Source organism: Rhinolophus sinicus, chromosome 4 (assembly GCF_057876585.1).
Source record: "Rhinolophus sinicus isolate RSI-liver-muscle chromosome 4, RSI-T2T, whole genome shotgun sequence".
Taxonomy (NCBI): Eukaryota; Metazoa; Chordata; class Mammalia; order Chiroptera; family Rhinolophidae; genus Rhinolophus; species Rhinolophus sinicus.
In genome coordinates, this window is record NC_142504.1 from 10411069 (window position 1) to 11321079 (window position 910011).

The following is a 910011-nucleotide window of genomic DNA, read 5'->3' on the forward strand; positions in this document are numbered from 1 at the left end:
AGAGATTTAATTGTTCCTTTCAATTTTCAATGTTTTCCAATATTTATTCAATGGCCATGTTTTACCTTTGTACTTGGAATAAAAGTTTTTAAAATAGAATAAAATACTGTATGAAAATAAGTGAAAGTTATCTCAATTTACTCATTTATTTTTCAACATTCTAAGAAATGTAAACGCTCAATTTTTTTTAAATCCTATGATAAGAGAAGCTTCTGAAAGCTTGCAATAGCCAACCTATTTCATTCACAGTGTGAGATAATATGAAGACTATTATTTGCTGGAAATGCTATTTATCATTTATAGCATGAAAAGTTTATTTTCAACAGCGGTGCCACAATTCCTCTTAATGAGTGTGGTAGTTTACAAAAATGGCTGTAGTTTTTTCCAATTTTTGTTTGCACATTTCTTTGCAATGTGACTTTGCAGCTGCACCTCTAGACCTTAATTTGTCTTTATGACGTGCTTTGGCCAGTGAGATATAAACATGATGCAAGCAAAACCTTGAAAAGTTCTTATGCACTCTGGCTTCCCTTCTCGTGCTTCTCTTGGAAATATTGCAGCCACTTCCATGTAAATCACCTGTTGAAGACTCCTGGATGATGAGATACATTGTCAGGTCATCCTCATTGCCAGGACACATGAGTGAAGCCATCCTAAACCAACCAACCCCAAAGAGCCACCAGCTGACTGCAGATTCATGAACCCCCCCCCCCCCAAAGCAGAACTCACACAACCCATGTTATTTTTTTTTAAATCATACGTTAGATACAAATAAGAATCATATATCAGATGGTTTCAAAACACAACCTATAAGTGTCACGTCCAGCACAACACGGGCAGTGAGAGAATGAGAAGGGGCGGCGAAGGGTTAAGAAAGAAACAGAAATCAAGAAAGTTTTGAAACAGGGGCCAAGGGTCTCACAGCCTCAAAAGCCACCTTGTGGCTTTTATTGATGCACATACAAGGAAGTAGCATTGTTTTTTCTAGGGTCTGAGTCTCATACACCATACCAGAAAACTGGTTCAAACCAATCACCCTTGCCTGTTGAGAGTCCCATGATGTATAAATAATTATTGTTTGTACCTCCCCAGGGGACAACACACCTTTATGTTGAAAACTTACTGAGATGGAGAACTGATGTTATCACATCTAGAATCACCTCCCAAGCAGGTTGTGAGAAGGAATACAGCCAGAGGCAGAAGCTCTCCTTAGACGGGGGAATGTGGGGGGTCCATGCCCACCTCTATCAACCCGTGAATTCTCCTGGTGGTTCCCACACGACTGTACTTGTCTTAGGTCGTTCCTTTCTTGAGGAATCTTACCCGTCATTGGCTAGCCAGCCATCCTTTGGGGCCAAACAAGGAGATGGCATAAAGGTGAAGCAATGTCCCTGAAAGGAATAGTCTCACAGACTCTTGTTTTTAGGAGTAGGCACGAGGAGACAGACGGCATGCTGCTGTGTGACAACAGGTAAGCACCTAACACTTTTGCATCCTGGCTCCAAGACTTACTAGTTCTGCATCCTTCCACATGTCACTTCTCTCTCTGGGCCTCCTTCTCCTTATCTATTAATATAAAACTAGAATAATACATAAAGTTATTAACAGTACTTATTAAGTTTGTAAAGATTAAATCAACTCTTATAAGGACTTAACACAATGACCAACACATAAAAAGCGATCAGTGTATGTTAGCTTTTCATTTCCAGCACATATACTTTTCTAAATACAATACACACTGTTTTAACCAGGGATCGGATGCTCTAGAAAACTGGAGAATTCCTATGGAGAGCCTTCCTTTCTCCAAAACTGCATGAATCCTGTTAACAAGTAAGGAGCAGCTCCTGTCTGTCCAGCCACTGGAGGGATACAAAGATGACCTGCCCAGGTTCCTTGGCCTCCAGGGCTGGAGACCGCGAGGGTAGGCGCCGGGTCCGGAGAGGTCCCTGGCGACGGGAAGGGCTCCCAGGTTCCCACTGCCGGCATCCTCAGCGCTCGGCCGCCGCCAGGGGGCGCGCTCCGACCTACGGCACTGGCCGGCCAAGCGACAGGGCCCCGCGCTTCGACCGAGGCCTTAAGGCCGCGCGCCGGGAGGCGGGGACAGGCGGCCTCGGCGGGGACACCAGGCTCTGCCGGCAATCCGCGGGGCGACGGCGGGAGGGGGCACTGCGGGCCGGGCAGGCGCTGCGGGGCCGGGCGGGCGCTGCGCGGAGGAAGTACCGTCTTGGCTGCCGCCTGAGCCGCGCCGGCCGCGATGTCGTCCCGGCGGGGGCGCGACGACGAGGGGGCCGGGGCCGCGAGGCGGGGGCGCGACGACGAGGGGGCCGGGGCCGCGAGGCGGGCGCGGGAACCGGCGGAGCAGGAGCTGCAGCGGCGCCGGGAGCAGAAGCGGCGGCGGCATGACGCGCAGCAGCTGCAGCAGCTCAAGCACCTGGAGTCCTTGTGAGTCCCCGCCCCCCGTCTCCTGCGAGGAACGGGCGCCGTGTGGGCGCATTAAGTGGGGTCCTCGGAGACCCACGAGTGGGCTGGTGGGCCCGCCTGCCGGTTACCGATCCCGAGCGGCGCGCGCACTCGCAGTGCAGCTGTCACCCCTGCGGGAGGGAAGGTCGGCGTCCCGGGCGCCCGGGAGCCGCCTAGGCCGGGAGGGAGCGCAGGCTCCGCCCCCGAGGCTCCCCGGGGCGCACGCGGGGTGGGGGGCGCTTCCCGAGGTGGGAAGCCAGGGCTTGCAGTCCTCGTGCGGCGGGGTCGGAGTTTGGCGCGGGCTCTGTGAGGCGCTAAGGCACTTAGTAGGCGTTCAGTCGGGATTTGGGGACTGAATACACGAGAGGTGCAGCTGAGTGCTTTGGTCCCTGGCCTCGCACGGTTTTCAGGTCACAGGGCCCACTGTGAAGTCGGTGCGATCTTTCCATCTTCTGTTGGTAAGGCGAGAGAAAACCCAGCCCTGTAACGTTAGCGTGGTAAATGAGAGAAGAAGAAACAGTGGGGTGAGGGGCTGATCCCCACCTACCGGAAAGGTGGCTGTCAGGTGAAGAGTGTGGACACGCTCTCCCCAGTCCTGACATGAGGCTGGAAGCTACTAAGAGGCCGATTCCACGTCAACATAAGGAAAAATTAGGACCCGAGACGTACTCTTGCTGGTGAGCATGGCCGGACTTCGGGGGCACTGTGCTTGCTCCCCAGCTCCAGAGGGTCCAAGGGGAGTCCAGATAGCCACTGGGGGGAGAAAGGTAGGTTTAAAGGAGATTTGTAAACATCAGGTGGGAGGTTGGATTAATGACCTTCCACTTCTTTTCCAAGATTGTGTGATTCTGTCTTAAGTAGCTATAGAAGTCAGTTTTTCTGTGTAATTTGTTTCAGGCACCTTTCATTACGTATGTTAAGAGGATCGTATAAGGGGAGGTCCTCAAAGGGTTAAAATGCTTCATTATTAACTTTCTGGGAGTTGTGACACAAAGTGCATTGCTTTGCCTGCTCTTTTTGTTGTGGCCCTTGAGCTGAATGTCACCTCGGGGCAGTGACTGCAGCATACACGTCCCACTTTGCCGGCATCTCCACCCTGGCCTCTCCATCTGCTCTGTAAGGCAGATACGCAAAACTGTTTCCCAGCATACGCTCAGCCCAGCCCTCTGTATGTGTTTTAAGTGTAGGATGCCAGACAGTGGTTAATACATTTATTTTGTAACTCCCAGACATCAGAGACATCATAACCTCCTTTTGCAAATGAGGAAATGCAGACCCAGCAGTTGAGTAACCTAATCAAGGAAACACTGACCTGTAAACTAGCAAAACTAAAGAGGAACACAGATGTCTGATTCCCAGACCAGTGGGGTTTTTCAGTTTCAGAAATTTAAAACTTCCCGGCTGTTGACATATTTGGTTTGGCTACTGCAGAAGCTTATGTACTTTCAAATAAAAATGTTTCCAGAGTCACGAAGTTTAAACATCAAATACTAGTGAAAGACTTACAAAAACCAGCGGTTTGCATCCCTCTTCAGCCACCCCCACACTCCCTGGAGGCCTCCCTCTAACCAAGGCTTCAATAAGGAAACGTCATTTTTTTCCTATTGGGATTTAAACACTTATTTCTAAATTATATGCTTATCCTTCTTTTGACTGAATAGACATTACCTATTAACCTCATATCACAGAAAATGGAGCTTTAGTTCTCTTTCCCTACCTTTCTTGATTTACCTTCCAATCCTTCCCCCATTGCACTTGTTTCAGTTATCATATTTTTAATTTTCAAGAGTTTTTCCTTGTTCTGAGAACAATTTTTTTCATAGAACCTATTATTTCATCAGTCATATATCTTCTCTCATCTTTGAGGAGACTCGTTAGTTTTTTGTTTTCTCCTTCCATTGCCTGTTTCTTCTTTGCCTTTCCTTTTGATCTCTTTCACTTAGAGGATTGTTTCCTAACGTGCAGGGATCCTTGAGTCTCCTCCCATTAACAGTGTGGCATTATAAAGCTGTTCTGCAGGGGACTGTTGACAGACGAGAGTGCAAAGGTGCTGGTCTGTTGACTGTTTCACTGTAGGAATAAGAGGCTGTGATCTGCCCTTTTCATGGAGACTCCCAAATATCAGTAGGTAAGAGTTTTTTCCTGGGGCCTGTTCAGCTTGTCCAAAGAACCTTCCATTCTCAGGCCTCGGTGCCAGTGTTCTGGATTGGGATGGAAAGGGAGGGCGCTTTGGTGCCACAGTTCTCACAGCTGTTTTCAGCCAGCGCTCACCTTCATCACCATCCTGAAATGTACCAATATTCCCAGGCATCTGGGGGTGGGAGGGTCTCTCCAGTTAAGTTTCACTGGGCACTACACCTGCAGAAGGTGAGGGCAGACAGTCTGCTGCTGTGGGGAAGAATACGGGTGTTCTGGTGGTTTCATCCATTCAGTATTCATACTCCCAACCCATCTTCCAAAGGTTGTAATTCCTCAACCTAAAGATGTCAGTTCCTTTCTTCCACTTTCCGTTGTCTTCCCAGCATTGTCTTGAAACTGTTCTCTGCTAGTATCTCCTCCTAGGTTTTCGTTGTGGCTTCTTACCTTTTTCATTCCTTTACTGTCATTTTAAGAGTCTGGGAAAGGAATGCAGATAAGTCAGTTGGTCAGCCAGCCATGTTAAATGGGAAGCCCCATAGTGGATTTGTACAAATGAAATTCAAATCCTTGTCCCCTTGGTATGCCCTCTTTATGTCCCCTCACACTCTTCTGGTCACTTTCTTACACTTGAGCATAACTTTTCATACCCTTAGACAATACCTGCCGGGCCCCAGAGGCATCTGAGTCTCCCACTCTGTGCTCCATCCCATGCTCCAGTTCTGTCACTCAAGTGTTCCTGGGCTGCCAGGCATAACAGGAGGGAGAGTCTGTGGATATGACAGCGTATATCTGCCTTCCAGCCACACAGGAGCCAGCTGCAGGAACAACTGAAATGGCGTATGCTTCCAGGAAGGACTCTTCCAAAAAAAATCCTACCCCAACACTCAAAACTCCAGAGTATTTTTAAGTACTTGGCAAAATTTCTTCCCCCATAGCCACTTGGGAAGATAATTTTTTCCTCTCTTACCTATATTTAGTCTTCAGACTGCTCAGAGCAATCTGAATGATATAATCGCAAAATTTCACAGATGGTACAAAATAATGGGACTCCACCAACGTTTTCTAAAATTTTCTAAGGATTAACTACAAAGATAATGCGGACTTATCAGCTGTCACAGCACAAAAGCCAACTACACAGTAAACATGCTCCCATTCCCAAATCTGTTATTTTTAAGTTAAATATTACCTTAATCTTTGAAAAATGTCTTCTTTAACGTGTTATATAAACTAATGAATTGTATAGCCCTGGGGAAAAAAATGAATTTCTGGAAAGAGTTGAAAAATGGACCTTTTAGGGAAGGCCACTGCTAATAATAACAGATTTCACAATACACAGTTCCATCACACTCCTTTTCCATCTAGGCAAAAACATTTACTTACTTTTTCAGGAATCTGGACCTTAACTTGTCCGGCCATGTTATTTGTACAACTCCCATGGGAAAAAGAAAGTATTGTTGCATTACTGGTTATTTACATCAACTTGACTACCTCCCTTCACGCGAGGGCATCCGCTGCTGCATAAAGCACGGCAGTAATGATGCTGATGAATGGCTGCTGCTGAACGGTAGCACCTTCCCAGTGTATGTATGCAAGTTACTATTTTCCTTGCTAAGAAAAGCCTGGGCCTAAAATACGCCACAGCTTTCCACTAGAAAGTCTTGTAAGTATTTGCCTTGGAAATAGCGTACCTAAAAAGCTAATTCTGTGTATACCCACTTGTTTACTATGGAATCTTTAGGGAATAAGTCCTCCTCTGTCCCTTCAGAAGAGCTCTGGATTCGTGGTGGCGAGGATGTACCCGGAGAAGCCTCCATCACAATCCTTACTTGAAAGGGTCCAGAGAGGAAGGCAAAGAGAAGTTATTCTTGCTGTAGCTACTCATGGCATTTCTCACCCATCATCTGTTATAAAAGAAAAAACATTCTTGTTTTCTTTCTCTATGTTCAAACTATACTCACAGCACTACACTTGCTCCAGCCGGCAGGGGAGGTTTCCAGCACCACCAGGCAATTCTCCTGTTCTCAGGACACCAAGTAGATGTCTACAAATTTAACTTAATGCTGACACTGTCTACCTGGAGATAGTGTCAGATCCCAGAAGTTAAGGGCTCGGTCCCACAAGACCAACCCGCCCACACACACTTGGTGCCAACTGCCAAACCCAGGCTGATAGGTTATTAATCAGAGGTTCCCACAATCCCCTCATCCAGTTTGATTAATATCCTAGAATGGCTCACAGAACTCAGGAAAACATTTTACTCACTAGATTACTGGTTTTTGATGAAACGATACAACTCAGGAACAGCTAAATGGAAGAGATACATAGGGTAAGGTCTTTGAAAGGGGCATAGAACTTCCTTCCATGCCCTCTCCAGGGGTGCCACGTCTCCACGTGCTCACCAACCCGATAAAGCCCTCCTCCAAATGCCATCCTTTGAGTTTTGTAGAGGCTTCATGATTAATCTTAACTCAACCTTCCTGGAGATGGGACTGGAAGTTCTAACCCAGGGGAATCACTAAGGGATTTTCCAAAAGTCTCTCATTACCAGTTTCTTTGAAAATAAATAACAAAACTCACTTATGAATAATGAAACTCTTTTCACCTTTATAGCTCTGGAGCTATTTCAGGAACTGGGAACAAAACTAAATATTATAGCAAAAGATGCCTCTATGGCTCTCACATAGGAAAGCAAAAGGGTTTGAGGAGCTATGTGCCAGGAACATTACATGAAGACCAATTATGTATTTCTTATTATAAATCACAGTATCACATGGCCAAACTTGCTTTCTTTCACATCTTAGAGGACTGGAGAAGCATTTCACTTTTCCCTTAGTCAATTCTCCCTAACCCCTGCACCCACAATATTTACTCTGTTCTCAATGGTCTTTAAAGTTGGTGCATAAAAAAAGGTTCAGGATGAAGAAAACATTACATCATTAAGTTACAAGGGTTTTAGGAGCTACCCTCTTCGATGTTAAGTAGAAGTTATGCTTCGTTAACCTGACAACTGTGACCACTCTTTGGACCATACTTAACTCCTGGGTCTTCTTACTTCACATTTTCGCTGCAATCTCTTGCTTTCCTTTCTTCCAAAAATTAAATCATTGTGCTAAGACACCAAGTTAGTTATTAATTCAGTGAACTTAGGTTCTAGATCTCAGCAGGATGTGGAATAGCAGCCGCTTATTTATATGTCACCTCTTGAGTGAGGGACCTATTTTATTCACTGTTTTAGGTACAATATAGTTTTAAGTTTTTACTAAATATACCCTTTTTATTTTAGCCTGCAGTTGCTTTTTGCTCATTAAAATGTGTTATGTTCCTATTAACGTGGTTGATGATTTTTTTTCTTTCTTTCTAGTTATGAAAAACCTCCTCCTGGGCTTATCAAGGTCAGTGTGAAGTTTGTCCTTTTGGGTATTCTCTTAGATGTATGCGACTCAGTGTTCAGACTCGGTAACTTGGTATGAAACAGTTCCATAAGGTTTTGAGCCTCCTGTTATGATAACCTTGTTTCTTCCTCAGATGCCATTCATACACTTCGGGCTTTGTCACAAGCCTGTGCCTTTGTAGAAACTTAATCAGCTGTGACTGTTCCCTAAGAAACCATGGCAGGCCCACCGGTACTCCTCCTCGGCCATCACCCCCCTTCTCTCTCACTTGTGACAGCATCTTCTCAAAGCTCTGCCGCCCAGGGCTGACTGACTCCCCTGGCCCGTTCCTTGAATGTCATCAGCTCAGAGAGGAGCAGACTTGGGGGACCTGCAGCTCATCCAGCCCCGCCTCCCCTGTGCAGAGCCCCTCCCTCCGCACCCCGGCCATGTCAGTGTCCCCCTGCAGGAGTGAGACATACAGGGGCAGTTCACGGCCAAAGCTTCCTTTTCTGTTTGGTACTTTTCAATTTAAAACAAAGATTTGAAACACATTTTTTTCATTATAAATTTAATATTCATGGAAATTTGAAAACAAATCAAAAGGTGAAAAACCCAGCATTTCATAAATGCAGCGGGTGTGAGATTATAAAACATGACAGTGGCCTTCAAGGTATAATCATCCGTTTGAATTTAACATGCTATTGTTGTTATTCCAGGAAACCTTACTTGTTTAATTTTATACTTTGCCTCATTCCACAAAGCTTTTAAATTAGCAGAACACTTTTTGTGTCTTAGAATTTGGAGCTCACAAATCATTTCTGTGTGACCAACACTCGTAACTTTAAGAACAGCTAGTTCGTGTTGGTGGTGCAGTTCTCCTGGCACATTGATTTCCGTTTTTTCTGTCAGGTCTCATTTGTCTTTCTAGTTCTTGAGAGGGTAACTACTGATGACCTTGGGATCTCCAGCGCACGAGAAAGCAGGCGAAGCTGTGTTCTGAAGCAGGTGGGAGAGGATTTCAGTGCCGTGGCCACATTGTTGACACGCTGTTTCCTTTTGCAGGAAGATGAAACGAAGCCAGAAGACTGTATACCGGATGTACCAGGCAATGAGCATGCCAGGGAATTTCTGGCTCACGCGCCAACCAGAGGACTTTGGATGCCTCTGGGGAAGGAAGTCAAAGTGATGCAGTGTGAGTGTGGAAGGGCGTCAAGTAACACGCCCGAGTACACGCAGGTCACATACCACAATTTACAAAGCACGTTGATCTTTGAGTTAAGTCGTTCTCACCACAGCACTGTGCAAGGCGTGGTGTGATCTGTTCTATCGACACGGAAGCCGACGTGCACGTGTCAGTACGTGGTCTGAGGTAAGAGGCAGGGCAAAGCTTTGGCTGCGGGGCTTCTGACACGAGTGCAGTGGTCTTTCCACAGGACCGTAGCTGTCTCTGGAGTGAGTACATACTCTTTAGTGACATTCCCGTACTCTTTAGTGACATTCTCGTAAGGAAAAGGATCTTCCATGGCAGAAATGCCCGGGAGATAAGGGGTGCCTTGGAGGGCAGGTCCCTTTGGGTCTTGCCTCAGTCACCCTGCATCAGTACTGGAGTTTGATCCAGGTAAACTGAGAGGAGCTACGGGCCACAGAGGTGAGTCTGGAGCAGGCAGAGCCGCGCACATAGCCCACACCCCCCAGCGCAGCAACACATCCCTCAGCGTAAGATGCCATCTGAAGAAAGGGTCCTGCTGCCTTTTAAAGACATTTGTTTGTAGAGATTCATCGTGCACATAATTAAAATAGCAGTTCCCAGTCTCTTTCTCCATTCCCATTGAAGCTCTTTTAGTTGGTTATTTTGATCTTTATCTTCTTAGGTCTAAAGATCAAGCTTGTATTATATTGATTTTCCAGGTTTAGGCTTTATCTTGTTCTAAACAGTAATCTCTGAGATTATCGCCAATCCTTTTTCATTAGGCGTGGTTAGGTTTTCACAGAAAAGTTGTTTCCTGTCAAAGGTGAAGGCCATATTGCTTGTGTCCTGGGACCTGATTTGAGGAACGAGGCTGTGAAGTCTCAGCCTCCAGGATTCAATCATTCACATAATCTTCCTGTGGTCAGTGTGGCACCTTGCCCTCTGGTGCCAGAGCCCTCCTTCCACCTTCCCCGGATAATGAACCTCCTTTCTGGAGGTTCAGGGAGCGATGCAGATGGTCTTTTGACCAATCCTCCTTTTTAAGCTACCCCTTCAACTCCATTTCCAGAAACGTACTGCCAATTCCTGAGCTTTTGGGGGTTCTACAAATCAAAATTGAGATGGTTCTCAGTACTCCCTCCTGCTGGCTTAGAATTCAGTTTTCTGGGGTCTGCTATATTCATTTTGCACAGTTATCTGCATTATAATTTCCAATATTTTTTTACTGTTGTTTCCTATTTTCCCTGTCCTTGTGGTTTATGCCTTTTAAAAGTATTCTCTTTGTTGTCATTTTATGGAATGTCAGGAAGGGGATGAAAGTAAATAATTGTTTTTTAGTCTGCCATCTTTACCCAGAAGTCTGCTGTGCCTTTTTTTTTTTTTTTTTTTTAAGTTTAAAAACCACTGTTCTATTTAATGGGGTTAGTTGTGTTTCACTTACCATTTTATAGCTCCTTTCATTGACTTGCAGTTGAAGAGTGTTTGGTTACTAGTACCAGAACCAGTTTTACCATGAAGTTAATGAAGCTTAAGCTTAGGGCCCCTCTTTGCAACTTCCTGTGGAGTCCCAACAATGTGTTCACATGGTTGTCTTGCGAAGGCAAGATTTTTTCCCTCTAAAGACCTCTTCTTCCCCTGTAAGTTATCTAAGCTTCAGGCTCCACAAAACCTGGGTCCATCCCAGATGAGAAAACATGCACGTAAGCCCTATTCACTCTTCCATTGATTTCAGTGATCCGAATGTTATTTACCACAGCGCTCCTCAAACTTAGAGCCTGAACTGTTTCTCACAAGTTCCCAGGTGACGCCAGTCTTGCTGGTCCATTAACTACACTTTGAGTAACAAGGTTCACCTTTCCTGTAACAGAGTTTTCTTCTCAGATGGTCTGAATCCTTCTTGATACCCACACATTTAACATCCCTCCATTTTTTATCATAAAGGCAGACATCTGTTTAAGGGGTCTTCATTTGCATTAAGAGTGCATTCCTTCTTCCCCAGGTGGAAGTAAATCAAAATAGTGGGGAGATGAGCACAAGAGGCATATCAGTGGTGATCACGAATTCCCCAAACTTCATTTTTTCCATTAGTTTCCTATTACCAACTCTCAAAAAGGGAAAAACATTATTTCCTGTCACTACATATTTTCAGTAGTTGCCAGCATGGAGTAAAGTTGGCTGATCTTAGCTATAATCGCTCCTCCTCGCTTGAGCCCTTATAATCTGCTAGGGCTGCCAGAACCAAGTACCACAAACTGGGTCACTCAAACAAGAGAAATTATAGTCTCACAGTTCTGGAGGCTAAGTCTGAAATCTAGGTGTCAACAGGGTTGGTTCCTCCTGAGGGAAGGATCTATTCCAGGCGTCTCTTAAGACCCTACCTCCCAATAAGGTCACATTCTGAGTATTAGGAGTTAGGATATTCAACATAAATGGGTGGAGAGGGAAGGGGTGGGGGGAGAGAGATGACAAGTCAACCCATAACACCCAGTTTAAAAAAAAATTACACTTTCTTTTTGCATGGGATTGCTTAGTAGGAAGCAGTTTCCCTCTGTTTTCTGGGATCCTACACGGTTCCTCCCTGATTGCATTTGCTTTTAAAATTGGAATCTAATGAAGAGTATCTTTAATATGACCTACTGATACTTTATCTTGATTAAGTAAAAATTCGTTATCTTACAGAAATATATCCCCTTTTTTTTGTTTTTAGGTTGGCGTTGTAAACGGTATGGTCACCGAACGGGCGACAAAGAATGCCCTTTCTTTATCAAAGGCAACCAAAAGTTAGAACAGTTCAGAGTAGTAAGTAAAACCCCAGAGTGTCCATTTACATTTCCCAAAGACGGTGAATGTCCGTGAATCAGGCAGTCACCAGTAAACTGGAAGGTCACGTAGAATATATTCCTAGCAACTTTTTTGGCAAACCTATCTGGTGTTAACTACATCTTTGTTGAATTTGTGTGACAGATTAATTCATTAACAAAAAACTAACTTTTTATTAAAGTGTTTTTTGCTTATGCCTTGGGAACACTGGTTCTTTCTCTGAAGCAATTATCCACTTTTTAATTATTATCTCAAAAAATGTTTCATAACTAAAATCTGGGTTCTTAGTTTCCCAGTCTTTACCTGCAGATTAGATGTCTTTCTATTATAAACTAGAAGTGTGTATAAATGATATATCCTCTTGAGATGACAGTAAAATAGATCTATCATTTCCTCACTTTATTTTAACAGTCACCTCCCAAGGGTGTTAATTCACCATTCAGTAACTGTCAGACAATTTAACTGTGCTGTTATCAGGTGTATTGGGATTATCAACATTTAGCAAACCTGGGGTCCACAAACATTCTCCGGGGATTTTAAGACACTGAAAATATTCCACTTTCATTTTAATAATTTGAAGAAAATATTCTGGATAAATCATTGCTAGCTGGAATATCAATTTTTATAGCTCCTATAACATAATTTGGTGATACATCTCAAAACATAAAACATACTCATATTTCTTAAATTCAGAAAACTAAATTCTAAGAATTGATTCAAAGTATAACAGAACATCAGTATACACAAATTTTTATGAATGTATAAGGATAATTTTCAGAATTATTTATATGGTAAAAAATAGAAACTAAAGAAAAAAAGCAAACAACTTCAATGGCCAACCTACCAACTTAAATTACTATAACATAGAAATACATAGCTTTTAAGAATTATGTGCTACAAGAATGTGTAATGTGATGGAAAGATGTTCATGAAAACATAAATGAAAAAGAGAATAGAGTGTTATATATATAATGGGGTTATAATTCTTTGTAAATTATGAATAATGATTAGAAGAACCACACTAAAATGTTAGCAGTGGATATCCCTATGTGGTAACATAAATAGATATTTTTAACTTTTTTTCTTTTTTAATATGTAAAATTTTTACAAAAAATATCTTAAAAATAATTCACATACCATAAAATGCACTCTATACGTATTCGTATTTTTAAGTAATTTAAGTGATTTTAAATTATACAGGCATTACAAGAACACATTTGCCTTATTGTAAGAAAATGAAAACATTATAGTAAGGTTTTTCACAACTGATTTTTCAAGTCCAATCTTGCCACTCTCCCTAAGGGAATTTACAGTAAGTACCTTGATGAGTATACTTCCAGACTTCCTCTGGGACATATGCACGTTTTTGTGCACCAATAAATGAACCATTCTTACATATCTTTATTTTTTTTAAAGATTTTATTGGGGAAGGGGACTTCAGATGAGCTTTTTTTATTTTCATTTTTAAAGACATCAATTTCCACCTCACTTGTTTTGCTTAATAGTCTCTCGATCATCTGTCCACATAGACAAAAGAATTACCTCAATATTTCTAACCTTGAATAGTATTTAATAATGATTCTGCCAGGGTTTATTTCCATATAAAGGATATTCATAATGCTGTATTTGTATAATTGGAAAATCTTTTTTATAACCTCCATGAGTTTAAAGTAATTGTGACCTTCAGGAAGGATTAGAATATGTTGAATATACAATTATATCAAACAAGGGGAAAAAACTTGTTTAAGTGAAATAGGGATTTAATTTTAATTCAACAACCTATGAACTCTAACCCAACTTTAACCTTCTCTAACCCTCAAGGCACATGAAGATCCCATGTATGACATCATACGAGAGAATAAGAGACATGAAAAGGATATAAGGTGAGGTTGTCCTGATGATAACAGACCCTCTTAAAGTTTTAAATTATGTTCAGTTGGAAACAACCATTCCAGTGTTAGAGGACCCGTTTAATAAACGTGGTCCTTTAATTGTGACACATTTGGAGGGCAGGAGTAATCACGGAGAAGGTTAGTGCGTAGGAATGCGCAGATCAGCCGGTCCTACTTGGGTAAATTTCACGCAGGGGGCTTGGCCCAGCCCACTCACCCCACTGATGGTTGATGCTGACAACTCACATTGTGGTGTCTGATTCTACTATGGTTAAGTCTCTTTCATATGATTTAGTTTATCGTCTCCAGTGTCTTTAGGGATCTGAACTATTATTAAAAATTATTCTTAGACATGAATAAAGATAATGAGCAAAAAAAAAAAGGGTTTTGTTTTTTTCCCCCAAATTGGTGGTACTGAGTTACAATTGTTGAGGAGATAGTTTACCTAATGTGAACCTGAGCAGTGGGAGAATGACTTAGGAAAGTATGTATCTATTGGAAGTTACAATCGTAAGGACTATAGAAACATGCAGAAATATTTAGGACAATGAAAAAATGCAAAATGGCTTATTCACTGGTTACAGTCCTGCAAAACAGATACACATATGGACAGGAATGGGGAAACGTGCAAAAATAAAGATAAGTTCCATGTGTAATGAGGTGATTATTTCTGACTTTTTACCTTTACTATGAATCTTACATTTGTATATAAAGAAGGTTATTTGAAGTTGTTGTGGTTTATGTTCTTTGACCAATCTTTAATGTTTAGGATACAACAGTTAAAACAACTACTGGAGGATTCCACCTCAGATGACGATGGGAGCAGCTCCAGTTCCTCAGAATGTAAGGAGAAACACAAGAAAAGGAAGAAGAAAGAAAAGCATAAGAAAAGGAAGAAAGAAAAGAAAAAGAAGAAGAAACGAAAGCATAAGTCTTCCAAGTCAAATGCGAGTTCAGACTCGGACTGACAGGACGTTGACCATGCAGCATTCTCGTCTCTGAGATCAAACACTGGCCAACGCACAGAGGGACGTGGGATCAGGGAGGACGAGGAGGGAGCCACACCAAGACGGAGGCCATCTGGTGTCACACGTGTGACTCACCCACCTTCCAGTGCAGACGTGACCACAGTAGCGGGAGCTGTATCGTCCCAGGTGCTAACTCGAGAGTGGCTGATTTCAGGCCGGAAGCCCTTGCAGATCCTCCTCCCTGCTGAGCACTGTGCTTTCTGATTCCTCAGCAGAGTCAGGGTGGCCGGACTAAGGGAGTCTCCGAGGACGCTCCTCCAGGTGCTGTCACCCTCCAGAGCGAGGCTACTTAATCCCCAGACTTCAGCCTTGACTTTTCTCTGCTGTTGAGGATAATAAAAAGTCATTATTTTTTAAATGTATTTATTGTTTTATTTCTGAGTAATACTTGCCATGTGTTCCAAACTTAAAAGGTACATGGTTTAATTGTGAAAACTTCCTTCTTCTCTCTCCCAGCTTCTCAGTTCTCATCCTCAATGGCTACCAATTTTACCAGTTTCTTGTGAAGTCTCCTAGACATATTTTCTATATCACAAGCAAATATAGGGCTTTTTTTTACACAAATGCTACACACATCTGCACATTGTTTTTTTTAACTGTAAAATGAATTATTTTAGTGTCAAGTACATGGGCACCAAAAGGTATGTGTTTATAATCACCTGAGATGATTTGTTGATTGGGGAGGGGTTCTGGTAATAACAATGAAAAACTCTGTGGCTACATTATATTTAACTTGACTGGATTTTACTGCCCAAATCCCAGGATTTCCCCAGAATAATTGACTCCGAACATTTTTAGGTATAGAGGGGTTACTACAGTGAGACAGCCACCCACATCCCAGAGTACCCCCCTCACTGCCTTTGTCTTCCTGTTGGTTACACACAGCCCACCTTTGCACTTCTAGGTCTGCTGTGCCAGCAGCAGCTCAGCCTGGCAGGGCAGGGCAGACGCTACGGGGGAGAGTCTTGTTCTTTGCTGAGCCACAAGCTAGACCTTGCTCACAGTAAGTGTCCCTCCCTATCCAGCAGGGTCTGTTGCTGTTATCAGGGTCCGAGGAACTCTCTACTCCCATGTCTGGCCTCTTTCCATAGGAGTTGGATTCCTGCCTCTTTAAAGAGCAGCCAGTCCAGACTCACCTCCAATGTTCATCAATAAATGCTCCTGGTCTTTGCCTTGGAATAGTACCATTTCCCAAAAAATAAGACCTAGCCAGACCACCAGCTCTAATGTGTCTTTTGGAGCAAAAATTAATATAAGACCCGGTCTTACATAAGACCGAATATTATATTATATTGTATTACATTATACCCGGTCTTATTTTACTATAAGACCGAGTATAATGTAATATAGTACATATAGTACTTATAGTAAAATAAGACCGGGTCTTATATTAATTTTTGCTCCAAAAGACGCATGAGAGCTGTATGGTCCGGCTAGGTCTTGTTTTCAGGGAAACACGGTACCTCAGTAACAACTGGTCCAGACTGCAATCTCCAGGGCTTATTATTTCTGAAAACACTAAGGCCAGTTAATCCAGGCATGCTGTACACTTCTCCTTGGCATCCTAGCCCATGCAGCACATGGGCCATTTGTCCTCGCATGTGTCTGTGTTTCCTACCCAGACCCAGCCTCTTCTCTTATTGTCCTTCTGGAATCCCATTCATGATAAAAGTATTCTTAAACAATATAAAAGACTCTGCATCAGTGATTCTCAAACCTTTGGGGAATCAAAACCTACTCGAGTTCTTATTAAACAGACTCCTGTGCTCCCGGACTTCCCATTTCCAACCAGTAGGTCTGGGGTACATCTGGCAATTCTTTCTAGTAAGTCCCCAAATGATGCTAATGCTATTGGTCTGGGGACCATACTGGGAGAACCACTGCTCTATCTTTAACCTCTTACTGGAGTATTCCCCCACTTCTTGCTTTCCCTGGAATCCGGGCAGCCCTTGCAAGGTACCATCCCATCTCCCTCACTCTGCATTTCTGTCTTCTGTTTCTGGCCTAGATTCCAGAGTCCATCGCTTAAGCCTGTCATCACCCTTGACCTGAGGTCCTTTTGCCCAGCTTTCTCAGAAGAACCTCAGATATCCTCTGTACCCACACTGCTAGAGAATAATCAGTCAGGTAGATTGGTGCCCCCACAAATTCATCTCCGTATCAAATGAGTCCATAGAGCTAACAAACCAAACATTTGCTACTCACCTATTCAAACCTTCATCCTCAAACATCTCCCTTCAAGCTGAGCATTCTCCACTCCTACGCAGGAAGTCATTACAAGCCCTCAGACCTCCCTTCACGAAGACATCCTACCAATCCCTCCTCATATAGTAGGCAGAATTCTAAAATGGCCCCAAGATTTCTCCCCCTAATATCCAGGACAGTTAATACGATGAATTCCATTGTGATAATTATACAAGCACAAGGAGAGGGGAATTAGCCAAGTCATAAGAGCCCTTTAAAATTCCAGACTTTCCTCTGGCTGGTAGCAATACAGGAACTCAGAAACAAGCCTGTGAAAGACTCCACATGCCATCACTGACTTTAAAGGTGAAGCAAAAGGGGCTACAGGGCAAGGAGTGCGGCAGACAGGAAGTACCAATGGCAGCAAACTCCAATTAGAGGCCCCAGACTGACAGCGAGGAAATGGAGAACTTAGTCCTACAGCTGAAGGGAACTCAATTTTGCCATTGTCAATGACCTTGAATGCATGATCTGCATCAGAGCCTCCAGGTATGAGCCCAACCCTGCAGACCTCTTGATTTTGGTCACTGAGATGCTAAGCAGAAGCCCGTTGAGCCTGGCCTGACTTAGGACCTACAGAACTGAGATAATAAATGGTTGTTTTAAACCATTGTGTAGCAATTTGTTATGCAGCAATAGAAAACTAATAGTGGGTTCAGTCAGGTTTCTTTGTTCCTTTAAGACCAGCCTCCACCTGTGCTCTGGACCGAGGAGCAGCCAGCAGTAGAGGGCAGTGCTAAGAGCACTGGCTCCGGATCCAGACCTCGTGGTTTGGAATCCCAGCCACCCAATTCATGCACCATCAGATTGGGCAAGTTGCTTGACCTGTGTCTCCATTTCCTTGAATGGTAATTTTCTGCGACTGCATGAGGTAAATATGAAGTGACTTCAACTGCTGTGTTGCAAACACTTAAAAATTGTTTTAAAATTATAAAATATGTGCTCATAAAAGTTTCCAGTTCAGAAACACACAGTAAAAAGTGATCACGTACTTATTTATAATGGGTTGATATAGCCTCCCAAATATTTAAAATGCATTTCCAGTTACACGTTTACTTTTACATAACAGTAACTTTGAATATTGTTCTGACTTCATTTCACTTACTATACCTTGGCAATCTTACTGCTTACTAGCTTTAAATGGCCACCAAATTCCTTAGTTTGAATGATTCATTTTGCTATGACTCATTTAACCATTCTTCCATCACAATTCAGTTGTTTCCGTTTGTCCTGTGATACTGTGACTAAGAAATATATATTTGGTCCTTTAATTGACCAAATACGTATTTCTCATATTTGGAATTCCAGTTCCTGGGTCAGTTTCCAAAACTTAGAATTTCATGAGCAATAAGAGCATCTTTTATTGTATTTGATCTCTCATCCTTAGTACCTGAAATCACTTCAGAGCCATAAGGTGAAATGGGTATCTTGTTATTTATTTTTTTTAATCTTGTTATTTATAACACGCCCCTTTCCACAGCTGGGTTTAATGAAGGTGACTTTGGAAAGCATCCAAGGATGGGGACTGGTTGCCAGAAGAACTGAATAGAAAGTTGGAACTTTTCAGTCCCAACCCGATTTGGGGAGAGGTGAGAAGGGCTGGAGGCTGAATTTAATCGATTGTCTATGTAATGAAACATCCATAAAAATCCAAAAGGAGCTTTCCGGTTGGTGCTGAAGAGGTGCCCGGAGAGGGCATGGAAGCTCTGCACCCTGTCCCCATGCCTTGCCCCATGCAGCTCTTCCATCTGGCTGTTCCTGAGTTATATCCTTTTATAATAAACCAGTGATCTAGTAAGTAAAATGTTCTTGTTCCATGAGCTGCTTTAGCAAATTGAACCCATGGCACATTGGAAGCTCCAATTTATAACCAGTCTGTCAGCACAGGTGATAACCTGGGTTGGAGTGGCACGTGAAGGGTGGTGGCAGTCTTGTAGGACTGAGCCCTTAACCTGTGGACTCTTAGCTTAGAGGCAACATTAGGTGATCACATCCACATACCCCCACTGCACAGACATTACTCATGGCCCTCCCACAACACCCACATCTGCAGTGATGCATGCTAGCCACCATGTCCTGTTCTTTCAAATAACCACAAAGAAAGCTCTGACACCTAGTCAGTCTTAACCTGTACCACTTGGTTGCACAAATTGGCCATCTATGCCCTAGGTTCTTAGTAAGTATAAACTGTTTCCCTAAAGCTTCCTTTCTAGCAGTATACACTCCTATGGAAGTACATGGTACTAGAACCCATCCTTGGACAGTGTAACTATTAGGGACCTGCTATGTGCCTGGTCTCTACAAAAATGAGCAAGGCACAGTCCATCCCGAGGAAGACCCTATGGAGAAACCTTCATTCTGTCCTCAATTCCACTATCCTTTTCACTCCAGCTCTGCATCCTGCCACCAGCTCTTATCACACCTTATTTATTTCACCAAATAAAATGCTTAAGAATCACACACATGCAATTTGTTTACTTTGACAAGTTATAACTCCAAAGGCTTGTTGGTTGGCATAATAGCTTTATTAGTTCATCACACATGATCTAGCTAATCATGACGAACACAGCTCTTCTTTATAGCTGGAACTCAGGAATTCATTTCCTACGAACAATGGTATAATGAGTTTCCTTAAATCACTGCATAACAAGATATCTTATACAGAGAATCATTACCCATCTTTCGTTTCCACCTTTCGGATAGAGCTAAATGTCTTGAGATTTTCCCTGTGCGCTTAGTTATCAGTCTTTCCTCTAAGACCACTGCAGGGCAGGAATAACTAAGGGGTTATCAAGCCACTGCACCCTGATACCTGAGGACTCTGTGATGGAGGTATGGCAGGGATACTCAATGCCAAGGCTCAGTGTGAAGGAGAGCCTATAATTAAGATACTAAGCTTCAGTACCCAGTTCTACACTGGGAAGTGAAGCCACCGTTAATACTCATAAAACCCCATATAAACCACAATTTACTATCATTAGCAGCATCAGGAATTAAATGAAAACCAGCATAAAAATAACATTCCATAGAACTGAAATGCTTTGGCTCCAATCTACTTGTAACCTAGGGTCTATAGATATGCCTACTACCCAGTTAGAATGTTGCCGATTTTCACTGCCCACAAGCCGTTAGATCTATGATAGATCTAACAATCCATGTTAGATCCTCTCCCCTTTTTGACTATCTCAGCCCAACTCTATCATCTATTAAGGCTTTGTCTCAACTAACTTGGGATGCTCTTTGCAAATCCTACAAATTGGGCACCTACAACTTAAATGAGAAAACACGTTCAAAATGAGTATTGATCACTGGTTGCATTTGCATCCAGGACCCAAAATAAAACCACTAGACAGACAGGATGAGCCATTAGTCACTTACATTCCAATGATTCCCGAGACTCTCCTTCCTGCGTGGCACTGTGTTCCGTTCGCAGCTTGCTATACAAGACTTCACGTCCTTCGCTTCTCTGTGCCATGCAAAGCAAAGGGATATTCTCATATTCAGCATACTTGCTACTGTCATTCTTATTTATTCTGGACCAGACAAGTTCAGGATAGCAAGGGCCATGTGACAACCGAGTTGCCCTGCATGCCTCACGATAAACCTTTTCTTTAGAACTCACACTACTATCGTCTTCAAAGAGCCATTCCACCTCATACTCTTCTTCCAAATTACAGTCATCTGAATTGTCGGGAGGCGCAATGTGCAAGAGGGCATTTTTCTTCAAATACACTGTCTTTCGATTCAAGAATAAGCTCTGGACCTGGTCACCTGTCTTTAATTTCCTATTCCTCAATTTTTCCCTTGATTCCTGTGTTGTGCACTCTGGCGACAGCTCTTCGCTCAGCAAGGGCACTTGCTCAAGGAACCTCTCCAGCTCTGCATCCTGCCACCAGCTCCTATCACACTGGATGGCTTCATCAACTTTCTCAAACTGGGCCAACCAGGCAGCTGAGGGAACGGCCCCCTGGGGGTAGCTGTTCTGCTCTCCCACTTCCTCTTCATCTACTTTCTCAGGGAAGCAATGGCTCCCCCTACTGTTGTCTGGCTTTCTTTCCCCAACAACAAGGGTCTTCTGGGATCTAGATTGTAGGTTCAGGTCCTTGACTGCTTCCATGCACAGTGGACTTCGTGAAGTGTGGTGACATCTCCAGAAGATGGGTACAAGTCTGAGTTCAGAGTATTACGGATCTCAACTCCATCTTTGACTTCATCTGGAGGTGGCAGGATTTGGGGAACAGCTATATGTCCCTTCTTTTCTTTATCCATCTCCATGGTTAACCCTGACTTTAACATCTCATCATGTCTTACATCCTGACTCTGCTCTGACCCGACAGTGATTTGTTCACCTTTATACGTAATGAGGTCTTCACCCTCCTGAGGGTTATTGGGCACACCCAGACTTTCACATGAATTCTGTGAAATCCCATTGTGCTGTTCCTGCTGAAGTTCAGTTTGAGTCTCTTGTGTTTTCATTTTTCTTGCATAGCCACTGTAGTGCCAGAACTGTGCTGGATGATAACACATAGGGAATCCCGGTCTGCGGTTAAGTGCAGTGGGCAACGGGGATTGAGGTACGAGGAAGCCAGGATACTCATTGGGCACCAGTGAACATGGGAAATACAGGCTTCCATTTCTGGACCCTAGGAAGAAAATATGGTGGTCATTTTGTCTCCTGCAACCAGTCACAACATTCAGCCAGCACACACCTGTACGGCACACCATGGAGTTGGTAACTAACGGCGCCCAGCTGCTCCCTGGATATCCCGGGATTCCACAAATCAAGGGGCAATGACTGAAACTGTGGGGCCCCCAGAACCTTCGGCACTAGAGTAGGCATCTGTTCTGACTGGTCCGTTCCCAGGCCACAGTTAGCCAGCACATTATGAGTGTCACTCTTAATGACTTTGAAAGAGACCCAAGCAAAAAAAAAAAAAAAATAGACCGAGCATACACTAGCCATAACTCCAGGTTTTCACAGCTTCAGAAAGAATAATTCACATCATGCCTTACAAAGTGAAGGGGAACAAAAGTTCTTTGGGTTTCAAAGTCTTTCAAAAACTACTTATTCATCACTAGTCACACACACACACACAAACATTTCTCCCCATTTCCACTCGTCAGGGGTAATCACTGAAATGGTGTAACGACAGACATTTTTGTAATACAAATACATCCTGGGAAAGGCATTTAATTTTGCAAGACAGATTTATACAACTGACAAATGAAGTTTAAATTATAAACGAAGCAACAGTAATGTTCAAATCAGTGTTCTTGAGGCAATTTACTCAATATTCAATTCCAATTTCACTATTGAGGAATGTACCCAAGTGCCTCTCATACCTGGCATTGTATTATTTATACAAGCATTTGGGTTTTCCCTTATTGAAAGAAATGAGCAGTCTCAGCTGAGTTCAATATTGTCTTTAAGAGGTTAAAAGCCAACAGAATGAAGTTAATGTAACTACAGAGATAGGTAACTTCAAAAGTCTGACCACGGGGGTGGCTCAGCTGGTTAGAGCGTGAGCTCTGGGCAACAGGGTTGCCTGCCGGTGCAATTCCCACAAGTGCCAGCGAGCTGCGCCCTCCACAACTAGAATGAAGACAACAGAGCTGCCACTGAGCTCCCGGGTGCCCGGATGGCTCAGATGGTTGGAGCAGGTGCTCTCAACCACAAGGTTGCCTCCCACAAGGGATGAGACCTGACTCCCACAAGGGATGAGATTGAACAACGGAAACTGGACTTGGAGCTGAGCTGCGCCCTCCCACAACTAAGATTGAAAGGACAACTTGACTTGGAGCTGATGGGTCCTGGGAAAAACACTATTCCCCAATAAAGTCTTGGAAATACAAAAAAAAAAAGTCTGACCATACACATCATACTGTGTTAAGTACAACAAAATACCACAATAGCAGGTCCCTGCCACTAGAAACCACCAGAGAACCACTATCCAATCACCCATAGCAGAAACAGGCGTAATTAAGACTTGTTTCCTCTCACTAATCACTCAAAGCTATCAAATGAAGTTTAAATTATAAACGAAGCAACTACTCCTTTTAATGCCTTCCCTCTTCTGTAACCAGTAAAAAGTCCTGGATCTTATACAAAGGAGGAAACTGAGGCAAAGAGAATTTAATATTTAAAACCCACCCATTTACAGGAATATAAATTCAGCCCTAATTTCAAGTGTACAGCACTGCATATTGTGGTAGACTTCCCAATTCTGGATACGTAAGAAGCTTCAAAGCCTAGCAAAGTAAAAAGCTGATGCGAAAAATGAATTTTTCTTAGTTCCATCAGAGTAGTGAGGTTACAGGGCAAACTGTGACCCCCAGTACAACTATCACAACTTACAGGGGCACAAACCCAAGACATAAAAACTCCCTGGGATTGGGGGGCGGGGGGAGAAGGTGGGAGAAAGTGGTGGGGGAGAACTCCCTGGGAAACAGTAATGAGGCAGGAAAACCTGAACAGTTGACAACTTCAGATTCAGCGGGACAAGTCTGAATTTAGAACTTTGAGGAAGGGTGGAGGAAGCATGTGTTAAGTTTTACCTGAAGTAGCTCAGTTTCTCAAAGTACATCTAGGACAAAAAAACCTTGTACTTCCCAAAGGGAGAGGGCAAAAAGGAACCACTGTGACATAACAGCATTCAAGATGGGCCCTCAGGAGAAGCGATCCAAACTGACCTGTGAGAAGGGAAATACCTATCTCCAAACCACACCTCTCCCATCTCAACAGGAAGGTAAAGCATATGTATAGTTCAGTCCAAAGGCACAATCTGACTAAAAGACACACCTAATGATAGTCCTTTCACAACCATAAAACTATGATCCCTTCCCCACCCCCAATAACTTACCACATTACTAAAGGCCTATTTAGAGCAGTCCCTTTTATCCAGCACATAACGCCTAGCAATCAAGAAAGCATTACAAGATCTACTAAGACAAAAATCACACTGTCTACAAAAAACTCACTTTAACGACAGCTAATAAAAGTGAATGGAAAAAGATATACCATGCTGACAGTAATCAAGTGGGAGGTGTATAAGTGATGGGGATAAAGAACAGCCTTATCTACAGGGTCATTCTTCACTGAGTCATAAACCCTAATGCGTATGCCCTTAACAGAGGGTCAAACTACGTGCAGCAAAAAGTGACAGAACTGCAGGGATAAATAGATTAACTCACTATTATAGTTGGAGACTTTAGCATCCTTGTTACAATTGGACAGAGGCAGGAGGTAAAAAAAAATTTATACGAAGACAGGTGAATTCAACAGCACCATCAACCTATTAAATATAACTGAGATCTACAGACTTCGATGGAAAAATACACCTTGTCACACTCACAGGAACATTTACCCAGACAGACCACATTGTGGGCCATAAAATATACTTTTACAAACTGAAAAATACTTTATATAAGGTTTGCTCTTAGACCACAGCCAAATTAATGCAAAAAACAGTAAGAGCTGGAAAATTCCGAAAAACTTTCAGATTAAAATACACTAAACACATGCGTAAATGAAGACATCTCTAAGAGAAATGTAAATTAAATCCAAAGTAAAAAGAAAATAAAAATTGGAGCAGAATCATTGAAGTTGAAAACAGGAATAGAGAAACCAATACCAAAAGCTGGTTCATTGAAAAGAGCAAGCTGATAAGCCTCTAGCCAGGCTAAGTGAAAAAGAAAAGCCAAACTACTAATATCAGAAATGAACTTGAGAATATAACTGCCAATCCCGTGAGCATTAAAAATACTAAACTCTATTCACACAATTTTAATTACGCAGACAGAAGGGACTAATTCCTTGACAGACAACATTTACCAAAGTTCACACAACTAGAATTTGACTATCTCAGAAGGTCTATATCTACCAAAGAACTTGAATCAATAACCTTCCAAAACAGAATGCACTGGGTCCAGCAGGCTCACAGCTGAATGCTAACATTTAAGGACAAAAGTACAAATAGATCACTGGAACAAAAGAGAGAACCTACAAATAGGCAACTGGTATTGCCTTTGACAAAATAACAAAGGCAATACAAAGTTTTCCTCACACAATTTGTTCCTCTGCACCATTTCAAAATAGCCTTTCAACATTTGTATTAGTGGGCTTCACAGAATTGATCCAACAGAACCTTTACATACAGAAAAAAATTTAAGGAATTGGCTCATGGGTAGGTGCAAAATCTGCCAGGTAGGCAGTCACACCGGAGACAGTTCAAGTCCATAGGCCATATACCGGCAGAATTCCTTCTTGCTCGGACTGCAACTTTGACATGGCTTCAACCAATAGCTCCACTGACATAATGTGAACATGACACACTGCCCCTCTAGGGAGATTTCAACTACCTAGGCTGGGACCAGTGACTAATGAACTCAAAAGCACTCCTTTATCACACCTAGCTTTCTACTTGGTAAAAAGTGATGTACACACATGATTTCTCTCCAGTAGGGGACACAAGAGTAAGTTTATCATTCTTTGCTACTGGAGATAAGAGAATCACCCCTTCAGGCCTCTGGCCTTGCCTCCAGCCCCTTCCCATTTTACCACTGTGCTGAAAGAAATCCTAGGTATCTACCTTCCAAACATTCAGTTCCGACGTGTCAATGTGAGGGTCCATAGTGATGGGAGGGGGTCCATAGTGCCTACAGAAAAAGCTCTTAAACAGCATTAACTGCCTCAAGCCATGTGTCCATTTTTACAGCATGACAGGCGGTCTGGAGCAAGATAAGGATCTGAGTCAGTAGACCTCCACCCAGCTTAGGGGGTCCCGCCCTCCTGTGGAAGATCACCTTTCCTGACAAATCAGCATGTAACTCCCTCACTCCACCCAGCAAACTATAAGTCCTTGGGACAGGGCCCTCTTGCCAGCCTCCGCTAGGCCTGTTCTCACTAATACTGGGAGCCTATGCCTCTCTCCCATTCTCTTCCCTGAGGACACATCACTAATAAGCCCTGCTTACATACTTATCAACTTGCTGACCTTTGATTGTTCATGGTGTGGGCAACAACCAATACTCCTGTAACATTTGGACTAGGAGCTCTGAGGTCCCTCTTCCAACCAGACTGGTCTCAGAACATAAGGAGGTTCTGGTTTGACTACTGTGACCCAGAACAAGTCACTGACTCTCCGAGCCTCAGTTCCCTTATTTGTGAAACAAGGGCAGCTCGCGGGGTTGAGAGGTGGAACGAGAGACTCATTGCTAGTATTCAGCAGAGTACCCGGCATAGAGCTAGATCCCCATTTTTCCTAGTGATGTGAACTTGACACACTGCCCCTGAGCGGCCACAATCCCCTTTGTGTCAGGAGGGTGAGAAAAGGGAGGTCGTGGAGAAGCATCAGAAAACCTTCAGGCACTGGTTTTAGGGAGGGTCCAGAATCCCACTGAACCTCTTTGCAGAGTCCTTACCTGCTCCGGGAACGCAGAATGGATTATAGGCAGGATTCTGGTACCAGAAGCTTGGGTGAGGCTGCTGCTGGGCCACGGTGTGCACGACAAAGGGTCGGCCGTTACTGCTGTCAAAATTGTTTTCTGAGGAGTTCACTGTCTAGGCTGAAAAACAGACGTTGACATTCAGGAAAGGCCCGTCACACTCAGCCTAGTGAAAGGTGAGGGTGGAGAAGTCATCTCAGTCCCCTCGCAACTCCAGGCCTGGGTGTCAGGTTCCTTACCTTGTCTTCCTGCTCACCTGGCGTCAGGGACTCACCTGGCATTAGTGACACAAAGGGCTGCACCGCATTCAGGACCCGGGGAGTGGTGCCCAAAGGCCGCGTCACCTTGTGACACGCAAGTCTAGGCTTCCCGCGCAGCAGCCCCCGGGCAAGAGCGAGGCTTTGGAGGCGCAGGCGCAATTCAGTGCCAGGCCTCAAACACCAGGCGCTGCACCCGAGGGCGGTGGCTTAGGCCGGGCCTACACTGTCCTTGTCCTCTGCCCCTCCAGCGTGTCGGGCCAGCACCTTCCCCAGGCCGAGGCTCTGGTCAGTCCAGGAGGCCCCCGGGCTCAGGGTCACCTCACCCAAGCCTCACCTGCCTCACCTGCCTCCCACCCCTGCAAATACCCTCAAGCCAGTGAGTTCAGCCCACCCGCCAATCCGCACCACCCCGGCTTCAAATTTGTCACACCGACCTGCTGTAGTTTGAAGTCTGCGACTGGGACCCTCTGAGGTGGCACACCGGCCGGCTGCCAGGCTGACCTCTGCAACCCAGAGCGTCTATGGCGGCTGTGGCGCCGCGCCCGCCTTTATACGCGCCACAGGGCGGGCACGTGCTGCGCGTTGAGCAGGCACCGCCCCGCACGCTCCGCCCGCGCATGCGCCCTGTGTGCGGCCCTGGCCCGCTGCCCCGCCGGGAAGCCCCGGAACAAGCCCACGTGGGCTTCCACCCAGAGGCGTGGAGCGGTGCTCTGCGTCCGGTCAGGGGTTGCAGCCTTAACCCTCCCTTCTGGAACTCCTTCGTGCGCGTGGGCGCCCTGGTGTTGGCTCTTCCAGAGGACCGGACAGTCCCCTGTTCCCCTCGCTCTGCCGACTGTCCCCTCCGCTTAACCTGAGTTAGGGCAGCTTCTCGCTGCTTCGCTGAGCTCCTGGTCTCCTCCCGTCCTTGGGCCTAAAGCCACTGACCCTTAAGCAAGAGGAGCTGAGCGAGGCGAAGAGACGGAGGAGGAGGCCCACTTGGGCAGAGTACAGGCCTGAAAGGAGAAAGTCACACAGGAGGTGCTCAAGCGGGCTTCGTGCTGCTCGGGTAAAATCGGGGAAGAGGAGGCTTTGGCGATTAGGACGCCCCTGGTTGGGGAAAGTGGTGGGACAGAAGCCACAGTAAGTCGTCCGTGGGGTGATAGATGGACAGTGTGAAAGTGAAGCTGGCAAATACAGACTGCTCTTTATTTGCACATGAGAGAAAGGAAAGGAAAAGGTAGGTCAAGACAAAGACGTTGGCTTGTAGTTACCAGGAGTCCAGGTTGTACGGAAGATTGTGGATGTGGGTGGGAGGTTGTTTGTTTGTTTTGGTTTGTTTTCTTAGGTATCTTTATCTCCTGAGTGGGGAGACCGAGAGATGGTACAGACAGTGGAGAGAGAAGGGTGTTACCAGGATGTTCTAAGGAGGCAGAAGAGAGTAGCCAAGACTGGTTACCATGCTTTCTTTGTCTTGGACAGAAGCAAGTCTGAGATGGGAGGGAAGTGAAGTCTGGAAGGCAGGAATTTAGGTGCATTAGCATCTGATGCCCTGTTTTTTTGTTTTTTGTTTTTCAGTCAGGAATAGTACTTGCAGGTAACATTGAAAGTTTGGAATGATTGACTACCATTACTGGGTAGAAATTGCGTTAGGCCAGAAATTGCAGTGGATGAAGCAGAATAAAGGTTTTCTTTCACATAAAGAACTCTGGAAGTAGACTTCCTGGGGGCTTGTCTGTGGCTTCTTGGTATCACAAAGGACCCAACCTCTTTCTTTCTACTCCAATATCCTTAACACTGGCTCCATCTTCAACTTGCCTCATGATCCAAGATGCCAGTTACAAGCATAAAATAGGGAGAAGAGAAGGGAAAGGGTTAAAAAAAAAAAAAAGCACAAAGGGCACACAGCAGCTTTTGTCTGTAGTCAGTTGTGTTCTTAAGGAGTTACACTAGAAAACTCATGCTACTTCAGAGTATATCTCATTGGTTACCCACTGCTGAAAGGACTGTAAGATTGAAAAATAAGATCTAGCCAGATAATCAGCTCTAATGTGTCTTTTGGAGCAAAAATTAATATAAGACCCAGTCTTATTTTGTGATAATATAAGACCGGGTCTTATAGAAAACCTTATATAAGACCGGGTCTTATATTAATTTTTGCTGCAAAAGACGCATTAGAGCTGATTGTCCGGCCAGGTCTTATTTTCGGGGAAACATGGGACGTGTGAGAGCTCTTGTCTTTTAGCTCGGCATGTTACCACTCTGAATAAACTGGGACTCTATGAGTAAGAAAGAGGGGAGAACAGATATTAATTGGGCAGGTAATGAACAGTGTCTGCTACACTCCTTCAAGTAATGAAAGAAGCAGTATTTTCCCACTTCATTTTCTCTATCTTGTTCCCAGTCATCATCTTCCCTTCCCTTCACAGCTAAGTTTCTTTATAAAGGCCCATATACACTTAGTCTTCTCTACTTCCTACTCCTTCACACAGTGCAAATCTAGATTTTGTTACCATTGTGTCCACGAAAGACACTAATGAACCAGTTGATGCTAAATGGCATGGAAACATTTTAGTTTTATCATTAAAAGTCACCTCCCAGGTACCAGCCCAAATGGTTCTCCTGCCTCTCTGCTTGCCCTTCTTAAAGTCTTTTACTGGCTTCTCTTCCCAAATTTCTTTTTTTAATGTTCATATTCTCCAGGTTGTGGTGCTAAGGTTTCTGCCCTCTCATTGCACCTTTTCTCTACATTTTCACCCATTCTCAGGGCTTCAAATACAACCAGCATCCTGCTCACTCCTAAATTTCCATCTCCATTCTATTTACTTGATATTTATATCTCAACAAGATTTCTGTCGTTAGGACATGCACAAATGATGAGATTTGTACACATCCTTGTAGGGGAAGCAACATTCTAGCATGCTCTTCACCTCCATAGGTGGCATACCAGTTAGGAAGCCCTATTAGACAGGCCATGTATGGACAATACATTATGTAGACAAGAACCATAGTTTCCAACACGTGGAGTTGTCGTAGGCTTAAAATTGTTCTCTGGGTATTTTTAAGGTATAACTATGTTGCCCAACAGTGGGGGAACCATAGTATTTAACAATCATTAGGTCTGGGAGGAGGTTGCACAATCCTTGAGAAACTGAAGTATGCCCTCTGAAGGAAGGCCTTTCAGTCTCCTCTTGGTGTGGGAGGCCAGGGCCCAGACTTTCCTTAGAAATAATGTATTGGGTGTTAGGTATACTTAATATCGCCTACTCTTCTCCTTTCTGTATGTAATTTTCTTCTTTCACTTTTCCCTCTAGAGTCTAATGTTTTCATTATAGGCAACATGAATGGATGATTAAAAATGCACTGTTTGTATATACACTGAGCAACAGAGTTGTTATAATGTTTGCTTTTTTAGAGGCCAAAGAGCTATCTGGATTTAATCTAACTACTATGAACATTTTGAAAAAAAAAGAAAAGAAAAAAAATTATGCTACCCCAGCCAAATCTAGGTTTTCAACAAATGAAGGTATACCTCATAATATTTTTCTATGAATTCCAGCAAATTATTATGTCAGAAGCAACATAAACCTATATATCTCTAGCAGAGTAAGAACTATATTAGTCAGTTTTCTAAATATTTTATGGTAAGCAAAAGTACCTTAAAAGTTAGGGCATAATTATGACAATTCATTATAGTACACATTATTTTTAAATGAGAAGTCATTTTTCACACTGGAAAGCTTTCTTCCAAGATGCATGGTCATAGCTTGCTTACTTGGTTCATTTCCACTATCACTGACCTCAGCCAAACAGCCTTCATTTTCTTTTTCTCATAGAACAGTAGACCACCACTGACAGGCCTTAAATAAATATATTTTATTTTATTTTAAAAGGAAGCATTTATTTATAATAAAAAGTCATACCATGAATTATCTCTGAAGACACCTTTGAGAAGAAGCATTCTGTATTAACTTTGTGGTTTATGATCATATGTGACACTATAAATACAAATGGTTAGAAACATGATATCTTTTAATGACTAAGTAAGATGGGCTGAGAAATTCTACATTTTCGGTTGGGCAAATTTTCTCTTCTGGGACATTTGAGTGACACCTATACAAGTAATAAAAAAACCCGTAATCTCGGGGCCGGCCCGGTGGCTCAGGCGGTTAGAGCTCCATGCTCCTAACTCCGAAGGCTGCTGGTTGGATTCCCACATGGGCCAGTGGGCTCTCAACCACAAGGTTGCCGGTTCAACTCCTCCAGTCCCGCAAGGGATGGTGGGCTCCGCCCCCTGCAATTAAGATTGAACACGGCACCTTGAGCTGAGCTGCCTCCCAGATGGCTCAGTTGGTTGGAGCGCCTCCTCTCAACCACAGGTTTCGACACCCGCAAGAGATGGTGGGCTGCTCCCCCTGCAACTAGAAACAGCAACTGGACCTGGAACTGAGCTGCACCCTCCACAACTAAGATTGAAAGGACAGCAACTTGACTTGGAAAAAAGTCCTGGAAGTACACACTGTTCCCCAACAAAGTACTGTTCCCCTTCCCCAATAAAATCTTAAAAAAAAAAAAAAAAATTTGTGGGTGGCCGGTTAGCTCAGTTGGTTAGAGTGTGGTGCTAATAGTACCAAGGTTGCCGGTTTGATCCCCGCATGGGTCACTGTGAGCTGTGCCCTCCTTAAAAAAAAAAAAAAAAAAAAAAGTTTTGCCAGAACTGAAGAAAAAATACATAGCATAAATATGTGGAAGGGTTTCTGAAAAATATTTGCATCACTCATTATTGCTAATTGCATTATATAACCATACAAATCAGCAGATGATTAAGTTCAAATCTGGCAGCAAACCTTAAACAAATGCAATAAACCCTTTTATTACACTTTTTGTTGATTTTTTAATTTGAAAGGGATGTAACAGTATTTAATAAATGTCATATTTTCATTTATGTACTCCACATGCATAGAAATATTGTAATACGCCATACTATTGGACCACCAAAGATACAAAATTCTCTTGCAGCCTAGATCTAAATGTTTCCCTACTTTCCAGCCTAAAATACTAACTAAGTCATTCTGAATACTCTGACGACCTAGAATCAACGCAGATATTCTCATGTTTTCCCTGGAGCTACTTCAAATCACCTGGGCTCTTTTAGCTTCAAACTGAAACAGATTTACCAAATCCATTCCAATCAAGGTTCAAGGATATTGCAACAAATAAGCTCCTGGTTCAAATGTAGTCCATGACATTAAGAAGGGTTGATACAAATAAATCATAAATAATGAAGCCATTTAAAAAAGTAAATAAAACAAGACAAAAATGAGCTGAAGTTAAAAAGAAAAAATTAAACAAGGGAAATGAAAAACTTAAGTCAACCCACCTATAGATCCTACTTATTTGGTGTACTGTTAAGTTACTTTTGGTTTCATTCAGATACAAGAAATTCATTCTGTAACCCAATAAAAGACAACAATGGTAATCTGTATTCAAAAGCAAGATGAGTGAGAGTGTTATCCCTACCTTTCCCCCATCCATACAGACCCAATCTGTGGCATTATTGCAAAGTGTACCACTGTACCTCTTCATTATTTAATGAATATTTATTGAACACTTACTATATGCCAGGCATAATTCTTTGTGTGTGTGTATATGGCAACTTTTAAAATTCAGGGTCTTGGTCATGAGGGCTTAAGATACAAAGCAATTGATACATAACTATTTGTAAATTGAATACTATAACTACACACACTCTACCACTTTGTTGTAAGGACATTTAACTTGAAATCTACTCTCCTAAACAAAATTTTAAGTATACAATGCAGTATTGTTGATTATAGTCACAATGCTGTAGAGCAGATCTCTAGAACTTCATCATCTTGCCTAACTGAAAATGTATAACCATTGCACAGCAACTACCCATTTCTCCCTCCCCAGCTCCTGGGAGCCACCATGCTACTTACTCTCTGTTTCTGTGAGTTTGACTATTTTAGATTCCTCATATAAGTGAAATCATGCAGTATTTGCCCTTCTGTGACTGGCTTATTTCATATAACAAAACATCCTTCAGGTTTATCCACATTGTTACATTGGACAGATGCCTTCTTTTTTCTAGGCACAGTACTAAAAGCTGAAAATACATCACAAAACAAAACTCCCTATCATTAAAGAGGTTATTCCAGCAAGGAGAGAGACAAAATAACATAATGAATAAATTATATATTCTGTTAGTGGCAATAAATGCTATGGTAAGAGTGAAGGGGATCAGAATTGCCAGAGCTGGAAGGATTGAAATTATATATAGGTGGTCAGGGTAGGGCCCCCTGAGAAGGCAACTTTTGAGTAAATATTTGAAGAAGATAAAGGAGAATATAGGAATACCCGGGGAAAGTACTTTCTGAGCAAAGGAAACAGCAGTGAAAAAACTCTGATAGGACCATGCCTGCCATGTTCAAAACACAGCAGCATGGAGCCCATGGTGACTGCAACAAAGAGAATAAAGGGGAAGGTATTAGAAGGTGATGTCAGCAAGATTAACCCGGGATAGACTGAGAAGTCAGACAGCCCATGTGAGGGCTTCAGCTTTTACAATGAGTGTACTGGGGAGCCATTGGAGGGTTTTGAGCAAAGGAGTGACATCATCCGATTTACTGTCCAAAGAATCGCTATGGCTGCCGTGTGTGGGGAACAGGCTATAAAGAAAGGTACATGGATAGATTAGGGGGAGACAATTCAGAAGGCTGCTGCAATCATCCAGGCAAGAGACAATGGTGAGATAGACCAAATGATAGCAGTGGAGGTGAGAAGTGGTCAGATTCTGGATATATTTTGGATCCAGGTGCTGTGTGAGAGAGAGAGGTCAAGGATGGGTCCAAAGTGATTGACAGGAGTAACTGCCCAGAAGAAATTAATGAGATGGAGAAGACAGTGAGCGGCAGAAGTTTGGAAGGAAGGTATACCGAGGAGTTCAGCTTTGCATACATGAAGTCTGAAATGTCTATTACGTATCTCAGTGGAAGTGCCAAATGAAAAGTTGGCACCTTTCTATGGTGCAGGGTACAGCTCTGGGAGAGAGTCATCAGCATATACATGGTACTTCGAGTCACAACCCAGGAGATCTCTTAGGAAGTGAGGTACAGAGAAATGAAGAGGCGGAAGGACTGGGCTCTAGGGTGCTGCAGACGTCAAAGAGAAGAGAAGGAATCTGCCATAAAACTGGACAGGGGCATCCAATGAGATCAAAGGAAAACCCGGATTGGAATCTGGAAGGAAATGAAAAAAAGTGTCTCTAGAAAAAGAGAGCAACCAGCACTATTAAATGCTGCTGATGCATCATAAAGAATGAAGGCTTGGGGCACAAGCTCCTTTTGGAGACATAGCTAAGCACAGAAATCAATAGCTAACCAAAGAGTAGGTGACCCTTTGCATACATTCTGCGTCAGCCAGGTCAAAAGGAGTCTCGAGGAGTGAAAATAGGAAGGGAAAATCTACTTAACATCCAAATGAGTCTTACTTTTGTTTTATGCAGGTAGAGAGAAAACTTCATGGGGTCTGCCTAAACAACATACTAAATACCCAAATAACGGGTGAAAGAGAAGAGTTTACTGTTTTTGTTTTTGTTTTTTCATCAGCGCTATTGAATGATATATAAAAAATCAAAATGCTTAGGGAAGAGACTACTTAAGTTTGAATTTAAACAAAAGTAATTGTATCAGGTAAAAATAACTGTAATGTGACAATGGCCTTGAACACAGTGGTGAAAACCAATTCAGTCAAGTTGCAGAATGAAGAGAAAAATGTCTCTAATAAGCAAAACTAACTTTCTAACACTGTCTTTAAATGTCCTATATCAAACACTAATTTCTCAGACTTCAAATATAAAATTGAGGATCTACTTCTATTGACAAAATAAAATTGGCAAACTTTAGTTCCTTCTTGTTTCTCCTGTTCTATCAGTTCTCTTCAGTCACCTCTTCCCCTCTAACTTCTCAAAGTCCCGTAAAGCCTCCAGCTACAATTTAGCTCCTTGCCAAAGTGTAGTGCAAGGTCCAGTAACACCACCCTAGAGCTTGTTGGAAATTCCAAATCTTGGCCACACCCCAAACAACATCCCCAGGTGGTTCGTTCATAGGTACCTTAAAGTTTGAGAAGCACTGGTGGAATTGACATGTGATTGCCTAAATGGATGTTTTCTTATAGCAGGACTTCCTTCTTCTTTTTTTCCTAGGACCTCTGCCAAGTTACCTTTCAGGACAAGAAAAAGACCATTACTTTTTTCATCAAAGAGATTTAACAGCTGAAAAGGTTTCCAAAACCATTTGGTCCTCTCCTATTGCAGGATACGAAAGCAAAGTCCAGAGATGTTACATGACTCCTCTGTGTCACACAGCGAATGGCAGAACCCTGCTTCTGCATACCCTCTTCCTGGTCTCTAGATTCTTTTAGGCTGCCACTGTCCCACAAGTTAACATCCTAAAGAACGAGAGAGCAGGTGTTAGTAGTGTGTTTTCAGTTTTGCTTTGTGTTGTTTTGATTTTTAACAGGAGTATTAGGGGGAGGAGATTTTAAATCTAGGTCCAACAAATGGCTCTTCCTGACAAAATCATTACTTAACCACTGCAAACCAACGCTATGCCAATTATCATTCCAGAGCATAGTGTAAGGTCATGCACTGCAAAAGTCTATAAATCTCATTAAGTCGAATATCTATATATTGCTTCCCATGGTTCCTGCTATTCCAAGTGGCATCATGTATTATCATGGATAATAATTTACTGAAAAACAAAGATTTATATACTTAAAGAGTTAAAAACAATAGAAAAACCAACCACATGGGTTGACGGTTCGTAGCCACCATGCATTTCCCAGTTCTGCCAAAGGCTTCAAAGGCAGAAACCACAAAATCTCACTTTTGGAAAGATTGCATACCATTTATTTCCTTTTCTAAAACATTGCTAGATTTTCAAATGACAACTTAGATTTCCCTTTCAGTTTTCTGATGGAGCTGATAGTATATCTGAACGACCTCTCTTAAGGTTTCTGAATATCTTTGTCTTTGTCTTCAACAGGATTAAAAAAGATCATTCAGTTAAAACAAAGCAAACATACTTACAAAACATTTCTCTTTGTACACAGCAAGTGTGTTAATAATACGCATCTATATATAATTCATTTTTTCTTAATCGTGGTCTTAAAATCAGCTATATTAATCTAAATTGCTGTGGTCTGCAAAGTAAAGAGGGAAGTGGAAGCAATAATCCTATTGCAAGAAGGAATTAGGAGGTATTAATACATGCATCTTACTTCAACCATAGGCTGAAATTTGCTTTACCATCTGTTGAAGTATAAGTCACAAGGGGAGGACGTTCAAGCACCATGTGACATTCTTCAATGGAATCCTTTAAAATTCTTGTCACCTTTTTCTCAGATATGTTCACAGGATCTCACAAATACTGTGCTTTCAATAAAACGACAAGACAAAACAAACTAACATCCTTCCTAAGAAACCTATCACTCTATATCCCCCAAATCATTACATGGCATCAGAGGATCAATCTTGCCCACAAAACAGAAAAAAGGGCATTCATGCACCCGACGGTTAATCCCAGACTTGTTTCCTTACAACGCAGATGCCTGGTAGGTGGGCCTGCCCCACCTTTCTAAGAACCCCCTTTGACAAATTTCCCTCTCATTCTCCTGCTCCAACTTATTCCACATCCTGGACAAAGAGAGAGCCTCACCAGGTAGCACCGCCAGCTCCACAGAGTTGGAGTGAGTCCCACAAAGAACTTCCCACATCCCTTCTCTGTCACCCCCGAAGAGAATAAGGAGACACTGCATCAATCCCTTGGAAGAGGCCAGGCGGCTGAGAATGAGTCCTGCTGCTCACAAAGAGGAAATGATGCAGGAGCTGGTCTTTGGGAGGTAGCAGAAGGACAGCCGTGGTGGAAGGGACGCATCCTCGCTCCAGCCTAACTTCAAGGCATCTTTGCACTGTTGTCATAGTACTTTTTTAAAAAATTGTGGTACAAAACATATAACATAAATTGACCAACGTAACCATTTTTAAATGTACCGTACAGTAGTGTTAACTACGCGCACATGGGCGTGCAACGGATCACGAGAACTTTGTCATCGTGCAAAACTGAAAATTAACACTCTGTGAACAACTCTCCCTTTTCCTCTTCTCCCAGCCCCTCAACCACCATTCCACCTTCTGTTTCTAATAGTTTACTACCTCATATAAGCGGAATAATGCAGAACATACTTGCCTTTTTGTGACTGGTTTATTTCACTTAGTACATGTTAGGTCTCTGAATGTCAGAGACCTTGACTTCATGTTAGGCCTCTGAATGTTAGGTCTCAGAGACCTTGACTTACAGACAGGGCCACGTCTGCAAGAAAACAACAAAATGTCTGTTGGCCTGCACCTGCAGACAGAGCCAAAATGGCGATAACAGAAAATGCCACAAAACAGCTTCTGGCTTACAGGCACTCAGCATTTTCTGTTCAAGCAATGCTACCCAGTTAGCACAGCCCCTGTAAAACCCTCCTCACCCCTCCCTTGGGGCTGCAAGTCTCCTTTAGATGCAGCCCGGGCTGTAGCCATCTCTGCTCAGCCCAATAAACTTTTGTCTCTTACAATGAAAACTTTCTTATGACCATAGCGTTCCATTACCAGCCAACCTATCAGTATAATGGCCTCAAGGTTCATCCTTATTGTTAAATACTGAGGAATTCCTGTCTTTTAAAAGGCTGAACAGTAGTGTATTGTATGTATAGACCACATTTTTTTCACCCATTCGTCTGTTGATGGACATTTAGGTTGTTTCCACATCTTTTCTGCTGGAACAGTGCTACAGTGAACACAGGAATGCTGATATTCCTTTGAGTACCTGCTTTCAATTATTTTGGATGGATACCTAGAGATGGGATTGCTGGATTATATGATAATTCTATTTTTAATTTATTAAGGAACCTTCAGTTTTCCAAACCGGCTGCACCAATTTACATTTCTACCAATGGTGCACAAGATTCCCGTTTCTCCACACTTGTAATTCTCTGGATTTTTTGATAACAGTCATCCTAACATAGGTGAAGTGATATCTCATTGTGGTTTTGATTTGCAGTTTCCTGATGATTAGTGATGTTGAGCATCTTTTCATAAGCTTATTGGCTATTTTTCTACTTAATCTATTCCCTATTTTTAAATTGCTATTTGTTTTTTGTTGTTGAGTTATTAACGTTCTTTACATAGTCTTGATATTAACATTTATCAGATCTATAGCTTAAAAATATTTTCTCACATACGGGCTGGTCGTCTTGTCACTCTGTTGACTGCTTCCTTTGCGGCGCGGCAGTTTGTCAGCACATTACAGCCAATGCTACTGCGCAAGTTGGAAGGCTGCACCCCAATGTCTTCTGGGGCTTGTAGTCTAGAGAACTGGCTGAGGACGATGGAAGTTGGAGGGTTGTTTCTGAATGCCATGATTGGAATCAGGTTTCCATTGGAGGGGGCTAGAACTACTCACTGCCTGTTCCTCATTAGCAGAGAGAGAATTAATACAATGCCCTTTTCGGTCCTTGACAGCTCCCGGATTTAGGCTCTGGCCTAGGCCCGCCTTCCGCCTCGGCCTCCGACGCAGGCCACGCCCCCCACTTTGCCCCTGTCCCCGCCTTCCTGCGCTCGTGGGGGGGGGGGCGGCTCTCCGCGGGGGCGGGGCTCGCGCAGAGCGGGAAAGGTGGGGGGCGCGGCGGGGCGTCCTGGCTGCTTCCCAGGCTCGCGCTTGTCAGGATCCCAGCGGCCCAGCGACCAGCTCTTTTCTGCAGGGGAGTCGCGCGCGATTCCGTCCATGGATCGGGCGGCCATGGCGCGGGTGGGCGCCGTAGCGAGCGCCAGCTTGTGCGCCCTGGTGGCGGGGGTGGTGCTGGCCCAGTACATATTCACCTTGAAGAGGAAGACGGGGCGGAAGACCAAGATCATCGAGATGGTGAGTGCGGGGACTCCGCGCGCCGGAGCGAGAGGGGCCCGCGGGCGGTCCCGCCAGCCTCGCCCTCCCTCCCGCGCCGCCGCTGCTGGGCGCCCAGGGAACCCGGTCACCCGCGTGCGGCCACCCCGTGGGCCCGGGAACTGATCTGGACCCTCGACCGCGGCACTCGGCCTTTGTTTTGTCTCCATTTGAAACAGAAAGGCAATAAATAGGTGATAAGGAAACAAGCTACCTCCTGCTGCAAAACCCGTTTCTCAAGAGAGAGACTGAACGCCTGGACAGGTTTCTGTCTCCTTCCCGCAACCCGCGCAAACCGTGGCAACTAAACCAATTCTAACAGAGGCGTTGTTTTTGCACGGTGGCTAGAATGAGTTAGATTATGAAAAGGTGTAACTTCTCAGTGGTTAAAAGAATGCCATAATCCGGTTGGAGTTCAGAATAGTTTATTTTCTATTTGAATGTTGCATCTTCTTGTCTCAAACTGCCAGAGGAAGTATCTTTCTATTTGTTTTTTCCCAAACCTTTTGCATAACATTTAGAAACTTATTTCCAATTTTATTGTAATAGAGTGTTTCAGGAATTCTATTTGAGGTACATCCTAAGCAGTATATGCTCCAAAGTTGGGGATTTCTTTTTTTAATTAGTCCATTCATCAAGAGAAGTTACTGAGTTGCGTTCTGATTGTACTTATTGGAGTGCATGATCTGGAATATACGCATGTGAACATCTGGAGCCCAATATTTATGACAAAACAGTTCACAATCTACCATTCTACTAAATAATAATCATTTTTAGGTTCGTATACTACTTAGAATATTTCAGCCTTGGTCATATGTTCTGATCCACCAAAGAAACTGTCTTGTTGGTTGCTACTGGCCCCAGGTTGAATACAGAAATATTTTACATAACTGAAAAAAAAAATGTTAACTTCCCTGTGTCATACGCCAATAATATTCCTATGTTTTGTTTATTGCTAGAATTAAATTATTCTTGGGTTATTACTTCTTTTCTCCACTTGTATACCTACAGCAGCAAATGTCTTTATCGCAGAAATTTCAGTTTATGTTGCTGTCCTGCTTAGAGATCTTTAGTTGTTTCCTTTTGCCCAAAACCAAAACTGTACAATACACATGTGAAAAGAAAACTTATTGCCTGTGCGTACTCACACTGTGGTTGGTCTGCTTTATCACTTCTCTACACTACATAGAGCTAAAAATGAATGCTTTCAAAAGACCCCACAATGATAGCATCATAAACAACAGTTTGCCATCTTTGAAAAATAATGAGGGCCCGTCAGGCTGACCAACTTTATTTGTAGTATAGAAATCTACAAATGTAGTGTATACATAATGTTATATTAATTCAGATTGTAATAGATGCAAGGTGCTAGTAGCTGTTATTAAGAGGGAAAAGTCAAAAGAGCTTGATGTTTTTAACTTGTAATTTTAATGGGTTACTTCTTCAAATGGGATAAACATTTGACTGGAAATCTGAAAACCTTGATTCAAATCCTGGTTTTATTTCTTGGTAATAGCTTTGTTTTAGGGAGCATGCTCTGCTCACCCCTAACTAACCCCCTCCCGAAACCTCCACCTTAGAAAATCTGTACAAACCCATGGATGTCCAGCAGTAACTACCTAACCAAAATGGGCCTTTTCGTAGCTGACTAGGTAAAGAAATGACTTCTGGCACTGGGTTTAAGATAATGCACTGCTTCAGGAGTTTTTAAGTAAGAAACACGGTGGAGTTGCTAGTGGGTTATGCAGGCTACAGCTGAAGGACAGTAGGACAGTAAGATACATAGGCAGAGGGAGTCAGTCAGAAGACAGGAGCTCAGAGATTAGGGGAATCCTTCCTGAAGTTGATGTTTCTTTCGTTTCGTGTGTTCCCTGAGACCGGTAACAGCCCGCCCTACCTATTAATGGAGATGCTTTGGGTAGATGTCTCTTTGCACCCAAATCTCTTTAAGATTACTTATTATCATAATTAATACACTTTATTTTTAAATAAATTTTTATTTTGGAACACTTTTAAATTTATGGAAAAATTGAGTTGGTAACTAGAGTCCTCTTATGCTGTACAACCAGTTTCCCAGTTACATATTAGTATGGAACATTTGATAAAATCAACACATATTTATACATGTAAAATATCCATACTTTGTTCAGAATTTCTTTGTTTTTACCTAATGTCCTTCTCTGCCCTCAGGATTCCACCCAGAATGCATTACATTTAGTAGTCATGTGTCCATATTTCACCTTAGCTGTGACAGTTTCTCAGATTTTCCTTGTTTTCTGTATCTGTGATGCAATAAGAAGTATGTATCTAATCTCCTCTGGCCAATGAGTTAATCAATCTTCCTTATATAACAGTGTCCATAAAAAACCCTAAAGGAGAGCTTCTGGGTTGGTAAATACCTCGAGATACTAGAAGGGTGGCATGCATGGAGAGGGCATGGCAGTTCTACACCCTTTTCCCGTACCTTACCCTGTGCTTCTCTTCCATTTGGCTATTCTGAGTTGTAGCCTTAATAATAAACAGGTAGCACTCACTTGAATACGGTGAACCTGAGGAGGGGGTTGTTGGAACGCTCAAATGTACACCCAGTCAATCAGAAGTATGGGCGGCAACCTGGCACTTGTGAATGGCATCCGAAGTGTGGACAGACCTGTGGGACTGAGCCGTTATCTCATGGGATCAGACTCTATTGATAATATCAGAACTCAATTAAATTGTCTGGAGAATTGGTTGGCGTGAGGAAAAAAACCACACGTATTTGGTGCCAGAAATGTTGTGTATAAACTATCCCCTTGCAGTTGGGCAAGCTTCTGCTACTCTGACCAACAGTTCAGCGTAAAGCATAGTAACTAATAAATAGTAGCTATAATTATTATACCAATGGGGACTATCAGCCCCTCTAACATCTTATCGTCATTTCTCCTGATGGATACTAGTGGTGCATAATTTTTAGCCAGTGGTCTGATTTTCTTTCATCTTCCTTGCTCTCTTGTAAGCCTTTATTGTAAAAACTACTCTTTCTAATTATTGTAGTTTTTGTAAACTGGAGTAAAAAGGTTAAGGTTGCCAAACAAGTATATACACATTTATACACATATTGTTGAAATTCGCAGAAATGAAACTGGTATTGGGGCATGAATTTGCAACTGTAAACCTGGATTCCTTCCTTCCCCCAGCCTCGCTTGGATTCTTGCAGCATCAAGCCCTTCCTTATATCTGTTGACTGTCACTTTCCAGTTTCATTATAACTCATTCTAATCAAGCATGCCTACTCAGATATGACCAGTTCTCTCTAGGGTATTTCCACTCAGATAAGACCATTTCAGCCATGAATGGCTACTCTCTCCATAAAAACAAAGATTCTGGAACAAAGCTTGAGCACTGCCTGGAAGTTTACTGCCAGGCAGAGAAACCTACTCCATCACAGGTTAGGCTTGGCAGGAAAGGCTCAAGCTGGGGAAATGTAATCATACGTATCGTATAACTTTCACATTGAATGATACATGACAACTTGAGTGTTTTTTACTTGGTTGATTTCTATTTGTGGACATTGCTTCCATATTTTGTATTCTACACATAGCATTTATCTACTTTCAAATTAATTTAACCTAAATATGAAAGCTTTATCAATGGTAAACTCTTTGGGAAATAGTTCCCATTAAAGAACAGCCCAGTACTTGAAACCAAATAAAATTAAGTGTCAGTGATTAAAAAGACAGCAGTGTACAAATTTAAGTACCAAGTGTGACTTCTAAAGAAGACAGTTAATGGGAGAATTTTCACACCATTTAAAAATGTGTTTGGTATCCAGCTGAAAAATGATAACTTTTTACCAAATGTATTTCACTGACTCTAAGATGTTATCAACTGTAAGATATATCATTATTTTGTGTATCACCAAGAAAGGAGAAAATGCTGCCAATCAAAATTGTAGGATGCATCCTGATTTCAGAAATGTTAAAATATAAAAACAATGTATATTATCTTAAAAACAAATGTGTTTGGTTAGTGATCAGGGAGTTGGGACAGCACTGAAGAAACAATTCTCTGCGTAAGATGCAATTACTTTCAAGAGGAAATCATTTTAAAGTAAATACATTTATTTCAAATGTGTGTGCACATATGTTTGTGCACACATGCTATTTGTAAGAACTCATTCTTTCTGGATTATGGTGGTAAAATCTTGCAAGGGTTTTTACCAGTTATTTCCGATGAACCATGGCTTTCAAGCCCTATAGATTATCCTCCACAGAGCTCAACTTTTCTACAGCTCCAAGAATCTCAGTTTTCCCCACTCTCCTTAGTCATTATTCTTGTTAGATAGTTTACACAAGTGTGGATTTTACTTATTTTTATTAAATTTGGCTACCCAAGTCTACTTTGATCTCTGAGCAAAATTACTTAGAGTGTTCCCTTGTTTATTTCAGAGACTAATCCAGAAAATTTAGTGTCATGTAGGACAGAAAATGCAAGGCCCTTCATTTATCGATAGCAAATTTGACAACTTTTCCAGTTATGTAAAATCCCATATGCTTAATTTGTGCTTTTGAAGTTGTTTTAGAAAGCTGAGAATTTAAAAAAAAAAATTTTTTTTTTAAATCCAAAGTGTTAAAAGAAAGCTCTAAAACTGACTTTTAAATTTAAGGCCCATCTGTATGTCATTCTTCTGTTTGCTGTTAAAGTAAGTTGGATACAGACCTTCCCCTGCAGGAGTTTAAAAGATAAAATAAATGAAGAAATCTCTAACTAAATTATGTACATGGAAAAGAATGATTTCTTTCGATAGGCTATTCTGTAAACAGAAGGAGCCAGCTGATGAGAACAAACATTTCCAACCTCACATATTTACTGAGGGAAATGGAATTGTAGTCTTTAAACTAGAGCGATTAAAGGTTTTATTACTTTTTTTTAAAATGGAGTTAAATTAGATTATCTCTAAGATGTCTCTTCTAAAGTTGTGATTCGTGTGTTGAATAGACGTGATGCAAGGGACATAAATAAAACGCAGGTTTATTTTTCTCTCTAGTGACCCCTTGAAAATTTATTCTGTGGTGGTAATCTTCCTCGCCCCTGGTGAAAATGTTTTACTCACTCTTAGGTAAAAGACAGTATTTTAAAATCACAAGAAGTCAGTCTCATTTCTTTAAATAGATGTATCCAGTCTTATTATTCACGATTTCAATGTTAATTCTGAGGTGAGACTTTAGGTGAGCATCACCAGTGCTCACCAATATTTTTAGTTCTTCTCCCCTTCTTGCGGTTGGGCAAGTTTTTGCTACTGTGGCCAGTAAGCTGTCCAGAGCTGACATGGTCACTTCTGGGCCAGTGAGGTTACCAACCAACAGGTGCACCGCTGGCCATATGCTTTCCTCCTCTGGGTTAACCCTGAAGCATCATGTTGAGATGGAGGTGACACAGTATCAAGGCAGCCTGGGACATGTTGGTACATGGAGGATAGCTGCCCTGGACTGTCACCTGGACCCAGGTTGGATGTGGTGTGAGTGAAAAAGTCAACTTTGTGTGTTAAGGCACTGAGATTTTTGTGATGTTCCTGTGCCATAACCTATCCTGACTAATGCAGATAAATGAAGGGCCTTGCATTTTCTGTCCTACATGACACTAAATTTTCTGGATTAGTCTCTGAAATTGTAAGGTATTTTAAATGTACACTGTAATGATTTGATATATCTATACGTTGTGAAAGGACTTCTCCTATCTAGTTAATTAACACATCCATCACCTCACATATTTTTTTTAAGTTTTTCCCCCCCTTCTTCCGCCCGTCCCTCCCTCTCCCCCTCCCAATTAAGTGTCAGAGCTAACTTAACAGCCAGCATCCTAACAGTCCTTTTAGAATGAATGAATGTAAATGTAAGAAATCACTAAAAGACTCCGTGGATTTCAAAGGAATAGATGACATTGGGTCATGTTTGATGGATGTGGTGGTATTTGAAAGTCAATCATGATTGGTTCAGTTTGAATAAAATATCTGTAAAGTAAGGGAAATGCATTCAATTCTTCACATTGGCAAAGAATATATCCACGATCATCTTGAATCCCCAAATTTGCAAGTATGAACATGTTTGCACCAGGCATATGACTTTGTCCTTTCCAGTCACAATTGTCACGTTTCCTGTGTGTTATCCTCACACAACAAGTTAACCACATTGTCAACTTCAATGAAAAGTTCGATTTCTTATCTAGTGAGCCAATTTTAGGTTAGCTAGAATACTTCCTGAGACAGTTTTAGATATGTTAACCTAAAAATAAAAGGCCAAAGTGAGAGGCAACAAGCATTTATTTGAAAGAATTGTCAGCCAATCTTTCGGGAAAGCACTGATGCAGGCAAAAGCCAAAATAGTGTTCCAATTAGGAGACAAAGTCGAGGTATTTATGAGAAATGGAAGGGGAACAATTACATCAGTAGAAGAAAAGCATTTCTGTTTGTGTAGATAAGCTAACATAACGACACTAATTCTAAATAGTTTTTTTTCAGTCTGGTCATATCTGCTTTGTGATATTTGCAAACAGTTTTGGGGGCATAATGTTGCTTAAGGCCCAGTCACATGCCAAATTTTGAGGAGTAAGATAGGCCAGTTCCTCTGGGATGGCAGCTCCAGTTCCATTTTAAAGTGGCTCTGGCCTGGAGATCGTGGTCTCACGTACCCGAAGAATGAGAACGCGGACTCGGAAGGAGAGACAGAGGAGCAAAGATTTTTATTAAAGCGAAAGTACAACTCTCTTATGAGAGGGGGTACCCGAAACTGGAATGCCCACTGGCTAAGACAAAAGGCTCTTATTTTTATATCATGTTTCCCCGAGAATAAGACCTAGTAGGACAATCAGCTCTAATGCATCTTTTGGAGCAAAAATTAATATAAGACCCGGTATTGTTATATTATATTGTATTATATTACATTACATTATATTAGACCCGGTCTTATATTGTAGTAAAATAAGACTGGGTCTTATATTAATTTTGCTCCAAAAGACGCATTAGAGCTGATTGCCCAGCTAGGTCTTATTTTCAGGGAAACCATACTTTCTCTTGCATGCTTGGGGAAGGGAGTTGGCGCCTTCTCATGGATTTTATCTATCAGATTCACTCTGTTTGTCCAGCCTAAAGGGAGTTAGGAAATAACCCATTTCTGTCTATCCGATTTGTTCTGTTTGTCCAGCCTGAAGGGATTTACAAAATAATCCATTTATCCCCAGAGTGGAATTACATTGTTGCCCTGGAGCGAATGAGTCATTTCAGCACCTGGAGTTCCAAGGTATGGCTGCCTTTGTTTATGCTACCAGGGACTTCCCTGTCTATCTAATAATACTGCCAGCTATCCTGTCCCACTAGTATTTTTAATTCATCCCAAAATTCTTTTTCCTAGCTAAAAGCCTGATCGTATGCTTAGATCCTTTCCCTTTCTTCATTTGCATTACCAACAGTAGCCATTGAGTCAAGGGGATGACCGGTATTTCTCCCCCACAATAGGGCGAGTTTTTTACAACCTCATAAGAGCTGGCTTTAAAAACCATGACAAATAAATACGGGCAAGCCTTACCTTTTGACCTGTGAGATCCCATGTGCTAGGGTTGAAGTATATCAGTGGTTCTCAAACAGTGGTCCTAGACCAGCAGGATCTTGTGGGAATTTGTAAGATATGCAAATTTGTTAGCTCCACTCCAGATTTGCTGCATCAGAAGCCCTCAGGGCAGGGCCCAGCGATCTGCTTTAACTAGCCCTCCAGGATTCTGATACAAGCCAAAGGATGAGAACCACTGAAGTAAAGATTCAAACCCTTGCCCCCAGCAAAATTAAAATTTTACAGGTCACAAAACTAGGTTAATTGCTCACAAATAGTCACAATTGGGTCTACCAATTACTGTGTAAAGAGAGAAAGCAGAGGAAGACACTGCAAACTGAGCAGTTTCATTTACTCTGTTGGAGGCAGTATACGTTGGCTACATAAATTACGGTGCATGGTGAGATTATGGTGCGTTTGTATAATAAAATAGTGTTCGGCTGTTAAAAACAAAAAAGTAAGTGTATATGAGTTAACATTTTAAAAAGCTCAAAGATAGTAACTAGGGGAAAAAACGAAGTTGCAGAACAGTTGTGGTCCCAAAAGATATACACTTGTATATGCTTGTATGTCATGGGAAATTCTTGAAAAAGTACACTAGAAGTTGTTAGTTGTACTGGTGATGGTGGAGCTTGGGAGGATGAGACTGAGGAGGGAGACTTCAGCTTTTAATGTTTCATACAGTTTGAAGTGTGAGCCTGTATTCTGTATATTTTATAAAATTGGTTAATTAACATTTTAAAAAATGTGTTGGGATCACATTGTAAAAACATCTTTATTGTCAGTATACAGTATTTGTAGTTAATTTGCTAAAGATACTATGTATTTTAAATAAGTGATGACGATCCGGAATGCATTTTAGTATGATTAATCTGGTAGCTGAAGGACACTTAAATAGCATTGCCTAGAATCAGATGGTGAGGCGTGTAGGCGAGGGAAACACAATTTTTCCTCTAGCCTTTTAAATTCTCCCCTGGGAACCCTGTAAGAAAACACAGACTAACGAGGAAAAGCTTAAAAAACGAAATTCAACCCAGTAAGTTTGAAGATCTACTGGGATTTATTAAATGACTCAGGAATGAGGCAGCCTCCCGTCTAGCAAACGGAAGGAGGGTGGGGCAAGGGCAAGAGAAAGAAAAGGATTATTTTGGGGTGCGGACATCTTTTTTGGGGGGAAGAGGAGGGAGAGGGTTTTATGTAGACTGCTTCTTCTTTCCATGGTGGATGGAGAGGGCCTATGTGACCCATTCCCTTGGCCAGAAAAGGCCATGTTAGATGATCAAGGCTATGGTTCTGAGAGAGGTTCAGTCTGCGGTTAGATCAGGTATTAAATCTGGGTTTGGAATCATGGGCCTGTGGGTTTTTCTTTCACACACCAAAAGTTTATTAACGTGTATGTCAATGTGAGAAAGGTCCAAACCTGTAAAGACTTTTTCTAAGTTTATTTGAGCCAAGACAGATGACAACTGCTGGGAAGCAAGATCTCAGATGCTCCAGAGAATGAGTTTCTTGTACACATTTGAAATTAAGGCGCGAACTAAGGAAGATTATATGAAGGTGGGAGAAAGAAGAGGGATTGGATTACATGAAAATAAGTAACAAGATTATGTGCTCTCTTGAGGGTGGTTAAGGTTTATTTCAAAGGTGTGTTAACCTGGATGAACAGAAACAATGGGCAGAGCTGGCTTAAGGCAAAGGTATCCTTTCACTTCAAAAAGTTACAGGGCCTGGGGCGTGTCACTACCACCATGACTTGCCCAGGTCGGAATTTATGATCAGGTTACCCTGTGAGCTTACTTTCCATAGAACCGTTTTTGTCCACATATACATGGAAGATACCCATGGAAAAATGAGTAACTCTCTTAGGTGGCTTAGAATTATACCCTTTACAGTTAAGACAAGAGAGAAAGGTATGGGGGAGGCCTGTTAGGTGGGTGGTGAGTCCACCCACCTAATGAGTACTGAGTACTGAGTCCATATGGAGATTTAAGTCAGTACTTCTGCACTGATAAGACGTTCTGGTGATTTAATCATCCTTGCCTTCCTGTACAGAGTAGAAAACACACTCACAAACAGATTTCCTTTATAAAGGTAAAATCCCTTTACAAAAGGGTAACTGGTATGTTTTCAGAGCCTCTCCTGTGTCTGCTGTTTCTCTGAATAACCAACTGAAAAGAATCCTTATGCTAAAGAGGTACATGCTGGGGTGGCATATTCTGCCACCGTCAAGCAGAGCAGAAATTAAAATAAGCCTGGATTAAAGGCAATGAAATCCTAGACTGCTGAGGGAGCAGTAGAAAGAGAACAGAAAAGAGATGGATTGCCAAGGTGAAATCTATAGGACTTTATAAGTTTGGCAAACTATTTTAGATTGTCCTGAGTTTCTCACAGCAGTTTGGATGTTCCCCCTAGTTTATGATGAATCATTTCCATATATCCCTCTTTTGTTTGCTTTTACAGTAATTCAAACATTACAGTATGTAGAGTTATTGAATTAAGAAGCATATAAATAATCTTAAGTATTATTTTAACCCTTATTTTTTTTTAAAATTAGAGGTTATTGTTTATATTTTTGGTATCATAATTTATTTGAAATCTAATGTCATGAACCTTACCGTGGTCGGTTCCCCCCCCCCCACCCTTGACACTAGCTGTCGGAAATCTATACAGTTCTGTTTTTCTGTCAGCAGGTGGCAGACTTCTCTCTTTGCTATTGTTACTGATCCCTTTTTTTTTTTTTTTTTGGAGTCCGCCTGCCTGCTCTTACTAGCCCAACACATGCATGAGCAGGAGTTTGTAGGACAGAAAGAAAAAACTAGTTTACTGTTGAATTGGCCAATATGGAGATGAGGAGCTAATGCTCAAAGCCTGGCGATGGCCTGTAGGTCACAACACTCTGGATTAGGGGGTGGCAGTCATGCTGGGAGCTGACTGGTGGTCAGCCGTGAGGTAAGGGTAATACATCATCTCTTCCGGCCTTGAGGACGGTTCTGAGGTCTTGTTTTAGGGTCTCTGTTCAGTCTCATGGGAAAGTAGCCAGAGGGTCCTTCCCCCTTAGGGCTCAGGAGCTGAAACATGTCAGAGGTCAAGGTGTTACTTTGAGCCTGCCAGAGGTGTGAGCAGTCCGGGCTGCTGTGTTTTGCTGCCTTGGGGGCTGCTGATTATCCAGGGAAAGTCTAGGTCTCTGAGGGGGAGAGAGAGACAGAGGGAGACAGAGGGAGGGAGGGAGGTGATTTGTAGAGCTGGGATTGAAAACAATTTAAGCAAAGGCATAGGGACCCTCATTTTTACTGTGGCACAGTGGTACATTTCTAAATTACCTTTCTTGTTTATGCTGTTTTGTTTACTCGCTTGCTGTTGCTTAAACCCATCTATACAATTTAAACCAAGTGACAAGGAGAAAATTCTGAGATGTCCTAAATTAAATTACAGCAGGACAGAGGATAGAAGGAAGAGACACAAATGGGGTTATTCAGTTAACAACTGCAGGGCAAAACCAACAGAAGACTGCTCACACTCCTGAATGTAAACTGGAATTTTGGATTAATTTTCAGGTGGCTATTTCCATGATTAACTAAAGACAGAATAGCCAGGCGCCATCAAACCCCAGGAGCCCCAATTCCTGAATTTTCCAATCCCATGTCCACAGCTAATCTAAAGGAGCAAACACTTCTTCCTGAGGAATGAATGCGCCTATCCCAGAACTAGCCCTGATTCACTTTCTCCCACCCTCTTTTGTCTATAGCGAATATAGATTTTTTCAGAGCTATAAGAGCTCTTGCCAACTACAGGATGGGGGATATGCTTGTCTTTCCCACCTAGCCGTGCTGCTGCTGACTTAGACTCCATGTCCCAGGACCAGTCTTCTTTTTCTTGCTAGCAATGAACACTTTCTTTTAAAAAAAAACTTTCAGCTATGGAAGTTAAAATTTGTAAAACAAGTATGACAGTTTCCTGCCACTATACATGTAAGTGCTGTGTATCTATTTTCTTCCATGTGTGTTGTCTTCATTTTCGAGGTGCTAAGCGATTACAGAATTGTTTAGTAATTGACTGGAAGATTGCTCAAAGTGTTTGGCAAGTTCCTGCTTATAAGTAGGTGGAAGTAGGTACGTAGTCATAGGTTGTGGGTTCCAGCAAGATCCTTCCTGCCCCCATTTTATCTCCTCCATAGACTTATCGTGGCACAGGCCTCTCATTTACCTCCCCTCAAATGTCCCCCTCAGCGTCTGAGTTCAGAATATTGTCATCCAAAAAAATATCATATTCTTATATAGTTTTCCCCATGAACAGTTTGGCAGTTTATCTAGATTTCTCTGTTAAACCATTAGGGTTCTCAGGGATTGACACCCTGGATTGATTCTGATGGAGGAAGAGAGGAAAAATTTGAGAATCTAAGCATTATGGAATAGCGAAATGTTATAAAATAAAAACCCACTAAAGTTATCTTAGGAAAAAAGGGAGCCTGGCTACACTGGCACTAGAACAAGAAAACAATAAGGAATGGATTCCCATTTGGGTTACTTTGGCTTTTCCTACTGTGTTTCCCCGAAAATAAGACCTAGCCGACCATCAGCTCTAGTACATCTTTGGAGCAAAATTTAACATAAGACCCGGTCTTTATAATATAATATAATATAACATAATATAATATAATATAGGACCAGGTATTTTTTGCTCCAATAGACGCATTAGAGCTGATTGTCCATCTAGGTCTTATTTTCGGGAAAACAGGGTAGTTAGAAAATAGGGCCGAATCCCCACATGCCTGCTGTTACCACTGTCGGTGGTTAAACTGACCCGGGGAGCACACTTGGACTCTTGGCATATATAATTACATTGTTTTTAGTTACTGAAATTTCACGTCACTAAAATTGTATGAGAATGGGATATTGGAAAGGACAAAGCTCCTATACGACTTTGACTCATTTTTGAATCCCGTCTAGTACACTTACAACAAGAACAGTTCGTGTTCTTCACTGTAAATTTCAAAAAAAATTAACTCATAGGGTCCACACACCTGGATTTCCAATCATGTAAGCTTTAATAATTAAGGGCTCGTGAGTTACCTGAATTAAGATGCAGCTTTTTGTAAGACATTTGTCCATTTTTAATTATTCATGTATTTTAAGTTCCATTTCCCCTTTGATTCTCTTTTTTATTTCTGATATAGAAATAAATGTAGGTAAGCAAAAGGAGGTAAGCTGCAGTTTTCACCCCGTAAAAAGAACCGTATTTTCATAAGTGTACTCCTTCTTTCCCTATGCATACGAATATTAAGTATCAGTTTTCCCAAAGTGAGATAATCCTGGAACATTGTTTTTAACAAGTTTATTTCGCTTATTAATTTATTCCTTAATAATAAATTTGTACTTATTTTAACAACTATTATATTACTTAATGTTATTAGACCATCTATAGATTCTTGTTTAGCAAGTTTTCGTTGTTGAACATTTAGATTGCTTCCTGTTTTTCATTATGATAAATAATGGATGAGCAGCTGTGAATGCCCATGATTGTTTGTTGAACGTAATTGCTGGGTTAAGAGGCTGTGTAAATTGAAGGCTTTTGAATGTGCTGCCAGGTTACCCTCTGGAAAGGCTGTACCAATTTCCGCTTCCACCAGCAGTACAGATTGAAGCACCAAGCTCCTTGTGTTCTTGGGAGTGGGTGTCATTTTTTCCCCCCCTCATCTTTCCAAATGATAGTTTTTTGTAAAAGTATTTCTATTACTTTTGAAGTTAAACTTTTAAAAATAATTGGCCATTTGTTTTCTTCTTTTCTGAATCATCTGAGTTCTTTTTCTTGATTTGCAAGGGCTCTTTGTAAAATGACGTGAACCATGAGAGTACGTTAGAAACACATTTTCCCAAGTGTTTTCTCAAGTTTCACTTCCATTGTTGAGTAATCTCAATGTGACCCTCCTTTTCAAACCTTTAAATGGCTTCGTTAAACCAATGTACTAATCCTTTAGATTGTTTTACAGAGCTTAATTTGGACAACTCCCCAGTTACACATTATGAGTTCATTCTATAGGCAGAATGGGAGGAGAATGTGGCATATTGTTTGACTCATTGGTGTATCTTACTCATCAGTTTACCTTCCCAGCCATAGAATGAGGAAGGCCACTGCAGAAAACATAGTAAGGTGTGATCTTGCCCCCATATTTTTCATTTTGCCTTCATAAACATGACGTAATATATGCCGTGTTCATTCCTTCCAGGCATGGAGAAGCATTATATACACCTTCACTTTCTTACATTTTGGAACATGTAACTTTAAAACGTTTTTTTTTTTTTTTCTTCTGGGTGTCTGATATATTCACTACAGAAACATTTAGAAAATAGCAGAGTATGAAGAAAATGCATTCACCTGTGATGCTGTCATTCCTCTGTGATGACCTGTTCATTGACGCTTGGAATATGTTCCATTGAGTCATGTTAGATGATTATTGTACTATTGAATTTTATTACTGGTTGGTTATTTAAGACTCTTGTATCTGTATTCATAAGTGAAGTTAGGTGTGTTTCCTCTTTTTGTGCTATTTTTGACAGGCTTGTGTCAGGGTTTTATACTATTTAGTTTCATAAACAAAATTGGATAGCTTAACTTCTTTTTATGTATTTTTAAATAGTTTACCTAGCATAGGAGACATCTGTTATTTAAGAGTTTGAAAGAGCTTACCAGTATAAAACCTGACCATAAAGCTTTTTGAAGGCTGTAAGTTCTATTCTGATGGCATGTATTATATTATTGAATATAATGTATGTTATCAAAAGTTTTCTAAGGTTAAATTGAGTACTTTGGTTTACTTCCAATAGTCAAGGAAGTTTTGAAAGGGCTATATTTTGTTGTTTCTTCTACTTATATACTTTTTTGTTAATATTAAATAATGATTATTTTGTTGAAATACTTGAATGAACTAACTGAAAAAAGTAAAATACAAGTAAATTAATCTACCTTCCAACATTTTATTATGAAAAATTTCAAACACACGCAGAAGTTGAGAGAAATCTATTTTAATCCCTAAAAATGTAAAAAAGTATATTCTTTAGGTTCTTTTCAAAACTATGAGCATTTTAAAAACCTTATATACTTTAAAAACTCAAATTGTCACCCATTTCTCTTCCATATAAGTTTTAATCTTCGCTATAAGTTATTCATTTATGAACTTGAATCTCTTTCAAAATAATTTCCTTCATTTTCTTACTTTGTTATTCTTTAAGTGAGTTTATCTGGCACAGCAAACGGGGACAATAAGTTAGTTTTTGTACTCTCCAAATACATGTATTAGGTATAATACACCAATAATAAAATAAAAGCTTAACTAGCATAACCTTTTTGCCATTTTTAATATAACCTATACCAAAATAGCAATCCTAAACAATACTGTTTCTTTTCAACAGCTTGAATACCAATTGTGTGATGTGGAAGGGGTCCAAAGTTAAAACAAAGTTTTTCATCTTGTTCCATTTCAGGCACAGAGATCCAGATATGAAATGGAAACAGTTTCAGTACTAAGCATCTTGAAATATTAGAACACAGTGCATTTGAATGGAGAGCTAAGAAAGACTCCCTTCATTTATGATACTGTCTTACATCCAGTTTTCTTGAACTTGACCTGTCTATTGCAACATAAAAGTCATTTCTTCTAAAGGAGTTTAAACTACAGCATTTATTACTTTTCAAGTTAAGAAATAAAAATGATGGAGACTATGTTCAAGAACTTCACTTGAGTTTCTGAAAACTAAACTACTCGATCCTAGATTTTCGCGTAGAATCTTTCAGAAATACACTGAGATTAGAGCCATAGGTTTTCCTCAGTTTGCATATATGTGTGTAAATTCACAAATGTAGCCTTCAACTTCACTAACAATCACCTAACAGCAGAAGTTCTTGGAAGGATTTTAAATGAGAAAATCTTTACCTGCTGTTCATTTTCCCAAAATGTAGTAACTTATTATTTTACCTTTGTTTTTGCTCTTGAAACATTTAAAAACCATATTCATATAAACATTTATAGCACCATGTTTCAATTCTATTTTGAGCAGTCAGTGTTGAAGTTAGATGAATGTTGTTCTTGTCAGAGAAATTTTAAGAGAAGTGAAATGCTTAGACTGATGTTCTGCATGTTTAAAAAAAATCATCTATTTACATCATGCAGCAATTAGGAACAAGTTTTGCAAGAGTCCATATATGAAATACTGCATCTCATCTCTTACTGAACTGCCTTCCATGTTTTGTTTGCGAATAACTTCCTAGGGTGTCAGTCAAGTTGACGCTGATGTTTTAACCTACATTCCGAGGCCACATAAGTGATTGGATTATGGTCAAGTGAATTAGTTGCATCTTAGCTTGGATTACTGAGAAATAATACAGGTTTTACGTGGGATTATGAAGTGATTTCGTTCACAAAGAACTATTAATTAATGTAATACCATTACTTCCCTACCCTAAGATTAAAGGCAAAGATGAATCAATTAATAAGCTATTAAGATTTAAATGGCTAGATTTGATTTTCTATGGGCTTTTTTGTTGTTGTTTTTTTCATTATTTAAAAATTTTGAGTAACTTTTTTTTTTTTTTTTAAGGGGAACAGGACTTTATTGGGGAACAGTGTGTGCTTCCAGGACTTTTTTCCAAGTCAAGTTGTTGTCCTTTCGATCTTAGTTGTGGAGGGTTCTGTTCAGCTTCAAGTTGTTGTCCTTCCAGTCTTAGTTGTGGAGGGCGCAGCTCAGCTCCAGGTCCAGTTGCCATTGTTAGTTGTAGGGGGCACAGCCCACCATCCCTTGCGGGAGTCGAACCGGCAACGTTATGGTTGAGAGGACACACTCCAACCAACTGAGCCATCTGGGAGCTCAGCGGCAGCTCAGTTGAAGGTGCCGTGTTCAATCTTAGTTGCAGGGGGCAGAGCCCACCATCCCTTGTGGGACTCGAGGAATTGAACTGGCAACCTTGTGGTTGAGAGCCCACTGGCCCATGTGGGAATCGAACCGGCAGCCTTCGGAGTTAGGGGCACGCATCTCTAACTGCCTGAGCCACCAGGCCGGCCCATTGAGTAACTTTTTGATGTTAAAATATGAAGTGATTATTTATAGGTTTTTAGGTCAATTGAATCATTTTACACAGTATCTAAAATGTAACTAGTTACTCAAAGGTACAAATGGATATCCCTTTCTCTGTTGATAAAGACAGCCACTTTCAGTGTTATAATGGGAGAAAAATCTTCCACAGATTTGAGTCCTGTATGAGAAGTTCTCTGCTCTTTGGCATTACCGATTTCCGGTCTAGAATTTGCATTAGGAGCGATATATGAATGGCTTCTTTCTGTTTTTGTGACAATGAGTAAAGAAACTCCAAGGCAACGGAGCCCAGTCATTGTTCTCAGAGATGAAAGTCCACTGTGCCGCTGAAGAGACTGCCTGGAATGACTTCTCATTTCTAGAGCCTTTACTCTTCTCAAAAAAAGAAAAAAAGAGTATCCTAGAGCTATTTGAGACAAAACGCGTTTTCTTTCCTTCAGTGCCCTGCTTATATCCTGTTCCTTTTCTATGGCACAGTTTCAAAACATTATTCTCATTTGTAGGCATCTCTAGCCCTCTCATGTGCTATGTATATATTGTCTAGAAACAGCATGATATAGTGAGAAAAAAGTATTCCAGCTTTTGTACCTAAGTCACATAAGTAATAAGTGACTTAACTTCTCCAAATCTTAGATTCCTTGTCTATAAAAAAGGGGGAATTATGATGTTTCTCTTAAGAGTATACTGATTAAATGAGTATGTATATGAGAGGCCATTCCATGCTTCTGAGACCAACACACAGGGTAAGAAAGTGCTAAAAATACGTTAAACCCCCCTGGAGGGGCACCCCTTGAGACACACCATCCCACCCTCACTTCATTTACACACTTTCTGGGTGGAATTAAAAGGCAGAAGTCCCCTGTAGGCACGAAGCAATCGTCTTATTTCCTCTCTTCCCTACACTCCTTTGATAGGACAAAACACCAGCAGCGCCAAAGCGTCTTCGACCCTTAGAGAGCAAAACACCCCTCCTGATAGGCTATTCGCCACCTTTCTTTTCATGCTGTAAAGTTGTTTTGTTTTACAGTAAACTGACTGAATCCCTTACTTCTGTCTCTGCTTTAGAAAGATTGTTTCAAAGTATCCCTACATATGATGTAGACTGTTTCTGAATTTTAAATAAAACTTTTTCTTCTTATGGACATGATTGGAGCCACTACTGTAACGTTTTTAATAAGCCATTTTTTATTTCCCAAGGAACTCATTTATTTTATAAAGTTCAGAAAATAAAAATGGCCCCTTTATTCCATCATTGATACTGCCTTATGTATTCTATTTTAGACTTCATAAGCTTATATAAAGATTTTCCCTCCAAAGTAGAATCTTGCTGTAAATACTCTCTAGCTTTTTTCACTCAGTAATAAATCATGTGCACCTCAGTATATCTGTAAATACTGACCTTACAGCAGTACTGGCCAGTGTTTACAGGCATAGATTCTGAAGTCACAGAGTCCTGAGTTTGAATCCATTTCTGCCACTTGCCAGCTATAAGCCTGAACTGATTCGCCTGTAAAATGAGGATAATAATAGCACATGCCTTCTAGGTTACAAGTATTATGTGCGATGAGGAATGTCAAGTCGTTAGAAGTCCCCGGCACATAGTAAATATACAATAAATTTCAGCTATTTATAATAATTATTTTTGAGAACTGTATAATTTTATATCATGTGTCTACCACAGTTTATCTACCTCTCCTGTATTACTGAACATTAAATATTGGGCACTTGTTTTGTTTACAGTTTTCCAGTTTATAATACAACTCTGCAATATATACATCTTTGCAAATAAATGTGTGCTGCTTTATATCCTTAGCATAAATTTCTGAGGACACAAAAACTGGTGTGTTTCTAAAGCTTTTAATAGTATTTCTAAATAGTCCTCCAAATAGGTTGTGGAACTCAATTCCAGCATTCTTTGTTGTTGTTGAAGATGATTTCTCTTGAGCCGTTCATCTTTCAAAGTGATATCCTTAAAATCCTTATCATTGCCAACTATACTAATATGTGACAGGACAGTTAAGTCATATTCATACATAACACAGAAGTGTTTTCAAAATAGATCAACTTGTTACCCTTGCATCTCATTACTAGAGTATAAAAGATGTTCCTCTTAGAGGAATGTTCTGCTGTGAATCTTTTCATCTTATTAAAATAACATAGCAGTGCTAAATTTTTAACAGTTGGTAGATACCAAGTTTGGATAATTTGTTAGTGGCCTTTTTTTGAAAGCAATTTTTAAATTTCTTGGGTTGTTTTTTAACAGGGAATGCTACTTCACTAAGTTTGATTGCTGAAATGTGTGGATTTGATTTCTCTTGAGCACACATGAGAGAAGGCAGATATAAAAATGTATTTACGCAAGGGTAGCTTAGCCCTGTTCCGAATGATAAAGCTGCCGGGAACCGCAGTAGAATTTATCAGGCCTTGACACGTAGTACTAACGTGCTGCAGTGCAACTACTCAGGTTAAAAGCAAGACGTGCTCTTTAAAAGTTAAAAATGTTTTTCTTCACAACAATTTGACTGCTTTTATTTCCCGCAGGAATGGAACTTTTTTCAATATTTTAACCATAAAAATTAGTTTTCACTGTTTGTGTTCACTTTTTTTTTAAGCAAATCCATGCATGGTCTTGTTAAAATTTACAAACAATGTAGGAAATTGTGAAGAAAAACATAAAAATCACGTTAAATCTCACTGAGCTAATTTTTTTAAAATTGTGGTAAAATATACATAACAAAATTTTACCATTTTAAGTAGTTTTAAGTGTACAGTTTGGCCTTAAATACATACACGCACATTGTTGTGCAGCCATCACCACCATCCATCTGCAGAATTCCTTTCATCTTCCCAATGGAAACTACCCAGCCCCCCTTCCCCTGCCCCTGGCAACACGACCTTATCTTTACTTTGTATTGAAATATAATATTCGTACAGAAAAATGCACATACCACAAGTACAGTGACAACCAAAAAAAAAAATTAAAAACCACCAGGAGGAAGGAAGTATTTGTGTTAATACTGAAGTGCCTTTTTTCTCTGTGGAGCAAGTTGCCAGTACTTTCTAATAGCATGAAGTTGCCTTCTCTTCACTGTCGCATTATTTCAGTTGATCATTTCTGTAGACTGGTGACTAGCTCAGAGCTTACAAGCCTGTGGCCCAGAGCAGAAAAAAAGTGCTGTGTAGTAACGCGGCACAAGACTGGCTTTGCATAGAGCTTAGCCGAGGCTTTTGGAACCGCCCTCAGTTGCACCTTGTGCTATATTAGTACTTCTCAGACAGGAAGAATTTTCTTTCGCTGGTGTAGCTCGTCCGGTTACCTTCAGGGTAAGTGTGTACAGTTCGTGTAAAGAAATGAGTTTCTCTTGTTTAACTTTATCTGATTCTCATTTGGTTCAGCATCTGATTGAAATTTTAGGCATTGAAAAAATACAAATTAAGGAAGTAAAAATAGAATGATCTAGTATAATGCAAAACTTCTTTATAGTTTACAAATATCTGAATATATAGAACTTTGCAGTGTCTTAGGGCTCAGAAATTAGAACTTTTTAGGTTCTAATTTTAAGAGCTTCTGGTTTGACATGTAGATGTTAAGAAACAACAAAGTACTCTCAGAATTCTCTTTTCAAGGGGAAAAAAAACCTGTAAGATCCATATTTGTTGTCCATTCAAGTTGCTGTAACTCAGTTTTGCTAATAGCCACATGCTTTGTGTCTCTAGCATCAGGAACTATTTACCATGGCTAGTAATAAATATAATTAATCTTTATTTTGTGCCCCTGAGCTTTGTTCAGAATATCTTGGAATGGCACTATACGGGTATGTTTTATGAATTGATAAAAACTGAAGTACTATCTCTAAGGCTTATAACAAACTGTATACTGAAAATTAAGATCCAAACGTATATTAGCAAAAAGCCTAGGATGCTGTGACTAAGTTAGATTTACATAATTGAATGTGCTTTACTTTTTAATAGTCTTTTTTTAAAATCAGGAAAATCAGATAAGGCAGCAGACCATTTTTAAAGCAGTTTACTTGGTTTTCACTGGCAATCTGTATGTAAGCCCTGCATCTGGATAGTACCCTGTTTCCCTGAAAATAAGACCTAGCCAGACCATGAGCTCTAATGCGTCTTTTGGAACAAAAATTAATATAAGACCTGCTCTTATTTTACTATAATATAAGACCCGGTCTTATATAATATATTAATTTTTGCTCCAAAAGACGCATTAGAGCTGATGGTCCGGCTAGGTCTTATTTTCAGGGAAACACGGTACTTACCACCCACGTTGTTGTCCTAGGACAAATTCAAGGACAGAAGAATTCAGAGTGCGTGGAGAGTAATCAGTGTAAATTAACTTAATTTCCATGTGCCTCGGTTTAACTCATCTTGAAAAATGCTGTTAAATATTAGGGTAGTGTATGTGGGGAGGATAGATGAATAAATTCTAAGCTCTGAGACTGTATATTTTCATAAGTATCCACAAAATTCTGACCAAGAAGTCAAGTTTTATTTAAGAAAGTTGGTATAAATGGCCAATTTTAAATAACTAGCCTTTGCAATCTATTTTTCCCCTCTGCTTCTCCCTCCTCTCCTCCCCTCCTACCTTTTGCTCTTCAGTTTCATTTTTGTTTATGCCTGTATCGCTAAAGTTTCACTTTCCAGTTTATGAATTTTTTTCACTGCTGCCTTGAAAATTTAATTAGGGAGAATCATTTAAATGCCCCCAAGAAACTGATTTACAATGCTATGGAAATAATGCACTTATAGTTTGATGTGCTAATTACCCTAAGAAAGTGTTGTTATAAAAAACCCAAGCTTATGACAAGTAACAGGTTGCTGGCAAAGTGCACTAAGGTGAATTCATCGTGGATGTTTAGTACTGTTTGCAGGTACCCTGTCCATATTACAGTAACACATGCCTTTTCGTGTGTAAGTAATACACAGTTTGCCATTCAAAATTTCATTACCTTATTGGTGTGTAGTTTAAATGATTCTACAAGAATCAGAATTAAAGTGAGAATCATAACTTTTTAAGCTAATTATATTAATCAATTTAATCTTTTTCACTTTCCCATAAGAGAAAATCAAGTGGATCCTTAAAAACATTCAATTTGCATTCCGATACTTTAAAACTCCTGTAAAGGCAAGTAAATATTTTTCATGCAGACCCAGAACTTTTCAGTCATTGATTTGTAAATATACTTTCAAGGTAAAGTTAATCATCTCAGAATGAACTACCACGATAGCTAAAATTTTCAGTTACCAAGTTTGGGCTATTCCGGTGAAGTTCTTACCTCTTGCTTCATCAGTCTTTAGCCTTGTCCTACCTACGCCTTGTAATGAACTCTTACGGGAGTGACCTGAATCTCGTGCAGAAAGCACACTGTTGTTTTCCACCTTCCACATTATCCAGTCTGCATTTAAAGATTCCAAAGACTTAACTTCAAAACTTCCTTTGAAGAGAGTTCATAGTTCAGGAGTGGTATTTTCTATTTTTGAACATGTCTTCTGCACTTGATGTGTTTTTTCCAACAACCCTTCTCCTGAAGCGTCTGTAACAGGTGACTGCTGGCAGAGTAAGCCAGAACTTTATATACCAAGTATAGGTTTACAAGCCTATTGGTTTAAAAATACCCTGCCCTAATTTTCTGTCTTCTTTAGAATAGTGCCAGAATGCTGACATTTATGCCTTAGTCTTTACACTGTTATAGTGGTAGAGACCGCAGCTTGATTTGTGTATTAGGACTGCAGTGTCACTTTAAGTGAGATTATGTTTGAACAAGGATAAATTCTGGTCAGATTGCCAGTGAAGACTGGGAAGAATGAAGGCTCTGCAGTTGAAATTGGCACAGTATCCACGAACTGTGAGGTTTATGTACAAAAAACGATGTCCTAAAGTCACAAGGTTAGCAGCTGCAAATTTTTTCCATTAGCACATTTCTGATTACTCTGTTTTCATTTGTGTTTTGTTTAAATAAAATTTGATGAGACCATGAGAAAGATGATTACTCTTTCATCTACTAACAGTTTGTTTCCTTTTTTAACCAAGCCTGAATGCTCCAGAAAGAGCCATACTTGGGGGTTGGGAGTGGAGACAATTGGGCTGCTTGACCATGTTTAACAAAAAGACCTTAGATTCCCAGATATTAAAATGTATTCTTCACTGCTTGAATTCTGTTTTTGTTGGGCTTTTCCAATGTTTCACAGAGTACATGGTATTTTTATAAACTCTGTTGTATTTTTCCACATTCTCTTTCCTCTTTATCAAGCTAATAAAATGGTTTTATTTAAATAGTGCCTTCTGAGAAATCTAGATTCCTTTTCAGATATTAAACATCAAAGAAATACCATAAGCATTTAATATTACATGCTTTGGTTTCTATAAATGAGGAAACAGACTTGGTAGGCAGGTTCTGTGGCATCTTTGTTTAAGCCAGAAGGAAATCAGACCAAGGAAAGGTTCCTTAAATTTGACTGTGTGTTTGACTATATACTATATAATCCTCTAAAGACTCCTAACCCCAAACTACCATTATAGTTACATTTTGGGGTTGGTGATCAAATGTTTTATGAGTTATATATAGTGTATATATAGAGAGATAATAGATACTAGATTTTTTTTTCAGATGTGAAAAATTGGAGGTATCTTTTTACTCAGGTCTAAGATGCCATAAATTGTAAGACTATCAACTTACTAACAGCCTTTCTGAGAAAGGAGGGAAAATACTTTTTTATAAGACATTTCCCAATTTTATGCGCTTAAAATGAAAGATGGAGGGATGGATTTTAGAATTTGAGGAAACTTTATATTAATCTGCTATAACACATTTTAATTATAAAGAACACAGATCTAATGTCCAACTTCTGCTACTAGAGTTTAAGGAAACGTCAGATTTTTTTCTCTTTCAGCTAATGCCTTTTCATAATAGGGCTTTTATTATAAAAATTTTACTTATCTAGAATAAAGTCAAGTCATTGAGGACCAAAAAGTAAAGGAATTTTCCCTAAGATTTATACTGCAAATATGAAAAAAAAAATTATGATAATAAGAGATATTTTAAAAACTGCTTCATTTGGTTTAAAATATAGACATGTATAAATTTCACCCAAACCCCTAAAATGATCGTTTAGTTAAAAAACACTATCACATACCTATTTCATGCTAGATTAAAACACAATTCAGATCTTAGTCACATCATTTCATAAAATTAAAGATATTAATATGAGAATAATAAAGAATAAATTTGACTTTTGTGTATCATGTTTCTCTTTACATTCTTTTTATATATTCCTTCATGCATAATTTTCCCGGAAACTTCATCCTTACATGCAGAGAAAATGTTCTTGCAATAAAGCATTTTCTTGCAAATATTAATATATATACTTTATTCAAATCGTAAAACATCATATTAGTTCTTATAAGAGAGCTGCTACTTCTCCACATAAAATTTTTAACCGAAAACTTTGTGAGATAGAGTTAAAATCTTTACTGAGCTGCTTGTAAAGAAAAAAAGATGCCTTCAATAATTTGGTGTTTAAATCAATACAAAAGTACCACCTTCGTATGTCATTAACATACAGGATGAGCCTGAAATGTATGTGCGTCACGTGTACCTTTTTTCTCTCTCTTTTACTGTGACATCACCTGGGGAAATCCAGAAGATTGGATAACCAAGAAATGGCTAATCAAGATTCTGCTGTACATGTGAAAATGGTGGGTATATAAAGATTTCCAGTTCCATTTACTAATGGTGAATCCTCACCACTTTTACCTCTGTCTCTAACCAGATCATTAATTATGGGACTGTAACTTTATGCAGATCTGCACAATGTTTGACATACAATAGAACCTCAGATATTTGTTGAATTGAATTTCAACTTATCTTTGAATTTCTTTTGCTTGAAATATGTGCATTATACTGTTTCTGAACATATAAGATGGTTACCCCATTCCTTTTTGTGCTAAATTTTCCTTGCTCAACAACACACTTAAATCATACAACATGAGGTGTTTTATCTTAGGTCTCTGAATTAAAAATGACAAGCATTTAAATTTAAAAAAAAAGAAAACTTATTGAAAACAGAGTTCATTACATTGTAGAAATTAGGATGAGGCAGGAAAAATACAGGCTTTCGAGTCAGAACTGGCTCCACATCTTCATTCAGTCCTTAAATATTGTAGCTGTGATAACCTTGAATGAGGGCAACAATCTCACTTTTAAGAAATAGGTGTGAAACCACAAACCTCATGTTGCTCTTATTCATCTTGTTCCCCATCTTTACTGAGATATAATTGACAAATGAAATTGTAAGATGTTTGATGTGTACAATGTATAATTTGATATACGTGTATACATTGTGGAAGGATTTCCCCTCTCTAGTTAACGTATCCATCACTTTTCACATATTTACCTTTTGTTTTTTGTTTGTTTGTTTTTTTGGGGTTTTTTTGTTTTTTTTTTTGTGAGAACATTGAAGTTCTACTGTCTCAGCAAAAAAATTATACAAAAATACAAATTTCAACTATATAGTTTATGCTTATATAGTCACCATTGTTATACATTAGATCCTCAGACCTTACTCATAACTAAAATGTTCTTATTCGTACTTAATGAAAAAGCATGTAAAGTGCCTAATAGCACTTAACTTTAAATGTTAATTTCCTGTATTATGTTAGTGAGTGTTTTAACTATGTAACTAGCATATTTATTTGTGGGTGTGGAAAAACATATCCATTCTCCATATTCACAATGATAGAATCCTAAAAATCATAATTTCTCTCTTTTAAAGAGGACAACTACTCCATGATCTCTTTCTTATTTTCTCTTTCTGTTTTGTTGATTTTATTCTTCCTCTTCTCTGTTTTTTATCCTTTCTTTGTCTGGTTTGAGTCCATAAACCACAACATGACTTAGCATGCAGCTTTGTGTCACAATGAACATAAATCTCTTGTTCAGGTTGACTTTCCTCCTCCAGTATATTATGGGAGGGGAAAGCTGATGTAAAGTACTGGTTAAGCTGTTATCAGCGTAGGTTTTGCTGGTAGGATGAAGCATATGAAATTGCTATTTTTATATGTCAAATACAGTCCAATATTGGCAGTTTCATAGGGTTCAACCTAGGAAATGGATGTGAACTTTGCACCCGTTACATGATGAGTATTTGATTCATTGGTATTGAGCATGTAGCTCTGATATGTAGAATTAAATCAGTCTAAACTTATTTTCTTGGTTGAGTAGATTTATTTATTTATTTTTAACCAAAATGAATACGAGTGAGGTAGGAATGTCCTACCATGTAATTTGTTGTTCCCTGGGTCCCAGAACTCTCTAACATGTGTCTCTTTCAGAAGCAAGTAGCCAGTGTAGTCAACCCCCAAAAAGACTATTGAAGAAAAAGAAGCCAAAAGATGATATACGAGTATACTTATGTATTTTTTTTAGTGTCAATGATACGTGTACAGTTTTTAAAAATGAATAAACACATCTTTCCTTTCTAAAGATGTTGCTACATCTTTCCTTTCTAAAAATGTTTGCTTTTCTAAAAATGTTGATATATCTTTTAGGTTGAAAGCTCCTTGGGATTTTATCCTTATTTTTTTTTCTTTTCAAGAATTTTTATAAGAGTATATTTGAGCCCAAACCGACAATATATGCTGGGGAATCAAAATCTCAAATGCTCCTTATTCTTAAGTTTTAATGATCTGACTCCAAATCTCCCCTTCTAGGCTTTACTTCCTCTCTCTCTCTCTCTCTCTCTCTCTCTCTCTCTCTCTCTCCCCCCCCCTCCACCCCTTCCCACCCTCTCTCTCCTTTCCATGTACACTTATGTTCCAGACAAACGGAGCTATCTGTCTTTTTCCCACATTAGACCCTGTGCTTTGATTCTTCCCCAGTCTCTGCATATGCATGTCCTGCTTCTCCTTGAAAGCCTAGCTCACTGGCGTCTTCCTCAGGCCCCAACAGAAATAATCTCAGTTTCTTCTGCTTCCTTTGTAGTTTTTCTGGTCATCTTGGCAAGGTAATAATTATTTAGGTTCCTGTACTGTAATCCATGTTACAGAATATGTGTCCTGAGAATATGTTCTTACGAAGTACATCTTACTGAAACTTTTATATCGCTTACGGAGCTGGGTAACATAGTACCTTGCACTTAATGATCGTATTGTGAATCCATGAAAGAATGTGGCCTACGCTACCTTAATGTAGAGACAGACCAAGCAGGCAGGCAGGGGGAAACGGGTATCCCACAAAATTTAGCAACAAAATTTAGCATAATTTTCCAACAAAACCATAGAATCATCTGTGTATGTGAGTAAATGTACCAGTCTGAAAAGATGTCTTTAAGTGTATACTATTTATGTAGTTACATAAAAATTGTAGTGCCCACTCCTTTGTAATGATGTCTTTTGCTTGTACCAAATACTAACATTGGAAAACAAAGAAAATATATATCCCCTGAGAGCTTTGGACAGAGATTCTTAAGTCATTTAAACTAATTTTTATGTAGGCCATTTTCAGAAAAATACAAGTAAACATCACTAGGGCAATTTGGTGACTATAGCATGCAGCTACTCATTTAGATCTTGTCTCAATAAATGTATCTGTAAGACAATACCAAATACTCTAACACTGCTATACAGAGTTTTGCATAAACCTATATAGCTTTGAAATCAACTTCTTTAGAAATCACTGCTTTTTGAGTATCATAGTAGACTAATAGCAGTTTGTTTCATCTGTACAAATATAACATATTAAAGACCAGCCAGAATAAATGTATGTTGGGTTTTTCTTAGGCATCTTTAGTGTTGATTCAGGTTAAGCTCCAGTCAACCAGCCTACCCTGTTTCTTTGGGGGAAAGCTTTGCCCCTTCCCCAACATTGCCCCCCCTTTTCCAACATTGTACATTATGGCTTTATAAAAGGAACTTGTTTTCTTTTGTTCATAAATGATGAAAATTTTTTGCCCCTATTTATTTTCCATAAAATTGAACAGTCTTTAGACAATTCAAACTAAGTTGCCCTTCAAATTTGAAGTATCCTGACTTTATGTGCTACCAAAAAGGTGTATTTTTGTCCAAGAAGAATATGTACGGATTTGAGGATGTGACAAAAAGTGTGGTGACGTGCTGCGGTGTGTCTTAGTGTTCTGATATTCTGATCATCTTTGGCACTTCCATGTGTAGTTTTAAATTATATTTCTTAGGCCACATTCTAAAATTTTGAGTAAAATGCCCAATAGCTGAGAAGTATTTAGTGATGTTGTATGTGTACTGGGAGGAGTGGGGGAGGGGCGGGAGCGGGTACTGTACTGTATATCCCAAGGCAGATGCAATTATCATTTTTATAATCCTTATACCTGTGTCCCCCACCCTGTTGTGCTCTTTGGAGAAAGTAGCTGTTTTCATCACCATTATTTCATTCTAGTGGTTTCTGGGTATTCACTATTTATATATCTGTATTTGTGGCAGTGAATAGTTATATGCTGTACAAAAGCCTGGCATGGACACCAGTGCCCGTAGCCACTGCTCTTTCAGATACCAGTTATTTAAAATAAGCCCATCTAAAAAAAAAAGAAAGAAAGAAAGGAAAATAAAACCCATCTAGAAGTTGTTGTCCTAGCAGAAACCAGCCTACTTTGAATAGTCTTGGTGCTCTTCTATCCATTATCTGAAACTCGAGGATGTGATTTGCCTGAGGTAGGACGTTTTCCTCACTATGGGCACACTGAAGTAAAATGCCTAGTATTCTTGGTGAAAATATAGTCGGTGTCATGTATCCTCTGCTGCTTTCAGGAATGAGTTAGCTATGGAATCAAGTATACACTGATTCCTATGCATCTGCCAGTTAAGGCAGACTGCCTGACATACAGTAGGCACTTGGTAAGTATGTGTCACACAAAGGAATGGGTTAGTGAATGAGAAAAGGGAATCTAGGAACAAGTGCCTATTGGTTTGTCTCATCTATTGACCAATCACTATAAACATTTGGATTACCTTCTTTAATTGGTTGAAACCCTTTAAAGTTAAAATTGAAATTAAAAGGATCACTGAATGGAGGTTAGCTGCACTGCAGGTTATTCTATGCTACTTAACACGTTGCATACGGCGGGGTTTAAATCCCTCATTCCCCTCTGTTCCGGCAGGTTTTTAAAAGAAACTACTTTAAAATGCACTCTTCTCTTTAAAGCGTAAATGCTTCTATGTCATTTATTATTTTTCTATAAATAATAGATTCTACACATAAATTATTCTATAAATAATTATTCTACAAATAATTCAATAAAGTATGCAAAGGAAAAAGAGTCAACAATAAAAACGAGAATTCTCGTTATCGGTCCTTAACGCATGGCTCAGAAAAAAAAACGAAGATTCTTGTGATCTGTACGCAACGTGTTAAATACGGATTTTTAAAAGTAAGTGTAATATAGATCCAGCTCTTTCATTCATGGAGAAAAATTTAATGTTAGCATTTCATTTCTCTTTCTCATACACTTCTGTATTCATCGTCTGGTCTTTGGAAAACAGCTAAGCATTTTTCCAATTTTTCTAATTTTGTCCATTATCTAGAAACAACATGAGCCCTGACAGACTTACCTGGTCAGATTCTTTTATAGCAAAGATATAAGGTCTAGGGAATTTTTCATAACCGTGTCCATAATACACGTGAAATATGTAAATACTGGTAATAACATACCCAGAATAACAGCATGTAAAATAAAGATTATCGGATACAAACCCTATCCTGAGATTCTCTTACTGCCTGTTTATACTGTGGAGCTGACTATGAAATGATCCGAAATCCCCTCCGTCTTATACCTGTGCTGAAAGAGACTGCACTTGTACTCAGTTTACTCTGATTACTTTCATTCTGTCTGTAGTTTTGTAGGAAAAATAAACAATTCAACATTAAATTGTTGAGAAACACTACAGTCTGCATGAACCAGCCTAATAGCAGCCTAAGCCTAGGTGGTTTAATACCTTTTATAGTTGTCTTAACTTGAAATAAATCAATGAATTTATGCCAAGAACAATGTTCTTTAGGATATAGTACAATAGGGAGCAAAGATCTTGAAGCAAGCAACTTTTCAAATTAAATATATCGAATATATATATATATATATTTTTTTTTTTTTTCTTTTCTCCCGCCCCACCACTCCCTTGAATATATTTTAATGATCTGTACAAAGGTAAACTTGTGGGGAATAATCATGCAGTATTTCCTCTCTGCTAAGAAATGTTTTAAAATGTAAATATGAATACAAGCTAAATCTTAAGCAGAAAAGTTCTTATAAGAAAATTCTTTATCACAAAGTTCAAATATTCTCCATTCAGTTCTTGGATTCTATTTTGATAAATGAATTTTGTTAAAGACATTTTCTTATAACTACATATGTAATAATATTAATTTCAGAAAGCCAGATGCAAAAGCATGAGAATAAGATAAACAATGTACATATGCACATGTCTGTAATCAGGAAAATGAAAATAATGGGAAATAAAACGGTTACCTATTTTTCTTTGGGTAATAGAATTCCAGGCAATGTCTTTTTTTTCCCCCATAATTTTTGAGGTAAGCATACATGGCTTTTATAATTAGAAATATTACACTTTCTGATAATGCATTAATTACAAATGTAGTTTTGTCTTAATCTTCTAGGTGGAAACTACTGATGTGCCTTTAAAATTTTTGTGCGTTTAAGTGGTAATTTGATACAGTGGTTTTGCTTGTTTTTAAGTAATGCCTCAACATTTAAAAATCTTTAAATAATATAAGCTTCTGCTTGGTATAAGGGAACCTGGGAAAACAGGAATTAAAAATAGTCAGTTATTTTCCTTTTATTTGTAGATGCCAGAATTCCAGAAAAGCTCAGTTCGCATCAAGAACCCTACAAGAGTAGAAGAAATTATCTGTGGTCTTATCAAAGGAGGAGCTCTCAAACTTCAGGTGAATAATTATCAAGAAGCCTTTATTACTAAGCCTCTATTTTTTTTTTTTTTTAAGATTTTATTGGGGAAGGGGAATAGGACTTTATTGGGGAACAGTGTGTACTTCCAGGACTTTTATCCCAGTCAAGTTGTTGTCCTTTCAGTCTTAGTTGTGGAGGGCGCAGCTCAGCTCCAGGTCCCGTTGCTAGTTGTAGGGGGCGCAGCCCACCATCCCTTGCAGGACTCAAGGAATTGAACCAGCAACCTTGTGGTTGAGAGCCCACTGGCCCATGTGGGAATCGAACCGGCAGCCTCCGGAGTTAAGAGCACGGAGCTCTAACCGCCTGAGCCACCGGGCCGGCCCCTGAGCCTCTATTTTTAATGTTCAAGTAGACACATTCATGTCATGGTTTACTAAAATGTGAGCAAAGAAAGTTTGGATAGACAGGTTTTGCCTATCCTTTAGGAATGGAAAATCTAAAAGATATATCTAGAGTTGGTCAAAAATACATAGAATAGCCTATTAGAAACAAACCAAAATTAATGGCCTTGAAATAAATTCAGCTTTTCTTTAATATTAAGTACTAAGTTAACTAATACTGTGCATAAATATTAAACCATTTTAAGAATAATGTTAAAATATGTACAGTTTCAAGTTGCTTTTCCATCTTTTAATTTAAAAAAATCACAGTAGTTCAAGTTAAGATGTAACTATTAGGGATAACTAATTTTTAAGAAAAATTTTTTAAAGGAATGTTTTAAATGTAAATTAAATCAACAATCTAGAAATTCAATAAAAACAAAACATTTCTTTCTTAAAACATTTTTGAAAAGAAATTTAGCCCAATCTCCTAAATTTCAAGAGCTGGCAAACTATTACTATGTATCATTCATTGATTGGTATAGTTTATTTACCTAAATAGACAAGTTACATCTAGAATGTAACAGTGTCAATAACTAAAGCACTTCATATAGTTTAACTGCTTTCATTGCATTTTTGTACATTGACTAAGTGGGTTGAAATTGTGCAATATTTTATCTCTATAGATAACTAACCATGTAACCTGCAATTGCAAATTCCAATACTGATTAATCAGATTTTATGTGGTGATAATGCTAGGGCACGTAAGGTATTATCTTGTATTTAAGGTAATTCTCAGGTATGTGAACTGCATTAGAAAACCCAACAGAGAGAGAATAGCTCACAGTGGGGGCCAGGAACCCCACACAGTCCCAGGTCTCTGAGAAGCTTGCAGCACAGTGTCTGCCCTTGTAGCTGTGTTCTCCTAATGCTTTTCCCCCTTGTCTTACAGATAATAACAGACTTTGATATGACACTGAGTAGATTTTCCCACGAAGGGAAACGATGCCCAACATGTCACAGTAAGTGTGGCACTTGTAACAAAGTCATGAAAGTAATCATTATTTTAAGATCCTTTTCTACCTATTATATTGTCTGTGGGATTGGGATTTTTTCTTCTTTTTGGATATTGAAAGTGAGGGAACCTGCTTTTTTCTTACTGTATTTTGAGGATTTGTCTTTTCCCATGTTATATAAATGGCTATTTTCATATATGGTTTTTGTTGCAAAAGGAATAAAGACTTCTACAATGCTTTTCTCCAAATGTAGTCTGTTCATTAGTCAAGAAAATTTTAAATGCATTTTAAATTTTGGATTAACCTAAAGAAATAGTATTTATCACATACTCTGTGTTTTCTAGGAATGTCACTAAATTTTTTAGTGTAAATTAAGTTAAAGAATAAGCTATTAAAATGTGTTTCTAGGATAATATACCTTTTTTGTTTTCCAAAGTTGTCAGTGAATTTTTTAAATAACACTCTTCAGCCTGACACAGAAGCAGTGATATAAGCCTTCTCATTTACTGTTGATGCTTGTGCGAGAAATCATTTTGATAAGTTTCACAAAAACCTCTAAAAGTCATACCCTTTGGTCCAGTAATTCCTCTTTGGAAAATTTCTAATTAGGTCATCCTAAAAGTAGGGGGGAAAACTGTGTTCACAGAAATAATGGTAACTAAGTTCAACATAAATTTATTTATAATAGCAAAAGCTTGGAAACAATCTAAAAATTTTAACACTGTAGAAAATGGTATAAATAATGCCATAACCGCATAACGGAGAATATATAACCATCATGAATGATATGCACGAGGAGATTTTAATTACCTGGAAAAATACAGACTACGATGTGAAGTGCAAAAGAAAGCAGAGTTCAGAAGTATAGATCTGGGTTCGTCTCTTATCTAATTGATAATGTATAAAACTTTAAGACTAAATTTTTAGTAATTCATTGTTAAATGGTAAAATTGTAATTTTTGTTTTCTTTACAATAATCTATATTTTCCAGATTGTCACATTGTTTATTAACGTTTTATTAAGAAAAAAGTATATTTCAAAGATGTATTCCTTTCTTCTATTTAATTAAAAAGGAAGGTGTTAAAGGGACCAGTCAGTATACAATTCACAGTGTTTGAAGACTGAATTATCTAGCTCACTGGTGTAAATAAGGAATCACTAAAACGTGGATTTTAAAACCATTAGATTCTCTATCAATGCCATGTGAATTATGGCACTAAGACCAACAGTTGTAATGACCATGCTGGTTGACTTGGCATTTAAACTTAAAAGAAAGTAATAAGTTATTCATAGTCGTGGCAGCATCAGTCAGACAGAATATTTCTTTTCATGCCTAGTTTGCCTTTTCTCTGTAGATGTCATTGACAACTGTAAGCTGGTTTCAGATGAGTGTCGACGAAAGGTAAGTACTAACAGTAATCCAAGTTCTACTGAAAGACTTCATTGCTCTTTTTGCCTGAGAATTTCTTCAGATTCATTCACACAAATAAGAATGGATTTAAAGTGCTTAGAGCCATACATGGCACGTAATAAACTGTCGGGAAATGTTAGGTTATGGATTATAGCTCTCACCATATCTTAAAGAAAAAATTAACAGTAACTTATTAACAACAAAACTTGCATTAAAAACCTTTAAGCGCTTATCAAAATATTCTGGTTTCCATACATTAACTGGAGAATTAAAATAAAAGCACTTTGGTTTTATGTAGGTTTTGCTCTCTTAACATGACCAGGAAATTGCCTTAGTTCTCTGCTTTTCTTGAGGTATCTGTGTCTCTTAACAAAGACTCCAAATGCGAATCAGATTTAATACTTCCATATGAGAATGAAAGATTTTTGTAGTGATAATTTGATTATAGTCAGTTTCACTGAGTTACTGACCTGAAAATACTGAAAAGAAGAAAGAAAGAAAGAAAGAAAGAAAGAAAGAAAGAAAGAAAGAAAGAAAGAAAGAAAGAAAGAAAGAAAGATGATGAACACACAATGGGATTTATAGATGATGTAATACAGAATTGTACACCTGAAATCTATGTAATTTTACTAACAATTGTCACCCCAATAAATTTAATTTAAAAAAAAAAAAAAAAAAAAAAGAAAGAAAGAAAGAAAGAAAGAAAGAAAGAAAGGTAGCTTTTAGTGGGGATAGTTAGTTATATGTGAACTAAGATCAACAAAGATCTTTTCAGTTGAGAGATGTTTTAGGCACTCATGATCTAATCTTTCCCATTTAAAACAGTTTATGGAAAACACCTGTTTGCATTGTTTTGCTTTCTATAAAACTAAGCAGCTTAATGACAAGTCTGCAATCTTCTTCATGACTAAAGTATTTGTTTACTTCTAGTTACTGCAACTAAAGGAAAAATATTATGCTATTGAAGTCGATCCCACTCTTACCATAGAAGAGAAGAACCCTTATATGGTAGAATGGTATGTATTGGGCAATAGGAGGGTTAAAAATATAATAAAACAATATTGTAGCTACAACTAATGGTTTATTTCCCCGCGGTACTGTATGTAATTTTATAAATTATCCAGTGAGTTATAAACTCTTAACTCTCTAATCACTCTAACAGTCTAGCACTTGGTTTGTTCTGTTTTATTAAGATGAAGATCAATGTTACCCGAACCCCCATGTTTTTTAACTTGACTCTTCCTGCCTGCGTGCACTGACCCAAAGAAATGCACGAGCAGGAGTTTGCACTATTGAAAGAAAAAATAGTTTAATATTGAATTGGCCAATACGGAGATGGGGAGTTTATGCTCTAAAAAAAAAAAAACCCGGCTCTCTGATGGCATGTAGGTTAGAGATTATATAGGGCAAAGTCAGAAAAACACCGTGGGTTAGGGGGTTCAGGGTTATGCTGGGAGCTGATTGGTCAGAGGTGAGGTAAGGGTAATAAATCATTTCTTCAGGTCTTGCGGACAGTTCTGAGGTCTGGTTTTAGGGTCTCTCTGCCTGGTCTTATGGGAAAGTAGCTAGAGGGTCCTTCCACTTTAGGATTTAGGAGCTGAAACATATCTTATGTCAAGATGTTATCTGCAGCCTGCCAGAGGTCTGGACCTTGTGACCATTGGTCAGGTCTGGGCTACTGTCATCTGCTGCCTTGGGGGTTGCTGATTATCCGGGGGAAGGTTAGGTCTCTGAGGGGAGAGAGGGAGGTGATTTCTAGAGCTGGGATTTAAAATTAAATTTAATCAAAGGCATAGGGACCCTTGGTCTCATCAGTAGGAATAAATATTAAGTCCACACTTAAGCCTTCAACTCAAAACAAGAATTTTTTGCTTTAAAGTATATGGACAAAATGTGGCTGGATGTGTAAAGAAAAACAGTTAGGATTTAAATGGACTCTGAACTCAGTTGGAACCATCAGGTGACGGTTACTGAGAAATGGACCTCAGGTGTTGGTTGCATTAATTGAAATGCAGCATTCTAAGCAGACCACACTGCAGGCATTGTGTCGAATCCTGGGAGAATGCTGTTAAGAGACATGCTGACCAACTTAGACTGTGTCAGAGGAGTCCACTACGATAATCACAGGAATTGGAGTCGTTCCATTTGAGGAACATCTCAAGGAGTAGAGAATTTTGATTGAGAAGCAACATCTTGTAGTTTTAGAATCTTAAGCGACCAGGAAAAGTGTTTATATTTCATGATCCCATCACCCAGCTGAATACCTTGCACATTCAGTCAATGTTTATGGCATAAAATGTTGAAGAGGTTAGACTCACTCTACATGCCTGTAGAAGCTGAACTGGAACGAGACTCAGAAGGAAGACTGAGTTCAGCTCAATGAAAGGACTGGGTGGCAATCAAAACTTTCTAGCAATGGTATAAGCTTCCCTGGAGAGAATGAGCTCACTGACAGGATGGGAGCCAACCCAGAGAGGGGGTTTCACTGAGGAATATTACAGGGGGATTTTTAGGTGTCGGGTGGAGAGGGTCTAAAGGCCTGCCATACTGAGATGCTGTGATTATAGATGCTTTTATGTAATTATGAAGCACATATATTTAAAACTTTCCATAGCAAGGATTTTTCCTCTTGCTCACTAGGCAGCATCTTCAGTACTTAGGCATTTTGTGAAAATTCAGACTACAAGCAGATGAGAAAATGGCTTCGCTCTAATTCCTATTGCAATCAGCGAAATGATTGTGCATCTCTAGGTTGGATTCAGTTCTTATCTGTAGACTGAGGGAGGTATCCTTTCATTATCTTATTAACACATTTAAAGTAAGCCATAGTTTGAGGAGAACTGGGAAATGCAGTAAGAACATGCGTTTCACATTTTGAGACGTGTGGGGTATACATTCATTAGTGATGAATTTAAATCCAAAATACGATGGAATGAAATACTTCATTTTCTTGTACTGAAGAATGCTTTGTAATACAGATAACAGTTTTAATTTGCTTTAATGGATATTCTCTTTTCCTTTGGTCATAAACTCCAGGTACACTAAATCACATGGCTTGCTTGTTGAACAGGCTTTACAGAAAGCTAAACTTAGAGAAATTGTGGCAGAATCTGACGTTATGCTCAAGTAAGTTTCTTGGGTGTTTTTGTTGTTAAATGTCTACAGACTTGAACTGTTGTTACATACACATTCAGGTGTGCATTTTTATTAAAATAATCTCTACCAATATCCCATATAAAAACATCCAGAATATGCCACCTAAAAAGAATTTAGAATGACATGTTAGATTTTGGTATAGGGAATAAAAGACTCGTGAGCTTGAAGCACTAATTGGCATTTTCTTTCTCCAAATGAAAATTTTCAACACTAACTTACAAATTTATGAAGCCAAGACCATTTTGAAATGGTTTAGCAAAATATTTTTCAAAGACGTGAAATGTGAAAAGAATGTTTATAAATCAAATTGAAAAGTATTTAGCTAAATAAATACCATTTCTAAATTGACATGAATCTACTTTCTGAATTCTCAAAGTCCCTTGAAAACTATCTCTAGGAAAGGTGAATATGTTTTAACAAATACTAAAAGTAATTTCTAATACATGAATTATAAGATAAACACTTTAAAGCTTATTTGCAATTCTGTTTACCACCTCTTAAAATTTTCAACTCACTGGGCCAATATGCTATTGCTTTTTTCGTGTTTTCTTTCTTTTTCTGATGATGCTACATTTTAAGGTGATCTACTTCTAAGGAGGAAAGCATTAAATTATCAGAAAGAGGTGAAGACAGCTAGTATTTCATTCTTTTGTTAGGCAGCTTATCCTATAGCCCAGGAAGAGTAACAAGGGAAGAAAAGGTTTTACGGTCGACACATTACCTACAGCTGCCAGATCTCAGGGGAGAGACGCCAGATGTGAAGAGACTGACTACAGCTCGGTCCTTGCCGCTCTGCTTTCTAACAATAGGGAGTAGATGAGCAGGATGCCGAGCAGGTCTCCCTGCTCACCCTAAGTGTGTTTCTCAAGGTATGCTTTCATGAAGTGAGCCATAGTCAATGTGACTCTAAAAATCACCTCATTTTTACTGTTAGAATTGATTAAAAGGAGGGTAAAAAGTGAATTATTATTTGAAAAACTTGTCTTAGTAGAGTCCTACATCAATAACATCCACCTTGGGCAGTATTTTGAAATGAGAACGTAAGTGAGCTATAGGATTAGGTGGAAATATTTAGCTTTTTTAACATCTAGGTGACAAAGAGACACGTCCTGCAAGCTTAACAATCATATCGTACCCCCATCTTGCAGGGAAGGATATGAGAACTTCTTTGATAAGCTCCAGCAACACAGTATCCCTGTGTTCATCTTTTCGGCGGGTATCGGTGATGTACTAGAGGAGATTATCCGTCAAGCTGGTGTTTATTATCCCAACGTCAAAGTCGTGTCCAACTTCATGGATTTTGATGACAATGTAAGAATATCACGTCATTCTTTATAATTACTTTTAAAATCTGAAAATGTTTTAATCATGTAGATGCATTTGTTGTGTATTGTTTCATGAAGACTCATTAAGATTAGGCCAAGTTGATAGGCCTCCTGGGTGACTCATCCTCTCTCCCAGAGTTATACCCATAACCGTATTTTAAAAATTATAACCCTTAAACTTTTGTTCCCCAAGCTACAGACTAATGTTAAAATTAGTTACACTTGTTTTAATGTAATTTAATGCAACAACTGTGAAGAGTTAACCTCTATAGGTAGAAAAAAACAAGTGAATCAGAACTGATGTAATGTGACCGAGTTCCTCTAATCGATGCAGTATATTATGATATACATAGAATGGGACCTTTTTGTTAGGAAGCAAATGAAAAGTGAAAATTGGACTTTCAACTCATATTTAGTATTTCAAATAGTCTCTAGGAAGTCATTTACTTCTCAGAGCCCTTCTTACCTGTCATGAATGTGAAAATGCAACAAGTAGAATTTGCAAAACCTGTTCTTTCAAAGGATTTGTATTTTTAACAGGGGGTGCTCAAAGGATTTAAAGGAGAACTAATTCATGTATTTAACAAACATAATGGTGCCTTGAAGAACACAGAATATTTCGATCAACTAAAAGACAACAGCAACATAATTCTACTGGGAGACTCCCAAGGAGACTTAAGAATGGCAGATGGAGTAGCCAATGTGGAACACATTCTGAAAATTGGGTATCTAAATGATAGAGTAAGTATAGAAATCTGTCATCTCATTCTCTTTTATGAAAGAAGTAGGGTGAAACTGGACAGGTTAGCAAAGGTGCCTGAGAAAGTAGTTATTTTAGTGACATTTGGATTGCGCTTTACCCCTTCACTTTGGTGATGAGTAAAGGAGCTGGTATGCACAGGTGCGCGCTATAGGTGTTGGCAAAGGAGGGTGTGCAATCTAAAAGGTCTCTCTGGCCCCTCCCCAATAGATGCCAATAGCACTCTCCAGTCACAGCAGTCAAAACTCCAGACTTTGCCAAATGTTCCTTGGTCACAACCTCCCCAGTTGAGAACCACTGGACTGGAGAGAAATCATTTTGAGAGAAAAGCCATCATGTGGGAAAATTTCTGTCAGTGAGTCTTAAAATTTTGAATAGTTAAAAATATTAATTCATTTCAAATGTCTTTTTTTTTATTATTATTATATTTATTGGGGTGACAATTGTTAGTAAAATTACATATGAAAGTGAATTTAGGGGCCAGCCTGGTGGCTGAGGCGGTTGGAGTGCCATGCTCCTAACGCCCAGGTTGCCGGTTCGATTCCCACATGGCCCAGTGAGCTGCGCCCTCTACAGCTAAGATTGTGAACAACAGCTCTCCCTGGAGCTGGGCTGCCGTGAGCTGTCATGGGCTGCTGTGTGCTGCCATGAGCAGCCAGTGGCCAGTGTGAGTGGCCGGCAGCCATCGTGCCTGAAGTCTAGCCAAGAGCCGCTGTAAGTGGTCGACCAACGACTGGCGACTGACTGCCTCAGCCGGGGAGGAGCGCAAGGCTCATAATACCCGCCTGGGCCAGGGAGCTGTGGCTACACAACTAGACTGAGAAAAACGGCTTGAACCGGAATGCAGGGGGGAGGTGGAAGAGGGGAAAAAAAAGTGAATTTAATTTACACCATTTTGCCCAATGGCTCTAACATAGCATTGAGGTACATACTGAAATCCTTTGCTTCTCTTTCCTGTATATTAATCTTTGTTGTTGTTGTTGTTTTTGTTCATTAGGTGGATGAGCTTTTAGAAAAGTACATGGACTGTTATGATATTGTTCTAGTAAAAGATGAATCACTGGATGTGGCCAACTCCATCTTACAGAAGATTCTGTAAACATGCATTCTTCCAGAAGATGCCTGTCCTGTGGATGCATTTGAAACAAGAACTGCTTGTGTGTTCATCTTGCTGAAAGACTTTTATTTATAATAATATATTCTTGCTCTTGAAGTTTTTTCCTCTACATTACTGAAGTATTTTCAGATATGTTGAATCTACCAACTGGAAACTCCTTTTTCTCCACCTCTTTCAGTACACTCCCCACCATACTTTTTAACATTAAAAAAAAAAAAAAAAATCTTAAAAGTCAAAATTTGAAAAATAACTCCCTATATTTCCAGAGTGAATTTTGTAGTGTAATGTTATCATGAAGTTTTGTTTACACTGGGGAAGTTTGATGTACGTGATTTTTAAGTTATTGCCATTTATGTAATTTGGGTGAATTATGCAGATGGTATCACCATCTCCTGAAATTGTGTTATGTAGGTTATTTTGTTTTGGGAACACTGATATTTACCAGAAAATACTGGTGATTGTTTGAAAAAACTTGGTATCCACTTGTGACTAATCATTATAAAATGTTCTGTATTGATGCACTGATAATAAACATGACATGAAGAGCTTTTTTCATTCTACTGGCAAGACTATTATTCATTCATTCAACAAATATTTATTAAACACCTGCCATGTTTTTCTAGTGTGTATATGATATACTATGTCAGTCACCGTCAGGAAACAAAGTATAGCTGGGTCTCATGGAGACTAAAACTGAATATTACAAAGTCAGGAACCGACATTACTCTCTGTAGTCTGACTTCCCATTCCAAATTTTTGCTGCCCCATAAATGGTTTACACAAGGCTTAGACTTGCCATTGTGATAAATTTGACCCTGACACTAACTCTGGAATTCCAGTCTATGAGCAACTCATTGGATTTCTTTGAAGCATCTGAACTGTGACACGCACAAAGCACAAAATTCTGGACATCCATTGTGGTCAGAAATCTCTAGCCCAATCAGATGTGGCAGGGAGGCAGAGTCACACAATGAAAACCTTGCTCTTGGGGCAGCCCATCCTTACCTTCCATCACTACTCCTTTTCCTAATAAACAAAAGTTATATGCTGGCAAAAAGTAGGCTATATTCTCTGCTTCGATATTTCCAAAATCAAACCCCAAACCAAGCTTCTTGATTAAAGCAGACAGCATGGCGTGGGAGTCTCAGAATTAGCTGGAGGTCTTTTTCATAGATAATTGGTGGGACCTCTGACCTAATGATAGCTTTTTACCCCTGTATTGCTATTGGAGCTCACCCTACTGGCTATTTTCCGAAGGAAGTTAGAGTATGCTTCCACAAACAAGCACACTGCACAGTGTACATGTAAAGAATACTGAAGTTATGACCTGCACTGCAGTCGTATCTCAGCCCTTTATTAATAATACTACAGAAAACTTCTTAGCAAGATGGCGGAGGAGATAAACACTGCCTGCATCCTTCCATGAGCACATTAAAATTACAGCTAAATTATAGAACAGTCAACCTGGAGAACCATCTGAACTCTAGCCAAACAGAACTAAAAATATAAAGCCACGACGAGACTGGTAGCGGTGAAGACGCAGAACCCACCCCAAACCTCCGTGTGGCAGTGGAGAATCAGGAGCGGTATCTCAACAGTGGAGGTTACCCCCGAGGAGTGAGGGCCCCAGGCCCACCACCCCCACCCCCCGCCACACACACACACACACACACACACACACACACACACACACACACACACGGCTCCCCAGCCTGGTGCCGAGAAGAGGAGCCCCCACAACACCTGGCTGTGAAAAATGGGATTTCAACAATCCAAGTGGGACAAGAGGCTGCAGGAAACCCAGGCATCCTCTTAAAACGGCCGACGCACAGACTCACTCGCTCGCAGGCACTCACCTTGGGCTCCATCAGAGGGATGGTGCCGGGGGCTTCAGAGGCGTACGGGTTGGGGGGCAGACTGAGGTGTGTGGCTTCAGGTGGGGGGGACTAGAAGACAGCATTTCCCTGGTGAGGTATCCTTCCGTGAAGCCAGTAGGTGGACGCCATCTTGTCTCTGTTGAGCCCGGGCCCCACAGGTCAAATCTGAATCTGATTGGCCCGGTGAGCTCCACTCCTCTGCCAGAGACTCCGCCCCACCCACTCTTATACGGCTGGAGGCACTTTCTTAGCAGCAGCCAGACCTGCCCACATTGCACTTTCTTGGAAAACTTTGAGTCTAGCAGGCCCCAGATGAGCAACAACTAGCCTTGGTGTGCTCTGAGACTTCTGCTGAGTCGCTCCAGGCTCAGTACTGGCAACAAACCAGAATTTACATTTACCTGATGACCACAATTCCTCCCACTCTAGGGACTCCCTGAGACCCTGCCTCACCCAACTTGCATACCGCACAAGGCACATTATCTGCGGCTGAACCGTTCAGGAGCCGGCAGGTGGCAGCGAGCCTTTGGATGACCTGGCTTTTTGCAGAGGTACCCTAGGTCCAGTACTAGTGGCAGCCATCCTCCGTTCATAGTGAGGCCTCTCCCACATGTCTCCAGGTTTAGCACAGGCAACAAGCAAATAACCGTAGATCGCTTTATAACTCCTACCAGGTAGTCGCTGGCTGGTCCCTGGCAGTGGGTGACCTGGGCTTGCGTCAGAGTTCCTCCCAAGAGGCCCCAGAACCAGCATACTTGGAGGCTGGCTTCAGACCACAGCAGTGCACTGCCCAACTAGCCCCACAAGCAGCACACACAAAGGATGGTCTCAACAGGCACCAGAGCCTGCTGGGGTGAGTCCCACTCCATGTTGTAAGCCCCCCTGCACAGCAGCCCATAAACTGTAGACGTGGCCAAACTCCACCGCCAATCAGCCTGAGGGTCAATCCTACCTATTGACATGCCAATAGCAATCAAGGCTCAACTTGATTATAACAGGATGGCACACACAACCCACACAAGGGACACTCCTGGAGCACCCCAACCAGAGAGACTGCCACTGGGCCCCACAGGACACCTACTACATAAGGCTGCCTGGCCAAGACTGGGAGACATAGCAGATATTCCTAATACATAGACACACAGAGGCAGCCAACATGAGGAAACAAAGAAATGCATCCCAAATGAAAGAACAGGAGAAAAATCCAGAAAAAGAACTAAATGAAATGGAGCCTACCAGAGACAGAGTTCAAAATAATGGTTATAAGGATGCTCAAGGAACTTAGTGAGAACTTCAACAGAGAATGGCAAGCATAAAAAAGGACATAGAAACCATAAAAAAGAACCAGTCAGAAGTGAAGAATACAATAACTGAAATGAAGAGTGCACTAGAAGGAATCACTAGCAGACTAGATGAAGAAAAGGATTGAATCAGCGATTTGGAAGACACAGTAGTATAAAACACCCAATAAGGGGCCGGTCCAGTGGCTCAGGCAGTTGGAGCTTAGCAGTGTGTCACCAAGACAAGTCATTTAACCTGTGCTCCAGTTTCTCATCTATAAAGTGAGGTGATATATCCTCTAGATTTGTGAAGAGATGTGCTCACCTGCATCTATGTATTAAAATTTATATTCGCATTTATAATAGCTTAGCACAAGTATTGAATACTGTTAGCCATTATCCATGCACAAAAATTATATCCCTGAGCAATCTGGGTGAACTGATGAAACGGAAAGATCTTTTGCAGCCCTAGTACCTCGGTAGTATGTGGTAACCACCACATTTCTAAAGAGTCTAGCATTAGCTGGTAGTTTTTTTCCATTTACAATTTTACATTATGAGGTAAAGCAGTTTTGAGAGCTAAGCTGGAAAAAAAACTGTCAGAGTGATTTCACAAGATATCTCCATTCCATGGTTTAACAGACACCAAAGTTGTTTAGGTAGATTAGATTATTGACGGTTCTTTTCACCAGAGTCAAGGTCAGGGTTTTCTCTTCGGTATCCCCTCTGGAGAATCAGGAAGGAAAAGATGCATGTGATCTTGAATGACTAACTCTGAAATTCACCCAAAATTCATCAATCATGCTGCATTTTGTACTTAGTCTTGTGTTTCAATTACAAGTTTAACAGATAAGACAAAAAAGTACATGAGGTATAAGGGGCACAGGCTTTGACATCAGTCAATCCTGGACCTGAGGCTTTGATTCTATGACGTGGAGTAAGGCTCTGACTTTTCTAAGCCTTGGTTTCCTCATCTGTAAAGTGGGGTATTAACTCTAGAGGTGAAGATTAAATAAAAGTTCAACAAATATTTAAGGCCTTAGTGTGTGCTAGGTTCCAGAGAAACAATAGTTAACAAATCAGACATGCTTCCTGCCTTCACGTAGCTTCCATCCTAATGGAGAAAACAAGTAAGCCATTATCAATAAGACACATGTTCTGAAGAAGACAACACAAATAACAGGGACATATTTTAGACAAGGTGGTCAGAGGTGCTCTCAGGAGATAACAGTTAAGCCAAAGCCTAGGATAAGAAAAGGCCAGCCATGTGACAAACTGAGGGAGAAGCATTCCAAGGAAAGGAGACACCACATGCAAAGGTCCCAAGTAAGAAAATTTAGGGTGTTCAAAGAACTGAGAAGTGGTTTAACAGTATTTTGAGCAAAGGAAAGAATGGGCTCAGGTGAACGGGAAGCACGTGGGTGCCAGATCACACGGGGCTTCGTAAATCATTAGTCTGGTTTTACCCTCTGCCAAGGAGTGCTGTGATCACACTTGCTGACATGGGGATGATGGGCTCGTAGGGGCAGATACACCCAAGCAAACCTGTTGGGGGGCCACTGTAGCAGTCCACACTAGAAATTATGGTAGGTTGGTGGAACTGAAGCAGTGTTGCTGGAGAGGTGGATTGTTTTCAGTAGGCTAGATTTAGAAATGCCAACACTTGCTGTTGGATTGAATGTGTGGGGTGAGAGAACAGGACGGGGCGCACAGATGTCTGCTTTGAGCAAATGGGTGCAAGGGTAGGATGAGAAATAGGCGTGGCTGTAGGGTGCTAGGGAGAGGGGGCTACACATTCTGTTTTGGACATACAAGGATTGAGGTTTCCTGTAAGATCGACCAGAGAAGGCACCAAACAGGCAGACTAGAGCACAAAGCAGAAATTTTGGCAGGAACTATAAATTTGGACATTATTTGTATTTAAATGAGATTTACATATGGCCAGTATAAGCTGGAAAAAAATCTCCTAACCTGAAATTCCAACATTAAGAATGAAGACTGTACAGAATCAAACACTATTTTAATAGTCTTCGAAGTTTGACACCCGAAACTAGCAATAAATAACTGGGAGGCGTAGTCTTGTTTTATAAAAAGACCCCAGATCCCACCAGAGAGCCAAAAAGGACTTAGAGGAAGTAAGTTTGTCTCTAGTGACCTAAGATATTAGTATGCTTACGTACAACCTTGCAGTCAGGCCAACTTCCCTACCGAAATGAAATCTTTTTCCTGTCCTTTAAGTAATAGTTTTGAAAAGCATTATAAATTCCTAAGTAATGGGAGACCAAAACTCCCTGGGTTTTAACAAAACAGTGCAGAGTGCTTCTGCTTGCAAAGTCACCTAGGGCTGGCGTTTCAAGCACACTGGTCACATGCATGCTCAGATACCATGTTCTCTAAAATACTCTAATCCCCCACTAGGCATCAATAGCCTCATTCATCTTTAGGGCCCAAAGTTCAAAATCTGTATGTCATAAATTAGGTGTTCTTAATCTAGAGCTTATAGATAAAATCTGTATGTCATAAATTAGGTGTTCTATCAGGAGCTCCAAGGTGACTCCAATGGCAGACACTGAGTATAAAATGTGCTTAAGAAAAATGCTGTGTGGCCTCTCCAGCCTATATTTGGTCCCTAATTAGTACTCACAGCCTTGCCAGCAGAGGTATAACCCATAACCATAATGCAAATATAAGCAAGTGTTGCAGTAACATCATAAAGTGAGGGCAGCTAAGCAGATTCCAGAGAGATTTAAGCCTTTGATATATCAATATCATGCTATCCTTAGTGACAGCACTCACCAATAAGCCAAAGGTTCATAAAGATAAACACTGCATGGTATCACTTATGTGTGAAATTTTTTTTAAAAACAGAACTTGAAGTCATAAAAACAATAAAAAAAATGGTTGCCAGGGGTTGGCGGGTCAGGAAAATAGAGAGAGGTTAGTAAATGGGTAAGCTAGATAAGGTCTGAGGATCTAATGTATAACTTGGTGACTAAGTCCATAAGACTGCATTGTTAGGTGTTATCTTAACAATGCATTGTTAATAGTTGAAATCTGCTAAGAGAGAAATGTCCTCAGCAAAAAAAAAAAAAAAGGATAAATATGTGAGGTGATGGATGTGTTAAAAAACTAGATAGGGAGAATCCTTTCACAATGTATATATCAAATAATCATGTATACTTTAAATATCTTACCATTTTATTTGTTAATTGTACCTCAGTAAAGCTGGAGGAAAAAAACAACAACACAAAAGCCAGAGGGCTGGAAACCCAAGGAGATCCAATATTTCAGTCTGATTCTGAAGACCAGAAAAGACCAATGTTCCAGCTCATCAGTCAGGCAGGCAGAATTTAAAAACAAAAACAAGCTAAAGGTTTCCCTCTATTCTAGAAGCTGTAAGACCCATGGTCCTTAGTTTCCCAGAGAAAGTTATTTTTTATTCAGCCAACCTTTCTCCACCACTGTAGAAAACAGCCAGTGAAGACATTCAAGCAGGAACAGCTAAAAATCTGGGGCAGAGAGTAAGTTCAAAGCTTTTATCTCCAGGTAGGATAATGAAGTGTTACAGGTCCAGTGCACTGCTAAGGGCAGTTCACTTTAGCTAGATTATTAACCTATCTAGTGCACGTAAGGAATTCTGTTAAATGAAAACTGAGTGTGTGCTAGCTAGAAGCAGCTTATGGGACTTTAGTGACCATGGTGGCAGGCCCTGGGCAGGAAGGCCATGGGCATCTCCTTTGCCTCCCCAAAGCACACGGAGTCTCTGAAGTTGCTTCTGCAAACAGTAAATAATAAAGTTCGCTTTTTAAAAAAAAGACACAGGGTTGGACCGGTTAGCTCAGTTGGTTAGAGCATGGTGCTAATAACACCAAGGTTGCTGGTTCGATCCCCACACGGCCCATGTGAGTTGTGTCCTCCTTAAAAAAAAAAAGTAAATAAATAAAAACACACATATATATTTACATATTTATCCCCCTATACAGGTCCCAGTTATTCTCCATTTGCTCCCACCTTGACCCGTACCTGACTCATTTTCCACCGTTCTCTGCACCCACCCCAACAGGCTGCCCTCTAAGAACACAGGCCCTGAGCTCCTTTCCCACTGGTTCGAATTGGGTTCAGCTAACGGGAGCCAGTGTCAGGACAGAGAGAATGGGGTGTTGCTTCCCTCACTCCTTGTCTGCTGCAGTGCCAGCCAGTTCCAGAAGTGTCTCCGGCCTTCCATGACGCCCACCAGGTAGTTCCACCTGGGCGCCCCTTGACCCTTCAGGCCCAGAGGTGGAACGGCCCCCCGCTGTTGCTGGCCACCAGCGGCCGTGGGTACCTCAACATACTTCCAGGGTCCCTGAGTCCTGCCCACACCTGTGCACACAATCTCTTCATTCGCTTCTCTTCAGAAGTCCTGAGGAGGGTGTGTTTCCGCCAGGGCCTAACCAATACACCCCTACACTATACAGAGCTGCTACCATCCAGTTCAACGCAGCAGTCCCACCGAGGTCTTATCAAGGAGATTCTAATTGCATGGTACATTCTCATGGGATCTTCTCAGCCTTCAAATAACACACCACAAAATCTGACGAGAGAATTCAATATTTTATATACGAAAAGATAGTTTTCCAACATTTATTCCACTGAGTTAGTGCATGCCATTTTCATGGACTATCTCAGAGCTACATCTGTACAAAATCATTTAAATTAGTAAAATAAAACAGTTTCAGAAGGAAAATCATCAATTACTTCAGAGTGAGTGCCACCACCAGTTGGGAACAGAGGACATAAGGCAGCAAGGTGGTTAACTGCATCACATGGGGACAGGCCGGCAGGTACAGTGTCCTTGCTTTCCTGGGTAGAGGCCCCAGGCTCCAGGGCATCTCCCTCTGCGGGACACAGATGAGCAGCAGACATACGCCACCTTGTTTATGCTCATCTGTTGGGATGACACTTCCACCTCAGCCATAGGGAGAGACTCAGGAGCTCAGCTTAGATACCAGCCCTGTGCGTATCTATCTGACCGAAGGGTTCAGAGAGGGAAGCGAGCGTGCTACGGGACAGAGTGACGGGAATAAGAAGGAGTAAAGCAGATAATCTTCCATGACAAACACAGAATCACATTCTCTATCTGCGGTCCTAGATGCCTTTTGTTTGGTCCAATGATTTCCTTTTAAACCTCCAAGTTACTCAGCCAATCAGAGGACACAATGGTATGGGGCGTGATTAACTAGAAAAGCGCACGTGTGTGTGTCTGTTTTTGTGTGTGTATGTGCACAAAGGGAAAGTGGAGGCTGGGCATCACCACAGCCTCTACAGGCCACTGAGAAGTTTTCTGGGGCTTTCCAGGACGTCTGCTGGGGCCCTTTGCCTTTTCTGCCCATCTGGAGAACACTTGTTAAAAAAAAACTCCAGCAAGTTAAAAGAATTTTTTTCTTAATCCTCTTTACATCGATATCCTAGACACTTTTTCTTCTGTTCCCTCCAAAGATGGTTATAACTTCTACATGAAACTATTTTCCTTTATTAACAAAACTACCCAGAAGGCCCACAAAACAACGGTTGGCAGTGCAGCCTTTTCAGTCTCCTGCATCGCCCACGCTAAGGCGCCTCACACCGATTGTTTAATACCATTGGCATTCGGCCTAAAATTCCCACCATATGTATTCCCCACCCTTGATGTACGCCCCAGGTACTATGTGACCCACTACCACCTGCTGACGATTCACCTTCCGAGAGACCCTCGCGCCCTCACGACACGCACTGCCACGACAGGGGCTTGGTGTCACACAGTGGCTCGTGTCAGGTTTAGAGTTCGTCGTGTTTGGCCTCCTGGTCTTTGAGTTTAAATTCCTCCGCGGTGACCTTGCCGTCTCCATTCCGGTCCTGGTTGGTGAACATATTCTTCACGATCATCTCAGCATCAAAGCCAGGAGCGAGTTTCCCCTTGCCAGATGCCACCTGGGCATGAATGTACTCTGAGAACTAGAGAGAAAGGGGACAGGGCAGATCCTGACATACAGCGGCCAAGAACATCAAGCCTGGGCCCGAACACAGTGGAACTTGAATCTGAACTGGCAAAACAAACAAAATCCTATGAGCGATGCGACCTGTTTCTTTTTCTCCAGTGCAGGTTAAAAACACCTGACTGAATGACTCCTGGAACCCCTGGGTTCTAGGCAGATGTTCTTTCTCCCCAAATCAACCGTTAGTTCTCCCCCAAAGGCTGACCCTTAACCCCGAGTCTCTGAGACCACAGCTGCCTGCATTCGTTCATTCACACAATAAAAACGTATCAACTACTGTTTTCCTGAGCACCAGCCTAGACCCTAGAGATACATCAATAAACCAAACATCCTGCCCTTGTCATTCTAGCATATTCTAGTAGGAAAGACACACAATTAAAAATGCACACACAAAAAAAGGTAAATTCCATATTCAGTGAGAAGGTGAAACGTTCTAAGTAAACAAAAAAGTATAGTCAAGTAAGAAAGATCCAGAGTCCAGGGGCGCCAGTGGGTCGAAGTATCCCAGTGGGTGGTCAGGGTGAGAACCCAATGAGAAAGGGGGACTAGCAACGCCTTGAAGGAAGTGAGGGAACGGGCCCAACAGTGACCTAGGGGAAGAGTCTTGTGAGCAGAGGGGAGAGCATAGGCCTGGGATGGGTGCATGCCTGGTGTGTTCAGAGACAAGAGGAGAGTAGTTGGAGAGGAGGGTACAGCGAGCAGAATGTGACAGGCCTTGGCAGGAACTTTACAGGCCCTGTAATGACTTCGGACATAGGGGGGCTTCTGCAGGGTTCTGAGTCGAAGCGGGCCATGATCCGACTTACGTTGTAGAAGGATCCCGCAGGCTGCTGTGGGGAGCAAGGTGAAAGCAGGAAAACCTTCACAGAGGTCCACGCGGAGGATTGCAGGCAGGGGACGAAGACGCTAGGGTGGAGGGGGTGAGACGTGGGCAGGTTCTGGATGCATTTTCAAGACAGAGCTAGAATGACTTCCTGATGGATTTATTACGGCCTATGTGATCAAGACTGGAATCAAAGATTCCTGACTGCTCTCACCTGAGCAACAGGAAGGACAAGCTGCCATCAAGTGGGATGGGGAAGGCTTTGGGGGAAGTGAGTTCGGGGGTGGGGGGTGGGTATCAGGGGTTCGATAAAGGAAAATATCAAGTAGGCAGTTGGATAAATGAGTGTGACATGGAGAGAGAAGATGGGACCAGAGCTACAAATATGGAAGCCATCAGGATATGAATGGTAAAGCCACGAACGCGGGGACTTGATGAGACCAGCAAGGGAGTGACGGAAGGTGGAAAAAAGGTGAGCACTTAGCATGGGGCACTCCACCATGAAGAGATCAGAGGGGAGACTCCTGAGAAGGAGCTGTCGGTGAGGTAGAAGGAACACCGAGAAAGTGTGGTGTTCCATTAGCTGGGGAAAGGAGGCGTCCTGCAATGGAGTCCGCTGTGTTGAAGAGAGTGAGAACTGACCACTGGATTCAGCAACATGGAAGGCACTGGTCACCTTGGCAAGACCAGGTTCAGTGCTATTGTGAACAGTCCAGTGGCGGGGGAAATGATGATGACGGGAGAGAAAAAGGAGAAGGCTGGAGCGACCTCCTTGAATATGCAGATGGGGGGTGGGGGGTGCTGGACTTCACCAGGGTGGTGACTGGGCAAAGAACTCTACTGCCCAGCTCCAAGAGGGGGTGTCTGGTACAGGAGAAACAACACCGGATCTAGATGACTGAACAGGGGGGTGGATCTTGGCTCAAACCACTAGGTAGCTGTGTGACCGTGGGCGAGTCATTGTCTTCTTTGTGCACAGCTGCTAATTCTGAAAACCAGGGATGATTACATGGCTGTCGTGAGGGCCGAGCGGATAACATACGTGAAACACACTACCGTGCAGGCATCCAGTGAGGAAACGAGAACTGAATCCAGATCTGTAAGCCCTGGAATCAAGCCCTGTACCTCTCAGGGCCTCACTTTCTTCAAATTATGAGCTTCAACTTAGAGAGTGTGTGTAAAAGTGCTAGGTACGTGAGAGTGTAGGTTATCATTACCACAAGAAATAAGCACAGGTGTCCGCCTCCCTCTGAGGCTTCACATTCAGAATGGTTCCCAGGCCCAGTGAGGCACCCTCGGCTCCTCTGGTCCCCCTTTCCTGCAAAGGCCAGTTACCTCTTCCAGGAGGACTTCTCCATCGCCGTTCTTGTCGATTTCTTCAAAGAGGTTGGGTGACACCTCGCCGTTCCATATGAACATGTACCCCTCGGGCAGGCCGGCCACAAGCTCCAGAAGCTCGATGTCAAACACCAACACGGCACTGCCGGGTACCTCTCCATCTGTCTCACCGACAGGGGAAGCGGCAGTTAGTGCCGCAGGGCAGCAGACTCAACCCCTCCGCCCCCACGTCCACCGTGGGTTCTAGCTGCCTCACGGAGGAGGGCAGGCACTTCTTGTGAAAGCAAGGAAGTTCAGCATCAGTACATGATTTTCCCAAACTGGAGGTAGTGACCGCTAGTGAGTCATGAAATGTTTAGAGGGATGGTGACTGGCAATTGATTTTTTAAAGTAAAGAACAGAATAAACCAGATGGGGTGAAAGGCACATAGAAGGGATATGTATCGTTTTATGAAACTCGAGTTTCAATTTTATATATAAAACTAAATGTATATAAATATATGATATTGTATGTTTATATGTAATACAGATTAGAAGCTAAAATGTATCTCTTACTGTGTCTTGGTGAAAAAAGTTTGAAAGCCACTAGTAGAGACTACAATGGTAGAATTTTTGAATAAATCTAACATCAGAACTGTAAGAATAATAAAGTATGCCTTAAAATCATGACCCAAGATATGACTGTAAACACATACTCAAGAACAGTATATATATTATGAGCCCCAAAGAAGTTATATAAGTATGTATGTACATATGTATCCATACACACACATATATATATGTGTATATATATATATATATATAAATGTAATGTGATTATTTAAAATTATTATAGATTATATTATAATTATTTACAATATATAATCATAGGATCACGGTCTTATAGGATACCCAACATATTTTTTGAAAGTGTTGCTTTTCAGATTGGCGGGGAGTAGCAGAGAGTAGTTTTACAATTATTTAAAAATTATGAAAAAGTGAAAATCAATTCAAAGTCACTATCACTTTTATAAGTTAGCACTTCCACTCTCCTCCACACCTCCAGATAAGAGCAGCATTAAAACACTGGAAAAGAAGAGGTTCCCAAATCACCCATGGGGGCTCATTCTGGCTGAAATCAAGTACATAAACCATAACAGCTGTGAGGGAGAGATAAAGCCAGAACTTCCAGAACTTGAAACTAATCTCTTCCAAAAGGAAATTTCCTTGGATAGTTTTCAGGTTCAGGAGACGTGAAAAGCCAAGGCCTGGAGCATTCCATTCTCCTAGGAAACAGCTCCAAAAGGAAGCACTTGGCCTCGCCTAAGAGAAATTGCCTGGAAAGTTAAAGGTCCAAGGTTTATTTCATGGAAACCCCTGCTTTCTCAAGAGGGCATGAGGCATCAGCACGGCATCGACGCTGAATTCTCAGGGGTCTTTAAACAAAAATGCTAAATACTTAAAAAAAAAAAAAAGATTCTTTGGGTTTAAAATGGAAGAAGCATACTGTTGTTCTAAATATGACATTCCAAAAAGCACAAAATTTGGATGGTAAGCATGTCCCGAACACCCCTTAATACTGTCACTACTCACCCACGCCAGCCTCCCCGTAGCCCAGGTGGGGGGGGATGATCACTGTCCGTTTCTCTCCAACGCACATCTCTCTGAGACCCATATCCATTCCCAGCACAACTTGTCCAGATCCCAAAACAATATTATACGTTTTGCCTAAATTCCACCTGAAAACGAAACAGAAGAGCTCCTGGTTAGGTCACCAACCCATTACTTCACCACCACCTCACATCACTGCCAGTTACCGAACCCTCATCGGGTCCTGAGGAAACATCAGACAAACCCACATTAAGAGACATTTTACAGAAAAACATGGGTAATCTTAAAAAATGTCATGGTGAAAAATCAAGGGAAACGGAGGAACTGCTCCATGTTGGAACATACTGGAATGGGGTCCTTTTGATATTAAAGACCTTATGGGAACATTTAGCAAAACTTAAGTGGGATCTGAAAATTGAAACGTAGTACTGTGTCAATGCTAACTTCCTGATTTTAATGTATGTATTGAGTTATGTAGGAAAAGCTCTGTGTTTGTAGGAAACGCACAGGGGTGATGGGACATCGTGTTGGCAACCTACTTGCCAATGGTTCAGGGGGAAGAAAGTTCTTTGTACTGTTCTTACAATTTTTCTCTCTAAGTTTCAGTCAGTGTTCAAGTCAGAAATTTTCATAAGAATTTTAAAAATACATAATGTAGTTAGAACCCTAGGTTTTAGATTCAGCAAGACCTGAGTTTGAATCCTAGTTCGGCCACTTAATTTGATCCTGGCAAATGTAATCTCAGCTTTCTCATCTACAAGATGGAGATAACATTTGCCTTCGCACAGGAATGTTCTAAATAGTAAATAATATATTATGCTTGAAAGCGGAAAAGTATGGAGGGCTCAATGAATGGACGGCCTTGAGGGTGTACAGTGCTTGTGTCTGTAACAGTCTTTGACTCCAGAAAAACAACTGAGAGTTTAATTTGGGTCATGGCTTTAATCATCTTTAACGTCCATGCTCCCTGGGTAATCCAGGTAAATGAAAGTTGGCTCTATCACCTTAATCACTTCTGAAAATAAATCTATTTCCAATCCTATATTATTCCTTTCACTTCCTAAAGACAAACAGTGGGAATGCTCTTCTCTGCCAAGGAAGAAAAGCCTGTCCAATATCACGGGGGCCCCTCGATGCCCATCACCAGGTGGTGACAACATGGAAGGGACAGCCCTTCGGGTCACATCCCCTTCTCAGTCTTCCCAGCCTGCCCTGGGCATAGGGCTGCCAGTTCTTTCCCTCTTCAAACTGGTTCCCAGGGCCAGGCTGGTTCCCTGGGGCCAGCAAAACAAAACAGGGTTTGCATTTATCCTACCTGGGATGAAACTGAAACAAAGCCAACTCTGGCACAGGACGCCTTGGCCCAAGGCCGGCGGGAGGGAGCGTCCTCTGTCCAGCCCCACACACAGGCCCTCCTTTGTCAGCAGCACAGAGGTGCCTTCACACTGCGTTTCTCCAGGCACCATCGGGGACCTCCCATGGGACTACTCAGTTTCAAAGTCTTACAGAATATTCAAGCACTCATTTAGTTATCAAATAACAAATCTTCATTCTTCCTCTCTGAGGCCAGCTTAAACACACATGAAGAAAATCCTCCAAGCAAACAATTTGTTTTCCTGTGTCATGTCTGAAGACCCCACTAATTACTTTTCCTCAGGTCATCCTTTGGGCTTCTCCCCACCCCACCAGTTTTCCTCTCAGACATTCTCCTCATTCCTTCTGTACATTCCCCGCTTTCCGTCCTTCGCAAGCTTCCTGCCTGCGGCTGCCCTCTCTGGCTCTCCACCCACAGGCCCCTCTATCCTCATAAGAGCCAGCAGCACCTGCCTCCTTTACTGATAGAGTCCACACAGGGCTTGGGGTGGGCACAGGCCCACCTTCCAGAAGGGGCTCCTCTCCCACACACAGCGAGGCAGGCGCCTACCACACTTCCCATCATCCCATTAATCTGAAGCTTACACCCACAAGACTCCAGCGGAGACGCTGTCTTTTACATGCAACACGAATGACTCTTTCAAGGTACAGGAGAGAGTCTCTAATAAGAGGAAGGAGCACCACGTGGCTCCCGGATGCTGTGGAAGAAGACAGTGAACCCACCAACTGCACATCAGAAGGCTGGAAGGCTGATGCTCCCCAGCCCACACGAGAAGCATATCCTGAACCCACCAGGAAGGAATTCCTGTGTTCGTTTCCCACCCCTACTTCCCCTTTCCACGGCCATAGGAACACCAGACAAAAATACGAACATCAGCAAGAGCAATGATGGCAAGCTGTGGGCCTTGATGGACTGTTCTAAACTTGTGGACCATTTTCACATGCATAAGCTCACGCAATCCCCAAAACAACTACAAGCCATGCTTCCTCCCCGCTTGCCACCCTCCACAGGTTTCCCATATGGTGCAAGGACGTTTGTTTTAAGTCAGGTCCCTGTAAATCTTCGCCCCAGAAGCAAGTATATATTTCATTGATGCTATAATGCATATTACTTCATACTTTAATATCTGTAATTGAAATACATTTTACAATTGACAGCATGTCATTATTTTTGGCAGTGTTTTTACTTTCTGAGAGATTCATAAAATGATTCTTCTAATAATCAGTACATTTTGGACTTGATGAAATATGCTAAACGCATTAGTACACAGGGTCTCATGGCAACAGAGAGAAGGCTCTGAAGAGTATGTCCCCAGGGCTCACCCTCCACGTGTGGTTCTCCCCTGCCACACTCTGTCACCTGAAGCCAGAGGGCAGAGGAGCTTGTAGAAGGGAGAGAAGGCCCCTCACCCCCCCACCCCCCCAAGAATAAATAAAGCAGCACACAGTCATATGAAGCCCTTCTTTCTCCCCAAGACCAAACTTAGGAACTTAAGTCAGCCTCAGTACAAAAATGGATGTGCTTGTACAGAGATACAAAGAAAGGCTAAAAATGTTTCTTTCCCAAAGAAGACAAGATTGTATTAACTTACAGATACATCCGAAGATTCATACATAAGAAGCAAAGCTCCTTTAGCCTCCGATATTAGTTTATACTGTCGATTGCTATTAATGTGTTTTCAGATTCATCTCAATCAATTAACATTTACAAAATGCTCCCTTTGCGCTATGTTCTGGGCTTGGTGTAAGGAATAAAAACATGAACAAACACGTTGGGTGTCACTAAGGTATTCAGACCAGCAAAAGCGATAGAAGCAAACACGAAAGGCAGGTAACACACAAAATACTATGAGCCTACAGAGATGGGAGCAGTTGGTTCTTCGTAAGAATTAAGGAAAGATTTTGAGAAAAGGGAAGACATTTAGACCAGGACAGAAGTTGGCCGAAGGAAAGGTGGAAGCAGTGTAGTCTGCACCACTGCACACGGCAGCCATGGGCGGTGGAGGGTGGGTCCCAGCAGAGGACGAGGCTGGTGGGGCAGAACGGAGTGGACAATGTGCCAAGCTCTGCAGTTGGCATTTTATCTGTGGGTCAATTTTTAAAGACAGCGGTTATAAGATGAGATTGTTTTCCAGAAAGACAATTTCATAAGAGCAGGGGGAGACTGTTCACAGGGAACTCACAGAATAATGCACCTGAGCTGTGAAGTAGGCTTGAGCTACGCAGGGCTGAGGCGTGGAGATAAAAGCTCTCAGGGACACATGGCGGCGCCCCTCCGGGCTCAGGCCCCCCGCCCCCAGCTGCGCTTACGTGGAATCCAGCAGGGTGCCATCCAGAAGCGAAGCGTTGTAGTGATACTTGAGGTAGTCCCCCTTCTTACTGAGCACCGAGCAGTCGGGGGGCTTGTAGTGGGAGGTGATGCTGATGGAGTCCGCAGGGTTGTGGAAGTCGATCACGTGGATGTCAAACACCAGCACGGCCGAGCCTGGGATATTCCCTAAAGGACAGACACAGGCAATGAAGCAGGAACCCCTTCAAGCATCACCACGTGTGTCCTCACAGGCATCCAGTGAGGAACACGGGGACCCAGGTATGAAATCCTAGGGAACACAGGGAGAACGAAGCTGGAAGGGCCGTTAGAAGTAACCTAACTCTCACTTTTATAGATAGGGAAACGGAGGCACAGATTTGTCCAGGGTCACACAGCCAGTTAGGAGCATGGTTTGGACTACAAGTCAAGATGATGAGCTACTGCCCCATGGAATTGTTGAGCCAGAAAGATTTATGGCTAAATTCCTCACAGACCAGGAAACTATAAGCTAGGCCAAATTAAGTCTCACCCTGCTCCTACCAGAGTTAAGAGGTGAGATGAGAAAATCAGCTGTAGAGTAAAAATCACTCCAGGGCCCTCTCACTGTACAAGAGAAACAAAACTAACAGAAAGTTCATAGTGGAAAAACACCGAGCCCAAACCGGCCCATAAACACCCCTTAGGATATACACAGTATGCCCAGCATTCACAAAGTGCCTTTACAACGCATCTTATTTGTTCTTTCTACACAAAATTACTAATATATTTTTCTCTCCCATTATCTCTTTTGAAAACACTACCTCACATCTCAATAAAAATGGCTGCAACGAAATGAAATGCGCAGAACGCTCGGAGTCTGTGAACTCCATGGAGAACACAGCCTTTCATTCCTTTCACAAATATTTCATGAACGTTTCCTACATGCCTGGCCCTGTGGTATGTGGTGAGGAAACCACAAACTTCTGTGTCCTGATACTCTTCTCGGGTCAGTCCCTCGGGGATTAGTATGAGGTCCTATCACACCCCACCAAGACAGCAGGGGTGCTAATCAAAAGAGGACAGAGGTGGACCCGGCACAAAAGCACCTGGGTGTTACACGTCAGGGTGCCCCTCCCCCCATGGCAACATATGATTCAGGATGAGTCTCATGCACAGAAAATTTATGAGTCTTCGGATGCTTTCCAGAGCCTTATATAATCCTCTGCAGAGCTCTGTCTCATACTTGATAGAAAGCCAAAAGAAGAAAAATAATTTAAGCAAATGTTTCCCATCAATATACTCTTTTTAAAGAAAGGAAGGATTAGTCTCGAGGGCAAAACACAACATGAATACTCAGAAAGTCGTCTTCTATTTCTGTATGTAATTGGCTAGAAGTTTACATGATACAAAACAATGAAGCATCAAGACACGAGACAAACAGGACACGAAGCAAGGCATAGTGAATAAATATGTCTTAAGCTGTGATGCGTTGTGGCTTCATAAATCAGAAATTTGAGTCAAGGAAGAAACACTGTTGCTTTACGGCATACCCTGGTTTCCAACCAACCTGATGTTTCTCACATCTTCTGCACAAAGCCTAGTGGGAAAATTCCAAAGATCCACATGACATATCAGCAGTAATCAGAAGAAGGTTAACACAATGAATGTGTACAGCCAGTCAGGTCACTCAGAATACCATCAGCAAAAAGAAAACAAAAACAAAAGAAATACTGCATCAACTATTCCTAAGCAAGCTAGCAAAAAGTGGTATATGAGAAAAAAATAATTAAGAAAGATAATCTGGTTGGGAATACTATGCAACCATTAAAACTGCGTGTTGGCATAGAAAGTTGTTCACAACAAATTAGGTGAAGAGAGAAATTACAGAGTAATATGTATAGAAGATCCCATTTTTGTCAGTATTTATTAGTGTAGGTGGATGTGGATGTGGATTTCATTTTACCTATATAGATTTACATATACTCAAATATGCAAGTTTTTACTTCATGGTTGTATTAGTTTCCTATTGCTGCTGTAACAAATTACTACAAACTTGGTGGCCTAAAATAACGCAAATTTATTGTCCTACCTCTGGAGATCGGAGTCTAAATTCAAGGTGTTGGCAGGGATGTGTTCCTTCTGGAGGCTTCAGGGGACAGTCTGTTCCCTCGCCTTTTCCAGCTTCTCAAGCCTTCCCTCATTCCTTGACTTGTGGCCCTTTGTTCCATCTTTTAAGTTAGCAGCTTAGTATTTTCTCCTCTCTCTGACCTACTCCCTCTTACAAAGACTCTTGTAAGTACATTAAGGCTACCTGGATTCTCCAGAAGGATAATCTCCCCGTCTCAAGATCTTTACCTGAGTCATATCTGCAAAATCCCTTTTCCATGCAAAGTAACATATTCACAGGTTTGGGGGCATGGATATCTTCTGGGGCCGGTCTTCTACCTACCACATTACAATGTTGTGGGGACAGAGTCCCAGAGAGCAGTTTCCAGGCTCTTGGCCTCACGTGGAAAGGTGGTGGCTCGGGCAGTAGATGGCCATCAGCTATTACTGGTTAGCCATTAGCCACTAATATAACCGCCATGATTACACTAGGGGGTTGGTGAGTTGGTTGGCAGAGAAGCGGACGGTGGATTGCAGATCAAGTGGATCCTGCTTCCTGTGTCTTGCCCAGCCACCCCAAGACTGGGGTGCAGGGAGACCCTTGTTGGGGTACTGGCGGATGTTTGCTCCCTGTGTCTCCACCACAGCCGCCAGCAAGAATGTAGTGGTATGACTCCCCTATCTACGGCTCCGTGGGTGTTCCTTTTTGGCCTCACCATGTCCTGTGTTCTTATGTGGGGAGCGGGACCAGAGACCCTGCATGACAATGTTTATTCCTCGGTGATGAGATTATGGGAGATTTTTGTTTACTTTGTTTATCTGTATTTTCTTTTAATAAAGCAAACATGTATTTATTTGTGTAATTTTTAAAGGGGACTTTACTATGAAGGTGACAAAAATGTTCTAAAACTGGGTTAGGGTGATGATGGCTCCACTCACTACATTTACTAAAAATCATTGACTTGGATACTGAAAATGGGTGAATTTTATGGTACATACATGACACCTCGGCCCAGTTGTTAAAAAACAAAAACCAAAGAGGTTTTTTTGTAATTTCCTTTCAAATGGCTCAACAACAACAAAATGCAATCGATAGACAGAGAGACAGAGAAAATACAGCAAGATGTTAACAACTGGTCCAAGTAAGAGGAGTTCACTGTACAGTTCTTTCAGCGTTGGTGCAGGTTTTCAATTTTTCAAAATCAAAAGGAAAGTGGGCAGGGAGGACAAGGGGAAACAAGAGAGCATCTCTGGAAACTAAAGCTACTCGGGCATTCCCGCCTCCAGCCGGACTTCAGTTTCGCCATTTGGGTTCTCCAGAAGCCCTGGTTGCTGGGAAGCAGCCTGGGAGCCGGCAGTTAGTGCAGCTTGGTTTCACCTGAAGCAGGAGCCAGCACTCACCTCTCCCTTCCTCTCCATAGCCCAGGTGAGGCGGGACCACGATCCTCCGCTTCTCTCCCACGCAAACGCCAAGCAAACCTTCATCTATCCCCGCAATCACGTAGCCCTGCCCGATGTACGTGTCAAAGGTGCGGTTCCGCGAGTAACTGGAAGGGAAGAAAAGAACGAGGTTCTTCACAGGGCAACACACTGGCCTCCAGACCCCGGAACGGGGGGAACCGTAGGATCCGGGGACACAGGCGGGAGACGTGCTCCTCTGAAACTGCGAACAGGAATCCACACACGGCGTGGGAGTGGCGTCAGCAGAAGCCCTCCCAGAAACAAGCCCTCCCACCCTCGGTGTGGCAGGTTATGAATGGGACGCGGCGACCGGAGCACGCATGGAAATGTAGCTCATGTAAATTGGACTGGACGCTTTGCCCACGTCAAGTTAATGAAAAAATGCATCAAGAGGCTCTCATCAGAAATGAAGACAATGTCTCCAGCACCTAAAGAAGAGAATAGCTGTATAGGTGGGACATGAATATTCGGATTGCCATTAAAGTAGCACAGACACTGAGCCATTTGGTGCAGTCCTCACCAAAGCCTGGCTGCATGCTCCCTGCTGTCACCCCTGCTCACCGCTACCTTCTGGTGAGGACTTGGGTTTCCCAAGTGCCAATGGCAGGAGGCCCAAGCATTCCGCTCAGCGGAGCTCCAGCCTCTGTGTAAACTGCCAACTGAGTCTGAGTGCTGTGAGTTTGGTGAGAACAAGAATCAATTCCCCAAAGCCTGATGATTCCCGAGTACAATAATAAAACTGCCACGTCTGCTACCCAACTCTGTACCCATTACCCACCCCCACCTGGTGCAATTGTGGCAAAAAGCATGTCCTAAAAGTGCCAGTCAGTTCTGCCGTTACCCCATCAAACACAGCCAAACGATGCCTGCCTCGGAGAAGGCGGCCAGCCCAGTGGGGCCAGGGAAATGAAGCAGCGCTGGGAGGGGCTATTCCTTCTGGACACCCCTCAGAGACCACAAAGCCAAGGGGTGTGGAGAAATGATAACAGGTGAACGTCCTCACCCAGAAAGCGGATTATCTGCAGGACCTCCTGGGGAAGGCTCTGGGGAAGTAGCACTGAGGAGCTTCCTACCTCATCCCCTCACAGGGGCCAGGAAGCCCAGGATGGGAACACACAGCAAAGGAAGGACAGGCTCGGCTCTCACCTCGCTCCTTCCCCAGGTTTCCTACCTCTCCAGCAGGTGCCTGACGATCATCAGCAAAGAGCAGCTCACTGCTAGCCATTCAGGCAAGAGGATACCTGTGAGACGGACCCCTTAAAGGGGGACAGCAGGAGGTGCGAGAGACGGCAGGTGCCTTAGAGGAGGGAAGAGCCGCCCGCCCGTTGGAATAGCCAGCAAAGATTCCACAGGTTTGGGAGACAGGGCACGCTGAGGGATGATATGGGGGGATCACCAAGGGAAGAGTACGGGGGTACCAGCGGGGCCGAGGCCTCGAGGCAGGAAACAGCTTCCGAAGAGACGGGAGGAGCAGGGCGGGCTTCAAGGGTAGAGAATGTTAAAGAACTTTAACAGGAGACTTAGATAAATGGAAAACCATCATGTTTCCTCACGGGAAAGCTGAGAATTGTAAAGTTATCAATGCTCCCCCAAACTAACTTGTGAATTTCTAAACAATTCCAATCAATATCTGAGTGGTGTGTATGGGAGAGGAGGGGACTGTAAAATTCATTTGGAAAAATAATGAAGAATACTGTTTTGAAGGCACAGGATGCAGTAAACTCTCATTCCTGTAAAACATTAAAATGGGAAATATGTATTTCACTGTATATGTATGGAAGACCTATGAAATTCGTAACACTGGTTCCCTGTGAAGAGTGGCACTAGGTGATTGAGGGAAATTCGTCATTGTATATCCTTTTATACTTTCAGGATTTTTCAACCATGTCAATGTATCACTTAGTAGAAAATAATAATGTTTAAAAACAATACTCTCTACCATGTAAATTTTAAAACTTCAACAGTTAAAGATGTTGTGATACTGGCTCAGGAACAGCTAGACCAATGGAAAAGGATAAAAATTTTAGACAGACAAAGGAACCAAAAGTATACTTAAGAATTTGGTACATAATAAAAGTCAGATTTTAGATGAGTAAGGAAAAAAACAGTTATTCAATGAAGGGTGTTGGAAAACACTAGCTAACCATCTGGAAAAAAATAGATCCTACTGTCACACGGAATACCACAACAAATTCCAGATGGATTGAAGTTTTAAACATGAAAGCATTTATAAGCATGGAGACAGGCTGTGAAAGATTATTAATATTTAGTCCAGGTGGCAAGAATGGAAGGGGATGATGGGAAATTATTACATTATATATATATTTGCACTGTTTCACTTATACAATAAGAACAATTCTTTGTAAAATAAAAATTCTAATAAAGACTTGTTTACAGAATAAAAAAACAAAACTATTAAAAAGGCATGAGGAAAATACAGGCCAATGTTTGTATACTTTAAGGAAGGGGACAGACTTTTTGGCAAGTCATCAAAGACAGAATATATAAGAATTTAGATTAGAATAAAGGAAGCCATAAAGGAGAAGTGGAATGTATTTAACAACATAAAACGTTTATATTTAAATAGGTCAAAAATCACAATGACAAAAAATTAAAATGCTAATAAACAGGGAATATGCTCTCAACAACATACAACCCCAAAAGGGTTAATATCTTTAACATATAGGGTCTTCAAATCAATAAGATAAGGACAAATATCAGTACCCTCAATATAAAAACAGGCAAAAGACATAAACGGTAAATCACAAAAGAAGATACCCAAACAGTCAATAAACATTTGAAAGAATTTCAACCTCAATAGCAATCAAAGAAATTCAGATTAAAGCGATTAAGTTCCATTTTTCTTCTAAAAATCGGCAAAGATTATTTTAAAATGATACTCAACGTTATCAAGTTTGTAAGGAAAGGGGCACTATTAGACAGTAATGGAAAGCCTTGCTTGAGGACAACTTTGTAGTGTATAGCAAAAGCTGTAAAAATACACAAAACCTAAACCTGAGACCCAGAGATTCTTCTAAAAATTTATCCCAAGGAAACAATCACATACATTAAGATTCAGCTACAAAAATAATTATTGCAGCCCTCCCTAGAATGTCAAAAGATAGGGATTGATTACCTAAATTAAGGCAAATCTATACAACGGAATATTATTTATCTGTTAGGACAGGCTAGATCCCAACATACAAAAATGAAAACCTGTTTGAAACCTACGAAAACTGTGGTTGCATTAAAACAGAAAGAAATCTGATATCCACTAGAAAAACAGTCTTTCAATTCGAAATAAAATTCCAGGGAATAAAGGACAGAACCAAGCTCCTATGTGATAAGTAATAACACACACACGAAGTTTTTTGTAATAGACAAGGAGTAAAAACAACCCAGAGGTTCATCAATAGGGAAATGGTTAAATAAATATGGTATGTTCACCCAATGAAACACTCGGCAGACATAAAAATTAAATGATTTCTCTCTATGCAGTAATATGGAAAAATTCCAAGGTGAAACAAAACAAGGAGCAGAATATACAGGATACATACGATATACCATACTCTACATGCTATGTACTATAAAGAGGAGAAAATAAGACAACATTTGTATTTGCTTATAGCTGTATTAGAAAAAATACACACACGAGAAGAATAAAAAAGAAACATTAATAAAAGTAGCTAACTCTTAAGTGGCTCTGGGAGAGGGCTCATGAATAGGCAGGGACAGCTGGTGCAACGTATCTTAATGCATATTTTGCTTTACTTTTGAACCACATGACTATCACTTTTTTCCAACAAAATCAAATGAAAAATTTTAATGAAGAGATCCTAGGAGTAGAAAGAATGAATTATTCAAATAAAATAATACCATATAAAAATTGTTCTGTAATGTGTCCGGATGACTAAATAACCTCGAAGGCTATTACCTCAGAGAGACAGGTAGATTACTGTCCCAACTTGTTTGCTCTACAGGAGTGGTTTCCCAAACAACACATGCCATTTGAAGGAGGGAGACATGCCACTTGAAGGAGGGAGACACACTAGGCATGCCCCAGCCATCTGCACAATTGCAGGCTAAGCTTTATAAAGAAAACACAACTTTGAATAACAACAGCGGCTGGATAATTAGCCTCTGCCAGGCAGGAAGGAAGCTGAACACATCCAACCAGTCCCCTGCAGTAGATAAGCCTGAGAAGTTTGCAAAGTGCTTCCACCTACCTTATCTCTTTAACCATTTCTTTGAGAAAGGTGTTAATAACAGCTAAAAAACTGAAGCTCAGGACGGTTAAATGCTGTCCAAAGTCACACAGTTGGTGCACTGCGCACAGGGAATGGAACCTGGGCTGTTCTCTTCCCTTCCTACAGCCTGGACCTCCTCCCCATCTGGCCACTTCCCATCGTGGACGCCATAGTTGGGTTTATACTTGGACAGCAGAGCGCAGTATAGGGGCATGGTAGGCATCTAGGGTGACCTGTCCTGGCTTCCTGCAGATTCATCTCCCACAGGCCCCAAGGAGAGCGTTCTAACTCCCGCTGGAGGAATTCGGTATCAGAGTAGAAACCTGTACTGGAGATGAACACACTAACTCCAAGCCAGCACTGGCAGAGCACTCGGATCAGGGTGCAGCGGGACTTTATACGTAATATGACGTTGTGAAGCGCGAAGGCTCCCGTCGTTTCCTCACCTGGAATCAAAGAAGGTGCCGTCCAGAAGCGTGCCATTGTAGTGATACCTGAGAAAGTCCCCGCTTTGACTTTGCCGCTCACAGTTTTCAGGTACGACCTTATTCTCAATGGAAATGCCATCCTTGGGGTTATGAAGGTCCAACAACACAACATCAAACACCAGAGATGCCTGTCCAGGAATGTCTTTCCCTAGCGTGGAATGGAGGAAGGTGCTGAAATCAGGCCACGAGATTTAGGAAGTACTTAACACCCACTGTGCTAGTGTTAACTCATTCCTTTAAGTTTTCAAGCCAAGGAAACAAATGCACCTCCACGTCTTGGGTGGTTCCCCCCGGTGTCCAACCATGGGCTGGTGGGTATATTTGAAGCCTGACTTCCTTGGAAAAGGGGGCAAAGGGATATTAATGATGTGAGAGACGACTCTGACTATACTTCCTATGCATGTGCTGGCAAGTCAAGGCTCTATGTGGAGGTCATACAAACCCAAATACATACCTCTGTTTCTGTTTGTACCTCTGTACAAACGCAAATCTCAGACATTTAAAGGCACAAATTCCAAAGCTCGGATCTGGTTCTGGAGAACATTCCGTAGACTTGTTCTTTGGAACCCATAGTCAATTTTTTAAAGAGACTTATGCAAAATTCAATCCTTTAAGTGCATCCAAAACAAGATATAAATAAAACTAAAGTTAGCTGATGTACGAGAAATAAAAAAAATGGCACCCACAGTCTAAAGAAATAAGTCTTCAAATCATTTCTATCTCACTTCCGGATGGTACTGCCTCTCTTGATCTTCCTTCCTAACAGTGACTATTTATTCAATGCCTGCAACTAATGCCATATGAAGAGACTATTGGGCATTAGGTCTTCCTTGAAGACCAATATTAACCAACAAATAACTCTAAATCCAGAACTTTGGAATAAAAGGAAGTTAACTGATGAACCATCTATCTCAACCCTCTTACTTGCTGTTTGTTATCCATGCAAAGGAGTAGGCCTGGTGACCCACGGGGCCTGCCAAGTCTGTGCTCCTTCAACTGTCTCTTTGGCAGAGCCCACCCCTCCGTTTCTGTCCCCTCAGGGGGATGATGAAGTCTGTTGAAACCAGGCTGCTGAGTCAGGCTCTGGAATGCAAGGTGTCCAATCCCTGAAATGTGGGTGTGGGTTTGTGGGGGGCAAGGAGGGAGCAGTAGACTATTCTTCGGCTGTACTTTCCTGTATCTTTTAATTTAAGAGAAAAAAAGAAAGCCTTAAAAGTCACCCCAGGATTTAAACTTTCCTAGCATTACATGTACTCATTGACTGTTTGCTTGCTTGTTTGTTTAAAGTGGTGAAAGAGCAGTTTATTAGAAGAAAAAGTACACTTCAAAGAGGTAGAAGCAGGCCCGAGCAGAAGGCCGTGGTTCCAGGGCCGTTATTACACTCCAAAGGGTTACGAGCAGGCCGGGGCTCAGAGGCTCAAACGGCCTGTTTGTTTCTTTACAACAACTTTATTGAGTTACACTTCCAATACCATACAATTCACCTGTTCAAAGTTATACCCGGAGAGCTGAGCACAGTATTAAAGTATAAAATATTGTTAAAAATAAGTGTGCTAAATGAACTATATATTTTAAATATTTAAACTATTAATTCTTTAAAATAAGTAAGTAGTATTCCTCTCTTAGGCGAGGCATCTAGTTTTTATTATGTCTGTCAGGTACATATGATGATGTCCAAAGGGTCTGGGAGCCAAGGTGAATGAAATCCCACTGGCCAACGATCAGACAACTGGAGCATTAATAAGAATAACAGCGTCTCTAAGGGAAGAGAGAACTAAGACATATTTACAGCAATTGTCCTCAAACGTTCCTTTTAGCAGGGAACTCCCTCAACCCCCCACCCCGCTTTTTAAAGAACTGTCTGCAGATCTCCAGCATGTAAAATATATAAAAATGGAGGTGGGCAGGAGAGAAGGCTGAGCCCCATCCACTCAGGTTCCCTCTCCTCCAGCCTGTCGCTTGGAAAACATCATATTAGGGCATTATTACAAGTCAGGTACCATTGTCAGTGAACTTCTTAGCATCATGTTTTCATTTCTATTCTTAACTATGTGTATATCTGCTTGTCCATTGCCTGGCGGTCTCTTTGTTGTGTCAGCCTCTCAGGATTAAAGGTGCCTGAAGTTCAAATATGAGTAACGGAGAAATTCTATTTATGCCGATATTCTGTTTTCTCTCATAGTAAAACGACAGAAAAATTCAATTAATTAAAATTAATGTGTATTTTCTAACATTATGCTTCGCATTTGTCCACACGGAGCTAATGTCATGGGTGAAACCCATCATGGAGGTACAAATCTGGGGGAAAAAGGGAATTCTGGCATCAAATGCTAAGTTTCTACCTTAATGTCTACAATCTTCCGACTGTCTAGTCCAAATCTCATTTCCCAGATGGGAAATACATAGGCTGGAGAGGTTGGTGCCCAAGGTTGCAGCTTCTGAAGCAGTGAACGTCTTACTTATAACATCAATGACCATGAAGAAGTAGAAGATTCTGCGTGCAGCTCAGTCACCACAGCAGACGACCTAGACTAGCGCTGTCCGCACAGCTTTCTGCAGGGATGGAAATACTCGTCTGCACTGTCCAGTACACAGCGCTCGGCAACATGTGGCTCTTAAGTCCATGACACGTGGCTATGCGACCAATGTATACAATTTCAATTAAAATTTAATTTTAGTTTAAATATAAGCAGCCATAGGCACCGAACGGCTATCATATTGGGCAGGGCAAGTCTAGACCAAAAGGTTTGGGGGTTTCACGTGGTAAGTTGAGTTAATCACAGCAATAAAAATAAGGACAGATGAGAGTGGTTCCCAGAGTGAGAAGGACTTACCGTCTCCATCTTCTCCGTAGGCCAGAAAGGGAGGGATGGTGATGATGCGCTTTTCCCCCACACACATCCCCAGTAGCCCTTTATCCATTCCAGGAATCAGCCAGCCGATCCCCACATATGTGTCATATGTTTTCATGCGATTGTGACTGAAAACCAATGAGGAAGGGAAAAAGTTCCATATTATGAGGACGGTTCTAACTCATCCCTCACTAGGGTTTTTGTTACCCAAATCTCAGCTGAATAATGAACCGTACCCATCCCTAGAGACAAGCACGTATGGACCTCTGATCCCAATCACAGAGCAGACGCCCTCAAATTTATAAAAAAGCATGTAACTAGGTCACAGCGATTCACAAAAAATACGCCTGTTACTCTCTTACCAAATTTTGACACTATAATGAGAAGAAAGGGTTCACTGTCCCCCAGCTTAGCACCTTACACCCACACTTCTCCATAGCTGCATACACATTTAGCCTTCCCCTCCTCCTTCCATGGGAAAAGTATAAAAAGGAGCCAAAAAATGCATGAACCTACTTGCTAACAGGGCCCTTCACTTAATGTGATCTCAAAATACTGTTAATTTAGATAAACATTGCTCTTAGGTTTTTCTACTAGATTAAAACTTTGACTCTTGCATTCTGGGGCATAAAACATTAACCAAAAGCCTAAAGTGAAGGAGTTGATGCCGGTGAAAGCTGGGAAGAATCCCTTTTCTGATTTCTCCATGGGCATAAAAAGCTGGTGAGACAGAAGGAACTAAGGGGGATTTCACTGATACTAGCATGAGCAGTGAGACTTACCTCGAATCAAACAGCGTCCCGTCCAAGAACGTTCCGTTGTAGTGGTACCTTACAAAATCAGACACCTGGATGGTCCGAGCGCAACTGGGAGGCTTGAAGTAAGTGTGAATCTGAACCTCATCTTCAGCATTCCAAATATCCATCAGAAGTACATCAAAATGAAGCAGTGAATTTGGGGGGATCACACCAGCTAGAAATTAAAGAGAGTTCACACTGAGAAGCTGCTGCCTTCCAGGCCAGACAAGCACCTAGGAGGCTGCCAAGGGCTCAAGGCGACACTGGTAGCCAATTCCAAAATGAGCCATGCTCCCACCCTCTTTCCTCCAAATGAAACTGAGGGAAAAGAGAATATACAAAATTTTCCTCTCAACAAGGGTAACATTCAATACACCTGTGTTAATAACACCTTCTTTCATATGTAGAAGAAATAAACCTAAGATGGAAAATTTAGGGGTGTGTGTGTGTGTGTGTGTGTGTTCACTGCTTCTTATTTTCCCCAACTTAAAGCTTCCAAAGATTCTCCAGTATGCCTAACAGCCTGTAAATGTTCTGGTTGTTTCTGCAGATGTGTTTACACACAAGGAACGAAAACTTACAAACGCCTTCACTTCCGTAAGCAAGCTTTGGAGGGATCTTCACAAAGCGCCTCTCATTAACACACATCCCGACCAGAGCTTGGTCCATCCCTGCAATCAGCTGTCCTTTCCCCACAAACACATTGAAAGTGGAGTCTCTGTCATAGCTGAAGAGAGACAGAAAGACAAGTATAAATAATCTTTCCTTCAGTGAAACCAACCTGTGAAAACGTACCCATGCACAGAGTGAGTCACTGCAAAACCACAAGCCTGCAAAGGAGTTACTGACACAGGAACAGTACCTGTAGGGCTACAATTTTTAAATTACCTTGAATATTGCCAGCAAATCTAGTTAGATAAGCATCAATATAACTCTCCCCAAAAAATATATATAAAGTTTCTTTTGCAAAATAGCTACCAATTACTCTACTAAAAATACGGTTTACTCCGTTTCTGTGTGACTGGTACCTAAAAGCAACATCATAGATACTACTGCCCAAGTTAATATATATATTTTTTTTTCTTTTTTTAAGTCAGTAAGTAAAACAAAGAGGAAGCATGGTGTAGCATAAAGGGTACCTAAACTCTCTTAACCTCACTCAGTCTTCTCCGCTGCAAAACAAGAGTAGTAATAACAGCCGTCCCAAGATCTGTGTGATACAACGTGGAAAGTACTCTGAAAACCTAAGGGTTATTCCAATATTACTATAATTATTACAGGTTAATAGAAAGTTCCGATACAGTCTTGAGATCACTAATATATGTGTTTTAAAGGTGATGGCCTTAGGTTGGAAGATAAATAATGGAATCATGGCTATGACCCATGCTCTCATCCTCTTCAATATCAAATTCAGCAACCAACAAGGGTCTGCCTCTTAAGAGACTGTGCTACCCTGTTTCCCTGAAAATAAGACCTAGATGGACAATTAGCTCTAATACGCCTTTTGGAGCAAAAATTAATGTAAGACCCGGTATATATATTGTATTTATTATATTATACCCGGTCTTATTTTACTATAAGATCCGGTCTTATATAATAAGACAGGTATTTATATTATATTATATTATATTATATTATATTATATTATATTATATTATATTATATTATATTATACCTGGTCTTATTTTACTATAAGACCCGGTCTTATATAATAAGACCGGGTCTTATACTATTTTTTGCTCCAAAAGACACATTAGAGCTGATTGTCCAGCTAGGTCTCATTTCTGGGGAAACAACGGTAGGTGTTTTGAGGGCTATAAAAGAAGTACAAGGCATGAACTTAGGCTATTAAAAAAAACACTGGCAGAGACACCCACAGGGTTTCAGACACTGTGTTTAAGAAAATGACTACAGGGCTTGGTTTATAATAAAACACTGGAAATAAGAAGTTCAAGGGTATGACACTGACTGCATTTAAGGCAAGGACATACAATAACATGCTCTATGGCCATTTAAAAACAACAGATTTCTGTTACAGGGATGTAATGTACAGCGTGATGACTATAGTTAATAATTTGCATATTATATTGTATATTTGTAAGTTGGTAAGAGAGTCGATCTTAAAAATTCTCATCACAAGAAAATTTTTGTAACTATGTATAGTGATCAATGTTAACTGCATTTATTGTGGTGATCATTTAAACATACATACAAATACCAAGTCATTATGTTGTACATCTGAAACTAATATGTCAATTATACCTCAATTAAAATTTGGGGGAAAAAACAGATTTCTATTCACTGGCTCAGAAGGATGGATACATACATTCAGAGGAAAGTGCAGGTTACAGAGCCACACCATAAAATAATCCCATTTTGAATTTACATATATAGATGCACATGAAAACAATCCCCAAGGCGATACATGAAAATATTATCAATGGTAATCTATGGGTAAGAGATTTTAGGCAATTTAATTTGTTTTCTCTTTATCTCTTAATTTTTAAAATAATCATGTAATCTTTGTGTAATGAAATGTTAAGAGCTGTTGGAATTTACCTCATTAAGATGCACCGCCCTTCATTTGGTAAATCACTTCCAGCTTCTCATTTTCCCTAACAAACAGCTTGGGAAAGCAGCAGAGTCCACCTCACCACCAGCCAGGGCGGCTTCCTCAGACCCACCTCCCCCCCCTTTCTCTTCCTACTTTTACAGCCCATTTTAATAGCCTTCCTTTCTCCAAGGTCAGTGGACAAAAAGCAAGATTCCAAGTTCAGGCCAACGAGCCAGAGGACAAAAGCACATGGTCAGCTTTGTGCCCTAGATGGCTTTACACCTCCACCCTCCATCTCTGGAGGATCAACGCCCGCCCGCTGGAATGCCAGCTCTTGAATTTCACTTGGCCGGGTCGCCATGCCCTGAACCACTCTCACACTGGTGGGTTTATGTTAATAATTGACCAGCACTTAAGGTTTCAGAGACTCCCCAGGCACAGAACATGTGCAAACAGCAACAGTGCACAGGCTAGAAACTATTTTATATCTTTCATCCACAGAACCTGAATATAGTTCCCAAATTTAATGAGGATTTTTCATAATAACTGGCATTTACAGAGTGTTTTTTATATCAGGCACAGTGCCGAACCAAGCTTTTCCACATATGATCTCATTTGATTCTCATACAACACTTTAAGGTGGGTACTGATATTCAGGCGCCTTGGAGGTGAAAAAAATTTGCCAAGTTCCCAAGGTTAGCCAAGCTAGAATCCAAGACTGCCTAATTCTTTACCTTCAAGGCACAGGGCCTTCCCAGATGATGTATAAAAACGGTTATTGCCACGCAATATTAATTTCTTCATTTGATGACTCCCTAAGCAAAGTGCTAAAAAACAAACAAAAGGAAAACAAAACCCTTCTGAAAGAAAATGTGTAACTTACATACACAAGAAACTAACAATGCAAGACTAGTCTTATCTACTGCTGAAAACTCTGACCATCTGGAACTCTGCATCTGATAGATTGCTTATCTCCATTTCGCTTAGTTCTTTTTCTGGAGCTTTGTTTTGTTCTTTCATTTGGGACATGTTTCTTTGTCTCCCCATTTTGGCTGCCTCCCTGTGTCTGTTTCTATGTATTAGGTAAGGCTGCTGTGTCTTCTGGTCTTAGTAGAGTGGCCTTATGTAGTTGGTGTGCTGTGGGGTTCAGTGGCTCAGTCTTTCTGGTCACCTGAGCCACACACTCCAGGTGCATCCCTTGTGTGGGTTGTGTGTGCCCTCCTCTCGTAGTTGAGCCTTGGTTGATAATTCCACATCAATGGGAGGGACTGACCCTTGGGCTAACTGGTGGTTAGGACTGGCCTTGACTGCAGTGGAAGAGTTCTTGTGCAGGGGCTGATCCTACAGAGCAGGATCTGCCTCAGCAGGACTCTGGTGCCTGCCCAATCCACACTTTGGGTGTGTTGTACTTGGAGGCAGCTGAGTTATAAGAATGCTCAATGACCTCATAAAAATGGAGATGGAAACCATAAAAAAAACCAGTCAGAAATAAAGAATAATGGAAACGAAGAATATATTACAGGGAATCAACAGTAGATTCGATGAAGCAGAGGATCCAACCAACGATGTAGAAGATAAGGTAGCAGAAAACACCCAACCAGAACAGCAAAAAGAAAAAAGAATCCAAAAAATTGAGGAGAGTTTAAGGGGCCTCTGAGATAATATCAAGCGTAACATTCGCATTATAGGGGTACCAGAAGGCGAAGAGAGAGCAAGGAATTGAAAACCTATTTAAAGAAATAATGACAGAAAACTTCCCTAACCTGGTGAAGGAAATGGACATACAAGCCCAGGAAGCACAGAGAGTCCCAAACAAGATAAACCGAAAGAGGCCAACACCAAGACACATCATAATTAAAATGTCAAAGATTAAATACAAAGAGAGAATCTTAAAAGCAGCAAGAGAAAAGCATTTAGTTACCTATAAGGGAGCTCCCATAAGACTGTCAGCTTATTTCTCAACAGAAACTTTGCAGGCAAGAAGGGAATGGCAGGAAATATTCCAAGTGATGAAAAGCAAGGACATACAATCAAGATTCCTCCACTCAGCCAGGCTGTCATTTAGAATTGAAGGACAGATAGGAGCTTCCCAGACAAGAGAAAGCTGAAGGAGTTCATCACAACCAAACCAGTGTTACAAGGACTCTTAGAGGGCCTTCTTTAAGATGGGAGGGGGGTTAACGACAGGTGAAAGGGGAAGAGATTAAGAACAAATTGTGTGTTATATAGTAGTAATGGGGACGTAGGTTATAGCATAAGGAATACAGTCAACAATATTGCAATAAAAACAGGTATGGTGCCAGATAGGTACTAGATCTGTCAGGGTGACAGATGGGAATGGGGCTGGCGTCAGGGTGAAAAAGGTGAAGGCATTAAGAAATATAAATTGATAGTTAAGACAGAATGGGAAATATAATCAACAATGTGGTAAAGACCATGTAAGGTGCCAGATGGGCACTGGATTTATCAGAGGGATCACGTCATAGACTGTGTAGATGCCTGACCAATGAATGCGCTATACACCTGAAGAGCTGAAGTAGAGTAACATTGAATGTCAACTATAACTAAATATATAGGTATATACAGTCATGGGATGTGGAGCACAACATAGGGAAGATAGTCAATGGTACTGTAACAGCTGTATAAGATGTCAGAGGGATAGTAGCTTGGGGAGTGGGTTATTACTGTAGGAAGGGTTTAAATGCTATTACGTTGCTTTGTACACCTGAAACTAATAAAATAAAAAATAAAATAAAATAAAATAAAATAAAATGAAAAAAAAGAAAACTCTGACCATCTGGAAAAATACAGTTGTGCTGAGCAAATTTGTGCTGATCAGTATAACTGGCATAAACTCATATGCAGCATCAAGCCCAGAACTGGTCGTGAAAATGAAGCTCTGGAATGAGCACTTATACAACCTGTCCCAGTATCTGGCTGATTTACACCTTTTGCAGGAGTCCCAGTCCAGGTCCTGCAGGAAACAGATGATACGCCCAGAGGAGGCAGTTCCAGGAAAGTTTAATAAAAGGGGCTGTGTGCAAAAGTGTATGAACAGTACAGAGAAACACAGGGACATGCAGTACCTCTGGGGACAGTAGGGGGTGCTGTCGTCACACCTGGGCCTGAAGGATCCACCGGAAGAGAGGGTGGTTCAGGGCACCTGACAGAAGCTAAGCTAGGACCTTTCGTCTAGGGACACAGCCCATGGTGATCTACAGACAGGGAGCAAGGGGAATAAATATCTCCACCCCCCTCACCTCCCTCCCGCGGGCCTCCTGCTGATGCCCCATTGGCTGAACCCACCCAGAAGTCAGATGACTAGGCAGTCGCTGATGTAACCCATACAATACACATGCAGTCCATACAGGACAGCCTCTGAGATCAAAAAGCAAGTGGAACAGGAGGACAGTGGACCTAGAAAGGCAAGTAGAAGTCATCCAGCACATGCAACACTCCCCTTTCCTCTCTACCAGCTGATTTTTGTCCCCCACTCATTGTCTGCTGTTTTTGATCACTGCCCGTGACACTTCTACCCCACAGGTGGGATAGGAGGTGGCTGTGGTACCCTCAAATGATGCTCTTCAAGATTATCAGCCCCAAACCACTAAGAATGCAGCCATGATGTAAAACCATTACATTCAACTCACTAAACTGCCTACACACAAGCACACATCACGTTGCAGCATACTCCTCACGATAAACGACTATCCCTGTGGCTGTTTTCTTAAGGCACATGTACTGTGGCTCTATTTCTAAATGTAAGCTTCAATCTGCAATGAGGATGAACTTTTACAAGAATATATGGCAAACTGAACACATTCCCTCTCTTGAGCCCCCAAAGGCCCATTCCTTCCTAAGCTCCTCTTTTTTAAAAAAGGACTTAGGAAACCGGGAAGGAGATCATTGCAGTCAAGAGACAGCAACAACATTTTGGAAGACGGAAAGAAAATGGAAAGAGCAGGAACTGACCTAGAAGGGAAGAAACAGAATCTAGGTGTACGCAAAAGGGAATCCAGCCCAGGGTGGGTGCGTGGGCCTCTGAGCCTGCAGGGACTGCAGAGTGGAAGGCGGCAGGGCAGAAGGAAGCCTGGAGCTTGAAAGTCTGCATAGAACAGCTATACCCCACCCCGAAGCCCCTTCCCCACTCCCAGCAACTTGGCAACTATCATTTTAAAGTTTATGGAATTATTTAACTGTCTTTTAAAAACCTTGTGTATATGTATTACTTTTAAAAATTAAATTAATTTCAAAACTTTTTGCAAAGGTTGACATACACAAATACTACACTACTTGTTGCTGAGATTATTCTGATCTAGGATCCCAAACAAAGGAAAAATGGCCATTACATAGGGGAGAGAAAACTGCCCTGTGGTTAGAACCAAAGCCCTGATCGATTCTGAAAGGAAAAGTCAGCTCGCTCTAAATGCGTTTTAGATCCAGTTTAGACAAATACATACTGAAATTACTCCCCCCCCATCTTTATTGAGGTATAACTGCTAAATAAAAATTATATACATAGGTAAGGTATATGATTTGATGTTTTATGTATACACTGTGAAATAACTGCCACAATCAAGCCAATTAGCAGGTCCATCACACCACATAGTTACCATTTTCCTTCTTCTTTGTGGTGAGAACACTTATATTTACACGGCCACCATTAACCCCTCCAGCCCACCCCAACACCATCCAGGGTGCTGCCCAGCCCAGTGGCTCTTCTGTGAGATCCAGTCCAGCAGAAGGGGTGAACCTTAGCACCCCTTCACCCAACACCCACCAAAGTTGGCACCTGTCCTTTGCAAAAGGGACCAATCAGATTCTCTCGTGGGAATACAGAATTGAAACAGATTCCAGTTAGTCAGCATTGCTGGACCCAAGAGGCCATGTATGTGACGTGGAAGTCCGGTGGAGAATTCCCTTGGGGGGTGGGGACCAGAGTCCTTCTGCAAACCCTTTGGGAAATGCAGAAAATCACCTCAGTTCATGACTCTGGACCCCCAGGAGGAATCGGAGATCCTTCTAGTAAATTCCCTCCCTTTCTGCTGAAGCCAGCTGGAATGGGTTTCTGTGTCCTCCCCCTGCTCTAACTCGAGGGCAGGCATTTTGTTTTTTCAGGTAGACGTTATTTTTTAGAGCAGTGTTAGCTTCACAGCAAAATTGAGCACAAGGAACAGAAGGCCGTATACCCCCTACCCCCACACATGCACAACCTCCCCCATTATCAACACCCCCCACCAGAGGGGTCCATCTGTCACAATCAATGACCTCCACTGACATGTCATCATCACCCGAAGTCCACAGTTTACATTACGGTTTACTCTCCGTGTTGTACATTCTACAGGTTTGGACAAATGTATGACACGTGTCCACCACGGGGGTGTCACACAGAATAATTTCACTGGAGGGCAGGGATTTTTGTCTATTTTATTCTCTGCTACATCCCAGCACCTAGAACAGTAGATATTCAATAAATATTGTTGAATGAATGAATGAATGAATACATATATAAAATGAAGTTGACCTCTGTTAGTGAGTCTATGATTCTTTTAGAGCAGGGGTGTCCAAACTGCGGCCCGGGGCCAACTGAGGTCCGCAATCCATTGTTAATTGGCCCGCAGCAAATTCCAAAAATATATTTAGTTTACTTAAATAAACGAGGTGAGGCAATCCGTACTTCACCTCCAGTGAGTGGCCCGCTGTTTGTGTATTTTACCGCATATGGCCCTTGGTAAAAAACGTTGATAAAAATTTGGACACCCGTTTTGGAGCAATGGTTCTCAAAGTGCGTCCTCAGACCAGCAGCAGCAGCAGCTGGGAACCTGTTAGGAATGTAAATACTCAGGCCTTCCCCGCCCCCTCCCCTGCCCGCCCCACTGAATCAGGAACAGAACAGAACCAGCTCTCCCAGCGATGCTGGTGTGTGTACAGTTTGACCACTGCTGTGTTAGAGCATCCCACCCAACAGGGCATGTGGTAGGCACACAATAATATTTACTGACTGTCTGGACTTAAAGGGCCTGCAGACAGGCCTGGAGGCTGTGAATGAACAGACCAGATGCTTGTCTTGCCGGCTAAAGATAACAGGATCAAGTTAAACTTCAGTTCCCAGAAGGAAATCAGAGTAAACAAAGAGATCACCCCCTCTGGGGGTGGGGGGTGCTAAGAATGGTAGGGAACTCCTGAAAAGCTGAATCAGGAGTGGCTGACAAGATGCTCCCAAGACCTGGAGAGTGAGTACAGGGGCCCCACGGAAACCTACAGGCGGGGAGCTGGTGTCCCCGGTCTGGACCTGCAGCCACAGCCACACATAACAAGCCCACGGAGGCTCCAAATAAAATGAAAGCATGTTCCGGTGAGTGGCCAAGGGCTGAAGCGCTGGACCTCCTGGTAACGGCAAATGCCCATAAACTGCAGACACCAATTGCCCTCAAGTGTCAGGCAGAGATGCAGGAAGAAAGCTCTGTGGAAAGAAACGCCCCTCATGGTTTAGGACACTGGTCAGGGTGACAGCCATCATTTTCTTCTGGGCAAAACCCTCCACATCAGCAGCCAAAGCCCAAAACACCTTCAATTTCTCCCCCAAGATCTTGGGGCAGGCGTAGCAGCCATGCCCCAATACTTCATAAATTCCCGAAGGAATGGAGGCTCTTGAGGAAAACTCACATTAATGAAGCACCTACTGTGTGCCCTGCCCCTTCTAGTCCATGATCCACACTGCAGCCACAGGGACCTTTGTAAAATGCAGGTCTGATCCCTCACTCCCCTGACTAAAACTCCTCAATGGCGTTCCATTGTCCTTACACAAAGTCCAAACTCCACGGCCAAGCAGACAAGCTCTCAAAAGCAGGCCCAGGCTCCTCTCTCCTCTCCTCTTTGCCGCTGTCACTCCCCCACTCCCACTCCAAGCTCAGGCCACACTGAGCAGCTGGAATGTCCCCCAACACATGGTCCCACCTCCAGGCCTCTGCATATGCTCTTCCCTCTACCCGCCATGCCCTTTCTTCTCCCGAGAGCCCTCACCCCTCAGCAGCTCCCTGTAAATTTGAATCCTCCTCAGGTCTTCTCCCCGCCACCCCAGGACTCCATCCTGACCCCACCACACACACACACCCACACAATATACAGCTAAGCTTCCTGTGTGCTTCCACAGCTCCTTGCCTTTCTTCCATCATCTATAGGGCAGACTGTAGACTGGCACTAAGCTGCCGAGGTTCAAAGCTCCACACCACCACTTAGTAGCTAGCTGGCTACTGGGCAAATTACTTTGAGCAGTTTCTTCATTTGTAATGTGTTACCTCCCTCACTGTCTTGTGAGGTAAAATGAATACATTGGAGATGAAATGAATTAATATATGTAAAGGCATGTGGTAAAAACTATATATGAACTCTACGTGGGAGAAGTGTGCGGTTACTCTTGCTGTACTTATCACGCTATGTAATTGCCTGATCTGTAAGTGGTAGGGGCGGGGGGGGGGGGACACCATCTCCAGGGGCACACACTGCACACAAGTTTGCTGAGTGGAGGGTAATTCCTCTGTACTCTTTCCACTGCCCCTCATTGTCTCAAAGTGGCTGTCATGCCTAGACAACTTGTTCTAGTGGGAATTATTCATTGCCATCAGCACAAGCAAGAAATCCTTCCCTATTTCCTAGGTAAAGCAGCAAATGAAAGAAGACATACCAATGGTCAAGAAACAGATGAAAAGAAGATCAGTATCATTAGACATGAGGGAATTGCGAATCAAACCCACAGTGAGACAGCACTTCACACCCTCTAGGACGGCTATAATAAAGAAGACAATAAGGAGTGTTGGGGAGAACGCGGAGAAATTGGATGGATGAACCCTCATGCCTTGCTGGTGGGCATGTAAAATGGTGCAGCCATGTTGGAAAACAGTTTGGCAGCTCCTCTAAGAGTTAAATACAGTTACCATAGGACCCAGCAATTCCACTCCTAGGTATACAATCCAAAAGACCTGAAAACATACATCCACACAAAACCCTGTAAATGAATGTTCACACCTCATTATTCATAATAGCCAAAAAGTATACAATGCCCCTCAACTGATAAACAGATAATCAAAATTTGGTATAGCCATACAATGAAATATTATACAGCCACAAAAAAGAATGAAGTAGGGGGGGCTGGTTAGCTCAGTTGGTTAGAGCGTGGAGCTGATAACACCAAGGTTGCCGGTTGGATCCCCGTATGGACCACTGTGACTTGTGCTCTCCTTAAAACAAAAAAGAATGAAGTACTGATAAATGCTACAACATGGATAAACCTTGAAAACAGTATGCTAAATGAAAGAAGCCAGACACAAAGCACCACCAATTGTATGATTTCATAGAGAGTAGATTAATGGTTACCTGGGGCTGGAGGGGAGGGGAGTGACTGCTAATGGTTTCAGCATCTCTTTTTGGGAATAATGAAAATGTTCCAGAATTAAATAGTTGTGATGGTTGCACAACTCTGTGAATATACTAAAAAGCATTACATTGTTCACTTTAAATGGGTGAATTGTATGGTATGTCAATTATATCTCAGTAGTTTAAAAAAGAAGCAACTGAAATAGTAGGAATGACCATTTCTAAGCACCTGCTCTGTGCCACGCGATATGCTAAACAGCTTTGCAGATTTACTCATTGTAATTTCAAAAAAGACAAGAGAGGCCAAGAGTATTATTTTAAAAGGTAACTTCAGGAATGAGCCTCGCCAAGCCTAGGTCAAAAGCAGATGCTCATCAAAGAGTTCTCTTTGCCTAGTCTGCTGAATCACTGAAGGAAGTGCCCCCACAGACCTGGGTTGGTAACAAACCCTTGCGGGGGAGAGTGGCCTGGAGCTGGAGCCAAACAGCCCTGTCCACCCTAAAGCTAAACCCGAGAGAAGTGGGGGAGAGGGGTCTGTGGTCTTGGGGCAGAGCTGAGGGAAGTAACTGTGGGCAAAGCTGAACTTGCTCTGGACATCCTGCCCAAGGGAGGTTTCTGTAAGGCCAGAAAGGGAGGGCAGTGGCAGTTACACGCACAGACTCTGGACTTGGATGGTCCGGGTTTCAATCTGACCCCACTAACCTCAATGGCTTCAAGTTACTTCACTGGCAAAATGAGGCTAATAACAGTACCAACCTCAGAGAATTAAATGAGTTCATTATATGGAAAGCGCTTAGAACTACCCTGGCACGTTGTAATAGCTCCGTAAACCTTTGTAGTTCCTTAAACATTCGAGGCTGCTATCATCAGCTTCAGCATCGTCTGACTAAATAAGGCGCCTGCCACAAGGAACAATAAGGCGAGGTGGCAGGAGGACATCATTTACTCCCGGTGGGCTGTCCACCCGGCGAGTGGCCATCTTACGCAGATTTCGCGTTTGTAAATGCGCCGAGCGGAGGAGGAGGGCGTGACTTGTCCCAACTCCGCTGCGCAAGGTCTTCTCCAAAATTCCAGCCCTGGGTCGGACGACCAGGGGAGCATGGGGGCCCGGAGGCTCGCCCCAGGGGCTGAGGGACTTAGGGTCCGAGAGCTTTGGGGTAGGAGGGGGGAGAGGGAGGAGCGCAGGGTTCGCGGGGCGGAGCTGGGGGAGGTCCGTCGGGAGGGAAAGGCCTGTCCGGAGAGAGGGAAGCGGGAAAGCCGGCCGGGCGCTCAGGGCGCGGTACCTGGAGTCGAACTTCTGGCCGTCGGGGAATGTCCCCACGTAGTGGTAGCGCACGAAGTCGCCGCTGCTCACGGTGCGCGGGCACTCATCCGGCACGAAGCGCCGCTCGATCTGCAGCTCCGTTTCGGAACCCAGGCCCAGGCCCGCCACAGGCGCCGCCTGCCCGGTCACCCAGAGCAACAGCAGAAGCAGCGGCGGCGGCGGGGGCCGCCAGCCCCGGGCCCTGAACACCATCGGGGGCGACGAGGAGAGGAGCGGGGGCAGGGCGCGGAGCGGGCGAGGGCGCGCGGAGCTCGGGCGACGCGGGTCGGACCTGGGCGCAGCAGCGTTTGCAAACGTGGAAGAGATTCCCGGCCCTCCCCGGGATACAGCAACCACCCTCTACCCCCGCCCCCCGGCCACATCCGAGCGAGGGGAGGAGCCGCGGCCGCGTGGTGGGGGGGGCGGGCTTGCTGCGCCCTGCACCACTCCCGCCTCGCCCGTCCCTCCGATCCCGCTGGTTGGCCCTGCGAAGAGGGCTAGTAGCCGCTGCAGGGACCCGTCCCCCAGGGAGAAATCCTGAACTCCTCCGGACTGGGCTTTGAGCCAAAGTTGGGAGACTCCAAAAAGCGTTTACTGCCTACGTAGACCCGCTGGTTTCTGCCTGTCCCAGGAGACTCCGGATTTAGGACCTAGAGGCTGCTACGTGGCCGCAGATCCAATTACCCGTTGTTGCTTTGGGGAGGGAGGGAAAGTTAGAGTTTTATTATTTTTTTTAAAACTTAGTTACAAGGATGGATTCTACATTGAACAAGACTGAAACCATTCTTCAGGAATTTTTTTCCCCAGGAATTTCTTTTAATACTTAGGAGAAAGGAGGAGGCATGTGTTGCAAGACTCCCTGGACAGTTGTACAGACCAAAGTTTTAAGTAGCTAACTGTGAGTGTTTCCCAAGCCGTCAAGATGTGCTGTGAGCTGACTTAATAGCAAACAACCCACAGGGTCTCACACACGTGACTCGTTATCATGTTTCATCTTCATCTTACAGAGGATACTGAGACTGTTCAGAGGATACGGAGACTCAGGCAGGTAGGACTTCACAACAGAGACCCAGATGATGATAGAAATTCATGGGAGTAGTTAAATGCACTTAGCTTAGAATCTGTTCTTATTTATTAAAAACCACTAATGAAAGGAAATCACCAGGGTTTCTAAATTCATTTTGGAAATGTCAACCAATGGTCGTTGGCGCCAATTGAATGCCAACAGGAAAGTCCAATGGGGGTATGGTGAAGCAGGAAACTTTATTCACTGCAAACAGCCCGACTGTGATAGAGCAGAGCTGTGACAACAGCACAACTGTGGAACAGCTCAGTAGATTTACAGCTCAATTACGAAGCTGCGCAGCTGTGAGGTGGCCCCCGGGGCCCAGTGACCCTTGGTGAGGCCCCTCTCTGGCTAGACACTCTGCCCCAGACCTGGCTCAGATGGCAGGAACACAGTGCAGGCAGGCAGTTCAGTGCGGGTTTCTCCCTGAAGTGCACTTTGCTTGAGAGGCCCCTGTGTAGAAACTCCTGCTAGGCCGTTTTTTTAAATTTGAGCCCAGTTAGCCACCAGGAGGCTTTCTTAGTAGGTATCTTCTTTCTCAGGGTCCACAGAAGCAAAACAATCCTGATACCAACATGTGGCAAAGATAGCAAGAGAGAGAGGAAGTGGGCCAATCTAATTTATAAATATAAATGCAAAAATACTAAATAAAACATGAACAAAGTGAATTCAATGTATTAAGGAATAATACATCTAACATTATGTGGACTACCTAAGTGACCTTTGGCAAGTTAATTAACAGTCTCAGTATCCTCTCTAAGATGAAGATGAAACATGATAATTATAAGATTATTATAGATCTTATTAGATCCCAGGATCTAATGAGAAACTTCATGGGCACTAAATAAATGTTCATTGTTCCTATTAGAGCCTATTCTATTGAAATAGAAAACCCATTCATAATATTCATCCTATTAACACTGTTAGTCTACACAGCTTGGGTAAAGCTGACTCCACCCCTGGGAATTAGGGTGGGCACATAACATAGGCTTGGCCAGTCAGAGCATTGCCTCTCCCTGACCACAGGGATTGTTTCCATGACAGCTACATGACCCCTTGCTAAGCCAATGAGTACAATCCATGGAAGCATAACGTACTGAGAAAGAAGGTTTTTTTTCGGCTGGAACTGCTAAGTTGTTGGCCATCTTTGCCCCCACAATGGGAGAACCTACATGAGAATGAAGCAATACAAAGGAAAGTGAAGCTGAGAGAAAAAGAAATTATTAACTATATTTCAGCACCTAGATCCAACCATTCCTGAAGTTCTACCCCATGACATTTCACATATGTGAGACAAATTCCTTTATTAGGATTATTATTTTTCTTAAAACTGCTTGATTTCGATTTCGGTCTGTTGTTTTCAAGAGTCTTGACTAATACTTGCTAAAATGGAATTGTCAATCCCTGGGTCTTCTTGCTGAGAGATCAAATCACTGTGTTAAGCAAATATTTGAATCACTCAAGACTCTTTCAACTGCAAGTATCAGAAACCCAACTCAAATGGTTTCTGCATAGAAGTATATCCTAAGGTTTTCAGATTATTTGCTTGCTTGCTATAAAGTCACTGGTTGTGGTTGAAGAATGTTTGGTATCTTTTCTTTTTATCTTTTCCTTCTTTTCTTTTACTTCAGGGGCATATTTTGGCCAGAAACAAAGCCTCACTCTGGTCCAGCTTGATGGATGTGAGCCACTTAGATTTATCTAGGGCAAGCACTAAGGAGTCCTCTGAGCAGGGTGTGGGGTGTTTAGGCAGTGGGGTCTGGCCTGACATCCCTCTCTTCATTGAGTCTCAGGGCCTCTTCATGTGATCTCTCTTCTTTAGTTAGTTTGGGCCTCCTCACACCATAATGGCCTGAATAGCTTACCTCCCTGAAGGCTTCTTCAGGAAGGAATATTTCAAAAGAACCAAGTGGAAGCTACATGACTTTTTCTGACCTAATCTCAAAAATGATGACGCATCCCTTCCACTACTTTCTACTGGTTCCAAGCAAATCACTAAGCTTGATCTAAATTCAAGGGAAGTGGCATAGACCCCACCCACCCCTCCATAGGAGGAGTGTCAAGGTCATTTGTAGAAAACAAGTGAGATGGGAAACATTTTTGCAGCCAACTTGCATAATACAATTTGCCACAACTAAAGTCATAAGATACCAAATTTTAAATCACAATGTCGAGTTGTGGATTTACTGTAGGAGACACAACTTTCCACTGACGCTAATACTCAGCTCGGATCAAAACAAAACACCCTTTTTCTTGTATTAGGACCTGACATGGTACACTATCAGGTTGCCTGGGCTGGAGACCTGGGCGCCAAGTTGGAGGGCGACAGGAAGAGCTCGCAGGTTCCTCAGCCGGAATCCTCAGCCCTCCGCCGCCGCCAGGGGGCGTGCTCCGACCTCCGGCACCCGCCGGCCGGGCGACGGGGAGGCGGGGACAGGCAGTCCGCGGGGCAACGGCGGGAGGGGGCGCTGCGGGGCCGGGCGGGCGCTGCGCGGAGGAAGTACCATCTTGGTCGCCGCCTGAGCCGCGCCGCCGGGCCGCCAGAGCCGCGCCGGCCGCGATGTCGTCCCGGCGGGGGCGCGACGACGAGGGGGCCGGGGCCGCGAGGCGGGCGCGGGAACCGGCGGAGCAGGAGCTGCAGCGGCGCCGGGAGCAGAAGCGGCGGCGGCATGACGCGCAGCAGCTGCAGCAGCTCAAGCACCTGGAGTCCTTGTGAGTCCCCGCCCCCCGTCTCCTGCGAGGAACGGGCGCCGTGTGGGCGCATTAAGTGGGGTCCTCGGAGACCCACGAGTGGGCTGGTGGGCCCGGCTGCCGGTTACCGATCCCGAGCGGCGCGCGCACTCGCAGTGCAGCTGTCACCCCTGCGGGAGGGAAGGTCGGCGTCCCGGGCGCCCGGGAGCCGCCTAGGCCGGGAGGGAGCGCAGGCTCCGCCCCCGAGGCTCCCCGGGGCGCACGCGGGGTGGGGGGTGCTTCCCGAGGTGGGAAGCCAGGGTTTGCAGTCCTCGTGCGGAGGGGTCGGAGTTTGGCGCGGGCTCTGTGAGGCGCTAAGGCACTTAGTAGGCGTTCAGTCGGGATTTGGGGGCTGAATACACGAGAGGTGCAGCTGAGTGCTTTGGTCCCTGGCCTCGCACGGTTTTCAGGTCACAGGGCCCACTGTGAAGTCGGTGCGATCTTTCCATCTTCTGTTGGTAAGGCGAGAGAAAGCCCAGCCCTGTAACGTTAGCGTGGTAAATGAGAGAAGAAGCAACAGTGGGGTGAGGGGCTGATCCCCACCTACCGGAAAGGTGGCTGTCAGGTGAAGAGTGTGGACGCGCTCTCCCCAGTCCTGACGTGAGGCTGGAAGCTACTAAGAGGCCGATTCCACGTCAACATAAAAATTAGGACCCGAGACGTACTCTTGCTGGTGAGCATGGCCGGACTTCGGGGGCACTGTGCTTGCTCCCCAGCTCCAGAGGGTCCAAGGGGAGTCCAGATAGCCACTGGGGGGAGAACGGTAGGTTTAAAGGAGATTTGTAAACATCAGGTGGGAGGTTGGATTAATGACCTTCCACTGTTCAGTCATTCTGTAATTAGCTTTAGAAGGCAAACTTTTTAAACTTTGATGTTCACTTATTTAACAAATCGTTTCTGTTTCAAGTGCTAAGACAATCACGTAAGGAAATTTCTTCACAGGGTTAAAATGCTTCATTATTAACCTTCTGGGAGTTGTGACACAAAGTGCATTGCTTTGGAACCGGCCTGCTGTTTTCGTTGTGGCCCTTGAGCTGAATGTAACCTCAGGGCAGTGGCTGCAGGATACAGGCCCTGCTTTGCTGGCATCTGCAGCCCTGGCCTCTCCATCCGCTCTGTCAGGCAGAGCATGGAACCAGTTTCCTGGGTATCCTTCCAGAGATCGTCTGTGTACTCTATGTATGCGGTGTGTGTGCATATGGCCACATATGAATAGTCTTCTTTCCCCATCACACAAATAGAAGCATATCAAGTACACTGTTTTGTTTTGCTCCATTTCTCCTTTTTCAAAAACTCTCATGGAGATTGCCTCGTATTAGTGTCTAATTCACTTGTATTCATTAATGTTTTTCTGGTGATAAAGGTAACATTTCATTTTTTAAAACTTGGAAAATTAGTCGGCCCTGTTCTCACCATCTGGGTGCAGCAATGGTGAAGCTCCCACATTTCCATGTTTCTGGAGCCAAGACACAACTGTAAACAACTGCAGTGCCCAGATGTCCTCAGTAAAAAGTTCCCTGTGGAGGCACTGAATAGACCTGGGATGAATAGACCTTGTCCTGTGTCTTTTTATCATTCTTACATATGTACTTTTTGGTCCCTTGGCCATTCACAATTAAAGCCAAACACCCATGCTGTGTGTTTATTAGCCAATAGTGTGTAAATACTTAAAAACGAATGTGAGTCTTTGGTGCTGATTTTCCGGCTGTGGAATGCAGAAGAAGCCTTTTCCGGCAGTGCTGGCAGTGATGAGACGTGCGAATGAATTGGGAGCATAGGCATGATTTATATCCTCAGGGCGCTGGGGGTCTGAGAGCTTGGTGGGTCAAGGGGAAGTACATTCCTACAGTCATTCATAGACTGAACCTGTCGTCCAGGCATTGTACTGTGCAGGGGTCCTGCTCCCGGAGTCCAGCAAAGCCAGTACCAGCATGGGGGGTGGTCAGAGAGCAGAGGAGCAGAAGGCAGCTCGCAGCTGGACAGCTCACTCTGTGGGCAGTGGGGCGGGAGGATCTTGAATTGGGACAGAGAAATGGGAGGTGGAGCCTAGGGGCAGATCACCTTCACTCTCCCCTACCACAGGCTCTTCCCCCTACCCTGCCCCCAGCCCTGTTAGAGCTGATCTCCCAGTCCTCCCGCACTCCCCACCCATGAGCCTCTTCAGTGTTAAGTGGAAGTTGTGCTGCATAAACAACCTGAAAACTGTAACAGTTTGGAACCATAATTAACTCTTGGGTCTTCTTACTTCACATTTTCACTGCAATCTCTTGCTTTCCTTTCTTCCAAAAATTAAATCATTGTGCTAAGACACCAAGTTAGTTATTAATTCAGTGAACTTAGGTTCTAGATCTCAGCAGGATGTGGAACAGCAGCCGCTTATCTATATGTGACCTCTTGAGTGCTGGACCTGTTTTATTCACTGTTTTAGATATAATATAGTTTTAAGTTTTTACTAAATATATCCTTTTTATTTTAGCCTGCAGTTGCTTTTTGCTCATTAAAATGTGTTATGTTCCTATTAACGTGGTTGATGATTTTTTTCTTTCTTTCTAGTTATGAAAAACCTCCTCCTGGGCTTATCAAGGTCAGTGTGAAGTTTGTCCTTTTGGGTATTCCCTTAGATGTATGCGACTCAGTGTTCAGACTCGGTAACCTGGTATGAAACAGTTCCGTAAGGTTTTGAGCCTCCTGTTATGATAACCTTGTTTCTTCCTCAGATGCCATTCATACACTTTGGGCTTTGTCACAAGCCTGTGCCTTTGTAGAAACTTAATCAGCTGTGACTGTTCCCTAAGAAACCGTGGCAGGCCCACCGGTGCTCCTCCTCGGCCATCACCCCCCTTCTCTCTCACTTGTGACAGCATCTTCTCAAAGCTCTGCCGCCCAGGGCTGACTGACTCCCCTGGCCCGTTCCTTCAATGTCATCAGCTCAGAGAGGAGCAGACTTGGGGGACCTGCAGCTCATCCAGCCCTGCCTCCCCTGTGCAGAGCCCCTCCCTCCGCACCCCGGCCATGTCAGTGTCCCCTGCAGGAGTGAGACGTAGAGGGGCAGTTCACGGCCAAAGCTTCCTTTTCTGTTTGGTACTTTTCAATTTAAAACCAAGATTTGAAACACATTTTTTTCATTATAAATTTAATATTCATGGAAATTTGAAAACAAATCAAAAGGTGAAAAACCCAGCATTTCATAAATGCAGCGGGTGTGAGATTATAAAACATGACAGTGGCCTTCAAGGTATAATCATCCGTTTGAATTTAACATGCTATTGTTATTATTCCAGGAAACCTTACTTGTTTAATATTATACTTTGCCTCATTCCACAAAACTTTTAAATTAGCAGAACACTTTTTGTGTCTTAGAATTTGGGGCTCACAAATCATTTCTGTGTGACCAACATTCATAACTTTAAGAACAGCTAGTTCGTGTTGGTGGTACAGTTCTCCTGGCACATTGATTTCCGTTTTTTCTGTCAGGTCTCATTTGTCTTTCTAGTTCTTGAGAGGGTAACTACTGATGACCTTGGGTACTCCAGCGCACAAGAAAGCAGGCGAAGCTGTGTTCTGAAGCAGGTGGGAGAGGATTTCAGTGCCGTGGCCACATTGTTGACACGCTGTTTCCTTTTGCAGGAAGATGAGACGAAGCCAGAAGACTGTATACCGGATGTACCAGGCAATGAGCATGCCAGGGAATTTCTGGCTCACGCACCAACCAGAGGACTTTGGATGCCTCTGGGGAAGGAAGTCAAAGTGATGCAGTGTGAGTGTGGAAGGGCGTCAAGTAACACGCCCGAGTACACGCAGGTCACATACCACAATTTACAAAGCGCGTTGATCTTTGAGTTAAGTCATTCTCACCACAGCGCTGTGCAAGGCGTGGTGTGATCTGTTCTATCGACACGGAAGCCGACGTGCACGTGTCAGTACGTGGTTTGAGGTAAGAGGCAGAGCACAGCTTTGGCTGCGGGGCTTCTGACGTGAGTGCAGTGGTCTTTCCACAGGTCCGTAGCTGTCTCTGGAGTGAGTACATACTCTTTAGTGACATTCCCGTAAGGAAAAGGATCTTCCATGGCAGAAATGCCCAGGAGATAAGGGGTGCCTTGGAGGGCAGGTCCCTTTGGGTCTTGCCTCAGTCACCCTGCATCAGTACTGGAGTTTGATCCAGGTAAACTGAGAGGAGCTACGGGCCACAGAGGTGAGTCTGGAGCAGGCAGAGCCGCGCACACAGCCCCCACCCCCCAGCGCAGCAACGCGTCCCTCAGCGTAAGATGCCATCTGAAGAAAAGGTCCTGCTGCCTTTTAAAGACATTTGTTTGTAGAGATTCATCGTACACATAATTAAAATAGCAGTTCCCAGTCTCTTTCTCCATTCCCATTGAAGCTCTTTTAGTTGGTTATTTTGATCTTTATCTTCTTAGGTCTAAAGATCAAGCTTGTATTGTATTGATTTTCCAGATTTAGGTTTTATCTGTTGATATTCCTTGTTCAATGGAAGATGAAAATTTAGCTCTCTTCTTCTCTGACCACACACGGACCCTTACTATATCTTATCTTCCCAAGAATAGTTTTATCATAATTTTCTTTTGATAATTTTGGTGTTTCTTATGATTATATTCAGAGCTGAATCATAATCAGTACACTGATTACTTTTACTTTCATGTATCCTGAATATTGGTCTCACTCCCCCCAGAATTAACAGTTGTCTTGTTTTTGTTTCTCTGTGTGCATGTGTGTTTTGCTCTGTTATTATTATTACTTTTGATTTCCATGTACTGACTTCTAATTCAACCCCAAATTTTTCCCAGGCTTGAATCTTGACCTTCAAGTGCTTAAGGTATTCTACCAATTTCATCTTTCTGGAGATGGTTGCTCCCATGCTTATCATCCAGGGGTTGCCCTTCACTACGTTATGAAATCCTTCGCTATGTTATGAATTGACTGAATGTTTATGGTCTTGCGTCCCTCCCTCCCTCCTGCAATTCATATACTGAAGCCCCAACCCCCAATGGGATGGTATTTGGAGATTTGGAGATGAGGTCTTTGGGAAGTAATTAGGATTACATGAAGTAATGAGGGTGGCTCTTATGTGACTAGTTTCTTTTAAAAGAAGAGAAACCAGAGAGCTTGTTCTCTCTCCACTATGTGAGGACACAGCTGTCTGCAAGCCAGGAAGCGAGCACTCATCAGAAACTGACTATGCTGGCACCCAGACCTCGAACTTCCCATATCCAGCACTGTGAGAAAATACACTTCTGTTATTTAAGCCACCCAGTGTACATTTTGTTATGGCAGCCTGAGCTGACGTAAGACACCATCATTCTGCAGCTTCTTAGTCTCTTCCTGTCTCGGATCTCCTCTTTCCTATATGTTGAACCATCGTCTTTATGGTTATAGTCTCTCGTTACGGTGGAGTGCAGTCTCCCACAGCTTCCTTTAAAGTGGGTTTATAGTAGATAAAATATTTAAGACCTTAATTTACTGGAAGTATCTTTATTTTACAGATTTATTAATGTGCCAGGGTTTAGAATGCTAGGTTAAAAATCAGTTTCCTTGATATGATCTAATATGTAGAGAACCCTAAAGATGCTACAAAAAAATCTGTTGGAGCTAATAAATGAATTTGGCCAAGTAGTAGGATACAGAAGTCAACACACAAAAGTCAGTTGCATTTCTATACACTGACAATGAACAATCTGAAAAAGGAACTTAGAAAAATTATTCCATTTACAATAGCATCAAAAAGAATAAAATACTTAGGAATTAACAAAGGAAATGAAAGACTTATACAATGAAAACTACAAAACGTTGTTAAAACTAATTAAAGATGACATCAATAACTGGCAACACATCCCATACTCACAGATTAGAAGACTTAGTGTTGTTAAGATGTCAGTGCTACCCAAAGGGATCTCCAGATCCAATACCATTACTATAAAAACCCCAATAGCATTTTTTTTGCAGAAATAGAAAAACCCATCCTAAAATTCATATGGAATCTCAAGGGACCCCAAATAGCCACAAGGATCTTGGAAAAAGAGAACAAAGCTGGAGGACTTACACTTCCTGATTTCAAAACTTACTACAAAGCTACAGCAATGAAAACAGTGTGGTACCAGCATAAAGACAGACATATAGACTAATGGAACAGAATAGAGAGCACAGATACAGATCCTTACTTATGTGGTCTAATGATTTTTGACAAGAGTGCCATGACCATTAAACAGGGAAAGGACACTCTCTTCAACAAATGGTGCTGGGAAAACTGGATATCCACAAGCAAAAGAATGAAGTTGGACCTATATCTGAAACCATATACAAAAATTAAGTCTAAATGGATCACAGACTTAACTGTAAGACCTAGAACTATAAAACTCTTAGAAGAAAACATAGGGCAAAGCTGCACAAAATTGGATTTGGCAGTGATTTCTTGGATAAAAAAAGCAAAGGCACAGGAAACAAAAGAATAAATAGACCAATTTGACTTCATGAAAAATTAAAAATTCTGTGAATAAAAGAAGTTAATCGATAGAGTAAAAAGGCAACCAACAGAATGGGAGAAAATATTTGCAAGTCATGTATCTGATAAAGGACTGTACCCAGAATGTATATAGAGAACTCTTAACAATAATGAAACAACCCGAATAAAATTTGGCAAAGGACTTGAGTAGACATTTCTCCTAAGACAATATAGATACAAATGACTAATGAGCCCATGAAAAGATGCTCAACATCCCTAATCATGAGGGAAATGCAAATTAAAAGCACAACGAGATACCACCTCACACCGATTAGAATGGCGACTCAAAAAAAATACGTGTTGGCAAGGATGTGGAGAAATTGGAACCTTTGTGTAGTGTCGATGGGAATGTAAAATGTAGGGTTTCCAGGCGGAATTCCCACCCATTCTCAGGAATTTTTTTTGCTTTCCCATTCCCAAATCCCGAAATATAAACTGTTTTCTGTTCTCCACAATGAATTGTTTTCACAAAGTGACAGCTGATACTACCAACCAACCACCTGGGTTCAAGGAGCCGATTTTCCCGATTTCCCAACCAACTTTTCTGGGATTCGGGAACAGGAAAGCGAAAAAGATTCATGAGAACTGGCAGGAATTCCTGCCTGGAAACCCTAGTAAAATGGTACAGCTGCTATGGAGTAAAGTATTGCGGTTCCTCAAAAACTTAGAAATTGAATTACCATGTGATCCAGCATGTCATTTCTGGGTATATATCCAAAAGAATTGAAAGTAGGGTCTTGAAGAGATCTTTGTACACTGTTAGCAGCAGTATTCACTAGCCAAAAGGTAGAAGCAACAAAAGCGTCCATCAACAAGTGAGTGGATAAACAAAATGTGGTGTATACATATAATGGAATAGTCAGCCTTAAAAAGGAAATTCTTACATATGCTACAACATGGACGAACCTTGCTTGAGGGCAGTATGCTAAGTGAAATTAGCCAGTCACAAAAAGACAAATACTGTACGTTTTCTATTGTATGAAGTATTTATGGTCATCAGCATCACAGAGACAGAAAGTAGAACTGATTGCTGCTTATTCATTGGGATGGGGTGGGAAATGGGGAATTATTTAATGGGAATAGTTTCAGCTTCACAAAATGAAAAGAGTTATGGAGATGGATGGTGGTGATGGTAAATTTTATGTTATACGTACAGACAGACCTCATTTTAATGCACTTCACAGATGTTGCATTTTTTATAAATTGAAGGCAAGACCCTCCACCAGCAAAAAGATTACAATTTGCTTTATTGCGACACTTGCTTTATTATGGTGGTCTGGAACTGAACCCACAATATCTCTGAGGTGTACCTGTATTTTACCACAATTTTTAAAAAATTAGAACTGTTCATAGTAGTAAATAGAACCCCAACACAGGTTTGAACTGTGCAGGTCCACTTACACACGATTTTTTTTTAATACTGTAAATATATTTTATGATTTTCTTAATATAATTTTTATTTTCTTTATTCTAAGAATACAGTATGTAATACATATAACATACAAAATATGTGTTAATCAACTGTTTGTGTTATCGGTAAAGCTTCCAGTTGACAGTAGGCTATTACTAGTTAAGTTTTTGGGGATTCAAAAGATGTATGTCAATTTTCAGCTGGGGTTAGAGCTTTTTGAGAAGCTCAAAAACCCAGTCTTCCCCCTTCGGTGGGTGTGAGACTGCTGCTTTTCACAGCTGTCATAGCTGCAAGGCTGCTGCTTTTCAACACTCGTGGAAGTGCCGAGAGAGGGTTGCGAGTAGGTAGTTAAAAATCCAGAAATCCCAATGTTGGTAACCAAAGTTCACTAGTTTTTCTTGAATTAGTGCTCCTCAGATTGTACAAGCCTTTGGTTAATTTCCAGGGTTTTAAATGAATTGATTTCGGCAAATTTGCAACTACTTTCAATGCTTTTATGGAGGAACAGATTTATGGAGGTTGTCACTTGTCCATTCTTGAGGTACTTCCAGGCTTATTCCTTTTGAAAATAATTCTCTTCATTGTCATTTTTATGGCCTCTCAGTAAGGGGATGAAAGCAGACAAATGTGTTTAGTCTGCCATCTTTACCCAGATGTCTACAGCTTTTATTTTTTAAGTTTAAAAACCACTACTCTCTGGTGAGGTGGTTAGTTGCATTTCACTTACCGTTTTGTAGGTATTTGCATTAACTTGGAAAATACAAGGGTTTGTGTTGGGACCAGACCCAGTTTTATTACGAAGTAAATGAAATTTAAGCATCAGGGCCCCTCGATTGTACTTTTCAAAGTTCTGCAGGGACTGCAGCAATGTGTTGATATGGTCATATGATTTTGTAAAATTTGCCAAGGGAAGATATTTTTTTTCCCCTAAAATGTCTCCTACCCACCAAATAATTTAAGCTGAAGCCCCACAACACTTGGATTTATCCCAGATATGATCAAAGATACACTTACGAGTACGTATACTGCACATACTTTCATTCATTTTATTGCTTGTGGTGTTATCTATAACAGTGGTTCTCAAACTTTAATATGTCTACAGATGACCAATAAATCCTTTGAAATTCAAATACGTATCAGTATTTCTGAGGTGGGCCTAATACTCTGCATTTCTAACCATCTCTCATGTGTTGCCTGCCGATTTTCTAGGATCTTACATAAATCATTCACTGATTGCATTTGCTTTTAGAATTGGAGTTTAATGAAGAGAAACTTTAATATGACCTACTGATTCTTTATCTTCATTAAATGAAACTGTGTTATCTTACAGAAACATTTCCTTTTTTCTTTGTTTTTAGGTTGGCGATGTAAACGATATGGTCACCGAACAGGCGACAAAGAATGTCCTTTTTTTATCAAAGGCAACCAAAAGTTAGAACAGTTCAGAGTAGTAAGTAGAACCCCACCATGTCAATTTACATTTATCAGAGATAGTGAATATCAATGAATCAGGCAGTAATTGGTGAACTGCAAGTTCACATAAAATGCATTTCCAGAAGTGTTTTGGCCAAAGTGTCGGATATTAACTACATCTCTGTTAAATTACATTATGTGATAGATTAGTTCATTAACAAAAACTAACATTATTAAAGTGTTATTTGGTTATGCCATGGGAATAATGCTTCTTTTTCTGAAGCAGACATTGTTATTTATTCAGTTACTTTTTAAAACTTATCTTAGAAATCATGTTTCATAACTAAAATCAGGGTTTTAGTTTTTCTAGTCTTTATTTAATAATAGATGTCTTTAAATTATAAGCTAGAAGTGTGTATATACATTATATATGCTCTTTAGATGACAGTAAAATATAGCTATCCTTTACTCACTTTATTTTACCAGAGTCAGCTCCCAGAGGTGGTAATTTACCATTCAGTTAACTGCTTCTGCCAAGTGAAATATGCTGCTGTCTGGATGTACTAAGTTTATCAGCATATATCAGACCGGGGTCAAAAGACAAGCTCCAAAGTTTTTTAGATATTTAAAATACTGTGTTTTAATTTTTTAATAATCTGAAATAATTTTTTGGATCAATCATTCCACTTCTAGGTGGAATGTCAATTTTTATAGATACTATAGAACGTAGTTTGGTGATAAATCTCAAAAACCTTAAACACATTCTTTTTTTTTTTGACTCAGAAATCCCACTTCTAAGAACTTACCTTAAGGATATAAGAGAACATCAATATATACACAACTGTTTATGTATGTACAAGGATAACTTTCATAACTGTATGATTGAAAAAATGGAAACTAAAGAAAAATAGGAAACAGTCGTCCAACATAGCCACATAAATTACTGTAACAAATTATTTAGCCATTAGGAATTATATTTTAGAAGAATGTGTAATGTTATAGAAAAAATGTTTCTGACAACATAAGTGAAAAGCAATAGAGTTGTATGTATAACATGATAATAATTTTTCATAAATTATGAATAATGATTGAAGGAAAGAGACCAAATGTTAATAGTAATTATCCCTGGGTAGTGAGGTAATACATTTTTTAAGTTGAATTTTTGGTAACACCTAAATTTCTACAATAAATATTTTTTTAATTGAAATAATTCATGTATCATAACATTTCCCATAAATGTATTTTTATTTTTAAGTAATTCAAGTTATTTTAAATTATCTGTACTTCCCATATACTTCCAGACTTTGTTTGGGGTACTTAACATATATTTTCTGGTACCTATAAATGTTTCACTCTTAAATATCATCTTACACTTCACTTTTTTTAATACTACTTCTTAGTTATCTATCCACGTAGGACCAAGAGAATTACGTCACTATTTCTACCTTGAATAGTATTTCATTATTCTACCATGGTGTATTTCCTTATAAAGGATATTTAAAGTATATCCTTTATTTTTCTAATTGGAAAATCCTTTTTACAGCCTCAGTGAGTTTGCAGTGATTGTGACTCTTGGGAACAATTAGAACATGTTGAACAAAAAACTATACCAAACAAAAAAAATGACTAGTTTTAGTAACATAGGGATTTAATTTTTACTTAACTAATGGTCCATGAAGTCTAACCTAACTTTAACCTTCTCTAACCCTCAAGGCACATGAAGATCCCATGTATGACATCATACGAGAGAATAAGAGACATGAAAAGGATATAAGGTGAGGTTGTCCTGATGATAACAGACCCTCTTAAAGTTTTAAATTATGTTCAGTTGGAAACAACCATTCCAGTGTTAGAGGACCCGTTTAATAAACGTGGTCCTTTAATTGTGACACATTTGGAGGGCAGGAGTAATCACGGAGAAGGTTAGTGCGTAGGAATGCGCAGATCAGCCGGTCCTACTTGGGTAAATTTCACGCAGGGGGCTTGGCCCGGCCCACTCACCCCCCTGATGGTTGATGCTGACAACTCACATTGTGGTGTCTGATTCTACTATGGTTAAGTCTCTTTCATATGATTTAGTTTATCGTCTCCAGTGTCTTTAGGGATCTGAGCTATTAAAAATTATTCTTAGACATGAATAAAGACAGTGAACGAAAAAAAAAAAGGTTTTGTTTTTTTCCCCCCAAACTGGTGGTACTGAGTTACAATTGTTGAGGAGATAGGTTACCTAATGTGAACCTGAGCAGTGGGAGAATGACTTAGGAAAGTATGTATCTATTAGAAGTTATAATAGTAAGGACTATAGAAACATGCAGAAATATTTAGGACAATGAAAAAATGCAAAATGGCTTATTCAGTGGTTACAGTCCTGCAAAACAGATACACATATGGACAGGAATGGGGAAACGTGCAAAAATAAAGATAAGTTCCGTGTGTAATGAGGTGATTATTTCTGACTTTTTACCCTTACTGTGAATCTTACATTTGTATATAAAGAAGGTTATTTGAAGTTGTTGTGGTTTATGTTCTTTGACCAATCTTTAATGTTTAGGATACAACAGTTAAAACAACTACTGGAGGATTCCACCTCAGATGACGATGGGAGCAGCTCCAGTTCCTCAGAATGTAAGGAGAAACACAAGAAAAGGAAGAAGAAAGAAAAGCATAAGAAAAGGAAGAAAGAAAAGAAAAAGAAGAAGAAACGAAAGCATAAGTCTTCCAAGTCAAATGCGAGTTCAGACTCGGACTGACAGGACGTTGACCATGCAGCATTCTCGTCTCTGAGATCAAACACTGGCCAACGCACAGAGGGACGTGGGATCAGGGAGGACGAGGAGGGAGCCACACCAAGACGGAGGCCATCTGGTGTCACACGTGTGACTCACCCGCCTTCCAGTGCAGACGTGACCACAGGAGCGGGAGCTGTATCGTCCCAGGTGCTAACTCGAGAGTGGCTGATTTCAGGCCGGAAGCTCTTGCAGATCCTCCTCCCTGCTGAGCACTGTGCTTTCTGATTCCTCAGCAGAGTCAGGGCGGCCGGACTAAGGGAGTCTCCGAGGACGCTCCTCCAGGTGCTGTCACCCTCCAGAGCGAGGCTACTTAATCCCCAGACTTCAGCCTTGACGTTTCTCTGCTGTTGAGGAAAATAAAGTCATTATTTATTTTTTAAATGTATTTGTTTTATTTCTGAGTAATACATGCATGTGTTCCAAACTTAAAAGGTACATGAGGTTTAATTGTGAAAACTACCAGTTCCCTTCCCCAATGGCTACCAATTTTACCAGTTTCTTGTGAATTCTTCCAAATATATTTTATATATTGCAAACATGTTTTTTTTAACATAAATGCTAGCATACTACAGAGGGTGCCCCAAAAATGTATACACATTTTAAGAAAGGAAAAAACTATTTTAAAATTGTAATACTCAGGGCGGCTGGATGGCTCAGCTGGTTAGAGCGCGAGCTCTCAACAACCAGGTTGCCGGTTCAATTCCTGCACAGGATGGTGGGCTGCACCCCCTGCAACTAAGATTGAAAACAGCAACTGGACTTGGAGCTGAGCTGCACCCTCCACAACTAGATTGAAGGACAACGACTTGGAGCCGATGGGCCCTGGAGAAACACAGTGCTCCCCTGCCCAAAAAAAAAAAAAAAAAAAAAGGTTGGGTTCCTTCCCAATGGGGATGGAGACAGCTGAGGACCTTTAAAAAAAAAAATTGCAATACTCAATACCAAAGATGCCAAAAAATGTATACATATGATTTGTATTCATCTTTTGTTATCAGTATATATTATTACAATTGTAATTATTACAATTGTAATGTTTTTTCTTTCTTAAAATGTGTATACGTTTTTTTGGCACCCTCAGTATACACATTTGTCGGGACAGTTTATTTTTCATTTAACTCAACAGTGTAAAAGCATGTTGGGCCTTGCTGCACACAAAAGGCCTGTGTTCAATAACCCCTGGCCTGATTATTTTTTGGGGGGAGGGAAGAGTTGGATATCCTATAATAACAATAAAAAATCATGTATTTTACTTGTTTAGATCTTATTGCCATTGCTGCATGATTATTATTCCCAGAATGATTCAGAAAAATTAGGATACAGGTAATGTACTGTACCGTTCAGCTACCCACATTCCAGAATACCCCTCATCCTGTTGCCTAAGCACAGATGCCTGAGAACTTCCAGCTTTGATTGCACTGCAGCCAAGGCAGCTCAGCAGGCTGGGATGGGCCTGCAGCTAGGGGAGGTTGTCTGCTTCGATGAACCAGAGTGGGGCCAAATCTTACTCATGGTCAAGGGTCCCTCCGTCACGAGGGTCTCTTGCTGCTTTCATTACTCAGGATCCCAGGAACCATCTTGCCTCCCCTGGGGTTTGGATCTCCCCCCACCCCCTTTAGAGTAACCCAGGCAGGCTAGGCTGGCTTATTCCCCAGCTCTCTTCAGTAACGGCTCCTAGACTTGGCCTTAGAAAGTTTCTCTCGGTAACACAATTAGCCCAAACTGTAATCTCCAGGATTTGTTATTCCTGAAAACCCTACAGCCAGTTAATTCAGCCATGCCTACATTTACCCTTAGCATCTTAGCTCGGCATGCAGCAGAAAATCCTCCCTCTGGGAATTTACCCTGCTGGAATCCCATTTATGTTAAACATATTCTAGTACAATATGGAAGAATAATATCAATGATTCTCAAATTTATGGGGCATCAATATCACCCAGAGAGCTTGTTAAAAGATTCCTATGCCCTATTCCTGGAGTTTCAGGATTTCTGATTTACTGGGTCTGGGATGAACTGGGGAGATTTGCATTTCTACCCAGTTCCCAAAGGATGCTGTTGGTTTGGGGACCTGCCATAGAGATCCATTGCTTTAAACCAGGGGTGTCCAAACTTTTCATCGTTTTTCTCCAAGGGCCATAATGCGGTAAAATACACAAACAGTCGGGCCACTCACTCAAAGTGAAGTATGTATTGCCTCACCTGTTTTAAGTAAACTAAGTATATTTTTGGAATTTGCTGCGGGCTAATTAACAATGGATCACGGGCTGCAGTTGGCCCATGGCCGTAGCTTGGACACCGCTGCTTTAAATGCTTAACCTTCTACTGAAGTCTTCCTCCACCTCCTGCTTTAAGTGGAATCTCACCATCCACTGCAGCCCTTTCCAAGTTAAGTCCTGTACCTTATTCACTCCAGGTTTCTGGTCTAGATTCCGTGGTCCACCACTTCAGCCTGTCATCTCCCTGACCTGCTATCTCCTCTGTCTAGTTTTCCCAGAACCTTAAACCAAACTCTTCCTCCTCTGCCCCAGTTCCCCAAATGCTGATCAATCAAATCTCTCTGTCCCCAAATCTCTCCCCTCAGTCTTAGTACTCTCCACTCCTATTCAGGAAGGCAAACAAATCCACCAGACTTCCTTTTACCAAGGTATCCTACAGCCTGTCCTCACGGTTGGCATAGGCAGAACTGTAAAACTGTCCCAAGGTTTCTTGCCTAAATCCACAGGACTGTTACGATAATGGATTTTACTCCCACGATTAGACTGTTACAAGACACAGTTGACCTTTTCACAAAGTGATTATTTGGGTGGTCAGAACCATATCACATGAGCATTTTTAAACCACAGGTTTTTCTGGCGGGTAGCAAAGAGGAAGTTAGATTCTGGGCTTGAGAAAGACTTGATGTGCTGTTGGTGGTTTCATTTGAAAATGAAGGGGCCACATGGCAAAGAACGTGGTAACTTCTAAAAGCTGAAATCAATCTATGCGAGGAAATGCCAGCAAGGAAATTCCAGCTGCCAGCAAGGAAAAGGACACCTCAGTCCTATACTCACAAGGAACTCAATTCTGCTAGCTTTGCAATGGCCCGGGAAATGGATTCTTCTCCAGAGCCCTCAAGTCACAGTGTAGGCCTGCCCGCACCTTATCTGGCATGTGATGAGGTCCTAAGCAGAGAACCCAGTCCTGTCTACTGAGATTTCTGACCTACACACCTGTGAGATAATAAATGGGTGTTTTTCACTTTTTAAAAAAAATTCATAAATTTATTTTACAGCAGTTTTAGGTTTACAACAGAACTGAGCAGAAAGTACAGGGATTTCCTTTATATCCTCTCGCCCAACCTGTGTCACCACCACCGTAGTATACCTGTTACTGTCCTACCCTGAAACTGGTTCCCAGAGTTTTCTGCTCCAGTAAGCTGTGATTCTCTGTCTGCCGGCCTCTCCAATTTTGGGGTCAGTGGTTTGCTTGTGACCTCAGTTCTCTGAAGGATTTAAGATTTGATTTTTGTTTGTTTGCTCAGCTTTTTACTCGTTAGCATAGCGTGAAGACTTCTAACGTTCTTACCTGCCACACTAGAAGCCGGAAGTCAATGGGTATTATTTTAAGCCATTACATCTGTGTTAATTAGTGACTGCCTGCACATCTGGGAACTGCTGGAGGGCAGAGACCATCTTGTTTTATGTTGTTTTGTCACCTAACACAACGGTGTCACACGTGGCGTTCAGTGCGAATTTACGAAAAGTATGGTTACATTCTGCAACTGGAACGTGACTTGGAAGTTGTAGGGGATGCTGTGTGGTACCACATGTATCCGCCCCGTAACCCCCACCCCTGGCTTCAGGACGAAAGCATTTCCTCTCCCAGCTGCTGGGACCACAGGCAGCTGACACACTGCACCTGACTTACCCTTCCCAGTGATTGTTCTTGAAGAGAGCCACCCTACCCAAGGCCACGCCTCCTTTATAGGCGTATTCTGCGTCACAGTGACTGGTCAAGGCCAGGGGATATAAGGTGTGGCGCCTTGCCCCAACTGGGACAACTGCAGGGTCATGCAGCTCAGTTCTCACCAGACTGGCTAAGGCCTCTGCAACTGCGTTAAATCCACTTCTCCCTCTGCTTAATCTTGCTTTCTTTGCCCCTCAGAGATGTTATTCCCCAAAGCCCTCCCCATTAAATGTCCTGCATACAAATCTCCATCTCAGAGACTGGTCCCAGAGTACTCAACCTGCCACTGGGTGCAATAGCCACTTGGGAAAATTAAAGGGTAGGTGTTGTCAGGAGTCACCTTTCATTGTGGACTCCATTTTCCAAACATACGCTTGGCTTTTCATGTAGCCTCCAGGATAAAGGGAATACTCTGGGAAGGGTTACAAGTCAGGCAAGTGTTTATTGGTACTACCCTCCTTTTTGTGCTTCCTCTTCCATATATTGGCATTAGCATCTTCCCCACCTTCTAGGGTCCCACATTTCCCTACTACGAGGGAGCCCTAGTTATGATCCTTTAAGTGCCTTGAGTTAGTTCACCCACAACACTTCCAACTCTTCTTTCACAAGTATCAAAAAGGCAATCAGATTCAACTCATTCATATTAACACACCAACACGAAAAGCCACTCCCTTTCATTTTTCTCATGGGAATGTATAGGTGAATGAATCAGACAGTTGGAATTTCTGGTGGGGAGTCGAGTTAGAGCAGTGGAATGCCTTCCTGGTTCGCATGAAAGCAAGGAAGCTGGGTCACCGGGACTCAAGTCTTCCCTATTCTTCAGTTACTCCAGCCAGTGCATTTCTTGCTCAGCCTTTCCACCTCAGTTGTGTTCTGTTGGGCTTGGGATGGTGGGGAGAGTGACCACAGGGCAAAATCTGTTCATCTAAACTGACACTAAGCCATTCATTCACAAACGCTTGAGTGCCTATGTGTGAGGCTCTACACTAACCACCCCATGGGATATGCAGTGGATACTGCTCTGAGGATATACGGCCTCCTTGAGGAGGGAGAGAATGTCACAGGTCTCGTGTTATGTCCTGAAATGGGCTTTGAAAGTGAAAACGCAGGTGATACTGGAACACAAAGGAGAGTCACATAATCCACCCTTGGGTGGGAATAGGGGTGAGAGGTGTTTTCCTGGAGTATCGAAACCAAATCTTGAAGTAGGGGTTAGGAAAAAAGTCGTAGACACTCATTCAGACCAACCTTGGAAACAGGGTCTTGCTGCCTTTTTGAATCGTATCTGAAAGAATGCATTGCCATCACTTTGTTAAGCTATTTCCACCATTTTGAGAGGCACTTGGTTACTACAGGAGTTAACAACATGACATTTCCGTCACAGGGTGAGAGGCAGCAATGGAGGACCATCCATGTGTGCCACACTGTCCACACTGCCACCCAGAGCTTCCTGGAAGGCAGCCTCAAGCTCTCCCGCATCTTCCCTGTTCTTTCAAATAACCCTGGGAGAGCCTTCAACCGCATATAAACATTTTTGGCACTTAGTCAGCCTTAACCTGTATATTTATTGGGAGAAGACTGGTTCCACAAACTGACCATGTAGGTCCAAGTTTCTGAGAATGAAGTACTTTTGTTTGCCTAAAGCTTCCTTTGTTTCTACAAGTGTACACTGGTTGGAAGTAAAGGACATGTGGTACTAGAACCTACCCTTGGACACATCAGTTTTATTATCAGGGACCTATGATGTGCCTGGTCTTTCTATAGGAATGAGCAAGGCACAGTGTTATCCCGAAGGAAGGTCCTGTTTATGGAGAATTCTACATCTATTTATTCTGTCCTCAACTCCACATCCGTTTCACTTTATCTAAAGGTCCCTGAGATTATAAAACAGGATACATGACAGAAGCATACTCAAATGACCCAACTCTATTGGTGTTATCAGTGGTGTGGCCATTTTGGGAAGGGAAGAAAAAGCATAAGAATCGCATCATGTGCAATTCAACTTATTTACTGTTTTACAGCTTCCAAAGGCTTTACAATGTCACATTTTCTTAACTTGGTTGTTGTATAATAGCTATATTAGCTCAAATCAAGAGAAAAATCAACGTTCTAAACCAAACATGACATTGTAATATTTAGCTATTCTTTGTAACTAGAACTCAGAAAATAGTTTCCTATGAAATAGTGATGGAATAATACATCTCCTTCAATTGGTTGTATAAGAGACTCAAGATACCTTATACACAGAATCATTACCAATATCTTTAAGTTTTCATCTTCAGGATAAAGCTCAAGGTCTTGAATCTCCCCCTGTTCCCTTTCCACTCCCTTCTGTTGACTCAGGGCACCTCTCCAGCTCTGCATCCTGCCACCAGCTCCTATCACACTGGATGGCTTCATCAACTCTGTCAACCTGGGCCAACCAGGCAGCTGAGGGAACGGCCCCCTGTGGGTAGCTGTTCTGCTCTCCCACTTCCTCTTCATCTACTTTCTCAGGGAAGCAATGGCTCCCCCTACTGTTGTCTGGCTTTCTTTCCCCAACAACAAGGGTCTTCTGGGATCTAGATTGTAGGCTCAGGTCCTTGACTGCTTCCATGCTGATGCACAGTGGCCTTTCTTGAAGTGTGGTGACATCTCCAGAAGATGGGTACAAGTCTGAGTTCAGAGTATTACGGATCTCAACTCCATCTTTGACTTCATCTGGAGGTGGCAGGATTTGGGGAACAGCTACATGTCCCTTCTTTTCTTTATCCATCTCCATGGTTAACCCTGACTTTAACATCTCATCATGTCTTACATCCTGACTCTGCTCTGACCCGACAGTGATTTGTTCACCTTTATACAAAACGGGGTCTTCACCCTCCTGAGGGTTATTGGGCACACCCAGACTTTCACATGAACTCCGTGAAATCCCATTGTGCTGCACATTGTCTGGCATGGATCTACCATAAGCCAGGTCATACAAATGCACGGTTTCTTGGAAAGTCTTCCAGAACTGTATTACAAGGGATCCTTTGCCCTCTTCCATCATTTTCCTGTTCTCAGATGCATAGCTTCCTTGAGGTGTGTCACCACACAGAGTGTCATTAGGAGAGCTCTTACCATGTAGCTCCCTCTTCTGGGCAACCGAAGACCAAGCCCCATCTGTTTCTTCAGGAATGTTGTCAGTTTCTATGTCACTGTTAGTAGAGAAACTGATCACCCTGCCTATGTCATGGCTGTTGCCTTTAGAGTGTAAATCTTGTTTTTTGGTCATATTCTCCTGCTGAAGTTCAGTTTGAGTCTCTTGTGTTTTCATTTTTCTTGCATAGCCACTGTAGTGCCAGAACTGTGCTGGATGATAACACATAGGGAATCCCGGTCTGCGGTTAAGTGTAGTGGGCAACGGGGATTGAGGTACGAGGAAGCCAGGATACTCATTGGGCACCACTGAACATGGGAAATACAGGCTTCCATTTCTGGACCCTACGAAGAAAATATGGTGGTCATTTTGTCTCCTGCAACCAGTCACAACATTCAGCCAGCACACACCTGTACGTCACACCATGGAGTTGGTAACTAACGGTGCCCAGCTGCTCCCTGGATATCCCGGGATTCCACAAATCAAAGGGCAATGACTGAAACTGTGGGGCCCCCAGAATCTTGGCACTAGAATAGGCATCTGTTCTGACTGGTCAGTTCCCAAGCCACAGTTAGCCAGCACATTATGAGTGTCATTCTTAATGACTTTAAAAGAGACCAAGCAAAAAAAACAGAGAGAGAGACCAAGCACACACTAAGCATAACTCAGGGTTTTCATCGCTTCAGAAAAAATAATTCACATCAGGCCTTTACAAAGTGAAGGGGAACAAAAGTTCTTCAGATTTCAAAGCCTTTGTAAAACTACTTATCCAGCACCCTTCATTCACACACACACACACACACACATTCCCCCCCCGCCCCCCCATTTCCACTCTTCAGGTTAATCACTGCAATGGTGTAACACCAGACATTTCCCTCATATAAATATGAGGTATGATCACAAAATATAGTGAATGTTTAAATTTAAAAAAACTTATCACAGTAAAGGACACATTGCTATTAACCCCTCTCCAAATACTCCCCCTTGCTTCGAACATACTTATCCTATCATTCTTGCCACTTTCTGAAGCAGTTCTGGAAGTTCTCTTTCATGAGGGTTTTTACTTCATCATGACAATGCTCCATGTCACACATCTCTTCTGGTACATGGCAACTTCTCTCAAATAAAAACATTATGGTGTGTCCTCATCCACCTTACTCACCGGACCCAGCACCGTGTGACTTCTGGCTCTTCCCCAAAGTCAAAATGACCATGAAACGAAAATGTTTTGAATCATATCAGGACATTGAGGCAGCCATGACAGTGCAACTAAAGACACTCACAAAAGAGGACTTCCAGAACTGCTTCAGAAAGTGGCAAGAATGATGGGATAAATGGGGGAGTATTTTGACAGGGATTAATGGCAATGTGTTTTTTACAGCAATAAATTTTTTTTTTAAATTAAACATTCACAGTATTTTTTTAATCACACCTCATACATCCTTGGGAAAGGCATCTGATTTTGCAAGACAATTGACAAATAAAGTTAAGATAAACCTGGAAAGGAAGTAATAGTTCAAATCAGTGTTCCTGAGGAATTTACTCAGTATGATGAGGCTGACCTTACGAACTCAATTTCACTGTTGAGAAATATACCAAAGTGCCTCTCGTACCTGGCATAATATAGTTATACAAGCATGTGGGGTTTTTTTCCCCCTTATTGAAAGAAAGGAGTAAAATCTCAGCTTGGAGTTTCAATTGTCTTTAAGTACAACAAAATAGCGTAATAGCAGGTCCCTGTCACTAGAAACCACCATGGGACCACTATCCAGTCACCCATAGCAGAAACATAGGTGTAATTAAAGTTATTTTTTTTCTCCCTCACTAACTACCCAAAGCTATCAGTCTATTCTTTTTAATGCCTTCCCTCTTCTGTTACCAGTACAAAGTCCTCTCCAAGTTTTTACCTGATTACTATTAACGTGCTTGACCCATCTCCCCAACATATCACAGGTCTGTAATCCATACTATTCCAGAATAATCTTTCTGACCCACTTTGATTCACTCACTCCAGTTACAGTATGTGAATGGCTTATCACAGCCTGTCAGGAAATGGGGAACAATGACCACATTCCTTAAGATGGCATAAAGGCCCTCATTATCTGGTTTCTCACTGTATCGTCTCATTCTCTCCCACTAACACCACAGGCTCTAGCCGTATGTCAGTTCCTCCACTACAGCAACTCTTCTTCCCTTTTCTGGGACATCCTCCTTCCCCACCCCCTTCCAACTGCTACCAAAACCTAATTCATTTTTTTATAAAAGGAAATCCTGCCGTTTCTGACAACAGATGGACCTTAAGGGCATTTTGCTAAGAGAAATCAGATGGACAGAGAAAAAAATTGTTGCATGATCTCATTTATAAGTAAAATCTAGAAAAGATGCACTCATAGTAAAAGAACAGAAGGTTGGTTGCCAGGGTCTGAGTGGTGGAGGCAATGGGGAGCTGTTAGCCAGTGGGAAAAAGCCTAACTGATCTTATACAAAGGACGAAACTGAGGCAGAGAATTTAATATTTAAAACCCGCCCATTTGTAGGAATATAAATTCAGCCCTAATTTCAAGTGTACAGCACTGCATATTGTGGTAGACTTCCCGATTCTGGATACGTAAGAAGCTTCAAAGCCATTCAGTCCTAACAAAGTAAAAAGCTGATGTGAAAAATAAACTTTTCTTAGATCCATCATAGTAGTGAAGTTACAGGGCAAACTGCGACGCCCAGTACAACTATCACAACTTACAGGGGCACAAGCCCAAGACATAACAACTCCCTGGGAACAAGTGGAGTAGGAAAACCTGAACTGTTACTGACAAACTGTAGACTCAGGGTCGACAAGTCCGAGAGTTAAAAACTTCGGGGGCAGTGGCACTCTTTTTTAAGTTTTACCTGCAATAGCTCAGTTTCTCAAGGTACATCTACGAGACAAGTCCCTTGTGGCTCCAACAGGGAGAAGGGGAAAAGGAACCTCTATGACAAACACCAGACGCATTCTATTCTTAACAAGATGGGACTGCAGGTGAAGCTACTAGTTCACCAGGGCCAAACTGACCTGTGGGAAGGGAAATACCTATCTACAAGGTCATTCTTCACTGAGTCATAAACCCTAACGCATATGCCCTTAACAGAGGGTCAAACTACGTGCGGCAAAAAGTGACAGAACTGCAAAGAGAAATAGATTAACTCACTATTATAGTTGGAGACTTTAGCATCCTTGTTACAAATGGACAGATGCAGGAGGTGAAAAAAAATTATATGAAGACAGGTGAATTCAACAGCACCATCAATCTATTAAATATAACTGACATCTACAGACTTCGACGGAAAAATACACCTTTTCACACTCACAGGAACATTCACCCAGACAGACCACGTTGTGGGCCATAAGACACACTTTTACAAATTAAAAAATATATTCATTATATAATGTCTGCTCTTAGACTACAACTGAACTAATGTAGAAAACAAGATAGCTGGAAAGTTCCAAAATACTTTGAAAAACTAGCAAAGGTAACACAATGGAGCAAAGACAATCTTTTGAACAAATGGTCCTGCAAAAACTTGATATCCACATGTAAAAAAGTGGATCTAGACACAGACTTTATACCCTTCACAAAAATTAACTCAAATAAATCATAGACCTAAGTGTGAAATGCAAAACTATTAAGATGCCTAGAAGATGACACAGGAGAAAAATTAGATGATGCTGGGTATGGTGGTGACTTTTTCGATGCAACATCTTTGGCACATCCACTTAAAACTGATAAGCTGGACCCCATTAAAATTAAAAACCTGCAAAAGACAGTGTCAAGAGAATGAAAAGACAAGCCATAATGGGAGAAAATATTTGCAAAAGACGTATCTGATAAGGGACTATTATCCAAAATATACAAAGAACTCCTAAAATATTAAGAGAACAGCCCAATTTTAAAAAAAGGCCAGACCTTAACACACCTCATCAAAGAGGATATATGGATGGCAAATACACATGTGAAAAGATGCTCCACATCATATATCATCAGGGAAATGCAAATTAAAGCAATGAGCTACTACTACACATGTATTAGAACACTTAAAATCCTGAACTCTGACAACACCAAATGCTGGTACGGATATGGACCAATAAGAACACTTAGCCATTGCTGGTGGGAAGGCAAAATGATACAGCTGCTCTGGACAGCAGTTTGGCAGTTACTTACAAAACTAAAGATATTCCACAGAACTAGAATAAATAATCCTAAATTTATATGGAACCAGGGAGTGGCCGGTTAAGCTCAGTTGGTTAGAGCGTGAAGCTAATAACACCAAGGTTGCCAGTTCGATCCCTGCATGGGCCACTGTGAGCTGTGCACTCCTTAAAAAAAAAAAAAAAAAAAAAATCTTAAAAAATTTAAACCAAAAAAGACCCCAAAATAGGCACAGCAATCTTGAGAAAGAACAGAGTTGGAGGTATCATTCTACCTGATATCAAACTATAAGGCTATAGTTTATCAAAACAGCATGGTACTGGCATAAAAACAGACACATAGATCTATGAAACAGAATAGAGAACCCAGAAATAAACCCACACCTAACTTGTCATTTAATCTACGACAAAGGAGGCAAGAATATACAATGGGGGTAAAGACAGTCTGTTCAATAAATGGTGTTGGGAAAACTGGGCAGATATACGAAAAAAAAATGAAACTGGACCACATTCTTACACCATATACAAGAACAAAATGGATTAAAGACTTTAGGTAGAGATCACTGAATATGCATAGAATGTATCTGGAAAAATACCCAAATTAACTGACAATAGTTTTTGCCTCAGGGGAATGGACTGGGAGACCAGGAAAAGGGAGTGTGAGGGAAAGACTTCATTCCACGTTGGTACACTATTTTAATTTTCAGCCTCATGAATTTGGTCACTTTAAATAAAAAATAATTTAAGCAAGTTTCAACTGCAAAAATGTTGTTATTCAGAAGATAGTTATACCTCTTATTCTGAATAATTCCTAGTCAAAATGACCAGACACAAAGTAAGCCATGAGAATCTGCCCTGGAGGTTAATACAACCAGGATGCTTTGAGTCCACTTGCTCAAGTGCACTCAGGTTGTATTCACCCAAGGAACCTCTCTACACCTTGGCCACGACACTGTCATGTTTAATACACAATTTCATTAAGCTATTTAACAACTTATATATGCCTCTTACTTCCTAGTTAACTCTATATCCAAAAATGATATAAATGGTCTTCAGTGAACCTATACTCAACATCTTTTCTGTACCCAGCATCCATTCTACCTTGTTTTGGTAACAGGCCCTCAAGCTTCTTTGAAAAAGGAACTTTTTCTTTGAAAAAGGAGAGACTTATATGATAGGTTCACACCACCTTCAACATGGGGCACACAATCTAGACCAAGGAGACTAGGGCACCTTCCTGGCTTGGTAATTAGAACAGGGAGAGCATGTGACAAAGACAGACATGGAAAATCAGCTTTGAACTCTAGATGAAACTATGGAAGAGAGAGCTCTTCTCTGGGATCACTAACTATAAAATCATTACAGGCCTGGAAACGCCTGTAATGCATTTTTGTCAGTTTGAAATGATGGCTCAGATGAGGCCAACAGAAAAAGTCAAAACCTAGACATAGAGAGAGACAGAAACTCAAAAATGGTTTGTGTCCTTTGAGTCCATCTCTATTTAGCCAACCTGAAGTGGCTTCACTCTTGGGATTCCAGGTTACACAAGACAATAAACCCTATCTCCTTTTTTCACTAAAAAAAAAAAAAAAAAGTTGCAATAAAAAATATAAACCTTATTCCTACTTCTAGTACTCACCATTTTTAATTCTCTTAAACCACAACTCTAAAGGACAAGTATTTTAATCCTTAAGGGAAATGGCGTGGAAAAAAACGCAGAGGTATAAAACCTCAGCCTTTTAATTCGAAGAATGTTTAAGATACAATACATATTTCTCTGAGGAATTTCCCACCCTGTCTCCTCGAGCTTTCCTCACAATTCTTTCCTCTACATCATTTCAACATCTGTATCAGCTAGGGGTCTCCAGAGAAAGAGCCAAGGGAATATGTATATATAGAGACAATTTGCTTTAAGGAATTGGCTCATGGGTAGGTGCTAGTCCAAAATCTGCCAGAGGCAGTCACACGGGAGACAGTTCAAGTCCATAGGCCATATACCGGCAGAATTCCTTCTTGCTCGGACTGCAACTTTGACATGGCTTCAACCAACAGTTCCTTTCAAGACTTAGATTTCAGTTACCTAGCTGGGACCAGTGACTAATGAACTCAAAAGCACTCCTTCTAACACCGAGTTCATTACGTGGAAAACAGGTGCATAATATACACAACATGCTTTATCCACAGAAGGGGACACAAAAGAGTAAGTTTAATGTTATCTTTACTATGGGAGGTATGAGAAGAGAGAATCACCCCTTGAAGCCTAACATCCTGCCTAACCCCCCTTCCCATAAATCCACTGCACTGAATGAAATCCTAGACAGCTACCTTCCAGAAATTTTCAAGTCTTGTCTGTCATTTTTCCCCCAAAGTACTTTTTTGACTTCAGCTTAATAGTTTTCTAACCTGTAGGCTTTGATGACACAATAATGGGGACTAGCAGCTCTGAGGTCCCTCTTCCAACCACACTGGTCTCAGAACATAAGGAGGTTCTGGTTTGACTACTGTGACTCTGAACAAGTCACTGACTCTCCGAGCCTCAGTTCCCTTATTTGTGAAACAAGGGCAGCTCGCGGGGTTGAGAGGTGGAACGACAGACTCATTGCTAGTATTCAGCAGAGTACCCGGCATAGAGCTAGATCCCAATTTTTCCTAGTGATGTGAACTTGACACACTGCCCCTGAGCGCCCACAATCCCCTTTGTGTCAGGACAGGGTGAGGAAAGGGAGGTCGTGGAGAAGCATCAGAAAACCTTCAGGCACTGGTTTTAGGGAGGGTCCAGAATCCCACTGAACCGCTTTGCAGAGTCCTTACCTGCTCCGGGGACGCAGAATGGATTATAGGCAGGATTCTGGTACCAGAAGCTTGGGTAAGGCTGCTGCTGGGCCACGGTGTGCACGACAAAGGGTCGGCCGTTACTGCTGTCAAAATTGTTTTCTGAGGAGTTCATTGTCTAGGCTGAAAAACAGACGTTGACATTCAGGAAAGGCCCGTCACACTCAGCCTAGTAAAATGTGAGGGTGGAGAAGTCATCTCAGTCCCCTCGCAACTCCAGGCCTGGGTGTCAGGTTCCTTACCTTGTCTTCCTGCTCACCTGGCACCAGGGACTCACCTGGCATTAGTGACACAAAGGGCTGCACCGCATTCAGGACCCGGGGAGTGGTGCCCAAAGGCCGCGTCACCTTGTGACACGCAAGTCTAGGCTTCCTGCGCAGCAGCCCCCGGGCAAGAGCGAGGCTTTGGAGGCGCAGGCGCAATTCAGTGCCAGGCCTCAAACACCAGGCGCTGCACCCGAGGGCGGTGGCTTAGGCCGGGCCTACACTGTCCTTGTCCTCTGCCCCTCCAGCGTGTCGGGCCAGCACCTTCCCCAGGCCGAGGCTCTGGTCAGTCCAGGAGGCCCCCGGGCTCAGGGTCACCTCACCCAAGCCTCACCTGCCTCACCTGCCTCCCACCCCTGCAAATACCCTCAAGCCAGTGAGTTCAGCCCACCCGCCAATCCGCACCACCCCGGCTTCAAATTTGTCACACCGACCTGCTGTAGTTTGAAGTCCGCGACTGGGACCCTCTGCGGTGGCACACCGGCCGGCTGCCAGGCTGACCCCTGCAACCCAGAGCGTCTATGGCGGCTGTGGCGCTGCGCCCGCCTTTATACGCGCCACAGGGCGGGCACGTGCTGCGCGTTGAGCAGGCACCGCCCCGCACGCTCCGCCCGCGCATGCGCCCTGTGTGCGGCCCTGGCCCGCTGCCCCGCCGGGAAGCCCCCGAACAAGCCCACGTGGGCTTCCACCGGAGGCGTGGAGCGGTGCTCTGCGTCCGGTCAGGGGTTGCAGCCTTAACCCTCCCTTCTGGAACTGCTTCGTGCGCGTGGGCGCCCTGGTGTTGGCTCTTCCAGAGGACTGGACAGTCCCCTGTTCCCCTCGCTCTGCCGACTGTCCCCTCCACTTAACCTGAGTTAGGGCAGCTTCTCGCTGCTTCTCTGAGCTCCTGGTCTCCTCCCGTCCTTGGGCCTAAAGCCACTGACCCTTAAGCAAGAGGAGCTGAGCGAGGAGAAGAGACGGAGGAGGAGGCCCACTTGGGCCGAGTACAGGCCTGAGAGGAGAAAGTCACACAGGAGGTGCTCAAGCGGGCTTCGTGCTGCTCGGGTAAAATCGGGGAAGAAGAGGCGTTGGCGATTAGGACGCCCCTGGTTGGGGAAAGTGGTGGGACAGAAGCCACAGTAAGTCGTCCGTGGGGTGATAGATGGACAGTGTAGGTGAAGCTGGCAAATACAGACTGCTCTTTATTTGCACTTTTTTTTACTACAGATTTTGGTATTTTAATCTCCTAAATGGAGATACAGGGAGATGTTGCAAAAAGTGGAGAGAAGGGATGTTAGGATGTTGTGAGGAGGCAGAGGGAGAGTAGCTACACCTGGTTGCAATGTTTTGCACAGAAGAAAGTCTTTGAGATTGGAGGGAAATGAAGGCTTAAAGGCAGGAATTGAAGCGCATTAGCATCTAATGAGTGATTTTCCCCCCAATGAATAAAGGCAGGAATAACACTTGTAGGGAGCACTGAGAATTTGGGATGACCAACAGCATTACTGGGTAGAATCTGTGTTTGACCAGCAATAGCAGTGGCTGAAACTTGATCAAAGTTTTTCTTTGACGTAAAGAAGTCTGGAAGTGAGCCACCCAGGGCTGGGCTGGTAGCTCTTGCTGTCATGAAGAATCCAATCTCCTCTCTTTCCACTCTACCATCCTTAGCCCTGGCCTTTATCTTCAAATTGCCTCATGTTTCAAGATGCCTTTTCCAAGTAGAAACCAAGAGGATGAGAAGGGAAAGAGGTTAAAAAAAAAAAAAAAGAGCACAAAGGCCACACGACAGCTTCTTCTATCATCAGTTTTGCTCTTCAGGAATTTCTAAAAGACCCACGAAACTTCAGGTTTCAGCACATTGGCTTCTCATGGCTGAAAAGTTGTTTGTTAGCTGGGCATATTGCCACTTGGAATAAACTGGGATGCTGTGACTAAGGAAGAGAATGGGTATTAATTGAGCAGACAACTAACAATGTCTGCCATACTGCTGCTGGGAATGGAAGAAGCAGTAACCAACAGACATGCAAAAGGGTTGCTGGTAGATTTGAGGGCTGAATTGGGTTGGGGATCAGTAATTTGTATTGGCCCGCATCTGCATTGGTGTGTTACTTGCCCAGCCATGTTCAGTCACTTGGGAGATACACTGAATGGTTGGATGGATCAAGGACTGTGGTTTTGCAGGGCTTATGGAAAGAAAAGTCAAGGGTTCAAGAAAGTTCAGTGTGATGGTGAGAAAATAAAGTAATACATCATGGCACATAGTGCATCTCCTGCACTTGTTATGACCCTGTGCACAAGTGCCTCCTTAAATTTTGCCCCCCAGATGCCTTGCCTTACCCTTCCTAGTGGCCTAGAAGAGTCAGAAAGAGAAAGTAAATAATGTCAGAGAGCAGTTGATCAAATGGAGAAAGATTAATGGAGGGCTTCCACATGAGAGTTAAAGAGCTAGAGGGGGAGGGTTGTGGTCAGAGACTGGACATCTGAAGTTTAGGTTTTCATAGTCGGAGCAGTTACAAGTTATAACAAGGTCCACCAGGTGGCCAAGCTAGTGGTTTGCTGAAGTGCTATGGAGGTGAAGGTCATTGGCACTGAGGAAGGAAAAGATCGGGGAAGCTGGGGTTTGGGATGAATCACCCCCTCCTTCATATTGTAGTCATTACAGGTTCCCATGTCCTCAATGAATGTGGCAGAGTGACCAGGAAGGTGAGAGAGAAACATCCCAAGATGTTTGTATTCATAATTTTATGCTGCTTTTCTTCAAGAGAGTCCCCCGAATTTTATATTAGTCCCCATAAAACTTGGATCTGCCACAAGCTGGGGGCCATGTCTCAGCTTTGCAGTGCATGGAGAGTGGGAGATTGAAGAACCTCCCTATGAGGGCAGCTCAGGACTGGAGAGTCCTTGGAAGGGAACACAGGGCAGGGACGATTCAGTAAAGAGGCTGAGGGATATGGTGGCTCGTTTGTAGCCAAACAGGGCTTCCAGGTGGCATAATTATTGAGAGGGCTGGTAGCTAGATCACCGGGAGCGGGACTGGACTAAGAAAGTCCCAGAAATGCCTGCTAACTGGGTTTTGGGTTTGAGGCAGTGTTGGAAGATGTCAAGGATGAAACATACAGTGGTCCTTCCTGGTCCGTGGATTCCAACTAGACCTCTTCTGTAAGGTTTTTGTGTTGAGGCATTTTGTGTGAGGTGGGTTGTCAGAGGCTAGATGGTAGTCGCTATTGTGCTGTTAAGTCCAGTTCGTGAACTGTGTGTTCTCTGCTCAGGATTCCAAACGGGTATTATCATCATCTCTATTTTACGATGGGGACACCTGAGATTCAGGGAGGTTGATTAATCTGCTCATAAATGTGACGTTGCAATCCTACTGGACGGAAGGGGCGTGGGCTGAGGTCTTTGGACTCTCAGGCCCAGTGCCTTTTCTAGTGCTTGGGTGGTCAGTGTCACCCTCATTTTGACAATGTGACAGTCTGTCTCTCATTAAAGCAGAATGATTTCTGCTTTCCTCTCCGTTGACACACTAATTTCAGATTGAAATTTTAAACACAAGTGTAGTGATGGTCTACGTTTCCACACCCTGAGCTTCATCTTTAGCACATTGGTCCGTAATTCCTGCACCAAGGACGCTGAGGCTCACTAGTGACCCTTCATTTACTTATTCCCTCCACAAATATTGGAGTCCCTGCAATGCGACCAGCACAATTCTAGCCCTAAGGAAACAGCAGGGAAGAAAACAAAATTATAATTCCTAGGGAGCCTCCATTTTGTGGAATTTGCAATGAGACACCATTTACAACTATCAGATGGGGGGGGCGGGGAAGCTAAAAACTCTGACAACACTACGGGTTTAGGAGGAAGTGGTGTGACAAGAACATGTATACCCAGCTGGTTGAGAGTGTAAATTGGTAAAATCACTTTGGAGGGCAAGTTGAGAGTATCTTAAAAAGTTGAAGAAACAAAAAAAAAAAGTGAAAAATGAGCCATACTCTATGAACCAGCAATTCTACTTCCAGAAAAATCCTAGAAGTAAATCTTGCATATACACACAAGGAGACATTTATTTAAAATGTTTGTTGCAATAGCATTCCTTGTAATATTAAAAAATTGAAGACTACCTAAGTGTTTGTGAAATAAAAGAATGGATAAATAAATTATAGATAGATTATGGGATATTACACAGGAGTCAAATGAAGGAATTAGAATCACTTCTGTCCCCATGGATAAATCTGAATTAAATACAAGGTTCTAATTTATAATTTCCTTTATAAATGTCTTTTAGAGTTACAGTTTTTCTTCCTATTGAAAATGGTTTATTTAAATTACATATTCTGTGTTGGGGGTGAGTATATTGACATTTATATATTGATTTTATATTCCAGCAACCTTGCTGAACTCTCATTAGTTTCAGGTTTTGGTAGATTTGACTAGATTTTCTACGTGGACACTCAAGTTATCTACAAATAATGACAGTTTTATTTCTTCTTTTTCAATGACTGTCTTCTCATGTCTCTTATTTATTTTAATCTTCTAAGACCTTCAGGACAATATTCAACTAAAAAAATTGATAGCAGATACCAGTGCCTTGTATTTAATTCCTAATGATTTGTTATAATTGTTGTAGGTTATTTTCTAGATATCCTTTATCAACTTAGTAGGATCTTTTTTATTCCAAATTGACAGAAAAGTTTTAAAATTTTTAATGACTGTTGAGTTTTAGTAAATGGTTTTCCTGCAGCTATTAAAAGAATTACATTTTTTCCCCCATCTTCACCTGACTAGTAAGGCAGATTTTTCTCCCATTAAACAATGCTTGCATCCTTTTGATACACCCAATGTGGTTTTGATATATTTTAATACACATTGCAGGATTCCATTTGCTGGTACTTTATTTAGAATTTTGGAATCTAAGAATTTTCAATTCTCACATTGTCTTTTCTTGGTTTCAAGACATTCTAGCCTCATATAATCAGATAACGTGCCGTCTTTTCCTGTTCTCTAGAGCAGTTTGCATAAGAGAAGGATTATCTAAAATTAGTTAAGAGGACTGACACTACCCGACTTCAAGATTTACTATAAAGAAAGCTACAGTAATCAGGGCAATGTGGTATTGGCAGAAGAATGGACAAAAAGATCAATGGAACAGAATAAAGAGCTCACAAATAGACCCACATAAATATAGTCTTTGACAAAGGAACAAAGGCAATACAATGAAGCAAAGATAGTCTTTTCAACAAATGGTCCTGGAACAACTGGACATCCACATGCAAAGAAAATGAATCTAGACACAGACCCTACACCCTTCACAAAATTTAACTGAAAATGGATCATAGACCTATGTGTAAAACGTAAAACTATAAAAAGCCTAGACAATAACACAAGAGAAAACCTAGACCATCTTGGGTATGGTGATGACTTTGTAGATAGAACACCAATGGCACAATTCATGTAAAAAAGAACTGATAAGCTGGACTTCATTGAAATTAAAAACTCTGTGAAAGACACTATCAAATGAATGAAAAAAGCATCCACAGACTGGGAGAAAATATTTGCAACAGACATATCTGGAAAAAACCTGTCATCCAAAATATACAAAGAACTCTTAAAACTCAACACTAAGAAAACACATACCCCAATTAAGGGGGCCCCAAACCTTAGCAGAGACATCACCAAAGAAGACACACAGGTGGCAAACACATGAAAAGATGCTCCACATCTTATGTCATCAGGGAAATGCAAATTAAAATGAGATACCTCTATACATCTATTGGAATGGCCCAAATTCTGACCCCTGACACCACTAATGGCTAGGGAAGATGGGGAACAACAGCAACTCTCATTCACTGCGGGTGGTAATGCAAAATGGTGCAGCTGCTTTGGATTTCTTTCAAAACTGTGTGGTGATTTCTTACAAAACTAAACATAACCTGCCTTATGATCCAGCCAACTATTAAAAACGCACATTTTCTCTCTGCCACTGTAAGTACTAAGTTACACTTTCATGATTTTTAGAATTAGATTATTTGCCTTCCAAGCTAGGAAGAATGAAGCTTAAGACAACGTAATGCTTTGCCAAGTTATCTCATTTTAACCTCACAATAGACCTAGGAAGTAGGTATTATGTTATTATTTTTCCAATTCTACAGATGAGGAAACTGAGACCTGGGTAGATCAGGGAATTTGCCTCAGATTATAGATTTAGTTAAGTGACAAAGTCAGGCCTCTTTCCAATGTTTTCCTTTAAACTTTTTTTTTTTTTTGGTAAAATACACAAAACATAAAAATTTCATTTAGAGCACACAATTCAGATAGCACATTCACAATGTGGTGCTATCATTACCACTATCCACAGCCAGAACTTTTTCATCATCCCAAATAGAAACCCCGTATCCATTGCCCAAGCACTTCCCATTCTCCCCTCCTACCAGCCCCTGACTACCACCAGTTCTACTTCTTTGTCTCTATAAATTTGACTAGTCTATGTAACTCATATAAGTGGAATCATATAATGTCTGTTTTTTTGTGTCCAGCTTCTTTCACTCAGCATTAATGATTCATCCATATTGTAACATGTTTCTTCTATTTTAAGGCTGAAAAATATTCTATTCCATTGCAATAATATTCCAGTTTATTACTGTGTGATCTAGAGTGAGTTACTTAACCTCTCTGTGCTTCAGATACTTCATCTGTGGAGACAAGAACAGCAAAGTCATACAGTTGTAAAACTTAAATGAGTTAATATATATAGTGTCTGGCACATCATAAGTACTCATCAAGTGTTAATTATTATTTTGTTGGTGGTATTATTATTATAAAACAAAGTCCTAGGACACTCAGAGACTGTTAGACATATAACCCCTAGAGTGGGACCTGCAATTACTAACAATCTAGTTTGCTTTCCTCTGCTAAGGGACAAACTACTGAAGGTTGCATTTTGACCTTTAGGGACATCGCTACATTTTGCTTTCTCTATGCTGCTCTTCATATTATATTTCTAAAACACAAAACCCATCACCTTCCACTGATAGTTCCCCACTACCTTTAGGATCGAGTTCAAACTTAACATGGAAGCCCCTTCATGATCTGTATCCATCTCTGGCCTTCCTCTCCAGATAATCCTGTCATTCCCCTCATGTACTCCATGCTCCGGTCACAGTCAGTGACCTCGTTCACAAGTATTTATGGTGCCTACATAGGAGCTGTGTAAGGCACTGGAGAGCCAACAAGATATAAAAGTGGTTTTTGCCTTTATGGAGCTTACCTTATAACAACATTTAATTATAATAATCATAAGGGCTATGAGATAAAAAGTACTATGTGGAAGGAAAACATATACTAGTGAAACTTACCAGAGTTCATTTAAACCACTGTCTTGGGCCAGCCGGGTGGCTCAGGCGGTTGGAGCTCCGTGCTCCTAACTCCCTTCGATTCCCACATGGGCCAGTGGGCTCTCACCCACAAGGTTGCCAGTTCGATTCCTTGACTCCCGTAAGGGATGGTGGGCAGCGCCCCCTGCAACTAAGATTGAACATGGCATCTTGAGCTGAGCTGCCTCTGAGCTCCCGGTTGGCTCAGTTGGTTGGAGAGCATGCTCTCAACCACGAGGTTGCCAGTTTGATTCCTTGAGTCCCGCAAGGGATGGTGGGCTGTGCCCCCTGCAACTAGCAACGGCAACTGGACCTGGAGCTGAGCAGTGCCCTCCACAACTAAGACTGAAAGGACAACAACTTGACTTGGAAAAAAGTCCTGGAAGTACACACTGTTCCCCAATAAAGTCCTGTTCCCCTTCCCCAATAAAATCTTTAAAAAATAAATAAATAAATAAACCACTGTCTTGACCCCTGCTATATTCCTCAACTGGTTCCCTCCTTTTTCTATCCAACCTGCTCCACTTCTTTGGAGAAGCCTTTCTTGGTATGCTTGTTCTTCTCACATACCCTCATAATACCCTGTGCATACTGCTTTCACAGAATTTATCTCACTTGTTGGTTTGCCCGGATATTTCCCTCCAATACTCCCATTCTTCCACGAGTCTTTTATCTCTGTATTCCAGGGTATTAAAATAAATCTTTGTTGAATAAATGATGTACAGTTTTTAAAATGTTTTTATCTTTAAATATTTATAGACTCAGGAGAAGTTGTAGAAACAGTACAGAGGGTTCCTTGGGTACCCAGCTTCCCCCAATGGTAGTATCTTATAAAACTATAAAACATTGTTAAAACTAGGGAATTGACACTGGCACCATGCAATTAACTAGACTACAGACCTTACTCAGATTTCATCACCTTTGAATGCACTTATATTTTTGGTAGGTGTTATACACAGTTCTCTCAAATTTTATCTTTTGCAATTATACCACAATCAAGATACAGAACTGCTCTGTTACCACAAAGAACGCCCTCGTACCATCCCGTAATAATGATGTCCATTTTAACTAGATTTTCTCTGTATTATTACAGGGAAGCAAGATGGTGAGGACATACTGCACATTAGCTCTGGAATGCACTGTCCCCTCAGAGATGGCCCTGGCAACTCCTCCCCCAAATCCAAGATCTGCAAATCGGTTAAAATGTTAAAATTAACATTAAGAACATTTTAGATTATCTTAACATCCTAAATGATTGTGATTTATATCATTCAGAAATGGCTAAGCAAAGACTCAACTTTAGAAATTTTGTAGTCGCATCTTTCTTTTTCCAGGAGTCATTTCAGTTTTCTGTCTTTTCTAGAATCATGACAAAGTTTCAAATGCTGTCTTAGGAGGATACTGTTTCACGGCCATTGGCACTTAATTAAAAGAAAATGCCTTATTAAATAAAAAGGAATGCTTGAAGCAATGTCATGTGCCTAGTTTTGGATATAGATCACATGGGAGCTGCTGTCCATTCCAAAACGGTTAGTGTAATTGCTGATTTATGATGTCCCTCAACTGGATATTGTAACAAGCTGTGATTGTTCACCTTCCAAACTGAGACAAGACATGTAAGGAAATCAAGGTGTTGAGACTAACGATGCCACGTACCCCACAGTCAGTTGTTCTACCTCAGCGGGTCCAAGGACTCAGCCTCCTCTGATCACAGCAGCACCCTTCTTCCTGACTGTTCTAACGCTCTCTGAGACTTTTTAAGGGGATGGCCACCTTGAGGGAAGGAACAGCAAACAAGTACAACTATTTGAGGATAACTGTTCAGTCTGTTCTTTTCCCAATGAAGAGAAAACACAAAAAGATTGGCTTCTTTGAAACTCTAAATACAGCAATCCAGCCTGCCAGCCCTCAGTGATTTAAAAGTTAAAAAGTGACGCTTTAAGTATTAACGAACTAGACTGTCACTTGTCTGACCCAACCTCCATCCTCAATGCTTTGCTCCCTTATAGCCTTGTTAGAGCTTGGAAAAATTAAGTTTTTGCAGCCATAGTTGGCCAAACTGCAGTGCTAGAAAATAAGATGTATGTGAAAGTCTGCAGATTTGGGGGGATGAAGCATTGTCCTGAGAAAGCTTTTACTTTCCTGGAAAAAAAACAAACAAAAAAAGCATAGATGGCTGAAGCCACTCCTTTCTCCCTCTTCCTGTCTCGAACAAGGGTGTAACCATCTGCAACCATGAGGGAAATGTCCAGAGAATTACAGAAATTGTGGCTTTGCTGTTCTTACGCAGTTGAATGAATAATGGGAACTGCCTACCTGCGGACTGGTTATGTGAGCAAATACACCAGTATTGGTTTAAGTCATTGAAATGGAATCTTTGTCACTTGCAGCCAAACACATTCCTAACTGTATAGCTATTAAAATGATACCTTTCTAGTCCTCTTTCATCCTCACAACTAGGTTCTCTTTATACAGTTACTGATATTACTATCTCATTACTCTAACTAGAAAACTCAGTCATCTTTTACCTTATTTTCCCTCATCCTCTTAGGAACCAAGTCTTGTTTATTATATCCAGCTAGTTTCTTTCAAATCCATTCTTCACAGTCTTCACTACCACTCAATGAGTTTGGACTCTCTCCATCTCCTATCTGGATTATTTTAAGTCTTTTAACCTGTATCCCCCGTTGCAGTTTGAAATCCACCATGTTTCAGAATTAGTGTTCTAAGGAGCACCTGAGATCTTGCTCCCCTGCATATGTTGTTTGGCTCAAATAAACACTTAGAATTAAAAAAAAAAAATCATGTTTCCAAAATCTCATGAAGATATTCTTCTCTTTAAAAATCTGAAATGGCTGTCTACAGGATGAAACGCAAACTCTTACCATAGGTATTGTTAGCAGTTTCTGCCTTCTTGTTTAGGCTGTATCTCCAGGATCCAGTTTGGCACAGAGCAGGTGCTCAAGCATTTGTTCAATGACTGAATATTTTGTATGGCTTTTGTTGTTGTTAAGTCAAAACACATTTAATCAAACTAAGCAGAGTGACAGCACACTGGGCACTCAATACAGATTTGTTGAACGAATCTATTTTCTCAATTCTACTGAAAAATCCTTTATCGAAAGCAGAGCTGGATACACACATCTTGATGTGCACTGTTGACCTCACTTTTCCCACAGGAAGAGGCTCGTCACTAACGTATATATGCTTTGAGTTGATAATTAGTTGTGTACATGCTCCACATAGGGCTTATGCTAAAAGTGAAGTTAGGAAGGTAGGTGACGGCTGTGTGGGCATTTCTGACAATCTTGGGTCCATAAATAACTTCTATCAAATGAGAGAGCAAATATACAACGTTCTGCTTGCCAGCAAGCTGTACCGACTTAACCCAACCCGTGTGGGCCACAGCCACCAGCTGCCACAAAGGCCTGGCTTTGTGAAGCAGTAGGCGCTCCTGTGGAACTTGCTAGGCGGGGGAGAGGGTAGCTGCCCGCATTGCGGCACAGAACTGTCTGCAGGCTTCGCAGCAGAGGCTCCCCCTCCGCACCCCGACGGTCGTCTCCCCAGAACTGCGGGCCATTTCACGTGCTGCTTTGAGTTGCTGCTTGGCCTTGCCAGACCAGAACATGAAGGCTTTCTGGATGACACGGGAAAACCGAACACGCTCTGGAAAGCGGAGGGCGTGTTTTGGAGAGAAGGGGTTGAGGAAACAAAGCCCACTCCGCCAGCCGCCCAACGTCTGCCCTCACGGGCCAGGTCTGCTGTTGTCCAGTCTCCTCACTCCCACTCCCCCACCTCCCCTGCAAAGTTCTGGATTTCAGGGGGGGAGGTAACAGCCTACAGCACAATATTTGGTACTCGGCTGCCTGGATTTCCTAGCACTAAAATCTCCGAGCCTCACCTTCCGCCAGGCTAAGCCTTAAGCCCCTACGGCGTGAACCCGCTGGCGCCTCAGGCCTGCGCGTCTGGGGGCGGGGGCCGGGGTGGGGGGGGCGGTGAACCCTCCGCCGCGCACGCGCCCTCGGCTGACCTTCCCCGGGAAACCCCTTCAATAGCGCTTCCCTGTCACCTCGCGCTGCCCCCGCCCTTCCTGCTCTTTCCGCTTCCTTTTTCGCGCCTGCGCGGACCCAATTGTTTTGGCTTTCCGGTGGGATCCAGCAAAGGAAAAGGGCGGGGGAAACTAGGGTAAGGGGGGTGGGGGGGTCTCGAGAACCCGGGAAACTGCAAAATTGCCGCTTGTGGCGCTAGGCGCGCGCGAGCGGTAAGAAGGAAACCCTGGGAAGGGCTGGCCCCCGGCCCACGAGCCGCACGTTCCCGGGCTGCGACGGGGGCCCGCCGAGGGGGCGAGAGCGCGCCGCAGGGGCGGGGCGGGAGCGGCGAGCCGGGCGTCTCGCGGCCCCGGGGGAGGAGTCTGGCGGTGGTCTGGCCCGGAGGAGCGTGCGGCGGCGCCCGCAGAGGACGCTGATTTTCGCGCAGGACAGAGCTGCCGAGGGAGGGCGCGAGGGGAAACCGGAAGGAAGAGGAGGCGGCGGCGCCAGCCTTCCTCGGCGGGAGGCGAAGGCGAGACCCTGGCCTTGGCCACGGCGGGAGGGCCACGCCCCCGCCGCCGCGCCCAAGGGCCCAGAGTCTTCGGGGCCACGGGCCGCACCGGATCCCAACCCTCGGGAGCGAGGGACGCGGGTGAGCAGGCGTCGCCGGCGCGGGGAGAGAGGGGTGGGCAGGGGGAGCCCGCGACGATCTGGAGGAATTGGGATGGGAGGTTAAAAGGGCTGCGGCGGGAGCGGGCTCGGCCCTTTGTAGCTTGGCGGGTGGGGGGCGGCGGCGGCATCTTTCAAACCGGAGACGTTTCCGCCGCAGGCGGGGGAGGGGCGAGGGGGCCAGCGCAGCCCTGCGCACCCCGCGGCGGCCCCCCTCTGCTGCCGGGCGCCCGGCTGGTGCGCGGGACAGGGGCGGCGGGCGCGCCGCTTGCGGGGGCGTTTCCGGCCCCGGTCCCCGGGCGCCTCCTCGCCGCGGGTCTCCCGGGCGGCGCCCTGGCCCGGGCTGGCGCCCGCCCTTGCCAAAATAAAGCCGTTTCCCTTAGCGACTCGCGACGTGTTCACGAGATGGGGGCCGAAGGAGGGCTAGCCCTTCCTTGCATTTTTTTTTCTTTCCCGGTACATCTGAAGTAACCAGGAGATGTCCGGATTAACAGAGGTCCCATTGTGATCTACTGATGATTTTAAAAAGAAAGCAGAAGCTGCCCTTTGAAACGGAAAATTGTGTACGTGTTTACTTTAGACTGTGAAATCGTTAACTTATTTGAACTCGACCACCTCCCTCTTCTCTCTCCGTATGAATTGAGAAACCGTGGAGTAGAAAACTATCCCTTAGTTTGATGTGGAGCAGTTACTTTGAGTTCATGCCTTTTTTTTTTTTTCTGGTTTAGCAATCTTAAGGTAACTTTTGATAGCTCGTTCAAGGGGAGAAGAACATACACTCCACGGGCTATAAAGCTCTAGAATTGTCCGCTACCGCGATGGCCCCTTCAAGGGAAAATAGAAAAAGAACCCAAAATGTGAAACTAACTTTAAAAGGGTATGTTTGTGTGAAATATCTTCTGTAACAGTTATCCTTGTGAAATGAAAACGTAGGGCACAGGGCTGGTCACGTGTTGTTTATGTATGAATCTGTATGTCTGGCTCACTGAGCATTCAGGCACTCAGAAACAAAACCCTGTGAGCAGTGTGGTCTGACCAAAACGGTATTTTCCTTTGAGGGAACTAATGAACAGGGTGGGTTTTTTTTTTTTTTTTTTTCCTTCTTCTGAGTTGGGAATTTTTGCCTGAATTTGAGTAGTGTGGACTTCAAATCGCATGCAATTTTGAGTGACTTATTTGAGTTAGTCTTTGGTAAGGACTTTTTCCCTGACGTTTTCTCAAGACTTTTCTCCGACCTAAAGTAAATCGGAAGGTAAAACCAGTCCGTTGTTTCCCAGTCTTGATGATGTGGAAGTTTGCTGTTCTTTCCATCTGCCCGCTGCTGTTAAGCTTACGTCTTCACTTTGATCTTTTGTTAGTCTAGTGTTTATTGAAGGCCTTTTAGACTAGGCTCTGAAATCCTTAAGAGGGTGACTGTCTCTAAACTACAGGACTATGGCAGTTCTATTGCGCATGCTTTATAGTCCCACATAGTGCTATTTTCTCTACTCACAGGCTGTAGGAAGAGTTTTAAGAGCTATAACTCTTCCGTTTTTTGCTCTCATAAGAAGCATTACCATAAAATGTTAACTTTATTCACAGAGCCTGTAAGGAGATGGGTGGGAATAGAAGTATCATAGTATTTGAGTCTTCACCCCATAGATGTTCTTTATCCTGGTTAATGGAAACAATGAGATATTTCATAAGATCCAAACACTGAATGTGTTTAAGGTGGATGGTAAATTCGTGGAAACTTGAATGCAACTTACAAGCCAAAAGATACCTTGGTTTTCCCAGAGATTTCACACATTGGTAAAAGCGTAGTTTTTCTTGCCCATATTCCTAAGACCAGGAAAAAGGATTGATTCTGTTGTCATAAAGTATATGAATGAGAATATCGGAGTCCTTTGGTATATCTCAATCTTACATTTTCAGTTTTGTGGAGTTTGAATAGAGCAACTAATACTTAAGTAACTCAGAGTAGTAGAAATGACAGGTTGATTTCAAGTAACTTTTTAAGTATATGAAGGTCACTCCTGGTTCCCTTGCCAGGAATTTGCAGTACTTAGATTCCTCCGTGGGGGGACTTTTGTATGAGATTTGGAGAAAATAACAATCATTTAATGAGAGATGCTGATGCTTTTAAAAATTTTTCCCTTTCTCTGCTCCACTCCCATACCTCTGACAAGTGGTGTCATGTAGTAGCTTCCACAGTAGGCAGAGGATTCTAAGTATTACTGTTTACCTTTTATTTTTTTTAAGAAGCTGATTAACATCAGTAGTCATAATTGTTGTTAATTGCCTATGCCCTTAATGACCTCATGAGTATGTTTGAATATCTGGGAAATATTTTCATCCGCTGTTGTGATTGGAAAAATGATTGACTTGGTGGGAAATGAAGTCTCAGTGAAAAAGTTAGGGTCAATTTCACTTTAGCCTATATTTCTTCAGCTTTCATTCATTAATCACTGCAGAGCCAAAAAGGAAAAAAATGATATCCAAAATAAAAGGACATACTACACTCATAATTGTTCTGTCACAGATGGCATCTCCTTTAAGTTCTTATTTAATTTTTAAAAAGTGAGATGACTTATTAATCATAACATAGTACAGAAGCTTATACTTGTGACCTGAATTTACTTACGGTACTGAGCATAATCAACTCGATGGAGCCATGTAGTCTAGTCACTGTGGTTGGAAAGGGGGGACACAGGAATAGACCTAAGCTCTGAATTTGATGAGTAGGGGACACTGTACTCAAATTGATCAAACTGGATCAATTTTTCAAAAGGCAAAGTATTTGTTTTTTAATTGATGTTTGTCACAGTCCCAGAAAATTCTGTTTTGTGTAGTGGTTGACGATCTAAAAGACCAAGTCTCCCTGAATGTGCTCGACTGTCAGGGTTGTTTTAATAACTTGAAAGCAACCTATTTCTGGTACCAGTATTTTGTTCTCCTTGAGGAGAAACCTATCTTCTCATTGAAATGAATGAAGAAAGGCTTGTTTTATGACTCGTGCCTTCCTGGCTTCAGTTAGTTTTTCTGCACTAGCATCACCCTTCTCAAGATTAGTCTTTGTTGAACTAATTTCGTGATTTGTACCATCAAAATACTCCCTAAAATCTTGGAATGAATTTCTGTTCATCTGAAATACCGTTCACCCAGGGAGAAAAGAGACATGTGTTCAAGTGGTGAGACCTTGTGATTGGGACCCCCAGACCTGGTAGAGGTGTGGAGATTCAGGAGTTGAGAAAGTGCTACGAAAAGCTTGACCGATGAGTGCATTAATAAAAACAATCGCAAATATTTATGTAGTAGAACTGTGTGTTAGGCACTGTTCCAAGCTCTTCATAAAACTAGTTTAATCGTAATCCATTGAGAAGAGTTCTACTTTTTATCTCCCGTTTTACAGCTGAACATAATACAGAACAAAATATGTAACTCATAAAAGGTCACAAAACTAGTAAGTTGCAGAATTGGGCTTTCAAGCCAAGTAATTTGGCTCCACAGTTCATGGTCTTAATTTTTTGGCAATACTGGACATTCAGAAAGCCTTGGATCCTTTCCAGGAAAAGTTTTCAGTCTTCTGTATTGACATGCATAGCGTTGGAAGACGCAGCAAGGCCTCCTCGGTTAAGTAACATACAACTTGGAAGCGCTTCATACAGACGATGATCCACACGGCCCTTCCTCTATCAGTGTCTTATCCCTGCGGTGTCATGTCTGCAGTTATCCTTCCTTCATTTCACAGACACAGCTCAGTTAATTGCTGATCAGTCTCATTTTCACATTGAGTAGTTATTTAATCCTTTATTCCTTGATCTTCTGTCTTAGTTAACATTAGAAAAATTGCTTTGCTTCTAGTTGTGTTTCTGTTGCTGTCAGTGGAAGGGAACTGCAAATGACACAGCTGTGGAAATGAAAACTAGGTTTCGAAGTGAAAGTAGAACCTTCTTTCCCCCTAATAAAAACCACTGCCATCAACCTGTGAAACCTTTCAAAGTATTTGGGATTTTTTTTTTTTTTTATTTCGCCATTTCATTTAATTAATTTTGGTTCCTATTCCCTTAATACCAATATATAGAAGCTACAAAATGAATATAAAGTTTATCACTACTGTTCCCTTTTTTATTATGAATGTTACAGTAATAATTTACTTTGTAAATTTTCTTTGCATATACACTTTTGAGTGTATTTTGGCTTTTGTAGCTGAGGACTTAAATGCCTTTTTAATGCTGTTCCTTTATAGGAAAGTGAAGTATTTCAGGCAATCAACTCACATGTCTGACGTGCAAGTAATTTGAAAGTTGGGTTTTTTCCATTTCTGATTTTAAGGTGAAAATGAAAAATGAGGTTAGCTCTATGAAGATTTACTTTATAGACATATGGATTATTTAAGGGAGGAAAACCTGTTGGAATAATTTTCTTTTTTTTTTTTTTTTTTTTTTTTTAATTAAATTTATTGGGGTGACAATTGTTAGTAAAATTACATAGATTTCAGGTGTACAATTCTGTATTACATCATCTATAAATCCCATTGTGTGTTCATCACCCAGAGTCAGTTCTTCCATCACCATATATTCGATCCCCCTTACCCTCACCTCCCCCCCCCACCCCCGGAATAATTTTCCATAAGAAGTCTTTCAGATTTTTAAGTAGAGTTGTATATATTACAACGGATTGCTGACTAATTGAATCCTAATGATCATTTAATAACAGAATGTTTGTTTTGAAACTTGTATGTGGTGGAATTCACTCAGTAGAACCTTAGAGGTGTGGGTATTCTGGACAGTGTATTAGAACCTAAATTTTTGTGTTTTCTTTTTTCTCTCAATCTCAATTTATAAATTTCCTGTATTTATACGAAGCCCTTAGATTTAGATAAGTTGGTCTTTGTCTCCTAATTATTTGCATAAAGTCAGTGGGTAGAGAGTAGGAAGGATCTTATCCTGTGTATAGCGTTCTAACCTTATTCATTGCTATTTTTCTGTGCCATTAAAGCAAATCAATCAAAAACATTGAATTGAGTCCAGAACTTAGAAAAAGGAACGAGAATACCCATAGTTTTTATGTCACAGTACACTCATATTAGATTCTGAATTTCATAACATTGTGTTTATGTGGCTCCCATTTAATTCTTATTCTTGTTGGCATTTTTCACTCTGGAATATGTTCTTGTGACCTGCTTTACAATATAGGATTTTCCTGTTACTCTTTCCTGTTAATCTTGCCTGGTGTCAGGAATTGTGGCATGTCACATTGATTTCCCATCTCTGTCCTTTGGTTCATCTAATGAATCCATGTATCCACTAAATTTCTTTATACAAGCATTGTCTTGTGTACATCTTGTTTATCAAATGTGTGTAGATGTTGCAGTTGATAAAATAAAAAGTAAGTTATTGACTATAATAGTTTTTTTTTATTGTGGTATTTTCCCAACAGATTATCTTGGAGAGGAATGTCCCTTTTTTCCTTAACCTTTCGTAAAGGGTACTCACACTAGGTAAAAGAAAAAATATTTCACAAGTCCATTGAACCTACAGTAGGTGGGAAAAGCAGTTGTTAGGAGATGTTAAAATATTTCAGTTGAAAAGAAAAGGGGAATATAAACAGGTTAGATTAAGAATTATGTTCAATTCAACTTTCAAGCATTTCAAGATTTCTACTTTTTCCTTGTTTTTGTGATCTGAAGGGAGAAACATTCTTCCAAGAAAAACAACTTGAGTTATGCATATTAGTCACTGACTCTTAATATTTGATCAAGAAACAGTCTGAAGCAGAGATTTGTATATGTGGCCTGCAGCCTGTTACTGTAAATAAAGTTCTATTGAAACAATCGGGTCCATTCATTTACATACTGTCTTGCTGCTTGCAGCCTACCACAGTGTTAAGAATTTGGGACAGGGACCTTATGGCTTACAAAGTCTAAAATACTTTATGATGAAAAACAGTAGTACACCTTTTGAAAGTTTGTGGTTTTCTAAATTAATCAGTGTATATGTTAATAAAGTCAGGAGGTTTAAATAGGTCTTCACTAAATTTTTCCTTCCTCTGCAGTGCAAAACACTGTTAGCAGTGGGAGTAAGTGCCAACTACCTCCTTTGATCATTTTCCTTATACTATAGTTTTTTTTGTATTTTTTTTTTATGGTAAAGTAAAATTTCTTGTAGCTATCAAAAGTTTGGAAATGAAAGATCAAGACAACTAGATTTCAAGAAAAATGTTTCTTATACCTAAGTTCCCTCATTTGCCTGCCTCTTTTGGCTATTGAGTTGATCTTATTTGGGTTTAAAACACACTGTTTTTTTAAATGATAGTCATGGTATTGGCTGTAGTGTATACTGAGAGTAAATGCACCTGGTGTTTTAGAGCTCTAGTGGTTGGCAACTCGCACGCTGAGTACTTAGAACAATGACCAACACTTAGTAAATACTCAGTAAACATTTGTTGAGTTCGATTTAAGTAGCCATTAATTTAGAATAAAAAATTAAGTAAACAATTGCCTTGATACCTAGAATTACTGTCCGAGGATGCTAACTTTTACAGATAATAGGATGTATCACTTATTTTGAAGTGAATTTTAGATATAATACAGAATGATATATATGACAATATATTCAAAGGACAGTTATAAAATGTGTCACATCATCGGTAATTAATATAGTACAAACGGAAATGTTTCAGAGTATTTAGGATATTGATTTCAAGTTTTGTTTTTAGGAGAGAAGTAATCTTGTTATAAAACTGTTTATGTTACATGCATTTTAAGGTTATTGGTTGATCATCTTAAACTTAGCAACTTTTCACATTTTTAATTAATGCATTTTGAAGTCCATGTTCCCAGAGAAGTGATACTTTATTTTGAATTGTACTAGATGCAGATCTGTTTAAGTTATTAAGTTTATTTACTTAGTATGATATCTGTATGGCTTACTTTTTCTGCCTATTTTAATATTAAGATATGCTAAATAAAAATTACCTTATCAGGTAGAAAATGTACCCTTAATTACAGAGGAAGAGGGTGGGAAATAGGGTGTATAAATCAGTGATAATGAGCATTACATCAGGTTGGCCCACTGTACTTTTAAAAGATGTCTTCAGTTGTTTTAATACAGTTTCATGCATATGATTTAAAAAATCAAACCAAGTATAGCCCAGACATAACAAACTACATGGGTCTCAAAAAAGTCACTGCCAAATATCAGGTCATAATATGAGGTTAAAGAAATTACCAGAGTGAGCCCGTACAGCTAGCCTGCAAGGAATTCTGGGATCTAGGAGTGTGATCCAAATCTATCCTGGCCCTGGCTGCCAGTTCCTGTCACATGGTTTAAATATGGATGGGGATGATTTTGGTCCTTGCAGCTGGGTTTAGGCTTTTCAGTTTATTAATACATGCATTTCTGTAGATAAATTTCTCAGAGGAAGAATTGATAGACCGAGTTGTTAAGTACTTACAATGCCACATATTCTACCTTCTCTAGACAATACTTCACTTGCAGTTCTGAAATTCAAAAGCTCTTAAAATCGAATTTTTAATAAAACTTTGCTTGCAAAGCCTGACCTCAAGTAACATGAGGCTCTATATAATATGATTTTTCACACTGTTCATATTGTCTACAGTAAAGATAGTAATATGTTCGGTTATGGCGTGCTGCCCCAGACTCTTTGAGAGAGTCTTGTAATACATGATTTATGCACCACGCTATCTCTATACAATCTGAAAAATTCGAAATTCCAGAACATATCTCGCTCCAAGAGTTTTGAATAAGGCCTTGTAGTAATGTGTCACCTTACACTCCTGTATGAGAATGCTCATATTCCCACACCCTCACTAACACCAGACCTTGCTGCATTATTAATATGTGAAAATAGCTAGTGATTTTAGGCAGTATTAGCCTTAGGGGCAGTAGAACTTAGATTTATAGTGTAACTTGCAGATCTGGAAGAACAAAGTCATTACCTTAAATGACCCAAGGTCTCACTCTGCCTTTGCACCTGTTTTAGTTCCATAGTTACTTGGCTGGAAATTGACAATTTATATCAAGTTAGCAGTTCCTGCAATAGTATAATTAGGCAGGAAGTGCAATGTGATCTCTGACATATAGGTGGTATTTTGTGAGAAAAAGTATTAGTGGTTCCAGTGATACTCATAGATTTCATGGCAATAGCACTTGACTTTCTGATTATGGGAACTAAGAGATACCTAATTAGAAAAGAGGCGGTGGTTTTGAACTCTTACTGTGTTTCCCTGAAAATAAGACCTAGCCAGACAATCAGCTCTAATGCATCTTTTGGAGCAAAAATTAATATATGACCCCAGTCTTATTTTACTATAAGACTGGGTATACTATAATTAATATGATATAATACCACATCTTACATTAATTTTTGCTCCAAAAGATGCACTATTGCTGATTGTCTGGCTAGGTCTTATTTTCGGGGAAACACGGTAATAGCATTCTGTTGTGGGTTGTCCTTCTGTTTTTCCTGGTTTGTAATTTTGCCATATCTTGTAAGTACTGATTTTTAAAGTTAAACTTTAATTCAGCTGGAGTTTTTTTTTGATGAATGGTATGCAGTGTGACTAAACCTTGGTTTTAGTTTCGTCAAATGGTTAGCCAGTTGTTCCAACATTAGTTGTTGAAATAAGTCAGTCTTCCTAATTTGAAATGCCATGTTTATCTTTATCATATCTAATTTCTTATGTTTACTTTAGTTTATTGTAGATTTGTAATACATTTTAATATTCGACGTCATGAGAAAAAACTTGCCTTCCCTCCCCAAATATCTCGGCAACTTTTGTGTATTCTTCCAGATGAATCCTCTGCTCATAGGGTTTAGATTGGATTTGTATTAAATTTACATACTAATTTGGAGAACTTTTATATTTGTATAATATAATATGGAGTCCTCTGTATAGGAACATGTGTCTATTTTACCACGTTTTGTAGTGTTTTTTTCCAGTAAAATTGTTTGCTCTTACAAAGATTTCTAGGAAGGTAACACTGTATGAAGATATATATTACATATACTTCCCTTATAGAATTGAACTGCAGATTTAAAAATATATACCATGTTTTCCTGAAAATAAGACCTAGTGGGACCATCAGCTCTAATGCGTCTTTTGGAGCAAAAATTTATATATTATATTATATTATTATTATATTATATACCTGGTCTTATATTATAGTAGAATAAGACCGGGTCTTATATTAATTTTTGCTCCAAAAGACGTATTAGATGATGGTCGGGCTAGTTCTTATTTTCGGGGAAACATGGTAGTTTATACTTTGGAAATAAATTGAGTCTATTTATCATATAGTTTAATAATTAAATTATATATAAAGCTTTTGTGAATGCATTTAAAATATATCCCCAAAATGAGAATCTCTGCAAGAAAAAAGGTTGTTTCCTCTTAAATTATGGTCATGTATTGCCACTAAACAAATAAATAGATCTGGCTTTGTGGTAATTTAAATTCTTTGTTTTTAAAGAACTTTAAAAATGTATGCCTGTTATGTGCTCCTTATTTTCTAGAATGTTTATATTTTGTATAAAAGGCAAAAAGTTAAAACTACAAATGTTAATTTCCTTCAGTCTTTCTTTTCATTTTAAATGTAATAAACTTTAAAAAAATGTCCTTTTTCTCATGTTTCATTTTTATGGTAATAATAGCTAAAGTTGAACTTCAAAATAAATATAATTTATATTTAAGTCTGCCATTTTAAAAATTGTACTCTGAATTATACTGGCCTACATACTCTAACTGAACTTTTTTTCTTTTTAGTTACCCAGAAGATCCACGGGACATAGGATGTTGCCACGAAATCTACCTCGCGTGTTATTCTTTTTTACTCGTGAGCTGCACAACAACTGCAGATTGGAGCAAGATGTCTGCAGACTGTGTTGAGAAACTCTGAAGAACCTAATTAACACACGATGACCTAGGAGTGATTTTAAGTCTATAACAAGATACTACAATCCATTAGTGAATGTGTCAGTCTTGGTTCTGAATGCTGCAGGTAACAGCAAGCAGAGTTTCTCCTTTCTTTATTTCTGAAGCATTCACTTGACCTTCCATCAGTAAGACTGACTTTTCTAACCTGCTCCGGGAGATATTAATGGAATACAGTCATGTCCACTCAAGACGAGAGGCAGATCAATACTGAATATGCTGTGTCCTTGTTGGAGCAGTTAAAACTGTTTTATGAACAGCAGTTGTTTACTGACATAGTGTTAATTGTTGAGGGCACTGAATTCCCTTGTCATAAGATGGTTCTTGCAACATGTAGCTCTTATTTTAGGTAAGTACTTTAATCTTGATTAGTTTGTATTTCAAATGCAGAATATTAGTTTATTTTAATGTTTTAATAGGAATTCTTTTTTCAGTTTTTTTAATTAAATTTATTGGGTGACTTTGGTCAATGCATTATATAAATTTCAAATGTAGGATTCTGTAATACATCACCTGTGTAATGCACTGTGTGCTCACCAGCCAAAGTCTAGTCTCTTTCCATCACTATATATTTGGCCCCCGTTAGGAATTCTTTTAAGCATTATTTAAATTAAAAAAAGAGATGTCTTAATGTTTTGCTAATTTTCTATTCAGAGGATGTAGTGCTTTCCAAAACAGTTCATAAGTAAGGGACAGGTGAAAGCAGTTGTTACAAAGGTTTAAATACAAAAAATTGGTTGAAATTGACTAAGGAAAGATTTTAATGATGGGGAGGTGAGAAGATTCAGATGTTATTTTTCCATTAAAAGAAAGAAAAATGAATGGGGTAATTTTCACTTATTCTTGAGATGTCAAAATAATTGAATTTTAAAAACTGGTCATTGTTAATATATTAAAAAGTACAGTAGGCTCTAATAATTTCTAGAGGATAATTAGTGCTATTCACATATGTTAAGGACTTTTATTTCCTTTGTAAAAGTATATTTTTCTCATTCTTGGTTACTGTTGTCATTTGTGATATCCTTTAGCCTTACCAGACTCTTTGCTAGATTAAAATATTTAGTGATTAATAACATCGTTGGTGTTCTGTATGACTTAGAATTTTAGAAGTTAATTTAGTTATTGTTTGCTAATTACAAATAAGTAAAGCTTAACTTTCCACTTTTACGATCCTTTTCAATTTTTTAATCTTTTTTTAAGTGGATTTCTCTTTATTATGTGTTTCATGAGAAGAATAGAAGTTAAGGCATAGAAATTCCTTTGTGTTCTGCCCGTATGTTGAATTTTTACTTAATATTTGAAAGGGACAGGGTGAATACAGGTGAATTAAATGTGGACCACTATATTCCTACTACAAATATTAACAGTCACGTAGAGATCAGCAGTGAATGTTAATTTCTGCTGCTCTTTAGTGGCAGCTGTAGACAGGACAGGTTAAAGTTGACTTTCATGTACACTGAAGATGTAGAAACTTCACCTTCCTCAGTGTAACCCTTCTCATGATTACAGAAGCTAAGGCCCAAATGCCAATTGCTTGCTATGTCTGCAATTGCTTCAGGTTAAGTTGTGGATTTTTTCATGTAATTTCAGACACTGATTTTCTTATCTTAGCTTAGTGTATTTGCAAATAGTGGTTCCAAAACCTGCTTGATTGTCAGAATACTATTGGGTGATTTTACAAATAGATATTCTTAGATTTCAAACCTAGAAATTTGAGTCAATGGGTCTGGGTTACAGTTTCAGAATTTGTGTATTTAAAAGCTTCCTAAATGATTGTGATGGTTATTTTTTCCAGATCTGTTGGTTTAGTAGATGATGTTAGAAATTCAAGGTTGTAGAATATTAGAACAGCTGGGCCCATTAGCTTTCCCTTTCTGATGGCCATAGATTATAAGTTGATTACACATTATTAGAAAGAGCTTTATGCCTTAGTTGTGGATTTTCAGATGGCATTTGTAATCAGAGTAGAACCTTTGTGGTAGTAACCTTAGCAGTCATCTAGTCTAACTTTTAAACTTATGCAGAAATTCTAATATTTTCTGTATTGTCATCATCTCTGTCATGAAGTAACACATGGGGTTATTTAGATGTCTTCCCTTTTTTTCTTTCTCATTTATTTGTGATTATATAGATAACACTATTCTTTAAATTCTCTAGTCATGAGGTTATTATTTATTTATTTACTCCCCCGCCCCCCAAACTCTGGTTCAAGCCGTTGTTTCTCAGTCTAGTTGTGTAGGACACAGCTCCCTGGCCCATGCTGGTGTTATGAGTCTTTCATGCCCCCCAGCTGCCGGTCACTCATGCTGGCTGCTGGCCACTCACGCTGGCCCCCGGCTGCTCATAGCAGCACACGGCAGCACATGGCCACTCACGCTGGCCCCCAGCTGCTCATAGCAGCACATGGCCACTCACGCCGGCCACCGGCTGCTCCTGGCAGCCCGCGGCAGCTCATGCCGACCTCCGGCTGCTCACGGCAGCCCAGCTCCAGGGAGAGCTGTTGTTCACAATCTTGGCTGTAGAGGGTTCAGCTCACTGGCCCACAGGGGAATCGAACCAGCGACCTCGGTTCGATTAGGAGCACAGCGCTCCAACCACCTGAGCCACCTGGCCGGCCCTTTATTATTTACCTTTAACTGATTGGATTGGAATTGGTTTTCCTTTAGACCAAGAAACTTAAATCTTTCATTAATGTTACAATCTTAAAGACAACACAATCCTTCTAAAGCTACTGTTATTTCCTTATCGCCAGCTAGTTCCCTTCTTTAGCATCCTTGGTCTTCTGAGAGAATATATTCTCCTTAAAGCCAATCAGATAATAATGAGTAGAAATAATAAGTAGAAAGGATAGTCCAGTACATGTTTAGGATTAAAGCCAGTCATCTTGAAAATCCTGTGTCTGGGCCAGTTTCATAATCCACAGTATAAACATGATTGTTTTCTCCCACATACATCTTTGCTCTGCTCTGGGTAGATAGATTGTCATATACTTCCACAATTTGATCTTTTCCCAAGTATTCTTCAATTGGATTTTGCTTTCAGGTTTGTAGATTTCATTACCTTCACACGTAAGTAATATTTCTATCAGTCTTTATCATCAGAAATTTACTATTAGAAATTTTGCCTTTGGAACTAGATACATTCTTCCCTGTGCAGTTTGAGTTACCGGTTCATCCCACCAAGAATCAATACAACGTCTGAAATCAAAAGAGCCTCTGAAGTAGTAGTTTCTATTTGGTAACATTTACAGTTCTTTTTAGACCCCCAATGAGAGAATTACTCAGCATCTCTTCCACAGTGGTACTTCAGCCGGTTAAAATATTATGTAATTCAGTATTTGCTCGCTCTTTAAAATGTGTTTAAAATGTTCATGATCAGCTTGGCTGGGCTTCTGTCTTTGGTCTTCCGGAAGCACAGGTCCTTCACAGAAGTCCATCATCCCGGTGCAATAAGCCATAGTCGAGAATGACCAGTCTCGGTGTAATCTGTATAATCAGCTGTTCCCTTGCCCTACTTCCTCTTCCAAAGTTACGACCTTCTACTGGAAGAGATGTAAAAACCTCTTGTGACCCCTAAATCTTCTATTTTTGTCTCAGAGCTCTTACAGTTCTTGTTCAGGCTTCTTTTGGCCAGCTCCCATTTTCCCATGTCAAACAGGTGGAGCCAGTAGCAATAGGTGTCTTTAGAGAGTTTCTTGTCCTGTCTAGGATGTTTTCCAGGAACAGTTCCTGCTCGCCATTACTCTAGGGTTTATTTATGCCCATCCTGTATTCTTCCGGAGGAAGTCACCACCCACCCTGATGGATGTGGTTTTGTCAGTCCTCTACTCCCTAATTGCCTGCAGTCTTAGCTGCTGTCCGTACTGCTCATTTCTCTGGTGAATATCTCAACCTTCTGTCATCCTATTTTCTCCTAATTGAGTTCTACCTCAGGTTGGTCCTTGGGATACTAGGTGGGCTTTTCTTTTTGTTTTTTAGTTTCCCTCATATAAATTAATTGTCTTTAACACATGTCACTTTATAGGTAATTCATAGTTAACTGCATTAATGCCTGTCCTCCAAAGTTCCAGTAATGTTAAATACTTAACTGATTATTGTATTTTTTCCATTTGACTCAATTGCCCTTACCTCAAATTAAGTATATCCAAAAATTTAACTCTTCTTTCTCCCAGAATTAACTTCCTTGGCCCTAACAATTTTTCTCTCAATGGTTGACAGTATTTTTTCAGGCGCTTACTTGAAAATAAACAGGTAGCTTTGATTCTTTCCCTGTTTACTTCCTATTGTACCCCATTCCCTATTTTGAGAAAATCACCAGCTCTTATTGGTTCTTTGTCAAAGCTTTTGTATCCATTTCTGCCGCCGTAGGACAGGTTCTTCTTATTTTTCATCTAGATTATTGCAGTAGTAGCCTCAGAACCAGTTTTCCTGTTTCTAGTCTTTGGCCCTTGAGGTTTGGTAGTACAGAGTATTCATCCTAGAGTACCTTTTATTACCTCATGACCCCATGCTCAGAACCCTTGTGTGCACCAGTATCTATAAGAAAAAGCTTAGACTCCTGTGTCTCATTTGGAGAATCCTTGCTCTGTGATCTAACTGCCACTCATCTTCCCAGTTCACTGCCTACTCTCTTGCATGAGCCCTGTGTTCAGCCATGCCCCTGGAACAAACGGTTCTTACGTTCTGCCCTCAGTCACGCTGTTATCCAAGTTGAATGCCTTCGTCATCTTGTCCCTGAGGGCCCACGCTAGTGACTGCGGTGATGCCCACTTTCGATCACTACAGGCTTTTGTCTCCTGTGCGACAGTAATGTTCTGGGCATTGTTTGTTCACCTCTCACCTACATATGGCCATTCTACTTTGTATTCCTGCAATGCTAATTCCTTTCCAGCATAGTTTTCCTGTATACACTAGATTCTTAGGAAACAGTTCTGCATGTTTTTAGGAAATCATTGAGTAAATGAAATTTTTAACAGCTTCGTTGAGATACAATTTACATACCATAAAATCCACCCATCTTAAGTGTATAACTGATTGAATTTTAGTATATTTACAGAGATAAACAACCATCTCAACAATCTAACTTGAAACATTTCTATCATCTTGTGCCCACTTATAGTCACTCACCATTTTTACTACAGTCCAACTACTAATTTCCCTTTTGTCCCTCTATATATTTGCTTTTTTGGGACATTTCATACATTTAAATAGAATCATACAATGTATGGCTTTTGTGTATCTGGCTTCTTTCACTGAGCATGTTTTTGAGATTTATCTGTGTGGTAATACGTATTAATACTTAGTTCCTTTTTATTGCTGAATAGTATTCCATTTTATGAATATAAGGAATATGGGCATACCTAGGAGATACTGCGAGTTCCATTCCACACTACTGCAGTAAAGTGGATACTGTAATAAAGCAAGGCACACAGATTTTTTGGCTTCCCAGTGCGTATAAAAGTTTCGTTTACACTATACTGTAGTCTATTAAGTGCAGTGGCATTAGGTCTATAAATAGTCTACATACCTTCATTTAAAAATACTTCATTGCAAAAAAGTGCTAACCATCTGAGCCTTTAGTGAGTTGTCATCTTTTTGCTGGTGGAGAGTCTTCAATTTGTGGGAGAAAACAAAACAAAACAAAAACACAGTGTCTGCAAAGTGCAATAAGGTGAAACTCAAGAAAACCAGGTATGCCTGTAAGGGAATTTTGATATTGTCACTCAGAATGGCGCAGTGGAATAATTTGGTCTGTCTTTGGCACTAGATTATACTTTTCTGTTGTCTCTCAAATGTTTTCCCCATAAGTTAGTTGTCCCTCAGCAAATATCCAAAATAAACATCCCATGTTTTTCTTTCGAGCTCTACATTTGTTTTATACTAAACCTGTAAGCTTTGCTTTTTCCTTCTCTGCTTTAGGGCCATGTTCATGAGTGGACTCAGTGAAAGCAAACAGACACACGTGCATCTGAGGAATGTGGATGCAGCCACCTTACAGATAATAATAACGTATGCGTACACGGGTAACCTGGCAATAAATGACAGCACTGTAGAGCAGCTCTATGAAACAGCGTGTTTCCTGCAGGTGAGCAGTTTTTCCTCCCAGTTACGTGTGTCAGTTGTGAGTTATTTTTTTTCAAGAAACATTATTTCATCAGTGATGCACATATGTAATTTTCTTGTTGCAGATTTTAGAAGGTAAAAGTTTTCTTTTTAAAATGGGTAAGGGAAAGAGAATAGGATTTGATCAGCCAGTCGTCTGATTTAGTTTTAGATGGGAACTTAATTAAAAAGAGAAGTAAACATTTCATACTGGTTTCATATTCTGTGTCAGGTACCTGAGAATGTAGATTTCAAGTAAAAGCAATGTTTAACAGTGTTCATTAAATTGTAAGTGCTTCAGGGTTTTTTGCTAAATGTTTCGATGTACTAATTTTTGATGGTATTACTTTTCACAGAAAATTTCAGTATCGTTATGGAAATGATCAAACTTATGTGGAACAGCCATGTGACCACATTGAGCTCTTAAGGGGAAGAATTTAAACTAAACTAAAATACTGTGCCTATAGTAGGTACCTACTATACCTATAAACTCTGGGAAAACTAAGCCCATAGTAGGTAGCTTCCAGATGCTTTAGAATTAGAGTCAGTCACATCCTAAATCCAAGCTTGAAACAGGGAAATGCCAACTGTAAGTGCTGTCTTTCCATAGCATGTAAGTTCATTAACTGTTTTAAAGCCAGGAACTAAAAGCAGGTGTTTTATAGAACTGCTAAAAAAAAAAAAAAAATTTTTAAGAAATTTGGATTCCAAAGCACTTTGTTACTGTAAGTAGTGACAACTGTTCGTACAGTTTTTTTCCAACCATATTACAGCAACCCTTATGCATATGGTTGGCCAAATGCAAAGTAGGACTGCTTGCTGGACTAAGTGGCCCTGGCAAGCCTGGGATATGGGGCATTTAATGATTTGCACTATTAACCACGTCAAATAATAATGGTTTTATATGCCAGCGACCATACTGCGCTTTATTTGGGTTCTCGTATAATCCTTACAATAATTATTTGTAAGGTTTCCCCCATTTTATACAAGAGAAAACTGAGGCTTAGAGAAGTAGAGCTACTTTTCTAATATTGTACGAGTACTGACTGGCCAGTCCAAGCTTTGAACCCAAGCAACCCAACCTCTCACTGTAAATTGCTTTTAGTTAAGTGCTATGATGTTGAATAAGCATAGTAGGTAGCACTTGTTCAACGGAGGTCTACTTTTCCTTCTTAAAACAAATGTAGAAAACGTAGGGTGGCTAAGGGGGGTCATCTAGATGCAGGTGATTTATAACTACACAGAAATACATTTGTTGTGCCTTTGGTTATCTTAGCTCTCAAAATAAGAAAGGCAAATAATAACTATTCTTAGTCATTGTGCACGATTTTCTGATTTTATTTGTCTATGGTGTCCATTTTGAGAAAACCAGATTCCAGCTACCAGCAATTATCATTTCCTGTGCTATGATTTATTTCCGTTGTTTTCATTTGGTTCTCAGTTATATATTTTTTAAAGCCTAGAAAAGTGTATAACTTATACGTGAATTTCCTTCCCTTTGTCTTAAGACTGTTTAGTTTCTTAAGAGCCTGTTTAATGTTATAGTGCTGACTCCTAAATAGGGCAGTTAAGTAGGCCACTGGACAGGAAGAAGAAATGCAAAGCTATGCGTAGTCTTCTAATTTTATTATAACGAAAGATGTGATCTCTTAGCCCAAATATCCGTATCTAAAAATAAAAACTATAGTATAGGGATCTGATTAACATATCTGTGTCTTAACACAAAAATAAAATTTGTCCTACCTTGATCATCTTTGTTTTTTTTTTGTTTTTTTCATTTTTAGGTAGAAGATGTGTTACAACATTGTCGAGAATATTTAATTAAAAAAATAAATGCAGAGAATTGTGTGCGATTGTTGAGTTTTGCTGATCTGTTCAGTTGTGAGGAATTAAAACAAAGTGCTAAAAGAATGGTGGAGCACAAGTTCACTGCTGTGTATCACCAGGAAGCTTTCATGCAGCTGTCACATGACCTACTGATAGACATTCTCAGTAGTGACAATTTAAATGTAGAAAAGGAGGAGACGGTTCGTGAAGCTGCTATGCTGTGGCTAGAGTACAACACAGAATCACGATCCCAGTATTTGTCTTCAGTTCTTAGCCAAATCAGAATTGATGCACTTTCAGAAGTAACACAGAGAGCTTGGTTTCAAGGTCTGCCACCCAATGATAAGTCTGTAGTGGTTCAAGGTCTGTATAAGTCCATGCCCAAGTTTTTCAAACCAAGACTTGGAATGACTAAAGAGGAGATGATGATTTTCATTGAAGCATCTTCAGAAAATCCTTGTAGTCTTTACTCTTCTGTCTGTTACAGTCCCCAAGCCGAAAAAGTTTACAAGCTATGCAGCCCACCAGCTGATTTGCATAAAGTTGGGACCGTTGTAACTCCTGATAATGACATTTATATAGCAGGTGGTCAAATTCCTTTGAAAAACACAAAAACAAACCACAGTAAAACAAGCAAACTTCAGACTGCCTTCAGAACTGTGAATTGCTTTTATTGGTTTGATGCACAGCAAAATACCTGGTTTGCAAAGACCCCGATGCTTTTTGTGCGCATAAAGCCATCTCTGGTGTGCTGTGAAGGCTATATCTATGCAATCGGAGGAGACAGTGTGGGTGGAGAACTTAACCGCAGGACCGTGGAAAGGTATGACACGGAGAAGGACGAGTGGACCATGGTGAGCCCTCTGCCGTGCGCCTGGCAGTGGAGCGCAGCGGTCGTGGTTCACGACTGCATTTATGTGATGACACTGAACCTCATGTACTGTTACTTCCCAAGGTCTGATTCCTGGGTAGAAATGGCTATGAGGCAGACTAGCAGGTCCTTCGCTTCAGCTGCAGCTTTTGGTGATAAAATTTTCTATATCGGAGGGTTGCACATTGCTACCAATTCTGGCATAAGACTCCCCTCCGGCACTGTGGATGGGTCTTCAGTAACTGTGGAAATTTATGATGTGAATAAAAATGAGTGGAAAATGGCAGCCAACATCCCTGCCAAGAGGTACTCTGACCCCTGTGTTAGAGCTGTTGTGATCTCAAATTCTCTGTGTGTGTTTATGCGAGAAACCCACTTAAATGAGAGAGCTAAATATGTCACCTACCAATACGACCTGGAACTTGACCGGTGGTCTCTGCGGCAGCATATATCTGAACGTGTGCTGTGGGACTTAGGGAGAGATTTTCGATGCACTGTGGGGAAACTTTATCCGTCCTGCCTTGAAGAATCTCCATGGAAACCGCCAGCTTATCTCTTCTCACCGGATGGAACAGAGGAGTTTGAACTGGATGGAGAAATGGTCGCGCTGCCACCTGTATAGCTGGGAGGGAATCCAGGGAGTGCACGCCTGGCTTATGTGCTTTGTCATTTTCTTTGCTAAACAAGAGAGGCTATGAAAGGACTAAATATGAGTACATAAAAATCTATCTTTGATAAATTTTATTTTTATGCCCTAGTTAATATTTGCATCAGTATAATATATATCAGTGAGTCTTACAGAAAGATATGCTTCCATAATATGAAATAGATTATCCAATAATTGAGAAACTTTTATGTGTATCATGAGAGCATAGAATCTGGATTACCTAACATTGTTAGCCCTGTGTATGTACAGTTCCAAAAGTTCACTTATTAAAGTAGTTTCCTGTTCCTAGTGTGGTATATCGCAAATCGTGCTGAGGTTATTTTAGTCTATGTATTTCATTCCCGTGCTTCTGTTCTGAAGTCCTGGAATACAGTTTTTCAGTGTAATTAATTCAGCTGCATTTAACACTAACGTCCGTGTTGGTACAGAAATGTTGTCTAAATCCTGTACTTCAGTTGAGGAAGATCTTCCATCTTACAGTATTGCACAGGGAAAGCTATGACTGCAGGACCGGTCTAACTATACTGTTAGGTGCATGTATTCTTTTCACTAACTTATACTCGAGCATACAGGTCTTCCAATCAGCTGGTCACTTCCCAGGCGTGGACTGAAGTTGCTGGGCTTGCAATGAGAGTTGCTAGTCCCTCACTGTGCGGGTCTGTGTGGAGCTTTAATCAGTAAATGCCTCCACTTCCTGTATTACATTAACATGGGCTCATGCATATAATTACCTGCTGCTGTTGTATTCCTCCACCTTAAAGATTTAGAGTGGGTTAACCAGGTCATTACATCTTAATTTAATAACAAGCATTACTGTAGAGTGATTGTGTGTAGATACCGTTAGCTGTCAGGGTGTGTTTTTTTTAAGCTGTTGTGTGTGGGGGTAGGATTAGGAAGGTGAACTGTTCAGGAATTCCTGCACCCGCCGTGCAGGAGAGCAGACAACTGCGCTGCTCTGGCATTAATCCCAGGAACCACTAGCAGGAGCGGGCGCCGCCAACCTAACACGGGCACAGGTGCTTCGTGACAAGCGTTACTAGCATGTTCAACTGCATAATGTTCTGGCACTGTATTTTGAATGACATTAATTTATTAAATAAATAAATTGTATATATTCAATATTTGTTTTTCTTTTGTGATGGAACGGTGTAATGGTGCGCTTTTAGTTTTAAGTTTACTGGGTCAGTTTAGCTTGTTACACATGGTATTAGAATTCTGTTTGAGAGATATATACACATCTTGTGTGTGTGTGGGCGGGGGCTTTCCTTTTTTGTGATGTGAGCCTTACTGTAGCAACATAAACTGTAGATCAGAAACAATGCCTTTCAACCCTAGTCGCATATTAGAATCACCTGGGCTACTTTCAAAAGCTCAGGATGATGCGTGAGCCGCGTCCCACACATGATGCCCCCCCAGTCTGGTGGGTCCGGCCACGGTATCTCAGCACTGCAGGCAATCCGCTTGTGCAGCCCACTGAGAACCGTTGCTTAGGCCTTCTGTCCAGGCAGACCTCGGAGACACTGCAGGTCTGGTCCCAGACACCGCAATAAAGCGGAGCTGTGGCTGGTGGAGCGTCTCACCTTCAGTGTGTGAGAAAGGCACCACCTGTGAAGGCAGCAAAGGGAAGCACAATAACGAGGTGTGCCTGTGTCATCAGCCTTCATTCTGGGTCACCATTCCTCCTAGAACATCCTGTTCTTCGTGTGTACAGACTGCAGCTGCCTCCCGCTGCCTATGGAATGAAGTCCAGATTCTTGAGCACATTTAAGGCTCCTAATTTGGCTTTAGAACCTTTACAGCCTTAACATCGTGTTCCCACAAAACGTTAATCAGGCTTTTGCTATACTTTCCTGCCTTTGCTTATGCTGTTCGCTCTACCCAGAATGGTCTTTTCATCCCCACGCTGCCTGTGGCTGTGTCTTGTGTTACCCAAGAGCTGTGTAAGGTGGTTTTTAAATGAATGCTTCCCTGATAACCACCTCTTATCCTGTGCTGAAAAGGCCCTTCTCCCCTTGTCACATCCTTCATCCTTTCATCGGTAATTGGACCAGTTCATTCTGTTGAGTATCTTTATGGGTCTTAATGTTTTTCTACAAAGTGATTGATGGTTTTGAGAGTCGGGACTTTGTTCTATAGGGTTACATCTCCCTACAGTGTAGCACAGTTGGTTACAAATGTTGAAGGAAAGCGGGTATATATGAATACAAGGGGCCTTGGGGAGTTTGAAATACTCAAACCCAATATACCAGATTCTTCACTCTCGTTGGAAGTTTCATTAGTCCCCTTTTTTCTTCACTTACCTCTCCATCCATCTTAGATCTGTTACCTTAATACTTCCGTCATCCTTGGCAATATCCTTTGCCTTATGGTTTTATAACTGGCAAAACCTAAATCTTAGATGAGTATGAATGGTCTTGACGTGTTTGTGATAAGTCAGCTTCAGTTTCATTTCAAATGAGTTCCTTCACGTGTGATGCTCCTCACGTGACTATGTGAAAGTAATTTCTATTGGAGGGGTTTGATAATAGAACCTTGTGTGAGGCCTGGTTTGCTGGGTGAGCACGGGGAAAACATGGAGGTTGGTTAGGAGCACGGGGAAGGCGTGGGAGCCCCGTGTCTGCTCCGTAACAGAGTCCTCTGAGGCCTGAGAACTGCTTTTCTCACCTTTGCTTCTCCCCTGCACCCCAGGGCTGTGACACTTCTTGCCTCCTTCTTAAAGGCTTACATAATTATGCAGATAGCTTTGTGGGCCTTCTTTTCACCCTTGGACAGTACTTTCTGAAACTGCTAGATTTCCAGATGAGAATTGTTTATTCTGGATCAGACTTAATTTGGTCAGCTGAATTCTCTGGGGTATGGCGAGTTTTTCTTACCCTTGGCCTACTTTTTGTGGTACTAAATATCCTTTTACAGTTTCACCCTGTACTTTGTAAAACAAACACTTGAAAGCACTGCTTTCTTTGACTCTTTTTCAGGACGTCAGTTCCATCGGGCTTCTTGGAAAGCCAGAGGCACAGAGCCTCGCTTTGGAAAGGAAGGTTTTCATGTCACAATGTTCGTCAAGTGCCTACTGTGACGAAGCTCCCTGCCCTCAGTTCATTACAACACCAGTTCCGCCCAGAACAGTAAGGACGGTGATGGAGAGTCAGGGCCTATGGGGAGAAAAGCACTGGCCTAGCTGAAAGCCAAGAGGCTCACTCACCAGCTCTCCTTGTGCTTTGATTCTGTCCCCTCCCCAATGCAGCAACAGAAGCAGAAGAAAATCGCCAGTGTCATTGACCTGAAGTCAGCTCATTGCCCCATGTTCTCAGCAACGTGGGAGAAACTGAGGAAAGACAGGAAGCAGGAAGAAAGGCACAGGGACTCCTACCCTCCTGGGACCACCTCCCTTTGTTTCGTCCTGTAGTCTGTGTTTTCCTCTTCTCCACATTACCCCCGTTTTCAGTGCTTGTTTCAATAGCTGTCTAACATGACAAGGAGCCTGACGCTCAGTATTACACTTGCGTATCATAACTCAGTTCTCTCTTGGCTGTTGCCAGCTTTTCATCACTCATAATGAAAAATGCCATGACAAAGAACTACACACATAGCTTTCTTCCTTTTGGATTGTTTCCTTGCTATTAGCTCTTAGCAGTGGAATGCTGGCCAGGCCCAGGGTGGGATTAAGTGCAGTTAGAAGGAGTGAGTTGCTCTCCTGATGAAGGTAAGAGCCATAAAAATGTTCCCTCCTGCTTTATTGACTGTGTGGGTTTAAAGCTCATCGCTTTCAAAGCAATGAAACTAGTGTTAGCTTAACATTCAAACACAAAATACAACTCGTGCAGTGTGGGACTTGATACAGTCCAAGAAACATGGAGTCAGGGAGACCTAAGCAAGGAAGGAACCAGAGGTCAAGCAGCCCTGGGGAACACTTTCAGGAAGAGGCTGGCGCTGGGTCTTTGGTGTGTGTTGTGGATTCTCTCCCCCATCTGGAGGGTGGAAAGGCCACAGTCACAGCACAGGTTTCAGTTGGCCAGGGCCCCAGTGAAACTAATGGGTTACGGGTTCCAGTGCAGTGAACTCCGAGTGCCTGATGTAGGAATCCGGATTTAATGCTGAGGAACTGGAGACGCTGAGGTTACTGTGCAGGGACGTCAGAATTACAAACACTCTCATGTTGTAGGGAGACGGATCTGGGTGTATTGGGTTGGGTGGACTGGAAACAGGGAAACCAGTAAAGGGTCAGGCATGAGACACGGAATGAGGCAAGTGAAGCTAGAAAGGGATGGAACTGAGACATGTTACTGAGAACAGTGGGAACTTCGTGACTGGATGACCGGTAACAGGTCCTCAGAAAAGGGGAGATGACCAGCATTGGGCTCTACTGTCCCCCCCCACCCACAGTCACCTGTTCAGCTCCCGGGCACTAACACTGCAGGCCAGGGAACACCGGGGCCTTCAACTTAACCTGTGCTCAAGAAAGCACACCTTCCCAAGGACGAGGAAATCTGTCCGCTTCTTCCGTGAAGCACATCACAGAGCTCTGCTTTGAGGGTCAGCTGTAAGAAAACCACAGCACACGGAAAGAGAGGAAAATGTACTAGGGCCAAGGAAATGTCAGGGGCTGTTTTGAAGCTTACCTGTCCAGGTGGGAAAAGGGGCTGCTCGTGACAAGAAACCCCTATTCCCCTGGGGGTTTCTGTCAGTGAGCACATGGTGACGTATTATTGGTTGTACTCGGCAGTCGCATGCACTTAGCATTTCACAGAAACTAAGGGGCCCTTCCTGTGAGGGTCACCACCTTAAAAACTGAGGTGCCACCATCAGCAATGTCAAAATGAAAGATTACATCAGCGCTGAGTCTTCTAGTTCATTCTGCGTGCTGCTTTCCTATGAGGCTGGCTCCGCTGCCGACCGTGACGCAGGCCACAGACCATACCGGCAACATGGGGGCACCTCCAGAAAGACAGGTCGAGTACAGCTGTATGCAGGACCAACCGGATAATTTTATTCTCATTTTTCTTCAAAATAAAGATACAGTAGCAGTTTTACAATTCAGTATGATCAGACGTGATTTATAATTTTAACATTCTTTTGAAACAAATGACAACAGAAACAAAGAACTAGTACAAATTATAAAACTACCAGAGCAAAGAGAAACTACCTTTCTGATTAAAACATGTGCCACAGCTAAATGTCCTTAGAAAACGTTCTAAGATTTCTAAGCTAAACTTCCTTAGAAAGGGTCTGTAAAAAAAACCCTGAATCTCAAATATTTGAACTATTTTTGTAACCACTAAATGCCTTTACCTACTTGTTAATCAAATGCTTCCTAAGTTTAGGAACCAATGACCAAGTGCCCTGAAACAGATAAGTCGTGATCCTATTTTTCCAGCTATAAATTATTAATATTTGAAGAAAACAAAGTATTTTCTAAGCACAGAAGCTTTCTAAAAACTCCAATTACCTTTTCTGGCTCAGTACTTGACTGAAATGTTCAAAAGTTTATATTGCACACAAATTTGAGCAGCATACTATGTGCGTGTGAGAAGCTGATGAAAAACAAGGCTGAAAAAACCCCTAAATTATGTCCCATTTACATGATTTAAATATATAGCCTCTATATCTTTAATTAATATAAGTAAAAAGGGTAAACTTTAGAACATCACAGAAATACAAATGCATTAGAGTTTTACAAAATATATTCAACCCCTTATACGTGCACAATCTTATAATGTTGGAGTTACCATACAAGGGAGCGAGTTTCTTCTCCTTCATATGAAAGCAGAAAGTCATGTGTACAAAGTTATTTATACGAAAAGAATAAAGATCCACATTCCCTTTCTTTGTCCTTGACAAATATTCATGGAATGTTGGAGATTATGGAAAAACAATTCCAATGTTATGAAGTCCGAAGACGTGGAATGAAAACACTGCAAGTCGCACAGCGCTCTGCCTGCAAAGCCAGTCACCTTCTGGAAGCGAGGGCTGCATTCTCTGTCATGTTGAAAGGTGACCACAGCGCTGGGTGGAAAGGCCGTGCACGCCGTGCCACCTCTGCTCAGAGAGAGCGGGCAAAGGCTGGTGCCACCTCAAGAGTCCCAACCAAGTTCCCGACAGAATAACAGGCAATGTTTAGCAGCTACCATCCTAACAGGCTACTTTCCCAAATTGTTGAAGCAGATAAAGTTCTTGTGGTTTGGGATCAGCCCAAAACCCCTTAGTGAGCTGAGCGCTCCCAAACCCATCACCAGGCCGGGAGGGAAAAGGAACATCTGTCTGTAACTTCCACAAAACACAAGATAAAAACAAAACCTGCCTGCCAGAGACACAATGTTACAGCATCATTTTAAACCTATAACTTCTTTGTAAAAAAGTTCTTACAACCTTCAGCATATGAAATACTGCTCTCAAAATACTTTCATTCTGATTTTTAAGTACCTTGCTCCTCAGCCTTGCAATAGCGTCTCACTCCTCTCCTTTCCTAATGTGCTTTCTTTCTCCTTGCCTTTCCAAACTAAATGATTCTAAAGAAAAATGCAATGTTTAGTATAGGACTGGGAAAGCAAGATAAGGTTGAACAAATCATGTCACATGCTCAGGTTTGTTGCCCAAGGATATTGCCGCTATGTGTCTTAAAGCAAAAGTAGATGGGAATTGTTTTAAGGCTCGGGGGCTAAGCAATCACTAATGGAGTTGGGGGTACACTATTCATACCGGTTCCATGAAACAAATGCATGTGCAAAATAACCCTAAGCCTTACTCTGACACACAACTTCTTCTAGTCCCCTAGTCCAGGACACAATAGCTTCAACTCTCTTTTCCTTACCTGTGTCACTGTCATTACAGTGCCTAGTGGGAATTAAAGTATGCCAGGGACTTTTCCCAAACAACCTTACTTTTAAATCACCTAGACAGACAGTGAGGCGCACAGCAAGCTACAGATGCAGCCTGTGTGCCTAGCACACCTCGCTCTCTCAGGCCTGACAACTACTCAGTTGTTAGACACAAAGCACTGGAACAACCGTGGCCAACCAAAACCCACCTTTACCAGTGACAGGTCCGAAGACGGCCCAGTGTTGGCTCCTATGGCCCTCAGAGCCAGTGACCAGAAGTGAGCCTCCTGGGCTGGCTTCTCATCTGGAGCCCGGAGCCCACACCCGATGCACACAGGCTCCCAGGATGAGGGACAGGTCTCCTGCCTTCAGCTGTGCTGGCTGTCCCGTGGCCCTGCCAACAACATAATGGCCTCTGTTCCCTGCAAACTCCCACACCTCCCAGAACCTGAAGGAAATAGAGTGAGTCTTTTAGCCATTTCTATGACAAAAGTTCCAGCTTCTGAAATACTCATTTTATGTTGAAAGCCAGTTAAATGACCACTTTACGAGTTGAACTCTTAACTGGAAACATTAATAGGAAGTTCAATTAAGGTGTATATTAAAATGGGGAACAAGTGAGACTAAAGCAAAGTTAGACTTCATATAACTAAACTATATTTTAGTGGCATTCGGAAGTGTGGATGGATTGGGTTGCTACTGAATAGTGAGAGGTGGGAGTTTAGCCCTCTCGTACAGACGGAAGAACGAGCCATCAGTGAGCTGGCCGACCTCTCGCAGTGCGCTTAGCACTGTGAGTTTCTGGCAGTTGAGGGGTAACAATTGCAACTAATACACTATCACTCCAGCTAATGGTGTGGCCTGATGAAACAAGATGTTAGAATGAATTCTTTATAGTCTCAGTGCAACACTGATTAAAGTACCTTTTAAGGGTTTGTTTGGTATTACTTCTCTTCAAGTAATATTTCCTGAGAAGGTTAACTTTCCTAGCAGAGGTGAGTGAATGGAGTTCTTACAATAAGCCCTTTAATTTATCATCACTGAATTCTTGAGTTATTATGCTCAAACGGAAGTATGCTTTTAGATTTGCTGGACTTGTGTTAAAACACAAATTGGAAGATTTAGGGATATTTAGATTATGTCCCCATGACCATTTTACATGCCCTAGAAGGATTTACTTTACATAAACATTTCTTAAGCAATAAATCAAATATAATCAAGTGTCATCCTTAATTAGACCCCTTATTTTCCCAACACTCTTTATGTCATGTGTAGGTTACACTCACTATGTATTCTCCACGTATCCTTTGTTACTGAAAAAGCAGTCTGTCCCCTATGAATCCTCCCTGAGAACTCCCATCCAGTGTCCCCATGAAAAGCAAATGACAGCTGAGCATGACAGATACATGAGGTCCAGTTGTGTAAAAGTCTTCAGTAGACAGCATGCGTGTGCACACGCACGCACACACACACACGTGCACACACACACACACAATTTAAAATGAATCCAGATGTCCTTTATGAAACACGACTGATGTCACGGCTGTACTTTTCTTCTCCTGTTTCTTGCTTTTCTAAATGGGACCTACGATGAGATTTCTATTTAATATTTACAGGTCATCTTGCTTTTCTTTTAAAAATACTCTTAGAAGGGATTGATTACAGGAAGATTTTCCATCAGGGAAGTAGGAAAGCCAAGTGCCTTGGAAAGTTTTATGAAGACTAAGACTAAGAAAAAAACCTGTAGGTCTGTAAATACCCAATGGAAAACTGTTCAAAAGAAGACATAGAAGGCACAAACTCTGAGTTAGAAAACGCTTGTAGAAGATTGCAACATGACTAGAGTTGACAGAACTAACATGGAGGTCTTTTAAAGTCTTGCCCTAAGTACGCCTTCATGTTAAACTGCTCCAACGTGGCTGTACCCATCATTATGCTATTTCTCTGCAAACCTACGTGAACAATTAGGAAGAGGAAGAAAAAGTACAATGACACCCCCTGATGTCTCAAAGCAAGTATTTAGGATTGGGAAAGAATAAGTTAAACACGAAACAAAACACTCTATCCTCAGAACTACTACCCACAACTTTCCTGTTTCTGGGAAGAAGTGAATCGATAGTTTTGTACGTAGAAAACCAATAAACAAAGAATGGTCATATACGTCAGCAAAATAATAACAAAGCTGGATTGTATGGCCCCTTAACTTTATAAGCACATTTTAGGGCCAACTTTAGAGAAATTAAAATAGCAATATAACTTAATTTCAGCAAAAATAAATTGCAGTGACCATCTAGCTATTCAAACAGCAAAACAGAACAAAATTTACATAAGTAAAAACTTTTCTAAAGTAAACAAAGGTATACTATCAGAATTCAAAAATGATTAGATGGTACACTGTGTTTTTTAATCAGGCTCAGACTGAAATAAAAGTAGTCAATTTAAACCCCAACCTGGAAAGCCATCCCTGCTATGGTTGTGATTTCATTTTTTCAGCATCCTGTGACATTCGTCCAGACAGAGGGCAACCATCCATGTAAACATTCGACGACCTGTGGCCGATGAAGTGGAGAGTCCGGGAGCAGCAGACAGACAGGGAACACTTAAACCTAAGAAAGCAGCAGCAGCATCTGGAACCCCACGCTCAGGGCTTCCCGTCGGGCGGCTCAGTGAGGCTCTGAGGGGTGGAGTTGGTGAAAGTAGAAAGCCATGAAGACATAGCCGTCTTGGCGCTGGAAAGAGCCCCTCCAACCGACTGGCCTAGATGGAAAGGAGGAGAAAACAAAGGGAAACACGCATTCACTTTTGTTAAGAGACACCGAAAGACCAATGCTAATTGATAAATGTTAATTTACTGTAACGCATCAATATATTAATAGTTACTAAACTACCATTTAAATTTCTGGTTTCGAAACAATCCCTTTCCACAGGAATGTCTAATAAGAAATTGGACAATGTCTGGGTGTAAGAGCCTACTACCTTGCAAGCATTCTGGAGGTACTCAGCAACCTCTTTCCTCAATACCCACCGTGCTAGGCCAGTGGTTCTCAGTACTGGCTGTGCATCAGAATTACATGGAGACGGAAAAAAGTCCCGTGTGCTCTCTGTACTCTAAATCCAAACTGATAACTGATGACCACCCACACAGGGAAGAGTGGTTAGGCTGCGTTAGGGACATTTGATTTTGTCATCTAAAACGACACTGCATTAAATGAAGACATACAGAGCTCTACCTGCCTCAGGTCTGTTTTGATTTTAAAAACCTTATTGCAAAAGTTGCGCTAAAGTGAAATTACTGAAGGTGAATCACATACTCCCATTATTTTTGGAGAGGGCAGGGTGGAAGAGGAGAACTGACCACAGACTGTAGACATAGGCAGCAGCACCACTAAAAATTAAGTAACAATTGACATGAGATACCTATGACAAACAGAATTTCTCTATTAAAAGATAAAAGTGAAATGCATCGTACTGTACGGAAGCAAGTGCTTGCAGTCAAATTCCACTCGTTGTGATAAAACAAACCTGATGACGGGGCTATGTGCTCTGGGTTCGTCTTCTAAGACGAGTCCGTGCAGTGTTTCTCTCACCCTGTCTATCTGTCTCTAAGTGCACAGGTGTTACACCTCCCAGGACCCCTGCACAGAGAGCACGCAGTTCTGGGGCTTCTGAACTGTGTTCAATAGCATTAGTTAACCTTTCTCAGGAGCTACGTAAGGAGATGGGTGCTATTTTTACATGCTGACATGGCAAAGCAAATGTGGCAAATGTAAGTAACTGGTGAATCTGACATAATGAAGAATTCCTTGTATACTGTCACGCCGTTTCTCTTAATTTGAAATTATATAAAAATAAGAAGTTAAAAATATAGAAAAGAAGAAACAAGAAATATCTTTAGAATGGATATGAAACAATTTTCAAAAATTTTAAGTGAAAAAAGCTAGGTGCAGAGAGTGTACACAATACACCATTTGTCTGGCTTTGGTTTCAGGGTAACACTGGCCTCCCTGAAAGAGTCGGGAAGCATTACCTAATCTACCACTTTTTGAAAGTTTGTATAAAATTCATAAAATTCCTTAAATGTTTGGTAAAATCTGTAAGTAAAGCCATCTGGGCCTGGATTACATTAAAAACCTTATGAAAAGGTTTTTAATTCAGTTTATTTAATAGATATAGGGCTATTCAAAATTTTCTGTTTCTTACTGAGTCAGTTTTGGCAGTTTGAGTCTTTCAAACAATTTGTATATTTCATCCAGGTTGTCAAAAAATTGGCATAAAGTTATTCACAATACTCCCTTATCCTTTTAATTTCAGTAAGATCCATAGTGATGTCCCCTCTCATTCCTAATACTGGTAATTTATATCTTCTCTCTTTTTCTCTTCATTAGCCTATAAAGGTTTTATTAATACTGTTGATCTTTTCAAAAACCAACTACTGATTTCCCTGATTTTCCTTATTGTGTGATATACAGTCTTACAAGACAGCAGTTCCTAATGTCTCCTTTATTTTTGCTCTCTACTATTTATAAAGAACTGTGGGAGGCTACGGGAGGGGAAAACTCCAGGGAAGCATGAATCCTGGAACAGAACAGTGAACTCATCAGAAAATGCTGTCACTTCTCCATCAGATATGGCAAAATTTGCTGAACTTTGATATTATCTGGTGTCACAGCAATTTTTTTAACGAATAAGACAAAAATTTTAAAAAAAGAAAAAAAGAACCCTCTGTATTCGACCACGGAAATTATGTTGTATTATTATGTGCTACACAGAGCTCTACAACTTTATCAGTGACATACTGATAAAGTTGACACAGAGAGATGCGTTATGATTCCTATCTAGTTTTGGCTAAATAAAGGCATGCCTTACCAACAGCTTTTCCTGTTTGTACAACATTCCGGCTGGTTGTAACCATGACGTTTCCAATTTTTTTGCCACGTTCACTGTTTTGAACAGAACTGAGTAAAGGAAAGAAGTATAATTTAAAACCAAAAAAATCACACACACACACACACACACACACACACACACACACACACACACAATTCTATAACCATCCCCCAAATTAGAATTATTGAGAAAAGAAGCTAGATCATTCATTACTTGTTATGCATCTATTAATTTGCTAATGTTTTAAGCATTGACTTTTCAGAAAATACTAGAAGAACATACAGATGAACCAGAAAGTGGTAAGGATATAAGGATGCACATATATCGTTAATTCTCCCTATAGTCATGATTTGCTAAAGTTACTTCACCAGAATAAAAATGGCAAATCCTGTTATTAATTCACACCATTCTTTATGAAACAGCAGTGTTTTCTCTTGGAAACACACACTGCTGAGCTAGAGACTGTCATGCACATATTTAGTTACTATTTGAAGCACAAGTCTATCAAGTGGAGAAAAACAATTCCCAATTAGCAATGAAACGCATGGCATAAAGTCAGACGTAAGAATGTTTCTAGTATTTTCTCGAAATACTCACTGTGAGAATCTTAACCTCATGTCTGACACTGAGTACTGGCCTTGAAAAGGATGGCTGTAAAACAAAGTTTGAGTTCAGACTGTGAGTATCTCACCAATGAAGCTGCAGAACAGTTATCACGGGATGGGGTGGGGGGTCGACTCAGCTGTGCTGTGGGGCTCTGAAGGTGTCAGCAGCCGCCCTGTGATCACAGCCCCCTGCTTCCAGTTCTGGGAGCCTCTCTGAGCTTATTTCCTCACTTGTGCAATAGGTGGGTTTTTTTCTTGGGTGGGGTGGTTTGTGATGCTCTGATTTATTTGGTCAAAGGTGGGGCCCAAGTATCAACATTTTTAAAAAAGCTCTCAGGACAGTCAGGTTAGAGTCACTGACTTAGGCCATGGCCATGGATGGTACCTTGATCCTGGTCATCTTATAAATGTGTGCCATCGGCCATACGACGATTTGTAGACAGATCAGTAAAATCTGTACTTTCTATTAGAGAAGCAACTCAAAATACAGGTCTTAAAAATACACAAAAGGGTATAAATATACAAAAAGATATATATAAAATCAGGCAACTTAACTAAAGTTACACTATAAAAGAAGGAGTCAATAAATACCCAAATTCTTATCTCACTCTCAGGGGTCTCTCAGCCAACATCTAACAAAGAAAGCGACCCTAGTGAAATCAATAGCAACTTATAAAAACATCAAAATACTATTTATGGCTTTTCAAACAACAAATTTCCTAATTGGCCATATTGGCCATATTAACTTCTCTCTTTTTCTGGATTTCTTAATCACAGGTTGAAAGAATTGAGAGATTACTTAATCATTCTTGCTTATTAAGGAAAGTTAGAGGACTGCCTTCTCTGATCTTTAGGAGTTAAAGAAAGGGATTCATAGATCTCAAATCTTACAGTCAGTTTGGAATATTTCTCAATGATTCCCCCTGCTAACAATTGAAGATGATCATTTCTTGTTTTGAATTTGGTGAAAACATTGAAAATCTGTTGACTATCCTATCTATATCATTTCCCTGTCTATATGTTTCAGGTCCTTCTTTCGCTTTCTCTTCAATCGAAGCAACCTCGATTTATTTCACATTTTAAAAAGTACTGTTTTACAGTCCTTTAAACCCCCTCCAGCTAAGCCTCATGTGGGCCTGCGTTAAAATCCGTAGGGCTGGTTCAAGTTAAAGGCAGAAGAGCAGATGCAGAGACTGGATGAAGGTCTGACGAGGGGGAGCAGACCGATGGCCCCACATGCTGCACTGTGGATGGCCATGGCAGACCCCGTCCCCACCCAGCCCGGCCACAGTAAGTGCCACTAGGCAAACAAACTCACATCTGTTTCTCTTTATCACTCTTTAGAATACAGAGCTTGTGGTTAGTGACGGAGAATACTTTGAACTCTTAGCCCTTTCATTAAATACTATTAAAATGTTTTTGCCTTTTCATTCTCTATGTCCTTGCCACATTCAAATGGCAATATAGGTTTCTGCTATAGCCCAGTAGGATGATTAAATTCACCAAAATCGATACTGAACCTAGTCATTGTTCTTGATAAATGATACAAAGTGTCACAGACACGCTCTCCAAAGCCCTGCCACACCACCTCATCCTTGCAGATGCCCCACCCCCCTCACCCCAAGTTACGACGACACAAATATCTGGATTTTTTTTTTAGTGGGGGGAGTATCCTTTCTAGCATTACTGAAATCACACCCCCCAGTCTAGCTAAGTTAACCCTAGCTTCCAATCAGTACAAAGTTGAGTTTTGCCCAATTCTCACTAAGAAGTAAAAGTTTAAAATACAAATGAAAACATTCAGTGTGTGCTTATCACTAAAAATACCATTATTTTAATATTTTATATTAGGAAAAATAAGTTCCTAGGATGCACACATTGCATCACTTCATCTCCTTAGACTCTACTCTGTTTCCATTCCCACAAAGATGGTATTATGTCATGAGATTCCCACTCCATAGCATGTTTAAATGTCTTTTATGTCTATGTGGGAATCAAGTCTTTGTCCAGTCAACATTCAATATTGTGACAGGCATTGAATTTTGTTGACTTTTAGAATCTGATGTGGAAGCTAGGTTTGAACACAGGTCTGGGAGTTCAAATATCAACTTTCGTTTTTTTTTTTTATTCTTCATGTTTTAAAATAACTTCTCAGTATTAACCAGTAGAATTTCCTTCAAGGCTTCCATTTCGTTTGACCATCCTGCTAAGGCACAGATCTCGGGAAAGGGGGAGAGCTGTCACGTGCTGAGCATTACCACCGGCCAGCACTTCCTCCCGAATTACACGGACAGCTGGGAGAAATGCGCTTCCCAAAATGCTTTGTGCTTTTCGTGTAAGAAGGTGAACAGGTGAGCATTTTTCTGCTACTTCTCCATATTTGGGAGCCTTTTTTAATCTACTTAAGGAGATTCTTGAAGATATCCACAGGGTCACCAAAGCTCAGATATGATTTATGGGGCACATTAGGAAATCCACCATTATGTTCAATCAGTCTTCGGGGATGTGCTTACTTCGGATTTATTTCTGCCAATGCCGGATGCTTGTTGCTATTCCAGACTCTGTAGTTGTGAGTATTCTTCCATGCGGCAACGAAGGCTGTCCCGTAGTCCGACAATATCTTTTCATTATCTGTCAAGTAAATATTTAAAAGTTGAGCTGGATGGTAGCCAGTAGGGACGTGAAGATTAACAATCAAAAAGGGTAAAGCAACAGTGTCACCCTCTCCGCCCCTGCTTTTTGGGGGAGATAGTCAACCAGATGTCAGGAAACTTGGGTCTAGTTCCAGACATCCTGTTAAGAAGCTACGTGGCCTGTGACGAGTCACTTAATCACCCAGAACTTCATTTTCCCAACCAGAAAAGAAGAGGGTTAAGCCAGATAATGTCTCGGGTTCCTTATACTCCAAAATATGTCTACGTTCTCCTTAGCAAGGTTAGGAGGCACGGTATTGTTTATTAAACAAACACAACAGGCTGGACAGTGAGTAAATGTGATGTTCACATATAGAGAAGGCAATGGGGTAGCTATCTTTTCACAAATGTCATTTTTTTCCCACTGAAAAAAATTAGAAAGAATACAGGAATTGGTTCTTTTAGCCACTATTTTCTCTTCTTTCGATTCTGTCTCATTATCTGGTGACACTCAGTTTCCATGCATTTCACTGTCAACATACTTAAAATAACAAGGGAATTTTCATCATTAATGTTTAAAACTGTTCGGCTTTATCAATACCATGGGGGGAACCTCAAAGCAGGGCGTTTCTACTTGGAGGAACAGAAAAGGTTTGGAGAAATGATTCCAAAGGATATTGTTTCGTATTTTAATTGCAAGTTGCTTGCTTTGCAGGTGAACCATGTGACTTCTGTTGCTGGGAAAGGAAGAGAAGGATGTACATGGTTCCGTCAGCAGGATAAGGAAGTTCTTTGAGGTCATATTCCTCAAATGGTTCCTTGGGCTGAATTTCCTTTACTGCATGGACCTGAGCCAGGCTACTTGGGTTTACATAGCAGCGCAGCCTCTCACCAGATGGATGAGCAAGCTCTTTATCCTTTCTGACTCATCTTCTCTCTGTACAATGAGGATAGCAAGGTCTCTACCTCCAGGATTGCTGAAGGTGACAGGGCTAGAAGATGGAAGGGGCTCCAAACAGGGCCTTGCACATATTGAAACACACACGAGGCAGTTGGCGACTGTTAATCTATGCTTACAGCTGCCCGGGCAAACACTTCTTAAAAAGTAAATGAACTAATTACTCACGAAGCTACATGACAGGGCAGACTGGGCTTTTCTTACTAGATTACGGTGTGATTCTGGGTTAGAGGATTGAATTTTGGTGTCTCAGCTGCTCCATTTGTAGAAGAGGCAGACATTTAAAAATATCCCCTTAACAAAGAAGAACTTGTTCCATAGCTTCCCTTTACAAAGGAAGAACACACCTGAAGCCTGGGTTTAAACTCCAGACATACTAGGTGAAGAACTACCTTGGGAGATGGCAGTGGTGGGGATGATTTAAAGAACCTACTGACAAGGTGAATATACTCAATGCCACTGTGGAACTAGACACTTATAAGTGGGTAAGATCGTATTTTCCGGTTATGTGTATTGCAGCAAATCAACAATAAAAAACAGTGGTAGAGATAATTCAAAAAAAGGAAAAACAAAAGCTCAACACTCTTTTAACAACTCTACTGCACATCTGCTAAATGTCGAGGGTGGTAGGTGTCCGTGGTGCAAAAGCTCATTGCAGAGCTTGCTTTTCTGTTTTTACGTATTTTCTTCTATGGAGAATGCGATGGTTTTAATACAGGACTGAAGTCTATGGTGACCCGCTCCCTTTTAACTATTTAATACGAATAACATTTCTTAGAATGAGGAATAAATTTGAAGGTTCAATCACTCAGAATGTGATTTCCAATGATTTCTAGTTTTCATATTTCTCTTTTCTCCCTTTATATGTCTTAAAAACATGTAAGCAGTGTTTATAAATAGTCCCTGATACTGAGATACCCTTCCACATGGTAGCATACTAAGCACCCACATAAAAGTGACAAAGATCTGCATTTCTTGTCTTCATAGATGTTTATGTTTCTATTATAAAAAAGATCTAGGTTTCGTGAACATGTCCAACGGGAGCCATTTTTGTAAAAGGGCAACCACAAATACCACAAAACTAAAGTCCAAAAATATGCATAGAAAACGGTGTGGCAGGATATGAAGTACTCAAAATGCTAAGAGTAAGTTACCTCTGCATGAGGGAGTAACAGATAATTTTCCTGTGATGAAAATGTATTTCTTATGTAATTCAAAACCTCGTCGTTGTTACCAAAGGAAAAAGCGCGGTGTGCTCCTTACCTAAGTGCCGTGTGGCCGCCAGCAGCGCGTGGATGTAGACTGCAAACTGGGCTCGGATCCATTCGTCACCTCCCTCCCAGCCCGTGCCATCCAGGAAGACATCGTCCCGGTTCTCCGTCACGTGCCTCACCAGGTAATCTGCGAACCTGAGGTCTGCAGTGGTAGGGTGCAGCACCTTCCTGAGTTCTGGGTCATGGATCTGGATCAGAGCTTCTTCTACCTAGAGGGCACCCAGGTACAAGTCAGAGGCTGGGCATTCATGCGGGTATCCATGCCACACTTTAAAGAGCAACTACTGGGAAGTTGCAGCTGGAAATAAAAAAATATGAATAACAGTATTCTCAAATGGTGAGTCTAAGAAAGAGAGAGGTTCTTACACTGAAGTTGTTATCTGTCTATAGTTTTAAAAACTGTTCATTTTCTAGTTTTAGAAACGATGTTAAATATTTAGTTTTGAATTATAAAAGTAATTCATGTTGATTGTAAATATACAGATGTATAGTATCATTTTCATCACACAACCGGAAATGACTACAATTAATAAGTACCATTCCTAAAAATGTTTCCTTTGAGTGCACAGATACTTTGCAATATTTTTATTATGTAACATTTGGTATACAAAGAAACATATGTAACTTTCAGATTAGTTTTGAATCATAACAATAAAACAAATGCCCATGAACCCGCCTACTAGAGAACTAGAGTATAACCAACAATGTTGAAACAACTCTGTGGTCTTCCCATCTGTATCCTTCCCCCTTGGACGGTATGTATCTATTTTCTTTCCTCAAAATTGGGATCGTAATACATACAGCTTTGAACCTCAGATTTTTCATTTATATGTTATAAACATTTCCCAGGAAGTATGTTTTGGTGCTGTATGTTAGAAAGTACAAAAAACCTTCGGGTTGATTTGATTTAACTGTGAAGTTGAACAAACGATTTAAAATTCTTATATATAGATGGTAAGATGTCATATGTTATCTCTGCTTCTTTCCCCTTGATATCATAAGCTTATTAAGTAGGCTAGAAGTATTTAAATCATTTAAACAATAAACACATTTGAATTGTAAGATTGTGGTAGGACCAGACTCTCCAGATGGGAATCCTGGCTCACCCACTATACTAGCTCTTTGATCTCTCAGTTCCTTAGGCAACAAGGCTCTAAAAGAGGGGCAGTAACACCACCTATTGCACAGGGTATGAGACCTAGATCACTTCGTATACATACCTAAGGCGCTTAGAACGCCTGGCACAGGAAGCAATTATTATCACTATTCGTGTAATTAGTATGCCCTCGTAATTCCATTTAAGAAAGGAAAACAGGGACCAGCAGTGTCGAGGACACACACTCACATATAAACCTACTTCCACAATGGCATCACTGAGGTGTTTCTGTTGTCGAAAAAGGATGTTAGTAGCTCCAGCAACAAATCCCCGAACGGTGACGTCAGAGAGAAGATGATGCTGCTGCAAGGCCATATAAGGCAAACACAGATATCCCTACGTGTCACAAGAATAATAGAGAAGAGAATGTTAGAAAAGTAAGGGAACAGAGAGCTAACAGCAGAAAAGAAACCCCCCGATTTTCTCCCACCTCCCTGCCACCCCTCATGCAGCTGATCTGTCCAAGGTTTGACTCACTACAATAATACTCCTGGGGAACCTCAGGTCTTGACTGTAGCAAGTCAGTCAATAGCTAACCTTTTCCGCGCCTGGGCAGCTTGGCAAGGTCTGCTACGAAGATTGTCTTATTGCAGCACTTTGTTCTTGGTTCTACCTGACAGCCTCCAGGGTGACTAACGAACTGGAGTTTTTCATTTAGGAAGTGAAGTACTAAGCCCATTAAGTAGTATGTTGTTTAGCAGAAAGCTATTCTTCCAGAAAATTTTGAAACACACACACACAGGCACACACCACCAATGTACTATTATGAGAAACACAAAGGAAGGCACAGCATTTGCTTTTATTGTCCTCTTGTTAAAAATCATGCAAAAAAAATACTTCAAGATATCTGTTCCTAAGTGTTAAAGTAAAAATGACACCAGCAGTAGCCTATTTAATTAATTTCCGTTAGAAATGTATTTGAAAACACCATTAGAGTTGAATTGCCAAACCACAGCAGGCAGTTACATGTACAAAAGGCAGTGTTTCTGAATAAAGGTGTTAATGCTGGAACGATGCACCGAAGGAGGAAATGGAATTGCTGCTGAAAGCTTCCGAATGAAGATAGGTTTTTCACAAGGGGCACAACCTGTCTATGAAGCCAGGAGGGTGCTGAACCCCTGCACTTGTTTTCAATCTCCAGGTCTATGACATTTCATCACTTTGTACAAAGCACTGAACTCCTGTCATCTGGGTGTCTTGTTTACACCATGAGGTGAGTCTCTGAGGGCAGGATCTCTCCCTTTTGTTACTTCATCTTCTTCATTGCATCTAGGACGTACCCTGTACCGTGTTTCCCGAAAATAAGACCAGTCTTATATTAAGTTTTGCTCCAAAAGACATATTAGGGCTTACATTCAGGGGATGTCGCCCTGAAAAATCATGCTAGGGCTTATTTTCCAGTTAGGTCTTAGTTTCGGGGAAACATGGTACCTTGTACCTAACAGGTGGTTGTTTAAACATTTAACATGGGAGAGACTTCCAAAAGTTGGAATATAGGCCTAGCAACTTGGTTTTATTCTTATGCTTGACAATGTCTTCCTCTGCTCAATAAAATGCTAACAGAAGCAGCAAAAAGAAATCCATGTCTGTCTGTGCATTAGAGCTTCTCAGTGTAGTGCGTCTCAATCATGCCCTCTTGTGACTAAAGGCTGGAAGGACGCCACTCATTCAGCATCACGCAGTCAAAACAGCTGGTTAAGGCTCCCAGTTAACGCTTTATTTTGTCCCCAAGTACCTGTTTCTAAACCTAAGTATTACAATATTGAATGCACTTTCAAACTTGACGTAGACCCAAGAATAACCACTCCCCCAACTAGAATTGAGAATCCCTGACAAAGGCATTCTCAGAACCGCCAATTATTACAAAAGATTTCATTACAAAATTAGCAATAAGATAATTTAATTGCTCAGAGTATTACATTCCTCACTGATGCTATTAGTCTATTGTCAAGAATGGAATGTCTATGTCTACAAAATCATGAACACTCAGAAGTGTTTTTAAAAATCAATAGTTCAAAGCTTTTTAACAGTATGAAAAACTGCTTTCCTTAAAAAAGTTATACATAGACATACTCTGCTTTCCTTAAAAAAGTTATACATAGACATACTCTTTGACCCAGCATTCCACTTCTTGTAATTTATCCTACAGATACAGCTGCTCATGTGTGAGGTTTGTAAAAAGGTATTTATTACATCATTGTTTATTATAGCAAAAGCCTGGAATCCTAACTATTCATGAGCAGGGAACCACATACACGTTCATCTATATAATTCATCTATACAAACCCTCCAGCGATAAACAGTGAAGCTCATCTCCAAGGAATACATTGTAAAAAAGAGTAAGGGGAATAAAAACAGGTTTAACTTGCTACCATTTGTGTAAAAAGCAAGGGGAAAAAATATCTAAGCATTTATTTATGCATAAAATACTCCCAGATGGAAACAAAAGACATTGATCATGTTGGCTGCCACTGGAGATGATGACAAATGAGTCCCAGGGGAATGAATGAAGGAGACTTTTTATTACAGATGCTTTGGAACCATTTGACTACACCAAACCATGTGAAAGTATTATATATTCATAAAATTATTTAAACCAGCAGTTCAAAATAGCTTTAAAATTTTGTCATCATTACTTTTAATGATCAATTTAGCCTAAATCTCTTAAAAGGCCTTAACGTACAGTGGCAGCAAGAGCAAGGGTCCTTTCATACCTTTTATACCCCTCACTTTCCATTTTTCTAGGGTACGTTAACTTCCATATTTGGAGCTGCAATATCTAATGGTAAAAAGGAATTTGAGGAGCTATCTGTACACCCATGTTCACAGCAGCATTATTCACAACAGCCAAACCGTGGGAGCAACCCAAAGGACCACTGAAGGATGAAGGGGTAACGGAAGTGTGGCAAATACACACAAGGAAGGAAACCCTGTCATACGCTACGACAAGGATAAACCTTGAGGACATTAAGTTAAGCGAAATAGGCCAGTCACAAAAAGATCAATTCCGTATGATTCCACTTCTATAAGGCATTTGAAGTAGTCAAACTCATAGAAACATAAAGAATAGTGGTTGCCAGGGGCTGGGGTGAGGAGAGAATGGGGAGTTGTCGTTTAATGGTTATAGAGTTTCAGTTTTGCAAGATGAAAACATTCTGGAGATCTGTAGCATAACGATATACATATAACTTAAAACTACCAAACTATACAGTAAAAAAGTTATATGTCTTTTTCTACCACAATTAATAAACAAATTTAAAAAAACCCACACCTCAGCTTGGTAAATCTGGCAGAACTACTGTGAGCTGGTCTGCGAAAGCATAGTATGCCTTCTGTGTTGCGAGTTGGAAAGAAAGGGCCACAATATGATCAGGACCAAATGTCACTGTCTCATCTCACCTCTGTTCAGGGATGATAAGCATGTTCATTAATTGAAAGCCTCCATCTTATATGGATGTCAGTTCTCTCCAAAATTAATCTAGAATTTAAAGGTATTCCCTATCAAAATCACTACCTGTGTGAGTGAGAACATAAGTTGATCCTGAAATTCATGTGGAAATGCAAAGGGCTAAGAAACTCCTGACGAATAGTAACAAGAGGGGAAGGCTTTTCTCTGCCTGACATGAGGCGCACGGTAATTAACACAGTGTGGGACTGCCCAGGGGATAGACAAACACACCAATGGAACAACAACAAAGACTCCAAAAACCAACTCCTTTCCTCAGTCATACACAAAAATTAATTCCAGGTATTTAAAAAACAAAATGTGAAAGTCAAAACCATAAAGTTTTAAAAGATAATTTAGAGGATTATTTTTCTGGCCTTAAGGTAGGGGAGGATTTCTTAAATAAGACCCCCAAAGCAGTAACCATAAAATAAGAAATTCATAAGTAGAAAGGTACCTAGAACATATAACGTCTCACAAGTCAGTGACAACAAGGGAGGCGCTCTAGAAGCTTTGAACTAACTCTACACAAAGGGAAATCCAAATGGTTACCAAGAACTGGAAGAGGTGTTTAACCTTAACAGTGGTTACCGAAAAATATGCAAACTTAGAGCTACAAGATACCATCAGATTGGCTAAATATGAGTCTGACAATATCAAGTGTTGATGAGAATATGGAGCAATGGGAATTCCTATGGGCTGCTGTGGGAATCAAAGTTGTCAGAACTGCTTTAGAAACCCTGAAAGTTGCCTCCAGTACCACCTCCTCCCTCAGTACCCCAGTTTCTTCCTTACACTTCCTAAATCAGCTGTCAGGGAAGGTTTAGGCATATTTTAAAATCTGCTATCTGCAGCATTTACATAGTAAGCCTAATACCTAAAATGGATGTGAAAGGTATCATTCTTAGGCAATTTCAAATACCAGAGAGACCAGAAAGCTGAGGATTCTCTTCCAGACATAATTGTTTTATTATGTAGAAATTTGTTTCCATTTATTCACATGCTGAGTCAGGAGACTGGTCAGCTTATTATTATATTCTCTTCAAAGCTCGATATCCTACTTCAGCAATATTCTCCAGGCATCCATGCTTCTCGCTGGTTACTTTTGAAATTACTTTTCGAGATGTTTGCTAACCTGATTACCTCTGTACAAGCGTTTTAAGGTCTTCAAGAGAAAAAGAGCCCGAAGATCATTCACTTTTAGGAACAGTTCATATTCCAAAGTTACTGACGTGAAAGAAATCAGAATTTGTATTTAAAAATGTGATTAAACAACAAATTTGATTTTAATCAGTATGTAACAAAACATAAAACCAAAAAGAAAAATGTTTCCTTTATCATAATGATGGTGGTTAACGCATCATATATTCAGTATTTGTATAATGCACATATATAGACTATGCAGTCAAACATGGTTAACTGACAGCACATACAATGTATGTTTACAATGCTTCGTTTAATTCAGCAACCTCACAGACAAATCCCTCCCCAGTTAATCTCCCTCTCGATAGCTCCACAATGACAGAAATGAGAGATGGGTGGGTGAAGCTGCAAGGTAAGGGTTTCGAAAAGCACAGGCAGTCATGACACCCACATGTGAGTTCAGAACACCCACAGTTCGTGGCTATTAACTATACCCAATCGTTTGACAGCTGAGATTTATTTCACATTCCTAAACCCCAGTTTAAACCCCAGCATTAGTTCAATCATGAAACCAATTAAGATAATTTGCAGAGATATAGCTGTCTTTCATTGTAAGATCATGATGCAAGAATTTAGAGCCTAATACAGTGCCACTGGCACAAAGGAAGGCAATAAATACTGTTGACTAAGGAATTAAATGGAATTTCTTTTTTTCTGCTCCATTTTTGAAACATAATTCAAGAATAGAAAAAAAAAAGTAGCTTTTCCTGAATAGGATGAAAACAACAAAAATTCCAAATAACACAGCTTCCCTAATTTTAATGTGTTACTGACATTAAGAAATGAAATCCTGGGACATAAGATCCAGAACCAAAGATTCAATTTGATTTCCTAAGTTATGTTTAAGTTATTTTAAAAATTACAAATACATTTCCAATGGTTTTTCATAAAAAGATGTAAAAATTTTTTAGGGCAAGTTAACCAAAGCACTATATTATATGTACGAGATGTACTAATATTTTAGTTAGCCATCTAAGCATTTTTTCCTCATAAAGTCACAGCTTCGGAATTGGAGTATTTTAATATATATTCATTAAGTGTAATCAAGACTGTCTGGACTTTCTCAATTCATCTTTTTTTTCAAATGTAAACCTGAATGATTAAAAACAGACCCAATTCAGTGATGGCTAACCTCTTATCTACTAAGCTTTCAAACTTTTCCCAATCAAACACCTCTGAATTAATTCCATATAGCTTTACATTATGGTCACAAATGCCACAGCACTATCTATTTGGTATGTATTTTAGTTTTCAAGGAAACTCTTCAGGCCTGAAAATGTGTTCAGCACTCAAAGCTAAATTCTGAAAGGATTCTGTCAGATTCTTTAAGGGCTTCAAAAAGGACATGAGGTTTACCTTTGTGAAGATGGCCAGGGGCATGCCATACTGGTCCTCTTCCAAACCGGAAATCAGCCCTGGTATCAGGACCGCCTGGCCCACGTGAGCTTGAGGTTGTACAGTAATCGGAGCACTCTCTGAGGGCATCGACTCCTTTGGAAATGAGTTTGTCTGTTCTGGCCCCCCCTGCTCCCTTTCTTTCAAGGTGAGGTCCTCTAAAATACTAGGATCCAAGGTCTCCCAGTCACTTTCTGAAGACTCTGGAGATGGACGAGAAGGAGGTTTCAAATATTGATTGGCATCACCAAGTTCCTGTCCTTTGTTGCTGTCATCTTGTACTTGGAACAAAGGTCCTTCAGTCTTGATGGCAGTGTCTCCGTCATGGTTTCCTGTCATAATTTTCTTGACAGTTTCCGAGTTGGTGTTTGGAATGTTGGGGGTAGACACAGAAGCAAAATCAAGTGCAGGGGGATTACTTTCTTGAAGCCCAGCATCGTCAGACATACTCTTTCGGGGTCTGTACTGAGAACAGTCACTGAGACCATGCTCAATCATGCCTAAAACATAAAACATTGGAGAACAGCTTGGCTTATAATAAGGTGAAAGAAAATAAGTTGTATATTCTGTTATAAATAGAACTCTCCTTAAAAATTTGAATAAACTATGCTTGTACACATTCTAATAATAATTTTTAAAAAAACACAAGAAAAATCTCAGATAAAAGAAACCTATTGCCAAAATGAAAATGTCATATTAAAATAGAAATGTTAACCCTAATGAGTTTATCCTTGAAAACTTTTTATCATTGTAAGTTCCGGTACAAAAGCTAAACAAAAGAAAGAGTAGATACTACTACCTTCTTACCTGGAAAAAGGGATAACACGGTCATCAGGGCACCCACCAATTTATTCACTGGAGAAATATAAAAGAGAACCTGAAATGGATTCAATCAAAATCAAATTAGAAAACCTGAGTCCACAATGATACTTAAAAAAAAAAAAAGCAGGCGGAAAGAAAGGGGTATCTCTTTTTTACAGAAGAATAAGAGCTAATAAGTATAGAATTAATAGCAGAATTAGAAAACCACCAAGCATTCACTGTGATTCAGGTAAAAATTACCAATGGATGCTAAAACTATTATGAAAGGTTGTTAGGCAACACTATATTCATATACATTCAAATTTATCACCCCACAGATTACCTATTAATTGCAAAGGGAAAAAACAAGTACCTTAATATGAAGAAATCTGGCAACCACCACATTAATCAAATGATCAAACTTCACATCACCAATAACAGTACAAACAGTTTTGGGCCTCCTGATGTGATGCCCTGATGACGTACCACCACCTCAATAGTATTCTTGCCAAAAAAGTTAAATCTGAAACTAGCCACAAGGAAACAGTCAGACAAATCTAACTTTATAATGCAACTAGTTCGTACTCTTTAAAAAAAGAAAAAAAATGTCAATGTCATGAAAAACAAAAATAAACAAAAAAAGGGTGAAGTGGTAGACTAGTTTCAGAGTAAAAGAAAGCTCACAATGCAATACATGATCCTTGGTTCCCAGATTGAAAAAAAACAGTTTATAGAACATCATTATGACATCTGGGGAAATTTTTAAATGGACTGTATGCTAGCAATCATTTATTGTATCATGTTAAATTTCTTAAATGTAAAAATGGTATTTTGGCTATACAGGAATATATCCTTATTCTTAAGAAATACATGCTAAAGTATTTAGGGATGAAGTACCATGATGTCTATCTACAAATTGCTTTACAGTTATGATTCAGGGGGAAAAACGTGAACCTATATAGTATAAAGCAATACAATGCAAAAGTGGCAAAAGTTTTCTATGTTTGACATTTCTCATAATAAAAATTGAGACAAAAATCAGAATTCAGTTAGATACTGCACTAAAACTACCATGGGTGATAATTATATTAGTTGAAAAAACAAGCAAGCTTAGGTGAGTTTTTTCCCCCCTTTTAAACAATTGACTCATTTAGTGACACTAAACTGGTAACAGCATGGCACCCACTGTTGTCTGTCTCCTCCTTGTACATTAGTCTTATTTAAGGAGTAGCCTGCAAGTACAGAGAACCCAAGTGTTGCATAAAAGGATGGCCTTATTTTATCAAATCAATATAAAAAGAAACTGTGATTTGCCACATTAGATAAAGTTTACTTGATCATAAATGCCACTGCATGTACCTAGATTAAAGTATTATTTGGAAACCTTTTGTTTCAGACATGAATATCCATGTGTGTTCTAGGTTGCACTGTAAAACATTTTTTTATTGTGGGTTGCAATAAAACAATTTGAAATGTACACTCGACAACAAAAAAACACAAACAGCTTGATTAAAAAATAGGCAAAAGACCTAAACAGAAATTTCTCCAAGAAAAATATATAAATAGCCAACAAGCACATGAAAAGGTGCTCAATATTACCAATCATTAGGAAAATGCAAACCAAAACCAGGAGATACTGCCGCATTTATTAGGATGGCTACTATCAAGATCCAGAAAATAATAAGTGTTGAAGAAGATGTGGAGAAATCGGAACCCTTGTGCACTGTTGGTGGGATGGCAAAGTGGTGCAGCCACCACGGAAAACAGTATGGTGGTTCTTTAAAATTTTTTAAATGGGATTACCATATGACCCAGCAATACCACTTCTGGGTATATATGCAAAAGAACTGAAAGCAGGGTCTTGAAGAGATATATATACACCCATGTTCATAGCAGCATTATTCATGAGTAGAAAGGTAGGAGCAACCCAACTGTCCATCGACAAATGCACTGGTATGCAAAATATGGTATGTACAAACAATGGAATATAATTCAGGCTTGAAAAGGAAGTAAATTCTGACATATGCCACAACATGGATGAACCAAGTGAAATAAGCCAGTCACAAAAAGACAAATACAGTATGATTCCACTTATATGAGGAACCTAGAGTTGCCAAAGTCATAAAGACAGAAAGTAAAAGGGTGGTTGCCAGGAGCTGGGGAGAGGGAGAATGGGGAGTTATTGTTCAACAGGTATAGTTTCAGCTTTGCGCAGTGGAGACAGTTTTGTGGATGGATGGTGATGGCAGCACAATGTGAATGTACTTGACTCCACTAAACTGTACACTTAAAAATGATGAAGATGGTAAATTATGTTATGTGTATTTTACATCAAAAACTTTTTTTTAAAAGGTTGACCAGTGCACTAGTATATGTTAGATTCATTCTTTTTTGTTTTTAATTATTTTCTTGTTAGAAGAAGGAATACATATTCATTATGGAAAACTAGAATACAGAAAAGTATTTCCTTCTTAAAACTATAATCTATGTTCTCACCAAACTATTAATGTCTTTCCCTTCCAGTCTCTTTTCGATAAATATATATTTATTTATAAAGTTGGGATCATGGGCTTGATATGTAGTTGGACAAACTTTTTCACTTAACATGTCATGACACATCTTTACAACAACTAAACACCTCAAAATCTTCTTTGTTGTTTGGAATTATATACAATATACAAGATAAATCATTACTTATTCACTGATAATTCATTATTAAAAATGATTCTGTGATAGAATCTCTTAGATAGAACTTTGTGTCCAACTCAGATTAATTCTGGAAAATGAATCTCAAAGGGGAGAATTTCTGGGCCAAAGGAATAAATATTTTTTATTTTTATTTTTATTGGGGAAGGAGTACAGGATTTTATTGGGGAACAGTGTGTACTCCAGGACTTTTTTCCAAGTCAAATTGTCCTTTCAATCTTAGTTGTGGAGGGTGCCGTTCAGCTTCAAGTTGTTGTCCTTTCCATCTTAGTTGTGGAGGGCGCAGCTCAGCTCCAGGTCCAGTTGCCGTTGCTAGTTGCAGGGGGCGCTGCCCACCATCCCTTGCGTGACTCGAGGAATTGAACTGGCAACCTTGTGGTTGAGAGCCCACGGGCCATGTGGGAATTGAACCGGCAGCCTTCGGAGTTAGGAGCATGGAGCTTTAACCGCCTGAGCCACAGGGCTGGCCCCCAATAAATATTTTTAAGGTAATCAGTCATACTGGATATTGTGAATGGTTGACTCTCCAATATCCATTCCAACCATATTCCACTGAGCACAGTAATATGGTACATGAAACTGGGCCCAGATACAAGGATGCCACTTGATTAGTCTAAACCAGAGGTCAGCAAACTTTTTCTAAAAAGGATCAGATAGTTAAGTATTTTTCCTTTGCTGGCCTGTGGTTTCTGTTACACTACTCAACTCTGCCACTGTAGTGCAAAAGTAGTCATAAATAATAAGTGGATGAATGGGTGTAACCATGTTCCAATAAAACTTTATTTATAAAAATAGCTCGGTGGGCCAAATTTGGTCCAGGGGCCCAGTTAGTAGACCCTTGGTCTAAAATCCCCGATACAAATCTTTGGTCTAAAATCATGGCAGTCCCATCCCTATGTACTAGGAGAGTGGTCTAGAACCCAAGTATAAACCAATCAGTACAGACATTTCTTTGGCAACAATTACTGGTTCCAGGGAGGCATATGGCCTCAGAGGCCCCAAACAAATTGAAGAGAAAAATTCTTATTAAATGGTTTGGGAAGAGGTACTGTCTCTGCCACCAGTTATAATTGAGGACAGACAGCTACTGTTGACAGCTATCCTACACTATGAGGGAAACCAGGCTTAGGACAAAGCCAGGCTTAGGACAAAGCCAGGCTATGGACAGTAGAGCAAAAAAAAAAATCTAGGCTCTTAATTATACTGTTGAACCATTCAGTCAACCAATCCTGAAGTCTGAAGTGAGCCAATACATTTCCTTATTATTTAAATCAGTTTAAATTGCATTTTCTGTTACCTATATCAAAAACATTCTGATAATTGAAGGCTGTCAAACTACCCCCAGAAAGATTGCATGAATTTTTACTTCTATGACAGTGAACAAGAATTTGTGCTTCAGCTCACAATTTGATAGGCCAAAAAGTTAATTTATACTGTATCATTAGGTTTAATTTTATATAGTATTTAAGAAATGTCAATGTTAAATATTGCATCATTTCAAATCTCACCTTTTTTTCAAGAAGAATTAGTTTAAACAGAATTAAGACCTGAAGAAAAATAAAGGAAATATTATATTAAAGCAAGAAACACAAGCCTATTTATTTGCCTTTCCCCCTCTTCAAACATAACCGTATATCATTTAATCAATAATATTAAATAACTGCTTTAAAAATACACTGAAAATTATGAACATGTACTGAGAAATTACTTATTATCTGTGCCCTCTAAAAAATGTGAGAACCATTTAACTATCCAACAAAATGTGCTTTTTGGAAGGCGTTGTGCCATTTTTGTTTGAAATATCGCCAAGCTCCTTAGGGGCAGGAACTATTCCTTTATTTCTGAATATGTCCAGAGCATGCGCATAGCAGATACTCAGTCTACTGCTTATTAAATGAATGATGAATGCATGTATGCCCTAGTCAACATATGCTTTAGTAATAAAGATGAGAAGGCATAAGTATAGATATTTTACTGGAAAATGTTCCACTCACAGAGCAGCACATAAAATATTCTGCAAGATCACAACATGTTTCTTTCCACTCTTAATTTCAGGATACCTGAAATTACAAAGTCAACAGAAAAAAAGTATGCTATCCTGCACAAAAATACACAAGTGGTATTTGTAAACTTTTAGAAATTTCTACCGCACAAGCACTACCAACACTTTTGACTCCGGATCTTCATTCTGAGAGCTCTTAGAAGAACTAAAACATGGTTACACCACAATCTGCATTTGACCACGCTGCACACGGAATGTGCCCAGTTAAAGGAGCACAACTTTAGTACATTATAAATTAAATAAGGTTTCATACCTTGTGTTGAAAATGAAGCACAAGATCTCGAGGAGACAGACCTACAATGGTAACGAAAAAGCTAATCTGTAACTACAACCTACTATTTTTGTCCAAGAAAGTTATTTTCCCCCTCAAAGGAAAGGCAGGTAAAAACAGCAGGAATATGCAAATATTAAAATATTTATGTAGTATTTTTTTTTTAATTTATTGGGGTGACAATTGTTAGTAAAACTACACAGATTTCAGGTGTACAATTCTGTATTACATCATCTATAAATCCCATTGTGTGTTCACCACCCAGAGTCAGTTCTCCTTCCATCACCATATATTTGATTTATGTAGTATTTGATTATGTACACAAGTACTCAGAATTTATCGAATTACAATTAATAGTCAAAGACAGCATTGTCCAGTAGAACTTTGTGACGGAAACGTCCTAAATCTGTGCTGTCCAATACAGTAGCCACGTGACCACTGAACACTCGAAATGTGGCAAGTGTGACTGACAAACTGACTTTTAAATTTTGTTTAATTTTTATTAATTCAAATCTAAATGTAAGTGATCACATGTGACTAGTGGCTACTGCTTTGGACAATGAAGCTCTGATACCTTCTCCCTAATTCTACAAACATCTTACAAATTATAAACTTAGAAATTACGAAGCTTATACTGGAGTGGCAGTCAATCATTTAAACGTGGTTTTTGGTGACTGCACTCCATAGGCTATTATTTCTGAATCACAGTCTTCTCTGATCATTAGCCACAGAACAAGAGAAAATAATTTAGAGAAACATATGTTCTCAGTGTAGGAGGCCGTAACCAGTTTAGGTCGCACACAGGATTGCAAAAGCGGGCTACCAGCTTGCCAAATTCATGCTAAAATCGGAACTGAGTGAGCATAAACCACCATGGGATTAAAACTTTTTTTTAATCATGAAAAGGATATTTATTGTGTACCTGGACACCAATGAGTATTCTGGGTTGTCAAAATAATATAAATTCAACAGAACCCTAAACTTGAAAAATCTTAGACTAAAAGAGCTAAGCAGATCTCTCTTGCTCTCCCTCTCTGTTAGGAGGGAACTGACCTGGTCAGCATTAGCGTAAGGAAAAGAAAAAACTTCCGTTACCACTCTGAAAAGCAGAATTGCCTTATACCGTAATAACTGTGAGTACTACTGGCACAAGTATGTCATAACCTTTGTCAACATAAATACTGGCTAATAGGATATTTAAGGAAGCAGCAGCATCAAATGATGAAACATTTGATCCCATGTAGAAATGTAATTCTGCTCATGAAGTGTTCCATGCAATTCTGTGTGCCAAACAAAAAGAAACGAGGGCATTTCTTTGGAGTTGTGAAAAAGCTACTTACCAAGGTATACTTGGGATCCTTCTAATGAAGTTCCTCCCAGGGAACTATTCATATGTTCATAAAGCTCCTATAAAATATAGATTCAGTTTAGATATTTTACTATCATTGTAGACACTGAATATGATGATCAGGAAACAAATGGTTCTTTAATTGAGGCAGTTTGTCTTGCCAGGCCCTAAATTTAGAAACAATCCAGATCTCTCTGAAACCTTGACAGTTGTCAGCACTCCATCCGTCTCTTCTACATTTTGGTCCTCGATGCACTCACATGGTGGTGGTATGGATTCCTGGGATAAATTCCCTCTACTTCTTGCTAAATATCTAACTGTCCTACTCTCACTAGAGTCCAGGAGATTCCTGTTTTATACATTCATGGCAGCCTTGAGAAAAACATGTTACCGATCTGCAATAAAACAGCCATGCAGTTTTTCTGTTCTTTTTTTTTTTTTACTATGAGTGTTAGGAACCAGAAGCCTGATACATCAACATACTGTGCAGTGTATTAAGAAGATAAGCAAATTTAGACAAGCCGTGCCATAGCAAAAAGGCTCTCATCTATTATTAGAAACGTTTATGTTAGTTATAGTCATTTGCAGTCATTATTTCCTAATAAAAGACAGTTTGGTTAAATGTAATAAAGTACAAACTGTACATTTTGGGCAGATCCCTGGCCCTTTGATGTTATTTTCAAAGAATGTCTTTCTTAAGCTCATAAATGACTATCTTTCACTGCATTACTGATGAGATTTACTTGTTTCATGAATCTGTCTTCAGCCAAACACATCTATAGAGGGGTATAAAATTACCTTTAGAATGGAAATTTGGGAAAAATCCTTCTCTTCAAAATAAGCATGTGTAATGAGTTGAAGTTTTGCTTGAAGTAAGCCATAGAGAGGCTTAAAGAAAAAAGAGAAATTACCATTAGTTTGATAATAGTAACAAATACCTCACAACCTCTTTTAAATGGAAGAGAACAGGAAGAAAAAAGTAACTCAACTTTAGTATCTTATTATTCACGGCTGAAAGCCATTAAGTCACTTGTTCTAGCTCTCTGGCTGCAGCTGAAAAGTGCCTGGCACACACAGAGTAAGTGGCTGAGAGGCGGGCACAGACCTGGGTCTGTTCCACCACTCAGCTGCATGACTCTGGGCACTTTACCTCTCCTTTCATACACACCTACTTGCTGATGTGAGCACGGGTGTATGAAAAGAAAGGACGTCTTGCAGAGTTGTTTTCAGAATGAAATGGCACAGAGAAAAGCACTGGGAGTATCCCGCACACAGAAAACACCTAAACATTAGCTGTGATTATCACAATTGAAAACCCATTCTAATTCTGCACATTGTCCCACTGGCTTGTGGAGCCATTTAATCCTTATAGCAGCTGGTTCTTAGATCTAGTTCAACATTCATAATCAAACTTAAGTTCATTTCCCTTTTTTGTCCTCCATGGAGGCTTTGAACCACCATTCTGTGCCCTCTATCATAATATTCTTTTGTATACTTGAACAAAGTTATTGCTTAGTTCTTATTTTTCCTTTTTAAGACCCTCTTCTACCATTTCCATCCTTTTATTCTTAGTCTTCTTTTCTAGATGTTTTCTGATATCTATGTTCTTTTTAATATGCAGAGACCAACGCCGTATATACAGAGGGTGCCACATTTGAAGAGGGTATACACATTTTAAGAAAGGAACAAAACTATTAAAATTGTAATACTCAATATATACCGATAACAAAAGATGAATACAAGTGACGTGTGACTTCTGCAATTACAAGAGGTGCTCAAAGTGGTTACCATCAGTGTCCAGATACTTCTGATTATGGCAAACTATTGCTTAAGCATAGATAACATCTCTTAAAATGTATATACATTTTCTTGGCACCCCCAGTATATTCTAATGAGTTAAAGCAAGCAATACTGGGATTATTTTTCCCCCAATATTCCTGTTCATATATCATTATTACCATCTATGTACAAAATCAGTATATTTCAATAGAGTACAATGCACTATGAACCACCAAACCTTTTTGTGTGAGCTAGCTTTCCCCATTCCCTATGATAAACCCAGGTAAAACTGGATGTTCACCCTAATTTTATCACTTAGTAGTTACAAGTCTATGAAAGTTCAGACAGTTTTTCTCTGAAATGTGTTTGTCAAATGAGAACAGTAAATACTTCTATCTCACTGCTGTTATGAGGATTACAATGACAATTATATCTAAAAAGTGTCTGGTACAGAATTCATACCTGACATACAGGCACTCGATATACAGCATTTATTATTGTTTTAACGGTTCTTTCAAGAATGCTTCCAGAATCAGTAAACCTTCCAACATGTTGTATTGGCTTTAATATCTAGGACTCCTATGCTTTCTTTTCTTTGGTCATCTGGCCCAGTATAAAAAAAGTAATTCACTGATGTATATTTTTCAGGTTACCCTTCTAGAAACCGAACAGGGATCAGATTAGCAATCTACTAATTTTCTAATAGTGGGGTCCTTTATAACCCTGCCTTTTCTAAAAGATTATTCTTGCCCTATGTTTAAAATTACTATCTTGGAAGAAATATCCTGATCCTCAAAATCTTATTATTAAGGCCTGCAGTATTAAATTATTATTATTTAGGATTTTGTATTTAAGCTTTGTAATAAAAGCCAGATATATCCTATTTTGCAAAACTCTATTTATGTTAAGCAAACTATGTTTAAATTGTCTCTGGCTATAAGAAATTTGACACTTGCAAAAGAAATCATTAAAACCTACATATATTTGGTGACTAGGCTAATGAAATAGTCCGAATTTTGGTTTAGGTTAACTGCAAAAACATTTGTATTCACTAATCATATAGATCTATGGTACTTAATATGCTAGAGATCTGGATTTTTGCCCACAAAGGGATTTAGGGTACTATACACCACATGTAGAATTAGGCATTTGGTATTACTGGTAAAGGTGTCATTATCTTATTAGAAATAAAAATGGAATGTCACAAATGATTTAATGAAGAGAACTATGAAAAATAAGAAACGTTATATATTTCTTTTTTTAAATAAAGTTAAAATGACTATATGCTTGCATCTGATCTACTTATGTGTAGAAAAAACAACTTTAAAGTATTATGATAGTTAACACTTGATTATGTCACTTCCTTCCTTAGGACATTTTAAGTTTCTAAAGATCAAGTTAAGGCTTTTATAATTTTTTCAATGTAAAAGAGTCAAGTCATGCACTTCTTCTATTATCATCAATAAAATGTGAACATAATCACAATATTTTGAATTTCAGTAAAATATTATTTATTCGAAGTCTTGAAAACAAACCCAAAAATGGGTAAATGAAATATATGAACTACCTCATTTTGGTTAAGTGTCAACCTCCTTCCTCAAAACCTATTACATGTCCTTCCTCTTACCTAGTTTTGGGTAGAGGAGCAAATGAGAGTAAAACTGCTGGAAGGCAAAGAGAAAAAGGAGCTGCGAAAGCATAAATAATGAGCCATCAGTGAATTTTAATACATTGTTTTCATAAATCTCTCCTTATTCTGATAATGCCTTACCCTCAAATAATTCTGCCATGAATGTTTAACAAATGCACGAATGTGTTATGTGGTCTCTTACCAGCTTGCTTAGAACACAGACACTTTTCTGAACGGTCTCTCTGGTGACGTCTGCTTGCCGTACTTTCAATGCCTATTACAAATAGCCAGTATTGAAATATTTGCAAATCATTCTTTTTCAACATAAAAATAGCACTTAGAAAATATTTCTTGTGTTTAGTTAATTAAATTCAAAAAGTATTTATTGACAAGCTCAGAAAATATTTATTGAATGAATAAGTGTCAGTCGGCCAAGGGCACTGTGTGCTGGGATCTGGGAGGCAGTGGAAATAGAACAGCCAGAGACAATCTCTACTATGGAGGAATTGACAGTCTGATGGAGAATAGTTTATGTGTAAGTTGTCACACTCATAACATAAAGCAAACACCCTTGGCTCTGCTTTCAGAGACCATTGCTTGTGGTGAGGAGATAGTGTAAGTAAGAGATGACAAAAACGGCTTGTTTCTCCAGAGATGAAGAACTGTCAGCAATTGTTAAATTAAGGTGGTTGTTCTATGCTACCTGGAGTCTATCCTGGCAGATCTGTATTGTAGCCCAACCCTGAGCCGTAACTCATGCCTCCGTGATTCTGTAGATGACCAGGTGAGATTTCTACAGCTCTCTTTTAATAGAAACAAGTCTTGATTTGACCAGCTTCAGTTAAGGAAGTATGACTGCTCCCCTTCCAGTGTACTACCTGAAATCTCCTTCGATCTGTCTTTAGGACCAAGGGGCCTCAGTGTCTTCAACTGACTGATGACTGATGACTACCAGTCATTAAATTAAGTCAAGAGCAGAGCCTTTCCTCCATCTGTTTTCTACCTCTTTGCCTTCACTGGATTCATTCATCAGATCTCACCTTGTTCAAAAGGAATTAAAGTCTTTCTCCTACCGTGTTTCCCCGGTAAATAAGCCCCAGCACGATTTTTCAGGATGACATAAGGCCTAATGCGTCTTTTGGAGCAAACCTTAATATAAGACCCGGACTTATTTTTGAAGAAACATGGTAGGCTCTAGGTCCCTCTGATATCTGGCTTGTCTGTCTGGTTATCAGAGGAGGCTAGAAAAACTTGGGAGAAATGGGCAATCCCAATATACTCAGGTGTGGGTCAGACCCGGCGGTGAGGGAGATAGGCAGTACGAAATGCCATTTAAAGCCTATGCTGGGCATGAGAACCGCTGTTAACAACAGCTTTCGAGGACTCATTTTATCAGTGCTCACATAACCTGTAGGGAATAAGAGGTAGTAAAAGGAATGGATTTCCAAGAAGGGCAGCAGCTCAATTAATCTCATATAAAACCATGTAAGGGTAACAGTGGATGAAGAAAACAAATGCAGAAAGCAACCACACAGAGTATCTCCACCACAAACAAACTAAAACAAAACAGTGCTGCTCAGAACCAAATCATGAAAGGGGAGCTACTCATTTTATTTATTTGAATTTATTAATTAGAGCTATTATATTACAGGTGTTAAGCTGGCAGGTAGTTCAAGAATGGTCAAAATCTTAGTTATAATTAAGATAACTTGTGAGTAGTTTGAAGCTACTGCAAGTACCATATTCCCCCGAAAATACGACCTAGACGGACCATCAGCTCTAATGCGTCTTTTGGAGCAAAAATTAATATAACACCCAGTCTTATTTTACTATAATATAAGACCCAGTCTTTTATAATATGATATAATATCGGGTCTTTTCAGGGGTACTATGCACTACTTCTAAAATGCTGCTTAAAAAAAATACCAAAAAACAAAAAGCACCTGTTACCACTCTATTTTTCTAAGTTATATACCAAACACTAGAAATAGAAAATTCAAGGACACCATAAAATTTAAATACAGTATTTTGAAGACAAATGGATAATCTAGGTACCACTATTTAAAAACAATGTACAAAATATTACGATACAGATATAATTATAATCACCAATATCAACTTACAAAAATTCATTTGAATAAATTGGTTCTATTGGGCAAACAGCTTAACTGTTTATAAAAATTTAAAATAATATCACAGGTACCACATACACACAAAAGACTATGTATTTCCTCATATTTTACATTTTAACTGGTCAACACATCAGAAAGAATTTTTGAGTGTTTTTTGTTGTTCATTGTAACTATCGTACCTTAGCTTCAATTTGTCGATAGCAAGAGATACCATATACTGTGGCTCCATTTCCATTTCTGGGTGGCAAGTGAAAAAACACAGTATCTAAGAGATACACAGAAAAATGTAAATACCAGAATGAGTTACTCTTATTAATAAATGACATTTGAAGTTATTATAATGCAGTCATTAAAACAAAAACGATAATGTAACAGGGAACACATCACCAACACTGGTTTGTTACAATGCCTCTCACGGACTAACAGTGTACACTGAACACAAAAGGCTGAATTATAACAAGTCAAATTCAGACTATGATCACTTATCTCAGAAAATACTTCGTCTATATAGGATTATACCAAATTAAACGAAAGTAGAGAATCATAAAAACCAAAGGCAATAAATACATGAATCTTGAATAGATCCCAGAAATTCCTGGGAACATGGGGAAATGTGAACACAGACTGGATATTAGACGGTATTAGGGAATTACTGATCAATCCCTTAGCTGTGATAATGATATTGTAAATGACCCCGAGAATAACCTTCTTAGGGGACTTATGCTGAAGTAATAAGAAGTAAAGTGTCATGATGTTTACAACTGACTTTCAAATAGTCCAGGCAAAACTACACATACACAAATATAAAGAACATTTGTAGAATATTCACAACCCCATTCTTTCAACTTTTTTGTATGTTTAAAAGCTTTCATAATAAATAAGTTAGGATAAAAACATTTGCTGGGTTAAAACAGTGTATTTAAATACTGTTAGCCTGCATAGTAATGTTTGCTTCATGTCATCAAAAATTAGTAAATATTAGTAACACAAGTGATCAAACCAAGTTCAACCTGGTGTTTTGGTAGAGCTCTACCACATGATAGAATGAAATCCTGCATCAAGCCAGTCCAAGCCCTTGTACAATCGGCAGGAGATTCTATAGTGACTCCACAGCGTGCGCTCACATGCTCTACAGGCGACAAGCAGGCCCCTAGAGCGCTGTGATGACAATGGCTCCAGGGGAGGGGAAGCAACACCAGCAGCTTCCAGGTGGGCACTGGAGTTTACAGGTAGAGCCTCAATCAATCTGTGGCTGGTGCAGGTAAGCCCTTTACGTAGTTTGCCTGACAGGAGTCTGAAGTATTACAGAAATGCAGGAGGTGCTACCAGAAGCAAACATCCTAATCTCTGCCTAATAATCACTTACTTTGGTCGGCGTCCTGGCAAGACTGGCGAAGGTTCACCAACCATTACCAAGATAAGCCTGGCACGCTGCTGGAGATCCTCTAACGCATGAATGGTCATCTCCAAACAAGCACTTAGATATTTCACAAATAGTCACAATAGGCCAGAGGCTTTTCATTGATCAAAGTACTTAGAATTGGAGATGTCTGGGAAAATTAAAAAAAAATGACACTAATTGCTCCACTGTCTGTTGACATACCTTCCTGGTAGTTGTGTGCTCCATCTGGTAAGGCAAGGAAGGGCAAATACTTCCATTCTTCAGGTAAAGTGTGACTGTCGTGTCCATCGCCTGGAATCAGGGGCGGGTAAGAGAATTCAACCTAAAATGGTAAGGAATGTTAGCCAAACGGTTGTTGATCAAAGGGAGCATTTATTTTGTCATGAAAGGCAAAAATGCTTTGAAACGCTGAAGGACAGAAGGATAAACCACACTTAATGCCATTTGACTCATCAGCAAATCTATACTATATAAGGGGGAAAAGAGAAAAGGAAAAAAAGGAATAAAAGGAAGAAAGATTTGTAAATCTTTGCCCCTTTCTGATATAAAGGTTGTTACATTTTAATGTGCATAAGAGGGTGGGGGGTAGTGGCAGAGGTGACTGGATTGGAAATTTACATTTGGTTGTTGTCACCAAATAGTACCTGAAGCCATGGATTCCTGAGGAAAACCAACATCCCACTGAACTGAGTAGAAGAGATCCCACAAAGGAGGCTGAGAAGTTGAGCCAAGATCTACGTTTGCTTCTTATGTTTGGCTCCTTTGCTCCCAATACTTGTAGCTTTTAGTTTATGGTTTTGATGGGAGGTTGGTAGAGGGGTGAGGGGGCATTAACCAACATTTCGGGTTATCTTTTTTTTAAGATTGAGAATTGATAAATGGACGTCCAATGAAGTCTCTCTAACACTGTATCTTGTAGAAAGAACAAAGTTCTTAGTATGTGCCCCCAGTTTCTGGCATTCCCCAGGTTTATAGTATGTTCTCTGTGCTTCTAACATTCTTTGTTATTCCAATAAGACTTGGTGAAGAAGGCACAATTAAATACATGGGACTTGGATTATCACATGACTTCGAAGTTCTAGGTGACCTATGTTTAATTTCCTTTCAAAATATATATATATATTTCTAAATTTATTTTTTAAATTTATTGGGGTGACAATTGTTAGTAAAATTAAATAGATTTCAGATGTACAATTCTGTATTACATCATCTGTAAATCCCATTGTGTGTTCACCACCTAGAGTCAGTTCTCCTTCCATCACCATATATTTGATCTCAAAATATATTTAAGCAGGATTTTGTACTGCATTAGCAATATACTGGTGGTGCCAAAAAAATGTATACAAGTGGACACTTTGGTCAACGTTGCTCAAGCAGTAGTTTGCCGTAATTAGAAGTGTCTGGAGATGGTAGCCACTTTGAGAACCTCTTGTAATTGCAGAATTCAAATGTGACTTGTATTCATCTTTTGTTACCGGTATATATTGAGCATTACAATTTTAATACAGTTTTCCTTTCTTAAAATGCGTACACCTTTTTTTGGCATCCTCTGTGAATGGTATATTTGAGCTTTGTCCCTGGTCCAGTTCCTAAAACTCTTGGAATTTCCCAGAAATGGGAGCACTTTTATTATTCATAACAAAATCCTTTTAGTCCTATCTGGGTTTATGTTAATGAGGTGATTCTTGGTGGTGGGGGGTGCTAAATAGCTTCAGGATGGGGCCTGGTCACCAGGAAGGCCAAGCTTTGACCTCCCCGGAAGTCCACTGAGTTCAATCACTAGTGGCTAATGATTTAATCAATTGTGCCCATGTAATGAAACCTCCATAAAAACCCCTAAGCGATGGGGTTCAGGGAGCTTCGAGTTTGGCAAAGCACTGAGGTGCTGGGAGGGCATGGAAGCTCCATGCCCCTTCCCCCAATACCTTGTCCTATGCGTTTCTCCCATTTGGCTGTTGCAGAGTTGAATCCTTTATAATTAACTAGTAAATGTAAGCAGCATTTTCCTACATTTCAAGGCCTTAGGACTAAGTCATTTTATTTCATACACTGCTCTAATACATTTAGTAGATGTGGTCTCCCAGTGCAGAGAAAAAACAGCAACAAATGAGAAAGCAGAGAGGGGAAGCTAAAAGCTACAATGCTATGCTTTGGGTCAACACTAAGAAATAACTGCTAACTTGCTTTGTCATCATCCTCTGACTATCAAAAGCCCAGCTGAATCAGAGGCGTATGTGAAACACTCTATGTTAAAACAAATGGAGAAGGCTACAGTATGAGTGACATCTGTTCTGAAGCCAGACTCATCCAGACTAACCTAAATTGTGTTCAGTATATTCTTTTTCAAAATCATTTCAACAAGCTCTCCATGAAGAAAAAGATGGCTCAAACTGAAGTCTCCACACTTAAGAAAAATGGTGTAAAAATTTAGCCTCAAAGTTACTCATTGCATTACTCAAAATAGCAAAAATTGGAAAGCTGACTAAGTGTCTGAAAAGGAGACCAGTCAAATAAATATTTCTACAAAATACTATTTAGCTACTTTAAACATTATAATTCAACCTTTATTGATATGGAAAGATATTAATGGTATATTGTTACATAAAAAGGCAAGTCATAAAACTTGATTACAGTATATACATTTTTGGAAAAAGTTATGTATATTCATAAAAAAATAACTAGAAAACTGGAAGGATATTCATCAAGGTGTTAAGAATAGATTTCTCTGGGATAACAAGGTTTTAAGTGCTAGTTTTCTTCTTTTTTTCTCACTTTTCTACTACAGTGAGTACATACTACATCTGATCATAAGAAATGTTATTTTTTAAAACAGCTGGAACATGACTAAAAATGATCAAAAACATCAATTTAAATGATATTCTCTAAAAACCTCCTAGGGAGAAAGTGAGTTTGTAATTTGATGTCATCTTAACCAAGGAGTATAACAGGACCAATCTGTCTCAAAGTTATTAAGTAGGTGATGACTCCTCTCCTTCTATGTCTTCATCTTCCTCTTGTAGTGAGTGCTCTTCCCTAGTAGACCAGGGTCCTTCCGCAGCCTTCCCTCTTCTAGCAAAATCTGTGCTCAACAAAGGATCTGAACCACATTGATAACATGGAAAGGGTTCCTTACCCATGATGCATAAGCACTTTATTAGGGATGAAGACTTAAGCCAGAGAAAGAAATTTAGGCACTCTAGCTTCCTGGAGGGAATTATAAGAGGACAAAGGAACCTTCCTGATACTTATAAATTTCCGTTTTACAAGTTGACACGCCCCCTGCTTAGACGGGATGCCAAGGCCTAAATGAAAACTATTCTGTTGCTCTAAGCCCTTCAAAGTCAGAGATTTTTTTATCATTTCAGCATTTGAAAAGCATGGCTAATACCAGGAAAAAAACCCCACCAAAATATTAAAATTCAAGATAAAAGTGCTGAGGAAGGCCAGAAAAATGCAATCTTGTTTCAGGAGTTTCTTTGAGTAGCTAAAAAGAATCTCTAGGTATCATTCTTCCCTAAGCTCTAACTCTCCAAAGTTTGTTCTTTCTGTTCCAAGAATCACAAACGGTACCTCCTCAATGTTTTATCATTGTCACCACAGGATTCCATCAATAGCAGGTGCCAAAACTACATGCTTGTCACCAGCCATCTGTCACCAAAACCTGAATGGCTCAGGGCTTGACACTATCATCCAAAATAAACCAATCCTCCCACCACCAATCTCCTCAACCCATCCCTGAATCTGCAAAGCAACATCCTGCTACTCGTGGAGATGTTCCCGTGATTGGCCCACGCAGACCAACAGGAAAATATACTGTTCTCTTCACTGCTTCTAGTGGCTTTATTTACTGTTGGAACTAGTGTAAACCTGAGTTCTAGTTCTTTTATAATTCTAGTTTTCTAAGAAGTTCAGTCTGGTAAAATCAGTTTATTCAAGAATTAATAAAATTGCTAGCTATGTATATAAAACCATGAACAGAAAAAAATCAGAACAGTGGTCAAAATCAAGTAATAATTCCAACTTTTTATGACATCACTTTGGAAAATAACTAATCCCTATTAATTGGAGTGTTAAAAAAATTTCCAGGGTCGGCTTGGTGGCTCAGGCAGTTGGAGCTCCGTGCTCCTAACTCCGAAGGCTGCCAGTTCCATTCCCACATGGGCCAGTGGGCTCTCAACCACAAGGTTGCCGGTTCAATTCCTCGAGTCCTGCAAGGGATGGTGGGCAGCGCCCCCTGCAACTAACATTGAACACGGCACCTTGAGCTGAGCTGTCGCTGAGCTCCCGGAAGGCTCAGTTGGTTGGAGCGTGTCCTCTCAACCTCTCAACCACAAGGTTGCTGGTTCGACTCCCGCAAGGGACGGTGGGCTATGCCCCCCCCCACAACTAGAAAACGGCAACTGGACCTGGAGCTGAGCTGCGCCCTCCACAACTAAGACTGAAAGGACAACAACTTGACTTGGAAAAAAGGCCTGGAAGTACACACTGTTCCCCAATAAAATCCTGTTTTCCTTCCCCAATAAAATCTTAAAAAAAAAAAAAAAAAATTTCCATCTACAAAAGAACCAAAGTGTAATTTATATGCTTTTGATTATATTATGTTCCCAAAAGTTACACTAATCTGACAAATATAGTTTATATATTTACTGCCACAAAGCAAATAAAGGACAAACAAAACTCCTGAACACAATCTATAACAAACAAACTAGTCGAGAGAAGATGCCCATAAATTATCTCATGTCAAAGAGTCTAATTGCAGGTGAGTTTTTAAAGAAGAAAGGTCCTTTGCCAAATACTAACTTAAAAACAAAATTTTAGGAAAAGAGTTGGAATATCTCAAAACCATTTTAAATGTCAAGGGAGCACTTTAATTCACTTAACATGTTCTAAGTGTTAAGTACATCAGTCAACTAGAAGAATCACCACTAAAAACTAACATGTTATATACAGAAGAATTCATTCCCACAGATTACCCCAAATAAAAGAGAAAAAATGAGCAAGTGATAAAGCTATTAGATGTTCACTTAAATTTAAATGAAGAAATGTTTCATTAAAATACATGACGTGAAGGCTTCAAAGGTGGAAAAAAAACGTAAGAAACAAAATGAACGAACTTGCATCGTTTGGGATCTTGCACACAGCCACATTAGAAGCTGCCTTTAACCTGGTGGTCCACGGGAATCAACCCGGCTCCTTTATCACAGCACTAGACAGCAGCTTTATAACCCGAGTCTACAAAGACTGAGTCCATTCCCTTACGCAAACTTAGCATGTTTAACTCAGCAGATGGCTGAAAGGCATTATTTTCAAACAAAGGTTTCACTTCAGTCCCTCGAATCTAAAAATTACAAATCACAACCAAGTATGGGAATTTTCGCTATGAATAATCTCAGTGCATGGAAAGAAGAAGTGATGAACATGACCCGCAGCATTTGGAATACTTGGAAGAACCAGTCTCACAAAGCACCCTCACACAGTCCAAACCAATCTGAAGGCAGTCACAATTCAATGAGCCATGCATTTTAGTCTTTTACACCTGGAAGGAAGATCTTAAAATGGAGACTAAGGCGGCTGATTAACACATCCTGTGGAAAATCTTTAATAATTAGAGCCTCTGAAATACCTGATAGACTAATTTTGTCTCTGTATTATCTAATTTTAGCAAGAATCCTGTTAGGTTTAGCCAGAAACCCCTTTTTTCCCCCATGCAGCAATTTTCCATTCACTGACCCCCCACTCTGCAACTTGGCTATAAATTCTCTCTTTTCCTTACTGTATTCATGATTGAGCTCAGTTCTACACTGAGGTCTCTTCTCTCCTATCGCAATAGCTTTCCTGAATGAAACCAGTTTTTACCGCTTTAACTATTGTCCAGCTCTGGTTTTTCAGACAGGGCCAAATTAGCTGTGTAAGTATGCTTAAGTCACTTAATCTTTCTGGGTTTCAGTTTACTCACCTGCAAATTCCTGCCAGGTCTAAAATTCTCAAGAAGAATTCTGGTAGAGGAAAATGAGGTACAGAAAAATTAAGCAATTTGGACTCGCTGGTTGCTATCCAGGTCTGACTCTCAGCATGGTGTTCACTTTACAAAACCTGTCATCACCTTTACCTCAGTGCTGAAACCCAAAACCAGACAAATCCGGAGAAATGCCAGGGTGGTTGGTGCTACAGCCCAAAATGCCTCTTTCATCTTACAATCTGTTGTTCAGTTTTCTTTAAATGTCTAAGCAGCATTACATTTTCCTTTCTGGAAATATAAATTATATTACTTGTGCTAATAAAACAGGCATAAAACAGATTAATCTTGACTTTATATGACAGCAAAATTTAAAAGATTTTATTCTATCGCCTACTGATATTTCCTTCGTTTTGGTCTTTAAAGTTCCATTCAGTTTGGTTGGGAAGAGGCCCCCACTTTTTAATTTACCCCACAAGACTCCTAAACGCTCAGCTTGAATGCACACATATGGTGCCAGAGCAATTCTGTCTGAGTCCAGGGCTGTTTTGCAGTGCGACCTCAGCAAGAACTTTTTACTTCCTCCAAGCTTCAATCACTTCACCCACATCCAAAGTTAGTTATAAAGCAACAATTAAGATCAAAGAAGTGAAGTTTTAAAGTATTAAAAATCTAATGATGACAAACATTGCATGCCACGATACAAACTCAAGTATCTATTCTCTTACCTCTAAATACAGGGCCACATTTAAAAACATATTCTATGGCTGCTTGGAATTTTTAATGCCATACTGAACAATGCCACTTCCTCCTCGATATCTTTCTATGTCATTTTTACCTGAACGACAAGGATTTTGATATGACATTTTAAAGTTAAGCAGTCTTTAAAAACACACACCAACCCGTCCTTCATCACTTTTCTGTTATCCTCTAAAGAACTTAAATTTTGCCAATTAAAGTCTCCCAAAATGTTACATTTCCTGTGAAATGCAAGAAGCGAAATGCTACATTACTTAGTGGTAGCAAGGGGTGTTTTTAATATTTTAAGCATTTCAATTTCCTCTTCACTAGCACATTATGACATCATTGCCTTCCAGTATTTAAGTAATCCTGTTCCTATTTTGTTCCCCTGCCTTCAATACATAGACTGCAAATGTGCCATTCTTCCCTTTACCATTTCAGTGAAAAAGCTTAAAAATGACGTTGTATTTGCACATTTCTTTGCTCCGTAAATACACTTGCTCTTACTGTAATAGAGCTGGAGATAAATGTCTCACCAAAAAACACGATCTGGACGAGATCAAATAGCCAAACCAAGGCCCAATGGGCAGGGGGGGCGGAGTCAGCACACCAGCCTAACGCGACCGATTCTAGGGCTTCCAAAGATAAACAAAGGAAGTTGATTTTCCCACCGCACCGCAAGTGCTTCAACCAACCCGAGGCGTTGGTGTGGAAGCCCACCGAGCTCATTACCTTGAAAACGCAGTGCAAGTGCTGAATTTTTCTAAAGGCTCGGGTTCTATAGGTGAACACCCAGAAAGTCAATAGAGACAGCAATGGACCGGGAAGAGAGTGGGGCCGACCTTCGATTCCTTCCTCCCACTCCGCCAAATAACCTAAATCCCTACCAACCCTAACACACCCACACAGCTCCTCCGCTGCTCGAAAGACAATTTGCAGGGGCGGGAGAAGGACGCGAGTGTGGGGATGGGCTGCAGGTGGGGAGAGTGTGAGCAGCTGGACAGAGCAGGCGAGTTCAGACGCGAAGGGCCCAGAGCGCTGCAGGGGGGACCGCGCCGAGAAGAGCGGAGCGGCGGGGACGCAGCCGAAAGGCGGGGAGCAGGATCTGGCCCCTTCCTCACCTGGCAGCCCTTCTTGTGATGAAAGCCGACCACGACGATGTGCAGTACCGGCCCCCGGGGGGCGCCGTCGCCGCCCCGCCCGGCCTTCTCCATGGGCAGCCGCCGTGGGTCCGCACCACGACGACTTCAACCGCCGAGGGCGGCGGGCCGGGCGACCCCACGGTCCCCAGGAGGACGGCGATCGGCGGATTTCAGGTGTCAACCAGGGCGCCGCATGAGGGCCGCGCAGAGGACCTGGTAAAGGCCGAGGCTCCTGCGGCTCCGCCCCGCCCCGCCCCCCGGGGCCGCCGTCGCGCTTCCCTCATCCGCTTCGGCTGCTTCCGGGCTGTCACCTGATGCGGCGGTAGCCGCCGGCGAAGCCCGGCGGTGTAAGACCTGGAGGGAACCGATGGGACGGGCCTGAGTGTCCGGGGCGGGGCTAAGGAGTGGGGCGGGGCCTGAGGGGAGGGGCGCTAAAACCCGGACAGGGCCTGACGGGGACCTCGGCACACCTGTTTCCTGCTCCCTCGTGGCCTCAACCTTTTTCCACTTCCTTTCCTCCGCTCCTTCCTCCTCTTCTTTTTTTTAACGTGTTTTCTGTTCATTCTTTTAGTATCCAATTCCTTCACTTCCTTTCCTTGAACTTTCTGGCCTAGGGTCTCTCTGCCCTTTACTCTTCAATTTGATTTTGATAATAGGAAACATATCGATGCGGCTCTGTAGCTGTGAATTCAGCTTTAAATAACTTGCTTACCCAGGGTTTCTCTTTTGCTTCGTTCTACGTTTTTACTTTTCTTCCTAGTTAAATATTATCTATAGGAGTTTGGAGGCAACTTAAGGCCTGAAACACTATATCCTTGACAAAAAAGGAAGTTTACAGGGAGACCTGTAAAATGATTATTCTAGTCTTGCTATTTAAAAAACAACATCTTTTTCATTCTATGTTTTTTTCTGGGTTTAGTACTGTGGTCAGCACAAAATATATGGGATCTATTGTCACCAGAGTATCCTAAGTGTAATAAAACAAAATCACTAAGGAAAACATTTAGGAAGGGAAGGGTTTTATGCCAAACTTGGAGGAAGTTTGTAAGATTTAAATTAAAGCAGCAAGAGATGTTTGGAGATGAACACATGCCAATTGCACACAGTAGTCTACTTGGATTGCTGCTCCTGTCCCTTTTCTAAGCTTATCTAATTCTTATTCATCTTCCAAGACTAGACTCCTGTCAATTTCTTTGTGAAGCTTCCCAAGCTATCTATGTGCCAGTGGACAAATTATTTAACCTCTCAAAGGCTAGTTGTAAAGAATAGGAGTAAGTGTATTTGTAAATTTCCTGGCACATAATAGGGGCTTAATATTTAAAAAATGCAAAACAGCCAGTCTTGGGTTGGGATTTAGGAGGCTGAATCCTAGAGCTTTGAACTCAAGGGACCAACTGTAAGGGCTTCTGAACCTCCTCACTAATGTTTGCGGTAAATCATACCTACTTCTCTAGGATTCCTGAAGCTAAGAGATCTTTTTGTTTTATATATTAAATTTCACATGCCTTGTACATGTTTGTTATTTGTCTTTCTCCCCCATTCATCCTTAAGCTCCTACAAGGGCAGAAGACCTTCTGTACAGTTCTGTACAGTTCTGTTCTGTACAGTTTTATACCCAGCAAAATGCCAGACAAATAGTGTGCAACTAAGACATGTTTATTTAATGAATGAATGATGTTCTTTTTGGGTTCTCCTGTTTACTCTTTAGCTTTAAGTTCCTAGGATACAAATATAAAGTAGATTAAAGCAGAGAATTTTTTTGCTTTGTATTCATAACAGAATCGCAAAAGCATTAAGGTTTCTCAAGTGTAATGATATTAACATAGAGTGACATCTGGTGGTTGCCCATTAGACAATGTTAATAGTGAATACAAAAAGTCTAAAAATTAGACTCGTAGATATAACAAGATTAAGAAAGATGAATTAAATATCGTAGAAAATAAGTAGAAATAAAAATTAAAAACATATTTAAATCCACATCCTAGAAAAGTTTACAAAAAATTCTGTTTGTAGGTTTCCACTCCACTGGACTTTTAAAAGAAGCGGTAGATTCCTTAAGGCAGTAAATAGTTTTTACGAAAATTGCAACACAATGAATTGGTGGTGGGAAAAACAGATTGATTTATACTCGTTTGAAGAAAGATCCTGGCTTGAAATGAGACGCAACTTTATATGGGAAAAAAAAATAAGACCACTCAAAGTTTCCCCTATTTTGCAAACTCTTCCAGGTTACAGGAGGAATTTATTCACAAGGCTGGATATCTTTAACGTCTTTCGGAAACTTCGAGGGGAGCGTGGGTACCTGTCGAGACCACAGAATGTTCAGTGGACAGAAATATTTCTGCCCTGGAATTAAGGCGCTCCGCACGATCCTAGAGGACTGGCTCGTTCGCTTGCTCGGCCTCCGATTGGTCGAGCCTGCCCAGGCTGAGGGGAGAAAGCGGAACCGCGCTCTTTCAAATTCGCCGTCTCAACGTCGATGGACGCAGGCCACTTCCGGTGTAGCTATGGCGGCTAACGCTACCACTAACCCGTCGCAGCTGCTGCCTCTAGGTAATTGTCCAGTGGGGAGCGGGGGCGGGGAGCTGAAGCGTAGTGTTGGGGGCCGAGGGTCTGCGGCCGACGGTTAGGAAAACGTATCGGACTAGCTGCTCTCCTCTCCGCGACTTGCCTCTAGGCTCCAAGTCTGCGGTCCTAGGCCGCCCCTGTCTCCAGCGTGGTAGGGGTCCTTTAGGCAGGGACTTGTGACCCCAAACCAGACCGTCAGCGGAAAAGGTCCCCACTTGGTGACTGCGTCGCCAGCCTTTGCTGTGAGCGCGCCTCTGCAGTCGTGGGAAGCAGCCCCACTCACCTGGCGTTGAAGCTTCCCAGGTTAGACTCACATTTCTGGCGGGTCATTAAGAGAAGCACCGCGGTCTGGAATGAGCCTTAAAAGAGGAATCTGGAAACTAGCCCTATTTATCATTCATTCATCCAACAAACTGAGCAGCGGTACTATTCAACAAATTTAAATCACGGCCATTGCCTTCAAATAGCACACAAACCAGTGCAGCATGTAGGGTACTGGATAAATCAGCATCATACCAAATAATAAGTCGGCTACAGAGATGTTCAGGCCGTTATCAGAGTACAGAGCAGAGACTTCTTTGGGTAAGGGAGGTAGTGACAAGAACGACTCTCTGGTAAAGACACTTATGCCTTTCTCTTCCTAATATGTTGTCACTGAAGAGGGATTGAGTTAGTGGATGTGGCTGTGATTGAACATTTTTCCTTCATTTGACAAAGTCTTTTTGAATGCTCAGCATATGACAGGCACTGTCTATTGGGATACAGTGATAAGGGAAAAACCACCACAGTTCCTGCATTCATGGAGCTTAGAGTCTCCAGGGGAAGTATGTAATCTGATAATCTAAAATAATATAAAACCACAGCCATGATACATTGCTACAAAGGAACAATAAGTGGAGAACAGGGACAATTTTTCTTTTAATGTAATGATGGAACAGAGATACGTCGTATAAGATCTGAAGTTTTTGAATGAATACTTTTTTTAATTTATCTGTCACCATATGCAAGTAATTAAGTGCCAATAGGCACACAACTATTTGTTGAAGAAATGAATGGGTAAAATAATCTTTTCCCTCTCCCCCTTTTTTTTCTTTAAAAAAATATATATCCATAGAGCTTGTGGACAAATGTATAGGATCAAGAATTCACATTGTGATGAAGAGTGATAAAGAAATTGTTGGCACGCTTCTAGGATTTGATGACTTTGTCAGTATCCTTTTGAAAGATGGTGGTGGGTGGTATGGGTTTTTCTTCAGTAGTTAAGAACAGAAGTAAGAACTACAGACAATCAGCACTTACTGATCATTATAATAAAACAATGTGTTTTCAGGGAAGCTGAGAACTTTATTATTCTCAGCTTATTATTTCAGTGGTATGTGTACTGAAAGAAGATGAAGTTCCTGCCAGTCACAGACATTTTGAATTTGAGCCATTGTGTTAAACATTACAATTAAAACTGAAAAAAAGCAGAAGCCACAATAAATGTAACCTGATGTATTTATTTCTTAACACCAAATTTCAGATATGGTACTGGAAGATGTCACTGAATTGTGAGTACTGTTAAAAATTGAAGAATTTTTTTTTGTGGGGGAGTCTCCCCTTTTTTAATTTAAGGCAATTTTAGTACTATTGAGTCAGTAAAATGATGCATGAGAAAACATTTCCTGTTGGAATTACCTTAAAGATAGAAATTTTATTTACTGATGCTAAACTACTAAAACTGGGTTGAAAGGTTATTATCTTAATGTAATTGTTACTATGTTGCTAGGCAATTAGTAGAGACAAAGCTTGGAGGTAAAAGACATTAGGAATCTTGGGGCTCAGGTCAAATTAAGGAACTGATAGTAAAAGCATTTAGTGCTCTTAATTAAATTAATTGCTCTGCAAAATATGTATAAGATAAAATGTAAATGATGGCTCATTTATATTATAAAAATCGCAATCAGTATCTCTGCTTTCAGAATTGAATTGATTACAGATTAGTTTAATGGATAGGAATCAGTGGTAAGTAATAGTAAAAAGAGTGAGGAGAGTAAACGTTTTATTTCGTATTTGATCTCCTTGGCAAGTTTCAGTTTCTTTTATGAAAGTCAGCTCTAGTGGATGTGGAGCTTAGACCAACCAGTCCGCTCTGTCACCTTGAGGAAGAATGTATATCACCAGTGGATAAACTTTGTCTCTGAAAGCTGTTGATATAATTGCGTGACCTCATGTTTATTTATATACAATAATAACCTATTTAGGGATCAGAATGTTGGCTTTGATTATCTCTGTTTATCCTGACTCATTTTATCTATTCATTTAGTGAAATCACACCAGAAGGAAGAAGGATTACTAAATTAGACCAGATTTTGCTAAATGGAAATAATATAACAATGGTAAGACACAGTAAAGCTGTTTTATTTTGATGTTAGACCATTTTTGTGGGGCAGGGATTACAGAACTAACTTGCTTGACTATATAAATAAATATTCACAGCCCAATGGTGCTTAAGATGGGAAAGGGATGCTCCAGTGTCAAGGCTGTAAAGCTGAGCTGTTGAAGATGACATTAGGCCTAAAGATACGAGGTGTGATCACACAATACAGTGAATGTTTAAATAAAAATAAATTTATAACAGTAAAAGATACAGTGCCATTGATCCCCCTCAAAATACTCCCCTTCGCTTTGAACACATCCCATTGTTCTTGCCACTTTCTGAAGCAGTTCTGGAAGTCCTCTTTCATGAGTGTCTTTAGTTGCGCTGTCGTGGCTGCCTCGATGTCCTGAATCGATTTCCTTTCATGGTCCTTTTGACTTTGGGGAAGAGCCAAAAGTCTCATGGTGCCAGATCCGGTGAATAAGGGCACAATGTAATGTTTTCACTTGACAGAAATTGCTGTACCAGAAGTGATGTGTGACATGGAGCGTTTTCATGATGGAGGATGATTCATGGCACACTTTAAAACACACCTTCTCTCAACCGTAGCTCACACCTCACTACGCCGAACAAGTTGAAACTTGTCATACACTGTTACTGAGGTTCAACATGCCACTTCCCGTATTGAAGATCCCTGCCTTTCCATTGGATGGCACTCGGCAGCAGCATTTACCGTGTTTTGTGATCACAGCAGAAAGGCTCTGTGTCACACATCACTTCTGGTATGGCATTTTCTGTCAAATAAAAACATTACGGTGTGTTCTCTTCGATCTTATTCACCGGATTTGGCACCTGTGACTTCTGGCTCTTCCCCCAAAGTCAATGACCATGACAGGTAAACATTTTGAATTGATTCAAAACACTAAGGCAGCCACGACAGCACAACTAAAGACAGTCATGAAAGAGGATTTCCAGAACTGATTCAGAAAATAGCAAGAATGGTGGGATAAGTGGGTTTGAAGCAAGGGGGAGTATTTTGAAGGGGGATTAATGGCAATGTTGTCTTCTGTAATGAATTCTTTTATTTAAACATTCACTATATTTTTTGATCACACCTTATAAGTTTGCCTGTGCTTTTTAAATCTTTTACTAAGAATTATTGTTGAGTCACTAAGTATTAAATAATGATGTTGGAATTGTAAACAAAGGTGCTGTGGAGAAAATGGGAATGTGAGGGAGGGACAGAGAGCAAAAGTGTCAACCAGGCACACTCGGTAGGCCTTTTTAGATAATGTAGTGGTGGTGTTATTAAACGTTTTCCTCCTTTGCAGCTGGTTCCTGGAGGAGAAGGACCTGAAGTATGAACGGATTCCCTTGACTTATGCTAGATTCTGTTTTGTCTTATAATGACAACAAAATATCAAATTTTTTTTAAACCTTTCAATGTTTGGATTCTGTGAAGCTAAGTTTCCCGTTAAAGGGGATGCTTTGAAGAGGCATTGTAAATGCCTCTTTTGTAAGTTAATCATGATTATCTTGGAAAAAAGAACAATTTGTTCTTTGAAGACTAAAATAAAGGTGTTTTTGGTTAATTGTCATTTTATTTATTATATTGCAATAGCCAGTGGAACAAAGCTTGCATTTGTTTTGTCAATTGCTTTCTTGTCATTTTATGCCTGTTTGCTTCCTCATTTGCATGACCATTTGATTCTCAAACAAAAATTGTTCCAAACAAAATGACAGACTTTGAATTTGGACAGGTACATTTAAAAAACCTGAAATGATTACTTACACAGTTCAATTCAAACTGTGATGCTTTGAAATGAGGATTTTTCTCCTGAACTCAAGCTGTTAACTCCTATTAAAAACAAACAAGCAAAATACATGGGTAGTAAGTATATACACATTGTGGAAGTGTAGATTAGTAAAAAGAAAAATGTACGTTGCTATATATCCTCCTATACGTTCTCTGTACTCTCTTAGTACATGTTGTTACAAAAATTTGGTCACCCTGAATATACTGTTTTGTAGCCTCCATTTATGACTTTTTTTGAATTGAAATGCCAAACATGTCAGCTATTTCAGCAATTAATGTGTGCACAGTATTTCATTAAATGGATTTAGCATAACTTACTAGGTTGGTGCAAAAATAATTGTGGTTTTTGCAATTGTTAACCTTTTAAACCGTAATTACTTTTGCACCAACCTAATATTTAGCCTATTCTTATTATTGGCCATAGTAGTCTAAATCTTTATACATTTTTATTTTTCTTAGAATAAATTCAGAAATGTGTAAGATCAAAGGGTATATATTGTCATGTTGCCAACAAAAAGTTTGTACCAACCTACAGTTTTGCCAGCAGTTACCATCATTACATACTTAACCACCCTTTACATAGTACCCTTTTCATACTTACCACCGTTGGCTATATTCTATCTTCTCTCTGTGCCATTGTGATAGGCAAAACATGGTATGTTTAACATTTTCTGTATTGTGAACTCATTTTGTATTTTGTGAATTACTTATATGATGCTTTTACCATTGAGATGCTGGTCTTGTTTTTTACTAATTTGTAAGAATTCTTAATTGGTTATTCTTGGTGATGTATTTTGCAGGTAAATCCCCCATTTTGTAGTTTGACTGTTAGTGGTACATTTTTTTTAGATAAATGACGTATTTTTATGTAGTCATGTTTGTCTTGTCGTTTATGGTTTTTGTCTATGGTACACATGGATTAGAAAGACCTTTGCTCTGATTATACATTTTTTGGTTACTTTATATTTCCTATGTTTTATTTAAATCTTGAATCCAGCTTCAATTTTAGTGTTTTCACATGACAAAAGGGCCCAACTTTATTTTCTAAAAACAAAGCACTAATTTGTGGTATTTTTTTATTTTTGTGGTGTAACTACTCCTACCTTGGCTGACTTCAAGCTGCCGAGGGTTTAACAGCTGGCTTGCAAACTTCCCAAAGGTTTAACAGCTGGTTCTCAGGAGCTAGTAGCCTGTTGCCCCACCCAACTGCTTCTGACCCTTATTGGGGGGAATGTTTTCCCCGCTATTGTGTCTTTCCTTTTGGGGGGAAGTTAAATGATGTAATGCCATCCCCTCTCCTCCACCTTTTCACTAGCTACCCTATGTGAGTGGGGTTCAGCTCGTACTTTTTTCCTCTTAGGAGCTCCTAGCCTGCCAGGAGCACATGGTCTGAGCTCTAACATGCTGTGAGTGGTAGAGGGGCCGACCTCACTCAGGGAGGCTTGCCTGTGGTGGTCTCGTCCATGGCTGGGTGGCTGAGTTGACTTCTGGGGTTCAGGAATCGGAAGTTCACTTGAGTACAGATAAACTGTCTCTTAATCTCGTCTTTGGCAGTAATGAAAAGGAGGGTATGATTATCTCATCTGCTTATACTTTGGTCATATCGCCATTCATTTAGAGTAGGTACTATTCTGAAAGGGGTTGTTTCTTAACCTCGGCCCTATTGACACTTTTGTCTGGATAATTCTTAGTCGTATGGGTTGTCCTGTGCATTGTAGGGTGTTTGGCAGCAGCCCTGGCCTCTACCCACTAGATGCCAGTAGCGTCCTTCCTCTTCTTTCCTGCTCCCCCTCGTAATGGTTGGTATCTGAGACTTCACGATAGACTGTGCTCTGGTTCTTCAGGGCTTTGATGGGTAAGCCCAGGGGGTGAAAATAACAGAAAGAATGGGACTGTAAGGGAGGAACGATTATTTTCCACTTCTGGTGTTTTTTTCTACATGGAGGAGGAATAATGAGTCTAATAATGCACCTGGCCTCTCTTTGTTCCCTTTCCCTCTGCCCGGGAGACATGGAGTGACTTATCTGATTAAATACGGGAAGAGGGCAATCGGCATGTTTGTCTCAACTCCTTTTTCCTCTTGGGGTTGAGTTGCCTTCTGGGAGCATGTGTTATGCTCTGCTTTTTGCTGTAACTTTCATAGGGGTCTGCATGAAGGCCTGGAGTAGTCTGGGTGGTCCAGCAATACTTGTAGTTTTGTGGGTACATCTGAATAATTTGGGGTTCCCTACTAAGAAGTTAACTGCAGTCCACAGATACAAGCAGCAGCCTCCACCTGGTGTCTGTCAGTCATGAAAGTGTTAACCGTTTTGCCTTTTTTCTCAATTGGTTTAGAACTCAATCATGGAAGAGGGGTGCTAATTTTTGGCCCCCTCAAAGACTCCAACAGCGCTCCAGTCTCTGAAATACAACAACCTCCTTTACCTTCTTGACTCTTCCTGTCTCACCCTGCACATCTGTCCTGCACAGCCAGTAGAGAATTTGAATATTCAGCTAAATGCAGAATATGGTCATGTGACACTTTGGCTTTCAGACCTTTCAGTAACTTACCCTCCTACAACAATGGCCCAAGTTCCTTAGCAGAATACCGTGAGGGATACCCGTTGACCTTGTCTTGCCTGAGTAAAACAGAATGTGTGAGGCTGACTCTTCCCTCTCTTTGGATTTTTGGCTTCACTCCTGTCAGGCCCCTGTGGGAATACCCTTGTCTTTAAACTTTGCTTCATGTGGTTTACTTCTACTCAAACTTTAAGAGTAGGCTCAAGTGTCACCTTCTCCAGGAAGTCCTACAAGACTCCCCGCCCTTCTACCACTTCTCAGTGTTTATGCTGACAAGTCATGGAAACATCAAAGTGCTTTCTCATTACACTGTCTTGAGCAGCTGCTCCCTTAAAAAAAAAATTCCTCAAGCAGTTCATGACATGCAAAGTTCTGGTTTCAAGGGAAACAAATCCTGTCACACAATTGGAGCAGAAACTGGAGTCTGGGTCACCACTGACACCACCAGCATCACCGTCTGAAGATCTTTAAAATTTTTTTTTATTCTATAAAGTGATATTAGGGATACTCAAGGATCTAGTTGAGTTTTGTGAACCACTTTATCAATGAATTAATGTAATCAATACAAATGGAGAAATGAACAAAGAAAAAGAGACCCACCACATACGGACCAGTGGTGAAGACTGGTGGGAATGAGTCCTGGATGCTGAGAATACAGGTCTGACACGCAGGTGTGATGTGGAACACAATTAGGCTATTTTGTCTATTGAAACTTTCTACAGAGAGATGTTAGCGATACAGAGATACTCTCGTATTGCATTTACAGTCAAGTTTATTATTAATGGAATAATGACAAACTTGTTAAATATAAATAAATGTATAAAGAACAGTGAAGCACTGTTCAACTATGAGCACGTGGTGAGGCAAAATATATTATTGATAAACATTACAAAACTGATGCCCATTAAGATGTAAATGGATAAAGGTCTCACCTCTTTGACTAAGGTCCTAAAGATTCTACTAAGGAATTTTATTGTTCTGGGTTTGTCTCAAGATTGAGTTTTTTCTTTTGTTATACATAGTAGGTAAAAATTATACATACTAAGAAAACAACCCTAAATACTGAATCAATGAAATGTAGAAAGCAAGGGTTAGTGGTGTTAGGTAATTATCTGAGTATCTTCAGGGTTTGGCTGGCATGGTTGATTGACTCGGAGCCGTGATGAAACCGGGCTCTGGCTGCTAGCAGGGACACTCAGAGGCAGAAACTCAGGGAGCTCCCGCAGGGCCCAGTGCTGAGTCCCACTCACTGACATCTGGAAGTGGTGTGGCTGGCACTTGGTCTCTGGTCAGCCTGATGCCAAAAACCGTGCTTTGTCTACTCCAGTCGTGGGGAGTGTGGCGTCGTGAGGCTGGAAAACAGACTTAATCTACTTTCTGCAAGGTTGACCCGGCTGAATCTTTGGTTATTAGACATTTTATTCTTGAATTTAATAAGAATAAGTCATGTATGACATCATCTGGTCGCCAGAGGGCACTGTGGAACGGGCAGCTAGCTGCCAAAAGCCAAGGCTTTTAGTTTGCTTCAGAACTTTGGAAGAATTCAAGAGGACGAGACCACTCTACCAGAAAGCTGGACCCGAGCAATCCGAAACTCCTCAGCCCCTCCTGTTCTTGAAATGCATATTCTGCCCACAGTAGGAACCATTTCAAGGATGCAGCCTTGAAAGTGAGGTGGTGTTGAGATCACCTGGATGGGAAGACGTGACTGAACCCAGGTAAGGCTTCTATATAAGCATTTAAGGTTCAGGCAGGTGGATACAGATTTACTCGTTTTGTGGTTGCCCAAGACAAACCTCGTAAGTTCTCTTGCTTATTAAACCTGCTGCTAATCTATAGAGTAGTAGATCTGCCTCTTTCTTTGGTCTCTCCTTGCCCTCCATACATGGGGGCCAGTTTCAGATTCACTTGACAGGATCCAGAGGTTTCGTTTTGAACCAGCAAACCTGTATTTGAACTCAGGTTTCTGGTCTTCCACTCTGCTGTACTTGTTGGATCATAGCACAAGGGCAGGTAAAAGGTTGAATCTATACTATTTTATACTTCTTTTTCAAAAAGGAATCTTTTTCATATTTTCTGTGTGAGGTGCCTTTTTCGTACAAAAGCTGTCTAAGTATGTGAATGAAAACATGGGCTCTAGAATCAGACTTAAAGTGGACTCTAATCCCAGTCAATCATTTATTAATTGTGTAAGTGTAGGAGGTTACTTACTGTCTCAGGCCCTAATTCTTTCATTTGTAAATTGGGAAAAATAATCACCTTTCCGGGTTGTAAAAATTAACAAAGATAATATATATAAAGCATTCAGTGTAGTTTCAATTATAGTAAGTGCTCAAATAAATGGTGGTAGTTATTACTACTATTTAAAGAGCTGCCAGATCAACTGAATGGTTTTTCCATCACAGCAATTTCATTTCAACAATTCAAGCTACCTTTTACTTAATCCATACTGTTTCCCTGAGAATGGAGCCCCTCGTCATCTTTGAATCTTCTGTCACAGAGCACATGCTTGGGCACAGGGGCTCAAATGATATTCATTGAATTAAGTGGTGACAGTAGAGTAGGAAGCTGTCCTTTGTCTCATAATTGCCGCCCTTGGGCATGAGCCCCTCATAGCGACCTTGTTATTTGTCATTGGTTTTCTGTTGAGGGTAGTAAGAAATAGGAAGGACCTTATTTTCCGCTCTACTGAATTGCCTGGAGAGCATCTCTTGATTGCAGCTGGAAGTGTGACATTTAATTAGTGGAGACAACTGAGTCCGGCAAGAGGCAGCCTGCCAGCAAGAGGGTGAGAAAAGCCTGGGGAAGACGTGCTGCGCTCCGTCCCGGCAATTGGTCCCAGGTTTTTCCTAGATCCAGACCAAGGATTCACGTCACCACAGGTGGAGATTGCCAAAGCTTAAGGGATTTTCCATAGTGATGGGAACCACAAATGAGCCCCGCTGACACCTACTTTTCTTCTACCTGACATTTACTTAGGAAAAGAAATGATGAGCCTGGCCTCCTGCTGGCCTAGTGACTGAGGCTTGTGCTGAGATCTGTGCCTCTCAGATCACAGGAGCCGGGGTGTGATGAGCTGGAAAGGGCTTACAGCACCTCTAGGCCCAGCCCTGCTCCTTAGAGGTGAGGATACCTAGGTCCAGGGAGGGGCCTTGACTTCTGAGGGACTCGGGCTGAGCTGGAACCAGTGCTTAGCTCATTAGAACCTGGTTCAGAACTCTGGGCTATGCCACGTGGCATTCATGACAGGGTGGTGATGGTTGGCTTACCCTGAATGAAATCCCCCTCTGCCGCAGAAGCTGGTTGAAATCACTTGTGTCGGAGCCCCTGCACTTCCCCATAGGTGTCCTAGAGATATGCTTTCCCAATTTATTTCCAAAGAGCCATCTTTTCTGTACTAGGAGTGATGCCTCATCTGCCTCTGGGCCCCTGGTGCCCTGAAAAAGGCTTTCAGCAGCAGAAGCCAAAGGGAGACCGGGAGGAGAGGCTTAGTTGGCACTGGAGCTGGAAAGGAAGAGGGCCCAGGAAGGCATTGAAACAAAGCATGGCGGTGGGGTGGACCTGGCTTCTGCTACCTGCTCTGTCATTTCTCATTGGTGTGACCTTGGAGACGGTACTTAACAACGCTAAGCCTTAGTGCCCTTCTCTAAGTGGGAATGATGATGTGTACTTTGGGGATATACGTGTAGGAAGTAAATGAGATAATGTATGTGATAAATGTACATTATAGTACATAATACGTAAGATATATATATGAAATGGATGAGATCTGAAGGCACCCCACTGTGCCTGCCGTGCAGTAGGCGCCCTACAGGTCAGTTCCTCACTCCCTCCTGGAAACCACTGCGGTGCCCAGAGCGCCTCAGGTCTTCTTCACGGAGCTCCCTCCCCTCAGGTCTCCTCCATATGTGCAGGTTGCATGTTACAATGCCAAAGGTCAAAGCAGTTAGTGTTTTGTTTTTAAGAACAAAAGGGGATATTTATTGTTTCACATAATTTAACATTCCAGTTACCGGCAGGGCTAGATCCAAGCGTTCTAACCATGTCAGCAAGTACAGTCTGTCTGTGTCTCAGCTCTGCCCTCTACAGAATGCGCCTTCCTGTTTTAAAAGGAGATGAAATATGTTTTAGAACAAATTTTGGCAATGTTCTTTTAAAGAATCTACTGGATTGTACACCATTCATCCCTGCTCCGCCTGCTATCTCTTCCCAGGTCAAACGGTATTCGTTTCTGGCAAATTCCAAAATTCCATTTCTTAGGCCCCCTTTATCATTTCCCAATCTCTTTGCTTAGGCTGACCATGATAAAACCAAAATATAATGCTAAAAATATTCCCATTCTTAAAAAAACTCCAAACCCTTAATAAATTGCTTTGTAACTTTATGATTTTGAATATTCGTCTGGGCTAATGGCACCCGCTAGCAAAGGGAACTCCTCACGTGGTGGCTTCACAGCCAAACCCAGGTTGCAGCTTTGAGGGGATTCTGAGGGGACCTCCTTAATAGCCCCGATGCCCTCAGGAGTGAGATGGTCAGATTTGGGTCAGGCTCTCCATCACCCGAGCAGTTGGACCCAGCCATTTGTGAGTCAGCTGATAAAGAGGGTGGCACGGAATGTGGGAAATGCGTCCTCATGTTCTCACTGGAGCTCTGAAGGGCAGGACAGATTGGCACGACTCTGCAGTGGGCAGAGGGAATATGGGGTGTTGTGTAAAAGTCCTGCGCTTGGGGACTTAGACTAGCTCTTAGCCACCAGCTGAGTGGCCTTGAGTAGGTGACATTTAGTGTGCTCGTTCCCTCGTGGCAGGCGCTGTTGTAAGCATGCTACTTCTCAACAACTGAGTGAGGGGGGATGTATTATTGTCCCTGTGTCAAGATTCTCCAGAGAAACTGAACCAATAGGAGATATCTATAGATCTATCTATCTATCAATCAATCATCATCTGTCTGCTGCAAGGAATTGATTTACACAGCTACAGGGGGTTGGCGAGTCCCAAGTCCGTAGGGCAAGCCTGCAGGTTTGGCAAGAGCTGATGTTGCTGGTGGTGGAATTTCTTGTTTCTCTGTGAAATCTTCCTCTGTGAACGTTTTGGTTCTTAAGGACTTTCGACTGATTGGATGAAACCCATCGACATTACTGAGGGTAATCTCCCTTGTTTAAAGTCAACTGATTGTAGCTATTAACCACAACTTCAAAGCGTCTTCACAGCAACACCTATATGAGTGTTTCATTAAAGAACTGCGTACTGGAGCCTAGCCAAGTGGACACACAAAACTAACTATCACACCCCCTTATAAAGCGGAGGAAACAGACAGAGTAAAGAACGCCCAAGGTCTGGGCGGCGATGTCACAGTCAGAATTCCAACGCCGGCTCCACAGCCGTGCCCTTGCCCACCGTGCTGCTCCACGGCCTAACTGGTTGCAATCTCCAGATGTACAGATGAAGCTGATAATGCCTGCTGCTTTCTACTCAAGGATTCCTGTACTTATTTCTGTGCTTTTATTCTGTCTCATTTCAAATCGGATTCGAGGAGGCTCTGAGAAATCAACCAGACAAAAGTGTTTTGAAGAATATTCAGGGAAAGAAAAGGAAACCACATGACTGTACACCTGTACACAAAGCCAGACACAATGCCAGCATCTGCACATTTGTTGTCTAATTTAATACAAGAAAATGCAAATCCTTCATCGCCTGAACTTCCTTGCTCATGTTCGTACCCTTGATGCTTTTCACGGGGCCAGGAGTAGACACCCATTAAATGCCTGTGAATCAATGGAATCATTGCCCCGTGGTGAAACTTGAAGACGAGGCGATCGTTGGTGAGAGCTTCTGCGGCAGGGCAAAGGATTTTATGTGGGATCCAATATCTTCCAGGGGATGAAAGGTTAATCCCAGGTCATGTTGCCCTGGAGAGGGAAGGAGGCGTCTTCTGCAGACTCATTGGGGAAATCATCTGCAGGTGAACCTGCTAAAATTATCCACTTCCTTTGTGCAACACACTCCCCAGGCTGGAAAACACTGCCACATACGTCACCTGGACTCTTTAAAACTTGCTCCTCATGTAGGCCAAGTCTCCACTGAAACGGCACTGAGTTCCTGTAATCCCAGCCCTGGAGAGTGTTCCCCTGGAGGGAGGCACATGCATGTTTCTGCCCCGTGGCTGGCGCCACATCCACATCCATCCCTCCTTATATAAACGCAAAGCAGCAAAACTAGTCACCTGGCATGCAAGGGGTTTCGTGTTAAGTGGACGTGTATGAGGAGTGGTTTCCATGGAGTCAGGGTTCAGGTTCTACTTCAGAATTAGTGAGACATTCCGGCTGACAACCAGATTTATTTCACCCCAGCTCTGGGGGGGAAATGTTCTTCCTGAGGGGAGGAGGCACTGGCCTCTCTACGTGTCAGGAGGAGAAGGCGTGAGAGTCTGAGCTGACCTTACGTGGTTTGAGTCTTGACTGTCACTTCCTAGCTATTAGAGACGGAGGACTTGACCTCCCTCTCTCCAGGTCTCAGTTTCCATATGTATACATGTAGGTAGATGTACATGTATATAGAACTGGGACCACATTATGTACATCATAGGGCTGCTTTGAATGTTGCCATGAGATCATATTTGTACAGAACCTGGCCTGTGGGAGGGACCTGGTACACATTGGGTCATCCTTTCCTGAACCACTGCTGGGGCTTGGCCCAGTGCTCTGTGGGAAGCTGCTACTCCTCTGATGCTGATTGAACCCAGATGAAATCTAGTTAAAAACTAGAAACATCTGAGGGGAGATTGTGGTTGAAGGGGTGGGTTTGGGACTATAATAGCAGATGCTGTCAGTGCCTCTTGCATATCCCCTTGGCCCATCTGGAGGTCACTTGTAAGTCGAGCGGACAGTTTCCATGTCACAGCAATGACCTCCTGCTTCAAGCACATGGTTCTCTGGCCTGGTGAGTATGCGATACTTGGAAATGCTAGGGGAATATGACCCCAGAAGTGACTCACAACTAATGGAGATGGGAGCGGAAGGATAAAAATCCCAGCTCTCTAGCTCCCTGGTGGGGGCTGTTTTGAGGTGTGTTCTACACAGTCTCTTGGAGGGGCCCCAGTTGTTCATAGCAGCAATGCAACTACTAATGCGTCCCATCACACCCTCAAACACACTTCTCTGCTCCCTCACTTGCTTCCTGGGATGACCTCAAAAGGACTTGTCCCCAAATCATTTTCAGGATCTGCTTTTGTGGGAACGCCCAACCAAGAGAGAAACCATTGCCCTATTGCCTTCTGAGACGTAGGCCCTGCTCCTCCACCCTGGCCCAGCTTCTAGATATTCTCTTGCTCCTTTCTCATGAGCTTCTGCTCCATTTCACGACTCCTTTATGGTTTTGCTTTTTTTTTTTTGGTAGGAGGGAAAGGCTTCAATCCCCATGATTGTGGAAAATGACAGTCTCTCTAATTCTCTGCTTTCCTGAGCCTGAACCGAGCCAAGGGTGTCTCTCACCCAGAGACAAAGAAGGCCCTTTCTTTGGCCTTGCTAACCTTGATTGCAGTTGTCAGAGTCCGCTTATTATCTATAATAATAGCTTGTGGGATTCTTTATAAGAAACAGTTTTGCAAATGAAGGAGTCCTTTCCTTGGAATGAGAACTCTGTACAGTTTATTATACAAGTGAGCGTAACTACTGTAGTGGACACTTAGGATTGTTTTCCAGGACCTCCTTTTTAGGCACTGCCTTTTTCCGTCCATGCAGTTAGAACAGAAGTTGCTATGTTAGTGCAGGGTGACTCCTAACCCCTGGCTTCAGCTGATTTGTCCACAGATTGGCATCTAACTCAAGCTCCACCCATGAGGCCCATTCTAAAGATTTTTGACTTGGGACCAAAGAGACCTTGAATTCGGTCTCTCTCCAGGAGCTGAAGCTGCGAGATGTAAATGTTTGTTGCTGTCAGCAGCCAAGTTTCTTGCTACGTGGAAAAAGCCAGTCTGAGTTGGAAAGAGTGACATCAGTATGCGAAGAGGAGCAGAGGTGAGTGATGGAGGGAGAGCCCGGGCCGCATTCATGCTCCTGTCCCCTCACAGCCCAGCTGCATCCCTGGATATTCCCTCCCGTTAGAAGTTTAACCTTTTCTTGGTTGCTGAGAACCAACTAGTCCCACCAGCTAATTGAATGGTGTTTCTGTTACTTGCAACCCAAAAGTCCTAACACAAAGATAACCTTTAAATGCTTAAAACTATCTGTGGGGTCCCAGCATCGTCACCAGTACCTCCTAACTGAGGAATTGTTGGGAAACTATGGTGGGTACCTCTTCAGTATCCATACCGCCCCGCCACTGGGGAGCAGTCATGCTGTGGGGGGATCGTCTATAGCTCCAGGCAGCGGTGTGACTTGTTTAAGGCAGTAGTGGCAATCGCAACCCTTTTGCAGTGACCGAGTCAGAAGCGAGCATGCGACTCAATTTTGGGATGTTGGCTGGGGATTCTGGGAAGTTTATTCACTCCTGAGAGAGCTGCAGAAAGAACAGACATGCTGTTCTTTCTCAGAGCTTTGTTACGTATGTGTGCTGTGAGGCTGGCACCTGCTGTAGCTGTATCCTTGCCAGTCTGAGGAGGAGGTCAAAGAAATGAAGATGGGGGCCGGCCCGGTGGCTCCGGCAGCTAGAGGTCCATGCTCCTAACTCCAAAGGCTGCCGGTTCGATTCCCACATGGGCCAGTGGGCTCTGAGCCACAAGGTTGCCGGTTCGATTCCTTGAGTCCCACAAGTGATGGTGGGCAGCACCCCCTGCAACTAAAGATTGAACATGGCACCTTGAGCTGAGCTGCCTCCCAGATGGCTCGGTTGGTTGGAGCGTGTCCTCTCAACTACAAGGTTGCCGGTTCGACTCCCGCAAGTGATGGTGGGCTGCAGCACCTCCTGCAACTAGAAACAGCAACTGGACCTGGAGTTGAGCTGCGCCCTCCACAACTAAGATGGAAAGGAGAACAACTTGAAGCTGAACGGCACCCTCCACAACTAAGATTGAAAGGACAACAACTTGACTTGGAAAAAAGTCGTGGAAGTACACACTGTTCCCCAGTAAAGTCCTGTTCCCCTTCCCCAATAAAATCTTTAAAAAAAAAAAAGAAAGAAAGAAAAGAAAAATGAAATGAAATGGAGATCAAACCGTGCTACGTTAGGTCTTCCAGTTTAGTGGACCAATGCATTTCCTTATCGTAACTTAAGCTAATTTGGTTTGGATTTTTCTGTTGCATGGCTGTTGTTTTGCTGCTGAAAACATGCTATCCACTACAGAACTCTCAGTTGGTGAACCACAGGAATAATCTTGCTCAGATCAAGCCTTCTGTATCAGATTCTGTCACGCCTCTACCATTTGTCCCATGTTTCATTCTACTGAGATTAATCTCAATAGCTGTTAAAGGGCTCGGACTCTGCTTTTGCATTTGTTTGCAATAAGCTCTTGTTTTTACTATGAGTTTTATCAATTGATTTCTATGGAGGCTTATTTCCTCCAATATGCGTTGCAGAATGCTGAGGTTGTTTTGTTTTTGTGTCTCTGGGAGTGGCTTTTATCTTTTGTTTGGCTAAGAAGTGCTCTCTCCATCTGACGCTTTGTTTGGTGCCTATTCATCACAATAAACTGTCTGTGCTTTGTTGCTGTGTCTCTGTGGCAAGGAGAGATGCTTTCTGAGGGGGGGTCTTGGCACCCCTACTCCATTGCTTCACACTGTGACACTTTGTGTAACCGGTCTACATCCACTCTGGCAGGAGTAGCCCAGCACTCTTAGTGCACGGGCCATACAAGCCTTTTTTGTTTTAAAGGTTTTTCCTCCAAATGATAGGAAAGGAGCCCAGAGTAACAGGGATGGGGAAATTACAATTGCTCAAGAAATCTCAAAAAGTTCTAATAGTAATAATTTTATAGTCTACACTCAAGTATTATCGGTGGTTTATTTTCCTTTTATGTTCTTTCTTTGGTTCATATGGCAAGAGAATGATAGAGAGAGAGGTGAGGCAACATGTGGCAGAAATAAAAATCTCTCTTTCAGAGCTGGGCTTCGTGCCCAGGCCAGCACGAGACCTGCCTGCCCAGCTCCTCCTCCACTTCCATCATCAGGGACAGCTCTTTCCTGCTCCTGCCGTCGCCGCCTTGAGCATCCCCTGACTCCCCCAATGTGGTGCTGTTCTGTGGCAGCTCATGGCAGGACCTGTCCCCAGAAAGTGGTGGACAGACTGGGGCTGTAGCTGGGCAGGCTGCTCACCAAGAAGTTCAGCAACCAGGAGAGCGAGTAGAGGTCAGTGAGCGTGTGAGAGGCCAAGCTTCTATACCACACAGAGTGTAGGACACCCTGATGGAGCTTGTTGGTGTGATCAGTGGTGCAAAGGCGCACGGTCCTCCAGAGTGAGGGCGGGACTCCCGTTTCCCATGCGCCTGATGAGATCAAAAGGACAAGAGTCGTGCTGCAGTTTCTGGAAAACTTATGGCCAGTCTGCTTATAGCAGCCGGGGCACATCACATCATCACTATGGGTCCGCACGCTGCTCAGACGCAGGCCTTCCGTATTCCGTGGGTGACTTCCATGCAGAAAGCTGCCATCCTCCAGTGGGTCCGAGAGAATATTCCAGCCCGAGGAACTGTCATGGACAGACAGACCAAACATGGAGTTTGCCTTGCTTCCCCGAGAGAGAAGGAGAACCATGGGGTGGGTAGGATGATTCTGGTTGATGATGTTGAACATCCGGTGGCCGTCCTCATGGATGACATGAGTGACGCTGTGGCAGAAAATGCTGTGCTGCACACAGCTGTGCTGTGCCAGAGCCATTAAAGTTTATGCCATTTTTACTCATGGAATCTTCTCTGGGGCAGCTATTTCCAGATTTAGGAATTCTGCCTCTGAGGCTCTCAGTGTCACAAACACCGCTCCTGAGAAGGACAAGATGCAACACTGGTCTAAGATTCAAGTTGTTGCCATCTCCGTGATTTTGTTGAGGCGGTCCAAAGAGCGCACAACAGCAAACCTGTCTCTTACTTGTTCAGCCACAACCCTCTGTAGTGCCAGGATGCTATGATTTCAGACATTATACTCCAAATTAAAAAAAAACACACCACAAAAACTCAAAGGATAGAATGATGAATATTAAAGCGTCAGATCTCTGTTTTAACCTTGGAACGTATCTTTATGGTATTAGGAGACAATGCATAGGGTTACGGGACTGTTTGTTTTGTTTGTAATTGAACTTGTCTTGAATGAGAAATGCCTTGTAGTAACAGATCACTTTTATCTTTGTTCTTCTGGTACTTTGAGGCCATAATCATATAATTTGCTTATGTAATTTCCTTTGTGGAAATTCATAGTTTACGTATTTCTGAGGTTGTCAAAGATAACTTCCTATTAAAGTGCTTTGGGAACCACTTTACATGTGATAATATGATGGACATTTGGGTAAAGCCCTATATGGAATTAGCCCTTTCCTTTTGAGTCAACATTAGAAAATTATGAAATGCCTTGAATGTTGACTTTCGGGGTTCAAATAAACTAGCTATTTTGCTTAATTGGAACTAAGCTCTACTTAGCTAAACATGGCCAGTGACCCATTTATTTTCTGATGTAACTTAGACAAATCAGGTACAATGTAATTATACATAAATGCAGTTTTATGAATTGCCTCTCTCCATCTGGGTATCACCATGACTTTTAAACTACCACTTCTGAAAACATGGTAACTACCCATGCTTGCTTGAACTTCTAAGTCTTAAACATCAAGTTATGTCCAGTAATAGATCTACCTTCTTTAAAGTTACCATGAAATTGATGAGCAAATTGTGACTGCCTTGGTGAGTTGCAAATTGAAGTTGGAAGATGTACAGTGCTTCCTACTTTTTTGAGATACATTCTAATATATCCTTTCATTTTGTTCTTTTATATTTTATTTTTAGCTTCTACCTTTCATTTTTTTTCCTCCACAATTTTATGTTTTGGATTTCCCTCGAAATAAAGACTATATTAGATCCATTAGAACTTAGCCAGTTTGATTCTTTAATTTGCTTCTTGATAATAGGAAATAGATGAGCTTGTTATGAGTGCCTCCAAATGCGTATTTAAACCTTTTCTTGGTTTCTTTCTGTATTTGTTTATTTCATTCATATTAAATATACTTTTGCCTTTTGTATTCTAAAGTAGCAAGTCTCTCAGGCGAATGATTGTTTTAACTACAGATTTTATCTGAAAAATATAGATAGAAGAATGTTAAGAAAAAAGTACCAATAACTAAATCTTAATTATTTCATTAGGATAATGTTCAAAGATTTTCAAAAGTGATGGTGGGGAAAAACTCACTCAGGATTATGTCACCCACGAGCTGACAGTTTGCGACAGTCAGAAGTGAGAGGCCGTGCTGCCTCGACGGCTGAAGAGAAGGGTTGAACTTTATACCAGGGCTGCCAAAATAATGTATACACATGACTTGTATTCATCTTTTGTTATCAATATATATGGAGCATTACAATTTTAATACAGTTTTTTCCTCTCTTAAAATGTATATACATTTTTTTGGTACCCTCTGTATATGTATTGGCTGGACAACCAACCTGAATAATTCACATCAAAAAGAGAGGTGGGGAATGGATAAACAAATTATGGTACATCCGTACATTGGAATATTATGCAGCCATAAAAGGACTGAAGTACTGATACACTCTACCACTTGAACGAACCTTGAAAACATTATAAGTAAAAGAAACCAGACACAAAAGAGTCACATATACAATTATATGAGTCCTGTTATATGATGTACCCAGAATACACTAATCTATAGAGACAGAAAGCGGACTAGCGGTTACCAGGGACTGTGGGTAGGCGAGAATGAAGAGTGACTACCTAATGGGTACCGGGTGCTCTTATAGGGTGATGGAAAAGTTTTGAACCTAGAGAGCGCATAGTTGTACAGCATTGTGAATACACTAAATACCACTGAATTATACACTTTAAAATGGTTAATTGCTTGTTATATGAATTTCACTTCAATAAAAAAAAAAAAAACAACAGCTGGAAGGTTTTCTAAAAAACCTGAGCCCCTACCTTTCCCAGCCCCACATTCTGCTTTGCCTCTTAAGAAAGCACATTCACGTGTTATAAGGGATGTGAGGTGACTACCTGGCTTAGGATGACTCATCGTCATTTATTAAGCAACCTGGAGGCTTGAGAGCAGTGCATTTTGGGCAATTTGCTGATTCCTTTAGGCAATCTTAATGCTGAGCCCCGTGGGTAGCAAGAAATAGCATATGATTAGAACAGGAGCAATTACTCTTAGAAAAGCATCATTAATTTCAAAAGCTCTTGTCCTGAGCTATGTGGCTAAGTGGAGACAAATTAGGATGCTGTCTAGAGGAGAAGTTCTTTTTCCCTCTTCAGGACAGAAAGGAAACCTCACCTCATTTGTGCCAAGTAGTTAATTCTTCCTCTGGGGGTGGGAGTGGAGGGTTTGGGAGACGGTGCTTGGGGTAGGTTAGTCATCGGAGGACTAGGATTTGCATTAATTCTACTGAAAGCTGTTTCAGTTCTTTGTTGCTTTGTCTCCTGGGCGATAAAAAGGAGCTGTTCACACTTCCCATTTGTCTCCATCATAGGTTCTTTCTGGGGTATAATTAGTAAGGAGTAAAGGGCAGTGGACCATTCTCAGGAGACCTGGTTTCTAGGATCCCTTTTTTGGGTCTTGCTCTTCAGTAAATCAGTGCAAAGCAAAGAAAAGCAAAGTGGGGTCACCTCCCAGGTCCTTATTTAGAAACAGACACTGAAATACAAATTCTTACTAAGAAGGCAAACAAAGCATTTGGACAGTGGGAACTTTTACTCTTCACTTCTGAAAGGATGTGAAAACGAAACAAAGAAAACCCTCAATGAATGCCATTTCAGCCAGCATCTTCCACTCCATGCCTCCTACCTTAAGCTCTCATTCAAGTCCTGGCTACAGCATTTACTTAAGGGCAAGTCATGCAACCCTTCTGTGTTGCGCTTTCCACCTTGCTGGATAACTATACCTATATTTAACTGTTATTGTGGGAACCAGAGGACTTGGAAATGCCCTGGTCTCAGCTGGGCATCGCTGCTTCTCCTGGTTAGGTTGTCACTGGGACCCCCCCTGATTGCAGGGACCCATTCCCATCCTCATACACCAGAAGTGGTGACTTGTCCTGTGGTTTTTCAGGCCATGGCTTGATAATCTGTTGTGACCCTACTTCCATTCTGAATAAATGGCTTTTTAGACAAACTGGCAAAAAAAGTTCTTCAAAAGTTAAAAAATAGAAGAACAAATGCACACAGATCCAAAACAATTCTGTCATTTTCAAAATGCTGCAGATTTGATAAATGGTGGGAGTTTGGCATAACACGGTGGTTAAGAACACGCGTGGGTGTGAGTCAGAAAGACCTAGATTTGCATTTGTATAAACTTGGACAGGTAACTGAACCTTCCTGAACCTGTTTCCTTGTCTGTAAAAGGGGATTAGTAATAATGCAATACTGACCTCACAGTTGCAGTGATGACACGAGACGAGGTCTGCCAATGTGGTAATATTTACTGTGGGTCAGCACTTCATGTAGAGTTCATGGCAAACTTTATTATCTTCCCCCACTGCACAGATGGAGGACCTAATGGATAGAAAGGAGAGACAATGCTTCAGATCACACAGCCAGTAAATTGTGGAGCTGGCCTTTGAGTCTAGGATAGCTGTCACCAGAAGCCCTGCTCTGAATAGTGAAGTGCTGCATTTACTATCCCCCAGCACAGAGGACGTGCTTAAGTGAGAAGGGCCAACTCTGACTGTTATTGTTTATCGGTGCACATTTCCTGTGAAGTATCATGAGATGACTTATTTAAAGTTCCTTAAAATGCTCCAAAGATGACACAGTAAGAATAAAGTGAGCCACCAGACGCAAAGACACGGAAAAGTGTTAAAAATTCGTTTTTGTTTATAACATAACTTGTAATCATTTATAAATGATTTTAGACACACTGAGAAGAGCCCCAACTTCCTGTGGTCAGCTGTGGCCTGCCCGCTTGTACTTGTGGGTGTCCCCTTCTCAAACCCTTCCGGTCACCATTTTTGCCTTCCTGCTGAGCCCCACTCAGGCCTTTGATGGAGTCTGTTAATTAAGCCATGGGGAATAGGCCCCTCTGCCTGGCTGCTGGCTCTCCCAGGGCTGGTCAGTGGGTTGGTCAGTGGGAGGTACCGGCAGGAGAGGGGGCCAGGAAGAGGACGGAGGAGGTCGCGTGTTCTCCTGTGGTTCACTGCAGGTGGGCTGTGTCCTCCAGGCCCCCTTGCTAACTTGGGCATCCTCCCCCATCCCTGTTTGCTTTCCCTAAACTCCGCCCACTTTATTATACTCTTGTCAAATTTTCCAGTTTGAGGGTGCCATCTCCTTCCAGCTGTGCCCTAACCATAAAGACAGATACTGTTTTACATCTAAAGAAGATGCTGTTATTTCTCTATTTTGCAGGTGAAAACAATGAGGGTCAGAGAAAGGTTAAGTCACTTGCCCAAGGTTTCAATGGTGTAAATGGTGAAAACTAGGTAACAAACCTAAATCTGTCTATTCCAAACCTCAGTTCACTACACTACGCTATGCTTTATGAACGGTCCTGAGGACAGTCGAGGCTGGAGCTACAGGCCAGGTTACCTGAGCTTTGTTGTTTATGCTTTTACCACCATCCTGCACAGGCAGAGGCAGATGCTGTGAGGTAGAGGATGTCATTGGCCCCGATTCTTCACCCTGTGCGCGGTCTACTCTCCTTTCCTGATTCGGGTTTAACCATGTGACTTGCTTTGGCCAATAGAATGAGTCCGAAGTGATGGATGCCACTGATAAACCTCAGTGAGCCCAGCAGCTCTTGTAAGGTCCAAGGACAGATAAGTGAAGCAATCTGAGGTATGGTGGGGAGTGAGAACCAGGGCCAAGTGGAAAATTTGGGGTTCTGGCTAATTGGATTGGGACAGAGGGGTTCCCATTGCCTGGGGTATAACAATTGCTGATTGGCTGGTGCCGTTCCATATTCAGGACTATGCTTCAAAAAAAATCAACATCTGGTTGTGGGAAGCTGTTGCACTTTGGTCTAATTTTTGTAGTTTTCACTCTTCTGGTTTCTAAGATTGGAAACAACAGTGAATGAAAGAAAGTGCTATTGTCAGGCCTTAAATTAAGCAAACTGTTAGGTAAAGACATTTGATGGATTTATCATTTTGCTGGGTAGGCTTTTGAGAACATTGTCTTAAATGTCAGCAAGACAGATGTAATAACCATTTCCTAGAACTAAGGGCTTTGCATCCCCTTGGAAGGCAGTGATGTAGTGACATCTCTTTTGGAGGTTGTATCCACAGCGCTTTCTAGAGAAGCTTTCATTCCTCTCTGCAAGAGATAAGAGAAAGACCGCCTCCTGGTGGGCTTTTTATGTGCCTGCCTTGCCCCAATATGGGGTGGTGGCCATGTCAGATCCATCTCTTTATTCCTAGTAGCTGATGCAGTTCCTGGCATGTAGCTAATTGTTGTACAAATGTTTGTGGAATTGAAGTGAATCTTAGTCTTTTGCATTTGAGAGACTAATCTACAACCAGGCAATGGTGAGACCATCTATAAAAATACGACTTGGACTGACCATCTGCAGCAAATAGTTCCGGAAGCCGAACAAATCCTACAGCAATTGGCCCCAAATGATCAAGACTTGATTAATAACTGACAGCTTCCCTAATTTTTGCCCAACTTCCCATGTGGGACCTACTGGAGGAAGCCAAATATATTTCCCTAATCAATTCTAGTGAGCTAGACTACAGCTTTCTCAGGCCAACAGCCTCCAATCCGAGCATGCCCTCAAACTTCCCCTTTTTCCACTACAAAGCTTTCCCACACCTCTGCCTGCCTTTGAGTCTCTCCAAACCTGAATGATGGTGGCTGACCCCCTTGCTGTAGCAAGCCCTGAATAAATGGCCTTTGCTTGTTCTCATTTGGGTAGCTCTTCATTTATTTCCACACTTTTGGAGTAACTGCTTTGTTTAATGAATTGAAATAGGAAGATTTAAACTATTTTAATTTAATGCAACAAACATTTATTGCATGCCCAGTATATGCCAGGTGCTAGGCTATTTGCTGTTTCCTATTTTAAAAGGAAATGGTTATTGTAGTACTTTTTATTTAATAATTTCTAAAATTTGAAATTAAAAAAAATTATTAAAAATTTTAATTTTCAATAATGTTGATTACAATAATAATTTTATATTTTGTGACTATGAAAAATTCAGAGCTATAATTTATTAAATTATTTTATATTAATATTTATTTTAATAAAAGTATATGGGTAAGAACAAATCCCAAGTCGCTTAAAATCTTACTTGCTTTTGGCTCCAAAATACAGGTTGCATTGCTGAAACTATATCCCGGAAATGATCATGATCAGTATCCCTTAGAATTTTTTTCTGTAAACTTTTCTTATAAATGGGCAGATAGTGAATATATTTGGCTTTGTCAAAATGACACAACTCCACCATGGCCATCCAAAAGCAACTATAGATGATGTGTAATGAGTGAGTAGTGTTTTGTTCTAGTGAAACTGTATTTATGGACTCCAAAATTTGAATTTCATATACTTTCACGTGCCAAGACATATTCTTCTTTTATTACCCCCCCCGCCCTCCCCCAACCATTTAAGCAACATAAAAACATAAATATTCTTAGCTCACAAGCCATATAAAAACATGCAACAGGCAGATTTGGCTCAGGCCATTGTTTGCCTTATAACATAAAAATACACTGAATTTCTTTTAATTTAACAGCTGGGAATACAGCTGTTATCTCAAGCCTTTTAAAATTTTAAAATGTGAAGAATCAACATATGCTTCATTTGTATTTTAAAAGCAAGGGGAAAATAAAGGATATGTCAATGTGGTGGGTTTATGAGTGATTTAAATTTTATTCTTTATGCTTTTATGTAGTTTCCAAATTTTACCCTAAATGCGTATCAGATTAATCATTGCTTTTCCTATGTATTTCTGCTATGATAGTATATGTCTTTATCTATGGCATATGGTATAAAGTATATGTCTTTCTAAGTGGAAATTGATTAATAGATATACACATTTCATATAAAATTAAAAGGATATTTTCACATACATATGCTTCATATAATATTATGTATAATTAAAAATAACATTATAATGTTTTCTCTATCTTTTGGTTTCCTTTAGAATTATCTTTCCTGTTTCTGGTCTAGACTCTGGCTCAGACCTGAGTGGGTGGGGATGAAACCGAATCATCAGCCCAGCACATGCAGATGTCCTTTAAAGTCTGAGGGAATTACAGACATTAGGTTTCCTTTCCTGGCTTTATTTCCTGCTACAGGGTAATGACAAGAACAGTTAAAACACTCCTACTAATAGCCTTTAGATTTCAATCACAGGACCTGTGGCAGAAATTCAACTCCAGTAAAACCCAAGGTCCTTGCTGGCACTTGGGTGGCATGCTTACCGCTCTCTCCTCACCTGTGCCTTTGACAGACACCTTTAATCGATCACTGCACTCTTTCCTGCTCTACCTGGGTGTGGCTCCAGATTCCTGCTAAGCCCCGTACTGCTGGCAGCCACTACCAATCAAATGCAGGCACACTACATGAAACTGATTTGCCTCGTGTGCTGTATTTTTCTCAATCTTGATCTAACAAAAGCTTGGATGTTAAAGTTTATCATGTGAAGAATAGTGGAAGAAGCTGGGAAGGGAGACTCATGTGCCTTTGAGATTTGGTCTTTTTTATTTAGACCATAAAAAAATCTAGTGTTTTTTTTCCCCCTCCTTATTTGATTCTTGGAAGTGATTTAATTTAACACAGCTGAGGCAAAATATGAAATTAAATAGAATAGGAATATTAAAAATTCTGCTTTTAGGTTCAAAGGCCCATGTCCCAAATGTGGGAAGCAGCTTCCACAAACGGACCTGGGGTTTTAGTTGATGACTTTGTCCGAACACATTGCTAGAAGTCCAGGGTCTGCTAGATATTAGGAGGAACAGTTCTAAAGTATTCTATCTCTCTTAGACCACATTTGGTCTTCAGACTGGGAATTCAGTTTTAAGAAAAACATGAAATGACAACAACTAGAGAGTATTCAAAGGAGCACACTGGAGGAGAACAAAGGGTCTGAACAGCCTGTCTTATCGGGAAAAGCTGATGAACCTAACAGTTGGCTTGAAAAAAAGAAAGGCCAATTGGAGCACAATGACTATCTCCATATATTTACAATTTTATCACCTAGAAGAAGGCACAGTTTGATTTGGTGTTGCTCTGGTGAGTCTTTTTTTGTTTGTTTCTTTTCAATAATTGGATTATAAATTTAGTGTAAATTTAGTATATAAACTTTTTGAGGAACTTTATACTAAGTTTATATACTAAACTTATAGTATAAGTTTAGTATATAAACTTAGTCTAAAATGTACCATCTTAATCACTTATAAGTGTACAACTCAGTGGTAGCAAATATATTCACATTGTTGTACAACCAATCTCCAGAACTTTTCATCCTGCAAAACTGAGACTCTACCCATGGATCGGTTTTCCATGTCTCCTTTCCCACCGGTCCCTGGCAACCACCCTTCTACTTTCTGTTTCTCTGAGTTTGACTATTCTAGGTATCTCATGTAAGTGAAATTATATAGTATTTGTCCTTTTGTGACTGACTTGTTTCACTTAGCATAATGTCCTCATGGTTCAGCCATACTGTAGTATGTGTCAATTTTATTTCCTTTTCAAGGCTGAATAGTATTCCATTATATGTAGATAGTATGTTTTCCTTATTCATCTTTGATAGACATTTGGGTTGCTTCTACCATTTGGCTATTGTGAATAATGCTGCTATGAACATGGGTGTACACATATCTCTTTGAGACTCTGCTTTCAATTCTTTTGGGTATATATCTGGAAGAGGTATTGCTGAATAAATGGTAATTCTATGTTTAATTTTTTGAGGAACTGCCATACTGTTTTCCATAGCAGTTGCACCAATTTACATTCCTACCAAGAGTGCACAATGGTTCCAGTTTCTCCATGTCCTCACTAATACTTGTTATTTTCTGGGTTTTTTTTTGTGTTGTTGTTTTTTGTTTTGATAGCACCATCCTAATGGTATGAGGTGCTATCTCATTGTGGTGGGCAGTGTATCTTAACCTATGGGAACCCATGCTTCTTTTGAAAGAAAATAAAAATCTCAAGCCTTTTAAAATGTTAAGAATCAACTTATGCTTCATTTGTATTTTAAAAGCATGGGGAAAATAAAGGATATGTCATTGTGGTGGGTTTATGAGTGATTTAAATTTTATTCTTTATGCTTTTATGTAGTTTCCAAATTTTACCCTAAATGTGCATCATTTTAATCATCAGAAAAGGAAAATATTATAAAAAGTAATGAACTCTCCATTACTAAGAGATTAATTAAAGGCTGTAAGTTTTACTTTTACTTTTTTTTTTTTTTGGTCAGAACCCTATAGAAGGAAGTCCTTCACTGGATGGTAAATTGGAATAGATGGCCCAGAGATCCAACTTAAATTTTCTCTTTGATTTTTACAGTAGACAGAACATTGGTTGGAGTCAGAAGACCAGAGAGCTCGAACTAGGTTGGTATCCATCCTTAGCCACCTCTTACTTGGACAATTCATTTTAAGCCTTTGTTTTGTTTGGATAGAATGAGGGTGAATAATACCTTTAACCTTTGTAATTTACCAGCATACTGCAAAGACAAATGAAATGATGGAACATCTAGCAGGGAAACATCTTGTGTCATTGTTTTTAAGAACAATACTTGAGATGTTTGTCCCGGTACTGTACCCAGAGGCTTAGCAATGACGTCATCATGCCAGGATGCTGCATCTCAACCCTTCTCTGGCTCTCAGATTTCCCTGGAGCAGGTCATCCTCTGACCTTTCAAGGCTGAGTTACATGCATTTTCCCTTTTATTTGCCAATGCCTGGGGTACAGCTCAGGAGCCCAGAATTATATTATGCTTCCATAGTCCCCACTGGGCAGGCACCATGTCTAATTCTGTGTTTGGTTGACTATAAAAGGCTGTTGATACCCAATTGATATTAAAGGAGCTCAGCTGAGTTGCTTCTCTGCTCCTGTGTGTTGTGACTTGACCTAAGTCATTCGATTACACGAGTTGGGAACCTTCCCTGGAGCCCTCTGAATTTTCTTGGGAATTGTTAAGACCTCTTCAGCAGAGAGCAGTTAGAATAAGTTTGACAAGACAGGACTGTGAAGCCGGTGAAAATTGTGACTGTGCTGGAATGTGATGGAGACGGGGGTTGAAAAATTTGGACCCTACTCTGCTCTGCTGCCACCAACATGCTGGTTTATTCTAGTTTCCCCAACCTGACCAAGGAGGAGGCTGGACTCTGGGATCTTCAAGGCTCCTTTGGGGGTGATTATCTATGTCAAGCCTATGATTCCGAGTTAATGAGCTAGGCTCCAATCTGGCCTCTGGGAGGTCTTGAGGAAATCATTTCACATCTCTGAGATTCAATGTTCTCATCTGTAGAAATGAGGATAATATTTATATTATAATGTTGTTGTATTACATGAGATAAAGTATATATACTATCCAGGGTTGTGTCTAGTGCCCAGTAAGTTCTTTAAGTATTCTTGCCTGCTCTCCTTTCCTTAAATAGGGGTAAATTAATCTTCATAAAAATATTAGCTAATTGACGCTTAAAGGGCCCTGTCAGGGGTACTTACATTATACAACAGAACTCTTAAAGATGGTGCCAAATAAAACAAATCTGGACTCAGTAAAGAATGATTTTATTTGAAAGGATTATTGCAAAGGATTATCGCAATTGGGAGAATTCAAGTGTTTAAGGAGAATGCAAGTGTCTAAAGAGATGAAAAGGTTTTCTTTTATAGAGAGGAGTAAACAAGGCTAGAAAGAACTGGATGTGGGGAGTGGAATAAAAGGGTAGCACTGTTGGCTGGTAGATCAGAGAATATTTTATCCTGAGGCCAGCTTGTTTTCAGGAGGGGCTGTATGCTGGCTCAGGCTGAGAGTGGGCCAAAGTTCAGAGGCCTGGAGGAAGGAGAGAAAAAAGCTTAACCAAAGTTTGGTTAACAAGCATTTGGTCCAGTTAATCAGTGGGAATGAAATAGTGCAGCCAATCATTTATGAGGCAAAGCGCGGGAACGTGGAGGGTCAGTGTCTAGCCTTGTAATCAGCAAAGGGGCATCCTTGAGTCTTATCTAAGTCCTTTGGGGAAGGGTGGGTTTTTGTTTGTTTGTTTGTTTGTTTGTAGTAAGCTGTCTTCTGGGACATGAAAGGGTGGGGAACTTTCTCCGCCTTCATCGTTTTCCAGGAGCATAGGGCACAGGGAAAATTCAACGTTGTCAAGGGTAAAACCTTTGGGATCCAAAGTCACTTGATTGGTGACATCCTCACAGGATGTTGATGGGTGACTCAGAACTTTCCAGTGGCCCTCAATGCACACCGTGCTGAGCACCCACTGGTGGAAATCTGGAGGGAGCTCTCCTGCCCCTGATAGATGAGGTCAGAGGCCAATAAGAGGGCAGGCAAGGGCCATGAGAACAAGATTGCCCACAGCTGGCATATCTCTAGGAGCTTCCTCTCACCAGGCTGTAGCTGACCATACACAGCCCCATTAAAAAAAAATCCAAGTGGAGAAGGAGGCGGAAGAATGTTTCAGTTTCCTAGGCTGTTGTCTTCCCCTGACAGAACTGGGAGAGTCTGATTATCAGCAGCCATGTCAATAACCAAACTCTTAGTTGAGCTGAGCCTCCCTCCTGGAGGAGTGTGTGTGTGTGTGTGTGTGTCCTGGGGAAAGGCCTGGGTTAGCCAGTGTGGAGGGGGGACTCTGAGGGCTTAGGGTAGCAGCCCTTCACCATCCCATTCAGAAGTATTACGTTTATGTATTTCCCAGTATGTTCAGCCAGTGGAATAGGTCACTGAGGGTAGGTCCACAACATCTTACCTCGTTCCATGTCCACCTTTATATCATTGCTAACGATGCCTAGGGCAGGTTTGCAGAGAAGTCGAGGTGCAAGGATAGGAACTGTCTGCCCAGGGAGCTCCCTTTCTAAAAGGTCCTTTGCCGAGACTGAGGATTTCTAGCAGGGCCCACTTGTCCACCAGGTAAGCAAGGCAAGAATAAAAGGTGATTAAAATTATAAAAAAATTACTGTAGCCATAGAAACACATGGCTGGGTGGACCCTGCTGCATTCCTTTCTCCTGCCATGAGAAGCTGGGTTGCATGAGGATACTCCCCATGGTCCTTGCAGGGTGTGGGGATCATGGTGTGCAGTCCCCTAAATGGTGGCGGTCCTCCGTGTAATGTTAGCTCGGGGACTAGGATTTCAGTTTCTGCCCACCACACAGGAAACGATGCCCAGGACAGGAGGCTGTGTTGGACCCACACCGTCCCATCCCAGCTAATCGCCTGACTTGTCGCTACTCTAAATACTAGTTGTCGAGGATTCTAAAACCTTTTTCCCCCCTTCTCTTCCCATCTTGGGGTTTGTTGACCTGGAAGCCACCTCCATAATACTACTTTACATACTTTTGTAGCCATTTTACAGGTAACAGTGTCCAGAGTCATATCATGCTGTCATAAAAAGGGTGCTGGGCACTGAATGAGGAGGAGGCCAGGTTGGGGCTCAGGCCAGCTGAGGAGTCCCTGATAAAGTCACTGTCCTATCCCATATTCCAACCTTAGTTGTGCTGTGTATTGCACAGTCGTCTTGCTTCCTTATCCAATGCCTGAAAACTTTTTTTTTTTTTTTAAATTAAATTTATTGGGGTGACAATTGTTAGTAAAATTACATAGATTTCAGGTGTACAATTCTGTATTACATCATCTATAAATCCCATTGTATGTTCATCACCCAGAGTCAGTTCTTCCATCACCATATATTCGATCCCCCTTACCCTCACCTCCCCCCCCACCCCCCTTACCCTCTGGCAACCACTAAACTATTGTCCGTGTCTATGAGTTTCTGTTTCTCATTTGTTTGTCTTGTTCTTTTGTTGTTTTTGGTTTATATACCACATATCAGTGAAATCACATGGTTCTCTGCTTTTTCTGTCTGACTTGTTTCGCTCAGCATTACTCTCTCAAGATCCATCCATGTTGTCACAAATGCTGAAAACTTTTGGAATGGGGAGCAGTGTGGATAGGATATTGGATCTAGAAAGAGGAGAGAGTCTCAGACACAAGACCCAGTTCCACCACTAACCGGCTGTATTAGCATGTGCAAGACCTCTCTGGGTAACAGGATGGTAACTGGGACGTAATCCCAGGCTGCTCACCCTGCTTCTGGTCCCACAGTCGGGTCACCACCTTTCCACTGCAGTCAGAGAAGGGAGACAGCCCGCAGGACACCCTTATGAATAGGGAGGGGGGCTTATGAGCAGCCAGGGGGCTGCTCTGACTTCCTGTCATGAGACCCCCTGGGACGTAATGGCACCAGCGCAGAGAACTAGCCAGGCTGGCTCTCTGTTGCACCGCCACCGCTCTCTCTGGCCTCAAGCCCCCACAGGATGGGTGGGCAGCCTTGGTTCCCACAGAGGGGAGAGCCCAGGGTGAGAGGCAAGCGGGGAGGCACTCTGGGAAGACGGATTACCAAACCTTCCTCGGGACCTGCGAACTGGATTCTCCGGGAAAGCACAGCCTGAAGTAATGATATTGGCTCTAAGAAGGGAAATTGAGAAGAAAACAAATGTAGGCTCCTCCTCCAGCTTGCGAATCCCTCCATCCTCCTGGGGGACTGAGGCGGCCCAGCTGTGTCGGGAGGAGCAGGAAGGACGTGCTCGGCTTTTGGTCCCAGGTGAATCAAGTGCAGAAAGTAGATACAAAAGTATCCCTCGCTAATGCCACGCCCCTCCCTCTCCCCACCCCCAGTGAAGTCCCGGACAACCTGTGCACACGGATCCCTCCAACCGGCCCCATCCACCCGGAACTGTCAGACAGGCGCGGACACCGCCCGGGTTATCCGTCCACCTGAGGTGGGCGCGCAGCCCTCTCTGCAGCCTCCTCCTCCGTCAAGGAGGGGCTGCAACCCGTGGGGTCAGAGGCGGAGCAGCCTCTGGGGGCGCTTTAGTGCGAGGAGGGAGTAAGCCTTTGGCAGGCAAAGGGTGTGGGTCCCACGGGGAGCCACGGCCGCTCACCTGGGCCCAGCCCGGCCCGCTGAGATGGGCTCGGTCTCCTCGGCGTTGGCGCGGTCCCGCAACACCGTAGTGCAGTTGGACTCGTCACCCCCGCAGCCCGAGGTGCCACCGGCTGCTCCTGCTGCTCGCAGAGACCGATTCGCTTTCTCCAAGATCCGCAAGCTTGGACGCGGGAGTGGAGAGACGCCCACCCCGCCCGCAGCCTGGGAGGCTCGGCCCGCAGCGGGGAGCCTGGAAGGGAGAGCGAAGTTGGCGAGTCCGGAGCTGTCCGCGGTGCTGAAGCGGGCGGGCAGCGTGTGCCAGCCCGACTTGCCCCGAAGCCGCAGCGCCATGGGTAAGTCTCCTTATCAACGCGAGGGGTCGCGGACAGCTGCTGCCTGCAGACCCATGGGGGACTTTTTACCTTCAGGGGGAGAAATGAGGGCTCTGTCTCCCAACGGGGTTTCGCTTTTCCTGTCCGCTTGCCAGTAACTTCTTTTACAAGTTGAAACTCCTTTCTGGTTCAATAGGGGGTTATTTCAGAAGGACCATATTTCACAGGGGTTTAAACAGTAGCTGGCAAAGCCCTAAGGATCCTGTCCCCATCTTTGTTCTGGCGACGGCACCACGGGGAGAAGTCTCCCTTGTTGTCTTGGAAAGAACAGGATAAAGGAGGCGCACTTTCCCGTCTCCTCCCAGGGTACTGGGAAAAGGGCAGGAGATTTCCTGCTCGTCCAACATTTAGTTCCACGTGTGAGGGAAACCAGTATTTGAACTAGTCTTTTCTGAAGGGACTTGGGGGCGTGTAGTTGGGAGAAGACATTTTTAGCATCGGTAACAAGGGAGAAATGAAAACACACACAAGATTTGGAGTCAGACGTGGGTCTGAGTCTCCATCTGCTGCTTTCGTTGTTATCTTGGGCAGGATACTGTCCTCGTGCCTCAACTGTATCATCTGTGACATAGGGATTATAATAGCATCTCACTAGACACAATGCATGTGGAAAGTACTCTGAAACTGTAAAGTGCTATGCAAATAAATATTCAATATTATGCCTGAGCCAGATCTCTGAATTTCTTCAGCTGAACTTGAAGGGAATAGTGAAACTTTTCAATATTTAGTTTGATGTATTCAAAGGCTCCATTTCATAGGGCAGGTCCTATTTTGCATACGCGGGAGGAAAAGTCCTTCGTGGGTACATGTAATTTAAAAAATCTCTCACACTAGGCTTTTGTTCTCATACATGGATTCCTACTTCACCCCAAGCAAGGTTGTAGAGCTCACTGCTATTGTCTGTTGAGTTTTCAAGAGGGTTCAGTGGATTCAGTGGGCAATGTTGGTTCCCCTGGAGAAAAAGATGGGGTTGGTGGGGAGGGGGATCGGCTTACACTTTGACTCATGAGAGGTAAGGATACATGTATCCTTATTCCCTTGAGAATTTTCTTGTAAAAAATATTGTGAGTTTACTCACGAGCTTTTATTTGTTCTTGTTTCATTCAAACAACCTTTTAAAACAAAAATGGAAAGAAGATATACACACATTGTCCTTGCAATGGGGGATTTGTCATTGTAAAATATGTTAGTTTTTTCCACTCATGGGTTGTATCTTTGTGGTATTAATGGAGAGTGAACCAGACCCGAAATCAGGATACCTGAGTTCTGCTCAGTTCTGTAATCTAGGACCGGAGATGTATATTTTCTAAGCCTGTACTATCTGCTCATTTAAAATGAGTACAAATAGAATTACACCATCTCTTATGCCATAATTTTCAAAGGAACTTATGGAGATAAAAATGGTCTGTAAACACTAAGTACTGTACAAGTGTAAGACATTATTAAAGTACTACCTGGAGGTTTAATATTTTCTAATGTGTAGGATGCAAATTAATTTTTATATAATCTTATGGTCTATCATAGTTACATTGGATAAAACATGGAATTCCTTTGTGAAACTCTTCAATATTAATGTGTTGTGTGTGTGATATCAATTGAGTTACACATATATGCATTCATGGAAGATATACCATATTTTTTTTCTCACATTTTTGATGATGTCGACAGAAAATTCAGATGTTGCAATTAATTCTCACATAATACCTGCAAATCAATTTCTAGGAATTTGCATTGAATTAATTTCTGTTCTAAATTTGATGAATATACCTTGGAAATACTATTAACTTTAACTTTTTGATTATACAAGAATTGGTACAATTTTTCTTTTTTTTTTTTTTCTTTTTTTTTTTTCATTTTCCCGTAAAGAACATCTCCAATTAAAAATGACATTCTGCATTTTTTTCACCTAGGATGCTTATGCAAAGTTATTCATTTTTAAATATTTTACTCTTTTTTTGTAAAAAGAAAAATGGTATTGAGCTTAAATAGTTGAAGTGTGGTGGGTGTAGATAGCTGGAATTGTAGATGAGGCTCAGTTTCATCATCTGTAAAAACTGAGGTGAGTTGCCCTCATCTGTGAAGCTGGGTGGCCCATTGTTGGACCAGATTGGATTTCTCCACATATCAGATAGAACAGCACAGAACTTGTGAATCCAGGAGCAAAGTAGCTATGCTGCAAACTAAAACTTGTGCTTTGCAAGCCAAGCTGAATATATACATGTGTGCTATGTGCCAGATGCTATTTCATAAGATGGTAGGATGCGTAATTTCATTGTGATTTCATTAATACTCATGAGGCTATTAAGGCACAGAGAGGTTACGTAACTAGTCACACTGCTACTAAATGACAGGCAGACTTTAGGCCCAGGTAGTCTGGCTCTGTAGGACTAGTATAGAACTAGTACAGACTATAGAGCTATAGTCTAGCTCTAGAACTATATTCGTATCCACTTCTCTGCACTACTTCAGTGTTGTGTGTTTATTTCCCATTTGTTAGGCTTTTAGTTTATTATTTGGGAAAGTCCTTTGAGAGTTTTATTTTGTCCCATCTATGATCAGGGGAACCAAGGCAAAGTGCATTGTTCCTGGGAAGGAGGGGTCAGGTTATTCAGGAAGAAACAGTCACCTTGGATATGACTGTGGTCATATTAAAGCCAGAGAACCTTAAGGAGAAAGTAAAACTCACGATGCAGTCAGGCCAGTAAGGCCAGCTGTCTCTCCTCGTCTAAATTTAAATGCTTTGAGCTGCTGAGAATTATTTTATTAAGGATGGTGATTGGTTCCCTACTCATCATATTGTTGTGAAAATTAAATGAGATACGGTGTCAAAACCTAAGTGGGGACCTGGCATATATTAAGCATGGCTGTTTTGTATGTTTGTTTCTTTTCAGAGCTTTTGGGCCCCACTCAGTGGTAGAAAGGAAGGACCAGGTTGATCCATTTTCAATAAAAGCACATCTCAGAATAAACAAAGAACCATATGAAACAAAAAAACCTTCCACAGCTTCCTGTCCATTGTGTAATAATCCGCAGTAGGTTATCTGAGGCTCCCAGCTTTTCTTAGAAATTCCTCTAGATATGGAGAGACTTTGATATTATTGATTCAAGTGATTTTTGGTTAATAATATGTGTTAAAATTATTTGGGATCTTTCAATTTTTCAGTTGTATCCCTTTCTTTCCCATCTTTTCTTGTCCTGCTGTTTTAACATTTGGAAAGGCATGTCCTGAAATAGGTAGTTTCAAATACAACCGATATTTGTTAAATAGGGGTCTTGGAACGTTGTCTTCCTCATTTCATTGTCTGCTTCTTGGTTTTCATTTAAGTCCTTTGTGGCTTCTGATAAGGTTACCATTATAGGGAGGAAAACTTTTCCTCTAACCACTTGGATTCAAGGTCAGGGGCCTGCAAGTTAACTGTCAATAGACAGTTTCACAGGAGAGAAGACTGGGTTATTTAAATGCTCACCTGAAGGCATACTTAATAACGAGTAACTTGTTGACTAACCATTAAGTTGATATACCCATTTAACAGAAAAAGAAGGGCAGTTTAGGGCTTCAGTGGGAAAGTATGGAAGGTATTTTTTGGAGGCTCTGCTTAGGTTTAGATAATGTTTCTTGCTGTTGCTGCTGATCAGATGTTTTCAGTTTAAAGTCAAGTTTATACCACTGTGGTGGGTTGTTAATCCCTCCACCACTGTTTGCCTCTAACTCAGTCTTTTCATTTGTTAGGATCAGTGGTTTTCAAATTTTGTTGTTTATCATAATTACCTAGAGAGCTAATTCCAGAAGCCCAGGCTTGTTGAGTATGGGGTCTTAGTATTTTAACCCACAATTTTCCAGGTGATTCTGTTACTACCAAAGTCACCTGGAGTCTTGCTAAAACACAGACTCCCGGGCCTCACCTTTGGAGTTTCTGATTAGTAAGTTTGGCAAGCAACCTGAGAATTTGCATTTCTAACAAGTTCTGGTCAAGGGATTACACTTTGAAAACCACTGGTCAATGCATGGAAACCTCTTAGAAGGAACCCTGTTCTTAGGTGTATTGTGTTAACCTTTATGGCATTCTTGATTTGGGATCTTGACAGATGCTGTGGAGGGGAGAGACTGGATTCAAGGGAGCTTTCATTTACCCCATCTCTCTGCTTCTTAGGACCACTCTCTAAAATGTCAGGATAATTCTGATTCTTTATCAGTGATGGTTTTACTTTGGGATTAATTGTTTTTGGAAGATTTTAGCTGAATTCAAAGGGCTGATGATTAATGTGAAAACAAAACAACACCCTCATTGTTTTAAAGATGAGAGGGTGGATGGGTGAAGTAGAGATGCCCCTAGTATCTTCATCTTCAGCCCTCACAGCATCTCCTAAGGTGTGTCTCTGTTCTGAGTTAATTTAAACCGACACAAGCAGCCTTCTAAAAGCTTAGGTTAGCACCAGGCAATACTAATGAGAACAGACATGTGACTGTCATGCGCTGGGCTCCTGTGGATTTAGCATTACCTCCAGGAACTGCCACCCCCCTTTATCTTCCCCCTGCAGAGGCCATCAGGGCCCCAGGGTCCTGTGAAGGCTGAGAAGTGTCCGAACCACTTTCCTGGGATTCTCTTTCCTGGTACTTACTAGAGTCTTGGCTGCCAAAGCCAGTCTCATCTCAGGGCAGAGTTGAGTAACCTCTCTGTCCCTGAGCCACCAGTGTTGCATTTGCCCCTGGTGGGTGGGGGACTTAGGAAGGATGCCACATTTCTGTACAGCACTTTACAGTTTAGAATGGCCCTAGAAAATCTCTTTACCATTTGATTTTTAGGACAGTTTTCTGAGGTAGACAGGACAGATGGCCTTATTGTTCCCTATAATAAAGGAAATTTAAATCAACTTTTTATTTATTATTGATGACATGCTTTATCCTAGATCACTTGCTGTTAGTTAGACTTTCAGGTGGCCCATTATTAATTCTTCCAGGAAGCATGGTGCCAGGGAAAGAAAGAAGCTCTGGAATCTTAATCCTTGGCTTTGATATGTCCTGGCTGTGAGCTTAACTTCTCTGGAGCCCATTTACTTATGTGGAAATGGAAGTGGTATTGACCTCACCTAAATGAGGTAATTTATGACACTTAGCACTTGCCTTGGGACATGATAACCACTCAGTAAATACTGGTTATCTCTACGGATAAACAAACAGATCAGAGACGCAGGTATCTTTCCTGGAGTCCCACAGCCAATGGATGGCAGAGCTAGAAGAGACATCTTCTGATTTCTAGTCAGTTCTCTTTCCATAATAACAGGATGATTCTTCAGTAGAAATAAAACAGTTAGTAAGGAAGGTAAGGACGAGAGGGGTGTAGAACCAGAGAAAGTCTAAAGGCAGAGGGGAAGCAAGCGAGAAAACCCAAAGTAGTTCATTTGGTGTTAGAGGCTTGGGGCTCTGGGTTACCCACTTCTGGGCGAGGACACAGATCCCACCCACTTATGTCATCTTTAATGTTATATTGTCTGTAATTTACTTGAACTGTTTAATCTAGACAGTGGTGTGTGTGTGTGTGTGTGTGTTAGTTTTCATCTGCCTTCAAGGTTGGGTAGTTAACACCCTCCTCAGAAATACTGAGTAAGAAGTATATTCCCATATTCTTCAACTATTCCTTTAGCTACTCCAAGAATATTCTTTAGTCTCCCAGCTGTGTTGGAAGTGTCTAGAAATGGTGCATGCCAGCCATGCCCTCCACACACTACTAGAAAGATGCAGAACTGGATTTGCATGGAGCTGCTAATGGGGAAACCCCATCCCCTGAGTCCAAATTCAGTAACAGACTCTTTCCTCCAAGCTTTACCCACTAATACCTCCTGGTTCCCAGCTTACAGATTTCAGGAGGATTTCATCATGTTGCCATTTTTTCCTGCCAGCGAGAGTGCTGGGCTCCCTTACTGATGTCAGATCTTCCTAACAGACCTCAATAAAATTTCAGACACAATGGGAAAAAGGAACCATTAGATCAGTACATACATAATCTATTTTTCATCCCTCTTGGTATCGCAGTGGGTTTTGCCTGCAGCCCAAATGCTCCAAGAGTCGAGTTGACCTCGTTTCTGTGTTGTTTTGAAGATTGCATGGCAGGGCTATTTGGAAAAAGAGTTTTCTTTATTTTTCAAACCCTGTCTGGCTGTAGTTTGGGATGCCACTGAGTTAGTCCCTGGACTTTGATATGCTAACAACTGGGCATCTTCTTCTAGACCAGGAGACAAGAAATGTTACTCATTTGAGGGGACCTTCTTCAGAAAAAAAGCCTCTGTTCTGGAAGAAAAGGTGAATCTTAGTCTTGAAATATATGTGTTGTTTTATCTTCCTATTCTGAATCTTGTTTTGTAATGATGTTTTTGGAAAGCAAACAGTATGTATATATTTTGACTGGAAAAGTGTGGATAAAAAATCAATCATTATATTGCACAGGAACAATAGCAACATTTATTGAGCACCTACTATGTGCTAAGGCACTGTTCTGAGCATCCTTACGTATCAGCATTACACTATGAAGTAAGCGCCGTAGTTATTTCCTTGTTATAGAGGGATCTTATGGGATTTGAACCCAGGTCTCAAGCACTGTGCCGAACTGCCCGAGACATCAGAAACTTAAGGATGATGAAAACATTTTGCCAACATGCTGCTGCTGTGGGAACAAAGAGTTTGTGAAGAAGACAACAATGCCGTAAAAGTTTCCGGCAGCACATTTTATAGTTATCTTTCATTATTTTAATGTTGTGGTCTAAATATAATCAGTAAATAAATCGACAGATTGACTGTCTTTGTCAATGTGTGATTTTTATTAGCAGTAGTGGGGCATTTTTAGTATAAGTTCATTAAAACTCGGGCTAACCAGTTGTCATTGCTTAAAAAAAGTTGTCACTTTTTAAAGGAAGTCAGTCAGATCTAGGATTTACTCAAGCTTTGCACCAGCTTTGCGGGGTGCCTCTGAGCTTTTCTTCCTGGTGCTGGTATGGCATCCCAGAACTGGCTATTCCAGCGGCTATTGGCTCCTGGTGAAAGCGTCCAGCCTGGCTGGAATGTAAGGCCCTGAGGTGGGGTGGGCTTTGCTCTGCGGGGCTGTGGCTCATCAGAGGCCCAGAGCTTTGGTCCTTTGGAACGTTTGGGCTGGGTCAGTGTCATGTGGGGCGGCCTGTGGGGCCTCTGGTCCCGATCCCCACATAAGAACGCAGGATATGGCTAGGTCAAAAAGGAACACCCACGGAGCCATAGATAGGGGAGTCATACCACTATATTCTCTCTGGCGGCCGGGGGAGACACACACAGTAGTACCCACACGATCCGCAATCCGCTGTCTGCTTCTCTGCCTGCCAACCTGCCAACCAACCAACCAACCAATCAACGCAGCCCTGCAGTTACATCAGTAGCCAATTGGCTAACCGGTTACAGCTTATGTCCAACCAATCACAGTTGATGGTCATTCGCTACTTGAGCCAGCACCTCGCCACGTGAGGCCGAGAGCCTGGAAACTGTTCTCTGGGACTCTGTCCCCACACTTCACCCCTCCAGGGTCTCGCCTCATAATCTACACGACAAGCATCAACATAATGAAACAAGGCCACAGAGGATGGGTGATCCCACTGTGCCAAATCCTGGGCCATGAGCCCGTGGCAGAGAGTGGGGCTCTGCAAGTATCCTTGTGGAACGACTGGAAAAGTCCACTGCTGCCCATCCCAAGTAAAAGCAAACTGCTCTTGACACTTGGGTGCAATGTCAATGGAGAAAAAAGCATTGGCCAAGTCCACTACGTAGTGATATGTTCCCAGGCGGACAGTCAGATGATCCATCAAATCATGTATTGAAGGCACTGCCACGTGCAAGGGTGGTGTCACCTTATTTAACTCCCTATAGTCCACAGTCATTCACCAGGTCCCATCTGGCTTCTTGACAGGCCATACTGGGAAGTTAAAGGGACTGTGCGTTGGCCTCACAATATGTGTCTTCTCCAATTCCAATACTGTACGACCAATCTCCTCCTGCCCTCCTGGCAGGCGGTACTGTCTCACTGTAACCACGCGCCGGGGCCGTGGCAACACTTGAGGAGGGTGATGAGCATGCCTGCGTGTCACCGATTTCACTACCCGGATCCGGAGACAGAACTCTCCTACTGACGTCTGTAAGCTGAGGCCATGTAGCACGTCCACCCCTAGAATATACTTCGGAACGGGGGAGACATAAACCTTGTAGGTACGAGGAGGGAGCCTTCCTATACCCAGTGGTAAGGAAACAGCTTTCACAGTCACGGTCTTTCCCCCGTAGCCATCAATGCAGATTGCTGGTCCGGGGAACAGTTCTGGGTTCCCATAAAGGAGACTGCAGTCTGCACCAGTGTCAACTAGGGTCAAAACCCTCTGCACATTAGAAGGGGACCAATGTATGGACAGTTCCACATGGGGCCTCCGGTCCCTGCTCATCCCCTCTGACCAGGTATCTTGGCCCCACCACTAATCAAGCTGGAAGAAGTCGGCCTCAAGAGGTTGCATGAAGTCCTGGAGGGACATGAGTCATGTTTTCCCAGACTTTTCCTTTAGGCTTCTCTGGAATTGTTGTTCCGGACGCAACTGTTTCCAAAGTTCCAACAAGAGTGCATTGGGTTGTTGGTCTATTTTCTTCCTATCAACCCCTGCTGCCACGAGATCACGCCACATCTGTGCACGTGTTACACTCTGAGGCCCGCGACCTCGCCCCTTTACCTTTGGTTTGGGCTTCCAGGTCTCAACTGCACAGAACTCCTGTCTTAACTTCCTTCGCCTCCGGCTTTCAACATCCCGTAGGGTGGCCATGGCAGTTGTAACTTCATGGGTCCGTTGCCCCACATAGGGCGTAAGAATGGCAACCAAGGATCCAAAAGCACTCGCAGGTGCAGTATCCAAAACCCGATCTCTCATGCTGGCTGTAAAAAGCTCGTCATCCGGCCCCTGCATGTTAAGGTTGAAAATAGCATGTCTCATAACCCATTTCACGGATGATTTGCGTAAGTTCCGTATATGACTGCCATTGAGTCACAGTGTCTGACAGCTCACCAGCCTGTCCCCATATGGTGCGTACCACAGCAGTGAGCCATGCCATTAGAGAGTGGTTGCCCTGGTTTTGGGCCAACCTCTGGCAGTTCTGTAACCTTTGTCGCAGGGACAGATGCACTGTCACTAAGGCTAGCTTTTCCACCTCGCCTGGGGAGCAGAGAATGTTGTCTCATCCCTCATCCCATAAACGTAGTAGCCAAGCCGAGACTGGCTCTCCAGGGCGCTGTCTGTACCGCCTCCCCAGCTCCTGCAACTCAGTGGGAGTGTAAGGGGGGTAGGTTGTGAACTCAGTCATAGCTGGGTTGCCGGCAGCAACGGGCCCAAAGGTTGCTCACGTTTTACCCTTTGCTTCAAGATTGGCGGGGCTTGGGGGTTGGGAGCTACATTGTCTCCACTCGCTTCCTCTGCCTCTGCCTCAGAGTCTCCACCTTGGGGCCCCTCTTCTAACAGGCGGACCGGAGCTTCCAGCGCCTCCAACCGGGACACCTGGGCTATTTCATTAAGCGCATTTTCCGTGTTGAGACTCAAGGCCATGAGGAACATCCAGCCCACGTGGCTGGCTGTAGCCTTCTCCTCCTCCCGCAACCGCTCAGCCAGAGCCTGCAGGGCCCTCTCCACCCTGGCTGGAGAGCCATCCATGTCTTCCCACCCTTCCTTGGGGGTCCAACTCCTGAGAACAGTGGCCACCGGGCACCACACACTGTGTGGGGGCCACCTGTCCTCCTGCCAAGAGTCAGACTCCATTCCTACCTGGCCGGAGTTTTGCTCGCCGTGCCAGGCATCCGATTGGGTGGAGGCCTCCGTGCAAGATGTCTGCAACCCTCGGAACCTAAGGCCGCAGCACATTACTAAAAGGAAGGTGATGCCTTTTATGGCCAGGAGGGAGGTGTACCATCTAGAGGCTCGAGTCTCCCAGGCAGAGCACGCCTCCCATTCCCAGCGCAACTCCTCTCAGGCCTTCTGAAACTGAACTTTTACATGCACACACTGCTCCACCAAGCTTTGGTAGGTTTTGGCCGGCACCATACCCTGCTCGCTGCGCCATTTGTCGTGCGGGGCGGCCTGCGGGGTCTCAGCTCCCGCTCTCCATATAAGAACGCAGGATAGGGCGAGGACAAAAAGGAACATCCACGAAACCACAGGTAGGGGCGTCATACCACTATATTCTTGCTGGCGGCCGGGCGAGACACACACAGTAGTAGCCACACCATCCACAGGCAGGGATTTACTTCTCTGCCTGCCAACCAACCAACCAACCAATCAACGCATCCCTGCAGTTACATCAGTAGCCAATTGGCTGACCGGTTACAGCTGATAGCCAACCAGTCACAGGTGATGGTCATTCACTACCCAAGCCAGCACCTCACCACGTGAGGCCGAGAGCCTGGGAAACTGTTCTCTGGGACTCTGTCCCCACAGTCGGTCTGCCTGGAGGGAGGCAGTGGCATTTGACAACACCGTATCCTCCTGAGCCTGGGCAAAGCGTGTCGGCTGGGAGAGCGAGGCGTGGGTGTTTAAGGCGGCTCCAGCGGTGGCTGCTCTCTGGGCCTCTGCAGACACACAGGTGAGCAGGGGCCCCTCAGTCTCTCCCTGGGTCACTCCCCACACAACTCTTTATTGTTGGCAAATCCTGCCCACACAATCCCCCACTAGACCTGTTCTGATTTAGAGAAGTGTGTTCTGAGTATAACATATTGTGACTTGATCCCAAAACACTGTGTTTGCCAAGAATGTGTGAAGCCTGAGCCTCACACCATCTCTCACCCTGCTCCTGATGTTTCCTCAGTTCCCAAATGTCCCGAGCTTCAGCCTGGCTGTTACCCCACACCCACCTTCCTTTACGCATTGGAGAGAATAGAGACTGAGTGAGGGTCAGGAACGGGCTGAGGGCAAGGGATGAGGCTAGCTGATTAAATTGTACATACTGCTTAATAACACATTTTAAAAACGTTTGCCGCATCAAACAGCCATGTCAAAATGGCCATCAACATGTCACATGGTTTCTAATGGGCTCTGTGGTTCGTTTCTCAGTAGAGAGTAACCACTTGGGCAAGTCTCTCCAACGTTGCATTTTGAGTTTCCCGGAGGAGTGAGGCAGGGGGTGTCTCCACATCTCTTTGCCTTCCAGACTACGCACCAAGGGCAGGTTTTTCCGAGAGGCCCTGCTCACCCCTACCCCTGAATAAACATCCAGGTCATTCCGGAGTGCGCTTTGAGCCTCTGCATCCTAGAGGGAGGGAGGGAGAGAGGGAGGAGGGTGCTGGGAGGGCCGTCAGATCTTAGATCAAAGACACTCAATGTGCCGGGCCAGCAAGCCCAGGCCCCGACAGACACATTCTCCCTGAGCCACTGCAGGTTGCCCAGGGCAGGCACATCAGGTCACGTTGCTTCTTCCCTAAGAACCAGCCTCTGCCCAACTCAGGGGAAAACTGTTCTTCTGCAGGGAGTTTTCACCCACCATGTGGCCCTGCCAGCGTTTGCTTTTTCCACCGTCACTTTTTCCAAGCCATACTAATTGTGGGCTCCCCCGGGAGAACGGAAGGAGGCTTGTACTCTGTGCCCTGGCCCCTCTCCAACCTCCAGCCTTTTGCTTTGTTATCGTCAGTCCTGGGAATCCTGCTCCACTTGGTAGGGAAAGGGGGAGAGGGTAACATTGCCAAGTGAGGGCCCAGACCTCTGCCTGCACCCTACCCCGCTTCTCAAGCTCTCATGTAATGAAATGACCTCAAATACAAGGCAAGTCCTCTCTTTCCCCCTTTGAGAATGTCCTCAAAACACAGTATATTTTTTTAAAATGCCGTATTCGAACATACAAACTTTGAAGAGACTAGAAAAGTCACATGTATACCTTACTATTTATTTTGTTACTTTTGTTATACCTATTTAAAAATTTCAAGTTGCAGAAAATACATTGATTTCGAATATTACTTCTCGCACTCTTACATTTCACATAAAAATTTTATTTCATCGTTTTTGCCTGCATTTTGATCACTAGTGTCATTGTCTTCACTAACGCCATTTTGGAGTCTTCTGACAGTTTCCCAGCTCACATCATTTCCACCTGTGCCTAAGTTGTTTGTATGTTATAGCCTGTTTTAAATCTGTGAATAATGCGGTCACTGGAAATTTTACAAGGCAAGTATTGATTGAGGTTTAGGTTTCAGCCATTCAGATTCATCTCTCCTGTCCTTTTTGTGAAGTCTGAGTTCTAACCCACTAGAAAGGAGAAATGGAGAACTCAACCCTCTGATTCTGACTACTTTAGGTACCACGTATAAGTAGCATCACACGGCATTTGTTTTTCTGTGACTGGCTTATTCCACTTGGCATAATATCGTCAAGGTTCATCCATGTTGTAGCATGTGTCAGATTTTTTTCTTTTAGTATTTTTAAAAAACATTTTATTATTAAAGATTTAAAACATACAGCAAAGTTGAAAGAATTTTTTAGCCAACACTGCTGTACACATCACCTAGACACTACAATTAACATTTTTCTATCCTTGCTTTATCCCATATCTATTTACCAATCCATCCCTCCATGCATCCCTTCATTTATCTTATTTTTGGTTCATTTCAAATTAAATTTTATCTGCAATTATTAGTACACTCCCTCCTAAATAAGTCTACATACATACCACTAACTGGAGTTTGATATTTGTTGATCATTTTTTGGTTGTTTGTTTTGAGGTGAAATCTATATACAACAAAATGTGAAAATCTTTATTTATTTATCCAAGTCCAGTTGTTGTCCTTTCAATCTTAGTTGTGGAGGGTGCCATTCAGTTTCAAGTTGTTATCCTTTCTGTCTTAGTTGTGGAGGGCGCAGCTCAGCTCCAGGTCCAGTTGCCGTTGCTAGTTGCAGGGGGCGCTGCCCACCATCCCTTGCGGGACTCAAGGAGTTGAACCGGCAACCTTGTGGTTGAGAGCCCACTGGCCCATGTGGGAATCGAACCGGAAGCCTTCGGAGTTAGGAGCATGGAGCTCCAACCTCCTGAGCCACCGAGCCGCCCAAAACGTGAAAATCTTAATGAAAGGGGTACATTTACTGAATTTTGAGAAATGCATACACTTGTGTAATCCAAACCCCTCTCAAGATACAGAACGTTACCATGATCCCAGAAAGTTCCCTCATGCCCCTTCTCACTGAACCTCCACGCCATTCCCACTCATCGATGCACTCTTCTGATTCACTGTTCTGATTTTTCCCCACTGTAGATTATGTTACGTCTTCTAGAATTTCCTGTAAGTGGAATAAATCCCACAGCACAAATTCTGTGTAAACCTTCTATCATTCCACAGGTTTTTGAGAGTCGCCTCTGTTGGTGCCAACACATGTGTCAACACAGGCACGCCTCATTTTATTGCGCCTTGCTTTATTGTGCCCTGCAGATTTTGTGTTTTTTACAAATTGTAAGTTTGTGGGAACGCTGGGTCGAGCAAGTCTGTTGGCAGCATTTTCCCAACAGCATTTGCTCACTGGCGTCTCTGTGCCACATTGTGGTAATGCTCACAAGATTTCGAGCTTTTTTCATTATTGTGATATTTGTTATGGTGATCTGTGATTAGTGGTTTGTTATGTTACTAAGGCAAGACCCTCCACCAGCAAAACGATTAGGACTCTGAACGCTCAGATGATGGTTAGCATTTTTGAGTAATAAAACACATTTTCATTAAAATATGTGTGTTGTTTTTTAAGACTAAAGCATGCTTAATAGACTATGCCTAACAGTATAGTATAAGCATAACTTTTATACACACTGGGAAACCAAAAAACTCGTGCGACTCGCTTTATTGCAACATTCGCTTCATCGCAGTGGTCTGGAACCGAACCTCAATACCTCCAAGGTCTGCCCATCATTCATTTCTGCATATTGCTGAGTCCTATTCCATTGTCTGACTATGCTACAGTTTACTTCTAATCTTATGGTTTTATTTTGTTTTCATTTGATCTGGAGGTATCCTGGGGTACCATCTAAGGTAAGTGTTTATATTTTTCCAGATTGGCTATCCATTTGTCTCAACAGTAGTTATTAAAATGTCCCTCTTTACTCCGTTGGTTTGAGATGCTAACTTTATTATGCACTAACTTCCTTATTCACACTGAAGTCTATTTCTGGATTGTCTGTTCCGTTTCATTAGCCTGAGTACCGGTCAAGTTCCTGGTAGGAAACAGAACTCCACTCAAATGGTTCAAATGAAGGGGCTTTAATGGAGGTGGGCTCAGGCGTCAGGGAACCTACAAGGGATGTTGAAGCCCCCAGAGACTAGCAATGGTGGGAGGCCATTGTACCCCTAGGCCTGAGGAGCAAGGAGAGGAAATAGTTATGGGGGTGCTGTGGCAGCTGGAGCTGTGCAGGAGGGAGCTGCAGAACGGACGGAGCAGAGCCGCTGCCTGAACAGTATCAAAGGAGCAGGGGAGAAACACCCTGACCTCTCTCTTATCTCACCCTCTGAGCTCCTACCAGGGCCGCCCATTGGCTGCACCCACAGGAAGCCAGAGGGCAAAGGTCAGCAGATGCCTCAGGGCAGAGCAGAGAAGGAGGGAAAATGATGAGTGGGTCATGGGAAGCAGAGGAACAGCAGCGCCAGCCGCTTGTGTGTTCCAAGCCGGCATCACGGTGTTCTGATTACTGAGGCTTTAGTAAGACTACTTCCAGCTCGTGCTTTCCCTTCCTTAGAGATTTTCTGGCTGTGCTTGCCTGTTTATTTTCCACATAAACATTAGAATCAATTTGTCTACTTAAAAGTGAAACGTAAATAAAACTCAGTTTGTTGACATGTTTGTTTGGGTTAAGATAGATTTATATATTAACTTGGGAGAAAATTGGCATCTTGATGATGTTGAATTGTCCTTTCTAGGAACATGTCTTTACATTTGTTCAAGTGTTTCTCGTGTGTGTGTGTGTGTGTGTGTGTGTGTGTGTGTGTGCTTCAATAGTGTTTAGAGTTTTCTAAATGCAGGCTCATGTATCTTTCTTTTTAAGTTTATTCTTTGGCATTTGTTATGTTTGCTGTTTTAAATGGGCTCTTTCTTTTATATCATACAACCGGTTTTAGTTAGTATAAAAGAAAGCAGTCAGTTTTTGAAAGCTACTTTGTATTAACTGAATTTTCCTATTGTTGTAGTAGTTTTTTTTGTCAATTCTCTTGGGGTTTCCATATACAACTGTATCTTAGTAATAGTTTTATGTTGCTATTTCCAGTTTTTATGCTTTCCTTTTCTCTCTCTTGTCTAGCTATATTCATAATTACATTCATATTATCTCCAGGACCAAGTTAAATTATAATAGTGAGAGTGAGTCTTCTTGTTTCTGACTTTGTTAGAATACTGTTTTTAGAATAATTGTATTATATATGAATATATATATTATATATACATACATATATTGGAAAATAATACATATTAAGGAATATAATATCATGTTGAGGATATATGTCTATGTACATATATAAATATATACATATGCATATATAGACAAACACACAGAATTATTCAAAGATTCCTATTTTATTTGGCTTTAAAAAAATCAAGAACAGGGGTTGAGGTTTGTCAAATGCCCTTTCAGCCTCTAAGGAATCAGTATGTCTTTTCTCTTTAGATCAGTAAATATGAATAATCCATAGAGTTCCTAATATTGAACCATCTCTGCTTTCCTAGAATCAGCTTTACTTGGATATGATATATTGTCTTATTGTGCTGTTATATTCTGTTAGTTAATATTTTATTTAGGATCTTTACATTAATATTAACTGAGATTTGTCTTTAGTTTTTACTGTATGTGAAATATTTATGAGGTTTTGCTATCAATGTAATACTTCTCTTTACAAAAATAACTTAGAAGTTTTTCTTTCTATACGCTAGACAAATTTAAGTGTCATTGAAAATCCTTGCTCTTTGAACGTTTGTATAATTCTGCTGGAAAACCTTGGGCCCTTTGCCTTTTGGAGGGAGAGCGGCAATTTTTTGACAACCTCCTTTCTTTCTTCTCCAGAAACTAGAAAACTTACAGCTTTTTTTTTTTTTTTTTTCCTGAGAATCCTCAGGCAAATTATATTTTCCTAGAAAATCATCTATTTCATTCAGATTTTAAAATGTATTTATTTCTGGTTAAATAGTCTTTATAGCCTCTTTGAATTTTATTTAAAATTTTAGCGGGACGGGCTTGAGCTCCCCTACCAATTAGTGGGCTTGCATGTTCCTTCCAATCCCCCCAAATTTCCAATTTCTCGGTTCTGTGGTGGCGTCCATTTCTTCCCTCCTGTTGTCACTGCAGCACTGTTGGCTACTGCTCTGATTTCATCCCTCCCCGCAGTACCACTGACCCAGGCTTGTGGCTGTAGCAGTTTACAGAAGTTTTGGGGACAGAGGGTATAGGTAACATTGAGCTCAGCCCAGCAAACGACTTACAATCGTCCATTCAACCCCTCTCTTCCTTTCTTCCCATCAGCTCTTGGCCTGCCTCTTATCACTGTGCTCTTTTCTCTTTCCTGCCTAGTGTCATCTTCCCTACTCTTCAAAATCCTTCTCACTTATTATGGAAAGTTATCCAGTTCTCTAAAGCTTATCTGTTCACATAAAACCCAGTAATAATCGTGCCCTGGGATGATGGAATTGAGACAAAACACAACTGACAAGTTTCCCCTCCCTCTGCTCAGCTGCATTTTAAATTCCAGTCACTGGTGAAGGTGGGGGAGTGTGGTGGGTGAGGAGGTGGCTCCACTGCGATTGTGTAGAATGTCCTCAGTTTCATGTAAAGGATTCCTGAGTCCCATCAGGACGCCGTCTGTCTTCCAGGGAGAGAAGCCACAGCTGGTCAGGCGCCAAGTCTGAGCCCTGTGCAATCCTGGCTTTTCTCTTCTTCTTCCCACCCAGGTTGCACCCACTCTGTGCAGGGTTTTGACTGAAGGGTATGTCTCCCTGCCTCCCTGTTTTAGCCAAGAAAAACCGAACAGCTCTAAGGAGCACCCCCACAGTCCCACATGCATGTACATTATACAGTAACTGGAAACCCTTCTGAAAAATATTGCTTTTCATTAACTTTGCAAGAATGCAACTTTAGCAGTTCATGCAATTCGATTTCCTAGATTCCATTTTTTTTTTTTTTTTGCATGATGGAGGGATTTTATTGTAAACGTCAATATGTTTTGCTGAACAAGAGGCAGTCTGCAACCAGCTTTGAATAGCATGTTTTCCTCCCTCATATACTAGAAATAGAGGCCACCAATGGCATGTGGGCACGTGTGATGTTCTCCTCTTTTTGTTCTCTCTACAGTTTGTACCTGAGTGTATTGTATTAGAAAAATATGGAATTTTACTTATTTCCACCTGCCAAGCTAGGAACCCGTCGGAAAGGCTTTCTTTTCTTTGGTTTTTTAATCCCAGTCCCTGATGCTGGGTCTGGCTCATGGTAGGAGCTCGAGAAGCGTGATGGAAGACGTCCTAGGAGAGACCGGGGGTAAGTCAGTGTATTGCTGTGCTAGGAGCCGGAGGGTGCAGGGGAGAGACGGTGGGTACCACCAGGACGCTGCTCCCGGATTTGCCTCTAATTTGTTTTGTGGCCTCTGTGAGGTAAGACACTTAGGTTCTCTGGGCATCTATTCTTTTTCGATAAAACGACGATAATGATACTGTAATGTCTACCGCTTGGGGTTGATGAGTTTCCCAAGGAAGATAATGGACGCTTGGAAAAGTAGACGGAGCTGTACAGCGTGATGACTTATTGATTGAGAGCGGGGGGATGGGAGTGCCTCTAAGGGGTGCACAGCTATTCTCACAGGCTTCTGACTTGCACCCCATCTTTACAGTGGAATAGGTATCCTGAAAAACCCTCCTTACAAATTCCTAGAAGAACTGATAAAGCACAGCAAACATGTCTTTAAATTCAGAGCTGGGATTGCAGAGACTTAAGGGAACCTCTTGCCGGCCAAGGAAGTGAGGTGGGGCTGCAGCTCTTGGGTAACCCGATGTTAAGTGCTCTGGGGGAGAGGAGACAAAGCCTCGGGCATCGGTTAACCACAGAATTGGAACTGAAACCCCTGAATCAGACTAGGACTCTTGTGAATGAATGTGCTACAAGGAGTTTTGCCTTCCAACAATAAGAAAAAAATAACAATATGTTACCTATTTTATGCTGGGTTTGGGTGGAGAAAAAAGTTTCTTTTAAGCCTTTACCTCTGCAAGTCTGCTGTTGCTTGCATTTAAGTTCCCGATTCACACTCCTGGGCTGATCTGGAATAGTATAAACTAGACTTTATAATAGAAATATGTGTAATACCCAAATATATACATTTGTGTAATATACAGCAACACACAATATAGTACACTTGGGTTGGCAGAGCCCTGGGTTCCAGGCGAAGGGAATGTAAACACTTGTTGGAAAGGTGGATATTTAACCCTGGCTCCACATGCTCCCATGGGTGGTCTTGCTGAAATAAATGTTCCACCTAAAATTATAAGCACAGACTTGCAAAGAAACAGGCCACCTTCAGCTGAAGTATTTTGAATGAGCAAAGCAAGATTCATAGAAATGTATGATCTCATGATCCCGTTTTGAAGAGAACAGACACTCGTCTCTCGCACCTGTACTCACATACACCCCTCTCTCTATAAGGTTGCATGAGATTAGATGAGCATAAACAGAGTTGTTAACATGGGTTACCTGGAGGGGGATAGGACAGAAAGAGGGGCAAGAGGACGAACAAAACTGAAAAAGAGGTCTCCCCAGTCCTGCCCCCTCCCTTTCTGCCCACCCACACCTCGCCACCCTGTGCAGGATTTTGACTGGAGAGTGTGTCCCCTGCCTCCCTGTCTCAGCCAAACAGCCCCAAGGAGCACCCCCACCCCCTTGCACATGCAGGGCGTGGCCACGAAGACTATGTAGAGTCCCAGTGCCAGGGAACAAATAAATAACAGCTATTGCAAATTAAGTTAAACACCAGTGTGGGTGCCATAATTAATAGTCCCCATTTATTTATTGCTTGCTATGTGGGAGGCACTTTGTAAATGCTTTACGTGTATGACTAACTGCTTTATTTCTCATAACAACCCTATGAGGTAGGGACCACCATCGTAATCGCCATTTTCCCTGCGAGGAAAGGGAAGCACAGAGAGTCCAGAGAACTTGGCCCAGGTCTCAGGTCCACACCCCCGACCGGGGGAGCCAGAAGTTCCATCCCCAGGGCAGGTGCTTGGTCACCAGGCTGGCATGTGTGCCTGCGCTTGGAGGATTTGGGGCAGTAGGGATGACCTTTGTGTAGGGGGTGGTAACATGCGTAAGTTCGGAAATATTATTATTGAAATTTTAACCTTAGGCTTACTACCCTTAATATTAAAATAACAGAAGAAGTGGACAAAAGGGCACCTGTCATCTTTTGCAGCCCTCTCCCCTGCTCCCACCCCCACTACCTAACTCTGTGACCATTACTAAGTAAGAATAGTTACCAAATGCACCGTTGAATCTGTCAGCATAAAATGTGATTTAGAGAGTTCCCTGCCGAGGTGTCAGGGGCAGAAGACAGGGCTTATTGAAAGGAGTCAGGCTTCCTGCTGACTGCCAGTCGAATCCAAGGCAAACCCAACTAAAATGTCCACAAATTTAGAGAGGACACGAGTGTGGTTGGTGTAGCCTTTCTGTTTCCACACTTCAGGTCGCCGTTAACGAGTCAAGTGATGAGTGATTGTAGTGCTGGTTTACATGTATGACGTGGCTTCTCCCTCCTGAGTGTCTTCAATACAGCCTGCCGGCTCTGACTGCTGGGGAGCCAGCGTTGATGATGTCATAAGAGACAAAGGGGTGGAGCTGGGGATTTAAGTGCTGCAGGGTTAGGACTCAGAACAGGGCAAAAGGAGGTGAGACATGTTGAGAAGTGGAAGTCTGTGCTGCAGCGAGGTGGGGATAAATGGTGTCAGGAAGCCGCTGGGAGCAAGGGATCTAGGCCTTTGGGATTGTGATCTGTCTCCTACATCTTGGAGTTTAAAAAACGTCAACTTATTAATGTAGTTGTCCTGCTATAAAACATTAATGGTCAGTGAATTCTCTCCTCCATGGAGAACGGAAATGTTTTCAGAAACTTGCGTGATGACCATGAAGTCAGAGGAGAAGTGGCTGATGATGTTAAAGCTGGGAGTCAGGCAGCTTATGACCTCAGCTCGCACCTTCACTTCCGGTGGGGCTGGCTGGCAGCCCTGCCACCCCTGCCCCAAGGCCACAGAGACGGGCAGGGTACACACCTATACATTCCTGCCTTTGCAGGGCTCCCTGCAACCCCTTCTCTTGGCACCTTCTTTGTCAGACAGCGGTCAACATGATGCACTTGCTTTGTACTCTCATCCCGATGACTCACTTTTGGCACTTTTTTGGGGACTCACTTGGGGTTCAGCAATAACTGGTAGCATTTACTGAGCCCAGGTGCTATGCTCACGTTATACAAGGACTGTTTCTCTCCATTTCACAAATGAAACAACAGAGGCTTGGAGAGGGTGAGTGTGGGGCAGTAGGTGTGGTGGTCAGGAGTCAGGAGTTTGGAGTCAGACAGACGTGGGTTTGTTATAGGCGAATTACGTAGCCTTTTAGAGTCTTGGTTTCTCTGAGTTATTCACTGGGGATAGGGACATCGTCATTGCACGACAGACAGAAGAATAAATAGATAATGCATATCAGAGTGCTTAGCACACTACCTGACGCCTAGTAAATCCCTATTAAATGGGAGCTATTATTAGTACTTAAGAACACGTGCTCAAAGTCACACGCCAGCAAGTCGATAAAAGCAGAATTTGAACCCGGGCCGAAGCCCAGATTCTTCTGCATGCTGTTGAAATGCAGCAGAAACTTCTACAGAGGTACTCCCCCCTCTGAAGCGCCAAGGCCACTGGAGCCGAGCTTGTGTGTTGAGTCCCGGCTCCGATGCAGCCTGCACTTCCCCTGGTAACCCCTGCGGGCGTTGGCGCCCGGCGTTGAGTTGGAGACCCCTATCGTGCCTCTCCTTCAGCCTCCCTTCCTCAGCTCTTTGAACAGTTTCCACCATGTTGTGCTTTCCAGATGATCCCTACTGTTTGAAGAAATATTTAACCAGATATTTTATCGTTTTCCACAACCTTTGCATCGCTCGGAGACCATGCGCCTTAATTACCAACCCCAGCGCCCCCCGTGGAGGGCCAGATAACTCAGGAGCTTTATGTGCACTTACTTCTCAACAATTAAAATGTCCACAAACAGCCTGGCACAATGACAGCCCTACACGGCGTCATTTGTGAGTCATTAGTAACCTGCGTTTTTTTTCTTTTATCATTCTGAAGGAAAGCATAACAGGTATACATTTCCCGTGAATATTGAACTGCTTGTGGCATTGGGAAAATATCTCATAAAACGTGGTTAAGGGAAGATATAAGATGGGGTGGGTGGTACTGATCTCCTGGCAACAAAAAACAAACTATATGATTTGAGTGTTGGCACAAATCCAGGCAAAAACGTGACAAGAAATCCAAATTCAAGTGGCATAAGATTATGTTTTTAAATCCTATGAAAACCAGGTCTGTACTTTCTAAAAATGCTGGGCATTTCAGGCTCCTAGCTGCGGAAGCAAGCATGTTACCTGGAATTATTCAGGAAATAACTGCTGAATAGGATGGCTGATGCATCCTAGGAAAATGACAATAACTGACAATTGAAATAAAGGCCAATATTGTTCCTTTAAGTCATAACCTTGTTGGTTAACTTTTCTTCTTGCAACAACTAAAAATGCTAGGCACGAAAGTGATGGTGTGGCCAGAACTTCAAGACAGCAGTCCTGGCGTGGGGGGCAGCTCCGGGGAGCCCGCTCCGAGAGACCAGCAGTGAGGTCTGTGGATACGTCCAAGGTCTGGGCCCGGGATGAATGGGGGAGAGAAAAGGAGGAAAGTTGGGCTTCTCAGAAAGGACTTCCATTTCTTTCTATTATCTCAGATGAGATACAGCCATTCTGGGCTCATCTCAGCTTCCTTTGCTTCTGCCTGGCTTGTCTTTCTGCTTGTTCATCTCCTCATTTCCCACTGGGGGACAAAGAACGGGGAAAGAAGTAACAATTGCTGGCTACCTCCCAAATGTCAGGCGCGGTGCCAGTGTTTTTCCGAACATGATCTCGGTTAATCCTCACGAGTGCCCTGTGAGGAAGCTGTGAGTATCTCCACTTTACAGATCAGGGACCTGATGCCCTGAGCAGAGTTGACCTGTTAAAGGGACATAGGCTGGGTCAGGGAGGGCAAGTGGATGGTGGGGCTAGGACTGGAATGAAGGCTGTCTGACTCGGGGGCTCATGCCTTTCCTCTTACCCCTGGTACCTTTTTGTTCTCTTTATATCTCACATTTTGACCTTTTGATAAGACAGCTGTGTTTTTAATTTTCTGGGTTCCCAGTCTCGAACATTCCGTCCTTTGGCCGTCATAACTACCCTTATACTTGGTGCATCCATATGCCCTGATTTTAAAAAATAGAACTGCTTGGGGGTTTGCTCTTGTTATTTACCCAGAGTTATGACGGAAGGGTCATACTTTGATGTGCTACTGATAGATCTTTTCAATAGGTACCATTTGTTTTCATTTTCTGTCTTGGAAAATGTGTGCCTTTTGCACCATCGCAGGGCCAACTGAAAACTGTGATATGTTTTGTAATTGATACAGCTGATTTCCTGTTACTGTCATGTTTTCAGCTCTATCACACTTTGGATGGTTATAATTTTCTTTTCCTCTGAGGACACTGGAATCTTCCATCCTGCCATGTGTACCCGTAAGAGAGAAAATTGTTACCTTTGAGGGATATATAGTGATGTTCTCTGCCTGTTACTCTATTTCTAAGAGAAAGCATCCAGTAAGAGCCAAATGCAAGCTAAGGGCATGGGTACGAGTGCAAATGAAATTTTCAGACCTGTAAGGGACCTCAGAGCTCTTCAAATTCAAAAAAAAAATTTTTTTAAATGAGGTCCCAGCAAGAAGTTAGTTACACAAGGTCATAAAGCTAATAAATAGTGGTGCCAGAACAATGCTCCTTTCCTTTCAATGTAATACTTTATCTACCTTAACCCAGAGTGAAATGTGATGGGATGAATTGGGCCTTTCCTCTGCAGATAGGACATCTAAATTAGGAATCATCACTTTCTTAGGTACCCTTTTGTGCTTACTGGAATAATATTAGGAGCAAAAGGTCGATATTGTCCACAGAGCAAGAGAGATGAGATGGCTCTTAGAGGGTGCTTCCCTGCTTTTCTCCTGGAGGAAATCTACATGAAAGGGGGGCTGAGTATGCAAATCACCTGGTGGGCCTCTAGGGGGCTGAAATGTCTGCATTCCATGCAGTTCCATCATTTCCAACTTCCACTGTTATGAGAGAAGTCAGCTATCAGTTTAGTGGTTGCTTGACTACCGATCGCCTACCTTTTTATTCTGTTTGCTTTTTAGCGGTACTCTTTATGTTTTGCAGTGTTCATGCAATGTGTTTGGTACAATTTTCCTTTTCTTCATTCTGCTTGGAATTTACTGGTCAATCTGGGACCACTTTAAACTAAATGACTGATTTGGTTTTTTTCTGCCCCCACAGGAGGTATAGATTTCAGCTCTGAATCTGTGTGAGTAAAGCCTTGTGATTAAGAATTCTTTGGGGGAGATTCCCCTCAACCCCTGCCCTTTTTTCCCATGTTCTACCCGGAGTCAAGATTAATACACTCAAGATCACTACTGTTTACTCATGGTGTGGGGAAGGTTTTTGTTTTTTGTTTTTTGTTTTTTTAAATCTAAGTCATACTGTGTTTCCCTGAAAAATAAGACCTAACCAGAAAATAAGGCCTAGCATGATTTTTCAGGATGACATCCCCTGCAACATAAGCCCTAATGCGTCTTTTGGAGCAAAAATTAATATAAGATCCAGTCTTATTTTTGGGGAAACACGGTACCATTGAGGATGGTGCTTTTTTGGAGGTCCTAGTTTTTGGTGAGATCTCTAATTCAGCCTCCCACCTCATTTTGGTTTCAGGCTTTATTTCCGGTCCTTCCGTGCTTGTGAAGCTCATTAAAATCAGTCTCTAAGCCACCAGGGGTTGACCGATGCCTCCAGAGAGAGTGCCAGTTTCAGTACTTGCTTATCTCTCTGGATTTACGGTTTCTCGTTGTTTCTAAGCTCTGAATATTATTTTACTCTCATGTCAGCTTAGCTATGTAAGTGAAAAGAGATTGAAACATGTTTTACTACTATTTTAGGTGTCCTGTGCCAGGAGTCTTTTTCCCTGACAACCAAGTCTGTCATAGTGCTGAAGATGAAATTCTGTTCATTCAGCAGATTAGCCTGGCTACTATATTCGGGTGTTATCTCGGTATCACTCCAGGGCAACAGCCACGTGCTCTCACCGTCTATCGAAGGCGGCAGACATTAAACCATCAGACACAATAAATGGATGGACAGGATATGATGGTCATCTGTACGGGGTAAATGGGGGCGCAAAGGCAGGAGTGGAGGGTCCAGGGAAGTCTTTTGGCAAAAGCTGACTCGAGCTGGGTTTTGAAAGGAAAGGGTGGAGAGACAAAGGAAACAGCGGAGGGAACTGCATCCATGGAGGCATATCTCCAACCCCACAGCCAGAGTTACTTGGCCATCCCAGGCTGGGGGACAGGTCTCAGTCCTGGTCTTGGGGTTTCAGGCGTCTCAGGCTTGGTGAGCCAGAAAGCAGCAGACCTAGCTCTGCTGACCTTGTGCCTTCATTTCCGTAATTAGTCTGATGCACAGGCTATATTTATTTTTCATTTTTTTTAAGTAGAGATATAATTAACATATCACTGGGTGTGTTTAAGGTGTACAAGGTGTGAGTTTGATTACATAGCAACATGATTACCATTGTAGCATTAGCTGACACCTTGATCAGCCCGCATAATTAAGTCTTGTTTGTAGTGAGAACAATTAAGAGCTAGTCTCTTAGCAACTTTGAAGTTTATAGGACTGTACTGTTGTCTATAGTACTATGTCTACATGAGATTCCTTGACTTATTGACTCTTTCCTGTTTGTGCCCTTAAATACCTTCTCCCCAACTCCCCGTCCCCCAGCCCCTGGTCACCTCCATTCTACTCTGTTTTGAAGAATTCAGCTTTTTTTGATTCCATGTATAAATGATATCATTTAGTGTTTCTCTTTGTCTGACTTATCTTACTTAGAATAATGTCCTCTGTCCATGTTGTTGAAAATGGCAGGATTTCTTTCTTTCTCAAGGCTGAAGACTATTCCATTGTACATATATACACATCTCTACTCATTCATCCATTGACGGACACTTGAGTTGTTTCCATATCTTGGCTATTGTGAGTAATTGTGCAATAAACATGGGAGGGCAGATATCTTTTTGATATCCTGTTTTCATTTCCTTTGGCTATAGCCTCAAAAGTGGGATTGCTGGATCATATGGCAGTTCTATTTTTAATTTTTTGAGGAACCTCCGTACTGTTCTCCATAGTGGTTGAACCAATTTACATTCCCCTCAACAGTCCCGTAAGGGTTCCCTTTTCTCCACAGCCTCACTTGCAGTATCTCTTGTCTTCTTAGTAATAGCCAGTCTCACAGGTGTGAGGTGACATCTCATTGTGGTTTTGATTTGCATTTCTTTGATGATTAGGGATGTTGAGCATCTTTTCATGTACTTGTTGGCCATTTGGATGTCTTCTTTGGAAAAATATCTATCTAGTTCCTTTGCCCATTTTTTAATCGAACTGTAGTTTTGTGATAAATTGTATGAGTTCTTCGTATATTTGGGATAGTAACCCTTTATCTGATATATGGCGTGCAACAATTTTCTTCCATTCTGTAGGTTGCCTTTTCATTTTGTTGATTGTTTCTTTTGCTCTGCAGAGGTTTTTAGTTTGATGTAGTCCCGTTTGTTGACTTTTGGTTTTGTTGCCTTTACTTTTGGTGTCGTATTTAAAAAATCTTTGCCAAGACCATTGCCAAGGGTCTTCTTCCATATGTTTTCTTTTAGGAATTTTATGATAATCAGGTCTTATGTTTAAGTTTTTAACCCATTTCAAGTTAATGTTTTGTGAGTGGTGTAAGGTAGGGGTCCAATTTCATTTTTCTGCAGGTAGTTATCCAGTTTCCCCAACAAACATCATTTGTCGAAGAGACTATTTTTCCCCACTGTGTATTCTTGGCTCACTTGTCAAACATTAGTTGCCTACATATACGGGGGTTCTTTGTTGTTCCTATTTCCCAGGCCTGCTCCTTTCTGGCGCTTATCTGACGTTCTGGGTTTTAAGTCCTGTCAAGCTCTTGCTGGTCTGCCTGGGCACAGTACCACACGTGACTGTAACACACTCCCTCTCTCCAGTCTCATCCAGGCATGTGCATCCTTCGTAATCTTCTCTCGTTCTCTTTTCGCAAATACTCTGTAAGGAGTTTGGATTTCTGTGGGCAGACACCAAGTCCTAGGATGAGCTTCCCACCAGCCTCTGTCCCATTGGTTGCCATCATGTTTGCTCTGGGCACGTGCTACCTGCCCCCTTCCCCCTCACATTGGAAGTGCTTCAAAGACTAACAGAAGGAAGGACATTGTAGCTTTAGCCTCTTTGGTATTACAGAGAAGGAAATATAAAAATCTACCTGCTGATGGCTCTCAGATATATGTCTCCAATTTAGAACTCTCTTCCGAACTACGCATCTGTACATTCAACTGTTTACTTGGTATGTCCACTTAGAATTTTCAGAGGAAGCTGAAAAATGCAGTGTGTATACAGATGAATTCATCTTCTCTCCCAAAGCTGGCTTTTCCTTCAGGGCCCCGGTCTTGGGAACGCCACCCTGATTCTCTCAGATGCCGACTCCAGGAGCTGGGGCACCATCCCTGTCTTCTTCTCCCACAACAAATCCTGTCAGACCCCCTGTCTGCTAATCTCTTTCTGATCCAGTTGCCACTTCCTCAGCCCATTTCCTCACGATCAGTCATCCAGCTGGTGTCCCTACCTCCTTGGTCCCGCTCTCTTCCAATCCATGTCTCCAAACTAGCTCTAAAATTGATACTCAAAGTGTGGTCGATGGACCAGCCACTTGACCTCACGTGGGAGTTAATTAGAAATGCAGAATCCTAGGCTCCAGCCCAGACCTACTGAATCAGAATCTGCTTCTAACAACCCCCCAGGTAATACCTAAGTACATTAACATTTAGAAACACAGCTCTAAGATAAATATCTAATGATGTCTCTACCTTTTAGAGGCACTTGAGGTTTCCTACTGCCCTCCGGAAAATCAACACTCCTTAAATGAACCCCTGATGCCCTTTAAGATCTAGTGCCCACGTAACTATGCAGATTTGTCTCTTTTCTTGCTGCTTGTGACCTCTGAGCAATGGTCACTGAACTCTTCTTAGTTCTGTGACAGACTAAGCTGTGTCTTTTCTCCAGGATTTGCATGTGATTTTCCCTCTGCCTGGCATAGTCTTCTCAGAAGTATTTCTTCTTCAAAGAAGCACTTGTGACCTTCCACATCTGATTTTGGTTTCCCTTCTCTTTGCTCCCATGGCACTCTGGATTTCCTTATCTTACTAACTAATTCATTTTTTTTTTTTTACATTCTTAAATAATATTTGTATAACACTTGTCTGTTTTGTGGATGAAAACCATGAACCATGTTTATTTATTCACTTGTGAATTCTCAGAACCAGCGTAACACTTGGCACAAAATGGTACTTAATAAATGCTTGTTAAATGGATGGGGAGCTCCAACTATACTGCTGAGGAGTGTGGGATACAAAGGACCTAGCTGATGCATTAAGGGACTCATTTTGTTTTCTTTGAGCAGTCCTGTGTGTGTACACGCTTCTTAGATGAGTGGATGACAAATAAACTTTTACTTCCTTTGATCGGAATGTGCTCAAACAGGTCTCTTCTTAGCCTTCTGCAGACTGGGAAATGATGGCAGTGGGAATTGTTATATCAACTTAAAATGCAGAAACTGAGATTCAGGGATGTTAAACAACTTGCCAAGGATTCCGCTGACTGTGAGAGTTGGAGCCGGGACTGCAAAGCTGGGGATCGGGACGCGAGTGAAGGTCAGCTTCGCCATTCGGGTCCTGAATGGATGCGTGCATGTGGCATCGCCCAGCATTCTGACCCGTGTTTAGTGCTTCCTGCCTGTCACATCTCTAACGCAGAGCACTCCTTCCTGGTCTTTTCCGTGAACAGCAGACTCCAAGAGAGACTTTCCTTTGGCTCCTGCTCTGTGGGATCCGAAGCCTCTGCCTCTCCGTAGAACGCCAAGTCTAGAAGGGATCTCATTCTCTAACGAGGTCCAGTTGGCTCCATTCTCTCTGTTCACCAAGTCTCAGAGACACAGAGTGACTTACCCAAGGTCACACAGCAAATAAGGGGCAGGGCTCAAACCTGGACCTTTGAGTGATCAGTTCAGAGCTCTATCCACTGGACTGGGCTGCCCCATACGCAGTAGGTGTTCGAGAGGCGCTTATTGATGGGCTGGGGATAGTTGCTCAGTGCTGGGAGCGCTGCAGCATGTGTCATGACTCAGGCCTCAGTCACAAGCAAGTCCCTTGTGATTCTTAGTAAGCGGAAGAGAAGTGCACGTCGTGAGCTGTGATTATCTGTTCAAATCCCTGTAATTAGTGTCAAAGATAATAACTTGATGGTTATTATTAAATGTGTGGATAGTCCTGAGATGCCCCAGTGCTGCTGTCGGTTAGTTTTGAACAGAGACATCTGCTGGCTGAGGACTTGCCTCATGGTTCCGCGTGAGTGTGTGTGTGTGTGTGTGTATGACAGAGAGAGAGAGAGAGAGAGAGAGAGAGAGAGAGAGAGAGAGAGAGAGAGAGAGAATGTGTTTGAATGCAATACTTAGACAGCTAGGGCAATGCGTTCCGGAATTTTCTAGCCCCATCTTGGAGATGCATAAGGAGCAAACAGACATGCACACAGGCTGGGAGCTCTTCCTGGCCACAGTGAGGAGGAGGAGGAGGGGGAGAGAGCACAGACAGTGGGGTCAGATGGATGCATTCATGTTCCCACTCTGACCTTTGGCAAGTTTCTAAACATTTAAATTCGTCCAGTGGGTTGATCATGTTTGTCTCCCAGGCTTGTGTAAGGTGACGTGTGGGAATGGCTGTCCCAGCACTGGCACATTGCACGTGACCTAGGAGAGGTTTATGACTAGTCACTGGTGAGGTTACCCGGTAGGGGCTTGCACACAGCTTCTCCCCACGGGCCCGTTTTGGGGCAGTCATCGGGCTGCCAGCCCCGTTCTGAGGCCTGAGTGATTGCAGCTCGGCGTGACGCTCCTGCCGTAGGCTCTGTCCAGGTGGGCAGCAGCTGGAGGCCTCTCGGCCTGGGGCAGAGCTTGAAGCCTTCCTGCCTCTGGGGAGGGTTCTGGCAGGACCCAGTTCTGGGGACAAGGATTCTGGGCAGGAGGGCCAGACGGAGACTGAGGAATCCTTCATTAAAGAGTAAAACAGACCGAGCTACCAGAATTGGGGCCTGGGAGGGGCCCAGCTCTCAGCAGGGCAGAGCCCTGTGAGCAGAGCTCGGGCCAAGGTCAGAGCCCAGGTTCCAGTAAGTCCAGGCAGGATGGAGCCTCATAAATGCCTCCCGACCAGATGCCAAGCTCCTTCATGGAGGAGCACCACTGTGGTGCTCAGAGAGCAGGTGCTGGGGCCAGGCTGCCAGGGTTCAAATCCTGGTTCTGCCACCTACAAGCTACGTATGTGCTTTTGGGAAGATATAGCAGCTTCTGTGCTTCACCTTCTCCTGTGAAGTGGGAATGATAATCACACCACTCACCTTGGAGTCTCCTTGGAGGATTAAATGAATTCATGTATGGAAAACATTCCAATCAGTGCTTGGCGTGTGGCAGCAGTTAATAGAGATTTAGAGGGTTTTCTGTGTGCCAGGCATTGTTCCAGGCTCCAGGAATGTGGCAGGAGACCAAACAATATTCCTTCTCTCATGGAGCTGGTGTTTGGGGGTGGGGGACAGACAGGTAATAAGCAAATACACGTATAAATATATACTGCACAGGATAATATGCAAGGCAGGCTAAGCAGGACAAAGGGGGTTGACCAGGAGGAGATGTTGGATAGAGTGGTCAGGGAAAGCCTTTCTGGTTAGGAGAATTGAAAAGAGGCATGGTTAATTGAGAGAATTATGTGGCTATTGGAGGTGAGTAGGTTTCCAGGCTGAGGAGAGAGTGGCTGGGGAAGGCCCTGAGGTGGAAGCATGCTTGGACGGTCAGAGAACAGGAAGGAGACCCAGTGTGACTGGAGTGAACGGAGCCGGCAGGAAGGTGGGAGTGAGGTTGGAGCAGTGGCTGGGGCAAGTGCACATGACGCGGGTAAGCCACATGAGGCTATTGGATTTATTATAAGGGACATGGAATGCCATGGGGGGAAGTAACTAGCTGAGCAGAGTGTGCATTTCTACCCAGGGTGCACTGACAAACAGTCTCTCTGGCTGCCGAGTGGGGAAGAGACTGGCAGAGTGGAGAAGGGGGGCAACCTTCGAAGCTATTGCGGTAGCACAGACCAGAGAGCCATGGCTTGGAGTAGAGAAGACGTGGTGGGGTGATAAGGAGTAATCCTGTTCTGCACGTATTTTGAAGGTTGAGTGGATGTGGAGTAAGAAAGAAAGAGCAGGGTCAAGGGTGATGCTAACACCTCTGGTCTGAGCGACTAGAAGAATGGAGTTGCCAAATGCCACTGGACATGAAGAAAACACAGAGGAGAAGGTGTTGAGGGGGAAACAGCCTTCTGCTTTGCATGTGTTAAGCTTGAGATGCCTCTGAGGCATCTAATCAAGGTGGCCAGGAAGCTACCTGGGGTGGGGTGGGGGGAGACTGGAACGGGAGGTGTGAAACGGGCTGTTAGCATGTGTGTGGGCAAGGTCACGTGGGCAGTGAGAATAGTTAGAGAAAAGACTTCCAGGAACTTGGCCTTGAAGCACCCGAAAGTTGGAGGTTGGAAAGATGAGGACAATCCTCAACGGAGGCTGCGGAGGAACAGCCAGTGAGGTTGGAGGGAAACCAGGAGCGAGGTGTCCAGAGCCAGCGAGGGGCGCATGTTTCCAGAAGGGGGTAGTGATCCAGCGTGTCACAGTCTGCCCGTGTCACAGAGGCCCAGTGAGGATTGATTTGGGAACAGTCATTGGTGAACTTGATCAGAGCAGTGTCCGTGGAGCGGTGGGGACGAAAGCTCAGTGGGGGCAGGCTCAAGAGAGGCTGGGAGGAGAGTAGAGGCCATCATTGTAGACATGTCCTCTGAGGAGCTTCATTACGAAAGGGAGCAGAGAACTAGGAGAGAGAGAGAGAGAGAGAGAGAGAGAGAGAGAGAGAGAGAGAGAGAGAGAGAGTTTTATAATGGAAGAAATACATTTGTGTGCTGATGACAATGGTCCAGGAAAGAGGGGGACACTGATAATGCAGAAGATTGGGGACCATGGCAGGAGCCAAGTCCTTGAGTGGACAGCAGGGGATGGTCCTCTGTGCCCTGGGGAGGGGCTGGCCTTAGCAGCTCACACCCCTAACAGAGCCCTGGGCGCTGGCTGGGCATTTCCTGGGGGGAGGGGCAGCAGTGAATACTGAAAGGCACATTCCAGGAACCAACACTAAGTTATTTTTATATCTTCAGATTTCTGGTATTAGATGTACAGTGAATTAGATGAACTGATTACCAGAAAGTAGACAGGGCAGCCCTAATGGCAGCTGTAGGAATTCTTGACTTCCACATGGTGCTACGTCCATCAATAGCTCAATTAAAACTCTCAGGTAGCCCCGGTTTGTCAGCTGTGTCTGCATTAGGGAGGGTCAGAGAGAAACCCTCTGGAAAATTAATGCGATGGAAGTCCACAATTGGGATTATTTTTAGATATCCTGGGCAACTCTTGTTAAGTGTGGAATCTTGGGCTGCTTCCCTTAAGCAATGCTGGGAACTGACAATCTGAGAGGGTGAGTCTTCACTTAACAGACAACTTCCTGCAGCTTGTGGGCAGTGGTCTTGCTTTTTTACCCCAATGTACAGCTTATTTTTTTCCAGAATCTTGAGTTGTAGGAAGTCTCTGATGGCCGGCACTGGTTACGGCTTATAAGCTGGTACATTGGCTGAGATACCGGCATCGTCCTCAAACAGGGCATTTGGGGATTTTGCTGTGGACAAGAGCATCTCTTTTTCTGTTTCTGACATCATTTCTGTTTTTCCTTCCTGTTGAATGTCCAGCCTTCCCTCTTTGTCTCTCTGGTATGCAGCCCAAGTGATTGCCTTGGTTGGTGTCTCTGATTTTTGGGTCTTTGGCTCAAAAAGTCTCCACCTGTGGTGTCCTAAGCTGTGTCTTGTTGTCTAGACTTTGGCTTCTCTCTGTCCTACCTGCATGTCTTGCCCCATATGGCTGCTGAGTTTCAGGCTGCCAGTCCCATGTTCTGCTTGGCAGAGAGGTGGTGCCCAGGCCATATCTGAGCTCTGGTGAGACCCACCTGGTCGTCTGGACCCCCCTCATCCCTGTGTTGATACTTTTTGCTGGGCCAGGTCTATGCTTGGCAGTGGGGACTCAGAGATGAATGGGACATGCCCTCGAGGCGCTGACAGTACAGTGGGGGAGACCAGCCACCAGGAGGCGTCAGCTGAGGGAACTGCAAGTCCTTTTGTGGGGCAGGAGCTGAAGAGGGTGGAGCCGGAGCTGGGAGGTAGGCAGGTGGGAGCTTGCACCTGGCACTGAGGGCAATGGGGAGCCACTGACGGTTTCGGAAGGTGAGTGACATGTCAGATTGGCATTGACGATCTGCATGTAAGCACCTCCCTGGTTCTGCTGCAGCAGCCGCAAGGAGTACGGATCAGAGGGGGCAGGGAGACTGGTGAGGAGACTTGGTCCTTCACTGCATCTGCCCGAGCCAGGGAGGTGGCAGAGCGGATGTAGGAGCAGACGTTGTCAAAGACAGTAAATGCGCTCAGGTGGCAGGGCTCCCAACTCGGCTTCAGAACATAACACCACTGAAATAACTTGCACGAATCCTATTCCTTTCAGTCCTCATACAAACAAACCCCTTACTCTCCCAAACCTATGGGGTTAGCAGCCATGTGTGACTTAAAATGCTGCATCCTCCTCCCAGAAGTCTTCTCTCTTCGTAGAGACTGGGGGGGGGGGTGGGGGGTGGGGGAGGCATTGTTCTTCCTTGTGGATTGTGGTGTACTGGAAATCACAACCCCAGCCTATGGGCCATGGAGACAAAAACGGAAGAGGAAACTCACGTGCTGTTTTCAGCTTTTCTTCCTCCATTGTTGTTTGGTTTTTGCTTGGCGAGAGGCAGTAGAGTGGTGTGTTGGAGAGTGTGAATTCGGTAACTAGACTGCCTGGATTTGAATCCCAGCTCCACCATATACTAGCGACTGTGGGCAAGTTACGTAACCTGCCTGTGCCTCAATTTCCTCATTTCTAAAACGAGGATAATACTATATTAGTAAGCTACATCATAGTGTGATTGTGAAGATTAAAGGAAATAATACCTGTAAAGCACTTAGAGTAGGGCTTGTCCCTGGTAGGATCTAATATATCTTAGCTGTTACCATCAGTGACTGGAACATTTGAGGACTGGGGAGGGGGGCGCAAGGATGAAATGCTTCTCAAGGGCAAAGCAACTATGAAGAGACCCACCAGAATTGTCCTTCTCAACTGGGGTACCAAAGAGGCAGTGATGGAGCCCTTTAACTATTTTAAAATAGCTAATAGAAAGTACACATTAACTTAAGGTAAGTATCACAGGCTACGTCACAATGCACTGTGGTTATAAAGGTGGCTTGAACGAAGTGCCTTTGGTGGGAGGCGTGGGGCTGAGGGAGGCCCTTATTCAGGCTCCCAGCTCCTTTGCAGACCCCGGCCTCGCACTCTGGTGGCTAGTCGCTCCCCTCTGGGCAGCTTCCACGTGGCTCAGCTATTGAATGTCCTGGGCGTCATTGTCTAATCCTTTTCAGTTCATTCTCTCTTGATTGACTGGAGACTGGAAGGGCAGATGGGGAGATGGCTGCATCAAAGACAGTGATTCTTACCTGGGTCCATGAGGAGGCACCCACACTAGGTGAATGGTTCATAGGATCTTTGGAAAGGAAAAGTCATCAGATTTTTATGTTTATACAAAGGAAGCTCGAGGAAATACTGATTTGGTCCATTTGAATAGCTGCCATGGAGGATGCCCCATGGAAAAGAGATGGTCTCAAGGTTACAGAGAGAAAAGACAGATGATTCTGGCCTGGTGACTGTACCGAGTGTTGTCACACAGCAGCCTAGCCGACTGTCCCCTCGTGTCTTTCCTTGAGGAAAGAAGAGTCTGTGAGACTGTGCCTTTTTGGGACTTTGTTTTATCATGATGTTTACACCTCATGTCTGTCTGTCTGGTCCCCAAAAGATGGTTTGCAGCCAATGATGAGTAAGATTCCCCACGGCAAGGGGGACAACTCATGCCAGGCGGAACTGTGTGGTGACCCCCAATGAGCTGCCTTGGAAGATCTGAGAGGGGGCCTTGCCTGCCCTCCCCCCTGCCTAGGAAAAGCCACTGCTGACTCTGGCTTTCCTGTCTCACCTGATTGTGAGAGAAGTCATGTCTTTCCTTGACACGCTCTCTCCACTTAGTTCAATGGAAGTTTCAACATGGGAGACTTGTCCCCGGGGAGGTCACACCTTACCTAAGTCATCACAGGGCTTTGTGCTCTGGCTGCTAGTGGATGGGGATAATTGGCTTGATTCACTTTTGTGACCTGATGGGTGAGTCTCACAGACCGTGCAAAAAACAATGCCACTTCCTTGTATGATTATCAATAGAAGCCACCAGTTGGCCTGATTCTGCGCTCCAGTCCTTAAATGACTGTGAGACCCTTGGCCCTCTGAGATTTAACTGCATTGAGTCTCTGTTTCTTTCTTCCTTAAAACTTAACCCTTTGCCGCCCCTTCTCGCTCCTTCACTGCCCGTGTTGCGCTGGACGCGACACCAGAGCAGCGACCATCCTTGCCAGGGCTGCAGGGCTCTGTGGCTACAGGGCTCGCCGGACCCCCCAACAGCCCTAGTGGGCAGGGAAGAGCAGAAGCAGCGGCATTGCATCTTATGAAAATTTGAAAAATCATGATATAAAATATTAATAAAATCTTACTTTATGCATGCAGTTCATAAAATCCATCAGGAATCACATAATTTTAAAGTTGCCTGGCAGGTTTCCATCAGTGTTTATGCTAATACCACACAGCTCCTGGGTTCAGCTGGTAAACAGAATTACCTGCCACTATTTGTAAGGATTGGTTTTGAATTATTCAAGGTGTAAATTAAATCAAGTCTTCAAGAATGCATCCCTTAAATAGAAAGCAATGGCCGTATCTTATCAAGGTCCTAATTTGGCAGATGTAAAGGGGGCTCAGGGAAGGTGTGTCATTGGCCCAGGCCATAAAGGTGTTGACAGCAGAGCAGCAGCTGGAGGCCACGTTGCAGGACCCAATGCCAGGACTTTTCCGAGAACACCCTGTAGCAGGGAGTCTCAGCCTGGGCACGATTGATGTTTTGGGCTGGATACTTTGTTGTGGGAACTGTCCTGGGCATTGCAGGAAGTTTCACAACATTTCTGGCCTCAACCCACTAGATGCTGGTAGCACCCGCCCTCCCCTACCCCCAGTTCCTTTGAGCCCCCCTCAAAGTATCCTTTGTGTGATCTGTTTCCTGACGGGACTCAGGAGATACAGGAATCTGGGTAACCAGTTTCCTGGGAACTCGGTGGTGTTTGTCCGGTATCAGGGATGACGTGTGACCCACAGGTGACCTTGGTCCTGAGTGGACCTGGGCACCGTGGGCAGGAGGCTGGTTGACAGCTGGGGTGAAAACTGAGTTCATGGGATGTTTGGGATTCAGAACGTTTCCTATGTTGCTCAACACATGAGATCAAGTGTAGCTTTTGGGCATCTGTTCTGGTGACTATCGATGCAGAACAAAGCACTCCCAGGATTAGTAGTTTGAAACAATGACCATTTAATTATTCATTAGGTCAGGAATGGGGATTAATGCTCTTACCAAAGAGACCCCAGAGAATTTCCTTGTCCCTTCTGTCTTGTGAGGACAGCAGGACTTTGGGGCAGGTTGTGTGGTCATCCTGAACCCAGGGGGCATAAGCTCTTCCCCTGCGAGGATTTTTACAAACTCATAAGAGTCAGAAAAATTCAGAGATCTCTGGGAGTCAACTAGATAACAGCATCCCAATGGCTATCATAAGTGAGGAGTGAAAGAGGATTCTCCAAGTTCATCTTCACCGGCCAAATACTTACATTCATTAAAGCTCAAGGGGCTGGCCTGGGATCTGGTGTACTGTATTCTCCTGAAATCATTTGGTAGTTAGGTCTTTTCTAAGAGGTTAGGTGTAATACTGATTGACAGAATCATGCTCTGGAGGGACCTCAGCTGCCATGTAGGGGACAGAGGATGGGTGAATGTGGAAGGAATGAGCCGGGCACCGTCCTTGGGCTGGGGCGCCCTCAGTGGTTTCCGTGCTTTGGGATCCTGGGCGGACGTGGAAGAAGACCACATCTGTCTGACTTGTAGGGTCGCAGACGATTAGACTGACGTCATGATCATCAGCTGGACACACTGGGAGTCAGGATACGAATGTCTATCTCACCTCCAACATGGACATCTCTAAAATAAGACTGACGTGAGAAAGAGAAAAATATCTTCTGTAATATCATTTCATAGACTCCTCCAAGCTTCAGATCCCTTCATACGAGAAATGTAAGCAGGCTAAAGGCACTAAATACATGTGACAAATTAATTGCATGGAGATAAAGAATGGAGGTGATACCTCTAGACGAAGAGAGATTTAAAGACGAATTGAGTGCTATGTGCAGACCTTAGTTGGATGCTGATTCTAACAAATGAAAAAGGAACACAACAACCATTTGACTTTTAAGGGACAATTAGATATTAGGACACTGAATATTGGAGGATATTAAGGCATTGTTCCTACCTTGATTTAGGTGTGGTGGTGGTACTGCAGTTAAGAGAGACCCTTTATTGAGGTGTGTAAGATTAAATGATATGATGTGTGGAGTTTGCTTCAAAATGACACGAGAAGCGGGGAGAGGTGGATGGAGGTGTAGAAAAGACAGACTTGGCAGTGGGCTGATGGTGTTTGGGGCTGGGCAGTGGGTCCATGAGGGTTCGTTATAGTAGTTTGTTTGTTTTTTCGGCATGTTCAAAAAAGACAACACAAAGGAATGCCACGAAGCAGGCCGTGGTTAAATAGCACATGATTGTAACAGATCAGGGATATGAATACAGAGTAAAGAGTGCAGTATTGGACTAAAGGAACCTAACTTATTGCTAGCAGAATATTCTAAACAGAGCTTTTCGGGATCTACTTTAGTGAACAGAGGAGACGGCTCTAATCGACACATGCAGTACTTTGCTATGGCCAGTTTTGAAAATGCTGTGCTCTAAGTGTTTTTAGAAAACAGAACTAGAGAATGCAAAGGTTAACTCCAGCTCATGCAATTCTGCGTAAATTTAATTTTGGTTACCGTTTCTGGAACTTGCTGACCCACCCCGCCCCCATCCTTTCTTCACCCCTGCATCACTCATCTGTGTCTTTAGTAGATCAAGCACATTTGTCCTGCCCCACGGTCTGCCCAACTGGCCTGAGTTTCTTAAGAGCAGGGACATGCCTGATCCTGCTCAGCGTCCCCAGCCACAGCCCAGGGCCCGCAGCACCGCGGGGCTCAACAGAGATAGAACAGAATTGAATAACATTTGTTCTGCTCTGTGAACTTTGTGCCATATCTAGAGAAGTCCCAGGAGGCCACAGGTCACAGTGAGGGCTACCTCTGGGGAGGGACTTGGAAAGGGTCCTTGACATTTGAGTGATTTGAAGTGATCGCCTTTGAGAGGGTTAATCGATCTTTTCTTTAATAGCACGACGCCCCCTGGTGGTTCACTGTTAGAATAGCTTCTTCGTGGAGCTCGTGTTCACAGCTTTGGCTGTGTGGGAGAAGGGAATTTAGAATCCTTATGTGTCCTCAGTTTAAGCCGCAACTGGCAGCTCTTGGTCACTTACTGCTCTGTAATACAGGAGTGGCCAGTATAAATGAGCTCACCTCACAAGGCAGGGCCCACTTGATGTTGCAGGTGGGGTGGCCGTGTACAGCTCTGTAATAAGAGCTTCAGGAAGTTACCATAAGTGTCTGGTTTGGGGTCATTATGAACATTAGCTTATGAGAGGCTTCATGTGGACACATGTTTTCCTTCCTCTTGGGTGGATACCTAGGAGAATAATTGCTGGGTCATATGGTAAGTGCGTGTTTAACTTCTTACGAAACTGTCAAATTGTTTTCCAAAGTGGCTGTACCATTTTACATTCCCACTAGCTGGGTCTGAGGGTTTCTTCACATTCTCACCAACACTTATTATCTGTCTTTCAGATTATAGCCTTTCTGCTAGGGGTGTGGTGATATCTCATTATGGTTTTGATTTGCATTTTCTTTCTTTAAAAAAATTTTTTTTGGGGGAATATTGGGTAATGTGTTTTTCCAGGACCCATCAGTCGTTGTCCTTCAATCTAGCTGTGGAGGGCGCAGCTCAGCTCCAAGTCCAGTCACTGTTTCAATCTTAGTTGCAGGGAGCACGGCCCACCATCCCATGGGGGAATTGAACCGGCAACCTTGTTGTTGAGAGCTCACGCTCTAACCAACTGAGCCATCCGGCTGCCCCTCTGGGAGCTCAGTGGCAGCTCCTTGTCTTCAATCTAGTTGTGGAGGGCACAGCTCACTGGCCCATGTGGGAATCGAACCAGCAACCCTGTTGTTCAGAGCTTGTGCTCCAACCAACTGAACCTTCCGGCCACCCGATTTGCATTTTCTTAATGACCAGTAATGCTCAACATCTTTTCATGTGTTTATTGTCTATCCATATACTTTCTTTGGTGAAGTACTTATTTAAAACTTTGGCCCATTTGTTTATAAATTGGGTTGTTTGTCTTATTACTGAGTTGGAAGACTTAAAAAAATAGGGTCTGGGGGGCCAGCCCGGTGGCTCAGGTGGTTAGAGCTCCATGCTCCTAACTTCGAAGGCTGCCGGTTCGATTCCCACATGGGCCAGTGGGCTCTCAACCACAAGGTTGCCAGTTCAATCCTCGAGTCCTGCAAGGGATGGTGGGCTCCGCCCCCTGCAACGAAGATTGAACAGGGCACCTTGAGCTGAGCTGCTGCTGAGCTCCCGGATGGCTCAGTTGGTTGGAGCGCGTCCTCTCAACCACAAGGTTGCGGGTTCAACTCCTGCAAGGGATGGTGGGCTGCGCCCCCTGCAACTAGCAACGGCAACTGGACCTGGAGCTGAGCTGCGCCCTCCACAACTGAAATTGAAGGACAACGACTTGACTTGGAAGAAAGTCCTGGAAGTGCACACTGTTTCCCAATAAAGTCCTGTTCCCCTTCCCCAATAAAATCTTTTTAAAAAAAATAAGGTCTGGATACAAGTCATTTCAGTTATACGATTAGAAAATGTTTTCTCCTGAGCTATGGCTTGTCTTTTCATTTTCCTAACGGTATCTGTGGCAGAGCAAAAGTTTTTAATTGTAATGAAGTCTAATTTATCATATTTTTTTCTTTTATGGTTCCTACTTTTGGTGTCATCTGATTCTTTTTATTCTCTGGGGGCCATGTGACAATCACCACTCTTTTACTTGATTTGGGGCATTGAGAGGCAAATGTCTCTTCATTGTATCATAGAAACACAGAGAAAGGGAACGTGACTGTGAGATGAGCAGGGCCTTGCACCCTCCTCCCCATTGCTGACGTGCAGTGTGTCTGGGGAGGCTCGTGGGCCAGCCTGGGGGTGAGGAAGGGTCCACGCCTGACAGTCCCACTCTCACATGAAGAGGAAAAGCACCACATGGAAATTTTAGGCATCTGGGGATCCTCAGGCCCTGTATCAGGGATTTCCCCAGAAGATCTGACCTGATGACTATGCTAGAAGCGGAATGGTTTGAGGAGGAAGCCTCAGTTATTCTTTGTTTAAAAATCTAAGTACCATTCAAGATTAATGATTGGCATCAACCTCAATTTTAGCTAAAACTGCAAATGGGATGATAGATGCTCTACTCATAATGTAAGTGATAAAGAGATGACTCCGGAGATTTTAGTATTATTAATACCTTTCCATTAGTTTAAAAAATATTTATTAGACACCTGTGATGTGCCAGCCACTGTTCTAGGCCCCACAGATGGCTAAATAGGACAAAGTAGACAAAAATCCTTGTTCCATGTCACTTACATCCCAGGAGTGGGAGAGACGGACAATACATAAAATGTAAGGAAAATGATACAGTGTGACGGAAGTGATAAATGCTGTGGGAAAGGCAGCAGGCGCTGGGGGATCAGGGATGCTGGCTATATCATGTCATTCAGGGTGGTCCGGGAAAACTCACTGAAGGGGTAATATCTGTGGTGGGGACAGATACATGGGGAAAGAGCAGAAAAAGCAAGAGGCCCCAGCGAGTGAAGAAGCCCCAGGGCTATGTTGTGCTCAGCATGTTTAAGGGCTGGAGGTCAGGGTAGAATGAGCAAGAAGGGGTGAGCCAGGAGACAAGGCAGAGAGGACATGGGGCCAGATAAGGGAGGTCTCATAAACCATTAAGACTTGAGTTCTCACACAGAGTGAAGGAGATCACATTTTTTTTTTGTACAACTATAATGTCTAAATTTCTATTCCATTCAGGTGTATAATAGTTACGTTTGTCTCAGATGATTTCCTGAGCAATACAAGGAATTCAGTGTATCCTGGATGGATAGTTAACTTTAAAAAATGGCAAATGATACTGTACAGATAATAAAAGCGAACAAATGCATCTAAAATGTTATTACAGAGCTGCCAAAAGGATGAAAATACTGGCCTATGTACAAACAGATGAAATTTAATGCAAAATGCATCTATTTCCTTTGAGAGAAGTTTTAAATGGATTAATTAAACATAGAGATGGTGGGAGATTACAAGGGATACTTTATTACAAAATAGGCTATAAATGAGGAAGTACAATGTTACAACAGAGACATAGATTTAAAAAAGTGACTCATCAGAGTATGTAATTGTTAGATACAAGTAAGAGGCACACATGAAGGCAGTGTTACCCATAAGGAGTACCATGGACCGTAATTCAAACAGAATATCTCCTTTTGCACCGAGGGGATAGGAGGTACAGCCAAAACATACTAACTCTCCTTATGGAGTGGGCTTGGCCCACTGCTGGTGATTTGTGAACCCAGCTCACCATCTATGAGGAAGTAGAAGAGACTTTTTACACAGCTTTGTCAGAAACCCATTGCTGGCGCCCTCTGGTGGCAGATCCAAGCGGCCGACTAGCGACTGGCAGCAGCCTGGACCTAACATTTCCCAATAGCGCCTATACCAAAGCGTCTCATGTAAAACCTAGCACTCCCCTTTGCTGATGATGCATATTCCAGAGTTTAATAAAATTACTTGAATGCCAAGTTTGCCTTGAAGATAAATAAGCACAAAATAAATAAGTACAAAAACTTTGGTGGACCATTTCTGCATTATCATAGCAGCCGATACTTTTGGGGGTTCTCTATGTCCATCCCAGATCCTGGACTTCGGGCTCACACATCCACTTGCCTTTTGATATCTGCATTCAGATGTCTAATTGAGCCCTTAGCCTCACAGTTATGGATTTTTCCCCATCAAATCCAGCTCATTCCCATGTGCCCTCAGGTCCCTCTTCTCTGATCCTCAGGAAAGAATCTGTACATCCGTGAACTTTTAAAATAGCAATTCGTTTTGCATTCCACTGCTCTAGTTTGGGCTTCCTAGTTACCTGCTCTTTCTTGTAGCACGTGTTCTGACCTAGCACAGCACTCACGGTACTAGTTTATTGTCATTATTTGTTTCTAGCAATTGGCTATCTCCCCCACTAGACTGTCACTTCCAGGGTACGTGCCAGCTGTGTTCGAGGTTGAATTCCCATGGCTTGGCATTGTGGGTGACACCTAGACGGGGCTCAGTAAATAACTGTCAATGAAACTAATGAGTTATCTGGCAGCGGAGTATGGAAGGTTTAGAGGTGAGGAGACCAGCGGGGAGCCCACTTAGGAGTCTCTCATCCAGAGGTGCTAAGTAAGGGGGAAAGTAAGAGATATAGTAAGAACCACGAAATCCAAACCCATGGGATTTGCATGTTGGGGGAAGGGCAGGGAGGGCTGATAAGACTCAGGACTTGTACAGAAAGTATGCTTCAATGAGGTGGCTGCGGACGTGTCAAATCATGCTCACCTGAGTTGTTTGTCTAATATAATTTAGTGAACATTCAGCAAAGAACTGTATTAGGCAGTTCCCTGCTTTCCCAGAAAGAATTCTCCTTTCCTATAGGTGGTTCTTGAAAAAGTGTACAAATGTCAAATGTGTGACGATTGCATAAGATACTTGGGAAACTCTATCCTCTGAGAGCCAAAACCCATTTTCAGATCCCACGTTACATCTTGTCTCTTAGGCTCCCTTGGTGATGATCTGGTTTTGGAACTTAGTCCATGGTTTTCTTAGCTCTTTTTTTTTGGTTTTCCTTCACGAAGTGTAGACACATCAGCTTAAGTTCAGTGAACTCCCAGTTGTGGGAGCGTCTCTGATTCAAGCCCACATAATAATTCCCATTGTTGTGTCACTTGTAGTAAGGTGGAGACTTATGTTTCTAATCACTAGTTCCAGCCTGTCATTTTTCCATTGTCTACACAGTTTTTTGACATAATAAGGGCAAAATGCAGTAAAAGATTCAAGTAAGCGCATAAACAATCTCCTTAATGGATGCGAGTTGGGGTGCTACTAAAACTGAATGATGAACTGGCAGCTGGCATGAGAGATTGAACAGTTTCGTTATTGAATACTATAACGATCTCTCATGCCAAGGACACTTTTGTTAAGCAGTGCCCCGCTAATAAAAGGCTGTGAAGACAATGGAACGTTAGTTATATTTTGGGAAATTGGCAGGTAGTTCCATACAATGTCTTTAACTCTACTCCTTCTATCAGACCATCCTTTCCACTCACTGAGTTCATTTCTTTGATATGAACTTGTCATGTGCTGAATTGTATCACCCCTCCCAGCCCCCCAAATTCTTATGGTGAGTCCTAACCCCTAATACCTCAGAATGTGACTGTATTTGGAGATAAGGCTGTTAAAGGAGTAATTAAGGTAAAATGAGGTCATAGGCGTGGGCCCCATCCAATGTGACTTATAAGAAGAGGAGACCGAGAGGGAAGACCATGTGAAGACCCAAGGAAGAGAGGGCCATCTACAAGTCAAGGAGAGAGACCTCAGAAGAAGCCAACCTTGATGACAGCTTGATCTAGGACTTGTAGCATCCATAAATTTCAGTTGTTCAAGCTGCCCAGTTTGCGGTACTTTGTTACAGCAGCCCTAGCACATTAACGCAGAACCCTTCACCAAACACCACCAGTCTTACTGAGACCTCTTGGATACCCTGTCAGCCTCGCAGGGTCTTGCCAGCCATAGAGGGGGAGAGGCAGTCCCCTTAGGGCCCACGTGAGGAACAGAGGTTGTGAGTGGTTCGATGACAGTTGCAATTGAAGTTATTCTTTGTCAGTAATTATGTATTGTCACTGGAGGTAGTTTAGTTTCACTGAAAGAAATTTGATTAAAATATGAAATTAAATCAAGTTAAGTTGCGTTTTATGATTCTTTCTGTTTGGACCTCCTTTTCATTGAATCATTAATTGGTGGTTCATTTTATTTTTACTTTTCGTGTGTGTACCTGAAAAGGTGTCTGTCCATGGATTCAAAGTTAAGGATACAAGGCCTTTCCTCCTTATCTTTGTCTGCTTTTCTTTCTGAAAAGAAAGGATCTGGCATATGTCTAAACATCTTCTGAAAAATGTCCAGTCAGGAAGTAAGTTCAAAAGAGCTGACCTTTTGTCTTCATTAAATTATGGAGGAAATAGGTAATATTAATGTGTTTGCTTTAAAATGGCTAGAATCACAAGATAAAATGTCTTCGACATATTATTACAATTGTTTGGCATTTGTTAAGGGCTCAGTACATGCCAGGAGCTTCCTGTAAATGATTTTGTTCAATTTTCACTCCAGTCACACAATTTAGGTAGTACTTCCTCCCTTTTATATGAGCAGGAACGGAGTGAAAGAGGTTGAATCACTCGTCCAGGGCACACAGGTGGACAAGAGGCGGGCTCCAAAGCATGTGTTTTTTTCATTATGCAGCACAATTTTTTAATGATGAGGACAGCACCTCAGATAGTTTTTGGACTTCTTTAATGGGCATTCAGTGGCAAGAAACACGCACGCAGAGACCAGGTGTGATGATAACATAATCAGACTGATTAGGTGCGTGGTTATAGGAATCATTCTCTTTGTTTCATAGTCACATACTTATATTATGTACAGTACATATCCTGTGGGTAGATGGGTGTGTTCACATATACATGTAAAAAGACTACCCTGAAAGGGATACGGTAATGCCTTTGCAAACCTCCAAAACACAGGAAGGTCCGATGGCCAAAACAAAAGTTGGCAGCCAAATGCTGTAATAATATATCGAGTCAAACTTGAAAAATGCTCAAAAAAATTAATATTTGAAAATAGAATGACTTTGCTACTTATTATTAGAAATCACTCTTTTAACTTGATGCTTGGCCATGCCCTTGGTTTACCTCGACTATGATTTTTGTTATTTAGTGTAGCCATGTTGCCTCTGGCTGCCATAGGCAAGTACTCTCCCCACATGTTTTCAGAGTACATTTTTATTTATGCATCACGTAAGTATGTTTAAATGTGGACAAGTCACAAGGTACAAGTTGATGGATTTTCACGAAATGTACTCACCTGTGTAGCCAGCACCCAGATTAGCAAAAAGAACCTTACCAGCGTGGGAGAAACCTCCTCAGACCCAGGCTCGGTCACCATGCCCCCTCCCTAATGGTTTTCACTCTCCTAACTTTTATCACCCTAGGTTAGTTCTGCCTGTTTTTCAACTTCATATAAATTGAATCATAGGAAATACGGTATTTTGCGTTTGGTTTCATTTTTCAACATGATGTTTGTGAGAGTCCTGCGTGTTCTTACATGTAGCATTTGTTATTCACTTTCGTTTCTGTATGGCATTCCTTTGTGTGAGTATGTCACAATTATTTTATCCATTCTCTGTGGATGGACATTTACGTTTTCCCCAGTTTTTGAGTATTATGAATAATAATCTCTTACATATCTTCTGGCATAAATATGCACATATTTCCGTTGTATAAATGCCTAGGAGTGGGTTGCTGGGTCATACGGTATGTAGATTTCAGCTTGAGTAGATACTGTCAAACACTTTTTGTCAAAGCAGTGAGTTGTGCCAATTTAGAGACCTATAAATAATATATGAGAGATTTAGTTGCTCTGAATCTTCGTCAACGTTTGGTATTGTTAGTCGTTTTCATTTTAGCCACTTGGTGGGTGTGCAGTGGTAGCTGGTTGTGGTTTTATTTTGTGTTTCTCTAATGACGAAGGAGGTGGGACACCTTTTCGTATATGTACTGGCCATTTGGATATCTTTTGGTGTGGGTGTGTGTGTGAAACGTCCGTTCAGATCTTTGCCTATTTTCCACTGGGCTGTCCATGTTTTTCTTATTGATGGTACAGATTCTTTATATAGATATATATCCCAGATAATGTTGTGGTAAAGGCAGCATGAGAGTCCTGGGAGGCTAAAAGGGGTGTTGCAGAGGGAGAGAGAACAGAAAGGGAGGTGGGGGTACCAGAGTAAAACCTCACTTTCTTCCACTTTCAGCCCCCGACATAGGAAAGAGATTTTAGGTAAAAGTGGCCTTGGGGCTCTGGGCAGCTCTGTACTTCACCAAGGGGTAGGCTGGCCTGTGAATCTGGGTTTCAGAGCCCCACAGTCTGGGTATCTACACAGGATTATAAACTCACAATTTCAGAGGGTCTTGTCCAGTTCAAAGCCAGGACTCACTTCCCGTTTCCTCCCCTCCATGCCCTCATCTCTCCAGTGCCACCAAGTCCTGTTGATTCCATGTCCATTCGGATCACTTCACCTCACTTCTACCACCAGCACCTGACTCCAGCCTCATCATCTGTCCCCCAGGCCACCTGTCCTGTATTTGAAAGGAAAGAAACATACCTAACTTTTGCGTTCAAAGACGAGGCAAAGTGTATAAGCTGAAGGAAGCCCAGGGTCTTGGCAAGACTGAAACCAGGTCAGTGTTCCCAAGGCCCGGATGTCCTTGCTTAATTGTTTTAGTTGGAAAACTCCCCTTGCTTAGCAGATGCACTTCTTGGCTGTTTGGCTTGACTTCCCTCCCCCCCTATAGCATTTCTAGGGAACTTTGTGCACTTCTGTTTTCAGGATAAAACAAGCTTGGGGCTCCCGTTCCCATGTCCTGCCCCTGACCTCTCCCTCTGGAACTGAGGTCCACGGTGGAGCAAATCTTGGCCTGGGGTTCTGGAAACGGCCTCACTCGTCTCTCAAAGACCCAGCTCCTTCCCCAAATGTGGATTATTTAACACACACTCATCAAAGTTGGTGGCAGGGAGCTTGGCATCCAAATGCATCCTGGGAAAGAGACAGGACTGTGGTTTGGAGTTCTGGCTGTATTGAGGCCATGCCCCCAGGGTGTAGCTAGTCTATTAATTAGCAACCTAACCCTGTGATGCTCTCAATTAACTCGATGTTTTCCCCAACCCCCTTAGGTAGTCTGCGCTCAGCACTGTGGGCTCACGAGCAATTTGAAATCCCACACAGGAAATGTGCTCTTCTGTTCTCCCTTCCTTGTATGCCCACAGTTCATGGCCAAGGCAGAATCTATCACTGTAGCTGAATAAGGCCTTGGAGCCAGAGCGATCTGGGTTCCAGCTTGATCCAGCCACTCAGTGGGATCCTGGACAGTTCACGTACCTCACAGAACCTCAACGTCCTCATCTGCAAAATGGAGATAATTCTTCCCTCTAGGGCCATTGTGAAGATTAAGTAGCTTCTGGAAGGTGCCTGGTAGTGTAGCTAGAACATGGAAGGTGTTCTGCATGGGTGGGTTCTCTTTGTCCTTTCTCCTGGGAAAGATGGCCAAATGTGGTTTCTGAATCTGGTTGTCCTGGGAGAGTCTATACTCTTGCTTGCAGGGCAGTATTTGCTGAATTGCTATAGATACTGCCAGGCTCCGTGGTATCCCTCATGGGGCGAGACAAAGGCAAGGTACGGAAGGTGATTTGAGCAAGTGAGCTGGAAACGGGTCCAAAGCCTGAAGCTTTTAATAACCTATGTCCACTTCATTTCCAATCCATTCACACCAGTTATGGGCGTAGAGGGCTTCAATTCCCTCCCACCTAGCATGCAGGCCTGAATAATTAGAATCCCCCAGATGCCCTACTTTATAGTTCAAGCAAGAGCGAAGACTTGGAGGAGATCCGCCGATTTTTCCTGGGTTGTAGAAAAATGGATGGCAATTATTTTTCCCGTATCATTTTCCCACATTTTGTAAGTGATAATTAATTAGCATTATTATCAGATGCTCCCTCTCCTCCCACAGAGTTTCTGAATTAAAACACTGGGCAAATCTGTTTTCACCCTGCTGCACCTCTGAGGTAAGGATGAAGCTCTGTAAAGTGGTCAAGAGCAGGGAGCAGGAGGCCCAAGTCACCTCAGGGTCACCCCGCCTGGATTCAAATCTCGTTGGCAATTGAGAGGAAGAACTAATGTGGTTTCTATTGCAGAGAACGTGGGGCTTACCCATTTGTAGTAGGTGCTCAGTGAACAGTGGCTAAATTGATCAATTAAATGGTGCTTCTCCTCTGAACATGTCAGAATATTTTGCTTTTATCTATTTTCCTCAGTGAGAAAGAGCTGCTTAGCTTAGGTCGCCCCGGACAGACATACTATTCATTAAATAAACCAGCTGATAACATTTTACTGAGCTCCTATTATGTGCCCGGTACTGAGCAGGCTGTAGTGGCCAAGAGAGTCACGTCCTTGCCCTCATGGGTCTCCCAAGCTAGTGAAGGTAAAATGTGAGCAGGTAAGTAAAGAGATAAGATATGGGTAGATGTGTAGGCACTGCAGAGGAAATTAACTCTTCCTAGGGAGGTCAGGTAAGAGTTCTCAGCTGAGGAGGTGACTTATAAGTAGGGACCTGAAGGATTAATAGCACTGAGGCAGGCAAGAAGCTGGGTGGGGGGTGGGGAGTGAGGTTATGTTCCAGACGGAGAGAACAGCACGCGCAGAGATCCTCCAATGGGTGGGAGCTGGGCTTGTTCAAGGGAGGGAAGGGAGGCTGGTGCTCCTGGGCCCGTGACAGGCGGTGGAGTGCGGCTGGTGTGAGATGCAGTTGGGCAGGGGGCAGAAGCCAGATCCTGCAGGGACTCGGAGGCTGTGCTTACAAGCTTGGGTTCATTCTGAGAGCAGTGGGAGTCGCTGGGATGTTTGGAGAAGACAGTGGGATGCTCTGATTTGTGTTGGAAACACATTTCTCTGGTTTTAATTTGGAGAGTGGATTGGAAGGAAGCAAAAGTGGGATCGGGGAGACTAATTAAAAGGCTATTTCACTAGAACCTCAGTGAGACAGCACTATACACCACAAGAATGGCTCAAATGAAAAAAGAGTCTAATATCAAGTGTTGGCAAGGATGTGAGCAATGGGACTCTTACTATTGCAATGGGAGTGTGAAGGGATATAAGCATTTTGGAAAGCTGTCTGGCAGGATCTGCTAAAGCTGGGTGTATACATCACTTAGGGACCAGCAATTCCACTCCTGGGGATGTGTTGAACAGAAGTGCCGACATACATATACCAAGAGATGCGGAAGAAAATATTCATGGCAGACTCTCTCCATAATAGCCCCAAACCAGAAACAATCCAAATATTCGTTAACTGTAGAATGGGTAAATAATTTGTGGCATATTTATCCAAAGGAATACAATGGAGCAAAGAGGAAACATGAACTATTTCTACATGCAAACAACATGGGTGAAGCTCATAAATATAATTTTGACTGAAATAAACCAGACGCAAAAGAAGCTACACTGTATGATTCCATTTGTATACATTTAAAAATAGACAAAGCAATTAATCTATGCTGATAGAAATCCAGACTTTGGGATGGTGGTGTGACTGGGAAGGAGCATGAGAAGGGATTCTGGAAATGCCCCATTTTCTGATCTAGGTGGTGGTTGATCACCCTTGATACGGGTGTGTTCACCTTTTGGAAATTGATCAAGCTGTGTACTTTTCTCTATGCATGTTATATTTCAATGAAAGTTTTCCTTAGAAAAGCAAGAGTGAGAGACCATTGTAGTAGCCCGTAGAGAAATAAATTTGACTCGGGCCAGGACGGTAGTAGTGCAGGCAGTCAGAAATGGTCATATTTTGGCAGTGTGGCCAATGGGTTCATTGATGGATTAGGGGGGTGTGTGTGTGTGTGTGTGTGTGTGTGTGTGTGTGTGCGTGTGCACGTGTGTCTTGTGGGTGGGAGAGGTTAGGTAACTAGGAAAGGAAGAACACCTAACAGAACACTGTTAGGTGTTCTGCCCATGTTATTATATGGATTATGGTGCTACTTGTAGGGCATCTACTTTGCACTGGATTTCAGACCCCATTGCCTAGTCAGGAACATCTTCCCAGTAATTCTCCCTTTTCACTCTCTGCATCATTCATTTCCCACCTTGAGATTATATCATCCTCACCAGCATATAAACATGCTGTTATTTCTTCCACCTTAAAAAAAGGTCCTCTTGGAGTTGAACCAGCAACCTTGTGGTTGAGAGACCATTGGCCCATGTGGGAATCAAAGCGGTAGCCTTCAGAGTTAGGAGCATGGAGTTCCAACCGCCTGAGCCACCGGGCCACATGGTGGGCTCTGCCCACTGTAAGTAAGATTGAACACAGCACCTTGAGCTGAGCTGCCTCCGGGATGGCTCAGTTGGTTGGAGCGTGGGCTCTCAACCACAAGGTTGCCAGTTCGATTCCTTGAGACCCGCAAGTGATGGTGGGCTGCGCCCCCTGCAACTAGCAATGGCAACGACCTGGAGCTGAGCTGCGCCCTCCACAACTAAGACTGAAAGGACAACAACTAGAAGCTGAATGGCACCCTCCACAGCTGGGATTGAAAGGACAACAGTTTGACTTGGAAAAAAGTCCTGGAATTACACACTGTTCCCCAGTAAAGTCCTGTTCCCCTTCCCCAATAAAATCTTAAAAAAAAAAGTCCTCTTGATGCCTTTTATCCATCAGTCACCATCCCATTGCTCTGCTTTTATGTGCAGCAAACCCACCTCTAAACAGCTCTCTATATGTTGTCTCCAACTTCTCTTCCCCGTTTTCTTTTAGACCTATTCTAATAAAGGTTTTTCCTCTGTCCTCCTGGAAACTGCACTAGTTAAGGTAGCCAGTGACTCGAACACTGCTAAGTCCAACAGTCCAATTATTAGTCCTTCTCTTTACTTGACCCGTGGTAGGGATTTGGCTTGGTGGCCGACGTTTTCCTTCTTCACTTAGTTTTCAGAATAGTGCATACTTTTGATTCCTCACTGGCTGCTCTTTTACAGTTTCCTGATGTGATGTCTGGCTGGTAGCTGAAATCTGCCATGGTGGGAGTATTTACACCACAGACATTGGCACAGGAAATCTGCAAATACAAATCAGGGCTCTTTTTTGTTGTGTGGCTGTTTCTGCCCTGGAGAACTGGTTTACCAGCACAGCCCTCTTTAATAAGCTCAGGCAGAGTTATTTTTAGAGTATGACACAACACTACTCATTGATTTATAGAATAGTAGAGCTAGTAGAAATTTGGAGTTAGGTGTAGTGTCAATTTGTAACCTGTCAAAAATGCCTGGAATATCTCCTTACTCCTATACTTCTTGACAAATTCCTACTAGACTCTCTCAGCCTGTGTTGGTCATCCTTCCTTGGTGTGCTCAGTCATGTCACAATTTTGCGTGTCATCTTCTGGTCCCATGCCTGTCTTTTATTCAGTGATGAGCTCCTTGAATGTGAGCTGGGAGAGGCAGCTGTAGAGTAATGATTAATTGCCAGAGCTCTGGAGCAGGGCTGTCTGGGTCCAAACTCTGGCTCCATCACTTATGATCTAAGTCACCCTGGGCAAGTTACTATGTGACTCAATTTACTTCTTCTGTAGAACTGGGATAATAGTAGGACATTTCTTATAGAGTGCAAGAACTAAATAATTTCATATACACAAAAGCACCTAGAACAATCACCTGCCCTTAGTTAGCATTCAGCGAATTCAGCTATTATTAGTATTTGTTTTGTCTTCAATTGCCATCCTGTTGTCTGGCACATGTCATGTGGTACATATTTAATACATTTAATATGTATATGAAATTATATGAATAAAAGCACAAATGGAGGTAGAGAAGGGAGTGATCCTTGTAGGCTGGAGTAAGGGGATTTGAACAACTGATGGGTTTGCAATAAGGTTTGAAGGGTTGGTAGAGTGTGGATAGATAGCAGAGGTGAATTGTTGCTTCAGCAGCCATTTGTAGAAAGAATCCTGCCTCCACATGTCAGGCCATTGGTAAACATAGAAACTGAATGTGAAAAATAATTCACATGAAGCTGATTTCATCTCAAGTTAGTAGCAGACCTGCTGTCAAAATTCCATTTCTTTCCTCCCCAGTGTCTGCTAAGTGTTACTAAGTGTTTTACTTTAGGAATAGAATAAATTTTAATTATGGAACAAAGCACTGGAGGAGAAAGCAAGAAGGAATGTTCTGTAATTCTGGAGCAGCAATTTTATGCATTCTGGAGAAACTCACAGAATATGGCAGCATTTCCATAGCCATCCAAAAGTAATCTGACGATGATTTAGAGATTGTGACCCCTTGAGTCTTTCCCCTCCCACATCCATTGTCACTTTGCCTATTGTGAGTTCTTATTCCTTTTGGAACTCACCTGTGGCAAATCAAAGACAAGCTAATCATGCCATGCCCTGTGATTGTGCTAAAAGAAAGACTGCTTCACAAAAGAAGGGAGGGTATTAATTTGTCTTTTTTTAGGACCAGCACAGTGATTGAGGTTGACACTATTCTCTTTGAGGTTTTTATTCTTTTGTCATTGAGCAATTGTTCTTCACTTGATAGGAGTAGATCAGAGCAAGAGATGAGGCCTGATGATGTATAAGGGGGTGAGGACTGCTGTGAAATTTATCGGTAGTCCTCCCCCCACTGCAAAATTCAGAGCCTCTGGGGCAAGAGAGGTCTGAGTCTGAATCAGGACTCTGTTACTTTGTTGTGGGTGACCTAGGGCCCTGCACGCACCTTTCATTTTGAGCCTTACTTTCCTCTTCTGTAAACAGGGATTGTGACACCCACCTGGCAAGTGGTGTAGGTCTCAGTGAGATGCAGCTCTGTGGTGACATTATGTGGCAGAGCTCCAGAGGCTTACTAGGTGCTCAAAAGATAGTTGTTCCGTTGCTCTCGCTTTTCAAAGTTCCTTTCTTCCAGAAAGTGCTATATGTGCTATATGAGTGGTGGGATTTTCCTTAAATTGACATGAATATGTGAAGATTAACATCCAGGTGAAACCTGTTTTATGACTGTGTGTAGGACGATGAATGCAGGAGCGTGTGTGTGAGCTCCTGGAGGGGCATGCAGGTACAAGTGTGACAGTATTCCTAGGACAATTCCTTGCATACTACCTTCACCTTCACCTTTTTCTTCTCTTCCATCAAGAAAGCAAATCCTTTAACCAAGAGGAATAGGCAAAAGGAGCAGCCTGGTCTGAAAAGGCACTGGACAAGAAAAACCCATTCTAGTCTTACAAAATCTTTGATACTTGTGACAAACATGATACTTGAAAATCAAAATTCACAAGCAGTTCTCATTCTAAAAATATACTATACGTTGGGTGGTCTCAGTGAAACCCAGACCTTTGTGATCTTTACAAAACGTTACTACAAAGAAAGGTTTAGTGAGTCAGTAATCTTTCAATTAGTAGGTTGAAGAGTCACTGTTTGGCAAATTAGTGTTCATTGAATTGGCCTAAAATCACCTTGACTACCCCCACCCCAACTTGGTGGGTTGTGGGCAAGGAAGCTTTGCTCTGTGTCCAAGGCCATGGCATTGTGGGGGGTCTTTTATCCACCTGTTTCATTTTAGATTTTGGGATAACAAAATGTATAATTTTGTTTTATTTCTCTATGCTCAGGAGGCATAAAAGATACACAAAACTGAGAGAAAATACGTTTAGTCATCGTAAAGCAGGTGCAATTAAACACCATCTTAAGAAAAATTTCTGTAGGACTATTTTCACTTCAGAATGGACTGAACTTTTCAGCCTTCACACCTAGAGAGGGGTGGCTGTGCACTGGACCTATTGAGGACCCATGTTCAAATCCTGACTCTGCCACTCATGAGCCCCCAGGGGGGTTGGGCATATTACCTGACCTCTCTAAGTTTGTTTTCCCACTTTTAAATTGGGAGTCATTATAACTACTCACAGAATTGTGACAAATGAGATCCAATAGCAGAATGCGGCCTGCTTTTCTATTCCTCCCTCCTTTGGACCAGGAATGTTTGCCTTGTGGGAATTATTCCAGGGGTCTGGAGGAAGCGTTGTCCACTTTCCCAGCTGGTCCCTTTTGCATTGATAGTTTGGCCATTGCCCAGATGACGCAGTCCCTTCGTGTGCTGGCTGGAGAGATAGGAGTCAACAGCACCCAAGGGGACAGATGCCATCACCCGGAGAGAAAAGGGCGAACTCTTAGGAACACCAGTGTTTATGGGGCAGGGGGAGGGCAGAGGCCAGCCAGGAGCAAGCTGGGCACGGGAGTGCAGCTCGAGCCAAAGTCAAAAGTCAAGACAGAGGGACTAGTCAAGTGCATTAGACACCCGAGAGGGGTCACCGAGGACGTGCTCCTCCGGTGATTTTTCAGGTGCCTGACCCGCCATGTTTCTTTTCTTTGCCGATAGAGGCGGGAGACAGGAGCACAGAGGCTGCAGACGAGCGGCACAGCCCCGGGGAAACCGTGGAGGAACTCGAGGGCGCAGGAGAGCAAGGTAAGCCCCACGCATGCAACTGACTTGGTTCGAAATCTTCCAAACGCTCTGCTTTCCTCTGCTCTTGCAACAGCTTAGGGAAGCGCACGCAAGCACTGTCAGTTCCATTGAAGTGATGGAAAAACCATGCCTGGGAGTGCTAATGCTTTTTCAAGCCATCGTGGAGCCGGGATTTGCATCTAGCAGCCCGGAGCCCTTCGCCCTGGACCCGCCTTGTCTTTCCAGAGTTTCCTAAGCGTTTCCAGTTTCAAAGCAGCAGCGCGGTGCTTTGTGCAGGTATCTCGGCCACAGGGAATGCCTCGCTGCAAGACTTCTCGCTATCTCTTTTTGTGGGAAACAAATTCCAGGCAAATGTACTCCATCCTAACGTCCTCGTGGCTAATGATTTCATTGTTTCTCTTCCTTACTGCCCTTCACCCTGATCACTTCCGCCATGGCAGTGGGGGGCCCAAGCAGGTGCGAGGAGTCCTGCCAGCACACCAGCGCCCCCAGCGCTGCTGGCGGGAAGTGCAGCTGGGTGGACAGAGGCCTGGGGACGGGAGTGGGGGAGCAGGAGCCTGTGGGGTTCTTTTCGAAGTGAGGTTCCTGCTGCTGTGGGTTGTGGCAGTTTGCGGGGAATGTTGGACGGAGGGGCCCCGTGAGCCTTTGGAGTGTGGAGGGTTTTTTTTTAATCGCACTCAGGAGGAGCTTCTGTTTGGATTCTAAATATCCCCAGGCTGACCCTAGGTGTCTTGTGATCTGCCACAGAGTCTCCTATTGCCATTTTCCTCCTTGTTTATGTGAGAGGAGCATTGGTGTCATTAAAGCTTTAAAGGAACTTTCTTCTAAGAATTCAGGGTTTTTAAACAACTTTATAAAGTGTTGTGACGCGTTGGGAATAACACCGGCAGTCAGAAGTTCTGGTGTCAGAACCTCGCTACCTAGTTGTCGGGGCGATCTGTTCTCCTCTCTGACCCCGTCCTTTTACCTATGGCTTCTGACCCTTCACAGGTCACTATGTCAAAAGTCACTGAAACGCATCAGGTGGGAAAACAATAACAATGACCATAATACAGCAGCTGCTATCTATTGAGTGGTTACTACATGCCAGACGCTGCTCTAAGCACTGGTCATGTATTAAGTCATTTAGTCCTCAGTTTCCATATGAGGAAACTGAGGCAGAGCCCAAGGTCATACAACCAATAAGAGCAGGGCCAGGATTTGACCCTGGCAGCAATGAACATGATGAAAATGATGTGAGTGTGGTTAGAGTGAAAATGACACTAATAATGTAAAAAAGAAAAACAAAATGCTGTCACTTTTGCTCATGTCTTTTAATCACTGTTATCTCAAAAAAGGGACTAGTGTTAATGTTATCTCCTCCAGGAAATTGTGGGCCAGACTCATGCCCCCCCCCCCCTCTTGAACATCCCCTTGCTTTTAGCATCATGTTAGATAATCATCTATTCCCTTGTGGGTTGACCCATCTAGACTGTGAGCTGCCTGAAGGCAGGGACAATGACCCAGAGCCGGGCCCTAGCAGAGGCTGTGGAGCTTGGATGCAGGGCCTCTGGCTTCTCTTGGCATTTTCTCCTCCTCCTCTCTCCCCTCCTACTCCTTCGAGGCACCTGGATCTCTCCCGGTCTTCCCAGGAGAGTCCCTGTTGAGAAGATTTGACGGTCCATCTGAGTGTCAGGGAAGCAGGTCTGTAGTCCTCTAAGGGGCTGCTGATTTTGGGGTGAGTCATCGTCACGATGCTTGGGGTTTCCTTGTTTCCCTTGGTGTAACAGGAAGCTGAAGGTGGTCAGTGCTGGGGGCCTGTGCCAGCGCTATGGATGGGAACCAAGCTCACCTGAGATCCTTGGGAGGATAGGGGTGGAGGAGAGGTTTGGGACTCCCTCCGCCAGGCACGGAAACCTCAAGGGCAGCTCAAGGGCAGTGAACCGCAGGGGCACCGTGTTTGTATTCCAGGTGTGGGGATGGGAAAGGAATGCGGCTTACCCTGTGGGCTCTAATGAGCACCTGTCTCCCCACTGCTTACTTATGTCTTTGAACTTGATTTAAATACGAAGAGGTAAAAACAGAAAGTGGGTAGAAGGGCCATCAGATGCGAGTGTCTGGAACTTGACACCCTTTCAGAAGAGAGGCAGCCTAGCATGGTGGATGGAGGCCCAGAGAGGAGTCAGGTGGTCCCCTGTTAGATCTCACCGTCACCTTGCTGGCTATAGCTGGCCTCAGTTTCTTCATGTGTGAATGGGCATTGCTGTGAAGGCTAAAGGCAATTCTGTAGGTGAAAGGGTCTGCACCTTGACAAACATGAATTGAAAATTAAGAAAACTACCAGGAGGACCCACTGATTTTCTCTTAGTACTTTCAATTTAGTTGGTGAATTAACACCTCATTTTAACCCTTTTCCACTTCTTATTATTTCTGATGTGTGGTCTTGCATTTCTTGCATACTGCAACAGTTCAGTTTTCCTTGCGATTTGCTTCAGTTGTCACACATTTTGAGTCGATCCCGTAAGTGTTTGCTGAGTGCAGGTTACATGTCAAAAAAGATGATGCTTTGTGGTTTGAAGGATAATATCCACAGCAGAAAGAGAATTAATTAACCTAAGAGGCACCTCATGTGAAAAGAGGAAACCAAATCACCTCCATGCTCCCAAATGGCCTTTTAAAAAACTCAGTTGCCAAATGTATGTGCAAAAATTATCACAATGAAAAAACTACCTTTTGGTAACTTAAATACCTGACAAAAGCATCTCAGCATTAAATCATTAATACTCCCACCTGCTGCCAACTATAACTGCTTCCCTTTGTCATGATAATACAGACTGTCTGATTCTCTGGTAGAGTTTTTGGGCAGCAGCGTAATCAACATCTGGAAAAATTTGCTTGTGATTCTGAGATTTCAGTCATCTTGTCATTGTAGAGACTCCCTGCTTTCCCCACCCATGGAGATTTTTGTAACTCATGACTGTAATTTAGAATTCCAACCACACACGTCTGTCATCTATTCCTTTTGGCATCAGCTTGCCTTGTATGGTGAACACGGCTAATGTTTTATCAAGTACCAAGAGATAAGATATCACATTACTGGTGATATGGTAGTAGGACTTTTCTATTAGATCCTGGTTTGATGGAGGGATGAAACCCTTTTTGAAAGGAGGGCTAGGAGTTTTTAGGTGATGGATACGAGTTCTTCTTTCCTTGGTCAGTGGTAAAGATGGACTGTGTTACCCTGACTCCTGGAGGATGCTTAGAGCACATTCCTGACTTAGAAGGCTGACATATTAGTTTCCGTATTTCTTTTTAAAGCTCCTGTCAGCAGCAGAATATTCATGTATTCATTCAACAACCACCTGCTTAGTGCCAGGCATTGTTCTAGGCATTTGGGATCCATGAGTGAACAGATGAGACGTAGCCTTCATGAAGCTTACAGTCTAGGGATGGGTCCTTGATCTGGCTCAGGATAATTTAGTTTAATATCTATTTAAAATTATAAAATGTTTTAAACATGAAAAAGTACAGGAAGTCATTCAGATACCCATGTCTGTATTGACAACTGACTTTCAAAATATTTATCTTCATTTTTTAAAAACCATGGGCATGGTAGAAAATTTGAAGAACGCCTAACAGAAGAAATGAAATCCCACCTATGTTCTTGGGTGGGGGGGCCACTGGGGTGCAGCCAGTTTTTGTCTACAGGAACTAGGATAAGCCTGAACTCGCTGGCCCCAGGAAACCAAGTTATTCTAATCCCAGCACCGCCATGCAATCACTATTATCATGTTGTGTTTCCTTCCTGTCTTTCTGAAGTGCATTTTTTACATAATCACGACCGTATTGTATCCCACTTTGTAGTTTTTCTGAAATATAGTTGATCTTCACTCTCACTGTGTTGTTCTGTGACATTTTCTCCAACACACCCATGTCCTTATCATGAGTATCACCAGCAGAGGCCACACCCAGGACAGAAAAGTGGTGTGTGTGGCGTGTGTGTAGCCAGCTGTGTGTATCTGTGTGGGTGACTGTTTGCTGGTGATAGGACCATGTCTGCCCTCTTTGAGGTGAGTTGCTACGCTGGAAGGGGGTCCTGGAGGAATTTAACTTCCTGTGAACAGCAGGTGGAGGCCACAAATCATTTTGCCGAGTAGTTGGATCCACTCTGGTGTCAAAAATTCCCTTTGGGGCTGCCTGTCTGTTCTCGTTGTTTCCAGCGTTCTTGGTGCCCTTGGTAATTCTGTTGCCAAGGTTGCCACTGAGAGGAGTTACTTTCTCCAGGGGTTTCAGATCCACAGTAAGAAAATCTAACTCCATAATTCTATTCTTTGTCATTGGAGGGCTTGAAGTGAGATGCATGTGTAAAATACTTAGCACAGAGCCTGGCACATGGTGGCTCGACCCATATTAGACCCCTAAGACACCATGCTCCCTTCCCCACATCCAAGTGCAGGTGTGGGCTGATTCTACCTGTAGTGAATTACCCATCTGGGACCCATTGCTGTGCATGTTGTTACCTTGGATGCTCCATATTTATTCGAATCCCCTGTTCCCCAGGTCCCAGTCAAGCCTCTTTGATGTGGCAAATTTGGTGGCCTTCTGACGATTATTCATTGATTTTCTCTCTGCTATTCTTCTTGCCTCTTCACATACTGGCATTTTTGTATTTCTATATATTTATGTTTTATAGTGGCAGAAAGAAAAAAAAAATCACATGTCACAAGATGATGCAATTTTCAATGACTAAGTGAGTTATACTTTCGGCTTGCTTCCTAAAGCCAGAGCTATAACGTACTATTAAAATTGGTTCTACCCTTAACCTTCTGTCTGTGATAATGCCAACAACAGACCATATGAAAAAGAGGTGTTCTTTCTGGGGCAAAGCTTTAGTTTATATCACGGTGGTGGGCCTGGAGTTAAGATGGAAAAGCTCTAACTCTGATTGGAGCAGATTGTTTCCTCAGCCCTCACACAAGTGTAAACTGCGTCTGCATCCAGTGAACTGGAGGTCAAATTTGGTCAAAACAGTGGAGAGGATAGGGTTTCAAAGGATCCATGTTTACCAAACTCTCTTTTTCTTTCCTAATTTCATTTCTGAGACCCCTTTTTCAGTTGGGTGGGGGCCATCTGACTAATTTCTCGCTAATGTAACGTGGGGAGGAAGGCTATGTGTTTCTTCCAGACCTGGTCCCTAAAATCCTTCTTCATGCTCCGCCATTTTTTTTTCCGTCTTTCTTTATGTACCAGCTAGATGCACATAGCCTCCAGTGGAAGACACTGGGACCTAAGAGTGGGTGGAGCCACTAGTTGGAAAGAGCCTGGGTCCCTGAATAACTCTACAGAACAAAACCCAAAGCCCAATTTATATTGGGCTTTGTAATGAGCAAGAGGACCTGGGACACCAGTGGAGACTGGAAGGATGATGGAGAGGTTGTTAGGCAAAACAGACGGGCTGCAGGGAAGAAGATTCCAGGGTTTGATATTCTGGATTATGAAAAGGAAATTCAAGATAGTCGTTTTGCTCCCCCACACCCCTCCTCACTGCAGTGTCACTAATTCTCAAAAGCTCATAACTGCAAAGGCTATTGGAAAATTCTCCCCAAATTCTTAGTGTAAAAAAGAAAGTTAGCTTATTCTAATTTGCCCCCTGATATTATGGGGAAGGCCTTGATCTGGGACTACCTCCGCTAATGTGTTTTGAGACACTGGAGGCAGGTACTGAAAAATAATTACGTTCACAGACACACTAATAACGTGTAAACTTAGAAAAAAGTTCAAGAATAGGTAGGAGGCCATCCCTATCACAAAGAAAAGTTGCCTCCATGTGCAAGTGGGATTCTGTAACCTCCGTCGGGGCCTCCAAGCACCTTTCTCAGACCCTCAAGTATGTAGACACTTTGCTTTTCATTCTCCTTGTTTATTTAGATGGTCTCTGCCATCCCTGGGCCTAATTATACGAGAAACAAAGGATGGGGTCTAAGGAAGCAATAAGGTAGAAGCAAAATGAAATGGAGAAGGGCGTTAGTGACAGCTGAAGAGGAATTGCATCCATAGACAGACTTCCTGAGGCGGCTCTCTCATTCGGACCCCTGGTTCCACAGATTGGTCTGGAACCTACTCTTATAAAATCCCCTAAGGCAGGGACTGTTCCTTGGTTACCATACTGCCCAACACACAGTTGGCACTCAGTAATGTCAGTTTAATTTCTCCTTTCTTGGTTCATTTCTTCCTCTTCTATGTCCCTCCTGGAAGGGATTGTGTTTGATGGATGAGTTAAGACTTTGGCTGCAAGCCACAGAAACTCCCTTGTCAGATCACTTACAAGAAGGGAATATAGTATATGGTACTAGGGCATCTCACGGAATTTGGGAGGAGCTGATTTTCAGATCCTGGCTAGAACTGGGCCTGGAATGTACTGGAACTTTCTCTTCACCTCTCACAGTTCCTGTTCCCAGCAAAGATACTCATCAGTTCTATTTGATCCTATTAATTGCAGCCAGGGGAGCAGAGCTGCAGTTGAGACACTTCACTGCCTGCAGCCATTTCTCTGCTCCTGTGAACACGAGGGGGCCCTTCCCAGAATTTGAAGTGGTTGTCAGATAGCCCAGTGGGTGTCCATGAGGGGTACAAATAATGCTCTTATTGGGGCAACTTGGGTTTCTTATTCTTGGACCACTGGCTGTTGGGAGAATATAAAATGGTAGTCGGTTTCCTACCTGAGAATGGTTGACATGCGTTAATAAAATGCTGAGGAACTGTCTGTCTTCTCTTTGGTATGACAAGTACAAGTTATTTTCCTAGAAAACTGCCTTTCAATAACATGCTACATATAGTGTCTCATCTTTTCCTAGAGGTTTGAAAACCAATGAGCAACATGTTCTTACTCCTGACACCGTTCCCCTTCTGGAGAAACAGGTAGCAGCGTCTGATAGCGGGGGTACCAAAGATGATATCAACCCCTGAGTCAGAGGAGGCTCCTGCCAGATGTTGATTTTTTTGTTTTATTTTGAAGGACGTTTTTTGGTCCATGAGCTATAAACTAATTTAGCAACTGAGTTCAATTCCTATTCTGCTTTCTTGGGATGAAGCCAGGGTCATGCATTACATCTTGGGAGAAATTAATCTCCATCTAATTAATCTTGGCTAATGACTGGATCAAACTATTAATATGTATATTGTTTCCTTCCTTCCTTCCTTCCTTCCTTCCTTCCTTCCTTCCTTCTTTCCTTCCTTCCTTCCTTCCTTCCTTCCTTCCTTCCTTCCTTCCTTCCTTCCTCAAACATTTGTTGCTGGGCCTTCCTTGTTAGAATTCTTCCAGTAGTTCAAAAAAAGATCAATTCCTTTCCAAACTTATTTTAAAGTAAATATAATAAAACTAGAAATTTACTATAACCTAGAAGTCAATAAACATTTTCTGTAAAGGGTCAGAGAGTAAATATTTTTGGTTTTGCAGGCCACACAGACTCAACTCCGCTCTTTGGTTTAGAAGCAGCCACAGACAATATGTAAATAAATGAGCATGTTCCCATAAAATGTTTTCTGTGGACACTGAAATTTGAATTTCATATAGTTTGAATGTGTCACCAGACATGTTGTTTTGAATTTTTTTTCAATCACTTAAAAATGTAAAAACCATTTTTAGCTCAAGGACTCTACAGAAACAGGTGATAGGCTGGATTTGACCTGCAGGCATTTTCGTGCTGACCCCTGCTCTAACGACGAGAACATAGCATCCACACATCTGCTTGCCTGTCTTGGTTTAGTTTTCTTACTTCAGAGGCGTTCTTGGAGGAGCATTTCTGAGAGAGCAAGCAAAAGCAATGCTTCTTTTGATCTTGGTCTTGAACTTGTTCTTTCTTGGCTTATGTAATGTTAGCATTCAACTTCACTTGGTTTGGTGTAAGACTTTGCACTTGAAGCAGTACATTTAGTGGTTCTGTAGGTGTGCAGTCTCTCAAACCAGGGAGGGAGATAATGATTCTGGGGAGAAACAGTTTAAAAACAGTTCTAATTGTTCAGGCAAGTTATTTTTACCAGTCTTTAGGGGACCGATAAATGATCACATTGTTATTATTTTTACAGATTATATTTCAAAAAGCTTTTCTGCTAAGAGCGATTCAATTCCAAGTTTTAATTTCACTCACTCAAGAAAAAATTTCCATTGCATGAGGATTTTTTTTTTCTTGATAATTTACTATCATAGACTGAAACTGAGGGTTTTTAGGCTTCTCATTCCAGGGCTTACAGTGACACAAAAGAACTCAGGAGCTTCTGCTAAAGATTTGGGAAAGTGGGAGCAACACAAGGAAATGGGATCTATAAGAAACTTTTGGTGGTTACTGTATTAAAATATACAATATGATATTTAATATATTACGATATATGTAAAATTTTACATGTACTATATTCTTATAACATTAATGGTGAGAACAATAACTAAAATATACTATAGTCACGGAGCAGAATTTTCCACCCTGTCTACATGATGAAATTGGGAGTCGCCTGGTGATGATGATAACTGAAAGCTCTCTACATGCTTAGGTTTCACTCATTGCCTCTCATTTCATCCTCACTGTAAAATGAGGAAAGCAAGACTCAGGGACATCTAGCATCTTGCTCAAGGTCATATAGCTGGTAAGTGGTGGGGCAGATTTCAGACCCAGGTCTGTCTGTCTGTAGAGTCCTTTTCATGCTTTCAGTTTGTAACCAGTTCCAGTCTCAAGGATCACCTCAGGGTCTGAGCAACCCCTGGCTCCCAAGCTGAGATGAGCCATGAGGTCTGTGACACCCACAGACTTCTGGATCAATTGATCTTGCCATTGACCTAAGCAAACCATCCATTTGAGTGTGGTTGTGGGTCTTCCCTGAGAGAATTTATAACTGAAGTTCCAACTATAGCTGACATGAAAAATACCCTTTTCGCTAAAAATATATGGTCAATAGAAGAAGATTCAATTCCTGAGACATTCATTAACCTGGGTGCCAGTGAGCTTGAGGGTTTTATGGGTCCCCTGGAATTGTATGTAGAATACTGCACATGTGCCTTTTTTTTTTGGAGAGGACTTCTAATTTTAGTCAGATTCTGAAGATGTGTGGACCCATCACTCAGTGTTTGCTCATTGTGTCAAATTCCATCACAACAAATGAGGTTAAATTCATTGTACTCCCCCAGTAGGCTGAGCATAGATAGCATGTCATTCCACATGTGACACTGGGCAGACCCCACCAAGGGTCTCACTTCTGGTTTCTTCAGGTGAGCTCCCAAGCCCCTGACACAGAACAGGCCAACTGTAAATCCTTACTAATTGTTTGCTGGTCCACGGGAATGATTTTCCCTGTATAAAGCTTGCCTGACTCAGTCATTTCAGCTACTGGCAGGACCAGTGGTTAAATTGGTGTCATTAAATGAAACTCCCACGTGCAAACACTGCCACTTTCAAGCCGTAGGACCTTAGTCAAGCCTCTCTGGGCCTTAGTTTCCTCTTCTGTAGCAACAGAGTTAGCTGTGGGTAAATCTTGCCCACTTCCACAAATTCCTGGAGTCTCATATTTGGCAAAACCAAATTGGAAAGAGCTAGGACAAGCCATTTGGAATGGGCTAGTACTTGTAAATTGTAAATTGCACAGTTCAGAGTCTTTGTGTGAAAGCGCTTGGCCACAAATATGGGTTACTTTGGTAATTATCTTCTGCCCAGGGATTGTTGAGAAGTAATCTTATTGGGGCTCCAGACTAGTTAAGGGGACAGCTGCTGGGAGGAAGTGGGCGTGGCAATTTTCCCCGACTTCCTTGTTTGGAGTAAACTTTGGCAGCGTCTGCCCGGCTCAGATGTTTGCTTTTCCATCTGTTGATGTGCTTATTGGGAGCTCTCCTGCATGCCAGAGAAAACATCTAGAAGTACGACGCCAATTCTTAGCCATTCCCTTGGGTCCCCAAACCCCACCAGCCTCTAGAGAGGGGAAAGCGAAGCTGAGATAGAAAACAGACGTGCCTGTAGCTCGCTGGCTTCAGCGGTTCCCAGAGACTAGGGTGGAAAAGACTAGGGGATTTCGGCTCGCACTCACCAGCCCCCATACACACGCACCGTGCGCGGTGCCACCCTTGCTTAGCACCCCTCTCGTCTTACCTGGAAGTTGGCATTGGAGATGGGGCAGTCGCGATGCTGGCTGACTCCTCCGTGTGCCTAGTGCTTAGTTGACTTAGCGGTCCCCGTGCCTGCAGCTGGCGCGCTCCACTCGCAGCAAGGGCGGACCTGCGGGGACAGCGCGTGGCGCGGCCAGGGGAGGGGACCGAGCTGGGCTGCGCGCTCTGCCGCGGAGGACCAGGGACGCCGGCGGCAGAGCCATGACGGAAGCCAGCAACAGGAAAGAGGGCTTCAAAAAATGCCGGAGTGCCACGTTCAGCATCGATGGCTACAGCTTCACCATCGGTGAGAACTTTCCACCCCCTGTCTACCCTCTGCGTGGCTTCTGGTTTGGGCAAACACCCTTTCCGGAGGCAGGGAAGGTCCTTTCCAAGCGAGGGAGGGGGGCGGTCGGGGGCGGGCTGAGCCACGGGGCGCTCCGGGGGCCACGGCAGAGCCAGGCGTCGCGTGTGTGGCCGGTCGCCGCGCCGAGGGCTGTACCCACGGTGCCCCTCCCGCTGCTCTAACCTGGCATCCCGCTGGAGCTATTTCAGAATCACACCTCTCGTAACGGCTCGATTTCCTTGCTGGGGTTTTAGTAACTTAAGTCAGAAGAGGAGGGATAGAGTCAGGGATGGAGGAGAGAAACACCGAGAGAGGGAAGTCAGCGACAGAAAGCCGTGGGTATAATAGACTCGAAGACAGAGACACACAGACGGACACACAGAAAGACAGAGTGACAGACGTCCAGACACAGAGATATCAATGGAAACACCGAGACACCAGGTCAGAAATCCAGAGACAGAGACGCAAGAAAGAGACCAACAGAAATACGGTATGACAGAGACCTGTCAACAGTGACAGAAACGAGAGCGAAGCAGAGTGTCAACGCTGTCTGCTGTCCTCTGACTCCCAGTGTCTCCTTGTTTTCTTTCCTTCCCAAACCCTTTACCAAGAAGGGAACCAGAGAGGGCTGGAGGGATCCACTGCTCTTGGAGGGAGCAGGACCCCAGGACTGACCTTTTAGAGGCGGAATTTAAAGCGATCAGCGCTTGATGCTTTTGTTATTGGTCCCACGCTGCGCACTGTTTTAAAACAACTGGTCCAGAGCTTGCTTTCTCACCTTCCCAGGAGGCGGGCAAAGCTAGGGAGACTTCCTCTGTGGAATGTCAGAGTTTGGAGAACAGTAGGGGAGAGCTAGGGGCCAACGAGCTGTTCTGGTGTTTCTACTTCTGAGTGTGCTCAGGTCACCACACTGTGCCTTTAAATCTGAACTTAACCCCAAAGCCCTTGAAAATGAGGGGTATGTTACTTTGCCTTTTGGTGGTACCTCCTTGGAGGTATAGCAGGAAATTGCTAGGGGTAAGAAGAGACCATGGGAGACAAGCTCATTTCTGGACTTTTTGCTCCTTCTAACGAAGTGACCCAAGATTTCTGGGGCCTGGGCTAAACACCTAACTTCCAGAATTAAGTCTAAACACCCCAGCCTGCCTCCCAAGGCACTGCATTTTGGTTTGGCTTCCCTTTCCTGCCTCAACTGTCACTTCAAGCCTGGTTCTTCCACCCACTCATTATTGCTTGCCCTTGTCCAAACACACACCCTATCTCACCCCTCAGAGCCTTTGCTGGGCTGTTCTCACAGCCGGGAATGCCGTCCCCCCAATTGTGCACTGAGAAATCTTGACTGTCTGGGCCCTCACTTGCCACCTCCTCTGCCCTCCTTCCCCATCAGAAAGAACTTCTTCCCTTGCACTCCCCTTAGCCTCACAGTCCTCTGTAAGAGCTCACCCCTGCCTTGAATTATTTATTTTGGCACCTATCTCTTGCCTTCCTTGCACTACAAATTCCTGCGGATGAGACTGTCCAATTCATCTTCCACTCTCTAACGGGGATGGTGGGCGCTGGAGAGTGTTTGTAGAAACGAATTAAAAGTTGCCAAGGTCAAAAGTGATTAATTAAAAGTCCATTGTCATGTTAGTATTAGTTTTGTTGAATCTGGTAAGAAAAATTCCAGAAGTCATTTTTAAGTTTTACCTAGTTATTCTCTGTGAGATTTTATCTTCCAAAAAGCGTGGCTTCTAAACCCCAGGTTTATAGTGTGGGCCTCCCCCTCCCAACCCCTTCTCTCCTCCTGTTTCCATCCCCATGAGAAGAAAAGGTCTGGCAGATAAAGTCTCCTGGTCAGAAGCATCCTCCAAAGTGAGCTGGTCACCTCCAGGTGAGAGAGCTGCCCCCTTATTTCAGCTCTGGGCATTTATTCATTCACTTGTTTCCATCTGCCCTCCTTCTTCCCACCCTCCTTCAACAAATGTTTATTTTGTTGACAATTGAATTATACTGTGTGAAAATGAAAAGATAGAATTAAAAGATATAATTTAGCACAATGCCTGCCACATGGCAAACATTCACTAAATGGTAATTGGTGTAATTATTCAAGGCACCAAGCTAATATCATGGGGAGTTTATGAAGATAAATCAGACTCAGACCTTGTATTGAAAGAATTTGTACTTTTCGGGTGATGTGACATATTCATACATAACATTTTACCAAGTAGAAACTAGTAAGTGCCATATGAGACATTTTAGAAATTTTAGGCCAATACAGATATTTTAGAAAACAGATAATCAAAAAGAAAGAAAATCACTTGTAATTTTATTACCCAATGCTACTTTAATATCAATAACATTTCTTGCATATACTTTCAGTACTTTTTTGTTTATACACAATTTTTTTTAAACAAAATGCAATCACAATGTTTGGTAATCTGTTATTTATTATCTAACTAGCTTTGTTTCTGCTACATGTGGAGTATTTAATCAGTTTCCTAGTGTTGGCTATTTAAGTTGCTCTTATTTTTTGCCATAATAAACAATGAAAAAAGAGTACATCTTTGACTATATCCATGAATACTTTTTAAGGATAAATTTCTAGAAATACAATTGCTTCATCCACAAGTAGGTATATTTTTAGGGATTTTAAAATCATATTGCTTAACTACCCTCTGGAAATACCAATTTACACTCCCACCAGCAATCTGTCAGGTACTCACCACATTGTCATGAGTACTGGACGCTATAATTTTTTTAAAAGTTGCTGGTTTGAGAGGTGGAAGATAATAGCTCAATGCCACATTTCTTTCACTGCTTTTGTAAAAGTCCCTTGCTTGTATGTTTTTCCTTTGCAGCACTTTATCATTTATTAATTTGCAAGTACTCTTAATGTATATATACATTACTTATACACGTAACCAATCTATTAATTATATATAATACATAATTATAATTACTATACATTAACCACTATAGTTATATAGTTACTATATAGTAATCACATAATTATATGATTACTATCAATAGTATATATTATATACACACATGTACACATATCTGTGTATGTGATGTATATTTTGTCTTCTGACAAACATTTCTTCCCAGCACCAGGACTCATCCTTCCTGCGACACTGGTTTATGGCAATGGCAGTCAGGATTTCAGAGCATCCAGATATCTTGTAGCCGACACCTGTGGTGGCCAGCTTGTCACACAGTTTCAGCAGGGAGAGTAATGGACAGTGAGAAGAATCCTGATGAGATCCTGGTGGTTCCCAGATTTGTCCTTTTCTCAGGTGTCTGACCTTCTGTCATTAGGAATCACTTCCTCTTCTAGTCTGTTAATTATGCAAACTCTCCGGGTCAAAGGACTTCACTAAAGGAATTCATGTTATGAAACTGCCAGCTCAAGAGATTCTTGCCAGGGGAGACCTATGAGGACAGTGGGGGTTTTGGGGGCACTGCAGGAGGGGAGGCATGACCCACCCTGTGGCAAGGTCAAGAACAAACTTTCCTGACACAACTCTCCGAGAGTGGACATTTCTGGGCTGAGGGCAGGCATCCACTTCCGGTTCAGACTGGGCAGGGAGAAGGCTTCAGTCTTCACCGGGGGTGATACTCCCTGGGGCTGTATTATTTGGGGCACTTTTGGTAGTGGCCATGCTGGGAGGCTGGGGACAGTCTCTACGGCCAGTCAGTGGGCAGATGCCAGAGGCATTAAAGGTTTTGCAGTGTACTGGATGGGCCTGCACAATGAGGAATCACCCTAAACCCAACAACACCCCCATGGAGAAACACTGTGGGGTTCCCTCTGACAGGGAAGTCTGGGGCTCCTGAATGGGCCTATGACCAGACTGCAGGGACACTGACGGTTAAGGCTGCGTGAGTCGAGGCAGCTGTGGGGTGTGGGCCAGGCACTGGACTATGTGCTTTACTCAGCTCCTTCGATCGCCTTTCACGATGACTCTGAAAGGCAGCTGTTTTGACCCCATTATAGGAGAGAAACTCCTAAGACCCCAAGATGAATAATTTTCTGGAGTCACCAGCTAGTTAGTGGCAGAATTGGGTTCAAACCACACCGGACCTGATTGGTGAGCCCAGGGTTTGTCCCATGCCATGCCGCCTTCCACAGTGGACTTTATTTCTGTCTGAGCCTTGGGACCAGTCCCTTGTCTCGAGGAAGAGAGACCTGGGAAACCAGGTCAGCTGAGCCAGTGCAGATTGGGGCAAAACCAGAAAGAGCCGGCCATTGCCAGGGCGGCGTGGGGCTGCTTCTCGGAGGAAGGTGAGGCTGAAGAAACAAGGCTGTTGATCTGCCGCCACTGGAGGCCGCCTGTTCAGTCCTGGGCTCACCTGTGGCCCAGGACTATTGGTCTTGTGCCCTCTTTCTAGAATTTTCTCAGGTCATGGATCAGGTATGTGGTCAGAAGGTCTTGGAAACACAGCTAGGAGGTCGCACAAGTGCCACATCCAGAAAATGCCTGCCATTGAGCCTTTGTGATTTGACAGCCCTCTCCCCAGGAAACCATTGAACTTATGATTATGACAAGTGGTAATAATGATTATCACAGTGAATGCTTATGCGACTGGGGCTGGGAGGGAAGAGGTGTATTGTCATTGTTTTCCAGAAGAACGTTCCTTGTCTTCTGGGTTTTGGCTATCTTTTTGGATTTGTATTAAGTTGACTCATAGATTCTTACTTTCTCCATGAAGCTGCCTGAAATACAAACACACACCTCTCCCCATCCCCACCGCCCTCCTTCCAAACTGAAGTATGTCTGCAAAACACAAAAGCACTTTTTTTAAACCACTTGAGTGGGCCGCAGTCAATCTCCTTTGATGCTCATTTTATAGATGAGAATGGGGCTCAGGGAGGGCCCCATTTTCTTTCTCTTCTCGGTGATGACCTCTAGGGTGTCAGAAGGATGTGGGTGAAGCCACGGGCTGGGAGAACATGAAGTTGGTGGGGCATATGGCAAAGAAGCGGCTTCCTTCAATAATGAAGCTGGTTGTGTTGTGGAAAATTCTAGGCCTGTGCTGAAGAAGTGTTGCTAACAGAGAGATGTGTTTCCTATAGCAACTGCCACCGGCTCCCTTGCCCTTCTGTTTCTCTCTGTGGGGTTGTCCCAGTGGAGGAAGACAAGGGGCCCCCAGATAGCAATCAGGTGCCCAAGGGGCTAGAGTGAGGGTTCCCTGTCCCATCCTTGCAGTGCTGGGAGCTGGAAACCCATGGTAAGTGGAGGCGGTCTGCTGTCAGGTGTTCTCTTAGAGGGGTTCTGGGGCAGGCAGAGCTCCGTGGGTCAAGGCCAGGGTGACTTGGCTGCATGCAACAGAGGTGTGGCCCACGCTCTAGCCCAGCACAGAGGCACCTGGCCCCCCTTGGTGCATATCGCTGAGGACTTTCTCAGCCCAGACTGGTCTTAGTGCTCTTTTGGGCAAGTGTCTTGTCTGTCTGGGTGGGGGCAAGACCTATGGGCATTGTACACTGGTTGGGGGTGATGGGGAGAAACAGAGAATTGAATAAGAATCCAAAGTAAAATATTCTACAGCCACCTCTTAGTGCCAGTTGACCTAATTCCTTCTTCCTCCTCATGTCTCTGAGGAGACCAGATGGAAGTGAGGTGGAGTATGTGGAATGAGGGGTCGTGCAAATTGGGACTCACAGTGCCTGCTCTGGCACTCCCTCTATTCCCCTTTCTGCATCTTGGGCAAATCACTTCACCTCTCTGAGCCTCAGCTTCCTCATATGTAAAACGGGGAGTGTGATCCTTAGTTACAGAGCTGTGGTGAGGGTTAAGGAATGTGGTGGTGCAGGAAAAAATTGCTTTGTTCATTCTAAAATGCCTTTAAAACGCTTTTTGTTATTAGAGAAAACTTAGCACTGGTTAAAACGCCCTTTCACGGCATTTTCACTTCAAAGGGAAGCTGTATCTTCATCTTGAGGAATGAGGCTGTCACAGTGGGGTTGGGAGTGCACACGTGTGGGGTGCCTGTCATAGTGGGGAACCCTGGGCTTTGCAGTCACACAAAGACTTATTGTGCTGGCCAGGTGAGTCATCTAGCTTCTCTGAGCCTCAGTTTCCTTCTCAGAATCAGTGGGGCTACTGAGACCTTCCTCGTGGGTGAACCATGGCCAGGGGAGTGCAGTGCCATGGGCAGTGCCTGGCTGTCACATTGTACATGTTCGCTTGATGTCCTTTCCCTTCACCTGAAATCATACTGTGATAGAGCTGGCTCTAGTGGGAGGGGGTGAGGGTCCGAGGGCGTGACCTGAGGATTTGTGGGTCCACTGTGGGGCAGGCTCACAGGTGGGTCAGTGTTGGCCAGAACTGCCCTGTACAACTGTGCTGGGCTCTGACACCAGATGGGAATGCGAGCAAAATGTGCCCTGGGCACCCCACTGCTCTGCCATGGGCGGATGTGCCTCCCAGAGCCACACAGGGTGCCAGGCATGTCTACTCAGCTCCCACAGACCTGAGCAGAGTAAAGGGCAGAATCCAACCGGGGGCCATGGAGAAGCTGGGGGTGGGAGGAGAACAGTGTTGTAGGAATGACCGTCTGACCCTGGCTGGGTGATCTGCGCTGGGACACAGCAGGAACAGGGGACCAGGATGGTTACACTAGACTTCATAGTGTCCAGACTATAACAAGCTCTGGAGGTAGACACCTGGGGTTCACATCCTGAACCCCATCTTTTATTGTGATCTTGATCAGGTGGCATCACATGGCTGAAGGTCAGTGTCCTATGTTGTGAAATGGACATAATACATAGTATCTCCCTTGCTGGGTTGGGAAATTAAATGAGGTGATGCAAGTAGAGCTCTGAGCAAGGCTGACATTTGCTAGGCACAGGAGGCACCATGCCCAGGGCCCACAGTGTTTTTAGGAGCCTGTGAAAATATTTTAATTTCTTGTAAGATCAGAATTAAAAAATAGACTTTTAGATTGAATAAAATGTCTTCATTTATAATATTAATATTCTTCATACCAATGCAGTCCTGGAAAATATTTAAAAAGCTTTAAGAAATTATTTTATGGAGGTAAGGGCTGCAAAGCAGAAGCCTCTACGTAGGGCCCACGGACAGCATTATGCAGCTCAAGCTTCTGGTGCACGTCCTGGCACATATTAGGCATTCAGGATTGTTAGCTATTTGTCTCAGACTGTTACGGCTGCGATAACAAAAATACCGTGGACAGGATGGCTTACATGTATAAAGAGCAGAGATTTATTTCTCCCAGTTCTGGAGGCTGGAAGTCCAAGATTAAGGCACCAGCAAATTCGGTGTCTGGTGAAGGCTAGCTCCCTGGTTCATAGATGGACATCTTCTCTCTGTATCCTCACATGGTGGAAGGATGGAGGGATCCGTCTGGAGCAAACTCTCTTATAAGGGCACTAATCCCATCCATGAGGGCTCCACCCTCATGACCTAATTACCTCCCCAAAGACCCACTTCCAGATTGAATCACATTGGGGATTAGGTTTCAACCTGTGAATTTTGGGGGGACACAGACATTTGTCTGTTGCACTGTACTTATTGGAAGTTCAGGAACATTTGGTGAATAGGCACTGTGGAAAGGCAGGGGGAGCAATGGGTGGAAATGCAGTGGAGTGGAAAACATATATTGGAGTCAGAATCAGGAGATGGGGTTAATTCCTTACTAAGTTGCTCTTTAATTCTGGGCAAGTCACTTGACATGGGCCTCAGTTTCTCCATCTGTAAGTGAACTGATTGGGGAAGGAGAGCTCTGTGGTTCCTGCCACTCCCAGAAGGAGGTGAGCTCTTAGTCCTGAAGGCCACGGTCGCTTTCTCAGAGTGGGAAGGTACTGAGGAATGAATGGCTGAGTGCGGTGCCCTGGGAGTTTTTGGTGAAAGATGCTTTGCAGAGCTCAGAGCATAGTGGAGGCAAATCGGATATAGGACTAGATAAGAGCTCAGAGTTGAAATTATTCTTGAAGCCGATTTGATTTTGTGTATACAACTTTGTGTGGTGATTCTCACTCACAGGGGAATTTGATAAAGTAAGATAATAGAAAAAATGTGTGTTGGTCTCTGCCCCGGGTTCCTGGCACAGGGCTCCCGAAACCCTTGCAATTCCCAAGAGATCAGAGCACGAGGGGCATCTGTTGTTCTAATATTTGGCCTTTGACTCATCACTGACACAGGGCTCCTAAAAGCCTTGTAAATGCCTAAGTGGTAAGGGCACTAGGTGCATTTTTTGTCCTAACGACGGACGGCGGGTGGCTCCTGGATGGGTGCTGGTCACTGGAGAGACCAAGCCATGATTAGAAGCTTGGCATTTTTGGCACCCCTACATTCCTGCCCTCTCCAGAGAGGACTGGAAATGAAGGCTCCATAAAAATCCTAACAGTAGGGAGTGTGGGGAGCTCCCAGTTTGGCAAATACATCCATGTAGCAGGAGTGTGAAGCATGCCAACTCCACGGAGCCAGAAGCTCCTGCACTTGGAACCCTCCCAGATCTCGCCTTATGTTCAACTGTATCCTTTATCGTATCCGTTAATAAACTGATACGAGTAAGGAAGTGTTTCCCTGAGTTCTGTGAGCTGTTCTAGGAAATGATCAGATCCAAAGGGGAGGAGGTCGTGGGAACCTCCGAGTTGTAGCCAAGTTGGACAGAAATTGTGGGAACCTGGGGACCTACTACTTGTGATTGCCATCTGAAGTGGGGGACAGTCTCTCATATCACTGAACCTTTAACCTGTGGGCTGTGATGCTCTCTCCAGGTACATAGCATCAGAATTGCGTTAAATTGTAGGGCACTCAGCCGGTGTCACAGAATGGCTTGGAGGTGGTGGTGGTGGGGAAACCCCACACAGTTGATGACCAGAAGTGTCCGAAGTGAAGTGTTCTGGATGAGGAATAAAGGCGGCAAGACTTTATTCTGGAGTTTTTTTCTAATATAGATAATCATTGTGCTAGACTCAAGGAAGGACCCAAAATGTCAACGTGTAGCTGCCTGGGCTTTCTGGCCATTTCGCTTTATGATATCAAATTCCAGTGGGAAATGGTGGGATGGTGGAGATTTCTGAGTGCTTCTGCTTGCCTTTGGGTGAGCTCCATTCTGACGTGATGTGAAACTTCAATTCATGTTAGTAGATTTGTTTGTTAGGAACAATAAATGTGATTATAGATAGTAGCTATGGAAGCACCTAACATGGCTTCTGCTTGATAAATGCTTGCTGGATTTGACAGGCAGTCGCGATTCAGAGCATGAATTCTGGAGCTTGGTTACCTTGGTTTGAATTTTGGCTTCACATTTTATTAGCTGTGTGGTTGGACAAGTTACTGAACTTCTCTATATTTCAATGTGTTCATTTGTTAAATGAAGATAATTATATTACCTGTCTCCTAGGGTTTTGGAGGATTAAATAAGTGAATGTATGTCAAACACTTGGGATAGCACCTGGTACATAGTTAAGTTCTATATAAATATTTATTATATTATTTTCATAATATTATTACAAATTTATAATATACACCCATAACATATTCCCACAATAATGTTATTATTAACATGAAAATAGTAATAACCAACTCTGAGTCTGGCTTGATCAAACACCCATACGTACCGTCCTTGAAAAGCCATAAGGATGACCTTGGCCCTCTGCTTTCTGTTGTTCAAACTGGCCCTTCTGCCAAAAGGCAATCATTCTTGAGTCGTTGGGCATGGGTGTCCGATGCTGTACAATTGTTCTTGTTAATCCACGTGGGGCCTCCGAATGTTCCCGTGCCCTCAGTCAGCTAATCACTTCTCAGGACTCAGTGAGTCACTGTGGTGGCTTTGCTCCGCGAGCCTCTACCTGCCAGGCCCGTTGTGGATGCTTAGCTCTCCTACGCCAGGATGCAGGGTGGAGAGGAAACGGATGCAGAAGACCTGGGCTCTAGACCCGTTTCTGGCAGTTCCTGTGCCTGTGATTGCGGAAAGATCGTTCATTAACCGCCTTGAGCCTCAGGTCCCTCATTTGTCAATGCGGATAACACGACATTGGGAGAGTTCTGTAGGATGAGGAGCATAGCAACCCAGCTCACTCTAGGTGCCAGCAGTTGGTAGCTGTTGATGGTGATGATGGAGAGGCTCTGAAGCCAGGGAACGGGCAGGTCTCCCAGACCCACAGCTGCTTCCCTGGATGGTGCTCACCAGCTTGCCCCCTGGCTGCCTCCACAGCCCGTCCAACCACTTAGGTCAAGTGCTGGCACAGCTGCAAGGCTGTCTTTGTTTTAGTGTAGGATTTCCAACCAGGCCGTGGCTTTGGAGCACCGAGGGCTTCCAGCTGGGTCTAGTAATTGGTGCCAGCTGCTCTGGGGAGAGCCGGTTGGCACTTCTGTGCTGTTTGGCAGGCAGGCCCTGGAGTGTGGCAGGAGTTTGGCCTGAGAACCAGGTCTTGGCCTTCCCCAAGGGGCCCTGGGAGTACTTGGAAGCAGAGTTACTGGAAGTTGGTTTTTACTTGTCTGAGGGCAGCTTCTGCTGGACAGAGGGCCAAACCAGACAAGACGGCATCCATAATTATTCGTCCACATGTGCTGCTGCCAAGATTTGTTTCTCCGAGAGGAAATCACATGAATTGATTTGCTGACTCCTGCCTTTTCTTGCTTCTTCTGTACATAGCTGGTCCAGCTCTCTTCTTGATAACAGAATAGAGTAGCTCAGGTATGATTCCACGGGCTGGGAGAAGACCCTAAGGGAAGGATCAGCTATCCTGGACTTGTGTCACTAACAACTACCACCACTTGTTTAGCCTTAAAGAAAGAGCTTTTTATTAATGGTCTAATCCAGCTTTTACAAGAGGTTACAGTGGAGCAGTGACGAGTGAGGGTTTCAAAGGTCTTCAGAGTTCAGGTCCAGGGCTCTTTCCTTTTTCACTTTGTATTATTTTTTTATTGCGGGGGGGGAGCGGTTTGGAATGCTATGTTGGACCTGCTGAATGACATATTTTATGCATCAGACATCTTGACTATTGGGGAGCGCCTCAAAGTATTGTGGTGCACATGGTGGAAAGACTATTCCTTCTTTACTATTGGACAAACCAGAGGTTGAATTGCTGAGCTCTGATGTTTACCATTTATGAGATAGATACCTGACTATCCTCTTTACCTTTCTGAAGCTTACAAAGTTGGAATAATAATATCTGTATATGATATGGCGTATATAAAGTGCTGGTTCAGTACCGAGACCATCTCAGGTGCACATAAATCTTAGTTCATTTCCCTACCGTTTTCTCCTTCCTTACTTCCGGCCAAAGCTGAAGGTACTTCGGCTGGCTTAGATGTTCACCCTGGAATCACAAAGTAGGGCAACCCTCCAGCCCTTAGGAAGCCTCGTGTCTCTGAGCGGCCCCAGGAGAAAGCTGGCATTGTTTTATCTGACTCTTGGGCACAGGGATCCCAAATTAACACAATAAGATGTAGGCAGCAAGTGAGAAAGTGGATGGATTTCTATTTTAAAGTCACTAGTTTACAATTTCCAAGAAAGGCTCATTGTGTCTAATGACTCATCTTTCTTTAACAGTTAGAAGTTACTTTAGATTTTCAAATTTTGTCAAGTCAGTGAGAACTGAAGGGGAGTCCAGCATCTCCTAACGAGGGCCAGCAGGACCACCTGCTGGGCCCCAGGGAAACCCATCTCTAACAAGACGCGTTGTCTTCCTTTGTCGTCTGGGTCATTCACGAGACAGTGAAAAAGTTTAAAAGAGGCAGCATTTAGGCCAGTTGTGTAAGACTGTAAAGTTTGGTCTTAGTGACTATTCGAGGAGACTGTTTTTAGGGGTGATTATGCAGGCGGTTCCCCCATGCTGATGATGACGATGATAAGGTTTTACCGTTTGTGAAGCACTTTCCCAAAACATCGTCTCATTTGATTCTACCAAGAACCGTGCAGGAGAACCCTGAGCAGCTCCGTTTTACAGGCGGGGAAACCGGGGCACGGCGAAGTCCAAGTGACAGGTTTCAGAACCATGACTCAAATCCAGTTTCTCCATTTTGGAAAGCTCAGGCCTCTGAACCGGAAATCTGGGAACCATCTCAGTCACTTCCTGTGTCCCCACCCCCACCTCTAATTACTCATCCAGTCCTGTAGATTTTCTTCTCGAAACTCTTTCCTGTTCATATGTTCCCCTCCATCTCATTTGCCTTAGTTCAGGCCCTCCTCTTCTCTGACCGAGCGATTTCAAATAGTTCCAAGTGGTCTCGCTCCCTGTCAACTTGCCTGCCCTCCAAACTCCTCCCAACACGGCAGCTAGAGTGTTCTTTTGGAACACACAGCTGCCCCTGCTGCCCTCCAGTTTAAAGCCACCGAGGAGCGCTGCATTGCTGGCAGGGTCAAGCCTACCTTGCCAGGTAGGGCTCACAAGCCTTCCATGCTCTCGTCTTTGCTTTTGTCGAGGCCCATACTTTGTAGAGTCCCTGCCTGCCCGGGCACTGTAGTCAGTCACTTAGCCGTTCAGCTCTTGTTTTAGGCACTAGGAATACAAGGTGAGTAAAACTGAGGAGCCTGGCAGAGTCCGTACATGAGTGGCATCACTGTGCCCCATCCTCTGATGGAACGGCCGGGGTGCTGCTGTGTGAGTGCCGGTAGTGGGACGGAACCTGGTCTGGAGGACTGGGATTCCCCGATGAAGGGGGTGAGGGAGCATCCAGGTGGATCCTGTGCAGAGGTCCTCTGGCTGGAGGCTAGGTAGAGGAGGAATACGCATTCAGAAGAGGCTGCAGAGGTGGCCAGAAGTTCTTATCGGCCAGTGGAAAGGTTTGGTCTTTTTCTCAAGAGCAGTGGAAGGCAACGGATGGTTTGAAGCAGAAGTGACATGACCAGATTTGTGTTCACAAAAGCACACCCTGGCTGTACTGTGGCAAAGCATTCTGGGAGTGTTTATTGACTGGTCCTGCTGTCGTGGAGTGACTAGGTACCACCGTGTGTGAGGCATTTCTCCTCCATATCTGGGCCTCTCTGTGTCCTTCTGAGTATCCATTCTCTCTTTGGAGCAAACCAGACAAACTCTCAGGCTGCCTGTGGGGGCTGGAGGCTCTCTTGATTTTCCTAATTGCTTTCTTCATGTTTTAAGAAAACGAAGATAAGATTATTAATTTTATTTGCCTGGAAAAATCATTCATATTCATTTTAGGAACTCAGGAAAGGAAACCTCATTTTTCAGAGATGACCTGTGTTAGTATTTGGGTAAGTCTGTTTCCATCTTTTTGTTTATCCTAGGTTCACGTAATAGTCTACTGCAGTTTTATGTTTAAGTGGGACCCATGCATGCTATTCTATTACCTGCTGTTTAAAACTTAATTGTAAGTATGGGCATTTCACATGACTCAGCTCGCTCTCACTCCCACTTAGTGCCTAAGCCCTCTTTTGTGCTCATTTCAGCTTCTCTATTCCTGATACCCCACAAACCATGTGAAATTTATCTGAGCATTTCACAGCGTGGTCTGTTTGGGCAGTGCTGTCTCACCAATTACACACATACACACTTTATATACAAACGTACCTCCCCCAAGCCCCCACATATACTTTCTCTCTCTCTCTCTCTTCCCAGGGAAGTGAAGAAAGCAGGGCTTGAACTCAGGGCATGTAAAGCTCACATGGTTGCGTGTGAGCCTGACTATGCTTGGAGATATCAGGGAAGGGCTCTTCTTACACGTAGGAGACATGCTTTTGGTAAAAGGTCCAAGCACTATTGGAATATCTCACACCTCCTCTTACAGCATCCCAACGAGGCAGATCACAGCCTTGTATGAGGGAGGCAAACAGGGTATTCATCTCTTAGGACCAGAATGTTTCTGGTTTCTTTCAACCGAAAGTTCCATTGGTCACTCATTCCTTCATTCATTCTTTTACAAACATTTGCAAACATATATATATATATTTGTTTATTCGCCAATCGATGGACATGGATTGTTTCCATTTTTTGGCTAATATGAATAACGCTGCTATAAATATTCACGTACCAGTTTTTGTGTGGACGTATGTTTTTGTTCTCCTGGGTAGATTCCTAGGAGTGGAATTGCCGAGTTATATGGTGAATTAGTGTTTAACTTTTAGTGACCTGCGCAGCTGTTTTCCAAAGTGGCCGTGCCATTTTACAATCCCACCAGCAACGGATGAGGGTCCTGGAACCAAGTTTTAAAGAAGTAGGAATTAACTAGATCAGTGGTTTTCAAATATTGCCAGGACTGGCTGTGTAAGAACCAAACAGGGAGCTTCCTAACGATTTCTGGGCCCTGTGCCTTGGGGATTCTGATTCTGTAGTTATGGAATGGAGTCCAGGCATGCGCATTTTTAGAAAGCTCTCTACGGAAGTCTGATGTGCAGCTTTGTTTGGGAATCACGGAACTGCATGAGGCTGAGGATGGGATGGGCAGGGGTGAGATTTGGGGGACATTCTAGGCAAAGAAAACAGCACGTGTAAGAACATCACAGCATGTTCTTGTTAAGGTTGGCAGTAGGAGTGGCCAGAGAGAGAGGCCAGGGACGAGACCTTGGTCCTGTTAAGACCTAAGGAGGGACCAATTAGTTCATTGACCTATCCTTCTAGTTGTCTGTGATTTTTTTTTTTTTAAAAGGGAAAGTAAGTTTTTTGAGTGCCAGGAGCTAGGCTCAGAGCTTTATGTTTAATTTTCAAGAACCCTTTTTTACTCATTCTTCTCCTCAGTTTCTAGGCGAGGAAATGGAAGCTCTGGAGATGAAGTAATAGGGTTGGGACTTGAAACCAGGTCTGTCTGGCTCTGCGTTCAGCAGCTTGTGCCCCTCTGTGCTGAGTACTGTGTGAACAGTGGCTCAGGATTGCATACCCATTGTTGGAGAATTCATTACGCATTCAAAGATTGCAATTGATTCTCTGGCTTGCTGTGAAGTCATGGCTCTGTGCTCTTCTTTTCCGTGGGTTAGAGGTGTAGTAGGTTTTATCTAATGGACATGGCAATATTTAAACATTCTACCAGTAGGGAGCTGCGATACCAGGTCCCTCAGTTAAACGCCTTGAGGCTTGAGTTCACATCTGCTTCCGTGAGAGTCTTCTGGCTGCTTCTTTCTTCCTGGCCCCTGTTGATCAAAGATGCGTTTACAGGCTGCTGACACTTGACCCCAGGTCTCTGGGGGCTGTCAGTCTGAGCTTGGATGAAGTGGGGGATGGAGGCTGTTTTCAGAGTTGGATGCACGATGAGAGGAAAACTTATAGTAATTACCGAGCAGATGCCTTAATGAAGTCTCCGCTGGATTTCCAGCTGGCAGTGTGAGCTCTGCGCTGGGATGGGAATATCACAGTCACTGGATCAGTGTGTGACATCACATCCTCCCCTTGTTGTCATAGCAGCTGTAATCATCCCACTGGAAGTGTCCCTCAGGGTGATGGCAAGCCACATCTTTTTCCATTAATGGGAATCCATGGTACCGTCTTTCATGCTAAGGAGGGAAAGAACTAGCACATTAACGCTTTTGAAAGGACAAAAAGCTTCACAATTTTCAGCATGACATCACCGCTATCCTTGTTATTTGAACAACTATTATGTAAGTTGTACATGTTGATTGTGGAAAAACTTATAAAATAAAGATTGGCAAGGAGAACACAAAATCCTACTTGTAATATCAACGTGTCCAGAGACTCACTACTAACATTTTGATAAAGCTATGTTATTTTCTGCTTGAGTTGTAACACATATGTACATTCATTATTTTTTGCATGTGGGACCATTACTGGTTTGTTGTTTACTTTCCCTCTATGTAACAATGTATAATTAATATCATTTCATAGCAATAGTCTTTTTTCAATGGAGTTTTTAAGGTACCATGGTTTATTTAGCTGGTCTCTTTTGTCAGATGTTTAAATTCTTCTTTCTTGCTGTCCCAAATACCACTTAATAACTATTGTTGCTTTTATATCTTTATAAATCCTTTTTGCTTTAGGATAACTTCTTAGAAGTAAAGTTATTGAGTAGGAAGAGTTGAATATTTTTGAAGCATTTGAAGTATATGTTTTAACCCCCCCGCCCCCATGTTGAACCAGTTTACAATTCCACACATAGAATATGTGTTTGCCTGTTGACCCTCAGCTTATATTGGATCTCAATCTTTAAAAAAGTTGTAATTTGACAGGTCAAAAAATGGCACATAGCTCTTCTGTTAATTTATTTGATTATTTTTGAGTTTGAGCCTTTTTTCTCATGTATTGTTTCTTTTATAAATAACATTATATTTCTTTATAAATAGCATATTCTCTTTTCTATTGAAGTGTTCTCTAATTTATATAAACTTTATATATTAAGCCTATTAACCTTTGGTGATATTTGCTGCAAATAATTTTCACCATTTGTAAATATGCCTTTTAAATTAAACTTGTTTGATGTTCAGATATTACATTTTAAAATAAACCAATCTTTTTTTCATTTATTGTTTGTATTTAGAAAAATCCACATTGAAGAGATTATGAAAATATACATCACTGTGTTCTTCTAGTACTTTATAGTTTTATTTTTACAAAATCTTTAACTGAAGTCTTTGAATTCATCTAAAAGTTATTTTGTGATGAGGAGATTTAATTTTGTTTCCCTTCTAAATTTATCTATTTTTTCCTGCACTGATTGAAAACATTAATTTCATGAAGCAATTGTGTTACACAACTGTACATATACACATCTGAGTCTCCTTTTGGAATTTCTGTTTCATTCTTCTATCAGTCAGTCTTTTCCTATGCTAGTGTGATGTTACATAGTTATTTGTGATACATTTTAATATCCAGTGTGGCAAGGCTACACTCATTCATCGTTTTCAAAATGTTCTTGATTATTCTTGCTCGTTTTACTTCTTGATGGACTTTAAGTTTGTTAGCTTGCACTCAAAAGTTGGTAGGATTTTTTGGTAGAGTTGTAGTTAAGAGCATGAGATAGCAACTTCCTATATGGTTAAATTCTAAATAATCTCTAAAAAATATTCCACGGGCACTGAAAAACAAGGCATATTTTCTGTTTTCATGTATAGCATTCGATATATTTATTACATTAATTTAGTTAAAATCATATACTCCAAACTAATTATCCATATTAGTAATTATATTAATACCATTATTCAGATCCTTTATTGTTTTGGCTGATTCACCTGATGAAGACTACTTGTTTGTTAAAGCTTTCTCATTATTATGTTTTGTTCTTGTAAGTTTGTCTTCCTATTTCAGTATTAGCTTTATCTATATTTTGCTACACTGTAACTTGTTTTATAGCGTTTATGAGAATTATATATTCCCTATCAGTCTTATTATTTTTCAATATAAATGATTCCCTGGATACATACTACTAAGTGGTACTTACCGTTTTCTTTCTTCAAATTTACAATATCCTTTCTGTTTGTGTGTGTGAGTATATTATATTCTCATGGTTAAAAACTCAAGGTAACCAGGCCTCCCCACACCTTCCCAAAGCTTTAAAGGCTCCCTAAACCCATTTCTGCCATCCTGGTGAACACCCTTCATTTTCTCTCTCAGGTGTGTGCAGACATGAACACATGTATTCATCTTTCTGTTGCAATAAACATAAAATTTTTTTTTTTTTTTAAGTGAAGTTCTTCTTGGTTGGAAATATTTGTATTTTTCATCAGATCATGAAATTAAGCTTGTCATTTTTTGCCCTTATTCTGTTTGTTTACTGCTTTGTTTGTGCTTTAGGTACAGTATTTTGTTTTTTGCTCCAATTTGATCGTTTTGATTTATGTAATTGGGGAGATTAGTATAATTATTATAATAATTGTTATATTTGCTCTTCTCCCTGACATATTAACAGTGTTCTCTACTGAAAAAAAATGCCACATTTCTCTTTCCACTTTTGGTTTTTGGTATATGGACTCTGTTTTCTTTACCTTTGCACTTTCCCAGTGTTTGGTAGGCATATGTTAGATACCTTTTATTTTTCAAGGGCTTCTTTAAGCAGCTTTTTCAGATTGTCAGAGTCAGTGTGAAATAATGGTACCTTTGGTGATAAAGTATTTAGCCACTTTCACTTGTCTTACCCACTAATTAGGCTATGTTGACACAATCCTAGGTTTAAAAATCCAGATTTTAAAAATATTAGTATTTTTAGCATTATCAAATTTTCTCTTTGGATAAGTTTTTATATTTTATTTTGGATTTTGAAACAATGTGATGGTTAATTTTATTTGTCAACTTGATTAGGTTAAGGGATGCCCAGAGAGCTGGTAAACATTATTTCTGGGTGTTTCTGTGAAGACGTTTACGGAAGCGATTAGCATTTGAATTGGTAGACTGAGTAAAGATCATCCTCACCAAAGCCACCAGTGGGCATCATCCAATTTATTGAAAGATCATGAGGTACGAATTGGCAGTTACAAAATAGTCATGGGTGTGTAAGGACAGCATAGGAAATAGAATCAGTAATATTGTAATAGCTATGCATGGTACCAGGTGGGTGCTAGACTTATCGGGGGGATCACTTTGTAAGTTATAGAAATGTCTAACTACTATGCTATACACCTGAAAGCAATGTAATACTGAATGTTAACTGTAATTGAAAAAAAAAATTAAAAAAAGGGAAGATCATGAGACCTCTCGCCTCCATAACTGTGTGAGCCAATTCCTATAATAAATGTCCTCTTACAAATATCTCTATATATCCTGTTGGTTCTGTTTTTCTAGAGAACTCTGACTAATACAAACAGCTTTATTGAGGTATAATTTACCATAAAATTAACCTACTTTACATATACAATGAAATGATTTTTAGTAAATCTACATAATTGTGCCATCACCACCTTCTAATTTTAAACATTTTCGTCACCCTTAAAGAACCCTTATGTCCACTCAGAGTCCTTGAATACAGTTTCATAGCCAATTGTTTATCTCTTTTAACTGCGTAGTTTAATTTTTCACTGCCAGTCACTTTTGTGCCTTCCTGGAACTTTTAATCATTAGATTGTTGGGTTACAAATGCAAGAAACATTCTTGAAGCTCCTGTGTATTTTAAGAGCTCATGCATCTAAAAATCCTTTTCTAACATGACAGATAAATTGATGGCATAAAATAACTGATGGTAACATTTTTCTTTTACAAAATTCTGAAGCTATTGATTCAGTATCAACTTGGATTTAGCTTAGCTTTGGAGAAATCGGAAGGCTGACTGATGTTTCATACTTTTCAGACAGCCTGGTTTATCTGCCAGGATGTATACACACACGCACACACACACACACACACACACACACACACACACACACACTTTTTTTGTTTTGTTTTAATTAAGTAAAATTTATTGCTATACTTAAATAGTTTTGTAAGCATGTGGGTAGATTTGGGTCTCTTTTAATTTACATTTAAAGAAAGCCAAAGGCCCATTTGCTCTGCTTATACAGTGTTTCTTTAGGTTAGGAATGATTTCTTCTATTATATCTGATTTTCGCTTCTTTTCCATTTATTCTGAATTCTCCTTCATGAACCCATTATGCCTATATCGACTCTCCATTCTCTGTTTTCCACAACTAGAATCACTTTAATTTTCATATTCTTTCTCTCTGATTGTCCTTTGATTTGAGCACTAGCTGGCTGTCCTACAGCATCCACCTGGGTCTTGTCTCCAAGGTGGACATGACTTCTGCTATTGCATTTTTATTTTCTTGGAATCCTTCTTTCTCCCCTGCATTTGTTTTCTTAACAATGTTAACTGCCTTTTAATTTCCACCTGCTCATGTCTCTACTTTGTTTTGTTTTTTGCCATAAGTCCAATTCCCTTGTCATGCTTGGGGCACGTTGGTGTGCATTACTCCTAATCCAATGTCCTATTTCCATTAGGCCATTACCTGATGAGTCCAGCTCTACGAAAGTGGCATCTTCTGTCTCCTCCCATTGCCTGATTCTCTGGCATGCTGAACGTGAACAAGTCACAGTTCCCAGCATGCATTGTTATCAGGGTTCAACCTGATGGTTTATTACTTTTATCTAAGAAGAATGTACTGTGCTACCATCAAGTCTCCTCTCACCCACATTAATCTTGTATTTTCTAGAATTTGTGGTTTCTGCTTAGATTTGGAAGAGGGAGGGGGTGGAGGTGGGCATGAGGGTAAGGGAATAGAACCTGAGGCTGAGAGATGGAAGGGGAAGTTTGAAACATCTTTCTTTCTTGCTTTCTCGTAATCTCTCTTTCTCTTTGGTCTCTCACAGTCTCTGTTTCATTCATCAAAGCCAGGGTGTGTCGAGAGCTGGAATCTCAGCAGCTGTTGCTTTAATACACGACCATCCAGTCTTTAATCCTCATCAGTTGCTCCCAGGTTCTGGTGTGGGGGGTGGTCAGTTTTAGTGTTGTTATGACTTTTTACCTTTTTCTATGTCTTTGTTATTAATGAGAACTCAGCAGCAGTGTCTGCATTGGGGACTTGTAGCTATATACCATTTTGGGCCAGAAGCATCATATTTAATTTTCTAAGACTTGTGTAAAAAATGTTTAAAATGCCTATTGGCAATTTGTGAAGAGTTTATAAAAGTGAGGTTTATAGAGAATTAAAAAATAACCATTCATATGTGAGTAATGTCATATGTTGCTTATCGTGGGAAAACTTGGCATATATGCAGTTTTTAAGTGATGTGAGGTATAGGGATATATATATATATATATATATATATATATATATATATTTTTTTTTTTTTTTTTTTTTTTTTTTTTTTTAAGAATGAGTCCAGGAGAGAAGCGAAGAACTGTTCTGTAAAAGCCAGGATTTTCTTCTTTCTATGCTAACCAAAGCCTTATTTCGCAGCTTTCTCCAGTGGTAGTAGTCGTGGTTATAATAATAGTATCTGATGTTTGTTGAGTGGTCCTGGAGAACCAGGTATTATGTTAAGTCTTCACATATAGTAGCTCATTAATTCTCACAACAACCCTGTGAAATACTTATTGTTATTTATATTACTGGTTCCCAGAAAGGTTAACCGATTTTCTTAAGGTCTCACAGCTTACAAGTGGCAGAGCCAGGGCTGGAATCCAGGCCATCTGGCCCTGGAGGCCCAGCTCCAAACCATCACACAGCATGTCTCTCAGAATAGCTGCCTTTCATGTAGTTCTCCTCCTAGATCCTTAGGTTCCATTTAACCCCTAACTCTAGGATTTCATGTCGGTTTGCTCTTGTATTGAAATGCCTCTCATTTGTGTTAACAATGAGCTAAAGGTGATGTTTGGGATGTTTAAACGTTTTCTCTTTCTTGTTTTTTGAGTCATGGTTAGATACCAGTTAATATCTAGATAGGAAAAGACACAGGCTCATTTAAGTCCTGTTTACACTCGTTTTTGTCAGTTCTAATACTTTATTTCTTGTGTTTGCCTCAGTTTGCTGTACTGTAAAATGGGTCTGATGATATACCTATTTCTTAGGGTTACAGTGAAAATTAAAGAGCTAATAAACAGAATACATACACGACAGTGCTTGGCACATGGTACGTGGTTAATAAATCTAGCTATTGTTGATATTATTAGTAGTATTATTGTAATACAATTTTCTACTTTCATTATAGCCATTTATACCCCAAGTAAGTGAAAATATGTTTGCATTTTCACACACTGGATGTCTGGGAGTTCATAGTTAAGATTTGCCAAAGGATGAGCTGCCTCCTACAATTACAAGGTCTTACTAAGTGAGTGTGGTCACGCATCGTGTCATCATGTCAATGAATTTGCTGGATGTTTTTACCCATTGCAAACGATACCTTGTCTTAGACATCCAGTTCAACTCGGGAGCTTTAATGTATCAGCTCTCTGTGGTCCTGCGGTTTGAGAGTGCATGTATAAGTGAATGACAAGGGGAACTCTACACTTCATTTCACTGCCTTCCCGCCACCTCAACCCATTTCCAGGAGCTGTTTGCAAGGACAATCCAGGAAGACTTTTTTATTTTGTTTTCTCCAGTGTTCCTGCCAACTTGCAGGTATAGAAGTCTTAGGCTAGAGACTAGGATACAGAAAGGGGGTTAGGAGACTTCATATGAGAGAGAGCTGTAGTCAGATTGAGCTGTTTTCCTGCTGTTAGCATTTCTTTGTTTGATGTTTAAACTCTTACTCTGAAACATGTTTTCAGGTTCGCCGGCTTTCTCAGTTTTTGTTCAGCAAGATTCACTGAGGAAGTACAAAGTATGGGCCATGGAGAAAGAAGCTACTAGCATGCCCGGCTGTGCAGAGGAGGTGCCTGTGGGAGCTCGGGAGTCTGCCTGTCTCTCCTGGCCCACTGATGTCAGTGGGGGCTGGGCGAGGGCATCCTGCCGAGAAGTTTTTAGGAGAAGTGCTTTTTTTTTTCTTTCCTCATTTTAAACTCTGAAATGCATGTCAAAGTGTTCAAGGTCTCATCTGATGAACTACATATGCTTGCTTTCTTTGCTTAGAGTAGAAAGTGTGCCCAAGATGGGAAGGGAACAACTTTCCTTAGAGCTGTAGCATCCTTAGTGGAACATCTTGGAACTTGGGGTATAAAGTTCTGGGTTTTAATCCTTTGTATGCACCTCTAACTGTTTGACTTTGAGCAATGATTGTTCCAACCTGGGCTTAAATTATCGTAAATTCAGGGAATTTAATTTGATCAGTGGTTTTTAAATAGTTCTGTAGAATCCTAGGGGCCCAGAAGGCGCTTTAGGAATTGGGCAAATGTTTGATTCAAAGATCAGTTGTAAAATATATTTTTAACTTTTAAAAAACCATTATATGTATTCGCTTGTTTGATCAAACACAACAATTTCTTGAACACACCAGCAATTGTAAACATGTTAATTTATGTTGCAAGATTAACTATTTTTTCTAGTGGAACTCGAGATAAAGCCTCTTCTATTGTTTCCATTTATTTGAAAAGTATCCTGAGACTGCAGGGTGAGTTCGTCCCTACTTATAAGTACAATCAGAATTGTTTTCATCCCGTGTAACCAATACAGAGAAATACATTGATCCAATGCACAGCAATCACCCTTAACCCCCAATCTGAAATGTTCATGTCCAACAAAATAGTATCTATTTAATCTCATTGACCCACTTTGTAATAAATACAAAAGTTTTCACTTTTAAATATAATTATGATAATTATATCCAGGTTGGGGTTCTGTGCAAAATTCCATTTGAGTAAAAGGTTTACTGCTAAGAATGTTTGAGACGTTGCTCTAGATGTGTCTAAGTGTCCTTCTATTCTAAAACCCTCTTCAGATTTAACTTGAAGCCTTCCTGTTGTCCTTGGTGTATGTTCGTTACTACGCAACCCTCCACTCCCCTCTTCTGTAATGAGAACAGTGCTCACGGCATGTTTTGAGATCTCTAGAAAAGCGGCAGAAGCAGCGTGAGCTGATATTCTAACTCGTTCTTCTCCTCGGGGACCCACACACGCTCGTGGTACTAGGAATTCGTGTTTTTAGATTTGGGACACTTTCACATTTGGTTTCTGTGAACTAGGCTGCCACCACAGTTATTTTTGTTAACGAATCAGTCGGCTTCATGCTAACTATAGACACAACTGTAGCGCCCCTCCAATTAGTTGTGCTAGTCTTTGAAGGCAAAATTCACACTTCACCCTCTGGTTCGCGGGGACGTCATTTGTCCTGCCAACTGAGCCCTGGAGTGAATGCCATCTTAGTAACAGACAAATAAATGCAAGGACCCACCAAGGAAACCCAGTGGGTTCTGCAACCCAGTTCCAGCTCTCACTGTGATTGCTCTGTGTCCACTGTGGCTAAGGAAATACTTGTGGGGTGACCTGTGTCCTTTGGTGTATCCCCAGCATACTTTCATAAGTGCTGTAATTACAGGAAGCTCTGGGTTTATATTTATACATTAGCGCAAAGCACAGGACCAAGACTTTATCAGTTAATTTTTATGGATGGCTTTGCTTTCCTCTAATATGTTTTGCAAAATGCTGGCTGCCTACTTCCCTGGTGCATGGGACTCACTGTGACAGGCTGTACGCTGCCAGCCTCTGACTGGGCACCCTCTGCCTTACGTCCATTATTGCTGCTATTGCAACTACCGTTCCGTTTTGCAACTAATATTATTTGAGTGCTGTGCTGGAAGAGTCACTTCCTGGGTGTGCTCCACGCAGGAGCACACTTCCTGGGTGTGCTTCACGCTCAAGTCGATTTCTCCATTGCCAGGTATTAGGGCATTTCCTGTTTAATAACCTGAAATGTCCCTACCCTCATCTCTGTCTTGAAACAGATGCCACAGAGGTTACTGATTAATTATTCCATACCTAATATCATAGGGTCATCATACAGTCGATGCTTAATAAATATTTGTTAAGATTAGAGCATTGGCCTGTCTCCTTTTGCCCAATGTATTCTTTAAATCTCATTGGCTAGAACTGGGTCACATGCACATTCTTAGACCAATCACTGGCTTAGTAGAAGGGGCTTGTCATTATTGACTTAGACCAATCATAAGTCATTCCATGGACTGGCTCTGGTATGGCCCTGCCACACCTCCTTTGGACTGTATGGTGGTCTAGGCCACTTACATCCGGGCTTCTCCTTGTCCCTCCTCCACTCATCATGGTCTGAATGCCCTTCCAGCCTCTCTAGATCCCTCCCCACTTTTACTCACAGGCATCACACTTCCTTCCCCATTCAGTCTTGTCGGGGCACCCAGGGGTCCAGGCTCACCATTCTTCAAGTTCATTCGTACCTCAGGGCCTTTGCACTTGTAGTTCACTCTGCCTTGGATGTTTATCCTCATAGCAGCCCCATCTCATCACTCAGGCCTCTGCTCAGCTGCTGTATCTCAGAGAAGCCTGCCCTGATGGTTCTATTGAAACAGGACCCCCCACCAGCCCTGTACCTTTTCTCTCACATCACAGATTTTATTTCTTCATAACTCTCTGACTTGTATTTTTGTCAAACTTGTATTTTTGTTGCTTACTCCTCTCCCTCACCCATCAATTAGACTGTAATCTCTAAAAAGACAGGGATTTTTGCCTATTTTGTTTTCAACTGGGTTCCAGTGCCTGGCGGTATATGGCCGGCTCTTGAAAACAATTTCTAGAATTGATTAATTTGTTCTTTTCCAAGTCTCTCTTCTGCTTCTGCTAATGGTGCCACTTGCTCACCCTACCTTTCACCTTAATCAGAAAATTGGTATTCATCCTGATTCCTCTCCTGGAGGTTTTATCTCTTACATATTTTCAAGTCCATCCCTCTCTCCATCTCTACAGCCTTTTTCTCTGTTTGGGCTTCTTACCAAGATCATAGCTGTACCCTCTTAACTTGTCTCCCTTTGGCAGATTTCTCTCTAGTGAAATTTTGAGAGTGATCTTTTAACAATGTAAATCTGACCGTTCAAACTGTCTGATGCCTGGCTTGGATCCTGACTGGAACAAAATAAATGTAAAAAGATACTTTGGATACAACTGGAAAATTGAGCACAGACTCGGTATTGATATTATTAAAGAATTGTTATTTTTGTTGGCTGTAATAATGGACTTGTGGTTATGTTAAAGTTTTTATCTGTTAGAGATAAATACTGAAGATTTTATTGGTGAAGTGATTATCTGGAATTTGCTTTAAAATACTGCATGCCTTTATTTCTCTTGCACTTTTGGTTTGGTACTGTCCCCCATCTCCCTTGCCACCTGCTTCCCCTGAATAGGAGGTCCCCCAGATGTTCTTACATATCCATTAGGAACTTGTTCGAGTGCCACCTCTTTCATGCAGCCTTCCCTGATTACTCCATTGGAATTGATATCTTCTTCTTGTGAACGCGCACATAATACCATGTGTTCTTCACTCCTGATGGTAACATTCTGACCCAGTTATATATATATTTGGATATATATCTGTCTCTGTTAGTCAGGATTCCTCTGGTTGCAAATGACAAAGACTCAACTGACTTCAGGGAAAAATCTTACATATTGACTCACAAAACAGAAAAAAATACCAAAGAGTAACCAGCATTAGGCATACCTGGATTTAGTGGCTCAAATTATGTCCTCAGGTTAATTCTCTGTCCTTTCTCTTTCCATCTCTTGGCTCTACTTCCCAGTGTGTTGCCTTCATTTTCATGCAAACTCTGTCTGGGTGGTGGTGGTTTCCAGTAACATTATCCTTGAAAGAGGAAGCCCTTCTTCTCTTTCCCCATTATTCTATCATAAAGTCCTATGACAGAGTCTTGTTGGCCTAGATTGGACCATGTGCTCATCCCTGAACTTACCACTATGTCTGGGGGATAGTTGGATGCCCTGATTGGCTGCACTGATCGGTCAGGTGACTAACCCCAGAGCTTGAGGGTGGGGCCAACCTCACTCAAACCGCATCGTGTTAGCTGAGAGGGGGTGAGTGTGCCCTGCCTAGCGTTGCTCATTAACTGAGTGGCCGTGATGTTGTCTGGGCTAAAGCGTAGAGAGAGCGCGAGGTGGTGGTGAAATGAATTCTCTTCTCTCTTCTTCCTTGCTAGTCTTGCCCTCTCTGGGGTGGTGTACCATTTCTGTTAACTGCTTCAACCATTACTAGTCAATGAAAATTAAAAAAAATAAATTGGCATAACATATCGTTTCAGATGTACAGCATCCGTTGCTATTATATATCTGAATGAGTCTCATCACGGACTGGACTACTGCCCTTGCGTCTTGGCAAAACCATCCCGGATTCCAAAGGGAAATGTAATTTGGATTCAAGAACAATAGGGGACATTGTATTGTGAAACTGGAGGAACAAAAAAGCATCTGTTTGGGCATTTTGGAAAAGCCTGCTTGAAAAGGAAGAGAGAAGTGCAAAAGGCTTCTGGGTAGAACTTTGATTAGTGCTATGTGGTTGGTTAGTTTCCAGCTCCATGATCGGCCCAGAGAATGTGGGGCATGGAACACTCTGGTTCATCAACTTTAGGACAGATTAGAAAAAAGGTAGGACCAATGTGGGCACTGAATCAGTGGATCCATTTAAATAATACCTGGGGACTTTTGTCAACCATTCCTTAAGCATTGTACTGCAGCCAAGGGCAGTCCTAGATGGCACCCATGTTCCTGCATGAGGGCCCCCACCCCACTGGACACAGTTGATGAGAGACCTAACAACTTAGATCCATTCTGGAGGTAAATCAAACACTCCATGAAAGTAGCAGAGTGTAAAAGGCATGGCTTTTGAGTCAGATGGACCTATGTTCAAATCTCAGTGCAGTCGCTTGGTAGCTGTCTGACTCCAGGCATCTTGTATTCATAATGCTTCGAGCCTCAGTGAGTTAATCTGTGAAAGGATAAAAATACCAACCTCCTAGAGTGGTCATGGGGGTCACTGAGATAATGTCTACAAAGGGCTTGACTCTAGTAGGTGCTGGTAAATGTTGGTTTCCGTTCCATACAGCATTATCTTGCATGACCCCTGTAGTTTGCACATTCAGTCTTCAACTCCTGTCAGTGTTTTAGGGATTCTCTATCTAGTGGTTCTCAACTGTTTGGAATGTAGGGGTACCCTCGTAACCTGGGGAGCATTTACAATCATCATTTTGCAAATCATAGTAAAGATTGGATTAGGCAAGAATCATCAGTAGATACAAAATCTAGGGGGTGGGTGGGATTTTTTTCTTTGAATTTTTATGTGTTCATTTGAGTCAAAACTTGAGCAAGATCTCACATGCTCCCCTGGGTGGGATTTTGATGAAGAGCAGGATATTTGCATGGTCCTAAAGTATCTTGAAAGGGAGGAAATGAAACAGTAGGGATACTGATGAAAAATCTGACATCACCTTTGAGCAATCAAAATTAAAATGGTTTATGAAGCCGATGGATATTGGGTGCCTCCAAACGTGAGAGAGGCCCTGAGAAGGAAACCACATCATCCATGCAACATCTGGCTGAGGACACAAAACCTCAGCCTAATCACAAGGAGACATCAGACACACACAGTGAGGGACATGCTCTTATATATAAAAAGAAAATATGGGGGAGGCAGGGCTGCAGTCTTTAAAAACGTCAATGCTATGAAAGATAAAGAAAGTCTATTGGAAATGTTCCAGATTAAAGAAGGCTAAAGAGGCATCACATTTAATTGTGATGACCCTAGTCTAACCCTAGACTAGATCCTGTTCTGGATGGAAAAATGCCATAAAGGACACTATCATATCAGAAAACTAGAATAGGGCTGGTAGATTAGATAAAAGTACTGTCAGTGTAAATTTATACTGACAACTATATTGTGGTTATCTCTATCCTTAGCAAATGCACCCTTAAGTAATTAGTGGTCATAATACATGTAAGGGACTCCAAAATGATTTAGAAAAATTTATGCCTACACCCACAGCTATACCCACACCGTATACATAAACATGCACATGTGTGTGTGTGTGTGTGTGTGTGTGTGTGTGTGTGTGGAGAATGAATAAAGCAAATGGAGAAAATTGTTAACAGTAAGTGAATCTGGGTACAGTGTTTATGGGTGTCCTTTGTACCATTTTTGAAATTTGAAATTATTTCCAAAAAGTTAAAAATGCTACATCGTGCTCTTCCCATTTTCTTTGCCCCCGGAGACCTGGGTTACTCGGGATGTTGGGTGGTGATGAGTAGGTTGATGAACAGGTGAGCACTGAGAAGCCTTCACGGTCATGCTAATACCTTTCCAGCCACACCTGATCGAAAGGAGGGAGCTGGACTCTGGTAGGAATCAGATTTGATATCTGAATTCTTTAATTACAACTCAAAGGTGGTAAAACCCAAAAGCGTAATTTTGCAGAGTCTTGAGTAAAATGATGTTTGTGACTGAGGACTGAAAGATCCAGGAAGGAAAGGGGGAAGTGAGACTTTATGGGACCAGGAGGACCATTCGGTGCAAATTTCCGCTCACACACCTAGGTGTGCAAGACTTACGATCTTTCTAAAAATCAGATTAAACTTTATTCCAAGCTCCCATCCCAATTGGTTGATAGGAAGTTCAAAGAGTTATTACTGGGGTCCCCCCCCAGGCTCTTCCCAGGAACAAGAACATCACTGGTCCACGCTGAGGACCGTGGAGCTGCCTAGTCCAGCCTGGTTCTCTGCAGATCTGGTTGGTGGCTTTGCTAATTCTCCATAGTGTTCAGTACACAGGGACTCTTTGGCCAGTCTGGGAACCTGTGTGCTGGGGGTGCTGCCATGCTGGGCACCTCTTGTCGTCACCCTGTGCCACCACCCTGGTGTACTGCCACGTAGTAGCGTGTGGGCCTCTGCTACTTGAGGGACCGATCCCCAGTCTGGATCTCTTACCATCTAAGGGATTGCCTCCCATCCCTCCTGTCAGAACCTTTAAAGTCACCTAGCACCCTCTGTGCCATCCGCCTGGGCCGCCTGCTCACCCACCAACATAATTTTTTCAGTGACTTTAGGATTTTACAAAAGAGGGGGCCACAGATTTAGCTACCTGGTTAATAGCTTGGAACTGGGTGTGAGGTGGAGGTGGGAACCATAGAAAATACAAATTAATGTCAAAAATTACAAATGAATGTCAAAAAGTATTCTGACACATAACTTTTTATCTTCTATATATAGCTCAATTTAGAATTAAAAAAATTAAAAATTACTCCTATTAATATGGGCAAATCAGGGGAAGTTCTACCTGGTCTTTGACAGCTGTTTTCTTACCAACCACTAGATGTCACATCTGAAAAATCCTAGAGTAGCCACAGGTGTGAGCCATCTATCTGAGAGCACACAGTTTTTATAAAAATTGGGGTTTTCAGAATGGAGACTCAGGATAATTTTAATCCATTAGTGTTTTTTTCTTTTCAATTAAGGACAATGCTTTAAAACTGGTGGCATGTTAAAAGAAAAATACAAAGTGGCAATATTGAACTGATGCCCAGGGAATGAATGATTTCAAAATATGAATGACTTAGCACCCACCAAAATGTCTGTGTAGTTTTTCTGATTCCTATTGTTTAGCTGTCATATTAATAGGCCCTTATGGGCAAGTTCAGTGTAAAAATCAAAGTTGACTTAATTCCTGGCTTCTGACCCAAGAGGCCAACAGGGAACTCAGAGAGCAAAGATAGGAACTTTCTGGCTTCTCTCAGTCGCCTGGGAGTGAGGAAGACGAGATCTGTCTGTAGAGAAACCCGTGGAGGGCTGCCCTCCACAGACTGACCACTGCTCACGAAACAAAGAATTGGGGTGGATGAAATCTCAGGAAAAAGACTCATGTTTCACTGGGACCTTCTATGTGCCAGATGTTTTGCACATGCACTGTCCCATAATACTTACAGCAGCCTTGAAAAGTAGCAATAATTACACCACCCCCATTTTGCCAACAGGAAAACAGAGGCCCAGTGGGTTGCATAACTTTTCCAAGGTCATATAGCTAATGAGAATTGGAGCCAGGCTTCCTGACCTCTCCACTGCTTACTGATTTGTTCATTTACATTCATCAGACTGTGTTCAGTTACTGCTCTTCCCTTCATTGCCCCCTCCCTGACCTGGACTCTGATTTTCACAGACTTCCTGCTTTGGATCAGACATGAAGCCAAAGTCCTAAGCACTGAGGTCTCCTCTGGTGAGACGACCCTCATCAGTGAGCTTGGAAACAGGAAGATCCACGTAGCAGCTCTCCGGAGACTGGTTAGGACCAGTCCTCAGAGTCTGACGATACTTCTTTGGTTACAGCCCAATGTTTAGGTGGGACAGAGAATTTCTGGGCGCCCTTCCATGGCCGGGTGAAAGAAAGGACACACTGCAGGTTTGTGTTGTGTGTTTGGCCAGTGGCACGGATAGATGGGTGTAACGGAAGTTGTTGAGAAATGAGCATACAGAATAAATTGATTCATCTTCTGCTTGGAGGCCTGAGGAGCTTATTGGGGTGACAGGTGGCCCCTGTTGACAGTGTTCTCTTTCTCTAGATTGATTGGGTCCACTTCAGCTTCCATAGCGATCTCAAAGAGTGGAAATATGATGTTTACTCAAGGAATTTCCCTGAGGGTGGATGAACACATAAAATATTTCCTTAAGAGTAGGGATTTTTGCTTTTTTGTTTGTTTGTTTGGCTTGCTTTTAAGCATTTCAGTCCAGTGCAGTGAGAAAACCATGAAATTTGAAATCAGATCCAAGTATAAGTTCCAGGAATATCTAATTATCCATACGAGGACACATAGAGGCTTGGGAACTTGCCTGAGGTCCCCCAGCTGCTGAGAGGGGGCCCCAAATTGAACCCCGTTTTCCTGCCTCGAGGCAGTGCCCTCTCTAGAGCAGAGACTTCTTGGCATTTGTCCTGAACCTTTCGGCGCTGGCCCAGCCATGCCCACCTGTGCTAGAATCTGGGTGGAATTGAATGAGGCACTGATGGAGGGGGAGAAGGGAAGGAAGAAGGAGGCAGGAGAGGGAAAGTCCTGAGGTGGGGGTCTCGGTGCTGCCTCTGGCCAGCCTTACCCCTCTCTTCGTCTCTGTTTAGAATATGGGAAAGCAGTTTATCAAACTTTGGTGGGAGAAAAAGGCTGATCGCATTTGTGGGCTTGGGGGCTTGGGAAACACACACCATATGAAACGTTTAAAAATCAGAACTGTAAAAACATCTTTTCCATTTGATCAGCCTCTACTGACTGCATGCCTCGTGCAATGCTATCGAGGTCCAAACCATGGAGTGGGGGGAGGAACCTGCCAAGATCGCCCCCGTGCTGGGCGTACCGTGGACTTTGCCTTTTTCAGTCCTCACCGTTGCTCCAGAGATAGATCCTGTTTCCAGTTCATGGATGAGAAGACAGAGGCTTCGAGAGGATCCCTTGGCCTGGGTCTGGCAGGCCTTCTGAGAGCAAGAGCTGCCTGTGGAAAGAGCTGAGCCTTTTGAAGGATTCTTTGAAGGTATAAAGGAGGATGTTCTTTGGCTTGAGTGAATGAATCCCAGAAGGCTGTAAGCTTGTCCAAAATAACGTTTCAGGAAGTTGGCTGCCGTGCCCACTGGGTTTCCTGAAGCTTCCATGTGTGAGCCAGTCCCGAAATTGAGGCACTTTCATTCATTGGCCTCGCTATTCCCCCCACCCTTCCCCACTGGCCAGTCTTTTTTTTTTTAAACACAATTTTTCCTCAGGGACCCGAGTCGTGAATTCCCTTGGCTGGCAGAGGGTGTGCCAGGCGTGTATACAGCTTCTTAACTGAATTCACCAGGGCTGCGCCCCTGGCCTTGTCCCTCTGTACCCCAGCCCTCCCCAGGTTGTGCCATGTACAGGGGCCCAGCTCTCAGGGGTGACAGTGCACTGGTGACAGAGTCACTGTCAGGCTCTTGTGTTTTGAAGAGGCAGTTAACAGACCAGGGCCGGGATTGATACCAGATCCAACACAGGGTCCATTTTACTTCATAGCCTGGATTGCTTCCAATGTGCCAGGATGTGATTTAATTCTGAGAAGTAGGTTTTATAATTCCCATTAGATAGATGAGAACACACTGATTCTAAGAGGTTAGGGAACTGCCCAAGGACCCCCTGCTGGTGGGAGGCAGAGCCCAAATTCGAATCCAGAGGCATTTTTCCTGTACCTTCGGGGCATGTGTCCCTTCACCTACTGCCCCTGGAAACTCTGCACAGGGGCCTGGTGTCTTTGAATCTGCCCGTGTGGCTCCTCAGAGACTATCCAACTTGCCCAAACTGGTAGATGGGAAGGAAAGCATGTAATCTGCTGTACTCATCTCTTTGGCTAGAGAATAGCCCCTTTAAGAGCTGGGCTCTGTCTGTTTCTCAAGGAGACACCATCAGGATGCAATGAAGATATTTGGTTTTGCTCCCGGAGACAAAACGTGGCCTTGCAAAGCCAGAGAGGACTGCGCAGAGCATGGCTGGTGTCTGGTTGGCCAGGAGCAGCCGTCTGCTGGGCTCTAGCAGGCACCTACGCTAGGCTCAGGCAATTGAGGTGAAAGTGAACTTGAGTGCCATTGTTTGTCTCCTGCTGCCAAGAGATGGCCACCAACTATTCTGTTTCACGATTGCTGAATAAGTTATTACTAGTAGTAATAACAACGATGATAATACCGATAATAAAAACAGCATGATTACACGGGGCCACGCACCATTCTAAGCATTTTATAAATATTAACTCATTTTGATCTTCACAACACCACTTTAAAGTAGGTATAATCGTTGTGGATCTCTTTTATAGATGAGGATAGCAAGGCACAGAGAAGTCACATGATTTGCCCATGATCACTCAGGACATGAGGGAGCTGGGATTCGAATTTCGGGAGTTGGTTTCTGGCGCATCATTTAAGTGGAAGTAAATCTTCGTTGAGACCTTATGCTTTCCAGGCATGTGCACACGCCTGGAATAGAGAGGCAGCTGGTGGGAGCCGTGCCCCGCAAAACTTGCCGTTCCTCTTGCTCATTTGCTTGTTTCGTCTCTTCTTTGTCTTTCTTTAACTTCTCTAAAATCTTCTATTTACTTTTTCAGCATCTTCATTCTTTCCGCATTCCTGCACTTGCACAGGGCAGTTGGGCATCAAGCTTTGCAGGAGGGGCTTATCTGTGAGCTCCGGAGGTCAGGAACTGCGGGCCTGCTAATCCCAGCCGTTGCGCAAAGTCCGATGCATAAAACAGGCTCCGTACATACTTGTAGAATGGGGAGATGGATGGAAGGGCTTGATGGCCTGATGAATTTTAGCCCTGTTGCCCAGGGTGACCTTTCCTGGGTCAGCAAGGGGATGGGGACTGACTACAAGAAGGTAGAGACAAAGCAAGAAGCTGAAACCGGAGATTGGGTTGGGAGTAGAAAGAGGCACCGTATATTGATTTGCAGTTCATGAGCCATTTTTGTTTATATCATGTCGTAGTTAATCCTCACAACAGCACATGTCAGAGGTAGAACAGAGGCTGTTACTTCCATTTTACAGATTAGGAGACTGAGGCCAGGAGGAAAAGTGACTCGCCCAAGGTTACATTACTGTGTATCCAGTGGTTCTCCCACTTCTCCACAGGACTGGCCAGACCCGGCGCAGGGCAGGGGAATGAGGGGAGCAGCTGAGCAGCACCTGTGGCCAGGTGAGGCTGAGTGGGCAACAGGAATGCCTTGGCTAGGCTGGTAGTGATGTTGGTGGAGGGAACTGGCTGCTTGTGGCAGAAATACAGGCCCCCTGGTGAGTTGGCTGCCATTAAGACCTGGTGCTCATGCTTTGGAGGAAAGGGAGATAAGACGTGGCTGCCCAGGGCTTTGTCACCAGACAGCTGGCTCGGCAGTCTCTCTCTCTTGGGCCTTTCACTCTGGTCACCTGCTAGGCCTATAGTGGGAGTCCCTTATCTGTAACTGCAAACAGGAGATCCACAGTAAGCTTTTGGAAAACTCCATTACACAAGCTACTTGTGCCTTACATATACACACTAGCATGGAACCTTCCGGAAGGTGTCCATTTGTTCAAGTTCAGATGCTCAGGTCTCTGAGGATTAATTCCTTGTGCGAACCTTGCCTTATGTGAAATGGCAAAACACATTTGAAATTAGTTTTGGTAATTCTTATGAAATGTCTTTTCGTTTCTTTCCCTTATCTTCCTCCCTATGTAATGAGTCTGGCTCAGACGCTTACCGTCTTTTGCCTCCTGAATGGCTGCCCTACTTCTAATCTTGGCCCTCCAGTTCACCTCCACTGTGGCCACAGTATACTCTATGCAAAACACAAGTATGATTGTGTCACGTCTCTGCTTCAACAGTCAGTGTGTCCTTAGAGCCCTCGAGGGGTTTAGCCCCAGAGCCTGCCAGGCCCTTCACTGTCTGAACCAGCCTCTGTGTCTCCCGCTCACGCAGTCGCACTCTGGGTACGCGACAGTACCAGCCACGTCACCCCCGAGCCTGCCATCTATTACCTGCTCTGTACTCGCGTTTCAGCTTGGGCTGTTCTTTCCCCCCTTCCTGGGTATCCTTCCGGGCCCACTGCAAACGTACCATCCTCAGTGAAGCTTTTCAAACTCTGCTTTCTTGTAGGCAGGACACACATCCTTTCCTCTTTGGTTTCCATAGCATTTCATAATATTTTCAGTGTTAGACTCAGAACAATGCATTTTGGTCATTTGCTTGTGTCTGGCTTCCGTGATTGTCTCGGGGGCAGTAAAGGGAGCCCGTTCAGCTCAGTCCCCAGTGTCCCATGTGAACCGTGGCTCCATCTGATGAGAGTTTCAGGACTAAATGATAGTGAAGGAAAGGCCAGCGGGGGGTCCCCTGTAGCTCCACCCTTTTTCTTTCTTCTCAAGGGCAAGTAAGCCTCCAGGAACCCATAGGTCGGATAATATTTTAGTAAATGATGGTGTGTGTGTGTGTGTGTGCGCATGTGCGTGTGTGTGCACCATACTTTCTTTCTGAGATGTGGGCTTCAGGGCCCCAGGATTCTACTTCTACTACTGGATTGGGAGCTCCTGGCTCTCTTGGTGCAAAACTCTAGATTCCATTCTCAAATGCCTCTTATGTGCCAGTCACTGAAAACCAGATTCTCTCATGCACTGCCCATGGTGCCTCTAGGAGACAGGTGTGTTGTCCTCATTCAAAAGATGAGGAAACTGAGGCCTAGGGAAGTTAGGTGACTTGGCAAAGGCTACCATTTAATAAGAGGTAGCTCTGGGATGCTCAAAATGTGGTCCACAGGCTGACTGCATTGGCCTTGCGTGGAAGCTTGGGCAAAATGCGCATTTTCAGCCTCCAGCAGCCTCCGTGCGTCAGAAACTCAGGGTGAGGCCCGGGAATCTGTTCTAACGAGCTCTCCAGGTGGTTCTGATGTACACTCATGTTTAAGCATGTTGAGTGTGGTCTAAATCTCCTCTGCCTTCCCCTTGCTCACCTGCATATGTGCACACACACTCACCACACACACTCATACAAGCACGTATGTGCATATACACACACACAGACAGGCACACAACACACACTCACATTCAAGCAGGTCTGTGCATACAAAGCCCAGGCTCACTCTCCTGGCCCTTGTCTGCTCTCCCAGTAAGAAGAGGGAAGGGTGTGGGGCACGGCTCCTCTGGTGTAGAAATAAATCTGGGCAGTTTATCTTGGTGTCTTCCGTCTGAGTGGCCTGGAGTCCCATGAACTCATTAACGCTCTTTAACAGCTTTGCCAAGTGACGTCAGCAAAGGACCCTGGGTTCATGCTCTGGGCTCTCGCCAACCTCGGGGACCTCTTGTTATCTTTGTGGATGATTAGCAAAACAGAAACACGTGGGTTTCAGAGCGCTTCTGGGAATAGGTTGGCAGCGGGGGAAGGTTCAGTGCTTCAGCTGCTTTAGATGGCCGCTTTCGATAGACTCCTAGGAGGAAAGGAAAGATGATTGTTTTCCAAGATGTAAGGATGTGCCTTTGACTTTCTGGGGTGGCCATTATCTCCTGAGAGAATTTCATTGTCAGGGAACGGCTTGTTGGAAGCATAGAGTTGACTGCAGGGTCTGGGACCCCTCTCTCAGGCAGCCCTTCTTGGAAGCAGACAACTCCTGGCAGAGATCCCGTCTGCCTGCCCCTCGCTCACCTGCATATGTGTACACACACGTACACACATCCACATGTACACACACATATGTGCATACACATACACATACACACACAACACACACTCACAGTCCCCCGCTCTGCAGGACTTCCCTAAGACGGTGCTGTCTCAGATGAGCAGTAGAGAAAAAGTCAGCATCTTTCTCTTCATTCTTCTCCAAGAAAATAGGATTTATTTACTGTTTTTGGAACATGGTGATACCAGTGAAGGAAGCCACTAGGTTTCTGGTTTTAAAGTTGGGGGGAAAGGAGACCTCGCTCAGGAGCTCTGGTAGAGACACATTGGTTTTTCTACCTGGGACCCACACCCAAGTTTTGTACCTTTTCATGAATGTGCAGAGGACCCAAGTTTCCTGGACCTGTCAGTACTGTGAGGTCATGGTAGCAAGTCTGATGCCACTGGCATTTGTCCCCACCAGCATCACAGAGGACTGCCAGCCCCCTCAGCGTCTCACTGTTGTTCCTGGTGGTATCCATGAAGGGCTGTCACGTGTACACAACCATGTTTCTGTTCTCTTTCTACGACCACAGTAACAATGACCCCCTCTCAAACGCATGCACTCTTGGAGTTGAGTCCAGCGCAGATTCGCTGACATGCTCCGTGGCATCTCATTTCATTGTTTCATTGGGACACAGGACCCTTTGTGAGTCCCCGTCCCCGTCCTGCCTTACTCGCTTCGCCTGATTCCCTACATTTTCTCAGTAGTGAGCGGCCTGTGCTTTCCAAATGCATGATGTGATCCCTCTCTCTCGGATGGTGTTTTTAGGTGTCTGTTTGGGACATTTCTTTGTCTGTTTTAAGAGATCAGACACCACCCTTCCCTGATCCACTGGCCTCTGCCTTCAGAGGGGACACTCCCTCTCTCAGATGCTTGTGTGTGTGTGTGTGTGTGTGTGTGTGTGTGTGTGTGTCTGTGTGTGTGAGCACTCTTTCTGCACAGCATTCCCCTTTACTTTATACCTCATCTCCCCATGTCTGATCCCAGTGTCCAGCTTAATGCCTGGCACATTGCTTGTACTACAGAAATGTTTACATGAACGACACTGACACCGTCTTTACATTAGCCCTGCAAGTGAGCCAGAGCAGAGACTATTGGCTCCATTTGGCAGATGAGGAAACTGAGGCTTGGAGAGGCCGCGCCATAGGCAGGCCCTGGGTCTTTCAGCAGCTGCATGATGGAGGCAGGTGACAGGTGTCATCTGTCTCTCAAGGCAAAGGCCTTTGCTCTTGTCCCTGAGCTGCGCTGCTTCCTGGCCTTCCCTGGGCCCTGCCTTTACTCAGCTGCATAAACTCGTTTATCTCTTAAAAGTCTTTGGAAATTCATCACTTTAAGAGAAATGAGAAAATGGTGAAAAGAACAGCCCATTATAAGCAGATTCTCTTTCTACCTTTGGGGTTTCATTCCTTGCAAGGCATTTGCGTGAAGAATGGCAGCTGTTTCTTCTGGAAGCCTGGGTTGTGCCGATGGATCACTGGGGTTTCAGTAAAGGCCAGGTCGGCTGCGGATGGCGTGGAAAGGCTATTTACAGAGGCAGCAAGAAGGATCTTGTTATAAGGTCACCAATAATGTGGCCCTAACGACTATATTTAAATAAGGCTTTGGAGAGTCTGGATTTACTGGGTGTTTGGAAATGTGAATTCTGCTTCTGGAGATGACCTTAAATCTCACGTAATAAGGGATGTTGTGACCACTTTCATAGTTTGTTGCGAGCATTAACTATCCTTCCCTCTAAGATATATCACCTCTCGTCAAGACTCCTGCGTTAGCCCCAGTGGATCCTTCCCACCTCAAACCCATTCCCCATACAACAGCCAGAATGATCTTTAGAAAACACAGTTCTGAATTTACCTACCGATGCTTCACCTTTTGGTGGCTTCCCATCCACCATGCCGCTCCAAGTGTGGCCCGTGGACAGCTGCCAGTTTGTTATCAGTAAGCCACGAGAAAGGACACAAATTGAGAGCAGACATTTAGAAACTTGTCTGGTAACTGGCAGAATAATTTTGTCTGTTGCATCTAATAGTAAAAGAAAAAAATGGGGCCTGTCTATTGTATGTCTTTTAATTTTAATTTTTTTGGCAATCCATTTTTATTGTATTTTATAAAAATATCGGTCCCACTGGAAATTCGTAGCACTGGCCTCCAAAGCCTGAAGCTTCTGGCCCTGCCTGCCCCCTGGGTTTGTTCTTCAGTCCTCTCACACCCTCCTCTGTGCTGCAGCCATTCTGGCCCGCTCACATTCACCCTCCTCCCACGTGGAGCTCTGCAAATGCTGTTCCCTCTGCCTGGAGTGCTTCCTCCCTGCCTGACCTCACCCTGGGTTTAATTCCTGCTTCTCCTGCACGTCTCAGCTCACACTTCAGTTTCCCAAGGAAGTCTTTTTTCTTTTTCTCTCCAGACTAGTTAGTTAGGTGCTTTCTTTGCCCCAGTTCTTCTTCTTCATAGCACTTTACAAAACCATCATCAAATAATTAATTGTATAGTTTGTTGTTTAAAGCCTAGTTTCCCACAAGTCTGTATGGTCCATGCCCGAGGGCAGGGGCTGTGCCTGCTTTGTGGTTTGTGCCCTGTAATCTGGGATCTCGCACAGCACCAGGCACAGAGGCCGTGCTCAATAAACAGAATGAGAGAATGAAGAACCAAGAGAGCAGTTGCCTAAGAGTCGGCAAGTCGGAGAGGAAGGGACTTACCCAGGTGATCTGGGAAACACACAGTTGGATGATCACATCTGAGTAACTGGAAATTGCCTAAAATATTCATAATCTGTAAGTATCCTGCTTCTGCAGGGAAATACAACATGGAATCCTTCCTGAAGACGTTAGCCATCAATTGGGATGTCTTTCCAACTTGGGGCTCAGAGCTGATTCCTACAGACAATCAGATGAGATCTTAACTAAAAGAATACACTTGGGCGGAGTGCAGAGTGGGATGAGGGAAGCAGCAGATGACAGGCTCGGGAAGAGGACTATGAACAACCTTTGTAAGCAACACAAGGAGTTTGGATTTTATTTTAACAGCAAGGGGGAGCTGCAGAAGTTTAAGGGGTGTGGGGTAGAGAGTGGAGAAGGGGCAAGAGGTTATGAATATTTTAATTAGGTTTTTATTCCTCATGGGTGGATGGTGTAGGGTGTATATTACCGTCCTCTGAGCCAGGCACCTCCTCTGTGTGGGCCCTGGGGAGAGAGCAATCCACAAGACATGGAAGAATCCTGAGGCAGGAGAAGAGCTGGAGATGGCTACAGTAATCCCACAGGAAGCATGGCGGCTGGAACAGGAAACTAAGGTCATCCTGGCAGTGGTGGGCCGGAGAGAGGCAGACAGACTAGGGGTAGCATTGAGAGGAGTTGGTGATGGATTCGATGTGGAAGGTGAGGCAAAAGGAGTGAAGCTATCTGGTCTGGAAAACTGGGTAGGTGATGGCACCTTTCCCTGAGCTGCAGCTTCAGGCTGCTCACGCTGTGTTCAGATTGGGCCAGTCCAGCTTCGAGTGTGCAGGCAGAGGTGGGCTGGTAGAGGCCCTGAGGGGCTTAGTCCTGGGCTGCCTAGGTGGCCTGGACTGCAGACATGTCAGCTGTAGGTGGTGAATGCAGAAGTAGATCCAGCTGTGAGGGGCCAGGCAACAGAAATCAGCTGGCCGGTGGAAATCTGTTCTCACAGTTTAAAGAATTTAGCATTAGCCGAGTGTGTGTGTGTGTTGATAACCTGTCATTTTCTTTATCTGCATCATGCTTCACTAAAGCTTTTGACTTAATCCAGCTTGACTGGTACAAATGTCACCATCTGGCACTAGGTCATGTGCCTTTTCCATCAAAAGGAGCAGAATGATTCCATTCAGAAGTGCAAGTCCATGACGGGATGCCTTCGTGGAGTGTTGCAGCCAGACCTGAATTCGTAATCAGCCTTTCAGTTATGGTTTAAGTGAAAAGCTTATTTGGTTTAACTACGAAACAGATTTGATGCAGGAAAAGGTCTCACAGATTCAGGGGCTTTACTCTGCCCTGAATCATTAAAACAAACCCCTGACTGGGTGTGTTTATGGGGGATTTGGGGCCTGTCGTTTCAGCGATGAGTGGTAAGAGGATGTGGCTAAAACGTTACCAGTCGTCATCATCGAGCGTTTTATTAATAGCTCTCAGGGCACTGGGCAAACAGCACTGGTATGTGGTTTAGTAGAAAGTGCATTAAGCAGGGAGTGAGAGCCTGCAGCAGGGTTTCTCAAAGTGTGGTCTCTGGACCATGCACATCAGAATCGTCTGGGAAGGGAGCCAGGATTCTGAGTCATTTGGTCTGAGATGGACCTAGGAAACTCCACTTTGAACAGGCTCACTCCCCTCGTGCTTCTCACGCACACCCAATTTGAGAGTTGCTCCTAAAAGTCCGTGTTTTTGAGTAAGACAGACCCCTGGCTTCCGCTCTGCCACTTAGTGAGTCAGTGTAGCCCAGGGTTACTGTTCCCTCAGCCTCAGATGTGTCATCTATAAAATGGGGATAGTAGCAGCATCTGCCCCATAGACAGGTGGTTGAGGGGATTCAATGACGTGCTCAACACAGAGCTTGGCAGGTGGGACGTGCCCTGTACCTGGGAGCTATTGTGTCATTTTTCATCTTCTGCCTGGCCGGCTGACCTGGGGCAGCTCATGTCTTAATAAAAGTGATAGAGGTTTAACACGCGGTGCGGACGCATATGTGCACCTTACTTCTAAAAACCGAACACCCTCATTTTTCTCTTTTATATAATTTAAAATTCTCCAAATTTATATTTTGCATGTATATTCTTTATTAAACACTACCTCAGTGCATGCGTTTATCTTGCTCAGTGTTTAGTATGATTGTCTCCATAAGACCAAAGAGACTGTACTTTGCGATGGACTTAAGGGATTTTCAAAGGCGTTTGTGAGCACATGGGGTTCGTGAGCACATGTGGTTTGTGCCTTCTGAGCTAACTTTAGAACCTCACCCCCACAGAAGGCGTGCCTCCACTATACTTAAGACACGACGATTGACGTATTTTTGTGCCTTGACAATTTTTTAAAAATCTGCAAAATTGAAATAATCTCATGGGATGTTGGGGGGAATCCATGAGATAGCAGTTGTGAAATGCACTTCGTTCTTAAAAAAGAAAAAGTTTTAAATTAGTCCAAAGTAGAATCGACAACAATAGTCACCAGTGCGATGGGGTGGCCCTTTAAGATCAACTCCCAGAAATGATCTGGGCATCTTTCGTCCTCTTCCCACAGCTGTGAACGGCCTTTTAATTAGACTGGTGTATAAGGGACTATTCTCCTCTCCCCCCACATCTCATGCAGTGAGGACACTGGTGCCATTTCCCACCGTCCAAGTAAGCCTTGGACGTATTGCTTAACAGATCCCGCAGTTAAATGCCTGCTTCTGTGGGCTTGCATTTACCCACCTCCAGGAAGGGAGAACGCTACCCCCAAATTTTGTAGCTTTCAGAGCACCACCTTCAGTGCAATGAGCTAGACTCTTTCCCTAAGAACTACATAACCTTAGAATCTAGAAGGGATTTTTTTGTGCCATATTTGAATCTGCTCCCTAGCCTCCCGGATAAGAGCAATTATATTTTGCATGTATATTCTTTATTAAACACTACCTCAGTGCATGCGTTTATCTTGCTCACGGACAATTCCAGCAACAAAGGGGAATGTGTGATCTCCGGAGGCAGCCTACTCCCTTCTAGCTCTTTGACTATGGCACATCTTCTTTATAATGTTGTATAAACATTTGACTCTCAAGGGCTTCCCTCCCTTGGAACCTTGCAGCTTAGGTCCAGACCTTTTTTTGGATGACAGCCCTTCACATATTTGAGGTCTCTGGATATTTCTCTTCCTTACCTCACCATGGACAACTCAGCTGAGACTCCCACCCACCGTGTTTCATGCCTGTGTTTCACATATGCAGGAGCATTCGTGTACAATGCCCCAAACAAAAGGAAGCTTTTCACAGTCTTTTCTCGCCAAACGTTCTGTTTGCCAAGTGTTTGTGACATTTTGCCCGTCAGTGTTGTTGGAAGTTAGTTGTGGCGCCAACGTCTGTGTCAGAGTATTTGCTGCCCCTGAGGGTCCAGGCATGTCGATTTGATGAGACGTAGTAATGGTTATTTGAAGAGGTTGTATTTTTCCTTTTGTGAATCTTGCCTGTTCTTTTAGGTCTCTGTAGAGCTCACTGCCTCTGGAGGTCTTCTGTCACTCTGTCGTGTTCTCTGGCTTTGTATCTATGTAATTCATCGGAAGGCTTTCTTCCAGGTTCTGGGAAATCCCTTCTGGGGCTGAATCAAGCTGTTGTTTCAATTTTACATGCTGTTTTCATTCTCCATAGTTTTCTCTTGACTCCCCTGCTAGATTTTAAGCCCATTTAAGGCCAGGACTCTGGCTGGTACATAGAAGCATTTATAGTTCAGTGATTTTTGCATTCTTGGTGTTCAATGACAGTGATATGGATTTGGTCTTCTCTTCAATACTAAATTCTCTCCCTTGGGGACTTCACCCATTGCAGCAGTTTCTGTATGGAGTCCTGTATTGTTTATATCAAACTTCAGACCCCTATGTTCCATTGCCACCTGGATCTCTCTACGTATACACCCCACAGGGACCTCAGATGCAATGTGTATAGTATTGACTATCTCTTACACTCTCACCTGGGCCACCCAAGCCTGATCTGAATGGCGACATGTCTTACTTTAATTAACAGGCAGCCCCACATAGTATGTTCTGTAATTTATTGAGTTGAGTCCATTCAACTTTGGAAATGTCCGTGAAATGCATCCCCTCCACTCCATCTCCGCTGTCATGCCTCCCTGGAGGCCCTGATGACTGCCATAGTTCCCTGGTACTCAGGGCATCATTTATCCTTCTTCCTCCAGGTCAACTTTCACCTCATTGCCTGAGTGGACCTACTAGAGGATAGGTCCACCCATCACCTACAGAATGAAGTTAATTCATTGACTTCACAAATGGTTCTCGAGAGCTGACCATGTGTGCGTCCCTGTTCTGGGCACTGGGGACACAGCAATGCACAAGAGCAAAGCCCCTGTCCTCACAGAGCTGACATTGTGGTTGGAGAGGCAGGCAATACATCAAAAATCCTGAGCTTGGCCAATAAGGCCCGTGACTGTCCAGCCCTGCCTTTTGTCTCCTGCTCCATCGTGCACAGCATCTCGGGTCATGGTTCCCAAACGTCCCACACTCTTGGTCTTTGCACATGCCGATCCCTTTCTTCATCTGTTAACTCCTATTCTCCCTTTAGAAGTTCAAGTGTCACCTCTTCTGGGGAGCCTTCCTTGACTTTCCCAAAAGGTTGGTCACTCCTTCTGTATCTCTGCATCACTAATGCCTACTTTTCTGTGATTGTACCTGGAAGGTTATGATGATCTGTTTACATGACTTTCTCCCCCATGGAGGGCTTCTTGCAGGCAGGTGCTGTGTCTTATTTACCTCCTCAGCCTCAGTGCATAGTATTGTGCTTGGCACAGAGAAGGCACCCAACACGTTTGATAAAGTTATAGCTATCATCTAGTGACATCTTAAATGCTACCTGTGTATTGTGACAAGAAGTTATTCATATGAGTTATCTCATTGTGTTTTCATAACAGGGTTATGAGGTTGGCACTGCTATCAAACATATTTACACCTGAGGAAACTGGGCTTTGAGAAACGCCCAAGGTCACACAGCTGGTAATTAGGAGAGCGAGGGTTGAGTGCTCACCTCTTGTTCTTCACAGACATGCATCCCTGCCTCTTGCAATAGTGTTTCTTGAATATGTCAGTGAAAGGATTTCCTAGCAGTTACAGATTTCATGCTCCTACACCTCCGTGCAGGCTCACTTTTGCTAAGTGCTTCTTTTCTGTGTTCTAAGAAGATTCCAAATCCATAAACATTACATAGTCCAGCCAATGGGAAATTAGGGTTGTATTCTCTGTAGGAGCATCTAACATCTGTGTTTTCTTGGCATTATCTCGCTGGCCTTAGAAGCAGGGAGGATATACACCCCACCCCCTTGGGGCCTCCTCCAAGGGGGCAAAGCCCATCTTTTATCATGAATATAAGAGTCAATGCCTGATACACTTGGAAGAGAACACAGAGCACAAAATGTTCAATAAGTTGTCATTGGCTGGAATCAGGCCCTCTCCAGAGAGCAGAAGGCAGGATTGGAGGGGTGGGGTGGAAGGAGGAAGTGAAATGGGCTGGAATAGGGACAGAAAGTGACATTAGGCAGCAGTGCTCACAGAAATGAATTCTGCTTTCTTCATAAATGGACTTAGGCCCAGCTTTGGACAATCAAGGAGCTTCTTATATTGCATAATTATAGATGCGAGGTATTTCAGGATTGGAAGGTATCTTAGAGGTTTTGTTGTTTCAGCTAAAGATAAGCAAAGAGAGGAACTGCCTGCTTTCTTGGGCCTGACCGGATGGCAGTGCCAGGGCAGGGTTACCATGGCTCCCGCCAATTTATTTATTGATAGTGAGAAATTTAACTCCCTGGGGACTACCATACGTGTTGTGGCCAGTGCGTTTTCTCCCTGGAGAGCACACTTTGCAGAGGAGAGGGACCTTTGGGGTCCCTGAGACCTTGGTCAGATCCTGCCCTGTCACACACTGGGTGTGTAAGCTTGGCCCAGTCACACACCAGGAGGATACGGGTGCCTGCTCTGAAGGCTTTCCTGGGACTCCGTGAGCTGACATGTGCAGAGCACCAGCTGCTGCCACAGGAAGTTGTGCTCAGAGACGTTAGCACTTCAATGGGGCAGCTGGTATGAAAAGCCGCCTGACCGTCAGAAGTGTGGTTGGTGAGATTAGAGTTTGCACTGAAAAATGTCTGCTTTTGGGGCAGCTGGATGGCTCAGTTGGGTAGAGCACGAGCTCTGAACAACAGGGTGGCCGGTTCGATTCCCACATGGGCCAGTGAGCTGCGCCCTCCACAGCTAGTGAGATTGAAGACAACGAGCTGCCGCTGAGCTGCCAGAGGGGCAGCCGGATGGCTCAGTTGGTTAGAGCGCGAGCTCCCAACAACAAGGTTGCCGGTTTAATTCCCACATGGGATGGTGGGCTGTGCCCCCTGCAACTAAAGATTGGAAATGGCGACTAGACTTGGAGCTGAGCTGCGCCCTCCACAACTAGATTGAAGGACAATGACTTGGAGCTGAAGGGCCCTGGAGAAACACACTGCTCCTCAATATTCCCCAATAAAATTAAAAAAAAAAAAAAAAAGAAAAACAAAGAAAGAAAATTGTCTGCTTTTAATGGCTCCTTTTGTCGAGTTGTGACCGGCTGAGGCAGCTCACTTCCACCTGGGAGGCCCCTGTCAGTGGAACTGTGGAAGCCCTGGCTTCTGTCAGGACAGTTTCTGGAACAGGGTTAATGTTTTGGCATGTAACTTGCACACTCCTTTTCTTGGGTTTCCTTTTGTTGTTAGTCACTGTGAACTTGGTGCCATTAATTTCCGCTCTGGGTTTCTTAAAGTCACGTCTTTGCCAAAAGCCCTTTGTGAACTCTTAATAATTTTGGAAGTCCCGGGTTCCGTGGTTTTCAGACATAAGCATGAATCAGAATCATGTGGGAGAACCAGTTTAAAGTGCAGATTCCTGGGAGCCCCTCCACCTCTCCCCAAATTCTGATCCACAAGGTCTGGGTGGACCCGTAAATGTTCATTTTAGCAAGTTTCTTGGTAATTCCAATGCAGGAGGTAGGATGATGACACATTGAAGAATGTTTGCCTACTCCATTAACAACAGTTTTATCCAGAGTCTTATAGTTCTTGTGATATTTCTCAATCCATGGATTTATGGAAACAGACGTTAGTTTTGGGGAACCAGGTGTAACGTACCCATCCCTCAGTGGGCCTAACATAACCTCCAGGTGTTGGTTAATGGTCCTACACACTCATGTGACAATCAGAGAGGAACCTTACAATTGAGATGGTCTTTACGGTGTTCAGCAAAATTGCCAACCTTCTCCTCTTCTGAAGCCCTGCAGTATCTTGTCTGTACCTCTTTCGTGATGCCAACCTCTTTTAAAAATCTTTGGGTTCTCCGTGTTTATTTGTGGGATGAAAGAATGCAGTCTCCTCCCTTTGGCCGAGCCCAGGCCTTTAGCTCCGGTCTGTTTAGTGTGTGACTGGGTGATAACACCATCTGAGCCTCATCTTTGAGCATTCCCAGGAGAACACCTCTTCCAGGGGGCTGTCCTGGGTGGAAGGGAGAGTTTTCTAGTCACATCTGTTTTTAGAAACACAGTATCCATCAGGTTTATTTCCAGCAGAACATCGGGAGCTTTTCATTTGCCGGTGTGCCCTGCGTCTCTCCGAGGTGGGGACATGGTTTGGAGGGTTCTCCAGCAGTAGCTAACAAGGCCCTCTTCCCACGTACGGTGCTGGTGTTCTGCTGAGTGCTCATAGGCAAACAGCACCCAGGCTGAGGGAGCTCGTGCCTAGACACCCACAAAGGAAAAGGCACTGCCGTGGATTCCATTCTCCATGTTCAGTGTCAAGGCTCCCAGACACATGCTCTCAGAGCACTGCTTCCCTGAACGATAGGCCAGGTCCAGGCCGTCAGTTCTTGGATCCTGAGAGAGCGGGGGAGGCCAGCTCTCGTGTGTGATTCTGGCTGCAGTGCCTTGGGCTGCGCCGAAAGCTTTAAGCACCAGCCCAGGCTCTTGCCTTGTGTCTCGTTACCCGGAATCACTACCAGGCCCTCGACTGCCTGCATCCCGTGTGTCCACCCTAACATGTCCTTTTTCTTCCCCATCTCTGCATGAAGGTAAAACACAGCGTGCTTTCGTTTGTTCATTCATTCATTCCACAAATCGAGTGTGGAGGGTGCTGCCTCCATATCCTGCTTCTAGGCTTTTTCCTCCTACATTTCCATCATTTGTCAGACTGTGGAAGGAACTCACTGAGCGCAGGAGCGTGATGTGATCTTGTCTTCGTAGTGGGTGTGTATCTCATAGTAGCTTTTGTAAGATCTGTCTCCTTGGAAACCCACTGATACCTAAACCCTCATCTTGAAAGGCTTTTGTGATGTGCTTCATTCTATAGCCAGTTCAGAAACTCTTATGTCTGAGTGTCCTTCCTGATTGGGAAGACCGATACTCTTTTGTCATCTTCCCTATTGTCTGTATGTCGCAGATTTCACTGTTTCTGGGAAAGAAGGTGATAAGGAAAACTGGCACTGGTTTAGTACTAAGAGCTCAACCCCTGCCAAGTGCAGATATCAGCAACCCCCATGTTTATGTGCAGAGAACTGAGACCTGGATAAGTGACTTCTCCCAGGAAAAGAGGCAGGATTTGAACCCCGGTCTGCTGACCCTTACTGACAGCTGATCTTTGCAAGGACTCTTCCAGGCCCTACGCTGACCACCCCCCACCCCAACCACGATGTTCTTGAAGACCTGACTTTCCCTCAGCTCTGTGTGAAGGAGGGGGGCTTTGTTTTGCTATTTCTGGTGTGCAGTCTGAACCATTTTAAGTCCACCCAGAGCCAGTTCCCATGACAGGTCAAGGAAAGTGTGAATCATTGAAAACCACAGAGAATTTCCACATCCCATTTTCAACCAGTGCCGTCAGCTTCCTCCTGCTCGAAAACATCACCCCAAGCTGCTGACCTGTACGGGCTCGGAGGACTAATCTGAGTGTGCCCTTTCTCCCTGCCTGGCGAAGTGTGTGCACCAACCCGGGAGACAGGCGCTGCCTGTGTGTGGAGCCTGCTTTCACAGTGTTCATTTATAAAAGGCTCTTTGTCTCAGAGCCATTTGCCTGAAAAATGCCTGCGATCCCTGTGCAAAAGTGTAGTGCGTGTGCGATCCATGCAGACCTTCTCCCCTCCTCCTAACTGCCCCACCCCAACCTGCCTACGAGACTCTCTCTCTCTAGTTGTCCCCCAGGAGTAACTAACTGGTGTCAGGCACCCCAGGAAGCCCAGCCCCGGCTCCTGTGTCACCATCTCTTAGGCATTCCTCTCTGTATGGCTCTCGTACCCTTTCATCTGACTCAGTGTCCCTCTTCTCTCCATCCTCCTCCATTCAGGGAGCCCTACGATTCTCCTTATTGCCCTGAGGAAATAGGAGAAATCAGGAGAGCTTCCACGTGCTCCCACTGCTGTATCTTCCACCTTCCTGAGTTCCTATTCACACGCTGCCTTCATACCAACACTTCCTGTTTCTCCCCACGATTCTCTCGGGCCCAGCACATAGGCTGTGTCAAAGGTCAGCGCCTCCATTTGTGCAGTGGACCGGGTACCCTGTCACCTTCTCACGAACTTCCTTACAATGAGTTCCCCTCCGCTGCCTCACTGATTTTACTTTTTCTACTGGATTATAGCTCTAATAGCTTCTATCTTAGAGAGAGAGAGAGAGAGAGAGAGAGAGAGAGAGAGAGAGAGAGAGAGAGAGAGAGAGAGAGAGAGAGAGAGAGAAAGAAATCCTGTATGCACATAAACGTCTCCTCCAGGGATTGCCCCACTTCTTAGATCTCCTTTACAGGAAAATTTCTCAGCACAGCTTTTGTACATGTTGACGCAGTTTTCTCTCGCCAGCCCGTCCCAATCCTGCGTCCGACCACAACTCCAGTGGCAGTGCTTTTGGCGTGATCACCCGTGACTTCCCTATTGGCCAAATTCAGCAGCCATTATATTTGACCTCCAGCAGCATTTGACACAATTGCCCACTCCCTCCTTCTTAAAACCTTCCTTCACGTGGCTTTGAGACACTAGCCTCGGTTCTTCTTCGGTGGAGGGTCCTTCTAAGTTTGCTGTGCTGCCTCAGGGTGGAGTCTTTGGGTCTCTTCTCTATCTAGATTTACCTTGGAAATGCGCTAATTCAGCCTATGGCTTTAAATACCAGCTATATGCTGACCACAGTCGTCTGAAATGCTCCCCTGCATTCCAGACTCATGTATCTAATTGCCTAGTTGAGGTCATCGCTTGAGTTTTTAATCGTCATCTTAGAAAGCACGTGGCCAAACCAGCCTAGTCTACTCTCCCTCCAGTCTTTTCTGCTCAGTGAGTGTCATCTTCATTCCTGTAGTTGTTTGGACCAAATGCTTCGTAATCATCCTCGGCCTGTCTCTTTCCTTTACATTGTATTTCTAACCCACCAGCAAGTTCTGTCGTATCACCCTATCATCCTGAATTTGATCATTTCTCACCGCTCCCAGCTCTCTCCTTTGACCAACCCACCATTTTCTCTTGACAGGACCATTGCTGTAGCTTTCTAACTAATCTTCCTGCTTTCACCCAGCAACTCTTAAAGAATCTCCACACAGCAGCCAGAAAAACCTTTTAAAACATGTCAAATGAGATCCCTCCCCTGCTCACAACGAAACCCTCTGAAGGCCTTCCTCAGCCTAGAGGCCCCACGTGTCTAGTTCCCAGCGCTCTCATTCTGCTCCAGACACAAGGGCTTCCTTGCTGCTTTGTGAAGGGGTTTTGCCTCTACTCCCCACCCCCCATCTCTGGATTCTGGTCTCTGCTCAGGTACAGTATTTCCTTATCAGACACTTCCCTGATCACACTATTTAAAATAGTACTTTCGCCCTCTTTAGCCCTTTCTCCCTGCTTTATTTTTCATCATAGTAAGTAATGCCTTCTGACATATTAAATATGTCTTTGTTTGTTTTCCACTCTCTAAGTTCCATAAGAGCTGAAATTTGTCTTTTTGTTCACTGTTGAGTCCCAAGCTCCTAGGACAGTGTCCGGCACATAGGAAGCCCTCAATTAATGTTTGTAGAAGGAAGGCACGCATACCCTAAAGTTAACCTAGACAATTCATTACCATAAAGCATTCTTTAAAAAAATTAGGAATTATTTTAGGCCCACAGGTATACTGAAAAACACAGTGAACAACCACATACCCGCCACCTATTTAAAGGAATAAAATGCTTCTCTGTCGGGATGGGCTAGTTTATGCTGCTATAACAAAACAGCTCTCAAATCTAACTGGATTAGAACACATACATGAACAAACAAACAAACAATCTGACCTCTCACTCATGCTGCATGTCCATACACGGGGTGGCTGAGGACGTCCTTGTCACTGACAGACAGTGGCAAAGGAAACGAAAGATGCCAGTGGCATACAAAGGTTTCTACCTCTAAGTGACACTTCTACATACATTTGCTTGGCAGAAGCACACCTGGTAAGCTTGCCTAGCTTAAAGCGGTGGGGAAGTGCCTCCTACTGTGTATCTAGAGGAAATGAATGCAAATATGTGTGAATAGATATAGTCACTGCTAGTGACTCACAGTTACACATGTAGTTAAAACTCTCTACCTGAAGCCCGTCCTGGTCTTGTTTTTACCCTGTCTCCAGAGGACGTCACTGTACTCAATTTGGTGACATGTCATTGGGGTGTTAATTTTCATATCCCTGATTATTAATGAGGTTGAACGTCTTTTATATTTATGAACCATTTTGGTTTCCTTTTTTTGTATACTGTTGCTTTTGTATTGATTTATAGGAGTTATTTATATATTTTGAATACTACTACTTTACTGGTTATATGAGTTATAAATATTTTCTTCTGCTTGATGGCTTATATTGAGCTTTATTTGTAGAGTCTTTTGAAACAGAAGTTTGTAAAGACTTCATTGTTTACTTTTCAATTTTTTCCTTTGCGGTTTGTGCTTTTGGCATCTTGCTTAAGAAATCCTTTCCTACCCTGAGGAAATAACAGCTTCTTTTGAAAATTTTGCGTTTCATGTTTAGGCCTGTATTCTGCCTGGAATTAAAAGTTGTAAAAGGCATAAATTAGGACTTTATTTTTCTCCTGTATGGATAATGAACAGTTCTAAACATCCACGAATTTGTGATGCCTATTTCTGTTATATATCAAGTTTTCATATAGCAAAGATTTCAGGACACTTCCCCAAAGTCAAAATGACCATGAAAGGTAAATGTTTTGAATCGATTCAGGACATCAAGGCAGCCACCGCAGCTCAACTAAAGACACTAACGAAAGAGGACTTCCAGAACTGCTTCAGAAGTGGCAAGAACGATGGGATAAGTGTATTCAAAGCGAGGAGGAGTATTTTGAGGGGGATTACTGGCAATGTGTCTTTTACTGTAATATTTTTTATTTATTTAAACATTTACTATATTGTTTGATCACACCTCGTAAGCTGGGAGTGGTCATTTTCAGTGATATCTAAAATGTCATCTCGTGAATGCTGTTGAGCCAGGAGAGAACCAGCTGAGTGATTTCAGTCAGGTCACTCTCCCTCCCTGAACGTAAGTGTCGGGGGGAGTCTCTGTGGTTCAAGAGGTCTTTAAGTCTCTCATATCTTTTACCTTACTTGGGTAAGCTTGGGCTCCACTGTCTGGAAAGGAAGCTGGATGGGTCTGGGGGTGCATCTGGAAGGAGCTGTTAATGAGACAGTCCGACAGGGGCAGAGCTGAACGGCAGCCTCAGAAGGTTGGAGCCTTTTAATTGGCATCTTCCACAGAATAGCAAATTAAGTGCTTAGATTTCTTCCTCGTGTTCCTTTTCCCTTGGCTCTTGTTACTCTGGCTGGAGCCCAGGCAGAACTGAGTTGCCACTTGGGGGCTGTTGCCATGGTTTCAGGGGCTCCCAGGGAGGCCTGTGCAGAATCTGAGTCCTCCCTTCAAGGTGGATGACAACTGCCTTGAGAGCCACCAGGGAGGGCCTGGAAGCTTCCACTTAGCAGTGATTTCTCTCCCAGGACCTGACATGCCTACCGAGGGACGTACTTCTCACCTGTTCTGAAGAGGCTTCTGAGCTGTGGCCCTTTCAGCTCCCACTTCCCTCCAGTCCCCATTGTCTTTAAGCTTGGACTTCAGAAAGTTGTCCAGTGACGGATGCGTCCTCGAGACCCTTCACTCACTGCCTTCACCTACAGTTCAAAAAGCGATTCTGATGCCAAAGAAAGTTGAGACAAGTAGCCTAGATAATCTAGTTCTGATCATGTATGGTTGTGCGTAGAACGCCTTTGTGTCAGGGCCAGACCTGCCTTCCGCTGCACAGGATGCCAGCGCCAGCTGTGCCACACCCAGTGGTGTGACCGAGGGCAGCTCATTTCCCCTCTGTGGGCCTTGTATTCTTCCAATGCTGAGGGAAGGTTTTGGGGCAGATTATTGATTGCCACCATCTTTTCTAGCTCAGATGGTCTAGAGAGCTGTGACGCTACCTCTGGCGGTTGAACTGTGGGGGATTTGATATGGAAATGCTTGCAGTTACCGCAAGGAAGGTATAGAGGTCTGCTGGAAAGAGCAAGGGCTTTGGAGTCAGACAGACATAGGGTCCAATCACCACTGACCAGCAGGATGGTGGTTATCTAGTAGAACCATTGCTGACCCTTATGTGCCTTTGTACAAATTAGAAAAAGATGCCCCTTCTGAAGTCACTTTCTGCTGGAAAATTTTCAGGATACACATATAAATCTGCAGTGACGATGATGTGACTTGTGCTTCTTAGAATTGTGCAGTGTACAACCTGCCCAGCTGTACACAATAGCTGTCTGTGTCCTTGGGCAATACTCAACCTCTTGGGACCTCTGTTTACCCATCTGATAAAGATAGTGATACTTATCGCACAGCATAATGGTGAGGATAGAGATTTGTGTAAAAAGCACAGGGCTTGTGTAGAATAGTTGTTCTGGAAATGTAAATTTCACTTTTCTTTTTCCAAGAACAATCTTCCTGGGATGTGGACTTTAGGGCCCAAAGCACCTCCCCTTTCCAAAAGAGCAGCAGGTGGTGGACTAGTGTTGCCAAGGTGGGTTTGGAGCCTGGAATCACATCCTGTCAGCTGGCCTCAGCTTCCACAGTTGTCTTGCGAGTTCATTCCAAGGTGCCTTGGAATGCTGCCTCTGCTTGCTCCTCAGGAGGGAAAGGGGAACCCCTAGGGGCACAGAGTGGCGTCATTGTTGCGAGGCAGCAGGGAGGCTCAGGAGAGCCAGGGCCAGGAGGGAAGAGCTGTACGGACTGCAGGGAGCCTTGCTTGGCTGGGGGTGCCCCCGGAGAGTCCCCCACGTGGGGGGGGGGGCAGAAACACATGGGCTGTTCATGCCAGTCCTGCTCCACCCGGCAGTCAGGGCAGAAACACTCTCACCCACTGGGTCAGGGGAGCTGGGATGGAGGCCCCTGTGGCCCCTGGTTGAGGAGTGCTGGAGCTCTCCTAACACAGAGGTGATGGAAAGAACACTGGCTCTGGCGTTAATTCCTTTTACATTTGAATTTCAAGACTGCAAATTGTGCACCCGCCCCCCCCCCCCCCCATATTCCTATGTTGGAGCCCTAATGTGATGGTATTTGGAGCTGGGGCCTTTGGGAGATAGTAGGTCATGAGAGTGTAACCCCAGGACAGGATTACTGTCCTTATTAGAAGTGACAACCCTGAGAGGTAAGTGTTGTGACTTAATTGTGTACATGAGACAAGCGACTCAGAGAGGTTTGGTGACACAGCAGGGGAGCCGGGATCCCAACTCACGGCTGTCTGCCTTGAAAGCCTGCCGTCTTACCACCTGCCATGATGGAGAACGGGCGTGGAGAAGACACGTCCGTGCAGGGTCACAGAGGGACTCGCTCCCAGGGGCAGTTGCATTCGGGCCCTGATGCACCAGTGGGCATTTGTTAGTTGGAAAAAGTGGAGAAAGACATGGCAATCAAGGGAAAGCTGTGAATAAAGGCTTGGGGTCGGCAAGTGCGCAGAGTGGGCCCTGCAGGTAGAAAGCTCAGTACAGAGGGCAGGGGTGTGGAGTGAGGGCTGGGAGGAGTGAGGCCGATTACTTACGGAAGGGAAGGTGCTGAGGAGATGACAGATAATGTTACAAGATAGGACAAGATGGAGGACTGAAAATGCCAGTGCCTTCAGGGACAAGACAGTAAGACGAATTAGGGAGTTGGTCGGTTAATATTTGTTGAGGGGGCCTTACAGCCAGGCACTGTTCTGAGTTCTGAGGGTGCAGAGAATAAGACTGCTGGGAGCTGCCTTCAGGGAGGCTGTCTTTTAAAAAAAAATCTTTTATTTATTTAAGTGTGTTTTTCCAGGATCCATCAGCTCCAAGTCAAGTAGTAGTTTCAATCCAGTTGTGGAGGGCGCCGCTCACAGTGGCCCAGGTGGGGATCGAACCGGTGTCCTTGTTGTTAAGAGCATCGTGCTCTAACCAACTGAGCTACCCAGCCAGCCCCACCCACTTGTGTCTTGTGTCGGGTGTTTGCGATGGAGAAATGTGTTAATCCCAAATTGACAGGTGCCTGAGATGGGGGGGTGGTGGTAGGGGAGGCCTCTGGGGACATGCCATTTGGGTTGAGACCTGAAAGGTGAGGAGGCCGCTGTGCAAGGGATCAGATCTGTAAGAGGCTGGGTCATGGAGTGGCTACGAGTGAGGTCCTGGAACTGGGCTGCCTGCATAAGAATTCAGCTCTGCCATTGACCAGCTCTGTGACCTTGGGTGGGTCACCTAACCTCTCTGTGCGTCAGTTATGTCATCTGTAAAGTGGGGATACCCATAGCCCCACCTCTCAGGGTCATTAAGAGGATTGCATGTATTTGCATGTGTAAAGGGCTTAGACTCGCACCTGCATGTGGAAGGGCCGGTAAGGGAACCACTACTACCGAGTCCCTTTTCCCAGCAGCACAGCACTCCCAGCAGGAAAAGCAAGTGAGAAGGCGCTGACATGGGACTGCATTTGGGGGCATCAGAAGAGAGAAAGGTGGCCAGTGTAGCCAGAGCTTCGTCAGCCAGCAGATGAGAAGAGGCAGCGAGGTCAGATCAGGGAAGGACGTGGAGGCAGCGATTTGAACACAGTGAGAAGCACTGGAGGGTTTAAGTAGGGAAGTGATGCGGTTTGCTGACTGGTGACCGAGCACAGGGAGCAGGAGGCCCTGGGAGGATGCTGGGATCGTCTCAGTGAGGTACCCTGGATGCACGCCTGTGTCTCAAGTAGGCAGCAGGAAGGAAGCAGGCCTGGCGTGAGCAGCGGGGATCCGTGCAGCTGCGGCGAGGGAATTCGGATCGTTTACTTTTACACACTCTGCTTGCCAAGCTCAATACACCTGCCTCCAACATGTGACCCCTAAATGGTCCTTGAACTTCCGTCCAGGTTAGAAGATAATTTGCCAAGCTATGAGCGAGCCTTTAACTGGTGGGTTGAGAGCAGGCTGTTTGCTTCTGGACAGAGGAGAGTTGCCACTCATATGGCCTGTCTGTCCCAGGGCCTCTGTGATTCATGACCAGACCCAGCTTCCTCCACTCATTCACCAGCCCTTCACTTAGCAGCACGTGTGTGCCAGGCTCTATGCTAGGCTGGAGGGACATAGTACGAGAAGACGGGGCTCTGCTGCGACGAGCTCAGTCCAGTGGGCATCTGAGTGCCATGGCCAAGGGCACAATGTCCTGTTCCTCGTTTTATTTATTTAATGCATCTGATCTGTTCAGCCTGCAGCCGGTTGGTAATGATGCGATGATTTATGCTGTTGGACAGGCACTCCTGGGCCACATTTGGGAGGGTGTGTGTGTGTGTGTGTGTGTGTGTGTGTGTGTGTGTGTTCACACGGATGCTAGCTCTCATGAGCTCAAGGTACTGCGAGGAGCTTGGATTAAAAATAGAGCCGCTCTCGTTAGTCCTGGCTGTGAGGTTAACTTCTTACCTTGATCTGAGGGGCTCTGTTCGTTTTGGGCATGTTGGCGGCATGTCCAGGGGGGTAGTGGTCTTCTAGTTACTGCCCGTCCAGGGGGTGAGTTTCCCTCCTCCTCTCTCCTTGGACCCTCCTCCTCACATGCACACACTGTCAATATCTGTCCCTTTAGTAGGTTTCAAAGTCGTGCTGCTAACATTCTTTCTCACAAAGTTACTGAAAGAAACCAAGGGAACTGGACATGGCATTGCATAGGGTGCACGTTCAAAACCACCCAGTGGCTCTCCAGTGAGCTCTTAGAGAGTGTGCTCTTTTCAAAGCGGCCGACGTCCTTCAGCTTCTTGCTGCTCAGTGTGGCTTCTGGATGAGCACCATGGGCATCAGCCGGGAGCTTGTTTGAAATGCAGAATCCCGGGACCCACCCAGACTAACTGAAACAGAATCTGCGTTTCCACAATATCCTCAAGTGGCCTTGATGCACAGGAAAGTCTGAGGCACACGCCTGGGCCACATTTGGGAGGTGTGTGTGTGTGTGTGTGGTGTGTGTGTGTGTGTGGGGCAGCCTTGTGGAAAACGCCAGTCCTGTGGATGGCTTCTGAATATACAATGCAGAGAATGGCTCTCAGGTGCTCCATGTGTCTCCTGAGAGTCAAACAAAAAGAGAGACTGGCCTGAGAAGGCGGAGATTTGGCTTAGCCTGAAGAATTGTGGACAGGAATGTTGTGAAGCAGTTAGCGGGTTGCTGAGGCTTATTTAAAATAAAACATGTATTCTCTTCTTTTGGCAATAATTTAATGGATTTTACTTTTGTGGTTATTGTTGTCAAATGAGGAGGGAACGGGCTTGTCTGGGGAAGAGAGGGCTCAAGGGGCTGAGGGCATGGCAGTTGTCCTCAAATGTTGGAAGGGCCCTCAGGATGAAAGGGAAAGTGGAATTGGAGCAGACAACATTGTTTTTCACCTTTAACATTTTTTTTTTCAATTGCAGTTGACATACCACGTTATATTAGTTTCAGGTGTACAACATAATGCTTAGACATTTATATACCGTGTTTCCCTGAAGATAAGACCTACCCCGAAAATAAGCCCCAGTTAAGAGCTCAGCCAGATGGATGCATTGAGTACATTACAACAATGTTCCAGAAGAAGATGACATGACTGTGATTGAATAAACGTAGACTGTTGTACATGAAAAAATAAGACATCCCTTGAAAATAAGCCCTAATGGAGCAAAAATTAATATGAGACCCAGACTTATTTTTGGGAAACACTGTACCTTATGAAATGATCGCCCCAATAAGTCCACTATCCACTTGGCACCATTCATAGTTATTACAATATTATTGACTCTATTCCCTGTGCTGTACTTTACATCCCCATGACTATTTTTATAACTGGCAATTTGTGCTTCTTAATCCCTCCCCCTTTTTCACCCAGCTGCTCATCCCCCTACCATCTGGCGACCATCCGTTCGTTGGACCAGATGACTTTTAATGTGGCCTCCAGCTCTGAGAACTGTTGAGAAAAGAGAAGAGCTCGCAGAATTGGGCTTCAGTCCCAGTTTTCCCACTTACAGGCCCTGATTTGGGCAAGTTACTTAACTTTTCTAAGCCTCAGTTTCCTTGTCTTAAAATAGCAACAGTAATACTCACCTCATGGGATGGTGTGAAAATTAAATAAACATTGTGGAAAATTATATAAAAATTCCTACCAGTGCATAAGATATAAAGTAGGGTCTTAATACATTTTAGTGTCCTTCCTTCTTCCCCTGGTACTTCTTTTCTTTGCCTTGTTTGGGGTGGGCTGTAATTCGTTAACAGTTTGAACAGCCAGCTTGATATTGGATTTTAATCTCATACATTTCTGATCCTTGTTAACTGCTAGTGGTTGGTCTTTGGCTGGGTGGCTTAACTGGGGTGTTTTAATGAGGCTGGAATAGTAGGGGCGCCCTGTACAGGCACTGCTATGGTCCATCAGACAGCACCCCCGATGGGAGCTAGCAGTCCTGTAGTCTGGTGTCTGCGGTGGCTGCCAGGTGGGCAGGACAGAGCCTCACAGGCTGTCACTGTGAGGAAGACCTCTGGTCCACGTTGGGTGGCAGTGCTTTGGACGGATCGCTGACCCTGGACCAGTGTACCAGCCCCTGAATTTAGAGCATGTACACGTACCATCTGCAAATGCAACATGTTTGTTGATGGGAAGGAAAGAAGGCAGAGTTGCAGCAAGAAGCATTTTTATAATGTGTCGAGATATGAGTGCTTCCCTTGCACTGCTTTTTTTTACTACCCCCTTTCTCAATGAAAAGCTTTTCTTGCCTGAGAAAGGGAAGATTTGTGGTACAGTTGGCTCATCTCAGTCTGCTCCCAAGACCTAGAAGACACCACACCCGTTCCTGCTCCCTGGAACAGCTTCCATCGTCCTCTCCTCCTCACTGACTCTCACCTATCCTGGATGTCCTAGAAGCCTTCTGGTACCCCTCACTCCAGGCCGTCACGACCTTTCCATTCTGGGAATAAAGACCCTTCTTTTAGCATTCAGGAGAGTTTGGGCCATGCCATGGAGGAGTGTGATGTTTCCCCAGCTCAGCCGCAGGCTCCCTGAGGTCAGGGCCTGGTAGCTTCGCTAGGTGGTTTCCATGGAAACGCCAGGTACCGTGATAAATTCATATTGCAACAACTCCCGTAATCCAGGTCAGGAAGCTCAGTGCCAGGCCTGTGGGTCTCAGGTGGACTCTGGCCACCCGAGGACCAGTTCTATCCATCCTCAAATCCAGCACAGCGAAGGAGGAGGGGCCCCGGGGGCACTCAGTACATGTTGATAGATTGTGTGACCTGAGAGACAGGAAGCAGCGGAAAGTCAGTCTGAAACCCAGCAACTTGGAAAGAGTCACCAGGGTGAGGGAGCAAGGAAGTGATCGAAATAAGTATATTTCACTTTGTTCCATAAAGTATTGGTGCATAGTGCAAAGCAGAAATAAAATATAATTTGTGGAGTGAAGTAGGATATAGATAAATAAACAAACGTGTGAAATCAGGACCAGGGAAGAAAGAAATTCATTACATGAGCCTTTCCCTATGACCTTTACTCCTCTAAATTGGAAATAAATAAATAAATAAATAAATAAATAAATAAATAAATAAATAAAGGGAAATATGTTTCCTAAAACTGTCTTCTCTGGTTGGTAAGGCTTATTTGATTTTTGCTCTGCGTATATTTCTTGGCACCCTGGACTGAGCTGGTGAGCCATTCTGCCCTGTGGCATGCACGCCTTGCCCTCTGTAAAGATTTGCCCATTACTCGAGGAGAGAAGGGCCTGGAAGGGTTGCCATCCCTTGCCACTCAAATGATCGGCTTTGATGAGTCACCACTACAAATTGGTTTTATTTTCTTTTGTTCAAGAGCCTGATTCTGAGTCAATTTGACAGCCAAATTGGCCTAGAAGATATAATGAGGCAATGCCGGACATTTCTGGGTAAAGAAGTGGGGAAAGGAACAGGTTGAGACCTGGTGATACCTTTTATGTTGCTGGGCTCACATTCCAGAACAGAGTTCTATTCTGTTCTAAGGAGCCAGAGAGCTGAGAGCATTGCCCTTCGGGGCGTCTGGCTTGAGGCTAAGTGTAGGGGAGACCAGGGACTCTCTGGCCAGCCCTGGGGTTCGTGGCAGTAGGGCTCCTCAAATAGTGCTAACATTCGGTTGTTAGGAGTGAGATGGGTGACACAGGGGTTAAGAGTGCTGGCTCTGGAATAAGGTGGTACTGGGTTCAGTTTCCAGGTCTGCCACTCACAGTTGCTTCATCTCAGGCAATTTGCTTACAAGCTCAAAGACTCAGTTTCCACATCTGGAAAATGGGGAAGTAATAGCAATTCCCTCAGAGAGTTGCTGAGATAAAATTAGGTAATGAATGAGCATCTCTTATTTGAAGCAGCTCCAATAACGTATTTTACATTAAGTATTTAATTGACTCAGTCATCCTTGTGAATTATCCATTTTACGGCCCTATTCTTTTATGTTCCATCTAACCTGGCAGAGATTTTCCTATTTACCCATCTTACTGCCCCCTCCCCCACAGCCTCCCAGTGGCAGGCTTTGGTTTGCTTCGCAGACACGTCTTGCTAAGCTCAGAGTTGGCATCAGAAGGCTTCTGAACCTTGATTCGGCCATCGCCAGTCGGAGTTACGCATTTTTACGCTTAAAACGGATCCTGGGGTTATCACGCATCAACATTTATCAGACCCAGTGGGGGCAAAGGAAGCCAAACCCTTTGCTTTCCCCTTGCCAAGTCACTATGTGGGAGTTACAGAGAGGGACTGCACCCCCTCTCTGAGATTGCTGGATTCAGAACTGGAAGAAATGGAGGACGCCTCCCGCTGTGCTCCCTGGCCTTGGTCTGACCTTGGACAAGCCACTTCGCTTGGAATGTCAGTTTCCTCATCTGTTAAAGAGAACAGGTCTTGCCTCCTAGAGGCCATTTGTATGAGTCGTAGTGCTTTTCATGCTGAGGTGAATTTGATTCTTGTTTCTATTCCCTCATTACCATTTTCTACCTAGGGACGCTTTCGTAGGGTTAGGGAGACAGTAGTTGGGGCTGTTGTCTGAACATGGCAGTGAAGCCCGTCCCTTTGTAATTAGCTTTTCCCTTTTCTGGATCCCATTGCTGTGAGTCCTGGTCCCACATGTCCACCTCACAAAGGGACTTCTCTTTATGGACGATTTCCCGGGCTTGTGCCGGGTACGAGGTCCCAGGCAGGTGACCTCCCCGATTTTCTGCCGCTGGCCCTTACTGGGGAGAGTAGCATGGGGGACAGGGTCAGACCTCAGTGTCACTCTTCTTGGTGTAGTCTCTCTGGAGCAAGCTCCTATCCGCCTTCCCTTCTTGGAAGGCAAAGGGGCCAAGTGGAAAGGACCTGGGCTTTGGAGCCAGATACCATGGGTTTGGTTGGGAGTTCTATGCTCTTGGAAAAGTTGCCCAACCTTTCTGAGCTCCAGTGTCCCGCCTGTCTATCAAATGGGAATGCCAGTCTTACTCAGTGTGAAGGCTGGGCTATGACTGGTCGTTTGCAGCTTCATCTGGTATCTGCCCTTTAGTCAGTTTTTGATAAATATTTCTGAAGGGCTGAATGGATACTTACAACACATGTAAGGCTCAGTGTGTGTCAGGGTCCTTGCACCTCCCTCCTCCAGTTCTAGTTCTTGGCCCCCATTGCGCTCTGCATGATAGATGGGTAGAAGGTTGGTCACTGATTCGTACAATAAACATTGTGTGCCAGGCACTTAGGTGCTGGGAATATAGTCGTTTTTTCATTGGCAGAGAATCCATGCTTGTCTGGGGTCTGCGGATGGAGAAAGGAAATAAACCCAATGACTAAAGTACAGAGCATGTGAGAACGTGGTAAGTGTTGTGGGAGGAATAGAGCAGGGGAGGGGCAGAGGAAGAGGGGAGTTGGGACCTGTAACCTCAATCAGATGCTTGTGGAAGGCCTTCCTTAGAAGGTCACCACTAAGCACAGGTAGTCCATGATCTTGAACCAAGTCCCTTTCTCCTCAGCATTCTGTCTAGTTCTCCTGGCTCAGGTCTTTGCAAGTTGAAGGCAAGGTGGGGTGAGGCTGAACATCTGTGAGCAGTTCTGAGCTTTACCTTCTATTGTAACTAAGAAGATGTCTGGACTCTCATTCCAAGCCTTTCTTCTCTGAGAGTCCCTTGCGCCTGGCTTTCCAGTAACCAGGCTTCCCTCCTCACCTTGGGAGGGTCCCTGGGCCAGCCCCAGAGCTGTGGCAAAGCAGCAGGCAGCCAGTGCATTGGGCAGATTGCCTTGCAGGAAGCCAGGCTCTGCCTTGCACCAGCCTGCTCACTGTGTGTTTGCCCTGGCACCTAACATCCCAGCTGCGTTTACACTCGACAGGTGCTAGGGCTTTCAAAACAAGGGTGGCAGTGTTTTTGGTGCTAGTTTTGGTTACAAAGCAGAGTGCACCTGCAGGCACCACCACACCACCCTCCCCTGTCCTGTTCTGATGGCCTGGGTTGTTTTTTTGTTTAATTTTTTTATTGGGGAATATTGGGGAGCAGTGTGTTTCTCCAGGGCCCATCAGCTCCAAGTCGTTGTCCTTCAATCTAGTTGTGGAGGGTGCAGCTCAGCTCCAAGTCCAGTTGCCGTTTTCAATCTTTAGTTGCAGGGGGCACAGCCCACCATCCCGTGCGGGAATTGAACCGGCAATGTTGTTGTTGAGACCTCACGCTCTAACCAGCTGAGCCATCCGGCCGCCCCTGGCCTGGATTGTTTGTGGCTTAGTTGAGACATCAGACCTGCCTTCTTTGCCTGGGGTCCAGATGCCCATTGTTCTGAGTTGACTTCCTGTCTCACCTGCCTCCCTCTCACTGGTCTCCACGGCAAGTCCTTACTTCAAGATTTGTTTCTGGCCAGATTTTTTTTTTTTTTTTTTTTTTTTTGGTGGGGGTGGAGGGAAGGGGGCAAATACACAACACACATACTAGGGGAACACTATTTAGAATGCTATTTCTCAAACATGAGTGTAGTTTTTGAGGCAGTTGATTAAAAATTAGAATCCCCACTTGTAGGGATTCTGATTGAGTGAATCAGAATCATTGCTTAAACATTAAAAATTGTGAAGAGAACTCATTGCTTAAACATTAAAAATTGTGAAGCCAAATGAAACACAGCTGGGCTTTGTCCAGTCCTCTGGAAGCCAGTCTGAGGTCCCGGTCTACTGAGCCATCTTGGCAGTTGGGATGGAGTCAGTCTCCCTCATTCAGCTCTGAAAATACTGAGTGCATGCGTTGTTCTGTGTGCCAGTCACTGTTGGAAAGACTGGGAATACGGTGAGAAGTTACGACCCTTGCCTTGATGGGGTAGCTTATCGTTGAGAGCAGCTATTCTCCAAATAGGGTCCGAAGAACAGGCATCCTCAGTGGCTCACCTGGGAACTTGCTGGGAATGCAGATTTTGGGGCCTCAGCCCAGACCCACTGAATCAGAGCATTTTAACAAACCTTTCTGGTGGTGCCGATGGCTGCTGAAGTTTGAGAACTGCTGGTCTGGAGGGGGACTCAGGCAATGGGCAGGGATCTCTGGATGGAGAAGGTGTGGTGGGAACCAGGGAAGCTTTTCAGAAATGGATGGCTCCACTTGGATCCGAAAGGATGAGTATGAGTTGGCCAGGTGAAGCCGTGGGGACAGGTAACTGGGAGAGGGGGCAGCAGGAGCCATATTAAGGAGGAGGAGAGTGCGTAGGGCACGTTTGGGAACTGTCAGTTTAGAGCGTGTTGCTGGCAAAGGAGGATGCACTAGGAGATTTTGTGAGCTGAGAAGAATAAGTGGGGCCCAGTTCTCTGTACGAGGCCAAATTAGCTGGATTGTAGCTTGTAGGTGTTGGGACATCACTGGAGACGTTTTAACAGGAAGTGTGGCATTGGGTCTGCGTCTAGGAAAATAATGCTGGTAGAGGGTTCAAATTCCTTCTGAGTGGAGACAACTCTCCTGGTACTCCACTGGCCTGGACCTTGATTCCTGCCTCTCCTGGCATGCGTGGATCCGGGTCAGCAATTCCCACCCTTGGATAGGGTGGAGGGAGAGGAGGAAAGAGCCCCGGAGTGAGGAAGCAGCCACTGCTGCATGAATAATGGGTCACTGCACCTCGGGCCTCCCACAGGGAAAACGTGCCCTCTCCAAGTTGAACATTTTAGTGGTTGCTGGTGTTCTCAGCAATGGCAATAAGCTGTGTAATACGACTTGAGAAGCAGCTTATCCATTTCTGCAGCAAATCGTTTGGAAACAAATCCTTGCTCTTTTTCTGTCTTTAGAGGTCTGTGGTATCTAAAGAGGAAACAATTTGGACTTAAGGCTGGAGAAACTCATGTCTGTACTGAAACTAGCGCTCCCTCCTTCTTCCCTCCCCCAAGCCTGTCTGTCTGTCTGTCTGTCTGTCTGTCTGTCTGTCTGTCTGTCTTTTTCAATTGCTGGGGTGTGAGAGATCATGGGAACAGGATGCAGTATCACCTCCCCCTGCTGGTCATTTTCTATAAAGTTTGTCATGTACAAAGAGAGTGGGGACCGTGGGACAATGCAAATAACAGAAGTGCAGAAGTAGACTGAGATGGAATCCATTAATTTCTAAAACATTGTCCAAATGTAGTAAATTTAAAAACATTTTCGTCTGTGAGAGGGTGAAAGGAATTTTTTGACTCTTTCCATTTTTTGCAAAATGCTGTAATACACTTATGAAGCAGTTATTTCTTTTGTCCTGCTGCCGCCATTTCTCATACATTAATGATGACATGAGCAACCTCCTTTATTTTGCCTGTTTATTGAATGTTTTTTCTAAACTGAAATGAACAGGTTTTCCAACTGATTGCTTTGGGCGTTCACTCAAGGTGATCACAAATGCTATGCAGCCTGTTGACTGTATATATGAAACAGCCACGTTATTATCGTGATGGGCTTTAAAAGTGATATTTACAGTGAGTGAAATTGGTATTTCTACCTGATAATTGATGTCTGTTTAAATCACAAAGATAGTGGTCATAAATTTAGGGGCTATCGATGAGGACTCTATCGACATGGTAAAATGATGGAGGGCCTTTTCAGAGGAGGGTACACTGTTCTGAGAAGCTTTAGGGGTAAGGTTTTCTGAAAAATTTCCTGATCCCCTCATTTTGAAGCCCCCTGTTTGTTAGAGTCTAAATCTAAATATACTTATTAATAAAAGGCAACCTTTTTATCTTCTTACATCCATGCCTTGGCTTTGCCCCTGTTCATTTGGCAAGTTGGACTTACGTCAGGCGGTTGGGGTGCCTTTGCGTGTTGAGGGACAGTCTGATGAGAGGAAGCTTGAAGCAGAAGAACGGAGGTCCCCCGGCTCAGAAGCCAGGCGTGCAGGCCTCTTGCTAAGTGGATGCAAGCCAGTGAAGTCCTCCAGGAATAGTGAAGTTGATATGGCTTAGGTGCTCTCCAGTTTTATTCAGATGTTCGAATCAAATCAATCAAGGCATTTGACCTCATTTAGGCATTGAGAGCAGCATTGGAAATACCGAGAGCGAGAGAGCAAAGTTGGTTTTATTCTCTTACAAAGACTCTTAAACTAGAGCTCCTGTTAAATCATGCAGAGAGTTAGCTATAGGTTGGGCATATTCTGTGGATACACATGCCTTGTTCTTAAATGCATCTTCTTTTGTTTTTTTTCCAGTTGCAAATGAAGCTGGAGACAAGACTGCCAGACCCCTTGCCCGCTTCTCCAGTGAGTAAATCTTGTTTCACTCCTTTCTTGGGCTCCCTGCAGAGAGGACTTTTGCCTTGCTTGCATGGTTCACCCCTGTAATCCTGCCAGGTTTCAGTAAAACACTGTCAAAAAAGAGTAATATAGGAAATGTCTTCAATGGGTTAATATGCCATTTGGGCCCCATCAAAGGGGTGGGGTGTGTGTGTGATCTATTCATTACCACTTGCCTGTTCAGTTCTGAGAACTGTGGTTTATCAAACTGCTCTAGGCTTTGCTACTTGCAGTGTGGTTCCAGGAGCAGAAGAGACATCACCTGGGGGCCCCAGGCTCTCCCCAGACCTGCTGAATCAGAAGCTGCATTTTAACAAGTCCTCAGGTGATTTCTGTACACATCTGGGAGTCACTGCTCCGGGGAACCCCTCACTGTGCCCTGCGGTGGGGTGGGCTTTTTATGAAGACAGAGTAATTGAATATGTGCACTGCTTCTAGTTGTCAAGGCCCATGGGCTGTGAAAGCATCATCGCCACCCAAAGTGGACTGTGGGCTAGGTCCACGGGCTTTACCAGAGTTACGTGACATTGTGAAGCTCAGCTAGATGGAATAGTTTGCCTTTGGCACAGGGGTATTCGCTAGGGCCTTGGAGCTCCCCATGAATTTCACTTGATTCCTTTGTCCCAGGGTCTTGATCCTAATGGGAGAGCAGGAGTCAAAAGCCTTTCTACGTTTTCTGTGCTGGTGTGCTCAGCAACTTACGGAGCAGGTTAATGGAAACCGGGATCCCAATGGGGCGAGGAAATACCAGAGACTGAGCAGGGTGGGGTGGACATACTCCCCAGGCTGGCTGGGCCTCGTGTGGGGCAATGATGGAGCTGTCAATCAAAATGGAGGGATTCTCTCCCCACCCCAACCCCCCACCCCCTCAGTGCCATCACTACTCGCTGGCTTTCACGTAAAGTCACTTTATGTATCCTTTCTGGGCCTCAGCTTTCCCATCTGAAAAACAGGAACTTCATACCCATCTCTTCTCCTTTTAAAAAAGGTGCTTTCTTTTGAAGTCATGGCATGAGAAGAGCTATGCAAGTGGCCGCTCACATAGGGTCACATAGGTTGTTCACATAGGGTCAGTCACGCCTTGAGGATGGACACTGCCATAGCAAGTCTTCATACGAATTGTTTCTCTATTTATACGGTTGAACCTATTGTTTCTCCATTTATAGAGCTTCTCCTAAATTCTGCCTTCTAGTTCCTTTTTGGGAGGCTTCAACTCTTTGGGATTGATTCCTAGAAACGATTTTTATAGAACGGTAATAATATATGATAATGAAAGAGCCTTAAGTGCTCACATTTTAGAAACTGTGTTATAAAACACTCGCTTCTCAAAGGCCCCAATTTTCACTGCCCTCCTACCTGGAATCATTATTTCCAAAATAAGTACTTCATCCCACAGCTCAAGGAGGATAACAATTATGCTTTTAGTACCTTTATTTCTTCATCTCCTGAGCAGGCAGATTAATAAGCTGGAATGGCAACCCGATCACGCTCTGAGCTCTAAGCATCTCCGCGGGAATTCCTGGCCTTCCGACGCGCATCACACGATGTCGGAGGGGGATGGGGCCCTTTCACCAGAAAGCCAGAATGAAACCTCGTGTGGTCACGAGAGAAGTGACCACAGTGTGGCCACAGAGAGAAGAGGGTAACTTCTCTTGTAAATGGCTTATATAACTTCTAAATTGTGTGACTAGGTTGGGAAGATAATGTGTCACTTGAAAGCTTATCAGTAGAAGATAAGTGAAGGGTTGGGATAGCTATATAGGAGAAAAGTAATCAGTGGTAAACCAGTTAAGTTGGGCTGATTCTGAAAAAACAAACAAACAAACAACAAAAAAAAAACAAAGGAAAAAATATTTTCTGACTTTAGTACAATATTCTGGAAAGAAGTCAGATGGAACATTAGCTCCTAAATCTTTTCGTAGCAAACACTAGAGGGAAAAAATTAGGTGGCTTTTAGGAAGGAAGTAATAATTCATAATGTAGGCTCATCTGACTGAGACTCACTTCACTTGGTACGGTGTGAATAAAATGTTCAGTTTGGGAAGATTGCACGGATTTGTATGATAGACTTTTTTCCCCCCTGGAGACTGGACGATGAAGTAGAATAATATTTTCTCATTTTTGCATCAACCGGACATGTAAAGTCCTGACTGTGTGCATTGCCCAACATGGAAGTACGCCAATGGGAGTGGGAAGCAAGAGTACGGGCTGGAAAAGCTGTGAAAACTGGATCCACTGGGGGTGGGGTGGGAGGGTGGGGGGGGTGATCAGTAGAAAGGAGCTTAGGGAGGGAAGGAAGGGGCTGGCCCAGTGCCCCCCACCCAAGTAATCCCAACGTTTTCCTTCCCTTTGGGGTTCTTACATCTTGATTCCTGATGCTTCTGTAATATGCTGCTCATTTCTGTATAGATTTTGAATGTATGTATTTTTCTTGGCTTCCCCATATTGCAACAGAGATTCTGTAATAATTGTACTAGGAAACCCTAAGGGAGAACCAGAGGGAAGTAGAGTGTAGGAGTCACGAAAACATCTCGTTTTTCCAAGAACTTGTTTCTGATCCCACCACGGCCAGCTGGTTTACCCACTTTGCCAGCCTCATTCTGGTCCATTTCTGAAGAGGGGTGCTTCCACAGTGCAGCCCTGCACTTGGCTTTCTTCTCAATACCGTGTCTCTATGTGGCTGATACCACCACCCAGAACCATTGTACCTTCCTCAAAGAAATCAGTACCAAAGCCCGTAGGTCAAGCTCAGTTCCTGTCCTGTCACCTTTAGACTGGAGACACTTGATGTGCCTTCAAATGGCAGTGTTGTGGTGGTCGATGCTAAGGAGTGAGTCCTGTGAGACCCTGCATCTTATCAGGGGACCGTTCCCCACCCCTGCCCCCATCATTTCAGGCTTAGCAGTGGGTTTTGGACAGCTTGACCTTAATCAGAGCCTCTACGAAACAACCTTGGGGGCATAGAGTAGCTAAGGAGTCATTCTCCTAGGAGTGAGGGCGCAGAAGGAGAAGGCGGGAGGGAGGGGTTTGGGATTCAAAGGAAGTGGAGAATATTATCTTCCCCTCAGAAACCTATAGTAGCATGACAGTGTAGGAGACCGTGGGGTTAAGTGACCCTGACTCTAAGATGTACATTGGCTTGGGACCAACACATGGTTCGGAATGGCACCCATCATGCGGCCAGCTGTCCTGGGGCTGGAGCTCCTGAGTGCGGGGCTTCCCCGCTCGTGCAGCGGGCAGGGCGAGCCGGTACAGCACCTCATGTGGGTTCTACGTGCAAAGCTTTCTGACAGGAGTGCTCACATCAGCCTCCTGGTGTCTCCATTTTACAAATGGGAACAGATGTTGGCTTTAGCTGATATGAAGCACCAAGGTCTAGGAGGCCTGGGATAGGCCAGGCATTAAACCTTCAGTCGCTGGAAGAGGCTGGGACCCCTAAGGGGGACAGTGGTCCTCATAACCTGGGATAAATAATATAAAGTACAACGGCTGCACATCGTGAGAGCTCAGTAAGTATCGGTGGTTGTCATGTATCAGTACTCTGAGTCCTCTCTCCTTCCCACCCTCCCTCTCTCCCTCCTTCACTCCGTCCCTCCCGCCCTCCCTCCCTCCCTTCCACATATATTTTGAAGACTTCTCGGTGCCTGGCTCTGGAAACACACCGATGAGTAAGTTTGTCTTCAAAGAGCTCACAGTCCAATCAGGGAGATGGAGACGTGTGGAGGGAAATGCTGGAGATGGGCACAGGAGCTGTGTGAGCCTGGTGGCGGAGACCACATCCGGTCTGGCTGGGAGTGGGTTCAAGGAGGCCTTCTGGAAGGGACAAGCAGTAAATGAGGCTTGGGGAGTGAGTGGGAGTTAAGAAGTAGAGATGATAATGTCTAATCTTAACAAAAGCACCCAAAGCCTTCAAAGACCATCCATGTTCACGATGCTAGGTACAATGTCAGACGGAGAAAGACAAATACCATATGAGCTCACTATATGTGGAACCTAAAAGACGAAAACAAAACTTATGGATTATAAAATAAGTACAACATCATGACTAATGTTAATAATGCCGTATGATATACCTGAAAGTGGCTGAGAGAGTAGATCTTACAAGTTCTCATCACAAGAAAAAGATTTATAACTATGGTGGTGATGGATGTTGACTAGATATAGTGCGGTGTTACTGTGGATCATTTTTCAATATATACAAATATCGAATCATTATGTTGTACACCTGCAACTAATTGAATTTTATGTCAATTTTATCTCAGAAAAAAAAAAAGCAATACAATTTTTCGAGGCCGTGTGTAGTGTCCAGATATGGCCACAGGGTGGCAGGCAAAGCCCAGAATTTGGTGTGAACCTCTACTCCACGAGACAAAAGAGGCTTCAGTCAGTGCAAAGCACAGAGCTTTTATGGACAGTCCAGGGACTGGGAGAGACCTTGCGGAGGAAGGCGTTGGCCCCAAAGCTTGTGTAGTGGGCAACTGAAGTGTTGATTGCTTCCCTAACTGAGGAGAGAATAATTTCTCCCCTGCGAAGGGTAGTGGTTGAAAAGAAAATAAAGGTATTAAAAGCAGTAAGAAAATGGAGCCTAATTTGACCTCTTTTGTTTTGGGAGCTAAAAATCCAGATAGTGTGGGAAACAGTATCCTACTGAAGAACTATAATAGGAGTAATTGGGTCGATGGACGATAAAGCCAAGGGAGATCACCTAGTATTTTTGTACTGGGTGTATCATCTGGGTGAATGACCTGGACAGAGTTGGGCGGGGACAGACAGGGACGTACAGTGAGGGTGAGTGTTGGGGTTGGGGTGGAGGTGAGCCAGCACCTCGTACATGGTGATGCCCATTGTGCAACCCCAGGGCAAACTCAAAATCATGTCTGACAGAGTGCTGGAGTCCAGCCAGAGAACTACCTTAAAGGCCTGTCCCAGCTAGGAGGGTCTGTTGCAGTATTAAGAGCTTGAGTTGGGGGTGGGTGGGCTATGGAACCAGGATGATGAGAGCAAGGAGAAGATACAATGGGTGGGAGAAAGGGCTGAGAAGAGCCACGAGCAGTGGCTGTGGCTGCTGGCTGGATATTCAGTGTTCTCAGAGGCATGTACTATGGGTGCGCCAGAGTCATGTAAAGGGCCCAGGGCAGGGCAGGAACTGCGTCTGGAGATTTTCTGATTTGTCTTAAGCAACTCTAACTATTTCTAAAATGTTCAGATCCTATGTAGAGCCTTAGGTTCCACCTCAACAATACCCAAGGACTGACCATCTTCATTTCCCATGTGTTCCCGTAGAAAATTATGTTCAACAATGGCAGCTCTAGAATTTCCATGTATGAAGAGCTCAGGGGCAGCAATCTAGCTCAGTGGTCTTCAAAGTGCGGTCCCTGGGAACTTGTTAGAAATACAAGTACTTGAATCCCTTACCCCAGATCTGCCGAATCATTAATTCTTGAGGGTGGGTCCCAGCAATCTGTGTTTTAGCAAATTGTCTCGGATGCACACCAAAGTCTGAGAACCAACGAGCTAGTTGTGATGGCGGTGGTGGAAGTAGAGGCAGCAGCCATAATACAGAGCAGTACAGTGTTTTTATTTACTTATAATATATATCACACAATAATACAATGAGCAGCTTTCTGTAATCACTTATAATTGCATATGCAGAAGTCAGAGCAAACGTTAATTGTTCTTATTGAAGAATGGTATATTATTTTCATGTTATTTCTGTTGGAGGAGCTTGGGGGATGGGGCTGATGGTAATTATGGGACTCAACTCTTGTAACTGACACAGCTCTGTACCAGCTCTTGAATCTAATCCCTTGTCTTTCTGGGGTCTTCAACCTGGTCCTGGCCTCTACCCTCCCACAACAAGGTTTTCTTATAAGAGCTGGTTGGCTGGCCCACTAGCTTCTTTGCTTGCTCCAAATCACCCCTCCCCCCACCATCCTCATGTACCATCATCCTCGAAGTCTAGTTTTTCTCATGACATATTTGTGCTTCAGAATCACAATTACTCCCCAACTTCTGCTCACCCAAGATTTGTCTGCCTGACCACAAGGGGCGCTTCCGCTTGGCCTTACTTCTTTTCTCCCCTGCTTTCGTCCAGTACAATTGTTATCAGTCAAGCACATCTGCTTGGTTCAGTAAACAGAGATATTAACCCATTATCATAGATTTGAAAAATTTCAAGTTAGACTGGAATTTAAAAATGATCCAGCCCAAAGCTCACCTACCTCATGGAAACTTGAATCCTCTCTATGGCATCCCTGTCAGGGGGTCACGAGCTCTCTTCAGGAACCCCTCTTCAGGAACCCATCCATGGGGGAAAACTCACCTTGGCCTGGAAAGCATTGGTGGTCATGGTCACAGTGAAGGACTGGAGTGTGTGTGTGTGTTTGGGGACTGAGACTCGCTCTATTTTTCCCTTTTTGAGTGTGTGTGATCCAGTCTTTGAATACGTCTGCTATAGTACTTCGTCCCCAATATGTTAGCCATTGGTCCACCAGTGGACTCTCTGACGATACCGTAAGTAGCTTTTAGGAGCTTGTGGATGATATGTAACCCAGATGTCAGCTGGAGGCTCTTGGTCCATTGAGATCTAGGTAAATAGTCTCAAATCGCTATTGTGTGTCCTTTGGAAGTTCAGAACAGTCCTCACTGTTTCTGCGAATACCTGGGATGACCTAATATTCTTCTTGCTTTGCCTTCCTACCTCTGTGGATTGTTTCCCTCTATATGCTCCCAACAATCTTCATATCTCCTCTGACATAGACTCAGACATGGGACAAAGCCCCTTCTTTTTCTCTTCTTCTGGAGTAACCAAAGGCCATTGGTCAAAGCAGAACTTGATCAAAGACTAGGGATGTCCAAGAGAGATCACAACGTGCAATTGCATGCAGACCATTTTAATTCGTCGTTTTCTTCTCCACAGCCCTTTCATCCGTCCACCACCAATAAGTTTTTTAAAGACCACGTTGCCCGTGCAGCTCCTGTACTACCACCCCTTGATCTTCCTCTCTCTGCCCTCCTCCATTCTTCACCCTTTCCTTCCACTTCCCTTTAGGAATTAAAGGACACTCCTCCATTTCTCATGCAGGACAGATTGATCGTCACACTAGATGTGTTGGTGTCTGCTGACGCCTTTCCCCGCAGCATCTCACCTCTACCTTCAACTTATTTGTTCTTTCCTACATGTAGACTAATTTCTTCCTCTTTAATGGGAATTGTGGTCCAGCCCGTTGAGATAATTACAGATATGTACTCCTTGCTACATGTTATACGCGTATATTTAAAACTACGATTAAAATTTTTTTGCGTGTAATGGGACCTCAAGGAGGACATGGAAGGCAGGGGTTGGCTATTGCCTAGAAAGTCCCTCTCACGTGTACTCCTTTGAATAAGGTTAGGATGAAGTTTCTGGTACCTGCGAAAGGTGGGCTAGGATAACCTGAAAACTCTCCCATTGTTGTTTTTTTTTTTATAAGCACGTAGAAACGCTGAGTAAAATATTTTAAAAATGACTTTAAAGTGCATAGTTAAACTTGCAATAAAGAAAGGGGATTCTGCAGGTGGCAGAAATGAAGGACGGATTTAATATCAGTACAGCAAGCTGTAAACACGCCTGCTGACTCTGCAGGTATACTGTGTGGGCGAGGTGCTGCTAAGTCCATGGGATCTAGTAACATATGTCTTACCATCCACATGGGAAAAGCAGTTGAGGTCTTGGGCTGTACCAGGTGAGGAGTTGAGACTTATGCCTGAATTTGGACTCTTAAAACATATGGAAGATGGCCTTTTTCAAACATGTTTGCAACTGTATTTCCCACCCCAAGTGCTCTTATTGTAGTGTGATGTTGACAAACCTCCTACTGAGGTGTGAAACCTATGTTCTCTCCCCTTCAATCTGCATAGCTTGTCACTGTGGCAGAAACAATACTAGTTGACTTGGAAAGTTAGGTTATCAAAGATAATGCATCTTCCACCTGGGGCCTGTTGGGATGCTTGTTCTGGGAACACGGTCATCATGCAATGAGGAAATAGACACCATTTGGAGAGCCCACCACTGGGACCTTTCCAAAGTGCAGGTCTGGGAGCAAAATAAATGGTTGTTGTTTGAAGACACTAACTTGGGGTTGACTTGTTATGTAGCAATAGATGACTGGAGCAAAGGGCTACATTTTTAATGAAACAGCGATCTGCAAAACAAAACACAGTTGACCCTTGAATAACACGGGGGTTAGGGGTGCCAATTCCCATGCAGATGAAAAATTTGTGTATAACTTTGGCTCCTCCAGAATTTAACTACCCTCAGTATCTACAGGGGATTGTTCCAGGACCCCTCACAGATACCAAAATCCATGGATACTTAAATCCCTTACATAAAGTGATGTAGATATGCATACAGTTGGCCTTCTGCATTCACGGACTCACAATGAGGATTGAAAACAGTACAGGTACTTATTGAAAAAATTTCCTGTATAAGTGGACTCACATAGTTCAAACCCATGTTGTTCAAGAGTCAACTGCACGTTTGTAAGCATAGGGAGGTAACAGGGAAACTTGCTTGCCTCTTCTGGCTCTTGGAGAAAAGTATCCCCTGGGCAACTGAAACTACCTGCATGGTTTAGGAACTCTTTCAAACTAAGAAATTAATCAAAATTGGTTCTCTCATAATCAAATAGAAAAACATGGCAGACTCATATGAAAAAATCTTCTGAAATACAGCTCAAGTTATAAGGTATTCTCAGAGAGAAAACAAGACCCACTAAATATAAGCTCACAGTCAAAACTAAAAAAAAAAAAAAAAAAAATCCATAGGGGACAGCAATTCATCACAACGAGCAAGAGTCAATGAGTGCAACAAATAGAGAATTAGAACCCTAAGACCTTGAGATAATATAATGACAAGCTTTTCAGAACTCAGAACTCAGTCTATTTAAAATTGATTAAAATGTAAAAGAAATTGAAACTCTAAAAAAGAAATAAGACATTTTTAAAAGAACCTATACCTATTCAAGAAATGTAAAAGGTAGTATTAAGAAAAAAATAAAAAACCGAAACAGAAACAAAACGCAGCTTACCCAGCTGTGTTGGATAGGACTGAAAAGGGAAATAATGAACTGGAATGTAAGTCTGAGGAAATGCACTAGAATGCAGCACAGGTGGACATGAAAGAATGGTTAAGCAATATGGGAGATTCAATGCGAAGGTCCAACATACATCAAATAGGAATTGTAGAATGAAAGACCATAGAGCATATGAGAAAACTAATAACTAAAAATGTAATGGCTGAGGAGCTTCCAGAATTGATTAGTGATATGAATCATCAGATTGAAGAATCATACCTGGTTTCTAGCAGGAAAATAAAAATTAACCAATTGCTGGACACATTATAGTGAAACTGCAGAATATAGATTATCCACTGTGTCTGAAGCTGTGATTTTAGTTCTTCTATATTAAAAGAACCTCGAATTTTAGTGGGGCCCTTGTCCCCGTAACCCCAAGTAGAGTGCAGTCCCAAGGTTCTCTTGAAGCTGGGTGTGACCATGTAACTAAGTTCTGGTGAATGGAATGCAAGCAGAACTGTCAGGGGAAGGTTTCTGGAGACTTTCTTGAGGCTCTTACATACCCTTTATTCCTTGTCTCCCTTGCAGCTTGGAATACAAATGTGGTACCTAGAACTCAAGTTGCCATCTTGGACCCCAAGGATAGTGGCCACCTCTAGAGAAGGGTTGGTAGAGTGGGAATCTGAAGATTTTGTGGAACAGATCTGCTATCTTAGCCCTGAAATACCTGTCTCCAGATTTTTACGGAATTCTGTACTCAGACAAATATCATTCAAGAGTCAGGCCAAACTAAACACATTTTTCAGGCAAACACATTCTGAGAAAATTTGCCGCACATGTACACATGTCCTTGCTGAGAGAATCACTAAAGGATATATCTTAGGAAGAAGGAGTTGAACCCAGAAATAAGAATGAATACAGGAAAAAATTATGACCCATTATTTTATGTGTTTAACAATTAAAAAATAAAAAGAATATTCGAGAGATTTCTGTAGTATAGACAAGATATTTTAAAATTTATATTGAAAGCCAAAGGAATTAGAATAGCTAAAATGATTTTGAAAAAGAAGAATAAAGTATAAGGAACCAGTCTATTCAATTTCAAAACTTAATGCATAGCTACAGTAGTAAAGACTATGAGGTACTGGTGAAAATATAGATCAATGGAACAGAACAGAGAAGCCAGAAATAGACATACACAAATATGCCCAACTGATTTTTGACAAAGGTGCAAACGCGATTCAATGGAGGTAGTAGAGAGTTTTCAACATCTGGTGCTGGAGCATTTGGACATTGATAGGCAAACATATGAACCTCAACCTAAGTTTCAAACTTTATATAAAAATGGACTCAAAGTGGATTATGGACTTAAATATAAAATGTAACACTACAAAACTTTTAGAGGAAAATAAAAGGAGAAAAGCTTTGGAATATAGGGCTAGGAAAGAAAGAGTTGCCACCAAAAGCATGATCCACAAAAGGAAAAAATTGATAAATTGGACTTCACCAGTATTAAAAACCTTTGTTCTGCCAAAGATCCCATTAAGAGGTTGAAAAGATAAGGTACAGAGTGTGAAAAATATTCACATATAATGCTGCTATCTACAATAGATAAAGAATTCTCAGAACTCAAAAGTGAAAAATAAACAGTCCGTTCAGAGTATGGTCAAAAGACATGGACATACATTTTACCAAAGGAGATTAACAGATGAGAAACAAGCACTTGAGAAGATGTTCAATTTCACTAGCCATTAAAAAATGCACATTAAAATCACAATGAGATACTAAGACACACCTGTCAAAGTGGCTAAAATAAAAAAATAGTGATCACACCAAATCCTGGCAAGGATGCAGACAAACATATATTCTATAAAGTTTGGCCAAAAAAACAACAACATAAAAACCTAAACGTGCAGCTACCATATGACCCAGCAATTACACCCCTGAGCATTTCTCCCACGGAAACGAAGACTTATAGTCACAAAGAAACCTGTACCTGCGACCTCACACCTATTAAGATGGTTAGTATAAAAAGAAAAACCAAAAGATATAAAAATGTTGGCAAGGATTCGGAGAAATTGGAACCCTTGATCACTGTTGGTGGAAATATAAAATGGTGCAGCCACCATGGAAAACAGTTTGATAGTTCCTCAAGAAATTGAAAATAGAATTACCCCTTTATCCAGCAATTCCACTTCTGGGGCTATACCTCCAAAAATTGAAAGTCGGGGCTTGAACAGATATTTGTACATTCATGTTCATAGCAGCATTATTCGCAATAGCCAAAAGGTGGAAGCAACTCAAGAGTCCCTCAATGGATAAATGGGTAAATAGAACGTGGTATACACATACCATGGAATATTACTCAACATCAAAAAGGAAGGAAATTCTTACACCTGCTACAACATGGATGAACCTTGAGGACATTATGCTAAGTGGAATAAGCCAGTCTCAGAAAGACAAATATTATATGATTCTACTTTTATGAGGTACCTAGAGTAGTCAAAATTGTAGAGACAGAAAGTCTCTACGGTTGCCAGGGGCTGAGAGGAGGCAGGAATATAGTTTAATGGGTACACAGCACAGTTTTGCAAGATGGAAAGAGTTCTGGAGTTGGATGGTGGTATAACGATGTGAATGTACTTAATGCCACTGAACCAAACACTTAAAAATGGTTACGATGGTGAATTTAATGTGATGTGTATTTTACTACAATTTAAAAAACTCTGTATGTGAATATTTACAGAAGCTTTATTCCTAATTGCCCCAAATCGGAAACAACCCAGATGTATTTATCCAGTGCATGGTGAAACAAACTGTGTCACATTCATGCCATGGGATACACTACTTGACAATACAAAGAACAACCTATTGATACAGGCAGCAACCCCAATGTATCTCCAGAGAATTATGGTGAGTGAAAAAGCCAATCTCGAAAGGTTCTCTACTGTATGATTCCATGTATATGGTATTCTTGAAATGACAAAATTATAGAAATGGAGAACAGATTAGTGGTTGTCAGGAATTAAGGAGGGAGTGGGGTGGGAGGGAAGGGGGTGTGGCTCTAAAAGACCACGTGCAGGATCTTGTGAGGGCGATGCTTGGCATCAATATCCTGGTTGGAATATTGTATTACAGTGTTCCCAAATTGTTACCATTGCGGGCAACTAGGTAAAGGATATGTGGGATCTTTGTGTTATTTCTTACAAGTGCACGTGAGTTTATAATTTTCTCAAAATGAAAAGTTGAATGAAACACACAAACCTTCAGTGACTTCTGATGGCCCCCAGAATAAAGCCAAAGTCCTTTGCACACAAAACCCTTCAAAATCTGGTCCCAGCTGACCTCTTCTGTTGTTCTAAGTCATCATTTAGGTCCCAGAAGAACAAAACTAGTTCCCTCTGCTTGAAATGTTCTCTCCTTCTGCTGATCACCAAGCAAACCCATTCGTCTTTGAAAACTCTGGTCAGAGGCCACCTTTTCTATAAAGCCTGACCTGACCCCCAGGACAAACTTATCACTCCCTCCTTTGTTTCTCATCTATATATTTCTATACGCTTATATTACTTCCTTCACACTGTATTATAAATATCTCTTTAATGAGTGTCTCCCTCCTAGATTTTGAGTTCCTTACAAGCAGAAACTGTGTGTAAGTGTTCAATAAATGTTTGATCAATTGGGCTGAAAACAGAGTGAATAGACCTGTTCCAGAACAACTCCAAACAAAGAGAGAAAACCAACTCATCCCCTGGACAGTTCTTAGAGATTCATACTCATTTATTTTAGAATAGAAGAAGTCAGATGCATTTTAACTTGTGGGACTCCCATGTTTTACCAGTCACAACTTCCCATGATACCTTCCTTTCAACAAATATTTATTGAGCACCTACTGTGTGCTAAGCACTATGCCTAACCCCCCTCCCTGGATAGGCAGGTGGATGAAGGTGTTGCGGTGGTTCCTGCCATGGTGTGCTTTAGGCCTTGGCCAAGCCTTAGGTTGAAGCGCAGGGTGGACACATACAATCTTGTAGGCTGTGAAATGTGCAACTGTCGGGGGCATCACCCTGCAGGCTGAGCTATGTCGTGCAGTCCTGGAGACTCTGCTGAAATCTCACGTTTGAAGCTGCAACCCTTTGAACCTCTGAAAGAATTGCCAAACTAGTTTCCAGGTCAGTAAATTGTATGAAGCGAGGTTCCCTAATCAAGATAGAAAGGGAGGTCAACATGTGAAGCCAATTGGGTGAGAAGCTGAAGAAAACCCATGCAAAATACAACTGAAGCACATGGTAGGAAGAAAAGACTGATAAGATATTCATCTAAGTGTTTAATGTGGTTTCTACAGCCTCAGAAGTAGGTGTCTTAGAAGCATATAAAAGAGGTAACCTTGAAAGGACATTTTGGGTGCAGGAGTGTAAAAATGAATAAGTCACAGTTCTTTCCCTAAAGGAGTTTACCATTAATAAATAATCTATTATCTTTATTTTATTACCAGCAATGTTAGTTTGGGCCAAAATTAGAAAGAGCTCTTATCCGTGACTAATATATTACCCAGAAGCCACTGTTTTTCTGGAACTCTTGATCAAAACTCCAAATCTCCAAGCAATTGCTTTCAAATACTTTTATTTTTGATCACAGTACACATACCATTCAGACATGTCTCGGATGAATGTGGCACGTTCTTCCAAATGCTCAGAGCACTTTCATACATACTATATTACTGAATTCACTCCCACCAAGTTTTTATAATGAGGTTGAAAATCAGTCCTGGAACTTCCCAAAGGAATGCTATGAATCATCCAGCAGATGGTAAGACTTGGATTTTGCATGCTTTGCAGACATTAGCATAGGTAGTTGTGCGGTGAAAAATTTTCACTTAGTGATGGGGGAGGTGGTGTGTGAATTAGTGAAAGTCTAAATGATGAAAAACTTAAAAAACAATTCTGCTCACTCTTCAGTATGTAACTTACACTCACCGTTAGAGTGTCTGTCAAGTAGATTTCACTCTTAATAGATGGGCCGCTCTTTTAATTAGCATACTAAATGAAAGCTGTCACAGTTCTTCAAAACAGCCTGCCTTTAGTCTTGTCTATATATCATTACTCTGCTGAACAGACTCATTCTTTTGATGTATGTCGAAGGGTAATTGAGACCCTTCCTGTTGGAATTGATGGTCTCACTACATGGTGATCCATTGATGAATTTGTAAATAGACTTTGAAAACTATGTAGGGGCTCTGCCCGCCAATTGCGTATGACAGAGACAAGACATTGCTCTGCAGCAGGTCAGGCACCCTTGCTCCTGCTTACTCTTTAGGCTTGGGTTATGTGTATCTTAATGTGCTAACCAGCTGTTTGGATAGGAATGTCTGTCTTACTCTTGGTTCTTTCTGCTGAATTTACTCGGCAGCCCAGGTAGCCAGTGAGTGAAACCTCGGGAGACCTACGTGCCTTGCCTTTTGGAAAACAAGCTTTGTATGAATCTTTTTGCATCCCAGAGTCATTAAACTAGAGTTAAATCCAAAATAAAACCCAGAAAAACAAAACAAAACAAAATCGGAAACAACCTCTAACATATTTGAGAATTTAGAATATGTTATCACAAATCAAGTTGTATTCTTACATTACCATAGGGAACCTACCATCCTCCCCAACTGCTTGGTGTGTGTGATATCTTAAATAGAGTTAAAATTTTAAAACTTTTTGAAATTGCAGGAGACAGAATTTCTGAAAAGTTTCTAAAACTAAGAATTACTAAATCAAAAAGAACAGGACAGGGCCTATGGGAGTGATTTAAATATATTCAAAACATTATTGATCTTTAATTTTTTTCTATCATTATTGTTTTATTTTAGTGAGAATAAAACTCTCCATCTGGCTTTTATTTAGGTTCGTTCCTGACCTTTATACCACAGCCCAATTTTCCTACCTACTGGGAATTTTAGGAGTCTTATCCTCCCAGAAGGAGAGGATATCTACAAACCCATGTCACAGATGTTTTGAGAACCATTGATGGTTTCCAAGAATTAAAAAAACACACAAAACAAACAAAACAAAACAAAACAAAAAAACACCACAAAACTTTTCTGGAGAATTAATTCTCTTCTTTCCTCTGTGCTTTGCAGGATTCTACCTTGTCAGCCTTGAGCCAGCATCGTCTTTGTGTATTTTTTTTTCTTTAAATCAGGAGCCAGGTTGATAAATCACTTGTCAGATTTAAATGGGATTACCTCAACACCTTGGGCGCCTCCTGCCAGCAGTCTATCAGACTGCCGCCATCAGACACATTTCAAAATGATTCTGTAGTTATTTCGGATTCAGATTTTTCTCATCTCATTTTCTTGCTTTCTTGTCTTTTCTCAACCCATTAAACTCGCCTTGCATTATTCATCTCCCCCTGCAGCCTGAACTTCCTTCTTTAAAGGAAGCTGCAAACTGCTTTCATGCAAGAGGACTAAGCAATGTCAAGGCTCCCCCTAGTAGCAGATAGGGTGTATTTTATTTCGTATGTAAAAAGATGCGTGTTTCGTAGTGGAAAATGTGGAATTCTTCTTGAGCTACACTATGTGTATGTTTGTCATCTAGAAAGTACAAATGGCGTGACGTATCACCCTGAGCCCTGGATCAGGAGAATGAGAATTTGGAGTCAGAGCAATATGTTTTTTTCTAACTCTATGATCCCGTGCTATCTGATCTCTTGGAGGCTTAATGTCCTAGTGTTCAATAATGTTTCCATAATACTGACTTCAAAGGGTTGATTTGATGATTAAATAAGGTAACACAGGCGAAGAAGGCATCATGACAATGCCTAACACATAACAAGTACTGAACAAATGTTTGTTCCATCCAAATCCGAGCGCTTATTCTCTTAATAAGCTCAGTGGTATGGATGCCGCTACGGGAGTTTATGACCCTGGAAGATTTAGAATCAATCTGGAGGGCTCATAGAGTCCACGAGAAGTTGTCTTTGTCAAGAGAAGGGAGAGGATTTATGGCAGGGACAGAGATAACAGGAAAGGACAATGTATTAGGCATTGAATGAGAGTCAGGAACAAGTCAAAGGAGAGAGGACGGCTGGGGTGGGGAAGGGAGGGGCGTGGGCAGAGCAGAGGAGGTAGAGCAGGCTGAATGGAGTTGCTCATTTCCTGCACCTGAGTCACATTATTTTTGGTGCCCTGAAGGCTTAGCTTATCTGTGATTTCCCTCATGGGGTTTTAGATTTTATTGAGAGAGACCTGTGTGACTCTATCTGTTTACATATTTTTGCTTCTATTTAGTCAGAAGCATTTCATGCTTTCAAAATCACCTTAAAATAAATCAGAGCAGGGGAATTTTTACTTTTCATTTTGTTAGAACTCACCATTTCAGTGTCCCTGGAGAGTGCTCTGCCCACGTTTGTGGAGCATCAGAGGAAGGTTTCCTTCCCCCTCCCTCAGAGTTCAAAGCGGAGAGTACCCCCAAAGGCTTACATCAAATTGAGTTGGGATGAGCCACACGGGGCTGTTGTGATCCTCCTAAGGCAGGAATGAATAGCAGATGGGATTCTGGTTGTATTTTCTAGGGCACAAAAACTGTGTGGAAACTATATGTCGCATACACCTTGACCCCAGCTTCACATCCTCTTGGCTCACTTTTTAAGCTCTAGCTGTCCTGCTTTCTCTTGATTTTTGTCCTAGGGATTCTCTGATGATGTGGGAACTGCCCCACAGTCATTTGTAGTAGACCCAGAAGGGTTAGGGAATTAATATCCTCCCTCGAGGTATCAGAGCCTACAGGTAAATGCTCCCTCTTCCATTCCTCAAGGGGATACTTCTGAGCACCACCCACAGCTCCTTTGAAGATCTCTGACAGCAATGATACGAGCAATGGGAGGGAGGAATTAGGATTGTTTTGTTATTATCCGGTAGTCACACTGCCTGTGAAGTGGTATAGTGTTATTTGAAAGTGGCCTTGGATTAGCTGTCAATGTGTATTGTGAACTCTAGGGTAAGCACTAAAAAAAAAGTAAAAATAATAAAAGAGCTATAACCAATATGCTAACAGAGACAATTGAATCGTATCACGTGCTGGATTAAAACCACAACAGGCAGAAAAACAATAGAAACAAGACAAAAATAGAAACAAAAAACAAGAGCAACAAATAGAAAACAGTAATGAATATGGTAGATATTAATCCAATTATATCAAGAATTATTTGGATGTTAATGGATTAAGTACACCAATTAAAAGACAGATTGTGAGAGTGAATCAGAAAACAAGACCCAACTATAGTTGCCTACAAGAAACCCACTTTAAAGAAGACTCATAGATTAAAAGTGAATTAATGGAGAAAAATATACCAGGCTGAAACTAATTTAAAAGAAAGCAAGAGTAGCTAGCTATATTAATTTCAAACAGAGCAGACTTCAAATCAAGGAGAGATATCAGGGATAAAGAAGGTCATTACTTTGCGCCACTAGATATGGCTACGCTAATAATAGGAGAAAAGGGGAAATAGCAGATGTTGATTGTGAACAGCATGAGAAGTTTGATATTTCTAAAGGATAATTTTAAAAAATTCATACAAATACACAGTGAATATGTGTCAAACAACTTATTTAACTCATTAATTAATTGATGAAGAAACCAGTAAGATGTTACAGCTGGGTTGAAGGAGAATCCAGTGAGCAGACAAATATACAAGTCCATCAGGAAGACTGAAGTGAATTTGCTAAACAGATGTAAAACTGGCAACGTTCATCAGTATCTACAAGGTGATATCTAATTGTATTCCATTGAATACAATTTACGTTTCTATAAACAAGGATCATTTGCATTACTCTCAGTTTTCTCCAATTTACAGACCTGTAACATAACTCCAAGATAATGAATAATGAGGTAACCAAGATGGGTGACTAGATAGGATACCCTCCAAACTTTGCCCATTTCCAAGTCTTTAACCATTTTTCTTGACGATCTTTATGGAGAGGATGGGAATGAGGGGTAGGGAAAAAGTGACTAATTTTTCCAAAAACTGGCCCTAGTTTGAACCAGTCAGTAGCTTCCTTGTGTTTTTTTTCTACCTCTCCAAAGCTTCTTTAAGGCAGGGATGGCGTAGTAATAAAGGTTTCTGTATGTCTTGAAGCATCCAGCACAGAGCTCTGAAGTGCTCAGCATTGTATTAGAGTATTGGGGACACAAACATAAGTCCACTTCTGTTGATGATTGGAATGTTTCAGTGAATTCATCCTCCAGGCATATCCAGTATTCTTAAGACTTTGCATTTTGTGTTGTGTTGTTCACCTAAAGCAGACGTTGTCAATAATTTACCTTCTGAAAGAGATGGAAACAGAAATAAGCAAAAATCTCTTCACAATGCCCCACGTTATACCAGCTTTCTGGATCTCTCTGGGGTTTGTGCCTTAGGGCCAGGTCATAGGTGAGACCTCACTAATGAGCTGTTATAATTAAATTCTCCCGGATGGAGCCCAAGTTTTACTTAATTATGGCTTTTATCAAATCAGATAACTGGCTGGAACATTCCAGAACAGACCTGGAGCTTTGATAGATTTTCTTTAAAACATTTATTATTATTTTAGTTTTCCTATTATTTGGGTTCGGTGAGAAGGATAATTTTTTTCACTTTATCATGCTGTGAAATTTTTTTTATCTTAGTCATGATAAAAATGTTTATTGAAATGCAGTGTTCTCATTTGAATCATGTATTTCTCATCTGCATGCTTCCTCTTCATGAATATGGAGAGGATCTTTGTCTATATTTTCTATCTTGAAATGTAGCTTTTCAGAACACGGTTCAACTATGGGCCCATAAGCTGCCCTGTCCCCAGGATTTTCTAACGGCATCACAGTCTACCTGGCTGCCTCATAGCAACCTTAATCCATCTTGACACTTCTCCTTTCTCTATCTTCAGTTATCAAATCTGATGAACTCGCTTATCTCCTAAAACTGCCCTTTCATTATCACTGGCCGTTCCCAGACCCGTTATTTTCTCATGGCTGATATGCCTTCTAGCTGGTCACCTCAGTTCTAGGCTCATGTACACCTTCCAGCTGCAGGATGGATAACTGTATTGCTGGTTCTCAACATTTTCTTGAGCAAAGACTGCCCCCCTTTAAAGTTAAAAAATAACAAATCTCCAACGATCTCATGAGAGTAATTGTTCTCTGGGCTCTCAAAGGTTAAGAGAAACGTGGCCATTTCCATTTTTTGACTTTCCCAGAATATTAAAAAAAGTGAAGAGATGCCAAAATCGCTTATAAAAATTGCGGTGTGTTTTAACTGTTCACAGTTAACAAGTTTATAATTTTAACATGAGAGAAGTATGCAATGTAATTATGTCTTTCATGAGAAGACTGAAGGATTTATTGAAATATCAATTCCTAGAGCTTACAGATGGTACCATTTGGATATGGGGAACACGTTTATATTATGTGATGAGCATACGTGTAGCATTTAGGAATGCATTTGGCTACAAACAACCAAAGACCTAAGAATGTAATAAGTAGGTATTTGTATGTCTCACATCAAGAAATATGGAGATGGGGGAGACCAAGGATGCTATTCAACTGTGCTGTCAGGGACCCAGGTTCTTTCTTCCTCTCCACTTTTCCATATGCAAGATGTAGGCTTTTGTTATAATGCTTGCCACCCCGTGGTTACAAGACGGCTGCTATAGCTCTTACACTATGCCCTACTTCCAGCAGGAAGAAGACAGAAAGGCAAGGGGTAACAAAGGGAAAGGCCACACTTAAAAGCAAAAATGGTTTTCTCCTGTCAAAACTTTACTTTCTTATTCAAAAAGAGATACTAGCCCCAGGAATTTCCACCTCCTTTTCATCGGCCAAGATTATAACATTGTTAGCCACAGCAGTAAGGGAGGCTGGAAAATTGAGTATATTGTTTTCTAGCCTTTTTGGAAGTAGAAGGCAAATGAAAAGAGAGTTGGGAATGAATGTTGAGTGAATCCTATTTGTAGCTTTTACCAGTCTTCTTTGAAACTTGCCAGTGTATCTTTGTAGCTGTTGGTACCACTTCTGGAGCTGTTATCATCTGTCCACTTGGGACCCCAACAGAGAGATAGCTTAGGTCACGTGACCCTTCTGATTTGCTGACTGAGAAAGTACTGAAAAAGCTGTTATGTGCATGAATTTGTAGTTTATTAATCACACCTCTATAGACTTAAAACATAGTCATATATATGTAAGACTTTGTTATTCTGTCTACAGATAAAATGGATCATGGACCCCTTCATATCACCCCACTGTCCCTCACAGGTTCACTACTCTACAGCATGCCGGTTTCCTTTCTGAAACACAGATATGGTCATGTCACCACAACCTTGCTTAAAAACCTTTAGTTCTTTTTTGCCTACAGAAGAAATTCTAAAATGATTAGCATTGGATTTAAGGCCCTTTACAACTGGCCCAACCAACCCTTGGCCTTATCTCTGCCCCCTCTCACTTTGCTCCAGCCTTAACAAGCTGCTTTGTTATGCCTCTGGGCCTTTGCACGTGCTGTTTGCACTGGACGTTCTTCTCTCTCTTCCCCATCTGCTGAAGACCTGCTTTAGGCCCATATTAGATGTCACGCTGTCTGTGTAGCTTTCCCCAGGGCCCTGAGGTGGAGTGGGTGAGCCCTGCTGTGCCTCCTAAAGTACTTTATTTGTTCCTTTTATGGCACATTGCCTATTTATTGTGATTGCTTATGAGTTGACTAGTTCCCAAGGGAAACATTCTCATCCATCTTTCTATTTCTAGAGTCCAGAATAGAACCTGGAATATTGAGGGAATTACTATGTGTCTGCTGAATGAATAAATGAAAGAATAAAGGAAAATGGGCAGGGAGTTTATTGTAAGGCCTTCACTTAGATCAAATTAAAAAAAACAGACTGCTGCTTGTTCTTCCTTCTAGAACAGACCTTAACTAACATAGAACAGACCTTCGTTAACATAAAACCAGACCTCTGCTAATAGGATCAGACCTTATTAAGATATATGTTTAATACTTAAAAAAACAACAACACAAAAGCTGCCTTGCATTTCAGGAGTTGGAGGGGTCTGTTTCCTGCCACTAAGGTGCTTTAATTTTCTCTTGATTGCCAGAAAAGCACTTTGGATGTGGGCCACCCCCATGGGGTCAGTCATGACCATGGTGTTTAAAAGAGTTGTTTGCTAACCCTTGGGTGTCCTCGTGAGGTTCCCCCCTTTGTGTGTGAAGTTCTTTTGATCTTAACACCAAAGCTGTCCTTCAGGCACAGCAAACCAGGGTGTTTCTTCTGTTGTGGGTTGCAGGCGGCTCATCAGGGTCTTGGGGAGGCATCTGCATGTGCATGCAAATCTATTTTCTACCCACCTACCACATGCATGTGTGTCAGCCGACACTACTCCTTACCCTCCAGGCAGACCTCCTCATGCCCCATAAAGAGTTTTTGTGTGAATTAGGAAAAGGTACTCCCCTGCATGGCTTGGCGACCTGTCCCTATTTTGTGCAAAGAGAAAGGCTTTCTTTCCTCTGGGAGGACGTAACCGGCACAAGCCAATGTTAATTGGGTATTGGTAATGGCCTTGCTCAAAGAAGGCTCATAGACTTCTTTTATAATAACTATTTACTTCTTTATTTTTATTATTTTATTTACTATTTATCGATTTGTATTTTTATAATAGTTTTTAATTTTAGAACAGTTTTAGATTTACAGAAAATTGGCAAAAATAATACAGAGTTCCCATGTACCCCCTACCCAGTTTCTCCCCTCATTGACAAATATATGGTATATTTGTCACAATCTGTGAACCAATGTTGAGACATTGTTATTAACTAAAGTACAGTTATTCAAATTTCCTTAGTTGTTCTTTTTCTTCTTTTTTTTGTTTGTTTCTTTTTGTTTTTTACCTAACGTTCTTTCTAAGTTTCAAGACCCCATCAGGATTCCACATTACATTTAGTCATCATGCCTTCTTAGGCTCCCCTAGCCTGTGACAGTGTTTTAGACTTTCTTTCTTTCTTTTCTTTTCTTTTTTTTTTTTTTGATAACCTTGGCCGTTTTGAGGAGTACTGGTTGGGTGTTTTGCAGAATGTCCCTCAGTTGGGATTGGATTTGTCTGATGTTTTCCCCGTGACTGGATTGGTTGTATTAATAGGTTTTATTATTATTTAGGTATGGTAAGGCCACCAGATGAGGGGATGACTGCCAGTGAAAAGATTGTTAATATTCATGGATCCCAAAAGAGGGGGTACACATCACACCAAGGAAGCAATTCTGAGAAACACGAGTCAGTTAGATGGTGGGGGTGAGGACCGTGAACAAGAGTCTGTATTGTGGTTTCTGCAGGAAGGAACGGGCAAGGCAGGCTGAGCCCGCTTAGGATTGGCGAGTTGGAATAATTTCAGTGGCTCTGGGGCAAAGGGGGCTGTCCCTAGTTGTCTAGTACCTACCCTGGTGTGCTGGGAGCAGGTAGATAGTGGTCTGGCATGTGAAAGCTAGGTAAGGGAGTGTAAGCTAGGTTGGGAGTGTGGGCTCTGTAGTTTGTATTTGAAAAGCATGCCCCTGGGAGGAAGACTCTTCCTGAAGAGTTGAGTGAAGGGAGGAGGCAGGAGATGAAGGAGGCAGGAGGACAAGGCCAGGTGACTCAGGTTATTATTGGATTGTCCAGAACAAGGCCTGTCTGGGATACACATGTAGGGCAGATGTTAAAGCATCACGTTTCCAGAAGTTAGAAACATGTTTAATACACTGGGGTTATATGTTTTGGGGGGGAAGACCACAGAGGTAAAGTGCCGTTTTCATCATATCAAAGGTACATAATATCAATGTAACTTATCACTGTTGATATCGACCTTGGTTACCTGGCTGATCAGGCACTATTTTGTGGCATCATATTTATTTTGTGTCTGCCTTTGACGTTCATCTTGTATGTTTGAAGTGTTTGTAGGGCAGGATATCCATAAACACGCAGTGTAATTTTCCTTGCGTTTTGATTTTCCAGGAGAATGAACCTGTCTATTGTGAGTTCTCCTTAGAGTTGGGCCCTCTTTGAGGTGGGTGACTCCACAGAATGGAGTCTTGAAACCCTGGGCCTTAGGCGAGCTGAGTGCATAGGGCAGACTTGTGTCTGAACATCCTTATGATTCTCTAAAATGGTAGTCCTTTGTATTGAATTTGTGTTGTTCTCTAAAAGGTAGTCCTTCCAGCTGCTGAATAAATATGTAAGTAATACCTACAGCCCTATCAGAAGTTGATCGCCACTGAACGAGACAGGATATATAGTAATCCATAATACTTAACTGTAAGTCAAAATATTTAGAGTGTTAGCCTGTTGCTACATGTAAATTGAAAAATCTCCGGCTACTCCGTAAATTGCCTGACCAATATCCTTTGGGGGTCCTCTGCTTTTGGTGGAGATCATGGGCGTGTAGAAATTTCTGTTAATGCTTTGGAAAATGCTGAGTCGGGCAAGGCAGGCCATGGAGTTGGTTGGTAACTCACCCGCATATCTTTTGTTCCCTTATGTCTCAGGGTCTATGTCGCAGAACTGTCTGTGGAACTCTCTCATCGACGGGCTCACAGAGAATGTCAAGGAGAAACCACGGCCAATGATTGTCCATGACCCCCGACCACCGGAAGAAATCCTCGCCGATGAATTGCCTCCGCTTGACAGCCCCGAAGCCTTGGTGAAGACATCCTTCAGGTTTGGTGGATTGCAACTCAGTTTGTCTTTTCTTATTTGCCTGTGGAGTGATTTCAATCCAGTTGGATGAATCATCGGCGTGGCCAGCACATTACCTCATTTCTTTGCACTGAGCAAATTAGAATTGATGAAGGAGTGTTGGAATTAATGCTGGCTGGACTTCTGGCTGGATTTCCTGAATATAGGGAAGATCGTATCAGTAGTTAAGTTGCTGTTGGTGCCTAATTGGTATTGGCATTTAAATGCTGAGGCAAAGGATTTACTGATGTTGGCAGTTTGAATTGGATTAATGAGTCTTTTGCTTCAAAGGAGGATGACGCATGGAGATAAGTACACAGAGAAAAAGCACATGGTGGGAATTAATTCCGCTCTGTGCCTTTAGAGTCTCTTTCTGGGGAAGGTTTCTAGTTGTAAGAGATGTGAGAGCTGCTGCCTCCTGAAAGGAAGCAAGAATCTTCTTGTGTGATGTCCCAGGTGGTGTTTACTCCGTTCTCGTTTACTGTTTAGTTGCGCACCTTCCTGCAAAGGCCTCTTTCTTTGTCTTTCTGTACTGTACTCCTCTTTCATCCGGACTCTGTCTCTTACCTTCTTACCTGTATTAAATAAAAATCAATCTGGGTATGGATGAGGTGTATAAAAGTGATTCTTTTTTTTTTTTTTTTTAATGGCTTTTTCAAACTCACTTTTGAAATACATGATAGTACTGGTATCAGAAGTTAAGATTTAATGATTTTGCTAGCCTGCCTTTCTCTCCTTTCTCCCTGTTACCCTAATTTGACTTCTTTTGCCTTTCTTTTCATTGTATAATGCTTTCATACTCTCCACAGGGCTAGTAGAACATACAAACCTTGTTTTTCTTTCCCTATAAACAATTCCGACAACTCGTGGAGTCCATGAAATATATTTGAAAAATGTGCTCTCTTTTGCATCCAGTTGGTGTGTGTAACCACTCAGTAAAAAGCCCTTTCACTGTGTGAAGGTTCTTTGTGTAGACGGAATTATACATGAGTTCTGAAGAGCAGTGATGAATAGGAGCTTGGGTTTCTTTATGTAATGTGACTGATGCCTAGGGGAACAAGAATTGCAAGGCAAATGCCTTTGTTACTCCTGGTATGGGTTTGGTTACTATACTGTGAGATTAAAAAAAAACAACAACAACAGTCCAATAGAGAGAAGTACAGTCTGTGAAGCTGCGATTCTCAGAAGAGGGATATTCTAAGTTACCCAGGTAGGAAAATTGGACTTTGGCAAGTGGGTGTACTGGAATTTAGTTTCAATTCTGTCACTACTGATAGATTGCTTCATCGCTTTGAACCTTCATTTTCTTAACTGTCACATGTGAGGGTTGGAGTAGAACAGTGGTTCTCACAGTGAAGCGTGTGTCACAGACACCGGGTGGTCTGTGAGGACAGACTGTTGGGCTCACGTCCATGTCAGGGTGGGGTCCGAGGATGTGCCTCTTGAACAAGCTTCAGTAGCTTATGCTGCTGGTCCAGCGACCATACTTGGAGGACCACTGGGCTAGATATTTAATATCCCGTTGAACTCTAAAATAGTTTGCTGTGTTAATTTGAGCAGGTCACTTATCTAATTTGGCCTAAGTTTTTCCTTCTTTGCTATAGAGATAAAGATACTCACTTTCCAGGGTTGTTGGGGGAGATTTAAAGGAGGTAATACATGTGAAAGAGACAAGTCAGTGTCTGGCAGCCAGGATATGCTCAGTAAGTACTAATTTCCTGTTTCTGCCCAACACTCACTGGAAACCCTGTCTGCCTTTGAATGTATATGCACACAGAGGAAATAGGATCAGACTTGGGCTTTGTGGCTCCCTCCAGGTGCAGACACTGGGCTCTGAAAGCTCACTAAGCCTCTGGCATGAAAAGTCTGCTTTCAAAACCTGAGACTTTTGCAAAGAAGAAAGTGGGAACTATAAGTAGATAAAGAGGCTTCTGTGTCTGGAAAGTAGACACTCCTGGGAAATGCCCTCAGGTGCCTGTTTTCCTCATCCCTCATGACATGTCCCTTTGAACCTGCTGTTCCGCTCAGGTCTTCCTTTCTTTTCTTTTCTTTTCTTTCTTTCTTTCTTTCTTTCTTTCTTTCTTTCTTTCTTTCTTTCTTTCTTTCTTTCTTTCTTTCTTTCTTTCTTTCTTTCTTTCTTTCTTTCTTTCTTTTTAAAGATTTTATTGGGGAAGGGGAACAGGACTTTATTGGGGAACAATGGTCAAATTGTTGTCCTTTCGATCTTAGTTGTGGAGGGTTCTGTTCAGCTTCAAGTTGTTGTTCTTTCAGTCTTAGTTGTGGAGGGCGCAGCTCAGCTCCAGGTCCAGTTGCCGTTGCTAGTTGCAGGGGGCACAGCGCACCATCCCTTGCGGAAGTCGAACCGGCAACCTTGTGGTTGAGAGGACGCGCTCCAACCAACTGAGCCTTCTGGGAGCTCAGCGGCAGCTCAGCTCAAGGTGCCGTGTTCAATTTTAGTTGCAGGGGGCGCTGCCCACCATCCCTTGCGGGACTCGAGGAATTGAACTGGCAACCTTGTGGTTGAGAGCCCACTGGCCCATGTGGGAATCGAACCGGCAGCCTTCGGAGTTAGGAGCACGGAGCTCTAACCGCCTGAGCCACCGGGCCGGCCCCTTCCTTTCTTTCTTTGATTAAAGTTGTCTATTGGGGTGACACTGGTTAGTAAAGTTATATAGGTTCCAAGTGTCCAATTCTATAATAAATCATCTATATATCACATTGTGTGCTTACTACCCAGAGTCAGTTCTCCTTCCACAGTTTTTCTTAAAAGAGATGACAGTAAACTGACGCTGGAACTTAAGGAAGCGAGAGTAAGTCCCGTCAGTCAGATCAGTGACAGGAATCTCAGGACCAGACTCTAGAGGACCCAAGAGAACAGGAAAGAGCCGGCTGCTGAGAGCCTTTTCTCTCCTCAGCCTCCATTGTGCACCATTTGCAAAGGTGAGACCCAGCCCAGATTGCATTGGATGTCGGGGAAACCAGTGTTTATCGAGCATCTGTTGTGTCCAGGAACTGTCCATTCAATTGCTCCTTTACTCTCCCCAAACCCTGGCAAGGTGAGTAATGTTATACCACTGGTACAGGTGGCAGAGTTGGAAATTTCAACCCAGTCCCCCTGGGTCCAAAGCTGTGGTCTCTCCACCATGTTCTACTACCATCACATCACCGTGGCTTTCATGCTTCTGGCTTTGCTGTTGGTGAAATAAAATTGCGTGATTGGTTCTAATATTTTGCCTGTGCAATTCGGATGTATGTACATAATTTGATGCTTCTCCTATGAGACTGACCCTGTTTTGTTACACTAAATCCTTTTTCTAGGCTAAACTTGCATTTTTAGTACACCCACCCTTTTGGGATAGGAACCCCGTAAGGCAGTGCTTCTTAAGCTTTACGTCCAATGAGTTCCTTGGGGGATCCTATTTAACACAGACCTAGATTCAGTGGGTCTGGATTGCAGCCTGTGAATCTGCATTTCTACAAGCTCCCACGTGATCTGATGGTCTGGGGAATCACCCTGCGTATTGAGCCATGGGCTGTGGAATACCACAGGTATGAGTTTGCAAACACTTCTCCAAACTACCGTGTTTCCCCAAAAATAAGACCTAGCCAGACCATTAGCTCTAATGTGTCTTTTGGAGCAAAAATTAATATAAGACCTGGTCTTATTTTAATATAATATAAGACCCAGTCTTATGTAATATAATAAGACTGGGTCTTACATAATATAAGACCGGGTATACTATACTATACTATACTATACTATACTATACTATACTATACTATACTATACTATACTATAATGTAATACTGGGTCTTATATTAATTTTGCTCCAAAAGACACATGAGAGTTGATGGTCCGGCTAGGTCTTATTTTGGGGGAAACACGGTATGTGATTTGAGTCATGGTTTTGAGTCTCAGTTTCCTCATTTTACAAATGGAGACAGTGAAATAGCAACACAAGCGTTGGGGACTGTTGCTAGGATTAAGAGGGCAAATGGATGTGACAGCCCTTCATTCCTTCTCTCTGTTTTCAAAATCCTGTGGAGGAGTGGACTGCTCCTCCATGCCTGGCCCCCTTCTTCTGTGTCTGAGTTGTGTCATGAGCCCCAGGCTGCAAATATTAGCCTTGTGGGTGCCTTGTGAGCAAGGCTGGCCACGGGCCTGGCCTCCTTGGACAGCAGTGGGAATTCTGAAGCCATCCAGTGCATTGGCCATCTCAGTTACTTCCCTGGATTTATACGATTCAGCCTAGGTTGAGTTGCCAGGTCTGATAATTTTGCATTTGGAAGAAGAGCACACTCACGCCCTAGAGAATCACTGTGGGACTTGATGAGCTCTCTTCCCGCGTAGAATGGACTTATTTGGGCTTTGGCAAAAGCGTTCCTGATTCTATACATAGCTCACTAAGAATATGTTGCAGAGAGCAGAACTGCACTGAGCCAACATCCTTGGCTATGGATGAGATTAAGGCCTTGTCAGATCCCATTTAATGGATTGTGTTTTCCATGAAGAATTAAATCGTTGAACTCAGCCTCATTTTGGCTTTTGGCAGTCATTTTTCCACCGGGGGCTGCAGCCAAGAAGCCAGTTTCTGACTTGATTATTTTCAGGAAATATGCAATCTGGCTGAGGATATGGCATGGCATGGTGTGGGGTGGTATCCCCTGCAGCTCTGGACCCCACCCCAGCATGAGTCATAGGTTAAAATTCCCAGTTGGTTCATGGGAAGTCTGATCACACATCTTTCTGTATCACCGTATGTTGCGCACCCACTAGGAACTCTGGGGACACCTACTTCCCTGACTTTGTGCTGCCTCCCTGAAGGTGATGTTTTCCCCCTCTAATCTTTATTTGTCCACACCACTAGAGTCTTCCTCAAATGAGAGCATGAATTATGAGGGTTTTTTTAACTCAGAGGAATTTCTGTTGCGATGTTGGCTTTCCCAGAAGGGAAATATTTAGGCTTCTCTTTGTAAGTTTCATGAACACGTTTTCCAGTGCTGGAAATTGACAAAACATACATGATATGGGTACCATTCCTCATGCATTCCTGGGCCTTTCACAGTGTTTCGGGAAACACTGTCTCCGTCGTGGTCATGTCGAGGCAGCTCTCACGTCTTCGACCACAGAGAGTGTACTTGACCCGTGACCCCAACCCCTTGCGAGGAAATTTGTCTGCGTGATGGCTGAGGCTGTGTTTCCCAAGGATATTCTGAGCCAATGACTGAGAGTGTCAGGGAAGCTAAGGCTAGCTATTCTGGGAGACATGGGACTCCTCTGATGGTGACATTGGCTCAAGGACTCCCTGAAGGCCTTGCTGAACTTTTGTTAGAACTCCGCTGTGGTCTAAGATACTTATACCCAACCTTCCTTCCTTCTCTCCTTTATTGGGAGTCAGATTTACATCCTGGCTCTCCCAGCCTTCCTGGCTTCTTTCCCATTTTCTCTTACTGATGTTCCCCTTGATAAATTTCTTGCGTGTTTAATCCTGTCTTGCCATCTGCTTCTCAAAGGACCCAGGCTAACACAGTTCCCTGCCATGCTGTGACCATTTGCTGGCCCACCATGGCCAGTTCTGTGCTGTGAGCACAGCTTGAAGGCCACTGGCCTAGATCTCCTGGGCCAGTCTCTCTCTTTGAGTTTATATTTTGTATTTAATGTGTCTTCCCTGTGGGCTCTACTGATGGGGTAAACATGGAGCAGGCCACAGTTTGCTTTAGTATCTTGTACTTTTATTGCTGAAGCATTGGGATTTACTAAAGAAAGTACAACATAAGAGAGGATAATTTTAGGTCATACCCAAAATACGACTGTTTCTATGTCCAAAGGAAATGCTCAGAAATACTGAGCACTGTACAGATGGTTTGCTTATGGACACCTTCCTGGGTTCCCAGCCAGGAGAGCTGTCTCCAGGACGAACTTCCCCAGCAGAGCACATCCTTCTTCAAACCAAACACATCCTCGCTGGGCTGTTGGGGAATCCAGGTTTCCACCCACAGGAGTGGAGCTCGTCTGAGGCGTCCTGCACCCCTCACTGTACATCCCTCAGAATAACTCCCAGCAGCATATTTTACAAAGTGTAAGTGATTCATCCTGGAATAATCCCACAGGGAGGAATGGGGAGCGTCAGTACTGTCAAGCGGGGGACAAGGGCCTAGGAGCCGGCACTGGCCTCTCCCTGCCAGTGTGAAGTGTGGCTCAGCTTCCCCACGCTTCCGGATTAGGCCCAGGAAATTCTGTCCTAGGCCACGCAGACACCTGCAGTGTGTCGGGAATCTGTAAAGGAAGGCAGTCCTCGCCACCCCCAAGCCCCTCCCGCAGTACGTTGGATCCCACTGAGGTCTGGTTGTGTTTCTCATATGGTTCTAGCTCAGGTGGTCCAGCCTTTAGCCCTTGGCTACTTTGTCCCCTTGTCAACCTCACTGGCCAACTCCTCAGTCACAATCCCAGGTGATTTCTGAGGTTTGGCCTCGGGAGCTTGTGGGAACATTCTAGGCCTCTCCAAATCACACAGAGCCCAAGAGACAATTGGGAAAGCTAAAGCCTATCCTCCGTCTCCCTGACTCTACTGGCCACTGAGGTTACTTGGATGTAGACCCTCCAGTTTATGGGCAGCTGTTCCTGCAGAGAGAGAAGAGGACACGTAGGCTTCACCCCCTCCCCCCTTCTGCCCCAGTGTCCCTCCTCCCTATAATCTCCTAGTCAGAAAAGCTGGCCCTCTGGCTTTCTACTTCTCTTGCATATTCTGTCCTCCTTCTGCCCAGTACCAGGCCTGGGGCTAAGCCATAATGGTGGATGTGGAGTAAAGGGACAGATTGGCCTACACTGGGAAATAGCTCAAAAGCACCATATGTTATCCCCTAGAAACTTTTGGTGATGAATGACTTTACCGTATTTTTTTTTTTTGCAGCAAAATGAAGGTACCCTAAATAAAAATAAAGCAAAATCCTCTACAACTGTGCCTTTCAATAATGCAAATCTAGGTTTATCTACATTGGTGATTGGTCGCTCTCCTTTTCAGTGGGGGCCCCAGTTACATTTTTAACCTCATGATAATGTGACCTTATGTTTGACTCTGTGGGAATTTTGCTAACGTACTGTAGGTGTGCAAGATGTTATCAGTGGGGGAAGCTGGGTATGTGGGAATTCTCTGTACTATTTTTGCAGCTTATTGTCTGTCTATAATCATTTCAAGAAAGGTTTCAAAGCATTTAGCATAGTCCTTAATATATATTAATTGTAGTTTTTGAAATTAATAGCTATCACCAGGAATTCTGTTATTCTGCTCAAGTCCAACTCTTTGAGGTGTGTGTGTATGTGTGTGTGTGTGTGTGTGTGTGTGTGTGTGTGTGAGAGAGAGAGAGAGAGAGAGAGAGAGAGAGAGAGAGAGAGAGAGAGAGAGAGACCTCCATCTAAGAGAAAGGAGACCAAACAAATTCTAAACTTATTTCCCTTTTCTAATACCCTGAACGTCAGTGGTATCCCCAGCAACTAGAAGTGATTTCCCTCCGTGCTGTAATTTCTTCTTCTCCTGGTTGAAAAACCTTGCTGTTGACAATACTTAGTGGTCTCTGTTCTCTTCAGATTTATTATCTACTTTCTATTTCAGTGGTTCTTAGTCCAGGCTGCACCGTATACTCACAGTGATTAAACCAGCATCCCTGGGGCACGGCCTGGCAGCGGTATTTTTTAAAGGCTTCTTTGGATACGCTGAGTCCAGCAGGCACCGCAGGCTGCCCTCTGGCCTCCTGTTCCCTCCCTTCTTTTCTCTCGCACGTCCACATTCCCTTCCAGTGTGTGGCTGCCTCAGGGCAGCATTTTTCTAATGACCATTAAGGCCTTTCCTGACCATAGTTACACATACAGACTTCTCTCCCCTCTTAGAGGATTTATCTGGAGCTGGTGTCTAGAGTTTCGCAATGATCACAGACTGAGCTCTCCCACCCTGCAAGATGCCATATGTCCACACCATTTAAGATAACTGAAGTATCACCAAATGTCCCTTATGTTGTCTTTCTCCAAAAGCCAATTCAACAGAATGTCGGCAAATTGCATGTTTTCTTTTGGGAACGTGATATGAGGAAGTTTTCAAAAGCCTGTTAGGCACTGACTATTTTTACTTACTATTTCAATGGCTGACATGTTTTCACCACCTTCTGGATCAACTGACTTGGGGACAGTGCCTGAGTTTCTTAGTCACCAGTCATCCTTTCTTCACCTTCTTCAAATTGGAGTTTTGTTATAAAGCGAATATACTTACCTTGTAGAACATTTGAAAAATGGTAAAATTAAAAAAAAAATCCTAACTATAATCCCTACAATCATTTTGGCATCTTTTCTGAAACCTTTATATCTATACCTTACTTTTATACTTGTATCCTAATCTTTTTCCTGAACATTTTATCTTAAGCATATTTGCATGTTGCCTCATTGTGTGTGTGTGTGTGTGTGTGTGTGTGTGTGTGTGTGTGTGTTGGACATTTAGGTTGTTTCTAGTCTTTCACTCTTTAAAAGAATGCTGATAAAAATCTCCAGGCATCTAGATATTGCTGTATTTTACGCTGCGTCCTTAGGGTAGATTAATAGAAGTGGAAACACTGGCTCAAAGAGCACCTTGACTCTTAACAAACGACATTGCAGGAAGGGTCCTGAGTTACCCATTTCAGTGGGGCTTCTCCCGGCATTTCCAGTCAGCACTGAACCCCTTAGATTGAAGGTGATGGTGCTCATTTCTGACAGCTTTGAATGGACTCTTCTTCTTTTTTTCAAAGTAGCCTGTCCCTTCATTAAAGTCACATAGTGCCTATGCTGGTGGTTTCTGTGTTTTTTTGCTGACATACTACTCACGGGAGTGGTTTAGTCACTTTTTGTTCTGCTCCTGGCAGGCATCAATATCATCCCTCTTTTGTATATTAGCAAAGCAAGGTTCAGAAAAATTGAGTGACTTGCCCACGGGCACACACCTGAGAAGCAGCGGAGCCAAGAGTCAACTTGAATCCGTTTGGCCCCCAGAGCTTTGTACTTTCCACGCTCTGCTCGTCTGCCTATCTGGACCCTGGAGCACAGAGAATGGGTCATAAATTGTTCCTGGGGAGAGGAGTTGGGGGTAAAGAGAGTTGAAAACATGTGCCCAGGAAAGACTTCATGAGGTTCTTGCCCTCAAGGAACTTAGAGTTCAGTGGAAGAAATATAAAACTGAATCAATAATGACTATGGTACAGTAGTATTTGTTTTCCTTCTTAAAATATTACTTAGTGTATATAATATTAGACTATAACTAAAATAAATGCTATCACAGCAATAAACAGAGAAGAACATATTTACAAACAGCTTTAAGATATCACTGATATAGGAAAAAACTGCACATGTTCAAATATTCAAATGGATGAGTTTTGACACTTTATCACCTATGAAACCATTACTGTAATAAAGACAGTGAACATACCCGTCACTCTCAAAGAATCCTTGTGCCCTTTTGTCATTCTTCTTTCTAGCCCTTTCCATAGTATCCCCAATCCATTCACTGGCGACCACTGATTTGCTTTCTGTCACTATAGATTGTATAGATTAGTTTGCATTTTCTAGACTTTTATATAAATGGAATCCTATAGTATGTATCCTTTTAAAAAAAATCCTGGCACTTTCTCTTAATGTAACTATTTTAAGAGTCATCCATGTTGTTGCATGTGCCATTAGATTATTCTTTTTAATTGCTGAGTAGTATTCTATCACGTGGCTCTACCATGGTTTGCTTATCCATTCAGCTGTTGATGGACGTTGGCATTTGCCAATTTCTATAGTGTAAATATTCCCACCAGGGCCAATTTTATGTTACCAACAAGAAATCACAGAATGCAAGAGATTGGGTAGAGATGCAAGAGACAATCTGCTCCATATATATGCTAAGAAATTAGTCCTGGATAATAAATAAATATCTATGGAGTGGAAGGTATTGGAGCATCTCACGAGAACAGTTGGTAAGTGTTTTTTCGAGTTCTCTATTCTGTAGTTAAGGTGGGGCTGGTTCCCACTTACAAATAGCTGGTTTTGGGACTTTGCTTGTGTGATAATTAATAAACACTATTGTGTTTATAGAGACTATTTGGTTTGAAGGAAGAGTTATTGCTTATAAAATAACTATTGATTATGGGTGGGAGTGAGAACTATTTTTAGGATGTTATACATTTGTGAATATTTTAAACAATGAAAATAAACACATGAATCTTTTTTGGGGGGAGGGTTTCTTTAAAAGTCTTTATATTCCCTACTTAGACATATTGTTAAATTAACCTCATTTTAGATATCATGTGGAATGCACAAGTGCTAATTTTCAAAGTTCCTAGAAAAAAATGTAGAAGCGAAACTGAGCTGCTTTACCTTGTACTTCACTATTTTACACATCTTCCTCTCCATGCATAATAAATCATGTTCATAGGGCAACAATTTCCGTTTATAGTAGTGCTTTTTATTTCACACGGTCCCAAAATACTCCCCTCTGACCCTTCATTCATCACTGAATAGCAGCGGCCACCTGGCAGAAACACCTCCAAACCACGTCCACGTCACAAAGGAAGTCTAATCAGGGAATGTGGTCAGATATGCCGCGAGGGAGGAGATGGTTTAGAAAAGAGCAATTCTTTTAAAGTAGGGAAATTGGGTCAGGCATGGACTTGGGGATTCCTGAGGGTTCACTCATTTACAGCAATCATTTGTTGAGCTGCTGTTATGTGCCAGGCATTGTACTGGGTACCAGGTATATAGCGGAAATGAAACAGGCATGGTTTCTGTCCCTGTAGAATTTATAGCTCCAGTACCTGGCAGGGAGCTAAGGACTTTCTCAAGCCTAGACTCAAAGGGGACTTCCAAAGTGACCATATTTATCCCAATCAAACATCAAAGAAATCATGGGATCAAATATTAGCTCTTCTGCTCTGGTCAATTTAAACCCTGTGCTCACTGGGTGTTTGCTCCATTAAGGCATTTCTGAAACTTACAGTGACCAAGCATTCTTTGCAGGTGAAGGCGAATCCCTCACTTCCTTGTTCCACACTGACTAAAGCACAGTAATGTTGAGGGTGTTTTTCTTGAGGATTCTGTCTTAACCAAGGCCTCTGCATCTCTCTGTGTCTCCAGACCTGCACTGTTTCTTCCTTGGGTGAATATGGACAGGCAATGAGGGTAGGGCAGGCATTGAACCTGGGGCCAGGTGCTCATGAATGACTTTGGGGGATCTGAGAATGTCTGAAACGAGGGCCTAGGGTTACATGTGTCTGTTGCAGGGAATATGAAACTTTCAGCAGATTCCCATGAGGATTTGTGATTTGAAAAAGGCTTCAGAACCTTCAGTGCTTTGGAGGAAGCAGTGAATAGATGGCAAGTGACCTGACCCGCTCTGTAGCCATATGTCAGGCAAGTTGTGAACCTCTTGGCACCTCAGTTTTATCATGGGAACAAGAGAGAAGTATGTTCCCTTTCCACCCATCGGGACTATTGTGAGGTCAAAAGAGATAATTGTGCATGAAAATGCTTAGGAAATGGCCCAAGACCATGCAAAATGAAATGTGATATTCCTAATGTTGTCATGCAGATCCTGGTGGTGGTGGTGGTAGGTGACGGGAGGGAGAGGGACAGGAAGAGGAGTCCAAGGCTGGACGAGGCATCTTTCCCACTCGTCAGATAGAGGATTAGCTAATCTTTCCTATCGCCTCTGTGTCATTACTTCAGCCAAGCCTTAGGTCTGTTGCTCTTGAACCCCATCTCATCCCTGGGTGAGAATAAGTCAGGAGAAAGAGGAGGAAACCTCACGTGAATGACCTACACAAAGAACAGAACCCCACAGCAAAGGGAAAGCACACTTACTAACAGAGTAAGTAAACCTTCTAAGCAAGTGGGAGTGACAGAGAAACACACTTATTTCTCCTAAATATGTTTCACCTAAATCTGGACCTCCTCTGGGAAGACAATTTGGTTTTGGACCCCGAGTGACCTGGGTTTGAAGGGGGACTCTGACATATGTGACCCAGGCAAGATGCTTAACCTCTCCCAGTATTGGTTTCCTCATATATAGAACAGAAATACTCATAGTTGCACTTCATGGCTGTTGTGAGGATTTAAAATAGCGCAGTATGTAAAGCTCGGCACAGCGCTTGGCCCATGCTGGTGGACCCGAAATGTTTGTCCCCTGCCGCTAGGAGGCGGTCAACCAGTATTTGTTAATGAATCAGGCCCTCACCCTTTCGTGGCTCTTACTAAGGGCCTGGCCCCATGCTAAATGCTTTACATACAGCCACTCATTTAATGTTTACAATAGTCTTTTGGGATATATGCTACTATTTTGCTCATGGGACTACTGAAATATAGTTAAATACCTTGTCTAAGATCACTTAGCTCTCCAGTGAGGGAGTTGGGTTTTGAACCCCTGCAGTCTATCTCCAGAATCCAAGAGATTAATCGCTGAACTGTGCTTAACCCCTTAGGTGAGTTTGAATGGTTCCACCTGTCCCACTGGATGCCCTTCAGCAAGGTGTCATATTTTGTCATCTTGGCAGGGTTCCTTGTGCATTTAAGCCTCAGAGTATTCTTGGGAAATCCTACTGAAAAAGATGCTCTATTTCTTAGAAAAGGCCAGAGGGGAGCCTGGGAGGGTTTGGGAGCTGTCTTCGCCAGCCTCTGGCTTGCTGCAAGGACGTTTCTTATTTTGGGATCTTAATGTGGGTGACTCTTAGAATGGTGTGAATAGCATCTCCCACAGTGGGGTGGTGATCATCCAAGTGTGTAAAGCAACCCGTGCTGATGGTCCCGTGTGAAGTGGGTCTGCTGGAAGCCAGCCAGAGCACTTGGGGGATAAGAGCAGCTCGGGGGTGACAGTCATGCTGTGTTTTTTGCCTGGATTCAGTTCTGCAGAGCTGTGTGACCTTGGGCAACCAGTCACACTGTCGCTAAGCAGTCGCCACGTCCTTCCCAAGGGCGGTGATGATGGTTCTTGTCCCACTTAGTAGTTGAGATCGACAACTCAGAGAAAAAGGTTATCTCCTTGATTGCAAGTAGAAGCTCATTTTCTAGACAGGAAATAAGAGAAGCTTTTCCCTTTCTTGGGCTTCATTGCCCAAGGACATGAGCTGTGTCTGTTTGTTTGTTTAAAGGAAGTTTTTAAACAATAGGTTTCTATTATAAAAGTGATACATACTCATAGAAAAGGGAAAAGGGGACAATATCACCCACTGTTCTTTCTTTTCATATTGTTAAAATTTGATTGATTTCCCTATGAATATATTCAACTTCTCTTTAGTCACATAGTAATGTGTTCTAAAATTTAACCTTATAACTGAACATTATAACATGTCCCTATGCTTAAGCTTTTGTGAGCATCGAAACATTTTAAGTGTCACTTCGTGATGTGCCATAATTTAGTCAAACATTTGTTGATATTTGGAAGCTGAAGTGTTTCCAGTGTTTGTGCAAATGTAACATAAGCAACGCTGTGATGGACATCTTTGTGTAAGTAGATTTTTGCAGCTATAGGATAATTAACTTGGGATAGATTCTCATATCCCAGGAAGAATTCGTAAAACTCCCCGGAAGAGCGATTCATGAGCGATTCATTCATTCATTTATTCAACAAACATTTATTGAGTAATACTATGTGTGAGGCAGTGACCTGGGTGCTGGGCATATAGGGATGGGTAAGCCCGTGAAGGAGTTTATAATCTAAAAGTATAGACAACTGTGCCAGTATGGTAGCCATTTGCTATATGTGGTTAATGCCACCGAAGAACTGAATTTTTAACTGTATTTAATTTTAACAAATTCAAATATAAACTTTCAAACTGAGATCAATTCAGTTATTGGAACACTAATGTTTTACATTAAGAATTACATCTGGAACAACTTGAGCATGAACCTACATTTTCAATTGTACATTTTATGAAATCTAAATGCAATGAAATATTTCCATTGAAAATTTAGCTTCTAAAGTGAGATGTGCTATACAAGCAAATTACACACTGCTGTCTAAGACTTAATATATACAAAAAAATAAGCTATCTCATTAATAATTTTAATACTGATTACATGTTAAAACATTATTTTGGATTTATTAGGTTGGATAAAATGTATTATTAATTCACCTATTTCTTTTTACTTTCTTAAATGTGGCTGTGAAAAATCAGATATGTAGCTTACATTGTGTTTCTGTTGGCAGTACTGATATGACTAAAGAGATGTGTGATTCATAGCATGAGATCTAGGGCAGACGGCACTGAGGGGCAAAATGCTCTAGAAATTTGGGGGTTGGGGAGAAGAGACTCATTTTGCCAGCAGCTGGGTTCAGCAAGGCTTCTTGGAACAGTGTCATTTGATGGAGGCTTGAAGTCAAGATAAATAGTTATTTTTATGGTTAGGCTGAAACTCCTCTCGCAAGTTCCAGCGAGAGGAAGTAGTGGTCAGAGAGTTTGGGACCTGTTACTAAGAAATATAATGGCTTAACTTTTTTTGATGCCATCAGCTTTAGCTTTGCCTTCTCTGAAGTCTCAGGGGCTCAAAACCCTGTCATGCCCAGACTCTGCCTGAAATATACCCCCAGTCCCACAGAGGGCGATAGAGAATGTGTGTAGGAATTTTGGTTGTTACGGTGCCTGGAGGTGGGGGCCCGGGGAAGATTTTAACATCCTGAAATACAAAAGGGGTCCAACACAAGGAGAAATTGTTTTGCCACCAAATGCCAATAGCAACCCCATGGAGAACGTCCTGATTTAACCCACCGAGTTGCTTCGGGAGTGTTTTCTGCTTCCCCCAAACTTCCTACACCTTCTCATTCCTCCCTATTTAAATTTGTGTCCTTGGGAAAATGTGAGTAGTTGAAAATCTGAAAGCTGGCTGAGGATGCAGTCCTCACACTGGGAACACAGTATGTGTTATTTTTCACTGCAAACAATGAGTGCCGAAATGCAGTGCAAACCTCACGGGCTTAGGGGTCAGAAATCTGGAGCTTCGGCCCTGCCTATGGATCTGTTGTTCTGCTTTTGGGCAAGTCACTCAGTGTGATCAAGTTTGTGAAATGCGATCAATACTACCTATTTCAGAAGTATTGTGAAAATAAAATAAATGGAACTAAATGAAAGCATAAAGGGGTAGGGTGCTCTAAAACCTAAGGCACTATTTTGAACAAGTTATTAGTAATAATAATTTTACAGTAATTAACAGTTACAATTGTAGGTATTATTACCAATGCCCCCATCATCATTAATAATCACATGAAAACCACCAACAATGATTATTATGCATTATTTTATTATATTTTAAAGCACAATGAATAAGCAGTTATGAAGAAACACTCCTTTGAACCTGAGAGTAAGATCGTTGCTTGGGCTGGAATCCCGGCATCCGTCTCCTAGCCTTTACTTTTCTTCAGTGTGTATTGTTGTAGCTGGTTGGCAAGTGCAAGAGTTAATGGGAAGAGGAGGTGAGAATGCATGATTCAGAAGTTGTCAGCTAAAGCTGCAGCATGGCTGTTGTTCTTCATTCAGTGAGTAGTTCTATCCTGTGCAGTAGCTCTGTAATTCGTTTCTCCTTTTCCCTTCTCTCCAGCTATTAGTTTGGCTCAAGCCCTTGGCACCTCTCACCTTTCGACCATAACACCCTCCCAACTGGCCTCTCTGCCTTTAGAATCTCCTCACCCAGACCAGTCTGCATTTAAAAACCTTCAGTGGTTCCCCATTGCCTATAATCTGTGCTCAACTGAGGCAATGGGACGCATTGTTGAATCAAAGTAATTTATTACTACTGGTAATTAGAGAGCAGGAGTCTGAATAATTTATTCTCTCTTTGGTTTACTCTTTAAAAACCAATTAGAGCAAGGTTCACTGTATCATTGCTGTCTAGTGTGGGAGAATAAGGGTGGAATTAGAGCTAATGCTTGGAAAATTCGTGAATAACTCCCGGATATGCCTGCAGGCGGTGTCATTCATCATTTATGTTGTGGGAGAAAATAGTTGAGAACCAGTAGTCTGAAAAAGAAAATCCACATTCCTTTGCATATCATAGAAGGAGCCCATGATATATGGTCCTTGTTTTGTCCGGATCCTTCCCTCCCACCACCTCTCCACTCCTGCCATCCCCACTAGTTGTAGTGACAATTGTTTCCTACCCAGCATGTGTTCTTTTTCCTTGTGGGTATAGCAGCCTTGTCCCCTTTGCTACAAACTCTGTTCCTCTGCTTTCAGCCTGTGTGGCTTGGGTGCTGACCCCATCCCCAACCTCTCAGACTGGGCTCTGTACCCATGCCCGGCCGGCAGAAGTAGAGGGTTCCTTGCACCACTGCGATTGGTTGGAGATGGGTAGGTGCCTCTAGATGGGCCAATCAGAACCAACCTGTGGTTTTGCAGGAATTAATGGGAAAGTGGTGCTAAGTTGGTAGGATGTGTGTCTGGGCCTCCCAGGGGTCATGTCACCACCACGGGGAAAAGCCCAGGTGAGTCTGAAGCTGACACAGAAGAGAGGAGTGCTGAGAGAGAGGGTGGCACAAAGTCCTGGTGGCATCATTGGTGTCCCTGGGTCCACTTGAAACTAGATAAAGCTTGGTTTTATGAGCTGACATATTGTCTGTCTGTCTGTCTCTCTTGTTTAAGTCAGTGTGAGTTCAGTTTCTGTCACCTCAAACTAAGTGACCTGACCAATATACTGGAGTCCCTACCACTCCAAGCGCTTTGCCATGGTGGGTTTGGCTCATGGCTTGGAATGCCTCTCACCATCTCTCAACCCAGCAGCAGTCTGTGTATCTGTCCAGGCCCCGGTTAGATACCCCCACTGCCTGTCCTTCCGACCTGGGCAGAGTGAGTCTCCTCTCCCTGTTCCTGTTGTTCAGGGTCACACACATCATTGCGCCGTGTCTTACAGTTAGCTGCATGTCGTCAGAATTTCTGTTCCCTCACCTACGAGATCCTTAATTGTAGACACTTTCTTATTTAAACTTATATCCTTGACTGTTTGCACAGCTGCTGTGAATAGACAATAAATCTTTATTGACCTGAATTTAGTCGTAAAAGAGAAATAATAAAAGGAAGAAATAAAGAAAAGAGAAGTACATTTTGTCCCTTAGAATGTGAGCCTTGGTCTTGGGCTGTGGGTAAAGGAAGACGGGGACAGCTTACCAGGTTAAACCTGTTTAATCTCTTTTTCGGGGAACTGTTTGTATCTGACAGCTGCACACACATTGTAGCCCCCTAGACGGGAGGAATTTAGCATAGCACGTGACAGGCAAGGAGAGAGGCTGAAGCCATGATTGTAAGTTACATGAAGTCACGGTCAGTGACACTGTCCTGCTGAGGAACTCCTCTATCGGCTGATGGCATGTCACCTCCTGGAATGTCTCTCGAGACCCTTCCTTTCTCAGCATCCGCTGGTTCAGACCACCCCCACTGGACTCCTGGAGTCGTCTTCTCACAGGGCCGCCTGCCGGCCTTCTCTCTCACAGTTCTCACACACAGTTCGTCCTGTGGGCATCTCGGGGAGTACATGCCATCCACCTGGTATCGCTCATTGTAATAAACCTGATCACTTGTTTCAGGTGGTGTTTGCCAGATTTCTCCACTGTACTATTTTCTCCTTTCCAGACTCTTAGCCACTGGATACCAGTCGCTAAGTCCAGCCAGCCCCCACTCAAGGGGGATGGGAATTAAGTCCACTTCCTGCAAGGGAGAGTATGTACCAATATTATTTAAAGCATCCTATTCTTTATGTTTCCCCACTTAAATGCTTTCAAAGTCTCTAAATATATTTGAACCTCAATGACAGATATAAATCATGGCCTCAAAAGCTATCTCCCTGACAACTAAATGAAGAGCTTTGAAAATTTTTATTCCACTGGTACGAGAGAGCGTCCATCCTGAGGAATCAAAACACAGCAAGCAAATGAACCTATTAGCATATAATCATCCTATGAAATCGCACACCGTGGAGCTGGCTAATAACCACAAAGCACTGCTTGATGCACTCACTAACTCCATTATTCATGAACGCACAGCCTCATTCTTGGGTGAAGCAGAGATGTGCCTCGGCTTTTTACAGTTACCCCCAGTGTTTGTGGCGGCCAAGGTGCAGAGGTGCTGGGTTGGTTGGTGAGGAGGGCAGAACGGTGCATTCGGCCACTGCAACAGCCACAATCACTCCCTACCTAGCCAGCTACCGAGAGCATCAGGCATGCCAGGAGGAACCTGCAGAATGTCTGATGGGAGGCGGAGTTTCTGCCTTCAAAGCCTACTTTCTCAGCTGTCAGGAAAAGTGTGAAGGGAATACTTTTGAAATAAAAATTGAAATGAATCACAGCTCTAATCGTTTTCCATTTATAATCTCGTTGGGTGAGATCATCTAGGAGGATCACTTTACTCTACATGTGAGGCTACAGATGATGTAAAAAGTAATGCAGCTGAGTGCAAGAAGCAGGCCACCTTAAAACTTATCTGCTAATTCACATGTTTATTGGGACGCACAGTTCGGAGAGGCAGGAGCTGGAAGACAGTGTGTGGGTTTGGTATCAGGCGCACCTGGGTTTCAATCTTGACACTTCCAGGTATTATTAGTCAAGTGACTTTTGCAACTCAATCGCTTTTAAGTCTCAGATTTCTCATCTGAAAACTGGAGTTAATGAAACTTTCATTGGATGGTTGTTGCAAGAATGTAAAAAAGATACTGCCTGTTAAGTACCTACCTGGTACATAAGAGGTGACAGTTACATCAGAATGCTTTTGGTGCAAGTAACAGAAAATCCAACCCAAAGTGGCAAAAAAATAAAATAAATAAATAAATAAAAAATCAGCAGGATATTTATGTTATTCCACATAAATAGAAGAGTACTAGTAGGATGACTCTGGATTGGTTGGTTCAGAGGCTCAACATTGCCATTAAAGTCTCTCTCCATCTTTCTGCGCTGTATCCTCAGCAGGATGGGCTGGCCCTCAGAGTAGCTCTCCTCACGGTCATAATATGGCTGTTGAAGTTCCAGGCATCAAGTTTATAGATGACAAGCTCCAGAGGAAGATGATATCTTTCTTAAGAGTAAGGAAACCATTTTCAAAAGCAACCCCACCTCACCCTTCTTTTCCCAGTTGACCACTCTTGATGTCTCATTGACAAGACTATGTCACAGATTTGTGTCTAAATCGTAGGTTGCCATCATTGGTTTAGGCCAATCAGGATCGACTCCTGAGGCAAAGGCTGGTCCAGTCTCCCTCATGCCATGGCCACACTTTTACTATCATTGCAGAAAGTTTCACTGGACACCGCTCCTCTCAATTAACCCCTGGACCTTTCCAGTTTTAAAATTCTGAAGAAATAAGAGACTCAGGATTACTAATTTCTATGTATAGATTTAATAATTGGATTGGTTGAAATAAATAAATGACAAATAAAAAGTGATTTATGGGTCAACATTTAGACAGTCTTACCATAAGTTGTTTGTCAGTTGATCTATATAAATTGAAATGAATGATTCTAAATATGTCTACGTTTGCAACATGAGTCTTGTTAATTCGTATTTCATTTATTTTGTTCCTACTCATTTGTGCCCACAAACCTCAACTCTTGGGTCTTCCAGGAGTGATAATCTCTGACATTATTTTTTTGTGTTGCCTTGGTCTGTCCAGTCTCTGCATTTCCCAGTTGTTAACACCTTCTCCAACCAGAAGATGGGGAAAGGAGAACTTATTAGATTCAAACAGTGAAAGATTGTCAGTGTCTTGGGTGACGGTTTTATGAGAGAACATTGGTTGAAATAAGGAGTGTGGTTGATTTAATTATCTCCTGGTATTAATAATAATAATACTTTAAATTAGAATATCCCTTTCACATTTGTTATTCTATTTAATCTTCACAGCAAACCTGTAAGTTATCACATTATTTTCATTTTCAGACAAGAAAGGAAACTAGATTACTACTACATAATATGGCACATTAGTTGGAGTTATACTTTTTAATAAATTAGAAATTTGGTTCAATAAAACTCTCACTGAACATACACAATATGCAATTCAAAAGATTATAAAACTAGAAAATGAACCCAGTACTCCTGATTCAAAATTCAATGCTATTTCTGTCATTCCTGGCCACTTTTCTTTGTTCTCTACTATATCTTTGTATCTTTTCCCTTTGCCAGAGATGCTTAACAAATGGCCACACTAAACTCTCATAGGAAGTTGTGAAACACAAAACAAATGGACTCAATTCGTAAGTAATCATGGAAGAGCTTGGGAACTTGACATAAAAGTTGTGCTAAATTATAATTATAGAAGATATAGAAATTGTAATGGAATTTCCTTCTTCAGAGATGTAAACACTTACGGATTGATGCAAGCCTCTTATTCACTATAAGTACCCGTCTCCACGTATGCACTGGAATGACGTCCAAGAAAGTGGAGGGTAGGAGTAGGAGGCGGTGATTTGCATGGACAGACACATCTCTTTTCCCTAATGTATTCTCTGTCACTACTGTGTCCGGAGAGGAAACACTCTTTCAACTGATGTAGACAAAACTTGGGTGATGGGCCAAGTGCATCAGATAACAAATACGGAAGTGGAAAATGATTTTTGACTCTTTTCATTACTCTAATGATGAACAGCCTTGGTCACCTCCCCTTCTGCTGCTTCTCCAAGGGACGGAGGACTCCATCCTCTGGGAATGGGTCCATTCCTCACTTGGTTGATTAGTCAATTTTAGGGTCTTTATTTAACTGTGGTTACTCATCAGCTCTCTTCCAGGCAGTCTCCACATTGCTTTTCAATAATGGTGACAATCAAGCAAAGCATATGACAGGGATTAAGTTGATTGTGTTGTCCAGAAAATGGAGCATGGACTCCAAGGGCACTGCAGTTGCACAGCTCCTGAACAGCCAGGTGATGCTGACTTTTTTCCTAATGGAGAGTGAAGATGGAAAGTGCTGGGGCTGGAGGTGGGTCTCGGTCTATTTTTAGATCACTGTGGTTGCTTGCTGTGCAGCTTTGCTTGCAACATGAAATCTGGTTTCTGGAAGCAGACTCCCCTTCGCAATATATATTGTGTTTAGGATTTTATAGAGTCTTTACTGAATCAGACTACTGCTTTATTAAAACACTGTGATATCCTTATGCCCCATCTTGGATTACTATATATGGGAGTAAAATGAATGAATGAATGAATGAATGAATGAACAAATGACTACATGACTCTGTGAGTAAGGATGAACTCATGAAGAAAATACAATGCTTTCTAAATGCTGGGTTTAAAAAGAGTCTCCTGGGTGTAATTGCTTCCTTCTTTTCCAAGGACTGCTAAATAAACAACACTGAACTACTTCCAATGAAATAAGTGAACTTGGCATGTCTTTTCATGTGAAGACAACTTTTTGGAAAAGGACGCAGACATTTTAGATTCTGTTAGTCTCAGACACTCCCTCTGTTTACGATGCAGTAGAGATGTATCCTGGGAGCAAAGAACTAAGCTAAACCTGCCTCAACGTGGATCAACGTTTCAGCAAACTTTGGCATTGCTGTTACTGCCATATACTTGTTTTGACCCCTCTCTCTCTCTGTAAATAAATATGAATTTTTATCAGAAAGAGTCTGAGCCATTTTGAATGAATTCATTCTTTCAACAAGCATTTATTGGGCATTTACTACACTTCTAGGCATAGAAAAAGCAAAAATGCATGCATGAATTAGGGTAGTTAGCAGGGTTGACCATAGAGGGCTATCTGTGCTTCCTTCAAAATATCCCTTCACAGGTCATACTTCTCACCATCACTACCCCAAGAGCTTTTTCAAAGTATTCTTTCCAAAACAGCTAACAGGACTTGCTATGAGAGGAATTCTGGTAATGCAGACTTCTCCATTGGACTGCATTTCCCTTGATGATCTCGTGTTTGTTCTAGATTGGCATGGCGGGAAGCAACCGTCAAGACTCTTAGGCGGTTGTGAACTCTTTTCTGAAGACTTTATGTCTCTGCATTGGTGTCACTGAGAAGCAAGGTTTTACTTAGAAGCAAGGCATAATGAGTTTTGCAATTTTAGAAGTTCTACCATCAGAGTGAAGAACGGAAGTCCTTGTATCTCTTCTTAGTGTTCCTTTCTTTCCTCATCCTCTTCCTGTTGCACTTTTTTCTCTGCTGCTTTACTGGGACTGCTCTTGTCTAGGTTTCTGCTGATTCCCATGCTGCCAAATCTGATGGCAACTTTTCCCCTTCATCTCACTTGGGCTGCTACATGCCACATAGTTAACCATTTCCTTCTTCTCCAAGTACCTTTTCTCTTGCTAATATGATCACTACATTCTCCTGTGTTTTTTTTTTTAACCTCATTGACTATTTTATTCTCAGTCCCCTTTACTCTTCATCCTCGACTAGAGCTCTCCATTGTAGAGGGTCTTAGGGCATAGTTTTCAGCTTCTTCTCTCTCCTTACCTTTGATGATTTTACCTGTTCCATATATTTCTCTTTTGTGTCAACACTTTGACAATTATGTGTGTAGGTATGGTTTTCTTAAATGTACTTTCCCTAAGTCTGTACATTTTAGTCTTTACTAAATTTGGGAAATTTTGACCATTTTTTCTGGCCTAATTTCTTTGTCTTCTCCTTCTTGGACTCCAACTACCTTTATAGTAGACCTTTTGAAATCTCCCACAAGTCTCTGAGGCTTTTTAGTTTTTGTTTTTTTTCAATATTTTTTCCTCTATTCTTCAAATTAGATGGTTTCTATGAAATCTATCTTCACATTCCCCGAATCTTCTTTGTCTGTCTTCCACTATTATAAATTCCATGAATTTAGCATCCATGTCTGTCATGTTCACTGCTGTGTCTCTATTGCCTGGAACAATGCTTGGCAGTGCTAAAGAGCTGTTGAATAAATGAAGGAAAGACAATGAAACCATTTTTAAGATAATGTCTGTGGTTTAGAGTGAGGCAAAACGAAGCTGAGCTAGGACAGTGGCAATGTGGAGGAAGAAAAGATGGACTCAGTAAAATATCTTATCATGATTCGTATTTTCAGATGAGGTTGAAGTTCAATTCAAGTAAATTATCCCAAGGCAGAGAGTGAATGAATTAGGTCTAATAGGCCACAATTACTAATGAAATGGCTTTGTTAGGGCTCTTAAGGGTCACTAATTCATTAATGGGAGACTGAGGCTCAGCTCTAAGTACAAGTGACCAAGCATTTACCTCCTGCTCAGCATTTAAGAATTTAAAAATTTCAATTCATCTATCCAGTGACCCGATCAACCAACCAACCAACAAATTATTATCCTTACAGAGAACATACCATAAACTGAGTCCTGGGCCATACCCTGGACATACAGAGGTGATTAGATACATACCTTATGATGTGAGACTAGTAGAGTCAGACATTCAAAACCATCAGTGCCGTCCAGCATGATAAAATGCTCTATTCGTGTTATGTGCCAGCGGCTCTCACTCTTGAAAATGAGTGTAAAAGGTCCAGGGAGCATTTTGAAAGGAGGTGCTTGAGTTGTGACGTTTGAAGGATGAGTGAAAGCTCCTCAGACACCAAGGGAAAGGCTTGTGTGCCGATCCACGTAGACCTAAGAGGTCCATAACCTGTGGGATAATTGCAGCGCCCTATGGTAGAATGTGGCAGTCTTGATTCACAGAGATTTACTCTGATCTCGTCAATTTGAAGAGGCTAAGAAAGTGCAATAGGGCTGAGAACACAAAATGCCCAAAAAGGTTTACAATAACAATGGCCGTTATTACCATTATTCGTATAATGGGGACTGGACAAAGCGTGAGCTCAGGAGATTGTCCTGTACTTCCTGTCATCACTTGCCCAGTTGGGAGGAAATAAAGGGGATAGAGGCTGAGAGGCCATCATTTTTCAGGGTTTTTGCTTCTCTCCTCGTCTTCAGTATAATAAACACAGTGATGCTATGTAAGTACTTCATTGTCTCCTGTACCAGACGTGGTTGTGGAAAAGAAAGGTACAAAGGAGCCTGATTTCCTGCTGGTTAGATTGTTGGTGAAAGCTGCAAGGGCAGGAGGAGTTTGGCTATAAGTATTTAGGGAACTAAGGGACTGTGGAGATCGTTTTGTAGCTGAGGAACAAGGGGCCTAGTGAGAGAAATTCAATATGCTGAAGGTTCACGTACGAATAATGACCACAGTAGGACAGTAGTACCTAAATATCCTAAATTCTAGTCAGGTACGTTTTCCCTGAATACCATGGGAAAGGGAGGGAGAGAGAAACGAGGGAATAGGGGTGGGGGTTGGAGGAGGGGGTTGCGGAGATGGGAGGGAGGGAAAACAAGGCAGGAGAGGAGGAAATCCTTAATTAATAATATTCGTATCTTCAACAAGGGTGTCATGTATTTTCCTTACCTTAGTTACGTACGTTTTATATTTTGTAATGGAGAAATGTTAGTTTCTGTTTCTTTCAGGAAAAAAAACCTGTATGGTATTTGTTCCCTCAGAAGGTCGATAGGTAACTTCTGCAGCGAGAGAGAGAATGATAGTAGTTGTTCTGATAGTGAGAGACACTTTTCCTGTTGGCCTGATTTTTGTATTTGCACATCTTGGCACTATTTTCTGAAAATAAAAACAAACAGCAACCAGAAAGAGAAATCTATATTATCAAAAAAATTAATCTAAGTGAGCTTGGTTGTTGAGCTTGTGCATTGGGAATATGCTTCCATTATTATTGTGTGAGGTGTGCTGTTTCCAGGTAACGGTGAAGAAAAAGCTTGGAAGCTTAGAGTTACGATTTTATGATCCTATAACTTTGTACAGTATCATATAAAAGAATTTTAGGCCTAATTATATTGGAACAATGTGTGCTCTATTTTAATCCTGAACGGAGATAACAGAGTCATTGGGAAGATTATTTCTGTCTTAACTCAGGAGAAGAAAAAAGTACGTAAGCCCAGTAAAATAATTTAGGGTCTTTGAATGAAAATAATAAAGAAGTTGTACTACTACAAGACTATTTTTGTGTAATTTCAAGTTAATATGGAGTTACTTAAAGAGTAACAAAAAGTTTTGGATCTGAGGAAAACTAGTTAACTGCAAGGCAATTGAAAAAGCAAGAGTGAGTGTACTAGCATTGTTTATAAATCACTACCGATACAACAGCTTGGTAAAGAGAAACTTGGGAGCTATTATCCATTATATTTTAACAAATTTAAAAGGATATTTTACCTATTGCAAAAGTACTATGTTACATGTTGATTAATATCCTAAATTTGGTAAGCAAGTAAGTATATGTTAATATATTAGTGGAATTAGTATAAAAATAGGCAAAAGAAGAAAAATTTAAAAATGTAGTTTCCATACCCAGATATAACCATTGTAATATCTTTTATATCTTTTTAATACTTGTGTATGTTTCTCAAAAACAAACTGTTATAATATTAAGTTATTAATTATAATTTTAAATTTATAATTTAATATTAAATTATAATTATAAAGCAAATTATAATTTGTTCTTTGCATGCACATTATATCAGGAACATCTGTCTGTGTCAGTAAGTGTGCACCGGTAAGTGTATATCTTCAGTGCAGTAGTCTCGACCATTTTTTCACTCCTGCACAATTGAGGGATTAAACAGTCTTGGTAGTGGTATTCCATGTCATTTTTTTTAAAAAATATTTTTTTATTGGGGAATATTGGGGAACAGTGTGTTTCTCCAGGGCCCATCAGCTCCAAGTCGTTGTCCTTCAATCTAGCTGTGGAGGGCGCGCTCACTGGCCCATGTGGGAATCGAACTGGCAACCCTGTTGTTCAGAGCTCACGCTCTAACCAACTGAGCCATCCCGCTACCCCTCAATTTGTTTTTTTTTTAAAGGGACAAAGAGATGGAGTGGAGAGGAAGGAGGAAGGATGGTCAGTTTATGTCACAAAAAAAAGCCATGTGACTAATACTAATCCACAACATCATTTTTAATGATTGTATAACTTACGGTGTTCTAATTTCTAATATTTGGCCATTTAGGTTGTTTCTCATTTTTAATTGTAAAGTGTCATATTGTGATAATCATATTTTAATAACAGGTTCCCCCCCATCTAATTATTTTCTTACAATAAATTTCTAGACATAGGATTACTCTATCAAAGAGTTTTTCCTGCGTTAGCAGTATATTGATTTTTGGCCATTGCCAAATTGTTCCCAGAAGTGTCATACCAGTTGATACTATCACAAGTAGTTTATGAGCTTGTCCATGTTCCACTATTTAGGCCAAGATCATTAAAAAACATTTTTGGTAGAGAAACATTATCATTGTTTCATTTATGTTTTACAACTGAATAAAAGAAGTTGAACATTTTTATAATCTTATACACTATTTGAATTTCCTTTTTTATGAGTCTCTTGATAAGAATACATATTTATCTTATTGAATTGTACGAAATATGACATTACTTCATTTGTATGTCATTACATTTGTAATTTCTTTCTCATATGTTGTTTACTTTTAATTTTATTTTGTGTGTTGACATATGGGAATTTTCACAAAGTCACATTTCTCAATCCCTTTATTTTTTATGCTTAGAAAAAAAATCTTCTAAATAAAATTTCTAAATAAATTTTCCACTTTCATATCATATAAATAGTTCCTTGAGCTATAATTTAGCATTCATGTGTCTCCATCTTTTTTCACTTATATCTTTAAGATGTTTATTTTGGTGTTTTGCATAAGATAGGCCCTAAATTAGTATTTTACCGAATAGCTACATAGTTAATGCAATATCAACTCTTAAAATTCTATCTCCATTAATGTTACATGCCACATTTTCATAGGCTAACTTTTGAAGTTTACTTCAGTTCTTTCTTGACTTCCAATTCTAATCCATTAATCTGCCTTCTTTTCTGAATTCGCATCACATCGTTCTACTTACTGTAGCTTTATAAAATATCTATTAGTATCTGGTTGGGTAACTTTCCTTTCATTACTTTTTTTTTCTTTTTCCCAGAAACACCTTTTTTTTAATTAAAGTTTATTGGGGTGACAATTGTTAATAAAGTTACATAGATTTCACGTGTACAATTCTGTATTACATCATCTATAAATCCCATTGTGTGTTCACCACCCAGAGCCAGTTCTCCTTCCATCACCATATATTTGATCCCCTTTACCCTCATCTACCACCCCCCTCCCCCCTTACCCTCTGGTAACCACTAAACTATTGTCTGTGTCTATGAGTTTTTGTTTCTCATTTGTTTGTCTTGTTCTTTTGTTGTTTTTGGTTTATATACCACATATCAGTGAAATCATATGGTTCTCTGCTTTTTCTGTCTGACTTATTTCGCTCAGCATTACACTCTCAAGATCCATCCATGTTGTCACAAATGGTCCTATTTCATCTTTTCTTACTGTCGAATAGTATTCCATTGTGTATATATACCACAACTTCTTTATCCATTCATCTATTGAAGGACATTTTGGTTGTTTCCGTGTCTTGGCCAATGTAACTAAAGCTGCAATGAACATTGGAGCACACGTGTCTTTATGGATAAATGTTTTCAGATTTTTTGGGTAGATACCCAGTAGAGGGATTGCTGGGTCATATGGTAATTCTATTCGTAATTTTTTGAGGAACCTCCACACTGCCTTCCATAATGGCTGCACCAGTCTGCATTCCCACCAACAGTGTATGAGGGTTCCTTTTTCTCCACAGCCTCTCCAACACTTGTTACTATTTGTCTTGTTGATGATAGCCATTCTAACTGGGGTGAGGTGATATCTCATTGTGGTTTTTATTTGCATTTCTCTGATGATTAGTGGTGTTGAGCATTTTTTCATATGTCTCTTTGCCATTTGTATGTCCTCTTTGGCGAAATGTCTCTTCAGGTCCTCTGCCCATTTTTCAATTGGGTTGTTTGTTTTTTTGTTGTTGAGTTTCATGAGTTCCTTGTATATTTTGGATATTAGCCCCTTATCGGAGGCACTGTTTGCAAAAATCTTCTCTCATTTAGTTAGTTGCCCCTTTATTTTGTCAATGGTTTCTTTTGCTGTGCAGAAACTTTTAAGTTTGATATAGTCCCATTCATTTATTTTAGCTTTTACTTCCCTTGCCTTTGGAGTCAAATTCATAAAATGCTCTTTGAACCCAAGGTCCATAAGTTTAGTACCTATGTTTTCTTCTATGTAGTTTATTGTGTCAGGTCTTATGCTTAAGTCTTTGATCCATTTTGAATTAATTTTGGTACATGGGGACAGATGGAAGTCCAGTTTCATTCTTTTGCACGTGGCTTTCCAATTCTCCCAGCACCATTTATTTGAAGAGGCTGTCTTTTCTCCATTGTATGTTTTTTGCTTCTTTGTCAAAAATTATCTGTCCATATTTATGTGGTTTTATTTCTGAGTTCTCAGTTCTATTCCATTGGTCTGTGTGTCTGTTTTTCTGCCAATACCATGCTGTTTTGATAATTGTTTCCCTGTAGTACAAGCTAAAGTCAGGGAGTGTGATACCTCCAGCATTGTTCTTTTTTCTTAAGATTGCTTTGGCTATTCGGGGTCTTTCATGGTTCCAAACAAATCTGATGAGATTTTGTTCTATTTCTTTAAAAAATGCCATTGGGATTTTGATGGGGATTGCATTAAATCTGTATATTGCTTTGGGTAATATGGCCATTTTAATTATGTTGATTCTTCCAATCCATGAGCACGGAATGTCTTTCCATTTCTTTGTGTCTTCTTCAATTTCTTTCAAAAATGTCTTGTAGTTTTCAGCATATAGGTCTTTCACATCTTTGGTTAAATTTATTCCTAGGTATTGTATTCTTTTTGCTGCAATTGCAAAAGGAATTGTTCTTTTTATTTCTTTTTCTGAGATTTCATTGTTAGTATATAGGAAGACAATGGACTTTTCTACTTTGATTTTGTAGCCAGCAACTTTACTGTATTCGTTGACCCAGAAACATCTTAATCAATGTATACATACCCCAAATCCCATGGAAATGTCATTAAATGTATAGGTTATTTTGAAGATAATTTACATCTTTACAATGTTGAATCTTTCAGTTCAGGAATTGGTGTGCTCGCTGCTTATTCTAGTCCCCTTTTATGTTCTTCAAGAAGGTTTTATCAATTTTTTGATATGGTTCTTTTAAATCACATACCTAGGTGTTTTATATTTATTGTCGCTATTAGAAGACCCCCATCTGCCACATTATATTGTCTTGATTTTTGTTGGTATATAGGAAACGTATTCTTTTTAATAATATGTTTTGTTACTTTTCTTTCTGAGTTCTTATTGGTTCTTTTTGAGTTTTCCTGGGAGACAAGCAGATCAACCCAGAAAAGTTTTCTTCTATTATGTCTTTGATTATTACTCTTATTTCATTGGTTTTGCTCTTTCATTAAGAGCTCCTATTAGGTTAAAGTACTCTCTCAGTGTTTTTCTTTGCATTCTAAGGAGCTCATAAGTTGGTCTTCCACATTAATCCCTGTATCATTAGAGTTCCCCAGAGATACAAAACCAATAGGATGTATGTAGAGATAGAAAGAGATTTATTATAAAGAATTGATTTATGTGATTATAGAGGATGACAAGTCCCAAGATCTGCAAGTGGTGAGCCAGTGACCCCTGAGAGTCCATGGTATACTTTCAGTTGAAATGCCAATAGGGTTGAGACCCAGAAAGAGCAGTTCAAGTCTGGAGGCACAAAAGAACCAATGTTCCAGCTCAAGGCAGTCAGACAGGAGGAGTTCCCTCTTACTAGAAGGTGGGTCTGTTTAAGATCGGTTCGTTATGGAAACTTGAGCATTTCCCATTAAGCTCTTGTTTCTCTGGGACCCCTCTGGCAGTTCCCGTAGGCGCCTTAAATGAGGCAGCCTTGGAGTTGTATCTAAGACTTTATCTTGACCTGGGACTTTTCAATGTCATTCTGTATGTTTTTAGCTGGCAGTTTTGGCTTAGTAGCTTGAGTGTTTGCAGTCTTTCTTTATTTCTTCTAGTTTCCTGAGAATCCACTTGAGCTTTTTGTAGACTTGGAATTTTAGCATAAACAGAGGATATCCAAGTATATCTATGATCAATGTGAAAGGCAGGGATTCAGCGGGGGAGGGAGAGAGGAGAAAATGAAAACTCACTTTCAGCTTGTGTTGAAGCTGGTACCTTTCAGCTCTCTAGTCCCCATGCCTGGAATACCCTCTCATTACTCGGCTTGGCATTTGGTACTACTCCCCACCCTGGAGGAACTTCTAGAAGGAGTTCTGGATCGGATCCAGAACTCAGCCACATCACCTCTATGCTATCAAATAGCATAGAGCAATTGTAAAATGCTTTGATCTAGAGATACAAGTAATGTCATTTTTTATTTTTATTTTTTTAAATGAAATCAAATCTGGCTTTATGCTCTACTAGTTATGGTTGGGGAATAATTCTGATCATTTTTATTGGGGCTCTCTTCCTTCTCTATGAAGTCATGCAACGATCTCAGCAGTTACTTGTGTAACGGAAGAAGGACCTGACCTTAATAAGTCCACTTTAATGGTGGTCACCATTGTTGGTATCCTCCCATCTGTTCCTAGATGCTCCAGTCGAGACTGGTTCTGCATGTCTGTCAGGCTTTGCTTGTATACTTGTCTGTGATGATGGCCATGGGTCCCTTCTCTATGATTTCAGCCTTGACCATGGTGATGCTCTGCAACTTTCCACTTCCTCTTCCCTACCCCTTACTTCCCAAAACACACTCGCATGACTTCCCAGGCTCTGGGAATCCAGTCCTTAAGGAAAAGACAAGTCTCTCTTTCTCTTGTGGCACCAGTGTCCATCCTGTCCTCCCCTTAGATAATTTCTCCTAAAATATTGTCCTGTTAACTCTTCCCTGAGGGTAACAGAAAGCAGCTCTCAAGGACACAGAGCCCAGCTCCCTCTTGAGAGGGAAAAATGGAAGTAGCTTTAATTCTTTTGACTAATGAGTTCAAAACAACATCCCACCCCCTCAATTAAAAGCATAGTACCAATTTAATTTCTCAAGAACTCACTCTATTCCAGAATTTCTTTAGTCCTTTAGGGGGAAAAGGTGGGCAGTGGATTTTGAATACTCTTGACCACAAACTACCATAAGAAATCTACCTCTAGTCAGACTGATCAAGGAACTAAGAGAGAAGACACATGACCAATATTAGGCATGGAGGAGGGGACATTACTATAGAGTCTGGTACACAAACGTGTATATCTGCCCATATGTGTGCCTACATGTCTGGTAAACTGACCAATTGTTATAGGCAATAAGTTTGAAAGACTTTAAGACACAAAGAGGTGAAAGACTGCTTTACTGGAGTTAGAAGGCTCTCAATCCAGTTATAACTCTGATAATAATTTTGAGCAAGTTGTTCAAAATTATTGGCCTCAGTTTTATTATTTATAGAAGAATATATTAAACCTATACCCATAGGCCCTGAGGCCCAAAAGGAATCATGTACATGAAATCACCATATGAACTATATAAATTTCTATTTACATATGAGACAGTTTTCTGATAGTTCTTATTAGCAGAGTTTGGTCAAATAGTTTGGGAAGCCTAATCAAACTGCTTGATATCAATATTTTTCTCTTGAGCTTTAAAACAAAATCTTTCAGGGGTTGGACAGAAAGAAAAGTTGGTCAGGTCAAGGGAGGTAGACATTTCAAGGATTGTTTCCCTCCGATAGGCTTTCAGAGACACACCAAGGTTTTGATTTCTATATTTTGCATCTGCATACTCTGAGGAGCAGAGAAACAGAGATTTTCACTTGCATAGTTGAGTAATAACCTGCAAATAATAATGCTTTTCTCATATGGTCCAGGAAGTCAGTGAGATGAGGCATGTGAACACTCCATTTTCATGTTTAGTTTATTGCCGTGAAAGGGTCTGTAAGGTGCTGTCGATGACCTTGTCCAGAGATGTGAATAAAGCTCCTAGAAGAAATAAATACGTGGTTCTAAAGGGCATGCATTTTATAATTCTATAGTTTCGTAGTCCAAAGCAATAGCAAAAGAGGACACAAATCACCTAATAGGGCATGTGGACTGAAGAGGCTTTCAGACCGACCTCTCACGCTCTAGCTCACTGCTCCCTCAGCTCCCAGCTTTCCAAGGTTACTGCACCTTCTGTGTTTCCAACAGCTCATCAGCCCTCTCACCCCAGGTGGTGGGATCGGGAGAGGAAAGTACAGGTGGCAGAAAAATTCTGGCACCTTCTCTTTTCCTGTTTTACATACGTATGTGCCTATTATGAGCATCCCCCTGCCATTTGGGGAGGTCATTAAGGTGTTTCCTTGGAATAAATCTGACAAACCCCTGCCTGCTTCTTGCTTATTATGATGCATCAGTTTTAATCAGAAGCAGCAAGGACACCCTCCTCTCATCCCCTGAGAAGAACAGGTGTATTATCTTAGGTACGCTGAGCTCATTAGCAGCGTCCTTTGGCAATAAGGTAGGTACAGGTCTGTGCTGGGAGGAAGAGAGGTATGTCAAGTCTTCCATAAACTGAGTAGCATGTGAACGCCCCATAACAGACTGAGGTGCAGAAATAAAAGGGGGAATGGTTTGGCTAAGGTGGTGCTGCCAAAACATCGCCTGAAGTTTCAAAGCACCCTGTAGCTTTATCCCAGGGAAATGTCACATTTAGGGACAAAGCTTTCTTGTCTCACACTTCTCTCATGTTTTGGGGATTTTAAGGGCTCGGTCTAAGGAAACTTTTAAAAATCCACCATTTGCTCTCTTTTTAGTACTCCAGCCTCCTGGGATTTTCTCACACTTTTATTTGACCTCTCTCATCCATGCCATTTTGTCCCTGCCATCTTGTTCCCTTAGTCATGTGTGCCACTTGGCTGGCTTCGGACAAATCACATCTTTCCTCTGTGCAAAGCCTTCTGGGAAGTATAGTTCTTCCTTCTGATGGCTGTTTTCAGAATCTGCCCATACAGCTTTCATCCTTTCTGTCCTCAGAGAGCTGGGGACAAAAAAGCCATCCTTGCCTGTCACCTCACTCTACCTCTACTCCCTGAACCATTTTCCACGGTGGGGAGGGGGTTCCAGCAAGTTTAATATAACCAACACCCCACATTCACACATGACTCCAAAATGCTATGGATTTGGTGATAATCTTTAGAAGATTTCAGGATCTATAACAAACCTACTATCATTGGTGTCTCAGAAACATCCTTACTGTCACGTCACACCAGCTTCTCTGCTCCGAGACTAAAAATCTAGGAACTTTGAACTAGTGATTTGTAATTTTTGTACTTTCTGATTTCATTTTTTTTTTTCCCTTCAGATTTTTAAGGAGAGTTCATCCTTTTGAGCCTAATTCAAATCCTTGTTTTGCCATCTGGTCACAGCCCTTTTTCCTGCTGTGTTGTGTGTGAAAGGAGTCACTTTGAGTTTAATTTGCATTAAGCCCAGGGCCTCCCCTCACCTCTCCCAACAGCAGCCCTCCTGGCTTTGTTGCTTACTTAGTGAGAGCACATTTGAGGTGATATGTTTTATTTGTAGCAAATATGTAGTTGTGTCTGGAGCTGCTGTGGAGTTTCTGAAATTTCTGTGGAGAGTTTAAGGAGATTTTTTTTTAGTTTCTTCTCAGGCAGTTAAGGTTGTCTCCTAATAAGCTCAGTCGTTACTTTCTTCACCTGTTTCTTAAATCTTAAATGCAATTGTTTGGAGAACACCACCCATCTACGGAGTTTAATCAGATGGCAATCTCTGAAAGGCTGCTACCGTGTTTCCCCCAAAATAAGACCGGGTCTTGTATTAACTCTTGCTCCAAAAGACACATTAGGGCTTATGTTCAGGGAACGTTATCCTGAAAAATCATGCTAGGGCTTATTTTCCGGTTAGGTCTTATTTTCAGGAAACACGGTAGGTTGGTGGTAACGGCACCATCTTGAAGGACCATAACTCATCAGTGTCATCGTTACTAAACTGAGGTTAGTCTTCTTTAAATTAGGCAGAGAGTGAGGGGAAAGGTGGGGAGGGAAAGAGATGATGAGAGAAAGGGCCAGGGGAGTGGCACGAGGTGGGACACATGTGGAGCTGCTGTCTTCTTTTGGTCAATGATGGGAGAGACCTGTTCTTCCTTGGTTGTCATGTGAAGCCGCAGGACTCGGTAATGAAAATAATGCTGACAGATGTATGCTATCATGTGCGAGGCCCGGGCCTGTGCTTTTGGTAAAAGATGTCATTTAGTGGACAGTTCATGGGCTTTGAAGACAGACACAGCTGGTCTTTCCCTTTGGTGTTAGAATCCTGGGCGAGTGCATTTCCTTAAACCTCAGGTTCTTCATCTATAACCTCACTCTGAAAGGTAGAAAAGAACCTGCCAGAACACCGGCCCATGACATGCCCTCTATGGCAGTTTTATTTCATGATCCTTCATTGATCCCTCTTGACCTGAGTTTGGAACACCTCATCTCAGACCCAAACATGTCCTCATCTTGTCCCTCTGAGATACATTTGCGCTTACTTTCTGTGTAATCTAAACCTTGCCTCCCCTTTCACGTGATGGGTTAGTGATTCTCTTTGGCTGCCCCTCTGTCCTGTGCATAGTCACGTGTGTGTCTTGAAACGCAAGCCCTTCTGTGGGCAGTAGTCAGCCCTCAGCCACCTCCTCCGTCAGTCCCAGACTGTGGCCAGGAAGAGTTTAGTAGGTAATGAATGTGCTTTGATGACTCTCTCTGTGCTTTATGGAGATGGTGGGTGAGAACACACGCACACTGCCCCAGCCGACATTGGCTCTCTGGTGGTTGCCTCTGGAAAGCTAATTCATGCACATATCTGAGTATATTGGGAGGAACATGTGTACTCATGGGGGTGAATTTGCATGCTTAATATTCAGGTATTTATTTAGAATGTGGGCCTGTGTTGGCACAGTTCTATGCACTGGGCATAGCAGTGAACAAAAGAGACCAAAGTCCCTGCTCATATTTAGCTTCCATTCTCTAGTTAGTAGCAAATAAGTAAAACATAGAGTATGTCACATGAGACAGGGCTAGGGGAGAAAAGTCAGACAGGAAAAGGAGTGAGAGAGGAGTGCTTGGGTGGGGAGAGGGGTGACATTTCACTTGAGGCCTCTCTGAAATAGTGAATTTGAGCAGAGGTGAGGGATGGTCACGCAGACCTGTGGGAGAGAATGTCAGGTCAAGGGCAGGCCAAGTGCAAAGGTCCGGGGTGGGAGGTGATTGGGGAACATCAAAGGAGGACAGTGGGCTGGAGGTGGGGAGGGTGAGAATGGCAGGTGGGGGGCGGAGGGGTAGGTCTCCATGAGGCCAGAGATCATGCAGGGCCTTGTAGGCGGGAGATGAGGTCACTGGATGATATTGAGCAAATTTAATTTATATTTTAAGAGGATCACTTTGACAGCTGTCCTCAGGAAAGACTGAGGAGGGCTGAAGGCAGAAGCAGGGAGTCTAGTTAGGCGCTCTCACTAGAGTCAAGGTGACAGGAGGTGTGCTAGAGGCAGTGGAGGAGTGAGATGTGGTCAGATATTCAAGGTGGAGCTAACAAGACTACGGATGTGCAATGAAAGAACGGGGGCGGGGCAAGGGAAGTCGAAATAGCTTGTTCCTCTAGAAGGCAGACCTGGGACAAAGAATATTACAGAGGAGCCAACTTTGGCTTAGGAACAAAAGAAACAACAGCCTCAAACTAACACTCACAGCTGTCTAGTGAAGAAACGGGTGGCCCCTGTGTCGCTGAAGACCCTGTGCCTGGGAGAGTCCCAGCTGAGCCCTGTAGTCCTAGCGGACATGCCCAAGTAGGGGAGGAGGGGTCAGCGCATCCATCTGGAAAGGGTCAGATGGTACAAACTTTATGCTTTGTGGGCCATACAGTCTGTGTGGCAACTACTTCATTCTGCTGATGTAGCGGGAAAGTTGCCATGGACAATACCGATGGCTCGATTCCAAAAAAAATGTATTTACCAAAACAGGTTCAAGCCGGATTTGGCCCCCACCTGTAGTTTGCTGTCTCTGGGCTGGAGGGCCAGGAGTGGTCCCGTCACCTCAAACATTCTTTTATTCCTTGAATTAAAAAAATCATCTCTACTTCAGGCATGTCTCAGAATGGGCGCTCAAGGTGGGAATGCAGAAATAGTACATTTCATTTTGAGTTTATTGACGAAGTCCATGGACCAAGGCGAGTTCTTTGTTTCAACTTGACTAGGCAATATTCAAAAAATATTAATAACTCCTCAAGAAACACATGTTTCATGCTATAAAAATCTGAAGACATCTCAGAGGACATCTTCCCTCCGAAGAGAAGAAAAGAAAAATCACCTGTTATTTCAGCAAGCAGAGACAGATTTGCTGAATAGAAAATGCCAAAATCTATTCTGTGTGTCCTTCTGGATTTCTTCATTTAGGCCAATGGTTCTCAACTGGGGACAATTTTAGCCCTCAGGTACATTTGGCAATGTCTGGAGCTATTTTGAATTGTCACAATGGGAGGTAGCTATTGTCACTTTAAAAGAAACAAAAATGGAATCAAAGGTAGCTACTATTTTGGAACCTTTTCCTCCACTTAGGTATAAACATCTTATCCATGCATATAAACCCATCTTTTTGTTATTATTGAAGCCTTTGTGTGAACCCTTCCTTCATATGGATGTACTATGACTTAACCTTATTTTTGGATATTTTAGTTATTTCCAGGATTTTTTTTTTTGCCATCATAAACAACGCTATGTGAATTCTTGTACATAAATATTGATGCATTTGTTAAATTTGTACCCCAATGACTCACACTGTGCCCAGAGTAGGGTGGGTGTTTGATAAATGTACCCCAAGGCTGAGCTGCCATTTCTGTCCCATTCCTCTGCTCCTACAGTATTTATGGCCAATTCCCTGTCTGTTACTTTGGCCAAGGGGCCTTATTTTACCTCAAGTCCTGGAGTGAGGACCAGATGAATCAGAATGTACGTGTGCCAGGAGTAAGGCTGAACTGAAGAGAAGGCACGAATACTGGCACAGAAGCTCACGTTAGCCGGCATATTGCACTGAGTGACTCAGATTCCGTTTCAAATCTCCATGCTGTGGCACAACTCAAAGGTCTGGTTCTGTCGGCATGGACCAGCACAGAGAGACCTGGGTTGATCTCTGACAATGTGCGGGATGCAGGAAGAAATCACGGCCAGATTTTCTAAATCATGAACATTTATGCTGTGCATCCTATATGCTTATTAGAACAAGCAGGGAGAAATATGATACAGGATTTGAGCCAAGTGTTGATTTTTGTCATGGTACTGGGGACATAATAAGCGCATAATAAATGCTTAGGGAAAGATTGAGGTTGTGTATCTTGCATGTCTGTAATTTCCTTCTGGAACTGTGGCCTGGCAAACTCTTTGAGCCTTCACTGTCTCCTGGGTTGATCCTCTAATTAAAAAAAAAAAAAAATTCTATTTATGTTTCTGTGTTTTGTTTCTTTATTTTGTTTCCTTTACTTTGTGAAAGAGTTCTTAAGCCTGTATTAGGATGCTTTGATTGAAATTGTAATTGTTTTGATCATATCTTTAATTTCCAAGGGGTATTTCTTATCCCTTTATTTCACTGAAGTTACATATGGTAGTTTTTGTTGTGTCGTGTTTTAAAATCCGCTCTGACAGTCTCTGTCTTTTAGTTGGTATATTTAGAACATATTTAGAACATTCACATTTAAAGTAATTATTGGTATAGTTTGATTAATATCTGTTTTCTATTCATTGCCCTTTTTTTTTTGGTCTTCTACTCTTTTGACCTTCTCCAATTTTAATTGAGCACTTTATATACATTCCATTTTCTCTCCGTCTTAGTATATCAATATTTCAAAAAATTTCTTAGTGATGGTTCTAGAGTTTACAATATACAGAGGGTGCCAAAAAATGTATACGCATTTTAAGAAAAGAAAAAAACTATTAAAATTGTAATAATATATACCAATAACAAAAGATGAATACAAGTCACGTTTGACTTCTGTAATTACAAGAGGTGCTCAAAGTGGTTACCATCAGTGTCCAGACATTTCTGATTACAGCGAACTGCTGCTTGAGCAACATTGACCAAAGTGTCTACTTGTATACATTTTTTGGCACCCCCAGTATATTTACAATTAATCCAAGCCCACTTTCAAATAATAATATACTGCTTCACAGGTAGGGCAGGTAATTTATAACAAAGAATTCCCAATTCCTCCCCCCTATCCTTTATAGTATTGCTGTTATTCATTTTCACTTACCAGAAGCTATAATTATTGAATATATAATTACTATTATTATTTTGTATAAGCTATTATCTGTTAGATCAATTGAGAATAAGAAAAAATGTTTCATTTTATCTTCATTTACTCCTTCTACAATGTTTCTTCCTTTATGAGTTTTTGACCTATGTCATTTTCCTTATCTCTAAAGACCTTCTTTTAACATTTTTTGCAAAGCATATCTACTGATGACAAATTCCCTCAATTATTGTTTGTCTCAGAAAGTCTAAGTCTCATTCAGTATTGAAGGATAATTTTGCTAGATACAGAATTCTAAGTTGATGCGTTTTTTTCATTCAGTGCTTTAAATATTTCACTTCACTCTTTCTGCTTACATGATTTCTGAAGAGAAGTCCAATGTAATTCCTATCATTGTTTCTCTGAAGGTAAGGTGGGATTTTCCCCACCTTTGGTTTCTTTCAAGATTTTCTCTTTGTCTTTGATTTTCTGCAGTTTGAATATGATATGCCTAGGTGTGGGTTTTGGTATTTAATACTACTTGGTGTTCTCTGAGCTTCCTTGACCCGTGTTTTAGTGTCTCATTAATTTTGGAAAATCCTCAGCATTATTACTTCAAATATTTTTTTGTTGCTTTCTCTCTCTTTTTTCCTTCTGATAGTCCCATCATGTATATGTTACACGTTTTGTAACTGTCTTGCAGTTCTTGGATATTCTGTCCTGTTCCATTCTTTTTTTCTCTTTGCATTTCAGTTTTGGAAGTTCTATTGACAGACCTATATTTAAGCTCATTGGTTCTCTCCTTAGCCAATCTACTGATAAGCCCGTTTTTTATTTCTGTTCTGGTGTTTTTAATATCTAGCATTTCCTTTTGATTCTTTCATAGAGTTTCCGTCTCTCTGCTTACATTATCCATCTGTTCTTTTATGTTGTCCACTTTTTTCCATTAGAGCTCTTGGTATATTAATGATAGCTATTTAAAATTTCCTGTCTAATCACTCCTAAAATCTCTGCCATATTTGAGTCCAGTTCTGATGCTTACTTTGTCTCTTTCAGACAGTGGTATTGTTTTTGTTTTTGCCTTTTAGCATAACTTGTCATGTTTGGTTGAAAGCCACATATTAGAAGAAAGGAACTGAGATAGATACGCCTGATTCTTTAGGAGTTAGGTTGTATTTACTGTAGCTGTGGTGTCAGAAGTTAATTTTTTCCCTAGTGTCATTGCTTTAGTCTCTCCTGTTGTCTTCGGGTTTTCCTAGAGACTCCTTTAATTCTTTTTAGCTATAATCATCTTTTATTATGTAGGTGCCCTATTGATGTGGTGGTAAGGTGTGGGAGCTGATAGTTTCTTTTTTAAATGTAAGTTTTCATCTCCTTGAAAAATTTCCCTTGCCTCTCAGTTTCTCTCTCCCTCTCCCTCCCTATCTTTTGTGTCACAGAACCTCTTCAGATGTCTGGTATTCCTTGACTAACTGTTCATATTTAAGAGAAGGGCACTAAAACACCAGTTGTAAGCTCTATATATGGATGGGGAGGGAGATGTGGAATGGTTCCTGTAGATTGTGGAATTTACCATGATCTGCTTGGGGGAAGAATTTCTGATATCAATATATATTTTTTTCTTGGGCTGGTTCAGATTGCTCAGAGAAGAATCTTCCAGTGTCTTAGCTGAGACCTAAATGCTTATTTGCCAACATGGTTGGTGTTAAAGTGGAGTAGGGCAGAGTATCCCCTCTCCCTCCAGAGATGTTCTGCTTTATTGTCCCCAAAGAGCAAACCTTCAGACTTGTTGGAATAAATGAATTTTCTCTATATATGGAGAATTGCAGGGATCTTGACATCAGATTCTTAATCAGATCTTCAACCAAACCTCCAATTTCCAGCCTTTCCTTTTCTGCTGCCAATTACTAAGACTTTAAGTGTACTCTTTCTTGGGTCTCCTGAGTCAGTTACCACTCATCTCTATGCTCTTCAGGATCCAAAATATTGTTGCTATTCTATCTTCTCTCATTTTTTTTTATCTTTGTATACTATGCCTTAAAAAAAACTCTTCTGTTGGAAAAGAGAAGGGGGTTCCAAGATGGCAGAGTAGATAAACACTGTGCTTGCCTCCTCCCATGACCACATTAAAATTACAACTAAATTACAGAACAATCAACCTGGAGAACCATCTGAAGTCTAGTTGAACAGAAGTCCTATAACTAAGGATATAAAGAAGAAGCCATGTCAAGACTGGTAGGAGGGGCAGAGACGTGGAACAGGCCAGGCCCACACTGTGTTTGTTGGATAAGAATTGGGAGGAATATCTCAGCTGCAGAGGTTCCCCTCACCCTGCCAGAGGAATAAGAGACCTTAACCCCACATCAGGCTCCCCAGCCTGGAGTACCGGTGCCAGGAAGAGGAGCCCCCACAACATCGGTTGTGAGAAAGAGTGGGAATTTGGACAATCCCAGTGAGATGGAAGGCTGCAGGAAACCTGGACGTCCTTTTAAAGAGCCCACACAAAGACTCACTTGCTTGCAGGTACTCATCCTGGGCTCCAGCAGAGGGACAGTGATTTGGGAGGTGTCTGAGACATACAGACACAGATGGAGTTGTGTGGCTTCAGGTCAAGGACTGGAGGGACAGTTGCCATTTTTTCTGTGTAGAATCTTCCTACCTTGCAACTGGCAGGCAGGCACCATCTTTCCTCTTGAGTCCTCCCCCATGCCCATGGCAAAATATGAATCTGATTGGCCTGGTGAGCTCTGCTCATGTCACCCTGCTGACTCCCTTGGACTCCACCCCATCAAACTCATGCAATGCTGGAGCACTCTTTTGACCAGCAGCCAGCCTCAGCCATGTTGCACTCTTTTTTGGACAACTCTTGGTGGTCTATGTGCCCCAGGTAGGAGGCAGCTGTCCTCAGTGTGCTCTGAGACTTTTGCTGAGTAGCTCCAGGCTCAGCACTGACACCAAACCAGAATCTATATTAACCTGGTGAACAGAACTCATTCCACCCTAGTGACTCCCTGAGAACTTCCCCCACCCAATTCATGTACCACACAAGACTCTATCAGTGCTTGGGCCTGACAGGAGCTGCCAAGCCTCAGGGTGCCCTGAGCTTTTCGTGGAGCTACCCCAGGCCTGGTACTCGTGGCAGCCATCTTCGGTTTGCAGAGTGGCTTTCCCACATACCTCTAGGTCCAGCACAGGGAGCAACCAACTGCAGATCACTTTGTAGCTCCTACCGCACAGTCCCTGGCTGGTCATCAGCACTGACTGACCTGGGATAGCACTGGAGCCCCATCCAAGAGGCCAAAAACTAACATACTGGGAGGATGGCTGGAGACCACTACCCAATTAGCCCCACAAGTGGCACACCCAAAGGGCAGTCTCAGCAGGCACCAGAGCCCACTGGGGCAAATCCCACTCAGTGGGGTAAGCCCCTGACATAGCAGTTTGTAAGCTGTGGACGTGGCCAGACCCCACAGTCTGTTAGCCTGAGGGTCAATCCCACCCACTGACATGCCAACACCAATCAAGTTTCAAATATAACTGGAGGGTCCACACAACCCACCCAAGGGACACTCCTGGAGCACTTGGCACAGGTGACCAAGGAGACAGTGCCACTGGACATGGCATAAAAACAGACACAGAGATCAATGGAACAGAATAGAGAGCCCAGAAATAAACTCATGCCTATATGGTTATTTAATCTATGATACAGGAGGCAAGAATATACAGTGGGATAAAGACAGTCTACTCAATTAATAGTGTTGGGAAAACTGGACAGATACATGCAAAAAAATGAAACTAGACCACCTTCTTATACCACATACAAGAATGAACTTGAAGAGGATTAAAGACCTAAATGTAAGAACCACAATCATAAAACTCCTAGAAGAAACATAGGCAATAAAATCTCTGACATTGCTCTTAGTAATAGTTTTTCTGATATGTCACCTCAGGCAAGAAAAAATAAACAAATGGACTAATCAAACAAAGTTTTTGTATAGTGAAGGAAACCACCAAAAAATGAAAACTTAGCCTACTGAATGGAAGAAGATATTTGCCAATGATATATCTGAGATGGGGTTAATATCCAAAATTTATAAAGAACTCATACAACTCAACACCAGGACAAACAAACAAACAAACACACACACAATCCAATTAAAAAATGAGCAGAGGACCTGAACAGACATTTCTCCAAAGAGGAGCTACACATGGCCAGTAATCATGTGAAAAGATGCTCAACATCGCTAATCATCATAGAAATGCAAATGAAAACCACAATGAGATATTACCTCACACCTGTCAGAATGGCTATCATGAGTAAATGAAAAAACAAGCATTGGTGAGGATGCAAAGACAAGGGAACCCTTGCACTGTTGCACTGTTGGTGGGATTGAAAATTGGTGCAGCCACTATGTAAAACAGTATGGAGGTTCCTCAAAAAATTAAAAATAGAACTACCTTATGATTCAGCAATTCCACTTCTGGGTATTTATCTGAAGAGATCCAAAGCACTAATTTGAAAAGATATATGCACCCCTATGTTCACTGCAGCACTATTTACAATAGCCAAGATACGGAAGCAACCCAACTGCCCATCAATAGACGACTGGATAAAGAAGATGTGGTACATGTATACAATGGAATATTACTCGACCATAAAAAAGAATGACTACTTACCATTTGTGACAACCTTTCCAGCACTATGGTCTTATGTTTAGCTAGGAGGCCCAGTGTGAGAAGTGACATCAAGTGTGACAGAAACATTCAGCTGATCCTATCTATTGTGCCATGTGGAACCTCCATTAGTTAGAACAAGGGGATGGTGAATCCGATCACTCAGTCCTTAAGGGCATGTCTGTGCAATTCTTTCTTTTTCTCCAGCACATTTGTCAAGTACTGGGGAGAACATAGAAATACCAAGTCAGGCCCTGGGTGGGGATGGACATTGGGACTAAGTTGTTTAGCAAACAGAAAATCAGGAGCAGGAAAACAAGTGTGTGTGTGTGTGTGTGTGTGTGTGTGTGTGTGTGTTATGTATGCATGTGTAGTCATCTCAGCCATTGCTTCAGAAACTGTTTGGTGTTTTGTGTTCATCTTTCTTACTCTGGCAAGTAGGTGGGTCATGGAGGGGTCAATCTAGATTAAAGGGGAAGGTCAGTGTCTGATTCTATAGAGTACTGCCTTAGCCAAGACTGTATTTACATGATTTTCTGAAAAATTCAAGTAAAGCATCATCTACATTTTTTTCTTAATTTAGTACAAATTGGCAGCTCAAAGCATATGGCATGAGTGTGTGATTTAAGGGAAAGTAGATTAATACGCCACAAGCAGGTATTTAATTTATGGCATTGGATGACTAGTGGAAGCAACTAGAACTGTGGATTTATTTTATGATCAAACATAGCAGAGTTTATACCACTTATTTCCTTAAATAAGAAGTTCTTTCTTAGGAATGTCACAGTAAAATAGCCTGCAGTTTGATGGGATATACAGAAATGTTTCCCTTTTTCCTTCCCTCCCTCCCTCTCTCCCTTCCTTTCAGTCTGTCCACAAAAGCTGAGGGGTGGCCATGTGCCACCTGTTCTGCTAGGCATCTGGGAGTGGAATGGAGCCTACGAGCATAAATAAAATGTTGGGAGAGAAGTGTTCTGAAAAATTGCTACAGCAACAATAATTGCTCTTAACAATACCCAGAAAGGATAGAAGAAAAAGATTTACAAATATTTTAGATAATCATGAAAATTAAGTAAAATATATTAAATAAGCACAAAAATAGCTTGAAGTCTTTTAAAAAGAAAGTTACAGATAGGTTCTTTGGTGTCAATAGAAGAACGTACCTGAAGTGAGGAAATTTCGTCTTGGACCTTGTAAAAGAACCCTGAACTGAACCAGGAAACCTGATTTTGCTTCTAAACATTTCCACTAAATAGCTGTTTGCTGTCTGCAAAGCATTGTGTTCATGTGTTTTACCTCCATTGTGTTAATGCTGGTCTCTGGAGAAAAAATGTTCAATCAAGTGAGATTTCAGGTCCTTTCCAAGACCACCATTTTGCACACTGTGGAGTCTTTTGCATACTTTGTGTAAGTCTTTGTACATTATATGATTAAATAAATTTTACATTAATTGACTAAAAAACAAAAAGCTAAAAACGTCTGCTGGATACCCTCTTGTTTGCAAAATCCAGTCTGAGCTCCAGAGCATAACAAATTAGGCCCTGCAAAAGCCTGCCGCTCCAGCCTCCTCGTAGCCCATGACTCTGACCTTTCACTATACGCTACGGCTTTTTCTCAAGTGCACCATCAGCTGTGCCTTTCTGCTGACCAGAGATCCCTGCTCTGCCTCCGCTCATGTCCACCCTCAACCTGGGTCACTTTCTCGGGTTCACTCTGACTCTTTCTTTAACCCAACTCAACTATCACCTCTTCAGTGAGGTCTTCTCAGACCTTCCCCTCCCCATGCCCACACCCTTTACCACCACCCACATAGAAGCAGTTGCTCTGTCTGCTGCATCCCCATGTTCTTGGTTGGTTGTTTGGGGATTGCTTTGTTGTTGCTGTTGTTTGTTTTGCTTTTTAATTGAAATATAATTGACATTGATTTAATTTGTTGATTGATAAGATATCCATAAGGTAAAACTCCCCATTTTAACTCTTTTAGAGTATAGTTCAGTGGCATTAAGTACACTCACATTGTTGTGTAAATGTCGGTACCATCCATCTCCACATAGATTTTCAGCTGGATCTGATTTTTCATCATCTTAAACTTGAAACTCTCCATTCCCCCCAGCACCTGGCAGCTGCTATTATGTTTTCTGTCTCTATGAATCCCCAATATTTGTAATGAAAAATTTCAAATATATAGTGGAGGTGATAGTAGAACATCACATATCTGCCACCTCGACTATACAATTAATAATTGCTGTATTTGCTTTTCCACGAATTTGTCAATCCATTCATCTCTTTATCATTCATCAACCCATGTTATTTCCTCCCCATGTTATTTTTGGATGCATTTCAAAGTAAGTTGCAGACATCAATCTCCTTTCCCCTAACACTGCGGCATGCATATCTTCCCGAAAGTTCAATATTTGTTTGTGGCAGTAAGTAGATGTTTTTAATTTCAACAATAGTGGACTGATTTCTTCAGATAGTTTAGTGCTTTAGAAAAAGAACTCTGGGCCCACTCAATAGGAGAGATAAGACTGGGATGATTTTAGAGGAAATTATTCAAAGGTCTCTATTGCAAGCCTAAGATACACAGATCTAGTGTCGCCCCAGAAGGTTCTGAAAGATGCATAAACAGAACAAGACAACAAAACAAAAAACTAGTTCAATTAAATCCCTACAACGGAATGAAGCACAATGAGTGAAATCTTTGGAATCAGATAAATCTGGATCGTAGTCCCAGATGTCCTATGTGTCCATCTTTGTACACATCTTTCTTCTGCTTTCATTCATAAAGGATTTGATTTGGCTTATAAAAACACAAGAAAAACGTAGAAATGAAGTAAACTCCATGAGCAGGGATTATTATGGTTATTTGAATTTGAGTTTCATGGCATCTTTAACAAAAGGACAGATACAATCATTTCTATAATTCTCGTCGTCCATAAGGAGAAAGGCTCTCCAAGGTCGCATAACGCTGGGCAAGTCACTTAACTTCTGTGAAGCCCAGTTCTCTCAGCTATAAAATGGGGAAAATCAATGCTTACCTGCCTCTGCATTGTGGTGGAAATTATGTGGGTCAGTGTCTTTAAAGGGCTTGGCACAGGGCCTGGCACACCAGTGCTCAGCAATTGTTAGCTCCTCTGTCCTTTCATGTCATGCTACCTCGTCACTCTGCTCCTTCTAAAAGTGGGCTGTGAAGCGTCCAACAGAATGAACGTTTAAGAATTGTTGCTTTGGAGCTATTTGAACATTGTCTGCTTCACAAACTATTGTATGAGCACATCCTGTATTCCCCTCTGATGAGGGCTTTAAAAAACATCTTCCCAAACGATTAGTGCTTTTCCCCCTGCCTTTGGTTGAAATGTCTTGCCTGCTCAGTGAGTGAATGAGTTTATGAGGCTGGATTCCCAAAGTTATGCTGGGAGAACATCAATGCCTAAAGATGATCCATCAAAAAGAGGGTGAGTGGGGTTTCCATGGTCTGTTAAGTCTGGGGAACACTGCACACTGTACTCCATTTTGGAGGTTCGTAATACACCTTTAAACTCTCAAATGCCCTCCAGTAAAGGAGCCCTCTTCATATTTTGTAACCCAGCATTTTTATAACTTGTTTGACCAAAGTCCATTTTTATGATGCCAATTTATAATTCTGTATAACATAATATTATGGGAAATATTGTCCTAAGCATGGGATAGGTGTTTGGTTTTGGTACCTGTTGAGGCTAGAGAGGGGCCAGGTGTCAGGGACAGTGTATTGAGCTATTCTGTGGGCGCTTTACTTGCAGCCTAGTTTGTTTAGGTGTCATTGGAGGTGAAAGACTGGAGGGTATATCCACATTCGCGGAAGGATAGTCAACGTCTGATGCACCCTGTTTCTAAAGTTTAAGAAACGGAAAGAGCAGCTTCCCCAGAAGCAGCGATCTGAGTCTGCAAACTGAGTTAATAAAGAACATATGGGTTATTTAGGATGAAGCCACGCCACCCGTTATTTGACGCCCAAAGTGGGCTGTAGGACTATGATAATGAACATGTGTGTCTCCCTTGGTATTCCCTGACCCAGGTCAAGGCTGTGTGATTCTGGCCAAGCCACATAAGCGCTGCAGCTGCTCACTGTGACACAGCAGCAAAAGGCAGACCAATCCTAGTGGAGGAAGGCTGCCGGGAGTGATACATCTCAGGCGCCATTGTCCGGACGGAAGAAAACCTGAAGGTGAATAATGTGGGACTGGATGTACATGTGCGCCCACAGCGGGGTGCCAGATCGGCCCGTCCGGGGAGCACAGGCTTTGACTGCTGTCTGACTTTAGCCTCATCAGAAATGCCACCACTGTCTGGTGTCTTTCCCAAGGAGATTTTCAGTCTTCAGGCAATCTGAGCACGCAAGTCTTTTTGAGCAGCGGGACTATTTTTCTTCATGAAATACCAAGATGATTTCAGCAAGCATTTATTAAACATTTCCTGTATGTTCTGGAAGAGAAATTAGCCCAGACCTTGCCTTCAACGAGTTTATTTAATATAGAGGAGCAGATTGTCTTTTAAAGAAATAAGGACAATAAATTAGTAGAAAGAGATGCAGATCTTAGCTGGGGTGGGAGTAGGCAGAAAGGAGTGTTCCAGATAGTGGAGGGGGCAGGTGCTGGGGCCAGAGCTGGGACAAAGCCAGTCATTTTATGGAAGCTCCAAGCAGTGTGGCTGGAGTTGAGAAAGGTTGCAGGGCTGGTGAGGATAGGTGAAAAACAAGAGATAAAGCTGGAGAGGAGGTAGGATTCAGGCAAAGATAGCTTCCCTGCCATAGTACATGTCTGGGACTTTATCCTATGTGTAATAGGAAGCCACCGAAAGACTTAAATCTGGGGAGTCCCATCATCACAGCTGCACTGTGGACAGTTCCCTTGGACTCCTCTATGGGGAGACGTGAACCAGTGAATAAATTATAAATAGGGCTTGGGACTCAGAGGTAGTTGTGTGGTTGGCGGTCTTAGCCACTCGGAGGCAGTCTCCTTATCCATTTAATAATCACTGCTTCCCTTCCCCAGAAGTTTTTAAAGTTGCATTGAAGTAATACATGCAAACTTATTTTGCACTAGAGAAAGAAATCACCTGACTTGAAGTAGTAAAAATCCACACACCCTCCTCTGCGAGCAAAATGTCATGTGCTTCCCCGTCTGCTTTTGTTGTTGGTGATTCTTCCAACGCAGTCCTCCTCCCTCATCCGAGAAAGGGAAGAGGGTGAGACTAAGGAAGGATAAAGTTGAGCTGTTGGTGTGGGGATTTGAGTGACGGTGGGCAGGAGGTGGCTTGTGAGGGCTACAGGCAGCATCTCTTCCCAACCCCGTGTTCAGTGACATTCTGTTGGTAGCTTGACATTCACTATGGTGGGAATATCACCATCACAGAAATCAGCAAATGCCACAAGTGAGCCCCTCCCCGCCCCACCTGCAGAGAGCCAGGTGTTTAAACATTTACCAGCATGCATTGCAATGGGGGACACTTGCATGAACAAGAGAGAGATAGGCACGGGGCCCACACACTCCTGCTGCAGAGGGAGGCGTCCCTTTCCAACTGTTTTTGGGTCACAGTGATCCACTCACCTTCTTTTCCAGGTGGGCATTGTTCTGGCGATTTAGAGTGAGCCAGAAGATTGTGCCTTGCTGTGCTCCCAGCCTGGGGAGAGCAGTGTATTGAAGGACTCATCAGTCCCTTGGGTTTATCCTGCAAGGGTGTCTAAAGCATACAAGCATGTGTCAAGGGCCTCTCTCTCGCCCCAGGCTCCCACTGAGCTGGCTGCTCAAAGCCCACAGGGCACAGGGCGACACTTCAATTGTTTTGGCTTGTTTTCTGCCCTTTGGTGTCTCTCATCAAGTCACTGGATGATAAAGAAGGAGGTTCATTTCTTTTGCGTCATCTGTCACAGTTTAGATCCCATGATACCATACCAATGAGACTCCTTAAAGAAAGAGTTCTTTGCCAATTGACAAGCCACGGGAAGACAACAGCCCTAGGCCTGGCGCAAAGTTGGCATACATGTTTGTGGAATGAATGAGGAAGCAGTACTAGCAAATGGCGTGATCCAGGCTCTGGAGAAGTAACATCATCTTTCTGAGCAGCTGGTTCTTATCCCAAGCAGCTGAATTCATTGGTGTCCCCTCAGCAAGATATTGGGCCAGATTTCTTGGGTAAATTCGTCAGGGGTATAAATTATAATGAGCAGAACAAGAGGTACAATTGACTCTCTGCAGAAAACAGATGTAAAAGGTAACTGGATTTGGGAACGCTCCCAACTGGAAGTTTGCTTTGGGAGTCAGCTGGAGAAATTGATACTGGTGTGGGTTGCATGTGTAGGAAACTGGGGATTTTTGTTCTTCAGCAAATTCTCACCAAGGACTCATTCTTGTGATTGCAGAAGACCATCTATTAACTGGCTGGGAAAGAAGCCTGCTCTTCTTCAAGGTAAACCCCTGAAGAGTCAGTATTTACCTTAATGAAGGGTGTGCACTTTTAATTTTCTCAATGATCTTTTTAAAGACTTCAGTTATTAAAGACCTCAGTTACTCTGCTGCATTTTCTAGGTAGTCTTGAAATGATTGCATTTTCTACGTGTATATTTTCATTTCAAGAGGCAGCGAGGGTGACTGTCTCATTCTGGTTTGCCCAAGACCTTCCTGCATTTAAACCGGAACGTCCTGCCTCCCAGAAACCCTCTCAGCCCCAGGCACATGGGGTTGGCGGGTCATCTTAGAGGCAGCTGGAGTGAGGCTGTCATTGGAAGTCAGATTCTCTGTGCTGACTCGCTGGGTCACTTTGAGCAAGTTGCTTCCCCTCTCCCCACTTTCCTGCTCATAACAATGGAGAAAACAGTGCTGACTTATAAGCATGTTTGGCCGATTCAGTAAGACAATAGCGCTGTGCACATAGTAGGTGTGCAGTCAGTTTTTCCTTACAAAAGTCTAGTTTTTCTGTCACCTTGGCTTTTCTCTTTTAGCATTTTGAAAAAAGCCAACCCTCAAAGGAAATAATAAGTGGGGGACTTACCTTCCTGTAGACTGTCTCCTTGGCTGAGCAGTGTGACCCGGAAGTGAGCTCCCGACTCACTCCTGATCTTGTCCAGAGCTGATGGCTTGACATTGGGCTGGCAGCCCAGGCTCACCAGGAATGCTTGTGTGTTTCATGGGGGAGAGGAGACAGCCCTGGTTTCTCAGTCTTGGTGTCAGACTCGGGTCATCTGGAAGTCAGTGTCTGCCTCGAGCTTCCAGTTTTAGAAGGCTGAAAGCACCGGTGTTTAGCGGCCTGCAGGGGTGTGTCCAGGTACTGACCTGATGTCCAGCAGAGCAGGAGAGAAGAGTCTGAAGCCTCAGACATGAGAGGAGGTCATGCGGCCTTAGATAGGAAGGTAGGGAGTAAGACAAAGAAAGTATTTTCCTAAGCTTGCTTTCCAAAACTCCAATCAAGTGAAAAACATGCATTTTTTGCGGAACGCCTTCCTTTTCCTTTTCTCACAAGGCTACACGGAGTAACACCTGTCTCATGAAATAAAAAACAGGAAACATCCTTGGAAACCGTAAACATCGTATCACTTCTCTCAGGTTGGTTTGGAGGCCTTGAGAATGAGACAGCGGGCTTTCAAGGCTTGCCTTCTTAGAATGTAAGGAGAAGCTTGAACAGATGTCAGTTTTCTTCCTTGGGCCCAAAGCCTTGGAGTCTTCCTTGACTCCTCTCTTCTCTCACATATCCAGAATATTCTTTTTTCCACCCCACCCCTCAACCCCTGCTACCACCCTTACCAAGCCACCAGCATCTTTTACCCGAGTAACTGGATGTAGCCTCCCACCCCTCCCCTAGCCCTGGCCGTGCTCTGTCCCCATGCCAGCAGCCAAAGTGGTCTTTGGAAGATGGGGGTCAGATCAGGCCGCTGCCCTGTTCCGAATCTTGCGATAAGTTCCCATGTCACTCTGAGGAAAGGCCAAAGTTCTTGTAATGACTGACAACATGGTCTTTCCACAGCCGCCCTTTACCTTTCCAACCTCACCACGTGTGACTCTCCCCCTGGCTCTCCGGACTCCATCCAGGTTAGCTCCTTCTTCCTTCTGCATGAAGGCCTGGCTCTGGTGGGTCCCCTCCCTGGCACACCCCTTTGCATAGCTCACCCTCTCCTCTCCCTGAAGGTTTTGCTCCAGTCTCCCCTTCTGGAGAGGCCCACCCTGACGACCCTGGTCAATGCTGCAACTCACTCTCCCTCTCCACATACCCCAACCCTCTTCCTTGACTTTGCCTGTTTCCCACAGCTCTTGCCATGAACATAGCATACAATTTATTTACGATGTGTTTATTTATTTTTTTATTTGGTCTTTGCTTTAGTGTCGGAGAAGATCATATCAAATGTTCATCAAGGCATAGGGAAAAGGGTGGGAAGATTTGGGTTCAAATCCCACCTCGACCATTTATTCCCTGATTTGCAGAAGTTATTTAACCTCCCAGAGGTCCGTTTCCTCATCTATAAAACAGTAATAATGAATTCATTCGGCAAGGGTTCAGTAAGCGTCAGCACTGTGAAAGGCACTGGGATAGAGAGGTGGATGTGAAAGACACAGTCCTTGTTGTTATGTGATTGTAACGAGGATTAAATTCATGAACGCGTATCTTTTGTTTTTTATTGGACAATTGCAGGTTCTCTCCTAATAAGATACAGCCCGTTGCTTTAGTCAGCTATTTGCACATTCCAGCCAGGTAGATAGAAGGGGAGGAATGTACAATGAAAGACACAGCTATATCGGGGGAAATGCACGATAAACCGTTTTTTGTTTTTGTTTTTGGTTAAAGAAAAAAAGTTTCATAATCAATATCCCATTCGTAAGTAAAAGCGGAGTAAGGAATTTGACGGTTGTTAATCTGGCATTTATGTATATTTTCTCATTTCATATGCACAGTTTATGTGGGATCTGCTACCATCCACTAGCAGCCCTAATAGTAAACCCAAGTCTCAGGAAGGAAAAGCATTAAAAGAAAGCTCAAAAGAGACGGTTCCTGGGGGGCGCGGGCGGGTCCCAGTCAGTAGAGGCAGATGGTGTGCGGGGAGGTCCTGCCACCCTTCTCCTCGAGCTCCAGCAGCAGCTTATCAGTCTAGTTCTCCATGTCCTCTGTGTGCTGAAGTCACCGGCAGAGCTCAGGGGGACTTGCGGTTGTCCTGGACGTCCACGTTGATCACGTGCACCGGCTGGCGGGTTTCCTGCTCTCTGGAATTCAGGTCTTTCGTCACCGGCTTGTACACTGTCTCCTCACAGGTGAGGATCAGGTCGAACAGGTCCTTGCAGCTCTGGAACTTTTCTGGCCCATGCTTGATTCGCTTATTTCTGTCCAACATAAGGCAAAATGCGGTGGTGGGAGACCCACCCACGATATCTGCTCCCACGTGCTCGGCCAAGTCCTGCGCTTGACATAGAGGCTTACCCACACATATCTTATACCTGGTAGAGAACTTGTTATATATTTGGTGCTCAGCAAATAGTTTCCTTTTGAAGAACTTAAATATGCCTCTTACTAGTTACCTTCTCCTTTTAGTTCATGCCATTTTCTTTTTGTGCCAAGAAGAGCAAACTAGATGAAAACAAATAGATGCACACAGACGTCCTTGAGCCACAGCAGGATTTTTGGGAAAAGGGGGCTGGATGCATTCCAGAAGAGTTAGTTTCAGAGCCTCCTAAAATACACATGCAAACTATAGCATACACATTATATTTAAACAGGTACAGAGAGAGTCTGTGTCTTTATCAGATTCTCCAAAAGTGCCCTCGATCCATACAAGTTTAAAACCTCTTCCAGGATCCCATGGTTGGTCTACTATTCCAGGTTCCTCTACATAAAGATTTGTAATGGACACTGAAATGGTGATTAATTCCCGGGTGGAAGATGGCTTTTGTCTGGTATTGGTGTTGAGCTTCCTGGGTGGTGAGAGGAAAGCCTGTGTAAGAGCCAGGGTCTTTGCCTTTTGAATCCCCGGCACCGCTGGAATTTAGAGGTTTGCTCCCACGCAGATGAAACCACCCATGAGATGGCTGGGATGACAGCCATTCGAGAAGTGTAAGCACAGATGTTATAAATGCTTCATTAATGTAGGCTGAGTACAGATCACAGAAGGCAGAGCCCCTCAGGCCCTCTGCCTCATTCTGTGTTCTGATGTGGGAAATCTGAGAAAAGGACTATCCCAAAGGGTGATAAATGCAGAAGTTTTGTATGTATGTATGTATGTATGTATGTATGTATGTATGTATGTATTTATTTATTTATTTAACAATAGGCTACTGGCTCACTTAGCTCCATGCATTATTTTCAGCTCTGTAGCATTTAATCCCAGCTTCCATCCTTCTGTCTTCATTTCCATGTATCATTCCAGGAAAATGTTTTCTTTTCATTTCTTCTTGCAAGAGAAAAATTAGATGAAAAGAATGAGAGGAGTTTAAAAAGCAAGAACACGGTACCAAGGAACTGCTTTGTCTGGTCTTCATGGTGCAAAGCAAGTGAAAATTTTCCTGTGATCGCTTCTCCTCCTGGAGAGAAAGAAAAATGCTGCTGGGGCAGAAGGAAGGAAATGGAGCGGGTGACAGAGGAGTTTCTTGGGTCCGTGATGAGCAGGGTGTCTTATCTGGAGTCCCTTACTTGGCTTCCATGCCACCCATTACTCAGTGTGCTTGCATATTCTCCTTTTGTCATTCGAAACGCTGGGGAAGAGAGCACCCACTGGGGTCTTGGGCACTAGTGTGGCGGTGCTTGTGGCTTTCCAGAGGCTGAAGGTCTATTTGTAGACCCTCGAATGAATGATCGAAGCAGTGCCTGTCATGAGAATCTCAGGCTCCTTTTTCCCCTCAGCCTTGATGAGGTATAATTGACAAATAAAAGCTGTATATATTCAAAGTGTACAATGTGATGTTTTGACATATGTATGCATTGTGAAATGATTACTACAATTAAGCTAATTAACGTATCCATCACCTCACATAGTTACCTTTCTTGTGTGTGCTGAGAACACTTAAGATTTACTCTCCTAAAAGCAGACAGTTGATTAGTGGTTGCCAGGGGTGGGGAGCGGGGAAAAGCAGGAAACGGGGAGATGTTGGTCAAAGGGTACAGTTTCATTTATACAGGGTGAATACGTTCTGGAGATCTAATGTACAGCATGGTGACTATAGTTAATAACACTGTATTGTACATTTGACGTGTGCTAAGAGAGTAGCTTTTAAATGCTGTCACTGCAGGCTCCTTTTTATCTTTAGCATTGTCACTGTCTGCAAGTGTGGCCTTTGGCTAGTGGTCTCTTCTCTACTTTCTCTCCTTGTTCCTATTTGTAAAGCTGCTTAAAGATGGCGTGAGGGGGTCTGTAATTGCAACGTCATAGTAGCCTCATCCGGGGGCCATTTGTTTATCAGACACTTAGTAAGCCTCTCAAATACCTATTTCTGAGAGACACCGTAGTGGGTCAAGGGCGGGTTTCAAATCCAGCTGTGCCACTTGCTGTGTGACGGTGGGTGAGTTAAGTTTCAGTGTGAGGGTTTCATGGGCTATCATGCTTGCAGAGGGTAGTACATAGAACACACAATAAATCGTAGCTCTTATTATTATCACTATGCCACTGCTATTACTATTACTACTCATGTTGGTAGCAATATTTACGTTGGGGTAAGGAGAGACATCAGTTATTGTCCTTTGGAGGAGACCCAGGGTTAAGCCTGCCCTTTCAGTAACAGTCAGGGCTCTGTCCACACGTGGCCTTCTGGAGCTACATTTCGACAACTGTTCAAGTACCCAGATAGCTGAAAAAAATGTCAGCTATGGGTCCCGGTGCATTATTGCTGTTGGCCCTTTTCTTCCCTGCGTCGCACAGTTCCTGTCCTCCAAGAACAGGAAGGGTATTCTCTCGCTCGTGTTCCTTGGAGGCAGGCCAGAGTGGAATCCTGCTTCAAAATGTTACTTCCCTTGAAAGGTGGAAAGCATGAGTCACATCTGGTAGTCCCTGTGGGTTATTTCCAAGCAGCGAGCCTCCGCACCGCTTCGCCCCTGCACCATTTCACGGGTGATTAAAGGCTGCCAAGCGCGTGCTCTGCTGGAGTGAGGTCAGAGCCGCCCAGGCGGTGCGAAGAGGGATTTTCCTCTGGCGACGTCACGGAGCCTCGGGGGACGCTATCAATTGCGGCTGTGAAAGCACCTTCTGACGGGATATTGATTTGGCGCACGGTTAGCAGCAGCTGGGACAAATGAGGCCTCCCCGCTGCTGCGGGGGCTCCAGCCGCCTGGGCGACACGCTGACGCTGACGAGAAACGTGTGGCTCGAATGTTTGCAAAAGCCAGGAGAGATGTACTCAGCCAGCCTCACAAAAGGACGCTGGGCTGGGCTGCCGCCAAGATGGCCAGAGTAAGGCATTCGCCTGGACTTAAGAAGAACAAACTCTGATAAGCTCAAATTTGAGCTCCTGCTTCATTGGTTTAAAAGGAAGAACGAAAAGTCCAGTGACTACATTTTTAGAAGTCTTTTGGCCTTGAAATATGCTGCAGCCTTTTTAGGAGTAGTCCCCTCCCCCCACCCCAGCCCCTTGGTTTTATGTTTTAAGAGGTTTATGATGAGGCATTTACTGGTTGTGGTTTCCAGAGCTCGATAGTAACCAAGTGTGTGGGGAGGGGAGGGGGGCATAGGCTATTGCTGAAATTCTAATCGTATTTATAATCAAATTAAATGATGTAAGTCACCTTGCCAATATTCTGACATAAACACATCTTTCTTTGATGAGAATATTGTTTCTAAAACCCGCAGTTATCAAATAAAGCTCCGGGGTCACAAATAGTAAATGACAAATAAATCCCTGACCGTGTTTGACTTAGAAAAGTTCATGCATTGAAATTTCCTCTCTGAGTGGCTGGTTCCAGCATATAGTGAGAGACAGATAAATCCTGCAATAAATGAGTAGGAAAAGTGGTCAGACGTCCCAGGTCACAGTTGCATCTTTAGGAATTACTTGGAATTGGCAATTCCTGGCAGAAGTGGTTGGTTTCTCATAGACCGAATCATATATAGAATAGGAGTATATGACAAATTGTTACTCTGATCATTAAAATGCGAATTTCCAGGCAAATGAGATCTGCTTCTGTACAGGGCGCAGAGGATGTTTTTACTGTGTCATATAGTGAGGTGGGGACCAATGTTCAGAAATGTTCTTTGAACCTGGGTGGGGGAGGGGAAGTGTTAAATGAAATCTTTCTTATGTAGAGACTAATTGTGAATTCTTATGTAGAGACTAATTCTGCCCATAGTGAAAGCAGAATAGCTTCTCATAGGATCTTAACTGACTTGATTGGCACGCTACTTTTTCAAGGACTCAGCACTCTTTCCTTTCAATGCTTTGGTTAAAATTCTCCAGTGCTTCCTAAACTCCATTGAGGAAAATAATTTTCATTTCTTCATTTGCATTTAGCCCAGGCACTGGGGACGCCACATAACTACTGTATGTGTGTGACAGTCCACCTGGTTCCATGGTGGTTCTGGCAGCACATAAGCACTTTCAGAGTCTCTTGCTAAGATTTGCTTTGCATGCTAATTACTTTTAAATTGTGTCCCTAAGTTTCCATTCCTCTCCATAAATCAGGTCCCACTCTCGGCTTATAGGAGTCTGTTTATATCTCAGGAGTAGAAATATAAGCATATGTCAACTTCTGATGGGTCTGTCAGTCTGTACGAGTGAAGGATTATGGGCCAAATCAAGGTGCCTTCAGGGTCTTTTTTATTAGCATTGATTTGTCAAATGCATGTGGGTGGAAAGCATTCATGGAGACATTATTCTTTTATTCTTCTGGATCTTAAAAATCCTTTCGCTTCTGAGAATCACGGGGACTAGAATGGACCATTTAGATGTCCCCAAGGACAATTTTGAAAATACTGTCAGAAGTAATTAATATCCCTCATTCTCCTTGTGTGCTGAATCACTCAAAAAGTAACATTTCACATATCTGGAGGGTACAGGGACCCCCCCCCCCCCAGAGGTGCAGCTGCCACATAATGGAAAGTTAACCCTTTATGCACCAAAAGGTAACCTAGGCAGTGCCTCATTGTCTTTCCCTAAATGACCCACATGTTTTGTCCAGTTGAAGATTCATTTGTTTCCATGTCTCAGATTTACTCTTTGAATATAGTTTGCGTGGCAGAAATCACCTTGGGCTATAAAGGAAATAAATTGCACAGTGCTTCTCAGAGAAGGTCAGCTGGTCATTGGCTCATTGGTCTGTTATGCACTGGGAGGGCAGTGATGGACAAGACATTTGTGATCTCTGCCCTCTAGGGCACTAGTCTTGTGGATCCTATAGTACTGTGTTTCCCCGAAAATAAGACCTAGCTGGACCACCAGCTCTAATGCATCTTTTGGAGCAAAAATTAATATAAGACCTGGTATTATATTATATTACATTGTATTGTATTGTATATATTATATATTATATTATATCTGGTCTTATATTATATTGTATAAGACCCGGTCTTATTTTAATGTAAGACCGGGTCTTATATTAATTTTTGCTCCAAAAGACGCATTCGAGCTGATGGTCCAGCTATCTCATTTCCAGGGAAACACGGTAACACTATCAATGGGAAATGAGTTCATCATCACTGATGAATCAGTTCAGTGTTGTCACTCTGGATTTTGAATGTTGGAGCTCTTGGATCTAGAGTCTCTCCTCAGTTCAGGTGACTTTTTGAGATCATTCAGCATCTCTGATTAAGCCAGGGGATATTTTTGCTCCTTTCCAACAATTCTTTACATGGCAACCAAAGTAATCTTTATGAACATACATCTACGCCTGAAATCCCTTGATGATGTCCCATTGCACTTCAAACGAAAGCCAGACCTTCACTGTACTCAAGGCTCCACTATGGCCCTTGCCCGCCTGCCTCCTGCACCTCATCCCAGGGTGCCCTTCCCTTTCGCCACCTCATCGCAGCCACAATTTATCTCCTTCCAGTTCTTTCACCACATCAAGCTCCTTGCTGCCTCAGAATCTCTGTACATGCTGTTCCTTCTTGTCAGAAATATTTACTTGTTACCTGGAGGACTTCTTTTCCTCCTTCAGATCTTGGCTCAGATGTCACCTGTTCACAGAAGCTTTTCTTGACTACTTGGTGGGTTAAAGATGGCCATCTTTATAAAATCTGTGTCACTTCCTCCTGCCCCAACCCTCCCCTTGGGAGGTGGAGTTTATTTCTCCTCACCTTGAATGAGGGCTAGCCCTGTGATGGCTGTAACCAACCAAATGCTGTGGAAGTGATGCTGTGCCCATTCTGGGCCCTGCCTGGGAGAGGACTGGTAGCGTCTACCACACTTGTTCTTGCAATCTAGTTGCCATCTAAAGAAGTCTAAGCTAGCCACATGGAGAGACCATGTGGAGAGAGGGAAGGAGAGGTCCCAGCCTTCCAGCTGTCCCTGCAAGGGCCCCAGACATGTGAGTGAAACCGTATTGGATATTCTAGCTCTAATTGTCATCTAGCAGCATGAGAGACCCCAAATAAGACCAGAAGAACTGCCTGGTCAACCCACAGAATCATGAGACATAAGAAATGATTGCTGCTGTTCCAAGCCACTACATATGGGGGGATGGTTTATTCCAGAGCAATAGTTGGCTGACATGCCTGCCTTTTTATGAGTCTCACTCCCATTGTTCTTTGTACTGAACTCTTTCTTCTCTTTTCAGCACTTTTCACTTTTGCAGTGATGTTTTGGTGTTTATAATCTGTTTAGGATTGTGTCCCCAGTTAGACTGGTGCAGTCGCTGGATTTTTTATTGATCACTGCATCCCTGCTATGTATCACATACGAATACCTGACACATAGGAAGTACCCAGCAAATGTCTGTTGAATGAATGAGTGAGTTACAAAGGTTCCAGTATTCACTTGTTTGGGAGATTTCCTCCCCCTGGGTAACAGAGACAAGAATCTGCAAATCTTCTTTCCTGGTGGCAGTTCAAAAACCATTTTTGAAAATAAAAATTTTATCCTGGTTATAAATCATGCTTGTTAAACCACAATTCCACTTTGCCTCTCCTACACACCACTAAACAGATTTTCATGATTCCTTGTTGGCAAGAGCATGAAAAGACTAACCTTTCCTGTGGCAGTTCAGGCCCACCTCAGTCTGCACATCCAACCTTTGCCATTGTCTCTTTCTTGACCCCCACACCCCCATCACACCAGGTCCCTTGTCATTACCTGGGGCACCAGGCATATTTCCACTTTCCTGGAGTCTCCCTTCTCTAATCCTATGAAGGTTGGACAGTTAAGTTCGTGAACTCAACCTAGAAAAAGTACGACACACCTCATTGCTAAATATCACTTGTTCACCTTTGAAGTACTCCCCTTGGGAAGCTGTGCACCGAAGCCAGCACCTAGTCCACCCTGCAAAGCAATTTTGGAACTCTTTTTCTGGAATGGCCATCAGAGCTGTCATCGTATTACCCTTGATGTCCTGAATGTCATCAACATGTCTTCCTTTCAATATTTCCTTTATCTTCGGGTAAAGAAAGAAGTCATTGGGAGCCAGATCAGGTGACTAGGGAAGGTATGCCAATAGTCATTTGTTTACTGGCTAAAAACTCCCTCACATACAGTGCCGTGTGAGCTGATGCATTGTCATGATGCAAGAGCCATGAATTGTTGGCGGGAAAAGTTCAGGTCATCTAACTTTCACGCAGCCTTTTCAGCACTTCCAAATAGTAAACTTGGTTAACTGTTTGTCCAGTTGGTACAAATTCATAATGAATAATCCCTCTGATATCAGAGGGAACAAGTTCTCAAACTTAATTGTCAGACCATGTATTCATTTCCCAGGAGACGCTTTTCCTTCAGGAAGCCTTTGCCAATGGTCTATGGTTTTAGTGGGCATTCCTTCTTCTTATCTGTGAAGAACCCATTGAACCACCTGCTCAGTTGGAAGCCAGAGTTCTTCTTGAGACCCGGGAAGGCAGTTCTGAGATAATGGAGCGCTGTGCTGGGAATCCGGGGACGTGGCTTCCGGTCCCATCTCTGCCAGCGTCCAGTGTGGGGCCTTGTGCGCAGTTACTTCCCTTGCTGGTGCTCTTCCTTCCTAGTCGTATAACGAGGAGCTTGGGCAAGGGGACTGCTAACGTCCCTTTCAACACTCAGGTTTTCCGCACTCAGATTCGCTTTACAGCGATAGTAAGAACAACCTGCTGATATAGTGCGTTTGGGTCCAATCTGGCTGGCTCTAGCATCAGCAGTTTTCCATGAACACAAATTTCAATTTCATTAGTACAGCCAAGGTAATTCTGCTGGGTTGGCAGTGTGCTCGGAGAGTTGGAGTGACCACCACAGTGGCCAGGAGGCAGGCAGCCTTGCGCTGTCGTGCTGCCCGGCCACTAGCTGGAGGGTGGACCAAGGAGGGAAGCCGAGGGACCACTTCGACTTGTCCACTTCATTTCTAAACTGGGGATAATAATAATATGTGTTGCACTCCCTTCAGGGTTATTTGGAGGGGCTCATGTGTGTCATATGGCATGTGTTGATAGGTCATTGTCAAATAGCTATGGAAACAAAATTATTAATGTATCTATTTATCAAAATAATAAAGCCTCTTTTATTAACCTTGGGTGCTCTGCCCACTCCAAGGTTCCTGTGCTTTTCCCCCATTTTCTTCCCTTCATTTCCTGTTGGATGGATGAGATGGGGGAGGAACTGCTATTATATGAGAACCTCCAATATTTAGGGCACTGGCCATACATTGTATTTTTTTTTAACTCATTACAACAATCCTCTAAGAGAGGAATTTTATTAGTCAGGATTTTTTTAGTTGTCAATGATGGAAATCTGATTCAGGCTAATTTAAGGGAGGAAAAAAAGGGAGGATGGAACATTTATTTGAGCCATATAACTTAACAGTCCATGGGTATCTGGCTTCAGGCATGGCAGGATCAAGGGGCTCAAAACAGCCTTTCACATTTTTTCTTTGTCTCTCTAGTTCTTCTCTCTGCTTTTCTCTGTGTTGGTGTCATTTTTTCTGGTACATAATAAAAAGATAACCCTAGGGCCAAGGTAATCTCAAGCCTTATAGCTTGTTCTCAAATGAAAGAGAAACAGACCTTCTCTTTCTTGCCCAGTGGTCACATCAAATCTTTTATAAGGAAGCAGGATTGGATCTGCTTTAGTCCCAAGCCACCCTCAGACCAGTCCCTTTGTTCAGAGATACAGGGTGGATGGCTCTGATTGACCAACCTAGGTTATGTCCGTTATCGTCAATCTATACTCAGGTCTTCCTATAGCTTTTTTGGGCCCATGAAAAGCTTGATTAGCCCTGGCCAGGCCACAGGTTTCAACTCAGGGAATGTGAAATGTGCAAAGGGATCCAGAGGTCACTGCGTCTAACCCAGCCATGGCTGGAGAAGAAAAGTGTCTTGTTTTAGGTCACATGTGATTCAGTGCCACTCCAAGTCCTTTTCTTTGCCTGTGCCATCTCCGTTGGAAGGATTAAATGAACTTTTCCTGTCAGAGCAACTGAAGGATCCTGTCAGAGAGAGGGGCAAAAACTATGGGTCACATTCAGGTTACGTCAGACCACTCGTGACCTGCGACTTCATCCTGTCTTTTCTCCCATCTCCTCTCCCTGCCTGTCTGGGCCACTCTGGGGACAGTTGAGGTGTTGGCTTCTCAGAGCCCCACTTCAGATGGGGCTGAGAATGGGGCCTCCAGGGTTTAGCTGGTCCACTGCCGCTTCCTGTACCTCTTTTTCTTTTTGTAGTGGAAGTGGTTCCTGAGACAGAGTTTGCCCCGCATCAGAAAACCAAACAGAGATGATGTCAAAAGGAAAAGAAGTGTGACTGTCACCAAAGAGACCCCTTGCTGGAAGCTGGTAGAGAGAAAAGCATGTGGGCAATGTGTTATAGGGCCAGCTCACATCTGGTGTGGGCAGCAAGGAGGGACTGCTGTGCCCAGTGGTGTGACTTTCAATGTCCCAAATGCTTCTCCAGAATTGTCCCCTTAATAGATTCCTTGACGGTGCTAGTGCTAATGTGTGAAGATGTATCAAGGGCACCGGCTGGCTTCCTGGAGGTCAAAACAAATAGTCATAATCTCATAGCTGGAAGATGGGTGCTCATGGGAAACAATGCTTTGGTCTCTTTTCTTTGTCTGATTCTTCCCTCTTTGTAACCCGAGGAGCTCGTTTGCTGGATTCCTTTTACGGAGCCCTGGTTATCATTTGTCCCATGTTTGTTGCACACTCCTGTGGCAGGTTCCTAGAGAACTGACCTCAGTGTATGATACGTACTCAGGGCAGCAAGTAACCGCCACAGGTGACCATGCCTCCCTCTGCTTAGAACCTTCCATGGCTCCCTGTCATCTACAGGAGAGAGCCCTAGTTTCTTCTATGACCACAAGCATCTGGCTGACCCTTCCAGCATTTTCTCTGTCTCCCTAGTCAGACACTTCTATTTATGGATCACTGCACGCCTTCTCATGCATCGGCGTTACTTTTCATGTGGTTGTCTCTTTCTGGAATCCCCTGCTTCCATTCACCTGCCTCCACTCACCTTCATGTGAGTAACGTCTATTGATCCACCTTCAAGATTCAATTCAGGTGTCACCTCCACTCTATAGCCTTCCTAATTGCCCCTCAGTACTAGGAACCCTTCATTTGTGCTCCTGCAATCTCACCCTCTCTGTCATATACCTTTTTACTTGTTGTTTTATATGTCTGCAGGGAGATGGTATAACAAAGGGACAAGACAGGAGATTTACACGCTGGTCTGGGTTTAAAACCTGGCTCTGCCACTTATTAGCTAGATGTCTTTGCAAAAGTGATCTGACCTTTGGGAGCCTCTTCCGTCTTTACTTGTAAATGGGCACAATGAACTATTCTGGAGTGTTTTGTAGAGGATGCAGTGAACCGACCTGTGATATGCTTAGTACGTGCTTGGCACATGGTCGTTCTCAGTGACGGGGAAGGGTAGTGGTTGTGGTTATTGTGATTATTCCTGAATCATGAAATCTTAGAGGTGAAAGGGATTGGAGAGGTCATTTTCACGTCTACAAAGCCTAATGTCTGTTCCCTTATCAAATAGTCATCCTACTTCGCCTTGAACTCTGCCAGGGACGGGGAGTTCACTTCCTTTCTGATCTTCATGCTGACGCTGGCTAGTACTTAGGCTAAGTTACTTTAGGTCTACTCGGGGGACTATTCTAAATTGGCAGTCATGTGTACATGTATGTATGTATGTTTGTATGTCTACATATATTTAGTAATGTTTGACCACCTATGACTTCCTAAAAAAAAATCTAACTCAAAAAGTTGGGTTAGGAAATCACAATGGAAATTAACCTTCAAAGCAAAGTTGTGAGTGGCTTTGCATTTTGTTAGACCTTTTGTTTCTCCGTGGGTTTGCATCTGTTTTTTGCTTGCCTCTGAGAGGAGCTCCAGTAGAAATCGTAGCTTGTCATGTTGCTGCAACTATGCAGCATATCCTGTCTGTCACAGATAAAGAGAGAACACAACCTGAGTGATATAATAACATGGTATATCTACAAGTAGTAATACTTGGTTGGTAGCGAGAAGATAAACTTTTCTGAATGTGGTTTATAGAACCCTGGATTAGGAGCAAGGAATCCTAAGATACTTTGTAGGACTTTGGCCTCAGTTCTCATCTGTGAAGTGGGAGCATTGGTCACTCAGAGATGGGATAAGAAGGCAGAGGTGGCCTGTGTCCCTGAGAACTAACTACTTCCCTTCTACTCACTCCCCTTCCCCATTCAACCAGAGCAGCTCTGTCTTTACTTTTGAAATCTGAGGTATGTATTTGAGTTCCTTATAAGTGTTATTTAAAATAAAATATTCTGTTGCTTAAAAAATTCGAAAACTTCTGCACTAGATTATCTTGAAGGTCCGTCTAGCTCCCAAAACTATTATGGCTCTAAAATAAAGCAAAGTTATAGCTTTATCAGCTTTCTAATACATGTTTAGTTTGTAAACATTTTCTAAAATGAAACAAAATCATGTTTCAGAAACTTTTTAAAGAATATTTTTTTGTCCTCTCTTTCTGATGAATTTAATTGCAGTGAAAGGCTATTCCTTTCTCTTTCTTCCTAAATTTGCTTTTCTCTGAATTAATGAAAATCCCACTAACACTAGGAAAAAAAGTCATAGGAATAGTGTGGGGCAGGAAGGTGAATGTCATCCTTTGTCATTCCCTTCTCTCCTTTCATCCCTTGGAGATGAAAGTCCTTGGAGAAAGCATAATGTAGTTGAAATATGTATTCAGCAACAAGCATCTCTCATTTTCAGTAATTCCTTTCCCCAAGTCTCTCCAGGTGACCTCACAGAATCATAAAGGTGGAGCAGACATTAAAAATCTTTTTGCCTAAGTTCTTCGCTTTTAAAGATGTAGGAAATGGGGCCCCATGAGGGAGACAATTTGTATTGCATCAGGTAATGAGCTGTACTCAAACTCTGGTCTTTTCCTGTTTAGTTCTCTTTCTAGTGGGTGTAAATAACCTCCTTCTACTTCAGTGTTCTTATTGTAAATTGGGATGATAACAGTAATATTTGCCTCAGAGTCGTTGCTAGTATTATGTGAGTGGAGAGCCCTTAGAATACTGCTTGAACCATAGAAAATTTCTGACACGTTTGCTGTTATCGTCATGACTATACTTCCATATTCTGACAGCAGGCTGTGCAGGGTGCACAATCTGATGGAAACGCCATTGGGTTCTGTTGTGCATCCCTGAAACAAACTGTTAAAATAACCTCTTCTTTTAACATCCCATCCCCCCAGGTGACTGTTCCTTGCTGGGTGAAATTGGGTGGCAGTTGGTTTCATTCAGATAAATGAATTTCATGTTAATATGTTGGCTGTTTAATGCTATGTTTGCCGGGTAGTAATAATACCTTAACTCATTGAAAATGTATGTGCTTCCAGAAAACCTTGAAAGACTGACTTTAATGCTTGTGTGGCAGGTGAGTGTGCAAGTCCTTTTCAATCAAACAGATCTGCCATCTCACCGTCAGGCAGGTACCTGCTCCACGGGAATATACAGGGCTAGCCATGCCATCCTCACTGCGCTCAGCTCTCATTTCTGGAAAGTAAATGGCAATACCAATGGGTGAGCATTTAGGATTTAGATACTATTACTTTATTCCTTTATCAAGGTCACATGGGTGGAACTTGAGCAATGAGGAAAAACTAGTTCTCGCTTTTAGGTTTATTTTACTTTTGATAAGTAGGGCACTATCTGATAGAAAAAGAAAGCTGGGAGTGTGGCTGAAAGACTCCTGCCAGTGAGGAAAAATGCGGTTCTAGGGCAGGCTGCACTATGAATCTCAGGAGCTGGGAGTCCCAGCTTTCAAATGGCTCCTGGGAGTGATGATGGGAGCTTCGCTTAGAAAGGGGTTTGACCACCAGTTCTGTGATGTCAGGGCTGCCATCAGCTTGAACACTTATCTTTTCCTTTTCTGTCATTGGTCCCTCTGTTACTGCCCCCCTCCCAACTCCATACCTGGTCCCACGCTGCCTGAGCATTCTACGTTATTGACGTTGTGAATGACCCCGGGGGACACTGACAGTGAGCCGCAGCTTTGTGGAGCTGAAAATTCCTAGTGTCAGCAGCCGCCCACCCATCATCTCCCGGCAGGGACCCCCTGAGGAGTGTGTAGCATTAACCAGCAGACACTCCTCCATCCTCATTGTTTGTTTGTTTGTTTATGTATTTATTGAGAGAGAGGGAGAGAGAGACCGAGACCCATTAGCAAGAACATACCAGGACTTCGTAAGTGTGATGTGAACTTATCAATTGCTTTCATATTTCAAAATGGAAGCGCCTCTCCGGCGGCGGCGTGTTAAGTGAGCGCTGCAAATGAAAGCTCCAGGCACAAGCTCCGCGGAACCTCAGCCGCTGCTGTTGGCCCCACTAGCCCCCAGGGAGGACACGGACGCCACCCCTCTTTCTCTCCGATTTCCACGCGTGGTGCCGTGTTACTCATTTTCAGCGAGTTTCAGGAGCCGTCGACACACCCGGGTGGGGGGTCTCGGCGCGTGGGTCTCGGGGTGGGAGGCTGGAGCCCGAGTGCGCGCCCTGCAGACGGCGGTGCCCGGCGCGCCCCTCCCTGCGCGCTCGCGCTGTGCCAGACCAGACGCCAGCCCCGGCGCGCTGACAGACGACTTTTCTCAGTTGTCAGTTTTCTCGCTTGTCAGCAGAGCTGCTGCTGGTAAGTGAAAGAAAACAGAGAGGGGGCTCGCAGGCAGCCAGACAGGAGAGCGAGAGCTGGGGAGGGGGAGCCGGGGCGCCCCGGTGCGGGGGCCGTGGGGCGGAGCCCGGGTGCGTGGCCTCCTGCTCAGACCCCTGCATCATACGCGCTTACCCCGGCTCATCCCCCTCTCCGCTCTCCTCTTCTCACTTTGTCCCTTCTCACTTCCTCTCCTTCTCACCCGGCCCTTTCTTTCTTCCCCAAATCCTTCAGCTGCCACACGGGTCACTTCTGTGGCTTTTCTTTTTTTTTTCTTTTTAATTATATGTATATTCGAATAGATCCCAGGTGATTTCTTCTTGAGCAGGAACACAATCCCTACCCCTGGACATTAGCCGGGACCATGGCTGGTTACCATAGCTGCCTCCCAGGGGCACCTGGGTCCCGGGCCGCCCGCAATCCGAGCCCACTTTAAGTCCGGATTTGGGGGGGCGCACAGAGAAAGTGACCGGCAAACGCACGCTGAGATCGGCTGGGGCTCGGGCTGGATCCAAGGAGGCGGGAGGGGACAGCCCAAACTCTCTCAGCCTCACTCACGGTGATAACCTGCAGCTATGGAGTCGCCCACCAAGGAGATTGAAGAATTTGAGAGCAACTCTCTGAAATACCTGCAGCCCGAACAGATCGAGAAAATCTGGCTTCGGCTCCGAGGGCTGTAAGTACATGTATTTACTTCTTTTGCCCCATTTCCCTCCTGCATCAATATTTTACTACACAGCCATCCTCATGAAGGCTCTCCCGGTTCTACATGGCTCTTTAAATACAGTTCAGAAGTTCCACAGCTGCTTTTCTGTTCATTACAGCCACTGCTACCTTCCTTTCAACAGAGAGACTTGTCTTTGTGACTTAGAATGCCTTGCTGTTTCCAAGTCACGCTTTCCTTGGGGGACGGGGTCATGTCTTTAGATTTCAGTTGTAATAGCTCAATACCCACAGAGATGTTTCTGGTCCTTTTTGCCCAGGGAGAAAAGTTTGGGGACTCAGGTCACAGACTTGTAATCAAAGGAAGAATTTTCTCTGTGAAGTGCTTGCAAACAGCTTGGCAGGTGGTCCAAGAATTTACCAATAATTCAAATTCAACATGCATTCTGGCTGTTAAATTCTCTTCTCCCTCTTCCTAGCCTAGTTCAATTCCTGATATTTTCTTAGGATTCTTTCTAGCAAGGGAAATGGTTAGTAGATGGGAAGGCTGTTTTGGAGAAAGTGGGGGTCAGAGCAATGTTGGATTTCCTAGCAATCTTTGAACAATGTAATAGGGTGTTTACTTTCAAAACAGTGGCCTGAATTCTAGTTGGACTGATGGACAGAGTTCTCTAATTCATTCACTTCGTTGGGTTCTGTCTGGTTTTAGGTACTGAGGAGAGGTGACCTGAAAATATGGGGTGTTTTCTGTGAATCAATTTCATAAACAATCAACTTCTGGGCACCCAATCCGGAAGCTGTAGTGATGGCTATACGTCTCCAGTTTGCTTCTCAGTTGACCAGGCAAGTCCCAAAGACACCTTCCATAATGACCAGAAACTTATTTCATCAGAAATTTGGCATCAAATATCTAGTGCTGTTTAAAAGAAAAAGTTTTCCCCAAGTATAGTCTCTAGACATTCTGTTCCTAGCAAGGCAGCGATGGGAAAATCAGCTTCCTGTTTTGCTGCAGTTAACTGTCTTTGGAAGCACATGAGCATGAACAAAACCCAAACTAAAACAAATAAAAAAGGCACTGATCTAAGTCAACTCCATGTTAGGGGAGGCCACATCCCCACCAGGATATTGAGGGTTGTAAAGGAAAGCAAAGGTAGTATGTGTTTCTTTAAGGGGTCCCTATGTAAAGTGCAATGTATAAAAGCTCTCCTGTCACTTAACCTAAATGCTCTTCACTGCCATGAATCTAAATGGGAAACCATGCCAAATAATAGGACGTTTGAATTGTCTGGCTGCTGCAAGCAGAGGCAGTCACTTATTTGGAAATCTCGTCTTTCTGGTTGGCAGGCTGTCCTGACAGTGGAGGCGCATGCAACACACTGCCTCTTTCAGAGTGGTGTTTACAGTAAGCTCCTGTCATACGTAATAAACATGGCATCTGATCATATTTTGGTGCACACAGAAAGTTTGTTGCATCCATAGAGCCTGGGTCCAAGGTATACAATATCAAAGTGTTGTCAAGCTGGTCTCCTTGCCATCCAGGCTAGAGGGACTCATGTGCACACACTCAGGAACTGCTTCTCTCGGGCTGCTTTGCAGTTCACACCTACTCCACACTCCACAGAGCCGCTCAGACTGGGAAGGAGTGTTTGGGCGAATCAGCAAGGCTGAGCTGGGATCTTGTACAGTAAAGCATTTAGGGAAGTCTTGTAGCTTCCTTTGTTTTGTGTCTGTTAGGCTTCTCTGCCCAAGGTGTTGGGGTGTGATGTATCCACATTTTCGTTTTTGTTTTTTAGCCTCTCATATCTATACAGCACCCAGTGTCTTTGGAAGGCAGCTCTGCTCACCACTATACCACCAACGCAACATAAAAGGTGTGGGTTGATTCTTCTCCAGATGTGTGGCTTTGAATCCCTCTTTTTACCCTTCCTGCTGAAATCCCTGCCCAACAGCAATCGTAGGAGATCTGCAGCTTCACTTTCTAATTTGAAAACGACATGTTACTATTGTTATTAAGACACTTTTTTTTTTTTTTACTACTACTGTTATGGCTCTCACTACCACTTTTTTTTTTTTTTTTAAACGTAACAGTAGTGCTATAATAAGTTGCTAAAGACTCCGGAAACCAAAGCACATGCTTGTTTATGCGACTTGGAATAACACTTTTGCAGTTGACAAAATATAGAAACCCTTAGGAGATGGAAAGGTGTGTGTCTATTTGTCCACACAACAGACTGTCAGGAAGAGAAAGGAAACTGCTCTTGCAACCTTTTGTCTTGCTCACTGCTGCACCGCCAGTGCTTAGAACGGGGCTCGGTACATAGTAGGGACTCGAATAGCAGGTGATGAAGGGAGCATAAAGCCCCAAGTGTCAACTTCTTAATATTCACAGTGAAGATAAATATACATTTGGGTCAGCTGATGGGCCACCTGACCTAGCAACACAATATTCTATGAACTAGAGGGGAGGCAGGTTTCACTGACATCAGTACCCAGGCCGAGCACGGAAATCTAAACTGAAGTGGGACTGGGCAAGATGTGGCAAAGCCACGACCCAGGCCGAACCTCACTCTCGTGTTTGCCCAGGCTCTCTCTTTCCCTCCCCTGACCTCTCCCCTTCTCTGCACTGGCCAGGAGTGGTCTTCACCAGCGGCAAGAGGATTGCTGAGGTTGTCATCTGTGAAGAATGTACAGTGTAGGAGAGTACAGGGGATGAGCCCCCCTGTACTTACATCTCTGCCTCTCCCCCTCCCAGTCCCTCTTTTTTACTTCTCGCCATCTGAATGCTACAGTGTTGCCACGAAAATAAGACCTCGCCGGACCATCAGCTCTAATGCGTCTTTTGGAGCAAAAATTAATATAAGACCCGGTCTTATATTATATAATATTATATAAGACCCGACCTTATATTAAAATAAGACTGGGTCTTATATTATATTAAAATAAGACCGGATTTTATATTAATTCTTGCTTCAAAAGACGCATTAAAGCTGATGGTTTAGCTAGGTCTTATTTTGGGGAAACATGGTACATATTTATTATGTTTAATGTCATTCTCCTCCAACTAGAATGTAAGCTCCTTGAAGACAGGCTTTTATTTTTTGGTCTGTTTTGGTCATTGGTGTAACCCCAGTGTCTACAAGACTACCTGTATGCAGTAAATCATCAGTAGGGATTTGAAACCTAGGGCTGTTTCACATGTTTCTCTAGGAAAGAATCAAGGAAAACTCTTAACCTCATCTTGTAGCATCATTGGCATATTAATTGTGCATCGAACGTTGCAAATGTGCATTTTAAACACTGTTTACGTTAGCTGAGACTACCTGCAAGCTTAGGTGTTGACCATACTGACGTCTCCCATTTCCCTTAAGCGGGGGTGGGGGTCGGGTGAGGGGGGCTGCACACCAGCACACAGAGAGGCTGCTGCGACCAGGGCTGTGGTGTCTTCCGCCCCCTCTGCAGCCCTGCCAGCCTCTCCTACACACGCTCACATGACTCTGACGGGAAGGGAACAAACACTGCACACCTGAGCTTTCTGGGTGACACCTGTCAGGGATGCTGTCCTCTTATATTTCTGGGTGGAGCCTCATTTTTGTTTTTCCATCAACCTCAGTTGTCCCCCACATACTGTTGCCGTACCCCCTTCCTGTGAAGGTGTGGGTGGATTTGTGAAGCGCTTCTCCCCATGGCTGTTTTGTTAGGGAATCTTCCAATCAAGGAAAAAGATGACCGTGGCTGTACTTTGTTCCTCTGATGATGTGGGGAGCCTCATGGCTGCCTGGGTTTGAATCATGACTTGTACCTTGGGTCCTGACCAAGAGTTTTTCTCTTGCCAACCTGCTCTGTGATGACAAAGAGGTATTTCTATGCTTTAAAAAAATTGAAACGAGAGAACAGGTTTCACTTATTCTTTGGCATTTATCATCCCAATTGTAGTTAACCGATCATGTATTCATTTGCCCAGTGAGGAGGTAGGCAGGGTAACACGTTTTATGCTTATGTGGCACTCTCTATGAAGATGATGATGCTTTTTCCCTATTATCTAAGGTAATATTATAAATATAAAGGGAGGTAAAATGGTTATTAGGGTAACAGATAGAGACTATTGTTTTTGTCTATCCAGCAAGCTTCCTCCCACCCTTATTATGGTAACAGATGCTGCCCCCCCACCCCACCCCCTGCTCACTACCAGACTGGCCAATCGTAGTTTCACCTTCCTGGTAACAGTGGTTCATCTCAAGAAGCCACACAGGCACAGAATCCTTCATGGAGATTGTTCCATCGGCTGAGGGAGACGCCTTCTTTCCCTTCCTTTGGGCTTTCCTGGTGGCTGCCACTGGCTGCATTTCCCACTTCATGGAGAAGACCTTTCTATGATGGGACACAGTGAGGCCAACATCCCAAGAGAACCAGAGGGGAGAAGATGGAAACCGCAGGGTCTGTTCCCAGAGGCCGCAGTTGCTGCCATGGCTTCTGATTCTGTCTGTTGGTTCAGCTCCACGAGCCAGTCAGGCTCTGTATCTGCTTGGGCTGCTTTGAGTTTGGTTTCTCTGCAAGAGTCTTCACTAAAGACCCTGCTGAAGTACAGAGAACTTAAGTGACTCTTCCAAACTACACAGCAGAGATGGAGGTGGGGAGAGCCACAGGCAAAGAAGCCCAGATCTTCCGTTTCATGTTTCTTAATTAATGAAGCCCTGTATTTTCTTCTACTCATGTGAAATTTTTAACAGTGTCATCAATATTCAGGGAATGTGACTTTACTCAGTTCACATCTATGGAGTATCTTTGACATGCTAGGCACTTTGGTGAGCTCTGGGTATGCAAAGGCAGGTAAATACTTACCTGCCCTGGAGCAGTTCCTAGGCTAGCAGGAGGGGCTGATGCGAGTAGCTGGAAGTGACCACTGTAGTTACAGAGGGATGCACGACAGTTACCTCTGCCTGGGAGGACCCAGAAGTGTTGCAGATGAGCAGTGAGCTGTGGGTCTGTAGAGTCCGTAGAGTCCCAAGGAAGAAACTTGCACAGATGTTTCATTCATGTCAGCCTCTGGCAAAGATGCGAAGAAGCCTTTTGCAAAAATGCGAGGAAAACAAGGAGTTATCCATTCAGCCCAGAATAAATCAGCCAGCATTCTGAGCTGTTGTTATGGACGACTGGAAAGCTGCTTCAGCTTAGTAGGATTGAGCCTGAGTCCCAGTGCCTTTCTCATTGATAATTCCCAAAGGAGACGGTATGGTAGGGTCTATTTGCTGTCATTCAGCTGTCTCGGTAACAGGGTTACTTCCACTACCATTCAATCCCCAAGAGCCTTAGTTACTTTCCCTAAAAGGTAGCTGTGTGGTATCCTCTTGCACCTCATGCAGTGCAATATTGAGGGATAGCTAGAAGTTCATGTGCAAAGGTGTGGAAGCATGGGAGACCTTGGCCTGTCAAGGAGGAGTGAGAGAGGATGTTGGGAAGGAAGGCATGGGCCTGGTGGTGATACGTGGAATTTCACAAAATTTGCTTTTTGGTTTTCTCAAAAGTATACATTCTTATAGTTTAAGAAGGCAGGTATTTGAACACATTTTACTACATTACACACAAAAAATGTTATGTTCGAGGCACTCCCCATTCACATCTTTCAAATATATATATCTCTCTATATATATCTATATCTATATCTATATATATAGATATATGTATATATTTGATACATGTAATTTTAAGGAGTTTGTATTGTATTCCATAAGTTATAAGGAATTGTTGAAAGACTTGAAGCTGGAGAATAACAAAATGAAATTTGAATTTTAGGATGGCTATTCTGGAAGAAGTGTGGAGGACAGAGATTGGAGATGGTACTTGAGACCTGGAGACCAGGAGAAATTGCCTGAATTGGGGTAGCTCCAATGACAATGAACGAACACGGGGCACAGGAGAATTGACAGAACAGAGTAGAGAGAGAGGAGAAGTTGTCTTCCAAGTTTGTTTTGGCTTGGAAGTCTTACTGTGTTTGGTGCCTTTTGCTTTGTCAGGGACCATGGAGAGAAGAGCAGATTTGGAAAAACGCAGATTGATTAACTTGGCTTTAGACATGTTGAACTGGAGTGGCCTCTGGAATGTCCAAGCAGCTTGTGGTGACAACATTCTAGAACTACAGAGACCTTTGGCCTGGAGTCGTGGGTCATGGTTCTGAGTTAAACCCTTGTGAACAAATGACCTAGGGAAGAGGGGCTGGACCTGAATCTCACTAATAAAGTAATTCCAAAAAAGAATTTGAACACTTATTGTTTGTTTTCCTCAGCTTACATATTTTAATGTATTAATTGGTCCTTCTACCCTCTCATTTAATTGGAAGTGTCAGACGGTTCAGCATATTTTTATTGGGCTGCTATTGTGTACCAGATACTAGGAGTTTCCAAAGAGGTATAAAATATCAGAAGAAAAGCTCTGCTCTCAGGAAACTTAGTGTCTAGTTAGGGAGAAAAGGTAATTGTATTTACATGTGAAAAATTGGAAAAGCTCTAATAAAAGTCTGGGCAATAATTCATTGCTGAGTAAGTGATATTGACACTATCTCCTACGGCTCAGAGAAGGCAGATATTTATATCTGAGACATTTTTTTTTGAGTCTGTCTTTTCTAAGTAAAGATCAATTAAGTAAGTCTCCCCAAATATGTTCTTGTGTATATTAAAGCAGACAAAGGGATAACTATCATAAAAGATAAGTAGAATGGAATTTTCTTTACTTGCACGCAGTGTATTAATACATAATTACTTGCTGATCATAATTTGGGTGTGCTAACTTACTAGCTAATTACAACTCAGTATTTGGGAGCTAAGTGTTTGTTATTTTGACCAAGCTTTACAGCCTCTGTCAGTTTGGAAGAAGCAGCCCTAAGCAGAGAGATTTCTGCATTTCTAGCTCTGTTTTCTGTCTTTAATTTTCTTTGGCTCATAGAAAACTACTTTCTTTGGTTTCAGTTTCCCCTTATGGAGGGAAAGTGCTTAGATGACCTACTTCATGGCTTTTTGAGAAACGACTAAGAAAAATGTTAAATATGAGGCACATAAAATAGTCTGTAACAGCTTTGAGAAGGACCATCACAATTTCCCGTTAGTAATAAAAAATGAATTCTACAACAAAGGAGACACGATTTCTGGAGAAAGGATACTGAATCCACGTAAAGCGTTGGTATTCTTCAGGTGTATTGGAGCGTACTCTTTATTTAAAGACCTTTTGACAGCTCTTACTAAATAAGAGAAACGAGTCTTCAGGAGTGTAAGAAAACCCAAGATGTCCCTAAGGTATGAAATCATGAAAAACTTTAAAAGAATAACTGACTCAAGAAGACAATTTATGATTATAGGTAGTGAGTTTTATGGACATATTTGAGTGCATAGACACACATCTAACCTGCAGGAGACTCGTCTATCACTCATTCACTCAGGAAACATTTCTCTAGCACTTACCATGTGCTAGGCTTCAGGGATACAGTGGGAAACAAGACAGAGGCTCCCTCCCTCAGAGAGTGTTCGGTCTACAGGTAGTGGCAAATATTAAACATACAATTCCACAAATAATCGTCCACTGTGTTGAATGCTGCAGAGAAGTACAGGGTACTGTGAAAACACATAAGAAGGGGCCCAAACCTGGTCCATGAATCAGAGAAGGCTTCACTGAAGCAGTTAGAGTTAAGCTGAGAGAGGAAGAATAAGCAGGTCTTAGGTAAGCCAAGAGTTCATTCTAAGGTATTCATGGCTTGGAAAAATACCACGTGCAAAGAGCCAAAGAAACATGGTACCTTCGAGAAGACCAAAGAAGGCTGCACCTTAGATAATATGGAGACAGGAGGCTTAAGACACAGTGGGAGAAGGGCAGGTCTTGCCTCATTTTTTAGATTAGGGGTCTTGGCAATGGGAAGGTAGGTCTGTAGGGATGGATTTGAGAGCTTTTCAGGAGGTAGACTCAACAAGACTTGGACATGGGGGATGAGGAAGAAAGTGGAATCTAGGATAACTCCCAGGTTTTGAGCTTGGCTCCCCAGCTGCCATTTACTTAGGTTACAATCACTGAGGGGGCAGCAGGTTTGCAGGTTTGGTTGTGGGCAGGAGCAGAATGAATGGAGAGTAGAAATCATGAGTTCAGTTTTGGACGCATCGAATATGAGGGGTCTATGAGATGTCCCTGGTGAAGGCATGAGCAGTTGAAGCCTGGAGATTAAAGGAAAGGTCTGGATTAGAGAAGTAATATATAGCCTAATAAAGAAGAAAAATTTATATACACATATACAAAATGTATACACATATATGTATGTGAGTGTGTACTTGTGTGAATGTGTTTGAATGATGCAAAATTAATATTCCTATAATTTTTACAAGTGGAGAAAAAAATAGCTTAGTTTGACCCTCTAAATAGTCTGAGAGAAGGTGCCAGGAGACTGTAAGTTCATGTATATTTCTCTCTCTCTCTTTTTTTAATGAGGGCGCAGCTCACAGTGGCCCATGCGGGGATCGAACCAGCAGCCATGGTGTTATCAGCACCACACTCTAGCCAACTGAGGTAACTGGCCACCATGTATATTTCTCACTGGCATTTACTTGTTCAATATATGGGAAAGGCCCGCTGGCAATCAATGTATATAGCTTTGCTCAGAACCCTTCTTATATTGACGACTTGGCTTTTCCCACCAAACATAGATTCGAAGCAGAAACAGCAACCCGGGGGATAGGCAGGGTCATTTCTATTATTCCAAGGGCAGAAAGAAACTATGACCCAAGAAGCCAAATGGGATGAGGCTCTCCTCACGGACCTTCTGGGGACCAGGCACGAGCCGGGCAGTAGGCCCGAAGCCTGGGGCCTCGCCCACAGCACAGGGGCCTGGTGAAGCTTGGCTGGGTGGAGGCTCCCTAGAGCCTTCAGGAGGCTCGTCCAGGGCACATAGCCTCCAGCTGCTGCTCCAGAGGTGCCCTCCAGGGGACACACCGGGCCTCTGTTTCTTAGGGCAGTGCTCAGTCCTGCCGTGGCGCTGGCCCTCCACACCTCCTCTGCCTCGTTCGTGGCCCGTTTCCTGCTCTTTAAGGCCTTCCCCAAATGGTCCTACCTTCCTGCATTTCCACCCTCTTCTAAGGGCCTATTGCTGTGACCCAGTATTTACTATTCTGCTGAAAACACAGCTCTTCTTTTAGACACTCACCATGAGAGTGCATCGAGTATGTTGGCTGACAGTCACCATTGGGCATCCAAAGAACATTGCATTCTGTTGATTCAGAGTCCAAACAACTGAAATGCCTAAATAACCAAGACTTTTTGTACGCTCTAGAGATGTGCTGAATAAATCTGGCCGTGAAAGATTAATCCTTGAAAGCCACTTCCAGGTGTGTTTTAGGAATAGTTCAAATTCAGACTGACTTCTCTTCCTTTGTTTCTCTTCCTCTCTGACTCTTGTCTCAGGATGACTCTGAGAGGTCTTACACTACCTGTCAATGACCCCCTCCCCCAAAGTATATTACATGTAGTATCTTGTCCCAGGGGCTTGGTACTTGGAAACCCTGTCTGCTAACTGTGAGCGACCATAAACACTTCCGTGAATAGGACCCCGTGTAGCTCATGGGTGAAATATATGGATTAATGATGATAAATCAAGCTTCATAAATGTTGTTTAGAACTGCCATTCTGTCTATAAAACCCCTGTCTGAAATTGGTCATTGTTAAAAAACAAACAAACAAACAAAAAACTGAAAGAATTATTCCAAGCACCCTTTCTGGGCGTCTTGGCATAGTTTCGGTGAACCTAATTGTAGTGAGGGAGATTTTTGGTTCAAAGCTTCAATTGAATTTAGTTGACAGTGGTGCTCAAAATGGTCCCAAGGAATGCATCTGCTAGTTGGTTTTTTTGATGTTGTTGTTCTGTATTTTGGATATTGGTTTCATTTTTGCCACATTTAAATTGTTGGAATTTACAGAGTCTGTTGTGTTCAGAGAAGAGCCTTATACAGATGACGCTACTGGGAGAGAAGCTTCAGAGGAAATAGGAAGGACTTCTGCTCCCAAGGAGCTGTTGTCTTGACTTCAGTTCACCTGGCACTGTAAATGGCCAATAGCTGCTTTCTGCCAGGAGTGGGGTTTTGTTTTAATGAAATATATTGGGGTGACATGGGTTAACAATGTCATATAAGTTTCAGGCATACAATTCTATATTACAACACCTGTTCCATGTGTGTTCACCACCCCAAGTCTAGTCTCCCTCTGTCACCATATATTTGACCCCCTTCACCCTCTTCATCCTCCCCCTACTCCCTTCCCCTCTGGGAACCACCATTCTATTGTCTGTGTCTATGAGTTTGTTTGTTTATTCTTTTGTTGCTTTTTGGTTTATATACAGCTTTGGGTGAAATCATATGGTCCTTGATAAGGGTTGGGAGGAAGGGAGTCAAAGAGGAGAGAGGGTACTTCTACAGCAGATAGAAAAGGCTTAGAAAAATCAGACTGGTTGCTGAAGTTAAACTTGGCAGGGGATAGTTTTTGTTCTGGCTAAATATACATGGGGAAAAACAAAATAGAAAATTCACTGAAGCAACTCTCTGGATAATTCCCTTTAAAACACCTACCCACCCCCGAATTCCAAGGATAAATCTATGAAGAGTGAGATTTTTGTCTTTATCTTTTGCATTTTTTTCCACTTTGGCAATGTTGTCACAGATATGAAGAAATATTGTTGTTTTCAGCCTTTCTCATTGATGTTTATCTAACTAGGAGCCAGGCTCCCAGGAAGGTCACAAAAACCTCTTCCCTTCCCACCCACACATTTTTGCTGTACTTATAACACAGCAAGTGGTTGTAAATATGGGACTAGAGGGATAAATCATTTATGCAAAAAAAGTACTACTTGGATTTCTACAAGCATGACATTTACTTTCTATTTTCTTTCTCTTAAAACCTTTCCACATTTTCTCACTGCTGCCACTGTGTAGCTCACGGCCCAGCTTTAAAGCAATAGATTTTGTAGCTAGAGGGGAATATGGTGCTTGGTCTGCTCATAAAAACCTCTTTCCAGAGGAGCATTTCGGCTTTCTTTGGGGAGGGGTCCCATTCTGGGGCCTGTTAGACAGTAATCCCAGTGCTGGAAGTTTTAACCCAGGACCAGGAGAGAAGCAGGTAGGCACAGGAGATTTGGATTTCTGTGTCTGGCCAGCTTTCCTCAGACAGATGAGGGGGGTGAGGGGAGCTGAAGAGACAGGCCTGAGGGAATGGTGTGGATTGGCTGTGTGAGTTGATGCCTTTCCAGGTGGGGCTTCTTGTGGGGTCGTTTACTTTGGATTAAACCTTCTCCTCAAAGGTTCCCCCTCTCTCCACTGCCCAGACAGCACTAGAAAGAAACCCATTTGTTTCCAGGAGTGAATTAAAAATTGATGGTCGTTTTTTACAGCTCTGTTTCAGATTAGCATTCTGTCATCTTCAGCGTCGCCATCCTCACCCCCAAACCATACTGTCAAAGGCTTCTTGCGTTTGAATTTGATCTCATCACTTTTGGTTAAAGCATGCTGGCGTTTTGGACTTTGGGAATTGCTGTCGCTGAGTATGATCTTTCTTTTCTAAGTGGCTAAATGAAAGGGTGTGAGTCTGTAGGACAGTTTTCCCCAGTAGAAAACCTCGCAGAAAAACTCTTTAGACAATTTAAACAAAAATAACTCTTTCCTAACTATTGGGTTATTCCTGGTGAAAGTGAGTTTATGTCATTTCATTGTTTTTTTGTTTTTTTATCTTTTGTCATGCCTTGGATCTTTGGCCAAGCAGGAAAATATAATCGTTGCCCACGTGGATTTTTATTCTGTAGCTCATCCGTTAAGAAATACTTGAGCTAGTAAGAGAAGAGAGGCTCTCACTTTGTCTAATATCTTCTTTTTTCTCCCCTAAACAGCCTGCAGGAAGGTGCCAGGAGACGGCAATTTATATGTATTTTTCTCATTGGCATTTGCTTGTTCGAAATACGGGAAAGGCCATCAAGCAATCAATATACATAGCTTTGCAAATCTAGGTTTTAACGTTTGTGTCACGGAAATGAAATCACTGGAGGGAATGAAAGAAATGTACAAGGACTTTTCCTTCTCAGTGACATGAAGAATAGTTCAAAGATAGATTCAGTAGAAGTTTCTAGAGATATCCAGTTCTGTTCAGTCTGTAACCCGTATGCCAATGAAAAACAACACCAAAGGATCTGACGATGGTTTAGATCCTCTCGCATTTCATGGGTATTTGTGGCATTTTATCTCAGTCCACTTTCCCATGAGTGAGTCACATGTGATCTGAACTTCTCTGAACATGTAGTTAAGTCCATGAGTCTTGCTGTGCCCTTTGTTTCCCTGAGTCTGTCCTCTAGTCTCCTCTCCCTTGAGGGAACTGAGGGCTCGGAACCCACATTTTCAAAGCTGTCTGTGCGTCTGTAGCAGTAGTGGCTCTGTTAGGCAGGATGGAGATGGGATCTGCTGGGATCTGGAGCGGCCATCATCGTGCCGAAACCCGGAGAACACTAAGGCAGGATGGGAATTCTCCCTGTGGCTGCGTGTGTAGTTGGTACACAGTCAGCTTCCCGTACCAGAAAACCTTCTCGGGCCCAACTGGGACGTATCTTGCTGTCAACTTAGAAACTGAACACAAGTTTTGGTTTTTCGAAGCCAGCTTGTTTGAATATTAAGCCTATTTATAAACCTCATTATTGCAGCACCCATATGGCTCTTAGTCAAAGATACTCACTTAAAAAAAGTGAAAGACTGCCAGGCGCTTCGTAATTTAACATCCATGCGTAATTGACTCTCACTTACCCAGGCTATCAGGACTGATGCCTGAGTCATCCGTGTGACTTTGGAGTATGTGAAATTTACATGGAATGGTGGGTGTGCCCAGCACCGTGAGAACTCCCAGTCGTCATAAAGCTAATAAAGCCCCTCAAAAACACCCTTGCTCCTGCCTCATTGCTGTCTGTTCTCTGCCCCCAGGCAGGTCCAGGTTTACTGTGGCTAGGACAACCCCCTGTGTTTGCTTAGATGCATCCTCTCTCTCCGTGACGGGGGCCAGGAGAAGTAAAATGGAATTCGGGGTCTTGAAGACTCTGCTGAGTGACACAGTCATGGAGACCTTCGGGGAACCTTTTTAAATATTGTGGCGGTCCACGCTCTTTGCTCTTTGATGAGGCTCCGATCTCAGTATCCACTTAGAAGGTGATCCGCTGGATGGACCGAAGGCTTTGAGGGCTGATTTTCTTTCCTTTTTTAAATTAAAGTTTATTGGGGTGACATTGGCTAGTAAAGTTACATAGGTTTCAAGTGTACAGTTCTGTAACACATCATCTATATATCACATTGTGTGTTCATCACCCAGAGTCAGTTCTTCTTCCATCACCCTATATTTGATCCCATTTACCCTCATCTACCACCCCCATCCCTCCTTACCCTCTGGTAACCCCTAAACTATTGTCTGTGTCTATGAGTTTTTGCTTCTTTATTTGTTTGTCTTGGGTGGATCTTGAGATTATTACGAGGGCTGATTTTCTAGCTCATCACTTCCCTTGTCTTGTACGTGTGTGTGCACACAGGCACACACACACACCATTTGATACTTCTTGGGGGAACCCACAGTTCCCTAGAAACATTCCAGACTTAAACAGACATCGATTTTCAATGAAGACCAGGAGTCTTTTAATTTGCTTACAAGGTAAGTGGATATGGGTCAGTCAATAATTCTTGTTATACGCGTAGCACACGATATCTCTGCATGGAGTTACAGCTTTTGGGGGGGATTCCTAGGGATTCTGTGTGAGCAACTCAGGGGCTTCAGTATTTAGGGAATTATTGATGAGAAGGATCGTTGTTGAAAGACAATTTTAAATATTTGTAGTGATTATGACTGTGTCCACTTTATAAATACCCAGTTTTACTTTATTTTTTCCTGCCTTTGGTGCTGGTCCAGCTTGTCAATTCAGTTAGAGGGAAAATACCAAGTTAGAAAATGTCAAATCAGAGGGAAGTGTGTGGTTCTGCTAAGCTAACTGGGACCACTGGCAGTGAGTGTCTGAGTGTGCAACCTGCAAGGTCCCTTGGGCATTGGTGCTGGGGGAGGCTGGGCAGGGTCTCCACTCCTCTCAGCAGCACTGAAATTAGCACCTGCTTTCCTTGTGGGTCAAGTGTTCTAAGATAAGGAGAATTGGGAGTATTCAATTTTCCACTTTAGAAAGCAATCTTCAACCTTAATTTCTTTACTTTTTTAAAATCAATGAAAGACTTTTTTTTTTTCCAAAACAAAATTTGGAGGCCTATTGAATTACAGTACCATTATTATTTATTCAGTACTATTGTTATTAATGTAGTAGCTGACTTTCTTGAATGTTTACTGGAAACCCAGCCCTGTGCTAAATGTGAAAAAAAACACCAACAACAAAACAGATTCATTTTTTACATTCAGCTCTCATATCACCTTGCAAAGCGGGCATTATTGTTAACCAAATTTTACAGATGAGGAGACTGGTAGTTGGGAAAGTGATGAAAGCTGCTAACGTTCGCCCAGCTTATTGGACATAATAAGTTGGGGAAGGCATTTGAGCTCAGGAATTATGTTGTAATACTTCTCCTAAAAAACAAATAAACAAACAAACAATGCTGTGTGTGTGTGTGCGCGCGCGTGTGCGTGTGTGTGTGCGCTCCTGTGTGTGAAGGGCAAAGACCATTCTGGGGAACAGTTCGGAAAGCACTGCCCTAGGCCTGCATGGATGCGGTTTTCTTAGCCTGGCCTCGTGAGGACAGCCTGGCTTTTGCCTGAGCGTGACGCCGTGCTCTCTCCACCTCCCACACCTCTGGCTTTGCCCAAGTTCAGAACACAGCAGCTCCTGGTCGTTCTCTGCTTCTGACGCCAGCTCTGACTAGCTACACGCATCTTGAGATTTGTGATGTATTGTTCCACGTTTCGAAAAATTATAAATTTAAAGTTTGAAAAACACCAAAACAAAACATTTAAAAGCATCCCCTTCTTCTTTCAGGTTGTGAATCAGGGATAAATTCGGTTGACATTTTTAAAAACAAAAGGCCAAAAATAAAGTGGGTTCTTTTCCAGCTCATTTGCTGTGTTTGGATCGAAAGAACCCAGTATGTTCTATTGTTGTTAGTTTTGTTTGTGTTTGTCTAAGTTTCCTTCTGGCATCCTTTGACTTCTTTGCCTAATTTCATCCATTTTCTTTGAAGGCTTCAGAGTTGACTTTTGGTCTCAATCACCTTAAGGTTCTGTATCCTTAGGCAAGTTACTCAACCTCTCTGAGCCTCACTTCTGTCAAGTTTAATAGGGAGGTGAACCTCCCAGCGTCTGTGGGAGGTCAAAGTGAGTAAGTTATGTAACGAGCACCGAACAGGGGAGGTTGTGAGACCCCCAGGCCCCATGTAGAAAACCACGGCTGTGGTAGATGTCCTCACTGCTTGTAGTAAATCATCACCAAACAGAAGGGACATGAGTTGAAAAAAAGCGTTGTTTTTTTTTTTGATCAGTTTCTTGATCAATTCATTCATTCCACAACAAGATAATGAACGGCTGTTACTTGCCAAGCCTTGTGTTAAGCAAGGGAGAAACACTAGTGAGCAGTGGGCAAGCCATCACGCTTTCCATCAGTGTAACACATCATAACCTTCTGGGGTGACAAATGCAGTGCTGTGGGTGAGCTCTGGCCACCACGGGACACACAAAAGGGGCGTTATCCAGTTTGAGGGGCCCTAGACGGTTTTCAGGAGGAGGTGATGTCTCAACTGAGAGCTAAAGGACAGAGTAGGGCTCAGGCAGGCCTCACCCGTCTGGCCCCGTCAAGAAGATCTGTGGGTAGGGTCTCGGGTAGGGAAATTCCAACAGAACAAAAAGCATTTCCTCTTGTGCTTTAAGTGCCGACCATCCAACTCCAGTGTAAGATGACACTATTTGGATTGGGTCTAGCTTGATTTGGGGACTCTCTGTGTCTCAATGGGACAAGAGGAGAAGGGAGAGCTTTAGAACTAGTGAGGCCAAGAATGCGTCTATGAAGGTGGGAAGTGAGTGTCAGGAAGGTGAGCTGGACTGAAAATCAGATTTTTGGTTTCTCTTTCTTTGGGACCACCAAATGCGCAACCCATGTTTTGATTGTTGTGAGTGGCGGGTGCAAATAATTCATTTCTTTTTCCGACAGACATTTGTTGTGTGCAAGTCCCTGGGACAGATACAGAGATCCACACGATAGGACCCCTGACCTCAAGAAGCTCCAAACAAGTGGCAAAAGGGCCTAAAATTCTTAGAATGCCCCTTACATGGCATACACGGTACCTGGCAAATTCAGTGCATTATGTCCTCTGAGGTCATTCCTTCCGTTTGATAGATGTGGAAAATGAGGCTTGATTTAACGTAGAGCTTGCCTGAAGTCTCACAGCTGGAGGGGAGGGGAAGTTGGGTTTTGAGCCAGGTCTGTCATATTCCAGAGCCCTGTTGTCTTTCCATAGAATCAGAGATGAGACAAGGCAATGCCAGAGGTGCCCTTTCCCCAAGTGTCATCTTAAAAAAAAGAAAAGTATAAATGTTATTACTTTTTAAAAACTGTCCTCAGTACTTTTCAGCTGTATTGCCTTCTGTCTGCCTCCATATATGGCTGGGTCGGGTTGGGCTGGGCTGGTTTGAGGCCGCTAGGTTTGCCTTCCTTATCTGCTTGCTTCATACTGACATATTTCTCCTTGGTGAAATCCCACCCATCAATCCAGACTACCTCTTTCACAAAGCTTCCGGAGCCACCCCTTGTATTGGTTATTATAATAAAGTAACACTTTAGTCACGTGTCTTAGCTTCCTTTTTCAGAATTCAAATTCTTTCAGAGAGTGGATCTTAAAGTTATTATAAGGAGTAGCGAGGCATGTTAATGCTCGTTACTAGCAGATGCTGACAATGGAAACTGTTCTTGTTTTTGTTCATCTTTGATTTTTTGGGTGCTCCTAGCAGTGCCTTGGCAAATGCTGGGAGAAGTCTGTGGAAGCCAAGAGCAAAAGTCGGCTTCTTTTGGCCTCTGCAGACACCCTCTGCTGATAGAACTAGTTGGGCATCCACCTGGCCCTCCTGCCCTTGCCTGTGGTCCTTGCCCACTCTCAATGGTTGATTTTTCTGGTCCTGCAAGAGACTCCATAGGCCAGTTTATTAGACAGCAATCCAAATGGCCACAGGCATGGGTACACCCACAGCTCACTATGCTCCGTGCCTGTAGGTGAAACCTCTGCCCTTGACTTCTACCTGGAAAGTGTGAATTGTCATTGTGACAGGGTCCAGGCGTGAAAGAGTAGGTAGTCAGTGCACATTCATCACAGCTTTTGGAGGGAGTGCAAGGCACTGTTTTCGGCCCTGGGATACAGTGGGGAGGCATACGAAGAACCCGCCTTTGGGGAGCTGACATTCAGGTGGGTTATCTCATTTATTTCTCACCACAAGCTCTTGAGAGAGGTGCTCTGACTATTCCCACTCTACAGCTAACACACTCGTGTAGCTGACCTTCCTCTCTATTTATATAATTCACACATGTACGTATCTATATAGATTCATATAGTCCTATATATATGTCCATATAGTCCTATATATATCCATATAGTCCTATATATAGCCATATAGTACGTATCCATATATATTCACATGTCTACATGTGTAACTATGCATATATACGTGCACGGATATTTTATGTTTTTTTCTTATTATATTCATAATGCTCATTTTGAAAAGAAAATTTGGAAAATTCATACAAGTGAAAATAAAAGAAATGATCCATGAACCCATTACCCTGGGATGGTGGCTATCATTCTGGTGTGTTACTTTTAGGCTCAGTAGATACCAGTGGGTATCTAGTCAAGACCACTCTGGAGGCTCTGTGTTGCGTGCTGCTTTCTTCACTTAACACCTAACACTGCCATGCTTGTTTTCATTTGAACAGAGATGTAACAGGTCATAGGGATTCTGTATTTGAAACCACTGTGCCTTTTGTAAAGCATGTGACAGACAGCTCTATTAACAAATCAGTGGCTTGGTTTCCTAGGAGCAGTGGCTGTAATGGGAATGCAGGTGTGGAACTCAGGACAAGTGGGAAGCATCGCACTTCCTAGAGATGCTCCCAGGAGATGCATTTCCTCTCCCAGCACTTCCTTTCTTCTCATCTCCTGTAGTGAAGAGCCAATTAAAACTCTTTTGAGGGTCTTCAGTGTCTGCAAACACTGACACGAACTTGAAAAACAGTGGGATACCCGGAAAATAACCTTTTATGGCCATTTTCCCCTTGAATGCCACTGTGACCTAAGTGAGCTAGCCAGGGCAGATGGTACCTCCATTTGGAAGGTGAAGAAGTCCTCAACCCAGGAGATGTGCCCGAGGCTCACTGAGGACTGCACACAGGAGAGGTGGGCGGAACTCCATCACGTCTGCTTCCTGGGGAGTGTCCTTCTCCTTCCAGGAGGCTGAGCCCACAGCTGAGCCGTCAGCTTCTTCCTAACGCTGCTCTCACCACCTTTGCTTCTAGACTTTCTCATTGTCCACTTCCTCACTGTCATGTGGGGAGTCATGCGGGAGACCCTGCTCGCTGCACCATTTGTCATGTGTGGCGGCCTGCGGGGTCTCAGCTCCCACTCCCCACATAAAAACGCAGGATATGGTGAGGCCAAAAAGGAACACCCCCGGAGCTATGGATGGGGGAGTCATACTACTATATTCTCGCTGGCGGCATCTGCCTCTTGCAATCTGCGCTTGCTAGCTCAGCCACCATCTTCTTGCTAGACCCCCATTTTCTGCTAGTGTAGCCACGGCAGTTATATTAGTGGCCAATGGCTCACTGGTTACAGCTGACTGTCAATTAGCCACAGCTGATGGCCATCCAATCACAGTTGATGGCCATTTACTACCGGAGCCAGTACCTTTCCACGTGAGGCCGAGAGCCTGGAAACTGCACTCCTGGCTCTGTCCCCACACTCACTTCTTCCTTTTCTGAAGACCTTATGTCTGGTCTTATGGGTTAGCTGTGTGATTACACATTTACATTTTTAAAAAACACATCTTTAAAGGGACTTCAGTGCTAGATGAAAGAGCTAATAGTTATTGACCATGTAATGTGGACCACACAGAAGAAATGCTTTATAAGCCTCTGCCCACTTACTCCTCTGTGAATCTAATAAATGAAAGGGCTGAGATTTGAACTGGATCTTGCTGTCTTTAAGGCCTGACCTCAACCGAGATGCTACAGTGCCCTCAAAGAAAAGGAAGAACGTAGGGGGCAGAACCATTGAGCGCTTGAGTTGTTATTTGTAACCGTTGACATTATGGTTATATGCAAATGACCACAATGTGACACAATAACCAAAGCTTTTAACTGGGCTTCGAAGCCCACAAGCCTTCCTGAGAGAACCTTCTACGAAGTGTTCCCCGCCCTGTGCAACCCGCTGACGCTATCTTTTTCTAACCCACTGCCTGCAGCAAACCCTTTCCTGATATGTGTTTATGCTTCTTTTCCTACAGGAGGAAATATAAGAAAACGTCCCAGAGGTAAGAGTGTCTTCCTGAGAAAGGGGGACTGGTTGGTCGAGTCACTTGTGGCAGAACTCTTCACAAATCTGGCTCATGGTGGACTTTCATTTGTAATAAACAGTCTCTTGGTTCCTTCTCAGTGAGTCACCTGCTTTATCTTGGGATGGCTACTGCTGTTGTAATTATAAATTGATGGCAGGCGTTTAGCGTGGTACAGTAAGTGTCTGCCTTCACATGAGACTGAATCCAGTGGATTAAAAAGCTTGTTACTGCTGAACTGTCTAGTGATTTTACTAAAACCTTGGCCCAAGAGCGGCTGGGCTGGGGGGTGGGGGTGGTGCCGAAGGTTTATGGATGGAAGCACAAAAAGGTCTTTACACTTTATAATGTTCGAATTTTCCTTTGCCTGGTTCACTGACAAGTGCCCTTGATAGCATAGGTACAAAATGCTTGAAGGGCAGGGATGATCTTTTTAATTTAACTGTGGGAAGAGTAATTTAAAGAAGAATATAATTTGTCATCATCCGCCAGTAGTCCATTTTATTGAGAAGAGTTTGGAAACCATATTCTAAAGAAACAGAGGTGCTTAGACCTTTTGTTCTCCAAGCATTCAAAACCTGCAGTCTAGCCCAAAAGGCTCGTGTCTGCTTTTCTGCATTGATTGTGTTTGACTTTGGGATTATAGCTTTGCACAGATTACATTCAGATCAAAAATCACCAATGCAATTAAAATCTGCCTTTAGGTGTCAACAGTGGTACTTTCAGATCGACCACCTTAAGGTTACCTTTTGCAGTGAACATCATGTCACAGCAGATGGAACATGGGAACTATGTTCCATGGTTTCCAACTAGAGCCAGTGATCCAAAGTTGTGGTGTGATAATTTGATATGCAACGGAGAAGTGCAAGAATCATCGAGAGGAAACGAACTAAAATCTTCACGCTTTGGAGAGGTTGCTGTCCTTTTTGAAGTATAGTGAGCTTATGCAGATGGCTGACTAGTTCCGTCTTGTTCGGGTTCATCAGGCTCAAGGTAGTAATCGGATGTGAAGCACTGAGCGATGTAAGCTAATCACTCAAGGTAGAAGGCATAATAGCCTTCAGTAGTAAAAGGTAATTTATAATTTTCACATGTAGTTAACCTGGGGTCTGAGATGTTTCAGAGTTGCCCCAATTTTATTTTAAGGAGTGATAAACAGACAGGTAAGAGGGAGTTTTATAAGAGAGCTGCTCAAACTTGTCAAGTTTCAAATTACTATGTCAATTATTTTTGAAAGCATATTTTTGCATATCTGACGTGAATGCTGTTGCATTATGTTGATGTAATGAAAAAAAAATCCAGACTGTCTCGTACCAGCTTCATTGAAGTCTTGCAAAGTGCAAATTAATAAAGGATTGGTTTAAGCTCTTCTATTTTTAATCACATCCATATTTTCATATGAAATAGATCCATGTCTACTAGTCTATCTTGAGGAACAAACTATCCTAAACTTATGGATTAAAACCACCATTTTTATGTGCTCACGATTTAATGTGTCAGGAATTCAGGAAGGACTTACTTTGTTGAGCTGTTTGAGTCGGACCCACCTGGTGTTAGCTGGGGCTGCTGGAGATGGAGGGTCCACTTTTAAAATCGCTTCTTCACTCACATGTGGGGAGTCCTGGTGCTCCTTGGAGCTCCTTTCTCTCCACATGGCGTTCATCCCAGGGTCTCCATGGAGCTTGGGCTTCGTACTGCTTGGTAGTCTCAGGGTAGCTGCACTCTTAGCTGACTTCCTAGCCCACGTGTTCCAAGAGACCAGGAGTGGAAGCTCCTAGTTTCTTAATTACGACTGGGTCCAGAAACTGGCGCAGTGTCGTTTCTGCTGTACCTTCTTGGTCAAGGTATCACAGAACCACTCAGATTCAAGACAAGCAGGCATTGATTGCATCTCTTGATGGTATTAAAGAATTCAAGGCCTTCGTGTACCAAACCTTCAACCTTCTCCAGAATGATCTTATTTGAGACCTTTCCAGGGATCTGTAAATTTGAAGTATGTGGATACCTCATGTGGTGAATGATAGATACTTTTAAATACCTCTGTCAGATGCTCATCTGTCTGAATGTATGTTTGTCAATTTAATGATTCATTTGGATTGGGAGTAACTGATGTTTTTTCATGTTAGGGACAAGCATACTAGTGTGGATTCAACTGGTTAGTTAAATTCTAAATATAGTTATATGGCTTTGGTTAATAATTAGTCAAATAAAGCCGGTAACTGCATGTAGAAAAACTAAATGACATAAATGTTATATTAAAAAGCTGTAGATCTCATAGGTTTGCTTTGGACATGAAAGACAGCCCAGGATACAAAAATAATCTACCTTTGTTCAAACATTTTTTGCTGAATTTCGTTTCATTTTCACTTACATATTTACTCACCTTTCAAAGCCATCTTGAAGAAAAAACATCTACTTGCTTTCAAAGTCACGATCATCATCCTGCTATAATTCAACCGAGTTAGATTTCTTTATTTAAACATTTCATGAAATACTAGGTGGATCTTAGTAGCCCAAGAGAATGTTTTCATGACAGGGAGCCCACGGAGTCTCACTTTTAGCATTAAGGAAAATGTACTCATCTCTTCCAAGACCAGAATTTCAACTGAAAGAGTGATGTAAGTGCTCTTTACTGGGTTAGCTACTGGACACCAGTAGCTTTACCCTGCACAGAAAACCTTATTGGATTGGGTTTTAAATCAACACAATTAAGAGGAGCCATCCTTTTGCCTTTTGAATGAGTCTTGTCCATGTGGGTCAATCATTCCAAGAGATTTGCTGAAGTGGAGAAATGGTAATTTGACAGCTAAGAGAGGATTACACAGGAAACCTGCTTGTCAATAACATTCTCGTCAGGTTGTTTTTAATACAGCTGCAGCTTCAAGTTGTCAGGTTTGGCTGTGAGAAGTTTATATCTTTGAGAAAGCATGTTAGACTATGTACAAAATAATCACAAATACCTAGAAATAATCTAATACTTCTGGGATGCCCCTGAAGAAAGGAATTCTATCACAGATGATATAAGCTGAATCTATGTTAGAAGTGCTTCTCTCTCTCTCCCCCACCCCTTTCTCTCTCTCTCTCTCTCTCTCTCTCTCTCTCTCTCTCTCTCTCTCTCTCACACACACACACACACACACACAAACACATACACACACACGCACACACACACACTCAAACCCCTATTTCAGTATGCTAGGGAATGCTATGATTGCTGAGCACAATCAGAGGCAGAGGTAAAAATAAAAACATGTTTATAAACCTGAGGAGTTGGAATTTTAAGCCATACCAGGAATCAAAACCCCCATTAGCATGAAGGTTTCTGTTGATTTGTTTCTTATTAATGCTAGTCTATTTAGATAGTTTAAGTAGAAGTTCTGGTTCTGAGTTTATCTGATTTAATCATTTATGAATCTAGAACTATGTCTGCGAGCAACTAAATTTAGCCACAGACATCTCTCATCTTTTTGATAATCATATAATATCAATAGTCACGTGCTTAGTACTTTAGAAAAATCTTTCAATTCAACAAGTTTACTTAGTACCCATTATTCCGATACACTTAAGTAAATATTGGAAGTAAGAACATCTGTAAGAAATAGCCTCTGTGAAGAGGTACACAGACTTGTAGGTGAGACGCATGTGAATAAAATAATTCTAATAGATACGGTAAGTGCTGCAATAGAAGGTCATCGGGGACGATGAGATCTATTGGGAGGAACTCACAGCTTATACAGTCTCCTCTCACTAAATCACAAAGATAGCCTACAGAACTGCTTACTCTTCATGGTGTTTGAAAGTATGGGCTTATGAAAGTCTAGTAGGATAGTCCAGAATCGTCTCTTTGTGTCTTCATGTTTTTAATTATTTTTAAAATGTGTGTTTTGTTGATTCTGTAGGTTTTTTTCTCAAAGGGCAAATGGCTTAAAAATATTTTGGCCATTAGGAGGAAGACAGCCCAGGACAGAAACATATGTGGAGATAACCAATAAAGTAGACATCGCACGTGCAGTAGTGGAGTGGCCTCTCTGTTACAAGGCACACAAGGAGTTATGTTTTCCCCCCAAGTGTCTAATGTCTTCTTTCACTTGGATTTTTATATGGCTTAGTAATCACATTTGATCAGCCCAGTAATTGATTAAATCCAGCAAATGCTTCTCTTCGTCCAGATTGCCCACATTCGGCCTTCATGAATCACCATGTTTATGAGTCATCAGCAGAACTGCCACCTTTGCTGTTAATAATAGATTGTCATGCGTGGGGGGTGGGCAGGTGAGTGGAGCTCACTGTTTGGGGAGGTGGCCTTCTGAGCAGTCGTATCGTTGTGTTAGCTGGTGCAGCTTCTGCTGAAGTGTGCCCCGGCTTCATTCCTGGGACACATTAAGACTGGTGAACGCTGAAGCTCTTTCAGCATCATCGATGTAGAAAGGGTGGACTGTTGTCCTCTACCGTTGCAATGAAAACTGACAGCTAAGTAACTTATTGGGAAAGTTAAAGGGTGACAGGGTAAATGAAGGCACATATTTTTCCAAATATGTGGCTAACCAATCCTACTTACTACTTACTCAGTAGCACTGACAGTTAGAGCCTAAGGATCAGTGATGACATCAGGGCTAAGAGGATCTTCTAAACGGTAAAATCCTTTAAAATGTGTTTTCCTGTACTTGTGACGATGAATAAATTCTCCAAGTGGTAAGAACATGGGTACCAGCTATGAGACTATGTCCCGTTTACATTCCAAGGTTGCCAGCTGAATCAGGGCAACTTTCCAGTAATGGTAGGATGTCAGGGCTGACCAAAAAGAGCAGTGAAGTGACCTGGTTAGAGCACAGATGGCAGATGGACACATTATCCCACAAAGGATAATGCCCAAGATGGTTAACATGGGAAAGGGCCTACAAATACTGTAATTTCAGGTGAAACATAGCCCGGGGAGAAAGGAGGGTGATAGAGGGTCTGCGTAGATAGTTTGGTGAGAGTTCAGAGTTTCAGGCAACTCACTGTTACTCCCTCACCCCTTTCTCACTCAGTCGCCCTCCTACTATTGCCGGCAGGCGTCTGGGGACCAGGTGCACGGATATAGACCCAGGAAGACTGTAGCAGGAGTTAGGAAGTAGGTTTGGTGAGAGAGGGTGCTGAGATGTAGTCAGAAGCTCAAGAACTGAGTCTGGGTCGTATGTGTAGATATTAGTAACAAGAGGACCTTGGCATCGAGCTGTCATTTTCTGAGTCAAGAGGGTTTTCTGGGTACCAGTCAATCTTATTTTCTCTCCCGTTTTCATGTCTGATAATTACTATCACGCTCCCACTCACCCAGGATCCAAACTTTTGAGTCACTTTATGTGTTCCTCTGTTGTGTGTGTTTCTTTCACTTTAAGGTTTGGTCTCCCCCTCTACCCATGATAAGTGGGTCTCTTACAGGTTGTGGGCTTTTCCTTCTCACTGTTTTTATTCCCATGATCTTAGCCCAGTCTCAATGCTCATTTTTTTCCAGTACTGAGTAGCCTCCTAACCACTCTTTTTACTCTGGTTTCTTCATCTTTTCCATTCTGCTCAGCTATGTTTGGCTATGTGTGTTTAAAAAATAACAACAACAACAACAACAACAACAAATCGCCATTGGTTTCCTTTTGGCTAATAAAGGCCTATTTTCTCTCTAGGATTTTACGTTTCTACATCTGTCTCCAACTCAGCGTTCCTGCTCTGTCTCCATTACTGCCTTCCATTCACCAGTCAAGTTGAATGCCTCACTGATTGGCATATCATATTTGCCTTGTGTTTTTTTTTAATCACCCCTTATTCATTAATAAGCCTTCTAGTATTTTGTATGATCTCATTTTCACCTGCTGAAATTCCATCTTTTCTTCAAGATCCAATTCAAATGCCATTTTTCTCCCCATGGAGCCTTTTCAGATCTTTCTACCTAAGAGAAATCTTGCTCTTTTAGTTCCTACTGGTCTAATTCACGTACAGGAGTTAGTTGGGTGCATGTCATTCTTCTTGACATCATTATGATTTTATTGAATAGAGAATATACTCCCCCAAAGCTTGGTGGCCTGGACATAATTATTAAATGTGGATTGAACTGTGGATTGAATTTATGAGTGAATCAGATTGAGATGCTCCGTATATTTCTACCGTGGCTCAGAACTAAAGTCAGAATTACCAGGGGGAAATGTGGGTAAATAAACTTAGATTGATAAATGACTCTTGCTTATACATGTCTTTGCAAATCACCACATACGCCCACATTCAGGGTCCATTTGGCCGTCACACTGGCCAGGGTTGAGTCCTATGAGGTCAGTAAGCCAGATGGCATGCATGGGAAAGAACCAGAAAGTACGTAATTGCCTGGATCATTAACTCTGCTTTTCTTTTCTACTTAAGTTATTCCAACATGGAACACTAGCTTTGGGTGGGAACTCAGAGAATTTTTGCTAGCTATCAATGCTTTCATTTCTGTTTTTCCTCCATTCAAGTCCTGGAGATGTTCGGTGCAATGTGAAATGTACGCATATTTGTTTGAGGTGGATGGTGAATATATATTTTTTGTGGGTCACGTAATTTTTTTAAAAAATTTATTGGGGTAACAATTGTTAGTAAAATTACGTAGATTTCAGGTGTACATTTCTGTATTACATCGTCTATAAATCCCATGAACGGTGAATATTTGATAACTGCATGGTGAGCATTGCTTGGCTGTTCTGTGGAGTTTTGCCAAAACAGTTTTGAGAATCATTTTCTTAGATTGCCTAATAAGACCTAAGTGCCTCATGAAGACTTTAGTAGCACTTATGCTGCACATATCACTGTGCTTCAGAAGTTAAGCCCCGACTTGAAGTTGCCTGAGCCGGCAAGTCTCCAAATCCCTCCTGTTCCCAGTGGCCCTCAATACTGGAGGCAGAATTGACTCGATTGATTCAGTCACTGGTGAGAGCTCACACTGGGGCCAAGTCCAACTCCCACAGTAGCAGTTTAAGAGGCAGCGTTTGGAGTCCTTGGAGACACTGGGTCCAACAGTGTAGCCCAGAGTTTCTTAACCTTGGCACTAGTGGTGTTTTCATTGTGGGGGCTGCCCTGCGCGTTGTAGGATGTTTAGTAATATCCTTGGCTTCTTCTCCCTGGATCCCAGTAACAACCCCCCTCCCCCTCATTGTGATGACCAAAAATGTGCGACGGAGGGTAAAATCACCTCTATTTGCGAACCAGTGGTATAGGTGAAAGACTAAGAACCAGATTAGAATTCAGTCACTGATTTAGCTGTGCTGAATTTCTCCTCTGTGGTCTCAGTGTCCTCTGTAAAGAGATGAGGTTGAACACAAGGATTTCTCTGGTTTCTTTTGGCTCAAAAATGATATTCTCTGATTCTAATTACTGAGGTCCTCCCACAAGAAAGCCAAGACCACTAAACAACGTTGGTGGTGCTGGCAAGCACTCTGCCCTCTAACTGAATTATCTGCAAGGAGCTACATTGCCAATTAGCACAAGGCCCCTGGGTGGGTGACATAGTCTGGCCCCAGAGGAATGGTCCTTTGGCCATCAGCTAGATCTCTCTTGGTTTAGATACTTCTAATTTCACCTAAGAAATGTGAACTAATCATGAGAGGGACATTCTACACTTGATCTTAGCCAAAAGGCCGAGAAGCGATGAGAGAGGGACATTCTAAGGACAATTGGCAAAACACAAACTTTGGCAAAAACATAGCTATGTCTGAAGGGCACCCTGCTGGTTAAATTTATTGTGTGTCTACTGTGTGGTAGATGCTTCACATGCTTTATCTTGTTATCTTCACGGTGATTTGTTTTACAGATGAGGGACTCAGGGAAAATAAGTAACTTGACTGAGGTCACCCAGCAGAGAAGTAGTTGGGCTAGCATTTAAAGGCAGGTCTTTGATTATGCCAAAAGCTCTTTGAGTTCCTTCCATCCCTGTGGTTTCATAATTTTTTACAGCTGTGGGACCTCCCAGCCCCATGAAGCCACTCAAAGCTGAATAAAATCAAAGGATCAGAAAGATCGGCCTTTTGGAGTTCATTTCCCCACTCTGTCAATTGTTCTCATCAGGACATTTTTATATTTGAAATTTTTCATATTTGGCTTCAACCCAAAAGTTGAAGCTCTCAGGAAAGTTTCATGAAGACTTCAAAAAAACAAAAAACAAAACAAAACTCTAAACAAGCTATATTTAAATAATGTGACTGAAGGGAGTAAAAGTCCCTCCCCTCCACCACCAGGTTCCGTTTTTTCAACACGAACACAGCGGTGAGATGCTGATATGCCAAAGTTATGAAACCTTACCAAACTGTTTGTATAGAGCTGCTAATGTAAGCGCACGGTGGCAAGTTTGCGAACTTAATTGTCAGACCTTGTATAAATGCTAACCACTATGCTGTACATCTGAAACTAATATAAAATAATATTGAATGTCAACTGTATTTGAAATTTAAAAAAAAGAGGGGAAAAGGTGAAGGGGAATAAGAGGTCCAAATTTCTAGGTATAAAACAAGTAAGTCATGGGGATGTAATATACAGCACGGGGAATATAGTCAATAATATTGTGATAGCGTGGTGCAGTGTCAGATGGTTGCTGGGCTTATCATGGTGATCACGTCTTTAAGTCTATAAATGTTGAGTAACTATGGTATACAACTGAAACTAATATAATATTATATGCTAGCTGTATTTTAATAAAAATATTGAAAAACAATAGAACTTGAAACCATCCCTAAAAGAAAACCATCAAGAAATTTGACAAACGCCTTTGTCACGTTGCTTAATATTGTTGAAAAAGCCCAGTATGTAAGATGTTCTCCTTGGAAATTAGTAAGTTCCACTTGGGTGTCACACCTACAATTAAATTAGTCTTTAAGTCTGGAAATAAAGACCAAACTGACAGACTAGAAAAAAAAATAGTACTTACCACACATCGTTGATTGAAGGGTTAAATGAGATAAAGATTGAAAGTATTAAGTATGCTTCCTGACTTTTAGTAAGTGTAAAGAGTATTTTAGCTCTTATTATTAGCATTATTGTTTTGACCTATGATTCATTGTTTATGTAGCAGATTTATGAATTCTGTTTTGTAGTTTATGTAACTGACATAGAAGATTTTACAGGTGTATTAGATGCCTTTACATTTTATAAGAAAAAATTTAAAAGCATTTTTAATCATGCATTGAAAGAGATTTTGAAGTTGTCTCGAAGGGATAGTATTGTTTTATGTAAATACAGTATACTCAGTACTGAATCAAATCTGAAATCATAAATTCTCCATGCTGTTATACTTTATTATCCCTGAAAAAGCATAAAAACCAACAGATCTTAAACAACTTGAAATTATTGCATATTGTTACGTAGGAGGCAATAAAACAAAACAAATTTACTGGTACATGAAGTCCTATCCCTTACGTGGGGGTGCAGAAAGTAAATGATCACAGTCATTGCAGTAAAAACTAGTAGCTACAAAGTGAGCCCCAATATAAATTGGAATAGATTCCTACTTAGTACCCCAGACACAAAACTGTCCCTTGAAAGCGAAACAAGTCCAGGAGCCAGTGCAGGACCTCTGAAAGCGTGGCTCTGCCTGGAGTCCAACGGCAAGCTCCTCCTGCTGTGAGTTTGTGAACTGCTAGACCTCTGCCTCTAGGGGATAGGATTGTCCGGATCGTCTTGTCCGCTGGCATAAATACAAATGGAGGACGTGTGGGTTGACTTTTCTATAATCAGTTCCTGAAGCTTTAAGATGTTTTAATCATGTAGATCATAATCGAGAGTTTCTTAGCATTAGCACAGCAATTAAATAGCTTAAGAATCTGATGTGTGCAGTCTGGACTGTGAGGTGTGTATCATCCTTTGCCGATATGCCCAATCCACGATTCCAAAACATTTGCCAATTATTTGGGTTAATTTTACTACTTCTAGCATACTATGTTGTTAGTAATAATCATATACTATTTACTGAGAGCCACGGCTTGCTCATAACCCATTATCAAGAGAGAAAGATAGAAAATGAACGCTTTTGGTAATGCAAACCAGGCCTGTTTGATGGGTAAGCAGTAGCCTCACTTCTCAAGAGGACTTAATGATGAGGCTAGTTAATAACAATACGGATGATGGTGACGATGGTGGCGGTGATGGTGTTGCTGATGGTGAGAACGGCAGTGAGAGGGTTGGAGGTGGCCCGTGAGTATACAGCTATTCGTAAGGACTGTGGTTTATGCTCATTAGATCATACTAGCTCCATACTTTCACTTCTTTGCTTTCTCTCTGCATTTTTCCCCCCTGCTGATTTCTCTGTATTGAGAAATGTGTTCCCAGAGCACGATCCGGGGATTTGACAGATGAGGCTCTGATGAAGCCATTGTAAAGCTAAAATCGCTTCCCATTTACCGTCATTATTTTGCATAGAAAGAAATTTTCCTTAAATTAGTCTCTTGTGTGGAAAATGAATCATGTTTAAAGGTTACTTTTGATCTTTAGATTGATGGGGTGGATGGTTCCCTCTCCTTGATATCAGAGACCTACTACTGCCATCGGTTTGTGTGGGATGTTGTAGGGACACAATTATGCCAGAAGTCTGTAAACAGCGCAGTGACGGCATTGGCACCCAGAGTGTGGATTCTGGGATCTGACAGGCGCAACTTTACATCTCACTTCCACTCCTTAACTTTGTGATTTTTCAGCCAGTTAAGCATACATACTCTTAGCGTGTGGGCTACAAATAGTGCCTAACTCATAAATTGTTGATATGGATTAAATGAGACAATGTATGTGTGATATATGATCTGGTCTTGGTATCTAGTAAGTGCTTAAAAATATTAGCAGTTAATATATAATGCCCTTCCTCCCAATAAAAATTAATGGCCACAGAATGCCATTCTTCACCACAACTAAGAGTGAGAGTTTGCAAACTCCTCTGCAAAACTGGGTCTCTCTCAAGGGCTCATTCTGCTTGCACAGGAGATTGATTTTTTAGGATCTCATGTCAGGGGAGTAGTTGGATTGGTGCCAGCAGATTATGGGCAGAGGCAGGAGAAGGCAGCAGGCCTTGTGTTGCAGGCTATTCCGCCAATCGGTGAAGACTAAGTCCAGGTCTGCAGAAAGAGTCTAAAACAAGGAATCCAGCTGTGTTAGCCAGAGATTCTAGGCGTCATCAGCTCACTGCTCCTCTCTTGGTCCCTGTATCCATTGTCTAAGAGGTCCTGCAATGCACAGGTCAGTGGGCAGGGACCCACATACCCACCAGAGATTTAAAGGGGACGTCAACTTTGCAAAATGAAAGCCAGCCCACGTGGTTTGCATTAATGATACCACTGAGAGGTTGAACAAAGAGCAAAATAAAAGGACACAGTTTTAAAATGAGTTCTACCAAAAGGATTGAGTAAAATAAAGCGAAACATATTTTATTTATGGATATGGGCTTTGGCTTGTCTGACTCCACTTCCAGACTCTCCATTTCACTACATGTTTACTGAGTATCAACTCTGTGATGGTCAAGCACTGTGAGACATTAAACAGAGAGAGAGAGAGAGAGAGAGAGAGAGAGAGAGAGAGAGAGAGAGAGAGAGAGAGAGAGAGAGAGAGAGAGATACGGTTTTTACCTGCAAGGAGCTAGTGACATGATGGGAGAGAGATAGGGATCCAGGCAGGAAATTTCAATGTAACCTTTTTGATGGAGGTGCACAGGCATAGAGAAGGGTACAATGCTTAGTTTGGGGTTCAGAAAAGGCTTGCTAGTGATGCCACCTGAGCTGAGACTTAGGGATGAATAAGGAAACATAGCCAGATGTGGAAAGGTGCTATGGGTATTTATTTAGAGGAAATAACATGAGCAGAAATTGATTTTTATCACCACTTTTGTTATCTGAGGCCCGGCCCCTGCTCTGGCTTGAGTGAGGTTGGTATGGCAGGGTCGCTGTGCTGTGGGTTCCCTTGCGGGAACCTTATCTAGGTTAACCTTATCTAGATAAGGCTCTGAGCTGTGAGCCTTATCTAGCTGCTGCACAGGGAGGTAGAGAAAGACTCTAAGGGCTGCAAGCAAAGGAAAGAGGAAATTAATAAAGACATTTCCCTACTTGAGGGAAGGCAGTGTGGCCACCCGAACACGATGGACCACTTGTATGTCAGAACAGCTCCTCCCAAAGAAACCAGGAATCATTTTAAAATGAGAATCAGAGGGCAGATGGAAAGGATCTCCTACATCTTCCATACGAGAGTAGAGATTAAAAGCAGTTGTGATAAATGTCCCTTCCATCTCTGTTTTCTTAAAGAGTTTTTTAAGGCTGGTATTATTTCTTTCTTACATGTTTGATAGAATTCATCAGTGATCCCATCTGGGTCTGGGTCTCTTGTGGGAAGATGTTATTCAAAGAGTTCTTAAATGATACCAGAATCACTAGGCAGCTCCGTTAAATTGCAGGTAACCCCTGAACCATGCAGGTGTTGGGGCACCAACCTCCACACAGTTGAAAATCCATGTATAACTTTGACTCCCCCAAAACTTAACTACTAACAGCCTACTGTTGACTGGAAGCCTTACCAATAACATAAACAGTTGATTAACACACATTTTATATGTTACACATTAGAAATGCAGAGTCCCAGGCCCTCTTTGTCCTAATTTCTCAGACAGAGGAGCACCACTTATAGGAATAAAAGTCATTTCTGAAGCAAATCGTGTGTAGTGCAGAAGCCCTTGTTCGGAAAAAAACTATTACAATATGTGGCAGTGAGGATAGCCTGGCACCCAGAGAACTTTGTTCCACTGCCTTGAATTTTCTCTGAGCTGCCCCCTCCCTGGCGCTTCCTTTGGAGGCCAGCCTGCCCTTCGTGCTCATTGCCAAATGGGGTCAAGATGAAATTTCTCTCCCTTAAAGTCAGATTTCACAACTCACCAGGTGCGTTATAGCTGAAGCATGGGGTTGCTTTTCCCATTTCCTCAGCAGCAGCTGGTATCTGTTGCTGTCAGAGACAAGAATTGCCCTCTGTGAATGTACTCCACACACTAGGACAGATATGGGTTCATCCTGTTGGAATTTGGAGCTCCTGGATCTTTAGAGATGAAAACTCTTAAATGTATGGATTTTTTTGGCCTTTGATAGCTCATTTACAGTGAGAAGAATGATGTTTGTCCCCCAGGGAAGTGGGAACGTCCCTGCGGTGTTAGTTTGGGGGCACATCATTGTACAAATCATTTACAATAAATATTTATAACAAAACATCATTTCTTTATTCTTGTAACTTTAAATCTATACCAGTGGTATAGATCTCAAAAAAACCCCAAACAAACAAATACACAAACAAACAAACAAACTAGGCTGAGAAGAAATTAAACTTTGTTTTGACTGATGATAAAAATAATGCGTGAAAATTCATGATAGTCTTTATGTTCCTGGCACTGGGCTAAGTGTCTTCCATATTTATCTCATTTAATTTTTACTACACCTGCTGAAGTAGGTGCTATTATTGTCCTTATTTTATAGGTGAGAAGTCGTAGGGCTTGGTTTCAATTGAGGTCGGTTTGGTGCTCGATCCCAAGCTTTAACTCCTATGTAATCCTGCCTCTCTATTTGACTTTGGAATAGTGGGATCTGTTGATAAAAGTGGGGTTATGACTTGATGTTTGCATTAAATTCATCATCAGTGCTGACTATATACATTCTGATGTGGGTGGTTTGGATATCTGCTTAATTCCTCTGTTTAATTTTCCTGTGCATTTGAAGCCGAGCATGGCTGGGGGCTACCATGAACATACATGAGGGAAAAAGGGAAAATAATATTTGTAGAGAACAAGGACTTTAGTGAAAGCCATGCCAAGGCAAAGGATCAAATTGCTCAACCTCCTCTTGCCCTGCTATGGGGAGTCCACATGCCAGACTGGCATCTCTGTGCAGGGCACAAATCTATGCTGGCACAAGTCAGCTTTCCTTCCTTTTTGTGAGATTTATGATGTGACGTGGTTTCTGATTGATCCATAATTTGGGAGGGGGTCACCGGGAAGGGGATATCTAAGCTCCAGTCCCATCTGTCCGGCCACAAGAAGACTTGATTCCTTGCTCTTTTTTGCTTTTAGGAGCTCATGGCGGAAACCATTTTTCCTAGTTCTCTTCCCGTGATTCCCCCTCCTTCTCTTTCCAGCAAGAGGCTGATTTCTAGGTTGCTATAAAGCAGTAAGTGGCTTTCCTGCTTACTGTGACCCACACAGTCAGGAACACATTTTACACTGTGACTCAGTGTGTGTTCACACTCACACACACACACATGCTCACAACTGACATTAAAGTTTTATCTTGCCACCAGTGCTTAAATCTGATATTTCAAGTTCTATCTTATTAACATAAAAAATGTTGGTTGTGACCCAGCAAACTAATTTTACGATCCACCGATGGATAACAAACTGTACTTTGAAAGTGACTGATGGCGATTGGTGGGCGCTCAGTAGACGAGCATATAAAGTGCATCCTTCTGTGATGAGTTTCAATGTCTGGGCATAGCTCAGATGCATGAATAAATCCAGGTGCCGTATTTCTTTTTCTAACTCCATGCCCTTCCAGGCGTTGTTGGGTTTTCCTGTCACCTAATTAGAAGCAAGTCACTGAACAGCCCTCTCAGGTCTGTAAGTCAAGCCCAAAGAAATAGCCCACAGAAAAGGAAACCAAGTTCTCTTCACCAAGTTTCATGGCGAAGGCCCAGGGCCCTTGACCTTGACCTGCCTCCGTGGTGCAAGGTGAAAACACAAAGTAATGAGAGCTGACTGTCTTGGGGATCACTTCTTGCTCTACTAAGCCCTCGAGAATTTGCATTCTTGGTAATTTCATAGTCGATAACAACAATAATGGAAAAGAGATTTTGTTTTCTTCCTTTGCCAAAGCAGTGAGTGGAGGAAGGCCATTTATCCCTTTAATAACAAAGGGAATTGGGCTTCTCGGAGGCACAGGGCGGCATGAAATGCTCCCTGCTCACGTATTCCATATGGGTTCTTCACCCTGCCTTCCAAACTGTAAGTTCATTAAAAGTACTGAATGAATTCCAGGGTGAGGAAGATTAAGCTGTAATTTACTCTATTTCATGGCTGGCTTCTCCCTTTCTTTAAGCCCATTCGTCTGTGGGCGAGTCACGGAGATAGCAGTCACCACAGAGCATCACGCATCCTGGGACAGCTCTGGGAACCGACATTTGCTTTTCCTGGGATGCAACCAAGAGCGTCTGGCCCTCCCCTCTTGCCTCTCCCTACCTGTGGATTCAGTCCTCAGTTCACCATGGGAAGGCTTAGCATTGTCAGCTGATCTCAGGTGAAGATGTGTTTTGAGAACTCACCTTCTGAGTTAACTATATTGAGAACAAAGCTCCTGTTTTCTGACCCAAGGACTGGACGGCGCCATCTCCATTTGTCTGCTCACTTGCTAGTCCCTCTTTGTGTTGCCATGTTTCGCCGCTGCCACACTATTCCTGGGAACTCGACAAACAGCACTGTTTCTAACTTGGATGTGATCACCAGGGGATGTGGTTACAGTGCAAATTCTGAGCCAGTAGGTTAGGGCCAGGGCCTGGGACTCTGCATTTCCAATGGGTGTCGCTGATGCCCCGGGTCTGTGACCCTTCTTTGAATAGTGAGGCTCCATGGGTTTCTGTGTCGCTGGCTCAGAAGGCGCTGTCTGTGTGTATGCTTACTGTTTTCATAATAACCAGTATGTGCCTATGGGACGGTGGATCGTAACCTATAATAGGAGAATGAAGCAGCATCATTCCATCTGCATAGAGTTATTCTGTACCCTCCAGTCTGATCACTCACTTTCCTTTAGGTGTTCATCTTGTGTTTTACATGACCTTGAAGGTCCTGTTTTTCATCAGCAGCTGTCCCCACACACCCTCCGTGGTGAAGAGGCGCTGTGAACTTGATTCTTGCCTTGGAGTTGTGAGGAGCAGGGTATGCCCAGGTGGCAGAGAGATGGGGAAACTCGCAGGGTGTGAGAAGTTCTTGATAGTGACACTTCTAACCAGAGAAAAGCAGCCTGGGCTTGTGAAATCCCTGCTGAACTGAGATACAGTCAAGTGACAGCAAGTAGTTTTCTTTTAGGTCATGGGGTCTCCACTCAACAAACAAACAACCCCCCCCAAACAAAAATAAAAACAAAAACAAAACCCTAATGCAGCCTCTTCTCTGCAGGACAGCACGGGGCTTGTCTAACTAGTTGCGGCATCCTGGATTTGTGTAACACATGTCATTTTAACTCCAAACACCTCCAGGATCACTTTAAGAGGAAGTGTATCTGCTCTTTTGACGGTGGAATCTTAGGCGCCATCTCACTCAGCCTCGGGTGAAGCAGTAAGCTCATATGCGGAAGGGCTTTGCCCAAGGTCAGAAAGCCTCGCATCTACTTACTTGTGTCCACCAAGCCGTGCTGCTCCTGGAATACAACGCTACGCCTTCCACTCTCCGCTGCCCTCTGACAGTGTCTGGATACAGAGTCTTTGCCCAAGGCCCCTCCTGTGTACATGCCCTTGGACCCTGTGCCTTGCGGGTCTCCTAGTCTTCACACCACCTCTCCACACCTTGGCCTTGCCTCTGCTTCCTGCAGCTTGCCAACTCTATTGAGTCTACCTGTCCATCAAAGCCCTGGTCAGATTTAACTTCTTCCTGAACCCAAGATCAGTAGGCTGGATGTCAGGAGCCCTGAGTTCTAGTCCTTACCCCAAATTAGCTACACAACATGGGCAAGATCTTTATACCTTTGTGCCTCGGTTCCCCCATATGACAAAGGAACTTGCTTTTGATATTTATATCACTTCATGATATTCTAATTCCACACGAATCTCTGCTTTCCCAGAGTGGTTGCCTTTGAGATATTGTGGAGAAGGCGTCAGTTAGACCTGAGTTTAGATTTCCAGCTCTGCTATTAGTTTGTAGTGTTAAACAAGTTATTTAAGCTCTCTGGGTCTCCATTTTCTCATTAGTGAAAGGTAAGGTAGTTAGAAAGATTAAATGTGTAGTAAAACTATCTCACACACATTAAGCACTATGGGTTATACTATGTATCATGACTCATGTTCCGTTGGGCGAAACAAATCTCTCGGCCAAGTTCAACATCACTGGGATGGAGGAATGTAGTCCTCCCTTGAGGGGCAGGCGGGGAGGGAGGATCCATATTAACAAATGTTAATAGCAGCTACTACAGTTTGCATGTGTTTTAAAAATTCTTAACCAGATTTATTATAAGTTCTTAGGTTTATTATAAAGTCGATCGAAGGACATGCTGTGAATCACACTTCCAGTCTTGCACCAATTTCATCATCAGTTTATTTCTTCATTTTATTTTTATTTCACAGTATTTCCAAAACACCGATTAACACACAGATAGGTAGAAGCATACTGATGTGTTCAGTGTTCCATAGAAGACTTGCAGAGATCTGATTTAAAAAAAAAAAAAAAAAGGCAATTCAAACAAACTCCTTCTCTGTGTTCAAGGACTCACCCACATGTTCAAATATAGACAGAGGTATGGTGGGAGAAGCTTTATTCTTAGTTGAGCACAAATAAGGGTGTGGTGGGTTCCAATATATTAAATTTTGATTTGGGATAAACACATTTGAGAGTGTATGTTGTTTTAAAATTCTTTTTTTTCTATGCAAGTAAAATATGAATATATGCTCTTGATTAAAAATTAAAATGTTACTGAGAAGACCAAAGTGTCCAGTTCCCCTTTCACTTCTGTCTGTCCCCTCAACCATCCTTATTCCAGATTCCTCCTGAGATATCAGAACTGTTCACAGTGTGGAGTGTGTGCATTTTTATAATATGTATTTTTCTGCAACTTATTTTTTCACTCAGTCATATCTTGGAGATTTTTCTGTGTCAGCTCATAAAAATTTACATCTTTAAAAAATTCATAGTGGTGATTAAATCCTAGATGATTGGGCTATTTTCATGCTAGGCGTTTAGGTCGTTTCCAGTTTTTTGCTGTGATAAGTTACTCTGCCGTGACAATAAGGAGACCCATTATTGTGCTTATTAAGGATAGTTTTTAAAATGCGCAAAGCAATGGCTGTACTCTGCACATCCTCGCTCTTTCAGATGTATTGGTACCTGTAATCAATGTTCATTGCTTTGAAAATCCCTGCTATGACACTTACACAATTTTTTGAACCTAGGTCACATTACCTGTTTGGGTGAAAGTCATCAAATGTGAAAATTCTGCTCTTGAAGTCTGGATTCCTTGAGTTTATTTCTATGATATGCTGTGATACCTAACCCCCTCCTTCGCCCCTTTCTCTTCGCCACTTCCTCTTTCCTCTTCTTTCACCTCTCACTACCCTTAGCTCTACATTTTTGTAGGTACCAGGTAGCGTTGTACACATTATCTCTTGGTTTATTCTGCTTCTTTCAAATCCGTAGATTATTGTTAAACCAGAACTATGTACGATATCACTTGAAGTCACAAACCTGAGAAGAGAGATTCTTTGTGTTTCCAGACAGCATAGGAAGGATAGAAACTGGAAATAAAATAATAATTAATAAGCTGAAGTTGAGTGGGATTTCACATTAGCGTTGACCTTAACCTTTATTTATGGTTTGAATACACTGAAGTAGTGACCCAAGTACTATGACTCCTTACTCTGGTGAACTTCTAGTATTAATAGTAAGCATAATGAAATGTCTGAAGAATTTAATAAGTGTGTTTGAATGAAGAACTACATATGTGAGAGGGGAAAGCTTGGAACCTTTTGTGAGAGGGAAAAGCTTGGAACCAATGTACCCAAATGGTAAACATTTGGGTACATTGAGTTAAATAAAAACATACCATTGCTATTAATTTCACCTGTTTATTTTTTTAAATGTAGCTTCTTGAAAATTTAAAGTGCCCTATGTGACTCGTGGTCCCTTTCTATCAGACAGCCCTGCTCTGGCTGTTGCCGGCAAGAAGGCTGGTCCTGAGCTGGTGAACCCCACCCCCCATAAGGACTTGCTTAAATTCTGATCCCACCTTAGTGCCTAAAGGTGATTCAGTCCGAATGCCAAGAAGACTTGCCTATGCTTTTTTTCTGATTGGTTTTGAAGATTTAATATGGTTTCAGTGTAAGACTTATTAGATTAGATTTTTGCTGCTCTGAAAACAAAGTAAAGAATTTGAGGAAATGGTAATCACTACATTAGACTCATAGATAAAAAAACACATCTTTCACTTATTTATTTATTTTTTCAGTTTTTCTGGAGTAGTTTGTAAGGCAGCCCCTGGCCCATCCTGGTAGAGGATCTGAGTTGTGATTTTTGTTTGCTAAAAATTCCTGCCTTTAGCTGATTGACTGATTCATTGATTGATGGATGGATTGATGGATGGGTTTCTTTGCCTTTGCAAAGAAAATCCAAGCAGCTGCATTCATCTGTGGCATTCTTGGAGTCTCCTATTTTCCCGTATTGGTAAAGACAGCATTCCTTTAGAATGCTATAGCTTGCTATCTATTTAAACACACACACAAACACACAGTACACCACTAATTTCCCATGTCAGTATTTTTGGTTTGGCTTTTGTCAGCCTCTGAGGATTTCTTTTTTTAAATCAATAAGCTGTATTTTTTAGAACAGTTTTAAGTTCATAGCAAAATTGAGTGGAAAGTACAGGTATCCTGAAACCAAAGTACAGGTACCCCCCCCCCCCCACACACACATACAGCTTCCCCCACTATCAACATCTTGAACCAGAGGGTACATTTGTTACATCGATGAACCTACACTGACACATCATTATCATCCAAAGTCCATAGTTTACATTAAGTTTCACTCCTAGTGCTGTATTTCCTATAGGTCTGGACAAATGCATAATGACATGTATTCATTATTACGGTATCATGTAGAGTAAATTCACCGTCCTAAAAATCCTGTGTACTCCTTTCATTTATTCATCCCTCCCTCCCCAGACTCTGGCAGCCACTGATCTTATTACTGTCTCCACAGTGTTATCTGTTCTAGAATGGACTATGGTTGGAAACATTCAGTATGTAGTCTTTTCAAATAGGCTTCTTTCACCTAGTAATATGCATTTAAGTTTCCTCCGAGTTTTGTAAAGGCTTGATAGCTCATTTCTTTTTAGTGCTGAATAATATTCCATCATCTAGCTGTACCACGGTTTGCTTATCCATTCACCCACTGCAAGACATGTTGGTGATTCCAAGTTTGGTATTTATGAATAAAGTTGCGCGGACGTACGTTTTCACACCATTTGGGTAAATACCAAGGATTGTGATTGCTGGGTCATGGTAAGATTATGTTTAGTTTTGTAAGAAGCCTCCAAACTGTCTTCCGAGGCAGCTGTACCATTTTGCCTTCCCACAGCAAAGGATGAGAGTTCCTGTTGCTCTGTGTCCTCACCAGCATTCGGTGTCATCAGTGTTCTGGATTTTGGCTGTTCTAACAAGTGTGATAGCTTTAATGTGACGAGATCAGCACGTGGTTCAGTTGGAATTCTCTTGTAGCAGCAGAACACTGTTCTTAGAGGACTTCTGAATGTTCTGAGATGGACAGCAAGTCCCTTCCGTGGCAGCTGTCAAGGGCTAAGGGAAGATGGCAGACCAGAAGATGGGGCACTAACATTTCGTCTAAAACTGCAAGCTATGGCCAGCTGTGCTCTGTGGGTGACCGTAAGTATAGGCTGTGGACTTGGCAAAGGAAAAAGTGAGAAATGCTGAGTCTAAGTTGGAGGCAGCCTTTGTTCCACTTGGTGCTGGATTCAAACTACGGTTTCTGAATTGTATTGGGGGAGTGTGTGCGTGCGTGTGTGTTGGTGTGTAAAATATTGGTTCCCTCAACATGCAGCTTTTGTTTTCTGAGAGCAGCTTGTGTAACCAGCTGTCAGATGGAGGGACCTCATTAGCCGAGCAAATTCCAGGGAAGGTTTTACAAGGAAACAGAAGCTGCCAGGACTCGGTTGGCCTGAAACGACACAGCTAGGTAGGTGTTCTGATGCTGCTTGTGATAAAAAAGAGAACGTGCTCCCTTGTGAATAGAGCAGTGCAGCGGGGGCCTGTATCCTGACTGTGTGACCTTTGGCTGCGAGTACAGATTGGGAATTGCATCCATACCTGGGTGCTGAATGAGTAATTATGGGCAAGCTAATCTGAGTCAGCTAGTAACTGACCTTAACCATCCTCCTTCTGCTGTAGTGAAATCCACCCCTCTCCCCCATGGCAAACCTATTCATGGCTCTGCCTTATTTCTAATGCTGTTAGAACGGGCTCACCCAGAGCCGGAGCTGGTGTTCCCACTCTCCCTGGCACTGCCCACTTCTGCCAGGCTCCTCTGGTTGTCGGTCCTATGTTGGAAACCTCAGCCAGCCTTGCTGGGATTAGCACTCGTGTTCTGAGTGGTACAGGTGGCTGTTTCAGTGATATCTTCAAGCCGTGAATGCAGACAGTCTCCTAATTACTGTCTTCATGCCCCATTGCCCATTGGTTTCTGCTGACTCTCCCCACTTCCCCGTGGTCTCCCACCTCTACCTCCTCTCCATCCTCACCTAGACCCTGACCTTGGGTTTCAAGCCGTCCTTGTGCCTGACCTCTCTCTTATACCGTCTTTTTGGTGTCTGGCATACAAATTCGTGTAAATAAATAGGCCCATTTAGAGGCGGGCAACTGTTTTCTGAAAAGATGGTAACTCTATAGGAAGATGACTCTTAGCATGCTCCCTATTTTCTGCCCTGTCTGGTTTGATCCTTGAGGTCAGTGAGGACCCATTGCATTCTGGGATATTTGCTTCTCTGTCAGCTGATTCTGGGACCATTTCCCGCTGTGCTGGTCCTTGGCCAGCTTGACTGTTCCATTTCAAACCTGCTGGATGGATTCCCTCATTGGGCTGGTCTTAAAGACATCACTTTGTTAGTGTTTCTGTTTGCCATCTGTCCAGGTCATTACAATTGAGGAAAAAGAGTGATTATAGTCACTGAGATAAGTAGAATTGCAGTTACTTTGGGAAGGAGACAGAGGTAGAGAGCTTGGTGTTAAATGTTCAAAGCATGGCTCTTATTAACTTGCTACAGCATTTCACCCCCATGGCTGAACTGTGTGTGGGACCTTGTGCTTCTGAGAGTTTACAGAACTGTGACTCAGTGGTTTAGGGATTCAATTTAGGCCACTTACAACAGATGTGCCCAGATGAAATGAGCTCTGATTTTATGTTTCATCTTTCCTGTCTCTGATGGTTGTGAAGGAGGAGGAAATAATTTTTATCAAGATGTAAGGTCGTATAATAAGGGAGTAAGGAAAGAAGAATAAAACGATAATTTTCTGTTTCTTTTTTTTTTTCTTGCTTATTGGAAGAAATTAATACTTCTTGAGTACCAGACTCTTACTAAGTGCCCCATATTTCTCTAATTTGCTCAACTACTTTATAAAGTTGGTGTTACTGTCCCCATTGTATAAAGGTATATTGAAAACTTAAGACAACTTTATACCTTGTTCCCCAAATCAGAATTTTCATCAATGTTAGATCTACCAGGGGTGATTGTACATCATCCTTCCTTTTACCTCCTTCCCTTCTTTTCTTCAAAAAAGTGTTTATTTTGTACCTTATTCTCAGTACTATATACTGTTTTGACTTAGAGATAAACCTCAGGATGTATCCTGATATGAATTGATCATATATTTGAAAACCTTTTTATTTTTAAATAATGGTGGATTTATAAGTGGTTACCGAGAAATGTATAGGGAAGTCCTGTGCTTCTATCCCCATGTTACATGACTAGAGTACGATATCAAAACCAAGAAATTAGCATTGGTACTATCCATAGAGCTTTTTCGGATTTCATCAGTTATGCACACACTCATTCGCATGTGTGTGTAGCTCTGTGTAATTTTGTCTTGTAAGTAGCCTTGTGTAATCACTTCCACAATCAAAAGACTCTACTGTACCATGACTTTGGGCCTCCTTCATGTTATTCCTTTATGGCCATACCTGTCCCCACTCCTCCATCCCTAATCCCGTGCAACTACTAATTTGTTCTTCATCTCTATCATTTTGTTATTTCATACATGTTACATAAATGGAATCATAGAGCATGTGTCCTTTTAAGACTGACGTTTTCTTCACTCAGCACAATTTGTTGTGCATATCTATATCTATATCGATCTACCTATGTATCTATATCTGTATCTGTGTCTATATTATATATCTCTATCTCTGTCTCTATCTCTATCTCTATATCTATCTGTATCTATATTTTAACTTCTGAGTACCAACCATTTATTCACTGAAGGATGTTTCCATTTTGGGGCTATTACAAATGAAGCTGTTATGAATATTTGTGATTAAGTTTTTGCATGAGAAAGACATTAAGTCTTTCTGAAGTATGTTTGAAATTATTCGAACTTAAGTATGAGAAAAACCATCACATTGTATAAGAAGTTTGATAGCTACAGAGTGAAAACTCAATTAGAACTTGATGGTGGTTGAGGTTGTTTTTCAGCAAATATAATCTTTAATAAACGCATGGGTCAGAAGAGATTTCAAGCATTGCAAGCTGTATGTTAAAGCATTCAGTAATCCCACTGGCTTTTGTACTGAGTTTGTTTTATCTATCTTATTCTAGAGTTAACATTTCTGCCAAAACCAGTTGTGTGGCCATATACCCTCTTTCTTAGTTCTTTAATAGAAATAATTCAGCCATAAAAGCCAGTAGGAGAGCGCTTCGTTGACAAATTGGTTTGCCAGTCTTTAGTGTGTATGTGTGTTAAATGGTGGGAAGCAAATACACTTTTAAATGTTAAAAATATCAGAAATTCCATCACTGACTCTGGGTGATGAACACACAATGGGATTTATAGATGATGTAATACAGAATTGTACACCTGAAATCTATGTAATTTTACTAACAATTGTCACCCCAATAAATTTAATAAAAAAAAAATATCAGAAATTTTGAAAAGACAGGAAAAGCAAACTCATACTGGATTGTTTTGTTGGTAATAGGAAAATAATTTATTTCATATTGATATCCTATATCCATGGGATTAAAATAAAATGATAATGTAAACACTGTGAAATAATTAAAATTCTGCCATTTTTTTAATTCAAATTGATCTAATTTGAGGAAAGAAGGTTATCTTATAAGATCCTTTACAGAGAGATAGATGTGTAATTTGCCATTGACATTAGCGAATAGATTGTAGAAACCATAGTCATTTTTGTCTTTAAAGTGCCAGGCCTAAGCTAGTTTATTTGTTTATTCATTTGTTCATTCTTTTACTCACTTATCCATTCAAATGATCTCCTAAATCATTAGTAATACTTCTGTATCATTATAAAGTTGGATACTTAAGAGGTTCCCATCCTATAGTCTATGCTCCCCTTAAACCACTTTATTTCCCATCACCCCATGATTTTTCACATGTATGACTTCTTGGAATTACATTTGCTCCTTATGATCAGTTGTCTGAATTCTACCTGTTCTTCAGAGCCGACCTCAAATATCTCCTCTGTTGACTTGCTCCTAATATCTCCTGGCTAGAAATTACATAGCTTTCTTCTCAATTTCCTTAATATTTTATCTGTGGTCCTTTAGTATTTTTTTTTACTTTGTATTATAGCTATTTATGTACATTTCACATCTTTGCTACTCTATTGTGAATTTCTCGAGTTCTAAATTGATGTTTGATCTTTCTTAGTATTTATTTGTTCTCTCCTTCTCTCCCTGTTTCCTTTCTCCCGTCTCCCTCTCACTCTTTTTATTTTTCCCCATGTTCTTCTTCTTTCTCTCCCTACATTCATTTCTCTCTCTCGTATGTATTCATTAAATGTTTGCTGATCATCTACTATGTACCAGACATTGTAATAGGGGTTTTGAGTATAGAGCATTAAAACACATATTAGGTTCTTGGAATAACTTGATTATTTATTTAAGTTAAACATTAGGAATTAAAAAAATAAAACCTCTTTGATTTTTAGATTGAGAGACTAGGTACATCCTAGGTGAAAGAGAGTATTAAATATTCCTCTTCAGAATTTTTAAAGGAAGGTAAACTACTTTTTTCCTAAGAGAGGGGTGTGTAAATGTCATCTTCCTTAACACCAGTAGGCTGAATAAGATCTATTTCATTCCCAGATCCAGGATTCTGTGAATTTAAGAAAAATTATTGTGTCCCTAAGGTTTGTTGACAGAGATCAACTGAATGTCAGCTGATAATATAAACTTCAAATGTCAAATAAGACATGACTGGAATACAAATTGTATGTCAAAATAACTTTTATTGGTACACAAAATGCTTTAGCCAAGAATTTTTGAAGCTCTGAAAATATAAAAAAGATACATAGAAGTAGAGAATAAGTATTTGGTTTGCTCATCACTTACCTGTGCAGTGTCTAATTTTATATCTTGTACCACGACTGAAGTGCTTGATAAAATGGTAAATAGGAATTGTGTCTATGAAAGGCAGGGTGTATTTTCCTTATGCCAACCTATAGCTCTTCTCTGCCTTTCTCCCTTCTCAAAAAATAGTATTGGACACAACATACTCAACGCTGGGAACTTCCACTGAGCATAATTTGTTTAAAGAGAAGTCAGCGAAGTAGTGATTTATAGGGAAAAGTCCACAAAGCTGTCAGAAGTTTAGTGCCCTGGATTTTAAGAAAAACAAATGTAAAGCGACCGAAGAAGTCCATTTCCAAAGAACAAAATGTCTGGGAGATATTCCTTTCAATGAAACGTGAGGAAGACTCATGGCACTATGAATGTGGGAATATCAAGGAATTGGCTGAAAAAGCAGTCAGGGCAGCCATTTGTGACTGGCTTCCATAAAATCAACAGTGATGACACCAGTAGTGCTGGATCACCGCGCAGTTAGGAACGGATGTTGAGGGATGAATTGAGGAGCGCTTCCAAAATTCGCTTATTCAGAGGGTGCCAAAAAAATGTATACACACTTTAAGAAAGGAAAACACTGTATTAAAATTGTAATTCTCAATACCGGTAACAAAAGGTGAATACAAGTTACGTTTGACGTGTGCAGTTACGAGAGGTGCTCAGCATGGTTACCATCAGCGCCCTGACACATCTGATGATGGTGAACATTGTTTGGTAGACTCCTGTGGCGAGCGTGTAAACTGTTCCAACACCACAGCAGAAGCAGCAGGGCTTGTTGCTGTGCGAGGCCTCCCGGGTCTTCCCTTGTGCACGTCACACAGCACCATGCGTCTCAAACTTATCATGAGTGCATGCAATTTAGGCGTGTTGGAGGTTCTGTTGCGTACTTATGCCTGCATTGTCGTTGAATGACAACTGTGCTTCTGCCATTTTCCTTTACTGTCCTGCCTGTTGTCTGGTGACACTAGCATTGATTTGATTAACGCCATCTTTTGAGTGAATGTCATACTACACAGTGCTACTGTAATTCAATTCAACTTCGAAAAGTAATACATAGATAACATCTCTTAAAACGTGTATACTTTTTTTGGCACCCCTGGTATATTCTCCTCAGATGTCAGTTTTATGGAGTGTCTCTCCTGCGTATAGTTCGTTTCTGTCTGGAGCAAAGAAAGCATTTGGCAACAGAGAAATATGGCTGCCTTCCTGTGCCATGGGTCAGAAGAGTTTTACCAGACTGAGGGTATAGCGATTTCTGCAATGCAAACATGGTTTCGAATTTTATGTTCCTGGCAATCGTGATGAAAACAAACATATGATCTGCATTTTGTCAGGAAGATTTTGATTTCCTCCCCAGAGTAAAATTTTAGATTTGTGAAAATTGTCTGACACAGACTGAACTCTTTTGGGCCTTGTTTGAATATACTTTATCTTTGTACAAATTGCCAGGATTGGAGGCTCTAGTGTGCTTTTCAGAAAATGTAACTGCAATTTTGCACTAAATGACTTTACTCTGTAAAACCAAGATTCTGTCCATTTTTTCTGTCTTGATTTTAAAGTATCTCCAAATTTCCGTGCTTCAGATCTATGGAATTTGGCTTCCTATTAACATTTTGGTAGTTTGGAAGTCCTCGTATTATTTTGCGTTCTTACTATTTCAGAAAAACAAATTAAAGTAAATAAATAAATAAAAGGAGGAAAAAAATACAGCGAATTTCTGTATGTGCGTTTTGGTTATTTTTCAGGTATAATAAAGATGAGATTCAGAAATTGTAAGTACATCAGTGGAACAAGTACCTGGGAGCTATTGGTCCCCTGTTGGCCAGCACAACTGTTCTCCAGTTATTAGTACTTGCTGCGAATATGCCAGCATATAACAAAATGATTATAAATCAATATTTGTATTGCATTTTTGTAAAGCACCCTGGTAAGTGGGACCTGGGATCCACCTCATGGATTAGAAATTTATTTTTACTGCTTACTGTTTAAAAACAAAGACCTCTTCAAATCACTCTGCAGCTCAAACTCCTTCACCCTTTCTCGAGATAAAAGGATTCCTTATTTGCATTTTGAGTTGTAGCCATTCTGAAATACTTGCACCCCGTAATGTTCCTGGGCAAGGTTCACGTCCGTCTGTGTGTTTGATTTCTCCTCTTCCTTTAAAACTCACACCCTGGAAGCACTCTCTGTTGGGGGCTGCACAGACTTCTTGAGAAGAATGTACTCTTCCTGTGGGTGTGGCCCTCACTAGATCCACGTACTACATGGTCCTGATGTCACCTGCATTCTTTTGGTCCCTCTGCCCATCTAGGCGTTTTTAGGGCAGAGATTTTGTTGGCTTCTTTATCTCCCAGGACTCACGTTAGCTCTTGGCACATAGCGTTCCCTTAATATTTTTGGGATAAATACTGATTGAAGGTGCACAAAGGGGTAATGAAGGCAGTTCTTCAGTGCTCAGGCCCTGCGTGACCCAGGCTGACCAAGCTGATCACTGAGGGCAGAAAGGAAGACCCTTGGGAGGCTGAGGGAGCCAGGATTGGGGCTCCCACGGCCCTGCACTTCAGTGTTCCCTGGGGTCTGTCCTTCCCCTTCCCTTTCCTGACAACTCAGCTGCCCCCAAGCTTCATCTAGTCTCTTCAGACTCATGTTTCCCAAATCTGTATCCCTCAGCCAGCTCTCTTTCCTGATCTTCAGACCTATCTATCCCACCCGACATCTTCACTTAGAAGTCTCATAGACACCTTCATTTAGTAAGTCTGGTTGGAATATGTTTAACCTCTTGCATTCCAAATTTGCTGCTCTTGCGTGTTCCCTATTTCAGCAAATGGCACCATCATCCATCCAGCTGCCAAAGCCACAGATCTGGGGGTTGTTCTTCCTTCCTCTTGTTTCTCTGTACCATACAGAGTCAATCACAAAGTGGTGTCCCATCTATTTGTGACATACTTGAATCCAGCTGCCTTTCTCCATCTATACCATCAATAGCACAGTTCGTGTTATTATTTCTTACCTGGTGGCCTCCAAATTCAGATATTTGCTTCTTGTCATATTCCCTTCAGGTCATGTGTAGCTATACTGAAGCCAGAATAATCTTTCTAAATCACCAGCCACCAGTGTTACCATGTCAGCTTTCTGTTTACTGGTTCTGCATTGTTTTCACATTAACATCTGAACCCCGGCACAGGATCTTCCTGGCTTCTTATGAGGAACCCCACTTGCCTTCCTCACCGCAGTGCACAGTCTACTCCAACCATATCATATGGATTTTAATTTCTCAAACAGTCCGTGTGGCTCCAGTCTCTCCACTGTTCCTTCTGCTCTAACACACTGATTCCTTTTTTTACTCCAGCACGTTGCCTTGGGACCTCTAATTCATCCTTCAGTTCTCATCTTAGACATCCCTGCTTCCTCTTGCCAGCCTGCCACGTGCTGCCAAGTACCTTATACTTTGTCCGTCTTGGCATTGGTATGACTTGTGGTGCCCCTCCACTCAGTTGTAAACTTGATGAGGATTTGATTACTTTTGTGTCCCTTAACCTAACCCTGCCTGGCGCATCACAGGTGCTCAGTAAAGAATCCATGAGTCTCGGAGGTGGAAGTGAATCATGGGTAAATATGAAAATGAAGTTTCTGAAGCCTCAACTGTATAGTAGGAGATCTTTTCAAACTATGCTATTTTGCTTCCCCTATAAACTGCTGGCTCTGCCAAGGATATTCTTAGGAAGTGAAGCTCAGAGTTGTCAGGGAGTTAGAAAACAAATTTTTTTTGAGAGATAATTCAATACTAAAAAATTTACCCATTTTAAGTATGTAGTTCAATGGTTTCATATATTCAGTATTCTGTGACCATTACCAAAATTTAAGTTTAGAACATTTCTGTCACTGAAAAGAGAAACCCCATACTCACTGGTATGCATTTCCCACTCTTGCTTCCCATTCGCCCTCAGCTCTAGGCAACCACTAATCTACTTTCTGTCTCTATGTATTTGCCTATTCTGGGCATTACATATAAATGGAATCATATAATATGCAGTCTTGTGTGTTTAGTTTCTGTTACTTAGCATAATATTTTCAAGAGTCATCCATATTTTACAGTGTATCAGTATTTTACTTCTTTTTATTGCAAAAAAAAGTGTTTCATTGTATGATGAACATTTAGGTTGTTTTCATATTTTGGCTGTTATGAGTAGTGCTGCTGTGAGCATTCCTATGTAAGCATTTGTGTGGCATACCTTTAGTATTTTCATTTCTATTGAGTGTAGTTTTTTTGACCCATGGTTGGGAATCCATGTATATGGAGGGCCAACTTATGTTATACACGGGTTTTTGACTGTTTGGTGAGTTGGCGCGTCTAACCTCTGTGTTGTTCAAGGGTCAGCTGTATGCCTAGGTGTGGAATTTCTCGGGACATGTTTGGCATTTTGAGGAATTGCCAAATAGTTTTCAGAAGCAGCTGTACCATATTACATTCCCACCAGCAATGAATGAGGGTTTCAATTTCTTCACATTATCAATAACACTTGTTAATGTCTGTCTTTTGGATTATTGCCATTCTAGTGGATGTGAAGTGGTATCTCGTTGTGGTTTTGATTTATATTTCCTTAATGGATAATGATATTGAGCATCTTTTCGTGTGCTTATTGGCCATTTGTATATTTTCCTTGGAGATATGTCTATGCATATCTTTTGCCCAATTTTAATTAGGTTGTCTTTTTAATTATTACGTTGTAAGAGTTCTGCATATACTCTAGATGCTAGTTCCTTACCAAATATATGATTTGGAAATATTTTCTCCCATTCTGTATGTTATCTTTTTACTTTCTTGGTGGTACTCTCTGAAACACAAAGGCTTTTAGTTTTGATGTCGTCTTATTTATCAAGTTTTTCTTTTGTCACTTATGTTTCTGGTGCCATAGTTAAGAAAATATTGTCTAATCCAACTTTACAAGATTTATTTTTTCTAAGACTTTTATAGTTTTAACTCTTACATTTAGCTCTATCATCCATTTTGTGTTAATTTTTAGGTATGATGTAAGATAGAAGCCCAACTTCATTCTTTTGTGTGCAGATATCCCAATTATCCCAAAAGTTGTCCCAGAACCATTTGTTGAAAAGACTATTGTTTTCTCACTCAGTTCTCTTGGAACTCTTCTCAGTGTCAAATTGTATTTTTGTCTTAATTGTTGTTGCTCTTCCTCTTATTATTTATTACATAAGTAATAGATGGTAGACAATAATAATGATATTAATAATTGGGTCTTTACTCAGCGTCAGACACTGTTCTAGGAGGTTTACCATTTAGTGCTCATAATAACTCTGTGAGATAAGCACTGTTATTATCCCCATTTTACAGATTAGAAAACAGATGCACGGAAAGGTTAAAGAACATGAGACAGGACGCACAGTTGGTAAGTATTGGAGCCAGGATTTGAACCCAGGCAGGCTGACTTTACAGCCCATGTTCTTAACCATTATGCTGTGACTGACTGTGTCTTGTTCGCAGGACAAATAAACATTTAAAAAACCAGCCCAAATTCTACTCTCTAGAGACCTGTCAACATTCTCATATCCATCTTTCCAAACTTTGTTCAATGTATTATACAAAGTATTATAACAATGAATTAGACTATGTATGCATTCATGAAATGATTTTATTCACTTTGCTGATATTAACGACTTTTCTTGTCCTTAAATCTGCATCTAAAGCATCATTGTTAACGGCTGCGTAATATTCTACCACATGGCTGCACCATCCTTGATTTAACCAGTCTACTATTGTTGGGCATGTAGGTTCCTTTCAGTTTTTCATGTTATAAACAATTTTCTGATACATGTATTCTTTTAGGTATTTTCCCACTATCCCCTTTAGGAAAAGGAAAAAAAAATTATTTAGTGGGAATTTAAGGAATATGGAAAAATCTGTAAAGCTTTTAATATACATTGACAAATTATTCTCCAGGAAGTTTCCATATGCTTACCATTGATATTGTGTATTTTACATCTGATACGTGACTCTGATCCTACATTGCTTTCATGTGCACCTTTTTGATTATCAGTGAGATTGCACATGTGTGAACAATGATCATAATTTTTATTTTGTGAATTATCAATTCGTATTTTACCCATATTTCCATCTAAGAGCTCTTTACATACTAAAATTTTTTTTAACCCCATGTCTTTTATTGCATTGCCTTCTAGTTTATAATTGTTTTAAAATTTTTTCTCATGAATATTTTTTATATACAGATAATTAAATTTCTAAGTAACAAAATACATTAGCAAAAAAATACAGTAATCTTTTCCTTTATGGTGTCTTTGTATTTAAAAATAAAAGGTTAAAATATTATTTCTATTGCCAGGCTTCCGGTGTCTGAGGGAGGGTTTGAGAAATCATAGTAATTTTCCTTTATATTTCCCTGGCTTGTTTTATCTCATGCATTGGGTATCTGTATTTCTTAAGCTTACAGAGATGTAAAGCATCAATTTAACCATTTGGCATTAAAAATGTTAGTGGTGGGGTAAGCTAGGACAGAGGACTGGGGTCTCCTGTAAATTGCCTGGTTTTCAGCAGTATTTTCCTCCCCATGGTTTGTACTCATTTAAGTTTGCTCCTTGGAGCCCAAAGGACTTAATTTGTATGCGCTGGTATGGACTTTTATAGCAACATTGGTTAGAAAAAAAACCCACACAGTATCCAATCATGAACTTCACTCAAGCGCTTGATCTCAGTTAGCATAACATGGAGATTTGGGATTTTCTGCCTGAGTAAACTGGGTATTTGTCAAGCAGAGGAACACTTTTCTGACCTCCTAATTTGATTTGTGGTTAATGTGATGGTGGCAGCCAGACTGATTTCACACAATTGATTTAGCAAATAGATTTCTCTAAAATTTTTAATCTGGTTTTCCCATATGTATGAAATACATTTCTAATTTTGGCTCCAGCTCCATTTCAAATTTATTCTCTTTCAAAGGGTTTAGATGGAGGTCTAGAAATGTGCCTGCCATAATTAGAAGTTAATACTAAGTACTTTTTTTTTTTTCAAAACACTATGCTGACCACTTTATAAGCTCGCTTTCATTTAATGCTCACAATAAAATATACTATTTTTATGCCTGTTTTGCATAGTATGAAACTGAAACGGAGTGAATTAAGCAAGTTGCCCAAGATCAAAGAGCTAAGAAATAGTTCTGCAGATTTAAACCCAGGTTTCAGACTGTGAGGAGAAAGGAGTTAAGTTTCCTTTTGTATAATTGAAACCTTACACATAATGATAAACCTTAGTGCCTGTATATATTAGAAACCATGATTATTTTAAGTGCTATTACATTTGTAAAGACCAAAAAACTAGAGGGTCACCATTTGTATTGTCAGCTGAGCATTTGATTTCTCATTTTTAGTCATTTGTTCAATAATGTCTGTTTTGCCTCTGAAAGTTTTAAATATTCATACCTAGAAAAGTAGGGTGTCAGCAACATATGTGTAATCAACATTTCCACAGAGAACTGCAGACCCTGTCTTCTTCTATGAACTTGGAAAATATGTGCTAGGAATAAATGAGTACTTTTTAATCTCAGACTTAAAAGAAGACTTTCATGTATTTCTTAAAGATGCAGTAAATAAAAATTATTGAAGGTGTTTGCTCCTATAAACAAACCAGATCTGTAGACATTAGAATGATGTCCCTTTTTCCCTGAACCATTGTTGTGAAGGTGTGATTTCTTGAGTCAGATTATACCAGAAGTTTTTTGTTTTGTTGACCATCTAGGTTTTAAATATTTTCCAACTATCTTATTACTGAATTGATACTTCTTGCCTTTTGCGAGTGAATTTTCCTGATTTCATTTTCTGAAGTGTCAGCAAAGTACTTGTGTGTCTCGCCAGTTTACTAATTATTGCGGTTCTTAAGGACATCTTTCCACGCCTTGTTTTTCACTCTCATATTATGAGGGTGCTACCTGGACCTGTCTCTTCTCTTTGCACAACCCCACAGGCTCATGCACATGCCCTATGGGACAGGATTACATATTCTGAGCCAATTTATATTGAATTGGCTAATTACATATATATACCGGGGGTGCCAAAAAGATGTATACAAGTGGATACTTTGGTCAACATTGCTCAAGCAGTAGTTCACTGTAATCAGAAATGTCTAGACACTGATGGTAACCTCTTTGAGCACCTCTTGTAATCGCAGAAGTCAAACGTGACTTGTATTCATCTTTTGTTATTGGTATATATTGAGTATTACAATTTTAATAGTTTTTTCTTTTCTTAAAATGTGTATACATTTTTTTTTGCACTGTGTGTGTGTGTGTGTGTGTGTGTGTGTGTGTAAATGTGTTCTTTTGCTGAGACTATATAACCATGTAAACCCATTGTGTTTATAGCAGGGTAGGTCACAATTCACATTTGAAAATGATTTTCAAAGATCAAAAGGACATACTTTTGACTTCCTGCCGATGCACTTTTTGATTTTAGCAGAACTCATTTACATTAGCACTATCTGAAATACTGAAGAAGAAAGTGGAAAAGACTCGGTTTTCTAGGTTCTACAGATCTGGGTGGTATGCCTTGTCTTTCAAGTTAGCTTTCATAGGAAGTTAAAAAGTAAGAATGAGTAACTTGACTTTTTTTTAATTAATAACAGCTACAATTTATTGGATGTCTTTTATGTTTTGGACATTGATTTAGTTATCAGTTGATATCCACAGTTACCCTGGGAACTAAGTGTTATGAATTACCATTTTGCAATTGGAGGATGTGAGGGTTAGGGATAACTTGCCTAAGGTCACAAAAGCTCAAAAGAGATAGAGCCAGTACTTGAAACAGGAGGTCTCCTGAATGTGAAATGCGTGTTTTAAGACCAGCTTTATTGAGCATGACTCACATACAATAAATTGTATGTAGAGTGTGCAATGTAAGTTTTGACATACGTATACACCCATGAAAACATTACTACGTTCAAGATAAAGAACATGTCCATCACCTCCAAAACTTTGCTCATGACCCCTTTTAATGTGTCCCTCCAATGCCCTTCTACTCCCCTCCCCAACACCCATCCCCAGGCAACCAATTATCTGCTTTGTAGCACTACAGATTATTTTGCATTTTGGAGAATTTGGGATATATGGATTCATACAGGGTGTACTATGTTTTAACCAGCTTAGTATAACTGTTTTGAGAGTCATCTGTATTACTGCACCAGTGGTTCACTCCTTATGTTGTGGAATATTATTCCACTATGTGGATTATGTGCCACAGTATTTTTTTACTCATTGTTGATGTGCATTTGAATTGTTTTCAGTTTGGGGCGATTACAAATAAATTGGCTAAGAATATTCCTAGGCAAGTTTATGTATGGACATAGACTTCTACTTCTCCAGAGGAAATACCACCAGTTAAATGGCTAGATCATAGAGTAGCTATGTGTTGGAAATTTTAAGAAACTGCTGAACTGTTTTCAATCTTGGGCCATTTTATATTCCCACGGGCAGAGTTGAGAGTTCCAGTTATTCCACATCCTTGAAGCACTTGCTATGGCCAGTCCTTTTAATTATAACCCTTCTGTTGATGAGCAGTGGTATCTCATAGTTTTAATTTGTATTTCTGTAACATCTAATGATGGTGATGATTTTTATGTGCTGAAAATCAGGTTGCATTAGTCTTTCATCTTTGGTCTTTTTCGAAGCTGCTTTGGCTAGTTTCGGGCCTTTACATTTCCATATGAATTTTAGAATCAGTTTTTCAATTTCTACAAAAAACAATCTCTTCGTGATTTTGATTTTGTTGAATCTATAGATGAATTTGGGGAGACTTGACATCCTAACAATAGCGAGTCTTCTGACTCATAAACAGTGTTTTAAGTCTTCTTTAATTTCTCTCAGCAACATTTTATATTTTCAGTATTCAGGTCTTGACAAACTCATGTCAGACTTATTACTATTACATATTTTTAATATTATTATAATAGTATTATTTTACAATTTCATCTTCTGATTGTTCATTTGTAGTGTATAGAAGCAATGCTGATTTTTGTATAGTGATTTTGTGTCCTGCATACTTACTAAGCTGACTGATTAGTTCTAGTAGCTTTTGGTGGATTCCATCAGGTTTTGTACATAAAAGATCATCTTGTCAGTAGATAAAGACAGTTATGCTCCTTCCGTTCCAATTTGTACGCTTTCTGTTTCTTTCTCTTGCCTTAATGCACTGGATCCAACCTCCAGAATAATGTTGAATAGAAGCAGTGACAGGGGACGTTCTTGTCTTGTGCCTTGTGTTCGGAAGAAAGAATTTAGTCTTTAGTGTTAAGTGTGATGCTGGTCATGAGTTGGCAATTGTTTTCCGTGCAGTTCTGACTTTGAGGGCTATGTGGTCTCTGTTGTAACTACTTGACTCTGTGGTGTGGGGCGGAAGCAGCCATACTTTCCTCACACGTATGCCCTGACATTACTTAGCCGTATACTCAGGTGGGATTATCTGCAGATCTCTGGTGTTTTCTCTTTGTGCATTCTTCTTCCTCAGGTAGACTGTCCTGCAAATTCTAGCTGCCTTGGTCTCTCTGGAATATCAACTCCATCTCCTAATTCAGGCAGTCCACTGGCTGCACCTGGATCACCCCTCCGTGCACTGAGCCCTAGGACGTTTCTCAAGGCTGTAAGTTATGGCCGTCATATGCTCCCCTCATTTGTGTCCCGTGTCTCAGGTTCCACTCTTCATTGCCTGCTTTGTTGCCTTGATGTCCAGTGTCTTGAAAACCGTCATTTTATATATTTTGCCTAAAACCTTTTTAGGTTGTTTCTTGTGAGAGGTAAATCTGTTTACTGATATTCCAGCTTGGAAGTCTAATTCCCCATATTTATTCTTATAATCTTACATTGTCTTGAATCTTTGTGAAGAATCTATTCATCATTATCCAACTGGGAAGAATCTATAGCCATGAAATAATAATAGCAACTGGTTGGCAGTTAAGTGAATGGAGTTGGGCCATTAATCCAAATAGCACTAGAATATCCATAGCTGCTGTTTTCTATGTCTGACAGGTTGTACATGGCTGGGTTGGGCCTGAATAGCCCTAGAGTTGTAGTGGACGTTTGGAAAGGATTTTTCCCCCCAACTAAGTATTTATTGAAAGAATGTTGAGAAATAAGACTAAACACCAGATCTGAACTGCTATCAGAAGAATTTGTTTGTAAAGAACATGTTTCTATCATTTGTCTTGGAAGTTTCTCTGAAACCTATTATTTAGTATTTTTATATTATCTTAGCTTTTAGTTTTCATGACATTCTTTTTAGAGAGAAGGTCTCAAAGAAATATTAGATCTGATCATTCATTCAACAGATATTTTGGAGCACCTCCTCTGTGCTGGGTCCTGTTTGAGGTATTGAAGGTATAGAACTACTGTGATTCCCCGAAAATAAGACCTAGCCAGACCATCAGCTCTAATGCGTCTTTTGGAGCAAAAATTAATATAAGACCTGGTATTATACTAATATTATATTATATTATATTATATTATATTATATTACCCGGTCTTATATTATATAAGACCGGTATTACAGTAGTACCTTGGTTTTTGAACGTCTCCATTGACGAACATTTTGGTTTACGAACACCGTAAATTTTATGGATCTATGGTATCATTAGATAGTAAAATTCACACTAAATTTGCAGTTTTAGGGGTTGATTTTAAAGGTCTGGAACAGATTAGTCCATTTTGCATTACTTTCTGTGGGGAAACCGTGCCTTGGTTTTCGAACGTTTCAGAACTTGAACGGTCTTCCGGAACGGATTACGTTAGAAAACCGAGGTACCACTGTATATTATATTATATTATATTATATTATATTATATTATATTATATTATATTATATTATATTATATTATATTATATTATTATATTATATTATATTATATTATATTATATTATTATGTTATGTTATATTAATTATATTATAAAGACCCGGTCTTATATTAAAATAAGACCAGGCCTCATATTAATTTTTGCTCCAAAAGACGCATTAGAGCTGATGGTCCAGCTAGGTCTTATTTTCGGGGAAACACAGTAAAAACAAACAAATGGATGATTTCTTCAAGCCTCCATTCTAGTAGAGTAAGATATAAAATAAAGTAAATAAGTAAAACATATGGAACCACCCATTGTACGGATAAAAATAAAGCTGGTGGGGACTGGTTATGATGGTGTGAGTGTGGTTAGTGGTGTTGGTGTACAGATAAAACTAGGGAGTACAGGAAAGGCAAAGGCCTGAAGCAGGTGGTCATTATTTATATAGTTAGGTATTTTGATGATCTTGCAGTAGATCTCTATGATATTTTAAAAATAACAATTAAAGTCATGTTCCAAGCTCAGTTCTGTTCAGTGACCTTTACTTGTGTTCCTGAGTTCAGCTATGAACAGTAGTAATACAACTGATTGGATTTACAATATTCTAAAAACCAGTGGGCTGAGGCTTTGCTAGGAACAAAGTAGAATTAGGAGGCCAGTGATAGGTGTATTGAGGTGGATTTTGGGGGAAAAGACTGAAGGGGCATTAGTGAGGGGAAAGCTTGTTTCTCAGGGACACAAGGCCTGTAGACAGACCGACGTGTTGAACAGGCAACAGCACACGGGTAACATTGACACAGTTAGGTACGTTCTCTTTTTAAGACCTCTCTGGGTCTTAATATTTTTCATGAGGCTAATTTAATGAAAAATAAGTTGCTTATGGATTCCAAATTCTGTATTCACTATTTTAATCATGGTACATGCACTTGAATATCCCCCAAAATAAGGTAAACCTTGGAAGACATGGGGCTTTGATTACACAAAGGTCCATCATAGAAAGTGAGTGGGGACGGAAGAAACGGAGACCATTAGCACTGAAGAGTTGATGTGCCAAGCACAGGACTCTGTATTTTTGTCTTGCTATATGGCAGTGAACCTGGAGAGTGGCAGAGCTGGGATTTAGATCTGCCCCGACTGACTCCATAGATGGAGTACTTTGTATCATGGCAGCCATTTTTTCTGACAGTGGTGGCTCTAAGGGCCATAACGTCTTCCTCTTTCTCATGTCTGTTGGCCGTAAACGTGGCTTATTGCCAGTGTCACTCACATTTCCCTCCCATACCCAGTTTACCCATTTATGGAGTTTCATCATGGTTTTGTTTTCTGCTGTACCTACGTGTAGAAGGAAAACATTCTGACGTTGAGCTCTCATCATCCTATGGAAAATGGCACCAATCTGTCTTGTGCTGCCAGCACCAGCTGTGGGTGATGGACCTGGTAGTGGGGCCCTCCTTGAATACAGGGCTTCTGATCCAGGACACCCATCTACTGGTTGTCTGAAGGATCTGGGACCTGGGCCATGGTAAATTTCCCCTGGAAGCATCCACTACTGTAGAAGTATTTCTTTTCTTTTACTCTTATATCCTCCACCCCCTTGAATTGTTTAGTGTGGGAGAAAATTTTGTATTTTAAAGTGAATAAGACAATTCTTTTCTTAGTTGATCAGCCAATGCAGAAAATGTTAATTCTTCTGAGAGCATTGTTCCAGTAAAGTGAAACTGCTTCACCCATTTAACGTGCCAGGAGAATAAGAGGAGAGTCATTTCAGGCAAAGAAGTAGAAATCAATTACCTGTAAAAATTTTAAAATTCTTTTTTTAAGTGATTTTGTTTCTAGGCTAAATAAATGAAACTCCTGTGCCTCTTCTTACCTGATTTGCTTCAGTCAGAACCAATGGAACCAAGAAAGGGACAGCAGACTTATTAATGACTTGCAAAAAAGTAAAATGTCACTAAAGGAAGGCAGTAATGACATTTTAAAGAAGTTACTTAAAATTTGTTTTTTCCATGGATATGTTAAGCTATATCCTTCTGTTGCACTGGAAAATCCTGATTTAAACCTGGCTTGAATGTGTGTCTGCAAGTTCCAATTGAATTTGTACAAAATCTCTTTGGCCATATTCAAAGATGCCCAGTCAGCAGTTGACTAGAAGCAATGCCCTAACCTCTGGCTGTGTGCCTAGTGGCGAAATGTCTGTTCTGAACTACACTTTGGAGTACACCACCCAGTTCAGTGTGATTTCTCGCTGGTGTGGCTGGAGGAACTGCTTCTTTTATCCCTTTATGAGCAAACCAATGAGGGGGTGTGGGGCCAGCACAATTAAAATTCTGGATCTGGGGCTCACTAATTGCAAGGCTTGGGTAATTTATCAGAATCTCAATTTCCTTGTTTGGTTATGACGATGCAATGAGATGACGTGAGTAAGTGGTTGATGGGCACTAGATAAAAAGAGGGCCACATATGGGGCAATGGTGAGTGTTCATAAACCAAGGATTATGATTAATCTATGCACCTGAAGTTCAATGTTTTAAAAGTGCTTTGTACCCTAGAAAGCTCTATGGATTAGTAAAGCATTGTAATAGGGATAGATTGTAGAATATGCACATTGAGGCCAGGGAAGCAATATTTTTCATCATACATTTCCATCAACTGTAGGAGTTGGCCCCAATATGAACACATAATATGTGCCAAAGAAAGAATTATTGATGAATGGAAATCAGAAGAGACCTCATTTTTCTCTTATAACAATCCAGCATTCTCTAGAGATGGCTCTTTGGGTATACCAAGAGGTACGTTATGTTCTCAATAATTTGGTATTTAGAAGAATTTACCTACGGTATGTTTTTGGACCTTTTCTGCGGCACGTGATAGAAAACTGGTATAAGGGCGGAAAGGTAATTTAATAAGCATTTGAGAGTCTACTGGATTTAAGTATGACTTCATCCAGATGCTCAGATGAAGCCTCTAGGCCCAGTGAATGTCTCACTCCAGCTTCCCACATTCCTGCTCCCTCTAGGCTCTGTTCTCTGCCGGAATTACCCATTGCAGTTAGGCCTCACATACCTCCAGCGTCAGTCCAATGGATAAAAAGTGTCTTCAGTGACTCTCGCACAAATCCCGGGAATCACTAGGACTGGAGGAGCTTGGACCACATGACCACCTCTACCAGTTCCTTTGGAGATAGAGGAGATCATTGTGCCCACTGGCCAGGTCTGGGTCAGGCATTCCCTCTTGGAGCTGGGAGTGGGTCCTCTCAAAGCAGTCCCCTGAGAATGGGGGATGAAATGAGTGTGTTACTGACAGAAGAAAAGGGAGTGGGCACCAGCTGACCAAGGTACAGGAAGTGTCTGCTCCATCCTGGACTCCGTGGCTGTCTTCTCCAGGCCTTTGTAATTCATTCCTCCTCAGGGAAAGTTTAGAGAACGGATAATATCCTTAATGAAGCAATGAGAATTCTAAATAGTTTATTTTGTTATGTAATTCCTATCTGTTTTCAGGTTATGTGGGGACCAATTTGTGTTCACAGGCAGTAAAAGAAGTAAGGCTTTCCCCAAATGTCTAAACTACACTCAAAGGGTCTGACCGAATCTCTTTAGGGATCTAGAAATCTTGAGATTTTGGTGCATGGAGGTAAGTTCAAGTTCTCATGGTTCATCTTAGCTGTGGCTTTCTGCAAAAATGAGCAATATGGTTCTTCCACAAAGCTCCACACAAGTATGAATAGAGCAGCCATGTTAAGTTCTGTGCAAAGGACAAATTTTTCATGGATGTCCCTTTCTCATCATCCATATTTCACCTCATTAGAAGGTCCTCCTGATTCTTTTTAACAATACATCCTATCTGAAATTAGCTTTTGTTTACTTGTTTGGTCTGTGTTCTCTCATTAGCACTAAACTCCAGAGGAGCAATTTTTATCCCCCCTATCTGTTTTGCTTCAGTAGCCACAGCAGCTAGAACAGTGTGTGGCACACAGTAGGCACTCGGCAGTTACTAGGGCATGAGTCATTGACTCCTAGAACCATTCTTCTACTGCCTCTCCAGGCACAAACTGTCCTTTGTAAACGAGGTTGGCATCCGTAAGTACAGCAGCTGAATCCAGCCATAGCTATGTTGTTTTAATGGATGGGCCATGTAGTGTAGTGAAGTTATTAACTCCCGAAGTTTGTACTTTATTTGAAAGATATATTACTGGCTCTAGGCAAGGAATGACTGATGGGGCTTACACTGAAAGACAATAAGCATTGTACTATAGTGTTTCACCTTGAACCACACAATTGCATCTGAGGACAAACGTACGCTCCATAGAAATGGAGTAAGGTTTGTTATTGATGCATTCTTGGGGCACACAATCTCACCATCTACTTGGCAGAGATATCGACATAGTTACTCCATTCACAGAATCTTACCATAGTGCCAGGAAGTGAGATAAGAGTTGCCATTGTCAGTTTCTCTACACACGGCCCCCACCCTGGCCACTGAGCTGGGAGAAAGGGAACTGAATCCAGGGACTGTGCTTGTTATAGGGGGTCTGCTTTTCCCATTCCAGAGAGAACCTGTGGATTGGATGAATCTCTGTAGGTCTGTGGCAGGCTGAGCTCCTTGACAAATTGGATTCATTTGGGCAAATGTGTTGGCTTAAGCTTTGCAGAAATGAAGTTGAATGAACATCAAGAGAAGCTTCAGGGCTGATGGTTTACCACATTAGTGGACCTCAGAGTACAAGTTAGCTTTATTTATAGATATTGCTTTTGTGGTGAACTATCTAAAAAGACATCAACAAAATGAAAAGAAACTGAATTTCAATTTTCAGAATATTACTCGCAGTTATCATTCCATGAGTCTAAATGATTCAAAAATTTTCATTTCATTTTGACATTTTTAACAAAAATGTATGAGCACTTTCCAAGTACTAAGCATTGAGGATGTAAAATTGAGTAAGATAAAACCTGTTTGGGTTTCAGGAAACATCCAGTCTAGAAGGGAGAGACAGATATGTACCCAAATAATTTTAGTATCTATAAATAGCACATAGAAATCTATGCAAAATACCGTAGGAGGTGGCAAGCAGTTCTTCTTGGGGTGGTGTGTGTGTGTGTGTGTGTGTGTGTGTGTGTGTGTGTGTGTGGTTACTCTGGCTATGGCTTTTTTATCTCTAATAGTCATGGAAACAGTCAGCATACAATGCTTTTTATGTCAGGCACTGTTCTAGTTACTTTCTACCCATTACTTCATTTGATCCCTGTAGCAGACCCTACAGGGCAGGTACCTGGATCATTCTCATTTTATAGATGAGGAAACTGAGGCTCACAGAGGATCAGTAATTTGCCCAGGGGCACGTGGTGGAGCCTGTGGTCAACTAGGCGACTCTTCTCAGTGGTGGTTGTCCAGCACCCCCGGGCTTGCTGCTGCCCGGTCGGTGGGCAGGACTCTTGTAGAAGGGCACCCTGTAGAACCGAAGGGGTTGTTTTCCATGGGTTACTCTCTTCCTGTTTGAATCTATGCACATGTATGTGTTTGGAAGGTGGCTTCACTAGTGTGGCGGTTAATTTTAGGTGTCAACTGGACTGGTCTGGAGTGCCCAGATTAAACACGTGTCTGGTGCATCTGTGAAGGTGTTTCCGCAGGAGACAAGCACTTGAATAGGTGGACTCAGTCGACTGCCCTCCCCAGTGTGGGTGGGCACCATCCATTCCTTTGGGGGCCTGACTAGGACAAAGGGTGGGGGAAGGAGGACTTCACCCCCTTTTCCCTGCCTCACTGCTTGAGCTGGGGCTTCTCATCTCCTCTTCTCCTGTCCTTGGACTTGGATTTACACCATTGGCTTCCCTGCTTCTCAGGTCTTTGGACTTGGACTGAGCTACACCACAGGCTTTCTGGGGTCTCCGACTTATAGACACGGGTCCTAGGACTTCTCAGCCTCCATAACTGAGCCAATTACTTACAATAAAGTGTGTGTGTGTGTGTGTGTGTGTGTGTGTGTGTGTGTGCCCACATAGATATGTCTGTATCCTGCTGGTTCTGTTTCTCTGGAGCACCCTGACTAATATAACTTGTATCCAGGGGGAAAACTTACTATGCATGTGTACAATAAAATGACGTTTGTTATTCTGTTTTGGAAAGCTCACCTCTTAGAAATTCCAGCTGTGGTTCTCACTGGGTTCTCAGTATTAGTCTCCAACTGAGTCTTATCTATTGTGTTTCAGGGTGTCCGCTGCTGCTGATGGAAAGTTCTGATGGGGAGCCTTGGGGACTCAGATTTTGTTTGAGTTCCTCCCCTAACTTTCTGACTTTTAATGGCTCACATGACCCTACTGGAGCTCAGTTTCCACATCTGCAAAATGGAGATAACAATGCGTTTGTTCCCTCAGCCATGGGGTCATTGGGCAGGGCACTTATCCTTGTGTGTGGTGGTTCAGTCAGTCAGTCTGCAACAATGCTAACCATCTGCTCTGTGGAAGGTGCTATGAATGCTGGGGAAGCAAAGGCTCATCTAGACAGGAGCTGTCCTGGTGGGGCTCACAGCCTCACTGGGGAGATCTGATGGACATAAACAAGCCTGAACACAGTTCTTACTCTATACGTGGTTATTATTATGCAAATAATTATACAACTATTAATTCTTAATTATATTACATAATAGTTATTATACAACTAGTAATAGTAGTGGCAATAGGAAGCTGTCATTTACCAACAAGTTACTATCTACTGGAAAACGTACCTTTATTTAGGCATTAGCATCAACTTTTGAAATGGGATATTTTTGTTTACTTTTTAAACTCACTTAAAAAAATTTTTTTTAAGTAGTACCTATACATGGTATAAAATGAAGACATACAAAATTACATTAAATGTAAAGTTAGTTTCCTTTTCATTGTGGATTTCTCAGTCGTCCTCTCCAAAGAAAACACTGACAACACTTTTGTATACTTCAAGAATTCTTATTCACATGCTAGCAATATACTCATATCCATTCTTTTACACAGATGTGGTCATATTGTGTACAATTCTACACCTTTTTTTCACTGAGTGCACTTTCTCTGTCTCTGTCTCTCTGTCTCTCTCTACATACACACACACAGAGAAAGACGAATGTATGTCATTATTTTTGATAGCAATTAGTACTCTTTTTCAGAGAATCAATAGGTTAAAAAAAATCACATCATGTGAAAGTGTACTGTAAAAGTAAAAATATAAAAAAATACACAAAACCCATAAGCTGAGCAGGATATTGGAGCTTGAGTTAAGTGGCTTCAGGAAAGGACTCTGGTTCTTGAGCAGCTTGACCATTTAATGGAGGCTGGAACGTGGCTTTGTGGGCAAGCAGGTGGGTGTGGAGAGTCTCATTAGGCACGTGTGTGCCCCAGGCGCATCCTAGCCACATGCTATGTGATTAAATCAGTGATTCCTCTGGCTGGTCTCTGAGGCTGGTCACAGAATTGGCTCAGGAACTGAGTGGGACAGAAGCAGCTGATGGCAGGGAATGGAGAGGGCATGGGCTGCCATCTTGGGCTCCAGGCCTCCCGACCACTTTCCTGGTCCGTATCTTTTTCCCCTTCCTGCATTTCCATCCTTTCCAGCCCACCCATGCTCCCACCAACCTTTCCTGGTGAAATCCTACTCTTCCTTCAAAACCTTTCCCAACACGCTCACAGCTTCTTATAGTGTCGTCAATATATCAGTGATGAGAGCTAACTTGTTTTGGCTCCTCACTACATTCCACAGTCTCTAAGTTCTTTACATGAGTTTACTCATTGAAATCTCACCACCACCCTATTAGAGACTGTTTTCATCCCTATTTTATAGATGGGGAAGCCTGGGACACACAAAGGCCACACGGTTGGTGACCAGAGAAGCCCAGTTTCAAATTGTGGCCGTCTGATTGAACGGACATAATAACCATAATTGCCCTCGTTTAGCCTTCACAATGACCATGGGTAGATATGGTTGTCTCCCTCGTTACAGGGGAGGAAATGGGAGCTCACAGGGGCTAAGCAACTTACTGAAGTCATGCAGTTGTGAGAGACAGAACTGGGTTTCTCTTCTATTCTCATGTTCTTTCCCATCTAACTCACTGCCTCTGCGTATACACGTTTGTGCCTGATCTGCCCACCACTACTGGGATCTCCTTTTCTGCCCCAGCGACAGCCAGGAGCTCAGTAATAATGGCCGCATGATCACTCTGTCTCTTAGCTGCTCTGTGTGTAAGGGTTCCGTACTTTACCTAAACATAAAGGTACGTCTGGTTGTAATCATTCTGTAGTCATATATGGAAACGTATAAAAACCTGGGATGGCTTAATGTTGACATTGTGCTCTGACCCAAGGGTGTTTCCTATCCATACAGGAGTATATTCCCTCCATGCTCCTGACCTGCTCTGCAATGAACAAATTTAGTAATTTATCAATGTCAAGGGGCCATTTCCTGAGCTGAGTGTGAAATGGCTGCAGGGCCTAAGTACTGGAGAATCGCAGGGATTCCTGGTGCTTCTTCCAGGTTCTGCTGTGCTCTGTCCAGTGTGCTTTGCACAGCTTCCCTCTCCAAACTGCGCTGGTTGTGTGGACCCTGAGATCAGCGTTTGGATGGGGTTATAATAGAGTGTATCCGTTACGCTGGATCATTTTCCCAGTGCAATTTGAGCATGCTGACCGGATGAGAAGGTTGTGGTTAGGTTGTAGAATGTCTGTAAGTTCTAGTATGGCCATGCCTGTGTCTGATGTCATTCTGTCACCCCACCCTGCTGCAGTACCTAGCACAGTGCTGGCACACAGTGAGTGAGCCATAGACATTGAAAGAAAAAATGGTTGTATCTTCAGGGATGTGAGAAAGGTTCTGTGTAGGAAAGAGCTTGCTTCTGAAAATGCTCCAAGTATATTGGTTCCTCTGTTACTGAAACCTGGTAGTTCCTTCATGTTTTAGTACATACAAACGATTTGTTGTGTTTCTGACAGCACAGCCTTTAGGAGCTGGCACATGGCTGTGACCTTCTTGGTTGCAGTGGCTTTTGCACAGACTGGCTTTGGCTTAGTGCTGTTGACCTGCTTTCATCATTTGAGAAAATGTGCAGATATTAGAAAATTTGCCAGGGGCTGTAATTTGGCTGTGGAAATGAATTTTGGTTAGTCCCGCCTTTAGCTAAAGAATTTCTAGTACTAGAGTTTGCGTGTGTTAACCAAATTGTTAATTATTCCCAAAGCAATGTACATGGTGACTAACTTACCATAGTCTTGCTGCTAATGGTCATTTTCTGCTTCAGTCCCTTTAATTGTATTCTGGACCATAACATGTGATCACGTACATAACATTCTTTAGTTTAACAGTTATTTTAGGGGTCACTAAACTTATGGTTGTACCTAGATGTACACAAGCATAATTGATGATGATAATCCAATGTATTACCTTTGTTTCCTGTTGCTGGAATTAATTGAAATAATATACATGCAAAGACCTAGCATAGAGTCAGACATATGGGAAAGAATTGCTAAATATTTAGTCATCCCTCCAATATGCGTGCATCCATTTTTTTCCCTCTAGTGATAATGCTATTAAAAATAAGATAGTTTTTTAGTAGCCATCTAGAGGCATTTTATTTTTTGGTGGTTTTTAAGTAGGTGGCATTAAATATTCCAAGTTCAAGTGATTGCTCCAGAGCCCTATGACACAGAGTTCTGGAGTCCCAATTCATTCTTGTCTAAGTATTTGAGAGATTCGTGATGTATGTTTTCTTAGAGACAAAGAATTGGTTTTATAGTGATGCCCACAGCCAGCCCTCTGTGTGGAGGTGGGATAGCCCACTATCTGGGTGAGACAGTCAAAAAAGGTGTTAATCCCACCCCTTGGCAATGAGTGTTTCAAACATGAAGCTCTCTGGTCAGTAACAGAGAGTATCTGCATTTTAGGGACTTACCTGACAGGTGAGTCTTGATGCTCCTGCAGCAACACCGTGACTGTGGTTAAGGCCATTGTCAATCTCAGGGACAGACCAGCCACCATTCCTTCAGGTTCTCCAAGCTCTGTTGTTGCATCTGGCTCTTCATTTATTTGGACCGTTGTAGTATCTACACACTTTCAAGGGTGTTAGGTCTCTGGCTTTTGTTCCATCTATCTGAAGACCTGAGTCCAAGCATTGTCAGTGGGGGTGAGGGTGGGAGATGGAACCAGCATTTCTTGTGTACTTACTACTTAGGCACTGTATGAGATCCTTTACCTGTGTCAAAACATTTAATCCTCATGATAGCCTTAAGAGGTAGGTGACATTGCGTTCATTTTAGAGAGGAGGAATCAGAAGCTTCGAGTGCTTAAGTAGCTTGTCCAATGCCTGAGTTATTAATGTGAACCCAGGTCTGTGTACTGCAGAACCCATACTCTAAACTTCTATGCTGACTTGCTTCCTGCAGCACTGTTGGTTGTTATTTAATGTTTTGTTAATATTTGTGGCTCTGTCGATCCATCCCTGTACATTTTCATGCAATAAATTCCTCCTAAATTCAGTGCCAGAAAGGCCTATCTTTCTGTAAGCTGATAATGCTCCCTTTTATTACATCATGAGGGTTATTTCACTTCTCATGATTTTCTTTTTGCTTGTCTAGAGAGCCAGATTGAGTGCTCAATTACAATGATTCTCATCTCTGATTTCTATTACTGTTGTCTCCCCCTTTCTATCTAGAATTTCCGACCACTTTCTTTTCTCTTATTTTAACTGCCCATTAGGCTTTCAAATTATTTCTTAAAGTAAGGCATAAATTATAAAATCATAACGTTTTCCTAGCAGTTAAACAGCTTTACTCATCTTGGGCGTCAGCTTAACAATGTACAGCAGTCGGGAGACGTTGGATCTATATAAGCAATGGTTTCATGTCTTGTCTTCCACACACACACACACACACACACACACACACACACACACACGTATACAAGCATATGCATGTACATACATACAACATAGTAGTGGGACATGCCCTTTGAGTCTCCTGCCCATGATCTGCATTTGTCTGTTTTGTGTGACATTAGTCTGATCTGACCAACCACACAGGATACTTAAAGGTCATCCATCCAAAGTACACTTTCTCTCTCGTTCCTCTAACTCCCCCATTTGAAAGCTGTTTTAAAAGAAGGTATTTTATGAGTGTTTGAAGACTTCACAGTAGATCTGTGACCTTGAAATTCAGTTTGGGGCATCATCTTGGATGATCTTTATTAAGTCTCTCAGGCTCTAAGTTACTCATCTAGCATGAAGGCTGGGACTGAAGAATGGGACGGGTGGGTGGGAATGAGTTCTCTACAGGGACCAGTCCATGGAGTAATCGCGATGGTTCTTCACCGTGTGCTTCTTCAGCCTCTGCTGTAAGGTAGACATTTTATCTCGTTAGCTTCTCTCTCCTCCTTGGGTTTCACAGCCAGTCAGTGCATGGAGGTGCATGCATCTGTGTGTGTGTGCATGTGCGCGTGCGCACATGTGTGCATGCATGTGTGCACATGTGTGTATGCATGTGTGTGTGCGTGTGCATGTGTGTGCATGTGCATGCATGTGCGTGCGTGTGTGTGTGCGTGTACTGAAGCATAAAGAGGCAGATGGTTCGGAAGGCTGGCATAGAGTGGGAGCTGTCTGCTGAACAGATGTCCCTCTCAGGGTAATGCCTGCTGCCCGATAAAAACCTGTTTTCTGGCACCTACACCCATTGCCAAGGGTGCTTTCACCCTCTGAATGGGCAACCTGAACTTCAAGTAGACAGAGGAACATGGGTCACCTAGAAACCACGAACAAATGCAAAGGCATTTGTTTGGCCTGGATGCTCATGACAGACAGTTCAGAACAGATGCTTTTTGTTTGCTTGTTTTGGTCCTAAGATTTGACGCCTTTTGCTAAGTTGGCCCATTAGCTACAAGCAGCTCTAACTTTGCATCGATGTAAAACTGTATGAGGTTCTTTGGTGAATGTCAAAGTTGGGGACAAAATCTATTCTGGTTCACAAGAAACTGATGCTCCAAACAGTTTTTCCAATGCTCAAATCTACAGGGAATGAGAATTTTTAAAAAAATTAGGAATATAATATGATAATTATGTTATAATTTTAAACATTAAAAAAATGTTTACTATTAAATGGATTTAGATGCAGAGTTGGAAAAATGAAAAAAATGTTGGAGAAATATACTCTACTATAGGGCTTCTGGGTATTGGAGGTGTAGTGTCGTTGCAAATGGGTATGTAAGTTGGTATTTCAGGTCCTCAAAAATTGCATAATGGACTTTCATGACCATTAAGTATTTTATAAAATAGACTGCTAACCCAGAGAGGCCTCACTGGCTCTTCCTTCTCCTTACCTTTCCACTACAATTTTAGGAGGCCCTTGGGCAGTAGCTATTCTTATAATTAAAAGCAATGCAGGGGGTCCTCAGGGGAAAGAAAAAAAAGAACTGCATTTCTGAATAAGAAAAAATATACAGAATAGAATCTAGAAACAAGCATGTCCATGAAACGAGCAACGATCATCTGGGATGATGGGGGCTTCTATTCAGGATGGTCCTGTTTGGCAGACAGGATGGAAAACATTTCGGGAGAGCATTATGGGGGCCCAGTCCGTTCGGACAACGTGGAGTTTTGTATCATGGGTGATGACCCAAATCATTGCAGACTGGCTCTCACTACATTTTGAGTAGGACCAAGGATTTTGCTCAACCTGGGCTCACTGGTGAAGAAGCATTTGCTAACACCTGCTGCGATTGTTTTGCAAACCAGTGAAGAATGATGACTAAACAGGTTCTAATAATTATTATTCTCCCCAGATTGGCATCAAGCTATGAACCTTAGGTTGAATTCATGTCTTTTGCAGCTGTTCTCACACCTTCCAGGGATTCCTATGGTCTTTGATTCACAATTGCTGGACCTTTGAAATGAAATGGCTGAGGCAGAGTGGGAAAATGGCCCCAGGGACTTCTGATTGTGATGAGGTGATAAAGCACTCACTTTTGATAGCCTGCTATATATAGTTTGAGGAACGCCATGCATTTGATCATCTCATTTGAATAATCAAAAATTTTCATTTTTTTATGATAAGGATAGTTTAGATAACAATAATTACACAGCTAGATGACAAAACTAAGGCAGAAGGAAATTTGGGGGCTTACTCAAGGCCATCAAATAAAATTAGAGGTGTGGCCCTTTCCACACCACACATTGTGATTGTTGTTTGCTTTTGTCTCTGGCTTCCTCCGGCGTAGAGCACTTGCTCGTGCTTGTGATACTGAAGAAATACAGGAAATGGGACTTGGCTATCAGATACCAACAGTGACTCAGCAACACGGAATTTCCACTGGCCAGTTTCTCTTCCTTGGGGATTAGTGATTTATTCTGTTTTCTACATGGAGCCATTGAGAAGACGTACTGATAAGTGGTTGTATGCTTTTTAGCATCAATACTGTCCAAAAAAGAGAAAACTCAGAACTATTGCATTTGGCCAATTGTATGTAAACATTTGTTGTTGTTATTGTCTTAGGAGATCACTTTGGTCCATCATTTTCTTTTACTTATGGACAAAGGGACTGAGGGAGATGAAAAGACATGTCAAGGTCACAAAGCAAGTGTAAGCTTTAGGAACAGATCTCAAGCCTTCTCATTTTTTGTTCCATTCACTTTTTACTGGGTCCCATCTTTTGCATAGGTTGGGATTCAAACTATCTGTTATTTAATAATGTTTCCTGTTCTTTTGTAAGATTTTATGAGACTCCCCACTCCAAAATTTTTCCCTTTGATTTCCCATATCCAAAGTTTTTGTCTGTAACATCTTATGTTGTACAATGGGAAGGAAAATTAACTTACAGACAATATCCACCCATCCTCCTGATTTGCAGTTGATCATTTAGGAGATTTGAACATATATATCCTGGGTCCCTATGTCTTCCTTTGTTGTTTCTTCTAAGTTACAGTTCCAAATACCTGCCAACCAGGCCTCTGGTACTTTGTGCTTGACCTCTCCCCCCCCAGTCTAGCTCAGATTTTGTCCTTTGCATACCCCAGAATATCCTTAAATCAACCAACTCAAATGTTGGCCTGGAAAACAGCAATGATCTCTTGGGTTAAACATTCAATTTGAATGATCAAGACTGATCATGTTATCCCTCAGAGAGTGAGGTCTAGCTCTTCTCCATCTCAGACAGGGCTGAGACAGCTTTACAACATTGTTTTATATTATGTCAGTGTGAAACCACTGAAATATTAACCACTGCCTATTGGCACGTATTGGAAGATACCCAAAGCATAATTATTAGATAAGAAAAGCCCCTATAAGAAACGTTACCAGTGCAACTGGCATAAACTAATCAGAGTTTAACTATTACAGGCAGTGCACTAAATAGGTGCTGATTTTATAGTATGAGGATTAGAGATCAAAACTTCATTGTATTACATATAAAACGGCACTGTAGATTGGAAAGCAATAAAACTTCAACTGATTATAATTGATATTCGTACAGTGTCTTTCTCCCAAGATCCTGACAAATGCTAGCATTTGTCATTTCTGCGTGGTAATGAACAATAGGGTTCAGTGTATGTTTGCTTAAAAAATTCACGCTTATTAATATTGATATACCCTAATATTTAGAAACTATATGATTTACACAGCTATAATATCACCATTTATTCTGTTCTGCTGAACTTACTCCCCCCAGTGACTGTTAGCATTTCTGCAGACACACCTGACTTAAGGGGGCTGGGCTTGCTCCTTGCATCCTTCTCTCTGCACCCCTCCTCATACCTTCCCAGTCCGTGGATGCGAAATGAATACATCAAAGGAATTAAAATTTTCCTGGCTTGCATGGCCACTGAAGTCTCAGCACCACCTCCTTGCCCCCCAACAAAATCTTCTCCCAGTTGTTTGGGAGCTCTAGAGGTGTCTCATATGTGATCATGATTTCTCTCTCTGAACCCGTCCTTCCCTGATGTCCAACTTGCTTGGAGAAATAGGTGCTAGTATCACATTTATCCTTGCTCCTGTGGCTGGTATTTTCTTCAGGAAAATGGCTCCCTTGGACTGGTGTAGATTCCTGGCTTTCCTAAAAGTGCAAATTCTGTAATAGTCCCAATGGTTTTGTGGCTCTTTGGTATCACTGAGCTGAAGCCAGGTGTGTGCTATACATACACCAGAAGGGTTTCTCTTTTCCATGTGGTTACACCCTGGATAGTCTTGTAAAAATACTCCTTCAGCCTCTGACCACCGCCCTCCTCTCCATTGGAAAACGGCGTGGTGTGCGGGACCCCCCTGGAGGACAGATACTCTTCCCAGGTCCTTCTTTTTATACTCACCCTTGACACCAGTGCCTTTTCCAGGCCATGCAGATCAATTCATAGAAATGGATGTCCCCAGGCTGCCTCCATACCCATTTTCTGGATGAATGCAGAGGTCTGGGACCAACTAGAAACCCTATGACATATTACCAGCCGTAAAGACGATGGATTTGTGACTGTTAGAAACACTGTGATTCACACTGCGGTGGCCCAGGGACAGAATGGTGAGCAAGAATGTACAGGCTGTGTCAGTGGAGAAGGAAGCGGGATGTTTGGTATATTGCTTGGAGCTGGTGGAAAAATAAACCAATATTTGTGGAGCTTGTATTATTTACTGGACCATGTATTTAGTATTTACTGATTTTTATACACACATACATGCATGTACACATAATACATGCACATACGTATATATGTACACACACACACACACAAACGCATTTCATTTAATTCTTTTTTTCAGCCTTACAGGGGAGGCCATTTTCTCTAGAGGTTAGGACAGGTAACAGGTTCAGAAAAGAAAGGCAGGACTGGAGACGAACCAGTATTTACTGAGTGCCTGCTCTGTGCCAGGCATCATGGCTGTGTGTTTAGTGTGTTGCCTTGCTTAGTCCTCATAGCTCTTCCACTTTGCAGAAAGGACATGAAGACACAGGAAATGTAATTTGTCAATGGCCGCAAAGTTAGTCACTGATGAATCTGAGATTCTGACCCTGGTCTGTTTGCGATCAAAGCCTGAGCTCCGTCCTTTGTACTGCAAAGCGCCCCAGAGACCCCACTTAGCTCTGTACCTATCACCCTATTTCCAGTCTTTGCCTCAGCAGCCCTACCTCATTTGCTTTATCAGAATCAGGACTCGAGGCCTCTGAATTGACCCATTGCCCACATTTTCTCCACGGAGATGTTTGATATGGTGACCACATGCTATAGTGTAATAGCGTTTTAAGGGTTCACCTGGGAAGCTAAGCCCTATTAAATGTCGCTTCTATAGGAAAATGCATTTCATATTCCTATTCAATGACTTACACACAAATTTTGAATATGTAGTACATATTCACATACATATATATGTATATATATATGTAATAAATAAACTTTGAAACTTTGTAAGTTGGATATTCATAGCATTAATAAATTTTTTAAAAAATGAAAGTGTTTCATCAGTATCTATAACTATCACTCGTTCTCTGGAGGCAGCTCAGAGTTGCTGGTAAAAACCGTGTAAGAGGCTCCTTGATATGAGGAGAAAACTGTTGTGGCTTAAACATGAAACACATCTCATAGTAACAGCACAATAATGTATTGAATTTTTAAGTATAATTTTAATTTAAATTAATGTTTTCCTACATCTTGCTGCTCTAAGTGAATCTCTAGCAGAGGAATAATTTCATTTTGAAGCTGAGTTAAGTTCAGTAGTCAGACTCACCAAAGCAGATAATTCTTCTTTACACACAAAATTTGAGTAAATTTGTATTCATTTCAGTTGTGAAAAGCACCTTTTCGCTGTTGCAACTGTGACTGATACCATTTCCATAATTCTCAAAATTAACCACCTATCAAGGGTGTTTCAGTATCTAACTGCAACTTAGAAGTGGGTGGGGACTTGGTTTGGTGTTCCCTTCTTCTGGGGAGTCTTCCCTCTTCCCTTTCCACCGACCAATAGGAATAGACACCCGCTGTGTTGCCACAGGCCCTGCGCCAACACCCATCACCTTCCCATCCCACACGCAGTGCAGCTGCCTTTCTGTTCCTCTGCACCCCCCACCAGACTGCAAGCTTCTTGTGGGAGGGGCTGCTTCAGAGTCACCCCCTCCCCGGCGCCCAGCACCTTGTGCCTCATCGGAGTGTAGGTCTGACAGGATAGATAATTTTCATGATTATATATATTATAAGTGGTGCGGCAGGCAGGACAAAGTACCTGCCCGGAAGGAAACAGTTGACAAAGACACAGCTGGTCTCTGGAACTGTCACTGCTGGGGGAGCAAAGGACAGTTCACCCATCAGGGGCCAACTGCAGCTGTCATGAGTGATATCACGGGGTCTCATTAGAGGGAAGAGGGAACAAGGGAGAAAGTAAATTTTCTCTGGGTTAGCAGAGACACTGAAGGATAAGAAGGTAGGGAGTGTTTGGAAAACTACTTGACCAAAGGTGAAAACTCATTTTATATCTGCATCTCTATCAATACCTCTATCTATTATTGCCTATGGATGTCAAAAAAGAAGAGGAAAAGTTGCTTATGGAAATGTTCTTTTATGGTGCGGAAATGATTGAAAATACCTACCTGGCTGCAGCTTACAGCAGCAGCACACATTTATTGAGTTGTGTGTACTGGCGTAGAACTAGTTACTGATGTGGGGAGAGATATGAAAATTAGTGCCATTCTGTCCTTGATCTTAAGGAATTATTAGCCAGAGAGGGACGATATGACCTGAACACAAATGAAAATAAAACAGAGTGAAAAAAATACCATGAGTAAAGTCCAACATAATAGATTTTTGAAAAAATATAGAGTCCCAAATGTGGAAGAAACTGTATGCGCTTAGAAAATTATGTTTAAGATGATTCTTAAAGGATGGGCAGAATTTCGACAGGTAAAGGTGAAATGGAGAGACGATAGATAAGGTGACGTCATCTTAGGAGTTGTGATTATTTATTTGAATTACGTGAACAGATTTAAAATTGACTTACGGATGTTGACATTATTACTTATTAGTCATGATTCTGGCTAGAAACCCATGACAGACGCAAGGGTTTAACTCGGGACATTTAATGAATGTGTTCTTTGCAGGCATTCGGGCAGAGTTGTTGATAGAACCAAAAGAAATGGTGAGGCACCCAGGGATGACAATAGCAGGAAACTGTCACTGCCTGGGCCTGATGGGGTGCGGGAGGGGTAGAATAATTAAGGGCTGGAGACAGCTCAGCGCCATATGAAAGGACTGCCTCACCCGTCACTGTCAGAATCATGGTGATCTTGGGATGGGTCATGTCATAAGTACCCCATCTACCCCAACTTCCTGCTCTTTCCACGCTCTGATCTGCTGTGCCTCCAACAGAAACTGAACAGGGGGCTGAGGGCCACAGTGAAGCACAGTCTGTGTGTCAGGTGTCACCACTGGCACAGAGAAGGGTGGAAAATGGATCTGAGTTGGCAGAAGATAACCAACACAGACACATAGCCTTTTTCTCCTGATTCCAGCTGTACACTGGAAGTTCACATCAGGGAAGACTTCAGCAAAAGACAGCTCCAATGTGGAAATCATTCAAAGGGGTTTTATTACTGCAGGTATCAGACATACCCACTTTTAAGTCTACTTGGTATGCTACTGAGTCTGTAACGTGGTTCTCTAAGGAGCAAATTGTAATGATGCTTCCATAAGTTAGTTTCACTAGGGAAGGGGATATTTTATTATCTAGGACTCTGCCCTTTCATGTCACCCAGGTACTTGGCAGACATGGGACCCTGTGAGGAGATTGTAGCTGGAGACATTTTCTTACTTTCAAAGCTCATTCCTTTCCCTGTAGGCTTGGGTGTGGTTTTCTCTTTAGGCAATTTTAGAAGTTCCAGATCTCTGTACTAGCGTTTTGCACTGCTCTGGAGAAGGGAAAAGAGTGAGGAAGGACTTAACTTAGAGACATTCTGGAAGAGTGAGGTAGAGGCAAGAGGCGCTCAGCCGGATGGGCCCCCCTGACCCTCCTCCCCCATCCTGGTTGCCCATATCCCATCTGCATTGTCTCTGTTTACTTTTCTCAGTCCCCTCAAGACTCCTTGGCTCCTCAAGAGTTGGTTGTTTCTTTAGCAGGGATTTCCTGATAAACAATTTCATCGTCCCTCTTCTTAAAAAGCTCCATTAAGTAAATAAATATATGAATATATGAGGAAATGAATGCATGAATCAATAAAGGAACTATCTAGTAGCTTAATCCCCAGTGTATCCAAGAATGTTTTCTTCCACACAGCTGTTGAAGGTTGCAATACACATTAAATAGTTCTGACTCTTATATTCCTTGGATTGAATTAGTGTGGACATTAAATAGCATAGATTTGGAGTCTGTCTTGAAACAGATGCATTTCTTCCTATCTCGTTTTTTTCTTTTCCTTTTGGAATAGTAGGGGTTCAGATAGAGGAGAGGTCGGGCTTGGCTGGGCTTACGCCCTGTTTATGCCAATTTTGGGGATTAGTTCAGGTGCCCTAGTTATACAGCTGCCCTGTTGGTGAAGACGGAGATCCTGGGCAGCGTCTGCAGCTGGGCAGGGCAGGGGAGGGCAGGGACTGACAGGCTTAGTCTGAGGAAGGAAAAGGGAGCTGTCACACAGGGTGTCATGCAGGAGACCCTGCTCACTGCGCCATGTGTCACTCGGGGCAGCCTGTGGGGTGTCAGCTCCCGCTCCCCACATGAGAACGCAGGATGTGGCTAGGCCAAAAAGGAACACCCACGGAGCCATAGGTAGGGGAGTCATACCACTATATTCTCGCTGGCGGCTGGGTTGGAGACACATGACGTGCGACCTGCTGTCTGCTTTTCTGCCGACCGACCGACGACTCTCCTCGACTCCCCAACATAGCCGCGGCAGTTATATTAGTGGCCAATGGCTCACTGGTTACAGCTGACGGCCAACTAGCCACAGCTGATGGCCATCTAATCACAGTTGATGGCCATTTATTACCCGAGTGAGCACCTTTCCACGTGAGGCCGAGAGCCTGGAAACTGCACTCCTGGCTCTGTCCCCACAGGAGCCTTAGGTCATCTTGAGTTAAGGGGAAGAAAAGGAGCTGTCCCGTGTCACAATGACGGCACTGCCTTAGTGATTCATTCACCCAGCTTAAAAAGCACTTTTCTATAAATGAACTGCTTTTTGGGCCCTTAAGACAAGCTCACTGTGAGCAGACTTGGCCAGTGTTGTTCTACGCGTTACACAAATGAGGAGCAGGTACTAAGGGAAGGCGCAGAGCGGGATGTGAGTTTATTATTTTATTTAATTTAATTTAACTTTATAAGTTGAAGTTCAAAACTCTTTTTTCTTGGCGATAAGCACTCTTAAAGGTTTCTGAGAAATCATTTCTTTGGGAGTCAATCATAAATTTCATTTCTCCTGTTATATAAACAGTCCCGCTATTTTAAAAATGTGACGTAAGATCATTTTGCACGTTAGTGGAGCAAAGGAGAACCATGGGAAAGCCCATCTCTTCCCTGTGAGGTTGTGATATCACTTCATGACCGTTCTAGTACCGCCTGACTAATCTGCTCTCAGCCCTTGTCCCTGGACTAATAAATGTCTCCTCAGGAGAGAAATTATGTACTCATGGACTGACGGTGTCTCAGCAGCAGGGTTTTTTTTCTTTACATATTGATTTTTGATGATCATTTCCCTACATTTCTCCTGTGCTATTTTGAAGGAAGAGTCATCTTTTTTTCAGAGGAGCTGAGGAATGGATCTGGGGTAGGAAGTTGAATGAACGCCTGCTCTTAATGATGATGTCTTATTAACTTCCTGCATTTCCTGTCTGAGGCTCCCATACTGCAATTTGTTGATTTACTGGAATTTCTCAGAGAGAAAAAAGAGTTTGTATTCCCCCATGACAAGACCCGTTTATGTCAACAATTAATTTCGCAGTCCATGTTTTTATAAACCGAGGTCATAAAAACAATCTGCAAACTGAATCAATTTTAAAAAGATCATTGCACCCTAGGTGATCTTCCTTGGGAATTGTTTTCCAGAACTCTCCATCTGGACTGGTGCATCCCCTAAATCTTCTAGGCAGGACCAGCTATGTATAATTCACAGGACCCAGTGCAAAATGAAAATGCAGGGCCCCTTGATTAAAAAATTATTAAGAATTTCGGGACGGCGCCATCAGAGCATGAAATCAATGGAAGGAGTCCTGAGCACAGGCCGATGCGTCTGACCCAGAATCAGGGCAATGTATTGACCCAGGGTGAAATGGTCGAGCAGAAGGTGCAGGTTGGCGAGGGTAGTTCAAAGATACTGAAGGCCGCCTAGAAGGAACAAACAAAGAATAAGGCACAACCAAACCAAAATCAAAACCAAACCAAAACAAAACAAAAACAAGACAACCCCCCCAAAACCAAAACCAAAACAGGAGAATTAGCGGAAAGACAGTTAAAGAAAGGAGAAGGGGGAGAAACTGAAGAGTGCGGTGGGAGAGGAGAAGGAAAGGACCAGATTGTCTGGATGCACTTTGCCCCTCGGTTGCCCTTGTTTTCTCTTTCCCTGGGATCCGCTTACAATTTCTCAACTTGAGAATCACTTTCTCTTCCTTGCAGTCAGTGCAGAGTTCCTCTCCTCGGGGCCACCTTTGCTGAATTCCCAGGCTGAGTGTGAGAGAGCAAGATGCTGTTGGTCATTGCAGATGATTCAGCCTCAGCGCTTTGACTTCCCTGGATGCCCCTCCTTAGCTAGACCTCTCCTCTTCTGCACCTTGTCACCCTCAGACTGTGTCACATCCTGAGTGCTTGTCTGCTGGAAGGCTTCATGCTTCTCCAGCCTGGAAGGATGATTTTGGAAAACACACCCTGGAGGGAGCTCAGTCCTTTTCTTCCACAGCCACCAGGACTTTCCTGGGTGCTAGTTCTTCTCCATTGATTGGAAACGCCATCAGGTCAGGCCCTGTGACCTTGGTTTCCATGGCCGTCTCTCCAGTGCTTAGCATTGCGCTGGGTATGTCTTAGGCATTCAATTAAATACCCATTTAATGCACGATTGAGCATTCCAGAATATATTGTAGGCTTACTCATATATGTACACTCTAGACTTTGCATTTTGTCCTGTAGCAGTGACTATATCTTATTTCTCTCCAAATTCCCAGGGAATGAATGAATGGGTGATTGATTAATTCATTGATAAGGGCCACCGGATGTGACAGGGAAATAGCCCCACTGTGTGGAAGAAATGTGTCATGAGTGAAAGCATTGCCTACGAGATGCTGCCAGGCGGAAGGTGTGGAGGAGAAAGGTGCTTCTAGAACAGTGATTCTCACGGGGATCACCTAGAGCGCTTTTGAGAATCCCAGGGCCCAGCTGCATCCCAGAATTCTTACATAGGAATGTCAGGCATCAAGACTCCCCAAGTGATTCAAACACGAAGGGAAATTGGGAACCACTGGTATTGACAATGACTTAAGTCTGTCCAGGGAGGGAGAAGCTGAGACTTTGTTCTAAAGTTTGTATGAGATAACATTTGCAAAACTCTTTTTACAATGCCTGGCATTCAATCACTCACCTGCATATTATTATTATTTTTTTACTGAATGTATGCTGCAGACCCTTGTATGTGTACTCTCACATATCCTCTTGCCCTGTTAGATAGGTATTACCTTCTTGCTACAGAAAAAAACAGCAAAGCTCAGAAAGATTTAATAACTTGCCCAGGGTTTTCCAGCTAGGTGGTAGCCCAGATTTGTCTATTTCAAAGTCACTGGTCTTTCTATGACAGATACTGCCTCTCAAAAATTGGTAATCCTCAATTAATGTTTTTACAGAGGGTTTCAGGTAACTTAGTTTTTAAAAAGCCTTGTATATGCACTGAATAGCCCCTTACTGAAGAGGCATGTGCTTGTTGAGGTTTCTTTACAAAGGATAAGCAGGCCTCTTCTTATTCTTTCTTTATGACTTTCTGCATAGTTTGGTTGCTAGTTTCTAAAACAACCTTTTATATGGTTCAGTTACAAATTCCCGCCAGTGTGATTTTTTTTTACAACTGACTACAGCCAGCTGTGCTGGAGGCTGAAGGTTGCCTAAAAGAAGCAGGCAAAATAAAAAGGCGAAAATGGAAAAGAAATGTTGGAATAGGAGGCTGTTGAAGCAGCCAGAAGAGAGGAGGGCTATCTGAGAGGTGGGATGGGAGAGAAGGGAGAGGGAGAGGGCATGAGCTGTGTGGAGAGTGATGTTTGCCACCCACATAACTCAGAGAAGTTCTTTGCACCTTTGCCACAAGTTGCTTTTTTTTTCTTAGTTGGTTATACAACAAAATAAGTAAGGTGTTGGAATTATAAATCAGAGGGCTTTCTAATATTTGAGTTAACTCTCATGTTTAGTGAAAGGAAGAAAGAGGCATTTGCACAAAGCTTTGGGGTGTGAAAGTTCTGGGCAGCAGATTTGTGTTCTTCCCTGTAAAGGACGGCACTTTGATTCTCATTTCATGTCTTTAGGAGTACTGGTTTCACTTTCTAATAACAACAAAATGTTTTGGGTTACAGCTGTGATAGGAAATGGAATTCATGTTTCAGTGCATTTGCTTTTGTACCAGGTTTTCTGTGGTATTAAGGAGTCATCCATAAATTGGTCTTCAGCAAAGGCTCTTTTTGTTATATCTCCCTCCCTCCTCCTGGACACCCCCCCCCCCCCCAAATCTCATTTTCTTTCTCTTGTCTAGATGCTTCCAGAAGACTTTTTGATCATTCATCATCTGGGGGAAATTTAAATTTGAGTTCACTAAGTAACGTGTAGGCCTTAGAAGATTCACTGTACCCATCTTTTAGTGTGTACCCATCTTTGAGGAGCAGTTGGGAGATGTTTCTGTCATTGCTTAGCCCCAGGGCAATTTGTACTCTGACTTAAGGACAGTGTGACAAGAACAGTTACACAGAGAAGGGGATAGATTTAGAATATTTTAATTGCTAGTACATGTCAGTATGACATGACCTGTAAAAGAAATTTCCCTAACGAATTTAAATCTAGCCCAGTCACTTTTGTTCATTCAGAGGAGGTATGAAACAATATCGATTTCCACTTTCTCAGGTGGTAGATTTTATATAAAATTGCTTTTGGGTGGGGCTGTATATGGAGAGATGAACTAACTGGTTTGTCTGAATATGCCCCAAATTTATGCAAATTTCTTAAAGTCCAAATGTTTTAAAAGTATCTAATGAATTGTTTTTTTCTATTTTATGTTTTTATTTCCAACTTTTGATTTTGAATTTTTTCACACATAAAGTTAAAAGATAAGTATAATGAACACCCTACACCCACCACATAGATTCAAAAATTATTATAGTGAATTGGTTCTTGACTCTAACTAGGCATTTTTTTTGGTGTATTATTCACATGTCCCTTTCAAAATCTGTTGGTTTTTGGCTTGTCACTCAGAATTTTCCAAACTAGGAGGGACCCATTGACTTTTGCTTATATGCAAGAAAAAAAAAAAAATGAAGTGTAGACTTTTTCATAAACGCACCTATAATGTTATGAAGTTGTTACACCTATCGGTTCCAATGAAGTATTTCTGTTTTCTGTGAATTTAATTTATCTCGATCCCTTTTTTGTTTTTTATAGGCTACTGAGAGTTGACTATTACACTTCGCCGAACACAGGGTTTTGACATTAAATTCTGGGTTTGTCACTTACCATAGCAGCTCCTAGGACAAAACAATCAGATGAATATCACATGGAACTGTTTTTCATTCTTTTGAATTTATACGGATGTGCTCCTTGAGACAAAGAAATGTCTGAAAAGCAGGAAACTCAGTGTGACCTCTGCTGGAAATACCACTGTTTGGGGCACCATGGCTGAGTGGCTGCCACATTTGCTGGGTTGCCTCGGTACCTTGGAGGAAGCACTTGGCCTCCATATAAGTCTGTTTGGATATTTGTAAATGGAAAGAATAACGCTCTGCTCTGTTCCTCATGTGGAACATCAGGCAAGACAGTGGCTGAACTGTGTTGTGTATCTTAGAAGGGGGTTACCTAAAGGAACAGGCCAGGCTATTTTTAAGACATTGGCACAAATATATGTTTGAGAAGGGTTGTTTCAGCAGAGCACTTTGAACGAAGGCTCACATGTGCCCAGAAAATGTTTTATTCTCTTCCCACTTCCAAGGCATTAGTTCATCTATAGGGTATGAAACTTTTTTTTTCTATCTCATATTTAATTTTCAGATATAAATTTGCTAAATTACCTTGGTATCATAAAAAGATATAATATATGCAGTTAACACTTTCCCTGTTATTGTCTGTTATCTTTCATGTGCATTAACACATACAGCTATATATAGTGGTATGTGTCATCTAGTTACACTAAGAAAGGAATGGCTGTCTGGAAAAAGGGCTTGTAGGCAGACATGCTTTTAAAACTGAAGCAGTGATAGAATTTGTCATTTGAGGTTGTGGGGTAAACTGTAGATCATAGTTTGTCAAGTTTGAGTAAAAAATATAACTGATCAAAATCCAGAGAAGACTTGCTTTATACTGATTGATCTATTGAGACATTTGAGTTGGAAGCAAATTAATTTGATTTGAATTATTTTAGCAAAGATTTTTGTAATTCACGTATATTAAATGGACTGGTTAAAGACAAGTAATATGTTATATTGTTCAAATGTACTTGTAACCTATTTCTCAAATTTCAATTACCTATAAATCCATAGCTATATAAATGCACAAAAGCAGAACTTAAGATTTTAAAATATTTTAGTGTACTTTCTGTCCCGGATATATACAATGTCAATATTCTTGGCTGTAGTTTGACATAACTTATTATTATAAAGTTGAATTACTAGGTACGCATAAGGCGGTGTACAGTTGCAAAAATTACTTAAAATTCAGTATTTTATGACATTTAATGGTTTTATAGAGTAGGAGAAAAGATATTACGAATTAAAATCTTAAGGGTCAATGTAATAGGTAGAATAATGCTCCTGCCCGAAACTCGTTCACGTCGTAATCCTGGAAATCCCTGAATGTGTTACCTGATGTGGCAAAAGGGACCTTATAGGTGCGATCAAGTTAAGGATGTCGCGATAGGAAGATTATTTTGAATTATGCAGGTGGGTCAAATGTGACCACAAGGCCACTCAAAAGCGAGAGAGAGAGGCCGAGTGTCAGAGAGCAAGAGAGATGGGAAAATCTGGCTGTTTTGAAGGTGGAGAAAGGGGCCACGAGCCACAGAATACAGTCTCTAGAAGATGGAAAAGGCGAGGAAATGGACTCTCCCCTAGAGCCGTCACAAGGAGCGCAACTCTCCCTGCTGATGTCTTTTTCTAGTCCCGTGAAACCCATTTTAGATTTCTGACTTCCAGACTGTCAGGTTAGACATGTGTGTTGTTTTAAGCCACTAAATTTGTGGTAATTTGTTACAGGAGCAATAAGAAACTAATATAGTCCGGAAGCGTATTGGTCGTAGATATAACTATTAATATATTTTTTATCAGGAAGGTCTAAACCTGCTTGTGGCTCATTTCCAAAGGGCTTATGAAATATGGGGAAAAAGTGGTAATCATACTACCCAGGATTATTGAAACCCTTACAATTCATTATCTAGGAGGAGTTAGGTAAATTCAAAGTACATTCATCAAGATTAGGCATTATAATTATACCGGGGATGTCAAAAATATGTATACATGTTTTAAGAATGGAAAAAAAACTGTATTAAAATTGTAATACTCAACATATACTGATAGTAAAGATGAATACAAGTCATATTTAGAAATTTTTTGGCATGCCCGGTGTTACTAGGGGGAAATTAAGCCAGAATTTAAGTCATTGTGCACAAGAAAAAGCTCTGATTTCCCTATTTCTTAAAACTAAATACTACTTCTAAAAAATAATTACTTCTTGAAATCTTGTCCCTGATACTTAAGAACTCATTTATGTGTGACTCAGCTGAAACCTTGTGACAAGGGGGATGTACCCACCTTTCTGCCAGCAGAATGCTAGGTTGAGTAGCTAGAAGAAGCCAGCGTCTGGCTGCCTGGGAAGCTCATCGTCTGCAGAGCAGTGAGCTGACAGCCACGGGGCACCTCCTTCCCAAAGTCCAAGCTCGTGTGAAGAAGCTACTTTTTGCTAACGGAGCTTTTTCCTGGAACTTTTACTTCTGCCTCCATCTCCCCATGGTGATTTGTACGTTATTTCTCTCCTACCGTCAGGATAAGAGGAGTATTCTGAGGTCGTATGATTTGAAGAGTGTTGGTGCCCCCTGTCACCTGTCAGAAAGATGGAGCCAGCATCAGCTTTCGATGCTGACCTGTAGCAAAATACCCACACAGCACCTGGTACCTTCAGTCCTGCTCCTTCTAGTTCTCTTTGGCTACTGCTTGGAGTATTAAAGTCATTCTTTGTATTTTTCTAGCAGTTTTCACGTGGAATTCTCAAAGCAAAGCCTGCAAATATTTTTCACTCACTTTCATGAAGCCCTCGCAAGAAGCTAATAAGCATGGGAATTGTCTTCTTACTAGTTCAGTGTCTACACATGTGGGTTCTGGAGCCAGAATGCCTAAGTTTGAATCCTGGCCCTGCCACTTACTGGCTGTGTGACCTTGAGCAAATTATGTTACCTCTCTGTGTGCCTGTTTTCTTACTAGGGGATAGTGATACTTTCTATCTTATAAGATTGTTTGAGGATTAGATGTCTTAATATGTGAGTGACACCCAGCATAGTGTCTAACACTTTTTAAATAAAGTAGTGACTATATATTTGTTTGAATGGTTTAATCTTGATAACCTCCATATGGTGAGTTAGGGATTATTTTTATTCCATTTTAGAGATAGGAACTATGGCACACAGTTGGTAAGTGAAAAAGCCAAGATGTGAACCTCTGCCTGTCTAACTCCAGAGTGGAGTTTTTAACCGCCGGTGTCCACTGCCTCACCTACTTCTTTTGTTCCATTCAGTTACTCATGACGGGGAGGCATGTTGTGTTTGACTGTCAATTCTGATTGGTGGGTTAAGGAAGATTCTAAGGTGGAGATTTATTAATGATGTGTGCCATGCGTCTTGGAGTTGGGAAGGCAAATGCTCAGCGTAGTCTGCAACACGAGATAAAGTGTCTTTACCTGAGGGTTTATTATTCTCACCTTTCTTTCTGATAAGCAGGTGTGATTGGGCGTGTAGCATCATTTAGAGACGGATGCATTCCAAAGGAATTTTGAGAATGAGATTTCATAATGGGGAAATAGACCCAATTTTTCTGACTATCATGAAACCACTGAATGAACATAAAGGCACAGTTTGGTTCAGAAAAACCTCACAGACCGTTGCTTCTGGAAACCCATAGATGGATGCTGTGAGCAAGGATCTCACTCGTTTTTGAGGAGCAGGATCTCACTCATTTTTTCCAGAGATTTTTTGTTAAAAAGTGGAGTTCCATTGAGTCTCAGCATCCCCAGCCTCAAATTCATGGTTAAGAAAACATTCCACATTTTCTTCTTTTTTAAGGTGGGATAACGTTCCATTGTGTGTATACACCCTTGTCTTTACCTATCCATCCATGGTTGGATGTTTAGTTTGCTTCCACATCTTGGGTATTGTGAATAATGCTGTAATGAATGTGGGAGTGCTTGTATCTCTTCAAGACCCCGACTTCAATTATTTTGGATAAATACCCAGAACTGGGATTGTTGCATCACGTGGTACTTGTAAATTTAAAAACATTTTAATTTTTTGAGGCACGTCCACACTGTTTCCGTATCGGCTGCCCCATTCTACATTCCCTCCAACAGTGTGCAGGGTTTCCACTTTCAGTCGTGCGAGATGAAAAAGCTCTAGAGATTTGCCCTGCAAATTGTTAACTCAGCACTAATATTGTACTGCACACATGGGAATTTGTTAAGAGGGTAAAGCTCCTGTTGTCTGTGTGTGTGTGCACGTGTGTGTGTGTTTAAAAAAGAAAAGCAAACACTCAGTGATCCTGCATTTCAGTGCTGAATCTCCAAGCTGCTGAAAAGTCTTGGCAGGAGATTTCACCCTCCTCCCACCACCCCACCTGAAAGCCGTTGGCTCATTCCTTCTGTCCAGGGGTTCAGGCTTCTTACTCTGTCTGGTCCAATGGCAAAGCTGGGCTGCCCCCACTGCTTTCAGAGTTCGAGGCCCACCCCTGAGTAACCTGGCCTACTTAGCCAATACTCATTCCTCCCTTCTTGACCCAGTTTCCCAAAAGGACCACTTTGCTCTGCCTTAATGTCTGCTTAATGCTTCCTAATTTGACACTAATCTTCATAACATCTGTACTCAATTTGAGTCTTCTGCAATGTACATTCTCTAAGTACCCATCAGTTAACATTATTACGTCCCGAGGCTTGGATGACAGGATTGGCTCCCTCTCTGATCAGGTTCCAACTGTAGCAGATCTGACTTGGGAAGACTGCTTCCTCACTGGACTTCCCTGCAGGAGACTCCTGACACCCATGTTGAAACTAATATAAAAAAAAAAATGTAAAAAGTTAAGGTGTGACATAAGCAGGAGCCTTAGCATCAAGAATCTTACAGGGGGCGGCCGGTTAGCTCAATTGATTAGAGCTTGGTGCTGATAACACCAAGGTTGCTGGTTCGATCCCCGCACGGGCCACTGGGAGCTGCGCCTTCCTTAAAAAAAAAAAAAAAAAAAAAGAATCTTACATGCTTTCATGAACTTGGGCTTTATTCTGAAGGCAATGGGGGAGACTTTTAAAAAATAGCTTTATTTAGGTAAAATTTCCATATCATTCATGTGCGATTCAGTAATTTTTAGTAAATTTACAGAGTTGTGCAATCATCTCCCCAACAGTTTTAGAAAATTTCCATCACCCCAAAAAGATCTGTCATGCTCGTTTGTAGTCAGTTTTTTAAGGCCTTAGTTTTGCATTTCATTTCATTTAAGAACTCTAGGAGTGAGGCAGAGGTTTGAGGGAGATAAGGGCAGAGTCTGGATCTTTCCTCCCTCCCTCCCTCCCTCCCTCCCTCCCTCCCTCCCTCCCTCCCTCCCTCCCATTCTTCCTCCCTTTTATCCATCAAGCTTATATTTATTGAACCCTTAGTATGTCTCAGTATGTCCCAAGTGTCCTCTTCCAGTCCCAGAGTAAATGTCATTCATAAACAGTGCTGTCATCTATAGTTAGCATTAGTGTGGTTTAGTGTGACAAAACCCTTCAGTTTTCTTTTAGTCTACAGGAAACCACATTTCTGGAAATGGTTACATATTGGAACAAAAAGATAATATTGGCTTGGCAATCCTAAAAAGGACAATTTAATCTTTAGACTGGTGCCATTCTCAAATGTGACAAAAGATTTTCATTGTTCGCGTGCCTGTATTGTTTAGCTGTCAAATTTTCAACTTTATTTCTTTTTGTATTCTCCTTTTAATTAATAGGATAGTGAAGAGACTGGCTTTTCATATTTGAGAGGACATCTGTCTTAATAAAAACCATTTAGGATGTTGGTACGTGGGAAAAGACATATTAGCACTGATGTGTAATGAAAGCATTAAGCCAAGAAGACTAGTGCTTAATTGCAATTAAAAAAGAAATCACACATGTTTTTACCACATGATTCTGGCAGAAAAAATATTCTCACCAAGTACAGCTTCAGTTTAGACTCCGTTGTGAACAATGAAAATAATTAATATTCAGACCTAATGTATTTTAAAGAAAATCTTCAAACAAACACCTGGAACCAAGTTCTGCACTGTTACGCTGTCTCATTCTTTAGTGTGTAAAGACCTCGTCCTTTTGGGCTATTGATTACAATACTACTTCCATGCATAGTGGTTGAGAGTATAAACTCTAGAGCCAGATTGCCTGAGTTTGAATCCTGGGCTCTGCCACTCACTAGCTCTGTGACCCTGGGCAAGTTAATGACGAATTACACTTACCTAATGGGATTGTTTTGAGAGTTGAATGAGTTAATATTTGTCAAAGTGCCCATAAATACCTGACATATTGTAAATGGTATATTGTATTATATTTATGTTTCTATCTTTATTTATATATCTACTTGACAGAAATCTATTTGCAAAAGCTTTCCAGTGTGTCAAACTTTGACTTTTCTTATATTAATCTTTTACTTTTTTGTTTTTAGTTTTCAGAAGTTTAATTATGATGTGTCTTAGTGCTTCTGGAATATGTAGGTTTTGTCTTTCACCAAATTTGGAAATTGTTTAGTAATTATTTCTTTGAATATATTTTCAGCCCCTGTTTCTTTTCTCCCTTTGGAACTCCAATGATATGACTTCTAGATCTCTTGTTGTTGTCTCACAGGTGTCTCTATTGTTCTATCTTCAAGATCACTTATTTTTTCCTCTGTATCTTATTAATTCTGCTGTTGAGCCCTTCCAGTGGAGTTTTTAATTGCAGTTATTGCATTTTTATGTTCTATAATTTCCATTTGGTTCTTTTTATATCTTTTATTTTTTTGTGAGAGGCATTTATAATTCCTTTGTTAAATGAAAAATGAAGCCGTTCTATGATGACAATTTTAAAATCCTTGTCAGGTAATTCTAACACCAATTCATCTCAGTGTTGGTCTCTGTGGATTGTTCTTTCTCATTCAAGTTGTGATTTTCTTGATCCTTGGTATGATCTGTGATGTTAAAATTTGTATCCTGGACATCTGGACATTGTGTTGGGAGACTCTGGATCCTGTTTTGTCTTTATTTTAGCAGGCAGTTGTCCTGTTCAGATTTAGTACACAGGTCCTGCCCTACTTTTGTGGGCTGTAGTCTCCATAATGTAGTTCTCAGCACCTTGGTAGTGCTGTTCTGGTCAGGTTTGTTAGCATGATGCTGGGGTGCTTCTACCCAATCCCCAATGGTGTCACCTGTGTAGGCGGAGGGCCCTGCCTGGGGTCCATCTTGGTGGGGGGGTGGGGGATGCCAGGCCCGCAGGAGCGGAAACCTCTCTCTCGAGCTCACATTGCCTGGTGCTGGCAGAACTCTCACTCAGTACCTGCTACCACAAGGGCAGAAGGTACTTCCCTGGGTCTTCTCAGCACTGCCAGATTGGGAAGTGGGAGATGCTAGACTTGTGGGGTCAGAGTGCTTCCTCTGGCTTCCCAGGGCTGGCTGGGCTCCCACTCAGTCTCTGCTTGTGCTGCTTGCAGGGGAGGTTAGCACCCTCCCGGGCTGTGTTCTGCCTCTGGGCCAGGGTTCTGGAGATAATGGGCCGTGGTGCTGTTCCTTCAGCCTGGAGGGCCCTAGTCAGCTGCCTTCCTCTCTTCACCATTTGGAGTCCTTTCATGATTGTCTGTTGTGTTATTTATAAGGTTTTCAATTGTGCTTAGTGGGGAGGAGTGGAAACTGGAGTCTATGCCATCTTGTCTGAAACTAGGCAGTCTCATTACTTTCCCCCCAAATATCCTGGAACTGAGACTTTGAGATTACGGTTGGACTTCTCCTGCACATGACAATAACAATAAGAATTACTCGAATACCTTACCTGTTTGTAGCATTTTCTTGACATTAGCATTTCGTTTGGTCCTTAAAACAGGGCTGTGACGTAGTAAAGGCTAGCACTGTCTCGAGCATCCCCTCATGTCACAGTAGATGACACCTAGACCCAGGGAAGGGAAGGGACTTTTGTGGTCGCACCGCCTGCGGGAGGGGACAGCAGGGCTGAAGCTGGAGCTAGGGTTTTGGTTGTTACCTGATCCTGGCCCAGTGGCTTCACTTGGAGTGTCCCCTTCATCCCTGCAGTTCTCTAGCATTGGAGCCTTTGGAAGTGGAGGACTTGAGGGAAGATTAGTCAGCTCACGTTGGCTTAACAAAATACCACACACTGGGTGACTGGTGGCTCACACAACACAAAGTCATTTTCGCACAGTTCTGGGGGCCGGAAGTCCAAGATCAAGGAGCCAGCAGGTTGGTGTCCTCAGAGGCCTCTCCCTGGCTTGTAGATGGGGACCCTCTCGCTGTCTGTTCTCATTGTCCTCCCTCTGTGCATGGCAGCCCTGGTGTCTCTCTGTGTCCCCATCTCTTCTTATAAGGACACCAGTCAGATTGCATCAGGGCCCACCTTAACTGCTTCATTTTAATTTAATTGCCTCTTTAAAAACCTGATCTCCAAATGCAGTCACGTTATGAGATACTGCAGGTGGGGACTTTAACATATGAATTTTGAGGGGACACAGTTCAGCCCATGACGCAGGGGTATTGTGCAGACTTTGACAACCTCTGCACTAGTGGCCACTGCGTCGTCTCCAGTGAAGGGCTCTTCTACAGTGAGAAGTCATAGGAGGGGAATAGCAGTTTGAAAGTTTTGTGACTTTCTCTTTTCCCCCTTTTGCTGTGATGTGATTTAACCTACCTTCACTTCGGTCTTGCTCATCATCTGGTCTTCCTGTGCCCTCTTTTCCAGCCTAAGGAGCTAAAATGTATGGCCTGGGCTCTGCTGTGGCTTAGCTCTGACTTTTACTTCGAAATGTCACCGCTGTGGCACTGAGTAGTTTCAGAAAGGAAGGGGGTGGAATGAACTCCATGCCCTCTGCTTTTCTTCCAAATTGAAACAAGTCCATGATTTTATTGACATTTCCATGCCAAATTTGCAGTTTCTCTCCTTGTGTTTTGGCTTGGTACCATTGCTTAAATTTATGTTACTCTTTCCAAAAGGTAATTGACTTCTGTGAAAACGATATGGGTAAAACTCCCTAATACAGCACTCAGTGTTAAGTCACTAATATGGCACTCAGGGAAGGGTACTGTATTTGTTAAATTGTCCATACTGAAAATAGTGAACATTTATTGAGCAATTACTATATGGCAGGTATAATTCCCCCTGTACGGCTGATTACAATGGGTCTGGCATGGGTAGTGCAAAAGTAAACAGCAAGGGGAGCTCTGTGAGGACAGGGCGGGCCTTTTTGAATGAATCAATAGGAAACTGATGTAGCAGCTGGGGTAGGGATAAGACATGGGCCAAGCTCATTGCTCTGGTTGAGGCAGCAGGGGTGCCATGTAGAACCACAGGAAGCATTCTCTGAGAGGGTGCAAACCAGGTAGGGTCTGATGGGTATGACATTTGGGTGGAACAATGAAGGAGAGCTATTAATTAGATGGCAAAATAGGCTATGTTTTGGGATATCCGGGTGGATTCATTCATTCATTCACTCATTCATTTATTCACTGACCCATGTATCAAGTACTTATTTTTGTCTACTACGTGCCAGGCAATAACCTGAGAGCTAAATAGCGGTTGACAACTGGAAAGATAAATGGCAATCCAGAGATAGTCTGACAAAAAGGTTGAGTCGGTCTGGATAAATGGAGTGTGCTTGTGAGACGGCAAGGAAGTGTGACTGAGGCTGCCCTTTCCTTAATGGACCCATCTGACTCCAAAATATTCTTACGGCACTTTTCTCCAATAGGAAGCACTTTTAGAAGCTATTGCTTCATCCATGGTGGGATGCCCTAGCACCTGGGGCAGAACCCAGCAGCTGTGTGGCTGTGTGGTGCGGTGTACAGGGCGGGACATGGGCAAAAGTTCTGTATCCAGCTGACATTGCAGCTGGGATTAAGATTGGCGGAATATAATTACTGCAAGTGGCAAGCCGCCAGGTTCTCAGAGCTCATGCTCTGTGCCTGCCTTGCCAGCTTGAAGCTTGTTGATGACTAGCCTTTGTCAGGACCCCTGTTTTATTGCTCCATGGCAAAACAGGAAATTTGCAATGATTCACTAATAATGTGGGGTCATGTATAAAATTGCTCCAAATCATCAAAACTGATTATAGTCATGCGAAACACTGTAGTGCATTACTTAGAACGTTTCATCTAATGGGCCTGAACTTCACACAGCAAAACTGTGCACCAAAACAAAAGCTATAAAAAGATCAGCAGAAACTGCAAAAAGGAAACACTGAAGCAAACACAAATTTGAGTCTTTGAAAACATACAGTACGCCTCTTTTGGACATTGCATTCAATATCCCTTGAGCTTGGAGGGTATGAATAAATGCCCATATAATTACTCCTTAACTGAGTAATTACATGCTTATTCGTGCCCCATGGATTGGTTGGCAATTACACTTGGAATTGCTAGGGGGAAAAATGAGACCTGCTAATGTGGCTTCTGTCAAGTCCTAACTGTACATGGTTGAAAATGATGGTTTGCAAAATGGTTCTCGTGGTATTTTGATAACAGTAGTTTCCAGCGTTTGAGTTTGTGATAAACAGTTTTCAGAAGGACTGAGAAAAACTTTGCTAGCTAGATTTTGGGAGTTTTTGCCAAGATTTTATGAAGAGGCTTGGTCTTCCTTTTGCTCTGAATAAAGTCAGATCGACATTTCTCAGAAAGCAAGTTGGGTCGTAGGTGATGCTCTGTGCAAGATTGGGATTGGACCGACCTACATCTTAGGAGTGGGGCTTCTGGGATGAGGTAGAGAGCATTTTCAGTATCGTAAAAATAAATCACAAAATGCATTTTTCCGTAACTACCAGCCATGTTTTAATAATGCTCTTCTCCCTTCTAAGAATGGTTATTTAATAATATTTGTTAACTTCTGCTCTAGTTTAAATTAACATTGAAAAATGAGTGCTTTGTCCAGCATGGCACTTGTCATAGGGGCTGGATCTCTCACTTACCAACACACGATTTTTGACTTTGGGTATCAGTTAGGATTTGTCAAGGAATGGGCTCCCACTCAGATGGTTCAAGAGATTTTAATGAAGGGAATAGTTACAAACATGGGTTCAGGGTAAGGGAATCCCCTGGGGTGTGGGTGTCCCCAGACACTAGTGACAATGGGAAGTCATTACCACTCTTAGTTCTGAAGGCACGAGGGGAGGAATTAGCATTACAGGAAGCCAGAGAGCAGGAGCTGTGGAAGATGGATGTCCTGACGGGAGCTAGAGTCACGGAGGGACAGGGTCATTGTCAGAAAACAGAACTCAGAGAAAGAAGAGCGTGGAAAGAAATGCCTCTGTGTCTCTCCTTCTGACCTTTGGCCTCTTGCTAGGGGCTCCTATTGGTTTTGTCCCACCAGAAGCCCGCCAGTGTGGGAGCTCCAGTCATGCATCTTTAGGAGGAGGTCTCAGGTCCTCGAGCAGGGCAGAGGAGGCAGGAAGATAAGCCAGAGGGCAGGCGGAGGCAAACAGAAGAATCAGTGCAGATCATAATAACAATTGCTATCACCTATTGGATTCTTGCTGGATGCCAACCCCTGTGCTAAGTGCACTAGATACATAGTTCTCAATGGCGCTAAGACCCTCACGGTACTCTACGTAATTGTCCTCATGGTGAGTCTGATGCTTGCGGTAGTTACAACATGACTGAGGCGTATAAGTACAGGCTTGGGACCATAAAGCTGGGTTCAAATACCAACTCTGCTGTTTACTAGCGAAAAAGAGTTTTCTCCCTATTTTATTGATGAGGGAAGTCAACCTCGGCATGATTAAATAACTCATTCAAGATCACACAGCTAGTAAGCAGGGCTGGTATTTGAGCCCTAGCCTTATGTTCCCAAGCCTGTGTGTATACAACTCAGTTATGCAACAACTACTCCAAGCCTCAGTTTTCAAGTTGTAAAATACGGGCAAATACCTACCTCGGAAGGTCATTGCGAGGGAGACCCTGTAAAGTGTTGAGCACAGTGCCAGGCACACAATGATTCCTTCCCTTCTATCCCCTCTTCAGTCATCATCTTTCCAGATCAAAAGGGGGGGGGATGTGGTCTGCAGCCCCACATGGCTACGTTGCTTTCCTCCCCGGTGGACGTGGTGGAGTCCTTTAAAACTCTTTCCTCTGTGTTCCTTCTCGGATGCTAATCAAGACACCTTTTAGACCTAGTGACGTGTTGAAGGAAGTGACTAGATAGAAATTCAATGCAGGGAGAAAAGGTCAGTGAAAACAGATAGTTTTACAAGTTGTTTACTCAACATTGCAATTTTCCTTTCTTAGGCAAGGTAAACCTGCAATAAATTCTTAAGCAAAGAAAGGAGATTTGTGTCCAAAATAACTGAATGAATTAAGACTCAAGGACAAAGGCAGCCCGATGCTTTTTTACTTTCCCACACCCTAGCAACACCTTTCAACTCTGAGAAGCACGTTCATAGATGTGCTGTCCCCTTCCTCCTTCCCCCCAAGATTTTTCAGTAAGAGTGTTGTTGTCTTCATTGTTCCAGGGGCTACACTGTTAGAATTTAGTGGGTAACTGGAGCTCACCATAAAGATGTTGTTCTGCTTGTATGTGAAAGAAATCTCTGTGTTTACATCGGTTTCTTATCCGCCAACTGTCCACTGACTCCGTGATAATATAAGATTGTTTATTTTGGTGACATCTTTTTCCACTGTCTCCGTTCTCCAGACACTGCCTTTCTTAGCACCTAGCACGGAGGAAGTCATGTGACACAATTTAGTATTTACTGTCTTTATAGGTGCTAACAGATTTTCATACATGAGCTTCCACCCTCCCAAGCATTTTGTAAACTTCCCTGTCAAGGTCAGTGTTTATAGAATTCTTTCATAACCCTCTGGTACCTAATTCAGTGCCAGTCTGAGTCAATAAGTAGGCGCTGATTGATGTACTTATTTCTGTCTCTTGCAAGGCAACCAATTCACATTAACTTCTAGCTACCCTTCCCTTCATCTGCCTCCTGCTTTTAATCCTTATTAGGAAATCTCTTCCGGTCATCTCCTCAAACGTAACAGATTGCTCTCAAAATCACAGGGAATCCAGAATAAGTATACAAGCAATAATAATATAATTGGGAGAAAAGGATCCTAGTCATAACTGCGTCAAAACTAAAGAATAAACTCACAAGGCATGGACAGAACTTACATGAAGAACACGGTAGTTCTTTACTGAGAGAAACTCTGAGTAAATTGGGAAATATTCCATGTTTCTCTGTGGGAAAACTTCAGGTGCTAAGATGGAGATTATTTCATCACTCAATAAATACATAAGTACATAACAAATAAACAAACAAGCTATATATACTGAGCAATATTACCTAGTGACTCAGCATGACATTTGGTCTTAAGTATCTGTAAAATGGGTTTCACACCTTTTTTTCTGACCTTTTCTTTTTTTAAAACAAGCTTTATGGTGAGATTAAATAGGATAATACTGTAAAATGTTTAGTAAGGTGTCTGGCATGTAATATTAAATCAGTCAATATAGGTAGTTATTCTTATTTTGTTTTCATTATTAGCCTTGTTATATACCTAGAAGTCTGCAGAACGTGTATCTCTATCAGGAGCATCTGACTTGTTTTTTTCTTATTTGTATTTTCTAATTTTTCGAAGGTACTGATTTTGTAGTAAGAAGTTAACAAAAGTTGCTTTTAATCAGAAGAAAAAGGGAGAACCCAAAGACATGGTAAGCAAGATATTCCTTAAAGGGGCCAAACTTAATGAGGGAGTTAACCTGGTGATGGGCCCTGAGTGGACCTGTCTTTTCAGAATGATAGGTCGGCCGGTAAAGGAGCACGCAAGGCCAGGCAAGTTAACAGTTTATTGTGTGAGAGAGAAAGTCTATTGGGCTGAGCAGAGATGGCTACAGCCCGGGCTGCATGTCTAAAGGAGACTTGCAGCCCCAAGGGAGGGGTGAGGAGGGTTTTACAGGGGCTGTGCTGACTGGGTAGCGTTGTTTGAACAGAAAATGCTGAGTGCCTGCAAGCCAGGAGCTGCTTTGTGGCGTTTTCTGTTATCACCATTTTGGTTCTGTCTGCAGGTGCAGGCCAACAGACATTTTGTTGTTTTCTTGAAAACATGGCCCTGTCTGTAAGTCAAGGTCTCTGAGACCTAACACACAGAACACCCTTGATGTGTTCATGTTCACCTTGTGGCCTGTCTTGGTTCTCAAATTACTTTTGCTGACCCCTTCTCTAACCAGCTCCTGTCCTGTGTGTGGGTCTTGACTGGAGTAAAGTTGGGGGAACTTAGACGTCAAACTCAGATTTGGGGGAGCTGAATTGTTTGGCTAAGGCCAATTCTAGGGAGACACACTGGGCATCTGGAACCCTCATGTTGGTTTGCTGACTATCCATGCCCACTTCTGTCAGCCGTTTCCCCCTTTGGGCCCATCAAAAATAACCAGGTCACCTCTTCTTTTTTCTGTCTTCTACTGCAGCCTTCTCTAGAGTCTCTGACCAGAGAATTCTAAGGTTGCATTGTTTTAGTTCTAATTCTGTGCCTCCTCCATCTTTCTCTGATCATCCCCAGCCCAGCCCCCCCCCACCCCCCTGCCCTTTAGGAAGAGCAGGTGAAGCAGAAGTAAGTCACTTTGAGTGGAAAGTGGGGGCCCGTTAAGCCTATCCATCGCAATATTTATTTTCTGTCTTGACACAACTGTCTTGAACTAGAAATCTTTGGTTTTCAACTGTTGCAAATAGCATCAGAGGACTCACTTTTCTGTGCAGACTCTTGGGGCCCATTGACATTTGCCAGCCGAGGTGAACTTGCTTTGAAAGATGTTTACACTTAGGTGCTTTCAAGGTAGAGATTTTAGGAGTAACAACACTTTTGAAATATTATCTGGTCTCCTTTAGTTTGAATTGGTTTGCTTTCAGTAAAAGACCTGAGAGGTCAGTGGGAACAAAGTGCCTCTTTATTTTGTGCTATTTTGATGAAAAAGTACTGGAAGGGTTTTGAACATTTAGAAGCCAGAGTTGGATTTCTAATTGTGAAACTCTGGGTATTACAGACAGATAGACAATGTATCAGGAATTTTCTCTTGACATTTACTCTATATTTTACAGAGATTGCTGGCTATGTTTTGTCTCTTAGACTTGAAATTTAAACTGTCTGTGGCTTATAGATCATTCCAGCAATCTGAAGCAGGGTTTGCTTTTGTACCCACTTTCTTCTTTTCACATATTCATTAACTCCTTTTATTGATAAGGATGCAAAGAGACAAAATAGTTTCTCGAGATAATTTTATTGGTGTTGGTTTTTGCTTGAGTTCGGTTGAACTGATATCCATGTTTAATATATTATGTATGTATGTTCATGTGTATATTATGCAACATATATGTTCATGTAGACATATAAATATATGGGGGAAATTCCCGCAGATCCCAGTAAGATCCACTGTGGAACTATAGATGGGCAACTGGGAGGGTAATTTCTCGGTTTAATTGACCAGTCTCTCTCTACTGATAATTTTATACACTACAAGTCCCTTGTCCAATTTTGCCCCAGTGTTCTTATCTGTCAAATGGGATTATTTGCTATTTTCCTTAGAAGAATAGGGTGGGACAAATGATAGTGTGTATCCCATGTACTCTGAGATTACACATTAAACAAATGTGAAGTATGCATTTCGGGCTACTTCATTTATTTTAAAGAGAAATTTTAATATTATACCTTACGTATTTTACCAAATATATATAGAATATCTTCATATAATCTAAACTTAATTACATAGGTATGTGTGTATATACGGTATACAATATATAATACATATGAGATATCATATATGTAGGCTGTAGGTAAATGTGATTTAATGGTTGTGAAGAGTTTTGGATACATTTGTTTTCTACTGGAAGGCTTTGCTTTTTTATCCATATGCTGACAGTATAAACTCAGCTAGATTAGTAGATCATTCATCTTTAAAGTTAATTAATTCATTGCTTCTCCAGGCAAAGCAGTTCATGCTTATCGAATAGAAAGTGACACTTTCTTTACTATTTCTTAAGAGGGTGGCAGACGGAAACTGTCAAATTGTTAGACAAAAGTGAGAAAGGAGATGATAAAATTGAACGTGCAGATCTTATTGCTGGGAAATGCATGAACAGGAGGAGTTCAGGAAAACAGAAATTGTGTGACTGACTAGGATCCTGGAGACGAAAAGAAAGAAGCAATCTAGAATTTGCAGCATTTTCCAGCATTTTGACTGATACACCTGATAAAATTGTGGAAAATTATGTAGTCACTCCCATATTTTATTTTGACATGTATTTTATTTTATTTACTTTTTATTTTGAAATAATTGTAAACTCATGATGAATTGTAAGAATACTACAAAGAACTCCCATATACCCTTTATCCAGAGTCATTAATTGTTAAAATTATTAATAGTCTACCAGTTTTGCGTCATCATTCATTATAAATTATCTATCTGTCTATCTGTCTATCTGTCTATCTGTCTATCTGTCTATCTGTCTATCTGTCTATCTATCTATCTATCTATCTATCTATCTATCTATCTATCTATCTATCTATCTATCTATCGCCTATCTAGTTTTTCCCCTGAATCATTTGAGCGTTAGATAGTCTCTTCCTACTTCAATGTACATTTCCAAAAAACAATGACATTTTCTAACATAACCACAGTCCAATCCTTAAAATTCAGAAGTTTAACCGGTGAAATACTGTTATTTTACTTACGGTTTTGTATTCACATTTTATCCCCTTGCTTTACGCTTGGAATTTTTCCTCCAGTCCAGGGCCACCTATTCATTGAATCCAAAGCAGTTCCTCCATCTTTCTTTGCTTTCATGACCTTGACATTTTGAAGAGTCAAGACAAGTTATTTTGTAGAATATCCCTCAATTCGAGTTTGTCAGAAATTTCCTCATGATTAGATTCAGGTTGTGCATCCTTGGTGGGAATATCCCGGAGGTAATGTTGTGTCCTTCTCACGATGCCTCATCAGGAGGCATGGAAGCCAACGGTCCTATCATCGGTCTGCTCAATTTGGTCACTTGGTTAACGTAGTGTCGTCCAGATTTCTACACTGTAACGTTACTATTTTAATTTTATCAGGTTGAAAATTATGATGTTATTGCTGGTATATTGCAATATTGATCAGTTAAAATAAAACTCTTACATCACTTCTTAAAGTGCATGCAACAGAATATCTGCTTTGTGACCTAATATCATCTTTAAAAAAAATGACAAGAACAAGTTCTTCTTTAGCAGTTGGAAACTCAGTTCTCCTTCCACTTCTCCTGGAGAACATTATCCTATGTTTGAACATCTCTTCTTGGTCGCTGTATCATGGCGCCCTGAAAAAAAAAACACCACGGATATTTATCCAACTGTATTTATTTTCAGTTTCCTGTGACCATAAGTCTTTTAAGTGTTAAGTTTTTGTCCCCCGTCTGGAATGGGTTATCTCTACAATTATTGTTAGTATAAAATTGATCAAAATTATTTGAATGAATTATAATTTTTAAACAAGTAACTGTTACATATAAATAGTAAAGCTAGCAATAGATCTCTTAATAAAATAGGTGGAGGTGATTTTGGTGCCTTGATTAAACTGCGTGTTGGTTGAGGACTTCTATTTTGTCTTGTCTTTTCATTTGTCACTGCTAAAGATTTTACATGGGGAAAGGAGATTGGGAAGGAGAACTGGTAGGAAGCCTTGGTTGCAGGAAGATTAGTTCTGGAGAAAACTACACATAGAAGTCAAGGATCTGGAAATTGATTTCCCAGGTGAATACCTCTCTGCTAGTTAACCCAACCCAAAGATTTTTCTAGAATTCAAAAATTCCAGAGTCATCTAATATCTGAGAGAGAATGAATATGCCCAAATCATACCAAGGTCAGAAACTTGTACATAGTTTTATAAAATGTGTCTGGGTGCACTGGGATATACAGTAATTTATTTTGTGGATTTGCCGAAACCACAGCAAAATCATTAAACCAGAACTTACTGAACGACTGACTAGTATTTGCCAGGTGCTGTGATATGCACTTTTTAGATGTGCTTGATTTATGAAGACTGGGAGTTATAAGATGGATAAATCAGGGCTAGATGTTCAGATTGTAAAAGGGAACTTTGCAAAAGAATTAGTCATAAGGTTTCTGTAAATAATCAGTAGTCTCTATTGCATGTTTAAATTGCTCAATTTGCAAAAAAAAAAAAAAAAATCAGTTTACAGACGGTTCCTTAGGAATATTTTGACCACATACATCAGATGTACCTCTATGATTGAAGCACGTGTTTACAAAAGCTAAAACGTGTTTAAATGTGATTATAATTTTTAAAGGAAGCAATTACAGATGTTGGAGGGAGGCTTCTTTGGGTGCGTTGATGAGACCTGGAAAAATGCATGAGCCTGAACGGGAAAACCGAGGTCAAGCCTTTCTTGTCTGTGAAAGCCAGGTGATTTTCCCTGCAGATGTTTAAATAAGACAATGTTGTTTGTACGACGTTAGCTTTAAAACAATTTGTGAATCAGAAAACGCATTTAATCTAATCCCTAAAGTGTGTTCAAGATTTAGAACTGCTCGGCGAATGGAAAGCCGACACCTCACTGGCATATCCAGCATTCCAGGGGGGCCAAACTGGAGATCCGTGACTGGAAACAGTGCTTTTAACAAAACCCAGTTGATTTTCAGAGGCATTAAGCAATTGGATGGCAACTTGTTAAAAAACATAAAGCACGTCCGGTCCCCGTTGCTGCTCAGTGTTTTTGACAAGGATGTTGTTTTCCCGCTGCCCTGCCCTCAACTCCCACGGTCACCAGCGGTAACCAGAATGCTCCTGGGAAGTGGACTGCTGGGAAAATGCATTTTTACTGAGCTACTAGGGAAGAGAACACCTGAGTGTATGTCATGCTGCATGAAAACTGCTCACGGGGCCAGTGTTCCCCATTTTTGAAAAATGACGGCACTAATAGGAAAAGGAAGAATTTTCTAGTTATAGCGTACAGAGAACCAATTTAGATTTGCCAGGAATGGGACGGTTCCCCAATGCTGGATCACTTCCTACGTACCTCTTCCCGTGTGTCTAGACTGTGAGAACACTGCTGAGGCCACCTCCAATGCCAGGTCCCCACCACAGCCCTCGTGGTGGGTGCTGATATTAATGCCGTTTTACTGGTGAAGAAACTGAACCTCAAAGAGGCTAAGTGACTGGGTTGAGGCCATTCAATTCAAGGCAGGTGTGTGTGTCCCTAAGGCTCTTAGCACAGGCTGTATTGCCTCCAAAAGAAGACAGTGTAGGCGGAAGAGGAGCTGCTGTGAACTTCTGACACCGGAGTGACGTGGAGCCAGGCAGAGGGGACTCTCTTGGCTGTTGCATGTCACATTAATATGTTCCTTCAGTGGCCACAGCAAAGTCACTTAATCTCCTGAGGCCTTAGTTTCCTTACTTTCAAAATGAGACAAAAACTCATAGACTCAGACAATAGTTTAGTGGTTACCAAAGGGTAAGTGGGGAGGGGGTGGTAGATGAGGGTAAAAGGGCTCAAATATATGGTGATGGAAGGAGAACTGAGTCTGTGTGGTGAACACACAGTGTGATTTATAGATGATGCATTACAGAATTGTACACCTGGAGCCTATGTAACTTTACTAACAACTGTTACCCCAATAAACTTTAATTAAAACAAAAAATAAAATGAGACAGTTGGATAGGACCTGGTAATATTCTTTAAGTACCCAAATATATACTTCCATAACTTAAGTGTGCAGTCCGGAGTACTGCAGGTACTTATTGGAAATAGGGGATTTTTGAATTTTCAGACAAATAGTGACTTCAGACTGACCCACTCCATTTGGGGCACTCTGATATTTGTGTATTTGACTGTACTCTCTGGCAATTGCTTACTGAAGACCAAACTTTTTGATTCCATTGTTAAACTAGCTCATATTTAACTGATGGTTTCAGCATTTTGGTTTGATTTAAGGGTGAATAGGTTTACCAGTGAGGGTAAAACTTTATACCATTTCCTTAACTGCCAGAATAAGGAGGAGAAAAACCCTGACACTGGGGATCCATGGGCTCTGTTTCAGTGGGAAGGATTTCACGAAATGGGCATAGTAGATAGCAGTTTGCTGTCATAAGTGACAAATGAGCAGCCACATCAAATTGTACATAACATAACCCACATTGGGGGTGGGGAGGATTGTCAAGAGAAACTGTCCTGCGTCAGATTACACTGTGGCTGCTTCCAGATGTGCTTCTTATCTGTTACGTAAGAAAAGATTCCTTAGTATTAGAACTGTTGCCAGGTCTTTTGGGACAGTGACGCAGAGTGTGCAGAAAGAGATGTGTGAAACTGTTTGGGATTGAGTGAAAAGTTATCTCTTCCTGTTTGAGATGAGGGAATGCAATTGTCAAAGCAGAGGTAAAATGTGTTAGTGTCATTTTACAAAGGAGGAAGAGGAGGCTTGGTGAAAGTATTAGATTGCCTAGGGTTAACCAGAATCAGCATTCTAATTTACATTATACACTACACCACAATTCTATTCTAATCACTTCCGTCAGATAGTAGTTTGGTAAGATAAGCCAAGCTGCTATAGATGAATGGAGAAGAGAGTAGCTAGATAGCTATTTCAGTAAGCCAGAGGGACAGATTCTTGGCAATCTTCACAGTTCAAAAAGCCAGGAATAGATCAGAGAATCAAATTGTTAGTTATAGAGTTGTAGAACCATTAAAAGACACATCAAAATGAAAAGCTGTGTAATAAAAAGAAAACTAAAATACGGTAGTAAATTGGATGCGTTAGGTTACGCTAGCTGCTGTAGGAAACACCAGACTCTCAGTGACTTAGCAATTGACTTCTTGCTCTCATGTTCCTGGGCAAGTGGGTGACTAGCCTTCCAGCTGGGGGTTTGGGTACCCAGGCTCTTTCTGTTTTGTGGCACAGCCTGGGAAATCTCTGCAGCCTCTGAAACCTTTGCATTCATCCATAGAATGGTCAAAAAGAGTAAAGACGGGACAATTGTCCCTTAAGGTTCTTGGTCCTGAAGTGACGTGCATCACTACACTCAAGAATCAGTGCTGTGACCTCATCTAGGTGCGAGGGGGTTGGGTAATGTAGCCCCTGGCTGTGTACCCAATTCTCAGCAACAGCGCTACAGTATAGAAGAGGGAGCATGAGGCTTGGGGTGATCACTAGCCACTTAGCTGCACAAATACGGCCTTCGTTAGCCATCTAGGCCTTACATTAAAAATTTTTGCTCCCTTGGAAGTAGTTCTGGAAGTCTTCTTTCATGAGTGCCTTTACTTCTTCCTCCATCATGACAACGCTCCATGTCACCCACAGCTTCTAGGATGGAAATTTCTAGTAAATAAAACCATTAGTGTGTCCTCATCTACCTTATTCACCAGATCTGGCACCCTGCAACTTCTGGCTCTTCCCCAAAGTCAAAATGACCATGAAAGGTAAACATTTTGTATCGGTTCAGGACATCCAAGGCAGCTATGACAGCACATCTAAAGACATTCATGAAAGAGGACTTCCAGAACTGCTTCAGAAAATGGCAAAAACGATGGGATAAGTGTGTTCGAAGCAAGGGGAATAATGGCAATGTGTCTTTTACTGTATTTAAGCATTCACTGTATTTTGTAGTCACACCTCATAACTATTCATAAATTGCAAGAGTCAATATTGCTAAGATATTACTTCTCCTCAAATCAATTTATAGATTCAGTGCACTCTAAAAATCCCAGCAGGCTTCTCTCATTCACCACATCCAATTGGTCAGCAAAGTCTTGTTGGCACCACCTTTAAAATGTATCCTGAACCTGTCTATAGTAAACTGAATAATGTCTCTTCAATGATAAAAAAAAAAAAAAAAAAGTTTTGCCCACTTATCACAGCAGAAGATTGAAGTGGAGGAGGTATTTGGAGCTAAGTGAATGTAAGGGAATGAATCATTTCTGAATGATCTTAATAAAACAAAATTCAACTGTCCCTTTAAATAATTAACTGTTTTTAAACTTCAGATGCTATTTTCTTCAGCCAAGATCTAAACGGTTGATTAAAGGGAACCTGAATTATACCTATGCAGAGTTTAGCATTTACAGCTCTTTTTCCTGGTTGCCAATGAGCTGAGATATCTACATGTACCAAATAAGAGTCCCTATTAGTCAGCTCCAAGGTCCACCTAACTGTATCGATAAGGGAGGAACTCTCAGATGAGTCACTGAAACTGACAGCTCTAGAGAAATTAGAATGTATTTTTATCTCGGTGTTTGAAAAGATGTCAAGTTGTTGCTTGGTGAGCTGGGTTGTTAAAAAGTTCCAGAGAGAAGTTTGGTTGAGTACACGCAATGCTTCAGGTGCTGTCCAAGGGGACAGGCTCTCATGGCTGACTTGGTTAGTACTGGGTTTAGTCTCTCAATCTTTGATGGGATCCTGATCACAGAGGCAAGTCTCTCAACCTTGTCCATCACATTTTACTGCCATCACCTGTACATCTTACTTCATTTTCTTTAGACTACCAATAGAGCTAGAGTGGACCTTTCATATATATATCTATATATCTCTCTATATGTGTCTATGTCTCTCTATGTCTCTATCTATCTATATATCTCGATCTCTATACCTATCTGTATCTGTATCTGTATCTGTATCTCTATATATCTAGTATCTAGGCTTGACCTAGTATCTAGCTGTGATTTCTCCTTAAGAATGTATCTTGTATCTAGTTCTCTGTATCTTGTCTCTGCAATTACATTTTAAGCTCCTTGAGGTATTTATTACTGTGTGTCTCCTACAATGACTTGATTGCAGAAGATGTCCAATCGATATTTTGAGAGAATGCTGAATTAATTTTCTAAAAGCTATTTAAGGACAGGGACTATGAGAATATTTATCATTGGTGACCCTCCATACTGGAAGAGCACCGGCACAGCTCAGTAAAATGGTATTTAGCGTTCTTTGCTTAGCAGTGGTGAATGACTGTGGGCTTCCCCTGTGGTGAATGGAGTACTGTCAAGGCCTGGCTCACTTTGGAGAGGTGCAGTGATGCCTCTGGAAGTGAAAAAGACCCAGCCCAACTTGGCTTCAAAGTCTGCCAGTTGGTAAAGGTTAAATGTTGTTGTTGTTTTTTTTTTTTTTTTTTTTTTTAATTAGAAGTGTATCAACTTGGCTGGGCCATGGGACCCAGATATTTGGTCAAACATTATTCCAGATGTTTCTGTGAGAGTATTTATTTCGATGAGATTAACATTTAAATCAGACTTTGAGTAAAGCAGATTATCCTTCATACTGTGGGTGGGCCTCATTCAATTAGTTGATCTAATCAGTTGAAGGCCTAGAAAAAATACTGACTTCTTTGGAGGATGAGGGGATTCTGCCAGCAGACTGCCTTTGGCCTTGAGCTACAACATGAACTCTTCCCTGGTGTCCAGCCTGCTGGCCTCCCCTGCAGGATTTGGACTTGTCAGGGTCTACAGTTTCATGAGCCAATTCCTTAAAATTAATCTCTCTCTCTCTCTCTCTCTCTCTCTCTCTCTCTCTCTCTCTCTCTATATATATATATATATATATATATATATATATATACACATATATATATATATATACATATACACATATATACATAGAGATACAGATACAGATACAGATATGTATATATACAGTGGTACCTCGGTTATACAGTGGTACCTCGGTTTTCGAACGTCTGTGTATTTCGGTTCGTCTCTGTATACATATATGTTTCGAACGTCTCTGTATATATATATGTATATATATGCATATCTATATATAGATATACTATATCTAGACATATATAATATCTATATATAGATATACTCTCTCCATTTGTATATTATAGACACACACACATTTTCTATATATCTCATGCACAGTGTAAATATACAGAATCAACAATCAATACAGCTTTTTGTTGAACAAGACTTCCCTTGGAACCAATTCCCTGAAGTGGCTCCTACAGGCTTCTGACCCCCAGATGAGCAGTGACTGCAGGGCAGAGGTCAACTCTCATGTGTTTTGAGCCTCACTGACAGACTCCATATCTCCTTTTGGTGTTGGGGGATAGGTCATAGACATATGGCCTCTTAATTGTTACCTTATATGGAACTAATCTGGCAGCAGTTTTTTCTTCATTTATAGCTTTCCTATGTGCTCTGTACCTCAAAGGTTTCCAAACTGCTGAAGGACAAGTTCTTTTTCAGGGGTGGCCTAACCAGGGTGCACACCTAGCAAAGGGAATTTGCATGCTTTCAGGTATCGGGAATTTCCTTTATACTTGGGGCCTGGTCTTGTCCTGTCTCAGCAGCTACAGCTATTCATTCTCCATTTGTAGTTTTAAACATTTGTAGTTTTAAACATAATTGACACTTGCTCCTGTAATAGCCCATGTGCCTTTTTGTAGATGTGCCTTTATTTTATTTTTTATAACAGCTTTATTGAGATCTGGTTTCATGGGTTTATGCATGTGTCCAAACTCACCAAATTTTACACATGAAACCACCACCACCACCACCACCACAACAACAAAAGCCAGTAGTATTTTTAAGCAACATTTTTGTGACAGGAACAAGATTGTTAGACTTATCAGCAGAAAAAAAATTCCCTCAATGAATGAAGAACTCTTTTGTTATCACACGCAAGGACCAGCTCTGCTGCATGAAATTTAAATGAAGACAATACACATTGTGCTGCTCCTCACATTTGAACATGTCCTGAGGGTAGCAATCCACCATCATGATGGATTTAATCCAGGCAGGACCCCACTTTCTTATTACTGCCGCTAGACAGTAACTATCACTCACCTCTCCAAATGAGTGGCTTCCGAAAAGAATGTTCTGGAGTTACTGTCTCTGATCCGTCTAATATTTTGCATTTCCGCTTACTAGTGCAGCATCATTTATTACCTGTGAGACAAAGGCGGCGCACATTCATTTTAATAACCCTTGGATCAATTTCAATTCATGCCACTTCTAGGGTGTATTTCTTCTGGGAATTCAAATGGCTTTGACATCATTCTGCCAGTTCATAAATTATTAAGAGTCAAAACTTTGAAAACAAACAAACCAGAAACCATTGTTTTCTGGGAGCAACTATGGGCAGCATGAGGGAACTGGGTTGTGAGAAAAGGCTGGTTTAAGGATATAAGTTGGGAGCCAGCAACCTTGAAACTGCTACTGTCCTGGAGAAGTTTGGAGGGGTTATGACTCAGATTGACACAAAACACAATGCTTGATGTGATTTCCCTCCTAGGCTTTGAACCGAGGTATCCACAGACTTTCCCTTGGGGTCTGTGTCACGTGTAGTGTGGTGTCTTTGGGCTGCAGTTGTAGGGGAAAATGGACTGTTCTTTTCTCCATTCAGAGGTTTCGCTGTTTTTAGAGGTGAGTGTAAAAAGAAAGCCCAGAAAGGTTGTCTTCCCCCCCTGTATATACACATGAATAGATGTCTGTTGCACAGATATCTGATTCTCCGTGCTGCTGCAAGTACGATTCCTTGTTTTGTACATCGTGGCTTTATACATTTTAAGTATCAACAGTATTTATTGCAAGATTTTATCAAAATAGCATGAAATTGTGATAAACAGTCTTCAAAGCACGTTCATACATCATCTTATTTGAGCTGCATGGGAACCCTGAGAAGCTCCCAGCATCATCATAAGATTACAAATGACAGCTCCTTGTCCTAAGAAGGTAAGGGAGGTATGTGCCCAGATCACAAGGTTAAAGAGCTGCAGTGATAAAATTAGAAGCCAGATTTTTTCCCTGACAACTTCAGCCCAATGCTGTTTTCCCACAATGTCTGAAAGGCTTCAATTAGAAATGACTAATGGGAGAGGTTATTGGGGGTTGGGCAACACAATCTTTGACATTTATGTAGTAATTTAGAGTACAGACATTATTCTGTACCTCCTCCCTGGACCTGTCAAAGATCTTAGGAGCAGATAGACTCTTTCATTCAATTCTGGGAGCAAGGAGTATAGTTGGGTGATAATGGCCACTGCAGAAGACGGTTCCAAGGAAAAGATAGGCTCCCTTTCTGTCCAAAGAAGTTTCGTCTATGGCGTCAGCTAAAATATCTTCTTTGTTGTCTTCTAGTAAAACTTCTGTGAGTTTGGTACCACTGGAATTTGTACTGATATATTTTGCAGGAAGAAGAGCTGGTTCTAGAGATAATGGACTTGACTCTAATGTGGAGATTGCTGGTGAGCAGGTCTTCTCCGTGGCTCAGCTTCTCAAAATCAGTGGGTTTTCCATCCCCCCTACAGAAGGCACCTCCCAGCTGCCATCTTTGCTTGCCCACCATCATTGCCTTTTAGTGTTATACTCAATGCATTTAGAGTACCATTTTGGACCTAATTTCCAAAGATTCAGGATAGCCAGAGTTCAGATCACCTTTGCTCCACTGTGGAATATTCTGGTAATCTTGGGCCTTGGGAGGCTGCTCTGTGCTTGGGTGGACAGCTTAGGTAGGTGGCTGCTTAGTGTCTTGAAATATTTGTTTTCCAACTAGAAGATTGACACTTTGCTTATTATCTGTCATATGCAGAAATGAGGCTTTAGCTGGAGTTAATTTCCTATTTGAGATCAACCCTGAATTTGTGTGTGGATGTGTGAGGTGGTATTCATGGTATGTGAGGAGTGAGATAACCATGGCAAAGGGACCTGGAGAGAGGGGGAGTGTGGAAGTGAGTTGGTGGGTCTTTGTGGCTGTAGGAAGAAGACCCAGTTAGGGTGTTCATGGTGGAACTGTGGACTCACCTGCCCACAAGGTGTGACTGGGTTTCATTCACCTTGTCATCCCCACTCCTTACCAGCGTTAGTGCTCAATGTATGAGGACCAGCGAGGGAGTAAATGTGCACACACAGCGGGTTCCTGCTGAGGTTGCTAGGCACAGGTCTTGTTGCCCTTCAGCAACCTGTGAGTCACGACCCCTCTTCTGAGGGTCTCAGGGCACCCATCTCCAGGGGTTCTGTGGGGTGCCCACCCTCCTTTGTCCCTGCTGTTTCTCTCGCCCCAGCCATCCCCCGCCCTCTCCTCAGGCTCTCTAGGTTGGCAACACGGGACTGTTGGCATGTCTTCTAGGGCGCCATCCTTTGTCTGGACTTCAAGCTTTTGCACATATTTTCTCCTCGTCCTGAAGAGGATGAATCCACAAATCTCCTGTGCACAGAAGAACTGGGAGATCAGTCAGGGGAAAACCGGATGCAGGTCTTTCCCATCTGCTCTCCAATTACTGCTTCTGTTTTCATCTCAGGCTACAAGTCTGCATTCACCTGAGAGAATGTCAGGGGAGAAAATACAGCACAGGCCACTCCACCTCTCCTGGGCAGTGTGGATGGATGGTCAGGGCTAGAAGGAGGCAGCTTGGCGCAGTGGAAAGGTCATGGGGTTTGAAGGAAGATAGATGTGAGACCAAATCCTGTCTCTGCTACTCACTAGCAGGATCTCTGGGGAAAGAACCCCACCCCTCCGACCCCCATTTTGTTCCCTGTGAAGTGGGTGTAATAATATTCCCCTCAGAAGGTGGTTATGACCGAGAAAATGTAGATGTAAAATCCCTGACACAGAGGACTTGATAAGCAAATGACACCTATGATGATCATGATTAATAGTAACTGCTCGACTCCCTATAAGCCTAATTTCTTTCAGGGCTCTTGGAGCTATTTGGTCCTATTCATGGTTTGAAATGGAGACGCAGAACCACATCTCAGCTCTCAGGTCAGATATAAAAGGGTCCTGGAGACCTCAGGCCAAGCCGCCCAGAATGCTCATGGATCCACCATGGAGCATGGTTCTGTGGGACTTAACACAAACAATGCGGAACTCAAATACTTGCTTTTGGGGGCGTAGGAATGCAGATTCGGACTGGACCAAGGAGATATCCCAGAGATTATTGGACATGAGGCTGAAAATCTGCACTGAAATCGGAAGAACCCCAGTTCTTGGGGCTAGCCCCCTTCCAAGGAGCCCCTCATGGGCTGGGATCTCATTTCAGTCCTCTGTGCTTCTCTAGGGCCAAGCAGAGCGAGGTGAGCTGAGCCTGAACTCCATGAATGTTTGTTGGCCCTGGAACTGCCAGTGAGCAGCCCTGAGAGGACACCTAATTGCCATCCTTAACAGTCCTTTCATTAGAGTGTTGGTTCACAAAGCACACGTTGGAAGAGGGTACAGATCAGTTCTTGGAGCAAAGGGAGGCATACTTTTCACTACTTGACAAATGAGGAGCTCAAGGACCAGAGAAGACAGATGCAGACCTGGAAGAGGGACAGTGGTTTGCTGACTCTTATTTCTAAGTTCTCCTCTAGCGCCCAGTATCCAGTGTCCCAGACAAACGTACTCCTGGGAGCCCCTCTATCCTGCCCAGGCACAGTGGGTCTGCCTGGTGCATTCTGGAATAAGCATTTCCTCAGAGCAAAGACAGTGCTTTAAAGAGCTGGGCCTCCCACCCACAGGGCCACAGCCACACTTGAGGCGTGCACCCTTCATCCCTACCGGGGGGAACTGGTGCCCTTCTCCAGAGGTTTTCCTTTCTCTGCTCTGCTGTTTGTGTTCCATACCTTTTCTCCCCCTCTTTCTACTTGAATTCTAGTCTGATAGGGTATCAATTCAAAATAATGTTCTGTCTGTACTCACGGGAATAGTCCTTTTTCTCCTTGAACCAGTGTTGCCAATGAGAAATTTGATGTCAGTCTGTACCTTTGTAGGAAATCGGTTGCTTCTCTTTTGAAGCTTGTGTTATTTTATTCCTCGCTAATTTTGATATGCTGAAATTTCACCACAACATACAAAATATGATTCTTTAATTCATCCTGCTTGACTCTTGGTGGGCCTTTGCAATATGAGACTTGTATCTTTAGCTCTGGGATGTTTCTCCCTAAAATTCCTTCATGTACTTCCTCCTCTCTGGTTTTTTTTTTTTTTCCCCTTTCCTTCTGGAACACCTATTAAACATACATTGAAATATCTTGGTTTATCCTCCTTGTCTCTTAACTCTATATATTTTTGTTCCGTATTCTGAGAGTTCCTTGACTTGTTCTTTCAGTTTCCTAAATTCCTATTCAATTGGATACAGTAGACTTTTTAGTTCCCCATTCAGTTTTTCATCCAATGATCAAAATTTTAACTTAAAAATATCTCTAGTTGAGCTATTTATGGGTATAATATTAAATCCAATATCTCAAAAATTGTAAATATGGTCATTCTAAGTTTATCCTCTCTTTGATTTATTTCCTCAGGTGTTAGTTCTATTGAGTTTGGTGTTGGGTTTTCTATAATATTTGGTGATTCTTGTTTATGTCTTCATGTCTGTATTTGGAAATCCCTGCTTCCCTCTCCACTTTGCCTACCACACGGCAGCTTCGCTTAACGTGGACAGGATTGTTCTCAGAGACGTTTGCTGGTAACTTCTCTTCTGGGTATCAGGACATGGCTGTCCTCTTTCGTGTTTGGTAGCCCCTCTGCCTCTGCCCCCGCCCCACACTCACGGCTGTAGCCAGTGGGCAATGTCCCTGCTTCTGTAGCTTAGCACATGAAAGACACGGGTGAAGAGTCAAGTGGCAAGAACTCCAAATCTAGCTGCCTCGTGAATCACCCTGATGGATAATACTCCCGGGCTTCTCCTGTATCCTGCCTCAGTTGACTTTGAGTTTGACTTTCCTCAAATATTTCTACTTTATAAGCAGTTTTGGCCTCTACATGTTTTGGAATATGGTTTCTTTCTGGTTTTACTTCTGAATCTAGTTGATCTTGTCTGTTTATGATCTTTCCACAGACTTTGTTTCACCATGGAACGTTTTCTTGTTCTGCCAGGATGTTTTACGTATTTAGAAATACATATTTAGTTATTTCATGGGATTTTAGGTGGAAAGTAGGAAATATTTGTGTGCCCAGTCAGTTATCATCCACCCCCACCACATTTTTTCTGTTTCTTAAAGGCTAACGCATAGAAGGAACAGACTTTGAAATATTTCTTTTTGACTGGTTATATCACATGTTACAACCCCAGTGAGAAATCTTATTAGAGCCAGAGGCTTACCAGAGGGTCGAGAGCAAACTGTTTTGTGTGGGATGGAGGTAGAGGGACTGCTGACGTGGCAGGGTCCCCGATGGCAACATTCCCCAGCCTCATCTCCAGTGCAGGGGTCAGCAAAGATTTCCTATAAAGGGCCAGATAGCACATATTTTAGGCTTTATGAGCCATATAGTTTCTGTTACAGTAACTCATCGCTGCTCTTGTAATGTGAAAGCAGCCATAAACAGTATACAAATGAGTCAGTGTGGCTGTTAAGCTAAAACTTAATTTTCAAAAACAGTCTAGTGGGCTAGATTTGACTTGAGCCATAGTTTGCTGACTCATGCTCTCGGGTAACCTTGCTGATGCAATTTGGGATCTAGAGATTATTTAGAATGTAAGATATTTCTACAGATCAGAATTTTATGAGAAAGCTGGTCCATCAGGGTAGATCCCAGGGGTAGAATTTCAATATCAACATAATATTAAAAACGTCATTTATATTTTTGTTCATGCCATGACTTATTTTCAAAGTCAAACATTATTGGAGAGCTCAGAGAGGATGGTAGCCTGGGTCATACCTGAGAATATGAGGAGGAATTGATAGATGTTAGAGGAAGACCTGTCACGAATAGTCGGTTGTTTCTGAAATAAAGAAGGAAGAGCCTCCCTTATTTCCCATGAATAAACTTGGTGCAGAGGAAAGAGTGGCTGTCGGCTGATGGTTTGGCAGTAGTGACAGTGATGGGAACCTGCTGATACATGAAAAGACTTTGATAACAACAGTGAAGAAGATGAGAAGGACTTTGAAAGGAGCTACCTTAGCAAGACAATGACCTCTCTACTCCACGGAGGGGTTGACGTGACTGCCTGGCTCTTCACTTTACCTTTAGAGAATGGAGGCATTGTCTGAGGGACTCTAGACGGATCAGGACTCGAAATAAGGCCTCTCTGGCTTCCCATTGTGTTGCCTCTTCCATGACATAGAATATCAGTAGGCGCCAAAAGATATCCTAAAAGACAAAAGTCAGAAAATTGTTGGAGAAGATGAATGCCAACCCCGCTTTGGCTGTGGTTTCTTCACTATCCAACAGTTGGAATGAAAATCGTGGTTCTGAGCCCTAAGTATTCAAATCAACAGGACAACTTTAAAATAATTTCTACACACAGAGCCAACCTGAATCAAATAAATCAGTCTCTTCAGGTGGGACTTGAGTATTGGTGTTGTTTAGTGTTGCCCAGGTAATTCTAATGAGCAGCCTGAGCTGGACACCACTGGTCTGACGTTTCTTCCGTTTATAACCCCCAGTTTGGGGAAAAGCTCCTGTGTTCACAGTTTCTACATGGCACATCTGTTTGTGATGATGGGTGACTCATCCTTTCACCAGGCTGTGGACAATCCAACATGGTTCCTGTCTTGACTGGTCCTGTGTGGACTGTTCTTTGGGAGTTGCCAATACTTTTTATTTTTCTAGATGACTTGTTTTCATTCTGCATTTACCTATGTCATGTAACTCCCTTGTGTTTCACCTCTTCCTTCCTTTCTATTATTTTGATCAGTGTCTGTCACATTTCATTAGTCCTGTTAGTAAAGGAGAGCTAATGACCATTTTCTGGCCTGAAGAGTCAAGCAGAGTGAGAACGGTTCTTACACGTCCCGAAGCTGCTCTTTGGAATTTTTATTTATACCCTTCATCCCCACCCACCGATTCTTTCCCCTTAAAAAGCTTTTGTTTTTCTCAGCTCTCAGATTTACCTCTCATATGTCTCATATAAGATTCCTGTCAATGTTTCTTCTGTTTTTTTTTTTTTTTTTTTTTTTCTGGCATTATGGCAATATAGGGACTGTATTATTGAATATTAAAGAAGATTATATCACTAGCTGTTAAGAACAAAGCAAGGCTTGACATTTAACACGTGTTTTCCTTTTAACTCTTGTCAAACTGTCAACTTTACGGATAGCAATCTTGACAACTCAGTGAAGTTGTTTAGTCATTGCCCACCCAAGTCACCTACGCGTAACTTAACCATACAGCCACGTGCTGCCTAATGACGTTTTTGGCAATGATGAACCCCATATATGACGATGGGTACACCATACAGCCTAGGTGTGTCGTAGGCTGTACCATCTAGGTCTGTGTAAATATATTCCATGATGTTCGCACGACGACAGAATCACCTAACGGACACGTTTCTCAGAATGCATCCCCATCATTAAGCGGCTGTTTAATATATAAATGATTTAGCTGCTTTTCTCTGTGTGTGTCTGTGTGTCTGTGTGAGTTGAGAAAATAAAAAGTTGTCAAGCCATGTAAATAGCTTCGCTCCCATACTGCTAGAGTAATAATTTTAAATTACAAGTTTTCCCGGTACCTGGGTTTGTTTATTTTGGACTCTCCTAAAGGACTTAGATTACGCCTCCCAATTGCTCCATACAATACTTGGAATATGCCGCTTGGAACTAAAACTGCGTTGGTGCCGCTGGTGGTGGTGGTGCTGTTGCTGAGGCCTAGAGGCTGCTGCACCCACAAGGCACTGCAACCATAATTAAGGTTGAAATGGCCCATTTGCCATTGTGTCTCTGAGACCTGTGAAGTATGCCACTCATTCCATTATTCATTCAACAAAAAATGTAAGTGATTGAACACTTTTATGTGCTAGGAGCTAATTATGATGTATGAGGAGGACCCAAAGTAGATTTTTCGAAAGCCTCCCAGTAAACTTTTGTCAATGTTTTGGCATTAGCGAGGTGGAGACAGATAATTATAGCACTGAACACATGATTGAAAAGAAAGTATTCCAAGAGTAAATATTATGTTAGGTATAAAAGGCTTTCGACCAGTAAAATTGATCCCAGCTTTAAGCTTTTTGGCTTGTTGACCCTCACTTTTTTATCCAGATAGTCTGGTCTTTTTAAAGACATTTTGAAAAACAAAAGCCACAAGGAAACGATGTGGGATTACCAAAATTTGTGAGCAGTTTTGGAAACTGCACATTCTAGACCTCTACACATCAATTTTAAATGTGTTAGGTGCCTACTGATTTTGTTCCAGGATACTAGATTAATAACCATTTTGTTGAATCAAAAATGGATCCATCTTCCAAAACACAAATTTCACCATCTTAACCATTATTAAGTGTATCGTTCAGTAATGTTTACATTGTTGTGCAACAAATCTCTAAACTTTTTAACCTTGCACAACTGAAACTATATCCCCATTAAACAGTAACTCTTCATTTCCTCCTTTCCTGAGCCCCTGGCAACCACCATTCTACTTTCTGTCTCTTTGAATTTGACTACTTTCTGTCCTTTGTGACTGATTTATTTCACTTAGTATGTTGTTCTCAATGTTCATCCATGTTGTAACATGTGCCAGGATTTCCCTCTTCTTCCCCTCTAGTTTTATGAAAAATAATTGACATATATCATTGTATAAAATTAAGGCATGCAGCATGATGGTTTTTCTTTCTTTCTATCAGCTATCAAAAGCAAGAGCCAGATGATAATGAACTTATGCCCTGAAATCAGTAAGAGGAAAGTTCTCTAACAGAGTGACATACCAACCTGGGTCAAAGGGCAAAGCTGAGATAACTTACTTGATTTGTTAAGGAAATGGAGAGTGCCCAGGGCCTAGGGTTGACACCCAACCATGTTTTTAAAGTATTGATTTCCTTTAAACAAAGGAGTTTCGTGTTAATACGCGTACCTTTTTATTCCTTTCCATCTTCGCAGGTTGCCTTCTCTTCACTATTTCAATGGCTTGACATTTTAGAATTTATAGACCCACGTATAGATGATAGCTTTATCCACTGGCTCTTATTAAAGAAGGCATTTGAGCTTTTGTTACTTTTGTCACAAAGGCAGGTTATTTGATAAGACAAATCTATGAATTTGACATTTGTATCCTTATATGTATATTCCAGAAATGAAATTTTTGGTTTTAAAAATGCTGTATTATCATTACATTTTAAAAATGAAATGGGACGTAATCGCTCACTTTTTTCCATTTTGCCCACAAATCAAGTGTTTGTTTTATTGGACAGGGAATCCAGTATTTGAGGGCTTTGTTTCCTGTAGAACTAGATCTTCCTGGTTTTCTGGCCCCCGTTGATCCTACAGAGAATGAAAGGCAAACCTGGCCATCTGTCACCCCGAGAACAACAAGTGCTACAAGTGACTTTTAGCAAAAGTTCTGGTCCCCAACGGACTCTTAAGGGAATGGTGGCATAAGGAAAAATTACTTGTCTTCATCTGTACTACAAATTAGATAACTTTTGAGTATTTTTGCTGTTAACTTTTAGATTACGAGGCAACGGTCAGTTTCACCATATAAACCTGACTGGCGTCAACTCACGTAAGCTAGCGTGATTTTTCAGCAGTTGTGCTACTGCTATTTCCTGGAGATTTTTACGTCACAAATTATTTACTTCAAAGAGATTGTGCTGTGAACATAAAATAGTGTCAAAGCAAACCATTTTATACAGAGAAAGGTGCAACTGGAATAAATGACAGGGATTGCATTAATTATTATGTTATTTTTGGAATTATACTTATCAATAAAAATATTGCTAAGGAACCAAGGCTAACACTCCTGGAGATTTATGCCACAAATATTTGATTCTAGTAGGTGCATTTTTAAAAAAATTGAATCATTCTTGAAATCGGTGTAATTTTCACAGCAGGGATGTGCGTCAAATACAGCATCGTTTTTCATGCTCTGAAAAGCTATCCTTAAATCAGAGGAGTCCTACATTTGATCGCGTCTTAGCGTTGTGGCAACTGGAAGGTATAAGTAAGGACAGAGGGTCTCCTGGTAGAGACCTGGGAGGGAGCACTTACCCTTCTTGAGACAACTGTTTCTTTTCACACTGTGGAAAAGCATAAAATGGAACAGGGCATATTCAAGTGCCTTGAAAAAGTAAAATTCATTCTTTGGGTGTTAGTCGTGTAAGTGTCATCCTAAAACTATTATATACTATTTTTTTTAAAAAAACATAATGGACTCTATCGGCTGTGCTTGGCATAAAAACCTATTATTTAAATAGAAAGTTTTTTTTTAATATGATAATTGGTGTTGAAAAGCAAAAGGCCTCTCCATTCTGGAAAATTAATTAAGAAACTGCTTCAATGTCAGCATTTACTGTAGCGTTCCTTCCAAACATAAATATGTGGGTGTGTACCCCATCCATGTTTTAATGTATTGAAAATTATGCATTGACATATTGATGTGCTTACTGTCTAATCTGATGAAAAGGCAAAACATCTAGTAAACTATTCAAATTTTTAGTGTTCTAGCATGACTCTACTTTTTGGAGGTTATTTTCTAAAACGTTTATAGGTTTGCATTCACATTCGACATACGTAGTCAATACAGTTGTGTTCCACAAACGAGTGACTGCTTTGTGCTGGGATTGGAGGTAGGGGCTCTCACATGCTTCAGTTTCTCTAATTCTCAAGACAATACCATGTGTAGCCTTGGACATTAGCACTGTCAGTCTCCTAGTAGCAAAACAGTTTATATCATAGGCTAGTGAATGACTCACTGAAAAAGAAAAATTATTTGAGGACACACAATTGAAAAATGCATGTCAGGCTGTATATGTGTGTGTAATTCTGTGCGTGTGTGTGCTTGTGTACATACATGTACAGGCATGTATGAAGGGTAAATATGTATTCTATTCATCCACTGTGAATATAAAATATAAACTTGTGTTTGCAAATTGCCATGTGTAATAAATGACAGGTATACTAGTGTCTTACAGTGTGGCCAGTTGGAGAGGAATGGCCACCTTGTACGGGGTGAGGCCGGGTGGGCAGGTGGAGAGAGATTTAAGACAGAAGGCACGGAGTGTGCACAAATGCACACATGGAAATCACGGCTTGGGGTGCTGTCAGATATGATTTGCATGCTTGCCAAACCTCTGGTCATGTTATGAATACTAATTTTACTTGAAAATGTATAGTCCTAAGGTTTAAAATATTTGAACACCAGGTAAAATTGTGAAAGTTGGTGGTTCTTTGAAATCACTTTTTTTCATTTTCAGTGAAAACGGCCTTTCTACTCTAGAAAATGGTGCTTGTGACTTACACATTTTCTTTGTAGTTATGAAATATGAAGTACAGATGTACACAGTAAAACAAATTGCAAACACTGTGATGGACATTGAGTTTCCCTTCCACGCAAAAGGCACCCCTCTCCCCAGAGATATGTCAGAGGTTCTTTGTACCAGAAGTTGTCCATGTAATTGTGTGCACACACAAATATAAATGGAAATAATTTTTAATAACGCACATGAAAGATACTATACACATGACTATCTTTTCTTCTTTTTCTCTCTTTTTCAAGAGTTTTCCCGAAGCCTACTGTATAGATTTTTCTCATTTTCAGCTTGCATAGAGTTTTATTGTATGAATGAGCCAGTGTCTTAAGTAGGAACTCACACATAATAGACACTTAATAAATATTTGTTGACTTAATAAATTAAATAATTTATTTAACCATTCCTCCCACTGATGGAAAGGGCCATCTGACTGTAAGACATATTCAAGGGGAAATTAAAAAAACAAACACAAAAAACGAATAATGAGGCTCAAGTCTGCACTATAAACCTTTGTACCTTGCAGTCCACTCAGTGGTGGGGCTTTGTTTAAAGACATCCTTCAGTTCTGATCTCGGTAGTAATGAAACACACACACACACACACACACACACACACACACACACACACACACAGAAATGTCTGTTGTTAGAGAGCTGCTTAAAGCATATGGAATACATTTTCTACCAAGTAATTTCTGCAAATATGGCTGACTGAGCCATACATTGGGGAATTTTGCATTGATGTCTGAATTAGTGCCGCTTTTTTTCTGCTCTGCTGTGAGAGCTCTTTGATTCGTAGTTTGGCTGGGGTTGATTAAACACTGAGGTTTCATCTTTTTTTTTGCATTTCACCAAGGTATGGTTTTTTTACTTAGATCCAAGATATATCACCTATTCACTCATTCGTTTGCTTCCTCTGTTTGATATATTCCGGCATTAGGTGGAGTGTATATCAGCTGACTGGGAAAATGTAATCTGAATACATTTTACTTTAAAAAGTATTCCGTTGGGATAGGAAGTAGTTATAGGACTCTAAGACTCTTCTCACTCTTCGCTGATGGTCCTGTGTTTGAACCTCATTCTTTTGGATTCTACAATTATTTTAATAACAGGGGCATGTTGTCTCCAGAGGTGCCAACGTTTCTCTCCTGGGAAAGTGCACTGCTGTGGACTTTCTAGTGGGTTCCAACAGGAGAACAGAGTGTGGGCCACTGCCCATTTCCTGAATGGGAGAGGCATCAGAGTAAACACTGCTGCTATGTCCTCCTTCTGACCCCCGCCTGGACACAAACGTGGGGTCCCCAAAGGAAGGAGCAGGTGCTGGGTCAGTGGAGGGAACAAACAGACTCCTGACACAGGTCAGGTGTTTGTGCTCTCGCTGATCTGTTGATCAAAGCTTCCGAAATGTGAGGCAAGGATTTATCAGTGCCACTCACATGCCTGCAGGTGACAGGAGAGTCCCTTCTGTTCCTTAGGTTGGAATCCAAAGTTGATCGCATGGGAAGAGAGGGAAATGCTTGTCAGCTCAGAGGAATCTCCTACTCAGCTTTGCTGCAAATTAAGATGGGTCCCTTTACTGGTTTGGGGGAGACCCTACATTATCCACCTCTGCTGAAAGTACCCAGAACAAACAGTGCTGGCCACGATGAGAGGAATTCTCACACTTGGGTTTTAAACTCAGGTTTCTAGTGGCTTAAAAGCAGAGCTAGGTGGTAATGGGATCCTGTGTAATAGAAAAAAGGTCACCTTAGGAAGTCAGGACTCTCTTGCTACTAGAGATACCCCTAGTGTAAACACTGGACTTGGGTGGACCTCACCTTTGCCAAATCCCACTTCTGATCTGCAGGTTTCTAACTTTTCAGTGTCTAAGCTTCCTGCAAGTATACTATGGGACAGAGACACATATAGTTGATGTAAAATATTTTCAATTATTTATAGACAAAGTGTCATTTTAATTTTATATAGCACTAGCTGACCTCTTCCATATTACTCAGGAGAGATTCAGTAACCATCATGAAATAAATTCTGGCTGCTTCTCCTCCTGAACCAGTGGCTCTCAATTCTGGCTCCCCCTAGACTCGCCTGGGGAGCTTTAAACATGCTGGTGCCTTGGGACCACTTGTCTACTTCCCTCACCACCCCCATATATTCCAATATAATGTGTCTGGCTGGGATCTGGGCACCCACCCATAGTCTTTTAAAGTCCTCCAAATGATGCTGATGGGCAGCTACTGTGCCTGAGTCATGCTGTGTGGCTCAGGTGAGAAGCAGCTCAGTCCAAAATCAGAAGGGCTGTTCAGAGCATCTGCCACTGGAATTATTGATTTGGGGTTCGCATTGAAAAATCTATAGGCTTTCTCTGTTTAGAGACTCCTAATGCATGTCGCAGGGCGCTCCCTGTTGTGTTTTGGTGTCAGCTGTTCTGCGTACCTCAGTCCAAGTGAATTCAGCGTAAGTCATTGGTCTATGTTTAGTCACGGCTTCCCAAATGTGCACTCCAAATGTGATGAAAATGCACCCAAGCTGCTAGAAATATCTTTATAGGGAGAGACACAGAAAGGAAGAAGGACTGAAGCTTCCAAATCAGGAACTGAGGACCCCTTTTCCCAACAGTCATTATAAAATGTATTGTCTTTTACATTCTTTCAACGACTTTTCTAATTAAAATTTTCAAAAATACAACTCATTCTTGACTCCTCATTTTTATCTTGAAGATTAACATCCTCCCCCCCTTTTGCTTATAAACCACTAAGTGGATGGTTTTATTTGCTTCTTCAACTATTTTTCTAAGCATAGCTGTCAGCCTGTACGATTGTGAAAATGTCCCATAAACAGGATGCATGCAGTTCATACATTTCCTCCACCCAAACCACGTTGTTAAATCCTCATTTGCTTCAAATACCCAAATGTAATTTGGTGAACTGTAAGAGAAAGCTATGCCAGGCGAGTTTTATGACAGCCGATGCTTAGATGAAAGCCGCCAGAATCCATTTTACCTCTAAAATATGCTGCTTAAAGAAAATAAACATTTATATGTATTCAGAAAAATAGGCATACAGAAAAGTTAGTAGAATTACAACCTCCAGATTGACATTTCTAGAATATAAACTCAGAATTAAAGCTGTATAAAAGCTGTATCGCTATGCAAATGATGGGGGGGGGGGAAGGCTATTACGTTATAAGCAAAATCTGGCTCTAATTTCAGAGATAATTCTCACTCCGGGCAATGAGATTTCATATTTTAAAAGCTCAATTCCAATGGTGTTTCCAGAGCATTTCCCTAAGATTGTTAAATAGAGTTTACCCAAATAATCTGAATTATTTGTAAGAGGAGCCAAAGAAGGTATTTAAAGAAGGTTAAATATTATCAATACAGACTTCTTTTTCATTATTCATGCCATGGAATTTCATAGGTACATTAGGATCTTATGATAAAGAGGTTAACAGGTGAACTTTGGAGGCTGACAGGATTCAGACTCTGGCTCTACCACTTACGGTGTAACTTGGGCCCATTCCTTCTTAATTTCTCTCAATTCCAATTTTCTCTTCTGTACAATGGCTGTTAGTATTAATAATATGTATCCCATATGACTGTGAGGATTGAATGAGTAAATATTAATATATACCAAACATTTGGCATAGCGCCTGATACAAAATAACTTTTCAACAAATATTTAAATAGTTAAATATTATAATTATTAACAACAGAAACAGTATTAATTTTGTTGATTCCATTGAGGAATGAAGAATAACTTTTCACCAAGAAAAAACAAACAAACTCAGACTCCAGACCAAGATGGCGACATAGGAGTCTTTTTAAGTTCCCTCTTTCCAAGATGCACCGAATACACAGCTACACACGCAGCAGTTTCCCCTAAGAGAAACCGAGAGACTAGCTGAGTCACGCCTCCAGGTCAGATGACTGAGAAAATACCCACACTGAATCGAGTAGTAAAGGCTGCGACACACTCTCACCACAAACCCCACCACCAGCACTGTGCCATATAATCAAGAGGGAACCCCCTACTGCCAGCTTCTCCCTGAAGAAAAAAGGGTTCGGACCACACACCTGGCACCTCCACTTTCAAGGCTACTACAGGAGGCATGGGCCCCCAAATCACACAGCTCTGAATGACAAGGGGCTGGCACTCATGAGTCCCACAAGACTATAGCAAACGAAGAAGCAGTTGGTCACTGGATGGACTCAGGCAGAGGGAGCACACAAAAATGCCCATCTCCCAGTCTTTCTCTGGAAGGGGTTCAACTGCATACTTTGCAAGCTGTTGCCTTAGGGTCCAGCTTCTGATCAGCCTCCATCTAGGTGCTGACTGTCACCCTCCCCTTTGGGATACTGGTGTGTCTTGGCACACCCTCAACTACCAGGAGCCACCAAGAACGAAGAGGATGGCTTGAACAATCACAACAATTTGAGAGGCACCTAGGCGCTCAAGCCGGGCTGATGGGTAAAGGTCATCTCCTACACGTTACTGGTCTGCCAAGCCTGGGAGAGGGGGCTGTTGGATTTAATACACAGAAACCAGCACAGGGTCAAGGAAAATGAAGAAACAAGGGAATGTGTCCCGAACAAAAGAACAAGACAAATCTCCAGAAACCTAGCACAATGAAACGGAGATAAAAGATTTACAGAATAGAGTTGAAAATCACAGCAAGGAAGGGGCTTACTGAGGTCAGGAAAGCAATTCACAAACCAGGTGAGAAATGCAACACAGAAATAGAAAATATAAAAAAGTACTAAGCAGAAATCAAAGAGATGAAGAATACAATAAGTAAACTGAACAATGGAACAGAGGGTTCAGCCACAGACGAGGTCAAATGGAAGAAAAGAAGTGGTATTCTTTTACCACGTAATCTTGACTCCACCAGTTTCACTCCTTTTATCCACAAACAGCCATGCTGTCTATTCAGGGTTCTATGGGTTATGCCCTGACACCATGACTCAACTATTTCTGTCATCCTGAGTGTTATTCCCTATTTGTCATATCTTACTAAGGTAACAAATAATTGGCCAGATGTTCGAATTTGAACTTTGGGATTTCTCTGTAGCCCCACCCTAATATGATTTATTCATAGGAATGCTGCTGCTGCTGATTATTTGCATATAGCCTGATCCCTGGAAACAGACGAGCAGGAAAGAAGAAAGAGAATGCCATTCACTTTATTTTATGTTTGTCTGTTCCACCTTAGACATTAGCCATCTTGGGTCAAATAGATTTAGATTGGAGTGGTATACTATAGTACAGTGGGGACGTCCAGGTAAATATGGTAGATTGAACACATGGGTTTCCCTCTGCTGCTTCTTAAAACTTTTCCATATGAGTATGATAGTAGAGCATGAAGAAGGCATACATGTACAAGAACCAAAGGGGAGAGGCAGTGACAGATGACAAGAGATGTCAACAAAAATTTGAAAGCTGGAAATTGCATGAAGTAGTGCTGTCTTAAACTGGAGATAGCAAAAAAGCTTTCAGGGAGGAAAGGTGACAGGAGACAAGCTCACTTGTGCTGCAAAACAAAAGAAAGACTCAGGGAGTGGGGGGCATGACAAAGCTCTGAATGAACGGTTCACAATCTTCATAGGAACAGTTACACCCCAAGGTCCCCTCTACAGTGTGCACAGCTAAGCGTCTCTCTCTCTCTCTGTGTCTCTCTCTCTCTTTCTTTCCTCTCTCTCCTCTCTCTGTCTCTCTCTCTCTGTCTCTCTCTCTCTCTCTCTGTCTCTCTCTCTCTCTCTGTCTCTCTCTCTCTCTCTCTCTTTCCCACCCCGGTCTCTTTTCTTCCTCCTCTGGGATAAAGGAGAAATCACTTGGCTTTTCATGGCTCTACAGAGCTGGCCTGGACATACATGCATGATATATACTTATACACAAATAAGCAGTATTTTGCCTCAGAGTTGGCAGTTTGGTGCAAATTTTGTTTCTTTAGTGTGGGGTATTCTATTTCCAAACTCTGAATCCAGAGTGAGATAAAATTGTGCCACAAAATGTCCTTGTCTTGATGAACTTGAGTGCAGGACATTCTGATTAATATTTAATTGAAATCAGTCATTGAAATAGAAAATGAACACGTTAAAAAAATCAGTAGCTACTCTTGGATTTGTTTGATACGATAAATCAATATATGAATTTATAGTCTAATTAAGGAGGTAAAATCACCTTGACCTTTTGTAAATCTCCTGGGGCTTAGTATTGGAAAGGCTGTCAATATTAAATATCTGTCGTGGTCTTTGATGTACAGATGAGGCTGTGGATAGCACTCGATATTATTTACTATAATATTATTTCCACAAGGTTTAAATAAGGGCAGTGATTTGAATCTAAACTAGTCAATCTATCATTTCTAGACGCTTTCCCAGAGTGGAGGTATAGATATTTTTAACAGGTCATTTGGCAAGGCAAGTTGATTATCAAACATCATGATTGAAGAATAGATCTTACCGAAGAGTATTGTTAGAAAAGAAACACGGTGAATTATGAAGAGTGAATCAATAGCTTGTCAGGTCCTTAATGCAGATTTAATATAGTTACTTTGGGGAAAGAACATTATTGATTGATGTCTATGGTTTTTTTATGTGCGTCTTGTTAGGTTTGTTTGTTTTTTTCATTCAGTTGCTATATGAAAAAGCAACTTATCCAAATTCAATATCAAGACAATTAATGTCATTCAGTAAAATATTTCTTCAGCAGACTTATTCACAGAGCCAGAGAATTAAAACTACTCCACACAGGCTTTTGCGGGTAATGAGTCTTAATGCTCGGAGACTCATAGGTCTGACTCACTTATACTTAGGTTGACATGAATTTGCTTTAAAGAGCAACACCCATCTGTGATTGTTACATTGATAAAAGGGCATAAAACCTTGAAGGTGTCTCCAAAACCTTAAAATGGAATTGATGACTATACAAAAAAATCTCCTTTATTTTAAAATAATCCCTGGGCTCTTTGAGTACCTCATGTAACACACCATATCTTCTATTTGTAAAAAGAGAACTATCCCTACAAAAACAAACTCTCTGTTTATTTTGTGGTTGTATCTGAGATGGACCCCGGGTCAGGATTGGGGCTGTTGACGTCTCTGTCTGTGGCTGCATGGAAGTGATGCCTTTCCCACGCAGGAGAGCGCCCTGACCTTGAGCTTGAGCCTTCCTAGGGCCACTTCACTTTCTGTCCATACCCTAAGTAGGCTGTGAAGTATTATATTTTTCATGGGGACTGGCAGCCAAACAACAATGTCACACTCCGCTCAGCATCAAATCAATACATTTCCCTTCACTGACCAAGTTTTGGAGAAAACTGGTCCAGTGGCTTCTAGAAAGGGATATGAATAAATGGAGCAGGAGTTGATATTGTCATTCTATGTGACAGGATGGAGCAGCCTGTCCATATTGTGCTTCACACTAATCACGATTTAACAATGTTTATTGTCTAGAACGCCCCCCCCCTCGTCCCCCAAAATGTAAGCTCCATGAGGCAATGCTTTGCATCTGTTTGGTTTACTGTAGTCTCCTCTTAACATCTAAAACAGAGTCTGGCACAGCACTGCTCAATAAATACATGAATGAATAAACAATGTCTGAGCTACCCTATGCCCTGCCCTTGTCCAGGGAGAAGTACATTTACATGAAACATAAGGTCGGAGTAACTGCATTGGTTCTCGTAGCAGGAAACCAGTGTGGTATGAGATGGTGGTGGGAAGCAGCAGTTGGGCTTATGACTGCCATGTCGTCCTGGTTCTTTTAGTGACTTGATGTCCTTAAGTAGCCAATTTCATTCTTATGGTCTCACTTTCTACAGTTATGTAACAGACATATTTTCAGGTATCTCTGTAAAGTACTCAGCAATTTAATTTTGGCAGCTACTTATTGCCTGAGATAGGCAAATTCCCCTTTAGGTCCGAGGGATTTTAAGAAGGAAAGAGACATTGTTTTCCTTTTCAGCGATCCTGCAGCTTCCTGGAGGAAGTCAAAGTAACTGTCGTCAGTTTCTAAGTTTTATATACTTACAAAACATGTATATATCTGTTTTATATAGATATAGATATAGATATAATTTATTCTTCATTGCATCCTCTGTGGTGGATACTAACATTATTCCCCTTTTGCAGATGAGGAAACCAAGACAGAGAAGTCAATATAGACACTAAGGCCAAGCAAGCCCAGAGAAAAATTCTTTGGATTCAGTGAAATGTGAAGGACATGTGGGTGTGATTAATCCTGAAAAGGTGTAAATGGCATCAGTCTAGGCCAGTGTTGTCAATATCAGAACTGGAGGTTGGAAGGGTTTTCATGGGGAGATAACTTAGCAGCAGGTAGCAGACCTAGCCACAGGCAGGGAGTTTTAGGAAACTGTAGCAACATCCAGCCAAGGTGGAAGGGCTACAACTCAGCCCCTGAGCCTTGAATATGGGAACCCTGGAGAGCAAGGTCAAACCTGGGTCTGGGCTGCTGGGGAGCATGTAGGCTGGGCTATTATGACAGAGGTTGGGACATGAAAGCACAACTCTTATTGGTAAGGCAGGAGCTTATCAAAGGGCACTGGCGCAGGGCCCACTCATCAGAGTCTGCACAGCATAAAGGCTGAGTTGTGATTAGATTCTTGGGGGACCTTAAATCCTACCCTGGGTAGCAAATGGATTGGTTCTAGAGAGATAATGGAATGAGTGAATATTTGAATGAATGAATGAATGAATGAATGAATGAACACCATCTTAGTGAGGCTAAGTAAGGACGGCTAAGTGAATTGGAGATATGTAGGGGCAGACACCCACATCATTGTCACATAAGTAGTTTTTCTCTCATAATGGATTTATTCTTGAGTCAACCCTCTCACAGCTTCAGAGGAATGGTGACTGTCTTTCATACTTAAACTGGAGTCTTGTCTTTCAAACTCTTTTCAATTTGTCAGCAATTTTTTTTTTTTTTTGCTGTTATTGATGCTAAAAGGCAGAATTTCAAATAGATGAAAAACACTTGAGATAACCACACATTATATTTGCTGAGCCCCTAGATGCTCACAGGTGGCATGAGCATCTTTGACCCAAGTTGTTGAGGCAGTGTCTTTTGATGTATTTGGTGGCTTAGTATTCAACCTTTGTGACAATTGAGGAAGACAGCTGATAATGGAGGGAAAGAGAATCAGTTTGCTTAATCCGCACGTCCTTGCCTTGAAAACATGTATTTAGAGTGAGCTGACTACAGTGAGAGATGTTATGCGAGGTCTGCTATTTGCTTTTACTAGAGTCCTCTCGTTTTCATAGCCAGTGTAAGCATCACTATTTTATACACAAATAGGAGAAAGCAAGATGTGTGTTGACATTCGGATGTAGATGGATCAAGCTGGATATAGAAGTGCTCAATTCTTCCCTGAACTCTTTGTTATAAAGCTTTCCTTTCCAGCCTGTGCTCATTTTCACACGTCTAATCCAAACGATTACATTTGTCTTGATGTGATAGGGTTTCCCAATGATAATCTCTACATTCTCTAGAGTAAACTGTATTGTAATGAAGATCTTGGCCTTCAGCTTCTTTTCTCGTTGTTTTGGAAATGTTTGTGTAATTGATTCCCACTGGGTGTAGAACCCACTTTGAATCTGACCTGTACATCAGATTAGAGCTGCTTGAAAATCATCGGAGTGAATTTGAGCCAATCTGAGTTATGTTTATGTGAATTTATTTTAGCTTGTATATGTTTTCCTTTCTTTCTTTCTTTTTTTTTTTTTTTATTTACCTTGGACCTAAACCAAACTAACTGTAAGGCGTGTCAGTGAGAAGGAATGAGGATAATTGCTGGTTTAAAAATATAACTGCTGTGGATTTAACTGGCATACAACCCTGAGATGTAGGCGGAAGGTAGCAAGCTGAAGGGAGATTGAGGAAATGGACTGTGCAGGTTCTTTTTAAAAAAACTGTGCCCTTCGTGCTCCTGAACAGAGGTGGCAAATCATTGCACAGATTGACTGACAGCCACAGCTGAACCAGCTTTGTGTGGCTACGACTGGAGAACCCTTCTAAGGATGAATACCAGTTTGCTCTGGGTCCTTCAACACAGTGTCAGGGCCATTTCTTGAAAGTACTCTAGAGTATTCTTTTCTTGGTCCCAAACCTCAAATCCCAACTTGATTCTATCACCTGGGCTGCCTTTAAACCCCAAATCACCCCCATTGCTTGCCCTATTCAAATTCTGGTGTCTTTTGTCTGCTATCCCCGTGTTTATCCATAGTCACGTCTCTAATTTGACACTTGCTGCATTATTCCTGCCCTTCTGCCTCCAGGGTTCAGCTTTGTATTTTTGGCCCAGTATTGATTAGCTTCCCTCCTCCTAGATGACACAAATTGGCCTCAACTTACTATTTGTGGTATCCCACCCCGGAGTCCACTCCCTTTTCCTTTAAGTAGTATCAAAGTTTCATTGACAAATTTTCATTGAAAATTCCTGTGATTAGCTGTGTCCCACATAGAGAACTGAAGTGCAAGTTGAAAATAGGGCTTATGAAAGGTAAATAGTGTGGGACAAAGTGTAGCCCCAAACGTATGCATCTTGTGATGGTGATAACGAACCCTTACCACCATACCTTTTTAGGGGAGAAACCTGAAGTCTGGGACGTTTGTGTCCTCGGATTGATGTGGTAAATCAGCAGAGCTGGGAAGATATCTCAGTTCCTGAACCCTAGGGTCTTTTGATCACTAAAACTACAGGTTGAAATATAAAACACTTGGTCTAGCCAACCACTTGGGGTCCAGATAGCAAAAATCGAGTACAACTACCCGGGAAAACATGTACATGCTAATATGTGAAACAGTCTTCCTTAGTGATTACTTATTAAGCGTATTTCTCTGTGCAAAAAATAAAACCTATTTTCCATATGATTTCTAGCCAGTGAACTCCAGGGTCTTTCTTAAAAACAGCCCTACTGGCTGCACCCTGCTGTTTTACAGGGCGCTGACTCCAAAACAATTTTTTTTATTACCTATGTTTTAATGCACCATGATATGAACACAGTACTTCCTTTCCCAAAGTAAATTTCATGTTGGAAATACATATTTGCCTAAATGGAAAGACATCGGTATGTGAAGTCAAGATATTCTGAATATTTATGGTAATGACTGGGTAGCTCTAAGACCATAAGATGAACTAGATTTGAGATATAGTTCTTTTGCCTCATTTGTTGTTTCAGAATTAATGGGTTTTATTGATTTTTTAATCCTTCTTATTATGGTGACTTGCATATATAGCTTTTGGTCTGTTAACATGACTTCTACCTTTGTAGAGTAACCCTTTGCTCCCTGGAAACCAATGGATTTAACTATTGATTAAAAGAAAAATAATACATTGAATTCAGCACCACCTGCATAAAACAACAGAAAAGATAAACAGCCCCTGTGACACTTTGGATAGAAGGACATGTCAGAGATTTTAATTTATTTTACTTAATTATTATTTTTTACAATGTAATTATTTCATTTTGTGCTTTTAAAATTCACTTTGGACTTCGCACGTCCTGGAGTTTTATGTACTGACCAAACTGTTGTGCTCCAGATAGTCAAGGGCAGTAGCAGCTTCCATTCACATTTATCCATTTTGTTTAAGAAACACAAGGAGCCTGTTTCATTTTCTACAACACAATTACTTTTTATTATACATTTATTTCAATCACTTTGGACCCAGCATGTCCTTAGGTTTCATCTGCTCATCAAATTCCTCTGCTGTGACAAAGCCAAGTTCAATAGCAGTTGCCTTTAAAGTTGATCCATTTTTGTGTGCTGCCTTAGCAAGCTTTGCTGCCTACATTAGAATTAAGAGTTGTCAGCAACATTAGAGACTTGGTCATTAGCTTGTTGATGTTTTCTGTGTTTGCCTGGTGGAAATAAATGTGTTTTAGAATTGATAATATATGCGTTGACCTGTTTAATAGGGTTTTGGAAAGATTAAATGGATATGCGTTTTTAGACAGTTCTTGGCACGTCCATGGTATTATATGAGCTTTAGGGGTAACGGGAAACGAAGAAGGGAGGTTTCCTTTTCCTTCTTCCTCGTCAATTCCCTCTTTGCTGTTAATGTACTATAAACATTGCGGTGAAGAATCTGAGAAATAAAGTACATGAGAACCACCAGCCAAATCAACTCATTCATCGGTTCTATCCATCATTTATTCACTTATAAGACATATGTTGAGGCCTTACTATGCGATAGTCACTAGAGTTATAGAGATGAAGAAGAGTTCATCGTTAAAAATTCACGTATCTATGTCTTGTGCTTTTTTATAATTAATTTTTCATTAACGGTGACAGGAACTTGTAGCTGTTGCTTAGTTTTATGTTGCTTCCACACCTGGTGTGTTTCTTGATTAGAAGCTGATAAACCAACTTGAATCACTATACCTGTTTGCCATGGAAGGGTGTAAGAATAATTGTATCAGTCGGGGTTCAACCAGAAAAGTGGAGCCAGTAGGAGATATGTATGAAGAGAGTGATTGTAAGGAACAGGCTTACTCAATTCAAGTGCAAAATCTGCCGGGAAGCCATCAGAGGGGGAAGCCTGGAACTCTCAGGCAAGACTGAAGCTACTGTCCATTGGCAGAATTTATTCTTCTTCTGGGAAGCCTCAGTTCTGCCCTTAAGGCTTTTCCACTGGTTCATTCAAATTGTCTAACATGATCTCCTTTATTTAAAGTCAACTGTGTATAGACTTTAATCACATCTACCAAATACCTTCCCACTAGCATCTAGGTTCGTGTTTGAATAACTGGGGACCAGCCCAGCCAAGCTGACACATTAAAAAGACTGTCACAGTAATGTTTAGAAACATTGTTTTAAACTGTACATTTTAATGGATAAGTAATGGCCAGAGTATCTCAGCCCACTATTAATTTTCTAATAGTGCTTCAGTGTTACATTATTTGGGCTCTGTTTATAAAACATTATAATGTTAGTTGATAGAATTAATGAAATGAAAAAAAAATCGATGCATTTTTGCATCCATTTGGTTAATTTATAAACTAAAATTTAAAATGTGTGTAACTGGTTGTATCAGCATTTTGAGGGCAGTCGCTGGCCATTCACACTTCTCTCCATCACTTCAGTTCATTCATTGGATGGTAGTCTCCAGAATCCTGGACATGGTCTTTGGGATCTAATTTTAACTTGGGAGATTTACAAACTGAAATTTGTGAATATTCAATCTCAAAGAAACTTGAGAGGCTGAATGGGGATATGATTATGGTGTTTAATTCATTGTAGTATGTTTTATTCATTTGTCCTGTCATTTGTTAAGTCACCCAATCTATATGACTTGTTGAATAGCATCATGGTTAGAAACACAGGCTCTGGAGTCAAAGGCCATCACTTTCCAGGTGTGCGACACTGGAAAAGTTACAGGAATACAATTCTTGTTGTACCATAGGAATAACAATATTAACTACTTCATAGATTTGTTTTGAGGACTGAATGAGGTTATCCCGTGAAGTCACAGTATTTGCTTCTTACAGTCACGGACCTGACTTTCGGTCTTTGTACGTCTTGGCATGGCCCAGGGGCTGAGGAAGGCAGGCAACCTGATCACACCAGCACTCTGTGATGTGCCCACTCGTGGTGGGTGGCCGGAACACTGCAACGACAACATCTGCACACTCTTACCGTGGGGGGCGTTCGGGCCCTTCCCTCTCTGCCCACACGGGTGTGAGCCTTCGCACCGCTGTCAAAACTTGGCATTGAGATTAATGACACAGTAAAGGAGGAATTGTTCCATCAAGAAGCAACAACAAGAGAAAATTATACTGAATCTTTTCATGAAAAGTCAAGTCCATGACCTCAAGAAGTAAATTTAAATATCCTAAAGAAATTTCTAGGTTATAGGGCAATATTACTAAATGACTGAATATCACTTTCTCAGAGATTTACCGACTGAGAGTTGTCAAATGAAATCAAGATTATGGGTTTACTGTGATTGAATCATTGTGTCGTTACTGGGTCTCTTTTTAACTTTGGCTTTAAACTAGTGTTTTACATTTTTCTCTCTTCCCTGTCTCCTTTATTTTCAGCGCAATCATCTATTTCTCCTGTGAGGTTTTATTTTGCTCTGGTTATTTGGCTGCATATAAATACTTCTTGACTTGTAGGAGTAATTTTCACCTGTTCCCAGGTGATTTCTGACATTGAAAGTAAATGAATGTCAAGTATATTCCCGAAGAACTTGTGCACAGAGAACGTAACTCACTTTATGAATGCCTCCATATAAGAGACGTATTTTCCAGCTATGTGTAATAAATCTGCTTCTATCTTTGGGTCATTTTTTTCACATTCACAGATTTTTTTGTTTTTTATTAGATTACTTTTCACCCTAAAATAAATTGCCTGTCAGTGAGTTGCAATACATTAACTTTCAATGAAGAATAAAATGAAAGGGAGGAATATAAAATTATAAATAGCTATATAAATGGCATTATCCTAATAACAGGAGATCTATCATAGTCTGGTTTGTGGGGCACGTGATTACATTGCCATCATTGTTCACAGGCAGACAACCTCCCACCAGTTCATATAACCCTTCTTGTTAGGCTTACGTCCCATAAAATGGGACTCACACACCTGCTCCCATAAAGTTTTACAGGGTCTAATTGATTAAGTACCTTTTATGCTTGCTTTATTTTTCTCAGTGATAGACTCTGTATAGAGTGAGTTATGAGTCACAGTTGACCCTATCTACGGAGGTCTGTGTATTTTGGGAAGGAAGGAATCGTGCCCAGGAATGCAAATAATGCCGCTTCCTTGCTCTTTGTTTCTTTGGACAAGGATATTTATCTTGCTTCTACCTGTAGGCTCAGAACTTCCCGCCTTCTGAGATTAGTTCTGACTACACACACACACACACACACACACACACACACACACACACACACTGTGTGTATGCACCACATATCAGGAGGTAATTGGCGCATTCCCAAAGTCTATTCTTGCTCTTCAGTTGAACACTTTTTTTTAATGCCTTGTATTATAGTTATTTATACACCTAGGAGAGTACCTGGAACACACATACACACACACTTATGCACACATAGCAACTACTAGGGTTTAAAAGCACTGTGCCAACCTCTCTACATGCATTATTTTACATAATCACCACCAAACCTGTGAAGTAGATACTCTTATCACCCCTTTTTTTGCCAAATAAGAAATGGATATATTGGGAGTTTGAAAAACTTGTTTAAAGTTATGCAGCTAGTAAGTGAAGAAACCCGGCTTTGCGACAGAACTTCACACTCCGAAGGCCATGTGCCAGCTTGCTGGGCTTTCCATTCTCTTATTCACTCATTGTATCATGAATGAATGTCTCCCACACTCACCTGGAAGCTTCTTGAATCTTTTCTCTTTATGGCCCATGCAGCATGGAGTTGGCAGCAACAAATGCTGTTGATTCAACAGTGCATTTGGGCAGCAGCATGGACATTTCTGATCTACACATCTTCCTATATCAAGACCACCCCAGGGCAGTGGACAGAGTATTTCACTATCCAGCTAACTTATTTAAAGCAGAGGCAAAGATGGGATTCACAGATTGTCCGTCCTCTGAGTATAAGCTTCTACTGGAATACGAAAAGTTAACATGCTCTTGGGAATTATTAAGAACAGTTGACATTTGAAAGATAAGAACTAATTAGAATCTCATGATACTAACACTTTAAAAAGAGCCTGGAGATATTTGAAAAGTTGTGTAAGAATGAGAGCTGATTCGAGGTGTTAAATGTGGGTGTTTGTGAGGAAATGACTTGGGAATATTTCACATAAAGAGGAGAAGGTTGTAGTTGATAATAACTTCAAACATATGACGATTTGGGGAGAAACTGATTGTGACCCATTTTGCATTCAATTTATGTACAAAAGAAAATGTACTTAAAGCAAAAAGTTTGGTTTGGCATTTACTGTTCATCCAACAGATTTACTTAACGTCCACTAGGATCATAGCACTGTAAAGGAAATTTCAACCACAAAGATTTTAAAAGAAGACAAACCTTTGTTATATTAAGTTATATAGTTCTCACTGTCCAATTGAAGTGGCAAATTGTGTTCTGCTTTAAAGTGTATCAGGAATTTATTACAGATTCTTGCATAGTATAATTTTGCAAGAAAAGGCATAAGTTTTTCAAATAGACATTTTCATCTCTAACAATTTTCTAAAGGTAATGGCATAACATCTTAATTCAGTTTTTTTTTTTCAGGAAGTCAAGATAGATATCAAAGTCCAGATCTATTGACTGCTGATGATATAATAGAGTGACAATACTCAGCTAATCTAAGAATAGAGATGTTCTCTCTTATTTGTATGTCTGAAACCGAATAGAATATTGTCAATTTGTGACCTCTTTGCTTTTGTTTCCTTGGGTCTAGAATAATGTGTAGCAGGTTGGCAGCCTTTAAATGTTTATTAAATTAAATGGAAGGAATCATTTGGCATCTGTAGTGAGCTGGTTCTATTAGGTTGTGAGCAATATGAGACCAAGGTCCATGTCAGATTCCTCTGTTGTTCTAACATAGTATCTCGCCTACAGTAAGTATGTTCACCCAGTATATAAAAAAGAATGAAATAAAAAAGTCTCAGCACAGTTTTTTGTTTTTTGTTTTACCAAATTTTCAATTGAATAGCAATTAGGTAATACATTCAACTACTGTTTAAGATGCTCCTACTTTATGATGATAAAATCATCTCATCAATAAATGTGGGGAGTTGACAGAGCATCCAAATCATTTCCATAAGTCATTTAAAGTTAATTAGTTACAGGTATGAACCATAAAAGATGGGATGCATAATTTACTGTTAAAATATTAATTTTGCTCAGTTGGGAGTTTTAATGAGGTCTTTATTAAGTTGGTTCTTTTTCAGAGGAATGATGGAAAGTCAGTGAATGTTGGAAAAAATTCTTATTCTTAACCATTTCTATAGTTTGTTGAAGCAGTATTTAGCAGTGACCAGTAGGAGAATAATTATACATAGAGCCTGCCTGCTTCACATTTTTATATTTATATGTCTGGACACAAATTGAGATTTTTTTAAACAGTGAGTAGAGATGTGACATCTCCATTCAGGAGAACCTGAAGAATCTGCAAAATTAATAATTGTCATAGGATCCTAAATTTAAGAGCGATTTATTTAATCATACATAGATTTTTTTTCACTGTCAGTGATTTTGCTTGCAGATCTCATGCTGTAAGAGTAATATCTTCAAATCCAGATTCATTGTTACCCATAATGTGAAGTGTTAAAGTCTCCCACTGAGATCTATTTTAATCCATTTTCACTTCAAACATTGTCTTTGAAACAATTTGAACTAAAAGCAATCTATGCATGATTTCATCAGGGTTTCCTTAGAATTATAGTTCATAAAGTTTAAACTTGTTTCTCTTTGCTTTTTCCAATTATTCTGTGCTTCTCTTTGGTGCTTATCAAACCAAGAGATGAAATGGTTTATTTCCTATTGCCTCATCGTGGGTCAATCCAGGCTGAATTCAGCTTCGGTCCTGGGTGGGTGTGGAGTAGGAAGGACAAGTATTTCCCAAAAGAATCCACGCGGCCCTCAGTTGTTCTTGTATACTCTGAAGTTTGCTCATAAAACTGAGAAAATTCTGTCTGAATTTTCTTATGAGCTTAAGTTCATATGTGTGTGCAAGTATAACTTGGAAAACCAAGGTTGGTTTTAGGAGCCGAATAAGTTTAAGAGGGAAATGACTACTTCCCACGTTTTCTCAATCTTATTTATCTCAATGATAGAGATAACCAAAGAATGGATTATTAAATAAACATTAATGTCCACCCTTGGATTAAAATTGTAAATGTAATTTTCTAGATGTCCCATGGGCAGCTGTAAAACGTGATTAGATTGTCATAATGCATGAGTTTGACCAATTGTTTTCCTGTTTGACTCAGGCTGCTATCTAGGGAGAAACTGCCCTATGGCAACAGTCTTCTCATTCCATACTCTCATTTTGAAGCTTTGACAAAAGAATGGATCATCCTGACATTTAAATTCTTAACAATTATTACGTTATCTACAAGCTGACTAGAGTATCTAGTGCTCAAAGAATGACAAGTTTTACAATGAATATTAATGTAGCACTTGATCTAAGAATCTGACCTGGTAGTATCTGAGTGCCATTTACAATTCACTGGGGTACTGAAGGATGAAATCTTTGATCGTTAGAATTCCTTAATTTATTTTATCTGCAGCATCTGTCAGATGTTTTCCTTTGTATTTTATGGCACATTTGTAAAAATAGGGTATCTCTTAACTCTGCCTAGAAGGAAATAAAATATAATTTATTAAAAGTTTTAATCATTGCGTCTATCTATCTATCTTCAGATATTTTTCTATGTTTTATGGAAGATTTATGTTAGTATTTTCAAACAATTTCTTTGTAGCATCCCATGACCCCAGTATTTGCAAAAGCTTTCAAAAAGTTCTTTCAAAAGGTTCTTTTTTCTTGCAAAATTTTTAACTATTTTCATTAGCAATGGAATGGTTTCATAAAAATCATTATTCATGATTAGTGCCGTAAATGCTTATTAATGATTATTTCCTTCTAGTATAGCTTTGGCCTTATTACATGTTAGTTCATGAAGTTTATTTGTTCAAATAAAATATGAAGTTATAAAATATTCCAATATGTGATAGAAAACAAAACATACCACTCTGATTTCAAAATCAACATAGTTGTTTGGTATTTTCAGCATTTGGTTTGGGAAGGCTAAGAAAAATCTGATTATCTGGACTCTAAAGTAACTAATAAGTATACATATATACAGTGATGAAATATATTTATCATATATGCTGTCACTACATGACTTAGTATTTTTTATTGGAAAAATCTATTTTACTCTCTCAAACTGTTTGTGCTATATTGACAGTGCCATGTTATTTTGATTTTCAAACGTTACGTTTTAATGTCTGGTAGGACAAAAAGTAAAATTACTTTTCTTTTGAATTTCTTTTTATTTGAAGATTTGCTATTTAAAAAAAAATTAACCTTCTAGATAATTTTAGAATAAACTCTCAATTGTAAAGCAAACCAATAGTTTATAATATAATTTGAGAAGAAACTTATATCTTTAAAATAGTAAGCTTTCCCACCCAGAAATATGATATAGATTTTAATTTACACACTATTCATTTTACAAATATATCCCTTGGTAGAATCTTTGTAGTTTTCTTCACATAGAACCCGGGTATTTCTTTTTGTATTTATTCCTAGATAGTATATATTTTTAGGTGCTATATTAAATGGATTATTTTTCTTTATATTTTCTAATATGTTATTCAATTTTAATGAGAAGTTATTCTTTTTGTATATTTGTTTTGTAGCCAGTTGCCATATCAAATCTATTTCTAGGTTCTAATGGTTTTAAATGAATTTTATTGGGTTTCCCATAATCTAAAAATAATAAAATTTTTGCATGATATTCTATTCCTTATAATTCTGGTTTTTCTTCTCTTATTTAATTGACTACAATTTCTAACCATTTTTAACAATAATAGCATTACTAGATGGCACCCTTGTCTTATTCCAGTTTTTAATGGGATCCTTTTAGTGTTTATTCACTAAATACAATCCTGATTATTGTTTTCAAATATATATTCTTTATCAATTTAAAAATGTCATTATATTCCTGGTTTACTATGACATTTTTTTAAATGAGGAGAAACATTGAACTCTAGCAAGTTTCTTTTTAGCATTTATCAAAAAGATCATATAGATTTTCTCTTCCAACTTATTAATGTGGTACATTACATTGATAGGTTTGAAAATATTGAACTTTCCTTGGTAATTTGAATATTAAGAACTTGTTAAACAATGGAGCCACTGAAAAATTTACGTTTTAGATTTTTTAAAGCTGAAAATCAGATTCTGAAACAGCAAATTCTAAGGTACTCGATGTCAATAAAGCTCCATAGACAATATTTATATTTTGTTGTGATGTATCTGCAATACATGAATATATATGATACACATAAGTATGATATAATTGATGTATATTGGGGTGGCCGGTTAGCTCAGTTGGTTAGAGAGCGGTGCTCTTAACAACAAGGTTGCTGGTTCGATCCCCACATGGGTCACTGTGAGCTGCACCCTCCACAACTAGATTGAAACAACTACTTGACTTGTAACTGATGGGTCTTGGAAAAACACACTTACATAATTAAAAGTAAAAAAAATAATTGATATATATTGATGCATATATATTATGGTGTTTTTATCTCTTTCACATAAATATTACAATATTGTTGGACACAGTACATTCTTGACAGATGTTTTATTTACACATTTATTAATTGATAGATGTCATGTTTGTATAGTAAATTTTAGCTTCCCATGAATATAAATAATGAACTATCTATAAATTAATCTTTTGGTAGTACTTTCACAACTTCCGGTAAAAGATTGTATATTAAAATAAGGAAATAATCAGAAAGAGAAAGCTAATGAATGTTACCTAATCCTTTTTCTTGTTTTCCAGAAGATATAATGTTAAGAATAGCATATTGTAGATAAGAAAGAATAAGCATTTGATAAGAGAATTTGCTAGATATGTATGATTAATAAAACAGATGTTTAATATAAATGGGTTGATAAATAGTGTGATGAGAAAATGAAATCAAATTTGAAATACAGAGTGCCTATAATTAATATAGTATTATACACTTGTAAATCTGTTAAAAGGGTAGATCTTATAGTCTTACCAGAAAACAACAAAGCAAAGCAAAAACAAAAACAAAGGGACACCAGAAAACTCTGGGAGATTTGGGATATATGTATTACCTTGGTTGTGATGATGATATCACAGGTGTTTGCATATGTCCAAACTCATTAAATTACACACATTAAATATGTGCAGTTTTCTGTATATCAATTATACATCAACAAAGCTGTTAAAAATAAAATCAACAAAAATCCCTATTAATTATGTAAGTAAAGAGTATCTGTGATCTGCTAGAGATTTTTCTTTTTCTTCTTTTTTAACTTATTTCTTATTGTGGGTTGTTTTTTTTTTTTAAATTGAGGTGATAGCCAATGACATTGCTTTTCTCCAATAAAAATAGATAACTTTTGTTTTCCTTGGAACAAGGCTTTTTGACATGATCGCATTATTGACATTTTAAGCCAGATAATCCTTTATGATGAGGGGCTGCCCTGTGCATCACTGGGTGTTTAGCAGCATCCCTGGCCCCATGTACTAGATTCCAGTAACACCCTCCTATTACAACTCGAATGTCTTCAGACATTGCTGAATTTTCCATAGGAAACAAAATCGCTCCCTCTTGTCAACCACTGTATGAGGATGAGACAGCAATGCTGAGATCATTCAAGAGCCATCTGAGTCTCGTAGAAGCCTTTGGGCAAAATGAAATAGGTAATAGATACTTCCTTTCACTCAGTGAGGGAAACACAGACATGCTCATTCTAAAGGTTTACCTATTTTTTCCATCACTCCCTTCTTCCCTGCCTCCGTCTTTCCCGCACTCCCTTCTTTCCTTACTTCCGTCTTTTATCCTGTTGCTTTATCTCCTCTTGGTCCCAACACCTTTCTCTACACGATGTAAAATCTTTGATGCTTTTTTAACACCTCTGTTAATAAGTGGACATTACAGGATCTTCTGGGGTTTACAGTATCAGCTGCTACGTCTTGATCTATGGTTAAGGCTGACTGGTTTAAATGGGACGTCTGGGCTCTTGGTTAGGACTAGAACAAGAAGCCATGCTAAGCCGGGCACTCTGCCAGTAGACTGCACTGAATGAATGATAGAAAGCTTTAGAGTTGCCAGGCAGAGAAGCAGGAATTCTAGAAGATGACTTTTTTGTACTGTTTTATATTAGAAACATAAATAACTTCCTTCGGTTAAAATGTAGTTGAGATGGAGGTAGCCATTCCAGTTAAAAGTAATTATCTTATCTCAAGCCATTTACTTCCCTCCTTTCTAAAATTTTCATTGGAAATCTGAGGAATAAAAAAATAAGACAAAATATATATCCATGCAACTATGTTTCCATTGCCTTTCAAATAGTCTTAACAGGTTTTTGTGCAAATCTGGAGAAGTGGGCATGTTCAGGTTCTCCTGGTGAAAAAACAGAAATTGCTATAAATTTTTTAGTGGGGAATTGAGCAATAAGTGTCAAAAAGTTTAGAAATATTTTTTCCTTTAATCCTGATATTGGACTTCTAAACTTTGGCCCAGTAAAAACCATGCCCAAAAATACAGTTAAAAATTTTCATTTAAATGCAGGTCCTAATATCAAAATTTAGAAACAACCTAAATGTCCTACATTAATGGGCTGATTGTATAAATTATAACAAACTATGTTGTTATTAAAATTATGTTGGAGAAAAACACTTAATGACATTGGAAGATATTTGTAATGGTGTATTAAGTATGAAAGCATTCTACTAAATAATTCCTGTAGGGAAGGGTAAAATAATCATTTAAACAAATCTATCCATGGATATATGGGAAATGTTAATAATTGTTATCTCTAGGTGGTATAACTTGATGTAATTTTTATATTCTTTTATTTTCTAGTAGGTATTTTATAAATTTTCTACAATGACCATGTATTCTTTCGGGAATACAGATAAAACAAAGGGTTTAGAAATTTAAGAAACTCAAGTGGGAGACTAAAAAGGGAAATGCCAATGACAAGTGTGTTTATCATTTGTGAAATACTTATTTCATTTGGAACCTTCACTGATTTTTAAAAGAACACAAACTAAAGAAAACTTAATTTTCATCTCACGTTTTTACATGTATTACAGTAAAAAAGAAATCCTCTGTTAGTTTGAAGAAGGTTAGGAAAGGTGTTAAATAAAACCAGAGAAAAATGACACACCAGCATTGCAGTTGAGAGTGTTCTATGTTGGGTAACAACTTATTATTGGTTTTCTGACTACTGGAAAAGAAAGAAGTAAAAAATTAACACCTGTCAGGTTAGTTGTAGTTTTGCCCAGAAATAACCAAAAGCATGTGAGTATGGAAGAATAAATAGGTTGTAATGGTCCTTTGCTTCATTTAGGGACAATATTCCATAAACATGCATTGAAAATGAGCAATCCTAACGATATGCCCATTTATCCTTGTAAAGTATGTTACCTGGTCATCAGAGAGTGTCCAGAGAGAGACAGAAAAAATATTAGAGAAAAGTTGTATTCAGAGACCAAGGGAAACAATTTTTTAAAATATTCTTTCATCATTGCAGAGGTAAAAATGAAGCACCTCAATGTATCTGAGACAACCTCTCATTTGACTTACGAGATCATTGGTTCACCATGAAATAATGCCACACGATTGGAAAAGAAAGAAAACCAAAGAGTGGATGAAATGTTGATAAACTAGAAAACTGGTTTCAGGGATAGTTGCATGGTGGTTTACTGTTTTGTTTCCACGTGTGTATAGTTTTGAATGATTTCTCCTCCTTACCTTTTTATCTCAATATGGAATGGAACACTTCCAGTGCATAAAACTGTCATGTCTCAAATTTATGTTCATCATTACATCTCAAGTTTTCCGGATCCCTTGACTTTAATGAACCGCACATCTAGGGTTGTAGGGCTCAGTGGCAACGTTCCAGAGCAGCGCTCCCCAAACCCCATGTAGAATATTCGAGTTCTGGGGGATTTACAAAGAAAAACACCAGTCTCTTTTGTCAACTCAGGCAGGAAATTCTGTAAATAACAGCCTTATCTCAGAGGCTCTGAATGAGCAGTTAGCATCAATGGAAAAAGCTCTGAGAAACAAAGACCAAAGTTTGCTTAACTTTGTGTAATCTGGATTTCCACAACATTCCCACCCAGAAAACATTTCGTTAGCAATGCCTTTTAACACCCCATGGACCAAATGTTCTATGGAAGACAGTTTAGAAAACACTGGTCCAGGTTAGTCAAACCATAACAAGGCAATTTAATTATTCTTGTTGCTTGTCTGGAAGTGTCACCCTCACCCTCCAAGGTCAGGATCATTCAGCATGATTGTGTCACTTCACACTCTGATCTGAAGTCTGGCCTGGTTTCTGTATTGTTAGAAAGCTTCCAGGAAGTTGGAATGCATTGTTGGCTTGGGGAATCATTGCACTAGAGTCAATTTAGAATAATGCCAATACTATTACAAATATTATTATTACTATTACTATTACTATACTAGTACTGTTACGTCTTCAAAACCCTTTTTCCCCTTCTTATCTCATTATTAATGCTGGTGACTAGCTGCCATGGAGGCAAATATACCACAAACATGTGAAGGAAAGCATTCTGGAGAGTATATGCCACAAGGTCCAGTTAGTGGCTCCCATTCTTAAATGACAGTGGTGGCATGTGACCGTCACCAAGTGATCAAAAGGGCTTAGTAAAATTGTAACAGCTATATAGGCTGTCAGAGAGGTAGTAGATTGGGGGGCGGGGGGTTATCACTTTGTCAGGGGTATAAATGTCTAACTAGTACATTGTTTTGTACACCTGAAACTCATTTAAAAAAAGTACATTAATATAAACATAATAGATGATCAATTACAAAAAATGCGATAGTAAGAGCATCCAGAAATGGAGAGAAGCCCCTAAGAATAAGGACACTTTATTTCTGGTAATAAAACCAAGTAGTTTGGTGATCTAGCAGCCCCTGCCTTCCCCGCATGTGTCCATTCTCTGTGCAGGACCCACTTCCCCCCACCGTCCCCTCCCCACTGGGGCCCAGGAGCAGACATCCTCCGCCAACCTGCAGAGGCCTCAGTAAAACAGCGCTGCCCAGACCTCCCGCTCTTCTAGCATCTGGACATTTCGGCTGGTCGTGGGCATCCAAACTGTTAGAAATGACAAATAGAGAGAGTCATTCTCTGAAGCTGGGAGGGTGTTTCTGTCTCACATTTGCTCTCTACGCTTGAGTTTCAGGTAGGATAGAAAACCAAAAATCACTACAAGGGCTGCCATGTTTACTTACATTTCTGTCCTTTTGGAATTCCTCTCCTTTCTCACAGACCACATTTCGGAGTAGAGGAAACTTAATTTTTTTTTAAATCCTAACTTTTCCTTTCCTCTCCTTTTGGTCTTCCCTAAGGCAGTGACTCCTGCTGCCCACAGGAAGCCATCTTAAGTGGGTGATTCCTCCTTCCTGCTTATGTTTATTGTTCTCTCAGCCTCTCTGGAAGGTGAGCAGGGCTGTTGGCTGACACAGGCACTGGTTATGCCCTGGGGAGACACAGGCAGTGGACTGGACTCATTTACCTTCCTGTTCAGTGGGATCAAGGGTATTATATTCCCGAATCTGAAGGGAAGAAGTTCAGGAAATCACTTGGAAATAATATCATATCTCCCCCTGACATGCACTTCTTCTCAAAATATCTCTTTTAAAGGACTCTTCACTCCTTAAGCAGGAAGTAGAGTCCAATGAACTTTGGCACAGATTGCTTTCAACATTGGGTTTCTTTCGACTTTGTGTTCCTTAGAAATTGAAGTCAACAAGTTCACTTTGTGAATTCTTTGATAAATTCCATAATGTTCAATGCACAGTCTATTTTAAGACTTAATATATTATATGGAATTTATCTGTTTGTGTCTGCGTCCCTTACCAGAATGTACCCTCAAGATGCGTGGAGGGGTGGCCGCATGGCTCAGTTGGTTAGAGCGTAAGCTCTGAACAACAGGGTTGCTGGTTCGATCACCGTATGTGCCAGCATGAGCTGCACCCTCCACAACTAGATTGAAGGACAACAACTTGGAGCTGATGGGTCCTGGAGAAACACACTGTTCCCCAATATTCCCCAATAAAATATATATATATATATATATATATATATATATATATATATATATATATATATATATATATATATAAAAATAAAAGCTGCATGGACCCAGCACAGTGAGTACTCATGAAATATATGTTAAACTGTTGAATCCCACTAGCATGGCACAGTCTTGTCCTACCATGACCAGGAGTAATTTCTGTCTTCTCTGTGCTTGAATAATATTTGGTTATAGCTCTGTCACTGGGTATACCATAGAAGTTTATAGTTTTTGCATTTGTCACCCACACCAGTTGTGAGTGCCTTGGGAGCAGACATGACATCGTATCCATCTCTGTGTCTTGTGCGCCTTGCCTCCCACTGAGGTGTTTCTTGATCCTGTGAATGTAGCAGGGCCATTTGTTTACTCACAGCACACTCAAATGAGCAAAGAAAAGGTGGCTTCTGTATGTCCTGTGTATGATCTGATCTTCTTTCTGAGTCCCACCCTGCTGATTCTGGGTCTGCAAGGGGCATTGTGTGCAGGTGTGTGTGTGTGTGTGTGTGTGTGTGAGAGAGAGAGAGAGAGAGAGAGAGAGAGAGAGAGAGAGAGAGAGAGAGAGAGAGAGAGGAAGGTAGAAAGAAAAGAAGTATAATCCAATTCATAAAACTCCATCTAATTTGATAATTGAAACAGTCTTTTTAGGTAACTCACTTTTTGAAAAATCTAAATACTTAGACTTTCAGATTTCCTTATTCCTCTTTCAGTTGCTCTCCAAGACAGCACAGGTCCATGTGTTCTTGTATTGTCCTCTGGCGTCTCTTGTCTCCATGGTGATGTCTCGTGTTCACTTGTCATTGCAAGTCTTAGTGACATCTCTAGCCAAGTTCTGTGACTGTGTGCCTCCCTACCAACTTGGCCCTGCTCAGTTCCTGTGGTTCTGTGACCCTGCTGAGGTCTGGCTGGAACACTCACTTGGTCCCGGGCTTGGGAGGACATCCCTGTGGCCCACAGCCATGGTGGCACCCTTGGTAATCCCACCAGTCAGCACTATCAGCTGCTTCCCACGTCTTTCTGCAGGACACAGGGGACCTCTGACACTTCCATGCTCCCTGCCCAGGAGCCAAGTGAGACTTGAGGGATCTACACTGTAGCCTCCCTCCTCTGTCTGACTATCATATAGTAGCTACTTGCATTCTGAGGTCACCATGCTGACTTAGTGTGAGGATGTCCCAGGGGTCACCTCGGAGGTCATCTCTTTGCTGAGTACAGAAAAGGAAGTGGGGGCCAAATGCCTCAGCTGTTAGCTTTCCGCTTTCCCCTGACCTATCCAACAACCTCCCACCTCAGGGCTTTGGACACTAACCACTTCACAGACTTCTCTTTACCAAGACTCTTCTTTCCACCACTTCCCAGAAACTCGTCATGGTGGAAATGGCTATTGGCAGCTGGCAGATGGGGTGGTGGTGATGGTGGTGGTGGTGATGGTGGTGGCGGCGGTGGCGGTGGTGGAATGCAAACACAAAATACTCTTTTCTGTTACATGTCAATGAACTCAGGTGGTGGAAATGTCTGCACTAGGGGGAACTGGGGCTTTAGGTGAAGGAAGACTAATGCAGTAGGTTCTTTAAGCCACAGGTTTTAGCTTTTCACTTCAGATTCCAATGGCAGGCATCTTTGTCCAGGGAAATGTGAGAGTACAGGGGCTGAGAGAAAAAGAGGAAAGGAATCCACACCTAGTCCACAGCAAGCAATAGTAAACAGCCCAATCCAAAAGCACACATGAAAGTGGCTTGGGCTATTTGTGGAGCCACATGTCTGTAAATTTTACAGACCAGTCCCAGCCCTAATAAAGATGCTTATGTTCTTATTTCACACCAGTGCTGGACCAAGCCCAGCCATTCTCGCCTGCAGGGAGACCCATCATCAGGTGTCACACCTGCTCTGGCTGGCCTTTGGCTCTGCCAGGTTGTGGACAGAGCAGGTCCCCCCTCTGTGGCCATGCCAGACGAGGGACATCACCGAGCCCCATTTGTTTGTGTTTGTAGCCTGGGAGGGAGAAAGGAAAACTCCCTCTCTAGAAACACTCACTAGCGTAAGTGTGAAAGCACCACCCCTTCCTCGGGATTTTACAAATCTCATATACACTTCCAGAGTCAATATCAAGTGCTGAACATTTTGTGATTCCCTCGGTGTCTCTTTTTCCTTTAATAGAGAATCATTGAATGCAATTGTTTTTTCCTTCTTTCCAGTCCCTGAGCTAGAAACTAAAGCTCAACAAAGCTCTTCAGAAAAAAATTCTTCTTTTTACATTCAATAATAGAACATATTAAGACCCCACATCGGTTCAAATGTCATTAAAAAACCTGAGAGAGGATGTGCAGAGATTTAGGAGGTTTTAAAAATGCTAAATGAGCAAGTCCTAGTACAGCAGAGACTCACGCTGCTCCTGAGGGGAGAACTCCAAAACACTAGGCAATAATTTTAAACCGCAAAAATTACCATCGTGAACAATGAGGAATAATTGACTCGGGACAAGTGAGCACTTTCTCCGTATTGATCCATCAGTATTTGGTATGATTACTGCTAATCCCTTTGTAAACCAGCTCTCCTTGTAAATTCTGACAGAAAATGGCTAAACAAAAATGAGCTTTGTTCCTAAATAGCTATGGGAATTGGGTCCTGTGTTAGCATTTACCTTGTTTAGCTACCTAAGCTGTATGAAGCTTGTGTTTCTAACCACAGAGAGAGAGCAGGCACTATTTTAATAGAAGGTAAATAAGTCCCAGCCCTCGCCTACAAAGAGAGGGAGGCAATGCTGCTGAGTGAGATGCTAACACTTGAATGAATAAAACATCTTTCAACTCGTCTCTTTTTATTAATATATATCAACAAAATGGAAAAGCTTTTGGCTTTTGACATATTCAGTTATTAGAATGTGCTAGAGCAGACAAAAATGAATGATAATGCACTACAGGGCCAGATCCTTACCCACTCCCCCACCCCAAATGTATTACAAAATGATTGGTGGTGGGAAGGAAATTAAATGGTAATTATGTTGAAAACAAACTTCAAATGTTAATAATATGCAAATTGTTTTCCTATTTGATTGGAAACAACTATACAGTACAACACAATCACCATGATAGGTTCTTTCACACCCCTACTTACTTACCGCACTCCATCAGTTTCATACCTAGCTCTGAATTTCCTTCTTTACAAATCCTCCAGGGCCAGCCTGCCATAGTGAAATTACCCTCAGAATGAAACAAGCTTCTGAGGATGAACTGAAAAGGGAGAGTGAAAATGAAAGGAGGGGAAAGTGCCTCACCTTAGAGGCCACAAGGGGTCATGGCCAGTAGAGGTGGACTTGGGGACCCTTTACCAAAGTCACTGGGTTCTTCTTACCTCATCTTCTTAGTGTGATGACCACTCGCTAGCATCTCAGTTTCTTCAGTTGATCCTGAAAACCTCCAGCATGAAATAACCTTGGGTCTTTCTCAGGTTCTCACCAAACTCCCAACATCACTGGTTGTAAACCCTCGTTCGATCCTCTCCAGACATGGTGAACAGCGTACCTGGGAACATTTCTCCCTTCCTCTCTACTGCCAAGCAGAAGGCCCTGGGAGATAGCTCCTAAAGAGGCCACATGAAAAAAGAGGCCCTTATAAGACCAGCCGGGGTAAGGACAACTTAAGGTCAGCCTATTATCATCAGTAGTCCATTGAACTGGAGGGTGTGTCCATTTTTTAAAAAATTAAACTTTTTATTTTGAGATAATTGTAGATTCACATTATTATAGGAAATAATACAGAGATTGCCATGTAACCCTTTATCCAGTTTTCTCCAACGCAAACATTTTGCGAAACTACAGTACAAGTAGGAAATTGACATCAGCACAATTCACTGATCTTTTTCAGAGTCTCCCATTTTTATTTTACGTGTGTACATGTGTGCATGCATGTATGTTTACTTCTGTGTGATTTTATTATGTGTGTGGGTTTGTGCATTTATTACCACAGTCAAGGTCCAGACTAATGCCATCATCACAGGCTCGCATTTTGACATGTATCCTCGCCCCATTCCCCTCTCCCTCTAACCCCTGGCAAGCAAACCTGTCCTTCGTTTCATAATTCTGTCCTTTCAAAAATGGTTTATAAATGGAATCATAGACATGTAACCTTTGCGGATTGGCTTTTTTTCAGTCAAGGTAATTCCCTTGAGAACTCTCTCATTTTCATCAAATGTCTGGGAGGTTATCGCATAATCAGGATGATTATGTCTCTTGGTTTAACAGGATTATAAAGCTAACAAGCCACTTTAATGTAGCACATTCCATCCGATGCTCTCAACAGGGTAGGAACAAAAGACTTAAAAGAAAAAACAGGAATAGATGACAGGATTCCATTTTTAAGCTGTGGCAGAGATTGGCTGGCTCTTCACCAAACCCTCTGCCGACTTTGTCCCCCAAGGCGTACAACTGGACTACATCTTTCTACTTCTCTCTTGGAAAGGTAGTGATGTGACTGCATTCTGGACAATGGGACGTGACTGGAGGTGAAGTGCTCCTGTTCCAACGTGGTTCATACAGACCTCCCACACTGTTCTTCCACATTCTTTTTCCTTCTGTGGCCATCTTGGAAACCTATGTCAAACTTAGTGGAGCTACAAGGTGGGACAAACAACCCTGATTTAACTCTCCAGGATCTTTTGACCTTTAGAGTTCTGAGTCACCAGAGGAGTGGGGGCCACTGGGAGGTGGCCGAGGGGAGGGAAACAATAGCAGACTGTAACACTTCCTTTCCTATCGTTTCCTCCTGGGGTCTGTGCTAGACCAAGGACACACACAGCACTGTCCTCAACACATTCAAAGCAGTGCCCTCAAGTCACCTTGGGAGTTTCTCACTTTTCTTTGAGTTTTGTTGTTTTATTCTATAATTCTTCTGGAATTAATCTTAAGGGTGGATGCTGTGTTAATTCAGCACCTTGTTAGCTATTCTTTGCAGGTTCTTATCCATGAATTTTATTTATTTACGGTATAAAATAAAATAAAAGTGGGGGGGAGGTAATCTTGGGTTTATCTTGCTAAAACATACTATGTTTCTAGTGTGGTAGAATTCCTGGGATTTTGCTTTGTGAGTGAGCTGTAACTTCTCTGGATAATTCTAGCAACACAATGCAATTCTGACTGAATAAGAAACTGAATTCAGAGAAAGAAATCGAGGGACCCATGGGGTTGGATCAATTCGTAAAATGTAGAGAAACATGTCTGTGCGTGGTTTCAACCTTTCTAAATCTCCCTGCAAGGTTTCTTCTTACTTCTGCTCATCTTCCTTTTCTCATTACCGCCATTCAAAGATGTTTTTAGTTCTCATTTCTTGGGTCTATTGAGACAGATGTTTTTGAAGTGACATGTTTATCAGCATAGAAAAGTGATGGCGATTCTTTCCACATGAATAGCTGCAAATGAAAAGTGGCTTCTGGAATTTACCTTTTGGCAGCCTGGCAGGATTTCATCTCCTTCCCCTGCCACAGTCCCCAGCATGGCCTGTGGTAGATTCTGAATGATGCTCTGGGTTTTCTTTTTCATTCTTTTTACTGAAGAACGATGACCAATAAAGTGGATTCTTTTATTAGCATCCTTTCCCTATAATCTCTGCCTACCCAGAGTCATACTGTCGAGAGACAGTCTTTTCCTTCAGGAATAAAGACTTTCCAGCATAATTGTGAATCTTGCACTTTTTCTTGAGAAAATGTGTGAGCTGAATGACAGTAAAAACAAGGGGTGGAATGGTTTTTCAAAAACATATTTTTTGTATAAGACTAAGCATGATTGGGGGTGGGGGTGGGGGTAAACCCTTTCTAAATCACTGCATGATATTACTACAAGAACTCCAAAGGAACAGAATCAATATTGTAAGTTCAAAATGAGTTGAAACTTTAACGCTGAGTCATAATATCTTCTAGAACACTATAAAAATATAGGGCTTCTTTTGGACCAACCAGTGCTTCCTGCCTAGTGTTCACAGTCAGTGAGCTTGCATGCATGCACACTCTCAGCTCTCACACCCACAAATATGCAGCCTGAAAGGACATTTGTTATGCAGAACAGAAACTAGGAGGAAATTGAATATGCAGGGGGCTGTTCTATGGCATAGCTTCATGAAACCAAAAAGAAACCAAAATTCATCAGAAAACCTACAGCAACCAAGAGAGTATGTAATGATACCCTCGAGTAGACATGCAAGGAATGGGTCCATGCTAATGGAATGGAACAATCCCATGTAGAACAGGATAATTCAAAAACAGCTTGTATTTGGCTGTTTTATTTTTTCTTGTAGCAGATTTTTTTTTTTTTTTTGGCCTACTTATATTGTGCTTATATTAATATGAAAGTATATGTCACATCCTTATACATACCGGCTGGATATTGAGAGGAGAGGGCAGGAATAGCCAGATGGTAAAGAGCTGCAGGCTCAGAATCAAATGCTTTATCCATCTTGATATTTGGGAGTGTAAGTACTTCAACTTTGTTCTTTTTAATCAAAACCATATTAGGCATATTTGGTTGTTTGCATTTCCAAATAAATTTTAGAATCAGCCTCTCAATTTCCACCAAATGACCTGTGGAGAATTTGTTTGTGATTACATTGAATCTGTAGCTAAATTTAGTTACAATTCATATTTCTAACATACCGTTTTTAAATTTATGAACATGGGTTATCCTTCCATTTATTTAGGTCATTTAGACTTCTCTCAATAATATCTTACAGTTTTTCTATATAGAGCACTTTTTTGTCTTTTGTAAGATTTATTCCTAGATGCTTTTTATTTTGATGCTTTTGTAAATAGTACCATTTTCTAATTGTTTATTATTGCTTATCCAGTGACTTTGCTAAATTCACCTTTTAATTATAATAATTTATTTGCAAATTCTTTAGATATCCTGTCTGTTTATTATTTCATCTGTATTGACAGGTTTATATTTTTACTTTCCAGTCCTTATATCTTTTATTTCTTCTTCTTTTCTTATTAAAGTGGTCAAAACTTTTCATACAACCTTGAAAGTAGTAATGGAGTATGCCTTCTCCCGTTATTAGCTAGTTCAACAGAAAAGCTTGCCATATTTCAGTGTTATGTATGATGTTTGCTGTAGCATTTTTGTTTTAAAAACCCAGTATCAAATTTAGGAAATACACTTTTACTCCTTTTTTGCTAAGATATTTATCATGAATAGATGTTTTGTCAAATGCTTTTTAAAAGTCTGTTATGATGGTCATATGATTTTTTTCTTTTTTTCCTGTTAAAATAGTGAATAACATTTATTCCTTGATTTAAAATGTTAAACCAACCTTGCATTCTTGCAAGTTGGCTTGGCGCTTGGTTTCCTTTTTCTTTATTGCTGGATTTAATTTGCTAAATATTTGCTTAGGATTTTTTTTGCATCTATATTCACGAGAGAGATTCCCTTATAATTCTTTTCTTATAATGCCCTTGTTTGGTTTAGGAATCAAGAGTATGCTGGCCTCATACTATGAGTGGGAAGGCGTTTCCTCTTTTGCTTTTCTCTGGATGACTGTGTTATTTCCTCTTTGAATGTTTAGATGAATCCATTGATAATATGATTTAGCATTGTAATTTTCTTTGTGGGAAAATATTAAATTATGGATTCATTTTTTTTCAATAGGTATAGAAGTGCTCATATTTTATCATTTTCCTTATGTCAGTTTTGATAAATTAATTTCTCATGGAATTTTCTATTTCATCTAAATTTTTAAACGTATCTGCAGAAAAATATTTATGATATTCTTCTATGACTTTTTTGGGTGTCTGTAGGAACTGTAGTAATTTTCTCTTTTATATTCTTGATGTGTGTTATTTGCGTCTTCTCTGTTTTCTTGAAGACTAGTGCTTGACTTATCAATTGTATTAAGCTTTTTGAAGACCCGGCTTTTGATTATTTTTGATTATTTGTTGATTATTTCTATTAGAAGTTTGTTTTCTACTTAAGTTTTATTTTTGTGTTTAGTTTTTGCTATCTTTTACTTTCTTTGGATTAACTTGTTCTTTTTCTAATTTCTTGAGATAGTTAATAAAATCACTTATTTTCAGATTTTATCCTTTTTTAACATAGTCATTTAAGGTTATACATTTGTCTCTAAGCACTGCTTTACCTGCATGCCACAAGTTTTTATGTATCACATTTTCATTAACATTTAAAATTATTTTCTGATTTAATTTTCAACCCATGGTTATTTAGAAGTATATGCCTAAATTTTCAAACTTATGGAGTATTTCTAATCATTTTTTGTTGTTAATTTCAACTGAGTTTTATTGTTGTTGGAGAACATTATCTGTGTGATTTCAGTTATTTGAAATTTGTTTGGACTTTCACTATGACCCAGCATATGGCCAATTTTATAACTGCTACACGTGCACTTAAAGAGAATATTGTATATTGCAACTGGGTGTAGTGTTTAGTACATGTTCAATTAGGTCCGTTTTGTTAATGATATTGTTTAAAATCTTCAATAACCTTAATAATTTTTAACTGCTTAATAGCTCATGTGGGAGGTATATAAAAATATAGATATGGACCTAGGCACCAAATATATTTTTCTTAAGTGAAAAATTAATTGCAACCCAATAATTCATTTAAATCTATTTGTACATCTGCCTTAAGCATGTGTCCTTGGGAATCATAGAAGCACATTTCTCTTTTATTTACAGCATTAATAGTAAGTACAAGTCACATAACGAGGCCCTTGCCAATCATTATTTTAGTTGGTGTTTTGCTTCTGTTGTACAGGCCACTAAATCAGGAAACCACATGCCCAAAACAAGTCTTTTCCCAAAACGTATTAAAAGCAATGATCCATACATACTGCCACCCTATCAAAGTGCTGTCGCCTGAGAAAGACTATTCATACTTCACTGCTCAGGGGACCAGAAAAACCTAATTACAACACAAACGTATAGAAATTTTTTACTCATTAAGTGCCTGCACTCCTCTACTCTGCTGCTAGCTTGATCTTTCTAAAATGCAAATCTTATCATGCCACCCCCTCACTCCATTTAAAAAATTTCCAGGCACACCAGCTTGGTACTCGAAGCCCACCATGGTCTGGCTTCTACCTTCTGAAGTTTTATCTCTTCACATCTCCCTGAGTTCCAGCCACCCATGAAATTCCCAAGATGGGGTGTTCCCTTGGTCCAGAGTCCAACATTTCTCTATCCCGTCTTACTTGCTTGGCTGATGCCTCTTTGGCCTCAAGACAGCTCTGTTGTCACCTTCTCTAGAGAAGGCCTGGTTATTTGGAGATTCTTTTCCTCTGTGCTTTCTTAACACCCCTGTTACACCTCTGCCATCACACTTGCTTTACTGTGTGATAGGTACGATTAGCTGTCCGTCTTTCCTAACTGAGAGAAGGTGCTGTGTTTCCCCTCTTTGTATTCTTAGAGCCTATGATGGTGCCTGTACATAGAAAGCACCCAGTAAATGTTGCGGGAGTGTTTCAAGTGCAGCCATCTTAATTAATTATAGAAACAAACAAATCACCACAAAAATACTTAGATGGTGTCATTGGATGACATTAAAGCATAAGGCTGAAAGTCACTTTGGGCATTTCATTTGGGAGATTTGTTTTAATTTACTTGCTATGGCATTTAGGCAAGTGACAGGGGATGGGAGTGACATACAGGAAACAGGTGTATGAAAAGTAAACAGAGACGCCTTTGGCTTACAAATCCACGGATGTGATGAACTGAAACAGTGATTTTTTTAAATTCAAATGAGTTTTTAGGACTCATGATTCATTGGGACATGTAAGGGAAGTGCTGTAAAGGATCCAGTTCCCTTTCACATTCTCTCAAACTAAACAAAGCCTGTCAGAGACAATAGCCATCCTTGGCCACACTGCCATTTTAAGAGCTGCTCATCCATTGTCAGAGGGAATAACCTTGGGCAGAATGGACAGATATAAAAACGTGTGTTTCATGGCTTTTTATTCCGGTTTATTTTTGCTTGTGCTTTTTCTGATGATTTCATTCTAGTAATGTCTAAAGCAAATATATATGCTCCAAAAGCATAGTACTGTAGGGCTTTCAGGACCTCATTTGGGTAGGAATAGTGCCTAGTCCATTGTAGGGAAGTTTTCTAAGTTATGAAGTTGAATCCAAAATTTGCTTCCTAATGAAGTCAACCCCACTGGGCCTAGAATTCATCTTTGTGTGGGGAAAAGAGAAGGCTTTCTTCTACTCCAACAGACTTTTACATTTCAGATTACACTGTTCAGGCCTTTCCTTACTTAGTTCTCTTACGACACTTGTATGCATCCCAAACAATAGCATGGTCTCAAGGGAACTCAGCATCCAGGACTTGTTCTGGACTTAAGGGCACAGGGAACTGAAGTGATGCAACATTCCATTGCATGCCTTGTAGCAAAGAAACATATAGAAAGCAAAGAGGTGATGTGGAAAAATGAAGGACTCATATAAAGATGCAATGGCTCATCCACAAAGAAATCATGCACTAGCTTAACAGAAAGGCATCTTGCCAAAGTTTGAAAGCATAAGCTCTTCCTAAAATGGTGTTGCACTTCTATACTGGAGCTAATATTTGGCAGTCACAGTGACAGAAATGGATGGAGTGCTGGAAACTGTGAACATTCACTCAGAAGAGAAACTTGTTAGGGTTGTATATTTCCCCTTTTCCTCCCTCCCTTTCTCCTCTCCTCCTTTCAATTAGGTGCCCAGACCAAAAATCCTTTCAAGTAGTATTAAAAAAACTAGACATACAGACTCCAGCTTACCATGAGATTTGTCCTTGGGGACATTGCCCTGTTAGGTAAAATGAATTCATGTGAAAAAACATGCAGACAAACTTTACTAGGAAAACAAAGGTAGACGCCTGAGGCTTCTACCTTAGCTAGGCTTCTCCAAGTTTAATAAAAATACTTTATAATATGGGCAGGGAAGGTCTTGGCTGTGTTTAGACAACTCTTTCTAAGATGGATTCACATCTAGGGAAACCTTATTCCTAGAAACTGCAGGACATTTCTCATTGTTTGAGACTAATTGTTGACCAGTGGTGGAAGAGCTAATTTGAAAGTGTTCTGCCCACAAAGCAGTAATTTCACCATGAGGTAGGCGGTAGGTAGGGCAGGGCAGGATAGGTGTTCCAAGGAGGATAAAGGACTGGAGGAGAGTGTGGACTGGGCCAATGGAAAGCATGAACCTGTTGCTATCCTCAAGTTCAACAGTATTTGAAAATTGGGACATCTGGAATTTCGTAGGGTTTGTGTGGCAGCTACCTACAGCAGCAATTTGGCAGCTGGGTGACCAGGGACAGCTATCGCTTGTATCTGACAGGTGCTAGTTCACATAGGGGCTGGGTATAGAGGAAGTTGGTCACCATTTAATTCTTTTTTTAAAATGTCCTTATAGTCATTCTATTGTCATATTTTCTTCTCTTTAATTTCTTCTTCTATCTTAGTACATTCACTTTTGATTACGTTAGGATTTCAGCTGTCACCTTTGTTTCACAGAGCTGTTTTTTTGAATTTTGTTGAATACAAAGCTGGAATATGCTCCCAAAAATTTATTTCTGTTTCAGTTAGTGAATTTTCTTTTCAAAAGTGAATCTTTTCTCTGTATTTTGAGTGCTGTATTCTCTGCTTTATTTATTGCTGAATCTTTTTAGCTCTTTCTCCTTCCTTCCTTCCTTCCTTCCTTCCTTCCTTCCTTCCTTCCTTCCTTCCTTCCTCCCTCCCTCCCTCCCTCCCTCCCTCCCTCCCTCCCTCCCTCCCTCCCTCCCTCCCTTCCTTCCTTCCTTCCTTCCTTCCTTCCTTTCCTGTTTAGTTTTCCTTGAGTAAAGAGAGGTGACTGTTGGTTGGGTGTTTTTCATAAACACAGTGGGAGTGTTGTCCGAGGTTCCCTTCTCTGTCTGCCGGGGTGTTGGCAGAATCTTCTACTCATCTCCTAAGCTAGAAAGATGGGAGTAGGTTTGAATTTCTGGTACCACTTCTTCATCCTAAAGGTACGTTATTCTGTGTCATTTCTTCTCGGGGTTGGTTGAAGCCTCTGGGTGAGGGGTTTGCTTGGGTTTCCAGCTTCCTGTCGGGTCAGACCTTCACACTCGATATGTAAATGTGGCTGTGTCTGGTGTCTGTCCGGCACTACCGGTGACTACTTCAGGGGAAGCCCCACTTTCTGGTAATTGTGGCCCAAAGCCTGGGAGCCTCCAACACTGATGATTTTCAGTTGTTGATCTGAGCTGCTTAGTGGGATTCAAAGTGACACTTTCCCTGGGAGCTCCACTCCCATTCTGGCCTGGGGTCCTGGCCGCCAGGTCGCAGGGCTCTCGAGGACTTGATTCGGCCAGTAGTGTACTTTCCCAGGAGTGAGAATTGTTAACAATAACGGAGATTATATGACAGTCCGTATAATGTTCTTAGCAATTTCAGTTGTGTTTGACTGATTATAATTAGTTTCTGGTTCAAAAAAATGACGCAGGAAGCATTTATACTGGGAATAGGAGCTTGTCTTAGAAAAAGTGTCAGTCATTTCCATGTTTGCTTGTCCTTGTACAATTAATATTATATTTCATCTGCCACTTCTTTTTAATCTTTTCAAAGCTACTTGTCTACTTTGTAAAGTTTGGCTTAATTAAATCTATGCCATAAATCCACAGTCCATTTAGTTGGAGACCCATGAATTTACCCCCTTTGAAAGAGCACTGTTGTAGAGTTTGCCTTGAAGTGTTTGGTTTTTATTTTCTGAAAAGCATATTAATGATGAATTTTGAATTTGTTCCCACCTGAGAATATATTTGTTGGCTTTTTATATACGTGGCAATTCTACTTAAGGTAGATATAGATATAGATATGGGTATGGATATCTTGAAAGAGACCATATTATTTTGAAAAACTGGTGTTTGTTGTTAATTTGTTTTCTGATATTTAGCATGGTGGAAATCTATGGCTAGCTTGAATTTTTTTACTTTGTAAGTAATATATTTTATTTTCTCAAAGATTTTCAAGTTCTTATTCTTTGAAATGAAAAATTACAACAGCATACATTGGATGTTTTCATTTATTTTTTTCTGGTTTTATCTGATCCCTCCCTTTTCATCTGCTTAAAGCGGTTTTTCCTCAGTTTAGGATAACTTACTTGATTAAAGCTGCTTCTGTTTATTTCTTATGGAAACCCTATTACAAGCAGATAGGACCATCTGGTTCTTACCTTCTATTAGTCTTCTATTTTCCCTCGTCATTTTTTTTATGTTTTGTCCTTTCCTTTTAGGTTTTGAGAATTGAGATGAGTCCTATTAGAGATTCATATCAATTCCTGGTAGGAACTTTAAGCCTCAAATGAAGGGAGAAATGTTTAAAAAGTTTAAATTGACCCTCATTTTACTTTGCCAGTTGAGAGTACGTCCAGTCTAGGGGATAGTTGGGTCCCTGGAGGTGATAGTGAAGAGTAGAGGCAGACTTAGCCAGGAATGTGTTTTGCTAAGGAGCTTCCTTCCATTCCTTTTTCGGAACAGCTCTCAGGGCACGTTGCTACAGTTTCCCCTTTCTTTGGCAGGCTGGCTGTCTACTGTGTGTGACTGGTAAGCCCGTCCATGCCAGCTCCGTGTCCTGCACGGCCTCTGAAACCCAGAACACTTCCTAATGCTGCTCCTGGGAGCCATGGGGCTGACCCTCACCTCCAAGCCTTGCAGAGGCCTCTGCTGCCGTCCTTTGTATGTTTCCCTTTGCATGCTGGAGATTTACAAGTGACGCAGTCTCATTTCCTCTGAATTTTACATCATTGAAATTCCTGGGAATTTCTTTTGTTGACCCTCTTGCTTACTTTTTACGGTTGATCCAGACTTTTTCCTTCTTCTTTATTGCTGATCATTTTCATGTAGTTCTGGAGGGGAGTAGTTTCCAACTTGCCAAGACATTGACCTGTTCTCAGTTATGAATGCAAATCTGAGGGTATTTTGAAGTCAGGAAGGTGAGATCAGCTTTGGGAAATGGAGACTTGATAATAATCTTAAGTATCCTGCTAGTGTGTTTCTTATCTTACCTATGATGGTGAAGGTCACTGAATAACAATGATAACAATTGCCTTTATAAAAAACAACTGGGAAATGAGGAGATGTTGGTCCAAGAGTACAAAGCTCCAGTTGTAAAAAGAGTAAGTTCTGGGGATTTAATTAATGTACAGCATAGTGACTAGAGTTAACTGGCATTAGTTTTGATTATTGTACACATGAAAGTTGTTAAGAGAGTAAATCTTAGATGTTCTCACCACACACACAAAAGTAACTATGGGAGGTGATGGATGTGGTAACTAACCTTATTGCGGCATTCATTTGCAATATATACGTGTATCAAATCATCACATTGTACACCTTAAACTTGTATAGTGTGATATGTCAATTATATCTCAATAAAGCTGGGAAAAAAGACAACTGTAGGTCACACGGTTGATGGGACTATACCAATATCAATTCGATTTAATCTTTATAGCAACCTAGGAAATTTGGTGGTTGGATCTCCATTTTATACCTGACACTCGGAGAAGTTAAAAAACTTGCCTGTTATTCATAGGCAATATGTTATCCTCAAAGGGTTTTTTTTTTTTTTTTTAATACTTTATTGGGGAATATTGGGGAACAATATGTTTCTCCAGGGCCCATCAGCTCCAAGTTGTTGTCCTTCAATCTAGTTGTGGAGGGTGCAGCTCAGCTCCAAGTCCAGTTTCCGTTTTCAATCCTTAGTTGCAGGGGCACAGCCCACCATCCTATGGAAGGAATTGAACCGGCAACCTTGTTGTTGAGAGCTCGCGCTCTAACCAACTGAGCCATCCGGCCGCCCCATGTTTTGTGTTTTTCAAGCTTGGGTATTTATCTGTTCCTAGAGGAATTCTTCCTGACCAGTGAAATAGTCTGCCTTCATGTATTCCTTATGTAGCCCTCTAAGATTCTTTCGGTGATTGAGAGCTGTTCACCTGTCCTGGGACACCTGTGGGCCAGCAGGAGGTTGCTCTTCTCCATGGTCACTGGGAGCAAAGTACCATCAAAAGAGCAGAATCTAACCTGGTACCTGATGATATCATTGCTGATCATGGTTTACTACATCTAATTAGAACAAAAAAGTTAAAATCAGAGACGTAGCAAATCGTTGATCATTTAGGGCACTCTTAGAAGGATCAAAGGTAGCTAGAAAGTGTTGGGGGTGGTCAGCGCCTGGTGGATGAGATCATTTTGTTCTTGCTTCACAGTGGCAGAAATGTGTACGTTTATTTTATAATTTGCTCCTTGAGAAATACCAGTCAGTTCCATCATTAGATTTGTATTTTCCTTTCAGATATATTGGGATAAATAAAAACAGTCAATGGCTGTAAAAATGTGTCACTATAATTGTGGGATTATTCTTTGTTTCCTCTGTCTGTTCTAATTGAATTATGTCTCTTTTTCCTTCCTAGGTTACGGTCTTTGGTCAAACAATTGGAGAGAGGGGAGGCTTCGGTGGTTGATCTTAAGAAGAATTTGGAATATGCGGCCACAGTGCTTGAATCTGTATACATTGATGAAACCAGGTAAGCTAAAAATGACAGGAAGTTAGGGCAGTGATGGTGCATTTCCTGTTATATGGCTTTTCTGAAATGTATCCCATGGCATGTATGAGGTAGCATTCGAATGATGGGTCTTGGAACTTTAGTTTCCACAAATAAATGGGGTAGATTTGGATTTCACGTAGCCTGTGTACCACCTCATGTAACAGAAGCCAATAGAACTTCTCTCACATGGCCATTATGACAATGGAGTGAGATCAGGTAAGAGGGGAAAGGGTAAGTCTGGTAAGATTTCTTATCAAATGTAGGGTTCCACTGTAATTATTGCATGTTGTTGGTCTCAGTCTAAAGATTATACTCATGTTGGAAGTCACAGAATCTGTAAGTGAAGGCTCCGGACGTGATGGAGAAACATTTGTTCTCTTAAAGTACTCAGTGCTCCTCCTTCATTCTTAAGTACTCGTTGATTTTCTTAGGAGACTCTTTCCACTTGAATCGTCCAAAAGTATTAAAGGACTTCCGGTTCCTAAGTGCATTTGAAAGTAAGAACATTTCTTTTGAAAAATGTGGAGATGGTGAATATGAAAAAGATGGTTTTTCTTCTTTTTTTAAATGTAGGCAGTGTCCTCTGTCGGCATTTATGATGTCTTACATTTCGATGCCAAATTCCAGTCTGAAAGGATTTCCCAGTAATGTAAGAATTGTGTGGCTTCGTTTTTGGTGACACACTTAGTTCCAATTGAAGGAAATTTGATATCGTAGAAGGAAATTTGATATCATAGTTTTCTTTTTTTCACTTGTAACATTTTCTCCCCTTCTCCCCAATTGATGTGTCTAAAGGAAAAAATCTATTTTCATTGGCACCTGTTTTTACTACCTGTTTTTAGTAGGACTTAATATAAATATAAAATATAATTTTAAGTTTTATTGTAGCTTATTACTGTTTATGTTCCGTTCTAATGGTCTGACCTAGGAACAAGTGTGAAAACTCAGCTAAGCAAACCTGACAGATGACTTAAATCTCTGTGTTCAAATAAAGAAACTGTTATTTTGGAAATTTCGCTTGAATTTAGGCATTTAAGTTTCTGTAATGTCCTCTCAAACTGAAATGAGTATCAGTTGACATCATTTGGGTTGACGTAACTTGGGTAATACTTTAAAAAGTCTATTTTTCTTTTTTAAAAATTTTATTTTTATTGTGATATAATCGACATATAACGTTGTAAGTTTAAGGTGTATAACATGTTGATTTGATACATTTACATATTGCAATATGATCACTCCATAGCATTAGCTAATACCTCCATCACATCTCATAATTGTCATGATTTTTTTGTAGTGAGAACAATTAAGATCTTGTCTCTTAGCAACTTTGAAGTTTATAATGCAGTACTGTTGCCCATAGTGAAAGCCTTTTAAATGCCCATTTTTTAAAGACAAAAATAATGCCACAATGGTTCGTCTAAGAAATAAACTTCCCTCTGAATGCATTTTTAAGTGGAAGGTTTAGATTCCATTCAAATACCACAAAGCTTTTAGGAATAAAGATATTGGGTGCTCCTGAGTGCAATGGATCTGCGACCCACAGAGCCTGAGATGGATGTATTTGGCTTTCTCTGACTCCTTTTGTCCAGTCTGGCAGAGAGAGCCATGCTAAAACCTAAGTTGTAGGAGAGACATTCCTGAAAGCCAGATGGTGAGCTTTCACAAGCCTTACCCAAAAGGCGCTGTATTTTTTGTGGCCATTTGAATTTGGTGTCTTTGCACCTGTGTACACAGGTGGGGTGGAGAAAAGGAGCATCTGTTTTGAACTTTAGGTCTCCTCTCAGTGTCCTGGTTATGTTTCTTGTGTTCAGGCGACTTCTGGATACGGAGGATGAGCTCAGTGACATTCAGTCAGATGCGGTGCCTTCCGAGGTCCGAGACTGGCTGGCCTCCACCTTCACGCGGCAGATGGGAATGATGCTGAGAAGGAGTGAGGAGAAGCCGCGGTTCAAGAGCATCGTGCATGCAGTGCAGGCTGGGATATTTGTGGAGAGGTAACGGCAGTTGTCATTCAATGAGCAAAGCAGCAAAAGGAACCAATGACTGGAAGATCTGCTTTGATGTAGTTTTGGCATCTTTATAAATACTGAAAATTTTGGGGGGAAGAAGATAGTCTTGAATGAGAGATGGCTGAAGCATGTCTATTTGAATCTCTGTAGGATTGTTAGGACAAAATTTTGCCTTTGTTCAGAATTCTTTTTGTTAACTAGAGAAGATTTAGTTTGAGGTCAGTCTCCCACTTTTAAAGGAGGACATCACTAATCCATCATCCTGTGACATACGCGGATGATGTCTGTGTTTGGGACAGATCAGGGACAACTTGTCGACCCCAGAAGGGTAGTTCATTTAAGGGATTTGAGTTCTCCTTGAAACTTTCCAATTTTGTTAGCCATTGTGTTCTTTGAAATTGAATTGCCCCCCTTCCCTGGAAATAGATTCCAGAAATCAATTTATTCTTCCTATAAGCCTTATTATACAAATGGATTTATTCTTCCTATAATCCTCATTGTACAATTACCGATTTTAGAAATGCCACAGTTCACCTGGGATGTTTTTCTTCTTGTTTTTGACAGTTTTAAAGAACAATGTCCTCTAAATGGATAGCCCATAGGAGTTCTTTATCCAGGTTAAAATACTGCATTGCAAACTGTCTATATTGTACTATAATTCACTTGTGGCAAAAGAGGTGACCCATTTTAATAACTTAATTTCCAATTTGGACCACATAGATTAATTTTTGTTTCCATTATTTCATGTATTTGAGATTGCTTTGACTTCTTTTGAATTTAACACTTAGGCCACTTGAATGCTATGAAAAATGTTATAAAAGAAATTTTAGGTTTTTCGGGTCCCCAGTTGGCATGACTTCTCATTATTTGTCAATACTTGTTACACGTCTGTGGCCTGCTGTCTTTGTAAGATAAGCTTGTGCATGTTCTCCCTCTCTGACTTTGCCAGAATGTACCGACGGACATCAAACATGGTTGGACTGAGCTACCCACCAGCTGTTATTGAAGCATTAAAGGTAATACCAAAGAAAAAAACCTTACAACGTACATGGTACCCTGTAAAAAGTACAGTTAAATTTGTCGTTAGGAAAATACGAGGCTTTAATTTGCAGATTTCCCAATCATTCCTGACTTTTTACTTTTATTATCTTTCACTTATGTGTTCTGACAGTGTCAGTATTGTTTTAGCCTTCCTCTTGCTAAGTTTTTATTAAATCAAATGGTGTGGGTTTCCTTTCTTTCTACGTCCCTGGAGTCACTTAGTGGTCTGCGCAGTGCTCTGTCAGTATGGGACTCAGTGTGACTTTGGCCAGAGGAGATCAAATTTGTTGTGGTTATAACGGAGAGTCTTTGGTGATCACTGGTGTACTGTTATCTTATTACCTACTCTAAGTCCATTTCATAGATGAAGAAACTGAGACTCCGTGAGAGTTTTAAAAAGACACAGTTAATCAGAGACAGAACTAAGGCTGATGCCAGAGTTTCAGGCACATAATAAGCTCTCAATAACGTTTTACGGCATGAATGGATGCTCCCAGAGCCCTAGTCCTGTCCGCATAGCCTACTGTTGTCTCAAGGCTCTCACTGCACCAAAAGTTCCATTTGAAGTCATGCAGATGTTTGAGTGTAAATGGGCTTAATCCTGCAGAATTACTTCCAATCAGGCAAGCTCTTGGAATTGTATAGAATATTTCTAAGAGTCCCAAGGTGGATATATTCCTCGAGGCGAGTGTTGATTCAGACCCACTGGTCTGAGGATAGCCCCGCTGTGTTGAAGCTGATTCGGCATCTGGATTTGAGGGTGGGGCTGTGTGTCGGCTCAGGATCACTGGGCTGGTTGAAATCGCGTAATGCCTACACGGGGAAGGATCACAGGGCTGGTTGAAATCGCGTAATGCCTACACGGGGAATCCTGTCCACTTGCTCAGGGGCTGTGGGGAAGTTCAGAGTAGGGAAGCACCATAGGTGGTCCAGTGAATTAAACATTTGAAATTCAGCAGCGGGAGTGGAAGGGCTTAATGGAAAGAGCTGAGCTTAGACTTCAGGGGAACATGTGTTGGTGTTCTTGTGCCTATTGTTGTCTTTCTCTGAAACCTGAAAAAAGTATTACCCAATGGCATTTCCATAAAATGACCTAAATTACCTATTCATGGAATTAGGGGTGAGACTGCTTCTTGATCAATTTAATGTCAAGAAAGAGTCCTTTAGGGACACGTTGATCATATGTTTCATAGTCCCTTTCTCTTGTCTCAAAGACATTCACTAGCTGAATTTGTGAGACTGTAAATATTCAGATTCTTAGTTTTCTGTCTCTTCTTAACTCATCTTAAGAGCAGGAAGGATTCTCAAGAAGGATGCAGCAAGAAGACACGTTTTCTCTCACTCCTCTTCACCCCCACTCCAATGCCCAATACATCTGTATGATTTACAGCGACATTTTCCATTTAATCAGTAAAATCACTTCACACTAGGTTTGATGGTTCCAACACCACTGTAAAGTTGCATTGATTTTCATAATTGAACCTGAAACATTCAATGCAAGTCTTAGGAACATTAAAAGCATCTTTTATCTTGAATTTCTTCCTTTATTGTGACCATGAATGCAGGTGGCTATGCCGGTACTAAGAAATTTATGAAAATATTTCTTCCAAATTCGTACATATTTTCTCTTTAGAAAAACTGAAGAAAATGTGAAACAACCTGTGATGTTCATGCATTATTATGTTATGCTCATAGAAAAGTAATTCTCAAATGTCTTTCTGAGGGGAAAGTTACCTAGATAATGCAGACAAAGGAAAAGCACTAACTCCCTGAATTGCTTTCCTTCTCGACAAGGATTGCTGATATGTACACAAGGCTAAGGCTGCTGTTTCTGTTGGTCCTGACCTCTGTTCCCTAGGGAAATCCAAGACCTTTTTCAATGTAGTATTTTCCCACCTCCCTAGACTCTGGTTTTATTTGCCATGGATTCGGAGGTGAGTTGGAGAGATCACAAAGATACTTTTTTTTTCTTTTTTAATGTAGTGCCTGTTAGAAAAAGTTTATTCCCATTCCACTGCCAGCAGTTCATACGGAATCACTACTGTTGTCTTCTGTTACAGAAAATTTCCCCAAAGATTGAGAGAATACAATTCAGTAAAATAACCATCATGCTACTGTCATCACCTTTGTGATGAATGTAAGAACATAACATACAATAACATTGAAGTAAGAGAATAATTAACTGCCGCCAATCTCTAAATTTGAAATATGGTGCATTTTTCCATTCAATATACACTAGCTTCTAACTTGAGATGTTTTTTTTCTCTAGTCTTCTGAGGTGGGGTTATTGGAAATGTAGGTGTGCTGTTCCTTAGAAAGGCATCTGTTGCGTGACTTACAAAGAGACGCCCTGGATAGACTCCAGGTTTATAGTGGGAGGAAATGAGGACATGCGGGCTGCCTTACATTAGGCTAATAGGAAGTTCATGCAGTTTCTCCACGGGAGTCGTCCTTGGGCCAAGTTTGGTAAGAGAGGAAGAATGGTTTAAGAAAGTTAAAGTAGGTGCTTGTTAAAAGGCAGAGTCTAGGCCCCACACCAGGATTCTGCAGAGGCCGCTCCCTGAAAATCAGCATTTTTTCTGAGCACGCCCCGTGGTTTTGAAGAACAGTAAAATTCGACAATCACCGCTAAGGCCTTCTGAAAGTGAGGGGCCAGAGAGGACATCCATCTCGCGCTCTGTTTGCTCACCCTCTCATTTCTCTAAATCCTAACATTCGGAATAAATATTGACTTCTTACTACGGTAATCACTTTATTTCCAGTGATAGCATTTCTCTTTTTTATTCATTCTGTCCGACATGACACAGTGTTTTCACATCTACTTAGTTGTCCATGGACTTGACTTTAGGGGTAATGGTCAGACAATGGATGTCATGACAATGTCAATTACAGTAATCACAGTGAAAGTTTAGGACTCGGGTTAATCTTAAGTGGCCCCACTGTCTATGGCCTGGGCCCTGTTGAGGTATTTAGGGCATGTGGCCTGGGTCACAGCATATATTCACTGAGTTTACAATGTCATCTGTTGGCGATGATATCACTAGGGGGTGTCAGAGAGTTTATTGACTGGTTCTGCTGCTGAATGGCATTAGACATTTCACGTCATCTCTCTGAGGTTGCTGTCTGTAAAACTGGTGAGAGAAACACCTATTTCTAGAGTTGTGAGGGTTTGCAAATGAATATATACACTTCATTCTGTGCCTGGCACAGAAAACGTGCTCGATACTTGTAGCTATTTTTTTCCAGTTATTATAGTGGAGACTGAGGTGAGGTCAGCACTAAGGGTGAACTGAAACAATCCAGTTTGAACCCCTTTTGGAAAAGCTTGGTTTTCCCTACATACACTTCAGATTTTCTGTGCCCTGGCATCCATGAAAGAGACCCTTGATGGCCTTGGGATGACCTTGACAGTTGGGACGTTTGGAGAAGGACACAATTGGGATGGATGGATGATGTTTGATGCAGTGAGGGCTGAAGTGAGAGCACTCAGGCCAGCATCTTGACAGGAAGGTCCCTCTCAGGACATCATCTGACAGCTTGCCTGGACTCGGTGTGGTCTCACATGGGTCCTTATTGCTGTGCTCATGACAGTACGCTTTCTTTACTAAAAGTGAGACTGTCGTCACAGTGCGAAACCTAATGACTGTTGCTTTAACTCCTGGTTAAACATGCTTTTGTTTACCACATGCATAGATAGCTGGTTATAAGTCAAAAGCACATCAGACAATGGTTACATATATTTTGGAGTAGCTATTTATAGACAAATAAGGCTTTGAACTTGAAAAGATATATAAGGAGTGTGTTCAGCTTAGCTCTTTGTTTTATTTTTTTCAGTAAAGTGACTTACAGATTTGAGAAGTAGATCCCCAGACCAGTAACTCCAGAAGTGGGAACATTTTTTCTGACCCATGAAATGAAGGCTTTCTCTGGGGGTTCAGCTCCACTGTTTGGATTGAAGTGACACGTTATTTTGTTTTCTATGTCTTGCATGTTTCTGAACGCTTTTAAAAGTGGGTTAACATTCTCATTAGAGTAGGGATTCACTGTAGGTTGTCAAGTGAATTAAAAATTTGAAATCCAGCAGGGGGAGTGGAAGGGCTTAATGGAAAGAGCTGAGCTTAGGCATTGGGGGAACATGCGTTTGTGTACAGACCCCACTTGTAACCCTGGCACTTACTCATGATGGGTCTTAGGGAAATTAGGAAACTAACTCCTCAGTTTATTCATCTCTAAAATGTGACTAATAATACCTACCTCTTAGGCTTATTTTCAGGTTAAATCACGTACTTGTCACTGATCACCAAGCCTCCCTAGTATGATAGGCGCTTGGTAAGTTATAGCTGTTGTTATTCGCCATAGGACTGTTTAATATTTTCAGTAAATGCTATGTAGGTCTGCCAGGGTGGAAAAAGTCTGAGAGTGGAAAGGGCTGTGAAATCTCGGGTGAGGGCTGCAGGCCGACTCCCCAGCGGGGAGATCTGTGTAAGCAGCTGTGGACTAATGCATTCTTCTTCCCTGCCTGGTCCTGCAGGATGTGGACAAGTGGTCCTTTGATGTCTTTTCCCTCAATGAAGCCAGCGGGGATCATGCGCTGAAATTCATTTTCTATGAATTACTCACACGTTATGACCTGATCAGCCGTTTCAAGGTCAGTGCCTAATTTTAGAAAATGCACATATTTGTCCATCCTTGCATAACTTTGGGGCTGAGACCAAGAGAATCCATGTACTATAGACCAAAATCTGCACTGAGTGACTTGGATCGCGTCGTCCAGGCAGTCATTACCATGAACTCCTCTGTGAGAGGAGCTTCTCGTTCCAGTCCCCTGCCTGGTGGGGGTCCTTGGCCAGGGAGAGGATGGAGACACACATTTTGATCCCAGTCTTTCTAGAAGTACCACTGGAAGCCCAGACTAGCAGAGCTCCCTGCTGCTCTGCCGGCAGATCTCATTTCAGCCTGATATCGTGTACGATCTCCCACTACCAGCAAGGAGACAGTAATGGAGACAAAGTGTGCGTCTGCCGTCTCTGCAAACTTTTTTCCCCACCACTTGGCTCAAATGCAGACAAATAGTCTCACTTATCATCTGTGACAGATCATTGGTATTGCCCAGCCATTCGTACTTCAAATTAATTCTTCAACTTTAAGTAAAGAGCATGAATTGTTTCCAGTGTTCAATCCCCTCAGCTTGTAATTCTGCAGACTCTGGAGGTCAGGCTGGGTTCTCCAGAGAACCTGGGGATTCATCTGCTGACATCTGTCATATTAGGGTCCTCAGGCTTCTCTCATCGTATGGATGAGCCTCTGAAAAATGCAGGCCTTTTTTTCTACAACACGTTGACTTCTCTGGCTAGCACATTTCCTAATCGCTTCTGTAGGACTGCATGTTTGGGGGTGCATTTCTTACACAGCCAGAAGTATTTTACGGCAGTGATCTTTAATTTCTTTTGCATCAGAAACCTGCTTGGAAATCTGGTGGATACCCGAGACCCTTTCCACAGAACAAAGCTCCGTTCTGTATGTGTGTATGTCATACATACACACAACTTTACCTAGCGGTTCATAGATCTCTCCTGAACAATGCAAAGAAGCAAGGTTTCTTGAATCTTCATTTTTAAAAATGATAATTAAATATCTAAAAGGCAATATTTACATCTTTAAAAGTCGACAAATGGTAGCTATGGAAGAATGTGACAAAGGAAGAACGTGTAAGGGACTCTCACACAGCATTGCAGTAATGTTTTCCTCGTTTTTCTTACTAACATGATTGTTAGTCTCCTAGAAAACACACTCTTTCCTTTTCCCCTGTCTTGTGTTTGATAATTTACCCTAAACCAAGGAATTGACCCAGAAAACTAAAACAATGACTATTTTAATGTTCCCTTATTTTGCACATTTTGCAATTGTTCTTTCTGCCACATGAAAAAGAAGATATATATGTGTGTGTGTGTGTGTGTGTGTGTGTGTGTGTGTGTGTGTGTGTGTGTGTATATATATATATATTTGAGATAGAAAAACGGACTAATTGGAAGTATTATTCTAAATTGCTTGGTACATATAATAAATTGTCAAGTAATAGACATAAACATATAGCCTGTTTCTATCCCATGATAACCAACTATCACATGTTTGTTTTTTTCATGTGTCCAATGCATGCAATCACTTTTTCTAAAGGGCACAGTTTTCAGGATGTGACAGCTTGTATTTATTTTGTAATTATTTAATGACTTAAGGTCTTGGTGTACTTTATGTTTTATCATACATACAGGAAATATGCTGCACAGTGTGTGTTCATTTATTTCTCGAGACATAAAAGACTCGAACCTTTACTTGAGAAAAAAAAATGAGCACATACCCTTCTGCCCTAAATGTCTTTGAGATGATCTTGTACTATAACTTTTCCTTTCACTTGAAGCAACTAAATCACTAGCTAATGAACCGTACTAATCTTTTTCAGATCCCCATTTCTGCACTTGTCTCATTCGTGGAGGCCCTGGAAGTAGGATACAGCAAGCATAAAAATCCTTACCACAATCTAATGCACGCCGCCGATGTTACACAGACCGTGCATTACCTTCTCTATAAGACGGGAGTCGCGGTAAGTACCGCTAGGAACTCCAGGCGTACACAAACAAACAGTTAGGTCTCTATGACTTTTTACTTTGAAATTGTCTTCAGAATTGGCACCAAGGTAGACATTCTTTGGGTATCCTCTAGTTCCTAAACCCAGTACCCATTTGATATCTTTTCGGTGAGGGCACGTTAAAAGATTTGGTCTAATATCTCACTGTATTAAAAATGGAATACAGGGGGAGGAGCATGGGCTTTGGGGCTACTTATAGTTGGATATAAATCCTTGTTTAATTACTTATTAGATTTTGTGACCCATGATAAATTGTTTGACTCTCTGAGTCAGGATTTCCTCATTTCTAAAATGGTGAAAAATATTCTATCTTGGAGAAGCTCTGTGACAGTTAGGCATAACGTATCAAAAATATGAAGTGCTCTATGTGCCTCAGAAAGGCAACTCAGTAGTTAGGAATTGTTGTTATTAAAACTTTTCAGGATTTCCCCCACATCTCTCATCAGTTTTCAGTTCTTTCTTATTGTAAAGCTGATTTTTTAAAAAAATATTGTTTAAAAAGCTATTTTTTTTAAAAAATTATAGAAACACCACAAAGGGAACCTGTTTAATGTGATAAAGGGTTTCTGCCAGAAACTTAGAGCAAATGTCACCGTTAATGATGGTTCCAGGAAAACATGAAGCAAAGCAGAGAGGTCCACATGGATATTGCTCTTGAGGATTTTTCTGGAGGTCTCAGCCAATGCAGTATGGTAGCTGAAAAAGTTGAAGAAGCCTCCTGTGAAAATAATTTGATTGTCTTCTTTAAAATATCAAGAAAACCATCTATAAGTTATTAGATCAAATAAAAGACCTAGATACGACTTGGATAAGAAAGCTGTCTCATACACTCAAAATTAGTAAGGGGAATAGAAAAACACATATTCTAATTGTTTTTAAAAAGATCTATAAATTACCTAGGAAGAACTTCAAAACTGATGAAAAGGAAACTGTAAAACTAAATTAAAGGGCACAAAAATAGTGTTTAAATAAGTGAAGAAATACACCACGTTTTTTAATGCAAACACTCAATATTATATAGACATCAGTTTTCCTCAAACTAATCTGTAAATTCAAAGCAATACCAATAAAACTTCCAATAGGATTTAACATGGAACTGATTCTGAAATTTATGATAAGCTGAATCTGTATGTAAAATATCTATTTTACAGCCTTAAAAAACAGTTTTGAAAAACAATGTGTGTGGTGGGGTAGTTCTTACTCTACTAGATATGAAAATATCTACTAAAGCTATAGTAATAAAAAAACAGTGTGGTATTTGTGCCAAAATAGACAGATATATCAATGAATTGGTTAGAGTTTCAAAAACTAAACCCAAATATTTATTGAGAACTTATTATGTGCTAGTTACTTTCTTACAGAACTTGCATCCTAGCGAGAGGTTACAGATAAAAGACGAATGAAAAAATCGACCAGAAACTATCACTCGTGTTGTGCAGAGAATTAAAATAGGGCACCCACATAGGGAAAACTGGGAGTTCTGTTGGGTAGTCAGGAAAGGCCTCTTTCCAGAAGCAATAGTTAATCTGAGATGGTTATGATTTTAGGCTTGAGCCATGCTAAGAACTGAAGAAGAGTATGACAGCAGCATTAGTGAAGGAGGAGCACAAAGTCCCTTGTGAGAGAACAGCTTTGTTGCATTCAAGGAACAGAAATAAGACAAGTGAGATGGGATCAGACACAGAGGTGCAAGATAAGGTCAAAGAAGAAGGCAGGAAGCAGGCCAAATCTGGCTTTGCAGGTCTGGGTTTTATTCTAAGTGCAGTATGAGTCTGCTAAAGGGTTTCAGCGAGGGGAGTGATGTGACCTGATAAAGATTCGAAAAATACTCTGGTAGAGAATGGATTTTGAGGCAGACTTCATAGAAGAAGACTGTGGAAGTCCATTGGGGAGATGATAGTGGTTTGGACTAGGGAGGACAATGTTGGGATATAAGGAAAACAATTCTGTTATGGAGGTAGAGTTAGAAGAACTGGGTGGTGAGTAGGATTTGGAACCTTGAAGAGAGAAATCAAGAGTATATCTTAGACGTTTGATTTGATAAACAGAGTTGATGAGAGAGCCAGGTGGCAAAGCAGGCTTTAGGGGAAGGGGAATCAAGAGGATTTTTCTTTTTTTAAAATGATTTACTTTTTTCAATTACAGTTGACATTCAATATTATTTTATATGAGTTTCAGGTGTACAGCATAGTTAGACATTTATATAATTTGTGCAGTGACCCCCTGATTAGTCTAATACTCACCTGTTTTTGCAGCATTATGGACTATAGTCTGTATGCATCCCGTGACTATTTTGTAACTACCAATTTGATTTAGACATGTTGAGTTTCAGATCCCTATTAGACATCAATGTGGAGATATCAAGCAGGAAGAAAACCAAAGGAGTCTAGAGTTCTGGAAAGAGGCAGGGATAGGCATGTAGATGACGTAGCGGGCACACCAATATTACATGAAGACATGGAAGCAGATGAGAGTATCGAAAGAGAGCGTGTGAATGGAGAAGGAGAAAGGGCTCTGAAGTGAGTCCTGGAGCAGTCCAAAGTTTAAAATGAACATAAAGAATTAGAGCCAACAGTAGTAAGTAAAAAGGAGTGTCCAGGGATGTTGGGAGAAAAACCAAGAGAGTGTGGGTCATGGGAGCCGAGGAAAGAAAGGGCCCCCAAACAGAATGGTAAATTGTGTGGGACATGACGGAAGGTCAGTAGGATGAGGATAGGGAAGTAACGATTGCCTTCGTGACATGGGAGTTGTTGGTACCCTTGCCAAGCGTCTCAGTGGTTTGGTCAGGGTAGAACACTGACTAGACTACAACAAAGAAAGCACTGGAGGTGAGAAGGTGAGCCCGTGTCTACAGACAGCAACACAATAGGGAAAATTACTCAGTTCAGAAATGTTTGGGGGTAGTTGTTCATTTGGAAAAGACAGAATGTTTTTGTCCTATTTGAATCATTCGTCAAGTATTAGACAAAATGATTAAGATGTGAGCCCAAAAATAAAAATTTGATCATATAAAAAATATGAGAATATGTTCATAACCTTGAAAAAGGAAATTCTTAAGTAAGCCTCAAAACACAAAAGTTATATAACAAAATATTGATGGATTTGAATATGTTGAAGTTAAAACCTTCTGTGGGATAAAACACATCATCAAAATGAAGGAAGTACTTGAGGAAAGTCTATCTATCTATCTATCTATCTATCTATCTATCTATCTATCTATCATCTGTCTGTCTGTCTGTCTGTCTGTCTGTCTGTCTGTCGATCTATCTGTCGATCTGTCTGTCGATCTATCTATCTGTCTGTCTGTCTGTCTGTCTGTCTGTCTATCTGTCTATCTATCTGTCGATCTGTCTGTCGATCTATCTATCTATCTATCTATCTATCTATCTATCTATCTATCTATCTATCTATCTATCATCTATCTATCTAGATTATATAAACAAATCAACCAATGAGAAAGTGACACAAATTCAGTAGAAAAATAGGAGGAAACTCCTTCACAGAATTAAGATTGCCTTGTCATAAAGTCTGTCATGGGCAGAATTTTGTACCCTCCCAAATTCGTATGTTGGTTCTCATCCCCAGTGCCTCAGAATGTGACCGTATTTGGAGACAGGGACTTTAAAGAGGTGATAGGGTAAAATGAGGTCATACAGGTGGGCCTTCATCCAATCTGAATGGTGTCCTTATAAGAGGAGATTAGGACACAGACATGCACATGCACAGAGGAAGACCATGTGAGGACACAGTGAGAAGGTGGCCGTCTGCAAGCTGGGAAGAGAGCTCTCACTACAGACCAACCCTGCCAATACCATGATCTTGTACTTCTACAGAACTGTGCGAAAAGAAATTTCTGTTGTTTAAGCTGCCTGGTCTGCGGCATGTTGTTATCACAGCCCTAGGAAACAAATGTAGTAGCAGAGCCAGAATTTGATTCCAGGTCTGACTTCTGAGGCCATGCATTTAAGTATTTAGCTATGCTTCTGCAATGCCTATGGCAAAAAAAAAAAAAAAAAAAAAAAAAAAAAAAAATATATATATATATATATATATATATATATATATATATATATATAGAGAGAGAGAGAGAGAGAGAGAGAGAGAGAGAGAAAGAGAGAGAGAGAGAGAGCCCCTGATATTCTTACACCTCAGTATCCTCATGTGATACTTCAGAGTATTGTGGTGAGGATCAAACTAGATGTGAAAATGTATTTTGGACTCATCGATTCAACAAATATTTAGTTAGTGCCTACTGTGTATAGTGGAGATATAAAGGTGAATCATGCACAGATTTTTCTGGCCCTCAAGGAAAACTTCCTAGCATTTGTGCTAATGCACATCCTCGTTAACATAAATGTCATGTCAGAGGAGCCAGGCATCGCGTACGGCACACTATTCTTAAGTGAGCTCACTTACCGTTGGATTTTCACGATCAATGCAGACCACATTCAGAATAATTCTTAGATATAGAAACAGCTTCCTGCCCACTCTTCCTTAGAAATGTGGCTGAAAACAAACTTCTTTCATGGCAAGCTTACAAAACCACTGGGGAGCATTCTGATGAATGGAGAACATATTGTGACTCTAACCTTTCAACACAAACCAAGAAAGGGAAGATGCTTGAAATCATTTCAGTTTTACAAACAGTGAGACACACAGGGAATCAAAACATCCCATTGATAAAGTGATGTCTGGGCCTCAAAATCATTGTAATCTGTTTATATTACTCATTGTTGCTTAACTGGGATGGCAGACAATGTCTGAACGCTTTCAGATTTATTTTGCTCACTTCTAAGAGACAACCTTTGAACAGAATTAGATTGAAGAATTGTTGATTGGCTAGATAGGAATCAGACTCCGAGCTCCAGTCTGCGTCTCATTTAGGTCAAAAGATTCCAAACTCCAAAGCTATCCCTTGGCCCCTCTCATTGCTTTTATTGGGCAAGGTGCCATTAATTTTCCTTTTGCTTATTTATTTATTTATTTATTTATTTATTTATTTATTTATTTATTTATTTTAGAAGAGAGAAGCTGTGTGATCCTAGATGATACCATCATATTTGTAAAGGAAGCACTAAGGATATCTAAGTGGCATCTGCTTAAAGAGCACTAAGTAATTTTATTAGGGTTTGTAGTCAGCAGAGTTTTGGCCCCCATGTCCTTTGCCTTCTGGTGTCACACTTGTGAATGTGTTACATTCGATGGCAAAAGGGACTTGGCAGATACAGTAGAGGCTGCTAATCAGAGAACCTTAAAATAGGGAGATTATCCTGGATTCTCCACAGTGGCTTGATATAATCATAGGAGCCCTTAAAAGACAAGAGATGTGACAGGAGTGTGAGAAGGACGCAACCAGCCATTTCTAGCTTGAAGATGGAGGGAGCCAAGTGGAAAACATGTGAAGGCAATGATTTCTGCGAATGCCTTGAAAGCGCCTGGAAACACATTTTTCCACAGAGCTTCCAGAAAGGAGGGCAGCCCTGCCAACGCCTTGATTTCAGCTTTGTGAGGTCCTGAGCAGAACATCCAGCCATACTGTGATGACTTCTGACCTCCAGAACTGTGTGCCAATAAATGGGAGGGCTTCTTTAAGCCTACGTTTGTGGTAATTTGCTAAGGCAGCAATAGGAAACCAGTACCAGGGTGGAAACATATTACTAAAGAAACTGTCATTCACATATCATTCCTTCTTTTCTTCTTTCCTTCCTTCCTTCCTTCCCCTCATTCCCTTCCCCTTCCCATCCACCCTCCCTTTCTTCTTCTGCCAGATACCATCTCTCCTTTCTCTTATTCCAAATAGCAAAACTGATTCTAAGCACCCGCAGGGGCTGTTGAAAAGCCAGGGTGTTACAATGAGTTTTAAAGACAATGGTTTTATTGTTGTTGTTGTTGTTGCACGCTTGTTTATATCTATTTGTTGTTTTTGGTGTGTATTAGAAGTAGGTTACACCCAAGGTAGGATCTTGTTAGTATATTTGGGTAAGGGGGGAAATTACACTGATACCTGTCATGTGAGAGCTGTAATTATGTAGATATTGAGACACTTCTGTTGGAGGGGCTGATGCTCTGTGACTCAGATTTGTTTAGGTGGTACACTGTCTCCCATTCATAATCTTATTATAAAATGTTAAATGAACTTTGCATGAGTTTGAAGAAAGCTATATGGGGGAGTGGGTAGTGGGAGCAGGGCAGATGGGTGGGGATAGGGTGTTGGGGAAGAAAAGAAAGACATTGCTAAAATGAAAAAAATATATATATATGTATATACAGAAAATATCAAGAAAAATGTGTAATATTATATTCTACCTATATCATTTTATGTAAAATTGAGTAAACACATGAACAATGATCCAAAAGAGATAAGACTTAGAGATTATGAGTAGGAACTATGGAGTGGTATTGTGTGGCTTGTCCAATAACTACTCGTGTAACCTTGGGTAAGTCACTAAACCTCTTCAGCCTCAGTTTTCTCATCTATAAAATGGGGATGACAACAGATAACCTACCTGTATGGAGCTGTGTGTATTGCATGAGTTTTTATATGTACACAGGCCTGACACAAAGTGAGGTCCCTAAGTTAACCGTGGAGAAGAGGCCCTTTGGTGCTTTCAGGGTATGATTTGCGCTGCTTCAGTTTTCTTGTAATTTTTACTTATTTTACCCATCTCTTTTTCATTTAATTTTGTTTCTTTGTCATCTTAGTCTGTTTTCCCTTTATGTCTTTCTGTCTCTCGTACATCAGTTTCTATTTTTGAGGCATAGTATCTAGGATGCCAAAAAGTTTCTTGACATTTCATGCTGGATTCTGCTAAAAATCACTTTCAAAAGTATAGTTTTTTTTCCAACTTATTACTATGCTCAGTCTTTCCCTAACTATGAAATTTTTTTTCATAGGTTGCATGTAGTTTGTTCATTTATTTTTTTCCCTTATCTTCAAAGATGGTATTAATTCTCAGTAAGTTTCTTAGATGAAGACCAAAATTAGTAGTTAATTGGAAAAAAACAGTTAAAGTGAGAATTATTAAAAAATGATCTGTTCATTTTTTACTCATTTATTGTTAACCGAACTCAAATAAATATATTTTGTTTGCTGATCTTTAGTTCAGACCCCAGGCTGTTTCCTGAATTCTGCCGATTTGGGAACTCACATTTGTCTTGCATGGACCCTGCCCCATCTAAGATTTCCAGTTTCATTTCTTCAGAGTAAAATGAGAACTTAAAGACACTTATGAAGCAAACTAAGTGCAGAGCCTTTCTAAATTTTTATAATTGTTTTCTACTCTTTCACAGTTTTCACACCTATTTTTGACAGCAGTTCTTTTAGTAATAGTCTAAAGCATTGAACTTAGGTTCTATGGACATAACTCCATTTTTGTGTTCAGATTTTATTGGTTTATGTCATATTTAATTACATAATTCTGATAAATGCAATTTGTCAAAACAGGGTTTAATTTGGAATAAACCACACTAACACTTGTAAGCATCAATTCAACTAGCAAACAAAGTGAGTAGAGGGTACCAAAGGGCGGGCTACTACATAGTCATGAATGTTCTATCATGGGGACCTTGAGCAGAATGGTTTACAGAAGGGAGGGGAAGCAGCAATGAATGCAGAAAGTCTCTGAAATGGAATTCAGTTAAGAGAGCTTCAAACACAGCTGTGGTTCTCACACACTCTCCTGCGCAGCAGAATTATGTGGATGGCTTGCTAAAACACAGATTGGGGGCCACAACCAGGAGTTTCAGATTCAGTGGGGATGGGGCAGGATTTGTATTTCTAACAAGCTTCCAGGTGATGCTAACTCTACTGATCCAGGGAACACACTTTGAGGACCATTGAATTACAGTCAATTTTGGTGGTGTGGATGGTGACAAGTCTCTTCAAACTTTAGCATCCATCAGGCAGCAGGCCAGGTGGTATTTCTCCATCTGTCCTACCTGCCAACCTTCTTTCTAGTAGATAGACATTGGGTTTTCTGTTCCTCTTAGTTCTTGGTATTGTATTGAAATTTTAATATATTTTTTCTGTGCCTACCTAGGAACTTTACTTGGAATTTGAGAGAAGATGCAATGAGGGCTTTTAATATCTGCATGTTCATTGTTTTTTGCTTCCCTGAAAAAAATAAAACTTACTATTTAGCTTTTTCAACCCAGCTGGGCATGCTGTTTTCAAATCATATATCCCCAAGGCTCCTTACAGAAGGAAAAAAACAACAACAACAAAAAACATTTCTGTCTGTCAGAAAACATGTTTTTGGCAACAGCTCGCCAGCTGTGGAGTGGAAATGCAGAAATGTGTGTGTGTTGTCAGCAAGCTGAAGACTGAGAAAGAGACCGATGACCTGATGACTCTCTGACCTCCCTTCCAGAACTGGCTCACGGAGCTGGAGATCTTCGCCATAATCTTCTCAGCTGCCATCCATGACTACGAGCACACCGGGACCACCAACAATTTCCACATTCAGACCCGGTGAGGACGTGAAATGTTTGGAGAAGAGGCAAGAGGGGGCCAGGGATAAAGTTCTATAAGCCAGAAAGGTGTCGTCACCTTTCTTGTGCATGGTGGCTCTAGTTTAAGTTTCTGGAAAAGTCAGCTTTTAAACAACAGATCAGCCTGGTCAGCTTCGATGAAGAAGCCATCTGCTCCTCGTCCTCATATTTTATTCACTTCTAATGTGGGTCTCCTTTCCCTCTCTATGCTAATGCTAGCTATTGGTCATTTATGTATGTACTATGCATACTCTGCCTGTTTCTAATAGGAGGAGGGACAGTTTACATCAAGGCACAGATGTCGTGTAGACTAATCAGTGAGGACAGGCAAGGATTGGAGTGTTTTTGTTGACATGAAGAATAACCGAGCTTTCTTACCCTCTGATCTCTGGGATTCTGGTGATGCTCTCCTCATTCTCCCTGGTTTCAACTCTGCTCTGTTCAGTGCTTGCATCCCTGCCTGGCACCGGGCTTGGGGAGCTAGGCTGTCTCACGTGGGCCCCCTTCACTATGGGTACCCTGTGCACCCTCCCTCGTGAACTGCATAGGTAAACACAGACCTCTGAGTGGGATATTAAATACGCGTCCACGAGCTCCACTCTGAACCTCTTGACTGTTAACAGACATCACCAATCGGTTTTGGTATTTTTCATTACTAGCTGCAGATATATCCTTAGCATTCCTCTCAGCACAGAATTCCAGGCAAGCAATACCAGTCAATTGTCATTTTCATTTAAGATGAAAGCTTATCCACCCTCTTCTGGAATGAGGACTTACCTCCTCTGAAGGCAATGATGTGGAACTGGAGAGAATCTGCCATAGGATTAACTGGGCCTTGACATAGGAGTGAAAAGAAGCTAGAATTTAGGGAGAGTTGACACAGAGAAAGAATATAACGGGAAAGGGCGAGAGTTGAATACCAAAGAAATACTTGCTGATTTCACTTGAAAAAGCAGGTGCACACTCCAGATAGGTTTGTGTTCATAAATCAATCTTCTTGTATTGAATGAACCCAACACTTAATTATGGGGTACACAAAAGAAGACAGTATCGTCTGATCTGTGTTCACAAGGGCAACTTCAGTAGAACGGACGCAGACAAAAGGACTTAAGCCGTTCGCTTCATTTCCTACCCCCTTTCTTCTCACACAGAGTCACCTCAGCTGCTGCAGAACAGCCATTTGTAGTTCTGTTGTGAGGTCTTTAACACAGGGAATTCCACAGAGCAGCTCTGTTTCACGGACGTCTGCGAGTGGAGCCTTAACTCTGTGGATAGAGGTGGTGCTGAATTGCACCTGCTGAGGGAAGAGAGGTGGGTGGAACATGGTACACGGATCCTGGCTGGAGACCAACATCAAAACCCATCACAGCACAGAACAAATGGGCTTAATTATAGGAGATGGAAAATAGCTTAATGTCACGAAATACACATTGGTTGGTGCCTTCCTTACTTAACAGATATGAGATCAGATCTTTCACCTCCAGATTTGCGTGTTTTGTGCTATCCCCATGGGAGTGGGAAAAGTTTGGTTTGGAATGAAATTTAAACATTGGCTTTCTTTAATGGAACTTTATCTGAAGCAGCTCAGCGTGTCGTGTGCTCCCTGTTCAGAAAACTAAGTCTGTGACCAGTTTCTTTGTCCTTTGATGGTATGTTAAGTTTAGCACGTTAAAGGCATGCTAGGTATAGTTCAAAGCTTGGCCAATGAGGCAGAAGTTATCTTGGGGAACAATGGCCCAACTGTCAGAAGATCTCGCCTTCATTTCAATCCTGACATTTAGCCACCGTGGGGCTCTGTGAAGTCACTTTACATCTCTGGGACTTGTCTTCCTTGATGAGAAACAAGCTGTAATAATCTGAGATGTCACTAAATTAAGGATTTTGAAATAGTATACAGCCCTGTGTTTGGTGTCATTCAGCTGTGGAACGGTCTTTGCAAAAGTGACTCACAATTGTCATTAATTCTTATATTCTTTACTCTCAATCTTCCATGTATTGCTTCTGCATGGCAAAAACTTTAAGATCAAGCTACTACCAGAGGAATTTGCAAACTGTCCCTGCCTGGTGGTATGTGTTCAGAGAATTATAACTAAAATTCTTATAAAAGAATAACTGAAACAAATTATTTTCTTGAATAAAAAAATTCAAGTTGTTTGAGAAAATATAAGGAAGCTTGACTTGACCCACATTAAAAAAAATACCTTTGCTACTAGTACAGATAATTGAAATGTAGTTATAGAACAGTTTTCAGAGAGTTCTCAGGTTGGAGATCACATGTTTTCCATCTATATATTGACATTAACATACCCACATATATTGATAGGTAATTTGTAGTATTAGTTTTAGCTTTTTGGTTGACATAAAGGGCATAGGGGCAAAGATAATTGCTAAACACAGGAAAAAAAAGATGGTAATTCTACCTTGAGAGAGTTACCAGAGAAATCTCAATTGTTTAACATCCTAAATTATTGTGCTTGGCTTTCTGTGCAGGTCTGACCCCGCTATTCTGTACAACGATAGGTCTGTGTTGGAAAATCACCATTTAAGTGCAGCTTATCGCCTTCTCCAAGAGGATGAGGAAATGAATATTTTGATCAACCTCTCAAAGGACGACTGGAGGTAAGGATGAGACAAGAGAGAGAGTTGGAGACCAGGAAAGAAACTGAGGAGAGATGAACTAAGCTGCTTTGAAGAAATCCATTAACTGAAAGATAACGTATATTTAGTACCCTATATCTTTGTAGAAAAGCAATTTTAATATCTGATAGATTCTATTGGGATATGTAAATGCATTAGACTTTTTACGACTTTTTAAAATTAATGTATTACGAGATATTTAGTGCATTTCAAAGTGGAATAACATGGAATTCCACTTTCAGCCAGCCAGATTAACTGTTAATAAAGTAATCCTCCTGCAAATAACAACTATAAACTATGGACAAAATACAAACAAACAAACAGATGCATTCCCCAGTGGTTTGAGGCCTCTAGAGAGTGAAAAAAAAATCAGGCACATTTTGAAGGGGTGTCTGTATTTGGAGACTATGACAGAATGAGGTGTGACATTTTTGTGACTTTATGCTGAAGGCAGTCTCAGTCAAGGCAGCAACACTAAATGGCTGAAACTATATTTATACAAACACCTCCACTATTTTTAAGGCTAGATAAACCATGGTAGGAACAACCAGAGCTGCTAGCAGGTAAGTTATAACCTCAGAAAAGAGAGAATGAAATAGGGAGAAACTCAAGTTCTGTGACAATCTAAAGAACTTCTTTGAAATAAGAGCAGGAATATGTGACTTATTTGTAAGGGAAAAGACAATCAATAGATGCAATCTCCAAGATGAACTACTGTTGGAATTATCAGTGAAGGACTTTTAAAGCCATTATTTATGCTCAGGGAGATAAAGGAAAATATGCTTGTAATAAAATACAGTAAAACTTAACCAGTGAAATTAAAGAAGCACAAACAGAAATTTTAGAACTGAAAAACATTTAAATTGAAAATTCACTACATTGGCTAAGTAGCAAGTTGGAGAAGACAGAAGAAAGAATCAGTGAACTTGAAAATACCAATCAATATTATGCAATTTGAAGAAGTGGGAAATAAAAGACTTTTTGAAAATGAGCAACTTAGGGACCTGTGAGACAATTTCAGGTGGGCAAATATAAGGAGAGTTGAAGTTTCAGAATGAGAGAATGTGACAGAAGAAATATTTGAAGAAACAATGGCTAGAAACTCCCCAAATGTGGCGAAAGATATGTATTTATAGATTAAAGAAGCTCAGCAAACCTAAAGCAGGATAAATTCAAAGAAAAACACACTTACACACATATTATAGTCAAACTACCAAGCATCAAAGATAAAATTAGAGGAAAAAGACACATTATATTCAAGGAAATCACTTGGATTACTGTGGACTTTTTGTCAGAAATCATGGAGGCCAAAAGACAGTGGAATAACGCCTTTAAAGTGCTAAAGGAAAAATAAAAATGTTGACACAGAATGCTTTATCCTGTGAAAATATCCTTTAGAAATGAAGATGGCATAACATTATTTTGAGATAATGGAAAAACACAGAAATTTATGACCAACAGACCTTCATTATAGAAATACTAAAGAAAGTTCCTTAGGTAGAAGGAAAATTATACTAGAGGGAAATCAGATTTTTCGGAAAGAATAAAACTGTAAAAATCTGGGTACATATAAAAGGCTATTTTTCTTAATTTCTTTAAATTAAGTGCATATGACCAATACCAATAAAAAATATAATATCATCTCCTGGGTTTATAATGTAGGGAGGTGTAACACATGCAAAAACCATAACATAAAGACAACTATAACAAAAAGACTGGTAATTAGTAAATGGACCTATACTGCTACAAGATTTTTACGTTTTACATGTAATAGCCTGCAGATCTTCAGATTGGACCTACACCATCAGTTCTCGTTTTCAGGCTTTTGGACTTGGACTGGAACTACACCATTTGCTTTCTTGGGTCTCCAGCTTGCCAACTCACCTTGGGACTTGTCAGCCTCCATAATTACATAAGCCAATTCCGTATAATAAATCTCTTTCTATATATGTGTACATCCTCTTGGTTCTGTTTCTCTGGAGAAACCTGACTAATATGTAGGGTTTATCCCAGGCATGCAAGGTTAGTTCAGCATTTAAAATATCAGTTAAAATAATTCACCATATTAAAAAAACCCAGAAAAGCATATGGTCATTTCAATAGATGCATAAAAAGCATCTGACAAAATTCAACACTCATTCTTCATAAAAATTCTCAGCAAACTAGAAACAGAACTTTCAACATGATAAAGGGCACCTACGAAAAACCTATACTTAACATCATACTTAATAGTGAAAAATTGAATGCTTTTCCCTAAGATTGGGAATAAAACAACAATGTCTAATCTTACTCTCATCAACCCTGTAAGATGTTTATATTAGCAGATGACCTGATTGTCTAAGTAGAGTATCCTAAGAATCTGTAAAGAAGCTACTAGAACTTATAATAAGTCTTTCAAAGCCACAGAATACAAGGTTAATGTAAAAGTGTATATATAGTTGACCCTTGAATAACATGGGTTAGAATGGTGCAGGTACACTTATACACATATTGTTTTCAATAAATACTGTAAATATACTTTCTCTTCCTTACAATTTTCTTAATAATATTTGCTGGTCTCTAGATTTCTTCATTGTAAGAATACAGTATATAATACATATAACATTACAAAATATGTGTTAATTTACTATGTTATCAATAAGCTTTTGGTCAATAGTGGGCTATTAGTAGTTACGTTTTGGGGGAGTCAAAAGTAATATGTGGATTTTAGATTGCATGGGGAGTTGGCACCTCTAACTGTTGTGTTGTATCTAGACTAGCAGTAAACTTGGAAAATGAAATAAAAATAATTTATTTTACAATAGCACAAAAATATAAAATACCTTATAGTAATTTTAAAAAACAAGAATAACTCTTGTTCACTAAAAACTACAGAACATTGCTGATTAAAGAGGACCTAAATAATAAGAGGACCTAAATAAATTGTCATGTAGTAGATGACTCAGTATTGTAAAGATGTCAAGTCTTCCCAGATTTATATAGAGATTCAACAAAATCTCAGTCAAAATTTCAGCAGAATTATGTTAGAAATTAGAAGGTTATTCAAGCATTATGAATAAATGCAGCAGAACAATTTTAAAGAAGAAGAACAAAGTGAAAGGATCCGTACTACCTGATGTCAAAAAATATGATAAAGCTGCAGTAATCAAGACAGTGTTTTATTAGCGAAGAGATAGACCCACGGATCCATGGGACAGAGCTGAGAGTTCAGAAATTGATTCATCATTGATTTATGACAAAGGTGCCAAGGCAGTTCACGGGGGAAAGGAAAATCTTTTCAATGAATGGTGCTGGACCAAATGGATATCCTCATGGAAAAAACTAACTTTGACCCTTACCTCACACCATACTCAAAACTGATCATAGACCTAAACGTAATAGCTTAAAGTGCTAAAACTTCCAGAGGAAAACATAGCAAAATCTTTGGAGTAGGTGGAGTTTTCTCAGATGGGTCCCCAAAAGCATGAAACATTAAAAAAATTTGACAAATTGAACTTTGTCAAAATTAAAAACGTTTGCTCTTTGTTAAGACATGGTAAAAAAGAAGAAAGCAAGCCAAGAAGTAGGTAGGAAAACTTATTCACAACATAGTTATCTTACATAGGCTTTGTATGCAGAATATATAAAGTATGTTTACAACTCAGTAATAAGACAAACAACTCACTTTTAAAGAGAAAGGTTTGAAACAGACATCTTCCTAAAACAACAACAAAAAAAGAAGATATACAAATGGACTTCAAAAAGATGAAAGGAGCCTGAAATCATTAGTTACAAAAGAAACACAAATTGAAGCCACAACAAGATATCACTACACATCCCTGTAGTGATGACTGAAAATAGAATGACTAATGTTAACGACGAAAATATAGAAACACTGAAACTCTCGTATACTGATGATCAAAATGTAAAGTGACATAACCGCTCTGAAAAATCTTTGGCAGTTTCTTACAAAGTTAAACACTGAGCTACCTTATCAACTTGCTATTCTAATCCTAGGTATTTACCCAAGAGAAATGAAAACATATATCCACACAAAGACTTGTGTATGAATACTTATCACAGCTTTATTCATAATAGCTCCAAACTAGAATTTAATAATCCAAATGTCCATTAGCTGGTGAATGGATAAGTAGTTGGGTACTCATATGAAGACGTCCACTCAGCAGTAAAAACAAATGAACTACTGATGAACCACTATGTGGATAAATCGCTAATCATGCTGAGTAAAGGAAGCAAGAAATAAAGAATACATTTTATAGTGTGTGTGTGTGTGTGTGTGTGTGTATGTATGTGTGTATACATGGATACATGTATATATCTAGCATCTAGTTTAATATGTATCTATGTGTGTGTGTGCATATAAATGTACATATACATTTATATGCACACACCTATATGTCTGTTTTATGTCTCTCTAGATCATTTGCGGTTTTTAATTTTATATATATAGGGATGTCTGTGTATAATAAAACTAGACAATGCAAATGATCTAGAGACATAAAGCAGATCAAAACTTGCCTGGGATATGGATGGACCTAGAGAACATTATGCTAAGTGAAATAAGTCATTCGGAGAAAGACAAATACCATATGATCTCACTTATATGTAGAATCTAAAGAATTGAATAAATGAGCAAAGTAAACAGAAATAGTCTCAGAGATACAGAGGAAAACTGATGCTTGCTAGATGGGAGGGGGGTGAGGATGAGGGTGAAGGGGAAGGGATTAGACAGCATAAATCAGTACCCACAATATTGCCACGGGGATATGAAAGACAGTTTGGGGAATATAGTCAATAATGTTGTAAAGATTTTGTAGGGTGTCAGATGGGCACATGTCTTATTAGGGAGACCACTTCATGGACGGTATAGATGCTTGACCACTGCACTGTACACATGAAGCTGAAGCTGAATCATATTGTATGTCAACTAGAATTTAATATATATATTTATATATATAGTTATATATATAGTTATATATATATAGTCGCAGTATATGGAGTACAGTATAGGGAACAGAGTCAATGCAATTGTAACAGCTATATATGATGTCAGAGGGGCAATGAATTGGGGGAGGGGAGTTCTCACTTTGTGAGGGGTGAAATGTCTAACACATTGTTTTGTACCCCTGAAACTAATAATAATAAAATATATATATTTAAAACATTAAAAAAAAAAAAAAAGTGCCTGAGGCCAGTCAGTAGAGGGAGGGGTGAACTGCAGAGGGGTTTAAAGGTGATGGAAAAGTTCAGTATCATGGTTGTGGTGGTGTTCTCCAAAGCTTATGCTTGTTCGACTGTGAAGACTCATTGGACTGTGCAGCTTATGTGGCAGCAGGGTATTCTATGTACATTCTACCTGAATAGCATTGTTAGAGCTGGTCGAAAGATCAGTGCTTCTCAGGGGCTGAGGGAAGAGCAGGGAGAATGAACAGGTGGAGCACAGGATTTGGGGTGTTGAAACACCTGTACCCAAGTGTAACACGGGTGATCAGTGTGCCTCCTAGGATTATTTTCAAATTAATTTTTTCTTAAAACTTTGAACTCAGTTGAGAAAGGAATGCTTTACTACACTTTCACTGGAATGGCTCCTGTGAGTTGATGTTCCAAATGGTATGTCCATTCTACGTGTCATATTCCTAACAAGTGATTTCCTTAATCCTTACCCTTCATTTATTCCGCATTGAAAGAGCCCACCTAAAAGGCTCAAGGTAGATTAGAAATGTCACAAGTAATTAACTGATTTTGATTAGAAGTGGCAACAAAAATAAACTAATTTTTACTTTCCATTTTTTTACTTTCATCCTTTTTTCTCCACGGGTGTCCCTGCAAGGGAATTTCGGACCTTGGTAATTGAGATGGTGATGGCCACGGATATGTCCTGTCATTTCCAACAAATCAAAGCAATGAAAACCGCTCTGCAGCAGCCAGAAGCGTGAGTGGGCCTGTGACTTGACATGTTTTTATATGTTTGAGCTAATACTGGTCCGTGCCATTGCAGCTTTCAGGAGTACCTCCTTTGGAGTACGTGCCTGAATGGTCTCCTACAGTGGGGGTGTTTGGAGGGGAGAGCATGTGAAATGTACATGTCACATATAGGTTCTCTTCAGGGTTGAAATACATAATAGGACTGGTAACAATTTGCCCCAATTAGAATTTAAAATACTTCCCTCTGGGGAACTAAATTATCAAAGCTCTACTCAATGCAGGGGCACTCCATAAAAGTCAGTCAGTGACTCTTGGGTTCTTGTTGTCTCTTGTCATGATGCAGTCCTTCCAGACATAGTTTTGAGTCAGTTTTTGAGGTGCCCAGCTCAGTAAACATGGACACCACGCTGATGAATAAACATCCCAGTTGTAGGATGAAATGACGCCTTCCCCCCAGTTCAGCTGAAGTGGGATTTGAGGTGGGAGAATGGAAAGGATGAAAAAAATGAATGCTTTTTAAAACTCATATTGAGGTTCCGAACGTTTAGTCATCGTGTGTTTGGGTCCTTTGGGGTTTACAGAATTGAGAAGCCCAAAGCATTATCCTTGATGTTGCACACAGCAGACATCAGCCATCCAGCAAAGGCATGGGAGCTTCACCATCGCTGGACCATGTCCCTCCTGGAGGAATTCTTCAGACAGGTACCTCACCTCGTCACTGTGCTGCCCCTCGGCTGTCATCACAGGCTAGCTCCTGAATGTTGTATTTCAGCAATGCTATGATAAGGACTATTGACGTGACAATGATTTTCTTTGGGGAGGGAGAGTTACCAGCTTTTTTGTTTCTACCTCCTGGTCATGTGATGTTTGAATCTTACTTAAATTCTGATTCTCAGGACATGACAGTAGTTCTATCCGATGCATTTCTGTTTGGAAAGAAAAAAGCATTTCCTTGAGGCAGCCTTTCGTCGTAATGTCGTCTAAGGAGCCCTTTTAGTCATTTATTTTTCGAATGGGTTGACCAAATGATGGCAATTTTGGCCTTGCCCTGTGGGATTAAAATGATCATCTGTAACTCGTGTGTCTGATATAATTGGTTGGGTTGTTTCTTTAGAGCTGGCAAGCCATGTTGTTTAATTCCAAAGCCAGGTATGGCAATTTGGGGTCAGGAAATCACTAGAAGCCACTGTTCCAATTGTATTTAAAGTTACTACAGCCTAAGACACAGGGCTGTGTTTTCTACAAGAACCTCCAGTCTTTTATGAATATATTTTGCTTTAAATTTTTTTTAAAAAAAGGTACAGAGAAGTAGAGAGATAGAAAGTGAAATAAATGTGTGGCACTAGGACTGATGTCTCCTCAACAAGAGTCGCCATTAAAACATCTGCTTTGAGATGTGAGGCCCTGAAGTTAGCGGTGTCGACATAAGAAATTTTCAAACCAGTCGGGAATTTTTATGAAATTATTTGAGCCAAACTGGCAACAGTTCTAGGAAGCATGATCTCAAATGCTCTGGAAAAAGAGTTTTGCAGTTTGTTTTATACATTTGGGATTAAGGAGAGAATGTAAGGAGGATTATTAAACACAGGAAGATGGGAGAAAGCAAGGTGGGGAACTCTCTATGACTGGATTCCAGGTTAGTTAACAAGATTATTTGCTCTCTTGAGGGTGGTTGTCTTCTGTGAGGTCTGATGAAGAGGCATTTCGAAAGTTTGTTAACTAGATGCACAGAAACAATGGACAGGGCTGCTTAAGGCAAAAGATAAGCCTTTTACTAAAGAAGTGATAGGCCTGGGGCGTGACTACCACCATGACCTGCCCAGGTAGGAATTTGTGATCAGATCACCTGTGAGCTTACTTTTAGTTAGATTGACTTTTTTATCCACAAAGGCGAGATGACAGGAAGATTTTGGGACCTATATAAGAGTTAAGTTAATGCAGTTAATTTTTTTTTTTTAATTCAGGAGGGAGGTTCCCATCAGGGATTCAGACTTCTGAGTTTCTGTAAACCACTCCTTAACTCCCGTCTCAACTTTGTTTCCCAAACTAACAAGACATATGCTCTTTCAGTGGTTACTCAGATTTTTCAAGGGAATTCGTCTTATGATCACTCTTATTTTTATGATTGTGGTTTGAGAGGAGAAATGGTAGAAGGCATCTATTTGTGTGTTTTGTTTTGTTTTTTCCTTCTGAAGCTGTGCACACTACCTGCTAATGAGTTGGGACTGGAGTTAACAGCATGTTAAACGGAGTCCAGAAGGCCCTTTATTGGTGTTTTTATTCCAACTGGTTTGTGTCCTGGGATTAATCAAATCACCCCTCTAGTTCTCAGTGGTTTTATCTGTGATTTTTTTTGGGGGGGTTGGTATTTAAGGGGAAGGTTGGACCAGAGGTTTTCTTAGGGACTTTCTAGCATTACATATCTACATTTCTTTTATCTGCCCTTAGTACATATCAACACATGCACACACACATGCAAACCTAAACTGTTATATGAATACACCAGCAGGTACCTGTGGATAAAAAAGGAAAATAACCTCACAGGGTGATCTGATCACAAATTCCTATCTGGGCAAGTCATGGTGGGTAGTCATGTCCCAGAACTATAACTTCTTTCGTGAAAAGTTTATCTTTGCCTTAAGCCAGCCCTGTCCATTGTTTCTGTGCATCTAGGTGAACACTCCTTTGAAATGCCTCTTTTCAGACCTCCCAGAAGTGAAACCACCCTCAGGAGAGCACATTATTTTGTTAACTGTCCTATAATGCAATCTCCACCTTGCTTTCTCCCACTTTCCTGTAATCTTCCTTGGTTCCCTCCTTAGTTTAAAATGCGTAAAAGAAACTGCAAACTTCTATTCTAGGAAGCATTTTTCTCAGTCAATTGAGATCTTACTTCCAGGCATATCCTCTGTTTGGCTCACATACTTTTTTATAAGAGTTCTCTACAGGTTGGACGTTTTTACCTTGACGTACCCTATTCAGCATGTGGATGTTTCCCCATGCAAAATCATCACTTGTCTCACAGAGTTCTCAAGGGGAACCCAACGGTGTGGGAGAAACTAGAGCTGTACAGATGTGGCTCCCTTGTATATACAAGAATGGCTCTGCAAATTCATTCTTAAAGAAGGGATAATTTTGAGTCATTTTTCCAGAAGCTATTTTTTTGAATATTATTAAGAGTATTTTCTCCAAATATCTACTCCCCTTATCATATGCTTTTGCAGTAACGCCCCTACAAGTAGGGGTATTTAATCTGCAGCCAAAGGTAGATAGATAACTCATATACGTTTGAGGTAGTGAAGTGATTTCCTCTTTTGAATTGTGAGAAAGTGAATATGAGAAATTACTTAAATATGTGAAATGTTTTTCCCATAAAGGAAACCTTATTTGCATACACATATGCTTGAATTGAATGAAAATGTTCTAGAGGCAATGTGAAAAGAATCATATTGAATTTCTCGACTATTGGGACTGGAATGTTAGCTCACTGGACTGGAATGATTTTTTTTTTTAGTAATTATGATTCACTAAATTATTTTTATTGACTTAATATTTTAACCCAGATGTCATAAGCCATTGTAAGTTAATCCATGTAGGAGAAATGTTGCCTCAGCTCTTAACTATAGATTTTAAATTGGACAGTTGAAATGGGAAATCTCAATGGGACTGCAGAGTCTTTGAAAAAATTACATTTGCAAGTTGGGTTATATATCAAAATAAGGGCATAGCCTTAGTCCCGATACCAGACTTTCCATGCTTTGCTAAAAGAGTAAGTTTCATCTTTAGTTTTATAACCATAATTTACAAAATCCAAGCGACTGCCTCAGGGTGCTTTTCAATGAAATATTGACTTTAAAGAAGTATAAGTTTGCCTTTTTGGTAAAATATATGTCGTAAAAGTCTTGAGGTTCATTTCCTTTGTATTGCTGTATATTTTTATATTTTGCAAACGTTTCCTGCAGTTCTTTTCAGTTCCTCTGTCTGTGGTTATTTTCCCATTTTTTATTTCTCATTTCATATATTAGTGTTCTTTTCCTTACTTCACTATGAACTTAACTAATTGTCTTATTGTTTTTTTTTTATTTATTTTATGAAGCCTTAATTGGTGTTTTAATTCTTATTTATTCATTTCTTCTGCTCGAGTTTATTTTGTTCTTTTGCTAACTTCCTGAGTTGGGTGCTCAATGCATTTATTTTCAATCTACCTGTTTAATATTAGAAAATACAAGGTTAGGAGTTTGTATTGTTCTTATCATGAATCTCAGAGGTTCTGATATGCAGTACGTTCACAATCATTCTCTTCTAAATATTCCCTACTTTTGGTTTAGATTTTTTTTTTTAACCCAAGAGTTGCTTCAGGTAGATGTTTATATGATATTCTAGTGGTAGGTTCCTTTGCTTTCTAGTTTTGTAATTAGTTTATGGCTTATTGAAATTTGGTTAAATAATTTTTTTCATTGTTTGTATTTTGTGAAATTCGTTTGTCACCTACTATATTATCAATTTTTGTGAATGTCATGCTCTTGAAAAGTAGATCTATTTTCCTACTTGCAGAGTATATAGAATTCAGAGGATACCAGGTACACCAACCTTACAAATTATATCATTTAGATAATTTATATATCATTTTTTGAAACTTGATCTATCGTGGGTTGAAAATATTGACCTCTTTAGTAAAGAGGAAAGTGTATGAATAATTCTACAAGGGCCAATAGTTACAGAGTCATAAAATATCGTGTCAATCAAGTTGGACTCACCTATAGAAGTACATTTTTTTCATATGACTTTCTGCATATTTTTTCCAATTCCTAAGTCTATCTGTCCTCAAAAGGAAATTCAATGATTACCTCTTTGAAATAGGCTTTGAATAGTTGAGTGTACTCAGCTCATTAAATCCAAAAGATGTAAGTGGTATGTAGATGTGAGTGTGGGCAAGTCCATGCGTCGGATAGGAAGTTGTTTAATATGCACTTTTTCAGTAATAAAATCCAAATTAATGCTTATATCTTAATAGTCAAGTAGGTAGAGTTCACCACCTCCTCTTCTAAACCTTCTAAACATTAAAATGTACCAACAAGGCGACTTGCATCCCTGCTTTGTAGGGCATAAGAGTGGGTTTTATTTGTTTCTGCTGAGCTATCCCACTGACCCATCTGCACAACTATAACGTATGTTACAAATATTCTTCCTTCTCTTCATACTGCCCAAGTAGAAACAGCTCAGGAGTAAATCATTTTTATCACATCACTTGAGAGCTCGAGCAGCCCCCACAAGGCACACGAGACAATGAGGAGCCTTTGTGTCCCGCAGGGTGGCTCTCTGGGGATGGGTGCAGAAGGAACCGAGCCATCTCAGGACTATTCTGGAGACCTTTGGATGTCTCCAGCGCCCATTGTGACCCACTGTTCAGCTTCCACAGATGCCCACACCTTTTCCTTCCTTTCAATAGATGTTAACTGTGTGTGTGAGCTAGCAGCCTTTCTTTTTGGTAACCTGCCTTAGAAAGTAAAAGCATTCAGTTTCTGAGCCGGGCCTGGTTTTTGAACCATTACTCTTTATTTACTATTAATTTGTTGGTGATATTTATTATAACCAGCGTGTATTCAGTGTAATGAATTCACTAAATATTTCTCCCATCTTGGCTTCACTATTAGAGATACCTATTGGGAAGCAATCATAGTTCTTTTTATTTATTTACATCTATTTTCTCATTTAATCCTCATCATAACTTGATGTGGTAGAGATCATTATTCCACACATAGATATAAAAATGAAATGTAGAGAGAGAAAATCAACTTCCTACGATCACACAGGTAGTGGGAGAAAGGCCAGACTCAAGCCCGGGTCGGTAGCCATTCACCTGAGTGGATTCTTTCCTCATGAAATGAATCAGCACAATGTCACTGCTCCGTGACGTATGTTCCCTTTCCTCTGGCGTGTGGCTGAAGGGTTGAGCTTCTGGTTGAAGGTTGTAAAAACCATCTCCATCATGATGTAGAATTTCCATAGCACTTGCTCACGATAGTGACGCTTTTTGGTAATGTTGAAAATATACTGGCCAGAGAATCACGTTTTATTATTGTCTAACTCGATAAACACAAGTGATTATGTGCTACTCTGCTTCTTTTTTTGGTCTACTTTTCATTATGGTCCGAGCCCTGCGGTTAAGAACTCCCATTGTGTGTGGCTGTAGGTAGCACAGGGAGAAGAAATTCAAATCAGGCCAGTCTGAATTCGTGTTTTGAACTTCGCCCACAGCTGGGGGGGGGGGGGGCTCACTGGCTCCACAGAGGGCACAGGCTGACACTAGACAACTGGAGAACACGCAGTGACTGCTGTGTTGGCTCTAGGCCGGGTTGCTTTTCTTCCTTTCCTCAGGGGACCTGTTGCTACCTGATGAGGCTTTCTATATCACACACAGCATGCGCCTTTGCAGTCGGATGGAGTGATTGAGCCCCAGAGGGCATCAGACTCTTGGTGTCTTATATGCAGAGAAACAGGCCCCATGAGGACTTATTACATAATGAATTGTGATAATTAAAATAAAGGCCAGTGGCCTTCGTGGCCGCTGAAGTTGCGAGATAAAGTCTGGGTGGCTCAGCCTGCTATTGTTAATTTACAATGACCTCATTTTTTTTCTAGGGTGACAGAGAAGCAGAGCTGGGGCTGCCTTTTTCTCCTCTGTGTGACCGAAAGTCGACCATGGTTGCTCAGTCACAAGTAGGTACGTGTTTGCGAGCCCTTTGGATGGAAGGGAAAACCAGAGAGTGGTGTCCGGAAGTAAGCTCAGTTGCTCCCAGTCGTTCTCTGACTTGGAACTGGGCTCCACTCTGCTGTGCTGGGTTCCTGGCTTTGGCATGATGGACTGATGGAGCCGTTCTCCCCATCATTCTCCCTGGAATGTGGCTGGTTCATGGGGAGATTAGACAGTGACACTCTGCTGTCTCCATCATTTCCTGCCAAGAGAAAAAGGGACCTTAAGTTTCCAAGACAATGGCAAGAATCAGTGGCAGGAAGCCCATTCTATTTCAGCCAATCCATTTTGCATCAATATTGGAAGTCTCCATGGCATTTCTCTTCAATAATACTTCCTCTAGCCTGTTTCTAGGACATGCCCATTTCCTGGATGACCTCACTTCCGGGAATGCCTCTTTTTGAATGTTTCCTTTCTTTACTCCCTTCTTCCCTCCCCTCCTCTCTCTCTTCCTTCCTTCCTTCCTTCCTTCCTTCCTTCCTTCCTTCCTTCCTTCCTTCCTTCCTTCCTTAGTTTCTTCGTTCCTTCTTTCCTTCATCCCTTCTTCCCTCCCTCCCTCCCTCCCTCCCTCCCCCCTTAAAAACTTTTTAGCATCCCCTATTTTTGTTTGTTTGTTTGTTTAGGATAGCTTTTGTACTGCTTCTACCTTTTGTACCATAATATGTATGTATTCCAAAAATCCTCAGATATGAAAGTACCAGTGTCATAGATAAATTAAATGTCATCAGTACTCTCCACTTAGGAAGAGTCTGAAATCGTTCAAAAAATAAATTCAACAAGGACTTATTGATATTTTGTTCTGCGTGTTTTGAGTACTTATTCATTTTTGTCCATAATAATATATCAAGTCCCTGTTAGATGTAGGGCACTGCTCGGCACTATAATAGATGTTATAAAAAAACAAAAACAAATTATACATGGGACCTGCTCCCAAAGACATTGAACCAGTATTGGGTGGTGGGCAAGATGTTATGAAAACAAAATCTGTTGGAGTATTAAGGTGCTAAGGTAGAATTTTGTACGTGCTGTCATTGGGTACAGAACAGTGTGTGAACTATTAGACCCAGAAAGACTTGTGGAAGGGTAATATTTTAGTTGAGTCCTAAGAGATAAGTAGTCAGTGGCAAAGCAAATGGTGATATGTGTTAGAGGTGTGTTAGGGACAGCTGGAAGGGCATTTCAGACAAGGGATTAGCATACATTGAGCAGGGCAATTTAAAGCAGTCTGGTATGGTCAGGGGATTATAAACAGTTCCATATGGCTGACATAGAGGGTAGGGAGTAGAATGAAGGAAGGGACATGTTTGGAGAGAAAATCAGGCCCAGATTACATATTACATTAAGAATAGTTTGTGCTGTATACTTTCCTGCAGGAAATGAGAGTATAGCTAAAGAATTCTAAGTAGGGCTAAAAATGTGTATAAATTGATGTTTTAGAACAAGTCAGCAAACTATAGCCTATGGACTAAATCTGGCCCACTGCTTGGTCTTGTAAATAAAGTTTTATTACAACATAGCTAAGCTCATTCGTCTGTATATTGTTGATGGTGGCTTTTGTACTACAGTGGCAGAGAGAAGGCGTTGTCATAGATACGGCCCATGGAACCTAAAATATTTACTCTCTGGCCCTTTACAGAAAAAGTTTGCCAACCCCTGTTTTCAAAAGATTTCTTTATCAGTAGCATGGAGGATTAATTGGAGGGTTTTGTGTAAGACCAGAGGCAAGGAAACCAGCTGGGTGATTCTTGCAGGATTACAGGGAAGAGATGAGTGGCAGAATTAAGGTAGTACAGGGACGCTCCAGGACAGAAGTGGCATAAAGACATTGAGGATTTGGCTGTACCCAAAGCTAAGGTAAAGGCAGAATCTAGATTAAGTGGATGCACCATGGTACCATTTATAAGAACTGGAGGGAAAGCGAAGACTTAGTTCTGATTTGGCCATGTTGAGTTTAAGTTGTAAGAAAAAAAGGTGAAAATAGTGTCATCGGACACTACAGTTTCCACTTAAAATTATGCTGGAATTAACTTCAGTGTTTCTTATCAGGATACTGTTGTAGTAGATTGGGCAATTCTTATTTTGCCAATTACATTATAGGACCTTCAGTATCTTCACTGCTGGGCATTAAATTCCAGTATCGCCTCTACTTCAGTCATTGTGAAAACCAAATAAGCATTTACATATTTCCAAATACCACATTTCCTTTGGTATTTCATTTCCTTCCATCTTCATGTGGCTGCGTAATGAATTGCCACCAGTGGTTCCAGCTCATATATTTTCTTCTGATGCGTCGTAGAATACTTGGGTATTTTTGAGTTGTTGAGATAGTCATTCTAGCCCAACATCAACTATCTCCCCAGCATGGCCATCTCTCGAAGGTACAGTTCCAGATCTGAAGCCTCTCCCAGTTTCCAACTCTGTTTCTTCCAATTCTGTTGACCGTCTCCCATCCAGCTGTGTCCCCTGACCCTCAAGATCTAAGACTGAGCCCATCTGAGTCTTTCTCCCCCATTTTCCGTGTCTTCTCTGCTTTGCTGTTGGAGGTCTCTGACAGATCCCACCTAGCCGCAGGACCACCTCCTGTTGTGTCTGTATCTGTGCCTCTTTTCCATTCCCACTCACATGGCACTGGATCCTGCCGTTCTTACCTTTCCTTTGAGTTACTGCAACTTCTTCTAAAACGATTTCCCCAGACTCAGCCGCTCCCACTGTCTCCCTTCCCATCCTTCTTGCCAGATTAGTTTCCCTAAAGACCATTTAAAAAATCTTCTTGTGATGCTGCCCAAACATCTCAAGAGGCTTCAAGTGCCCATCTAAGTCCCAACCCCTCAGCTCAACCCTTAGGACCCTCCCTCTCTGAGCTGATGGTGACCTGCCTTCCTAGGCTTTCTCCATCTGACCACAAAAGAATCCCTAAGGCCTCATACGCATCCTGCATTTATTCCTATCCTTGTTGCTTTGCTTATTCCATCCCTTGCCGCCCCCCACTTCCCACCAGAGTGAATAGCTATAGGGCTCAGTACAAATAACACAACCTCCATGAAGCTGTTTGCAGCCCTCTCAGCGGGAGGGGAAAATATCCTCCCTCCCTTATCTTTCCAGGGGCCTTTATTGGGGGCTTCCCCTTTGGCCCTTTCCATGTATTCTAGGGGGTCATTTTTTTGTGCTCATTAATCTCTCCTAAAAACTCCTGAAGGCAGGCAGTTTATGTTATACATCTTAGTCTTTTATGCAGCACCCATCATGGCATTTGTTGCAGAGTGGATGTTGAATTAATATCTTTTAAGCACTTTATTGAACTATCTACTAAAAAAGTCATGGGAAAATTAAGTAGGAAAAATGGAGCTGACTCATGATATTCAAATCAAGGAATATAATTAAATGAATAAAACCAACCTACTCACTCCTAATCTGATCTGGAGCTCCTTTGTAAATGAGTTGTAAAAGAAGGGTAAGACTCGTCAGTTTCCAGGAGGAGAGATGGAAAGACCCGGGTTAATACATAGGTTCTCTGAGGCACTGCTGTTTGTCTGCAGGTTTTATTGACTTCATCGTGGAACCCACCTTCACTGTGCTCACTGACATGACGGACAAGATTGTCAATCCAGTAATTGATGAAACCTCCCAAACTGGTGGGACAGGACAAAGGCGTTCAAGGTCAGTGGAGAAGCTTGAAGGCTGGGGGTCAGCTTGGCCTGTCCATGAGGATAGAATTTTCCTTTTGGAAGGGATGGGGGTGGTATTTCATAATGATGTTTGCCCTATCTCCTTCTCATACTGTGTTTCCCCGAAAATAAGACCGGGTCTTACATTACTTTTTGCCCCAAAAGACGCATTAGGGCTTATGTTTAGGGGATGTCGTCCTGAAAAATCATGCTAGGGCTTATTTTCCGGTTAGGTCTTATTTCAGGGAAACATGGTAAGAGAGGTGTCTGCCTCTTTCTTTTCTCAGGGGAGTTGAAGTTCTACTATTTATACCCCCCAGCATGGCCTGTAAGGGAGTGACCAGGGTCTAAATCATGACAGGCAGGTACCCGGCATAAGCTCCCTCCCCCCCACACTCCCATTTTCTCTTGTGGTGCCTTTGCTTATGGTGGGGTCAAACATTCTGCTGCCATTCTTATTAGCTGTGCAATCTCAGGCAAGTTGCCTCAGTTTCCCCCTCTGAGAAAATGTTGATTATCATGCTCCTAGGTTGCAGGGAAGGTTAAAGGAGCTATTCAGCCTAAGTAAAGCCCGTGTAACAAAGCCCAGCACAGAGGAAGTGCCAGCAGCTACAATAAAGCTAACACTTAGTCTTATTAGTCATATTACTGCTAGTTAGTCATACTGCTACGGCTACCCCGCTCCTCCTCATCCATGCAAAACCTTGGAGTTTCTCATAAAGGAGAAAGGAGAGAAATAGATTGAATAGGAAAAAGAGAGGAACAGAGCAAGAGAAGCAGTAAATTGGGAGAAGGGAAGGCGAGAGGAATGTTAGGAGAGTGGGATCCCAGGGACGGACGCTCAAGGTGGATGGACCCAGCCACAGCCGAGGCGCCTGCCTGAGTCCCACAGGCCCACAGCTCTGCAAGCAGAGGGCTGAAACGTGCTCTGCTTGTCTAGTCAGCCTCAGGTGTTATTCAGCGGGTTTGCATTCATGCCAGTCACTGCTCTGGCCACCTGCAAGTGTGTGATACTTTTCTGTAAAGTTACCCAGAAGGATGGCACTTTCTAAATTTGCAAAGTTGCCCATGTTTCAAGGGTCAAGTAATAATGATATTTAAAAAAAGGAAAGGTCTCTTGCACGACTAGTGTCCAAGCTATCTCTGCCCCTCTACCTCCCCCCAGGAACAGGAACATAAGGAAATCAGCTTCCCCTGGCCGTGGGGATCCTGGGATCAGAGGCACCTGAGTGCAGGGGGAGGCCGGGTAGGAGAAAAAGACCTCAGTGGTGGGTTAACTTGGCATAGTGGGCAGTGTGGAAGCAGGTGGGTGAACTGTGGGATCAAATTGAAGCCTGCGTTCAAATTAGTTAATTTCAGAAAGTTGAAGACAGAAAAGTCATGTAGAGAATTCTAGTCATATTGAAAAAGAGGGTACCAATGAACAGATAAGAAATATGGGGAAGAGCGATACTCGGAAGGCTGAAATATTGATTTTTTTTCTCCTGCTGAAAACACAGAATTTCCCACCTATCATCTACAGAAAAGAAGACTTACAAACCTTAGGACCCAGGAATTTCCTGGCAGGAACTTGATGAGTGCAAACCACTTCTCATTTGGGCTTGCTCGTGGGCATGCATTTTGCAGACATTAACCCTCCCCTTTGCTGTGATTTGTTTGTTTGTTTGTTTCGTCCTCCAGTTTGAACAGCATCAGTTTAGCAGATGCAAAGCGGTCAGGTGTCAAGAGCGCTGGGTCCGAAGGAAGCGCCCCAATCACCAACTCCGTCATCCCTGTTGACTATAAGAGTTTTAAAGCCACTTGGACTGAGGTGGTGCACATCAATCGGGAGCGATGGAGGGCCAAGGTACCCAAAGGTAAGCTGCCATTGGGGTATGTTCCAGAGGGCGTGGCCCACCCACTCGGCACCCACTCACGAAACAAGGCGTTGTGCCCCCTGATTCACAGGTGTTGCACAGGAAGTAGAATCTCAGGAGGTAGATTCAAATTGCTGAATGGTAGCACCTGCCCACTTTTGCCCTTCAATTATATCTAAGACTCAGTGCACCATAGAGGGATGCAGACCGCCACGCCGCCTGACAGTGTGAGCTTGATGCTCTATGACTAAACTCTTCTTGGTATGAAGGTCGCACAGCGGATGGATGTTGTTATTTCTTGGTTTCTGCTCGGCCATCTTGTCATTCTCATTTCATATCACGTGGCACAATTATGAAGCCTTTATGTCTTCTTTTATCTAAGCAAAGCCTGGCCCATCGCCACCTCAGTCATTATGTTGAGACAAAAGGAGTTGTAATTTCCTTACGTGCATTTTCATCTTCCTTTGATGTTTACAATTTCCTTTCAGTCATTACTCAGACTGATCTGCTGAGATGAAGGTACCCTGCAGGTAAACAGAAATCTGCAGAAGCAAACATCATCAAAATTCAGATCAGGAAAGACGGGGACGTGGTTGGCTCTTGGTGCTCAGAGGGAGCTCATGCCAATGGATTTGTGGAGGCAAGCCTTCCACACCAGCCATTTTTATTTTTAATTTTTATTTTTTTGGCTAACATCTATTGAGTACCTGCTGTGTGCCAGGCTCTGTACTCCATACCGAGGGTGCAGAGATGAGTAACACACATCCTTATCATCAAAGCTCACAGTCTCCTGGGGGGAGGGGATACAACTACAGATTTCGTTTCAAAGGAAGAATGGAGTTTGGTCAAGGCCTTGCACTCATCGCCAGCACCCACGAGGCCTGAACGCCCCTCATGTCCCAAAATACATGTCGCATACTTTTATCCACCCAGCTACACAAGTGAAAAGAATGAGAATGGCTGGGAGAGCATGTTCTGGCAGTCGTGGCCCCTCATACATTGGGGGGCTGCTGCTAATACGGGAGAGAAGACACCTCACTTGGAGTTGGAGTTATGCAAAGTCCAACCACTGTGGCTTATCCACAGAATCCTGTCCAGGGGGCTGCTCATTTCAGGTGGGGCAAAGCATTTGTATTTATGGTGCTTTTAAGGCCTCGTTGGGCCCTTACCATTTCAGGGCCGATGTTGCACTGAGCTGTGGAGGGAGCCAGCGCCTCGTCCATATTTTAAAAGCAGCCTTTCACAGTTCCTTTAGATGCCTTCAACATTTAAATCCTCCCTGCTGGCAGGCGTTGCAAGCAGAGATGACAGCTACTGCATCATCTCCAAGGAAGCACCCGCTTATAATCAATTACACTCATTACACTTGAAAACCCAATTCCTGACAACACCCAATATAAAGACGTACTTCAAAATAATTTGTTTGCAATTATCTGGCTTACTAAAATTGCCTTCTGAAACTAATCACCTGAGGGAGCATGAGCCAGTTTCTTTACCAGGAGAAAACTGGCCCTTTGAGAAGGACAGGTAAATAAACAGCTAATAATTTTTAAATCCATTAGGCATGCTGATAGAGATATGCTTAAGCTATTGTGGAAGCATAAAAGGACTTGTCTCTAATGCTGAGTGGGGTGTTTGGAAAGGCAGCTGGTAGCCAGGACTTGAAGGATTGCCTGGGCTTGAGCCCTGAAGGTGTTGTCTGTAGAAATGAAGAACAGGGAGAAAGGGGATGGACCTGGCACAGAGCCTGGTTCTGTGTATTTTGTGGGAGGATAGTTTGGCTTGCAAAGTGGGATAGGACAGAAGCGTTGTTCAAGGTCACTTGGAAGCTGGGGGTCAGCTTGGCCTGTTCATGAGCATAGAATTCTTCTTTTGAAAGAGATGGGGGTGGTATGTCATAATGATGTTTGCCCTACCTCCTTTTTATAAGAGAGGTGTCTGTCTCTTTCTTTTCTCAGAGGAGTTGAAGTTGTACTGTTTCTACTCTCCAGGACGACCTGTAATGGAGTAATTTCAGTTGTTGGGGAGAATTGACTCCCTATCCCATGTCTTGTGCTCTTTGGGAAATTCAGGTAGATTTTTTGAGAACATTTAATTTGGGGGAATGATAAGGCACATCACAGAGTTGATGCAAAGCACAGAAATAATTTATGTAAAGAGCTGAGGACAGAACACACATGCGGTTCGTTGCCTGTATGTGTTAGCTGTTCCTTTTAAAAACTGGAAAAGAAAGTTAGAGGTTTGAATGCAAAGTTAAGAAGATGGTGGTAAAGTAGCAACCTGTAACTATCATTTTGCAACACGTTCAGCCTCCCGGGGATGCTGTTGACTGTTGGATGGGTGTTAAGAACCATACGTTTACATCTGCTTTTCTGTTAGTGATCAGTTTGTACTTGATTATCCCAGGCTGTTGTGTTCTTTGTTCTTTTTGTCCCCAAGAAACTCTGATTTCAAGAAAGCTTCCCTGCATGGGGCACTTGAACATATGTTGTTATTAAACTGAACAGAAATGGGACTGGATCTAAGGTCTTGGTTTTATTAACCAATCTGATTTACAAAGCTAGGTAGACCAGAACCCATAGCTGTCAGGAAAGACTAAATCAGTATTTTTTATAGCTCTCAGACTGGAAGTCATTTTCCCAAGCAAGAATGTGTTGGTATAACAATTGGCAAGTCTGGTCAATATCAATCAATTTCCATTCAGTATTTAATACTTTTTAAACCATTTTTTCCTGGTGTAAGGATAATATGTGTTTAGGTCCTAATTCTGAACTATAAATAAAACCTCATATATGTATAAGAAAATTTAAAAATCACTCATCTCTCTAGTCAGATATAACTATTATTGAAATTCTGATGTAATTCTTTTTAGTATATATATATATATATATATATATATATATATATATATGTCTATATATACATATATATGCAAAATTTTTCCCATAAATTGGCCTCATAGTATATTATCATCTTGTATTTTACTTTTCTGTCTCTACTTTGAACACTTTATCCTGATACTGAATATTCTTAGAAAGGATAGTTTAAATGTTTCCATTGTATGTCATTTCATAGTTGAACCATCCCTTTATTATTGAGCATTTTATTTCCAGCTCTTCATTATTTTATATAATGTTGTCATGAATATACAACTCAACAGTCTTTAAGCCTCCCTCTGATTATTTGTCTGGGATAAATTTCTAGACATGGAATTCCTTGGTCAAAGTAAATGAAACATTTTTAAAGCTCTTGATATATATTATCAATTTCTCTCTGGAATTCTTTTTTTAACCAACATTCTCTCCCTGTAGAAATATGGTGAGAGTGTCTATTTCCCTGTATTTCCCCATCTTTATTTTTGTTATGAAAATGATTATATTTTTATTATTGATTCATAATAACTCTTTATATCTTAAAGATGGTAGTTCTTTAGTTGACAAAGTATCTTGCAATTTCTGTTCTACCCCAGTTTGTCATATGCCTTTTAGCTTTGTTTATGTTCTTTTTTTAATGCATCCTATTTTTATTTTGCTAGAGATAAGCATTACATTTTTATTGAATTATGTTCTTATCAATGTAAATATGAAATAGTATATAGTGATACTCCTTTGCAAATGCTGATAAATTTATTGAATTTTAACTTACTTCCACATTCACTCAGTTTTGATTGAAAAAATATGAGATTTCCAATCTAGGTGATTATAAGTAAATTATTTTATAATTAACCCATCCTTTAATATTATTTTTAATATATGCATCATTTTATATCTAGCTGAACAATTTTTTTAAACACAAAGATTTACTAGTTTTATTGTCCATCATTAATATATTTTCCTCATTCTTGAGTTTTTAATACACTTGAACTTTTCTGTCAGCTGGAGCACTTAGAAAGGTCCTGTGGGAATACCTTCTGAGTCCTTTGATGTCTAGAAGTAACTTTCTGTTGTTCTTGTATATAATTGACAGTTGACTATTAAAAATTCATATAGTATTTTGGTTGTTTTTTTTTTCAATTAGTCAGTTTCTGTCTTTTTCTTTCCCTTTCTCTGTTTGTAAGTAGTTTAAATAGGCATTTCAGAAAATTATGTCAAGGGATAACTAACCCGATACCATTTTAACCAAGAGCCTATGATATCATTATTCAGAAGGGCAAATTAAATGAAGACATTGATGTATTTTTCCAAAACTGTGCAGACATTCAGTGTGAGATAGAACCAGTTCTCAGAAGGAATGTAATTCGTGGATCATGAAGGCTTTACTCTACCTTAACTCTTTCACTGCTTGCTTTTGGCCATTTCATAACGCGTCACACCAGCACAGAGAGTCTGAAATGGGATTGAACTACACATCTGCTTTCTGCTAGACTAGAAGCCCAGGACTGCCGAGCAGGTTGAATCTCAGACCCGAAAAGTGAATTCTCTGTATACATGCCATCGCTGGGACGTGTCAGCACGTTATGGATTCACTGTGCTCTCACCTACGTTTTTTGTCATTGTATGGCAATTTTATTTATATTAATAATTCCACCAGGTATATAAAAGGGAATCTGATGACAGTGGAACAGACCTACCTCCTGTTGATTTATTTTCTATTCTCTTATTGATGAGTTTGCTTGTTTCTGTCTACTTCTTTTGAGAAGTACCAATTTGGGTGCTGATTGTTGATCACACCAATATCAGATATTTTAGAAACAGGAGCAAGAGATGGGAGTAGAGAAGTTGAAGGACATCGCAGAGCTACCCAAGGAACACAGTTTCTGCAGGGAAAGGAACCATACAGTGGGGCTGGCTCATCTTGGAGCTGGGAGTTGTCGTAGGAGCTACCATTCAGTAATTTAATTATGAATTGCCCACTGTCAGCTGTAGTTGAGCAAAAACAGATTTGCTTCTGAAATGTACCCCCTCCCAGTTATTTTTTTGCTAGACTTCCCATAGAAAATTGGTCTGACTCAGTTGTCAAAGGAATTTTTCTTGCTCAGACAATAGTTTAGGCTCTCTCGTAGCAAACCGGACTTGCACACCTTCAGTTTTTAATCAAAATCGTTTTTATCTTGGGGATATTTTGAATGTTGAAAGTTTGCCACAGATTCAGTGGGGGTTCAGTGCAGGGATTAGAAATTATTTTAGCTGAAACCTCAGTGTGAATGAATTCTCCTTCCCCATGCCTCAATTTCCCTCTCTGTGTAGTAAAAATAATCATCTTTTTACTCACCTACATTAGTGGTTAAGGAAACTAACATTTGTCAAATGGCTGATTCTCTTAGAGCAGGACTTCAGAGTTTGTACACTTTCTGTGTTTTACGCCAGTCTAGATTGCCAATGATGGAATGTGTACAAGTCTGGTTCATTGGCAGGTGGGGTGACTCACACCCATTGTGTCCATTTCATTTAGTAAACAAATACTCCATGAGTATCTGCTGGTGCCAGGCATGGTACCAAGTACTGGAATTCAGGGATGGAGATGACATTAGACCTTTGTCCTCGGGGCACTGCAGAAGAATGAGAGGACATCTGGATGAACATTCTAGTGGGCCTTCTGTGGCCCTGGCATCTACTGAGAGTGCCAGCTCTTCTGCAAGGACATTCTTGTACTCTTTAGTTGTACCTTTCTGGAAGAGCCAGAAGACATATTATAGCATATATGCACATAATTATGTCACTTTGTAAAGAAATCTTTCTTTTCCTTTTTCATTGCAAATTATAAATTCATCCTGTTAGGCGGTAGAATGGCGCAAAATATTGAATGGCAGTCGTTTAAACTTTGAATCCATGCTGTGTATTAGAATCATCTGGAGATCACTTAAAATGTCCTATTCTTGTCCCTCTCCCTCCAGAGTCTGATTTATTTGGTCTGGCGTGAGGCCAGGGTATTGGTTTGGATGGGTGAATGGACAAATCAATGAAGGAATGAATGAAAATCGCATAATGTGTTAAGGAGGACATCTAAGCCAGGCAAATGTAAGGACAGGAAAAGTACAATGAAGCCAGAGGTGCTAGAACCCGCAAAGTACAATACCGTGAAGCCCCATGAGCATGTGTACTGGGACCCCATTTTGGCTTTGTGCTCTTTAGCAGCTAAATCAAAGGGAAACATCACATGCGTAACCACTCTGGTCCCCATTAGGTTAAAAATAAACTTGTCATCTATGAAAGTCAGCTTTTGTCTGGACCAAGGGAAATAAAGAGGACCCCAGATAATGAGGTGTAGGACATTGTTCACATATCTAGAGACAAAATTCAATAGTGCTTTTCCTAGTGGCGGTTGGTGGCACAGTCTGGAGGGCCTTTGGAGTGAATTGGCTGTTAAGCAGGTGAGTCTCCGGACCTTAAGGGAGGATTGGGCTTTGTTAGGTGCCTTCCGTGTATGTTATTTTCTACAACCCAGCTCCCCTTCACTGCCTCTAAGGTCCTGCATGATTTCAGCCCTGCATGTCCGTGGTCATTTGACTGTCTCATCTGTCATTAACCCCTCACTCAATTTGCTTTAGCCGTACTGACTAACTCAATGTTCCTAGAGCGTACCAAGCTCATTCCTGCCTCATGGCCTTACATTTTTTTCCTTCCTCTGCCTGGAAGGCTCTTTTCCCTGATTTATGGCCTGGCCAGCTATTCATCATTCAGAACTTGGTCAAATGTCACCTCCTTATCTAATGCCACCTCGCTCCCTGAGGCTGATCATGCTCTATCATATTACGCTGCTTAACATTTCTGCAAAGCCCTTTTCATCATCTGAAATTATCTTAGTGATTTGTTTACTTACCGATGGTCCTCTCTACTCCGTAAGTCTGTTTGCTGCCGTGTGCCCAGTGCCTAAAAGGGTACTTGACACTCTAGCTGCTCAACAAATACTAGTTAACTAAACCAGCCCATCTTTTCATAACTACATGACCAAATACAGTTACGGTATGTTTTTGATTAAGTAAAGAGCCACACCCTTTCACTCTCAACTGAACTGGAAATAAAGCTGACATCCTGTCATTAAAGGAGAAGCCATAGATCGGGGTACCTGACCAAACTAGAGGCCACCTTTCATCTGTGGACAGTTTGTAGATCGTGTTTCTTGAAAGGCTTAATTATCCTCTGCCTACTTTTAAATCCCAAAGTGTGGACTGAAACTATTATTCTAGTGGTGGTAATTTTCCCTGTCTTTTTGTTTTATAATCAATAGCCTATGTGTAAACACTAGGTCCTAAGCAAGCCCACATGAGATTCCAGTTTTTGCTGTGACTGTGGGAAAGTCTCAAGTCCACATTTGTAAAATAGGGTTACAATAGTAGCAGCTACCACCGAAGGTTGTTTTGAGAATGAAAGGAAATAATCCTTGAAAAGCATTTAGCGTAATACCTGGTGTCAAGGACACACTCAAAAGAAGTTATTTATGATGATGATGATAATACCAATTATAATACTTGTTTATTATTATTATTATTAATTATTATTATTATTATTACGTTGTCTCTGCCCCCTGTTCTAACCCACTTTTCAAAAACGACATCACCATGACCAGATTATATTTGTTTCCTGAATATAAGTGCCAGTCTGACTTGAATTAACCCAAAACACTCAGTAGACACCTTAGGTCGTTTTAGTGCATTAATTACCAATGCCAATAATTGGTTATTGAACAACCAAAGAGGCAACTTGAATGGTGTGACCTCTTTTCTACGCCTTTCCTAACTTGCCACGGACACAGAGGAGAAGGCCAAGAAGGAAGCCGAGGAAAAGGCTCGCCTGGCTGCAGAGGAGAAACAAAAGGAGATGGAAGCCAAAAACCAGGCTGAAGCAGGCACATCTGGCAAAGCTGAGAAAAAGACATCTGCAGAAGCTCAGAATCACGTCAACGGAACGCGCTCCAACAAAAGCCACAACCCCCACGGGAAAAACTCCAAAGCTGAAAAGTCGTCAGGAGAAAAACAACAGAATGGTGAGTAGAATTGCCCTGGTGAAAGGCTCTTTTTGGGGTGTTAATGACGTGACGAATGGAAACCGGCAGACAGCTGTACTTCTGAGGACAACTCACAGGGCAGGGCTTTCCTGGTCGTCCAGCTGCTGTTGAGCCCACCTGTCTGGGCTGTGGATCCCATCAGGATCCCGTCAGGAGCAGCCAGATGCTCACCTGGGCCATTCGGTCTGGGGGAGATGTATTCCTTGGGGTCCTTCCCAGTTGTTCTGGAGACTGACCAGTGCCTGCCTGCCCGCTGGGGAAATTACTGTGAACAATTCCAGCACATTCCTGAGCGCTTGCTGCCCAAATGGGTGACTGAAAAGTTGGTCTCCCATATCTACTATCCCTCTAACAGGGCTGACCCTCAGGTCTGCCTAAGGCCCATTCCTGTAGTGTGTGTCCATATATGTGAATAGGTATATACTTTAGGGTAACGAGCTGTCCCAGTTTGCCTAGGACTGAGGGGTTTCCTGGGATACAGGAAAATGAGAACAGTTCCAGACAAACTGAGATTAGCTGATCACCATAGTGTACGTATAGTTGATAATTTCTTATATTTAATGCAACAAATATTTATTGATTAACGATAGGCCAAGTGCTGTGCTTGGCACTGGGGATTTAGAAATGGAAAAGCCACAAATCCATGATTTCGTAGGGGATATAGATAGCCTCAGACGGCATTCTAGGACAATGTGAGTAAGTAACAGCAGTGGCATGGCAGGTGAGGGCCCAAGGAACATGTGCAAAGAAAGGGACATTGGCTTTCCTGGGTCTGAGGATTGCACAATTGGGTAAATGTCAAGGACGGCTTTGAGAGATGTTAATGTCTGAGCTGGGTTTTATGTCCTGAAATTTGCTCGTCAGATGGGAGACAGGGATTCCTTATCTGGAGAGAACAAGATGAGCTAAGATACAGGGACGTGGAATTGGTTACCTTGTTTAGGGAAAGGCAGGAAGTCCCGTCTTGGGAGATTTCAAGAGTCAGGTGGTGGTAATGGAGTTTCGCAGTCAGACAGACCTGAATTCAAGTCACAGCTGTGCCTCCCACTCCTTGGTGGCCATGGCCACATTACTTAACTTTCCACCCTTTCTGCAAAAGGTGCATGGTCTACATGAGCTTCCGGTAATAATGATAGCAAAAACGATGACAGTAAAACAAATAGCACTATTAACTATACACCAGATATGGTTTTCAGTTCTCTCTTTAGATATTCATTCTCTTAACTGCTTGGTAGAGCCAGGTGTTCTAGCTATTATTCTACATAGCCTGGGTAAGTGAGACACGTGTAGAAAGGGCTTAGCACAATTCTCTCCAAGGATTTTTACAATGAACACATATAAATGTATAATCAGAAGACAATATTTTAATACCTATATTAATGATAGTCTCTCCTATCAAGTTCCAATCATTTACAAATGTAAAACCAGGCAGTGGGGCCAGGTTTGGCCCATGGGCCAAGGTTTGCCAACTCCTGGTCTGGTCAGGGAGAGAAACCAATGAACACAAATGTGCCAGTCACAACGAGGGTTACAAATTCTATGAGAAGGGTATAAATAAATACCCAGAGAGGGTTGAGGTGGCAATAATTTTGAAGACGATGGGGGGCAGGGGGACCTGAAAGAAGCAAAGCAGAAGCCTGAGTCTTCACCTAGGCAGGGTTGATTTCACAACTGTGTTTATTTCCCAAAGTAAACAATAGTCTACCATTTTCCTTAAAAATTAAGTATTAAATGAGAGGTGGGAAGAGAAATCAATTTAGAGCAATAATCAGAAAGGCTAATGGTGGTTCAGGACTGTGTTACAGCAGCCTAATTACAATGATTTATAACTGCACAGAAAGGCTCTTTTGTTTCCCCCTGTTTATTGAATAACAGCTCACGTCGACCATCACTCCATACACAACCCCTGGGAAATTACCTAATGGGTTCTCTTTAAGGCTCATCATCACACAAGTGTGTGTCACTTTCCTGGCATCCTCTTTGTGGCTGCCCAAGATGTTTCCAGGTTAGAGCTGAAGGACACTGGTTAAGTGGGGTTCTAGGGGTTTGGTCTCTCATCAGCAGTTTTGAGATCTCCCACAGCTTTGGTCTCCATCCAGATACTTCCTACCTCAGCCTCCCCAGCCTTGCCTGAGGAGGAGGCAGGCTGCCAGGGGTGGCTGGCTAGCATCTGGCAAATGGAATCACCCCTGCTGACTTCTGGAAGACATCCTGCTCCTGCTGCAGCTGTGGGTAAAGCTCTAATCCAGGCCAATCCAAAAGGCTTATGTAGAGTCCATTAGGGGTATGAAGGCTCGTTTTGTAAAGAAAGGTCATTTTTCTGCAAGGTATTAGTTTGACTATTGACAGGGCTCAAGGTCTTCAAGCCCATCTCCGCCATATTTAAAACAGGGAAAAGGCAGTAGTTAGACTGTTTTTATGGTACCTCCAGAGGAATTTATCTGTTTTGACCGTTTGTGCTGGTAGAGGGTGATGGCTGTGTCCTTCCCTTAAAATCTTCCTGCTTGCACCCTGGCCAGAATCGACTCCCTTCCCCTCAGTCCGTCCAACCAATGAATCTCATTTCAGAATTAAGAATAAGAGAAAACTTGGAGAGTTTTTTGACTCCCAACTTAGCTTAGGATTTGTCAAATTCCATTAAAGGCATTTACTTTGTAGAATACATCATAACCAAAAATGGTCTTGAACTGTCCTTAGGTAACCACTTGTAAGTCTGTAGGCTGTAGGCCAAAGGAATTTAGAAATGGCAACAGTCAGCAGAAGCTTGAGCTTCATATAGAAGTTGCAAAATACAGTGGTTGAGAACTTGGCCTCTAGAATCACACCCATCTGTGTATATTCTGGTAAATTTATTTATACTTTAGGTTCCATAGCCATGAAATGGAGGTGATATGAGTTTCATGTCAATTTTTTACAAGTTGATGTAAGTAAAATCACTTCATAGAAAGATTAGTTGGCCATTTGATCAAAAACTGCCCAACAAATGGCTTAAACCAGATTTATGGTAGATAAGAGGAGCAGTTGAGCTGCCAGAGGGAGACCCATATGCACAGTTAGGGGCAAAGGTGGGCCTGGGGTAGTGTGTGAAACAGGCAGGCAGGTAGCCCACTGTACTCAACACAGCTGGACTGACCAAAGTGTGACAGAGAGGCTGCAGTGAAGTCAAGGAAAAACTCAAACTTGGAAAATAACCTCAGTGATTCGGTGAGTTTGTTATTCAACAAATTGATCAGTCAGTGAATTACTCTTTGATGAAGTTGACTCCTTTCAGTAATAGCACCTTTATAGCAGGGTTGTTATGAGAATTTAATGAAGTGATGCATGCAAAGCATTTAGCACACTACCTGGCACAAAGAAAGCAAAAAAGACAAATATATTTGGGCCCTGCTCACTGAAATTGTGTGCAAATATTATTAGGGTCTTTCTGCTTCAGTAAGTACCAGTATTTTAGTAGTAATATATTCTTAGTTTTATGCAGACTTAAAAAAAAGCTACCATTAGTAATTGTAAGAAAAATATCCAAAACTTGAGAATAAGGCTTGGGGGAAGGGGTGCTATTTCCTTCCTTCCTTCCTTCCTTCCTTCCTTCCTTCCTTCCTTCCTTCCTTCCTCCCTTCCTTCCTTCCTTTCTTTCTTTTCTCTTTTTAAAATTAAATGTATTGGGGTGACATTGGCTAAGAAAATGATGTAGGTTTCAAGTTCTTTCAATAATACACTGGCATGTTGTTGAACAGACCTGCCCAAGGGTTATTTATTTTAGGCAGATGTCAGAAAACTTTGTCTGTGAAGGGCCAGATAGTAAATATTCCTGGCTTTGTGAATCTCTGTTGAAACTATTCAACTCTGCCATTGCAGCATGAAAGCAGCCATGGACAATATTTAAATGAATGGGTGTGGCTATGTGCCAATAAAACTTTATTTACAAAAAAAGATGACAGGCCAGGTATGCTCAGGGGCCATAATTTGCTGATCCCTACTCTAGAAGAACATGACTTTGTTTAACGTTGTCATTTACCATTTGATTCAAGCCCAGGCACTGGGAAGTTATATGCTAACTTGTAGATTGTTGACTGGTAGGGGAGATAACTCCAAAGGTTATGGTTTTATTGTCTTGTAGGACATAACCAGTTTTGTGTCTAACCTAGCAATCTTATTTTAACATAATTTCTAAAATACCTATAAATATCTAGTTCCTTAAATACTTCTGGAACTATTCTTACTACCTCACTCATTCCTTCATAAATGAGTTAAATAAGTTTTTGGATGTGTTCATTAACATTTGTATACATAGTATTTTTTAACTTTTACAAATTACATTTTGACAGGCTCCTTAATTAGAATACTTTTTATAGTTCTGTTTCAGAATAATAACAACTGTGATTGAGTGATGTGTCAGATACCACATTCAATACTTTAAATGCATTTTTCCATATATTATGCCTGTAAAGTACATATTAATATCCCCATTTCGCAGACAAAAAGGTTGGACCACATAAAAGTTAAGTAGGCTTTTCCTCACTCTACAGCCTAATAATACAGCTGAACTACCTTTCTTGGAGGGAAACACCATTGTCTTACAACCCTGCTTAACAGGAATTTTCAGTCTTCATTTCCAAATCACAATCCAGTATCTAGGACCTAACACGTGGTTAAAAGGATGTTTACACTCAGACATGTACCCCCTCGTAACTAAAATTATGCTTTTACCTTGACAGGTTTAAAGATATTTATAACTTCCTTCTTAGGTGTCTACATATACTGTTTGTCATGTTTATTACCTTGCAGGTGACTTGAAAGATGGCAAAAATAAGGCAGACAGGAAGGACCAATCCAATGTCGGAAATGATTCAAAGAAAACAGATGGTAAGCGCACAATTCTCATTACATTTTTCCATAAAATGTGAAATTTAATGCAAGCTTGTTAGAATTCCACCTAAAATTGAAATCGTGATTGTTAATGTATTCTTATATTATACCCTGAAAAAACACTTCACTCCATTTAAAGAGTACTGTTATCCCTTTTTCAATAATTTACAATTATCGTTGCATTTCTTCTCTTCCACCCTCCACCATACTTTCTCCATCACAAATGCATTTGATACTTTCTTTTCCACTACCACGTTTCACTGTAATCTTTATAAAAAGTTGATTCCGGACTTGCTAATTATAATGGAATGGAATATGATGAGTCTTTGATCATGAATTGTGCAGTATAAATGGGAAATGTTCCATGGTTTCACATTTTTTACCTTTAATGAGTTATTATGTTTGGTTAAAAACAAAAACAGAAGTCTGTGCAGTGTTACCTTTATGTTGGGAGGCCCACACACTGGAGAACATACGTAGCTGTAGAATACAGATGACAACCTGAAACCAGTTTGAATCTACCTTGTAATGGGTTTCATGAGCACTTCTTTTACTTTCCATCAACAACATCGCACTCTTCCTAAACCCTGAAAGTTCAAATTATAGTACCCTCCAAACGTTGGACTATCGTATTGCGAAAACCACTCTTGCTTTTTATATAAATCTCCTTTTTCGGTCGTAACCTGGGCTCATTTCTAGTTATTCCTTCATACATGGACATGATGTTAATCTAAAACATGAAAGTTTCCATGGAGTGGGTTTTGTTAAGAGTTCCAGCATCTTTGAATCACACTTCCTTGGAGACATTGTGTTGGATGCTAAGCTTAGTGTAGTGATAAAGCCATTGAAGAACAAGTGCTGGGTAGTGAAGTTGAGGGGTAAGAAGATATTTGAACACAACTCTTCACACACACTCTTATGCATGAAATCAGTTCTTAAAACTTTCCTTTAAGATCATTCAAATAATTCACTTTGGTGCCTTAGCACGTCATATCTGGAGAACACATGTGCAATTTTTCACCAAACTTTTTGTGCAAATGGAAACCACTTACCTTGTAAATATACCCTCCTTGAATGATTGTGACTAAGACATGAATTACATACTGTGTTTCCCCGAAAATAAGATCTAGCCGGACCATCAGCTCTAATGTTTCTTTTGGAGCGATAAGTAATGTAAGACCCGGTCTTATATTGCATTATATAAGACCGGGTCTTATATTATGGTAAAAGAAAACCAAGTCTTTTACTAATTTTTGCTCTAAAAGACACATTAGAGCTGATTGTCCGGCTAGGTCTTATTTTCGGGGAAACACGGTAGAGATAATGTAGAATTCAAATGACAGTCTCTTACCCAGACTCTGTTAGGGGCAGGGTTTGTTCAGAGACCTTTTTGCCAGACATCGTTTGATCCAGATCAAGATAACACAAGCTAGAAAATGTGCAGTAGAGGAGAACAGTGTTAGCTATAAACCCATTGTCTGGACACCAGGCCCATCCTGTATCCAGTGACTTGGCTCATGTGAATTCCTACAGCATAAAAGCCCAGAGTAAACCAAGTCGCAAATCTTTAACATGGGGTCTTGAATCTTGTTGCATGTTTGTATTGTGCTACAAGTATCTGTTATAACGTTGTCAGGTGGGCCCTGGGACTGAATTTTATTATCTTCATTAAGCACTTTTATTTTACCTGTGCCCCTTTTAACTGAATTGCCCCCAAGTATTTAAAGTAATTTACACAGTTTTTTTTTTTTCTTTGTGGGGAAGAGTGATGAAATAAATATTATGTTGCATTATATAACTACCGTGTTTCCGTGAAAATAAGACCTACCCCAAAAATAAGCCCCGGTTAAGATCGTCAGCCAGATGGACACATTTAGTATGTTATGACGATGTTCCAGAGGAATATGACATGAATGTATTGGAATATATGTAGATTTTTGTACATGAAAAAAATAAGACATCCCCTGAAAATATGCCCTAATGCATCGTTTGGAGCAAAAATTAATATAAGACCCAGTCTTATTTTCAGGGAAACACGGTAAGTCTAGGGTTGATTGTTTAATGAACTGGATTCTTGAATCCCATGGGGCAGTAAATATGATGCAATAAATAAATAAAGAAGAGACAGTTTCTAATGTCTATACATTTTCCACTTCATAACTGTAATCTTCCACTGCTTCAAATGGGATCTGGTGTGACCGTATACTTGCAAGTTTGTACACAAACTTGAGCATGAACACCTTTGTATTTTAATTTCATTGATGGACTAACATGACATCAGTCATTATCACTGCTTTGGTATTGTCAGGACTTAGATCACTGGGCTTTAGTTACTTGTACCATCTTAGCCCAAAATGTTTACCAGAACTTAAGCTAATTCTTGGTGGCACAAAGTAGAAAAAAATTTGATCAGTCTCACCTACCCCTTCCCCTTCAGTCATCAATGTTCTCTACTTTAGAAAAAACTTTAAATGATATGTAGATTAGTACGTTATTATTTTAAAAAGCTATCTAGTAACAACTGGATACATTTTTTGTAGAGATGGGTTTATTTATAAGAATGCAATATTAACATTTTCTGGAAAATACAGTAAACTATAGGAAAGACACTCAAATGGGAGCAGTCCAGCATTTTTTCATGCAACAACTAGATACATTTTTGAACATTTCTTTTTAATGGATCCTATTACATCTGATGACCAGAGTGGGGAGGTCAATTTAACTATTTTGAATGCCCATACCCCTGATCCAGTCTTCAGGAACCAATGGTGACCAGCTCTGTCTAATTTTTGAGAGCGCATATCCAAGCACAATTCAGTGCCCAGTGTGATCAAACCCACTGTGGTTTGAGGTTTCAACATTGTATGCATTCACAAAGAAATTCAATGGAAACTGGACCAGGGTTGGTTATTCCCCAACTCCAGTGAACTGAGGCATGCAGAGCAGAAAGGAGTATATGCTGAAAGAGTAAATTACATCCCAGCATAATGAACACATTACAGGTGTACATTATCTCTGTCAGGCTACTGAGGTACTATATAGTACCCTGCAGCACTAATTTTCTAACTGACTTCAAAGATTGAATGTCCTTTGAAAATGCCTTGCTTATTCTTAGGAAGAAATGTACTAACACAAAAAGATATGGGCTTCTGAACTAAGATTCTCTTGGGGTGTAAACTTTTACAGTGTCATTGAGAAACTTGTGGGTTATCACATGAATAGATTATTTTTAGTGTGTTTTTAGTCATATTTGAAACAACTTAGTCTTTTAGACTTGCCATAATTTTTATAGTTCCCTGAAATATGAACTTGTCCTTAACTTTACTTGACTGTGTTAACAGAGATAAGAGATGTTCAGTGTTTGTGTCTCTCAAAAGATTGATTATAATTAGGCCCTGCAAGGTTACTTGCTAAGCTCCAGGGAGGGAGTTCAGCAGGAATTTCTCCTTCATTGAATGTTTGGGAATTGGAATATTTAGTATATGTGCTGCCGAAGCGAGCACAGGGAATTGGAATGTTTAAAGATGTTGGTTCATGAAATTTAAAAGTCAGTTATGAAGAGTGGACCAAAAACAATCTATGGAACATCTGCTTCTGCCAAAGAGGAATAACAAAAGTTAAATTTACCCTTCCAAATGAAACAATCAAGAAAAAGAGACAACATATGTAAACGAATGGTTTTCAAGGTAGTGGACATCAAGAAATGAAGGACAGCGATCTCCAAGATTCAGGAAACAAATGAAGTGAGCCTGACAATTTCCCCAGCTTACTGACTTGAGAAGGTTCTCAGGTAGCATAGAAAGGAGGGACCCAGGCTGACCTGATGGACTCTTTGAGTTGAGGAGTTGAATAAGGATCCACGGAGACCCAGGATCCAAGGCTAGAGTTAACAGGATGAAGTACAAGAGAGTAGACAGCTGCAGAAAGAACTCCAGAGATCTGGAAAGTAGTCATCAGAGTACTGACTGACCCATGCAATGAGGAAAGTACCTGAAACCATGAAAGAATCATTCGAGAGGATTAGAGGGAATAGTCCTGATGCTCACATTTCACACAGGGCAGGAAAAATGTCTGTTTCCACTAGCCAGAGGTGACTACCTCATAATTTAAAGGGAATTGGGTAGAATACTCATGATTGTCTTCACTTAGTAGTGGGAACTAACCAGCTTAGTCTAAATGATGCTTTGATCTCACCTAACAAATCTTAAAAGCAAGACATAAAAGGATCAAAGTGATGCCAAATAACTGAATATATATATATATATATATATATATATATATATATATATATATATATATATATATATATATATACATACATATATATATACACACACACACACACACACATAGATATACAAAAATATCTAGTATTCAACAAGTAGAATTCAAAATGTCTAACATTCCAAATATTACTGAACATGTAAAGAAGGAAAAAAAAAATACTACCCATAAAAAGGGGGGAAATACCAACCAATTGAAACCAACCCATAACTGAAATAAATGTTACAATTAGCAGACAAGAACATTAAAGCAGTTTTTATAACTATTGCTATATATTCAGAAGTTGAGTAGAGACATGAAAGCTATAAAAAACAAAATCAAACTTCTAGAGATGAAAACTGTGATGTCTGATAGAAAAAATACACTGGATGATATTAGCCAAATCATATTGACTGTAATTTATCATAAATACACTGGATGAGATTAGACATTGTAGAAGAAAAGAGTGGTGCAAAATTAGCTACACAAACTATCCAAAATTAAATACTGGAAAAAGAATAGAAATTATTGTAAGGAGCATCAGTGAGTTATAGAACACCTTCAAGCAGCCTAATGTATGTATAACTGGAGTCTGTAAAATAAAGAAGAGAAAGAGAGAGGAGCAGAGAAAAATATTTGATGAAGTAATAGCTGAAATTTTGCCATATGATGAAAACTGTAAATTCACAGACTCAAGAGGCTCAATAAAGTCCAAGCCCAAGAAATATGAAGAAAATTACACTAGAGCATATCATAATGATATCATTCAATTTTCTCTTCAGTGATGAAGAGAAAAATTTTAAAACAGAGAACAAAGATAGCTGTAGATTTCTCTTCAGAAACAATGCAAGTGAGAAGACAGTGGAGGGAACAACATTTTTAAGGTGCTAAAAGAAAAAAACCAACAAAGAATTCTATACTCAGCAAAAATATCTTTCACATATACAAGCTGAAAGAACTCATCATCGATAGGTGCGTACTACAAGAAATGTTGAAGAAAGAAGTATAACTATGCCAAATGGAAAGACAGATCTGCACAAATGAATGAGGAGCACTATAAATGGAAACTAGAAGATAAATATGCAAGATTTTTGTTATTATCTTGAAGATAATTGACTATCTGAACAAAATAATATGTTGTTGGGTTTATAACATATATAAAATTAAGCTAAAATATATGACAACAATAGCATAAAAGCTGGGAGGGCAGAAATAGAAATATACTATTGTAAATTTATAATATTATACATGAAGTGGTATAATATCAATTGGAAGTAGATTAAGGTAAATTAAGATCATATACTATAAATGTTAAAGCAGTCACTCAAATAACAAAACAAAGACATATAGCTAGTAAGCCAAGAAAGGAGATAAAATGGAATCATAAAAATAATCTAAATGAAGTTAGAAAAAAATACAAAGGAAACTAAGAACAGATGAAGCAAATAGAAAACAACTGGCAAGATTATAGATTTTAAACTAAGCATATCAGTTACCACATTAAATGTAAATGGCCTAAACACCCCAATTAAAAGGCAGAAAATTTTAGAATGTAAGACCCAAGTATATTCCGCTTTTATATAAAAAGGCACAAATAGTCCAAAAGTAAAAGAATGGAAATTGGTATACCAAGGTAACAGTAATCAAGAAAAGGAAGCTTGATTAGCTATATTAATATCTGACAATGTAAATTTCATAGCAAACACTATCACCAGGGATAAAGAAGTTCATTTCATGATAAACTCGTCCATTTATCAAGAGGATATAATAATCCTTACATTTATGCAGCAAAATACATGAAGTGTAAAAAACTTTTAATCACAATTTTATTTGGAAACATTAATATCCCTCTCTCAATCATAGATAGAATACATAGATGTAAAATCAGCAAGGAAAAGAAGACTTAAAAAAACACTATCCAACCAACACGACCTAACTGGCATCCCTAGAACACCTAACAAAAGGAGAATACACATTCTTTTCAAGTGCACACAGAACATTTATTAATATAGATCAGATTCTGGGACATAAAACAAATCCCAATACATTTAAAAGGATTCAAGTCATACAAAGTATGTGCACAGGTCACAATGGAATTAAATTGGCATAAGGATATTTATATTATTTTATTATCCTTTTAATAGCTATAGAAGCTATTGTGACATTATCTTTTTTTTTTATATTGGTAATTTGTGTTTTCTCTCTTTCTTTTCCTGACCAGTCTGGCAAGAGGTTAATAAATGTCATCAGTCATTGTAATTAATATTTTTCATTATTTTTCTGTTTCTATTTCACTGATTTCTTATCTGATCTTTATTATTTCCTTTCTTCTGCTTGCTTTTGGGTTTGGTTGGCCTTGTTTTTCTAGTTTTTTAAGATGGAAGTTAACATCATTGATTAGAGACTTTTTTTCTTTTTATTTTATTATTATTTTTTAATTACAGTTGACATTTAGTATTATTTTATATTAGTTTCAGGTTTTTTCCTTTTTTTAATATAGGCATTTAGTACTGTAAAATTTCCTCTAAGTACTGCTTTAACGGCATGTCACTAATTTTGATATGTTGTGTTTTTATTCACATTCAGTTTAAAATACTTTCTGATTTCCATTTTTATTTCTACATTGACCTAAGGGTTATTTAGAAATGCATAGTTTAGTTTCCAAATATTTGGAGATTTTTCCAGAGACAGCTGAAATGTAAGTTCTTTCCAAATTGATCTATAGATTCTATGCAATCCCAATTAAAACTCCAGCAGGAGCTTTTTGGGTAGAAATTGAAAAGCTAATACTAAAGTTTACATGGAAATGCAAAGCACCCACAATAGACAAAACAAAACAACTTGGAAAAAGAAAGGAAAAGTTGGCCTGATTTCACGATTTATAAAGCTATAGTAATCAAGGCAGTATGATGTTAGCATTGAGGTAGACAAATGGATCAATGGAATAGAATAGAATGTCCAGAGTAGATCCACACGTATACAAATGGTGATGGAACAACTGGACATCCATACACAAAATGATGAACTTCTAGCTATATTTCACATCAGATATAAACACTAACTTAAAATAGATCATGAAATAGATTATTAACTTAAAATGATCATAAAATGGACCATAGACCTAAATTTAAAATGTAAAACCATAAAACTTCTAGTTAAGAACCTATGAGAAACTCTTTGTGGTCTTGGGTTAGGCAAAGATTTCCTAGATGGGATGTCAAAGGTACAACCATGAAAGAACACATCGGTAAATTACACTTTATCAAAATAAAAAACTTCAAAAGCGTCTTTATAAGAACAAAAAGATAATCTGCAGGCTAGGGAGAATAATTTCAAAGAGTATTTGATTTCTTTGTATATGCAGGAGACAATCTCAGTGTCCAATAATAAGAAAACAAACAACTCAAGTAAAAATATGCAGAAGATTTAAACAAACATTTCATCAAAGAAGATGTACAGCTAGCAAATATGCACATTAAAATGATGTTCATTCACATCATTAGGGAAATGCAAATTAAAAGCCAAATTAAAAACCATACTGAGAGAAAACAACACAAAACAAAGCTTGTATGTGGGGAGATGGTTTTACACTTGTGTATTATAATATTATATTCACCTAATAATTTCTGAGCTCTGTACTTCACTTTGCCTGTCAGGACACAATTTTGTCAGCTCATTTCCTTAATGGGGTAATGGTATTCCTTACAGCTACTCTTTCTGAATAGTTCTCAAGTTACTTACATTCTCCTCTTTAAGATCTCAGCACAGGAAAAATAGAAGAGGCAGTAGAACCAATATTCTTACTAGTTTGCATAGAATAGCTAATTGTGATTTAAAAGTTTGTTGTGTACATTAGAACAATTTGTCTGTGATTTGATTCTTCGTGACTTGGACTTGCTACACAGCTCACAAGAGTCACCTAAAGAAATGAATGTGTTTTTCCCATTTTCTTTCTAGCTGATCCCTACCAAGTTAGTTTGGAATGTAATAAATAATTGAGGACTTGGAGCTTTTTAGATGTCTGGCATTCTATTATAATAGATGTAACAACTTACTAATAAAAATAGTCAAAGGATATAGTCTGAACCTTTCCACTTGAGTTGTACTTAACATTCTTAAAGTTGAAAACTTTTTGTTAGTTGTCAGAAGGGCTGGCATCATGGCTTGCTCTGCAGTGGAGTTGGTGGTGAGAGAGAGATGGGACCAGTACTGACCTGGAGGTGTGGCCTGCTCTGCAAATCCGGGGAGGAAACAGTCAAACAGCAGGGTACAGGGAGAGACACATGTCTGTCTTTACAACAGAGATTGTTTCTGACTTAGGTTCATGTCTAGAGATTTGAGAAGCAACACACATTTCCCATCATTCGGGAGGCATGCATTTGTGGAGGCCGTCATCAGTTTTCATATCTGCGTAGACACCCATATCCCAGTATTCTCACCTCAGGGAATCACATTCACCTCACTATTTCTTCCAAACACTTCCACACATACAACTTAGGACAATGGTGTTAGGCTGTCTTTATACACCAGAATAAAAACTGCCCTGTTTCAGATCGATCAAAACCTGGGCTTATTCTTGATGCTTACTTTTATCACCTCAGTGTTCCAATCTATGCTACTTCTTCCCGCAAGGCTTTTTGTTATCACTTGTAGCTGATACTGGCTGTGTATTGGTCCATGCAGAACAATAGACATACTTGAACACATTTATTCATCTTCAGCTCGCTTATATTTGAATCAATCCCATAGAATCTAGACATGGGAACATTACAGGGCTTTATTTATTTATTTATTTATTTATTTAATATTTTCCCCAATTTTTGAAAGATTGATTTGTTGCTAAGTAACTGTCAATATTAATGGGTTCACAACTCTTAGAGGGCAGTAGTCTTAATGACCATCTCAGTTCGAACTTGTACCCCAATTTATGTTGCATACGCTGCGCATAAGACAGTTTAGTAATAGAAGAGGTTGTGGCATCTTGAGACTTCTTGACACAGGAATTGTGACGTGAAATCCACTTTGTGGTTCTTCGTTTTGTTCTGTGTAAGAACCGGCTTGTCTAGGAAACACGCCATTCTTCCGTGTGGGAGCAGATGGTAATTAAAGAGCCCTGCAAGAAGGGCTGTACACATGGGCAGGCAAAGGAATTCCATACTGATGGCAAATGAAGAGTTGATTGCTTTGCAGATTTGTTGACACGGAAATGAATACTCATGAGCAATGCATGAGTGTGATCGCCCATTCACTGATGTATAATGTGAAATATATCCTCTATGTACACTGGAATGCTCACATCGACTGGCCAGTCAGTGGTTTCTTTCTCCTGAAGGAAAACCTACCTAGAAGTCAAATCATAGCAGAAGGTGGCTTGGCAAGCTGAGAATGTAAGGGGAGTTAGTTGGAGAATTGTTTCTTCAAGGTAGGGTATCCTGATACATCTGCTTCCATCACTGGGATAGATAGACTTGTCAGGAAGGATGGAGAGGGGCCATCTTGCATGTCTTATATCCTGACAGTGCAGGACGCGCTCCTCCATGGCACCTCTTTTTCTAGGCTCCTTTTTGACGACATATTCAGCCATCAGATACGTTGGTGTCTTGGAGCAGATTCTCATTCTTGTTCATTTTTTAAAATCATCCATGATTGCATTTCTGGACTTTAATCTTAAGGAAATGTCTGTGTTTTTAAGGCAGGTGTTCTCAAACTTTTTCCTTCTCATTTCCCCCCCACTGTAGCTTATCTGATTTTCATAAGCTTTTCACACCTCCGAAGGTACACCCAGATCATGAACTATGGTGGGTAAAATAGGCCAAGGATGGTGACTAGTTCTCAGAACACCCAGATATGGGGATGTGATGTTGTTATTTTCACTCACACCCAAGACAGAGCTGCTATAACAATAACCTTGAATCCTTTCTAATTTACTTTAAAAATTAAACCTGTGTAACTTTCATGCTTAACTGTTTTTAGCAATGATTGGTTTGCAGTACACCTCACCATTGATCAGGCCCTGAAGTCAACATCTGCTGCCTTGAGGTAGTTTCTACAAACAGATAATCCCATCCTTTGGTTTTTCACTTGTTTCCCTCTCAGAGGTTGACATTATTTCTCGGTTCTGGAACGATGTCTCACTATAGCCTTCTATGTATTGACAAAATGTAGGCCTATTTCTTTAATGAAGAGATTGCCCTCAACGTGAGAATCCAGCTTCCTTATGGGTTATTTTCCACGAGCGCACAGGGACCCAACATCTGGCGTGCCCCAAGTCCCAATTAAGATAAGTCATCATAACCATACATATTCTGGTTGATATCCCACGTCCCTTAGCCATTTGTCAGCGAAAGCTCCTGTGACCCATTTAATTAACAAATTTATATGGATTAACACACGGAGCAGCGACAATAAGCAGACACTGTGGTTTCGCTAGAAGACTCATAAAATATTGGTTTTCCAAACATTGTACATCCTTATTTTCTCAAGTGTCTAAAGCCTCCACTCCAATGTCCCAGTCAAAAGAAAACAATGAAAAGTTAATAAATGGATGTGGGAATTGCAATATTATTTTTAGATGGCTGTTATTCTCATGCATCTGGACAAGACCTCACTAATTGGATTCTAAAACGTTTTGCTGCTTAAAAAATTTGATTGATATACTTCAGTGTCATTTTCCAATTAACTTTAGAAGCTGTGCTGTAGGTTGACCCAACAATATTCGTGAGAGTGATTGTGAGTACAGCAAAGCTGAAATCCAACATAATTGTTTTTTGGGTGGATTTGGGGAAAACTGTTAACCAATCCACAATATGTGGGTGGGAAGTGGTCAAATGGGGTGAACTCAAAAAATCTCCTTGTTCCTTTATGCTACAGACTTACACTCTTGAGAGAATGGAAGTACAAATCCTGTTACACATGGTTCTAGCATTGATGAATCACAGTGAATCAGAATAGGTAGCTCTGTTGGTTATAAACATCTGTTTCAAAACCAATACATCTTTTATATAGTTTTAGGTTCAGTGCTTTTTAAGGGAGGCATATAATATATATCCTCATGGTGGTTTATAAAGGAATAAGGTCACACGCAACTACTATTATCCTCCTGTAGATTTTTGTGTTATTGAAATTCATATTCATAATATCAAAACAGCACCTGAAGTTGTGTATGTGAGATACAGAGATACACACACACACACACACACACACACACACACATATATATACATATATATATATACACACACACATATATATGATGTAAGATTGGTCAGTTTTAAAAAATTAAATTGTGTTGTGCTAAAGAAAACTTCTAAAGTGAATCTGTACTTTTTACAAAGCTGTTTAGATTCCAGTCTCTTACAAAATAACTGCATAGTAGAAATGTCAAATAAAAGTATACCATGTACTCTTTCTTAATGACAGAATTAATCTTTTTAAACAACTTTTCCCTTGCAATTACTAGTATATAAGCTTTCATTGTTTCACTCTATCTCCTAGACATTTCGTTACACTCTTAATGTACCATTGTATTTTTAAAGGAACTGGTTTGACAGAGAGGATTACAATTTTGGAACTACTGGGGAAAATGTGATTTTTTCTTTTTTTTTCTTAATACTGATGTTCAGGATTAAAAAATAGCTTTTTAGTATTCATGAAATAAATATTTATCTGTTTTCCCCCTAGAAAAAAATATATATTTTGTCAGATTCTATGCAAGGGATTGGAGAAACACAAGTAACAATACATTTGTCAAAAGAAACTCTATTAACATTATAAAAAGTTCTTCAAAATAACAGCTGCCTTTGACATAAATATGTGCCAAAGCCAGGAGCTAGTCATGTCTTCATTGTTAATGCCATTTCTCTTCTAGACACCCACATGCTGGTAGAGCTATTAAAAATGCAATATCAAGCGAGTATCAGAGCTTCCCCCTTGTATTTATTCTTAGCATTCTCCACGAAAGGGCAGCCTGATTTCCAAGGAACAACATCTGTATTTTATAAGTATTAACCCTCTACAATATGTGCTATTTTTATTCTATACCCTGGAGCCACAGTGAAAACATAAGAAAAAATGTTTGTTTTGTTTTTATCCTTTCATTCATTTAGAATCTTTTATTGCTTTTCCTTAACTAATAGAAATGAGCAAAACATGAATAGCAGTCAGAATGGGTCGGGTCTAAAACCCCAGCCTCACTTAACTTTCTCCGAAGGACTTCCTTAGTCTCCATGGTCTCTGGCTTCTTGTTGGCTTCGAAAACAGCAGATTCAATGACTGATGAGACATAAAACTCTGGTGTGCAGACAACTCTACCCACACCTGAACCAGAGGAGGGGGAAGAGCTGTTGATACCTGCTTGTACACACCTGCTAAGAGTGGGGTCAGGCCCTGGGCAATTGAAAGTTGACTGATTTGATTGTTGCCTTAGGTGGTCAAGTTCTAGTTCTTAATACAGAGATTACTAGCAGTAAAATGCCACAGTGTGGGACAGAAGAACAGAGACAGTTATCCACATATTTCAAGTTTGGAAAAAAAAGACCATGCTACATTAAGGAAGAGAGAAGGCAGCGAAACTAGAGAATAAAAGTTTGACCCCATCATTATTCTCAGGGATAGCAGAAATGCCCCGGATCAAAAGGAAAGACAAAGAAAGAGACCAAGGGTTAGACCGAAGGAACTGGGAACCACCCTTTGTACTGTTCTTATTCTGTATATTTGAATCAAATGGTAAATTTTAGGAGATGATGATATAGACAAGGTTTCAGAAAGTTATATTCCCACAAATCTACTCTATCGTCTATCTATCATCTATCATCTATCACCTATCTATTTCATCCATCCATCTATCCATCCATCCATCCATCCATCTATCCAGCCAGCCAGCCAGCCAGCCAGCCAGCCAGCCAGCCAGCCATTAGCAGGACTGTAGCATTGGTATTATATACAATAAAATTAATTTAAAACAATCCTACTATAATCATATCTTCTATGGTTTGGGGCAAGGAGAAAACATGCATTCATACTTTTGGGTATTTGGTGATAACCATTTAAAATAGCTGTCTTGCACTTATGACCTAGAACAGTGAAGTCTATGCTTGGATAAATCCTAAAAACTATCTCTAAAATAATGTTTGTTTGTGTTTAGTATTTCCTCATTATTAAAAAAAACCAAAAAAAAAAAAACCAGGATCTACCTATAAGCCCCACCAGAAATTCTACTAGACATTTAAAATTAGGTTTGGTTTTACCACGTTTATTCTTCCCTAGTTTTTTTTTTTTCTTTCTTTGTTTTATTTGTTTGTTCTATTTAGCCATTTGCAACTCTTTCTGTTGCTTACATCATCACTTGGCTGTTTTTGTAGAAAGCTGACTTCGTAGAGAGGCAGCTGTGGAAGAGTTTCTGGGACTCAGACAAGTCAGCTTACTCCTTTGAGTTTGGGTGATAGTTTAGTCGGGCTGTAAAAAAATTAAACCCAAGAAAAATAAAAAAGTATTTACAGATTTTTTTTTTTTTTTTTTAAGCACAGTGCCAGATTCTTATGAGGCCTGCCTGATAGATGCTTAACTTGTGATCTAGGAGTAAACATAATGACCTATAAATATATTTTTAGAGTCAAATCATGGTAACTCAAACTTTGAACCTTCTCTTAAAACAATTATCTCGAAACTAAATGGTTTTATGCAGTATCTCCACTTACCTGCAGTTGTAGCACGGGAGGGGTGGAGTAAAGAAACCCACATTGTCGTAAACCTCCATCTCCTATGTCTTTAAATGAAGTAGCTGAAACGTTCTTCATTCCCTTAGAGTAAATACGTTTCTGTGAATACATACAGCTCTATACTTCAGACTTCAGAGCCCCCATGGCTGCCCCTTTGGGAGATGTAAGGAGTCTTAGGTCAGGGGGAGGGCGAAGGGGATGGCACTGCTTTAGACAATTTCCTGAATTATTCCAAGTTGAGTGAAGATACTTTCCATTTCGGCCCTTCAATCACCCTTAAAAAGGTGTGTAAGTTTAACTACTTTTTGTGGTTTCCAAAAAGCCCACATAGGTGTGCCATTCACGGAATACAATGATCAGGTTTAACAGGAAAAGTCACGTATCTCAGTTAAATACAGGAGGCTTCTTATACTTTGTCTTGAGGTCCTCATTTTCATATACTTTGTAGTCTTACCCAATTTCAGTTTAAAATGTTTCTGCAATTTTAGTTTAAGTTGAAAACAAGTATACAACCCCAAAACACAAGACAGCAACTACAGGACATTTGAAGTTCAGGGGAGGAAGTTTGCAGTGCGGAGAGGAGCAAGCCTGATTCAGACACCATGTGAAAGCTGTCTGCGTAGCAGGTACTCTTCCTCTGGGAGATTGGTCCCACAAAAAGCCACATAGTGGGGCTCTTTCTTCCTAGGAAATACACATTTTTGACATATCAAACCTTGCTATTGAATAAAATATAAAGTCAATGTACTTATGATTTTCTTTTTAATATCATGAAAGTCAAGTTTAGAAAAAGGTGGAGAGCCACTTCCTACTCATCAGTAGGCCTTTATCTGTCCCATTTCCCTCCTGCTTATTCAATTCACTTCCTTTCAATTAAAAAATAATGACTCTTTGAGCATATGCTATGTGTCAGGCTTTGCACTACATGCAAGGAGAGTTATAAAGATACATAAGACACCCTCCCTCCCCTCCAAGTCAAGGAGTCTGGGATGGAGCGTCTTCCTGCAGACGGCTCTTATGCTAATCACCTTAGAGCACGTAAGTGCCCTGAGAGATTCATGAACATGTGACTTTAGAAAGTGCACGTGTTCGGGAAGGCAAGGACAGTCACTCAGGTCACAGACCTAGCTGCAAAATATATGCCTCTTATTCTTTCTTTTGGTCCTGCTTAATGACAGTGAACACAGACACAGCTTTAATATACAGGCTTCCTTTATAGACCCCTTCGTTCTACTTCTTGACCAACTCCTTCCCTCCATCCCTTGAACCGAGGCCGAGGAGGGGAGGGTGGAGCTCATAGCCAGCCACGCCACCATCTCTCTCATAAGCAATGACTAGAAAGGGAGGAAGATCTCTCAGGAGCCTTTGGGGTCCATTAATACCCTGGATGGCCCTCTTTCCATCTCTGGGACCCAGCAGTCTGGACAGCAGGCCTCTGCTAACTAAGGCTGCATGGAAGAGGGGGTGCATCACTTTCCCTGTTGGCCAGTTGAGGTTCACTGGGTATCACAGTGGTCCTCGTCAGCCATCTCCAGGTATCTGCCTCTAGCTTTCTCCAACCAGTTGGTCATTTATTAAAAAATTAAACCAACCTTATTTCATCATAACAAAAGGGAATTTTATATTCGAGGGCCTGGGGACGTGTCTTAGGGGGTTATTACTATGAGGACCATCTGAAAGGAGTCTTACTACATAGGACCTTGAACTGCTAATGACAGGCCCAAGGGTCTGACGAGGCCTGTCTTGTAACTCCTGTGTGGACCAAACTATGCATGGACAATCAGAAACAATGGAAAATTTCCGGTCCTTGATTTCAGCTGGTAGTCACCTTTCCCTCACTGGCAAGTTCCAGTGAGGCAACTGGCAATTTCCCTCACTGATAATGCTACACTCAGAGAAAGTGACTGGTTGGAATGTTTTCTTTTGTATCTTATCGCTCCCAAATGGGTGAAGGTACTAATGAAGGGTAAACCTACACAAGACTGGAATGAGGAAAAAGGCCTGGATCCATGGCCGCTGGAAACTGAGAATTGACAATAGTTACGATAGATCAGAAACGGCTCTCCTATCTCTCAATTTGTTTGCTGCCTAATTTCAATTAAGTCTGAATTAAGAGAGTATCTTAGTTTTTAAGGTTGAATGGGAAACTTCCTCGTGCTGTAAGGACTCCCAATATCTCTGTAGATGGTGGTGTTATCCTTCTTAAAGTTCCCTATCCCTTTGGATGAAACAGGATGGAACCCCTCTAACTATAAGGCGTGGTGATTTGCAGGGCATGAAACACTTACGGGAAGCAGTAAGATAGTGGTGTTTGTTTGTTTGTTTGTTTGCTTTTAAAAAATTATGTCCAAGCCCACTGAGGTTACATGTTGTAGAGTAGGTCAGTGAAAACAACCCAATATTGTCTATTTCCATTCACTTAGTTTTATTTCATCTGTGTCTTCTTACTCCATCACCTCACTCTGTGTCCAGTAGAGAATTCAAGCGATCTACCCATCTGGACGATGAATTCAGTTGGGCACAGCTTGCTTTCAGTATGTTGGGGAAGCTTGTAAGGATGAGGCAAGAATTTCGATAGAGGAACACTGCTTTTGGTATGAAAATTGTTGGGATTAGATGAATCTGATTGCTCAGCCCTGAGGCACATTGACTAGATCTGGCAGTCAATGTCATCTTGATTGCAAAATAACATCTTAATATCTATATTGCATGGACCGAATGTTTGATTATCTAGTTTCAAGTAACTATTAAGGTTTCAAATGTAACCAGTGTTTAAAATTCTTCATTGAGATTTTCCTTTTATGAATAGAATGATTGTGTTACAAAGGAGACAGCAATGACTAGCGTTGAAATGTTGACTTGATCCCCTCTTTTTTTTTTTTGTTTTGTTTTTTTTTGGTCCATCAGATTTTCTTCTCCTCAGATCTGGAGGGTGGAGAAGGGGAGGGGGGGAAGGCAGCATTGACACTTTTCTTTTTCTTTTTCTTTTTTTCAGATTCAGAAGAGTAAAAAACACCTCATATACAATAAAAGAGGCTGCCAGTGTCTTGCATCATTTTAGCTGAGCTGCTTCATTCTCCTACTTCTCCTTCTTCCACAAAGACCCATGTCTGGGGAAGGTGTACAACTTTCCAAGTCGAGCCCCCCACATTTGGCCTTCTCCTGTGCCATCTCTTCCCAGGAGATGACTCTTGGGGAGATGGTTTGAGGTCTTAAAACTCTGGGGGAATCCCCCGAGGACACAAAACAACTTCAGATTTTTACACAAACAGAAACAAAACGTGAAGGGACATCCTCAACATCCTTTGCTGATGCCTTGGCTTTCAGGGCACCTATCTGGCCTGGTGAGAATGGACTTTCCGGATGTGCTGAGAGAGGCCTGAAAACGCCACACACACACACACACACACACACACACACACACACACACACACAGTAATTACCATTTTTTATTGTCACTTTAATGTTGTCATTTTTGCCCTGGCTGCTGACCGGCGGATATAGCACTGCTGGCTTTCATCACAACTCAGATGACGATTCCAGTCTCTGGTTGTTCCTTTCCTGAGTCAGGAACATTCTTTTCCTCCAGTTTCCTTTCAGACTTAAACATTATTCTCCTGCTTTTTTTTCCATTTATATGATGTGAATTTTTTTTGTTTGTTTCATTAAAAAAGGAGATTGTCCTGTAGCGATCTTCATTTGATGCTTAATTTATCTGTGCATTCATGAATATGACCCTGAATGTTTCTGCTGATGACCATACTGTGCAGGTGGGAAACTCAGTGATGCCATTGGCTAGCGTCCATAATTAAGTGCTTATTGACATTTGTACCACTAGGCGGTCCTCTTCTTTTAGATATCTGTGGTTTGACTTAATCACTCTTCTTTCTATTCAGGGAAGTGCTAAGGGGGATTTGTTTCAGGGAGATGCGTCAGAAAATTCTTTTCATTTTAGCGAGCCATTAGAAATACCAGATAGGAGATGATTAATGGTACAAGTTAAAAATAAGAATAGTAGATGTAACATGGAAAGAGAATAAGGATATATCCCCTGAAACCAAGTCAAAAATGAGATCCAATGGAGTGCTAGTAAAGTAATTTTATGGGTCTAAATGATGTGATTTGGGTGAAACGGATTCTGAAAATGCGGTTGTGGTTTACAAAGGAATATTTGTGAAAGGGAAAGTCACAAGGATGTGGGATGGAGTGTGATTAGTAACAGGAAGAGAGAGCCCGATGGTAAGCTTAAGTGTATCCCCCATTGTAGATTTAATTTCTACATTAAAAAAGCGCAAAAGCAAACATTTTTAAAAAATCCTCTCATTACTAAGGCAAAACGTTGGTCTTTCTTCAGATGGAAAGAAGGAGACTATGTACGTCGTCTACAACGCTTTTGCCTCGCTGAAGTATTCCCCAACAGAAAGATCTGGAGAACTCTGTCGTTTTGAACTCACGGTCACATGTGGATATGTGGACAGGGTTCTGTGGTCAGCTTTCCATGTTGCCTGGTATTGACACACATTTTTCTGTGGCTGCCCCTCCTTTGCTAACATTGACCACAGTAAATAAGATGGTCACAGATTCAAATCAGGGGCATAGCAGGTCAAGTACATGAGTAAAGCAAGTGGTGCAATATCAGAATTGTTGTGATAAATGGCCGTTCGTAGTGGCCCTTGGTATCAGCGAGGCAGTAAGGAGCAGTAGGGATGGTGAGGAATGGGCGTGTGCCGTCCAAAGGGGACAGCTGCTGGTGCTGTGGAGGACTCGGGGTCCTAGATAACTAAAATTGTATAGAAACCCTCCCCCAATTTTTAAATATTGGCAACTGATTCAGAAACTTACAAACACCATGCTGGTCAACGAAAACTTGCCTCTGACCAACATTCAATGCATGGGACATCAGTTTGCAAACTGTGCTCTTTGAGGTGGCATGGTTTTGTGTAGGAATGAAATACATCCAGTGCATGACAGTTCTCGACCTTGGAACCTGAACCTTTTACCTCCTTTCTCTTCTGTATTTTTGTATGTAGAGCTTTGCAGCCAGTCAAAATAGAAAGCCTGCTATAGCTTTTCTTTTATACTCTAACAATCAAGACTAAACATTATTTGGAAAAAACAAACAAACACCAAAACGAATAGGAATATAGCCATTTTGTCTAGTACCAATAAAGATGAAAATGTTTTTCATTTGCTTTAAGTTATTAATTAGCTGAACAAGAATGGGAAGAGAATTTCACTCAGTATAGAAAGAACTCTACTTGGAACTCTCAGTGTGAAAAAATAAAAGCTCCATGTAACTTCTGTTTTTTAAATCCTTAAAAAAAATGTTTTGAAGGCACATTGAGTAAAAATACACAATGATCTATTTTAAAAATGTACAAAACAATGTGTGATTATGCTATGAATGGATACTGGAGCTGATAAAAACATTAAAATCATGATTCCAAGTCAGTATTGACGGGAAGAAGAATGCTTCCAAAAGTCTAGCTCATTTTCTGTGGGGGTTTTGTTCCTTGGACACAGCTTCCTCCAAGTTGAGCAACAATATGGGACACACATTCTTCCATCGCATGGATTCTGGCCTCTTACTCCGTGATACATTGTCACATAGAAAGCAAGGGCTTACACACCTGAATTAAGAATCAACTGGTATGTGGACAAAGCAGGAGGGACGTCCCCACTGCTGACAATCCACAAATTCTACATGTCCATGGATGGAAAGTGACAAATGGAGTTGGCCCTTGAATTTGGGTCCCCATTTCACCAAACAGCTCTGTTTGTTGAGGTGGTATGTTTCAGTGGCATAATCACCCATCCTTAGTGAGGTCTATGTTCCATCTTCTATTCACACCAACCTTTCTTAGGTTATGAGTCCTAATAGCTTATGGCAACACACAAGAGACTCATGTCTAACCCATTATATTCAAATGGATTTTCTTCCACTGTCCATTTCATTCTTGGAGCTTTTAAAAACTATTAGAACCATCTGACAGGATCCCATTAAGGACCTATCATCTTAAACAATAAGATGATATCTAAACATCTAAGAGCCAAAGAATAATCTAGTGCACCTGTTCATTTCATTTGCAGAATTAAAGCCATTATATTTTCCGCCTGGAACCATCCTTTAGTAAATGTGAAAAATAAAAAGTAAAGAGCAACATTATCACAGGATGTGAGACAGGGAGCAGACAAAAGGATAATGACTAATTTTGTAATCCATATTTTGGGAGTAAGGATATTAATCTTTTACTATTGCTTCTGTCATGGGTCACTTTTTTTTAGATAGCTAGTAGATAGATAGATAGATGATTGATAGATAGATAGATAGATAGATAGATAGATAGATAGATAGATAGATAGAGGAAGAATATATATTTTCTTCTATACTTAACCTTTGAGCAGAGGTTTACATGATAGAAATTACTTCATAACACTCTCCATGGAGTATGGGGGGAAACAAAAGGAAAAAATAAAGCACAAAATCTGTTTCTCATAATGAGAGAAAATTCTGAGATAAAAGCCTATATATGTAGTATTATGTCCCAAATAAAGGGGACTTAGGGAATCTAGGCAACACTATTTTTTCCCGTTGGAAACTTCGTTCTAATTCCAAGATCCCCACCCATTCCAGCAGGAATTGCAGTGGCCCACCCCGGTGCCTGGCACCCACTCAACATTCAGAAAATGTGCAGAACTGTCCAGCTGAATTCCACTATCCACCTGTGAGAGCCAACTAAGTTCAAATTTACCTGGAGACTTTACTCAACATCTTTTATAGGCCAAGCATATCACAAAAGGCTTATGTTCCACGTACATGCAGATACACCTCAGGGACACAAGTCGCTTTCCATAAGGGATGAGAAATTGCGGCTAGTTGGGGAAAAATTGTCAGAGCTCAGTTTATGAAACATTAAAAACTTCTTGATGGCTTTGGATTTAAGCAAAACAAAAACAAACCCCAAAAACACCAAACTGGATTCATCTGAAAATGCTCTTCCAGAAGGGATGATGACACCACTCTATATGAAAACCAGTGGGTTTATTTATAACCCGAGTTGAAGCATTTGAAATCCAAAATGGACTCCGTGGAGCAAATAGGTGATTCTCTCTGTGCAGCGTGGGGAATCATTGCCCAGGTTTGCTCTTCCAATACGATGGCCTGGGCAGTGCTGAACCACAGTAAACTGGATGTTAAAGAACATTATGTTGCCATCGTGATGTTTTATTGGACCTTGTGTGTGAATAAATGGAAAGTTATCCTTGTAATTCCATGATTAAAGGCCTCATTACCACTTAGAAAAATGAACTTAATGAAAAAATTGTTATGAACAGCACACTATTGCGATGAAGTATCCTTGTGAGAACCAAGAGACACGTTACCTGCGAAGATCAGCTTTCAGTTAAGGTTTCCTCTCATCATAGACACTGATGGGCATGGAGGTGACGCTGGAATTTGCGTAGTGATGGAGCCATCTAGGACATTAGACAGAGTTCATCCGCTAAGTGAATTTGGGTCCAGGGAGCTTAGCAAAATGGGAAGTAGGCCTCTGAATGTTCCCATTGGACATTTGTAAAAGACTGGATGCTCCTCCAGAAAAGTCTGCAGTAAGCAAGGTTGTTTCATCGAAAGAATATTTTGTTTTTACATTAAGCAACCGTGGGGTGCAGTGGGAAAGTTGGGCTTAAAGATTCGTGAAAGCCAATTTAAAGATGATTAATTCCTAATTATTTTAACTAATGCCCCCTACCTTGCTTGTTTTTCTTCAAAATATTGGCAGACATATGTGAATTTACATATATTCTGGCTTCTGTTTCCAACTGGAAGTGGACTCACACTGGCAATCACTGGCTTCACTCAATGAACTTGGACCCAGTCTAGACTGCCGTCCACTGAACCAGGAGAAGCGATGGGTGGTATGTGGGCCCTTTCAGCCACTCCGGGCTCCCTGACTCGTCTCCCTAGGGGAGACCTCACCATCTCTGGGGGTAAATTCTGGCTGCAGCAGGCTAGTCAGTGCCATCGTGGAGGCTCCGAACTTTGGTCGGCTTCAGCCACGATTCCCGAACTTCACCCATGTATCTTGATGGGAACTGGCTTCTGAACCTGCAGAAGCATTTCTCATTCATGTCACGGTGCAGGATAACTCATTCAAACTAAAGCCCGTGAAAACCCAGTAGCTCTGGAATGGCTTCTACATCGCCCTGAAGGCACATTGTTGTATATATTCTTCGCTTCTCTCTCATGATCTATCTTAGAGTAGGGATTTGTGTACTAGCGTCCTTGTGTTTGAGTGGGTGGTACATGTGTGATGGTACAGAAATTTCATCACACATAGATTTATAGTAAAAAGCATAGGTATTGCCCAGTAACTGATTCTTGAGCTAGAACTGTAGAGTATACATTTTCCTTTTTCCTTGCTTTGATGATATTTTTATACGATTTTATATGCTATAAAAAGTTTTTTAAAAATACTTGCTATTTTCATTTGTAGAGCTCGGTTAGGTTTTTATCAGCTCTGGTGCCCACTGTACAGCCAGATTCTTCCCCCACCTAATTTAAAAGTCCCCTTTTTCATACCCTTTCTGTTACCTTTTTCTTTTTTCTTCTCATTTTTGTACCTTTCGCAGATTCCTTTTTTTTTTGCCTCTGTCCAGGCAAGCCATTCTGCTTGTCGTATCATTTTAGCACATGGAAACACAAAATGATGGAAAAAAACCAAAAGCATCTTGTTCCAGTGTAATCCACATGAGGAAGTGTTGGGTGCCAAGGGTGGGGTAGGCGTCATTGGGGTAGATGGAATAGATTGGGAAAAGAAAGCAGGAAAAGGGAAATCTTCATGGGAAATCAATAACCCCAACCAAGGTGAGTCACTTGGAGGTTGATACAATGCTGTCATTATCTGTCCTCCCTCTGGGTAGAGGAGAGTTTTTGCTGTTACAAGGTTTTTGTCTTTAGGATGCTGTGCTCTCACCATGGCTGTGCAGACTCTTTCCTAATAAGGGCACTGGCCATATGTGAATGGATAACTCAGCTCATCTCCTCAGACTTAGATTTTGCTGCTGTTCAGCTGGATTTGTGGGAGATGTCTGGATTAATATCAAGAATGTTTAACAAGACTCAAAAGAAGGAGGCAAGCAGAACCCAAACCTCAAAGCTCAATCGAAATTACACCAAGTAAATAGTCCTTTGGAGGACTAAGGAAGGGATTTCTGGCTATGTTCCGAGAATTCTGTTCTACCAGGGACGATGGTGTAATGGACTTGTCTGTATTTTATGGCAGTGATAGAAGGTACTTCCATGATGTGAAATATGTTTCAAGTAGATAAAATGCAGGTTTCAATTTGCATTTGTGTATCAAAGGGCAAGAGAACGGACATTCATTCTAAAGAAGAATGTTTTGTTCCCTAGATGCTGGTTTGTACTAAAACAAACTATTCAAATACCGTAACATCACATTTCCAAATGCAAGCGCATAAATCATAGGGATTCATGTAAAACAGAATATGCTAAACTGCTCTCAATAAATTATGTGTTCATTGTAAATCTTTATTGCACAGATGAGTCTGACAGTTCCTCAATGTATAATTTTCCCCAGCAACCAGTAATGAATACCTACTTGTATGTTTTGCTGATTACCAAATAAAAACAATGAATTAACCTCTGGATTGGAATTTGAAAAATGAATAGGCTGTTTATTTCTTGTAATGTTTTTCATTGTTGTCTATGTTCTGTCCCAGATATGAGGCTGTCCAAACTTGCTCAACCCCCTGTCTCTTTTGTATTCCTCCAAACACCACGTAATACCCATACCAAATGCTTTTGCCTTCACACTGGGAGATATACACAGTGTATCACTTCTCATATATTCTTTTTTGAGGTGGATGGGTTATCAGAAGCTCCTTGGAGGCATAAGAAATGTAGGCATTCGTGAAATTAGGCTGGCTTCCATATGTTCAATTTTCTTCTGGGTACCATGATATTATGGTTTTATAGTCCTGTGATGCTAGTTTTCGAATTCCAAACATTTTTTTTCTTTCTCTTTTTCGTGAAAGGGCTACCTGGCAATATTTTCTTTCTCTTTAGCCATGAACACAAGGAGTCTGACGGGAAGAGTAATTACCCCTGTTTGTGGGCACAAAAGTGGTGGGTGACACTCAGCCTGCCTCCTTCAGAACCACCACTAATAGGGACTCCCCTAGTGGTGATGATGCATATTATACAAATATTACCTCCTACCTGGGCCACCTCTGTGTATGGTCCTGTGTGGTAACTCCACTGGATTATTACTCTGTCAAGGGGGCTGTGCTTGCCACCCATTGGAACATGTTGATTGTTTTTTTTTGTTGTTTGTTTTTTTTTTTTTTTTTTTTCAATTTCTTTTTTTTTTCTGAAAGCAAAAGCAGAACTTACTCATTTTGGAAACTACAGAGAAGCATGATAACATTAAAATCACTTATAATACCCCACCTAATGATTATTCATTCACTGACAATTCTTTACTGTATTCCCTTATGACCTTTTGCTATGCATTTTTACACAGTAGAGGGCATACAGTATAGGATATTTAATTTTGTATTACGTTGTTTTTTTTTTCACATAACATTAGATTGTAAGCATTGTCCCATTTACAAAACAAACTATTAATGTAATTTTAGTAGCAACCTCATATTTCATTTTGTGGCTTTAGCACAGTTTACTTAACCACCTCTCTGTTGGACAGTTAAGTTACACACTTTCATTTTATTTTTTACAGTTGCAAATAATGTAGCAGTGGAGCTCTTTGTACGTAAGGCTTTGTTGAATTTCTGAATAGCTCCATTGGAAAAATTCTTAGGTGTGCAATTACGGGGTCCGAAGTTGTGAACATTTTTTTCAGGCTCTTCATTCATATGCCTAATTCCAAAGCATATTCAAATATTGAAACAGCCCTAGTTAAGCAGCATGTAGGGTTGCACGTCTGAATAATTTTTGTGTTTCTGGTCATTGTTCTTTGTGACAAACAGAGGTCAAGCCACACGAAAGCAAGCATCGTACCGAGGTAGTTGTATTGTGGAGCAAAAATGTTGCTCAGCGCTCTAAATATGCCGCTCTAATTTATATACTACTGGAAAGCAGCTCCTGGGGAAGGAGACACGTTCTAAACCCTCCACACTTCCAGCGATTCCACAGCACTAAGCAGGACGTGGACTTCTCTTGGTGCTCTTTTGTCAAGGTTGTAAAGGGACAAAAATGATACTTTTTCTGAGGCATCAGGCAACGGCTTGTTGATGTCCGCCACACCCCAAATGGAATGTAGTCGAGGCGCTTAGCAACAGCCATCAGAGGTTGTAGCCGTCAGGCAGGCAGGCACTGCAGTGTGCTAAAAGAGAGGGATCGAAAGGGCCCGACCGGTTGACGGACCCTTTTCCTACTTCAGTGTTTCAGCATCCACCTCTGCCCGTGGGATCTGCTTGTGTTATAACAACATGGCTGTTGTTGGACTATTACTAATGATGACACATGGTCTCAGGGGCTCTTAAATCACCCCTTCCCAGCAGGCTTGTGCTTGGCCGCGCTCACCTCGTTTGGCAGAAGGGAAATTATTTGTTGGAGGTCAAGCTGCAAATCACTGGGGTTTAGTACTAACCTCACGTCCTGAGTCTTGGGCGTGTGTGTGTATGTGCCCCAAAGCGGTCAGCCTTGGTTGTCACTTCCATCACCGTCCCCTTCTCCAGACTCCCAATGAACTGGATTTATTGCCCTTTAGCTGGACCAGCCAAGGACATTCATTTGAAATATCTGAAAGCTATTCGTTTGTCAACAGATACTTTCCATTCTCGCCAGCTGTGGTGATGACATTTCTGCCCCAAGCTGACTGATTAGGTTGTTTACTCTTTGGACATTCAGATGCTCTGGGTCAAGCCCGATGTAATTTGTGACCTTAAAATGCTTTTCTCCCAATGATGACGTACTAGTCACCCTACACACACACACACACACACACACACACACACACACACATTTCTTTTGAATATATACTAATAACAAGCACTACATTGCACTGCACGGTTTACTGAGCAGTTTTACACGTGTACTCTTACTCGGCCCTCACAGTTCCATCCTGAAAGTCACGTTTTTAATTTTTATGGATGAGGATAATGAAGGTTAGCTGACGCAATGATGGAGTCGTTTATTCGTGTTTTCATTTTACTGACCTCATTTATAAAACATTTCAGAATTCTAAAGTCAGAGGAATTTAATCCATGTGTTTTTGCTTTGTTTTTTTTAAAGAGTTAAGAAAGCAGAATAAAACCAGAGGTGGAAAGTAGAGCTAGTGTGGCTAAAGCAAACCCGGGCACATGTTAGTATGCAGGCACGCAGGCTGATAGCCCTCCCCATTCCCAGCATTAAGGCGTAAATTGGATCTGAGTTTCTTGGAAACCTGAATAAAAACGAAAAGAAGCCATTCGTTCAGAAGAAAAAATGTTTCCCCTGATGGCTGACAGAATGGTTATTTACTGAATGCTTCTCACTCATGGCTGCAGACCAGGCTTATCCTGGAATTCTTAAAATGCTCATGCCTGGGCCCTACCCAGACCAATTAAAAACAGCAATTCTGGAGGAAGGGCCTGGGTATCGACATAATTTCTTTAAAACTCCCCAGATGCTCCTAATGTGTAGCCAGGATCAAAAAGCACTGACGGAGTGAATTCTGAGTCACTCATGGGGCGACATTTCTATGCTAAGTCCCAGAGCGGCGAGTTCTCTGTGTCCCAAGGCCGTCTGTCGGCGTGGAGCAGGGGAGTAGTTGGGAATCTAATCTGGAGGTGGGTCTCCTAGCTCCGTTTCTGATGTTTTCCCTGGGAGTGGAGCAAGGGAGAACTGAAGGGTTTTAGAAACTGGAACTGAGATAAGTTGAGCATTATTCCCACGAACGGACTTTGAGTAACGTAATAGGTAATTTGGTGACTGCAGAGTGGAAAATGGTTTTCAGGAGCACAACCTCAGTTAATGGGGAGCCAGTGGGAGGCTGACTCAAAATGTAATCACCCCCAGTAGTCCATGGTGCCGTCTGGAGGTCTGGAGAAATTACAAACAGGTTTATTTTATGCGTCTCCACCGGCTACCAGTTTATGACTCACGATTAGGAGAAGTGCGGGTGGTTTCTCCCCTTTCCTGATATATGGGCTTGTCATCAAGCATACAGAGAAAATCATGACATTTCTAGATGGCTTATAGGTCTGCTGTTTCACTGACCCGACGCCCTCAGAAGGTCCTATTTCACTCAGAGTCTGCAAAGAAGATACCAAGGGAATGAAAAGCTGTCCTAAGTAAAAGCCACCAAACTGCAGGGTTTTGGAAGATCATAGTAGGTGATTAAAAACAAGAAATGCACCAAGCATTTCCATAGAATAACCTTGCAATAGTGAATGTTTCTAGGTAATAACATTGAAAGCTTGTAGTTGTTTAGTGCTTTGACAGTTTTCAAGTGTTCACATAGGCAATATTATGTTTGCTCTCTCAACTTCACGAGAGTATCCTGGGAAAGCAGATGCCATATATTTTTAGGACCCCCTTTATTTGACTCTTTTTAGCCTTTTCTACCTCCTCAAGCCCCCTCCTTAATCTCTGGTAACCACTAAACTGTTGTCTGTATCTATGAGTTTTTGTTTGTCTTGTTTGTTGCATCCCACATATGAGAGAAATCATATGGTTCTCGACTTTTTCTGGCTGACTTATTTTGCTTAGCATGATAATCTCAAGATTCCCCTATATTGTCAATGACACTGAGAACTACAAGACATTATTAAATGACATTGAAGAAGACAAAGAAGTAGAAAGGTATTCTGTGTTCATGGACTGGAAGACTCAACATAGGTAAAATGGTCCGATTACCCAAAGCAATATACAGAATGAATGGAATCCCCATCAAAATCCCAATGGAATTTTTTTAAAGAAATAGAACCAAAAAAAATCTTCATATTTGTATGAGATCACAAAAGACCCCGCATAGCCAAAGCAATCCTGAGGAAAAAGAACAAGGCAAGAGATATCACACTCCCTGACTTCAAATTGTACCACAAAGCAACTGTAATCAAAACAGCATGGTATTGGCAGAAAAACAGACGCACAGACCAGAGAAACGGAATTGAGAACCCAGAAATAAACCCACATATGTATGGGCAAGTGATTTTCGACAAAGGAGCCAGATGTCATACTTCCCAAGAGTTAGACAAGAGGAAGGAAATTTGTATCACACAGGTTTCCCAAGCCTGAAGATCAGAATCACCTGGGACCCTTGGGAGACACCCAGCCCCTCTTCCCCCTCCACCCCTCCATGCTGACTCCCTGGCACTTGGTCAGGTCTGGGAATCTGGTTTTGTTTTTCCTTTTTGTTGAAGTTATTGTTCAACATTTTTCTTAGCCTTAAGCAAATTTTGGAAGACAACACTTAAAGAAAACCTAGATAATGGATTGATCAAGAAACAGCAAGAGTCATTGGGAAAAATTTCTCTAGGTTTGAACTCGGAAGGATCTTGGCTTAAATTTTTCCCCCAACACTCAATAACTTTGTGCTAATTACTTAAACCCCCTTTGTTTTCAAATTCTGTAAAATGAGAGTCATTTTATCATCTGAGAGTATCAGAAAAGATAACTAAGGTATGTTTAATTAACCTCAGCTAATACGGTGCCTAGAACATAGTAACTACTTGATGTGTGACAGTGACTATTATTAATGACCTGCAGTCAAATTAGGACTCACTGCTCTGAACAACAAACCTAAACTCTGCCTTCGTCCTAAAGCAATGGTTCTTAACTGAAGACAGTTTTGTTCCTAGGGGACATTTGCTTTTGTCTGGAGGACATTTTTGATGATCACAACAGGGGAAGATCTTTTGACACCTAATGAGTAGCTGCTGCTAAACACCGTACTATGCACAGGACAGCCTTTACAACAAAGAATTATGTGGCCCACATAGCACCATGACCTTGAGAAACTATCCCAAAGGGATACTGGGACAAGTAAAAAGTCTTGGTGTCCCCATTGTGGAGGCAGATCCCGTGAGACACAGAGGCATTTCTGGTGGCTCAGAAGTGGCTCTGGACAAGGTCAGAGGCATGGATTTGCATGCTGGTAGTGCCTTTGATCAGGACCAACTTGCGGCACCATTCTTTGTGTAGGATACAGTGTGAATGACACCCCCTTGAGTTGTGTGATGAGACAATCCCGGCCCCCAACCAAAGTATTATGTTGGTGCAAAAGTAATTGCGTTTTTGCCATTTTTTTTTAACCTTTTAAACTGCAATTACTTTTTCATCTGCCTAATATCACTTTGGGTAAATCTTTTACCTCGGGTGTCCAAGGCACCTCATTTGACCAATGACCATTAGACTCACCTGGAGAACTTGTTGACATGTAAGCTTCTGGCTCTATTCCTTAGAGATTCCACTTCAGGAAAGGGCAGTGGAAGCCATATTTATAAAAATCACCTCAGGGGATTCTGAATGACAGTCACAGCCATGTGTGGGCCCTCTGAGCTCCTTGCCAACTCTGACATTCAAAGCATCCATGAGACCTGGAAAAGGGAGACATAAAGTTGTGTCCAGCTTCCCCCACCCCACGCACATTAACAATTTGGTGGGTCTGAGGTATTTCGAGTAATTTTATGCTTTTTATTTTTACTATTACTACTGCTATTAATGCTATGACTGGTACTACTACTAGTGCCAATGATGGTAATAATAATTAACAATGACACAGAGTGTTAACAGTAGTACCCTGCTCTTTAAGACTAAGATGAAACAGTCTCAGACACCATCCCAGTGCATTTCTCCACATCTCACCAGGGATTCAGGGGAGGGAAACCTTACCCACTCGTCTCCAACCCCAAGTTCCTGCTTCCCCTGATGTTGGTCAGTTGCTGCGTCATCTTGTGGTCTTTCCCCACGGCTGTGTTGACGCAGGCAGAGTTTTCCCAGTTAACACAACCTCCACTCACACGAGGATTCTGCATGGAAAGTAGACTTCATGAAAAGTTTGGGTAGGTTCTGGGGACTTGTTACAGAAATCGCTTCACATTGAATCACGTAAATCTTCTGCTTAAGAATTATCTCTGCGCTTCTGCCAGCTCAGACTCCAGGCATCTGTCAGGTTGCTGGATTCTGGCTTCTGGGCCTCTTTAGCTCCACTCTGGATGGCAGAATGAAGAAATGAATGAACAGATAAACCTTTGTATTTATATGTAAAATATACATGTATATATATGCATGTCTATGTGTGTATATATAAAGTAAAATATGTATATATGTGTGTGTATATTACACGCACACCCACAAATGTTCTTTTGCAGAACCATTCCGCCATCCCTCCATTTTGCCCTCTCCTTCCTGAAAAGGGGGCTGCCTTTTCATTCCTTCTGGGCCCACTAAACTGTTTATATGGAAAAAGATAATTTCTTTCTTAACGGGAATTTTGTTGCCAGATGTGGGGTACGCAGAGCCCCCCAGTCCCTAGCAGCCGTGTAGTCGCCTACAATTCCTGAGCATCCTCACCCACCTTGGCTCCTTTAATTCCCACCAGAACACTTTGATATAGTTGTTACTTCCCTTATTCTGCAGATGAAGACCTGAGCTTCAAAGAAGCAAGTGAATATATTAGAGGTTCAGTAATGAGTAAAAGCTATAGGGACAAACCCCTATTCCTTGGTTCTAAATCCAGAACTTTCCCTTCCACAGCAGTAGTTCTTTACCCTGGATGCCCATTAGAAGTGCGGATGCTGGAGTTCTCCCCTAGTACAAATGAAAACAGAATCTCTGGGGGTGGCACTCAGGCAGCTGCATATTTAGAAAGCTTCCTGATGATTGTAAGGTGCAGCCCTGCTCAGTGGTGTGTGGGTTCTCGACCTACCAACGGGAAGACTGAGAATGGCCCAGCACACAGAGGGAAAGGCTGTGCTCCTGGCTTTTTGGACCATGCAGTACGCACTGCTATCACAACCTCACCCAACCTTCTTCTAAATGTTTCCAGACCCAAACGTTTGGCTCACTTGCTGATGTTTCCGATGAGCATTTGCCTGTCTGAGAAGTCTGTCCACAATCCTACTTTTTCTTATGCGCTTTTTCCTCTTTACAGGTACCAAGAAGCATTCTCACAGCTCACCAGCCCCAAGCGCTGGCTCCACAGCTCGCCTTACATTGCCAGGTGGGTAAGCAACATTGCCCCATGACCCTAGCGACCACAGACATCAGAAAGAACAGTTGGTAAACTGAGAATCTGGCTCCTTATTTATCTAGTCTACTCCACATTATCAGAGAGCCTCTGTCGTCCACATTTGTAAAGTTCCTTCAAGAATGGGCATAATATATCCATATTTGGTTCACTGCTTGCTGATGGAAAGAATAGAATCTTGATCTTGCTTAATGTTCATCTGGTCTGCACATAATTGACGTATTTCTCTGAGAGACAGATGGTGTCAGAGAAAGAATTGTGAGCCTTTAGTGAGAGAAGGACGTGGGTTCAAATCCCATCTCTGTTGTGTGCATATTGTGCAAGCTCATTACACTTATTCTGTTTCTTGGAGCTGTTTTCTCATCTGTCTGTGTGATGATAGGGATTAGAAATAATGCTGATAAATTTATCATCGTTCTGACCCATGGAGGATGCTCATAGCTAGTTTCTACCATTGAGAAATATGGAAGTCATACATGTTCTGTACTGGGTCCCATCTAACATTTAGCAGAAAATTGAAGCGTTCATGATGGTTCTGTATAATCATTATTTAATATGAGAGGCACTTGTTGCTCATCCTGTCTCTATGTATAGGCTTACATTCTCTACCACAATTTAATTTTTCCAAGTAGAACTTGGAAAAAAACACACTTGTTTGGGGGAAAGGAGCGATTATAAGAGGTCAATGTAAACATAGTAGAAAGAAACGAAAAATAAAAATTATAAGAAGGAAAAATTTTGCCAATAGTGCTACCACTCCAAGCTAAGCAAGATTACCTTTCCTTCCAGTCATTATTGGGTACTTTTTTCCCTAGATTGGAATTATATTCTACATGGAGTCTTGTTTCCTCCCTTTTAAAGTTTACCATTACATTATGAGATTTCCCCCATGCTATTAAATACATATTTTTAAATTTTAGTGATTGACTAACATTTCATGATTATACCACGATTCATTTATACTATAGCTACATGTGGGTTTTCGACTGCACAGGACATCAGCTCCCCTAACCTCTGCGTTGTTCGAGGGCCAACTGTATATTCAATGATAATTTGCCATTAATATAGCGTGTATTTTTATTATTACAATAACCTTACATTCTAGTATGTAAATCTTTCTATGGATTTAGAACAGATTCCTGTAGTTAGGATTACTGGCTCAAAGAATGTCTATATGTGTGTTTACGTTCTTGATACATTATTGTCAAAGTGATTTCCGGAAAGGTACTATTATTTTATACTTCCAGTAATGACTTTGCCATTTCGCTATGCTCTTGCTAATGCTAACATTAATGCTTTACTATTTTGATGAGAAAAAATTATATCCGTATTTGCTTGATATTGATCTTTTAAAAATATATTCGTTTTCTAATGTTTTACTTTTCTTCATTGGAGAATTACCGTATTTTATCCATTCTGAGAGAGACAGTGCCTTGCATTTTGGCTCCTATGAAATAGGAATGTTTCGCAATCAGTGGTGTATTATAATTGAATTAGCAGTGTTTTTTTCTTGGTTGTTCATGAAATAATAGTTCACTTTATAATCAGTGGCATCTTAGATGAAATATAATCTACATCTACCTGCTTTTACAACCTCAATTTCGGTAGCTGCACTACTGCAGCCCAAGAACGGGCTCAGTGTCCACTGAGTAGCCTTGAACTTTCTTGCTTCTATCACTCTGGCTGAATCACTCCTTACCCTTTTCTCCCCCTGGCTAATTTCTTTTTGAAGTTTCTCCAAATCATCCAGGTATAATTAATATTGACTTATAACAATTTGCTTATAAACCCTTTTACCTATTGATAGGTGGCTTTTTCACGGGTGGCCACTGCCTTATTTATTTGTGTATTTTTTTGCCCCAGTGCCTATCAAGGATCAAGCACGTGTTAGGTGTTTATTAATGTTTATAAGGCTGGGTGTATGGGTGTGTGAGTGAACGCTGTCCCTGTTAATTTATGACTATCGAAAAAGCAACTGTCAGGAAAAGGCTCCCTTTCAAGTTTGCATTTGCATCAACTATACGAACTTGCTTTTTCGTATTGAGCCGACCTCGCTCTGCAGTCCCCGGAGGCCGCTTTCGTCTTGTCCCTGCTTGTGGTTATTGTGCCCTTCGGACTGTAGACATTAGGAGACAGACAGCTTTAAACTAAGCCACTCCGGCGTGTAGTGATGGTGTTTGCTCTTCTCTGGAAGGTCATAACAGCCCAGGGTCAGGGTGGGGTCTCTGACATCGTCCTGGACATCTGCAAGCATATGCAGAGCTGACCTGCTCCCCACCGGCTGTGCTCGAGGCCTACTGCCAGCCTGCTGGCTTTCCGAGGCCTCTGAGTTAGAGGCTCAGCCCCCCTGGTCTTTGGCCTTAGTTTGGCACCAAACTGGCCCCAGATTGGGTGTCAGAAGTTCCGAGTTCTGACCACCCCAAAGTCTGTAGAGGTGGAGTGGGGAGTTCTCAAAACACTTGACATAGTTAATGATGCTTTGTCTAGCAGACACTCTCCATCTCACTCGTGACAACGGCCACCTCACTGCTTCTCCTTCCTATCTCAGGGACAACACACCTTCTCTCCTTCTGACTCAAATGCCTCTACCTCTGCAGGCTGTCAAACAATTTCAAATATTATATTTAAGGATACTCAAAAAGCCAAATGGAGGAATTATCCTTAAAAAACAAGAAAGTAAAATTGTGTAGTAACAAGAACAGAGATAGAAGCAACTTAAAATCTGAAATTAAAACAAACAAACATAGAGTCATTGGAATTTTAAAGGAGAAAGAAAAACTCAAGGTGGAACACAGCTGAAAAGAGAATTAATGTTGGAAGACAGCCCTTAGGACGGTTACCAAACACAACGTAGAGAGGGAACCATATCAGCAATGAAAGAACATGAACCATAAAATGTTCACAAGAAGACATAGGGATAAATTTTCATGATCTTGGATTAGTCAATGGTTTCTTAGATATGACACTTAAAGCCCAAGTAACCAAAAAAAAAAAAAAAAAAGATAATACAACTTTGTTAAAATTAAAATCTTTTGTGCTTCAAAGGACACTATCAAGAAAGTGGAAAGAAAATTCACAGAATGGAAGAAAATATTTACAAATCATATATCTGATAAGGATCTATTATCCAGAATATGTAAAGAATTCTTACAACTCAACAATAAAAAGACAACTAACCAAATTAAAAAGTGGACAGAGGATTTGAATAAACATTTCTCCAAAAACGATATACAAACAGAATGTGAAAAGGTGCTCAATGTCATTAATCATTAGAAAAATGCACATCAAAACCTCAATAAGATACCATTGCACATGTACCAGAATGGCAAGAATAATGCAAGTGTTGACAGTGATATGGAGAAATTAGTACCCTCATACAGTGTTGGTGATGTAAAATGGTGCAGCCACTTTGAAAAACAGTTTAGTAATTCCTTAAAAAAATTAAACATTTGTATTTACCACATATGGTTCTCGACTTTTTCGGTCTGACTTATTTCACTTATCACCCCAATAAACTTAAATTAGAAAAAAACTATAGAGCGACCATATGGCCCAGCAGTTCTGCTCCTAGGCATATTCTCAAGAGAGTTGAAAACATATGTTCTCACAAAAACTTGTCCACTAATATTCATAGTGGCATTACTCATGCTGGTGACAAAGTGGGGACAAACTAAATGTCCATCAGCTGATGAATATATGAACAAAGTGTGGTATATCAATACAATAGCTTATTTGGTCCTACTGAAGGACTGAAGGACTGAAGGACATACATTCTGTCACATGGATGAACCTTCAAAGCATGACGCTAAGTGAAAGAGCCAGACACAGAAGGCCACCTTGTTGTATGATTCCACTGCTGTGAAATATCTAGAACAGGCCAATCCACAGAGACAGAAGGTAGATTAAGGGTTGCTAGAGCCTGGGGAGAAAGGGGAACAGGGAGTGAATTCTCACAGGTGTGGCATTTCTTTTAGTGACGATGACAATGTTTTAGAATTAGATACTAGTGATAGTAGCACCGCCTCGTGAATATACAACACCCACTGAACTGTACACTTTAAATGGCGAGTTTTATGGTATGTGAATTTTATTTCAGTAAAAGAGCATGGAAGATAACGGCTCTACAGGCTCAGACACTTAGATGGAAAATGCACCTCAGTTGACCTACCTAAATGAAATCGCCATACCTAAATAAAACCAAATGCATACCTTAAAGACATTGTATGAGGTTGCCCAAAATTACATCAAGAATGAGAAAGTCTTTTTTTTTTTTTAATTAAAATTTATTGGGGTGACAATTGTTAGTAAAGTTACATAGAAAGTCTTAAATGCTGTACGAAGCTGGTTATGTTCAGGAAAGCTGCAAGCATAATAAAATGACAACCAACTGACAGCAAACTTTGCACTGGTAACAGTAAATGCCAGAAGACACTGAAGATATATATTCCATGTGCTGAGGGAAAATAAGGCAATATTTAATAGCTATTACAGGTCAATTATTGGTTATGAATGCAGGCAAAGTGAAACATTTTCAGGTACACAATGACATAACGTACCATTCCTGGACTTCACTAAAAGGACTATTAAAGAATATACTTCAACAAGGAGAAAAGTGAGCCCCAAAGCAAGGTATGAAATATAAGAATTAATATGCACACACAAGTAAATAAAACATCTTGGTAAATTTGAGTAACTAGTCGCCATAAAAATAATGTCCAATGTTTCTGTTAAAATAGGAAACAAGCTATAGATGGAAGGAGCATAATTCAAATGGACTTACAGAGTGCTAAGATCTCTTTTGTCTTAGGCGGAACTTTGTGATTTTGTAATTTTTTAACAGAAAGGATCATCAGTAAAATAATTTAAATATAACCTATAACATTAAAATCAACAAGTGAACAACAAAGAAAGGGAATATAGAAAGTGTATCGACTTTATAGAAAGCAAAAAGGAAGAAAAAGAAGCAAGGAAGAAAGAATGATTGCAAAATTAGACGATAGAATCAAGTCCAAAACAAAAGCAAAATTATGTAATGGAATCAAGTACAAAAATATCAGTAATAACAAGAACTGCAACTGGTTTAAACTCCAGTATTAAAACTCCAAATCCAGCTCTATCCTGCTTTTAAGGGACACACTTTAAAAAAAAAAACAAAAAAAAACTCTGAAAGTTTGCTAGTGTATGACAAAAGAAATTCTATGCAAATGTGAAGCTACTTCTTGGGAAAATGTTGATTTTAACGTCTGTATAGGAGTCTATTACACAGATGTGCCACAGGATATTTAATCATTGGTGGTGGTTTTCCATTTTTTTTGTTATTGCAAACAATGCTTAACCTAATGTTGAACAAGAAAAGTGAGTTGTAGCAAGATATATACCATCTAACACAATTTATCTTTTAAAAACAACACAAATATTAGATATATAGATGCATGCATATGCAATAATTGAATGTATGTATGCACAGGAATAATAAAGCCCAAATGGTGGATGATGTTTTCCTTGGGTGGGGAGAGAGAAGTATCATGGAAGCTTATACTAGGTACTTCAGCTCTACTTGTGATATTTAATCTCTTTCAATAATTTTTGAACAAATATGCAAAATGTTAAAATTTGATTAAACTGGGTATTTACATGGGTGTTTATGTTATGCTCAAAACAATACATATCAAAGATTTTTTACGTGAAAAGTCTGTGGCCATCTTCCAAGACAGCTCTGTTTGGTTTCATCCATGTGGACAGGATTTTACAGATATTTTACAGAAGTTTACTGTTTTCCCTTCCTAACCTATTGGGAGAGATGGGTGTTGGGATGTGAGAATTCAGATATGAAAAAAGTTCTACGAGTGACACTCTTCAATCCAGAAGCCCCAGAAAGGACTTCACTAAAGAACACCTTGTGTGGTTTCTGAAATGATCAGGGGTGCTCCGGAATCTCCAGCACCAGAAACCTGTCCTGGAGACATCACCCTGAATCCTTGCACCTCTGTGGCAAAGTGCTAGCACCTGAGCCAACTTCAACTATTCTTTATGAGGTGTGTGCACCCAGTCAAGCTCCATGGGTGGGCCGTAAATGATGGTGAGTTGAGGCTGCGTTGGCTCTCGCTGGAGGAGTAGCCCGGAGCTTCACCACCACTTACAGTCATGACCGCCATTGATGGAGACTAGTCAGTGACTTCCTTCTGAGCGCGTTCCCCAGGGAGCCTTGGTCACCTCGCTTTCCTGCAGGGATCCTTAGATGCAAAGGTACAGTGCTATAGCCGTTCGCTGATGCAGATAGCTGATTGCTCCTCTGTCTGTGTGCTGCTGGCTTGCACGGTAGTGTTGGCGGTAGGTGTGGCTCTGCTTCTAACCTCCACCGCCTGATGTAGAAAGAGTTTGTGTGTTGAGATGCCAGCTGGCTTGCAATGACATTGTTGTGTGTCCTGTTGTAGGGGACTACGGATAAAACGGCCATCCAGAGGATTTCTCAGAAGACAACTGTCCAGCTCTGAGGTCTGAAGACATTTCAGGAACCTTACGTTTCTTTTACCAAAACAAAATATTATGTGCATTGTAACTTATTGAGTGATTAACTTCAAATATGATAGCTTCTGATCTCCCTAATACAGGTTTTTAACAAGAAATACTTTGATATGTATTACACATCTATCAAATATCAGGGACCATGCTAGGTTCTTAATATGTGTTATCTCATTTAATCATCACATCTCTAAGGAAAGTACTGTGACCTCCGTTTCACAAATTAGGAAACTGAGACAATCAAATAAATAGCTTGCCTGCAGTTAGCAGGCAGCAAGCCTGCTCTTTCTCTGAGTTTCATTGTCGGTAGGTAAAGATGGTGTCAAATTGTCCACACTGTAACCACCTTTGTTTCACCCTGTACTCTGCCTGGGGGTTATATCAATTACCCATGTGCCACTTTCAAGCACAATGACTGGGTCTGCCGAATCATGCACTGTCTTTTGGGTAGAGATTCTAGTGAGTACTGTCTTTGCAATTCTCTTTTATCTTGGGTTTATTTTGAGAGATGACAGTTGTCATTCTTTCTGTGGACTAGGTCAAAGCTCCTTGGTAATTTAGCCTTTCAGGGCTCTAGAACCCTGAAAAATTTTATCTTCACAGGCTTCTTCTGGTGTCGGTCGTCGTTGGTATCAATGAAGGGCATAGAGCTATCTACTTAGCCTTACACTTCCCAGCTTCATGTGCATGCGTGGAAATAATGCACACATTGATGAGAAAAATCAAGCAGAAGACTAAGCGTGCATGATCTCCAAAATATTTTTCTCCTTTGAAATAGCACACATCACATCCTTTGTGCTTGCCCGATCAAACAGAAAGAAAACAAAGAACTAAATTGGGGATGATCATTTCCTGGAGGGGACTTTCTTATTCGTTTATTACTCGTTAAAATAATAATCTTATTAAATCCTTAGTCATGAAATCAAAAGGTTGCAGAACATTTGATAGGTAGCCATTGTTTGAAACAGAAAAGAGCCAGTGTGCTCTTCCAGCTTTGTTTAATTGCTTCTCCTCTTTCACCTATTTGTCAGGGGGGAGAGAGGCTTGAAAACTGCCTCAGTGCCTCTCCACGCTATAGGAAGACCTGTAGAAATGAGCTGAAATTGTAGCATTTGCGTAAAACAAAGGTGCTCAGACATCACACTTATAACCTCAAAGAGAGGGAACTTGTGGATATTCTTCTTGAGAAAATGTGGGCAGCAAATCTAGGCGTTAAGACATTGCTGAAGCAAGGGAGAAATCTTTGGTTCTGAAGATTCAATTGACTTCCAGTTGGTGTGTATTCTAAGTGATACCTTTATTCTTTAGAAAGTGGGAGATCTATGGAGGTTACTGAGTGTGATGTAGAGTAGTGTTTTCACTCATTAAAATTTTCTCAGCATCAACTCGTATCAGTACCATGGCTAAGTTCTGGGGATGCAAGGGTACACAACACTCTTTCCCTGTCCCATGAGCTTTGTAGCCAATATTAGTTACCTATGGGGTAAAGCACAAAGAAGAAATATTTAAAAGTCCAGAGAATCGATGCTTTAAAAATGTTTTCCAAGGACAGTGGCTCAAAGAATTATGGCTCAGCATAAAAATGCAAAGAGTCTGAAGAATCAGAAGTGCCCTTGTCTTTTTCCTAATGATGTCGTGATTAGAATTTAGGGACTGAAGCTCCTTCCACCTTAGTTGGTTGTCGAAGCCATAGTGCCCATCTGGGATTTCCAGCACTGTGTTTCTCTTGTGGTTAGACATTCCCCCAAAGTAATTGAATGAACCCCCATATTTGTATATTGTATAAATAGCTCAGAATGTGGGCTAGACGGTTTTGCTTTGTTTAGAATGGCCCTTGGTTTCAGCAAAGTGGTCCTCTCAGGTAGCTGGATGGAAAAAACATATTTTTTTCACAGATGCACATTTTGGATAATTAGTCTTTTGTGAATCAGACTGGCGTGTTCTCTGCCAAATAGTCACAAATAAATTCATTAATTTCTTCTTTGTGTGCCGAGGTCTTTTATGTAGTAAATGCAGTTGTACGGGAAATTACACGACTTTTCTATATTAAGAAATTCCCCAAGTAGGCCACTATTCAAAGGCTAGCCGGTGATGACCTTTCAGCTCCTGTGCTATGGAGTAAAGGTGACCACATACCAAGTACCTGTGACATCCTGGCACTGTGCAAGGTTGCAAGGTACCATACGGACATTATATAATTCATGTCACCGTTAAAATCCTCACAATAACCATGCAAGGCAGTTACTGTTTCTCCAATTTTCAGAAAAAAAAACACACAACAAAACAAGAAACCTAATTCCCAGAACAGATTAGAATCGCACAGCTAGTAATAGCTTAGCCCAGTTATAAGTTGCCCCAAGCCCACGCTTGTCATACTAGACCACCTCTCTCAAAAGTAGATTTCATGGGTTCATTTCCTGCCATGTGCAGAGTTGATAATTCCTGTACGTGAAGACCAGACCCTGTCAGCTGCCCCAAGCACCCCTCGAAACTGAAGTATTAGCTGACTTGTTTTCAGAACAAACTCAACACCTAAGCCTGTGATTCTCAACCTGGCTACACATTAGAGCCACTGGGCCTTACAAACATACAATGCTTGGGCTCCACCTTAAAATAATTGGTTATTTCAGAGGCTCTTGGTGGGGAGGATTTGGACATCAGTAAATTTTGACTCTCCCCAGGTGATCTGATACGCAACCAGGGTTGAGAACTGCAGGTGAAGGCAAACAGCGTCAGGTGGGTGAAGGGCAACAAAACTATGGGGTTTTTCTTTTCCCTGTGGACGTATATTTCTCTGTGGACCTGGAAAGGCCGGTCGGGTCATCTTCCCGTACTGGGTAGTAGCTGGGTTCGGGCTGTGTCAACTCTGCTCCGTCTGGATACCTTCTCAGACAACAAGCTTCTTGTTCTCTGCGCTCTTTGCTCTGTGAGTTTCAAATACGGAACCAGTAGATTATTCAGCATTCTCATTTTCTTGAGGTAAATTCCTTAGACAGCCAGAGTCTTGTAAAATGTATATGATGGGTGGTTGTCCTATGTAGCCAGGGGTGAAAACCTTTGAGGTAAAAATTTCACCCAAGATCCTGGAACTCACATGGCTTGATTGCTTGTCTCCAGTGGCCTGGACTTTCGGAATATCTATTAACATTCCAACCTGGCATAGGTGAGGCAAGAGACAAGAGCAGTTACTTAAGAGATCTGTTAGCCAGGACTGTTACATAATAATCCCTTCCTGAACCATTGCCACACAAATTGTCTTAAGGGTGGGGGGTGATCTGCTTTTGCTTTGGAGGAAGTATGATTATGGTTGCTAACAAGAATCTCCAAGAGTCCTTTATATTACATGGGCATATACTCATATATTGACAGTGGAAATGAGGTACAATTTGACCTTGACTCTTTTCACTTGTTACAGTTGTCATTTAAATTTACTCCGAACTTTGGTCCAAGGTTAATTTAAATACGGGGGGCAGGCTCTGAAGTCAGACCGCTTGGATGTGGAACCAGAACCCAGACTTCCTGCACACTAGCTGTGTAAACTCTGGCAAGTGAGTTACTTAAACTCTTTGAGTCTCAGTTTCCTCATCCCAAAAGGGCAGGATAAGAAAGAGTGCTTGCCTATTAGGAATGTAGTGAGGACGAAAGGCTAGTTCAAGTTACATTCTTAGCATTGCGCTTAGTACACAATGTATGGCAGAGTTTTTTACACCGTGGCAGATCCTGAAAAGAAAATCACAGGCTCAGGTCTTATATTGTTCTGTCCTCAATACAGCTGATGTTAACTTTCCAATCCCCGGATATTCAAAGCTCATGGATGATTTTTGTGCATTTTTATAAGGACTTTCCATCAGATTTCAGACACAAATAGGCACTGATTTTAGGAATTGAATGGCAGTGGGATTTTGTTCTTCATGTAGCACAACACTGAAGAGGCATTAAATGATTATTTTTTATCTTGTTAGCTTAGTGTATGTGTTTGTGTGTGTGCATGTGTGTATGTGCACGTGTGTGCGTGTAAATGTAGATAGAAAATGTCTATAGATGGAAATGGTTTTTGCAAAGGTCATATTGTGGCATTATCTTTGAAAGAGAAGAAAACACATGTCCAACACTTCTCTTGTTAAAAAAGGTGCCCGTATTAGGATTGATTCAGAAGCTAAGAGTACACCAGGTAGCTACCTTTGGGGGTAGACCTCGGAGACAGGGAGTCAGAAATTCTTGGTATGAAGTTGCCAGGGCTGCAGTTCAGTGGTTCCAAAAGGTCACGCTGCAGCTGCAGGCAATTGAAAGAACAGAGATGGTAATGCAGAGTGTTACGTAACTCACGGGAATTTGGCTGGACCTAGATTCCATGAGGACTAGTGACCATTCTCTCTGGCCTGCTCTCACTTAGTGCAAAACAGGGTGTGCTGAATTAATGAGACCGATATGCTATAATAATGACAATGAATTACCCCCGTCTTTCTGAAAGTTCTCTGCTGAACACTCCGTGAGACGCTCCTGATAAAGGGGGTTCTTTAGCCTAATAAAATTGAGAAAAACTACATGCTAGTGGCTATTCTTAGGGATTCATAATACACGTCTCCATTATTTAGGTCTCGGAGAAGTCCTGCCATTAAAATACTAGTCTAGCTTTAACTCAGTGAAATTGAATGGAGGAACCCCTGCCTCTTGCAACAGCATCTCTTACTCACAACTTTATGGGAGGGTACTTTGAGAAACAGTGGACTAAATAAGTTTCCAAACAAGGAGTTCCAAAAATCCCATTTGTATGTCAACACCTGAATCCAGCTAACAGCTGTGTCAATTTTATCTATGAATAAACCCCAATCTATCTCCTGAAGAAGAATAATTCTATGCAGCAGTTTTCCATGCAGGAAAAAAAAGTAGCCACCAAACAAAATGATCTCAGAGAGAGACAGACAGACAGACAGACAGAGAATAAAAGATAGGCTGGTGGTGGCAGAGGAAAGGGAGAAAGTCATAGATACCTTTGGGAGGAATTTGGTGTTTATGGAAAAAATGAGATTTAAACAAGTGAGGATTAAAACTCTTAAAAGAGCACAATTTTTAGGAAAAACGAACATTGCATGTAATTGAAACACACAAGATGAGGTGTCAATTTTTGTCTTGAACTTTTTTTTAAGCACGTTTGAAAGTAATACATATAAGGACTTTCCCAAGTGTACCTTCTATGCAGAAACATGTGCCTTTGTCAAATCTTCATTAGCTAATTAGATCCTTTTCTCCGAGTCAATTGCTCCAAGAGACAAGAGCAGACTTTGTGACTGTGTTCCCAAGAGGACAGGGTCCAACTTGCTGATAATGAAGCATAGAGAGGGGAGGGGGTTCTGTTCCCAGTTTGCTTCTTTTCTCCAGGGGTGGGGGTGGGGCCGGATTGTAACACTACTGCTTGGGTTCTGCGGTGGGAAGTACCCAGTCAATGAAAAGGCACGGGTAAGGCGCCTTTCCAGGCATATCTAAGAGTAGCCAGAAGAAGAATGAAGGAGTCCTTAGGAAGCCACACCAGCACCCCAGGAGAAAGGTCCCCATTAAACTCAACATGGCAACCCCATTTCTGGCTCTGCTCTTTTGCCCTGTCATCAAATCACGCCCCCCCACCACCCCCCACCCCCGCAGAAGGGAAAGACAACCAGTGCATACAAAACAACACCATGAATTTTCCTTTTTTCCCACATGTTGAGTGAGGGTGACAGCAGGCATATAAGTATTTCCACAGTCTCGGTGGGGGGCTGATCTCTAGCAGGGGTTCAACTCCATTTGCGGTGACTCTAGCGGCAAGGAGAGTTTTTGTTCTGACAATCAGAATGCCAGCAAACGGTAAATGTTTCTTCATGCTGAGAAGTGGGAAATTCAATAATACTTTGGCTGGGTTCATACTGAGCAGCAAAAATAGAATGAATATGGAGAGGGCCTGTGATTTGAAGAGCAGTAATTCAGCGAGTCCGGATGTTGGCAACAATCAGCTTTGAATCTGAAGCCCTCTCCCATGTCTACTCCATCCTCCAGGGTAACAGGACTGTTCTTATGTTTGTTCATGGGGTGTTTTGTGCCACAGTCCCTTGTTTACCCTACGAAACAGAATTAAGCACTCTGAGATCTTAAAAATCGCTGTTCTTCTGCATATATATTATTATGTCCCTGCAGGACCGTTTGCCGGAAGTCTGTTAGCCTAACTCAAAAGGCCAAGTTGGTCTGGGTCCTATGGAGCTTGTAGGAAAAGCATCACTTCTTATGCTTTCACACTTTTTTTCTTCTGTAAGCAAGCACAAGTTTCAGGGGGTGCCTAGAATGGAAGCCCCTCGAGAGCAGGGATTTCTGCCTGTTTGGTTTATGGTTACATCAGCAGGATACAATAGGTGCTCTAAGAAGTCGATGAATGAATAATTAATCTATAAGTTGTCAAATGTGTATTCAGCTATACGCTCTCTGAGAAGTCTACTCCTAAAGCCCAACGTAAACTTGGTTTTACTGACTTTCTATTATGTATGGTTTTGTAGAATGGCTCTGATATATGATTCTGTAGAAGACATTTTAGTAGTATGTTTCTGTGTAAAAAGTTGCATCACTAAAACCAGATCATCATAGAAAAATTAGAAAATGTAAACAACCAAAAAGAAACAAAATAGCCATGTTTATACTACTCAGAGATAATCACTGCTATGGTTTCAGTGTAAATTCCTACAGATTTTTCTGTGCACATATTTACGTTTTTATAGTAATGAGGTTAGATCATATACACTGGTTTTTCTCATTTAACATTATCACATTTTTATTGATAGAAATCTGTACCATTTTTCCATAATATCACAATAGTATATTTTAAAAATGTACCAGTACTTAACCAATTTCCTATGTTTGTACATGGAAGTTGTTTCTGATTTTTTGCTTGATCATAAACGCCATGCAGTTTCCTGTTACTGGAAGAGATTTGCAAAGCTGTTTGTAACCAGGGTTAACCCCCAATCCCAGTCCTTCAGACGGAGGCACCTGCTATGACACACCTTCGCTGGCCCCTCACTGAGAGCTAGCGTTTGAGGCAATGGTCAGCCTCAGCGCTGCCCCTTCACACGTTTTACCTAACTGCTATATCTCACCTCGCTGTGATTGTCATTTAACCTGGTTTTCCCTTTATTCACTTTTACATTGTCTCATTGACCGAACATTGTCAGTAGGACCAAGGAGGGGAAGAGGAAGGGCGGGGGATGGGGCTAGAGCCCAGGGGTATAGAGGGAGGAAGAAGCATTTAGTATGTCACCTTCTTCTGTGTGTAGATCTGCGGGTTAATTGATGTTCTTTTATATTATCTACAGTCCATACTGTAGTCTGATCTCCTTAGTTGTTACCTAGTGGTGTTTTTTTTTTTTCTATTCCAGAATCTCATCCCCATAACACATTGCATTTAAGTCATCACGTTTCCATGGCTCCTCCTGGCTGTGACAGTTCCTCAGCCTTCCCTTGTTTTTGGTGACTTGGAGAGTTTTGAGGAGGACTGGTCAGCTGTTTTGTAGACAGTCTCTGAGTGGCGCCTTGTCTGTGGCTTTTTCATCATTAGAACGGGGTTACGTATTCTGGGGAGGAAGACCACAGAGGTAAAATGCTCTTTTCGTTACATGACATCCATTCCTCTGACCACGTAAAATCAGGGTGCGGATGACCAATGTGACTGGCCACTGTTGATGTTAACCTTGGTCTCCTGGGTTAGCAAACACTGTTTGTTACATTTCTCCACCGCAAAGTTACTCTTTTGTCCCCTTTCTAGACTGTACTCTCTGGAAGGATGTCACTATGTTCAACCCAGACCAGCAGTTCCTCCTCCTTTAGGGAGGTTTGGCTACATGAATTATTTGAAATTATTTCGCATGAAAGATGTGTCTGTTTTTCCACAATTATTTACTTACATATCTATATCAGTATGGATTCATGGATGTGTACTTTATACTTTGGGTTATAATTCAGTATTGCTGTATTTATTTTGTTGCTCAAGTTGTTGCAACTTTGGCCATTTGGGAGATCTTTCATTGGGGGGCCCTGTAGTCTGTCTTTTTTTTGTTTTTTTTTCACTTTCTTACTTCCTGGAACTACAAGATGCTTCAGGGTCGTCTTGTCTATTTTGTTTTCTAGACCTACAATCAGGCATTTTTATAAGGAGCCCTGCTTCCTTTTATTGGAGAATGATATTAGGAACCAAGATCTGGATACGAGGCGAGTTTGTTGCTCCTGAGTCTTCAAGGCCCATGGCTACTTTATTTCTTCTATGCCCTGTCAGCTAGTGGGGCAAGGGAATTGTGTGTGTGTGTGTGTGTGTGTGTGTGTGTGTGTGTGTGTGTGTCTGTCTGTCTGTCTATATATCTCCATCTACATATTTATCCATTTCCATATCTATATCTACATCTGTCTCTGTATCCATCTGTAGCCATATTAAGACTGAATTCATACTGCCACACGGACCATTCTGACCTCCTCCTTTTGTTTTTCTGTAAGTTCCCACTCCAATAGTGAGAAACCTGGCTCTCACCGTCCACTATCCGTGTACGTCGTTGTTCAATCCTAGTAGACATTTAGAGTAGTAGTCAAATTGTTAACCAGTACTCCCATGGGAAACAATTTAACAACCAGGACACAGTACTTGTGTGCAGCTTCGTGGGCCTGTAGTCTAACAGAACCCACTCACGTCCAAAGTTACCTAGTGAGTGTCTTTTTGCCACACTCTATTTAGTGAGGTTGTTTCCTGCATTTTTAATGCAGTTAGATGGTTTTGTTACATCCTGCGTTTCATTCTGCAAGTGCCCTGACCTCCTACATTATTTTGTGAATGTGCATACATTGAAGTGTGCATATAGGTTCGCTCTTTGTGCTAAGTTCTATGGGTTTGGACAAATACCTAGATAGCATCACGTATGCACCTTTACAGAACCACATGGAATAGTTTTACTTCCCTAAAAATTCCCTGTGCGTCACCAACTTCACCTTTCTTCCTCCTTCCAAATGCCTGGCCATCACTGATCCTTTTATCATTTCTATTGTTTTGCCCTTTCAGTAACGTCACATAATGGAATCACACAGGGTGTAGCCTTCTCGGACGGGCTTCTTTCATTCAGCACTACGCACGCATCTAAGATTCACCTGTGTCTTTACATGGCTTGACTGCTTATTTCTTTTCATCACTGAATAATTTTCCATTGTATGGATGTTCTATAATTTGTTTATCCATTTAACTATTGAAGACATCTTGGTTGCTTCCAGTTTTTGGCAGCTGTGAATAAACTTCTGTAAAATTCATGTACAGGTTTTTATGTGGACATAAGCTTTCAAATCAGTTAGGTAAATAATACGTAGGAGCACACTTACTGGATCACGTGGTGAGACTATGTCCAGCTTCATGAGAAACTGTCAAACTGGCTTCCAACGTGGCTATAACATTTTACATTCCCACCAGCAGGAATGAGAGCTCCTGTCACTCTGCATCCTGGCCTGCGATGTGTGTCATCAGATTTGGGGGGGATTTTATCCAGCCTAATAGGTGTGGACTATATATCACTGTTGTTTTAATTCGCAATTTCCTAATGACAGACATTGTCGAGCAACTTATTATGCTTTTTTTGCCACATGTATATCTTCTTTGGTGAGGAGTCTGTTCACATCTTTTGTTATTTTGGTTACAAGAACTGTATATATATATATATATATATATGTTTTGCAAATGTCCTCTCGATGGTGCACTTGGTATTAGCATTTCAGGATTGGGTGCCACTCTGCAACCCTAAAAGCTTGCATACAGTGCTGCCTGCTGTTGATGAGACGGCCTGCTCACTCCTGTTTGCTTTGCTCTTCCCCAAAGTGACCTCATTGCTCCCTCTCACTCCTTAACCCCGTCCATTCATTAGAAAAAACCCTGCATATCCTGGGTCATCATTGTTTAGCTCCAGGAATTTGCCTTTATTGATTTTAAGTGAATGACCACAGTGCTAATGTGCTTGTTCATTTGTCAGCAACAAGATCCCCCGTGAGACTTTAACTCTGTTTGCTTCCTGGTTTTGAAGAAAAGCCACAGGTCCAGGGGTGAGGAAGTTGTGCCATGACGTGGGGGGAGGCTAATGGCTGTCTGTCTTCCTTTGCATGGCCTCCAGTCATCAAGCCTCCGCTGCGTCACTTTAAACGCCCTGCTTATGCATCTAGCTCTTACGCACCTTCGGTCCCAAAGAAAACTGAGGAGCATCCTGCAAGGTACAAGATGCTGGATCAGAGGATCAGAATGAAAAAGATTCAGAACATCTCCCATACCTGGAACAGAAAATAGACCAAGGGGAAGAGAGGGAGTGAAGGAGAGGCCCACTCATCTGCCTCTCAGCACTCAGCAGCCACAGTGGGCTATGCCTCCAACACCCTCGGAGGCCTGTGGGCTGTACAATCAGGGTGACCCCACCAGGGCCAAGTGAAGGCTGTATGTGATTTTCCCCTTTGTTGTTCTGATCTAGACTCATCAGTTGCTGGATTTGGGGGTTGATGACAACCTCAGCAGCAAACCAGTAAGAACGTGTCTCATGCGGCTTTTATTGGTATACATTTTTCAAAGTCTAAATTGGACCAAAATTAAAGCAATGCAACCTGTTCTGAAAAAATGAAATTCCTACCATTGACACTATTTGTATCTCTGGAAATTGACTTGCCCCGATAAGACTGTTGGTTTAATAGTCATCGTATGTAGGAAATACACTTCCAAGAACATCATTTTTCAATTCCAAATGCAACATTTAAAATCCAAGTGAACATCTACCTTTCAAAGTAAATGCATCTAAAACAAAAGTTGTGCTTCTGAATGTAACAATCTTAGAGGGAAAAGAAGGCTGAGGACTGTGTCCATAGGTATTTCTGAACTCAGCGGATCTCAGTTAAAAGTAAAGACCCTTGTTCTGGTTCTTGTTGTGTGCCTCTGGCCTATAGATTCGTGTAAAGCTATGTGAGTTTGTAGGAAATGCATTTTGGCTCTACTTCCCTTTAATCCTTCACTTTCATTCACAGTAGACAAAGCTAGAAATCAGTGAGAGGCCCATGCCTCAGAGAATCTAAGTTTAAGATTTACTTCAGGATATGTCCATTTGGTGTTGTGGTCCTGGGGCAGGAGGGTGTAAAATGCTAAACCTAAATTTGAATTCCTTATTTGAAGATTTCCCTCCATAAGGCTGGAGATGCCTTTCAGTTAAATTTCAGATCGTCTTCCTAAGAGACCACATTTCTAAGTCCCTTTGGGAGCCCAGTTGCTCTCACAGCTGTTAGAATGGAAGTCTATAACTCACCTCTCTTCGTGGTGGCATTGTCAGCCCTACTGTGTCTTTCTAAGAGTTTTTACTTCGGGACTAAATTCGTAGAAATTGTAAGGAAAGGTTCAAGGCCAGAGACAGCTTTGATCCCTTCAGAAAAGTTCCGCTGCAATGGAAAACTTTAGGTGTATTGTCAGGCAGATGTGATCTCCAGTCCTGTCTGGCCTATAACTAGCCGTAGGTCCTCGGTCTCGATGGCATAATCTTTAAAAGCCTCAGCTTTGCGTGACTAGAAAGTGGCATTCACAATGTCCACTGTGCCTTTTGCGATAACAATTAAGGACAATGTAGGTTCCAAATGCTATTGCTGAGCCCGGAGGCTCATAGATGCACAATAGATGTAGTTATGAGGATTCCACATCCAGGAAATGCTCCCCAGGAACCCCTTCGCCTCCCGCCCTCCCATACACACACACACACACACACACACACACACACATACGTAGAAGGGCTGTGCCCTGAGGCCACAGCCTTGGGGGTTTGATTGTAAAGGGTGCTGGCTCTCTCCTTTCATTCTCTGCAGTTCATTTCCAATAAACCTCGCTTATGCCATCGAGCCAGCTCCAGAGTTTAGTGCCCATCGTGCTACTGAGCCACTTATTTATAATATGCTTTACGATAGCATTGCAGGGAAATTTAATTACTATACAAAAAGGAAAATCACTGTGACTTTTTGTTAGGGAAACGATTGTAATCCGTAGCTCCCTGCTTGGTGCCTGAGCAAGAGGACCCTTCTGCAGACTGGTAGCATCTATTCCACCTGAATTAGGTTAACTGAATAGGTCATTTCTACCTGTTCATATTCAGATGCCTTAGAGCTTGCTGCACAGAGCCATTTGGCCACACAGTGAAACTGCCCACGAGGGAGTGGCCTCCTTGCTACCTAATAGATTGTGGAGGAAAAGGGATTCTGTAATCAATCTAATGGAAAGTAAGCTCACAGGGTGATCTGGTCATAAATTCCTACCTGAGCAGGTCATGGTGGGGATTCACGCCCCAGGCCTATCACTTCTTTGGTAAAAGGCTTATCTTTGCCTTAGGCAGCCTTGTCCATTGTTTCTGTGCGTCTAGGTTAAGACACCTTTGAAATACGCTTAACCACTACATAATCTTGCTAACTATCCTGTAATCCCATCCCCACCTGGCTTTCTCCCACCTTCATGTAATCTTCCTTACATTCCCTCCTGAAATCCAAATGCATAAAAGAAACTGCAAACTGTCATTCTGGGAAGCTTTTTTCTCAGTCTGCTGAGATCTTGCTTACAGGTGTCTCCTCTGTTTGGCTCAAATAAACTCTTGTAAAAATTAAACAAAAGTAATTGTCCACGTAAGAACGTTTGAAGTTGCAGAAAACGTTTATGAGTTCCTACGTCAATGGGGTCCCCCCACAAATGACATCCTCACCTCACCCGCAGTGCCTTCAGTCTTAGGGATCGAGGCTTCAACATGGTGTGCTTCTTGAAGACTGTGCTTCTTGATGACGGAAGCCATGATCCTGGGGAAGAAAGTTGGCTCCCTCTGTTTTCTTTTATCCCAAGATGTCATTTTTTCAACCCTCGCTAATATTTTAATCGGGGAAATGCACAGATATTGAGATTCTGCATTGCTTGTAAAATGCCTACCATGTTATTTGCACAATGGATTGTATAGAAATGCCAAATTATATATTCTTATAGCAAATAAAAAGATGCTTGTAAAGGACTTTCTTGTATGTGAGTCATCTTTTTCTTCTCCAGAATTCTGGGATTCATTTGAAAAGAGTTAGATTTCCCCTAGGCTTGGCACTGTTCGGTCCTGAATATCTTGTCAAGATGAATAGTATAACTTACCCTTTTCAGTATGCTTCCTGATTGTACAGGTGACAGCTTTTTTAAAAAAAGAAAAACCTCCTGCCTCCTATACCACAAACCCCATAGATTAATTTGTTAATATGAGTAACCCAGCAGAGCAGCTAGTCCATAGGTAAACACCTGTGTTACCAATTCAGTTTATATCATTCCGGAGTAAGCCATGTAGCTAGCTAATGGTTAAGAACTGAGATTTTAGGGTTAGAAAGACCTGTAATTAAATCTTAACTCTTGTCTTTTGTTTGCTCTATGAGCTTTACCAAGTTTCATAATTTCTCTGAATTTCAGTTTCTTCTGCTGTAAAATGGGGACAATAATAGTGCCTGACTCAGCACAGCCCAGGGCTGAGCATACAGCAAGGACCCCACGTACATTAGCTATTATTTCTTGGAGAAGGAGTGATGTGTGGTATAAACAAGTGAGGCGCTTGCGTTTGAGTGCCATGTCTCTTCTGTGGCATCAGGTAGGTTGTTAACGTTCTTTAATTATATCACACTGCCCTTCAATCTTTAATATGTATTCCCACATTCAGTTGGAAGATCCATGTCCCCACCCTCAACACCCCCTTCACCTGTGTCCTGCTCCCTTGGAGTTCTTGGGCCTCCATCTTTATGTTATGGCTGCCTCATGCTCTCATGTTCCACTTCCTTTGCATCCCTGACCACCTCCCTGCATCGTAATTCCTGCAAGTGATGCCCTTCTGTCTGTTCTTATTCGCCCCATTTTACTTCTCACCTTCAGTTTCTTTATTCTTCCAAAGTTCTACCAACGCAAGTGTGGGGACAGAGCCAGGAGTGCAGTTTCCAGGCTCTCGGCCTCACATGGAAAGGTGCTGGCTCAGGTAGTAAATGGCCATCCACTGTGATTGGATGGCCATCAGCTGTGGCTAGTTGGCCGTCAGCTGTAACCAGTGAGCCATCGGCCACTAATATAACTGCCGTAGCTACGCTAGCAGTAGGTGGGGGGCTAGCAAGAAGATGGTGGCTGGGCCTGCAAGTGCGGATTGTAGTTAGCAAGTGAGGTTGGTTGGCAGAGAGAAGTGGACGGCAGGTTGCGGATAGTGTGGCTCCTGCTTCCTGTGTCTACAACCCAGCCGCCAGCAAGACTACAGTGATATGACTCCCCTGTCTATGGCTCCGTGGGTGTTCCTTTTTGACCTCACCATGTCCTGCGTTCTTATGTGGGGAGTAGGAGCTGAGACTCCGCATGACACCCTGCGTGACAACAAGTCTACTCTACAAAACAGACTTTACCTGAAGGTTTAGGATGATGGCACAGTAGAAGCAACTGCTTAAATAAAAAATTCAACAACAGTCTCAATTAATCTCCTTTTGTAGAGAATTTCTCACTGGCTGTGTCTTCCTTGGACCTGGATTTGCCTCTATCTTCTTGGATTTCTCTTTTTACCGAGACTTTTCTCTCCTCTTGAACTTCAAATTCCTGTGAATATTCAAAGCAGTCCATGTCTTGCTCCCTTACCCCACACAAGTTCTAGGCATTTCTAAAGCTTATGAGCTCACTCTGCCACAAAAGGGCATTTACTCTGAGTCCTGCTCCTATAAAGCACAGAGAACCTACAGAAGCTTCCAAATGACATTGTTTTCTCTTTAATATAATCCAATTCTTAGGCAAAACCAGTCCCTGTAAGAAAAGAGCATTATAAATATCTCTCCCTCTTCCATCACCACCACCCTGCCCAGAATAAGGAAGCCACTAGGAGTCCTGGTTGTTGGGTTTGTTTGATTTTTCCCCCGTCTTGTTATAATACCAACCTCACATGGTAGGGCAGTAATTGTCACTAGTAGGTTCTCAGAGAATGCTAATTCCCTTCTCCGCCGACCTCGTCCTGCCACCAGCCAGTTCGGCCTTACCACTGAGCTTTTGACGCAGGGAAGACACTCCAGCATGCCCATTTTTATGACTTCTAATCCTGTGGGCAAGGGTGGAGACGGTGATAACTATTATTTTTTAAATCTAGGGTTTCCATCCAAATCCCTTTCCCTAAGACAGATGGAAGGCCACCTATTCATCGGCAAGGTTTGAGTTTTTTCCCCATTGACTGCTAACTTCACTCGATCAAATTATATCCTCTTTGATCCAGTCCCAATTTTAAAATATCACATTGGGCCATCATCTTGCTTTATTGGGAATCTGTCACATTAGGTTAGAAGTGAGATGCCTTAGAGCTGAGAGTTGGGAGTGGGTGAAGGATTTATGATGTGGCGCCTGGCTTCACTCTAGGCTTAGCCACAGGTGTCCACAGCAAGGGCAGGTGAGGCCAGAGCAGGCCTGTCAGCACCATAGATGGAGAAAGTGGGCCATTGCTGGTGGTATTATTTTTAAGACTAATTTAGGAGATTTGTGAGCATTCATTATAGTTTTGTTGTATTCAAAGAACCTGAAAAACTGCCTTTTGGGACTAACCAGTGATAATAACTATAGAAGACGTATTCACTTGTGTATTTTAATGTTCACCTTGGATCCTCTGTGGCTGTTGCATGGCATGCTTTGTTTTGAACCCTTGAGTAAGAAGTTCAGGTGACCTGTGCTTATCGAAGCACCTTGTCTGGAAACCAGCCATTATGGAAACAGTTCATTTATAATCATTGCTCTTTGAGCACTGTCTCTATGACTCACTGGATAAAAGAAGACTCCAAACTTTAAGACACAAAGGTAAAAGGATGCTAAGTAAATGTAACAACAGAGACAAGTATGTCCACTCAGAGCTGCCGAAAAACTGAGATAATACAATACTGCTCTAGTACAGTAGATTTTAAAACTCATTTAATATTTTTTGAGAAGCTAGTAGGTCCTAAGCGCTTTAATATATTCTAATCTATTGAACTCTTTTAACAAACCTGTGTGGGAAGACTTATTTTCCTTATCGCTAGTCAATAAATTTAGACTCAGAAAGTTAAATTTTTGCAGAAAGTTTGCTGAGTCCCTTAGCTCCTTGCTCCTCAACCATACTCAGCACAAAGAGGTCAAATGAATGCCAAAACATTTGAATTTAAGCATTTTAAGCCATAAAGGCATACTGATATCACTACGTGATTCTGTTTAATAAATGTGTGGAATATATTAATTGTGCCTTTTCCGGAGGACAAAGTGCCTGGTGAAGTGACATCTGTCACCTTCAGCACTATTTTGTACCACTTACCACCACGGGGAGCTGCTATCTGACTGACAAGGCCTATCTTTAATTTGTGTTCATATCCCGCTGTGTTTACGGAATGGCTTCTCCATTTAGTCTTCCTGTCAAGATTTTAGTTATTCTTCAAGACCCAGCAGAAAATTTTACCTCTAGAACTGATCTGACTAGACTGGTCTTCTTTTGCCCTAGTTAACCCTCAGAATGCTCTATTTTTACTTCTTCATGACGTTTCAGTGATTCTGCCTCAAATTACGTAGATCTTAATTCTTCCCTACTTTGTTACCATCTCTGGAGGAAGAGGGTCCATCCTTTTTTTTTTTTTTCATGTTTGTATTCTTTATGGCAACCAACATAGTGCTTTATATAAAATAGATCCTCAAAAATGTAATGGCTGGAGATGGTACCAAACCAGAGTAACATAGAGATCAAAAACGTGTAAACATATGACAAATGTATCACCACACCTCAGTATACCTTCTCTCACCAAGACCAGGCAGCCTGAAAAAGCCTTCCCAACACAGAGTTCCATGCAGTTGGTTCTAACCATTGGAGTTTCCATCCTGTTGAAATCAATGTGTCATCCTTGGATGAAGATACCATAACCTAGTTTTGCCTTTTTTCTCATTCTCTCTGCTGAGTCAACGTCTCTTCATGTGTCAAAATCTCAGTTGATTCAGAAAAAGGAACAGAGGGTAAGGGGGGTGGGGGGGTTGGAGATGAGGGTAAGGGGGATCAAATATATGGTGATGGAAGGAGAACTGACTCTGGGTGGTGAACACACAATGGGATTTATAGATGATGTAACACAGAATTGTACACCTGAAATTATGTAATTTTACTAACAATTGTCACCCCAATAAATTTTAAAAAAAAAGGAATACATATATGTTTAAAGATTGAAGTGCCATTATACTTTTCTAAAAACAAATTAAAAACGACTTTGCTGCTCATCTATGACTGTTTCATCGTTGGACTCAAAATTCTTAGAGCAGAAGGAAGACAGCTGTGACCCTTAGAGCCTCATTCTTCAAAGGAGGTAGTTTACCTAAGCCACTCTGGCCCACAAACATCTACCTGCGGAGGTCCCATGTGACCCAGAATTTTGGAAACAAATGCCTGAGTGTGATCGCATCGTTTCCTAAAATAGGCTACAGATGCCGTGCGTGTTGTTGCATCAGACAACACTGTTGTGTCAAGTCAACAGTCTCCCATCGGAAAAGCTTTGAAGGTTAATTAAGACACATTCACGGAAAGGACATCACACACGGCTCATTTCTGGGAATGAGGCTGAAACCATGCTGAACTGGTGGCAGAAGGACTTGGGTAAGGCACACACTTACAAATTATATTGGTTTATTTAATGTGGTAGAATCGAGTTACAGAGCTAATGGGACTAGAGGACACTCATCTCTTGTGCCACACTGCCCCCTGGTGTCTTTCTGAGGCATGCGCTGTTTGCTAAAGTCAGGACTCTTTCATAGGGATAGTTTTCGGCTGGATGACTTTGAATCTTCTCAGAACTCAAAAGGGCAGGCAGCTGTGGACGATACCATTCTCGTTCTGATTATAGTGCCGCTACGTTTCCATACAGGTTTATTCTGTTATCAAACACAGGGCTTAGGTTCTTTAATAGTCCGACTGTTAATATGTATGTATGCATGCATGTATGTATGTATGTATGTATGTATGTGTGTGTGTGTATATATATATATATATATATATATATATATATATATGTATATCCACTGGTGAGCCCGGATTGGGGGTGGGGTGGGGCAGGGACCCAGCAGGGAGAGGCAGCATCTGGGGCATGGTCGTGGGCAGCTAAGCTGGTTGCCATGTCGCGGCCTGAGCAGAGACGTGCAGTCACTCTAGGTCAAAATCACTATCCAAGAGAAACAACAACGCTTCTCGTTGAGAAAAGGGAGCTGAGACAGAGTGGTCATAAGGCGCAGGAGCCACCCTGCACTGTGAATGTGCTCTTGGTTGCCCCACAGGACTCCTGCCAGTGCCCTGGGCTTCTTAGCATAGCCGTCCTTACAGGACCTACCCCACAGCTCCATGGCTTACTAGTTCTATGGCCTTGGACAAGTGATTTAATCCTTCAAACGACCACTTCCTTATTAAGTACACGTAATACTAGCTGGCATGAGTACATTATAAAATGCATGTCAAGTTCATACTAGCAGTGTCTAGAACACGGTCAGTGCTTAATATATGGTTATTTACTTTCCCCTCGAGACCACGAGTGCTTCCAGCAGACGTCTTAAAGTAAAAGCATTATCTCGCACCCGTGGCTTAGATTTCTAGGGGCCCTGGGAAGGCTTTTTGCCCATTACCCTCTCTATAACTTTTTCCTGAGCTGGCTGAGGACTCAGTGAGGCTTTAGCCCAATTCATTGAAAGGTGTGATCACTATTAAGATTTTATCTAGAAGAGCTGGCTTGTGTTTGTGTGGGCACATGTGTGTGTGAGCACTTATAAGTTATTACTGAGGTCAAGCAATGGTGTCTTACTGAACAGGGAATTTTCAGGGATCCCGAGAGAGCTCAACAGCCAATTGTACCGCATGAGCAGAAAGTTGCCACTGAGTTTGGAGGCCAAGAATTTGAGGATGGGGGCCAGCAGGTAAGGACATCTACAGGGGGTGCGATGAGGTGTATGTGGGTGGGACGTTGAGAGCAGGAAGGGCTCCCAGTGTTCTTCAAAGGAAACCAATATTTTGAGCATTTCCTATGAGAATGTCTTACGGGACAGGCTTTCACAGGTTCGCTCATCACATCCTCTCCACATCATGAGTAGGACTCATCATTGTGGTTCGACACGAGGAAACAGAGGCTGAGAGGGGTCAGCATTCTGCATGAAGCCACACAACCGGTGACTGGTGGGGCCTGTGCTTGCACCCCGGTTGGCCTGAGTCCAAACCCTGGCTTCTTTGCCGGCTCACCGCCTGCCAAGGAATCAGTGGGTTTGCTGTCTCCCCTCTCCCCCGCCGCTGGCCCCCTGAAGACCTTTTCTGAAGTGCTTGGTGTTGTGGAAATTAGCTCCCTGAGGACAGTCTCAGAAACACCTCCCCTCTTAGCTGCAGTTCTTTTCAGGCAACACCTGTTTCAAATGAGATTGTTTTCGTTTCTGCTTTTCCTTACCCCTTCTCTACTCACCCAGTCCATCTTCTTGGTCTGTTTGGCCAAGTGGCTAGAAGGATGAAATGATAACCCCGGGACACCACCCCCCCCCCATCACCTAAGGCACCTAGTGGTAGGGCCTTGGTGATAGGGGTGGGAGGAAGTGGGGTACAATGCAGGCAGGGAAGAGAAAGTCCAGCCCAGTGAGAAAACTCATTTCTATTCAGCATGATTACGTTTTTCAGATTTTTAATGATCTAACCTGTATAACAGTCCTTTGAAACAAGCAAGGCTTAAATCTGTTCATTCCTCTCCCTATTAATAATGACCCAGATCCGATGATTTCAGCATGGTTGTTGCAGAAGAAATAGATATAAGTTTAGGCTTTAGACTTGTGCTACATTATGATATATTTGGAGTGGGGATGATATTTCCTACGTGATAGAATGAATTCACACTGTTATTTGGGGGAAGTCAGTTTGAATGACTGAAAAGCCCAATTCTTGATTCTAGGATTCAGAAGGAACAGTTTTATTGTATATGAAGACAAAAAGACCAAACTAGGTGTCGTGCAAGGCGGCTTGTGGGGTCTCTGGTCCTGCTCCCCACATAAGAACACAGTATGTGGCGAGGCCAAAAGGGAACACCCACGGAGCCATAGGTAGGGGCGTCACACCACTACAGTCTCACTGGAGGCTGGATTCACACGACGTGCGACCTGCTGTCCGCTTTTCTGCCAACCAACCGACTCCACTCCATTCAACTCCCCAGCGCAACCACGGAAGTTATATTAGTGGCCAATGGCTCAATGGTTACAGCTGATGACCATCTACTACCCGAGCCAGCACCTTTCCACGTGAGGCCGAGAGCCTGGAAACCTCACTCCTGGCTCTGTCCCCACACTCCACCTCTATAGGGTCTCGCGTCACAATCTACGCGACAAGCATCTTGCGTGAGGGGCCCTGTGCGAGGAGCCTGGAGGTAAATGCAATATCCTGGACACAGCCAGGCTCTCTGGGCACAGCGAGGGTTTCTTAGGGCACCACCAGTGCTTCTGGGCACAGCCAGACTTCCTGGACTTCTTAGGGTACCACCTGTCTTCCCGGACACAGCCAGGGCCTCTCCGGGCACTGCCACTCTCTCTGGGCACAGGCCAGGGTTCTCAGGGCACTGCCACTCTCTCTGGGCCTCTCAGGGCACCGTGCTGGAACAACAGTGACTCACAGTCAAGGTGCTTACATTTTCTCGACGGCAGCCGGTCAAGACACAAAAGCAAACATCCGCCAGTTCCACTACATGGTGGTATGTTCCCAAACAGTCAAGTGGTCCATTAAACTAGGGATAGAAGGCAGTCCCCCATAGTCCATAGTCATTTGACAGGGCTGTCCTGGGGGTGAAAAATGACCTTGACCTCACCCTCATCTCCCACGGAGGACTCAGCAAGCGTTTCCTCCTGGGACTACAAGTCCTGAATCCAGGCTGCCTCAGCAAGCACTTTCCAGCCCACAGGGCCGCAACAACCTTCGCTTTCTCCGGCCTGTGCTGGTGGGAGAACCGTCCACGTCTTCCCACCCCTCCACAGGGGGTCCAGCTCTCTGGCAGCTGCTCCTCTTGGTCTTCCTGAGACTGAGTATTCATACGCACAAACTGCTCCACCGCCCTTCAGAGAGCTTTGGCTGGCACCGTACCCTGCTCGCTGCGCCATTTGTTGTGCGGGGTGACATGTTGGGTCTCTGGTCCCGCTCCCCACATAAGAACGCAGGACATGGTGAGGCCAGAAAGGAACACCCACGGAGCCATAGGTAGGGGAGTCACACCACTATAGTCTCACTGGAGGCTGGATTCACACGATCTGCAACCTGTTGTCCACTTTTCTCCCAACCTACCGACTCCACTCCACTCGACTCCCCAGCCCAGCCGCGGCAGTTATATTAGTGGCCAATGGCTCAATGGTTACAGCTGATGGCCATCTACTACCCGAGCCAGCACCTTTCCAGGTGAGGCCGAGAGCCTGGGAACTGCACTCCTGGCTCTGTCCCCACACTAGGTTAATGGTGGTGGTGTTCATTTACTTATTTTTTCCTGAAGCTATGGTTAGAGTTAGAAGATTTGTTATAATGAACAAATAGTTTGTCATTAGAATATAAACTGCATTAAGTAGCCAATTTGAAAACGCCTCAGGCCTGGCCTGGCTTGGTCTGCATCCTTTCACGCCATGTCACCCTCTGCCATGTTCCATTTCTTCACAGAACCTCCATCTACACAAGCTATTATCGTAATTTGGAGTGTCACCCTGGTTCTCTCTCTTTCTTACACACACACACACACACACAGAATTTTTGTGTATCCATCATCTTAACACTATCGAATTTTTATCTTTGAGAAAAAAATCGTTACAAAGCAAAAATAAACCTCCACCTTGTCTAAAGGATCACAAAAGTCTGACTATGTGGGATCCAAATCAATGCTTGCTGAATATTAAGAAAGGCACTGGTATTAGCCTGGCGACTGCAATGTACCAATTTGTCCAGCAGGTGGCGGTGGTATATAGAAAGAAAAGCTACCCTCTGGGACATTGCTCCTCTGTATAGAAAAGAAATGGAGGCTTGCTGGGGACATTCAGGTGAAGCCAGCAAACGTGTATTGAGCCCTTGTCCTCTGCAGGCACCACCCTAGGTGTGCAGTGGATCCAATAGGAGTGAGGCAGGTTTTCCCAGCTTAGGGACCTCCCAGTCTTCGGGGAGGATGTGTCCATATCTATCAGGCAGGGTCATTCATTGCAGCTGCTCTTGGAAAAGGACTTAAACCCCACACCTTGAGCACTGCAGGTGGGAATGTAAAATGGTACAGCTGCTGTGGAAAACAGTATGGCAGTTCCTCAAAAAGTTAAAAATAGAACTACCGTATGGTTCAGCAATTCCAATTTTGGGTGCATACCCAAAAGAATTGAAAGCACGGTCTCTAAAATATATTTGTACACCATGTTCCTAACAGCGTTAATCACAATAGCTAAAATGTGAAATCAACCCACATATCCATAGACAGATGAACAGCTAAGGAAAATGTGGTACATATGTCCATAGTTTCAGATAAAAAAGAGTTATGGAGATGGATGATGGTGATGGTTACACCACAATGTGAATGTATTTAATACTACTGAACTGTATACTTAAAAATGGTTAAGATGGTAATTGTTATGTTATGTATATTTTACCATGCACACAGAAACCTCATGGCAAGCTCTTCTGCAGTGTTTACCCTCATTGTAGGGACAACAAAATCCTTAAGGCAAACCTATACACATTTCTGGGCAGCGCCCTTGGTGAAGAACCTGGGAAGAGTACGGGCTTGCATTCGCTTGTCTATTGTAATAGGTGCATCAACAATCCATTGATTATACATGATATTCTATTTCTTTTACAATTGTGACCTTTCCAAGGTCCAGAAAAAGAAGACAAATCACCTGCCTTAAAGCCACAGATTCAGGAAGCAAAAAGAAACAATTGTTAATTGACCTTCTACTCTGGGCCAGGCATTCTATTTTGTAAACATTATTTCATTTAACCTTGACGACCACCTCAAAGAGACAGGATCTGCCGTTATTCTCACTTGACAGGTAAGGGAACTAAGCCTCCAAGTTCACAATACTACCCAAGATCCATAGTTAGTAAGTGTCAGGGGCAGGATCTGATTTCTGACTCCAGCTATACTTGCTGTGTGGTCTGACTAGGCTACAGCAGACCCTGGGTGGTCACCTCTACTGCCCTTATGACTCATAAATGTAGCACTTTCCAAATGTGAATCAAACCTGTAAGGCGCACCTGGGGCCTCTGTGAAAAATGACATTTGGGTTTGGGTTTGGCAGAGGATTCTGCATTTTGAATGAGCTCCCAGGTGATACTAAAGGTGCTAGTTGGAAGGACTACTCTTTTAGTAGCAAGGCTTTAATCTGCAGAGGTTCCCAAACTTTCTCACTGTCTCAGCAGCTTTTTCTCAGGACTCTACGACAAAAGAAATTCCTATTCCATTTTTTAAGTTATTAGATCCCAACAACCAGAAAAAGCTGAAGGAGGAGATGACTGATGAAAAAGGATATGAGGGTGAATAAAAGAGAAAACAACACTGCGAAGAGAGGCAGCAACAAATAAAGGAGACCTCGAATAGCCTGATAGGTTAGAAGATCTAAGGACTAGATCAGAAAATGCAAGGAGAGTAGGTGGAATAAAACTAGAAAATTACAGGTAGGCAGACCACAGAGGGCCTTCCAGGCCCGGCACAGGATATAGACCCTCCATGGTCCCATCTATGAAAAGCCTTTGCATGGGGTTACACGGAGGAATGACACTGTAGGGTGGGGATGGGGCTTGGAAGTCAGTCCCTGAGGGAGGCACGTAGGGAAGCTCACAGGAGCCCCACGGACCCTATGGATGGGGAAGGAGCCTGGTGATCAGCGGACAGGTTATGTTGGCTCTTCTCAGACGCTCTCACCTATCACTGCCTAGAAATTACTGCCTTACAATAACTAAGCACAGCATTTTGGGGGAAAGGGAATGGCGCTTTTCAATAGGCAGGCAAAATATTTCTGGAACACCTTTTTCACAGTGTTCCAGTCATGGTGCTAACCTTCTACCAAACTCACCTCTTGCCTTCGGGCTGACCTGGCCCATATTCTGGCCGAGAAAGAGAGAGAGAGAGAGGAGAGGGAAGGCGGGGGGGCATTACTTTCCCTGGGTGACTGTTTGAGTTATTTATTTTCCCAGAGCTCTATACTTTCTCCAATTCTGAATCTGATAAAGCAGGGTGTTACTCAGAAGGGGCTCACCCCAGTAGAGGAAGAAATGTCGATGAAAAGGACACATCAACCCAAAGACTGATTGTCTCGCAGTGAGCACACACACAGATATTCCCACACCCACTCAGTTGTTCCCATTTGTCGTGAGGGGCCAGGAAGCCGAGACATGGGGTGTTGGAGGAGGTATGTCAGTATTTCATTTGCGTAAGACATTTACCTGGGAAAGCTCCTCCTTCCTGAATCTTTTCTCTCACTTGGTTTTATTCATCTGATGGTGATACCAGTTGAATTGTGATAACTAGCTGATAGTAAGCTGTTTTTGAGGGTCTCAGTCATTTTTGGACACCAACCAGCTTAGTTTTGTGTGTCAACTTGGCTAGGCTGTAGTACCCAGGCGTTTGGTCAAACACCAGTCTCGCTGTTGCTGTGAAGGTATTTCTTAGATGTGATTAACATTTAAATAAATCAGGAAACTTTGAGTAAAGCACAATGTGAGGAGGCTTCCTCCAACCAGTTGGAGGCCTTACGAACAAAGACTGAGGTTTTCCCAAAAAAGAAGGAATTTGGCCTCAAGACTGCCACGTAGAAATCCTGTCAAGTTTCCAGCCTGCCATCTTGCTCTGCAAATTCCACATTTGCCAAATCTCAACATCCAAAGAACCAATCTGTGTATTATTCGTTCTGTTTCTCTGAAGAACTCTTATTAACACATCCACACTCTTAGAGTTCTTCATTCTTGCAGTATGTGTCTGGTCTATTTTATATTTAACAGTTATGATGGCTAAAATCAAGAATGGTGAACTGTAAAGCCAAGGGGGGCCTTGGGGATTAATTGGTGGAGGTTCTTGGGTCTGATTCTCAAAAGAGAAGGTTGGTAGAAGCCTGAGGCATCATCAGTTATGGGAAAGGAGGGCTGCTGGGTGAGATAGTAGAATCCTGCTATTGAGGCGAGATTGGAAGGTCGTTCCATCATTTTAAGAAAAAGGGTCAGCTTGGAATTTCCATTCTTAAGGGACAGCCATCCCATGGAGTTTTCCCAAGAGGGAAAAAAAAGAATAGTTGGCATCCTGCCAATGTCCATTTTGTCTCGTTTCCTAGATGAAGGTGAAAAGTTCTGTCCCAAAGGACACTTAAACATTTATGAAGTAAATTGACTTATGATGTTGAATTTGTCTCCTCTCAGACGGATAGATTCAGGGTTTCCTTGTCTTCACCTAATGGATCCTTTCCAATGACTTATATCACACCTGAGCCCCATAATTAAAGCAGTGACACTGGGCGGGGATTTCCACTCCTGGTTATGGTGTTTGGAAGCTGATGTCATTTACTGAACGCAGTGCACAGTCACCATTGTGTGGCGGGGATGGCGACAAGCCGATGGTGGTGATGACAAGGTTTCCTAACTCACAAAGTATCTCACATCCAGTAGCTTTTAAAGTATTCTTCATTACCCCATAGGCAGAGAGCAGTTGCCCTCGTTCCCATTAAACAGATAAAGAGACTGAGGTACAGAGAGTCAAGCAACTTGCCTAAGTCACACAAGTAGTAAACCAAAGCTGTTGTCCTAGAATTGGAATCCAGGTTTGTCTTCGTGTGCTTGGCCATCGCTATTTATATTCTTGCTTTTCTAGAATTCCGTGGTACAAATGCCTCCATTACATATGTATCTTTTAATAATTACTACTAAAACACTGGCCCCTGAAATGCTTCTTGCATACATACACATGTTTTGGATATTAAAGAGCAATAAAATCTCCACTCACCCCACCCCCCTGGAAATTAAGATATTTTCACAAGGCTTTTATTGCGCAGCTCTTTAATGAGCAACTACATAGTATGAGGAAGGCACCTGCGGATCTGACGCTGAGTAAGACACAGAACCCACCCTCTAAGAGTTTAAGCTTATGGGGGAGATGTGTACAGCCTCAGAATCACAGATATTATATCTGAATGCTCTTAAAGGTTACTTCACGTGGTCCCCTCTCTATTCAGAAAAGGACCCCTTGAGAAAGACCTTGGAAACCTGCTGAGGTCACAAAGTAATTTAGTGAGTCTTTTGGCTCCTAGCCCAAAGCTCTCTTCATGTCTCCCCACTGCTGTTCCCGAATATAAGTCAGAAAGCATTAAAGCCACGGTTCCCAAACTGCGTACCAAGGAGCCCTGGGGCACCACAGGATGCTTTAAGTTTCTGCGAGAAATACAGCAATACTTGATACTTCTCAGACTCCATGTGAACTATAGTTCCCAATGTCCACATGTGCTCAATTCCTTATAATGATGTCATATATTTTCACTCAGGTTTGAAATGCTCTCTCTCCTTTCCATGCTGTCTTTTTCAAAACAAACTCAAATTTCCCCTCTTCTGTGAATTCTTCTAACACCTCTGTGGTAGCACTTCACCTCCCCCACACACTCTTGGATTCCAGAGCTGACATTCATTTAACACTGAACATAGTCGGTCAGCGGTATATGCTGGCAGCTTCCTCCAGGATGGTGTTGAGCTCAGGAAAGGCTGGGACTGAATCTTATTTTATCTCTGAACCCTCAGAGCTCAGAAAACAGTGAACAAGCCATAAAAACCTGAGGAATGAGAGAATAAATACATGAAGAAATTTATATAAATTCCAGAACTTCAGAATAGAAAACTGACTACAAGGACCGTGAGATAACTTACAAAATAATGCCGTCAAAAACAGCGCCAGATAAGACAAATGCTATATTTCTCATGCTTTGGAGATCTGGTTAGCCTTGAAAGACCCTTATTAGCCAATGGGAGAAACAGGCTGTTGGCCCCTGGGGTTGTACCTTAGGAGGCCTGGTTGTCTTCCCTCAAGGGAAAAGTGAAAGCTTATTTTCTTTGATAGAGGACTGATGGCAGCTCCAGGCTCCCTTGGGCCTACGCATCTTAGAAAAGATCCCTTATCCACAGTGTCCTGAGAGCCAGAAGTACAAGGCCATTCAGAGAACCTCGGCATGACTGCCCATGGACTTGGCCCCTGTGGGGAGTCCCTACAACTTCAGCCATTATGAATCAAGCAAAACGGACACAACATGGGATTTTTTTTTTTTTTTTACTAATTGGTTTATATGTACATATCTCTCATTGTAGTCTCAAAATATTTTTAAAAAGCCTGAAGTTACAGGAGACTGATGTCTTAAATCTGTTAGTAGGTACTGATTTTGGACCAGTTTCCATCTTTGTCCCTCAGTTTTCTCCTCTGTAAAACGAAAAGATAAACAACATCAGAGTCCACATCAGAGTATTACTTGCAATATGGAGAACCTGAAAAATAACTAAGCGTCCAAGTGGCCTATGATATAGGCAATGAATGGAATAGATGTAGCTATTAAAAAGGATAATTAAAAAGGCATGTGTGATAGCATCGTTAAGCTGCTTATAATATCGTGTACCAATGCCCTGTAGCAAGAGACCACGAGAACCACACCTGCAGCTGAAGCGGTTAGGTTTATCACTCCTCGTGGTGAAGGAGAACACACACCCCTGGGAACCGTAGGGTGTCCCGGGGAGAGGGTGTTAGAAAGGACTTACCGGATTTGGGCTTGTGATGGAGGACTTGGGGAAGACTTTTGGAATCGTGTTTTATTCTGGATGGGATGCTGTCAGGAAGCAAAGAGGATTCTATCAGAAGGCTTCTTACCAAACCTTATCTAGGAGAGGAGGAGAGGAGACCAAAGCGGAAGCTGTAATTGATAAAGAAGAAACAGTCGCTTATATCAGCCAGGATGGGGATGTTTCGTTTGGTCGTTTTGGGGTTTGGACAATTTGCATATTTTCATCTGTCGTTAGACATGACTATGGGTTGCCTTGTTTTTGACTCAATCCAAGGTCACAGAGTGACCTAGCCTGATGGTGATGTGGCCTGCAATTTTTTACGGTCAGCAGGACAAAGACAAGGCCTAGATTTGAGTACCAGGCTGTATCTCAGACATTCCCTTTCTCAGTTGTTATTTTAAAAGTATAATACAAAATTGAATATACTCAATATTACATTAGCGTACAACGTTAATACAATAGAGTAATACAATATTAAGAGGATTACTTTTAACTTCGTAAAGACCATATGTGAAGTTTACCCCATGGGTACCATCATCTAATGGGGTGGGAATAAGCAGAATTTCTTCTAGCGTTTTTTCTGTACTTCGGGATTTCTATCTTTTTTTAAAATCAGAATTTGCTTCTATAAGAAATAATAACCTAGAATGGGCCACTAGATATAATTTATACCCAGTAAGAACAAACAAACCACTAAAAGGAAAGTATTGAACTTGATAACCGCCCATCCCTTTTATGAAACTTTTATTTCGAGATCATTGTGAACTCACATGCACTTGTAAGAAGTAACACCGAGAAATTCCATATATCCTTTCCCCCATGTCCGGCAATGGCAACAGTTTACAGAGCGATAGGGGGTTACTACACCGGGAAATTGACACGGAAACAATCCAGGCCCTTTTGTCATCGAGAAGGGGTCCATAGATAAGGCAGAGCATGTTTGAAAACAGGTAGGAGAAATATCAAGTTCTTTTTGTCTGTACCCGTTGGGCTCAGCCTGTTCACTAAGCCAGTTACATATTGAAACTCAATAGCCGTAAAATGGTGATTCAACATGGGAATTTGGCTTCTTCTCCTGAACCTGACACTGATGATGCCCCAGAGTAGGAAGGAGGTAGAAGTAGCTGAGAAAGTAACACAAACAAAACGAGAACCCTTAGAGGCTGAGGTGGTAGGCGTGTGGCCAGCCTATAGATTTGTGTCTATGTATTTGGGGGGTGAGAGCGGACAGGAACAGCGAGAGAGGTTCCAAGATGCTGTGGATGAGAATAAGCTGGAGAAAAGCCTCTAAATTGTTCCCCTTTTTTCTCCCACTCCCCAATTATCCTATATAAATAATTACTTACTCCCTGACCGTTTTAAGGCAGAAAAAACTGACGTGCGGAGGAAATGAGAGTGCAGTGCTCAGCTGGGGTGGGGTACAGATAACAACAGGTGTAGACGGATATGCCTGCCCCTGATAACCCTCCTTTCCCAGGTCTCCACCCACCCCAGAGTGAGAGCTGCACTATAGATGAGGCACCTGGAGATAAGGGAGTTCCCTTGAGGCACAGAGTCACTTGGGGAGGGGCTGGCCTACAGAAATCAATACCAAGGATCCTCCCCTCCCCAAATAGGTCCCCCTCATTCTCCAAACTACCCTTCGGTTCCAGTTGTTCCCCAGGTACAGGAGAGAACCATCAACAGCTCCCTAATAGGAGCCCTAGATGGAGAGAGGAGAATCAGTGCAGGGGATAAGTGCTTGACGAGCAAAAAGACTGAGACGTCTTCCTGCTTTGAAGGACACTGGTCCCCTCGTGCACCATCCCCTCTGCGTTCTGCATCCACGCACACGGGCTCGCTTTGAATTCTTCTGACAAGCCTTGACCTGTCCTACAGGCGTAACACATGCTCGTCCCACTACCTGGAACTGTGCTTTTCTCCCGCTCGATTCTTCACCTGGTCAACGCTCATGAATTCTTCAGATCTCAGTCTGAACATCATTCCTTCAAGGAAGACTTTCCTGACTGCCCCTCCACCTCCAAAACCAGACCAGGCTCCCTTGATATAAACTCCCAGAGCGCTGGGATAGCCCCCGTAATTGTACTGACATACCGAATGGAACTGTTTTCCTTTTGCTATCTGTCCTGCTGGACTGGAATGGGGCAAGGTCCTTGGCGATCCCTTTCCACCACTGTGTCTGGTGTGTGTCTAGCCCTGTGTTCAATGAGGATTTGTTGAATGAATGTAGCTATTAAATTTTGCACCAGTAGAAGAACATCAAACTCTGAGCCAAAGACCATAAAAAGCCATCAGGTTGACAGGACCGTGGGGTGAGAACTGACATGTTGAGAGTGACTTGAGGACAAGATCCTTACAATAGCAACTGAAAGTGTGAGAACTGGAGCATGCAGACGGCTGGAGAGAAAGGGAGGGTAGCGAAGCTCACTGTGAGGCTGAAACACACTGGGAGGGGACCGGAAATCCAAGGGTGAGAGTTGACAGAGAGAAGAGAGGCAAATGCAAAAATAATCTGCTAGAGGAGCCCTTACCAGCAGAGAGACACAGAACCTTCTGAGGGGAATATGGTACAAATATGACCAGGGTTTGAATCCCAGGGGTTATACTTGTGTGAGTTTTGGGCACTTACTTTTCTGAGAAATTTCTCCTTCTTAACCTCTGTGAGTGGGATTGTTGGGAGGATGAAACGAAAGTCCATTGGAGAAAGCTTCTGGCACAGGGTAGCTGTGCAAATGATGTCATCTTCCTCCTTCTCCTCCCCCCTTAATGTAGCCTTCTTTGTACAACCATGGAAATGGTTGGGCGTTTAGCCTGGCTCTCTCAAGACCAAAAGCATCTCAGCACGTGTTTGTCTATGGATCGGAGCTTCCTGACTAGCGCTTGTCCAAGCATTGCTGGAAATCTCTCAAACGCCACTATTGTGGTGGTTTAACCTCTCACATGTAACGTGAATTTCCTAAACCCTACTGTCTCCGCTACGTGAGGACGCTAAGCTATCTTCCAGCTTAAAATCTCTTGCTTTTGTATACTCAGTCAGGCTGCTGGGTGGTTGATTCTATTTTCAACCAGAGCCTTCAAAATTACATATCTTGACATTCCAAACCTGCGCTGCCCAAGGCAGGAGCCACTACCCACATGTAGGTATTTAAAATAATCAAAATTAAATAAAATTAAGTATTGAGTTCCTCAGTCTTCCCAGCAACATTTCAAATGCCCAGGAGTCACAGGGTAGCTTGTGCTACCACACCCAACAGCACAGACCTAGAACATTCCCATCGTCACAGGGAGTTCTATTCGTCAGCGCTGTTCCGAAGAATTGGATGTCATTTCCTCATTTAAGCACCGCGATAAAGGAGCCCTGTTGTTGAGAGCCAATCACCTCTCAATGGTGAACATCACCTCTACTCTAGAATTCTCTTTTTGTTGACTTATTCTTCTACTACTCCGGATCAGGGTTCAATTTGCAGTAAAATCGGTCCCAGAATATTCTGCCTGTTGCCAAGCCTTGTGTCCTTGACATTGGTGGGAAAGTACATTTGGGGTTGAGATTTATATGCATACACTCATACACACAAGCATGCAACTGAGGATTTGGTTATGGAGCCTAGGTCTTTACACCTCTTATGACAAATTAAGAATACTCCTATTCTCTCTCTCTCTAAAATGAGTATCTATGGCTGATAGGAATTTTAGTGCAGAGGCAGGGGTTGGTAAAATCAGGCATTGATTTTCTGTAACTCCACTACATCTGAAGTAATGCTTCAAAGTACTAAATGTATAAATATCTGTACCATTGGCAAATGTGCATTGCTCCTTCACCAAATACCCAAATGGAGGGGGAGAAAAAAGCTTCCTCTCTGTTTTGGGTCGTTAGAGCAAAACTCTAGGAGGGGATTTATAACTACACAGTTACAAATTATGAATGTGCATTCGTTCAAGAACTACACCCTGTTGGTTTACTATTGAGTTTTTTTATTGCTGGCTTTTTGCTTTGCGCCATAGGAGAGCGACTGCAGAGTTGGCTGCTGCTCAGACTGTGGAATCACCAGGGACGTTGTTCCTATTCAGAAATGCACGGGGTATATGAGAGACGGAGCTTGCAAACGTGTATATTAAAACCCATACATTACCCACACAATGAAAGCCCTCATCCCACTCCACGAGGGAGGGCTGGGGCTGAGTGTGAACCGAGGCCTCTCACGATGGAGGAGGCTGAAGAGATGCTTGGCCTTCCTAATTACCTAGTTAATGCTTTCTGACCCTGCTCAGCAAAGTGCTAGGGTTTCCTTAAAAGGCCACCAAAGGAGGGGATGCGGAGGAGGGTAGAAGGAGGGGGAAACGTGGGGCTTCCCACTGTACCCCCACTTAGCACCTCAGCTTCTCTGACTTCTATACATTAGACTTCCCCATATGATTTCCTTTCAGCAAAAGACAGCCCCAAACACTTGACAATGAAAGCGCGAAGTTTTCCTGTGGGATTCAGGGCTTAGGGAAGTGCAGGACGGGCCATGGTGCCTGTGGTTTCTTTCTGAGTAGAAGCCTTAGGGCGTGGTATGGGCCTGTGGGCCTCAGCCCTTCCTATGTGTGATAGCTCATTTCAATGAATGGGTGGAATTCATTGCTGTGCCCACTGTCTGTCAGACGGTACACGTGGTCATGCCATGGGATAGGGAAGGCAGGGGAATATGTGGCCGGGCAGACAATGGAGGGCTCATGCAAAAGAGAGAGCTCTGTTTCCCGGAATGTGTGAGACCTTGGCGCCAAGAAATCACAGTCATCTTGACCAGCGCAGTGCAGTTATATCAGTCACTCAGGGCCGAAGACAACCTTGTCAGCGCTACAAGAACTGTGGGAAGTCTCCTTTTGTAAGTTTCTTAAGACGGGTACTCTTATCTTATTAATGCTCACCTTTTCATTCCATCAATCATGCTGCTAAAAAATCTAGTCCGTAAAAAGTGTGGAGAACATGGGCTTTCTGAGAACCACTGCAAAAAATAAAAGGGTGAAAGAAATAGGTGCCCAAACTCGCTCAGGTTCATAGCAGCTCCCTTTCTCTCTCAGTACAGGCAGCCATCTGTCTCTTGGGCCCTAAGGGGCAGACTTACCAGGAGCTTAATGAAGCTTAAACTGTAGGGCCCCTCACTGGCATGGGCTCGCTTGGCTGCTGGGGGTGGCTGGGCGCCATAGAGTGTTCAGGGAAGAGAAAAAGCCAGACGGCCACCAGGAAGTGTTTCTGGCAAGTTGCTAAAGGAATTGCAGGAGAAAAGCACCAGATAGTCTAGATTCTGGAACAAGCCTCTACCACTGGTCTCAACCTCCCCCCACCTGTCTCATCTCCAGGTTTCACACACTTCTTTCTAATTTCTATCTCTCAGCCTATGTTTGCCGGCATCGCTGCTGCTGTTGGGTGCTCCCCTGCTGGTAACTGAGGGTCAGTTTGGTAATTAAGCCTGTAGTTCCAGAAACCCAATAGGGAGTCATATCCTTGACTCTACTTACCCTACAGTGTGTTTCAGACACTCCCCCTAAGGTGATCCCAGAACCCAAGACGTTCTTGCTGAGGTGGACTGCTAATGGAGAGAACTCCCTGGCGCTAAAGAGAAGGGAAGCCCTGGGGAAGGGAAGTCCACGGAGCAGACCAGCTTGCTCTGGCTGATGCGTGCATTCAGCTAGGTCATGACCGTCTGGTCTATTGCAGGAGTTAGAACCTTGTGCTCCTCCAGGTAGGCAGATGGCATGGCAACCTTGACTCTTAGGCTTGGCTTCTTACAAAGTTCACTCACTCACTCACTCACTCACTCACTCACTCACTCACTGACTCACTGGTATTTCTTCAGCCTTCACATCACACTAAACTCTATGCCAGGTACAGGGAATAAGTAGTGTAAAACCAGACACAATCTCTGTGTTCATGGACCTCACACAACAACAAGGAGACAGACGTTAATAGTGTCACAAATGGACGATCATGAAAAGAAATAAGGACCATGGAGAAAAAGAACACAGTTAGGGAACATGCTGGTACTGGGGAAACCCCACCTGGTCCAAAGTGAGAAAGCATTTCCCTGAGGAAGTGGCATTTTTGCTGAGTTGTGAAGGACATCCCTGGGTGGCATGGGGCCAGATGTGGGGTTGCGGGTGGGAGGGAAGGGAGAGGAGTGATCTTGGCAGTGGCAGGATGCTGTGGGAGGAGGGGACTGAACATATTAGGAACTGTCAGGAGGCCACTGTCATTGGAGCACAGAGGGGCTGGAGGGGCAGGCCCTGGGTTGAGATCTCTGCCTTCGTTCTAAACAGTGAGAAGACAATAAGGAGGGGTCCGACTCGGTCAGATTTGTGTTTTGAAAAGGTCACTCAGCTACACAGAACGGCTAATAGGGGATGGAGTGAAGTGGGGAGACAAAAAGAACCCGCTCACTCCCTAAAGCACAGGGTCTGCCACACATGATTACATTTAAGGTGTTGGAGTTGAACATATTTATTTACGTACTTACTCATTCAAAAATTAATCTCCACAGGGAGGGTGGAGCAAAGTCACTACAGGAACCACTTACCGTATTTCCCCGAAAATAAGACCTAGCCGGACCATCAGCTCTAATGCGTCTTTTGGAGCAAAAATTAATTAAAGACGCATTAGAGCTGATGGTCCGACTCGGTCTTATTTTCGGGGAAACACGGTATATAATTCACTCCTTTCTGGACAACTGAAAAACCTCCCTCTTTAACCCTCTCTCTACCCTGGACCCTGCTTATAAGGGGGCGTTTCAGAAAAATATCATAGTATATAAAGAACACTGGGCTAGGAGTTCCGGGATCCGAGTTTCTGTCTTGGCTTCTTGTCCAAGTCAATTTTCCTGGCGACTTAGCTTTCTTACAATTGCTTTTGAGGTTCAAATGAAATGATAGAGGAAAAAAACTGATCAAACGCTGGGGCTCAGATCACACTGTTCCTTTCATGAAGGGTGTTATTTAAGTAGCGATTAAGCAATAAACTTTCAGTATGGCTTATGCATGCTTTGAATTATAAACGTTAAAGTAGATATTGTTTTTCTGGAATTCTAACACATAACTATGAGAACATGAGGATCTATAGTTTACTGCTTTTCTTTAATACCAAGTTCACGTTTGGCATCAGATGGAAGTGACATTGGTTAGGATGAGGACAATTGTCTTCCGTTTTCTGTTTCTTCTCAGCAAGTCTTGCAGGAAGGACCTTGTTAGGAAATACTGATCCCTTTCTTTTGGACAAAGGTCAGCTGATAGCTTGGATTTCCCAGAGCAGAGCTCATTTCAAATAGTATACTGTTTTTCCCATAAATACACTTATCTGTGCACAATCTTCTGCCCTGATTATTTGGCTCAGAAATTATGGTCATTAGGGTGTTCTGAACCTCTGTAGAGATACTTTAAAGCCGGTTCAGAGGCAGGCGTGTATCCAGGAGACCAGGAAGAGGATAGTCTCAGTTCCTCCATTGGGTGTACTCATTCACGGCCTTGGGGAGTTTTCCTGAGTGACACTTTCACACTTACAAATTACAAGTGGCAAGGGAGCCTCCTTTCCCAAGATGACAGAGATTCTACATAATCTAGTCATGTAACTAGCCTCTTATTCTCAGCTAGGAAAAATAATTGCTTGACTAATTTATTTTCATAACTGCATGCTGTCTCAGTCTTTAAGAAAACAACTTGGATAACACAGGTTGTGGGATGGGCAGAAATCACTTCCTTGCATTTAAAAGGACACATGGCTTGAGGCCTTTATGATCCTACCTGATCTTTCAACCCATCTTCTGCTTCTCTGAGTGATAATTAAGCATTAGAAGTTGGCTGTGTGATCTCAGGCACAGCTGTTAAAGAGGGTCTGGGTTTAAATGAAGCTGTCAGTCCTGGGTGGGGCTTTTGAAAGAGAGATAAAGTTTCATGTCTAGTATCTTCTCAGCCCAGATAACCTGGGGTTGGGGTAGATCGCTTCCGAATGAACAAATGGCCAACTGGTTTACCACTTCTTTAGGGATACCTTTAATTTGGGTCTTTTTTCTGAATGGGTGTCATGCGGGGCAGCCTGTGGGGTCTCTGGTTCCGCTTTCCACACAAGAACACAGGATACGGTGAGGCCAAAAAGGAACACCCACGGAGCCATAAGTAGGGGAGTCATATCACTATAGTCTCACTGGAGGCTGGGTTGGAGACACAGGAAGCAGGAGCCACAGAATTCGCAATCCTCACTGCCCTGCTTGCAGGCTCAGCCACCATCTTCTTGCTAGCCCCCCATTTTTCTGCTAGCGTAGCAACAGCAGTTATATTAGTGGCCAATGGCTCACTGGTTACAGCTGACGGCCAACTAGCCACAGCTGATGGCCATCCAATCACAGTTGATGGCCATTTACTACCTGAGCCAGCACCTTTCCACATGAGGCTGAGAGCCTGGAAACTGTACTCTGGCTCTGTTCCCACAATGGGGTACCATGTAATGCTTTTTATCTTCTTAATATGACTATTATTTGGTTGGAAGGAAGTCCTTCACAATGTATTAAGCACAATTTTAATTGGAATGCAATCCTATTACTAAACATCTACTTTACCTGCCCAGAAAAGGACCACATGGGTCAGGAGAAGTGAAGGAAATTTGGTTTCCATCCAAATCACCCCCGTGATGTCCAGGTTTGGTTAGATGTTCTGACTGGCTTTGCCCCTCACCATTCTGTGATTGCTCCTTTGAGGCTGAAGACCATTTTCCCAGAAAGAGGAGGGCTGGTCCTTCAGTGAAAGCTACAGAAGTGATGGTATCTCTCTACTTGAAATACTTCTTCAGATGCTGTGATTAAAGTCCACATAATTGCTACCTATTTAATACCCAGACAAAGGGGATTTGGCAATAGAAAAGGCACAGCCCATCCTCTGGAGGTATCTCAAAATTATCCTGTTGCAGATGGACAGGGCTTTTCGGCTTATAAGGCCCTTTGCCATACATTATCTCATTTAATTCTCAAACTATGAAGCAGACCAAGTAGGGATTATTATCCTCATTTTCAAGATGAAGAAACAAGACTCAGAGAGTTCCAGGGACTTGCTCAGTGTGGCAGAGTTGGGGCTAGAACACAAGGCTTTTGTGTCTACAACAGCTAATCTACGTTCCACGCCACCCCAGGAAGTCAGACATAGGGAGGGCTTTTTAAAGCAGACTGCGAGTTTATCGAGCACACCTTGTGAGAATAGCTTGCAGGAGTACAGCCGCCCACCACCACCACACACACCAGGCTTAGCCAGCAGGTCTGTTAGGACGAGGCTGCATCTGTGTTTTCTTAGTGAAAATCCCTGAGTAAAAATTGCTGCTGGTGGTGATGAAAATCCTATTATCTACACACCTGTACTTGTTTTGGCTTCTTAAAGATTTATGGTGGCTTGTTTCACCGCTTATATCTCAACCAATAGCCTGGCCACAATTTTATTGCCTCCTTCCAAAGCTGAGACTGGGGCTATCAGGAGTGGAAGTGGAACGCGAGGATCAGAGAAGTGACGAATCCTTAGGAACACAAAGTGTAAGTGGGTCTTGCCCAGGGGCTCCAAACCCAAATGTGAAGGCTGGAGGGTGAAGCCAGTGGGTAAATATGCCAGGTGGGGAGGATGGCAAGCTGGAGAATGATATGTTCCTTTGAATAGGGCATCCAGTGCTCAGTGCCAGCTGACGGTTGCCATGCTCCTAATCAGGCCCGGGTTTGCCAGATCAAGGTGTTTTTCCAAGAGGATCTGGAAATCTAGAACTGTGCATACATCGTCCTTACTAGATTGTTAAATATTAATGGCTTATTCAACCATTTATAAACCTCTGTGGGTCAAAAACAAACAAAAAACAAATAATCCCATTGAGTCTCTTTTGCAACCTCTTCTCTTTGAAATTGTAAGTACATAGAAAGTTTTAGGAGAAATGCACCGGGACGTAGGGATGTGGTGAGAAGCATCTTTATTAGCAGCAGGGTCCTGTATCTTCTCCATGTTTGTGAGAAGGACAGGACAGAAGGGATGACCGAACTGCTGGAGCCAGAGTGTACATAAAGCTTCCAAATTATCTCTTGAAGGAAGGATCTGTTCAAATATCCACCTTGCTACCTTTGGGCAATAAGCCTTTCCACTACCATTCCATCATGTGGTGGATAAGGCCATGGTGCAAAGCCTTCCCACAGCACCCACACACTGCAGGCTCCTGCTCACTAGCTAACACCTCATCTTTCCCTCCCATCTAAGAAAGCATACTGGGCTCTAAATAAGTGAGAATGCTAAAAATATAGGAATGGCCTTCCATTGACCTTAATTAATTTTTTAAAAGTAAATTCATCACACATGTTGGTATTTTACCTATTGTTAGTTATGGTTCATTTGTGACACAACTCACAGATTTCAGGACGACATGGTTAAGAGATGTTTTGAACAATAAAGACAAATAGAATATATTGCTAAGCTTCCCAGATAGGCCAGCACTCTCTTCTGGTATTTTCAGTCAAGGTGTGATTGGCTGGGTTGACCACCAGCTCACATAGTCACCTTTAGGGGATCAGTTACAAGAATCTTGGGAATGTCACCAGAGACACTTGGACTCTTGAGAAAGGATAAAAGAGATAAAAGACCATGTTCTCCAAAGCAATCAGAGTTAGAACCCACACATTCCCAACTCCCTAACTGGCAACAGGGAGCCCCTACTTGAACTGGTGTTTGGATGATGTTAAGTCAAGTCCCGCCCGGCAGCATAAACCAATAAATAAAGGACCCCCATGTTCTCTGTGCTCTTTGTTCCATGAATTGATCCAGAAGTGAAACCCTGGAGCTGTCCCTGTTACTCCCTACATAATTTAGGGTGATGATCTGCTTCCTTTCCACCGAATTAGAAAATGAAAATTCAAGAGGTGGGAATAGAAACCAGATTCGAGAGAGACGAGAGAGGCAAAGGGGTGACTGGCACATCTGATATAGCGTGTCTTCTGGGGAAAAGGTGTGTGGATTTTAAAGGCAGACTATGACAAAATGAGAGCAGAAACAAGTCTATTTTTTTCTAGGTCGCCACAGGGAACCCATCTAACCTATTTACAAGTGGTCTCAGGGGAAATATCTTTAAATAGCAATCTTGTCACCATCCTTTTCGTCATCTTCCATGATCACTTTGGGTTTCTCCTCCCTGAGCAGTGTCACACCTGCAAAATAAAGCACAGATCTGCAATTAAGTGCCTCTAATTAAAATATTAGACAGACTTTCAGCAGAGACACAGTGCACAAGAGCACGGCAACCCAGAGACTTTTTAATGGCTGCAAAGCTAACTGCTAAAGGTTGTCAACTGAGAGAGAGGGAGCTGGGTGGCCTTATTTGTCCTTCCCAGAGGAGCTGTGGCTCAATGAGGACACCGCAATGGTTACGAGGGGACACTCAACCTAGAAGTCAGAGCCAACCTTCACTCTCTTCTCTGCATTCTGTGTTTGTGCACGCAGCTCTGTAGCATGGAAAGCACATGTATTTTTGAGTCCAAATGCTTTGCATTTCTCTTTCTTCCACTCATTCTGTGTTGGCGCAGTTAACACCTTCATACCTAAGTTTTCCCATACGTAAAATGAAAGCACTAATATTTATATAAAGGGTTATTTTGCCAAATAAGAAGTATGTGACAATGCTTAGCACTGTGCCACACCTGTGATCAACTACAAGTCAGTTTTTCCCTTCCTTTCACAATTTGCTAGTTTATTTTCCTTCTGTGAAGAACTGGTAAGCCTCATGAAGTCTGTGTGTGAGTGAAACACACACATTTTACCAACATCTGGGAAACATATTGAGCTGAGGCTCTGAACACACCATTTTTAAATGTCAGTACTTGTAGATACTAATAAAGTTTACGTAGTTCAGAGCAAAGTGAGAAAATACAGCATGTGCACGGATTAGTTTTTTTCCTACAGCTGGATGGCTACAATGTTAAAAAGCTGTCCGTTACTTCAAGATGATTCTTTTTCTACTTTGGGGGATTCAAATATCTTTTATGGAAGTTTAGCGATGTTAGATGGTTGCTTATTTAACATTCTTACCAGGCAAAATTTGAAGTTGCTACCCCTATGTTGGGCTCCACAATATTTTGTTCTTAAAAGGTTCCTGGTCTGTGAAATTCAGAAGCTTGGGTGCAATTTTCTGAGCTCATCAGCCCAGAAAAACTCATCCTAGGAGGTGTGGGTGGTTCTGTTCATCATGTGAATTGTGAAGTAGGCTCATTTTTAATAAAAAGACAAAGGAAGCCATGATTCAAGGCCAGTCCTCCATGACTTCTGTCATCCCTCTCCAGCCAGCCAGTTGTGTCCCCCCCCCCAACTCCCCATCTCTGCCAACTCCCCTCTCTTAATTAGTGACCTTTCAGTTCATGAAGCATTTCATAAAGATCTAAACTTAAGGGAGGAAAGCTGTGCCTCACAAGAGGCCTGTCTACAACACTGGAATCCATTCAACAGCAGCAAATTAATGAAAACTATGTGCTGCTCTTAATGACTCTTCATTTGATGCAGTTGCTAGTTTGTTCATATGGGTTCTTTACCAATTAGCTGATATTTATTGGAGGAGAAAACAATTTCAAGAGCCTAGATGAAACTAAGCCTTTTGCATAAATCACTTATGAAACACAGTGGGAGGTATTTTTCTCTTGTACCAGCTGCACAGAGGTTTGGAGTTTTATTTGGAATTCAGGCTATCTTGATGGGAGAGCATGGAGTTAGCTATGCTGAGCCTGCAAACTTTCTGTCCTACCTTCTTTGATATAGCTTCACATTAAGCCGAATGTTGGGTGGAATCAAAATGGGCAAGAACCTTAAAATTCCTGGATCCCAGTAAACTTTCGGATTATTTGGGATATCCTAGAAGCCTAGTCACATGAGCAACTGACCAAAAAAAACAAAACAAAGCAAAAAAAGTCTTGGGATTTCAGGGAAGGGAGGAGTCTGTTTAAATCAAGGTCAGCCCTTCCCAAAGTAGGCTAGGCTTTCCACAGGGATATGGGAGATAATTGCAAGTGGAAAGTGAACTAGCATTGTATTGGTATAGTTAGGCATTCATTTTAGTATCTCATAATGAGAAAGCTGTGGTAGTTCATCAAAATCTGATTTCATGAATATCATGGCTAAGAATGAGGCTTAAATCAATGGTGTCTGTTTATAGCGTCTCTGTATAACCACTATCTTCTTATTCTTGGTGCGTCCTATTGGTGATGTGAAGGTGAACGAGTTTTGCTAAACCCTGGTCTGTCTGGTTTAACCAGATCCTCATGCTCTCCCGTGGGAGGCAGAGGTGTGTCACTGAAGTAATATACTTTAGGGCCAGAAAGCTTTGCCTTTGGTGGTCGTTCAACGTTGAGCGGGTCCCTTAACCTGTGAGCCTCTGTTTATTCACCTGCAAAACTGTAGAAAAAAGAATTTGTATTTCTCACAGAGGTGGATGCTACCAGAAAGACTTAGGCCAGCATTCGTTTAGGCGTCAAACTACACCTGACAGGAAGCTGCATTCAAGTTTTCTTCACATGGTCGGAATCCCTGGACAATCTGTCCGTCTCCCCCACTGAATGGCGAGGTTCTCACAGGGTAGTTTAACATCCAGTACAGTAGGGATTTAGAAAATGTCTGTTCCTTCCCTTCTGCTGTCTATGTAGGAGAGTTTGGGGAACTCGGCTGCATGTCACAGCGTGGTATGTTTTTAAGGCCAAAGCTGTCAGTCCAAGGTTTCTGAGGGCCAATTAGCCTTGAAGCACGCTGTTTTAGGCCACGATTCCACTCAGAGCACTAACTAAAGCTGGTCACCTGCATTACAGACGTGTGCCTCTGATTTAAGGGCTCAGACACCACCCCTCCTGGCAAACCACACCAGAGAGAATGCTCTATTCGCAGCAGGACAGAAGAGATGTCACTTTCAAAGGACATATGAGTCTTCTTCCTATAAGTACAGTATTGAGCTTTGACCTCCAAATGGGCCAATTTTCCAGGAGGACGCGTTTCAATGATTCTAGCCTTGTGATTTTTTTACTTTCCCTGGTTCTTTTGCCACAGATTGCAACTAAAGACGTATTTTTCCTTAAGCAGATCTCAGCTACTCAGTCAGGTCTGACTGATCATAACGCACTGCTCCCTGCCACGAATTCACCAAGGTGGAGGGCCCTACGAACTCTATGCCAAGCTGGGAGCCAACCTTGGGCTGGCCATAAAGCCTGAGATGACTTCGCACTGAGGAGTTGTCTGCCAATAGGAACCAATCAGATAAGCTCATTAACCTAGGGGAATGGTGGCAGTTAGTGAGAGATTTAGAAGAGAGAGCAAATCTTTGTCCAGTCTTCACTTGCCAAAGGCTAATGAGAGAAGACTCTCCGGAGTGCACTTCTCTGTGAGTTGCTCTCAACACCCTTATTAAAACCAATGCGAGTCTCTTTGAACATCTGCTGAAGGCTCTATCCTTATCAGCTTAACTAGCATTTCGATTATTGCCAAATTTTTAGCTGCTAAAAGGCTCTTCAGAAATAAAGTGCTTCAGCTAATATGCTAATAAAAACTAGAATCATAGAACTCAAATCTATAATTGCAAATACAGCACAGAGATTTGCTGATTCAAGGAATTCTACAATGTGTACAGAGCCTATGGATATACAGCCCCCCTCTCCAGCTCTGTGTACTTTGCCCTGTTTGATAAACACTTTTTATTCAAACGGAAGCTGCTGTCTTAGGATGTAGATACTGGGATGCAGGCAGCATCCACTGCCAGATAAACAGAGATCAACATTTTGGGAAGGTCCCTGAACCAGCAGGTTTATAGGAAAATTCTCATCTTCAGGAATGGTTTGACTTATCTCAAAGAATAGGAGGTTGAACAGAGATTGAAGGGGAACTGACATCCATTGAGGTTTTTCAGTAAGCCACGAACTGTGCTAAGTGCTTTATATACTTGATTCGCGTTGGCAATCCTAGGAGACAGGTTTTAAAGTCCTCCTTTCAGAGGTGGATGAAATGATGGAGGCTCTTACTGTTTGTGTTAGTTGCCCAGGGTCACAAAGCTAGAATGGAGCAGAACCAGAGATCAAACCCAGACCTGTCTGACTCCAAAGCCCATATTCAATGCCATGTACTAAGGTGACTCTCTGCCCCCAAATATTTTCGTTCCTCTACCACGTCTTCCCCTAGCAGGACTTCAATAAAAACAAATGCAAGAAAATAATCAATCTCCTAATGGAGAACGTGGAACTGCAGAATTATGACTACCAGATATATGTAAAACATATTAAAAAAAAAGCACCTCCTTACTGAGTGTTGCTATACGTAAGGGACTGAACTAGACATCAAGGCCAGTACCAGTGACATAGGGCAATCCCAGACCAGGTCTCATGAATTCATCAAACAAGTCATTGACGTAAGTCAATTTAAATAGCAGCTACAGCAAAGCAGCAAGAACAATAAGAATATCTTGGTATTTGCACGCCTGTGTCTAATACAGAGCTAGTGAGTTCAGAAGAGAAGAGATTCATTTTGGAGTTAGAGGGGTCTTTGCACTGGCTGAACCTTTCAAGGTGACGGGAATCTGGGCAGAGGCAGAGCTTGGGGCAAATACATGATGGGCTGGAGAATCAGTGCAGGTGGGAATGTATGTAACATATGAGAAGCACGGCTGAGGCACGTTCAGGCCCTCCCAATTGGTCCTTGGTCTATTTCTCCAGAGATGTGCCTCTGCATGCTCCAGGCCTCCTTGCCTGGTCTGCTCCTCAGAAATCATTGACCCTGTCTGCAGCCCTGCCAGCCTTTTCATGATGTCTTCTTCTGAGCTGTCTTTCCAAGTGTTTTCTTTATCAAATGAAATAATGGGGGAACATGGTTTTTTGCAACAACCAAATGCCATCTCCTCCCAAAAATGTGCCATCTGGGTATCTATAATGCTGAAAATCCAACCCATAGCATAGTGCAATGAAAACCTGCCCACAGATGAGACAGACCTGGGTTGGAACCCCAGTGTTTGATGTTGAACATAATTTGATCCATTCATCTATCATCTAATTATTCCGTCATCAATCCCATCAGCCAGTCAGCCATCCATCCATCAACTTCATCCACAGAAGACTTCAAAATGGCTGTTACTCAAATGCTCAGTTTCTTTATTTGTAAAGGGGATAATAGCTACTTTATTGTGTTACTCAGTTGATTTTTAAAAATCCATGAGAATGCCAAACTCAGTACCTAACATTTAGTACGGTCTCAATAGACGTTAGTACACGTTTTCCTCTACCAGCCCCCCAACTTTCTTTATAACACACACACACACACACAAACACACACACATACACACAGTCTTACACTCTAATCATGAATGTACATGTCTTATTCCCCAACTTGCACATGAAATTCTCTAGGACAAGACTATACACTGACTGCCTTCCAACCCGGGTTAATGCACAAGGTTCAGCAAGATTTCTTGGTTTGATTTGATACATATTAAGATATCTACCATTATTTCTGCATCTCTCTGTCTCTCCCTCTCTCTTTCTCTTGTTTTGAGGATTTGATCAATAGATCCAGGTGTTTTCAGAGCATCAGCCAGCAGCTATAGGATGTATGATCCACAGAAGACCAGGGAAGAGGGTATTTCAACTTTTCTCAAGGACCCACTGACATTTCTATTTCATGAACTCAGGAAATTTGACCAGTTCTGCTGAAGCATGAGGAATGCTCTGACTCTCGCTCCATCTCCGTGTCAGCCCTGGGGAAGCAGCCAACGGAGGTAAACCTGAAAACAGCAGTAAATGCTGCTCCTCCCCAGAGCACTTCTGTGTGACACAGACTGCTGGGCCAGGACAGAGGCCAGGCCTGTGGCACCTCCAGATGGTAATGCTCTTGACCTGTTCCCACCACCCCCTGTAAATGGCCTGCGCCAGCTCTTTTACCTGCTGCAAAGGGAGACATGTGCAGGGCAGGTGTGTCTTTTCTCCTTGGCTTTTTCTGTTCCAGGTCAGTGTTATGAAGAGCTGGACTCATTTTGCCCTTTGGCTGTCTCTCTTGGACCTCATATCTTTCAATTACATGTTCTGAAAGCACACCTGCATAGTTAGGGGAACAGAGGGAGAAAGACAGTCAAATACAAATAGATATGCTCGTACACAAGAGCTGGGCATCCATATTTGCACAGATACCTGGTGATGGGCGTCAGTGTATCTCTTCAAACTTATTTTCATAAAAGCAGTTCCTTTATAAGAATTAGTATTGATTGAGGCTACCCCAGAGAACATCTTCTGTGCAAAGGGTTTTACGTGCCTGATTTGAATTTAATGATACTACCACCATTGCATGTCTGAGGCAAGTGAAGCAAAGGAATGTACCCACAGTAACTCAGCTCACAGGTGTCAGAGCCAGGAATGGAGCCCAGGGTCATTGCCTCCAAAGGCCATCCTTGTCAGAGACATGGATTATTTGCTGACCCTCAAGCCACATGCTCCAGTCATCAATGACTTAATTGGTTCTCTACCTCCACCCACCTGCTTTCTCATCTCTCTTCTACCTGTGAAGTTTTTCTCCAGTTATAAACTCTCTAAAAACAGTCTCCCCTCTATAAATTTTCCACAATTCACTGCCCAGACTGAGATCCTGAGGTCTTTAACTAAGGACCTCCATTATGACATTACTTCTTCCTGTGTATTTCAGTGCTTCTGTTAATTTATTTACTTATTTAAAATTAAATTTATTGGGGTAACATTGGTCCTTCCCAGAACTCTCTGTATTTTATTTGCTTTGTATCCCTCCGAGTGGGTTGTGAATTGAGAGGACTTTAAATAAGTGGCCTGGAGGGAAGGAGAGAAGGAAATAAGACAAAACAAAACATTGGGGAACAAGAGTGTCACACGTCCCATGCAAGTTTGTTATAGAGACACATTAGCTATTTACCAAACCATTTAGCTTTTGGCCTGGGCAGCCAGGAGAGGCCCGTGACTGTAGGAAGTGATGTCACTTGTGGCCTCTGTGTCCCTCGTGCCTACAGGATGCTGATGTGCATGGTGCCTTCAGATGCCATGGACCGATGATGTCTTGACCCCATCAGCCGGAGGCCCTGAATGACCATTTGGAGCAGAGCCTGCCTCTCCTGACCCGACTTCCACTACTGGTGAGTGAAAAACTAAACTTGTAGTGTGTTATGCCACTAATATTTTTGAATTTATGGGCTATTGCAGCTGGACATATTGTAACTAAGACAGATACAGAGCACGTACCAACAATTAAAAAAATCCACATTTGTCAGGAAATATTATAAGACCAATGTGATCTGGTGGCAAGCGGTTTCCCTTTCCAGATGTGCACACTGACCTCAACGTTCGTTACCTGGTATAAAAGGTGGGATGTGCAGTGCCGGTGTATCTTTCCTCCTCGGTTTTTTTTGGTCTGACTCAATGTTCAGGGTGGCCTGTGCATTTTTCCCCTTTCTTGGCTTCTTTTTGAGCTCACAGTCCTTAATGAACTGGTCTGAAAGATCATCTGACAAGATGCAAAGAAAAACAGAGCATGACATGAGTAAGGGGCTTGTCACAGACTGGTTGGTTTCCAAATCCACCTGCTGAAAGGGGCAGAAGGCATGGATCTGAGAAAGAAACACAAGCCTTTATTTTGGTCTCTTCTACGGAAAACTTAATAGCTGTGTATGAATACATATAATAAAATGGAAAACTCAAATTCTGTGAAACTCCCAGTGAAGAGAACTCAAATAGGATGAACAATCAAGACAAGAGGAACTTTAAGATATTGGTAGGCAAGCCACAGAGTGGGTTCGAGTTATGCTTCTGCTGGGAGAACGGGTTCTCTGTGCCAAATGCTCCTTCTTAACTTCCTTTGCTCAAGGCTTGCTCTCTTTGGAGACCCCAAGGGTCAGTAGGAGCCTTCTGCTCTCTTGGGTCTTACCGTAGAGTACTCAGCAAATTACTCTCACTGTACGTCTGTGATCAGCCAAATCACACCGATGAGTCACACTTGGGCTTCACCGTCGGTCTTTTCACTGCCCCTGGCTTTGCCCTCCTCCTATCTGCCCCTCCGATCTTGCTCCCCTCCTACTTTAAGGCTCAGAATATTAGCTAATTTATTTAATCTTAACCCAAGGTCCTCTTGTCTTCTTATTTATCTCTACTTTTTTTCAGGCCCCTGCATTACATCACCAGAGCTTTTGAGGCCTGGATCCATCATCAGATGTAACTATACGTAATTAATCTGATCACTTACCCATTGACGTACCTTCTTTCCTCCTTTCTCTTTCTCTCTGATTCCTCTATGCTTTGGTTTTGTTGCCCTCCCCTGAGATCCTCTGTCATGGCTCTAGAACTTGTTCATTCTATAATGATTCATCCCCTGATCTAGAAAGAGCTGTTTTAGAGATTAAGGGTTATATCCTTTTTGTAATTTTATTTTTAATTGCCTTTCCTTCCAATAAATGCATGTGGAATGGTGAATAGGTGGAGTTAGACTGATCTGAGTTCAAATCTTGACTCTGTTACTTGCTAGTTCTGAGAACTTGGGTCTTAATTACTAGGAACTACTATTCTCTCAGCTTTTAAAGGGAGATAATATTAAATCAGTGTGTGTGTGTGTGTGTGTGTGAGAGAGAGAGAGAGAGAGAGAGAGAGAGAGAGAGAACTAAATTTGCTAATATTGATAAAGCATCTGATACATTCAATATATTTCAGATGCTCAAAACATTCATTCTGGCCATCACTCACCTGCTAACACATTCCACTGGGCCCAGAGGAAAGCGCCCCTCCCCCCACTTCATAAGTCCTTCCAAACTAACCCCAGTCCTGGGTGCCCGTTCTCATTTTCTGAATACCCACAGCATTTTTGCTCATGTAACACCTTTAAAAGATGATCTAGTTATTATTTCTGCATATGTCTTCTTTGCCCTCTTTGATGACAGGTATCTTGTGTTTTATCTCCTTAGCAACAATGAACAAATATTTGTTGAATGTATGCTTGAATAAATGAACTCAAGCATCTTATGTGTAAGGAGCTATTCTGTTAGGATTCAAAGAAGCTACAAGGCAATAAAGCTATTTATCTTCTCTGAAAACTGACTATCGCCTGGATACAGTCTGGGTAGACCTACAACTATAAATGAATTTGGGGAAATTCAGATATTAGTTGGATCTTTTCAACTCACTCCCTCCCTCCCTCTTTCCTTTCTTCCTTCTCTCCTTTCTCTTTCTCTCTTTTTCTTTCTCTTTTATGAAAATATTCAGGTCAATTTCTTTCAAACATTGAGGATTAAATGTGTTAAACCCTTTTCACTTTAGTTTTGTGAATCTAGACATAACCTGTGTCATTTCAATAAATATTGATTAAACTTCTATTGTATGTTAGGCCTTGAGCTAAACTCTAGAACTAAAAAGACAAGAAATGGTCCTTGATTTCAAGTTACTTATGGTCTATTGGGCTTTATATCTGGCTGACCCTTTGGTTTAGAAAACCCAATATACACGAGGAACCTACCATCATAAATATTTATTAACTATACATTGTAATGGCTGCATCATCAAAACATCACAATACATAACCGAAACTCAAATAACACCATTCTCTTCAGCCATATTTAATAGTAGTAAATATTTCCTTTCACGCAAAAGGTTTTAATAATTACTATTTAATCGTTTCAATTTAATAAACATTTATTGAGATTGTACTGTGTTATAAGGTATTAGACTATTTGCTTTCAAGTTGACATACATGCAAAAAGAGGTGAAAGGGGAACTTTACTGAGCAGTATTTACGTACTATGGGATTTCACATCATTCTAGTGTGTGGGATGCACCAGCATGTTTTCTAATTTGTCAGTGCCTGCGTTTTACCAGTTATTAAATATTCACATCATCCTGAACACATTATCTCTTTTAGTTCTCACACCAATGCTACAATTTGCAGATGAGGAAACTGAGGTTTAGAAGGCCAGATAAAAGGCTGAAGGTTATACGGAAGGCAGGTAGTGGCATCAGACTTAAATCCAGGCTCTTGGGGATGTGAATGCCTGGCTGAAAACGCAATTTGAAAGATTTGTTACCACATCGTGCAGTTAATTTCCGCCATGTTAGACATACCATAGACATTTATTGAAGGAATGAGCGTTGCTCAGCATGGGTGCTGCCCTGCTGTGGGGTCTCGGGAGGTACAACCGGGATGATATGGGCTAGTCACGGGTCCCCATTCAGTCCCAGGATGCAGCTCAGTCCACGGTACAGAGACCAAGCATTTGCTTCAATTTTGACTTTGATTTCAATTACACATTTTCCCCTTTTTGGAGAAATCTCAAACATAAACTATCTTGATGGCAAATGGGGAGAGGGGAGAGGCTGGGGGAGTTACAACCAGGCGAGGCATAAACAAAGGCTATGAATATGCAAAAGGCCCATCCATCAAAAGTCTGAGTGTCTCATTTTTAGAAATGGGTAGAGGCAGAAATGTTTCTGGTATTTTCATTACAAAGGTTATGCAAAAAGTCAGTTCTGGAAAGGAAACAGATTGACAATAAAGCAGAAAAAGGCTATTTAAAATTCTGTCTTGATAGGCAAAGAGAGATATTTGAAATATTTTATTGGCACTGCACATGGGGTGCAAGTATGCCGGGGAAATACTGGAAACAAGCTAGACTGCCACATTCCATTTATTGTCTCAAAAATGCTCTGCCTGGAACCCTTTCAGACCCCCAAAAAGATGACAGTGTCTTCTTTCTTTTTTTTTTTTTTAACTCTTATGAACTTCTCTCTAGTGCTTCAACTAATATTTACAGGGCAGACCCCACAGACTCTGGCTATTTGTCCATCTGGTGTTGGCTGTTCTTTGAAGGCACAAACTGTCAGGCTCCAAGGGGCCTCCCCCCAACTTGCCTGCAAACTAAATGGCAGAGACCCCCTCTTTCCGACTTCCACTACTGACATTCCCACGGGAGCATTTACCTAAGTGGCTGCAGCGAGGGTCGAGCTTGTCCAGTCTGTCTTCTGAGAGCTCCAGTGGCTGCATTTGCTCAGTGGACATCATCAAAGGAGGGTTGGTGTGTATTTCTCCTGCAGCACTACAGAGCTACAGGACACAAGGCCATTAGTATATCTTCTTTCATTCACTTGTTAAATGAGCATATTTATTGAGCACTTATTATGTTCCCATTTCAATCCTGTTTTTCAAGCCTGCTTCTTCTACTTAGCTACTAGAAGCTCTAATGTAAGATTTAAGCCAAAATAAATGAAACACTCACACTCTTTCACACACACACACACACACACACACACGCATGCATGTGTGCACGCATGCACATACACATGTGAATTTATCGGTAATTGTCATGTATCAAATATTCAATATTTGCCCTCTCTCAGCAGCACTATGGGAATTTCAGAATGAACACTTGTCAACTCTGAATTATAAATGAGTTAGCTGAGAGTTACAGAAAATCTTGATTAAACCTTGCCTATACTTTCTCTTTCGAGTTCTGCAAAGTAAGATGCCTGCTTCACAGCTGAGAAAACTAAGGTTCAGAATATTTAACTAATGTATTCAATCACACATCTATTAAGTAGCCAAGCCTGGATCCAAACCCACTTCTGCAGACTTCTACTAGACACTCAAGTCTCTTAAAAATAAAGGGAATTTTTTTATCCCCAATTGAACAAGCCTTCTGGTTTTCGACCATTACATCTTGTAACGGTAATGAGACTTCCTCTCTATCCATATTACCCTGGTGATAGAGACGTGGTAGGAGAAAAACTAAGTCTTGAAATAGATCTTTATTTTCTCCCTACAGATTCCTGACATTAAAGCAATGTCTCCCCTTCCCCCCCCCCCCCATTTCTCATCTTTCCTAGACCACAAATCCATTGAACTTTCCAGAGCTATTAGTTGTAGCCATTGTCCAGGAGAAGTGGAGATCTAGGATAGACCCGTGTCAAGTCAGAATGAGAGATGAGTTCATTGAAATTTACAGGAAATCTTCATGGGAGCCTGCCTAGATTCTGTTTCTTAAGTTTTTTCACATAGTTCATTCCTCGTGTCCTGCCATAGCCAACAATGGTTGGAGAAGAATAAGATTAAAATGACCTCACTTACCCTCTTCTCTTGATTTCTGGATCCCTGGCATGCAAACCAGCTGTGTTAACATTTCAAGCTCAGAGAATTAGTTCGACTCAGTTGTCTTATGAGGAATAAGCCAGTTTTCTCTGAAAAGGTTGGAGGGCTTCTCCTCCTCTGAGCTGAGATCATTGCATAGCAGATGGAGCCATTAGCGGATTACTTGAGCCCGGCTTTTAGTGTCACTCTGAGCAGACTGATTGTACTGAGTGACTGCAGCAGAAATCAATTTAGACCACTGTGTTTAGTGTTTGTATAGAGACTTCCAAGTCCCTGGGACCAGGAGGAAGTATGCTGTTAACTTGGGTGGCCAGCCCCCACCTGCTTGAGTGGAAAGGAAAGCTATGGGACCATCTCTCAGGAGGAGGGAGTCAGTGCTGAGGTCTAGAGGCAAAGTTACAGCCTCAGCTATGGCCTGTGCCCTACTTAGCTACCATTCCTCTTCTTGGGGAAGAAAGACGTTAGCTCTGTCATAGACTTTGGGCTGAAAATCACGCCATGCAGAACCTGGTCAAGATAGTCATTCTCCAGAAGAAGAAACTAAGGCTCAAGTGAGAGGTTCAAGTGACCAAATATTAGTGGCACGCTTAAGAGTCAGCGTCCTCACCTGACATCAGGCCTCCCACTTTCTATGCTAGGCCTACCTGACAACAGTGCCCCCCTCCAGCTCTGCAGCCTAAGGTAAGCTGTTCTTTGTACTTAGATCACATGGCTCACTAGATGGTTATTTAATTTAAACCTGCACTTTCAAGTCGAGTAGATCTAGGTTACCTCTCAGCTCTTTCACTAGATCAAGGTTACCTCTCAGCTCTTTCACTAGATCAAGGTTACCTCTCAGCTCTTTCACTAGATCAAGGTTACCTCTCAGCTCTTTCACTAGATCAAGGTTACCTCTCAGCTCTTTCACTAGACCAAGGTTACCTCTCAGCTCTTTCACTAAAATGACGTACGACTTTGATGAAGTAGCCAAATCTTCATGATGTCATGAGAGTACATGGCGCCCAAGTGCAACATAATCCTTCATACCCGTTCTCCCTACAAGCTATGTCTGCTGTGATAGATTCTGCAAAGGCTGGCACCTTGGGAGTGTGCCCAGAGACGGGCGCCCAGGGACGTATGTCCCTTTCTGCCCCCACCCTCTCATTTTTTACCCTGCTTTCTTATCTGTACAATAGAGATAATAGTATCTATCTCACAGAGTTACTCTGAAGATGAAATAGGATAGCTTCATGCTTTGTATGTTGTAGGTGCTTGAGTAAGTGGCAGCCATTGTTACGTAACATTGGTCTCTACCTAACTAAACAGTTGCCTGCTGAAGACCAGGTGTATAACTGAAAAACTCTGGAAGATTTGGGATTTTCCATTACAAAAGTACTCTGTCTGGGCAGAGATGTGTTTTGCCCCTGGGATTCAAAGACACTTTTTGTCATGGATGATGTCATTACAATCAGGGCAGAAAACCTTCCCACAAAGGAAAAAACAAATACGAGGAAGAGAGAGAGATTTGGAGTTTAGCATCGCCTTATTACCCCTCGTCATTGTATCTGCCTGCTGAGCGTCAGCATGACATGACCCCATCGCCCTACCCACTCTCCACGTCCGTCCTCAGTGAGGACGGGTGCCCCCTAGGATTGAGCCCCTGTAAGACATGAGCTGGTCTGATTCTTGACTAAGAAAAGAATGTTTCTCTTTCCTATTCCTGATCTGCCCTTGCATTCCTCTCTTTAATTCAGTCTCCACCCCAAGCACCAGGGAAGGGACGCTGCTCTTGTCGCACTGCCCTGGGAAGGTTTCATCATCTTCCTCAGTGGCTCGCTGTGCTGTAATCTGGGAACTTTCTGAAGCACCAGCCCTTTCTTTCAGACCTAAGTACCTGCTTCTTTGGGTCTTCAGATTCCAACCAAAGGGCTAGGCCTTAGGAGACTCTCTGGGGGTGTTTCATAACTGTTCTCTAGTACAGAGATTTGTGACCCTCTAACATTCTCTTGCCTCTGACTGCTTCGGTGAGGTCTTTTAATTTTAACACGCACACAGTGATGTCTTGGACTACTACTGTGATTGTCAATGCCGGCCCACCCACACTCACCTGAAAAGCCTGGAGCCACAGGTGCTGCGAACATCAGGAAATTTTTGTTATGTAACACCCCAGAGGGGTCTCAGGAAGCACCCAAACCACATTCCTTACTTCTGCAGCACAAATGTGGATATTTGGACTACATGGCATAACTAAAGACTGCAAAAAAATTCATATCCTGTCAGTCAGGTGTTGCTACCAAATGAAACGTTATGTTGAACTTATCAACAACAAAAAGCTTTTGGTTTTCAAAGCGTTTCAGGTGTCTCAATGAGAGAATAAAGAAGTGTGGGTCGGTATTATGTTTTCCACTGTTGTTTGAGAGAATGTGGGTGGTTTTTGTGCAGCACGTACAAGAGGCAAAGTGACATCGTTTCAGGGGTTGAGGAGGTTTTCAAGACCCCGATGCTAAACTTCTTGCAACTTCTTCTTGCTAATTCTTACATTGGACAAAACCCCGTTTTTCCCACAGAGAGACACTTGTAAAGCAAATACCACCAAGAGAAAAGCTATATTACTAATGTTGCAATATACATGGGTTATTAATGACATAAGTCACCTTCTCTTTTGAGAGCAGGAACTGAAATGTCCAGGGACCCGGGTGCCGCCGGGGAAGGAATCCCACCGAGTTGCAGAAGGACAGACACCAGAACAGCCTGCTAAAGCTGAGGAGACATTTAGGGGAGCCTGCCTTCACTAGCTCAGAGCCAGTTACTACTTCAGGAAGAGAGTAGTACTATTTCTATAGCTGAAAAAGCTGGGTCAGCTCAATTTGAGGTCAGAAGCTGGTCTGGGCCTTTTGTCCTTTCTCTTAACACTGATTAGATTTCTCAGTTGGGTGTCACAATACATAGTTTAATTCACGGACAGAAAACTCCTCACTGACTGCAAGCTTTTGGTGCTGCAAGGCAATATGAGGTAGAAATAATTGTTGGGTTACTTGTACCACTCTCCAGCTGGGGGAACTTGGGAAAGTTGTATGTCCTCTTGGAAGCTCAGTTTCCACATCTGTAAAATGGGCCTGATAGTGGCCCTTCTCCAGGGTTGTTGAGGATATTAATGATACAGTGTGTGCAAAGCTCCCAGCCCTGACCCCAGCACACATACTAACTCTGTTAAGAAATGTGAGTTGCCTTCTTTGCTCTTTCAATCCTTACCTTGTGATTATAATATATATGTCTCAATTGAATGCTTGGAATCATTTCCTTGTCCTATCTCTGGCCTTTTCTGAATCTAATGATGAGATCATACGAGTGCAAGGTACAGACCAACAGCAAACACCCATTGCTAGGTCATGGGAGCATGGTAATACTCTGGAGCCAGCTGACAGCTGTGTGGTGTTCTAAAGAATTTCCCCAAAGTAATCAAGCCTGGGTTTACTTGGTGGAATAAAAAGTGAGAAGGTAAGTCTACAGCACAAGGCGGTGTCTGGTTACAGTACCCTCTGGTTATGTAAAATTCATATCCTTTGTTATATCTCTTTTTAACCGGAGGATTGAATTCAAGTCCAAAAGGGCCACATTTTAAAGTCAAAGTTGTGCATTTAGAAGACCTAAATGTGCAGTATTCCTGGAGGAGTGACTCTTCCTTGAAGTAGGACACGGAGAGGGTTTTGATAAGCACACTCTCCCCTGCTTGGAAAGATAAGCCTCCCCAAGCTGCTGCGTGAATATGCAGCTACACTGTACCATCTTGAAACTTCGCAATTTAATTTGCAAGGGCTCCGGCTCTTACAGATCCCAGGACTCTACCTCCCTTGGAAAAACGACTGGAAAGTGGTGACTTTTCCTGCTCCTCACCTAGCCCCAGCTTAGCCTTGCTCCAGAAAGCATGCCCTCCTCCCAGCTACTTCCTGCAGCCTTCTTTGTCCCAACAACAACAAAAACCCTGTACCTTACCAGAAACTTGCTTTTCTTCCCCCAAAAGTTCTCAGAGTGAAAATCCGAAGCACTTACCAATCAGAGCAGGTGCTGGGAGGGGAAGGCGAGCGACGGGGAAGGTGAGGTTCCTGCCTGAAGCTGGGCCGGCTCCTGGGCTGCAGTGGCGTCGGTTGCCCGGCTCCAGCTCCTCTTATCAAGGGACCAGCTGCTGCTGTTGCCATGGGGATGCTCTGTTTCTCAGGCGCCAGGGCAAGGGGGATGGAGAGGGAAAGAGGACTAATCTCACAGCCACTGCTCCCAACTGCAATAATTGTCCCTTGCAGAAACACAATACACAGAGTTGTGTTTTGAGTACCTAGTGTGCACGGCTGGGCTGGAGAAACCCAGACAGACCAGCTAGATCCTCTAATATGCAGGACAACCCTAGCAGTAGATGTTTTGGGCCTCACTTTGCAAATATGGAAACTGAGGCCCAGAGAGGTTAAGTGGCTTGCCCCAAAGTTGCCACAACAGAAAGTGGCTGAGGGGGGTGGTGAGTCTCACAGAAGAGGTATGAGTGCCTGTTATTTCCTTTCCTTCCTGAGGTTGCACAGAGCACAGGTCCTGACAAGCCCCTCGTTGGCTTCGAGAACCTGCTGGTCACTGCTATTTGCCAACATCCCCAATAATAGGGCCGGACCACTAGTAAACTCATCGTGAGGTTGGCTCCGAGGGTTAGATTTTCTTAAGAGGGCATGGTAACAGATCAGTAGGGAATGGGCTTCCTTGTTTGATCCAGTTTGTCTTGGTCCTTATTGGAATTCCTAAATAGAGATGGAGGCTGCCAAAAGGCAATGCTCCTGGCTAGGACGGGAGACCCCTAGATGCTGAGGGGAGGTCCGTGGAGGCAGCTCTGTGCTCCAAACTGCCTGCTTCTTTCTTCTTATTGACAGCCTTGCTGGCCAATGGGTTAACAACATCTTTATTTCCAAACTTGGTTGGAAAAATATACTTTCTTCCTAAACTCTTCAATTCTTTTTTTTCAATTCAACCTTTTTTATTTTTAATTTTTATTTTTTCAGATAATTATAGAATCACATGCCGTTGTAAGAAATAATACAGAGAACTCTCCTGTACACTTTAAGCATTTCCCTGCACTGGGACCATCTGGTAAAACTATAGCATAATAATATCTCAACCAGTAGAGTCATATTGACACAGTCAAGATACAGAAGTTTCCTTACCACAAGGATTCCTCCAGTTGCCCTTGTAGAGGCACACTCTCTCCTCCTCGCCCCTCCCCCTCCTTCACTCTCCCTTCTGACTTTAAAACATATAAAGTTGAAATTACTTCTGAGGCTCCTCAGAGAAACTGATCTGTGTTAGGAATTTTAAAACGCTCTTTTGTCACTTAATTTGCCAAGTTCAAAGGGAATATTTTCCAAGAGCTATTTCCCCCTTCACCCCTGACCACCACTGATCTATTTTCCATTTCTATAATCTTGTCACTTCAAAAATGTTATGCAAATGGAATCACACTATGTAACCTTTTGGATTTGGCTCTTTTTTTTTTTCCACTCAGCATAATTCCTGGTGATTCATCCAGCTCATTTCACGTGTCAAGAACTTGTTCCTGTTTATCGCTGAGTAATACTCCATGGTATGTACCAAAGTTTAACCATTCACTTCTTGTAGGACATCTGGATTGTTCTTAGTGTTTGGCAGTTACAGATAAGCTGTTATGGAAATTCCTGTACAGGCTTTTGTGCAAATATATCTCTGGGATAATTGCCCAGGAGTGTAAATACTGGCTCCTATAGCAATTGAGTGTTTAATTTTCTAAGAAACTGCCAAACTGCTGTCCAGAGTGGCTCCATCATTTCATATTTCTACCAGTCACTTATGAGTGATTCAGTTTCTCCACAGATTTGCCAGCATTCAGTGTTGTTACAATTTTTAAAAGTTATTCTCATTGGTGCGTAGTGGTATCTCATTGTGGATTTAATTTGTATCCTCCTGTTTACTAATGATGTTAAACATCTTTTCATGTGCTGAGTTTCCATCTGTAAATTTCTTTGGTAAAATGTCTCTTCTTGTCTTTCACCCATTTTCTAACTGAATTGTTTGATTTTTTTACTGTTGAGTTTTGAAAATTCTTTATATATTCTACATACTAGTCCTTTATCAGAAATATATTTTTGCAAATGTTTTCCCCCAATTTGTAGCTTGCCTTTTTAAACTCTTAACAGAGTCTTTCATAGAGGAAAAGTTTTAAATTTTTTATCAAGTCTCATTTATTATTAAATTAATGTTAAAGCATATAAAATTGAGATTACTTCTGAGGCTCCTCAGAGGAGCTGAATTGTGTTAGGAATTTTAAAATGCTCTTTTGTCACTTAACTTCCCAAGTTCAAAGGGAATATTTTCAAAGAAAGAAGAGAGTATGAATTCCTTATTTCCCCTTTGAATAGACATATGTACTTCTCCCAAGTTCAGGTCGTTGTTGGGGGTGTTTTTTTCCAGGGCTCTCTATGCACACTTTAATTGATTATGCCCAACCCCCCTTTTAAGGCAGATGTAAACAGCAGCTAGATGGCAGATGGTAATGTAAGTCTATACCTCGGAGAGTTCTAAATAACAGTCACATATGTGCAGTGTCGAAGTCACAGACCCCCAGCCTACAGAGCTCCCAGTGTAAGTGCAAGAAGCCATTGTGTCCGCGACATGATTTGTAGGTCCAAGAGCCCTCTGATGAGTGGCTGAATTGGCTTCTGACTCCACTCCTGATGGATGCCTAATGGTCACTAGCCTTAACTAAATGTATTCTCATCGCAATCTCAAATATTCAATCTTTATGAGTAAGAATGATCACAGTAATGTACATTTCCAGACAATTTATTTCAGTCAATAGCCTATAAAATGTGTACTTTAAATACTTGCATTCCCAAATCAATCTAAGGCAGTTTCTGTGTCGATGGGTTATGGGGTTCCAGCTCCTCAGGACAGAGAGGGACAGAGAGAGAGGAGAGAACTGAACATGTGCTGTCTGGTTTTAGACCAGAGATCTGGCTCGATGTTTTTGCTTGTCTCCTTTACCCTTAGAGAGGAGACGTAACTGTTTCAGATCAGTATCTTCTGGTAAGTCAGTGTCTATGTCTCTGCTTTGGGCAGGTTTGACCACATTTTAGCTTTTCATAACAGAAGACTCTCTGAGTGAATCAATATGAAATTCTGATATCATTTATTCTCATCTGATTGACATAAACATATAGAACACAGTTAATATTTCAGAAATTGTCAAATGCTTACGTGATTATTGAAATAAGAGGTAATATTATTGATTTGTTTGAGGTAAGTATAGATGCACATGCAATTATAAGAAATAATACAGAGAGAGACATCACTCTGTACTGTGCTCAGCTTCCCCCAGTGGTGACATTCTGAAGACTATGGTACAGAATCACAACCGGATATGACATTGGTCTAATTCACCTGTGTTATTCCAATCTCTCCAGGTGTGTGTGTGTGTGTGTGTGTAAGTTCCATACAGTTTTATCACCTGTGCAGGTTCCTGCATCCACCACCACAGTCCAGATACTGAACGCTTCTACCACCATGGGGATTCCTCACTTTGTTTTTATATGACCACACCCACCTTTCACTCCTATTCTCTCTGCCCCCATCATAACTCCTGGCAACCAGTAATCTGTCCTCCATTCCTATAATTTTGTCATTTCCAGAATGTTATACAAATGGAATTACCCAGCATGTAACCTTTGGTACTGGCTTTTTTCACACGGCATAATTCTCTGGAGATTCACCCAGGTTGTTGCATGTATCAAGAGTTAATTCTTTTTTTAAAAAAAAATTATTTTAATTGCTGAAAAGTGCTCTATGGTATGAATATACCACAGTTTGTTTAACCCGTCACCAGTTTAGGCTGACTCCAGTTGTCATCTTCTACAAGTAAAACTTCTGTGTACACTTGTGGACAGGCTTTTGTGTGAATGTAAGCTTTCATTTCTCTGGGATAAATACCAGAGAGTTCAATTGCTGTCCTGGATGGCAATTGCACATGTATTACTATTATTTTTTTTTATGCACAACACCTTTTATTCCAATTGCTCCTCAAAACAAATTTCAACATGGTGACAACTAAGAGAACACACACACAGGAATAAGTCAACATGTTGTTTAATTTTATAAGAAACCACCAAACTATTTTCTAGAGCAAATATTATATCATTTTATATTCACATCAGCAATGTATGAGTCATCAGTTTCTCTGCATCCTTACCAGCATTCGACGTTGTCCCCATTTCTTATTTTAGCCATCCTGATAGACGTGCAGTGATAGCTCACTGAAGTCTTAATTTTCATTTCACTGATGACCGATGATATTGAACATCTTTTAATGTACTTAACTTGCTGTCTGCATATCCTCTTCAGTCAAATGTCTCTTCATGTCTTTTGCCCATTGTCTAATTAAATTGTTTTATTTTTACTGTTAAGTTTTGAGAGTTATTTATATATTCTAGATATTACTTTTTGTTGGATATGTGATTTGAAAAGATGTTTTTCTCATCTGTAGCTTAGTTTTTCATCTTCTTCACATGGGTTTCCCAGAGCAAAAGTTTTAATTTTTGATTAAGTCCAAATTATCAGTTTTTCCTTTTATCTGTTACTTCCTCCATTGAATTGCTGTACATCTTTGTCAAAAATCAGTTGGGCATAATTGTGTGGATCTATGTCTGGGTTTTCTATTCTGCTCCACTTGTCTATGTTTCTATATCTGCCAATGCCACACTGTCTTAATTACTGCAGCTACATAGTAAGCCTCAATATCCCACAGAGTGATTTTGCCCATTTTTTTCATCTTTTTCAAGATTGTTTTAGCTATTTTAGGGCCTGTACCTTTCCATATAAATTTTAGAATAGGCTTGTCTATGTTTATGAAAAATATTGCTTGGATTTTGATAGGAATTTTATTAAACCTGTAGATAATTTTGGAGAAGCTACATCTATGAACATAGTATGTATCTCATTCAAGCATTCTTTAATTTCTTCATCAACATTTTATATTTTTTAGCATTCAGATTGTGAGCAGGTTAAACACATACCTAAGCATTTTTTTTTTTTTCCTTTGGAGAGACTTAAATGACACTGTGTTTTAAATTTTGGATTTTCTATGTTCATTTTTAGTCCATAGAGATGCAATTGATTTTTGTGTGTTTTTCTTTTATCTTACAACTTTATCAAACTCACTTGTTATTGCGAGTTATTTCTTGTAGTGTTTTTGGGGGCAGGGTTTTCTATATAAGCAACTGTGTCATATGCAAGTACAGGTCATTTTATTTCTTCCTTTCCAATCTGTATGTCTTTTATTTATTTTTCTTGCCTTATTGTGTTGGCTAGAACTCTCAGTACCATGTTGTATAACATTTTTTCCTAAGATTTTAGGGAGAAAATTTTCAATCTTTCACCATTAGGTATGATGTTAGCTGTAGGTTTTTTTTTGTAGATCCTTTTTATCAAGTTGAGATAATTCCTGTCTATTCCCAACTTGCTGAGAGTTTTGTAAATCAGGAATTAGTATTGGATTTTTGTCAAATGCTTTTTCTGCATCAATTGATAAAATCGTCACTTCTTTAACTTGTTAAGATGGGTTACACTGAATGAATTTCAAACGTTGAGACAGCCTTGCATACCTGGAATAAATTCTGCTTGGTCATAGTGCATAATTCATTTTGTACATTTTTAGATTTGGTTTGCTAATATTTTGTTGAGAATATTTGCATCAAGTTCATGAGAGATATTGGTCTGTAGTTTTCTTTTTTGTTCTGTTTATTGTTGGTTTTGCTATCAAGTTAATAATGGCCTCATAAAATGAGTTGGGAAGTATTCTTTACTCTTTCATTTTCTGGAATAAACTATGGTAAACTGGTGTTAAGTCTTATTTAAATGTTTAGTATATTCTCCATTGAAACCTGAAATCAGGGCCTGGAAATTTCTCTTGAGAGCTTTCAAATTATAAATTCAGTTTCTATAGGGCTATTCAGATGGCCTATTTTATCCTAGTTAAATTTTGATAGTTAACGGTTTTCAAGGATTGGTCCACTTCTTCTACTATTGAATTTATGAGCATAAAGTTTTTTCCCTTATTGTCTTTTGAATGGCTGCACTACATGTAGTGATATCCCTTATGTTATTCTTGATATTGGTAATTTTTGTTTTCTCTCTATTTTTGTCAGCCTTGCTAGAGGTATAGCAATTTTATTGATATTTTCCCAAATAACCAGCTTTTTGTTCCATTGATTTTTCTCTATTGTTTTTCTATTTTTAATTTCATTTATTTCTGCTCTTATCTGTATTATTTTCTTTTTTCTGCTTGCTTTGGATTTATTATGTTCTTCTTTTGCTAGTTTCTTGAGGTAGGAACTTAAGTCATTGATTTGAGACCTTTATTCATTTCTAACATAAGCATTAATGATGTAAATTTCCCTCTCAGCATTGCTTTAGCTGTATCCAACATATTTTGATGTGTTATATTTTTGTTTTCGTTTAATTCTAGGTACTTAAAATTTTCCTTTGAGACTCCCTTTTTGACCCATAGATTTAGAAGTGTGTTGTTTAACTTCCACATTTACAGATTTTTCTGTTGTTTTCCTGTTATTGATTTCTAGTTGGATTCTATTGTTTTTGGAAAACATGCTTTCTACAATTTTAATCCTTTTAAATTTGTTGAAGTTTGTTTTATGGGTCAAGATATGATCTATATTTGGGAATGTTCTATGGTTGCTCGAAAAAAATTCTGCTCTTGGGTTAAGTGATATTTTGGCCTTAATGATATTATCTTCCCAGGAATGTGGGTGAATTGCCTTTAAATGGCTTGGGCTGTTTCCTTCTTTGCAATGTCAATTGGCTGACCTGAATCACTCAGAGGATGTGCCACTCACTTGTCAGGATCTGACGCTGGAGATTTCTGATACATAACTGGGTTTTGATCTGTGATACATCCCCATTTTCCACACATACCCCATCTTTTATCCCATCTTTGTCTCTGCCGTGATTTTCTCTCATTGCCTGCAACTGATTCAGTGCATTTCTATCTAGTCTCCAGATAGAAATACTGGACCATATTGATTTGTTTTATCCAGTGGAGATCTAGAGCCAAAATGTCCTTGAGCATCATTCTGATCAAAGGAGTCACAGGGTGCCATTCTGATCCAAATGGCCATAGTCACTCTGACCTAGCTACCTCTTATTAGGTTCCCACTTTAATCTGTTAACTATATTGTGGTTAATTCTCATCACAACATACCTAATCTGGTATGTTATATTACAGATTTAAAACCTGAATTTCAGAGACCTAGATCACTTGTTAATGCTGAGTAGCTACTAAAGAGCAAGGGTGTAAATGAACCCAGGTCTCTCTTTTCCAGGGTCAGTGTTCTTCCCTCTACCTTGCTCTGTAATGAGTGTGACACCTCCCCAGCTGCACTGGTGGTCTCTGCATTGGTGGTCTTCCCATGCTTCATGCTCTTCTAGTCTCCTGCATCAATGAAACAGACAGATCTGACCCATCATTTTCTCCTTTATGAAAACCAAGCTGAGTTTATTCTTTTTGAGTAACATGCTTTCAAAGCTGGACATCTGGCTATTGTATAAAACGGTGATCGCCACTCAGCAGAACAGCAAGGGAGCCATGTGGCTTTTATTCGGTTACTAATCCAAAGCTTTGCTTGAATATTAATTCTATCCTGGCTTCTCTGATGCTCGACTAAGTAAGTATACTGAAGATGAGAAACACGCTGAAAATATGCTGACTCATGGCACTCTAAGTCACTAAGGGGACCTGAATGCACTCCGGTCACTGGCCACCTCTTATAGCACATGAGAATGGATAGGCCTGCAGAGAAGAAATTCACTGCTCTTTCCCATGCTTGCTTCCTTCCAAGCTGAGCTACTGCAATTTTCCAAATCTGAGACTTGCCTGGATTCTGAGAAATCTCCACCAGAGAGGCAGCACAATACAGGAGCGGGACCTAATCCCCACCGCATCACTAAAGCTTGTCAAATGTTACTGCAAACATTCATACAAGGCTGCCTTGTTGGAGGAAACCAGCGAGGGACTTGATGTCAGCTACCAGATGGTGAGAGCGGTAGACTCGACACACTGTTTATGGGGGGCTTCTAAACACAGGGAGAGAGAGCACATATATTTTCCCAACGGGCACATAGAACTTTAAGGTATGTGCAATGTAGTTTAAAGCTTTTGTTGCTCAGAGAGAAGTAGTTAAATGAGGGCTATCATGTTTGAATTGTGCTACAAAAATATTAATAAGTAAGTTCATTAACTCCGTGAGCATAAGGAAATGTGTTGACTCAGGTTTCTATGATGTGGAAAAAAATCTTTCAAAAGTCTAGAACTTGGCCTCTTTGGTTTCAACCACGTGAAAAATGACACACAATTTAGGAATATGTGAAAGCAAATTTTAAACCCAGCATGTATTTAAAATAGCGGCTATAACTTCTGCACTTGATTTCAAGGAAATTGCATGCCTCGTATTACTATACTCATGAAGACCAGTGGGAAACTCTCTTGCCTTTTTCCAATGAGAAGGTCAGCTACCTCGTTTCTGGCAAGGGCCTCTCTGCAGAGCTCTGGCCCCTCTTCCTGTCTGTCCGGCACACCCAGCTGGGCAGTGGCAGCTCTAGAACTCCTACATAGGCACAGCACTTCCAGGATGCATGCTGGTTGGAAGGAGAGGAGAGAGGATCTACCTCTAAGCTGCATTTGCAAAACAAGTGCATGGGTATTATTAGGTTGTATGTTCATTTGGGTTTGGAGTGAGGGGTTCACGCTATGGGGAGGCTAAATCAACCAGCCCTCGTCTCTGCCAGCGTTTCCACAAAGATTTTTTCCATCACAATCCAGGAACTTGAAATGATATCAATTGCCTTTAAGGTCAATGTCAACCATCTACCTCTAGAATCAAGGCTTACTTGGTCTGATCCCCTCTTATTAGGTTGGTGCAAAAGTAATTGCGGTTTTTGTAATTATTTTTAACCTTTTAAGCCACAATGACTTTTGCACAAACCTAATACCTCTCCAGCCTGGTCACCCACCACTGCCTAAAAAATTTCTTCTCTGTTCTCCACACACATTCTTGTCTCAAACATATATTGCGAAAGAAAACACAAGGTTTGAAATCATAGAGAACTGGGCTTAAATACTATTATGTCTAGTTATGCTCTGGTGACCACAGACAATTTAATCTCTGAGGCCTCATTTTCCCCACCTGCAAAATGGAGAAAGTAGTGCTCGCTTTGACAACACGTATACTAAAATGGAGACAGTAATACCTGTCTTACACACTTGTGATGAGTATTAAGAGAAATATCATACCATAAAAGTATCTGATATAGTGCTTGGCTTACAGCAGGCACCTAATAGATACTACTCATTCTTTCCTTTTCCTTTTATTCTCAAATTCCTGTTATTGATAAAATCAAGTTTAATTTGGTCAAATAAGAATCTCCTGGATCAACTTAGATAAAACCTGTATTTGGTGGTTCAGTAAAACTTTGAAAATCGTGTGTGAGAACATCAAGTAAGAGGTTATAGCTTCATGACCACTCAAAGTGTGTTCATTACATTCAAAAGTGAGGAGAGACTTCTGCTCCCAGTTAGAATATAGAAAATTGCACGATCCTAACAATAAGAACATACAAGATAAGCCACAAAAATCGTAGTCTTTTTTTTTTTTTTTTTAAGAAACCCACCAGAGAGTTGAGGATGCAAAGAAATTTAAATTAGCTGAAAAATCAGAGAAAGTGACAAACCTTTTCTAGGAGGAAATAGACTTATGGCTGCCTTTGTTGCTGGTGAGGGGAGGGGAGGAAGAAGAAGTCATTGCAGATAAAGAGAAATCTTAACGACTGGGATGAGTTTCAGTGATGGGTTAGAATCCTGAGGATCCCTGGCTACAGTGAATCTACACCTACTTGCTATTACCTTCCTAAGGGTGTTCACTGAGTGGAAGGGGGTAGGTAGTGTGCTGAAGGCAGGAGCAAAACAGGGTGACTGGGGGAAGGCAGAGACTCATGACACCTTCTTCAGGTTCAATGTGGTGGTGAATTCCACTGACGGCTGAATGCAGGGCAAAGGAGCTAAGGGAGATTCCCCAGGCGGGGAATCTCAGGTCTTCACTGAGTGCAAGGCAGGAACCCACTGCATGCGAAGAGCAGAGCAGGAAAGCCAAGAGAAATCATTCCAAGGCACTACAGGCCATCACCAAGTACACTTTAGACACTGTCCAAGGCTAGGCTCTGGGCAACAAGATGGAGAGAGATCTTCCAGAAATGCATAAGACCAGAAGAGGGCTAAAGAGCACAGAGAATACTGTAATGGTTCAAAAAGCTAAGAGTCTGGGCTGCTAAGGTGAGAGAGATATCCAATGGTTCTGAAAGCAGACAGCTGGGCAGTGAATCTTGAAGAGATCTTGAAATCATTAGTACATAGAAACCAAGAGCTGCTGAAGGGAAAGTCTTTATTCCATCCTGAAAATATTTGTAGCCAGTGGTGAATTGAACCTAATGAAAGCTATACCAAAGCCCCAACCCATCTTAATCTCAGATTAGATTTATTCATGCTCCCATGCTAGTGTCTGACAGAAGAATAAATATGTCATTTTCTGGGGGTAAATATTATTTACTTCAGTCTCTACTGTTTTTTTACCCATGATATCAGGCATGCAATAAAAAAATTGCTAACATGCAAAGCAAGAAAATATGACTCATGGAAATGGTAAACATATGAATAAACATAAAATATTTTTGCTTATTTCTCAATTTAAAAAATAATAATTGGATGCTAAAAGCATAAAGAATAACAATTTATTGTTGAGATTATGTCATATAAAAGTAAAATGTATGAAACAAGAGAACAAAGTTGGAAAATAGGTAAAAGGAAACATACTGTTGTAAGGTTCTTATATATAAAATGGCATAGTATCACTTGAAGGTAGACTGTACTATGTTAAAGTTACATATTATAAACCAAGAGCAATAACTTAAGAAAGAAAATACATTGGTATGCCTAATAAATCAAGAGCAGTGATGATATGGGATCCTAAGAAGTACTTGATTAATTCAAAATAAGGCAGGAATTAAGGAAAAATGGATAAAGAACCTACAGAATGCATAGAAAATATTAAAATTGTAGAATCAAGAAAGACAATGTTCATGGTTAAATTAAACGTAAATGGAATAAATACTCAAATTAAAAAACAAAGATCGTCCAACTGCTACTATTTATGAGATACAGACTTATATAAAGACACATAGGATAAAGGCAAAAAAATGGGGGGGGGGAAATGTCAAGCAAACAGTAAGCTTAAGAAATCTCGAGTTAGAATGTTAATAACAGATGAAATAGACTTCAGGACAACCAGCATTACCAGAGATAAAGAAGTACATTTCTTAATGACAAAAGGGTCAATTAATCAAGAATACATATATATTCTCCGTGTGTAGGTACCTAATAACAGGATTTAATGAAACAATAACTGTCAGAACTAAAGGAAGAAATAGAGAAATCCACAATGACAGTTAGAGATTTTAACACTCCTCCGTCATTAATTGATAGTATGTACAGAAAAATCAATAGCTATATTAAAGATTTGAATAGCACTATCAACCAAATTAAACTAGCTGACATTTTAGAACATTCCACTCAAGAATACATTCTTTTCAAGAAAGTATAGAATATTACTAATATAGACTGTATGCTGAACCACACACACACACACACACACACACACACACACACACACGTACTCAATTTCTAAAAACTGAAATAATACAAAGTATATTTTCTGGCTACCATGGGGTGAAATTATAAATATAAAACCCAAATGCTTGGAAAATCCTCAAATGCTTCATAATTAAGACACATATTTCAAAATTGCCCATTGGTCAAGAAATAAAATTCAAGGATATCTATTTTGAATTGAATGATAATAAAAATACAACATACCAAAATTTGTAGATTGTCATTGAAGAAATGCTTAGAGGACAAAATTACCAAAAAGGATGCAAGAAAAAAATTAGAAAATCTGAATAGCCTTTCATCTATAAGGAAATTAAATTCATAATTACAATCTTACACAAAGAAAACTGCCAGCCCAGATGGCTTCACTGCTAAATTTACCAACATTTAAGATGGAACTAATACCAAGTTTACATAAAATCTTCCAGAAAATAGAGAGAAGGGAGCACTTCCCAAAACATTCTATAGGACAAACATAATTTTCATACTCAAACCAGTCAAGGCTATTACAAGAAAACTCAACTAATATCCCTCACAAATGTAAAACCCTTAAAATAAAACCCTTTAGAATATAAGAAAATCAAATCCAGCAATACATAAAAGGGATGATACGCTATAATTAAATGAAGTCAATGTGAAGAATTCAAGTTTCATATTCAAAAACCAATCAGTGTAATTACCTACATTACCAGGATAAAAGAGAAAATGTGCACGATCATCTCATTAGATGCAGAAATAGCATTTAATAAAATTCAACATTTATTCATGGTCAAATCTACCATTAGGCTAGGAATTTCTACAAGTGATATAGAATATCTAGGCTAAAACTGACTGCTAACAAAATACGTGTTAGTAAAAATCTAAACTCTGTCTCCCCTAGGATCAGGAATAAGGAAATATTAAAAAGGCAGAGGATAATCTTTGGCTCAGCTGTGCTGGCTTGTCTTGCTTTCTGCCCTGAGGTTCTTTGGCACGGCCATGGGGAGTGCCCGCAGGAGCCTGCTCAGCCACTCTGGCGAGTGTACAAACTTGAAAGCATCGCAGCATTAACAAGACATTAATATCTTCTGGGGCAGCTCTAGGAGATGGGAACCAGCGGTTAAATATGTTTCGGGCAGTAGATCCTGAGACATCTTGTATTTTCAGATGGATGCCCTGTCAACGTGCTTTGTTGTGGATGTTATCAGTGGGTTTTGGCTTTGCCATCCTGTTGTCCTATCTTTTTTTTTCTCAGTGGCTAACTTAGTAAGATTTGGAAACTACATCTCCACTGCTGATGTTTTCCCATAGTTTTTCTTTAAAAATTTAGCACATTTGTATCCCTAACCAATATATTATTTTTGCATATTTAAATATTTATAAAACTAACGTAAGTGCAATTACACTGTTAATATTCTGCTGCCATTGGCCTTCCTTTTTTGTAGGTTTTTGTAGGTTTGTGTGTATCAGCTAAGAACCAGTCAGAAAAACAAACACCACTCTGGGTATGAAACAAAAGAAATTCAATACAGGGCATTGGTTTCATGGCGGATGACAGATCTAAGAAGTCAAGTAGAGAATGGGGAAGCAAGCCAGCTATCAGTGGCAGCACAAAGCCACCACCACCACCACGAGAGCTGGAAGGACATAGGAGGTAGTTTAACTTGAGCCCAGAGCTGTGTCACCTGGAGAGACCCAGGACCACAGCAGGAGCTGAATTCATAGAGAAAAGAATTGTCTGGTGGGAAACAGCAGAGATGTGGCTACACTGGAAGAAGTCCACTAACACAGAGAAAAAGAGGGACAAATACCCTGGATCCCCCTCTTCCAATTTCCCAGTCAGAATGCACTGGACTAACCAGAAGTCAGTTGGCAAGGGAACCCAGCAAATGTGGTTTGCAGGAGGACAGGAAATAGAGCAGAGAGCAAACAGGCAATGGCTAGCTGTGGTTCATTTATTTTCAGTGCTGTATAGTATTCCATAGAATGACTATCTCATGGGTCATTTATGCGTATTCTACTATTGATGGACATTTGAATTATTTCTGATTTTTTTCCTATAGCAGCGATGCTCCCAGAAATATTCTTATTCTTATCTTTCGATTCACATGTACGAGAGTTTCTCAAATATATACTCCTGTCAGTGGAATATCTATGTGGTTGAATATGCCCACATTGAACTTTTCTAGGTAATTCCAGATTCTTTTTCAAAGTGGTTGTAGCAGGTTATGTTCTTAGTGGTGTTTTAGAATTCTGTTTATTTCCCCATTCTAATATCACGTCGTATTATTCACTTTTTAAATGTTGACCTATCTGATGGGCATAAAATTTTACCTTGCATTTTTAATTTTCATTTTGGGGATTACCAGTGAGATTAAATGTAATTTCATATGTTTATGGGACATTTACACTTCCTCTTGTTCATGTATTTTGCCATTTCCTTTTTACTTTTCCCCTCTCTTTTTATTATTGATTCATATTGTTATTTTTTTTTTTAATTTATTTTGCATTCTAATTTGTAACAAGCATATGTGTGGCAAATATCATGGACTATTTTTGTGATTGTTTTCTCTATTTATGGTGTCTTTTGTTGAACAGAAGTCAAATATGAATTCCTTTGATTTATGGCTCATCCAGTATATATCCTCTTTTTAAAAATGCTTTCTCACAACAAGGCCATAAGAATATTTTCCAATATTGTGTTCTGTGTCAGTCAGTGTTGAATGCAGGCAACATAAAGTAGGGGTTTTAACCAGAGGGTGGCTTAAAAGAGGGAGTTCATTCTAAAGAAATCTGGATCCAGGATCAAAAAGCCGTAAGCATAAAGCTGCCACAATCACCAAATCTACCCCATCTTGACAGCTCTGAAGCTGGTGATTGAAGCCTGGCACCGAGCCCAGTTCCTGCTGCCATTGCAGCTGCACTCCCACTGGTCAGGCAGGCTGCCTGCTGCACGCTCCCCGCCCCCCCATGGTCTTCTTAACGCCCCCAAACAGCCTAAAGCAGCAGGTAGGTGGATTTGGCCTCAGTGTCACCTTCTAAGTCTCATGTGAGCACCAATTTGATGAGACTTAATTTGTATCCTGGTCCTCAGCTATGGGAGTTGAGAAATGCCTTTTGTTGTTGTTGTTGTTGTTGTTGTTTTTTAAGGTTTCTGTGGTGCAGAGATACATATCAGAAGAAAATGGAAATGGATTCAGAGAATCAGTCAACTGCATCTCACACCTCTTCTACAACTTTCACAGTTTTGCCTTCCTGTTGAAGTCCTAAATTATCTGGTATTATGCTGTCAGGAAGAAATCTTACTTTATTTTTCTATACGACTAGGCAATTAACAACCAAAATAGAAAAAAAAAGGCAAAAGTATACGTAAATATTTTTTTGATCTCACTCATACTCAGAAGAATGCGAACCAAACTCCCCCATGAGATTGGTAGAGACTTAAATGAATAATAATGACTTATCCTGAAGAGGACATGAACGTTAACGGTCAGTGTTGGTGAGTTTATGTGGACAAGGGGATACTTTGGCAACAGGTATCTAAAGCTTTAAAAAAGTTCTCATTTTGATCCTGAAATTCCACTTTTATTCATTTTATCTACTAAATCTGTCTGGCCTATGCTCCAAGAGTTAGATTTCATTGTTAATACATAAGAAGGAAACATGAGAAGCTACTTATTTGTCAACATGGGAAATTAGGATTGGGGGACAATTTGTGATGGACTCTGAAGCAGGCATGAAACAATGTCCAGGCGTGCAATTGTGTAATGTTTTTGACAGATCATACCATGTATTTTCCCTTCTTGGTAAAATAGACCTCCCTCCCCCTTGCCAAGCAGGGTTCTTGTTTTTTTTTTTTTTTTTCCCCTGACATTAACACTTGGCCAGGAGTCTGAGGCTTCTGGCCCTGGGGAAGGGGAGGACTGATAATGACCAGAACAAAGAAGTCATAGGTCAGCTTTGAGCATTTTAAAATTCCTATCAAGATAAAACTCATAAAAACAGGGCTTTAGGAAAGAAAAAAAATAATTTTCTGGGAAACTCCCAAAGTGGGTTTTCACAAATCAAGAATCAATCTTTGGAGCATGAAAGAATGACAATTATAATAAAAGAAACATTCCCATCACACAATGACAAATGTCCTTGTGAGGGTAAGGGTGAGAGGCGCTAGGAGACAGATAAGAGGGGGGAAATGATTTCGTTTTAGTGTGGGTTTTGTGCCCTGCTTCTCACGTCCTGTTAGATCCTTGTTAGATCTCTGGGATTCCCTGACAGAGGTTTGGGACCCCCAAAGCTCAGGGGAACTACAGCTTGCTTCCCAGCTGAGCTTCTGGTCAGCCACCTATGTGCCTGTCCCATGGCTCTGTGTCCGTACGTCCTACAGCTCTGTGGGGGTGGGCACAACAGAAATGCCACCACAGTGGACTTAGGTAGCGAGGGGGTCTGAGACAGAGTCCCTGATTCCCCATAGCCTGGGCATAATGTTGAAGAGAGCCAGACATTCCAGTGCACCCCAGTTTGGTGATGGGGGGTGCATGCTGTGGAGTGGGGAATGCACAGCAGGTAACTGACAGCTGAGAGCCCTTGGACCTGTGAATCTATCACTATGGCAGAAGGCAAAGAGTGAACTGTGAGGTACAATGGGACTTTGTGACATAGCTGGTGAGATAGTCTCAGCAGTTAGACAGGGCGAGGGCCTGAAGTTCTAATGCTACCTGCAAGTCTGCTTTCAAGCGTAACATAATTTCCCTAGAATTCGAGCTCTGATGGTCAGCAGTTACCAGTTAGAGAAATTAGGGGCAAAATCAAGAGATGTGCCAGATGATAAAGGAAAGAACCTGGAAGAAAATTGTACAGAAGCAGGGGCAGGTAAAGAATCGATAAACAGGCTCTTAAATGATCATTACAATTGCCAGTGGGTATGGCTCAATTTTATGGAGAAGTGGGCATGTGGCATGTGAACGTTTGGAGCTGGCTGAAAGACAAGGTGTCAAATCACTCAAACTTTCAAGGTTGATTGACTCCTCCTGACATAGAAATATCTGGGTCAACTGGAGCAATAGCTTGGGACCTGTCACGGGGCGGGAGGAGGGCCACAGGAGTCCCAGATAAGAGTCAGGCATTCCAAAGCTACGAGCAGTCCTCTGCTGAGCAAACTTCCTCTGTGACATCAACTGACAAACTCCAAAGGATGGGGGCTGGAGAAAAGAAGGGGCGTTTTGTATTCTTTTATTTTAAAATTACATTTTATAATCCAAAGGTCTGTAGGCAGCAATTCAACCCTGGGGAAAGTGGCCATTGAAAACTGTGTTGAATAGCAGACCTCAAATCTCATTACATGAGCAATGGTCTAACAAAGCCTGCCTGTGTGCCACCCACTTGAGCTTGCAGTGATGGAAATGACCCCTTAGGCAAGAAGGGGGGTCTGAGGCGAATGCTGTTTTTCTACAGATGCCTTATTGATCCTTTCCCACATATAGCACTGAAGACTGTAGTTTGTTTGTGATGTAGAACAATCATCTGGCTGCTGTGAGCTAGGACATTGGTGTGGAAAGAGTTGTCATAGACAAATAAAATGGCCTATGTTTTGCTTTGACAGTGCTATTTGGAGTGAAAAGCAGGTTTTGATACTAAATCGGGATAATATTCTCTATAAGAACTCATTATATAAGAGTAGTTTAAATTTTTCATTATTAATAGATCGTTCTCTTGTGACCAGTGATGTACAGCTTGTGTGAGGTAAAGGTTAACGGGGGGTCAAATATTTTGACTAGTGCCTTTTTTTCTGGGACAACTCATGAGAACTGTTCTGCTAAATATAAAATGACTTTGCTTTTTGTTTCTGATAAAAAGAAGAGAAGAGGAGAGAAGTCTAGAAAGGAAAAGAAGAGAAAGGAAAAGAAAAGAAATCTACTACATTTCTGAGTGTGGCCCCACTACTCTCATAGGTCTCCCAGCTTCCGTTCATGCTCCGAGTCCACTGCCTACAAAGTAGCCAGATTCACTTTTTTTGTAGGATGTGAATATACCTCACATCCTGTCATTGTCCTACTTCAAACCCTCCAGTAGCTTCTCACTACATTCAAACTAAAACCCAAACTCCCTACCATGGCTTAATAAACCCTGTCTGACCTGCTCCGTGCTTCTCCTTCCTCCACTGGCTCCAGCTTTAGTTTCTTTCTGTTCCTTAAATAGGGCAAATGTTTTCCCAGCTCAGGTGGTGTACTTGCTCTTCCCCTCCTGAAAACACTCTGCCTCAGGTGTCTGCGTGCTTGCCTTATTTTTTGTAACGCTTCATTGAGATACGATTTACATACACACAATTAAAGTGAACAAGTTAATGGTTTTTAGTATATTTTCATAATTGTGCGACCATCACCACAATCTAATTTCAGATTGTTTTCCTTACGCCCGAAAGGAATCTTGTACCCATTAGCAGTCACTTCCATTCCCCTGCCGCATTGTCCAGCCCTTGACAACTGTCAATCTATGTTATGTCTCTACAGATTTGATTATTCTAGACATTTCATATAAATGAGATCATAAAATACACAGTCTTTTGTGACTGGCTTACCTGCAACCAAGAGACAGCTCCTCTAATTTAAAAGGAGATGTAACCCTGAGGCACGAGAGAGAACACTGTTACTTGGTTTGCCCTAATTTTATTAAAGACTTGCCATGTTGTCCTAATAATTTTTTCTCAACTTCTCCACGGCCTAGTGAAAACAATCATCCCAGGCTGTTGATGGGGAGCTTTAGAAGGTTTAAACAAAGCAGTAAAATGGACTGATTATTAGCTAAACTAAAATAATCCGTGATGGATTAGACTGTGTCTTATTTGTGAGTATCCAATGTTTATTAGTGTTGATATATTGATTAATTGACTAGTTAATTAATTATTTTGTCCATTCACTCATCAAATTCTTTTATGAAGTTATTATGTGTCAGGCAGTGTTTTAGGACTAGGGATAAAACATGAAAAGATGACAGACAAGTCTTTTTCCCATGAAGCTTGCCTTCTAGTAAGGGCGACAGCTGCTAAACAAATAAAGCAATAAAAATCCATATAATGAATGCTATGAAGAAAACAAAGTAGAATAAATGGATAGAAAATATACAGAGATGTGTGTAGGAAGGAGCCCTATTTTAGACAGGGCTGTCAAGGAAAGCCCTTCTGAAGAGGTGGCATTTGAATAGAGATCCAAAGGAGAAGATACCAGCCATATGGATGCCTGGGAAAAGCGGAATAGCAAATGCAGAGAGGGGACAGCAAGGGAAATGCCACTGAAGTGAAAATGGCATTAATGTGTTCCAAAATTAGCAAGAAGATCCATGGAATTGGATCATAGTGAGAGAGGAAGGGAGTGGTTTGAAATGAGGTCATAGATGTATGTAGGGCTGAGTCATGTAGAGGTATATAGATCTTGGTAAGGAGTTGGGCTTTAAGTTAAATGTACTGAGAAGCCATTGGAGATTCTCATGCAGGGGAGCAATGTACCTGACTTATGTTTGTAAAAGACCTGGCTGTTGGGTGGCAAGTGGATCGCTGAAAGAAAGAATTAAATATTAGTATGATGCTCCGTTATGAGTATAAATGTCTTGGTTACGTGAAGTAGATCGAATGTTACAAGACGCAGAATGGAAAAATATTCCATTCGGCCAAATCTCTGGGACACCATCATGATCAAAAAGGACTCAATTGATCTCTTTGAAGGGAAAAGTTCCTTTGAGAGACAATTCCTGTTGGATGATGTCCCATGCTGTTGGCAAGAGTTTACAAAACACCTTTCCTTCAAACCATCTCAGACATGGTAATCCAGGAGGATTCAGGTGCTGCATCTTAACTGCTGTCATCATAAACAGTTGCATCTGGTTGCTGGAAAGCCAGACACATGAGTCTGTGTTCCATACCAATGGTAACTGGAACATCATTTTCTATTATGTTCTGACAGACAAATGATTAATTAGCACAATCAGCATCTCTCCTTGAAAATGGCCATGGATCAGTGTGTTCCCTTCCATCATGTAATTGAATCAGGGTCCACACACCTGTTTCCACTTCCTTTAAACAAACACCTGCCCAATAACCAACACAAAACAATATTAAATCTCAACCTGTCTTGCTCATAAGTACATCTTTCAACCTGACCTAATCAATGATGAAAGCTAGGAAAACATGGGTCTCAGAGAAGACTACTGCCTGATCCTCACATGTAATCAGAGTGTCTGCTGCTCTGGCCCACTCAGACTACATGACAGAGCTGGCCATGGCTATATTGCAGAGTGAGTCAGAGTTTGGCTCTGGAGTCAGACCAGCCTAGGATAATACCTGGTTTGCCAGTTGTGTGACATTGAGCAATCCACTTAACCTCTTGTAAGTCTCAGTTTCCTCATCTTTAAAATGGGGATAATGATGTTTACCACAAATGTATGTGGTTTTTCTATACGTAAATCATACATGTAAAAGTCTTAGCACAAAGTAAGCAAGTGTTAGCATTTTTTCTGTAATAAGAGAGTATTAAAATCAATTAGGTTAGCAAATTTCAGTTCTGATTAAGATGGAGTAAGTGCATGCCACCCTATCTTTCCCTCTGATCACAACTAAAAGTCCTGAACAGAATATATGAAGCAACTATCTGAGAACTCTGAAAAGTATATAACAGCAAGTCAACTGGGGAAAAGAATAAAGAACTCAAAGAACTAGCTCATGGAGATGAGTTTCTTTCCTCCCATATGTCCTGGCATAGATTCTAGGACAGCCTGAATCTTGAAACTGTGCAACAGAAAAAGCTGCAAGAAAAATCCTCTCTTTTGGGCCAGAGGGCTGGGAAATAAGCCCCTGAGAAAAAGATCTTTTACCTCCCTAAGCCCTACTTTAGGCATGCCAAGTGATGAAGTGACATTCCCATGGCAGTGGCCATAGCAGCAGCAATGGAAGTGACATCAGCTGTAGCAGCTATAGCAACAGGGAAGCTGCAGGCCCTTTTCTATTGCTATTTTCCCTGAGGTAGACCCATTTTCAGGAAGTTCATTATAGTGCATGGATGCTAAAATCATGGTTTTCCAGGCAGAGCCATGAAAAGGAACCCATCAGAGTCAGAGAATGTGTGGGGATTTAGAGGGGAGTTAGCTGGAGAAAGGGATTTTTTAAGTCTGTATATAAAATCTTGGGCATAGAATTTAATCATAAGAAACATACAAAGTTTTTGAGAACTGAACTACAGGGTAGACCACCACTCAGGTGTCAGAGTGAGCCCTAGATGGTGCATGCACAGGGTAGGCCAGTAGTACAGAAAGGTTGGGACAAGTAAACTGACACTAGAGCCACAGCCTTCATCTGCATCAGGGCTGTCCTCTGCACTTAACTTGGTTGATAGCCTACTAAAGCAAGCAAGCAAACAAATAAACAAACAGAAAAATTAACCCCAGAAAATTCTTAACAGAACACAGAATCTCATAGTATAATATGAAAATGTACAGGATAGGATATGAAATTATCGACTAACAAAGAACCAGGAAAATGTTAACACCTTCAAGGGAAAAAGTAATCAACATATGCAAACTCCAAGATGACCCAGGTATGGGAATTATCAGACAAAGATTGTAAAGCACCTCTTATAATGATGATCCATGAAGTAAGGGTAAATACTCTTGAAATAAACAGAATGATAGACATTGTTTTCAGTAAAGAAATAGAAGGTATACCAAAGAACCCAAAGGGAAAATTTTGAACTGATAAGTACAATAACAGAAATAAAAAGTCCACTGGAAGATCTCAAAAGCAGCATGGAGATGAGAAAGAAAAGAGTTAATGAGCGTGAAGGTAGATCAATAAAAATTATCCAATCTGGAATACACAGAAGAAAAAAAGTTTGATAAAAAAATGAACAGAGCCTCAAGAACTGTGGGACAATACCAAAAGTTTGTATATCAGTGTTATTGCAGTCCTGGAAGGAGAGGAGAATGAAACTGGTGGAGAAATATATTTGAAGAAATAATGGCTGAAATGTTTCCAAATTCGGTAAGGGACATTTTTGCAGATGCAAGATGTTCAGCAAACTTCAAACAGGATAAACTCAAAAAAAAAACCATGCTCTGACTCATCACAATCAAAACACAGAAAACAAAGCAAAAAATCTTGAAAAGCCCAGACAAAAACAATACATTACAGATAAGGTATCAATGATTCAAGTGATGGCAGATTTCTCATCAGAAACTGTGGAGGCAAAACAAAACTCAACAAAAAAAAAGTGGAATAACATTTCTCAAAGGTTGAAAGAAAAATTTTGTCAATATAGATTTCCACACCCAGTGAAAATATCACTCAGGAGTTTAGTCCTGACATCAGGTTTGATATTTTAAGATATATATATATTTAACACCGAATACCCGTATCACATGTCAGTGTAATGCTTAGTATGAATGATTCCTGAAAGATAAAGACTCAACCTCCCCCCTCAAGAAACTTACTTTAAAACCCAAAGGAAGGTGGAAACATGAGAAAGTTCGTTCCATTTTGACACTGGAGTTAAGGATGGGGTCCATATAGGGTACTCTAGAGACATAAAAAGGAGGGAGTTGTCTCTCTATTCAGGTAATACGTGGGAACCAGGTATAGTTTTAAGAGGAGATTATGTTTGACTTGAATATTCAAAGGTATATCCCAATGGTAAGAGACGTTAGTGCAGTAGACACCCTAATAACAGGCAGAAACATGAACACAACCTACTGTGGTTTGTTGGTGCATTTGGACAACTTAAGTGTTTTAGTTATTATAGCACACATACCTCTGACCATGTCCTTTTTTCCCACTCTGACCAAATTTCTAACTGCCAGTCCCTACAACACATTGATTGAGAGCTGGATCCAATTCCTCCTGTACACAGAACAATCTGATAATATGGGGGAATTAATATTCCTGGAGCAGCTTTCAACCAATGACTGATGCGAGTTGCTGAATAAATATTCCAACTCCCATATCCCTTGGATGGGATAGTCCTGAAGCACATTCTCCACTGGGTCTCAGATTTCTGTAGTGGAATTAAGTTCTGTTTGCCCACTGTTGTCTAGTTGCTTGATAATGTGTACATCACTGATTTTCATCCCTTCCCTCTCCTACTTTCCCACTGCATTACTAGTGTTTTTAGGGATCACTTCTCAAACAAACTACTTAAACTTGTATCCTTGTTTCAGGGTCAACTTCTGAGAAAACTCGAACTAAATTAGTTTCACAGGTTACGTTTCCAAGGCAGCAGAATCTGAAATGGAGATTTAGAGTTTATTAAAGAGTACTCTTGGAATTAACATCAGTGAGAGAAGGAAGCAGGAGTGGCAGAGGCAGGGGTTGGGTTTTAGTCACAACAAAGGTCTCAGGTAACCCCATATGGAGCTCTGAAGCCAGTGGCCCTTGTCAAAAGTTGTCCCATGTTGAGGTGAGGGGGCTTGGCCTACCTACCCTCACCTCAACCAGTCATTAGATGCAGGTTGTCCTGAGAAAGAGGACATGACCTTAAGAAAAATATTTCTCTTTAGGTGCATGCCAGAAAAAGCTTAGATTGCCTTGAAGTAATTGTTAGTAGAACTATGTTAGAGACGGTTCTGGTGAGGACTCAGAAGAAAAGAAGAGAGCTGGAGAGAAAATTTCTATTGTCTAGATAATACATATACCATCATGAACAGAATGCTGTTAGAAATATACACATTAAAAGCAATTCTGGTGAGATCTCAGACAGAAATGAGCAGTATGCTATTGGGAACTGGAGAAAATTCTATCTTTGTTATAAAGTGGCAAAGAACTTGGCTGAATTGTGTTTCTAGTGTTTTGTGGAAGGCAGAACACGCGAGCAATGAGATTGGACATTTAACTGAGATTTCTTAGCAAAGTGTTGAAGGTGCAGTCTTTCTCCTTACCGCTTGTAGTAAAATGCAAGATGAGAGAGATAAATTGAAGGAATTGTTAAGCAAAATGGAACCAGACTTACAGATCTGGGAAATTCTCAGCTTATCCATATTGAAAAAAAACAAAACAAAAAAAAAAAAACAGTGAGAAAACTTGTGCTGAAGAGAACATGCACCTAAAAACTCTTCCAGCCTCTACCCATCACCCAATTCCAAAGCCACTCTCACATTTTTAGGTAATGTGTTACAGCAGCACCCCACTGCCGTAACAAAAATATCACAAACTGGGTGGCTCAAACAACAGGCGTTTATTTTTCAGAGTCCTAGAGGCTAGAAGTCCAAGATTAAGTGCTGTCAGTGTTGGTTTCTGATGAGGACGCTCTTCCTGGATTGCAGATGACTTCCTTTTCTCTGTCTTCACATGGCCTTTCCCCTGTGCAAATGTGAAGAGAGAGAGAGGTTTCTAGTGTTTCTTACTCTTTTTGTGAAGACACACATCCTGTTGGGTTGGGGTCCCATTGCTATGACATTTAACCTTAATTACCTCCTTAAACCCCGTCTCTCCAAATGTAGTCTCATTGGGGATTAGAGCTTCAAGATATGAATTTGATGGAGAGCACAATTCAGTCCATCACATGGCTTTATAAAGAGAATCCTATATGACGTGTTGGACTATGACTTTCCATAGATCTAGGCATAAAAAACATCTCACTTTGAGCGTAAATGAAGAGAAATCCCAGGATATTGTTTTAGGCAAAGCAGTTCTCTTTATTTCAATAAGCATTTATAGAGAAGTGATTATGAGCAAGATACTGTTACCAGATGTGAAAGATACAAAGGCAAATAAGGCTGAGTTAGAAGGTTCTGCCAACTGCAAGAAAGGAAACCTATTACCTTTCTACATGTCAAAGAACAGGCCTATTTTAATAAAGAATGTTCAGAGAAAACAAAGTATGTCCATGGCTCCACATTTACTCAGATTAAATGGATAGTAGGGAGTTATTTTCTGAGACAAATATCTTGTAGAGAGAAGAAAATGCTGGACAGGAATTCTGAAGAGAGCTGGGCACTGGGGGTACCGATGCCTGCAGATGAAGGTATGTATTGAGGAAGATGGTGTGGAGTGAGAAAAAGAAGAGGATACGGATGGAAGGGGGTTGTCCACACTCTGAGGAAGTATAGTCAACAGAGGAAACTGATGGATAGAAAGGGCTTCATGGAAGCCACATGGTTTGCCCAAAGCGAGGAGGATGAAGGAGGGAGACGGGCTGTGAGACCGGTTCTAGTCATGGGCACTTTCAAAAGCAATAGCTTCTTAGCTTCCTGCTAGGAAGTGACCTCCACTGGCCCATCTTCTTACACAAACTATAATCTTCCCTCAAGGTGTTACTTTTTGCCATTCTTCACCTAGTCCCCATTCCTTGGGATTTCTGTGCTTTAGAGGCTGCAAGTGCACTTGGCCTTGTGTGCACTCCCTGCATATCCTGGGCTGGGGGAAGCAACCTGACAGCTCAGCTCCTCACCTCAGGAATTCTACCAACTGCCTCCTAACGGGGAGCTCTGACCAGCTGCAAGTCCCCAGTCGTGCCTTCTCCACCAGCCAGTCAGCATGCCTTCTAAATGTAAATCAGATCGCATGACAACCATGCTTAAAGCCTACTACAGCTTTCTACTACGTGTGGAGAAAGGATCCTGGCTCTCAGACTCCAGGCTACAGGCAGCCCGGCTGCCCACTCCCACACTTCCTCTCTCTGCACTCCCCTACCCCTCAGGCCCTCAGCAACTCTGGCTGTTTCTGTCTCAGCGCCTTTAGAGTTTCCATTCCTCTGCTTTACATGTTCTTTCCCCAGAATTCCACACGCCTCCCTCTCCTGCACCATTCTGGTCTCACCCACAGAGCCTCCCTTAGCAAGGCCTTGTCCGGTCACCCTGACCACTGTGGCACACTTTTCACCCATATCACCCTCTACAGTGATATCACCCTGTCTGCCATGGCACGTGTCAGTACAGGAATTGTTTGTTTGTTTCTTGTTGTAGTTGTTTCTTTCTGATAGAAATCCTGTCTGTCTTGTTCACAGCTCTGTCGCCAGCACAAGGAAAGTTCCTGGCACATGGCAGGTGCTTCATCAATATTTCTGGCTGGTCGACAGACTCAAGGCTTTTTGGAAAGGCTTTGATGCCTGGATCTTCTTTCCTCCTTCTGCTGTCAGTCCCTCACCCAGGCTCTCCTGATCCCCAGCTCTAAGTGGGACTCCTTGCTATGTTCTCTTTCATAAAACCCCGTTCTTTCCTTCAAAGCACTGTCACAGGCTTTAAATCCCTACGCAGTGATGTTTACATTCTCTCTCTCCCAGTAGACTGTAAGTTCCAGCGTGGCAAACGCTGCACACCATATACACCTGGAGATACATAGCAGGTCCTCTGATAATGTTACTTCATTCCACATCGTTTCATTATGATGTGGATTAAATGCCAGAGGAACATAGCTCTATTTATATCAACCAGCTTATGGTAAAATGGACTTCATTTTGTGATACGTCATTTTGCTTAAAGTCAAAGCACCTATTGATGATGTTCAGTGAGGACTTACCGCGTGTATCTTGGCCACCACATATTCCCTAAGCCAGGCACAAAGTAACTGTCAGTTATTCTGTATTGAATGAATAGTAAAACATTCTGAGTTCCTCCTGGGTTTAACCATGGAGTTGAATATTTTAAAAAACATCTGATAAAGGGTTGATAGATACTTCTCTTTGCGGGTAATTAAGGTATGCTTCTTGTGGATAAAATGTGCTCTTACATTTTGCAGGAAAGCCATCAAAACCCATTCTGATCTAGAAGAAGACATCTGTATGCTTTTCTCCAAAAGGACAATTTGACAAAGGGGCGGGACCTAACGCTTCCTGAGCTGGAGGAGACATACTGGTGCTGCTCTGTGCAGTGGGTGAGAAAAGGCAGCCAGAGGGGTCGTACCTGGGCAGGGAGCCTGCTGGCCCTCCTCGGGAGGGAAGGCAGCCCCGGGCACCACGGCTGGGGGGATTTCAGCACATGAAGCCTGACCATTCTCTTCTTCTGTCCAGTCATAAGCATGCAGATTCCTATTGTGTGCCGGTGGTTCTCCTACGAGAAGCTCAAGCTGCTGAAAGGAACCCAAGAACAAAAAGAGTGGACGACATCATTTTACACCAAACAGCTAACTCAGACTTATGGGAAAGGCATTTATGGTGGCGAATTCTCTCGAGTGGGCTCTGCGGGCCAGCAGCGGATTCTGGCAGTGACTTAGCCCACATTTGGTCTTATTCTCATGTGCAAAATGGGCTACTAACGCTCAGCTCTTATTTACAGGGCAGAAAGAAAGACTGGCAAGGGAGACAGACTGGCACGCATTCTAATCCCGAATCACCATCAGCTAGCCATGTGGCCTTGAGCAACGTACTTCTCTGGGCTTCAGTTTTTTTATCCTTAAAACGAAAGTGTGGGCACAGATCCTAGAATCTGAAATGACTGTACAATCAGGGTTTTCATTTAATGCGCCCTCCCATGGTGGGCGGGATGCAGTCAAACTCCCCACCCCATCGCCCCGTACCAGTCGCATCCCGTCTCTGATCTGCTGAGCCCGGTCTCCTAACTGAAACTCCAGTTCCTCCACCTGCTGCCGCAGGGCCTTGCGTAGATGTTGCAGTTGCTCGGCCTCCTTCCTGCAGGTAAATAATAGAAAATCAAATTTCACAATCACCTCCCCATGCTGTGTTCCATTATTCCTCTCAAAATGGAGGTCACTCTTTGATATTGCTTACAAGAGAATGTCACCTTCTTTATTTCTATCAGTTGTAGATGTAGTATATTATGAGGGCAAATTTTCGCTCTCTCTCTCTCTCTCTCTCTCTTTTTTTACAACTCTATCCCAGAATAATTTACATACCATGAAGTTTGCCTATTTTAAGAGTACAATTCAGTAATTTTTAGTAAATTTGCTAAACTGGGTTCCAGTTTTGGAACACTTCTATCTCCCCAGTAAGAACCCTCATACCCCTCTATATTTAATCCCTATTTCCATCTCCCAACTACAGGCAATGACTAATCTACTTTGGGGACATATACTTTTAATCTATGTGAAAATTAATGCAGGTTTTCAAAACTCTAATAAACCCTGACATTTGTATATTTGCATGAGCCCCATTCGCATTGATTAAAGCTATCCTGCTCGCTAGACCCCTCTTCCCAGCTGCTGCTCCCCTTCAAACCTCAAATACCCTGGCCTTAAAGAGTAAGTGTTGCTATCTAGCAAATGGCTCTCACAGACTCCCATTGAGAAAGCAAGAACAAGAGATGAGTGTCACAGAAAAGCTGGCTAAGTTCTCCTTAGCTCCCAGGTGCTCGTCTGTCCTGCCCTGATTACCTTTCCTTGCTCCAGGTGTGTGGGCTGGTACTTACTTTTATGGCTCCCTTAGATAATTACCTTTCCTCTTCTGACATGTCTCTGGAAAGGAGTGCCTGCTGTCCTATAAGGTGCTGTTCCATTTCCTCTAAATACTCCCGAAAACTCTGGCATAGTGTCCTCATGGCTTCCATATCGTGGACTGTGCACTGAGAACAATTAGAAAGAGCTGAGAAGGACGTACTTCGGGATTCATTGTAAGAGTTTACCATGGTGTCGCCTACCATCCCACTTGGGTTCACCGGTTTGGCCTACTGCTGATGTGCGGGGAAAGAGTACAGGGAAAGCCCAACCTTTGGTTTCTCTGAGCAACCATAAGCCATACTTGGCTGAGACAGGAGAGAAAAAGTTGTTGGGTGGCTCTTGGAGAAATTATGTCCCAGAGACAGGAAGCATCTAGAGGACTATGTATTGTAGGGATGGGAGGAGGCAGACAGAGGAGGGGATGGGGGAAGTGCCAGAGTGCCTGCTTGTGTTTGGAAAAGTTGAGTCTATCTTGTTTAACTTTGTTGCTGCGTACTGCCTCACTCTGAATCTCAATAACACTGAACACATCTGTGCAGATGGTATGTGTTTGATTAGAGAAAGTCTGCTTAGAATATTTTTTATTAGTCTTAGCTCAGCTTAACCCCAGTCCCTGCTGATTGAAATCAGCAGGGTCATCTGCAGCCAGCTAAGAAGCCCTCTCAGAGGAAGGCAGGCCTAGACAGCCATCCCACCCTCCATGAGCTGGAATCCAGAACTGAACTGTTTATCCTCCCAATCCTGCTCCCCGTTGCTGCTGACGCGAATTATTTTTAAAATCTTACTTTCTCTGTATGACTGTGCTTTTTGCCTTGGTTTCCTTATTTAACTATCTCTTGCAGACACAAGCCCAGTCCGTTTTTCAGGCATTCTGCCGATTTGCTGAGTTCTTACCAGCTATCCTTTGTTTTCCAGCCCAGGTTGGAACATGCTTTGAACAGATCCATAATCCTGAACCCCAGCATCTCTACCCATCAGACTTAAATGATATGAATGCTAGTTAGAGCCTAAAGGTCTCCTTACCAGGGCCATGGATTTAGACCCCCTTCCTGATTAGTGTGGCAGAGGCTGATAGTTGCCTACACACTATCTTTCTCTCCTTTATTTTTATTAACAAAATTTTCATATCTTAGGCGCAAAAAAAAAAAAAAAATGTATCTAACTAAAAAACTACATTTCCCAGCATCACTTGCATATAGGAAAGCAATGAGATGGAAGTGGAGGGCATGAAGCAGGGCTTCTGGGAAACTCTTTAAAGGAAGCTGATTTCACAGACCAGCCTCTTTTAACCTTTGCTTCTTCCTCCTTCAATGGAGACCAATCTCACAACTATGTTAATTCTTCCCAGCCCTGTTTCTAAAAAGTTCCAGATTTCTTACCCTTCTCCTCAAAACCTTTGGCCAAGATCCTGGCAAGATGATGGCTATTTTTACTGGAATTGTCATAATGGAAATATTTTCCTAAGAATGATATTTTTATATCATTCTTTTGCTTTTATATCATTTTGCTTGGATAGTTTGGTTTTGATTCTATCCTCTAATTTTTATACTAATTAACACATGTTGTGTAGCAAAACTCTCCAGTTTAGCTTCAGTGTGAATGCATTTGAATCAGAGGGGTGTTTGACGCATTATTGGTGCCGGCAAGAGTGTATGGCTTTTAAAACCGGAAAAGATCTTAGAAACCGTGAAGGACTTCTTTTATGAACTGTTCTGACACAGAATGGTTAACTAACTTGTCCAAGGTCAAAGAAAAGCAGTCATATAGCAAACCCATGTCCCTGGTTCATTTCCTTTCTTCTATCAACAGGGAGTACAGTGTGGATGGCCACATGATAAATGATTTGTCCCTTAGGAATGAGCTGATTGAGTGGTTCTAGTAGATTCCTACAAGGTGACCATGTTCCAGAGACAGTGAGGACATGGAAATACGGTGTTCAAGTGAGCGGAACATTATAATAATTGAATTTTATGTTTCCTCTAGTTATTTTAGGTTTTGTGCTGGGAGGGCATGGGGGGAGGGGCAGGATTTAGGAATCACTGATGATGTGTATTGTGAAGGGAATGAGATGGAAGACTCTAAAACACTGCCATCTTCTGGTCAGTTGGAAACACTACAAATATATTTCAGCTCTAGAAGTACAGTAGTTTCAGAGAAAAGGAAAACTTAAGCAAAAAAAAAGGGGGGGCTGTTTGAACTCCATTTTCCAATATAAGAACTGAGTACTATGTATAGTGCCAGATGGGTACTAAACTAATCAAGGGGGTGGGGATTGCTTCATAAATTATATAAGTGTCTAACCACTAACCATGCTGTATACCTGAAAACTAATATAAAATAATATTGAATGTCAACTGTAATTGAAAAATTTTTTAAAAGGTGGGGGAAAAGTAAAGGAGATAAGAGGCCCAAATATCCAGTTATAAAATAAATGTCCTGGGGATGTAATGGGGAAATATAATGGGGATGTAAGAGGGAACAGAGTCAGTAATATTGTAATAACCTGGTACGGTGTCAGATGGTTACTAGACTTATCATGGTGATCCCTTCTTTAGGCATGTAAATGTTGAATACCTATGGTGCACACCTAAAACTAATATAATATTGTATGTTAGCTATATTTCATGAAAATGTTTTAAAAGAAAAAAGTAGCTGATACACCCACATATATACATACATACACAACAGAATATAATTCAGCCATAAAAACGAAGGAAGTCCTGCCATTTGCAACAATGTGGATAGACCTCGGCAAACTCAAAGAAGACATCAGATTTGTAGTTACCAGAGGTGGGAGAGGAGGGGAAGAGAATAAGATGAAGGTGATCAAAAGGTACGAACTTCCGGTTATAAGTTCTAGAGATGTAATGTACAACGTGAGGACTATAGTTGACACTACGTTATGGCAGAATTGAAAGTGTTATGAGAGTAGATGCTATGAGTTCTAATCATAAGGAAAAATTTGTTTCTTTTTTCTTTATATTTATATGAGGTGATAGATATTAACTAAACATTGTTTTAATCATTTCACATTATATATATAAGTCAAAATATGCTGTACATCTTAAACTTATGTATTGCTGAATACTAATTATATCTCAAAAATATTGGGAAAAAAGAAACCCTGCCCACAAATAATTCTTAAACACTTGACATTCTTGGCTTTTAAGTTAATAATAAAAATGTATTTTTAGTAAAACAACAATGAAAGAGCTGCTTTATAACCCAATATAATGCAAGGTCTGCTCTACTGATCCAAGTCCAGTAAAACATGCAACTTCAATAATAAGAGTAAGGCCACCAAAAAACACTGAACTTTTGAATTGGCTCATATTACCTTTTAAACTTTGTATGCTTTTCTTTTTTTCTTTAAATCTAAACCATAAACATTATAGAAGAATTTACTAGTATCCAAAAATCTTATGTCTGATACATCTTGTTTTCTTTCCCAGAAATATTTTTTAAATTAACAAATCAGTTATGTGTATTCACTTATACATAAGAATTTAATTATATCAATAAACCATTAGCTTAGGTCACTCACAAGGCCACAAAAATGGCATTTACTAGTCAAGCATTTGTCTGTACTGTTACATACTGCTATGTAAGGACAGGGTGGAGGGGGCGAGGTGGGGATGGTTTTCTGAGTCCTCAACCTAAAAGTTCTCTTAACTTCAACACCTGTACGGAGCTCCCATTGTCATGCAAAAAATGGTATCTGTCTCTGCCTAAAATCTTTACTTGGTCCAAGACCTATTGTCTAGATAATGTTTTCATAAATATTTTTTCTAATCCTAGCTAGCACTTAGTATTTAACTTAGAGTCATTTTTTTTTTGCAGGATATTTTTCAGGCCTTACAAACCCAGGCTCACTCACTGTAGATGATTTTTCTCTTTGTTCTTTAGTTTCTTTAAGGAGCTTCCTCTCATTGAAGAATGAAACACCTTATTTGCACTTACTTTTCCACATGTATATACACCTGGATAGGAGGGCAAATATGCACCCCTATGCACGTATGTGTATGCTTTGGTTGTTTCCTTCAAGTGTATGTTTGTGGTTCCTTGGATTTAAATAAGGAGAAATGCATTGTTTTCTCGTATAACCCAATACCGTGTGCATTTCAGAAGGTATATAATGCTAAATCAATTTGATATAAAAGTACTTTTTGTCGTCATTGCAAATTCTAAGAGGAGAGAAGGCTAAGGCCACATGAGACAAGGCATTAGAGGACATGGATGGTGGTATGCACACTCACATCCAAACTCCTATTCGTTTAAAATCTATACAAAAGTTTTATATAGGTCCCCTGTGCTGTCCATCTCTTACTCTTCCCAGCCTACCTTTGTCCCAGAAGCTGCAATCCTTCTGCCTGTTACTATGCTCCCACATGCCACATCCCCACTTGCTCTTTCAGTCCCAGAACCATGCTCCCAAGAATTCAAAGGATGCCCTCAAATCTTATAAACCCTTCACACCTTACATGAAACCTTTCATATTAGTGGTGTCACTGGGCTGTACTAATTGATAAGCCAGGCTCTCTGGAGGCTATGCTTTGCCTCATGGACCAGCCATTTTCCTGGCACCCATAGTCAGGTCCTCCCTTTGAATGACTGAGTCACTCTGGACTCAGGAGTCTCCTTTGTGTGCACTGACTTGTCACAGTCACCTCAACCACACCAAAAACCTCCATAGGTAGGTTGCATTTTCATTTTGTGCCATGGGAAGCTGAACTGCCCTTTCCTCTTTTTTCATGTGTAGTCATATAACTGAATAAATGATAAGCTAATGGAGTATCAATATACAGCTGTTGCCATAGATACTTGATTTCAATATTAATAAATTAAGTGATAGTGTTTCCCGAAGACAATTTAATGCAACAGACTTCTAACTTCTTGTTCTAGGGATATATGCTGGTTATTTCTCTTCTTAACACAATCAGTAAGTGATTTATAATTGTTTTTAAGGGTGGTAGTATCCAATTATGGAATATATATCTGCAGCATTTACACCAAAAGAATGACTTTGGGTAGGTCTAGAAGGACCATTTCTTCTGGGGTTTTTAACACAATTTTGATTGTTTTACACTTCATTATTTTTAACAAAATATAAAACTAAACATGGTTTAATTTATATGTCACTGTAAAACTTATCTTCAAATGTAAATTAGAAAAAGGATATGTTAGACCGACAACCTGGTTATCATCATGAAAACTGGAGTAACTAATTATAGGATTTAATCATTTCCTCCCCCCACAGCCTCTTAAAATGTCACCTTCTCTAGTTATCTTCCATCCCTAACATTTTTCTACACGAACTATGTGGGCAAGTAACTGTTTATTTCCTTAGAGCTGAGTTTTCCAGCCTTGACGCTGTCAACATTTTGGGCCAGATAGTTCTTTGTGGTGGGGGCCGCCCTGTGCATTGTAAGATGTTTAGTAGCATCCCTGGCCTCTACTCACTAAAGATGGTAGCACCCACCTCACTTGTGACAACCAAAAATGTGTCCGAACATTGCCAATGTCACCGGGGGCAGGGGCAAATTATCCCCAATTGAAAACTACTGCCTTACAGCATGTAAAGTCCCTTAATAAATATCAGTGATGATAATGATGATGATGATGGTGGTGGTGATGACTTATTATGCCACAGGATTTGAACCTGGGTCTTTTGATACTCCAAAGGACCCCAGCTGAATATCAGCCTTTGTGCTTTTCTCCCACTTAACTTCTGGATAATATGCCCAGAATTGATCTCCATGCCTTCTTTCACTAGTTCAACCCTCATTACTGACTCATTTAAAAATGTTCCAGATGCTTGGGAATCTTATAATTTGTAAAAGAAATTAATGTAATCAATTATTTTATATTTCATGCAATCATTTTCTATGTTTATGTTACATTTATGGAGATTTCTATATGTTGAAGTACCATATAGTACTTTGTCTTACCTTTCACACAATCATTTTCTTGCGTTACTATTATACTCATATAAATGTAGATATTTTAAAGTTGAACACATCTTTGTTTGGAGTGTATTGTCTAAGAACCGGATGTCAGCTAAACTTAAATTTGAATCTGAACTTACCACTTAGTAGTGGTGGGATGTAGGGAAAATTACTTGAACTCTCTCAGTTCTAGTTTTCTTGCCTGTAAAACCGGGAGGACTTGGCATGTATTAGGGACTCAATAAATATTTATGGAATTAAAAGAATGGGAAGGCAATTTGAAAGGCACCAAAGAGTAGGCACTCTGTGAATCATAGTTGCCTTCACTTGCCTTCGAACAGCTGTGGTCCTACATTATCTGTGATATCTTTTCTTTCCCACTCATGTAGAGAGTAGCACAGTTTCATGTGTGATACTCTTAACTTTTTGAATCAACGGCTAACCTTGACAGCCTACATTGTTTCTCGCTCTGAGACCTGCTGAAGATGGGGTACCGGAAGGACTCATTAAACGCCTGTTGATTTACCAGGGCTGAACAGGAATGAGGGGCATTCAGTTCTCAGTAACCCCAATGTCCACTTTTACAAAAGCTTAGCAAAGGTAGATCAAAAGTCAATATATTCGATATGAGACGCTCTAGATTCAACACCTGAACACTAACAAAACAGTAACAAAAATTGACAATAAAAGTAACTAGCACACCATTAGCACGGCCTAGGGCTTTCTATGGACTGGGCACTGTGGGGACTGAGCGTGCTGAGTGCTCTATAAGCTTTCTGTCATTTAATCCTAAAACAATTCTGTTGCAGTGGCATGAATGGCCTCCCTATTTTACAAACCAGGAGCTAGGCACAGAGAGATTAAATGGCGTGTGCAAGATTGCATAGCTAAGTAAATTTAAGACAGAAGTGTTCAGTTAAACTGGAGGTGAGGTTCAGATACATTAATGTTTACAAACTTACATATGAACTTACTCTATATTCCTCTGTAAAATGGGGTTAATAATAAAATTTGCCTTCCTTCCTCCACAAGGCGATTGGAAGTATCAAAGGAAGAAATTTGTGAGAAAATACCCTAAACAATAAAGCACATGATATGCAATGGAAAGGTATGCTCTGAGAGCTCCCGTTTGGAACAGGAAGGCTAAACGTCATCCCTGAGGTGTTTGCTGTTGCTACCTCTGCCTCCCCATCATTACAGAGTTAATACTTACAGAACACAGCTCCCTCACTGTAGTGTCCTGCAGGACTTTCAAAGTCTTCATGACCTGGGCTTCCGGATGGCTATGGGAGAAGGGGCAATGCCTGCAGGCCGAGGCCACAGGGCTGGGGCTTTGTCTCTCTGAGTGGCAGTGGGCATGGTGATGATAGCAGACGCAGCAGTGGGCAGGTAGAGCATGGCAGGTGCCCACTGGGTAGACACTAGGGAAGCCTGTGTCTAGAGAGACAGATCTGGCGAGGGGCTGGCACCTGGGCTCACATATGTAAGTCTGAATGGAAACGTCATTGAGCTGTCTTGCTTCTGTCCCCAGTCCTGGTTCTGTTGTGGTAACAGGGTCACACACAGTGCATTCTAAAACTGTTCTTCTAGAATCAGTCCCCAAGGCTATAGCATTCTGAGCAGCCGATGCTAAACAGGAGGACATCTGGATTTTCACAGACTTGGAGATAAACGCCTTTGAGTCAGCATTTGGAGGAAGATTTCCCATCTCAGATTCTGCCCCACATGGTATTTGACCCCTAACACTACACCTTGGCTTCTCTTGGGGAGTAGTACCTCCAGACAGCTTATCTAGGTGGGGAATGGACTTTCTGGGTGTTTGAATAAGGTCACTGGGCTTGGGGACATGCGGTGGTGGACTTGCTCGCGTCAGCAAGCTGTTGTTGACATGAGGACAGAGGTTACTGCTTTCTCCTCTTGTTGGGGCCTTGGAGTCATCATGAAGGAACTTGTCTCGAGCTTGATCAATCCCAGGTGATTTTTGAGGCTCACGGTGGTGGCTTTGCGCATCCAGCCCCCCAAGTCCCTCAGGCTTCAGAAACCCATCATTCACGTCTGTGACATCAGTCGCCATACACCCAAGAGGATGATCACATTTGGAGGAAATCATAGCTGCACTGGCCTCGTGTGCAGTTTGGGGCATGGGCGGGTGCTGCCTCAGATGGCTCTCTTTCCTTGGGTGTTCTCCCCCCGTGGGGGCCTTGTCAAAGGCCATATCTGGGGTCAACACTTCTGGTGTCCCCTCCACGGCCTCACACTGAGACGCTTTCTCCACCACAGATGTTGAGGCCTTTGCTTCCAAGATGCTCCAGTCTTGACTTGAAAAAGATGTGCTCACCACACTCTTGGAATCAAGCTCATCTGACGCTTGCTGGCAGCCTTGGGATGGCACAAAGCGTTGGCTCTGATCCACTGGCTTTCTACATCCGTTCTCACCAGGACTCTGGCTGCCTAGCGAGCAAGGCTTCTGTGGAAGAAACAAGGATGGAGGCAAATGGTCAGGAAGGTGGGGGCGGCACCAGGTTTAAGAACAGTATTTTTCCCCCCTTATCATTACCCTCGGCTTAGGAGTCAGGACATAAGGGTCACAAACTCAGGTTTATGTCAGTTTACTACTTTAACTGGGACCTTCTTTCTGTGAGGCTTAGCTTCTTTGTTTAGTAAAATCCTAGGAGATAGAAGGGAAAAGAATGCCGAGCTTTCTGGCACACTGTCCAGTATGACTCCATTGTCCCCTGTCCCTTTGGTGCCTGTGGCGTGTGTTTTCTAAGCTTTGGTTGCCCTTTCCAATTGTGGCAGCGTACTTCATACTTCCATTTCCTTCTATTCCTATTCCAACGCTTAAGTGCCCTTCTACCTGCAGGGGTGGAGGTTCTGGTGGTTCCTCCAGGAACCCGCTGCTGTCAGACTGGCAGCTGTTTGCTCTGTTCACCGTGACACCTGCGGAAAGAAACAAAGAGGCCTGCAGTGGGTATAGTGAAAACAGGCTGACAGCAAGACCAGGATCCAATGCTCTCTGTCTGACATGCTGTAGACCCTCCCTAAATGTCCACTGCGTGGAAGTATAAACGAATGAGGGAAGTCTGAGGAGTTTTTCCTCAGCTGTCAAAGGGTCCATGGAAAATTGCATCACTGGTTTCCTGATACAAGGAATAAAACACGAAACAAAGGACGAGGACTAACATCTCTTAGAACTAAATAACAATGTGATTGTGAGATGCGTCTTTGTTAAGAGGTAGAAAAACCAGAAGGAAATGCATATGCCTTAAATGTCACGCTAACAGAACAATAAAGACCACAATTTATATATCTGTTTGTATACATAATGCAATAAACTGAATATTCATGTCCCCCCTGAATTCATATGTGGAAATTCTAATACCCAAGGTGATAGTATTAGGAGGTGGGGCTTTTGGGGGGTTATCTGGTAATGAGGTCGGAGCTCCTATTAATGGGATTTGTGCCCTTATAAAAAGAGACCCCAGAGAGCTCCCTGGCCCCTCCCACCATGCGCGGACACAGCAAGAGAACGACCATCTATGAACGAGGAAGTGGGTCCTCGCCAGACATCGAATCTGCTGGTACCTTGATCTTGGACTTCCAGTCTCCAGAACTGTGAGAAATAAATTTCTGTTGTTTATAAGCCACCCAGTCTGTGGTATTCTGTTATAGCAGCCCAAATGGATTAAGACATATATATTCTTTTTTCTTTTTAGTAAATGTTGGGTAAGAATCCCTTGCTGACCACATTTGGACTCTATTTAGATGACTACAAATCTGTGCTCATGTTTTAGACTGCTGCTCTTATAACTTTGAGAGGCTGGAAGGGGCAGAGAAAGAACAATGTTATATGTGTAGGCAGGTAATGACCCTGTAAACATGAGCCTCTTGAAATTCTAAATCTGCCTGTAACTTCTTACATAAATTTGAGGTTATATTAATGGGGCCAGGGGAAATGGGTGGCTATCAGGGCGTCAGTGTGCTAAAGACTAAATCGTAGGATTGTTTCCCCTCTTCTGGAATGAGAAATGCTTCCAGCTACAGTATAAACTAGAATAGGAAGTCTCAGGGAGGTGGGTGGTTGGAATGTAGAATCCTTATAATACAAGAAGCAGAAGGAGGAGCCATATTTGTCCTGGGAGAAAAGGCTGGGCATGGCTGTTAGGAATGGGTTGAAAGGAAAAAGCTGACTGCTGGTGGATGTAATGCACGGATATCTGGTACCTACATGAGAAATAGGGAATTTGCTTTTGCTTCAAGAACTAGATGCTGCAGAGGAGTTAGAAGAAAGAAAAACAACAACAAAGAAACAATCCAACTTCTGCTTAGGTGTTCTAGATCCATCCTTCAAGGATAGCTGCACTAGCAAGGGCCGCAGTACCTCATCTCCTTGTGGGATTGCCTTCCCCCAGCCGTAATTGCCCATGTGTCTGAGCAAAGGCTGCTGGCAGAGACATGGTTCCAGAGGTGGTCCACCCAGCCCAAATCCCAGCTACCTCACCCTGAGATCAACATAAAAAGAAAGAAACTTAGCTTTGTAGAATTAAAACTTATAAACTCCATATTCATTCACTCTCTTCAAATAAAATGAAAGGCTAAAACTCAGATAATGTAGGTTTTTAATAGCTGACTCCTAGAGAGATGGAAGAGATTTGAGCAAAGTTTTGAGGAAACAATGTCTGTTACTTCTTGTTATATAGTTAAAGGTGAAATATGGCAAATGCTTACTAGTCATGGATCTAGGTAAGACTTCTGCTTCTGGCAAACTGGAATAATTAAAAAAACTAGACTTTTCCTCTTATTTGACAACAATGAAAAAACTGGACAAAGTATAGGAAAATATGGTTTCAAGAAAATGGACATTAGGTAATTAAAAATAGCAGTCTCTGAGAGGCAGGAACAAAGAATGTGAGTCCTACAATTACCCAGCTTCCTGCTTTGAGAGAGTTTATAAGCCATGCGATAAGGAAGGTAAACCCCTACCGAACCTAGAAGACGCCCTAAGTTGAGGAGACAGAACTAAGAATCTTGAAAGAGCGAGCCACCTAGAGTTCACAGAGTAAGGTGGGAGAGAACAGAGCACTGCACAAAGAGATAACTCTAGAGAGTCCCTCTTAAGTATTCCTCTGAATACTGATCCGCTCGTGCACGTGAGAAAATACCAAAGACTGAGGAAAGAAGCATTGGAAAGCACTAGAAGACACAGTGCCCAACACTCACCCAGGACTGGAATAATGCATGCTCCCAGCAGCCAGATTCCAAAAATCACTGGGTGCTGGAAGGATAGGTACGTGGAAGTGTCTTGCCTCAAGAGTGAAGAGTAATGAGCTCTAGCACGAGCATTGGTCTCACCCAACAAATCATAAAAGCAACACCTGAAAGGATCAAACTGTTTTCAAGTAACTCAACTGTGTCCCATACCTAAGTTCAAGACTATTTATAGGAATACAGCAATATCAAGCACCCACAAGGTAAAATCCACAATATCTGGCATCTAATTAAAAAAACAACAACCATGCAATGAAGCAGAAACATATGGCTCATAGCAAGAAGAAAAATCAATCAACTGAAACCAACCTAAAACTTATATGGACATTAGAATTAGCAACTAGAATATTAAAACACTTGTTATGACTATAGTCCATATGTTCAAGAGGCTGGAAGAAAGATTGAATATGTTAAGTGGAGATTGTGAGATATTAAAATATACCCAAATTGAAATTCTAAATATGAAAACTATAATGTCTCAGGTAAAGTTTATACTGGATGGGATTAACAGCATTTTAGAGATTGCGGAAGAAAAGATTAGTGAAACTGAGGACATAGCCATAGAAATGATCCCAAATTAAAGACAGGAATAAAAGAGTAAAAATTAAAAAAAATCAAAACAGCATCAGTGAGCCATGGGACCACTCCAAGTTGTCGAATTTATAGGTAATTGGATATCCCAGAATTGTAGAGGGAGCACTTGGACGAAACGTTTCAAACAAAATTTTGTTTCAAGAAGTTCAACAAACCCCAACCATAAGAACTATAAAGAAAACTATAACAAGGCACATCAAAACTGTCCAACACAATGATAAAGAGGAAAATCTTAAAATAAGCCAGAGAATAAAGATACATTACACACAGAGGAAACTCGGATAAGGAAGGCAGCATATTTCTCATCAGAAATAATCCATGCAAGCAGACAGTGGAGTGACAGCTTTAAAATATCGAAAGGAAAAAACATGTATCCATGAGTTTTAAAGATTTGTTATCTAAATCTTTTAAAAGATAATTGACTCTTTAAACAAAAACAACAACAATGTAGTGTGGGGTTTATAATAAATACCTGGAAGACTAAAAAAATTAAACACCTGTTATAAAATTGATTCATTCGTATGGAAGGAATGGTCTGTGATACTTTAACTATGAAGCATAATTCTTATAGAGTCTTTAAGCTGGGTCACAGAATACTTGTTTACTTGCTGTCCACGGAAGTAGTGTACACTCATTGTGTATTTGTTATAGGAAATTGTATAATACTTTAACTAGTGTAATGATTTATACAATATAGCATAATATTTGACACTTCCCTGCTCTTGTTATAATTAATTCAGCCTATATTAAAACTCTTCAGAACTGACTTCCAGCCCCCACGGCCCATCTGCGTACTATAAACAGTAGGGGACCCAACGGTATCCAACAGGTGGGTTGGACTTTGCTCAAGGATGGACAAAACAGACTTTGGAAACTCTTTTTTTCTTTCTTTTTAAAAATATTTCTTATATATTTATGTTGATAAAAGGTATTCAAATCCTCAAGAAAGTTCAAAAGCCACTATAATATACTATGTTTACGCTTCTTTCTTGATTCGTCATAGACAGGTGTGGCTTGGTTATGGAGACTTTAGGAAATGACCTTCATTCTGAGAAGGAGAAGCAGAACCAAGCCTTCTTCTAGAGAGTGAAGACATGCCTCAGAAAATGTAGCTTGTGCAATTAGGGTGAACTCCCTTCAACGTGCCCCTTAGTGTTGACAGAGCTAGCTCTGAAATTGCCTCATCTCTTGGCATTATGTCTCTATGGCATCTTTCTATTATGATTAACTTCGGAAACTCTTGCTCTTCCTATATGTTCTGGTGCAAAATTTGCACCACACGCTGTGAAGGAGTCCTGATACATCATTATTCATGAAATTTTCTAGATAAGTACTCTTCTGGAATTTAAGCTTCATGTAAAACGTTTGCTAATCCTTCTTACAACTCTGGGATGAAATTACGCATTAGAGCACTAAACCAAAAGTATACGTTGGAGCCCATTTGTCCCTATCAACAAATGCAAATAGGCAACCCAAAATATAAAGGGTCTCTAAAAGATAGGAAGACTAGTTTCATCTAAAGGGGAGTATATTTATAACCGTTACCTTTAGTGAACCGTACTTGTGTAAAGTGCAAAACCAAAAACAAGTAAGCAAAAATAACCTCTGGAACTCATTTAAGTGAATTTGTGAAACAACCAGATTTTGACAGCCTCTCTTAGATGGTGAGATAAAATAGTGTAATTGGACATAGTCTCTCAGGAGTAGAGACTTATTTAGCTCGTGTTTTAGAAGTCAGGTACATGTATCTGAATCATTTTGAGAGAGTCACCAAGTAAAATGGTGGGCCAATTGACCGATGGTTTGGTGTAGTTTCTTTAAGAGGCTAAAACTCTTTCTTGCCTATAAGGTGGGTACATTTTCAGCAACTAGACAATAAACATCTCGAAATTGGCTTTGCAAATTCCAAATATTCTTCTAGGATTGTAAGAATTAAATGATACAAAGGATGAGAAATCGCCTGGCCCAGGAGGGCTACCATAGATGATTAAACAAACAAATACAAATGGGGATCATTTATCACTACCACACCCTCACACCCAATATGTAACGGGAGGGAGAGCATGACACAGGGGAAGACGATATGGCACCTGACGAGAGAAATGCAAGTAGTACCAGCACCCCCAGGCCTGGCCAACCCAGTTCCTCAAACTACCTAGCCCAAGACCGGGAGGATTTTAGAAGCCTCATCACCTCCACTAGGGTTTTCCCTACGCACTGAATACGCCCAAGGAGCCATAGCTCTTCCTTACTCCACTTGATTGGGTCCTCAGCGTCCCACCTTACATCCAACACTAGATCTGATTATTCAAACCCTCCACTACTGGGTGGGTCCTGTTCCAAACCACCCCCCAACCCCTGCATGAGTTTGTCATGCCCCTTAAACTGCTGGTTCCCCTACTCTGCCAACCGCTAGCTCGAGGGGCTCACCTCTCTGTATTGTATGCTACTAAGATCCGGTTAGGGCCCATAACCAAGATTTTCATACCGGTAGAAAATCTGGAGCCAGACCTGCTGGGTTCAGATTCTGACTCTCCTACTTACTAGCTGCATGATCTCAGGCATGGCACGTACGCCCTCTAGTCTGTTTCCTTATGGGGAGAAGAATGAATATAGTAATAATATGCTACTTGTGGGGTTGTGATAAGGATCATATCCAATAATATATCATGAAGACTTTCTGCACATGTAAAAGATGATATTAATTGTGCATATAAATTGTTGCTGCTGAACATAGTCTAAATATTACCTATTAGAACTCAATCACTATTAACATCATTAAATGCCATTAATGAGCATAATTATTAATATTAAGATTTATTAGAAATTACCTTTTTCAGCATAAGACTCTTCACAGAGTTAGATTTTACCCTCCCAATTAGGTGGACCCTGCCTGGGAAGGATTGTTCCACCGTTTGAAATATTACTACCTGGGAGGAGACAGATGCCTCAGGCACTTTGTTCCAACCATCACGAGGTGGCAGTATTACACCAACCACAGCACAGAGGAGCCAGGGCGCTGCCCAGAGTCCCTGGAATGCGAGACCCATAAACTTCCTAACAAGAGTCAACTGACCGGAAGGCCTGCTTTTCTGAGCTGGGTTGGTAAAATCTTCAGAATCATACGTGGCAAGTTTTACACTTAACAGTCTGAATTGCTAGAAGCTGGGGTTGGGTAGGGGTGGGGCGGGGAGGCTACAGAATCGAAACATAAATGAAGGGAGGGAGAAAAGAAAAGGAAACTTTTTAGGGGTGTGATGTACACTGGAGTTGTGTGGAGCGAAAGAAAGGGGTCCCTCCTCAGACTATTTGGGGTTGACCATCTTCACCTTTTCTCTGCTTCACCTATTTCTTTGTCAAGTTCCTCTCTCTTCTGTCCCCCAATGGTAGAAAATTCTGTGACAGCTCTGTGGTGAAGCGGAATCGTTCAAGTGGACCGGACATTACAGATTCTGGGAACTCAAATGCCTTTAGGAGCTGGGCAGGTAGGTACGTATGCGAAGTAACTAGGATTTAGACAGTGAAGAGCCACGTGGGTTTCTTGGACCTGAGAGTGTGCGTTCCCCCCAAAAGCATTTTTAAAAAATAATTTAAAATGATTTATTTGGCACTATATCTATGCAAAACCTCTCTCGGTTTAGATATATAAACAAAATCTCTATGGGCACAGTCGGCCCACAGCCCCCACCCTCTTGGTTGGAAGTCAGGATGGTGCCACACACAATCCCAATGCAGGAATCCCTTCCAGAACATTCCTCATAGATGGCCATCTAGCTAGTGCTTACACACTTGTGGTGACATGGACCAACTCCTATGTAGTCAGAGCACATCATACCTTTTAGAAGACGCGTCTTTACATTGAGCCACATCTACTTTAGCGTTTTCTGTTTGTTGGCCATAGTTCTGCTCCGCGCAGTAACAGTGAACAGTCTCTCCCTCTTTCTCATGTACTGTCCAGGCCTTTTCTCTTCAGCGTAAATCTCCCCAGATCCTTTAGATTAGCCCTCACAGGGTGGGGGCTCCAGGCCCTTTGTGTCTCATACTTTTAAATAACCTCATATTTAATCATGTCTGCAATAAAATCTGGCACCCAGAACTAGATTCAGAAGTTGAGATAGGATCTGACTAGCATGGAACAGAGGACGACTTTTCCTTCTTCTGGATATTTTACTTCTACACACACAGACTAAGGCTGCATCAGACTAGTCAGAAGTTGTGTTCCTGTGGTTGGGTCATACTGAGATCACTCTCTGTTTTGACATTGGGAAATACATGTTGTGAAGACTACATGAATGATTTCATTTGTATTCTTCTAAAATTTGACCTAGTGAATTTGGGACCGTGGTTCCATCTTGTCGAGGGATAATTTTGATCTTCATTCTAAAGTCTATTTGTGTTATCTATAGCTTTGAAACACATTTTTTGCTGTGGGACAAGCCACGGTTAATATTCTGAAGAGACTGGGTGACAGAGGCAGAACCTGATGTGGTCTACTGCAAAACTCCATTCTTTCCTTTAACCATTCCAATTCTGGGTATTTATCTGAAGAAATCCAAAACACTACCTCAAAAACATACATGTACCCCTACGTTCACTGCAGTCCTATTTACAATAGTCAAGATATGGAAGCAACCCAAGTGCCCATCAACAGATAACTGGATAAAGAAGGTGTGGTACATATATAATGGAATATTGCTTGGCCATAAAAAAGAATGAACTCTTACCATTTGCAACACCATGGATGGACCTAGAAGGTATTATGCTAGGTGAAATAAGTCAGACAGAGAAAGACAAATACTATATAATCTCACTGCCATGTGGTTTCATTCTTTTTAATTGGATTTACTTTTGTAACTGCGATTGATGTAGTAAATGTGTGGCATACTTGATGAAAATCCTCCCTCTTGCTCTGAAAAGAGGCATCACTAAATGTCCATGACAGTCTTTTCTGCTGACCTGGGATTTGGCCTCAGAATATTTATCGTTCAACATTATGAATGGCTAATACTAATCAATGAGAATTGGGATGCAACTTATAATCTAGATTTGCTATCCCACTGTTGTATTAATAAAGACCATAACTTTGCATGTAAGCAGACCTGATTTTGCACAGCATTATAAAAATAGCTATCTCAGAGTCTTAAATGAGGATTAAAAGAAATAATATAAAACATTTAGCACAGTGCCTAACCTCAATATTTGGTAGTATTATTCATATAGTTAATTTTCAACATTTATTCTTTTGCCAGGTGGAGTACATTTTTTGGATTGCCTTTTTTTTTCCTTTGATAATTCAGAAGTCATAGAATATGTTTTAAAATGTAATGAGTGGTAGCTTTAAAAATTCAAGCATATTTCAAATTGCTATTAGCAACGTCAAGAATTAAACAATATCTACAGACTCCCCCAAGGAATCCGTTACTTGTTGACAATTTCATTTTTTTCTACATTCAGCTTTCAATGACATGACCTAGGAGTTCAGATCCAAAAGGTAGTTAAACTATTTTCATGTTTCTTCTCTTTTAAGAATTTCATGATATTTGTATTATGTCTGCATGATTTACAATTCCTGAGACAGTGCCTTGCCTATCCTCTTAAACACAACCTCCTCGTTCAGTAGGCTGGTGTACATCCTTGACATTTCTTTATCAGAACGCAAATGTGAGAGCTTTACTTCCTGAGACTTTGCTTATCTCAAGTGTTGCTTCACAAATATGTGACAACTCAAAAGGGTATAGAATCCTGGAGTTGCAAAATTTCCACTTCAAAAAGCGATGGGTGTGCACCCACTATCTTCTGGCATCTAATAAGAGGGTGTTCTGAGAGGTAAGTGAGCATGACCTTCTCTTTGGCTCCACACAGTAGGACCATTGTATTTTTAAATGCATCATTCACAATGATTCCTCTGGCATCCCTTTCAATACTATTTTCTTACAAATTGTTAGATTAACACACTACCTTAACAAATTGAAAAGGACACTTTACAGTCAGATATTCGGAGGAAGTGACAGTGATATCGCTCTGCCCCATCCCCAACAAACTATGTTTCTATCTAGAGGAGAAAAGGACCAGTGTGCTTGGAGCTAAGTGGCATCAAGCAGTAGGGGGTTTGGTCATGCAGAATCTAGCAATGGAACAAATTAGAATTCTCCTCCAATGAAATACTTCTAACACAGAACAGATTGTATTTGAAAACATATATCTTCTTTGTCTACATAGATATTTGATAGATATTCCTAATACAAGAAGAGGGGCACAGATCCAACTTTAATAGCAAATCTGTATTCATTGTCCTGGAAGAATGTCATAACAAATTCTAATTTAGATCCAGTGCTAATTTCTTATTTGAAAATAGAACAATAGTAGTTTGCAAGGTAAAATTAACAATGTCCCCATCACCATTTGAGACACTAGGTGGACTGCAAATTTTGTAACACTAATTTCTTTGGAGCTTTTCATTTCTGTACTGATTCAACTATCATAATTCTAGAGACAACCAGTCCAAATGTTTTTTTCTCTTGTGAACTGTCTGGGAGCAAACATTATCCTTGCTTGAATTAACCAGTTGATTGGCAGGTGATTATGTCACATGCTCAGACAGTGAGAGGCAGTAGTAGTCCTTTCACATAGCAGCCTACTTCATCAAAAGTAATAATCCAGATGCAAAAGGAAAAAAATATATATTTTAGAGTCACAAAGCAGGAGAACTCAGATTTTCATCAGGAATCAGGCTTATGATTTTCATCTAGCTGTTTTCTGGGGGAGAGTTGTAGGACTCATGGCTGCATCAGAGACAAAGGGCACTCTCAGGGAAGTCACTTGTGTGTTGGTTGTTCTCCATTTTCCATTCCTTGCCTCCATTACCCCTACTCCAGTCATTCTCTGCCTCGTTTATGCTGCAGATTTTCACTGCGTTCAGTCAGTAGGATGTGCTAGTGTAAGTAGGAGATTGACAGGCATGAGGAAGAGCATGGAGCATTTATTCACTGCCACCTCCTTCAGGATGCTTTGGGCAAATAACTGCATCACTTCCTGGTAAGAGCTCCTGGTGAAGTGTTTCTCTTCTAAGGTTTCAACTTTTACCAGGCTCCAGTAACATGATTCTTTCCCTCCGCTTTTTCAGACCTATGAGTGATCATGGCTTTCTATTCTTGCTAGCCTTGGGGTCTTCCCTAGCTCTTATTGACTCCTTGAATTCAGCCCACCTCAATAAATAGTTCCTTTTCAAAAACCTTTTTTCAGTTATACCCTTTGAATATGCTATCTCTTTCCTGCCTGAGTGATATACCCAGTACAATCAACTGGACAACTACGAATGGCCTGCTATGGTTAATCTAGTTTTCACATAGCATTCTATCTTTTCATTTTAATTCTGATTAATTTGCTTTTTAGTAAAAAGGAGGTTTGGGTTTTTAGAAACCTCAGTTAACTCAAGTTTGGAGGAAAGACAGACAGAGGATTGGGGCACTGCCTTCCATAACTGTCATATTTAAACACTTTCATCTCTCGGTCCTGTTCATGTTAATGATTCTCTAAAGAATATCTTCATGTCACCTGTTTTTGCACTACTGTTATTTTTTACTGCTTTCGAGTCATTTTAAATTCTGATAAAAATTATATATATATGGTGCCATAGAAAGGAAAAACTATTAAAATTGTAATGCTCAATATATACCAATAACAAAAGATACATACAAGTCACATTTGACTTCTGCAATTACAAGAGGTGCTCAAAGTGGTTACCCTCAGCGTCCAGACACTTCTGATTACAGCAAACTACTGCTTGAGCAACGTTGACAAAAGTGTCCACTTGTATGCATGTTTTTGGCACCTCTGGTATATGAATATATATATATATATATACACACACACACATATATATATATATACACATATATATGTATTCATTCATTTAACAACAACCTAATTCATTCACTTAACACCATTTACTGATGGGCTACTCTGTACCAGGGGCTGCATAAACAATAAAAAGTGGAAAACACAGCCCAGCATTTGAGCAGCTTGTCTAGTGGACAAAGTCACAGATTACGGATAAAATAGATAGTAAATAAAAATACTAAGAATGCCATGTAATTTAACTTGATGACAATGAAAAGTGCCCCAGAACAGCTTCCCCAACATGTGTTGCTGGATTATAGGGATATATAGTGAAGAAAATTCTGACTCTCCCTTCCGGAAGTTCTCAGTCTATTGTTCTGAGCATGAACTTTGAAAATGTCGTTAGCCCTTGCGAAGTGTAAAACGGCCTTGATAGCATGAATCTATGGGCCTGTTTAAAACTAAGTCCCTTGATCTAAGGAGCCCCAGCAGCACTGGCTTCTCCTTTAGAGGTGGTTTCACTGACCTGTGAAAACTGGATTCAAATGCTAAAAGCTATTTTGAAGAGAATTCCTGAAGACCTCCGACGGGGAAACAATCAAATCAAGCTGTGGTGTCTATCTTGGTGATATTCATGATAGCAAAGGGAAGCAGAGTAACAGGGAAAAGGACAACCAGGGATATACAGATAGTAAAATGCAAACAAAAATATCTTAGAAACACTTATTTCCACCTAGTAGCACCAGATTAGTGGTGGCCATTTCAAATGTTATCAACAAACGGCAGTTATACACCCAAACTTCAAGCATGATTGTGTAACTCCTCCAAAAGGAGTTCTATGGTTAGCCTAATTTCAAACAAGAAATTTTAATATCTTTATCGCACAAAATAGACTCCACTGCTTTATGTGATGTTGATTCTGTTTTTTTGGACTTTGCTCTTACAAAAGGAAAACCAGAAGATTCATGCACAGTAACAGATTTTGAGGTTGAATTCTTTTTTTCTTGGTAGAACGTGTTTTTGCCAAGTTTACAACCCACTTGAACTTCTGTCTGTTCTTTGATTTTAGAATTAACTTGGGCTCTTTTTAACATTGGAAGAATCACAGATTTAGCCAACAATAAAGAAGTCTTAACAAAGTGTACAGAAGATTTTTATCATCACCAAATATCTATAAGTGAAGAATTTTCTTATTAACATTCAGTGTAGCTAAATCGAAACACAGTGTTTTAATTTTAGGAGAGACCATTTTATTTTAAGCCTTTATAACCTAAGTCTATAAACGAAAAGATTTTTTAACAAGAAGACATCCTAAGAAAAGCTTGCTCTAATTTTTATCTGTTAAAGAACATGCTTTAGTTAAAAACCCATTTGATCATTTGTTTCCTCAACATACATATTTTTGAGTGTTCCCTGTGTATTAGGCAGTAAGTAAATTCTGCGGATTGAAGAGAAATCAGACATTATTTCTGGCATCAAAATACTGTTGTGTCGTGTATTTAACTTAAACGGCTTAAACTTAGCTTTATAGATATGGTTAGAAAAAAACAGTAAGTTAGGAATATATTAACACAGAGAATTGGTTAATCATAAAATAACCAGAATTAAAGATGCAGTCTTGCATCTGGATTTGTCATGAATTACCATTGGCACTTGGAACAAACCTCATGGACCTTTCTTTCCTCATATGTAAAGTCTGAAAGTTGGCTTAGAAATGTAGTATTAAGCCTTCCATTTTATGACAAAAATCTCATTGCCTAAAAATAATTATAACCCCATCTTCACCCCTAAATATCTCACACAGGTAGGCATACTGGCTCAACATGGTGCACTAACGCTTATGGAGACATAGGTAAAATACCTTGCACGTATTTACAAAGAAAAGGAGAAGAGACGAAATCTGTATTTAAAAACTAATAAAATTTCATGTTAATATAGACAGATTAAAAGTGACATGAATATATTTTAGAATCTGGAGGAGGACAAAGGTAAACAGGGAGTCTCGGAGGAGAGCAGAGAGGGATGTCCTCTCTCAGACATATGTACTATAAAGTGATGAGGTCTTACAGAGTGAGTCCTGAAATGCTTCGTCACCCACTCCCTCAAGATACAAGTCACAAACCATTTCATTCATTTTGGCTTCTAATACAATGCCGTCTGCAACAGCAAAGCACATTTTATAACAAAGTTACATCCTTAGGTTATTTGCCTCATGGACTTGACAGGACACGCCTTTTGGCGTCAGAGATCTGGGTTTTGTTGATCTGGGTTTTGTTCTGATGCCAGCACTTGCCCCCTGGGTGCACCTAAGCAAGTTACATGACTTTTATGAATCTTGGTTTCCTCATTCACACATTAGAAATAATTGTAAGTGAGTCTGAATACTCAACTATAATTTTGGGCTTCTACATTGTAGCCCAATTAAGGAAGGGAAGTTTCTGACATCTATTTTTGGCCTCCTTTGGCTCCCTTTTGCTTTCTTGGCTCAAAACCTTTTCTAGTATCATCTCTACCTTCTCTAAGGAGAAGAGCCTCCTGGAGACGTTCTATCTTGTAATTGGGCAAAGAAATGTTCTGTATTTTCCCTTTCTTGGCCAAAAGTTTTCTGAACGTCGGATACCAAGAGTTGGCAACACCCAGATGTCTCTAGCAGTATTGTGTGTCAGAAGAAAGGGACATGACAGGGATGCCACAGAGAGTAATGTCAACTTGCCCTCTGTGCATTTTCTCATGGACAGCCCTAATGATTTGTTATGTGGTATTAGTCCTATTGTGAGGGGAGAGGGGCAAATTGGGTGGTGATTGCAGAGAGATACATAAAGTAGACGTGGTCTTAAGTTTGGAGAAATGATTACATTTTGATCTGGGTACAGACATCACAGTCCTTGCTCCTGTACCACGAACGGTACCAAGAGGGCATAATATTTCCTGAGTCTGTGAGCTAGGTGGCCTTTTGTCTTCTCCAGGTTTCCTTAGGATCCCAGGGAAGTCCCAGTACCAGGAAGTGTCTGAAGAGCAAGTACAACTGCTCCAACAATAAATATGTGTGCTTCTGACATTCTTTCCCCACCATTTCCCTTTTCTTGTCCTCCAGTTACTTGTAGTGTTAGAAATAAATTTGAGCACCTTTCTTCTGAAGAAAGCAAATATTTTCGCCTGAAATTCAAATATTTTGTCTACATTCTCTCAACCCAACTTACTGGACTTATTTTAGATAGAGTAGTGTCCCCAAAGTACTGTGAGAGCTCGAAGCGGGGCAGAAATAGAAACCAGGAAATTATAAGAGTATGGGTGATTTGTTTTTTTTCTTAAAAGATGAGGCATTGAATTATTTGGAAGGTAAGAGACTTGTCTACACAACCACTGTTAATGGAGGACATCAATCGGAATGCGTTTCCTCTGAAATTATTTTGTCGGAACTCTGTTATTTCCACTTAAAATGATGTTTTCTTCACAAAAAGCAAGATGATTTTGATTTTATGCTAATACACATTTTCTTTTAATTAAACTGTTTGGGACACTTGGTTACAATTTCAATACCCCTCTTGCCTAGCTTAGAGATGCTTAATACTGCACAGAGGTACGAAACCTTTGGCAATCTGAAACTTAAGGCTGATTTTATTATAGGTTCTCAGTGAAATACTTGACTTTGAGAAACTCCTTTACGTTAATCACCTTGTCAGCAGAGGTCTACCACTTTTTAACTGTTGGTGTTATCTCCATTCTAATTAGAGAAGTGCTACACATCTACTGAGATTATCAGAGTACTAATAATGTTGTCCCTTCTGCAGGCTTTTCTTCCAGAAAGATGCCAAATGCTTTAAAAATTGAACAAGTTGATAGACAAATTGTATTGGGACAAGCTTACCTACCACTGATGGGCAACCATCTCTGGGGTAGCTCTCTCCAGTTCTTTGCCCCCTGGGTGCTTACGGAGCAGTTGGTTAAAAGGGAAAGAAGAATGCCACTTGGAATGTAAGCAACAGGGGGTTTGAGGGAGAGAAGACATAATTATCTACACTGAAATATGACCAGGACAACCGCACTGTATATGCAAACCACCAAGATTAAAATCATTTGTTTTGTAAACGAAGTACTCAGGTTTGGAAAAGCATAAAGTAGGTAGGTGAGATTTGGGAGTCTGACAATTGTTTGAAAGACAAGCTAATGTTTTTATGATGCCAACATATGCATGTTAGAAACCTTTTAGGTCTTGTATTTTTCTGTCTCATGCTTGTGTATAATCCTCATGCTGTTTCTTGCTTTGGGCACAGAGGAAATCCAGAAGGAAAAAAAAAAAGCCATTGAAAACTACTCTTCCAAATATCTGGGGAATGAATCTATTGTGTGACTGAAGGTACTAGCTATTTTCAAAGCTGAAATAACCTGCAGTGCCTGTAGAATCAATGAGACGATGAAAAAATTAGATCTTTGTCAGTGTGTGAAAGGGTGTGTTAAAAAGTGTATTACCTCCTTCTCTTTGTGGTCCCTTTCTGCACTCCCTTTCCGTTTTTCCTGACAACACTGCCTAATAAATCACGTTAACACAAATCTTTCCCCAAGGTTTGTTTCTGGGGAACCCAATCTAAGACAAATGGTAGGGATGATTCACAACTGAACTCTAGAACCTACATGTTAAAAAAATCTAATTATTGAAAGCAAAAGGCTCAAATATGTAAATATTCACCACCAGGCCCTGAAGGACTCACCATAAATACAATAAATGGGAAAAAGTAAATTAACAATAATTTGCATTTTAAAACATTCAAGAAAAGCCACAATTGAAAACTGCAATCAATTCAAGAAAATGCTATTAATATATTTTGATAAGAAATCATAATTCTTGAAAATTGCAAGAATTCCAACAATTTACATGTTTGTATGTATAGTAGGCATTCCTTTCTTAAAGTGTGTATATGTTTTTTGGGCACCTTCTGTATATGTTTCTAGAAGCCACCTTGTTCTCCTTATGAAAATTAATATAAAATTAATCTGAACTAAGTTACATTCTCAAGCCTGCAGTTTATAGCTTAAAAAGAAATATCTGTTTCGTCCCTTTGCTGATGGTGATGGAAAATATTATTAATAGCAATGGACCCCAGGAGGTCCAGTGTTCATCCCTGCCATTTTACTTTAGGGAACAAGAAAGGACGTTGCAGAATTCCTTGTGATCTGAAAGTATAAATGAAGCTGCTGAGTCAGGAGTTTTCTCAGCAGTTGTTTCTGAAGTAGGTTTCAAAAAATAAGCAATGGCTGTTCTAAAATCAGATAAGAAGGGTATTCAGTACTCTCTCCTAAGAAAACTTTGCTTATCCAATATAATATAGCTTTCTGTGCCAGGACATGCTATGCTCCATTACCCCATTTTATATTTTTATAGCATTTAAAAACATCTAAAATTATTATTAATTAATTTCATAAATATTTATTGAATACCCATTATATACCAGGATCTTCATATGTTCTAAGGATCTGAGTATATAGAATTAAACAAAACAGAGTAAATCATTGCATTTATTATATATATATATATATATATATATATATATATATATAATATATATGTATATATCTCCTATTGATTATGTGTCATCTCTTCCTTTTGTAGAGGCTTTGTATTATTTATAGCTCTGGATACATAATCAGTGCTCAATAAATATTTGTTAAATTACTAGAAACAGTATAAATTTGCAAACCTGCATGTAGAGTTATTTTTAAAATTCGAGTTAAAGTTGAGTCTCACCCTTCCTTTCATACCTTCTTTCCCACCAAAAGCAAAGGTATCTAGCTCTAGCTTTCCCATGTAAAGTATAATTTGATTGGAAACATTTATGGACTGACCTATTCATCCCACTTATTTTAGGTGCTTAAGAAGATATTGGAGGTGATATAGGCACTTTAAGCATTGGATGGTTTGGACTAAACAAAATCTAAAATCTCCATGGTACCTGGGGTCAAGGATATTGGATGATACAGTGAAGGTCTCTAAACTTTAATATAGGTGACCTGGATTCAATTCCCAACCTGTCAGTGCATACTAATTGGTTGTTTTGCCGTAAGTCACTTAACTCTCCTGATCCAAAGTTCAGCATCTGAAAAATGTGGACAAGCCTGACTGCTGGAGCTATTACACAGGTGACTATAAGAAAAAAACATAAAAGCTACAAAATATTGAATCTCTTATTAACGGCAACAATGATACAGACGTAACGTAATATCATCATGCTGTATAAAGAGCTATAAAGAGTTCAAAGTGACATCTGCATTTCTGAGAGTCCATTTTTCAAATTCAGGAAGGCCTAGAGTGTTATTGAGTATACAATGTAAATACAAACATAACCACCGGATCTGGCTTCAGACTGCAATGAAACAGATGGTGGATCATAGAGGGATTTAAAAGAAAGATGGCCTCAACCAAGAATAGCTTTCCTTCTGCTATGTCTTACTACCAGATTTACTAGTAGAAAATTTTAAATCCATTGTTACTGAATAATAAAACAAATGTAGACTCTGGACGAAAATGGCAGAACGAACACACATAATGTTTTCCTTGCAGATATCCCCAAAGCAGATATCCCAGTAAAGAAGTGTTCTGTATTACATAGAAACAAAGGGAAAGAAGTACTTCTAGAATCATGGAAAATTAACCTCTAAAACCCCATTACTCCATAAGAGCAACAAGAACACTGGCCATCATTGTCAAAATTAACATTTTCAAAATGCTAGAAATTAACCAATGGCTTGCAACAATCTAAGAAACACTGATCCAAGGGAAAAAAATAGCTGGATATAAATGAGTAAACTTTGTAGCATTTTAACTTACCCTAACATTATCATCTTCTCCCCAGCTCTGCATTAGCCTTGAAAACCAGCATTCTTGACACAATAATAGTTGTGAAAATGAGCTGCCCCTAGCAGTTGCTAGAGAAAGAAGAAATTGGTGTGAAAGTCCTAGAAAAGCCCCATTCCTAGAGAACTGTCACTATGTGATCTGTCTGGAAGCTCTCTGTCAAAGCCTATTTACTAGACTTTTCTTTATATAATCTGACTCACAGCTACGTAAGTGAGGAAAGCTATATCATCAAGGTATTTGTAAAAAAAAAATCAATGATGATTAACATTGCAGCTGCCTGAGATGGTAATACTAATTGGGCAAAGAAGAAGCTGGCTAATACCCATAGAGGACTTTAGAAAGCTCTGAAATAGTCCTCTGGATCTAGAAGGCTGTATACATACATGTTCAGGGCTGTGTGCATGACCAGAAAAGATCTGAGAACACTCCAATCCCTCACCTCTGGTTGAACTTGAGGCTATGAACAAGCAGGAAGTGAAGACTAAGCTGAGTTGTAAATAGTTGGAACAATGAAGGCATGCTCCAACATATGCACAGACACCATCAGAAAAGGAAGGGAGACTTATTTGTTCAAGGCATTTAAGGAAATATGTGTCCAATCATTAGTTGACCAATAAGCTATCTGAGGCATCAGTCTCAGTATTTAAATTTCAGTGGCTACACATGACAAAGGAAATAGATTTTACAGAATTAATCCAGGAGAGTCAATTTAAAACAAATAAAAAAACAGGAGCAATAACAACAACAAACCACAACAACAAACCCTGGGGGGATATTTAAGTTCAAGAATTGTTCTATTATTTAAAATGTGTAGTTTAAACAAAAAATTATAAGACATGCAAAGAAACCTGGAAGTGTTGTCCATATACATGGAAAAAAAATCAACAAAAAGTAGTTTTGAGGAAATACAGATGTTGGACTCACCAGACAAAAACAATAAATCATTATAAGTATATTTAAAGAATTAAAGGAAATAGTACCTAAAGAATTAAAGTAGTATTAAGAACAATGTCTCATCAAATACAGAACACTAATAAAGATGGAAATTATAAAAAGAACCAAATGAAATTTTGGAGTTGAAAAGTATAATAACTGAAGTGAAAATTACAGTGCAAGGGCTCAACATTAGACTCAAGCAAGCAGAAGGAAAAATCAGCATTTATGAAAATAAGTTGATTCAAATTATCCAAGTTAAAAGAACAGATAGAAAAAAAATGTAAATGAACAGATCCTCAGAGACCTATGCAATACCATCACATGTATCAATATACATAGTGCAAGTCCTAGAAGGAGAAGAGATAAGAAAGAGACACAAAGAATATTTCAAGAAATAGTGGCCCCCAAATCCCCAAATTTGATGAAAAACATTAATCTATACAACTAAAAGCTTAATGAACTCTAGGAAGGATAAACTCAAGAGATTCACATCTAGACAAATGATAGTCAAATAGTCAAAAGATAAAGGAAAGAATCTCAAAAGTAGAAAGAGAAAAATGACTGATCACATACAAAGGAAACTGAATGAGATTAACAGCTAACTTCTCATCAGAAACCATGAAGATCAGAAGGCTATGGGATGACATATTCAAAGCACTGAAAGAAAAGGGAATATTAACTGAGAATTCTATATCCAGCCAAACTATCCTTCAAAAAATAAGAGATAATTCAAGACATTCCAAGATAAACAAAACTGAGAGAATTCATCACTAGCAGACCTGATCTATAAGAAAAACTATTGTAAGTCCTTTAGGCTGAAGTGAAAGAGCATTAGAAGTAACTCAGATCCACATGTACAAATAAACAGCACAAATAAAAGTTACTATGCAGGTAAATATAAAGACAATAAAAACATATTTTTGCTTGTAATTCTTTTATTTTTATCTGATTTAAAAGACATCTTAATAAAGCAATAATTATTAACTGAGTTAAAAAAATATATAATGTATAAAAATGTAATTTGTATGGCAAAAATACCACAAAGGAGAGAGGAAAGAATGCAACTACTTTGGAGCAAAGTTTTTACATACTGTTAAAAACAAGTTGGTGTTAATCCTAGCTAGAATGTTTTAAGATATTGTAATCCCTGTAATCCCCACAGTAACCACTGAGAAAGTAACTTAAAAATACAATGAAAGAGGGGTGGCCAGGTGGCTCAGTTGGTTAGAGCACAAGCTCTGAATAACAGGGTTGCCAGTTCGAACCCCACGTGGGCTGTGAGCGCCCTCCACAAGTAGATCGAAGGCAACAAGCTGCCGCTGAGCTGCCAGAGGGGAGGCTGGATGTCTCAGTTTGTTAGAGTGCAAGCTCTCAACAACAGGTTGCTGGTTCAATTCCCCCATGGGATGGTGGGCAGCTCCCCCTGCAACTAAGATTGAAAATGACAACTGAACTTGGAGCTGAGCTGTGTCCTCCACAACTAGATTGAAGGACAATGATTCGGAGCTGATAGACCCTGGAAAAACATGCTGTTTCCCAATATTCCCCCAAAAAATTAAGGAAAAAAAGTACTTTATTAAAAACATAGACTTTATTTTAAAAAATACAATAAAAGAAACAAGATAATTAAAATGGCACATTAGAAAATACCTATCTAACTAAAAAAAACACAGTAATGGAGGAATAGAGGAATAAAAAAAGATGACATTCACAACATATAGCAAAATGGCTGACATAAATCCTATCTTATTGATGATTATATTAAACTTAACTAGATTAAACACTCCAAACAAAATGGAAAAATGAAGTGGTTAGATCCTAATTTCCCCTCCTCTCAAGCCACAATAATGAGTGTCTATTCACCTCCATCTCAGGAAATAATGGAAGTTTATTCACTGAATCTGGGAACACAGAAGGTCCTTGGATCTCGGATTCAATTACCTCCTGTCAATGGTATGGTGACCACATTACAGACATGTATACATGGAATGTTCAATGCCAAAACCTCTAAGCTCTTCTTGACTAGGTTTCCAGATTGCTGATTGCCTGATTGTTATTCTAGGCAGGAGATTAGAAAACTACTCTCTGAAGACCCTGACCAGCCTGAGAGAAATGATCTAAATATACAGGGGTTCCACCCAAAATTGTTTATCTACATCTACCTACAGTTAAGCTCAAATTCAACAAGCTTTCCCTACATATCCAGAACTTCTAATGAGCTTTTTAAGAATGTCTTTCATTCTTAGTCATAAGCACTCAACCCAAAATTTCCAGGTATCTAATAATAACTTCCAGCATGAGAGACAGAGACCACAATAAACAAAACAAAACAAAACAAAACAAAACAAAACAAAACAAAAAATCAACCTGGATGAAACAGTAACTATATGGTGAGAGGGAAACTTCATAGATACATACATCCCTGCATACACACAAACTATTATTGATATTTTCAAAGAGAGAAGAGAAAGCATTGCAACCATGACACAAGCATAGGATGCTATACGGAAAAAAGCATTGTGACAACATAAACCTCACATAAGTTAAATATGTGAAAACAGAAATGAATTTTATAGAAATGTTAGAAGATGAACTAAGGAAGTCTTCCAGAAATCAGAGCTAAAAAAATAAAGACATGGAAAACAGGAAAGCGAATTTGAGAAAATTAGGGACCAGTTCACTAGTCATAATATGCAAATCATAGAATTTCCACAAACGGAAAAAGTGAAAACTAGTGTTAAAAAATTAACAAATCATTTAAATCTGAAGGGTACGAATTGGTGGTTGCACTGGACCCTGAACACCCAGTCCCATGGATAGAAATAGGCCCACACATAACATTATGAAATTTCAGAACATTAGAGAAAATCTTTAAGCTTCAAAAGGGAGAGAAACATAAAACAGGGTTCACCATAGCTTTAGACTTCTCAACAGTAAAACATTTGAAGCAAGAAGACAATGGAATAAGGCCTTCGGAATTCTCAAGGAAATGAACGTAGAATTTTATGCTGAGCCAACATATTAATCAGCGTGAGAGCAGGATGAAAACATTTTCAGATACACAGGTTAAAAAATTTACCCCTTTTGCACACTTCTTAAGAAGCTACTGGAGATAATCCTCCATCAAAGTGAAGGCATCAATCAAGATAGAGAAATATCAAAAACAGGAGATCCAAAAAAAGATTCACTGCAAGGGGATCTCCACATTGATGATGGTAAGATATCCTAGAATGACAACTGTGCACCAGGCATTAAGAGCCACCATCTATTTGATGGGAAAGGCACACTGAGGGCAGAGCTTTGTTTAGCTAATGAAATCATTGTAGGACATTCTCTAAAAAATAAAAAAGAAGAAGAATCCAAAGAAAGAAGACATGAGCTCTAGGAAAGAGAGGATCTAACTCCAGAAAAAGGTGAAGGAAAATCCCCAAGGATGACTGCCTCATAGCAGGCTTAGAAGTCATCCCATAATGAAAATTACCGTAAGCATAGATGCTCAGTGTAATTTGAAATGATCAGATTCGCTTAGCTTACCTGATATAAAAATTTGCTTTGGGAAAAAAATATATTCTGAAGGTATTGGATACTGTAGAAAGAGGTGACAAAATGCACAAAGGAAAATAAACAAAAAGGAGAAAAATGCCAGAGATATCTTGGTCCGCATCTTTGATTCAGTATCTGTACCTCCATATGAACTTTTAGTTTCTTCTTCAATATCCTTGATGAAATCCCCAGTTGATATAATATTTGATATTAATGTTTGAAAATGATAGTCTAATGGACATAAAAAATATTTTCTTCCTCTAAATTCAAAGCTCTTTCTCCAGATCAACTCAGATCAATAGAAATCTATGACACTGGATTACACTATCTTTGCAAAGTTTTATCTCAGAGACCTTGGTTTCATTTAAGTCTCTGGGGTTTGGCCATCATGAGTTTCTCTCTGTCAGCCTGTCTATCTCTGTCCATATCTCTGTCTGTGTCTCCCTCAGTTGTCTTGTATCAAAGCACGATGTAGACATTTAGGGCGGGGCTTGATTTTATTGTCTTTTGATCATAGGTAGAAATAGAGCCCCTGAGAAATCTTTCGTGATCTGATTCACCCATTGGACAAACACGTTTTGAGCTTTCAATATGTGCCAGTTCCTCTGCTAAGTGGCCAGGATATACATATCAGTGTCTTTGGACAGCTAGCCCATCAAAATGTGTTCACTTGACAGTTAACAATGAGCCAATACTGTTCTTTGAAATAGTCTTATTGCTCAGGAGGCATTTAGAATTTATACTAGTAAGATTATACGTTAATATAATAGGAACAATAATGATACCGCAATAATAAAAACGGAACTCCCCGTCGACCAACTCGAAACATTTTCTAAAGGAAGTCATTTAAAGAAAATAGAACACCTCAAGTTCATATAATGCTACGTTTGATACAATAAAGTTTAAATCTTATTGGTGAATGCGTCAGACCCTGATCAAGGTTAAACCTGTGCGATTGCCATGCAGGTGGGCAAATTGCACATGCTGAAGGAAATGGACCATGTCAGATATCATCATTGATGTCTGTGTGGGCACCAGACGCAGACCAGAGTTGGCAGCAGAAGAAACCAATCAAAATCTCAGCTGCTCTGGCTCTGAGCCCCTCTCTAACCTCTCTTCCCAGGAAGAAGAAACAGCTTCACCTCTGGCTTCAACTTTCCCAGGGAAGGCTAGGAGGGGGAAACGCCAACTCCCCTTCCAAAGTGAGGGGAACGGCCAGAAAAAGGTCAGGGATGGACAGGAGTATCCTAATATTCCAAGCCTCTTCTAACACCGGTTTCCTTTTCATTGGGATACCTTATTTGCTCAACTTTTTCTGGAGACATATGCTCATCACATAGAATGATTTTTTGTTACACAAGAACTGGCAACTTCCTTCTAAGAGATCCTGGAAAAGGAGATGGGAAGCTGCGATTTTCCCCTGGCTTTCGCCCAAGGTATTGAACGTCACATTACTTTCATGCTACCTGGGATTAACTTGAACCCCTTAATTAATGGCCTAGTTTCTTATTGTAATATTCATCCTGAATGGTTTTAGACTAGCACTTAAAGGGACATAGAAAGGAATGAGGGGATGGAAAGTGGTGGGGCTGAGCGGAGGCAAGAAAAGGGGGTAAAATGTGAGATAAAGAACATCTAAAATGCATCCACTTTACCTCCCCTTCCTTCTTTTCGGTGGCTTTTATAAACTACCTTGGCCGCACCCTCTCTTTCCTCCATAATCCCCTGTCCATGCTCAAAAAGGCCTGTGAGAGATTCATTTTCTAATCCCCTTCCAAAACAATCTCTCAGGCTAAAACAAAATAAAGGGATCTTGGTGTCATACTGACATAAAGTATCCTCTCAAAAAACTCTGAAACACGTCTCTTGTTAAACAAAAACAATAATTTTTATAAAGGGCATTTAAAAAGCATTTTCCTGTTTATTTTCATATCTAGCATAGATCTGTGGGGGTTTTAATAACAATAACAATTACAATAATAATAATAAGCCTGAATTTAAATAAACACAACCCCCCTCCCCCAGGTGAAATCATAAACTTTGGTTTGCTCCCTTTTTTGGTGTGGACCATTTCAATCATATTATAATAATATACGCTAATTTTAATATTTCCTTATAAATACAGCAGTATTTCCTCTGTTGAGCTATAAATCTACTTCTATCTACATGTTTATATTAGGGTGGTACCTTGACTATTCTAACATAATAGTGTTAAATTTTTTTCTAGGGCAACAAAAGAGTGTTTTAGCAAGAATAGAAGCTTTGAGATCAGACAGATCTGTGAAACCTAGCTCAGTCACTCAATAGCTGGGTTACTTTGAACTACTTACTTAACCTCTCTGAGCCTCAGTTCCCTCATCTGTAAAATGGGAGTAAAATCCACTTACTCCTATGGTTGTTTTGAGGATGAATTAAGACTGTAAAGTGCCTTGTGTAGGACCTGGAACCCAGAATTCTCAGTAGAGATGTAATCCCATTCCTTAAATCCATACCCCATACTGGCCCCTCTATGGATGTGATGCCGAACCATAGCCAAGAGATACACATACACAAAGAATCCTTAAAAGAAGTAAATACTTAATTAGGGACACATATTTTTTACCAGCTAATTATAATTCAAGGCAAACTGTGGTAAGGCCTATGGTAAATGCATATCAAAATTTACGGGAGCACCACAGAAGGAATTTGGGGAGTAGGGTCCTTGGAGGAGATGACAGAAGAGGTAATGAGTGAACTGAGACCTTGAAGGATGGGTGCGTTTGGGTACGTGGACAGGAGGGGGGAAGTGGTTCCATGAAAAGGGAGGGATGTAATTATCGAGATGTAAAAGTGGGGGTGCTGGGGAACACTGAGCCACCGAATCCTTGCAACATTTAGGCTGTGGGAGAGGAAATGAGATGGTTAGGGTGGACTGAGGCCAGAATGGAGAAGACCTTGAATTCGACCCTCAGGAGATTCACATTCATAGATAGACAATTAAAAGAAATATATATTTTTTAAAAATTATGAACGAACACGACAGCATCCTCATGGAAGTTAAAGCTCCCTAACAAGTGCAAGGCGGTGCAGCGTTAGGCCTTAGCATCATGCACTGCCCTTTTCATTCGATAGTGGGTAAGACCAGGCTTCACGCTATTGGAACGTACTCAGTCAATTAAGAGAAGTACTGACTGCCGGCTGCAGAATATCCCCATGGTGCCAAAATGTCTGTGCAGTGGGTGGGGAGGGGGGGGAAGGTGTGATAATTAAAAGAATTGTTACTTGCAATGTCACAGGAGCCAATGTGTTAACTCTGCATGCTGGGAAGCTAGAGTGCTCCCAGCTGCCACGGGGAGGGAGGCTGTGGTTTGATCCCTGGCACCACTCATTGGGACAAGATGAATCACAAATGTGTTAATAGTGAGGTTCTATGTCATAATGTGCCAGATGGAGGTGGTTACATCTCTGATTGATTGCCTCCTGGCCAAGACCGGGGTTTTCCAGAAGGCGAATGTCTCCAAATTGGCATGGGAGCTCTAAGGATGAGCAGGTCTTTATTTTGGTCAACATGGACCTGACATTCTCGACTTTATGAAGTGTGGCTACCCTCAAGACACAGGCAGCCAGAAAGCATACATGGAGGAGGAAAGATGGGATGGGGGTGTGATATATGGAAGAAATTGTTTTGTGCTGGTCAGAGCCCCTCTGGCAAAGAGAAGCTGTTAACGAACCTGTGAAGGCACTGGAAATAAAGGGGTGGTGGGGAGTTGCAGCAAAGCCCTGCTTTTGAACACATTAAATATAAAAGGAAAGGAAAAATAGAGAAAGAGCAGGAAGGAAAAGCTTCCCAGCCTCAGCCACCAAGTCCCCGAAGCATATGAGTCCCGATGCCAGGCTGAGGCCACCAGGGCAGAGCGACAAAGCCTTGCCAGTGACCTTCCGGCCAGTCCCTTCCACTCACCCCCAGTCGTAACCACCAGCCCTTTGTTGTGGTTGTTTTTTTTCCCCCCAGTGCAAGCTTCCAACTATAAACAGCCAACTACAAGGGCAATAACCGTGGCATCCTACTGGGAACTAACGCAGCCTCTCGTGCAGACGCGGGGTCCTAATACAGGACAGTGAATAAAGCTTCATTACAGAACAATGGAGTTAGCTGCCAGAGCCTACAGATTTGAATAAACAACAAATAAGCAACATCTGCTCCAGCATATGTGTATGGTAAAAAAAAAAAGTCACAAAATAAAAGAATTTGTAAATGCCAAAAGCAACACTAAACTGCCAGTGCTACTGTAGAGTGAATTTTTAATTGCACATGCAAAGAGGCAGGCTGTGGGTATTAGTCTCACATATGTCTTGTTGCTGCCAACCTGGGAGTATAGATGAATTTAATTAAATAAGGATTATCCCTTCTCCCCAGTACAATTACTTATTTATAACAATGATAAAATTGCCTAATAAAAAAATTGTAATATTTCAAAACAAGCCTAGAAAACACCCTGCTTTCTCTGTAAGTCGTTCAGGGCTGTTTGAGTTTGAGTGTGTCTTTTAAAATTAAGTCTTTGCCTACTGCCAAGGAAGAAAAAAACAAACAACAACCCTTATCATAAAGCCTGCCGCAGTTAAACAGCCAGGGACGGCATTATGGAGAAATATAAAGAAGACACAGAGCAGCATGGGAATTGGCTTTCGTGGGGTGTGCAGAAAATTAAGCAATTGGACTCAAATTGAGGCCAGGCAACAGAGCCAAGGGGCAGGGCCACTGAGACGTGTGCTCCACCAGTGTCCTGGTCCTAATGTGTCCTGTGAACAGGCATATAACAGTGAGCCGTTCCTTTCATCTTGGCTATCCTTCCCCGTGTGCTAATTCCCCAGAAACAAATAACACTACTCAAACCAAACAAACAACAAAAGAGATGGCCACTCTGGCCCCTCTTCTCAGTGTCCGTGGAGTCCATTTTTACCTCCCAGTTAGCAACCCACATCACTGGGGAGACCAGTGGTCACAACCCAGGTGTGAAACTGTAGGTGGCAAAGGAATTCACGTGTACAAGGTTACTACAGAAATCAGTATCTTCTGAGTCTCGTGATCTAAGTTTTATATTTGAGCAATTTTATTGCTTTCATAGCTTTTCTGTACTAGAAGTTAAGCAAGCACTAAGAGCTTCTGACCTGGGGCATTCCCTCAAGGTCAATTCAGAAGGCAACCAGATGCAAAAGACAGTTAGGGGCTCTGAGGTTTGTGGCCATGGGCAGTTACACAATTGCTGGACCTCAGTTTCCTCATCTGTGCAATGGGAATGATGATGATAGAATCCACCTCCAAGGGGGGATTCAATGAATTAATACTGTGAAGTGCCTGGAACTGCGGCTGGCACAGAGTAAACACTCAAATGTTGCCAAGAACTTAAAGAGATGCTCTGGCAAGGCACTCAAATCTGTATGTAGCTCTTTCCTAGATGATAGCAGCTTTTTATTCATCTTTTGCCTTTTCTTCATGATACTTATCACGTTTTGCAGCTCCAATAAAACCAATAGTTAATTGCTTTCTCCTAATATTTAAAAGCTCCATGAGGCTCGGTTGTGTTGTGCTTTCATTTGTATTGCCAGCACCTAAAACAGGTTCTTGTTAAGTGCTCATTAAATATTTGTTGAATGAATGAATTCAGTATGGAAGGAAGACTAGATTTGAATTCAAAAGATCCTAGCTTCCTTTTGTCACTTAATTTGTTGATATGCTATCTCTAAAAAGAAAAAAAAATAGTGTGGTGATTACAGTAAGTAATGTGATTGAAACAATTTAGGACACTGCAAATCCATGGATGGATATAAACTGTTAATTAACAGTGAACTGCTCCCTAATAATAAATGTAATTGATTGGAATATACAGTTAAACAACATATTCCATGTATATTCAGGTAAACCAATTTTTCTGAGAATGGTAGAATGTGTGAAAAATGGAAGTAAATGAAGTCTACATTACTTAGGACTAAATGCACCATGCAAAAATAAAGCGCCAATTCATAGGCTTTTGAAAGGAACATACAAATTGCATCCATTCCTAATTTAGAAATATTGAAATCCATACAGATAAAATCATGAAAAACACCATGTACTATATTTTAAGATAGTCATTATACTCTGCCCACAATGCACTTTTGCAGTGGTAAGTCACCATAAGTTAATTTGCATGGGAACTTTTCCTGGATAAGACAAGAGAAGCCCAGATAGTGACATGAGCAATGTGGGGAGGCCACAAGTAAGTGTGGGGTTCTCTGATGGGTCAGGCCCTGCGCTAGGCCTGGGGATGCCGGGGAAATAAGACAAGAGTCCCACCCTCACCCAGAGCACCATTGAACATGAAACAGCATTAGTTACAGTTTTTCCAGATGAGTCCCATAGAAGTGCTGTTTACCAAGCATAGAAACAGCACACGTTTAGAGTTTACAGGTACAGAAAATAACGGTGGGAGAGTAGAGCAGACTGTGGACTATGGCTGCTTAAGACAGGAGAATGGGCCGTTTTTTATGTTATTCTAAATTAGTATGCCAGCCCCTCTGAAATAACACAGAAGGGGGGGGGAGAGAGAGACAGAGAGAGAGACAGAGAGAGAGACAGAGACAGAGAGAGACAGACAGAGAGAGAGAGAGAGAGAGAGAGAGAGAGAGAGAGAGAGAGAGAACAGAGTCTAGTTTAGTGGTAGCTGAGGGGGAAGACCACCAGCTAGGAGACAGGATGGAAAACGTATCCCTTCAAAATTACCTTTTCTAAATCTGCTCTGGAGCAAAAATCCTATTAGTGAAGTCTTCATAATTTAACCCCCACTAAATCCCTAAATATACCCAGATTATAAACATTAACATTTAGGATTCTCTTTGTCAGATGATTATTCTGTTGGACAAATTTGAAAATAGAGATAAGCTAAAGAAGGAAAAGCCGGATGTAAGATTGCCATGTCCTCTCTCTTTCTCTCTCTATCAATTGATCTATTTGTGTGTGTGTGTGTGTGTGTGTGTGTGTGTGTGTGTGTGTGTGTGTGTGTGTAGGGTAAGGGTTGGAAAGCTGTTTTAAAAATTTAAATTTGTGTAATATGAAAAGTAAAAAGAAAGGAAAAAATATTACCTGAAACCTGTCCCCATGAGATGGTCACCAAACTATGAACTATAGTTTATGTCAGATGCAATTTTGTATCTAAGTGAATTATTTTTCTGTAGGAACATACATTTTATTTTATGGCTTGTTTCTGTCTCTTAACTCTGAGTATTTAACCACAGTAGCACGAAATACTAGTTGTGTTCCCATTTTTTTAATGGCCACATGATATCCCATTTTACTATATTTAGCATTATTTATTTAAATACTCCTCTATAAGGGATATTTAGGCTAGTTCTAATTTTTCACACCTCTTTATAAGTTTCTAGAGGGTATACACAGGTCAAAAGGTAAGCACTTATGCAAGGTTTCTGATACACATTGTTATATTGCCTTCAGAAAGCAATATTATCCTTACCAACATTAGGTTGTATCACCTTTTAAACCTTCATCAATTTAATAACTCTTCTATTTTAGTGTAATTTAAATATGTATTTCTTAGATTACTACTGGGCTTGAAAATTGCTTCATTTACATTATCTTATTCAGGAAAATTTTTTACTTACATCTTTGTTTTTGTTAAATTTTCTCGCATTGAGAGATATTTCAAACACATAAAAAGTACAGAAAGGAGCACAAGAAGTATCTATTCCTTATAACTACCCATCAGCTTCATTAAAATGTAACATTTTACCATAGTTCAGATTTTCTTTTAAAAGGCAACATAACAGAATAAAAGCCCTGGGTTTATCCCATCCTGATCCTACTTCCTCCCTCCTTTTCCTTCCTCCCGGAGGTAACCAGGATCCTGAATTTGGTGTTACTATTTTCCCTTGCATATTTTTGTGCTTTTACTTTGTATACGCATTATAAATACACAATAAATGTTGCTAAGGTTACTATGTATTTTATATATCTTATGTACCCAGGTATGATTTGTTTATCCCCACCTTATACTGTGATATAATATTTTACTTCATTTAAATCATTTTTTATTGAAAAAATTTTACATCTGTATTTATAAGTGAAATTTATCAATTTTGTGAGCCATTTTAGTCACATTTGGTATCAAGTTTTTCAAAAATCTAAAAGGAACTGGAAAGATTTACAAATGTTTACATTATCTGAAAGATTTATATAAAAGAGTAGTTCTCTCTTGAAAACTTAAAAGAATCTGGTCACATAATGTTTTTTAGTTGGTGGTGGTGGTCATTGTTGTTCTTAGAGGTAGTTTTTGATAAACTTAATTTTTGTTTGTTTCTTCCCTTATGGTGTTTGTTTCCTTAGCTTTTCTGTTATGCTATTTTGTTAAATTTTTTATTTTAAATATATATGGGTACATACATATTGGTAATATAATATCAATATGAAATTTTATATTATAAATATATATTTTTTCTAAAATATCATCCATATGAATTACCTCTGATTTTAATTGCACTAGTTGAACTGATGTTCCTTATAATTCAAAAATAGATTTTGCATATTATATAATTTTATTTTCCATATCAATAGTTATATGTATTATGTCTTTTCTCTAATGTTATTTTGATGATCTAATTTTGTTAGTATTTATTTTCTCTCTTTTATTGTTTGACAGCTTTATCTTTTTCTCCCCCACAGACAAAAAACCTAGTACTTAGATTTTACTTATCAAATCACTTGTTTTCTCCTTCACACATTATTAATTTCCACTTCTTTATTAATCTCTATCTTCTAAAATTTTTTATTATTTTTATGATCATTTCTTGGGTCAAATACCTAGTTTACTTCGGATTTTTTTCGTTTAATAATAAAAGCAATTAATGCTATGAATTTGCCTCAGATTATTGCTTCTGATCTAATTCTCCAATTTTATATGAAATGATCATTATTATTCAAGTGATTTGCATTTGTAGTTTAACAGCATTTTCTGCACTTTTCTTTAAAATGGATGATTCAGTCCGCAAGTCCTGGATTTGGTATTTTGTTTTGTTCTTTTGGAGGAGGAAAGTGTTGCTTATATTTTTATCATTGAGTTCAAATATTACTGCATTTATACCTATGGCAAACTGATCTATATATTATGAATGAGACTGTGTGTGTGTGTGTGTGTGTGTGTGTGTGTGTATTTAACAAATTGATGAAATAATGATTGCATTTACAAATTATTAGATACTTCAATAAATATTCCAAGAACACTGGCAAAGAATACCTATTTCAATATTTTTCCTATTAAGTGCATGTTATCAATTACTATATTAATATCTTTTCTATCATCTTTTATTATTTCATGTTTGAACTTATAGTCTCCCAATTTGGGGGGAAGATAATTGGTCAAAGGGTATAAAGTTGCATAATATAAGACAAGTAAGTCTAGGGATCTAAGGTACAGCATGATGACAATAGTCACTAATACTGGATTCAATGTTGGAAATTTGCTAAGAGAGATTTCAAGTTCACTCATCATATACACAAAAGTGTAATCGTGAAGAGATGACATGGTAATTAGCTTGGCTACAGTAATTATTTCATTGCATATATACACATTACATCATCATGTTGTACACCTTAAATATATATAATTTTTATGAAATTTTTTTTAAAAATTAAAAGAGCACAAACGTTTTGGACTGGTTGTTATGGGGAATGGAGCAGAGAATTAATGATAACAAAATCTCCCATTTTTATTGTGTCAATGTCCTATAGTATTGCCAGGATTTTTCGCTAAGTAGTCTTATGAAAATAACATATGCACATGGTAACAAAAGAAAAAGATACCAATTAATTTTAAATATGTTAGCTTCCCTTCTGTTAAGACCATTACCAGTTCTTTATACATTCTTCCAAAAGCATTCTGTGTATGCTTCCCCCTTCAACAGAAATAGGTGCAAAGAGGTGTCTGTATGGAATCTTTTGCACATTTCATTTCCCCCCTCATTTAACAATGGTGTACCTTTCCATATCAACACATAAATATCTGCCTCATTTTTCAAAATAATGTCTGAATACAGATTAATATGAGGATATATAACAATTGCTTAGAGCAAAAAACATATTTTTAGGTACTTAGGCTGCCTCTAGTTGTTTGTTTTTATAAACATTCTTGCAGTAAAAATCCTTGCGTGCACATTTGAGTCTGTTGGAAGGCCCAATTCCAGAACTTTAATAGTTGCATCAAAATTGCATACATTTTAAATTGTGAAATAGAGAGATTACACTTCAACTAATTATGACAATTGAACTTCCAATTAACAATGGGTGAGTGTTTGTTTTACATTTTTATTATCACAGGATATTATTAAATCTTTGAATATTTGATCATTTGATAGGTGAAACGTTATTATTATTATTCAAATTTGCATTTCTTTAGTTACAGCAGACACTGATCATGTTTTGTCATTTTTATGGAGCGTGTGTATTTCTTTCTTGGACTGCATAAGTATTTACTTTCCTCATTAATTTAATAAGATCTGTTTTTTTATTATTGATTTCTAGGGGCTTTTCATAAAATCAGGCTTTATATATTGAATGTTAATTACTTGGTATGAAACGATTCATGATTGTTAAACTTTAAATAAGGTTTATAATTTTTGATTAATTTTTAAAAGTCATCTTTATATTTTAATATTTTATTTTACCTTGAAGCATACTAGATTTGAATATTATCAGCCCTGATTAGTTTTCATCTTTATATCTCTTTTATTCTATTTCCAACATTTTACAGTAATTTGTTGTAATAAAATAGAATTTAAGCTGGTCAATATTGCAAATTTTATTTTTTATCCAAAACTATGTTATAATATTTTATTTCTTTCAAAAGTTTTAACAATAATGAACTAAGTTTAACTGTATGTTTTTGGGGGTTTTTACTTGAGCTCACTTTTCTCATACCCTATTTTCATCATTCTAGAGTACTTTATTTTGAGTAACATCTTACTCAATCAGGACACTGTACTGATAGGTGCTGAAGATATACTTCATGGGTCCTTCTTTGAACATGAATTTATGCTGCTCTTACCTATAGAAGAATATGGATGGGCATAAAAATCATTGGTTCCCATTTTTCCACTTCTAAATTATGTGTGTATTAGTTTATTCCCATCTGCAAGTTAGTGTTGCTAATAAGATGTTTGAATTTCTTCACTTTGTAAGTAATCTGTGTTTTTCTGTCTGGAAATTGGTGGATTACTCCCTGCCCCACCTCATCCTTCGACTTCATACATTTACCATGATAGTTAGGTATTCTCCTTTTATTGATGTGCCTGGACTTAATAAAAACTATTTTTGTTGCAATGTTTATTTATTTAATCAAATTATTACATACACATAAAAAATCTGATAGTGCTAAAGACTATGTAATAAAAAGAAATTCCCCAAAGGTAAAATTTTTTTTTAAACCTTTTGATTTATGATTCCTCTGGCTATATAGTTTCTTTCTAACTAACACGCTTTCAGCTCTATTTTTTGACTTATTAACAGCAATATATCATTGAGTGCTTAGCACATTCCAGACACTCTTCCAATCTTTTTACGTGAATTAACTCCTTTGATTGTCGCAGCAACGCTATACATCCTATTGCTATTATGTTACCTATGAGGAAATTGAGGCATAAAGATGGTGACTGAGTTGCTCTAGATTAGCTTTTATAGGTAGTAAAACTAGCCCGAATTTCAATCCAGGTCCATCTGATTCCTTTATAAAAAATAAGATTTAGCTAATTTACACCGCTATTCCATTCTCTTTATCAATGTATGCATCTATCTATCTATCTATCTATCTATCTATCTATCTATCTATCTATCTATCTATCTATCATCATCTATCTATCATCTATCATCTATCTATCTATCTAACCTTTTCTCAGCCCATCAGCTATAATCAGTATTTGCCGGCCTTGTATCTGAGGTGAAGACATTAGCGTCCTGTGCTGAATACTTTCTATTTGCTTCTCCAGATGCGCTCTCCTTTCTTCTCCACCCAGCTCTGTGTTTTTGTCTCCTATGGACCAAATACGAATCTTCCTTGATCTCTGTCTTTAGCTTGGGTTTGACCACTGGAGACTGGAGGAGAGGGAACTTGGGGTGCTGATTTTCCCGCCTGCCTCCACGGCTTGGCTGCCTCGCTCCACAGAAAGCAGCTTTCCGTACAGCAACCCACTCCAGGTTCCAGTCACGTAACTGCAAAAGCTTCATTTCTTCAACATTGCTTTTTCTCTTCTCTTTCTCCCTGATTCAAACTGGCCTTGTGTCGCCTAATAGCACCATAAGTCACTTGCTTCTTTTCTCTCCTTTTCCTTCTATCTCTGCATGTACTACACATCCACTCCCTTAATCCTGAAGGACATCAGGTTCTGGTCAGCACCCAACAGTCTGAGGAACAAAGCCTTAGGTCTACTGACCACGGAAACTGAGTTTTGGTTAAACTAAAGATAACATCTTGACCTCAGTTGTGTGTCAGCTCCAGACCCACAAAGCTGGAACGACCCTACTGGCCACACCCCCTCAAAACCTGACAGAATGATGCCCTGACTGATATAAGGACCTCATGCCACCTACTCCAGCCCTGACCAATCTGTAGAGCCCACGACCCCAGCTCCCTTAGCTACCATGACTGATGATTTCCCCCCATGTAACCTATTCCCTGGAGGCCATCGGGGAGCCAGGTCTCTGAACACTAGCTCATCTTGTCTCCGGGCTTGGCGCCATCTCCTTAAATCTCCTTTCTTTGATGCAAACTCCTGTTCGTGTCTCATTGGGCCTTGATGTGCGCAGGCAAATGAACCCCTTGAGTTTGGTAATAATCAATACTCCCTCTTCTGCCCCTTTTGTCCTGAGAGTGGTCATTTCTCCCTGATGTTTCTAAACCTAGGATTTGGCACTACCCATTCTTGGTCTTTCTAAAGCGTGCTTATACTTTTGGGGAAACCACTCCTCAGTCCCCCAAGTTGGTGCCACCTGTTTTCTCTTTGGAGGAAAGTCCCCATCCTTCCTCCACCTTTTCTTCAAACTTTCCATCCAACACTTCTCAACAGCTATATTTCTGCCTTCAGAAAATCCAGTTTGATAATATTTCTGATTTGCTATATGACCAGAATTAAGTCTCCCTGTTTGTCTCTTTGTTGAAACCCACCAATCACATGTACGTGTTACGGCTGCAGGATCAATGGTTTGGTCAGATGGCACTTCCTTTTTTCTATGTCCTCTGTCATCAAATAGTATTAGGTACCATTAATTTTAAGACTTTCATTATTTATGTACTTCTAAAAAAGAAAAAAGAAAAAAGACCTCTGCTGATTAAAATCTGACCTGCCATCATTTGTAAGATATGTCTTGATTTCAAGGAAACATTGTTATAATTGATGAAATATGGTGGTCAACTCTTCTCTTGCCATCTTGACCTGTTGCTGAGAAGCTTCCAACCTGGAGTCACACTCCATTCCACAGCCTGAATTATTATTCTCCTGCATGAGACATGTGTCTTCCAAATGTGGGGGAGTCCTTTCAAAACTGTGTGGTGCAGCATTTGAGAGTGCAGGCTCTGGGTCGAGATAGCCTGAGTTTGAGACCTGGAACCACTTTTTACTATCTGTGAGATTATGGAGAGTATTCCATCTTTCTGTGCTTCCGTTTGCTCATCTAATAACTAGGGATAATAATAGTGCCAACCTGAAAGGTTCATTTTGAAGATTAAATGATGTAATGCATGTGAAGCGCTTAGAATACATACTTGCCTGTCACATTGTGACTGTTTAATATGAGGAAGTTGCTCTGTGAGTGGTCTCGTTAAGGCCTCTTACGGCTCGGGGTTAAAAGTTAGCACCACGCATCTTACTCCAAATGGTGGAATGGGAACACAGATGGGCGTTAATGAAATAGTGCTCGCTAATGAAATATCTTTTCCAATCTTTCCTTTCTCTACAATGTGTCCCTTCTTTATATACACAATGGGCTGAAAGGTTCAAGACTTGTGGAACTAGATCCTACAATTTCTGTACAAAAGATGCGTATGTTGATTTGTCACACAATGACTTTGTATCTGATACTGATCGTTTTTAGAACCTCAGTCAAAACTAAGATGCAAAGAGTCTAACTCTAACCACCTGTTACAGCTATGTAATGTTCCTTGAATCTGTCTCCCTTGACATTTTGTTTATTATATTCATTTCTTTTTCCACTCAGTTCTTAAATAATTTCTCACATGTCTCATACTTTCATAATCCTGTTATTTTCCTGCAGTATTCAGTCTGTCATTTACTGTCATCATTGTGTTTTTTGAATTATATTTTAATTTTTCTGTCAGCATTTTGCTGTACTGTTGTAATTTTGTTAGGGGTTGCATTAGATCCTTAATTTTTCACAGTCTACTTAAATTTAATATTTTACCACTTCATGCAAAATGTAGAAACCTGGCAGCTATATTGGTCCATTTACCAACCTCCCCTACTCCATTCTATAATTGTCGTATGTATTACATTGACATATGGTAGAAACACCACAACTCACCATCCATATTTAGTTTGAAGAGCTTCCCTTAGCATTGCTTGCACTACAAGTATGCTGATAATGTTAGCTTGTTTCCTTCTACCTAAAAATGTCTGTATTTTATGTTCGCTCTTGAAGAGTATTTTGCTGCATATAGAATCTGGCTTGTAGTTCCTGTCTTCTGGTCTCCGTAGCTTCTAATGAGAAGCCCAGTCATTCACAGTTTTATTCCCTTGCATGCAATATTTAAATTTTCTGTACCTGCTTAGAATATTTTCTCTTTTTATCAGTTTAAACATAACATCATTTAAGTATACTTTTCTGTGTATTTATCCTACTTGGGAATTGCTGAGCTTCTTGAATCTGTAAATCTTTGAGTGAATTTGGGAAACTGTCCACCATTACTTCTTCAAAAAAATTTTTTTTTTCTGCCCAATTCTTTCCAGCCTTTGTTTTTCTGATCACAATGGCATGTATACTCAATGTTTTGATATTGTCTCACAGGCTCCTGAAATTCAGATAATTTTTAAAATATAATTTTTATGTCTTTTTCTCCTGTTTTTCAGATTATTGGATAATTTCTACTGATATACATGAGTGTTAAAGTTCATCAATATTTCTTTTATTATTTTATATCTGCTGTTAGGCCCATCCAATAAAGTTTGTGTTTTGGAAGTTATAGTTTTCACTTACAGCATTTTCGTTTCATTCTTTATTATAATTTCTATTTTGTTCTTGAGATTTTTCTCTTGTTTGTTCATTTTGAGCACAGTTTACATTACATCCTTCATCATGATTATAATAAGCTCTTTAAGATACATGTATGCTGATTCCAACATCTGAGTTTTTTCATGGTATGTCTCCATGAATTGCCTTTTTCTTGACTACGTGTTATATTTTCTTCTTTCTTCATAAATACAAAATTATTGTACCTGGACATTGTGATTGGTGTGTTGTTTTAGCAGGCAGGAAAACTGGCTAGAATCAAACTCCAATTGGAAATATCAGTTCATTTCTTTTAGCCTTAGTAGAGATTCTTGCACTTTTCCCCATGCATGTTTACTTCAAGAATTGGCTAGAGATTTGGATAGATTTCATACCCAGATTCAGAATTTTCCTCCCCGGCTCTCTCTCCTTTCTGAGATTTTTCACCTAACTTTCCAGCTGGTGTCATGGCCCCAAACTGTCTTCTGATTCTTCTAGCTAACAAGACTGTCGATTTCTATAAATTTTTTAGAATGGTGTCAATTAGAGCCTGCCTTCAGGCTAAAAGTCTTTAAAAAACAGAAAACTCATCCAGTGCCATTCTTTTTTTCAAGTGTTGAAGCTTTCTCCAATATCTGCTTGCTTTTGGTCACTCTCCAGTGCCTTTGGGTAGGAATTTTTAAAATGTTTTATACAGAGTTTATAGTTACCTGTGGGAGGGTTGGCCTGTTAGAGGTTACTTCGCCATTATCAGGAGCAAAATCAGACATTGTGTATTTTATATGAAAAGAATGTTTACTCATTGGAGATTATTCTCTTACACAGAAGCAATATCGTCATATATCTCACTGAGAATATTCATTTCTGAGGATTTCTAAGAATTCTTTGTAGACATACTTTTATTGGTAAACATTTCTTCTGAAATAGCCTCTAATTGCAAACTGCTAGGTCTTGAGATGATTTTACTGTGTTTGCTGATTTTATAAGGTGACAAGAAAGGCACATCTTGTCCAATTTCAGAGGTAAATGAGATTCTTTTAGAAATTATGACCTCAATGTGTTAATACAGTACTGAAGTGGACTTGTCTCTTTAATTCTTAAGTGAGCTCTTCCTATAGAACTGTCTACAACTTCATCTACAATATACAGAGGGTGCCAAAAAATGTACACATTGTAAGAAAGGAAAATTGTATTAAAATTGTAATACTCAATATAAACTGAAAACAACAGATGAATACAAGTCACATTTGACTTCTGCAATGACAAGAGGTGCTCAAAGTGGTTACCATCGGTGTCCAGACACTTCTGATTATGGCGAACTACTGCTTGAGTAACACTGACCAAAGTGTCCCCTTGTATACATTTTTTTGGCACCCCCAGTATTCCACACAAATACCTCAAGGCTTCTGGAATATGGATAATTGAGTTCTCCCCCACCACCACCCCCCGCCCTTTAATAGCACTGTTTCTATTTCCTCTTTATATTTAAGTTCCTTTTTCATTTCAGTGATAATTTTTCAGGGCTGAAGGGAGGATGGTATATTTATGGCCGTGTACCCATCTTTTATAAGATTTTACTCAAATTCATTTAGGAAAACGCTTAAATATACTTTTTTTTTCCTGTTAATATTCAGAACACTGTGTATGAGTAGATGAAATACAATCTTTAAAATATCTTTTAACTTAGTTTTAAAGGTATTTGAAGAATTTATCACATGCCTTTATTTATTCGTGTGGCTTATGTACTTAAAACCATAGCTAATTATCTCTCATGGTTCTATGGGTTGACTCAGCTCAGCTATGTGGTTGTCACTTGGATTTTCTCATGCAGTTGAAGTCCGATGGCATCTGGCCTGGCATCATCTGAAAGTTTGACTGCACTGGACACCCAAGATGGCTTATTTATATGGGAGGGAGCTCATTCAAGGCTGTCTACCAGCGTGGCATCCACATGTGGCTGGGCTTTTCACAACATGAGGGCTGGGTTTCTAGAGGGAATGTTGCAAGAGCAGGTATCTCAAGAGCCAGGAAGCAGCCCGGTGGGTTAAAGGCTATGTTCTGGGAGTAGTACAGCCTCACTTCCACCATATCCTATCAGTCAAAATACTCTACTGCCTTCATCTTTTAAATGAAGTCACTTTTTAAATTTTGAGTCAAAAAAGTCATTCATATATATTTGATTATATATGTAATTCATTCATATATATCACAGTAATACTTTCCCACTTTCTCCATTCATTCAACTAGTTTTGTTTTTTATTTGTTTTGTCAGTCCTACTTTTCCTGGGGTTAACAACACTGTTTTTGAAAGTAACAAAATTGCATTTGCTTTAGCTGTGATTCAGATTTTCTCCATTAGGCTAACCTTCACCCATTTTACTTTGCTCTTTAAATTTGAGATTAAATGTAGATTAGTGCTTTCGCCTAACTTCCCAAATCATTTTTTGGAATGAATGGGGTAACTAACATGATATCAGCAGACCTCTTAATTGAATGTCAAGGAAGGCAGCTCCTATTGGCAAGGGGACCTCCAGCTTCATTGAGAAGCATTCAATTAAATGGAAAACAGATGCTTATTTTTGTCTTATAAACCTCAATGCAGGTTATGTGGTAATTACTTCAAAGAGCAGGATAACAATTTATGTAACCAGCAGGACCCTGTAATTACTAATGCATAATTTCTAAACAGCATTTAGCAAAATGAGGCCCATACATACACTTTATAATGAAAAAGATGTGTTTGACACCACACTAAATTAAATTAAAAATTTGCATATTTTCTTCCAGGAAATGCACTAGCTTCATCTGCTTTATTTTGCTTCACTAATTCCTGTCTACTTTTAGCTCTCTTATAGGATTATGGAAATGCTGAATCACAATGATGGCTGAATGGGGGCGTAAGAACCAGAAGTAGAGAAAGACTTCTCTGTTGTCTAGGACAATAAGAGATCATTCTAAGGGATGATTTCGAAAGGTACATCTAGGCAACTTGTTTCCACTGAGAGTTTAATATGAAGGTCATAAATCACTTAATTTAGAATATAAGTGCTGGCAGAGAACATACAAATTATCTCTTTATAACAGATTTCAAAAAAAAAAAAAAAAAGAAAACTGAGACCCAGTAAAATAAAAATGACTTGTGCAACATCAAGCAGTTGGCAAGAGAAGCAAGAAAGGATTCACCCAGTTAGTCCCAGTCCCATGAGAAATCCGTTCCACTCTACTGGTCAGATCGTACAGAGTTAATGTTAGACAAACCACGTACTACATTAGCCCCAGTGATACTGAACATTGCTGCAGTCTTTTGAGATGTGCATGTACATTTATATTGCTAGTAGGTTTTAAATCGTAGCAGGTAGAAAACGGTAGTAGTAGCAGTAGTAGTAGGTGTGACATCACCTGGCAATAACTTGAGTTCCACATATTAAGAAATTTGAGCAGCAGTTATTTACATTCCCTTTCTGAAAGACCATTGGTGGCACTGCACACCTTGGTGAATTCTTACCTATAATTCCTGAAGTCAGGTCAAGAGGATTACCAGTCTCTTCTTCAAAGCTCTGGACCTGAGACACCAAAATGCATCAGTCTTATTAGAAACGCTTTCATAACAAATTCACTTCATTTATTTAGTCAACATATAATGAGTGCCACTGGCTGATGCTATGAGGATTAAACATGAGTTCTGAACTCACATAGCTCACAGGCTGCTGCAGTCAAGGCACTCAGATAAACATTCAAAGAATTAAAGGAGCTCAGGACAGGACAAGGGAAAGATCACTTCTGGTGGGAGGCATAGAGGCCCCACCTGGAACATGTGACATTTGAACTAAACATTGTTATTATTATTTAGTATTATACATTTTTTTTTGCTTCCAAAGAGTGTTAAATATAGCTGGAGCAAGCAAGTTATTTCCCATATTTAATTTTAGCTCCCTAGGGAATGTATTTATGACATTTTTTATAAATTTATGGACAGCAGTTCAGAAAATTCCTAACTTAGTTGCTCTATAAACCTTAGACAGTTCAAAGAAAATTTGATTTCCAAATTGATAGAGCAGAATTTATTTTTAAAATTCTTTTAAGAAATTAATAAATAATATTCTAATAATGAGAATCAAATTATTGTTGAAACTAAATATTTCTTTAAAAATAATATTGCTTATTGTAGAAATGTAATCAATATAAAAAGTTTAAAAGGGTAGGAAAACAGTTACTGGTAATATTTTAGAGTATGTCTTTGCAGGTTTTTTAAAAATACATTTATTCTGGATGTAGTTATGTAGTCAAATATTTTCACTCAAAATTTTGAAGGGGAACTTTTTTTCCCATTTCATAAAATTTCTTTGAAAACACCATCTTTAATGACTGCATAATAGGCCATATTTTAAAAGTACATTAACTTACTTAATGATTTTCCCATGTTGGGATATTTTCTAAATTTTGCAAATAATAATGCTGAGATGTATGCCCTTTTACATAAATCTATTTCTACATGTCCTATTATTTATTTGGGATTAATGTCTCAATATTGAAAGCTGAATCAGAGGACATAAGCATTTTAAACAGTATAATACATATGACTCTAACCCAGGAATAAACAGAGGAATGGAAAGATACAGCTCAGCATTGTAATAAGAAATGTTTATTCCCTCCTTTTAATCTTTTATCTCTTTTCTTCAAAGAAATATTTTATACTTGTAACTGGACTTATGTCTTAAGATAATTTTTGTTTTGTAACTAAAACCAGTGTGTATCATGTAAATTTACAACTATAATAAGAAAAATTTTTGCTGTGACTGTTATCATGGAAAAAAATCCACTTAATGCGATGTAAAGTATGTATTTGTCTATTGAAAAAAGAACAAAAACAAAGTCGAAACAACTTAAAATGGAAACCAGGTGTGTTCCTGTGTTATTCTACTTGAGCCAAACTTAATCAATTAAAAAAAATTAAAGATAAAGAAATAGTTATAACTTTTGAAACATTTCCTATCTAATCAAGATACCAATTGGTATTGTTTAATAATGTGGTAACATTCTTACATATGAGTTCTAGAACAGGATCCCTATAGGCAAGTGAAAGGAAAGGTTAAAGATGTTTTATTGTGGACATAAAGGAGCAGCCTACTTTGAGGTTTACAACTGCAGAAGTTTCTTAAGTATTAAATTCTCTTAATATATTTGGGAATTTAGAAAAAGACTCAATTTTATTAAGTAAAATTAAATACAAAAATATGTTGCTTTTTGTATTAGAAATCTATGCACAATTTCATTGGAACCATAATTTTGAGAACTTAGCCAAATATTGCCCAAATCAGCCTTTTATAGGACTTTGGGGAAAACATCATGGATTGATCTGGAGACAAAATTTGGCCAGTCATAGTTGACATTCTGATAGCTAGATATTTAAGCACATTGGCTTATGTTTAAAATGCCATGATAATCTGCCAATTTCACACATATTTTTCATTTCTTATAGTTGTGTTTTTAAATTTGCCATTGAAAAATGACTATTAAATCTGGCATTCAGTCCTGTTTAAGATGCAACCTACACAAGCTTGCTTCGTTTACCCATCTACTGGTATTGAGTGAAACAAATATTTTTCCCCCAGTCTGTGTGATGAGGATGTAACATTTTAAATACACCTTTTAAGAAAACAAAATCCAAGTACTGAGTTTCTTTTCTATCTGTTTGAGGGCTCTGTCTGCCTTACATACACATACAGCCTCTCACACACAATCTAGCGGTGGGTGGGGGGTGGGGGGGTGTTATCAACACACACACACAGTCTCTATCAAAACAAGGTCCCCATTCCTAAGCTATGACGATATAGAGGAGGAGTTTCACTGAGTGGGAAGGAGGTGAACTGACCCCTTAAAGAAGGTGAAACATGGAAAGCTAGAGGAGATAAAAGCATCCTGAGCGGCATAATAAAACAGTGAGCAAAAGCAAAGTCAGAAATAACCTGTAGATTCAGCTGTGAGCAAGGAATCAGACCACGCAAAGGCTGGTTTCCTACTAGTTTAGCTCTGATCGAAACAGCTAGAATAACCTTAAATGTCCTGACTAAACGTAAGTTTAGAACAATAAGACCTATCACCAAGGGGTTGAAAGATGAAGGGGTGAAATGAGGCCGGGAAGGCAAAAGATGCCTTGGTGAGGGTTATTCCTCTTAAAAGTTGAGCACAGAGGTACATCACTGACCTCTTCCATCTCAAAGGAGTCTGGTGCTTTGCTCTCCAGATGGGACAAGCTCTTGAGCTTGTTAGTCTGAATGGAGTTTTCTTTCGGAGTTTTGTCCTTGACTGACCCCTCAGACACACAGGAAGGAGAAGCCTGCATGGGTGAATAAGGCCACTGCTTCTTCAGAAGAGCTCGGGGAGGATGACAAGGTTTCAAGTCATCAGAGGCTTGGTGAGACCAATGCTCTGTCAAAGGAGACAAATGACGTTGGTCATGGTCGTTTGTCACAGCTGGTAACTCGGCTCCACATTCCCCTGGTTTTGCAGAGGCGATGGAATATTCTTTCCTCATCTCCAATGACTTTGGTGCTTCTCTACTGCAGGTCCTCCTAATGGTCTGCCTTGACGCTCTCCTGAAAAGTTCACCTGCTCCTCTGTGATGCTCTTGGGCTTCACTCACTGAGGTTCTTTGCACACGTTCCCCTCCATCTTTCTCTTCAGCTTTGTTCTGCAGGATGTTAACATCATTCAGCAAAGATGAAAAGGCAGTAGCCACATGGTCCAGGATTTCTATCTGTAGGAAACGGCCTGAATAATATAAGAAACACACGATTTTTAGAATGGGTCTTTTTAGTGAATCTGCACTAAGGTAGTCAAAACTGAACAGGTTGGTTAACACGTGATTTTCAAGGTGGGAAGGACTTTATAACCTCTTGAAACTCAAGTTTTTTTCAGTACATGACAATGATTATCATTGAGGTAATTCCCCTACATAATGAGGTATCACTGTGTTATGGGGAAAGTAAATGCCTTTTATATTTAGTCAAATATGCAGAACTATATAGATTCATATATGCCTATAGTTTTTATGTGTTATTCCATAAAATTGACAGGCAAAGATGAATCTTAAGTTTAATCTTGTAAATTAAACTGAATGTCAAAAGTGAACCCAGCTCTTTCAGATGAGGTGAGATTGAATATTCTTGTACAGCTTCAGGCGATAGATCATGACCTCCATCATCTTCATCTATACTGTCGTCTGAAAGTGTGGAAAAATCATGGCATATGGAGTCAGAAGGCCTGCATCCAAATCCCAGGTCAACCAATCACTGGAAGTGTGACTGCACAGTAAATGAATTAATAGATATGTGGTGCTTAGCCCTGTGCCAGGCACATAGTAAATGGTCAGTCTCTTCATCTGCAGAAGAGGGTAATAATAACTGTCTTAAGCATCTCTCACATCTGTTGTAAAAAGCACAATGTTGTATAAATATCAGTTGTTAAAATTATAAATGGGTAAGACTCAGGAAGGAAAGATATCGTCCTCAGTCTTATAGGAAAAGATGATCGTTAATGGGAAAATCCTTTTGCCTTTCCTAACAAATGTGCTTCTCAACTTGTAAGTCTTTCTGGATCATCCACCCTCAATCATTTAGGCAATATATGCCGATTGACCTAATTAGCGCAAGGGAGAGAACTAACGCAGTAAGGGCTGATTTCAGGACCCATTGCCACTTTGAAAAAAAAAATAGTGAAAAATACTTTTGGTATTTCCAGATTATAAAAACCATGGTAATGGAAACAGAACATTTTGTTTTCATTACACAGCCTTCTCCCAACCCCAGGGGTATCACGTAGGGTCACACAGCTCAGCAATGATAAAGGCCACCTCGGTGGGTAAGCATGCTGTCCTCTGTTCTGTTGTTTGCGTCCCAACAATGCTACTCTTTCCTGAGCATGTTTTTGTGCCTGTTTCCTCCACCTGAAAGGGGAAGATATTGACTATTCACCCTTCTCCAAAAAATGTGATGGGTTTCTCACAGAAGACTATAATATTTGTTCAAGACCTAGAGGAACTCTTCGGTTCTGGATGTTTGCAGAAGCGTTCTGACTGCCCCCCATCACCACCACCAAATTCAGCTTTAGTTGAAACTGAATCTCTTTTGTCAGCCGAAGGGTATGATTGAATCGCAATTCCACTTTTATTATTGTCTTAACATCCATCCTATGGCAGATTTTTATACTTAGACTGAGACGAAAAGCTACCAATTTAATTGGTGCAGTCAATTCAGGGAACACATAGTGTGAAGTGTTGGATGAGTGGGTTTTAGTTTGTTTTGCCTTTGGGTAGACGGAACAATGATTCTCATGCCCTGAAATTTGAACCTCTTATATTGATTTTGAATGAGACAACCTTTTTCATTCTGTCTTTACAACAATCAACTAATTTTATTATTCTTTGTTTTACATTTGACCTTCTCAACTTTCCTGAATCAAAAGCGTACTGGCAAGTGTTGAGTAGGAATAGTGGCCATGCACTGTTAGCACAGTGTTGGAAATAAGGGTAGGCCCGCAACCTTAGGATTAGGGCCGACTCCTGCTTCCTCTACAAGCCACGTGTCAATTTCATCTGTAAAATGTTAACCTCACAGACAGCGCAAATGCTCCTCAGATATTGGTGTTACTATTCTCCCCAAATAAAGAATTGATTAAAGAACTTGCATCTCCACGTGACTTGGAGGAGAAGACAACAGCCGATATAATAGTAATTCCTTCTAAAAGGTAAAGAAATATTACGTTGCAACACCTTCAGGTTTCTATGCCCTTGTTTGAAAATCTCATTGCTGAGATTTTTAAGACCCATTTCACCCACATAAAGACAGGGGAAACAAACTAACATGAAAAATCTGAGAGAAATGTTTGAGAGAAACATTTTATCTCACTTTCTTTCAGTGAATTTATTTACTTAAAGGAACTGATTTCAGAAACAGAATTTTGGTATTTTCTTCCGTCCAGAATTCTACAAACTCTATCCCTTGCAGATGTTTTTGATTGCTCCTCCAAGGGGGAGTTCTGTATTTAAATGACTTTGAAAATGCTGTACTCATCCCCTCTAGGAGCCCAAAAGTGCACCTCAACGTGTTAACAAATCCTGTAGTAAACAAACCTGCTTAACTGCAAGGCATCTTTGCCCAAAATTATTTGAGCATGGTACACATATCCTTAATAATGTCCTAGATAAAAGTATTCCACTGACCACCAGCTGGGGAAAGATAGCAGCAGGCATGATAACTAAGAGGTGTAGGCATCGTTCATCTACAAATCTGGAGATACGGCAGATTCATAACTACCACTTAGAGCTCCTGGTGAAATAAGTAATGTTCTAAGCCTCACAGATGAGGAAATTCAGGTCTCACCTATCACTCATGATAAGCCTTGTCAGATCCTGGGTTTTCTGCTTCCTGAGTGTGTGGCTATGGTATATATGAGTGCTGTTCACCAGTATTGACCATTTTCTTCCTTCTGGGCCTATGGTGAGATTGCTCATTCTCTCCCCTTTGGAGTTAAGTGTGGTCACGTGACTTATTTTGGACAATGAAATCTGAGCATCCCTGACACGTGTAAATTCTGAGCAGAAGGAGGTAAGAGTCAGGATGGTTCTCCACTTCCACGTTTTCTCTGTCATTGCAGCCAGTGATGTTCCAGATGGTGGGGCCACGTTCATGACTGAGGACAGCATGGAACAGAGGTCTCTGCCCCCAAACAGATGCACCGACTGGCAGTGGACATATAGAGTGATCGAGACATAAATGGTTCCGTTTTAAGCCACCGCAACACAGGGGTGGATTGCTACTCCACACATCTCAGACCACCTCTCCTGATACAGTGGCTCACCCCCCGACCCCCACTCATTGCATCACTGCAGAACCAGCTCAAACTGGCCTTCTAACAAGATACTGAGTTGTTTATCAGGGACAAACAGAACAAAATAGCAACTCATGTGGCCAAAGCATGTGCTGAGGAGAGAACTATGACCTCCAGTAACACCTGGAACCAAAGTCTCTCCACCCCATGGAACCAAAGCCTGGGACACAACTGGAACCTGAATGCTGGAACCCTTTCAGAAGCAAAGGGTCCGTTGTCTAGGAAGGTTGGGTGTGAAGCCCCTTACCATTTCTTACCATAAATGGCCAATTTACAAAGCCCCCCAGTTGAAATGCCCCTGCCAATGCTTTCGCACACCAGCCTGTTCCCCTCAAACCCTTATATCTTGCTTCAAAGCCTGGATCAGGAGACAGATTTGAGCTCTACCTCTTGTTTCCTTGCCAGCTGGCCCCGCAATAAGTTTTTTCTTTACTCAAAAGCCAGTGCCATAGTACTGGCTTCTACTGTGTGGGGCAGCAGGTGTAACAATTACCATTGCTAAAATTCATACGTCACGTGGTCCTCACTTACCATACAAGTTACGGTTCTCAATGTCCATACGCTGCTTTTGAGCTTCAAGGAAAACATGGATATTGATTCCTCTGGCTGCTGAGTCACAGCTCAGGAATCTGGCTGGGATTTGTGTGCAGATATCTGGCTCATCAGCACCAAACCCCAGATCCAAGAGAATCTCCACTGGATCTTCTTCCCAAAATTCCAGCCATTCAGGAATGCTGCAGTAAAAATATGTGAATATCATTATCCAGTAACAGTTCACTTAACCAACAGTCATTTTTTTTCTAGTCACCTCAACCACCCAGTGTTCCAGAAATTGAGTGAAAGAGGAATCTGACTACACAAAAGATGTCGTATTTCCTAGAGTTCAGATGCACTTACTTGAAGGACAGTCCATCACCCCCACTCGGGGACTGCTTGCCTTACATGCAATACCAATGACTTTACTTATCTGGCTTGCCATTGCCCAATAGGCAAATGTGAAATTAAGTCGGGAAGGAAGATTGTGGGACAGAAACCAGGGGCAGTGCACTGAAAACCACAATGAAAGGGTAGTTGACAGCAATATAAGACAGGAAAAATCAAAACAAAACAAAACAAAACAACTACAACAACAAAAAACCCTGTAAACATGAGACTCAAAGAAGGATATCTTTAAAGAGTATCAGTCCCGTCCTTTGTTAGTTACACACACTGGTTGAGGATATACAGACTACAAAGTGTGATGTTTACAGACAATGATTTTTAAGTCCTTAGGTAGGGTTAAAGTATGCTCTGTATATTTATGGACTTGGCTGAGAAATAATAAATGCTTTCATCAAATTGTTTTATTCAGCTCTGGCACTTAAAATGATATATTATATCTATGTACACAAGCTCACTTCCCAATTATTGCAGTTCTCCTCGGCGACGGTGCTATTGACCTTGTAGAACTCATGGACTCTACGGGAATCAGAACTTTTGATGAGGTTTTTCTAGGTTTGCTCGGTTCTTTTGTTGAAGTTCATGGGCCCTTACTTCACATGCAACACTAAGGAGCTTATTTGAGATAGTGTGGATAATTTCACTTTTATAACTCCATCATTTAAATTGGATTAATTATAATTTGTTTATTTAGCCATTTACACATTCAACAACAGCCACCAATAGTCTCACTGGGCAGGCCCACTTGCCAGACACCACCCACCATCCCTTTGTCACGTTCTAATGTGACATAGGGATCTGGTGCTTAGCTGACTTGTTCGAGGAAGAAAAGATCAGCCATGAACCTTTACTATGGGCCTTAAATGGCTAGGCTTGAAGGTCTGAATCATTGAAAAGAACTAGAGAACTGCGGGTGCCAATCAATTGATATCTTAATATAAAAGAGGTTCAAGGGAGAAGAAAAATTCTTTCGAGAAATCTAAATTGTGCATGAAAGATTTAATCTGTTGTCTTATTGATCTCATTGTACAAATTTGTATACTATCCATTTATACAATATTTATTGAACATGTATCATGCTAGGTACCCAAAGCACAAAAAGGAATAAAGGTATAGATCTGCCTTCCAAATTATCACAGCCTCACGGCCAAGAATGCAATTATTGATTGATTTGTCATTAAACATATTTTCAGTACCATCAGCTATTTTTCAGTTATATTTAATTTTGGAAGGAAATGTGGATATTTTATCCATTAACAGTTCTCTTAACCAAAAGCCACTTTTTCTAGTCACCACAACATAAAATAAGCTCACCTTGTTAAAAAAATTATATTACACATAGGCTTTCTCTCTGTCTCCTTGGCCATTACCTCCACCAATTCTAACCCCATTCCTGCTAAATTTGTATGTATCTTTACAGACATTTTTCTAGGTAGTTACATACATGCTCTATAGTTTTCACATGTTTGCTTTAAAAATAATAACATAGTCTACGCATCTTTCAGCATCTTGTTTTTTCCCTAAAAATATGACTAGAAGATCATAGTGAGTACATATTTACCTATTCCTTTTTGTCATTGTATATAATTCCATAAAATGAGGAGTCAATCATTTATTGGGCCATTTCCCCACTGACAGATATTGAGCCTGTTTCCAATTTCACTGACTCTTTTCTACTATTCTTGCAAGTTGGAGTTTAGAAATCCTTCATTCTTTCTCTCATCACCCATTCAACACGTATTTCTCAAGTGCCTGCTTGTAATTTCATGAACTCCACTGTTACATGGAATGATTTTCCTGGGTGCAAAGTGCCTGGAAATCACATACCATTGTGGTACACTTGCAGCAGAATAGCAAGAGTTGAAACTGGTCCCTCTGGGTAGGGTATGAGCTTCTGAAAACTGGTGCAGAGACCTGCAGTGGGGGGAGTGGGGGAGAGACCAAGGATGAAAGGTGTTGGTTTAGACAGTCCCCTGGGAGGTCGTTGTGCATCTTGCTTTCCAGAGTAAACATTTGCCTTTCCTCTTCCTTCCTAATCATCCCGTAATGGCCGCCCCTTTGAAGAAGGGAGAGCATACAGCAGAGGGGCTGATCCTCTTTTCAGGAGTGTTGTGTCACAGAAGGTGTGAGAATTTAAGTGTTAGGTGCCTGCTAGAGCTCATTAAGAAGGTGACAGAATGTCTCACTTTTGACAGATGGCGAATCATTGGGGAACCTTTCAGGAACACATCTTTGCTAGGCCTTGACTTTCAGGAAGAAGTTAAATTATGGGATGAAAGAGGGACAGGAGCAGCCCCTGAAGTGACTGACCTAATTCTCATAATGGTGAAGGGTTACAGAGCCTACAGTTAACAACCTCAAAGCGCTGTCTCCAGGCTCCGGTGGCCAACCATACCCAACAGTAGCAAACTCCTTTGTGACCACAAAGACCAGTGTCACTCTAGCCAAAGACGCCTGCTTTGCAAGTCATTTGAAAGCTTTTCCAAACAGAATGGAACCCTGTTATAAAATAGTTCACCTTTATATACTTCAGATATAACATAGCTGCATCTGACCTCATCAAGTATAACAGCCAGTTGGCATAAAATTGGCATTTATCAAAGAATAGAGTGTAGATATCAGTTTTCCCAATGAGACCAAGTTATTCTACATGGGCAGCTGAAGTGACCTTAGTTCTATCCACTACTAGTAAGAATAGCTGGGTTCTGCCTCTTTATTCAATTGCTTTCAGTATTAAGGCCAAGAAAGTGCATGTTTCTGAATAATAAAGACTCTGTTTTAAAATAGATACAGAGAACAAACTGATGGTTGCCAGATGGGTGGGTGGTGGTGGGGGGTTGGGAGGCTAGGTGAAAAGGGAAAGGGATTAAGAAGTACAAACTGGTAGCTACAAAACAGGCATGGGGATGTAAAGTACAGCCTAGGAATATAGCCAACAATATTGTAATAACTACGTATAGTGTCAGATGGGTGCTAGATTTACTGGAGGCAGGGATCACTCTCTAAGTCATATAAATGTCAAACCACCATGCTGTACACTTGAAACTATATGACATTGAATGTCAACTGTAATTGAAAAACAAATAAGTTAGTAAATAAATAAATGACACTTGACTTGCTGGGAGCTTGAAGACAGGCAGAAGATAACTTTTCATTTATTGTCTCCCCCCAGTTTGTAGTAGGCCTGCCATTATTTCTGTTTCACCTAGCGTTTGAGGGTCACACCTTATTTTGTAACGTTCAGCAGAGCTACCCAAAATTGTCCGGTCTGGGATCCAGTAGTCGTGGTTCTGAATAAGCCATGGGAGCACTAGTCAGTGACAAACCTTGGCTCTCATTTTCCTCTTCACCAAAATGAGATAGTTGCCTGAGAGCTTTCCATGGTCCCTTATGGCTCTGTGATTCTGTGAGTAGCAGAAAACAACTACTCCATTAAGAGGGAAAAACTATGACAACGTAGCACTTTTAGTGTGAGTTGGTAGGAGTCGGACGGATACAGTATTGAATGAATATTTGGTTTTCAACTAGTTGGAATTGTCCTAAAAATGCAGGAATGGCTGAAGCAGGGGAAGCAGAGTTCCCAGCCTCAAAAAGCTCACGGTCTACTTCAGCGGTTCTCCAACTAGTGTGTGACTTAGCATCATCTCAAGGCCTTGCAAAAACCACAGACTTCTGAACCCCACCTCCAGAATTTGCTGGAGAGGTGGGGCTCTAAAATCTGCAATTCTATTAAGTTCTCAGGTGTCATGGACACTGCCCTTTGTGGCCACTCTGAGATCTATTCTGTCCTCAAATTAAGAGACGCTCGCTGCTTTCTACCTAACATTGAAAATTACATGTATTATTTTCTAACAAATAGCACGATGGTTAAAATATGGATGTAACTGTTTTATGAACAGTTGAATTATGGTAGAGTGCCATATATGCATAGGTTTTAATTAAATCCCCCCTCCCAAATCAGCATTTATTGATTTAATTTGCTAACTCCTTTACGACATTTAAAGAAACTATTTCTCTCAAGGTTACTGGGCACTGTGGCCTAATCAGTGACAAGATCCCAAGATCCACATTGTTATTAAGAAACTTCCTCGCTTCCATTTCATTTATGGAAGATGTGGCTGTAAAATATCAACGTGAAGTGACACTGATTCTGCCACCTACCTCTTGTAGTCCTGCACAGTCATTTGAACCATTCCTTGCTCATGGAAAAAAACTGCAAGAAAAAAAGGGGGTAGGGGGGAGATGAACTTAATTTCCTTTTATCTCATGAAAGATTTTTGCCTCCTCAAATGAACCAACATGGGATTACATGCCGTATCTGTGATTGTGTAGGCCTGAGATACAAGGCTTCTCTGTGGCGAACAGGACAGAATGTAGTTAATGGCTAAAGTGTGACACAAGCACTTGAAGAAGGGTGGAATTTGCTCAAGTGAAAAGGGAAGCCAGTGGCCAATGAAGCAGTCAGCAAAGGTTTCATGGAGAGAGCAGTACTTGTCTTGGATTTTTAAGAATGAGGAGAACTGGATGGTTGGAAAAGAGATGTTCCCATGATCAAAGAGTATTGATAGCAAGTGCTAAACACAGAGCCAGGGCAGGGCCCATTAGATCAGAGGGCATTTTGGAATTCCCTCTCATGGCACATAAGGATGAGAAGCAAGGGGACATCCAAGAAGAATACAGGAAAGACCCAGTGTTTATCTAACATCTTCTTATGACAACCTTATAATTTAGGACCTATCCTTATTTTTATGATAAGAAAAATGAGACTCAACAGAAGTTGAGTAATGAGCTCATGACCACACAGTCAAAAGTAGCAGATCCATTATGATTACCTTTATTATTGATTATAGCCATAATAATTACTATTTATTGAGCGTTAGTTTTGTGTGAGCCTATGTGCTAAGCCTGTCACGTGCAATCTCTTTTATTTCTCACAACAAATCCGTGAAATGGGTATTGTTAATCCGTACGTAATAGAAAGGAAACTGAGGCTCAGAGAGATTAAATAAATTTCCCATGGCCTGTAGGATGCCACAGCTTATTTTTGTTGGTTGGTGTCGTTTTTTTTCAAAATGCCATAGTGCCAACAGAATGTCTCATAACTTATTTGAAAGCCAGAAAGAGGAGTTGATGGGTATGTGTCAGGACATGGAAAACCGTAAAACGTTTTTGAGCAAACAAGTAAATGCGAGACAGATAATGTTGAAAGTCCATTTGCCTGGTGAGTGGTGCTGAGGCCATAATAGAAGAGCTAAATACTGAATGTCAGAGGCCCGTTCAGGGGCCGTAGCGGTATTCAGAATCTGTCATGACGTATCATTGCGCAGATATCTGCGGAAGCAAATGTCCAGAATATGGGCAAGTTCCTCAGAAGGTTCACCAGTCTTCTCATGTCCTCTCAACTGTGGTTCTCCTAGGTGCAAATGTGTGACATGTATAAAACTGGGAAGTGTCATCTGCACTTCTATGAAAATGTAACTTTTTCACCATAAGAAAGATAATACAGGTTGGGAGAAATTTTGGAAAAACAAGCCTGAATGATTGAAACATACAAAAGAAGGCTGAAAATAATTAAGGCCCCTCAGTCTGGAGCCAAACTTCTTATCTGGGAAGGGGGCTAGATCTCCTCCAAGTATCTGTGAAGTTCTTTCTGAATGCCACATTTTTGGGGTGGAGATAAGAATACCTACTGTTTTCAGCTGTTACTTCAAAGGCTCAGTGTCCTGGCTGAATGGAAAAGGAATGCTAGTGAAGAAAAGTAAAGACCAGAGGTATATTACTGACATATACTACTAAAATTATATTACTGGGCGCTTATCTAAGCCCAGATTACACAACTACAACTTAAAGAGGTAGTCAGAGTACAGATACAATAAATGTCTGCCCTACAAAACAGATGGAACTCTGTCACCACAAGAGTCATATAGGGTAAAGAAACATGAATCTATGATAAAGGTTTAAAAAGAGAGTTGAGGTATAAACGGCCTCTGTGCTACCCCTCCCAATCCCACTCTCAGAGCAGACATCACTAATCAATTACATCACTGTCTCACAGAGCCGAGATAGGCTCTCAGAATCGTCAGGAAAGCCACTCACAACTGATTGAATGAGATGAAGCTTATTTGCCATCCTTTGTTTAGAATAAACTTAATGAGTGTGTTTTTGAGAAAACCATTGATTTCAGGGCACATGTCTAAACTTGACAAAATGCCAACTTGAAGAAAATGCATAACTGCTTCATAAAACACTCTGGGAGCCACCGCCAAGGACGGACAATTAAGGCGAATAATCATTATTATGACGCAAATGTGACATTTCTCAAATGTCCTATGTGACATCTGGTGACAAATATTGTGTGAGCTAAAATATCTGACTCAAACCTGTGTACCAAGTTTGAAATGAACTTAGAACCAAAACTCCAGTCTTTTTTGCCCGTATGTCAGTGGTTTTAAAACGTTGGGTTTTAGCAGAGAAATTCGTTTGCAAAATTCTAATAATTTAAATAGATAAAAAGGGAGCTGTTTTGACAATGTTCTCCCATTTAGCTCTTTTTTCACACTGTGAGGCACCTACAAGATTCAGGAACGACTAAATCTTAAAAAATATTCCAAGTTTGAAAAAATATCATTTGTTCAGGACCAAATCTCTCACCTAGGCAGGCATTACTAATCCATTGCAGCACTCTTACTCACTGAACTTAACTCAGTCTCAGAGCTTCTCAAACCATAAAGCCGCTGCCAATTGATTGAAGTTGTTACATGAGAGAAAGCCTATTTGTCATTTTATTAACCATGTTATAGAGGCAAGCACAATATAATTTTTGACCGTCATATTATAATGGCTTGATGCCATAATAAATTAATAAATTGCCCAAAATGGAAAGTAAAACCAGTATTTATCATTCTAAGCAATTTTTTTTTCCTGTTTCTTACAAAGGCAGGCTCCATTTGTGCCTGGTTAGCTCATCCAGAGAATTCTGGCATTTCTGAGCACCTCTTGTCTTCTACAACATCCTGCGGCTCTGGGACTTTTGGCTGCATGTTCTGCCAGCACTGCCACTCTTGTCACTGCCTCAGTCTTTCCTGGTTATCTGCTGTTGCTCTGGACTTCCTAGAACATGTGAATGAATGCGTAGATTCAGGCCAGGGGTCTGGCACTGTGGCCACAGTAAATTGCTCAAGCTGTCAGAGAGGAAATGATCCATTTTCAGATATTGATGACAAGAGTTAGCTCAGCCTTGCTGCGTTTTCAAAAACCCTAGCCCGGAAGAAAATCTAGTCATCCAGAAAAATTTGTAAGCTTCCACCCAGGGCGTCTTCATGGGATTTTAGTGCCCGTGCAGATCTAGTAGCTTCACTCCATGGACCACAGCCCACAGCCATGCCATCGATATTTAGGAGCAATCTGGTTTCCAGGAAACCAAGGGGAGTCCCAAAGAGGAAAAGAAACCCCTAAGAGCAACATGTTTTGCAGGGAACGTACAAAAGGGACCCCCCCCCCGGGTCACAAAGGGAGCAGTTTTCTGGTTTGATGACACATATGAAAGCCTTATGCAGTTTTCACACCAGCTGAGGAAAGGGCCTTCTTGCCTTCCATCTTTCTCCCCGCCCATAAGGCCCATCACTGACAATTAGGGGACAGTCAGGGTATTTGAATCCCCTTACTTGAATCTCACCATCACTGATGCACTGACAAAGCTTTGATATCCTTTGTTAGACTTCTTATACTCTTTCTTCTCGATCTTGTTTAAAATGACACAAATGTCTGTCTCTATCTAATGCATTCAGACACATAGTCTTCTCTGCTGCCAAGCTTAGATTCTGGAGAAAACCAACCAGGGAAAATCAATATAATGTTTTTCAAATTCACAAGATAAGCCTGGTTTTAAAATTGTAATAAAATTATTAAAAATTAATTCAGCTTGATTTATTTTTGGCATTTGTGGGCTCCCTATGTCCTGGGAGACTAAGGGGGTGTGTTAGTTCAGGGTTACCCTGTGTTCACTTCCTGTTTATTGCAGAAGTAACAATTGGCTTGTCCAACACTTAGACCCTGGCAATTGAGAGTCTTGCACAGGGCAACGTGAAATGACTACTCCTTGCCTGTTGGAGGTTTTTCCTGTTTTTTTTGTTTGTTTGTTTTTGTTTTCCCACTTTGCCAATTTGTAAGGTAAACTTCCTAGAGCCTGAGGATGGCTTGCCAGGGTCAAGTCCTTGCTTCCCTTTGCCTGTTTTCAATAATGAACCTGAACTGAGAGGCCCAAGCTAGTGTTGCAGTTCTCACTGGAACTGGGATTCCTAGAATTTCCTTAAAACCTCAGAAAGTCCAGCAACACTGGTCCAAGCCCGTTCAGGGCAGCAATCTGTCGGAGGCAACACACTCTGCAATACTCTCCTTTCTCTGTCCTGCCTGCTTGGTTCATTAGCAGTTACCTGCAGGGCTCCTGGAAGCACTGGAGTCTGCTTCCTCTGATCGGAGCAAGGATTTGACCCGTAGGGAATGCCGCAATGGGACAGGCAAACTGCTCCTGTTACCCTGGGTTTCTCAAGCTTCTGCAGGTGCCAGGCTTGAGGCTGCCCCAGGTAGAAGTGGGGACCCTTACCGATGTACCTGCCACATAAAGCCCCCTATTTCTTAGGGCCTTCTTAATTCCTCACTCACTCGCTTCTCTGGGTGCTTGGTTTTGATATTTTCTCTACCTTTTTCCCCCTTCCTAGATACGCTTCTTAGGTTTTTAAAACCAGATTTTACTCATGTTCATTGCAGAGTTATTTACAATCATCAAGATATGGAAGCAACCTAAATGTCCATCAATAGACAACTGGATAAAGAAGATGTGGTCCATATATACAATTACTTAGGCATAAAAAACAGTGGAATCTTGCCATTTGCAACAACATGGATGGACCTAGAGGGTAAGTGAAATAAATTAGACAAAGAAAGACAAATACCATATGATTTCACATATACGTGGAATCTGAAAAACAAAATAAATGAACAAATGGAACAGAAACAAACTCATAGACATAGAGAACATTTTGATGGTTGCCAGAGGGAAAGGGGTTGGGGGGCAGGGTGAAAAAGGTGAAGGGATTAAGAAGTACAAATTGGTAGTTACAAAATAGTCACGGGGGTGTAAAGTGCAGCATAGGGAATATAGTCAATAATATTGTAATATCTATGTATAGTGCCAGGTGGTATCAGACTTATTGGAGGGATCACTCCATAAGTTATATAAATGTCTAACCACTCACTATGCCGTGCACTTGAAACTAATATAATATTGAATGTCAACTGTAATTGAAAAAATTAAAATTAAAAAAAAAAAACCCACAGATTTTACTTTCTAAGTTTTGTAAGAGTTGATTTGGAAGAGAATTAAAGCCAGAAAAAAATGTTCTCTGCTCTACTCAGTGTGTCCCATTGCATGGGTTAAAATGCCAGTTCTGATTCCCTTTTAGAGACTTGAGTCTCCAGCCACCCTCCCTACTGTTAGGTGGACTCCTGCCATCTGAAGCAGCAGACACCGCACTTAACCCTGCAAAATGTATTGCTGGAGAAGATGTAGTGAGACATGCAGAAGGCACTAATTAGCACCTTTATTGGCTTAGAAAGCATTTTTTATTTCGGTTTTCCTAAGCATTTCTGACTGATTCATGGAAGACATTTGGTTCTTTGGAATACCGTCCAATAGACTAATCAAATTACATTTTCACAGGGCTCTAAAATAATAGCATTCTGCAGCTTTCTGTGTATTTAACTCCTGCATGACCAAGACATTTAGAAGAGGCAGTTGGCAGGGTTTGTCTCATTTGACAAATTATTAGTCTATATTCTTACAAAAACAGAGACCCTTCATTTTCCCTGACACTCATGCTCAAAACCTGAAAGCCGATTGTAATGCTTTGTTCTTCTTCACGCACATATCTATTTATTTTCCAGATGTGTTGACTCCTCCTCTCCGTTCCACTGCTGGCACCCACCCCAAGCATCCATCACCACAAGCCTGTGGTCACAACAGCTTCTTCCCGAGGTATGCACCTTCCTCCCACGGCCAGGATAAACACTGGAATCTGTCGTTTCTCTGCTCAGAAACCATTCTCAACTCACTACAATAGAGATGGCAAATGTGTAATGGGTCTGCCCCAAATCCACAGCACTGCGCCTATGGCAGCTATCACTTAGCACCTGAGACCCTCTGTTTAGGTGAACCAAGACATGGCTTCAGAACTCTACTCAACACAGATCCTGGCTACAGCTACCTAGCCTTTGACTGGACCCGAGAGGACACTTCTTCGCCACCCCTGTCCTAAGACATCAAGTGTGATTCCCTCTCCCTGGATTCTGGGGCATTTATAACCTGACATCAAACACCCTATTTAACAGAAAAATGTCTACCTCGGCTCTCTCGCATGAAGCCATTTCTCTAGTCTGACCACCTTTTCTGTATGTGTTCCTGCCCACATCATTTCCTTCTCATTCTATGCCTTTGTTCAAACCCCCATGGCTTCCACTAAGTGACAGTGTCTTGCTCTGCTTCTTTGTTTTTTAAAAACCGTATCTGTCTGTGATTGACAAGCTCAAGTCTCACCTCTTCTTTGAAGATTTCCAAATCTGACTACATCCTCTTCATGATAGACCAGTTTTACTAGTCTAGTTTTACTAGATCTGTTTGTTGATTGGCTTTGGGGAAATCGGGTGTGTTAGAGAAGATTCTTGCCTCAGTGGCATTTATAGTTTTGTTGGTGAGGTCAATCAAACCCCTAACAATCTGGGGCAGCACAGACCAAGTGCCACATGGATAGAACCCATAATGGATGCGACTGATGTTTAGAAGAGAGATTGTGTCTCGCAGATGTCAGGAAGGGCCTTATAGAGAATATGGGACTTGAGCCGGGACTCAAAAGAAGGGCAAGAGGTGAATGGAACAGAACAGACTTTAAGACGGGAGGAATTGGATGAAGAAAGAGAAAGAAATAGGGATTGAATGAGAGAGGATAAAACTACAGTGTCTTTTAGAAAATCGGTATAGGATACATTCAGACTGTAATGGTCCTGCAAAGTCAGTACATTCTTGGGAGCAGGGGCCATATATTCCACATCTTTGTTCCCTCCGCCTAACACAGTTCTTTGCTCTGAATATTTTCTTTTGAGAAGCATTAAGGGAACATCTAGTAGGTTTAGTTGGATTTACTTTGACCTTTTCTTATAATAGACACCACAACATTCAGAATTTGATTTCGTAAGTTCTTATTGTTTAATAAATTCTTCCTGGGAAGAGGTAAGTTTACTCGTCAGGGACTTCCTTGGGGATTGAAAAAGAAATAACTAGATATTAAAATGGAAAAATGAATTAACCACCCATCAAGTAATCAGTGGCACCAAGCTGATCTTTAACAGGCACTGTCTTTCTGCTGGAGGGGTCAGTTCTAGTGTTTCCACTCACAGTTATGCTCAGATGTCTTGTCAAACAAGTGCCCATTATATGAACTTGACGTTGATACATGCATTAGGGGGGTATGGCTGTCCTTGCAGCATCATGATGACACACTATCAGAGTCAGACAGTGCTGAGGTTCAATTTATTTTCCAGGGGTGGGAACTGGGTTGCCACAAACCAGCTCTTCTCTCCAGGCTTTTTTATGCACAGCTTTCATATGGAAGCTGAGGTTAAGGATGAGCCAGCAGCTGACCATGGACCATTTAGCACGATTGACCCCAAAGAGGCTCTGAACATCCAATTGTGTTTGTGGTTATAGGTAGCTCTGCAGATCTTCACTGAGTCCAAACCAAGACTCAAGCTCATTTGCTGCTGCAGTTTGGTGACCACTAAGTGCAGCGGTGGTGATTCTTAGAAAGGATAAGAAACTGAAGGCTGCCCATGGAGCTCTTCCCTGTAAGTCATCTATGTACCCCAAACAGATGATGCTCTGGAGATACCTAACAACAAGACTATCAGACCACTCAGCTAAGATGCTCTAATATTTGTCAGAAGACAGGGAAGACTGGTGAAAGACTCACTAAAGTACTTCACAAAGGATGGTCTCTCACTGGTCTGCCCTGTCCTCTGTCAGAAGTTTTGTGTGCTTATGGGCAAGGAAATGGAGTTGATAGCAAGTTTGGTGTCCAGTCTCCAGTCTAAGTCTAAGGCTTACGGAGAGATATGGGCTGCAGGAAGAAGCTAAAAGATGATTTCCGTCATGAGTTTTGTGTGACACAGAACACCAGTAATGCTCCCTAGATTCCTACATGAAGTATAATGGAAATGAGAGTTTCTGAAAATTCTGCAAGAAATATAGCACCTTAAGAACTCAGAGACAATGAGGGCAGTATCCAGAGGAGCAGAAGGACCAATGGTCAGGAAGTGATGAAACACGAACCATCTGTAAGGTGATGCCTGAGGGATGCTATTGGAGGAGCAGCAGTGACAGCGAAAGTTGACTCACTCATGAAAACATGTGAGCATCCCCTGATGACTCCCAAAAATACTTTAGGGGAAAGGGTGCAGTAGACCGTGTCACCAAGGTGGAGGCAATGAGACATCCAAGTTGGGGTACTGACTTATTATAACTTAATTTGTACCCACAGACTGGTGAGACCTGAGGCAAATTTGAGTAACAGGAGTTACTTGGAGGTTAATTTCATAACAGCTTTGTACCTTTTTCTTTAAAATTTGTTTTTAATTAATACTTTTTAAATCTTCTTTATGTACTTCAGGTTTAAATGGAATAGCTTTTGAAGTATGCTTCAATGTCAAAATCTTAAATTTAGAAAGCATCTCTTTCTGTCAACTTTGGCTTCCAGAAAGAAGGAAAAGCTAGTGATAAAATTAATGACAGTGGACTTATACCAGTGTGCAATCATTAGAGGTATATACTAGTTTCTGGTACAAAGAGCCTGAACTTTGAAATCAAATAGACTGCAATTCAAATCATGTCTCCATCTGAGTCTCTGTTTCTTTATTATTTAATGAGCTTAAACTGTCACTGCACTGTTTTGTTTGAGGACTACTTTGCAATAATATTTATATATGCAATAGGCACTTGATATATAATTACTAATTATAATCAGTATTATTACTACTTTTGAGACTGAAATGTATGGAAATCAGAAACCTAGTGAGGCTCAGAATAAAACACAATAACCAGAGAATTTCCCTACTATTAGGCACTCGTTTCTCAGTCACGTCAGCTTTCTAAGAATTTAGTTTCTCAAAGTTTATAATTCCTGGAATTGAGGTACAATGGCTTCTTTGGCTTTCCAAGGAAATTACTTGAGATACAGACATGGCTATTTTGCATTTCTATAGACACTTGCTTGACATAAAAAAGTTAGTGTTATCCCACTTCAAAAAAATTAAATTCAAGAGGACGGTGCCGTAGCTCTGAAGGCTGGTGCACAAGAGTCAGAAGATCTCTAGAGAGAAGTAAATGCCAGTGAACTCTCCCATATTGTCCAGGCTTTCACTTTTCTAGCAGGGATGCTGATGTGGGCTTTCCTCTGAGGGGGTCCCATGAACAACACAGAGAGTACATTAGACTAGTCCTCTAGATTAGCAGACATTTGGTCATGTCCGAAGTTCACAAAGACATTGTGCCACAAGGCCCTTGATATTTGCTTCTGTCCCAAACATGCACAGTTAATGTAAATCCTGCTCTTCTGCAAGGTCCAAACTCTGACCCATCCACCTCACTCCATGTGCCATGACCAGCAAGGCTACCAAAGCAAGAAGTGTTATTATTGGCAATACAGCCTCGACACCATTATTGGACCAATAAGACATGACAATATTTTCTATGTACTAATCCTGGAAGCCAAAAGTATAAAGAAATGTTATGGACTATTTGAACCCAGGGACACTTTTCTAAGTGTGGGCCTTATTGACAGGATCAAATATTTAAGGACCATTTGGTGTGGACAAAACATGCTCATGGACATTTTTGATGAGACTAAATTTCAAGAACCTTTCGATGTGGTCTCTAGAGAGGCCACGTGTCCATAGAGTCAGACAGACGCAAGTTTAAATCTCAACTCCCTTACCTACTAACTGGCTACCTTGGGGAAGTGATTTACCTTTCTTTTTCTTCGTGGTAAAAGTTAATAATGGTAATACCTACCTTAGAAGATGGTTCAGGTAAATGAGACAATACATGGAAAGTACTAGCCTGTGTGCCTTTGATAAACACTAATTTCATTCCCCCCCAGTTCTCCTGAAGTGCTAATAGTTAGGGGCTTTACTTAGCATAACGGTGGGGAACAGCATGGAAAACAGGCCAGTCAGATTCCAGTTTTGGTAAAAATGAGACTTTAGGTAGCCATAGAGCAGCATGAAAGCCAAAGAATCCCCATAAAAGGCCAAGACCCTACCTTGGCCATCTCAGAGCTCAGGAGGAATCAGCAACAGGACCACTGAAGGCTTATTCCACCTCCTCATTTTATTTGGGGCACAGTCCCAGGTCTGGAGGCTCACTAGACTGCTTCCTATGGGACATACTGGGTGACCTGTAAGAGGGATCTTGTTACTACTTCAATGTATAATGTCTCATACGTGATCAATGAGGGCAACCAGCCTCAGAATGGTTTCCACTTAGAGTGGGTTGAATAGTATCACCCCAAAATTTTATTTCTGTGTCTGTAATTTCACTTCAGAATGTCTCCTTTATTTGGAAGTAGGGTCTTAGAAAGATATCATAGGTAAAGGTGAGGTCATACTGGATTAAGTATGGGTCCTAAATCCTAAATCCAATGACTGGTGTCCTTATAAGAAGAAGAGAAGACCCACAAGGGAAAGACAGTCATTTGAAGATGGAGGCAGAGCATAGAACGATGCAGCTACAAGCCTAGGAAGGCCAAGGGTGGATGGGAGCCACACGAAGCCAGAAAGAGGCAAGGAAGGATTCTTGCCTAGAACCTCCAGAGAGAGAATGATCTACTGACACTTTGATTTCAGAACCAGGACAGAATAAATGTCTGTTTTCAGCCACCACATTCGTGGGCATTTGTTACAGCTACCCTATGAAACTAATGCGTCACTATCCTTTATACTATGATTGTATGAGTTTTCACAGGATTTCCCCTTCAGCAGTGATGGCTTTTCTTCCTCCTCTGCAGTTCCTTTTCATTTCACCACAGTTCTTCTCCCTGCCACACTCCCCACGGCCTTCGGGTCCCCAGTTCCTGGTCGTGTTCTAGCTTCCACACGTTCTAGTGTGGCTCTCGGCTCCCCTAAATTCAATCTCGTCATGACAGAGGGGCGAATAGAGTGCCAGGCCTGAAGTTCCTCCACCCACCACTAACCAGCTGTGACCCAAAATCATGGCAATTGACTACTCTGTGCTCAGATTCTTCACCTGCAAAGCACAAATGAACACCAGCCCTGCAACCACACAGGCCACTGAGTTTTACCCTATGATAAATGAGAAAGGGGTTTGTGAAAGTGAAGGCTCAATTAAACCTGTGAGATGCTATTCCATTATTATAAGAACCCTCGCTGAAGACAAAGGACCTGGCAAATTGAAAGCGTGCGTTGCTGATTTCAGAGCCATTCTCAGACCCCTCCTTTCCTCCAGGTGTTCACCTCACGTCTGCCTTTACAGGCCATGGAGTTGATTCAGGGGAGGAAGGGCCATGATTGGTCTTTAACTTCTGGGAAGTGAAGCTTTTAATATCATTCCTGACAACCCCAGAACTCGTGCCAGGACTCCCACCATGACCTGGGCAAGATGAAACGTCAGGGGGATAGAAAATGCTGGCTATGTTTCTTAAGTTCTTGCCTTTCCTTGAGTCTGAACTATTAGGAACAGAGGTACTTCAATTCAATTTATTGGTAAACATGTCCAGAGAGTTGAGCACCGTGGAACTTTTATATGAAAGAAAAAAATAAACAACCTTGACAAATAAGAAAATTTCAGTGATATACCTATACTTTTAAGTTAAAAAAAAATCTGAATTTAAACTGGTCAATCCTAATTTAAAAGGCAGTGGAGAAAGTGAAATATTAATTAAACTGAGCCAAGTAAGTAACAATTACACTAATGATTTTTTTCCCTCTAATCATTAAACTCCTAATTTATGTCATTTTTATCTAGATTATTTGTGGCATTTCATCAATTTTAAAACACACCTTTTTTCACATTTTGACATCTATGAAATTGGGATGCATCCACGTTGCTTCTCATTTATAATTGCCAAGCCTTGTTGTTGTTGTTTTTTCCTTTCTGAGTGGCACTTAAAATGTGAGTGCATTTTATGATGAAGGGGTCTTAGAGTCTAGGAAATACAGTATTTTATTTGATGAAGATGGAAACTGTGACACTTGTAATTATATTTCTTTTTCTTTTTATAACGGTCTTATCAAACCTCAATGTAACAAGTGTGATACATTTTCTGCCTTGGACATACAGACTTGTACTGTTTGCTATAGAATTCAGTCATTTGTTCTTTTTGAGAACAAATGCATAATTAGAAAAAGAGGATATAATTTTGAGAGCAAAGAATAGAAAAAAACTAGATTTAGAAATAAAACTACAATCCAGTGCAAGGAAAAATGAAACAATTCCACTTCCATAATTACAGCCTTGCAGAACGTCTTCATAGAGCCCCGTGAGTTTTCTGCTTGAGTCTGAGCTAAGGATATGGCAAGACTCCTGGTTTCTAGCCCCAGACCTGCTGCTGGATAACACCTTGTCCTTTCTGAGCCTCAGTCTTTCTTGTCAGACAAAGCGACTGAGCTGGATGGTTTTTGAGATTTGATCTATTTCTAGGACTCTCTGATTATGCTCATTGAGGAGATTTATTTGCACAGACATGTTAACGTCTCGGGTCCACAGAGCATAACTGCTCCTGGGTCTTACCTGCGTGGTCGGTAACTTGCTGCAAATCTTCATTTGCAGAGACACTATAAAGAAACCAAAGTATTGTGAATCAGACGATGTGCATAAATAAATTATACTAACTTGCTTTTTAATCAGACAAGAGTAAATGCAGAGTCAAGCTTTATTACAAGAAGACTTTCAGAAACCAATGAACGGCGGGGACTGAAATAGTAATCTATTTTGTACTTTCAAACCAATATATAACTTTTGCAATAATAGAGTAATCTGTCAAGCTCCCAGTTCAAAGGAAAATCTCTAGGTGTCCATGTCACACCTTGCCCCAGCAGGCTCACCCACATTATTTCCATGGATCTTTGTGAGAGAAATGTGGAAGGGCACAAAGAAACACTTACAAGAATCCAGAGTCCAGCCACTGTTGAATACTTTCTTGTTTGAAATCTTCTACAATTGAGAAGAAACAGACCAGTCAGTCAAAGCACAACCAGCTAAAATGACTCCACTTCATTATTCAGCCACAACCCGTTTCCTACATGTTTAGTCACATGTTTCTATAAGGATACTCGTTTCTCTCCCAAAGCAAAACTTCCTGTGTTCCATAATCAGCCTTTCCTGAGAATGAAGTATAACCTTGCCAAAAGACTGTAACTTAAAGAAAATGTAAAGAGGAAGAAAAAGAAATCACCAAAGAGCAGGAGGAATTTTAAATTACCTGGAGTGAATGCGAAGGTTGAACAAGCACATGAGACTTGTGTCTTTCTCTTGTTGAATGTAAATCACCCTGGAGCTTCTCCCTATTAAATCATGACATTTCCCTAAAGCAGCTAGCCAGGGATGTTTATTTGCAAGGAGTTCTCTGCCAGGTTAGAAACCAAATTTGCATTCATTCCAGGGACAAATTGCACTGGACTCGCAGAATTACCAAAGACACCCTGTGTTAAAAATTCCCGTCTTTTAAGGTGGGTCTTTATCACGGACACAAGAAAGAGTCAACAGGTCAAAACAAGAGGCTGTAAAGGTTGCATTTCTTGTTAAATATTTGTTTCCTGTTAAATATTTGTTTCCATTCTGGTTAGCTACAGGAGACCCTGGGCTGATTTTCTTTGATTTTATCTTACCAAAGAATAAGGTACCTGAATTACCCTCTCACAGAGTATCTGGTGAACCAAAAAGGCCAGGTGGACATAAGAGGTATTTATTCTTCAATTGAGGTAATGTGCAGGGATGAAATGAATGGGATGGTGGGCAAAGGAGAAACACCATCAAACAGTTATTATACATGATAGTGGAGGGAGAAGTTTTCTTACTTATTATTCTTTAAACTATTAAAGTATTATTGATGCCTCATGTAAGACGCAGCAAATAAGAGCGTTTTGATAAAATGTTTGAAGTCTGGAAGGAAGTCTCATGTCCCTGGCATGGACTCCGCAAAGCTGTGGTGTCCTGGGAGACTAAGGATGAAGGGATGCTGGAGGGGAAAGGAAGCAGAGCTCATTCTTGAGTTGGTCTGTTTCCATCAAGAAGCTCTGTGTTTCGAGTGTCTGCAGGGGAAGTCAGAAGTGCCATTTGAGCAGAGGACCTGAATAGACATTTCTCCAAAGAGGACATACAGATGGCCAGTAGATAAATGAAAAGATGCTCAATGTCACTAATCATCAGACAAGTGCAAATTAAAACCACAATGAGATATCCCTTCACACCTGTCAGAATGGCTATCATCAATAAATCAACAAACAACAAGTGTTGGTGAGGATGTGGAGAAAAGGGAACCCTCGTGCACTGTTAATGGAATTCCAAATTGGTGCAACCACTATGGAAAGCAACATGGAGTTTCTTCAAAAAATTAAAAATAGAATTACTTTATGACCCAGCAATTCTACTTCTGGGTGTTTAGCCGAAGAAATCCAAAACACTAATTCAAAAAGATGTAGGAACCCCAATGTTCACTGCAGCACTATTTACAATAGCTAAGATATGGAAGCAACCCAAGTGACTATCAGTAGACCACTGGATAAAGAAGAGATGGTACGTATATACAATGGACTATTACTCGGCCATGAAAAAAGAATGATCTTACCACTCAGTGACAATATGGATGGACCTAGAGAGTAAGATGCTGAATGAAGTCAGACAGAGAAAGACAACTACCATGTAATTTCACTTATATGTGGAATCTAAAAAACAAAATAAATGAACACAGACTCATAGATACAGAGAACAAACTGATGGTTGCCAGATGGGAGGGAGGCTGGAGGGCTGGTTGAAAAAGAAGAAGGGATTAAGAAATATAAATTGGTAGTTACAAAATAGTCATGGGGATGTAAAAGACAGCACAGGGGAATGTGATCACGAATATTATAATTATGTATAGTGTCAGGTGGGTATTAGACTTGTTGGGGTGATCACTTTGTAAGTTATATAAATGTTGAAGCCCTATGCTGTTCACCTGAAACTAATATAATATTGAGTGTCAACTGTAATTGCCAAAAATATATACAATAAAAACTATTGGACTTCCAAAAGAATAAAACAAATGCCCATTTCATAGACGTTTCTGGCATCATGCCAGGAGCACTGCTATGTTCAAAGCCAAGTCCTTGTTCCAAAATCATGTGCCCCCAGCCCAAAGCCCCCACATCCCTCAGCACCCGAAGCAGCACAGTTTCAGACAGCCCTGAGGGCCCATTCTCACCCAGCGTGTGGATGGTGAGACTCTGGCTTTCGTCCTCAGAGCCAGGAGGCAACGGCACATCCAAGGGAGCCCATGCCTTCTTGGTGGACCTCAGGATGTCTCTCCTGCTCTTTTCCTGGCTTCCTTGAGGGTTGTCAGATCCATGTGACTTCTCCGCCATCGTAAGAGAATAATTCAGCACACTAATTTAAAACACACACAAATCAGACACAGTGAGCTCAGCTTCCGTGCATGGCTCAGTGAGAGAGAGAAGGCCAGAATGCTCACAGCGTAATGAGCAGATCCAGGCTCACAATCTTTGGGAGCCTGGCTCACCCACCCAAGCCGAGTTCCCTGTTTCAATGCAGTGAAATGGAGAGGCAGCTGGAGACCAGGGACTAATGTGGCCTCACCCGTCACCAGGCCACATCTGCACTACAGTGGTCTGGGATGTGAACAGAGAGTAAAGAAATTAGACTACTGGATACACCCAGACAAGGAGGAAGTTTAAAAGCACTGATTAACGTAATAGGTACCCTTCAAATTTATCCAACAGTCTCTATAAAAATATTTTTAGAGACGCAGAATACATTTAAAAAATGAGGGCTTTGGCAATAGATCAAACTGGCTGAGTCTCACCTCTGCAACTTACTGTGTGGCCTTGTGTGAATTAATATAACCTCTTTGCATTCGCTTAATTTTTTACAGGTGGGATGAATTGTACTGAATTTTAATAGCTGTCAGCCTTAGTGGAGTACATATTATGAGCTCGATTCCATGCTGAATTCTATACAGCCTTATTTATCTAATTGTCAATAAAGGAAGTAAATCTAAATGTCACAATTTTGCAGTAAATTGAAGAACAAAGGGGTTAAGCTGCAACCCCAAGGCTGCATAGCAACGAGGATTTAAACCCTGGCTCTGTTCCCATGACTATGAAGCTGTACCATCTACCCTATAGGGTGGTTTGGGACTATTAGAATATTGATAACTATATTTTGCAAGTGGCACAAGAAATAAAGGCTGCCCTCATTATCTCATTTGACATTTATTAACATCCTTATGAGGCTCAAAGAATAAGGGAAGGAGACAGACACTTAGAGCAGCTGCGTAAATCGTGTAAACTCCCCAGACTATCAGCACGTTGAGAACAAGGGCCTCCCTCTTACTCATCGATATGTCTCCAGTATATGACTGAATTCTCAGCACATAGTAGGTGCTCAATAAGTGTGTACAAAACCAAAGTAGCAAAGCTAGGGTTCAAAATCACACTTTCTAACTAAATTCTTTCTATGTCATCTACTTAAATTGACATTACCCCGTTTCCCTGAAAATAAGACCTAGCCAGATAATCAGCTCTAATGTGTCTTTTGGAGCAAAAATTAGTATCAAACACGGTATTCTACTATAGTATAGTATGGTATGGTATAGTAGAGTATATAAGACCCAGTTTTATATTATATTAAAATAAGACCAGCTCTTATATTACCTTATATTATATTAAAATATATTAATTTTTGCTCCAAAAGACACAGAGCTGATGGGCCGGCTAGGTCTTACTTTTGAGGCAACACGGTAGTTTATCCTTCAAGCTTAGAGAGATGACAAAATAGTCAAACACCCCCTTTAGCAGCATGTCTCGCATCCCTAAACTTATGCATAACCCCTGATCACAGGACACATGGACCATCATTTCTAACCAGCATTTCAACAGGTCGAGTTATTCAAATTCATTGTAAACATCTGAATATTCTAAGTATAGGTGAACATTCTAGGGGCAACTGGCAGGAAGAGTCTCCATATATACTTTATCTAGTAAAATTCCATCATTCGTGGGAAATGTAAATACATGTTTATTGTAATAGTAAATTACTGCAAAAATTGATGACAATTGTGATGACTATTAATATTATATTAAAAAGAAAGGAATTACTAAGACATTTCAATTAATTATACACTTGGGCAAAAGGGAAACATTTAATACCTACATTAACAGTGAGCATTCTAGCCAGCAAATTTCAGAAAGTCAACTTTAGGAATATCCTCTGGGAATAAATAAATGTTTGTAAAAATTTCAATGATAATCCAAGAAAAAAATAATATAGATCAGATTATATTTCTAACCTTTATAGAATTGTTTGGTAGACTAGAATTCGTAACAGTAGAAAAAATAACCTTTAGACACTGCATTTAATTTTTAGTTATTTAATTTTACATAAGCTTTGGGTCTTTTGAGTAAAACAGAGTTCTCTTCGGCAATGTCTTGCATCTCGTGCGTGCAGATTATAATCAAAGCACCAACTCTGACAGTGCAAAATTTCACAGGGCAGAAAAACTCCAAAATCATGCTTAACGATGTTCATGAAATATCAGACTCAATAAAGGATCGGGGTTTGAAGAAAGGAATAACATATTATGAAAAAATAAAATCCCCTAAATATTCTTGCTCCTTTACTGACCTTGCCTGGAAGTCAGTTTCTATTTAGCAAGAGAGATTTTGCTCTGTAATGAGAGCAGGAGGTATCAAGCAACTGACAAATTGCTGAATTTGTTGAATTTTAACCTAGCCACCACTTTTTCAACACGAGTATAACACTAAAAATGATCAAAGTTCTAGATAAAAGTGTTGCTTTATCGGTACGTCCCCAGATGTCTGTTCTACGATGAATGGCATGTTTGACCTCACCCTCCAGCCTTGAACAACCAGTGAGGACGTGCTCCCTGCCAGCACAGTGGTGCCTGGCTTTCGAGCAGGAAAAAGTGTGCCAAGGAAAGTGGGAACCTTTGCTAAATGCAAGGGTCAGGGGCCAGTCTGTAAAGAAAAACTCTTCTGTCCTCCTCTGCTTTAATAGATGCCTTCCCAGTCAGTAAACACATCTGCTTCTGGAAATGGATTCTCTGATGCTTAGATGACCTTCCTTTGGCATCCACTGGCTTGACCCCCAGAGCAGCCCTCTGGAAAGGGACACAGATCAGGTGGCAGCCCTGAATTGCCCAGCGGACTGACAGGGCAGAAGTTATGGCATGTGGCCTCTGCCGTTCCTTCTAGTTAACTCATCTGTCCCCAGGACATTTGGAACCAAATTCTTGCCAGCGCTGACTTAGCCCAAGGTGAACCTTCATCCTGGACTGCGTTGTCCCCTGTGCAGTCAGAGCCTTCTCTCTTTTCAGATTATTTCTATTCTGAGTACTATGTCATTAATCCTTATGTGTATGAAGAATGTCTGTTGATGTGGGAAATGTCTTATATTATCATGATTAATTTTAAAAAAGAGGATGCAAAACTATGTATACGAGTATACCAAGAACTCAATTTTATATTAAAAAAAAAACACAATGTATTGAAAAGACAAAAAAGAAATGCACTGAAATGTTATCAAGTGTTCATAATTTTAAAAATTATTAAGATGAGGAAAAAAATTGGTTTTTGTTTCATTAATCTTACATCACATTTTCTTTCAAGCCATCATAAGATCTCAAAAAGGGTCCAGACTTGCCTTGTTCCCCTCCAGCCTCCATATACGGTGACGTCCCCAGTAGCAGGAGTATGCAGAAAGAGGCACCTGCCCCAGGATCCTGCCCCTTTCCCAGAGGTACCTCCACTTACCGAAGTTTAAAAGGAAGCCTCCAGAACCCCCCAGGCTCTTGAACAGATGATGACCAGAGCCCGACACCGTTCACCTCCCTACACACACTATGTAAGGGAACAGTCCTGCGAGGCTGACACGCTGAGAGCACTGATTCGTGCTTCTTACCCTCAGAGACCACAGGACTGTGCCCATCACATCTTAGAGCCATGTCCATTCAGCAGGGAATGCTGCCTCACCTGGCCCAATTTACCACCCTCCCCACACTGTTCCAACCCCTGTGCCCTCTGCAATTCATGGACTGTTACCCACTAAATCCCCTTTACTCTAAGCTCTTCACTGAATGTCTCTTCACCTCCTTTCTTTAATTGAAACCTGGACATAACTTCCTTGGCCACGCTCTCAAGATGTGGCTTTTTTTTTTTTTTTTTTTTTTTTTTGCCTATTGAAATGGGACCATAGTCTTAGAGATGGTACACATTTCCTCCATGTGCTTCATTGCTGCTTGACGACTTTCTTTCCTCTGTTCTTTAAAGAATATACTACCAGACTCTGTGGGCATCCACACCTAGGACATTTGCCTTCATTTACTGAACATGATAAAATAGTATTTCTGTTATCTTTCTAGAAGATTTCATTATCAATCTACATGACCCATCAATACCTGACCGACCACTCAGTTCAATAATCTGCTCACTTGTAACACTATCCATATCCCCCATTCTCTTTATAACCCACTCAAATCAGTACGCTAATGGTCGACTATCAGTTCTTACCATTTTAGATTTTTCAGCAGCATTTGATGGAGTTGACCACTTCCTCTTAATGGAAATAATTTTTTCATTTGTTTTTTTTAATACCACACTCTTCGAGATACCCTCCTATTTCACTCAAAGCTTGTTTCCTCAAGCTCTTTTCCCAGTTTTCTCCTTTCTAGCTTCTAAACTTTGAGTGTTCTATATTTCAATCCTCTTATCCTCTCTATCTACATGCTCTCCTTATATGAGTGTGGCTTTAATTTTTCTTCTGTAATCCCATTGTTCAATGCAAATCACATTGTTTTGTTAAGTCTGTGTTTGCACTTCTGTTGAACCACCCTGAGATTTTTTTTTGGGACCGAGATCCTAGCTCTCATATCATAATTGTATGGAAGAGGTACTCAGTGTACATTTGTTGAATGAATTGAGAAATTGAGGAATTGGAAGTTGAGGAATTGAGAAATACCAAAGCAAATTTGGTTATAAAATCATTAAGGATTTCATACATATGCATACATGCACACGTGTGTATGTGTGTATATTTTCTACCTCCATTTTGAAGCAGAGTTTTCTGAGTAATTACCTGATGCCCACTTCTGCCATTTCAACCAAAACTATCTGAGTAAATACTTTCTTTCACCTTCTCTTATGTGTCTAACCAACAGCTAGCAAGCAGATAAAGATCTTAATTCATCACCAGGGAAACAAAACAAGTAACTTATTTTAATGAATCACCAAATAGTCAAGTGGTGGAATGACATTGGGCATGTAGTTTTCAGTTGTCTTGGATTGTAATTTCCTCTTGCATAACATGAGAGAATCGGATGAGATGACATAACTCCATAAGTTGATTATCCTATTTCTAGCCTCCACATAGACTATTTAATACTTCACTAATGGAGCTCCCATTTAAAAAACATTTTAAAGTTATGTCCATCAAAACTATACAAGCGAGAAAAATAAAACATTGCTCCGATTACTCATAGGTTAGGGAGACCACGCAGAACCGCCAGCAGCAAAGCCAAGCCAGGAATGCCCTTTTGCTCTTCTTTCCTATCCAAGTATCAAAGTCCCACAAACACTTGTCAAGATTCCCAAGTGATTCAGTGAAGTAAAGGCAGATCCTGGGGAAGAGAGTGTTCTGTCAACACTCTGCCGGGAGGAACAAGCAGTCTGTGATGACTTTTTCTGTGGGTGGCTTCCTCCCACCAGGAAATATGTGAAGGGTGCTCGCTCCTGTCATTTCGGAGCAAGCTGGATTTAAAGACAAGGCAGTTATGCCCAAGTTGGGAACCCAAAGTCAGTTCTCTTGGGCGTGGAGTTTTCATCTTTTGCTCGTGAAATAAGCAAATGATTAGTAATTCACGAACCGTCATACAGCTTCCTGGAAACTTGAAATGCTTGCAAGTCTGGTAAAGTTGGATCTCCTGATTTATCTACTGCTAGCCCTGTTCCAACTCCTTCCCCATTTTAAAGTGACTTTTCTCAATGAGTCCCACTTTTCTCAACATTTCTACTTTTGTCTTCTCAACATCTGCCTTGCCTCCTCCTGAGGAGGGACAATGAAAGGGTGTGGGAGCATCTACGATCTACTGCTCGTCTCCATTCTCACATCCTTGCAGTCCAGGTTCCTTCACGCACACCATATTCTGGATGCACAGAATTCCTGTTGTTCTCAAACTTGCCCTCCTCTCTGATCTGACTGGGGGAAGATCCCTCTACTAGCACCACCCTTCTCTTTACTGGGTACCATTTCATGAATTCAAACAGAACTTATTCTACAGAACTTTTTCACCTTATCACTCCCGCCCTAGCCTGCTTAGGCCACAGCAACCTGTGCAACCGCTACTGTAGCACTATTCACACTCAAATCAAGTAGTTTATGTACACTCCTGCCTTTCCCACACAACTAAATGGACTCCTTGGGGGCAAGAACCATGACTGACACATTTTTGTATCCATGGTACTTAGTGTATGACATGGATAATAATAGGTGATCGGCAATAACCCTTTAATGAATGAATGATTACTTCTGACCTTGGACTCTGTCTTTGCTCAAGGGGAGGGGGGAATTGTGACTTACTCATCTTTGTAGTTTCTAGCATGTCAGGCATATTACCATGCACTAATTGTTACCAAAGCACATTATACAAATGAACTGATAGATAAAGAAATTCAATCATGAATTCTACTAAGTCCATTCAATTAAATATTTTACTGTCTGCTGTGTACAAAGAAACTTTGAAGAGCTTACAGTTGACTACAAGAAATAGTATTTATTAACTACATATTGTGAAGCAGACTATAATATGCATTTTAAGAGAAGTACAAAGCAACTGTTCTCAAATAGTAAAGGAGGAAAATGTTTACTCAGGGGCATAAAAACAGGCTTCTTGGAAGGGGAAGTATTGGCCCCGGCTCTTGAAGATGGGATAATGGATAGGCAAATGTTCCAGACAAGGGAATTAAAATGCATGTGTGCAGAAATTTCACCAAAGGGCTATTAAGCAGTGGCTTTGCAACAATTAAACAGATGTTCTTCAATGTTAGCGTACTGAAATCACAAGTCATCTTAACTGATGGTGTGATGATTAATTTTATGTACCACTTGACTGGGCCATGGGGTGCCCAGATATCTGGCTAATCATTATTTCTGGGTGCAAACGTGAGGGTGTTTCCAGAACAGATTAGGATTTGGCTCAGTAGACTGAGTAACGCAGATTGCTCGCCCCAATGTGGATGGGCACCATTCAATCTGCTGAGGGCCTGAATAGAAGGAAAAGGTGAAGGGAAATTTCTCTTTTTCTCTGCTTCACGGAGTGAGCTGGGACGTCCGTCTCTCCCTGCTCTGGAAGTGGGATTTGCACTATTGATATTCCTGGTCCTTGGACCTGGGAATCAAAATGGAACACCACCACCAGCTTTCCTGGGTCTCCAGCTTGCAGATGGCAGATCATGGAACTTCTCAGACCTTATAATTGTGTGAGCCAATTCCTTACACTAAATCTCTCTATAGATAGATAAATAGATGTTGCCATAGATATTTCTCTCTAGATATCTATACGTACAGATATATCTATATCTATATATCTATATATAGATATAGATATATGACCTATTTCATTTCTCTGGAGAACCCTGACCATTGTAGATAGTTATTTCTCTTAATACCTTTAGTTGAGCTTTATTACACCTTTCTTCCATATACCTTTCCTAATACCTTTAAAAAATGACTGGTCAAGCAATTCACTTTAAGATCTTCAGGGGTAAACATCTCAAGTTTAAAAATATATTGTTATACAATAAAAATTGCATCACAGTTCAGTCTAATAGGGAACCATCATCATGGTAAAATTCTTAATTACGTAAGTGAGAAAGTGTTTTGTCCAAGAACACAAATAACTGGTAGTGAGGAGAAGAGATCAAGATTTAAGCTCCTGTGTCTAATTTCCTTTCCCACCTGGACTGTTTTAATCCTCTGATGTCTGAGCTGTCTTCATCCCTCCTTCTCCTGCATGGCCATAACCATAAAATCTCAGGGAATGTAGAGAAGGGAATAGGTTTATTCCTTATGAATGATTATAAGAAACTGTCATGATATTACAACTTTGTACCCATTTATTATATTGGGAAGACAAAGTCTATCCTAGATAAAAATCCAAATATACAGAAATAGGTTACTTATGCATTACTGAAAAGAACCCTCCATTAAGGCAGGTAGATTTTTTATTATTTCCTATAACTGTATATGAGTCTATAATTATTTATAAATTTAAAAAAATCATTTAAACAACAAAATACAAAACAAAAATAGAGTCCCAAATAATTCATCAAAATAAATTTCCATAGTGTTGAGGATTTAATGTGAAAAATGAAGTGAAAATAGTCCTAGAATAAAATATCGGTGAACATTTTTCTAATCTTGAGGTGGTAAATGCCTGTGGAGAAATGACACGGAAGGTAATGAAGAAATATCATAATGGATTTAACCAGATAAAAATTTATAATTTACTGTGGTGAAAATAATAAACATGTCAAATGGAAAAAAACAAAATAAGTGTAAAAATATTTGCAGTATATGTGACATTAGAAGTTTTCATGTCCTTAACGTATGACATGAAATTACAAATCAAAAAGAAAAAGCTACGTAGAAGTAGAAGCAATGTAATGAACAGGCAATTCAAAAATAGAAAATCGATGACTGAATGATTAAAAAATATAAAGTAATGAACCTTATTACTATTCAAGGAATGAAAACTAAAAAGAGAAGAGTTTACCATATTAAATTCTCAGCTATAACTTCGTTAGAGACAGAACACCTCGAAGGTGGGGAAATTGACACTACTCAATGTTTGTGGAAAGATTAATTACCTAACTGGAAAGCAGCGAGGTGATATGTACCAATGTATAAAAGGTGCAGACGATGGGAAGAAGAAAAAGTGATTTTTAGAGTAGAATGCCAATAAATAGCGGTAGAAGGAGTGATGGAGTTAGAAAATCATCAACTGAAGGACATGGTAGTAATAAACCATTTCAGTAATTAGGTGTCAAACTGAGCCAGTGAAAGTGTATGAGACATAAGATATCTAAATTTTCTCAAAATATCTCCTCAAGAAATACACAGGGAAACACAATACGTTTGCAGTGAAGAAACTTAGCAGATACCATCTTCACCAAGTGCTCCTTATTCACGTCTCAGGTAATGGGACGGAGTAAATCACGTCCCTCCTGATATGACGCACTGAGGACATCTTGTTTCGGTGGCATTCCCACCAAAAATGCATAAACTGAATCTAATATGAAGAACTATGCCATACGTCCAACTTGAGGGACATTTTACAAAGTGATGAGCCTGTTCTATTTTAAAACTGCCAATGTCATGAAAGACAAATGTGTCCTTTAAGATAGTTTCTTTTGTACTCTGCAGTACAATCACAAGTATTATAGAAATGCTTGTTTTCTCTAGATCCACTTTCTTCTTCCCGAAACCTTCAATAACTTGTTGGATTTGCCTCTGTAGCCCACAGAGGTCACCCTGTGACTGTGCAGACCGCAGGCTTCCCACCACGCCTGGACCACGACACGAGCAGATGACTGTGTTTTCCAGGTTTCGAACATTCAGAGCACCTGTGCACCCAGCTCCCCCTGGGCTCCCTCTAGAGTCCCAGAGGAGCTTGCTCTGGGAGATGACCAGCCCTGAGGACAACCCCAAGTGACAAGGGGATCAATAGCTCCCAGCACACTGGACACCCACTTGGGCACACTGGTGGAGAATCTCTGAGCAAGGCCATTTAGGCAGCATTCTGGTGTCAACTATGACATAAAAACATGATCATAATTTATTTCAATAGTGCGTAACAACATCTCATGTGTTAACATTATGAGACAAGTTTCACTGAACTCTGAACTCATTTGAGTATTTTGATGACTGCTTCCTCCTTTTAAGGTTTTAGCCCCAGGATTAACTCATTTCCTAATATGGTATACTAAAATAATGATAATTAGGTAATCTTTCAATGGGAAATTACAGTGAAAGGTTAACAGTGAGAAAAGTAGCTGCTCTTTTCTTTTCTTACAACCTTCTTCAATCTGTAGCCCTAAATCAAGTTGCCTGGTTTAGCAACTAAAAACACAAGACGTTGAGTTATATTTGAATTTCAGATTAAAAAAATTTTTTTTTAAGGAGAACTGGCTCTGGGTGGTGAACACACAATGGGATTTATAGATGATATAATACAGAATTGTACACCCGAAATCTATGTAACTTTACTAACAATTGTCACCCCAATAAACTTTAATTAAAAAAAAAATTTAGCATAAGTATGGCCCATGCATTATTTGGGATACATTTATACCCCCAAAATTGCTGTTTATCTAAAATCCAAATGTAACTGGTGTCTTTTATTTACCTCACAAGCCTTTCCCTGAACCAGTTTTCTCCAGGCTTTCAAAAGGAGAAGTTTTTACTTCAATAGCAGGTTCCACCTGTACCAAAAAATTCCACATGGTCCCAGCATCTCAAGCTCAGTTTTCATATTTAGTGAATTCACTGGTTAATTTAAAACCAGAGTTTAACTGTTTTGCTTCATCTTAATGAGCTAGACCTCCCTCCGGTAGTAAGGAAAAAAATAATCAGTGAACATGACACAAAAGTCCCAAGATACAAAGAATAGCTACAAAAAGAAGGAAAATATAATTTCTGCATCTCACCTCAGAAATATTGCTTGAAACAGTACTCACAATACAGGGGAACTAAGCTAACAATTTTGATCCTAGAGCATTCCAGTCCCCTGTGTTTTAGACTTTTCCATGTTAATGGAAGCCACGCAGGGAGTCCTGGGTGCTGAAATCATCCAGGCCTGAATCCATGACAATTAGATCACTTATCTTATTGCTAATAGCCGGTCACACAGCTGCAGGTAGAAAAGATTCAGAACGTGCCATCACTGCCCTTTTAGTCCAACTGAGAGGAAATGAGAAGAACTAACATCCCCTTCCCCACGGATGGAAACGTAAGAGTTGCTATACTAGAAGAAAGGTGTCTTAGCAGAGAAATGACCCTTGAAGTTCGCTGCACTTGTTTACAAAAAGTGTCTGTAGAGGTCTTAGATGCCTTCCTGTCTCCTTCAGCACTACAGCTGCTACCACTCAAAAGTCTTTATGACCACAGAACTGTGACCCAAGTTTCCATCTGCTCTTAGTTAAAAGTTAGTCATAGAAAGCCAGGACAGTCTGCTTACCAAAATCCATGGTCAAGTTGAGGATCAAGGTATATATATATATATATTGATTCTCTCTACCCTGCCCTCTAAAGAAAGAATGTAAGAAAGCAGTTAGAAATGGCGGGAGTTCTAAGGAACCAGTACTGGACTCAGAGGAAGAGCATATGCGGAATGAATATAATGGTTCCAGTTGTGTTTTTATTTCTATGAACCCTTCTGCTTTTCCATTAACGCCCTTTGACCTGTTGGCAGTGAGTGGCATCAGCTCTGAATGCAGGACTGAAAAGTACTTTGCTGAGGCAGTAAAGCAAACTTGTCTTAATTTGGTTACCATGGTTATGGTGCTGTGTGTTACCACCCCCGATGATTTGCATTGCAAACCATCACTGGAAATGAGGACAGCAGAATTTGATATTCTGGATGGAGAGAACGAATTCCCAGGAACTTCTTGAAAGTTCAGAGGGAACAAAACATAAATACTCAGACATTCTCCCAAACCCATAAAGAAGGGAAGGGAACAAACTGTATGGCTAATATCAGTCCTCTCCTCCATGAACTTTCCAGATCCATAATGTATTTCTGTTGAAAGATTCAGGTAGTTTCACTTTAGAAAGATTAATAAGCACATCATCAACCTCATTTTTTTAAATTAAGTTTCACAATCACATTCAGCATGCATCCTTGTAAAGAACATAATACTAAATCACTACCTAATGATTATTACATTCTTGATCCATGCATGCCAACAATACTCTTCATTTTAATAAGCTGTATTATTAGAGTTTGAAATGATGGAAAAGACCAAGTGCATTTCAAGTTATATTTCACGTCAAACAAACAGGAACCCCAATACATAAAAAGGACGTGCTGAGGTTGCCTTCAAGGGCAATGAGGGGAAAGAAAGGGCCTCACCACATCTTCCCTCCCCCTCTATGACAGCTGTGAGTTTCCTCTGCAGAGCCCCTAGCTTCGGTGAGCAGGATTTGACAAAGCTTATAAGCTGGCCTCAAACATGTCCTGGAAGATTTCCCTTGTCTTTGAGGCTTTCTCCCACCTCCACCAGCAGTACATGAGACCTTTACTCTCAGAAGCCCAGGAATGTCTCGAGGCCTGAGAAAACACTAGCATTCTCTTTCTCCTGTGGCATCCACTACTCTCTTGGTCCTGAGGAGACCAGAAAGTGTACACCACCTGTCGGGATGTGGTGGTCTTAGACAAAGGCTAACTGACAAAGCAGATATTAATTGAAGTAACATATCCAGAAATACACTTGGAAAACGAAGTTTCTATGTTAACACTTTTCATTTCAGAGGATTTCAATAAAAAGTGATTTTTAAATAAAAATTGGAACGCAATTGCATCCACAAAGAAACTCTTAATTACCCATGTTTTAGTTACCCATTAGTTACATCTGTGTTTATTTATTAGTTCATTTATTGGGAGGTTGTAGAACACAATGCATTGGAATCTGCATTCGTAATTAGGAGAATGGGACCCTATCTAAACCCGGTTTCTACTAGAATGGTTTTGAGAAAATCAATTCCTCTTAAGAGGCATAGTTGATTTAGAAAAATAATGTGTACATCATTGAAGAAACAAAAAAGCTTTCTGCATGAAAAGTATAGAAGGTATATATCAAATACCAAAGTGTGTGAAATGATGAGCAATTGATAACCAATGCCTCGTTATTCTAAGGGATCTCACAGGTAGAGCTCTCAGCCTAGTTTTGAGGATCTGGAATAAACATCCTGGAAAATACACAGGCTAAGCTTGGTCCTGAAGGAGAATAGCAATTAGTCAAGGAGGTTAGGGAGAAGGGAATAAACTGAAAAGGAGAGGTGGTCCAGTTAGTAAAGATGTGAGGGTAGGGCAAAAGTGAGATTGGGAACGTGATGCCATTCGTTTTCCATATTTTCAATAAGTAAATCATTCTTATTACCTTGATTTCTTTAGACCTACATAGAGTTCTTGTAAAAGGATGGCAGGGATAAAGAAAGTGAGACACAAGAAAACTAAGTGATTTCACAGTGTCACAAAATGAATTTTTGACATATTAGCCACTAGAACTAAGGTCTCAGGAATCCCTTACACAACGCTTCTACCATTAATACGTCATCCTGGGAAAACAGGCTAAAAGAAGAGGCAGAGTTTTAACGTATTCCCAATTAACTGATTTCACTTGTAATCCTTTTTGTCTGAAATAGCCTTCTAAAGGGTGCCGGTAAGTAAATGTAAGCCCTTATTCTCTGCTTGGGGTGCGGAGAAGAAGGTTGATGCAGGCAGAGGGACAGCATATGCATAAGTCTAAGGGCAAGAGAGAGAACGGTCCACTTGAAGAACTGCAGGAATCTAAGTATGGCTACTTGATAATATATGAAGAGCCAATGTCAAGAGATGGGTGGAGAGGGAACGAGTAACCAGGACATGAAGGGTTCACATGACATTAAGAGGTTTGAGCTTTATTCTGAGGGGTAGTGGGAAGTGACATGCTCAGATTTCCATTCTAAAAAGTTCCTCTTGCTTCAATATGGAAAATGGAATGAATGGAAGAAACAAGACTGAAGACAGGAGACTGGGAACCAGGTGAGATGTTATATAACGGTGACTGCAACCGTGGCCTCAAGATGAGAGACAAAGATATGAGTTACTTTTGAACTAAAATCAGTAGGTGTTATTGACTGATCCACTATGTGGGGGAGACAGTGGTCAAGATTATTCTCAGGTTTCCCACTTGGTAAGTAATGAATACCATTTCATTTATTGAGCAGGAATTACAGAAGGAGCTGTAAATTTATGGAGGGACATAGTGTGTTTTGTTTTGCAAATGTAGAGTTTGGGGTTCCCATGGAAACAGAAAGGGGAAGCTTGGTATGCAGTTTGGATACGTGAGTCTATAGAGTTCAGCAATGAGGTCTGGGCTAACATGCATATCCATCCACAAAACAGATCTTAAATGAAGCTCTGGTGACAGATGAGTTCACTACTACAGGAAGGAGCCTGGAGTGCGAGTAGGGTCTAGACCAAGAAGGAGAGCAAGGTGAGAGGAGAGATTAAGAGTGCCTGAGCAGAAGCAGGCATGTGAGCTCTGGAGAAGTGACACCTTTGATCTACATGAGATGCCAAATTATAATCATCACATTGCTTGAGAAGTCTCGAATAGAATCAGTCGTATTGTTGGAATGTCTAATGGGTTCAAACTATCATGGGGAGAGAGAGAGAGAGAGAGAGAGAGAGAGAGAGAGAGAGAGAGAGAGAGAGAGAGAGAGAGAAGACAGTTGACACTTTTGGTTCAAGGGTTTCCAAACCTGAGTGTGCATGGGAGTGCCTAATCTTAGAGGTTTTAGTTGACAGGTCTGGGGTGCGATGAGAAAATCTGCATGGTTATCAAGTTCTCCAAGACAACTCTGATGCAGTGAGTCATAAGAGCAACATTTCGGAATCATTGTTACCGGTTAGTGCACCCTTTCTCTTGCTTGAACTCTGACCAATTTTGTTTCTTGACATTGTTCTTCTACGCATATGCCCACTTCCTATTATTAAACATTTAAAAGCCTATTAATTAGGCTAGAAGAGTTGTGCTACTCTTCCCACTTTCATCGTGGGCAAACCTCTCCTACAGAGAAGATGTGAATGATGATAGTGGTGATGGTTTTAATGCTCCGAGGCAGAGCCTTGGGTGGGAAGAGAGAGCTTCAGGCTTCCTAGAATCTCCATCAGACCCACACTTGTTACTAAGACTAATTGAAGCATTTCCTATTTTTAAAAAGAATTATGTCCACACAGCTTCAAAGGTATACCCACTCTCATTTCAACCAAGTTCTTCCCATAAAAGACTTTTATGCTTAACAGTGGTGACGAAAATAAGATGAGATGATGATAATGCTAGCCATCATTTATTATTGTCTTGTGCCAAACCCCATACTAAAAGTTTTACAACATTTTCTTACTTGAGTCGACCAAGAAACTTAGGTGGAAGTTATTTCATCCCCATTTTATAGATGAGGAAACTGAGTTACACAGATATTAAACAACTCACGCCTAGTGACACAAATCATAATGAATAGAGCCAGGAATCAGGCAAAACTAGGCCTATCCAATTCCCAAATCCATATTCTTAACAATTATAATATATATACATAATATATATATTATATGTAATATATACGTAATAATATGCAATATATATATTCATTCTCAGAGTTCATAGAAGAGAGTACCAGAAGCTCCTGTATGCTTTCTAAATGCTCAGTTTGGGGAAGGAGAGCATAATTTTTCAGAGATGTCAGAATCTTTCTCAGATTTCCCATGATTCTGAACAGAGGAGAAATAGATTTAGCCCAGTTTTTCTGGTTCCACCAAGTTGAGTCAGAGAATTGGTTGTCATATTTGTTGAGAGAGTTTCTAATCAGGCCCAGGAGCCCTGACTAAACGGAGACAAGGGCTAAAGCTTAAGCTTTCCTTCCTTCTACATTCATGCAAAATCAATCAAGCTCAATATTTTTTGAACATTTCCAATGAGCCAGAAACTTACTAGAAAACACCATCCCCATGTACAATACAATTAAATGATGATTGGGCTGATTTATAGGTTAGTAAGCTACAAAAATAAATGGGAGGCTATTCTTTCCTAAGGAATCTTTAGCAGATAATATGATGCTAAATGCTTAACATGAGACTCAGTGACCCCAAATAGCTCTGTGTTCCACTTGGTGGACATTAAGATGGTGTTACATTTTAGGAAAACATTTCACAATGCTTGTTATATTTTATCCCTAGAGTTAAATTTGGCACATCGAGGTCAACAAATGCTTGGTATTCCTTCTCATCACCATAGTTCCTGCTCAGCCAATTCAGTCTTTCCGCAGGAAAGATCTAAATCCAGTTCTGCCCTCGCTATGAAGAGGTCTTCCTCTTTCACCCTTATTTTCCTGTGCTTGGCCCTGAGCACTTACCACGTTGTGCCTGCTAATAGACCACTGATTCTCTACCGGAACTGATTCTACCCCCAAGGGAACCTTGGGCAACGTCTGGTGACATTTGTTGTTGTCACAGTGGGGTGGAAGATGCTGCCAGTGTTTATTGGTTAGCAGTCAAGGACACAGTGCAACACGCCCTAATGCACAGAGCAGCCACCTTCCCTACAAACAAAGAACTTTTCAGTCTTAAATGTCAAAAATGTTGATATTGAAAAACCCTGTTTTTCAGTAAATTGCTTAAGACTTAGTGCCACAAGTGCTTAGTTCCAGCTCTGGCTCCAACACTTAACTACCTGAGAGACACTGGGCAGGTCTCAGTTTCTGAGACTCAATATTGTCACCATTAAAATGAAAATACTTATTTTACGGATGGTCTCCTCCCAGAATTATTGATTGCACTCATGCATTAGAACAATAACCATTAGATGTATTGGGGCTGTATATATGATGTTGACAATAATAATAATAATTGTGCAGGCAGTTTGTATGCGTAGCTCTAGAGCTCAGTAATGAAACGTAGGCTGGATTTTAAATCTGAACTCAAATCATATTCATTTAAATTTCATCTCAACAAGTATTTACGGAGCAGCCTCTCCGGGGTAGCATACTACTAGGTACTATAGATATAAAAATAAAATAGTCTCCCTGAATTAAGGAGCTCTTTTATTAGGATGGAGATAGAGTCGTAAACAGAGTTGTAATACTATGTAAAATAACTCAGATAACAGACGATAGGTAAATAAAGATTGTTAGAAGCAGAGCAATTCAAGATATATTTTAGAAGTTTATGGGTTGCATTATTACTGGCAACAAAAACATCCCCACTTTCTTTACTACTTCACTTCCCTGATCCCCATGGAGGCAAATGTACAGTCTTATGGCTTAGATTACCCATACTCGACAGAATAGATCAAAGATGGTGGGAAAACTGAAATTGCTTTTTAACAGTGAATGTGTTAAATCTGACTATATAGAAAATAACAAAATGGAGGCAGCTCTGTAATCTTTAATTCTGAAATGGATTAAAGAGCCATAACTCAAAACAACTGCACATGCCGTGACTTGCTCAGTGCTGTAACTGAGGTATAATATGGTTTCAGAACGCAAATGAATGAATGGTATTTGGGGGAAATTTTCTAGGACGCTCCAGGCAGCTGGACTGTATTCCTATGTACTTTGCTCATAGGAAATAAATGGCTGCTCAATAAATACCTGATAAACTGAATTGACTTGACACAGTAATGTAGGAAGTGGGCACTGTTTTTGCCCCTTTCTCCTTAACACACAGACACACACACACACACACACACACACACACACACACACACTCCCACTCCCACCTGCAAGATATAAAAGGCAGCTGAAAAAGCTCCTGATGGCCAAAGCTGGTACGATTTGAACACACAATAAGTAAATCAGTATTGGATTATAATCCAAAGCTTAAAATAAATATCCATGAGTCCATCCTGATATAAATAAATGATTGAATAAATGAATAGTTGTGAAAGAATAGACAACTATCCTGGGCACAAGAATTCCAAATAATGTATGTAGAGACTCCCCACCTTCACAGTTCCCATTCGTTGGGTATGGGCTATGCACTTTATTCTTTATTCCAAAGAATAAAGTATGAAAAGAGGCGGGGTGGGGAGAGAGTAACTATGGTGGAGAAACCTGACGTACGCGGCCTGAGCTAGATTGTCAAGGTTAACATCAACCGTGACGTCATGTACATCCCCCCCATACGATATGATGACAGTGCTGCTTTATCTCTGTGATCTTCCTCCCTCACACCCACATCCTCAGTCTAATCATGAGAAAACACCAGACAAACCTCAACTGAAGGACAGTCTACAAAACACGTGATCAGTTATTCTTTAAAACCAACCAAGTCATCAAAGACAAGGGAAGTCTCAGAAACTGACAGTCAAGAGGAAACTAACAAGGCGTGACAACTAAATGGAATGTGGTATCCTGGATGGGCTCATGGAACAGAAGAACATTAGGTGAAAACTAAGGAAATGTAAATAAAGTATGGACTTGAGTAAATAATGATGTATCAATATTGGTTCATTAGTTTTAATAAGCATACCATGCTAAAGTAAGATAACAGGAAAAAGTGGGTATGGGGAACTCCCTGGACTATCTTTGCAGGTTTTCTGTGCATCTAGAACTATTCAAAAATAAAAAACTTGCTTGTTTTTGTGGTGGGCCTAGATGGTATTTAGTATATTGAATCCAATTCTGAGATTCAGTGATTTTAAAATAAGATATTTGTGATAGTGCACTAAGTGACAAATAGCAGCAGGATATATATACAACCATTAAAATTACACATATATTGAGAGAGACTGGAAATGTATACATGTATGCACGATTGTGTGCACATATCTATGTAGAATCTACAATCATGATATGAGTATATATATAATACAGTGTTAAGAGTAGTTATCTCTTGATTGTATGATTGTGAACAATTTTTATTTTACTTTTTTCATTTTATTTGGCAGCATTTTAAGAACAATTGACCTAGGACAGATTGTTTTTGTAAAAGAAAAAAGTTAATAAAAATTTTAGTTTTTAACATGATGAATGGTGCCGCCTGGGCTGTGTGCCCCTCCTCCAAGCCCACCCAATACCTTGTGTTTACTTCTGTCATTGTATTTACAAGAAATCATTTCATATATTTATGTTGTTGGTCTATCTTCCTTCCTAGATCATCAAATTCTTAAGAACAACAACAAAAATCTCTCACTTCTGCATCTCTACTATCTTGGGCAGAGCCTGCTATATCGTGCATTTTCGGGTACAGGCAGAGGGCAATGCAGTATAAAATCTTGGACAAGCAACATTTTACATATGTAAATATTTTACATACGTAAAATGAGAGAGTTGGGTTACTGCCATATCTGAGGTTCTTTCTAGATCTAAGATCCAAGATTCTCTGCCTGTCTCAATGAATTAGACATAATTTTACAAACTAGGAACACCAGAGAGAGTCTGGGACTTGCCCACATTCAAAGTGACACTGGTGTTGAGTCTGAGGATGACACATTGTGATGTGGAGGGAAGAGTCCTGAGGTGGACACAAGCCCTGAGGCTCTAATTACGGCTATGTGAGAAATTGGGACTTGCCCAATTTCTTCTTTTGCATCTACTGAAAGGTGATGGAAGATTGAGATTTAGGAAATATTTGCTCTGTGGGGTTTGGTTCGCAAAACCTTTTTCTGTAGGTTTTAAATACTTTAGTATTTGCAGTTACATCTGTCCTTGAAAATTTACAAAGTCCTGAAAAAATCAGACTGCTTACAATACAAGATTAAATATAAGAATAATTATTTCATAAGACCTTAGTGGCATTGATTTTTTTAAAATTTTCTACAATATGCAGAAAATAACCTGTGTGATGAAGAGAGCATATTGCTGT

The 910011-nt window shown here is 41.5% G+C and overlaps 12 protein-coding genes, 1 long non-coding RNA gene and 1 pseudogene across 42 annotated transcripts in view; 7 read left to right on the top strand and 7 right to left on the bottom strand.

Annotated features, from left to right (window-relative positions):
- The first annotated feature begins 2008 nt into the window (after positions 1-2008).
- LOC141573221 (retinitis pigmentosa 9 protein-like) lies at positions 2009-14951 on the top strand. Of its 2 annotated transcripts, XM_088797665.1 has the most exons (7): positions 2009-2265; positions 2302-2442; positions 7961-7991; positions 9036-9165; positions 11870-11961; positions 13804-13865; positions 14644-14951. In XM_088797665.1, the coding sequence occupies exons 1-7, from the start codon at positions 2255-2257 to the stop codon at positions 14840-14842; spliced, it is 666 nt and encodes a 221-aa protein (XP_088653791.1). In that variant the 5' UTR covers positions 2009-2254; the 3' UTR covers positions 14843-14951. The 2 variants fall into 2 exon arrangements, with proteins under 2 accessions (XP_088653791.1, XP_074197086.2); XM_074340985.2 differs by having other exon boundaries at positions 2009-2442.
- On the bottom strand, positions 14943-38412 carry LOC109461232 (uncharacterized). 2 transcript variants are annotated; one of them, XM_074340984.2, is made up of 5 exons: positions 38134-38412; positions 34959-35067; positions 26567-26710; positions 20525-21789; positions 14943-15225 (listed from the first exon to the last, which is right to left on the bottom strand). In XM_074340984.2, the coding sequence occupies exons 4-5, from the start codon at positions 21261-21263 to the stop codon at positions 15206-15208; spliced, it is 759 nt and encodes a 252-aa protein (XP_074197085.2). In that variant the 5' UTR covers positions 21264-21789; positions 26567-26710; positions 34959-35067; positions 38134-38412; the 3' UTR covers positions 14943-15205. The 2 variants fall into 2 exon arrangements, with proteins under 2 accessions (XP_074197085.2, XP_088653790.1); XM_088797664.1 differs by having other exon boundaries at positions 34959-38412.
- Positions 38413-38540: 128 nt separating this feature from the next.
- On the top strand, positions 38541-79127 carry NT5C3A (5'-nucleotidase, cytosolic IIIA). 3 transcript variants are annotated; one of them, XM_019757317.3, is made up of 10 exons: positions 38675-38813; positions 63154-63208; positions 69342-69440; positions 70735-70804; positions 72154-72200; positions 73140-73225; positions 75246-75335; positions 76514-76676; positions 77231-77431; positions 78448-79127. In XM_019757317.3, the coding sequence occupies exons 2-10, from the start codon at positions 63173-63175 to the stop codon at positions 78547-78549; spliced, it is 894 nt and encodes a 297-aa protein (XP_019612876.3). In that variant the 5' UTR covers positions 38675-38813; positions 63154-63172; the 3' UTR covers positions 78550-79127. The 3 variants fall into 3 exon arrangements, with proteins under 3 accessions (XP_019612878.3, XP_019612876.3, XP_019612875.3); XM_019757316.3 differs by lacking the exon at positions 38675-38813 and adding an exon at positions 58677-58818; XM_019757319.3 differs by lacking the exon at positions 63154-63208 and having other exon boundaries at positions 38541-38813.
- LOC148758323 (uncharacterized) lies at positions 58490-61225 on the bottom strand. The gene is made up of 2 exons (XR_016021025.1): positions 60789-61225; positions 58490-58893 (listed from the first exon to the last, which is right to left on the bottom strand). It is a non-coding gene; the product is annotated as an uncharacterized LOC148758323 (long non-coding RNA).
- A 7171-nt stretch (positions 79128-86298) lies between the features above and the next one.
- On the bottom strand, positions 86299-119723 carry FKBP9 (FKBP prolyl isomerase 9). Its single transcript, XM_019757313.3, has 10 exons — positions 119315-119723; positions 107686-107831; positions 107090-107279; positions 106290-106435; positions 103414-103603; positions 98661-98806; positions 95174-95360; positions 91472-91617; positions 89897-90060; positions 86299-87697 (listed from the first exon to the last, which is right to left on the bottom strand). Exons 1-10 carry the CDS (start codon positions 119545-119547, stop codon positions 87521-87523), a joined length of 1725 nt encoding a protein of 574 aa, XP_019612872.2. The 5' UTR covers positions 119548-119723; the 3' UTR covers positions 86299-87520.
- Positions 119724-122396: 2673 nt separating this feature from the next.
- On the top strand, positions 122397-135638 carry LOC109461224 (RP9 pre-mRNA splicing factor). 3 transcript variants are annotated; one of them, XM_074340982.2, is made up of 6 exons: positions 122848-123112; positions 125684-125714; positions 126758-126887; positions 132414-132505; positions 134182-134243; positions 135020-135638. In XM_074340982.2, the coding sequence occupies exons 1-6, from the start codon at positions 122961-122963 to the stop codon at positions 135216-135218; spliced, it is 666 nt and encodes a 221-aa protein (XP_074197083.1). In that variant the 5' UTR covers positions 122848-122960; the 3' UTR covers positions 135219-135638. The 3 variants fall into 3 exon arrangements, 1 of the variants encoding a protein (XP_074197083.1); XR_016021023.1 differs by lacking the exons at positions 132414-132505; positions 134182-134243; positions 135020-135638 and having other exon boundaries at positions 122397-123893; positions 126758-126864; XR_016021024.1 differs by lacking the exons at positions 132414-132505; positions 134182-134243; positions 135020-135638 and having other exon boundaries at positions 122397-123803; positions 126758-126857.
- Positions 135474-160927, bottom strand: LOC109461230 (uncharacterized). Of its 7 annotated transcripts, XM_074340978.2 has the most exons (6): positions 159830-160416; positions 158601-158717; positions 156927-157095; positions 150033-156263; positions 149315-149458; positions 141187-142664 (listed from the first exon to the last, which is right to left on the bottom strand). In XM_074340978.2, exons 5-6 carry the CDS (start codon positions 149448-149450, stop codon positions 141490-141492), a joined length of 1311 nt encoding a protein of 436 aa, XP_074197079.1. In that variant the 5' UTR covers positions 149451-149458; positions 150033-156263; positions 156927-157095; positions 158601-158717; positions 159830-160416; the 3' UTR covers positions 141187-141489. The 7 variants fall into 7 exon arrangements, 6 of the variants coding, with proteins under 6 accessions (XP_074197079.1, XP_074197078.1, XP_074197080.1 ...); XM_074340977.2 differs by lacking the exon at positions 158601-158717; XM_074340979.2 differs by lacking the exons at positions 150033-156263; positions 158601-158717.
- Positions 160562-182163, top strand: KBTBD2 (kelch repeat and BTB domain containing 2). Of its 4 annotated transcripts, none has more exons than XM_019757311.3 (4): positions 160562-160700; positions 171411-171927; positions 177497-177662; positions 179464-182163. In XM_019757311.3, exons 2-4 carry the CDS (start codon positions 171758-171760, stop codon positions 180997-180999), a joined length of 1872 nt encoding a protein of 623 aa, XP_019612870.1. In that variant the 5' UTR covers positions 160562-160700; positions 171411-171757; the 3' UTR covers positions 181000-182163. The 4 variants fall into 4 exon arrangements, with proteins under 4 accessions (XP_019612870.1, XP_074197076.1, XP_074197077.1 ...); XM_074340975.2 differs by lacking the exon at positions 160562-160700 and adding an exon at positions 161034-161129; XM_074340976.2 differs by lacking the exon at positions 160562-160700 and adding an exon at positions 161160-161624 and having other exon boundaries at positions 171411-171645.
- A 3846-nt stretch (positions 182164-186009) lies between these two features.
- On the bottom strand, positions 186010-227736 carry AVL9 (AVL9 cell migration associated). Of its 2 annotated transcripts, none has more exons than XM_074340973.2 (16): positions 227365-227736; positions 219748-219868; positions 218324-218409; positions 216215-216286; positions 213402-213491; positions 212596-212662; positions 211238-211278; positions 210431-210469; positions 206223-206292; positions 205377-205915; positions 199562-199708; positions 198206-198425; positions 195865-195982; positions 193344-193397; positions 192726-192814; positions 186010-190616 (listed from the first exon to the last, which is right to left on the bottom strand). In XM_074340973.2, the coding sequence occupies exons 1-16, from the start codon at positions 227455-227457 to the stop codon at positions 190501-190503; spliced, it is 1962 nt and encodes a 653-aa protein (XP_074197074.2). In that variant the 5' UTR covers positions 227458-227736; the 3' UTR covers positions 186010-190500. The 2 variants fall into 2 exon arrangements, with proteins under 2 accessions (XP_074197074.2, XP_088653788.1); XM_088797662.1 differs by having other exon boundaries at positions 198206-198421; positions 199570-199708; positions 227365-227734.
- A 1904-nt stretch (positions 227737-229640) lies between these two features.
- LSM5 (LSM5 homolog, U6 small nuclear RNA and mRNA degradation associated) lies at positions 229641-233904 on the top strand. The gene is made up of 5 exons (XM_019757324.3): positions 229641-229938; positions 231068-231163; positions 231476-231503; positions 232259-232331; positions 233644-233904. The coding sequence occupies exons 1-5, from the start codon at positions 229704-229706 to the stop codon at positions 233674-233676; spliced, it is 465 nt and encodes a 154-aa protein (XP_019612883.3). The 5' UTR covers positions 229641-229703; the 3' UTR covers positions 233677-233904.
- Positions 233905-241412: 7508 nt separating this feature from the next.
- Positions 241413-257247, top strand: LOC141573220 (ribose-phosphate pyrophosphokinase 2 pseudogene; annotated as a pseudogene).
- A 3464-nt stretch (positions 257248-260711) lies between these two features.
- Positions 260712-743980, top strand: PDE1C (phosphodiesterase 1C). 11 transcript variants are annotated; one of them, XM_074340964.2, is made up of 21 exons: positions 260712-262204; positions 316262-316348; positions 392000-392050; positions 415646-415817; positions 502069-502095; positions 641259-641372; positions 643205-643387; positions 644352-644418; positions 648975-649091; positions 650901-651041; positions 659456-659556; positions 662067-662195; positions 668044-668145; positions 668720-668840; positions 674781-674862; positions 678429-678549; positions 680238-680413; positions 688106-688336; positions 693143-693220; positions 724320-724388; positions 741089-743980. In XM_074340964.2, exons 1-21 carry the CDS (start codon positions 261895-261897, stop codon positions 741256-741258), a joined length of 2649 nt encoding a protein of 882 aa, XP_074197065.1. In that variant the 5' UTR covers positions 260712-261894; the 3' UTR covers positions 741259-743980. The 11 variants fall into 11 exon arrangements, with proteins under 11 accessions (XP_074197065.1, XP_074197066.1, XP_074197067.1 ...); XM_074340966.2 differs by lacking the exon at positions 741089-743980 and adding an exon at positions 730850-732914 and having other exon boundaries at positions 260718-262204; XM_074340965.2 differs by lacking the exon at positions 502069-502095.
- A 24734-nt stretch (positions 743981-768714) lies between these two features.
- Positions 768715-786081, bottom strand: PPP1R17 (protein phosphatase 1 regulatory subunit 17). Of its 2 annotated transcripts, XM_088797666.1 has the most exons (6): positions 785921-786081; positions 784525-784594; positions 780727-780850; positions 777122-777274; positions 775696-775848; positions 768715-769953 (listed from the first exon to the last, which is right to left on the bottom strand). In XM_088797666.1, exons 1-6 carry the CDS (start codon positions 786064-786066, stop codon positions 769874-769876), a joined length of 726 nt encoding a protein of 241 aa, XP_088653792.1. In that variant the 5' UTR covers positions 786067-786081; the 3' UTR covers positions 768715-769873. The 2 variants fall into 2 exon arrangements, with proteins under 2 accessions (XP_088653792.1, XP_019581771.3); XM_019726212.3 differs by lacking the exon at positions 784525-784594 and having other exon boundaries at positions 785921-786059.
- A 23695-nt stretch (positions 786082-809776) lies between these two features.
- ITPRID1 (ITPR interacting domain containing 1) overlaps positions 809777-910011 on the bottom strand; it is a 103947-nt gene continuing 3712 nt past the window's right edge. For 2 of the 3 annotated variants that reach the window (XM_088797667.1, XM_019726208.3), the window contains exons 2-15: positions 890563-890744; positions 888266-888314; positions 887892-887935; positions 875201-875252; positions 872867-872953; positions 870632-870834; positions 866418-866983; positions 863718-863775; positions 822799-822881; positions 821155-822408; positions 813994-814121; positions 813121-813232; positions 812508-812673; positions 809778-809967 (exon numbers count right to left, since the gene is read on the bottom strand). In XM_088797667.1, coding sequence (XP_088653793.1) covers positions 809879-809967; positions 812508-812673; positions 813121-813232; positions 813994-814121; positions 821155-822408; positions 822799-822881; positions 863718-863775; positions 866418-866983; positions 870632-870834; positions 872867-872953; positions 875201-875252; positions 887892-887935; positions 888266-888314; positions 890563-890722 — 3051 coding nt within the window. In that variant the 5' untranslated portion in view covers positions 890723-890744 and the 3' untranslated portion in view covers positions 809778-809878. Of the gene's footprint in view, positions 809968-812507; positions 812674-813120; positions 813233-813993; positions 814122-821154; positions 822409-822798; positions 822882-863717; positions 863776-866417; positions 866984-870631; positions 870835-872866; positions 872954-875200; positions 875253-887891; positions 887936-888265; positions 888315-890562; positions 890745-910011 lie in introns of all 3 variants that reach the window. The other variant, XM_019726210.3, reaches the window with a different exon arrangement.

What these genes read in the sequence shown, in the direction of transcription:
- LOC141573221 (XM_074340985.2), top strand. Translation starts at nt 2,255, where the DNA reads ATGTCGTCCCGGCGGGGGCGCGACGACGAGGGGGCCGGGGCCGCGAGG. An exon ending in CTCAAGCACCTGGAGTCCTT is followed by an intron (nt 2,443 to 7,960) that starts GTGAGTCCCCGC and finishes CTTTCTTTCTAG; the next exon opens with TTATGAAAAACCTCCTCCTG. An exon ending in GGAAGTCAAAGTGATGCAGT is followed by an intron (nt 9,166 to 11,869) that starts GTGAGTGTGGAA and finishes TTTTGTTTTTAG; the next exon opens with GTTGGCGTTGTAAACGGTAT.
- LOC109461232 (XM_074340984.2), bottom strand. Translation starts at nt 21,263, where the DNA reads ATGGAAGCAGTCAAGGACCTGAACCTACAATCTAGATCCCAGAAGACC. An exon ending in GTCTCGGGAATCATTGGAAT is followed by an intron (nt 15,226 to 20,524) that starts GTAAGTGACTAA and finishes TATCCTCAACAG; the next exon opens with CAGAGAAAAGTCAAGGCTGA.
- NT5C3A (XM_019757319.3), top strand. Translation starts at nt 38,676, where the DNA reads ATGGATCGGGCGGCCATGGCGCGGGTGGGCGCCGTAGCGAGCGCCAGC. An exon ending in GAGGAGCTCTCAAACTTCAG is followed by an intron (nt 69,441 to 70,734) that starts GTGAATAATTAT and finishes CTTGTCTTACAG; the next exon opens with ATAATAACAGACTTTGATAT. An exon ending in AACCCTTATATGGTAGAATG is followed by an intron (nt 73,226 to 75,245) that starts GTATGTATTGGG and finishes CATAAACTCCAG; the next exon opens with GTACACTAAATCACATGGCT.
- FKBP9 (XM_019757313.3), bottom strand. Translation starts at nt 119,547, where the DNA reads ATGGTGTTCAGGGCCCGGGGCTGGCGGCCCCCGCCGCCGCCGCTGCTT. An exon ending in GGGACGCTGTTTGATTCGAG is followed by an intron (nt 106,436 to 107,089) that starts GTAAGTCTCACT and finishes ATTGGTTTTCAG; the next exon opens with TCACAATCGCATGAAAACAT. An exon ending in CTATGGAGAGGAAGGGAGAG is followed by an intron (nt 95,361 to 98,660) that starts GTGAGTGCTGGC and finishes TCTGTCCTTTAG; the next exon opens with GGAATATCCCAGGCTCGGCC.
- LOC109461224 (XM_074340982.2), top strand. Translation starts at nt 122,961, where the DNA reads ATGTCGTCCCGGCGGGGGCGCGACGACGAGGGGGCCGGGGCCGCGAGG. An exon ending in CTCCTCCTGGGCTTATCAAG is followed by an intron (nt 125,715 to 126,757) that starts GTCAGTGTGAAG and finishes TTCCTTTTGCAG; the next exon opens with GAAGATGAGACGAAGCCAGA. An exon ending in GGAAGTCAAAGTGATGCAGT is followed by an intron (nt 126,888 to 132,413) that starts GTGAGTGTGGAA and finishes CTTTGTTTTTAG; the next exon opens with GTTGGCGATGTAAACGATAT.
- LOC109461230 (XM_074340981.2), bottom strand. Translation starts at nt 149,450, where the DNA reads ATGAACTCCTCAGAAAACAATTTTGACAGCAGTAACGGCCGACCCTTT. An exon ending in ATTCTGCGTCCCCGGAGCAG is followed by an intron (nt 142,665 to 149,314) that starts GTAAGGACTCTG and finishes TTTTCTTCGTAG; the next exon opens with GGTCCAGAAATGGAAGCCTG.
- KBTBD2 (XM_019757311.3), top strand. Translation starts at nt 171,758, where the DNA reads ATGTCCACTCAAGACGAGAGGCAGATCAATACTGAATATGCTGTGTCC. An exon ending in ACATGTAGCTCTTATTTTAG is followed by an intron (nt 171,928 to 177,496) that starts GTAAGTACTTTA and finishes TCTCTGCTTTAG; the next exon opens with GGCCATGTTCATGAGTGGAC. An exon ending in AAACAGCGTGTTTCCTGCAG is followed by an intron (nt 177,663 to 179,463) that starts GTGAGCAGTTTT and finishes TTTCATTTTTAG; the next exon opens with GTAGAAGATGTGTTACAACA.
- AVL9 (XM_074340973.2), bottom strand. Translation starts at nt 227,457, where the DNA reads ATGGAGAAGGCCGGGCGGGGCGGCGACGGCGCCCCCCGGGGGCCGGTA. An exon ending in ATCGACAAATTGAAGCTAAG is followed by an intron (nt 216,287 to 218,323) that starts GTACGATAGTTA and finishes TATTTGTAATAG; the next exon opens with GCATTGAAAGTACGGCAAGC. An exon ending in AGGATCCCAAGTATACCTTG is followed by an intron (nt 211,279 to 212,595) that starts GTAAGTAGCTTT and finishes TTACCATTGTAG; the next exon opens with GTCTGTCTCCTCGAGATCTT.
- LSM5 (XM_019757324.3), top strand. Translation starts at nt 229,704, where the DNA reads ATGTTCAGTGGACAGAAATATTTCTGCCCTGGAATTAAGGCGCTCCGC. An exon ending in AGGATTTGATGACTTTGTCA is followed by an intron (nt 231,164 to 231,475) that starts GTATCCTTTTGA and finishes ACCAAATTTCAG; the next exon opens with ATATGGTACTGGAAGATGTC. An exon ending in CTGGAAGATGTCACTGAATT is followed by an intron (nt 231,504 to 232,258) that starts GTGAGTACTGTT and finishes CTATTCATTTAG; the next exon opens with TGAAATCACACCAGAAGGAA.
- PDE1C (XM_074340964.2), top strand. Translation starts at nt 261,895, where the DNA reads ATGGGCTCGGTCTCCTCGGCGTTGGCGCGGTCCCGCAACACCGTAGTG. An exon ending in CTGTTATTGAAGCATTAAAG is followed by an intron (nt 644,419 to 648,974) that starts GTAATACCAAAG and finishes CTGGTCCTGCAG; the next exon opens with GATGTGGACAAGTGGTCCTT. An exon ending in AATTTCCACATTCAGACCCG is followed by an intron (nt 659,557 to 662,066) that starts GTGAGGACGTGA and finishes CTTTCTGTGCAG; the next exon opens with GTCTGACCCCGCTATTCTGT.
- PPP1R17 (XM_088797666.1), bottom strand. Translation starts at nt 786,066, where the DNA reads ATGGCAACAGCAGCAGCTGGTCCCTTGATAAGAGGAGCTGGAGCCGGG. An exon ending in TCCTGCTCTCAAAAGAGAAG is followed by an intron (nt 780,851 to 784,524) that starts GTGACTTATGTC and finishes TGTGTCCTGTAG; the next exon opens with CTCTGTAGTGCTGCAGGAGA. An exon ending in CATCCCACCTTTTATACCAG is followed by an intron (nt 775,849 to 777,121) that starts GTAACGAACGTT and finishes CTAACTATGCAG; the next exon opens with GTGTGCTTTCAGAACATGTA.